Source organism: Pristis pectinata, chromosome 3 (genome assembly GCF_009764475.1).
Source record: "Pristis pectinata isolate sPriPec2 chromosome 3, sPriPec2.1.pri, whole genome shotgun sequence".
Lineage (NCBI taxonomy): Eukaryota > Metazoa > Chordata > Chondrichthyes > Rhinopristiformes > Pristidae > Pristis > Pristis pectinata.
Window position 1 is genome coordinate 34,498,554 of NC_067407.1, and position 1,120,070 is coordinate 35,618,623.

At 39.5% G+C, this 1,120,070-nt stretch overlaps 4 protein-coding genes across 20 annotated transcripts in view; 2 read left to right on the forward strand and 2 right to left on the reverse strand.

The window, feature by feature from the left end:
• Window positions 1-6,938: 6,938 nt before the first annotated feature.
• Window positions 6,939-54,953, forward strand: tm2d1 (TM2 domain containing 1). The gene is made up of 7 exons (XM_052010685.1): window positions 6,939-7,059; window positions 7,766-7,834; window positions 10,028-10,136; window positions 17,199-17,290; window positions 30,975-31,048; window positions 37,442-37,572; window positions 53,092-54,953. Exons 1-6 carry the CDS (start codon window positions 6,939-6,941, stop codon window positions 37,550-37,552), a joined length of 576 nt encoding a protein of 191 aa, XP_051866645.1. The 3' UTR covers window positions 37,553-37,572; window positions 53,092-54,953.
• An 86,903-nt stretch (window positions 54,954-141,856) lies between these two features.
• nfia (nuclear factor I/A) lies at window positions 141,857-759,305 on the reverse strand. Of its 12 annotated transcripts, none has more exons than XM_052010736.1 (12): window positions 758,935-759,305; window positions 573,259-573,790; window positions 363,360-363,422; window positions 314,271-314,345; window positions 290,978-291,095; window positions 277,408-277,535; window positions 243,329-243,403; window positions 241,891-242,019; window positions 211,888-212,075; window positions 197,573-197,738; window positions 194,727-194,818; window positions 141,857-147,613 (listed from the first exon to the last, which is right to left on the reverse strand). In XM_052010736.1, the coding sequence occupies exons 1-12, from the start codon at window positions 758,977-758,979 to the stop codon at window positions 147,596-147,598; spliced, it is 1,629 nt and encodes a 542-aa protein (XP_051866696.1). In that variant the 5' UTR covers window positions 758,980-759,305; the 3' UTR covers window positions 141,857-147,595. The 12 variants fall into 12 exon arrangements, with proteins under 12 accessions (XP_051866696.1, XP_051866698.1, XP_051866697.1 ...); XM_052010738.1 differs by lacking the exon at window positions 758,935-759,305 and adding an exon at window positions 582,577-582,873; XM_052010737.1 differs by lacking the exon at window positions 758,935-759,305 and adding an exon at window positions 579,325-579,985.
• A 184,385-nt stretch (window positions 759,306-943,690) lies between these two features.
• On the forward strand, window positions 943,691-1,080,237 carry frem1b (Fras1 related extracellular matrix 1b). Its single transcript, XM_052010686.1, has 35 exons — window positions 943,691-943,918; window positions 947,004-947,098; window positions 949,417-949,709; window positions 949,921-950,147; window positions 952,119-952,442; window positions 953,213-953,321; window positions 958,140-958,271; window positions 959,697-960,041; window positions 961,752-961,894; window positions 971,484-971,680; window positions 973,564-973,654; window positions 995,879-996,046; window positions 997,775-997,983; window positions 1,000,060-1,000,153; window positions 1,003,015-1,003,267; window positions 1,007,231-1,007,425; window positions 1,011,816-1,012,001; window positions 1,014,948-1,015,144; window positions 1,019,610-1,019,835; window positions 1,025,979-1,026,123; window positions 1,027,261-1,027,402; window positions 1,032,098-1,032,293; window positions 1,045,014-1,045,278; window positions 1,046,707-1,047,121; window positions 1,056,697-1,056,898; window positions 1,057,721-1,057,865; window positions 1,061,079-1,061,208; window positions 1,065,635-1,065,707; window positions 1,070,243-1,070,392; window positions 1,071,990-1,072,270; window positions 1,072,679-1,072,840; window positions 1,074,647-1,074,762; window positions 1,076,159-1,076,244; window positions 1,077,584-1,077,726; window positions 1,080,103-1,080,237. Exons 1-35 carry the CDS (start codon window positions 943,691-943,693, stop codon window positions 1,080,235-1,080,237), a joined length of 6,498 nt encoding a protein of 2,165 aa, XP_051866646.1.
• An 18,260-nt stretch (window positions 1,080,238-1,098,497) lies between these two features.
• LOC127568814 (cytochrome P450 2J2-like) overlaps window positions 1,098,498-1,120,070 on the reverse strand; it is a 56,273-nt gene continuing 34,700 nt past the window's right edge. The window contains exons 4-9 of one of the 6 annotated variants that reach the window (XM_052013004.1): window positions 1,117,918-1,118,084; window positions 1,114,018-1,114,194; window positions 1,110,710-1,110,845; window positions 1,103,260-1,103,444; window positions 1,101,124-1,101,265; window positions 1,098,498-1,099,816 (exon numbers count right to left, since the gene is read on the reverse strand). In XM_052013004.1, coding sequence (XP_051868964.1) covers window positions 1,099,641-1,099,816; window positions 1,101,124-1,101,265; window positions 1,103,260-1,103,444; window positions 1,110,710-1,110,845; window positions 1,114,018-1,114,194; window positions 1,117,918-1,118,084 — 983 coding nt within the window. In that variant the 3' untranslated portion in view covers window positions 1,098,498-1,099,640. The remainder of the gene's footprint in view (window positions 1,099,817-1,101,123; window positions 1,101,266-1,103,259; window positions 1,103,445-1,110,709; window positions 1,110,846-1,114,017; window positions 1,114,195-1,117,917; window positions 1,118,085-1,120,070) is intronic. The other 5 variants (XM_052013002.1, XM_052013005.1, XM_052013003.1 and 2 more) reach the window with 5 other exon arrangements.

Below are 1,120,070 nucleotides of genomic sequence, written 5' to 3' on the forward strand. Positions count from 1 at the left end.
TCACCTCCCCCCGGGACTGGTACCGGGACCGGGCAGTGAGTCACCTACCCCGGGACTGGCACCGGGACCGGGTAGTGAGTCACCTCCCCTGCGACCGTGACTGGGCAGTGAGTCACCTCCCCCGGGACTGGCACCGGGACCGGGCAATGTCACCTCCCCTGGGACTGGTACCGGGACCGGGCAGTGAGTCACCTCCCCCGGAACTGGCACCGGGACCGGGCAGTGAGTCACCTCCCCCGGAACTGGCACCGGGACCGGGCAGTGAGTCACCTCCCCCGGGACTGACACCGGGACCGGGCAGAGAGTCACCTCCCCTGGGACCGGCTGGAGGGTGGGAGGCATCATCAGCCGGGCTGAAAATCACCTCCCCCGAAGACTGGGACCGGGCAGGGAGCCACTTTCCCCGCGGGGACAGGTCACACCGGGGCAGGTGAAGCGGCAGTGGGGTGGGTCGGACCTCAACACCTCCCGGGACCAGCCGGGGGCACAGGCCGCGCCGCCTCCTCCGTGGTGGAAGATCAGCCAGGCCGAATTTTCTTTGGGAAACGACCAGCATATCAAAGCATTTTCCCACCCGGACTGTCCGGCGGATTTTAAATATTAGCTGAGAGCCAGGAGATTTGTCTCTTAGTTCAAAATGATTCTGCAAACGAATGCGATAACGTGGTGATATACAAGCTTGGAGTTCGGGGTCATTCATATTAAAATCCTGTATATGAACTACATTTACAAAATTCCCCACAAAGAACGACCCAGGCCTTCCGGGGCAAGTTGGGGGTGGGGGTGTTGGGGGAGGTTGGACTAGACAATTCACGATCACTGAAAGTGGAAAATTTAAAAAAATCAAAGGAAATTAGATTACTCGATAAAGAATGCATGAAAAAATGAAGTGAAACCAAGGAAAACCACTTTTTGAAATGGATAAAGAGCATAAAGATAACTTGGAGTAAAAAAATGTGGAGGTGCAAGACATGGCTGTGTATTTCTGTTCACAACAGAAAGATACCATGCAGAGGGTCCCAGAAATTTGGAATGTTCTTTAGCAAAAAGGAATTGATTTGGGTTAATTTTCAATCTAAGTTTTTGGTGACCTAAAAGTCTTCAATCTGGATGAGATCAATATGTAAATAGATTCAAGTTTACTGCTGATACAAAGCCAGGTGGCAGTGTGGTACAAGAATCACTGAAAGTTAGCAGGCAAGTGTAGATAAGCAATGAGAAAGACAAATGTACATTGGCCTTTATTGCAAGGGGATTTGACAACAAGAATAGAAACATCTTGCTCCAATTTATATCAAGTCCTTGTGAAACCACATCTAGAACATTGTGTACAGATATGGTCTCCCTATCTAAGGAAGGATAGAGTTCAGAAAAGGTTCACCAAATCGATTATTGGAATAAGTAGTTGAGTAAACTGGGGCAAGGTTTGCTTGAGTTTGGAACAGTGAGAGGTAATCTCACTGAAATGTACAAAATTTTCAGGGATCGACAAGCAGATGTGATGTTTCCCTTGACTACAACTAGGGTCAGCCATTCAACCAGAGGGTAGAGAATCTCAAGGGAGTTGTAAATGTTCAACCACTTGATATATTCAAGACAGAGATTGATAGATATTAAGAGAAAAGTGCAGGAAAATGGCACTGAGATAAAAGAACAACAATGATCTTACTTAATTGTGGCAGGCATGAGGAGCAAAAGGTCTACTCCTGTTATATCCTATGTACTTCTTAAGGGTTATGAAGAAAGGTGGGTTACTTGGGAGTTATGTCACAAGATCTCATTGGCTCTAGAGAATAAATGTAACTAAGATTAAATAGGCTGACTGTGAAAGAGCTAATTTTCTGAGCAGTCAGTTGATAAGTTGAATACATGGGGGAAATAACCTCTCAGCATCTCTTCTCTGAATCTTGTATGTCTCAGTCAGATAACCTAAACTCCACTGAGTATAGGCCTAGGTTGTTCGATCATTCTTCATAGAACAACCCCCTGATGCCAGGAATCAAGGTGGTGAACCTACACTGCACCAAGTCTATACATCCTCAGATACAGAGTTCAAAATTGAACACATTACTCCAAAGGAGATCTTATCAAAGCACTATTCAATCTGATCAAGACTTCCCTACTTTTGTTCTCCAGCCCTTTTGCAATAGTGGCCACCATTCCTTCAATCTTCCTGATTCTTTACTGTATCTATGTGTTTACTTCCTGCATTTCCTGAATCAGCAAACTCAGATTCCTTTATACACAAACATTTACTGTTTTTTCACCATTTAAAAAATATTCTGGTTTATTACCTTTCTGCCAGTGTGCACTGTCTCACATTGTGCTCCATCTACCAGTTTTATGTCTATCCGCTTAACCTGTCTATGTCCTTTTGCAGACAGCTTCTGTTCTCACAGTTCACATTCTCAATCAGCTTTGTAACGTCAGGAAAGTTGAAGAGATGGCACCCTCTTTTTCTTTATATGTAACTTATAAATAGCTGAGAGCCTAATATTGATTCATGTCGCAACAAACCAATAACCATTGACCAAACTGAGAAATATTAGTCTATTTTCTGGAATTTTAACCATTTAAATAATATAATTTATTTAATCATTAACATTTAATCTTTGTAACTAATATGTTACCACTCATCTCTTGTATTATTGTTTTACTTAGCAGGATTTTATTGTAACTTTTTTAAGACCTACATATACTACGTTCATTGGTTCCCACTATCCATCCTGCTAATTCCGTCCTCAGAAAACTATCAAAAATTGTCAAACATGATTTCTTACCATAATACTATGCTGATGCTATTTAATCATACCATGATTTTCTAAGACCCCTGATGCCATGTTCTTTATGATGGATTCTAGCATTTTTCCAACGATGGACATAAGGGCCAATTGATCTATGAGTTCATATGTTAAGTGTGTATTGAAAGGGTCAAAATAAATGCAAAATATGTTTGGGTATTAGTATTTGTGTACAATTTGTGGGTAACAATACCAAATTTGGATATTACTTCTTTTGTACAATTTTCAGATCCAATTCTGTAGTTGAATATTAATATTTTCTTTGCCTAATTGTGGATACAATGTTCTGTCTGTAAGGAGTTTGTATGTTTTCCCCATGTCTGCATGGGTGTCCTCCGGGTGCTCCGGTTTCCTCCCACATTCCAAAGATGTACAGGTTAGGAAGTTGTGGGCATGCTATGTTGGCGCTGGAAGCGTGGTGACACTTGCGGGCTGCCCCCAGGACTCTACGCAAAAAGATGTATTTCGCTGTGTGTTTCAATGTACATGTGACTAATAAAGATATCTTATCTTATAATTATGCATTTATTATATTTGAAAATTGATCTGGGTATGGTTTTATTTCATCTTTATTACAAGTGCATAGTTTCACATTTCATTCATCATAAGGAACATCATTTGGCCCATAGAGCAATCCCATTATCCCACTTATTTCCCCGTTTCCTATTTTCTCACATGGGCATAAATGCACTACTTGAAACACCACTGTGATGCTACTATAGTGTGTTTGAGTATTGTATTTGTGTCTAATTGAGCTTGGTTCTGTTCTGTTACAGGTGAACAGATGTTATGGGTACCAATATTTTATTTAAATATAGGTTATGCTTCATTTTTGATGTGTACATAGTGACATTTGAGTATTATCTTTCTGCTTCAGGGTTGTGCTTATACATATGTGTGTGTTGAGATTTTGTGTACAGTTGTGCTTCCATTTTGTATTTATCATAGTCACACCTCAGTTTTATAAATATGCAGAGCTGTTCTTTATAATTGTGCAATCACTAGTGTTCAGCTTTGTATTTGTGCTCAGTGACGCTTCTGTTTTGTAATTGTACGCAGTGATGGATATTGTGCATGCACATAGTCAAGAGCACTTCAGTTCTATATTTATGCACAATCAGTGATGCTTTAGTTTTGTCTTTCTGCATAATTGGTTCCAGCTGCCTCAAAGGCAGAACTAACATTCTATGGTCATTACCTCTTATTCTCCAACCCTGAAAGCTACAGATATGGCCATGAAGGACTTCTACTCAGTTCAAAAACTCTGGCCTGCATCCCAGAGGGAGACATAGAGATCTTCTTGAGCAACATCAAGCCAGGACGACAGATACAATCCTCTGGCAAGGCACAAGGTGATGAGGGAATAGGGAAAATGAACTTCATCAAAATCTTCCTCCTGACAAAATGCTTAGAGCACAATCTTGCCATAACCAACACCCTCAGAGAAAAGCACAATGCCTCATGGCAGCATCCCAACTGGCACTCTTATCTGTCAGATTATGTCATTAAAAGATTGTAATATGTTGCATTACCCATGCATTACAGGTACCATTGATCGGAGGGAGTGATCACTGCCTAATCCACTGCGTTACATCCATGATTACAGTGGCAGCTGAAATGTTGCTGCAAGGAAGTCAATTTTCCCTGCCTCAAGGACACCAAAAAGTAGTTCCCCTGTGACAACTCCTCATTGACAACTTGATGACCTCAAGCAAACAGGAGACATGAAGTGTCCACCTTACGTGGACTGCCCTGAAGTCCAGCATAATTAGCACCTGTGAAAAGACTCTTGGCTTATTACCAGAAAACACAAGGACTGGCTTATTGAGACTGATCTGGCCATCCACGACCTATTAGACAACATACACAAGGGTGGTTTTGAAGTGAAAGATCAAGGGAAAGGAAGTAGATCTTAGTACTTGAAGGACAAGGTGAAACTGAAAACCCATGCCCTAAAGAACAGATCGTGGGTGAAAACAGCAGAGGAGGTCTTGATTATAACCATGACGTGCAGGTTCTTCAGCACTGTGAAAGGCATTAGCAGCCCAAATATCCAGCAGTGCACCCTACTGAGAGACAGAATTGAAATGAACTTGTCAAGATTTGGGAAGTCCACTGGAAGGAATTCTTTAAAGAACTCCTCAACTCTAACTATGTGCCGAATGTGAATATTCTTGACACAGTTCCATAGCAAATTATCTGGCTCAGCCTTCAGCATCCCTGACTGGTAAGAACCCTAAAAAGACATACAACACTGAAAATAAAAATGACTCAGGAACAGAAGCATCACTGCTGAAGTTCTACAATTTGGTGGAAAGGAACTTCAGTCACAAAGTCACAACCTCATCTCTCACATCAAGGATGGGGATTGGAGGGGTGTGCTCCAGGAGAACTGAGAGACTCAGTATGTATGACCATATTGTAAAATGAAGATAATTCCATTTGGGGTAACTACTACAGTCTGCCATGCAAAAAGTCATTGTCATGGCCCTTCTACAGCCCTCCCCTCTGACCAAAGAGCGGCTTTAGAAATTGCAGTGTGGATTTCATCCTTCCAGAATATCATAATTGTGTTTCAGTTCTAAGGGAAATACAGAGAGCAAGATCAATCACAATACTTTTGTTTTACTTCACATCAGTCTTTGACTCCATTCATGAAAAAGGACTCTGAATTGAGCTACCCATCTATAGTGGCATGTGAGCCCTGATCCAAACCAATGGGTGCTTTACAGTTCTGGTCACAATGCAGATTGTTGTCAAACAAGGCTGCATCATTGCCCCAGCACTTTTCTCAATTTTTCTCACCATATTGCTGCACCTCACTTTTAATATGCTTCCCAATAGGGTGGAGTTAAACTATGGGACAAAAGGGAAATTGTTCAACTTATGTCACCTCTACTCCAGAACCAAGAACACTCCAACTTCAGTTACCAAGCTGTAGTAAGATCAGTGATAACAACTGAGAGGCCATGCTTCAAGTCATTGTCATAGATCCATACAGCATGCAAGCAGGTGATTCGGCCTGGCAGGTCCACACCAACCAGTGGACACCCACATTAATCCATCTTCCAGCCCTTGGGCTGTAGTTTTCTACGTCCAGGCATTTTAAGTGCTCTTCTAGACACTCCTTAAATTCTGTCAGCACCTCTGCTTCCACTACTCTCTGGCAGTGTATTCCAGGTACTCAACACTCTCTGGATGAAAACCCTCTAAATCTCTTGCCCCTAAAGTCTATGTCCTCTGGTTTGCGTAAGTTTTTGTAATTGTCAACTCATTCAAATAATATCTGCAAAACTAAAGTCCTAAATCAATACTGCTCTTAATAATAAAGGTCTATGGCAAGATTCTGAAAAATGTGGACCACTTTCCATATGTACGGAGCCACTTCTCGATTGAGAAAGAAATTCAACATCTTCTTCAGTATGCCAGCACAGCTTTAAGCTCTCTAAGAAAAAGAATGTTTGAAGATTAAGACCTCAAACTCAGCACATAGCTCATGATCTACTTGACAGCAGTAAACCCCGCCCTCCTGTGCACTTTTGATTTATGCAGGCACCTCCAGTCTTTGGAGATGGACCACCTCTGCTATCTCTGCAAAATCCTCCAAATCCACTGGAAGGATAAACGACCAATGTCTCAGACCAACTTCCCCAACAATGAAGGTCTAATTACAACCAGTCGGATCCAATGAGCACTCCGTGTCATTTGTATTCTCCACCCCAGATCCTGCGGCTGACACTCTATTCCAAGCTCCTTCATGGCAAGAGGTTACCAGATGTACAGAGGAAATGGCTCAAGGATATTCTCAAAGCCTCCTTTAAAAAAGTGTAACATCCACACTGACCTGTGGGGAACTTCTAACTGATGACAACTCAAAATGAGAAAGAGCATTTGGGATGGGACTGAGAACCAAGAGCCCAAGTGTCATGAGCTCACAACCTCCCTACTGTCCCACATTGGCCCCCCATCAGTCTCCTCAGAACTGGAGTGGAATGAAGTCATTCTTGGTCAGGAGGGGCTACTGAGAACTAGCAGCTCTGCGCGCCATTGCACTCAATGTCCTTCAGAAGCGAAGTGGGTTGTGAGGCAAATCTCCAAGGCGCTTCCTGCTCCGGTGTCACGTGATCGCGCTTCAAGATGGCGCCGCCCAGGGAGCGGTGGTCCCTGTGGCTGTCGGCTGCCTTCCTGTGTCCTTGTTTATTGAATGTTCTTGCTGCTGATGTCGAAAAGTGCGAGGAACTACGACTCGGGCAATATCCTTTACATGCCTTATTTTTGTGTTGGGTAAATTGTTTGTCGAGACAAGCAGGAGCGCTGGTGTTTTTGTTGCAGTCACGATTAGGAACAAGTGCCTTGTCCTTACCTCGATGGGGATCTATTCTCGGCCGGCACTGCTTCAAGAGCTGGGAACGGAGTAATAAATAACCTTCCTTTTAATAAAGTATGGTATTTAAAATACTTTATTTTTTCCGTCATCCGCTAATAAACTGGTCGCACTATATGAAACTGATAGAAATAAACAAGGAGGATTTTAAGCTTCCGACTCGTTCATGACCATTATACCATAATAGTATAAACATATATATTGACGCAATGCATAGCTTTGTGCCGAGCCTTAATGTCTTCCTTTATTGACTCCAGCAAGATTAGACCGACAGATATATTAATGTAATATTGATGCTTATTCCAATATGTATTGTACCAAAATTTACTAATTCCTCAAGTTTGGTAGGAAATTGAGGTGGTTTTGTAGGGAAGTGTTTAGGTTTCTTTCCTGAGATGCACGTGAACAATTTTACAAAATCATTTGAAAATATTTTGAATTCCCATATACGATACTGATAACTTTGTAATGATACTGAATGAAATATTAATGATTAAAAACAAAATATATAAACTTGTATGTTTGTGCAGATTTTGTAAAAAGGAGAAATGTTTCCTTAACCTTTGTTTCTGTAGATATATCTGTGATACTCCCAAGATAAGTGATATAACACAAGAACCAGAAAACTGCACAAATAATACTGCCTTTGGTACATGCTTTTTTTATATACTAATTATAATATGAAAGTTCTGAGTAAAAGAACATCTTTCTTACGGTTATTTTTTTAGGATTCCGACGTTACCTTCTCTGAATTCTCCAACTACAATATCCTTCTCTATAGTGAATGCAAATAATAATTATTTGTTCAAGTACTTATCTGTGCCCTCTGGCTCCACACACAGATTGCCACCTTGGTCTCTCATGGGCTCTGCTCTTTCCATGGTTCAACCTTTTGTCCTTAACATACAAATAAAAATATTTTGGAGTATTCCCTAATTTTGCCTGCTAGTAGTATATAAAGCTCATTCTCCATGCTGCTAGTTACATTCTTGCGCTCCCCTACACTACCTACACCCTTGAAAGAAGCCTCTCCTGTTTTTCACTTTTCTAACCTTGTCAAAAGCTACCATTATCCCTTTATCCAACCCATGATATCCAGAGTTCCTTTGACTTGTTGGATTTGCCTTTCATCTTTATAGGAACACATTGCCACTGACCTATTTCATTTTTGAATTACTCCCACTGATCACACATAGGCTTATCTGCTAGTAGCTGCTCCAGTGCTCTTTTGCCAGATCACTTTTATCACATTGAAGTCAGCCTTCCTTAAGTTCAGGACCTTGTTTCTCACCATTGACAACCATAAAACTTACAAGCTTATTGTCACTACTTCCAAAATGTTCTCCTTCTGACACACCTTCCATTTATCCAGTTATGTTTCCAGAGATTAAATTCAGTACTCTGTTTTCCACTGGCCCATGCTTAATGGTTCAAAAAGCTTCTGGGTGCATTTTAAAAACTTGTCTGATGCTGTAGAAGACCCTTGCCATCGCAATTGCTCTTGGATTCATGCTCCCCCTCCCTGTGCAGTGAAACCACTTGCAGTGTCATGATCTTGACTCTGGTTTCACTCCCCATAAGAGCATTCACTTCCCACCTGTTTTCCAACATGAGAAAAGGGTTTTGGAATGAGCTTCATGCTGATTCTTCTCTGACTATCTGCTTGCCTTCCTTCCTCCACCTGGTGGTCATCTGTTTCTCCCTGACTGCATTTCCTTTAGCTGCAGAATGACTATGTTTAAACATGTGAATCCACAGAACTCTCCATCCCACTTGAGTTCCAAAACCTGACACTCAAACTGGTCAAAATGGTAGCACTTCCTGCAGATGTAAGTAGTGTCTAGGAATTTCCACATGCTGCAGGCCATACATGCACGCAGGACTGAGCTGCTCAGAGTTGGAAGTTATGTCCTGAAACATGATTGGTAGAGGTGGAAGTGATATCAGGTTCCAAGCCTGCTATGTGTCACTTTCTAAAATGTAATGTCACCTCCAACTTCGTTGCTGGTCTCCATAATGTGCTAAACTCTTTCAGGTGGGTCTTCATCTCCTCACCATGGTTGCCAACTGTAGGTCTGCTGCAGCCTCCTGCTTAGTTTATGTGCTGGTGCCACCTCCTGTGCTCTCATAATTAGGTCCTCTTCTTACTCTGCCTCACTACTGTTGCTGACACAGATATAATCACTGTATTGTTGACAGTTGTCCCATCCAATGCCAAAGCTTGTGCTTTGGAAATTCTCTCTCCAATCGTTCCCCTCCTTCTACTGCTATTTTCTCTCCTAAGAACCCTCCTTAAACTCTATCTTTGACCAAGTTTTTACCCATATTTCCTGATTTTTCTCATATGTACAATGGGTATGAAGATTTGTCTGGATAATACACCTGTGAAGTGTTATGGAATGTATTATGTTAAAGGCACTTTATAAGTCCAGGTTGTTGAAACATTATGTAGATTTCACAACAAGCCTCAGTGAATGAGCAAGTGAGTCTGCTCAGTGCTCCCAGCTCTGCTTGACTTGCCCTAGCCCCTAATTGTTGTCGGTTGGTGGGGGGAGGTTTTGGGAGAAGAAGCTCATGAAAATGCCTCATTTCCACCTGGGAGAAGATGCCTGCAGCAGCCGGTAAATCTATCCCACCGGTGTCCCAAATGCTCCTTCATGTGTATGGTGTGTCCATGTCAGGCATTCATAACCTGGGAGGACCTTTATTTAAACACATCAATTTTCACACACTTTGATGTGCATGATAGCTAAATGTGAGCAAAAATTACAAAACTTAAATTCAATTCATGATGTAAAGTGAAATTATCCCTAATTAAGATTTTTTTAAATTTTATTGCTAGTTCCTTGTATGCCAGCACCTAACATCACCTGCAGAAATTATAGTGGCATTGTAAACACTTTCAGTGGAAAGGAAGTTGGTTTCTATAAGCCCTTTTCATGTCGTAACGTGTAAGTATTTTAGCTTTCTTTATTGTGTCATGCAATTAAAAACAGATATTTCCTCATTGTTTTAAAACCAAATTGTTAATAGATATTCTGTTTATGTACAACCTAATAATGTTGCAATTAGGTCATTACTTGATGGAACATTCAAGTTTACAGTATTCATTTTGGTTTGAAGGGAGGAGAAATATCAATTTGTAGGCCAAATAGTTTGTTTCAATGCTGTAATTCTGTGAATTATTTTGAAATGCTAAGAAATTTGAGAAGTATTTAGATTCCACCAGGATTAGTTTCAGAATGATTATTTAGTCTTTTGAACAACAAAGTCACAATAAAATAAACTGCTGAAGGAACTCAGCAGATCGGTGTGTGCGTGTGTAATTGTTGACATTTTCAGTTCAAGAACCTGCATCAGGACTGAGAGTAGAGGGTGAAGATAGCCTGTATAAAGAGAGGGGGGGAGGGTCAGACGGGCCAGTATGTAATAGGTGGACTGAGGAGGGGTGAAGGATAATTGGCAGAAGGAGCCAGATGTGGGACGGGAGTGGAGATGGGAGATGGAGGCAGATGGGTGACAGGTGGAAGCAGAAAAAGAAAAAAAGGGCACGTAGAGTCATTTGGGGGGAGGGGAGAGTAAAGGTGGAATTAGGCTGGAGAGTGATAAGTGGTGACGTAAGTGTACACTTGAGTGCTATTATTTGGGAACACAACACTATTTCATTTGTTTATTCATAGTTTGTGGTAAGTACTCCAAAGTCAAATACAGTGCATCCAAAGTTATTTAGAACTACACGGCCAAAATATTAGCAGAACTCACTGAGCATGTTGTGAAATTCTAGGGAAAAAAAGGAGCCACTCAAGTGCTGAAGCCAGTGTAAAGAGAATTTGGAGGTGGATCATTAGTTTCAATGTTTAAGTGGGGACATTGATGAGTCTTTGGGACTAGAAAAAAAAGGAGGAATATGCAACATACAAATATGAAACCAGATTACACCTGTTGGTCCATCCAGCATGTGGAAATCTGTGATGTCTTCTGCATCATAATAATATGCTTCCCACCCAACCTGAAAGACATGGAGTATGCTAAGGAGGACAAAAACCTGGCAAAAAGTCTGGAAAGTTCTTTGATTATCTTGGAAGATGTAAGCTAACCCAGGAAATAAATGGCCTTAAAGTATTTTGTCCTGGTTCTTGCTAGGCTCAAGCAAGCAGCTTGCCCCAGAGGTCCACTGTTAACATTTTGTATCTTTCCAAAACTGATTAGTGTCTTCCACAATCTGGCTAGTTGAAACAATTTGTCAGTTGCCTCTGAAGATGGATATGTGTAATATGTTTATAACTCGAATTGCAAGCAAGATCAGAATTTATTCTCCTTTGGGTACAAGCGTATTTTGGAGAATACTTAAGATTCAATAACAGTACAGTGAATTCAGAGTTGCATGTATGCTAGCATGAGTAAACATGGCATATTTCCTTCTCTAAAGAAGATTAGTTAACCAGCTGGGTTTTTATACAACATAGAACAGTAGAGCACTGGACAGGCCATTCGGCCCATGATGTTGTGCTGATCTTGATGCCAATTTAGTAAAATGTCCTCCTCCTGTATATCATTTGTATCCCTCCATTCCCTTCATATTCATGTGCCTATCTAAAAGCATCTTAAACTCCACCAAACTGCCTGCTTCGACTAATACCCCTGGTAATCTATTCCAGGCACCTATCACTCTGCATTTAAAAAAAAAACAACTTTCCCCTCACATCACCTTTAAATTCCCCCCCCCCCCCCCCCCAACCTTTAAAGCGTGTCCTCTAGTGTTTGACATTTCTACCTTGGGGAAAAGATTCTGACCACCTACCCTATCTATGCCTCATAATTTTAAAAACCTCTATCAGGTCTTCCCTCAGCCTCCGATGCTCTAGGGAGAATAACCCAAGTTTTTCCAATCTTTCCTTATAGCTCATACCCTCTAATTCAGGCAGCATCCTGGTAAACATCTTATGCACCCTCTCCACATCCTTCCTGTAACGGGGTGACCAGAACTGCACATAATATTCCAAGTGCAGTCTGACTAAAGTTTTATACAGCTGCAGCATGACTTTCTTACTCTTATACTCAACACCCTTACCAATGAAGGCAAGCATGCCATATGCCACCTTTACCACCTTATCCACTTGTGTAGCCACTTTCAATGGAAGTTTGGACCTGGAACCCAAGATACCTCTGTACCTCAATGCTATTAAGGGGCCTACCATTAACTGTATACTTTCTCCTCTCATTTGACTCCCAAAGTGCAACACCTCACACTTGCCCAGATTAAACACCATCTGCCACTTCTCTGCCCATATCTGTAACTGATCCTGCTGTATTGTTTGATAGTCCTTTATACTGTCCACAACTCCACTAATCTTGGTGTCATCTGCAAACGTGCTAATCTACCCATCTATGTTTTCACCAAAATCATTGATCACAAACAATAGAGGTCCCAGCACTGATCCTTGCTTAACTCCACTGACCTACTCTGTCTTATATGGGCAAGCCAGTTCTGAAACTTGCAATTCACCCTGGATCCAATGCATCTTTATCTTCTGAATCAACCAACTATGAGGGGCCTTACTAAAGTCCATGTGGATAACATCCACTGCCTTACCCTCATCAAGCTCCTTTGACACCTCTTCAAAAAATTCGATCAATTTTGTAAGGCATAATATGCCCCATACAAAGCCATGCTGACTGTTCCTAAGCAGGCCATGCCATTCCAAATGTGTATAAATCCTTTCCCTTTGTATCCTCTCCAATAGCTTCCCTACCACTGACGTGAAGCTCTCCAGCCTATAGTTATTTGGATTATCCCTATTTCCCTTTTTAAACAAAGGCACAACATTTGCTACTCTCCAGTCCCCTGGGATGTCGGCTGTTGCTAGTGAGGAAATAAAGATCTTTGTCAAGGCCTTAGCAATCTCCACACTTGCTTCTTTTAATATTCTGGGATATATGCCATCAGGCCCTGGGAACTTATCCACCTTAATGCTTTTCAGAAGACCAAGCACTACCTTCTCCTTAATCTCAAAATGTCCCAGCACATTAGCATGACCCACTCTGCTTTCACTATCCTCCAAATCCTTCTCGGTAAATATTGACACACAGTACTCATTTAGTACCTCAGCCACTTGCTCTGACTCCATACACATTCTCTCCTTTATCCTTGAGTGGACCTGCCCTCTCCTTAGTTATCCTCTGTCTTAATACAAGTATAAAATGCCTTTGGATTATTCTTAATCCTGTTCACCAAGGACATTTCATGGCCCCTTTTGGCCTTCCTAATCACCTGAGCACTTTCTTGCTATCTTTATATCCTACAAGGGCCCAGTCTTATTTTAACTTCCTAAACCTTCCTCATGCTCCCTTTTTCTCTTGACTAAATTTAGGACCTCTCATGTCATCCAGGGTTCCCTTACTTTACCATCCTTGTCCTTACTGGAACATGCCAATCCTGAACTCTGAGCAGCTAGTCTTTAAACAACTCCCACATGTCAGACATGGACTTGTCTGACAGCAGTTGCTCCCAATCAACGTGCCCTAGCTCCTGTCTTACCCTGTCAGAATTTGTCCTACCCCAATTTAGTACCTTCCTGCAAGATCTGGTTTTATCCTTACTGATATCTATTTTAAAACATAATGAGTTGTGGTCACTATTCCCAAAATGTTCACCCACTATCAGGTCTGTCACCTGGCCTGGCTCATTTCCCAAAACCAGGTCCAGTATATTTTCTCCTCTAGTTGGGCTCTCCACATATTGTTTCAAGAACCCCTCTTGGAAGCACTGAAGAGATCCCACCGCATCTAAGCCTCTTGTATTAAGCAAGTTCCAATCGATACTGGGGAAGTTAAAGTCCCCCACCATGTCAATGTTGTTGTTTCTGCACCTTTCCATAATCTGTCTACATATCTGTTCACACATCTGTTCCTCCACCTCTTGGTGGCTTTTGGGAGGTCTATAGTACCATCAACATAATTGCACCTTTCTTATTTCTGAGCTCCACCCAAATTGCCTCTGTCGATGAGCCCTCCAGTGTGTCCTCTGAGTACTACTGTGATATTCTCCCTTATCAGTAGTGCAACCCCTCCACCTCTTTTACCTCCCCCCACCCCCCCCCCCCCATCACATCTAAAAGAACTAAATCCAGGAACGTTGAGCTACCAGCCTGTCCTTCACGCAACCAAGTGTACTGATACAGGCTCTAACTGCATCCTCCTAGCATTGAAATAAACACATTTCAGCCCATCAGTCCCACCATGTTTATTTGCTCGCCCCTTGTTGTCCTTCCTTTCAGTCTTGTTATACCATCTTTCTTGCCCTCAACCCTACTACCCATTGCCCTGCTGCTGTGGTTCCCACTCCCCTGCCATTCTAGTTTAAACCCTCCCGAGTAGCACTAGCAGACCTCCCAGCGAGGATATTGATTCCCCTCCAGTTAAGATCCAAATCATCTTGTTTGTACAAGTCCCAGCTGCCCTGGAAGAGAGCCCAATGATCCATGAATCTGAAGCCCTTCCTCCTACACCAGCTCCTTAGCCACATATTCAACTTTACTGTGTATCTATTTCTCACCTCATTAGCACGTAGCACGGGTAGTAATCTTGAGATTACAACCCAGGAAGTCCTGCTTTTTAGCTTTCTACCTAGCTCCCTAAATTCCTTTTGCAGGACCTCATCCCTGCTCCTGCCTATGTCATTGGTACCTATATAGACCACAACCTCTGGCTGCTCACCCTCCCCTCTCAGAATGTCCTGTACCTGCTGCGAGACATCCTTAATCCTGGCACTAGGGAGGCAACACACTATCCTGGAGTCTCGATTGGGGCCACAGAAATGCCTACCTGCACCCCTTACTATCGAGTCTCTTATCACTATTGCTCTGCCTGACTTCATCCTTCCCTTCTGTGCCTCAGAGCTGGGCACAGTGCCACTGACCCGGCTACTACTGCTGGCCTTTGAAAGGTCATTCCTCCCCCAACAATATCCAAAGGGGTATACCTGAACCTGAGGGGAATGGCCACAGGGGAGCCCTGCACTGTCTGCCTACTCCCCTTACTTCTCCTGGTGGTCACCCATCTATCTGTAGCCTGCACCTTAGGTGTGACCACCTCACCAAAATTCTCATCTATGATATCCTCAGCCTCTTGGATGATCCTGACTACATCCACCCACACCTCCAGTACCTTGAACCGGTGCGTCAGGAGCTGCAGCTGGGTGCACTTCCCACAGGTGCAGGAGGAGCATCAGGGAGACCATGAGGTTCCCTGACTTCCCACATCGTGCGGGAGGAGCATCCCACTGTTCTGATTACCATTTTGTTGACACTAGGTCAAAAGTTACAGATTAACAGGAAAATAAAAACCTTACCCATTCTTACCTGCTACTCACCTGTGCCTCCTCATCGAAACCTCTTAAGCAAAAGCCTCAACTCGCCACTCTTACAATGGCCACACCAAAACGGCTGCTCTGCTTTACACTGAGTTGCCACACACTTAGCTAATCAGAAACAAAAGCTGCTGTCTCCTCCCCTCTGCTGCTCTGGCTGCTGCAACTTGTGTGGTCCCACAGTTTCATGCTCTCATTACTGATATTAGATTTTTAATTCCAGATTTAATTAACTTAATTTAAATTCTCCAGTAAACTGGATAAGATTAAAACTCATATCCCTTGATTTTTATCCCAGGTCTCTGTGTTACTTCCAGTAATTCAGCCACTATACTGTTGAATACGTCGTTGATATGAGAAAGGTTAATCTGGAATGTTGCTTGAACTTAAATTTTGAGGAAGACAGTGACTGATAAAATGTAACTTTGGTATCATTCAGAAAGTCACCGATACTTGAAATTATGGACAGAATAGTTAAATGTAGAGTTGCATTTGATGGATAAAATAGACTTGCTCATCCAGAACTACCTTGAGGTCTCGGACAGCATACATTTCACCTACTATGTTTTATGAGTTTATTTGAATCCATCTTTGAAGATAGTCGACTTGTAAACAATTCCTACCTTGTTCCCACTGACTGATATTGTCAAGATATGTGATCAGTATTATGTTGTAGCGCCTTATTGGTAGATGGATGATGTCTGACTAAATTTATTTCACTTTATGCAGTACAAGTTAAAAGCAAAAATGAATGGAGATTTCCTTCTAGCATTTTGGCTAGGGTTAATTAAAAAGTCCAGAAACTTAAAACCTCTGATTCATTGATAAGAGAAAAAAATTGCAATGAAGAGATGCATGCAATAACAAAAAAACTACAAAATTTAGGTCCACTGCATGACATGAGAAAATTGAAGCTAAATCTCCAAACTGCATGGTCTCTTTTAATTACCTGAATAGTGAAGACCGAAACAATGTGTGAAGTGACAGGCGCATATCTAAGAGACATTAAATAAGGCCTAGATTTCTTGATGTGTTAACACTTTAACTCCTTTAAGATAGGTTAATGTGCTTGGAGCTGCAAAAAACAAGCATTAGACAAATGCTCAAACTTCTAATTTTGCTAAAATTAACATATGCTGTCCTTAACGATTCCATTTATTTAACCATTGCTACTTCTACAGTTGTTGTTGTCTTCAAAGCCTCATTAAAGGCTGACTTTGATTTTTCTTGAGCATTGACTCCTCCTCTCTGAATTTCAACCCAAATTCCTGTAACAAGAATGGAAATGCTGGTAAAATACAGCTTAATCGGATATGAATGTATAATAAAAAGATAGATTTTACGTTTGAACTAAATTCTCTTAATCCACACTTGGTGTCCATGATGAGCTGTAATGGTAATGTGGTTGAAATTAGGAATTTAGTATTGTGGAAGTCTGAATGCAATCCATATCCTATTCCATCTATAGTATTGTATTCTGCTGCTCTAACGTGCTGTGATATATTGCCACTTCTTTTTAAACTGAAGGAATGTTTATGTTAAAAATTAGTACATGAGACCATTTCTAGATTTTAATAACCACTTTATGTGAGGTTACTCTTATCAAACAAGTACACTGATTTCCATTTTGACATTTTTCTTTAAGGACTGGTTATTCATATAAAGTGGCAGTAGCTCTTTCCTTATTTCTTGGATGGTTGGGAGCAGACAGATTCTACTTAGGGTATCCAGCTTTGGGTAAGGATGATTTATATTTTAAATGACACAATTTTGTGCTAGTGTATAATACATTTATAATATAAATTGCTATTAATGCCATGAACATTTCAACTCCCTATTTAAATGGAAATGTATTTACACAAAACAGGTATTCAGTTCAATTGCACCACTATTTCTCATTATATTTGCAATTTTGTGATGGCATTTTTGGATATGATTGTGCTTGCCAAAACAGATACTACTGGAGATGAAATCATACTTGTTTGAATTAACTGAAAAGTTCTGGCAATCTGAGCCTGTAAGCTACAATGTTCTTTATTACCATTATTATTAACAATCCTTTAAAATACTTAATTTGCATTAAAAGTCTGTTCACACATACCTGGTAAATATCCTTGCCTGCAGTAAGCTTTCCAGTGCCTGTCAATGTATAAATCTCCTTCCTCTATCTTGAGTATGGTGGATTCGTTGTCATTGTCATTCATTGTCATTTCCATGTCAAAATTTCAGCAAATAAAACTCTAAAATCCCTTAATTCTTATTGGTAACTAATTTTTATCTTGCATCTGTACAATTTGTATCTTATATGTACAACATGTATCGTGCAGTTGCCATACCTTATTTTCTCCGTAAGTACTACGTAAAGCATAAATTTGAGAACAGGATCTTCTTTCATTTTCATAGTGCAGACTTGGTGATATCTTCACTAGGCAATCCAAAGATATTATTTCTGCAGATAGGCAGCTGGAAGAGCAAATCTGCTTTCCTCTTCTGTGCTTTTTCTTAAAATTATTCCTGCTCTAAGGCTATATAAAACTTTAATTAGGCAGCACTTGGAGTATTGTATGCAATTCTCATCACCCCATTACAGGAAGGACGTGGAGGCTTTGGAAAAGGTACAGAAGAAGTTTACTAGGATGCTGGATTAGTGGATATGAGCAAACAGGAAAGGTTCGGCAAACTTGGGTTGTTTTCTCTAGAGCATTGGAGGCTCAGGGGAGACCTAATAGAAGTTTATAAAATTATGAAAGGTGTAGATAGGGTAAATAGTCGGAGTCTTTTTCGCAGGATAGAAATATCAAATACTAGAGAACATGCATTTAAGGTGAGAGGGGGAAAGTTTAAAGGAGATGTACAGGACAAGTATTTTATACAGAAAGTGGTAAGTGTCTGGAACGGGCTGCCAGGGTAGTGGTGGAAGCAAATATGATAGTGGCATTTAAGAGGCTTTTGGATAGACACATGAATGTGCAGGGAAGGAGAGATATGGCTCGTGCAGGCAGAAGAGATTTAGTTTAATTTGGCATTGTGTTCGGCACAGACATCATGGGCCATAGGGCCTTTTCCTGTGCTGCACTGTTCTATGTTCTAAAAGAGTCTCACATCAGTCAAGCCACTGCAACATCTGACAATTCAAACACCCAAACTCTATTAAATGGAGTATTCTGTTCCTCAGATGTGAAACCAAATTAAGAATATACATTAATAATTCATATTTAAAGTGTGTGTATTTTCATCTAGTAACATAAAGGTTACAGATAATTAGCTCGTTGATATTGGAACAGTTTTCCACCTTTTGCATCCACTGTTATTAGGTTGGCTAAAATAAACAGATCTCCATTGCACTGTTGTATTGTGCTGGGTGTGAAATTAACACATCTTTGCACAGCTGTAGAAGGATAGATGTCAAATAGATACGCTATGCACTGCTGCAACATATACTTAATCCCCAATTTAAGAATAATGCCTACTGCATCAACAGTTTTTTTTCTTTCCCTTAACCATATACCTTAATGCACTGTATTTTCGAAGAGTTATGCTATGAATTCTTGATGTCCAAGAACTGGATAAATCGTGTAAACACATACTCATTTAGGACTTTCAAAATCATCATTGATGGAATAATTTCCTTACTATGTTGCCTACATTTGAGCCAAGATTCCAAAGGTGAAAGGGAAGTATTGAATCACCCAATCCTTTTTGTTTTATTCTAACACTTTAAAGCACAAATTACAAAAATATACTTTTTAAAAGTAACTTGCTATAAGTAATATTTGATATTAGATTTGGCAGGCTTTAATATTTATAATTACACCATTTATGCTTTATTATATTTAGTATAAATGAGTTTTTAATGATGTGGAAATCTATAATCACTGCTCAGCAATCTCGCTGCCCTAAGAAGCTAATTTTATATGCTTAAATTATAATTCCCTCAGATGATATAAAATGTTAATCAATTTAAAACATAACATAAAGTGACCTTTTTAAAAAACTATTTCAACAACCTTAAACCTTGCATGTTCCAATTTTTACATCGTCCTCTAATTTTTTAAAAATATTATTATAAATTTCTATTTGCTGATTTGCTATCTGAGAATTCTTCAGTGTGATTGGCTGTTCAGGCAGTTTAGTGATAAGATTCTCACTGGATCCCAGGGTTTCCTTCGAACTGATGCTTTGTAGAAAACAACATCAAAAACTGGTAACTGGTTAGGAGGTAAGAGGTGGAGAAGGGAATAAAGGGTTTGTTCTTTGCTTGATGCCGTCTGACAAGTGAGGTTCCCTGGAAAACTGAACTGGAATTTTGGCGATATAAGAGAGTTGTATAGCTGATGACCTAAAATCCAGAGTGAGATGGAGTGATTGTGCTTGATAGCAAGGATGCATTTAACTGAGGATAACGTCAAGGAGCCCCGGTAAAACTGAAGACAATGGAAATCAAGGGGAAAACTCTCCAATGGCCAGAACCAAACCTAGGACAAAGGAAGATGGTTCAGATTGATGGGAGGTTATTCTTCTCAGGTTCAGAACATTGTTGTTTCTCAGGCAGTATATTAAGTTAGCCATCTTTAGTGACCTCTTTTCCATTGTAAAGTTGGAATTGGGATGCTTTTTACATCAACTTTATTTGTAGTTTCTCAACTAATAAATCAGCCCATGCCTACGTGCAGCAAGATCCTGGCAACAAGCAGGCATAAGTTGTTGAATGGCAAATAATAGTCACGCCTCCTAAAGTACTAACCATCGGCAAGAGAGAGTTAGCTACCACCTACTGGCATTTAGTGGCATTGTCACTACTGAGTTCCCAACCATCAATGTAGTGGATAATCCTGTTGACCAGAAATTGAACTTGAACAACACAAATACTAGTAGCTACAAAAGCAACTGGGGCCCAAGGGCCTGTTCCTGTGCTGTACAACTCGGATGAAAAGTTGGGTATTCTATGACAAAGGGCTCACCAAAAACTATGCCGCCACCAAGAACACTTACACCAGGTGTGAAATGGAATACCTTCCATTTGCCTGGATGAGTGCAGATTAAGTGAACTTGAGATGATAATCAACATCCAGACTGGTTGATTGGCAGTCCATTCGCCATTCTTAACATTTACTCCCTCTTTCAGTGACTTACTTTGGATGTGGTGCTTGCACTGCAGCAACTCAGTAAAGTTTTCTCGACAGCATCTCTCAAACCCAGGAACCCTATCATGTCCATTTCTCCTTCAGGAAAACAGTCTTCATTTGGAAATGCATTGCTTTCCTTCATCATCACTGGATAACGATTCTGGAGCCCATTATCCACAAATACAGTGGATGTACTTCCACTGGGTGGACATCAGAGGTTAAATAGAGTAGCTCATCGCCACCTTCTCAAGGCCAATAGGGGAGGGTAGTAAATGCTGGTCTTCTGAGCAATGAGACCTACAAATGACTTTTTTTTAAATGTCAAGTTTGCAGATGAGGTTAATTTATAAGATACAGAATGGTGGCTGGTTGCGGGGAACTACAGAGGATGAAAGGTAGATTAAAAGTGTAGGCAGAACAATGGCAGATGGTGTGCAATGTAAATAAATGTGAGGTCATCTACTTTGGATCCCGAGAAGGCAAATCAGTATGTTTAATGGCAGGATTCCAGGAGCAGTAGATAAGCAATGTGATTTTGGTGCACAAATCAATTAAGTCTAGAACATAAATGTAAACAATCATGAGGGCTAATGGGCAATTGACTTTTTTTCCTCAAGAGGTTTTCATTCAAAAGTGAGGGAATCATGTTTTGGTTATATAGCACTTTAGAATCAATCTGGAGCACTTCATAAGTTAAACTTTGCCTTTATAATGAGATATCAGCTTTGGAAGAGGTACAGCATCTATCACTTGAATAGCAGTGTGTAAAGGGTTAAATTAGGATTATATTTCACTGTGTTTAGACAGAAGAGAGGTGATCTGATTGAGATGCTTAAAATCATAGAAAAAGGTGGATAGATCTGGAGAAATTACTTTTCTTGGTGGGGATGTTGAACAACAGGGATGATCTTAAGATTAGAGTTTGACCATTTAGTAGTAATATCAGGAAGCACACATCAGAAATCAGGAAAATGATGCCCCAAATCCCTTGTTTAGCTAGATCTCCAACATTTACTACACTTTATGTGCTAGTGCTAAACTAGTAAGACTACATATTACAGTGAGGAAAAGTGTTTGTTAGATGCACATATAGTTCTGCTATTTCAGTTGTTCAGATTCACAACGTGAGCTACTGATAGTCAAGGCAGCCAGGGTGTTGACCTGACAAACTTCTGCTCAGAATTAAAATAACAGTACTTTTCCGTAAGCTATATGTACAAACATTTTCATCTCAAATTGTTCACCACGTGACTTGGCAGAGCATTACATTAGGCTGCAAAGACAAATATATTGAACATAGTTTTGCATGGTATAATTTCAAAGGCAAATAGTTTACTTTTTGTTTCATTAGAGGTTTGTAATTTAAAAAGTAATTCGATATCTCCAGCTTTTATCACCATTATAAAGCAGTTTCAATTCTTTTTGACCTGGAGATCAAAACTCTAGTAGCAAATGATCTGGATCAAGACCAAACACTTTCAGCCTTTTCTGCCAAGAAGGCAAAAGTGATGTGCATCTTATCACATTAGTCTAGTTTTGTATTCTGATCCAAGAGATTACAAGCTAATTTCTGAATCACAGGACATGCTGTAGGCACTTCCTTGCATTGTGAACATAATATTTTGATTGCAGACTTTGTCCACTCTTGCTTTTTGTAGCAGTCTTTAAGCCTTTACTGACATGCCCACATCACCATTGGTCCAACCCATCACTACTTTTAATTCTGTGAATATATCAAGAGTCACTGCCTTTCTGCCCTGAGTGCTTGTACATGTGAACAAGGTTCATGTTATTTGTTTTTGCTGCATCTTTCTAATCTAAGCTGCTAATGTATCTTTTAATGTTTGGTGAACCCTCATAACAGTGGTATAATTACATCCACGCTCTTGGTTGTCCAGCTACATAGATATTTTATACTGCATTTGCTTTCATTTTTCTGGTACTCAGGAGTTTTTTTTATATTGGCAATACAGCACAAGAACAGGCCCTTCGGCTCACGGTGTCTGCACTGACCATAATGCCAACCTAAACTACTCCCATCTGCCTGCATATAGTCTGTATCCCTCTATTCCCTTCCTGTTCGTATGTCTGTCAAAATACCTCTTAAATGTTGCTATGGTATCTGCTTCTAATACGTCCCCTGGCAGTATGATCCAGGCATCTACCATTCTGTTCACAAAAAAAAATCTTGCCTTGCAAATTAAACTTCTACCCTCTCACCTTAAATTAACCTTTAAACTTCCACCCTCTCACCTTAAACCTATAGCCCCTAGTATTTAACGTATTCACCCTGGGAAAAAGACTGACAATGTATACTACCTGTGCGTCTCATAATTCTGTATAATTCTGTCAGGTCACCCCTCAGCCTCTGATGTGCCAGAGAAAACAAACTAAGTTTGTCTAACCTCTCCTTATAACTAGTACACCCCAATCCAAGAAGTATTCTAGTGAAGGTCTTCTGTACCCTCACTGAAGTCTCCAGCATTTTGTTTCTTTGGCCTTATCGAAGACTTATCCAGCTGCAAGATGACTTCCCAACTTTTATACTCAAAAGATTGTTCCAAAAGATAAATCCACGGACTTGGTGGAGATCATTCTCCCTAGTCGCCAGCTATTTTTTCTGAGGGTGAAAACAGTGTGATTCTAAAATAGAAATTAATAAATCATTTTGACTTTGATTCCTCAAAAAGACTTCCCTTCCAGAACACTGATGATGTCCTTTAAGCTTTTACCCAAAAAACCCAAGTGTCCTCTCATAATATTAGTGTTACCTTATTTTGGATTATTTCTTACAACCTCACTTTCTCCTGTGATCCCTCAAGGGCTTCAACCACATTCAAGGCCATCTCCAACTACTTTCATGTGTCTTGTCATCAGCACTCCCTTCCAATTCATTTCTTTCTTCATCAGTGTTTCTATTCTCCCAATTGCCTTGGCTCTGTATTGCTATATTTATTTCGTTGCTTAGTCGTACCTGCATGCTTAGTGCTATTGTCACAGCTTAAATTTCAGTGTTGGGCAATCTTCCAATATAATTCCTTACCTGTATTTACTCAGTGCATACATAGCCGTATGTGGCATACAACTAGCTTGGCTATCCACCTTGCATTTCTAGCTAGACACATACAAGTTCTAGTAAAGTTCTAGGGCTTTAGCTCTAGGGTTTTAGGATATTAAAGTTCTAGGGCTTTACACTAAATAATAGGGGGGTGGGTTCAACAGATTGGAAAAGAATGGATAAAGTAAAAGGGAAGGAGAGTGCAGGAGAGGTTACTGAAGTCTCCAGAATAAAGAATGAGACAAGTTTAGAAAGGGATAAGTATTTAAGGGATAAGCTTGTGCATGCATCACAAAAGGTTGGTTTGCAGGTGCAACAGGTTATCAGGAAGGCAAATGAAATGTTGGCCTCCATTGTTAGAGGGATTGAATTTAAGAGCAGGGAGGTTATGCTGCAACTGTACAGGGTACTGGTGGCTGCACCTGGAGTACTGCATACATTTTTGGTCTCCTTACTTGAAGAAAGATATACTGGCTTTGGAGGCGATGCAAAGGAGGTTTACCAGGAGATTAGCCTATGGGGAAAGATTGAGTCGCCTGGGACTATACTCGCAGGAATTCGGAAGAATGAGAGGGGATCTTGTAGAAACGTATAAAATTATGAAAGGGATAGATAAGATAGAGGCAAGAAAGTTGTTTCCACTGGTAGATGAGACCAGAACTAGGGGACATCGGCTCAAGATTCAGGGGAGTAGATTTAGGACAGAGATGAGGAGAAAAGATGAAATATGAAGTTAAGCTAACCAATAATATAAAAGAGGTTACCAGAAGTTTTTTTCAGATATATAAAGAGTAAAAGAGAGGCAAGAGTGGACATCGGACCACTAAAAAAACGATGCTGGAGAGGTAGTAATGGGAAACGAAGAAATGGCAGATGAATTGAATAAGTATTTTGTGTCAGTCATCACTGTGGAAGACACCAGCAACATACCAGAAATTTGAGAGAGTTGGGGCAGAGTTGAGTATAGTTGCTATTACTAAGGAGAAGGTGCTTGGGAAACTGAAAGGTCTGAAGGTAGATAATTCACTTGGACAGGATGGACTACACCCCAGGGTTCTGAAAGAGGTAGCTGAAGAGATTGTGGAGGCATTAGTAGTGATCTTTCAAGAATCACTAGATCAGGAATGGTTCCGGAGGACTGGAAAATCAAAAATGTCACTCCACTCTTGTAGAAAGGAGGGAGGCAAAAGACACAAAATTATTAGCCAGTTAGCCTGACTTCAGTGGTTGGTAAGATGTTAGAGTCCATCGTTAAGGATGAGGTTTCAGGGTACTTGGAATCACATGATGAAATAGGCCAAAGTCAGCATGATTTCCTTAAAGGGAAACCTTGTCTGACAAATCTGTTGGAATTCTTTGAGGAAGTAACAGGCAGGATAGACAAAAGAGAGTTGGTGGATGTTGTTGACTTGGATTTTCAGAAGGCCTTTAACAAGGTGCCACATATGAGGCTGCTAAACAAGATAGGAGCCCCTGGTATTACAGGAATGGTACTGGCATGGATGGATGGTTGGTTGACTGGCAGAAGGCAAAGAGTGGGAATACAGGGGGCCTTGAGAAACAAAGGACCCCAGATGCTGGAATCTAGATGAAAAATACTGGAATGCTGGAGGAACTCAGCAAGCCAGGCAGCATCTGTGGAGAAAAAAAGAAAGACTAGGAGAGGGAAGAAAAGAGGCATGGTTGGGGGTGGGTGTGGGGATTACTTAAAGTGAGAGAATCTTTTCTTCTACCCCCATTTTTGATCCTTAATTTTGACCCGTCGCCCAGTGTTTCTGCTCTCCCCTCTACCTCCGCATCTGCCTGTCACTATCTCTTACCTGCATCCACCCATCACCACCTTGTGCCCACCCCGCCTCCCCTCTTTTGTCCGCCTATCACTGCTCTGCTTTTCCCTCCTATATATTGGACTTCCCCTTTTCCTATCTTCAGTCCTGAAGAATGGTCCTGACCCAAAATGTTAGCTGCCTGATTTTCTCCACGGATGCTGCCTGGCCTGCTGAGTTCTGCCATCATCATAGCGTTTTTCTCCTTCATAAAGGGGGCATTTTCTGGTTGGCTGCCAGTGACTAGTAGTGTTCTGCAGGGGTCGGTATTGGGTGGGTCTGCTACTTTTCACATTATATGTTAATGATCTGGATGACGGAATTGAGGGCTTTGTGGCCAAGTTTACAGATGATGCAAAGATAGGTGGAGGGGCAGGTCGTGTTGAGGAAGGAGAGAGTCTGCAGAAGGACTTGAACAGGTTGGGAGAGTGGGCATAGAAGTGGCAGATGGAATACAGCATAGGGAAGTGTACAGTCATGCACTTTGGTAGAAGGAATAAAGGTGTAGAATATTTTCTAAATGGGGAGTGAATTCAGAAATTGGAGGTGCAAAGGGACTTGGGAGTCCTGTGCGGGATTCCCTAAAGCTTAACTTGCAGTAAGGAAGGCAAATGCAATGTCAGCATTTATTTCAAGAGAACTAGAATATAAAAGCAAGGATGTAATGCTAAGGCTTTATAAAGTGTTGGTCAGACAACATTTGGAGTATTGTGAGCAGTTTTGGTCCCTGTATCTAAGGAAGGATGTGCTGGCATTGGGAAGGGTCCAGAGGAGGTTTACAAGAATGATCCTGGGAATGAAAAGATTAATGTATGAGGAGAGTTTGATGGCTCTGGACCTGTACTAGCTGGAGTTTAGAAGGATGAGGGGGGATCCCATTGAAGCCTACTGAATATTGAAAGACTTGGATAGGATGGACGTGGAGAGGATGTTTCCAGTAGTGAGAGAGTCTAGGACCAGCATTCAGAATACAAGGACGTCCCTTTAGAACAGAGATGAGGAAGAATTTCTTTAGCCAGAGGGTGGTGAATCTGTGGAATTCATTGTCACAGACAGCTGTGGAGGCCAAGTCAATGGGTATATTTAAAGTGGAGATTGATAGGTTTTTGATTAGTAAGGGCATCAAAGGTTACGGGGAGAAGGCAGAACAATGGGATTGAGAGGGAAAAATAAATCAGCCATGATCAAATGACAGAGCAAACTTGATGGGCCAAATGGCCTAATTCTGCTCCTATGTCTTATGGTTATAGTAAGCTCATTATACTTCACAAAACTAGTCATTATCTAGGATCACACTGGATAGTGAAGATAAGTGCTGATATCTTGTCTTCACTGCAGACTACCTCCTCAGACTTGGTTTAAAACATAAAAATCTAACATCCACAAGCATTCAATGGATAAAGTATCTGTTCAACCACTTTCTACTGTTTCTTTTCCCCTTTTCAACCAAATCAAAGTCTTACCCCACAATGCTCTATCTTTGCCAAGTACTTTTTTCTATATTGGAAAGTCTGAAGCCACCATCACTGCACCTCTATTCAAATCTTAGTTTTAATCTTCAACTCTATTCCCTTTGCAAGTACTTTGCACATGAACTAGTGGCAAACTATTTAACCTCAAGCTAATATCCAGATCTCATATTGAAAGGACTGGCTGTTACTTATATTACTCTGCCCCTATTTCAGGCTGCATCCAGCTGAAATCTTGGTTCATACTTTTATCATTGGACCTGGCTATTCCAGTGGTGTTCTGACCAGACCCCAGGCTCTGTAGATGTCCCTAAAAGCACTCTGCCGCATCCATCATCCCTGGCTCTCTTCCTCCAGCACTTTCAACTTAGAAATCTTATTTTTATACTTGAATTGATCCTTCCTTTCTTACCTTTCCTCCCTATATCTAAACTCTATAACACTGACTTTATACATTCCATACTCATCCTGCCACCCAAACCCTGAAACTCCCATTCTTCCAATTCTTGTTTCTGATACAAAAAACTGCAGTGGCATGAAATCTGGAAAAAAAAACATGCTGGCTAGCTCTTGTTTTTAATACAGTTTTTAACCTACCTTTGACGGTCATTCTCTAAGTTGCCCACTTTCCTTGTTGCTGAGAGTCATTGTCTCAAAATAATAGAGTTGCACTGAAGTGTGGTGGGCAAATTACTGAAGAAGATTCTTAGAGACAGGATTTATGGGCATTTAGAGAAGCATAGGCTGATTAAGGACAGTCAGCGTGGCTTTGTGAGGGGCAGGTCGTGCCGCACGAGCCTGATTGAATTCTTTGAGGATGTGACAAAGCACATTGATGAAGGTAGAGCAGTGGATATGGTCTACATGGATTTTAGTAAGGCGTCAGAAAGTCAGGAGGCATGGCATCCAGGGAAACTTGGCCATGTGGATTCAGAATTGGCTCGCTCATAGAAGACAGAGGGTGGTGATAAATGGAGCGTATCCTGACTGGAGGTCGGTGACCAGTGGTGTTCTGCAGGGATCTGTTCTGGGACCCCTGCTCTTTGTGATATTTATAAATGACTTGGATGAGGATGTGGAAGGGTGGGTTAGTAAGTTTGCAGATGACGCGAAGGTAGGTGATGTTGTGGATAGTGTAGAAGGTGGATACTGTAGGTTACAAGAGGACATTGATAGGATGCAGATGGAGTTCAACCCGGATAAGTGTGAAGTGATACACTTTGGGAGATTGAATTTGAAGGCAGAATACAAGGTTAATGACAGGACTCTTAGCAGTGTGGAGGAACAGAGGGATCTTGGGGTCTACGTCCATAGATCCTTCAAGGTTGCTGCGTAGGTTGATAGGGTTGTTAAGAAGGCGTATGGTGTATTGGCCTTCATTAGTTGGGGTACTGAGTTCAAGAGCTGCGAGGTAATGTTGCAGCTCTATGGAACTCTGGTTAGACCACACTTGGAGTATTGTGTTCTGTTCTGGTCACCTCATTATAGAAAGGATCTGGAAGCTTTAGAGAGGGTGCAGAGAAGATTTACCAGGATGTTGCCTGGATTGGAGAGCATGTCTTATGAGGATAGGTTGAGCGAGCTAGGGCTTTTCTCTTTGGAGAGGAGGAGGATGAGAGGTGATTTGATAGAGGTGTATAAGATGATAAGAGGCGTAGATCAAACAGTCAGAGACTTTTTCCCAGGGCGAAAATGGCTCACATGAGGGGGCATAATTTTAAGATGATTGGAGGAAGATATAAGCGGGATGTCAGGGGTAGGTTTTTTTTTACACAGGTGGGTGTGTGGAACGCACTGCCGGTAGGGGTTGTGGGGGCAGATACATTGGGGACATTTAAGAGACTCTTAGATAGCCACATGAATGATGGGAAAGTGGAGGGTTATGTGGGAGGGAAGGGTTAGATAGATCCTAGAGCAGGATAAAATGTTGGCACAACATAGTGGGCCGAAGGGATTGTACTGTGCTGTAATGTTCTATAGGTTTGAGGTGAAATTTCTTCACTTTGTGGGTAGTAAATCTTTGGAATTCTCAGATGCTGACTGTTTTGAACCTTTTATTTTGTGTAACCAAGGGACTCATTTTTGGGAAAGTACATAGGTGATGAGTAACTGCAATAGAAAAGAAGCAATGGCACACGAGGGGAGGAGGGGAAGAAATCCTTAGTGCACAGTGCAACAGAAGTAAGATCATCCTTTTTATTGATGAGAATTATTCCCTAAGGTAATTTAAAATCAGAGTGAGGGAGGGACTGCGACTCAGAAGGGAAGAAGAGAGATACTGCTGTAGGTATAAATAGATATAACTTATTTCAATAAGGCCCAATTGATCAGAGGATGCAGAGGAAGAGATAGAAGGAAAGAGGGAGAGAAAGACTTTTTATAAGTGGAGTGGGGAGGGAAATAAGAAAATGTAGTTTTGCAGATATTATTTGGCTATTCTGAAAAAAGGAGACGATTTCAGTCAAGCTCTGTTGGGTCCATGTTCTAAAATGTATCATTCTCTGACTCATCTCGATACTGCATGTACCTATTCTGGATTGAATCTAGCATTTCATTGGTGGATACCCTGTCAAATGACATCTTTCCTTGGCCATAATAGTACAGTCTGGTGAAAATTTGGTTCAGCTTTTAAACCTAGAGAACACAAAATGTGTAGGACCATAAAATATAGGAGCAGAATTAGGTCATTTGGCCCATCAAGTCTGCTCCACCATTCAACCATGGCTGATTTTTTTTTTAAGCCCCATTCTCCCACCTACTCCCTTAAACCCCCTTAACAATCAAGAACCTATCAATCTCTGCCTTAAATACACCCAATGACTTGGCCTCCACATCCCTCTGTGGCAACAATTTCCACAGATTCACCACCCTCTGGCTGAAGAAATTCTTCCTTATCTCGATTTTAAAGGGATGTCCCTTTATTCTGAGGCTGTGCTCTTGGGTCCTAGATGCTCCTACTAATGGAAACGTCCTCTTCCCTTTCACTTTATTCAGCTCTTTCACTATCCAGTACAGACTGCTCTGTTGCCTACTACCAAAATCAACTATCCTCACAATACATTTACTTCATTTTGTGGGACATTAGAAATATATTTACCATTTCTACTCTGCAATTGGCAATCAACTTAACAACTTCCTGTGAGGTATGTCAAAGGAATGTTAGATGAAATTGAACCCATCCAGATTGTGCATGTAATATTGCTTTCTTCTATTTAAATTTGTTTTTGTTTCTTCACAATTCTGCCCGGTCTAATATCCAAGGCCTCATATGCAGTACCTTCCATGCAATCTGAGAATATGCTGACCTGTATTTTCTTGACATCTCTAATATTAGCATATCCTTCCTGAACCGTGATCCCACGTGTGATAATTACCTTTTGACTTGCATCAACAGTTTATATGATTAGATTTATCACATTGAATGATTGACAATGTAGGTGGTTAATCTGGCCAAGTGCAAGATATTTTAGTTCTTTGTTCAATATTCTTACACCCTGTGACAGTAGTAACATATAGTGGTTAGCCAAATGTAGGCCATATCTAACGACACTGAAACAATTTGAATTGTGACAATTTAGCAGTTTTCATTTATGTTTATTTAGCCACTGCCAGTAAACAAGTCTCTACTGTTGAATTCAGTTTCACAAATTATCATTTAAACCACTGGATTGCATAGGAGTTAAAATGCCAAAACTGTTGTCTTTATCTGATTGACTTAAATTTATTTTCTTCCTGCTGTGGTTCAGAAAAAAGACACAATGTAATGAAAAGTGTATACAACAGAAGAGTATTCATATCTTATAATAGAGTTGTGGTAGCTATTTTGTTTTGAGGTGTTGAAAATTTTGTTTAAACATTCAGCCAGTGAGGTACCCCCTCAACTATGATCTACCTACAGAATAATGCACAAGAATTTACTAAATCACTGTATTTTCTCTCCAGGTTTGTTGAAATTCTGTACAGTTGGATTTTGTGGCATTGGCAGCCTCATTGACTTTGTTCTCATCTCCGTGCAGGTGAGTTGGTGTCCATCAGCTTTATCGACCTGCCAATGTATTGGTAATTTTGAATCATATAAATTCTGTTTATGCAGAGCATGTGATTCTGGAATAGCTAAATTCAATATGTGCATTCACATGAAGTTGTTTTATTTAAGAACAATAAAGCAGTTAAGCAGATGAACTGGAAATTCTGTTCAACTTCAGCCTAAATTATGGTCGTACAAGATAGTGTATATCATGTATCTTGCGTATTTAAACAAAAGTACTTTTGGGAATAGTTATTCTTGTGTTTATTTTTTATAATAGAGGATTTAAAGTTAAAGCTAATAATTGTGGCACAGAAGTCTGATACATTTTGGTTCACTGAGTGTACGTGAAAAATTGCTAACGCATAGTCATTAGATGACGTGGGTTTAGAAAACAGAAAAGATTTGGACTGTGCAGTGCAGACATAATTCATTTGCCATTTATCAGGCCCTTAACTTTATATAATACTTTGGATTCATAAATGGTAAAATATAATTAGAAATAGAAAAATTACAGAAATTCCGAAGCAGAGATGGAGCATTGACTGTATAAGTACATTCAAAAGTAAGTTTTCCAGCGTACTTCTCCAAAAAAAAAGTCCAAGGGTTTTCACCAAGGTTGTCAGCAAGTGATGACAATAATCTTGACCTTCATTTGCATGTATTATTCTGGAATATCTTGAGTTTAACAAGAAATGTCTGAATTGATATTTCATTCCAATATAAGCAGAGGAGCTTTGAGATGCATCTCAATGGTTCTGTGGTATCACCACTGGCAGGAAGGTTCAGTTATGGTACAAAAATAGGTTCCATTTTGAGGCTGAAATATAAGAATTGATTAGGATGAAATCCTTTATTTGTTTTAGCTTGAAGTAAAGACTCTGACAACTTGTCTTCCGTTTCACTGTAAGTGAAGGAAGGGATTGATTGCACATCAAACCAATATAAATAGCTGATGTCACCTCCACAAATTGAACACAATAAATCCTACCTTTAAGCTAGAGAAGCATATTCCATTTAGTTCATGCTCATCTTAACTGAGTACATTTCTATGGGACAGTATATCATGGCAGACAAGATTGCCATTCATTGGAAATAATATGGTGAAAGACTACTCAACCTTTTTGTAGAATAAAGGACTTTAAAACTTGCTTTTAAATGTAAATGTTTTATTAATCCATTCCTGTTACCATTGTTCTGACTTATAAACAGCAAATAAATAAATACTATATGGGTTTAACTTACAACATTAATTTAGCTTAAGGATCTTAAGCATTAGTGCACCTGGGTGCCCTTTCTTTACAGGTACTGTCACTACTGTTGTTGATCCTTTTGACTACAGTTATATACGGGTATTAAAATGTGGTTTGCGTATGAAGACTTCTGTCAACACTCATGTGATCTTTGTCTTTCAATTAATATTTCATCACTTAAGATTAAGGGATGTTCTGAAGCAATTGTATGGAACATGGTTTTAAGATTTAACACCTTCTGCCAACTTTCCTCATGGTGCAGTGAAATATAGCAGTCAAAACTCTGTTGGAACATGCCATGTTCTTCCCAATTTGAAAAACACATCAGCAAAGATTTACTTGCACAATTTGAATGTTTAAAACAACATTAAGAAAGTAATGTTTCCAGAATTGCCCCTCGCAGTTCACTTGTATAATAATCTTATAAGCATTCTTATTAGGAGCAGGAGTAAGGTCATAGCTGACTGGACTGTAACCTCAATTTCATATTCCCAGTCACCCGCAGTATGCTTTCATTCCCTTTCTTATCAAGAATCTATCTCGGTCTGCCATAAAAATATTCAAAGACACTGCTTCCAGTGCCCTTTGAGGAAGAAAGTTCCAAAGACTCATGACCCTCAGAGGAAAAGAAGTTTACCTCATTCCTGTCTTAAATGGGCAACTCTTTATATTTGAGCAGTGACTGCTTTGATTTTACTAGATTCACTTTAAAGGTGCAAACTAGCATTCTGATGGAGGGAATGAGGAAAGTGAAGTGCAGCCTGTATTTTTGCAGGTTATAAATCAGAAGCAAATACACAGGGAAGTAAGATGTGAGAGGAAGTGATGCAAGATTTAAAAAATAAGAGGATACAGTTATCTTAAGAAACAGGAAAAGGTCATCTGGCCCTTAAAGCCTGTTCTACCTTGCATTAAGGTTTGCTATCTCAGACCAGTTTCCAGCTATATCTCTGTATCCTTCAATACAGTACTCTTAATATCTACAAATCAATGTAACTTGAATGCAATGACTGAGTCCTACGGCTGCTCCCAGAACACTCTACACAAAAGATGTATTTCACTGTGTGTTTCGATTTATATGTAACTAATAAAGATATCTTATCCTTGGAGTGAAGAAATCTTCCCTGCATCTACTCTGACAAGCTCTTTAAGCAGCAGTGTCATATTTTTGCATGTTGTATTTCATCTGCCATGTGCTTGCCCATTCACTCAGCTTGTCCATATCCTCTTCAAGCCTCTTTGGATCCTCCACTTTACTCAATCCCTCCTAGGTTAGTATCATCAGAAAACTTGGAAATCAACTTGCCAAGTTGTTTATATAGATTGTGAATAGCTGGGGCTCCAAGCACTGACACCGGTGGTGCCCCACTAATCATAGCCTGCCAACCTGAGAATGATTTGTTTATTCCCATTCTGCTTTCTATCCAATAATCTATTCTGAGTCCATGTCGGTTTATTGCCTCCAACTCTGTGTGACCCAATCTTGTTACACAACCTTCTGTGGGTATCATATACTTGGCCTTCTAAAGGAAAGCAAATACACCACATCCACTGTTTCCCCCATATCTATTCTGTTAGTCATATCCTCCAGCAGGATAGTCAAATAGGGTTTCCTTTCCTAATTCCATGTTGACTCTGCTCAATCCTGTTATTCTTTTCCAGGTCTTTTATTGCATCCTTTGTTATAGATTCCTGCATTTTCCCTACCACTGATGTTAGAATAACAGGTTGTTAGTTTCCTGTTTTTTCCTCTTTCTCTTGAAACCTGAAACTCTGCAATTTGCATCACATTGCCTCTGTATCTTTTCCCTTCTTCAAGAAGCTCTTTAATACCTTCCTCTTTAATCACACCTGATTACCTGCCATAATATTTCCTTATGTGGCTCGGTGTCAGTTCTTTGCTTGGTAATGCTTTTGTGTAGTCCTTCATTATAACTAAAGATGTTACAGAAATAAAACAAAATGTGCTGAAATGGTCCTCCTTTGTTAAATCCATCTCAGGGCTCTCTGATTTGCAAAATACTAATAGAACTATTGTGCATGGAATAATGCTTGTTCTTTTTTTCTGTGAAGTTAGAAAGTGAAAAATAAAAATCCCAGCTACGCAAATGTATACCCTGTGCTCTTCATAAAGTACATCTAATCGGAGGAAAGTTTGGGTTTGTAAGCCTTTGCCTTCTCCGGCAATCAATTAATGTGAATATAAATGTTCGGGTGACTTTTTTTTAAAAGTTGTTTCTCCTAATGGTATGATTGCCATAATCAAACCTGGTAGGAACAGGTAGCATATTAAATGTCCAATTATACAGCTGCCACCAGGCATTCATACTGATATGTAAAGAATGGTGTTGCAGTTCATGTTTCAGTACTTACCAAATTATTTTATGATAACCTTTATTTAACAGCCTCCAAAATAAAGTTATCTGACATTTTTATTTTCATCTACCTGTGTAGACTGCTAAGTATTTAACTGAAATTGACACAAACTTGACACAAGATTGTCTTTTTGACATTTTTGTCATTTTTGGAGGTGGAGAGGTGTTTTTGTGATGTCAGTGGGAGAAGGTTGAGTTTAATTACTGCAGATTACAATGATTTCCCAAGAAGAAACATGGTAATTCCTTCTAGGAACAGGAGATATAAGTGTAGACCAATGATTGTGTTGACAATCAATCATTTGCTAGGGGTGATCTCTGTGCAGGTACATCTTGTCAGATGCCACCTAGATTTTGTTTTGGGTGTCAATTCCTGGGAGTAAATTGTGCAGTCAGCAACAAAAGTCTACTCTGTCTTCCCTATTACACTCTTAATTAGATAAAAAAAGACAATTACCTGGTCTAGATATCAGCCAATTTATGCAACAAGCTTCATTGTTTACTTCTCAAGTCTAGTGGCCTTTTTAGAAGTGATGGAAAGATTAAAGTAAATGAAATCATTAATAATGTTCTTCTAAGATTGTGACTTGTAATTTGTACAATGAATAAATTTCCTTGACTAAATTGTATTGTTAAAATTAATTGCTGTTTGGAGTCAGTTCTGACGTTGAAAGCAATATGAAAAATGATTCTGGTGCATTGTCCAGTTAACAGGTGCTGTCCAGCAAATATATTAGCAGCATTTAGAGAATTCCAATTAAGCGTTTGTTTATATTAATAAGACCAATTCACATAAATGGGATATATAAAAGTAAACAGTACTGGAAATGCACAGCAGATCATTCAGTACCTGAAAGAGAAACATATTGAATGAAGCTATTCACAATTTCTATTTGTATTTCACATTTTCAATATTTGTTTATTTTACATCAATGCAATTCATTACTTAACATCCAAAGTAGCTGTGTAAAATGTATCCTTTTCCCTTCCTCTGTACACAAACCAAATATAAATTTTATTACAAACATGAAAATTAGGGATCTGGTTTTATGGTAGGCCACCAGGAATTTTGGTGAACCACTTAGAGTATTACCATGTTGTTTACATTCCTGGCTCTAGAAGTTCACACTATAGCTAATTGCTAAAGATATAGCTATTATTGCCAGATAAAGAAATTGAATTGAATTGAAATAAAGAACATGAATTAAAATTTCACTTTTTAGATAAATAGTACTACACTTTGCTATTGGCGGAGTACAATGTAGCAAATTTGGGTGTGTGACTAACCAAGTAAGAGGCTACAGGGTAAAATGAAGAGAGTCGCAGCTATGTGGGAAATGTGCAACAACATTCATGAATTTGAATCTTTGCATTTTCGGGACAAAATCTGAAAATGTATCCATGTAGCAAAATTCTTAATGGAGTGGAAAATAGGGTATTACTTGTACAGAAAGTTAGAGTTGAAGAAGGAGGGAAAAGAATAAAAAAGGACAGTGACATTTTAGATTTTACACAAAATAGTGTAGTGTGAGTCACAGTCTATTACTGCAAATAGCAAAATAGGGTTGAAGTTGATAGTGGTTACGATGCTAATGATCTAGTTTTAATATTTTCTTTCAAACGAAAATTGCTGTGCAATTCCTTGAATTATATTAAGTGGTACTTTTAATCATTGGACAATTGAATAACAGAACACATTTATTAAAAATGTTTTGCTGGAGGGAAAGCTGGAATTACACATATATTTCAATAACAACTCTTTTATTTAGAAGATGTGAGATTCAGATTGTTGTAATGCCATTAGATGTGTTAAATTGCAGAGTTATTTGTGCATGGAACAATTTCTACTTGGTTATTGACAGGGAGCCTATAGAGTCTATATCACCATATAAAGAGAAATTTAATAAATAATTATAAAAGAATGTAAAACATTGTTAGAGGGTGAAAAACACAATGATGCTAGAGGAACTCAGCAAGCTAGGCAGCATCCTTGGAGAAAAGCAGGAGGTCAATGTTTCAGGTCAGGACCCTTCTTCAGGACTGCTAGAGGGTGCACGTTTACAAAAATGACCTTTGAAACATGAAAAAGCCACTAACTAACTTATGGTAGGGAGGATGTACTATATAGTTAAATATAAACCAAACTGAAGAATTTTATTGACCCAAGTAATGGGTTTGAGGTAGATAACTTCATTGTGGTACTTCATCTACACAGAACCAAAGAAAATAGGAGCAGAATTAGGCCAGTTGATCCCTTAAGCCTGCCCTGCCATGCAATACAATCATGGTTGAGCTGCCCCAAGCCTCATCAGTGCCAATTCCCGGCAGCCCTCAATTCCCTGGTCTTTCAATCAGTTATGTACTTCCTCTTTAAATACCTCCTATGATCTAGTCTCCACAACCATCAGGAGTAGAGATTAACCACCCTCCTGTGAGAAAGGGTTCTAATGCCCTTCAGTTTTAAATGACTGTGCAAGAGGTAAGTAGCTTCTTTCAGTGCAGTAAACTTTATGCTTTTAATTATTTTTTCCTCTTTATGATAATTTGATTAAAGAAGAGTGCTTCCAGTACTAAAAAGCATATATGGATAACGTGAGTATCCATTGTAAACCACCACAAAATGGATCTCTGAGTAAAAGTTAGTTTTGATTAAAAACAACTACTTGAGGCCAAAGTGTTATTTTCTGTATGTTTTATAAATAGTATGAAGTTAATAAAATTGACTGATTTCTTTTTTTTAAATAACTTCCCCAGATTGTTGGACCTGCAGATGGCTCGAATTACATCATAGATTACTATGGAGCAAGACTTACCAGATTATCAATAGACAATGATACATATAGAAAGAGACAAACGGATATGTGATCCTGAAATGTCCAATTCTGGTAAGTGTCTGTTCAACTGCTTGAGTAATCTTTGCATAAGTAATTTTGGATGACAGACTCCAGTTAACAACTTGTTTTTAGGTTTCTCTCAGAAGATTATGCAAAATGGTTGACAACATCGTAAATTTGTAATTTGGCAAACAGTTTAAACCTGTGCCTAATTTCAGGAAAAAAGGTTATTTTGTTCGATGTTCAAATGACCTGTAATTAATGTCCTTGGAGAATTTCAGAATATTTATGCAAATCCTTTTTGGTAAAAGGTGGAAATGAACATCTTTAGCAAAGGTAAATATTGTCAAGAATCTGATTTAAGTTGGTGTAGAAATTCCCAAGCTATTCTAACACTGTATTTATGGTATCATCTTATGTTGCCAAAAAGAATAATAACCTAATTATGATAGGATACAAAAAATAAGTTGTGCAGCAATGTTATTTTAAATATTTAATTTACAGCATGACAAACGATGCATTCAAGCTTGGTACAGGTGTCATGTTGGACACTGTGCCTTTGAGGAATTTGGAGTTTATGCAGTTAGCAACCATCAGAGTGCACAGAGAAAACAGGACACCAGCACTGCCATTCTTGAGGTTAATAATAGTGTACAGCCTTTGCCACCTTTCATAAGCGATCACGTGTGCAGCAGCAGGAAGAGCTTGCAGCAGTGAATTTTAGACCGTGCATCAACTCCATTGAGGTTAGATGCTAATTGACTGATTTCTGCTGGTTGCTTTGACAGCAATACTTCAAATTTGCTGAAGTCCAGAAATAGTCATATTTTGACTGCTGAAAGTTTTTTTTTGCTCATTCCAGTTGGCCCCCCCACCCCCCCAAACATGGGCGTTTCAGTAAGCATTCCTCTTGACATGTAACATGAGTGGGAGAATGAGCAGAGAGACACATGGATCAGGACAAACTGTTGGAAGGGAAGGGACAAGTTCACTGCAATGAGGATTATTAGGTGTCAATGCTTGTTTAAGGAAAACCTCACCTACTTCAGCCAGAACTCCAAACTCAGTAAGGTGAAGACTCCATTGGCATTAAAAACAGAAAATGGTGGAAATACCTAGCAGATCAGATGATATCTGTGGAAAAAAGAAACAGAGTTAACATTTTGGGTTAAGGACCCTTCACCAGAACTGAAAAAGTGAGGAATTTGCAGAGTGGGAAGGAGATGGATTGATAGGATAAAGCAAATATCTCTGTATGGTGAGGCCAGGGTGGCTGTGGTAATAAGCTGTTGATGAGGACAGTTAGAGAGGGAGAGAAAAGACAAACAAAGAGGCATTTAAAATTCATGAAATGCAGAGATGTAGGAAATGCCCAGCAGGTCAGCCCATTGCTAGTGGAGAGAAAAAGTGAGTCAGTATTTACAGATAGATGGCCTACAGCACAACTGGCCAGTTCTGATACAGAGAAGACTAGTTACTCAAAGATTTTGAATTTCATTTCGAGTTCAGAAGGCTAAAACGTGCCCAGATGGAAGATGAAGTGCTATTCCTTAAGCTTACTTAGGGCCTCATGATGACAGTGCAGGAAACCACAGAGAGGTAAGTCCCAATGGGACGGAGAATTAAAGTTATAGTAGCTCAGGGTCACCCCTTGCAGACTGATCATGGGTGCTCTGCAAAGTGGTCATTATTGTCATTGGCAGTCAACCTCTCAGTGGCTAAAAACATGAAGGTCTCAAGATTCTAGCTGAAGATGGAGGAAAGCAACATCTTTGTCTTCTGCCACTCTCTTTTAAAGGGAACTGATCACATTTCATTCTTGCTTTGCAGTGGCTGAAACTTGGTGCAGCTTTGACACAGTCACTCTACGGCTTGTTTAGAGCAGGTTGAACATAGTAGTTAGCTGGTAATCCAAAGATTGTGTACAGGCTGCATTGGAAGCATTGGCATAAGTTAATCATACATTGGAATTCACATGCCTGTTTTCCAAATTGGTTTCCTAGGTCAGTGAAGTTGGAGAAACTTGAGAGAGAACCTATTGTTTACTTGTTCACTGGATGTGAATATGGCTGGCATGACCAGCATTTATTACCTTTTGCTCATTGCCCTTGAACCAAGTTTGCATGCTAGGACAGTTCAGCAGATTGTTATTTATCAATCACATTGCTGTCATTCTGGAATATTACCAGAGCTGGTAAGCAAAGCAGTTTTCCTTCCCTGAAGGACATTGGAGTTTTTACAACAATATGGTAGTTTCATGGTCCCATTACCTATAATAGCTTTCTATTGCCAGATTTATTTAATTTCTTGAATTTAAATCCCTCAGTATGTGGAGTCATGACACCAGATTAATGGACACCAGATTAATGGACTAGTATTCAAAGGCATAGATCTTTGAATACTAATGATTATGCTAGCATATCCCAGTGACACAACTAACAAAGTTGGCAGGAATATAAACTTGTTAATGAAGATTTTTAAGAAGTAAAATACAATGCATTTAAATGAATACATTTTATTTTATCCGCTGTGGCATTCGGTGTCAGCACAAAGCAAAGGTAAAAGACAAACTTCCATTTGTTCCTATGATGTACATTAACCTAACCTCTGAGAAAGAGTCCAGATGTACCTGTATGAATTCTCTGAGACAGACTTCTACGTTATTTTGAATAATGGCCTGTATTTGCACTGATCCAATACCCAGCATACAAATTATTGTAAACTGTTCAAACTCATTTTGGATTATTCCTTACAATTAGCAGAGAGGGGAGACTTGGATGCAAACCATATGGGCAGCACTTGAACCAATGAAAAAACTGTTCTAATTTTAAAAAGTAAAGAACTGCAGATGCTGAAAATCTGAACTAAAAGCTCTAATCAGCAGTTCAGGCAGAATTGGTGAAGAGTGTAACAGAACCTGTCATTTCATTGGACCTGATACATTAACTCTGTTTCTATCTCCACAAATGCTGCCTGATTTCCTGAGCTTTTCCAACATTTGTTATTATTTGTGTTCTAATTTACTGCTACCCAGTTCCTCCTCTCCAACTTTGTTTTTTCAGTTGGGAGCTTGTTTTTCTCCAGTTGCAGCAGGCAGAGCAGCAGAGGGGAGGAGCTAGCAGTTTTTTTTAAAGTTGTGTGATTGGCTAAGTGTGTGGCAACTTAGTCAATAAAAGGAAGGTATGGTAGAGCGGAGCGGCCATTCTGAGAGTGGGGCAGTGTAGGAGTGGGAATTCTGAGGCTTTGGTTCAAGAGGTTTCAGTGAGGAGGCACAGGTGAGTAGCAAGTAAGGTTTTTTTATGGTGGTTAAATAAAAAGACATCAAATTATAACTAATTAAATAAAGTAGGGATGCAGGATCAGGTGATGTGTTGTAGCTGTATGATGTGGGAGCTGGTGAACCCCTTTGTGGTTCCTGGTGACCACATCTGCATCAAGTGTTGGTTGCCGGAGGAACTTTGGCTCAAAGTTGATGACCTGGAATCTGAGCTTCAAACACTGTGACACATCAGGGAGGAGGAGAGTTACCTGGATGCTGTGTTTCAGGAGGCAATCATACCCATTAGATTAACTACTTCAAATTTGGTCTGTGGTCAGGGACAAGAGGGTGTGACTGTGAGTGAGGCAGGGAGGGGGATCCAAGAGGTAGCGCTGGAGGAGCCTCAGTCCTTGAGCTTGTCCAACAGGTCTGAGATTCTTGAGGAACAAGGGACTGCAGATGCTGAAATCTAGATGAAAAACACAATGATGCTGGAGGAACTCAGCAGGCCAGACAGCATCCGTGGAAAAAAGCAGGTGGTCAATGTTTCAGGTCAGGACCCTTCTTCAGGACTGAAGATAGGAAAAGGGGAAGCCCAGTATATAGGAGGGAAAAGCAGAGCAGTGATAGGTGGACAAAAGAGGGGAGGCGGGGTGGGCACAAGGTGGTGATAGGTAGATGCAGGTATGAGATAGTGATAGGCAGGTGTGGGGGAGGAGGGGAGAGCAGATCCACCAGGGGATGGGTCAAAGGTAAGGAGAGAGAGAAAAAAAAAGGTAAAAAAAAAGAGGCTAGGGAAGGGAAGAAGAGAATAAGCATGGTTGGTGTGGGGGGGGGGGGGTGGTGTTGGTGTTGTTTGTGGTGAAGGAGGGTGGGGATTACCTAAAGTGGGAGAATTCAATATTCATGTCGTTAGGCTGCAAGGTTCCAAGACGGAAGATGAGGTGCTGTTCCTACCCTCCCCCCTCCACTACCATGCTTGGAAGCTCATGATAAAATAGGCCGAAGTCAGCATGGTTTCCTTAAGGGGAGATCTCGTCTGACAAATCTGTTGGAATTCTTTGAGGAAGTAACAGGCAGGATGGACAAAGGAGAGTCAGTGGATGTTGTTTATGGATTTTCAGAAGGCCTTTGATAAGGTGTTCCAACATGAATCTGCTAAACAAGATAAGAACCCATGGTATTACAGGAATGGTACTAGCATGGATGGAAGATTGGCTGACTGGCAGAATGCAAAGAGTGGGAATAAAAGGGGCCTTTTCTGGTTGGCTGCCGGTGACTAGTGGTGTTATGCAGGGGTCAGTGTTGGGTCTGCTACTTTTAACATTGTATGTTAATGATCTGGATGACGGAACTGATGGTTTTGTGGCCAAGTTTGCGAATGATACAACGATAAGTGGAGGGGCAGGTCGAGTTGAGGAAGCAGGGAGTCTGCAGGAGGTCTTGGACAGGTTGGGAGAATGGGCAAAGATGTGGCAGATGGAATACAGCATAGGGAAGTACACGGTCATGCACTTTGGTGGAAGGAATAAAGTGCAGAATACTTTCTAAATGAGGAGTGAATTCAGAAATCAGAGGTGCAAAGGGATTTGGGAGTACTAATGCAGGATTCCCTAAAGTCGATAGTAAGAAAGGCAAATGTAATGTTAGCATTCATTTCAAAAGGACTAGAATATAAAAGCAAGGATGTAATGCTGAAGCTTTATAAGGCATTGGTCAGACCACATTTGGAGTACTGTAAGCAGTTTTGGGCCCCATATCTGAGGAAGGATGTGCTGGCATTGGGAAGGGTCCCGAGAATGATCCCGGGTATGAAAGCGTTAATGTATGAGGAACGTTTGATGGTTCTGGGCCTGTACTCACTGGAGTTTCAAAGGATGAGGGGAGATCTCTGAAACCCACTGAATATTGAAAAGCCTGGATAGGGTAGCCGTAGAGAGGATGTAGTGTGAGAGTCTAGGACCAGAGGGCACAGGCTCAGAATAGAAGGATGTCCCTTTAGAACAGAGATAAGGAATTTCTTTAGCCAGACGGTGGTGAATCTGGAATTCATTGCCACAGGTGACTGTGGAGGCCAAGTCATTGGGTATATTTAAAGCGGAAGTTGATAGGTTCTTGATTAGTAAGGGTATCAAAGGTTACGGAGAGAAGGCAGGAGAATGGGGTTGAGAGGGAAAAATGCATCAGCCATGTTTGAATGGTAGAGCAGACTCAATGGGCAGAATGGACTAATTCTGCTCCTATGTCCTATGGTTTTAACTTGTATGCTGAAAACGAAACTGCCAGTGCAGGCAACCAATAATGTCCGGAAAGTAAAATTATGTGATGACTTTTACACACTTCACTGAATACTTGCTGTGGATTTAGCTCAGGTCAAGGATCAAATCCTTCAATTTTAGTTTCTTTTTTCCCTCCAGCAATTCATAAATGATACTTGCATCTTGAAATAAAGGGATTGTGTTTAAGCATGAAAGTAAGAATCCAAGGCATATTAAAACTAATCTATTTCCACCTCTCACTTAGTATACCATTCATAGGTGTTAAAAATTTTAATCACTCACACATATACTTTTCACTTATACCATTATTTGGCCTATGATATGGATTGTTAAACTTTCTATTGTATATGTGTATATACCAATTTGTAACTGGATTTCTGTGTCATCAGTTATGTTTGCTGTACCATATCGATTTATTTCTGTTCATATAAATGATGTAATGATGAGAAAAAGCAGGTGGAGTTCCTCTCTATCTAATCTCCCAGTGAGAGTAGAAGAGGATTGGCTTCTGCTATAAGTTTGCCCAACATGCAGGTATGAAGCAAATTCATGTCAGGACAGGTTTTCATTTTATTGTAGCAAACATATTGATTGTCGTAAAGGGTGCGTGATGTCTAATTCATTGTCTTCACTGAAGTCATACTAAAAATTAGTCCTGTAAGCCGTAACACAGTTAGAGTAACGTTACATTTAATACGCATATTGGGATGTAGGCATATGTCTCTACCACAGGGTAGGTTTAAGTTGCTAATTGACAGCTGGAAGTTGAAAGAATTGCCTCCTTTTGACATCTGCCCAAGGAGCCCATTACTAATTTTTTTTAAAAGGCAGGAATTAAAAATTATCACAAAACTGGCTTTATTTAGTCCGGTTAACAGTTCCTGTGATGGGCAAAATATCTTCTAAAGATGCATTGTTTTAAATAGCAGGATATGGAAGTATCATATGCCAATATACAAAACCTTTCTCTCCAGATTTCACCCAGCCAACAACAAAGCAAGTCTGAGATGAAGCAGCAGAGGGCACTCACAAACTGTTTACCAGACTCGTGAAGATGAAGATTTCTCCCACAGTACCAATCTTTAGTTTTGTGCCAGTGGGTTTTTTACTCAGTTATTCTGCTGAGAATTTTCACAAACTAATCTTCTGTGAATTAAGCCTTTATTAAAACTAAAAACTACTGCCAGGGATAGAGGTCATGGCTGTGTTGAGGCCTGGACCTCATTTGAATCTGCTTGATAAGCTGCAGATGCCAAATAGGCATCCTGAGACAGCTTCCTAGTATTGAGCACAGTGGTATTGGCTGGATGGAACATAGTAGCAGCTGCAGGGTGGGTGTAGTGATCAGAGAGCATGGTGATGGTGCAGTGGTTAAGTTACCCTAGTAGCAATCCAGAGGCCTAGACTAACAGCGTAGAGAGCCAAATTCAAATCCCACTACAACAGCTGTGGAATTTGAATTCAGTTAATAATCTGAACTTTGCAACAATAACAAGTTTTGGTAACGATGACTGCAAAACTACTGGATTGTCATAAAAATTGACCTGGTTCAAAATTAGTCTTCGGGGAGCAAACCTGTCTGGTCTGACCTATAAGTGACTTGGGCTCACCTCACTGATTCTTAAAAATACCCTCAAGCCTCTCAGTTGTCACCACCTTCTCAAGTAACAATTAGGGGCAAGTAATAATACCCCCAGCCATGCTCCCAATCCAGAAAAATGAATAAATAGAAAAGGATATGGGGAACAAGTCTGGGCTGGCAGCAACATGCAGTATTTTTGAGGGGCATGGAAGAGGACTCGTGCCTCTCAGAGAAGCTGATAATAGTTTGATATTGCTACTCCACACCTAATCTAATTATCATTTCTAAAGTTCATTCAAAACCAGCCATGCATTCATTTATGAATAGGCAATTCTAAATAGCCCATTAAATATGAACTGAAAAAAAGTATGAATTACACTGTATAGTACCATTCATGACTTTGGGCCATCCCAAATGCTTTACAGCAAATGAACTACTGTTATAGCTGTCATTATAGGAAACATGGCACCCAGTTTGAGCACAGTGAGATGCTGTGAATGACAAACAAATAAATTACTAGTTCATCTTTTTTAGGTGAATAGTGCAGTGGGATCCTTAGCATCCTTCTGGAAGAGCAAATGGGGCTTTGGTTTAATATTCCTTCTGAAAGGCAGTACCTCCTGCAGTGCAGCAATTCATCAATAATACTGTATAGTGGGTCTTGAATCTTTAGACTGTCAATATTGAGAATTTTGAAACTGAACCATATTCCCTAATCTAACATTGGTTGTTTAAAAATATGACTTGCAACCTCTTTTTTTGCTTTGCAACACATATGGTATATGCTCATTTACTTCCAGTAAATAGATTTTAATTTTGAATGCAACTAGGACTTAAAATGCTTTTTGCGTAAAATGTCTCGCATTCCCCAAACTGTCTCACCAGCTCCTTCAGATTTTTTTCCTGTATTTAGAATAGATCCTACTGAGAAAAACTACATTCACCTATATCCAAGCCAAAAAAAAATCAAACTAGTCTGTTTCCAAAATGGACACCACTAAATGAACACAATTTGGCATTAATCCCAGTGCAAAAATATAACTGTGAAGCTAAGTAATGATTATTGGTGTTGAACTGATCAAGGTGCTAGTCTTGGTATCTGGGACTAGTTGCAGTCAGAGGCAAACCCATCCTCCCTCAGGAATGAAATGTGTATATTTTTTCTTGAAAGTGCTCTTTTGATGCAAAGGTTTTGTAGTAAATAAAAGGACTGAACCAATAACTGGTGAGAGCATGTTTTAGTTTTAAGGATTTAAAAAAAACTTAACAGTACTTTTAAAGTGCCATCCTTAGAAATTATTAGTGGCACATCCATGTTTAACAAATTTGTGATTTAGCTTTATTTTAGTTTGCTCTAATTGGGGGATGGGAGGGTGAATAAGAGGATGTAAGATTTTACCTTGTCATCTGCTAAATTAGCAGAAGAGCTGGAGAGAAAAGAGAAATGTCCATATTGACTATTAAAATTAATGAGTTTTTGGGAACCTGAAATTGTGATGATAACAGATTCCATGGCAACTTATGAAATGTAATTGGACTTGAAGAGAAGTTATCTTCAGGATAATGAAGGGAAGAAGATGTATTTGGGGCTTAATTGAGAAGTTCTTTCCAAGATCTTGCGCATGCAGAGTTGGCCAAATAGTTGCCTTCGAAGCTGGAAGATTCTGCTTCTAGAGATTTTTCAGCAACCCCAGTTGGCTTGGCATTCTCCACTCCTAATAATGAATAAAAATCTAGCCCCAGTTTGAGAAACTCTGTGGAATCTGTGTACGACAATTGTCATTGCTCATATTTCTGCACAATTTACCACCAGAAAGGTTCTCTTACAACCAACCTTCCTCCATGAATATGTCTATTGGGTTATATCCAAATTGGCTGAGTTGGTGGTGTTGTTGAAGATCACTGCTGAACAAGACAGAGTCATTGTAGTGATGTATGGGAGCAGACATTCTCAGTTTGAATTGTGGTAGGTTGTTGGTTAGTGTAGAATGAACATTACTTTGCATCTACTCTTTTCTGACTTGGCTGACTTTGGCCAGGCTGACATAAGAGATGGCTGTTCCATTTATCAGCCTTTGTTTGGCTGATCATTTCAAATAAAAACAGTTTACTTTAGACCTTGTATCAAGGTGCTTAAAATCTCATTTCAGAAATGACAACATTAGGAAAAGATCTTTACAACAAAGTAGTTTATAGGCTGTGTCTTGTCTTTCTCCTAATTATCATAGAAAATGCATAGATAAGCTTTTTTTAAAAAGTGTTTTGTACAAGTGGCACAATGATTTTAATTTGTATTAGGATGTTGTATATTTGTTAACAAAAATTATTAAGAAAATTCCATGAATCTATCCTTTTAAGGCACGGTTGTGTAGGGGCAGGCACAATAGTGTAATGGTTATCATAACGCTATTACAGTGCCAGCAACCCGGGTTCAATTCAGGCCACTGTCTGGAAGGAGTTTGTACGTTCTCCCTGTGTGTCTGCGTAGGTTTCCTCCGGGTGCTCTGGTTTCCTCCCACATTCCAAAGACCTACGGGTTAGGAAGTTGTGGGCATGCCATGTTGGCACCGGAAGCGTGGCAACACTTGTGGGCTGCCCCCAGAACACTCTACGCTAAAAAAAAGATACATTTCACTGTGTGTTTCCATGTACATATGACTAATAAAGATATCGGATCTTATTTTAAGCAGTAAAATTTACTGTTTTAAATTCATATCAGTATTCCATTAATGAAGTGGTTTTGTGGTTCTCAAACAAAGACCTGTCCAGAGCACAGTGATTGGGGGACAAGAGGAAAAGTACCTAGAGGATGGACAATTTATACAAGTCTTGCAGTAGCCATTAGCAGTAGTAGTCAAACTTTCAAAATGACACAGACAATAGAATATCAATCCAGAAAATGGTACAGATGTAGGTTTTGAACTAAAAGCATGTTTACTGACAATTGACATTGCTTTATATTTGCTTCAGAAATTTTGACATTGATCTGTCCATGACACAGCAATGCTAATATCACAGCTGGAACTACTTGAACATTTTTTCTATTGTTTTTTTTTAAACCAATGAAAAGGATAGAAAAAGATCAAGATGAAAAAAGTGGGGATGAGAGCACCCAAGAAAGAAAAATAAATCAAAGACAAATTAAGAAAAAACTAAAATGATAAAATAGGAGAATATTGTAACTCAATTGTGTTTGGAATTGGCTGTACTGGTCCTTGAGAAACTAATAAGTGAATACCATGACATGCTAATATTCTTGATCTATAGAGTAAATTAGTTTATTATTCTCACATATACAGAGGTACAGTGAAAAACTTCTCACATACTGTCCATAAAGATCAATTCATTACAACAGTGCATTGAGGTAGTACACTAACAGTGGTAAAACTAACAGTGCAGAATAAAGTGTTACAGTACAGATAAAGCGCAATGCAGGTAGACAGTAAGGTGCAAGGTCACAATGAGGTAGATTGTAAGGTCAAGAGTCCATGTATCATACTAGGGAACTGTTCAATAGTCTTATAACAGTGGGATAGAAGCTGTCCTTGAGCCTGGTGGTATATGCTTTCAGGCTTTTGTATCTTCTGCCCGATGGGAGGGGTGAGAAGAGAGAATGTCCAAGGTGGGTGGAATCCTTGATTACACTGACTGCTTTACTGAGGCAGTGAGAAGTATAGAGGGGAGGCTGGTTTCTGTGATGTGCTGAGCTGTGTCCACAACTCCGTAGTTTCTTGCAGTTGCCATACCAAGTCATGATATATCCAGATAGGATGCTCTCTGTGGTGCATTGATAAAAATTGGTGAGGATCAAAGGGAATATGCCAAATTTCTTTAGCCTCCTGAGGCACTGGTGAGCTTTCTTGGTCAGTGCATCAATATGGTTGGATCAGGACAGGCTATTGGTGATGTAAACGAGCATGTGTACCACCACCACCCCCCTCCCCCCCATACTTCCTGAATAAAGAACTATTAGAAAGTGGTTAAATCATTGCATTGTTTTCAAATGAGCATTGGAATTGTTAGTACCAACGTCCATGTTAGTTCCACATCTAGTTTTACCTTTTACCATTGAGTGGGTTGCATTCTGCAATGGTAATGACTAACCATAACAATCAATCTACATTGGTTTGTCTGCAACAGACATAAAGAAAAAAAGCCCAGTTGTGGAGTATCAAGAACCAATGGTTTAGAAATCCCTTTTTTCCCCTCAAGCATATAACACTTAACCTTATGTCATGTCCCAAATGTTATTTTTGGCAAGAAATTTATCCAAGTTGTATGTGAATGAATTTCTACTTATTGGTGAAATAGCTTTGCATCCTGAATTAATTGTTTTCCGACATTAACCGTTGTATGAATTGCAAAGCTGATGAAAGTACTTAAGAGTTACTATAGAAATACTCTAGGAATGATTCACAACATACTAGAGTGGGACTACATACTGTAGCTTCATTTGTTCCTTTATTGAATGTCATGTCAGAACCATAAATTACATCATTAACAATAGCACCAACTTTAGGGTCCTCAAGACATTAATTATCAATCTTAAATGACATTAGCAATAATTACTAATAACATCATAAATCTAGCAATTCCATGTTTGCAATTAAGTCCAAATGGGGAGCCTCATGGTGAGAAGGTAATTATTGGCTTTGGTAATCATAAGTGGATTAGTGCCTATTTTGCAACAGTTTGATGCAAATTCAAATACATAGTTTATCTTTTACTTGCAAATTCATCTTTTTATAAATTAACAATAGGCAATGCTAATTAATGCATTGTAGTAATTACTTTTTGATGAGTTCTAGCCCAATATCTTCACATTGAAGATTCCCTTAGTGTTTTGAGTAGACTAGCCATGTGTGAATGAGAGATTCCGAACAGATCCGGCTGTTTTAAATCGCACATCTATGATGAATGTGAGGCACAAGCAGCAGAAATATGTTGTTTCACTCTGTGATCCAAGGAAGGCCTGGCATCTTCCTCACTCTGCCCAGTACCTGTGCTTAAGAAAAACGCAAGCATTTGCAGCTAAAAGTTCTGAGTGGGTGATTCACCTTGGCATCCTCTTTAGGCCCTCACAGAAGCCAGTCTTTAACAAATTCAGTTCATTCTATATAATATCAAAAATACTGAATGTGCCAACTAAGCAATGGGCCTTGACAACTAGCCAAGTGTAATATAGAATGAGATGCGCTTCTAGCTATATTGTTATAGTATTACTACGTGGAAAATTATCTAGATGTGTCCTGTCCAAGAAAAGCATAGTAAAATATCATTTGGATAATTACACTGGTACCCTGCTTAGCACTGCCCCACAGGGTGCTGTGTTGGTATGGCACTCTTGACCCGGGGGAAAAAAAAGGTTTACTTTAAAAGAAAATGGCAAAAAACACTGAAAAAGAATGTGTCATAACTTAGCAACTTAACATTTGACCAGCCTGCTTGCTTGTCAATTGCAGCCATTTTGTTCACATTTGCTCAACTTGTGAGAGGGCAATGTGTTATTGATGCTCAGCCAATGAGTATACAAATAGACATTCAGCTAATGAGAACAAGAATTCATTGTTGCAGAATTCAGTAACATTTTCTGGGGTGAGCATTTTCTGAAGAGTCAGCAGCTTTAAATTCCTGAGTGTTAATAAATCAGATGACCTGTGGGCTCAGCACAGATGCAATCATAAGGAAAATGTGCCAGTGCCTTTACTTTCTTCAGAGGTTAGGCTTGTCACTGAACACTAACAAACTTCTACAGATGTACTGTTGAAAGTATCCTGACTGGTTGCATTATGATCTGGTACAGCAATTTGAATGCAAGAAAAGGCAGAGAGTAGTGGACTCAGCCCAATATATCATGGGCACATCCCTTCCCACCATTGGTAGTATCTACAGGAGGCACTGCCTCAAGAAGGCAACATCTATTAAAGATCTCCACCATCCAGACCATGCCATCTTCTCGCAGCTACCATCTGGCAGGAGGTACAGAAGCCTGAAGTCCCACACCACCAGGTTCGCAAATAGCGACTTCCCTTCAACCATTCAGTTCTTGAACCAACCAGCAAAACCCTAAACACTACAGTTTAGCAATACTATGACCACTTTGCACTAAAATAGACTTTTGTTCTAATTGTGTTCTCCCTTGTAAAACTGAGCATAATTTGTTTAATTTAAGCTTTTCTTGTGAATGCTGCTTTTATGATGCTATGTGCCTGTGATGCTGCTGCAAACAAGTTTTTCATTGCACCTGTGCACACATGTACACATGTACTTGTGCATATGACAATAAACTTGACTTTGACTTTGCCCTTCAATTAGCATGTCAAAACTCTTAGTTTTGGTCTGCTCTGTATAAACAATAGAAGCATATTTGCAAAATTGTAAGCATTGACTCTGAGCTGAGAAAGGGATGAGGGGATTGAAAAAAGTGAATTGTTCAAAGGTTAAACTTAAATATCAAAACTGTTGAGAAGTAAATATCACTAGGTGTGGCACTACAAAAGTTGGAGCAGCACTACGTTCTTGTGGAGGCCAATGGCACTGAAATGATAGAGATTCTAATTGAAAGAAATCTGGGCACAATTTTGATGGAAGGCATCACACTGATTGAAGTGGTAATGGAGCTTCTTTCTGCAAATGACCCAACTCCTCAGAAAAGCAAATTGTGCATGAGAAATGCTTTGAGAGCAGAAAAGGCAGGCAAAACAATTAATCTTGAATCACCTCTTCAAAGCGAGACAACCTGACCCATTTCCCTCCTAGGGTGAGCCACAGATTTGCTCATCCACAAACTATAGCCTCTTCCACAAAGTCTCCTATTCCTACTGCTGCTTTGACACATTGTCAGTTTACATTTTAGTTTATATTAAGCTACGTTATATGTTCCCTATTTAATAAATACAATAATACTTTAAGGCCTCACTTTTTGCTAATAGGTAGAAAAGTAACTGTCAGTAATGCTGATCCATATATAATAGTAGAAACTTCTTCAATGGCTGGAGTGTCTTATCAATAAAACACACAGGACAATAGTCAGCTCCAGTGCATCAATCCAGAAGTTCCTCAGGGTAGGGCCCCGAGAGCCAATCATAGTGTCATAGAGTCATGCAGCACAGAAACAGGCCTCTGGAGGAAATCTGCTCCAAGGAAAACAAACCCTGCCTTTACAGTCTCTCTTCATAACTGAAATGTTCTATCCCAGGCAACATCCGGGTGAATCTTTTATCCTCTCCAGTGTAATCATGGTCTTACCACATTCAATCTCATCAATGATTTTAATCAAGATCAGAAATGGTCATGATCATTGATTGCTCAGGGTTCAATTCTATTTGTAGCTCCTCTGACAATGAGGTTGTCCGTGTTCACAAGATGTGAATGACATTCAAGACTTTGGCTGATAAGTGACAGGATAGTGACTATCTCTGATAATGGAGTATTGTATCACTTTGCCTTGACGTTCTGTTGGATAAGGAAGGCACATCTCCCACTATTAAGATCCGGGGCAGAGGGAGTGGGGTCATTGTTACCCAGAAGCCTAAGTGGACTAGCCACATACATATTCCTTGCAAGCCACTGACTCTCCTTTTCACTTCCAAAACTTTGCCATAAGTTAGGAGTTAAATTAAATTTTCTCCACTTGCATAAAAAGTGCAAGACCAATACTCAGAAAGCTTCCCACCTATGTTGATTTGTACCTCACTCACAACTGGCACAGAGTAGCTGCAGTGTCTTATCAACAAGATGTACCAGCATCTTTGACATATCTGCAGCTTCTACCACCTAGTAGGCTACAGGTATGAGAACATCAATACTTCCAAATTCCCTTCCTAGTCATAAGTATCAAGCCTTAGAACTGTAGCACTGTTCATTTGCTGTGATTGAATGAAAATCATGGAACTCCCTACCTGGCAGTCCAGTGGGAGTATCTTCACCTTATGCAGCATTTACAAAGGCTTACCACCACCTTCTCAGGGACAGGATGTCAAAAAAAATGCAATAAACACAAGTCTTGCCAGAAATACTGCATGCTCTGAATTAAAGAATAGAGATGCATCCTTTCAGGAAATTGATCTGTAGCATTTATAATGCTCACACTGATCTGTGTTACGTCTCTTCCTAGTATACATAATACTGAATATCTTGTTACATCCACCGTATGCAATGTAGACAATGTGTATGTTAGATTTATTGATTTCCAAGGATTTCATAATGAACAATGAGATGTTCATAGTGTATACATATCTGTCTCTGATCTTTCTTTCTCACCTCCACCCCCCCCCCCAATCTGAGTGCTACTGTTGAGTTCAATTATGATGAGCAGTGACTTTGTATATTTGTTCATCCAGTTCAAATCACATTCCACAGTGCTATTTTTCTGACTATTTAACTTGTTGATTTTTGATATCCGATTTTTAATCTGACATAGAGACACATGTTCATCTTTTAATTCACAGAGGAAGCCTATCAAGGAAATAAGGACACAGTATGAGCAATGCACACATGTCAGTGGCGAAAGTGTCAGACAACTTGATCGAATGAAGATTTAAGAACATTGATTGGTGTACAAGGCAAACAACAGACTGAAACATTATGTAGAAGTTAAACAGCTTCCGTTCCTAATGATGAGCACCTGGCTGCATGCAGATAGCTGGTCAAGCTGATGATTTTGTGACCAAGTTATTATGCATATGCAGCCTGCTGGTATTTCACTCAGTAAAACTATATTAATGTTTTTGAAATGCTTATACTTATGGTGACGCTTTACTAATCTGATGTACTTCATTGCTTTGCCAAACCTCAGGTATCCATCCACATATCTTCTAATCATTACTGCATTTCACAATGTTGATTTATGCAGTTTTAAATTACTTCTCCAGTGTTCTTCAGCTGATTAATTTTATGAACTGAATTGGATGTTGGCCTGAATGTGGTAGCACTCACTGAGCCAGAATATTCGCTTTTAGCATACAACCTGAACTTTGGTGCAACACTGAAGTGGTGCAGTACTGTCGTAAATTATATCTTTAGGCTGAATCATTTTCCAGTTATTACTTCATTACTGTTTCTGAGCATCTTGCTGAATGCAAAATGGCTGCTACTTTTACTAAATTATAATATAAGTGAATACACTTCCAAAGTACTTCATTGGATGCATCATACTTTGAGACACGAGGTTGCAAAGGGTTTCTATATCAATGCAATTTAATGGCGATATGTACTTCAGAGTTATGGGAAGATGATCAATTGTACTGGTAATGTTTAAAAAAAAGTTGACGTTCCGTTCAAAAAGGATTAAGTCATCAGAACTTAAGTAAAATATTCAGTTGTTTATTTTTATTTTAGCCCAGATCCTTTCCAGAATTTAGTTTTATTCCTAGTTGATAGTTTTGAAACAAGAAAAGCTATGTCAATATCTTCAGGCTAGCAGGCCAATGAAAAGTTTGAAGTAAACATTTAGACATTTTCATTTTTCTAGATTCTTCCCATAGCAATTCAAGCTACTTGCTATGAAGTTCTCACCAGGTCACTGACTCCCAGTCAGATGGAATTTTTGTTTCTATGTAAAGTGGCTTAAGATTTGTACTGCCTGCAAAAGCTTTCTCAAAATAGTGGCACTCTGTTTATTTGGACTTCCAGAAAGTTCACAAGGAAGTTTGCCAGCTAAACAAAGCCAGGGCAGAACATTATGCTGGATAAAGATTTTGATTATGTACTAAAAATACAGGCAATATTAGATTAAAGAAAAGTCAAGCATGGTAGAGATCAGTGTTTGGATCCTTGGAATCAATGAACTTAATGTTGACACTAACTATCTTGTCAGAATTACATGAACATAATATTGACAGAATGCAACTGAATACTTGTAATATAATTTAGACACTTCTTGCAATTCATAGCTGCAGGATGGTTAATACGTCGAAATGTAAAGATGGCTTTCAGAAGCTATAGAGAAAACTGAACAGTCTGTGAATGTTACATCCAAAAGTCTAGTCAGAATCCTATAACTCTTATATAATCTAGTGGTCAATAGATTTTTGGATATTAAGGGAATCAAGGGATATGTAGTTAGTACAAGAAAGTGGTGCTCAGGTAAAAGATTAGCCATGATATAATTAAATGGCAAAGTAGGTGTGTAGGTCAAAATGGTTTCTACCTGCTTCTATTATTTATGTACTGAAATACTAAAAATAAAATTTGACATTCAATAATTGTAGATTATTCTAGGCCTAATTCATAAATAAAATTGTGCAGTGTGATTTCAAAACCAGTACAAGAATCTCAGTCCCTATAATAAACATGGATTTTGGTTCCTTTAGTCAATGGAATGTCATTGTACATTTGAAGTAGAACAAGGAAATGTTTAAAGGTATGAAAACAACAAGCCAGAAAACCAACAGTAGAGAAACCATCTGCTAGATGTCTGCAGATGTGCTTCATTATTTCTTCTTGCAAATTTAACCACATTATGCTTGTGATTCTGTCCTCTGCTTCCCCCATCTTTGGAATGATATTGCATGATTTTATTCTTTCTTAACACAAAACAGCAGAACTGTATCAAAATGTGTATCTAGAACCTTCCTTTGGTCCTGTCCTTCCATTTATATTTTAGAGTCAGAGCAATACAGCATGGATACAGGCCCTTCTGCCCAATTGAGTCCACACTGACCATGGGGCCCACCCAGCTAGTCCCAATTTCCTGCATTCGGCCCATATTCCTCTAAGCCCTGCCCCTCCATGTACCTATCCAAGTGTTTCTTAAATGATACTATTGTGCCTGCCTCAGTTACTTCCTCTGGCAGCTCATTCCATATACTCTCACTCTGCGTGAAGAAGTTGCTCCTCAGATCCCTTTAAATCTTTCCCCTTTCACCCTAAATCTGTGCCCCCTAGTTTTGGACTCCCCTACCCTGGGGAAAAGACTATTACCATCCACCTTATCCATGCTTCTCAATTTTAAACATTTCTAAGGCTGCCCTTCATTCTCTGACATTCCAAGGAAGAAAAGCCTAGCCTGGCCAACCTTTCCCTATAACTAAGGCCCTCCAGTCCTGGCAACATCCTCGTAAATCTTTTCTGCACTCTTTCCAAATTAGCCATGTCTTTCCCATAACAAGGTGACCAAGACTGTACACAGTACTCCAAGTGCGGCTTCACCAACGACTTATACAACTGCAACATAATGTCCCAACTCCTATACTCAATGCCCTGACTGATGAAGGCCAGCATGCTAAATGCCTTTTTCACTACCCTGTCTCCCTGTGATGCAGCTTTCAAGAACTATCCACATGTATTCCTAGGTTTTTCTGTTCCATTACACACCCTAGTGCCCTACCATTCATAGTATAAGTCCAACGCTGGTTTGACTCTCCAGAATAAATCACCTCACACATATCTTATTGAAATCCATTTGCCACTCCTCGGCCTACTTCCCTAACCGATCAAGATCCCCTGTAATCTACGATAACCTTCTTCACTATCAATACCTCCTAATTTTATCTCATCCACAAATTTACTGATCAGGTCTTGTACATTTGCATTCAAATCATTTATATAAACAAATAACAAGGGTCCCAACACCAACCCCTGCTGCACACCACTAGTCACTGGCCTCTACTCTGAGAAACAACCTTCAACCACCACACTCTACTTCCTATCTCCGAGCCAAATTTTGAATGCACCCAGTTAGTTCTCCCTGGATTCCATGGGACCCAACCTTCCAGACCAGCCTACCATGTGGGACCTTGTTGAAGGCTTTGCTAAAGTCCACATAGATAACATCCACTGCCCTACCCTCACCTACCTTTTGGTTACCTCTTCAAAAAACTAAAAAAAAGTACATCAAGCATGACTTTCCATGCACAAAGCCATGCTCACTCCTAATAAGACTCTGTCTATCCAAATGCTGGTAGATCCTGTCCCTCAGAATTCCATCCAGTAACTTCCCACTACAGAAGTCAGGCTAACCAACCTACCTTTAGTTCCCTGGCTTGTCTTTGCTACCCTTCTTAAACAACAGAACAACATTAGCCACCTTCCAGTCTTTAGGAACTTCACCAGTAACTAACAATGAAGGAAACATCTCTGTAAGGGCCTCCGCAATTTCTCCTCTAGCCTCCCACGAAGTCTGGGGATGCACTCAGTCAGGCCCTGGGGATTTATCCACCTTAATGTGCTGTAAGGCTGCAAATAATTCCTCCCCCATAATACAAATATCCTCCAAAACATCACCACTTGTTTCCCTTATTTCTTGAGCAACCATTATTTTCTCCTCAGTAAACAGAGGAGAAATATTCATTAAAGATCCACCCATCTCCTGCAGCTTGAGACATAGGCAGGCTTGCTGATGCAAGGGGACCCACCTCCTCCCTGGCTACCTTTTACTCTTAATATAGTTATAGAACCTCTTGGGATTTCCTTAACCCTATCTGCCAGATCCATCTTATGCCCTCTCTTTCCTTGAGTATTCTTAATCTTTTTACAGTAATCAAGGGATTCACTTACCCCTGACCTAAACCCAATGTATGCTTCCTTCTTTTTCTTGACTACAGCCTCAATATTCTCTCGTCAGCCAAGGTTCCCTAAACTTGCCAGGTTTTCCCTTCACCCTAACAGGAACATGCTGCTCCTGGACTCTTGATATCACACTCTTAAAAGCCTCCCACTTGCTATTCATTCCTTTCGCTTCAAACAGGCTCACCCAATTGACCCCTGCTAGATCCTGCCTAATTAGCCCTGCTCCCGTTTAGAACCCTGTGGACCTGTCCTATCCTTTCCCATCACTATCTTAAAACTAATGGAATTATGGTCACTAGAGCCAAAGTGCTCCCCAACTGCCACTTCAATTACTTGCCCTGCCTTGTTCCCTAGGAGGAGGTCGACTGTTGCACCCTCCTGAGTAGGGCCCTCTATATATTCACTCAGGAAACTTTCTTGGACATATTTCACAAATTCCACCTCATCCAGGTCCTTAACATTCTGGGTAGTCCAGTCAATACCAGGAAATTAAAACCTCCCATTAATACAACCCCATTATTCTTACAACTATGAACAATTTCTCTACACATCTGCTCCTCAAGTTTCTGCTGACTATTGGGGTCTATAATACAGCCCCACTCGAGTGACACTCCCCTTCTTGTTTCTAAGTTCTACCCAAATGGCCTCACTGGATAATCCCTAAAGAATGTCATCTCCAAGTACTGCCGTTATGTCCTCCCTTATCAAAAAGGCAACACCCCCTCCTCATTTACCTGTACATCTGTCACACTTGAAGCATCAGTATCCTGGAATTTTGAGCTACCAATCCTGCCCTTCTCTTAGCCATGTTTCTGTTATGGCTATAACATCCCAGTCCTCAGAGCCAATCCATGCTCTGAATTTGTCCACCTTACCTGTTAAACCTCATTTATTGAAATAAATGCAGTTTAATGGAGTATCCTTTTCCCTACCTGTGCTGTCCCTCTGGCTATCCTGATTACTAAACTTACTCACACTTTATCCCATGACTTGCTCCTGCTCAGAGTCCCACACCCCTGCCAATCTGGTTTAAACCGTCCCATGTAACATTAGCAAATTTCCCTGCAAGGATATCGCTCCCTCTCTGGTTCAAATGCAACCCGTCCCTCTTGTACAGGTCACCTCTACACCAGAAGAGATCCCAATGGTCTAAGAACCTGAATCCCTGCCCCCTGCACTAGCCCACAAATTCATCTGGCCTATCCTTCTATTTCTGACCTCAGTAGCACATTGCACCAGGAGTAATCCAGAGATCACTACCCTCCAGATCCTGCTTCTTAACATCTTACTCAACTCCCTATACTCATTCTGCAGGACCTCATCCCTTGTTCTGGCCATGTCATTTGTACCAACATGACTAGCGGGAACCACAAGGCTCTGGAAAAATTCCACCAACAGTCTCCACAAAATCCTCTCAATTCATTGGAAGGATAAACAAATCATTGTCAGTATCCACTCCCAGGCCAACATCCCATCATTAAAGCCCAAGCTACACTCACTCGCCTATGTTGGGCAGGCCATGACATTTACATGTCCAACAAAGGACCCCCGAAAAAGACACACTATTCTGAGGTTTGTCATTGGAAGCGATCACTAGGCGGACCGAGGAAAAGATTCAAGATTGAGCTTAAATCTTCTCTGAAAAAATTCAGCAACCCCAATGATTCTTGGGAATCTCTGGCCCATGATCATTCAAAGTGGAAAAGGAGCATCAGGGACGGCACTGAGAACCTTGAGGCCATGTATTGGGGAATCACTGAAGCTCTGGATATGCAGAGGAAGGAGTGCACCACCTCACAGGTTGCTCACATGCCACCTCCTGTCCATCTGTGATGGAGTCTGCAGTTAGCCTCACTAACCAAGTCAGAACCCACAAAACCAGTGGAGAAGCAATTCATCTCAATCCTGAGGGACTGCCAAGAAGAATAAACCAATCCAGCCATCAAGTATCATGAAAATATTGTGCTTAACAACATAAGTACAATTTAATAGTACGTTAGTGCACAGCCTAGCAAACTACCTGCCTGCCCAAAAGCAATTTTATGCATATATGTTGTAATTTTCTCATGAACAATTCAAAATATAAAGTTTTATTGTTCTTTTAAAAGTTTACTTATGATATTTCAGCTTTCTTAATATCATGTAAATGATCCAATCTTATAATGTTTAAAAGGTTCAGTCAAAAATTGTGCATTATATTTTCAGGTATGCTTTTGTAAGCATTCTTTAAAGCTTTGGCTGCTTGATGACGTCCCAAATACTAGACATTGGCCTCATGCCTAATAGAAGTAGGCATCAGAAAAGAAGGATTTCTCACCACAAACCACTAGATTATTGTAGGAAGGGTTTTCGAAGTCAGCACCAAGCTCTGTTGTTTTACCATTAGCCATAAATTCTAAACCAGTATGTTTTGTAATTATAACTAGCTCTACCTTTTGCACCATTTGGCTCAATCCATAGCCACCTATGTGCTGTAGATTTTCTTCTGATGTCGAATTGTGGATGGGCCATAACTTCTTCCCTTTGATAATTGATGTAGTAGCAGAGAAATATAATTGGAAATTCTTGTGAGCTTGGTTAGCATTGCTATAGGATTCAATGATATTTTCTCTAACTTGATATATATTTTAAAATTTATGAGCATAACAGGACATTGCAGTCCTTGGTAAACTGCCAACAGGTTCATAAAAACAAATGAAACAGGAGTAAACCAACTGAGCCTTCAGTTCTTCTCTACCATTCAAAAAGATCACTGCTAATCCAGTCTTGGCCTCAACATCACTTTCCCACTGTCTTCCTCTCCTCCACCACCATATACCATTTGTTTCCCTTGTAGTTCAAATGTCTGTCAATCTCCACCTTGGATATATTCAATGACTCCACCTCGAAAGTTCTCTGGGGAAGAGAATTCCAAAGATTCGCTACCTCTTGAGAGCATAAATTCTTCCTCCTCTCTGTTTCAAATGGGTGACTACTTACTCATAAACTAGCTTCCTTCATTCTAGATACAGGCTGTCCTTGGATTAAGAATACCTGATATATGGACAGCCCTATGTACAAATGAGCTTCCATAATATTATTAATATCAAAAGTCTGTCATTCATTCGTTCCTACAAACAACAGATCTAGTTACCTCCCTCTCCAATTTTAGTAATTGTTTCTTCTTTATCAGCCTTATGTGCTTTTGATGCCATTCATTGCAGTACTGTGGAGGTAAGCTTACCATATTGAGTGATTTTTGTGTATTTTCCGACATATAGACAAAATTGACACATGGACATGTGTAAAAATAGAACTTCTTCGTTACCTGAGGACGTCCTGTATCTTTGCTGGGGTAAGCATCCTCCCAGCATCCACCTTGTCAATTCCCCATGAAATCTTACATGTTTCAATAAGAAAACCATATGTGGTCTGTATTTTGTAGTCTGGCCCCATCTAAATAATAATTTGCTTTCACATTCCTCCTTCCAAATAAGCCCACATGATACTGCACCTGCCAACTTCTTTCCCATTCACGTAACCAATCAATTTCCCTTTGCAGACTTTCAGTGTCCTTTGAAGAAATTGCTAACACTTTTTTTTGTTTCATTAATATACTTGTCTGCTGTATACTTGGTCCCTTCATCCAAATCAATAATATAGGTTTTAAATAATTGTGGACCCAGTGCTGATTTCTGTGGCACCCCACTAGTTAATGAACGACAATCTGAAAATGACCAATGTATCCTGATTCTCTGTTGCTGTTACTCCCCTCTGTGAATATACTACCCCCCAGTCTTGTGCACACTTACCTTGAGCAGTAACCTTTAGTGCCTCATTGAGTGCCTTCTGGAAATCTAAATGCACTTCGGGCCTTGTTCTCCACCCTGTTTATTATATCCTCAAAGAACTGCAGCAAATTTGTCAAACATGATTTCCCTTTCATAAAGCCATGTTGACTGCTTGATTGTATTATGATTTTCTAAATGTCCTGCAATTGCCTCCTCAGTAATGGATCACAGCATTTTCACAATGACAGGTGTCACGCTAACTGGCCTATAGTTTCCTGCTTTCTGTTTCCCTTTTGAATAGAAGCATTATATTTGTTGTGGTCCTGTGTGAGTTTAATTTGCTAATTTACCTGTGATCAAAAAATGTTTGCACTGAAATATTTAGATGATCAAAGAGAGAGGGATCTAGATATTTTTAACTTTGAAATTCTCACAATTTGTGTTTTTGAACATGGCTTTTTAAATAGTCTGGTCATTTTGTTACAGTTTCAACATTGAACTCCCCTGAAGGCTATATAATTGTTCATGTTTCACTTGTGGTTTGAAATTCATTGAAAGTACTAGATGGTTAATCAAAATTCAGTCACTTAACTGAATCACTGGAGGTACTGATTCCCAGCTGAGTCCTAGATTCTTAAAATATCAAAGGAGGATCATGAAGAACGTAATCCACAATTCAATGTTTATTAACATCTAAAAATAATCGTATTTTGATGCATGGTATCAGTAACATAGTTTTTTTCAGTATATTTTGTTTTCCTGTGGAATTTGATGATAGCTTCACAAAAATTCCAAATATTATAATTTTGTGACTATTTAGTGTAGGAGGAGGTAAAAATCAGAGACTACTTATATTTCATTGTATACACTTCATATTTTGAAAAAAACTAGATATGCGCAAGAAATCAAGCAAATATTAATGATTCCAAGATGGTGATCGTTATTCACAGTGGTTGCAGTGTGATTTATTAGCTGACATTTAAACAATTTATCACTGTTTGGTTTTTGGTTCCACCCATTCCCCAGAGGGAAACAATTTGAAGCATTGCAGTTAATAACTTCTAATTTTAGAGGCAGCAGTTGAGGATAAGGTACTGAGGAGCATTATATTGGTTTTATATTTCACTGTTGTGAATCATTTTATTAGCTGTGTAGGTCATGGAGAAGTAACATTAAATATTACACAAATATTGACAACAATTGAGGACAATAAAATGAATTGTCTAACAAAAGTTTTTGTGGTGATGATTAAGCTGTATGATGTTTCAGTCGATTCTTGTAACCTAAGGAGCAATAGTTAAAAAAGAAATACATTCCCTCACCTTGGTTAGTGAAATGTCATTGAGTTTATTTTGTTTGCACAATCTCATCTATTTTACTTTGTACCAGAAGTTGAGATGTTTGATAATACAACAGCAAGAAGCTGGAACAGCCTAGGCTTTGTCGGGCATGCAGAAAAGTTTTTTTGTGAATGAATAAGAAAGAGACAATGACAGACATAATAAAATAAGTGAATTTTGATGAGCTTTAATCACTGAGGATACTTATATTTAACCTGGGCAACACTTTATGGAATATGTTAGTAATCCAATTTTACCCTTAAAATTTGTTTATAATTGTCGCAAAGTGAGACAGTCAGGGTGATAACTAATTACAACTCCAGAAATTTCAATAATTATACTACATTAGCATCTGCTTTGACATTGTCGTAATACTCACCTCTCTTGATCAAAAGGTTGTGGACTTGCCTTCATTCTAGAGTATTATCATTTAATCCAGACTGACATTTCAAGCCAGCGCTGAAGGAATGTTGCATGCTCAGGTGCACTTTCAGAAGCGGCATTATACCAGGATCCCGTCTGCCCTCTCAGGTGGGTAAAAAAGTTTTCAAATAGGGACAGAGGAGTTCTCTGGGTCTTGGCCGGTATTTATACCTAAATAAGAATCATCAGAGCAATTTAACTGATTAATTTCAGTGCCTATCTGGTCTTAACCATCCATTTGTAGCCAGTTCATTTTTACAATGGGTTATCTTCCAAATCTAAACCATTTTCTGGACTTACTCCCAGGATCTATCCTTGCCTCGATGCAATTTTTTTTTCTCATATTCAGAAAGAAGGATGAGAGTTTAAACAAGACAGTCATTTTCTATCTTTAAAGAATTTAACTTGAGACACGACACAACAGCAAGGAAAGCGTTTAATTTTTTTTTTGGCAAGCAAAATTCAAGGAAAGTTCTGGGTTGTTGGGAGAAAAGAAAGTTTTCTTTCTTTCATTATATTGATTTTATCCATGACTCTCCTGAAAATCCATGTAGAATGAACTGGTTTTATATCATTCATCAATGTATCTCATCAACTGGAGGCCTTATTTCTAATTTCTGCAGCTGTTTATGTTGTTTCTTTTTATCAGATGGTTTAGGTTAGAATCTTGCTATATAAGACTCTATTTTGTTTGACCATCACATAGGTTTCTCTCTCAGCGTCATGCGCAATAGGCCCCCTGACATCAATCATTTATCAAGTAAAAAAGAATTTCATTTAGGCTTTAGCCTTTAAAACAAGTATTGAAATTCCAAAGTCCTTCACCCTTCCAAACTGTCATCCTTGTGTGCTGTCCTTTAACCAGAAAAACATGCAGCTGGCTTCCAGGAATTCAAAACCTCCAGTTAAAAATTGGGAAGACTCACTCTAATTCAAATTAATCCCTAGCCGTCAGTTCAATTCCTCCTCTTGCCTCAGTTTCAGACTGAACCACAATTTGGAAGAACAGTGTCCTTTTTAACCCACATCTGAGATTCCAACCCCATATACTGTACACATCAGAAACCATCTACATCTAACACTGGAACAATGGCCATCCATCTTCACACACACACACACACACACAGTACCTTCAGCCAAGCCATCTGGCCTTCAGAGTTCCCTGTCTAAACTCTTTTAAGGGCCTTTGTGAAAATTCAGCCTTCTGTCCAAGCTTTTGATCAACACTCCAATCTTGTTTTAGTGTTTACTTTTGTCTGATTTTACACCTGTGTAACACCTTTGACATATTTTACATGAAAGCTGATAGAGAAATGCAAATTATTAAAACCATTTGCTGAAATGTGATATAATTTAACCGAGACCCAATTTTAAAGTATTTATGTGTACCGGCGGAGGAAGTAAACCATGTTTTGTGCTTGGAAATATTTTAGTCATTATTTTTAGCCTCCCATCATTCCTTAGCATTCAAGTATTTCTACCTCGACCGCCACCTCCCTGAGAATGGAGATTCTCAGACACTTTAGAGGTGAATAAGGTCAGAGACAAGCTCAGCACCTCAACTCTGGAGTTCATTTACAGTGAAACATTTCTGGGTAGGCTATGCCTGCAAAGTGAAAAGGCAACAGACTATTTACTCTCAGAGATCCATTAAAATTTTGGCCCTGGAGGCTTTCTGGCTTCTGCCAGAGAGGGCCTGCACCACAGATGTGACTTGGTAATGCTAATGCACCATTATGTTAATGACATGGTCCAGCGTACAGTTTGTGTGTTCTGTTTTACAAGAGCTGGACATGTAAAAGGGAGTGATATTGAGGCCATGATGTAATTTTTTTATATATGTTTTTATCTAATATTCAAAACCCAAGCAAATTTTTTTTGGGTTCCACCTCACTTTGTAGCTGGCAGTGCAAGATTTTCAAATTGATTGTTATCAAGATTATTTGGATCACTTAAAATGTTTAGTGCTTTCGGCTTTAGAAATCATTTATGTATAATGCACATCATGTTTATTATCTTCTGTCACTAACTATTGCCAATCAAAAGAATGATTCAAAAGAAAGCCAAACTAATATTCATGGAATCCATCAGCTCCTATTGTCTGTACTGAGTAACTGCATAGTTAACCATAATAATATGCCATTACACCTTCAGCTGCAAATTGGGTTAACTTGGAAAAATACTTAGCAATGCAAACACAACTACATTTAAATTCAAACATACACCGGTTATAGATTTGTTTTAATGTCCTACCCCCAACCCCACCCCATCCTCTAATATCCTCTTTGAGGCTATATATTAGAGAAAGGATCAAGCTGCTAATGATCCTGGCTCACTTATCCAAGGCACTAGTGTGCCAAATTCTCAGATTACTGTCTCAACATATCTTAATGAGCAACTTTGAAAGTCTGTTTAAAATGTTTAGCATTTTGGGAAGATTCAACATTTTGAGACAGATTGTATAAAAGTAAGAATAAGATTCTTTTTTGCAGTTACAGAATTGTGCTTTAAGTGAATGCCTCTATATCAATAGAGTCTCATTCTAAAGTTACTGTATGGTTACATGTAAATAGTACCATATATTCTTGTCTTGTGTGTTGGATGGCTCTGATTTACAGCACCATTATAGTATCAAGTGGATTCAAAGCTTTTATAATGGAAAAAGATTGCAGATTGGTAATGGGAGAGGAAGCAGGATGACATATTCATGAAAAGAATGTGGAATGTTTGGTCTGTCTCTTTTTAATACTACAGCGTCCAATGTAATCTTTCCCTGAGAACATGACTGCTCTTTGGTATGAGGTACGTTTTCAGGTACATATAAAAACATCTTTAAACACTGAGGAGCTGAGTGGCTGTCAGGTATTCTGTTGGTTTTACTGAGAAATTGGAGTGGGGACTCAGGTAATAAGTTCCAACTGGAAAACTTTTTCTTACTTTCTTCTTCAGAATTTAGTTTAATTACTACTGTAATAGCATAATTGTAAAATTTTCCATTATTAGTAGAGGCCCAAAGAAAGGGTACTGACAATTGCAAGGTTACAGTATATACACTAAGTACTGTAGTTATGGTCAATGTACTTATTAAAAAAAAGACATTAGGAAAAGTTCAAAGAAGATTAAATAGCATGTTATCACATTTTAGATCAGCAAGGCATGACGGAAGATTAAAGGACCTAAATATGTTCTGATTGAATTAAGACTAACAGTTGGGAAGATTTGAAAGCATATTTTTAAAGTTACAAGTGAATAGGATGGACGAGAAAAAACATTTCTGTAAAATCAGAAGAGAATTGAACAACATAAGTTATAACAGCCATAAAAATAAACCAATTGAAGGAGTAATTATTTTACCCAGGTTTGTTAACACTTCTTTTTAAATTAGTCAAATAGTTTTTTTTTGTTTACAGCGTGGTAACAGGCCCTTCCTGCCCAACGAGTCCGCGCCGCCCATTTTAAACCCCCAAATTAACCTACCCGTACGTATCTTAGAATGTGGGAGGAAACTGGAGCACCCGGAGGAAACTCACGCAGACACGGCAGAACGTACAAACTCCTTACAGACAGCGACGGGAATCGAACCCCGATCGCTGGCGCTGTAATAGCATCGCGCTAACCGTTTACGCTACTGTGCCGCTCAATCATGTACATTGGACCCCAGTAAACAACAGGGTCAATTTAAAATTTTTATTTTCAAATCCTCTGTGACCTACCACTTTAAACTGTTGCATCCCTGTAACTCTCCAAGATAAGAGTACTTCAATTCTGGTCTCGTGTACTTCTTCAATTTCTTATCACTGCAGTATATGTGCCATGTCCTCAGTACCTCAGGTTCTGTGCTTTGCAGTTCCCTGTCAAAACATCTTCATCTTTCTATCTCTTTTCCTTTTCCCCTGGGAACCTCTTTAAAACCTGCCTTTTCTTTTTACCAAGCTTTGTCATCTGCTTTGTATCTCCGTATGTGGCCCTGTGTCAAATTTTGTGCAATGGTACTCCTGTAAAAATGCCTTAAGGTATTAGACTAAGTTAAAGATACTTTAGAAATGTAAGTTATTGTTCCTTTAGTTATAACAATATTTTCTTCTTTATTATGGCCAGATGCCTGCTGAGTTCAAGAGCCACGAGATAATGTTGCAGCTCTATAAAACTCTGGTTAGACCACACTTGGAGTATTGTGTTCAGTTCTGGTCACCTCATTATAGGAAGGATGTGGAAGCTTTAGAGAGGGTGCAGAGGAGATTTACCAGGATGCTGCCTGGATTAGAGAACATGTCTTATGAGGAAAGGTTGAGTGAGCTAAGGCTTTTGTTTTTGGAGCGTTGCAGGATGAGAGGCGACGATAGAGGTGTATAAGACTATGAGGGGCATAGATAGAGTGGACAGCCAGCATCTTTTCCGCAGGGCAGTAATAGCCAATACCAGAGGACATCCGTTTAAGGTCAGAGGAGGAATGTTCAGGGGAGGTGTCACAGGTAGATTTTTTACACAGAGAGTGGTGGGTGCCTGGAACGCACTGTCAGGGGTGGTTGCAGAGGCTGATACAATAGGGACATTTAAAAGGCTCTTAGATAGGCACATGGAAGTAAAAAAAATGGAGGGTTATGGGCTGCGTAGAGAGGGAAGGGTTAGATTGATCATGGTGTAGGTGTTCATATAGTTTGGCACAACATTGTGGGCCAAAGGGCCTGTACTGTGCTGTACTGTTCTATGTATTCATATATTTTGATTTTGGAACTCTATTAAGCTTGCTTTACAGGCTCCCTACTTATGTTGAACTGGAATTGGTGAAGTGCTGGCCAAAATCATTTTCCGTTGTTATTGTACTGCATTCTTGCAAATACAAATCAATAAAACTACAGAAGAAGTTTTTTTTAACTGTATCCAACAATACAGAACATCTTGTCAAGCGAAAGAAAGAAGCTTATCTAAGGTTTAGAAAGCAAGGATCAGACAGGCTCTGGAGAGTTACAAGGTAGCCAGGAGGGAGTTTAAGAATGGACTTAGGAGAGCTAGAAGGAGACATGAGAAGTCCTTGGTGAGTAGGATTAAGGAAAACCCCAAGGCGTTCTACATGTAGGTGAAGAATAGGAGGATGACTAGATTGAGGGTAGGACTGATCAGGGATAAAAGAGGAAACGTGCCTGGAGTCGGAAGAGGTAGGGGAGGTCCTTAATGAATATTTTGCTTCATTATTCACCAGTGAGAGAGACCTTGATGTTTGTGAGGATGGCATATGACAGGCTGATGCACTCGGACATGCTGACGTGAGGAAAGAGGATGTGCTGGAACTTTTGAAAAACATTAGGATAGATAAGTCACCAGGGCCGGATGGGATATATCCACAGTTATTACAGGAAGCAAAGGAAGAGATTGCTGAGCCTTTGGCAATGATCTTTGCGTTCTCACCGGCCACAGGAGTAGTGCCAGATGATTGGAGGGTGGCAAATGTTGTTCCTTTGTCCAAGAAAGGGAGTAGGGGTAACCCTGGGAATTACAGACCAGTGAGTCTTCAGTGGTGGGCAAATTACTGGAGAAGATTCTTAGAGACAGGATTTATGGGCATTTGGAGAAGCATAGGCTGATTAGGGACAGTCAGCATGGCTTTGTGAGGGGCAGGTGGTACCTCACGAACCTGATTGAACTCTTTGAGGATGTGACAAAGCACATTGATGAAGGTAGAGCAGTGGATGTGGTGTACATGGATTTTAGTAAGGCATTTGATAAGGTTCCTCATGGAAGGCTCATTCAGAAAGTCAGGAGGCATGGGATCCAGGGAAACTTGGCTGTGTGGATTCAGAATGGCTCGCCCATAAAAGAGGGTGGTTGTAGATGGAGTGTATTCTGCTTGGAGGTCGGTGACCAGCGGTGTTCCGCAAGGATCTGTTCTGTGACCCCTGTTCATTGTGATTTTTATAAGTGACTTGAATGAGGATGTGGAAGGGTGGGTTAGTAAGTTTGCAGATGACATGAAGGTTGGTGGTGTTGTGGATAGTGTAGAAGGTTGCTGTAGGTTACATGAGGACATTGATAGGATGCAGAGCTGGGCTGAGAAGTGGCAGATGCAGTTCGACCTGGAAAAGTATGAAGTGATACACTTTGGAAGATTGAATTTGAAGGGAGAATTCAAGGTTAATGGCAGGACTCTTAGCAGTGTGGAGGAACAGAGAGATTTTGGGGTCTTCGTCCATAGATCCTCAAGGTTGCCGCACAGGTTGATAGCGTCGTTAAGAAGGCATGTGGTGTGTTGGCCTTCATTAGTTGGGGTATTGAGTTCAAGAACCGCGAGGTAATGTTGCAGCTCTATAAAACTCTGGTTAGACCACACTTGGGAGTATTGTGTTCAGTCTGGTCACCTCATTATAGGAAGGATGTGGAAGCTTTAGAGAGGGTGCAGAGGAAATTCACCAGGATGCTGCCTGGATTGGAGAGCATGTCTTATGAGGATAGGTTGAGTGAGCTAGGGCTTTTCTCTTTGGAACAAAGGAGTATGAGAGGTGACTTGATAGAGGTGTACAAGATGATAAGAGGCATAGATGGAGTGGACAGTCAGTGACTTTTTCCCAGGGTGAAAATAGCTAACATGAGGGGGCATAATTTTAAGGTGATTGGAGGAAGGTATAGGGGGGATGTCAGAGGTAAGATTTTTACACAGAGAGTAGTGGGTGCTTGGAACGCACTGCCGGCAGAGCTGGTGGAGGGACATTAGGGACATTTAAGATACTCTTAAATAGGCACATGAATGATGGAAAAATGGAGGGCTATGTGGGAGAGAAGGGTTAGATAGATCTTAGAGCAGGATAAAATGTCGGCACAACATCGTGGGCCAAAGGGCCTGTACTGTGCTACGTTCTATGAATTTCTCTTATTATAGCATTGGGTGGTACTGACTTAAGATTTGGAAAATGAATTGGGCCATTCCCCTCAAAGTTTTATGTCTTCCAACACCTTTAGAAACAAGATCAACTGAGAAGAGAATAAATTGAGTTACCAATTTACTTGAGAAATTAAGTTGTTCTGGTCTCATTTAACTATTTTACACTTCATACCATCATCTTGTGAAATGCTCACCTTCACTCAGTCCCAATTTGAACAAGCTTGCGTGGCTTGGAAAAAAATTTGCACATTCTGGATATCATAAATAGAAACAGAAAATGCTGGAAATACTCAGCAGGTCAGGCATCCATGGAGAGAGAAGCAGAGTTCATGTTTCAGCTTAATACCCTTCTGTCCAAACTGATTTTTAAGTTTTCAGGGTTCTATTGATACTAACTTGGTGAGTTCCAACTTTAAATCTGAGGCCTTATCTTCATGTACCACACTCAGCTGCAGAATTATGAAAAATTAAACTAGCTATTTTGTACATTCACCAACTTATTTCATAATTATTTCATTAAAAAGTTACTCCTGTCCAATAATGGTGGGTACACCAAGGCTATGGGACCTAGGCTTCTAGTTTCAAGGAAGCAATTGATTGCATGCTTATATTTTATGAAATAACTAATCTTAAATTATCTGAATACATATGTTTATAATTTATGTTCTTTTTCTTATGTGACTTGTAGTTGTAGCTGTTAATTTTAAAACTCTTTTATAAAATGTGAGGGGGGGGGGTCACATAGGCTGTAAATGAACAGGATTTACACCTGTGATTTTTACCATACCTTCATGCATGCACACATATTCACACATCTTCCAACTTCCTGCAACAACATTCAGAATCAAAATAAAGTAACTTGGTGATAGTCATATACTCTTTAAAGGTAGTTTTGTAAAGACTGAAGATCTGATCACTCTCTAAGGCAGGATGTTGTATGTATTTTGCAATTTCTCAAATGAAAGAAGGAGAAATAATATAGAAAACTGATTATTTGAAGTTATTGATTCTTTACTTCCACATTAAAAATACTTTTAAATTGGAGCAAAAAACTGCAGATGCTGGAAATCTGAAAAAAAAACAGAAAATGCTAGAAGTGCTCAGTAGATCAGGCAGCATCAGTAGGGATAGGCACTTCGTTTTATGCAGTTTATAATGTAATGTGTTCCGTCTGTTGCCTACTCCGAGTATTTCTAATGTATGGCCTTGAAGTTCTCAATATCAGCACAGATGTGCTGTGTCCAATTTAAGCAGTCATAGGCCAGAGATTCCCACGAGTCAATGCAGATGTTGCACTTCTTGATGGAATCTTTTTTTTAATTGGTAAATTGGTTTATTATTGTCACATGAACCGAGGTACAGTGAAAAATTTTGTTTTGCGTGCCATCCATACAGATCATTTCATCACATCAGTGCATTGAGGTAGTGCAAGGGAAAACAATAACAGAATGCAGAATAAAGTATTATAGTTACAGAGAAAGTGCAGTGCGGGCAGACAAAAAGGTGCAAGGCCATAACGAGGTAGATTGTGCGGTCAAGAACCCATCCTTATTGTATTAGGGGTTGTTCAATAGTCTTATAACAGCGGGATAGAAGCTGTCCTTCAGTATGGAGTTACATGCTTTCTGGCTTTTGTATCTTCTGTCTGATAGGAAGGGGGGTCAAAGAGAGAATGTCTGGGGTGGGTGGAGTCTTTTATTATGCTGCTTCACCGAGGCAGTGAGAAATGTAGACAAGAGTCCATGGAGGGGAGGCTAGTTTCCGTGATGTGCTGAGTTGTGCCCACAACTTTCTGCAGTTTTTTGCAGTCCAGGGCAGAGCAGTTGCCATACCGAGCCGAGGTGCATCCAGAGAGGATGCTTCCTATGGTGCATCTACAAAAATTGGTGAGGGTCAAAGGGGACATGCCAAATTTCTTTAGTTTCTTGAGGAAGTAGAGATGCTGGTAAGCTTTCTTGGCCATATTGTCTTTGTAGTTAGATGACAGGCTATTGGTGATGTTCACTCCAAGGAACTTGAACCTCTCAACTTTCTCGACCTCAGCACCATTGATGTAAACAGGAGCATGTTCACTGCCCCCGTTTCTGTAGTTAATGACCAGCTCTTTTGTTTTGCTGACATTGAGGGAAAGGTTGTTGTCATGAGACCATGCCACTAGGCTTTCTATTTCCTTCCTATCCTCTGACTCATCATTATTTGAGATTCGGCCCACTACAGTGGTGTCATCTGCAAACTTGCAGATGGAGTTAGAGCAGAATCTTGCCACGCAGCTGTGAGTGTATAAGGAGTAAAGTAGGGGGCTGAGGACACAGCCATGTGGGGCATCAGCATTGAGGATAATCAATGTGCTTTGCAGATCCTTGAATCTTTTTCTCTGTCTGCCTTGTAATCTCTTCCCCTGATGGAGCTTGAAACTGAGTGTCCATTTTAGGAGTCTGATGTTGGGCACGTGAATGAGATAGTCTTTCTAGCAAAGTCGAATGAGAATAACAAGGGCCACAGTGCTGGGGATGATGGTCTGGGAGAGAGTGCTGACTTTGGTTCACTTATCCTTCCAATGAATTTGGAAGATTTTGCAGAAACAAAGTTGGCTGTATTTTTCCAATGCCCTGTGGTGCCAGCTGTAGGTAGACCAGAGACCTCAGAATCATATGACAGGCAGGGATCACTGCTCCCTGTAGACCATGAATGTTGTGCCAGATCTGAGGTCTTTATCTTCAAATATCCTTTTCCTTAGCTGACACAAGTCTATGTTGGTATATTGACAGTGGCAGTGAATTTAGGAGGGAAACAGAGTTGACATTTAGGGCCAAGGATCCTTCGTCTGAACCATTAAAGTGAGAAAGCAAGCGTGTTTTAAGTTTCAGAGAGGGAGAGGGGTAGAGAACAGAGCTAATTTTGTGATAGGATGCAGACCAAAGTTGTCAAGATAACAATTACTTTAAAAACTGGCAGTTGGAGACAAACAAGTGAGAAACAAATTGAAACATCAGTGGAGCGAAGGAAAGAGTGTAAGACAAAGGGAGTCGTTCTCTGAAATTGTTCAATTCCAGTCTAGATCCCAGGGGCTACAATTATACATTAGAATTTTTAAACATTTTTCAACAGATAAAGGTTCAAAATAACAACCAATACCTTCTTGAAATAATGCTTCAAGAACTTTGAAAAAAAATCTGAAATTCTGGTTTAAAAGAATATTTTCAGACTTTAAGGAGCATACCACCGGAAGCACAAACTTGCCTTGTTGATAGTGTCAGTTTATGTTATGTGTTTATTTGGCCATATTCCTCTAAGTGCAAGCATTTGTGACACTATGACTCTTTGCAGAAATTTGCCAGACAAAACTAAAGAAGGGACATCATGAGGGCATTGCAGCTAAAGAATTACTAGTCAATTGTAATAACTGAAATATAGAAAATGTGACTATCAGTTTGCACACAGAAAGCTCCACAGACACCAATATGTTGACACCAAATACGTGTTTTTTTTTAATGATGTTGATTGAAGGATTTATATTGATGGCACCATCGGAGTGAACTCTCTTCAAAATAGTGTCATGGAATTGTTTATGTTAATCTGATAGCTGGCTGGGTTTCTGTTAAGTATCTCTGCTGAAAGAAGCACCCCCGACTTCAGCACCCCCAAGGCGTGCACTGGCGCATCTGTCTAGATTTTTGTTCTCATATTTCTGGAGTGGAACTTGAACCCACAACCTCTTGATTAAGAGGCAAGATTGCTGCCAGCTGAGCCACAGCCAATAGCACCACAAAATTACTGGCATAAACATGTGTCTATTCTACATTTAAAACAATTGCTTGATGAATGATCAACATGCTCACAGTACTTTCCAGTTTCCAAGAAGCCAGTTCATTGATTTGGTGAAAGTCCCTAATTTAAATTATGTTGGATTAATTTAATCATTTATTTTTTCTTTTTATTACACATGCACTCAACTGGAGAACAGACTATAGACAAAATGTAGATAAATGGGACTAGTATAGATAAGTACAATGGCCAACATGGACATTGTGAGTCATCAGGCATGTTTCTGTGCTATGTGACTGTATGATGATATGACCCAATTTTGCATTTTTTTTTCGTAATGAGATTGGTTTAATTAGTAATCTCATGGTAAGGGACCATCTAGGAGATGTGATCGCAACGTGACAGGATATTACAGTCAATTCTAGCAGGTGCACCTAAGTCTGAAACCAGCGTCTTGCTGCTGAATTGCATTGGCTCTATCGAACTGTCCAGAATCACTGCTCTCACCTTCCCCCCCCCCCCCCCCACCCCCACACGCACTCATGCTGGGATGACTGTGGAGGGCCAATCTTCTGCTTTCTGAAGCTTGGAGTTTAACACTGAGTTTGGGGCAGTAACCAGACTTCAAGTGCCCCTGAAACAATGCTGATAGCCTTTGACAGAGGACCTATGTGGGACGGACCATTTCCTTCTGTCAAAGCTGTTACGAATTTTACCAGTAAATGATTAGGAAAAGATTTTTAAAAGATAAAAATAATTAAGTGCTCTTAAAAACTCAGCAGTAATTAAACACATTAAAATAATTTTAAAATTAACAAACCTGTCCTTTTGCTTCCTAATTCACAGACCTAGAATCCGCATTGAAATCAGAGGGATCTCAGATCCTGTGCCAGTTCTGGCCAGGCAAACAGAGAGGCGATTTCCCCAGTGTAATGGTGGGGACTCCCAATAAGACAGGAGCATGGTGAAGGAATGTAGTGACAGATGTGGCGCCATCTGTCACTCAGCAAGTCTCAAAGACTACTGTGTTTGACAACGCATGCATGCAAGTTGGAGACTTTTTGAAGTTTAAACAGTTGAGCGAATAGAACTGCCATTTCTAGCCAACTACATAGGTATATGGGACAAATGGCTAAAGTAGACTGAGAGCTTAAACTAAAAGCTTTGTTAGTACGCAATGTGTGGAAGCCATTGAAAGAAGCATTCCATAATTTACAATGAGTACACATTCCACTGAGAAAATCTCCAAAGGAGGAGTAATTCATCTGCAACTGACAAGAGGTTAAAGTTGGCACCGGTTCACAATGTTGCCAAAAAGAGCAGCAAGCCTGAATATTGGGAGATTTTTAGAAACTGGCAAAGGACAAACAAAAATTTGATGAGGTGCATTTTAAAGTAAATTTGCAAGAAGTATTAACATACACTGTAAGAGCTTCAGTAAGTGTGCAAGCAAAAAAATTAGCAAAATTAAATGTGGGTTCTCTAGAAATGATAATAAGGAAGAAGTAAAATACTGAGCCAGGAGATAGTTTGTGTCTGCTTTCATAGGAGAAGATGCACATAATGTGCTAGTTTTACAGCCCTCAAGATCAGTAAAGGGTAATCTTAATGATAGAAGAATGGAGGGCTATGTGGGGGGGAAGTGTTAGATAGATAATAGAGCAGGATAAAATGTCGGCACAACATCATGGGCTGAAGGGCCTGTAGCATGCTGTTATGTTCTATGTTAATAACAATGAAACTTCAGATGCTGGTTTTAAAGTCTCAAAAAGTAATTCATAAACTTAATAGAACCTCCATTATTTCCTCAATAATTTCTGGCATTGGAACTTAACCAATCAGAACAAAATCCAGCAAAAGTGTTTCTATCCTTAATCTTTCTAATACATTTTCTTTTTAAGTGTTGTCTTTCCTTTCCAACATCTGGAGTGGAAGGGAAAGTGGAGCAACCTTGTGTTAGTTTGTTCGCTTACTGCAACAGGCCTAATCTGGCACTATTTTATGACTTTAAGGATTTAGCCAGCAGAGTCAGTAATAGTGCTACCAAGCCACTCTTGATGATGGGCATTGAAGTTCCCCAACTGAGCGTACATTCTGTGCACATGCTATCTTCTATGCTTCTTACAAATGTTCAGTGTGGATTTAATCAGATAAGGAAGGACAGGAGATGGTGTGTCTGACCTGATATCATGAGTTTTTAAGAGGTCTGGAGTCAATGTTGTGGATACCCAGGATGACTCCCTCCCTACATCCATACATCTATACCCTCTTCAAATGTGCTCACCCCCTTTTGTCTCCCAACTGTAGTGGGTTTGTCCAGCTGGTTGGACAGGATGACAGGATCTACTCAGGGATTGTGATGGAGGAATCTGGCATGACGTTTATAACGTGCTTGTTTTTCTTCCTTCCGATTAGTTGTCCCATCAAGATGTGGCACTATTCATGGTTCATCCTTTTTAAAATTTGTAAATTATTTAGCTCATAATTCAGATTGTACAAAGATCTGTATCTTTCCTGATCGTAAGATAAAAAGTTGTGAAAATCAATCACGTTCCATTAAATGATGTAGCTCTCCTGATAGATCCCACCAGTAGGTATTCAGTCTCAACAATTAACCCGAAAAGCATCTCTATGCATTTTTGTTTCCTGTAGATTTCAAAGTGCATTTATGCATGTATTTTTGCACCAGGTGAGGTAAAGATTGGTCCTCTTTCTATTGACCATGTTTAGGTTCTTTTACTACACCAAAATAAGTAGTTCACAGCACTAAACATTGACCCAAGCACGATTTCTTAACTCCTCACCAATAATGAAAAATAGCAAAAGGTATTTTCTACATTTAATGTTACTTTCCATGTTTACAACTGAACTTGCAGCTTTTTCATCTCAAACTTGATAGTAGCTTGTTTCCAATACATCTTTCTGGTGTTTGAACAACAGGTTTGTTTATAAAGTTTTCCTAATGCACTTTCTTTACATCCAGACACACCTGTCAGATGTAGTTATGATCCATCTGTGTGGAGTTAAAGGCTGTTGGGTAAAAAATTGAAATAATAGAATCTTTTCCTTTATAAATAACTTAATAATTACTGTCTACATAATTACAAGAGCATATAATTTATAATGGAATTTTACTTGCAATATTATCTGCAATTTAAATAACAATTCATATTAATTATAACAATTTAACACCCATAAATTTCTTAGTCATGTTAGCTAGACAAATTTGAATCTTTAATTGTCTTTCACATGTAAGGATTTTCCTGAACATTGCTAAAAATGTTGATACCCCTTTAGAAATATTAGGACTCCATACTTTTGGAATGAGCCAGTATATATTTTTGGAAGTGATTTAGGATCAGAGCATATTGCAAATATCCTCTCTACATAGTTGATATGTTTGATAGCCATCGCTTTTTTAAAAGATGTTTGTGCTTTGCCAACACCTCTGAATCATTTCTGATATTAGGATACACTTTTCTAATGATACAACTGTGGGGAATTGTTTGCTGCCTTAGAATTGAAATGTATAACAATTCTGCTGGAACATTCCCAACAAATTATTACTGTATACGATTTTAGTGGAACCAGTGGCAGCACCTCATAGTTATTCTGTAGTATATTTTGATTATTATTAAAAGTTACAATTCAATTAATTTATTAGACTTGTGAGCAACAATTAGTGTCACAAAGTTTTGAAGATTGGTTCCAACCAGACAGAACAGATATAGGTTCTCATTTTCAAAATTGCAGTTTTGGAGAATCTAACATAATGGGTGCTAATTGTCCCAAAGAGATAGCTACATGGTGACCAGTGGTCGCACCCCTCATACTGCATACACTGGCAATTGTTCCTCTTTCCTCTCAGTCCTGATGCATGGTCTCGACCCAAAACATCGACTTGCAACTTTTTGCCTCCACAGATACTGCTAGATCTGCTGGGTTCTTACAGTGCTATGTTTTTGTTGTAGAAGCAAATAGGTTTGCAGGTTTTGCGAACATTACTATTTTGCATTGGTCACACATACGTCATTGTCCTGCATGTCAATAGAGAGATTTATTATAACCTAAAGAATTTCCACTCCCTCAATACTTAACCTTACAGTGGCTATTATATAGGTCACTATTATAACAGGAGTGATGATGCTTTGTTAAGTTGGTAAATTATTTCATTATCGTCACATGTACTGAGATATGGTGATAAACTTTGTTTTGCATGCCATCCATACAGGTCATTTCATCACATCAGTGCATTGAGGTAGTACAAGTGAAAACAATAACAGAATGCAGAATGAAGTGTTGCAGTTACAGAAAAAGTGCAGTGCAGGCAGACAATAAGGTGCAGGCCATAATGAGGTAGATTGTGAGGTCAAGAATCCAGTTTATCATACTAGGGGACCATTAAATAATCTTATAACAGCAGGATAGAAGCTGCCTTGAGCCTGGTGGTATGTGCTTTCAGGCTTTTGTATCTTCTGCCTAATGGGAGGAGTCAAAGAGAGAATGTCTGGGGTGGGTGGGGTCCTTGATTATGTTGGCTGCTTTACCAAGGCAGCGAGGAGTGTAGGCAGAGTCCATGGAGGGGAGACTGGTTTCTGTGATGTGTTGAGCTGTGTCCACAATGCTCTGCAGTTTCTTGTGGTCCCGGGCAGAGCAGTTGCCATACCAGTACGAGATGCATCCAGATAGGATGCTTTCTATGGTGCATCTATACCTCGTATCTCATTATGACCTGCGCTGCCCTTTCTCTGTAGCTGCATTCTGCCACCTGATTCTGCATTCTGTATTTTACCTTGTACAACCTCACTGGACTGTGTAATGAATTGCTCTGTATGAACGGTATTGCAAGAAAAGTTTTTTGATGTACCTCGGTACAAGTGACAATAATAAACCAATTCCAATTACAACTATAAACATTGGTGAGTGTCAAAGAGGACATGCCAAATTTCTTTAGCCTCCTGAGGAAGTAGAGTTGCTGGTGAGCTTTCTCGGCCATAGCGTCTATGTGGTTGAACCAGGACAGGTTATTGGTGATGCTCACTCCTAGGAACTTGAAGCTTTCAACCTTCTTGACCTCAGCAGTGTTGATGTAAACAGGAGTATGTCCTGCAGTCAATGACCAGCTCTCTTGTTTTTTGGCATTGAGGGAAAGGCTGATGTCATGACACCTTGCCACTAGGCTCTCTATCTCTTTCCTATACTTCGACTCATCGTTATTTGAGATTCAGCTCACTACGGTGGTGTTATTTTCAAACTTGTAGACAGAGTGAGAGCAGAATCTGGCCATGCAGTTGTGAGTGAAGAGGGAGTAAAGTAGAGGGCTGAGCACACAGCCTTGTGGGTCACCAGTGTTGAGGATAATTGTGGTGGAGGTATTGGTTTATTATTGTCACCTGTAGCAAGGTACAATGAAAAACTTGTCTTACATACCGATCATACAGGTCAATTCACTACACAGTGCAGTTACATTGAGTTAGTACGGAATGCATTGATGTAGTACAGGTAAAAACGATAACAGTACAGAGTAAAGTGTCACAGCTACAGAGAAAGTGCAGTGCAATAAGGTGCAAGGTCACAACAAGGTAGATCGTGAAGTCATCGTCCATCTCATCGTATAAGGGAACCATTCAATAGTCTTTTCACAGTGGGGTAGAAGCTGTCCTTAAGTCTGGTGATGCGTGCCCTCAGGCTCCTGTATCTTCTACCTGATGGAAAAGGAGAGAAGAGAGAATGGTCTTGTTGCCTATCCTTACTGATTGTGGTCTGTTGGTCAGGAAGTCAAGGATCCAGTTGCAAAGAGAAGTGTTGAGTCCTAGGTTGAGGAGTTTTTGAATATGTTTGCTTGGAGTTATAGTATTGAGGGTGGAGCTGTCGTCAATAAACAGTAGTCTAATATAGATGTCTTTACTGTCCAGATACTCCAGAGATGAGTGTAGGACCAGGGAGATGGCATGTGCCTGTTTCAGTGGTAGGTGAGTTGCAGTGGGTGGAAGTTGTCTGGGAGGCTGGAGTTGACGTGTGCCATGACTAGCCTCTCGAAGCATTTCATGATGGTGGATGTCAGAGCCACCAGGCAGTAGTCATTAAGGCGCGTTACCTTATTTTTCTTAGCAGACATGCAGCAGTTCCCTTTGCCACATACATCGAGAGTGAATGAGAAGCTAAAGAAATTAGCAATAGTGAAAAGTTAGTATGGGGAAATTAATGGGACTGAGAGACAGTAAATCCCTAGGACCGTTGTCCTGCATCCTGTGGTTTTGAAGGGGATGGTTATGAAGATTGTGGACGCACCAGAAGTCATCCACTGCAGTTCAAAAAAAAAAGAAATTCACTAGTTTTTAAATGGTGAGAGATTAAAAGGTTTTGGTGTTTGGGAGAATTGCATGTCTTTGTGCACAAATTACTGAATGTTAACGTGCAAGTATGGCAAGCAATTGGGAAGATGAATAGTATGTTGGCCTCTATAATAGAGGATGTGAGTAGAAGACTAGAGATATCTAGCTCCAATTCCATAGGACCCTGATGAAACCACATCTGGGATATTGTATACAGTTCTGGGTACCTACCCTAAGGAAGGATACATTCATGATAGAGGGCGGCAGCAAAAGTTTGTGAGGTTGATTCCTGGGATGTTGGGACAAGGTGAGAATGGTTTGTCATATGGAGACATTAAGGAAACTGGTCCTATGAAATAAAAACAGAAAATGCTGGAATACTCAGCAGATCAGGCAGCACTGGTGGGGAGAGGGGCAGAGTTAACATTTTAAATTTATCAGAACTAGAAAAATACAAAAGCAAGCATGTTTTAATCTGCAGCAAGGGGGACGAGAACAAAGAGATTGTCTGTGATAGTGTGGAGACTATTACCTGTCAATGCACAGATGATACAGTTGCTTCAGCTGCTGTCTCAGAGAGGAAAGTGAATGCTTGTTAATCATTGCGGATCTGTCTGGATGGGTGTAAATAGAAGAAGATGAATGAGGGCAGTTGGAGGGAAAAGAAATGCATGCTAAAACTGTGAGATGCAGACACAGCATTTTCTGGAAATTTAAAATAAGAGTGTTGGAAATGCTCAGCAGGTCAATAGCATCTTTAGAGGGAGAAGAGCTGAGTTGAAGCTGGTTGACATTGCATCAGAACGAGTCAGTTCTGACACAAACACAAAGGCTGGCTTTCTGAAATTGTGGAATTCACTTTTGAGTCCTGCGGGCTGTAACATGCCTAGAAAGATTATAAGTGTCTGCTCCTAGAGCTTACATTGGCCTTCTTTGGAACAGTGTAGGAGGCCAAAAACAAGGAGGTGAGGGTGGGAGTGAGATGGGAATACAGTGTGAGCGGCTGTAGCCTAGGGTGACTCTTTTAGACAGAATGATTTTCTTCCTCAAAATGGTCATCCTATCTTCAATTGGTTTCTATATTGTAGAGGAGACAGGAGACCACATCATGAGCAGCAGATGTAATACTCTAAATTGACAAGCGAATCACTGCTTCACCTGGAAGGACTGTTTGGGTCCCTAAATGTTGAGAAGGGTTAAAGTAAAGCAGCAAGTGTTGCATCTCCTGGGCCTTTGCCCTCTTGGGTTTAATGCAGTAGAGATAATGTAATTGAAATATACAAAATTCTTATGAGCTTATTAGGGTTGATGCAGAGTTGATGTTTCCCCTAGTAGGAGTCGCTGTCTGAAAATAAGAAATCATCAATTCAGGACAGAGATGAGAAGAACCTTTGGAATTCTCTGCCCATGATGGCCATGAAGGTTCAGTTGCTGATTGTATTCAAGATAGAGATTAAAAGGTTTTTATATATTAAGAAAATCAAGTCATATGCTGTTAGTGAAGGAAAGACACTTGGCTGTCGCAAGGGCAGAATTGGCTGCTTGATGGTCTGGGGTTTAGATGTTTCAAAAGGGAGAGGGAGGGAGGTAAGGGGGGGGTCAGTGGCATTGCTAATCAGGGATAGTATCACAGCTGCAGAAAAGGAGGACGTCGTGGAGGGGTCATCTACTGAGTCAGTGTGGGTGGAAGTCAGAAACAGGAAGGGAGCAATCACTCTATTGGGAGTATTCTATAGGCCCCCCAATAGCCAACGGGAAACTGAGGAGCAGATAAGTAGGCAGAGTTTGGAAAGGGGCAAAAATACCAGGGCTGTTGTCATGGGTGACTTCAACTTCCCTAATATAGATTGGCACCTCCTTAGTGCAAAAGGTTTAGATGGGGCAGAATTTGTTAGGTGTGTCCAGGAAGGATTCCTGACACAGTATGTGGACAGGCCAATTAGAGGAGAGGCCATACTGGATCTAGTACTAGGCAATTAACCTGGTCAGGTGACAAACCTCTCAGTGGACGAGCATTTCAGAGTTAGTGACCACAACTCCCTGGCCTTCAGCATAATCATGGACAAGGATAGGAGCAGATGATATGGGAAAGTTTTTAATTGGGCGAAGGCTAATTACAATAGTATTAGGAATTTGGGGGCATAAATTGGGAACAGATGTTCTCAGCAGAAATGTGGAGGTTGTTTAGGGACCACTTGCATGGGGTTCCGGATAGGTTTGTCCCACTGAAACAGGGGAAGGATGGTAGGCTGAAGGAACCATGGTTGATAAGAGAGGTGGAACATTTAGTGAAGAGGAAGAAAGAAGCATACTTAAGATTTAGGAAGCAAAAATCAGGCAGGGCTCTTGAGAATTATAAGGTAGCCAGGAAGGAGCTTAAGAAGGGAGTTAGGAGATCTAGAAGGGGATATGAGAAGGCCTTGACAAGTAGGAATAAGGAAAACTCCAAGGTGTTCTACACATACAGTATAAGAAGAATAGTAGATGACTAGAGTGAGGGTAGGACCACTCAGGGATAAAGGAGGAAATGTGCCTGGAGGTAAGGGAGGTCTTTAATGAATACTTTGCTTCAGTGTTCAGCTTTGACGAGTGTGAGGTCAGCGTAGAACAAGCTAATGTGCTGGAGCATGTCAAGGTTAAGAAAGAGGTAGTGTTGGAGCTTCTAAAAAACATTAGGATAGATAAGTCCCCAGGGCTGGACGGGATATACCCCAGGTTACTACGAAGAGCGAGAGAAGAGATTGCTGGGGCACTGATGATGATCTTTGCATTCCTCTCTGCCCACATGAGTGGTACCAGAGGATTGGAGGATGGCAAATCTTGTTCTGTTGTTCAAGAAAGGTAATAGGGATAATCCTGGGAATTATAGACCAGTGAGTCTTAAGTTAGTGGTGGACAAACTATTAGAGGGGATTCTTAAGGACAAGATTTACAAGCATTTGGAGAAGGATAGTCTTATTGGGGATAGTCAGCACGGCTTTGTGAGGGGAAGGTCATGCCTCATGAGCCTAATTGAGCTTTTCAAGGAAGTAACAGAACAAATTGATAAAGGTAGAGTGGTGAATGTGGTGTATATGGATCTTAATAGGGCATTTGACAAGGTTTTCCATGGTAGGCTCATCCAGAAAGTCATGAGGCATGGGATCCATGGGGACTTGGCTGCGTGGATTTGGAATTGGCTTGCCCACAGAAGGTATAGGGTGGTAGCAGAAGGAGAGTATTCTGCCTGGGGGTTGGTGACTAGTGGTGTTCCACAGGCATCTGTTCTGGGGCCCCTGCTCTTAGTGATTTTTATAAATGGCTTGGATGAAGAAGTGGAGGGGTGGGTTCGTAAGTTTGCAGATGACACAAAGGTTGGAGCTGTTGTGGATAATGTAGAAGGTTGTCGTAGGTTACAACGGGATATAGACAGGATTCAGAGTTGGGCAGAGAAGTGGCAGATGGAGTTCAATCCAGAAAAGTGTGAAGTGAAACACTTTGGAAGATCGAACTTGAAGGCGGAGTAGAAGGTTAATGGTAGGATTCTTAGCAATGTGGAGGAACAGAGGGATCTTGAGGTCCAAGTCTGTAGATCCCTCAAAGTTGCCGTGCAAGTTGATAGGGTGGTTAAGAAGGCATATGGTGTGCTGGACTTCATTAGTCGGGGGACTGAGTTCAAGAGCTGCAAGGTAATGTTGCAGCTCTATTAAACTCTGGTTAGATAACACTGTTCAGTTCTGGTTCTCTCATTATAGGAAGAATGTGGAAGCTTTAGAGAGGGTGCAGAGGAGATTTACCAGGATGCTGTCTGGATTAGAGAATATGTCTTATAAGGAAAGTTTGAGCAAGCTACGGCTTTTCTCTTTGGAATGATGGAGGATGAGAGGCGACTTGACAGGGGTGTATAAGATTATGAGAGGAATACAGTGGACAGCCAGCACCTTTTTCCCAGGGCGGCAATGGCCAATACCAGAGGACATCTGTTTAAGGTGAGAGGAGGAAAGTTTAGGGGAGATGTCAGAGGTAGATTTTTTACACAGAGAGTGGAATGCCCTGCCAGGAATGGTGGTAGAGGCTGATACAACAGGAACATTCAAAAGACTCTTGGATAGGCACACGGATGTAAGAAAAATGGAGGGCTATGGGCTGTGTAGGAGGGAAGGCTTAGATTGATTGTGCAGTAGGTTTATATAGGTTGGCACAACATCGTGGCCCAAAGGGGCTGTACTGTGCTGTACTGTTCTATATTCTATGAAGGTGGCACTAAGGTAAAAGCCTTGCTAAAATTAATGTAGACTACATCAAATGTACTGCCCCCTTCCATCCTCTGTTTTCTCCTCAAAAACTTCAATTTTTACTCAGACATGATCTTCACTTAGCAAGTCCACGGTGACTGTCCCTGATTAATCTTTTAAAATAACTAAATATGCTGTTCCTTATAATGAATTCCAATTATTTGCCTACCACCAAAGGTAAACTAACTTTCCTGTAGATATTCCATTCATACCTTCCTCCCTTTTTAAACAACAATTGAACGGGAGCAGCCCTCCAATCTTCTGAGACTACTCCTGTAGACAGTGTTTTGAAAAATTGTAGTCAAAACCTTTAGAAATATATTTCATCCAGGCCTTGCCATTTATCCACTCAGAGATGCTAGCTCCCTTAATACTGTGATTTTTCACAAACATCCTCATCACCAATGTGAAGCATGAATTCTTCTAACAGAGTCCATTGCTGTGTACAAACCAATGTACTTTAGCCATAAAGAGCTGAAAGAAAATATGTGCAATTTATTCAAGGGGTCTTCATAGACTACCTCTGGACCTGTCCTTACAGATGTTTGCAGCCCAGGTAGCAGTTAGTCACATGACACAATCCGTAATCCATCACAACCAATACTACATATACTACAGCTGTTATCCTGAGAGACAACAGAAGATTCATGGTCCTTCGAGCCACTGCCACTCACGTAGACTTTTGTGATGTTCTGCAAGTCCCTTGAAATGCTTGAGTTTGCCTAATAGCAAGCCAAGCTTGCTAGATAGAAGTCTGAGCTTCCACTACAGACCTGGATAGACCTTGGGTGGCTTCTGCTTTGTTGCAATGAAAGTTAAGGTGTAGCTTATCAGATGCTGCATTCTGGTTGGGCACACAAATTTCTAGATTGGTGCCGGGCTCACTTATCTCACTTAATGTTGTATACATTTTTTTTCACACAGCCTGACAATGCCCCAAGTATTCCATTCTGCAATGAGCATATTGCCATTGGAGAGTCTAAAACACAGAAGATGATTCTGTCCTCATACCTAATCCTTTTCCTCCAAAGCCATCCCTCAAATTATTAATGCTGCAGATAGGAACATGTTCCAAAATGCACTAAGCCCTGTTGACTTTCAACTCAAATGGCTTCAGATAAACCTTCTTGTCCTGGAATGTTTTGTTCAGAATCAAAAGTTACAAATGTTACAAATTGAAGCTTCACTGTTTTAGGTGCCATTATTATTTATATAACTTTGATTACAAGTCATCAGCTGAATTGTTTTTTTACAATGCTTTATCTAAATGGAGTATTTGTTAAGCTACCTTTACAAAAAAATGTTTCATAGTTATGTTCTACAGCTGTCATTGATTTTCATGCCCAACCTCAAGGACATCCTGTTCCTCTGGCAAGTTTTGCCTGTTTGAAATCTTTCATAGTAGGTCATAGCTTTTAAATATTCATGCGAGGTTACAGGCCATATGTGTTTAATCAAACTTCAATGATTACAGTGTGCATGCTTAAAACTGATGATTCCAGGTTATAATGTATGACGAAACAGGTCATTCTAATTGGATCAGTATGGAAACATTATCAACCAAACTCATTATGATGAGTTGCTTCCTGTGTTAAAGGTTCTCTTGAGCTTATAAGCTTGGCTCACAACCTTCAATCAGGTGATATTATAGTGTACAAGGAATATTAGAACTGCTTTCCCTATTGGACAAAACTCAGCCAAGAGGCAGTGTTTTCCCCAGTCCCATCTCATCTCTTACTTTACAAGCTAATTGATCCAGTGGTTTGGATATTAACTTCTGTAAATGGGTGGGTTTTTTAGATTAAATACACTGTAAATGGGAGCATTTCAGAAAGCTGCCTCCAACCTACTGATGCCGGCATTTAACCTGAGCATGTCAGACCGTATGTGTACAAATTCCTCAAGAAAGACAGGTTGTCATTTTCAATATGTTAATAGCTTATTAAGGATAATGCCAACAGGAACTTTTAACGTTCAATCAGTGTACTCAATTCCCAATTTTTCTCAAACCTTTAAGTGAATATCAGATAAGACAATGTGCTAAGAGTTGAATAATTGAGAGGCAAATGTGTCAATAAGTACGCAATGTGACAACTAAATTTTTGAGTAGCTCTGTTTAAAAAAAAACACTCTGGTCACTGCATTTATGGCAGGAAGTCACTTGGAAAACAGTCAAGTAAATTTTGTTTAGATTGGAACTAATTTTTTATTTTCAGCTTTGCACTCTCTAAATTTTGCAGGTAACTAAATTGCACTTTGCAACTTTCATTAGCCAACAACAAATGCTGCTTACCCTGAAGTACTTTTGGACTTGGTGGAGGGTTAGGACGAATATGAGAAAGAGGGTCAGGCTGCTTCTCACTAATCTCCAGCTGAATAGAAGGGAGGGGATTAGCAGAGAGGTGAAGTGTGTATGATGGGGATGTAAGGAAGTGCCTAGATAAATTCCTGCATGGTGAGTTGGTGTGAGGATTGATCCACTGGTGTAGGGATAGGGAACAGATTGAGGGACTGGAATAATACAATCATAAGGTTTTAGGTGAATCTGCCACTCTACTCACTCTTCCTGATCTGATGGCAAGTCATGCCATTCAATCTAATCTATCAGTAAAACAGGACGTAGCATGTTAATGCAGTGGCAGGGTTTAAAAAAAAATTGATTATTATGCTGCAGAAACTTCACTTGGACCATGGGATCTCTGTCCTGCCATCTCTCACGGCATTCAAATTCAGCTCCACATCCAATCCACTGAAGGGCAGCAAATTTTCTAATAGGACTGAATAATTATGAAGGTTTTTGTAATGCAATCCCTGGCATGGCACCTTAATGTATAAAAGTCAGTTTGCATCAATTTAATCCTAATATGTATTTATATATCTTGGTGTTGGAAATATGTATTTATATATCTTGGCTGCAGACCCTATTTCTTATTGTATTGACAGATCATATAAAACTTCGGCAAATTAATATGCTTGTGTGGCACCCATCTGAGCCTTGGGGTTTACTTGTCAGAAGATACTTTATTAAATCTTACTGCCCTCAGCAAATAATTTACAGTGTGTACATAACATGTCATTTGAAATCCAATTACAACACGTAGTATGCATGTGACTTGTCATTTTTAACCTGATTACAGCCTGCAGTTTCCATGTGACTTATGATATCACATCTGATTTAGATTTCCTTCACCATCACAATCCATCTAAAAGTACTGGCAAAACAACAGCATTTGGAAATTCCATCAACATTAGGTGCCACTGACAAGATAACATTGCGACCGTGAAAAGAAATTATGGAGTAGCTGTCAAATGTTGTGGTCACAAAACAGCTCAGAACTCTTGTCAGTCTTAATGCCAATGTTATTCTCAACATGTTGGAAAGGAAACCCTTTTCTGCTCATTGAGGAAGACAAGACACTTTGCTGTGCAGAGAATGACTCTCAAGGTAGTGTTCACAACTTTAAAAGTAGCATAGTGTTTAGAATAGTCATCGATAGGTGAAACTCTTCCATGGCAGATGTGACAAAAGATTGATGCACAACTCCATGTTATTCCTATTACTTCGTGATGATGTTTCTACCAACGTTTTGTTTATTTTATTTGCAAATATTTGCATAACTAAACTATTGATTTCAAAGACTGGAAGTGCTCAGATGAAAAAGTCAGCAATTAACAATTTAAATTCCAAACACTGGGGAGAATCAGTGATATAAAAAGGCCTCCAACATCTGTTGGAAAATCCATTCTCAAGAACATTTGACTTCCATTGATTAACAGGCAGAACAGAATGTTCTTGATGTTCCCATTCAAGATGACTTGGGGCCTATAAAAATAAAATCCTTGAAAAAAAGAAAATTATCAACTTGTTAAAAAGATAATGTAAAACATTTAAACCAAATTATATAAAAAGTTTTTTCCTTATTTTTTTGGTGGTGACTAGTAGTTCCCATTCATTTTAATAGATCTGCAATATTTGTGCCATCTAACCAGCAAGAGGCTCAGCAGACAGTTTTCCCAGCCTGAGCTTTGTGAAATCTGTGGTGGTGGAGTTGGAAGTAGCCCAGTTCTGGGCTTTTCTGCCATCGTATTGGTTTTGGTTTATTATTGTCACTTGTACCAAGGTACAGTGAAAAACTTATCTCGCATACCGATCGTACAGATCAATTCATTACACAGTGCAGTTACATTGGGTTAGTACAGAGTGCATTCAGGTAGTACAGGTAAAAACAATAACAGTACAGAGTAAAGTGTCACGGCTACAAAGAAAGTGCAATGCAATAAGGTGCAAGGTCACAACAAGGTAGATCGTGAGGTCAGAGTCCATCTCATTGTATAAGGGAACCGTTCAATAGTCTTATCACAGTGGGGTAGAAGCTGTCCTTAAGTCTGGTGATGCGTGCCCTCAGGCTCCTGTATCTTCTACCCAATGGAAGAGGAGAGAAGAGAGAATGACCCAGGTGGGTGGGGTCTTTGATTATGCTGGCTGCTTCACCAAGACAGCGAGAGGTAAAGACAGAGTCCAAGGAGGGGAGGCTGGTGTCCATGATGCTCTGGGCTGTGTCCACAACTCTGCAGTTTTTTGCGGTCCTGGGCAGAGCAGTTGCCGTACCAAGCTGTGATACATCCAGATAGGATGCTTTCTGTGGTGCATCGATAAAAGTTGGTGAGAGTCAAAGGGGACAAGCCGAATTTCTTTAGCCTCCTGAGGAACTAGAGGCGCTGGTGAGCTTTTTTGGCCGTGGCATCTACATGATTTGACCAGGACAGGCTGTTGGTGATGTTCACTCCTAGGAACTTGAAGCTCTTAACCCTCTCAACCTCAGCACCGTTGATGTAGACAGGTGCATGTACACCACCCCCTTTCCTGAAGTCAATGACCAGCTCTTTTGTTTTGTTGACATTGAGGGAAAGGTTGTTTTCACAACGCCATTCCACTAAGCTCTCTGTCTCCTTCCTGTACTCTGACTCATGGCCGTTTGAGGTACGGCCCACAACGGTGGTATCATCTGCAAATTTGTAAACGGATATATCTTGCCCATGACAAGGTTCAAGCAGTCCATAAATCTAAAAGTGAAATGAAATGCCATGATGGATGATGCCATCACCTCTTATGTATAAGGACACAACAGACTACATCAACATTATGTGGGTTCATTAAGGTTCATTGCTAAGTATGGGCTGAGTTAAAAAAAGGACAGATTTTCCTCCTGTTGTTTTTAAAAAAAGAGACCTATTACTTGTATAGGGCTTTTCATGATTTGTGGATGTCCCAAAGTGCTCTATGGTCAATCAAGTATTTTTGAAGTGCATCCTCTGTTGCAATGGAAGAAATGCAGTTGCCAGTTTTCATGCAGCAACCTATCACAAACAGCGCTGTAACAGTTAATCAGTATTGGTAATGTTAATAGAGAGGTAAACATTGAACATGATAAAAGGTATAATACCCCTTGTCTTTTCATTACTTTTGCATCCACCAAGGTTCTCAGTTTAACATCATGTCTGAAAGATGAATGTAAATGAGGATATGAAAACCCCAACTGTAGACTTTAACTTTGACAAGAATAAACACGGATGATTGTGTTAGAAACTATGTTGAGTCGAAAGATTGTTCTTGTTGTCAATGCAAATGAGATGAAAGTGAAAATGACAGTGATGACAGTTTGCTGAATTGGTCATTCACTTAAGAATTGATAACAATGAACAAATATTAATTGATGAAGACATTTTGCAAATATGCTAAGCGTATTACATAAAGCAAAAATAATGATTGAACAAGAAAGGTTTACTACCAGCCAACAATCAAAGCTAAGTGACTTTTTAATTAAAATATTACTGTACTTACTGTCAATCTTTATTTTTATTACAATATGTACAAATTGTAGGGTAACTTGGTAACATGAAGACATACAAGCAGGATCAAATTAATCTTTAAGAAAAGTCATGCTATGTCAGAATATTAATGTGATTTAATATTTTAAGATTCATTACTTTAATAGTTTCCCTTAATCTTTTTGTTTCAAAGTACACATACTCATCTGTGTACAAATTAGCATTAAATAATGACCAGCAAACTAATAAAAATGTTCACCAGACAGAACTGGAGAAAAGTTATGAGCATTTATGGTGCATCACTATTTTGACTATAATGTTTCCAATACATCTTAAGGCAAAATATTTTCCAGAGAAAATGTATTTATTATCGTCCAGTTAGTATTTGCATTTTATTCCAGCAAATATTCCCAAATCACAGAATGCTGCCAGAATTTGGACTAAAATATATCACTGAAATAAGACTCTCTGAGCTTCATATCATGCACTGAGAGGTACATTTGCATTTGTCTTCATCAATTAGTATTTGTTCATCATTATCTAGTCTCACTTAAGTGTATTATCAATTCAACAAACTGTCATCATTGCTTTCTTCATTTTTACCTCCTTGCAATGACAGCAAAACTAATTGCTGCATTTATATACTCGACCTCTTTGATATTCTAGATTTTATTGGTAGAATACAAATATTCTTGAGAAATGGATTTTCTAATACATTATTAAATATGACAAAGTATTTACATAAATAGGCCATTAAGTCCAACAGCTCCTTCCAAGCCTCCACCTACACCTCTTTGTCTCACGTCTTTGTCTCACCTCTTTGTCTCATCTCTTTGTCTCACCTCTTTGTCTCACCTCATTGTATTGCATTCCTTTTGTGTTTGCTTTTCTGACTTAACTTCAGTGCATCAAATTTTTTAGTTCAGTTACTGCATATAGTCATTGAGTTATACAGCATGGAAATAGGCCCTTTGGCCCAACTTGTCCACTTTCCTATCCATGTATCTGCCCAAATATCTTTTAAATGTTATATTTTTACATGCCTCTATTACTTTCTCTGGCAAATTGTTCTATATACCCATCATCTGGTGGCTGGTTTTACACTCGAACCAGCCTCTCCTGTAAAGAAGTTTCTCCTGAACCCCCCATTAGATTTACTTTTGACGCTCTTACAATGATGCTCCTTGATTCTGGTCTTGCTTCCAAGAAAAAGGAGCTCCTTGACATTCACCATATAAAACCCAGTTATAATCTTGAAGACCTCTGCTAGGTCACCCTCTCAGTTTTCACTAGGGAAAAGAATTCCAGTGTTTCTTTCTAGCCGTAATCTTTCAGTTAAATTACTGTTTAATTTTGTGCTCTTTGACATGCCTTTAAATACTTTCCATAATCTGGTTGCTGGAACAGTTCAAAATATACCAAATCTGATCTACCCATTGTTCTGTAAAATCCTTTCCAATTGTATTCTTTTATAATTGAACCTCATTGCTTTTCATTTATGACTTTATTAATCTGTGATCTAGGGATCTGTGTCCTTAAATCCCTCTGTTACACAACCTCATTTATCTAGTTAGCATGGAATGTGTGACCACCTTATATTTTCCCACCAATCTGCATTGATCTACTTTGAAATTCAGGTTACAACTACCTGTGATTTCTGTAGATTTATTATACAGTTGTCTTTCTCTGTATTAAATATACCCCCAATTTCATGTCACTTACAAATTTTGAAATTGTGCTTTTCATTCCTGAATGCAAATTGTTTGTGTATTTTACTACTTTTCACCTGAGTATTTTTCCAATTGAAGTAAACATTTTTGTTTATCAAGAGCTGAAAAATCAAATGGAACTTGAAACCTACAGGACTATATATACTTGTACATTAGACAGAAACTCAGGTGTTATTGAATGCAGTAATCAATTCAGATTACCTCTTATCCTGGTCATAAGCAATTAATTTTTCTTGGCATAGAATTTACTGCAAAGTCTTTGTCAATTTAATCATGAAGCCTAAGATTTTCTACTTCTGCACTCACTGGCCTTTGATTTTCTTTTCAGCTAAGGTTTTGGGGGAAGATTACTGTTGGTGAATAAACCCCAGATAACCTGTCAAATGTTCACTCCTCCAAATTTTAGATCTTGACGATTTCTTTTGTGACACCATTAATGATGGTTTGCAGTGTGGAGTTCATCCATCTAGTTTTCAGTGTTCTGTTTTAAATTCACACTTTTTGAAACTGGGTATTCATATTATTTCACAGAATCATTGCATGATTAAAAGGCAGGAAAAGGCAATTCAGCCCATCATCTTCCTGCCAGCACTTTATCAATATAACCATCTAGTTCCACTCACTGGCCCTTTATCCATAGTCTTGCATGTTCTTCTCCATCATGTTTTTATCCAATTCTCTTTTGAAGCCCATGCTGAAACCGTTTATGTAGGCAATGCATTCAAGGTTCCAGCGATATGCTGCATAAAAAAAGTTTTTTTTCATGTCATGCTTAAGTCTCTTTCCTTTATTTTAAATCTCTGATCTCAAGTCTTGATCCCTCCATTAGAGGAAACAGCATCCTACTATTCACTCTGTCCAAACCCTTTCTCCTTTTTTATACTTCTAACGAATCTCCCATTGGCCTTCTCCAAAGAAAACAGACCCAGCTTCGCTATCCTCGCAACCATAGTCCCTCATGCCAGGAAGCATTCTTGTTACTCTTCTCTGAACGCTCTCTGATGCCTTCACATCCTTCCTTTAATGGGGTGACCAGTATTGAACACAGTACTCCACAAGGCCAGACTAGTGTTTGGAAAGGTTCAGCATAACTTCCCTGTTTTTATACACTATTACTCTATGGATAAATGACAGAATTGTGAATGTTGTTTTAACTACTTTCTCAACCTGCCCTGCCACTGTCAATAATTTGTGCACGTGTAACCCTAGGTCCCTCTGCTGCTGCATCCCTTTTGATACAGTATCCTTTATTCTATATTGCCTCTCCTCATTCTTCATACCTAAATGCATTGCCTCACATTTCTCTTGATTAAACTTCATCTGCCCTTTCCACCAGCCTGTTTATCTCCTCCTGCAATTTATCACTTTGCTCTTTGCATAATACTGCCAAGTTTTGTGTCACATGAAACTTAGAAATTGTGGCTTGCACCCCCAACCTAAGTCATTACCATAGATAAAAGAATGGCCCCAACATCAGTCTCTGGGCAATGTCATCATTTGCTTTCTCTTGTCTGAAAAATGACCATTCACCACAAGCCTCTCTTGTCTCTTACTTAGCCAATGTTGTATTTATGCCATCAATGCATGTGCTTCAGTTTTTCTGACAACCCTGTTATGTTGGACCTATGAAAATCCTTCTGGAAGTCCATGTAAACTACATTGACTGCAACCGGCAAGGTTGCATTTATTGTCCGTGTCTGTCTTTTCTGAGTGCATTAATAATTACCAGATAGTGTGGACTGATGCCACAGGAAGTGGTAGCAGGTTCCTTTCCTGGAAAGCCCATTACATGTTTGTGCAGCACTTATTGATTTCCAGCACCAGCTCATAAAAGATTAGATTTATTAAGTTCAGGTTTTGCATTTGTCATGTGGGATTTGAATTGAAACCTTTGATTAGATCACCCCTCAGCTTTCCAAATATAAAAAAACACACACAAGCCACGTTAATGCAACTCTTTAAACAATGTGCAATTTTGGCGTATCTGAACTGTCCCTCTTTCAAGGCCAATATATCTTCCGAAGTTCTAGCAATTCAGGAAAATTGCACTTACAAGGTTGTCTTGAAATTTGAATGTATACTGGAAAATTACATATATCATCCATTATTTCAAAAGGGTGAGAGAGGGAAACCAGAGAATATTTGTTCTTGGAATGTGACAAGAGTCTATGACCAAATGTGGAGTGATTATACATCTTGAATATTTTCATTTGATCAAAGAGAACCTGCATGGATTTGTAAAGAGTAGGTCATAAAAATATGAGAAAATAAGAAGTCGGAGCAGGTGTAAGCAATGTTGCCCTTTGAGTGTGTTCCACCATTCATCAAGATCATGGTTGATCTTTTACCTCAGTGTCATTTTCCAGCACTATCCCCATATCCCATGATTCCCTAAATAGCCAGAAATCTCTCAGTCTTTATTCTGAATGAACAATTGAGCTTCCAGGGCCATTTAAGGTAGATAATTATGAAGTTCCAAACACTCTTAGTAAAGAAATATATCCTCATGTCAGTCCCAAATGGCCAACCCCTTAATCTGAAACTATGCCTCCTGGACCTAGACTTCATATTTTCCCTGCATCTAGCTTGTTAAGCCCTTCAAGAATTTTATGATTCGATGATATCTTCTCTCATTCTTCTAAACTCCAAAAGAGTTCCAGACTACTCAATATCTCCTCCTATGGCAAGCACATCATACCTGGAAGCAGTCTAATAAATCTTTGCTGCACTGATTCATTGTGATTATTAAGGATTTAGATAATATATTTCATATATATCTTTGCCGGTGACACCAAAGCTATATGATATTCTAAGTGGTGTAGATGGAAATAGATTTACAAAGAACTATTAACAGATTAACTGAATTGGTAAATCTGTGACAGATGTACTTCAGTGTAGGAAATGTGATATCATTCAATTTGGATCCAAAATGGAGGAATCAGAATACTTTCTGATTGGTGCATAGCATGAAGCATTCATTGGAAGCCTAATGAGATTTGTAGATCCATGGATATATAATGTTAACATAGAACATAGAAGAGCACAGCACAGAACAGGCCTTTCGGCCCACAATGATGCACCGACATAGCTAATCCCTTCTTCCTACAGAATACCATATCCCTCCATTTTCCTCTCATTCATGTGCCCATCCAAGCCCCTCTTAAAAGCCCTCAATGAATTTGCTTCCACCACCCTATCAGGCAACGCCTTCCAGATATCCACTACTCTCTGAGTGAAAAACGTACCCCTAACGTCTGTTCTGATCCTACCCTCTCTCACCTTAAATGCATGCCCTCTGGTATTGGATCGCTCAATAATGGGAAAAAGATATTGCTTGTCCGCCCTATCTATGCCTCTCATAACTTTATACACTTCCAATGGATCAGCCCTCAGCCTCCGCCGCTCCAGAGAAAAGAGCCCAAGTTTGTCCAACCTCTCCTGACAGCACATGCCCTCTAATCCAGGCAGCATCCTAGTAAACCTCCCCTGCACCTGCTCTAAAGCCTTGACATCCTTCCTGTAGTGAGGTGACCAGAATTGTACGCAATACTCTAAATGTGGCCCAACAGAGTTCTATAGAGATGCATCATAACTTCTTGACTCCTGGACTCAATACCTCGATTAATGAAAGCAAGCATTTCATAAGCCTTCTTTACCACCCTATCTACCTGTGTAGCCACTTTCAGTGAGCCATGGATTTGCACCACAAGGCGTCTCTGCTCTTGTTAAATGTCACGAACAGGCACAAAAATGAATAAAGAGGCTAATTGATGTTCACTTTTATCTTGAGAATTAGATAACAAAGGATTTAGAGTCATAGTCATAGAGTCATACAGCACGGAAACACGGCCTTCATCCCAACTCGTCAAATACCAACCAAGATGCCCATCTAAGCTAATCTGCAATTGGCTCATGAACCTTTCCTATCCATGTACATGTCCAAGAGCCTTTTAAATTTTGTTATTGTAGCTGCCTCAACCATTTTCTCTAGCAGCTTATTCCATATATTGACCATCCTCTGTGTGGAAGAAGTCCCCCCCCCCCCCCTCCCCACCCCCCAGTTCCTTTTAAATCTTTCCCCTCTCATCTTAAACCTATGCCCTCTAGTTCTTCATTCCCCAACCCTGGGAAGAAGCTAAATTTAATAGCTAAACCTAAAGCCTGGTTAGACTAGGCATCTGAGGATAGATATATTTACTTAGGGATGATACCTGTTCATCACAAGGAAAGACTACACAATCTGATTTGTTTATTGTGGAATTTAGAAAAAAAAATCAAGGAATATTTTGATTGAAGTGTTCATTCTATTAATGGGAACTGATGAGGTAGACAGGAAGAAACTATTTCTGCTAGTTGAGGAATGTCAAAAACTCATTTCCAAAAATAGCAAAAATGCTGCATCAATTGTTAATTTTATGTCTGAAATTCATAGATTTCTCTTAACAAGTGCTACTAAGGAATATAGAGATAAATCACAGATCAGCAGTGATCTCATTGAAAGGCAGAGGGGTTAGATAGCCTTCTCCTCACCTGATAGTCCTATATTAGTCAGATTTGTGTTGTTTCTAGTGGCCCAGTCAAAATTATTTCTTGAACAATAATTACTGTCAGATTTGAGTATATGCTAATTCTGATTGAGAGAGCTGGAGTTGACAAACACTAGCTTCTATATTTCACTCTTGACACTTCCATTGATGATTCTAACAATTTTCCCAGAACACTAAATGTGAGATGATATTGAGAGTCAGGGCAATTGTAGAGATCTGCTTGGGCATAAGCTTAAAACCCAAGCAGACCACAAACAGTGCATTCCAATCCAAGCCCAATCACTATTAATTTTTTTTGATAATAGACTATACCAAACTCGATCCCAACATGGTCATGTCTTAACGTGCTTGGGGAGCCAGTTGACAGCAGGGTTCTGAACTACATTTTCCAATTCAAAATGCACCATTGTTCAATTGTAACTGAATTTTATTATGACAACATTTGTCAAAAGTTATATGATCACTATGGTATAAGCTTATAATCATTAACCAAACCATAAGCAAGAGTGACTTACCAGTTATATTCCCAAAGGAAGATGAAAGCTTTGGCAAAAGTTATTTAGAAACCTACATAGTATCTGTAGAGCATATTCCAAGCCAATTGGGGTTTAACTGCACCAGTCAACTTTCTGAACATTGACTTTGCTATTCTATCCTATGTACTAAAATAGTTCAAGAATTCACTGAGGAAAGAAGTAGTAGGTATGTGGGAACATTTCAAGACATTGAGCAGTGACAAAGAATAAAGAAATGGGTTGAAATAGTCACAATAATAGTTGGAGTCCAACCAAATCATCAATTGTTTCTGAAGGTTGCAGAAGTTGATAAATGTTTCCAGAGCCAATTCATTACTTTGACAGTCCTGTACATACTGTAAAAATCTTTCAGCTGATTGTATTGCATTTTTAACTTCTGATTCTCAATGCCTAACTGAACAGTGAATAACAATTCACATTGAAACCTAACATTATTTATTTAGAACCAGCTGTGAAAATATGACGGGATAGTGAGGCTGTCCTTTATATAGTTTGGTTGCCATAATTTTTCTAGTCATACTGTTAGGAGCTTTGTTTCATCAAAATAGCAAGATCTGACATGGTTAATTGGAGATAGAAATAATATTTAAAAGATAATTTGAAGAAGGATACAATAATAGTCTGTTAAATTTTCAAAGCAACCTCATCAGCCATAATGAGAATCATTGCCGAAAATATACATTTTTTTTACATTGTAATGATATTAAACTGAATTATCAAAGGTCACAGTAAGGCACTAGTAATAACCACCGATACTGATGTCCAAACTAATGGAGATGTCTTTACAACATTCAAATGATCTTAGCTATATCTTATAAAGAGCATGTAGTGCAAATGAACATGAACTATTGACCTATCACTTTTGTGACAACTTTCCATTTTCAAGATTGGATTTATCTGTCATGCTTTTTTCATTGTAGTAATTCTGGACAGAGCTGTGAGGTGCTAGATTGAAGCAATATTGTTGGTTTAGTCATCTCTCAGATACCTCTGTGTGCAAAGAAGACTAGTCTTACAAGACTAGTAACAAAATATTTTATTTGGATAACATGATGGTTTTCACACAGTTACTCAGGCTTGTGCTTAAGGGAATTAACGCGTGTTAATAAAGCATTAAATAATCAACGTCAAAGATTACTGGCTATGAGTTAGAGGGAATCATGTGCCTACACATTTCCATGTCCACAACCTTGATAGCATTTCCCTCATAAGAAGAGATCTTAACTTTAATGACCCCTTCATGCCTGAGCCTGTTACCCCTTATAAAGACAAAATATTCTGAAAATACACAGCAGGTTCCTGACCTGTTCTAAAGAGCACTTGAAAATTTTAAAAAAGCAGCTAATAACGTTTTGTTGGAATTTGACGTGACCTGCTGAGTATTACCAGCATTTTCTGTTTATATTTCATATTTCAAGTATCTATTGTAATTTGCTTTTTTACCTCCTACGAGTTGCTGCATCTAGTTTATAGAAAGAAGCAATGAAAATCTTTAACAGATTTTCATGTTTATGCACATGTTTATGTCACATGTTTATGCAGTCCAAGCTTGGAATTACATGTTAAGGTTGACTGCATTGGTATGCTCCTCTATATGCATCTCTGCTGTATCCATTTATTCCAGGGTTACCCTATTCCCAAATAAGGTGACCTCAGCTACTGACTTCCTGCAATTAGACCTTGGACTTTGTATTCCGATTCACATTCTTGCCTGAACCCTGCCCCTGCTGTTTTCTCATTGTCCTTTCAGAGGCTGGGTATATTTTTTAAAGAACACTTAATAACATATTTTAAATAAAGGCAAATAACATGTTTCGTTGGATGATAATTTCTCAAGTTCAGGCTGTTCATTTTGTTTTTATACAATTGCTTTTGTTGACAATTTTAGGGACTATGATCATCCCACTCTTTTGGAATGTGAGAAATAAACTTTTGTAATCAAAATGGGACTTAATCATTGTAAATCAGTGTTTCTCACGTTGCTATAAAATAGTGCATCCTTATAGAAGTTCTCCTGGTTACACGGTTAAAGTATTGTGAATTTTCATCAATTGTTTTATTTATTAGCCCTAAAAGGAAATATAACTGTATTTCAGAGTAACAATAGATTGCATTTTGCATCATAAGGTGTTCTTGTCGATATTAAACATTGAATTCTCTGACTCATTATCTCATTATGAGCAATGGGATTTAAATGGGGCTAAATTGTATAGTCTATGGAAAAAAAGCACAGGGATCATAATGCATGATTAGCCTCAAGAAACACTGTGAGGGCACTGGGAGGAAATAGCCTTAGCAATCCAAGGCAAGTGGCAAGCCTGAGAATCTAGATAAAGTGCTGCAAATTTTTCATTGACCTCATCTGCAGCATCCTGGTCAATAATTGCATCTTCAAATGCTGTATTCAAAGGCACAGTAGTGTAGCGGTTAGTGTAACACTATTACAGCACCAACGACCGGGGTGGTCAATTCCAGCCGCTGTCTGTAAGGAGTTTGTACGTTCTCCCTGTGTCTGCATGGGTTTCCTCCGGGTGCTCTGGTTTCCTCCCACATTCCAAAGACATACGGGTTAAGAAGTTGTGGGCATGCTATGTTGGCGCCAGAAGTGTGGCAAGACTTGCAGGCTGCCCTCAGGACACACTACGCAAAAGATGCATTTCACTTTCGATATACATATGACTATTAAAGAAATCTAATCTTATCAATAGTACCAGTGAACCATCTTCTTCCCCCTCCCCCCACCAACCCATCCCACCCCCAACCATTTATGGTAATTAGATACAGAAACAGTTCACAACATAGGGAATGTAAGTATTGGGACTGTGGCTGAATTGAGAAGCTGGGTGGTGTTTACTGGTATCCTGAGTCAGCTAAGTTGGTCAAAAGGGCCATCTAGGTTGTCTGCTTCCTTCCTCCTTTCTTTTCCCTCTTCTTCCTCTGTCCCTCCAATATGTGCTACATAGCTATATGCTGTGTGGCTGGTTGCCCTTATGATGGTCAAATTTTTATAGCATATACCAAACCACCGCAGATCTTGAAACTTGCACTGTTCCTACAACAGGGGTCTTCTAGAGCAGCCTGGGCGGTGAAATTAATGTTTCACTATGGCAATAATTTGCTATGTGACATTTACTGAGGCTTTTTTTTTAATACCTCCTGCCTCTGTGTGCATTGGTTATGCACTGGAGTCATGAACAATATTGTCAATGAATAGCAAGAGAGAGACAACAAGAAATTCTGCAGATGCTGGAATCTGGAGCATTACACTAAAAGTGCTGGAGGAACTCAGCTGGTCAGGCAGCATCTATGGAGGGAAATAAACAGTCAACGTTACAGCCTGAGACCCTTCATCAGGACTGGAAAGGAAGAGGGCAGAAGCCAGGATAAGAAGGTCGGGGGAGGGGGAGGAGCACGCGCAGGCAGGTGATAGGTGAGTTCAGGTGATGGGCGAGTCCAGGTGAGGGGGGAAGGTAGGTGGGTGGGGGAGGGGGGGGGAAGATGTAATAAACTGAGTGGTGATAGGTAGAAGAGGCAAAGGGCTGAAGAAGAAGGAATACGGTAGGAGAGGGCAGTGGACCATAGAATAAAGGATGGAGGAGGGGAGGAGAGGAGATAGGCAGGTCATCAAGGCAGGGAAAGGGAGCCAAAGGAATGAGGGAAGACAAAGGAGTGGGGGCGAAGAAAAAGAAGGGGTGGGGTTACTGGAAGTTAGAGAAATTAATGTTGAGGACATCAGGTTGGAGATTACCAAGGCGAAATATGAGGTGTTGTTCCTCCGACCTACGTCTGGCCTCAAAGTGGCAGTAGAGGAGGCCATGGATAGACATGTCAATATGGAAGTGGGATGTGGAATTGAAGTGGGTGGCCACCGGGAGGTCCTGGCTATTGCGGCGGATGGAGTGAAGGAGCTTGACAAAGTGGTCACCCAATCTGCGTTGGGTCTCAACGATGTACAGAAGGCCGCACCAGGAGCGGTAGATGCAGTAAATGACACCCTTGGACTCACAGGTGGAGCACTGCCTCACCTGGAAGGATTGTCTGGGATCTTGAATGGTGGTGAGGGAGGATGTGTAGGGATAGGTGTAGCACTTGGTGCGGTTGCAGGCATAAGTGTTAGGGGGGTTATCAGTGGGAATGGACAAGGGAACTGTGGAGAGAGTGGTCCCTGTGGAAAGCAGAGAGGGGGGTGAGGGCAAGATGTGCCTGGTGGTAAGATCCCTTTGGAGGTGGCGGACGTTACAGAGAATGATGTGTTGGACGCGGGGGCTCGTGGGGTGGTAGGTGAGGACAAGGGGAACCCTGTCCCTGTTATGTCGAGGGGGGGGGGGAAGAGGATGAGGGCAGATGTGCGGGAAGTGGAGGAGATACGGGTAAGGGCAGCATTGATAGTGATGGAAGGGAAGCCCCGGTCACTGACATCTCTGATGTCCTAGAATGGAAAGCCTCGTCATGGGAACAGATGCAGCGGAGGCAGAGGAACTGGGAGAAGGGGATGGCATCCTCACAAGTGACAGGGTGGGAAGAGGTGTAGTCAAGGTAACTATGGGAGTCAGTGGGTTTGTAGAAGATGTTTGTGGTTAATCTGTCTCTGGAGATGGAGACAGAGAAATCCAGAAATGGGAGAGAGGTGTTGGAGATGGATCAAGTGAATCTGAGGGCAGGATGGAAGTTGGAGGCAAAGTTGATGAAATTGACGGGCTCAGCACGGGTGCAGCATTCCTCCTTCTACAGCCCTTTGCCTCTTCTACCTATCACCTCTCAGCTTATTACATCTTCCCCGCTCCCCCACCCACCTATTTCCCCCCTCACCTGAACTCACCTATCACCTGAACTCAACGCAGATTGGGTGACCGCTTCGCCAAGCACCTTCGCTCTGTCTGCCACTATAGCCAGGACCTCCCGGTGGCCACCCACTTCAATTCCACATCCCACTCCCATACTGACATGTCTATCCATGGCCTCCTCTACTGCCACTTTGAGGCCAGACGCAGGTTGGAGGAACAACACCTCATATTCCGCCATGGTAGTCTCCAACCTGATGTCCTCAACATCGATTTCTCTAACTTGCGGTAACCCCTCCCCTTCTTTTTCTTCCCCCTCCCACTCCTTTGTCTTCCCTTATTCCTGTGGCTCCCTTTCCCACCTTGATCACCTGCCAATATCCTCTCCTCCCCTCCTCCATCTTTTATTCCATGGTCCACTGCCCTCTCCTACCGGTTTCCTTTTTCTTCAGCCTTTTGCCTCTTCTGCCTATCACCTCTCAGCGTATTACATCTCCCCCCCCCCCCCCCAACCACCTACCTTCCCCCCTCACCTGGGCTCACCTATCACCTGCCTGCATGTGCTCCCCCCACCCCTCCACCTTATTCTGGCTTCTGCCCTCTTCCTTTCCAGTCCTGATGAAGGGTCTTGGCGTGAGACATTGACCGTTTATTTCCCTCCATATATGCTGCCTGACCTGCTGAGCTCCTCCAGCACTTTTTGTTGTCAATGGATAGCAGCCATTTGCTCTCAGGCATTAGAGCATTTCTAAGCAGAAGCCTTGAAGTCAAGCCAGAGTCCTTCAGTGTTTGGCAGACCACTTCCTGCAGACTTTGGCAATATTAAAGAACTCTAAAAATACCAAACTCTTACAGGATCATTGCAATATAAATTAGGAATCAATCAGCATCTAACCTGGATGATCCCTATTCATTGCATAGGTGTTGATTCCCATCTGTTGCTTCTGCGTTCATTTGCACCAAGTAAATATAACAATAACTGATGAAAAATTGCAGTGCTGATATCAAATCAGTATTACAGACTGACTAAACAATATTCCCATTCTACATCCTTTTGCATGCATTAGCACACACTAACACCCTTACAACTCACAGCACAAATATGCATATCTGATAGGTGTCATGGGTCACTGGAAGCAGCAGAATTACATACCAACACAACACCTTACCTCATGCCCAGAATATCCCTCATACCACCATCTTCAAGGCAGGTGATCAATCCTGGTTTAATCAAGTGGGTAGAAGAGCATCATTTGAATTTTAAAATGAAGTTCGTAGAGAAGGTACTGTGCAGATTTACAGGAATCGTTCAAGGGATGAAGGCTTTGCAATGCAAGGCTAGACCAGAGAAGCTGGAGTTGTTCTCCTTGGACCACAGAAGGTAGAGAGATCCGAATGAGTGTTAAAGTCATGGCTTGTGTAGGGTAGATAGAGAGTTTGTTCCCATTTATAGATGGTTTAATAATAATAATTTATTTACATATACATCCCCTCTGGAACAGTAGCTTTAATATTATACAGCCTTGCCTTATTCTTCATGCCAAAGTGTATTGCTTCACCCTTGTCAGCTTTAACTTTCATATACCATGGTCTGCCCATTCCCCCAGCCTATCTATAATCTCATGAAATATATCAATATCTGCCTCACTGTTTATCATAGTTCTGAATTTTGTGTCAGCTGCAAATTTTGAAATGGTGTCCACTGCATCAAAGTCCAAACCGCTAATATATTTCACAAAAATGCAGTGACCCCCGTATCACCTCTTTGGGAACGCTGTTGCATATCTTCCTCCAATCCAAAAAGCAACCTTTCACTTGTTTTCTGTTTCGTAGTCAGTCTTATATTTCATGTTTTTATTACCCCTTTTAGTCCATGGGCTTCAGTTTTCCTGACGAACCCATTATGTCCTATTTTATCAAACATCTTGTCCATGTGCACAATATTAGTATGATTTGCCTTTTAATAAACATATATAATTTTGTATTATTAATTCATACTTGATTGTTAATTTTGCCTAGATTGTCTTTTCCAGCAGTTTCCCACCACCTCAGTTAAACTGACTTACTTGTACTTGCTGGGTATATCTTTCTTTAACTTTCTGAACAAGATATAACATTTGTAATCCTTCCATCCCCCACCCCCGCCCAAGTGTCTACATCAGCTTGAAAGATTATGGCTAAAACCTCCACTGTTTTGATCACTGCAGATGCTGACTATCTGAAATAAAAACAGAAAATGGTAGACATGCTCAGTAGGTTAGGCTGTACTTTTGCAGATAGAAACAATTAATGTTTCTGATTGATGATCTTAAGAACTGGGAAAAGTTAGCTGAAACATGTTTTAAGATGCAAAGAAAATTGGGAGTGGAATAGAGAACAAGAAGGAAGGGCTATGATGGAGTGTAATGCAAGAGAGGTTAAATGACAAAAAAGATGGTAATGCAAATTCAAAGAAGGTGGTAATGGGATAAAGAAAGCAATAAAAGATCAGCCTGGAGCACATGGAAGTGAGGAATAATTATGTTAAATTACCACACATCAGTGGAATGAATGCTGGAATGTGAAATAAAAATGTTGGAAATGTTGATTTGCTGAAATTATTGAGCTCATGTTTGAGTCTGGATGGTTGTAACTTGCTCAGTCAGAAAAGGTAATGCTATTCCTCAAGTTTATGTTGAGTTTTGCCTGTTTGAGCTTTTTTGAAATAGTGCAGGTCAAGGACAAACTGGTCACGTCTTTCACACATCCCCTTATTCTGATTCATCTTACCTTGTATTTGTTACGCGGGAAATTCTGGCATTAGTTCATCTACAGACTGAAACTTGCAAAACTACTTAACATGATTATTAACACATAAGTAAAAAAAAATGCTGGGCATACTCAGTTTTTTACTTGCATATGCAATTCCTAAAAAATAAATTATCTTAATTCTACATTAGTGCTATTTTAAACTGAAGAAGTTTAGTTGTGCTAATATATTCTCCATTACATATTTTATAAAAATCCTTCCATCCTTATGAAATGCTGGGAAACTTTTCCAATCATTGAGGCTGGTGATACTGAAGTGGAACATGTCCCGAGGGCCTGGAAAATCTGATTCTGCTCCGGAAAGTCAGATATGCCCCAAGCATGATTTTTCCAACTGTTTTTGTTCTGCCTTCTGTTATTAATTTTTGTTGGCAATTTTTGAAGTATTATTTGACTTTAGTTTTGAAGTGTTTTGTTCTTCCACCCTAACTCCTGATAGCCAAATATTAAACCTTTTAATTCCCTGAAGAACAATTGTAATTGCTTAAGATTTGGAAATCCTTCAGAATAGGAAGAGTTGATCGACAACAGGAAGTAAGAAAAAGGAGCCCTTACAGCATAAACAGGATGTCGGGGAATAGCAAGGAATCTAAATGGATTCACACTTTATTTGGGAAGTAAAGTAAAAATTAACTATGGCTTTATAACACCACTGTTGGATCATACAAGACGCAAAAGAAACGTGAGCGAGTTCACGAAATACTGACCGTATTTGTAGGTCTTGGCAAACCTAATGATCATGTTAAGCTAGTTTTGCAAGTTTCAGATCAGCATGATGTCATCCAATTTGTCTCATTAGAGCTAAGGTCATATGGTTCTAACCCATAACAATGGTGCAGGACTGTTATTGAAGGTCAAAAACAACTGCTTCAATCCTTTTTGCTCCCACCATTTCAGCTAGGAATCCGCAACATCAATCAATTGTTAATCACAAATAGATTAAACATTTGACTGATGCACAGCTCAACATGATGAATACTTTCATTTCCATAAGCATTAAATAATAACAACTCTTGACAAAGGTGATCAGTGCCATTGCATTAATATATTTGGCAAGGTTGTGGGTGACAGCAATGTAGCTATCCACTGCATCAATTCTGTGTATCAGTAAGTAACTGTTCCATTCAGTTAAGTTTATAAATGAATATCATTAAAGGCATGATAATGTCTGAAGAATTATTTTTAGATCTTAACCAACATATGGCCTTCTGAATTTTGGGATGTGCCACAAGCAAAAATACAACTGTAATGTTGTGTGCATGTGCAATGAATGAACAGTTAAAGTAGGATAGCTTGAGATGAAACATGTTGTGATGTACATATTTGAGATTTTAAATAAAGTGGCTCATGTTATTAATTGGCAGCTCTCTCAAGTTGGTAAATTGGTAAATTTAAATTGGTTTATTATTATCACATGTACTGAGGAAAAACTTTGTTTTGTATGTCATCCATACAGATCATTTCATTACAACAGTGCATTGAGGTACTACGAGGGAAAACAATAACAGCAGGCACAGTAGTGTAGCAGTTAGTGTAACGCTATTACAGCGCCAGCGACCCAGGTTCAATTCTGGCCACTGTGGAAAGTTAAGGAGTTTGTACATTCTCCCCGTGTCTGAATCAGTTCCCTCCGGGCTTCCTCCCACATTCCAAAGATGTGTGGGTTAGGAAGCTCTGGGCATGCTATGTTGGCGCCGGAAGCATGGCGATACTTGTGGGCTGCCCCCAGAACACTCTACGCAAAAGATGTATTTCACTGTGTGTTTTGATGTACATGTGACTAATAAAGATATCTTAGAATGCAGAGAAACTCTAGTGCAGGTAGACAATAAGGTGCAGGCTATAACGTGGTAGATTGTGAGGTCAAGAGTCCATCTTATCGTACTAGGGGACCATTCAATAGTCTTATAACAGTGGGATAGAAGCTGTCCTTGAGCCTGGTGGTATGTGATTTCAGGCTTTTGTATCTTCTGCCTGATGGGAGTGGAGAGAAGAGAGAATGTCCGGGGTGGGTGGGGTCTTTGATTATGCTGGCTGCTTTACTGAGGTAGTGAGAAGTATAGACAGAGTCCATGGAGGGGAGGCTGGTTTCTGTGATGTGCTAAGCTGTGTCCACAACCCTCTGTATTTTCTTGTGGTCTCAGGCAGAGCTGTTGCCATACCAAGCTGAGATGCATCTGGATCAGATGCTTTCTCTGGTGGATCGATAAAAATTGGCGAGGGCCAAAGAGGACATGCCAAATTTCTTTAGCCTCCTGAGGAAGTAGAGGTGCTGGTGCGCTTTCTTGACTGTGGCATCTACTTGGTTGGACCAGGGCAGGTTATTTATGTTTACTCCTAGTAACTTGAAGCTTCCAACCCTCTTGACCTCAGCACTGTTGATGTAAACAGGAGCGTGTGCACGACCCTCCTTCCTGAAGTGTGCCACTTTTTTCTCTTTTCTTTGCCAAGTTAGTCAATTATTATGCACAGCCTTGGCTCTGATTGCCTTTTGGTGTCCTGCACAGACAAAATGATCATCCTTCAATGCACTCAATGTGCAGCAGTCACTTTCCCAGTCACTGTGCAGGGTTACAGTACTCCATCACCTGCCATTTTCTGGCTCAATTTTCCAACCGTTAGTTACAATTCAAAAGACTGCAGAAATTCTTAGGATAGCAACCTAGTGAACCGTTTAATCTTGGTACTGGAAAATATATCCTCTGATTCCTGTTAATGTCATGTGAGCAATGTTGTGGAAGATTCATTTTTCAGTAGTTTTGTTGCTCACAAATATTTGGCCTAGCAAGATACATACTTCGAGAACTGTAATTTTTCTGTAAGGTACATGGAATTTAATCTTTATTTCCTGTTTAGCAAAGGCAAAGCACAAATTAAAAATTTTGCCTGATATTGAAAATAAAAGCAAAATGCTGGAAATAGCTGAATCCATGGAGAAAAAACCAATCAGTTTGATCATCCATCATCAGGACTGAAATAACCCAGAAATTAAATCTGATTTTCATTGACGTTTGAATGGCCTCTCATATTGACTTTTTTTTTCTTTCCACTGTGTACTCTCTCTTCAATATCATACTTGGTAACAATCAAGCCAATAGCTCATTTAGCCCTTCATCTACAGATGACACAAGACCATATATCATAGCATGGAATAATATTGGGGTCCTCAGCCTTGTGGCATTAGTTCTTCCCATCCTAGAGCTGTCCATGTATTCACTGTGCTTATGTTTAGGGTTCTGATATACGTATGTAATGTATGGGTGCTTTCACCTTCTGTACATCTGTCAACACTACTGCCCAAAACCAGTTCTATTAGTCATAGATGTGAAGAACTCACCATATGGCCACCACATGAAAAAGAAACCAATGTATGATCTTGTACAAATTTGACAAGATTCACTGTTGTGTTTTTGTCAGCCAAAGGTAACCTCTACCATCATCAATGCACTTTACAGATGATTGTTGAATGCTTCATCATTGGTGAAGGGACGTGTTCAGATTCCCCTTGGGAAAGAATTTAATCAACTGTGGCAGTAATGGGTAGGCAGTATCATTAATCAGGAAACACACGAGGAAAAATATGGAAATAATGAAATCACTGATATTTTGCTAAGTAGGATAGAAATAAATTCTGCCTTGTGTCTCAAAACTTGTGATGTCTATTTGAATGCTGCATAGTGTGTGGCTCCATGTAGATTCTGGAAACAGAAAACAGCCTTTTTAAAATCTGTGGAAGATGAAAGCACTAAACTCTGCAACACCAGCTAAACTGGATCCCGAGGTGTACATTTTCTGCCTGCAGCATGCTTACTTATTAAAATTCAATTAGGAGATCAGTGGTAAGGCCAACATCCCAAGTTGCCTTTGAGATGCCTTTGGTGTGCTCTCTTCTGGAACTGCTGCTGACCTTCTGGACAAGGTATTTCCACAGGACTGTCCATTAAGAAGTTCTAGATCCAGGAGGATGAAGGAATGGCAATATATTATCAAGTTAGAATGCAGTGTGACTGAAAGGGCAACTCATTGATGGTGATGCCTCCAAACAGTTGCTCCTCTTGTTCTGCTTGTGGTGGGATCAGTGTTTTGTAGTTCTGTAAGAGTAGTCTTGGCAGGCAACTGCAATGCATTTTGTAGATGGTATACACAGCAACTAGGTGAAGTGGTTATGGAGGGAGTAAGTGTTTAAGATGGTACATGGGGAACCACATGGAGAGAGTTGAGCTTCTTGAGTGTTATTAGAGCTGTATGCATCCTGGCAAGTGGAAAGTATATCATCATCTTCTTGATTTTGTGCCTTGTAGGTAGTATAAAGGTTGTTAGGAGATGAGTCACTTGCCACAAGGTACCCAGCTTCCTGCTGCAGCCGTTTTTTCTTACGTCTGCTCCTGTTAATGGCGACCACTGGGCTGTTGATGATATGTGACTCAGTGTTGGATTTAAATGTCAAAGATAGTAATTATACCTTCTCTTGTTGAAGAAGGCCATTGCCTGGCACTTTCATGGTACAAATGTTACTTGCCATTTTTTGGAATACTCATCCAGCATTTCTGGTTGTAAGTTGTTGCAAACATCTCAACCTCATCTTTTGTACAAACTTCCTGGTCTCTACTACACTGAGGATGGAGATGTTCTGTGAGCCTTCACTCTTTGCCTGTTTAATTGTCCACCACTACTCCTGACTGGATGTGGCAGGTCTGCAGAATATTGGTCTAATCCTGATAAAAGACCATTGACCTGAAACATTAACTCTGTTTTTCTCTTCGCAAATGCAGCCTCAGCTGTTGATTAGTTAGAATATTTACTATTTTTTTTAATTTCAGATTTCCAGCATCAGCTTTTGATCTAATTGATTGGTTGTGGAATCCCTTTGGAATGACTGTGAATTAGCGTCAGATAACAGACCTGTAGGTTTGCCATGTTGATACCTTATTTTAGATAAATTAGCGTTGCTCTGGGCATACTTCTCTACACTCTTTGTTGAACCAGGTTTTGTCTCTTGGCTTACTGAGAATGGTAGAGTGAAAGTTTCACTGGGCTATGAGGCCTGTGGTAATAATATCATTCTTCTCCTATTCCCAAAGCATCGCACAGTTGTATTTAAACAAATTCTTCAATATTGTTAATGATTTTTACTTTAGACTATCAAGTCAAAATAATTTGAGAATACAAATTTATTCTCAATTTGTCAATGCACATTTTTGTATGGGAAGTTGCTTTTAAGCTTGGTGTGTTCTCTTTTCAGACTATTAAAGTGGTAATAAAGATTGTTTTTTAAGGCTCTTCATGTTAGTTTACTTCTCTGTTGTAACAGTAAATTTGTTTGGTGGTAAAGGAAGTTAATTTTTAATATTCTAAAATGTAACATAAATCTTCTCAGGATTTATAATGTAACCAGCCATGTTCTCCAAAAATACTCTGATAAAAGCAATCTGCACAGAACTATAAACTGCAAAGATAAAAAAATACAGTACTATTGGCCATATACGGTTTAGAACAAGTCAAAATATTTTTTCGTTTGTTCATCCATATTTCACAAGACACTTGAGTCATTTATAATACACATTTTCCCATGAATCCAGATAGACTTGTCAAACATCTCCAGCGGCTGCTAAAAATGTGTTGCAGAAGTATTTTAGCATTTACAGGGTAGTGAAATATTATCAATCACTGCTTTCAAAAGTACTGAATTGTTTCCAAAAGGCTCCCAGGGTACAGCTGGGCTGTGAATTGGAATATATTCTCAGTTTCCTTCATTGATTTATGTAGAGAATTCCAGAATACCAATATATATTAATCACGTCATGATAAGTGTTCATGTTTAGGCATTGAGATATGTGACATTTTATTAATTATAGAAATTTTTCAGAGCAATAATACATTAGCCTAGGCTTACTTGAGAAATGCTGTGAGTTCCACGGAGAACTGTGAGCATTTCCCTTCATCACCAAGTGGAAACAAACATGGAACCCCAGACACCTTTACAGGTTCTTGCTGGTGTTTACCCGAATGCACTCCAACATTGGATTCCAGCAGCAAAATATCAAAGTTTCCCATCAGTTAGAAACTCTGCCTGCTGAGCCTGATTAGATCTAGTGTATGTTCAGTGGCTCCAGTCATATCAATGGAGAGAAATGACCATGACAGAGAGAAAAGAAAGTTTCAGATAATATTCACTTTTTAAATTGATTTAGTTATCTGTATTTAATTGTTTTTAAATTTTAAAACTTCTCATTTTTTGAACATATACTCCCATTAGCTTTTAATACTTCATGAATGTTTGACAGCTTTGACTGCTGGTTCAGCCTGGAGTGCTAGTTTATTTGTCAATCAAAGCATTCCTATGGGCAGAACTGGCCAGCTACAGCTTGAAGGTCCTGCACAGGGACTTATCACATTGGAGCCAGTTTTGTTCAAGAACTTGTTTCTAGACTATAGTGCTTTTATATTCATTCATTCTCAGGGTATGGGTATCTGTAGCATTTATTAGCCATCACTAATTTTTCCTGAACTAAGGTGGAAATAAAAGTCACACTACATTTACCTTTCTTCATCCAATTGCATTCCATCTTGACTGCACTCACTGCTTCTTTCTGTTATTGTGTACATCACATTACTAGTAAAGTTGTGACAACAGTCCAAGTTTTCACTTCTGGGGTTGGTGTAAAACTAATATGAAAGTCAGATAGTGGGCAGGCATGGTAGTGTAGCAGTTAGCACAACGCTTTATAGCGCCAGTGACACGGGTTCAATTCCGGCTGCTGTCTGTAAGGAGTTTGTACGTTCTCCCTGTGTCTGCGTAGGTTTCCTCCGGGTGCTCCGGTTTCCCCCCACATTCCAAAGACGTCTGGGTTAGGAAGTTGTGGGCATGCTGTGTTGGCGCCAGAAGCATGGTTACACTTGCGGGCTGCCCCCAGAACATTCTACGCAAAAGATGCATTTCACTGTGTGTTTCAATGTACATGTGACTAATAAAGATATCTGATCTGATCTGATTGTTGGTACAGATGAAGTTGTAAATTAAGTATTTGATTCAGGAATGGCTTTTTCCCCTCTGCCATCAGATTTCTGAATGATCCATGATCCCATGAACACTACCTCATTATTCCTTTTTTGTTTTGCACTATTTATTTACTTCTGTAATTTATAGATTTTTATGTCTTTGCACTGTACTGCTGCCGCAAAACAACAAGTTTCATGTCAAATGTCAGTGATAACAATGCTGATTCTGATGATTTTCTCTTCTTTTACAACATAACTTTCAAAAGCTATCATTCATCTGATGCTATTTCCTTAATGTTGCATCCAAATGCTGTACCCTTGCTCTTTTAGCATGAGCAAAGAGAATAACTTGTATATGTATTGTATCCTGGATGGGTGTGCCAGGCCATGGATGGAATCAAACACCCATCGACGCCAGGCAGCTGGAACGATGGGGTGGGGTTTACCGGTGGAGATATCGCAGAGCAGGGTGCGCTCACTGGGGCCTACCAGTAGGTCTTGCAGTTGCAGGCCCGAGACTGCGGTGCGATAGCTGGGGATCTCCATGCCCGTTTGTTGTGCCTCCGCCAAGGCGCTGAAGTCCACCCCCAGGACAAAACTTGGATGGTGGGCCGTGAAAGTGCATACGCGACTACATTCTTTTCCCCAGACAGATGGCGGACGTCAGTGGTGTGCTCTGAGATGTACGACAAATGCCACTGCTGCCGTGCTGACCAGGGATCTGAGACCTTGTTGAAAGCGAAGGTCAACAGCTTGTGGTCGGTGAAAGCTGTAAACGGCCTGCCGTCTAAGAAGTATCGGAAGTGTCTGATGGCCAGGTACAACGCCAACAGCTTACGGTCGAAGGCGCTATATTTGAGCTCTGGTGGTCATAGGTGTCTGCCAAAGAATGCCAGCGGGTGCCAACGCCCTTCGATGAGCTGCTCTAGAACGCCTCCGATTGCTGTGCTGGAGGCGTCGACCATGAGGGTAGTTGGGACGTCTGTACGAGGATGCACCAACATGACCACATCCGCCAAGGCCTGCTTGGTTGTGATGAATGCGGTGTCAGCCTCCTCTGACCAAACCATGTCCTTGCTTCCGCCTGACAGGAGAGCAAACAACGGGCGCATGATGCGGGCCACGGTATCTACCAGGAAATGACGGCCAGAACGCCTGTCCCACACATCCAAGAGGCTATCCAGGTGGCCAGCTGCCATAGCCATAAGCGGCGGCTGGCCCTGGCGTTTCCTGGAAACCTGCATGGTGGCCAGCACCTGCGGGCGTCTGCGCCCCACTGCTGGTGGTAGAAACACCATTGGTTGGTCGGTGCCTCAGACCTGGTGGCGGGTGGGGTGCGGTTGATTGCCGGGTCTGGCCTGCTGGGCCGCTGGGTACGTGGCGTGGCAACATGCCCGACAGACGCCCCGCTCTCCTCCTTTGCCTGCCAAAGGACATCAGCACAGGCGGCCTCCTTCCGGGGGTCGCTGAAGTCGGCATCCGCCAGGAGCAGGTGGACGTCATCGGGTAACTGCTCTAGAAAGGCCTGCTTGAACATCAGGCAGGGTTTGTGGCCGTCTGCCAGGGCCAACATCTCGTTTATGAGTGCAGAGGGGGGTCTGTCACCCAACCCATCGAGGTGGAGGAGGCGGAAGGCCCATTCGCATCGGGAAAGACCGGAAGTCTCAAGAAGGAGGGTCTTGAACTTATCATACTTCTCCTCCTCCGGGGGTGCCTGGATGAAGTCCTCGACCTGGGCTGCGGTGTCTTGGTCGAGGGCGCTCACCACGTAGTAGTACTTGGTGTCGTCCCTGGTGATCTGGCGAATCTGGAACTGGGCCTCAGCCTGGTCGAACCAGACATGTGGCCAGAGGGTCCAAAAGGTGGGCAGTTTAAGGGCTACTGCCTGTACCTCTTGTTACGCAGACATCGTGTGTCCAAAAACGTTTGGGCCCATTGGGGTCACCAATGTAGCGGCTAGCTACACTACTATAGAATAAAGACACAGAGTCTGTTGTTTGGAGTCAGAAGTTGATTGCTCAACGGGAGCGAGGTGCGCCTTTTAATACTGAAACTCTTCCTGCGCTTCAGTTACCGTGGTGACGTCACGCGTGGGTCACCTGACCTTCCCGCGCGCGGGCTTTCCTAGCCCAACGATGGAGAAGAAGGAGGGCCCCGTGCCATTTTGGGTCGGGGCCTCTGAAGACGCTCGCAATCTCGGGAGCCGGTTCAATACCGGTAAGGTGAGTCGCCACAACATCAACAAGAATGTAAAAAGTTTCTATGCCAATTCATTAAAGTGTTGGAATGGAGAGATGCCATCATCTCCATCTTTGCACAATTCCCTCAAATCTACTGAGAGGATAAATAAACCATTATCAATGTCCTCTCCAGGTGAATATCCCCAGTTTTGAGACCCTAATTACACTCAAATAATTCTGATGGGCAGGCCATATCGTTTGACATCAAGCTCCCAGGCTCTGTCACTCAAGAGATTATCAGGTGTACAGAGGAAATAATACAAGGGTCTTCGCAAAGCTTCCTTGAAAAAGGGTAACATCTTTGCACCTTCTACTGATTTATTGCAATCAATGGCCCGTGACCACTTAAAGCAGAGGAGGAGCATTCGGGATAGCATTGAGAATGCTGAGTCCATTCATAAAATGTTCACAGAAGCCCATTATCAACATGGAGGAACTTTCCATACTTATCCACTCACCTACCTTGCCGGGCACCTCTTACCTCATTTGTGACAGAGCCTGCAGGTCTAACATTAGCATCAGATACCCCAGGGCTCAGAGAACTGCGAGAGAACAAGGACAGTGTTCCCCTGGTCCTCACTTTCCACCCTACATGCCTCCACATTCAACAGATTATTCTCTGCACTTTCCACCGCTTTCAAAGAAATCCCACCACCATATACATCATGCCCTCTCTTCCCCTTTCAGCATTTCACCAGGACTGTTCCCTTGGACCTGGTCCACTCTTCCGTTCCCACCAATGTCATGGCACTTTCCCTTGCAATTGCAGGCAATGCAACACATTCCTTTCACCCCTTTCCTTTCCAACATCCAGGGATCGAAACAGTCTTTTCAGGTGAAGCAGTGATTCACTTGCACTTGAATCTCGTGTAGTAAATTTGGTGTTCAAAATGGCCTCCTCTACATCGGAGAAACCAAACACAGATTGGCTGATTGCTTTGCGAAGCACCTGCATTCAGTGTGAAGGGGGACCCTGTGCTTCCCGTTGCCTGCCATTTTAATTCCTCATCCCACTTCCACTCTAACCTATCAGTCTGTACCCTCCTTTACTGTCACAGTGAAGCCCAATGCAAACTTGAGGAACAGCACCTTATTTTCTATCTGGGCATGTTGCAGCCTTCTACAACTTAAGGTAACTTGATTTCTCAGTCTTTATCAGTAATCTATGTGTACTATTAGCTCAGCTTGCTTGTTTTTTTGCTTTTTTTTCTCTCCATCTCCAAGAGTAAAGGACATGCCCAGCTTGACCTGTTGGGCTTGTCCTCCTGCTCTGCATTTCACACCTCCCACATTGTTTTGTCTATGTTCTCACCCTCTAACTGCTACCATTCACTCGTTGACCAGATAACTCTGTGTACAGTTTCTCTCTGTGGTCACCGCAGTTTTACCTTATCAGAGGCATCCCCATTCCCCTCTCCTTTTCAGTTCTGATGAAGGGTTTCCAACCTGAAACATTGAGTCTGTTTCTCATCCCACAGATGCGGCATGGTTAGCATTCTGAAAGCATTCAGCGTTAATAATTTTATTTCAAATGTCCTGCACCTGCAATATTTTGCTCTTAAGCCTTCTAATTACTTGATTTTATTTCACATTGATACAGTGAGCATTATTTTCAGAACATAGGATAGATTTAGACATTGCATGACATAGATGTTCATGAATTTGCCATTCTATTTTACATCTCTCCAGATTATTACTACCATACTTCAATGCAAAACTTAGAAGTATTAGAGACCACAGATTTACTATCGAAAAAAACGATGCAGGTGCTGGATATCTGAAATAAAAACAGAAAATGTTGGAAACACTCAGCAGGTCAGGCAGCATCTGTGGAAACAGAAACAGTTAATGTTTCAAGTCAGAGATCCTTTGTCAGGTTAATTATCGTCTGGTTTATACAAAATTTAGCTTCCAAAGGCACGTAAATGCTTTATAAAAATAAATTTTGAAGACTTGTATTAGATTGTTCATATTGTGAATGCTATGTCTATTGTGCCTCTTGATGGATCAAATCTACAACATCCAACATCAGACTAGCCTTTCTTGTCCAAGTGCAGTCACAGAACAAGATTATCAGGAGGGCAGAGGAGATGCTTCAAGGATGTTATCAAAACATCCTTGAAAATATGTAACATCCTCACTGACTTGTGGGAATCCTGGCCCATAATTACAAAAAATGGAGATGGAGCTTCTGGAGTGGTACTGAAAACCTTGAGACCTTTTGTCAAGGAAACACAGCACACCACCTCCCACACTACATACCTGCCCTATCAAGCACATCTTCCCCTGTGGCAGAGCCTGCCAATTTGCAGTGGTGGCAAATCAAACCCACTATTGTCTGTGAATGTGGTGATTTGCATCAAAGAAAGGAGCACATCATCACATCCTGCACTTGATGCTAATACAGTGGCACTATCTTTGAATCCTCCACTCCAAAAAGTGACCTATGAAGCTCGATCTTAAAATTATAAATGTTGCTGCAGGCATTTTTAAGAAGAAGAATAAATCATTCAGCAATCTTTGCAAAACATGGGCTACAAGTTTATTACCTTTTACTTCCCTTTTTAGTGTTAACACCCTATATGCTTAAATGCACTTATCCTGCAATGCTAGCTGGCTAAATTTGTATTTAAATTTTTTCCAAAACATTCCAAAAATCTTTTCTCTTATAGTATTTGCGATAACCTGACAACAAAGAACAAATTTGCATTTTACATCTTCTGAGTATGCCAAAATGCATTACAGCTAATAACATAGTTTTTGAAATGTAATCACTGTTTTAATATGTGTAAAAATAACAGTTAATTTGCACATAACATGAAACAAATGACTTGATAATCTACGTCTGTTCTGTTGGCTGAATGATAATTGTTTGGCCAGAGACTGGAAGCAATGCTCTGCTTTTTTTGAAACTATGGGATTCTTCACAAACAATTGACAAGGAAGACCTGTTCTTGGTTTAATATTGCCAACAATACAGCAAATCAAAAATTAAAACCATAATTCTCTTATTATTCCCTCAGTCTCTATTCCCTTAACGATGATTCAGTTTCCTTGTCTGGTCAGTATATCAGCTTCAGCAAAACAGTCTGCAAGTTTGTTTTTGTTTGGCATTCTAATGGTGAGCTGCAGGACATATATCCTCAACATCACAAAGATTACTCTTCCCTGTCATTGGTCCTTCAACTTTACCTTACACAGTTTCTTCAATTCCCCAACACCCAATGGATCATAATTTAAACCTTCACCTTATCCACATTCTTAATTTGTAGTCTCCTCAATCCCCCTGTTCACTTCTCTACTTTTAACTCTAATTTTCTGTGTTCCTATTGTCCTTTTGGCAGAAGAATCTACCAAAAAAAAGTCCCAAATACTGGGTTTCCACTCCTTAAAATCTTTTCACTTCAACATCTGCCAGTGGTCCTCAAACCACACTCTCTTAAATACTGTTCTGGAGTTCCTTAGTGCAGTGTTCCTGATCCAGTCATTGTCTGCTACTTAATCAATAATTTTCCATTTCAAATAAAGTCAGGTGTGTTGGCTATTCACTGATGATTCTATGTATTCAGCTCCATTCACAATTCCACTGATAATAAAGCTGTCAGCCTGTGCTTGAACCTAGAAAACATCCAGGCTTTGGATATTAAGTTCCATGTAAAATTTGGGCCACATGTCAGAAAGTTATTGATTTAAATATGAAAAAGTCCACCCAATCCACCAGGCCTTTCAATGGCACGATTATTGTGAAGTGCTGCATTATCAATGACTTGGCAGTGAGTCACCACTGATCAAATGAATAATGGGACTAGCCATTTCAGAATATTGCACTCAGGGAAGTGCAGAGACTATGTACTTTGGAACAAGGGAATCATTATCCACAGGTGTCAATGTTTGGCGAAATCCTTAAACAGTGTTAATCCAGACATGGACATAATTGAAGTCCAGAGGAGGTGAGAGTGCCCTTGACATCAGAGTAACATTGGATCATAAATTGCACCAAGGATCTCCAGTAAATCTGGTTCATAGAGAATAGGGAAAAACTCTGCAGCAACTGGAGTTGTGTCTTGTACAATAGGACATGTTTGTGGTTGTTGGAGGCCAATCATCTCAGCTCTAGGACATCACCATAGGAGAAAAGTGTCCTAGGTACAAACACCGTTAGCAACAAACAGGATGCTGGAGGAACTTTAAGTCTCTTGTGTATACAAACACCTTTAGTTGCATCATACTTGGTCTGACTTTCAACAAAAGGTCAGAAGGGTAATATCTGCTGATGATTATACAGTGCTTAACTCCATTTGCCATTTCTTGGATAACAAAGGAGTGTCACTTAGACTATTTAATAGTATAAGGAGTTCTGGATGAGAGGGCAACTAATCAGACACAGAAGTATCATAGCTGCAAGAATTGATAAGTCTGTGTGTTCTGCTGCTCAAGACCCAGTTCCTGATTCCCAGAACCTCTCCATCACTTAGAAGGTGTGAGCCAGGTGAATGTGTAGTATAATTTCCTCCCTCTGTTAGGTTATTGATTTGCTCTTAGTTATTACTCTCATCATTCATTAGTTCACTGCTGTACTCAATATATTAATACATTTGTTGGGGCGGCTGTCATAATTTTAGTTTATGTCTGAATTTTTAGCAATTTATGCATTAAATGTCCAGTGCACTATTCTTTACAAGTTCATATTCAAGAGCCTGATTAGCTAGATTTCAATGTTTATCAAAAACCTCTCATATTTGCGAATGAGTGGTGAAGTGTAATATTTGTGTAATATTGTGCCCTATATTTTTGATTGTGACAAGCAGAACCAATACAATTATTCTTCATTTAATTCCATTATTTTATAATCCTCTTAGTTTTATAGATCTATAGATCATAGATATATGGCCACATTGTTTTTTAGAAAGTTGGAAATAAAACTTTTCAAGAGCTTATTGGCACTGACTCCCTTTAAACAAAGTAATGGGAGATTAATCAGTAATAAATATGTTTTTTTCCTAAAAGTTCATAAAATATGGATACATTTTTGAATTACAAAACAAATCACGTTTATTCTGTTTTTTAAAAAATATGTGTAATTGATTAACATTTAAATATAATTTGACAGATATCATCCTTAAAGTGTGTTGTGGAGCTAGCATTGTACCCAATAACTAATTTCCAGTGAAGTATGTCTTGTGTCCTGTAGTATTTTACCTCTGTTTTCCACATTTTTGGTGCGATTTTAGATTGATTTAATTTGGTCTGTTACAATTTTCTGCTTTCAAGTACTAGAGTATTGGTGACAGTTTCCTGAAAAGTACCAAGTCAGATGTTGATTAGAAATACAAAAACTTTTTCCTCTAAAATAAGCATCACCAGGAATTACTATATTTCCAAGTAGTCTTCGATGTTAAATGTGGAAAGAAAAACAAGAGGGTTTGTCTGTAAGCAATTTTCTTACTGTGCTAAGTATTAAACTTTAGCCTAAATAGGACTTAATGCTATCTGTGATTACTATTGAAAAACAATAACTAGCTGTATTTGACCTGGTAATTATAGAATTAATGAGATTTTAACTATTTAGGCAGTAAACGTTACCACCTGGTATAAATTCAAAATGCTAAATGTGAACTTGAGGTAACAGCATCAAGAATATCATCCAAATTACAATTTCTGTCTAAAATTAATAGTATGCAAAGATTTACCAGCATTGTGTAAAATATTTGCCTCTTTTTGTTTACTCATTGTTGTATCCTACAGTTATGGTTCTGGATTTACAGATTCTTACCCATTTGAACTTTAAACATATGAAAAAAAACTAAGTTAAGAAAACTCAAAACTATAACATTACTTCAAACAATTAGGCCTATCTAACACTTCAAGGTTAACATTTTTTTCTGGAACTTACATACATACTTACACTAATAACTTCAGCATGTAGCATTAAAAACTTCAGCATTTAAAATACTGCCATTGACTTTAGTTCAAGCTTTTGTTATTAAGAGCTTTTTAGTTGTTTAGATCTTTATTCATCCTCAGCAGTCATTTGTCTAACTGAGGATAATTACCAAAATATTTATAAGAAATAGACCCTCTTCTGTTGGCTTTACATAATTTACCCTAGAACATCTTTTAGAAAACTTTCCATTTCTCAAATGGAAGTATCCCACTAAATCACACAAATATACCGAAAATGTCAGCATGACATCAGCTTGACCTTGGCATCTCAATGACACTAGATCTCTCTTGTCTTCACCTGCATAGTGTTAAAAGATGCCTCTGAGGATACAGCAGAGCTCCTTACTTTCTGGTTTCCCAGCTTTTTCGCTGAACATCCCTGCATCTGTTGCATGGTTTAGTCCGAACAGTTCTATTGTAATTTGTGTGGCTAAGTCACCTCTGGTGGATTCAAAACAAAATAGCTTGGCAATATTTATTCTCTCAGTGCTTTGATTTTCTTTTGCTATTTTATGGATTTATTTTAATCTTTTTTTGTCACCTCTTTATCAAGATTGTGAATCATTTGAAATAGTTCTCAATACAAGAACAGAACTTGGAGAAAGGCTTACAAAATTATGAAAATGACATTAAACTAATGACTTAGTCATTCTAGCTTGTCCTGTGTTGCCCTGTGCTTCAAGACCTACCTGCAGATGTCTAATTTCCCATGAGGGGCTAACAAACAGAAAAGAACCTTGAACCAGGAAAATCTCTCTCTCTTACTTCTTAAGAATATCAAAACTAGTCCAGGATAGGGCGGCATGGTAGTGTAACGGTTAGCATAAAGCTATTACAGTGCCAGCGACCTGGGTTCAATTTCACCGCTGTCTGTAAGGAGTTTGTACGTTCTCCCCATGTCTGCGTGGGTTTCCTCCGGGTGCTCCAGTTTCCTCCCACATTCCAAAGACGTACAGGTTAGGAGTTGTGGGCATGTTATGTTGGTGCCGAAAGAGTGGCGACACTTGCAGGCTGCCCTCAGAACATTCTCAGTAACGCAAAAAGACACATTTCACTGTGTGTTTTGATGTACATGTGGCTAATAAATAAATATCTTATATCTTATATTACATTGTCCCTATTTACCTACTTTTTAAAAGAGGAGGTGTCCATAACAAGCAGAAATAAATCAGCTCTCTTCTGAAGGGATGCAGTAAATCAGTTCTCACTTCATTCTAATACAGGTCAGCTGTTATCTGGAAAAGAAGCACACAACATCCAGTCCAGTTCTCCTCTTTTAGAAATTATCAGCATGACCCTTATCTTCTCTAACTTATGCAGTTGGAATAATTTGTTCATGTGTACAAATGCAGCTTCTTTACCATTTTGAAAATGTTTGTCAAATTTCTCCTGAGTCAATGCAAGTGTTTTAGTGACATCACTGAGAGGATGTGGCTGTCATGATGAAATGTTTGGATAGCTTGTGGAAGCAGTTAAGGCAGCAACAGTAGTGTGTACAAGAAGTGCAAAAGGCTATGAGTTTGAGGAGAAGGTGACAGAGGGAATTATTGCTGATGGCAGGAGAGTGAAGAAAAGAGTGGGAGGGTAGTGTTGTAAAGTGGTATGGAGCCTCAGCTTTCCTGAAGGAATTTTCATGCAGCTTCTGAGAAGCCTGAGTTATCCCACACAGGCCAAAGAGGCAGTAAACCAATAACAATTGTGGGTACTAATGGCTGTGTGTTTCATCTGCAAAATTTTCATCATGGACCCACTATAAAAAAAAACAGCCATGCACTTTAACACTGCAGTTTAAAGTGTGATTTATTTCTGGGCTTCTATTAACTAAACCAGTATCAGGGGGTATGAGAGACTGCTGCAGAGTGAAGCATTGTTTACTTTCATTTTCCTTCCACTTGACCTATAAATAAACAAACTTCGCAATCACTTGGCAAGTGGTGCAGCAGCTCAGAGTAATAATGAAAGATACCAGAGGGTTGTCTTTCAGAATTAATTTTTATTGTAAATATTAACTACACCTATAATTTAGATTCAACAGTCAGAATGTAGGAATGTAATATATTTATTTCATTCTGTAATAAAGCCTTAGCTGGTTATTGCAGAATGACGGTCACAATTAACAATTAGATCAGGACAAATGTGAATTACTGTTGAAGCTGACTTGCTAAAACCTATCATATAAATAGGGCTATATGTTAGAGAGTAGAGTAGTTATTCGTTAGATTGCTGAAAGTGTTAACCACTGACTTCCAGACAAACTTGCAATAATGAGAACATATATTAACTCTGAGCATTACATTGAAATTTATTTTTACATATTTCTTATCTTAAAATGATAGCCCTGAGTATGTATCTAGCTGGTTACTGCACCTTAGAATATTTTAAATTACCTGAAGAATTCTAACTTTATATAATAATCCTGGGTACTATGCAAATTATTTTCGTGGCTGTACTACTGACCAGTGATTCTGGTGATGTCATAGATTGGAAGACAGAATGTGGGGTTGAAGATTCATTCAAGCTTCATTTTATAGCCAAGAATTCATGCTCACTGTTCTTTCACTCTCCCAACTGTCAATCTCTCATCACCAGCACACTCTGCTTGTCCTATCCCCAGAACACTGCAGTTCCTGGATACAGGCAGGCTTGCCCCATACACTGAACAACTGAACATCTCTGATCCAAAACTCCAACCTCATTCACTGTTCCACCCCCTAGCCAAATATTTTGCTCCCTAGGTCCTCTTCATTGCCTTCCTGACAATCCTACTCCACAACAGTGCTTATGAGAAATATCACGGAAGATATACTAATAGGAATAATGAATTAGTCATATTTGGTTCCGTTCCATTCTTTGACCTTAGGGGACAGAATTTTGATAGGCCAAAGTTTTTCCTCAAGTTCCATAAAACATTGGCAAAATTATAAACATGTCATATCACCTGGGGTTTTCATTAGTTCTCTTTGCAAAATTATAATAAACAACGAGGAAGCCCCCATGGAAATTCACCCCTTCAATCATATTCATTATGAATAGTGAATTAAAATATGTTTCAGAAAGAGGCAAAAATAATGCAGATTTTGCCATTTTACCCGAAACCTGATAGAAGTTCAGCCCCATCAAGTCAACATATAAATTAGTTTAGATTTCCAGCTTGGATTTTCATCTATCTTTCATTTTCATTAATCATAGTGGAACAGATCAGAATGAGTTGGACATAATATATGGATGAAAATTAAAGATAAATGCTGCAGAATTTTGTACTGTAGAGCTCATAGCTTTCATTCTGGAATCAGCATAGGAATGGTAACAAGATATTTCGTAAAAGCCCCGGGCTGTACCTAGAGTATTTTAATTAAGACACTCATCTCAGTTTTAACCCATTGATATAATCAAATTAATTATAATGTTTCAAATTGCCAACTGTCCAAAAAGTTAATGTAATATTTTATTTCTATTTTAATAAAGACTGATCTCACTTACCTCATTTTAAATGTCTGTTCAAATCATCCCATTGAGACAATAATTTGCCTTTAAAATAAAGATTATTAATGTTAAATAAAAACAGAAAATGCTGGAAATACTCAGCATGTCAGGCTGCATCCATGGGAAGAGAAACAGAGTTAACGTTTCAGGTCGAAGACTCTTTGTAAGATTACTAATTTAAACTTCTGTTGCCAAAATTGCACAGTGGAAAGCATTAAATGAACTTTCACACATAAGGTATGTATATTTCATTAAAGCTTTGAAAAATTATACTTGGCACTTAAATTTGATAGTATAATGGAAACTAATCACCAGATAGAAATATTTTCTTTGCTATGGTATTTGAAAACCCATGATTAAACTAATAATTGAATATTATCAATGCTGCGTGATACATATTTCAGTTAAATATTTTACAATGTGCAAACATTTTACACACTATTTCCATTATTGTGCCTTTGAAGATGAACCTGCATTTAATAAACTTTGCCAAGATGGTGAACCAATATATTTCAATTAGGTGTAAAGAAAGCCATTAGTAACTGCATTTCATTTTAACATTTCTAGTAACTTAGTATAGTATATATATATACTTTGTTTTGAATATTTGTACAAGCAATATGGGGTACTTTTACATTACTCCATTACACAGATGTTGGCAGTTTCTATCCTTGAAATAGAATATCCATGTTACAGTAAATTATTTACACAAAGACTTGCAGTGCTGCTCGCTGCCAAGCCAGATTGACTCTTTTACTGTAACTCAAGATCTTTTCTTCAATTTCTCTGGAGAGAATTGAAGTTCACTGGAGGTACACAAGGACTGCAACAAACAAGGCTACAAAATTGAGCTAGATTTCTGTTACAGGTTTTTGTATTATTTTGCAATTTACCCTTTCCTTCCCATGATATTCACCAAAAAAAAGTTTGAAAGAATGAGTCTCCAAGGTATTTGCACTGCTTATCTTAGGTAGGAGTTCTAAACAGAATCACTGAAACTGTGATTAAGTCTAACTGGACAATCATTAGATTCAGAATTGGTTTATACAGATATGATTGTTTAAAATTTAAAGTTATATAATAGACAAAATGAAAAGATTGTAACTTTGGAAAACATTTGGAAACTTTGGCAAATGAGATTCTTGATAGCTGGAGGTGGGAAAGATTTGTTTTGGAGAACCTTTCTTCAATAATTGGTCATCTTCAGCTATGGAGGACCGGAGCACTAGTCAGACTGAATCCTTCTCTTCATTTTGCTCCTCTTTTTCATTCTACAGCATTTTTATTTCTCTTGTGGTCATTGATAGGTTGGGCTTGGGCCCCACTTAATGTCATAAATGTGGCATGCAACAAACTACTGCTATTCTGTACTCTTGCTCAGAACTATTCCACAGGATTCAGTTGGACTGACCCAGCACCAGGATCTTTATTCTGGGATGACCAGGGGTTTCTCAATTTGAACGCTGGCTATCACTGTCTTGGTGCTTAGCATCTGTGCCCTGGGCCTTGAGGAATCCTGAGCAAGAAGAAATATTGATTGCCTGCATTGACCCAGCCTGATTTAACAGTGTGATAGTGGATTGGCCCAGTGTGAAGGCACCTTCATTACTGGGCGCAACTCTGCAGTAAATTCTCCTCTTTGTCACAGACCAGCTAAACACTCAAGGGGTGGAACTCCCTCCTATTGTAAAATATAGCTGGTTTACGTTGAAGTTAGAAGCATGCATGTTGTCAACGAGGCATTGCACCTATGGAAGTACAGAAATACAGGAAAATAATTTCACCTTGATGGGGAATTTTCATTAAGAAGGTTACAGATTGATTTTCCTTGCAGAGAAGGCATTCGATATTTACCTGATAGTTGTATTGACAGCAAACCAACATGTTCTATTTCTGTGATGTGTTACATTGATGCTGAAGACCCTAACCATAACCTTCATAGGTGTTGGCAGTGTGTCTCTAGATGTTTCACAGTGAGGGCCTTTGTCCTAATGTTTATCTCTGGAGACCCCACTACTCTTCTATGCAAACGTAAAATAAGATAAGATCTTTATTAGTCACATGTACATCGAAACACACAGTGAAATGAATTTTTTGCGTAGTGTTCTCGGGGGCAGCCCGCATTGTCCTGGATTGTAGTGAGCAGATAGTGGCAGTTCTGTAGGGAACCACTGGCTAAAAGCATACGAGGGTCAGCCTGCTCCTGTTTTCTGTGCTTATACATCGCAATGCGGAAGTTAGGACTACGCCAGAGTTAAATCTGGCAAAACTGATCACCTGCTATGCAGTTGTACTCAGCACTGAGTCCAGGGTCAGAGTCCAGTTGCACTAAGGGGCAAAATACACTTTGCATCTGACTCCATTTGAATAAGGTTGCCAATCTAGGTGACATATGGTAATATACACAAAATGCTGGAAGAACTCAGCAGGTCAGGCAGCATCTACGGAGGGAAATAAGCAATCAACGTTTCAGGTCGAGACCCTTCATCAGGGCTGTGTGTGTGTGTGTGTGTGTGTGTGTGTGTTGCTCCAGATTCCAGCACCTGCAGAATCTCTTGTGTCTCTGACTTATGGTAATAGGTGCTTTTTTGATTTGATATTTTTTTTCATTAATTTATACCAGTTAAATGTGTTTTTTAAGTAAACTTATTATTTTTTGTATTATTTTAACCCTTTCAAACATTTTACATATTTCATCATCAGAAACGTTTAAAAGTTCAATGGCTTTTTGACAGAAACAAGCTTTCAATTGGCCATCAGGGTGGTCTGGGTGGGGCCCACCACCTGATGCCTCGTTGCCAGTTGTGGACCACTGATTTATGGGATGGCCATAGCAGCAAGGCCAGGAGCTTATTAAAACTGTGGACCAGTAAAAGGTTAGTGTAGTCACAGGGATAGAGTAGGGGGCTATTGAAAGGGCCAGGCCAAGACTGAGCACGATCTGGCCTAATATATTCTGGAAAACCTACAAGCTATGAGCCTTCGATAGCTCTTTGGCTATTTCTGTGCTGTGTTAATGTTCTGGGTCGCTCAGAAAGGTCAATTGCCTGAAACGTTAACTCCTTCTCTCTTCACAGATGCTACCCCACCTGCTGAGTACTTCCGGTATTTTCTGTTTTCATTTCAGTTTTCTTGCGTTTGTACTTTTTTGCTTTTTGATTACTCCTGTAAGCTCTGCTATAGCTATTATACTTTATAGGAGATCTTGCTTTTTAAAATTTATCGATTAATCAGTGGCACCATGACTGGCTCTATTGTACGACAAGGGGAGGACAAAGACCACATGACCGATAGTGATAGGGCACTCTTTAGTGAGGGGCACATGCAGGTTTTTCTGTGGCTGTGAGTGGGACTCCAGGATAGTGTGTTGCCTTCCTGGTGCCAGGACATTCTGAAAGGGGAGGGTGAGCAACCAGAGGTCATGTTGCATATTGGTACGAACAACATATTAGTACCAATATGTCTGTATTACTACTAACGACATAGATAGGAAGAGAGAGGTCCTGCAAAGTGAATTTAGGGAGTTGGGTAGAAAGTTAAAAAGTAGGTTCTCTAGGGTAGTACTCTCAGGATTACTCTGTATGCTAGTGAGGCAAGAAATAGGAAGATAGGGCAGTTCAATACATGGGTAAGAAGCTGGTGCAGGAGAGAGAGTTCATGATACATGGATCATTGGGCTCTCTTCCAAGGCAGGTGGGACCTATACAAGAAGAAGGGAATGCACGTTAAACTGGGGAGGCACCAATATCCTTGCAGAGAGATTTATTAGTGTTACTTGGGAGGGTTACATGGCATTTGTTAGTGTTACATGGCGGAGGGATGGGAACCAGAGCAGCAGGTCAGCAAGTGGCCAGATTGAGGGGAAGGCAGAGATTAAGTCAAGTAAGGCTGGAAGGAAGGACTGGCAGGGCCAGGTTACTGAATAAGGTGGGACTGATGGGCTGGAGTGTATTTATTTCAATGCAAGGAATACTACAGGTAAGACAAGTGAATTTAGGGCCTGGATTAGTATATGGAACTACAATGTTATAGCCATTACAGGAACTTGGTTGAGCGAAGGGCAGGACTGGCAGCTCAACACTGAGACACAATAGAGAGGCATGTAAAAGAGGTGGGCGAGTTGCATTACTAATCAGGGAGAATTTCACCACAGTACTTAGAGAGGATGTCTTGGTGCTCATCCTGTAAGGCAATGTGGGTAGAACTCAGGAAAAGGAATGGTGCAATCACAATGATGGGGCTATACAATAGGCCTCCCAATAGCCAGAGGGAGATAGAGGATGAGATATGTAGGTGGATTATGGAAAGACATTGTGGGAAGCTAGGGAAGAAATTCCATAGGCCCTGGCAGAGATACTTGCATTATCTTTAGCCACAGGTGAGGTACCAGAAGAGTGGAGGATAGCTAATGTTGTGCCTTTATTTCAGAAGGGCTGCAAGGACAAGCCATCAGCGGTTGGAGTGCTGTGTATAAAAGTCAGGAAGTTATGTTGCAGCTGTGTAAGAGTTTGGTTAGGCCTCATTTGGAGTATTGTGTGCAGTTCTGGTTCTGCATTACAGGAAGGATGTAGAGGCTTTTGAGGGGGTGCAGAAGAGGTTCACCAGGATGTTGCCTGGATTAGAGAGTATTAGCTATAAGGAGAGGTTGGACAACTTGGGTTGTTTTCTCTGGAGCATCAGAGGCTGAGGGGCGACCTGACAGAAGTTTATAAAATAATGAGAGGCAGTAGATAGGGTAGACAGTCAGAGTCTTTTTCCCAGGGTTGGAATGTCAAATACAAGAGGGCATAGTTTTAAAGTGAAAGAGGAAAGTTTAAAGGAGATTTGCAAGGCACGTATTTTTACTCAGAGTGGTAGGCGCCTGGAATGCACTGCCAGTGAAAGTTGTGGAAGCAAATATGATAGCAACGTTTAAGAAGCATTTAGAGAAGCAGATGAACAGGCAGGGAGTGGAGGGATATAGACCATGTGCAGGCAGGTGGGATTAGTTTCGAATGGCATTGTTGTCAGCACAGACTCGGTGGACCGAAGGGTCTGTTCCTGTGCTGTACTGTTCTATGTCCTTTTTTTCTTATTAATTTATTCTTCCTTTATCTTTTCCCTCTTCAGGACTAGGTTCCTCATTTTCTTTAAATTAATGGTACCTTTACAATTTTTCTACTGTCTTACTTATAATCCGTGAATAATTCCTTTCCCAGTGATATATAAATTCATATGTAACACAACTGGTACAAGTTTGAGATTCACATCATTACATAATAAGTCTCTGGTCCAATCACCTCTACTCTATTCACATTTGGATTTCCTCTAACTATGAGCATCATTTTCTTCTTCAACAGTTTTCTATTCCACATAGCCTTGTTTCCTTTCTTCCTGTGTAGCAGCATGATGTTGTCTCCTTTTTGACCTCTTCCACATTTTGTTGCCAAACCCCTGGCCAGGTGGTGGTACTTGCCCCCCCCTGAGAAGCTCCAGTTCACCAGTGTATGGGATCTTCGGAATTCCAAGGGGATTTTCATTTGCAATTTATCATTCTATCTAAACAACTTCAGGCTTTTGTTGTTTCCAGTTGTCTTACAAATATATTTTAATTGGACTATAAAGCCATTTTTCTAAACTCTCCATTTCCCAATTTCTATTGTATTTTTCCACTTTAAAAAGTAGTACAAAGAGAAGCCAGAGCTGATGTCAATAGAATCAGCCACCTCATAATTACCTGTAATACACTAACACCAAATGTTATACTTCCTCTTTCTCAGTCTTCTTACCGTTATGTTGGTCACCATATTATGTTGAACATTGTTTTATTCCATTTTTGAATTGATAATTTCAGAATGGTGTATTCTAATTTATCAATAATCTCTCATCCAGTTAACCTTCTGTGCTCCACCTTTAAAAAGAGTTTTGAACATGATATGCTGACATATTGAACAGATGACTTGTATGTTTGTCCTTGGTTGTATTAAGGTAAATCATGTCCAGGGTTTCTACTGCCCTCAGCAGTGTGAACGCAAGTGTCATTTGACTTGTGTTTCTGAAGAAACTGGTGATGTGGCTGGTGGGTGGTTATAGGACTGACGCTTCTGGTGGGTGGGAAATCTGCATCAGAACTTTGAAAGGGGCAGTGATTATAGCCTTAAAAGCACTATACCACTTACACCATACTCTTGTATTTTCCTAGTTAGGTCCTGTAAGTTTGAAAAGGCTCTTTTAATATCATTTAATTTCTACTGTGTTTAAATCAGTGCTCTGGGCAACAACTGAATAATTTCCTTTTGCATCTACAGTTGGTATTTTTAGTGCATTTCTCAGACTCTTTGTTTTACCCTTTTATATTTGCATATTCTGTCCTCCATGCTTAGTACATCCTTATTTCACATTTGATCATTTAAATTTACTGACATTTGTATTAAAGTCATGACACAGTAGGCCTGTGAAACTTTTTCCAATTTAAAAAAAAATGTCCTCATAATAATCCCTTATACTGGTTATTTCTTTACTTGTTATTCATTTTGTCATTCTCGAATAGGCCATTCCTACAGTCTATTTTGTTCTGTTGATTAAGCCATGTCATCCTGTCATCACTATTTTCGTCCTTTGCCTCTTTATATTCTTGTGATGCATTCTGGTGTTGTTCCCATCTTCTTGGAATTGGCTTATATGAAGGTGTTTGATCGCCTTTTTGATGATTACTTATAACAATCTCTGCTTCCCTTGGTGCCAATGGAGATTATTGGGGTCTGATAGATTTCAAAGCTACTGCCATGTTTGAACATGATATAGCTTTCTAAACAATAAGTACTTTTCCATCATTATTCATAAACAAATGTACTTCACCACTGCCATTGGTTGTCCATGGGTTGGTTGGTGGGTAGGAAGAACTTTGAACATGTCTGTAGGCATCCTCTGGTTCAGGTTTTACTGCAGTTCAGTCTTGACCGTTCCTCACTTTACATTTTGGTCACAACTGCTAAGATGCAGCTTATGGTTGGCTCACTTCTGAAGTTAAAAGAAATGAATTATTTTGGATAAAATTATAGGCAGGTTCTGTCTTGGGTTACTGCCTTTAGTTTGGTTCGATAAGCATGATACAGCCAAGAACAGGCATAAGCTCTTCAGAAAATACCACTTGTTTCCTTTAGCCCTGTGATTGTGATAACTCGTGTATTGCCGTATTTGGAGCATCACCCTTTTCTATTTGTGCCAGTCTCAACTGTGGGTAGTACAAAATAATTAGGCAGCACTTTCTTTACCCATTACAGGATGAGAGGTAAATATGCAAATAAATTCCACAATTACAAGCGTCAGTGGTCTGCATGTGGCATGGAATCATGATTTTTAATTGTACATAGAGTCAAAAATTGGTATCTCCAGGTGTAATGGCTAGAATGCAATTGCCTGGTCTCCATGGATCAGAGATTTGATTCCTTACACTACATAGCTTCATTTAGTGCCTGGGTCAAAGTGTACTCTAGGTTGCTTGCCAGGGAGTGGAAATCATATTATCATCAATGATTTCTTTCTATAAGGAAGCATAGAATAATTACAGCACAGAAGGATGCCATTTGGCTGTTGAGTCCATACCAGCTCCAGGTAACAGCAGTTCAGCCCTCTCCCCATAGCCCTACACATTTATTTCTAACAGATACTTACTCAGCTACCCTTTGAACACTACAATTGAACCCTGTCGGCACATTCCTGACCCTAATTATTGTCGTATAAAAATGTCTTCCTTGTGCCATTTTTGGTTCTTTTATCAATCAACTTCATTCTCTGTACTCTAGTTCTTGATCTGTCTGCTATCTTTTTAGTCCATCTATTATTCTTCATGGCTTTAAATATGTGTGTCAAATTTTCTTGCAACCTCTTCTGTTCCTTGGAAGACAAACAAAGTTTTTCCACAGTTTACCCACATTAACTAAAGTCCTTAGTTCCTAGGATCATTTTGGTAAATCTTTTCTGCAGCCTCTCAAAAGTCTTCATGTCTGTCTTGAAAGAATTCTTCACGACGCAACTCCCAGATGCTCCCCCACTCATACTCTCTCCACTTGCCTTGACTCATTTCCCAGAATCATGTCCAGAAATGCCAAATTCCGCAGTGGTCCAGAAAAATACAAATAAAAAAGGTTGTTCTTAACATGCTTCAGAAACTCCTGCTCCTCATGTTATTACTGTCCCACTCTGTAGCTGGATAATTGACATCCCCTATTATCAATGCTGTCTGCATTTGCCCAACATCCTTAAAATCTTTCCCAGTAGTTACCAGCCTGTGAATAGTCCCAGTTGCGAAATCATATCTAAAGTTTTTGCAAATGTTGAAAACCTGGCTGCAGCATGGTTGAGCCTTTAAGACTCAAGCATTTTGCTTGGCTTTTAGCAACTGCATTCCTTTATTCTTGATCAGCAGATCTTTAAAGGCTGCATATTTGCAATTCAATAAGCCTCCCTTTATTATTCATCCCGTGTAGAGTATTTAAATGGTGTTCGTGAGCTGGCCTTGTGAAATCCGCAGGGTCTTCTAAAGGGATCCTGTGGGTGCACTTTCTGAAGGGTTACGATCTTTCTGCCTCCATTTAGAATCAAAGAGTTTTACAGCATAGAAAGAGGCCCTTTGGTCTATCATGTCTGTGTCGACCATCGTGCCTATTTATACTAATTCCACTGCATTAATTCCATATCCCTCTATACTCTGCTTCTTCAAGTACCTGTCCAGAGGTTGTTCCTGTTCCTGCCTCCACAACCACCTCCTCCGGCAGCTCATTCCAGATACCAACTACTTTTTCTGTGCAAAATGTACCCCTCAGATCCCCTTTATTGGTATTGGTTTATTATTGTCACGTTTATCGTGGTACAGTGAAAAACTTGTCTTGCATACCATTTGTACAGATCAATTCATTACACAGTGCATTGAGGTAATACAGTGTAAAAACAATAACAGAGTACAGAGTGAAGTGTCACAGCTACAGGGAAGTGCATTGCAGGTAGACAATAAGGTGCAAGGTCAAACAAGGTAGATTGTGAGGTCAGGAGTCCATCTCATCATATCAGGGAACTGTTCAATAGTCCTATCACTGTGGGATAGAAGCTGTCCTTGAGCCTGGTGGTATGTGCCCTCAGGCTGCTGTATCTTCTGCCTGATGGGAGAGAAGAGATGACCCAGGTGGGTGAGGTCTTTGGCTGCTTCACCAAGACAGTGAGAGGTATAGACAGAGTCCATGGAGGGGAGGCTGGTTTCCATGACGCGCTGGGCTGTGTCCACAACTCTGCAGTTTCTTGCGGTCCTAGGCAGAGCAGTCGCCGTACCAAGCCATGATGCATCCAGATAGGACGCTTTCTATGGTGCATCGATAAAAATTGGTAAGTGTTAAAGGGGACATGCCAAATTTCTTTAGCCTCCTGAGAAAGTAGAGGCACTGGTGAGCTTTCTTGGCCATGGTGTCTATGTGGTTGGACCAGGACAGGTTATTGGTGATGTTCACTCCTAAGAACCTCCTTTAAACCTCCTCCCACTTACCTTAAACCTATGCCATCTAGTTTCAGACACCCCTACCACTGGAAACAGATAGTGGCTATCTACCCTGTCTGTGCTTCTAATCATTTTATACACCTCGATCATGTTACTTCTCAGCATCCTTTGCTTTGGGGTAAACAGACCTAGCTGATCTAATCTCTCCTGATAACTCAAGCGCTCCAATCGAGCTAACATCCTTGTGTATCTTTCCTGCACCATCTCAAGCTGAATCACATCCTTCCTATAGTATGGTGACCAGAACTGCACACACTCCAAGTGCAGCCTCACCAGCATTTTGGGCAACTGTAACATGATGTCCCAACTCTTGTATTCAGTGCCTTGGCCGATGAAGGCAGGTGTTCCAAATGCCTTCCTCACCAATCTATCCACCAGTGTTCTCATTTCCAGGGAACTATGTACTTGTATCCCAATGTCTGTCTATTGAACAATATTCCCCAGGGTGCTGCCCTTCACTGTGCAAGTCCTGCCCTGGTTTAACTTTCCTAAAGTGCATCACTTTGCATTGTCTGAGTTAAATTCCATCTGCTGTTCTCTTGCCCACCTTCCCAGTTGATCTATATCCTGCTATAACCATAGACAACCTTCTTCACTGTTCACTATACCACCAATTTTGGCGTCATTTGCAAACTTACTTATTACATCTACATTCTTGTCCAAATCATTAATATACATGACAAACAACAGAGGAGCCAGCACCAATTCCTGCAGCACACTGTTGGTCACAGATCTCCAATCTGAAAAAGAACCCTCTACTACCAGCCTCTGACTCCTTCCACCAAGCCAATTTTGTATCCAATTTGCTAATTCATCCTAGATCCCATGTGATCTAAACTTACAGACCGGCCTACCATGCGGGACCTTGTCAAAGGCCTTGCTAAGGTCCACGTAGACATCATCTACTGCTCTGCCCTCATCAATCCTCTTGGTTACTCCTTCAAAATACTCAATCAAATTTGTGAGACATGATTTCCCATGCACAAAGCTGACTATCCCTAATCAGACCCGGCATTTCCAAATGCAAATAAATCCTCTCCCTTAGAATCTCTTCCAAAAGCTTTCCCACCACTGATTTGTTTCACCTTCATTCAGCCATTTATCAATTCAGCAGTTTTCATTATATTGAGCAGAGGACATGACCCTAAGTCCTCCTCATTTAGATTCACTGCTCCTCTGTTGCTCATCCACACACAGACGACTCAATATAGCTTCTGCAATAACTGTTATCATGCATGACTCAGAGAGAGTTGGTGGCTGTAGAAATTTGCACAATGCAGCCTTTAACAAGAACTTAATGAGCTAAACCTGAGTGTAGCAGGAACTGATGGTACTGTGTGTAAAAGGTGGAAATGCCAGTGAGTAATTTTCTGCAATACACATGTGGTGTACAAGTGCTACATTGGCTCAAACATGAAAAATTGCTCAGCATTAACACTTGGTCCATGTGTCCTGTAGCTAACATGATGAGGAATTTCAAGCACTCAAAAATCTAGCCTTCCAGCTACTTATAAGATTCAAGTGATTCATTATAAGCTTGAGTATTTAACCCTAATTATTGCAGCTGTACAATGTTTGGTCAAAGTGGAGTTTAAATGAGAGGAAATTCTGGTACGAGCAATAGCCAACCATTGGCCTGAATGATACAGATTATCCAAAGTTTCTCCCTAGCAGATGAAGTTTTGACAGAGATTCTGTGTCTTATTGCAATTTAGTATGTTAAATTGCTGTAATTGGTAAATTAGCTTACCTCATAGAAAATTCCTGTGCTTTTTGCTCCTTCTTGGCTTGAATTTTGACTTCAGGGTATCTGCAGAGTGAGCCAGTAAGTACCTGAAGTGCAATAAGCTTTTAAAGACACAAGATCTTTGTTTATGTAACTGCCTGTGTTGAATGCGGTGTCTCATGATCTTGGCAGAAGCAGTGTTGAAAGAGTGGAAGCAGACAGTTCAGCGATGTATCGGGCATAGCTGGAAGACATAACACACTGAGGGTGGTGAATATCTGTGTTTGGACAGGCAATTGGATAGGAAAGGTATAGAAGGAAACAGGCCTAATGCAAGCAAATAGGATTAGCATAGCTGGGCATCATGAGTATTCTCCTCATTGACAGATATTCTATGCTGTTCTCTTCCTCTTCTATTCTGCTATAAACATTTATTCCTCCCAAGGAATGAGGTGTGCTGTATGATTTAATGAAGACATAAATAATTGTAGCAAAACTTTCAATGAAACATCTCCCGTTACAGAGGCAGTCAGTGGATCTCAAACAGAGCTTTAGAAGGCTTCTGTTTTGTCAGAAGCCAGTCACCAGCCTCTTCTGATTTGAAAATGCAGCCATTTATTAGTAGATCAATACTTGTGATGGTCAAAGTGACTGCAGTCATTAACTTTGATGAAACAGTATTATTTAAACGGTGATTTAATAGCTAGCATGAAATCAACCAGTTTGTTGATTTTGAAAACTTCTATCAGATCCCCTTGCAATCTTTTCTGTTCCAAGAAGAACAACAGTTTCTCCAGTCTATCAAATAGATTGATAGAGGAATTGATAGTGGTTTTCAAAATCGTGAAGAACACCAACAGAGTAGATAGAGAGAAACTATTCCCAAGGGAACACAGAATTAATGTAACTGACAAAAACAAGAAGCAGAAGTAATATGAAGAAAATCTTTTATGCAGTGAACTGTTAGGGTCTGGAATGTATTGCTGGAGGCAGAAGTGAGAGGCATATTCAGTGGTTGGATAGGTATCTGCAAGAAAGTACATTGCAAGCCTATGGGGAGTGGGACCAGCTGGATTGCTCTTACACACAGCTGATATGGACGTGTCAGGCTGATTGGGTTCCTGTGCTGTAACCATTCTATTATTATCATCAACTTAATTTTTACATTGTGCAAGCTGGAAGAGAGGCTCATCCTTTATCCACTGCAACTTTCTCATCATTCTAGATCTAAACCACTCACATTTTCTCGAAAACATATGGTGCAGGTGCTAACTATGGATCTGCAGCAGAGGGTAATTAAGTTAATGCTAGTGGAGAGCATCCCGTTTTGTTATGCAGTCATTGTGTGATCCATAACCCAGAGGCCTTTCAGGTCAGAGGAGTAGTCTCCTCGTTGACAGATATTCTATTCTGCTGTTAACATTTATTCCTCCTATGGACCCAGATGTTGTTTCAACCTTTGTTTTGTATTAGTTCATTTTGTCTTGTTTCAGCTTCCATTTTATTTAGTGAATCCTCTTTTCCAAGCACTAAACAGACCTCTCCCCACTCTTGGTTGAAAGCTTGATTCAGCTTGAACACCTTCCAGCTCTGATGAGAAATAATTGACCTGTAATGTTAACCATGTCTGACATTAACCATGATGAGTATTTCCATGATTTCTGTTTTTATTTCAGATAGTGTTCTGTGATGTGTTTATCCTACTAATACACCTGAAATTTTAGTGACTTTTTTAAATCTAATTTCATAAATTTGAATTTCCTACATGAATGGTAAATCTAAATGGGAATAAGGAAACATATCTCATTTAGTCTCAATTAAGAAACTAAGGTGAAAAGCCACAGTGCAGAACATTACCAAGACTGGTGGTGAAGGGAATATGGTATTGGAGATGAGGTAAACTGAGGGAACATTAAGCCACCTAAAATGTAGCTCTAATATTGTCTGTCCAAAATCACTAATGAACTCCAGCAGGACTTGTCTGAGAAATTGCTGTACAATGAGAGAACATTTAATCTGCCCATACTGAATAATTGCTAGTATAATTAAATTATATTTATTCACACTTAGAAAAACATTTGATTTTCCCTGCAGGCATGAAAATGTTTCCAACGGATGGCATGAAAGAATTTAATTATCAAGTAATCATATGAGAAAGTAAACTGGTGGCTAATCAGTGTTTTATTGCTATTAACCAATGTTTTCATATGAGCAATGATTATTTGAACAATTTTGCAATAGTGATTTTTATAAACCATTTTATTCTGAAGTTCGAAAATGCAATGTTTGGTAGGCAAATCGAAATTCAGCCAAATTATATTAACTCCAATGTACTTTGAATGAATGTATCTTTTCTTCTTGAGCTTTGTTTAAATCTGTCTCTTTTTCTTTAGATCTTCAGGATGCATTTTAAATGTTCTGACAAGTTAGTGGCAGAGTGTGAATACTGGCAGTGGATCTACTCCTAAACCTCTCCAATTCCACTTACAACACAGAATGGATTCCCGCAGTAACTTTATAGACTTAACACCACTGGCAGGGTGAGAAAAACCCTTTTCATATAATCTTTAAAAGGTTGCAGCAATTAAACTCTGCAGTGAATCAGTGGCAGCTGTTGTGGTATTAACAACAAGAACCCTTAGAATTTTGGATAACAAACAAATTTAGACAGACCATCTGATACTACATACAAGGATCCAATGGAAACGAAATTCAAACTGACCTTGCTTGATTTTTACTGACGGAAGTAGGCTGCAGGTCTTCAGCCAAATGTTCAACTAATTTTCAGGAGGATAAATCAACTTAAAAAGCTGATAAGAGAAATCTTTCCTGTTCCGTAGAAATCAGTGAGTGGGCATTGGCACATCTGTGAATACTGTCACAGAGCATCCAATTTAGCCACTTCCATGGTTTCCTCCACTCATCTTTAAATACATGGCCTCAGTGCAAAGCAGTATTTTGAAACAAGCCAAGTAAAACAAATAGCAAATCTCCTTATTGAACCTGCAAAGAACTAAAGAGACATATAGATATAAGAGACAAAAGATAAGCCATCATCGAGTTTCATTTGTTAAGTCACAAGATAGCTTTTTTATGAGTAAAATCATTTTGGGATACCTTCCTACAGCTTTTACTGACACCCATATTTATAATGGTGATAGCTAATGTATGCCTTGAATTCTTCAGGTTTTTTTTTATCATCATTATCTGTCAAAATCAGGTATTTGATTTTTTAAAACAAAATGTGTCCTTTCAGTTTCTAAAATTGTAATTAAATTGGTAATGACAATAAACAATACTGCACATTCAAAGTTGTCCTTTATTGCATCCATTTTTACTAAACACTTCTTTCCCCTCTCCCCACCCCACCCCCACCCCTTCTGCCCCACAAAGAAGTGTTTATCAATAGTATATCTTGATCCATTGTGCTGAAGGATTAATCTACATGAAAAGTCAACCTGGCTTTTCTCTTTACAGATTCTGTGTGAGCAATTTTTTTTTGCTTTTATTTCGAATGTGTAGTTTTTCCAAAGGTCTTTGCTTATTATCTGTATTTTAAAAGCCACTTTCAGAAAGCAACCTGCGTGATTAACATTATTACCTGCTCATAATTTGATCAGTGGAATAAAACATTGTTTGGAAGGAGGTCTTCAGGGGAGATTTCTTGGGTTATAATTGGTAAAAACTAAGAAGTTCAAGCCTAATTAAGTGCATCAGCTTCCCAAAGATTCTTTTGCATTGTGCAGATTCAGGTTTTTGATTGATTGGTTTTAAAGAAGACATGGTCCTTTCTTGGGAGACTAATTCAGTGCAAATTTTACTCCAATTATTACCTGAAGTGGTCCAAAACAGCTAGAATTTTTTTTGAGGAAATTCAGACCTCTATACCCAGTAGAATATCTGTTATTATTACTTACATTCTTATAAAATATATTTTTGTTTGAATTTTCCCTACACATATTAAAATATATAAACAGAAAACATTGGGAAAATAACACTGGTTGTGACACTTCAGATATGTATCCCTTTGTCCCCTATCCTGAAGGGTTAATATACATAGAGTCATAGAGCACTTCAGCAAAGAAACAGGCCCTTCGGCCAGTCTGGTTTTCTACCTAGTCCCATCTACCTGCACCAGGACCATAGCCCTCCATACCTCTCTCATTCATGTACCTATCTAAACTTCTCTTGAATGTTACAATTGAACCCACATCCACTACTTCTGGCAGCTCATTCCACACTCGCATCACCCGCTGAGTGAAGTAGTCCCCCCTCAGATTTCCCTTTAAATATTTCACCTTTCACTCTAAACCTATGACCCCTACTTCTAATCTCACCCAACTTGAGGGGAAAAAGCCTGCATGCATTCACCCTGTCTATACCCCTCATAATGTTGTATAAGTCTATAAGATCTCCCCTCATTCTCCTGCGAATAAAGTCCTAACCTCTTCAACCTATCCCTGGAAATCAGGTGCCAGCAACATCCATGTAAATTTTCTCTGCACTCTTTCAAGCTTATTGAAAGAGAAACATGACTTTTCTCTGTAACTATTCTGACTGACCAACATTTTCTACTATTATTTTGGATTTGTAGTTTTTATTAAAATGTAAAAGGCTCTAGCGCACCTGCCAATTGAAGCAGGAAAAGCATTACCATTTACTTGAATCACTAAATCACTAAAGAATATAGTGGGAGAGGCCTTACTAGCAAAACAAAACAGTTTATCATCAGGATCTCTTTAACAAAGTGTAAACAATTATGGCAATTTGTTTCCACCTTTATCTACATTCTTGTTTTGGATTATTTCAGCTTGAAAAGGAAATAATGACAATGTTAATTTGACTACTTTCTTGGACTAAATATTGTCATGGTGGAAGCTTCAGTTTATTTCACCGACAACATGCTAAATTGTTGCCAACAAACTGCTCTCTCATGTATTGATAGACTTCACATTATTGGGAACCAGTACATTAAGACAGCAGGATTATACACACCCAAGATGCTGAATGCGAATAAACTTTATCCAAAGCAGAAAGATATCTACATTCCAAGCACGTTCAATTTTGATCTGACAGTTTCTCACGCTATAATTGCTATTGGTACCCCAGAAAGACAAAGAATTTTACATTGTTTTGAAATAAGCAACAAATCACAATAAATTTTTGAAAACAACATTTCTGCCCAAAGCATCCAGTTTGATTACAGGGAGATACATCACTGCAATATGTTAAGACTTCAGCCAGCAAAATGCCATCATTTTACAGAAGCTTTGCTCCAGTTAATTTGGAGCTGCATTGGACAGTGGGACAATATCAGGGGGTTTGTAGTAAATCTTAAAGTTGCATTTTAAACACTTTAATGCAAATTCAGTACATGTATCTCTATTATTGGAGAGCTCCAGAGGGCTACTAGAGGCACTAAATTATAGTCCCAGAAGATAAGCCCCTATGCACCTACTTACTCATACTTTGTGATCATGCCTTTTCAATAAATACAACAAATAGACTTCTTAAAGTGTAGTATTTCTGAGGTGCTTCAGATATCTATTGGTGGTATTTGCAAAACAATTCTTCAAGCTATCTGCATTTCATAGGCCATTTTATAAGTGGCAGCTAACAAAGTTGTAAGTATAAATTTCTCGATTGATCCAATGATTCACAAGTGAAGAAAAACACTGCATTTCGCAATTCCCTATATCTATACAGAACTGTGACTAAATTCCCGTCCATCAGTTCAGCAGCGATAATAGCATCAAATAAATTGACTTCATGGTTGCCAGTTCCAAGATAGTACAACTGTCTCAGTAAAATAAATCCCTTTCTGTAACAAGTCACACTTGCCATTGTCCTTCCACAAATTCCTTGATCCTCTCTGCTTCCTGTTCCGTGTACTTCTGCATGAAATTTATATTTTTTAAAAATAATTCTAATGATCAAATACAGCTTATTTTAAGTTTCATGTCATCTAAGTCAATGATAATAAATCTGATTCTGATAGTCTGAACATACATATAAAATGCCACTTGCAATGCTTTGAAGTCGTCATCTCGTATCAAACAGATTGTACATACATCTGAATTGGAAACATACACAAACATCCCAGAAAAAGTAAAGCTATTAATTTTCTTAATTTAAAGAAAAAATATATGCGACAAGAGCAAAGGCCGCATTTTAAGGATGTTTTGTACTTTGGACTGAATCCTCTCCAGACAAACCCCTTACCCACTAAACACACACTTATCTGGCAAGCTCCACCCAGAGAAATGCTTTGACAGACAGTTGAGCCACACCCCCGGGTTCACTGTGTGTCAAAGCTGTCAAAGAGATGGAATCTTTCTGAATGTCTCTGACAAAATATTCAAAAACTATTACACTTAAACATTGGATTAACATTTTTACAAATCCTTAAAAGCTTTAAAAATATTTTAAAAACTAACTACTTAAAAACGATTAAAATTAACTTATGTAGTTTTTATATTTAATTGAGTTAATCTTATGACTTACCTTTCTCTCACAAAATCTTTCTTCTGGAAAAAAAAAACAGTAAATAGTCTTCTTTGTCTTGGGCCAGGGTTAAACCAGCAAATGAACACCAGATAGGTTTCCCAGTGTAAATACTGGAAAATCTGCGAAGGTTCAGACATCACCCCAGACTCCATGAGGAGTCTAACATCAGTGTGCAATCAGGGAATTGTTAGCGATCCACTGGGCAAAAGTTCAGGAATTTACAGTTTGTGTGGGAGAACCGAACTTCAGCACAGTTACAAGTCCAAACTTTGATTCAGAATAAAATTCAACATATTAACCAGCGGAACAAGGGAAGATTAACGTATAATTGAGAATCAGAAATATAAAATGTTACAAGATAAATGCCATATAATATGTGGACATTCAAGTGAACGTAACTAGCATAACATGAGAAGGTGGAAGGATGTTAAAGGATCTCTTGAAACAAGTTGTAGTGCATCCAGATTTCATTAGATCCCAAGGCCTGTGACATTACTAAAAGGGCATTGCATGCTTTCATTGATGAAAATGTGCCACTCACTTGAAAACAAGGCTGGGTCTGATTAGGTAGGTGGGGTGGGGGGGAGACAGTGCCAGTGACAGTGATTGTTGCCTGCGGTCTGTTAGCTGAGCAGGATAAATGGCTTTGGAGGCAAGGGGGTGTAAGCAAGGTCACAGCTGGCCAGAGAGGACTGCAATCAAAGTCAACACGAGAAGGGAATGGGTGGCAATCAATTAATGAGCATAGGTAGAGGACAGATTTAAAGATACGGCCGTCTTTATGGACTTCTGCTATGGAGTGGGGTAGCAAGTTGTGGGAGAGATGGGGTCAAGAGTGACACTGGGAATTCAGAAACAAAATTGGGTGGGAAGGTTTTGTGTGGAGTAATTTGTATGGCACTTTATCAGGTCTCTTGGAGACATCTTGAACCACTTCCCATTGAATAAAATATGATATGAAAACAATTTTGAAAGAGATGATCAAAAACTACCATTAAAAATCAGTGAAGTACTCTGTAATAACACTAATGGGACTATCTTATCAGTACTGTAATCTGGTAAAATGTATGGTTGTAAAAGCAAAAGGAGACAATGCAAATAAAGTTCAATTTTGGCATATGGGCTGGTGGCTGATCAATTGCCTCATACTATCTTCCTGCTTTTCCTATTTGGTGAGGGAGTTCCACCACCATCTCACCACTTTTCTGAATGATGTTGCTTTGCCACTGTATCTAAAAGACACCATAATAATAAGTCATGAATACAGGGTACAGTAGCATTAGCATTTTATTTTCCTTTTTTTGTTGCATAGGAAATGCAGCACTTGCTTCCAGTAATCGTATTGTAATGTGAGAAGGTGGTAGCACTAATGGTTGAATACAAGAGTTAAACTAATCCACACCAGCTCAAAACTTGCAGAGATTTAGTTGAGTAAGAATTGATGCCCACAGTGTTTCTCAACCAATAACATACTTTCACATACACGTTTTTTTTTTAAAAAATGACCACGAGAACAGAATCATTGCCAGTACTAGAGGCACAACATTTTTACTGAATTCATCTAAAGTAAATGTTCAACCGTGCATGAAACTAAACAGCCATTTCTTTAATTCTCATTTTAAAAATACGTGCTCTGGTGTGAAGGTAGGGGTGGGCACGGGTACCCATTCTCCCATCTGTTAAAGTGCTACCTGCTCCCAAAAATCTGAAGTTCTTTTTAGTCCTTCTGTTGGGGAAGGAGCTTCTGACCCGGACAAAACAGCACTGCTGCACAGTAATGGGACGGTAAATGCACAGACGTCATTAAAAAAAAATTAAACTGAATCGCGTGCGATGCCACTTATAGGTAACTGTCAGGTAAGTTTTATTGGGTACACAGTTTCTAAATTTGGAACTGTGCCCACCCCCTCGGGTGAAGCAAAATAAACAAACAAAAATAAGTAATACTGAAAATGTTTTTAAAAAGTAAATGTATTACCTCAAAAAAAACTGAAAACACCCCAAAAAATAGACAGATGGGTTCTCAGTGAAATATCTTTAAAACTATCTGACAAGAACCAAGTAAGGAAAAAAAATGACTAACATAAACTTGAGTAATATTTATACAGCTCAATAAGCATTATGGAATAGCATGCAGTAATATTGTATGGTTACTTTACATTTGCTTAATCATCATCAGGAGAAGGTTCTGACAGACAGCGAAGGCGACCGTTGTAGAAAATTGTAGTTCAGAAGATTCATATAATACAGATTTCACAGGCACCACTTTTTTGTAATGTTTCAGGTAATATGCTGGTATTCTTATTTCTTTATTTTATCTAAAGCTGGCATTTATAATAATGACAAAAGGCAAGGATTGACGTAAACTCAATAGATACCAAGGTTAACCATAGATTTTGTGCATAGTTCTCATGCAGAAAACACTGCTACGCGTTTACACTGTCATAAAGCAAGTGAAGTGAGCCCAAGTTGTCACATTTCGTTGCCAGCCTGTAATAGCACCATGTAATGGATTTGCATTTAACAGTAAATTTAATTATAAACTTGGTGACACAGTATTCATTACAATTAAGTGCTATGGAACAGCTTCAATGTTACCTGCCACACATCAAAGCAATTTTCAGTATTGTTTGCAAACTTTTTTTGAACTTTTTTTTAATTAAAAAGACCTTCTAAGTTCCGAGCTGTTGTACAGCCTCGGTTTGCAATTGCAAAGCTGGGTTTTACTGTCAAACGCTGATGCATGCATTACTCTCAAGACAAGACTTTTTTTATTTTAGTGCATCTGAATCCTGCCAAGTGCCATTAAAGCTCTCCTTATATTATCAAGCCAATCTCAAAGTCATGTTCTTATGGTATTTTGTTCCATGGAGGCCTTCTATCAAAGATATTTCCAGAGACACAATTCAAAGTGTAATATTGTTTGACATTCAAAAAAATCACTACAAGGAAAAAAAACTGTCTCAAGCTGTGTGTTTGATTTTTTTTTGTCCAGTATATATTTTATCAACACTGCCACTACAAAGCTGCAATATGCATGAAGAAAAAAGGTGAGAGAACCTGTCATGGAACTTGAATATTACTGTGGGCTGACTGAATTCTGCAAACTATGCTTTCGAGAGGAATTTTCATTCTTGTGTGGTCTTTATCCCTTCTCCCATCCTTTCTTATAAAGAATAGCTGTTCTAGAGCTTCAGGCAATTTCTAGTCTGTCTGTATTATTTGACTAAGTTCAACTTTGACTCTGAAGTCAGTCAATCAGAACTGCTAACTTATTGGCAGACAAAAACCCATGATCATTGTTTTGCAAAGTAACTAAAAACAGAAACATACATTTCTAACCTGATATTGTAGACTCTAAGCTTGCTTTTGTTGTACCTCAGCAACATTCTTAGGGTTACATTCTAAAGAGGATGCAAACATAATTCAATAATCAAAGGGTTAAGTTATTACATTTACCCAGTCTAATGGTTGGGTGGGGAGTAAAGAAAAAATAATCACACCTCCCTTTTATTAAAAGAATGACATGCTGTCCATACCTCCTAAATGAAACCGAATTCTCATTTTGTTGAGTTTTTGATATTGTGAAAGAGAATTAGCTTAATAATACTTACGGCCCCAGTCTGTTTCATCCATTACCCTTTTGCCTACATACTATCTTTTTTCCAAACCTTTTAAAAAACTTTTCCTTTTTTTTAAACTTTAAATTTGTTCAGGTTCCCTTAGCATCTTTCAGACTTGAAACAACAAATACCTTCAAAAATACAGCATGTAATGTCCATTTATAATGGTTTCTCAGTAGCCTATACTTTATAAGTATAGGAATATGCCATACCAATCAAAGAAGAAAAATAAAGTACTTAAATACATACAAAAAAGGAAACAGGAAAGTTTATAACTCAAATCCAGTTCCCAGAGGAATAGCAATACTACGAATGCTGCCTTATAACCAACAATCAGAAGATCCACTAAGCTAAGTTGACAGATTTTTTTTCTCATTTTAACAATGTTACAAAAGTTCCTGCATTACAAAATAGGGCAGATTAAATCAGTGTAATTAATACAACTATACAACATACAAATTACAAATCTGCTGAATGGGCAGCTCAACTTTTTTTCTTTCCTTGCTTTGCAGCCATGACTAAATCACACTCACCAACAAAAAAATTTAAAAAAAATTAACTGCCCGAACTATTGCTTTTTTTAAAAACTGTTTTAAAAACAGGGTGCATTTTTTTTTACTTATTATTTTGTATGTACAACCAATTCTACTCATAAACCTTGGCATTTAACAAGGTTCCTACAAAAAAAGTTTGTCCGTGCTATTCCCTTCACTGTGAAGCACTGCAAGCTGCTCTTTATAGTGCACATATGTCAATGTAATGCCCAGCTACGTGCTAAAGGAAGGCTAAGGATGTGGATTACAAGAAATTACATCAAACAATTACAATCACACAATACGGTATTGTGGAACACTTACTCACCACTTAGTAGACACCTATCAAAATCCAGAAACTTGTTTTAATCATTTTAATATACATAATCAGTAAACAATTTGAAAACTTGGAAGTTTCAAATGTGCATATAAAATGGGCATTTTTTTGTTTTTCTTGAATGCAAATTCCTTGCAGTCTGCTATGCTGACAAAAATATGGGTCTGGGATTTGAATGAAAGTTTAAGGCTCAAATGTGAACAAACTGTTCTGAAATTTGTTGGAGCAGGGTTCAGCTTAGTGCTTCACAGTTCTACTGCAACTCTAAGGAGAGCCCTTCCTGTCTGTGCATTCAGCGTTTACAATTTACAAGACAAACACCTAACAGACTGCATTAACAGCAGCACCAACTTTGGTCAAATAAAAAAAAATAAAAGTAAAACTTGCTAAGCATTTCTACATGATAAATCAGGTATTGCATATTTTTTTCATATATCTGGGAAAACAAAGGAAGACGCCAAATAATATTAAAATGTAGCAACATCCAAAAAATACTGATACACTAGCATCTACAAATTTCAAAAGTACTGACCGTAAAGAACAATGAAATCTAATCCTATCTGCGGCAAAACTGATTTGTTTTCTACATGTTGAAACTTTACAATGGCTGACATCAATGTCGCATTTAAAAAGTGTCTCTGATTGCTACACCAGGAAAAGACCCAAGAGGATTGTTACATTATAGGAACATGTGCAATGATTCCACGTATAATTGCTATCCAGGGCAAGGCACATTGATGCGGAATTTTTTTTATATTATTCGTGCAAATCAAGAAACTTATTCCATTAGGGAAAAAGTGAGGAGCAAAAGTGTCTTCCCAAGACTTTCTGTTTACTGATTGTATAGGACAGTAGTAGAGGCCCTTTTCTTAGGCCCAACAAGTACAGTTCAAAAGGCAAGTGCCCGGAATAGGGATTATATTTCTTGTGTCTTAATGCACTATACATTTCTCCTACATTGTCTATATAAAAATTAGTCACTAACACTAGATCATGCATTTTAAATGTCTGATTGGCTGGCAAGCCAAGCAGAGAATATATACGGTTGGTATACCATGGGAAAATGGTTTGTTAAATATTTGCGAAGCATGCCTCATAGCATGGATGAGGGTTTGCTTTGCTGTTTGGTCAAAAATCTATTTCAATGCAGTGTTTTTTTTGTTTCTTACATGTACAAGTTACTTAAATTGATACGGATAAATTCCTAGATACAACATGTGGATCTGAATTCTAGTGTTCCAAGGTGGAACAATGAAAAACTCGTCAAGATTTTAATCTGTGTACTGTGTCTTTGAACTTAGAAAGAACTTTACTTATAGTACGATGTGGCGATTTTCTATTATGTGCTTAGTTAAAACAATGAGTAGCTATAATTTTGAATGTAGTTTACATGATCTGGTAAAAGCACCATTAGCTTTTTTTTAATTTTTTTTTAAATCTTCCTTCAGTTTACTTGAGGGATGCAAGTTTATTTTAAAAAAAATAAAAAAAGCAAAAAATAGCTCCCCTTTTTTTCTTGCAAGGCTATGATTTTACCCCGATAGTTTAGAGTCCTGGGGTGGGAGGACTTGGAAAACAAAAATAGAATTTTCAACAATCTCTATCATACAAAGATATTTAACTATCCAATGAAATTGCACTTTACTCAATTAATCAAAAAAATTAAACCTTTTTGATTGATTCCTGTCAGTTTCAATCAAAGCAGACCATCCTCCCCAGTTTGCATGGATTTCTCATTTTTAACAATTTATCTTATTGTTATCGGAGAAAAAAAAACAAAACAAAAATGGTGTGAATGCAGCATTTCAACCTTCTTGGTGTGAGATGTTTGAATTTTATATACCTTTTAGGATGCCTATCGGAGCTATGATAATTAATGTGCGTCGGTATATAGCTTGGATTGTGTTTAATAAATTTTCTGGAAAAAAAGAAGAGCTGTATTTTGTGATATGTTGCAGAGAAAGCTGCCCTAGCTATTTCCATGGTGTTGTAGTATTTTATATCTTGCAGGATTTAGCTATGGAACTTCAAAATACATGTGTTTCATTATCTTTCACTAATATTTTATCTGTTGAGGGTCTCCTGCTAGCTGGAGATTGCCTGAAATAGTTAGACTCTACATAACTGTGTAATAATCACACAGCTGGTAAGTGATAGCGGACTATTTCTATCCGGTATGAGAGACTACCTTGCTATGCCTATCTTCTACTATTAAAACACTTCAGAATTTTCTAATAGAGCCTAAGTATTTCAGTACCTCAGTAACAGACCCTTACATATCAATAGCACGGTAACAAAAATGACGAGTATGACCAGTTCTTATTAAGTAAATCCATTGCTATGGTCTTCATCATTCAGCTTTTAGGCGTGCTGTTTCATGTCATTTTTTTTTCTGTTGAAATTCTATTGATCTCCCCTCCCCCCACAGCTTGAAGTGAAGTTGTCTTGCTCCCATGTTACAGAGTTGGGAAGGGGTCAGGTGGTCTGTCTGCTGGGTGGCGGGAAGCTATGGCCTTTATCCCAGGTACCAGGACTGGAAGAGAAGACACAAAGACACAGTGTTAAACTAAATGGGAATCAATCACATGCACTGTAACAAAGGTATCTTCTTATTTCTTAGTTTTTCTTAATATCCTATTCAATTTGTTCAGTAGTTGAATCAGAGAAGATGAAATATGAATAGAATATTGATTTTATTCACAATTATGACTCTCTTCACTCTGCAGATGCAAAAACTGTGACATTATACATTAAATGTACTTTATCCAAGATCCTAAAAGAAAGACTGTTAGCAGAGAAGAATATCCATTACCATTTGCCCTTTCAAATTCATGTAGCAGGTCACTGCCTAACTGCAAAGATCCTGCTGATGGGTCAAACTTGAATTATTAACTTAACTTTCTCTTTTGGATGCTAAATGAACTGGTACACATTAACCATATTATTTAAGCTTTAAATTTTCCTTCAAAACATTTTCTTCCACGTAAAGCAGTCCCAGAAAGAGCAACAATCAAGACTCAGCTTTTAGGTGTTTTCAATTTGTATTACAGCTTTACAATGTTAACCATTTAATGCAAATAAAGAAGTTGAAATATCATGGAGTATAGGAATAGACAATTTATACAAATGACTTGGATGAAGAAGGCACTAATGGTACGAGTTTGCTGACGACACAAAGATAGGTAGGAAGGTTAGTTGTGAAGAGTACCTGAGAAGACTTTAAAAGATTATAAAGACAGATTGTAAGAGGGCAAAGATATGCCTGAAGGGGAAAAAGTGAAATGTCCATTTTGGCCAGAAAAAAACAGCCTATATAAATAATGAGAGATTGCAGAACTCTGAGATGCAGAGGCAAAAATCTGAAGAAAATTGTAGATGCTAAAAATATAAAATAAAAACAGAAGATGATAGAAATACTCAGCAGGAAAGAGATGCAGAGTTAATGTTTCATGCTGAATAATTTCAGGTCAACCTGAAATATTAAATCTATATCTCCTTCCACAGGTACTGCCTGACTGACTGGCTTTTTCCAGCAGTTTCTGTTTTTATTTCAAGGAAACAAAGGGATTTGGGTGTCAAATTCACAAAAGGCTATTTAGCAGGTATGACAATTAAATAAAACAGAACATTATTGTTTAGTGCTAGAAAAATATATAGGGCATTGGTAAGATCACATCTGGAGCATTCTGTACAGTACTGGTCTCCCTATTTATGGAAGGATCTGAATGTGTTGAAAGCAGTTCAGAGAGGGTTGCTAGACTGACTATGTGGAATGGATCGGTTGCTTTATGAGGAAAGGTTGGACAGGCTAGTCTTGTATCTACTGGAGTTTTTAAAAAGAGTGAGAGGGGACTTGATTGAAACATATAATACCCCAAGGAGGCTTGACAGGGTGGATGTTTCCTCTTGTAACTAGAGGTTACTGTTTAAAAATAAGGTGTCACCTGTTCAAGGCAGAGAAGAGGCATTTTTTTTCTCTCAGAAGGTCATGAGTCATGAGAACTTTTTTCCTTAAAGGATGCGAAGGCAGAATCTTTGAATATTTCTGAGGCAGACGTAGCTAGATATTTGATAATCAAGGAGGTGCAGTGTTGCTGCCCTAACTTGTAATGTGGAGCTGTGATTACAATCAGATCAGCCACGGTCTTATTAAATGGTAGAGGACCATATGTTTGTATATTTGTGCAACTCCATCAACTGATTCCGCCATTCAGATGCACAAATTCTTCATTTCATCCTCTCTTACATCTTGAATCCTGTTTTCAGGAGCTTAAGAGACTCTCAAATATAATTTTTGAGTGCAAATTAAACTATTCTTAATTATACTCCATTCAGCCTGTTTGAGCATCTAATGCACAAAAATGGGTCATTTAGGTGGAGTCACTTTAGTTCCTGGAAGAAATTAAGGCCCCTCTTTAAAGTGCATGTTAAGTTTGTTGCTCATAAAATCCTTAGTGTGGATTTTATTTTTGTGGCCAACAGGAGACATGATTACTAAATAAAATTTACCTGGAAATAACTTCTATATAATTTAAAGGTATATTACGAAAACAGCACTTGGACACGTTAGCCCATGTGTCAACATCATTGCAAATTTTCTTTTAAATAGACAAACCAGCTAAAATCTGAATTATGGTAAAATCTGGACAAGGCCCTTGAATGTATATTTTGGATACTCAGTACTCAGTCTACCATATGAAATCAAGATCTGCAGGACCAAGGCTGAATTCCAAGGGAGAGACCATAGGAGTTTCTACAACAGAAAAAGGAAGAAAGTAGCTAAAGTAAACATTGGTACCTTAGAGTATGAGACTGGGGAATTAATAATGGGAAATAGTGAAATGATAGAGATTCTGAATAATTATTTTGGGTCAGTCTTCATGATAGAGGACACTAAAACAAACAATAATAATAGATAACCAAGAAGCCACAGGGAGGGAGGACCCTAAAACAATCTCTATCACTAAAATAAAATCTTCTAGTTAAACTAATGGAGCTGAAGAATAACAAGTCCCCCAGACCTGATGGTCTGCATCTCAGCTTCTTCAAGGAAGTTGTGGCAGAGAAAGTGAATGTGTTGGATTTCCTGGATTCTGAAGAGGTCCCAGAGTATTGCAAAACCAATATAATACTCTTCAAGAAAGGAGGGAGACAGAAAGCAGGATTTAGAAAATCATATGACAATCAAGCAGTCAACATGGTTTTATGAATGGAAAATTATATTTGACAAATTTGCTAGAGCTCTTTGAGGATGTAAAAAAACTGGGAAGGTAAAGGGGAACTGGTAGATATAGTGTATTTGAATATCGAGAAGTTGTTCAATAAGATGCCACATAAAAGGCTACTACACAGGATAACACAGGATTGGTGGTAATATACAGACATTGACTGGGCAGTGACAAACTAACAGAGTCAGGATAAATGGGGTATTTTCAGATTGGCACTCAGTAGTTCCTGAGTGCCACAGGAATCAGTGCTAGGGCCTCAACTATTTATAACTTACATCGATGGATGAAAGGAACAAGTCCACTATAACTAAATGTCCTGATGACAGAAAGATTGTGGGGTTAGCAAGATGCGAGGATACAAAAAACCCAGTAAAGAGATACAGATAAGTTAAGTGAATGAGCTAGAAGTTAGCAGATGGGATATAATGTGGGAAAATGTGAGATTATCCAGTTTGGAAGGAAGAATGGGAAAGCAATTTTTTATTTCAATGGAGTCCAACTGATTTAAATCATCTGCTTTTGATGATCTTATTTTCATTTCTCCTTGCTCCAGAGGTATGAATAAGCAGAAACAGTTTTGCACATTCACCCTGTGAACCTCTTCAAAATGAAAGCCCTTCATCAGGTTTCTTTCTTGTCTTTTCTTTTCCTGAGGAAAAAGCTCCAACCTTCCCAATGCACATCACCAGTTGCTGCATCTGGCCAATTACTCCAGGATGTACTTACCCACCAACTGTCGACACCATCATCTTTTCTCTTTGAATCAGAACTGTATACAAACACTGTTTTGCCTGCAAAAGTTTGTACTTCAAAGGTAAGTAACCCCATCCCACCCCCCACTATTCAAGGCTGACAGTTATTACCCATCCGCACTAATCCTGGGAAAGTACTGGTGGAACACGTCTTTGAACCACTCCAGTCTTTGCAGCAGTTATAAACAAATTAATAGTTTGCTTGATCACTTCTGAGAATAGTTCAAAATCAACCACTTAGGAGTGGGACTGGATTCACCCAAAGGCCAAGCTGGAAAAGGATGACTGGCTTCCATTACTACAGACCGTTAGTCTGCTGTCCAGACTCGAGTTACTGAATGAAGACACAAGAGACAGCATATGCTGGAATCCGGAGCAACACTACCAGCTTTTTCCTAGTTGTTAAATTGAATTAAAATTCTTAAACAGGCACCTTGTAGGTCTACATCTCAACTCCAGTAAAACATAACCAATACATCACCATGCAGTGTGTGCTGGAAAGGGTTAAAGTTGAAAGTATAAGGTTCTTTATTCAAAACCAGCACGAGTCCACAGACTTTAATGCAACTCAACATCAATTAGCAGATCAATGCAAAGGGAATACTGCAGCTTCAGCACAACCGCAGATGGCTGGTATTTAGTCTGTATGCTTGGAAAATTGGTATTCAATCCTGCTGTTTAAGCTGCTTTGCTAATTGATAAAAAAGTACTGTTATAATGAAAAAAAGATTAGTTCTGGAATGTTATTTAATATTTTATTATGAGAAAAGCAATGTATATTTATATATTTCTAATAAGTTGATTTACAGCCAATACCCAATAAAGGACTTCAACAATATCCTTGTCTTGTGGCTGAAATATTTTAAATGTTTGGAGGATGTAATTATTTATTTTAGAGCAACATTTTGTTTGAAACTTTAATTAACAAATTAAGAGGAATACACTTATGTAACAGTCAATATTTGGCCAATCAACGATCTTTGAAAATTTGTCTGCAGAAGTAAACTCTCTAAAACCAAAAGAGAAACAAAGAACACTATATTTGCTGAGACTTGTTCTAAATTGCATTTACAATTAAAATGGGCGAGAACACAAAGTAATGTGAAAACTTTTTTTACTGCCAGTCTCCTTAATTAAAAAAGAATGATGTTCCCTGCCAAATAATACTAAGCTTTTGTCAACAGGGGGTGCAATTGTACACAGCACCTTTCTCCTCTCTTAACTGCACAGCGTAAGTCTGCAGTGCTTTTGCCCTCCCTTTTAAATTAAAACAAGGTTCTTTCCACTTCTTACTATTCACTGCCTGGCAGGCAAGGTTACCCAAGAGCAGTCCTGTAATCCTTCACAGAAATTTGCTTTATTGATTACTCTGGTCTATTGTTCCCTTTTTAAGTCCCCCAAGTTCAAGTTCATCCTGGTGTTACATCATGTCTGGTTTCCATTGGTTACCAGACAGACCCAGACGTGACTATCATTATCAAGAAACACTCTGCTCTCCACCCACCAGCCTTCAAGCGGTTCTGACGTAGCAGCTCTTCGGTCAACACATTGAAGTATTTATTCTGTCTAATTTATGGCCCATGCTGTAAATGAGAATACAGTCCAAAGAGCAACACTGTTGTATATTTAATTAATCAGCCTTTTTCAAACATATGGGTAAATTAGACAATAGCTCAATTACTGCATTTTTCTCCAAATACACACAAGAAGTCTACTGCTTGCCCATGCACCCCCCAACCGCCCCCCCCCAACACACACACAGCAAACCCCCTCCTGCCAAAAAAAAAGTACCAGCACTAGAAAATAACCTCTAAGCCAGAGGCTGGTTTTCTCAAATTTTGAACTGTTGACATTTGATGAAATACTTCAACTGTTTGATTGCATTTTGTTAAATCAGAGTGAAGGTTGCTTCATTTAGCTCTACAAATCAACTTGTGACATTTTCTTTCATTTACAGCTGTGACGCATGCTCAAAGCCACTTTAAGGTTAGTTTTTAATCAACAGAACTTGCTGACTCTGTACTCTTTGCCACGCAGCACATCTCCTCTGTGCTTGTCTCGCTGTTACAATAGGAAATTTCTTACAGTATCAATAACAAAATGTCATTTGAAGTATTGCTTAGGTACACAGCACTGCAGTAAATTTTACCAAGCAAATAACGCAAAATTTTCTTTCTGGTACAAAACAAGCACCAGTCTCCATAGCATTACTCAACATTCCGGTGTTGCTCCTTCCTGCATGGTCTCCCTTTCCCTACCACCCACTTCCATTTCAATCAATACAATTCAGTATCATAGTTTGAATGTCTCATTGTAATTAATGCTCTTTTGTACTCTTAATTGTGACAAATGGAAACCCATTCATGAAAAAAGGCTCCTTCCTGGAAAGTGTGCAACAGAAGTTAGATTTAACTGTTTTCCTTTCACTTATTGTACAATGTTAACCCATTTTCTGTCAGCATACTGGGCTATTTTAAACAAATACATTTATACAAAACCATAAGAAATAGGAACAAGAACAGATCATCCAGCCCTTCTGAGCCTGCTACACCATTCATCAAAATCATGACTGATTTCTACCTCAGCACCATTTTCCAGCACTGTCTACATGTCATTGATACCCATATTGTTCAGAGACTTATCTACCTCCATTTTCAATGAGCCTCCACAATCCTCTAGGGTAGATACTTGCTAAAGGGTTACCAACCTTTGAGTAACGAAATTTCTCCTCATCTCAACCTTAGTAGCCTACCCCTTATTGTGAAACTCTGTTCACTGGCTATACACTGCTGAGTCTGGGGAAACATCCTCCCTGTATCTCGCCTATCAAGACCTTTAAAAATACTGCATGTTTCAATGAGATCTCCTCCCATTCTTCTAAACTCTAAAGAATACAATCCCAATCTACTCAATCTTTTTTTTATTCCAAAATAAACTTTATTCATAATAAAAAAAATTATAAAACAGTGCAAGCCTTTACATTCTTGTACAGATCATTCATTAGTGTTACCTTTTTATATAAAAAGCAGCACTGATGCCACACGTGTGGCTCCCTGGGGGCTACCCAGTCCCATATTTACAATACTTAGGGGCTTTCTCGCCTGACCCTGCCCCTCCCTCTCCAGTGACATAAGAACCCTAAACTGTACATGATTGCAATAAGACAAATAAATCAAATCCTCTCGTGATAAAGGCTGACATATCAATTGCATTCTTAATCGCATGCTCCACCTGCATATTAACCTTTAGTGACTTGTGTACAAACATATCTAGGTTCCTTTGAACATTAACACTCTCTTAACCATTACATGCACCAAAGTGGATAACCCCATATTTTTCCACATTATATTCCATCTGCCATGTTCTTACCCAGCTTGTCCATATGACTCCAAGGCCCCTTATATCCTTCTCAGTACTTACAATCCCACTTGGTTTAGTATTGCCAGAAAAATTGAAAATATGATATTTCATTCCGTCAGCCAAATTATCGATGCAGATTATGAAAAGCTGAGGCCCAAACACTGATCCTTGCAGTAACCCACTACTCACAGACAGCAAACCTTAGATTAATCTATTTATTCTTGCTCTTTACTTTCTGTCAGATAACCAGTTCCAATGTGCTCTGTCCTAGATGACCAACCATCTCATCAATTGTCTTCCAAAAATCCAAATACACTACATCCACTGGTTCCCCCTTATCTATTCTACTTGTCACATCCTCAACGAACTGCAGCAGATTAATCAGACATGATTTTGATTTCATGAAGCAATGCTAGCTCTGCTTATTCCTGTTGTCCTTTTTTGTGGTGTTCAGTTATTACATCCTTCATTCCTGACTTCAACACTTTTCCCTACTATTGACATTAGGCTAAAAGATCAGTTGTGCCCCGTTTTCTCTCTCCCTTCTTGTTAAACAATGGGGTCACATTAACTACACTCTAATTCACAGGAACAATTCCAGAATCTATGGAACTTTGGAAGATGATAACCAGAGCACCCACTCGTTCTAAAACCACCCCTTTCAAAACACTGGAATGTAAATCATCAGGTTCTTCTGATTTGTCAGCTTTTAAACTCACCAACTTCTCTGGTATTATTTTTTGAGTAATACTTGGTTCCTTTAGCTTCTCATTTTTATTAGACCCTTGATTCTGGAATATATTCAACAGGTTTTATGTGTCTTCTTCTATGAAGACAGTTGCAAAGTAATTGTTTAATTCCTTTGCCATTTCCTTACTCCCCGTTACAAATTTTCTTGTCTCTGTCTGTCAGAGGCCTATATTTTCCCTTACTCGTCTTTTCCTTTTTATATACCTATAAAAGCTTTTAAGTTTTTTAAAATCTCTTTTTCCCCAGCAGTGGTGAAGGGTCTTTTACCTGAAATGTTAACTATTTCTCTTTCTACAGATGCTGCTTGATCTGCGGTGTTTCTGATAATTTCTGTTTTTATTTATGTAATAGCAATTAGATCATACACACGTTCTTCTACCTGTGCCATTAGTTCATTTACCTTGTTGTGAATGCTGTGAGCATTCAGGTACAGCACCCTTAATTAAGTCATCCTGATATTTTTCTGGCTGCTTGACATTGTTTTTGCTGTGGCTTACTACTTTTCTAACTTGCTTTTCCACTTTATTTCTCTTCTTCCTAAATTCCCATTTAGATTTCTGGCCTCCTTCTAAGGTAGATTAAACCATCTCAATAGCTCTAGCATGGTGGCGTAGCAGTTAGTGTGACACTATTACAGCGCCAGTGACTCGGGTTCAATTCCGGCCACTGTCTGTAAGGAGTTTGTACGTTCTCCCCATGACTGCGTGGGTTTCCTCCCACATTCCAAAGACGTACGGGTTAGGAAGTTGTGGGCATGCTATGTTGGCACCGGAAGCGTGGCAACACTTGCGGGCTGCCCCAGAACACTCTACGCAAAAGATGCATTTCACTGTGTGTTTCAATGTACATGTGACTAATAAAGATATTTTAATCTTAGTCTATCTTAAAAGCCCCTGCAGGGATAATGACCCAGCCTGTTGGGGTGCAGCCTGTCCAAAAGCAGCCCCCGACATGGCTTCAATCCCTCAGAATTCTAAAGCTAGCCCTCCTGCACAATTTCTGGGGAAAGTTACTGATAAAATAACAATTTATTCTGAGTGCTACAAGTGTTTAGAAATATGATTGGAATTGCCTTCTAAACTTAATTACAAAATAATCCATACTATACTGCAAAGGGATATGAAACAAAGGAAACCTGTATTCAAAAACTCCTTTGCACAGTTCAGCTGAAATCCCAGCAGCAACGTGAGAAAAGATCTACTGGCACGCCCAGGTATAACACCTCCCATTGATGATGTACAATTCTCTCCAACCTACTAACAAAATATAAACTGATTGTGTTACCTCCTAACAACTGTAGGTTCTCACTTGATGAAACTGCATTCATTATATGAAGTAACTAAGCAATGACAGGATCATCACACACTAATTACAGTGCACAGTGACAGTACGACCAAAATATTTATCCACTACAGCATGTTTGCTGTTCAAATAGTGTGATTTTGCATAAAAGATACTAGAGGCAGAGACTAATGGGCCACATTTATTTACTTTGGCACCTTGTGATATATCTGAAAGTGGAGGTGAGAGCCTTTTAAGGCAACAAAATGTGTTTTGCAAAGAGTGCTCGCAGCATAACCATATAGTGCTGTGGGATGATCAATACAAGTACAGGATAAAAGACTGCATAGGCAGGCCACGAAATAGTGGAAGGGATACAGAAAGACCCAAGAGCTATGGTGGTAACCTTTCTCTTCTTAAGCTGATTTTCTCATTCTGGAGAACATCAATCCCCATGAGACACCACTAGGTAACTTTATCTGAACGTGCTGCCATGCCGAGCAGAGTCAAAACTGTGATATTTGAGATCAAGCCAAACTGTGCGCATTCAGGTCAACTGTGGTCTATCCCAAGGTCAGCTCCAATCACACAGTAGGAAGACTAATATCAATGAGTTAAAAGGGGATCTTGCCCAGAAGGATTGAAATCAAAACAGAAAGGCAATACAGCAGTTGATCAATGAGAACCCTTCAAAATGGCAAAATAGAGATGAATGGATGGAGAAAATTCAAGGGGGAAAGCAAAGGTATTCAAAGCTCAAATTCCATGGATGAACTAAATACCTTAAATAAAAGTAGTATAGGAGGATTACAGCAAAGAACCAAGATGAATACGGAAAATACAGAGGAGATCTTACATGGAAAAAGGGAAAATACAGAAACTATGAGTATGGAGATAGACTAATAGCAAACATAAAAGAAACAACAAAAATCATTTTTAAATATATAGATGGTAAAAAAAAATGACAGGACAAGAAAGGAAATCTTGTGGAGGCAGACTATATGGTTGAGGCACTAAATGAGTATATTGCATCTGTCTTCTTTACAAAAGAGGATGGTACCAATGTGGCAGTAAAGGAGGAGGTTGTTTTATAACAATATTGAATGGATAAAAATTGATAAAGTGAAGGTACTTTAAAGGTTGGCAGAACTCAAAGTTACCTGGTCCAGATCACTGACAAGTAAGAGAGTGAGTGGTGACAGAGGACTGAAACAGAAGAGAAATAAATCCAACATAACATTGGAAACAAATAATGTCAGAAATGGGAAAAAATAATTCAGAAAATTAATCGGCATGAATTTGAACTCTATTGATAAAGTAACAGGGGGATTTGATGAGAGTACGGCAGCTGTTGTGTGCATGGACTTTAAAAGGACAACTGATAAAGTCCAGCATACAAGATTTGTTAGCAAAATGAAAGCCTATGAGGTTAAAGGCAAAGTGTCAGCACAGTTAGAAAAATAGCTGAAGGACTGAAAGTAGATAATGTTTTTCAGACTGGAGGCACGAATTTGGTTATATTCCTGAGTTGTTTTGAGATAAATGTGATTTAAATGTATTATGTTGAAATCTTTCTGATAAATATTATTGACCAGACTTAGATATAAAGCTATAATTTCAATATTTGCACATTAAGGAGAGTAAAAATCTTCAGGAGGTCTTGGACACATGTGCCAAGTGAAATTTAATACTTAGAAGTGTGAAGAGTGGCCTGGGATCTACAGAAATAAGTTTGTTTTAAACTGGCAAGACAAGTAGAGAAACCTAAAAGTAAAACTCAGATTAGCCTTATTACTAGTGACACAGAATTTAAAAAGAAGTTGGTCTAAACCTTTAAAAGATATTTTCATGCCTTAGCTGAAGTAGAATATTCACTTCAAAATGCCTTTGTCTGGGTTGTCAAGGTCTTATCAAGGATGCATAAAAAATACATTAAAATGGGGATGGAGGATTAAATTGCCCATCCCACTTCCACTCTGACCAATCTGTTTGTGGCCTCCTGCACTGTTACAATGATGTCCAATGTAAGCTTGAAGAACAGCACCTCATCTTCCATCTGGCATATTGCAGTCGTCTGGATTCAATATCAAATTACTCGATTCTGGGTAACTAGCTCTTTGGCCTTGCACCTTAAAATACATTATACTGCACATTCTCTATAACTGTAACACTTCATTCTGCATTCTGTTATTGTTTTCCCTTGTACTACCTCAATGCACTGATATGATTAAATGTTCTGTATGGATGGCACGCAAAACAAAGTTTTCCACTGTACCTTGGTATATGTGACAATAATATACCAATTTACCAACTTCTTTCTGCCTGGCTATTTCTACCCGTCATCATTTTGGCACAATTTTTCTTTTATATGAGTACAGTCTGGCCTGTTGGGCATCTATAGCCTTGCTATTCACAACAGAGTACATAGACAAAGAAGTATAATGAGATTCTAACTGCTACATTTGGACTCATCCTATCAGAGATATTCCTTTTGTTCTGCTCATCCCTCCCTCCTTCTCTGCTGCTGAAAACTAATATTTTTCTTCTCTTTCCCAGTTCTGACAAATGATCTCGGACCTGAAACATCAACTATTTCTCTTTCCACAGATGCTGCTTGACCACTGAGTGTTTCCAGGATTTTCTGCATAGATTCAATGTGGATACTTCAGTGCAGTACTGATGAGGTAATGCCCTTTGAATGAGGGATTAAATTGAAACTCTTCTGACCCATTCTCTTCAACAGAAGTGCATTAAATTGATTAAATACAACAGCTTCTAACCTGGTTTAAATTCCTAATATATATTGAAAATGCTACAGGTAAGGCTGGAAGAGGGAAAAAATAACACACAAGACGCTGGAGGAAGTCAGCGAGCAAGGCAACTGCTATGGAGGGAAACAGACAGTCAATGTCTCAGGTCAAGACCCTTCATCTGCAGGTTCCAGCATTTGCAGTCTCTTGTGTCTTGAAAAAATGGACAAGTTAGCACTAACGAAGAATGTCGCTACAGAAGCTGAGTAAAGAGGACTAAATGTATCACATGCTAAGTTAATAAAGATTTTGGAGCTTATACCGATGCAATAGGCACCTGCAAGATTTAGTGCATACGGAATTGAAACAAGGGATACCAAATATTCATAAAATAATATAAAAGCTATTGGTTGTCTATTGTTAAAAAGAATACAACTACACATGCTGCTGGTTATAAAGTCATCAGTGCTGGACACTTGTCGAACCTTTTAAAGAATGGTATGCAGTCAATTAGCATGAGAAAATATATATGTGAATATTATATGATTTACATACAATAACAAAGAAGGGATGGTTAAAGCATCTATGTGATTTTGACTAAAAAGTGAATGAAAATGAGGTTATACTTATCATGGTTCCAAATTGTCTCCATGTAAAACAATTACATATGCACTTCAGAAAATTGTGTTTTTGGAAGCAATTCACTAATAGCATCTTGCAAATCAGGAATACTTCTTTAACAATCTTAGCTTCCTTTTCAAATTGTAGTGTATTACACCATAACATTACAGCAAAGGATCTTTCAGGAATCCCATCTTAAAAATCTCTGGCTGCCCTTCTTCAGTATTCAAGGTGAAACGTGAGTGGAAATTTTGCAGTTTAAGATGCAGATTTAGTTCTTCTACTGCTATTCAAAAAGCAATGTAATCTCATCCTCGCCAAAAGTGCTGACTAAGCATTTAATAACTGCCTGCATGTGTGTGTCATTTCAAAGGTATTCAGCTCATGTAATGCAGAGCAGTCACACATAGAATATGGTGATAAAACACTGTTTTAATCGTGAATACTGATCTTGTATTGCTATGCTGAATAAAACAACAGTTTATATTGTTCATCAGTCAAAGTTCTAGAGGTCTGTGTAATCTCTAATGAGTTTAAACCCAAACAATTAGAATTGAAAGAACTGAATACTAATAGATTTCAGAAGTTCTGCCATTCAAATACATTCATTAATTACATTTAAAATTATTGAAAAATCCACATGAGTAACAACAGTGCCCATGTCTTGGGTCTCAGTTACAATCAATTTAAGTCTCTGGGATTGTCCACCAACCAACACAGTGGGCAGAATGTTTTCAGCAAAACTAGGGCATAGAATATTACCTGGGCATGAGAGCAAGGTGGAGAAAACTGTAAATGATCTGACAAATGGGAACACAATGAACAAATCCAGTATTCTTTTCATTTAAATTAATGAAAGAAAAACTAAGCAAGCTACGATATTGATACCCAATGTTTCCTGCTGATTTTCCTCTCTTCTCAGATGATACTCTAAGCCTTAGTCCAGGGTGTATATAAATATCTTCTCCAGTAATAGAACCATAGAACCATACAGCACAAAACAGGCCCTTCGGCCCACCGTGTCGTGCCGTCCATCAGACCACCCTCACACTACCTAACCCCTTCCTCCCGCATATCCCTCTATCTCACGTTCCTCCATATGCCTATCCAACAAGCTCTTGAACCTGTTCAATGTATCTGCCTCCACCACCACCCCAGGCAGTGCATTCCATGCACCAACCACTCTTTGGGTGAAAAACCTCCCTCTGACATCTCCCCTGAACCTCCCACCCATAACCTTAAAGCCATGACCTCTCGTCTTGAGCATTGGTGCCCTGGGAAGGAGGCGCTGACTGTCTACTCTATCTATTCCTCTCAATATTTTATATACCTCTATCATGTCTCCTCTCATCCTCCTCCTTTCCAGTGAATAAAGCCCTAGCACCTTAAGCCTCTCCTCATATTCAATACCCTCCAATCCAGGCAGCATCCTGGTAAATCTCCTCTGCACCCTCTCCAATGCCTCCACATCCTTCCTATAATGAGGCGACCAGAACTGAACACAGTACTCTAAAGGTGGCCTAACTAGAGTTTTGTAAAGCTGCATCATAACCTCGCGGCTCTTAAACTCAATCCCGCGACTTATGAAAGCCAACATCCCATTGGCCTTCTTAACTGCTCTTTCCACCTGTGAGGCAACTTTCAACGAACTGTGAATATGAACCCCCAGATCCCTCTACTCCTCCACACTGCCAAGTACCTTGCCGTTTACCCTGTACTCTGCCCTGGAGTATGTCCTTCCAAAGTGTACCACCTCACACTTCTCCAGATTGAACTCCATCTGCCACTTGTCAGCCCAGCTCTGCATCCTATCAATATCCCTCTGTAAGCTCCGACAGCCCTCCACACTATCCACAACACCGCCTATCTTAGTGTCGTCCGCAAACTTACTAACCCAGCCCTCCACCCCCTCATCTAAGTCATCTATAAATATCACAAAAAGTAGAGGTCCCAGAACCGATCCCTGCGGGACACCACTAGTCACTGCCTTCCAATCCGAGGGCACTCCTTCCACCACAACCCTCTGCTTTCTACATGCAAGCCAATTCCTAATCCACACAGCCAAGCTTCCTTGGATCCCTCGGCCTCTGACCTTCTGAAGAAGCCTACCATGAGGAACCTTATCAAATGCCTTACTAAAATCCATGTAAACCACATCCACCACACTGCCCTCATCAATCTTCCTGGTCACCTCCTCAAAGAACTCTATCAGGCTTGTGAGGCAAGATCTTCCCTTCACATGGATACGTTGTAATATTTCTTTGTGGGGGGTTGGGGAGGTGGGAACAACTTTGTCCTGTTGATTGTGCTGTTCCAGCTCAGGTAGAATGAGAAATTAAAATGATTTATTGATCCTCCCAAGTGTTTACAGATCAAGGAACTGAACCAAAGGCAGTCAAGGTGAAGACTTTAGGCCAGGACTATCTTGCTACCCGACTCCAAGAAGATTCTTGAATTTTAGTTACTTCACAGCAAAGTGGGGACAATGTGGGGGATAAAAAAAATTCTTTAAGATGTGAAAAATTGCCAGCGACTGCACTGAGTTCCCCAGATTTACTGTCTTGAATGGAGCATAATCCTTCAGAGATTCCCTCTTCTTGGATGTCTTTCTGGATGTTTGGGTCTCTGTAGCTGCCCAGATGTATGGGGATGGACAGGGACCACAGGCACCATGGCAGGATGCTGGTCCAGACCACTGAGGACCATGTGGACCCACTGTGATGGAATTCCTCTACCACTCCAGTGGACTCAGTGGGAATCTGCATTGTACTTTCGGCTACAGTGTGAGTTCTAGTAATTTTTTTTATTTGTTGGGGGTTAGCAAATGTGACCCTGCTATTCAAGAAAGGAAAGAGAGAAGCCTGACATCTGTAATTAGGAAAATGCTGGAATCTCTGAAGAAACAGATGTGATATATGACAGAGTCAATATGGATTTTGAAAGGGAAATCATGTTTGAGTGATCTTATGGAGTTCTTTGAGGACAAATCTCACAGAGTAGATGAGGGGAAACCAGTGGATGTGACAAATATAGGTTTTCAGAAGGCTTTTGATTAGGTCCCATTGAGGAAGTTGGTGAACAAAGTTGAAGCAGGAGGCATTGATGGTAAAATCCTAGTGAGTATTGAGAGTTGGTTAACAGAAAGAAAACAAAGAATAGGAAAAACATATCCTTCTCAGGTTGGCAGGCTCTGACTGGTGGGGTAACACTGGGATCAGTACATGTGCACCAACCATCTAATAATTTGCATCAACAAATTGGCTGAGGGAACCAAATGTAATACTTTCAAGTTTGCTGACAACATAATACTAAATGGGAATATGAGCAGTGATGCGGATGCAAAGAGGACTCAAGCGGACATAGGCAAGATGGATGAGGGGTAACAACGTGACAGATGGAGTACAATGTGAAAAATTGTGAGGTTAACTACTTCAGTACAAAACAGAAACAGAAACAGTCAAGTATTTTTTCAACTGTAAAAAAATGGGAAATGTCGATACTCTAAGGCACCTTAGGTCCTTGTATACACGTCACTAAAACCTGACAGGCAGTTGCAGCAGGCAGCTGGGCAGGCAAATGGTCTGTTGGCCTTTGTGACAAGGTCATTTGAGTATAAAAATAAAGATGTCTTACTTCAATTATATCCACCTTGGTGAGACCACACTTGAAGTATTCTTCATAGTTTTGATCCTCTTACTTAAAAGAGGATATACTTGCTACAGAGGAAATGCAACAAAGGACTGAACTGAGAAAAAAGATTCTTCAAAAGAGTGATGAATCTTTGGAGTAATCTACCCAGAGGCCTGTGGGCATTCAGTCATTGATTGCTTTCAAACCTGAGATCGATAAACCTACATATTAGAGTAATCAAGGAATATAGATATAGGGCAGGAAAATAGTGATGAAATAGATCAGCCATGGCTACATAAGACTGTATCATAAATGACAACAACAAGAGCAGGCCATGCAGTTTCTCCAGCCTGCACTGCCATTCAATAAGATCATAACTTATCTAATTTTCCTCACTTTCCTGCTCTCTTCCATAACTTGTGTTTCCTTTATTTATTTAAAAGCTATCTATCTCAGCTTTGATTACATTCAAGGATTTAGCCTCTACAGCTTTCTGGAATAAGGAATACCAAAGACTCTCAGAGAAGAAATTCTTCCTTCTCTCAGTCTTAAATGGACACCCCTTTATTCTGACTATGGCCTGTGGTCCTATATTCCAGGGAAACAGTTACCCTGTATTTACACTTTAAAGCCCCCTAAGAATCTCGTGTGTTTCAGTAAGGTCATCTCTCATTCCTCTAAACACCAATGATTTCAGACACAATCTGGTCAACTTTACCTATAATACAATCCCTTCATACCAAGGATCATCCTAGAAATCCTTCTCTGAATTGCCTTCAATAATACCTTTCCAAAAATAAGGGGACCAAAACTCCTCCCAGTACTCTGGACATGGTCTCACTAGTACCTTGTACAGTTGTAGTAAGACTTCCCTACTTCTGTACTTTAATCCCCTTGAAATAAAAAAAACAGCATTTTATTGACCTTGCCATTTACTTGCTGCAACTCTGTTTCATGTACCCAGACCCCAAAATGCCGTTATACTTCAGCTTTCATCATTCTTTCTCCATTTAGACAATAATCTACTTTGTCATTCTTCTTTTCACATTTTCTCACGTCATATTCCATTTGCTAACATTTTGCCCAATAAATTAACCTATCAATTTCTCTCTGTAAACTGCTTGCATCCTCCTCACTGCTCACCTTCACCTACTTTTGTACAATTGCCTCCTTCCTCTCAATGGTCAATACATATTGTACATGGCTGCAGTCCCGACACTGATCCATCAGGAAGCCCACTGGTTAAAGGTTGCCAACCTAAAAATGAGCCCCTTGTCCTTACCCACTGATTCCTACTAAGAGATAAGAGAAGAGATATCTTTATTAGTCACATGAACATTGAAACACGCAGTAAAATGCATCTTTTGCTTAGAGTGTTCTGGGGGCAGCCCGCAAATGTCGCCACGCTTCCTGCGCCAACATAGCATGCCCACAACTTCCTAACCTGTACGTCTTTTGGAATGTGGGAGGAAACTGGAGCACCTAGAGGAAACCCTAGTTAGAAAATCCTCTATCCACGTTAATATATTGTTTCTAAAACCATGAGCTCTTATATCTACTGAGCTCCTGTATCCACTCTGGCTGATACTTCCTCAAAGAACTTTATCAAGACATAATGTCCCCTTCATGAAGCCATGTTGACTCTGCCAGGTAAGATTATGATTATCTAAATATTCTGCTATTACCTCATTGATAACTGATTCTCACAGTTCTTCAATAATAAATAACATGCTAATCAGTCTACAGTTACCTGCTTTTTGCCTCCCACCTTTTTGAATAACATTATCACATTGGCAGTTTTTCTGGTACATGTCCAAAAACTAAAGATTACATTTACTGAATCCATTACCTCTTTATTGAATGCAGAATTAGACTCAAGGAGTGTCATGGCTTACTCCTGCTTCTAATGTTGTTAAGACAATGATGAGACTAGCAAGGCTGAATGGTTTTCCCATTCCTCATTGTTGTGAATTGGTAGTGGCTGTGGATATTCTGGAAAAGCTCCAATCATAATGTCGACAGGTGAGGAATTCCAAGATTATGACCCAATGGCAATGAAGGAACAGTGATAGATGCCTGAATCAGAATGGCATCTGATTTGATGGTGAATTTAGAGATTAGGCATTCCCAACACATTATCGCTATTAACTGCTTTTCTGATGGAGGTGACAGGCAGAAGAGATATTGTTAAAGCAAACTTCTTGAATTGCTGTAGTGCCTCCTGCAGATCATATATCTTGCAGCCACAGTGCATCAGTGGGAGAGTTGATGAGATTGTGCCCAGGGCAAGACCGTTAATCAAATGAAATGCTCAGCCTTGGATAAGTAAAGGAGATCTCCTTTGTGACTTGGCCACTATTTATCCCTTAAACAACATCACTAAAAAGCAGATTATTTGGCTTTTGCCTCAATGCTGTTGGGGGATTTTTGCATTGTGGAAACTGGCTGACCTAAATTGTCTTAGGAATCTTGAAGTCATTCAAGACCTTATAAAATGCAAGTTGTTCTTTGCTTTTACAGGGGAGTTTTTTTTAAAATAATAAATGGGCTTTGAATATAAGACATCAATGAAAATAAATGTCTATTCAGTTTACCACAAAGCCTGGACATCTGTTAATATAAAACACCTTTTTCAGTGAGGTGGACTTCACTGCTGACTGAGACTGTCGTTATTGGTTTTTAAACTTCATCTCTCTCACTAATTAATTCTTCTAACATGATTATATTCTTAATATTTGGTTGCAGTTGATAAAAAGATAATTTTAATGGTTCAAGACAGATCCAGCCATACGACAACTAAGTTAAAAGCATCATTGGTAACACAAGGACAACATAATTTATTTCCTGACATTACTCTTCATTTATTTACTAAAGTGGGGAACCTCTTACTGATGCAGCTTCTCCAGTTAGGATGATGTGGGCCATATCGGTCAATTATCCAAACTGTAGGGCAGGATATGAATCAAAACTTGAACCAGAAAAAAAGCTGTGAATCAGAAAAGTGCATATCCTAATGCACCATTCACTGATAAAGTGACTAAATGAACAGATTAACTAAAGTGTAACATGATTGCAGATCAATTGACAGACTATGAAATGTCTTTAACATTCTATCAAACCATAACAATACTTACAAGTATTTCTGCAACTATGAAGTTACAATGGCTGATCTGAATTGACATACTAAACACTTGTTTAAATGTTGGTTGTGATGTCTTGGTTGCATATTGAATAAATTTATTGAATTATATGGTTACTAATTCTAAGTAGCATTGGACTTTTATCTACTTCATGCACTTTACAATATTTTCACCACAATGAGGTGGTGCTGGTCAGAGGGAGACTGCAGATGCTGGAAACCTGGAGCAACACACAAAACGCTGGAGGAACTCAGCGGGTCAGGCAGCATCTATGGAGGGAAATGGACAGTTGACGTTTCAGGTTGAGATCTTTCAACAGGACTCCATAGTTGCTGCCTGACCTGCTGAGTTCCTCCAGTATTTTGTGTGCTGCTCAGAGGGACATCTGCAGTACAAACAAATGTGTGTGCATGTCTCCAAAGGATGAGACACCACATGATTTGATATGATTTTCTATGATCTGAGTATTGTTGTTCAGTATAGATCCCTTGAACAGGAAGTGCCTAACTGACTAGCAACTACACACACCTTCAAGAATGAGATCCAGAATATAAAAATATCACCAGAGAGAAAGGTCTGGGGCTTGCTGGAATTTGTTGGTTGTACAGCTTGCTTAATGAAGGGCAATGATTGCACCTCTGAAACAGTAACAGAGGGAAAAGGAGCTGATAAACAGTTGCTACCTCAGAAACAGGACTGCCAAAAAATATTAGCATCGTTCCTAAGAACATTGAATAATTCACCCAATAGTTCCACGATGCCTCAGTCAGTGTTTATAGGATGATAAAGAAATACATCAGGGACTTGTGAGTTTCACTTAGACTGATGGAACTGATGCTCAGAGGCTTGCAGCACTTCTTTCCTTTATAAATGTCAAAGGCGGCGAGAACAGTGAGTGGGATGAGGGGCTCAGAGATGAGGGTGGGTGGAAGCCCAAAGGCTAGAAGGCAAGTCATGGGACTTACCAGAGTGAGGCTCTGGCCCAGACTGGTGAAATGAAAGCATGGCTGTCCAGGGAGTGACCTGCTTTATAAGAATAGTAATGTAATACCGTGAATGTAAAATGGAGCAGATTTTTAACTTTTACTGCATGAGTGTCAAATAACACAATCCAAGTGATTAGTAAAATGGTCTGGGGAAAGGTTCCTATGTTGTATCTAGCCAAGTCTGCAGCTTTTCACATCATGACGTTTACATGCAAATTTCAATGCGTTTCAAAAGAACATTTACTAAATCAGTTGATAATTCGTCCCAACAAATTGTTATGTGAGGATCTCTGTTAAAAACAACCCGTTTGACTTTCCTAACATTTAAATTCACAGATGTATAATGCACCCTGCACATCTCTTTTTACTGTCTACAGATTTATTTGGTGTTTGTAGATTCATAGAGTTATACAGCATGGAAACAGGCTTTCTGGGCCAAATCATTCCTGCTGACCAAGATGCCCATCTAAGCTAGTCCCATTTGCCTGCGTTTGGCCCTTCACCCTCAAAACCTTTCCTATCCATACACCTATCCAAATGTTTTTTTAAAACATTGTAATAAGTCATAGAGTCACATAGCACAGAAACAGACCCTTCAGCCCAACGAGTCCATGCCATCCAAGATGCCCAGCTAAACTAGTCTTATTTGCCCATATCCCTTTAAACCTTTCTTATCTATGCACCTGTCCAAATAGCATTTAAATGTCATCAATGTACCTGTCTCAACCACTTCCTCTGGCAGCTTATTCCATATACTGACCACCCTCTGGGTGGAAAAAGTTGCTCCTCAGGTTCCTATTAAATCTCTCCCCTCTCACAAACCTATGCCATCCAGTTCTAGATTCCCCAACCCTGGGAAAAAAACATGTGCATTCACCCTATCTATGCCCCCTCATGATGTTAGACACCTCTATAAGATTATCCCTCATTCTCCAAAGCTCCAATGAATAAAGTCCTAGCCTGTTCAACTTCTCATTATAACTCAGTCCCTCGAGTCCTGGAAACATCCTTGTAAATCTTTTCTGCACTCTTTCCAGTTTAATGGCATCTTTCCTGTAGCAGGGTGACCAAACTGAATACAATATTCCAAATGCGGCCTCGCCAACATCTTATACAACTGAAACATAACATCCCAGCTTCTATACTCAATGCCCTGACTGATGAAAGCCAGTGTCAAAAGCCTTTTTCACCACCCTGTCTACTTGTGATGCCTGTTTCAGGGAACCATGTACTTGTACTCCTAGGTCCCTCTGTTCTACAACACTCCCCAGGGCCCTACCATTCACTGTGAATGTCCTATCCTGATTTGGCTTCACCTATTTTAGTGTCATCTGCAAACTTACTAACCATGCCGTCTACATTTGAGACAATTGTCCCGTCACTACCACCTCCCCTGGCAGCACACTCCATACAGTCACCACCTTCTGTATGAAAAGCTTGCCCATCAGATCCCCTTTAAATCTTTCTCATCTCATCTTAAACCTATAGCCTCGAGTTTTAGAATCCCCTACCCTGGGAAAAAGAGTGTGACTATCTACCTTATCAAAGCCCCTCATAATCTTATAAACCTCTATAAGGTCACTCCTCAGCCTCTTTCACTCCAGAGACTGCTCCGGCACAGTAGCGTAGCGGTTAGCACGACGCTATTACAGCGCCAGCGATCGGGGTTCGATTCTCGTCGCTGTCTGTAAGGAGTTTGTACATTCTCCCGTGTCTGTGTGGGTTTCCTCCGGGTGCTCCGGTTTCCTCCCACATTGCAAAGACGTACGGGTAGGTTAATTTGGGTTTAAAATGGGCGGCGCGGACTCATTGGGCCAGAAGGGCCTGTTACCACGCTGTAACTTTAAAAAAAAACAGTCCCAGTCTATCCAGTCTCTCCTTGTAACTCAAGCCCTCCAATCCAGGCAACATCCTTGTGAATCTTTTCTGTACCCTCTATAGCATAATCACATCTTTCTTATAGTGTGGTGACCAGAACTGCACACAATACTCCAGTGCCATCTAACCAATGTTTTTTTTTGTAGAACTGTAACTTGATGGCCCAACTCTTGTACTCAATGCTATGGCCGATGAAGGCAAGCATGCCATATGCTTTCTTCACCACCCCGTCTACCTGTGTTGCCACTTTCAGGCAACCATTTACTTGTAACCCCTCAGTCTCTCTGTTCAACAACACTTCCCAGGGCCCTGCCATTCACAGTGTATGTCCTGCACTGGTTCAACTTTCCAAAATGCATCAGTTCACACTTCTCTGTGTTAGATTCCATCTGCAGAAGTAAAAATTTACTCCATGCTGGTACCTTTCTGTTAGAACAAAAGTACTTCCTCCCCCCCTCTTTAATATTATAATACATAACTGCTCGACATCTGCAGATTGGGTCAATTAAAGATGATAGAGACATTGTTTGAGCACCTTTCCTAAAGTGTCACAGAAATTTGCAAGTGTCAGTCTGACACTTCCAGGTTTGACGGTAGAAACACCTATTGATGATAATAAAAGTGGGTAGATAGACTATTGATAGACTTCGAAGTATCTTTATTGGGTGCTGGGAAAACCAACAGATAAGTGCAGAATTACTCGAAATCATTTGAATGTTTTAAATAAACATCTTTTATTTTCAAGTGGTTTGTGTTGCTGCATCTAGCCAAGTCTTCAACATTTTACATCAACATTCACCTGCAAATTCTGGGGCATTTCAAAAAGTTAATCTGATGTCTAATTAACACCTTCCATTGAAATACGCAATAGGAAGTAACAAAAGTAAGCATTCAGGCCCTTGAAGTGTTCTGCCAGTCAACTAGATCATGGCTGATCGATATTTCAACATCTATCTGCCTTGCTTTGTTGTCCTTAATACTCATGCAAAACTAAAATCAATCCCAGTTTTGAAACAACACACACAAAGTACTGGAAAAACTCAGGTGGTCAGGCAGCATCTATGGAGGGAAATAAACAGTCGACGATTTGGGTCAAGACCCTTCATCAGGAATGGAAAGGAAGAGGGCAGAAGGTAGGGGGAGGGGGAGGGGGAGGGGGAGGAGCACAAGCTGGCAGGTGATGAGTGAGTCCAGGTGAGAGGGGGAAGATAGGTGGGTGGGAGAGGGGGGACGAAAGGGAGTGATGAAAGAAGCTGGGAGATGATAGGTGGAAGAAGCAAAGGGCTGAAGGAGGAGGAATCCGATAGGAGAGGACAGTAGACCATGGAATAAGGGGAAGGAGGTGGGTTTGTTTTCCCTCAGTCCTGTGGCCCCCTCACCCCTTCCCTTTCCTTTCCCCCGCCCTCATGACCTGCCCACTACCTCCCTCTTATTCCCCACCTCCTACCCTTTATCCCACGGTCTACTGTCCTCTCCTACCAGATTCCTCCTCCTTCAGCCCTTTGCCTCTTCCACCTATCACCTCCTTTTTACATCATTCCGTTTCATTCCCCCTCCCCTACCCACCTATCTTCCCCCTCTCAACAGGACTCGCCTACCACCCGCCAGCTTGTGCTCCTCTCCCTCCCTTTTTATTCTGGCTTCTGCCCTCTTCCTTTCCAGTCCTAATGAAGGGTCTTGACCCAAAACGTCGACTATTCGTTTCCCTCCATAGATGCTGCCTGACCTGCTGAGTTCCTCTAGCATTTTGTATGTGTTGCTTCAGATTCCAGCATCTGCAGAATCGCTTGAGTCCCAGTTTTGTAATTTTTAGCTGACCCCGACTTAAAAGCTATATACAAATGAATTAAGCAATTATCTACTATTAGTAAACGTGCAATTGCTTTTTTTAAAAATGCAGTCAAAATGCCTTACTGCACTGGGAATAAAATATCATTGTGCATCGCAATTATTAAATCACACAAAATTATGATTTGCAGCAATAGAAACTTGCCGCAGAACTCAATGTTTGCTGTCGGTATCTCATGAAAACTGCTTATGCATGGAATTTGCTTGTATTTATACATGGAATGTAGGCACTGCTGGCAAGACTAGCGTTTATCACCCATCCTTAAATGTATTTTTTATTACCTTATTATTGTTTTAAATCTATTTCCCTCAGGTGTTTGATCTCACTGTCACACTCCCCTATGGGTTTTGGCCACATTAATAAAAGAATATTTAGGCTGACACCCTATTCATTGCATAGTAACAAAGTGGTTGTTTATACATAAACAAGAAGAAATTTAGAAAAGCTTTCAATGTTAAAGAACATAGGCTAGCCCATGAACAGAGATGGTTCGATACTTAATCCACAAGGCATCAGCCAAACTGGGGATCTAGTAGGCTTAGCTGATTGGAATTTTGATTAGAAAATAACAAATTAATAATGGACAGCTTCGCAGAAACGTAGAAAATAGGAGTAGCAGTAGGTCAGCCCTTTGAGCTAGCCCTGCCATGTAATATAATCATAGCTGTTCATCCAAATTAGCATGTACTTGCTTTCTCACCATATCTCTATCTTTTTAGCCATTAGAATCATATTCAACACTTTTTAAAATATATATTTAATGATTCAACCTCAACTACCTTCTGTGGTGGAGAATTCCACAGGCTCACCACTCTCTGAGTGATGAAATTTGTTCTCATCTCAGTCCTAAATTGCATACCCAGTATCCTTAGGTTGTGATCCCTGATTCTGGACTTCCCCACCATTCCCCAAACTTCCTGTATCAAATCTGCCCTGTCCTGTCAGGGTATTATAATTTTTATAATATAATAACAGTTGCAGTCATTACAATTGCACTCCTTGATTCAAATCCTCTCGCACACCATTTGCTTCCTTAACCTTCTGTTTCAACTGCATGCTTACTTTCACTGAATGGTGCAAAAGACCAGGTAATGGTGCACCTCCCCATTTTTCAACACATTCATACTACTTGCTATCTGTACTTAAATACTTTGTATGGTTATCAGTTAAAGAGAAAATGAAAAGCATGTTGTCATTCCATTGCTGTTGTTGGTGTACAACCGATAGAAACCAATGGAATAAATCAGAGATTGCAGAAATTAAAACCTAAATATGAGACTATTTGTGCCTTTAAAAATGCATCACTTACACTTACACATTCTGGAACTACTAGAAATGCAAGGACAAAAATGTTGAAAGAAAGCCAGGTAATCCATTCATGCCAAGAAACATCTTCATTATCTGAAAAGAAGCAGCTGCAACCAGCCTTGGAGAAAATAAACCTTCAGATAGGATAGCATCTGGGCACGTCTCAGAAAATGAAAACATTCCAAAACAGCATTTTCATAGTTTATTTATGGTACATAATTTCTTTAGAGAAAAAGTTGGACTAAATACAGTGCTAGAAATTTCTAAAAAAAACACTGAAACTGTTCTGACTCATATTTATGCATGGTCAAATGAGTAAAAGCGCATTCGATGCACTATTTACATCTTCATCTCCTACTTGATCAATATGATTGGCCGATACCAAATCCTCCTGCATTACTTAATATAACTTTTTTTAGCCATATGGTCAAAATATTGGCAACTGCCATCTATGACTTTTGAGTAAAGGAACATTTCTGCAAATATGTTGCAGGGCTGGTCTCTTCACCGAGTGGGACACTTCTGGTTGCACCTCTCGGAAACTCCCTTCACCCCTGAACAGGTTATCCTAGACATCACCCATCAGTGTGGTGATTTCATTTAGCCACATGATGCATGATTTTTCTGTCACCTTATATAAGTAATGATTCTTCCCTCAGTCTGGACAAGACAATCAGGTTCGCTTGAAACTGGGTACACCTGATAAGCATTGAGTGGTTAAAACTGGATTAGCTCCATGTACAAGCATTGTAGCTCAATACCACAGCGAGTCAAGCTCACCAAAGTGCTGCCAGTAATTAATCACCCATCATGACTTATTGTGGGCTGGGTTTAGCAGATGAAACTCGGTTTGGTGAACTAATAGAAAATAATGAAATATAGATCAGAATAATTCCACAATAGAGGCAAACTAGGATCTGAAGTAGTGAAGAGATTTAACAATCCATACACAGAAACCATCAAAAATTAGTGGATAAGTACAAAAATAATTTAAAAGGCTCATGGAATACTCAGCTTCATTTCAGGGTGCTGGAATACAAAGGGATGGATGTTTACACTACAGCTACATGAAGCCCTGGGCACCACAGCTCGGAGAGATTATATTGATTTTGGGAGGAGTACAGAGCATGTACACCACCATGATAATAACTAAATTAAAAGGATAGGTTGTATAGATTAGGCTTGCATTTGCTCTAGTATAGAGGATAAGGTAGACAGAAAGAAAGGATTACACTTATTGGGGGAACACTTAATGTGGGGTGGGATAATCTTCAGATTAGAGCTTGCCCGATCAGATGTGATATCATGGAATACTCCCTTCATACAACTTCAACTTACTCTTAAGGTTAACTAAATTTCAAAACTAGGATTTTGGATTTTCTTCTGCAAAGATAAGAAGGATTATGGAACCAAGAGTGGTAAATGGAATTACCACATGAATCCACCATGACCTAAATGAATGGCATAAGTGGATCTAGGTGCTAAGTGGCCTCCTTCCTTTCATATTTTTCTATTAACTGAACACTACAGTAAATATACAATTCTTATTTACCACGTGAGTGCAGATAAATTTTATAGCTAGAGGGCTGCAAGCCAAGAGAAGTTTATTCTGCAGTGTCTCTGAACTATCTGGTTGACAGCAACAGTGGATGAGCAGAAATTTCTTCTAATTATGTAATTTTCCTGATGCTGGCAGATAGGGAAGATTAAATGCTACAAGTTACAAATTCAATCACTAATCTGACCAACAAGGGACAGAAATGGGTGAAAAGTCAAGGTAAAACTTACCACTTCAAGCTGTGTTAGAAGTGAATGACGTTTACAAGAACTTAATTAATACTCTGGGTAGAATTCAGTGAGTGGATAATACTGCTGAGACCTACAGTCCACATCCAGGCAGATGTATTCTATCTACAAACCCATGCAAAACATGAATGCTTAGCTCCCTTGTGCCTGAGATGTACCATCATGCCTAAAGGCAAAGAACAGCATTAACAGAAAGGGCTTTCATGTATGGTGAGAGAACCTGGCAGTTGGAAAAAGTTACACATGTGCAATGTAAAAATGGTATGGATTTTTTCAGAATTACTACCCCTCCATTTTGGGAAACCTGGCTATAGTACAGCAGAACGGGAGCAGTGATAAGGAACCGCTTGGCTAATATCCTTCTAATTCTGAGGATAGAGATGGAAATGGCAAGACATGGATCTGGTGATCTACCCAGATGTCGAATGCCACACAGACCTGTTATACTTTCTGATAGGTACTAGAAATCTTAAAATGAAGGTAGTTTCCTGCATCACCATTTAGTTTCGTTTCAGGAATTACACCAGCCTATTAGTCAATTCCTCCTCTGGATACTTCAGAATGGAAAAGTGACCTCACAGTAACACTTGGAGCCGGTGACACTGGATTTGCTTGCTTATACTTGCACTTAAATAGTACAAGATTGGTTTGATGGTGTTACTAACGATTCTGCTATTTGTTTTCCACAGACTGATGGGAAGACTGCCATTGACCAGTGCTGAAAATAAAAAGAATGAAACTGTTTCTCAGGACTGAGCAAAGGCACCAATGGCTGTTTGCCAGATTATCCTGCTGCCTTTATACACATTCCTTCTCCTTCTGCAAACATCCACGAGAGGGGGTCTCTTTGCTAAATGAAATCATATAGCACATAGTGCACCACTGTGATTCTAGAACCTCTTGAATGCTGCTCTAAGGACTGATATATCTACTGGATGATAATTCTGGTCCCAGGAGAGACCCAACTCAGTTCATATCATAGAAATAGCCACAGATGTCATCAACCCACAGTTGTGGAAAAGAACTTTGATCAGAAAATGAGCATGACATACAAACCCATTTGAGTGGCAATGTATTAATGTATTAAAATGTTTGATGGGATTGTGAGAAGGGCACATTATCGGTATGTGCAGTGTTAGGATTCTCTAAATTCTGAGGCACCTTGCTACACTAAGTTACTCTGTCTCATTATAGCACTTCACTGCATTTATGCAGAGAAACACATGAACTGGCAACTATAGCAACAATGCATCTATAATTTGCACAATTAATAATGCACTGATATTCTCAGAGAATGTCTGAAATATTTTAGTTGGATTGAAATTCAGGACACTAGTGAACTTTACTGTCACTAGTCTGTGGTGCAGGTACCCTCTAACTTAGTACCAGCATGGTGTAACTTAGCTTTAGCTTCTAAGTGAAACAGTGACTCTACAAACACTATTGTTGACTCAGGAGGAGATGGGCATGGCTGAGTTGGTACATATGGATATAAATTCATGAAGGGTGGGTGGGTAAGACAAATATTGGGCTGAGAAATGTATCTGACCTCCTCCAAGATGGAAAACTCTGCAGTATGTGCAAGGGGATATAAACAGAAGATTCCAAAACATGAGATAAAATAAAATGGACTTAAAGCAGTGATAAAATAACTGCAGGTGACAGAGAAGAAGCAAGAGCTCAAGTTTGACTTTAGCAGTCCTTTAAGATTCTAATTCTGCTTGTCAATGGATGTCCAGCAACACTGGATACCTCAGGTATTTCGGGTCAGGGAAGAATAAAGGCCTGGAAATTCCAGCGGACCAACCTGAGTTGGGGGTCCACCTGCTGCAAATATCAGGCCCGCTAGGCCTGGGTCGGGGATTAAGTTGTGGTGGTGGTGAGGGGAAGAACATTTGGTGCCAAAGGTCTCCGGTGGCAAGAGGCTGGATCAATTGGTGCCTTGACCTGGAGGCCTGAGTAATAGCTGTCTCTCATTATACCATTCTATTGCTTATGAAAATGTTCTAAAACAAATGCAGCCTTTTGTGATTGAATTTCCAGGCATCGATGTTTAAAGTCAGCCCATCATTGCTTCTGCATTTTAGTATTCACTAGAATTTGAGCAGGTGTTACCAATTGCTGCCTTGCAGGAAAATTATCACTGGCATTCCATTGACTCTGGATGTTCCCTCTTACCTCACTTGTACTCCAGCCAATCTCAAAATTGCCTGAAATTGGGTAATAAAAAGATTCAGAAAATGAAGCACATGCCGTAATGTTCGAGGGTTCAGCTGCTTAACCAACCTGCTTTGCTTCTTGGTCTAACAGAAAACATTGTCACCTTTTTTCTGTTACTATATTGTCGAGATTAGTGACATAACTAATCTCTCCCAAAGCAACCTAAAACAAGAACTAAAACTAACATTTTCATGGCTAAACACCCAGCAACCAAAGGTCAGGTGGTAGAAAAGCTGCACTACAGCACCCTAGTAAGTGTCCCTCTGTATTTTATTAAGGGCATTCCTTGCCCAAATAATCCCATATTCTGGACCATTTCAAATTTTTGCAAGAAAGTTTACAAGGCTAAGAATTGGATCCATTCAGCTCACAGTTACTTTCTAGTAGCAACCACTCAGATCCCTACGATTTTGCACAAGACATTTTTCTTCTTCTACAAACGCCGTTGATTATTCCAATTGTCCTTTGAATAATGAAGTTTAAAGACTACATTACACACAAATCAACTGATTGTTTTTTTCGTTTTTTTGCTGCACACACACTGGGGTGCATTCACTGATTCCTTGATTATTGTTGATTCAAACGCAGTCACAAGAGCTGCTTCTTTCAGAGGCAGGTGCTGCAAGTTGCAGAACTGGTTTGCAGACAAAACATCTCCCATCATGGAACATGCACAGGGACAAAAAATTTAATGAGAAATAAAAGAATGAAAAAGCTTCTTAGACAGTGTTAACTCTGCCATTTCGCTACCTCAAAGAGTATTTTATGCTTGAGTAATAGCTTCCTCTCATTATGCCGTTCTATTGCTCATGAAAAAACCATCAAAGAGCACCGCTGGCCTACCTGATCTACCAGAAGGGTTTTTGAGGATATTGCGGTGCGAATTCTAAAGAACCCAAGTGTCAGCAGCGAAAGACCCCTGCCGACAGGCCAGTTCAACACAAATATTTCACTAGTCATTACATTTCGGAAATCTCTTGACAAAAGACAGCTCATTTCCTGCTTTTCCCCCGCCTTTCCCTTTTATTTTTTGGAATAAAAGATTACGGTCTTGTTGGAAAATGATTACAACAACTGCATTCACAGCGTCAGGATTACAGGGAAAATGCCCGGTTCCTGTTAATCACAAAGAGCAGGAAACATGTAACTGTGATTAACAGGCGCAGCAAATCATGAGTTTTAGTTTTTAGAAAATATGGTCAGCATTAGGTGAGCAATTAGATACAGGAAGGACAGCTTGCTATTGTTAATTGCTTATTCCTTTGTCATAAACAGTGAGCGATAACAGCAGCCATATGGATCACTCAGCCACCAAGTTCAGGTAAAAATACTGGTCATTGGTGTAAATTAAAATACGCTTTTATTTTATCTAAACACACAGCATTCACATTTTTAGCTCCAGGTTTAGGCTCAAAAAAGATGAATGTTGCATCATTTAATTTATTTAATTGCTAATCGGTATTTGTACCATCTGAACCCAAGTTTTGAAATGTCTGAACATTTCTGTTGTACACATAACTCTACAGATTAAAAAGTAACTTGTCCCACAGTGATGCCATGTCTATCAGAGCTGTGAGTTAGGTTTAGACAACCTGATTGCACTTTGGTCCAAATTAATTCTTATGCTAAACACTTGCACTTCTTTCCTCCTGGATTCTACAACCTCTTTTGCTGAATGATACAGTTCTGCAACAGGTTCAAGTTCATGCCACAGGAAGACACTCTTGAGCTGCTTGCCACAAGAACTAATTTGCATGTGATCCCTCTGAACCTCTGCTGTGCAACAGTGAATTTGTTTCTAGGATCACTGAAAGGAATTTTCTTGTGTTTTTTTTTAAAAGAACTATCAGCACAAAAACTGAGAACCATGGCCCCAGGAGCTAGTTAATAACTCTGGCTACCACAGGTTGTGTGTCTATTTTTCTTTTGTAAAGGCTTTGTAAGTACTGAATTTAAAAACATATAGTCCTTCAATTATTTCTTCAAATATGTTGTAGTTATTTATTATGCAAAACAGTTAATTATTTAGCACACACAACAATGCCATATGAATTTATACTCTGACAGGATTTACTCATGACAATTAAATACAACTTGAAAACTAGAGAAGTTAACATTTGTGGGCAACTTACACCTTCTGAATCTAATTGTAGCATTTGCACCATCAGCTCAGTTGACTCGACTGGAGTGCAGAGAAATTTAGTGCTCACTGAGGTTGCACTGGAAAATCTTTAGGATTTCTCAAAGTTTGTCCTTGCTTTTAATACATGATAAGCTCCTGGCCTGTATTAGGTGGGTACTGAGAGATTACCAAGTGTGACATGATGGAAAAATGCATGATCTTCAGACCTTAAAGATCTATTTTCAAATTTAAAGGAAGGCATCCATTTCACAGAAATTTGATTCATAGGGGCAAGTAATTATTTCTGCCTTTCTAAAAGGTGTTCTGAAGAATTTTAGTTGGCTTTTATTGAACTAACAGATAACCTAGCTTTTTGAGTGTCATATAATCACCACCTACTATTCATAGATAACAAAATATTCATAAAACTGTTCAAAAGCTGTACAAAAACTTATCAAACTGCAAAAAGGCTAAAAACTGAAACCCTTGAAAACAACAAACCTTCGTGAAAGATGCTCACATCGTGATTCAGTTTAAAGTGGGTAGAAAAATAATGATATTTGTGTTCCAATATTTAAATGAAGGCTTATTCAATTATTATTTCTAATAAATCCACTTTAGATAATCAGAAAGACCTTTTGAAAGATCATACTTGGCAGGATGGCAGAATTCTCCATCCCTGCACCAAATTCTATAAGAGCACAACCGAGAAACCTCTGAAGATAATGCTGTTGCTTGAATCACTAAAATTTTAGGGGCATAGGTGAGGGAATATTTTGTTACTATTCATAAAATTAGATATTTTATATTGGGAACTTTAGATGCGATCTGCAATGTGAAATACTGTGAGCTTGAAATTCAATCGTATAATGCTGCTTTTTCAGCATTATGCAATGAAAATCGATTTTTTCTGCAGTGAAACACAATAATGGCCATTTCTGGGTCTCTCCTGAAATTTGACTGGGCAATTCCTGGACAGAGTCTCTCATGGGCCTCAGAATTGATTTCAATGTAAGGGTGCAACAAATAGTTTTATTTCATGTGTGACTGTTTTTGGAGCATTGCAAGGGAACCTGGACAAAGTGGTCCTACAAGTGACCATTGTTGGTCATTTCTGGGATGACTAGATCTTTCAATGCAATGCTAGAGTTAGACCCTAGTCTGTAAGTCACTTACTTACCAAATATCCCACTGGTGACCTGTTATATGATATGAACTTCACTCTCACACCATCGACAACACAGGTCCCAATTGGGTTTGTGGAAGCAGGTCACCTTGAAACCCCATTCGACACTGGTGAGACCGCACCTGGAGTATTGTGTGCAGTTCTGGTCACCTAGCTGTAGGAAGGGTGTCATGAAGCTGGAAAGGATGCAAAAAAGATTCACAAGGATGTTACTGGGACTGGAGAGCTTATTTTCCTGGAGCATAGGAGGATGAGGTGGCATAATGGAGATATATAAAATCATGAGGAACATTGATAAGGTAAATGGTCAAAGACTTTTTCCCAGGGTAGGCGAGTCTAAAACTAGGGGGCTGGATTTAAGGTGAGAGGGGAAAGATTTAAGGGGACTGAGGGACAACTTTTTCCACACACAGGTTGGTGGGCATATGGAATGAGCTGCTGAAGGAAGTGGTAGAGGTGGGTACAATTATAATGTTAAAAAGATATTTAGACTAGATAGGAAAGGTTCAGAGGGATATGGGCCAATTGCAGGCAAATGGGACTAGCCAAGGTATTGGTATTGGTATTGGTATATTATTGTCACTTGTACCAAGGTACAGTGAAAAACTTGTCTTGCATACCGATCGTACAGGTCAATTCATTACACAGTGCAGTTACATTGAGTTAGTACAGAGTGCATTAATGTAGTACAGGTAAAAACAATAACAGTACAGAGTAAAGTGTCATAGTTACAGAGAAATGTCGCAGCTACAGAGAAACTTGGTCGGCGTGGACGAGTTGGGCCAAAGGGCCTGTTTCCGTTCTGCTTAACTCTATGACACCTGGAGAAAATCTATGTGGTCATAGAACTTGAAGACTTCACACAGACAGCATCCAAAGTCAGCATCAAATCTGTGACACAACACCACTAACCACTGTACCATTATGCCACCCACAGTCAATTGTTTTTGCCATTGACATTCTCACATCACCACTGGAATTCAGACCTCTGATTTGTGTAGGAACCAAGGTTGTGATAAGGTCTGGAGCTGAGTGGGCTCAGTGTAACCCAAACTGGGCAGGTTATTGATGAATAAATACCATTTGATACCTTTCTTCATTTGGCTAATGATTGACAATAGATTCATTGAGTTGTAATTAGATGGATTGAATACATCTTATTTGTTGTGAACAGGATATAGCTGGGCAATTTTCCACATTATTGGAGAGATGCCAGTGTTGTAACTGTATTGGAACAACTTGGCTAGAGGCGTGGTTAGTTCTGGAGCGCAGGTCTTTGGTACTGCTGCTGAGATATTGTCTGCGATTAATAGCTCATTTTCAGATTCACAATCAGTTACAAGTGTGGTGCCCCAGGGATCAGTGCTGTGGCCTCAACTATTTATAATTTATATTGATGACTTGGATGAAGAGACAATTGTAACATAGCCAAATTTGCTAATGATACAAAAATAAGTGAGTTGTTAAATTGTGAGGAGGACACAAAGAGTCTGCAAAGGGATCTAGGTAGGCTAAATGAGTGGGAAAGAAGTTGGTAGATGGAGTACAATGTGGGAACATGTTAGGTTTCCACTTTGGAAGGAAGAAAGAAAGAAAGTGAAAAAGAAAATTATTCTTTGAATGGATTGTGACTGCAAAATGTTGTGGTACAAAGAGATTTCAGGGATATGAAAAACACTGTGATGCTGGAGGAACTCAGCAGGCCAGGTAGCATCCGTAGAGAAAAGCAGGTGGTCTATAATACATGAAATATAAATAGTTGGCATATAAGGTGTGGATTGGAAGGCTAATCAAATGTTAGCTTTTATTGCAAGGAGTATGGAAAATAAAACTGAGAAAGTTTTGACACAATTCTTTAGGGCACTACTGAGACTGCACTTATGGTACTGTGTATGGTTTTGGTCTCTATAGTTAAGGAATGATACATTTGTACTGGGGCAGGGCAGAGAAGATTCACTGGGTTGATTCCCGGCATAAAGAGGTTGATAATATGAAGAAAGTTTGAGCATGTGGCGCTTTTACCTCTTTTGAGTTTAGAAGTGGTGATCTTATTGAAACATACAAGATTCTGAGGGGGACTGACATGGTGGAAGCAAGAGAATGCTTCCCCTTGTGGGAGTATCTAGAATTATGGGGCATAGTTTTAGCTTAAGAAGTCAGACAGGGATGTGGAGGAATTTGTTCTCTTAAAGTATTGTGAATCTACCCCAGAAACAGTCACTGAATACATTCAGGAAGATCGACAGTCACTTGAACTCCAAAGGAGCTGAGGGGTTTGGGGAGATAATGGGAAAGTAGTTGTGAGGACAGGATCCTATTAAATGGTGCAGCAGCCTCTAGGAGCTGATTGGCCTACTCCTGCTCCTTTGCTTTATCCAATGTTCTCAGCCAGTTCCTCATATCACATGGAGTGAACTCAATTGGCTGATGACTGGCTCCTCTGAAGATGAGGATTTCAGGAGGAAGCGAAGATGGATCAACCATTCAGCACTTCTGGCTGAATGTGTTTCCAACTGCTTCAGCCTTATCATTAGCAGTTACATCTGGGCCCCACCATTGTTGAGGATGAGAATGCTGTTGGAGTCTCCATCAGAGGTTGGCTGTTGAATGGTTCCATTATCAGTTACAAATAGATGTGAAAGGAGTCCAGAGCTTTGACGTGTGCTGTTGGTTATGAGGTTAGTTAGCTTGGTCCAGTCCATGTTGTTTCTGCTGTTTTGTGCACATATAGTCCTGTGTTATTGATTCACCAGGTTGGCACCTTTGTTAGAAATATCTGGCGCTGCTCCCAGCATGCTCTTCTGCATGCTGCACTGAATCAGAGTTAGTCCCTTTGCTTGAAAATAATGGTTGAGTGGAGAACTAAGGTGATATTTCTGCTGTTGATGATTGATAACAGTGCCTCATGAATGCCCACTTCTGAACTGAGGCTATGCTATTTAGCAAGATTACAGAGTCAGACAACACAAAGGAATGCATCCTCAGTGTGTGAAGATTGGACTTCCAAGTTGCTCATGTTACGGACTCAGTGAAAGTCCCTTTAAGATAGAGAGTGTGTGTGTATGTGTGTGTGGGGCGTGCTTACGTCAATAGAAGATAAAGGACGTAATGACGTTGTTGAAGAAGTAAGAAGAAGAAGGAGAGAGAGAGAAGGGAGAGAGACACCAGCCTGCTTGTTTTCTCTATCGATGGATGAGAAACAATAACTGTGTTTGCCACTGAAATCCATGTATGGAAGTTGGAAGTAATCCGGTGGAGTTCACTTTGTTGCTGACCTGTAGAAGGAAACAGGTATTTGTGTGTGGACGACCACGGTTCGGATGCTTTTCGGGGTGAGGAAGTCACTACCGAGTAAACACTGAAGTGTCGTTTGGGTTCCATCGTGGAACATTTGGATTTCGTATGTACTCTCTCTATGTTTTTCTACATCTACATCTTATCTTCAGACAACGGTGGTTGTTGAAGAAGCCCTTGCTCATGTTTCACCTTATGGCTTGCGGAACTGAACTTTAAGAACCATTCCGGAACTGGGAGTTTTGGATTTTGTCACACACACACACGAAGAGTTTAGTTTTGGGGTTAACGTTCGAGGTTTAACATTTTTGAATTCTAACATACTAACATTTTTACTTTTATTTTACGTATTATCATAAGTAGTGATTAATAAAATAGTTTTTAACACTGAATCATGCTCAGTGTGTTTCTTTTGTTGCTGGTTTGTGACACTCAACATGGAGTAGCACTGATTCATTAGCTGAGGGAGGATGGTAGGTGGTAATTGGGAGGACTTTCTTTGCCCATGTTTGACCTGATATAGAGGAATGCCAAAGCTACTCCCTCCACCCTGTATACTGCTGTACCACCATCTCTGGGGATCTGCTCTGCTGGTAGGACAGGAATTGTGAGGAAGGTGTCTAGCAACATTGTTTTTAATGTACAATTCTCTGAATACAATTGTGTCAGGCTGTTGCTCGACAAGTCTGTGCAAGAACTTCCCCAAATTTGACACAAGTTTGCAATATGCAGAGGATGTTTGCTTATGTCTACACTTGGAGTTTCACTGATTGGTTCGCTGAAGGGTAGGAGAGGATTGGCCTTACATTAAACATCCAGAAGGGAAATTTCCTTTCCTGTGTTAATCCTGCAGCACAACACCACCACCCCGAACATCAAGACTCATGAACAGGACCATGAAGAACCTAGATCATTTTCTATATCTTAGGAGCCAACTCTTATCTGAGGCAAACATTGATGACAAAATCTATCACCAGCTCCCATGTGCCAGCAGAGTCTCTGGCTGATTGATGAAAAGAGTATTCAAAAGCTTAGAGTTGGAGCTCACAGTCAATTAAGCAGTGTCGATCCTTGTCCTTCTACCTATTTCACTGATATAGACTGCTACAGTAAGCACCTCAACACACTTGAGTGGTACCACAAAATATCCCAGCAAAGTCCTCCAAATCCATTGGTAGGATAGGCAAATCAATATCAACAATTTCTTGTAGAGAAACATTCACTGCATCAATCAAGTTCAATCGAGCCATATCATCACCTGATCCTCAGTCCCAACGGAACAGCCAAGAAGAAAAAGGAGCAGTAGAGGCAGCCAGGTGAAGAACTGAAGTAACATTGTAGGATATTTTTTGGTCTAAAGCAAAGATTTCAGAGAACTGTAGTAGAAACTGCAAGATAGATCACTACTGTTGAAGGACTGAACTTTGTGAAAAGATGACATCTGCTGGGGCAATTCATTCATGAAAGAAGAGATTGACAGATGATCATTGGGAAATAAACAGATAACAAAGATAGAAATTACTTTCAAATGGCAGGAAGCTGTATGCACTCAATTTTCCATGGTCAGCTCGTTAGCAAAACCTCAGAGACAGATTTGGATTTGTGTGAAGAGTAAACTGATAGCGGAATGGTAAACTGCATGCAAATGAAATTGAACTGGTTGCAAACAATTAAGGGGACTAACTTTTTGGATGACCTTAATACTGAAAGGCATTGAGAGCATCAAAAGGCATTACAAACAACCAGTAATCTTTGTTAAACACAAAGAAAGCACAAAGAAAAGGGAATCTGTGCAGGTATGTGTGTGTGTGTGTGTGGGTGGCAGAACCTCCTGTCAGCAGGGGCCACAGAAGAAATAATGCCGTGTTTGGTAGAAGAGTAGTGATACAAATTTCTACCATGGACTCTGTAGTGGCTGCATGTCTCCTCACAATTTGGTGGCACAGTCATGCTACAGTGGTGCTGCTGTTTTATAGCTCCAGCAACCCAGTTAATCCAGACATTGGGTGCTATTCATGTGGAGTTTGCATTTTCTCCCTGTGACTGCATGGATTTCACTTAAGTGCTCCTGTTTCCTCCCATATCCCAAGTCATGCTGGTTGGTAGGTTAATTGGTAAATGCAAATTACCCCTGGTGTAAGTGGGTGGTGGAAGAATCAGGTGGGAATTAATTGGCATGTTAGAGCGAGTAGCTATGGGAAAACGGGTGGGGAATGGGATTGATGGAATAGCTCTGGGAGCTGGCATAGACTTAGTGGCTGAATGGTCATTTTTGGTTGTAAAGAAATATGAAATTATAAATATTAAACTAATGTCAGAGTTTTGCACTTGCTTCTCTCCTGACCTGGAAGTTATTGTGGCTCAAAATGATTGGCGTGGCCATGCCAGAGCCTACAGAAATGATCAAAGATACCCTGATGATTGTGTCCGCTAAGTATTGGTAATGGGAGCAATGGCTGTCACTAGAATCTAAGTTCCTGAATAGCGTAACCCATAACAGGCCATTTTATAATTTAAACCCCAGCTACTTAAACTAATCACATGTAATTTGGTGAAATTTAAATGGTTAAAAAATTCAGTGGAATATGCACAGAATTAAAAATATTGAAAATCACTGAATATTCTTTATTTTCTTACTTTATAATTGCATATGGAATTGAGGCTGTCCATCTAGACTCGTCTGTAGGTCATGAGACGTTATTAGGGATGGATTTCAATTCAAAACACCTGGGAAAGAAAATGTGCCAGTTTTGTCTAGCCATACTGCTTATTGCATGAACCATGAATCTATTTTATCGATAGGCTGAACACTATAATGTCATTTGTACCAAAATGTGATCTGATTGCAGTCTGAGGAAAGCAGCAGATGGAAAGGAAATGCTGAAAGTTGGTCAATGTCTCCATCACCTACAAGAAATCAAACAGCACAGTTCTGTAAAACCATTGCAATTCTGCAGAACCATGAGCTGGGGTTAATTAATAATGTACAACCACCTGAATTACTGAAGTGCTCTTTCCTGTGTAAACATTTAAAGATGCATAAGGTATAGAAAAAGTAGATGGCACATTTTATTTTTGATGCAGTGCAGTCTTGCTTTCTATTCCTTTCCCTCAACTACTACTTACAATGATGACAAAGTCAATAAATTGATCTTCCTCCTGATGTGCTATACAGCAAGCTAATCCAATACTGTGCTATCTGCAGTAAAAAAATAATCAGAGAAGATGGATGGGAGAGACAGGAGTAATATATGCACATCTCTTATCTCCTCTGGCACCAATCTATGGATAGTCAAATCTTAAAATTATATCAATTCCTCAACTATGCCTATCTAACCAGAGTTGCTCATTAAGGGCGTCTTGATGCAGTGTTACCAACTGAACTTATGGCTAATTAACATTGGATCTGCATCCAATAAAAATAGAAAAAAATTGGCCAGGTCTTTGTGATGTAGATTTCATTGTCCTCACAGTGCAGGAGCAACTGGAGCCATATTGATGGTAATAAATTAACAACTGTGCAATGTAGTTACATTTTCATGCCGCAGACCTTTCCAAGTTGTCATGTAAAGACTGACAATGCAAGGACAGTCCACACAGAGCGTTTCTGTTGGCAACATAGGGGCAGGTAAGCAAAAAGTACAAGATACAATGTTAGATTTAAAATGGATAAGTTCAGACCTGATCTCTGCTGGCAGGTAGATGTCATAAGGCTTCCCTCTGAAGTCTTCAAGGATTGGTCTTTGCCAGTCAGTCAGTGAATTGGACAGTGGATTGTAAGGGAACCTTTGTATATGGATGGAGGTGGGGCAGGAGGGTGAAATGTAGAAGACAAACCCAAAGAAAGAGAAAGCACAAGATTTCACTTGTGTTATTCCTCGCCCACAGGGGGGATCAAACATGCTTTTCTGAGCCTCCTGCAGCTCCAGCCAGCTTGACCTAACAAGGCAGTTTCAGGAAACAAATGGTGTCAATCCCCTGCCAACATCATTGGAGTTGGAATTGTATATTTATACCAGAGTCCAGCTACATTCCACTAAGATATCTCATATCCCCAAAGCCATCTCATAACGGCAGGAGGGTGGGAGAGGAACTCACTGCTTTAAATTAACAGTCACCACCCACTCCCATCCCTTTCACACATGCACTTGTTTTTTGCCAAATGGGCAAGTTTAAAAATTGGCTTTTGTTGTGCAATCTGCATTCGGAACTTTTCACCTCACACCTGATAAAGGAACCACCTTATAATGCTGGGCAACTCTATAACATGCACTCACATTGACAATTAAAAAAAATCTAAATGCTAGCATCAAGCACAACAAACTAGTAAAAAGAAAGTTTGTTTGAAAAGGCAGAGGGAGGGCAATATGTGCTCTTCACCTGATGGCACTGAATCAGTTTCTGAATCAGCATTTCTGTGAAATCACCCTCTGAGGTAGGCCTTGTTTACTATGACAGTAACTCCAGGCGCATAAATCAGTATGAATATACTGCATTCTAGAGGTCAGATCTTAGGTCCAATCTGACTTCTGAAATGCAGCATCAGCTGATCATAAAATACCACAAGTGTCTCTAGCATTTACATATAAAGTGGAACTGTTAATAAAATAGCAGAACCAGCTTCCTCCTTGCCTGATTAGTTGCAAACATATGTTACTTGTGCTCAGTTGCCTTAAAGTTTCAGTATCTCCACAATCTGTCAATTTAGATCACCTGTCATTTTCAAGGGTAGTTACTCAGTGATCTCTGTGTTACCGTACAGGATTTTCTAATAAATTGTTGACATTATTTGAAATAAGCTTAAAAATGAGAAAGCAGATAGAATATACTTTTAATCATTAAATATGTGCATTGAAACATAGTGAAGTCAATAAAGGTCAAGATTAGAATTAGGAGATCTAAAAAATGTTGTAACTGGCTAGTAAATCCTACCCCTGCAGTGGACTGCTACTGGCATTTTACTTATTTATGTGGTAATAACTGTATAACTGCAGGTTAACAGCTAAACAGACAGGTCCATTCTCTGGTTAAACTGGAATTTATTGCATTTAAAAAAAATACACATAATAAACTCTAAACGAAGCTTTAGTGAGAAGATATATTACTCAAGACATATTGGAAATTTTGATTTAACATAAAGTGCCTGCAAAGAATCCTGCTGCTCAAGGTGCAACACACACAAAATGCTGGAGGAACTCAATGGATCAAGCAGCATCTATGGAGGGAAACGAACAGTCAACATTTCGGGCCGAGACCCTTCATCAGGACCCGAAGAAGAGTCTCAGTCCAAAACGTCAACTGTTTATTTCCTTCCAGAGATGCTGCCTGACCTGCTGAGTTCCTCCAGCACTTTGTGTGTGTTGCTCCAGATTTCCAACATCTGCAGTCTTTTGTGTCTTGTGTCTGCAGCTCAAGGTATTCTTTCTGTGAGTCTTCCATTCCCACTCCATTTAGATGTTGCTTAACATCTACTGACTGAACTGCTGTAATCTAGGAGCAGTTAGCAAAGACAGACATAGAAAGAAAACATGCTATATCACAAATAAGTCACAACAAAATTGTAAATTCAGTGCATTTAGAGCAAAGTATGTCCATGTTTGATAGTACATGCCATCATTTTTCAATTTGTTCTAATGTTAGTTTTAAGAAATTTGTTGTTACAATTACCTAAAAATTAATCGATCAAATTAGATATTTTAGGATGTCTGAGAAAGTATTAAATTATCCCCTACAGCAGCACTAATAAACTTGAACAATGATAATTTTTTTTAAAAGAAATATGCCTCACAGTGAATGCCAGGACCCCAGGTAGTGTTGTTGAACAAAGACCTTAGGTAAAAGTACATAGTTCACTGAAAATGGGAACATAGGTAGACAGGGTGGAGAGGAAGGTGTATGGCATCCTTGCCTTCGTCAGCCGAGGCATTGAGTATAAGAGTTGGGGCATCACGTTACAGTTGTACAAAACATTGGTTAGGCCACTCTGAGAGTACTGAATGCAGTTCTAGTTACCACATTAATAGGAAGGACGTGATTAAGCTGGAGAGGACGCTGAAAAGATTCACAAGGGCGTTGACCGGATTGGAGGGCTTGAATTATCAGGAGAGTCATAGAGTAATACAGCATGGAAATGGGCCCTATGGCCCAACTCGTCTACGCCGACGAAGATGCCCATCTGAGCTAGTCCCATTTGCCCATGTTTGGGCCATATCCCTCTAAACCTTTCCTATCCATGTACCTCCCCAGCTGACTTTTAGATGTGGTTATTGTACCTGCCTCAACCACTTCCTCTGGCAGCTCATTCCATATACTCACCACACTCTGGGTGAAGAAGTTACCCTTCAGGTCCCTTTTAAATCTTTCCCCTCTCACCTTAAACAATGCCCTCTAGTTTTTGATTCCCTTTCCCTGGGAAAAAGATTGTGTGCACTCACCTTATCTATGCCCCTCATGATTTTATATACCTCAAGGAATAAAGCCCTGACCTGCCCAACCTCTCCCTGTAACTCAGGCCCTTGAGTCCTGGTCAATCTTCTTTGCACTCTTTTCAGCTTAATGACATTTTTCCTATGACAGGGTAACCAAATCTGTACATAATACTCCAGGTGCGGCGTCACCAGTATCTTGTACAACTGCAATATAACGTCCCAAGTCTTGTACTCAAGTGCCCTGACTGATGAAGGCCAGTATGCCAAATGCCTTCTTCACCACCCTGTCTACCTGTGACTCCACTTTCAGTGAACCATGTACTTGTACTCCTAGGTCCTATGTTCTACAACATTCCCCAGGCCCCTATCATTCCCTGTGAAAGTCCTACTCTGGTTTAACTTCCCAAAATGCAAAACCTTGCACTCATCTGGACTGAACGCCATTTGCCATTCCTCAGTCCACTTAGTAGCTGATCAAGATCACCCTGTATATTTTGATAATCTTCTTCTTTGACACCACCTACATTAGTGTCATCTGCCACCTTACAGATCTGCAAACAAAGATTGGATAGGCTGGGTTTGGTTTCCCTGGAGCAAAGAAGATTGAGAGGCGGCATAATAGAGATCTATAAAATTATAAGTGGCATAGACAGAGTCATTGTTTTCCATCGTGTGGGCATCTAAAGGTTCAATTCCAGCCGCCGTCTGTAAGGAGTTTGTACGTTCTCCCCGTGTGTCTGCGTGGGTTTCCTCTGGGTACTCCGGTTTCCTCCCACATTCCAAAGATGTACGGGTTAGCAAGTTGGGGCATGCTATGTTGGCGCCGGAAGCGTGGTGACACTTGTGGGCTGCCCCCAGAACACAACGCAAAAGATGCATTTCACTGTGTGTCTCGATGTACATGTGACTAATAAAGATATTTTAATTCTAGAGGGCATAGGTTTAAGGAGAGAGGGAGGAGTTTTAAAGGGGATCTGAAAGGTAGATCTTTCACACAAAGAGTAGTTGGCATCTGGAATGAGCCGCCAGAGGAGGTAGTGGAGGCCAGAACAGTAACAACTTTTAAGAGGCATCCGGACAGGTACTTGAATAAGCAGGGCATAGAGGGATATGGAATTAAGCCAGAAATTGGGGCTAGTACAGATAGACATAATGGTTGGCATGGTTGTGGTGGACTGAAGGGCCCATTTCTATGCTGTATAGCTCTTTGACTTCATGACTCTAATTTGCATAGTGGGAGGGACAGTGCAGGAAAACTGGCAATTGTGAAGTAACTTAATTCTAATGAAAAGATGAAATATATTTTGGCTGTTCAGCTTTCATTTCTTTTTCTTTAAACTCAGTATTTTTTAAACTTTCCTAGCCAAGTAGGTTGCCTAGTCTAAACTCCAGACGATTTTATGATATAGAACCATAGAACAGTACAGCACAATACAGGCCCTTCAGCCCACAATGTTGTGCCGACCTTTAACCCTCGCTTAAGACTATCTAACCCCTTCCTCCCACATATCCCCCTATTTTAAATTCCTCCATATGCTCTTGAATTTGACCAATGTACCTGCCTCCTGCCTCCACCACCACCCCAGGCAGCGCATTCCATGCCCCAATCACTCTCTGGGTAAAAAAACCTCCCTCTGATATTTCCCTTGAACTTCCCACCCATTACTTTAAAGCCATGCCCTCCCGTATTGAGCATTGGTGCCCTGGGAAAGAGGCGCTGGCTGTCTGCTCTATCTATTCCTCTTAATATTTTGTATACCTCTATCATGTCTCCCCTCATCCTCCTCCTCTCCAACGAGTAAAGCCCTAGCTTCCTTAGTCTCTCCTTATAATCCATACTCTCCAAACCAGGCAGCATCCTGGTAAATCTCCTCTGCTCCTGGTAAATCTCCTCTGCACCCTTTCCAACGCTTCCACATCCTTGCTATAATGAGGCAACCAGAACTGGACACAGTACTCCAAATGTGGTCTAACCAGAGTTTTGTCGAGCTGCATCATTACCTCGCGGCTCTTAAACTCGATCCCACTAATTATGAATGCTAACATCCCATAAGCTTTCTTAACTACCCTATCTACCTGTGAGGCAGCTTTCAGTGATCTGTGGATATGAACCCCCAGATCCCTCTGCTCCTCCACACTACCCAGAATCCTGCCATTAACTTTGTACTCTGCCTTGGAGTTTGTCCTTCCAAAGTGTACCACCTCACACTTCTCCGGACTGAACTCCATCTGCCACTTCTCAGCCCAGCTCTGCATCCTATCAATATCCCTCTGCAATCTTCGACAGTTCTCCACACTATCCACAACACCACTGACCTTTGTGTCGTCTGCAAACTTGCCAACCCACCCTTCTACCCCCCTCATCCAAGTCATTAATAAAAATCACGAAAAGTAGAGATCCCAGAACCGATCCTTGTGGGACACTGCTAGTCACAGCCCTCCAATCTGAATGCATTCCCTCCACCACAACCCTCTGCTTTCTACATGCAAGTCAATTTCGAATCCACACAGCCAAGCTTCTCTGGATCCCATGCCCTCTGACCTTCTGAAGAAGCCTACCACACCTCAAGTGACCTCAATAGAAACTTGGAAACAGTTCATGGTTTTCATTTCACACTTGTTCAAAAACCTGCCATAGATTTGCATCGTCTCCTCCCTCCTGCAGACCACTGATTTTATTGTGCTGAGAGACATATACATAATCTGTTTCCTCCTACCACTCTTTTGCATATAGTTTGACGGCACCCACAATCTCAATGAGCTTCATTCGGATAGAACTTTTCCTACTAATAGGATTCCTTGACTTATAAACATGTGATTTACAAATTTTCACTATAACACCAATGACCCTAAATGTTCTTAATGCAGAAAACTATTTTTTGCTATAACAAATAGCATCCCACTCTCTGTGCAAAGGAATATATGGTACCCAAATTCCCATAATAACTACCGCCCAGCATTTTTGAGTTACAAATTTTCATAACACAAAACACTTCTTAGGTAAACTACCCCTTTATAAATTAAAGAAACCCTGCACTGTTCCAATGCTACTTTAATGATTAAAAGTTTCTTGAATATATATTTAGTTAAAAGATAACTCTACAGACACAGAAATCAAACAATATCTTAAGTCAGAAACTATTGAGAATACCAGTATGAACCATCTCTTTAAAGGTTCAATTATCCATTTATAATGTAATTTGTAAACCACAGCACTTCCACTTTCTAGGGCACTCCAGTGTGCAATTGATGGTATTAAAACTCCATGGACTATCTGGTCATCAATCACTGGTTATCTGTAGAATCAGCTCAGGTCGAATACAGGATGAAAGGGGAATCATCCTGACTTTCCAACTTTAGTAAGTAGTTTAAGGCTTTCATTGAGTTACTTCAGACATATGCATCTTCCAGATTAATAAAAATTACATTTCAGTACAGACTAAATTCATAATACTTTAGTGAGATTTTGTGCAAAACTTCTTTTTATTGAGCAGCCTATTTTGTTAGAGATTATACTATCTGAATGTGAAAAAGAAACACTAGTGGTTCCTAATGTTCCATTAGGACCTTTAACCCTCGCCTAAGACTATCTATCCCCTTCCTCCCACATATCCCCCTATTTTAAATTCCTCCATATGCTCTTGAATTTGACCAATGTACCTGCCTCCTGCCTCCACCACCACCCCAGGCAGCGCATTCCTTGCCCCAATCCTCAATCTCAATGAGCTTCATTCAGATTCCCCAATGCCCCAAACATTCCTAATGTTCTCACTAAGTAGTGAGAATGGAATCACATGGTGCTTGTTTGACATTTTCATGCCAACATTTGCTACATTTCGGTATTTTTAAGACATTCCCTTGCCACTGTCAAACCAAAAAAATGTGCCAAATAAACTGAAAAGCATCTTATTTTTAAAAATGTAGTCAGAATTAGATGGCGGGACGGGTTTTCAGGTGGATGCAGAGTGGCTTCGGGGGATATGGCCAAGTGAAATAAATGGATGAGGAATTGGCAGTAAATAACGGGGAAAAATGTGACGGCATCTACTTCGGTAAATAGTAAGAGGTTAAAAATCATTGGTGTTTGGAAGGGCTTGAGTGTCCTTTACATGAATCACTGAAAGTTAACCCACAGGTACAACAGGTAAATAGGAAGGTAAAAAGAATGTTGGCCTTCACTGCAAGAACATTTGAGTACTAGAATAAGACATCTCACTGAAATTATACAGGAACTTGGGTAAGACTACACCTGGAATACTGTGTACACATCTGGCCACCCTATCTAAGAAAGGATCTACCAGTGATAGAGGAACTATAATCAAGGTTCATCAGATTGATTCCTGGAATGGGAATGCTGTCCTTTGAGGAGAGATTATGCAGGCTGGGCTATATTCTCATAAATTTATTGACTGGTGAAGCAGGCACGGGGACTGAGTGGCCTGCTCCTGCTTCTCTTTCTTAGATTCTTGTGTCTGTGTTCTGAACATTAATGTTTTTAATATTAAATTATAGATTCTCTCTCAAGCCCATCAATTTGAAGATACATTATCAGCTTAGAAGTATTAAAGAAATACAGATTCAAGTAATTGACCAAACTAATGTTGTTCTTCTAAATTATGCAGATTGAATTCCTATAGGTCTTGAGATTGCTTTAACAGAATGTGCAGACAGCAGTTGATATTGTAAACTGGACTCTACTGACCACTTCTGCCATTTTTTCTCCATTGGGACATTAAAAGTTAAAGCAGAAAGAAATATAGATTTCAAAACTAGCCAGCTCATGTACTTCATAAGAATTCTGAAAATAAAAAAAGAGGCAAAATTTTACATTATAATTACGTAAAACACAAAATTTTTGCCAAGCAACATTAAAGGATGCATGGATTTTACTTCATCAGGCTACTGAAAATACTTTTTTTTTGCAGCTTGAGCTTAAGGACAGTTCTGAAAGATCCCCAATAGGCAGGTCGATTGCAGCAAATGATTGCAGCTCACTGCACTAAGAAACAAAACCACAAAAAGCTACACTGGATACAAAGAGGTTCAAAGCTGCCCACCTGTGGCTGTTGAGGGATATTTACAAAGCTGGGATCCCGTGGTCCAACACTCACGAATCGGTTTGCAGGGGAGGTGCTGGGTGTCGAGTAGGCTGTGAAGGGAAGGGATACATGCGTTCAAGAAGCAGCAGTGGGTCGCACACAAACAACACACATCTTAAGCCTGATTGAAAGACAGCAGGGTCTGTAGAAGCACTCACCCAAATTTATGTCTGGTACTCCTTTTAACCCCCTGATAATGAACTTGAAGCTTGAGAGACTTTGGTTTTCATTTTAAAAAAAACAGGCGTACAAAGGCACAACCTTTTTTTTTAAGGGCGATAATCATAATGCTACAACAATCCTCCGTTGCAAAACAGTAACCGAATTTCATTTCTTAGAAGATGTATTATTGTGGAAACATAAATGCCAAAGGTTACAGAAATGCCACTGATTAATATCTGTTATTATCTGTGATGCAAGGGTCTGAGGAACGAGGAAGCAATATGAGCAAGTGAGTTAAAAGAACATAAATAACAGGATTCAGGTGGAAGTGTCACCCAAAGTATACAGCAAATGCAACATTTCAATACAGGACATAGGTAGGCATATGCTAATGTAACTATTAAACAAAAATTTATAGCAATAAAGGCAGACAAGTTGTCTTGGTTTTGTTTTTAGAAAGTTGAAAACTGCTCGGGCTATTTCTTTCATGCTTCGTGTGAACAGTGGGAGCTAAGAGGCAAAAAAAGGGCCAAAAATGTGATTTTATGGATTGACCACCTGATTTATCGTTGGATAAAAGGTCCCTGATATTTAATGAAGCTCAACTGAAAATTGCTGGAGAAAATATAACAAATATCTGGGTAAAATTTGCTCAGGACATTTTGGCAATATTGCAGATAGAATTCAGAAAGTTCATTTTGGGTATTTCTCGTGTTATCAGAAATACACTTGATGAAAGTCTGAGGAATAATTACCAATCTCCATAATGTTGGTGCACACAACAGTCAGAAGAATTCTTATTTCAATTGCTTCCTCTAAAAAGTCCCCTACCAGGGCTGGCAGCCTGCTGCCTGCAGTGAGCCGAGCTGGCTGTAACCACCCTTTGCTGCCCACCTGCAGTCAGAGGTACACTGACAAGATGCAAATGGTGTCCTATTATTTCTGTTACTCCAGCTGACCTACAAATAGGGAGGAGAAACTTCTGGTGTAAGGACACCAAGCTTCACATTGGAAAAAAAACCTAAACAGGAAGTAAGATATGGAAAAGTAACATCTTTTAAAAATGTGATTCATTCCCATTTGCAGGCAAGTGCAGTTAACCTTGTGCTTGATCCATGTTAATAAAGCAGAAATGTAGTCAAATAATTTGCAAGGAATAGATAACCACATTTATTGCCTCATTTTTATTGGCAGAGAAACACATCTTTTAAGTATATTTTCAATTAAGCTACCAGCAGCATTGTCAGAATTCTTTGGTAAGCATTCTGCAATGTATCATCATACTTAGCCTCAACTTACTTCAGAAGACGTTTTGTTTCCCCTTATATAGTAAACCTACTGCCATTCACAAGAGAATAGCAAGTCTCAATCTATGATTACATCATGCGTGCACAATTAATTTATTTTTATAGTTTATCACTAATATGGGTGTTTGAAATAGTGAGATGGTTTAACATATGATTGTCCCAAGAATAAACCTCAAACAATCCGATCTATGTTTATGCCTTCTAGTCTATCATACTGATAATTTTATTAACTGAAAAGCCTAAAAGCATGCATCTCAGTAAAGATCACCAGTGATTCTGTGTCTCTAATTATAGGACTACAGACTTCAGATGTACTATGGGAGTGATGTTTGTGGGGAGTTTACAGATCAATATTTTAAAGATTCTGAACAGTCTGTATACTATACTGTTGAATGAATGATGGACAAGAGAAAAAGTCGAGAGCCCCCACATAGGTGGGGGTGTGATTCTCAATTTAGACCCAAAGTGGGTGCAAGGTTAGCAGTGTGCCATAGTACTTGCAAATCAGCAAAGCTATTTTCAGGATTTGAGCCTCATTTGAATATTTGAGCTGCAGCTTTCAGAAGGCAAAATTTACCCGAGTCTTGCATGGGGTTTCCTTTCTGCCAAGGCCCTTTGTGTGATGTCGGGATGGGGAAATGAATAATAATAGTCTGAGAGTGGACAAGGAGGAGCGTGAGTGTGCTCCCTGAAACTTACCTCTCTCTTAAAGGTCTCCAACAATCCCTATGAAAAATTCATTGAGTATACTCTGGACATTTATATTACAATTGTAACTGGGGTCCTGCACCAGACTGCTTATTTTCAGCACTGATGGCAATAACTATTTATAGACCTTCTTGAAAATTGCATCAGGTACAAAGATGGGAGTCCAAGGTGCCCACTATATTTTCCTGTATTGGCCTCCCATTTAACAAGCCTGAAGCAGATGGCTCATAAGTTCTTTACCATGGGACTATTTCTGAAAACAGATGCAAAGAAAACCCTGAACAGTTTTCACATTTCACATTATTTTTTACGGGAGAAAACACGGTTGAAAAAGGTCATTTAACAACTGAAATAAAAGCATAACTTATCTGGAAGCCAGCAAACATAATCGCAGGAAAAAAAACCTTACGCTCAGTGAAAAAGAATATTAGTAAAGCTTGATGCCTTCCATTCAGATGCATGAAAATGATGCAAAGTAACTTCATAAAGAAAAAGGATTAACCGACTGGCTATCCACATTAACATTTTTATACATTTAGATACGTGACCTAATGTTTGGATCACCTTAGAAGGTCAGCACTATCTATGTTCATATAACATACATGGGGTTTGCTGAAGTACACTTACTGGGTGAAGTAGGTGAAGCTGCTCCTCCATCTGTAGATGTGGTAGTTGGTTTTGTGTCTGGCACTGGCAGAGGCACAGGCCTAGCCATAGGTGGAGGAGGTGGGGGTGGCAACATTGGGGTGGGAAGGAATGGATTATGGACTTTGCCTTGGCTGCTTCCATTTGGCTGTGGGACAGAGTAAAAATAATAATGAATAAGTCAAAACCACAGCTAAAGAAAAGGATTTGTAAGCAATGATTATAGTTAATGGAGGCAGCATCGGTGTGAAAGAAATGTGATATTGAAGTAAGCTAAACTACAAAATTTCTTTCTCAAACCAGACACAATTCTGTGGCATTCATAAAATTAAATAGTGGCTTTTTTAAAATCAAATCCTCAACATACCTGAACTGATAATAATGTATAATTTCTGTCTGGACAAGCTAGGGACACATATTTGAAAGACTAATACTAATAACAGATTTTGTACATTGTAGCACTACCATTTTAATAATACCTCTATTTTCACTGCACATATATGATGTAATATTCTGGACCAAATACCAATGGGAATGGCCACGCGAAACATGAAAAAATCTGCAGCCAACCCCACAGACTCAAGTTAAGCTTCTTAAAATCATATACTAAAAAAGGAAAAATTGCACCTTCTGACTACTTTAAATAAATACAGTTGAAATTGTGTTTTTTATTCCAAAATGCCCACTGTGAAATTTGATATCCTCAGCGGCAGGAAAAAATCTCCAATCACATGCAACTGCAACAATTACCTTTACACACCTTGTAAAGCAGTAAAATGTAACCTATTAAATACTTTTAGTGAGAGATATCACATTGATCCGATCATGTATTATTCACACAAAGCATTACTTCAGCACATTCCAAAGTAGTGATGTGGACAATAATCTCATATTGTCGTAGCATGCACTGCTACATTTGAAAGAGTGGGCCCATATATACTCAAAAGGAAACAGCTGTGTTTCACACAAAGCAAGTAGACGCCTGCCCTAAATGAACCCATGATTCTTCTTGGAGCTGTTAAGAAAGCTTTAAGTCAAACTCTCTTGATTCATTCCTGCACAGCTTAAACTCTGTGGCATGGCTGCAAGCAACCATAAAAGATACCAAACTTTACTGGATGCCCAAGTGCCTATTCTCCCACTCATCAATGAGAACCACGAAAAGTTTTCTATCACTTAGTTACGAGTGTAATGAACTATTCTCCACTGGATGAGTGCGACTCCCAACACTAAAGAAACTCAACACTATCCAGGGCAAAAACAGGAAGCACTCAGAGGATCAAGCAGTATCTATGGAGAGAGAACTGGAGCCAATGTTTCAGGTCAAGGATCCTTCATTAGAACTGGAAAAGTGAGAAAACAAGTATATCTTAAGTTCAGAGAGGGGAAAGGGTGGAGAGAACCCTCTCAATGATATTTCCTCCCATTCTGATTCTTCCCCAATTCCTCTGTCTCCATTATACCTGCTCTGACAACGAGATCTTCCTTTATGTCTCACAGCTCTGCTTTCAACCCCTCTCCTCTCAGCCAGAACAAAAGTAGGATTCTCCTAATCTTCACATTTCTTCCCACCAGGCTCCAGATTCAATAGATAATATTCCGTAATGTTGGCCATCTTCAACTGGATTCTATCAGCAGGTACATCGCATCTTCCTTCTGGGTACATTGCAGTCCTTGGTACAATTACTGCTGCCTTTTTGTTTCTTTTCACAGATGTAGTTTAACTTTTCATTTTCAATTTGTTTCTGTTTCCTCCCTGTCTCTAACTGCCACTTTTAAAAAAAATAATTGCTACCATGAGAACTTTGGCGTGCGCCCTATCACAGTCATCCCCTCTGTTTCCCCCACCCTCCCCTGTCTCTGCATCTTAAACACACTCGTCTTCTCACTGCTCCAATTCTGCTGAAGCGTCCTGGAACTGACCCATTGACTTTGTTTCCTTCCTCACAGATACTTATTGACCTGTTAAATGCTTCCAATCTGTTCAGTTTTTGTTTCAATTACCATCCAAAGCAGACTGATTCACCACCAAAAAACATTCATTGCCCCACTACTGGTGAATTGAGTAGTACCATACCGTATCCACAAGATGCAGAGCAGCAACTCACCAATACTTCTTTGGTAGTACTTCCAATGTTCTAAACCTACAACTTTAATCTCCCAGAATATCAATGACAGCAGGTGCATGGGAACACTAATATGACAATATCTTGGATTTATACAGTGCATCTAATGGAATGAAATATCTCATCACTTCCAAGCACCCTCATAAACCACATGTAATAGTGACCTGAAAATATAATTGTTATTCTTTAATCATCACCGGGTTAAGATCCTGGAATTTCCCATTTTCAACAGACACCTATGGCATACCAAAGATGGCAGCTATTTAAGGCATGCCTCATGCCACCTTCTCAAGGACTGTCAAGAATGTCCAACAAACAGTCTTATCAGTGCTGTTTCTATCTGCTGCTACATAAGTAAACTAATGCTCTCTGTCCATGGCAATCACAGGTACAGACAATTTGCCTTCAAATTTGTGGCTCTGGTGATAGCAATGTAGGTTCAAATGCTAATTCTGCAGGAATTGCAGCAATGAAAATCTCAACAATAGTCACAAAGGTAGACAGGGAATAAGGCTCCTGAGTTAAATATGCATTTGCAATTGACTATGCAGGGAGGATATGCAGGAAAGTCAAAAACTGTAAGACATATACAATCAATGATAGGGCGCTAAGGAATGTTGAATGAGGGACCTTGGGGTTCAAGTCCATAGTTCCCTGAAAGAGACAACACAGATGGACAGGATGGTGAAGAAGGTCCATGACAATTTTGCCTTTGTACGCCAGGGCATAAAGTTGGGACATTCTGTTGCAACTTTATGAAACAGTGGTTAGACTGTGGTATTGTGTGCAGTTCTGGTTGCTACACTCTAAGGAGGATGTGGTGTAATTGGAGAGAGTGCAGAGGAGATTCACTAGGATATTGGAGAGACAAGAGAGTGCAGATGCTGGAATCTGGAGCAACATCAACCTGCTGGAGTCCTGATGCAGGGTTTCAACCTGGAATCTCGACAATTCCTTTCCCCCTACAGATGCTGCCTGACCCGCTGAGTTCCTCCAGCAGATTGTTTGTTTCACTAGGATGTTGTGTGGATTGAAGGACTTCAGTCACGGGGATAGGCTGGGTCCCTGGAAGTGAAAGAGGCGGAGGATGACCTGATAGAGGTACATTAACTTTTGAGACGTGCAGATAGGGTAGATAGTCAGAATCTTTTCCCCATGGTAGGGTATCAAAAGCAAGAAAGTATATGTTTAAGGTGAGAAGAAGAATTTTAAAGGGGATTTGAGGGGAAAGTTTTTTTTACCCAGAGGAATGGTTGGTATCTGGAATCCACTGCCAGTGGAGGTGATAGAGTCAGATACAATCACTACATTTAAGAGACATTTAGATAGGTATTTATATAAACAAAGCATGGAAGGATATGGACCTCATACAGGCATATGGGATTAGTGTAGACGGGGAGAAAGGTCGGCATGACTGGAAGGTCTATTTCTGCGCTGTACAACTTGATGACTCTTCTGAGTAATTTAGAATATCCTTCAAAACCAAGGAAAAGAATGTAACACAAAAAAGGCAAACATAGGAATAAGGCACAATCACATGCCAATAAAAATCACAACCCAATTCTATGAAATTATTTCACTTTCAAATATGTCTTCCAGTCTGACATTTAATCAGTGTTTGAAAACAATGCCCATCAACCAAAAGAAAAATGTACTAGACATATGCAGTTCATATAATGAAGTACACAATAATACCAATAAGAGTTCAGTAGTTTAAAATCTGGCCAGAAGAATATATAAAAGTGCCTATTTAATGCAGAGATCTCAGAATGAATGAAACAATGAGACACTCAAGCATCTCTCCCTATCTGTAGTGAATGTTTTCCTAATGCACATTATTTTATTGATCGTCTTCTAGCTGCTTTTTATTCAGGTCCTTTGCAAATACAATAGCGATATTATGTGGCATTGTGTCAAAATGGTAATCAGAGAAGGAGGCTTTTCAGCCCATCCATCCATTGACTATCATTATTCAAAGATGTGTGTCAGAAGAGAGAAACTTCAAGACTCCTCAAATGTTTTCTCTATGAGTAACTTGGCTTGTGCTGATAATGGTAATACTCCATTTACATGTTCCTAGGGTGATAATTCTTGAAAGTACGCCAAAGAATTGTTGGCAACACACAGAAGGCAACAGTCAATAATGCTCCGCCACCTAGGAGAATGAGCCCATGGGAACATTCCCCCCTCTCATCCTACAAGAGGTACCATAGTTCCTGCTGAAAATGATATACTGTAGGTCAACCTGGGACAAAGCAGAGCATCAGTTAAACCTTCTTTGCTACAATGAATAGGGATGCTATCCTGTGGTGTCACCTGAAACATAACCTTCATAGCAGTGGTGACATTATCTAATAGCAAATGAATGACTACTCCTGAGAGAAACAGTAAAGCGATAAGTACCCTAAAAATAAGAACTTCTCTGTTGAATCTCAGCCTCATTGTGTGCTGTTCCTTGTGGGATAAAAGTACCTGCATCTGCTGCAGTGGATCCATTCTCTGGATAGTTTGCCCTGTTGTTTGTATATAACATATAGCCCCTGTATTCTTAGCTGAACATGTCTTCCTACTTCACACTTGTGACAGGCTAACTGGCAATAGTTATTCCATTGTTGCAAGGTGATATTTACCTCTGTCACAGCTCCAGTAAAATCCTGGTCATTCATATCTGAGCTAATCATCGAAGATAGTGAATTGAAAACAATCCTTGTGCTATTCCATATTAAAGAGAAATACGTAACCTTTACTTTCTGAAGAGAAAAACTTGCAGTGAGCATCAAAGTCTGCACTTTTGAGCGGAAAGCTGTTTGGAGATTTTTTTTATGATGGACCTCAATACATTGTACCACATTTATTTTTCACATTCATATTTCAATTAGTTCAGGAAATACCTTCTGGCTTGGGAAGGGAGGCATGAAAAGCAATGCATAATGATGTGAAATAAAAGTGGAAAATACTGGAAAGTGTTGGAGAGGGAAGCAGAATTAATGCTTCAAGTTGATGATTTTCATCAGGACGGCTTCTTTTGCTTTTCAATTATTGTTGAATTTGTGTCACTTCTTGCCCAGCAATGAAATCTGACAAAAAAAAATCAACCTGAAATATTAGTTTTTCCCTCCACAGATACTGCATGACCTGCTGAACATTTCTAGAATTTTCTGTTTTATTTCAGATTTACAACATCAGACATTTTTTGTTCTTTGCATTAAGATACTGCCCAAAGATACAGCCCAAATTCCAGTCAGTTTTTTCCATTTCACACTATCAGGTTTAGTATTTGAGTAAAAGCTGTATTCTAACATGGTGGTTAACTATGTATCACTAAGAATAAAGTATTAATATACTAAGGATATCATATTTCCTTACAAAATAGAAAGAGGTCATTTGGCACACAGTCTATGCTGGCTCTCAGACCAGTCACATCAATTCCATTCCTCCAGTTATTTCACTGTGACATTTTCTTTCAGATGCTCATCAACTCCAGCCACATGAGGAACAATTGAGAGTGGTCAATCAACCTACCAACCATCATGTCTTTGAGATATGTGATGAAACCAGAGTGCCCAGGGGAAACTGCACAGTCATAGGGAGAACATGAAAACTCCACACACAGCAAAGGTCAGTACAGAACCCAGTCCAATGGAGCTAAGAGGCAGCAGCACTACCTGCTGACCACTGAGCTGCCACTTTCATTGCCTGTAAACATTGCTAATTTATACGTCGGTTCTTTTAATGGAAATCTTTCTTCCATAATATTAAATTCTGGGCACCACACTTTAAGATAGACCCTGAAGTTTCAAGAGCACACAGATTGGCCAAAATGTTTCCAGGGATGAGAGATTATAGTTACATGGATACAATGGAAAAGCAGTAGTTATTATCCTTAGAGCAAGGGAGTTTAAGAGGAGGTATTTTAATTGTGTTTGAAAGCATATAAAGTTCAGCTAAAGTAGTTAAAGAAAAACTGTTTCCAAAAGCTGAAGAACCAGAGGACAAAGATTCAAGATGATTGGGAAAAAAAGTGACTGAGGCAAGATGAGGACATCTTTTCTATGCAATGTGTGGCTAGGATTTGGAAATTAGTGCCAGACTGACTGAAGGATACAGATTTGACAGCATCCTTCAAAGTGAAACTGGATAAATGCTTTAAGCACAAAAATTGCAGGAATACAAGAAAAGAACAAAGTTATAGACTGATAGAATTGAAACAGAAAAAGCTGGAAATACCTTGCAGGTTAGGCAGCAGGGAGAGAGAAACAATTACATTTTCAGGTCAATGACCTTTAATCAGATTTTCAGCATCTACAATGTTTCACTTTTGAAAGGGACTAATTGGATCGCTTTTCTTTAAAAAAAACAGGATAGACTCATTGGGGCTGAATGGCCTTCTCATTTTTCTATGACTCCAAATAAAGTATGTAACAAGACAACAGGAAAATTGTAAATAATGACCCATTATCAAAGCTTCTTCGCATTTATTTCACCTTTGCTTTAACGCAGGTGTTGAAGAGCCTTTGCAACTCCTGATGTGGTACTGGGAAAATGATTCTCTGACTTTTTTTTAAAAGGACGAGAAACAAGCCAGGGTAGGTCATGCAGTACATCAGGTAACTGGCGCACGTCTGCTTGTACCTCAAAACCAGAATGCTCAGCCACATGCATATATACTTGTACAAGAAGGCGATCCAATGCATCAAAGAAGCAATTATGAAAAGCAATATCATACCATGGAAGGGAGCTTGCAGGAAGGCACTTACACACTGATAACTGCACCAACTTAAATGTATCAAGATCACTTCAAACAGCCACTAGGAATATTGCAAATATCAGCCAATCAACAGTGTAATAGATATGTGAAGCAGGTCTCTGACACGGTTTGTGTGAGCATCGGATTTCATTCCCTTTCTGTGGACAATCAACAGCACTTTAACAGAGATCTGCAACTACAGGCTGGCAGGATTCCTGAAAATGAGAGTGATTATCGATTGCAATCACATGACCCAAATATTCCATTACAGTGTGCCACTATTTATACAAATCACAAAGGATTCACTTTTCCTCTCAATGCCTCTGTAGCCAATGCCAAAGAAGATGCATATTTTCTCAACAGCATTTGCAATGCCTTCAGTTTAAACAATCCGTGGTCCCTGGAAAATTTCACCTTGAGAACAAGACTGAATGTGACTCCTGGAAGCTCAGACCAATCTTCTGCAACTGTGAGCCATGACACTCCTTGGATTTACCAATACACAAACTGGACATAAATGTAATGAGATATAGGTCACAGCCAGAGTTATAAAATACACCACTGGCATCCTTAACATGTAGATTTGGATGAGCCTGGAGCTGTTCCTGACTGTAGCCTGGTGAAATTTTAGAATAACTGACCAGTTTGCATCTGTTAGAGGGAACTTGCTTGCACAAGTTGCCTGCTGCCTAATTTGCATCTAACAAGAATTGTTTCAGAAAGTAATGCACAAGTTGCATTGTTGCTGTTCACCTTTTGTTGCTATGAGTAGCCTTTGCCTTCAAAATGAGTACAAATAGTTATAAACAATTATTGTGATGTTAAACTACATCAAAAGCTCTATATTTTTAAATTTTTAAAAATTTTTAAAAAAATTTTATTTACAGCATGGTAACAGACCCTTCTGGCCCAACGAGTCTGCGCCGCCCACTTTAAACCCAAATTAACCTACTCGTACATCTTTGGAATGTGGGAGGAAACCGAAGCACCTGGAGGAAACCCACGCAGACATGGGAGAATGTACAAACTCCTTACAGACAGCGATGGGAATTGAATCCCGATTGCTGGCGCTGTAATAGTGTCGCGCTAACCGCTACGCTACCGTGCTGCCCACCATGTAATTATCATTACAATGATATTGTATAAAACCCAACTATGAGAGTCTAATCTATTGAGTATGTGCTGATCATTTCATGTAAGCAACAGGTAACTGAATTGACCAGAAGGGACCTTATGCACTGAAGAATGTTAAGAGCAGGAATAACATCAGATGACTAGGATGTGGGAAGGACATCCTGCTGCCCTCATGGGCAGTGATGGCATCAGATAAAAGCAACCGTCAGGCATGCTTTGCATAATACATTAATGAAAGGTATGCTTTTAACCCTTAACTGGTTTGACTCCGTTAAATTTATTTAACTTCTTACAACAATGTTCTATTTGGCTGAATGGTAGAGTTTGCAATGGAAGAAGTGAGGGCCTCATTCCCATTGCTCCCTAGCAGTCAGCAGCTTTCCATGTCAGTGATGTTCCTTCCTTTCTATTAATCCTTCAAGCATGACTTCTGCAGCCCCAAAGGTAAATATAGCCGTTTTCTGGTCAGTTGCTCACTTTGAACATTTTATTCTCCCTGAAAGTTGCCTTACAATCAACAAAGTACAGCATTTGAACCTTTAAGCTGTTATAAGGATATTAAATCCTATGCAAGCAAGCAATTTCCTGCCTTCAATGTAATATTGAATGCAACCTAGAATTTCTTGGGTACAACAATTCATAAAAGTAGAGTGACATTGCTTTATTCACCCCCAAAGAAATATGGCTGCAATTGACTTCACACTCCACAAGTGTGATCCAAGAAATTTCCATATTTTGCTCAAGCACAAAACTTGATTCCCTATCATCACATTTTGTTCACTTTTGTGTCAATCTGTTCCATTATAAATTCTCATGTCCACATAAATAATGGAAGTTGTCTTTTGCAAACCTGTTGCAATTTTTCTCCATTCAGCACTGGCAGTGAGAGCTTTTGTACAGGCCTAGGGTTTGACATTTGAAATACAAATGCGTGCTGCCTCTGAAGATTACACTTGCCCCCCAGCACATTCTCAGTAACGCAAAAAGATACATTTCACTGTTGTTTTGATGTACATGTGACTAATAAATAAATAAATATAAATATTGATTCCTGTGAGCAATGCAGTAACAGATTGTCTCGTAATACCATGATGACCTGGAAACCATGGCTGGATGCCTGCCTGGCATGTTGTGCTAAAAGCAACGGCTTGGGTTGGGGTATGGAACAGATGGAAAGTCAATGAAGTCTAGAGTGAGAAATTCAATTTTCTGACTGCATCTTCTTACACATGGCCAAAGCTTGGGGGCGAATTGTCCTCTCCTGCCCCCCGCTGGACGCTTGATCAGCAATGCATGCCGATATGAAATTCAGTGTACCCTTGATCTAGTTGTGATCCTGTCAGGACTTTACGTTGGGGGAACATCCTTAGGTAATACTGGAGAAGAAGAAACCCTAATATTCTCACACGTTCTTCAATTATGCATCAAAGTACCTTCAAATCCCCGAAGTTTCAAGGATCCTAACTTTAACCTCTAATCACTTTACATGCAAATTGTGATGTGAGGTGATGCTAGGAATGCCAAGTGGGTAAAACCCTGGTAATTCTGGGGAGGGATGTGGGCCCATTTCTGATTTGCTGTGCCTAGGAACTGAATGTTTTTACTGTTTAAGAAGAAAATCTATCCCAATATTCCCATTAATCTTTTTGAGTCACCTTAGAGTAAACAGGACACTCTGTAGTAGATCTACCCTGATTGATATTATTTAATTCACAATCAATTAGCAAATCTACATCATGTATACCTTTGTGAAGATTTTTTGCACACTATAGGGGAGCTCAGGCTAACCTACTGATTTTTACAATATCGAATCTGCACTTGTACTATTAAATAATTCACAAGTTTTCAGATGATCTGAGCAAATGAATCCTCAAGCATGAATGTTGGTGTATTGATTTGATGTCTGGACAAGTAGGTATCTTCTAACTCACTGCAGACAGTATCCACTACGTGTTGTCTAGTATGTCTGAAAGCATGATTACATAAAATAAAGCTTCAAGTATAGTATATTTTGTGCACCTATTATAAATTGGATCTCAAATTGTCTGTTAGAATCCTACAGTTACAGAAGATGCTTTGTTATATTAGGTGTTCTAATGGTAAGTAATTGATATATCATTTAAAAGTTATGCTTATACTGTACATCCCTGTCCTACAAATTGCTTTAGCAGTATGGAATGCAAGTTTACTGCAAGGAATTATTATCTTTGTCCAAACAAAAGTCTCTTATTCACTGACCTTAAAATCTCGGAAGATGGAATATTCCCAACTGAGATTTTTCCTGAAAGCACCGATTGAGCAACAAAGCTATGTACTGAGAGGTGATGAGAGACCAGGGGAATTGCAATCAGTTAAAAAAATATAATTTTGGTTATTAATAAAAATATACATTATGCAGAGACAATAATGAAAATTATTTTAAACAGATTTGGGGAGGTTGTCCACAACAGTCACAAAGTCTACTTGGTATTTAAATGGGAAAGACCGAGCAGAATTCTGCTTGGTCTTTCCCGTTTGAATACAAAGTAGATCAACAGAGTTACTCAGTTACAGTGCAAGACCACATGGCACCAGAAAACTCTTCTATTTTTATCCAGGTTAGACCAAACTGTAAGCTTATACAGAGGTGTTCCTGTCTGTGGACTCTCTTAGCAGATTGGTTGAAGAGGACAGAACGACTAGATGTACTGATAGATTGGGTGAAAGGCCTCTATTACAATGTTGTGATGGAACAGATTATTGTCTTGCTGAAGAAGCTTGATCACAAATGGATGCAAATTACAATAGCACAGTCAATAGATACATATCACTTTAATTAGCCTTGTCTTTTTGCTGATGTATTCGCCATTTGCGACACTTATATATGCTATTTCCCTTCACTATGAATTGTACTACAACTACAACTGCTAACACTTGTGATTATCTATTCCTTTCCCTTTTTTTTAAAAACACATTCTTTTTTTTGAACCACATTAAAGGATTACTACCAATTTGATTTACTCCCATTTTTTGCTAGTAATCTCTTCTGCTGAATCTTTTTGAAAGCACACTAGGAAATGCCTGTAGATCCTTCCCTATCCATTAGTTTCATGACTCCTCAAACATTCAACGAGTTAAGTCAGATATCATGACCATTACATCTCTCCATTTCTCATGGATGATTTCAATAGCTTCCATGTGATGGATTTTATAAATGACCATTTGTGATGAAATGACTTCTCTCAAACATTGTGATATTTGTAACTTTTCCAATTAATTGAAAAGTGAAATCTCAAAATTAGCTGCAGGAATTTGCTCAGACAATTTTTCCAAAATTTTGGCCATTTATCCATTATCTACAACTACTAAAATCCATAATTAGCTAATAAATTACATGCAGCTATTAAGGCTGTAATTGATACTTCCAATGTGAAAAATAACACAAATTCATATGGCATAACAGCAGTTTCAATTTTAAGTTTATGGATTGACAAAGCATGCATTTCCCAAATTTACATCAGATTACTCTCCTTCAATTTATAATCAATATCAAAGTGATAGCTAAATACATGTGGATCCATTTGCATTTTCACTCCAATGAGTAATTTTGGATAAAGTTTCATGCGCAAGGCTGATCTACCACATAACCAAATCTGTAAAATAACTGCCATGGTATTCAGAGACTCCTCCAATATCTTTGGCCCAGTGTGTCACAGAGATATTGCTGCTAAAGCCAAGGATTGGCATGCATTTTCTCCTAAGCAGATGTGCATAGTTTCATGAGTGCTTTACAAGGCTACAAACTGAGAGATGGGATGCGAGAGTAACCTAAACAGCAGAGATACAATGGACTGAGTGGCTTCATTCAGTTTCATAAACTCTTGTGATTTAATTACTAGCTATTGCCTGATGTAACATATTCTTGATTCACCTCCCTTCCATCTGAGAGTGCATTTTATGCCAACCTGCAGTTGCTCAAAATGTTTAGCAGACCTTAAGGATACAGTAGTGGTTAAATTATTGGAGAACAACCAAACATCTGGATCATTAATCTAAAGACCTGAGATCAATAGCAACAATGCCAGTTGGGAAATTCAAATTCATCTAACTAAATAGATCTAGATTTTTTTTTAAAAAGGCTCATCTCAGCACTGGTAACCGTGAAGCCATTGGATTGTCGTAAAAACTTAAGTGGTTCACAAATCTTCTTGAAGATTTCCTCACTGAAGGAAACCTGTCATCCTTACCATGGTTGGCCAATTTGTGAGTCCACCTCCATTCTTGACTACCTTCACAGTTCAAGGGCGATTAGGAATAGGCAATAAATATCAGCACTGCCAACAACCTCTACATCCCATGAATGAACAACAGAAAAATCCATTCCCCCAAATGAACAAATTTCCAACTTTACCATATGGTGAAAGTTTCTTAGTCAGACTCCACAATTCAGAGTTTCTTTACTTTCTACTGATCTTGAATGATGCCTTCACACCATGCCTAGTCTTCAGTCCATGTTTGTAAAACCTCAATAGATCAACCAATAGGTCATGCTGATCCATTACGTACCATGTAGTTAGCCTCCAGTCTAGCCAACACTACCCCACCCTCTCACTATCAGTTGTCAACTGTGAGAAAGTAGTTCCATTAAGAAATAATGGTAAATGAAGAATGGGAAACAGCATATAAAGGCAGAACAATGATGATATTAAACAGTTATGAGCAACAAGTCATAAAAAAAACTCACCTGCTCAACTCCATTATCACTGCCACAAGCTCAAATTTCAATTATCTCACACCAGCTGCATTTCCTGTTTCAAACCACCTACTAGTTACCAATTTCATCCTCCTTCTCTCTCCCTCACCACTGAACCTCCACTGGTGCTGCTTCCTCTTCACTGGTAGCCCAAGCCTCACATCATTTCTTTGTTGCACTGATTCACAATGACCAACTTACCCATATAACTCCTCTCCGTTGGCTGGAAGTTTGTCCATCCATTAGTGCCATCATATGATGCTGTTAATCCAAATGCCCTCCCGTGTCACTGCTCCCTCCTGGCATCTGAATTTTCAATCTTATGCAATCTAACAGAAATAAATTATATTTCTGCAGCTTTAAGTTGCTGCAAATGTTGTTGAATCTGACGTCTGATACTGTAGCTGGCTATGCATGTCTGGCCTCAATAAAATGGTCTATGTGGCATTGTAGAACAAATGCATTAACCACATCTGGCTTTTCCCTCTGTCTGAGAAATGAAGAGAGATGTACTTTAAAAATAACTGGCAAACAGAATATCTGTGTGGAAGGCCAAATGACCAGTTGCAATGCAAATGCTTTCTCTCTATGACACACACGTGGCATTTCATTCCTTTGAGACATGCAAAAACAGTGCTCGGTGAAGTGCTAGCATTGTAGAGGTTTAATACAGTATATTAACATTATTACACTTCTTGGGAATCTTCTGTCTCAGGTCCTGGCTGTTTGTCAACAAATGCTACTCCAAACCTGTGACTGAAGGTATTTATGTCTTGTTCTCAGCAACGCTGGTGTCAGCTAGAAGGGAGAGCCACAGATTCATTCACTATTCACTGTTAAATACCTCCCAGTACTCTGCCATACAGCATCAAAAGAGAAAGGTCCCTGATCTGGTCACAGGTGGTGTGTGGTCTGCCAATACTGGTACAGTTAGAAAATAATTAAATAGTTCAAACAAAATATGATTTCAAGACATCAGATATGATAGATAATTATTCAGTATTCTCACTGGGATCAGGAATATTGGTCCTGCTCTTCAATTTTAGAAGCTACAGAGCTCTTTGTTATCTGTCTCATCACATACATGATCATGCCTGATGCAACGAATGGCTTCTCTTGGTCATAGATGAACCACTATGTAACATACAAAGATTGAGATGATCCACATGATGATATGAAATCAAATCTGCTACATGTACATAATTGATAAGTTATTTGTGATTTTTAAATTCATCACGATAGGCCATTAACACTGATGCTGAGTAAATGCCATTGGGAAAAGAAAGTCACAGAGAAGCAAGTTAAGTACATACAAATACACACAAAATAAGAAAATGACTAAAACTCACTAACTAGGGAAAGGTGCAAACCTACTTTTGTTGTTTCAGAGCTTACAGTATTTAATGATTTGTAACTTGCAGCCTCGACAACCATAAATAAAGGGAACACATGACATCAACATGCAAATTTCCAGTGATATGTAGAACTGCAAAGTGCATCAAGCTAGAACGTTGTAACAGTTCTGTCTATCGACATGAAAAATAAAAAGTGGCCTTACATTTAGGAACCCCACCTGTCCTGACTGCTGGCTGGTGTCAGGGCAGACAAGTTGGACAAATTCCTTCAGGCTTTCCTGACTAGGGTGTGGATGATAGCGGATGGCCGTGTGTGAGAAATAAGGACCTGGCTGCTGGATGATGGGAGACGTTGGAAAATGTAGAGTTGAGGCTGTTGCATGAGGACTTGCTGTAAAAAAAAGAGAGAAAATATTGTAAACAAAATCAGCTCATAATATTACTGTTATAAAACATTGTTTTCAAGATACAAACTACACAAATAAAGGCCAATTTTATCACTGAATTGTGGACTTAATTATAGCTAAAATGTTTTTACAGAAAATCTCATTGGCAGTTTCCTTACCATGCATTAACTTTTATTCATAGAATATTGGTAGAAGCAATTCATCCCCTTTCAAAATATTCTAGTGTAGAATGTGTGTTCTTCAAATGGATCCACACATAAAGACAAAACTATTTGTTATTTTATTGTAAATTTAAAACTAAATGCACTGCAACGTCAGTATGCTGCAGATGTTGAGGACAGCTTTAATACCTGCAGTATAAGCTACCCATGTTATAAGTGGAACTACCATTTATTTAATTTCCATCTTGGGGAAGATGATAACATTCACAGTGTGTCCAAAACCACAATGCAACAAAATGTGTTATGCCGAGGTTTCACCATAATACTAGTCAACATTGTTCAAGATATTGTTTCTAATTATATATTTTTTCAAAGAATCTTCATTCTGACAATCACCACCTCCTGAAGAAAATAAACATGCCAGATTAGTTATTTTTTTTCCATCTGGTTGTATAACTGAAGGTGAAAAGAACTCTACAAATAAACAGTTAAAGCCCAATGAGGAATTCAGGGAATAAAGAGGCTGCAAGTGTCACTTCTGAAGTGACATGACCTTCAATTAGTGATATTGAACATTATTCCACATGACAGATAGGAGACAATATTTCATAACAAGAACTATAAATCCAATCACACCCAATTTCAAAAATGACATCTGATTGGCCAAATAATATCTGCCTTAATCTATTGGTGGCAGCTAAGCTTAACTAGTTCCATTTTAGTAGCATTATAATGCCACAAGAGCAAAATGAAATGCAACCCCCATGTTGCAACATAAAAATGTAGAAATCCAGAAAGATCCTTTAACAAATGAAAAGAACATTGAAATACAGTTGTAAGGTTTGGCTGAAGGAACAGCAAAGCATATTTTATGATGATGGGTCATGGATTGAAAACATTAACGCTGTTTCTCTCCCCGTAAAATGCTGCCTGGATTGCTGAATATTTTCAGGGTGTTTTTTCCCCCCTCAGATTTCCAACAGCTTGTATGTTGTTTGTTGAGCATGTGTGCTTCTGGGAATTAAGATTTAGGGAAAGAATTTTGGAACGAATATGCAAAGAAAATCAGTTTGCTCTTTAAATCCATTTGACAGAAAAATTAACAGGAAAATATTTATTAAAGGGTTGTAAAATATTTGTCAAGACTAATGAACAGAGCTCTTGCTGATTGCGCTAAATGTGGGGCAGAGAAAGAAAATACAAATAATTGAGTTCTGAACTCTGGGTCAGACTTAAAGCGCAGGGGAATTTATAGAATCAGAACAACTCTAGTATTTTACAATGCTTCAAATACATATCACTGCTGAAAAAAATTACACAGCCAGAATAATTTTATCACTGAATTGTGCTTCATGTATTGTAATTCAATGATACCTTGAAGAATCATGAAAAAAATCTACCAGTTATACTCAAGGTAACATGCAGTAATATGATTCAGCAAACAATGATTCTGAACATCTTAAAACAATTATTTCTAATAGAATTAATTTTGAACACAGTCGAATATTTTAGAAGTTTCACAATTCAACATTTATGATATTAGTTTACACTTAAACATTTTCATGGAGTAAATTGGACATTAGTGAATGCGCAACGGGGACCCTGAAGGGATTTCAGAATGTTACAATCAGTACTCTTAGAATCAACTTGTAAAATATTCCTTTTAATGTTTTTTTTATCCCTCATAGTTTGGTTTCCACCATGTCCTAACAAGGTGTTGTCTGAATTTGATCCACCACTCACTCGTCAGTGTTATAAATAGGTTGCACAAGTCCATAATTCCCAGTCAGAAAGAAATTATTTTGTAATTCTCCTACTAAAAAACCTAGATTGCCAATATCATCCGCTCACTGCTTTTATCCAGAAGCTTGACTGTAGCTGTGGTCAGGAGTTTGAAGGTTACAAACTCCTGACACACAACCCTGAAATTAGAAGTTGGCAGAAGGTGGCAAAGTAAAAGCCTTTTGTTACCTCACAGGGACGCCTTGGATTGGTGCGGTGAGTGGAGATAACGATGGTGCCGTTGTGGTCTGGTGCACTGACCTCAGGCTAGACGGCAGGTCTTGGACACCTCCTCATACCTTCCCCTGGATGATAACCCCACCAACAAACAGCAGACCACTGTCTCAGACCATTACTGACCTCATCACATCAGGAGATCTCCCCTTCCCAGCTTCCAACCTGATAGCGCCCCAGCCCCACATTTCCTACTTCTGTCTCTTACTCAAGATCCACAAACAGGACTGCCCTGGTAGACCAATTGTTTCTGCCTGATTTTGTCCCACTGAACTGAGTTCTTCATATCTGGACTCCAACCTGTCTCCCTTTGTACAGTCTCTTCCTACTTACACCCAGGACCCCTCTCATGCCCTTCCCATTTTGATAACTTCCAATTCCCTGGTCCCAACCGCCTCATGGACAGTTCACCATGGACATCCAGTCTCCATACACCTAAATCCCCCTTCAGGAAAGTCTTCCTCTTTCTGGACCAAGGGCCCAACTGGTTCCCCTCCATTTGTTCTGACCCTGAACAACTTATCTTTTGATTCTTTTGATGTGGCTTCTCCCCTGCTGTAGTTGATGGAGCCCTCACACTCATTTCCTATATATCTACTCTCACCGCCCAGCCCCCCTGCCCTTCTCCCCAGACTGAACAGAGATAGAGGCCCCTTGGTCCTCACCTTTCACCCCACTAGCCTCCATATCCAGCACGTTATCCTCCACCATTTTCACCAGCTGAAATGGGATCCCATCACCAGCCACATCTTCCCCATTCCCATCTGCTTTCCACAGGGACAGTTCTCTCTGTGACAGCCTGGTCCACTCATCCTTTTCCATCCACCCCTCTCTGGTACCTTCCCCTGCAACCAGAGGAAGTGCAACACTTGTCCCTACACGTCCTCCCTCACCACATTCCAGGGGCCTAAGATGAGGCAGAGATTCATATGCATCTCCTCCCACCTCATCTATTGCAATTGGTGCTCACAATGTGGTCTCCTCTACTTTGGTGAGACCGAACATTGACTAAGCAACTATTTTGCAGAGCACCTGCACTCTGTCTAAAATGGCCATCTTCAGCTTCCAGTTTCATGTCATTTTAACTCCCCTTCCCATTCCCACCGTGACCTGTCTGTCTTCAGCCTTCTCCACTGCCACAATAAGGCCAAATGCAAACTATAAGAGTACCTCATATTCCACACGGGTAGCCTACTGCCCAATAGCATGTACACTGAATTTTCCAATTTTAGGTTACCCACTTCCCTTGTGTTTGTTTTCCACTCCCACCAGTCCACCCAGGTTCTCTCCCTTCATTCATCTTTTCCATCCAGAAGATACAGGAGCAGAATTAGGCCATTCAGCCTATCTAGTCTGCCCTCCCACTCAGTCATGGCTGATTTTTTCAACCTCATTTTCCCACCTTCTGCCCATAACCCTTTCCCCTTCCCCCCTTTGTTACCTTGACTTATTTCCCTCCCCAGCCTGGCTCCATCTGCCCGTCACCCACATACCCCTCTGCCTGGGTTTCTTCTCCTGTGGTTCACCTCTTCTATCCCCTCGCCCATCATCACTCCCTTATCTAGTACCACCTATCAAACTCCCAGCCTCCGTTTCTACCTTCCTCCTCCCCCACCCCCACATGGCTCCACCTGCCTATTTTTTTTCTTCTTCTTTCCTTACGTTTCCACCCATCACCAACTAGCCTCTGTTTCAACACTCCCTTACCCCCATCTGATTCCATTTATCATCTACCAGCCCAGGTCTTACCCCTCCCTCTCAACTCTTTGTACTGGCCATCTTCCCTCTACATTCTCAGTCCTGTTGCAGGGTCTGATCCGAAACATCGACCATCCCTTTGCCCCCACAGATGCTATTTGACCTGCTGAGTTCTTCCAGCAGTTTATTTTTTGCTCCAGATTCCAGCATCTGCAATTGCTTGCATCTCCATCTTGGATCCTTACTGTGGAGTCCCCATGACTGCTCTGTTTGTATTGCAGCCTCTTCGTTTTACTGCTTGCCATTGACTTTCAGCTTATGTTTCAGGATGTGAGCCCTCATAAGCAACCAAGTCAGTCCTAGGCTCATGTTACATGGCAGAACCACAGATCTCAGTGGTCTTTGGCTGTGCCCTACCTGCTGGGCACCAAAAATTCCCAGTTACTGTGTTCCAATAATGAATTCTTAGTTTATGGAGTCAAGCAACCTACAAAAATGTGTTGACAGCCACGGGTCAATATTTTCTGCACCTTTTCCTCTCCATTCAGAGAGGCAAGGATCAGCAAACTGAGGTCAGCACCAGTAGTTCACACACTTCCAAATATCAAAGCCATTGGGAGGAATAAGGTCCTTGGAAGTTAGGCAGCTTGAGTCACTTTTTGGAATCTTGCAATTATTCATGCTTATTGATATTATACAATGACTCTGGCTTCAATAGTAATGCAGTAAGACTTTACCCCAACACTCTTTTGGACTGTTGGTTGCTGCAAAAGCTGAGCAGGTTTCAAATTGCTGCTACTCTCTCCCCTAAGGGAAATTATAATAGCCAGCAGCACATGTGGAAATGGGAAATGTGTAGCATCAAGGAAATAATGTCTTCACATTGCAATCCTAAACTGCATTTAAATGTACTGCTGTAAATTATTTATACTGCAGTAATATTTCCCATCTTGTTTCTTGACCAAGTGAGGCATAAATCATTTTAAAAGTGCTATTAGATATGAAAAAATAAATTATATCAATGCTGCATCCATTTGTCTATAATGGCTGTATGGTACATTATAGAGCTGGATAGGTCACACATTTTTGTACAAACCACCATTTATGAAATAAAACTATTTTGGGAATCTAGCAATTTAAAAAATTCTGCATACTAATCCAATACCAAAGCATTTAATAGAGTGAGACATAGTTGTCTAGAAATTGGATCGCTCCTAAATAGGAGCGTTAATCCTGAGCAGCATCATTAACCCACTCCTATTCACACTTTCAACCATGATCCTCCTACAAATGTGCAGGTGCATTTGAATTGTGCATTGTGTTGCAGGTCCCAATCATTACCACCACAATTTAACACATCTGTTGGCACATTCCTGTGCTAATTGATGCCAGGGCTCCAGTCCTCATGGAGTGCTCTCTACTGAGCCACAGTACTGCTGTGTTATTGGGGGTAAGTGATGGAGCACCGCAGGGGAGGAACATTCTCTTTGGCGGACTTCATTATGGCTATGGCAGAAGGCAAGGAACGTGTCCTCTGCTCCAGGGGTGCCAGAAGGACTGAACAGATATGAAAAGATGCTGACAGGAGGTGGCAGCAGACCCTGGGATGATTCGGCCCTTCCTCCACTTCCCACTCCCAAACTGGGACAGTGGCATGAGAAATCCCATGGTCCTTCAGGATAAGTCAAGGTAAGTGTTCTCAATTTATTCTGCCTTCAATCTGAGTCGCCTTCAATCTGAATCACCTTCAACACTTCCCTGCCCAGCATCACTCACACCCATTCCAGACTTTCCCCTCATGGATAAATAATGGTAGCCATTGCTCATACTCCTCACAGCTTTCTCATTTATTAGCACATACGCATGCATGCAAAACTAGGGCAACATCATAGCACTTTGAAAACAAACTTGGCTTTCGTTTTCCAAACTAATGGTGTCCACAAGCATGCGCAGCAACAGAATGAAAGTAAATCCTTCTAATCACAAGGCTAGAGGAGAGGATCGCTTTAATGTTTGGCATTAGCAGGATTCAAGCCATGGCCTCTTATTCAGCTGAAGGCCAGATAAGTAACCTAGATGTGCAGGTATCTCTGTAACTTAACTATGCAATTAATTTTCTGTATACATCTCTCAATGTGCTGATCAGTCTGCCTAACTGCAACATGTACTCACTCTTATCATGCTCTGCTTTTTGTTATTGTCATTCCTAAGCCTAACTAACTCCCAACCTCTCCCACTCCACCTCACCCCAAACCAATCCTGTCCAGGAGGGCCACTCCATAGAGGAAGAACAGTCTGTGTCAAGTGGCAGCTCTGATACTGGCATTGTAAGGATTGAATAAGCGAGAACAGTGGCATGTGTTTCACTTAGAGGGATACTTGACAGTGCTGGCTGCAGTCAGGCTAGAGAGATAATGAAATATGTCAGGTCACATATCAGAAAAACTGCTAAAAAGCAATTTGATAGACTATAAGGGAGCATACACGGGAAGATTATACAGATGCATGTTGAAATACTTGCCACATTACTTGGCTTGCCTGAGAGAATGTGGGAGATGTGAAGAAACATTGGGGGGGTCTTGCAGGACTTTCCAGCCTGGAAGTGGTACATGTCCCCGAGGACAATGAGTGATGGAGCATGTTCCTACTTCTATGATGGTCAGGCAGAGACCACCCAGAATTATGCATCTCCTCTTAGCTGTCTGGGAGCAGGCTGCTGTTCTGCAAAAACAGAAAACTTACAACTAGGAACACACAGCTGCCTTGCAGGAGTTTGTTGTGTGCAATAGAATGAATCTGTTCATTTTAAAGGCAGATGCATGATCTGGGTCGTGGCAAGTGCAAGATCATTGTCCTTCTGGTCCTTAGGCAGTTCCACTGGCACGATACACCATGAAAATTGTCTTATCTCTGGATGGTCGGCACTGCTCCTCCAGTGGACTTCAGGTAATTCTCAAGTCTGTGGCCCACAGTCAGCAACCACAGATGAGCTCCTTACTCTGACACTGTATTCACCAGCTGGCCTTCCAGGCCAAAGCTCTTGTGGTTATCCATCATAGCTACCCATTAAGAGAGACACAGAAAGGGGTGGATTTTATGAGTGTGTGGGAGCAGGAGGGAAGCACAGTGAGCAGGAAGGCTTTCACAAGAAGAGACACAAAATTGATTAGCTATTCTCAATGTAGAGTTAGTGGCATAGAAATTCAATCAGATAATAGTGTTTCCTGCGAATGGCCAACAGCTTCTATGGAAATGAAAAATGTGACCCAATTTCACCTGATAATGTTCAAAATGAATGCTGCATGGCTTCTGACTTCACTCTGTGCATCTAAGCTCTGATGACTGGAAATGCTGGGCTGAATCGCCTAGACTATGTGGCACTCAATTGCACAAATTCCATCTAAAAACAATTATTTTTAGTCATACAGTTCTCAAAAACAGACTGGTGAAGCAATTTTTAGGCATTTCTATTAAAAATATCTCACTGTTGCCACAGTGTTTTAATACAAAAAGCAGAACAGTAGTAAACATTACACAACTCTCAAGTTTGATCTAGAGACCATGCCAAGTTCACTGATGATAGTAGGATGTTATATTGGCTTCAGACCCAAAAGTTAGGTAGAGTAACATTATACGGAATTCCCACCCTAAGCATCATGCAGTAAACATTAACCAAGGGTGGTATCAATTCTGATTCTGATGCCCACTGTGTGCAGTCTGCCAGTGCTCACAATTGAATAATTGGCCCTTGGATCTGGTATCGGAGAATGCCCACTGCCTGTTCAACTCTGTCTTCAGGAAGGAATGGGGATTGGTGGAAGAAAAAGATACTGGCAGAATAGTTAAAATGCAAAACAGAGTAGGTGGCTTCAAGAAAGATGTCACAGACTAGGTGCACAATGCTCCATAACTTCCACAACATGCTTGTAGACATGTGATTCCTGAATTCCTTTATCCTGGCCCTTAAAACTCCGACAGCTCAATTCAACTTTCAATTAAGCTTCTTCAGTGGTTTGTCTTGAGGATCTTGAGGATCTTGAGGCTAGTTTATCCTTCTTTGTAGAATTTTTTTTAATATAAATCACAGCTTCATACTTAGCTATTACACAAAAGAAATTCCACACAAATTACAATACAAATATTTACACAACTTGTGGATTCAATTGGCTGAATACATTCAAGCTTTTAGTCCTGTGTGGTTGTCATATCTGCAAACTGATGAGATGTGGTAACAATATCAAACTCTATCCCTGTAATCCACTGGATCTTTAGTTTACTACAGCATCTACCAGAGTTTAACCTTCCACAATTTCAAGTTTAAATCTGTCCATTTGGCTTCTAGTCCTACCACAGTATTGAGATGGCCCTGATCAAAGTCACAAATGGCATGCTTTGCTTTATGGTGCACCATTCCTCATCTCTTTGATCCTCAATGCTCCACTCCTGCTCTCCACCTAAACAGCACTCTCTTTACTTAGTTCTAGTCTTCCCATTCTAATCAAAGCCATAGAATCTCCAGCATTGGCTGCTACTTCCACTTTGGACCACTATTTCTGGAGCCTCCCAGGTATCCATTCTTGGCCTTCTCTTTTTCCTGATCAACATACTGCCTTTTGTAACATCATCTAAAGACAACAGAATCTACAGCCACACTCACCACTGAGCTCAGCACAACTCTATTATCAAGTTGCTTATCCAACATCCAACCTTTGATAAGCCACATGGAAAATTAAAGCAATTGTTTTTTGCTCTCACAATACCAACAACAACTTGAACTTAAATGGTTCACAATGTTGTGCCGATATTTTATCCTGCTCTAAGATCAAGATAACCCTTCCTTCCCACATAACCCTCCATTTTTCTATCATTCATGTGTCTATCTAAGAGTCTCTTACATGTCCCTAATGTATCTGTCCCCACAACCTCTGCCAGCACTGCGTTCCATGCACCAACTACTCTGTGTAAAAAACTTAACCCTGACATCTCCCTTATATCTTCCTCCAATCACCTTAAAATTATGTCCCCTCGTGTTAGCCATTGTCGCCCTGGGAAAAAGTCTCTGACTGTCCACTCCATCTATGCCTCTTATCATCTTGTACACCTCTATCAAGTCACCTCTCATCCTCCTCCTCTCCAAAGAGAAAAGCACTAGCTTGTTCAACCTATCCTCATAAGACATGCTCTCCAATCCAGGCGATATCCTGTAAATCTCCTTTGCGCCCTCTCTAAAGCTTCCACATCCTTCTTATAATGAGATGGCCAGAACTGAAGACAATATTCCAAGTGTGGTCTAACCAGAGTTCTATAGAACTGCAACATCACCTCACAGCTCTTGAACTCAATACCCTGACTAATGAAGGCCAACACACCATATGCCTTCTTAACAACCCTATCGACCTGCGCGGCAACCTGGAGGGATCTATGGACGTGGATGTAATAAAATTTAATGTAATAAAAATTCCAAGACATCACTTTTTATCTTCTTTGCCCATTGTCTCAAGTTGAACCACACCACTTATGACTTCACTTGGCATAGAGCTATGCTTTTAACCCTGTATCTCCTACCTCATTCCAGCTTTGTAATAGCAGAAATCCTTGGCACGGCCTTGATTCTAATCTCATTTTGCCTCCTTGTTCTACATTCTCAACCACAAGAAATAGTTCTCCAATTCTAACCTGTTGAAATCCTTTATCATTTTAAAACAATTTGATCACCTCAACCAAGTCTATGCTAAATGAACACTCTTTACGCGGGCATAAAGTGTGTGCAGCTGGCATCTACAGAACCCCAGCAATAATACACACAGTATATGAGATGACAAATACATATTATTTTCCAATTCGGAACAATTTTGTTTTAAGTGGACAAGCAGAGCATCCTTTCTGCATGAAACTTTTTCACTGATAAGATGATGACTAATGCTATATCTGAATCAAGGTTAGCATGCTTGAGTGAGGCATGATCCTATTACTTGTCTCAGATTCAAATTTTAAAGATATAAAGACAGAAATTTGAGTTCTGATTCAGACTTCTTAGGGAAAGGAATCTGATGTGCAAGTTCTCTCCAGAGAATAACTGCTCTCAATCTAAAGGCACATAGACCAGAAGATAGCCACGAAAAAGAATACTGTGTAGATATCTCCAGCTGACAAGAAACCTTCCAGAATATAAACTAATGGAATACTTCCAAAGATGACATGCCTATTATAAAAATGAAATAAAGTTTTTTATCATCTAAATTGTGACAAAATTTGAAGTTTCTTATTTCAATCTTCATCAGTTTATTTTGGTTTGGAGGTGTTAATTTCTAAGTCTCCAGTATTCAGTGTGTGTCATTTGTTTGATTGTGATAGGATAGAAAAGTTGTCAGAGTCCTGTAATGCTACCTCTGTTGGGTATGGGTGCTATTCCAACTCACCCGAGATAAGCCATAGTTACCCCTGCAGTGGCAGTGGGCACTCTTCAGAACCTGCCTAGCATAGAATTACTGCATTCAGCAGATGGTTGCCATATAAAAAAAAACACATCCATCAACAAAGTATTACACTTTCCCTCATTCATAATGCCTATATTTGTCATTTTTACATGAGGGATAAGAAGCCACACCACCAATAAGTATTGCTGGTTTGATTGGAAAGGTAATTGAGATTGCAATTGCAGAACTGAGGCAATTGTGGAAGATGCAACAACATGGTGCATCATATTCAAGGAACTCAGTTAACTCTTGCATAAATTTGGAGCAGGATAAATATGGAATAGCAGGAAGTAGGGTCTCAAATTAATATTTTTAAATCCTAAACCTTTCTTTTCCTATTTTCCATTTTTTTTCATAGTTTAAATTTGGGGACACACAAGAAGCATACTCATGAGCAGAATTTCTGATGGTGACAGCATAAAGGGAGTTCTGACGAGCCCCTCTCTCTCCTCCCCCTTTTCAGTGGAGCTGCTTCACAGCAACAGGATTTGGCCAGCAGCCAGCAGTTTTGACGGGTCAGATATCTACCTTCATTCTCGTTCCCAAGTTCATTACTGGGACAGTAGGAGCAGGGTGGGAGGTGGTTAGCAGCACGAGTCCAGTCTTAATGTGGAGTTGTACCCACAGTGTCCTGGCTCAATGATGTCCAGCTGCATCTGTGAATTGAAGGAACAAAGAATGTCCCCACTTGAAGGGATATTCTTTGGCAGTGAATGAAATACTTCAGCTGGGGATTTCCCCGACACTGGAGTTGTGCAGACATCTCTTTTACACTTCACCTTTTCAGCCACATAATCAATGACAAAGAGTTTGGTTTAGTAAATGTTATTTGTCAATAAGGTATAAGGACACCCTCTAACCCTTTCACTGTGTCTCTCTCTGAAGCTGGTCGAAAGAACATATTGCATGACCCTCATCTCTGGAGCCAGCTCCTGTCACTCAATCTCATTTTGCCCAGCACAGTGATTGAGGAACTGCAGGAAGAATGAGCTTGCTGAGGCTCCTTCAATCCACAGCCTCTCTATCTGTGGATCATCTATTTTAGAAGAAAGATGTGCTGTGTAGATCAACACAGAGCAAGTTAGCTCCAGTGGATATGGTTGTTTTCTTTCATGACAATATATTCATCCCAAGTTCACTGCTAGACTTTTCTGGGTGGAGAAATCTCATTGCAGACATGTCTAGGTCAAGTATAGTATAGCAAGATGCAAAGTAGAGTGCTTTTGATTATGTCTTAATGTAACTCAGTCCGATTGCAACCTTCTTACAATATGCTCATACTCACATCCTTTGAAGTCGCATATTAAAATTGGGAATCAATGCCAAATTACGAGCAGTTTGCACTGTTGGCCCGTGCCAATGGATTGAAGGCATTCAAACCTTCATTTCATGTAGGATCTACAGATAGAGAAAACTCTAACCCCTTCATTCTGGGCTAAATTTAAACCTATGTATAATTGCAAAACTAATAACAGGCATTGTCACATTTTATTTTAGAAACTTGTTTCATGCAAATTTTGCAATATGACCAAAATATATGTGCATTCATTTACAAAATGGGTTAAACCTGTTTGAACATCAAATTCTCACACTTTAAGTAATCCCCACATCCACCCACCCCCAACCATGCCTCTTCTTTTCTTCCCTTTCCTAGCCTCTCTCTCTTTTTTCTACCCCCTTGCCTTTGACCCATCCCCCGGGGGATCTGCTCTTCTTCCTCCCCCGCACCTGCCTATCACTATCTCTTACCTGCTTCTACCTATCACCACCTTGTGCCCACCCCACCTCCCCTCTTTTGTCCACCTATCACTGCTCTGCTTTCCCCTCCTATATATTGGGCTTCCCCTTTTCCTATCTTCAGACCTGAAGAAGGGTCCTGACCCGAAACGTTGACCGCCTGCTTTTCTCCACGGATGTTGCTGGGCCTGCTGAGTTCCTCCAGCATCATAGTGTTTTTCATCTAGATTCCAGCATCTGCAGTCCTTTGTTTCTCTAAACCTGTTACTCATCTAACTGGGACAACAATTTCCTTTTAACAGGTTTTCCACCAACTTGGGCATACTTTTTTTTCATAATTTTAAATAAATGTGGTTTATGAAACTCAAGGAAAAAGAGAAACAGCATTTCTGATTTATCTTCAGGCAGAAGGCAAGAGTTAAAAGGCAGGGCTGGAGTCCCAAAGAAATAACTTAAGCTACCGTTTCTTCCCATTGTACCAAATGCATTGTGGCAGCCACATTTGCTGCATCTGTGAGCTGTCTTGCCAGATGGCAGTAGCAGAAAGGGCAGAGAATTGCTGATGCAGCACATCAAGTCCCTCTTCTTCATGTTTAAAGCGGTAAGATGACACTACATAAACAACATAAAAGCTAGAATTTGGGGCTACAGTAATTCACTTAACATTTGGATGATTTATGGGGCTGTCACTGCAGTGTCTTGAAGTCTGTAACTCAAAAGGTTACAGAGTAGATGTTTCATTCAGTCAGTTGTTATTGGCTGCACGAGTGATGTTTTCATATTACTTGGGGAAAGGGAAAGTGGGACGAGTTGATCAATGCCAGAAAATCCACAGAACAGATTATCAGCAACAGAATATCTGCCTTTCACATTTCAACCATTTTTAATCACCTTTATTGCCATGGGTAATGGAATATTAAAATATCAATGTCATGCTACAGCTGTTTTGATCTCCTTATTTAGGGAGGGATACACATGCACTGAGGCAGTTTGGAGAAGGTTCACAAGGTTGATTCCTGGGATGAAAGGGTTGACGTATGAAGAGAGGTTGAGCAGGCTGGGCCTAAGCATTGAAGTTTAGTGTACACAATCTCACTGAAATATACAAGAGCCTGAGGGACTTTACAAAGTAAATGCTGAGAAGTTTCCTCTTGTGGAGGAATCTAGAGATGGGGGAGTATTTTTGAATAAGGGGTCTCCACACATGCTTCAGGTGAAGATGAGGAGGCTTTTCTTTTCTCGGAGGGTTGCGAATCTTTCGAATACTTTATTTCAGTTAGCTGTGGAGTCTGAGAAAGACAGATGCCTGAACTACAGAGGAGACAAAGACTGAGAGGAACAGGTAGGAAAGTAGAATTGAGACCAAGATCAGATCAACCATATTCTTACTGAATGACAGAACAGGCTCAAGATCCACGGGCTCAAGGGCTATGTATTCTACTCATTCTTCTATTTCTTATGTTCTTAAACTTCAGCCAGACTTTTTAATTTTCACGTTTTAAGTAGTCTGAGCTGAGGGGAAGAGAGAACAGAGGAAAGGGATCCCTGCTTCCCCTGCCTTTTGTTAGTTTCACAAATGCAAATTCTGTATTAATGCTGTGATACATTAAACAAAATGCCCATTTGATAAAATTTCTGTTAGTCACTGAATACATTCTAGGCAGGTCATAGGAGACGTAAGTAATAAAAATATTTTGTCCTGGATGTCATTATTCTGTATTTTGCTGTGGGATCCTCTGAGAGAAATGCCCACTCTTAAATCATGTTACTGTGTGATAATATTGGCACATGAAAGAGGTTATGGAGAAATAATCACAGGATCACAAATGAAAACAAAAAATGCTGGAAAAACACAGCAGGTCGGGCAGCACCTGATTTTTATCACAAGGTCACACATCATCTCAAAACAATCAATTCTCAAGCTTAACCTATGCCGTGTACCACCACATCAAAGCATTTTCCATAAAAGCTACTACTAAATTGACACGATGTGTGCTTGATAATTTTATGGTGTAAAGCTGGATCCACCCACAGCCTGATTGGTACTGTTAGAATCAGCACAATAGCAGTGCTAATTTCAGAACAGGGTCGAGATGGGATGGAAATTCAATGTCCAACAAAGCTTTTTCAAATCCAGGCAAATGAAGCTTAACAGGTACATCAAAATGAAAATCTGGCTGAAAGGTCAAGTTATGGGAGCAGGTTGAAAAGATTCATCTTGTATGCCTCTGAGTACTGAAGATTAATGGGTGATATAATTGAGGTGATTAAAAAGATTACAGGATTTTATTGGGTAGTCAGGGAGAAACCATTTCCTCTGGTGAGAATCGAGAACAAGAGGGCGTAACCTTAAAGTTAGAGCTCAACTACTTTGGCTTGATGGCAGGAAGCATTTCTTTACACAAAGGTTGATGAAGTTTGAAATTCTTCACTGAAAAAGTACAAGGCTGGGTTAATTGAATATTTCATAAAATTACAGATTTTTGCTGGCAAGGGTATTAAGGTTAGAAAAAAAGATAGTCCACGGTCCTAACTGGTTGATTTAACTAGGTGTCAGAGATTGAATGGCCTATTCATGTTTCTGTGTTCCACAAAAATTGTTTACTATTGTTGATGTGATTTTTAACATCCTGATACAACAAATGCAACAACCATCTCTCTTCTGTCAGGAATGGTGATTTGGCAGAATTTGAATTCTTTTATAGATTTTGATGCTGCAGTTCAAAGCAGCAGCTTTCAAGCTCACTAGTTGAAGATGTACTGCAATCAATGCTCATATATGAGACCATATTTCAGAAAAATTTAAGAGCTCGAGAGTTATACAATGTCAGCCCAATGCAAAATCTGTTTTTCCACAGTGCAATACATTGAGAATAATGGTTGTAATAGAGTCATCATTCAAAGTAATCTCTTCAGAACAATGCAGATATATTTATTCATTTTGAGGTGAAACAGCAATACTAAAAAGATGAAAAGGTTAAGAAAATATTTGCCTGTGTGAGTGAAAAAGTGAAATCTGATTTGTTACCTGGAGGAATACACTACGTATGATAATATTGCACTAAGTTAAAGCTTTGATAAATTCTATTTATTTAATTTTGCTTGCTTTGCTTTCTCTAAGAGGAGATATCCCTGTCTCTTCAGTGTCTTACACCATGACACTTGTAAATGCAACTCATAATCCCAACAACCCCTCTTCAGAGGTTTGCGCGGGTTAACAAGCTGTCCCAGCATGGTGCCCTACATATCATTCTACAAGATTAGTGTAATAAAGATTTTACTTATGCATTTACCTAGTAATTATTAAGATATTACAACAACATAAAACTATGCTATCATGGTTTTCCATGACAATTTCTCAGTAGGAGAACCTCCTGTTAATTTGATTGTGCTCCTCCAAGGAGCTCAGTCAGAAACAAATATGAAAACATAAATGCACTGAATAGATTCATATAGTTGGTAATGATTAGCTCATTTTATATAGTATATATCAACCTTAGGCATAAAGACTGAGAATGTTTTTAATTCAGGATATGAATCTCAAACAAGGTTAGCATTTGTTTTATCTCTTAATGTCCTTGAAAGACTGGTGTAAGCCACCTTCTTGAACCATCAGATTTGATATCCAGTCAAGTAGTCTGCTTTGTCCTGGATGGTGTCAAGATTCTTCAGTGTTGTTGGAACTACACCCATGAGGGCAAGTGGAGAGCATTCCATCATTTTTGGTGTGTCCCACAGACAGTTGAAAGTCTTTGGGGGTCAGAAGCTGATTTACTTTGCAGAAGATTTCTAGTCCCTTGTCTGTACTTGTAACTGCAGTATTTATGTGGCTGGTGCAGTTGAATTTCTGGACAACGGTGATCCCAGGATGTTGAGGGAGACTCAGTGATGGTAATGCTGTTGAGTGTCTGGAGAAAATTGTTAGACTTGTTGGAGGGGTTCATTCCCTTGTGTGTATGTGATGTAAATGTTATTTGCTACTTATCAGTTTCTGTCCAAATGTTATTGGGTCTTGGTGCATGTAGGCAGGGACTGCTTCATTCTTTGAAGAATGGCAAATGGAATTATGTATCGTGCAAACAGTGAACTCTCCAAATTTGATCTTAGGATGGAGGAAAAGCCACTGTTGAAACAGCTGAAGATGGTTGACACCTCCCTGAGGAACAGCAGCAGTAGTGTTCTGTGGCTGAGATGATTGACCCCAACACCTACAACCATATACTTTCCTGGGAGGATTTCTTCTAGTTGGTAGAGAAATATCCCCATCATTCCCATCAACTTCAATTTTTTATTGTGATATCATACATAGTCAAATGCAGAGTGATTCAGGCAAAAATGAAACTGAGTATTGGTAAGCATGGTATGGTGAGCTATTCACAGCACCACCAGCAACAGGTTCCGTCACTTTGCTGATAGAGGAGTGTGGAGAAAAGAGGTGGTAATTAGCTGAATTGAATTTGTCCATTTTTTTGTGGACAGGGCAAACTTTGGTAATTTTCCACAGTTCTAAGGAAAAGTCATCAATCTGAAGTGTTAGCTCAGTTTTTACCTCTCCACAAATGCTGCCTGACCTGCTGATATTTCCAGAATTGTGTTTTTTTTCAAAATTTATAACAACTACAGTATTTTTTTTTGCTTTTCTGTTATTTTTCCATATTGTCGGTTAGATGTTGCTGCTCTTTTAGAATAGCTCAACAGAGACACAGCACCTTATGGACCACATTTCTATGCTGTTAATAGTGCTGCACAGCATGGCAGTCTCTGTGTGAAAATATAATTTTTGTCTCCACGTAACTGACCATTAACTGTCATGGACAGATGTAGCAGGTCGACTGACCAGGACAAGGTTAAGAAACTTCATCCTTCCCTTGGGTTCTCTTGCCTATTACTATGGACCACATCCTTTAGTATTTGGCTGGGTCAGCCAGTGATGCTATTGCTGAAAAACATTTACCTAGTAAAGCAACTAAATGGCAATAAGAAAAGGATATTAGCCACTGTTGTCACTTTTATTCAAGCACAGCAAAGGAATTGCAAACCTGAGAAGGCAGAGTTTTAAGCACTGTATTTTCCATTTCCCCCTCCACAGATGCTGCCTGATCTGTTGATATTTCCAACATTTTGTGTTCTTATTTCAGATATACAGCATCTGCAGTTTTTATGCTTTTTAGTTAATTTTCCACAATGACAGGTAACAAAAAAGTTTTTTTTTCTTTCCTGACATTCTTTTCCAAAATTAAAGTGATCTGTTGAGGTTTATTGATGAAAATTCAGGTTATGAAGAGTAAACATTAAGGGTTGAAATTACTTCTTATTTGTGGAACTGATTAGATAAACTTTGCTTTGATGAGATTGAGAAAAGAAGAACAATAGATATTACTTGTAGTGATTGAAAACAGAAACACAATTCAATAATGTACCACATAAGTGACTTTTACAAAGGGGTCATGGAATTAAGATGGATTTGGGCACAACAGAAAAACAGACATGTTTGGAAGGCAGAAAGAAAATGATGGATATGAGAGTAAGTTTCTTGCACAGGGATGCTATGATCTTCAGCAGTAGCTACTTTGAAACCACCTTTATTTGCTTACAAACATGAATTTAGGAAGTGAAAGAACAAATTTGATATTTACTATTTATAGCAAATGAAGGAAAGGAAGAGAAGAGGATTTGTCTTTATAGCAGATTGGGAAGAAGCTTGTTTAAGATTGCAGGAGCACTAGAGTGGTCAGGACAGACAATTAGGCAGCTAATGCAATTCAGTGTGGAACACAGCTAATAAATAATTGTGGCGGGGCAATAATGAAAGCAAGTGTACATGTAATCTGCTAGAGAAGCAGGGGAATAACGACATACAAATACCTACCATCAAAAAGAAAAGCTGAATATTTAGTTTTGTAATTAAATGTGTAATACAGGCGACCCCCATGTTACCGGGGGGGGGAGTTGCGTTCCTAGAAAAAGGTCCGTATCGCGATTTTCTGTAACACAAAGCTGTGTCATCTGCATATGTACCACGAAAGGCAAGTTGAAAACTATAAATTTTCTATTTATTTTTTCTCATAAGTTTCTCATAAGTGAATTTTATTCTGTAATTCAAATTTTTGTGTAGTGATTTGTGAATTCTGCAAGGGTAAATTTCCATTAATTGAACACCCATAATACAGGGTCGCCCGTTTACAAAGAGAAAGATAATTTTGAAGTTGCAGAGAGTGTTAGTTGGATCTGAATTAGATGACAATATGTGGTTTTAAATACTGAATTATAAAAACAAACAAAATGGAAAAGTTGAGGTGGAAATTCACAAACATGCCAGAGGGACAAGAAGTCCCACTGATGAACAGACAGAAGTAATTAGACCATTTTGTTTTATTTATCTGTTTAAGCGGCCCCTTGGGATTGAAGTTGAGTTTCTTCCACTCCATTTCTGTGGATTTTGAGGTGACGGACAAGTCCAATGTTGGACCTGCAGACTCTGTCACAGCTGGGGCAAGAGGTGCTTGACAGCGTGCATGGGTGAGTGGATAATTTGGTAGACTTTTTCAATGGTTTTGCTGAGCTTCTGTGTGCTCCCGACGAACGGACTTCTCTATGCCATTCCAAATGTTCTTTCTCCACTTTAAGCAACCCAGGGCCAGAGATTCCCCTCAGTTGATGAGGAGCTTTCAAGATTTCAACATTAATCTTTGATTTGCTTCATTTGTCCACTTAGGGTCTGTTTCAGGAATTTGGCATTGGGCATGTGAATGATGTGGCCTGACAATGAGATCTGAATGAATATAATTAGGATCTCAACACTGCAGGTATTGACTTGGAGAATCTTGCAGAGACAACTTTGGTGGCATCTATCCAGTGCCGCGAGGTGCCTGCTGTGATTCATCTTGGTCTTCAAAAGGTAGGAATCACTGTTGCCCAGCAGAAAATGAACTTTGTGCTGGGTTGAAGGTCTTGATCTTCAAACATTCCTTTCATCAGATGACCAAAGGCTGTGCCGGTGCACTGAATGGTGAATGTTATCATCGATGTCTGCTTTCATTGAGAGTTGGCTCCTGAGATATGGGAAATGGAGCAGGTTGTCAGCTGCTTTCATTATCAAGAGTGTAGTGTCGTTCAATGGTCAGATTGGCAGAGGAGCTATGTTTTGTGGAAATTAACTGTAAGGTCCATTCTTTATGTGCTTCAGTGAACAAGTTAACGATGATTTGAAGGTTGACTCTGGACATGTGGCTGCACAATTATCATCTGTGTAGTGCAGTTTGATGATAGGAGTTGTGCTGAACTTGTTTCTGTGGTTGAGGTGAGGTAGGTTGAATAGTTTCCAATTTTTCCTGCAGATTAGTACCTCTCTAGTAGGAAGCTTGGTGGAGGTGTGATGCAGCATTGCAGCCAGAAAGACTGAGGGAAATGTACGGGCAAATATATGGCTTTGTTTGACATCAATATACATTGGTGTGTTATTTATGCACTACAATGTAGAAATCTGTAGGATAATTTGATAACAATTGCAGGGTTTGACAGCAAAGATGATGTTTCCCATGTCTGCAATGTCCAGGACCAGTCACAGTTTCAAAATAAAGAGCTGGCCATCAGGACTGAGTAACAAGGGACTGCAGATGCTGGAACCTAGATGAAAAAAAACAAGAAGATGCTGGACAAACTCAGTAGGCCAGGCAGCATCCGTGGAGAAAAGCAGATGGTCAACATTTCAGGTCAGGACCCTTCTTCAGGACTCAAGAAGGTCCTGAAGAAGGGTCCTGACCTGAAACATTGACCGTCTGCTTTTCTCCACTGATGTGGCCTGGTCTACTGAGTTCATCCAGCATCTTGTTTTTTTAAATCAGGACTGAGTAATTATTTTACCCAGAGCATAGTAAATATTTAGAATTCTTCACCCAGAGTAGTTGTGGAGTTTCAGTTACTGAGTATACTTAAGACTAGATTGATAGATTTTGGAATATTAAAGGAATCAAAGCATATGGGTTTGGCACAACAAAGCATTGCTAAGGTAAAATATTCACCACAATATATTTGAATGGTAGAACGGGTGTGAGTACAATGGCTTACTAGTGCTTCTTTTTCTCATCTTACTGTTTAACATTGTCAGCTATCTGTACATCCATCTCATGTCTCCAACAATGTGGAATGTGCCTTTACTTGCCCAATATCTTGTCAAATGATAGGCCAGGTCACAACAAGGCATTTAGCTACCTTGGACTTAAAGCAAGCCTCTGTTAAATCCAACACTTTTAAAAGAATCTTGAAAACCCCATTCTGACTAATAATGCCTAGTAATCTCCTCTTGGTCAAAAAAAATCCCCACATTTGCGAAGTGCCTCGAGACAGACCTATGTTATAGGAGCCATGAACGTAACTTGGTATTTTTGCAGTGAGCTAGTAGGTCAGCACAATCCCTCTGTTAGCTTCAGACGACAGACTCTGAGCTGAACTTACCCAGATGTGTCATTATATTTCCTTTGAAGCCTATTCGTACAAGCTCTTTTCAAAAACTACAATTTCCTTAATTAAATTAAGTGATTAACCATTCCCTGACAACTGCAAGGATACTTGGAGAGTAACTCTTGCCCAACCAACCAAGGAATGCTCTATAAATAGGTGCAGCCCAATTGGTGTTAGCACATTAAATCCACTTGCATTTTAACAAGATTTGCACGCCTCTGCATCTCAAAGTCACAAGCTACTGAAATAATTAACCTCGTGTATACTGTCCTTAGAGTAAGGAATTCAAATCGATAATTTCATCTAAAAAACACATTTTGATTCACAATGGCTTTAGATTAGGAAGTCAAATGGGGGGAAACATTGGCTAGAAATTGGATTCATTTGCACATGACTTTATATACATTTTGCATAGAAAACCAGTTTTGTGCATGTTTGATTACTTTTATGAATCAATTAACGACCATTGGAAAATTGACCCAACTTCCAATTGACCCCACCTCCTGGTACATTTCAGTTTTGCAAGCCTGATGATTGCCAGCATAAGATGCGCATCTAATGATGTCATACAGTGCGCAGCGGCAGTTTATCCATTTACTGAAAGAAATTGACTGTAAAAGGTGACCTATAATCTGCATTTATAACTCACAGTAAAACAAGGAGCAAATTCTGCAGCAAGTTGGCAAAGAGATGTGAATTAAAAGATCCCCACTGGGATACTGCTTTGCCCACAGCCTCTGTCAGGCTCATTCATCTGTGTCTGCTTTTATCCACAAGCTTTACTGACAGTGACTGCAGTATCTCTGTAGCCTGCACCCTTAGTGCACAATGCTGCAAGCACTGGCCACCTGATGAGCCCTATTTCCACAGTGGCTTGAGCCACTCATGACACACAGATCTGCTGCGGCAGACCAGTGCATGAAGAATACCCAGACCTACAGAGAGACATGTCTGCTCCTCACCCCTCATTTTCCCACTTCTTAATTACAGTTATTTTGCTGTTTTTTCCCTGTAGCTGCCATGGAGAGTGTTCTTTAAGATTTGTATCACTTATCAGCTGTCAGCGTAGCAACAGTATGGTGCCTGCCAGCTCTGGAGACAGCTGCCATTGGGAAGTGTGGGGATAAGGTTTTACCTTGTGATCCAGGGTGAAAACTAGATTCTCACCAATTCCTCAAGTATTTTTTGTTGCACCTCACCTGATGAGGTACAAGCACTACAGTGTCCATTTTGCACATCAGAAATGCCTGAACAATTTCTAGGCAATTACCTGATACTTGATGGACCAAATGACCCACTTCTGAACGAAAATATTCAACAATTTTATAAACTGTCGAACTGGTCATGATGCTAACACAATTTTTAACTTCATTGGAAATGAAGTTTCAATGAATAGACTAAGACTGATGTAATTCCAAGGCTGGTGGTGATGTGATACAATGCTAACCTTCTGCTGCAGCATGGCGTGGGAGGGAAGGAAGTTTGACATTTGTTCAGTTGCTTATTAAGTGTGCTGACTGAGGTAACATTGAAACAGAAACAGATATGACATCTCTATGCAGCTGAGTGGAACTGTGCCAAAGTAGACATTTGAAGATGAAAATGCCATTTATCCTCTCATCAGCAAATATATGGAACAATTGGGTCATTTTTGAAAAAAAAATTAAAAATCTGACTGAATTTGATTAAAAAAGTCAATGCATCAACAGTATATACATACCAATAACTTCTGCAAAATCTAAAATACTTTTATCACTTTTGAACTGAATATATATTGGATTGACGAACTGTTTGAACATATACTGGATTGATCCCAATGCTTCCTGCATTTTATCTCCTCTCTCCCAACTGGGGTCTAAAAAGTATGGATCACCGAACTGTAAACTAATTTAATTGCACCTTGCATCTGATCTCCTGCTCCACTGCTGGAGTTGCCAATGAACCCAGCAGTGCTACCATGCTATGCTGGACAACGGGTCCAGATATAGTTTGCATCCAACCCCTTAAAGCCAAGTTTGTATGTCATTAGAATCATGACCCCATTCATTTGAATGGTGATGCTGACCTTCTATTTAAAAAACATTAAGTACATATCAAGGGTTCACTTATCTGATCTTATCAGGAGTTGATGAGCATCAAGTGGTAGATAGTTGCCATTTCCCTAATGGAACCGCTGGCTAGGGATGAACATAATCTGGTCCATTAGTCCGCAATTTAGTGAATGCATACTTCCTAGCCCCCTAGCCCCCCGTGCAGAGCAAGAGAAGGGGAGATAAGAAGCAATGAGCATTAGAATCTGTCTAATATATATTTAGTTGGTCAGTCAATCTAATATACATACGGCGCAAAAGCGAAATAATGGTTTTTGATTAAAGTTACTACTGTGTTAATATTGTTGACTTATTTTTTTGATACTTGCTAGCATTTTAAGGTGTTTTAAGTTAAATTTAATTTTAATTCTTTGAAACTATTTGAAGAAAAAGATATCTCTGTCAAGGGCATCATAAAGCTGCTCCAAAAGGCAACTGTCAAATGCTGTCAGGGTATTTTAAGAGCAGGTCCTTACGATCTGCCCCAAAGGTCTGCTTGCAGCATGGTGCCTGTGTCACCTTGCAGTTGGTCCTCTATGTCTGGAAAAAGATCATCTAGGTGGGCACCAGCAGTAGTGATTTCAGGCAGCGCATCAGATTGTCGCAGATCGGACCCTTTGTTATTGCTGCTTTTGGTAGTAATGCCCAGGAATAAATTAAATTGGCCTTGTTACAGTTTCCATCCTGAACAGCATTTTTGTGGAAGTATACTGAAGCTGTGTTACTTGAATGATATTCTAAGTCATGCGATTGAAATTATACAGCATGGCTAAAAAATTTCCAAATGATGGGCTACATAAAGATTATTAGCAAAGTGTTGACCCCAGCCAAGACAAACGATTCCTTGATTTTCATCATCAGGAAGGAGAGACTGAAAAAGCATGGTCACAGGCAACATTGCTACCAAAGTTAAACGATCAATGTTCTTTTTACAGTGCTGTGTTGACATGATGCAAACTCATTCCAGGATTTTCCTGAAACTATTTAAAATATGGAAAAGTTTGTAACTGAACACAAGTTAACATTCTTTAGATTAGTTACTTCCCAATTGAATTGAAATGTGTAAAATGTTATTGGGACCAGAGAAACGTGTTAAAAATCAGTCTGTGGAAAAATCTAGTTTCCCTTTCTGAGATGTTCAACTTAAGCTCCATAAGCTTAAAAAGGTCACTCCTGACACTCTTTTGTTATCTTGCTTTGAATTTTTGAGCAAACGTCAGCCGTCCAAAAACAAACATGGGCCGGATCAAGCTGGATCTGGCCTGCTATCTGGACTCACCGGCCATAGAGCAGCCTGCTCAGAATTACTTGTTCCAGTTGTGAAGGGTCTAATAATCTGCACCCAAGAGGAGCTCATAAAGCTGAGAAAGTTCTGAGAGGCCAGTAGGCCATGCTCCCCACACCATAGCCTCATAATATCTTGAAGGAAATATTTAAATACAATTCAAATAGATATAAAAATAACAAGTATTTTTTTAAAAATAATTAAAAGCACAATGAAATGTCAAACAGAAATTAAACACATTGAAGTAAAGTAAGTGAACTAGTTGCCTACACTTGCCTTTTTCCACAGATAGTGATGCCATCCATATGAATGGGATTGCTGACTCTACACCGGCCAGGCCTGGCATAAAGCCAAAGAGTTTCTGGACTCTCTCTCCATCAGGTCAGTGTTCCACCAAGGGTGAAGCAGGAGGAAAAATGCATTAGCTGACAGTCAGCTCCATATGGCCCATTCATTTTTGTTAGGAAAATAATTCCCCCCCACCCAGATACTGTCCTCATCAGAAAGGTGATCTCAACATCAACGGTTCTATTCAATGTCAATCTGGATTCAGCTGTTTATGAGAATACATGCATTAACTGAGAAATGTTCTTTTTTCCCCCATCTCTATTAAATAATTTGGCCTTGTGAAAACAGCCATGGAAACAGATAAACAGATACTTCACTGTAAGAATTCAAAGAATATGCTTGTCCAAGCACTCAGCTGATAAATTCACAATGTGATGTGGGCCTGAGACATCCAAATCAGGAAATCTTTGGGTTTAACCCTGGGTTGTCCCAAGTTTGTGAAATGCTGCAATGCAGACCTGCTTCCAGACAACTACTCAGCAATATTAAAATCAACCCTGCTTACCACTCTTTCTGATTCCTTTCTGAACCGAGCAAGTACAGATGGAGATACATGTATTCCAAACTAAACCACCAGAGTATAAAATATATTTATACTCTTTCCTAAAACTAAGCTCTCTCTGATTCTACAAGGAGCAGTGAAAAATTGAAATGCTTGATTAGTGGACTGTACACATTGGAAGACACAAGTTATCATTTGGTGGTAATTCTGTTCATTTTATTTTTAAAGCAGGTTTTTGTTTTAGACTTGGTGAAATGTCAGTGGAGGGAAATGAGATATTTTCCATCTGTGTCACTGTCTCTCCGAGAGAATGATGGATGCATGGTAAACTGGCCATACTTTGCCACACTAATCTGATTAATCCTAATGACAGAAGGGAATCTCCATGGCAGTAATCCGACTTTTAATTTTCTCTTTCCGCTGTTATGATGCTCTGTAAAAAGTAGCTCTTTAATTAAGCTTTTGGTTATCTGTCCTAATGTGTCTTTGTGGCTCAGTGTCAAACTTAGTTTGAAAACATTCTAAGCCTTGGAGCGTTCTACCTGCATAAACTCTGTGGTTCTTCATTTTTTGACACAGCCAAATCAGTGCCAATTCAATGACAATCTGAGGGCCTGAGCTCAATAAAAGCTTAATTGAGATCATCAATGACTTCATGTAATACACTCAGTCACTGAGGGTTAAAGGAGGTTGCTTTAATCCTTTGTGCCACACTGTGTACTTTCAAATATTAATTTATAAGCAACCAGTTTTATTTTTAAAATTTGCCTCTGTACTTTTAGAGATGTATTCCAGTAAAGAACATACCTTGACTACAAGGTGCAGAAACTGCAGAAATGCAGTAACATCAGCTAGGCTGTGTGTGGTAAAGGGAAAGGAAATGTAAGGGTGGGATTAAAATTAATAGTACTTCATCTCACAAGTCAATGGTTCATCATTTCCCTCTCATGAGACCAGCTCCTACCCATGTACATTCAGCAATCGAAAACACAATAGTATCAATGCTTCTGGCAACTAGGAAGTTATGTTGTCAAGACCAGTTCTTTTCCGTCAAATGCAGGTTGAAACCAATCAACAGCTGTCTCATCTAAGTCACAAAAGATTCTCCTACCAAACATCACCACCCATAGATAATCATTTCCAACCTCCCTCCCTTCAACAAGTGTCCTATCCTCGCATCCACACCACAAACCAATTATGGAATGGTGTTTGGATTTGTAGCATCCAAGAAGTTATTTTTGTTCCAGGGATTTTCATGATCACACGTCTGAAAGAAAAATGAAACAAATCTTGTGCTATTCTGAGTATTGGACCATCTCAAACCTCGGTCAGCTGGAACTTTCAAATCACTGTAGCAAAAAAAAAACAAACATCAGCCTCCAAAGGCAAGAGCTAATAAAACTATGTCACGAACAACTCCAAGAGTTGGATAGTTGGTATTAAAAACAAAGTCAAGTCAATGAGCACTATTTTACTTGCAAATCGAAGGAAATATAAATATTTCACAATTCAAGAATGTAGCAGAATCCAGAAAGTTGGCAAGTGCTAGTAATAACCTATTCGGAGATTAAAATGCTTAGGGAGTACTTAGGACCTGTCATTTATTACGACAGTTACAGAACTAATTGATTAGGAGGCTATGACTAATGATCCATACATAAAGATTTGCTTTTAGGTCCAGATGAATAACTCCGTTTATAAACCCTGACATCTAAACATATGCGAACTCCAATCTAGATTTTTCTTTAAAGACAGGATTTAAAAAAAAGTTGTTTGTATTAGATTTCTTTTCTTTCAAATGTCACATCCTATATCTAGTTGTACATTAACCATGAAATAGCTTTAGATGTTGGCAGAGTGGCTAAATCCTAAATGAATTTGATACTTGATTTAAAGATCAGTTTGAAACTCAAATATACTAAATTAATTCACATTACATGCTGACTGTGGGAACTGCAGCATAGTAGAATGGAATGCTCAAACTGGAAGACCATTCATAAAAATTGCCAAACAATCATGTTATTCAAAAAAATTTGAACACATGAGATTCCTCCTATCTCCAAACATAATATAAAACTGGTGTTTCCATAGCATCATATACAACTACATAAATATATATATATATTTATGTATATGTATGTATGCATGTATAAACATACTACTGCTCATATCATGGAAAATGTTACAAAGCAGTACAGGCTAAAAAAGTACTTCTGAATTTTAATAACAGCAGCCACATACAGCAACACAGCAGCCAACTTATGCACAACAATAATCCACAGGTAACAATGATCAGATCGTTGCATTTTTGCAGTAGTGCTTCAGGAAAAGTGTTGTTAAAATACCATAAGAGTACTCCAGCTTGTCAACTAATGCAATGGGATGTTTTTACATCCAACTGGAAAGCAGATGGGGCTTTAGTTTAACATCTCCTCTGAAAGACAATAAGTAGCTACTGGAATGGAGTCCGCTCTCATGACTCAATGAAGTGTCATATTATGCGCTCGTGTCCTGGAATAGGACTTGAACACACAACTTTCTGACTTGGAGGCAAAAGTGCAAACACCATGCACGGTGATGCTTACATATGACACTAATAAACTTTATACTTCTTTTCCAAAATTACAAAAAAAATATAAACCAACATCTAACTTATCTAGTATATTTCAAGCATGTTCATTCTACTGGAAGATATGACTACACTTTTATACCACTCACTGTTTTGTAAGTGATGAACTTGATAGCAAAAAGTGAATATGGATCAAAGTTATTGTGCTTTTTCTAAAAATAAGCTTTTAAGAAATGATAACTGGTACTATATTTTCAGGTAATTATTTTTTGTTCAACACCTGAAATTTAAAATAAGCTATTCAATCCCTTCTTTGGAATCAATACTGCAAAGGCAGAAGCCATTCAGCTCATTGTGTCAGCACTGGTTCTCTGAAGAGCTATCCAATTAGCCTCACTTCCCTGCTACAGAACCATAGCATTTGCAATTTTAAATTTCATATACTGGTTTTGTAATGGTATGATATTTAAATGAACCTGATAATTCACAAATATCTGTCAATGTTTTAGATAGCATTTGATCCATGACACATAGCATCAAGGTTCAATTTTCTGTGTTTTGCTCGGTTTCCAATTTCAGTCATCTCACTAAAGGAAGGTGCTGAGCACAAGTTGGCAAGGAGAAATGACAAGTCAGAGGAAGACTTATCTATTCATCCCTACAATTATTCCATGATGACCAATACAAACTGACATTTGGGAACAGACCTCACACATGCAAGCGCACCCCCTTCCCATGCCCCCACTATTATCACAATGATGTGGGAAAATCAGAAATATGTAGCAGGCAATTATGCTGATAAATGAATGGGTAAATCTTAAAGGATGATGTAACAAAACATTACTGTTTGAACAGATGTTCTATTTTCAATGGAGAATACCACCTTTCCTTATACACTCCCAAGGCTCTCCTCCACCCCCACATTTGCTTTAACTTCAATTCTTTTTTTGAAGTCAAGGAATGAAATTTCTGCCAATGATAACTCAACTTGTTTGAATGAGCTTGACCTTGTCCTTCCTGTGGGGAAATAGCTTTCTTCCATTTGGTGACTCCCTTATTCCCTTTTCCAACTATTTTGAAGTTTCATTTTGTCTTAAAACATTTCCAATAATGCAGCAAAATGTGTTGCATAAATAATGTCCCCATTTCTCTCTTCAGGGGTATGACTGGCATCCATTAAACATCTATTAATGGAATTTCCAGAATGAGAACCTACCATGTGGAGAACATCATTTTAAAAGCATACTTCCTTGGCACAACTTCAGTAACACACCTATCATAAACAAATAATCCTTTAGAGCCAACAACAGCTATACTGAAAGAACGAATTAGTAGAGCATTGCATACCCTCAGAGCTACCTCATTGACATCACTACTGTGTCTTGCAGGGAGCATTCCATTGCTGGGCGATAGAGTTCAGTAGAGCTCTTATCCAATCATGCCATTTCGGAGATTTGTTTCACTCCATTACTTTTTATTGGCAGATATTGGTGCTTACTCAGCACCAATTTTCAAAGCTCAGCACACTCCATTCAATGGTAAGAACTATTCTGAACTACAACTTTTTGCACATGAATTGAAACTAGTTGGTAAGAGTGGTCTCTTTCATTCTACTGACAGAAATACCTACATGCTATTATATATGAAAATATAAATTGGTTTGAAGACTATACCTATGAAAAGCAAAAGGCATGGGTTATGGTAATTTGGATATACCTCTTACCTCTGAGGAATACTTTCAAGAATTTTCAGAATGCTGAAGTTCACCTGCATTGATTTTTTTTTAAAATTCAGTTGTGGTTTTACATTTAAATCCCAGGGAACAGGATCTAATTGTATTCCAAATTCTGGAAAAAGGTGGATTTATTCATCTTTAATTGCTAAAGTTGTAAATGTATGATAATTGGATGCTCCATAGCATTAAGAGCTCAAACGTATCCAGCAGACAGTCACTTATCCTGAGCATTTTGGTAATTTCTTAATTTTAGTAACAAGATGAAAGGAGATTTAGATGGGAAAATGATCTAGCTGAGACATGTGTCATTAATTATTACAACAACCAGACACAGCAAATTATAATAGGCACATAAAATGAAGTCATTGAAAGAGGTTTTCAAATATAGCTTGGATAAAAATAGTTGATTAAAAAAAAAATCACTGAATTGACAGAAAACATGGGAAGTAACCAGCTGTTAACAAAACCATTGAATTTTTATTTTAAATCTTTAAAAGTCACCACTATGAATTCTTTCCCTCTTATTCTATAATCAAACTGGAAAAAAGAACCACCACCTCTCAGTTTTATAGCCCACAATGCACACAAGGATTTTTATTTCCTAGAGTTTTTATTTTCTGTACTAGCAGTAATTCAAGGCACCACACTACAAGCTACTTGGCCAAGACCCTAGACTCTTTAGTAGGAGCTACAGGGAAGGGCTCTCAGCGGCCGTGCCTCACCTCTGGGTGCTGTAATCACAGGCCGATGATGATGTGTAAATGCCGTTCGAGGGGAGGTGGTCTGCGAAGGCGTGGGACTGCTGAAACCAGACTTCTCTGACTTCTTTAATGTAGTAGGCGATGGCATTCCTGGCAAGAATGATTGATAAGTGCAATTTTAATAATGCTAGGTCATGAAACGACAGCCTGTGCAATGTGGAAGGGGAGGGAAAGGGGTGCAAAAGCAGCATGAGTGGGGAAAGAGAGAAGAGGGGGGAGAGGGAAGAGATTGCAGACAGAAAGAGTTAAGCAGCGCAAAAAGCATTCTGCATCATTCACGTTCTATGGTGCCTCAGCATGTTTACTTAGCAACTTCAAACAACATTCCTTGTCAGGTTAATAATAGAGAAAAGAGTATGCATGCAAGAAAATGCTTTCAAGGATGAGCTACATTCATAAACCATGCTCCTGTATCTAAACTAAACCTGCAAATGAATTCCATTGGATTTTGAGACCGAAAATGCCAGAAGTGTCAAACTTCCACTTGCTTCAAAGGATTCATAGAACATTTACTTAACACCATAATCAAGGATACTGAACAGCCATCTGGGAAACACTCAAAATATTCTATCAGGGAGTTGGCCTCATAAACCATGATTGGCAGGCTACAATTTGGTAACAGAAGTCAGGTCAGAAGTGAAATGGTTTTTGTGCCCTGTGCATGAATGTGCAATATACTAATTAGCCCAGATAAGTATCAGGAAATACTAGTTTTCTGGATATGTTTGAATTTTTTTTCTTAAAATGGTTTTTATTTTGTGGGCAGTTACTTTTGAGGAAGTAGAGGGTTACCCATGTCCAACTGTGCTGGGTAATGTAATCATACACACAACAATGTTATGGTGCACTGTTAAGCTTCAAATATCCTCAAGACAGACATACTCTGCCGGTTTGATATGTTGCTAAGATGCCAGGGTCCCTGAGTCACACCATTTCTATGGAGTGTTGTTATGCATTACATATCACCAAGCCAGACGCAATCTGTTGTTGTGATGTGTTACTAGGCTCCAAGTAGCCCCACGTGAGACGCTACACTGTTGATGTGACGTGTTGCTAGGATCCAAGTAATATCAAGCCAAACACATCGTACTGCTATGGCCAAACACAAGAAGCCCTATGATCCCTTATCAGACACTCACTGATGCTGTGACAAAGCTCTAGTTAGTATTTTCTGCATTTTCATTAGGCATGATTCACTGGGATACCCTCATGGTATAGAAACACCTATACAACAATAAGTAGATAATAAAGCTAGATTAAACTCATCTTTGCTGTTTTCAGTAATAGTCCAACTTTCATCCTTTCAGAGGATTAAAACAGACATCTCACATCACTTTCAAATCTCTCTTTGTTTCAGTATAATTGATAAACAATTAAAAATTTGTAAAACAAAAATTACTTGATTGCACATCTGTAGACTTCTGCTGTGTGACCTTTGAGTTTGTGAGGTCACTAAAGAAATATGTTTCCAGATCTGAAAGAAACAAGCAGCACAGAGGAATGGAGCAAATTTATATATAGATAAATATATATAATATGATAAATGCGCTTTAAATAACATCTTTAAGAGGAGTTTGACACTTTGGCATCTTGTGTGTTTATTAACCTTTTATCCAATTAAAAAACAAGTCATGCAACACATCCACTGTTGACTGCCTTTTTAGATGTGTTTAATGTCTGGTAGATTTAGAGCACAATTGGTCACCAATATTCACACAGCAGTGAAAAGGTGACAGAGTTAAGGTTCTTTTTGTACAGTTGAACTTTACCTAACCTCAATTCCATGGCATTAAAAATACTTTAAATGTTTTAGGTACAGACCAAATGGTCTGAAGGTAGCAAAGGGCAGGGATTTCTATCAGTCAGAGCAGTGTCACACCACTTCCTGATGATGTTAATACCAGATCAGTTCAACAATAAAACATACAACTTTGGAAGGTATTTACCTACGGTCACACAGAAGAAATCATCTGAAGTTTTAAACACTGCAACAAATTACAATCCTTTACAAGTAGTAATATGCAGCTTGGTAAAACTAATTTATGATTCAGTCCTTTATTACTGCAGCTTGTAGAATTCCCTTAAACACTTAATTATGCAAATGACAAGGTATTAATAATTGGCTTTTGAAAAGTGTCTTAACTTATTAAGTAATGAAGACAGATATTTTTTCTCCAAATATGTGCACCGTTATCTTTTAGAAATGCCAAATGAAAGCTATTTATGCAAAATACAAATGTAAGATTGCATTTTATTACAGAATGTAAACCAGAATATAAGGGAAAGTTTCATTCCATAAATAAATATACAACAGGAAAATAGTACAGAGATAAATCAATTTTTGTTGTGATTAATGCTCAGTTCCAAGATTATTATATCTAACAGATAATTGACAGTAAGTATTATAAAATTCTGCTGCAATATTCTGTGCAAGTCATTTCCCAATAAAAGATAAGCATAAACAGAAGGATAAAAGGAAATGATTCTCTTCTTCCTTAGGGGCTAAGCATATGTGGCCTTTTGAGATTCTGTTCTCTTTATCTGTTCAATCCAATACTTGCTGCAGATATTTGCAAAAATTGAACAGAGTGAAAAATAAATAAATGAAATTATTTTGAGGCCTTAGTAATTAAAATATGTTTGCTTTATAAAATTTAATAGATTTGCAGCCAACCTGTACTCATCTCAACAAGTCTTTTTTTGTCGAGAGCTTTGGAAAACTGCACAACTATGTACATTAAGGACAACAAAATATTACATTTCAACAAATCCATACTCATACCTATTGGCAGATCTGAAATTGCAACAGCTCAAAATTTACTTATATAGGTTCAGAGGTAATTATTCAAATATACAGCATATTATAACAACTTGAATTGATATAAATGTCTTCAACATGTTAAATCCACCCAAAGCAAGTCAAAAGAGTTTTTAATCAAAATTTTACACTTAGCCATAAATAGAGCTATTAGGGGAGATAACTAAAGACTTGATTAAAGAAGAGTAGGTTCTAAGAAGCATTTTGTAAATGAAAAGAGAAGAACTTTCCAACTTTAGGACCAAAGCAGCTGAAATCACAGCTACCAATGGTAAATTTGGGGACGTGCAGACATCGCACTGAGAACTCAAAGGCTTGCAGCCCATTCAATCACATACACTTCATATCCAAGTCTAAGCCTCTGCCTTCTTCAATGTCATGCGTAAACAATCTCAAAAATCATCAAAATCATGGGGAAGAACCTTGTAAATTTATTTCTCTTCAACAAAGGGTTTTAAGGCCACTGAATCCCTTCTTATGTCACATAACTCAACATAGCCTGGGCATTGAATTGTGTGGTTTGTCAGACTCAGTTGCACAACAGATGAGCAAATTGTGCTATGAAGAAAATTAGTGTTCATTTTTACTTTGGAAGCCACAATATTATCATACATGCTTCCTTTGGTCAACATTCTTACCATAATGGCTGTGCAGGAGAAATGAAACTCATGTAAACTAAACTTGGGGAAGGAGGCAAAAGAAAAACCAATTCAATTACACAACACATTAATATTATACCTTTGCTGAGGATACTGCAAGTTTACATACAGTAATAATCTAGTAATGCTTCTGGATTCCTGCCTACATGTTTGCTGAAAATGTTATTGGCTTAGCCTTTCTGCTAAATTGGTATCAATTGATGTTCTTTGCAACTATTTATTTCAAATGCTGAACTATTAGTCAGTAAAGAAGTGCAAAGGAGCTTAATTGGTACAACAAGTGAAGCAGAAACAAGTTGAAGGAAACACCTTTGAGTGATAATAACAACATACAAACTTACAAATTGGGAGTAGGAGTAAGCCACTCAACCCCTCTACCTTGCTCTGTTATTTAATAACATGGTTGATTTGATTTTAATCTTAACTCTGCATACCTATCTATCCATGGCAACCTCTCACTTCCTTATTTAAGGAAGGATGTTAATGCAGTAGCAGTTCAGAATAGAATTACTAGATACCTGGAATCAGTGGGTTGTCTTATGCTATAGCTATCCATCTCCTAAAAATATAGAAAGATCCTGTTTCCACTACCTTTTGAGGAAGAGAGTTCCAAAGAATTGTGATCCTCTGAGAGAAAAAATTGTCACCTAATTTCTGTCTTAAATGGGTGAGGTCTCATTTTTAAGGTGTGACCCCTAGTTCTAGATTCTCCAACAAGAGGAAACATCTTCTTCACATCCATACTGTCAAAACCCTCAGGATCTCAGATGTTTCAATAAAATCCCCTCTTGCTCTTCTAAGCTTCAACAGCAACATACCCAGTCTATCCAAACTTCCACATCAGATAACTCAACCATCCATATATGTCCAGTAATCCTTCTCTACACCTTTCAATGCATTAACATCATTCCTTAAATAAAGATCAATACCGCAGAGTACTCTTGATGTGGTCTCACCAATGCCCTATATAACTGAAAACATAGCCTCCCTACTTTTGCATTCAATTCCTCTTGCAATAAACAATAACATTGTTTGCTTTCCTAATTGACGGCTAAACCTGCACATTAACCTTTAGCAAGTCATGCACCAAGACACTCAAATCTCTCGGCACTTCAAAGCTCTGCAATCTTTCACAATTTAGATAATATGCTTCTTTTTTACAATTCCATATTTTCCCAATACCCTATTTGCCAGATCTTTGCCAACTTTTCTAGTTTATCTGTATTCCCATGTAGCCTCCTCTTAGACCCTTCACAACCTACTTTCTAATCTATCAGTCATCAGGAAATTTCAGAAACTATACCTTTGATGCCTTCATCCAAGTCATTTATATCAATTGTAAAATGTTGAGGACCCAGCACTGATCCCCTTGACACAGCATCTGTTACATTTTGCCAACCAGGAAAAACATTTTATGCCTATTCTCTCTTTTCCATTTTCTGTTTGCCAGGTAAACTTTTATCCCCAACTAAAAATTAACTCCTAATGATGTTTTATTTTCTGCAATGCCCTTTTATGCGAGAGCTTATTAAATAAGATCTGGAGAATGAAGCATGGTACATCCACCAATTCCCCTTTATCCACAGCACATGTTACTTATTCAAAGGTCTCCAATGAATTGGTCAAACGCATGTTGACTTTGTCCAAGTGTCTTGCTATAACATACTTAATGGAAGCTTCTAACATATTCCTTAACATAGATATTCAGCTACCTGGCTTGACATTTTTTGTTTCCCCTCAGTTTTTGATTAAAATATTTTCTACTTTCCAATCTATTGGAACCATCCTCAAATCTAGGGAATTTTGGAAAATTAAAACAATGCATCAACTATCTCACTAGTAACTCCTTTTAAGATCATAGGATGAAGTTTATCGGGGCCTAGAGACTTGTCAGCCCACAGTTCCAATGCAAACATGAATTTATGAATCTTAATAAAATACCCTAAGGCACTTACAGGGGTGTTGTCGATCAAATTTTCACACTAAGCCAAAAAAAAGGAGATATTGGCAAGATGACTAAATGCTTGGTAAAAGATTGAAGTATAAATAACCACCTTAAAAGGGAGAGAGATAGCCCCGTTGAAATGTTTTCGAGAGGGAATTCCAGGGCTAGAGGTATGGCAACAGAGACATAGTCATCAATGATAGGGTATTTAAATTCAAGAAGGAACATCTAACTAAAAACTCGAGCTTCACATTGCAGGGCATATCTAAGGTCACAGAATATCTATTATTCAGAATATCTATTGGTTACAGAACTATTAATGATCATGGGAACTACAAGACTAGGCTTTAGTATTTTGCAGATAGAGGGTCATAGTTCTGAGGTCCGAGGAAAGAATGTGATGAAATGAAGATTTAACACCGATGATGTATGGAAGGGAAATGAAGTTAAACATAACAAGCAACTAAAAATATCCTTTGCAGGGATACAATAGATTACAGAATGATCAGAAAAAACTGTCAACAAATCTTTGACAGCAAGCTGGTCTGGAAATTTAAGTTATTAAGGGTGAGATTTTCTGATTTTTACTTCTGAAAATGTGTGTCTAACCAGGGATTGGAAGACTCTTGGCTCAGGCTGTCCCTTACAGGAAACAAAATCTGAACGGTTGACAACATGCATAGAAAGGATGCTATATAAATGTTCAAGCGTGTGTTTGTTCAACATCTGCACACAGAGACTAATTGTCACAACAGCATTGCAAACCATGTTGGAAATTTGCTGCAGGTGGGTTGAATGTTGAGCAACAAAAAGGGAAAAAAAATGCAGCTACTCAGCTGGTTAAACAGCTTGAAACTGCAGCCATGAAATGCAATGACAACCTCACTGCTAAGCTGAACAAAATAAAACTGAAGAAAATAATTCTGACAGGCTCCTCTGAGAGGAACCAATGGTAGTAAGAGTTTCTGCTTTCTATATATCCAGCAAAAGTGGCATTTATGTATATAAAAAAATAACCATGGTAAATAACTTAACTCACTGATATTTGAAGAAGACAGCTTAAAACTGACCCACCTCAGGGAAAATGGTTTAACCCACACCGATATGATGCAAGTTTCTCCTTTCATCCTCAGTAAAGATCTCAAATGGGCAGTTTATTTCAATCCAAGAGATGTAAATTTAATGGGATATAAAACCACCCAGTGCTCTGTTTAGTGACCTTCAGGGGCATAAAATTAAATCCCAACCTGAATCTGACCCAATTTTGTCAACCCAAATCCAAAGCAAGCCCAGCAACATAATGTTTTTGATACCTGATCTGAATTCGAATCCAATGCATATTGTCGGATCCTGGTAGGATTGGGACAGGTAACCGGGCACTAGTTGAAGTACAGAGTCTTGGAGCATTTATTTATAAAGAGCTGGCCTGGCCTGAACTGACATAAAAAGAAGCAAGCCAAAGGACTTCAATTTTTTTGATACCTGACCCAACCCATGTTGTCAAGTCCCATTGGGTCTGGGTCAGGTCGCCGGGCTCCAGCTCCACTGACATTCCTGTTCAAACAATTACAATAAGCCAAAGATAAAATACTGCAGATGCTGGAAATCTGAAACAGAACTGAAAGTACTCAGTAGGTCAGGCAGTATTCTCTCTACCCTGATGCTGACAGACCTGCTGCATATATCCAGTGTTATATCGGGTGACAATAAGATGTTGTGTCCAGAATAATTTGTCATTGTGGGCTTGTGCATTCTGTGATAGGTCTAACCTGGTGGAGGGCAGATTCCCCAGTGTAAATGCTAAGGAATATCTGAAAGAGGAACTCTTCCATAAGGAGTCCAGTGGTAAAGCACAGACAGGAATTATTTGATGGACCTCCACTGAATAAATTTGGGATTTCCAGCTATGTACATGCAGACATTCTCAACTTGTTGGTATTTACCAGCAAAATCTGGACCAATGTGTTTGACATCCAAAATGGGCAAACCAAACTCAACAGTATCACGGTCAATGACGGAGGGATATCTTTTTGCTGCATTAAAGGATCTGAGTAAGTAAACAATGGAAAGTTCCTATTGCTTACTCACTCAGCTCGAATAAAATATAGAAAGTTATAAGTTTGAAAGCTACAATTGCTTTGCCTCCAAGCTGGCAGTTTTATGAAAATTTACTCTCTGTCACTGCACTTGTTGATTCTTGCAGTAAAAATTATATTTATTGCTGGTGCTCAGGGATTTTCATGCTGGGCATGAGGAATATCATAAATGGAGTACACAACAGACATCTAACTCAGTGAATAAGTATGACCAGATGTTATTTTCCCAAATGAACATTCAACATCTACAATAACTTCATTTGTTTAACATTCAGTCTCTTAAAAGTTAAAATTGGAAAATGGCAGGAGTTTGCTAAGGTCTAAAGAAATCCTGTTAACTCAATTTCTCCACAATTTACTGATTTCTCGAGCTCAAGTTCCTGAACAAATTGTGGAATATGATAAATGCCAACTCACAATTCTCCAACCATTTGCTCATGTTACATTCTTCACTGCCATCACTGTTCACTTAATTAATAAGCAAACAGAGGAGTACACAACTTGTATTGCTTTAAATTTTACCTTTATTTTTTGCAGTCATTTTCAAACTCAAAATGGTACTGAACCTGCTCATTGATAGCAGAGAAGTCATATTGTGAGTGTCCTATGGTAACACAACTGTGGACAAACTGCAACTGTGCAGAATTAAACCATGATCTTTTGGTTTGTCTGTTGCAATATTTTGATCGTGTCTGCTTCTTTGATTTGAAGGCATCTCCAAATCCCTGATGTGTTGAGGCTTTGCATAGTGCTGTGCTTCCCAGTAATTTACTGGCATGAAAATGGGACTTGGAACAGAATTACCGCCAGGTGAAAGCAGCAGGGAGAAGTTCAGCACCACTGTAGATTCAGTAAATCAGTGAATTTATACCCTAATATTTTACTTACTGAGAAGGATCTTCCACAGTTTTTATACTGTGGGTGATTTCTGAATCACCACCATGTCTGAGGTAGAATTTATTTTTCACACCGAGATGTAATTTATTGGTTTCCCACAACAAATACGAACAATGAAACACATGCCATCTTTCAAATTAACAATAACCTTTCTTGGTTACAATGTTAGCGGGTGGCCAGAACAGAAATTTAGGAAGCCTGTGCTAAAGATGCAGAAAACCCACTAAGTACACACAAAAAGATACACAATGCAACTGGAATCTCTAAGCAGTTCTCCAGCAGTACAGCTTGCTTGGAATGTACAGTGTGGAGGCCCTATTAAATAAAAGCAAAAAACAAACTTCTGGAAGAACTCAGCAGGTCAAGCAGCATCTGTGGAGGTAAAGGCACAACATCTCTTTGCTCCATAGATTTTGCCAGACCCACTGAGTTCTTCCAGTAGTTGTTTTTTTTTTGCTCCAGATTCCAGCAACTGCAGTCTGTTGTGTCTCCGATTAAATAAAAAATGTTCTCTCGTGAATCTTCCTGTCCTTCCCTCATAAGACTCTTGCCCACTCTTCAAAAGCTAAAAAAAAAATGCAGGGCTGCATCATAAGATTTAGAAAAATCAAGAAAGCTTTACAGTAGCATCAGATTTCACTTAGAATATTGTGGTCTATTTGGAGCTTCCACATTTGGATGGAATCATTGACCAGCATGGTCTGAGAGATGGACTGACTAATCCAGGAGTGTAAGCAGGTTGTATCTGGAGAATAAGAATTGTAAGGGTAATTTGGGCATTAGAAATAAGGAAGGGAATTGGCATGAGTGGATTATAGCACTTCTGCAGTACCACCTATGTTGCTTGTGCAAAATCCTCCAAATTCACTGGCAGATAAATGGACTACTGTAAGTATCCTCTGCAAGGGCAATATCCTCAGCTTTGAGGCCCTAAACTCAGTCAGACTTGATGGGCAGGTCAGTTGTTTGTATGCCTTACACAGACAGTCTCTTCCAAGCTCTAATAAAAGGCAAAGACCACCAGACAGATAGAGGAAATGACTCAAGAATGCTCTTAAAGCCTCCTTGAAAACATGCAAAATCCTCACTTGACTCCTAGGAATACCCGGGCAATGACTGCACAAAGTAAAGGAGGAACATTTAGGAATGCATTGAGAACCTCGTCCATTCAGCGAGGGCTCACTGAAGCCCAAAGTAAATGGGGGAAAGACTGCACCATCTCCCAAACTAGTCATTTGCTCAGCCTGTCAACCACCTGTTGTGCCAGAGTCTGTGGGTACCACTTTGATCCCTTCAGATATATCAGACCCCCCCACCCCCCCAAAGGACTGGGAAGTTATCCTTGACCATGAGGAACTCCTAAGAACAGAGATGATATTCTAGTGTCAGTTTCATTTCCCTCCAACATCCAGAATCATTTTCCTTTGTGTAAGGTACAAGCCCAACCAATAGAACATTTGCCCATTGATTGATCAGGTTTTACAAAGACTTTTTAATGGTATGCTTGGTCAAAACCTACCTTGATATCAAGGACAATTATTCTCACTGCACTCTGGAATTTAGTTCTTTGATCAATGTTGGAAACAGAAAGATGAATTGGCATCAGAATTTGGCATTCAGGAAAGTCCCAAGATTGTGGTCGCCTGGAGATATCAGGCTAGTGTGAGCTGTGATATTTGTTCTGATAAATGTTCAGACAATCCCTTTCAACTGTCAGGTTTCTTTTCCAAAGAAAACATCATAGTTATAAAAAGCAAAGTTAACTTGGGCACTTAGTTACACACTGATAACTAGCCAATCAATAATGAACCCCATTAAGCATTTCAATGGATGGCAACCAAGTCCCAAGTGTTCTCCAGCAGAAGATTAAATGAGTTAACTAGGCAAAGAATGAATTTTGAATGATTACACAAATAACCTGTGTAATCCCAGCCAGCACTCCTGCTGAAAGAGGCAGATGACAGGGACATTCATCAAAATAGTTTCATAAACAAAAAAATGATTTATCTGAATACCAAATCACTGAATAAAAGCATTTTTATATAGTGGTAAATTATTTGGCAGAATTACTGTCTCCAGGAATCATTTTATTTACAATAATATTTGGTGCACACACAGGGAAAAAAATCTGATATTTTGCGGGAATCTTCAATTAAGTCTTAGCTGTTTTGTGCACATTCATCAGGTCTGCTGCTTACATTTATAAGGGGGGCAATTTTCATTTTGGTGGAAAGCTGCCTAATACCTAGAACAAAAAGTAATATCATTAATACTCCAGCCTTCCAGAATGAGCTGAGCTGCAAACCTGAATGATGAACTCCTGCAATGGTTTTGTCGGCTGAAATCAAATTGAAGCTGTGTCAGCATTTTCTCTCCAGACCTTATTACTGTACAGCAGTGATTTTTTTTCCCTCTACTAAGTCTTCTAACTCAACAGACAAATCAACTTGTCCTCAACCTGTCATTCACCCAGCTGAATTCTTAGTGTTTTTTCTCCCCATCTGTGATTGGCAGCACTTAGTAAAATAAAAAAAATGTTCCACCTGTTCACTGCTCCCCGTAATAAGCCGCCATGGTAAATGGCACAATGCAATTAGTCAAAGAGCTTGATTAGAAAACCTGAATAGATCTGTGCGTTCATCACAATCCCAGTTCAGCAACCCATGCTTGGTGGGAGGCATGTACCGAACCAACGGTTTGGTAACTCTTCCAAATATTTGTTTGAGATGTGGTGACCTATTTGAGGTAACCAGTTGTCATATTTATGACTGAAATGTAACTGGCTACATTAATTTCTGACACAATTGCATATTACATTTAGTTCAAGAGGTCTATACCAGAGGTCTGTTCCACACACTTTTCCTTCCACCCCACTTCATCTAACCACATCAGTGTAATGATTTAGTCCCTTCCTCTGCTTGGATTTACTTAGTTCTCTCATAAAATGCATCCATGTTTTTTGACTCAACTATTGCTTCTGTCAGCAGCTCTCACATTATGACTAGTTATTGTGTAAGGGTTTTCTCCTGGTTTCCTTATTAGCCTATCTGAAACTCATGACTTCTAATTTTAGAAATACCACAAGTCAAAACATCTATTCTATGAAAACCCTTTTAATTTTAAGATCTCTATTAGGTCCCTACTCAGCCTTTTCTTTGGAGAAAAGAGCTCCAGTGTGTTGTTAGAGAGCTGTACCCTCTCACGTGTGGTATCAACCCTGGAAATCCGTTATGAAACGATACCCATTCTATAATAGAAAGAACATTAACCAAGATTCCACAAGAGTTTAAAATAGTTTTTCTGCTGTTCATTTTTATTCCTCTAGAAAAGAATTCCAAAGCTTCGTAGTAATTTTATTGCCTTTTAACCTACATTGTCTACACTGGCTCAACCTCACGTACATACTCTACATCGTGTACATGTACTAAAATAATGTGCAAGTAGTAAATGTACATGATGTGGATTTCATTGCAGTCTTCCTTACTTTATACCCATGTTGATACCAACAGTAAAATTTGAATTTCCAAGTCCAAATTGTTTATGAAACTGGTGAACAACAATGGTTACGACAACACCACTGCCAACCTGCACCCTCAACCACAATTTTGACTCCACCCTTGCAGATAGTTTGCTTTTATTCTGGTTCCCCCGCTCCTTATGACTCAACATACTCTGATGTTTGGTAGCAATCTAAGTTATCGAAGGCCTTCTGATAATTCAAATATATTAGTTACCATGTTACGCTTGCCTACCCCTCTGATTACTTTGTCAAAAACTGTAACTTGATTGCTTCAAGCATGACCATCCCTTCTGAAACTCGAGGACAAGTTAACTCACCCCATAATTATTTTGAAATAAAGTTATGGCTAGTTATCTATAATATGAAAAAGCATCAACCTTGCAAAATTATGCAACGGTCTGTTACCTTAGCTTACACGACTTCTACAGAAATAACCAAGTCATAGAAATAAAATACAAGGCAAGAAATAAAACCAGTACCGTTCTTACAGACTTACGTGTCTCTTTGTTTCACGTTATTGAGACATTCATCAATATCCTGGTTCTGGACAAGATTCAGTCTTCCATAAGCACACTGAAAAAGCTGACTTCTTGTGACACAAGGCTCCACTACAGATACAGCATGCTACATTAGCACCAACACCTCTTTACTAGTTGTTTTGTCAGGTGTAGACAATTGAACCAGTTGGATGGAGTGTGAATTCCTCTGATGTACTGAATGGTTGGAACTGGAAGCAGGAGGTACAGAGGCATTCTGTAATGTGCACCAATTAGCATGCAGTGCTTATTAACAGTACAGATAGTTAATTTTACAATTGCATTATTTTACTTATTACTGTGGGTAATGCATTCTGGTTGATTTTAATGCTGTACACCGGAAATAAACTCCAATGATCTCAACCTTGTCTGCATTCCCATTCTATTAACAAGCATATCCTCTTCTTCTCCCATCTCCTCTTCACTCTGACCTCTGTCAGCAGAAACCCAGATAGCCAACCAGTGCAGAGAGCAGGGAATTAGTTTCTGTAAAATAGCATAGCATACTTTCCCCTCACAGATGTGGGAATCTTTTTTTAGGGTTTAGGTTCAGAGACTGGTGTTCAAATTACACTGAAATGTCCAACTTATACAAAAGAAACCTTTCACCTCCCCACAAATCAGCTTATGTGCTCACTGAACGAGGTGGAATAAACTACCCAGATTGCACAGAGACAGAATGAATGCAATAAAACAAACTACCTCTCTGTCTCTTCCACCCATTCCAATTTCTGCAGCTGGTCAACAATTTTACCAGTGGCTTGGCCACTTGTTCAATCTCCCCTCACTGGGCAAAAAAGCTTCTGTTTCCAAAAGAAGATAAGTAACACTCTTTTTAAATCTCAATCAAATGACTTTGGCTGGTACATTCTTACTCAACAGAATTCATGGTTAGGAAAGGAAAGCAGAACTTTCCTATCAAATTTCTCTGCATAATTTACCACCTATCTACCCTTGCACAAGAGGAGGAGGGTATCAAAAAATCATTTACGAGGTTTGCTCTTGCTGAAGTCTGCTAACTGCCCCAAATAGCCACACGAGACTCCTATTAGAAACTCCAAATGGTGCTGTAACCCTCTCAATCTCTACCAACCTCACAATTCCAATTCCCCAAAATGATCCCATTAGAGAATTCCTAAGAGGATCATCACAAAGGCAGGAAGCACCTCAGCTGTAAGCTTCTCTGGATTGGAAATATATCTCTCTTCATTTTCTTTGGGACAGTATTCTGGAACTCCTTGTCCATCAGCATAAGGAGTCCCTTTACCACAAGAACTGTTAGATTCAAAAAAGGGGTGCCCAGGGCATTTGGAGGATGGACAATGAGTGCTAACCTTGTGTGGGATGCCACAGCTCGGATGTGAACTTTAAAAAAAACCGGAGGCCCAAAATACTCTCCATGCTGTCAAATTTCCAACTTGACCCAATCTTCCGGAATTCCATAATATTTTTGAGTGTTTGCCATTTGCAAATCCCTGATTGATTTATTCCAAATGAAGGAAGGTGAGGGAATCCCATCTCTACTCTAGGACCACACTTGCTTTCCTGACCAAAACATGACAGAGAACTTCAGGGAAGCCTGAATACAAGAACCAATGGCAAGAGGGATGGAGGCAGGCCAAGACAAATACCTTCCAAAAAATGCATAAAAGCAACTCAAGATGACACAGTCAAATACTGGACCCCACACAAGTTCCACAAATTTCACTCTTGCGTTACAGATTACTGCAAGGATAACTGCAGCTGCCTCCTATGCATATTCTGGTCTTGCTCCCACACTCCATCACCCTTTTCAGTGGCCTGTGTGACCACAGGAACCATGACCGGCTTTGGAATTTGAGGAATAACTCATAAGATGATTAAGGCTATTCGAAAACAGGCCACTGACTTTTTTTGGGGGCTAAAATAGAAAAGAAAGATCAACAAAGCATTTTTAGGAGCAGCTTGTGTTGAAGGCTTTTCAGACATTTTTCAACATTATTGCTAAAATTTACCAAAGCCAATGCCAGCAGATGAACACTTATGGGTGTTCATATTTTATCATCTGCTATTCTTGCCAAGGAAGTAACCCGACTAAAGCATAGTGGATTGTCATATGCAAACATTAAGTGTTTTTCAAGTGATAAGTTCCTGCTGCAGTTATTAGTTTTCATTGGTGCTCTTTCGATTCTTTTTTAGTTGTTAGAACAGTAACTGATGTTTTAGTCAGCCATAACCAATCATCCATATATTCTTACTGAATTATGATTGAATCACTCTTATTTAGGCAGTATATTCCTCACATATCCCAGCAATCAAGCATACAGAACTGAAAAGATAAAAGATTATACTGAAAGTTGTAAGTAACTGTTGAATATTTGGTGAATAGTCTCCAAATTGTTAACTCCACACTCGAGATGCAGGGAGGATCAAAATTTATTGGCCAAAAGACATAATTTCTCATACTTCACAGATCAATGGGCAGCCAAGTGTTACTGAATTTCATTCTGACAGTGAGGGAGTCACATCAACTCAGTTCCCAGCCACAGAGGTCAAAGGAAAACAGCAATGATTCATTTTGTATTATTTGGTAAATTTACATATTCATTTCAATCAATTCCTTTCAAAAATATCAAGTGGGTGCAGCCCTGCCAACACACATTCACATTTTGACCTTTGGTATCAACGTTTCTTCTAACTGAACTGAATGGAAATATGAACCTGCTATTTTCCTGATATACAGATATAATTTAACTCTTATGCAATAATCACAGGGCTTACTAGTGGTTAGAAGCATTATGGAATTCTACTTCATTTAGAGAGGGGAGGGAGGTTTAAAAGTATTATACATCAACCTTTCTACTGCTAGTGACACGACTATTAGAAGAATCCACAGTAATAGATCTCTTTTAATAATTGATAGCATGTTGTGCTGGAGTTGCATAGACTGGCACAGTTATGGTACAATATCCTGTGGTACCAGTTACAAAGTGATGCCTTTGAACAGCCCCTAGAGTAAGGATCAGTTTCTCCAGTTTCTGGCACTGTTTCAACAATATTACTGTAAATATTTATAAAGTAAGCAAGTAAGAATAGCTAATTTAATGTTTTAGGTGCATCCTGAAAACTTTCTTAGTTGGAACATATTTAAGAGAGTGTTTAGAAGCAACGTACAAGTTCTCTCCAGGTTACAAATGCCTGATTTATGTACAGACACAAGAAAGACTGCAGATGCTGGAAATCTGGAGTGACACACAAAATGCTGGAGGAACTCGGCAGGTCAGGCAGCATCTATGGAGGGAAATGGTCCATTTCCCTCTCTAGATGCTGCCTGACCCACTGAGTTCCTCCAGCATTTTGTGTGACTTACGTACAGCTTGTGCATATGTGCAAGCATTTGGGTGACTGGCGAGGTGGATTTCCCAGAGCTGCAGGCATCTTCTACCACCTGGGAACATGGTTCGTGGCCACATTTCTGACTTGCAAACTGCCTGGGTTACGAACAATTCACAGGAACGAAACTCTGCCATAACCTGGGGAGCACCTGTATTGTCCTGTCACTGAGAAAAACTGCAAAGTTATAAAATGTCACAGGCCAATTCGGAGATATTTGACTGTGTGGTGACTCTTTGGTCTGGTATTATTTGTGAGCAAATGATGAGCAATGACATTTTACTATGCTTTGTATAACAAATTGTAAGAAATTGGTATTGTTACATAAAGCACAGAAAGATTGCACAAATCTTGATTTTGACAATGAAGGTGCTAAATGAAGGCCTGAATCTAATCTCCTCAGTGGGAGGACTAATAGTTCGCAAGACAATCCAGTGTTCAGTAATAGAGCTAAAATGACAAACCTGGTCAACCCAACAGCCCAGCTTTTGAATGAGATCAGTGGATGGGGCCAAGAAAGGCAAATGAGCAGATCCAATATTTACACTTAAGGGAGGTCAGAGTTCAGTCAATCTTTCAAAAGAAATCCAAAGCAGAATTCAAATGTATCATGTAAATTAGCATGACCAGCCTCTGTAATAAAACTGACCTGTATACATACATTAATCTATTTCTGTCATATCAGGAACTCTGCCTGCAATTTATGGTGACACCTATCACTTGTGACTTGTACACATAGGTACTTTTGCAATAAAAATAGAAACTGTTCGAAAACTGTCAGCATCTAAGCAAGAAAGCTGGCCTAATAGTTTGACAACAATCCTTCACCCTAAACTTTATCAAGGTTTCTTTTTTCAGATATGCTTTTCTAGTTTTTACAGATTCTCTGCACTTCATTTTTCTTTCTTTTTCTATTTGTAACTTCCTTCTCCCCCCTGAAGTGATGCCATCGATTGCTCTCAGGAGATTCTGGGTGATCTCGTGACAGGTCTGTCATTACAGCTCTAATCACTACTGGATTGCTATCCTTCCTAAAAGGAGGGATGTTCCTGAGTTTCCAGGTGATGGACTTACAGGTGCTTCTTTGGTTATACTTTTCAAAAAAAATTATTATTCATTCAAGGGATGTGGCCTTTGCAGGCTGAACCAGCATTTAATTGCTTATCCTTAATTGCCCTTGAGAAGGTAGTGGTGAGCTGCCTTCTTAAACCGCTGCAGTCCTTGAGGTGTAGGTATGCCCACAATGTTGTCTGGGAAAGAGTCCCAGGATTTTGACCCAGTAATATTGAAGGAACAGCAACATATCTGCAAGTCAGGATGGCGGATGTCTTGGATGGCAACTTCCAGGTTCCCATGTTTTTGCTGCCCTTGTCCTTCTTACATCAAACATCCAGTGGTTTTGAACATTTTTTTAGCATTGGAAAAGACAACAAAGTAAAGGTAAGAGGTCCTGGCAGTAGTCATCCCAGGCAGAAAGCTAAAGCTGAGCTTGCCCATGGTTCTTCTGGAAAAGATTTAGATTCAGCATCCCCTTCAGCCCCATCCTAAATGCATTGCACAGCTTAACTATTGTTCAGCTGCCTTATTTAGATCAAAGTTAAAAGGCTTAATGAGCCTGGTGCACAATTTGTCGTCTTCAGGCCATTAGCTAGGAAGGGGATTTCCCAAGCTCTATTCAGTGGACAAATAACTTTATATAATTAGCCCTTAAGTCAGAACCTCATGAAAAAAATAACTTTGACCTTTGCATAATATAACTATAAACCCAGGTGAAATGAAAATATCAGGATTTTGCCACATTTAGTAAGACCAATATCCTTCCAATACATAATCTCTGGTTTGAACCTTATCCTCCCAGCAAGATATCAACAGACATCCACCGTGTACCTATCAAGCAGATAGGTTAAAGTTGGGACCGAATGGCATTACAAATGAAACATAAGCTTCAAGAACACAAAGGATAATGTGCTCCATTCCAATATGGAAATACTGGTCAAGAATGGAACTATAACCAACTATCCAGAAATCTCACAAAAGCCAAGAGAGGAATCAAATGAAGGTCTTCAGTTTTGACCCCAATCACAAAATAGATAGCATATATTGCTGTTTCTGGACCAATTCCAGAATTAGTACCAATTTTGCAACCCACAAGTAGATTCCACTGCTGATTCCACTTTGTGTGAATTAAAACCTCTCTAACAGTCCTGTTTAAAAGTTACCATTTTAATTGCGTCTCCTTACCCTATCGTCACTTTGTTTTGAAGCAGGGTTCTGGATTTGTCTTTGATATGTAATTTACAATTTATTCATTTCTTTAATCCACTATTCAAAGACTTCCATTCTGTGTCAGTTTTCCCTCTTGATACATTCCTATAAAATTGGGGATCAGTCTCTGCACTGCTCTTGAAATGCATTCTTTGTGAGTTGATGACTAGAACTGGATGAGGATTGTCCAGAACACTACACAGTTTGGGTGTGAGTTCCTTCAATTTTTATTCACATTCTGATTATAGAACAGAAAGGAAGATAAGGCAGGATGCACAGCAGCCTATGATCCACCTTTCTGTGTCTGATCTAATTAAACTAACCCCTTCCACAATTTCGGCAAACCCTAATTTTCCTCTTAGCTGCAGAAAAAGCAGGATCAGTTTGGGAAGAATGTTGGATAATGAGTCTTTAGTATCACCACCCAAGAGGGCCCCAAATTCAGCACAGGGAAAAGGACTGGTTTTATGGACTAACAATATTCTGCTTTTAAATTTTATTTCTACTTAAATTTCATCCCCTATTGTTCTACCAAGTTCCATGCATTATTTTAGTCATTTTGTAGTTCCTGAGCTATTTGCTCAGATTTCTTTTGCTCCTCTGGATCTGGAATCATGAGACGAGATATCATCTGCACATTTGACCAGTTTGCAACAAGTCTGTAAAGTTTGAAGAATAAGGGTTTTTAATATCAGTCACTGGGGCACCCAATTCAGCATTTCTTCCTGTTTCAGCACAAGCTTGCCTACAAATTCCAACACTTCAACCAATTTAATTGGCCACCTAAATTTACCATGTATCATGGTCCTTATGCCATTCAAATAGTGTGCAAACCACACATTTACAGTCAATTGAAAACTGCACATTCAAGAAATTTGGAACATTTTGATTTGAAGTGTAAAAAATCAAGTTTGTGGGCTGCCACGGACTCCCTCTGCTTGTGTGTACATTTTTTGATTCAGACTTAGAATTATTGGTAAGAATTCACACCAGTGTTCATCTCCTTAGTACTTATAAATAGAGGACAACACATATTTTCAAATTGCCCTTGCTGGTGTACAAGGATAGATGATAAAACCACCTACTCATCGACAATAGTATCTAATAAACAGGAGGGTTTTCAGGATATCTGCAAAAAATCTATGTTTTATTCAAAAAAGAAAATACAAAATTAAATTATTATTCAACTAGAAAATTATAGTTTCAATATGAAACCTCAAATAATTCACGACTAAATGGAAAATCTATGAAAATATGATACCACTATTCTGTGAAAAAGAAATAAGTTGTTCAGAGTATTCTAACATAATTAATATCGTAAAATAATTTTATACAACCTTCTCCAAGAGTTTAATTTGAAATGTTTTTCTTATGCTTCTCAATGTGTAGCTAAAAAATAATACCTTGCTTTTGCAAATAATGTCTGCTTCTATATTGGACAGCCTCAATTTATTGCATACTTATAGCTTGATGCAAATTCTACTTTATTTCAAACATAAAACTCTGCAACATCATAAATTAACATTAAAAGACTTATTACTAACAAATTATTATTAACAGACTTAGAAAAATATGTTCACAATTTCTTCTTTAAAGATTTATAAAGAGGAGTAAGGTAATGATTGTTTAGTAAATGCTTGCTTTATTATGTTTTCTCCAGCATTGGGAATCCACAAGATTTGATGAAAACTGCAACTCAGCTGTAATGTGACCAAGACTGGGAATTGCTATGATTAAGCCCAGGCAGTCAATATGATCGAAGTTGGGGATATGAGATGTAGAAAAAAAACATAATCTGATGGTATCAGCTACAGAAATCCTTTACCGCAGAACCATTTGCAACATTTCTGCAGTGAAATATAATCAAGCTATCTTGGGTCATACTTGGGTCAGTGTTTAAAGTAGTCCCTGTTGTGTTTAGGTGGCTGAACCATTCTGCACCCACCTGGCTACATTCTTCTCTGACATGAAGGACAACGTCTGTTATTTCTACAATCTGAATATAGGTCAAAAAACCTTCAGAATTCGTAACCTTATAAATCACATTTCCCTGCATTCACTGTGTCCAAATATGCCCATTCAATTGCAAACAATTTCTTCAAGCTGGTGAGATGCAGTGGGGGTAGAAGTTACAGACTTCCCCAAGACCATGTTCAGAAACCAAGCATTAAAGTGAAGAGTTACTTCAGACAGTCTTTTTCTATTCCCAGGTGTTGGCTATCCTATTGCAAATTTGCACCTTTTGTGAATTTATGTCAAACAATAATCTTGTTGGTGAGATTCCTTTTGATTTTGTTGGGACTTTATTGCTTATTTTGGCACCTTTTAGTTTGCCTGGTCTATATGTTGACTCATTTGCGCTGCCCTTGGAGAGATACTTGTTAGGCTTGTTCTTATTTGCTGGACCAACTCACTGTCAACTTTACTGGTCTATCAAAATTGGCCTATGCCATTTTTGTCCTCAATGTAACAAAATGCAATTCCAAAGGGAAGACACTTTGAAGCAACAACAATTGAAAAGGCGTATATGATATCGACTGGAGACACCCAGAAACTTTTTCCATAGTCCAAGCCAATGCTTAATGTTGATAGGCTGTTAATTTTCCTGTTCTATTCCTCATCTCTTACTACACTGAAAACTTTCTCTGGAGTTCCTACAGAGACCACACCACACCCACAAGCCCCTGGCTGACGTCCTCATGCTTTGTAGATTACTTTCCACTGTCCCCAATGAGTTCTCTCAAAATGTATATCATGAGAGGTTGGGCAGAGGAAAAGAATAATGAAAGTGAAACAAGTAAAGGAAGAAATAGGAGAACAGAAGAAACCAAAGGGGAGAAGGGAATTAACAGAGGTGACTGAAAATCAGTAGTGGAGGTGAAGTGGGCCATTGCTGCATTTGCAGATTTACCACAAAAGCTTTAATTAGAATACTGTGGGAGGCTGAGGATTTTATTTTAGTGAATCCCAGACTGTGAAATAAAGAGATCCACTGAATTAGATGGTTTCATTCAAATTTATTGCATTCAGAATAACATTTACTAGAATTAAAGTGAGCACAAAAAAACAAAATAAAATTTTGCTCCAGAGAGTCAGGATTTCACTCCAAAGTTATTGGCATGCCCACAGCTGCTGTCTCTCCCAAGATGTGAAAAAGACCCACTTCCCACTGCTGCATCTTCAGTCAAGATTTCCTCTGAGGCAATGGAACTTCAAATGGCTTCCATCCATTACAGCAATTAGGAAAACCTTAAGCATAAAACTGGAACTCAGGAGTGATATGATATACACAAGTTTTTACTAATGCTGCTTTATGAAATTCACCATTATATAGGGAATGTTTGTGTTGAAAAAAAATGCATAGATATTGGAACCGTATATCCCTGCTTCTTATGATGAACCATGCACAACAATTATTTTGTTCATGTTTTGCAATAATTGTGCCCACTTCCTGCCCATCAGGAAATTGGACCAAGCACTTCCTGGCACATTTTACCCTAGCCTCGGTACCATCGCCCTGTCATGTGTGATGACATCATCAAGGTGCACAGCACTGATTACTCCCTTTCCAAAAGAAACCAGATAAAATGGTCTCGACCTAGCTTCATTGTTCAGTTACAGTAAAGCAACACTTTCATAAAGCAAGGAGGTTCCAATTTCATAATCTTTTGGTGATCTCTGATTTAGCCTACTTGTTATGGCATAATCATGTTTAATGCAGAAAATAATGGGGAAATCAAATTATGGGCAAAAAGATTCAAATCATTGAGGAAAATCATCATTGCTAGAATATAGTGCTAATCCATCTTCTAGCAAGGACCTTTGCAACACCAGAATTAATGCTTAATGAGGGTTTTTTTAGCTCCTGGAAATGTAAAGCAAATGAAAAAAAAGATTGACATTGCTTTTGAATGGTTCAAGACAAGAAGAATACCATAAATTGAAGATAATGAGAAAGCCCGCAATGATGAAAATTGAAATAAAAATGCAAAGCAGGTCGATCAGCATGTATAAGAGATGTGTGAGGACAACTGAAACTCAGTGAAGGTGATAATTGGATGATAATGAGAGGTCACTGTTTTAGTTGAATATTAATTGACTTCCATATAAAAGGAAAAAAGAAGCGGAGTTTATAAAACTTTTGCTTCACTATTGCTTGTTTCTTTTGCTTTTAGTAAAGAACAATTTCACCCCAGTTACTTTAAGACTTTTCATAGTCTCTATCCTCAACAACCTGACATCTGTCATTGACCAGGAACTGAAATGAACTGTTAACATAATACTGTGGTTACAAGAGCAGGTGTCAGTCTGAGTATCCAGTGGTAAGCGACTCACTTCCTGATACCCCAAGCCCTTCCACCAGCTACAAGTTACAAATTCGGAATGTGACGGAATACTTTCCACTTGTCGAGAATCTGTGTGTTATTCCAACAACACACAAGTTGCTCGAGAACACCCTATCCACCACCCTGAATATTCATTCCCTCCAACACCAGCATGTACTATCTGCAAACTGCACTGTTGTTACTTGTGTGGGCTACACCAACAGCACCTCCCAAATCCATGATCTCTTTTGCTAAAAACAGGGGTGGCAGGTGCGTGGGAACACAACTGGCTACAGTCTCTCTTCCAAGTTGCACAACATCCTGACTTGCAAATATATCACCATTCTTTCCTTCATCATCGCTGAGACTGAATCCTGGAAGTCCCCTGACAACAGCATCATAGGAGCATCTTCAACAGAAGGACTATTGCATTTCAAGAAAGTGGATCACCACCACTTTTCTCAAGGGCAATTAGGGAGGACATTAATCACTGGCCTTCCCATATCCCAAAAAATGAATAAAGAGGAACAACAATGAACGGTTAACATATCTGCCTCTTTCAAGGGACGACTAACCTGTCATATCAGTTTTATTTTTAATAGCTTAATTTAATTACTTAATAACTGTTCTGGCCTGATTTGCTCTGCTGAATGCTGGATGATGCATATCATCGCACTTGTAGACTGCTTAAAACATATAGTCAACCAAATGAAAACCTCCCAGCCTTCTCTGAAAGCAATATGTGGAGATCCTATACAACTCTTGTTCAAACATATAAGACTCTTAATCAAACAATTCTTGTTCAAACACATCTACTGAACACAACACAGCTGGAACAAATGCACATATTTACCTTGTTTGAGGCTTTAGAGCAAAAGTAATTTAAATAGGTAATCAAAGAGGATAGGAATATAGCAAATATGCAGCCGACAGTAAGTCACCAAGTGTAGCTGTAGCCATTAATAAACAACAAGATTTAACATTTCAGGCTATTAACTAACTGGTTTAGTGGGGAGAAAAAAAATCACTATCACAAGCGAGGGGAAATGAGAGGAGCACAATACAAAACCGTGAACCAATGTTTGCTATGTGTGGAGGTGGGGCTGACAAAACGGTATTTTCCTTATTTCTGAAGGGGTTTTGATGTGTGTTTCTGGGCTACATCATTAACTTAATGATGCAGTATCAACAACTTTCAGGGTATCAGTGCAACACCCCCACCCTCAGGTTGCTAGACTAAAATTTATCCGAAGGTAGAATTGTGCACAGACAAATTTTATGACTATTAATGTGACTTCTGTTGGAGCTTTTCTATAGGTCTGTGGTGTTAGGGATTCAGGAGTTATGGAATTATGTGAATATAGCAGATATTAATTCAAACAAGAACCAATCTGCAGTTCTTAATGTACATTGCAAGCAGTAATCAGGCTTAAGTTAGAAGGACAGCTTTGCAAACGAACAGCATTGTCTACAGAGCACAGGTTGCTGGCCCACACCTGGGAGCTGGCTGCTCAAGAGATATGGTTTGCAAAGTGAGGTGACCATGTGACATTCTCATCTGCATCAGCCAAATGTAAAACAATGAGGTTATGTAAATTGGCCTACATCAAACCAGGCAACTACGGCTAAGTTATTTTGCACCATTGTGTCCAAATTCAAGGAAGCTTCAAGCAGACCAGACTGATATTATCACTTACCACATCAAACATGGTCACAGGCATATTGGTCTATCAATAGTTGGGAATATTTATGTAGTCATAGAGTCAGCCCTCACAGAATTAATTTTAGGAGCCTGGGATCTCTGTCCGCAGAAGCTTTTAGACCATCTGTGTAAATTACTTTGTCCCAGCAAAGGTGCTTGAACATTCAAAGGTGTCTCCCATCGTAGATATGCAACACAAAGGGAACACTGTCGACTCAGAATATTGAAGTAAATGATGTCATTGCAACTAGTGAAATTGTATTGAATCACCTGCTGTTACCTTTGATCTTAAGGGTATAAAAATCCGATGTACTTCGAGTTTGGAAAACTCTACCGAGAGGGTCTCCAGGAGAATATCTGCTTGTCATGATGAATAAAGGCTTCTATATCACCAGCTTCAGTGTCTCTCTGATGACTAAGATCACAGCTACATGTGGCAATTTCAATGGAATTGTTGCAGGAATGCCAGAAAAATGCCTTTTATGCCATTTTTCTGTGGTTTCTATGGCCAGATTGAGGAATGTGTGGGAAAAACCTCTTCAGAAATTCACCATCTACATGGCTTATTCCTAAAGCAAGGATTCAAATTAAACAGTTTGACTGGAGTCCCATTTAAGAAAACTAAATTCTTTCCATAAAATACTCAAATGTAAACATTCTCTGCCTTCTGACCCATGGAAAAGGCTCAGCTTGTTTTAGTTACAGTTTATCATTATTTTCTCAAAGGAACTAAGCTGCAAAATGGTCTTTCCACATGGCTTATTAACTCTTTAATGGCCAAGGTAAAACTGTTCTGTTACACTGGGGTTTGTACACTCCTCAGTTTTCACTTGCCTCTTGTAATGGTGAGATGCTTGCAGGGAGAGCCCTTTAGGGCATCACCCAAACTGCCATTTAAGTACAGATGGTTACTTGAGATCAGGACTTCTCAATAACTTCTTCCGTTCTTTGCCAAAGATTAATGAAACTACTGCAGTTGTCCAAATTCCACTCTGTCTGTGGTCAAATATATTGGTATAAACCAGATATCTATCTAACCTGTGAGAAATCCTTTTATTTAAGGGGAAATGGAAATAGCAAGCAGAATCTTAGAGGTTCCAATCTTTATTTTTGTGGTTTTAAGCATCCCCTGTAGCTCTTAACATAGCATGATTATGTTACAGAGGGATGTAATAATATATTGAAGTATTGGGTTAGTTTGAAAATTGAAATATCATTTGTCTTACACAGTATTTGAATAATTCCTGGACTTCGAACACACTGAGTTTGATTGTACAAAATTACTACCAGGTTTGCCAGGAGCACAAGCAAGATTGGGAATATAAAGAGCTGGTGTCACTTGCCTTGCAGATCTTCCTACAAATGAAATAGATTTCCTATATTTGTAATTTGGCCCAGAAAGGCAGACCATAAAATCCTGGTTAAGATATCTGATGCATTTAAAGTTGAGGTGGTTTCTGGTAACATGAGAAAAAATGTGTGAAACAGGAAGTTCAAAATAATATTTAATGGATCAGTCTTGAGGAAAAACTCTTGGTCCTCAAGATGAAGCCTTGAGCTCCTGTTTCTGGATGGAAAAACAAACCTGCAATTGATTTACTGTTGTCAAATTTCACCCCGAGTACAAGAAACAGGAGTGGACTATAGAATTTCAATCATGCTCCATCATTCAGATCACGGCTGATTTGATTACCGACCTCAACCTCACTTTCCCTTAACCTTCCTGTACAAAGACAAGACAAAATTGAGAGAGACTGTCCCACAACTTAAGAATAGTCTGACATTGGCCCCTCACAAGAATTTCCCAAACACTTGATTCTCCTATAGTCCAGAAATATATTCATCGCAGCCTAATATACCTTTTCTCTTCATTGGGTGCAACTCAACTTTGACTCCCTCTCAGATTACTTGGGCAGGGTCACCATAATGCTGAGGGATTGCCGACACCACTACTGGGACCTTGTTGCTGGGGTCTGGGAAGCAAGGTCTGGTGTGATTCAGCCATTGAGAATTGCTGGTCATTAATGCAATATCAAGGAGCAAGGCTCAATAAATCCTTGCAAGTAGTACATGAAATGTAGAGTAGCTCAGGGTTCCAGATTTTTCCTCAAGTATTATTGGATCATATTTGGGAAAGGTGGTTAGATTTATCTGAGACTTGAGGGAAAGATTAAATAAATTATCTTGCAGTGAAGAAAGTCAGTGCCACTGCCACCAAAGTTCAATGGCTTTACCAAGATAAAACAGTCAAGTATAAAAAGAATAAAACCTGGTAGGCTGCCAATCAGTCTCAACCAAAGCATAGGATTCAAAAATGGTAAACAGCCAACTTCTTTAACCTTCCTGTACCAACATACAGAAACATTGTCAACCCTTTAACCTTCCTATATAAAGACAAGACACAACTGAGAGAGGCTGTCCCACAATTTAAGAATGGTCTGACATGGGCCCCTCACAAGAATCTGCCACTCAATAATTATTTTAATCCCCGTTATCATCCTTGCACATGTACTGGGCCAACGACAGGACAGACCCAAGAGGTGGCATAATGATATACATTTGGGAGGGAATGAATCTGAAAATCTTGATAATAACTACAGACCCCAAGAACTTATTTTCTTCAGGTCAAACCTCCTGCTGTTTAAATATCTGCCATGCTTTATTAACAGACAAATTCAGTAGTCCATCACACTGAAGAATACTTTGAAGAAGAGCTGTGTGAATGGTAGACACTGAATGTCTACCATTCAGTGCTCTGTAGTACCATTATTGACCAAGAGAGTCAATTCCCGAAAGCCATACCTACCTAACTGAGTTAAGGGCAGGTGGTGAGAAGATCAGAGGATAAAGCTGCAACCTTGTTCTCAATAATTTAACTCTCTCACGTGCAACTGTCCATGAAAGTATTTGTAGGGAGACATAATTGGGGCACATAACATTACAAGGATCCTGAATAAATAGAAAGGATCTATTTCCCCAAGCAGAGGCATCAAAAATACAGCGGCAATAGATGTAAAGTAACTGGTGGAAGGATTAGAGAGGAGATTATGGAGATAAAGAAAATATTTTCACTCAGAGATCTTGAACTCACTGCCTGAAAGGGAGGCAGAAACACTCATCACATTTAAACAGAGATGCAAACTACAGGGCTGTGGACCTAATGAAGGGAGATGGATGTAGAAAGGTGCGATGAATCCACCTCCATTGTCCAGGAACCCACCAACCTGATTGTGCAGCACCAGAAGACTGCAACTGGGCAATGCCGGGCAGGCAGCTGAAGATTCTTCAAGGTTTATTGGGAAAGGTTCAGGGAATCCAGGTGAGGCCTCAGGCAGGACAGACAGCAGCTGGAAAGTTGGAGGAGGCTGGGGTGGAGACAACAGCCAGGGATTCAGGGAGGAAAAGTCAAGGAGAAGATTTATGAGGGAAGGGGGCAAGTGTAGAGTGAGGGAGCTGAGATGGGCGGGGCATGCCCCAGGCTGGTTGTCCCTCTGTGAGCTTTGCTGCCTTGCCCCACCACCAACAGCAGCACCTCAGGGGCATCAGGCTCCCGCACCTTGGCTCAGCCTGTTGCTGAGGGAACCTCACCCAGCGGTGTGGTGGTGGGGATAAGGGGTTAGGGAGGGAGGCAGTAAAATTAGGGGGGAAGAGAAGGTCCAGTAGGAAGAAAGCAGAGGGCAAGAGGAAGAAGAGGGGGAATAGAAGAAAGGAGGAGACTAAGCGGCAAGGTACAAGTAAGCAAGGTAAAAGGAGGGAGGATCCATATGATATAAGCAGACCTTTATCGAATCCCTTTCAATAACCTTTGAATATAGAGAAGTGGAGCTAACGATATAGTAATGTTTTTTTAACCAAAGAAATAATAGTCCAGCCTTTTTTTTTGAAGTGTTTGGTTTGCTTTTGTTTATTAATTTTTTTTAATTTGGGGGTTCTCTTTTCATATAATTAAATTTCTTTTCAAATTCTTTTGTATCATGCTCACTTAGTAAGAGATTGGGAGGTTCAGATTATATATTTTACTCCCTGTGAGCGTATATGTCAACTGTTATTATTGTTATCCCGATATCTTCACACCATGTGTATAATCAATAATGTTATGTATATTAATTTGAAATTTAATTTGAAATTTAATAAAAAGATTGAAAAAGAAAGAGGAGGGAGGAGTTTAAGAGGGCAGGGGAAAAACCAAAGAAGAAAAGATTCAAGGACGTGGAGGAGTGAGGAGATAAAGGTCAGGCAGAGGTGAAGGAGGAAGTAAAAAGAGGTAGTGCACAGGGGTGCATGTACATGAGCCCCCACCCATGTATGTGAGAGTGCGTACATGCTATCAGGTACCTCCATGTGTCCACTTACATGTGAGTTAATGGATGCACTCTCATCATGAACCACCACCACCACCCACTGCACCGCACCCCCCCCCCCCCCCCCCCCCCCAGTCAGTGGATAAAGACAACACTCCATGCAGTAGCTAGTAGCCACCCCTTGATAAAGGAAACCAAGCACAGTCAATTTCCATTCCTCAGTAGACGGTTTGGGACCCGAAACATTACGATCCTCTGGATATACAGCGGCGGCAAACTTGAATTCGGCACCACCATCGTAATTCAGGAACTCTGATATTCCGACACTGACATTGCCAAATGACAGGCAAGTGATGGCCAGCTGACAGAACAAGACTTTAGCATGGCATCTTCTGGAAGGGCAAACTAGAAGTGAAACTATCGTCATGGAGTGGACTTTTCTGTCAAGAATGAGATAATTAGAAATGCACTGACTCTCCACATGGGTTAAACAAATATCTCATGACCCTCTGGCTCACTCTAACATGGAACCAGCATGATGTGGTCATCAGCACAAATGGGTCAACCCAAGAAAGAACAAATGACTTCTATTCCAATCCTGAAGAACTCTGGCCTGCCCCAGAAGGAGACAAACTACTCCTCCTGGGCAACGCAATAACAAGGCTAAAGGGCATGCAAACCTTATAAAAGGCATGACTGACTTGGAGACAGTAGGGAAGGTCATCTCCTACAGATTCCTTTCCCAACAAAATGTTTGGAGCACACTTTTATCATTACCAACACCCTGATTCATCAAAGAAACCAACACATGAACTGCGCACATATTCTGCAGTGTGCCCCAACCACAGCAACTTGCCATGGCTTCTTCACCAACACCTCCTCAGCTTGCAAACTCTACCAGCCAGAAAACCAGGGCTGACAGACATAAAATAACTGCACTGCTTCCACATCTTCCCCCCAAGTCACACCATCTTGATGTGTGCATGCACTGTTACACCTTTCCCTGCCAGTAGTCCAAATTCTAGAACCCTCTGCCTAGGAGCACTGTAAAATACCTTCACTGCACACATTGTATTAGGTCCGAAAACAGACGTGTAAATTTTGGCAACTGTGAGTGAGTTTTGTGTTAGTTCTGCAATGATGCATGGTGTTCATTTTTGCTAAATGTCACAATCCAAAAATCCCATCTACCCATAATGAACCCAATTAGTTCATTCATCCTAATTTCAAGCAAATCCTGTCACCCATCACCCTTTTACTCATTGACCTCAAGGAACTTGTGCTCTAGTAATGCTTTGATTCTGAAACGAATTGGTTGCTCCACAGTATCCTCCTTCCGATCTGAATGAGGGTATGTTGTGCACTGTATGCTTTATCCCAGCCTAGCAAGACAAGTATTCAGCATGCCTGAAAATGACTGCATCAAATCACACATTTGAGACCTTGTATTACACTGCAGCAGATAGGAACAAATTTTAAAAATTAGACAAATTATTGGATGAATCTTGTCTAGATGACAATTCTGGTCCAACTCATTAGCAATTTTCCTCTATTAAAATATTTGCCATACAAATTACACTGTGGTCTTTGTGCCTTTTAGAACAGTCCATTATTCCTCAACAAAGAGGTGACTTAATGGCAGATATTTCCTATTATCATTGTTTCCAACTGATTGGTATACAGGAGAATAGACCACTCCCCAGTAGCTAATACTTGGTTTCACCTCTTTCCAACTGCCTACATGCCAAGTCAAGCAGGAAGCTGAAAATCAGAGCTGCTGCTATGTAACTTTAGTAAGAATATGTTTAAATACTATGCATCATAAGAGTTCAGTGACAAATACCTGTTACAGGCAAGTTTCTGACTTTGTATACCTGACATAGAGATTCACGTGATGAGAGTACAGATTTGAAAATGTTTAATTTAATGGTTGGAAACAGATGGGCCACACGTCTATTATTAGTTGATTTACTCTTGCTAGCAGTTAAATGCTACAAGTTTGCCCCTATATCACCAGTCTAACTTTAGGAAGAGCTCACTTTGTCTCTTTGGATGTTGAAGTCTTGACTAAAGTCACTAAAATCAGAATCATTAATATTTCATATTCCTTGTCTGAACATTTAGTAATAGAACTATGACTTTACTTGACCTACACAAGTTTCCTTAAGCAAGTTTACTGTTTTACCTCATGCAGCTGTTCACTTGGATACTTCCATGCAGCTTTCCACTGGTCTGAACAAGCAAGGACTCTCAGATAACATGTCATGCCTTTACATTTGGTTCATTTTCAAATTATCAATGTTGCTTGATAATCAAGGGAACAGTTCTTATCAATCACATGCAAAGTATTCTACACTTTAATAGCTATACTGCTTGATTGATCCTGCAGTATAAAATGCACAATGTTCACTGAAACAATTGGTTTTTCAAACAGTTTAAGGGAACTGCAGAATACATTTGAGTGATTTGAAAATTATTGTACCCTCCCATTAAAGTACTCAGTAAGAATTCTACTTTCAATGCTTCCTTTACATTGAGAGAACTTTTTATTTCAATTTTCGCTCTGCAAACTCTAAAGCTTTCACATTGAGAATATCAGTGAAGATGTACTAAGCTCACTTCAGCCAATAGCTTAATCAAGAGGCTGCTACACCCAATGGGAATCACACTTATGTATTATGTGTTGATATGCTGAGTCACTAAGACAATGTACGAGTCTATTAAAATGGACCAAGACCATCACCAGACCTTGCTATTCCTCACACACATTGGTTTTTACTTAAATGGGATCTATGCATGGTGTCAATGGTATCATGGTAACAAGTTCCACAAACTCATCATTTCCTGGATGAACAATATTCTTCTGGATTATGTATATGCTTTATTTGTAGCTACTTTATATTTATTCCCTCTAATTTAAAAAATATACTGCTCCTGAAACTCCCTGATGACTCAAGTTTAAAGCACATTGCCTAGTGTGGAATTTTGCTACATAGAACAAGATTCCAAGACAGACTTTGTCCGTTAATTGTTTGTCAATTTGTTTGTCAAATTGCACATTATGTGATGAGTCGATGCCTTAACTTGGGACAGAATTGTAAAAGCAATACTGTTGGGAACCTGCTTCTAAATAGTAACTGGTGACACCTGTTGGGAAATGCATTTTACATGCCCACAAAGACAGCATTGACCTAGAGTCCTGCAAAGTTAAATAGTTTCAGAACACTTGTTTTCAGGTATTGTACATGAAAACAGCTAGAATGGTCAAAGTAAATGGAAAGCATGCAGTACCTATTCTCTGCAGATGAGGAAAGGGAAGACAGGATGGCTGAAGAAATTAACAATTTTGTTGAAGGTTTGCAAGCAAGTTAAGTACTTTTATCTTGCTTACACAATGAATGCTTTTCAACGTCTCATCACACAGAAGAGCTTTTATATTCCCAGATAGAAAGTAAACACTGACATTTAATATCACAGGATAAAGCAAACCGCTACTAGTTGTTGTACAGCATATTGCCTACTCAGGTGTTAAGAGCAGACTGCATGTATCACTAAGTGCACTTTACAGTCAGCCGACTCCAGCTAAAGTTACAGTGAAACAAATGTAGTCAGCCCTCGTTAGCAGTAACTCATCCAGATCAGCTACAGGGTTCTTAATATTGAGTTTTTATCAGATGTCAAGATACTGTTGTGGCTGGCACACTCTTCTGATCTTCCTAGAGTATCTGTATTTCTGAGTTTGCCAGTAGCAGTTAAGTCTTAGAAATGAGTACGCGATTAGTTCTTCCAGCCACATTGGGCAAGTGTGCAACTGGAAAAACCCCATCCATTTTCAGCTATATTATGTTGAGCCACTGTAATCATCCATATTACTTGGCAGTTATAGCTCAGTGCTTATGGTCCAGAAGAGTCCCTCCAAAACTTATCTGAACCAGTCCTTCCACCATGTACAAGACCTCGCATATATCTAGTTACTACTCACGTTTGATAAAGTGGTAGCAAGTTCCACAACCTTGTCACTTTGTGGATAAAGAATATTCTATTTTACAATTTATCTGTAACTCCCTTATATTAATGCACTTTAGTTTTAGAATTAATGACACCAGTCATAATTGGATATTGACTGCATAAATGCTTCATCTGATTCCTTATCTAGCTTTCAAAGTACATAATCAATAGTTAGATAAGTAACAATAAGGGGAGCTATAATTAGAGCCCAAAATAATAGTGTCCTTTTCTGGAATTCTGAGCTACCATATGTCAATCGGAAGAGTATTTGCCATGTCTGCAATGAATTGGACTCATTGGTTGTAATGATGGCGAATTGGTCAGCGTTTGGTGTCATTGCACTGTGAAATAAACATAAACTCTGAAACCGTACTTGACATGGTTAAAGACTGATATACTGATGCTGTTGCTCATGATTCTCTAGTCCTCCACAGGATGTACTGTTGGTTCTCTAGGATGGAACATGAGATGAAATTGCTGAAGTAACTTAAGTACCATTCTCCCCATAAAAGAGATCTTGCAAAATTTAACCTTTTTTCAAATGAGATCCAACTGAGGTTGTAATATTATAGTAAGCCGTAATTACTGTTGAGTACTGCTCTGGCACTGCAAAGATTAATTGGATATTTGTGTACATCATGATAACTGTTTGAATTATATTATATTTAAAATCTAGGGCATGATAAATGGGCAAAAGAATGCCACAGTTGTGGTGGGCCAATGAGTGTTTTGCTAGTTGTCAAACCACACCAAAACTTGGTTGCAGCTGAGGCCCAAGGACTTGGTCACAGGAGATTATTCAAGTGCTTGTGAAGTTGTCCACCAGCCCAATTCGAGGGTGATGGAGGATTTTGGTTTAGGGCATTTATGGCAGTCTCTGCAGTGTTTGTGTAGAAGGGAGGGAGGAAAAGGATTAGTCCAACATCTCTGCACGGTGGGGTGGAGGGATGGTGGGGAGGAATTTTTCTGCCACTTCAGTAGTGGGGAAAGAGATCAGAGCCCAGAAGCTTCAGTGGGCAAAAGAAAAGGAGATCATAGTCTTTGGGGTGGTTCATTTAACACAAGGAGGGGCCTATGATATTAACAACATATAAAAATACATTTGGATAAGTACATGGATAGGAGGGGTTGAGAGGGTTATGGGCCAAATGCGGGCAAATGGGACCAGCTTGGTGGGCACCATGGTTGGCATGGACGAGTTGGGTCACAGGTCCTGTTTCCATGCTGTATTACCCTATGATTCTATATAGATTTCATATTTGCACACCTCCCAGGACAGCTCTGTTGCACTCTGTTGTCTTGGAGTGCCCAATGACAACTGTCAAAAGGACAAGGTGCTCCAAATTCTACTGCAATGTTTAAAAAAAGTCTGTTGCACAGAGAATGATGCATTCTGAGCAAGTGCTTGATTGAATCTTCTGAGTGACACTAAGTGACCTGGAAGTAGCAGCACTGTGCTTCACACACAGGAAAAAAAAGTTATTTTCAATTGCACAATGCTGAAAATTTTGCTCTGATTTCTACAGAATTATTAAAAATGAATGATTAAATCTGTTCTTTACTCCTTGTTTTACTATCTGTGAGAATTCTTCTGTTTGGTTGTTCAGCTTGATTGCTAAACAGCAGAGATTGCCTATAGGTGACACTGGAATGAAACTGAAGTCAGGAAAGGTGAAGTCCACACACCAGAGATCACTAGGTCTTTGCATAAAAAAAATGTTTTTATGTCGAAGCTAAGTGCTATCATTGTACACTGATCATAAAATCCTTCTTTATATCCTCTATTTCCCATTCACATAATTGACAAGAATAATCTTACACAGGGAAGAAAGTTTACTGGTCTGGCACTCCTTTCTTTCACTGGATTTCAAAGACATGATGCCTTTGAAAAACCAACAGCCTGTGCTGATATTTACAATATTATCAAAATATGCATCATCTTTATACCAAGGTGTGAGGTTTTCAGCTTTTTGCAAATTCTCTTCCTCCTCAACAACAGTCAGCCAGACCTTTAGTTTCTGCCCCCTTTGTTCAAAACAGTGGATAGAAAATGCAGGAGAATGCAGTTTAATTCAATAATCCATATACCTCACCTTCATTTAGGAAGCACATCCATTTCTGTTTGGTATCCTACTGAAACAACCTGGCTGTGAGTTCACTGGCAAAGAACCCAACTGATGTTCCCCCATCACACATCCTCCATAGTGTAGCATATTTATGTACCACTGCACTACTGGGCATCTACAACTCTTGACAGCTTTAGCTACTGTATTCATTGTTATGAAACCTCAAACAAACCAACCCCACTCCCTCACCTACCATAAACTATAATGATACACATCTTTGATTCTGGCCATGACAATCCATTTTTGGTCTTGTTAGAATCAATAGTTATCTACATTTCCTTGCAAGCATAATCAATTCCTGGATCCAAAACGCAAAGGGAAGAAGTGACAAAAATACCAACTTCATTGTCCCATAATATATTAGCCTTTGAAATTCCGAGTGGAAGCACCAAAAACATCATCGTCTTGCACAGGCTGTACTTAAATAACATTAAAAGAAAGACCACAAATCATAAAGCAAAATCATTATGTGTCTGTTTTTGGCTTTCAGACAGTTCAAAACACTGTCCCAGGTATAAAATAACAATCTGAATTGGATTGAATCACTTAACAGTGACTTACTAATGGGTAATAACACAAACTGGAAATAAAATTATTTTCCAAACCAAAAACAGAATTGAAGGTTAACTGTAGATTCTGAATTTGCTGGTGATTCAATCAATAGTTCAGAAAGGTAGTTCAAAGCAAGTGCCAAAAATTATTTATAAATCTTTTAAAAATGTACCTCTTAACACTTCTGTTAACTTATTTTTAGCAACTGGAGCAGTGTATTAAAAAGGAACTGCACTTCAGTATCTCGATAAATTTTGCATTACTGTCAAAATGGATCAAAACAAAAATATTCTTCATGCCATTTTTCCTTCTCAAAAACAATCAGCTGTAGTCAGGGAATCAATTGGACGGCTTACCTGGCTCCACCTCATGCCAACCACTTGACTGACTGCCACTCCCTGGAGATCGACCTTGGTTGGTATAAAAGGGTTCTTCACCAGGGCTGTCCATTTCATCTTCCATAGATTTGTGGCGCTTTGCAGAACTGTAATGGGGAAATTAAATGTCAGAACAGTAAAGTAATGCTCAATCCACCTTTTTTTAAAGACACATTAGGACCACAGCATCATATTTAAACTCAAAACGTTAAAGCCTGTCACAGCCTCCAAACTAGTGTTCAATCCACATTCACTAGAGGGAACACTTAAATTCAATTTGCATATACTAGATCCTGTGGGGACTACATTCACATTCAACTCTAGATTATGGCATTTGCATTGACATAAAAAAGTGTTCTATAGCCTGTACCTGAAATTACTTCTTAAAAAAAAACCTAAACCTAGAAATTGGTTTGCATCAACTTTCGCTGTGCTGAAACATTGCGGTGTTCAGACGGAGAGCTAATTTATATTTCCTTAAAAAAAATCATAAAATCAATTTGCAACAGCAGTGGGTATTAATGCCCAGAACAAAATGTTAAAATGGGGCATGACATGAATATGAGCACATAAAAAATAGCAGGAGTAGGCCACGCAAACCTTTGAGATTGTTCTGTCATTCAAGATCATGGCTGATCTTCCACCTCAGTGTCATTTTCCAGCCATATACACATATCCCTTGGTTCCCTTCATGCCTAGAAATCGATCAATCTCCACCCTGAATGAACATAACGACTGAACTTCCACACTGCAGCAACACACATTACGGCTATAATGGAGGAGAGAAAGACCGCAGGGGAGAGGAAAGGGCTCCCAGATTCACACGGAGAGCCTTAGAATTGCTCAAAAGTGAGACATATTTCAGGAGGAGATCCTGTATAGACCAGCCAGGGTCACCATAAAAATAACCTGGCAGGAGGTGGCTTGAGTTGTCTTCTCCAGAAGTGAGAATCCATGAGCAATGCTGCAAATGATTTCATGACCTCACGAGATGCATAAAAGTCAAGTACAGACTAGTAAAAATACTACTTCCTCAGAGATTTATCCAGACATTCCCATCCTCTCCACACACACCCTTCCCTATTATTCCACCACCCCCACCCTACCACAGACATTCTATTCTCACTGCCGCCACACAACAATATCTCCATTTAGGCTTAATCAGTGAGGAACAGGAGGGAGTCCAGACAGGAAAGGGGAAGCACCCCATCAGGCTGGAGGAGATGATCGTCCTGCTACTGGGCAGGGGAGTTACTGAGGTGACTCATCTTACTAGTAGCTGCTGTACAGAATCTGCCAGATTTGGTTGTTAAGTCTTTATTGTGTTCATTACATCCTATTAAATTGATCGATTGTACACCCCTTCATTATCGTCTGTGCTGGTGCATCATCACAATGGCATTGTGGGCACAGTTTCTTTGTGCAACTCTCTTCTAGAATCACAGAGCTGTACGGGACAGAAACAGGCCCCATATCCATGCCGACCATCTTGTCCGTCTACAATAACCCCATTTGCCCGGATGAGGTCTGCATCCTTCTAATGCCTTGCCTGCTTAAGTGCCTGTCTAAATGACTCCTGAATGTAGTGATTGTATTTGAATCAACCACCTCCTCTGGCAGCAAGTTCCAGATATCGTTCACTCCCTGTGCAAAAAAACTTTCCCCTCAAATCCCCTTTAAAACTCTTTTCTCTCACCTTAAACCCTCCTGTTTTTGATACCCTTACCATAAGAAAAAGATTCTGACTACCTACCTTATCTATACCTTTTATAATTTTATATGCCTCTATCAGGTCTCCCCTCAACTTCCTTCTCTTCAGGGAAAACAAGCCCAGCCTATCCAATCTCTCCCCAGAACTACAGTTCTCCCATCCAGGCAACTTCCTGGTGAGTCTCCTTGGTACTCTCCAGAGCGACCATATCCTTCCTACCATGTGGCAACCAGAATTGCACACTATACTCCTAAGTGCAGTCTAAACAGTGTTTTGTGAAGTTGAAACATAACATTCCAATTTTTATATTCTATATGCTGACCTATGGAAGCTATTGTGTCATGTGCCTTTTTCACCACCCTATCTATCTGTTGCCACTTTCAGGGAACAATGGACTTGAATCCCAAGGTTTCTCTGTTCATCAACATTCCTTATTGCCCTACCATTTAGTGAATATGTGCTACCTCTATCTGACTTCCCAAAATGAATCACCATGAGATTAAATGCCATCTGCCAACATTCTGCCCAACTTTTCATCTGATCTATATCCTGCTGTAACCTCAGATAACCTTCCTCCCTACCCACACCACCACCAACTTTCATGCCATTCACAAGCTTAGGATTTATACCGCTTACATTCACATTCAAGTTGTTGATATATATTACAAACAACAAGGTCCCAGCACCGATCCCTGCAGTACACCACTGGTCACAGGCTGCCAATCAGAAAACCATCCTTCTATCACAACCTTCTGCCTCCTATCACAAGCCAACTTTGGATACAATTAGCCAGCTTGCCTTGGATCCCAAGTTCCTTAACCTTCTGGACCATGAGGGATCTTGTCAGATGCCTTTACCAAGGTCCATACAGACATCTACCACCCTGCCTGGAAATGATCACTTATGTAAAACAGGTAAAACTGAGGTTATATTGAACATCACTTTTGAGGAAAAGAATTGCACAAATTTCTATGCTCTATTTTTTTAATTATAGAGGGAAGTACAGACAGTACACCACAGAATGTTATGGTGGAAATAGTCAATGTAGCATAGATACGGTGAAATATTCTGTACTTCAGCTGAAGATCATTACTTTGGCTTTCCAACAATGATGACTTAGCTCTTCACTTTTTTCCCGACCATTCTTTTTACAAGTTATTCTCATACATTTTACTTCTGAGGTGCTTATGAGTGAGAATTAAGCAAACAAGTGATGTTTAACAAACAGGTATCTCTGTTGGTGGATAGTTCAATAAACACATAGAGCTACGATTCTAATTTCTCCTAAAATTAGAAAGCCCCAGATAATACTCAGGAAAGTTACCTGTTAAGTTATCTGTTGCAACATGAATTGCTTCAGGACAACCGCAATTGTAAATTTCTTTGAACTGGCTTTAACATTTGGGTAATTGGACACACATTTTTTGGCTAGGTTGCCTGCTTAAATTCCAGAAAATGTGGCTTTCAATAATTTTGTTTACCGAATTAAAAGAAAGAAGAATTCAAATTAGGAAATATATATATTAACATATGAAAGCACCAATTAAACACCTATGTGCTTCCGAGCAGTAGTAATGTATTGTTTGTCAAATAGCACGGCTGTAGTGCAGGAGCTTGCTTACTTAACCATCATGAGCATTTACATCTCTGTATCTCTTGTACAAGAGATTTGATGAAGAATCTCTAAGATACTGTCTTGATTTTGTCGCAAGAGAGTGTACAATAACAAAATGATACTGCCTGCATTAAATTTCGTAAAAATGCCACCCTCTGTAAGTATGGAACCAAATAACATAGATTTTTCTTTTGTGTTTATAGCTAAAAGCAAACCAGCTGAACAGACATTGAATGTATGAATAGATGTGTGGGGAAGCTAGATGAACACATGATGGAGAAAGGAAAAGAAGGATGTATTGATGAGGTTAGATGCAGAAAGAGAGGCATGTGGAGCATTAATATCAGCACAGGTCTATTGGGCCAAATGTCCATCTTGTGCTGCAAATATTTAACACTGCTTTGTAATAATGCAATTGAATTTCCCCTTCCTTTATCTTGATCACAGAAGTCAGTTTTCTGCCACTGTCTCCAACTCACCTTGAGATGTTGGCTCCTCAAAAGTGATCCCGACAGTGTTACCAGCACATTCACATACAGGAATCAATGTGGCTGACCTGGGATTCACCTGCCACCCACATATGTACTCCTCAGGAGATGATGCTCGAGAGTAATCCTCGAAAGGAATTCTGGCCCATTTCCCTATTCCCAACCCGTGACTGCTGAGAAAAACTGTAGCACAACCACCAATGCTGCTTGCATGAACATCATAAATTTATCTTGGGTCTCAGCTTTGGCTGAGCTGTTGGGCATAGACCCTCTCAAGTAAACCGAGAGTAATTTTGACACAGATAATAGGTCGATCTTGTTATTGTTGTAATTGGAAACAATTACAGTGCAGCACTACTTTTAAATGTGGAGTCAAATAACATAAATTACTCTTTTGCATTTATAGCTAAAAATCAGCTGAATGTATAAACATATGTGATGGGAAGCTGGCAAAGTACTTGAGGGAGAAAGGCAAAGAGATTAGATGCAGGAAAAGGGCCATGTGTAGCACAAATATCGGCACAGATCTGTTGGCCTCTTTCTGTGCTGTAAATATTTTGCACTGCTTTGAATAACCTTCTAGTGCCAACACCACTTCTCTAAAGGCATCAACAGTTTGTATATACAAAGCACCATTAACTTTGTATGTTGCTTCCTAAATGATTCATAAAATATTATTTGACACCAAACTATGAGTAAATATCATGATGAACAAAAACTTGGTCAAAAAGAAAAACTTTACTGACCATCTGAAAGGGGGAAAGAGAAGGAAGAGGTTGAGGGGTGTTGAGGTTTATTGAGGGAATTCCAGAGCTTAGGATCCTGACAGCTGAAGGCTCAGCCACTGATGTGGGAGCAAGTCAAATCAGTGTTGATCAAGAGGCCAGACTTGGAGGAACACTTATCTTTGAGGGTTGTAAGGACTGGAGGAGATTATATAGCCAGTGACGATGACTATGGAGGATTCTAAAAGCAAAAGTAAGTTAAAAAAAAATTGTGTTGCTTAACAAGAAACCAATGGAGACCACTCACTGGGAATATGGGTGAACAGGACTTGGCAGATCCGAACTTACACTCCACCAGCAGTAAAGAGAATCTAAACTTGATATTTTTGGAGTTAGGTAATTTCCATTAAATAGATGAGTACTTGTGTCAATATCAACATATCTTGGCGCCTGCTGGAGGGGCTTAGTAAAACATACAGCATTGAAGGTAGCAGTTGAACAGACTGCTTAGAAGTACTTCAAACTGCTCCTTTGATAGGGATGATTTCAAGGTCTCTGATATCTATCCTGGGTTGTTTCTGGTCACAACCCCGAGATGAAGCATCTTGGTGAGTTTCTCATACTTTGCTCTATTTAATTGCATGTATGTTCTGCTATGATTATTTTTTTTTGGATCAGAAAGCAGGAAAGCCAGCAGCAGGTGATACAAACACACTAGAATTCTCGTCATTTTAAAATGCAACTCCACCTGCAGACAAATGAGTTCTGCCCATCCACGGAAAATTCCCTTGGCCTCGAGGGCACACAAACCCAGCATTCTCAGGTTGCATCGTTCGTAGAACATTGAAGCGACATTGCCATACAGGAAATTTGTGGCAGGTATGCTTAAATGGGATGGAATAGTTTGCAGATGATGAATAATTTGAGGCTTGAAATGGAAAGCCAAAATAATTTCTTCACAGCTTTTTGTTAGAAAGGTACAGAGAATTAAAATAAGTCTAAAGAAGGCTAAGACACAGTGGAGGAGAGCAGGTTCCATAAGAAAGATGCTGCTGGACAAAGCTTAGAAATATCTGTGGTTTTGGGATTGTAAAAGTTAATAAGAGTAGAAGAAACCCACAAAGAAAACCTGATGTACTAAAAATTCTTCCAGCTTTACTGACCTGAATGCCAATGAGCATGTTGGTTTCATTAAAGGCGGCAGTTTCTGTGTATGTACAGTTTCCACAGCCATTTTTCTCTTTGCCAGTTCCCTCTAACTTTTTAACAATTCTGCAGCAAGGCTGAACCTTACTGAAAATTCTTTGATCAGACTCCTGCTGACTGTTCCAGTAACTAAACCACACTGATAAAGCTCCTGTTTGGTAGTCTTGACTCTAGAAAAGCTGCACTTATCAATCCACAAGTGTGATTTCTCATCAATTATCACAGAATTTAACCTTGTTGACACTGGACAATTAACAGGACTAATGTCACACATCTTTAAAATGTAAAAACAATTATAAAAATATTCATTTTCTTAAATGATCAAACCAGCCAGAGGGACTCGAGCAGTTTGGAACTACTTCTGTGCAATGTGGATCTGTTTTTAAGAGTAACATGAATAGAGGTAACTGTATTTACACAGTTGAGCAAGATATTACATACTATAAGCTAAGCACATAAACAAAGAAAATACACTAAGCTGGGGTGCCTTGTCACTTTAATGTGGTTTCAATTCAAAGGGGTTTTTAGGTAGATGGTATGGTGCTGAGTGGTTTACAACCATCATCCTCACTGTGCTTCTGGTCTTGACCATGGGAAGGTGGTTTACAGAAGCTGAGCACTATTCCTACAGAGAGAAAGGATTTGAGAATAATCACTGCTGTCCAGTGTGTGCAAACCTAGCACAGTGGCAATAGCTCTGGTGTAGGCCACCCACCAGTTTTTGCCTTAAGATCATGCAGTCTCGGAGGCCATTCTGCCCATCATTCTTGGGCTGGCTCACTGGCATGCTCCTGCTCTTTCTGCATAAGCCTCCAATTTTGTTTCCTTTCATGCGTTCATCCAAACACTTTATGAACATTCCAAACTGAATCTGCTTCAACTATCTTTGATAGATTGTTGCAGCACACAGCACAATAAAATATCCTGCTCACTTCTACCTGGGTTACTCTGCCAATCTATGTTCTCTAGTCATCAACCTTCCTGCCAATGGAAACAGTTTCTCTCCATTTTCAAGATCATTATTAACTACATACTCAGCTTTCCCTGCTTGAGGGTGTTAAGATAAAGCCAGAGAAAAAAAGAAAGTGTTTTTCTTTAAGTTTTTAGTATTTTTTTTTGATCAGACATAAGATGGCAAAGCATAATCCCTTGATAGTGTTCAGCCCATGCTGCAGTATGCTGAGTCTCAGGTTCCCAACGGCCCCAAAAATAAATTATCAAGCTGGAGGCAATGAAAGTTATATTATACAAACCATATTCTGATGACATCATTCAGCTATTCATTACACAAGCCTGATAATCATTAATGAGAAATGACAAAACAAAGCCTATTAAGAACTATAGCACAGTTTCTTTAAATTAGGAATCACAAGAGAAATGTTGAGAAAATACATTTAGTAGGATCATACTGTTTATCTCCTGCATATTCATTTGAGATTTACAGCATTAGGCATTTTTTATGTTGTCATTTCAGCAAGCTTGCATTAGGTTTCAATACCTAGTAACAACATCACCCGAGAAGGCCATCAGAAAGTTTCCCAGACCCTGGCACAAGCATTAGAACACTCTGTTCCATTTCAATTGTTTTTGACACTGCCATCCTTTAAAGAATACTAACAAACTTGAAAAGCTACAATTCCCTATTATCTCCAAATCTCCTTGTCGGCACTAGGTACCTCTAGAAACTGGTCTGTGCCAACTGCATAGAACACAAGCAATTTTAAAGCCTCAAATGACAAATGAAATAATCGAAGTACTGTTCAAAAATGCTCCCAATTTCACCAATAGTTTAACATCAATTCTATTATAATACTATAATATTAAAAATAACTAAAATAACTTAATAGTCCTCATACTGCTGTTAAAAATTGATCAATTTATCATATAGCCATTAAGACAATTGAAATCTGAAATATTAACATACTTTGCACTCAGTTTGTTACCATTTCTCTATCTGATATCAAGCAACATTGCATCAATCTCAGAGTGATGCTAAGCCTAAACCTATTTCTTGTCTACTGTTCCAGACTTCCAAACAAGTACATTGCAGCCTAGAATATGGAATCTACTTGAGGTCAGAGGTTTATGTACTTGACCACTTGTTTCACCCTTGGACTTGCCATCAAGACTGCGGCCTTCCTTAACTTACTATGCTAAGGGCTTGAATGCACTTGGTATCTACCCCTCAGTTTTACAACAGCTACAGCTGGTGCATCCACTTGAATAGGGTTGCTGACCTTCAATATAAAGGTCAGTGAAGGTTACACTATCTGTTTATTTTTCTTTATTTCAATCTATATTTGTGCTTTAAATTAATTAAGTGGTTTAAACACTTGTTTTATGTTTTTAAAACTAATTATTACTTCTTTTACTATTTAAATCTATTTCAACTATCTTTAAATGTGACTCGTCTGTCAGAGCAGTGCTCTTCAACCTCTGAATGTCACTTCTCAGGTCTGATCACCACTTGTAGCCTGCGCCACTCAACAAAAGCCACAGAAACAAGGCCTTGAGGTTATTGGGAGCTACACAGCCATAGGGGTGAGTACGGATGGTGAATCAGACCAAGCTTGACCCAATCCATTTCACTATTACAATAAAACTCCCATAACCTGGCATCCTCAGGACTTTGGTAGTGCCGGACTAGCAAATTTTCTGGAAGCTTGATAAAAATAATTGTGCTCCTTAAATTTTTCCTGATGTTTTTTGTGAAACCCATCACATATGCTTTAAGCCACAGTCTAAGCACTACCATCAGAAATACTATACACAATCACTGCCTTCTGTGTGGATTCTCTATGCCACTGTGCTTGCAGTTAAGGTAATGCAGCAGTCACCCAGGTGTCTTAGAGAAAAAAGTCTGCAGATTCTAGAAATCCAAGAACAAAATTAGAAAATGCTGCAAGCACTCAGCAGGCCAGGCAGCATCCATGGAGACAAAAACAGTAAACGTTTCAGCCAAATAATCCGTCATCAGAACTGTAAAACATTATCCAGTTTATGACATCTAAAAATATTAAAATACTTTACTGATTATAAAGTATTTTAATATTTTTTAGATGTCATAAACTGGATAAATGCAAGCTAACTTTGTTTGTTAATCATTAGGTGATTAGGTGTTTGTTCATCATTATGATCTGCAGAATTGGTTGAGTTGAGCATAGAATTGGACCCATCAAATTGTCAGCACTGTGTATATTCTCACCAGAAAATGAACTTCAGCCTATCCTTTTAAGGAAATCAAAAGTGAAACACAGAACCTCAGAGGTTCTGAAACATCAGGTGAATTGTTAGCCAAGTTCTGCTGGTTTTAAGTTGGAGAGAGGGTGAAGATTGGAGAGAGGCTGAAGAGCGGACAGAAGGGAAGGGATATCGATGCTATGGTGCAGACCAAAGTTGTCAAGAGAACTATTACTTTAAATTCTGGCTGTTGGAGCCAAAAAAAAGGAACAAAAAAGAACACATTGAAACTGATATATCCAGCAACATCTGTGGAGAGAAAAAAAGATGGTTATCTGAAATGGTTGAATTCAATAGTTAGTTCCAAGGGCTGCAACATGCCCAGACAGAAGAAGGGGTGCTGCTCCTTGAAGTTACATTGGGCTTCAATGGAACAGTGTCGCAGGCCAAAGACAGAGAGAGGAAAATGTGACAGAGTACAGAAGTGATAGGTGATGGACTGAATGGAGGTGTCTTGCAAAACAGTTGCCCAATGTGCATTTGTCTTTTCAGTGCGGGACAGACCAAATCGTGAGCACAGAATACAATGCACTAAATTTGAATAAGTGCAAGTAAATCACAGCCTCACCAGGATGGACTGCTTGGGTCTATGAATGGTGAGAAAGGAAGAGGCAAAAGGACAGTTGGAGCACCTCCCGTGGTTGCATCGGAGAGTGTCATGAGAATGGTAGTGGTTGGCAGGGATGGAAGAGTGACACGGTGAGTTGTGGAGGGAATGATCCCTTCAGAATGGTGAAAGGGGAGGGGAGGGGAGGGAAAGATGTGCCCAGTGGTGGAATCCCATTGAACGTTGTGAAAATGATGGAGATGATTTGCTGAAAGGAGGCTGGTGAAGTAGGAGGTGAGGACAAGGGGAAATCTACCCTTGATTTGAGTGGGAGGGGAGTGGGTGAAAGAAGTGCTGGAAGTAGAAGAACTGCAGTTGAGAGCCATGTCCACTTTGGTAAAGGGGAAGCCACAGTTAAGACAACTGAAAGACATCTCAATGACACTGCTGTGGATTGGAACAAATAAGACAGAGAAGGAGAAACTGGGAGAAGGGAATGGATTCCCTACGGAAAAATGATCTGTCATGATCCTGTCCCGCTAAAGCTGTATTTGCGAGTGGTTGAGTAGATTTTATACCACAACTTTGTATCCACTGGCAGAGCATCAGAAGATATTGGCATTAGAGATTGTCAAAGGACAAACTTAATCCCTGCAATACTTTTCTTTGAGGAAGATGAGCCAATGTTTCCAGGCATGATGGTGCACCTTTTTGAATATCATCAGAAACTTGCTTCTTTCTTCTTCCTGTTAATAAAATTACCAATTATCAAACTAATCAGTCAAGCCATTCTGTGCTCTGTCTGACCCATGGCCACACTAACCTTTTGCAGCCGCAATGGCTCCCAGTGGCCTCGAAGCTTTGGTTCTGCAACCATCCCACAAGCAAATCAGGCTGTGAGTGACAACCAGGCCTCTAGACATGACAACCTGAGGCTTTACCCAGTTCGTGCTGATTTTAAAAATCTCTGATAATCATGGACATATAAAAAAAATTGAAGTTAAATAAATTGAAAATTAACCTATTTTTAAAAATTAGATTATGTTTATTTTAAAACATAGCAAATTGCCATAAGTTAAAAAAGAGAGTGTGTAGTATGAGAGGCCAGGGGTCAGATGACAGTGACAACACTACTGACCCCCATGGTCGGATGATAGCATTGCCTATCGGGTCGGAAGCTACACCACTGTCAATCAAGGGTCTGGCTCTGCCCCACCCATTAAGAGCACACCTAAGGATTGGCTTGTAACCCACCTTTGTTCTTGACCTTGAATCATTGGCTTGTTTGAATTACCAGAGCGGGCTCCACCCAGCTACAGCCCTATAAAAGATGGTACACGTGGGCAGCTCTCCCTCTTTTCCGACTGCTGCCGGCGTCGAGACCACAAGTGAGAGGGTGCACTTCCACAGGGGTCTAGGAGCATCCTAAGTAGATTCCCAGTAGTGTAGAGCCATTGTTTGTCCAGATTCAGGGGGTTTGGACAACGTATTTGTTAGTTTCCTGATCATTTGTACTAGTCCGTTGTGCGTGCGTGCACTTCACCCCTGTTGCGACTCCCCCCACGTTTCGCGATCACCTGAGTGGGAGTTTGCATTTGTTCCTTCACGTTCTGTTCCCGCGTCTGCCTTTGTAAATAAAATCCTCCTTTTTAAAGTACAAAGACTGTGTGTCCAGATACCTCTATCTTTAAGATCCAAAAGAACCTTTCTCATAACAGAGTGAAATGAAAAAAAAATACACAAAACATTTACCTTCACTTAACTTTGTTCAAATGAATGGTGCTGCACCAGCTTTGGCTGGCATATCTCTGAGGGAGCAGATATGAAATGTACCCAACTCCTTAACTCAGCAAGCTATGAAACTCAAGGAGAGGTCTGACACACCTGCATGAGGCCTTCAATGCTTACTTACTGCCGTGCACAGGCTCAGAAAAGCAGGATGCAATTGATGCCTTCCCCAGTTTTGCTTGCATTAAATTATGCAGTGTTGGGACTAAATAAAAATGCACAAATCAGATTTCTCTTCTGATCCAGTAAATTTAAGCACATCATTTTATTCCATCGTAAAATATCTAGGGATAATTTTCAGCCTGAACCTATAACTCTGGAGCTGAAAGGGTGGCAGTTGAGTCTGCTCCCGAATAGCATAAAAATAGATCTTTGAGTTCCCAAATACCAGCACAATATCAATACTAATACTTCCTCCCAGCAATCATGTTCACTCTTCATCAGGCAAGAATAAAGGGTGGGATAAGGACACACAAATTATTTACGTGCCCTTCAGAATATAAAACCATGGTCAACCTCTCATCAGATAAACATCCAATTGCATCAAGTTCCAGGAAAATTTAGCCAAAGATAAGTTGGTATTCAAAGTCAAATTATCCACAGTAAGACAGGAACCAAACTTTTCTACCTTTTATTCTGATTATACAAAGCTTAAGATCCCTGTCTAGCAAACAATTTTCAAAGCAAATAAGGGAGGATGCAAATAAATTAGAGCTATTATCTATGGCCCTTTCATTTAATCATTTTTATCTGTAACTAAAGCTCATACATCAGAGAACTGTAATAAGGATAATTTGCTGTGCTAATTAAGTACATATTCAGCTGCACTTGAAATGGCTCAAATCAAAGCAAAATTACCTCAAGAAAGGGCCTTGCACAGCAATTTTGGATTTTAAATAAGACAAGTGTGCTCAGAATTTCGAGTCCACAGTACAAGATTTGTCAGCATTAACGGAATGAAAAATTATTTTCCCCACAATAAATCGCAGTTGTGGTGATTTGCAGGTCAAAATCAAGCCTTCAAAGAAATTCAACTGTTTTATCTTTTGCACTCATGATGTCTTTCTGGATGCAGTGCACCTTTTGGAATATTGAGAGGCACTCCTGGGATAACATGATCTTAATCCCACAATGCCATGCTGCAAAGCCAACAAGTAAGTAAATTACCTACTTAAATCCTTGGGCCTCTCCATCCTCTCACTATACTGACCCTTGACCTGAATAATCTGCTGTCCACCCTCATTGCTGATGTACAGACATTTTTCTAATACCCCTCACCAAATGCTCCCATCACCCCTCCCAGTTTTTTTTCCCTTGATGGTATAAATACTCAGGCCTATTTCTATTTCCCTTTTCCCCATAGTTGACATATCAAATCCAAATAATCGGTTTAGTTTTTCATTTTATTGCATAAACCTCATTCATCTTTGTCAATAAATTCTGGCCCAATAACTCATTCACAGGTCCAAATTCCAGCATTCAAAGAGAACACAAGCTTATAACCCTATCTGTGATGCAAACATGTTACAGTCTTGGAATAAGTTGTAAGGGTTTGTCAAATAAAAGCAAATGTCAGTAAAATTCTACAGGAGTTGTCAATATTTCACAGAAGCAAACCTCAATGAAATGTTAACAATCAGAACATGCTGTTGAACTAAGGGTGCATGAATCCCCACACATGTTAAACAAAAGAATTGTTGAAAAGGAACCCAGAATTAAGATAACCTGTGGAGCCATTTTGGAGAAGATAGTAGTGTTTGATCTGCATTATGCTTTGAAGTTGGCTTGTAATGCAAATTCATTGTAAAATGTGAGTCTGATAATGAACAGCTTGAGTAAACTGAAAAAATTGTTTACATGCAATTTTGGGATTGCAGAGAAATCTAGGGGCATTAAAAAATTGTGACCAATCTAAATTCTGGAATCACATCCAGTCAGACTGCAGGAACAGTATTTCTGTGTGACATTGTTGATTGACCATCAGAGTACGTTGCCTGAAACACTAAGGTGCAGTATCTTTTTCCCTCAGGTTATTCAAAAGGAAAGTTCAATTTCCAGCTGCTATCATTCCAGCTGATATTTGTGTAAGATTATTTTGCAACAATCTAACACAGCATATCATTTCAAGCAATCAGAGGCTCTTGAAGAATACTTTATTTTCAACTTACAAGAATTGCCTTTTAATAATCATAAACACCCAAATTATTTCTGTATAAATCTTTAAATTACCTGCTTGAGGATGTGCTTGGCAAGGACCTCCTCATAGCCCCAGGGCTCATGCTATAATACGAAGATCCCTCCAAATCTGAGAGGGAGAAGTTCGGGCCTGTTCCAACAGCTATTGGTACTGGGAAGAGTAAAGAAAAAGAATTATTACAAAAACTCCCGAGTTGAATCAGAATATTAAGATTTACAATAGGTATGCATTAGATTGCCGTCAGCTCATTTTTTCTAATTTGTGCTAGGTAATCTTTTAATGAAAAAATGCATAATGTATTCTAAATGTGAGGCAATTGTAGAAAATGGCAAGACTGACTAGCGTAGAATTTGACCTGGGATCATACCTATCACAATTTAGACACCTTTCAGCGAGAAAGCTGATGCAGTCTATGCAATAAGGCACTAAGAAAAATGGCCACATCTCAGCCCCACTGACTTCCAAGAAAATCAATCAAAGCTGCAATCTCAAATGCCTAATTTTAAAGTCCTATCAATTGCTTCTTTAAGCTTGAAATCCAAGGACCTTTGCTTTTAAAGACATTCAGCACTTTTTAAAAATTTAAGTTCTCCCTGTTGCTTATTAGAGTGTAGAATTAAATACAGTCAAAAATAAATCTGTATGACATTATTATTCAAAACAAACTACAAAATAATTTTATAAATAAAGCCTCAAGATGAACAATAATTGTGAATAGGATTGAAATATTAAAAAAGTCAATGTAATTAAGATTTCCTTTATTACACCATGTATGTGGTTGACTAAATTAAGTGCACTATGGTAACATGACTGGGCTGATATTATTTAGAAACTGATATCAATCAAGAAATGAGATACTTTTAAACACACCGTTTATGTATGATTAAGTCACAATTTTGTTAGAGTTTTAAAGCTTAGCTTCATGACTACATTTCAAACAGGTTAGTAACAACCATTCAAGATCACATTAGATAGTGCATAACCCCATTCTAACTTTATTGCAGAAGTTGTTTATTTTTAAATCAGGAGAATGTGTAAGTTACTAAGCTTAGACTGAAATTTATAGGTATGCTGTATACCTCACACAATGTTTAGTGCACTATACCAAGCATCATACATAATGGCAATGTGTTCTCTTTCCTTTATTGTCCATTATAACCAATAGGAAGAATATAGTAATCTGGCAAATACAATTGCACAAACTTTGGTTGGTGTGCAGACATTATGTGACACATGTAGAAATGTGTCAAACATCCTTGTCAGGCTTTAAAACTCAGTTAATATTATATTAATATCAGAAAATGCTATTGAGGCCTGGGCAATAGTTGAAGGTGGTGATCAGAGCAATCTGATACATTTAGTTTACTGGAAAGAGGCTGACTTTATCTTGGTCTTGATAATCTACCATAAATGTGGCAAATAAATTTTGCTGACGATCAATAAAGGGAAAATGATTCCATAAGGTTAGCTTAGAAAACCGTTAAACCATTACTCTAGATACAAGAGATTCTGCAGATGCTGGAATCAGGAGCAACACATACAAAATGCTGGAGGAACTCAGCAGGTCAGGCAGCATCTATGGAGGGAAATAAACAGTCGATGTTTGGGTCAAAACCCTTCATCAGGACTGGAAAGGAAGAGAGCCATTCTGGCTTCTGCCCTCTACCTTTCCAGTCCTGATGAAGGGTGTCAACCCAAAATGTCAAATGTTTACTTCCCTCCATAGATGCTGCCTGACCTGCTGAGTTCCTCCAGCATTTTGTATGTATTAAACCATTGCTCTATCTTTTTTAAATAAACATCATAGAACATAGTTTTCTTTCCAATTTCAACATAATTATGCTTCCCTTGTGCATTTCAAGATCAAACCAATTGCTCCTATCCACCTACACAAGCAGTGATGCACAAATGCACAGCCTCCCACCCAACCCACCTCTGTGAAGGCTGCTCATCCTCCCATGACCCTTGAAAGGCGGCAGCAGTTTTATAATCAGGCCTCATATCTTGTCATTAAGCTCCTCACTTGAAGGAAAAGGATACAAGGCATTGCATAATTCATTCTAAGACCTTTCCTCTTTCACTTTATGCAAGTATCTCACTTCCACTATACATTTTTTCACATCATACCAAATATGAAACTATTCAATGTGTGGAATTTTTGGTAAAAACCTTGCATTCTATGTAGGAGCATCAAGATGTTATGCAATTGCAAAGGAATGTAAAGAAACATTAAAAAGCCTAAGTGTTTGGGAGAAAATCTTGAATACTGCAGGGGTCGCTTTGTCTAACAGTTTCTCAATTAGGTATCAAAGGGTGACAAAAACAAAAGAAAACTGTTCCCTGCAGCTGTTCATATAAAATTCCTTGCAAAGCAGAAAAAAGAATGAAAAGCAATCTTTAGGAAGTAGACTGCTTCAAGAGTGACCTTCTGTGGCTTCACACATTTTCTCCTCAGGTGTTAAAGCTGTAAAATATTTGATAAATGGCCACTTTTCTACCATAAAATAAATGTATACTAATTAAAATTGACAGGATTAGTTTGGTTTGCAAATTTAACCTTTTCAGACCTGGATTTTTTATTTGCAATGTTCTGTATACAGAGACTTCAAATTAAAGAACACAAGGTATCCGACACTCTTTTATTTAAATATTACAAAGATTAATCAATTTTGTCCTGTTTCACTATTTTTTTAATGTAGGCTTACAATCAACAGAATTTTAGACTCTGCATTGAGTACGTTTGAATGGGCAAAAACATGGGAAAGAGAAAATACTATTGAAAATGTAAGGTTATCCATTTTAATACAAAAAACAAATTCAACATCTTTTTTAATGAAATTAGTTTGAAGGGTGTTGATGTTCAGAGGGACTTGATGTACACAAATCACTGAAATTTAACAGATAGGTACAGCAAATAATTAAGCAAGCAAACAATATATTGGCCTTTCTTGTAAGAGGATTTGAGCACAACAACAGACACCTTGCTCAAATTAGAGAGTTTTGATGAGTGCTCATCTAAAATGTTGCATACAGGATTGGTTTCCCCATCTGAAAACTATGCACATGATTGAGGGAGTGGAGTCAAGTTTCACCAGATTGATTCCTGGGGTGACAGGGTTATCACATGATGTGAGTTGAAGCAAAAGAAAACAAAATGAAGGAACTCAGTGGATCAGGCAGCATCTGTGGAGGCAAAGGAACAGTTGGCATTTTGGCCAGAGGCCCAAAATAAGTGGTCAGCCATTCAGGACAGAGATGAGAAAAAGTTCCTCCACCCAGAGGTTGATGAATCTCTGGAATTCACTAGCCAAGAGAGCGATGAAGGCTCGGTTGAAGAAAATATTCAAGAAAAAGATAGATAGATTCTTAGACATTAAAGGAAATGAGGGATATTGGGTTCATGCAGGGAAGTGGTGCTGATATTACTGATTTTGTGGAGCAGGCTCAAGGGGCTGAATGGCTTACTTATGGCTCAAACTCTCATGTTTTCATAAGAAATAGGACTGGGAGTAACTCATGCTACCTTTTGAGTCCACTGCACTATTCATCAAGATAATGGCTGATCCTGTACCACAGCACCATTTTCTAGCTCTGTTCCCTGTACACAAACAGGGTTATGACTGCAGCAAAATTAAGATTCATTAAACCTACATCCTACTCTCACTCTCTTCTTCTGGGGACTTAAACACTGTGGAATTCAATCTTTATTCCCACCATTTCGAAATAAAGATCGAAAACATTGGAAACACTCAGCACATCAGTCAGCTTCTGCAGAAAGAGAGAAAGAGTGAATGTTTCGAGTCAAAGACTCTTTGTCAGAATTGGGAAAGTTATTTCTGATTTCTGGCTTTTGACTTACAAATTAGAAGTTTAAACTTTATAGTTGCCATAATTTAACCACAAATATAGGTTTTATTTTGCTTTCACTGCAACAATTAAAAAAACTTACAAGTTCCTTACATTGTGATCCTTGGTCCACTCCATATAAAAGAAACCTCTTAAGAGTGAATATGGAGACACATTTGGTTAATTTGGACCGATGAATAAGACATGCTGGATAAATCAATTATGTGAATGCTCTGCTAATTGAATCCATGTGCTATAACTAAAACACCCTAAAGTTGCTGTTGAAGGATAAATAGATCCCACAAATACATCAAAACAGATTAGTGCTGAATTAGGTGATCAAATTTGGTGAAGTCTCAGCATCTCTGAACTGGAGGTATTAGGGAACACTTTGTGAGGAATGGACTCTGAATTATCATGCACACATCCTAACATCAGGAATGATCTTGAAGGAAATATGCCTTGTCCTCATTTAGCCTTTAACAATTACTAATTAGGCTTAAACATAAAGCAAGGTCAATTGAGCAGTGCTGACAGTGCATGTGTAATCACCCAAGAGTGGGAATCAATACTTTTAAAAAAAAGGGTGATGAAAATAGGTAAAGTTCAAATTGGTAGTTATCATTAATATTACAGGGTTAACTGTTGCTATTTTGCACCTTTTGAGCACCCAAACTCAGCTGTTCTGATCTCAGGGAACATATGTCTTAAAGTCTGAATAAGTTTCCCACTGAGTGCTTTCTTGATTTATTGTGAGATGCTGTCGTTTATCCATTCTGCTATGCCTGCACTGCAGTAGAAGATCAATTTCTGGCCTGAATAAGATTGTGTGCAACTCATTTCTAAAATTACTGGTACCTATTGACCAGACAATTATCTTGAGTTCCATTTACAAACACAATAATCCACCAACTTCATGGAGATTTCTGTGCAAGTCTAATAGGTTATTGATTGAGCACGGTTTCAGTAGAATGGGGATACATTGCAAAATCAAAGCTGGATGCAAAGTCACTGAAAAGCACCCATGGTATACACTCAAATAGATAACCTCCTCATTGTTCAATAAAGTCATCCATTAATATAATTGGAAACTAGCTGCTCTCCCTTGATACTGCATGCAAGAAATCAAGAGCAAATGAATATTTTAGCTTCAATGTGGTTGGGAGTGCTGGCAAAGCAGATGAGATGCAAAGGAGGAAACAAGGAAACCACTCTAGAGTCATAACCAATAACCTAACTTAGCAATGGGGTAAGGGATAAGAAGGGCAACAAAGTCATCAGTGGAGACTATGAGAGAAGTTGGGAATACTCTTAGGAGGTAGAAGTGAAATCTAAAAACAGAAAATAATCTGGTCAGGCACCTTTGTGAAGATGGAAAGAAGAGTTCATGTTTTTGGTTGATGACCCTTCATTTTGCTTTTGAACTGCAGTGAAAATATTTAAGAGAGGGTTAATTTCAGCTGAGGTTACAGGTAGATGGGGAAGCAGTGGATTTGTGAGGTGCTGGTCCTTGCTTGTCTAGCAAAAGGGAGGAAATGTACCTCCATGAGGAAAGGGAGGATTGTATTGGCCCCCATATTTGCAATTAGTAGGAATCCCAGGAGTATGAGACTAACAATTTTAGTGCAACCTATTGGATACACTGCATGGGTGGGTAGGTATGACCATTTTAATCATCGTGTCCTCATTGGAAACTTCATTTGAGCCTGTGGGGATGCACAGCAGTCAATCCAGAGCAAGGTTAAGGGGACTGAGATGGCCACATCTGTAATTGTTATTGGACATTGCTGGAACGGGGTGAGGAAGAAATTAGAGGTTGTAATTGTGCTGTAGCAATGGTTTGGGGAGAAAAGGGTGGCAGAATGTAAGGGCATCAGTGTCTATACTGTGGGTGGAAGGGATTGAATACGAGAATATGAAATGGAAGCAGAAGTAGATAATTCCACCTTCAGTGCCTGCTCCAGCCTATAATAAGATCAGCACAACTTTCCTCCCATAACACCATGTTCCTTGATTCTGTTAACATCCAAAAATCTATTGATGTATGTCTTGAATTATTCAGTGACTGAGCCTTTGTGGGTAGAGAATTACGAAGATTCACTACCCTCTAGGTGGAGAAATTTCTTCTCACTTCAGGTCTATTTTCTAACTCCTTATTTTGAAACTGTGACCCTTGGTTATAGACATCCCAGCCAGAGGAAACATAACCCTTGTCAAGTTCCATAAGAAACTTATACGTTTCAATGAGATTACCTCTCATTCTTCTGGACTCTGGAAAGTATGAGCTGCTTAACCTCTTGCATAGGACAAAGCCAGGAATCAGTCTGGTGAATCATCACTGCATGTCCTCAATCACAAGCCTGTCTTTCCTGAAGTAAGGAGACAAGATCTGTTCACACTGTTCTAGCTGCAGTATCACTAGGGTTCTTTATAATTGCAGTACAACTTATTTACCCTTGTACTCAAATCCTCTTTCAATAAAACTCAACGAAGCCTTTGCCTTCCAAATTAATTGCTGTACTAAATTGGGGGAGGGGGAGCGAGCAAATATGATAGTTACATTTAAGAGACATTCAGATAGGCACATGAAGTGCAGGGAATGGAGGGATAGGGATCATATGCAGGTAGGTGGGATTAGTTGAATTTGGCATCATGCTTGACACATACTGAGGGCAGAAGGGATTATTCCTGTGCTGTACTGTTCAATGTTCCATCTGCCATTGCAATGTATTTTCACTGAACCTGTTTCTATCTCTCCAAAGTCACTTTGCATCCTTAACCCAACCATACAGCTTTGTCACATCAGCATTCTTGGACATAGTACACTTAATTTCCTCATCCAAATCACTGATATGAATTGTGAACAAGTGGGTCCAGCACCAATCCCTGCAGCACTCCACTAGTCACTCGCTCCCAACCAGAAAGACACCTCCTCATTCCAACTCTTTGTTTCTGTTCCTCAACTAATCCTCAATCCACGCCAATACAATACTCCCAATCTGATAAGCTCTGATTTAGTTTAATAACCTCTTTTCTAGTGCCTTAGCAAAGGCTTTCTATATCCAAATATATCACAGCTACTGGTTCCTGCACACTATCCATTCTGCATGTTACAACCTCAAAATATTCTATCATTTTGTACAACATGATTTTCCTTTCATAAATCCATGCTGATTCTGCCCAATGCAATTATTATTTTCTAAGTTACTATTTACTTAAAGATACATTCCCACATTATCCCTGCCACCGTTGTCAAACGAATTGGTCTGTAGTCCTCTCCCTCCCTTCTTGAATAGTGGGGTTACAAATACTATGTTCCAATCTGCGGATGTGTTTGAGAACCTATTGAACTTGGAAAGATGACAACCAATGCATTCACTATCTCCAGCGTCCCCTCCTCCAAGATCTTCGGTTACAGGTCATCAATTCTTTGAAATTTACCAGGTTTTAACACTATTAACTTCTCTAAACTTTTTTTAAATCTAATCTTGATTTTTTTTTTGTCAGTTTATCATTCACTCTAGACTTGTTATTCTGCACTGTTTATGTAAGGTTTTCTGTTTTCTTCCAGCAACACAAGCACAAAATATTGTTTAATTTCTCTGCCATCCCCTTATTCCCTAATATAACTTCTCCTCTCTCAATATGTAAGGGACACAGTTCAACTTTGTGTAACTTTTTCCTTTTCAAATATGTACAGACACTTTTATTGTTTTTTTTTAGTGTTTCTTGCTTGATTACTCCAATTCTACTTTCCCCATATGTATCAAAGTCTGGATCCTTCTTTGCCAACTTCTGAAATCTTTCTAATCCACAGGCATATTGCTCTTTCTAGCAAATTTATACACCTTTTCCCTTGATTTAATACTATATTTAATCTGTCTTGTCAGCCACTGCTGAACCAGTTTTCTTGCTGGGTTTTTGTCCCTTTGGGAATAAATCTATGTGGTAAACTTTTTCTAAATTGTTCGGTATTGCTTGTTCATTGTCTTACCTTTAAATACTTTCCCAATTTACCTTAGTCAAGTTATGTCTCGTACTTCTTTTAGTTTCCTTTGTTTAGATTTAAGACACTGGTTTCAGATTGAATTAAATCATTTTTAAACTTTATTCTATCACATAATGATCACACTTCTCAAAAGGTCCCTTAACAACTACATTATTGTTCAACAATTTCTCATTGCATAATATCCTGTTTCCTGGTTGGTTCTTGAACATACTGATCTATAGAGTATAACTTGCCCTCTCCATGAAGTTGTCCTCCACACTACCACTACTAATTTGTTATGTCTGGTCTATATATAGATGAAACTCCTCTACAATTACTACATATCACCCATGTTATGGGTACCACTAATTATCTGTTTCATATATTATTTCTATTATTTGGGGGCCTTACAGACCACACCCACTGATGCTTTTTGCCCCTTGCTGTTTCATAGCTCCAACTGTGCTGATTCTACTACTTGTTTTTCTGAGTTATGATTCTTTATCTTTCTTGTCTTCATCAGAGTTTTTATTATCAGAGCAATCTTTCATTCTTTGTCATTTTGTTGATCCCTTTTAAAGTTAAGTATCCCAAAATATTTAATTCCAACTTTGGTCAGTGTGTAACCACATCAAGTAATAAATTATACCTATTTATTACTTGTGCCATTAATTAATATATTTGCTGCCTGAATGAAGAGGCACCAATTTCGTCTTTTTACCTTCTTTCTGACTCTGTTGGTTTGGCATTGGCAATGTCACCATCATTGTCATTTGTGGGGGAGTGGAGGGGTAGTGTGGTTTGGGGGAAGAGATTTAATAATGACCAATAAGCCAGATTTAGTTAACAGCCTAATAGTGTGTAAACATTTATCTAATATCAACCATGTTATATTATGAACATAAGAATGAGGAATAGGAGCTGGTCCACTGGTTCTGCTCTGTGATTTAACAAGATCATGACTGAATTGACTATAACATTAACTCTGCATTACTGCCTATACGCTGTAATCTTTCAACCACTTGTTTATCAAGAATCTATCTACCTCTGTCTTAAACACATTCAAAGATTTTGCTTCTGCCACCCTTTGATGAAGAGACTTCCAAAGACTCATGACCTTCTGAGAGAAAATTCACTTCACTTCTGGCATAAATGAATGATCACTTATTTTTAAACAGTAATCCTTGCTTCTAGATTCTCCCACAAGAGGAAATAACCTCTTCACATCCATCCTGTCATAGAATTGCACAGCACAGATATAGGCCTCTCAGCCCGACATATCCTTGCTGCCTGCTGTATCCATCTACACCAATCCCATTGACATGCATTAGGTCCATAGTCTTCGAGGCCTTGGCAACTCAAGTACTTCTAAATGCATCTGCCCCACCACCTCTACTGGCAGCGCATTTTAGACTCCAACCAGCTTCTCTGTGAAAAAATTCCCCCTCAGATCCCCTCTAAACATCCTATCTCTCAATTAAACCTGTGCCATATTGTCTTAGACACCTCACCATGGGAAAAAGGTTGTTACTATCTACCCTATCTATCTCTCTCATAATTTCATATACTGTATCCTTATCAGGTCAGCTCTCAGCCTCCTTCACTCCAGGAAAAATAAACTAGTCTGTCCAGCCTCTCCTTATAAATGTAATGCACTAATCCAAGTGACATCCTAGTGAATCTCCTGTGCACCCTCTCCAGTGTAATCACATCCTTCCTATAGTGATCAGAATTGCACACAATGCTCCAGGTGTGGCTTAAGCAAGATTTATAACGCAGTAACAAGGCATCCCAGCGGTTACATTCTATGCCACAGCCAAGGAAGGCAAGCATTCAATATGCCTTCTTCACCACCTTATCAAACTATACTGCCACTTTCAGGGATCTATGGACTTGTACTCCCAGGTCTCCTGTAATCCACGGTGCCTAGGACCCTACCATTTACTGCGTACAAGTTGCCTTTGCCTTCCCAAAATGCATCACCTTGCATCTGTCAGGATTGAATTCCATTTGCCACTGTGCCACCCAACTTTCCAGCTGATCTAATTTGCTGCAGTTTTGAATAACTGTCTCTGTCTCTACAACAGCAATTTTCATATCATCCACAAACTTACTTATCATCCAAGGCGTTAATGTATATCAGAAACATCAAGTGTCCCTGGACTGATCCCTGTGGTACATCTCTGGTCACAGACTTCCAGTCAGAAAAGCAACTCTCCACCACCACACTCTGCCTACTATTACCAAGCCAACTTGCCAGCCTGCTCTGGATCCCATGGGCTCTAACTTCCAGGGCCAATCAACCATGTGGGACTCCTGTCAAGTTTCCCCATAATCATATGTTTTAATCAAGTCTCTCTCATTCTGCTAAACTCCAGAAGATATAAGCCTACCTTATTCAACCTTCCTTCATCAGGGAACCTGCCTATTTCTATGTGTTAGTCTAGTAAAACACCTCTGAACTGCTTCCAATGCATTAACATTCTTTCTTGAAAAATGAGATCATTACAGTACACACTGCTCTAGATATGGTCTCACCGCTATCCTGTTTAACTGAAGCATAACTTCCTTATATTTGTAATCAGGAGGGAGAGGAGGAAGGGTTGTCAGTGCAGTGCAGGACGAGGGCTATAAGATACTTACCTGTTAGAGGTCACTGTCCGGCACTGCAGAGGGAAGACCAGGTTGTCTAGGGAGAGTCCGATGATGATTGTTCCCAAGACAACATTTCCCTGTTCCCTGTAATGCTCCAAAAGAACCATTACCAAGATAATGATGTCATCCTGTGCAGACTAACACAAAATACCTCAGCGGCACAAAGGCCTGGTCATATTTCCAGAATGCCAAAAACCACATGGAAATGATCATTATCACATTTCATTCTGGAGCACATAGATTTTTAAATGCACAATACTGAAAAAAGAACAGCATTATGCACCTGAATTCTGAAGCAATAGGTTTCTCCTTTGAATTTCACTTAAAATTGCACTAGTTTTGAGAAGTGTTCATTTTATCACCCCTTGTGGTCCATGCAATCTTAAAACACTATTTAAAAAATATTTTTAGATGTATTCCTTAATCTGCTGCCCTTTTTATCAATCTACCAATTTAAACATTTGATACACACATGAAGGACCGTAACATCTCATATACAGCCCCTATCCCAAAATACACCTTTTTCTCTCATTCCCATTCCCCTGATCTATGTATGTTTCCAGTCAACATAAGTCTTGTTGTCAAAACTTTCACATTCAACTCCTTTCATGGCCTTTTTTCTTCATTGCAACTCCAGCCATCCCTACAATATGTCGAAAAGTCTGTACTCCTGCAATTCTAGACTTTCGTGCCTGCCCTATTTTCTTTGCTCTACCCTTAATGGCCATGATGTCAAGCCTGGAGCTCTGGAATGCCTTTGTTAAACCCCAACTTTTACTTACTTCTCCTGCCTTAAGGAAGAAGTTCCATCATTAATATATTGTGGTGCAATTGTTGCAGGTTACCAATGTTAAATACTCACAATCAGGGTACAGTTTCTGCTCAGTTGCGCAAATTTACTTGGACTAATTTTATTGAAATCAGCATAAGCAGTTCAAAAGCATGTACAAAAGTATCCAAAAGCATACATTACTTTCAGCACTAATCAACTTTTTGTTTAATTACTGTCTCTTTTATAAAGTGCTTGGTCACCTATCCTAATGATACCTCTCTTGGCTCAATGTCAATTTTTGAATGATATGTTCCTGTGAAGCCCTCGCAAAACATTACGATATTAAAGGTGTTTTAGAAATGAAAGTTGTTGCTGAGAAATAACTTCCCTCTGGATTATTAACTGGGTTTTCTTGCAGTTTGGGCACATTTTTAAAAAAATATATAAGCTATTTCAAAAACCTGCAGGAATGTCCAGGATGTAATTTAAAACAATTCTGCTACTGTATTGAAGCACAAGAATGGTTACACTCCCACGTATCTGGTTTTAAAGATTTAAAGGTGGGGAAAAGTATAGCTCTCCAAGAACACAAGAAACTAGGAGTAGGAGTAGGCCACCTGGTCCCTCATGCCTGCCCCACCATTCCATATGATCATGGCTGACCTATGCTGGCATCGACTCTTCTGTGCAGGTTCCCCACAGCCCTCAAATCCCTGATCTTTTAAAAATGTATCTACCTCCACCTTATATACTTCTAAGATGTAGTCTCCACAGCTCTCTGGGGTAAAGAACTCCAAAGATTCACCACCCTCTGCAAAAAGAAACTTCTACGCACCCGAGTTTAATGACCAGTCCCTTATCTTGTAACTATGTCTCCTTGTTCGAGACTCTCCACTACTGACAACATCTCAACATTTTCCCTATCACGACCCCTCAGGATCTTATACGTCTCAATAAGGTCACCTTTCATTCTTCTAAACTCCATTTTTTTTAAACTCTTTAATCTAATTCTGGATTCAGTGTAGCATTTTCTGCAGTAAAAACAATTCTATAATGGATGTCTAAGCGACCCTGTTATTCTATGCTTGACAATTCCTCCACACTTGTCTCACTCTGCCACCATATCAGCATTTCAACTGAGCTTCCAGTAACATTATGTCATGAGGAAACTTCTGCCTGTTGTCTTTATAGGATAAGCTAAAACTTGAATGGCCGAGAGAGGACTAGCTCAAGGTCAAAACATCATCAGCTTGCCAGCAGAGGCAATTTTCATCCATTCACCTTGATTCATACCAGGGCAAAACAACAATCCACTATGCCACAATTTTAATTTGCCGCAGAATCTAATAAAATCTCTGTGAATGCTCCTAATGACTTGCAGCAAGTGCATTATCGGCTGTGGAGTAAAATACATGGTCTTTGCATAAATTAACTGATCTTAAGATAGTGAAGCAGTGCAGCTGTCATCAATTACTCTATCTGGGCATCAGGATGATGGGTTGGGAAGATATAGAATAGGAAGTGTACCAAGGTACCTGTCCATAAAATCAGCACAATGACAACAATACCCTGAATTTATATAGTGCTTTTAATGTAGAAGAACTATCCCAATGCCTCTGCTAGGTTTAGTAAGGATATTTTTGTGGATGTGACAAAAAACCGAGGCAGAGATGGGTTTTAGGGAGTATATAATGAAAGAGGAATGTAGAGGTTTGGGATGAAATTCCAAAGCAGAAGTCTCAGATACTAAAGGCACAATTAATATATGTCCATTTGGATCTGGAAAGGGTCAAGCAAAGAATATAATCTTGAGCTTCCCACCTGAAGGGGCTGCATGGAAATTTGACATCTCACTTGTCATAACCAAAATCCAAAAGAATAGTTGATAATAATATGAACGAACAAATGGTTATGGCAAAAGCAAATGTAATGAAAGAAGCTTTTTTTGTTAACAAGCACCATGTGCATAGGAAATGTAATCATAACATGTCAATAAAAAGATGCTTGGTAAGGAAAGGCATCAGCAATTCAACATCCTAGAATCCACTGGCATTGAAGGATAAGATATCTGAATAATCTTTAACCTATACTAGAAACAAGAAGTATGCATGTGAATATGTAACTTGACCATGATGTGGAAAAATGTCAAAAGCTGAGTGATACAAAATTGAAATATTTTAATGTCCATTCAGTGTCTGTTCCAAAATCATTACATCTGAGGCACTAATAGATATTAAAGGTTAGAGCAACATCCAAAATACCAATGACGTAATGATCACAGTCTGTTGATAGATCACAATGGACAGTACAATCATTAAGTGGAGAGTACTTCATATACAAGGTAAAAATTAACTCTAAAAGCTCAAAATAGTTGAATCTTTTGGAATAGCTAACATTTGAGTCCAATACATAGAAGAAATATGACACTTGTTCTAGGACCATGTCTTGGTGTGAAAACAAATCCTTCCAACCAGCAACCTCCTAAAAATGACAGGATTTCAAATGTGGTATTGCATAATTTATGATGCTGACAAATTGCTTAATTTAATGTGCCAAAAAAAGACAGGTGCTGAGATAGCTCAAAGAAAGACTAGATTCTCTATGAAATTAGCATTTGTGAATTGCAATAACAGCTACAAGCTGCATTAATCATGGTAAGAAGAAAAAAAATGTGCCTGACCCACTGCATAAAGAATAATCCAAAGTCAAGATAAGGACCAAAATTCTGGAGCTGGCATGGGATCAAGAGAGAATCACCAAAAAGACTTCCATCCTACGTTACAGAGTTTGCATCTGAAGATTTATGATCTGTGAATGTGAACATACAAGGCTTTAATCATGTGGTAATAACGTGCATGAGAATTGAAGTTTATTCTGATGGATGAAAACAAGCCTTCATGGAATGTTTGAGTTCCATTGAGTCCTACTTACTGGTTTCCTAATGTAAGTGTGTTTTCTTGTGATTAAACCTAAATATAACTTTATAATGGAAAAAAAAACTGAATCTTGCCATATTATCAGTAACAGGATAGCCAACTTGGACAGGACATGCCTGCGGTTCTATGCAGCAAGTCCAATGTTGAAAGGCAACATTCAGAATCAATCATGATCTTATTGAATACCAGATCTAGCTTAAGGGGTTGAATGGCCTAGTTCTGCTCAAATTTCTAATATTTCTATGATTGTTCTACCATGGCATTAAAGTAAGTTCTGTTTTCTCACGTGGCCTCCTGTCAGAATATGTTTTCAGTGAGGTTATATCTTGCATTGTAATACTTCAAAATTTTATTTCTTGCAAGTCTTTTTTGCAATGCTTTTTCTACTCTTTTTAAAACAGATCGTTAAAATTTGATGCTTTTTGACCTTTAACCAAATAATTTAAATTTCTTTTAAAATCTATTCCACAACAAAGAATGTATACAATACCATATAGATGGAAACCATTTTTGATTAATTGAATCATCTGAACATGAGTGTTGAGCAACTTCCGTGAAGTATGACAGAAGCTGGCAAATTTCATGAGATTCAACTGTTGAACACCATATGGGGAACTCAGTACAACAGCGTCAAGCTTGAGAACTCATTGAAAATAAACCTGTAAAGATTATTGAACGAGTTGGCCAACAGTGCTATTACTGATGGAGATGAAAGATCCACTGCAGGAGGAATTTATGTCTGTTGCTTCAGCATCTGGATTGCCATGATCAGAAACAATCAACAAAAAGGGTAATGATTGATTATGTTGAAAATCTATTATGAGCATCTGTTGATCTCTTAGCCTTGTTAAAAGGGGTTTCTGTCAATCACAGACATGAACCTTAGCATTCTGTACAAAGCATGATATATTCATTGCAATGTTAATTTATATTAAAACATTAGCTCTTCATAATACAGTGGCAACACATGTTAATTCTTCAGAATAGAATGGTTCACTGATAAAATGTTAGGTCTTTATAATACAGTTCAAACATTTAAATATCTAAAACTGAATTATCTGCAGAAGAGAAACAATGCCCCGAAATGTGTAACAACCATCTTGTCTATTCTTAACAAAGATCATTGGAAATGAAGCCCTTGGTGCAGTGAGACGGTGAAATAGACCATGACTTTGTGATTCTGAGGAATTGCATTTTGTTCTTGGCTATGCTATGAGGTGTTACAGGGCCCGTGAGTGCTGGATCCAGCCTCCTGCCCATGGTTCCTGACATCCTTCACTGACTGTGGAGAGAGGATGTCACTGACCCTCTGCACCCTGGTCAGTGAGGTCACTGCCATGACTAAATCTCAGACAACATACTACTGAGGTTTGACAAACCCATCACCCCTCCTTCTGCCATAGCCTCTTTCCCGCCACCCTTTGATGGTAGGCAAACTGGCATTGGTTTTGTGTCAAAGCTGCAAGCCTGATCAACAGTTTTTAAATGTCTGATAACCAGAAATACTTAAAAACTATTAAAATTGGTGAAATGAATCTAAAAATTAAATATTTAAACAATTTAAAAAGTTAAGTCAAAAGTAATAAAAACATTAAACCACAGTAAGATAATTAAAATGTAACTTATCTTGCTGAATAACACATAGGCTAACAATCCAGTCCTGCAGCAGGTCTAATCTGGCATAGGATGAGTGAAGGGACTCCCCCACATAACACTGGGGATCCCAACAATACAGGGTCCAACTGCTGGACTCCACATGGACTCCAGAGGCAGAGTGTAGTGACAAAGCCAGATTTATCTGTCACTCAGTATGTCTCAGACTTGCAATCTAAGTCCTGAACTTACTTCACTTCGCATGGTTGAATGTTGGTAACTCTGAACAAAAAGTATATTCAAATATTCAGATAAGAATCTAAAGTGGACCACAATGGGAGTTGCACTGCTGATTTCCCTCAGCAGCCATTTCAGACTCTCATGAGTAATGGTCTTGAATCAGGTCATCTGCCCATTCAGTTAAATGAAGAATGACTGTTATTCAGGGAGACTGGGGCAACAAAGAAAAAGTCTGTGGTGCATCTTTTTCTCATGTGTTTTCAAATATCTAATGCTGATGTGCAATCAAAAATGACATGCTGCATTTTTCCACCTAAACAAAAAAGATTTGCCAGACACAAACATCCTGCTCCTTTAAAAATCCACTTTATTCAGCTTGTCATGTCAACATTGGTTTAATGAAAAGGCCAGTTGATCCCAAAGGTCTAGCAACAAATCTTTCTTGATGTGCTAATCAGTGTTATTGAATATCTGATAGAAATAAATAAAGCTTGAGGTCTGGTTAGATCCAAAGTCTATTATTGAAGTTGTTTTCATTACTGATTGACTATTTCAAAACAAATATACGATTTGCATGCTAGTTTATTCCAATAGCTTTCATTTTACAAAGGGAATGCAAAATTTTGCAACTTGCAACATTGCTTGCTTTCAGTTCATTCTTTGCAAAAGCAAAGTTCTCTCCCTGAATAGGGCAACTTGTTCCAAGTTATATGTTCACAAGCATCACCTAATTCACATCCTGTACCTTGCCCTAAGGACCCATCTTTATTTGACAGCCCAGAGAATGTGCAGCAATAAATTATTTTTCTGTGAAAGAGGTCACACTGGTGTCTAATCCTTCCCTAACCAGATGGCCACACACATGCACCTTCCAGCAGGGGTCATTGGATAGCTCCAGGAACTGTGATATTTTACCCCTCTTTGTGCAATATTAAAGCAAACATTTTCATGAATATGACAATTAACTGTAGTGTTTTAGGACATGACAGTGATTAGAAAAGGCACTAGAGCGTGGTGGTCACAGTATCTTTTATATCATGCTTTCTCCTTCTTTGTCATGTTTTTGGGTAAAACAAACACTGGAGGCCTGATATCTCCCTGAAAGAAGATTGCCAGAAAAGTTAGTGTCTAATGAACACTCTGTACAATATTGATAGAGTCTAATGGACAGACAAATGGCAGAACTGAAAAATTTTTAGAAAAAACTTTGAATTACAATGAAGTATATGTACAGACAAAGCGTTGAGGTGATGAAAATGGATTTAGTGGCATATGGTGAAGTTACCAGACTAGAATCCAAAGTATTCGACCAATGATTTAGAAATGAGTTTGAATAAAAGCATGGATGCTGGGTAATTTAAATTAAATTAAATCTGGAAATACAAAGCTGGCATTAGTAATGAAGACTATGAATCAGAATCAAGTTTATTATCACTGACATATGTCGTGAAATTTGTTGATTTGCAGCAGCAGTACAGTGCCAAACATAAAAATTACTATAAGTTACAAAATAAATAAGTCGTGCAAAAGAGGAATAACGAGGTAGTGTTCACAGAACGTTCAGAAATCTGATGGCAGAGGGAAGAAACTGTTCCTAAAACATTGAGTGTGGGTCTTCAGGCTCCTATACCTCATTCCCGATGGTAGTAACGAGAAGAGGGCATGTCCTGGATGGTGAAGCTCCTTCATGATGGATGCTGCCTTTTTGAGGCACTGCCTCTTGAAGATGTCCTCGATGGCAGGGAGAGTTCTGTCCGTGATGGAGCTGGTTGAGTCTACGACCCTCTGCAGCCTCTTGCGATCCTGTGCATTGGAGCCTCCATACCAGGCAGTGATGCAACCAGTCAAAATGCTCTTCACCGCACATCTGTAGGAATTTGCAAGAGTTTTTGATAACATACAAAATCTCCTCAAACTCTCAATGAAGTAGAGCCGCTGGCATGCCTTCTTTGTGATTACATCAATGTACTGGGACCAAGGTAGATCATCTGAGATGTTGACGCCCAGGAACCTGAAGCTGTTCACCCTTTCCACCGCTGACCCCTCAATGAGGACTGGTGTGTGTTCTCCCAACTTCCCCTTCCTGAAGTCCACAGTCAATTCCTTGGTCTTGCTGACATTGAGTGCGAGGTTGTTGTTGCGACAACACTCAACCAGCTGATCTACCTCACTCCTGTACGCCTCCTTGTCGCCATCTGAGATTCTGCCAACAGCAGTGGTGTCATCAGTGAATTTATAGATGGCTTTTGAGCTGTGCCTAGCCACACAGTCATGAGTGTAGAGAGAGTAGAGCAGTGGGCTAAGCACGCATCCTTGAGGTGCGCCTGTGTTGATTGTCAACAAGGAGGAGATGTTATTACTGATCCGCACTGACTGTGGTCTCCCGATAAGGAAGTCAAGGATCCAGTTGCAGAGGGAGGTACAGAGGCCCAGGTTTTGAAGCTTGTTGATTAGTACTGAGGGGATGATGGTGTTGAACACCGAGCTGTAATCAATAAACAGCAGCCTTACATATGTATTGCTGTTGTCTAGGTGCTCCATAGCTGAGTGGAGAACCAGTGAGATTGCATCCGCTGTAGATCTGTTATGGTCGTAGGCAAATTGCAGTGGGTCCAGGTCCTTGTTCAGGCAGGAGTTAATTCTAGCTAAGACCAACCTCTCAAAGCACTTCGTCACAGTAGATGTGAGTGCTACCGGGCGACAGTCATTGAGGCAGCTCACCCTACTCTTCTTGGGCACTGGTATGATTGATGCCCTTTTGAAGCAGGTGGGATCCTCCGACTGTAGTGAGAGGTTGAAGATGTCCTTGAACACTCCAGCCAGTTGGTCGGCACAGATTTTCAGCACCCTGCCAAGTACACCGTCGGGGCCTGATGCCTTGCAAGGTTTCACCCTCTTGAAAGAAGTTCTGACGTCGGCCTCCGAGACAGATCACAGGGTCCATAAAACCATAGAACCATAGAACCATACAGCACAAAACAGGTCCTTCGGCCCACCGTGTTGTGCCATCCATCAGACCACCCTCACACTACCTAACCCCTTCCTCCCGCATATCCCTCCATATGCCTATCCAACAAGCTCTTGAACCTGTTCAATGTATTTGCCTCCACCACCACCCCAGGCAGTGCATTCCATGCACCAACCACTCTTTGGGTGAAAAACCTCCCTCTGACATCTCCCCTGAACCTCCCACCCATAACCTTAAAGCCATGACCTCTCGTCTTGAGCATTGGTGCCCTGGGAAGGAGGCGCTGACTGTCTACTCTATCTATTCCTCTCAATATTTTATATACCTCTATCATGTTTCCTCTCATCCTCCTCCTTTCCAGTGAATAAAGCCCTAGCACCTTAAGCCTCTCCTCATATTCAATACTCTCCAATCCAGGCAGCATCCTGGTAAATCTCCTCTGCACCCTCTCCAATGCCTCCACATCCTTCCTCTAATGAGGTCGCCAGATGCTGCAGGGATTCACACAGGCGTAGTGTTATTCTCCCTTTCAAAGCGTGCATAGAAGGTGCTGAGCTCTTTGGGGAGTGAAGCATCACTTCCATTTATGCTGTTAGGTTTCGCCTTATAGGAAGTAATGGCATGCAAACCCTGCCACAGCTGTCAAGCATCCGATTGTGTCTCTAACTTCACATGAAATTGCCTTTTCACTCTCACGATGGCCTTCCATAGGTCATATCTGGACTTCTTGTAGGTTTTTAGATTGCCAGTCTTGAATGCCACACATCTAACCCTCAGAAGACTGTGAATCTCCTAGTTCATCCAGGGCTTCTGGTTTGGGAAGACTCGGTATGTTCTTGAAGGCACACACTCATCTACACAGGTCTTGATGAAGTTGGTGATGGCCGTGGCGTATCCATTCAGATCTGAAGATGAATCCCTGAATAGGTCCAGTCCACCATTCAAAGCATGAAACTACTGGACTGTTGTAAAAACCCAACCAGTTCACTGGTATCCTTGAGGAAAGGAAATTTGTCGTCTTTAACTGGTCTGGACTAAATGTAACTCCAGACCCACAAATGTGGTTGGCTTAACTGTGTCCAAAATGGCTCAGCAGGCCTCTCAGTTCAAATGGCAATTCAAGAATCCCATAAATGTATAAATTTAAATCCCGCAACCAACATGGAACTATCCATTTGTATTTTTCCCTTCATAAAGTGTTTACATTTTTCAGTGTAAGAGCACTATATAACTGTGAGTTGCTGCTGTTTTTGTTCACTTACTGCAAGAAGTATCCAGGCTTTGATATTTGGCATTTGAAGAAGGTGATGGGAATGATCCCAACTGAGATTGGAAGATGGGAGGGTCTGTGCACAAAAATTGCGCAAATGGAAAATTAACAAGGGCAAGAACTCCATAGTCGTCGGTTTGAACAGAGTGAAACAAATCCCACCGTGTTTTATTGCCCTTCTCAATGTTTGCAGTTGGGTAAATTTCCACAAAGGGTCTGACCCCCAAATTTTAACTAACTCTTGTCAGGCATCATATGTTAGATGCCAGAAGACCAGCTCTGTATTGCCAACATTTTCTGTTTCCTGGGAGCAGTTGATATGCTCAACTCAAAGCAATGGTTTGATTGTGCTCCCAAAAGAACAGAAAATGTGGAGAAGTATTGTGGGTGTCTATTTCTCATTAAAAAATCCTGCTCACAGTGGGAGAAACTCTTTGGCGAAATCCAAGTGCAATAACTTGCGACTCGCGTCAATGATGTGACATCTTCCCACTGTGCCTCAATAAGTAATGAGGACATTCAGGAGATTTTGGTTATTACTGTGAGTTTTTAAAAGCTGGTTAGTGACTGAGGCTGAGGGACAAAAAGACCACAAGGTCAGTTTATATCAACAGGATGTGCTGCAGATTAAAAGCAAAAGAAGATTTGAAATGGGAACCGCAGAGACCAATGTTACGCTGATGAAAGTGAATGGACACCCATTCTATTTTGGGGGTAATTGTTATTCAAGATCATTGCTGAGATTCAGTAAGTGCTTAGCAAAAATAATTTCAACACAATAGCTCTGTTCAGAAGATGTCAAAAAGCAGTACTAAATTTTCACGATCCTCTGGAATTAAAATAACAAGCATATTCCTGGAGAAACTATGTTTTATCCTGCGATTACGTCAAAATATTGGGCACTAGCAGTTACCTTCTTGATAAACCTATTCAGGGTACCGTATCTGAGTTAAATATCAGCTGAACATAGTGCACTTTAGGAGGATCTGTAAACCCCAGGTTGCTATACTAAATAGCTAACTAAGAATGGGGTTGCACTGCTGATTTCCTGCACATTGAGGGGAGGCATTCTGCAACAACAATCCAAGCTTGTTTGCTCCGTCGCAGTCTACATTTCTGGTGGGCAGAAGTGTGGTCTCATTGTGATCTGGTTGACACACTGCAAGCCTAGGCACAAGAAGAAATTCACAGATGCCACTTGAAGCAGCAGCTGCAGCTTCTGATTGCTGGAAATTGATTCCTTTCACATCTACCACTTAGTTGTATGAGGTGTGAGGTGAAATAGGAGTCTGCCAGCTCAAAGCAGGTGACAACAAGAAGGTGTACCATATCTGGCTCGGTAGAACAATCAAGGGACCAGACATCGTGAATAAGGTCTGCAAAAACTATTCTCAGCCCAACGTTCTTCAGTTGTTTTATTAATGATTTTTCCTTCATCTACCTTTCACTGTCAGTATGAGTGTTTAGTTCTAGTCGCGTTATCCTCTGATGGAGCACATCCAGATATGGTCTAGCAGATAGTGGCATAATTGGCAGCACATACATGCTAGTTAACAAGTATGCCAATTAAGAGAACCCTCAGCCAACTCCACTTAATCTTCAGTGGAACATGTTGCGATAATCTCTCTCAGAAATGTAACTAGATGAACCACATCAATACTGTTGCTGCATAAGCTGGGCAGAGATTGGGTAGTTCCACTGTAAAGTAGTTCATGGTATGCAAGAATAAAACCACACTGGACTGGGACTGGACAGGGTTAACAGACCAGATAATTCCTTCCTGCTCTTGTCATAAGTATTTCTCTGACACTTCTCATCATGAAAAGCATGGCTTTAACTTCTACAGACAGGGCTAATTCAATAACAGAGGAAGTTTGGAAGTCCATTGCCAGGAAATGGCCATGTTCCATGACTATCTCCTTGCTGATGTATAAGTGGCACAGACACGGCTCCTGTGATTTGTCCAGGAAATTGTACCAGTTTCTAAGAAGTTGGGCTCTTGTATCAGTGCCAAGCCTTCACTCCAGGTGCAGCTGGCTCTTCTCTCTGGATAACTCCTTAGTTAACCTGCCCTGAGGACATATTTAAGGAATGCCCATTCTATTCAAAGACTACTATTGCCAAGTGCAGGTAAACTTTCAGGATAGAATGGGAGCAAAGATAAAAGGTGAACTAATTATGAACTGAAACAAACAATACTCAAGTATTACTAGCAGACAGGATTAAGGTAAATATGTAGGCATTTTACAAGTATGTTATGGACAAAAGAAAAACCAGGGAAAGAGTAGAGCCCACTATGGACAACAGGGGCAAACTGTACATGGAGCCAGAAGGTATAGGTGAGGTCCTAAATGAATACTTTTCATTGATATTCACAAAGGAAGTGGACTTTGCAGTTGGAAATTCATTGAAGGGAAGGTGATTTTTTGTGCAAGTCTCCATAAATAAAAAGGAGGTACTCAAAGTCTTAGTGGGTTTAAAGGTGGATCAATCCACAGGACTGGATAGGATTTATCCCATGGTGCTATGGGAGGCAAGGGAAAAGATTGCTGCAGCTCTGGCTGAGATCTTTAAATCTTCGTGGGCCACAAGTGAGGTACCAGATGACTAGAGGATGGCAAAATGGTTCCGCTTTTCAAAAAGGGCAGTAGCGAAAGCCTAGTAATTACAGACCTGGAAGCCTAACACCCTATGTTCCACAGGAATCAAGTGCTGGGATCCTTGCTGTTTATAATAAGTGAATATAGCGAATGATTTGAACAGGGCAGAACAATACAGCTCAGGAACAGGCCACAGTAAAACAAAGCATTTAAATATGACTACGGCATTTTAATTTAGTGACTTTGAGATATCTGAACTAGAACTAGAGCTGAAATTTCATCTGTACCTCCACCACAAACGAATATCCAGTTCCTAATCTAGCTACAGGACTAGAAATAGTTGTCTCAGTATCAGTGGGAGTAGCACATTATGTCCCTTCAGGTCTCTCCCATCAACAATGCTGAGTTCTCAGACCTTTTAGAATCATATCTGTTTGTAGAAGCTGGCTTCACTTACTTTGTGACACTCTCACCAGCTCAGCAACACTGAACACGCCTGATGTGACAAAGCTGTCTTGGAAGCCCAAGTGCCCTGCAAAACAAGAGAATAAAGAAAAGTAAGCTGCTATAGAACAGGAAGTTTAAAAGATAGGTTTGTGTGCTTCACAACAGAGTGTGGCCACCTTAAATTTAAAGAACAAAATGTGGATCGTTATTAAAAGTGACCGCACTGTCAATTAACCAAATGAAGTAAATAATCCAGTCAAATGCATGCTTTAAAGAAGAGAGACCCAGCTTCAAAAGAAAGCTGTCCAGCAACAGAACAACCGTTCTTAAAGTGGGTTGGTTAAAATAATCTTGTGAGATCAAAGATATAAAGATAATCACCATCAAATCTGGTCCAAAATTACAGTACCATGTAGAGATTTTTTTTAATAAGAAAGTTTTCCACAACATTTTTCCCATTGTTTTCCTTAAGGAAATTTTAAACAATATTTCTGCCAGTTGCCATTAGCATAATGTATATACGGCTGCTGATTCATGCATTTTTTCAAGATAAGTTGGTTGCTTGTAGGTTCTTAAATTTGCCTGGCTTCAATACTGTTTTGTGCCTGTGGGAAAATGATGCATTTCATTGCTGTCAGTGGAGTAAAATACCAAACACCGCACATAATGGCCCCCAGACCGATTTCACTCATTTTATTGCCTTAACCATAATTTAGTGTCCAGTTGCTGGGAAAGGAATATAGGGGAGTAGATTATGAATCTTCTGGTAGAACTATCGTCAGTGCTGATTTGTCCTGTTCCAATTTTTCTCACATTCGGGGCCTTTAACAAGCATGTTCAAACTTATCATAGCTCAGCATCTCATGACAATGTAATTTCTTTTTAAAAACAAGAGATCACTTTTGGTTCTATGGTTGCATTCACAACTTGGGGTCTGAAGGATGAGAGATCATGGTCAATCCCAGCAAGTATTGTACATTAGAATTGTCAAAGAGTTACTAGGCTATTTTGAACTTCTCATCCACATTTTATAATGGCAAGAGAAATTTTTGGAGGAACGTTCGCTGTGATGCAGCAGGGATATCATAGGACTTATAAGCTGTCTGAAATGCTATGACATGACCAAACAAGGTTAAAAAAAAGTTCAGGTGTTAAACTACATAAGTGTTAAATTCCCACCGGACTCCCACCATGATTCCAGCTGCTCAGTCCATTATTAAGAATTATGAGGCCAAAAATTTGCAGATTTAGGTAACAACAGGCACAATAGTATGCCCAATCAAACATTTTTTTCAGACAGACACGAGATAGCAGATGCTGAAACGTGGAGCAAAAAACGAGCTGCTGGAGGAACTCAGTGGGTCATGCAGCAGCTGTGGAGGGAAATGGACAGTCAATGTTTCGGATTGAGACCCTTCATCTTTTCAGGCTTCTTTTTGGTTCCCATTGAGTGGGGGCTGATGAAGTACTTCAGACTCTTGGAAAAAAAAGTGGTAGATTCTTTCTGTAATCCAGTAAGTGGGCAGTTGCAACTGGAATAACTGTCCCAATTGGCAAGTAATCTGGATACCAATTCAGTGGTGCAATGTCCCTCATTGCTCTAGGAGTCGTTGAAACTCTCTCCCTCAAAGGATGGTGGAAGCACAGCCTGAATATTTCTAAGGCAGAGGTAAATAGATACTTGAGAATTAAGGGGCAAAACATCAGCATGGATAAAAGAGAATGCAGAGTTGAGGTTTCAGGCAGATCAGCCATGATTCTAATGAATGAACTTAACATTGCAAAAGAGAAGGCATACAATATTGCAGTAAAGGAGAGGGCATACAATATTGCAAAAATTAGTGGGAAGCTAAAGCATTGGGAAACTTTTAAAAACCAACAGAAGGCAACTAAAAAAGCAATAAGGGGAGAAAAGATGAAATATGAAGGTAAGCTAATCAATAATATAAAATAGGACACCAAAAGATTTTTCAGATATATAAAGAGTAAATGAGAGGCAAGAGTGGACATCGGACCACTGGAAAATGATGCCAGAGAGGTAGTAATGAGGAACAAAGAAATGGCTGACGAACTGAGTAAGTATTTTGCATCAGTCTTCATTGTGGAAGACACCAGCAACATGCCAGAAATTCGAGAGAGTCGGGGGCAGAAGTGAACGTAGTCGTTATTACTAAGGAGAAGGTGCTTGGGAAGCTGAAAGGTCTGAAGGTGGATAAGTCACCTGGACCAGATGGACTACACCCCAGGGTTCTGAAAGAGGTAGCTGAAGAGATTGTGGAGGCATTAGTAGTGATCTTTCAAGAATCACTAGATTCAGGAATGGTTCCAGAGAACTGGAAAATTGCAAATGTCACTCCATTCTTTAAGAAGGGAGGCAGGCAGAAGACAGGAAATTATAGGCCAGTTAGCCTGACACCAGTGGTTGGTAAGATGTTAGTGTCCATTATTAAGGATGAGGTTTCAGGGTACTTGGAAGCACATGATAAAATAGGCTGAAGTCAGCATGGTTTCCTTAAGGGGAGATCTTATCTGGCAAATCTGTTGGAATTCTTTGAGGAAGTAACAGGCAGGATAGACAAAGGAGAGTCAGTGGATGTTGTTTACTTGGATTTTCAGAAGGCCTTTGACAAGGTGCCGCACATGAGGCTGCTAAACAAGATAGGAACCCAAAGTATTACAGGAAAGGTACTTGCATGGATAGAAGATTAGCTGACTGGCAGAAGGCAAAGAGTGGGAATAGAAGGGGCCTTTTCTGGTTGGCTGCCAGTGACTAGTGGTGTTCCACAGGAGTCAGTGTTGGGTCCACTACTTTTCACATTATATTTTAATGATCTGCATGATGGAATTGATGGCTTTGTGGCCAGGTTTGCAGATGATACAAAGATAGGTGGAGGAGCAGGTAGTGTTGAAGACGCAGGGAGTCTGCAGAAGTACTTGGATGGGTTGGGGGAATGGGCAAAGAAGTGGCAGATGGAATAGTGTAGGGAAGTGTACACTCATGCACTTTGGTAGAAGGAATAAAGGCATAGACTATTTTCTAAACGGGAAGCAAATTCAGAAATCAGAGGTGCAAAGGGACTTGGAAGTCCTGGTGCAGGATTCCCTAAAGGTTAATTTGCAGGTTGAGTCGGTAGTAAGGAAGGCAAATGCAATGCTAGCATTTATTTCAAGAGGACTAGGATATAAAAGCAAGGATGTAACGCTGAGGCTTTACAAGGCATTGGTCAGACCACACTTGAAGTACTGTGAGCAGTTTGGGCCCCATATTGAAGGAAGGATGTGCTAGCATTGGAGATGGTCCAGAGGAGGTTTACGAGAATGATCCTGGGTATAAAAGGGTTAATGTATGAGGAGCGTTTGATGGGCTCTGGGCCTGTAATCGACGGAGTTTAGAAGGATGGGGGGGATCTTGTTGAAACCTACCTAATATTGAAAGGCCCGGATAGAGTAGACTTGGAGAGGATGTTTCCAGTAGTGGGAGGGTCTAGGACCAGAGGGCACAGCCTCAGGATAGACGGACATCCCTTTAGAACAGAGATGAGGAGGAATTTCTTTAGCCAGAGGGTGGTGAATCAGTGGAATTCATTGCCACAGACAGCTGTGGAGGCCAAGTTATTGGGTATATTTAAAGTGGAGGTTGATAGGTTCTTGATTAGTAAGGGCGTTAAAGGTTATAGGGAGAAGGCAGGAGAATGGGTTTGAGAGGGAAAAATAAATCAGCCATGATGGAATGGTGGAGCATACTCGAGGGGATGAATGGCCTAATTTTGCTCCTATGTCTTATGGTCTTGTCATCAGAAAAATGTTAGAGGCTATTATTATAAATATTACAACAGGGTGTTAAGAAAAAGTAATCAGGTAAAGTCAATGTGATTTTTGAACAAAAAACTATGTTTGACGAATCTATTGAAGTTGTTTGAAGAAGTTACATGTGCTGTGGATAAAGGGGAATTATGGATTTATGATACTTAGATTTCCAGAAGACATTTCATTAGGTGCAATATCAAAGGTTACTGTGGAAAATAAAAGCTTGTGGTGCAGGATGTAACATATTGATGAGAACTGAACAGACATAAATGGGTCTTTTTCTGGTTGATGAGATGTAATAAGTGGTATCTCACAGGGGTCAGTGCTGGGGCTCATCATTTTACAATTTATGTATGTTTATCCACATTATTTTTTCAAAAAAAAAGAGTAATTGCAGAGTTCTGAGATACAGAAGGATCTTAGTGTCTCAGCGTATGATTTACAAAAGGCTAGTATGCTGTCCATTAATTAGGAAACTAACTGATTATTATGGTTTATTGTGAGGGGAATGGAAAAATAGGGAAGTTATGCCTCAGTTATGTAAGTTATTGGTGAGATAACATCAGGAGTATTGATCTCCAGAAGTAGGTTACAAAATATGGAGACTGCCACAGGTAGGATGGTTAATCTTCTACTGGTTTTCTTTCCCACTTTGATGGATCAGACTTATTTTTATTAATTTTTGGGATCTGGACAATGCTGGAAAGGCCAGCATTTATTGCCCATCCCTAAGCACCCTGCTGCAGTGCTTCTAGTGATAGGACTCCACCATGTGTCATTTAGAAGCAAGTTCCAGGGCTTAGATCCAGTGACACTGGAGGAACATTTCCAGGTAAGGATGGCGTGCAACTTGGAGGGGAACCCGGAGCTGGTGGTGTTCCCATATATTTCTTGCCCTCATCTTTCTTGGTGGTAAAAGTCATGGGTTTTGGAGATGTTGTGGGAGAAACCTGAGCAACTGCAGTGAATGTTGCAGCTGGTACACACTACAGCCACTGTCAGCAGTGGTGGAGGGGATGAATGTTTAGGGCAGTGGATGGGTATCAATCAAGCGGGCTGATTTTCTTGGATGGTGCCAGATTTCCTGAGAGTTGATGCAGCCCTCATCCAGGCAAATGGAGAGAATTCTATCACTTTCCTGACGAGCCTTGTGGATGGTAGAAAGGCATCTGGGAGCGAAGGAGTCAGTCACACACTCCAGGATGCCCAGACTTTGACCTGCTCTTGTGGTTATGGTATTTATATGGTGAGTCAAGTTGAGTGTCTGTTCATTGGTGAGTCCCAGGATATTGATGGTGGGGGACTTGGGTATGGAAGTGCCATTGGATTTCAAAGGTAGGTGGTTATGGTCTTTATTGGAGACGGACACTGCCTGGTACTTTTGTGGTACAAATATTATTTGCCACTTGTTAGCCTATATCTGAACGTTGCCTAGCTCTTGCTACCTGCAATCATGGGCTGTCTTGTTCGCTGAGGATTTGCAAATGGAATTCAACACTGTGGATTCATCTGTGAACATCCCCACTTCTGACTATGATGAAAGAAAATTATTGATGAAGAATTGAAAATGGTTGGGCCTAAGACGCAGGTCTTAAAAACTCTTGCAGTAACATCTTGTTGCTAGGATCATTGACCTACAACAAGTACAACCATCTTCCTTTGTGTTAGGTATGACTCCAACCATTGCAGTATTTTCCTTTTGACACCCATTGACTTCAGTTTTACCAGAATATTTTGATGGCACTTGCAATCAAATACTATATTGATGTCAAGGGCAGTCACACTTATCTCACTGTGGAATTCAAACCTTTGGTCCATGTTTGGATCAAGGCTATGATGATATCCACAGATGAGTGGTCCTGACAAAACCCAACTGTTGATGACATTTTCTATCTTTTTTGCTGGTGATTGATTACATGGTATTTAACCAAATTAGATTTGTCCTGCTTTTTCTGAACAGGACATACTTGGTCAACCTGGTTCATTTATCTCTTCAAGGTGGAAATCTGCTATCCTTACCTGGTCTGGCCCAAGTACAACACCAGATCCACCCCATGTGGCTGACTTTTAAGAGCACTCTGAAGTGGCGGACCAAGCCACTCAGTTGAACCATTACCACTACATTCAATCAGAGCAAGAATAAAAGTTGATTGACCACCTGACAGAGGCACAAAATTTGGACATAGAAAATTCATTCCCAGCCCAGCTGAATATGCAAGCTCCTCCTGACAAACATCCAGGGACTGGTGCCTAAACTGGAAGAGCTGTTTCACAGATGAATTGAGCAATAGCCTGGTGTAATGGTACCCGCAGAATCAAACAATACAGACAGCGTGCCAAACTCCTCCATCACATTCCCTGTCTATGTCTTGTACCACAATGCACCAGGTATGGAGATACTTTGGTATTCAGACAGGTGTAGTCACCTTTGCAGTCCCCAATATTGCAGACTCCATGAATTCTCAAAGAAAGGTAAGGAATCCTCCTGCTGATCATTCAATATCCTCCCTTAACTGGTGAATTAGCACCCACCACGTGGAACAAACTTGAAAGAAGCACTGAGAGTATCATGGGTGAAGGTACCCAGGCAAGTACCTGCAACACCTTGCAGGTGATAATGCAACCTCTGGACAATGGTGTTGGAGAAAGCAAATGTTTTAGAGTGGTGATTGGGTGTCAAACAAACAGTACCCTTCAAGCAAGAGGGAGCTACAGGGTTAAACGTAACTTTAGGTGCCAAGCTGAAATGGGCACGTGCTATTAAGAAAAATTGGGAGAGACAGGTAATCTTGTATTGTTATTTTATACCTGTTCCAATCTTACATTCCTGCAGCAAGGAACAAGAAAATGGTAAGAGAAATGATATTCTTTAAGTTATTTTGCAGGGATAAAAATGAAAACACATTATTTAAATCCAAGTGCACAGTTTTATTTCTGTCCTATGCATCCTAACACCCTTTTTATAACAACACAATTTGTTTCTTTTTTCCTCCCCAAATTTCAGATTATTAACTGAATTTAAATTTCACAGCTGCCATTATGGGATTTAAACTTGGGTCTCTGCATGCTTTCTCCAGGCCTCTGGATTATGTGTCCAGTAAATTAATCACTATGCCACCCCCACACCTTTTAACTTTACAAGGTTACCTTATTTTTATTTTTATAAGATATATGCAGCAGAGAGTGTTATTTTGTTTTAAAGCTAATAGTCATTAAGCCAGATAGTTATGGATCTATACTACATTAGAAATACGTTATATCACTGATGTCTCTCAGGCCCATTTTGACTTTGTGCCCTTCACATTAGTGCATGTCTTCCTCAAATAATCTAACAGGTAATTTTAAAAATGATTTTTTACTCAGCCATTTGACTGGTGATTCTACAAGCATGGAATTTTGGTTGAATTTACAAGACTAGTTGTTGGACTAACTGGACATTTTAAAAGTTGTGACACAGGCCAGCACCCTTTACACTGAATAAATATTTTGTCTTTTACTAAAGCTTTCCATGGAGGGGATAAATTCTTTCATGGTCCTACATATTATGGGACTGAAAAAAGTATGCTTGTAAATGTTATCATCATGTTCTCTTCCACTAAACTGTATTTATAGCTATCTGTTTTCCTTTTAAACCACTATTTTCTAGTTGGTTTATCCACTAACTCTTTTTCCATTCAATCCAGGAACACCATCTCTTCTTCATATCAGGGACCCCCTTTACTTACCATCTAACCTTACCCACTCCCTTGCTGATGATTCCACTTTACATTCAACATCTTGCTCAGATTACATGCTCTCAGGGTTTATAACTACCAGATTTCTTGCAACGTAATGGTTCAATCAATACATTTTGATCTTTTTAAGGCCATCAATAAAGTTAACTAAATCTTGTTTCACTCAGTTTCTCTACATTTGTTAAAAGCAGCCATCACATCTTATCTTTAATGACTCTCTTTAATAACTTTCTTAAAAAGTTAATGACTGCAAAATTAGTGCATACAGAAAGTTCACACGAATCGGTCCAGCAACGTGCTAAAAGTAGTGCCCAGAGCAATTTTCACGTTTTTATGTGCCTGATCATTATGACGTAGCACTGGTGATTTGATCACACATTTAAATGAAACAAACTGACTTTTCAGCCAAGGAACGCATTCTTTGATTTCTCTTTTGATACAAATCTGCTTTTAAATTGCTTTGGCATTTGAAACGACTGAGCTACAGCACAATTACTATACTGTATCTGTGGCAGCAAGAATCCTCTAAACACTTCACCTTTAGCCCCTTCCAAAACTCCAGCAACTGAAATCCAAACTGCATACATTGTGTTGTTATTTCAGCCTGAATGCAGCATAATTGAAAAGAGATGGGTCTGGTAGATATGCAAATCCAAAAACACCTTATGCCGGTATTTTTCTGGTTGTTAAATGCCAAGGGAGGGTCTGATCACTCAGCATAGAAAGTGAAAAGGAATGATTTTGGCAACTGAAATCAGCATAACCTTTTAACTGCCGCAGTCATGGTTGACTGTCCTTTGACCCAAGGAGATTATCCAGGATTTCAATGACAGCAGTTAGAACTGAGTGTTTTTGAATAGGGAACAATTATCACAGGCCAAGCAATAAAAGGCAGCAGAATCCCTGCCCAGATCAGAGTACTGATAGAAAATTGCTTCCTGTTTCTGATTTAATAGACTGTAATAATGAGAATTTTGAAAACAAAAAAGTGAAAATAGGGCTAAAATAACTGAATGCTCAACTTAAAGTCAGAGGTTCAGTTACCCATGATTACCCATGATTGTAGAATCTGAATACAATTCATTTATTTATGCTCCTATGGACTCATGATATTGGCCATGCATTTCTTACTGCACTACACTTATGTCTACAGTTATGCCCATTCATTTAGAATCAATGGGTTAAGAATTAACCTTTGAATTACTAACAAAGACTGAAATCTATTAACAAATCCACTGCAAACATCCAAATGTGTTTGCAGTAGCTCAGTATACTAGGGCTTCAAACACACTTTAGCAGTTTTTCTCAGTTATCCGTATCACGTACAACTATTTGAACACAAAGTATAATTCTTGAAGTACTTCTGTAAGCATAAATAATCGTTTAGTTTTAAAGCGTAATGTAATTTTTTTTATCTTCAATGTTTACCTGTTTTTTTTTTACTTTTACCTCCCTCATTTGTCCTAACATGCACCCCACCTCAACACCACTGAGCCCTCTCCCCTACACCCACCCCTCCCCTATTATCCTACACTTTGCTGCAAAACTAAACCAAGCTAGTAATCTCTGCTCAGATCTATTTCTGTCACTAAGATCTATAACTAATGCCCATAGTAACTTTTATTTCCTTCCAGAATTTGTGGGGAATCACAGCCAGATTGGATTCCACATTGGCTCTTTTTAGATTCATAAAGCTATACAGCATGGAAACAGGCCCTTCGGCCCAACTCATCCATGGCGACCATGATGCTTAGCTAAACTAATCCCATTTGCCTGCCTTTGGCCAATTTCCCTCTAAACCTTTCCTATCCATGTATCTGTCCAAATATCTTTTAAACATTGTAATTAGACCTGCCTCTACCACCTTTTCTGTTTGCATGTTTCAAGTATCATCATTCCTCTGTGTGAAAAACTTGCCCTTCAGATCCCCTTTAAATCTTTCCCCTCTCACTTTAAACCTATGCACTCAAGTTTTAGACTGCCGTATCTTGTGAAGAAGACTGTGACCATTCACTTTATCTATGCCCCTCATGATTTTATAAACCTCTATAAGGTTGCCCCTCAGCCTTCTTCACTCTGGGGAGAACAGCCCAGCTTATCCAATCTCTCCTTGTAACTCAAGCCCTCCAGTTCAGACAACATCCTTGTGAATGTTTTCTGCGCCCTCTCTAGTTTCGTCACATTGTTCCTATAGTGTGGCAACCAGGACTGCACACAATGCTCCAAGTGCAATCTAACCAGCATTTTGTCAAACTGTAACATGATGTCCTAAGTTTTCTACTCAATACCACAGCTGATGAAAGCAGGCATGCCAAAAACCTTCTTCATCACCCTGCCTAACTCTGTTACCTCTTTCAGGGAACTATGTACTCACACTGCTAGGTCTCTCTATTCAACAACACTCCCCAGGGCCCTGCCATTCATTGTTTATGTTAGTAGTACACCAACACAACTATCATCAAGTAATAACAGTTTTATAGGAATTTGCCAATTAGCAGGTGGCAGGAAATTCTTATGATAAAGATTCTGGCCTGACAATAGAGTGCACTGTTGAGAGCCCACTGTCTTTCAGATGAGATGTTAAACCTGTCAGCTTTGTCAGGTGCATCTCACTCAATATCACTAAAAACAAATGATTTGGTCCTTATCATATTGCTGCTTCCGGGAGCTTGTTGTGTACAAATTGGCTGCCATGTTTTCTACATTCAAATGGTGACTACATGTCTAAAGTAGTTCATTAGCTATAAATCTCTATGGGGCATCCTGAAAGGACTGCGTGAGGCACCATATAAATGCTAATCTTTCTTTCTAGAGGCTCTGCTTCACTGAGGATACAAAGATTGATAGCTCGCGTTGGTATGGACACAGACTTAAATGAGGATAAAAGATCAAAAACTAAATGATTCAAATTCAGTTTGAGATGATCACATTAGATCTTTTCAATGTGTGCAGTAACATGAATCAAAAGAACATAAAGAAACAAAAGCGAAGGCAAAAAAAGGCATTACATTTTACACTTAAAAAGAATGAAAAAAATACCCAATACTTTTGAGCTCTTCTACACTTCTGAACCCAAATTAAAATCGAAAGAGCATTGCTAATTCTTTACAGTTAAGGTTAAAGGCAGCATCATACAAATCTCACCTATGGTCCGGCATCATGTCAACTTGCTTTAACATAGTTTTGGTTACAAGATTAATCCAACACCTTTCAAATGTGCTAAGTTACAATCAGTTACAAATAATTTGTTGAATACTTTTGCAAAATGTTGGACTCTTGCCAGACCATAGTCAGATTTCTTATGACACTCTTTTTTACAAGCCATGAGCAAAGATAAAACATGACAAAAATGTGCTGCATTGCAACACAGGAATTTTGAATGTTTTAGATAAAATTGATTTTTTTTGTTACCATCATTGTAAGATCATTAATTCAACTAAAAAAATTAACTTCTGTGATATTTAGCATTAGTTAATATCTAATAGCCTGGCAAGGAGTAGTACGGCAACGCAATGGTGAACCCTGTAAATTTTCACCAAATCTGGGTATTCTGAATGAATGGTATTAATAAAGAAAGACACTGAAAACAAAATAAAAACACTATGTCAAGCAGTATTAAAGCTGAAAGAATGTTTGCATATTAGATTTAGCAAACTAGTATAACCTACAAACCATCTCGGGATGTTTCATACTTCGATTGAAGACCCCTGAGATTGGGTCGTTTAGTTAAGCTCTCATAGGGAAAATAATTTTTCCTATAAATTCATCACTGGTCTTTGGCACCAAATTCATAAAATGGTTGTATATGTGCATTCTGCTCCCCTTCCGAATTTGGTTCCACAGACTTGCCTGACAAGGTTTATATACTCTTAACTATAGGAGAGATGGACCTCAATGAAGTATGTAAAATTTCCTAGGCGGCCTATTATGGTAGATACTGAGAGGTTGTTTTCCCTGGGTGAAAAAATTAGATTACGGGTAGTAGTTCTGTTATAACGTCCAATTCCATGACTCAAATTGGTTATAATGCGATTGATGGATTAGGGAACACTATTTATATTATGCAGGCCGCAGTAGTTATAACATAAATAACTAATCGTGATCGGGAAAACCTGTTTAAATCTGTGCTTTGAAGGGAACTACAGCCTGTTCTGATTTAACGCAATTTTCAATAACATGACACTTCTCAGGAATGTAACTATTGCGTTGTAGCTGAACTATTTGTAAAAGTCATATTCTCAGAATAAGGGGCCAGCCATTTAGGATCATGGTGTATTTGTGTATGCTCATCCAAGTAAGTTTTATTGACAGGGGATGTAGTAACATCATCACTGGTATATATTTTATATGTACAGATATACAGTATGATGTAACCACCACATATAGGGAGTTCTTTGCTATTAAGAGTTGTTCAAATTTCGAAGCTCTTGTGTCCTTTGTAAGACCTCAGCAGTATCCAAGGCTCATGTTAGGGAAGGACTGGAATGAAGAAAAATATCTTCCCTCATAGGGCTGTGAATCTTTATAATTCTTGACCCCAGAGGGCTGAGGATGCTGAGTTATTCAATATACTTAAGGCAGAGATTGATAGATTTTTGGATACTAAGTGAATCAAAGAAGATGGGGATGCTGCAGGAAGGTAAAGTTAAGGGAGTCATGAGTTATTGATTGACAGAACAGCACCAAACAGCACCAAATAGTCAACTTTTTCATGCTCTTTTATATTTGTTCAAAACCTAATCTTTGATTGGAATTTTAGCATGTTTACTTCTTTAAGATTCTTAAATGTATGCTTTAATGTAATGTTACATAGCGCAAGCAATATCTGCTAACTGAAATTTCACTTAAATTCAACTTAAAGTGTCAAATATTTCTTCATAATTTCAAAAGAACTTGAAGAAGATGTGGGTCCAGAATTTAGGTGCACATTTCTAAGTAGCATAAATGCAGGTCGCATTGATTAAACTCAATTAGCGCTTTCTAATAGAAGGTCTTTGACCTGAAAAGTTCATTCTATTTTTCTCTCTCTAAGTTACTCCCTGACTGCTACATATTTCCAGCACTTCTATATATATATAGCGATACGAATTACCAAAGAGAATGCCCTAGTTTGCGCAACCTATCTCCAGGATATCCAGGATTTTCTGTTTTATTTCAAATTTCCAGTATCTGCAGTATTTTACTTTTGAACAAACACAACACCAGTCAGTAACCAATTTCTAGACTAACTGCTGCTAAATGCAGCAATTAATATAAGAACATTTCCATAAGGATAATTTTCAAGGGATAACACTACCTCATTATTCTTCTTTTGCACTATTTATTTATTTTTGTAACTTATAGTAATTTTCATGTCTTTATGTCTTGTACTGTACTGCTGCTGCAAAACAACAAATTTCACGATATATGTCAGTGATAATAAACCTGATTCTGATTCTCCTTTGAAGAGGCTTGGGTACTCTGCTAATTAAAAAGTCCTGCATAAATATCAGTTTTTGTTGTTGATATCTAAAGAATTACATATGTTTACTACTTGAGGCATGAAAATATGTATCTATGAGTAAGTGTCCTACAGGAAAGACAGGAGGCCTCTATCCACAGAAGCACCATGTAAAATTCTTCAGAAATCAGCCACTGTACCTCAATAAGACTCTGTGCAGTGAACCTTTTGAGTAATTAGCAGAGTAATTTGCCTAAGAGGCTTGGATTTATTTTATTCATTCCCATACTAACAATCAATAATTCCAGAGGAATGGCTGTACTGTGATATGCCCTAATTGTACCTCATTCTTTTACTTTATTATAATACGGTATTATTAGCAAGACAAGGGTGATAATAATCATGGTTAACATAATCTGCAATAAGTATTAAGACATATACTTGAGTCAAAGCTTGGCCTCATTTGGTATCACATCAGCTCTCTTTAATCTCAATTTTCTGGTCACTGGAATTCATCATTTGAAAATCCAGAGTGCTTTGCATTGATCTATACTCCTGATTCTCCCACTTGCTTTCCTGATGAGTGGGGATCTTCATGCTGGGTGCACAGTTTGTTTATATGGATTCTATAACATACTGTCTTGCAATTAGTGCAGTGCAACTAGGTATCATGCTTAACTTGTAATCTGTACCTGATAGGGTCAAACATTTTATTCAGAACGCAGCAAATCCAAACTGAACCAAAGTGAAATACACCATTCAGAAGATGGATACGATTGGCTTAAATACAAGAAAATTATTACAGGTGAATAAGAACCCCACTTGCAACACCTACAGAAGTATGTGACATTGTAAAATTACTCAGCTGCTGTTCCTGCAACTGGCATTGCATTTGATGCAATTGAAGGCACATGCATGGTCCAATTCATTCTCCCTAACAAGCCTTTGGTTTGTTTTTTATAACAGACCTTTTTTTTAAAAAAGGGATCGGGAGAGCAGAATTCCTGAGATTTGATACATAATGGCAACCTCCAGAAAATCTGGCACTGACTTGCAGAACTCATTGCATATAGTCAGACACAATCTGCACTTTGTTATGATGTAGGCCCTTCTATTCATAAAGTTTATGGATTTACTGGAGATGCTCAAAATACTACGTGAGTGGCATCGATTGAACCCTGCCTTTTTGAGAATCCAGCAACTTGCTAAAGTATTCTGGTTATATCACAATGCCACCGCTTGGTATTTATACCAAAATGAACAAGATCTACTGAAAATAATCTCAGTGATTTGGTGAATGGATGCTTGGACTGCAATCTGCAAATAGCACACAGCTCCCCTGGATCTGTTTTAAGTGAGTTGGCAGCATAAAGGGGTATGTTCTGGTAATGTTTACAGTCATTGATGATTTTGGCAGTAGTTCTTTATGCCAATGGTGGCACAATCATCCCATTGCCCTTATGGTGCAATGAGGCTTTCTCATGCAGTGCTTCTCCCTAAGACCTTGAGATCTGCCGGGCCAGCAAATATTTCCTCATCAAATGCTGTCTCATCCTCCTTTCTTTCATCCCATATGTCCTTCCTCCTCTATTAAAATAACAAACAGAGGAATGGTCCATGAGGATCTGATGATTGCACCTGAGAATCTCTGAATTCATTGGGGAGTAGAAAACTACTCCAATGTTCTGAAATGACCTTAGTCTCTCAGAGCTCACTCTGGGTGAAAATCCCCTAGCCAATCCACACAAAAGACATTACTTCCCACAGGTCTTTAGGCTGTGAAGTAAAGTACTTTGGACAACAGGATATGTCCCCTTAACTCATTATTTATTACCTTTGTACCCTGGGGTTGAAAGTCATGTGCTCTGGACACTCCAATGCCAGACAAGCATTCCAATCTCTCTCAGTAGTCCTGTGCAATTCACAGCAGGAAGGTCCAACACACACATTGAAGGTCAACAAAAATCCCATTCCAGGACTCAGCCTAATAAATAATACATAGCTCAAATTATGCTCACAAACCACTTGAAAATATAGGTGCCATGATTTGTGACATAAGAAAGAAACTTTGGATTTGCTACTATTATAAACAAAGCAGGACCCCCATTATGAAAGAAAGTCTTAGATTTCTAAGTCCCTTTTCATGACTTCAGGGCACCCACTTTGCACTTTTGAAGTGTAGTCATTGCTGTAATGTAGGAATGTTATTATGTGCTAAGTAAGTTTCCTGCCACACTTTTATCAAAGTTGTGCTGATGGGGTGGGAGCAGCTCTGAGGAAATTCTGAGCCATAAAATGCAACACAAATTATAAGAAAGTGATTAAACTTACTGATCTGGCAGTATTCTGTGTTTAAAAGTGTTTAACATTTTCCATTAAATGCCTCTCTGATAAGCCTGATTTGAGTTCATGGAGAGTTCATGAGACTCTCATGAAGAAACAGATTCACTTACATATATAGCTATAATATATTTGAGGAACAAGTTAGTGTTTTTTCATCAGTGTAAAGAAAATACTAAGGGGGATAAATTTGATAGCCCCTAGAAACAGGCACGAGGATCACAATGAGCAATTAACCCATGCCTGCTGACTGCAACGCTGGCAACACACCAATTTCATGCTGCCTGATCATTAGAATGGCTTCAATGTCCAGCCTGTGCTAACTGTGCTGTTGATAAGCTGAAAGCATCCTCAGGGGGCCAATATTGTTTGTTCAGCACCAATTAAACCTAGCTGAACCACTTAAAGAGAAGTGTACTGTGGATGAAGCAGGTGCTGGCAGATGAACAAGGGATTCTGACCCAGGAAATAGTGAAGAAAAGTGCAAATGGGAGACCATGGGCTTCAATATTTTCAAATGCAGCACTGCAGAAGGTGAAAAGTAGGAGAGATGCAGTCTCATTCACAGAAGACAGTGAGGACAGATAATCACGTGGTCAACAGGAGGAGTCAAGCACCAATGCCCCGAATGCAACGCCACAGGCAAAATGTGCCACTGGTCTCAGCCACCTCTCATTGCATCATCATTGACCTACCAAAACACTCTTAACGATCAGAATTTGTACCTTACAATCATATGCTTTACATCACCCATTTAGCAATTCTGCAAATCACACACCTACACCTTGCAAGCTGCAACACCCTTTAACCATGAAGGTCACACCAGCTAAACCCATTAGGTGAAACACACAGGCACATTTCTTTTCCCCTTCCAGGACGAAGTGGCGCATCACCAGAGATGGGTGGTAACTGGGCAAGGGCAAATGGGCCTGCGTATCCTAACGCCAAAGAGGAAATAATGCAAGGTGTTTTTGAGACATGTGTTGCTTAGACTATGGTAAGTCGTAGGGTTGAAACTATCAAATACAGCATATCTCATCTTCCTCTCCACTCACACACTCTTCTGATTTACAAACTGCAGATGTTGTAAGCACGAACCTTTTACTTTCTCCATCTCACCTGCTCCACAACCTTACGCTTGTGTCTATTTCTTTGGACTGTAAACCCTAACCCAAGGGAACATCAAGAAGACAGTGATAATGGACATTGAATTACTGATTTCACACTCAGAACCATCAGTTCATGTATTGACACTACACATAATATTGAGAATAACAGAGGCCTCCAAATTACGAGTTGCTGGACATCACAGCCAGGGGTGCAAGAATAGTGCATGTTAGATGGTAAAGTTGCATGTGAATTCTGCTGCAACATGCTCTGATAAAAACTTCAATGAGGCAGACTACAGAAGGAGGCTTTTGGTTAAAGACTTTGAAAAACTTGTGCATTGGGAATCCAGAAACCTACATGCAAAGTTGAGGAGCACTGAGATGTCTGACACCAATTTGGTACAGGGCTTTATGCAGAGCTTACTGCAGATTGATTCCAGCAGGGAATCTGTGATCGATTCCATTTGTGTACTTGTAGTTTCAACCATAATACAGGATTTCATGGCTGATGTTGCAGATTTATTGCAGCACAAGGATTTGACACCAATGTCTGAGTGCTACAGTGGGAGCTCAGAATGTTGACATGCAAAGTCAGCTTCCAATGGCTATATATTACAGTGTTCATAGGGGCCCACTAGCTATCCCCCTGGATTACTAGGACTGTAGAGCTGTCACCCCAGGGAAGTGGCAATGGCTCCATCAAGGACAAACTGGTGTCCTTCCTCTTACCCTTGTCTTTCTGTTGGTATTCTTGCTGTTGCCTATAAGCCAGCCGGCCCAGATTGCTTACCATGCTGGGAGACAGAAACAGCCAACAGAAATCATAAATATCCAAACTGTAAACAGCTAATGTTCCCTTTAAGTTGTGCTGGTGGGGCTCCTCCTTGCTGCTGAACCTGTGCATGACTGCTCAAAGTTAAGAGAATGCATGAGCTGGAACTCAGAGATCCGAAATGACAGACTGTGTCAAATCAACGTTGTGTGCTTATGAACACCATAATGTGCCTGCTCTGCATCTGTCTGTTGGAGGTTTAACAGATGTTGTTTAACATTCAACTTTGACTCCTGTTTTCCAAGAACTGATCAAACAACACCTTTTTTTTACAATGGTTCTGAACATCGTTCCCTCAAAGTACTTTCTTATCCTTTCAGATGAAACAAGACTCAAGCCTCAACCGGATGCAACAGCATAACTCTGAAAGCAACACCACAGGATATTCATTGTTGTTACGGAAAGATTTGTTGACTTGCAATGTTATATTCCCCTATTCGAAAGTGGAGTGTGTAAGGAATTGTAGAACTGTGCATTTTAATTTCTATCTTTTAAGGAAAATGTGTGTGCCTATTACACGAAAACATTGTCAATATTATATGGATTTCATGTGTCAGGAATGTGATTTGCACAGAGCTCCTTTGTATGTTGATAAACTACTTAATAATAACAAATAAAAGTTGATATCCAAAGAGAACCAAAGAACCATCTGTTACATTCTTTTAAGGTAGAAAAAGTAATCAAATGTAAAAATATTGCTTATCAACTTTGACCCATAATAAGACTCCAAGGCTTTTGTACATGACTTATTTCGCATGGGTAACTAATCATTATGCATGTGGGCCATTTCTCACAAAGAGCAATGACTTGTATTTATGTGGTGCATTTTTGTGTACATGACATTCCCAGATGTTTTAGAGAGAAAAGGTAACGGAAACATATTGAAGAAAAGTTAAAAATAATTAAAAGTGAAATTGAAAAGATGGTATGAAAGAATTTTTTCCATGGAAAAAATATAGCAACCAATGGATCAAAGGAAAGACATCCAGAAGGCATGGCTGGATAAACAAAGTTCTGAGACCAATCATTGGTGAATCAAGGGTAGAAGTAAAAATGGAGAGAGAAAGGGAGGTGGGGGTGGGGGTCTAAGGAGAAAGGGGTGGAAGGGAAGGAAGGGAGAAAATATTGGTGGGGAAGGAAGGGAGAGTAGAGTGGAGAGAGGGAAGAAAGGAAGAAGAGGGGGGTGGAAGGAGGGAGGGAAGAAGAGTAGAATAGAGGGAAGGAATGAGTGCAAGGGAGGGAGGGAAGGAGAAAGAGAGAATGAGGTAGAAGTGTGCACACAAAAATTGGACACAGCCAGTAACATGCCAGATAACAATTTGTCAACATGTTAAGTCTTTGGAATTCTGATGAGATATACAAGCATAAATGCAAACAATAATGAAATAAGAAAAAGGGCAAGAAAAAGCCTGTTCAATCAATGAAAAGAACAAACCTATATAACCATTCACTTCACCATGGTGAAAGTGGGAGAACTCAGATGGGAAAGACCTGTGGCCAACTGAGGAAAAGCACTGAAAACTTTCATGTCTCACTGAACAATGCCCTCTGTTGTATGTGCTCTGCAGTAGCCATTGATATTCAGGGAGCTAGAGAAAGATCAATATGGAGGGTGGGCAGCTCTAACAATCAGGATGGAACAAAAAATGAATTGACAGCATACCGTGTCACATAGTCAGATAGTGTCACATACTGACAGCATACTGTGTCACATAGTGGACAGTCAGAGACTTTTTCCCAGGGCGACAATGGCTAACATGAGGGGGCATAATTTTAAGGTGATTGGAGGAAGATATAAGGGGGTAAGATTTCTTTTAAAACAGAGAATGGTGGGTGTGTGGAACGCACTGCCGGCAGAGGTTGTGGGGGTAGCTACATGAGGGACATTTAAGAGACTCTTAGATGGACACATGAATGATATAGAAATGGAGGGCTATTGGGAGGGAAGGATTAGATAGATCTTAGATCAAGATAAAATGTTGGCACAACACTGTGAGCCGAAGGGCCTGTACTGGCCTGTAATGTTCTATGTTCTATATGATTTTAATTGTGTGTAAGATTAATCAAGTATGATGATAGTAGTTAATTTATTTATCCTGCACAAATAAATCTTCTGCGTGTTTCTGATACTTTGTTAACTTAATTGCTTATTCTTTATTGAAGGAAAACAAATCCCACAGGACAGTGTGTGAAGAAGGTTGAGAGAAGCTCAAAGAGCTGACTCTACTGGTTTGGACTTGATGTTTGTAACTGAACCTTAAAGCAACATTTATGTGCAAATCTGGATGTCAAAAACATCTTGCAAGGTTGAAACATTAAAAGCAGAAATGTGATCTCACTCCAAACTTTTTACTCTGATCTCCATACAATTAAAACAAAACATCATCTTATATACTATAACTATCATTCTCCTCATAAACCAATGGAGAATGACACACAGTTACAATTTGCTATTACGAAGGGGGAAGCAGTGGAGAAAGTCACTTTAAAATACTAGGTTATTTCTATGAATATGCTATCAATTAAACAGATATTTTTTAATTCTTCACAACACTAAACTTGACCTGCATTCCTTCATTGAAGAAGACAGCAGAGATATTGAATGATGTTTCAGATTGAATGAGCTTTTGATAAAGTCCCACAAAAGAGATTGGTGAGCAAGATTAAAGCACGTGGGATTGGGGAATAAGGTACTGGCATGGATAGAGAACTGGATAGCCAAAAGCAAACAAAGGGTAGGAATAAAAAGGTCTTTTTCCAAGAGGCAGGCAATGACTTGTTGGATACCACAGGGATCAGAGTTGGGACCCCAGCTATTCATTATATACAGAGAGTCTCCAGTTTATGGCTGGGTTCCATTCCAGGCCTGAGAACTGTTTGTAACTCGATTGTTTGTAAGTCAGAAGTAAATAAAAGCAGTGTGTAGGAGAGGATCACAAAAATAGCTGTGGCAGGAGAGAGAGCAGGCGCAGGACAAGTAGCTGTCAGCCGGTCTGACTGACTCAGTGTGCAAGTGAGCTCTGCGCTTGGCTCAACCCAGCCCGATTGTTGTAGCTCGTAGGGTGAGGATAGGGGTGGTGGAGAGAGAAGGCACATGGAAAGGCCCCGTTACATGAGGCAAAGATGCCCACAGCCCCACAGCAGCTGGCAAATCCATCACTATCCATTCTGCTGGTTCTCCCAAACACTCATTCATTTGTACAGAATGTCCATAAGTCGGGCATTTGTAACCTGGAAGGACCTGTATTGGATGAGGGAATTAAATGTAATATCTCCAAATTTATGAAAGGCACAAAGCTGGGAGAGTGAACCTTGAGGAGGATGCAGAGAAGCTCCAGGTTGATTTGAACATGTTGAGGGAGCAGATGCTAGCAGGTACAATAAAATGTGGATAAATATGAGGTTATCCACTTTGGTGACAGTAACAGGAAAGGAGATTATCTGAATGGTGATAATTGGGAAAGGGGGATGTACGAGTGTGCTTGTGCATCAGTTGCTGAAGATAAACATGTAGGTGCAGCAGGTGATTAAGAAGGCAAATTGTCAGCTGGCCTTCATTGTGCGAGCATTTGAGTAAAGGAGTTGGGATGTCTTGCTACAATTGTACAGGGCCTTTGTGAGGAGGCACGTTGAGTATTGTGTGAGTTCTTTATCTGAGGAAGGATGTTCTTGCCATGGAGAGAGTTCAGTGATGATTCACCAGACAGATTTCTTGAATGGCAGTACTGATTTATGAAGAAAGATTGAGTCAATTAGGCTTACATTCATTAGAGGTTAAAAGAATGAGAAGGGATTTTACAGAAACTTTCAAAAGTTTAACATGATTGGACAAGTGGAAGAATCCAGAATCAGGGGTCACAGTCTAAGGGGTAAGCCAATTAAGAATGAGATAAGTAGAAATTTCTTCTCCCAAGGAATGGTGAACCTGTGGAATTCTGTTCCACATAAAGCAATTGATGCCAAATCATTAAATATATCCAAGAAGGAGTTAGATATTTCTAGGACTTGATGGATCAAGGGATATGGGGAGGAAGCTAGAACAAGGCCCTAAATTTTGATGATTAGCCATGATCATATTGAATGGTGGAGCGGGCCCTCCTCTTCTTCCTGTTTTCAATGTTTCCATATATGAGCAATGTACCAACTAACTGATTCAAAGGAGAGCAGGGAGGTGAAAGCTGGCTAATAAGTTTGCATGAGAATGAAGGCAGTTCACAGGATGATGGGAAGGTATCAAAATGGAAGGAGGCCATTTGGGCCAATTAGTGCGTTCCAGCTGTATGCAAGAGCAATCTGGTTAGCTCCACTGTCCTGCCCCCTCCCAAAACCTTGTAATCCCTGCAGGTTTTTCCATTCAAGTACTTATTCTTTTGAATACCATTTTTCAATCTGCCTCCAGTCCACCCTTGGCTAGTCATTCCAGATTCTAACCACTTCATGTTACTTTCGGTTCTTCGGCCAATCACCTACATTCTATTCTTGACCTTTCTCTCCACCACTCTGTCTAGACCCTTCTTAATTTTAAATGCCTCATCAGAGTCCCGCTCAACCTCCACTGTTCCAAAGAGAATAACCTATCCACATCTATTTGGGTAAGCAAGTTCTCGCACCCCTGAAATCATCCTAATAAATTTCTATTGCACCCTTAGCTTTCACAAATGTGGTGTCCACAACAGAACACACCATTCCAGTTGTCGTGGAACCAGTGTTTATTAAAGGCTTGTCATGATTTCCTTGGCCTGATACTCTTTGCCTCAAATTATAAAGCCTAGGATCCCATTTTTAACCACTCTTTCAATCTGCCCCTCCACTTTGCAGTTCATGCACTGGAACTCTGTTCACTTATCCCTTTTAGAATTGTGCCTTCCAATTCAAGATGCATCTCCACATTTTTCTTACTGAAACATAACCCATTACACTTTACTGCTTTGAATTTCAGTGGTTGTGCAACTGCCTGCATCCTCCTCACAGTTCATTGTTCTCCCAACACACACAAAATGCTGGAGGAACTCAGCAGGACAGGCAGCATCTATGGAGAGAAATAAGCAGTTGACATTTCAGGTCGAGACCCTTCATCAGGACTGGAAAGGAAGAGGGCAGAAGCCGGATTAGAAGGTGGGGGAGGGGGAGGAGCACATGCAGGCAGGTGATAGGTGAGTCCCGGTGAGAAGGGGAAGGTAGGAGGATGGGGGAGGGGGGAGAAGTAAGAAGCTGAGAAGTGATAGATGAAAGAGGCAAAGGGCTGAAGGAGGAGGAATCTGGAAGGAAAGGGCAGTGGACCATGGAATAAAGGGAAGGAGGTGGGGAAGAGATAGGCAGGTCATGAGGGTGGGGGGTGAGAAGAGGGGAGGGGTTACTGGAAGTTAGAGAAATTGATGTTGAGGCCGTCAGGTTGGAGACAACCAAGGTGAAATATAAGGTGTACAAGGCAAAACACCTCATATTTCACCTTGGTTGTCTCCAACCTGACGGCCTCAACATCGATTTCACTAACTTCCGGTAACCCCTCCCCTCTTCTCCCCCCCCCCCCCCCCGTTCTCTTTTTATTCTTTTCTCCTTTGTGTTCCCTCATTCCTGAGGTCCCTTTCCCCCTCCTCTTTCCCCTTCTACCACCCTCATGACCTGCCTATCTCTTCCCCACCTCCTTCCCTTTATTCCATGGTCACTGCCCTCTCCTACCAGATTCCTCCTTTTTCAGCCCGTTGCCTCTTCTACCTATCACCTCACTTCTCCCCCCTACCTTCCCCCTCTCACCTGGACTCACCTATCACCTGCCTGCACGTACTCCTCCCTCTCCCCAACCTTCTTATTCCGGCTTCTGCCCTCTTCCTTACCAGTCTTGATGAAGGGTCTCGACCCAAAACGTCGACTGTTTATTTCTCTCCATAGATGCTGCCTGACCTGCTGAGTTCCTCCAGCATTTTGTGTGTGTTGCTCCAGATTCCAGCATCTGCAAAATCTCTTGTGTCTCATTATTCTCCCGTTTTATGTTGTCTGTAAATTTGGAACCTGTGCTCTGTACATCCATGTCCAAGTTATAAATGCACATTAAGGAAAACAATAGCCTTGGTTGCATCTCCTGGGATACAGCATTGTATACTTCCTTCTAGTCTCAAAAGCAACTGTACTCTGTTTCCTGTCACTTCGTCAATTTTCTGAACATGTTGCTACAGCCCCTTTTATTCAATAGGCTTCAGTCATGACGACAAGTCTGTTACAGGAACCTTATCAAATACCTGTGAAATTCTACTTCCACATTAACCACACTTCCCTGTCTACTATCTCATCAAAAATCTCTGTCAAGTTAGTCGAACAAAATTTTTCTTAAACAACTCTACACTGGCTTTCCCAAATTAATCCTCATGTGTCCAAGTGATTGCTAATTCTATCCTTGATTATTGTTTCTAAAAGTTTCCCGTCCACTCAGGTTAAGCTGGCTGTCTATTGTTGTTGTATTTACATGTTCTCTTTTTTGAACAAGGAGGTAACATTCAGCAATTCACTTTTATGCTTGTTGCTAGCCTTTCTTCATACTCTATCTTTGCCTTCTTATTTTGGGAGATAATCTAACATTCTTTCTCACTGAGTTATGACTCATAAACAATGCAGAACACAACATGGGGCCAGATTTTGCTGGTTTATGCTGATGGTTACAAAGAACTGCAAATATTTAGCCATTAAATCCAGGATTGCACATGGAAGTCCTGAATCTGCTGATAGATTCATAAGGATGAATCTATGGTTGGACTCCACATGGAGTTCATATGGAATCCAGCAGTGGATCCTTGTCTTGTTTGAGATTTTCCACCATCATGCCCAAGATAACCTCTCATATCCTCTGTCAGGATCCAAGACAAATTGATTTCAATGGAATTTGTAAAGCTTGGATTAGGAAGCAAAGAGGAAGCTAAGTTCCTTTTTAAAATTGCTTCCTGTTAGGTTAATGTTTTTAATTATTTATGTGTTTTATGTATTTTAAGTTAGATTTTTTTTCTGTATATTAGTCACCATTAAGTTTCAGAAATTATTTATTTCAATCTCAAGAGTTTATAAATGTCTCTATTGTTAAAAATTTTCACAGCTTTTGCAGCTTGCAAAGCTGGGGCAGGGTTTTGTTAGCTTCAAAACCTTTAGGACAGCTTTTGGGGCAGGCTCTCTTCACTGCATGGCCACAGGCTCTGTTTCTAGGCAGAGCACACTGCTGCATTATCTGAATTTGGTGAGTAAGGACACAAAGGGTCCATGAGCATGATCTGGTAACTGGATCAGCAAAGTCTGGCTGATGTCATAAGGACGTTAGCAGCAGCACATTGTTGAAGCCACTTAGATCAAAACAGGAAAGGTTTAGAATTATATTACTTGTGGTGAATTCATAAGCTCAATTTAAAGAAATGGATTTTGGTACAACGAGCAGATAGAGGAAACCACTTGGGAGAAACCATATAAGTTGATACAAGCAGCTGCCCAGCAGCAAGCACTGAGCAAATCCTGGCTGATAAAGTGGATGTGACACAAAAATTATGAACTTTATGTTTTCTTCACTGTTCCTGTCCTGTTAAGGACGAAGATAAGTAACTATTCATAATTAATTTCCTTGTTAAATACGTTACATAATTTTGATCTCATATAAAACGAAAAGACTGCTGTTTGGCAAACATTCTTGATTTCAAGTATAAATGTAAATATAAACCGACAGTCATTGCTGACCTAGTATCATTGGCAGGTATGACAAGATAGCAGAGATGCTAAGTTGATTTACTGTGAATCCATAATATAAAGACTTACAATACTGAGTGGAATTCAAGGTTGAAGCCTTCTGAGATGTCAACTATATTTCAACTGGGGGTAAAAAGCCATGTTTGCTAAGAAAGCTGCAGAAACAATTCTGATACAAAAGGGTCCTACTTACCTGTAACTTAATTGGATCAACACATAGTTAAACAAGAAACATAGAAACATACAAGAGTACAGCACAGGAACTGGCCCTTTGGCTCACCATGTCTGCACCAACTATGATGCCAAATTAAACACAACTCATCTGCTTGCACATGGATGTATCCCTCCATTCCCTGCCTGTTCATGTGTCTGTCTAAATGCCTCCTAAATGATGTTATTGTAATGGCGATGCATTCCAGGAACTTACCACTCTTTGTGTAAAAAAAAACTTGTCTCATAAATCTCCTTTAAACTTTCCTGCTCTCACCTTAGACCCATGCCCTTGAGTATATGACATTTCCACCCTGGGCAAAAGATTTTCACTATCTGCACCATCTATGCCTCACATATTTTATGTACTTCTATCAGGTCACCCCTCAGGCTCTGCGCTCCAGAGTAAACAATCCAAGTTTGTCCATCCTCTCCTTATAGCTAATATACTCCAATCCAGACAAAATTCTGGTGAACCTCTTCTGCACCCTCTCTAAAGCCTCCACATCCTTCCTATACAGTTGCAACTCAGTACTCTACATGTGGCCTAACCAAGGTTTTATACAAATGCAATATGATTTCCCAGTATTTTCCTCAATGTCCCAACCAATGAAGGCAAGCATGCCATATGCCTTCCTCACCACCCAATCTAACTGTCTTGCCACTTTCAGGGAGCTGTGGACTCACACCCCAAGATCCTTTGGTACATTAGTGCTCCTAAGGGTTCTACCATTTACTGCATATATCTCTATTTGACCTCCCAACATGCATCACCTCACACTTGTACAGATTAAATTCCATCTGCCATTTCTCTGCCCAAATTTCCAACTGATCTATATCCTGCTGCATCTTTTGACAACCTTCCTCTCTATTCACAACTCCACAAATTTTTGTGCCATCGGAAAACTTATTAATCAGACTACCTACATCTTCAACCAAATCATTAATATAAGATATTTATTTATTAGTCTCATGTACATCAAAACACACAGTGAAATGCATATTTTTGTGTGACTGAGAACGTGCAGGGGGGCAGCCCACAAGTGTCACCACTATTCCGGCGCCGACATAGCATGCCCACAGCTCCAAACCTGTACGTCTTTGGAATGTGGGAGGAAACCAGAGCACCTGGAGGAAGCCCACGCAGACACAGGGAGAACATACAAACTCCTTACAGATGGCGTTCCGTACAACAAAGTTTCCAGCACTGATCCATGTGGAACACCATTGGTCACAGACCTTCAATCAGTAAAACACCCTCTGTCATTTATGACCAAGGCAAGTTTGGATCCAATTTACCAACTCAATATGGGATCCCATGTGACTTAATCTTCTAGACCAGCCTACTATAAGGGACATTGCCAAATGCTTTACTAAAGTCCTTGTGGACAACACCCTCTGCCCTACCCTCATTAATCATCTTTGTCACTTCCTCAAAAAACTCAATCAAGTTTGCAAGATAAGATTTTCCCCACACAAAGGCCTGTTGACTATCCCTAATAAGTCCATGCTTTTTCAAATGCAAGTAAATCCTGTCCTTAAGAATCCTCTCCAATAATTTCCCTACCACTGATGCAAGGTTCACCAGCCTATAATTTCCTGGTTTGTCACTATTGCCCTTCTTAAACAAAGGAAGAACACAGACTATTCTCCAGTCTTCTGGCACCTCACTCATGGCTAAAAAGGATACAAAATTCTATGTTTAAGGCCCCAGATTGGCAAAAAAAATGCGATTGAAAATGGGGTTAAGCTGAAGTAGAGCAAAATTGGTACAGATTTCTAGGTCTCTTACCGTCTATCAGAAAATTTATCTCCTCGTTTTTCAACCAGAATTTCATTTCTTCCGGCAATATTTTTCCAGCAAAAAACTCTCCCAAATGTCATCGACAGAAGTACACTCCTCAGATTTTTTCTGCAGTGAGGTTTTCAGCCTCATTGTTCTGAACAATGTCAGTTCTTTACTCACAAAACAACCAGGTGTTACTAACCTTTTTCCCGATGCAATTTAGGGGGCCACTACTCAAACTGCCTTCACTGAGATATGTGACCTCCGGTGAGATTCACAACCTCCTGTGTGTGCCTGGACTGCTTAGCCCATGGAAATCAGGGTCACGATCACACTCAGCATCCTAGCCTCAGGATCATTCCTGACTGCTGCTGCTGATCTCTGCCATACCTCACCATTTTCTGCATAAGGGAGATTACGCAAACTCCATACTCAAAGAGAGAAGAGTTCATCTACTTTATTTCATCCCACAGAATCTGATATATTGGGCACTGGCACTCAGCTGCACTGCAGACTTCCCCAAAACAAAGGCCTTGATAGTGTGCACTTATGTCCTTATAATGATCAGCCTGACAACTTCCTGCCAAGTGTGCCTGGATGTAGCCTGGAGGATATCTCTGGTTCTGGTGTGTAAAGAATATGGCTCCTTTGCCATTCTTCTTCACCAGATGTCCAGGGCCCTCTGATTCCTCCCTCACCCCTCAGGAACATGCTCCTAATCCCTCCGATCACTGCAGCATCCATTCATCCAGTAGGAATACTCTCCTGCAGCTGGAAGAGTGCTACTTGTATTGTGGCATGGCCCTTTAAGAGCTGGATGTAAAATTCACACCTGCTGTGCTGCATGCTGAGACCTGCGAGAGCTTGCAACACATCAATGACTGTGTGGCCAGATTCTGCTCTAACTCCATCTACAAGTTTGCAGATAATACCACCGTTGTAGGCCGTATCTCAAACAGTGACGAGTCAGAGTACAGGAAGGAGATAGAGAGCTTAGTGGAATGGTGTCATGACAACAACCTTGCCCTCAATGTCAACAAAAGAGCTGGTCATTGACTTCAGGAAAGGGGGTGGTGTACATGCATCTGTCTATATCAATAGTGCTGAGGTCGAGAGGGTTGAGAGCTTCAAGTTCCTGGGAGTGAACATCACCAACAGCCTGTCCTGGTCAAATCACGTAGAAGCCACGGCCAAGGAAGCTCACCAGCGCCTCTACTTCCTCAGGAGGCTAAAGAAATTTGGTTTGTCCCCTTTGAATCTCACCAACTTTTACAGATGCACCATAGAAAGCATCCTATCTGGATGTATCACGGCTTGGTACGGCAACTGCTCTGGCCAGGACCGCAAGAAACAGCAGAGAGTTGTGGACACACCACAGCGCTTTACGGACACCAGCCTCCCCTCCTTGGACTCTGTCTTTACCGCTCGCTGTCTTGGTGAAGCAGCCAGCATAATCAAAGACCCCACCAACCCGGGACATTCTCTCTTCTCTACTCTTCCATCAGGTAGAAGATACAGGTGCCTGAGGGCACGCACCACCAGACTTAAGGACAGCTTCTACCCCACTGTGATAAGACTATTGAACAGTTCCATTATACAATGAGATGGACTATGACCTCACGATCTACCTTGTTGTGACTTCACACCTTATTGCACTGCACTTTCTCTGTAGCTGCGACGCTTTACTCTGTACTGTTATTGTTTTTACCTGTACTACATCAATGCACTCTGTACTAACTCAATGTAACTGCACTGTGTAATGAATTGACCTGTACGATCAGTTTGAAAGACAAGCTTTTCACTGTACCTCGGTACAAGTGACAATAATAAACCAATAGCAATAGGAAATGCCATGCTGAGAAAGGAACATTAGTTTCACCACAGCATCACACAGAAATGCAACAATGCTTTTCTATGAACCTCATAGCTGAAGTTCTCGCTCTTTAAGTAACTTTCATAAATAGTGTTTGTGTGATCCACGGTATGTTTTAAAGACAAAGAGAAACGAGAATTAATTTCTAGGACCCCGAGGTTTATTAGTGGATGATGATTACTGGAATAACAATGGTGTCAAAGAGAATATAGTCAACATATTGATGTCAATCAATAGTCAATGTTCTATGCTGCAGGTTGCCTCAACATTATATATCATTTGCAGAAACTTGCACAGACTGCTTGGAACTACCATACCTATGGCTGATTTGATTGTTGGAGTCCCATTTTAGATTCCTAACAGTCTGCAATATGCATGGTTTTTCATGGCAATGCTTGGCCATGAGTTTGGTATAGTATGATGACATTGCCAATACTAATGCCCTTTCTGAAGGTGTTATCAGTCTGGTTGCAGTTCATATTGAAGTCTTTGTCATTGCAACAACATATGCATACTAACGTGATAGTGGAGCTGAGGTATTTTGAAGAATTTGTTTCTTCTGGCCTCTGGTTATATATTATTACACAGTTATTCATGAATGAGTTGTTCTTAATTCAAGTTTTTTTTTCCCCAGCACTAATTTCAGTTGTTGTTGCTAGTTCCTTCCATTCTTGTTCAGCTACAACCCTTAGTCAATGTCAACAATGACACATGGTTTGGTATAATTCTACCTCCTATCGATTGAGTTCTAGAAGTATTTTCCACCCTCTTGCATGATATTTTCTTGGAAAACAGGGGAGAGAGGAAACACCCAGCAAACATTTACTGTAAATGAAGAAAGGCTACCAATTACTCCATTCACAAACAGCACACTTTTTGAGCTGTTATGTATGCATTGAATTATTTCCATTTATGTTAAGCATCCTCAAAGTCTACCAAGGCTCCTATTCTGTGAGAGGTAGCTCATACTCTGTCACCTCTACCAGACCCCATACCATACTCAACTAAAGGCCTTCTCAAACTTAATAAAACAGTTGTATTTGGAGTTGTAGGTGTTTCTCAAAATTGATTCATAATTTAAATATTTGTGGAACTGTACTCTTTTAAATTCTAAATCTTGCCTACCAATTTGCCAGATTTACCTTGTCCTTTAAATCTGTCCTACATGACTAGTAACAACATTTTACACTTGTAACTTTGAAGCTGATGGTCTTATAGTTTAGAAAATGATGGGAGTTACCTTCTTTTGGTTTTATATAAATGAACGAGTCCAATCATTTGGCAAGATCTTGGCAGGCCATATGTTTTGTAGATGGCTGATCATTGCTTCACCTCCATTCTTTATGAGATCTATGTGTAAGCTGTTGACTCCAGGAACATTTACAACTTTTAAGCCTTCTTTTTCCTTTGTTGTCATAAGCACTTGTCAGTCTGTATCACCAATTTATTTTGCTCTCAGTATACTCATGTTTGGATTATTTTGAGGCAATGGAGTCTATTTTAACTTGCTATGTTGAATTAATAAGTCAGTAACAGTGTCAAACTGGAGCCAGTAACCTTAATGTGTCAATAATATGATATTGGGGTTTCCATCCTTCAGAATAAGGCATACCACTAGGCAACCAGAGAGCCTGGCTTCTTCAGACAGCAGGCCGTCTCTATCTATAAACTGGGATTGCAAATGGCGGGAATGTGTGCTGAATGCTGGTCATTCATGGTGCTATAGAGGCACAGCCAAAGTAATCGATGTTATTTTCACAGGGTACAAAGAACTGGAAGTGCTCCTCCAGATCCAGTAAAAGAAACCTGGACAAACATCATTCACAGTCTCCTCAGTTCCATGATCACTGCTTTCCTGCTTCAGTTTACTACTCTTGATATAAAAGAGAATGTTGCCTTAAAATTACTATATGGCTATGGTTGAACTGCTGGTTTTTTCTGCCAAGTGGATGTCAAAAAGAAAGAAATGATCCAAATTTGCAGCAAATATCAATGGTGGTAGTATGGTGATCTAAGGTAAGCCCCCTGTCATGGCAGAGGGAACAGGAAAAATTCTCTCCTGTTTTGTTTACATGCCTTAGTGCTATGTCATTGGCCATAATCTCAGTATTTCAGATTATATCAGAGATAAAAAATAAGATCACACTACATATAACTTGAGTTATGTTACCAAGAATTGCTTGAATAGATCCATAAGGCTCAAGAGTTGTGAGTGAAAAATTACATCAACTCCTCCCTGTCCCAATCAGAAGATCTACAGACTGCAGGTAAAAGTATGTACTTAATAGCTTTTAGCAGATTATCACTGTTTTAAATAAATGGCTAAAACATGATGGGGTTCAGGGTTTAAAATTTGTATAAACAGAAATCATTAAAGCATAGGAAAATCTGACCCATTTCCGGAACTTAACTAGCTAGTGGAGCTTGTCTTTTTCTCTCTTCCATTGGAATACACAGCTAATTTTACAGTGGTTGGTATGGATTAAAAATATCACCAGCCTCCCTTGGAAAACCCAAATGCATTGAAGGATTATACAGTCCTGCTCGGCAAGGGAGGTACAAATCAATCCAGTAAACTCTGGCTAAGTAAGTTGTCTTGGCTCCTTTTGTAAAGGTCCAAAATAACCCATGAGGAGGTCAATTGTTTCTACTGATTATTTTGTTGAAGATGTGTGCTTTGAATGACTATTGGCCTCGTTAGCTCAATTATCTACATTGATATACCAAACTTGAATGGGAAGGAAGACAGCTCATGTTGAAGTAACCAATGGCTGCAGATTCAAAAGTTGAGTTTGAGGTTATCAACAGTCCTGCCTTCCAGATGCAGGCACTAACCAAAGGATATTGGACTCCCCCCAGTCTTTAACAATGTTATTGGTAGACCTTGGCCCCACGTCTCTGGTAAGATGACCATTAATTGTATCACTTTGATCTGCTCATCTACCCAAATTCCAGTCTACTACTACCACCCAAATCTGTTACAGAGACAGAAAGGTGGCTTTCCTAAGTCGTTTTTATTTTAAAGTGATCATCCGTAAGTCACTGCTATTTTTTTTCCTCACTTTGGCCCCAGAGGTTTGTTGAGGAATTTCAAGTTTTTTTTTCAAAATGTGATTTTAATAATTTTCTGCAGTTTTAATAATAAATCCTTAAGAATATTTCACTAAAAACAGAATTCTCGGTTATGCATATGAACATAGTTATATTAACTGACTATGGGTACACCCTTACAAGGCATCAGAATATATTCTCCAATGATAAATGAACATTCAAACACAAATATCTTGATTGCCTCTTTAATTTTTACCTTAGTGCAAAATCCAGACAGCTGCCATATCAGTCACAAAGAAATTAAAATAGAAAATGTGCATTATGGTTTGCTAGCAGTCAGACGCATTTCATGATGTTATTAAGCCAACACAAAAAACAATAAGTTGCCGTGGAAGTCACGAAACATCCAAATTCATAGCAGATGAGGAGACTGTATTAAGTTTAAAATAGGAAGAGAAAAACATAAGGAAAAAAATAGCATTGAACAAATATTGCTCAGAACATATTTGAACTCATGGTCAAATATGCAAGTTGGCACATTGGCAGATCTGAATCACTCAGACCTATTTACAAAGAGAATTTGAGCAACTAAAATCCCATTTGTTAATTTCTTTCTCTAATTTTTATGAGAAAGAAGCAAACCTGGTTCCAAATGCTGTACAGACTACTCACAGCTGAGAACTGATGCAAACCAGATGTTTTCTTGTCATAATAAATATTCTGTCTGTGTAATGTATAGCATATAGGCACAATCTTTGGTGTTTCTCTGCCATAAATACTTCAGTGTATTACGATATTTGTCGGGAAATAAATCCCAGCTGAGAACACCTGTCTTATCTGGAAAATTCAATATGTATAATCTGCAATGCAATATACTTACACTTGCCTATAGTAGCCACCATTGATGGCACACTAATGAGGAAAGGATCAATAAAATAGTTGTTTGAAAAGATAGTTTAAACAAACAGGTTTATCTGGAGCCTGAAACCAAACTCATACTGTGACAAAGGAATAAGATATCAACCTGCTCTTGCAGTTTATTCGTTTTTAATCTTTGCTAGAAAGGTACAAATTGGAGACAAGATGGTTTCCTTGGGGAGCACAAAGAAAATAAATCAGACAGCAAGTCAAACTGACTGACGCTAGTTTGGAGTAAGGACTTGGGATTATCATGAGAAAGGTGAAGGGAGACACTGGGGACTTTTCACTAAGAAGGTCGTCACCACAGGTGGCCGAGGTAGAAACTGTCGTGTTATGTGAAAAAAGAAAAAGGCAAGTATTTTCAATGGAGGAACATCAGAGAATATGAGAAAAAGGAAAATGATTACACAGAGAGTGGTGGGTGCGTAGAACGCGTTGCCAGGGGTGCTGGTAGAGGCAGATACATTAGGGACATTTAAGAGACTCTCAAATAGGCACATGGATGATAGAAAAACGGAGGGGTATGTGGGAGGGAATGGTTACATTGGTCTTAGAGTAGGTTAAAAGATCGGCACAACATCGTGGGCCGAAGGGCCTGTACTGTGCTGTAATGTTCTATGTTCTAAGTACATAATCCTAAACAAATGGATAAAACATTCACATGTTTTGCCCTGTGTTATAATGTTTTATACATCTGAGAGTCACTCAGATGTGCAAGATTGGGCTGAATATTTAATCTACTTAAATGTTAGAGCAAGTAAAAAAATAATGGCAGTGTATCTCACATAAATTAACTATCTTGTAGGGGAATTTACTAGCCACTGACCACTGGGTTCTACTCTGAATCCAACCAAAGCCTAAGGATATAAATTTTCCCTTATATAGTCAGCTTTAAAGCTGCTATGAGAAGCAACAGGGCAAATTCAAAACATGACCTGCTCTGGAGCAAAACACTGGCCTAAATTTGGTACTAAATATCAATAAATTACCATCTTTACTTAAGCTCATTGTCTACACCCATGCAATCTGCAGCTCAAGGACTGCAGGCTATAACTAATTAGCAACTGCCTTTTTCAAGTCGAGTATTCTTTATATTGTTATTTATTTGCAAGCTTTATTCAATCACACTGCAATCCTTAGTGGTTTTCCTCTGTTGACATCTGCTCAGATATCTTAAATGACATTCTGCAATCCTTAGGCTACTCTATTGGGAGATGCACCAGACCAGAACAAATTGAAAGGTGCTTTTTCTCCAAAGCTTATATCCTCCTCTTCATGGTAGGGTAACATTGGAGAGAATACACCTTCTCCTTGCTGCTGTGACAACACTATAACTATAACCCATTTTCCCAAGGCAGGGCTGCACAACAAATTACATGCCTACAGCAAGGCCCAAGTGAGATCTATTTGCATTAAGACAGCAACATATACAGGTTCCTTTCCCTAGTTCCCCATTTACTGGTGTTCTCCCTTAATTCCACAGTTTACTGCTACCACCCTTTTTCCAACTCATTCCCCAGGTCACAGAACAGTAAAGCACAGAAAAGGCCCTTCGGCCCACAATGTTGTGCCAACATAGCTAATCCCTCCTAGCTACAGAATGCCCATATCCCTCCATTTTCCTCTCATTCATGTGCCTATCCAAGCCCCTCTTAAAAGCCCCCATTGAATTTGCCTCCACCACCTTATCAGGCAACGCATTCCAGGCATCCACCACTCTGAGTAAAAAACATACCCCTCACGCCTGTTCTGATCCTACCCCCCTCACCTTAAATGCATGCCTTCTGGTATTCGATCACTCAATAATGTCCACCCTATCTATGCCCCTCATAATTTTGTACACTTCCAACAGATCACCTGTCAGCCCTCACCCCTCAGCCTCCGCCGCTCCAGAGAACTTGAACTTGAGATCACCACTAGTCCTGTTCATTTGTGACTTTAGAGTCTTACTGCTGTTACTGAATGGATACCTGCCAGATTCCTACAGGCAAATCCTGGGTTAGTGAAGGCAACGCAGTAAGTAATAAAATGGAATTCTTTGCTGAACCTCATCTTCACATTGGAACTTAAATGCCGTTGGTGGGGAAGTGATTGTCGGCTGTTGTGCTGGCAAGGAGTCTGAAGCAAGGCAAATACGAATAAGCTGATTTTGCCTCGTTTTCTGCTGCTCCCCTGTTCAATAAGCCAGCTATGTGTCCAAGTGACTCCAGTGTCCCAGCAGGAGCTGGCTGCCAAGATTACAATTGCGAGACTAAATGCCAGTAGTTGCAATAACTTGCCATAGGTTAAGTATGTTGCTCTGAAACTAACTCAGCATGGCATTACATAGGGAAACAGAACAGCTAAAGATCGTGATTTTTAAGAGACTTTTTACAGACAGTATTGGAGAGATATAAAATGTTGCATTAATGCCATTAAAAGGAAATAAAGCAATTTTTAGGCCTACCACTGGTACAACTCTTGTGGAATTAAATCACTGGAGTTTGTTCGACCACGATAATTGTACTCTGTACAGAGTACATGTGCAACTTTTCCACTGCTTAGCATCTTTCAATCTTTATAACACAGAAGGATATTCAGCCCATCAAGTCTATGTCAGCTCTTTATAGGGCAATGCAGCCAGTCCAAATCCCACACTCTTTCCCCGTAGCTGTGTAAATTTGTTATCTTCAAATATTTATTCAATCCCCCTTTGAAAGTCTCAACTGACTCTGCATTCATCACTCTCTCAGGCACTGCTTGACAGATCATATTTACTTGCTGTATTGAAAATTTTCCTTCACATCATTCTGTATATTTTTTCCAAAATTTTAAATTCACGTCCTCAAGTTCTTGGGCACTTTTGTAACTGGAACAGTTCCTTTCTACTTACCCTAACTAAATCACCTCACAACCTTTTCTGCTCCTGATTCTCCGGTCTATCCATGTAATTCTCCCATTCCTGGGCAAATTCCAGTCAACCTTTTCTGCACCTTCTCTAGGACCTTCTGGTAATTCCAAAATGGCATTGACCAGAATTTAATGCACAAAATGGGGAAATCAGCCAAAAGGATGGTGGATACAGCATTTGGATGGTTCACACATAGAGACATGCACTAATACAGGATCTGCGAGATTTCCAATGGAGCCTTATTCAATTGAAAGCATCTTCCGACAATTGATTACATATCAAACTCAGAGTAGCATCAGATCTGGAAGACACACTTCCTAGCAGGAACACACAGTACTGCTGCCATAGAGCAGACACAGGCTGCAGGAGAGCGAGAGTGAGCTCCAAAAATTTGGTGTAAGAGACCTTGAGCAAGTTCTGTGTACTGGAGTGGGAAGGAAGGTGGGGGCGAGGGTTGCAGGAGACCTGCTAGGGCTAATGAAGGAAGAGGCACACAGGAATTGGCTCCAGCTGTCTTCCTCCGGATGTGGCTCAGCTGAGGAATGCAAAAATAAAGTTCCTATCTTCGCAGATGATGCCAGGGTGAGCTGCAGACCACTGACAGCAGTTGTAGCAAACCCTATTTCAATGACTGGACCAGGGTTTCATTCACTGACCTCTTATAATCAGTGCAGGACCTGCAAAGCAACATGAGGAATGATTACACGCCAACTGGGTTTCCCACCTGAATATAGGTGTACTATGTTGTCAGCAACATTTGTAGTGTGGAGAGGGTCACTACAGGGGGCTATGATTTCATTAGCTGATTAAAAGAAGCTTCTCCCTACCAGTATATCCCTTCTATCCCATTTAGATAGGAGATGAGACTCAGAATGAACAGGGACATCCCCCACACTAGTCTTCATCCTTCTGCTCCTGCTGCTCTTCAGATTCCACCTCATGTCCCTCAGGCTTCAGGTCTCAGTGGTGTTCTTCTTTCCACATTTGGGTGCAGTCTTAGGTTTGCTAGATGGTGCAGCATACAGCACACCTTAATGACGTCTCCACAACTGCTTGGCCGGTACTGCAATGCACAAGTCTGATTCAAGCAACAGTATCTCACTGGACATTCAACCCATCGGCATTTTCCACTACTATTATCTGGTACTTGTGTGCACATCACCATATGAGCACTCAGCTGTTGTGGTTGAAGAGTGCGTTAGTGTCAGCAGCCATAAAAGTGGAGGATGTTTCTTGTGCACCAGGATCCATCCCTCGGTAGTGCAAGCTGCTGAAAATGTTTAGCAGCACAGACTCCTTCAGGATGAATTCACGTGTGCTTCCTGGAAACATGTCATTCACCATGGGGACATTCTGCTAATGATCGACAACAAGGGAGTGGAAAGCTTTCCTGCATATAAATGGAGAGGAAAACCTGAGCCTGTGTATGCATAGGTAACTAAGAAATTGATGAAGGCAGTGTAGTAGATGTGGTATACTACACTATAGTATACCACGGACTTTAGCAAGGCTTTTGACAAAGTCCCACATAGTAGGTTAGTCCCGAAGGTTAGGCAACATGGAGTCCAGGGTGTGTTCGCAATCTAGATCCAAAATTAGCTTGTGATAGGAGACAGAGGATAGTGGTCAAGGGGTGTTTTCTGACCGTGAGTCTGTAAGCAGGGATTAGTGCTAGGACCATTGTTGCTTGTCATGTATATAAATACTTGAATGCGAATGTAGGTGGACTGATTAGTAAATTGGCTGATGACACAAAAATCAGAGTTGGACATAGCGAAGAAGGTTGTGAAAGGATACAAAGAGGCACAGATCATTTGGACAGTTGGACAGAGCAATGGCAGATGGAATTTAATCCAGAGAAACATTTTGGGACATCAAACACTAACAGGACACATAGAAACATAGAACAACTACAGCACAATTCAGGCCCTTCGGCCCACAAAGCTGTGCCAAACATGTCCCTACCCTAGAAATTACTAGGCTTACCCATAGCCCTCTATTTTTTTCAGCTTCATGTACCTATCCAACAGTCTCTTAAAAGACCCTATCATATCCGCCTCCACCACCATTGCCGGCAGCCCATTCCACGCACTCACCACTCTCTGAGTAAAAAACTTACCCCTGACATCTCCTCTATACCTACTCCCCAGCACCTTAAACCTATGTCTTCTTGTGGCCACCATTTCAGCCCTGGGGAAAAGCCTCTGACTATCTACCCGATCAATACCTCTCATCATCTTATACACCTCTATCAGGTCCCCCCTCATCCTCCATCGCTCCAAGGAGGAAAGGCCGAGTTCCCTCAACCTACTTTCAGAAGGCATGCTCCACATTCCAGGCAGCATCCTAGTAAAGCTTCTCTGCATCCTTTCTATGGCTTCTACATCCCTCCTGTAGTGAGGCGACCAGAACTGAGCACAGTACTCCAAGCGGGGTCTGACCAGGGACCTATATAGCTGCAACAATACCTCTCAGCTTCTAAATTCAATTCCCCGATTGATGAAGGACAATACACCATATGCCTTCTTAACCACAGAGTCAACCTGCGCAGCCGCTTTGAACGTCCTATGGACTCGGACCCCAAGATCCCTCTGATCCTCCATACTGCCAAGAGTCCTACCATTAAGACTATATTCTGCCATCATATTTGACCTACCAAAATGAACCACTTCACACTTATCTGGGTTGAACTCCATCTGCCACTTCTCAACCCAACTTTGCATCCTATTTATGTCCCTCTGTAACCTCTGACAGCCCTCCAAACTATCCACAACACCCCCAACCTTTGTGTAAAGTGGGTCATGATGTTTCAGACTACTAGTGTACATTTCTGCTGCTGAACCACAGGGATACCCAGTTTTCAACTACCAGATCTATACTGAGTCTTAGAGACCCAAGGGATTGCAGATGCTGGAACCTGGAGCAACACACATATAAAGTAAACGTCAAGGGCCTCAGGAGTGTTGATGTATAGAAGGACCTTGGTGTGCAAGTTCATAGTTCCCTGAAAATGGTGATACAGGTGAACAGGGTAGTGAAGAAGGCATTTGGCATCCTTGTCTTCATGGGCCAGGATTGAATATAAGAGCTGGGATGTCAGAAAGATAAGATATCTTTATTAGTCACATGTATATCGAAACACACAGTGAAATGCATCTTTTTTGCGTAGAGTGTTCTGCAGGCAGCCCGCAAGTGTCGCCACGCTTCTGGCGCCATCATAGCATGCCCACAATTTCCTAACCTGTACGTCTTTGGAATGTGGGAGGAAACCGGAGCACCCAGAGGAAACTCACGCAGACACAGGGAGAACGTACAAACTCCTTACAGACAGTGGCCAGAATTGAATCCGGGTCACTGGCACTGTATAGCGTTACGCTAACCGCTACACTACAGTGCCTGCTGTTCAAAAATTGGTCAGGCCACACTTAAAGAGTATTGGATATAGTTCTGGTTACCACACCACAGGAAGGATGTGGTAGTGTTAGAATGAGTGCAGAAGAGATTCACCAGGATGTTACCTGGAATGGACAGTTGTAGTGATAAGGAGAATTGAAAGGCTGGGTTTATTCTCACTGGAACATAGGAGACTGAGGGGTGACCTTTTAAAGGTTTATAAAATTATGAGGGGCAAAGACAGGGTAGATAATCACTTTTTCCTAGGGTGGGCAAGTCCAAAACTAGGGGCCATAGGTTTGAAGTGAGAGGGGAGAAATTTAAAGGAGATCTGAGGGGTAAATTTCTCACACAGAGGGAGGTGGTTGTACGAAACGAGCTGTCAAAGGAGGCAGTATAGACATAATATTATAGTGTTAAAAAGGCATTTGGTCAAGTGCTTAATTAGGAAAGGCATAGAGGGATATGCGCCTAATGCGGGCAAATGGGATTAACAAAGATAGGCATCACGACTCCATATATATCCTTAGTGAGAGCAGGTACCATGTGGTGTCTCTGAAGTCTCTCTGGGAATAGGCTCTTTGTTGATGGACGTGTCTTTGTCTCCTGACCAGAGGTCCAATAACCCACCCTGTGGCCAGTCGCAGAGATAGCAATGCTTCCTGCAATGGTGCTGCTGGCAGTGTCATCTTGAGGCCCCCACAGTATGAACATCTCGGCAGCTAATGCTGAAAAGTAAGCACCTAATGTTAGCTTTAGCTCTGTCTAATCAGGTTGGAAGGTGTTTGAGCAGACTGCCCAGAATTATGAAGCTGCCCAGTCAGGTTTCTCATTGGCAGCAGAGTCTCTCTGTTCCTGCACTCCTTTTTGGAATTGTGTTGTCTTGTCTACATTTTCCTGTCTTGTACATACTGTCAAAGTGTATCACTCAATTCTTTTCTGGACTACGTTTCATCCACCATGTGTCTGCCCATTCCACCAGTCCTCTGCAATGTGTACCATACTTCCAAGCTCTTCATCACCTGCAAATTTTGGAAGTTTACCCTACCATTAATATACAACAAGAAAATCAATGGCTGCAGCAACACCCTGGGGATCACGACTGAATACTTCCTTCAGTCTGAAAAACAAAGGACAAAATGGCTTTTATTCTGGAACTTTATCATGCACCTTCTGAAAATCCAAGTTCATAACATCTATTACATTTGCTTCATCAAATTTCTCAGTTATTTCTTCAAAAAAAGTTTTGTTAAATGTGCTTTGTTTTTAACATGTCCATGTTGTCTCTCACATATTCTCCAAGTGACTTATTTTTTTCTTATTATCTTTCAAAGAGCTTCCCCTTCACCAAATTTAAACTGACCAATGTGTTGTTGCTGAGTGTACCCTCACACCTTATTCAAAAAGGGGGATAACATTTGCCATTCTCCAGCCCTTTGGTACTACCCTGAATGTAAGCATGTTTTTTAAAACTTATTTTCAGTTTCCATTCATTTATGTTTACTCAAGTTGAGACAGCTCAGCTTTTAAATATTGAAAATAAAGCAACATTTGTTTCTAAAATGTTCAGACTTTAGTTCCCATAAAAATCACTGGCTAACTAGATGAGAATGAAGAAAATGGAATCTTATGAACTGGGATCTTATAAACTGAAACTACATTTAACAATTGGCTGTCATTAACTCAAATTTCACAAAGTCATCATTTATTTTATTGAGCCAATCAACTAAGGGATTTAAGTCTGGTGCAGCTGCTAATTCCCTGTATAAAAACAGAAAAATACTTTTGTTTGATGCTCTGGAAAGCCTCTTGGAGCAAGGTCATCACTTTTGAATCTCAGGTAAATCAATGGCAAACTCCCAAACAGAATATTTCTATTGGTCTCTTACTCCACCCTCCACCTGCTGAGAATGAGCAACCCTTCATGTTTTTTCCTGCTGGCTGAACGACTGTACTGTTTAGACTGGGAATTCACTAGGGTTGATATCAGTTCTGGCTTGTAACTGCAAGAGGTTTAATTTGAAAGTGACTCCAATGGGGTCAGTTTCCTTCCTGGGAGATGAAATACTGTGCTTGCCTGCTGTGCTCCACCTAGTGGCCCTATTGACTAAACTACCCTTTCTTGCAGAGTCAGATATGGGGGCACACAAGGCTAAAGATTTTGATTGAAGATCAAACATAAATGATTAATGCACTATCATGCCATTGCTCTGTAGGCTATATTTGCCTAGGCTTTCACCCTTTAAAATGAACTAGTTAACAAATGTAGAAATAGCACACAGAAATATTGGTCCATCACATTGAGTGTTCTCATGCAATCTTCAGCAATGTGAATTGCTACCCTATTGCTTATTGTATGAACTCTTCACAGATCATTTACTCACGTCAAAGGTATCTCACTGCTTGAATTAGCAGATTGCTCGGAAGATAATTTATTTGAAGGATTAGCAGTTCAACTCATAATCAAATAAAAAAATGAAAAAAGGTTCCACCAATTATCTTTAAAACTACAACCTCAATAGTTCATGTCAAGAGCAAATTCCAGTACTTGATTTGTTCTGCCTGAACTCTGTAGCCTATAGATTGGCAAAGGCCTCTTTTTAGTATCTTTGCCTTAATGAAGGACAAATTCTAATATGAACAATGAGAAATGCTACCAATTAGCAAGTTGACATGTGGGTAAATTAATGCGAATCTGAATTTAAACATAACTATGCAATCCACAAAGACAAAAGATTGAATTAACCTTTCTTATATGGAACAGGGTGTAGGTATAAGACAGTTATCAATAATCTCAGAGTTCAGCTGACATTCATAATCCTTCATTCCCATGACATCAGGAGTGTTTGATACAATGGCAATCTTGTTACCTCACTATGTGCCATTTACTCTGGTCATTTTATGACCCATTCTTTTTTTTTCATATCACAGAAGGAAACATTACCAACAGCAAAAAGACACAGGAAGAGCTAGGAAGTCTCTAAAAGTAAAATAGTTCCAAAAAGCCCCATGAAAGGGAACTTCAAAACTATATCATGTTTAAACTTGGAAAAACTTGATCCTTCGCTTAAATTTGAGGAAGTTTGGAGTCCATTTATTCAATATTTTCACATGATATAGATCCCCTTGTAATAACCTTTCAACTTATAGGAATGGAGTTGACGACATAATATTGCTGTTTCTACTGAGAAATTTTATCCAGTTTTTTTTGTTTGCTTTTTTTTGAAATTTTTTTTGTTTAGCTTAGTTTGGTTTGATATATTGTTTATAATTTTTCTTATTGTTTTGGGGATGTTTTTTCTTTCTTTTATATTTATATAATAAATCTTTTTCTTTCCTTTCTTTTATATTATATTCATTCACTAAGAGATCGTTGGATCTACAGATTTTTTATGCTTTATTGTTCTTTATGATTATCCATGCCATGATTGTTCTCCTAATCTCTTTGTATTACATGTACAAATATTGATGTTATATATTAATCTGTATTAATTTGAAAACTAATAAAAAGATTGAAAAAGAAAAGAAAGGGAACTTCAAGTTGCAGGTTCAATAATTTAACAAAGTACAATGAAAAGAATTCCATTATAATGAGTTTGTCAAAGCACAACATTCTCATTTTTTTTCCTGCCTGCATCTTACAAAATAGATAAAGTGACACTTCTTCTCCACTCAAAGATTACTTTTATATACTATTAAGAATTACCCTCTACAGGAGAAAGAACTGGTGGTGGTAGTTTAATACTGCAAGCTGAATAACTAGTCAAAATAGTAACCACATCTATGCACACAAAAATATGATTTTGGGAAAACACGTGCATGGAGCCATTAAGCAAAAAAAGGTGCTCAGTTAAGTTTCTATCATTGACTTATTTTTGGATTAACCAAAATTAAGTTGTGAAGAGGAAGTATATTGGGCTGAAATGAGTTAAGCTGCAGCCAACAGTTTCACTGTGAGCAGCCAGCTATCAGCTGTTCAACTTCCAGGACACCTGGGATATCTGTGCATGCATGTTGAAACATGGAAGCTGAAATGTCCTTAAGATCAGATGCCTGTGCACCTGACCTACCCCACTGCTGAATTCACCATCAAAAGGGAGAGTCTGGATGCAGTTTGCATCTGGCCCCTCAGCTTCACCCCAGGGGGGAGTGCCAGACAAAAGGAAACACTATTTATTTGACTGAGATCACCAGTCCTGTGGAAGAAGCAGCATGCAGGTAAATGTTCAAATTATTTTACTTTATTTTCTTTCTAAATATTTGTTAGTCCTTTTATGTGCTTTTAATTAAAATTATTTTATAAATTTAATCTAACTTTTACTTCTAATTAAAAAATATTTAAGTAGTTTTGGAATGTCTTTAACTATTAAAATCATTGAAAAACTGTTCAAAAGCTTGGCAGCAGTGAGCTGTCAAAGGCTGTCAAGACTGTCTGGAGACGGGGCCTCAGGTTCGGTTGCCTGAGGCTTGGTTGATGTTGAGAGCCTGCTCCACCTTGTAGGAAGCCTCTGGCCCACTACATCCAGAAAAATTAAGCCCAGGTGGCAGGGATCGCAGGCAGCAAGTCTTGGCAATGGCCTGAATCCAAAATGATCCGGCCCATTAGGTTTGTTTTGTTTTATTTTTAAAATGAGTCGATATTCCACAGTACTCGACACAGACAAAACATCTGCTGAATGCTCTCCCTTCCTATGATTGCCTCTTTGCTTGTCCCATGCTTTCCATTTCCTCCGATGTTGCTACTTGTTTGTCTTTAACCATTGCTGACTCCACTTTTTTTTATTGCTTTCCTTCAGTCTCTCGCTGATTCTTCTGCCTTTATTGTTCCCTATTTCTTTAAATCTTCCACTTATAACATAAGCAGAGGAAGGGGAATGAAGGAAATATAGAAAGTGAGTGAGTTTGTCATCATGACAAGTTATAGCTGGTCTGTATAACTGAAGGTGATAGCTCAATGACATTACTGCAGTTAGCATGGTAAAATATGATATTTCAACATGGGCACTTCATTTCTGAGATCAAATACACATTACAGCAAAGGAACCCAAACCGTTACAATTGGTGCTCTAATGAAGCCCCCCTTATATCAAATGGAATATACAGTACATATTAATGAGATTTATTTGCTTAAATCCAGCATACTTCCATTTAAAAGTAATACGTTTAAGCCAATAGTGTGCATCAACAATAGTGTGCATTTATTACTCTATCTATCCATTCACTCAGCTGGACCATCTACATAAAATTGAGGATGTAAGATCAGGTCAGAGACTGGATATACTGCAGTAAGTGACTCAGCTTCTGACATACCAAAGCCTTTCCATCATCTTGAGGGCACAATTCAGGAGGGTGAATACTCACCACATGCCTGGATAAGCAGTTCCAACAACACTGAAGATGCTCAGAACCTTCCAGGACAAAGCAGCCTGCTGGACTGAAATACTATCCACCATCCTAAAGGTTAATCCCCCCTTGCCACCAGTGCACAATGACAGCAGCAGGTACAATTTCCAGAATGCACTGCTGTTTCTTACCTAGTGTACTCTGACAGCACCTCCCAAATCCACAACGTCTACCACCAAAAAAGGCAAGGGCAGCAGGTGCATGGGAACATCATTAGCCATAGTTTCCCTTCCAAATTAAACACCTTCCTGGCTTGGAAAGACAAGACTGTCTTGTTCATCATTTCTGGGTCTAAATCTTGGCATTCCCTCCCCAACAGCACTGTGAAAGTACATTCATCATAATTTATCAGCAATTCACAAAAGCAGCTCCTCACCACCTTCTCAAGAACAAACAGAGACGAACAATAAATGTTGGTCTTGTCAGTGACACACAGACCCCAAAAAATTAATTTAAAAAATTGTCAATCCCTTTGCTTTCCCTAAGTTTTCAGTTGTGTCCAATTAAACTATCAGTTGGTCTAAACTTAACAGTGGTTGGGATTAAAATGCATGCTTTATAAAACTCACCACAAAATGCATTTGTGTAGTCTTTCACATTGTGGCAATATGCATAGTTTCAAAGGTTTTACAAAATTACAACCTATGAGGTAATTGAATACTCATTTATTGAGAAATGTACTAAAATCATAACATAGCCCTTCATTAGACATCAAATGTTAAGAGATTTCAGGATAGTTAAAAAAAAGTTGTTCATGCTTCTGGTGAAGCTATTTACTTTTCCTTACCAGTTTTAATCTCAAGTAAATTCAGTAAAACCACACCAATAATGAATGCTACTACAGCTGGAAAATGCATTTGTGATTATAGATGGAAGTATTATTTTGAGATGCTCACTAAAGAGGCTAATGTGCACAACTGTTGCACTGTATGCCCCTGAGAATTAAACATCCCTCCACCCACCCATTTCCTGTGGGGAACCTTTCAGACTGAACACCAAGAATCTGGATTTCTAAATATAGCTGCCCAGAGCACACATTCCTGTCCAAGCAGCATTTATTTTAACTATACTGTGCAGATGCTTGCCTAAATTATTGTTTTCATATCTGGAAATGAAACTACCTACACAGAACAGTATCAGAGTCCATCCAAATCCTTCACCCTCATTAAAATTTTGAAATCAATGGACTTTGTATTTTCAATTGCAAAAAATTTCACACTAATCAGAATAGTGTACTGTTTGTCAAGAGTGTACAATAAATAATACATCAGTCAGGAAGTTCTTCCATGCCTTAAAGTGATGCCCCTCCGCAAACCTGCACCAGTTGTGTGCAGGGCTACAATTTTGTTAAGTGCACAATGTGCAATTCATCACAAGTGAAAGAAGCATTAGCCCTGGCTGCACATGAAAACCTTGCATTATTCCAAGGCTGGGCAAGAGGCACAAAATTTGGCATGATCCGTCACACTTACCACAAGGGCGGCAGGGAGGCAGACTTAAGATAGCTTCTATCTTATTGGATTGTTAAGAGATGGATATGACTACTATGAGTCTTGTAGCAAGGAAGGTAGATTCCTGAGGCAATGATCTTTGCAGTTAGGAGACACAAGAAATTCTACAGATGCTGGAATCTGGAGCAATACACAAAAAGTGCTGGATGAACTCAGCAGGTCAGGCAGCATCCATGGAGGGAAATAAACAGTCGATGTTTCGGGCCGAGACCCTTCACCAGGACTGGAAAGGAAGAAGCCAGAATAAGAAGGTGGGAAGAGGGGGAGGAGTACACGCAGGCAGGTGATGGGTGAGTCCAGGTGAGAGGGGGAAGGTAGGTGGGTGGGGGAGGGGGAGAAGATGTAATAAGCTGAGAGGTGATAGGTAGAAGAGGCCAAGGAGGAATCCAGTAGGAGAGGGCTTAGCAGTTATCCACCTTGCTTCCAAAAAAGAAATTTCCAGTGGAATGGATCACTTGAAATGATTCTAGGGAATGTTTCCCTGGCAGAGACTCTGAGAACAGCTCAGTTAGGGGCAGAGCCTTTAACAAATGCTAGAGACGACCTCCGTCATCTAGAAAAGGCCTGCTCCTGCATTCAACATTGCAGCAGTAATGACTACCGATATGTTGCACAGAGGATACAATATTTTTTATTTCAAAAATAAACTTCATTACAAAAAATATACAAGTACAAGAAAAACAGAGCATGGCTCTCTTTACATTCATAGTGTCATTCAGTCTGTACATTCAGAGTGTTATTGCTTCTACACATTGGTAGTGTTAGCACAGTTTGTGTATATAGCACCATTGCCACTCATGTGGCCTTTTGGGATGATACAAACTTCAAGTGTTTGAGAGGCTTCTACACTGGATTTAGCCCCTTAATGTCTAGTGGCAGAAGGACCCTGAACTGCAGTTCTTCCTTTCAAAGCCTTTGTGTTGGCTGCACTAAGCTTCAGTGTGTCCCTCAGCACATATTCCTGCAGCCTGGAATGTACCAGTCAGCAGCATTCCCTTACGGACATCTTATTACACTAGAAGACCAACAAGTTCAGGCAGACCAAAGAATGACTTCCACCGGGTTGATGATCTTCCAATAGCACTTGATGTTTGTCTCGGTATGCATCCCTGGGAACAGCCCACTGATCAGAGAGTTCTCTGTTACACTCAGGATGAACCATGATGAGGCACCTTGCATCCTTCTCCAGACCTTCTTTGCAAATACACAGTTTGCAAAGAGGTGGGCAACCGTTTCATCCTCATTGCAGCCATTCCAAGGGCAGTGTGCGTTGGAAGTGAGATTTCCCTCCCACACAGGAAGGATCTGACAGGGAGGGCCCCTCTCACCACCAACCAAGCAAGATCTCAGTGCTCGTTGGGGAGTTCTGGCGTTGAACCATTCTGCAAAATGATTTGGACAGGGAACCACCCCACAGGATCGTATTTTTGTCCCACAGTGCCTGCAGGATGTTCTATGCTGACCACTGCCTGATGAACTTGAAGTCCAAGGTGTTTTACTAAGAAATTTTTCATGAAAGATAAGTAGTGCGTCATTGTCCAACTGACTGGAACATTGCGTGGCAATGGGGCCAGGCCAATCTGTTGCAACATCTGTCGTTGGTGCCTGTGTATTTTGGTTCCAAGAACAGCCTGTTGCAGCCACACACAAAGGTGGCCAACAGGATTAAGGGCACTGCTGGGTGCACTTTTGCCCTTGTTGTCCAGGAACTTGTGCATTGTGACCCTTCGGACCTATTCTAACTTGAATCCCCAGATGAATCGGAATATGGCTCTGGTGACTGCCAGGTGGAGGAGCGGGAACACGCCATACCTGCATCAAGTACAACAGCACTGAGCCCACCACACAACTGATGACCAGGTTCTTACTTGTTATTAAGAGGGAGCGCTGCTCTCACAGTCCCAATTTTTGTTTACTCTTGCCTGTCCGATCCAGCTAATTTTTGTTACTAACCTCAGCCCCTCTGAACCAGACCCCCTGGACCTTCAGGTAGTCAGACCTGACTGTGAAGGGAAAGTGGACAAGTCGGGCCGATTGCTGAAGAGCATGGCCTTGCAGTTCCTGTGGTTGACTGTGGCGCTTGATGCCAGCTTCTAGTGCACTAGACTTATGTAGAATTACTGATTATTTCTAGCAATTAATTTTCAGCTCAGAAACTATCATGTGGTGCCCAATAATATTGTGCTGTATGTTAGAATATCTAGACCATTGTATTTATAATCATTGGAACTGAAATTAAAAGCAAATAAAGAAATTGCATATCAGGAAAAATTAAGTTAATGAGAACACTACTTTCAAGTTTCTATCTTACAATTTTAGTGCCAGACACTACTTGAAAGTAGTGTTCACATTCACAAATCAACAGAAACTCTGCATATTATAATATTTCCAGTAAAGACACTGCCCCTTGAATACTGAGCTTATCAGTGACTGCAGACAAGGAATCAGAAGCTTCACTGAAAAATCTCAACTTGAAAAAGGGTTAAAAGTGTTAAAGAGAAATGCTGATGCTTATTGCAAATAGTTTTTTTCAGTTTAACGGCACCCATTCCTTTGCTTGTCATCGACTTTGTACCTACTGTGCAAAATATGAGTTTACACAAATGGTGCTGTGTTCATTGATGCCATGTGTTTTGGACAGCAATGCTTAATAGAAACTAAGCCGAGTATGTTTTCCTCTTCCACATGTCGAAGATCTTAATTCCTCAGTGGAAGGAGAAGCAGCTAGCTCATATATATTTTTATAAATCAGAGCTATAAAATACTAGATTTTTTTTGTTTTTGAGCACTGAATATTGTGTAAAAGCCAACCAAAACTAACATCACTGAAAGTCTTCACTAACAGTCACTTAACATATCATGATTTGCACTCAGCCCTAATGTCAAAAGTACATAAATAAACTTTACTATACACGTCTTTTCTTCAAAGTATCTAATGGCATTTAATTCTTACATCCAATTCCTCTCAAGGTTTAAAGGCAAGTTAGTACATTACTCTTCGTAAACTAGTTTTAAAAGGATAGCTGTTTTTCTGCAGAATCCAAAAAAAAGTGTATACTGCTCCATGTCAAATTAATACATACCATTTTCTGGCTGGTCCTTGATATCCTCACTTGCCTGGCTAGGACTTTCAGACTGACCTGAATCTGAAAGACAGAAAATATAAGCCGACCTATTAGAATGGATCATGGAAACTTCATCACAGAAGCAGACCCTGTGTCACTGCAAACTTCATACTGGGGGGCATCTAATCTAATCCCTGCTCTTTCCCCACATTCTTTCATGTTGTCCTTCTTCATCTTTTGTACTAAATGCATCAACTGGGCTGTTTAGGGCTACTTGTGTGATGTGGTTGATAATCTCAAGCATTTTTCTCAGAAAAGGGTTATTTATCACAATCTCAGGGAGAGAGAAAGTCACATTGGAACAACAGAATGGCATCAAAGAAGATTTTTTTTAGATTTTTATTGTTGTTGATAATTGTGACTGATTGTAAACCATGCACTGAACAATGCACAGTAGCACAAGTAGCACTGGTCTGCTGTGTGATCTGCAGCTTGTCATTCAGTGAGTTCTCAAGCTCAGATGAGTTGTTAACCTGGGGAGTGAGCTGAAGCCTACTTTCATACATGCATGTAAGTAATAGCTTGAACGAAGATCATTTGGCCTAGAATTTCTTTGCTGCCTGCAGAAGTACATTAAGTGATCAGTGCACAGCATGTTTTGGATTATGGATGCTTCTACAGTGGCCTTACCCATGGTAAGACCTTCCCCTCGGGTGCTGTGCCAGTGTAGAGAATCCAGTCTGCTGTGAACTGGTGGGTCACTACTGAGGGAGGTGGTAGGGTTAGGGTGTAGATCAGCTGGAGGCTATTGACTATAGGGATGGGAGCCTGTAATTACTAGTTGGGGTGGTATTGGGAATTGGGTGATTGGTGAGTAAGTGAGTGAATCACATGGGGTGATTGGGTTGGTAGGCGATATCTGCTGGAGTGATTAGTAGAAGTCTGGTCTGATGGTTGGAAGATAGGAAGGGGGCAGTATGGTTAGAAGCGGGGAGGTCGAGTCCTACATAAGTTTTAAGCTTGAGACATTGGTTGATGGTCAGTGGCATTATGGGAACTGTGATAGGTGGTCCAAAGGAGGGCTACTATTTAAATAACTTAGAGGGTACCTCTGGAATCAAATTCCCAGCACCAGGCTGGAATCTGCTCCATAAGGTTCCCTTTGAGGTTATTAGAAACAGCCCTCACAGTTACTTGGCAGACACATGGAGAACCCTAGAATAAAAAAATCACAGACTTTGCGAACCCAAAGGCAAGCCTATGGCTTGTATCCACAATTAATCTTTCATTGATGGCATTCTTATTTCTAGGCAATTATGCCATAGCTACTTAAAAGGGAAAATTTTTACTCAGTGAGTTGGAATTTTGTTTCCTACTAAAGTTACTAAAGATAAAAAATATACTGACTTCCTTTTCTAACCTAATTATTGTCCCATTCTTTGGCATTCAAGGGTTCCAAAAACCAATCCCGCTGAGTGATAATGAATCTATTTCCATAACATTTATAGATTTGTACCAGTGATGTGATTGGCCTTTATAAAACCTTGCAAACCTCAGATCATTAAAGACTGCCAATATCTAAAACACAAGAACATTTGCTACTCCATCCCAACTGCACCAATTTTACACCGGAAGAAAAGTCCATCCTATGGGCATATGTTTTCTCTCTCAGCACGTGAGTCTCAGGGCAAATGATAACCGATGCACTTAGCTTCTTTATTTAAACCAGTTATTTGCCAAGGCTACTTCAACAGCACCTCCATAACCTACCACCACTATCACTGAATATGTCAACAGCAGCAGGCACATAAGAATGTCACCATCTGCAAAGTCATCTCCGAGTCAAACACCACCCTGACTTGGAGCAATGTTTCTGTCCTTCATTGTCACTAGGTCTAAAGCCTGGAATTTCCCACCCATCAACTTTGTGGGAGTACCTTCACATTATGGACTGCAGGGGTCATGGCAGTGGTTCACAACCAGCTTCTCGAGCACCAATAAGAAAGGTCTTGACAGCAATGACCATAACCCTTCAATGAATTTTTAAAAACCTCTCTAAATTTACTTTATTAGCTGCAAGATCTTCCAATAATCTTCAATGATGATACCTTGTATCATAATGACCTCATATGGGAGAAGTCACTACTGCACTGAGAGCTTTGAAATACTGCCTTCTCTCCTTCCATATTTGCAAAAGGGAAACAATAAGTACCACAAAAGGACAACAGACAGATGATGATTATCACTGAATTCCCTTCGTCCCAAGGGAGCAGCAGTAGCTTTGGATTTAATTACAGATATACATTTCAACCTGGAGGATGGAGGTTTGGATCTGGGACTCCTGATTCCAAAAGCCAAATTACAATGAGGAATGTGGTTCAGGAGCATTGACCTTATATGGTGGCATCAGAATGTTGTCCACACAAGTAAAGCGTGGCTAGAGGGAATCCACTTCATACATTCACAACATACATCAGGAAGCTCTTACAATCTGCAGAATTCCTTGAGTCTACATCAGCCCAAATGAATGGTGCAATGTTAACATGGTGAGCAGGAACTTCTATAGATATTGGCGGCATCTGTGATGGCATTTGACAGTGTTGCAGATGTTCCCAGCAAGATATTTTCATTGGGCTTCCAAGAACTGTTGGAAATAATTAAGCACGGGAAGACACTCAATATTATTACCTTGGAAAGTTTACCCAAATCACCATGGACTGCAAGGAGTGAGGAAAGGTGTCATAATCTCTTGAGACATACAAAAAGCCTATTTCATCAATTCCTTTACAATGGGAGGTTCAGATATAGACTTGGGACCTTTGTTACAGCAAATGCCAGGCAGCCAAATGCTAGTTGCTTCAGGACTATAGCTACACTCATCTCATATGCCTTAAGGTTCATCAAGAATAATCCGATCTGTGCCAATATTCAACATTACCTGATTTGGGATGAAGCCTCACTATACAAATGGAATTAACAGGAACTCTGCCTGTGTGTTTCTTAACATGCAACCTTTCCACAATGAAAAAGATAAAGAAAACTTGCTATCAGTCACTGGCTTTATGCTATCATAAACTGCATTCTTCCTTATCTAAAAGATGTTCCCTGCAGTGGCCTGAAAGGATTCTGTTGCATTACAGATTAATGCCGAAGTGACCTTGGCAGCTATGCAAAGAGATTTTCCAGTCTGTGAGGCTTTACAGAAGTGTGCCAGTTATAAATGGTATAGCTTGGCAATGATTTCTGGCATACAGTGGAAATCATTTTCTTCTATTATGCTCAGGTAAGAGTGATGCAGTTTGTAAACAAGAGTTTTTCATCATCAATAATGCTACCTGAGACTTTTTTCCAATCTGAAGATCCTGAAAGTCTGTAAATTGTGAGTTTATGGAACTCGTGTATACGCAGGACAGATGAGAACAAGATTGGCCTGAATAGCAAAGCTACTCTGAGGCATAATTTGGCAGCTCATGCTTCTATATCTTGTGCTTACTTATGTTAAGTGGGGAGGTTCTGGGTGTAACTGCGGGCTGAGGCTAAACAAAGCCCAAAGCTTTATTGTGAGATTCAGAGGAACGCAACTCTTGGTTTCTGCAGGAGAGTTAAAATCAAAGCCACTGCATCAGATCATCAGCAAATGGGTTGACAGTGTTTGGATATTTGTCTTCACATGAAAGAAAATTGCTGAATGAGCACCATCAACTCTTAAATTGGAGCTAGAGTGCAGCTCTACCACCAGCTCCTGATCCCCAAAGGCATGGCTGCCCTGTCAGAAACAGAGCATCAAGGAATCAACTCAGATATCTTGCTAAACTATTTATAGGTTATTGTGAAAGCAATGGGGCTTCAGGAACCGGGCTGCTCATGTTTGTATATACAACAGAAATACACTTCAAAGAGAAAGTAATTCATTTTGTGAAATGCTTTGAAGCATTTGGACTTGAAAACTGCAAAATCATTTGGAGCATGATTATTATTCATTCTTCTTGTAAATATCTGCAAACTCAGAATACTGCCATTGATTGGCCTGTGCCAAGATATGCATGTGCTCATACTACAAGTTTTAAAGTAATAAAATAAATTATTGTTGTGAACTATTATAACATTTCAAAATGTGGTGTACAACATAAACTTATTGTGTCACATTCAGCCCACAGGTCTGCCCAGCCTTCCTGCACTTACTGCCCATGTAGCTCACAAGATCCACTTCCATCCCATCCAGCTGCCTCAAACATAACAAGGGTACAGTTCTGATCGGCACAGGTCTGTCACTATAACACTTTAATACTAATCAGAACAGATATATCACTATATAACTTTTCTGGTGGGCAAAGGTCTCTTTATAACATTGGGTTTCAGTACTGGTGATCGTAGATCTATTATATAAGGTCTTTTACTTTATAACACTTGGATATAGGACTGGTGGGGATAGATCTGTCTCTATATAACACTGGGCTACAATTCTTGTGGGCACGGATCTATCATTGTATAACACTGAACTGGAGTACTGATTGGCAAAGGTCTATTTATTAACACTCAGATATAGTATCTGTGGGCATAGATCTGTCACTGTATAATACTGGCTACAATACTAGTGGGCACAAGCCTGTCACTACAACACTGGGCTACAGGATTGATGGGCACAGATCTATCACCACATAACATGAGGTACACGGCACAGTTTGTCACTGTACAACACAGATTAGGGTACTCTCTTACTTGCAAAACTGTAATTTTAAAATGCACCATTAAAGAATTGGTACAGGCACAATGGGCTGTAAAATTCTTTGAATTAACAACCCTGTCACAGCCTGACTGTTAGACTTTACTCCTGTTAGAGACAGGCACCAAAATGTGACAGACCCCCAAATAAAGCTGATAGTACAAAACATAGTGGTTATTGAAGGTGAACAGGCAGGAAAGGCATCCGACTTCCTGACTTTCGGGAGTGAGAAATAACTGCCCTCTGAGAGGAAGCTGTGAACAGCTGGCTTTAAAAAAAGTACTTCACTTTACTGAATTGCCCAGATATTGCGAGATAAACTCTATCTCGGAATGTAGCATTTACATTGGTTTCTGGGTAATGACTGGTTTCTTTCTGACCAGACCATTCCAGTAAACAAAACTTTCTTTTCACCTATCACAGGGAGGCGTAAGTGCTTGAAAAACAGCATTGCTGATGTTGGAAAGAAAAATACCACAGATGCTATAAACTGATATAGGATAGAAAATAGGAAATATTCAGCAGGTCAGGCAGCATTTGTGGAGAGAGAATAGTTAACCCTTTGGGTTGAAGACCTTTCAGTTCCGATGCTTGGTCGATGACCTGAAATGTTAACTCTGCTTCCCTGCCCACATATGCTGCCTGACCTGTTGAGTATTAACACTGTTTTCTGTACAGTGGAACAGCGAGGAGAGAGCGAGTGGAGGAGCTAGAAGGGAGTGAGTGGAGGAGCGAGGGGGGAGTGAGTGGAGGAACAAGGGGGCAAGTGAGCAAAGAGAGGTGAATGAGTGGAGAAGTGAGGGAGGAACAAATGGGCATGGGGGAGTGAGGAGTGAAGCAGTGGGGAGGTGCGAGGAGTGAGTAGAGCAGTGAGGGTTTAAGGAAGGAGTGAGGAGTGAATGACTGCGGGAGCAAGAAGGGAGTGAGACAGTGAGGTGGGTGGGTAAGAGTGAGACGGAGTGAGTGGAGCAGTGAATGTGGCAATGAAAGAGGAGTGGGGGGGGACAATGGAAGAGTGAGTGGGGCTGTCAGGGAGGAATCAGTGGAGCAGCGAGGGGCGAGTGAGAGGAGCAGTGAACAATATATCATACGTATCTTGAAATATAATTATAAATATCAGTTTTTGGCTGTATACAATTAACATTAAAACATATTTCTCATAAGTGGCCCTTCAGTGTAGTTTGGATTGGAAATCTGGCCCATTCTGCAAAGAAGTAGTGAACCACTGGTGGAGTCAGCCCTGGAAGTGACTTTACTGCAAATTGGGGTTCCTCTCAAGCAAGCAACTCTTCAGAGATGGGCAAGACTAAACTAGCTGTTCTGACTCTGCCTGGTTGGAGGTTAAACAAACAAAAGGAGTAGCACTCCTACAAACCAGCTTTGTAGAACATGTCAAATTAAACAGGAAAAATGTTAAGTAATTTCCTGGCAGACATCTGCTCTATATGGAAAGACTCAGCAATCTAGCTAACCCAGTCTAGTTATGAGTACTCCTCACCTGAATGCCCTTCCTCTTTCTAACATAACACTTTGTATAAATCACCATCCATGCTACGCTTTTAAATCTATGAAAGCAGCACAATTGTATTTATCAGGTTCTCTCTCTTTTTCAGGGCTAAGAACGATATAGTCTCATGCCAGTTCTGTGGCTCAGAGTTGGCAGAAGAGTCCAATGTGAATCTGCAGACTCTGCCACAGGTGGGGCAGGTGGTGCTTTCCAGGGTGGGTGGGCAAATTGTTTGGGAGGTTCTGCACTTCATCTACTGCATTAGTGTGGCTTCTGCATGCTCCTGCCATAGAGACTTGAGGTACTTTACCTGATGCTCCACCTCCATTTTAATTGATCATGGGCTAGAGGTTCCTATGAACCGGTGAGGAAGTTTCATTTTTCCAGAGACTTTGAGAATGTCCTCAAAGCATTTCCTCTGACCTAAAAATCTTTGCAACCTAAATAAGACTGTTCATTCAGGAGTCTGGAGTTAGGCTGGTGGACGAGGTGGCCTTCCCACTGGAGCTAGTTCAGTAATAATCAGAGCCTTGAAGCTGTGGGGGTTGGCCTTGAGGAAGACACGAACATTAGTTTGCCTAACCTGACAATGGATTTGGAGGATGTACAGAGGCAAGGTTAGGAGGACCTCTCCAGTATTTTGAGGTGTCTACTATAGTTTGTTCACATCACTGCTACTCAGGAGAACCAAATGTGTCGGATTTGAGGTCTTGACCTTCGAACTATTTTTTCCACGCTCAGACAAAAGGCTCCCCTGGTGCACTGGAATCAGTGGTGAATTTTTAAATTGATGTCTGATTTGACTGTGTGGTCAATCCCAACATGTAGGGTCAATTTCCAGGGTCTTGAGGACTTTGATGCTTGGAGATGGTACTGTGCAACATGATAGAGAATCTTCTGGATGCTTATTGCAAAGTCCATCCTCTTGTGTGCTTCAGTGAAGGAGTCAACAATGACCTGGAGCTCAGCTGCTCAGTGTGTACATGTGCAAGTGTTGTCTTTGTGCTGTAATTCAACGATTGAAGCTAATGTGGTTCTGGGGTGGAGGCAAGAAAGATTGAACAATTCCTCATTCTGTACAGCAACACCACTCCAGTAGGGAATTTGTTGGAGGTGAGGTGCAGAATTGGTACGACGATAGCGCCTTGCTTCACCCCATCTTCTACTCAAAATCATAAAATGATGAAATGCTATCTAGGTCTAGATACATAATCTGATGCACGCTTTCTAATAACACTTATACGTAAACTGGCACCCTGCAAGAACTGAATCATTTGTGGTTAGAATTTCAACATCTGATCATATCTAAAGTTGTAGTTGTAGCTGGGGGAAGCTTACCTTTGAGGGAGTTTGAAACCACTTACAATTAGCTTTGTGGTTTTTGCAAAAAGACATGCAATGACTAATGATGGATAAAGTGTGCCTAAAGAGCAGCTCTGTTAACATGATCCTAATATTTATTCCAAACCATCTGAAATCATATCCAGAACAATATCTTCTTCATAGATTTTTTTTCACTGTTTTTGCAGCTAATGCACATATAGTTTGGATTATTAACCTTAAGACTCAGACTTAAATCCTAATGTTTACCAGCGTGCTCAGTTAGTCTATTTTAACAGTGGTTATGCTAGATTTGGCTAGGGTATCAAAGGGCACAGAAAGTGTCTGGGGATCGGGACCTTTCCAGAATGCCATCTCTAAGTTGGCTGAGAAATAGATTAATAGATTTAAGACAGCTGTCCATAAAAAAAGGTTTTAAAATACTATAGGTTTGATAAAAAATGTTCTGCTCTCAAAAAATAAACCTTCACTTTAAATTGCATAAGATCCAATTCAACAACCATTTGTATCAAATTTTCCATAAAAACATCTTTAATATTTAAATTTTATTCAGACATTCTGTGCAAACATAGCAAAAAAATGCATGAAATGAAATGTTCCACCAGCTTCCTTTGTCAGAAGTTGTGTAACCAGTAAAAACACTATTCACAAGAAACTGTGAGAAACATGATGCAGCATTTATCATGAAATGGAATCTGATTGCAAAACTAATATTTTGTGACCCTAACTACATCATTGTTTTTGCATAACACAGAGATGTTGCTGTATGCCAACCTCGAGTAATCACAATGCACTGCACTAGTCCCTTTCAAACTTCTGATTTTGTCAATCCACAGAAACTATTTTTTTTATTGCATCTGTCTTTCAGTTTCTCCAGACAAAAGTTGTAGCCAGACCACCAGACCAGTGGAGGATATGGGAATCGCACTGTAAATCTTGGGGGAAATCCATGGGATATTGAAGGTTTAAAATGTTAGAAATGTGAAATTGAAAATAGACAAATGATGGGCTGTACATTTTTTTTCAGAATGCCATTTTGTAAAATGGGGAAAATACATTCATTCAAATGGGAATCTCATCAGTATTCGGCATCAGCTTCACGTCCCTCGTCTCTCATCGTGTTGCCTCAGCCTTATTTCCAGACAAAAATAAACACTTTAAGACTTTACTTGTTTGTATTCCCCTCAGCAGTGTGCTACGCATCAGCAGCTAAAAACAAAGAAACTTTTAGCTGCTCAGACACAGTGCAGAAGCGCCTTGAACAACGAACCAGGGGAGAACATTCACAAAGCCTGACAGTCCGTTCAATGCGAACTTCAGGGCCATAATGCATTCCAAGTCCCTGCACTAATTAAATATGCATTTGCACAGCTCGATCGATGCAAGTCATGGATCGGGTGACACACCTGCGCATCTTGGGCCGAAAGCTCCCAGAGAAAAAGCAACTGCCTCCTTATCTTTTCTCATAGGCTCTCGATTTCTTCACCCAGATAACTAATTTAATTCTCTCACCCTTCAGCGAAACTGGATTAGGAAAGTCAATACTTTCTTTGTACTCTGATGGTGGATATTGTGCTTTTTATTCAGTTTTGACCTTTCGACAAAGACAAGACAATGGCATTGGTTCCTACAGTAAGCTGATGCTGCAGGTCTCACAGGGAAGTAAAATACAACAGAAAACAGAAACCCTGCAGGGCTCCCAAGATAGTGTCCCCTTCCTTGGGGAAGGTTAATAAAAATAGAAGAGGTAAACTGTACCAATCTAAAAGCAATAAAGTGGATCTTAATATACCCAGACTGAACTCTGCCTTATCAGCAAATATGTTTGCAATGATGTCACCATAAAATGCAGAACCACAGTACCACACAGTGAAATGTTAACTATCCTCAAAACTGCATTGCCAGATACCAATTTTGTGTAAAATTAGCCAGCATTTTTAACGTAAAGGCTGTTTCAATTTTCTTTGCACCTGATAAACCTCTACCCCCCTGCTACCCCACCCCACCCCCCACCATCCCCACCCCAATACTGTAACAGGGAGGACTTCGGCAGAAGACATATCAGTAGAACTTTAAAATATTTAGAGATTTCATATGCTGCAACGAGAGTAGAAAAGAAACAAAGCATAGAATTCAGACACAATGTGGTGTAAAAATCAAAGCCCAAAAATAAAAGTCTGAAATTTTTAAGGCAGCAACTTGAGTTTGAGATGAGTTTTGTTTGCATTATTGACATTTCCATAGTGTGATTTAAAATCAATAACATTTTATTCCCAAGAAAAAGTCTAAATCTTAGCTACAGTTAGCATATAATATTCAGAAATTCTTAATTTTTTAAAATAAAATTCATATAGCCACGTGACTATGTGCTGGAAGTGGGTTTTATGTTCAGTTTGTTCTGTTAAAATCTCTTCTCAGCAAGATCTGCTTAGATTTCACCTCAGGCTACTGTTAGGTGTTTCCACTGGTCTCAGTGCCCTTGGACAAGGGCATACCAGCTCTTGATTTCTATCCTGTGACCCCCGTCAAAAAGAATTTAAGAAGCAAAACTCAGCTGTGATATCTCCTACTGTCAGACAGCTGGTCAATTCTTGCTGTGCAAGTTTGCACATGATGCTTGACCAATTGGTTGACGTAGTGGATTGCAATGGGACTACACTGCAGCAGAAGTTAGGATCTTTGGAGCAAAGGGAACAGAAATGGAGGGAAAGCTATCCAAAGTAGAGGTCCTTTTTTTGTTATAGCATAGCAATTAGCTTGCATTGCTGTTGGCAAATATTCGATCAAAATGGCAGAAGAATGTGCATTTCCAGTTCAGTATGCAAACAGGCCTGAAAATGAAAGTCTTTGTGCGCTGGGCATCTTAAAAATAACAAGGTGATTCTGATGTAGCACAAGAAATAGACCAGTTGGCGATACACAGGCAAGCTCAGTGAACTGACTAAATAAACTGTGCTGTGGCAAGGCCACTCAGAAACTTTTTAAGGACTGCCTGAGTCATTTGACCTCACCAAGATCAAAACAGAATCCTGCCTTTGCTTGTTTAGACAACTGAGAAGTCATCAAAGATTCTTATAGATTTTTTTGCTCAGATATGATCTTCATTGCCTACCTCTTTTGCACTAACATCCTGTTCTTTCTTAGGTGAAGTGATTTAATTGGACTCATTACTAAGCTCTAACGCACTTTGTTTCAATCATGCTGAATGTAACTTTAACAGGAGCAGCTAGTTGCTCATCATCCTACATAATGTAATTTTACATTTTTTTTCATTTTAGTACCAAGTTCAGTGGAAAAACGCTTTCTTTAAAAAAAGGGAAACACTTTTAAAAAGTTCTCAGACAATTATTCCTTCAATAGTTGGATGGATAAACCGACCCCATGGTGTATTATATTGCTGACTCCTTACTGAAGATAGAAAATATCTTCTGTGTTGTGGTTAATGATTAGAAAAAAATTAAGTCGGATCCAACTCCTGATAATTAACCAGCAATCTGCATGGACATCAGGAGGGGTCAGTTATGATGGCTCAAAGGCCAGGCAGTTTGCTGTACACTGTTACGGATGAAGAATGGCCACTCAGGTGCAGTATCAGAGAATACCACTTTTTGGTGTATCTTCGTTTGCAATACTCCTCATGGACAGAAAGGCGAGAGGATAAAATCACATAATATAGTGATCTTGGATATAGCACACTTATAATCTGTCACATTCCCTTCATGGGTGTGATACATTCTAATGGTTGCCATCCTTTGCTACAGACACAGAAATATAAAATACAATGAAGTTTGGAAGTTCATTGTGAATAAGAATTTAGTGTGGTTATATATAGCTTAATTAGGGTAGGGGGGCAGCACTTCTTTAAAATATTAAAAATGCTTTCTGTTCTTATAGGTAATCATGTAGGCAAAGAAATTTACACTCTTGGGAGGTGCATCCAACCCATAAAGGCAGAAGTAATCAAGAAAAAAATTTGGTGTGATGCTCAGTGGTTGTTAAGTGGAATGGCACGCATTAGAGTTGGGGTTATAATTACATACACTGCAACATCATTGCAAGTATTCCTTCATTTTTCAAATTAGTAACCTTGCCTACAATTACAGCAGGATATTCGGAAAATAAAAACAGAAACATTACTGCAGACTTGAGTGAAAATCAACAATGCGAAATGAGATTTGCAATAGCTTAACTTTTCTTCCTGGTAGTTGCAATACTCTGATGGTCTGAATTTTTATATTAGGTTTACAGTTCAGTCGTTAAGCTGCTATGTGAATGGGCTAAACACAGTGCACAGGAACATTCACAGATGTGTTAGATGCACTTTTAGATTGGCATTACTCTCTGTCATAAAATGTTCCAGAGAATGACTAGTTACAGGACAAACCAGTTGAGCAGTACAAGGCAAAGAGAAATGTGGGCATTCACACATTGCCAGATTTTATTTCAAATAACTCCCATATAAAAAATACACTAGTGATTATGCAGAGATTATTCCTTTCTGAACAAATTGCATGTAACACTTGTCCCTTAGTTTAAAGCCTACATAACTGCAATGTGATTTTTTTAAATTATCATATGAAATAATCCCTGTTGTACATGATTTATTACAATACATTTTTGGCTGACTGACATAATTATAGGATTTCCCTATCAATCACATCAAGGCAAAACTTGTGACAATACTGCCTCATGCAGTGATTTAAGAAATCTTCAAAGTCCTACAAAATTAAATGCAATTGATTAATTGTCAACAGTTCTCAGTGCCATTAGCTTGGCATTCACCATTTTTTTCTCCATGTTACAAAGGTTTGGAAATTCATATTTCTTTAACCAAATTTTTCTCTAGTTTGTTTTGGAAGTACCCACATTTTTCCCTCTAAAGACAAACTATAGATTCCTCTTCCAAGCTACCAAAGTTTTACTAAGTACAAAATTCATAATTTCAATTACCTTCACATTATTCCCAAAGTCTGTTTATCTGATTTAAAATAAAAGTAGCTTCACACTTAGTGCATAGCACTTCTTTTAGCACTGCCGCTTCTTTCTTTCACTTCCCTTGTTCATTTACTTTACTCTTTCTCTGTGAAGCTTTCAGCTCTGTCTCAAGCTACTTTCCAACCAATTCTGCAGTTCTCCTTAATGTCCTACTTTGCCTGCTGATGTCACAAAAATTCTGTCATATAACCATGAAGTAAAACTGGTTGGTGTGTTCACCCTTCACCTTCAGAATAATGCTCACTATATTTAAAATAAACCAAGTTTTATCTCTATATAAAGTAAGATATTTGTGCAAGTAATCAGTGAAAAATATATCCTGTGCAAAGAATGTACTGAGATTGTTTTACAATAATATTGCAATAACCTGATTGTTGGTTTCCTGTAATAAAGGGTAATCTGAGAGATAAGAGGCTGCAAGAGTACTGAAAAAAGATACAATAAGTTAATAGAGTCATAGAGTAATGCAGCATTAAAACAGGCCCTTCGGCCCAACTTGTCCATGTTGACCATAGTGCTCACCAAGATAGTCCCATTTATCCATGTTCCACCCACAACCTTCTAAACCCCTCCTATCCATGTACTTATCCAAATGTCTTTTAAATGTTCCTATTGTACCTGTCTCAACCACTTCCTCTGGCAGCTCATTCCATGCACACACACATTGAATTATAAGTGTTTGAGGTTGGTAATAGAGAAGAGAGGAAATGGCACCTCTGTATGTGCTCGGGCAAGATAGATGCAAGAGAAGGGGCAACACAGTGGATTACAGGTGAGAGGGAGTTGCCTATGGCACTTATTTCAGAACCCATTATATCCAATGCCCATCACTATAAGAGGCCTGGTAGGACCAGTACCGACTGGCTGACTCCTAAAGAACATGGCTGCCAGAACAGGTCTGTGGTGGGTAATGAATGAAACAACATGAGGGATAAACCTACTTGACCTTATCCGTACCAATCTGTCTGAAGCATTTGCAAGTATTCTCTACAGAAAGTGTCAAATAGAAGATCCATCTCAGCTTCCTCCTGACATATGCACCATTATAAAAACCAGTCAATTTGATTCACCTGCCATGGTATCAAAAAGTGACACTGGATACAGCAAAGGCTATCGGGCCAAACAACATATCAGCAGTAGTCCTGAAAGCCCATACTCCAGAAACAGTGTGCACCCACACTGCTTCTAGCAATCTGGTCAACTATACTTAAGACATCGGTATCTACCCAACCATGTGGAAAATTTCTCCAGGTATGTCCAGTTCACAACGAGCAGGACAAATCCAATGCAGTTAATTTCCAATCAATCAGTCTACTCTCAATCCTCAGCAAAGTGATGGAAAATGCCATCACCAGAACTCTCAAATGGCACTTCCTCATCAACAATCTGTACATCAATGCCCAGTTTGGATTTTGAAAGGAATACTCAACTCCAGATTTCATCACAGCCTTGGTTCGAACAGAGATGAATTCCCAGGCAAGGTAAGAGTGATATCCCTTGAAATCAAGGCAGCATTTGACCAAATGCAGCATCACAAAGCAAAGGAAGACGCTGCTGGAAGTCAACCATCCCAGCCCCAGTATACTGGTGCAGGAGTTCCTCAGGGCAGTGTCCCAGGCCCAATCACCTATAGCTGGTTCATCAATGACCTTCCTTCTATCATCGATAGAAGTGGGGATGTTTGCTGATGATTGCACAATTTTTCTTTTCATTCACAACTCCTCAGCATATAAAAGAATCCATGAAGCAAGACCTAACCAACATTCAGGCATGAGCTGATGTGGAAAGAAACATATGCACTACAAAAGTGCCCAGGAAAGGCCCTCTCCAATAAGAGCAAGTCTAATCACCTACCTTGGACATTACCCTGCGGTGAATGCTGAGAGGAGACCTGATAGAAGTTTATAAGATATGAGAGGCATAGATAGGCAGGACAGTATCTTTTTCCCAGGGTCAAAATGTCTAATACTAAAGGCATGCATTTAAGGTGAGGGGGCTAAGTTCAAAGGAGATGTGCAGGGCAAGTTTTTTTTTGCACAGAGAATGTTGGGTGCCTGGAATGTGCTGCCAGGGATGATAGTGGAGGCAAATACTACAGAGGCGTTTAAGAAGCTCTTAGATAGGCAAATGATTGCGCAGAGAATGGAGGGGTATGGACATTGTGTAGGGATTAGTTCAGTCAGGTTTTCAATTACTAGTTTAATTAGTTTGGAACAACATTGTGGGCCGAAGATCTTGTTCCTGTGCTGTACTATTCGATGTATAACGTTCTATGTTCTATTACTATCACAGAGTGTGTCATAATCAACATCCTGGGATCACCATTGACCAGAAACTCAACTGGACCAGCCACCCAAATACCATGGCTGAAAAAGCAGGACAGAGCAACTCACCTCCTGACAAGGTACAAGTTAGGTCTGTGTTGGAATGCTCTTCACTAGCTTGGTCAAACAACTCTCAGGATTTGTCACAACATGCAAGACAAAACAGTCCACATGACTGACACTCCATCCAACATGATAAACTTTTATTCCCTCCACCAATGTTGCACAGTGGCTGCAGTATGTGCCGTCTACTTACTGCACCTAGGCTACCCTGACAGTCCTCCACTCTCTATAGCATCGTGGGATACCTTCACCAGAAGGACTGCAGCTGTTAAAGAAATCGGGTCACCACCACTTTCTCAAAGGCAATTAGGGATGGACAATTAAACCAGATCTTGTCAGTGAAGCCAGATCCCAAAAAAATGAATAAATTAAAAAGAATTGATGCCAGCAATCTCTGTAGGGATGAAGAGGGACAAAGTGGCTGATAAGTCAACCCAGGCCTCTCTGATTGAGAGCAAGAATGGCAGAATCCATAGTTCTGTTTTGTTTAAAGTGAGGAACATTGAGAAAACAAAACAGGTGAGGTAGCTTTCAGGTGGTGAAAGATACCTGCTAATTATTTCAAAAGCAACATCCTTCAGCTGCATGTAATTTTCTCTGTAGAGTATTCATGGTTGTCTTTCAGCACAGTTCGGCTCTTCAAGTCAACACTAAACTCACTTGCAGTATTAGTTTGACTAATTTATCAGGGACTGCATTTGAAGAATGCAATTAATGTGGCTGAGCCACACAGTAGAAACTTTCATACAGTTTGAAGGCAAGAAGTTTGCTTGAAGATGGTGTCTCAGTCCAGCAGATGATAATCTTTTGCATTATCCATATGAATGTCTGCAATAATTCACTGTCATTCAATTGGATATGCCAGGGAATAACTAATGAACACATGCCGAGGGAAAACGTCCATTCCTCAATGGCCTTTTCCAGCCTCTGAATCCTGTGTAACAAGCACACATTCCATGTTCTCCATGTTAACTTCAACTGATTACAGTGGTCATTTATGGACCATGTGGGAAATTAGGGAACATTGAGAGCCTCTCAGTGTCATTAAAGGAATTCATTATGCATGCAGGAACCATCTGTAGGGTGCAAAGGTCCACTCAGATGACATGAGATTGTCTGCATCTATAGATGTGTAATTCCATTTAATATAGTTTAATTTTCAAAAGGCTTTCCTTTCTTACCTCTTGTCAAGCATAAGACACATTTAGATTAGCTTGACAAACAGTGCAAATTTAAAGAAAATTAAAACTGCCATTATTAACACAGTTTCAGTAAACTGATACAATCTGCTTAATAGCAGAGAATGAAATTGAGACAACTGCTAAAGGTAAAAAACATATGAAATAAGTTCTTTAGAAACTGCACATTTCAAATTCACAACTGTCATAATTGCAGACTTTGCATACTGACTTCTTCCTGAGTAGATGGGAGACAGTGAACATTTGCCAGAGCATGAAAAAGGAAGTGAATATTTTTGTTTACTGTCCAACCAGATGACAGCAAGTTCAAATGCAAAGGTGTCTTACTGATATAATAGGTGAGCTTGTTCAATTCTATTTCAGCCCGCTAGATGGAGCAGTGCACAAAAGTGGCATTTTGCACCTCTGAGAGATGGGGGGTGGGGGAGATCTGATTTTATAATCTTCTTTAAATACAGATATAAAAACAAAGCTTATCCAATCTATTTGACTTCACAACAGTCAGTCAAACATTGCAATATTGGGTGAGGAGCATAAAGTGTCGTCATAATTTTGCTATAAGAGCCCAAGGTCAATTATAAAGTTTACATTAGTTTATCTCAGCAGCTAAACTGAATAAGAATGGGAACAAACTTTTTGAAAATATGTTATTTTGTAAAGTACTTTAGAATTAATAAAGGAAGTTAAAACCTTGGTGCTTTCACAATAAGCCACAAGGTTTCCAGTTGAAATCATTCTAGATTCAATGAAATAATCCCTTAAATGGCTTTCTGAAGCAGTTACTCATCATGTAATGGGACAGGTATGTGTTCCACAGCTGCTTTTCTCATTTCCAAAAGCACCAAAACCCTTGTGCCTAATTCCTGGAGCTGGGTTATACTGGTCTCAGACGGCATGTCTTAGATTGGAAGAAAACACATGCATGAGCTTCATCAGATCTATCTCAGCTGAACCATAAAAAAAACACAAGAAAGGGAGAATGACTGTCTAAGTAGAAATACAGGTGAGTGTACAGAAATCTTCAATGTGCAGGTTGCCACAAACTGCTTAATGGCAGCAATCAAAGGAGTTGTGTCCAAAGGAAAAGGAAAAGAAAAATTAAAGGAATATGGTTCATATTGGAACTCCAATGGCATTATCCTCAGGATGTCCCTTTTGGAAATATTCTCCTCTTCGCATTTTAGGATACCATGCACTTTGCCTCCACTAACCACAAGGGAGGAAGAGGTTATACCAGAATTTTCTGTGTGCCTCTACCAAAACTAATTTGACTGGCAGCACAACTTGAGCATAAGCATGCTTGTGCAGTTTTCTGAAACCACTTGTGTACATTTACAAAAAGGCACAAGGCCAGATCATGTTTCACTGTGGGCGACATTTCTGTATGCAACAGCTGTCCATCCATCCCCTGCTGTTTGGTACGTCTTTGACTTCCGTGTCTGCACACTGCAGGGCAAGAAGTACTAATGCACTGGAGATCAGATGCTGGTCTAAAGGCAGAGCTCAGTCACATTGGCCAAGGGACGATACACTTTGCATCTGGCCCCTCAGCATTCTGCCAGCCATGGCTAACATAATTAGCACAGCCCCATTCAATCTGGATGGAAAAAGTAAGAAAGGCAAGTGGTTTGTTTTTTTTCTTAATTTTAGTTAATAATAATTTTATAATGACTTTACATAAGATTCGTTTTTAAGCACAAGAAGTTTTCTTTTTTTAATCATTTAAATTTGTTTCAACTGTTTTTGTCAGCCATACAGAAAAATCCAAGCCATCAGAAGGCCATTAGGGCAACATAGGGCATAGGAGTAGGGCCTTCTGATCCACCACCTGGGGCCCAGTCATCATTCGCAGGACAGCTCCAGAGGCAAAGTCTTGAGTTTGATTGGACCCCTGGGGCAGAAAAAAAGATAAGTGTAGCCCTCGAGTTCATGAGCAGTTGAACACGAAGCACTGCCTGGCTCAAGAATGCTCCAGCCCACAGAAATTGCAAAAGGATCCCATAGTACTCTATATTAATAGCATAAAGTTACAAGCATATCACATTTTATTACTTCTGGTGTCATGGTTGCAACAGAGGTAATAATAACCTGCCACTTTCTCTCATACCTTATGTAGCATTTTTTTCTTCTCATATCTTCCCTCAATGACCAAAATTACTCAATGATTTTCTCATTTATTTTAAAACTCTTCCTTTTCCACACAGCACTCTCTTAGCTTGAGGGAAACCAGTTGGCAAGTTCTACTAATGCCAGGCTTTTTTCATGAAAGAGGCAGAGGAGGAAACTTACTCCAAACAAAACTGAAAAAATCAGCAATCATTTTCCCCCCAAAAAAGGAACATTTCATGCCACTGAACCAAGTAATTGAAAAGATTAATGTTGAAGTAATTACTGAAATTTAGAACTTAAATTTTACACAATGTATGATCTCCCAAGTACTGAAATGGTGCTGTTGATAATATTAGTCAATGTGGGGCTGCAAACTCCCAGATGTTTTTTTTAAGTTTTGGAGCAGAGTTTGAACTTTGTGCACACTAAAGTGAACACTTCAGTGCTGGGGAGTGGAATGGCTTCCTATATTGTTAGTTTAGTATCAGTATGCCATAGAGTCAACAGATGAATTTCCTCAAATTAGTTTCAATAAGGGGCCTCAACCCCAACATCAAGAATTTCACACACGGCCCACTCTTCTGATCTTCCAAAAAGATACTGCCTGTCTAATGTGAAATGAGCTGTAGCTTTATATAGTTGTTATGGTCTGAGCAAGTCAAGAATACCCAAACTTAGTGCACGTGGGGAGCGGTGGAGACGAGAGCAAAATCATTAACATCTGTTATAAACCAAACAAGATCTCAGTAGAATTCCATCAGAAGTTCAATCTGTGGCTTCGAGAAAAATTCAAATGGCTCTCCCATTTTGCCCACTATTTACTCACATCCCCTTTCTCAAAACTAGTTATTCCAGTTTTATAAAATACAAGCAATGAAACTGCAAAATTTTGAGGATTGCACTTTGTCCAAATGTTGAGACTATTTGTGGTTTTGTACTAATGCTAGTTTGGTATTTCTCAAGTGATATAAAGAATCCAAAAATTTTTTTGAAGGTTATCATAACACTATTTAATAATCTAGTGGATTTAGTACAGTAAATTCATTGCAATCATCTATAGTGTTTGTAACTACAGACAGGCTTTCGGAAATTTACTAGTGCGAGAATGGGTTCTATCAATCCAATGGATAATCTCCTGCAATAAATAATGGTTCCAGTACTCCAGACATGCACTAAAAACTCTCACTGAATTAAATCAGTACATTGGTATTGTCATTGTACTACTATGGTGTTAGACATTACTTCATCACTTTTGCTAAAGTTTTAATTCTTAACCCATCACTCTCATGTTTTTGTGCTGTAGCAAGCCCAATATTCAGGTCCAGTATGCAGAAGTAATCAAGAAAGGTACCAACAGTGATAGATGGGTAGAGAGTAATGGGGAAGGGAAGGGGAAGAGAGAGAGAGACAAAGCAAATAAGATCAAAGGACGAGGCAGCATGGGGTGAAGAAGAAAGTGCTGGGGCAGGTGTCGGAGGAGAATGAGAACTACAAAGGGGAGCCATGGTCTTGATCTTTATGGAAGAAGGTAAATGAGAAGGAGGAAGAGGTTGACGAGGAGGAGAGATTCAGAGCACAGGGTAGAAGGGCAATAGTAGATAAAGGTAAGTCATAATAGCCAGGGTTAATTCTCCTTCAGTGAAAAGGAAAGGAACAAGTAGAAACAGACTAGGGACTAGTTCCATCCACATGAGCAGTGCAGCGGGACAATGCAGTTAATGATGTAGACTTTTAGGTCAGCTTACAGATAACTACCCTGGATAAGGGGTTGCAAGATTTCCAAGCATTTCCAAACATTTCCAAACATTTCTCACAAATATAAAGGGAGAGGATTGGTAGTGGTGATAATGGAGGGGAGAGGGGTATTTCTTTGTCACAACCTTGACTCCTAAGAAGCAAGGAGAGGGGTGTGAGGAGTTTGCGCAGCCTTTTATAACAGTAGTTTTGTATGTGTATGTTTTAGCTCTGGAGTGCTAGCTTTATGCATGGGAGGAGATAGAGTCTGCAGGTCTCCATCCTCTGTGCTCTGCATTGAACTTGGGATATTCCCCTGAACCCTGCGACCATTATGATGTAAGTGTAAGCTTCGTAGAACATTCAGCAGTTGTTGCTGGTGCTGAGTCAACTTTCTCATTCCCTTGGCTATTAATTTCCTTCCTAAAAGAGAATTCAGCTCAATTGAACACTTAAAACTCCCGAGACCAGAGTTTCAAAATTGTCATAATGGGACATCAAAAGGCCTAGTTCCTTTGGGATGATGAGAAGACTCAGGAACGAGAGGGAAAGATGTAACTAAAAAATGTTTCTGTTCACATTTAATTACACTTAAATAAAATAATGAAAAGTAAATTGAAATAAGTTATGACCTTTACATTTTTTGTGCCTCCCTCAAATTCTAGTCTGGTTGCAAAATCCTATCTCCAATAATTTGAGGCAAAGAGCTTTTGCAGGGAAACAGCAAATGAGTAACTGTTGTGACAATCAGGGTTTACACTGTTACACTAAACCAGTTGGTCCCTGCAGCTATCAAGTAGTCAACTCCAAATGCCATTAAATTAGAATTTTAATTTTCTTTAATATCTACAAGTAATTAAGTATTGGACTCAAGTCCAAACATAACTGCACCGTATTTTTTTTTAAAAATACAGAAAACAGTCAGTTCTCCCCTAACTGAACCACAAGAAAATTGTCACCAAGAGGCACTCAATCTGACCAAGTAAAACAGCAGTTCAACGGGTTCACAAAAGGAATAATGCTGTCTAATAAGCAGTTTCACAAAACATTTCCCTAGGTTTGTAAATACATCAAGGGTACTACATGAAATATTTACACTTCACTTCAAAATTTCTGAAGCTAAACCCATTTAAATATTACAAGAACACACTGAAAAATCTTTGCATTTTTCCGAGTGGTTAATAGGGGCCCTCGGAGTTTAGTTTGCAAAGCAAGCTATTCTGCAAAATGTGACAATCAGAAAGCTCCCAAGTGAGGCGCCACAAGCCATCCAATACTGTACTTACAAATGTCTACATCTACATTCACAGATTTCAAGCAACACCAAGATATAAGCATTTGATTGTAATAATTTACATCTGTATACATCAATGAAAATCAATGAGCAGCATAGGAAACATTATGAAAGAAATCAAATAAGGCTCAAGCAGAAAGAATAAACAACTTTACAGCAGTTTTCTCATGTGATTTCTCATAATATATGCTAGCAAAAGTGCATACATTTGTATATGCATAAATTTCATTTAAATAAACAACATATAATATGCACACACTAATCCTGATTGATGAAAAACTCTTAGTATGTATAGTGATGCACTCAGGGTAAAGGAAACTTATATTTTTCTATGTAGTATCATCTGTCAGCTGTAGGTCAAAGTCATGACTGCAGACTGACTGTGCTCGGAGTCCTGTTGTGCTTCCAGCTGGGGGAGGAGAGAAGGGAAGGGGTGAGGCAATGGTAACCTCTAATTAACCCCATGGTCTGTGGGACAAACAATCCTGCCATAAACCACTTTACTCAGCCTTTTCCAGCCACAACATGTTGAAAGATTCATTCTTCATTATGACAAGTGCCACTGGTGTCTTTTAACACATTGCAACCTAAACACATGCTCTAAAACAGCTGTGAAACTATCATTTACCACACTAAGGTTAACATTAATACAACGTTGCATTGTGCCCCTCCTGACAGGCAGTGGGATATTAAGGAATAAGTAACATTATTTCAAGCATTGTCAATTAAAACAGCAGATATAAACACAACAGAACAAGAGCCCAGAGAATGGATCACATGACACCCATTTTTAGGTGCAAAGCAATCCAGTTTCAACTTCACTGGGAATGGACTGCATTACAGATCATTTCCAGGTACCCGCATCAATCAATGAATTGGACCAGTGCTTCTGTGCCTTCTTCATAATAGCATGTCTGATGTTTTTCTGGTGTTAGGCACACATCAAATAATGTCATTATTTAGTGAACGCATATTTCTACCTGTTCCCAATAAATTGTACTGAGAGGCCCACAATACAACCAATGTGGTACAGTCTCAGTGGAACGAGGATCTCATCATGTTGCTTTGTTGCTATTTTTGCTATTTAAAGTGACAGACTGCTGACATCCAGAGACCTGGCTGAGCACATTCAGAACTGACAGAAAACACATCAAACACCTTCCAAGTCTACAGAGTGCTACAACAGACAATGAGTCTTTTCTTTCAGCATTTAGCTGCCAAGAAACTCATTTAACGGACGCATTAGCAGTGACACCACTGGCAACACTCCTTTATCAGAGATTGCAGGTTGGGGTGACCAACTTAGGGCAAGGAGCAAAGACGTGCCATCAGCAAAGAAACAACTCCAAGAGAGGATTCAGAGAGCTCACATTCTACCTAGTCCTTTCCAATGATAATGTATTTGCAGGCCCAGATTTTCCAAGGCTGCTCCCACTGAAATACGTAATATGCTGCAGGAAGACATTCGTCCATCTTCTCATGCCTGGTCTGCTCTCTCCCTGGAGGTCAAGATTACATTGACTGTCAACCTCATCACCAGAGAATATTTCCAAGTGGCTACAGCGCCTCACAATTCTGCCACTTTGTCCACAAAGGCTCCCCCCTTTAATAATCCAGATCTTTCAATGAACTGAAATGTTTCCACTCCTACGACATGAAGGTTATTTGGATCACAAGAAATTCCACAGGGTGAATATCATGTTTCCAGGAAGCACTTCTTCTTGAGACAGTCCACAGAGCTGGATATTTCAGCACTACCTGGAGAGATGGACCTGGGGAAAAAGGGCGACTCTCAATTTCCCATGGCCACTAACACCAGGCACAGTAGAGTAGCAGTTGGTGTAACGCTATTACAGCGCCAGCGACCCGGGTTCAATTCCGGCCGCTCTCTGTAAGGAGTTTGTACATTCTCCCTGTGACTGCATGGGTTTCCTCTGGGTGTTCCGGTTTCCTCCCACATTCCAAAGACGTACGGGTTAGGAAGTTGTGGGCATGCTATGTTGGCGCCGGAAGCGTGGCGACACTTGCGGGCTGACCCAGCACATTCTACACAAAAGATGCATTTCACTGTGTGTTTTGATGTACATGTGACTAATAAAGAAATCTTATACAACAAAAGCTGCAAAGGTACCAGGATCCCATTGGGATACATCATTGGTCTTCTGACGATGAGATTTTGTTACCTGCATCAGTCTGCAGCTGGCCAGCAGTGACCAATGACTTCATCATCTGCTGCATGCCACAAAACTTTGCCAAATGAACACAGCAGCATGCTCTTGAAGGAAGAAGTGCAAAGAGCACCCTCCCTAGCCCCATGCACACCTTTTGATACAAGGCAATAGGGATTTGTTGGAAAAAATCAAGCTAGTTATTTCCAGAGTTACACTTGTATCTTAGGATCTCTGTATTCCTGGCAAACTGTATACAGGCACAACTTCCTCCAACTCTTCAATGTTTGAGCCCATAAACAAACCTTCTGGCAATGGCTTTCAAATAGACTATTTTGGTGCTTCCAACATGTAGCTCACCTACAATCCTTTCCCTAACTAACCAAGGTGCCCATTTTAATCATCTTTGGTTAGTTGATAATTCATACTTGTAATTATTGAATGGTTATAAAGCTTTATTTAGATACTGGCGCCAGTTGGCCCATCCCATTGAAACGTGTTAACAGACCTGCATTGGTGGTACATCTTGTTAAGCTATCTTTGTGTTAGCTATTACTGAAAAATCCTGTTCTGCAAGTTACAGTATGAAAATTGAGCACAAATACAGCTTCATGACATCTAATGAAAGTAGAGGAAAGTTAAGCTCAGAGAGCATAATACATATAGTCTACATGTGCCGATGCCACTGATTGAGAACCCAGTTATCCTTTGAATCGATGGCAAATCAGAGCTCTTGCATTCATTAAAAACAATGAGACTTCCATCTCCCTTATTGTGCCCATCTTTTCATATATCATTGAATGATTTGGACTTTCTGCTGTCCGTTTCAATGCCATAGGGGAGCACATGTGGTCACAATTAAGCATAAAAGCCTCATTAATGTTTGTACTGTAAAGTCCTCTGTATCACTGAGATTTGTATGAATTGAATAAGCCTAAACTTATCAGATAGAATCTGCTTGATTGCCCCAGTCAGCCAAAACAGCATAAAAGATTGAGGAATTCTTCAAGACTATTAAATTCAGCACAAATTTTATTATCTGTTATTGTGAAATTAGAAAAAAAAACACTAGCATAGGCCTCCCCGTGAAACTGGCCACATCCCCAGATCAATTAGCAAGCATGTTGAGATTCCATGAAAAGCATCTGTTGGAGATGGCTCTTCAAACTAAGCGATTTTTCTTTGGCATAAGTGGACCATCCTTAAATGTATTTTTACACTTAAAATCTTCTAAACTACAAAGAAACTAACCAGTGTACATAAATGAACTAATAAATTATTTTGTATAGTTCTGTTATTTAAAATCAGGTTAATCATAAGTACAAGTGTTGTGGTTGCACAGCAGTTAAATTACTAGACATGTAATCAGGAGGCCTGGACTAACAATCCAGAGATCTGAGTTCCAAGGCAGCTGTGGAATTTAAATTCAGTTTATAATCTGGAATTTGGGGAGAAAGTAAAATACCAACTAGAGTTAGTAACAATGACCATGATTGATGTAAAAACCCATCAAGTTCATTAGTATTGACATTTCCATGCTGGGAAAAAGATTCTGACTATCTACCTTATCTATTGCCTTTCATAATTTTATCTATTTTATCTGCTTTTATCAGGTCATCCCTCAGCCTCTGACACTCCAGAGAAAATAAACCAAGTTTTGTCAAGTTTCTCCTTATAGTTAATATGCTCTAATCCAGGCAACGTCCTAGTGAACCCCTTCTGCACCCTCCACATCCTTCCTGTAATATGGCAACTAGAACAGCACACAATACTCCAAATGTGGCCTAACCAAAGTTTTATATAGCTGCAATGTGACTTCCTGACTTTTATACTACTTTCAGTGAGCTATGGACTTGCACCCCAAGATTCCTCTGTACATCAATGCTACTAAAGATCATGTCATTTATTTTAAATTTTTTAAATATTAAATTTAAATTTTAAATTTATTTATTTACAGTGTGGTAACAGGCCCTTCCGGTCCAACGAGTCCGTGCCGCCCATTTTAAACCCAAATTAACCTACCCGTACATCTTTGCAATGTGGGAGGAAACCGGAGCACCCGGAGGAAACCCACGCAGACACGGGAGAACGTACAAACTTCTTACAGACAGCAACGGGAATCGAACCCCGATCGCTTACAGGAGAGACCTTCCACTGAATGTCAAGGTTGGTGGGTGAATGATGATGCCCTAACTATATTAATCATCTTCATCGCCTCCTCAAAAAATTCAATCAAGGCATGATTTGTGCCTCGCACAAAGCCATGCTGACTATCCCTAAAAAGCCAGTGCTTTTCCAAATGCAACTAAATCCTATAAGAATGCTCTCCAATAGAGTCCCTACCACTGATGTAAGGATCACCAGGCTATAATCTTCTGGATTATCCCTTTTACCGTTCTTAAACAAAGGAACAATACTGGCTACTCTTCAGTCCTCTGGGTCCTCGTCTATGGGTATAGAGGACACCACATTGTGAACACTGAGTGCAGTACACGAGAGTGGGAGAACTCCAAATGAATCACTTCTTTACCTGCAAAGATTGTTTGGGTACCTTGATGGTGGAAAGTGAAGAGGTGAAAAGACAGGTGCTGCTTCTGATGTGGTCGCATGAGAAAGTGCCATAAGAAGGGGAGTGGTTGGTGAGGATGGGAGAGTGGAGCAGGAAGTCACAAAGGGAACAATCTCTTCGAAATGCTGAAGGAGGAGGGAAGCAGTGTATCTATCTGGTGCTGGAATCTTGATGGAGCTAGCAGAAATTGTGATGGACCTTCCACTGAATGTAAAGGTTGGTGGGTGAATGATGATGATTAGGGGAACTCTGTTTTTCTCTGTCCAGGAGGAGAGGAGGTGAGAGCAATGCAATGGGAAGTAGATGAGATGTGATCAAGGGTCTCATGCACTATGGTAGAAAGAAAGTCACAACTCAGAAAGGAAGACATTTCAAAGGCACGTTTCACTGGAGGATCACTACAATCTATCCCCATAGCAACTTGGCCTGACCTGATCACAGATATTCCCTGCAATTTAAAACTACTTTTTCTCCCCCCCTCTGTTCCAGTTCTGATGACAGGTCTTTGACCTGAAAGGTTAACTGTTTCTCACTCCTCAGTGCTGAGTGCTTCCAGCATTTTCTGACTTTATTTCAGGTTTCTGGCATCTGCAGTTTTTAAAAAATATTTTTAAGAATAAAACTGGAGAAATCACCTGGCATTGCCCAGTCAACCTTGCAAAATATTCTTCACAAACATCTGGGAGCCTAGGTCTAAGTGGGGAGAGTTGTCCCACGGACATGTCAAGCAACAGCCTGCCATACAGAATCATACATTACTGACAATATGCAAAAATCCTCCATCACAATCGGCCAGTCTTCTCCAATATCAACTCCCAAACCCGCAACATCTCCCACCAAGATGGAAAATGGTAGAGGTTGCATGGGAAGACCCACAGTTGCAGGTTCCCATTCAAGTCACACACCACCCTGACTACAAATATATCCTCAGTTCTTCATCAACACAGGATCTAAATCTTGGAACTCTCCCAAAAGCACTGTAGCTTGAAGGACTGAATCAGTTCAAGAGGACAGCTCACCACCACTTTTTCAAGGGCAAATAGAGGCAGGTAATAAATGCCAGCTTTGCCTGTGATGTCCAAATTCTGAAAATATACATATAACAATAAATGGGACCAGGCTTTAGTGCCAAAAGTAATTTTCAGTTATATTAAATAAACTACACCAGCAATGCAAGGAATATCTCTTTTATTGCAAGGGAAAAATAAATAACCATTCATATTTGTTATTATATAAATGAGTTGGAGCAGAAATTTGAAGTGCAACTTCATTCTGGGAAAAGCACAATTTCTGCTCTGATTATCGACCATGTCCGAAGGAGATGTACGATTACATTTAAACACTCTCCTTTAAAAGTTTAAAATATTATCTTGTCAGACCTCTTGTTTCAGCAATGATAATTTTTATATGTGAACAAATCAGTAACATTAGTAGAAATGCCTAATGTTACTATCAATACAAAGACTATTTGGCAGTCTACTTGTTGCAAGATCTTGAAATGTGAAACTGGACCATTTAGACTTCATTGCTTAACTTCTGAAGAATCCAATACTTGTTTTGAAGTGCCATGATGGAAAATAAGGTGGAGCAATTATCATCAACTGCTCTTACTTTCCTTTCACAAGTTACAGTCTGGTGTTTATTAAATATACCAGTAGCATCTAGTGGTGGAGTATCAATATTAATCCGGAAACCCATACATTCAACCGATGGAACATCACTGCACTGGGCACTTGAAACATGTGGCTAAGCCTAAAGCTATTCCAAACCACTTGACACTGTGTTTGTGGGATGAGTTCCATTACTTTATGGCCAGCAAGCAGGGTGTCCCTGACCCTGTAGGATGTAATTCCTTCCAGAACATCTCCACAATTTTATAGCCAAGCCCACAATTCATTCCTTCCTTCAAGAAAAGAAAGTAAGCTCCTTTCATGGAAGAGTGAGGGTTAATTTTTTTAAGATAAAAAACAGCATAAATCTCTTGACACATTAATAGTTGTTTACATTTTTTGAGCAAAAAGATTTACAATTTGTTTATTTGTTGTCACAGGGCAAGAGGTACAAATCTAGTAAAACATCTCTGCTGCGTTTCACATCTTCAGTGCTAAATGTTGAAGACAGTGAAAGAAAACACTTGGTTTTACTAAAGTTTCAACTGTTCTCCGTTAAACAATAGAGAACACTTGATCTTATACATATTGCTGACACAGCAACATAACTGCCTTAAAGGATCTGTGGGAAATGTCAAATTTATAGCCCTTTGGGTGATTGGTAGAATATTTTTTTTAAGGCAAGCCTATTGTAGAAACTAGGCCTGGAGAACGTTCTTGGCTAAATCCCAGCTAAGCAGAAGGAAGCCGCGTCCCACGCTTCCCCTGGGATCTAATGAAATATATAGCTTGTGGGGCTCCATTCAATTTAGTTATGTGGAATATTCCTGTATTTGAAAGGCAGTTCTTTCTGGCACAAACATGCTGCCTGCTGTTAGGGTGCTCCGTCTACTGAGTTATAAGGAAAGCTTTACTAACTGCCTCTTACCAGATAGCTCTGAATCGGTTGGTAATAGCAGTCCAGACATGAGTTCCTAAGCAATCCTTGCATGTTGGGGCTGTTTGAAAACTGGCTTCCTGCTATTGTCAAAGCCCTGGGCAAAAACAGAAACTTGAAACACTGTAGTTTCAGGAAAAGAAACAACTTGCAAATTGAAAGCACCACCTACTCAGTAACTGTACTCCAGCAATGCCCAAAATCATCTCAATCTTACTAACCTCTGGCAAAGTGTCTCAATTAAAAATAATGTGGTTAATGTTGATGCTCATGAATGTACCAGCTCAATTTAATATAATTGAACTCTCTTTTGGAGTACACATATTCAGTTTTAAAGTGGGAACTGGCTAAAAACTGTTTGGATAAAAAAAACAGTGAAACAAATGGAAAATGTGAGTAGACACAGGATAAATGTTAGAGGTTCAGGGCAACTGTGATCATCCAATGCACAGTGGTCAAGGGCAAGTGATCTTACACAAGCTCAGAAAATTGAGGTTGGAGTTTTTAAACAATTATTGGAGGGAAAAAGGCATAGGGTGAAGGAGACAGAGCATTCTTTTTTTTCTTGGCAGCATTCAGATAGTGGCAGATAGGGAATTTTAGCAGGGTCTTACAGGCATTTTTTTCTAAAATCATTGACAGGATGTCAACATCACTGGCAAGGCTAGTATTCATTCCACCTACTGCATTTGAGAAGTTGCACTAAGCCGCCTTCTTGAACCTTGAGTCGTTGAAGTGATAATACAAAGGGAGTTCCAGGATTTTTAAGTTCAGTGACAACGAAAGAGCAATGATGTATTTTCAAGTCAGGACGATATGCGACTTGGAGTGGAAGCTATTGGTGGTGGTGTTCCCATGTGCCAGCTCCCTTTGTTCATTATGGTGGCAGAGTTTACATGAATAGGAGGTGCTGCTGCCTAGGCAAGTAATTGCAGTGCATTGGCTAGAGAGCAGATATTGCAAAACGGAAGGAATGAATGTTTAGGGTGGTGGATGGAGTGCCTGTCAAGCCAATGCCAATCCTGTTGGTATTAAGCTTCTTGACTGTTATTGGACCTGCAGTCATCCGGGCAGGTGGAGTATTCCATCACCCTCCTGAATCATGTCTTGTAGAAAGAATAAAGGGTGACCTTATTGAACCGTTTAAAATTCTAAAGGGACGTGACAGAGTAGATGTTGAGATGTTTTCAATGATGGACAGAATTTGAACGAGAGGATATAGCTACAAGATTAGGGGGTGGTCACTTAGAACTGAAGCATGCCAGAACAGTTGTCCCCGGAGGTGGTGAAACTCGAGGAATTATCTAACCCGGAGGGTTGTTGAGGTCAGATCATAGCGGGTATTTAAAGAGGGAGTCGATTTTTTTTTTAAAGATTGGGGAATTAAGGATACTGGCACAGAAGTGAAGATGAGGCTTGGAGCAAATCAGCCACGATTTGGGACGGGCCTGAGGGGCCAAGTGGTTCACTCCTGCTCCTGCTTTCTTATGTTCTTTTCTTATGTTCTTGTGATGGGTCAAGTACCTTAGCCACTCATGATAGTCAGGCTCTAACCTTTTCTGAAGTGCTGGGCATATGTGTAGCATGAATGTTATTTGCCACCCGTCAGTCCATGCCTGAACGTTGTTTGGGCATTGTTAATGCAGTCATCCACAGCTTCATTTTCTGAAGATCGGTGCTTCTACACTGCCTCAATTTTACTTTACATTCCATCAAAACCTCTGTAAAGACAGAGTATAACAGCATGGAAACAGGCCTTTTGATTCACCATGCCCATGCTAGCCACCAAGGATCTACTAAACCCTAATCTCATTTTCCACTCAATGTGTAGCCATGGCAATTTTAGTGCTGATCTAACTACTTCTTAAATGTTGTGAGAGTAGCTGCCTCCCTCCTCAGGCAGTGCATTCCAGATTTCTAACATCCTCTTCAGAAGAAAAAGTTCTTCCTCAAGTCACCTCTAAATCTCCCATATTTACCTGAAACCTATACCCTCTGGTTATAAATACATTTGTTAGGAGAAAAATATTTTCACATCTACCCCATCTATGCCCCTCATAATTTTGTATATCACAATCAGGTCACCCCTTAGTTTTCATGGTTCCAAGGTAAACAAACCCAGCCTATCCATTCTTTCCTCATAACTGATAACACTCCATCCCAGCCAACATCCTGGTGCAAAAGAGATTCTTCTTCACCAGTGCAATTACATCCTTCCTACAGTACAACAACCAGATCTGAACACGGTACCCTATGGCCTAGCTAATGTTCTCTGTAGCTGTACTATGAGCTCCTTGCTCTTATATTCAATGCCCTAGTTAATGAAAGAAAGTATCCTGTATGCCTTAACCACTTATCTATTTGTGTTGCTGCCTTCAGGACATAAACACCAAGGTCTCTTCCTCAGTACTTCCTAGGGCCCTATCATCTCAAACACATGTGTATTGAACAAAAGAAAATTAATCTGGGAGGATCAGAGCTGGAGGATATAACCAGTGGAATGCTTTAAGGTTACAGTTACAGAATTACAGATTAGTTACAGTACGGAAGGAGACTATTTGCCCTGTCATACATACTGGGCTCTATGTAATAGCAATCCAGATAGTTCCACACGCCTGCCCTCTCCCCATAGTCCTGCAAATTCTTTCATTTCAGATACTTATCCATCTTCCTTGAGAATGCTATAGCTGAATCCAACTCCACGGCTACTCCTGGCAATGCAACCCACAGTTTAAAAAAAACTCTTCCCCATATCAATTTTGTCTCTCACCTTCATTCTATATCTCCTCATTCTGGATTCCTCCACCAAAGAAAATAGTTTCTTTTTATCCACTGTCTATACAGACAACTACTGTGATATGAAAGGGGTTGCGTTCCATATCGCGATTTTCCGTCATGCCATGTCGTCTGTGCATGTGTCAAGAAACACAAGTTGGAAAATGATAAATTTTGTGTTTATTTACTTTTTTTCATATAAATTTTGAATGAGTGAATTTTTATTTTATATACCAGATTTTTTGATTGTGATTTGAGAATTCCATAAGGGTGAATTTCCATTACCTGAACTGCCGTACCTTTATAAGTTTAAATAACACTATCAATTATCCTCCTCTATTCCAAGGATAACAATCCTAGCTTCTCCTGTTTACCCAAATAACCAAAATTTCCCCTCCCTAAAATCATTTTGGTAAATCTCTTTGCACCCTTTCTTTCACATCTTTCCTAAGGTGTACCACTGAGAACAGGATACTCTTGCAGTAGCCAAACCAGTGTTTTCTAAAGATTCATTATGACTTCCTTGCTCTTGTACTCCATACTTTTCATACAATCCAAGATCCCATATGTTTTAACCACTTTCTCCGCCTATCCTGCCACTATATACATTTACTCCCAGATCTCTCTGTTCTTTTATCACCTTTAGAATTGTGCTCTCTAATTTGTATTTTCTTTTCACATTCTTCATGCCAAAATGTACACCTCACGTCTTTCCATTAAGTTTCATCTGGCACCTATCCACCCTTTCCACCAGACTATTATTCTCTGAAGTCAATCACTATCCCTCTCACAGTTCATTATGCCTCCCGTCTATGTACATCCAAGTCACAATCATTAATATGTCCTAAAAGAAAGTAGTGGTTGGGAAACTACACAGAATGGCGCATCCTGGGAATTAGTCCTTGAGTAATGTATGAAGTGCATTCTTCTATTTATTCACCAAGAAGAATTTGGTTGATTAAGGGTTAAAAACCACAGATGCCAAATGTCTAAGAGGGGAACCTTGCAAAGACAGACAAAATTTGTGAACCCTTGACTTACTTTGCAAATTGAAAATATTTCATTTGTTGAGGAAAAATACTTCTAGCCAGTCAAAAAAATAGTTGTTTCATTACAACTGCAATAAGAATTTCTAATTCAGGCTTTGGAATCTAGGACTACTTTTTGATTATTTTCACAGATCAGTGAAGGGAGAGTATATTGGCCTTTCAAAATTATATTAACTATTAAACAATGGGAATTTGTAATGGTTTCATGTTGATGCTATGAAACTTATTGCAAGCACCAAAGTAGATGTTTTTAAGGTCTTTTAGCAGCACTTGAAACTTCTTTGTGGAAATTCACTGAAACACTATGGAGGTATATTTTGTTACCATCCAACATGTCTCACTTCCTAGTAAATTTTTAAAAAAGGCCAACGAATAATACTAGAAATATAAGCAACTCCAAAATTCACCAAAGATGGTAGCGTTGACCCTTGTACCAGAGTAAACCACAATGAATTTTGTTTTTAACCTTTCCAAAGCAATTTCTGATTTGATAAACGCTACGACAATTAGTGTGGGCTGATTGTGGAAGGGATTTCATTTGGGAGAAATAGCACCTACCATGAAATAAGCGTTCAGCTGGCTAAAGCAAAACCACACTGTTGTGGGAAGGAAAGCCCACAAAGAATGAAAATAGAAAGGGTCCAAGGCCTTGGCAGAGTGACATTATAAAAAAAAGTGAGCAGTGACTCATTCTGGCAGTCTACCTCAAACCCTTCATAGCTTCTGGCAGAAAGCCTCAAAGGAGACCCATGGTTATTGCCAAGCCATGAAACATCACAAGTATTATCTGTGAAAGCATCTAGAGCCTTTTTTTTTTAAACAGTTTTGTTGACATTTCTTTAGTTGCCAAAGAAATATTGTTAAAGAGATACTCCCTCATGAATGGGAATTGTATCTGTAATATTATATGCAGTAATTCAGAACATATTTTACGTTTTTTATATTACAACTTAAAGGATAATTTGTTTGCTTTATGAGAGGATATATTGCAACACTTCCTGAATCATCAGAATTAATCTAAAAACTAAGGTTTTACAATTAGTGTTATTTTTATAGCAAGGTTAAAAATTTCATTACAATGCTTAACACTGCTTTTGTGTAGTTTTAATCTGGGAATTTATGCAGTGGTAAGTAAATTGGATGTAATGTTCTTTTTAGTAATAATTTTTGACACATCTGCTATCTTGGATGTTGTTATACTAGGATAGATGTTCAGTTTCTGATATCATAGACATAAGAATTGTATATTAAAATTATCATATTCCCATCTTTCATCTGAATGACTTTCATCAGGAAAGTCAGTAAAACCAAACTATGGACATTTGCGCATACAAAATATTTCTTAAAAAGTATTTAAAATTAAATACGATACTTTTGTCGATGTGGATATCTCCAGGGAAACAAGCATGTATTGATTCTAAAGCATAATTTAAAGCCTGTCCCTTTCCTCGACATTATAAAGTTAATTATTTTTAAGCACTCTGGAGCCTCACTGCATTTATACTACCAGGAGAGTACAAAAGACACCAAGGCATGCATTACACTGAGGCCAGGTTGGTCTTGAAATAAGAAAATAAGAGTACTGGAGACTGAAATACGTCACTGTTGTCCATCTCCTGATGGTAGGATTAAAATCATAGCTAAGATAACCAGTAAGCTGCAATCCCTTTAAGATGTAGGGAGACAATGAGAGCTTCGTAGAGATATTATTTTCTCCTCCTTCAGTTTCTCCTCCCCATGTTTCCCATCTGACATAACTGATGGGTAACTTATTCACTGCTCTTGCTTCATGTCATCCTTGGAACAAAGAATCAACAGAAGAAAGTATCATCTCAAAGTTGAACTGAGTGTGACTATTACAGTAAGCCATCGTTTTTTATTTCTTGTATAGAACTGGTAAACAACTAACGTGCTGACAAAGAGCAAGAAGGATGGAAGTGAGGTTAACTTATCACAACAGTTTAAACCTTACAATAACAATAGGCAATAACACTTCACACCTGCTTGACTTTCTTTTTCGTGTTGAAAGCATAAAATTTGTTTTGGAATTTTTGATACCACTGATTTACATGTTACTATAAAATGGCAGCAAATAATAAAATAAAAACAATAATGAAATAACTTGCACTATGCACTGCATTTCATAACCTGATCCTAATTGCTTTAGTACATTTTGAAACACATGCACTGTTGTAATGCAAGAAACAATTTGTACGCAGCAAGTTTCAAAAAAATATGATAATGACCAGATATTTCCTTACAGTGATGCTGGTCAGGGAGACAAAGTACTAGGAAGAACTCTACTGTTTTCCTTTGTGTGGTGCCATGGGAATATTATATCTACACGTTGTGTACTTTTCTCTTTAAAAATCTGCAGGCAATGTCGAGCATGAGAGAGTTTAAGGAGGGAAGTTGTGCATCCTTCCTTCTCTGCTCCACTGCAGTGGGCCACATGCTACAGAGTCAAAACCGTAGAAACCAGCCTGCCAAGTCATTGAATCCTGAAATAATTAGCAGCACATGTAGGAGAACCTGAGGGTGACAGGGTAAGGAAATAGTCAAGAAAAACAAAGTGGACAATTAATTTTCTGCATCCAAGTTAAAAAGTCAGGCAAGAAAATGGCATTGCCCGCCCCCCTTTTTTTGGGTGCTCAGAATGCCCATCGAGCTCCAAATGGTATTCACGACATACACATGTGGGATAATTCATGCTGGATGTCATATAAGAGAGGATGTTAATTTATGCACAGCATATGTCTGCCAGAAGTATGCAGAGCAGGCAGAACATGATGTCAATCAGTGTGCAGTGCTGTTCTAACACCAGTATTGCCATTATGCTGCTTGATGCTCCAGTTATTAGCCTCCGTCAAAAACAAACTGAAAATGGCAGAAATTCCCAGCAGGTCAAGCAGCATCTGTGGAGAAAAATGCAGAGTTAACATTTCAGATTGATGACCTTTTAGCATCACTAGGAAAAGCTTGAGAATCCACATGTTTTCAGTTGCAAAGGAGCAATGGAAAGATGAAAGGGGATGTCTACAATTGGTTGGTGCTGTCTGAAAGATGGTGGTGAAGGCATGTTAAATAAGGCTGATCTGTTGGAGGTGCAGGTAAAGGGAGATAAATGTGGACAGAGGGGAAAGACAGTGGGATACAAAACATTGCAGTTACTGGAAATCTGAAATAAAAGTGAATGTCAGAAAGTTCCAACAGATCAGGCAGAATCTGTGAGGAGAAAAAATAACTGAGTTAATGTTACAGGTGACATCAGAACTGGTCAGTTCTACCACAATAATAACAAGGCTGTCTATTGTCAACTGTTGAATTCAATATTGAGTTCTGAAGGCTGCACAGAAAATGTGATGCTGCTCTTTGTGTTCATGTTGAAGTTTACACATAGAGTGTGAGAGACCAAAGACAGAGTGGTCAGAAGGGGAGTGGGATGGAGAAGTAAAATGATAGGCAACTGGAACCTAAGGTTCATTCTTGCAGATAAAGAGATCAGCAACCTGCATTTGTTTTCTCTAGTATTGAGGAGGCCACATCATGAGCATCAAACACGTTACACTAAATTGGAAGAAGTGTAAGTGCAGCCGAGCTTTACTTGGATGAAATATTTGGTGAGCAAGAATTAGAAAGCTGCTGCATCTCCTAATTTTTATCCTCCTCTGTGTTCTCTCCTTCTGCATCTCCTACTTACATCCCATTCAATTAACAAGCCTTCACCATCCTACCCCAATTGGCAACACCAACACCTGTGTCATTCAGTTTCTCTTGGTCTCCACCTGATCATATACATCCCCGATGTGCTCACCACTCCAACTTTTTCTCTGCAACTGAAAGAATGTTTGATTCTAACTTTTCCTAGTCCTGATAAAGGTCACTGCCTGAAACATTAACCCTGTTTCTCTCTGCTGATGCTGCCTGACTTGCTGAGTCTTTCCAACCATTTTCAATTTTTGCTTCAGATTCCTCAGTAACCATAGCTTATTGCTATTCACTTTGTCAAACAAGTGTTAAGCTGCAGCATGGGCTCCCATCAATAGAATGTAAAGGTATCAACAACTACTGACAGGTTGGCTCTTGATGTTGCTTGAACTCTGCAAGGGTTTTCACACTTTGGATACGTTTGTAAGTTACATGTCACCTGGAAGCAAATACATGAGAAATCCTTGCTTGAAAAAGGAAATTTCACTGAAATCTATCTTTGAAATTTGCAGTCACAATGGAACCTCAGAGCAGGGTAAGCACCACACAGCCAGTGATCTAGAATAAACTTCTATGTGTGGTACTCTATTCAGGCCAAAGATGGAATTATCCGCAAAATTTCACTAATTGCATTGTTACATGATGGCAGTGCCAATGATTGTTAAGAAACCCACATGCGTGTGTAATGAAAAGTCTCACTGCATGTGAAAATATGTTAAAGAAAACCATAGCCATACTGTTATAAACCCCAAATTAGTTGCCTCTGGAGGAGGCCTCATATTTGGGTGACAGACATCATTATGGCTGTAATGTGGAGCTAACCTTGCCACCACCTAGGAATGGCCCTTACCATAAGAATGTAAAAGATAGGAGCAGGAGGAGCCACACAACCTCCCAGATCTGTTTCACCATTCAGTAGAGTCGTGATTGGTCCGACCTTAGGCCCAAGTCCACTTTCCTACTTGATGTCTTCCCTCATGATTCCCCTATAGTCCAAGTATCTGTCCTTCTTCAGTGTTGAATACATAGACTGACACAGCCTCCTTAGTTCACTGTGCTGGAGAATTCCAAAAGGCCACAATCCTCAGAGGAGAAGAAATTCCTCTTCATCTGTCGGGTGCGATTCAGTGAAGAGCTCGGATGCAGAAATGATGAAGATAAGGAAGAGGATAAGCATAAGGAAGAGGGAGGAAGCAGATAACCAAGACAGCTCCATTCTATCTGGGCTCTCTGTGATATACCTCAACTTCCCATTACTTACAGCCCCACACCTTACCTCTTCTCTGTCACTGATAATTACTTGGCTACGATGCAAAAACAAAAGCCACCACAAATTAGATGCTCCAAGACAAATTTATAAATTTAACAATGGCTTGCTGTATACAAAAGTCAACTAATCAGTCTTGAGGTTCCCTTGCTACCATTCCACTACATGCCTTCACCTGATCTAGTAGTTCCATGCAGTGCTAGCTAATACAGCTGTGGCACGGCTGGTAGATTGTTGTTGATTTTCATTTGAGGAAACTGCGACAGCCTTGCAGGATGACTTTAGGGGCTGTAGGCCTACAAGGCCAGGCTGCTTACTGCACCGTAGACTGTGAAGTAGCAGTCTATCTAAAGGGGTTTAGAGTAAGAATGCTGTCTTCTTGTGAGAGGTTATAATTGGTGCTCCATGAAGTCACCACTAGACTCAAAGCTGTCCATTAACAACAGATCAGAGGATAGACTGCCAGACTGATATTGCTCCTGGAAGCCCTCATGCACACTGTAATCCACAACATGGCAGAAATGGACGCCTAGTACTTGAGTTGCAGTGGATGCTGAAACTTTCTGCATCAGACACTATCTCATTCTTAATCTACAAGCGTATTAATCAACTCAGCAGTGTTACCACACTGCACATGAAGGGTTTCCAAGCTTTGCACAAAGTCTTGTGCCAAATTGATGCTAGACTCTGCCATGCTCCTTGATACAGGCTATCTGGCAGATGTCCCAAGCAATTCAATATACATATCTATCAGCTTTCTTTTGCAATCTGTTACATCAAAGTCTTCATCTTCATCATTTGCAGCAGAATCTGTGTGAGGCTTTGCCCTCCTGCAAGTTGCCACCTGAGGTAAATCTTCCCCTGCTGTGGCTGCAGTCCAGGGGGACTGTGTCTCACTATATGCAGATCTTGCCTCTTTGTTACATTCTAAATGTCCCCCAAGGACAGTACCAGAGCTAAATTAAGTACGTCTGTATCTTCATCATCATTGTCCTCCTGCTATTCCTTCATTTTCCGGTTAAATTGTACTTCTTGGGATCTGAAAGCAGCAAGACACACTGGTAAGATTGTGATGCGGGGAGGTTTCGGCTTACCCTACCTGCAGGACATGAATCAGAAGAGACTATGGGGAAAGGAGGAAGTGGAAAGCGAGGAGGAGGATTAGGTAGGAAGATACCACCATCTTCAGTTGATTTAGCTCCACAGCATGCATCTCTCCATCTACTCCACAGGGACAAGCAGACGTTTTTCTCCTCCAATTAGCTCTTGCTTGCTCTGCAAGAGAGAGGATTGTATCAGAGTATGTGCTATCTTTGCTGCACCTGCTTGAATAGCCAATTGTATGTGCAAGCTGTGAGATGTGGTAATGAGGCTTGTACCAGTGCAAAATGTGTGAGGGTGCAGTAGAGAGTATTAACGTTAGATATAAATCTTGATGAATAGAGTGTGGAGCATTGAGCAAGATCTGATGTGTAACTGCAGTGTACTGGTGGGACACAGATGTATTTAAGATGTATTCCCTAACTTTGACTGCTCATATGAGGCTATTGAACATTTTGCAGCACTACATCCAAGCACCATCAGGGCATGAGTGCTGCCATGGGCCCTAGAGCTCTCATTCCAGGTGAATTTTGAATGAATTTGGAGGGTGTCCTGGTCCTGCAGATAAAAAGCACTTTCCACTCCCTCCATCAAGGCTTCCAATGTAGTACTGAAAATCTGTGGATCCTTCATTTTCTCATCTGATGCCATTCTTCACAGTTTCCTATATTAGACAGTTATTGCATAACTAATACCTGCTATGAGATGCAAGCCAGATTTTAGCAAGAGCATACAAGCTTCCACTGGTGTGAGCTACTCATGATATTTGTCTTTGCTGATTCCGTCAGCTAGTCAATATCATGGTTAGCATTGGCTAGACAAAGAAATGATTCTAATAGGCAGGCAGCACAAAATTGCCATGTAGATTGATTTGGAACCAATGAATATAGGTTAACTGTACATCATCATCTTGCATTCATTTACAATGAATTAGCAATACTTTATGCCCCAGCATATCTTTGGTCCCTCTGCTACTTGATTTAAAATATGAAAATGAATAAAGTGACTGTCGAATCTTATTCTTTCTGGTTTCCATTGTGCAGCCGATTTAAGCCGAACTCCATTTTTAATGTATTAGTTGGTATGCCAGGAAAATAATTGTAAGTTTTTAAACAAAAAATAAGTTGAAGAAGAGACAACTGCAACAGAAGAGAAATTGAAGAGTGATTCTTTGTAAAACAAATATAGGAAAAAAGTGAAAGAAAGTCAGAGTTTATATTTCAGTAAATAAAGTACCTCCATTATCCATTTCCTTAGCACATTACACAGAAAAGGAACGTAAGTTAATTCATACAAAATGAATAAGAAATGTTAATAGGTAGCCACAATTTTCCACAAACAACATGAAGTTGGTGATGCACTTTGGGAATGAAAATAGGCCAAGGCACCAGGAAAAGTAACTGTCCTTTACCAAGCAGCAACAATGAGTCTTTAAAGATCGGCAAAACCAAGTGTGTAGTCAAATGTGATGCTGTAACTGAAGTTTGGTGTATCACACCATGACAGCAAATCTTCAGTATTGCACCGACTGGGAAGTAAAAGACTTGAATCCGAGCCAAAGTGAGCCAAGAGCCTCATTAGTAATAAATGGTCGAGCTGTTCATTTCTCTTGTGCCATTACAGGCAGCTGGCCCATTTGCAGGAATATCGCAGGAAGCAAGGAGGAGGGGCTCTGGTCCCAGGGAGGGAGGTGGTGGCAGCTGATAATTTGGAATGTTGCGGAGTTAAGAGAGCACTCCTGACCAGCCAGACAATGTTTTCTTCTGGTACTTAAATTTACTTTAAAAATTGTGCCAAAAATTGTTGGTGGTTGACCAGAGAATGTTTTGGATTCAGGGTGAGTTCACCCGGCTTTTGCCCCCTTCTGTGAGCAGGAGTTGGTGGTGTGGACAATGGTATTGGTAGTAAATAGGTATTGGTTCATTGAAGCAGCCATGAATAATACTTAACTATAAAATAATGAACCCAATGGAACATCAGACATCTTTCAACTGACTTGTGGACATCTGTAAAGCTGAAGCACAAAGCCCAAAGTGTATTTTCTTCTTTCTGTAATGTCAAAGTATTTAAGAACTATTTTATTTTCATAAACTAAATTACTGACACCTTAATTGCAATCTAAAAATGTATAAGTATAAATGAAAGCAACTATCAAACTTAACTGATGTGATATGAATGTACCCAATCCTATAAATACTTTAGGCAGCTTACCACTGATCTAAGTGTCTGTGGCATTAATGCATCTCGCTGTTTAATTAGATTTTCTGGTTATTTTTCCTGTCAAATTTTGACCACCAAAAGTTAGATGGAACACTTCTGAGGCACTGGATAAATTCAAAGAACTCTGACTTGTTTTGAAATAAGCTCTAAAGGTTCACACAAAGGATAGAAGGATAATGTATCTTCCCAGAGACATGATCCCTTTATAAGGCCTCAACCATCAGGAGACAGTAAAGCCATGAAAATTTGGCTTCAAATTTTGTCAAAGCTATCCTGTCTGCATGTAAAAATAGGTGCGTGAAAGAAACCAAATATAAAAGAAAAGTAGCAGGATTTACTTAATTATTTTAAAACCAAGGTAAGAGGAGATGCAAGTTTATCCCTGCTAGAAATGTAGCTTGTTTGTCCAGTCAAACCCACTCACAGCATCCCAGAAATCTGCACTTCCTTCATCCATTCTGGAAATCACTACACACCACATATTTCTTTTCACTTCTGCAGCACAGTAAATCTCTCTTTCACTGTCACTCTCTTCTACAGGCAATGCTTCACCCTTTCTGGGTTTTTGTACAGGAATATAAACTGGAAGTTTTCAAATGACGTACAACACTCACATTGCATCCACCACAGTCATTAATTTTAATTATTAAATATCAAGGAAAACAATGATTTTGAAAGCAGAAAACAAATTACTCCTTAACCTTCAAAATTACAGGAAACACAACCCTGATTTATATAATTTTTCATAATAACCCTTAGCAGTCTGGATATCATGCTGGTAAATATGTACTGCACTCCCACAAAGGCCAATACATCCCTTCTAGGTTGCAATGTTAGGAAATGCTTGCTGTACTCCATATTTACCAGGGCTTTGCAATGGTTTCTGCATAATTTCAGTTCCTTGTATTCTCAGCCTTCTGTTAAGGAAGATGCTGTCTGGTTGCTTTTCCTGCCTGTGGTATTTTAATAGCCTACATTAATGACCACCAAATTTCTTTGGGCCTCCACTGATCTTAGCTTTTCACTCTTTAAAAAAAGTACTCTACTCTGTTTTATATGGACGAATGGCCAAAGTTTCCCCACTATGACATTATTTGCCACAGTTCTGTCCAATCACCTAATCTATTAATAACTATTTGTAATGCTCTGCTTCCATCATCAATACTGCCTATCTTTGTACTGTTCCATACATGTCTTTCAATACTGTAATTTAAATTGGTAATAAATAATTGAGACCCAGCACCTTGCAAGACACCACTGGTCACATACTGACATTATTTCTACTTTTTATTTCTTGCCACTCAGCTAATTTCTTAGCCAAGACAACAATTCATCAAATTTAGTGAGCTTTAAATTTAGCTAATTGTTTCTGATGGGGTATGAGAACTTTGTGAAAGTCCATATCATTGCCCTATCCATTATTTTAGCAACACCTTCAAAAAATTCAAGCAGGCTTGTCAAGCAAGACCTTCCTTTAACAAATCCATCTGGTTATCTCTGATCACCCTCTGTGATTGGCCACTATAAACTGCCCCTAGTGTGTGGATGAGTGGTAGAATCTTGGGGCAGTTGATGGGAATATCAGGAAAATAAAATAGGTAAGGGTAAGATTAGTGAAAAAATGGGTGCTTGATAGTCAGTGAAGACATGGCGGAACGAAGTTCCTGTTTCTATACTATATTGTACCTCGGTAATAAACCAATACCAATATTTCTCTTTAGCTCTATAATTTGCTTGTCCTCTGGGTCACCTTTCTCATTTAGCAGAATGATGTACACAAGTTGAGATAACTGTGAAGATTATAGTAATGGGATCTACAATATGCTCACCTACAATCTTTAAAACTCTTGGATAGAAATTATTTGGCACAAGGGATTTGTTACTTTGATACTGATATTTTCTTCATTACTTTACTTACATTAATTTGGTGAAAGCTCATTCATAATTTACTTTTGTTTCCTTGGTATACCTGACAAACCATTCTCTTCATCCACTTTGAATACCAACTCAAAGTAATTGTTCAACATTTCTACTCCCTTATTTTCATTTACAATATCACCATTATTGGTTTCCAATGAGTCCACATTGCTCTTGACCACCCTTTTTTTTCTAACATGTAACATGTTTCCAGGGTTTTCTTTTTTTTCCCTAAAATGTAAAAAGCTTCCTTTGACGTACTTTATAATTTTCTTTTCATGTTCCCTTTTGTAGCAACATAATTTTAATCAACCATTGTTGCCCTCATATCTCCACTAGTTGCCATGATCTGCCCTAGTTTTTGCATTTTAGACACTAACTTTTTGCTTACACTGTTTGGCTCAATAAGTACAAATGGTAAATGATCACATTAAATTAGCTTCTAAAATCACCTGCCACTGGGGTCCGTGATATTTTATCAATCCAAAGATGTTACCAATTTACTTTGGATATTTCAATTTCATTAAATTGAAGTTTGTTTTACCCAAATCTAGAGTCCCAGAAGATGTTCTATGTCTCTCCTTTCAAACATTATAAACTCAATCATATAAATGCATAGAAAGATTTTGAAAGAAAGCACTGAAGGTAACGTTGCTAAATTTGCTAATGACCCAAAAGACAGGCATGAATGTAAGTTGCGAAGAGAACATAAAGAGGGAACAAATGTATATAGATCAATTATATGAGTGGGCAAAGATCTGGTTAATGGAGCATTGTGTGGGAAAATGTGAAATTGTCTATGTTGACAGGAGAATTTTTTGTTTAAAAAGCATATTATTTAAACAGTGAAAGATGGCAGAGCCCTGAGATACGAATGGATCTGGGTATCCTGATGCATGATTTACAAAAGTTGAGTATGCAGACACAGCAAATAATTAGGTAAATCAATAGAATTTATTGATAAGGGAATTGAATGCAAAAGAAAAAAGGATACACTTTCATTGTAGGGTATTGATGTGATCACATTCAGGAGTACTGCTGTATCCTTATTGAAGGAAGGATGTAAACGCTTCGGAAGCAGTTCAGAAAGGGGTTACTAGACTAACCTGGACTGGGCAGATTGTCTGAGGAAAGGTTCGATAGGTTGGTCTTGTATCCATTGGAATTTAGAAGAGCAAAAGAGATTCATTTGAAACGTATAAGATCCTGATAGACCCTGATGATGTTGACTGAGAGCTGATGTTTCCTCTTTTGGGAAGTCCAAAACTAAGGGGTCACTGATAAGAAATAAGGGGTTGCCCATTGTTTTCTCTGTCAGAAGGCCATGACTCTTTGAAACTCTCTTTAGGGCAGAGGAAGCAGACTCTGAATATTTTTAAGGCAGAGGTAGATTCTTGGTAAGAAGGGGGTTAAAAGATTACCTTGGCTAGGCAGCAATGTGAAGGAATCAGATTAGCCCTGATCTTATAAATGGCAGAGCAAGCTAAAGTAGTCAAGTGGCCTACTCCTGCTCCTAAATCATATGTTTGTAGTGTAAAATGATCAGTATTAGATAAATATTTGCACATCATTAGACTGTTAACTAAATCTGCCTCATTGCTCATAATTAAATCTAATTCAGTCCATCTCTTGGTTCCAGGATATGTTGGTGAAAACTATTCTCAACAAACTCAAGATCATGGAGGAATTGTCCAGTGAAGTCACATGGGTAGAACTTAAGAATAAGAGAGGGCAATCACTTTCCTGGAGTTATACTCAGAGCCTCCCAATAGCGGGAATTAGAGGAACAGATGTGTAAGCAAATTGCAGAAAGGTGTAAGAGCAAAAGGGTATAGTAGAGGATAGAGGTGGGGTGGTGTTTAACTTTCCCAATATCGACTAGGATTGCCTCAGTAAAAGGGATTTAGATGGGGCAGAATTGTTAGGCGTGTCCAAGAAAAGTTTTGAGAGACAATATGTAGAGAGTCCTACTAGAGACAGGGCAGTACTTGTCTCAGGAAATGAGACTGGGCAAGTAGTGAATGTATCAGTGGGGAAACACTTTAGGAACAGTGACCATAATTCTGTAAGTTTCAAGGTAGTTATGGAAAGGGATAAGGTTGGTCCCCACGTTAAGGTCTTAAACAGGGATAAGGCTGATTACGATAGCATAAAAGAGGACCTGGCAAAAATAGATAAGGAACAGATGCCTACAGTTAAAATGACAGCTGACAGGTGGGAGTCTTTTAAAAGAGAGTAAGAGTTTAGGAACAAAAAACAAACTGCTGGAGGAACTCATCGGATTGAGCAGCATCTGTGGGGGGAAAGGAATTGTTGATGTTTCAGGACAAGACCCTGCATCAGGACTGAGAGTAGAGAGGGAAGATAGCCAGTAGAACATCTCCCTTTCTAAAGCACCCTTCCAGGCCCCCATCACCCACTTTCAGCCTTGTTGTTTGTGATATGTATCAACAACTTGAATGTGAATGTAGGAGATATGATTTATAAAGTTGGTGGCATTATGGATAGCAAGGAAGGTTGCCCAAGGATACAGCAAGATATAGATCAGATGGAAAGTTGGGCCAAACATTGGGAGATGGAATTTAATCTCAACAAGTGCAATGTGATGCATTTTGGGAAGTCAAATAGGGGAAAGGACATACACAGTAAATGGTAGGGTGCTGAGAAATGTTGATAAACAGGAACCTTAGGTTTCAAAGGTTCATAGTTCCCTGAAAACAGCAACACAGGTAGATAGGGTGGTGAAGAAGGCATATGGCAAGCTTGCCTTCATAGGTTGGGGCATAGAACATAAAAGTTGGGATATTATATTGCAAGTTTACAAAACACTGATTAAACCACACTTGAGATATTATGTGCAGTTCTAGATGCTGCACTACAGGGAAAAAATAAGTTTAAGGTGAGAGGGAGAAGCTTTAAAAGGGATTTGAGGGGAAAGTTTCTTTCTCCACAGAAAGTGGTTGATATCTGGAACTCACTGCCAGAGGACGTGGTTGAGTCAGGTGCAATTACCATGTCCAAGAGACATTTAGACTGACATGTGAATAGGCACGGTTTAGAAGGATACAGACCAATTGGGCAAATGGGATTAGCATAGTTGGTCAAATGAGTCTGCATGGATGTGGTGGGGCAAAGAGCCTGTTTCTGTGATGTACATCTCTGACTCTAAGACTTCAATGCATTTTACACCTGATGAGTTCTACTTATTCTGCCTTTGATACCTGTTTGTCTAATTGTTGCATTGAAATATTCAACTATTTATCAGCTTCTAACAGGGGGCTCCAATGTAATCTTCAGTATTCAAATTTTTAATTTACCCTCAGCAACTTACTACCTGCTTATCTCTCTCTACATCCTCCCTTACTTGTCATTTCATCTTAATTACTGACTATTACTCCCCCTCTACTATTTTCGTTATCTTTCCAGTAGGTGTTGTAACTCAGTATATTGTTCCCAGTCGCACCCCTCTGCAGCAAGTCTCAATAACAATTACTCTATTGACCCTTCCAATATCCCAACACTTGAGCTAGTATCCCTTGAAAGAAAAACTTTCTCACACCACTCTTTCAGGCACAAGTTTGCCTCCACAATCTGCCTTCCACAACATTAATTTTCCTGTCGAAAGCAATAATTCAGAAATTCAGAGCAATAAAAGTCAGTTATTTAATTGGTATTGGTTTATTCTTGTACTGAGGTACAGTGAAAAACTTGTCTTGCATACCGATCGTACAGATCAATTCATTTACACAGTGCATTGAGGTAGTACAGGGTAAAAACAATAACAGAATACAGAGTAAAGTGTCACAGCTACAGGGAAGTGCATTGCAGGTAGACAATAACGTGCAAGGTCAGCAAATTCAGCTCCTTGAACCTCCCAAACATGAAACCTCACCAACACTGTCCAAAATAAAGCTCCACAAGTTGACCCTTCCCACCAATATCTTTTGAAGTAAGTTGAAATGTTTCCTCACCCCAGCATCAGGTAGGCAATGTACCATATGTGGCTTTCAACACCCACCCCCCAATTCAGTAATTAGGGGGCATGCCATCAAACCCCCTAGTTACTGAATCCCAATGTTTGCAAAATTATGCTTCCCCTCTTCTCTCTTTTTTTCACAGCTTCCTGCTTCAATTGTTCCATTTTGGCCAGGTTTCCTATAATGTTTGTAGTCCCCACAGGTTGCAGAAATATTAAACCTATCATAAAGGATCAATTGCTGCTGATCTTCATTCCCTAACACATTTGGATTCTCCATATATAGAGTAAAAGACACATTCTGATACTGCCCCTCTCTGTGCTTATGTTATTACACAGTGCTTTGCATAAATGTCTCGTTCAGCCATCAGTCTCTCCATCATCCAGTAAAATAAAATGATTTCTTGTTTTCCAAGTAGTATGCTTTTGGATGCTACTTTTGCCGTGACTGAAATGTTAATAGTAAACTCCTGTCTTACTATTGGCAAGTTCTTCTGAAATGATTATTGGCGGAATTATCTCAAGATAAATTGATGATGCTGACTCATCTGTGGACAGATATAGGAGATTACATCATTGCTGATAGATGTCAGGTATTGTTGTAGTGACTTCTAAGAGCATATACACATTGTTTGCAATATCTTAGCTGGGTTCCACATTTGAAGGGCCTTAACTATGTAAATTCATTATCTTACATCTGATTACCCTGTTGATTAAATCCAAATTTTATGAACAATTGTATTAGACTACTGTAAGGGAAGACATTTGGAAAGAAAATATTGCACACTTTCCAGGCTTTTCAGAGTTTATGAACAGATTCCTTCCTTCCTAGTGTTGGTGGAGGTATTTGCCTTTTGTTCAGGCAAAACTAGCATTTTCCTATACCTGTTCTTTCTGTACTTTCACTGCCTTTTGTTCTTGTTGCTGTACTTCTCTCCCTTCATCCTGGCAATTTACATTTCTGCTAAAACCAACTGCTGTTAATATATTTACAACAGTCTCATAGTATTTTTAAAATTTTACTCAAATTATCAAAGGACTTGCAGATGTTTAAACTTCTGCCCAATGCAACTCTATGCCAGGAAGTACCCTTGCTGTATAACCATCTAAATGCTTTTTCAAACTCACTTCTTGACTGTAATTTGGGAACATACGAGGGCTCAAAAAACAATTCTGGAACTGCACTGCAGAGATTTTGGAATACAATAAGCAAGCCAAAAAACAGACAGTGTCTCTTTTATTTATTATGACCCTGACTGATCAACTGATGAGATGAATATCCAGTGAGCTAACCTCTAATGAACTGCCCTATTTCTCATTTCTCTTCCAAGCTGTGCTCCATTTGGCAAGGTTCAGTACAACACAAGCCATCCTCTGGCAAGCAACTTTGTGTATACGCATCTAGTATCTTGAAAGCATCAACTACTTGCCAAGTGCCACTATAATCCTAAAAACCCATCTTCACAGCCAACTCCTCAGTCACGGAAATACTGTGTTTGCACTGCATAACCTGAACTTGATCCAGTTTTCATTCAAGGTAAAAAGCTGCTCCTTGCCCTCTTTTGCCTTCCTTTTTCTGCTTTACTGCCATTTTAGCACCTTATTCTACTCTGGGGCAGGTGCCAGACAAACCAGTAGAAGCTTTGAGCTGTGCACATCCAAGATCTGAACACAATGTCCAAGTTCAGGTTGTGTGCTACACAGACGGGGGATCTCCTCTATGCCATCGCCAACTTACTGTGAAGTTGGACACTATCTCTGGCATTTAGACTATGCTAAAATCCTAATCAGCCCCAGTGTCAATGTGATTTAATTCACTCACATTTCATTAGTTTCCTCTGATACAAAAATAGATGTTGGCTAAGATACAGCAGCTTGTCAATTTATTTTTCTGTTAATATTTACCAGTTGCTAATGATGTGCCAACAAACAAAAGAGCTGAAGTCGGAGTCTGTATTTCCACACTGTAGCAGTGAAATAAAACAGGCTTTAAGTTTGAAGTAAACTACGGCTGCGCCAAACACTTTGCACTTCAACACATGCTATCCTGACGTGGCTTCATATCAGCCATTTTATGTAGTGGCAGACGCCATCTTAAGTATTTATGAAGCCTGATTTCAAGTACAAGGTTATATGTTTTACTTCACTCTGTTTTTGCTCGAAGGTTATGGAATCCAAAGCCAACTTTCACTCAACATCCTGATTTTTAAATAAAATTTGAAATTTTCTTTTTGATGATTTACACAGACAAAGGCCTTTATATGGCAGCCATGTTACAACTGTTTTGCTTCCCTCACTATTGTGCTCTGTACATAAGCCTGCCAAATACAGCAAGTGAATTGTGTATTTACTGCCTGAATTGCTGGATGACATTATTGCTGTCTGTGCCAAGGAGCAGCTGCCAAATCCAGCCACATTCTGTTTTAAAAACTGAAGACGAAGTCCTGAGAACGCAGTTACAGTATTGAACCTACGCTCGGCTTTGCCCTTGGCAGCCATTTTAGAGCTTGGCAACCATTTTGAGAATTTCTCTGGCACAGCCACAATTCACGCCATCACACCTTAAGTGAACAGCAGGTAAGAAACTAATTTAGTTCACATTAAACAAGTGTAGGTAATATAGGTATAATCCTGGCTGTGTACAAATTCAAGTTTACTTGATCATGGAAGCCCAGCCACACACTATATCACTCTGATCACAAGCTACAGGAGTTAAAAGAACTCTTATTTCAGTAATAGTCTGTGGATATTTCCATAATATATCTGCAAACAAAATCAGCATATAACAACTAAAAGAAAGTTCTAATTCTAGCTGCCAAATAAAATTGTTGAATATTTTTCTTTTCCATGCCTAGCTACTTTTTTGTTAAAACATCAATCCATGAAATGCTGAACTAAAGAGACTGTAAACAAACCAAAGCATTGGTTAATATGAAATGGCACCTCTATTAATAAATATTTGGTTCCATTCTTAGTAAAGACCACAACCGTAACAAAAATGTATCAAACTAGGAAATAGAAAATCTGTATTTGGCACATCAACCTTTATAATGAGATAAGATGTCAAAAGCAATTTTATGGCTAACCAGCACATTGCAAAAAACAGTGCCTGTATTGTTCAGACACCAAGTTTTGCTCTTTTAAACTGCAGTAGGTTACAACCAAGAACAGAGCAATTCCTCAATCAAACAGCTATCATCAAAAAGGCATTTTGTATGACCATACCACAATTCAGATCTGCATGGGCCACATCACAAGATTACACCAGCATGCTGTGCTGTGGAGCAGTACAGGTAAACAGTGAATCTCTGATATATGCAAAGGAGAATTCCTTCAGAAAAATCAATATGTGTATATTTAGGGCTGTCCTCCTCCTCCCTCTCTCATACAGTACCAACATACAAGACTAACCTATTGGAAGATCGTACAAAAAGGCCTGCCACAAAAGAAAAATCCTTTTCTACACAACATAATCAGATCATTCTTTGACACAATAACTTGTGGTACACAGACAAATTCCATCACCCTGAAGGTCACATCACACTAGAAATACACACATAAAATATTTCAGTTGTAGAGAAACATATTTTATGTCTCAAATTTTAGAAGATGACACAATAAGCAAAAATAATTTAAGTTCTATTCATGGAAGTACATTTTGCTATCTCCTGAGAGTTCTTCACATCAATTAAGTATAATGGCAGTAATTTCCAAATGCTAAAGTTAAAAGTAGAAAAATGTAACTGATAAGCAACACAACACAAAATACTTGAGAAGTTAGCAAAATTTACAATATAAAATACCACATAAATATGAAGGAAACATTAAGTGGCCAGTATATCAATGTAAAATACATTTGTAAAATACTTTTGTAATATTTATTGTCAGCTCACATAAAAAAAACACTTTTAGTTTGTTCTAAGTTCAGTGTTTACTTACTGTCATATTCTATGTTGCTTTCTGTTGCATTTTGTATACTTTCCAGAATTTTGCAAATTAAATTCATTGTCATAGTGTTCTTTATCAAAGTAGGATTTGCTGCATCACACCAGAAAATGGGAAAAGCATTATTAAGAGAAAAGTCCCCGCAGTGAATAAAAATTTGTGGCAAAAAGGTTAATCACTTAGAAGGAATCAACTGTACCTACAATCTGTATAACATGTTAGAATATTCAGTCAGGAAACTGATAAATTACTGTATCGATTCAGTTCTGCTTCACTTAACATAATTATAGCACAGTAATGGATAGCATGAGTGATGTGTTTTGCTTTGGATAAGTGCTGGTAGTTAGTGTGGTATTCTGGGATATTAGAATTAAAAATTCTATTCCGATCGAGTGTCAAACTTAATTGTATTTAACCCCTTTACTGACCCATTTTGAGTTTTGTACTACTTTCACTAAAACCGCATCAAGCATCCCATTCAATGTCAGTCACAGAATATCGACTCTGATGGGATTCCTCCCACTGCACTCAGTTTTTGCTCAAAATCAGTCTGGACAGGGGCTGGCACTGAAATTACCAGTCTGTCACGTGAGGTCCACTCTCTTTCTCCCAAAGGAAGATGAGCAGGATATTCACATCAACTATTTATGCCAACTTAAGTCCTCCTGATGTGCAGCTTTGTATAAATTCCTTAATGAGAGGTGGGGGGTCTAACTGCCATGGCAGTCAGGGTAAAGTAGTACCGCATCTGTTAGCATGCACTGGAAAAAAAGCAGCTAGAAAATTGCACATTGAATACTAATGTACAGCTGGGGTGTGAACAGAGCTGAAGCTGGGGTAATGGGCAAGCTACATGTTAGATCCTCATTTTGTTCAAAAGAGAAGTGGTTGGAAGCCATTGCTTGTCATGGATATCTTCCACAAAATACAGACAACAACCATATTTTGCAAACCTCAGCAAAAGAAAGCAATTTACAAAAATAATACGTTGCATATTTTGGGCAAAATTTTTGAGACCCCAAACATTACATCAAAACAGGCATTAATAATCCAGAGTTAAAGTAGTGCATAAGAAGTCTGTAACAGGCAAAGAAATGTTGTAAACTGTATGCCTATATATTTTCAGATAGAGACCTTTTGGAGGAATTATGTTTTCAAAGATGTATAAATAAGTATCACATTAACACAGCGAACCATTGTCTTTGTCCTAAACTTCTACTGAGTCATCTTTCATCGTTATATCACAGACCACATCAAAGGCTCTGCATTTGGCTTTGCATTTAATCCATTGGCCTAGAGTTGGTTTCCTTTATTATGCCAGTTACATAACAACAAAAGCTAAAAGAAAATTGGGGTGGAAAACCTACCACAACATCCCTCCCCTTAGCCACCAACCTGGATTTCTCCCTCTAGGGTCCCGACAACATGGAAGTAATGGCGAGGAGGTGTGCTCAGAATACCCATATGCTTCTCTGTTCAATAGTTATCCCTTCACTCATCCCAGGGAACACCATAGGACCTTGGCAGAGGCAGAAACAATACTTGTGGAATATCACGTTAATAGTTGGCCACACAAAGCTCTTCTTCCTCATGAAGACCCATTCTTAAGCGTCAGTTGTTGCCCTAACACCTCTGACTTTTCTTGCTATAGCGGCTGGGAACCTACCTCAGGAGATGGTGGGGGCAAAATGATGGGCAGAAATTCCATCTCGCCTCTCTTCTGCTGGCAAACCCGCCCACCCATACTGCCATTTGTCTCACTGTTTGTAAAACAGAACTCAGAGCAAACACAAAGCGTGCCAAGTTTTGATTGTTTTTACTTACAAGATAAGCAGCGGACTATGAGCCCTTGATGATCACCAATTAGTATCAATAAAATGCTGTCATTCTTTCTGACTGAATTAATGACAAGCAGATTACTTTCTCTCTAACTGGTGTGATTGTGTAACAGATTACAAACCAAGTTATTAGTTCACAAAAATGTCAGTCAAAGAGCAGAGAGCGCAGAGTTAATTTGGATCAATTGTACTCGAAAGTGTTGCTGCTCTGCAGTGGAACTGCTACTCTATTTTTACATGATAACTAATCTTAACAGCTCTTTAATTAGAAAGAATTAACAGGATGAATAAAGAACTTTTTAATATTTCCCTTTATTTGGAAAAAATGCAGTTTGGATGTGATATTTTATATGGAATCTTGCACATTTAAGTCTTGGACACACAAAGTGACCGCAACTACCCACGTGACACAAAAATTGGTGGGCATAAGGAACAGAGGGATCTTGGTGTTAGGATCCTTGAAGGCAGCAACGTGGATGGATAAGGTGGTGAAGAAGATATACATGATACTTTCCAGGGCACAGAATATAAGAGCAGGGAGGTTATGATACAACTATATAAAATATTGGTTAGGCCTCATCAGGAGTATTATATGCAGTACTGGTCACCACACTAACGAAAGGATGTGATTATACTACAAACAGTGCAGAGGCAATTCACCAGGATATTGCCTAGGATAGAGTGCTCCAGTTATGAGAAGAGAATGGATCAGCTGGGTTTGTTTTCTTCAGAACACAGTAGGCCGAGGGGGAACCTGACAGAGTTACACAAAACTATGAGGGACATAGGTAGGGTAGATAATAGGGACATTTTAAAACTTTATACCTAAAACTGAAGGGCATAGGTTTAGGGTAAGGGATAATAGGTTTAGAGGGGATTGAGGAAGAACTTTTTCACTCAGAGGGTGATTGGGATCTGGAATGCACTGCCTGAGGTAGTGGTAGAAGCAGAGACTCTCACAACATTTAAGTATTAAAGACAAGCATTTGAATTGCCAAGGCATATAAGGCTATGGACCAAGTGCTAGTAAATGGGTTTTCGTCTACATGGGTGCTTGAAGGTCAGCATTTGCATGGTGGGCCGAAGGGCCCGTTTCTGTGTTGTATGACTTTATGATTCTATGGCTTGAAGGCAGCCACTTTTTTCACAAAGTTTGCTACAAATGCATTTCTCTCCCTAAAATTTGTAACTGGGCTACCTTTAGCAGAAAGATAGGCATTCTCAACCAAGAAAGCCAATGTTTCACTGCACTTTCACTTCCTCCCTCTTCCCAAGGGAAGTAGTTGGGATTTACACAATCCCTTCCGTAATCACCAAATGTCCTCTAATTGGCCCAGAGCATGATTATTTAAATCACTTCCCCATGAGGTCAATAAACACAACTGGTGCAACAAATCTCAGCCCATCTCTGTTTAATGCCACTGAAGAATATCGACATCATTGTAATAGAACTCTTAGATGAATTATCAATAAATTGGAACACCACCCAAAAAAATGTTATATGGAGTCACTGAAGGCAAGAGCCAAATGACATTCAGTTGTGTCAAATGGTATAAGCTCCTCTAAGACTATGGTATTGGGTACCAGTCCAATACATGTTTTGAGGATTATGCACCAGAGGGAAAATAATTTGGTTGGCTAAAGTTTAAGAGTGGGGTAATGGGCCTGTTCTCCAAAGAGCTGAGATGGATTGAATGGACCAGGTAGCCTCTCGTAACAATTTTATTCTATGATTCTATTAAGTTAAATAAGATCAAAAGCTCATCAGCAATTGGTGCTTGACCATAGGTGATACCAACATAATCTGGGACAAAGCAGAAACACCACTGATTAACAAGATGTTGCAACGTTGCTTGGCTCAGCAGTCCTGTCATTTTCTAACTGTAGACATTATTTGGTTTAATTTTTTTGAGGCTGAACATTGACCACATTTACACAAAAAGCAATATGTCAGAGAGCCACTCCAGTCTCCATTCACTGTGGGCACATAACTTCCAATGCTGTCTGCCACACCGTCGACAGAGTAAAAGCGTTCCACACAGGAGTTAAACGATTATTCAACTGAATGTTATACACACATTTTTCATTTTTATTACTTAAAGTAAAAACTGACAATGCTGGAAATACTCAGAACATCAAGCAGGTCTGTGGAGAGACCAACAATTACAAAAAGTCATTGACCTGAAATATAACTGTTTTTCTCTCTCTTCTGATGCTGCCAGATCTGCTGAGAATTTCCATCACTTTTTCTTTATATTTATAGTTCACAGCATCTAATTTTTTTATATATATATGCTTATTACTTGTTCTTAGAATTTGAGGACAGTTTCTGGCATCTGGGGCTGGGTTTCCTCTCTCTCAACCACTGCACTCTTTTCACTGAAGATGGTTCCTCAGTGCTACCAGATAAAAAAAATTCCTGGATATTGGGCGAATGTCCCAAATATCATATTTGCCGATCATTAACATCTCATGATTATGCGTGGAATAAAACTGTGACAAGTTTGTTGTGTCTTGAGATGTTAATATAAAGCACAATACAAATATTTAATTGCAGATAAATCCGACATTCCTCTCCCTCAGTGAATATATTAACCAGTCATACTTATAGTGTCATATGCATCTTCATACAAAGCTGAAACGCATAGAATTAGCAGCACGGAAACAGGGCATTCAATCCACTGATATATACTAGTCTTTATGCTCTTCACAAGCCTTATTCCACCTTACTTAATCTCACCCTATTGGCATATCCTTTTATTCCTTCCTGTCTCATGTCGAGCTAGCTTTCTCTGAAATGCATCTATGCTATTGAGCTCCACTATTTTGTCAGGGTAGCAAATTCAAGATACTAATCACTTCTAGATAAGCAAGTTTCTCCTGAATTCTTATTGGATTTATTAGTGACTATCACATATTTTTATATTCTAATAATGAATACTTCACTATTGTGTTTCTTTCTTCCCTGGCACAAGGAACAGCAGATCTATAAATACATGGCTTACTGTACCAGCTATTCTAAATTACTGTTCTATTACAGAAACTGACATATATTCCTTGCAATAAACTATTGGATTAATTGACCATTACTTAATTCTAGCTGACTAGACACAGCCTGAATAGTTAATCATGGCAAATCTATCTTTACACAGATATGCAAAGCGATCTTGTGCTTTTGGAGAACTGAATGGCCAGTTTAAAACTTAACCAAACTTCACTGTATCTATCAGGATATATCAGATTTTTTTTTACTCCTGGCAAAGGTAGGAATCCTCTGAGCCAGAGATGTAACAAATATGTTTTCAGAAAAACTGCAAATTTATTTTTTAATGTGTAGGGGAGAGATTTCCCTTGATCATTACATCATTAGCAAAAAAAGATTGCTTGAAATTGCAAATAGTTACAAGATTGTCCTTAAAAACTCCAATTCATAAGCAAGGGTCCTGGATTGCAACTCATAACTTAAAGATTCAATCCGGAGACTCAGTAAACAATGATGTATGTTGCTCTAACACTGAATCATTTTTATCACAACCTTTGCAACCCATTGATGTTCAGAAAGCAGTATAATAAATCCACATTCATATATTTTATCCAAACAGCAATATTTGCTTCAACTAAGTAACGGTGTTGAGATTGATCAGTACTTGTTAATGTTGATTCCCTTCCCTACTCAAGTTACACAAGCTGTCACTGGGAATCAAATCAAGCCTCTGCCAGCTGCAGTAGAAATCAAACCCCTCTGACACACGATAAAAGCTTGTGCTGAGCCACAAGGTTTCCATTAAAAACAGTCTGCAGCAAGATGAACAACTCAAAACCAGCTATTGATCAGCCCATCGATCTACAGTGGGGGAACCAAGATGGGAAAAGTACCAATCGAGATAGGATTTCTTTTTTTTCATCTCTGGCTTAGTGGTTGCCAAGCTCTGGGTCCTTCCAGGCTTAAGCCATCAGACATTTCTGACGGAACTAGCCAGGATGTCTGACTGAGATAATTCAAGCTGAAGGCAGACAATCTGCTGTGTGAACTGATTAGCCATTGACTTGCAACTTGACCTGTCTGATCCGTGACAGGAGCTTCTTAAAAGGAAGGCAGCCTGATAGAACAAATTCTACAAACCGAGTTGGGCCAATGATAACAGAAAAGTGACTTCCAGTTTATACTCTAACTAATCCTTCCCCCTCTTCATTCTCAAATACAAACAGGAGGGAAACACTGCAACACATCACTCCAAATGAAATTTCTGTTTGCAATCCTGGGCCTTTAACCAACTGAAGAGTATCTCAATCATAGTTCAGCTATTATATCATGCTGCACATTTTTCATTTACGAGAGAAGATTCTGCACATTTTCTATACATTTCCTATACATTTCCTCAATTCTACTTTATAAAATTCATGAGAAAAGTAATCAGGAGGTGATGTATTCCTTCCTAAATATTAACCATGTGTATATTTAAATTTACCTAAGACTTCACTTACAGAAAGACCTTCTGTGCTTTGCAGAGCACAACTACATTTACACTTAGCAGGAACATGGGGCCAAATCTTCCTGGCCTGGTCCATCATCACCCAATATCTCCCAACACCTGTACTTCCCTCATCTGGTCACGAATAGCCTATCTCACTGGCCCTAAATATCCTGGACTCCGGTGACATGGCCTGAGCAGTGGCAGGAACTCAGATATACCATGAGGAAGCCTCACCTCTAAAGCACCCCTGTAAACTTAGACTGTGGGTAAAAGCCCCAGTTGTAAAGGTTGGGAAGGTAATTTATTTGGTTCTATTGGTCTCTGAAATTTAAAACTATTAATATTTTAAGCAAATTATTTTGCACTATTACATCATTATAAATAAATTACAAATATATAGTTAACTAAAAACATTTATAATTGAAAACATTAATCTAAAGCAAAATAGTCTTATTAAAGGAAATTATCTGCCCTTTGCCTCCAAATTCACAGCTCTACAATCTTCATTGAAATCAGGGGGTTTGTGCACCTGCATCAAGTCTAACCTGACAAAGGCTCCAAGATGAAATTGCCCAATTTAATCTCAGTAAGACTGAAATCCTCTGTTGGATTCCATAGTGGTCCAGCAGTGAAGAAGACTGACAGTTTTTGCATTCTGAATTGGTTAGAAAGTTAGGGATTTTCAGGTTTCACAGTGCAAGCCTGGAAATCCCAAACCTACTGCCATTAACTGTTCAGAACAGCCAGCACTAGACAGTGAGAGGCAATCCATGTATTATCTTCACAATTTCATTCTCTTTTTGTTTTAAAGACATAGATGGTCCTGAATATGAGACTTGCACTTCCAAAGTGATTTGTTCCCAAATTACAGGGAGTTCTAAGACAAAAAAAATGTTTTTTGGAACGTAGTCACTATTGCAATGCAGGTAAAATGGGGAAGAGTGCAATGGTTATGGTTGTTATATTACTGAGTTAGCATCTTGAGGATCGGAGTATTGATCCAGGGATACATGCTCAAATCACATCACCTGGGAATTTAAATTCAAGTAATTAAATAAATTTATTATAACATAAACCATGAAACTACTCAATTCTCTTAAAGAAACATTTGATCTACTAACCTTCTTATGGGAAGGAATTCACCCTCACTCAGTGTGGTCTGTCAATGTGCTTGACTCTGTCCCTGAAATGCTTTACCAAACCATTCAATTCAGGATCCTCTGGATGCAAGTCCAGGAACTTAACCACAATACCACTGTCAGCGACATCCACATCCAATTAATGAATAAAGCAAGCACTTTAATATCTTTTACTAAGATTGACTGGAATAATATTTTCAACTTCAGACTATTAAAACAATCTAGCCTTGGTGGAAATTTCTGACTCCCACATTAAAATGTGCACAGAGTTTGCCTAAATTTATGATTAGCACTTCCAGCAGACATGGAGACTTGCCAACGCTGGAGAACTCATGTAGTATCAATTCCAAGTCTGGGCCCAAACTGACTCCAGAATGAAAACGTGTGAGAATTTCTGATGGGCAAAATCCCACATCGATTAATTTTGAAATTTCATGGATTGTAAATTCAGTGCAGTCTCAAATTGGGTATATAAATTGCTCAGTAAGCCCTTGGGAGTTCATTGAAACACGTTAATCCTTCTTGCAAGTAATTTAAACACTGTTACCTGGATTGTATAAACAGTAGGGTGGCAGAAGTTTGGAAAACTCTTCCATAAAGATCAATTATCAATTTTTATGTCAATTGTTAATCTTAAATCTGAGATTAATAGACTTCAATTAACCAAATGAATTCAGAGATATGGAGTAAAGAGATATGGAGTTGGGGCACAAATCAGCTATAATATCAATGTGGAGTGACTCACCGTCCGAGCAAGCAAACTGGCTCGGTGGTCGGGTCGCGCATCGTTGGAGTGGCGAGGCCCAAGATGGCGTTGGGCCTTCGTCTTCCCCGAGCGACAGGGAGAACCCGCGCGCAGGAAAGGTTTGATGACGTAGCGTATACGTCATTGCCGTTTTCGGTGGGCGGGAATAGTCTCCCCCTAAAAGGCCCACGCAAGGCGGGAAAATAAACCAGTTCTTGTTCTGAAACCCATCGACTAGTGTCTTGTTTTCACATTGCAGTAGCAGCCGCTACAAATGCATGAGAAAATGTACGAGAGAGAGGCCAAATGGTCTACTCTTATTTCTATGTTTTTGTATGAATGTGCTAATTTTCTACACCACATTTTTTAATAGAAATCACACAAAGTATAGGAAAGGAACTTGCACCCTGGTGTATATGAGAATAAACTAATCTGAATCAGGGCTTCCTACCTTCCGACCATTCTTCCCATATAGAAAAATTCTATTTAAAGGGAAGATAGGCATTTCCTCTACCCTGTTGTTTATAATGTCACATTTAGAGGTGGGATTGATTGATTGATGGTCTCTGCCGGGTATCCACCAATTTTCCCTCTGAAATGCCAAAGATGCAAACATCTTGGCTCTGCAGTTAAAGCTGTTTTTGCCCATATTATCATTCCTTAAAGCAGCAGATTAAGGAAATGACAACCTAACCAAATGCATAACACAACTCAAAATTATATCTTCGCCCACTGCACTCCAGCATGCTAAATCCCACCATCCCACCCATCCTGAAACTTCCAACCCCAATAATCAACAAGGTATTCAAAAGAAGCAGGTGCTTGGGCCTTTTACGTAAATAATTCCTACAGCAATCGACTGAAATTTCAAGGTTTTAAAATTTATCTGGTGAAAGGGGTACACCCTTTATGAATGCTTAGAGCTCTCTCTTGGGCAGTAGATCTGAATTTTTGGCTAGACGTATAAATGTGAAATGCTTGTCTAGAATCTGAGCTACTGCCCTGAGAAAACTGGTGCAAGTTAATGCTGTGAAGAACAAATCCCCTACCCATGTACACCAGTTTGTCAGGCACCCCACTTCCCCTTCCGTCCTTCTTCCAATCCAGTTCTGAAATGACAATACTTTTTATCCTGTGAGCAAAAAAGTCTGTCATTTTTTCCAGGACAAAGGGCCCACAATGAGTATGAAAGAAATGCCATTACTATTACCATAACAGTGTCACAGAATCATGGCAATCAATATATAATCATGATAACATTACTGACAAATTGCATTCATATTTTAAATTGTAATGAAGGTACTCAGGGAGTCCTATCAAATAACATAATTGTTCTTCAGAACAAAAACCTACATAGCAAACAAATTTAGAGCTCACTTGAGTTGCAACTCTTTTTCCAAAGGGAAAAAAAAGCTTTTCTCTGAAAGTTTACATAAGGTAGAAAACAAATAAACTGCCTGTACATCTGCTGAAAAAAAGCAATTTTTCCATTTTCTTTTTAGCATGTGAAGAAACAAGATGTTACAGAGCATTGAAGTCCTAAAGAGTTAACAAGTCAACTGGGATTCAAAGCAGCTGGCATTCAGCCTGTAATCATTCAACGTGCCCTTTATCACAGCACATGGTACCGTCTTCTGCCTATTGCTCTGTGCCAGTCCCATGGTCCAGGTGATAGCGTAGGGACAATGCACCAATATTGAATTCTTCTACAGACAAAGAATGAGCTCACTCAGAGTGAGACCAGCTTACTGTCTGCTGCTCATGACTACACAGTCTGTCTACCAACAGACAAAGATGTCGGCAAGGGAGAGTTTGAACATAGTTTCTGGCTCCCTGCATTTCAAAAGAGCTTTAAGCCAGCGGCCCGAGGGGTGAGGCTGGCTAGTCACTGGCATACTTGGCTGTGTATTGAGCCAGGTGGCCTAAGCATACTGGCAAACGACTGGCATGGAGCCCAATGCAGATGGCTTGCATCACTTTGGTCTTTCCCCACGAAGCCTTTTAGACTGTGAACACAAATTTCTTTCAGGTCAGAGAGCAGCTTTCAGCACTAAATCAAAGTTCTAATAAATATCCCATTGTCTTATTCTTTGTTCACGCATAACAGAAAAACTTCAAGACGTATTCTCTATCTTTTTTTCAAACTCGCTCGCAGCATGTAGGCCGTATACCCTACCTGGCCTCCCTGTTTCTTTTAAACTGTGCCTTCAGGTTAAAATAATCCCACCCCCCACACCCCACAAACCCACCTCCCCACCCCCAACTCCCCCACAGCCAGAGACTTTTATTGAAAGAGAAAATTCTTTCTCGCCTCCCACTGAATGGATTATAGATTTCATCAGTCTCTGTGTAGCTTCAGGTTTTGTATAAAACTGCAGATGAAAAGTATATTTATAAAAGAAATACCAGACCCCCAGTGTTATTTATACCATTGCAGGAGGTCTGCAGTAAACTGCAGGAAAGCATTTCAAATCTTGAATTTTGGATATAAATTATTTTGGAAGCCTTCTTGTCCCTAATTTATTTCTAAATGTTACCTTACTTCATTTAACACCGTGTGTGCTTCTAGTGTTTAAAACTACTCTCCACTCAACATCCATTATTTTTCCCCAATGAGGATTTCACGCCTAATGATTCAATGTATTAAAACAAAACTAATGTCTTTGAAAGCCATACAAAAAGGACTGGGTGTGTTCTATTAGTGATGGGGGATGGTGGGGGTGTGGGGGCTGGGAGGGCTGGTTGTTGGTCTTTCCTGAGCTTTATTAATGAGGGAGTCATGATGCTGTACATTAATTCAGAGTCTGATGGCCGGATATGTCAGACTGTAGTATGAGAGCTGGTTCACGTTTTGTGTGGATCAATCCTACCAATCATCAACATTCAGTTCCAAACCTTTACATACAGTGTGTAGGAAAAGTTTGTTAGTTAAATACTGGTGTCAAGGATGAAGGAGAAAGTTACTGTCAGTCTTTCTTAATACTTTTTTGGACTATAATTCTTACCAGGCAATATTCACAATTTTTTGTTGGGAGCTAGGCTGCCTGTTCACCTGTTCCATGTAACATATGTTCATAATTTGGTCTCAGAAGCCATGCATCTGAAGGGATGTGGTCCATTGTCAATTTAAAGCCATCTGGAGTTTTTGAGTATTTCATTTTAAGACAAAAAAATTGAAAATTAATTGGTTGTATGTTTCTAAGGAAGAATGAAATGCTAGTGTCACGTTTCCGCAGCATCTTCGGGCTCCCACTTTGCAGAAACTGGTAGAAATCTTGAACAAAATCATCCAAAATGGGACTCAACCATAAGTTATTATTAGAGACTAAAGCAATAATATATAACTTCCATAGCTACAAATATATTTAATCTGTGGTGAATCACATGAATTGTGGGTACCAATCCATTCAGGTTTGAGTAAAACATTACAAGTAATTTTAGTAGGCCAATCTACACATACAAGAACCCTGTCTACATACAGTATCACTAATTTAAGGTGGACTTTGGAGACAAGTTGCAGATAGCAACTCTCACTGAGCTGTTGCGGTGTCAGGACATCCTTTTGGTTAAAACACATATTTGATGTCACAATCCTTGCGTGGTAACTTTCCTGAAGGAACACAGAAATAAGAGCCTACAAAATAGACTCAAAGGTGCCATGTTTTTTTATGCCTAACATTCAACCAGATTTTGATGTTAAATAAAGAACCATAGAACACTACAGCACAGAAAACAGGCCATTCGGCCCTTCTAGTCTGTGCCGAAACTGTATTCTGCTAGTCCCATTTACCTGCACCCAGTCCATAACCCTCCAGACCGCTCCTGTCCATGTGTCTATCCAATTTATTCTTAAAACTCAAGAGTGAGCCCGCATTCACTACCTCAGATGGCAGCCCGTTCCATATTCCCACCACTCTTTGAGTGAAGAAGTTCCCCCTAATGTTCCCCCTAAACCTTTCCCCTTTCACCCTAAAGCCATGTCCTCTCGTACTTATCTCTCCTAATCTAGGTGGAAAGAGCCTACTCGCATTAACTCTGTATATACCCTTCATAATTTTGTAAACCTTTATCAAATCTCCCCTCATTCTTCTGCGCTCCAAGGAATAAAGTCCTAACCTGTTCAGTCTTTCCCTGTAACTCAACTCCTGAAGACCCGGCAACATTCTAGTAAATCTCCTCTGCACTCTTTCAATCTTACAAATATCCTTCCTATAGTTAGATGACCAGAACTGCACACAATACTCCAAATTTGGCCTCACCGATGTCTTATACAACCTCACCATAACATCCCAACTCCTATACTCAATACTTTGATTTAAGAATGCCAGGATGCCAAATGCCTCCTTTACAACCCTGTCTACCTGCGATGCCTCTTTCAGGAAATTATGATCTGAACTCCAGATCCCTTTGTTCCTCTGCACTCCTCAGTGCCCTACCATTTACTGTGTATGTCCTACCTTGATTTGTCCTTCCAAGATGCAACACCTCACACTTGTCTGCATTAAATTCCATCTGCCATTTTCTGGCCCATTCTTCCATTTGGTTCAGATCCCTCTGCAAGCTTTGAAAGCCTTCCTTGCTGTCCACTACACCTCCAATCTTAGTATCATCAGCAAACTTGTTGATCCAATTTACCACATTATCATCTGGATCATTGATATAGACAACAAACAACAATGGCCCCAGCACAGATCCCTGAGGCACACCACTAGTCACAGGCCTCCAGTCTGAGAAATAATCATCCACTACCACTCTCTGTCTTCTCCCACACAGCCAATTTCGAATCCAGTTTACAACCTTTCCATGGATACCTTCTGAACTAACCTCTCATGTGGGACCTTGTCAAAGGCCTTACTAAAGTCCATGTAGACAACATCCACAGCCTTTCCTTCATCTACTTTCTTGGTAACCTCCTCGAAAAACTCTACAAGATTCGTTAAACACGACCTACCACGCACAAAGCCATGCTGACTATCCTTAATCAGCCCTTGGCTATCCAAATACTTGTATATCCAATCTCTCGGAACATCTTCCAATAATTTACCCACTACTGATTGTCAGGCTCACCGGCCTGTAATTACCTGGTTTACTTTTAGATCCTTTTTTAAACAACGGAACTACATGAGCTACCCTCCAGTCCTCCGGCACCGCACCCGTGGCTAAGGACATTTTAAATATATCTGCCAGGGCCCCTGCAATTTCTACACTAGTCTCTCTCAAGGTCCGAGGAAATATCTTATCAGGCCTGGGGGATTTATCTACCTTTATTCACTGTAAAGCAGCAAGCACCTCCTCCTCTTTAATCTCTATATGTTCCATGACACTTTTGCCTGTTTCTCTTCCTTCCGTATCCACTATGCCAGTTTCCTGAGTAAATACTGATGCAAAAAAACTGTTTAAGATCTCCCCATCTCCTGAGGCTCCACACATAGATGACCACTCTGATCTTCTAGGGGACCAATTTTGTCCCTTACTATCCTTTTACTCTTCATATACTTGTAGAAACCCTTTGGGTTTACCTTCACATTATCTGCCAAAGCAACCTCATGTCTTCTTTTTGCCTTCCTGATTTCCTTTTTTAGTATTTTCTTACTTTTTCTATACTCTTCAAGTACCTCATTTGTTCCTAATTGCCTATACCTGCTATACACCTCTGTCTTTTTCTTAACCAGATCGCCAATAGCCCTTGAAAACCAAGGTTCCCTATGCTTGTTAACTTTGCCTTTAATCCTGGCAGGAACATGCAAACGCTGCACTCTCAAAATTTCGCCTTTGAAGGCCTTCTACTTACTGAGCACATCCTTGCCAGAAAACAACTTATCCCAATCCACTCTTCCTAGATCCTTTCTCATTTCCACAAAATTGGCCTTTCTCCAATTTAGAACCTCAACCAGAGGACCAGACCTGTCCTTATCCATAATTAACTTGAAACTAATGACATTATGGTCACTGGACCCAAAATGCTCACCTACACATACTTCTGTCACCTGACCTGTCTGGTTCCCTAATAGGAGATCAAGTATTGCATTCTCTCTCGTTGGTACCTCCATATATTGATTTAGAAAACTTTCCTGAACACATCTGACAAATTCCAAGCCATCCAGCCCTTTCACAGTGTGGGAGTCCCAGTCAATATGTGGAAAGTTAAAATCCCCTACTATTACAACTTTCTGTTTCTTACATCAGTCTGCTATCTCACTACAGATTTGTTCTTCCAATTCCCTCTGACTATTGGGCGGTCTATAATACAACACTATTAGTGTGGCCACACCTTTCTTATTCCTCAGCTCCACCCATATGGCCTCAGTGGACGAGCCCTCTGGGCTCGAATGTAAATCAAGGATTTACAGAATGGTTCACGAAGTCCACTATTTTTTGTTCTGGGTTCCCTCATGTAACTGCCAAATGATGCACAAAGGATATTGGACATGTGCAACAGCATGAAACAGGCATTAGACATCACTACTGGGATTCTCATTCATGCCGTAGTAACTGATTGGTCTGCAAGTCACTCCAGTAGTATCAAGGCTTTCACAGTACTTGAGAAGGCCACTTCCAAATGAACCTTCCTTTAGCCCCAGGCCAGCCATTGGAAACCACTTCAGGGAGGTCCCCTTTAAAACATTTCTCTAAAAATGTCTCTAATCCTTTGGAGACCTACTGACACACTCTTCCATGGTAACAACCCTAAGCTTGTGACCATGATCAAAGTCAACTCAACCCCCACCAATCATTTGATCACGCTCCAAGCCAACAATCACCTGGTCACCCCTGCCAGTAATCACCTGCATCCCTTCACCAACCAACCTGCAGTGGCAGGCTAGCCAACCCATACCCCACCACTTATCATTCGCAACCAACCAACCCCCCAATCCTATTTCTGAGCTTCCCCTGCTAGACATTTCTCCCTGTGACAGCCCACCATCCCCATCCTGGATCTGGCCACACCCCAGACCTATTTGACCTTCACTGCATGTTCTGCACCACTTGAAAATTTAAATCCTTGGGCACTACTGAATTTCCAAGTGGTGGGCTTAGGATCAAAGTTGGTGGTGCTCTGCACCTCTTCAGGCACAAAGGAAATTCTCGGACAACATGCCCAATTAAAGTACTCACAGTTATTATTGAGGATCAAATGACAGACAAAGGGAGATGTAAACGGCCAGTTTATTTTTGAGGCTATTTGTTACATTAGTAGAAAAATCAACAAGAAGATTGTCAGTTTGAAACTGAGCTGGATGGATTCTGTTCTTCCAGCAATGACCCCCAGTTGAGGGCTTATCAAAATTAAAAGATTATAAAAAGGAATCAATGATTTCAGTGTGCATGAATTTCATCTAAACCTGTGTTTGTGATTCAAGCTCATTGTCAGATTTGTACACCACGGAAGCAGGCTGTTAGCCCCCGTTTATGTCAACCATTGTGCCTATCCATACCAATCCCTCTTACCTGCATTGATTCCATATCCCTTTATGCCTTGCTCTTCACATACCTGTCCAGATGCCTCTTAAATATTGTCACTGTTCCTGCTTCCACCACCTCCTCTGGCAGCTCATTCCAGATACCAACTCCCCTTTGTGTGAAAAATTCACTCCTCAGGCCCCCGATAAACTTCCTCCCTCTCACCTTAAACTTATGCCCTCAAGTTTTAGACACCTCTATCATAAGTAGGGGTATGATATGTATTCTTTCAATATTATTGTACATTTGAAATGATTTTTAATTGCAATATATTCATTTTTTAATTGCAGTGGAGCAGCATTTCTATGACATCCTGAGGGTCCTTGGCATGGTGGATTTTGAGAGGAGGTTTCCTCATGTGAGAGAAGCTAGAACTAAGTGTCATCATTTAAAAATAAGGGGTCACCCATTTAAGACAGAGGTGAGGTAAAACCTTTTCTCCCAGAGGGTTTTGAATGTTGGAACTCTTTTCCTCAAAGAGGAATGAAAGAGAGTTTTTAAATATTGTTATGGCAGAGGTGGGTAGATTCTTGAAAATCAAGGGGGTGGAAGGTTATCATGGGTAGACAGTCCCAGCAGAGTTGAGGTTACAATCAGATCGGACGTGACTGTATTGAATGGCAGAGGAAGTTCAAGGGACTGAGTGGGCTACTCCTTGCACTAATTTGTTTCTTCATATGTAGTTCTTTGTGAACTGAGAGAATGGGTTTAAAATATCAACATCAAATTCCTCTTGGAAAGAAATGAATGCACTGCATTCTGCATATTGTTCTCCTTATGTTTTTTCACAGATAGAAACAATATGGATAGAAGATTGGCTGACTGGCAGAAGGCAAAGAGTGGGAATAAAGGAGGGCTTTTCTGGTTGGCTGCCGGTGACTAGTGGTGTTCCACAGGGGTCAGTGTTGGGTCTGCTACTTTTCACGTTATATGTTAATGATCTGGATGACGGAATTGATGGCTTTGTGGCCAAGTTTGTGGATGACACAAAGATAGGTGGAGGGGCAGGTCGTGTTGAGGAAGCAGGGGGTCTGCAGAATGACTTGAACGGGTTGGGAGAATGGGCAAAGAAGAGGCAGATGGGATACGGCGTAGGGAAGTGTACAGTCCTGCACTTTGATAAAAGGAATAAAAGGCATAGACTATTTTCTAAACAGGGAGAGAATTCAGAAATTGGAGGTGCAAAGGGACTTGGAAGTCCTGGTGCAGGATTCCCTAAAGGTTAACTTGCAGGTTGAGTCGGTAGTAAGAAAGGCAAATGCAATGTTAGCATTCTTTTCGAGGGGCCTAAAATATAAAAACAAGGGTGTAATGCTGAGGCTTTAGAAAGCATTGGTCAGACCATATTTGGAGTATTGTGAGCAGTTTTGGGCCCCATATCTAAGGAAGGATGTGCTGGCATTGGAGAGGGTCCAGATGAGGTTTACGAGAATTATCCCAGGGATGAAAGAGTTAATGTATGAGGAGCATTTGATGGCTCTGTTTAGAAGAATGAGTGGGGATCTCATTGAAACCTACCGAATATGAAAGGCCTGGATAGTGTAGCCGTGGAGAGGATGTTTCCAGTAGCGGGAGGGTCTAGGACCGGAGGGCACAGCCTCAGAATAGAAGGACGTCCCTTTAGAAAAGAGATGAGGAATTTCTTTAGCCAGAGGGTGGTGAATCTGTGGAATTCATTGTCACATACGGCTGCGTAGGCCAAGTCATTGGGTATATCTAAAGCGGAGGTTGATAGGTTCTTGATTAGTAAGGGTGTCATAGCTTACAAGAGAAGGCAGGAGAATGGGGTTGAGAGGGAAAAATAAATCAGCTATGATTGAATGGCAGAGCAAACTCAATGGGCCAAATGGCCTAATTCTGCTCCTATGTTCTATGGTCTTTTCATAAAATATGCAAATGATCTTAGTGGAATCACAGGATTGATCACAATATACATTTCTTTGAGAAAAAAAGTAGCCTTGTGTTAAAAGTATCTTTGGCTTGCCAACTTGTAAGTAAAACACTATTCGCAAATTCTCAGTTTCTCTCACTTGACTATGTCCACATTGCTCATGCTGTGCTTCATGAGAAGATGCACTGCTATCCCATTTTCAAAAGGATAATTTAGAGGATGGCAGAAGACATGGTCACAAATGGTGGACAGAAAAGGGAATTCACGTGTAGCTGATGACAGATGAACCAAGAGTTGTGGGGCATTTTAGGGTTGTGTGTGTTTCTAGAGGTAGGGCAGCAATGTTGATCAGCAAGGATAGAGGTGATGGGTTAGCGAGACTGAAAAGGATAAGATGCGGGCAGCAGAATCTTATCACAAGTGGAATACCTGAGTTTGTTGGTGATCATGACACTGCTTTAGTATTCAACCAAAGATGGGCAGGTAGGGATGAAACTAGGTGATGTTACAGATTTTGAAATAGGCAACCTTTGTTATTGAGATGACATAAAATTCAAGACGAGAGTTTTGGACTGAAAATACATTAAGGCCACAAACCATCTGATTCAGCCAGGCCCTACATCCAAGGACAAGGATACTGAGTTTTAAGTAAGGCAGTAAATGGTGTTTTTCATTTTTCTTCCATTATTTACCTGAAGGACATTGTAATTCATTCACAAATGAATGATAGCAAGCAATCCAACAAACAGCAGCAGTGAAGGGCTTGAAGGCTGTCAGTAGAGTTCAGTTCCATTTATCCATATGCCAATGAAATTCCATCTTTCAAATGAGGCATTAAGCTAAAGCTCTTTCTGGCCTCTCAGGTGGACACACAAGATCCTCAGGCACAAATTCAAAGAACAGCCAGATTATTCTCCATGTCCAGGCCGATATTTTTCCTTCAACCAATGTTACAAAAACATTACCTGATCTTTATCAGATTGTTGCTCACAGGAACTTGCTGTATACAAATTGGCTACTGAGTTTCCTTCATTAGAACAGTGACTCAACGTCAAAAGTGCTTGAGGCTGTGAAGGTGCTAGGAAATGGTGAAGGAGATGGAATTTTTTCTTTCTTTGTTTATATGTGGAAGCTAATCCCAAATCAGCAGATCTGTCAGGAATTTTCATTCTTGGGGGCAGGCCCACCAACATAGGCAATTGACGAGAGGGTTTGAATGAGGATGGTTCAGTTGACCATGTCAGAATCCACAGAAATGAAGAATGATTATACACTACAGTTATTGAGCATGCATTTATGTTTTGGTGTTGCTTTGAGATGCAATCAACAGGTATATATGAACACCATGATAAACATTCATAAATCGTCTTTATTACTTTAAATTTCTTTGATATTCCAAAAACCAGAACTTCACATACAGCAAAAATTGGTGTTGTTCCCTTTATGCAATACTTCACCAAAGGTTACCCTTTGAGATAGATTGTATAGTTATTAAAACTTATGGCTCTGAAAATAGTCAAACGATCATGCAGAGACATTTTGCCCAGCTTAAAGACCACTGTGAGAAGTAATTCATTTTAGAATGACAGTAAATTGCAAAGTGACATGTCACAAATGGACATAAACCTTTGCAACTTAAGTTCTATCAAGAATGCAAACTTTCAAAACTTAACCTTCAAACAAATAAAAACCTATATTAAGTTGCTACTTTTATTTTTAAAAATCATCAAATAAAATGACTTCTTAAATGGGAAAATAATGACAAAGAAAATATTTCTTTCTTCTGAAATAAATGAGCTGTGGTTCATACTGCTTGCCTTTTTGAATCTTTTTTCAAAATACACAGCACTGTGCAATTGCTCCCTCTGGTACCAAGCTGTGTTGGGGGTTGGGAAAGGGGGTCAAGCTACAAGCTCACTTTTGGTAACATTCCCAGAACATATGGGAAGATATGGCTCCGCAAAGCTACGTGAAACAGATGTTTAAAGAACTAATGCTAACAGACCAAAAACGTGCAAATAGAATCGAAGGAACTGTACACAATAAATCCAGTCCCAGGGTCTTTCTTCAGTGCCATGAGAGTGCCTTAGAGACATGCAGCATAGTTTGGAAAAATAGCAACATCCGTTCATTTGCTCTGCTGTACTCAGTTGAAATATGCACAATGTCCCATTATTACTGAATCATTATCTGGCTACAGCTCTGACAGAAGCATCATATGGGCTATGAAAGACTCCTTTCTTTTCATGATTAGCCTTTAAAACATTTCCTCATGTTACAGTCCTTCTCAGCCCAGAATGCACTGCCAAATTACAGTGCTGAAATTAACTGTATGCCGTTGTGATTTTATGATAAATAAAGGGGAATTAAGCTGCCTGACCCAATATGTGCTTAACCCTTCAATGAATGGTTAAAAGAATGGGAACAGAAAGCAACAGGACACAGAAGAACTTACAGAAACTAGTGCATTTAGTGGAAAATAATTCCAGAATTTTGCTAAATAAATAATCAGCGCATTGGTAACTTAAAGATGATTAATTCCAAGTCCTGCAATACTGACAACCATTCCTTCATTTACTCCTGCCTTTCATTGCCAAACTAATTTTAGTTTCTATTATCAACCTGTAACACAAGCGCTGTTGAATCTGGCACAGCTGCAGAGAAAATTATCCAAATCAAGCCCCAAAGTCAAATCTCTGTTCTTTAATTGTCTTTTTATATTTAAAAAAATCCAAAAGAAGAATAACAGTCATGCAATTGTTGATGGGTTTTAGTTAGCAGAATTTTACTCCTACAGTTATGATTTTTTTGGGGATAGTCAATCTAAAGACTAGAGTGAAATAAAGAACTGTCAGCTTGTTATACAGAGAGCCCATGAAAAATGGCACTCATCTTTCATAAGCACTCATTCCTTGTTCAATCTTCCTTAATGGTGGATCATGCCCCTCCCAGCCACACCCCTTGCTATTCTCCTTCTTACTGATTGCACCTTTCGAGTTTGCCCCTCTTCAGAGTCAGCTTCTTCCTGATATATTTAAGTACTTAAAAATACATTTGGGAATTCTATTTTTCTAGCTAATTTTTAGTCCCTATGATGAATTTCCTTATAAAGCCACTCAAGTAGAGTACTAGATGTTTGGGTTTTCAAAGCTAAGATCAGTAGTAGCCAGATCTTTCCCCAGACCTTGGCACAGCCACGTGCCAATGGCCCAACTACCTCGAGCTTGGCACACGCCCTGATACAGGGAGAGCCACGAGACTGAGTAAAAAGGCTCTGGATTATGTGAAAATGTGGCACGATGTAAATCAGAAACAGGTTAATAGATTCCTATTTGTGTTTCTGCCAGATACCTGGTACATAATTCTCCTAATCAGTCTTAACTTCATAAATCTTTAAAAGTGCACCATCTTTTCCAGTCTCAATTATCTGGTACAATAAGCAATATTGTGTCTGACCAGAAAATCCTACTAAGCACACTCCACTGCTGGATTATCCAGAAATGCTCATTTTGAGAGAAAAATTACAGCAGCACATTCAAAAAAAAAAGAAAGTTGAAGATGTTAAAAAAAAAGGCCACTTGGTAAAACCTTCTGGAAAACATCCAGTTAAGGTGAGAATCCTAAATGCTATCTTCTGGGGAGGATGACCTGGACTGATAAAGTGAGCTAGCCTCCTTATAGTCACTTGAGCATCAAGGAATGTGTCATTTAGTCACATCCTCTACGTTTCATGTTCTACTGTTCTAACATTGTCTATTAGACCTTTACTGTGGAGGATTTTCATAGCTTGAAATTTTCTGTCACTTCATATATCACTCCAACATTGTTTAATTCCATAGATGGTCACATAGATTTAAAATGGATGCATCCCTTTATTATGGAGAGCCCCTATGATGGAATTTGTCATTACATATTTGCACAAACTCAAACTTCACAGGGACGATCCTTAATTTATTAGGAGTAACTGAACTAGTGGAATCTGGCAATACCAATCAGACGGGAGAGTGATCACAATGTGATTCGTTCAGTACAAGATTAACACATCACATGTGGCTGCACTGAATCCTGCACAGATAGCAGTCCTGGGATCACAAAACTGCCCGAATAAAGTAGCTAGAATGCCCCAGTAGTTCACTATATAAATGCATCAACAGATGTGGTACTAAACCAAATGGGTCACAGGTTTAATCCCTAGTCAATGCTAAGTTTCTGAACATAATTTGTAGCAAGCAACCACAGAATTTCAAACTAATAGTGAAAAAGGGATATGCAAAGGGCACTGATCCTAACTAGGTTAGTAATACAAGTAGGGGAAACTGCAAACTTGAACATAATACCAAAAATAATGAAGTCAAATAGCTGCATTCAGAACATTGCTGGCATTAGCTCATGCCAAGCACAATGGGGAAATCTCGACCTGAGACTCATCAGTCAAATGAAAAAAATCATCCAATGAGGCCTCAACCCTACCCCTTTGTTCACAGTATACAAACCCACACTCAATTCATACTGGCAGGTCACAATGACAATTGAAGAAACTGTAATTATAGTACCCATATATACAGCTAAAGAAATTCCTGTAAAAATAGGAAGCAAAATAAGCAGCCAGCCCTCAATGAGGGCCTTCTGCTCTGAAGAGATGGAACACTGGAAACCTATTCCATCTGTGAGATAAGACTCTGCCAAACTGTACATTAGACATGGAATTTTTATAAACTAAAATCATCAGGTTTCCACCACAAAGTTTTTAGTAAGTTACTTAGAATCTTAAAACTGCCGCATTTTATTTTCTTATATTGCCATTTTAAAACAAAGCAATTTTTTCTGAAGATCAGGGCTTTAGAGGAGTGGGATCTGGAAATTCATTACTAGTATAGTCAGTGGGGAACCCTCAACTCCCTTGAGAGCCAGTTACAGCACTGCTATGTTGCCTACTCAGAGGCAAAAATCAACAAGACTACTCATAGTTTCCAACTGCCAACAATACAAAGGTCCTACACACTTTTACCAACCTAACAGCTTGCATTCTCCATTACAAGAGGGTGTTGGGACAGTGGAAGGAGAGGCAAAGAGCAAGGACAGTGGAAGTTCTGTCCATGTATGTGGCAGTGTCCCCACACAATCCAGAATAACAACAGTACCACTCCACCATGTTTAAAGGCTGATAAACTGATCCAGCAGCACATCATTCTATGTCAAGCTGCTGAATATAGTATGTATTTTGGCACAATGGTACATAAAGAACTCTATTAGGATTGGCTTCGATGCACCTCGCAAAAATAAAGATCTTGCCCATGTTAACTTAGCCTTTAGCCTAACAAACACACAATAATTTTATATATTGGGTGATTTCCAAAATGCCTCCAGAATGCTGCTCAATTAAAACTTAATTTATAAAAAACAGCCTTTAATTTATTATGAAATATTTTTAAGATGGAGCAGTAAATGCCAAAATCACAGATCCTACTATAAAAGCAATCTGAGTTTAATAGGTCTCCCCAGATAATCACAAATTAACAAAAAAGACAGAATTTAATTGCCATTTAAGTTCTCTAACTCACCATACAAACAGAAGACATCCAATTGCAGTTGGAAGGACAGGAAACCCGTGTGTGTATCTTTATCACTGTGTGAATATTCTTGCTACACATTCTGAATCTGCTTTTCTTTTAGATAATTCTACTATTTAATTCTATTCAGTTTGAGCTGAACTAAGTCATGGGAATATTGCTTCTGTGTGAGAAACTTGCAAGTTTAAGTCCAACGCTAATACTTGCACACAAAATCCATCTGACATTTCACTTCATTATACTGTCAAAAATGTAGCCTTTTATTTGAGATATTAAGTCAACCTATCTGCCCACTTGAATCAACTTTCTAAGTTCTTTGTTAAGTAAAGAACATGGAGGTATTCTCGCCAACAAATCTTTCAGCCAACAGTGTTTATAGTTTTTCATCTCATTGTCATCTGCGGGACTTCACTGTGTGCAAATCGGTTGTCACATTTATCCAGCTAAAATATAATTCAGGAAGTGACGCATTCTGGGATGTTCCCAAGGACGTGAAAGGCATATAAATGCTTGCTTTCTTACACCTCAGTTGTTATGCCTTTTCAACAAACCTTCTGTTGCAGACAACCCTGCAAAATCATTCAAAATTAACAATGGAAAGTCTGTAAGTTATGCCAACTTTCTGAAAGAATAACATGATTTAGTGCTTGAAAAGGGATGTAAAATTAATTTTAAACAAGGGAACACATTGGCCTGACTGGCTACCAAGCAGGAACATTTCTGCCTATAAACTCCTGAGGTCAATTAAGGGACAATTGGAACTGTATGTAATTTCTAACCTCAGGTCAGAAGTATCCAGGTTCTTTCTAAGATTAATTCTCATTGCATCATATTAAAATTAACACTGAAATTAACAAAATGGTAAGATCTCCTTAAATGCTGCTGCATGTTAATAACTATAGCTGTGACATTCATCCACTTTGTCCCTTTTGAATTATTGTTGAATTATTCTGGAGGGAATTCATTTAAATACATAATAATAATGTAAATTCAAATCTAACAGTGGAAAGATTATTGTGTAATTGTTTGCATACACATTAGCTCCTTCTCTTGGTGAGAGGCAAAGATGTTGAGGTCAGAAACATCAGCAGGAAATGATTTCTTTGATTATCATTTTGATGTCAGAATATGGCAGGCGTGCATACTTGCAAAGCATACTTATCTTGAGTATATTAAGTCTAACATAAAACACATGCTTCCTTTAATAATCATACCACTTCCTGTCACATTAGTAGTTCAGATATCATACTCTGATGCAACTTCAACTCACTGTGACCAATGCCATGGCTCTTCTGATAGAATTGCATTAAAAAGTGAAATTAGAGAATGATTGTCAGGCTCTTCTGTGACCAATATCAGTAGAAATCCTTTTCCTCAGTTACACATAATCCACTTCAATGAGTTGAAAGAAAAAAAGTCAACAAAAATTAATAATGTAGTTCAAAATCTAGACTATGTCTTACAATATCTCTCAACTAATCATATTCATTTAAACTGTGAACAGCATTAGTGGTGATAAATATTAAAAACTAACTATATTAAAAAAGCCTGCCAAATCTAAAATGCAAGTTACCTGTGGACCCAAATTAGTGGGTGTAGGCATCGCTGTTCCTGCTTCATCAGCCACTGAAAATGGAGAATAAAAACTAAGAAAACTGGAAATACTGAGCAGGCCATATAGCATCTGTGGAAAGAGAAACATGAACCGTTTTTCTTTCTTCAGATGCTGCCTGGCCTGCTGAGTATTTCAAACATTCTTAATTTGTATTTTAAATGTTTAGTGATTTTCAATTACTGAAAATGGGGACACTGGAAACTTTATTTTCTTATAATCTGTCACATTCAGTACAGAAACTTACTATGATAGCAATTCTTCATTCCTTAAAATAAAACTGAAGGCTAGCACTTTAAGTAAACCACTTAATCTTTATCAGCTATTCCAACAACTTTCTAATCTTGTCATAAATGCAAATCTCAGACACAGAATTCAAACCCAGGACATTCACATAATGATAAGTTGTTCAGTGTCTACAAGAAGATCCTCCTTGAAACCTCAGCTTTCAGACTGTACTTAGTTTCTGACTTCAACTACTACTTGTGGTTTTTCACAGCCACAGGACTAAACTATCATGAAGGCATAGTATTGCTCCCCATAAAAATAAAAAGTTAGTTGAAGTGCAGTGGTGGCTCACAGCCAGTGAAGAATGCTGCAAAGGGGTGTTCCCAGTCTCAGTATCCACAAACTATATGTCAGTAAGTCTCAATTACGTATTTTGCTAACCACTTTTTAAAAAAAATATAGCTAAAAGAAAATTGCAGTATGGAACATCCCATTCATGAATCTGGTCTACCAATGCAAGCCATACGGTAACACTATATGTAAACAAAAATGAGCATACATCAAAATAATAAACTAACAAGCAAGTGTGTGGATAAGAAGAGGTGTGACTTGTACGTATTGCTGCAGCCAGATTAACAAAGCACACCCTACTCATTTACGGAACTGTGTGAACGCATTACAAATTTGAGAGTTTTGCGATTAACTGAGAGAAAAGAAGTTCACTAAAGATTAACTTTGGCAGAGTCTGAGGGTTACAGTTCATTTATGTTCTCCTTTAAACCAGTTGTTATTATTCTAGCCCTGACGACCATATTGTGTTAATGTCACCCTCTGGTTCTTCCAGTCCTCTTAGTCTCTCCCACTTTTGGATTTGATTATTTCTCTCCCAAAAAAAACCTTTAATTTTTGACAGAAAATAACCAACCTTGTCAATAAGCAGCAATTTGATTTATAAGATCGTAGCTTTGTGCATAGACAGCACGATGTCTGTTACTCTTCCAAAAGCGATACAATAGATCTATCTTCCATAGTTAGATCCTGCTACACACTGTCACATTCTTCTTACACACCTCCCACTTTCTATGGACATATCTGGGTTCTCTGTACTTTAAAGTACAGTTGACTGTAATAAACAATTAACTTGGTCACCCTCTCTCAGTGGTGCAAATGTGAAGCCGATACTATTGCTATGGAACAATCAGAAAGAGCCCAGATTGCCAAGAATAAAATTACATACAGTTGAGCAACATTTTGATGAGTAGAATCTTAATACAGAGCTACAAGATGTCAATGAATAAGCCTCAAAAATAAATGGTTTCATTTGCCACAAAACTCAGGTGGTTCCCGGAAGAAAATTACCCAGCAGATTTCTAATTCCAAAGGTATCTCGGAGCTTTTTAAGAAACATCTGTCTATTTTTGAAATTCTCCGAAATCAACCATTCATCACAATAAATATTTAGATCAAAACCAATGCATAATTCAAAACATTCAGAGACTTTGAAAGCCACAAATATTAAAAAGGCCTATACAGCACCAAAAGTTCCTAGAAGTGCTTAGGTATTTCAGTTTTACATAGCCAAAGGAACAATACTGCTGCTTTATGAGATTCTTCAATTTAATTTCCAGGATGCCATTAGATTTGTATTAGAAGGATCATAAAGCTCAGAATACCCCTCTCAGAGCAAGGCCACTGTTGCACTTAAACTCCATTGCTGTTGAGATCTTACCTCAGTGTCTGGTTTATTTATTCAGTTAAGTTCAAGGTGCAGGTGACTTTAGTTAGGGGAATAATTTTCACTTGTCTAATTTGAACATTTTGCAAAAGATTTGATGGACAGTATAAACCTTATGAGTTTATTTTGAGCATTGTGCTAAACTTGCCAAAATAAGTGAAAACAAACCCCTCCTAAAACACCATCACAATTTTCTAATTTGTCCTGGCATTAGAAAAACTATCTACCACCATCGAGTCCGTGGAAAATTTAAGACTTGAGTTATAACTGGGTACAAAGGGATCAAAACAAATAATCTTTTGAAATCTCCTCTGAGGATTAGGTTACTGTGACCAATAGTTTCAAGAATTTTATGGAGCCATTTTTTGCAACCCTGTAATTGTAGCATTTCCATTTTTTGTTCAATTAACCAAAGAAGTCATGGATAATCTGGACACGAAAGAAAGAACTGCTCCACGATTGAGACAACCTCCACATTGGTTGTCTCAATCTGACCAAGTCTTCTAGTGATACCAGTTTGGTAAGATCTACATTTAAAATGCATTCACTATTCTCAGAAGCACATCTTAATCACATTATTAAAAGATGGCTGATTTGTATTAGAGTAAAACAATTAAGAACTAGTAAATTCAGTAAATTATCTTGTAGTGCTGCACTACACAGAGAGGACATTATGAACATCAATGGCATCATCAAAGGTAGCAGCATCTAGAAATTCTCATACACAGAGGCCAAGAATGGAACAGTGACTGTATTGCTCACTGGTGCTCCACAGAAAACCTCGATTAGGTCCAAAGCCAACCAACCTTTGCACTTCTTCAGAGCTAAATATGTGCTTCCCAGTTCTCTTTGTTCGAGGATCATTGCCTACCAACATGCTCAAGCCTGTTTGGGGATGGGGGATGTATCAGAGCCAAGCTATTGGAGAAGGGGTAAAATCTGGAAGAACCAAACATTGGTGTATGAGGGGGGAAGAATCAGGAAACTAGGAAGAACTGGTAGTTGGTGCTGGAAGGTGGGGTGGTGGGGCAAATCAGGAAGGATCTGCATGTGTTTGCCAGGGAATCAGGATTGTGAGGTAGGCAACAGGGGAGGGGATCAGTGTGGGATATCTGACACTTGTTGGTGATGGAGCTGGGCAGGGTTAAAATTGGATTCAGGAAGGAGTCATCAAGACATGCAGCAACTGAAGGATGATCACAGGTCATGAAGGGGCTCAGATTGGGGCAGGCTACAGATCAAAAGTTTTGGGGTGCGGGGTGGGTGGCCAAAGGAGGAAGGTGAGTAATTTATTTACTGTGCAATCCTCACACCCTGGCATACTGCAAGTAAGATCACGTTATCCCCAGAGTGTCCACCCCACCTTAGGGGCAATATGGTCCATAACTTCCTGCTAAGCTCCAAAGTATGGTGCCCAGGAAGTGATGCCACTTTATGTACATATCTGATGTGGAAATTGCATCAGCAAAGTGACTGAGGCCAGGAAGTGTCCAGTCAAATTTTCTAAGTAATAATCTGGAAAATATAGATTTTCAAATGATCAACACTGAAAAAGAAAACAGCAGCATTCAACTGAATTTCTGGTATATACACTCCATTAGAATGGAAAGGAGATACAACTTGCAGAAAATTGCTCAGATTAAGTTGTGTCAATGAAAAGAGGTCATTCTTATTATGCAAATTTTACATAGGAGCAACGGAACCTCATAGTTGGATCACTGTGCATAAATTTTAATGCTTTTTTTTACTCTCAAGTATTTTTTTTCCAAGGGCATTCCCTACAAGTTATATTTGCAAATTTTCTTAGAAAAAAAACCTACAAGTGTCAAGCCCTAAAAAGCTGCTGACTGAACAACATTAAATGCACCAATCATGGCATTGTGACTGAGTGTACACTAAAGCTAGTAGTAGGAGAATCTTAGCCTCCAGCATTTTAAGTCAAGCCAGACAAATGTACTCACCTCTTCTTGTGCTTTCTTCCTGTATACAGCACCTCTACCTCAGAAAAGTTTGAGACCGGGTTTTAGAAAGTTTTTCAGCACTCAGCCACCAACCAGAAAACATTTATTTTTCTACTTAAAGTAGATCAAAATACGTGGCCATTATTTTTATGGTAGTGGTGTCATTTTTGGCATATTTTTGCCTAAGTACATGCGTAATTATATGGCTCAGTAAATATTCTGGAAATATCTGCATGTGTATATATACTGTGTTGAAATGTTTTGAGGGATGAATGGATGGAATACTATTTGCAAATCAATTCAGGCAAACTAACTCACAGCACCAACAATGATCGTGCACCTGAATATAAAATGAACAGTGCAAAAGAAAGGAGGGTTATTCCAGTGCAGCCTCAGAACTTTAAGAGTAGGAATTTTAAATAACACCTGAAATGACTCCATTCTAATCCAGAATGGTAAAGCCAGAGTTCTTTTCCATTCAAAATCCTGTATACTGTTCCCTTCTGTATCCAGCTCTATTGGCAGGGTATTCAACTAAACATTGTATAGTACATATAAGTAAGTGTGATGTTGCTGAATGACACATATTATTATGTGTGTATTATTGTGCATATGCGTGCAGCCCAAGATGAATCTTGAATAAGCTAGACACACCTTCTAGAGTTCTTCATGCTTATTAGAGTGGTCATCCTTTGCTTCCTCTTCAAGTCTTTTCACAGTCATGCTGCATTCTGCTTTGCCATTTTCTTCAGATATACACCCCCCTGACTCTTCTTGAATTATGACTTTCTCCTTTCCACTTGCAGGTGACACTTCAAGTATCCCCCACAAATGCTTCAGGATCCTCTCCCAAGAATCCTGCTTCTACAACCTCTGCCCCTCAAACGTGCTTTGTGTCTATCCCTCCAGTTGAAAAGGGGTCAGATATTTACTATGTTGTTATTAGTATAATAATAGACAACAAGAAAATTTGTAGACTTGAATAAACAGTGAAAAACTTAAAACGGAGGGGTCTGTAAAGTCAAAGCTGAGTTTATTGTCATATGCACAAGTACATGTCTGCACAGGTGCAATGAAAAACTTGCAGCAGCATCACAGGCACATAGCATCATATAAGCAACATTCACAAGAAAAGTGAAATTTAACCGCTAGAAATCAAGTAGAATATTTCTACAAGTGGACAAAGATCAAAGGTAAATGAAAATCATTTGATGATTGTAATTGTTTTGACATTATGCTCCTTTAAAAAATATACAAGGATAGCACACATTAGTAGTGGTCATTGCCTAACTCCTGATGAGTGAAAATTTAGACAGTGGGTGGCTCGAAGTTTAGGAAGCTACCACCCAAGGCCTGCCAGAATCCAGCAAGTCTTGAGGTGGACACTGAACACACAACAGAGTACAATCAGGAGTGCTCAAAGCTTCCTTGAAAAAGTGCAACATCCCCACTGATTCCTGAGAATCTCAAGTCCAGGACTGCTCAAAGTGGAGAAGGCTGATACTGAGAACCTTGTGGCCATGCATCGGGAGCACACAGAAGCCCTGCATAAGCAGTGGAAGGAGCACAGTTCCTTACAAACTACCCACCCACTTGCCACATCAACCACCTCCTGTCTCATCTGACCCCAGAACCCGGAAAACTAGAGTGGAGGCAAATCATCCTCAGTCCTGGAGGGTTGAGGAGTGGAGGGTGGGGGGAGTCTGCTTAAGGAGAAGGGGAAGAACATACTGAGAAGTAACATCAAGACTATAAGCATAACCATGATATTAGAAGAAACTAAAGAGCATCTTTTTAAGTAAGCATCATCACAACTGAACGCCTATGTAAACTGCAGGTAACAGTGACCTGACATGGATTTCCAATACATGCAAATTACTTTTGTTTAAAAAAAAGACCTTGAAAATGTTCGATCTTGTAGACTGAGGTGCATATGAGTTTTTAAGTGCCAAACTGGGCTGTAATCATTACTTAACTAATTTCTGGTACTAAAACACTGATTTTACATATGTGGACTTCCATCACTTCAAAAGCATATTTCAAAATTTAATGCATTTTGAAACAAAAAAAAGCTGTTTTTTTTTAAATGGTTCAATTTTGACCTCTGTAGAGGGCTGAAAAAAAATGTAGTTAAAAGTTGTTCTCATTTCGTTCTAGTTTCTTTGCTGTGTGAATACTTCTATTTGATCAGCTACTTAGCCCATCTGATGACATCCCTGCAGCTGGACACCAGAGAATGATGTCTGACAGTAACTGATATGGGAATGGTAACATCCACACTAGTTTAAAGCTTAGCCAGATCTTTGCAACCATCTTTTTTAAGGTAAACGGAGCATTGTCACTTCAGTGGAGACCACAAAACCAAACCAATACTTAAGTTGGGCTTGTACAATAATTTAACTCCTTGGTTCAATTTCCAGGAACTGAACAGAATGTGCACCATAAAAGGATCTGCCACTCATGCAGGTCATCAAGCAGCCTGATCAGTGGTCCCCAATGAGATGATGGAGACTGCTCTGGACACATTGCAGGTAGGTTTTCAAAATGATTTGTGTAGGGTCAGGAAAGCATGGATGTTCCTCTGGAATCATAAAGATCTGGTCTGCCTCTAGTCCTTCTGTACCTCCCCACCCACTCCCATCCCCTTTCCCTAGAATCACTTCCTTCCTCCCCTTAAACAAAGATTTCTGGCTTATCAGTTGGATTTCCCATGCGCCCAGATCGGCGAGCTGCCCAGCTGCACTACTTGAGTGCTGGCTGTTCGCCAGTCATATGCAAAATTGGCTAGGCTATGAAAATGGCTCAGTCATGCTACTGGGCTGGCAATGTGCTCAGTGTTGCTGATGACCCGCCTGACCTACATGAACATTAGCCCTATTTCCTTTTAGGACAAGACAAGATGTGCAGGTAAGCTCAGATGAAAATTAGCCAAGTATCCTAGCCCAACACTTTTGGGCAGCATAGGGTAATAAGTGAGAACAGCTGTGGAAGAAGAATTGGGTTCATGAGCAGACATTCCACTGGGCTCTCCTTGAGGAAACTAGTTACATAAAAAGTGATTTGTTTCCTTAAGTGCTGAAAAGTTCCTTCAGTGCTGAAAAGTTCCTTCAGTGCTCAAAGGGTTAAGAAATTGCTAAAAAGCCTTGAAATAGATACAGCACTGTAAAAAGGGTTATAGTCCTATAAGCTATATAACAGGAGTGGAAAGAATTAATACACTTTTACAGAAGCAGCTCTTAAGCTGTTTAATTGCTTTTTTACATATAGTAGCCCAAGCGTTTTATGTACTTTAGTATCCTCATCTCTTTTTCTCTTTCAGCACTTCACTCCTCTCCCTCCCACAAAAATCTCTTAAAAGGGAATTGAAGATTAGTACTGACTGGTCGAAACTACAGCCAACACCACAGAAAGCTGAAAAGCTCAGATATGACAATCTGCCTTTAACAAATCCAATATGAGCAGACCCTGACTGCAAAACACTCACATCTCACTCTCAATCCAGCATCTGAGGATCTATTAAGTCTAGCTAAGCTGCTCAGCAACTGTCAGGCTGCAGCAACGAAAACTATCATTCAGATCAACTTTTGATTACATAATAATTTGTTATTTTGTTGAATTCTGGCACTAATCTCCCTTCGTTTGGTTGGAAGCCAGAAATTAGTTTGCGTCATTCCACTAGTTTTCAACAGTGAAGCTCTCATCTCACCCAGCGAGCACTCTGCACTCTTGGACAGGGGCCAGGAAGGGAAATCCATTTTACATGAAGAATGCGCGCAGCACAAGGACTCTTACGAGACAGTTTTTTTGCCTTCTTAAAATAACCTATGGACAACTGCCAATCTAGCTAGACACATATAACTTGAGAAATTTGGCATCAAAAACACGGTAAAGTATCTGAGGGGAAGAGAGAAGAAAAATGTGCTGGGGACTGGGTAACGGCTGCAAGTGCATTCGTGGCATATCACATGACCTGACAAAGTCCACCCAATTGGTTAGGTTTTCAGCTAAGTACAGCCGCCATGTAAGGAGCTGCAAGCTGTATTCTGTTCTGGGGACTTAAAATGGCGGCCTAGTCGTTCGGTAAAATGGATAAAGTGAGCCCAAAGACCCTTTTTGAACCTCGTTGCAAAAAAAAAACAAAGATTCAGGGAGGGGAGTGGGAAATATAGCAGACCTGAGTAAAACCAGATTTTCTCAGAATTCAAATTACAACACAGCACACAGAAATGAGTGCTGAAAAGGTTCCAAAATCTGCTTCAGTCGAAAGGAGTAGGTGAAAGACACGGAGCACACTGACCTCATTACAAAAAATTACTGTACTTCAACAACAAAAAAAAGCAACAGTGAATTTGAATCACTTTGACTGTCTGCCATTTAGAACTAAGAGGCTTGAATGCTGTCTGTTATATGAAACCATTGGCACTCGTGATTTTTTTTAATAAAGGGCACATCTACCTTGGCTCAAACCCACAATCACCCAACACAGACCTGACCAGTCGAAAAATGCACATCTTTATGTGCAAATATTTTACTCTGGCTGAAGTTCAAACAGCCGAAAAAGACTGCCAGACACAACAGTGAAACAAGGAGCAAGAGAAAGTAGCCCAGCCAGGGCAACTGGCAGATAAACAATCTGCACTGATTTGCGAGCCTCCGACAAGCTTTTGCTATTGAATGATTTAGCCACCAGTCACAAGGTGCTCCCACCCTGTTATTTGTGGTTAATCTCTCCAACAAGAAGCCTTGTCACAGTTAATAGCTAACCAACAAACTTGCAGTCTATTTTTGCTGCAATGCTTTCTTAGCTTGCAAATGGCTATGTAGTCACAGCCTATGTGGGCAGAATTATGAGTATAAACAATTAACCCTTTAGGAAGAAGTACATTTCAAGATCAAATGAGTCGCTGTGAATCTCAACAGCAGATTATCAGAATGCAATACAACGTACAATCAGGACCATCACACTTTGTTGACACTTGTATCTCCAGTAGATGTGGCAGGCTCACACCAGGCGTGGCCAGATAAGAACCGAGACAGCAGATGTACATTATTCAAAAGTGCATATCCTGTTCATACAACATCCCTTACAGAGGTCACATTCAGTTCATGCGAGGGTGATCCCGAATCAACAGAGTTTGCTTTGGATTTTCAGGTTGTGTGCACAGCATTGTCAATTACAGGTTGGACGGATGTATTGCACTTGTATTTTATACTGCAAACAGGAAATTTGCCTCCAGCATTTACACCAGCTGATTGCAAATCTCTACACACTTCAAAAGCAACTGCAAGGTCATGTGCTGGAAGTCTCCACTCAGTGTCGTAACAAATAGCCCCGCGTTGGTTATTAGTGACAATTTAATGCACATCAGCTGCAGGCTTAAAATTAAATGCAAAATTTCTGACTCCCTCGCAAACTAGATTTTACATTGTGGCTGCGCAGTAAAACATGAGAACATATCTGATGCACATGGCCTCCAACTGTTCCAAATCCAAGGATAATAATTGGTTGATTGAAATTCTTTCTGTTTTGGTTGAACTAAACTTCAATAGAATGAGGATCCCATGGTTTCCACCATGAGTAAGCAATCAATTCTGATCAATTTCTGCCAAGCAACAATGACATGGTTTTTAAGAGAATGGTCCAGATAGTTTATTCATTGTTGATTTCTATCATTCCCGTAAATTATTTTAATAGAAGTATTCATATCCTTAAAATTGAGAATATAATTGACATAAATGTGTTAAATGTCCATATAAAACTTGTACAATTTCATTTCCAGTAACTGAAGTCAAAATGTTAAAATTTAAGCTCACCATCTATTTATCCAATAAACTAATCAGGTATTCTTAATGAAAGCCAGAGAGAACCTGAACTCTCATGATTTCTAAAGCTTTATAGCACAACTGATTTCTGCTAAAATTTATGTTCCACATGAACCTCCTCTCAACCTTCATTATCGAACCTCTGTGTGACCCAAGTCTGGTGATTTCCCTATTAGCAAGTAACAGTTCAGGTGTCTAATTTTAATTGTAACCGCTCCCATCACATGCCTTGGAACCCTGTTACACATTAGGGAAGCTGTAAGTTTTTGTTATTGTTATCTCCATTAATAGTTTTTTTTTATTTTGTACTTTTAATACATATGAACTGCTAGAAAATCTTGCTCTTTTCTACCTAATAACTTGTAATTATAAAGATGGTGGTTTAAAATAAATAACAATGACAGGGATTAGAAACATGAATGATTCTGCAAGTACTTATATTTGAGCTAGTAAGAAAACGGCAGAAACTCAATGCACCACATTTTTTCACAAAAGCATCAGAAAATATTGGATAACAAAGTGACATAAGAAATCATGGACCAAGATAAAATAATTTATTACAACTATTTGCAAAGCCATCATAGACTCCATCCCACTTATTTAGTATACTATGGGTCGTCCAAACTTCCTTCCTGATCACTGGTAGAAATATCTATCCTATACCTCACCTAATCAATCTTGAATTTGCTTATCCATTGACATGGAACTAGTGCAAGGGTGGTACAATTTTCAGCCAGAGAATCTTTGGTGTTCTCAGTTTATCACTAACCCTAGATGACCCAAAATTATTTTTAACTAGGAATTAGCTGACACACTAAGTAGATTTTTTTTTCTGGAAATCTGTTCTGCATTTTCACTTCTTTTTTGGAAAACTATCTTTTCCAACTTCATAACTTAATTGAAACTTCTTACCTTTACTACAATCTTCTGACTCACAAGGTAAGCAGTTGATTAAAATGTACAACATCAATGTTTTGCAACATCAGGAGAATCACAAAAAGGTTACAACATGGAAAGAGGTCATTCAACCTACTGAGTTTGTACCAGATCAATGTAACAATTCCACAAGTCCTATCACCCACCCTTTACCCACTGCTCCACATTACTTTTTTCCCCCAAGTATATAGCCATTTCCCTTTCAAACACCACAATTTAATTCAACCCCACAACTCTGCCTGGAAGTACATTCCAGGTCCTAACCACCTGCTGCATAAAAAAAGTTTTTCCTCATGTCACTCTTGGTTCTTTTGACAGTCACCCTCATTCTATGTCATTTGGTTCTTGACCCTTCTGCCAATAGGATCAGTTTTCCTTTATCTATTCTTCCTAATTTTAAGTACCTGTCAGATTTAATCTCAACCTCTTCTATTTCAAGGAAAAAACTGCAGCTTCTCCAGCTTAGCTACGTAACTAATTTCTGGTGAACATCTTCTGTACTCTCTCTAAGACCTTAATATCTTTCCTAAATTGCATTGCCCAGAACAGGATACAATATTCCAGTTGAGATTGAACCAAAGTTTTACAAAGGTTATCCATGACTTCTTTGCCCTTGTACACTCTGCATCTTTTTACAAAACCCAGGATGCCAAATGTGTTTTTTTTATCCACTTTTGCAATTTGCCCTGTTGCTCTCAATGGTTTTATGTAGAACCAGATCACTCTGCTCTTGTACCCTTACTAGAATTGCGCCCTCTAGTTTATATTGCCTCTTCTCTTTCTCCCTACTAAAGTACAACACTTTGCCATGTTCTGCTTTATATCTTATCTGCCATGTGACCACCCATTCTATCAGCCTGCCTCTTAAAGTTTATTACTATTCACCCCCCCCACCCATCCCCCCAGAGTTCACTACATTTTAAGTTTTGTGTTTTCTACAAATCTGTACATTGTTCTTATGTATTAGAAAAAAAACTGTGGTTCTGGTACCGATCCCCCAGGAACTCCACAGTACACTTCACTCCAGTGTTGATGCTAAGTCTGTTATGCTACACTTTAACATAGGCCTTTTGAAGGTCCACATATACTACATCAACCATATTTCTCCCACTGGCCCTCTCTATTTACCCAAATGAAAAGCTTTGTTAAATTAGTTAAGCATGACTTGCCTTGAACAAACTGATGTTGGCTTTCCCTAATCAAATCACATTTGACCAAGTTGCTGATTCTGTCCTGATTGTTATTTCTTAGATTCTACTCTACCTTACAGACTAAGCCGACTGCTCTGTAGTTTCCAGATTTATCTTTGTAGGCTTTTTTTAAAGAAAGGTGTAACATTTGCAGTTCTCCAGTCCTTGGGCTCCATCCCTTATAAATAGATGTTTGGAAGATAATGACCAATGCTTCCAGAATTTCCTGCCTTACTCACCTCAGCAACCTGGGATGCATAACATCTACAGCAGTTGATTTATCCACTTTAATTGCCTTTCCAGCAGCTCCTGGTTATCTATTTTTAGCCTGCCCAGTATCTCAGTTACATCTTTCTCTGCCAAGACTTCTGCAGCATCTTCCTCCTTGATAAAGCCAATGGAAAGTACCCATTTAATACCCTACCTTTGACCTTCTCTTTCCTATCATTCCTGAAAACTTTGATTCAAGAATATTCAGTACCCAAACCTGCACTTTTTTCATCTGTTCTCCACTTTTGTTGCATCATAATTCCACATGGCTAATTGTGCTTGCAGCTCTTCCACTGTGTTTAATATGCTTTGTATACTTATATACATGCACTGTAAACCTTCCTTAAACTTCCTGGCACTCTAACTTAGTCTGGGCCTATTTAAAACAGTACTATTTCTTGCTCAAATGCTCCTTCATTCCTAGCCTTTTTGTTCTCCCTTACAATCCAACATTCTGGTGTCCACCTGCCTGCCAAATTAACATCAGGATTATATCAAGCTCAATTTCTTTTCCTCTTGAAAGTAAACAAATTCAGCTCCACATATCTAGAATTTTAAGTCCCAGAATTCTCTTTATTTCTTTGCTTTGAATCATTCTTGTCATTAAAGTCTCCTTAAACAATGGCTCAGTTCAGGTTTTCCGAGAATAAGTGGGAAAACCTGAAAAATAAGGTTTAAGATTCAGTTCCTCAATGCTATTCAATGACCCTTCCTGAAATTTTGTGCAAGTACAAAGGGAGACAGAGCTCAACCGTGAAGTTCTTTATCAAGTGACTATCTGCTGAGCATTGTCCAAAAAAGGGCTACAACTAGCAATACTGCTAAACCTCTAGTGTGCATACTCATGCTATATAGTTAGATATGGAGTTCAAGGATCTTGATCCAATGATGGTGAAGAGCAGTATCCGCTGTTGACAGCATATACTATGAACACAGTGCACCAGTGATGACAGAAGTCAGCATTAATTTCATTAACAGGGACACTAAATAAGTGGACTACTGTTCCCTAGATATCAACCAGATCTCTCAGCCCTGTACCTAACCACTGAATGGATCCCCATCTCCCTCATTTGATCACTGATCAGATCTATCAGCCCCTGACCTCAACATCGATCAGTTCCCATATCCACTTTCCTGACTGGCGACCAGATTCCCAGCCCATACCTGATTGCACCAGGTTGGCACAGGAGATCTTTGCGGCCTGAATTAACACCAGAGAATGGCACTGATTTGGTGGTATTTCTGGACAGTTCTCAGCTCTGACAGAAGTACGGAGCACTGCTTGGGGACTCATGCCACGGTGATGAATCTTAGATCATTTAAGGCATTGTGAACTCCTTGTAGATCCTTTTTTCACAACAGATTACATTTATATGGTGCCTTTCATGACCCCAAGATCTCCTAAAGCACTTAATAGACAATTAGACACTTCTGTGGCAATGTAGGGAAAAAAAGTAGTGAATTTGCTCACAGCAAATTCTCATAACTGGAAATGTGATAGTAGTTTTAATTGCATTAGTTAAGAGGTATACATTCAACATGAGGCAGCTACAAACTAGCCTTCTTTCAACAATGTTATTGAACCTTTTGTGTCCACTAGGGAGGACAGATTTTAATCTCCCCAATGAAAGAAAATATCTCCAACAGTGCAGCACCCTCTGCCCTGTACTGGAATGCGAGTCTCCATAATAGTCTCCTGTTTAGGAAGTTTGACTTGAACCCACAACCTCCTGATACATTTAAGAATGCTACCAATATCCTACAGCTAATATAAAAAAAATCTAGAGGCATCATTCAAAGGCACAACAATAAATTTAATGCATCAATTTAATAATATTATTGTAAAATATGTAATTGTTCACTTTATTTTGGACATAAGAAATCTCTACTTCTGAATCAGAAAGTATATTAAGTTATTTGACTGGTTCAGCAATAATTCTTAAGAATCAAATATTTAACCACTTTTTTCAAAATGCTGTAACTGAACATCTACCAAAGGGTGCCAGTCTCCACTAGCTATTTTAGTTGCAACTTCACAGTCAATGGCTAACATGGTGCACATGAGCATATTGGGCTCCCATTACCTGCTGCCAATATAAACAGATGGAAGGGTAGAAGAACAATGTTTTCACAAAAACTGCAGATAATATTAGTAGTTTTAAGGCTAATAATCCTATGAAATTCAAAGATTGCCTGTGGTCAGATTTTTCTCAAGGAATTTCCACAGACAAAATTCTAAATACAAAGTCAACAGTTTGATTATAGTGGTAATAGTTTGAATCTATTGATATTTCTAAAGGGAGAGCTAGGCACGACCACAGTTTTCTAAACTTTTGGTTGTTAAAACAATGCTGTGCCAATACTGGGAGAGTGACAGGATGTTAGATTTATGACTTCACTAGTTTTTTAAGAAACTTTAAGGTTGTTTTGCTGTGGACTTCAATTAACCACATTTAACTAACACAAGGAACATATTGCACCCTACAGCTAGTTGAAATTCCTTCTGAATATTATATAAATTTTTGCAATGAGGTAAATGTAAAAGATTCACAACAGGTAGGATAATTCCCTTCTAGCTAATTACTGCCAAATCAGTTTACCCTTAATCATCAAAGTGATGAATGGTGTCATAAACAGTGCTATGAAGCGACATTTCCTTACCAATAACCTGCTGACCAATTCCAAATTTAGGCTACAGCCCAACAAAATTCACCAAGAACCTAAATTCCACAATGACTTTCCTCATCATTGAATGTTACATCAAGGAACTATGGTAAAACTGATGTCAATGGGCATCAAGTAGTAAACATTTCAGTGGTTGAGACTCATAGCTTACACAAAGGTAGATGATTGCTGGAGATCCCAAACCCAGGATGTTGCTGCAGGAGTTCACCAGGGCAATGTCCTTGTCCCAACCATCTTTAGCTTCTTCATCGAAGATCTTCCTTCCAAAAATTTAGAAGTACGGAATATTTGCTAATGATTGTACAGTGAAGGAAATGACGCCACCCGTGTCTGCAGGTAACAAGACCTGAATAGCTTTCAGTCATAGTCTGACAACTAATCAGTAACATTTACATCACAAAAATGCCAGACACCGACCAACTCCAATAAGAGCAAGTATAACCACTTACCCTTGACATTCAATATCAATGTTGAGTTCCCAGCCAACAACATCCTGAAAGTGACCACTGATCAAAAACTCAGTTGGACCAGTCACATACATACTGTGGACACAAGAGCAGGTCTGAGGCTGGGTATTCTGTAGTCACTGATTCACCTCCTAACATAACAAAGTCATTCCACAATCGACAACGCACAAGTCAAAACGTTCTCCACTTGGCTGGAAGAACGCAGCTCCAACAACACTCAAGGTGGTTATAAATACTGGTCCAGTTAGCAATTTCCAAAGCCCAAAATCCTGTAAACAATTAAATTTATGGAACTACCTCATTCCCATATCTATATATGCTTGCTGCATTGAATGTTTAACTCTTTAATTTGATTCAAAGATGGCAAAGGAATTCCCTCATATTTTAAACTACCAAATATGCTGCAAAAACATTAAGTACATGATTCTAGCTTCATTCTATGGAATAAGCCATCAAGAGCTGAAACCATGGTGGAAGGCTAGTGGTGGAAGGCTAGTGATTACATTAATGTACAGTATGAAGTATCAACATGGAAGAAAGCATGTCACAATGGCCCATTATATACACTTGCTATTGATGCAAGGATAAATGCAAAATAAAAGGTTTTCAAAACTGTATCAAGATGACATCTTGTATTTCCAATTCCAAAAGGGTAGAATAATCTGGGACAGGGTATTTGTTGTTTGTAAATTTAGATTATTAAAGAGATACAAAGGCTTAATTGGAGAAGCCTTTGCATCTGTTCAATAATCTAAATTCTTTCTCTTCTGCAGTACAATTTTTCAAGACCCTGCTAACCAGATTTCCCCCATCTCCTGTTGCATCATACTTTTACCACAAACCACAATGATCAGTGAGGCTGCCACATGGGTTTAACCAAGTAGCTTAGTGTGAAATGCATTGGGTTGAAAGAACTAGAATCTGGGATCTGGGTGAACCAAATTAATGAGGATAAGCAAGGAACATTCTGTGTCTATCAAGCAAGCTGGAATTACTGCCTAAAGATTCTATACGTGCCTGATAATTCAGAGACTGAACAGAGATTCTTTAAACTACAACAAACAAATACCCTGGTGAAATTTTATTCTCCTGATGCTTGGAAGGAAATAAAATAAGGTGGTCAGGAAGAACTAGTGCAACAAGAATAATTCTGCAGCATAGCCCAAAGGAGATAAACTGTCAAGAAAATACTTGACTTCTAACCTTCTTACAAATGTGTTACAGACATGAATACAAGAGGTGACTATCAACAATGAGGTGCTTTCAACATCAGCAAACACCCAATTGTATATAGCATCTTCAAAGGCAATACACAGGAGAGCAGCCTGAAGTAGTTACACTAAGGTATAAAGGTTGTTTCCAGCCTAATGATCATCTGCAGGACTTTGCTATATACAGAGGTATGCAAAAAGACCACCAGCCATGCACAAAGCTGCCGCACGTGCTCTCCCAAGATACTTTACAGATACCCGCGAAGGCAGTGAATGCCAACAGGCGGTTCACTTTAGTGCAGGGCAGCCTCAGAAAAGTGGCAGAACCATTTACAAATCTTCCCTGGTTCATGAAAGAAGCAGGTTGGTCAATCAGATCCAGGCAAGTCAATGTTCAGTTCTCCACAGTTTCAAACTAATTCAATATTAAATTTGCCAATTTTTAGAAGCTCTGGTTCTCAATGTGGGAAGCATATTATCAGTACCTTTAACATATTGAACAGAATAAAGAATAATAATATAAAATCGTTTGCAAATGTTCCTGAAAGTACCATAGTTCAGAATTTGTAGAATTTGCTTAAAATGCATGGAATATTCTGTTTTTATTTCCATGCTGGACATGGAAATAAAAATAGAAAATGCTGGGGGAAAAAAACACCAAGTCAAGCAGCATCTGTGGTGAGAGAAATAGTGTTTCCAGTTTATGGCCTTTAGTCAGAACTGATGAAAGATACTCTACCTGAAATATCAATGGTTTCTTCCTCCCCAGATACTGCCTGAGTTGCTGAGCTTTTTCATCATTTTCTGTTTTTAACAGAGTGTTACTGTCAAGGTTACTGTCCACCCAGCAATAAATTGCTGTGCTTGACAGTATGAAGAAGCTAAATTAACATCAGATGATCATTATTTACACAAAGTACTGAAGATTTGTTTCCACTGTGTGCAAATTAATCTGGTTCTCTTACATCAGAGGATTTAGTAATTCTTTAAAGACAAATCCCCAATAATGTAATCAGCAGTGTCCATTTGTATATCTTTTCCAAAATCGATACTCAGGAAAGCATCACTAAAAGTTAAAGAATTCCAAGTATCATCTATTTGTGCACTCAGAAAAGATTTGTTAATTCTCAGTTTTCACTTTTGTGACTACACAAATATCAACCTCTCTTACTTACATGAAAGGACACCACCTTCTTTTAAATACTCAGTTTATGTGCTGTGTGATGAAAATTGTAGCCAGACTTAAAAATTGCAGTTCATTTCTTTAATGGATGGCATATATTTACAAATGTCAACTGGAAAATACAACAGGAATCAGACAAAACTACTCCAGAAAGTTCACAATTGAAGAGAATGTATAACTATTTCCCTAATGAGCTTATAAATGCATGCTGATGCAAAAGCTCAATAATTTATAATCAACAGCATTAGTTTAAAGTGCAGCTGTTCCCATAGATTATTAACTAAATTGCCATTTCGCTGTTTTGTTTGTAAGGAATGTGAGGGATGCAGTTATACTAAGTTCGTCAAGTCAAACACAAGAACACAAGAAAATAAGACTAGTAGGCCATTAAGCCCTTCAAGCCGGCCCCACCGTTCGATATGATCATGGCTGATCTGAGCTGACCTCAACAACTCTTCTGTGCCATTTCCCCATACCTCTCCTCTATTCCTTGATCCATCAAATATTTATCCACCTCCACTCTAAATACTTCTAATGATCCGGCTTACACCACCCGCCAGGGCAGAGAATCCTATTCTCTGTTAGAAGAAATGTCTTTGCACCTCAGTTTTAAAGGACTGGCCCCTTATCTTGAAAACATCCCAACATCTATCCTGTCAAGCCCCTTGGGATCTCATCTGTTCGAATAAGGTCACCCCTCATTCTTCTAAACTCCAAGGAACACAGGCACAAACTATTTATTTGCTCCAGGTAGGAGAGCCCAGGAATAAGCCTGGTGAAGCTCCTTTGAACAGCCTCTAAATGTTAAACTAATTTTTTTTTTAAAAGTAAAAGGACCAAAACAGTATGCATTATTCCAGGTGAGGGCTCACCAATACCTTGTACTGTTGCAACAAAACCTCCCTATTTTTAATTCCAACTCTTTTGCAATGAAGGCCAATATTGATAAGTTGGTTTATTATTGTCACATGTACTGAGGTACAGTGAAAAACTTGTCTTGCATACTGTTCATACACATCAATTCATTACAACAGTGCATTGAGGCAGTACAAAGTAAAACAATAACAGGATGCAGAATACAGTTACAGAGGAAGTGCAGTGCAGGTAGGAAATAAGGTGCAAGGTCACAATGAGGTAGATTGTGAGGTCAAGAGTATCATCTTAGTGTTCTCGATGTTCAATGACAGTTCAATAGTCTTATAACAGCAGGATAGAAGCTGTCCTTGAGCCTGGTGGTACATGCTTTCAGGCTTTTGTATCTTCTGCTCAATTGGGGGGGAGGGGAGGGGGGGGGGAAGAGAGAATGTCTGAGGTGGGTGGTGTCTTTGATTACATTGGCTGCTTTACTGAGGCAGCAAGAAGTGTAGACAGAGTCCATGGAGGGGAGGCCGATTTCCTTGATGTGCTGAGCTGTATCCACAACTCTGCAGTTTCTTGCGGTCACAGGCAGAGCAGTTGCCATACCAAGCCGTGATGCATCTGGATAAAATGTTTTCTATGGTGCATCGATAAAAACTGGTGAGGATCAAAGGGGACATGTCAAATTTCTTTAGCCTCCTGAGGAAGAGGCACTGGTGAGCTTTCTTGGCTGTGGTGTCAATGTGGTCGGACCAGGACAGGCTGTTGGTGATGTTCACTCCGAGGAACTTGAAGCTCTCAACCCTCTCGACCTCAGCACCACTGATGTAGACAGGAGCATGTGCACTGCCCCCCCACCCCCCGAAGTCAATGACCAACTCTTTTGTTTTGCTGACATTGAGGGAAAGATTGATGTCAATACACCATGTCACTAGGCTCTCTATCTCCTTCCTGTACTCCAACTTATTATTTGAGACATGGCCCACCATGGTGGTATCATCTGCAAACTTGTAGATGGAGTTAGAGCAGAATCTGGCCACACAGCTGTGAGTGTATAGGGAGTAGGGGAGGGGGCTGAGGACACAGCCTTGTGGGGCACTAGTGTTGAGAATAATCATGGCGGAGGTGTTGCTGCCTATCCTTACTCAAAATGCGATTTGCTTCTTAACTACTTGTTGAACCTTTGTTAGCATTTTGTGGTTCATACACTTGCAGTCTCTCTCCATTTAGATAGTAATCTGCCCATTTTATTTTTCTTACAAAGGTGCATGACCTCACACTTCCCCACAATGAACTCCATTTGCCAATCTTTTGCCCACTCACTCGAACTATCTGTATCTCTTTGCAGATTCACAGTATCCTCATCACAACATGCCTTTCCACCTGGTTTTGTATCATTGGCAAATTTGTCCAATGCCTTTTTGGGAACCTAAATACACTACATCAACGGGTTCCCCCCATCAACTCTCCTTGTCTCATCCTCAAAGTATTGAAGTAAGTTTGTCAAAAATAGTTTACCTTTCATAAAACCATGTTGATGATGTTTAATTGTATTCCATTTCCAAATTGATTAGTTATTTTCTCTTCAACTATTGACTTTAGCATCTTAACTGTAATAGCTGTTAAACTAATTGGTCTGGATTTCCCTGCCTTTTGTTTTTCCTCTTTTGAACAAGGGAGTCATACTGGCCGTGTTGCATTCTTTGTGTACCCTCATACTGGCCGTGTTGCATTCTTTGTGTACCCTCCTAAAAGGTGAGTTATAAAAAAAGTTCATCCTATGGGTCCATTATCTCTGCAGCCACTTCCTTTAAAACTGCAGTGCGCAGTCCATCAGCTCCTGGTGACTTGTCTGCCTTTAACCCTCCACTAAAAATAATAAAACATAATTTGGAATGCATTAACGAGCACACAAATATCAGAATTAGAACAGTCGAGACATAAAATCATGCAAGAATCTAAATTAATAATGAATTCAATGTAATAGGTAATACAAAAGAAAAAAATTGTAAAAATCTCATGCCCTGAGTAACAATGATACAAAAGACTTTTGGGCCAGGTGTACTACTTCATTGGACACACGCTCAGTAGTGAAACTATAGAAAAGATCAATTGGAAGGTAAGAGAAATCCTAAAGATATTCTGAACAAGAATCAAAGGCCAAGCATTATCTCAGCTGGTCCTGATGGTACTAAGGACATCTGTTACTCTGAAAATATCTGAATCCCTGATATAGGGCAAAAGTTTTCATCTTAGTACTTTCTGCTAATTAGATGCTGCTACACAAGGATCAAGGTTACTTTTGGAAGAGACAGTTGTGTCCTCTCAGAATGGGGCCAAGGAAATCTCTAATGCAGATAAGTACCAATTCCAAAAGCCCATATACAAGCTAGTCATAGGTTATGAATAGGTTCCATTTTTACAATCATCCATAAGTCGATTTTCTCAGAAAATATACAAAACTCACTCTCTATGGTAACCATACCTCCACAATATTGTAACTAACGGCATCAAAAGCACACAAGGCTGATAAAAAAGAACAACTACTCAAAGTGGAGAGAGAGGGGAAACTAGTTCTGAAATGAAGATATGTACGTATGGCAGACTCTTGGATTTAATATTATGGGAACTCATCCATATGTACGGGTATCCATAAGTTAGGTGTTCATAACCCGGAGATAGACTATACTCAATGCTGTGTAAGCAGAGATACACAAGTTCACTTCAAATGTACAATCATCCTCCTTTGTAAGAAAGTTTTTCACATATTACAATGATTTTGTGGAAACTGTCAATTATAATTACCATTGAATTCTGCTATATCACACTTCTGTCTATTTTGTAAATATCGGAAAACACAATGCTTCATGTCAAGGCAAGATGTTTTAGTTAAAAATAGAAAATGAAGCAGCTGGATTGATTCCATCATGATTTACTAATGAATATCAGTAAGATAATATTCACTGCATAATCAGATGCCTCGATCCATATGTTAACTTTATGATAACTAATGCTGCTGCCAATGGGCAAAACTGAATGAACAAAAATGAAAATGCATCGTGAACTTTAAGACCAACATTAACGATGATATCTGACTTTGAAGGGGTATTACAATCTCTGAAAGTACATTCAACTGTGCATTGTTTTCAACAGCATTGTTACCTGTTACACAAATTTGTGCAAATACATAAAAATAATGCAGTTACATATCACCTGTCCCAACAAATCCATAAATAGTTTTTAGCAGTTTCTCCTATTTTCCTTTTAATTGCTTTGCATCTCTCCTGCAGATACTTGTAGGAGTGCTGCTAGCCTCAAACATCCAAGCCAAGTAGGATTATTCATTCACACACAAACTTTGCCAGTGAATGACAAAGGACAGTAATGCAACCAAGCTCACCTTGTGTTTATTCGTAAAATTCTGGTAGTAGTTGCTAAACTGGGATCAGAAGGAAAAGCCTCCTCCACCACCCCCCTCCTCAAATACTCATCTAAAGATTTGGGGGACACTTTGACCAATCGTCTTGTGGCTAATGGTACTCTTGCTGAGATCAGTCAACTCGTTACAAGATGGAAGTCAAATGTCATCTTGATCCATGTGTCTTAGCTATTCATGAGATGAAATTTGTTTTAGTAAAATGTGTTTCACTACAAATTTAATATGCTAACAGGAGTTAAGTAGAGTTTTTGGAGTGGGCTCTTGCAGTAACAAACCTACTTGAAATCTCTGCAGCACAGTAAACTGAATCCTTCAATAAGAGGCTTCATTTCATCATTAGGAATCCAAATGTGAACCTTTGGATATTTAATCAGTTCACATACCTACCCCACTCTAAACTATGTAAAATATAGCTTTCAACTATTTGCCATTGCACCTATGGCAAGAAGAGCTACACAAGCAATTTCATGTTAATTAACTTGGAATCATCCAAATATAATAGAATGTAATTCCTCTTTCCCTTGCTTATGTACCATAATCCTATCCTTCATTGTAATCTTAATCTAACCAAGTAATGGCAAATTACTTGGTGTAAACTGTGGATCACTTGGTACCAGTGAAAAGTTAAATTCCTGATTAAAAATTAAACAGAGATTTTCCTTTTTATTTGCTTTCTCTTAATATGTGTTGTCTACACTAATGAATGCCATGAAATTAATCACACCAATCACATAATACAATAAAGTATTCAATATCATTTTAGTAGCAAACCATTCCATATTAAGTGCCCATGTTTCAACAACTCATTCTGTAGAGGCATAGAACAACTTATTCATTTTTCATCATACTTGAAATATAATTAAGAACATATCTGAACTTTTTCCTAAAATGCTACACATAGTATGATAAAGGTAAATGGATATAAATAAATAATTTTATTGATAAGCAAAGGTAAATGAAAAGTGGGCTGACAAAATGATTGAATGGTCTCTCAAATTACACCTTTGCAATTGCTTGTTTTTTCCCACTGCATTCTTTGCTGTTTACAATTTCACACCTCCACTTGTAGAACATTTAGCAAAGAGTCAAGAAGCCTCAGCTTTCCTTCAGTACTGCCAATTATATTCCCTTGCTACATTTCACAGTAAATTTCTATCTCAGGGCTCTCTAATTCAGTGTGGCGCATTGGTAATGACCTGAACGGTAGCTGTTTCACACATACATATTTAATTACAGCAGCTGAACAAATTACATATTTATGCTTTATAAAGAAGATTGTCATTCTAATTCATTTGCTATGCATGCAGGTACAAGACTCCCATCTGTGACTGCATCTGCGCAACAAGAGGGTTTGATGGGATAACATGCTGTCAGCAGAAGCACTGAAACTTGTACTAAATGGTCATTCCCCAGTCTGATGAAAATTTTGGGATCTTAAAATAAATTCTTCTTAATTCAGAGTACTATTTCTCAGTTTATTATAGATAAGGTGGAATCAGTACCTGGCTAGACTATACCCTCTGCAATGATAACAGCACATAACATAAATTTTTCTATTACTATTTGCTGATAATGTCAAGAAATATTTAATATTGGTCTTAAGTATTAATCTTTGTATCAATAATCTCACTATATACAATTGACAACTAACACATACACAAACAAGTAAATAAATACAAATCCATCTTGTAAACAATAATATGTACCAATTAATCATTTATGCTGTGCAAATTAACCTTGGACTTTCAAATAGTTACTCTAAACTACAAACTTTTCTCCAGCAGCTTGGTATGAAATTACTGTGTTTAATTAATTACTTTGTAGCTTAACTTTTTTTTCTTGTGTGTCCCCTCTTCTCTCTCACCTCCACACTATACCCATTCCTGTATATTCCTTTTCTTCTCAAGATGTGGACATATTGGGCAATGATTATAGTATCACTGCCAAGTGTCCTGTCTGTGTAATAATTCCCTGATGGCTATTATATTAATCATCCCAGGCTTTCCATTATCCATTGAAGAAGCAATGCCTGTGGTTGATGATTATTGTGCATACCACCTCTCTCAAGGGCCAATCATGTCATACATTTCAATGAACGACAAAAAAAAGAGTTAAGACTGGGGATTTCACCAATGATGAAGAATTACACTAATGCACAAGTACCAAGTAGCTTTCTTGTTTAGTGAAAGACATTGTAGACTCCATGAAATATTTAAATAATTAGCCACACCAAAAGTCTCATCAGGTTAAATATAGATAAACAATAATGAACGTAAGAAAGCAAAACTAGACTATTCTGCTCCTCGGGCCTGTTCCACCATTCAATAAGATGGTTGTTAATAGTTTACCTCAGCACCACTTTTCTATACTGATCCCAAGTTCCTTGATTCACTCAATATCCAAAAAAATCTATTGATCTTTGCCTTGAATATATTCAGCAACTGAACCTCCACAGTCCTCTTGGATGCAGAATTCAAAGATTCACTACCCTCTGGGTGAAGAAATTAAATGAATAGCAATATGATGAAAAACAAACATTGACACAACAACGAGATGCATAAATAGGAAATCAATAAAGCAGAGGGAAATTTCAAATTAACATTACAAAGATGATTATAACATCTTTTGTTATGTTTGTTGAAGCTGACATATACAGCAGCCACTCTTACAGAAGAAGTAACTACATTTTTACCACCACTACATTGCATCTTCCAAGGTTGGATTGCATCACTATCTGAAAGTGAACTATCCTTGTTTAAGTGTTACTCACCTGATTGTTACTCTTAAATTCTGATTCCACAAACAAATTTACTCTATTGTAAAGACATTTTTTCTCTTGTATAATAAATACCGATTTATCCTCCACTGATAGACTGTATATTCACTTGTCTGGTTGCAAATTTTTATCCTGTTAGGAAAATGTAAACAGAGAACAGTTGAGCTGCCTCTTGTTGAATTCACTCCTCCCTGAGGGTTAAATGATGCAGATCTTCAACGGAAGCACAAAGTCAAAAACCCAAAGTTAATTCAGCTATAATTGGGTCTATAATTTAACTTTACTGCATATTTAAGATTTGCTAGGTAAATTGGTTTATATCCAAGTTTTTAATCTCACTCAATGCCACCTATGCCAATAGCAAAAAAAATCTATTATCTTGTGCTTCCCAAAGTTTACGCAGTGAAACAAACAAATTAGTTCAGGCTATTGCAGTGGCAAGAATCAATGTAATTAGGGTTTAATTAGAGCTATCAGCAGCTCCCATAATCTGTTGGGCTACTGCTAAAACAGACAGACAAGCAATACAAGAGCCGATACGTAAATGATCAGGAGAACAGCTGGCCTTGCTTGTAAAGTACTTAAAACCTAAGGTTGTACATGTTTTTATGAGATAGCAATCTTAACTGGTTAAATTTGGCTCATCTTAAATGATTCAATTTGGTAGCTGGCATTGAAGCTGCTGTGCCATCAAAGAAAGATTGTAGCTCTAGTTCTCTTTGTTGCTCCTTCACAAAGTGACTTTTTCAGATAGGAATTTCTGTAATTGTGTCTGGTACCATAAATTAGATATGGCTCAAACTGTCAAAGGTAGCACCAACTTTCTTGTCACTTTCTACAGGTTGCTCTGGTGCAATTACAGGTAATATTCTTGTGCGATGGTACCACTAAATAATCTTCATCTAAAACTATCTGGTGCATACCTTTATTTGAAGGAATTCTCTACCTCAGAATGAACAACCATAAAGACCCAGCCAACTAAAAATAGTTCTTAAACATCAGCAGCACTTCATTGTATCTAAAAGAATTTCAATAATTTTAATCATTAAATTCATGATCTGAGGACATCTTAAATTGCTCTCCAGCAGATGAAGCACTTTTTTTTTTAAAAGTGTTGTCATCGTTTTAAGAATCACAGTAACCAATCTGTCCACAACAAGGACACATACATAGCAAGGTCATAACAACCAGACAATCAGATTTTTAAAGAAATCATAGTCACGCAGAGCTAAATATTGGGTAGTGCAAGTGTTAGTACACTCAGTCTTTTCATCAAAATGGTGCTTTTGGGGCATTTGTATTCATCAGAGAGGATAGATGGGTTTTCTGTGCAATATCTCATCTTAAGGTCAACACTTCAGATCATACAACTGTCCCTTGGCCTAAATATCAGCTTCAATTTATGATCAAGTTTCTAGAGTAGACTTGAATACTTAATTTTGTGATTCATGGGCAGCCAAGTTATCTGCCGAGAAATAGCAAAACAACACAATCAAACTTTGAAAAGAAACTAGAGTGGCAGAATGCAGACCAATAATTGAATAGCCTTCCCCTAATGCCCATGTTTCAGTGTCATAAAAACAAATGGAGACATATTTTTCAGAAATTTCGGCTACATTTTGAAGGAATGCAGTCTGTCATTCCAGTGTGCTAGACGAAAAATGACCTTATCCCTGCACCTCCTCCCAACCGCTCTACCCCTCAGTAATGGATCTCCCAAAGTTACACAATCGCAAGAGAGCACAAGAGCGAGAGAGCGAACATTTTCATTGACCTCCTGTGCTATTATGAACACATTTGCCGCTACATCCACCCCTGCACCAAGCACAGGGATATTCTAGCAGCAATCTGCTCTTCTTAGACAGCACAAAATATCACAGTGGCCCTCTTCAACTCATCTCTCATTTCCAGATAATTATTAAGCTCTGATCCATTCACCTCCCCTGCCTTCCTCAAGACCGCTACATACCATCTCACTCAGTGTACAATAATGCATCAGATGAGACCAAGCTGGAGATTTATCATTAGATGAGACTCAGTGTAAGGTGTTATCATCCTGACATCATTGGGTTTTCATGGGCAGCGACAAGTTGCAGAAATTCCACAAGATCCATTCCATTCAGGCCTTTATTTTCTCCCACCTAATTTTGTTGGACTTCAAGGAAATTCACATACATGTAATTTACGAAGGGTTAATACCAGTTCACTCACTGCACACCTCAGCAGAAGGGTAATCATGATGTACTGTTAAAGGAAAAAAAAATCAACACTAATAATATCTAAATTTTCCAACTGGTATTGGTTTAGATGCTGCCAGTAAGGCATTTATTATGAATGAGTTACCACAAGTGCTAAAATAACATTGTACTGTACTATCTTGCTCTTAGAATCAGTTCAGGCTCAGTTAACAGTATTTTCACCTGCTTCAAAGGATTGGGCAACATTTCAGATTTGAGCACTCAGTATAGATTGCAGTACCATGTAAATGCTGTGCTATCTACACATTCCAATAATTTGAGTGTTTATGAACCAAAGGAAAGTGGGGCTTTCTCCTAATTTCCTGGTCAACAGTGCTCCCTAAGTCAACACCACCATAAAAACAGATTAATTGAAGAACCACGTAATCACTATTTGAGAGACACTATTGTACACAAAACAACCGCTGTGTTTAATGATATAATAATAGGAAATGCATTTCAAAGTAACTTACTGCATAGGGAAACACTTCGTGGTATTACTGGGAGATACAATAAATACAACTTTTTTCTATCTTGTAACAATGTCCTGCTCAATGAAAGCCAATTTTGCCAACCAAGGTGATGGACACATACTGTAGAGCTGACCCCAGAATTTCTGTTCACATAAACCTCAAGTGGAGTAATGCTGGGATGCTGAAGTGATACAAGTTGACTAAAAGCAGATTCCAGGATATTCCAATTCTAATTTTGCAGATGAGTTCCCCTGGAGAAAATCTTGGTCAAATTAACTGCAGAATGTGGCTTGCAAATAATGCCAGGTTGTTGGAACAAACAAAGCCCCCAAGTTTTCTGACACATTAGTGCACAATAATGGGGGATAATTTCAAGAGTTGTGAGCACCAGCTGAATGTAATTGATGCTGATTGAAACCAAGCCAACACCTCTTTAAGGAAAGTTAATCCCTGACTGCAACCACAGGTGGATGTCATTGCACAGTAAAGATTCATACAGCAATAGAAACAGGCCATTCAGCCCACTGAATCCACATTGACCAGTGTAGGGAACATTTAGGTTTACAATGCTGAGGCAGGTGTCAGAGAAGGCACCCAATTTCAGACAAACCACTGGAAACCAAAGTTGAAGAGCTGATGACCAGAGAGAGATTTCGCATAATAAAAAATAGAAAATGCTGGAAATACTCAGCAGGTCAGGCCTCATCTATGGTAAGAGAAACCAAGCTAACATTTCAGGTCAATGATCCTTCATCAGAGAGGTTCAACTTGCTTGGAGGCCCAGAGGGGTTTGGAGGTCAATAAAAGTAACAGTAGGAGTAATGTCCAATGGACCTGAAACAGCCCTGGAAGATATTTAATGACCTCACATACATGCATGATGAAGGTTAGTGAACACACCAACAACTATGCAAGCAAGGATGCTCTCAACTATGCTCTCAGTTCCTCACCTGGCCATGCTGGAAGCCCAACAGGACCACAATAATAAAATGTCCACATTGTTTCAAAATACACATCAGGCCTCACATAAAAAGAAGAAAACTCTTTTCCCCTTGCAGCTTCAAAGTTCAGCCCCACAGTGCACAACCTGCTCTTCTTCCTTATTCCCAGCAAGCCTGTAGCAATTAAGATAATAAAAAAAAGATGCTGGAAATCTAAAATAAAGAACAGAAAATGCTGGAAACACTCAGCAGGTCAGGCAGCATCTGTGGAAAGAAAGTTAACATTTCAGGTCAAAGACCTTTCGTCGGAACCAGAAAAGTTGGTCTTTTCATCCATGGGCCTATCCCAATTCTGACTAAGGATCTTTGACCTGAAATGCTAACTCCACTTCTCTTTCCACAGATGTTGTCTGACCTGCCAATTGTTTCCAGCATTTCTGTTTTTTACGTAGTAATTAAGGATCCTTTTAAACCCATGGGTCACACAGGCTTCCTTTGGCATTAATTGCATATTCATAGCCCAATGTGGGAGAGCAGGTGTACATGAGTATTTCTGAGGACTGATGCCACTGCTGTGCACTCTTCACATTTTAGTCATACACACATCACTTAATGTTACTAATAGTGCAAAGTAGACATTAATGTTATAATTGTGATTTGCAAAAAAAAGACCCACAATGCATTCAAAAATAGCACAACACAGTCAAATATCTATTGCAAAGATTTTTACAAAACTTTTATTGCAGATAAACAAAAAGTCATGATGGTAAAGAATGAAAAGAAACTGCAATTTATTCAAATTATAATGGAATGTTTGTGGCACTTTTGGTTTACATGACATAATTATAGGTAGTGAGTTCACCTTTGGTACAGGTGTGAGGTTGGTGATATCACATTCAGCATCTGTGATACACCAAGGCCATGCAATTCGGTCTTCCAATAGAATTAAGTGGTCTTTGACCTCAAACGTTTGTCGAGCCTCTAATGATGGTTTGGATAATGTTCCTCTGCAAACAGTAATTCTGCAGAAAACTGCAGACAAACAGCACTGTGCAGGTTAGCACAGCCCTGATTTCTGCATGTGCGTACTGCAGCATGGGAGCCAGGAATGGGCTGGAGGTTAGATGCCACTGCAGCTGACCTCCCGCTCCACCACTGAACTCAGCAACAAATCCAGGCAAGGAGCATGCATATCCTGAGTTGAGGAACCAGATACATATCATTTGGCGCCCCTCGGCTTTCTTAGTGTGAGCCCACTAATTTGAATGGGGTTGCTGAGTGGATGAAAATGATGATTGGCTGTTTTTTTAAAATTATTTCTATTAATGCTTTTAATCGAGTTGTATTAGTTGATTTTTTTCAAATTTTAAATATATTTTAGTGTATTTCAACTATTTGGAACTGCTCTGATTACCAGAGACACAAAAAAGCAGTTGAAAAGCTCTTTGCCAGAACAAACTATCAGAAGAATATGAGGCCAGTTATAGATCACCCTGCTTCACAGAATGGTGGTGGCAGTGAGATATGGAGCTCAATTTCTCCCACAGGCCCACAAAGTGTTAATGTGGTCACAGAGGCTGCACTGGGGACGCACGTAGGATGTGGGCCATGTGAAGCATGGTCTGGCCCAACGTAATAAATGGATCTGCTCAGGTCTTGTAAAATTCTGTATCAGAATACAACCTTAAAATCTTTGCAAAATCTGCCCCCTCCCCATCCCCCAATGTAATTTCCTTACAGTAGTTTTGAGCCAAGTTTCATGTTTCAACCAATCAAGCATTTAGTCTTCTTACAGGCCAATTAGCTACTGCATGGCAGTAATTATAGTATCCTTAATTGCATGTGGTGGGCAGCTTTACAAATGTCCTCCTTTAAGAAAGGCAAGGATCCCAACATTAAAACTCAGTTGTTAGACAAGATTGCATCAACAGAACTTTTCAGTAGCTAGGATCATTCATTTGAGGGGTGAGGAATGTTAGTTGGGGATGTAATTGAGATATAATTCATGTATTGAGTTTTTTTGGTAAATATTTGCAAATTATTACCTGTAAATACAAACAAATACATAAGACTTGATGTTACCCATCAGCAAAGTGAAATTTTATATTTTAAAACTCCAGCAGCAGGTAGTCTCTGCTGTCCTGAAAGTTATGTGGGGAAAATGCCTTGTCCTTGGATAATAATTTCTCTTCGGGAATACAAGACACTAGAACTAGAGAAAAATTATAAGTTTTCTCTTTGTAGATCATTAATGCAGCCTCTCAATTATACACCAGCCCTTTGGTCTTCAAAGTCACTCAGAACATTTTACCAAAGTCATTTTTGTGTCAAACGTGACAGTACAAAAGATGAAAAGCATTATAGGTCGAGAAAAAATATATACAAGACAGCGATCAATGGATTTAATTATTTACAATGTAGTTTTTGAAAAATGAATAAGATGAAGAAATGCAAGTCGTCAGATTGAACTGTGAGAGATGTCAACAGTGATATGAGACACATGCTAATTACAAATTGCCTGTCTCTTTTTCTTTGCGTTTCAACGAAGTCCGTCTAACAGCTGAGTGAACTCAGTTCACTAGTCTGGCTGCTCTGGGGACCCTGTAATGCAGGCATTGATCTTTACTAATTCAGAGTGTACTGTACTAAGCTTTCCTCAAAAAGGTACAATGAGAGCTTTCAATTTTTAACCTGGTGACGTCTTTCATAGACTAATGCAGAGACTGCAATTTTTTTTCACTCTGCATATTAAGAAATCATATAATGACAGCTCTTTCAGCCTGGCTGGAAGCCTTGTGTGATATATATTATCTCTTGGCACTTATTTCAATCACCTTGATTTTTAAGTATAAGTGAAAAGAGACTGTCAGTCACCTCTTATGAACAAAATACTTAATAATTCTCCAGCATTTGCACTCATGACCGAAACATCTGGTCAAGCAAACCCACAAGCTATTTATTTCCTAAGAGTATAACAAAAACTAACACTTAAGACCACACCCTCCCTTGGCCCAAACCTATTAAGGGAACATATACTTGTCCATAACTGTAGGTTGATCTCAGATAATTATCTCATGACCTTTTGTGCTAAAATACAGCAAATATATTTTAACTTGGTAAATTACATTTTACTACAAGAACACCTAATACCCAAAACAATTTTGGATCCAATTATACAATTAAAAAAGAATTTTAAAGTTTTCTATCAAGCTGTCAAAACATTGAATTTTAATTGGACAAAAATATATTTTGCTCTCCATCTAAAAAACATAACTAAATCACCATAAAAACATTGGATTTATGTCATAGGCCTCAAGAGTCTCTTGAAAGCTGGGGAAAGGTGAATCCAGAAATAAACCAATAGCTGTACTATTCTATGAACGTTGAATACCCAAGCTTGTGACATTAGTTCAACTGCACACTCCACTCAATCCAGAGTGTTGCTGTCATCCCACCTGTAATCGAGTCATAAATCATTGCCAAATGTCAGAAATGAATTGCAGTTTGATTATTGGTTACTGTGAACCAACCCCCACATTGTCCTCCCCCTGCCCTTTTGATTTTCTCTCAAGAAATTTTCTAAAGGCAAAATTGCTTAAATTCATAGCTTACTTTTTGTTCTCTAAAGTTATGACAAGGCTCCATACAAAGCAGAAGGTTAACACCACAAGACTTTGAATAATCTTATTAAGACTTAGAAAATGCAAAAAAAAAATTGACATTATCTATTCATACCAGTTGCTGCTGGTGAAATGGATTTGTACACATTTGTCTCTTGGCCATTATCAATACAAACATTCAAAGACATCATCAAATGGCAGGTACAATTAGCAACTCATGTTTTAACTGCGAACATATGTGACGTTAAGGAAGAAACAACTGGCATTTATAACATGGTTTTTTTCCATTTGTCCCAAGGTACCTTGCAATGAATACAGTAATTTTCAAAAGTAATTACTGTTGTAATGCAAGAAATATGGCAGCCAATTTGTACGCAGCAAGGTTTCATGAAGTAATGAAATAAATGAATGGATTATCTGTTTTAGGTGTGGGCCAAAGGATGAATGTTGGCCAGAATGTCAGGAAAACTCCATTCTTCTTTGAATAGTGCTACAAGCTTTTAGGTCACCTGTTTAATGTCTCATCAGAGGGATATCTGATAATGCAGCATACGTTTGTGACTTAAGAGGTGAAGTTTTATCACTGGGCTCAGACCCAAAAGTGCTGAAAAAGGAAGATATCACAGAGATAAAGGAATTGTAACAGACTTAATGTTCATCATGCATAATCACTATTAAACCAGAACCAACAAAGCAAACAGAGGAGAGAACTATAAATCCAAAATAATAGATGTGAACTGAAGAAAGCCATACTCAAACTAACCAGTGATTGTGAAAAATATCAGTGGAGTCAGACCCAGATTGTCACATATTGGTGTATACTAACTCTGAACATTTTTGGATACAGTTTCATTCCATTTCTCTCATATTCAGTTTTGTGCAGTTCTAGAGTACATGGTAAAGCCTCATAATATCTGCAATTCCAATGTAATTATGATGACTGGAAAATGTCAGAAATATCTGTTTTTACATCTACCCAGCATACCATTATGATCATGATCTGTTAACCCTCTTCATGATTTTTCACCCTTCTACAGTCCACCTCTGAGGTCTCTCTTCTGTTGTCCAGCTTAATGCGAGTGTTGCTCAGTTCCATTCTTAACAAATATTTGCAGACTGAAGATCTCTAGCAATGGTTTCCTTTTTCACCCCCTCAATTACCTCCAGAGTCTTCCAATGATTCAACCTTGAACTCCTTTTCTTTATCTATATGCAGTGTTTTGGTAGTGCCATCTGCAAGCATGAGGTCAGCTGAAGATAATCACCCCATCTCTTCATTACTCATGTTAACTCCATCACCATCTCCATGCTTTCAAAATGCTTGTCTGATATCTAGCATCATCCTCTTAAAGACTGATAAGACTAAAGTTATCATCTTCAACTCTTACCACAAGCACTGTACACTTGTCACTGATTCCAACACCCTGTTCATGTGTTAAGTTAGCTGGGCAACATTATTTGGAACTGTGTCTTATTCAGTCTGAAGCAGACCTTCTAATACCATACTCTCTTCAAAACCAACTGCCCTCTATCAATTCTTTAACTCCTCTGCCTATTAATCTCCCCATTGTCCCTTAAATTCCTTCCTAAAGCTCACATTTTAATCTGACGTCTTCTTCTTCAGCTATATTTCACCTCCATGTTGTGTGTTATTTGCTATCTTCTATATAATCACTACTAAAACTTTTTCTGATTACACCAACATTAAAGGTGCTGCATAATTGCAAGTTATTATTGCAATGATAACGTCAGATAGAATCAGCCTCTTCAAGGAGTCTCAAGAGACTGCCATCTTTAGCAAACTATGGTGTACCAGAAATGATAACCATTCTGTTTTTCACACCAAAAAATAAATTAGACAAGATACTTTACTAACCTATGATAAGTTTATGATTTGTGGAAAAGACATAAGCAGGAGCAGATCAAGTTTGCTTGTGGGTTTGCCAAGTTGCAGCAATGTTCCAAATAATTAGTTGGTGCAAAAAAGAAAGTTTCTCAAAGTACTAAGTATTGTAATTATAAGTCTGAATTTCAATTACCATATTGAATGTTTTGTGGTGTCAACAGAAGTGCTGAACGGTCAACTAGTAGCAGCACATGTTCTGTTAAGTAAGGGAAAATTGGTCGGTTTTTCAAAAATAAGGAAAGTGGTTTGTTTTTTTATTTCAAAGAAACTGTGCAGAGACCACAGTTTGCAGTTGTCTTTCCCTATTGTGGCTTAGGAGTCATAATTCAAACCATACTGAGCTGTAAACTGCCACGTTTCCAAGCTCAGCATTCCTGTCTAATCTCCACACTGCCATATACTGTTCCATATGCAGTGTTAGGTGTAAGGTCTTCATTTAGGGAAATCATTCCCTGTGGGCAGTGCTCAGATACAATGCAGAAAGCAGACTTTGTGGCAGCTGAGATGATTAGACCTGACCCGCTTGAAAATGCTCTGTACAGTACTTCCATCTCAAAAGAAATTTGATCACTTACTACACTATATACTGCTTAAGCCTGACTACTGGCAGTCACGCAACCACTTATATACTACTCACATCACATGCAAAAGGAAATCCATATTCATTTTGAAATGCAGTGTGTTAATAGTCCATTTCTATATCTCTCTCTATTAACCCAAGTTCACCAGATTGCTCCAAGATACATGGTAAGTTGAATATTAACTCTTTAATTAGCATAAGCCCTGAAATTCTTCAAGTAAGGTAGATCTAGAATCATATTCAAGAACTCCTGTTTTTTTTAAAAAGCCACAAATTATGAAGTTGATTTGTTTGTCCTTGTTGTGTATTTTTAATATTAGTCTTAAGATAGTGAATACCTGAATTTACCATCATAAAGGAACAACATGCTTGTAGCAAACTGATTTTAGATCTCGATAGCATTTAGTTCCAATTATTAACAGCTTTTTATGACCCCATTTTGAGAGGTGTAACTGCATAATTCTATCATATTATGCTCCAAACTTGGAATGTAAAGCTGCTTGGTTATGTATTCACTACAAAGACCCAAAGTGCAAATGTTCAAAATTAACTCTTCATGTTTAATCTATTCAACAAATAGCTTCAACCTGACAGCATATTCATAAATCCACAGCTTCTGAGGCCTCAGATACAGTCAATCCCATAAAAGTCATATCATTTACACTTTGGCGTGCAGATGAATGAGGGAGACCTGCATATCTGATATTATTCTCATACATCAGTAGAATTTAGTGAGCATAACAACACAATGAATGGGAGCAGCTGTAGGCCAAATTGCACCTCGTGTCTGATAGGTGGTCTTAACTCCACTGTCCTGTTCAATCCCTATAAACCTGGATTCACTGTAATTGAAAAAAATCTATTTCAGTTTTGCATATTGGAAAACGATTCAGCATCCACTGCTGTCTGAGCAGAGAATTCAATAGATTCACAAACCCATGAGAGAAAGAATATCTTTTGCTTGTTTAGGTAAAAAGTTGTAGCCCCCAATCCAAACTTTATACTGGGGTTCATGAAGGCAATAGCTGCTTCTGTCCAAAGTAATCCAAACCTCACTGAAATCAGGGGAATTGTAATCACTGATTATATTACTCATTTAATAAAGTAAAATTTGATGAATGTAAAAACACCTGAAGGGAGCTAGGACAGAATCTAAAGTGGAAACAGTCATGGATCCAATAACTTACTTTAGCCTCTCTTAAGTATGCCAGTCACTCTCCCTCACAATATTAGTCCCCGTCATTCTATATTTCTTATCTCTTTCTTGTGCCACAATCTTCTACTGGAGTTAACCCAGATTTTTAGTGATTTATTTTGTATAAGCACATGAAAATGTCCAACCAATGTAATCCAGGTGCAGATATCCTGTGAGTGGATAACATGAGAAGCAGCAACTAACAGGAAACAGTCTATTCTGCAGCAGTATTTGTATTGTAGTCTTCCTTCCATGCTCTATATCCACAGTAAATACAAGAAACACATGCTATTCTATGGTAACTCCATCCCAACTATAAATTTCTCTGAATTCAAAAACCTTTATTGATCTGGACTAAGTGATAAAATAATAACCAGATAACTGCTGGGTAAAAAATTAGAACTGTGTACCTCATGCACTCTCCAGCCACTCTGGGTTCTAAACAGAACCCATGAGGTTCAACTGTGCAATGATTTCTGATTATCTTCTTGGCTATTCTTAAATCACCTACTAAAGCACTTAAACCATCTTTGTGTGGACATGGTATCAGTTTAAACCAGCTGTATTTAATGTGTGTTTGGTAAAACATTGTGGCTATCTAAGCTAACTTTACTTTTGGAGTCTCTGCTGCTCCTCTCCGCAGTAATCTAGGTGCATCAAGAGAATTGCATGTTCTACCTATAGTAAACATGAAATAAAGGTAAAACTTTAATGAACGTTTTACACATCATATTAAAGATTTTACAAGTTTGTTAAACTGACAGTGAATGAAAACTAATGATTGCAACATTCTTTAATCCAATCAGATCCTAGGACAAGAAGCCATTGCCCTTCAATCATATTCTCACATAATCTCTGCACTGTATCTTTGACAAAAGCAAAAGGATCGAATTCAACCAAAGCAAATTATGTGATGCAGATAGAATGTGCCAGTTACCAGCTGAAATAACCAATTTGAATATTTTATATGAATAATTGCCTCTTTTTGTCATACTCCACAGCTCCAGACTCTATCCCTACCACTTTCCACATATGACACTTAACAACTAAAGACACTTCCTGTCAATCTCCAAAGCTCTGGACACACCTATCACTCTTCACAGTTCCATGTGCCTTCTGTCATTCTCCACTGCTCCAGTCACTCCCTACAGCAAGAAAAATGCCAATCAGTCACTAAAGCTCCCTAGTTTATATGCCACTCTCCACAGCTCCATACTTTTCACGTCACTCTCCAGGCTCTGTTCCTAAAATTGGTAAATTTACAAATTTACCATGAGGCACCTCCTTACAACCTAAAGCCTTTCCACTATTTACAAAGTACAAGTCAAATATGCTCTGTTTGCTTAAATGAGTGCAGCTCTACCCTTAAACATATGATGCCATCCAGGACAAAGCAGCCTGCTTGACTGATAACCCATCCACCACCTAAACATTCATTCTCTCCATCACAGATGCACTGTGTACCATTTATAAATTGTACGGCCATCACTCACCTTGACTGCTCCGAAGGTACCTGTCAAATCCACAAACCCTTCCACAAAGAAATACAAATGCTTCAGATGCATTGGTACATCACCACCTGCATAGTTCCCCTCTAAGTCACACACAATCCTGATTTGGAAATATATCACCATTCTCTCATCACTGGCTATAAATCCTGGAATTCCCTATCCAACAGCACTGTGGGAGCACCTTCGCCAAAAGGACTGCAGTGGTTCAAAGTGGTTTCTCACCACCACCATCTCAAGGGCATTGAGGGATGGGCATTAAATGTTCACTTTACCAGTAATGCCTACATCTCAAAAAAAATGAATAAATCTTTAAAAATATATAAGGAGAGGGGGATTTGTTATTCTAGAGTACCCATAAAGGAAGCTCTCCCATGAAATTGTGAAATTACAACCTATGATTTTCTGAAAATTAACACCAAATGACAAAAGACCTTGTGGCAAATTCAGATTACACTGTTCTTCTCTGGAATCAATTGCATAGTATTAGTTAGAGAAAGAGAGATAAAGTGAGAATCAGTTTACAAAAGATGCAAAGAGTTGAAAAAAAATCAGAAAAAGAGGAGAATCAATGAAAACAAAGCTCAGGGATCTATAAAAATAAATGCACACACTTGGCTATGGGAAGTCAAGGATAAAGTTCTAAAATCAGAAAATGGAATATGAGAACACAGATTTAGAATGCAAATTTCAGTCAATTTTAAGAAAAAGGAAACTACTTCTTCGAAAAAGATTTTCCTTGCTCCAGAACATCAATTTGTATTTAAACGTTCTTGAGGCACTGCTGCGCAACACCTAATGTCAGTGGAGCCATCCATGTAAAAACAATGAAAAGAAAAGATAATGCAAACAGTAGTAGCAAAGAAATTAACTCTAATTGCTTGAGCCATCTGGAGTTGCAAGAACACAAGCACTTAAGTATGAATAACTAAAGAATGCACTTTACACAGCATTCTTAAAATGGCAACAGAAAGTTTTTCTGTCACAGCAGTGCTAAATTTAATGTCTTCCTAAAGCAGAAGTAAATGTTGCCATAAAGAAATACAAGATTTTCTGGCAAATAACCTTCAGGCAGTGTCCCAATATAAATCCTCATATTTGAGGTGAAATGGCAGCAGACAAGATGCCATTCAAGATAAACCACTTCTTTCTCTTCATTCTTTCATTTATCCAAATCACTGTTATTACCTTTGGATGTGATGTTACATTAAAGTTACCATCAGTTTATTTTGAGGTTTTGTGTGGTAAGAGATTAGGTAGCCACAAATGCAATGTTTAATGTGGACTTAATTTGATGTACAACCACTCAGTATCTTTCAATGCTCACACACATCTGTACGAAATATAAGTGGTTAGCTCACACCCAAGTGCAATTTTTTTCCTGATATAAAAGTTTCCAGCATAAAGTTGGACAAATCTGTGAAAAGATTCAAGCTAGCAATTGAGATAAAGTGAAGGTGGATTTTTCTATCTTAAACCCTGATACAGTCCTCCTGGAGGAATCAGCTCTTGCAGATGTTTACTGTACTCCTTACACTTCACAAAGTATTGCAACGATTGAACCAATGTCCTCCTGAAATAGCTAGTCTAAATCCTAAATTTTGCCACCAGTGCTCAGTGCTGCCCTTTGTTAGAATTTAAATTGAATGAAAATCTGAGCTGGATCCTATGAAGCTGTACTGAGCAAATGTGAAATCCAGCAACTGCAGGAAGTCAGAAACAAAAACAGCAGGTCAGGCTGCTTCTGTGGGAAGAGAAGCAGAGTTGACATTTCAAGCTCATGATCTTTCTGCAAAACAGAGGCTAAATATCCATAGAAAATTATCTGCAATTGACAGTGTGGCAGCAGGTTGCACTCTGCCTTCAAAATTTATTCCATTGACTTCAATGGAATGAATTTCAGAAGCAAAGTACGTTGCACTGACTAGACAATACAGCATGTTTAGCTCTATCACTGGGGGATGAACTTCTGGGCAATAATATTTTCATTGTGCTGTTAAAAGCAGCAATGTTTGAACTCAGCTCTTGGTGCTTTCCAAGAGTATTTACAGTCATTTCACTTACTTAAGAAAGTAAGGAAAATAAATAGTACACAATAAAATTTGGTCTTTTCCTTGCTCCTGATGCCTAGTTCGCCTTCTCATGTACAGGTAGGTAGACATAAGTTCAGAGAATGCCTGCTAATGTCACCTGTTAGATTCTGGCTTTGGCAAAGACACAGACAGAATATACTCCATACGTTTTGTGGAAGTATTTGTAAAGTGAATACGAGCATTGTAAATCAGAACACAATTCTCAATCTGAAGTGTTTAATGTTTCGTGCTCTATTGAAGAGGGAAACTGATTGAAACTCTAACCAATTTTAAAGATTTTCACACTGGAATGATTGACTTTATCTTGGGCTATCATATATCCACTGGTTTGCCAACACTGTTATTTCACAAAATGGACAACAACTAATTCTTTGCAAACTAATTCCTTTGTAACTTTTAATCCCTTTTTAATTACAAGATTTAGCAATTTGATTACCTGTCTTGGCTTTTACACAAGCAAATGTCAGATTTATTTTGTCTATCAATACAATTTAATTTTAGAGAAACCATCCCTTTAACTACAGTGCATATTAATGCTTGGAATTATTTTAGAAACCCGGGATATTTTTACATATGAAACCAACCATTCTGGATCCCTATCCTCTTTGCACTTTGCTCAGTGAATGAAACAGATCACAAAGTGAAAGTCTTTATATTTTGTATTATTTTTACCCAAATAACTTTTAGGTTTCTTGTCATCTTTGTTCATTTGGGAATCCTATCAAATTTGAGCAAGGTATGGGTTCCTTTTCCAGGATTTCAGTACATATTCTGGACTGTCACTATCACAGTAACCAGGAATCCTCATACTCTCAAACGGCAGTGCCCTTCAAATTCTACTGCATAGCCGAATGATTTTGTGTGCTACTCACTAGAATTACCCTGAAAAAAGAAATTGACCATGATTTTCCTTCTCAGCCCTCTATTTATTTCAAATATGAATGGCAAGAAACAACTGGATGCAGGCAAAGGTATGCAATGGCGTGTAATGCACATGCCTACACATAATACAGGAAATATACATTACCTATCACTTAAGTAATTTTCAATCATGAATGTGGAACTTGTTGATGAGCTTCTCATCCATAAGCAAATCTTCACAAGCTTTGGAAGGCCTGTTTTTCCTAAGTTAAAGGGAATCTTCCTGACGTCAGCCAGACCATGGAGATTGACACTGGGAACCAGCTAGAGGTAAACTCACTTTAAATGAAAAGCTTATTCTCCCCTCAGAAGTTTTTCCTTGGGCAAACTAGATATCAACACCTCACTTACAATCCGATCATCCCCAATCTGAACATTACTCTGATTAACCACCAAAGGATTTCCAGGCCAGTTCTTTAAAGTTCTCCAGCCATTAACTTGGAACTGTGTAACAGATAATGTTTAAAACAAGGATTTGTGTTGGAGCCAATATTATTCCCTCAAACAACATTCTCCCCAATAGGGTTACTTGGTTATTTAGTCAAGTGCAATATTTACCAATAGATCAATCTATTACATTTGCTAAACATGGCTCAGAACCTTTCCAATGAATGGCAAGGTTTATGAAGGCAGCTTTTTGTAAATTGGGCACCTCTAGAATCATCCTCTCATAACCACCTTCCTGTGTCAACTCAGAAAGTGAATATAGGTCAGCTGAATGAAGGTGAAAGGCACCCACAACTAAGCTAAAGCAGTCTTTACATGATATACATGTATTATATTTGTCTAGGTGGATCATTATCAGACACCCTGATGAGGGATTCCTGCCATACCCCCGCCCAGTGAAGCCAGTTGAAACTAAATTACTATCCAGGCTGAAATGAACTCGAGAAACACTGATAACTTGTAAAGCAATAATAGTGTTACACTAATAGAGGTTGCTCTTTGTGGCTTGATTAACCAAAGAAACCTAATGTAAATCTTTAGATATAATGGGAATGTTTTAGTTAAGCTCACTTAAATATAGGTCTTAATTTATAAGGTTGAATGGAATTTGTTGTGGTTTAGCAACACACAGTTTGATTTTACTGCAAAGACAGAGAGAGAAAAACTTAACTCTAGTGGAATTTTGGAGTTATAACTGTGTTAACATAAGAGAACTTGAGTGAGGAAGCCAAAAAGGTGTTTGGTGAGGTGCAATTTTGCATTTCACCAGATGCCCTGGTGTTCAGATACGAAGTGGGTGACTTGGATCTACGTGACTTTGTAAAGACATCAACAGGATAAAGCCAGCTGTCAAAGGTTTCCGGAAAAGTTTCACAGACAGGACTTCTTCTGGACTGCCCACGTATCTCAGTTACTTTGTTCCACCTGCACAGGTCTCACTGCTCGGCTGCAGGATGGCCTCAGCCAGCAAGATTATCTCTGTGGATCTAGCCAGGTAAGTTCAGGGCAATGGGGATTGTGGGTCATTAGTGAGGTAAGTAAGCCCCACGCAGCCAAATATTACCAAATGAAGAAATTTTCATGATATAAATCTTGGAGTATCGTGTTCAGTTCTGGTTATCTCGTTATAAGAAGGATGTGGAAGCTTTAGAGAGGGTGCAGAGGAGATTTACCAGGATGCTACGTGAATCAGAGAAAATGTCTTATGAGGAAAGGTTGAGCAAGCTAGGACTTTTCTCTTTGGAGCAATGCAGGATGAGAGGCGACTTGATAGAAGTGTATAAAATTATGAGGGGCATAGATAGAGTGGACAGCCAGCACCTTTTCCCCAGGGCAGCAACGGCCAATACAAGAGGACATCAGTTTAAGGTCAGAGGAAGAAAGTTTAGGTGAGACATAGGGGCTAGATTTTTTGTTACACAGAGAACGGTGAGTGCCTGGAACACACTGCCAGGGGTGGTAGTAGAGGCTGATACAATAGGGACATCTAAATAACTCTTAGATAAGCACATGGAAGTAAGAGAAATGGAGGGTTATGGGCTGTGTAGGAGGGAAGGGTTCGATAGGACTGGGCAGATAAGGGAGTAGGTGTTTATATAGGTCAGCACAACATCGTGGGCCGAAGGGCCCGTACTGTGCTGCACCGTTCTATGTTCTAAATATTGTCCATGAAATACTTACATCATGAAAATATTGTGATGGAAATTAGTGGCTGTCATCTTCCAAAATTCTATTGATTCTAAAACAGGCCACATAGATTAATAGATAGCAAATGGAACTGCACTATTTGAGAAAGGAGGGAGAGGGAAGACAGCGTACCATAGGCCAGTTAACATGATGTCAATATGAGAAAAATGCAAGGATCCATCATTCTCAAAGTGGTAGCAGGAGACATAGAAAATAACAATAGGACTGGGCAGAATTAAAGTGGATTTATGAAGGGAAAATCATGTTTGACAAATCCATCAGAGATTTTTCTTTGAGGGTGAAACTACCAGATTAGATAAAGTGGAACCAGTGAATGTCAATGTATTGGACTCCCAAATGGCTTCAATTGGGTGTCACAAAAAAGTTATCATACAGGTGCAGAAAGCAATCAGGAAGGCAAATCGTGTTTACTGCAAGAAGACTGGAGTACAAGAGTAAAGATATCTTAATGCAATTATATACTGCCATAATGTGACTGCATCTAAAATAGTTAAAATAGCATACAGGGCTGTTTTCCCCACCTAAGGAATGATATACTGCAAGGAGTGCGATGAAGGTTCATAATATCGATCCTTGGGGTCAACTGGGAGGGGGATAGGGTTGTTCTTAGAGGAAAGATTAAGTAGACTGGGCCTATTCTCTCCTAAGTATATAAGAATGAGACGTGACAGTATTGAAGCAAGCAAAATACTTACAGGTCTTGACAGGATAGACACCAAGATGATATTTCCTCTGGGTCACGTCAGCCATTTAGGACTGAAATGAAAAGAAATTTCTTCTCCCAGATGGCAGTAGGTTCTTGAAACTCTCCTACCCAAAAGGATTGTGAAGGCTCAATTGCTGAGCTTATTCAAGACAAAGATCAATAGATTTTCCGAGTCAAGTTTATTGTCATATGCACAAGTATAGTGAGGTACAGATACAATAGAGAACTTGCTTCGATAATATCCTTATTTTTGGGGAGTAACATATTAATTGAGTTAATCCAGAAATATGGTCCTGAGGCAAAAGGTCAGCCACGATTTTATTGAATGATGTAGCAGATGCTGGGGGCCAAACAGCCTACTGTTTCTATCTCTTATGATGTTGCATATTTTGATAACACAAAATAATTTACCTTTCCAAATCCCAGCACCTCCACAATCAAGAAATGGAGCAGTGCTGACAGTCTTCAACTATTGCACTTCAAAAGATATTTCAGTTGTCTGTGTAAGCCAGTGTTACCTTACTGTGTGCACATCAGGCAAGAAACAGTCACTGGGAGGGTCCACAATTCCAATACTTCAATGCGACGGGAAGTCAGTTATATGGGCAAATGTACTTTGGAGAGAAGCCAGTGCTGCAGCCCGGAATAGGTGACTCATGCACTACCCAGGCACTGCACCATCATCATAAATAACAGAGTACCTTTAGATAATAAGCAGAAATATTCTGATGAATGATATATCAGAAACGTTAACCTATCTTTCCATTTCAGATGCTAATTGGTCTTCTGCACATTTCCAGTATTTTGTTTTACACCATGGATGCAGATATTTTATTCAACTCTAAAGTTTTCACAGACTCCTTCATAAAAGTTTCACTAAAATATATTAAAAAAGGATTTGCTACTTTTGAGCTCAATATAAATCCCAATGACTTAACCACTGAATGATTATGAAGTGACTAGAGGGAAACAACAGAAAAAAGAAATTAAATTTTGAGGTATTGTGAAAAAAATTTGAACTAAAACCATTCAAGTTGTGATCATGTAGTTCTGAGTAAAATAGTACTGAACTCTTTAAAAAAAACAGAATTAACAGGCTTAATACAAGACAGCAAGTTTCAAGCAGCTTTATCTGAAGAATGATTTGCTGTACAAAATGCATCTGGGTGATCCTCACATTAGGTTTTACTGAAGGAACTTGGGCACTTTATGGCCTATTGCAAAATCTGGAAGAATTTTGCTTCATAAGGCTAATCTGGATGTTGGAAATCTGAAATAAAAACAGAAAGTGCTTAAAACATGCAACATGTCAGGCAGCTTCTATGGAGAGAGAAATAGAATTAACATTTCAGGTCAATAACATTTTATCAGAATTAGGAAAGTTAGAAAGTAAACATATTTGAAGTTGCATAAAGAATAAACGGAATGTGTGTACTAAGGTTGTAAAGGTTTATTCATCATAATTGATCCATTTGGAGAAAGTATGAATATAGGGACATGAATAAGAGAAGAGAGAAAAAATGCTGGACTTGTGAGATGCAGAACATAGTGTTTGCTAGAAATCTGAAGTAAAACAGAATACTTAAGTACTTAGCATGTCAGGTGGCATCTGTCGTGAGAGAAGAACTGAGTTAATGTTAGAGGCTGGTGATCTACATCATAACTGGTCAGTTCTGATACAAACTGAAAAGGTTGATTATCTGAAATTGCTGAATTTAATTTTGAATCCTGAGAGCTACAACATGCCTAGAAGGAAGATGAAGTGTTCTTTCACCTGCATTGGGCTTCACTGGAACTGTGGAAGAGGTCAAAAACTCAGAAGTCAAGGTGTGAGTGGGATCGAGAAGTGAAGCTCAGAGTAAACTTACAGACTGAACAAAGCTGTTCTGCAAAGTGGTTACCCAATTTGCATTTGGGTTGTCCAACATGGAAGAGGCCATGTCACGAGCACCAAATGCAATACTCTAAATTGGAGTAAGTGAAAAATGAATAACTACTTCACTGGAAGGAGTGTTTGGGTCCCTGGATGGTGAGAAAGGAAGAGGTAAAGGGACATGGGAAAGTGCAGTGAGGAAAGTGATTGTTGATGGTCTCTAGTCTGTCAATGACAATACCTCCACTCTTCCCTCTTCTCTGCAACCAAAAATATGTTTTTTTTCTACTTATCCCCATTCTGATGAAATGCCATTGATCCAAAACTTTGTTTCTCTCTCCACATATGCAGTTTGACCCACTGAGTATTTCCAACATTTTCTGTATTTGCTTCTTCAGTGCATCCGGCATCACCTCTGCAACCAGTGACCTTGGCAAACCCTCAGTTCTGTTTTTTGGTTCTTTTGAATGACCTGCAAATGAAGGGAATTAATCAAAGGAAAAAATATAGTTGTCATAGCTGCAGCGCCCACTGCCAGCTGATTGTCATTAAATGATGAAAAACAATCTCCCTGAAAGGGGAATGTTACTGTGTGGTCCTCATTCCAAAATGACTCTGGCAATATAAGAGGTAAATAATTGAAAGCATCTTTGTGCCAAAGACCACTAACTGTCAAGCACTTCAATCTTATTGTGCAGTTGTGACAGTCGTTCCTGTTGTTATATTAACTTATGCAAATATGCTTACACTGTTCATTTATATCAGTGCAACAGTTCACTTGCTTACACAATCTTTGCTATGAAGTGACCCCAGATGTGAAAATACTGACCATGAGTCCTTCACTAAAACCAATATCAAAAAGGTGAAGTTTTATTTGGCTCCTGGTACTAAAATGGTTAATGTTCTAACAGACATTTTTTAAATGTTCAAATAATAAAATAAAAAAGTGTGTGCAATTTTTAAACAGAATAATTCTGAACAAAATTGATGCCAAAAAAAAATCAGCCAGTAATGATGCTCTTGAATTAATGAACACTTTTCCAACAGCTAATAAGCCACTTAACCAGTATGAATGACAGAAAGTCTTTGAATGCAGTGTGCAATACTTTTGGAAAATGGTCAAGTGGCAAATTTGTAAATCCTGTTCATTGGCCACCACTATCTTAGAAAGGAAAATGTGCTGAATATTTTGTAGGGCAGGCAGATTCCAAGCAAGAAGACTATGTGCAAACATATAAGAAAGCATAAGTTTTCATGCTCACATTTTTATAGTTAACAGATACATGCACAACTCCCTGATTTACGAATGTTCAATTTATGAATTTTCGCTATAGTGCTATTGATTCGCAGGGATGCATCTCTTCCATTTATGAGGCTATTTTTTGCTATAATAAATAGCACACCGCTCTCCATGCATTGGAATACACTACAGTGTTGCAAATCATCCAGTCTTTCTGAGTTACACACTATTGCTTAACAGAATGTTTTCCAGAGATGCATTCTTTTTGTAAATTGAGGAATGGCTATTTATATGAACTAAAAATGTGTTTAATGTATTTTCACCTTAAAACTGATGAACTTGCATTGATACATATCAACATAAAATAAGGAAGATATTGAAAGTTGTTAGGATGATCATTTGCATTAATGCATGTCAAGAAAGGAAAGGTTATATTATAGGTCAGAATTTCCATTAGTCAAACCATCGTCTATAAAACCAAAAGTTTAAAGCTGACATCTGAAAATACAGAAGACTGAACTAAGTCACTAATATACCAATGTAAAAATGTGAGGAATCTAAACAGAACTCAGAAAATGACAAAAGTTCATAATACAATCATTTAGCATCTAAAAAATGTCCAGACTTTTGTTAGAATGGTAGAGAGCTGATATGTTCAAGGGTACCCTGTCAAAAGATATTGGGAGAGAAATTAGTCTTTGATGGCTTGCACTTAATTATGAGAGTACAGGCTCTTGACAGTATTCACCTCTGCACATTTGGTTCCATTGATCATTACAGTTATGTGCATGTATGAAGGGAGATGGGGGTAGTGGGTAAACCAGCAGATGGACTTGTGAATCCTTCCTGCTTACTGTCCAAATTATTTGAAGAAACAGATCTTAGCATATTTGTTTAAAAGGAAAGAACACAAGAACCCATGCCCTATCGTGAGCTGTTTTTTGTTTCCATCCATACATGCTTAAACTAGTTGAAGAGCTGGTTGTCCAGACTGCAGTCATAGTTTTTCTTTATCCCTCAGAACAAAGTATAAAGTATTCCAGTTCTTCCAATTGCAATACTTTAAGAACTATGGAGCCATTCAACTTAACCAATTTGCCTCTTCACCTATGACTCATCATTTTAGAGAAACATTAAAACATTTCATGAATTATAACTTTAATGGAATCAAGTAAATTGCAATTAGCTCCCTAAATTTAGATCATAATTTATAGCCTGTTAAATTCTACAGCAATGCAAAAGTAGCTCAGTTAATCTTTTGCTGCATTGCATATGTAGAGGGTGGACATAAATATGCAGGTAGACATTTATTGCTGTACCACACAAAATTAATAATTACATCACCTTTAGTTATTTCCTTTAGTTAATGCAAGTGATTTAAAGAATTTCTATCATACACAATGTGTAACAGACAGTAAACTATTCAAATAAAACTAGTATTTTGACATCATGCATATGATGTTTGCGCCATTTCAGATCAGTAATTACAGCGTTAAAGAATAGTAGATCACATTGCATCATTTATCATCTACTAAAGATTCTAGCTATAATGTTACTTAGCCAACATTCAGGATTAAAGGTTTTATGTTCTGTTATAGTTCATCAATTTTAACAAGACTACAGAAAGTGCTTTCCTTCAGAAAAATGAAATACAAAAACCAGATTTATACTGTTGAAAAGTGGAATATTTAGTAATTTGAATAGCTATTTCATAATGCAAGGAAATGATAAGACTGATTTCCACATGTTGATAATTTTTCTATGAAAAAATACTTCGGGATTGGTTGAGAAGTGAACACAACTGCAAAGAAAAACAAAAGCTATGGAAAATAAGGGTTTGACTGCTGGTACATTATTTAATCACTACTTCGGCTTATAAATGCACTTAGAAAAAAACTTTCAGTGTTTCCCTCACAAGCCAGTAGCCAATCTGCATGAATAATTTATCACTTGTCTCAATGATCTGATCATTCATTAGAGGAAATAAATTATCGTTGAGTCTTCATTCCATGTAAGAAGCCTTTCTTGAGCCATTAAAGAAATGAATACAATTATTTTTGCACTTTGAGCTGATGTTTGGAACTATGACCGTGTAAAGCAAGACTCTGTTACGCCTTGCAAGATTCAGGTCCCATACTGGAAACAGCCTTAACTAAGTACCAATTCTGATACCATTCAACTTTTCTTTAAATTTAGCAAGGCTTTGTGCCAAGAACACACAAAATCATGCCACAGTCTTTCGGAATGCAAAAGAATTGCAGAATTGCCTCCAGTTATCTTGATACCAACGCTGGTTTCCTCCCTGTTCCACCATGATGTGCTGTAGGTATTAAATTTATAATCAGTTTTCTTCATCCCTCCCTCCATATCTTGTATGCTTGACTTCAATGAGCTTTTCAAAACACTTGCAGTAAAAGGAGAGCCCAAGAAATACAACAATATTGACTAGTCTTGTTTCAATATTAACTTTCATTAACCTGGGCATGTACATCAATTTGTAAGCTATTTAAGGATCTTTTTTAAGGTTTACGTTTTCAAGCAACTACAATCTACAATTCATAAAAAAACAAGGAAGCTCCCGATTCATTGAAGCAAATTGTTATGATCCACAATTCCAAAAAATCCCTCTTCTAAATTTAGTTTCCAGAATAAATGTTGCTGTTCATTCAGGCAAACTACTGCTTTTGAAAAGCAAAAAACCTGCTGATACTGAAAATCTGAAAAAAAATAGACAATGCTGGGGATACTCTGCTGCTTGTTCCATTTCCTGAGTGCTTTCACTAGTTGACAGTGACTACTGTTTAAATATAGGTACCTCGCTTCAAGAGGAGGATTAGATCACAGCTCCTTTTGTGTAAGGACTCCTGAAGCTTCAACAGATACCAGTACACCTGGGAATCAGCTCCTCTCCCAGGTGGGTCTCATTTACTCTTCAGTAGTTTTGTGTTGTATAAACATGCTAGTTCCAACTGGGACTCTGCATCAGTGATTAGTACAAATTGCTTCAAGTGCCAGACCACCCACACCCACCCAATTTCCCTATCTCCAACCCACACAGTCTACTTTTAACAACAATTTTTGTTATTTTTCTGTTTTTCAAGAACAATAAATAGTACCACATCGTATGATAAAGGAAAACAAAGTTACTTTAGGCAACTCAATGCTTCTATCTTCTGCAACTGAAATACTGTTTTCTGTTTATATGACTAAGACATTGGCCAAGAATATCCCATCAACACCAAAGTAACTATGCTCACAGATAATTGTGGATCAAGCTCCTCACAAAGATCCAGCAATTTCCTTGGTGAAAACTTCCCATCAATTGATACATGTTATTATCTGGCATTATTTCTAAAGGATTCCTGCTTTCTCCGCTCTGATGTCATCAAAGTGATTGCGCAGCAAATTATCTTAAAGAATTCTCAGAGATAGCATACCATAAACAAAAAAACTAAATTTTAAAATATTTTATACATATACAGAGTGTTAAATAACAACCAGAACACATACATATATTTAAGGTATCTTCTTAAATTATTCGTTATGTTTTTTCTAATATATTTTTACAAACTTTTAAATTCCCTATATTTTCAAACATTGATGTGATTTACTTAGAGCTTTCATACATAAGATCAATTTCCTCAGAGCTAAATATTTTCTTAGGCTATAGTTAAAGCTTTGTACATAATTCAAAATTATCTGGTTTTCAAAGTTTGTATTTTGGGAGTATTTTACAATGGGACTAGTTTGGAAATAACATAAATACTAGTAAATGTAAGTGATCTCCCCTGATTGCAGTGGATAATGCTGCAAATATCACAGCCTGACAGGATAAATTATAGAAGTTAACTTAAGGATTTTCACTTACCATGCAAAGAAATCCTTAAAGGTCCTGTCACTTTTGTAACCGACATTGTACTGGCCCATCCACAAGTCCCAATTACTTTCTGTGAATCCCTGGTGCCAAGCAAAGCCTCACCAATTGTATCTGGGGCACAACTTTATAAAAACTGCCTATGTAAACTTATCACTATGACATCACCATTTCAACACTTAAAACGGCAGAAATTGCAACACCTTAGTTACACAAGAATTGTACACGATAAATGTAAACGCAATGACTCAGGATGGAGAGTATGGGCAGAGATTAAGACTTGCAGTATGTGAAAGGGAAGATTTAGTGGAATTCTACACGTGATGTCCAGACCAAATGACGAAGGTGATTTAAAATCATACTGTACATACTGTTCTAATTTTTATACATCCATCTAATTTCATTTTATTGTTTGCAGTTAAATAACAAAGATTAATATAATTTGAGAAGCAATCTGACACAGTTACAGGGGCTTCCCAGATTTAGGATGACCTGACTTACAAAATCCAACTTTATGCAAATTCTCCCTTAGATTTTTTAAGCATTTTTCCAGATAGTACTAATAGTAATGTTTTCTGGTATTTACCAATGACTCAATACAGTATATATTCCATTAGTTTAACCATAAGTAGTGTTAGGGTGAATATTCAATGAAATATAAAATATATGTACAGTAATACCATAGAAAACTATATTACTATAGAAAACAGACATTTGTGACATGGAAAAATTGGCTTATGGACAGTTCTCAGGAACAGAATCCTTATGTACCCCGAGGACTGCTTGTAATTGAACAACCAAAGTTATTCTGTAGTAGCGGCAGAAGAGTTAAAAGCTTGGTTTACAAACTTGGTGAAAGGCGCCCCCACCCTACCAACCCCTTAGCCTCCCCTCACCCATCTCCCCCTGTGGAAATGTGGTAAAGTTAGAACTGGGGTGTAGTTATATAAACAAATCGTTAAACATTTATAATTAGTGGGGACAGGTGGGTGGTGAAACAAATCTGAATGAAGTGGGACAGAGCAAAAATAGCTTGGGAACCTCTGTGTTGGTAGACGTCAAAGAAAAAGCCTAGAGCTCTAAAGTGTCAGAAGATTGAAAAGGCAGCATATGTTTACATGAGCATCTCCCATTCTAACTCTGAGCAGAGGAATTTATAATGGCATGTAGGCAGCATAAAAGTTTGATCAGAACTTTTGGAAGGAAATCTGCAGGAGTACACATTTTTAATAACATTATGGAAATATACCTGATATTTGGGTAGATTCTACTCTGAAGAATTTTTAACAGCTTTGTCCAATAAGTAAAGACAATGCTGTTGTCATACTCATAGGGGGCAGAAGATAAAAGAATCAAATTTCTGTCTGTGTTGAGGTAGATGATAGTTAACCATTGCTCTGTGTGTGTGTGTGTGTGTGTGTGTGTGTGTGTGTGTGTGTGTGTGTGTGTGTGTGTGTGTGTGTGTGTGTGTGTGTGTGTTCAATATATACGCATGTGTTCTATGGAGAAACTCAGCCAGAATTTCTGCAAAATATCAGTTTCCCAGTACTGGCTTAAAATAAAGAAGGGACACAGGCAAATTTGAGAATTCTGTTTGCAGGTAGAATATTAACTGGGTGGTACCTTCAAAAGGGAACATTGAAGAAACATTTTTAAAAAGATAATGTGAACCATTTTGCTTTCTCCTGCCCTTCTACTGCTTGGTTTAGACCAAGTGTTAGGATTGGATTGTGTCCACAATAGCTCCTCCAGTAGCCCAGATCAAAAATGTCTTTTGGAAAAGACCCAATCAATATAATATCTCAACTTTGACAGAAGTATTTAGAACCAAGAATCTTCCCAATTCATGCACTAGTGACCCTTTATGATGCCTCTCCTGGTATTCTTTCTCAAACATACATTTTTGAAATAAAAAGATCTCTCTACTATAGTGGACAGTGAATACCAATAGACAGGACCACACTAGCTGCTTGGAGCCATGATTAAGGATATGCAAATCCAAGTGTTTATTCAGATAGGAAATATTTTTGTCCCAACTCTAAAAAAATTTAAGTTCAAATATAAAGATGTATTATAGAAGTCCCATCTTGTTGGTGTGACCACAATACTGTAACAGTAATCATTTAGTAAGCATCAGTGGATAGACTATTGAAATTACACAACCTGATGGGAGGCTGAGTAAGCATCTACTAAAATAACCATTTTAATCTGACATCCTTGAGTATGTAATTTGAATGAGAAAGGCAGTATCACATAGCCTTTAAGAGAACTCTGCAGTGCCCTGTTCAACTTACTTGAACTAATAAGGGTACTTACTTCAGCATTATTAATAATTAAAAGCAATATCATGCTTTTTAAGCTCTCTATTCAAATTCCATGATGGTACCTTATTATTTTGGCCTTTCTACCCTGGAGACTTGATTTTTAAAGCTATATGAGCTCTTGTTAAAGAAACTATGTGATTAATTGTCATCTTTAGTTCAGTTCTGTATCTACAAAAGGAATGATATCTGAGGCTCAAGCATGACTGAAGCAAGGATCTTGGAAATATCCTGTTCAATTTACTTGAACTAACAAAGGTACTTACTTTAGTATTCAGTTTGGCTGGCACTGCTTCATGTGGCAAGATATTTGAACTTGCTTCCACTGCACACATTTTATAGCTCCTCTTGTAATCTAATCTAGATAAACAGATTTCCAAGTTCTGTCCAGGCCTTCTGCACTAAGGCCACCAAAATATGTACCTAGTATCATCCTTATTTTTTCTAAAAAAAACTCACCGAACAGATTGCAACTTTCAAGGCCAAGGAAACTGTCAATCTCCAATAGGAACAGTCATCTTGGATGAATCAACTTACCAGGAAGTAGCGCTAAGCTCTATACTGAGGGATAGAATTGAAAATAACTGTGGGGGACAGATGCAGTCTGCTTCTCATATACTGATTTAGCCTAACATACATTGAGAATGTTTTTAAAACCTTCACATATGTTACAGGTTCTCCTGTCTTATAAATAGTTGTAGTCAACTGGTACCAATATGGCACTGAGTTGTACAATTTCCATTAAAATATCACTATTGCCAATCCAGAGTCAAAATATAAAACAAGTCTGAGAAATACATTAAATATGTAAAACACAGTGGATAAAAGAACATGTCAATGACAACAAAGGACAACCTAAAATGTACCTATCAGCGAAATCTCTTCAAGCACTTAAAACTGTTGAGTGTTGGTCCTCTGAATGTAGTAGTTAATAGATATCAACCAACTGTCAGTTGTGAATATGAGTTTGTAGAACTATTACTTTAAAAGGCAGGCTGACTCTCATCCTGCTGGTTTCGGTTCAGCTGTTTACTGGTCTTTTCCCATCATAACAAAAGCTTACTAAACAGTTATAAAATATCTCTATGTATCAGTGGATTACTGGATAATGAGTTATAAGTTATTGCATTTGCTGCCACTGAAGACATTAAAATGTGATCAGCAGTCCTGTTTTAATGATGAACATGCAGATAGGTATTATTTATATAATTTGATAAGAATCATCAAGTAACTCTGCAAGAAACCACAGAGTCAACCAGTCGGACACCAACAACACAAGAAAACAGTCCAACTCTGGGCATTTAAAAAAAATTCTAGTTTTGCTCTTTTATCAAGCTTATTTTAGTGGTCTGGTTGCCATCCCTCTCCACTTATCTAATTTGTGCAAATAATTTCTGTGAAGGGATCTTTGGCAAGGTTTGGATTAAAGCCATAATTTTCATGTTCTTTGATGATTCCTGACATCACAACATGAAATTGTTGCAATAAAGTATTTCAAACTTCCAACAAAAATATTGTATTGACTTGTAGGGACACTAAAGGAACATGTTTAGCTCCTAACTTTATACCATGCATAATACCCCCAAATTTCAATTTAAAGAAAAATGACTTTTCATTAATTTACACAATTTCCTAAAATGCTGATATTTTTTTTGAATTTCACTTGACATATTCTTTCATTTCATTGTCAGCTGTAATTGATAATGCAATACTTATCAGGGAATTCCTGTGGACAATATTATCCAACCCACACTTCTCAGAAATATTGAGCATTCCTCACTTTTTTATTTTCACAGAAGATTTTATTTGTTCAATTTGAGCACTTATTCACCAATACCAGCAACAGCCACTTACTGATTTAAAATTTCGTCATTATCTTTTAATAGCAGGCCTCTGGATTCTTTGCTCCTCTACTAGAATTCTGCAAATCAACACAACCTCCATTTTATAAACATCTCTATGTTCTCTCTCTTTAGGTTGTTTGGCATCAGCTTTATGTCTTTTGTTGCTCCACTGCCTATTCTAAGTCAAAAAGTATGCCTGACTGGTAGTCCAAAAACCCTTCAGAATTCTATCAAACTCCTCAGCTGATAGTCCAGTAGAACCCACAAGAAAATAATAGGACTTCAATTGTGCTGTATTTCACTGTTTTGAAATTTTCCAACCAACCTTGATGGGATATGCTATCACCCAGTCCTATCCTACCAAATAAGCAGCAAAACAAAAAGGGCAGGTCAACATTGAGAACTACCTACATCAATAAGGACCCAAGTCTGGACTGGACTTAAGTGTGCAAAGGAACACGAGACTAGTTTCAAGATGGATTGAGACGAGAGGTCTTGTGCAGCCACCCCCATCCCCATGCATTGGCTATTCTGACTGTTGGAACCAGCTTGATGAGGCCAAAAATCCGGTCTCCAAATCAAACACAATGGATTATCACAGCTGTAAGTGTAATTTAGTTCTGCACAGTCTTATAAGATTGTTATTTAAAATCAAATTACAAATATTGAGAAAAACAGTATAAAAAAGACAATAACATAGAACTTTCTTCTCTCAGAGGATAGTGAAAGATGCATAGAAATTTCTTCTTCTCTCAGAGGGTAGTGAATTTTATGCCACTGAGGTTGGTAGAGTCCAGACCATTAGATATTTAAGATCGAGAAAGATAAATATTTCAAGAATCGAGGAATTCAGGGTAATGGGAAATGGGCACAGAAGAGGAGATGAGGTCAACATAGATCAGCCCAGTCTGGTCCTATAGTTCTACTCAATTCTCCTGCTCCTATTTTCTTGTTTTCAATGTGTTCTTGTGTTCTTAAGTTCTTTCAAATTTTTTGATGAGCTTTAGTAATAATTTTCCTTAACAATTTTAGACAAGTTTTTCATTCTATTAGTACTGAATGTGATGCAAACGGGCATTGTTTTACCTCATTGGTAAATTCTGCTCTCTGTGGGTTAGGGTGCTACTCCAGGATCTGACTGACATGTTATAAGTGTATTGGAAGCCTATGATCTGTGGGGTGCCACAGCAATCAGTGCTGGCACCCTCACTGTTTGTTATGTACATTAATGATTTGGCTACAAATATATGAGATATGATTACAAAGTGTGCAGATGACACAAAAATTGGTAGTGTTATTGATAAGGGCATAATTGTAGACTGCAGGATAACAATAATAGTTGGCAAGATGGGTAGAGCAAAGGCAGATGGAATTTAATCCGAACAAGTGTGAGGTGAAGTACTTTGGGAGGAGTACATCCTACCAAACAAATAACCAGGTCTATAAATACGTGGGCAAGAGGATTCTGGTGGGGAAACTTAATGAACTAAGAAGAAAGGATAAGGTGATGATTAAGGTTAATGAAATGAGTAAAACTATTCACAGTATATCAGGAAGAAACAGAACATACAAACTGCTCCAACTTCTGTTCAGGAAAATATCTAAATACGAGATACTCAATGACTATTAAAGAGATTGATGAAGATCACCATGCCACAGCTAAAAAAAAGTCCTTATCTTAGTGTGGAGGCTGCAGATGCAGGACTAAATTGCCAAACCACTTCTTCTGATAATCTATCTCCTCAATTACCTTTTCCTTCTTCAAGTGTCCCTACTTCCCATGTGTTTCTTGAAGCACAATTTCAATGCAGGGATTAATCAGTAAACCCAATTTTTCTCACATTACTTTCAAGTTTGTAAAGTATACATTAAGATAACAGTAGCTCATGGGAAAAGTTATCTGTCAATGACTTGTAATCCCAATTAATGCCAATTATTTTATTATGCATTGGAATTAGGTTAAAAAGAACTACTTGTAAATTGTTCAAATGACTTAATTGACATAGGCAAACAAAATCACCTGGTGCATGCCAGACACCCTTTCATTACTTCTAACACAATATAAAAGTTGCTTTCTGAGCACAGGTGCAGAATTTTGGCCTTGTTTCAATAATTCTAAACCATGGTAGTCTCTGACACTTATATTTCATTAAAATTCATTGCCCTCCCTCATTGGTTAATTTAGAAAATTGTCTAAAATCTCAGACTTATTTACTGTGTCAGAAAAAAGTTGGATTGAGGTTGGCCTAGGCAATCTTCGTTGTCTGGGCAGCCTGACAAAAACTTGAAGTGTGTTGACAATTCAGTCAGGAATGCCAATTTGAAACAAGCACAACGAAGCCAACAAAGCCAAGTAAATTAGTGGGAATATACAATATTCTTGTATCAAAAGCTGAAGGTAGACTAATATGGCAAGAAGTAACACCAGACCATAGTCAAACAAAATGTAGATTCACTATTTATACATACATTGGCATCAAAGCCTTCACAGTTTTCGGCTTGAATCCATAATTTGTTAATTGCACATTGTCTCACATTCAATTGTTCCCATTATAGCATTTCTTTAAGACAGTTATTTCTACAATTTTATATCCTGTGACTGAAGTTTTTCAATCAAACCCTGAACCATTTTCTCCAGTGAAACTAATGTAACCATTTATCATAATTATTTAACCATATTTTGTTATTGATTATGGAAAGTTGAAAAGTTACTTGTTTAACAGTTTGAAATTCAATGCAGACTATTAAATCATTTACCTGTCGTTATGATTTACCAATTCTCCTTGGTAGAAGAAGGTTGGCTAAAAAGCAGCATTATTGAATAAAGCACATTCTTCCAATCATGAAAGAAAAAAACATTTAAAGTATTGCATTATTCCCAAGATAATACTAGAGAAGAATGAGGAAGGTAGTATTATCCTGATGCAGCCATAGTTTGTCAGTTAAATGACTGCTGTCAGAACATAACAACTAGACAGCAATATCCATGTCTTGAGACTAGGCAGGAACATTTTGCATTTATGTTACCAATGAAGACCATTACAAATGCATTTTAGAGGAAAATATCATGAAAGTGAACTCCATCAAAGAGGATAAACTTATATCAATCCAAGCTTTTTCCCTTCCAAACCCTCTATTGTGATTAATATTAGCAGATGGTAATATAATCATAGAACAAGGATTTCAATGTTTCTCCTGAACATTTTTATTCCGGAAAGTTGGTAGCACATACTGCTAAATTGTTTCAAAGTTCTACAGTGTTGTGTTTTACAGCTCACTTTGTTTTCTCACCTTTAACAGAATGGAGCCTAAAATACTGGATACAATCTATTTACTACAAACAGTAACGAAAAGTAAAAGGAAATTCAAGCACTGAGTATGCCATTATATTATGTACCTACACGTCGACTGGTTTCTACCTGCTTGTCTTGCACATGATTAATCTGGAACATTGTTCTAGTAGCTAACTAATAATCAGCCCTGTCCCTGTTAGGCTGTTTATCAGGTTCTCTTTCTGTGAGGACAGGGTCTAAATACGAGAAAGGTCCATAGAGGTTAACAATTGACTTACAATGTTTGTCTTGAGTGGTAGCTGGTTGGCTCTTCTTCTGCCTGTCTTCAAAGCAGAACAAAAATCAGTACAAAATGGGTGGGCTGCATTCTCTTTTTGTATACGTTAAGGATTGTTCAGTGTCATTCATGGGTGTATTATACAAACTGCAATTCCAATCACATAACCTCTGGAGAAAGATGCATAGTCTCTAAACCTTCATCTAGTTGCTTCTCCACTTTACTAATAAACCCTTGCCTTATATAAGACCATAGAGATTGTTCCACCATTCCATCAGATTCCAGGTGATCATCTGCATCAATAATTCTTGGTTGAACAAATATTTCAGGCTCAAGATTCATTCTTTCAGAAGTACTTCAGGATAATTCATCTCTTTTAGTACTGCCGTGCCTTATAAACATAAAACATACTGTTAGGCCTCTGCCAAAGTCACATCTAAACCATCCATAACCTTGGTTCTGCCCACGATTTGAGGATGATTCTCTTGCCAATCTCGTCTCCCCTCCCAAAATGCCATGATAGAACTCTGGTATACGAGAGAATCACAAGTTGGTATCAAGCACATGCACTCCAACACAAAGTGTCTGAATGCCTATAGCAAAAGTCTGCCTTTATTTTATCCCTCACGTCCATCAGTGATTTGATACAACATCAAAATTATAACTCATTTCGAGTGTGACCCGTGTCCAACTGCCAGAAAATATCTGAATTATCGCTTTCATGCATTTAAAGAAAGAAACTATCATCATGAGAGCAACAAATAAACAACTCACTCTGCATCTATGTGATGCTAATAGTTCTTGTTTAGTATTCATTTCTGAATCAGGGTAACATTCAAATGGTAATAGTTATAAACGTGCTGAATCTGATAAAAGTTTAGCTCTATGCTTAACTGTGGTACACGTAAGTAATTGCCGACAAGACAGTTTATCCCATTTGGTAGATTACAGTGCGTCAGAGTGAGCAGCTATTAAGAGTTGCTACCTCACAGCTCCAGCAATACGAGTTCAGTCCTGATGTCCTGTGTTGGCTGCGTGAAGTTTGCACGTTCTCCCTGTGACCTTCTTGGTTTCCTCCAGGTGTTCCGATTTTCCCCTACATCCCCAAGACTTGTCAGCTAAAGTTGGCAACTGACCATTGTAAATTGCATCTCGTGCATTAGTGAGTTGAAGAATCTGGGTGTGGGGGAGGTGAAGGAGGAGTTTAGGGAAACATGGGAAGAATAACAAGGGATTAATATAAATGGATGTTTGATGTTTAGCACAGACTCGGTGGGCAAGAGCCTGTTCCTGTGCTGTATGACCCTGTTATTAAACCTCATTTTTTCTTCTTTGGTCAAATGACCATTAGTGGACTACAGGAACTAAAAAGTTGTGGGGATCAAACAGGAAAATGCTGTTGAAGCAAACAACGAGAACACTCATGTACTGACTGAATGGTGGAGCAGGCTAAACTCTCAGGAGTAGCCTTACAGGGACAGCTTTACAGGGAGTATGGACTATTCCTGCTCTTATTTCTAATTTATCTCCAAATTATACATTCAATGAACATGGATGGGATATTAATTTTCATTACACTATTCCAGGCTTTTGGCCTTTACGGCCTAACCGCCATTTCTGTCTCAGCAACACAAAAGTTGTATTCCTTCCTCAACCTGCACTATCTAAAACATTTGTGCTCAGTGTCAGTTTTGTACAGATCTTCCTGTAGCTACACAGCGCATTCAAGAATGTCATCACCTAATTTTACTCCTTCCATTCATAAGGTCAGAGAGTTACCATTATATTTTTGTGTATATATTTTGGAGTGTGCATTATGTGGTCTGAGAAAGCTCTCATTTCCCACTTAGAGGTGGCATTAGCCTTTAAACTTGTGTGTGTGTGTGTGTGTGTGTGTGTGTTTTTATAAACAGGCCAATCTCAAAATCTGCATTTTCAACAAAACATCTGTGTTTTTCCAATGCAGTCTGTTATTTCAAATTAATAAAATGAACATGCTCAACAGAACACGTTGTAAACTGTTTTCTCACAATTAAAATGAATAGTTGGAATATTATAACAAACATGTGCAAAGGCCCCCTGCTAAAATTTCTACCATATTCTTGAGAACTAATCAGCTTACCACAAAAGAATGGTACTATTCTGCAGAGAATCATATCCTGCGTTCATTCTGAATAAGGATCTCTTTTTATTCCCCAGAACTTCCAGAATCCTTCTCTCGCTGCTGCCTCCTCCAAGAACCCCACTCCTCAAAATAATGGGACCCCACTACAGATGCTCAGCTGACCTCCGGGACCTGCTTCAGCCACTCCTGCCCTTGCTGCTTCCTCCAGAGAGTCACTGGGGAGAAGTGACTGTCAGGGCTGAGGGCACTGTGGATAATGCCAAATTTTGCACTGTTCAAGCAAAACTTCATGTATGTAATACAGTGCCTTCCATAAGAGCAACTTTTGTACTTGGCAGACAAATAAAATTTATTTGTACCTTATGGGACTCAGGGAGATAAGCTTGTCTAGCTTACAATTACCTCTGTTTTTACAGAACCTAAAATGCAAAAAAACTCTTAATTTTTTCCTAAACAGTACTATAATTAATAAATTGTTGAATTGATACATTTTATTGAATCTATCTGTGCAAGAATCACTTACAGTAATTGCTATTGATTTTTTGTACCATATTGAGGGAATGGATTTCCCATTGATTGACTGTGAATGAGAATCACAAGGGTTTCTATAGCTACATTAAGAGCAAAAGGATAGCAAGGGACAAAATTGGTCCTCTTGAAGATCAGCGTGGTCATCTATGCATGGAGCCGAAAGAGATGGGGCAGATCTTAAATGAATTTTTTGCATCTGTATTGACTCTGGAGAGAGATACAGAGACTATAGAGCTGAGGCAAAAGAGTAGTGAGGTCATGACCATATCCAGATTACGGAAGAGGAGATGCTGGCTGTCTTGAGGTGAATTGAGGTGGATAAATCTCTGGGGCCTGACAAGGTGTCCCCTCAGACCATGTGGGAGGCGAGCGCAGAAATTGCAGGGGCCCTGGCAGAGATATTTAAAACATCCTTTGCTTGGAGGATAGCTAATGTTGTTCCATTGTTCAAGAAAGGCTCTAAGACTAAGCCGGGAAATTATAGGCCAGTGAGCCTGACGTCAATTGTGGATAAATTATTGGAAGGTATTCTAAGGGACAGGATATATAAGTATTTGGATAGACAGGGCCCCTTTGTGCATGGCAAGTCATGTCTAACCAATCTTATAGAGTTTTTCGAGTAGGTTACCAAGAAGGTCGATGAGGGAAAGGCAGTGGACGTTGTCCCACATGGAAGGCTGGTCCAGAAGGTTGTCACTTGGCATTCAGGATGAAGTAGTTAATTGGATCCAACATTGGCTTATCGGGAGAAACCAGAGAGTGGCAGTAAATGATTGTCTCTCTGACTGGAGGCCTGTGTCTACTGGTGTGTCGTAGAGATCGGTGCTGGGTCCATTGTTGTTTATCATCTATATTAAAGATTTAGATGATAACGTGGTAAACTGGATCAGCAAATTTGCGGATGACACCAAGAACGGGGGCATAGTGGACAGAGAGGAAGGCTATCAAAGTGATCTGGACCAGCTTGGAAAATGGGCTGAAAATGGCAGATGGAATTTAATGCAGACAGGTGTGAGGTGATGTACTTTGGGAGGACAAACCAGGGTAAGACTTACACAGTGAATGGTAGGGCACTGAGATGTGTGGTAGAACAAAGGGACCTGGGAACAGATCCATAGTTCCTTGAAAGTGGCATCACAGGTAGATAGGGTCATAAAGAGAGCTTTTGGCACTTTGGTCTTCATAAATCAGGGCACTGAGTACTGGAGTTGGAACGTTATGTTGAAGTTGCACAAGGTGTTGGTGAGGCCGAGTTTAGAGTATTGTGTGCAGTTCTGGTCACCTACCTACAGGAAAGATATCAACAAGCTTGAAAGAGTGAAGAGAAAATTTACAAGGATGTTGCTGGGACTTGAGGACCTGAGTTATAGGGAAAGGTTGAATAGGTTAGGACTTTATTCCCTGGTGCACAGGAGAATGAAGGGAGATCTTACAGAGGTATACAAAATTATGAGGGGTATAGATAGGATGAGTGCATGCAGGCTTTTACCTCTAGGTTGGGTGAAACTAGAACTGGATGACATAGGTTTAGGGTGAAAGGTGAAATATTTAAGAGGAATCTGAGGGGAAACTTCTTCACTCAGAGGGTGATGCGAGTGTGGAACGAGCTGGCAGCAGAAGTGGTAGATGTGGGTTCAATTGTAACATTTAAGAGGGGTTTGGATAGGTACATGGATGGGAGGGGTTTGGAGGGATATGGCCCGGATGCAGGTAGATGGGACTAGGCAGAAGATCAGGTGGCATGTACCAGATGGGCCAAAGGGCCTTTTTCTGTGCTGTAGTACTCTACGACTCTAATGCTGGAAAACCTAACCTAAATCAGGAGTTGGGGTCTAATGCTACATGACCTTTCCAAGAGAAAGGAGTTTAATCCTTAATGTAAATTATGTCATTAGATCACAAGAATATGTTAAATCAGAAGAATAGTATGGAATTTTTAAAAAATATGAGAAATTTGTCAATGAGGTGCACAGAATTTCATTCTGCACTATTCGATAAACTTTGTCATGAACATTATTGTGTCATTTTGGGACAAATCAAATGTCTAAACTCAAATTAGTGACACTATGATCATCCTTTTTTCAGCTGATAGGCAGGTAGGCAGCAAGATAAAGTGTCAAGGAAAGTATGAGTAGCAGCTAGTTTGGCCATTTATCTAAAGTCTTTATTGGATTCAGAGTTGGCATTTTGTTATCAAAATTTGCCACACAACCAGTAATGGGTTAGAAAATTTGGGTTTGTTTTGAATAATGAAGAGCCTTTCTGCTTGGTTTTGTTCATTTTAAAACTTACCATAACTTTATAGGTTTCATTGCATGAAAAACAGTTCTACATCTAACTGCTCTTGAAAGCACTGTGACAGCATATTTTGGAGCCCAAAATGTGAAAATTTCTCCTTCTGTCTTAAGCAGCTATTTTTATGGTCTACTGCAAGTTTTGTCTGTTTTTTCTGTTATCTCCGTTTCTCTCTCCACAGATGCTACCTGATCTGCTGAGTGTTTCCAGCATTTTTTGTTTTTTCACTTTCTTCTCAAGGTCCATTGGTTAGCTTCTTGCAATCTGATGTCATAGGTGCAGCATTCTCAGCAAAACTCTCCTACTCAATGCATCTGAATTTTGCATTTTAAGTCCAATAATCTTCAAAAGATTCTGATTTGAATATTTAAGACCTTTCGCTATTTCAGATGTACGCTGCAGATGATTGAAATTCACTAAAGATAACATGGCATTAGCAAATCTCTGATCCAGAATGGGCACAATTTAAAATAGCATAATATTTAAAATCCTAAAACCGTTTTCCAATTCTAAAATGAACTTCTTCCCCAGGAAATCAAGTCCTTAACAAGTTTAGTTGTTTCGGTCTGCAAGTTAATGATTTAAGCTTACTTACTTCACCAGACCTATTCAAAAATGACTAGTGTTAATAATCATATGGGCCACTAAGCAACAAACTAGTTTGCAGGGTATTCTTTGGTGGCTTTAATGGAGTATGCATAAGAAGTAAACTTTGGCTTTTGACTGCAAACACAGACTTGCTGGCAGAATTATCTTAAACTGTTAATTAATCTACTTAAGATGGTGTAGACAAGAGTGCTCATGTCAGGCTTATTACTTGCTCAGATTGACTAAAATGTACAGTGACTACATCTAGATTACACAACAAATCACTTTGTAGGTTCAAATCCTTGACATCAATATCTGGGACATATGCTCATCTGGGACATATGCTTATCTGAAAGCTCCCAATTCACTTTGTAAGGATTGAGTTGAAAAGCACACTAAATAAATTTACCTTCAGAAACTGCCCAAAATCCAAGTAAGCTTAGGAACATTTAACAATAAACATAGCCAAAAGTTATAATTGCTGGTTATCACTTCAATAAAAATGTTAATTGAAGATGACAAATCCTGATATATTTCTAAGTCTCCCCTTAATAAAGCATACACAAGGATAATCAACAATGGACCAAGAAGTTATCTTGTGAGTAATGTTTGGAATAACTAGACATTTCACAACATTGTCAGTTTTCTTTACAACTAACATGTTTTTGTTTGACTATTTGCTCAAATTCTTATAATCTCTAGGTTGCCAACAATAACTCTCCCCTTCATCCCCTCAGGAAGAGGGCAGGATGGACTGGCTGAAGAAGTTGTTCATGGTGACCATCAACTGAGCTTCATAATTATTTTGACTAATGCAAGGCCAGCTGGACAAAATCAATTTCATGTTTGATTATAAGGTTGACATGGCATTGTAAAGGACAGAGTAAATTTGTACTGATCGAGATGTAGGATTTTTTGATTGGTTGGGGTGGGTGTGGTGACAAGGAGAATAATGGAAATGGATTCCCCAGTTGCACATTTCCCATTTCAGTACATTAAAGAGATTTTCCAACCAGTCACCCAAATTATAAATTATAAATTCAATTACATCTGATTAAATGGTTAAATTGAAAGTAGAAAAGCCACTGCAACCAAATATGTGAAGCCAAGAGAGATTGCACCCTCTTACCCTGGCTGGTGAATTGGGCTACTGAGACAAATACACATATTTATGTGTATCTTATGCCCTTTATCAGAAACTAGTTTTCAGACAGCATACATAATAAGGATAAGAGTAACTCTCCAAAACACTGCTGTCTCTGTTAGTGAAAATGGAGTAATATTGAGGGCAGTGAACCAAGGAAACTTTAACTCAGAGGTAATTTTGGCTTAGTGTTAAAATTTAAAAACATCATCATATTCAAGATGTGCAGGACAGCTTGGCTTTGATGATGCTTTCATAAGTTTGTGTTGGTTGAAGGAAGTTTTAAAGTTAGGAGGATGAATAACAAGTTTACATGAATTTTGAGTCCCAGTAAGTAAAGTGAGAACAAATAAAGGATTGTAACACTAAATACTTTGATGGACGAACAGAAACAATGGAGTTGTTGAATTAATATTAGGTTGGTTTAATGGTATATCATTATTGTTAGATTTAATTTTTAATCTTCTTCATTCAAAAAAGTCCATTTCTCATTCCCAATCCTTTTCTTGGATGAATGTGCTCCTACACAAACAGTCTGGGTCATACACAAGGACACCATCTATTTTTAATAAATCAAAATGTGATACAATTTGTTGACCGTCTTCCTTAATTTATCTTAGTTGATTATAAAATGCATCTAATAATCCTACCACTAATGTCGTGATATTTAATACCCATTATTCACAAGGTGTTTTGTTGTATATTAACACTGCAACTTAACTAATTTCGCACATTGTTCGATCGTGGTCTAATTTATTGATACCCATATAAACTCTATATAAGGGCACACTTTCAGAGACCAAGGTCTGCATGGGTGAATTAAAATGAGAGCATTTCTGCTTGACAGTGAGAAAACAAAACTTTCCAACTTGAAAGAAGTAATCCACAAATAATCTACGCTGCTATGTCATGACAAGCAGCTGGGTATACTTATGCTCCTTGCAAAAATATTTACATAGTTCTCAGTTAATTTTACCAAATTGGTATTATCACAAGGAAAAACACTGAAAGAACATTGATTAAAATCATAACATTGATATTAATGAAAAGTTTTGTTATAAATATATCATAATGATGCATCAGAAACCTATTCTATTTTTGTTTTTGATTTTGTTAGGACTTGGGCACAAATCTTGACAATAATTTGTCTCATACTCCCAGGCCTTATAATTGTTGATCAGATGGCAATCTGCAATAAAATTTAGCTAATCTTCTATTTGTGTTAAATAATCCTAAATTTACAATGTAACTAAGCCTGCCAGAGCCATCCCACAGAATGTCCTTGGAGAGAAAATGCAGGTCCTATGGCGCATCCCACGGCTGACAAAAGCAACATATCTTCAGGCAAACAAAAAAATGAGAAGAATTAGATTAGAGGCCTGCTTGCTGTGGTTCCATCCAAAAGAAACAGTGAAACCACAGATTATGCTTTTTGGCTTTTCAGTTGATAAGCCAAGTAACACACTATATTCATAAATTGTGACGGATATTCTCCACTCTGGGTGGCTTTGACCACACTTGATCTGCAGGCAGCTGATTCCTGAGCAATTTGCCAAGGCAGTGACATCATTCACAGACAAGGCTGATTCAGTCTTTCTCCACAGTCTCTAAACGTGGAAGAAGCAGCACTAATATCTGGCGTGGTGTGAGAGAGCTGAGTGCAGAGATACTTCTCACATTAACTGTTTGAAAGAGCAGAACCAATTAGTGCCTTCAAAAGGGAATTGGACAGGTACTCGAGAGAGTAAAACCATTAGCTGGCATAGACTTGATGAGCCGAATGGCTTCTTTCTATGCCATAAAAATTCTTTGAAAGAATATTTGAACTTAGTTGCTATGATGTAGCAACGAGTTGAAGGAAACAAGAAATTTTTCTACCCTGATTCCAGAATCATATAACAGTGACATTGGCATCACGTTCTGCTCCTACATTGCATGTATTATGAGTCAGTGTTGAGTTGTTTCTTTTCCATCCTTTCTCTTCCCAAGCTCAACAACTTCATCACTATGCCTGAACGCTACAAATCTCACGTAACCTGTTGCATGATTATCTATAATGATCATTATTTGTTGTGTTGCCACTGATTTCTGCTGATGGATGGTCCAAAACAAAATCTGGGGTTTGATGATAATAATGAGATAAAGGCTCTCTTTCCCAACCAGGAAGACGTACACAAATCTAGTTAGGCACATCTTTAGATGTTAACAATGGAAAAGCTACATTGTCATGACTAAAAATTTCAAATATTCTTTCAAAGATTTGTTATGGCGCAGGAGGCCAATTCAGCTATTCAAGACCATGCAAGCTCATGGTAGACCCAACAAATTTTACTCTCTCAAGTGTCTGTCCAAATCCTTTTTGAAGGCACTAATCGATTCCACTCTTTCACCCAGTTAATTCCCAGATAACGGTGCTCTAAATTTATTGTCATATCTTCTTGAAAATTATGACAAAATTTTAAATGTTTCCCTTTGATCCATTCATTACTCCGAACAATAGGGACAGTCTGCATCCTTGGAAGAGACATAAAAGACCTGAATACAACACATCCAATTGTCTTTTCCACCGTCTTCAAAGAGAAAAAGCAAAAATGAAGTTTCTGCTGTCCAAAAATTCAGAGTGCAGTGTGTAGCATTTACTAATGACTTACATAATATGTTTGAATGAACAGTTCTTCAGCTTTATAGCAAAATTGAATAAGGCTCTATATTTATAGAACCTCAGACACAAGAAGTAGGTTGTCCATTCTGGGCCCTGTGCCTAATCCATAACCAAATAGCTACATTCACAAAAGAAGTGGATGCTAAACTAAAATGGGAAAGTTGGAGAGGAAATGACTTCAACATGTTGTCAGAAAAGCTCAGGTAGAACCAGAAGATTACACGTTAGTAGATTCCACAATCTCCCCTATAATCTTTAGATAACTTCATTTTCTCCCTTCTAATTTTGAATAGAGCGAACGTGCCCTCATACCAGCCGCAACCTTCCCAAAGATTTCACTCAGTATGCCAACAGATTAGTCAACAAGAAGGGTTATCAAGTGATGACCTGGTTTACATGTGTCCATGAGGTCATAGAAGGCAACAGGAAATGCCCTGCCCCCAGGTCATCTTAGATCAAACAGCCAATACCCACAAAAACTCTCCCAAAAGGATCAGCTGAAGGAATATGTCATTTATTTGTCTATTAATTAGTTTTAGGGGCCCATTCATATTAAACTTAAACAAATAGGATTAGACACATAAAAGAAACACATCATCACACTACTTTACTCATAATTGAACAAATATGCTTGAATAATCCTGACAAATCAGCCGGAGGGACATAATTTTAAAATCACCACAATACCTGAGTTTCAGCATTTAATATTATCCAATACCTTTCCATATGTACTTGATATAGTCATTGCAGGCAACGGGCCTTCATGTAAATTAGAGCTGTCTTCTTCTTTCACATTCCCCTCCCCCTCCATCTGACTGTTCTTTTAGGTCCTTTTGAACCCCTTTCATCTACTGAGTTTAAGCCATTCCCAGGGTAGCTACTGGGTTGCGTATAATTTGTCTAATTAAATTTAAAGAAGGGCTATTTTTACAGAGCACTGTTTCATCATCCCCCCTCCTTGGACTTCATGCTGCGGCCTTTAATGAGGCTTCAAACATCACTTTGCCTCAGCTTTGGTTTGGTTAAGATGGGCCAGCCTTGTTAAGACAGTCTTCATTTGTCAGGAGAAATTGCTTTATTGGGGTCATGGAATGCATGTGCTTTGATTAAAGTTAATCAAGAAAAAGAACCTGAACCCAAACCATGTACAATTGACCTTCAGTAAAATCTATCATTAGAACCCTCCTGCAGATTCTCCTAGTTAAACATAGTCATAAATAATATCAGGTTTCTTTCCAGAGAATCACAATTTACTGCATCTATAAGCAGTCACCTTCAGCTGCACCCCTATCCTTTGGAACTAATGTATACTGATAAGCTTATTCTTAAAATATTATGGCTGCATTTTTATTTAGGAAAAGCAAACAACCTGTTAAAGTTTTCAGGTCTACCAGAAACTACAAGTCCATTTCTGCTTTAGGGGATCAATATATCCATTTCACCTTGAATATCTCCCCTTAAAACTAAGTTTAAGTTTAAAAAATGCTAATAAGGGGTTTACCCAACTGTTCTCTGTGAAAGAGAGTTCAATATTTCCCATTCTCAAGTGTTTCCTAATTTTCCTGAGAGTCTGGCTCTAATTTTTTTTAAAGAATATGCCAACTAGTCCTAAACACCCCATCCAGCAAAATAGTTTTCTCAGTCCACCCAACCAGTTTCCCTTAATATCTAGTTTCAATGAAATCATTTCTCATCCTTCTAGCTTTCTCTATTTGTAATATAAACCTTGCAACATTCTGGTAAATCTAGCACCATTTCAAATTATTTACAATATTAATCTTTCAAAACCTCCCCTCCTCCATTGATGAGGAAGGGCAGAAAGAGCTGCCCTCCATTCACCTGCCAGCTATCACTCCACACCATTATTACACCCATTCATGGTGGAAGGTGAACTTGTGGAATTTAAGAGAGACCATGTTGTTTGAAATAAGCATTGCCATTGGTAGGAAATCAACATGCAAGTGCAGTTTGCCACTGGAAGCCCATCTTAATGTAAAATCAACATCTTCTAATGCTAGAGACACAAGAGACTGCAGATGCTGGAATACGGAACAGCACACAAAACACTGGAGGAACTCAGCAGGTCAGGCAGCATCTATGGAGTGAAACTGACAGTCCAAATGAAGGGTTTCAACCTGAAACATCACCTGTATATTTACCTTCTAATGCTAAATTGTCCAATCTGAATTTTGTCTTTTTTTTATACTTCCTCCATTCAATTTTTTCTTTACCTTAATGCTGGGAAGGTATTTCATTTGAAACTGAGGATTTCAGAATGAAATAAAATACCAAAAAGGCAACAAGTACAAAAATGATGCTGTTGGATAGGGATTTAACCCCACCTTAGATGAACGTATTTCAATGGATATACTCTTCTTAAAATGGCTGCCAATATTTGAAAGATTTTAGGTTTGAAATCCTAATACCAAAATATTAATAAAGGTCAATTTAAAATGTCAAAGGGGGTTTCATAGAAATAGTAACATCTGATTACGGCAGTTATTTCCAAAAACACATAGTTACACCACATCAGAACTTACTCAACATAGAAATATCAAACAGATATAATGATTTGGATAATGTACAGTGAGAGCACAGCACAGCCTCCAATGAAAATCTGTATGCAGGCACATTCCAAATTCAATTAAACTTATATGCCAAAGTTTAAACAGTCTCATTTCAATGTTAATATTTTAAGGTTATCTTGCAACATCTCACCAGCAACTTGGAAAATACACCAGGATTTTTAGAAATGAACAATTCTGTATTCAACAAGTAACTGACTTTGCAGGAAAGCTGCTTGCCAACTGCAAGATCTGATATAAGGAGATGATTATTGTATAACAAAGCTAAAGAAGACCCCAGAAGTAATTACTTTTCATCTTCAAATGAGGAAATTTGCGTAGTTTACATGAAACTATAAAGTACAATCCCTTGTACTTTATAAACTCAAAACTTTGTACTTCCACAAACTCAAAAGAGCTGAGTTTCTTCTGTCAGAGAACACTTGCCCAGATGTGAGTGCACAGAGGTTCAAAAAGGAGCCCTCGTCTTCTCTTCCCTAAATTACACTACATTCAAATTTCCTCTGTGGATTTTCTTGCCTGCAAAGGGTACAGCAGTGTTTTCAATTTCATACCAACATGACACAGATTTCTTCCATAAGCACTGGACACAGTTTAAGGCCAACGTACTCCCTCAAAAGGAAAACACAACTGCTGATTGCACAACTATTGTTTGTCTGTTTTATAGGCACTGTTCTGTTAATACTTTATTTTTACCTTATTGAATAAGTAAACATTGATTTTATTTTAAAAAATGGCTTTGTTGTTTAGAACCTGTAACAGAATATTGTTAATCTTTATAGTTAGTGATCAAACATGTATATAGGTACTTTGCCAATCCTGCTCACAGGAAGCAGATTAGGACAAGCAACCACAAACCTACCTCACAATTCCTCTTACCCAAGCCACTAATAACTGTTTCCTTACCACAAAGCAAACTTCCTCCTCAACTCTCCATGTCAATGCTCCATTCATCCCACTCCATCTCATCCCACAACTGCACTCCTCCTCACCAACTAGATTAAAAAGTGACATCTTAGTCGACACCCTGCGTCATCTGCACACATTGTTTCTCTATTTCTTGGCACCACCTTATCAGCTGATAAAAGGGAAATAAGGCGTGATAAACATGAGTACCACCAATGTATGATTCTAAATTTCTGGCATGAATTAATTTGGAATTTATTTCTCTTCATGACAAAGTATTTAGTTCAACCTTCTTCCCCTTTGCCTTCAAAAAACCAAAATCCTTCCAGCTCTCCCATAGGTATTATCTGCTCCTGCCCTTTAATGGTGATGGCCCTTTTGCATTCATGGCTTACCATGGATCCCCATGCTATGTGGCCAACAGGATGCCCAAGTGGCTCCTCCTTCAGACTGTGCCATATTTCAAAGCAGAAGCAACCATATTCTACTGCAATATGTAAGATTTTACTGAGGGGGGGGGGGTAAGTAATATAAAATTGAAGTAAATTTAATGCACCATTGGTTGTCAGAACAAGATGCAAACCAAGACTAAACTACATAATTTGCATATCCAGACTAGTCCAAATTATTATACAGCATCACATGTTCTGTTTTGGACCTGTCTGTACCCTTGCCTCCTAATCCTGAACAATGGTTCTGGCTTCCCTGGAAACACTGAGGCAAGGTAAAAGGAGGAAACAAATTTGCTCATATGTAAAGAAAAACTTATCTTCAATTTTATTTAATTTCAAGCTATAGAATCAACATTTTCAGTTTGACATGAAAGACAGAAGGAAGTAGTTTGCTTACAGATCGTTTGATTTTGATTAGTAAAAAAATACCTTATGAGAAATGACCAAATCATTCAGTGAGCAGATGGAGTAAAGATTTTGATGCACTGTTAGAATATTTTGCCAATACCAGCAGACCTGAAAAAAAAGTTAATTTTCAAAAGGACTAGACAGTGAATTGATTTAAGACATGAATTATGATACCAGTTCTTCTACTCCCGAGGTCTGAGTGTAAATCCAGTCTGGGAATGAGGGATGGACGTCCACTGTTCCTGACAGCTTTATAGCTATAACGTTAATGAATTGCTGGCTGCCACAAAACTACCTCAATTTAGAAATATTTGCATTTTGAGTTCTAGAGTGACAAGAGAATGAAAATTATCAGCCTGTGATAGATAAACCAAACAAAGCAGTTCACCCTCCCTTTTCTTTAGAACTAAAGTCAGAAGGTTATTTCTGCTAATTAATCCTTCATATCGGAGATCTATAATTAAAGCATCTTGCAGTCCTTGGGAATACTCACTGGGCACGCTTATCGAAATCATCAAACTTGTAACAAAAGGCACTTTTCATTCTGAATGCTAACAACTGGCAACAGTTACAAATAACTAATTATTTCCAGTGTGCATCCAGGGTCAAGTGATGATGAAATGAATACTTGCCTATTCGCTCAACAACAGTTTGTGCAGTCCTGTTTGGATATTACAATATGAGTCTTGGAACTCTTGGATGTTTGTTATATTAATACCCAAATGCACTTAAATCCACCCCAGCTCTGGCCATACTCCAGATCACCAACTCTGTCCCCATATTCTACTTGCACTCTGGACCCCTGATGACATTCTGGGCTAATGAGTGAGCCAGATGCCAAACCATGAGGACTTCCAAACAAATGGATGCCAGATTATCAAAGTTTTATTGAACAGCGTTAGGCCTAAAAGTTTCAGCCATGGGTCTCTCACTGCTAATTTCAATTGTGTCCCAGCTCCAACTGAACTCACAAACATGCTGCTTGGAACCGAGACCAGATCTGTTGGGAGAGATGGGGAGGTCAGGTTACTGGGAAGGAAAATGGCTGGGTAAAGGGATGGGGAGGTGTTTGGGCAGGATCAGGGCTGGAGAGGACGACAGGTCTGAGGGAGAGGGGAGGGCAGTCGTCAGGAGGGATTAGTGCTGGGGGGGCGGGGTGGGGGGAAGACAGGTGGATGCCAAAAAAAAAAAATCAGGGTTGTCCACTTGGTAATTGACCATGGGTTAAGGGGTGGGGGCAGGTGACAAAAAAATAAATAAATTGCACATTTGGAGGCATGGGCCAATTGGATAGATATTGGAGGACAGGAGTTGGTACTGGAGGTAGTGAGAAACTGTTGATGGAAAGAGAGCATAGCCAGAAGGGATTGCATTCTTGGAGGATTGGGTTTATGGTATAAATAGGGCCAAGGATGACTGGGATATCCAAAGAATCTCAGAGCATTGGGACATTAAAGTCTTGAGTGACATAGAGTATGGGCCTTGTGATGAGGTCAGGAGTGAAATCAGGTAGATAGGAGTGGGGGGTGGGTGGGGGAAGATGCCTGAAGGATTAAAAGATAATATTAGGAGGAGTGCTGGAACAAGCAGTGTTAGGCATCTGAATTTCTAGGTCTTTCAGCGATTTCAATTTTTTTGGTCAATAAAATTGTCAAGTACCTCTAAAAAGTCGTGAGTAAAAATGAAAACATTTGTGTCAACCATTCTTGTCCGCTTCGTAATGACCACACAGCTGACTGAGAGGGTCCTTTCTTTAATGGCTATCATTAAGCTCTTGATTAATCATAACTAAAGTAACAATACTGCCAGTCTACTAAAAATTGATACACTGCAATTTTAGCATTCTAGGAGGGGGTTAATTCAAAGTATCTTCCCAACATTTCAGGGTTGCCATTGAGAAGGAGTGGAAGCAAAATTGTAGTTTCCCTGCCACAGCAGAAAGTAAATAATATACTTCAGGCATTTGAATAGAACTGAGTGAACTGAGGGGATGAAGGCCAGCTCACAGAAGTATTGGCTATGTCAAGTTTGCTGGGAAGGTTCCAGGACCCTACATCTGCTTGGCAACAACTCAGAAAGAGATAGAGTTACTCCTTCGCTGGTGCAGAGCTTTCCCAGGCTACAATATATGAAAAACAGCTTTCTGTGCATCAGGGAAGAGCTCAGCAGCACTGCATCATACATATTAATCTCCCCACTCTTAAATGGGGCTTACTGTCACGTGGTCCACCAAGTTTACAAGCACATACCACTGCCATGTCACATACATGCCCCAACCACATGAACTCTCTAAATTTTATAATATAAACACTTTACCATCTTAGACTTAAACACTAAAAACTTTTGAACTAAATATGCTTTAGAACAATTAGGAAAATATTACTAATATTAATGTTCATAATGTGACCCTGTTTAACAATGTGAGTTATACAGTCATCCCAATGCCACATTGTTTAAAAAATGTTATTAAAAATGCATGAATATGATAGCATAAACAGTTACTTTACTGGACTAATAATCCAAAGGCCTGCACTAATGATTTGGAGAATTAGTTCAAATCTAACCATAGCAGCTGATAAAATAAATTCAATTAATGTAATAAATCTAGAGTTAGCAACATTAATAATGGCTACTGAATTGTCATGAACAACACCTCCAGTTCACCACTATCCTCAGGAAAAGGAAACATACTATCCTTATCTAGTCTGGCAGAGATGTAATTCAGACAAATAACATTGTAACTGACCCTTAAATGCCCTTTAAAATGGCTCAATAACCCACTCGTATATGACATTATGAAAAAACATAATAGTGAAAAAAAACAACCTAGGCATTGGATCTGAACATGACAAAGGCACACTCAAACCGATTAACTCTGCCAAATCCCATCACTAGCATCTGGGAACTCATTGTAAAACTGGGAGAGCTGTCCCTTAGACAAGTCAAACAATAGGCTGACCAAGACAGACTCAGATTATTACTATTCAGCCAATGTTTAAGACTCCTCCAGCACCATCCCTGGGTGTGAACTATCCCACCTGCAGGACAGACCCAACAAAGTTACAAAGATGACCCTGGAAATTGTCGACATTGAATCCACACCTCATGAAGACATCAGCACTACTCCATGTTGAACACAATGTGGGAGAAGCACTATGGACTTCCTTCATGCTTCCTCCATACAAACGCTGCACCAACACTGACTGAGTTGGCCAAGTGCTGAAGAGCATGGTTACCACGGTGAGCGTGTAGCACAAGATCAAAGAATCATTACAAGGGAAAAGTCTACTTAACCCTGTCCTCTCCAATCTATCTGCCACAGATATATCTATCTGCCACAGATATATGTCTCTGTTAAAATTAATACTTCATGGAGGCAAAGGCCTGGCATCAACAGAAGGGACCCTCCATTGTGTTATATAGTACCATCATGCTGAGTAAGAAAGATAAATGTTGAACAAATGCTGTAGCTTAAAAGCAGGAGTTCCTCAAGAGCAATGCCCTAGGCCAAACAACCTTAAACTGCTTCACCAAAAATCTCCATCCAATAAAGGCTTGGATGTACTGATTTTGCTGGTCATTAAACAATGTTTGGATCCATTGTAATTCCTCGAATAATGAAGCATCCATACCCAGTTGAAACTAGATCTGAACAATAATCAGAAGTGGGCTGATAAATACACTCATGCAAACAAGTGCCAGGTAAAGATGACCACAAAAATGAGAGCCCAACCAACACTCTTTAAAACTCAACAGCATTACTGCTGACGAATCCCCTGCCATCAACATCCTGGATCTCACCATAGATTAAAAATTTCACTCGACTAGCCAAATAAATAATGTTACTATAAGCGCAAGTCAAATGCTGATTATTCTTCAATGAATAGCTCAACTTCTGTTTTCCCAAAGCCTTTCCACCATCAGTGAGCTGCCCTTCAGGAATATGACAAAATATTTTTCACTTGCCTGGAGGAGTGCAGTTCCAATGAAAAAACTAGAAACGTGCACCGTCAAGACAAGGCAGGCTACGTGATTAGCACTCTATCCACTACCCTGAAACCACTCCCTCTGCCACGAGTGAGCCATTGCTGCAGTGGGTACCATTTACAGGGTGCACTGCCTCAATTTGATGAGGTTCTTCAATAGCACCTTCCCTCTGCCTTTCTGGCTGAAAAATGATGTGGGCTTGAATTTTCCTTGCTTTTTGCCTCCCGTGCTCATTGTTTTCCACAGGTGTTCATTGCCAATGAATCAGAATAAAGTGTGGTGCAAACTATTCAGCAACGGGGAGCCAGCGCAACAGCACCCAGTTCTGACAATGCTAGACAGTAATGAGCAGTAGGAGCTAATTTATATTTTAACTGAATTATGCCATCTATACTGGTTCAAGCTATTTTGTCCCCAATGCTATTGCAGCTGAACTGGATGAATTTACTGCAGATCGAGGATCATCCTGGAAGCATCTAGCCTTGCTTTGCTTACTATTTCACAGAACTATGTATTTAATTATTAAACTGACAGTGGAACCCAAGCTAGAATTATTAACAGAGGTGAAGCTTTATTTTTAAAAAGCGATCAAATAGAAAAAAAATACAATATTTTAAAGTAATTCCAGTGGGGTATTTGAAGGATTTTATCCACAGTTTATACAGCTTCAAACAGTAAATTCACTGTAGTCATTGTTTAAATAGCTAGCAGCATGCTGCAATTTCATAATTATGCCATGTTGCACCTCATACATGGCTTGATATTTCCTTTTCACACTGTGATATAAAAATTCTGAAGTTTACTCCTTAAGAATAAGGAAAAAAGACATTATAAACAGTTCAAAACAACAAGACCAGAAAAAAAAAATGGGAAGGCATGTAGGACTGTATTCACAAACTGACAGAATAACCACGGACAGTTTCAGACCTGGATAGTAATAAACTTGCAATTCTCACTGGTTGTAAGCTAATTGAGACTACACTAAGGATTGCTCCTATTACCAGTCTTCAGGACAACTGAGGCCTGAAACCAGAACCAGTTGGATTAAAACTAAATCTAAGACCAGGCAGGATTGAAGATGAAGATAATTGGATGGGGAGAAGGAAATTCTAATTGAAAGCATTAAGATTTATTATTTTAAAATTCTACTTACCTCTCTAGTTAACTCATGAAATGAAAAAATCTATTTGATCTTAACCCCCATTCCCAATCCTCAAATGCAAAATGGTAATTCCTGCAGTTACGAGAGACTCAAAATTTTCAACTATGGATGATACTTTTTGAATAGCATAAAGACAGTTTCATTACAGCATGGATATGAAAAGTTTAGAAAGTTTTAGCAACAAAGGTTTAAGATTAAAACAAAATTGCCTTCATTCCAGCAGCAGTATAAATGTCACATAAGAGCTCGATTTATTAAACAGCGACAGAATGCCATTCACATGAGGCTTTAAATGACACATTTTGATGGTTTTGGAACTGAACTATGGAATCAAGCAAAGGAAGATAATACAGCTTTAAATTCCTTAAAATGAGCTTTGTAAAAGTCCAATCAGTGATTATTAGAATGACTTCTCAAAATGTCTTCTTCCTGCCTTTTAGATATTTTAATTTTGTCTAGAAGCCAATCAAAACAACGATTCCACTATTCATTCCAGCTAGCCAATGTAAAATAATAATCCACAGTAATATAACTCTTTGCAAGATCTCAAATACTTTAATCACATCAGATTATATCAGTTTAACAACACACTATTGACTATGTTGGTGTCAGTACTCTTAACTATATTCAGTTCAGAATATTTTCTAACTAACGTGTAGAACTTCAGACTGTTTTTTGATGGCAGCCAATCCATTTTGCTATGTGGTTATAAATTTAACTTTATATCTACTGAGGTGATTTTTTAAAATTTGGATTCAGCGTGAATGGGAATGGGTTCAGTGGTGGATTACTAACACAGGCATAAGTAGCATTGCCTCATTTGTTGGAATGCAGACACTGCCCTTGACTCAGCTTGTGATTTATTTACTTCTCTTTATCTCAATGTCTTCAATTATTTTCCATAATGTTTTAATTAAGTTTAATATTTTTTTACAATTATTTAATTCTATTTGATCTCTGTTTAAACTTTCTATTATTAGTGGCATTTGCATATAGTTCAAAGGTCTTTGACAGCTGCAAGTGTCAAAAAGGCCATCCATGCTTTCTGGAGATGGGGCATTTACAGCTGATCCTGCTATGTTGGAGGAATCCAGGTACGGAGACTCCGCTCAGTCAGCCCCTCGTATCTGGATCAGCTTAGTGTGGACCAATAGGCACCACGGGCAGCTAATTTGGGCAGGGCCAAACACAGGACAATCCAGCTCATTACATAAAAGAAAAACAATAGCTCAAGTTGTTATTATAGTAAGGTGTATCGACTTTCAAGGTTAATCTTTTTTACATCACTATGCCAATATAACACAATAGCTTTGTTTCTTCACCATTATGAAAAATATTTTCCATTAGCATGTAGTTTTCCATTCCATTATGTTGCCAAAAATACACGTATACTTTAAGGGTGCTTTTTCTATCCCCCTGTATGGGAACTTCCAGTATTCATTATATTTTCAGAATAGAGTATGACTATCTGTATTAAAAGATAATACTTATCGTACCACAATGACAGGAGAAATCATTTTTTGTAAGCAAGGAAGTCCTTTGAACTAATGGACTGGGTTTCTGCTGAGTGAATGTGTCATTATACAAGCTTAAAACAGATTTGGTTTAAAATAGTATTAAACAGAATCAAATGCTGTGCACTCCATTCTCCATTGTTTATCAGTCAGTTTGCAAAAACACACTTATTTTCAGGAACTAAACCAGTAACAACAACAAAGCAAGCAAGTCTCGTGGTGTTTCCTAAAAATACTTTATAAACAGGTCAGGTACAGTAGAACCCACCATGAAAAAGTCAGGCCAGAAAAAACTGTTTTAGAAGTATTGTGATATTTCCCCCAGAAACTGACCCTTCACTCAAGGAAAAAGGCATTGTTGTGGTTCTTCTTCAGCCATGGCAGTTGAATGAGGAACATTGAGTTGCAAAGGGCCAAAATAGTAATTATAGGACACTCACATAATCAAAATGGTGTGGTGGGTGGGGGATTTCCTTTGGTCACTATGCATAATACATAGTGACGAAGAAGATTTCAGGCAAAATCACAAGGATTTTCTTTTAGAATGGTTTACAATTTTGTACCAAAATAATACTTCATTAACACAGAGCAACCTTACGAAATTCATCCTTGTCCCCATATTAATTTCCTCTTTTTTCCTCCCAAAGGCTACTCATTTATAAAATAAAACCCATTGAAAGCTGGGAAAAATAAGTGCTGTTCCAGCATATGCTAAGGGACATGGTCTTTCGACAAAAGGTAAGTCAATTCCAATTTACTTTCTCCAAGCCTATTTTACCCATCTGAAGTTGTTTGCATGATTGCAGTAATTCCTCAGCAAATTAATTTCATTTATTCAGAATCATTAAAATTTCTTAGAATTGTGTTATAAACTTGTATACATCATTAGAATGAAAGCTTTCCAGATCTGGCACTTTGTGAGCATGTTTATGTGGTTACAATGCTGAATATGTCATAATTATGTACAATTAATCTGTTAATAATTGATACGCTTTGTGGTAATTAAAGATTTATTAATCATTTTTAAATCATGCTAGATTCAACTTCTGGCAAAGAAGATGAAATCTGTTCATACCCTTTGGGCAGCCCAGTAGCTTTGAGAGTTCAGAACTAGCTTTTTAACCAGATGGCCACAGGTTGGAGTCCCTAGGCCATCGATTTGTACTTATCACAGGACCAGCAGTGACTTGGGTTCATGAGATTGAAAATTCCTCTGGGCCTCCACCTTTTACAAACTGTATATGGACTACATGAAATATTTATGCTCTTCTAATGGCTCAGCTGGCTTCAGCAGTTGAATAGTACAAGCAAGAAGGTCCTGGGTTCATTACCTGCTCTATGCTGAGTTAGCCCATCTCAGCGAGGATAGTAACAGAGACACCAAAATTGGTGTCTACGTATCTGGTGGTAGAATCAGAAATTTGACACAGTTCGACTCCGAATGAAAGTGTGACATGGGAGTGGATGGTCAGATTTGACTACAACTTACAGATAACATGCCAACACTCATTCCAGAGTTTTACACTTGGTAGAGAGGAAATCTGATTGAGGTAGAGAATGGTCACCTGGGAAAGACATTAAAAAGCAGATGTACTCATGAGAAAAATCAATGTCTTTGGGTTAAGGAGAAAAAATAGTGACCTTTAATTCTGTTGAGCCTGGTTTTCAGTTTTAAGTATAGAGCAAGATCAGTGGAATTCCTGGAGAAATGGGGTAAAGGAGGGTAGATGAAGAATCAATGCAGAGCCTCCCATAAACTGAAAGTAAATTTTAAAAATCTTAAATGGATTTTAAAAAAGATACACAAACAAAAATGAGAAAATACCATACTTGTTACATGCATCTGGGAAACTTTTTTAAACCAGGCACAAATGTTGCAATGTATAAATATGTTCTCCATCACACAAGATGGAACAAATTTTAAAAATAACAAAAAGCCATAGTCAAGCAACAAAAGTAATCTTTTGAGCCATAATATTCTAAACATTACTATGTATGTTCCCCTTAGGGCAGAAATTTCTGATATTCAATAATTTTAGTAAAGGGAAAGCAAAATCAGCATTCTAACTCTTCTTTAAAATTAGCACAGACAGGAACTTTGTGAAATAGATTGTTCCTGAAGTGTCCAAAGGGCCTTGCATTCAAAAAGAAAGATTGCAAGGATTTGCCTTCTGATTTAGCAATTCTCTTCCTCTATTTCATCACAGTTTGATGAGCAAACAATTGCCTTTTAAAAAGTAAAATTTCCTACCAACCTATAGTAATTGAACTTCTTCCTTGAATGACATCAAACACAAAGAAAATAAATAAAATAAACAAACAGAAACTACAGTCAATTTAAAGAAAAATTCTCAATAACGGGATTTGGTAAATGCAGTGATATAGAAGTATACCTTCTACCTCAGGGATCTGAGATTCAGTGCAGCCCAGGCTGAGAAGAATAAAGGAAAGATCCACATTTTATGCTTTTTATGACCTCAGGACTTCTCAAAGTGATTTACAGTCATTTGATTATTTTTTGAGCTGTAGTTACTTTTGCAATGTGTAAAAATGAAAATCATCCACTCTGATAGGTATTAGGATTTTTAGATGAAATAAGTCTTGGGCCATTTACAATATACTTCCTCATGAGTGAGGCATCCCAGCACTAACAGAGTCGAAAAGGAAGATTAGCTGGATCAAGACACAAAGACCACTAACATGGAAACTAGAACCATATTTAAGGCATATAGGTGAGGCAACACAGAGGGGCTATGGTGCTAGCAATGAGTAAAAGAACATCACAAATTATTCCAATCCTAAAAGTGACAATCCACAACAAATTTAAAAATAGTATTCAACCACTAATGATATTTTTTTCTTTTCAATGAGCTCTATGGATCTTGCTAGTCTTACCAAATTGATCATTTTCCATTTTAACCCATTTAAAGGGGCACTATTACCTCGAGGGCAAACTTTGATGTATTCCAAGCTGAAGGGACAGCTCCCTCGAATACAATGGTGTTGGTCAGCAGGGTTAGTTCATGCTACATGCAAGATCAGCAGCAGCAGCACCAGGCTTTGCAACGAGATCTCCCTTCCACAATTTTTAATTAAATTTCAAAAATCTCAAGGACCAGGCACCATGATGTCAATACACACACCTCCATTTATAAATCTGCTAACATGTCTTGGAAGACGCATTAGAAAGTATCAATGGGTTCTTTGAAGACAAACAGAGGTTGGCTAGGTTCCCAGATCCACTGAAAGGGATGAGAGCTTTGGCATAGTTGCTGGCCAAGGCAGGATGAAAAGGGTTAAGAAACAATTCATCAGTCTTGATAATGAAATATAAACATACTATTCGGCACAGCTTGTTTATGAATAACAACTACGTGCAAAACTGGACCCGTTCACTTCCATTTCAAATAGGCCTTGCAGAAACTTAGGCTTACATTTTACAACCAAAGACTGACTGCACATTTTCAAAAAAAAATGAAAAGAGCAGTAACAGTTAATCCCATACCAAGGTAGATCAAAGTAGTTCATTTAAGATATTTTGTTTTTATTCCATGGTATTATTCTGCAACTGTCTCTTCACTGGGAATTATTGTTTTACTGTTAAATAACATTGCTAAATTTAGCCTATTGTTAGCACTATTGTCAAACATATTTACAACTTTAAAAAAATCTCAATATGCTTGTAAGATATATGATATTGTATTAGAATCAACTGTGAATTGTTAGAAAAAAATAGAAACAGAAAAAATACGGTTTTTCAAAATGTTTTTCTGAAATCCTTGTCCCTTAAGCTGTTTCCCATCTTAGAGCCACGTCTTTATCCTGAAATGTGATTGTCCTCTAGGTTAATTTTTCAATTTTTGAGGCATGGTTTTAATTTTATATTCAAAACTATAAATCAGGGTTGGTTGTGGATGTCAACACAGAATGTTCTGTTTAAGGATTTAAATGTGCATTCTACTGTGCTGAAGGAGCTTTTTACTCCACTACCTAAAACATTAGTGTTGTCATTAAAGGAAATAAAGCTGCTTTTCCCAAAACCTGGTGAACAATGCTTATTTTAAATTTAAAGATGGCAAATAAGTCTCCAATTTTTAATGAAGCAGAAGTTTGCAACATCAAATATCATGTTGGCAGCCAGACTGTGACAGTACCGCAGGGTCTTCCGACAGCTGAGTGTTATCTGTCCTTCCACGCACACCCTCTTCATCTCTCTTTCTTCCTGGCCCACATTCACGCTATCCAGATGGACCATCAGTTTCAAACCCATGCCAACATCATCAAGAACAGCTTGCACGATGTTTGGGGAAAACAAAGATGATGGATTAAGTATCAGATGTGATGTGGGGGTGGCTGGTGGGGTGGGGGGTGGTGTGTGTGTGTGTGTGTGTGTGGTGTGTGTGTGGTGTGTGTGTGTGTGGTGTTTGTGTGTTTGTGTGTTTTTGTTCTGGGTGTGTGTGTGTGTGTGAGACTATGACTTTGAGCTTAAATGCAACTTTGAATCATTGATTTTGAAGCCTGTTTTACTGGAAAAATAAGTGCTTAAATTGGAGCAGGAAAGCTGGAATGGATGCCCAGTGTAAATTATTAGATTGGAACCTTTAATCCAACCCAATTTCTAATAAAGTTCAGCCAAACTTATTACAATGATAGCAGTTTAAACACTTACAAAACTAAAAAATCAAAACTACCTTGGAACAACATGATAGCACTTAGAATACTTACATACCATTATGTATTCTGCTTAAATTAATTAAGTCAACTTTTACTATATAATCTTGGATTAATAACAGAAACGTAGAAGTAAATAATTCATATTATTGTATTACCTTCCCCCCCCCCCCCCCTTCATCTTCAGGTTGTATTTTGTGACATAGCAAATAGGCCTGACAACTAGCAGCCTCAAACGTGGTCTGACAGCTTATATGACACTCAGAAATCTCTGAATATTTTGCTGGCGATTAAATTCTGAAGATATTTCACATCAAGAAACAATATTTGTCCAGCATACTTTCTTTCCTTAATAAACAAAGTTGAACATTATGAGTCAAAGTCAAAATGAATTTTGTTGTAAACTAAGCTAACTGTGAGAATTGTAAGAGTGGGCAATTGCTGTAAGGGTTTAATTCTAATCTTATTGTGGGGGATAAAGGATTACAGGAAACTAACAACAGTGAGAAACAATTTGGAATGTTAACTTTATTCAGAGAACATGAACAGTTTAGAGTAATACAAAGACCTCATTCCAATATTTTGCTAACACTGATGAGCTAAATTTAAGGTATTCAGGAAACAGTCAGAGAGAGTGTAATTTGGGAAATTAAAACATTCCAGAATTAAAAGATTTTACCACTTCTTCCCCTGATTCAGAAAATTACTGCAACATTTTTACATTGGCAACTGCAGATTAAAAGGCAAAGGAAAAACTTTGCCCGAGAGGGCTGTATGCACTGTACACATCAATTGTTTATGCAAGATTTCTGACATTGGCTCAGTGTTAAGATCTAAACATTAGCTTTTTTGAAATCCCATTTTTTTTTTTACTTTCTCCAGTACAGGAACTTGGTTATAAATGTGCCATACAAAAAGGACCGCAGTCAGAACTGTAACATATACATTTATTTCTATTTAACTACACTTAAAACACATTTGCTATTTATCTGAATTACAGCATATTCCAGACATTTCATATATGAGACTGACACACAATAGCAAAGAATCCTATTACAAAATGTGTGTTATGTCTTGAAATAGAAACACACTAATGATACCAATCATGGATGATTTATAACAGCATTCCTGATAAAAAATCTTAACTTGAAGAAATGCAATGTATGAATCTCACATTTAAAAAAAGGCATTAGAAAATATTTCCCTACTGCCTTGAGTACCCATTCCAGGGTTACTCTCGCACAGCTGGATTATGTCTGAGGTCTGACTGCTTAAGCCACAGAATACAGTACAGGGAAGCTGTACGAAACAAATAGCAATAGCGTGGCCCAGGCAAGAGAGTTTCTTTTAAAAAACTTAACTTTAAATAAAAGATCTACATCAAACTGAAAAGTAACTAAGCCCAAGAAATTTTGAAAAGAAAGCAATGCAAACATATTACCAAAACTAGCCGAGGCACCACTGCACTAGTTCATTTTATTTAATTGAGAATTTCATGAATAAATCCCTAATTATTTTTCCACAAAATAATACCCTGCATTCCATAGATTGCAAACCTAAAAACTTCATAAATGCATGCAGCAATTATCCAAGTTTTTATTTTTGGATATAAAGTGCTAACAACGTGGCTCAAAGCATTCAGAAGCAGCTCGATGCAATGAGTGAACAATTAAACTGCACACATCAATTCAAATAAAGAACCTATTCAGTTTTTACCACAGATTTTAAAATAAATGCAAGAAAGCAATTACACAAAGCTATCTTAGCTCCAAGTCAACTAACAAGGAATCATTGTCAATAAAAAAATATTTAGATAAGGAGATTAATATATAAATGTACCATTAAAACAGAGTCTATTTAAGATAAGTGATTGTGAAAAGTTATGTTCCCGTAATCTATGGAATGCCTTGGCGCATACATAAATCATATTACACTACCCACTTATTATTAAATATTCTAACCTAGTTTGGATGTTTGCATGAAATAAAATAAATAATTGTGCAAAAATAAGAAATCAAATGCAGTTGGTTGAACAACTTAAGTCCTTTTCTGTGAAAAATAGTTAACGTCACACACCCATATCAATGGGAATTGTGATCCACAAAGCAGCTTTTACCAGCAGATAATTTCTAGAAAAAGTACAATCCAAATGCAAGTCACATTTACTCATAAAATTAATAATTAAATTCAGTTTAAATTGTCTTCTGGAGCCACTTCAAACACCTGCTTTTTATTAAATGCGCTGCAGAATTATTTGATTTGGTCTTTGTTCTAAAACTAATATCAGGCCACAGAAGTAAAAGCCTCTTTGATGTAAAATATATTTTTCACACTTGATCATCTTCAATTTTAATGTTTTCTTAAACACAATAAGTTATTGTAAACTACAAAATACTGAAATTAGCTGATATTTGATAGGGAATGACTATTATGTAACAGTATTCATTCAAATAAATGCAAACGGCCCCTTAAAAACACACCATTTAAATCTTAAATAAAAGGCATTTAACTTCCTCGTGATTCAAATTAATTTCCTCAGTCTATCTTTTAAGACCATCATCAGAAAATTCTAGAAATTAAATCAAATCTTCAGTATGTTTGAACGTAGTTTGAACAGCAAATACCTGCTGATTAGTTAGGGGAAGAAATCAGATTAGTCTTTCTCTAACGGTGAACAATGCATTCAATGGAAAAGACAACTCATTGCAATTAAACAAATTAATAAAAGTACTTTGTACTTGTAACTACCTCAGGCAGATACATGAATTATGACCACAAGGTGCAGTGAAAATTGGAATATCAATTCCCCTTTGTGACAAATTCAAGTTCTTTTTGATTTCAACAATTATGGGTGCTATGGAAAAGCTTGAGAAACAAATAATGTGTAAGCCTGTAATTAGCAAATAATGGAGAATTCTGTGGAAATGACCCATAAACTCAAAGGTTCGGACAGTCTATAATACCTCCACTTCAAATCAGATGGATTATGTCCAATGTTGTGACACTCAAGTAACATAAAAGATCCTGTTGCCTGAACCCACATCCCTTCTCTGTGGCCTCTTTATTGCAAATTAGTAAAAGAAAATAAACATTCTTGAAAGCCAAAAATATTATTTAAAAAAAGTACTATTTACCTGAAACTTTCAAAAGCCAATAAACGTGTTTAGCCTGATGTTTCCAAAACATTGGATTATACCAAAATGAGCATGCTTAAATAAATGTGTATAAATGCACAAGGTTGAAGAACAATAATACATTTTATATTTTCTTTACTACATCAGAATTCATCTTGCTAGATGCATTATGAAAAGAATTAAAGCATTTCATTCTTTTTCGAAATAAATATGAGCTGCTTTTTTGAGAAAACTTATCAACTTTTCCTCCATGGACAAACAGCAAATGTAAAGGGTTAAATGAATACAGTTTCAAAACTTTAAAAAGTGGTCAGGATGTGAAGAGCATTAGGGCTTCAGAATCATTAATGTATGAAATTGAAAGGTAGGTGGGAGGGAGAAGAGGTAAGGAGCATGTTATTTCAACCACATTGGTACTTGGTGTGATTTTTTTTTGTTTCCATTGTTTTTCATTTAATCTTCCTGTTTACAAAGTGTTTCCTCCATTCATTCAATTTCATAATTACAGAACTCCCAAAATGATCCTAAATTTATATTTGCATCCTGCAAGGAATACATTGTCTTTCTTCCACATTTACAAGAATAGTCACTTCAATTTAGATTTTTTAATTCTATCTCAATAGTGTTCTGACCTAGATCAGATTCTTTGTGCTCCAAGTCACACTCACCATGTACACAACATACCAATCTACACCTACCTGTACCATGAAGTTACTAAGTAGAAAATATGCCTACAGCTAAAAAAACTAAACAAGTGTGTACTGTCTTGATTTGTTCTGATTACAATTAATTTTGTGCTGTATATGTGACTGAGATATAATAAATAGCAGCGAAAAATAAAAGCTGAAGCTTGCTGGAATTGTGTTTTCCCACATTTCAATTGTTGAACCTTTTTATTTTGTATTTAAATAAACACAAAAATAACAAATTTGAAGATGTGCAGCTGTTGAATTATCAGTAACCACATGTTTGTTATTAAATCTACCTTAAAAATCAAAATTAACTTTGCACAAACACAATAGCTTGGCAGTAAAATACTTTTTTTTCTCATCTGAAGTTTAGTATCCATCAGTATTTCAAAAAGTCTACAGGAATAGTGAGTAGAAACTAAAATTACTATGCTCAATGCAGGGAATCTAACCTCATTAAAGGTTAATTGTGCATCTTCTTAAAAAAAAATAAAAATATAATCTCTCTTCCCCCTTCTTAGCATTCATTAGGCTGAAATGGAAATTTAATGATATGCCCAGTACTGCACTGTGCATTTTGGCAAACAAAACAAAGAAAGGAGAACAAGGCTCACTGTTTTTTATTTTTACCGCTGCATAGTGCTAACTTTTCCAAAAAAAAATCTCTTTAGCCTGTATTTATACTGACTTCACCTTATTTCATTACATACTAACACAAACTCCACAATTTTGTGTGTGTTTTATTCAGTAGATTTACACCTGCTGCAACGCAGATCAAAAGCTAGACTGCAAATAGTATAGGCCAAAGCTGCGTTCCTGGTTAGAAGACGTAGAAAGGCAAACTGACATCATTTCTTTTGTAAATGGTAAATCAAAGATGAAGTAAAGTTGGGGCATAAAATCAAAAATACTATTTTTGCTTTCCAATGTTTACATGAAAATCTATTCATTTCTATCAGATAATGCATTAAAAAAACTACAATAAGCATTAGTAGTATTAATTTTCTATCATCTGATCTTTTTTAAAAAATATATGGTATTCATTTTGCACAGTATTAGAATCCAAATCTCATACTATTTTGTACTAAGTGAAACCCCTTATTGGAAACATTTTAGGTGCAGTTTACTGTGCATCAGAAACTCAGTCATACTGAGCATGCACCAGAAACTTTAAAAGGATTTTTTTTCCCCTTTATATTGTTTTTTTTTAAAATCATATGTTAGCGAATCCACAATTGCTCAAGGGGACTGGTAATCAGAATTGCTACATTTGGAATCACCCTCCATTGTTGAAATTTTATAAGATTCAACAGTAGAAGTGTCAAAAGCATTACTACAGACCAATGCAACAAAAAGTTCTACTGTCTCTTTTAAGGCATCTACAAACATTGGTAAAAATACCTATCTTGGTTTCTGAGTCCTTGTAGTCAACATTTAAGTGATACATTTTAAGTGATGCAATCTTAAAATCCAAGGCAGACTAAAATGATCTTCAAAAATATTTTAACACTTACTGGACATAATCACAGCTGCTTACAACAATAGGGATCACAAAAACCCTCACAATGAGAACGGATAGAAATGCTATTAATGACTCTCTCCCTTTTTTGGAGAAAATAAATACCAGAAAATCTGCTAATACAAAATTCAAAAATAGTTTTGCTTAGATCCACTTAAAATATTAAATCCAACTCATTACTTAAATATTCAAATTAATTGATGGTTAGAAAAGAACAGGTCATTCTATGTTTACAGTTTTAACAATCATTAAAATGCAGGCTGTTGCTCTTAAATTTGCTAAATCACCACCACCCCATTTAAAAAAAAAGATAGGCTATAGAAAATGGAGGGGCATCCCTAAAACCAAAGCAAAATAAATCTTAGAATTCAAGAATTTTTAAAATCCAGCACTGATTAAAAACTTTAAAATTATGAGACCAAAACAGAGGAAAATAAAGTGTAGCCTATTGTTAACTAAACCAACTTCTAAACCAACCAGTGCCAAAAGTGCACGACGAAAGCTTTGTATCCAGAATTAGTATTTATTAGAGCAGATTACAGAGTCATTGCTTTCCCAAGTTGTGATTTTGCTGAAGAGTTCAGTGAGACATCACAATACTGGGAAGAATAATTCAGTTAAGTTTTCTTCCTTTCTTCATTTTGAAAGAACAGGAGAGCCTACAAATTTAAAATTGTGCCAAACATTTCAACCAGCTACCCGTCTGGCTATTTCCAGATCTCATCATTGAGCAGTTTTGGTTTTGTGGAAATATTAGTAACTTGTTACACTGTTAAAAGAATTGATCTTACTGAAATATTCAAAGCCCATTGGTTGAGATGAGTTGAGGTTATACTTGATATAATCCATATTGTACACAATGTGTAAACTTATGAAAGGCAATAATGTGATTTGACCAATATAGTATTGGCACTACTATTTAACATTGCTGACTTATATTTCTTTTACTGATGCTCCTTCTGTGATACTATATATCCACAAAGCAGATACTAAAAAGCTGTATCATGTGCAGTAGAACAAGATATGCAATGAGAAGGTTAACAGTGATTAGCTATCACCCAATTAGTTGTTTGTTTCCTCATCAGCAAGTCCCAAAGGAATGTCCTCATTGTGCGCAGATTTATATACAATAAACAAGATTGCTTTTTAAATTTAAAATGTACATCCATAAAGTTTCTTTGTATCTGGGGCATGACTACTGATATATCCTTGTACAAAGAGGAATCACAGCCATGATCTCCTGCACTATGAAGTCAACCTAACTTTAACACCTCCCAGGCTGAAACCCAGCCTGTGAATCCTTTATCCAGTCTTTCGCAGCCCATTGTGATCAGTCAAAATAGGATTCTTTCATGTGAGCTTTACAAAATTGAATTATAATTTGACGAAATGTTTCACCTGTACCTTTTCTCTAAATTTCACTGCCTGAAGTGTTTTGATCTAACAGTTAAGAATGCCTTCAAGACATGACATCATAATATTAATGAGATTGTGTCTGGAAAGCATAATTAATTATAGGTCATGGGTACCTAATTAGATCTAATGGATTTACGGTACTTAACTGCCCCTCGGAATGATTTATGTATGCTATATGAAAGCGCTGATATTTTATAAAAGGCTATTATCAATAGTTCTACAATTTCTTCCCTTGCTGCGGACGTGTAAAAAAAACACAGGCCCCATTTTGGGGACATATTTTCTTGACGACTCAATTCATAAACTGAACATAAATTAGACAGTTGAAAATTGTTCATCCCTCTTCTCCAAACCATGGCACATTGACTTAGTGAGAAGAGGGTTGGGGGTTCGGTGGGCACAGGAGTGGCGAGATGGTGGCTGCCAATTAAAACTAAGAGAGGAAACTATTACATACCATCTCTTTGAGTATTTTTGTCCTTTTGATTGCAGGGAAAAAGATCAAGAAAAATAGAATCTCTAAAACACAGGTCAAGTAACGAACAAACCTCCTTTCTTTTCAACATTCTGCAAGTAATGGCATAGAAAATGAAAAGCAAAATGCAAAGTTCACACAGAATTGCTATGTGCTGTGTTGAAGCCAGCCCATCTTTTATTTAAAACTCAACTGTATGAAATTAGAAATTTAGAAATTTAGAAATTAAGTAATTCCCATCTACCATTAAAGGATGCAATGCAGTTGAAATTTTCAGCAGATGAGTGGATTAAGCACAATTTTCATAGAATACACATGCCATATTTATGAAAGTATAGCTTTTTGAATTTTTTTTGTCATTTTTCTTTCAATTTATAATAATGTAGCATTGATACCTGTATTCAGATTACGCCAAACATTTTAATCTATAAGGCTATTTCCTATCTTATTATTGAGCAGTTTCATTTGGTGGAAATATTAGTCTTCTGTTACCATGTTAAAAGAAATGACTTCAGTAAAATATTTAAAGCCTATTGTTAGCTGAGATGCTTTGTCTCATTCCTTTCTCAACTCCACCATTTATTTATGTGCATCCCTTCAGATGAAGCATAAATTGGGTTCATCAGTTATGGACCAACTCAGAATAGCTAAGGTTAAACTGACCAGTTAACATCTAACATATTAACGGGATAATTTTTCATTGGACTGCAAAAGAATAAAGCCAGTTTTCCAAAAACTTTGTTGGCAATGACATCAAGAGAATGCTGGCATGTGTCCAAACATATATGTACAAATCAGTGAGAGTGGAGGTTGGACAGTAATTGTGCCTTTTTTTTGTCAAAGTTATTCCAACTAAAACACAAACGGCAACTTCCAATGAAAAGAAACAACAAATTAAAGATAATTATGTCTTTCCTTCATTAAAAAAACAAAACAAAAATTACAGGCAATAACCCAAGGCTATTATCAAAGTGGAGTGAATAATTAATGTTTACATTTTCTTTTCCCTCAGTTTGTATAAGCAACCTTCTTTTTTGCAAATATATATTAAAAAAATGTGAACCAATCTTGTTGGTACCTTAGCCATTAATGTCCTGCAAATCTTGAATCTCAAGCGACTTATGTCAATTTTCCTGAGAATAGACCACAATGATTTAAGTGTTTGCAGACAGCCTTTTGTTCTGCTGACTTTAAATAAAAGTAATTGAAACTGCCAAGTGTATGGTAATCTCAAATCCAATTTGAACACAAATCTTAACGTTTTAAGTGCCTTAGGTCTGAAGGACAGAATTCCATTCCTTAAACGTCCTATTCTATTAACGGGTTTTTATGGCAAAATAGTTATTCTTAAAACTTCTTTTTACTTAGAAACTGCAACAGTTTTTGTAAGTAATCATATAAAGCAAGGATTAAAATAAAAATCATAAATTAACTCTAAAATTACCCATTGAAATGTCAATAATCAATAGAATACACGATGATCAGCAAGATATGATAAGCCTGTTCATTTATGTGTTGAATGGTCATTTGAATCATGAGATAATTGTCACCTCACACTGGAGACCAAGAAGCATTAGTTATGGAATCAGTGGGGCCATTACCTGTCATAAGTTAAACTGAGACTCTTACTGTCTTTTCAAGTGAATAGAAAAGATCCTGTGGTTTTATTAGAAAACAATAACACATTAGCAGATAGAAAATTCCCACTTTTTCTGCTCGTATCCATATTGTTTTAAAATCATTAACATGAAGTTAAAATTCAACATGCCTTCCAAGTTTTTTTTAGTTTTTCATTCACAGGATATGGGCATCACTGGCAATGCCAGCTTTCAATGTCTATCACTGATTGATCCTGAATGGGAAAACAGTTAAATCAACCACTTCGGTGGCTCTGGACCCACATTTAGGTCAGACTGAGTGAGGATGAGAGATTTCCTTCCCTAAAGGACATCAATGAATCAGATGGTTTTATTAACAATTCAATCCAGGAGATCCATGGTTACAGTTACAGGAACTAGCTTTTGTCTTGAAATTTTAAATTTATATAGGAATCTTTAATTTTGTAATAAACAGATATCCTGGTGGGATGTGAAACCATCTCTGGATCAACAATTCAAAATCCTGGCTGTTAAGTCCAATAACTTATGTCATTGCAGCCCAACATTACCTGTACTAAATTCCATTTCCTGCCACTTAAATGGTTAGCTCAACTGACTATTTCTCTTCAGCAATACGTTTAAGGCTACACCTGTAGACAGCGACAAAAAAATTGTTTGGCTTAACATACTGATACTATTATCAAATCTCTAACCATGACATTTATTATTGGCCTTCTCAGCTGAAGAGAATCAACAGACTCCCATAGCTATTTTAACTGGTGGCCTGAGTGAGGAAGCTGTCATGATTTTCCTAGGAGACGAGAGTTGAGAGAGATTGGGAGGCCAAAAGAGGTCCAAACAGTTCCGTTATTTATAAGCTTTCTTAAAGAAAATGCAAGAGCATCCTCAGCTTTCTACAAAGAAAATGTAATGCCCAGAAATTTACCCTGCTTGATAGTGCAAAAATAGCATTGTATTCTGCCTTCAAAATTCACTTCCATCTGTTTCAAGGAAATCGAATTTCTTGCCTGAGGTGTAGCAGGAAAAAAGCCTGATGAAGAGAGACAATTTCTGCTGCCTGATGCATCCAGGACTTGACTAATAAACTAAATGGGCCTTTCTGGAATACTGTTAGCTGAGGTGGTGGGGGAGGGGGTCTGGTTAAGATATACCTTCTATGCCCCTCATAACTTGGTAAGGACATGTCCCCAAAGTAGAGGTATCTAAAACTAGAGGGCATAGGTTTAGGGTAAAGGATAAGAGATTAGGGGAATCTGAAGGAAATTATTGCTAAATTGGATTAATTTCGATGGGTGTTTGATGGTCAGCATGGACACTGGGGCTGAAGAGCCTATTCCTGTTATGTACGATACTATAAATACTTCCATTTGCAAAGAGCAGTAGAAGTTTGGAACCTTCTTCTGCAATTGACAGGTCAGACATTTTGTAAACCAAAAGCATTCAGGATCAGAAAGCAGCCAGGATAACCACTTGGAACATGCTTTAAAGGCTAAATAACGGCCTACTCTCCAAGCTGGCCATTTGGTGTCTGATTTGCTATTAGCCACATGGTTGATAAGGGCTGCATCTTCCTTACTGTTTCTGTTGTCTTAGATTTGGGGATTTTTAACAATGGTCTTGAAACATCAAGTCTGAGTTACAAGCTATATAGTTCCAAACAGGTATACCAACCCTCAAAGTTACCAAGGTATCCTTCCTGTGACCTATTCTCAAGGCGGCTTTTATTTGACTTACAAATTATTTTCTTCAATCACTGTATTGCCCTGTGGTACATTGCACTTCATAGCTAACAGTATGAAACACTTAATCTGATCCTATGATGGCGTCCAGTCATGTGGTTGCATGATTGTGGAACAGCGGCATAACATGCTAATGTAGCTGTCAATACTCCCTCCTTCTGAAGACGAGTTTACACACAACAACTAAGCCCTCAGATGGCCAAGTGTGATGGCCCCAGGAAACCATGTGGAATTGGGTGGGCTGGGGGAAGTTAGAGGGCGGCATGCCTTCTACAATCTATTTTGTTTTCATAAACTAAATCCAGTCCTCCATACAGTACTAACTAGTTCCTAGACCTGACAAGCTGTTCCAGGCAACAGTAACAACATTTCTATAAAGCTTGACCTTTGACCCAGATCCAGCACTGGTAATCGTACAAAATACAGAAACATTTCTGAGCACTCATTTGTCCTGAACAGTCACGTTTGTTATGAACACAGTATGTAGCAACTAATGCTTGACTTTGGAGAATGGTAATAATCTGGCCTTAATAATAAATCTTTCATTCAATAGATGAATATATGTTAACTGTGACTTAATTTTATTTGGAAAGACAAAAAGTAACTAGTTTGAAGTTAATTATTGAAGTTTCAAGAGCATTTTGAAGAAATTTGCAAAGGATCTAAATTCCTGAGCAAGTCCAAGTTGTATACAGCATCACATATTATGCAAATTAAATGTTAATTTGGGGAACTGAGAATTAAATATGCTTGTGTAAACTGGTCTATTGGTAGTGAGCTGTGGGAATCTGGACAACTGTGTTTTTAAAAAAGGCAGCTGTACTAACTCCCACTGAAAGCATGGCAGAGATCGCTTTCATGTCTTTACAATTTGTGTTTATGAGGTGATAACATTTTTACAAATGCCATCATTTTTGCTTTTTTATATTGCAAGTGACAGACCGACATTTTACAACAGGCTTACAGAAAACAAGAATTGAGCGTTCTGTCTGTAATGGACATTAACTGTTGAATAGAGATTCATATGCAAATGAAGAAACTTTCACTCAAAGCTGTGTATCAAGACTGACCAGCGATGAATGCAAAACTAAACGAGGACAAGGAATTTTTAAAAAGACCAATTTTGGGGTTAAGCCAAATTTAAGTATCTGCAAGATTGCTGGATTCTTAATTAACCTGCTCTTTCTGTCAAGGTTTCCCTAATAAAAAACTGTAATTTTTAACTAATATTCAACAAGCATAGAGACTACTGTTAAAAATTTGTCATCCTTTACCACTATTTTTTAAAATATCTGACATGCCAAACATATTAATTGCTTCATCTAACTTCTGGGACCTACAAGGAAGTTTGGTAAATGCCTGCGTACAGGAACCCTTGCCACTTCATTAAGAGGCCACAAGCCATCAAATTTCAGCCAGAAAATGTTCTTGTTACATCATACACACTAGGAAGAAGGAAGACCCAGCATATCAATGGTTTTGACTTTGCACTGATAACTTACTTAGTAGGATGTCCACTGGTTTCATAACTAGAAGTCATCAAACCCAAGAAATCACATCACAAGATTCTGAAATTCTGACTGTGGAGAAGGCTGGAATTTGGGTTGAAATCCATCTTTTTAATCCCATTTAAAATTAATTTGAAATCCCAGTGCAGAAAAGTGGTGAAGGTGAGGTGGAGTGGGAGGTTATATTTTTTGTAGCCCATCACACCTGCATCTCAACAGCTGTGCAGGATGGAGAGGTTATACCAAGCTATCGAGAAATTCTGTTGGATATGCCCAAGAGCAGAATCTACATCATCAGGCATTACCAAGCAGTATTCTGGGCCCACTGAAACATTCTGGTAACAAAACCAAACATAACTGATCACAGAGGAATCAAGAATCACAATACACTTCCCATCAAACAATTAAAATTTTTGTCTCTCCTCAAATCTTCAGATTCAGTCTGCCTCTTGTTTTCCCCATTCACAGCAGATGGGGGTCACTGTGAACTCCGATTATTTCCATTAGGTACCTCTGCTGTGTGGTGCTGGTGTGAGCATCTACTTCAATTATTTCAATAACACTGCCAATATTATTGAAATAAATTATTTTGTACCTTAGTCACCAGTTTTAGGTAGAATTGTGGACAGTGAGATCCCACAATTCACAAGTGAGATGAATGAACAGTTAAGTTGTTTTAGCAGCTTTAACGAGATGCATGTTCACCAGGACATTCAGAGAACAACAATGTTCTTCATTAAACAGGCATATGATTCTTAATTCTCAATATAATAAGCATTAAAGGCATTTTAACAATTTATCCAAGAAATAATTCTTCAGCTACAATGAAATTTTAGCCTAAATTATATGCTCAAATCCTAGAGTGGTGCTCCAACCCACGTCTTCTTTACTTGAGAGAAAGAACTTTTCTCACCTAGCCATGATGACAAAAGTAATTTTTCCCCATTTCTTTATACCTTGGTATGGAAGTATTAAAGTTAATAAATATTTTCAATGAATTATTATCTATAAACAGAAGCAAAGCTCAAAACTGCAATCCATTCCCTGCCTTGTCATAGTCGGCTCCTATCCAGTTTTGGCCTTGGAAAAAAAATGTGGTAAATGCCATGTAGGGGATCAACCAGGGAGATTTACCTGGCTTTCTATTTGAAATAAGCTGAGGCAGCCTAAGTTCTTAGTAGATTTGAGCCAAAGACACTAAATTCTGATAATTTAGACAAAGCATTACTCAATTCTCAATTAATTATTTCATTTAGGAAAATTAAACAATTGTCAAAATAACTGAGTACTTCATTAGATGCTGAAAATAAAATTTCATGTCAGAGTAGAAGATGTATTATATGACTGATGATAGTTAACATGAAAGCATAACACTGCCTTCTGGATGATAGAAATAAAAATGTTGTTCCCTATCACAAGCATTCATCTTTTCTCTAACTGATAGAAGTCAAGAAGTTAAATAACTGGCAAGTTATGAATCGCACCTTGTTTTCAATACTAAAATACTGTATTATACATAAGCAGAACAAAATATAGCTTCTCCTTCCTCTGTTGTGAAACTTTTTAATATACGTTGTAACTTTACGAGGCAGAGTTGAAACAAATTACATTACACAAAGAGAAGGAAACATCAATACTTAAAAAGCACAGAGCTGACTTTAAAAAAAACTACCAATTGTTGGCATCACTATCCATGAATGACAAGGCAGTGCTAGGTATCCATAATCCCCAAGCTATAGTTAGTCAGTGATCCTTTGAGCTGTCATCAATCAGTCCCTATCACCCTTCTTTGGGGAGCAGCATATTGTTTTCTGCAGTATCAACAGATTTATTATTCCTGTCCTGTCCTTTCAGCTGAAACTGATTGCATTCTCCTTCCAATGTGGCACATTTCTTCTGCATGGAACCACACTGCTTCATTTCCCACCCTTGGTCCAATTGTATTTTGGTGTACCTCCTGCAGTGTAACACAGTGCACGAACAACTGGACCAGTCAACCTGACCACACAAGTGGCTAAAATGCCCCAAAAGAGAAAGCTCTTCAAAGTCATTTCTGTGCAAGTCTCTTAAATATAAATTAAACTCTATGAAAATATTGTTTAAAAGAGTGAAACACACAAATATAACACAAAATACTGCAAACACTCAGCAAACCAAGCAGCATCTGTGGAGAAAGGAAGGTAGAAGCATTGTTTCAGATTTATGGTCCTTGCTATGATCTGCTGGACAGTTCAGCTTTCTGGTATCTGCAGTATTTTGCTTTAAAGTTAACAAAAGAATTACAAGTTACAAAACTTAAAAACTTCTGATGATAACCACAAGATCATAAACTTGGATACTTTTATACTTTTTCCAATCAATAGGTACTATAGCCTCCATTTTTATCAAACCCTCACATGGTAAAACATTTACAAAACACAAAGGCAGAGGACAGTTTATTCACTGCTTGCCCACATCAAAGAAGTTTATCAAAATGTATCAATTCATTCTGGAAAGCTTGCTGATACTAGTTGATTAACAAAAAGAAACCAGCTAATTGATTTTTACACAATGCCAACAAATTGAGGAAAACTTGTTAGCAAATTAATTTAATGCATTTTGGCTTGTACACACATTATGTTCCAAACCTTTTCATCTTCACAATCCAACAGGTATCAGGGACACTTCAGAACAATACAAGCTTTCAAGACCTGTCAATCAAATATTGTGTGATAAAACACAAGTATGCAAAACAAATAAATATTTTGCATGCTCCCACCCCCCAACCTGCTCAATGCCTCTTTAAATTACTTGACAAAGAAGTTATGGCCCATTATATTAATGAGGGCAGAGTAAAAGTTATTCTGAAAACTGAAATTTGTTTCTTTCAACATTTTTTAAATGATGATTTCATTCTCCATATTGATTCTATCTAATATTGTTCTATATTAATATTTTTCAGTTCACAACTGCCTCAATTAAACTATTAAGTTAATAAAATTAACCATTGATTCTACAGTACACCTGTTTTTCCTGTTTCCATCAAACAAAGCACAACTCTTAGTATTTTGCAATTCCATTGTCAATCACTAAGTATTAACTATAAATAAAAAACTGAAAATTCTTGTGTGTGATGTTATAAATCAAATGCTGAGCATCAAAACCTCATTCAGTTATCTTAATTTCAATTTGCTTTAAATCAATTAACAATAGAAGAGAAAATAGAAATGAACATTGAGGTTTTGTTCATTAATATCACTCAGTAATTTCCAGACTGTTGTATTTAATGTTCCTTTACATTGGAATTACTAGTTTGACTATGGTTGGTGTTCTTTTTACCATTATGAGCTGGCAGCAATGAATGACACTAGCAAGTCTACATACTTTTGTATCCAAAGTGCTTCCCCGCCTCACTGCACTGGAATACAAGAAGTTTTACATTGGTGAAGTGATAGACCTGCCAGTTTTTACCCAGCATTCTCATGTTGACAGTCTCTAAACTACAGGCTCTAACTTTTATTTTGAGTACACACTATAAAAGAAGCAAAAGAAGCTTGAGCAATTTTCATGATTGGACCTAATTTGAACCTTTGAAACAAGCTGCCAGTGCTATCTGACAGCTCGTTCATTGGGATGGGGTAGGAATGGAGCAGAGTAAGTAGACTGTTAAGTAATTGGTGGACGATGGGGATAAGTTGGCCAATTGGGATGGTGAAAACGAGGCACAAGAGAATTGGCAGGAACCTTTTGGTGAGGCCAGAAGAAATATTTATTCTCCCTTTACCTCCTCAAATAATATCTTTGTTGGCTTCTCAGAGTGGCCAGCTATGTCCATTTATGTACCACTGGCAGGGCTTCTCAAAAGGTCAGTTGCACTGGAGCTGCAAAGTAGAACGTGGTCAACAGACATTGCAGATAAGCTGGGGCTTATTTCAGGCAGATACATTGCTTGTTTGTTTCACGGCATGCAGATGTCAGCAGGACTAGGGAAATATTCCTGTAGCAAAAAACAAAAAAGGGCAGAACTCACCTGCAACAATACCCAGTCCCTTTTCCATCCTGACATGTGGCTTGAGAAAACCTCACTGTGATCGTGAGACGAGGTGCTGCTGAGATGCTTTTCAACAGAAACAAGCCTCTCTCTGTAAAGGGTTTATTCTATTTTATGTGTTTATACTGGAAGATCTTTTCAAAATATTTCTGCGCTATGACTTAAAAGACAGTGTAAAGTCTTAGGACAGCAATGCAAGCAAGCTAAACATGTGAAAATGCTCAAACACCCAAAAACTCTCAGAATGAGAAACCATCAAATTGACTTAGCCAGGTAGGCAAGAGAGCTCAAAAGGTCATAAAAACATTCTTCAGATGTTCACTAAATGTCCTACTTCTTGGTTCTTGTTACTCATCCATATATCCCTGCTGAATTGTTAGATCATGTCATAATTATGAATAATGAGAATGATTGTTTGCTCTAGTGTTTGTTTGGTTAAGCAAAGAAGAAAACATCACTAGTCTTGCTATACACTCTTAACTACAAAGAAAAACTTTCAGATTAAAAATACCAATTTACCCTTCAACATGAGGTTGTGATATTAGTGTGGAACCAAGGAACTATTTACCCCATCTGTCATGATTCAAGAAATAACAATGCAACTTAGATTTTAAATATAGAAAAACAAGAGAATCTGAGAAGAAAAAAAATTGTATTAACTGTTTATAACAGCTCTATGTGATAAATGAACACAGTTAACACCAGGAGTGTTACGATAACATAGAGGGGTAGAAATCTTCTTTCAATGCATACATCTACACACATCATCCGTATTACAATTTTTTTTCAGTCATGAATATGAGCAATCCATAGCCAGCTTCCAGAACGCTGCTTTATAAAGAACCAATGGAAAACATGAGGTTGATCTTGTTGCTTATGAAACTGTTTCAAGCTGGTGATTCCATCTCAGTAATCCTCCTTTCTTCTGTAACCCTCAGAAGTAAATGCACTTCTCTAACTCTGGTTTCTAACTCATCTCCATATTTGATCACTCACTATCCTATTGACAGCTAGGCTATTTGTCATTTATCTAATATCTCCTTGTCTGGCTTGGCATTGTTTGGCATTTTTAACTGTTAACACTGGGTGAAGCATCTTGAGACATAATTGCAATATTAAAATTTCTGGATTAATGATATCTGTTCTAATCTGCATTTCAACCACTAAATGATACAGCAAGTTACCAAATGATCCATTGAGCAGTTCGAACTCCTAAACATTTCTAGATCAAAAACTGAGCAAGATTCAACCAATTTATTATCTGGAGAATTAATAGATAAGTCATTTTTATGATATTATTTGTCTAATTTTATGACATACATACTCACTCCTATGTTAATTTTTACACTTCATTACAGCTAGTGCAAAAACTGTAAATGAAGCATTCTTTTGGATGGTGAAAGGAAATCTGTTCACATACAACATTTAGAATTATTCTTTACAGGTTCTTCCTCTCAAAATTTGTCAATACAAAGATATCTTTTTGGTGTTTGCACACGGTAAAATTAAAATTAGATCCTGTAAGAAAATAATTCTGTAAAACCACTGGGATTCTGCTCCAGCATACAAAAGAAAAGGATACATTATCATTCCCAATGTCATGTGTATTCTAATGATAAATCAGTGGCACCGCAGATCTTAATTTGTGGAACGTGCAATTTGTGGATTTTGGTGCTGGTGACTATTTGAATTTAGCAAATATGATTAACAGTCCTAATGGTAAAAGGCAATGTGGTTTCATGCAAGGATGATATGGTATCACAATTCGTTAAATGTAAATATAAGACACTAAGAATTTCAAGCATTCTCCTCATCTTAGTCATAACATAACACTGGGAGATATTGTGCAGAAGCATATCCTTCCCCAAGGAAGATGAAAGAAAACAATGGAGTGGATGGCGTGTGAAGCCAGCAAAATAATCATATTTAGGACATATTTTCCTAATTAAGTTCATTGTTAAGAAATTCAAGTTTCAAGGGTAAAGTGAAAGTTAGTTACATTACATCACATCATGCACTTGCTTTTACTCACAAAAAATATTTGTGTGGAATTCTGTGTTACAGCTTGCAAAATATCAGAGCATCTAGTAGAGGTAACCAGCATGAATGCATAAGTTATTCTCAAATTGGATTTAACAGTGGAGACTCATGACTGTTGTAGACAGAATAATTCCTCAATACCAGCCTGCTTCTTTAGTTCCTATTAATGCATTGGAAACACTTATGATTTGGCAGCGATGTGATGCTGCAGCTTCACATAGAACATATGGTCATTCCACTGAGAAGTGTGCTGGCAGTATCCATTGTGGCAATAGGTTGCTACTCCAACAAATTCTTTGCAAAGATCATGTCCCAAAAATTCATCCCAGCACCGAAGATTCCAATTTAATGGGTGGTGCACAGACAATGTTAGATTGGGCTTCTCTGTAAACATACTGGAAATACATTGGAAACACTTAAAGAACTAAATATTAGAATTAACAAAGTTATCTTCAGATACCCAAGATGACAAGAGCGGAGAGGTGATTGGCTGCTAAAAGCAGTTGTAGTTTTATGTGCAGTGTGTACATAGCAATTAAAAAGGGAATGCAAGTATTAAGAAATAGAAAAAGGTCTAGGTTATACAGCTGCTCAAATCTGCTCCACTATTCATTGAGATCATGGTTGAAATTTGGTTTCACCACACCTTTCTTGCATATATCTTATTTTCCTTGCTTTTAATATCACAAACACTACCAATCTCAGTCTTGATTATACTGACTGACTGAGCCCTCTTGGTGAGAGAATTCCAAAGATACGCACTGCTCTCTAGATGAGGAAATTTTGTTTAATAAGCTCTTGTGTGACACTTTATTGAAAGCCTTCTTAAATTCCCAATACTCCATATCCACTAATTCCCCCTTATTTATTCTGCTGGTTAAAAATTTATTCACAGATCTTCCAAACAAGATGGTCCTTTCTTGCTGACTTGCCCAGTCCTATTTTTATCAATGGCTTGTTACCACTTCCTTAATAACAGGCTCGAGCAATTTCCCTTCTACTGATATCATGTCTATGAAAGATGACAACCAATGCATCCACCATCTCCAAAGCTTCTTCCTTCAAAAATAGCAATGTAAATCACTAGTGTCTTGGGGATTTTTTTTTTAACATTTCGATCCTATAATTCCTTTGATGCTCTTTTTATTTCATCAGTAATAATTTCTTTCAGCTCCTCAAATTCTTCGGATTCTGTTGTTCTCCACCATTACTGGGAGGTCTTCTGTGTCTTCTTCTATGAGGACAGACCCAAAATTCATTTGTTTAATTTCTCTGCCATTTCCTTATTCCACAATAAATTTCTTATGTCTCTGTCTGTAAGGGAGACACTAACTTCTAATCTTCTCCTAGTTGCACGTTTATAGCTTCTACAGTCTGGTTTTATGTTTCTCACTGCATTGCTCTCTTATTCTCCCTTTCTTTTCCTCATTAACCTCATGGTCATATTAGTTCACATTTCTTCCAGCATTGCCACATACCATGCCCATGACTTTTTCCCCTACCCATGATAATAAGTACGCCTTCCTCCAGAGGGGAAGGGTGCACAGGTGAGCTCAGCATCCTTCTTTTACTAACTCCTGCCCGATAGTAACATCCTTCTGCAAGGAAGGACGTGTGTTGGTCACACAGCTGAGAAGTTTTCGAAAATATGCCAGTGGAGTTCAACTGGTCTACATGATGAGGAAATGAGGTTCTCTAAATAGGAGTGAGACTGCACGTGCAGCAAACATAGGCAATGACAAGACAAGACATCTTTATTAGTCACATGTACATCGAAACACACAGTGAAATGCATCTTTTTGCGTGGAGTGTTCTGGGGGCAGTCCGCAAGTGTCGCCAACGCTTCCAGCGCCAACACAGCATGCCCACAACTTCCTAACCCGTACATCTTTGGAATGTGGGAGGAAACCGGAGCACCTGGAGGAAGCCCACGCAGACACGGGGAGAACGTACAAACACCTTACAGACAGTGGCCAGAATGAACCCAGGTTGCTGGCGCCGTAATAGCTTTACGCTAACCGCTACACTACCGTGCCTGCCTTTAGCAATAGTAAAGGGAGAAAATAACTGGTGGGAGTTGTCTTTAGGCCACCAAATAATAACATTACAGTGGCACAGGCAATAACCAAGAAGTAGATGTAGCAGAGGATGCGGGAGAGTCTACAGAGAGATATAGATAGGTTAAGTGAGTGGGCAAGGGTCTGGCAGATGGAATACAATGTTGGTAAATGCGAGGTCATCCACTTTGGAAGGAAAAATAGAAGATCAGATATTATTTAATGGTGAAAGATTGCAGCATGCTGTTGTGCAGAGGGATTCGGGAGCGCTTGTGCATGAATTGCAAAAGGTTGGTTTGCTGCAACTGTACAGGGTACTGGTGAGGCCGCACCTGGAGTACTGTGTGCAGTTCTGGTCTCCTTGCCTGAGGAGAGATATACTGGCTTTGGAGGCGGTGCAGAGGAGGTTCCCCAAGTTGATTCTGGAGATGAGGGAGTTAGCCTATGAGGAAAGGTTGAGTCGCCTGGGACTATACTTGCTGGAATTCAGAAGAATGAGAGGGGATCTTATAGAAACATAAAATTATGAAAGGGATAGATAAGATAGAGGCAGGAAGGTTGTTTCCACTGGTCAGTGAGACAAGAACTAGGGGACATAGCCTCAAGATTGGGGAGAGTAGGTTTAGGATGGAGATGAGGAGAAACTGCTTTTCCCAGAGAATAGTGAATCTGTGGAATTCTCTGCCCAGGGAAGCAGTAGAGGCTACCTCATTAAATATATTTAAGACGCAGTTAGATTTTTGCAATAGTAGGGGAATTAAGGGTTATGTGGAGTGCTTTTCAGTAATTCCCCTAAAGAGAAGGAGGGGAATGCATTTTTCAAGAGGAAGCTGCAGGTAATGCAGGTGTAAAGAGAAAAGTTGTTATTAGAAGCCAGATTCTTACCATGATTATTCTAGTGAGGTCATTGAAATTTCCTTTCACTGCCGCCATCTCCTGGGAGCTAAGTTCAAGTCATTAACCTTCCTGCTGGCCTCTTCCTACTGGCATAAGTGGTGTGCATGGAGGATTTACTCTGCTCTTGTGGAGACAAGACAGGTTCACATGAAATAGATTTTAAATGAAAACTACCATTTGTTATTCCATTGTTTTACTATATCATCCTGCTTTCATGATATAATAACTGAAAATATTGGATATGTATAGCAGGTTAAGTCATACAGTAACCGTGAAAAAAGAAACAAAGTCAGTGTTTCATGTTGATCACCTTTCATCAGAACTGCTTCCTCCTCTAATTGCCATTTCCAGGTAGTTTCTCACCATATCTTTGACAAAGTCAATCTTCAGTGGTCTAATGGACAGTTCCAAGAGTAGCCATCACCCACTCATTGATTTTATTTTCTGTTCTCATTTGGAAATGTGGTATTCGATTATATTTGGGCCTTTAAACAGGAATAGAATGGAGAACTTTGCTACATAGTGAACCCCAATGAGGTGAACAGTACCATGAAATCAACAAAAGTTACTCTGAAAAATACACACAATAACCTGTGGGGAAAAATAGATTTAACAACAATGAGGTATTTCATGCATAGGGCATAAAATGGCCTAAGCATCAGAAATAATTACTAAATATGTGGTGTAATGTGGAAAGGTATTAGGAATGCCACTATTTTTGTTTTGAAGCCTGGGGCAAGAGTACTGTATGACGATAGCTGTATCAGAATGAATTGGTGGCAGTGTACTGAAGGTTGTATCTGGACACATAGACCTGCACTGAGTCAGCAGCATTGTAGATTCTTCTCATTCCATCAGTCTAATGGATAGCAATTGAATTTAATTAGTAAAGCAGCTCAGAGTAACAGCATGCTGCGCAGAGTGAAATGAGAAGCTATCTACTGAAGACTTGCAAAGAATGTCTTTTTAACTGCCATTCTGAATAGTGATGGAAGCCAAATGCTCTCCTCATAATTTTCAACTACAAATCATTACAGTAAAATGTGTAAGGGGGTCCCCCTTCTCACTTTTTCTTTAAAATGTACAAGGAAAAACACACAAGCCCTCCTGTAGTTTTGATGCTAACAAGAGACTCAATTTTGCCTGGCTGGTCACAGCAAGCAGGCAAGTTCCAATGATTGATTATTGTGGTATCTCTGTATCTTTGACTTTGAACCATGACCTCTTTGTGTACAAAGAGGGTTGGGACCTACCATTTGCCATCTGGAAAGAGGGACTGTACACAGGGAAACAAGTCTAACATTAATCACCCAATTAAGAGCACACAAAAATAGACCATATAAGTTTTATGAAATTTAATAATTTTCTAATCTAATTGCATTTTTATACAGCCCACTATTCAGAACTAGCAGAACTCGTTTATACATTTGCTCTCAATCCCTGCACTAAAAAGTGAGCTCAAGTTCGTCTTTGCTCGACTAATCTGCAAGCACTTTAATTAGCCTGAAGAAAAGTGATTGTTCACTTCGAACCAAAAGGACGGACGGACTGAATTCTCACCTATTGTGTGACGCGGAGCATTTTACTAGACAAATTCACCAATTAGTCCAGTCACATACGGCAGTATTCTCTCTGTTTCTAGAGACCCAGCAATGCAAAGCCACCTCTTTGAAAATCCAGTGCAATTATGCTGAGAGCTTGAATTTCTATCTGGGTTTTGATTGGTGGGGTTGGGGGGGGGGGGTGGTGGTTGACAACTGGGAAAACCTATCTCCAGAGGCATTTTGACTCCCCACTGAGGACATTTTTTTCTGCAGAGTAAAAAGAATGTTGTATTGATCTGATTACACTGCATTACCCACAATAGAACAGCATATTGATGCTGAAAAAACACTTGCATGATACACTACATCTGTTGTGACCTTACCAAGGGTAATTTAGGTAGCACCCCTCTGCTCAGTCTACCTTGGATCTTTTCACTTATGTGCCAAAGCATCCCGATATATAAACAATGCAGATTTTCAAGCTTTTTAAATCATTTCTTATAATTACTATGATACAAATTTCTGTTTAATAACTTCCATTTAGAAATAGAAGTCAACTTCCCCAGAATGAACATCACTCTGATTTAATTTATTACCTGGCCTGCAATGTCCATCAGAGCCACATAACAGCTTTATCCTAATCATTGTGAGACTCGAGAACAAAATAGCACGCAGGACTGTGGTTTCAGGTAAGGTTCACACAAAGTGTAATGCACAATGTCTTCTTGCACAAAGTGTCACGACCTCCTTTAAATCACAATTACCAGGGAGTATGAAGAGAATAATAACACTCAACATTTTCTGCAGCCCGGTAAAACAATGCCAACAGAACTACTGTCTCTTTTGGCCATATCATTTGCTCCAAAGTCACTGACTCTTTCTCATTTTCTTCATTTTATGTCACAACTTCCCTCAACTCCATCTGCTCCATCTGTTTTATTTTTGTAACATCCCCAATTGTCCCAGTGCTCATGGAAAGTTACTTCACATGCAATTACAATTAAGGATGGGAGCATCTCCAGTCAGGGAGAAACCTTGCTTAAACTGGACTCATTAACTCTTCCAAGATTTCCTTTTCTGCTTTGTTTCTGAAAGTATTTTCCTTCCTTGAACTTACTTGCTATTATATTTTCAGGTTCTTTCCCAACTGTCTGATAAACACAAGTTGGATCTTCTTTGGTGTACTGGCAAGTAAAGTAGTCCTCCGTTCATCCTCATGTTAGTCATTAAGACACTGGTGTACCATCTGCTCCAGTGAACTCTTCAGTTCTGGATCCATAACTCCTTCTGGCACTTGGCTCACCTAACTGAAGACTGGGTTTAGGCACTGGTCAGCAATGCTTAGTTCCAATTCCAAGCCAGAGCAAGGTGAGTTGGGTAGCTTTGGGACAGCAAAAGGAGAAAACACAAGCACACACTTATAAGTGCCCAACTGGCCAATCCACAGATTAGTATGGGTTACCATATTGGTTGAAATGGCTGCAGTTGATGAATTGCGGAGAAAAGTAAAATGAGCGAGTTTTAGATCTGTAGTGATTCAAAAAAAATCAATGCAAGGTTTACAAGATTGCTTGTGATTTCCTCCCATGTAAGTATGTCAGTCAGCTTGTAAGTTAGTGTGAGTGAAAAGGAATTTTCCTAACATTTTTCTAACATCTTTCCGTAACTTAGATTTGTGCATCTTCTGGAACACCCTCAATTAATACTAGAAACTTCCTCCACTGGTGACAAAAGCATCTCTCCAAAAGAAACTATGTGCAGATCAGTTGGCATCTGCACAGATACATTTGTGAAATACAAATTAGGGGCTTTTAGATAACATGAAGAGGTCTACATGTGGTTCCTGTTTTTCATCAGACCCCCAATATTTTCTTGTTTTACATTTACCTGTAGCTTTCTCTTATCATGTACAATGTGCACACAACAGGAAATTTCCTTTGTAGATGTTTAGCCTTTACAAAGGTGCCAGCATACTGTCAATCAAAAGTATTGTGTCATAAAATGCATTTACCTTCAGGAAATTTGTGTTGATGAAAAGATGGTGATGTATGCCCTAATAAACTAACACAATATTTTCATTCATTTTATTTTGTTTTAAGTACTGTGGATCATTTAGTATATATAGTATTTTATAATTCCATGTGCATATCGTCTTAGTGCCTCCTGGTTCTCTGTTCTATTGTGTCAGGATATGCATTGGTAAAGTAACAGAGTTTACCCCCTCTCATCTGAAATTACTACGGTAAAAATGCTGCAAATTATTACAATAGTGGTTAGTATTCTGTAGTACCTTTAGCTTAAACAGAAAATGCTAAAGATAATCGAATTATCTTCCAAACAGATAAAGCATAGCAAGAAAATCTGATTATTGATAGGTCTAAGTCTGAAACTTAGTCAAATGGAAGAGGAGGTGGAGATGCCTTTTTCAGCAGGACTGTGCAACTAAACAGGACCTAGACTACACTATTACATAATCCACAAAATAAAACAGGTGTTGAGTTTGAATCAGCTCCACTTTTCTGTCTTTCTCTAACACATAAACACAGATTAAAAAAACATGTGTAAATTATTATTGTAACCCTTATTAGGAAACTATTACCATGGTCTTCAGCTTTTTCATGAATAAATATTAACTAATGAATTTCCAGCTTTCTTTTATTAAAAAAAATCAACAGGACCGTTGTCATCTATAATATTTTCCTTAATTTGGCCCAATGAGTATTGAAACTCTCCCAGGGGAACAAATTTCTTACGTTCGATCGACGAACCTCGTTCTCTTTTTTTTATTCAGCAGCCATAAGGCACTTTATTTTACCACTTTTACTACCATCTGTACCAACTTTCCCCACAGACCGCTGCAGCTGTCCAGTGTAATGTGTTCAGTTCCTTTTATTTTCTGTCCAAATAGCTCGTCAACAATTCTGAAATATTTATAACTATTGTGTCCCTTTTGTTTTGGGGCAGCTTGAAGGACTGATCCTATTCTCTTTTTATAATGAAATGTTCCTATACACAGTATATCACCACCATAAGTTGATTGGGGTAAAAGAAACTTGTTTTCAAATACCTTGAAAAAAATTATGCGAAAATATAATTAATTATTAAAACTCAAAAGCAAAATGGAAATGCTCAAGAATGAAACTGCACAACAGAAGGCCACCATATGTCCTATTTGCTTCAAAAACATAAAGGCATGAGATATGATGGCATGTCAACAGTGTCACCCATCATTGTGGGCTGGAAGTTTTATTCTAAATCCAGCCTGCATTTCCGATTTGAAATTATATTTGGCATCTATCCATCAGTTGCTCTTCTAGTGTCTGTAAACAAATTTAAAAACAATCAGGTGCTATGCAAACGGTGACTAACCAATATGATTTGGAAAGGAGAGGATGTATCTTCTCAGAAATGAAAACCTCCAAATACCTTGCAAGGTTATCTGCAAGCAGAGTATGACAGAGAGGAACAAAGACCACAGCAAGGTATTAACTAAGGGGTTGATATTTTGTTTACAAAATAACTGAGTTCATTTACTCAAGTTTACTCATAGTAACACTCTCACAACCAAACCAAAGGGGGGATATTTTGGAAGTGGAATTCAATGTGCATACACCCAACCAACATGTTTTGCACATGAAACCAATGACAAATATCCATTGGTCAGAGTTCACTTCCAAGACTTAAGTAGGTTGCTACTTCACCTCATCACTGGTAGATATCCCAGCTTTTGAATGAGATATTAGACCAAAGTCCTGGCTATTCTCTCAGGTGAATGAAAAGGCCCCCAAGCTTTATTCAACAGTGATCAAGAAAAGACAAAGCTCTAATTGAAACCCTTACATGCAATGCAAAACCATCTTCAACGAAAGTATAATGTTTTCCAAAATCAGTTGTATAAAGAACTCTGGTTACTGTACAAAAATTTGAAAAGTAATAATCTCAAATTCTAGTTGACAATATTTTCAATACAAAAAATATTGTTTTATAAAGTTAAAAGCAACTACTACAACTACCACTACTACAAAATTGAAAGCAATGGAGATTTTGGAAAATCAGGAAGTTTGAGCAGAATTCAAAAAGAAACAGGATTTGGCGAGCAGGGCCTCATTTGAAGAACCTTTTGGAATATCCTCCCTCCCTACTGCAAAATAGACTTCTTGATTAATATTGCAATGCTACCTGCTCTCTTCCATCTCCCCTTCCCATCACACCTCTAGGTTCTATACCTGGGAATGTTGAGTTGCTAATCCTGCCAACTTTCAACCAAATATTTGTCATTGCAAATATATCATATTCCCATGTGTTAATCAATGCCTTTCATTTGTTTGCCTTACTTGTCAGATTTTCTTGCATTAAAATAGATTCAATCCAGTCTTGCATTCCTTCCATGTCCCTTATCAAGTGAATATACACTCTGCCTTCTGTTCAGTTTTCTTTCTATATTTGGCTGCTCTTCACTCCCTACTGTCAACCTATTCTGTGCCCTATTCCTCTGCCAGTTTAAACCCTTCCATATAGCACCAGAAAATCACAATCCCATCCCACAAGGATGCTGGAGCTGTTCTGGTTCAGGTGCAATCTGTCTAGCTTGTGCAGGTCTCACCTCCCAAGTGATTCAGTGCCACCAAAGCTATTTCCAGGAGGGACAGTTTTGAGAGGGAGAAAACACTGCCAACTGTAGACTAAAGATCATGACTTACCTACAGGTCTGCGTTAGGTAAGTCACACAGTGAGCAGGGTCGGGGTGGGGTGGGGAGGGGGGGGAATGGGGAACATGCTGTTGAGAGGAGTGAATCGGTTCTAGGGCTGAAGTTTAGAAACTCCTTCAGAAACAATCAAAAAAATGAGGGTTTTGGAGGAAGGTTATGGAGGGAGATCAAAGAGCCAGTATTGGTTCTGTGTATAAGTGTTAAAGGTTGATGGGGAAGGTGACTGGGGGCAGGAGTGCATGAATTATCAAAGGTAAGTGAGGGACATTTCAGTGCAGCCCCAATTCAGCTCCATGCTGTCAAGATCCAATTTTCCTGGGAATGCACGGCAATGGTCAACATCAGAAAAAGAACATAAGACCAAGGAGCAGAATTAGGCTATTCAGTCCATCAAGTCTGCTCCACCATTCGATCATAGCTAATTTATTTCTCCCTCTCAACCCCATTCTCTTGCCTTCTCCCCATGGCCTTTGTTGCCCTTACTAATCAAGAACCTATCAACCTCCACTTTAAATATACCCAATGACTTGGCCTCCAGAGTCATCTGTGGCAATGAATTCCACAGATTAACCACCCTCTGGCTAAATAAATTCCTCCTCATCTCTGTTCCAAAGGGATTTCCGTCTATTCTGAGGCTGTGCCCCCTGGTCCTAGACTCTCCCACAACTGGAAACATCCTCTGCACGTCCACTCTATCCAGGCCTTTCAATGAGATCCCCCCTCATCCTTCTAAACTCCAGCAAGTGGAGACCTAGAGCCATCAAACGCTCCTCACACATTAACCTTTTCATACCCGGGATCATTCTCGTAAACCTCCTCTGGACCCGCTCCAATGCCAGCACATCCTTCCTTAGATATAGGATCCAAAGCTGTTCACAATACTCCAAATGTGGTCTGACCAATGCCTTGTAAAGTCTCAGCATTACATCCTTGATTTTATATTCTAGTCCTCTGGAAATTAACGCTAACATTGCATTTGCCTTCCTCACTATTGACTCAACCTGCAAGTTAACCTTTAGGGAATCCTCCACTGGACTCCCAAGTCCCTTTGCACCTCTAATTTCTGAATTCACTCCCCATTTAGAAAATAGTCTATGCCTTTATTCCATCTACCAAAGTGCATGACCGTACACTTCCCTACACTGTATTCCATCTGCCACTTCTTTGCCCATTTTCCCAACCTGCCCAAGTCCATCTGCAGACTCCCTGCTTCCTCAACACGACCTGCCCCTCCATCTATCTTCATATCATCTGCAAACCTAGCCACAAAGCCATCATCCAGATCATTAACATATAACGTGAAAAGCAGTGGACCCAACACCAACTCCTGCGGAACACCACTAGTCACTGGCAGCCAACCAGAAAATGCTCCCTTTATTTCCACTCTTTACCTTCTGCCAGTCAGCCAATCTTCTATCCATGCTAGTACCTTTCCTGTAATACCATGGGCTCCTATCTTGTTCAGCAGCCTCATGTGCAACACCTTGTCAAAGGCCTTCTGAAAATCCAAGGGAACAACATCCACTGACTCTCCTTTGTCGATCCTGCCTGTTAGTTCCTCAAAGAATTCCAACAGATTTGTCAGGCAAGATTTCCACTTTAGGAACCCATGCTAACTTTGGCCTATTTTATCATGTGCTTCCAAGAACCCCAAAGCCTCATCCTTAATAATGGACTCCAACATTTTACCAACCACTGAAGTCAGGCTAACTGGCCTATAATTTCTTGTCTTTTGCCTCCCTCCCTTCTTAAAGAGTGGAGTGATATTTGCAATTTTCCAGTCCTCCGGAACCATTCCTGGAAGATCACTACTAATGCCTCCACAATCTTTTCAGCTACCTCTTTCAGAACCCTGAGGTGGAGTCTATCCATTGATAGGTGACCCAGGAGCGAGGAACCTAGGTGACTTATCTATCTTCAGACCTTTCAGCTTCCCAAGCACCTTCTCATTAGTAATAGTGACTACACTCACATCTGCCCCCTGAAAACTTCATTTAGTGCCCCACAGTGCCCCAAAAGGAGTTGTCCACAGTAAATTACATCGTGCCACGTGCAACAGAAATGGAAATTGCATCAGGTATGAAAGGTACATTGTAACTGGAAATCTCCTGTTGAGTTCCTTGAGTGGTGAAATTTAACTCCGAAATGGTTGCAATTTATTTTCAGATGCAGAAGCGAAAAACAGCATTTCAATTTCTAGGCCTATGCAGTAGAAATTTGCGTTTGGCTCCTCGTGCTAAATAGGCACAGTCATCTTGCCCATCCACTGCTCTCCCCTCTCAACATTCGGTTTCACTGAAGTTGATAAAGTCAGGGGTCTGAAATCATTTATTTGATACAGTTAATGTCAGTATTATTCAAAATTAAAACCAAAAGTTAATTAAAAGTATAAGCACCCATTATTTGCAAATATTCTGTTTATTACCAACAGTACTATTTTAATATAGTACACATTGCTATCAGTATTGGGGGAGCTCAGATAGTGCAAGGGATATTGAGCCAATGGGGTGGGTGGGGGTGGAGGTGTGGTTAACAGAGAACGGTTGGGGGAGAATGCAAAAGAATCAGAGCTTAACCAGAAATAACTAAGACATAGCTCTTCTGAGGAGCCAAAGAGGCAAGTTAGCAAGCAATAGTGTGTGGAATAAATGAATTCGTGCAGGTTAAGATACACAAATGAACAACAGATCAACTGAAATGGGGCAGAATCAAACGTTACTGAAGTAGAAGGTGGCATTGGTGATAGCACAGATACCTTGTTATAACCTCAGGTTCAAGTACAACACTAAGATTGAGAGCAGTCTGATTCAGCCTCAAACAATTGCCAAGAAAGGGACAGACTCAGTGACTAGGCAACAGAATTTGTGCCAGGGACCAAAGACAATGGCTTCAGTTTTCACAATATTTATTTGGGGGAAATTTCTGCTCATTTAATCCTGGAGTCTAACAAGCAATCTCACAATTCAAAGCCAGTAGAGGTGTTGACAGAGTTGGTATTGAGGCAGAATTGGGCCTAGAAGTTGCTACCAACATGTCAATTAAGGCAAAAATTATAAATAGTGATTCCAAACTAATTTTACCTTATGGGAAAAACTAAATTAAATGTATTTATGTACTATCATCATATTTTACACATACCAATATGTTGCTGAACTAGCTGCTCAGTAGTTGGCGGAATGGCTTGATGATCAAGTACTTAGATCAAACTGTTGTTTTTCAAATAGCTCAGGTCATTTTTGTTTTACTTATATTCTACTTTCATCTCCTTTGCCAGACATTTGTTATTCATGCTTATTTTTAATGAATTCTATGGCATCCCAAAATATCTTCCAGAATGATATAATACTCATGTCATTTACTATCACCAGTATTTGGATGTATTAGCAACCTCAAGATATCGCAAAGTACATTTGAAGTGTAGGCACTGTAATAATTTTGGAAATGTAACAATTTGAGCATACTAAACTCCCACAAACAGCAATGAGATAATGACCAGATAATCTTTTCTCGCGATCTTAGTTTAAGGATAAATATTAGCCAGAACACAAGGAAAGACTCACTTTCTCATTTTTGTTCATTGAAACAACAGAAGAAAATGAGTATAACTAACTTCGAGTTGTCTATCTTACGTCCCCATTGTTTTTTTTAATCTATCTTTTAGCATTCTTTGTTGAGGTTTCAAGTAAACACACTAGCTCCTGTATTGCTCTCTATGGTGTCTTAAAACTTGCAAATAAGTAGTTCAGTTTTGAAGGGAACCACCTGTTTATATTCATGTGTATGTCCCTTCAATCACCTGGATCAAATTCGAAGGGAATATGAACCTTATTTCTTTCAAGCTGCCTCAAATCAATAAATATGCATAGAGCAAACAAAAACTAACAGGGTATATAATTTGTGACAAGACCAAATTAATGCTGTCTTTCCCTCTTTCACCATTAAAGGCAAATAACTCCATTCCAGACCTTTAACCCACAAGTAATTAGTGTAAGGTGGCTTCCGGCAAGGGAAAATTTGGAAAGTTAAGGAGAAAGGACAATGCACAAGCAGCAAATAAGTAAACAGAGTTGGTCAAGAAATGACAATGCAAACTTAAGAATATACCTCCAAATAGAGTCTAAGCAGGGAACAAAATAATACAAAGGCAAAATTGAATGTCCTTTAACTGAAGGCATGAAGCATTCATGGATATGTAGGTGAATAAATGTCACAAATGAAAATAAGCAGGTAAAATCTAATGGCCATCACAAAAGCTTGGTTATAAATATTTCAGGATACTTGACTTTTATAAGAGATAAGCAAAATGGAAAAGGAGGAGTGGAAGTGCTCGTATTAAAGAATAGGATAAAGGCAACAGAGAGAAAGGATCTTTGCTCAGAAAATCAAGTATACGTGGAGCTAAGAAACAGCAAAGGGACACAAAATATTGGTGAGAATTGTCTATAGGCTCCAAACAGAGGTGGTAGTGATAATGGACATATTATTAATCAAGACATTAGAGGCATGTAGCAAGGGTTAAAAAATTGTCAACGGGGAATTAACAAACAAACCAAGTTAGGAGTAATGATGTGGGGACATAATCAAACGGTGTATAATATGGTACTCCAGATCAACATGTTGAGGAACCAATGAAGGAAAAGGCAATTTTGGATTTAGTATGAGAAAGGGTTATTGATGACCTGGTTATCAAGAATCTTTCAGGGAACATCGATCATAATGTGATAAAAGTTTACATAAGAATTGAAAGTGGTGTAGTCCAATTTGAAAGCAGGGTTTTAAATCTGAATAAAGCACACCATGAAGATAGGAGACATGATTTGATCGTGAATGCATTAAAAAGGTATAATATTAAACAAGTAATGCCCATCATTTAAAATTAATATATAACTAACAAGCAATTTATATCCCTTTAAGCATTAAAAACCAACAGGAAAAATAGTGCAGTCGTGACTATCAAGAGAAGTTAAATATAGTAGTAGATCAAAGGAAAATGCTTTTAAGATTGCCGAAATGAGCAGTATTCTTGAGGATTGAAAATATTTCAGAAAGGAGGACCAGTGCACTGAAAGGGGAAGGAAAGGTGGAATACAAAACTATCAAGAAATATAAAAACAAACAGTAAAAGTTTTTAATGGTATGTGCAAAGATAAAAAAAAATTAGCCAAGGTTAATGTACGTTCCTGAATGAAGAGAAATTGTACTGTGAAATAAGCAAGGAAAGTAAACAGATGTTTTTTGTGCCTGACACTAGAGAAAATACACAAAAACTCCTGGAAACGGTGAACTACAGAAGTCAAATGAATGAAGAGTTTAAAGAAATTAGCATTAGTAAAAAATTAGTACTGGAAAAATTAATGGGACCAAAACATCCCAAGATCTGATGAATTGTCTCATAAGTTTTTGAAGGAGCTGGCTACAGAAATAATGCCTTGTGAAATTTTGGACCTCTCTACCCAAGAGATATGTGGAGGCATAGTCATCGAGTATATTCAAGACAAAGATGTACAGTTTTTTAATTTATCAAGGGAATAAAGTGATAATGGGGTTAGTGTAGGAAAGTGGCATGCAGAAAAAAGATCAGCAAAGGTCTTAATGAATGGAGGAGCAGCCATTTTTCCTGACTTCTGCTTCTAACTCTTACATTCTTAAGTCAGAAAGTAGTACAGTTGGAAGAGGGTCAATGCCAAATAATCCATCTATTCAAATTTTTCTCCAGTGAAACATAATGTGTTCCCAGATATCCTTCGCGAAAATCAGAACTTGCCTCATGAGAAACCTTTAGAAATGATGCAGAACTTTCCTGTGTAAATGTCCAGCATTATTTTGAGTACTCTGAACTTCAATGATAAATCCTAACCAGCATACAATGTAGGTGGGAAAGAGTTAATGCTAATAATGGACTCAAGTCTTGCTCATGCAGCCTACTGCAAATCTGTAAAGCGATCCTTAATTTTGAAGTCTTTTGGAGTACATGAAACACAATGTACCAATGCTCTCTTCCCAAATGCCAGCAGCTGTGGGCACTGTGTTGCATTGTGGGATGCCAAGCATCTTTTCATGTCCAAGTCTCCAAGTGTTGTGCATTACAGACCAAGTAGAGGCTCTTTTACATTTCTTCTGTTGATTGTGTTTTACAGTGTATTGATTGTTCTGACTGCAACCATCAAGCTGTACATGCAGAAGTATCTGCCCAATTCTAAATCAAAGAACAAGGCATTTAGCAGCTCCATCTGCCCAAGTGCTGCTTTTTAAACACGTACAATGCTGAATAAATCAGGACTCGGACTGCATCATGATCCTGTTTTAGTTCACTGGGAGAAGTTAAAAAGCAGCTCACAGTCAATGTTGCTGCTGTCTAAACAGATGGAGCTGCTAAAAGCCTTAGTGCTTGATTCTTTGATTTAGACCTAGGTACGTCACTTAATCAGTTTCCTAGTGCTGGCAGTTTTGGATATCTCCTTTTCTGCAAAACATAAAGAAACTACTTTGATAAAATTCAGGTAGTTTGGGAAAATGAGATTTTACTCAATTTTCATGACATATGCTTTTAACAATAAATAATTGATAAATTAATTTTTAATGCAAACTTCAAAAAATATTTTCATTCTATGTTACAACATCATACATAATACTAAATGCACTTTTGTACATGTGCAAAGACAATTCTTAATTTTGTCTATGTAGATTTTTAAGCCATCAGCATGATTGCTTCTTACTTACCATATTTTGGATTGAACTACTTCAAGAGAATGGGAGGTAAAATCTAATTAAAATCTATTTTGGTATAGAATACTCAGTCACATCTCAACCTGATAACATTATTACCCAAAGAGAATCATATCAAGCAAGTGGACAATTTATGCTCAAACTCAGAAAAACAGTAATAGAAAATGCATCATCAGTAGGACTACCACAGAAAGCCTGTACCAAGTGACCTATGGGTTCTTATTTGAAAATACATTGCTAACTGAAGTTAAGTCTTCACATTTAAAATCATATGCATTGTGCTTTGCAGCTCCAAATTCTTAAGCTACTGGTGGCTTACACGTACAAAAGACTGACACTTTATCAGCAGCAAGAGGCATGAATGAGTTAACGAAAACTGACTGACAAACAGCTGTTGCAACCTTAACAAGTTGATCGCCCATCTCCCCTCTTCCTCCCATCTCCACCACCATGCTATGCCCCTCACACAGACCACCATGCCCCCAAGTCCCACAGAAGAATACAGAACAAGGATCAGCACTTCTATTGCTGCCGCTGCTTCCTGTGGCATCAATTGATGCCACATAGAGTAGCTGATATTTTGCTGAAATGTTAGGGTGGCAGGGAAGACAGGATGAAAAAATGAATATTGAAATACTTCAAAGCAGTCAATAATATTTCGAACACCCTGCAGCAGAGCCAAGCTCCAATATATCAATGTTATCAATTATGCATTGACCAAAATAACTTGTGTTCTATATTTATTCAATGTGGTCTTAATATTTTTAAGTGTATGGGGTGGGATAGTGGGGGAGGGAGAGGTGCAGGGAATGTTTAAGGAATACAATGACGGAGAATAATTTACCATGTATTCTGCAAACCTGAACACACCACCATTCTTTAATGCAAAATTCTGATCAGAATACAAGTCAAGAAGTTCCCATAGTAATTCAGTCACATTGTTTCTCACACTATACGATAAATTTCAATTAACGCTTCCTCCCCACTATCTTCTTACCGCCAGCTCTCATCAACTATACCCGCCCTCAGCCCCCCACCCATCCCCACAACATCCCCGCCACCTCATCTTATCTAAAGAGGTAATTAGACAAACACGGCAATTTCTGGCTAGTTCTCAGCCTATGCAAAACTACAGATGAACTGTCTGACTACAATTCAAATGCAGCCCTCATCAAGTTCAAATACAATCAAAGTCTGCACAATAAAGGCTGTGCAGTGGCTCGCGTTCTCCTGGCAAAGGCTTAAGACAATGAGCGTCTTGTTAGAAGGCATCTGAATACAAAGAGTCTATTCTCAGATGTTAGCTGAAGCTGCTAAGAAATGGGGAAAAAAAAATCCCAACCCATTAAGGTTTGACTAGCTTCAGCTTGTATGAATGCCTCCCCCAGAAAAGTGTAATAGAAATATAACCCTCGATACCCCAGAAGAAATAAAAATGAGGTTTGCCTAGGGAGTAGAAATATCAATGATTGCTGAATCCAAATCCCACTTCTTTTTTAAAAAAGCACTGCAAATTAAATTACAATCACTGGCTCTAACTTTAACTGCATTTCATTTCTGATCTACTTTTAAAAGTTTGATAAGGTGGAATGTTTAGTTAAGGCAATTAACAAAAAAACAAAACAAAATGTTCTAAATTACTTCCAAGATGCCCATGACACATTCATATCCAAGATATAGATACAAATTATTGTAGTCACCTGTATTATGTGACATGCCCCATATGCAACCTGAAGACAAAACATTAAATTCATGGAAAGAAAATGATTCAAGCCATATGGCAAATGCCACTTGTGACAATGAGGATCTATGAAGGAGCATCAATAAAACAATGTCATTGATTCTATTTGTGATATAAATGTATTTCTCAAACAATATATACATTCTAAAAATGCAATGTACATAAGCAATATGTATAGGCACAAGTTCACTAAGATTAAGCATGTTTTTTCTTAATTAGTTGACTCGCAGAATCTTAAAAATACTGGAAGGAAATCAGATCTGTATAAAATTATTTTTCATGCCTCAATCATCAAAGAAACCATTCAGGCAATAGATAACATTAGACGAGGATGGATTAAATATATTAGAACACCAAATAGGTATATATCCCAAATCCGAACTACATTAAAAAAATTAACATGTTTTAGAGGTATTCAATGCCACTAGATTCAGATATTTTCTGATACTCCAAGGGCAAATTTATGCTTTTTGGAGCTGACAATAGTGATTCAAGCAATCTGACACTCTGCATGTTGAATTGGCCAGTGATTCTCATCTGATACATAAAAATAGTATCTGAATGTGACAACATATCCAATTCAGACTTGCAGCAGAAAAGAACAGCTGAACCCTGAAACCAAGAGTGAAGGAGAAAATTAGGTATGGTAGTTCTCTTTTTGACATCAGTTGGGGTACAGCACGTGAAATGTTCAATTTAAATTGAGTATCTACAACCTGTTGAATTTTTATACCCATCACGTATTACATAATCAACAAGAACTGGGATAGCTACAGAACAGCTGCGTGCTCTTAACAACTCACTTTTAACATTGTATATTTACACCAAGGATATAAAGGTTTATTTTGTAGGCCTAGATCTATAGCTGCTGGTGTTATCCTGTGATTCATATGGCCACACAATGCCAATAATGATCTTGCAAAAAACATTATTCTACCTTACTGCAATTTTATCTTTATTCTTAATTATTGCAAAAAATCCAAAGAAATTAATTTCATCAACTACCTTTAACAGCAAGTCAGTCAATGAAATAGATTATTTTATGCATCTTCCCCTCTCCAAGCATTTCTCTTTCAAAACATCAAATATGGGACAAACGATTAGTTTCCACATGATAAATAGACACGTAAAAATTATTCTCCTTGCCCTCCCCATCACTTACCTCTCCACCTACCACCGCGCCCCCCCCCCCCACCAACTTCCATCAACTGGTCTCTATTTTCTCTTTCCCCTTCCTGACCCAAACATAATGTTAATGCTTGGATAAGAGCAGTTACCATAGAAACAATCCAAAGCTGTTCCAAAGAGTCGTCTTGTGGGTAGATTTGAAGTCATTCAATCGATGCCAATCAATGGGAACATTCTTTCCAGTGCCAAGTAATTCCAACTGTATTTAAATCAGTACTGTACACATGGGTTTACTTAACCTTTCACTGGCTGATGATTTCTTTCTATACACAGTACAAATCTCTTTGCAGCTCACTGGGGGTTAGTGAAGACAACCTATTAAATGGGGGCACAAGAGACTGCAGATGCTGCAATCTGGAGCAAAAAAACAAACTATTGGAGGAACTCAGTGGGTCGAGCAGTAAGTGTGTGTGGTGGGGGAGGGGGGAGGGAAGGAAGAAATTGTCGACATTGCAGTTTGTTTTTTGCTATTAAATGGGGGTTTCATTCCCAATGTCTAAAACAAACTGTCAGCACTGTTCCTCTTTTGAGCCAGGCAATTAGGATTTCTCCAACAGGCTGAAATTTAGAAATATTTGTTGGTCTTTCAATATAAACCTACTTACAATAATGCTAAATTAAAGCCTGTCTTTTGGTTTCTTCACAGATGGTTCTACAAGTCAGATCAACACAAGCCTTCAACTGATCGCCAGGTGAGGAGTAAATAAGAATTCACTAAAAAAAATGTTTGAGTGCTCCAGTACAACATGAGAATAGTGTGTAGAGATATGAAGGTTGTAAATTGACATGTGAAACAATCATTTTCTTATGTTAGGCATGAATTGAATGACATTTTAAGTACCTCTTAATCAAAATCATGATAAGATGATGTTTCGGTACAACCAAAATGTCTGATGTTTGAATGTAATTCTACTTATTTTGTGGGCCTTAACAAATTGAGTTGTATTCATTATCAATATAATTTATTAAAGAACATATTTTTCTATATTAAAATTGTGGACTTGAAGTGCCATTTCACGAGTCACATACTAACAAGCTTGCCGAAGCACATGAACTTTATATCTTGTTGAAATGTTCATTTGTTCTAAATATTTATTGCACATTTTGACAAATCTCAAACTGCTCTGATGATACAGAATAATAAACAATATTTAAATGGTTATTTGCTGTCAATTACTTAGCCAAGTCATATACCTTTTCTCATTAACCCAAAACATGACAACTCCAAGAGTGATGGGTTTAACATCAGTTTTGTGAACACAATCACAATTTTCTACAATATTAAATTATGATAAATAATATAAATACACTGCGCAAGATAAATTGGAAATCTTTTGACAAACATTCATGTTATTGGTTTCAGTAAATGAATTCCAATTTTTCTTTTCAATCTGTTGGGAAATTTGGATGGTGGTGCAGTTGCCCATTATCAGGAATATTGCTCTCTGTATGTTAAAAGCAGTACTGACTAGAGAGAAAACTAGAGTTTTTTTAAAATGGTAGAAGTTCATTATCATATTCCTTTACAACATAGAAGGAAGGCAATTCACTTATTGAGCCCATCAGATCACCGAGCAAGCCAATGTTCCTGATAACCTATTCTCCCCATATTATCATCAACACCTCTCAGATTCTATCAGCTGCCTAAAAAGTAGGAGAATTTACAGTGGTCAATTAACCTAGAAACCTGTCTTTGGGACGTGGGAGTAAACGGAAGTACCCAGAGAAAACCCATGAGGTTATAGGGAGAATGAGCAAATTCTACACAGACAACACCGAAGGTCAGTTTTCAACCCAGTTCACTGGAGCTGTGAGGTAGCAGCTCAATTAGCTGCATTCAGAAGGCATTTGATACAATTCTGCACAAAAGAACGGTTAGAAAAATTGAAGGCCATAGAATAAATAGGTTAGAGGTATCATAAGTAAGAAATTATTTTACAGACAGAAATACGCACCGAGTCATCCTGTGGATTTTCAATCAGGCTGCAGAGACATGGACTGTGGTACATGGATCAGTGCATGGACACTTGCTTTGACTGATATATTTTATTGACTTAGACATTTTTGTGCTGGGTAAAATTTCCAAATTTATGGATTACACACAGCTCGGAAGTGTGGCAAGCAATGGGGAGGATAGTAGTAGATTTCACAAGGACACCAAGGCCAGCCTATATGTGTATAAATCTTTGAAACTGGCAGGACAGGCTGAGAAAGCAGTTAATGAAGCATCTGGGATCCTGGCCTTCATAAACACATGCATAAATTAAAAAAACAACACTGTTTTGTTGAACCTTTATAAAAATACTCATTAGGCCACAACTACAGTACTGTGCCCGATTCTGGTCACCGCATTTTAGGAAGGTTCTGAAGGCCCTAGAGAGCAGAGACAAGATTTACTGGAATGTTTCCAGAAGAGAGGATTTTCAATTATGAGGACAGACTACAGAACTTAAGGTTGTTCTCCTTGCAGCAGAAAAGATTCAAAGGAAGTTTGATAGAGGTTCACAAAATCTGTAGAGAGAGAGAATTTTTTCCCAATAGCAGAGGGGTCATGGACCAGATGACTCAGAATTAAAGCAATCAGCAAAAGTTTCAAGGCATCATGAAGAAAAACAACTTGTTATGCACATAATTTGGAAAGCATTGCCTGAAGGTGTGATGGATGTATATTCCACGGCAGCTTTCTAAAGTAACACGTAAATATTTGAAATTAAGAATTTGCAAGGCTGTAGGGAAATGGGATTGTGTTTGCTGGCACAGATTTGATGGGTCAAATGTCCTCCTCCTTTGCTGAAATGATTCTACAGTTCACTTCACATCAAAAAACAAAATGAAACATGGAGTTCAATAATAGCAAAATCTAAACAGTCAAAACATTTCTTTCAAATCAGCATTTGGGAAACAGGGAACATTTCAGTTTACTGAGGAACTAACAAACTTAAAGTTTGTGAGAAGAATGAAAGTAGTCATCCTGAAAAATAACATTCTCAACCATCACTTGGCGGTCAAACACACTGCTGTGTTTACAGTGATAACATATCTTTCCCTTTTAATCAGCGAAGTTAGTGGTTCTACTGAGCAGTGCTTCACCTTTGGAGGATGCAGAAATTTTAACCATATTTCAAAAATATGATATTTAAAATATCTAATATATTTTCAACTCAGCTAAGTCTCCTACTTCTCATAAGAATCTCCCACATATTTTCTTATATGACCTAATGGGAACTAATGTATCCATTTCTCATCTTTCATTAATCTCCTGCATGAAAATCTTCGACGCGTGGCAGTTCTTTGACCTGTGCTCCGTGCTTTTATTATTTTCTGTAATGTTCTACATTTTAAATAATGATACAGAGCAGAGCAACATGCTGTTAATGAAATAAGGTTCACATGCTATAGGTGAAGGGAACAGAGGGTTCAATGGTCTTTAAAATAATTAAGTGTTCACACTTTGTCACCAGCAAAATTAAACTTTACAAAGACAGATCTGGAATAATACTGCATAAATGTTACTGAGAATTGAAATGGACAGAATAACAGCACATTATCCAGTTATTAAAACTACTAGCTCAAGGAATTGGTGGAGTGGAAATGCAAATCCAGTAGGCACGCTGGAGGAAATGATCTGTCCTATCTGAAGACACTCTCACTTCGGTCCCTGTTCCACATCAATTTTAAACAAGCTCTTGTGTAATGGCTCTTTCAACTGTAACTGAAAGGGGGCAAGTTACCCACAACTTTATATAGTTTATGCTCTTCTTTCTACAGCATATTATTAAAGATAATGGTATTTTTATAAAGGGATTCGGAGAACACGGTTGTTGATAGAGCAAAAACTCTTTTACTTATTTAAAGTTATTCCATATTTAATAATCTTCAAAGTATCACTTTTATTGACTAAACTGAAATGTATCAGTTATGAAATAAACAAATATTAATTTTAGCCACGTTAATGTATAATCCCGCTGGAAGTTAAGAGGATTTATTTTCCAATAAACAAGAACTAATCAGGTTTTGATATATAATATTGACAATGCATCCACACATTAAACATTGCAATTTTTTTGAAAAGGTCACATTAGTCCTGATTTATAGCTAAAATTCTACTGTGTACTAAACAAGAAAAAGGGATCAAGAAAAATCCTTGTTGCATTTGGGAAAGCATTGAATGGAACTACATTCTAATATGTCAGCCTAGAAGCTAACTGGTCTGTTTTTTTGTGTGTAGGAAACAGTTAAATAAAAAGTAATAATTTTAATCGTGTGATATTTTTATTTAACTCTTTGCACACAAGAAGTAACTTAAATGGAATGGATGAGTAAAGAATTTAATCAGTAAAAATTGTTGGTGTTTTCTGTGGAACAATTAATTTATTACATTTGATAAGCAATTTTATGTCCATAGAGTCATGGAATGATACAGCACAGAAACAGGCCCTTCAGTCCATCGAGACCATGCCAGCCATCAACCACCCATTTACTTTAATCCTGCATTAATCCCATTCTATTCGCCACACATCTCCATTCCCTGATGAAAAATGATCTGGTTCTATATATATATATAAAAAAGTGTACATTGGTTGTGCCAAATCAGTGACAAAATAATCCAATCTAGACACCAAAGGTTATTTTCCAAGTTGTTAAAAAAATAATCAGGCCTAACAAACTAACATGGGAAAACTATACTAATTTGCTCTCCGATAAGCAACAAACAGCAATTATACTCTTTATGAGGGATTTACTTTCATGAGAATTGTCCAGTTGTTCAATTCTTTTTCCAAAGCATTCAAAACACAAGACCCATTACTGTCATGAACAGTGATAGCACCCACACCAGACACATCCTATAGCAATCTGTTCATCCATTTTAACAGTATTAAGTTACAAATGATGCAAATCCTCCAAAACAATAACTCAATAGGCCCAATCTGCATAAATGCAATAAAGTACTTAGGAAGAAAATGTAAAGTATTGTCACTGGAAACCTGTGTGTTTTTCATGATAAAAGCTATCAGCAACTTTCCTCAATTAAAGAGACAGCATTAAATTGTCAGTAATCAGTGATGTCAAACTGTTTATACATTACCTCAAAAGTTCAGACATCCACTTCCACGGAGGTATCTTGTGGTACTAATTATAAGAGATGTAGGTTTGATTGAATTATAACTAAAATTAAGGGAAAATACTAAGATTCTGAAAGAGGTGGAGATAAAGGGTACGCTAGGTGCAGAATTATAATGAAAATCAGTTTCATAACTATGGAGGCTTTTTAAAAAAAACTTAGTTAAAAACTGCAAAAATAGCTCACAGCTCTTCCTCAAATATTATGTTCAAAGTTTTTCTTTCAGTTTTCAAGTTCTTTAAATAGGTAACAATAGTAAATGTGTAACAAGAGTTTCACTGCTACTCAGTGTGGTCATCAACATGTCTGAAATGTTAAAAAAAACAAATTAACATATAATCGCTATTAATGTTACTAGCCATGACCCTTACAAATATTCAAAAATTACTTTTTTCACTCATTGGAGCTTTTAAAACATTTGACTGCAGCACTGAAATTTTTACAGTGAGTTACTATATTTGCTCTATTGGTCTCCATTGGAATTATGCCAGGTGGACATGATAAACATCAGCAAGGGCAGCAACTGTCTTAGCATTTTGAATATATGACACTCCACATGTCCGATTTATATCTGTATCCTTGATAGAAGGAGGAGGAGTTGAAAAAGTTTTCAAATTCCATGTGGCATACTAAGAAACAATTAGGTCATTTGTGGGAACACGTGCAGCTTTTAATCCCACATCATATTTGGAACCAAAACAAAAGCAACATAGAAAATAATACAATATATTTTAGGGTTTGGTTTACTGCCATTTGTGAAAATGTCTGAGTTATTTAATGGTGTACTCTAAAGCTAACCACTATGAAACACCAAAACCCACGGAGAAGGCCTCTGTAGTTCAAAAGCTTTAGTTTAACCACAAGGGACAATGGCCAACAATAAATATTACTTTCATTCTACCCACATCACTTCTATAACCATATTCCATAGGTTTGTGCTAAGAAAGAATAAGCTCCTACCATAATACTTAGCAGCTGAACACTGGAAACAATACTGGTGTTGAGGCACATCAAAAAACAAGCACAAGCATGCAGTTGTTAGTGGAATAATTATCTTAATATTTGCATAAAGTTGGCCATTACCTAATGTGTGTTTCTGATATTGAGAATTGTGTATTTCTTGAAGTGCTGGTACTCAGTTTAGCTAAACCTAGCCTTCATTTTTTTGAAGAAGACTGTCAATGTCATTAGAAACCACAGTTACTTATTCAAGAAACATTATGCTCAAATACAATAGTTCTGGAAGAAATTTTTAAATAATAAGTTTAAAATATAACATTAATTATTTTCTAACTCCTTATTGAATTTTTGCTTCCTCAGTGTTACCCATACAAGTAATTCTTTTAGTAAGTAGGATTGTTTGAGTTTTGTCTTTTATGTTGCACCAAGGATACATCCATGGCAAACCCAACTGGGCCTAACTAACTTATTTTGAAGTAGTGACCCACATCAGACATTGGTGAAAGAATGACCTTGAGCTCCAATGCTTTGGGTGGGGGGGAGAGTTGAGGTGTTAAATTTAAACACAGAATTCCATTGAAGTAGCTCAATTTCAGTACACTAAAAGATATTCCTCCTCCTTCTTGTCACAGAGCCACCTTCTGTCAATCACTATCACAATGGTTTAATCAATGTATCAGTAAAATAGGAGTCAGTAAGATTCACTGAGCTGAGACCACCCCCCCACCATCTCAAAAACACAAATAAACCGACGCAGCTAACTCTAGTTTTGCTTTCCAGCATCCTTCACGTCAAAACCCATCCTCCTCATCAACAGCTCCCCCTGACCTGCACAATCCCTCCCCACTGCCCCACCTGACGCTGCATCCATTCTGAAGGTCACTCTCACTGAAGAGTTTTCCATCTGCTGAAACATCACTGAAGAACCTCAAAACATTTGGTATGGATTCTTTGCACTATCAAGCTAATGGAGTAGGCTTGAAGTGATGGACTTTTTAAAACAGCTGCTTTGACCTAAATATTTTAACATACAAATGAACAACTGCATTGAATTTTGATTCATAGAAATGGTGCACATTTTGTTATTAACCAAACAGTGAATGATGATAGATAACTACCTAGTGTTTGCAATTACCAAAAGATTGGGAGATTTAAAAAAAAGCCAGTTGCACAAAAGAGTAAAGTTAGCTTCTATTTAAATTATTCCCGTAACCCTCATTAAACAATTTTTATTGCTGGTTCTCAGTTAGACCACAAGATGGAGCAACTAATAGAAACAGGCCTCCTGTAAAATGGGAAGTTAGGGTGGGGGAATTTGCGGGAGAAGGGAGCGAGCAATGAGCGATGGGCATAAGCTAAATTATTTACTGTCAATTAATTATAAAGGAGCAGTTAAGGTGGAAAATCTACTGAAAATGTCAATGCCCACAATGCTGTGTGCCAACATCTGGAGAAAGAATTGTAGTATAGGTTCACAGCCATCGGGGTGTAATTGGATTGATGGGAAATAGACAGACAGACAAAAGAAAAGGGGCAGAGAACAGACATTGGGACACAAGTGAAAATAAATCCCAGTTTAATTAAATATTTCACATGCCGCTTAAACAAGCTCTACTGATTTGTGGAATGAAACTCAAAAGTTGATTGAAGATCCCTCCAGCTCATTTGCCGGACAGAGTGAGTTTGTTAAAATATTAGAACTGTATTAAAGAAATTGCCATTTGATCCTTCACATTATTCTGTTCTTTAATTGCAATATACATGTCCCACTGAATGTTTTTGAATGCCAATCATTGTTGCATTTTTTCCTTCTAGGAGTGTCAACATTTAGCAAATCCAAAAGCGTTAAACCATATTGTTCTCACCAACATTTATGGCATGACTACCTAGAGCTTCCATTTGCCAAGAAGGGATAGAGGAAGCTTTAAAAAAAATGTTGGCTGTGTAGTCGGTCACACAGAAGAGTAAAGTCAGGATGTGCCAATACATGAGCACATCAATGCAACCAACTCATGTAAAAGAAATCAAAATGCGATACCACGTTAAACTAATTTTAAATAAAGAATTCACAACAAGGAAAAGTAAAGCTTCGGCACCTAGCGTTGCAGTTAAGTTCTTTAAGCAGCAAACAGAGTTATTCAAATGTTTGAATTTCTTAACTATTCGAATGGGCAACATAATATGTTAGTTGGCAGCTGTTATAGTCAGGCACTGCATCATAACAGAAACCAACATGGTATGATATAATTCAACATGAATGTATAATTCGTCAACTTTATTGTCAGTATAAAATGAGATATTAAATAATATTACAACCTATTATCTATAAAAAGATCCATATAAGACAATACTTTCCAATTTTAATTTTTTTCTAGAAAAGCAAATTTGCTAAATTCATTGAAGGCTCTGGTTATAGTGTTACCGAACATGAACAATGTCATGGATTCTTTCAATGGGAGACACAACAGTACTGCGTTGCTCGGTAAATGATGATAGGAGGTTCGGCAGGCAGAAACCCATAGCCATTATACAAGCGTAACTCACCATCATTTTAACTGTGCAGACTCCTTTGAGCTAAACATTGCAACAATTCATCAAAGACCTATTGCTTACTCAAACTTAACAGAACTATGCAAAAGGAAGCAAATGATCAAGAAATATGTTAAACATTAATTACAATTATTTTTAGGAATGTAATCTTTAAGGACAGTAATGGTGAGACCACCTCTTTAAAATATTCCCTCTCACCTCTGAGGAAGGGGTTCAATCTCAAACCAAGATTTTCATCTTGTTTCTTTTAAATTAAGAAAATCAAAGCTGTTTTGGGGGGAAAAAATGCTTGAGGTCTATGAAAAGCCAGCAAATGAAGGAAAAAAAGACTTTGATTATTGTATGCAACTCAACAAAAGAGATGTTGTCTCTATAAAAAGAAACAGTATCCATTTTGTATTCTTACAAGGGATACATTTAATACCAGTCAGCCATCACGTAGACACACTCTACAGAGTTCTCAAGGCTTGTAATAAAAAGTCAATCAAAGCAGATAATGGCAAAATTGCAGAAGCTTTATTCTACAGGCCCATAAAAATATACTTGAAAACATTAAAAGAAGATTTTCTTAAATAACATTTACTTAGTATTTTTTAAAAGATGAGAATGGCTTCATCTTTTATGGCTTTGAATAATAATTGCCTATCCTCAAACAAAAAATATGGTCGCTAACAAAAAAATCTGCAAACCAGTTTCGCGATTTTTTTTCTCCTGTTGGCTCTCTTTTGTTCCACAGTTTCTTTAATCCATCAAGAGGATTTCCAAATTAATGCCTTGTGTGGGTGTACAAATATAATCTTCAGAAAGTGGTCAGCCTGAAGCAACAAAAGGCGTGTCAGGTGAATAAAGTTTCAATATGTCGGATGTAGGACAGTTTGGCACAAGTTTTCTTTCAGGACAAAATTTTGTATTGATAAATTTGTGGTGACAAAAGCATCTGCCCCACTTCTTCGATTAACACCTTTGTACCCACCACCCCCCAAACTTCCACAGGCATGAATGAACACAAAGAATAAATAAAACCAACAAATTAACCTACCAAGCAAGGAAAAGATGCATATTTGGTGGGGGGGTTAGGCCAATTTGAATGTTTATAGAATTACAGAAGAAATCTAATCAAAAAGTATATACCTTTCCCTGTATCACCTCTTTTCAAAAGGACTAATATATGCAAAATAAATTCAGTTATCAAGCTGATACATTAAATTTCAAGATTCCAAAGCTATATCCATTTACAGATCATTTTGGAAATTAATTTATTTAAAGTGAGATTTGAAAGTGAAGCTAGGCTTTTGAAAAGGCTTGAAAATGCAACAACGAAGACTGTATTGCTGCAGCTGGTTAAAAGAAAACCACTGAAGTTTAAAGAACTATTGCCAGGGTTTCAATAGAAAATATTAACACTAACAGCTTCCAAAACCAAACTACTACATTCATTCACTGACTGCATCTGTAACAGGCAGCAGAAGTGGATTAGAGCTGATGTCAAAATGTGCACCAATCCAAGTGGCTGGGGTCTCCCAGCAGCAAAGCCAAAGCTCTAACCAAGTGAAATGTTCAGCCCTGCTGTGTACTGCAGTGACCACAACAAAGATTGTGGTTTCTACCACATTCACCCTAAATAGCTGAAAATTATTGTTATTCATCATGCCATGGAAAGAAAGGGAAATATAAAACTGCTGCCGTTGAAAAGTGGTGGAAATTGCCCTTTAGACATTCAAGGTTTTGTTACGACCAGATGAAATGTTGCTGTTGATGACTTATATAACAAGGGTCCAACAGTTTGCGCTTGTAGGTTTAAAAATAATTAAGTGTTCTTCCTTGTCAAAATTTTGTTTTAGCTATATTGCAGTTTTGGAGACAACTATGAATAACAAGTTTAAACTAGTGTAGTTCAAGAGTTTAAAAAGTTTATTACTGCAAAATGTTCAGTTTTCCATTCTCAATCCAAATTGCTGGAATTCTCCCAACACCATTTATTTCAAAATCTAAAGAAGTACATTGTCATTGACTAAGCATGGTATTCTCTTATAAATAATGCAATAATATTATTGCAATTTTAATTGAGAAATGATTTACAATCACTCACAAAGGAACAAATGACATTATGAGACTGGAAAAGGTTCTATAGTCTGATCCGTCCTCAAAAGAAAAACAATTCAATCATTCTTGCTCTCCTTTTCTCTTTACACACACTATGTGCCTCCACAAGCAATCCTTTCCACGTGCTCTGCATGAAATAACTTAATCTAAATTGTCACTATACTTGAAAATCTTGAACATGTACTCTCTAGATCTACGGTTTGTGACAACTTACAGCATATTGTTCCCAGAGAAATTCCACGTTCGGTATAGATTTTATATTTTGAATTGCTGGGCTTTTTCATTTTAATTGTCACTAACATTTCTGATCACTTCTGAACCCTCATTCCAACCTTCACAGTAATCAATGTTTATGTATTCTAGGATTGCTAATTGTGAACGTAGAAAGCTTGTATGGGTCCAGAAATAATTTCATGATTTATAACTGCATAAAACAGCTTAGCTTTTCTAATTAGCATATTTTAGTACCGGTGATGCTGCTCAAACATAACATTGTTCCAAAATCTAGCCAAATGTCTCTTCTTTGAAGATAGCAATAGGCATTAGGAAAGACTTTCAGGTTAGGTAAAGTAAATCTAGTGATGGAATCGACATGGTAAGTAAATAAGAACTGAGATAAAAGATTAATTTTGATCTATTAGCTCTTTTATTCAGTTTGATCCAATTTATCGATCTTACAATTTGTTGCTGAGTAAAGAAATGAGTAGAAGCATTACTGGGTAAATTGGACCAACATTTGTAAAAAAAAGCTACATTAAAATGAGTTACATGATGATAAGTAAGCCTACATTTGATGTTCACCTCTAAAAACTCCTGTTGTTACTAAAGGTCAATGTACACTTTTGTAGATTGCTTTGATTCCACTTAATAGGAGATACAAAAATAAACAGAGGCTAGGAACAAAAACAAAAAAAACTTTGAAAGAAACTTAGATTTAAAAACAAAATCAGCAAGTTCAAGGCCTAAATTTTCATTCCACTTAAACTTGACTATGGAGGATTCGCTCAACTCGGACTCTATTTCAACCTAGATTCCCTCTTCACAAACTGTTTGCATAGGCAGTGGGTCACAACAATACTGACGAGCTGAAGACAGCACTCGCATGAGTGCCCACTAATAAGCAAAGATCACCGTTTATCTAAGAGGTCAAATGCCTGTTGGCTTGGGTCACGACCTAAACAACTTATGTCATGACCCTTACACGTGCCTGGAATGATGCCATTCTGACCTGGGTCAGCTGCTAATGGTGCAGACCATAAATTAGATTGTGCCTTGCACTTTTTCAAAAGAAAGTTTGTCTTCTTCCAATGCAGTATCGTTCTAAGGTTAACGCGATACGTATATGGGACACTGGACTGACAAAGAGCTTATCTATTAATTACAAACTAAATGCAAAGGATAACTAGATCACATAGGACCATTCAATCTTATTTCTTTACCACATTTAATTCTCTAGCAGATCTGAAATTAAACAGTTTTTTCAAGAACTATTGCGTGTTGTTAAGTAGCAGCAAACACTGGCTTAAAACAGATCATTCCTGAATACTTAAAATCCGAATTATTTTAATCTTTGAAAAATGTTCTTGATAGTTATAAAGCTCTCAATTATCTTTTCACTGCATGATCACAAAAGTCTTTTACATCCAAAACCAGGACTGTTAAAATTGCTGATAATTTTATATTATATCCCATGCAACCTCATCAAATAGCACTACAACTCTGAAATCCTTCGTAACAGATTAAAACATCGTGCTTTTTCCCCTGACTGCTACACTGTGGCCATTATTCCACTCCCACACTTCTTCCACAAAGGGGATATTCCCCAGAATAGTCTTAGAATGTTCTCCTACTAACCTATAACTAAGTTCTTATGCTGAACAATTAGAAAATTCAGAACAGTTGGTTAGATACAAGGCTCTGATGCTTTCTATATTGAGGATCTCTGGAGCAATTCTAATTTAAATTAACTGGAAACAAACAATCCCTGAATTCAGGTCTTAACAACTTTTAAAGCAAATAGTACATCAGAAGAAAATAATAAAGTCAAAGACAATTATTGACTACAGTTTCATAAATGTGTTTTAAAATTACATATGCTTGTACCTTGAGATTTCCCAGTGATTGCTTTTTGTTTTACAATTGCACTTTGTCCATGAAATTAATATTCACAGCAAAATATTTCCAAACTTCAACCAGTTTCTTATTACCAGTAATTAGTTGCCATGGTTAATACAGCTTTTCTTTAATTTCAGAAGGCTTATGCATTGCTGAATTGTTAAATTTATTTGCAGAAAAGGTTTATAGTTTTCTTAACCACTCAATGTATTGAGCACTTGTTGAAAAGTTCAGTTATCTGCAGAAAATATCAGAAAACACCTCTTTTCAATCTTAGAAGAAAATCGTTTGATTAAATGAATAAAAAACGAATAGCGATATAATCGCTGTTCCCCAAAACATGGCACTTCAGAATCAGACTACAGGAAAGAGCCAAGCATCAGTGAAAAAAAGTGGCCACGTATTCCCATGTTGGCTTTGGCATGTTGGACAAAGCACTTTTTAGAGTTCCTGCTTTATGCCAGCACTGGCAGCTGCTCAGTCCATTGAAAACTCCTGAACCTTCCAAGCAGGCCAAAATTGGATCCAGTAGATTTTTAGTGCACAACTCTCAGTGAACATCTAATTTAAAAATACATATTGTTTAAGAGCATTGTGTGCATTTCACTTTGCTTATTTTAGTGAACACTGGAGTAAACATTTTAGGTTAATACTGACCTGTTCCTTGCCACTTCATAGTTGAGATAAAAGGTAGTATGCTATGTGTGAATGGAACAGAATATATTTTCCAATGCATTTGGACCTTCAGCAATTCTCCCTGTTATTTTCAGAGCCAATGACCATAAAGCCGACTAGGTTTTAACCTGGCAAAGCACTCCAGACTTAGGACAAACAAAACCACGAAAGGTGGCAGTGACAATCACATAAATATTTCCTAAAAGCAAAACGTTTCAGGAAAACAACAGATTCGAAACTGCAAATGACTTCAGAGAGTAAAATTTGTATGGTATGTATTCTAAGTACTTGCTATTCTGAAGACCAGTGACTTGTAATGATATGGTCACAACAGGAAGAAGTCAAAGACTTTAGAATTACTCGATAAGAGTGACAAACGTAAGAAATAAAATCTAAATATTCAGGAAACATTTCCGCATTAACTTTTCTATAACCACCACCTGTATTTACCATATATACACATATCCCTGTTCTCATGGTGTACCTGTAAATAAGAAAATTTGAAAAAGAACACATGAGAACTTTATCCTGGAAGCTGGTGGAGAGCAGCCATATACTAGGTTATTCTGCCACTATAAGCAGTGTGTAGAATCTAAAGTTTGACACTTCACTTAGGCAACAGACAAGTCACAGCACAAGACTCTTAGCTGCAGATTGCCACTGCTGAACCCAAGCTGGCATAATTCTTGTGCCAGCACTGGCTGACCCAAATTGTTAAACTTTTGGTCATGCTTTTTCAGTTGCGGGTGTTCTGTATATTTTGGTTTGCACATCACACGTCCACACTAAAATAATGGTAATTTTCTTTTTACTTGTAAACTAAATATAATTCTGATGGGAATTTTCATCTTCCATCTTGGGCTATGAAGGGTAGGAGAGGGAGGAAAGAAAGAGAATGCTGGTTTGATCATGAAGGGCGTGAGAAACACAGCTGGAGGGTTTAACAGCAGTTTGTAGATCCGGCCTGTAATGAGCATTTATGACCATTACACAAAAGAAACAAAAATGCTGATCAAGATCACAGATTGCTTTAACAAGTTTAGGCTACACTTGCAACAGGATAGGATCTAAATTATTTTCAAGAGCATGCAGAAGAAAGTTAACTTGATAAAAAGTACATACACAAGACAACCTTTATGTAAGGTTACATTTAAGGTGAGGATACATGCAGCATAACCATTTCACAAAAACTAAATTCAAATGTAGCTTTATAAGGAATTCTGAAGAAATGCTTCCAGAAAATGTACTTACCTGGTGTCTGCACAAAGTACGCCAAATATAAATCGAGTTCCTTAACAGAAACTCCTATATGATGTGGCTGCACGCACAGCCCAGGGTTAGAGCACTGCGAGGCCTTTACGAGTCGTTCACCATCAGTACTTTCGAGTGGAATACCTTTGAATAAAATCACCATAACCAGGTCCAGCCTCCAGACCTTGTCTGCTTGCCGCAGGCAGTCAATTCGCCGCATCTTGCCTTTCTGGTCTGGGTTTGAAAGCACACAGCAAGGAGGTTTCTTCCCAGTGACTGTGAGCACAAAATCCTCTCGATACTCAGGTCGGATGTCTTTGCGCAGCTTTGCCAGGAGCCTGGATGCCCATTTCTGCTTCACCTCTTGCTTTTCGCTCAGCAGTTCATCCTTCACTGCTCTCTCTTCCTCCTTTGACATGCGTTTTTCATGCTTCTTGAAGTATTTTCGCTTTCGGGCTTGCAAGTTGAACCATGTGTAAGCAAAGGCTCGGACGTGGGGCAGAAGTGCTTCAATGAAGGGATGGAATTCATCCTAAAAAAGTAAAATAAAACAGAAGAGAAAGAAATAAGCAAAAATGAAGTTCGGACAAAAGAAACAGCATCACACTTGAACATTCATTAGAATTGTCTTCTTATAGAGTAAACAAATGAAAAATAAATTGGAAAATCAAGAGACATTTCATTTAAATAAGAGATTTGATTCAATACCATTGTAACCTCAGACCAGCACAGTATTTTGTTCAAAGCTGGACTTAGAAAAATTTATGCCATGTACAGTGAGAATTCTTTGTGTGGAACAGTCAGAAAGATGCCGACGGCATAACTGAATGCACCCATGTAGGTAACGTCCAGAACACTTGCCAATATTCAAGACATTCCCTGCGTGTGCTTGGTTTGTTTATGAAGAGCTTTCCCAAAACAGTAGAGAAAGATCCCTCGACTAAAGCATGGGTGCTTTCATTAACCTTCGCCAGCTTTAAAAAAAATGCAGATCTCTTTACTCTCCGTCCCCAACCCCTTTGCATGTGGTGTAGCCAGCATGAGCCCGCCTATTTGGCAAATTCCACACACTAGAATGCCAATCAACAGCTCGTACGAGGGGGCTTTGTGCAAAGCAAGAGAGGACAACCCCCCCCCCCTCCACAAGATGGTTTCAAACACAGCAAGTCTGTACAGTCAGAAAAAAATCTGCATATTCTTCATTGTGAATTCATGCTATTTTCACAAGAAATGTCAAATTGAGCTGTGCCCTTGTGCACAAAAATTAAAAATAAAAACACGCTTACGCATTATTTGAATCTATGTACAGATAATGCCACATAAGAAGTATTGAATAGTTATTAATAAGTAGTTTATTTGCAATCCTTATTCAATAATAATAATAAAACAAATTTTCACCATCCCCTTTACCCAACTAGTAAATACATTAAAAATCTGTAAATCCAGAGGGGAAACTGTGATCATTATCAACCTTTCAAATCCAATTTTTAATCAATAACATAAAAGTGACTCGGGAAAACTGTTAACTACTCACAGGGATTACAGCATAAACAATAACAAAGCATTGTTAAATGCTTATTTAAATGTACATTATTTTCATTTAGAATTAACTAGTCAAAACCATACATTTTGATAAATAACTATAAATTTAACGTTAAATACATTAGTATAAAAACCCACAAAAAAAATTCTGACCAAAACTGCCATCTGTCTTTTTTCTTTTGTTTAAACCAAATGCTGCATAAAGTGTTTTTAAACAATAAAACAAAAGTAGCATCACTTTTACGATGACAAGGATGCAAAATCTGTTTTAACAGCAGAAAATAAAATTCTGAAATAGTATGCATTTTACATTCTCTTTGCTGAATAAAGTTGTGGATTTTCATTATATAAACTAGGCCACAGCAGTTCAGGCTGGAAGGGATTTTGCTTAATGATATAAATTAATGAAAAAATGTTGCATTGGTGGGAACATTTGGAGGATTTTTAGATTAAAGTGAATTTTCATTTACCAACCTTTTTCCAGCCACACGACATCTGGCCTGTAATTCTTCAAGCTTAAATGAATTCCTTTACTAAAATCATCTACACGTAGGTAACAATCTGTCCTGTAAAGGAGATTTTCAAACTGCCAAAACAAATAATGAAGCTCAAATTTATTAAATGACTACCTAAGCAGATATATGTCTCCTCCTATATTGTCTCAAAGGTTGGGGAGAGAAAGTCAGGACAATCTATTCATTCCTGAACACAGTTTAAACAAATTAATTTCATAAAGTGTTAAAAGGGTTAACATTCCTGTTACTTTTCACCTCAGTCTAAACTTTTAGTTCTAAAATTCCTTAAGATAAACTTTAAGATTTCATTTGATCAAAGCATATAGTGAGGAGAAAGAAATCTCTTAAAATACATTTTCACCATCCTCCATTAGTTAATTCAGAAATCAATTCTGCACCAAAGTGCTTATTGTAAATATGGCAAAAATTGCCAACTCTGGAATTCATTCCAAGATAAAGAACTCAATCCTGACTAAAGTGAGTTTTAAGAGGTGAATATAAATACAATACAGCCGTGAATGAAAACCTAGAGTCAGTATTTGACCTTGGTTGTGTGCATGCATGGAACAAGGGATGCCAGTGTGGTGATACTATGTCACCACATTGATGTCCTTTGCTGTGGCCTTCAGATGCCACTAGTTCAGATCTGCCTTCTGCTGTTTTGTATTGCAACAGGATTCAGATCCATAAAACCCATTTGCAGTTGGGGCGGGGCAAGGTAAAATATAAAATAAAAGGCAATTTAGTAAAATATAGATTATTTCTCAAAAATGTAAAAACTGACTGATTGACTTAAGGAAATTTACATTGTGTATTATCGTAGTGTTCAACTACTAAGCATGGTACATTATAGTTTTGCAATAATTTTCACATATAGATTTACATTTTAATTCAGTCCGAAGCCTACAAGTTTTATATATTCTTGCATCGACTTTATGTTGGAAATCATCCAATGTACAGTTTCCTTGCTCTACCACACTGCTAATTCCGAAAAGAAGCTTTAAATTACTTTAACCCATGTCACCGTCAATCCTACATCTTCCATGGTGCCTGACATCTTTCCTTATCAATCTCAGTGAAAATAAAAATACGTAACTTTTTTTCTGCAAAAAGAAAATCAGTTTGAAAAACAAAAATGAAGTGCTACAAAAAGTGAATTTTGCAGCAAGAGGAAAAGTCCGCAGGCTGGGAGGTTCAGTCGTCATTAGTATATTTATCCTCCTGCAGTCGCTCCTTATTATCTACAAATTAAACATCTATTATATTGTGAAAAGACTGGGGTAGTTACATTACATTTTGCAATTTGATGTTAGCTCCCATGACAGGCAACATTGACATGTAAAGAGTGTTGAGTTGCATTTTTTAACCAAAAACATTATGTTTTCTCCCAATTAAAGCCTATTTTCCCCTTTTCATTTTTTTTAAACGAAGATCCCTAGTTTGAGCTGATTTCTAAATATTTTACATTTCTGAAGGCCAAACCACTTAGTTCCTTAAGTGACAATCAGTGAAGTTGTGGTTTTGTTGTGGGTCTATTTTCATATAAACCTCAGCACTGCACTTCAGTGCAGCAAGCACGTTCTTCTTTTGGCATTGCCACATCAATTAGTGTATACAGTCTAAAATGATGAAGCAAACAGACTAAGCACCAATGTTCCTTTAAGTGGTCAAAAACTTTGCATACTTATATTATAGCTCTGATAATTGGAGTTCTTTATTGTTTACAAACAACTGTCTCTGAGCGCTGAAAATCAAATTCTCTACTTGCCGCCACTTACTGTTCATGTCTTTTCCACACCTTTCCTTTCAAAATTAACTTTTTTTAAAACAATCTAATGCATTTTAGATCATTTGATGCAATTTTTTTCTCTTGTGCATACATTTTTTAAATGAACAAAGCAGCAAGCAGAACTTATTTTAAAAGAAGTTTTTTAAGTCTTTTAAAGTCTTTTCTTTAAAAAAGTGACAGTGATCAAAATTTACACATTACTGGGCATGAATGTTATTTTTGCTGAGGTGTCCTGTTTAAAAACAAAATATATGTAATAGACTCAGAACAAAAGAAAAATATTGCAGATGCTGGAAATTGTTTTTATTCAACAGATCAGTTCTCTCTATTCAATATAGTAACCACTGTACCAACACCCTCTTAAATTTAAAAGACTTTACATTTTTTTCCTGGAGCACTTGTCCTTTAAAATAACATTTTTTAAATATAAAAAGGTAGATTCCTCAAAGAATGTAGTATTAAATGTGTGGCTGAAGGCTGGTTTAAAACTGAAGGCCTCAATAACTAAATTACCTACAGTTAACAACTCCATCGTTCAAAATGATATACTAGAAAGTATTCCGAAATGTAGTCACAATGCGAATAACATCAGAAATGAATGACTTCTTGCGCATTTAATGGATATAGGAAAAGTGCAAAATGCTTTGTTACACGCAAGTTACTGAAAATTGTGAAGAGCTTATATTAAACTTTTACATCAATTTTAAAATATTGACTAACTTTCTAGCAGGTAGCAAAACACCGAATAATTTGATGTGTTCATGGGGAACGCCAACTTGAGAAATATAACACAGTTACTTCAAGATGGTCATATTGACTTTGGTTTTATATAGCTGTTGGTGCAAAATTAAAGTCATAATTCGAATCTTTTCCACAGTCTGTTTAGTAGATTTTAAAATCTTTTGTAAAGATCTTGATGCTGCCCTCACCCACACAAGGGAAAGTTATTAATTAAGTAGATTCATAGAAACATTGCAAAGAATGCCCATTGCTGATAAAGCTTTGGAAACTTCTAAATCACGTGTAACTTTTTTTTAAAGAACAGACTGACTACCAGAGATTCACAAACATTTTGTTCGTAATACTGGAAATAACAATATTTTGGGGAAAAAATCCGTACGTAGATTTGGTTTATAAAATCGGGGATCCTGAATCCACTTTATACGGTCCATGTTTTTAAACCAAAAGTCTTGGAATTACCGTGGGTTAAATTTCCTAGGGTGTGTGGAAGTATAAAATAAAACAGATTTCAAAGCAAAACCGCAATCTGGAAACTTGAGTGTAAAGAAACGCGGCCCGCCAGCAGCCAACGCTTCCACCGGGGAAACCCCGACCTTCTTCAAAAGGAGCGTCAATAAAACACTGTCAAAAGGGTAAACCTTCGGGGTCGCCAACTGAATGGTCCCAACTTACAGAGAGTAATGACATAGGTGATGGGCTGGGGGTGGGGGTGGGGGGGAAGTTGTTGAGACAAATAAAAATAATAAGGAACTCGAAAGGGAAGCCGATGTCGTCTCTAAACCACAATGCCCGCAACCACCCATCAAATCGCAGTGTTTGCAGAAGTGCTCCAGAAAGTTAGAGTAGCTCAACCTCCCAGGGAAAGCAACTTGGCCAGACGATACTCCACACCTGACGGGACCTCGGTGCCCCGCCAAGAAACTCTCGCCGTCAAGTCTACTTCAGCCTGGGAAAACCAGCCTCGACAGCGGGCACACCGAGCGCAGTGCTCGCCGAACCCGCTGGCCAGGCGCTGCGGCGTGCTGAGCAGGCATTAGCGGGATTGTTATCAAAGATATTATTAAAAATCAAACTTCCGCGCACCGCTGTTGTGAGTAAACTCCGTACCTTACAGTCAAAACAAAAGCGTGCTTCCCCATCGCTCGCTTTCCACCCACCCCCCTCCTTCAAAAAAATAACAGCAGCCATCGCCACACTTCGCTAGCCTGGGAAAGTCTTCTCAAATGCACAGCACCTCTGCAAAAACCGCTCTTGGAAAATGTAATTTGTAAAAATATATTCTCAAAAATTACAGTCAAAAATAATAAATATTAATACGTATCCGCCATTAGCCATGTGCCTCAATGGGGCAGATCGCTGAGCCCACTCACTGATCTGAGAGGCAGCAGGAGACAGGGAAAAAAAGAGAGGAAAAAAAAGTTTAATAAAATACCATGCTGGCCTCTAAAGGGATACAAATGTTGCAAAAATGTATCCTACCTGGGTAAGACAGAGCGGAGAGTACATTATTGTGGCGGTGCTGGTGGTGGTGAGAGGAAAAGCCGGCTTTCACATTTCAGTCTCGAACTGAAGCCAGCTCGCTTCTCCATCCTGAACTTTAACCCCGCCTATAGTTACTATATAGTCCACATCGCAACTCTGCCTCTCTCAGTGTGACAGTCGGGCGGCCGCCTTGCACACCTTCCCCTCCCTCGGTCTCACACCTGCTTTTGAGGGAAGATATTTTTTTCCCGCCCGCTCGTGAGCTGCTTTCTACGGCAGCGGTCTTGATATTATGATCGAGAATTAAGCGGGGAAAAGTCAGGCGTGCAGCCTGTCAGTGAAGGGAGCGCTGGCTTTCTGCGAGCCAGACTGGACTACACCCCTCTCGATCGCTCCGCAGCTCCCGGCGCCACGCGAGCATCGCTCTCCCTTCTCTCGCTCTCTCTATGGAAAAAAAACCAGACCGACTGGATCCTTAAATAAAACCCGATCCCCTTCCCAGCCCTGAGGCTCTGCGTCAACACCCGAATGCAGCAGGACATTGTGGCTGGATGCGGCGGCCAATGTGGAGAGCCCACAATGAACTTGGACTTGAGCTTGTGGCAAACTGAGTGTGTTTCTTTCTTATGGCCCATTCATGAAAAGAAATTCCGCCACAAATGCCCAACACCGTGACATATATATTAAGAAAGTTCTAAGTCTGAGTGCAACTTTCTTGCAAATAAATTATAGAGCGATTTGTTTGCCAGCACCAAAGTTAGTTGCGAAATGATTTGGGATTTTTCTTCCCCCGCCCCCATGAAGTCGTCTTTTTAAAAAAAATCTATGATTTGTGCACTCAGGCTTTGGCGCCTTTTTCTAACAACAATAAATCACAATACATAACTAAGAATCATGTGTCTGTTTATTGGTTTTTTTTTCTTCGCGTCACCCAGTCGAAAGTCACGTCCACCGCTCCTCCGCCCGGCTGCCGTTCATTGTTTGACATTTTCTTTGCCTGCGCAAATGACCCATATGTAACACTGAGTGATAAGCGATTGGCTGGCCAGCGCGCATGCGCCCTCTCTGCAATGCTCTCTGGGTCTTGTAGTTTTAGAGCCTGTCCACTGCGCAACTTCGCTTTAAGGATACCGTCTAAGACAGTGCAACACATTTTGGTTTATCACGGATCGTGAAAAATATTAGTTTCTGTTAACGGGCACATCTTTCTAAACAAATATACACGCTCTGAAGTGTTTCTGTCTTAGATTTGCAACTAGGTTGGAGGTGTTTGTTTTAGCTGATGAAAAGGGAGTAGGGTAGCAGCTTGGTGAAATTGTCAATAGATTGGGTGCAGCTCTGAATTAAAGAAAAATCACAAATCGAAAGCAGAACCGAAATGCAGCGGAGTGAAAACATATGGCAGAAGGTTAGAAGCTCATCACAATGCAAAATATTCCAACATGTTGCAACCGCAACCCTACTTGTTATCCATTAAACTTTTCAGTGTGTTAGCAACGTAGCAACAACTCGAAAACAGCACGGGTTCTTTTCCAGAGGCACGTGTTTGTTCAATTATCCTCAAATAAAAACGTACCCATCTTTGTAATCGTAGAATTTAAGACATGTGAACTAATTTATTCGGATAGCTCTCCTGTAGTTTCTGTCCGATGGTATGTTAAGCATTTTGGCGAATTTTGTGGGGTTTCAAGACTTCCAATAAAAAGCCATCACAAAATATTTCAAGGTTCTATATTCCAAAGAACATTGGTACACATGTTTCACTCCACCAACGCTCAGAAATTCAATACTCAACGTTGATGAAAAATACTGTATTCCTAGAATGTTAAGAAGATAATGCAAAGCCTGGCATTGACCGTCAATAGAATGGAATGTGGCTGCTCTCTGGCAAGGGAGAGAGCGGCATGGACAAAGCCTTTCATTGTAATGTAAGGAAGATGATGGGAATTAAAAGAGTAAGTCATAACACCCATCATTTCCACGCTTGGATCGGTCATCATACGAGACATATACAAGTCAACGCAATATACCATGAATCATTATTCCAATACAATTTAAAGCCAAATTACTCCGGGGACTATTCGCAGCCCACCATCCAAATTCTTGAGTTCACTTGCTGCCGAAATCCCTACGGCTACGATCGTTTATTTGAGCGTCAAAACTCCTTTAACACCTTAGAAAATCGCTTTATCTAAAGATGTGTAACATTGCAGCAGATTACATGCAAACATTTCAGAGATATCCACAGCCCTTATTCAAGAAGATCCCTCCTTCTGATGGCAAGAGAAGATACCAACTCTCTTGCCTCCCTATCAGAACACTGGATTTGGTACCTCTACACATATCACCATAACAAACTAATGGCCACTTAAAGGATGGCATGCAATGCCAAAGCGCGTGGGCAATGTTATTATACTAGAGCTTATAATGGCAAATATTTCAATACATGCAAATTATGTATAATTGAAAGCGTTATGTACAATTAAAACACAGTGCAATTTATTTATTCCATGATTTGTTCTCATCTCATTTAAAGGAATTACAAGGACAAGAGAGAAAAGCACTTTTGCAAGAATGATTCTTTTATGAAGAAGGTATTGCAGTGTGTTTTTGTCTACACAATAAAGACGTGGAAATACGCTGCATTATAATCTATGAAAATAAAGCGTTGGATATAATCTTGTACTACTTGTCCTCAATAAATTTATTAATTCAGCTTTAGTACTGTACATATTGAACTACAGTTCCCAAGATACTCTTCCGAAATATCCTATTGCAAATAAACCAAACTTGATAACGGAAACTACAGCTAGAACGCACCGATTGGCGCAGCGCAGCGCGGAGGATGCCAACGGAAATTTCAATTGGTAGAAGGATCTGCCTATCATGTCGGTTCAAGTTCACGTCTCGGCTGACCGTTTGAAGAAAAAGGTTTTTGAGACTAAATCACACGTCTCGACACAGCGAGCGCGCAACGTTTTTTTTTGCCTGCTCTTGCACCAAGCAGCGACGAGGGAAAATTGCCAAGCTCAGCGCTTTCCGACAGCCCAATCTTGGCGCAATAATTGACATATTCTACATGGACGCAAACTGGAACCGGCGTGAATTAAAAAAAAGACATCTGCCATTAAAATATCAGGCTGAAACATTATTAAATATACTTTAAATATCCCTAAAATATTTTGCATTAAAATTTAGAATATCGCTAAAAAATCATAATTGAAATAAAGTTCATTATGTATCACGTACCATTGCCATGTAAAGAGTACGTGAGAAACTTTAAATTGTTCAGACGTTTAGCTTCATTGTTGTCGTCTTTTTGTTGATTATATTTTGGTTTTAATATATAAACTGGGAACCGTTGCAAACCGGAAGCGAAACCATGCAAAAGCCGCTGCAAAAAAAAGTCGGCGAATGATGCCTGAGGGTTTTTGTTTTCCAAGAAGAAGCCCCTTTGAAAGCGTTCCAAGATCGCTCACAGCTCTCTGGCTCTGTGTTGATGGCGATAGAGCACTTTTGTGGAGCGCCCTGAGAAGTTGCAATCGATTTGCAGTCCTTAGTGTTTATTTCCGCATCAGTATTTGCATAGAAACCACGCACGGAGGAGACCGCACGTTTGACCAATCGGCGTCCAGAATCCCGGGAGACGTAAATCGCGCGAGCGTCCGGCCTGGGATTCCATTCCCGGGCCAACGTTCTGTTCCTTCACCGATCTGGTCTGCACGGTGTGAATCTTCTTTCATTTTATATGTATACATAGAAGGCATTTGTAATCTGCTGTGATTTTTTTGTTTGAATAGCAGAAGTAGGTAAGAAAACATAATAGATTTTTTTTGTAACTTATGCTTCGTTTACCCGATAATTTGCGTGCACAGTTCAACAGATCTCGGCCTATTTCTATTTAACATTTATAACAGACATGGTTCATAGACTTATAATACCGAAGCATTAAGGAGGTTTTAACTTTAGTATATCACTGCAGATAAATAAATAAGCAATCTGTTAGCCTAGAAATGTGCCGAGGCTAACATTACTGAGATATTACTGAGCTGTGTAGACTATTTGAATGAGCTTTTATGAAAAAGAACGTTTATCAGATCTGATGTACTCAAATGGCAACAATTAGTACAGAACAGGAGAAAAAAGGCTGGTAACATTTTATTTAAAAATATGTCGACATTGATAAGAGAACGAGAGTTTACTGCATTTGAAATTTATGAGTGAACACAGTTGTATTGGAAGCATAATTATTAAACAACAACTTAACGTTGGCAACATGGTGTATTCTATTACATTATCCAATAAAGATTGTGCTTCACAGAATGTGTCATTTATTTTACTATGTCTAAGAGGAAGTAAACATTCGCATTCCAATGCTTAATTCATTATCTGAAACAGGCGTGTTATCCGTGCACATATTAATGACAATACTTTTAGATTTTTTTATGAATATACCTGATTTTTAATTACTCAAACTATCATAAAAATCAAAATATTTTGAAGCTATATTTTAAGTTAGATCATCAACGTAAGTCAAATACGCGCGTTGACTCGGTGATTATTATACATTCACGCCTTTTCATAATGGAGTCACACACCTACTGAATGAAATTGACATTTGCGGTCGTAACTTGCATCACCTGTTTAGGCCTCTGTCCTAATTATGTCAATACACGCCGCATGCCAGTGAAGCTTTTATAAATATTATTTAACTATTTGTGTTATAACAACTTGTGAGATTCCGGCTTTGAAGTGACTTGGCCGTGAATTGACGAGAACAGGCATTTAAAAGATAATCATATTCAATCTTTCAAACTTGATGGGCAATGCACTTACTGATTTTTTTTACCCGTCATTTTCTTACAAATGTATGAGTCATTTCGACACGTGTACATATCATATGCCATGTTGTTCGTCCAATAAAATGTGTGCACTTATAGTGTGAAGTGCGTGGAAACTGAATGCATCGTGCGGTTGAACAGAGTGTGACACAAGTAATAAATATGTGAAAACAAAAACGTCGTTCCATAGGACACTCTTGGATGTCTTCGGAATTTTAAAAATTGTAATAATTGATGGGCAAGCTTTTTATTATTTGCAATTTATTTTAAATAGAAAGATTGAATATACTAAGGTTATTAGCATACACAATAATGGGACTGAAAAATATATTTCATTCAATTGCACATCTGTTGAGGTAGACATCATGTAAAACCTCATTGCACCAATCATATTCCGAACTGTAACTAAGCTCAGTTTGTGCATTGATTAAATGCAGAAAGACACAAAGTTTTGGACTTATTATATTTTGGACACACCGCAAATAAATAGACTATTGCAGCATTATATTTGACACGTTACTTTCATAGCTGCGGTCGCTCTTAAATATTACCGATATTCCCATAGATTTTTATTTATATTTCAGAAGTTTCACAAAAACGAAGGGTATCATTGTTTCCCTGTTGGCGATTACAAATTAATCCAATCACAGTTGCGGCATTCAGGAATATATTCCATCCGTTGTCTTTAAAAAGGTTCCCACTGCAGACTCACTGCAGTCTCGATCAACAGCAGTAGCGGCCAGCGACCAGCCAGAGGAACTTTGGAAAATACAGTGGATCGACGACCACTACCATCATGGCAAAGTTCTCATGCTATCGCCGCTCCTTGTTTCAACAATGTCACGTTGACATGAATCAGATATCTGCTTTTTAGCTAAATAATCTCTATCGCCGAGGTGATCGCAATGTATAAGATATTGATCCGGCTCTTTATAAATAAAGCAGCGTTAAATGAAAAAATAAAGTCTCAACAAAACTAGACGCCGCGACAGCACGTACAAAGCGAGCTGACGTTTACTGAAAGTGATCACAATGCAAAATCTGCCCGATTTTTTTTAAAGATACAACATTGATTCATTCTAATACAAGGAGTCATCGCATTTTCCCCCTAATTATATGAATACATGTCACTTGCGGAGATGTCCGTATTGATTTGGCGCTGGAGATATTGATCTGAAGACATTCCAGAACAGGGAGTGCGGAAGAGAAAGTCTTTGTACATCATTCCGCCGGTCTTTGCAAAGCCTAACGTTAAGATCCCAGATCTCGTGTTAACACCATGCAGTACCACAACTAGAGGGCTCTAATAGCAACAACAAAAAGGGTGATTTACTGATTTTGGAAAATGTTGCGAGAGAGTTGAATGCCCACCCCCACTCACAATGGTGCGCTCCACCGAGTCGCGATTTTTTTTGGCCTTTCGTGTCGCAACATTTTTCTTTTCTCTCGAAATATCGACTTTACGTGGACTGCTCTGAAGCAGCGCGAGAAAAAAGTACGTTTAAAATAAAGTTTTTATAAACTGTTGTTTCTATTTCACTCTTTCGACACTTCTGCGAAGTGTTTCTTCGAGAGATTTCTTGCTGAAATGGAGCTGAGAGTCCAAAGCATATTTACAAATGCCCATTCATTCTCGGTTAAGCTCTGAAGTATAAGATCACACTAAGGAGTGATGAAGCTGTTTACAATCTTAGCCATTAACTCTAACAAATAAGGGAATATATATGTAAATTCATCAATGAAAGGACTGTACCATTAATTTAAATGTTAACCAACAAGTTCAACTTTTTTTTCATTCTGGTACGCAAATTCGGCACAAACTCACCGGCATTATTAGAATACATGACATTAATAAATATTTTTTAAGAATTAAAACTTTCCAGAAAAGAGAAAAAGACAAAAGTATTCTTCAGGTTTGAAGTGGAACTCGCAATGTTTAAAGTTGCGTTCTGCATTCATGGTTCTTTTCACACAATGATTTTCGTGTACCTTTCGGATTTAAAACTGATACTTCGCTTATAATGTAGTGTGAAGTTTTGCAAGTTCATGAGAACTTCCTCAGCTTTATGTTTTTTTCAGCGGCTGTTACATGTTTTTATATGTTTTGCGTAGAGTGGTCTGGGCATATTCATGATTAAATTATCCATTTCATGTTAACTCTTTTGAAAAGATCAAATGACGCAGCATAAAAAAAGTTTTAATGTCCGCTTAATTATGGTAAAGCGCAAAATATATGCTGCTGATATTCCCTCGCACGTTCAACATGAACCAAAAAGAATGGAATTCAAAAGAATATTTAGATGTGTTTCTTTTTGAGCCTTTGTAATTTAGTGTTTCTTGAATTCGCTCACGCACCTGCATTGTCATACTTTAATTCTGTACTTCAGATTTTTCTGTTTCTATTAATTATTTATTTTACTTTTTTTTTAAAAATAAGACTTAATTTCTTCCGAATATAATTTTAGGTCTTCTGTTTTATGACTAACTGTAAATTATTACTTAAGCAACTTCAATTTTTTCAAGATTCAAACAATTTGCAAATTTATTTTTGAGTACTTGAAAAGTTAACTATTTTTGTGCGCGCATGACTCCAAAAGAAGGATGCAATATTTTTATTCTATGTTCTCTATCGATCGGTAGTAGAAAACTGACACCAGTATTTTTTGTGAAATTCTGGACTAACTAAACGTAAATAAAATATACCTGAACTATTACTTGCAACATTGCGAGTCCCTGCAGAAATTGTACCGCTTTTGATTTTATACAAGACTATGATCATAAATAACGGAAGGTGTTTTTGTTAATTATATATCAAACAGAAGAACTCAATGATTACTTAATTCTTAAATTATACGTTAAATGGTAATATGGATCCCACTAATTACTCGCGACTAACTTTAGTATACGTGGTTTAGATAATTATAAACAATTAGCCCCAGAAAGAAAATATATTTGTTTATTTCAGGACCGTTTAGCACATGTGAAATTAACCAGTGGTTCCCACATTAATGTGAACTTTTTTCATGAAGTCAATATAAATTAAATGTGAATTACGTTTAAAAAGTAAAGATTCAGAATGAGTTGGTATAGTCAACAGTTTCAACATAGAACAGCAGGATCCAATGGGAAATGTTAAAAGTAAGTTTCTCATTAATTCTTATAATTCGGAAATTAATTTTTAGCAACATATACAAGCCTTAAATAAATTGTGCGATTCTTCTTTTGCTACTTATATATCAGCGAAATTGAATATAAGTTATTTATAAAACAATAGAGCGCAATTATATATATAGCTGAAGGCAAAGAGGATTTTGAAGACTCGATACTTAGATCTGTATTAATTAAGTGAAAGATTACATTCATAAATTTATAGTTTTCATATTAATTCTCCTATGTACTAATGAGATGACGTTTATTTGGAAGGTTGAATATTTATAACCACTGTTCAAGAGTGACAATACATGATTAGAGATTGAGCAATTGATCGCCATATTTGCATATGATTAATAATATATAATAATCGAAACTCCCATTATTAAACATACTCGGATATTATACTCTTTTCATTTCATGAGTAACTTAAAACCTAAAAGCACCCATTTAAAACTTTCGGTGGAACTCGTGACCACATGTGCTGTGTGGAAATCCTATACTTAGTTCTAAAACATTTTGCTGTCTTTATTTTTGACGGATTTCATTCGAACTTATTTATTTCCAGTTCTGCATCATATTTCAGAAAAAAAACACGCTTAAATATAAGATTTTCAAAAGTGGGTGACAAAATAATGGTTGAAAAACAATCTCAAAATTCAATTGATCAGCAAATTTTAGTTATTTATTCTCCAAATAGGACGAACAGATGATGTAAAAGAGAGGGATGTAACGATGAAGATTAAAATATTTATTCACCTCCAAAATGTGAATCGATTTTGATCACGAGGCGAGAATAATGTGCTGAAGGAACGAATTTTAATTCTGTCAATAGTAAAAAGTAAATAGTAAAAAGGTTATAGCAATTGATTGACTGTTCCAAAATCGGGATGAGCAATTCAAGAATGCTACCACGAATACTTTGAATCTTGAGTCATTGTGAAAAACGGAAAAGTGCAAAGAATGTGGAAAACCAATATCAAAAAAAGTTCAATATGTAAACATTTTAAGCTGTTAGAAGTAAACTCCAACAAATCAAATGTCAGAAATGGACAAAACATTTAAATATAAATGTGTTGCTTTTTGTTCATTCATTAACGCATTTTGAAGTAACGAGTTTTTATTTAACAGTAGAGGATTGAGGATATATAACAAATTAAGTTTTCGGACAATGGTCAAATATAGCTTTTTTTTGTGAAACCTCTGTCTTCAATGTATACGCCCACAAATATCACTGGCAAGTTTATAATACGTCTAAATAGTGCTCCAGCTGCACGAAAATTATTGCAAAGTTCAACGGTGCTTGTTTTTAAGAATACTGGAACTAATGTAAATATCACTGTAATCTAAATATCATTCTCGCACTGATTTCACAAGAACTACTTATTGATAACAGTTGCGAATAAACCAAAAAAAAATCAACAACTGAATTATAAATTTAGAAACTTAGTTTCCTCTTATTTTTGTCACAATATCAAACGTAAATTTGGTTACAGTGATACAAGGATTCTCCGAGCAGTATTTTTTGGTCTACGGCAGCATTGGTATTATACTGCTAATTATTCCAGCAATACGTGTATGTAAGTATTAATTATCCATTTTAGCTATGCTTCTTTTGCTAATTTTCGCTATTTTTCTTGTAGTAAAGATAACCTATAACGTCAAGCATCCCAAAGCGAATTTACTTATCTGATCCCAGGTTTACACTAAAACTGAGGGAGACACGAAATTGTTCTAATTACACAATTGCATTCTTTCGTTATTCTTCCTAACACTTTTCACATTTGAATGCGACTGCAGAGCGCTTGAAGGTGAAAAGTTGGCACACCAGATTACACCGTGATTACCACCTTCGAAGCTTCATTATGTACACTGCTAACATCGAAAAGGTGATACGCATGTACCTCGACCTGTCTGCATTATAATTAGGATCAAAGTAAATCTTTCATTCCGTTGAAATTTGGTTTATTTTATTTGTTTCATCTTATTTAATTTATTTGCTTCGTTTGGTTTATTTTATTTACGGAAGAAATGGAATCGATACAGTTATAAATGATTTGAATAATCAGCTGGGTTTCAAAGAAAACAAATGTGAACATGGGGGATTCAAAGTACTTGGATGCAGAATTAGAAGACGGATGAATATTTTAGGCATTTTTTCTATAAATAGTCGTTTCATAGGTAAATTACTCGCTATATTTAGTAAAAAACTAAATGTAAATATGGCTTTGCATAAGAAATGAGAAACTATGTATTATTCGTAATATACGGTAATAAGAAACCATTCCCACAATGTCTTGCTAAGTAATGCCATTGAAGAAATACCAGGATTGTTAGTTGGACTCACAACTAAATATCATGGAATCAAATAATAGATTCAGACTAGTTACAGATAGAGAATAATTATATCAAACCACAAATTATTAATTTTTGTCATTGATTTGGCTAATCACCTAATATTGTATTGGCACTTTCAAGCTATAGTAATAACGTTTACTTTAAAAATCCAGTTTCTTTCTTAAATGTTGCACAATCCAATTTTACACTGTTTTTCCTATATATTCTCGATTATTACGATAATTTTAACAGCCAGTACGAGAGTTCAGCTACACTAGTCTGCAATGAATATTATTTGAAACTCTTAAAATATTAACTGTATTATAAATTAAATTTAGCTTCTAGTTGCTTTGGGAGCATTAAAAGAAAGTACTTGTTGCAGGTCATCACTAGTCCCAAATCATGTTTAACATTTCCTTGCAGAAAATATAAACAAAATGTGTCATATCACTAATTGCAACTAAGATTATATGCACTGAATACCAAACTGCAATCCATTCTTTACAATCCGTGCATTTGAAGGTGAATAACTTTAAAACATTTAGTTATATTCTAATGTAAAGTTTTATTTACTCGAATAAATTGTATTGCATGGGACAATCTGAAATGCAGCTGCATCAATTTCATGAAAATTATGCTTAACAATATTTATTTAAATTAAAAAAATGAAAATACCAATTCTGATATTATTTACTTTAAAGACTGTGGAAATTTCGAAACACCTTCAATTTTGTGTTTTCTCCTTTATTTTGATTCCACAGTTGGATCAATTTTGAATGTTGTTTCTCAATACTTGTTTTTAAATATCTAACACAGTATATACGTTTCTTAAAAAAACTTCTGTTTTACTGGAATGCAAATGCCGTCTAGGTTAGAGGTGTTTCAGAACACATGGTATAGGATGCTTTTACTAGAGTTTATTTTTGTAAAATGCAGTTGGTGCCATTTGTTGCGTTGCTGTTCATGGTCTGATTTCATCAGCTTTTAAATGCCACTATTCACACTTTTGACTGAAAAAGTGCTCAAATTACAAGCTAAATTAAAACCTGTGCATATTGTGCCCGAATATATTCAGATACAAACCTACGTCGTGTGATTTAAATTTACGTAATAGCGTCAGTATTAATAATTAATATCTGCCACCCCTCACACGCACACATATTGCACATCAGCTATTCTAGTGACTTTACCTCTGTGAAGATGTTATAACTTTTGATATGTTTTCATATCTGAAATGATATTGCATAATTCAATTCAGCCTGATTAGTGGAATATTCTGCAACCAATTTAAAAGTAAATCAGTATAAACCAAAAAAAACATTTGATAGCACCACAGATGCACTGAGGTCAAGCAACTCTTGCAATATGACAACATGCCTTTTTAATTGTGTAGGGCTAAATTATGGAGCAAAATATCTTAAACAGGCATTAGGGTGAATTGTCCGCGTTCGTGGCTGTTTACAGATTGCACATGTTAAATTGCCTGAAACAACGAATGCATGTGGTATATTTTAAAGAGGGAGTATGGGCAAGTGAGATAATGTAATGATCCAAATACTGGTACATACGAGACTTGTCCAGAAATTTCTTAAAAATTAGAAATACATCTGGTGTGTATTCGATATAGTTTGTTGATACATGTTCATTAAAATACCTTCCATCGGGCGTACGGATGGCGGGTGCATTGCCACTCTTTGAAATTATGAATGTATTTTGACAGATTGTAACTTTTAGTAATCTCTGTCTTTTATTTTGCTGCAGTGGAGGGATTGTATAATTAATTTATATTCGACGAGAACGGAACGCTTATTTTAAACATTTGATGCGTTTTAATAGTTTATTCAATAGCATTGTTTCTTTTGCAAATTATTGACAGTAAAATATTGGGATTGGATTTATGGAGGCATTGATTAGAGATCATCTCTTATATTCGTTAGTCAGTTGTATAATAACAGATATCACCTTTGCCTTGTTTCAATTTTAATTGCCTCATTTCTGGGCTTTGAGGATGACCTTACAGGTAGAGATATATGTGTCTATGAGATCTTGCTCATTTAACTTCAGACAGTGGGGACAAGTAAAACCGGTGAAGTGGTTCAGACTCTTTGGTAACTCGAGAGCCAGAGCGCCGCTAAGAGGCAGAGACAAATTCACATTCAGTACATGAAGGACGCAGGATTAAACGCGTGGTGGGAGGCGGGGGAGAGGAATAGGATATTTCTGTTTGCGAGTGTGTTTGTGAGTGTGCGTGTGTATTCATAAGTGAATTGGCATACGTCAGTAGGATGTGTGTTGATGTACGCAGTCTTTATGTGTGTATACGGGAGACTGTGTCTACGAAGGGAAGGAATACAAGCTTGCATCTGTGTGTTTGAGAGTGTACGAGAGAGGGAATGCAATCTGCATCTGTGAAAGAGAAAGAAAGCTTCAACGTTAACTTGGATATGCAATGGCGGGGGTGGGGGCGTGAGTTTGTGTGTGCGCTCCCGTTCGTGCGCGCCCTCATATGTGAGAGTGGATGTATTTTTAGGAACGCACACAAATGGATTCGTGAAACAAAATCTATGAAATTGAGCATGTCTGTAAATGGAAGTGGCTGTCAAAGTGTATATCATTGATTGCCACTTGAGTGGATATATAATATGAAAGTGTGTATTTGAAGTGTGAAAGTGTGGACATGAATATGAATGAGTGGATGTCACCCCCTATGAATGAATCTATGTCTGAGTGTGACAATTTATGTCGGCGACTGATATTGTGGTTGTCTTAGGCAGTAGTTGTACTGAAACCGCTGGCCTCAGCAGTATCTGAGGACGATGTTCTCTGTGCTTCAAAGCACAGACCCATTCCACGCTATTCTTTAATGAAAGGAAGGCAGGGCGGGAGTATCATTTTCTGGCATTAAACTATATATAAGTCTGAACGTTTCCAGATGACCTGTTAAGACTTGACAAGCGGTGTGCTCTGATCGGAGTACCGAGTTCCAGTGCTACTTTGCTACCACACGTACCTTGCCGGGAAAATTGTAAAGTGACATTGTGTCTGAATGCCGGGTGACAGTACACAACTAGCTATTCGCCTGAGCACGTATTGTGGAGCAAGACGAAACTGCTCCATGTATACATCTGTATCATTTGGGGTTCAGCATCTGATCTAACTCCAAAGTTCATTAAAATCAAGCTTCTCCACGGGAAGTCCTCCTACATCAGTTTGCTCACAATTGACACAATACAAATGCAGCCCAAACGCAAAGCCTCGTTGTAAAATATTTCTTAATTTTCCTTCGACGGGTTATTTTAAATATCCAGTTCTGAGAAAGTGTTCCTGTCATTGTCTACTTACATTTTTAAAAAGCAGCGAAGCGCACAGACTTCCTTTGTTGTCAGTGCGACGGAAATCTGAGGACTTACCAGCACTCTGGACAGATACGAGTTTGACACCTGTTAACTGTAACTTAAATCATCTGCATTAATAGGAGTGTATGTGTCTGTAAGTGTGAGGGGCAGAGAAAGATAAATTAACTATGTATGAAGTGTCAATATTTATGAATCAAAGTTGGTTTGCCTTCCATTCACTTGATTATATAATACTTGGTAACTGTAATCATGATAATTTTAGATAGCAATGATAGTAGGGGGTCACTTTTACGAAACAAGGGGGGGGGGGTGGAGGAAGGTTGTAGACCGGTTTCCCACAACAAACATCGCATTCACTGGTTGTAAAGCGCATTCAGACTTCAGGCCACGAGAGTGGACATATCACGTTTATTTTGTTGATGAGATAAACATCAGCTTAGTTTAATTTTCCTTGGCACGGCTAACAACGAAGTGCACAAAGAATTTAGCCCTGGAGCCTGGCATCTCACTCAACAGAAACAACGACTTTGTCCACCTGTACTTTTAGAAGAAAAGTTACCTGCCATGGCAAGAAAACCGTTCTTTTGCAGTTTCCTTCATATTCCATATTTGTTTTAAGAGCGACCTTTCCGATTCACAACAAATTCGTTTTCATTACATGTAGAAATATCGGCCCATTTTGACGGACCAGTAAGTTAATTCTACCATATCCGTGTATTACCCAGCACGCGGGTCTTTATGAATATTAGGGTAAAGCCCTAGGCTCTAATGAATATAAAAGATAGAAAAAAGAACTAACAAGTCTCACAAAACCAGAAGAAACTTCGTAACGGCCACCGAAGGTATAAGCGTGCAGGAACCTTGGGATCGCAAGGGGAGACGATGTACCTAACGGAGTAATTAATAATTTTCGCTAACTCTGAGGCAAAATGGCTAATATTCAGCGATCGTTCTAGGATTAGTACGGTTTATTATTTTGGAAAATGATATGTTTAGATAATACAGTTGAATTGGCGGAACCTGGTGACACTGGGCTAGCAGAATGATGCTGGGCAATCAAGAACATTAAATAAAAAATCGTTGGAACAACGTTTATATAAATAAACAGAGAACCTACACCCAAACTTCACATAAATAAACGCAGAATTTGGCCGAAAAATGAGCTTGATAAATAAACACTGAGTGTTTCAAATCAGGAAACTCACATTTAAATAGTATATATTAAAGCATAATTACCCAGAATAAACCTATCACTAAAATAGATTTAGATTATTGTGGTTCCATTGTGTAATATTCTACCTCAGCTTCTAATGATGTTTATTTAAACCGTACTAGAACCAAATCAGTGATTGCAGCGCTAAGTAACTCGATTTTTTAACAACTAAATGCATATTTCGTGATCGCCTACCGCGGCAAACAATAATGGCTGCTGTGTTACTCTTTGTATCTGAGTTCTGGTCTATTCCCCTCCTTCCCCAACACACTGTTCTCTCATTCTTTTCAAAACGACATCTACTCTTTGGTGATGAAAGGAATGAACACCAGTAATTACACCAGCAGTTAATGCGCCCACTTGTTGCTCATTACAGCATCGAGAGGTTACGCTGTCGTTTCAAGGCTCCATGTTTTGAAGCCAGCAAACAGTTTTGGTGTAATTACTCAAAGTAAAAGAACAGGTTTGCTAATATGTTGTTTTAAGTCTCATCATATTAGACGAGGTAGTAATAACAGATGAAAGGAAAATGAGTTAACGCCGTTTACTCTGATGCTCTTAAAAACGCAGAAATCCCTGGCGTGCCGCAGGTCCGCGCTTATCCTCACATTGTTTATGGGCTGCTTGTAGATAATGCTTAGATAGATTAATTTTAACTTGTTATACTGTGAATTCAACTTTTCTTTTAAGTGACCCCTTCCATAACTACTAACTGGAATATTGATCCATACGCACAACTGAAAGGCCCAACAAGCTTGGTGCGCCTTAAATTCGCGCGTCAATAACAAACTGTATGTGATGGCTGGATACTAAACTGAAGCTATTATTTTTAGGTTATCTAGATCTATGCGTTCATGGGTGATCTGAAACTTTTAACAAAACAATTGCTACAGTTTCACCGCCTACTTTCAATTTCACACCAAATAAAATGTTCGGCATTAATAGTTCAATATTGCGGTTGGAGGCATAATTAGACTTAAACTAGGCATTCAGTTGTTACTAGGGAAAAAGATCTAATAGAAAGAGAGATGACATACTTCAAACGTACGCTGAAGGATCTTTCATTTTTTGTACACCTAAGTATGCCTAAGGTGAAGATACGACAAACATGCCGGTGACATTTCTGTTTGTTGTAAGGTTGACAGTAAGGGGCGCTCTTTTAACACTGCTGTGAATCACCTCTGCCACAGTGCAAACCATCTGGAAAACAAATAGGCTCATGGGACATATGGTTTGGGATAAATGCAAACAAGAGAAAGGAAATATATGACAGATTCGAAAACTGATGTTTTGTTTAACTTATTCATCACCAGATATTTATTTTAAATTGTTGGTTTTGGAAAGATATCTATGGAAAATGCACATTTTCTCGTCCACATTCAGCAGTGCACCCTCGCAATCAAATAGCAGCTTCTTCAGGAAAAACCCGTTGAAAGGAAAACATTGTCTCATAGTAGAAAAAATGAAGTTATTCACCTCACACCTTTGCAACATGAACAGAAGTAAATACAGGCACAAGGAAATCTGCAGTTTTAGCCTTAAGTCTTTGGCCAAGATTCGTCCATACCGAGCCTTGAATGCATATTCTTCTCGAGTTTCTCTCATATTTTTCTGTCTGCCTTCTCCATGAGATCTACCTATTGTGTTCTCAACCCTATTCCTGCAAAACTGCTGACCACTCAACTTCCTGGGATCCTTGCTTGGTGATACCATAAATGGCTTCCTCTGGGAAGGCACATTTAATCTCCCTTCCTCTTCAATCATCTGACCCTTCCATTCTTGCACTCTACCGTTAGGTCTCCAACTCCGCTTTGCCTTGCAAGTTGCTTGATCTTATTGTTGCTTCACAAATCTGTCTTCATCTTTCTTGCAACTCCATAATTAAACCCCTGCAAGCAGGTTTCTGGTCTGAGAATAGCACCAAGGAAGTCCTAACCAAACTTACAAATGACCTCGCCTGTGACTGTAACTGTACTGAATTATCTCCCTGCAGATCTTCCTGAAGCTTTTGGCATAATTGTCTACTCCATTAACTGCAACACTCAACCTTGTCCATTTGAGTGGAACTGCCCTTGCTTGATTTCACTTTTAGCTGCCCTGTTATTGCCATAGAATTTCCCACAATGGGCTTTCTTCGTATGTCCATGCCATTACTTGCGCTGTCCTACCGGAACATTTGCATCTTTTATATTTTCTTTCTGATCCTAGCAATATCGTTCTGAAGACAGGTATCAGCAAAATGAAACATTAACTCTGTTTCTGTAGCCACAGATGCTGCATGGTCTACAGAACACTTCCAGCATTTTTTGTCTTATTTTAATTCACTGTCAAAGAGTCATAGAGTGTAGAACAGATCCTTTGGCCACCATGTCAATGCTGACCATCAGGTATCTATATATGCCAATACTTGGTCTGTAGCCTTCTATGTATAGACAATTCAAGAGCTCATCTAGATATTTCTTAAGTGTTGTGTGAGTACATGCATCCATCACCACCTCAGTCAGTGCTTTCCAGATTCCAAGCAATCTCCAGTGTAGTAACTAGAATTGTACACAGTATTCCAGTTGGGAATAACCAATGTTTTATAAAGTTGCACCATAACCCCCCTGTGCTTATATTCTATGCCCTGGCTAATGAAGGCAAGTACCACATAAAAGAAAGATAGATTATGACTTTGCCTCCTCACCAGTTGCTAAGGGCCTGCAAAAGGAGAAGAGATGTCATGCAGGGAACCAACACCATCATGCATGCCTTCTTCATCATCTTATCTATTTGTGCTGCCACCTTCAGTGATCCTTGAACTTGTACACCAAGGTCCCTCAGTTCCTCAATAAACCCCAATGTCCAGCCATCCATTGTGTATTTTCAATTTTATTAGAACTCTCTAATTTCTTTTTGTGCATGTCCATCCACGGTCTCATTTTTTTTGTAAATGATTATTGGGGAGTGGTTCTGTGTCTCTTCTTGCTCCCTCTCCACCTTATGCAGGCCCTTGGCACCTGGAGATGAGGTAAAATCATAATCTGTCTGTTATTTCTGTCAAAATACAACATTTAATCTAGTCAATGTTGGCAAATGTATTTCCTTTATGTCAAGGCTGATTGTTTTACACCTTTTTCTTCAGAGGTTAATTCACATCTTAAAGGTAAGACACACAAAATGCTGGAGGAACTCAGCAGTCAGGCAGCATCTATGGAGGGAAGTAAGCAGCCTCATTCCTGTGGCCCCCTCACCCCTTCCCTTTCCCCTCCCCTGCCCTCATGACCTGCTCATCTATTCCCCACCTCCTTCCCTTTATTCCATGGTCTACTGTCCTCTCCCATCAGATTCCTCCTTCAGCCCTTTGCCTTTTCTACTTATCACCTCTCAGCTTCTTATATCACCCCCTCTCATCCCCCCCTCCCCCACCCACCTACCTTCCCCCCTCACCTGGACTCACCTATCACCTGCCAACCTCCCCCTCCCCGACCTTCTTATTCTGCCCTCTTCCTTTCCAGTCCTGATGAAGGATCTCAACCCGAAACGTCGACTGTTTATTTCCCTCCATAGATGCTGCCTGACATGCTGAGTTCCTCCAACACTTTGTGTGTGTTGCTCCAGATTCCAGAATCTGTAGAATCTCTTGTGTCTTAAAGATAAGAGTATTGTTACAGGAGATTTCAAAGTCATAAATTGTGTCTTTATTTTTATATATTACCCTCAGTATTGTATCATGTGAACATATAACAAAATTTGAAATAATATAGAAAGTGGAAATGTAAAGTTGATGTTAGATTACATGTTCTCTATAATCTCAAAGTTGACAGGCTAGATACAGTTTCCTCTGACTGCAGAGTCCAGAATCAGGAGCACTGTTTCAGAATAAGGGGGAAGCTATTTAGGACCAAGATGGGGATAAACTTCTTCAGTCGGAGGGTGGTGACCCTCTAGAATTCGCTGTCCCGGGAGCTGTGTTCATTGATAAATTTTGATAAATTGATAAATTTCTGGACATTAAGGGAATCAAGGGTTATGGGGATAATGTTGGAAAAAGGTGCTGAGGTGGAAGATCAGCCATGATCTTAAGGAATGGTGGCACAGGCTTGAAGGGCTTGGTGGCCTACACCTGCTCCCATTTCTTCTATTCTCATGTTCCCTGCAGCCAGCAGCTATTAGTGGAGCACTTTAATAAATTGGAAGATGCCAAATTGAGGTACAATTCCTGTGGGAGACTCTAATTACAAACCAAACCTAAGGTTGTCTTAGGAATTAAAAATTAGAAGATGCCAGGAAATGATAAGTCATATAAAAATTATATGTTGGTATCCTGTAGGTGTGTCAACATGGTTGCACTTTTACCTGACTTTGGTGTCTTTTTGCTCCTTTTCCTTTCCCTCCTGCTTTCCTCTAATAGCTCTTCATTGTTCTTCTCTCTTCATTTTTTCCTTTCCTTTCATTTGGATTGGGAAGTGAAGGGAAGTTTAAGGAAGCTCAGCAGAGAAGGATCCACCAACAGCTATTGACTACTTTTAGATTGGAGAATTATGAGGAAAATATAGCTGGCAATGGCTGTGTTCCCATTCTCTTGGGCAACAAATAATCGTTAATTCTCAATGCAGTGCTTACTTAATCAACTTCTCATTATCCCTTTTCTTTCCAACTGTATCTCACTCCCATCCCTATGCTTGCTTCTACCATTTAAATAACCCACTCAGCCACTGTAGTCTCTGCTGTTCTTTTGTGGCTCACTTCCCTGGACACCTAACCCTGTCGCCTTATACCACTTCCTCATCTATTCACCCTCTCCAACAAGAGGAGCAGAAATACTAATAGGTTTTTTCTCCTTAGTCAGATACACTCCTCGTTTCCTCTTACTTTTGTCTCTCTACAAGGCTTTGCTTGCTTAAAAATTCAACTATTTTCCAGAAATCAAGTATGAATGAGAAGAGAAGCTGCTTGCCTACCATGTTTTCTACTTGTACCCTTCTTTTTATCCCATTGTCTCATAGCAGTTGGACAATAGAATCCCTGCCTCTGAAGTGCCCCTCGCATTGTTTTTTTCCAACAGTCCACAGTAATACCCATAAGACAATTAATAAAATCCAACTTCAATTTCACATTACATTTAAGTAGCAGCAGCTGAAGAAATGCATGCTTATTGTTCGCACTACCAGATCTTGTCTTCCTTTCCAAAGTTTAATGAAAGAAAGTTGCACTTATGTGTGCCTTACACATAAACAACCACAGGATATCCCAAAGCACTTTGCAGCCAAAGAACTTCTGAAGAGTCATCATTGTTGCAATTCAGGAATTAAATTCATGCACAAATTAATGGCTTCAACTTGTTTTGGTTATTCTTCCCATTCACATGTACACAGATTCTTTCCAAAAAAGTAATTGTTTAACTTTTTTCCCATTGAGGTTCTAGAAACACGTCCTGTGAGTTATTTTCAAATAATGTTGTAAAACCTTTGAACAGAAACTTGCTGGAAGTCAAGGAAAACATTTTCTTCAGAATGGCTGGCTGAACTGGAGATTATATGCACTGCATATGCTCAGACTGCAGAACTCAAGAATAATCAACTGCAAGCCCTGGGATTTGGGAGAAGCTGAGATCTTCAAGTAGAAATTTTAATGAAGAATTAAAAGTATACAAAAGACAATCCAGTGGATTAATCACATTCTTTATGACATAAGCACTTAAGAAATAGGGACAAGATTAGGGCATACGGCTGCTTGGGCATGCTCCACCATTCAATAAAATCATGTAGTGTCGGTTTCAGCTCCACATTCCTGCCTTTGCCCATAATCCTTGACTCCTCTATTGTCCTAAAATTTGTTGATTATCACCTTGAAAAGTATTCAGTGATTTAGCCTCTATGGTTCTCTAGGTCAGAGAATTCCCAAGAATCATGATCCTTTGAGAGAAATTATAATCCTCATCATCTATACTTTAAATGGGCAACCCCTTATTCTGAAACCATGCACAATTCCCCCATAGGGAAATATCCTTTCTGTGTTCACCTTGTCATACATTCTCGGATTGTATATATTTCATTAAGATTGCCATTCTTCTGAACTCCATTGTGTATAGGCCCAGTCTGCTCTCTTCATAAGACAACTCATTCATCCAAGGAATAATCTGGTGAATCATCTTTGAATTGCCTCCAATGCAAGTATATCCTTCCTTCAATAAAGAGATAAAAGCTGAATGTGTAGCAGCTGCTACCGCGAAATAAAACAAGATGCTAGTCGATGGATTGTCAAACAAGAACTGGTTTATTTTCCCGCCTTGCGCGGGCCTTTTAAGGGAGACTGTTCCCGCCCAATGCAACCGGCAATGACGTAAGTACTATGTCATCAAGTCCTTCCCACGTGCGGGTTCTCCCCGTCGCTCGGGAAAGACAAGGCCCGCCGCCATGTTGGGCCTCGTCGCTCCGACACCGCGCGACCCGACTGCCGAGCCGGTTTGCCTGACCAGACGGTGAGTCGCTACACAACCCCCCCCAGAACCAGCGATACAGTCCCCAAGGTCCGCAGGCCGTGCCAGCCGCTGCTTAGGGGGCCGGCCCCTGCGTCGCGGCGTTGAAACCTCGACCGGTTGTTGCAGATCTAAATGGGCCAGTTTGAGGCGGTCCGTCGTGAAAACCTGTTCCCTGCCTCCAACATCCAAGATAAAGGTGGATCCATTACTCCTTATGACTCGGAACGGTCCCTCATATGGTCGTTGCAACGGCGCCCGAGGTGTGCCCCTGCGAATGAAAACAAACTTACAGTCTCGTAGTTCTTTGGGCTGGCAGGATGGGGCTTGACCATGCCGTGAGGTGGGAATCAGGGCCAAGTTGCCAAGCTTCTCGCGCAGTCTTTGTAGGACTGTTGGGGGTTGTTCCCCTTGGTCTCGAAGGGCAGGTATGAAATCCCCGGGGACAACTAGGGGCGCCCCGTACACAAGCTCAGCTGACGAAGCGCGGAGGTCTTCTTTGGGGGCAGTGCGTATGCCGAGCAGGACCCAAGGCAGCTCGTCAACCCAGTTAGGACCCTTCAGGCGGGCCATCAAGGCTGATTTCAGATGGCGGTGAAAACGTTCCACCAACCCGTTTGATTGAGGATGGTAGGCCGTGGTGGTGTGCAGCTGCGTCCCTAGCAGGTTCGCTAATGCAGCCCAGAGACTGGAAGTGAATTGGGTGCCTCTGTCTGAAGTGATGTGGGCCGGAACACCAAAACGTGAGACCCAAGTTGTGAGCAGCGCCCGGGCGCAGGAATCAGTTGTGATGTCAGTCAGGAGGGTTGCCTCTGGCCACCTCGTGAACCGGTCCTCGATGGTAAGGAGGTACCGGGCTCCTCTTGAAATCGGCAGAGGGCCCATGAGGTCGACGTGTATGTGGTCGAACCTCCTACGGGTAGGCTCGAACTGCTGTGGCAGGACTTTGGTGTGTCGTTGGATTTTCGATGTCTGGCAGTGCGGACAAGTCCTGGCCCACTCACTGACCTGTTTGCGCAGGCCATGCCAGACAAACTTGCTGGCGACCAGTCAGACAGTTGATCTGATGGATGGGTGCACCAACCCATGTACCGAGTCGAAAACGCGTCTCCGCCAGGCTGCAGGGACTATAGGGCGGGGCTGACCTGTTGCGATGTTGCAAAGTAGGGTCTGCTGACCTGGACCAACCAAGAAATCTCGGAGCTGCAGGCCTGAGACTGCGGTTCTGTAGCTGGGCAGCTCATCGTCGGCTTGCTGTGCGTCAGCTAGGGCTGTGTAGTCGACACCCAAGGATAGGTTGTGGATCCGAAGGAAATCGGCTCCTAGGAGTGGTCGGGCAATGGTGGCAAGGGTAAAGGTCCAGGTAAAACAGCTGCCGCCAAATTGTAATTGAAGTGTACGGGTGCCGAAAGACCGTATCGTTGTACCGTTGGTGGCATTGAGTACAGGACCTGGTGGCCTGTTACGAGTGTCGCGGCCGGTCGGGGGCAAAATACTGACCCCTGCTCCAGTATCAACGAGGAAACGCTGTCCAGATTTCTTGTCCTGAACGAATAGGAGGCTCTGTCGGCAGGCAGCCGCCGTAGCCATCAGCAGCGGCTGGCCCTGGCGTTTCCCTGAAACTTGCAGGGTGGGTGGCCTTGACGGGCCTCCGCACCCCACCTCTGATAGTAGAAACACAGCTGGTCACCTGTGTCATCGTCTGTGTTCCTGGGGTGTGGCTGCTCGGTTGCTGGGACTGGGCGAGGCGGGCGTTGGGCTCGCAGCCTGGTGATTTGGCCGACAGACAAACTGCTCTCATGTTTGGCCTTCCACAGGACATCTGCCCGGGCGGCTACCTCACGGGGGTTGCTGAAGTCGGCGTCAGCTAACAACAGGTGGATGTCATCAGGGAGCTGTTTGAGGAAGGCCTGTTCGAACATCGGGCATGGCTTGTGTCCCTCAGCCAATGCCAGCATCTCATTCATTAGGGCGGATGGGGATCTGTCCCCCAGGCCGTCCAGATGAAGCAGGCAGGCAGTGCACTCATGGCGGGAGAGGCAGAAGGTCCGAATCAAAAGGTCTTTGAAAGCCGGGTACTTATCTTCCTCCGGAGGTGACGATGAAGTCTCCGACCTGGGGCTGTCTCTTGGTCCAGAGAGCTAACCACATGGTAGTACTTCGTGGAGTCGGAGGTGATCTGCCGAAGATGGAATTGCGCTTTGGCCTGGTCAAACCAGACGCTGGGCTGAAGTGTCCAAAAGGCAGGCAGCTTGAGGGCCACTGCGTTGGCTGCTGCGTTGTCGTCCATTGTGCGGGTCCAAAATCTGTTTGGACCGTCAGGGTTACCAATGTAGCGGCTGCTACCGCGAAATAAAACAAGATGCTAGTCGATGGATTGTCAAACAAGAACTGGTTTATTTTCCTGCCTTGCGCGGGCCTTTTAAGGGAGACTGTTCCCGCCCAATGCAACCAGCAATGACGTAAGTACTACGTCATCAAGTCTTTCCCACGCGTGGGTTCTCCCCGTCACTCGGGAAAGACGAGGCCCGCCGCCATCTTGGGCCTCGTCGCTCCAACGCCGCATGACCTGACTGCCAAGCCGGTTCGCCTGACCGGACGGTGAGTCGCTACAAATGCTATATTCCATGTTCTCTCTCCTATCTAGACTTCCTTGTTTTTACACTCCATCCCCTTTACATTCCCTTTGCCATTGCATTGGTGAGCTAAATTTGTGTACATCCTGAGTCCAGATTCCTCTGCACCATAGCATTCTGTAATCTATTTCCATTTAAACATACTCTGCTTTTCTGTTCTTCTTACCGATCTGGATGGCCTCACATATCTCCACTTCGTACTCCAACCTACCAAATATTATTAGCCCACTCACTTAATCCATTTGATTCTTTTTGCAGAGGTCCGGTGTCATTATCATAGCTTGCTTTTTCCGTCATCACCAAATCTGGCTATAATATATTTAGTCCCTTCATTTTGTCAGTAATATTGATTGTGAGTTATTTTGGCCCCACCACCAATCCCTCTAGTAACTCACTATCTATAAACCCAATAGTGTTTGCTGTTAGTTAGACAATCCTTTATCCTAGCTAATATATTACCCTAATGCATTGTGCTTTTATCTTAATTCTGTAACCTTTTATGTGGAACTCTATCGAATGCCTTCTGGAAATCCAAATGCACTATTTATACCAGTTCCTCTTTAACCACTCTATTCATCATATTCTCATAGTAATTTAATAAATTTGTCAAACACAGTTTTCCTTTCATAAAATCAAGTTGACACTCTGCTTGTTTGTATTATGATTTTCTAAATGTCCTGCTCCCACTTCCTTAATAATGAATTCCAGCATTAACCCAGTGACAGATGTTAGACTAATTGGCCTATGATTTCCTGCTTTCTGTCTCTCTCCTCTCTTTTAGAAACATGCTATATTAGCAGTTTTCCAATTCACTTGGAACTTTCAAGAATCTAGGAAATTTTGGAAGATCACAACCAATGCATCCATCTTTGCAGGTACTTATTCTAACACCAAAGATGCAGGTCCAAGGAACCAGTCTGCTTTTAGTCCATTAGATTGCCTCGTACCTTTTCTCTCTAGTGATGTGATTGTTTTAAATTCTCCCTTTCTTTCCACCACCCCTCCAACCCCAGTTTCCACTATCAAAGGGATACTTTTGGCTCCTACCGTCAAAGCCAATGCAAAATATTTATTCAACGTCTTTGCCATTTCCTTATTTCCCATTATTCGTTTAGCAGTCCTAACTTTTAAAAGTCTCCAGCTTCTCTTACAGTTTTGTTATCTTTTCCATTTGGTTATACCAATTTTTTGATATTAGAAATTTCACTTACCAAAAAGAATTTTAAAAAAACAATGAAATTTATGTCTTCAGAAAGTATTTTGAAAGGATTCTGGGGACATAGGAAGGCAATCAGCATGCTTATATTGGTGATTTATATTTTAAGTGTAACTTGGGAATTTAATAATATGAAGTGTGTCATTTGGAAGGCAAATGGTGATAATTGGAAATGTGACATATTAAAATTATAACATTACCTTGAACTGGATGTGGCTCTGCAAACAATAAATTAAGGTGTAGGGCAATCTTCAGGTGAAGTTGCATAAGGGACAAGAGTGATAATTAGACCAAGGAAGGAAGATGTAATTCAATTCTTATTTTGAAGGAATATACTCTTTCCTTCTATTATGGATTCCTACATCCATGTTTGTTTTTTATCCTGTCTGTGTTAAAATATCATGCTTCTGGCATAACCAGTCTCACTCCCCTTTGGCAATTTATCTGAGAGAGGTGAGGGATTAAAAAAAACCCTTGAATTTAAAGAAAAAGTACTGTGAATTTCTTCTGCAACCTCCACAGAAATTAATGTAACCTACCAGAGTCTGAATTGGTTGGCATCACCGCTGCTGTTAATGCACCTAGCTTCCATAATTAAGAAGATATGCATTAAGGATATATAGTTACATTTCCTATTTAGATTTAACAGTAGCAAATGAAGCACATTCCTTATTCAAAACTTCCTAAGAGTTGGATATGGAACCTGGAACAAATCAGTATTTGCCTAAATGCTTCCCCTAAGAAAAAATAAGTGACATTGTGACATTTTAACATAAGACCTTACGGAACTAATATCCTCAGATGTAGTACAGATCCATTCAAAGCGCAAAGGAGGGATTCAGAATTATCCTGCCTGCTCCTGAGGGAGAAATCTGATCAATATATGTGTACTTTAAAGGCACAGTGTGAGAATTAACTTCAGGCAGGCAATGTTTGGATTTTATCACCTGAAATTTTATTATATAGGCCAATTGAAATCAAGTTTAATGCAATGGCTAAAATGTAAGAGAGGCCAAGGTAAATTTTTCACATTCATATTTATAATAACAAATATTGGAATTCATCCCAATAACATTTGATTATAAATCAAAACAAATTATTATAATCTACATAAGTCTAATCAGCCAGGCATTTATAGATTTATGTGTAATTTTCTGTTTGCTGCCTTTGAAGGGGCATTGATTAGTATTGTAAAAGAGACTCATGCCTAAAAAAAATAAGCAAAAGCAGTCATTATTTCAGTTAAGAACCATGAGAAGTACAGCAAATATGGACAAAACTAAATTACTTAGCTTAAATGGCATACCAGAACTAAAGGAGATGAGGAAAAAATGCTGATTTAAAACTGAAATTTCAAAATATCTTACTGTGCATACTAGTCTATCTGTACTGCATAATCCCTTCAAAACTGTTGTAAAGGGAATAAAAAATGGGAGAAGGAAAGATTGTGTGAGGGAAATGTTAAGGAACAGGATAAAAAGGACAAAAGGCAACTCAAATATAAAAGAAACAGGAAAAGAGCACCTAAGCAGATTATAAAGCTTCATTTACTGTAAAGATTCATAGTGTATACAAGCAGCATTAGAATGGATTGTAATTTATTCAAGAAATCTATCTTCCGGAAGTCTGAGTTTGAAAAGAAAACAATCAAAGTAGTATGTACACAAGAAACTTGGCAACGAACCGGATGGCAAACCACATACTTTTGCATCATTTAGATGGTTATCACTTGTGGTGATATGGTTCTAAGACTTTAGCACCTGCTTTCAATCCACATCCAACTGAAGTGTGATTAGCAAAGCACTGCATGTTACTACCTGGGAACAAGAGTGCCTTTTACTAATTTCAGCACAAATCCTGATAACATGATATAGGTTGGAAAATCTTACCAGAGTAAGACTCAATAAAAAACGGTACTGAAACACACACCTGTTACTCAGCCAGGGACAATGCTTGAGTGTAATCTTCTACAATGATCTGAGAAAAGAGTTTTTCTATACTTTCAGGTAATTACAATATCACATTCTGTAACAGATTGTTACTGGGCCAGAAATAGCAACCTCCAGAACTAATGAATAAACAACAAATGTTAGCTTATCCCTTTTTGAAACGCTAGCATCCTTTCCAGTGACATGAAATATAGGCCTTGTCATAAGCACATGAAATAAGATGTAATTAGATTCGTTCAATAATACTTCACTTGAATGACATCCAATTTCTCAAAAGTCCTAAATTAAATGATACAAAAACATTCTCCATGACTTTGTAGCATGTTTGACTTCATCATTTTTTGGCATCAAATTTGTATAATGATATTTCATTTAAAAGTACCAGGAACTTGATTTTGTAATGTCTAATGTTTCTGGATTTTCACTTGAAGTTAACGATTGCTCCAGTACAGGTCCATTTTCAGGAACTTAATCAATGACAATGGTTTTTTGTCCCAGTTTCAGATGAAAATCACTAAAAATGTTACATGTCAATTTGAAAACAAGACAGAAATCTGGTTGCACTTTCAAACTGTTACCGCCTGTGAATTTTGCAATAGGTGGGGAAAAAAGAGACCTATTGTTTTCAGTCTTAATCCTTGGGTGCAGCCAGGCAGTTAGTCTTGAAACTAAATGAGTCTTGAAATTGTGTTCAATTTCACCCCATTTTGACAATATGAAGTTTCAACCAAATACCCTTGCAATCTCATTAGAAAAGCCCAAAGTTAAAAGAGCCATCGCTTGAAAACAGTCTAAACAATTGGGGCTCCAAGAAATGTTAAACTTTCAGTATATTTCTATTTTGAACCATGAAATATAAGTTTCAACTCACTCAACCATCATTCATTCACATCAAGCATAGCTGCTAGAAATTCTATTGCATGGCAATGGGTACATGATATGATTAATGCATTGGGACATCAACAACTGTTTTGGTTGTGGGCTCGTCACTGCAAACTTCAGTGGCACCTGAGGCCTAAGGCCAGGTTTGGTGGTTTTGGAGTGAAAAAGAAGGTCAATGGATGTAGGATTGAGAGAGGGAAATAGTTGATTGGGTAAGCAACAGTAAAGGAATTGGGGATGAGTACCCCCAAATGGGGAACACTGGGTTGGAAAGTTGTTGGAGAATTCTGGGTCAGTGTGAAAATTGGATTGTGGTAATGGGCTGATTGGAGAGTTGGGGGAATTGGTGATTGAAACAGGGTGGGGAATGAGTGTCAGGGTCAAGGGAGTGCAGGGGTGTTGAACCAAAGAATAAAAATATATGAATGGGACCACAGAGAGGCCATAATCCTATTATGTGCTATGAAGAGCTCAAAAGGGTAATTGTGCTGGGAATGATTATTTATTGTGCATTTCACATGGGAATCACGTCAAATGCACATCTATGACTCACAAAAGGAAGTTCCTGGTCAATTTTCTGAAGTGACGTAGAAACAACCTGGAAATGCTTGTTATTTCACACTATAGTAAATACATTCCCAATTCTGTAGTGCTGAAATAAACTACATAATCTGGTTTCCAAGCCAACATCTTTAAGAAATCACAGTTATGAAGAATTTTCAGTTTTGCATATCCTTGCTTATTTGGTGATAAAAATGCATTAGCATCAAAGACATGGGCTCTGTCTCAGAAATGATGATTTCATAAAATAAATTATTAAGTTGCACTAGAAGACCGGGCAAAGGATTATTTCCTGATATTCCTGCAATTTGGTTACAATATTGAGAGCCTCCTCAATTAAGTGCATTTGGAGGATGTTTGAGAATCAGGTATGTGGCTGGTTTTGTCTGCAAAGATTCATCAAGATGGAGGATTTTATTGGCGATGTGAAAGATGGAGAAGTTTTAGTAATTCATGCAACCAAAATTCTACAATGCCTTTGGCCACTCCATTTATTACAGCCGGATTACTGATGTAAAATCCAGAACATTATATGATTCTCTGTGAAATGCATACTTGTTTGTGGTTAGTTTCAGTGATCACCAAACAACTAAACGATCATTTTATAAATTAGATTAACAATAAGTTCATTGTTGAGATAATGCAGTTTAAAGTAAGTTAATGAGGAAATAACGGTGACTGAAACCTGAATTGGTTTAACAGATTACATGTGTATTTCAACAGTAGTGATCAGAATTTTTTAGTAAATTATTGTAACAAGCACATAACTGGAAATTGATCTCCTAAATTAAAATTGGAATTTGACTGTGGTACATATGCATGTATAAACTGCAGGAGGGAAGATGCAGTTATCCCAGATTCAGGACTAAGCCTGACTTCAGAATATTCATGAATCAGTCTCTCTGGACCATCAAGAATCAATGCTGTGTGCTCTAACTATTTTGCCAGGGAAACTGGATTGCGTTCATCTTTTATCCTAGTTCGAAGACGTGCATGACATTGATTCTTGAACACTGCTCTTCTGATTTTGCTTGTATATCTTCAGTGAAGGATGATGTAATGAATACCATTGTTAAGACCAGAAACTCAGCAGGCATAATTTAAAGCTGTGAACCTCTCCCCTGCCACCCCATCATATCTGAATTCCTTTTTATCTCAATACTTTAAAAATATTATTATCAACTTTACAGTTCATAGATTACTGAATAATTAGCAGAGAAAGTTAATCAAATCAGCCACTAAAGATTATACTTGAAAAGTGGGTGAGATGGTGCAATATCTCACATAGCTGTTGCCCAAGTAATAATCATCTTCAAGAGAGACCAAGTTAGAAGAAAAAAAATAAGGAGGGAAAAAGCCTCGAAACAAGCCTACTCTAAAATTAATTGCATTGAGCCATGTTTTTCTCCAGTCACAAAACAGCTAAGCCAAAGCTATGTTTTCCATTCCAAAACTAATTTACATGTATTAAAAATGGTGGTTAGCATCAAGATAAACAACACTATTTTTGTTACAGTCCACCCCCAAGGACTTTGTGTTACAAACATCAGCATGAATGCAGCAGAAAAAAACATAAGTCTTTTCCTTTAAAAAAAAAGGCAAATTACTTTGACTTGACTTTGTTCACAGAGTTAATTTCAGATGTCTGAATAAGCTAAAAAAAAGTCTTCAATTGTCTATTTATTTGTGTGCTTTCTGATGCATTATTGCACCAGTTAACCAACTGGCAATCGTCAATGACATTACACAATAAGGATTGCTTCCAATCAGGTACCTTGTGTTACATTGACCTGATATAATACAAGCATGAACAGTATCTGAAAAGAACAGCTGTACTGCTGACATGCAGGGAATATCATACTGTAATCAGTTTTAGCATGATTGCCGACTAATCGGAAGTTGAGGTGTGACAGGATAACATATCATTTATATGAGATGACAGTAGAGACTTGTCAATGGGAAGCAAATATGTTCTGTTTTGTAAGGCAGATTTTTACTGTGAAGACACAGAAATTCTGTCAATTTAATCTTGAAAGCACTGAACTTCCAAGACAGCCTGACTAGTTAAACCTTAACTAAACAGTTTGTTCTATTATTCTATACCAAGACCATTCCCAAACAACTTGTAGTAGATTGAAAGAACACACTACCTTGGCACTCATAATGGTAAAAGATAATTGTGTGCAAAATGCATTATTTTTCCTTGCTTCTGTTGGATATAAACGTTAAAGAATAAAGCTGCAGAGTTATGAGTTGCCAAATAAAACCTCCATATCCTGTCAATGATTGAGATCGAAATTACCTCTAGCCAAAATACAAAGCTCTGTAATGAGGAATAAATGAAAGAATATGGGAAAGCCAATCATTTGCCAGTTAAATCCAAAATAAGGATCGGTCTCCTTCTATAACTTTCAAACCGAAAATTTTGAGCTAGAAAAATAACCAATGAAGCAACAAATCCCCTGGTTAGTAATTCAAAGGGATGCTCATATAATTTCTCAGATTTAAGACATATTTATGATTCAATATTGACAATTAAATCTCATTGTGATTTGAGATCCTGCAGCTGTTTATTCACAAGTAGGAACTGTAGTAGAGTATTAATTCACTCCATGTTTTACATCTGATCTCTAATAACAGGCTGAAAAAAAACAGGAAACGGAGAGTTTGCAAAATGAGATCAGAAATTTAACAGAACTGCAGAACTCACTTATTTTAATTTCTGCCAATGGAGACAATCAGAATTGTATACAGTCTATTCTGAACCTAATGTATGAAAATTAATAGAACCTCTGATATTAAAGTCACAGGGCCATACAGCAAAGAAACAAATCCTTTGGCCCATCATGTCCAATGGGCCCAGCAAGAACACATTTTCCAGCTCTTGGCCATTATCTTCTATGTCTTGGCAATTCAAGGTTCAGAAGAGACTTAAATATTTATACTTAAATATTGTGAGAGCCTCAGTCTTCACCACCTTCATAGGCAGTGTATTCCAGACTCCAACCACCCCCTTGGTGATTTTGTTTTCTCTCAGATCCCCTATAAACCTCCTACCTTACCTTAAACCTAACCCCTTTAGTTTTATACACCTCTACTCAGGGGAAAAGTTTCTCACCACATACCCTCTGTAAGCCCCTCTTTATTTTGTATACCATGATCAGGTCTCTCCTCAGCTCCCTCTGATATAAGGGGAACAAACCCAGTCCATCCCTGCTGAGTTTTTCCAGATTTCCAGCATCCACAGTTTTTGTTTATTTCCAGCCTATCCTGTCTCTCCTCACAACATGTTAGTGAATCTTCTCTGAACCCTCCCTGGTGCAATAACGTCCTTTTTATGGTGTGGTGATCCGAACTGTACCTATTACTCCAGCTGTGGGTCTACCTAATGTTTTATAAAGTTGTACCATAACCTTCCTGGTTAGTAGCATACCTTTTTCACCATCTAACCTACCGATGCTGCCACCTTCATTGGACTTGTACACCAAGGTCCCTCTGTTTCTCAATACTGCCCAGGGCCTTAGCATTTATTGTGTATGTCCTAACCTCATGTGCTGTAAACATTCTCTGGTGGTATATACACTATAGTATGGCATGAGGTAATCCCTAAATGGAACATTGCTTTCTGATGACTGCAACTGATATGATGGTGCCTACAGTTTGTTACAAACATCACAATCAGAATATATTTTTCACTAAAAGCTTTGTTTTGACTGTCTCCTGTCATGTTTTTATCTTTATAATGAGCCACATATTCTATTCTATACAATTTAACTGCTCAAAGTGTCATCAAATTAGTAAGATCGTTAAATTTTGTATTGCCACCTATAATTATCTCCATTATTAAACCACAAAATGCAATATGTGGATAAAATATGATTAGAATGAAATGGCATAATCTTGACTATATGATTCTGTAATTACATCCTCAATTGGGACAGTATAATATTTTGGCTTCATCAGCTTTATAAAATGAAAATTTTTTGGATGGATCTGTAAAAAAAAATCAGTCTCATGAAGCCACTTACCCAGAGCATGAATAGAATGATGCTAAGTTTGCAGTTGGTTGATAAAAATCATGCCATATTGATATCTACTTTTTTTAAAGCTAAGTTTGGACATTATAGGTCAATACTGATTACTTTATTTAAGTTTTTCTTTCTGAGCATATTAAACTGAATAACATATTGACGACGGCTGAGATGTCTGATTGCCTCTTTCTGTGACAGCTGTTTTGAATTTGTAATTGAAGTAAAGTTACAGTATTTTGGATACAACTCACCCTCTAATTATCTTTCTCTGGAATATTGCAGTGGGGGCTTAAAATAATTAAGCAAGATAAATGAGCGCCCCACCATTCCTCATGACTGATGCACTGAAGTACGGTATTAATGCATATTTATTTTCAATATATTGTCCACTTTTGATTCAGTCAACTAGCTCTTATACCTCCGTTCTCTTCCTTCAAAGTTCTATTTCATCCAGTAACTATACTTCTTTGGGATGAGCATTTCTTTTCACCTCAGAAGCTTTATGCAACAGCCTGAACATTTGCTTTTTCCTTCAATTATTATGTCTGTCTTAATTGCCATTCCCTCTTTAACAGGCACTTGTTTTCTTTAAGCTCTCAGTTCTTGGCCTAGAAATTGTTTTCCACATTTTTGGCCTTAAAACATAATCTAATTCACATATAGAACTAAACTTCAAATGTTAGCCTTCCATTTGTAATATCTCAGCATAGTGTTCCCTATTGATATGTTGCAAGCTTTCAGAGGTCTCAGCATGTAGCACAGCAGGTGCAATCTTTGCAGCTAACTCTTAAAGGGACATACCACAATACAAGCAACACTCTTCTGTTTACAGGGGAGTGTTGCTACTAACTGAAAGGATGCTGTGATGATGAGAGTGGTTTGGAAAAATGTCCTGATTGGGTCAGAGAGATCTTAACAGACTGACGAAGAATAATCCCAGTAGAAGACATGCTGTTTGTTCAAAATGACCATGAAGAGTCTCCAGGACTACATCCAGACATTCCTGGCAGAATGTTATAAGGGAGGTATGAATATGAGTGCAAACTCTGAATACCTGCACACAATCAGGCAAATGCTTAAGCATGCTCTGCATGCTTCTCTGTCCCGAAGAACAAAATAGTAGTTCTCCTTCCTGTGTGTGGAGTTTGGGTGAGCTCCCTAGCGCAGCAGTGAGCAGCAAACAGCGAGATATGGCAGAGGGAGCAGCAAACAGCGAGATATGGCAGAGATCAGCAGCGTCAATCTGGAATGATCCTGAGGCTGGGTTGCTGATAGTGACCATGACACTGATCCCCATGGGGAAAACAGTCAAAGCACAGAGGTGAAATTGTATTTGAAGTCGCAGGATTCACAAACTTCTGTGAAGCCAAAGGGTGCAGTTTGAGTGTTTAAATGGCACAGTTTCAATATAAGCTCCAGGATCAGCATCTCAACTTCCAATGAGGCATGTTCCTGCTCTTGGGGCCAAACACTAAATTCAACAATTTCAGATAACTAGCTTTCCTGGTTTATATCAGGATTGATGAAAGGTTATCTTTCCATATAGGTTGCCTGATCTACTGAGTATTTTCAGAATTTTCAGCTTTATTTCAGGGCAAACATGGTTAGTAAAAGCTAATTGTTCTGTGAGTAAATAAGAACATTTGTTTTTCAGACAAGTGAGATAGAAATCTTGCTGTAGATGAATATTACTTGTTGCACATTGCTGGTGTTAATGCGGGGAGAAAAAAAGCATGTTAGCGAGAATGAAATTCCTACCCTAAAAGGAAACAAAATTCTGACACTTGCTAAGGTATCCAGAAATATGTGTAAGATTGCTCCATCCCTGTCTTATCTGATTTTCATCAGCATCTTTGATGTTTGAAATTCTGCGAATGTATTTTCAGATCTTTGTCTATCTCGATAACAAATCATGTGGATATCAAATAATTTGACCGTGGTCAAGATTTCACACATTCCCGCACTAAAAGGCAGAAAATTTACTTACATTACCTCTATAATCAAGTCTATTCTATTCCAATTGTTGAATGATTTTTATGCAAAGACCTTCCTGACATTCAGTCTAATTTAATGCTTAGTTTTAATTTGTATCCTTTTATTTTATTCCCAAAATCTAAATTAAGGTAATTTTTTCCTTTTACATGATATTCATCATTTATATAATCACCTCTCTGAAACTTCCTTTCAAAGCTAAAGAGCTGAAGATTCTCTTGTGTTTCTACGGTGCGTCTGAGATCAGTTTTATTGCACTTCTCTGAACTGCTTCTGGGTTGGAATATCTCCCTTATGTTTATCTTGAATGTCTGTTTTGCTCTTTGCTGGTATACCTTTACCAACTGTGCCATTAACATGGTGTAAATCATCTCATTTTAGGCATTTTACAGGAAATCCACAAGGACGCAAGTGCCAATCCACTTGGATTACTACAAAAGAGCGCAACAGGTCTTCTTCCCTTCATTTTAGCAAATAAAAAATGACAGACATTCTGCAGTTATGTAGTGTGCCTTCAGGACGTCTCAAGGATCTTCACAGCCAATAAATTTCTTCTTGTTGAGTAATTGTTGTTGTTAAGTAACAAGCATGGCAGCCAGTTTCATATAACAAGATTCCATGAACAGTATTAATGACTAGTTAATCTGTTTTGTTGACGCTTAGAAAGAGGCAACATGATGCCAAAACATGAAGAAAGCTTGCCTATTCTTTTTAATATTGTGCATTAGGATCTTTACTGTCCATCAGATTACAGAAATCTGCAACAGTGTAAAAACCTACTAGAGAGGTGATTCTTCTCACAATGATGATCTGCATGACTACTGCAGAGTCTAGTTCAAGTGGTGAAGGCTTCCAGTGATCAGATCCAACATAACAAACCCTTCTGAATTTTTTTATTTTTCATCTTCATACATAAAAAATAAACTTTTTCTTGGGATGACGAAAACCCGGCATAAATTACTTCAAACCACGTGTAAGCATGCAAGCATGGATTTTCCTGAAATAACTGAATAATTGACCATGAGGCCAACCACTCATCTGCTCTTGTGGGTAATTGACTGGATATGGTGGCTGACTTCAGAGGCAGGGTGGGACAGGAGCTGGGATAACGGACCTTTAATTTCTTAAGGGACCTTTGCTTCTCAGTGAGGTATACTGGGAGCAGCTGCTGTGAGTAAAAAGGGAAGAGGAGAGGAAAAGCTGGAATTTCACCTGAAAGAAGAAAAGCTATGACAGAAGGGGGAGGATGATGATGAAGAAAAAGAGTAACTTCAATAACTGAGGAGGAATGATTCTTAGAACATTCAGCTGAGGTAATGTTGTCAAAGAAAAGAACAAGAAGCCTCACTTTCTCCACCAATATCCAGAAATGGGAAAACAGCAGGGAGGTAGTGGGAAAAGGAGTCAGGACAAACTCACTATAAGCAGTTCTGAGCCAGAAATGCTTTAATGATGAGAAGAAGTTTACTAATGTAAGCAAAGGTACTTATGAGAATTCTTAGCTACTCCAGATGCAGGATTCACCCCAGCATCATAACCTGAACAGTTTGTAGGTCAGAAATGCTGCTGTGAACTGAGTTCCCACATGGCAGAAGGCGCCTGCAGCCCCTCAGCAGCCGGCAAATCCATCCAACTAGTCTCCCAAACTCTCGCTCGTGTGTACAGGCTATACACAAGTCAGGCATTCGTAAGCTGGGGAGGACCAGGACAGGACAGACTCAGTAAGGACAATAGATCTTTTCCCCTCAAACACGTTATGAACCAGGTGTGATTTTACAAACACATCATTTCAAAAAAATGATTATTAACTGAATTTAAATGCATAGCTGTCATGGTGGCATTTGATTAACTTTTCCGGATTGCTCATCCAGTGCTCCTGATTATTAGCACAGCAACGTAAGTGCTGTGCCACCACCATGGCATACATTTTCACAAAGAATGGTTCAATAATAATCATCTCATGCTTGAGCACTGTAAACACATTGACTTCTCTCCTCCAGACCTCATTACCCCTTGTAAATGGAAACATTCGCGAAAGAGGGGAGCACCACGAAGAGAGATGGCGAATCACAAGAACCACTATCAGGAAGAACAGGAAGGGAATGAAAGCAATCAGACATACCTTGCTGGATGAAGCATGTGACTACCCACAGCTGAGAAATCCCAGGATCAAGCACCCTGGGGATATTTTAAAATATATTCAAGGCACAGGAGCAAATATAAACCATGAAACAAATTTTCACCCACATCTTGCAAGTCTTACAGATGGTGGATACAAACCTTAACTACAACACAATAAAGGAGGGCCGGCATGTGGAAGATGTATGCCCTCAAGAAATAAGGATGACTGTTTCTATTAATAGCCTGAAAACCATCCAGCTCTTCCTGAACTTTATTTGGATTACCCAGCCTGCTTTTAAGAGGATCATTAAGCCAGCTGAGTTTGAGCACTGTACTAATGTCTTGCAAGGACTGAGAGCAGACAGATACAGTCTTTTTTATGGACTGCCCAGACCAAATACCTTCCATTTAGAAACATGGGCCTAGAAATTCTTCTGCACTTAAAAATGTACTTTAAGATGGTACTGCATAACTACCCATGCCAATTTCATGTATAGTCTCCCACTAGCCTAATTCTATCCGCCAAGAAGCCCAGGAAAGATATGTGATACATAAGGCAGGAAGGAGGAACAGAGTTAACATTTCATTATCTTTATTTCTCTTCCCAGGGATTCTGCTTGACCTGTATTTTTCAGATATATTTCAAGTTTCCGGCAGCTGAAGTTTTTTTGATTTTCATCATGTGTGATAGAATAGGTCTTGGAGGTGTAAACTTATGCAAAGGTCTTCCTTCCAGTTGGGTTAGCTGTGCATATTTCAGCAGAATTCATTTGACTAGGTGTGGCTGCCTAGGTTTATTTCTCCATTATCCTGAAATTTCACACAGTCCTTTGTGCCCCTTAACTAGGCCTTCAAGGCCCCAATATTGTCCAGAACTAACACTGTAATTAGAAAATTCAGCTCATTTGCATATTCTTTGACAAGGTTCAATTTGACAAATTCTATGTAATGCGGAAATATTGTACAGGAAAGCTTGGCTCTTTGCCTTGTAGCATTTAACAAGCTAAGAATAGCTGAGGATTCCAGCAGGGTTCTGGGCAGCCAGAGACAAAGAACTAAATTGTTTGCCAGACTGGGTTTATTGCCATAGGAGCCTCCCTTTGTGCCACTTTTTAAGCATGTCTTTAAGTGGAAGACATGGCAGAGGCACCCTAAAAGACAATACAGAGGCAGAGAAGAAAGGCTGAAGGTTTCATTCATAATGATTTACAACCAACCTCGATGAGATGCATCTTACATTAGGTGTTGCTATCTCTCTTAACAGCAAAGACATGCATGCAGAATTGGCAAAATTCCAAAGGAGTCATGACTACCTCTCTGTGACCAAGTTCAGAGTTGTAGGATTCCACACCCTTCTGCATCTTCCTGATACCAATCTTTCTTCCTACTCTATAAAATTATTATAGCATTGAGGACATAACATGCACAAGCTGGTAAGGATATGTGGCAACAAATGCATGCATGAATTTGAAGTACTCAGCATTCATTTGTAGGAACATCAGGGATATCTTTCAAAGCAGAGAGATAAGGAATGTGTAGTAAATCTATTTGCCAATCCACTAGCTGTGAACTAGTTGTACCTTCTCCTTCATGGATGTACAGTTGGCTACCTTGAGGGCAATGAGAAATAGAATTGGGAAACATCCCAAAATGTTGCCCTTAAAATATCACCTGAGAGATGAATAGAGGAAAGTTGAGCTAATTGTACAGCAAAGCAGATGTATTAATTCATGGTAAGAACAGAAAAACACTAGTCGCCAAAAGTGGAGATATGCACATTCTCTTTAATATTAACACTGTTTCTCTCTTTACAGATGTTGCCCAACCTGCTGAATATTTACGACATTCTCTGTTTGAATTTCAGCTTGCCGGTATGAGGAGTATATTTCCTTTATAGTCATATAGATTTTAATAAAGAACAAAGGCTGCACTTATTTCATGCTGATTAGTGGACGTGTATGCTTACAAAGAACAGAGTTTGTGTTCCGATATCTCTTGCAGCAGTCTCTCAGGAGTGACAGTCAGCCTGATGCTTACTTCCTTATACATTTCTAGACATTTCTCCAGAAATGTCCAATTCTGGTCATTAAGGATTGAAGAGGAGTGCACAAACTTTCAAGAGCCATAACATGGTATATAATGCAGAATCTGTCATGACTTGCCAAGACAGCAAAAACCCTGCTTTGGTCCTCTCGATGCTCACTTAGTTATAGTCATGTTCCTCAGTAACTGTTCTTGCGGTATTTGTATTCAAAACATGGTTAATGCCTTGCTGACCAAAATTCATTTGTCCTTGAAGAACTTAGGGAGGGAAGAATTCTGAAGTGCAAATAAAACATGTTAATTTCCTGCAGATCCCATGTTACTGCAGATTGTTTCCAAGTAATCGCTAGCAATCTGATTATTGAGCAAATTATATACATTCTTGTTTTGAACTTAAAGGGCTTGACGGTAGAAGCCCACAAAAATCTGCAACTATAACTTAATGCTTCTCTATTTTGGGAACCCCCATAGCTCCATAAAACTAGATAGGTTTATCCTGTTCAATCTTTCCTGTGATGCCAGACTGGTTGAACTCTCCAGCTCTTTTCAAAATTGGAGTCATATGAAAACCTGCCATGATGGCAGCTTGGCTGATAGTGCTGCCTGAGATAATTCAGTGGCATAAAAACTTGAGAACAGTCATGTCTTTCACAGCTGCAGGCAGAGATCTCTGGGGGGAGATTGTGGCTACAGATCCTCGATTTAATCTTTCATGAAGTGCACTTTTCTAACATGAAACCTCTTAGGGCTTCAGCAGGATCTATGAGTCCTGTACTTTTTCTGGGAAGGAGTAATACTCTAAAGCGTGCATTCTCCTCATAGGTTACTTAGAACATAGAACAATACAGCACAGGAACAGGCCCTTTGGCCCACAATGTCTGTGCCAAACACAATGCCAAATTAAACTAATTCTCTTCTGCCTGTACATGATTCATATCCCTCCATTCCCTGCATATTCATGTGTGTATCTAACTGCCACTTAAACACCACTATAGCATCTGCTTCCACTACTCCCCCATGACAGCCCATTCCAGGCACCTATCACTCTCGGTGTAAAAAAACTTGCCCCACACATCTCTTTCAAATTTCACCTTAAATGCATGCCCTCAACTACTCGACATTTCTACCCTGAGATAAAGATTCTGACTACCCTATCCATGCCTCTCATAATCTTATAAACTATCAGGTCTCCCCTCAGCCTCCAGAGAAAACAAACTAAGTTTGTCCAACCTCTTCTTATAGCTCATACCCTCTAATCCAGGTGGTATCTTGGTAAACTTCTGCTGCACCCTTTCCAAAGACTCCACATCCTTCCTGTAATGAGGTGACCAGAACTGCACAAAATATTCCAAGTCCAGCCTAACCAAAGTTTTATATAGCTGCAAATATACTTAAACCCTCTTTCTTTTGTTCTTCCCTGTTACCATAGTAATGGCAATGAAAAGAATACTCTTTAGGAATTCCATTCCTGGAACATTGAATCTTTCACTTGGGAGAGTCTCACAGTCAGGCACAGGCATCTTCAGCATGGTGGGTGAGGATGGGGCTTCATAGGGTGGATTGGGGGTGGGAAGAGGCAAAACTATTGCTTCAAAAACTCTTTCCCAGTTCCACATCAAAGTCTGGGGTTCATTCTGGAGCCAACGAGGTAAGTAGCCTGTTCCAATTCACCCGGAATAAGTTTGAACTCCTGGGCCCCATTAGAATACTTCAGGCTTGTTTCTGTTTTAAATATATGAAGGCTTGGCTGCTGTGAGGAATCCCAAAGCAGCTGGCACTGGAGACTCAGAAAACAATGCAGAACATTGAAGAGGATGCCAAAATGCTTTATCTCTTTGGTTGTAGTTCATAGGAATACTTGATAGATTGAGAATGGAATAACCAGCAAAGTGATTGTTTTTAATAAGAACATAAGAAATCTGTCCCATCGAGCCTGCTCCACCATTCAAGAAGATCATGGGTGGTCTGGCCATGGACTCAGATCCACTTACCCATTCCCCCCATAACCCTTAGTTCCCCTACTATGCATCTATCTATCTAAGTGTGTCTTAAATATATTTAACGAGGTAGCCTCTACTGCTTCCCTGGGCAGATAACTCCACAGATTCACTACTCTCTGGGAAAAGCAGTTTCTCCTCATCGCCATCCTAAATCTACTCGTCCAAATCTTGAGCCTATGTCCCCCAGTTCTAGTCTCACCCACTAGTGGAAGCAATCTTCCTGCATCTATCTTATCTATCCCTTTCATAATTTTATATGTTTCTATAAGATCCCCTCTCATTCTTCTGAATTCGAGTATAGTCCCAGATGACTCAATCTCTCCTCATAGGCTAACCCCCTCATCTCTGGAACCAACCTGGTGAACCTCCTCGGCACCGGCTCCCAAGCCAGTAAATCTTTCCTCAAGTAAGGAGGCCAGTACTGCACGCAGTACTTGAGGTGCAGCCTCCCAGTACCCTGTACAGTTGCAGCATAACCTCCCTGCTCTTAAATTCAATCCCTCTAGCAACATTCCATTTGCCTTCTTGATAATCTGTTGCACCTGCAAACCAACCTTTTGTGATTTATGCACAGGACTCCCAAGTCCCTCTACACAACGGCGTGCTACAATCTTTTGCCATTTAGATAATAATTTGATCTTCTATTTTTCCTTCCGAAGTGGATGACCTCGCATTTACCAACACTGTACTCCATCTGCCAGACCCTTGCTCACTCACTTAACCTACTTATATCTCTCTTTAGACTCTCTGCATCCTCTGCACAATTTGCTTTTCCACTCAATTTAATGTCATCAGCAAACTTAGGTACGCTACACTCGGTCCCCTCTTCCAAATCATTAATGTATATTGTGAAAAGTTGCAGGCCCAGCACTGACCCCTGCGGTACCCAGATCACCACTGATTGCTAACTACAGAATCACCCATTTATCCCAACTCTCTGCCTTCTATTGGTTAACCAATCCTCTGTCCATGCCAATACATTACCCCAACTCCATGCATCATTATCTTATGGATAAGTCTTTTATGCGACACCTTATCGAACACCATCTGGAAATCCAAGTATACAACATCTGCTTGTTCCCCTCTATCCACTGCACTCATTATATCCTCAAAGAGCTCCAGTAAGTTTGTCAAACAGGACCTGCCCTTCCTGAATCCATGCTGTGTCTGCCTGATGGAACCACTGCTATCCAGATATCTCGCTATTTCTTCCTTAATGATAGCTTCAAGCATTTTCACGACTACAGATGTTAAGCTGACTGGCCTGTAGTTACCTGCCTTTTGCCTACATCCTTTTTTAAAAGTGGTATGGCATTCGCTGTCTTCCAATCCACCGGGACCTGCCCAGAGTCCAGAGACTTTTGGTAAATTATCACAAATGCCTCTACTATAACTTCCACCATTTCTTTCAGTACCCTGGGATGCATCCCATCAGGACCAGGGGACTTGTCTACCTTCAGGCCCACTAGTTTGCTCATCACTACTTCTTTACGGACAGCGATTGTATCAAGGTCCTCAACTCCTGTCGCATCCATAACATCTCTCTTTGGCATGTTAGATGCGTCCTCCACTGTGAAGACCGACACAAAATAGTCGCTCAAGGCCTTGGCCATTTCCACATTACCCAATATTAATTCCTCCTTCTCACCTTCCTCATATCTTTACTTGAGACATAAAGAAAATGACAATTTTATATTTGAATGTTCTTTTTTACTTAACTGGAACTTTACAGATCCTGTATCATTCTCATATCAACCTCCCCAGGAGTAGCAGGATTAAAATAAGTCTGAATGGCTTCACCATGTGATTTCACATTTTAATAAGTTTCTCAGCTTCTTTCAGTGAGGCTGCATGAAGCTGTGCAAAATTCACCTGTTAAATTGGTGTGGGGTGTGAGGGTAGAGTAAAGAAGATGAATCACACATTGTCAGAAATTTAACCCTTTGTGTGAACCCATTTAGTTGCACTGGGAGGGGGAGGTGTGTGGGTGGGGTGTGGGGAAATAAAATCTGGCCTCAAGTTTCTGCACTCTGACGGTCCAAAAAGTCCTCATTTCCATTAATTTCAATGGATCCTGGCCACACGTCTGCTATAAAGAATGCATTGAATTTCTCTCGTGCATTGCAAATGTAACGTCTGTAAATCTGAAAGCACTGGCCTCCATTTACATAAGTGTTAATGAGTTCTACAGGGAATTCAATAGGAAGATCATGAAAAAGGCCAAAACATGATTGAAACTCAGGCACTGTACTGATCTTGCTGTAGATAACGAGCAGAAATCATATCTGCATTGATCTTATATTTTGGAAATGGCAAGCAAAAGTGACACATTCAGTTCCTGATTTGCTTTGCTTTATACAAATCTGCGAAATACAAAAGGTGTGGGAAAGCTTAGAAGGTTTGATTATAGTTAGAGACTGTCTCCATCTGCAGGAAGGAGATCGCTACAGTATTCCAACCTTTACAGCAGCTGAAGTTTCAATTGAGGCAAGAAAATTAATTGCTGTTCTGAATAGCAAGACGAAATGTACAGTAGCAACCCTGTAGGACAGGTATGGTGCTGTGCTTACCACCTCAGCCATATGTTTGATGGTCTGAGCTTTAGGGCTGGCTGTCACTCAAGATTGTCTGCAACTACTCAGCAGCAAGTTCTCAGCCTGACAGCTAGATGGAGCGCCATGCCATGCCACCCTGCTCCACCTGATGATCAAGAAACTAATGAATGCAGTCAGCTCACCTTGTGAGCTTCAAGTGCCCTTCTCCTTGGCTGAGTATAGAGCATCACTGAGAGCTGCTAGAGAGCAATCAACACCCAGACTGTCCTTTTACTGTAACATGCAGCTCCCATGGGGAGAGAAGGGGGCAGGAGAATTCAAAACAAAACCTGAAGTCTACCTGAGGAGTGAGAAGCACTATCTCACATTATTGATTAAAATATTGTGAAACAGATTGCCAAGTTAAATTTCTGCTACATTCTCAGCCTTATGTGCTATACATGTATCAATCAATAATCTGATATTGGCCAATGCATACCTTATTTCAAGATAAATATCTGTACTAATGCTGTGAAAATGGAATTCAGTTTGATTCAGAAATCTAATCTGACTTTGATCTGCTTTGCAAATAGATCATTTTGTTGTCAATTTCTATGTTTAATTACGTGCCCTTTTTCTGATACATCTGCTTTCCCATTGTAGAAGTCATCATTTGTTGTAAAGTTAGACTGCTCAACAGCTGTATAACTCAATGGAAAGTGCATGGCCCACACTCTGCATATATGTATCCAAAAATGGAGGTCCTACAGCTGGTGTACGATTCCAATTTGCATACTTAAGCAGTCTTTTTTCAGGTACGCAGGTAGATTGCTCAACCCTGTACAGTGGGTTGAGCAACTGACCATAAACCTGTCATATAGTCGATGAGGGATAAGAGGGTGACCAGTGCATCTCCCACCTCTGACTTTCAGTGGCTGACACAAGATTTTACAGCAAGGAAAGGCAATTGTAAGTTAAAAATCCTCCCCAAAGCCCTCCAGCAAAATTGACGCTGCCTGTGTTGGAGGAACTCAAGGCCCTAAAAGAATAGAGCAATTCTCTTCAGATGCATCTGTTTCAAAGCTTCTGTGCACCTGGTGCACCTTCTGCTCACATCTGAATAGATTGTTCTTGCAACACTGTGGAAATTAAAGAAGCTGCAAGGGAATGAAAATTTATTCCAAGAAGCAGTTTCCATTAAATGGGCCTATGGTCGATCTGCTGGGAAATTGCATCCCAGATGTGACTGGCTTCCAGTTGGGTCACTGATCTGGGCTGAGAAAACCACTGGTGAGATAATAATGAGAGCTGGGAATTGTAATAACCCTAGTCAGTCTTTGGGGGCAGTGAGTGAGTTTTAAACTAAAATCAAAATCCACCTGCCCTGAAAAACTGATCAAGTTTGATTAGATGCTATAACCTTCACTGTCAAAAACCTTATTATCATCATTTCTACTCATTCCTATTAAAATGATAACGCGAAATGCTCTGTATGATTTGCTGATATCTTCTAAGGAAGATTAAAGGTTTGGCAAGTCTGTGTAATGCTTTTTTTGAAGAGAAATTGGTAAGAGATATCACTATTCTTCCCAGAAAAATAGGGAATGTTTGTTGGTGCAAATCTATTTCTTGCAGAAACAGAAGGTACTCTTTTATAATAAATAATAAATGCTCAGAATAGTTTCTATTTATTATTATTTAAGATCATGACTTGTAGACCAAGAAGTGCTGTTAAAAATAGGAATCCTATAAAACAATTCAGTAGTTCAGAACACTAATAAAACTGAAAATGAATACAATCAAACTCATTAAAGAATCTGCTGTCATTAATCTCTGGCTATCAACATATCATTGTCTACTCATGCAGAAAGAGCCTGAATGATGATGGCAGCTTTTTACATATAGCTTAAATTTATAGTACTAAAACTTGCCTGACTGCAGAAGCCCATTGAAAATTAATTTATTGAACTAAATTGGGAAGTTCTGTGCTGATCCAGCTTGAAACTAAAGGGCACAATCAGTTATAAATTAAAAGTTGAAATAACAAGATGAAAACTCATACAATGGAGCTGATTTTGAATTAGCCGAATCTATGGCAGTCAACAGAGTTGGTGATATGTTGTTCCTGTAAGGCCAATACTCCAGCGACTGCTCTTTTTAAAGGGTTCTACCATTGGGTGGGCAAAGTGCCGACATATTTCAGCCCCGTTTAATATGCTAACTTAGATCATCATGTGTGTAAGACCTCATTTCTCAATTTGAATAGAAATGGATGAATACATACCACACATGTACTGACCAATTTCATAGTGATAGAGCTGCAGACTCCCCATAAGTGCAATGTTTTAAATGTTATGGTGCCCAAAGAAACAGAAGCTTGATGAAAATATCCTGGGTTCCTGCCAACCATAATCTCAAAGACCAACTCATTCATCTAATCAAACAATCCCCAACCCCAACCATCAACTCTCCTTGATGCCCAATACTGTGGAATCGTGAATTTGTCAAGAATCATTGATGTGGGTAAACTCCTTGCTGGTTCTATTTATATGAGGCTTGGACTCCAAAATGCTCCTGGTTCTCCACTGTCAATCAGTCACTCTCATTTATTCATTTAAATGCAGTCACATTTTAATTTTTAAAATTTAGTTGCAAATTTTAAAATGGCCATAATCAAAACTTTATTTGATCATCATGACTGACCTGACTAAATTGCATTGAAACAACAGTTTTTCTCTCCCTAACATTTCATAAAGTGAACTAGGGAACATACTGCTTTTTAAAAAAGAAAGAAAGAAAAATCCAGGCTATTGGAAGGTGTTCACAGTAAGAGAGCCATACATGTGGGGAAATTTTAACGTGATTCATCTAGCAGTGACCAGGTGGGTGAGAAGTTAAAATTTTGCACCTGAGATCCCACTTCTTCCTGTTCTAACCTGCACTTCTAAACAGACAATAAGGAGGCTCGCTGGAAACCAGTAGGATCCTTGTTTAACTGTGTGGATTGGGCTCCAATGATGGGATTGGGCTTGATTGCTGTTTTAACTAGAACCATATGCTTGTGGTCAGGTCAAGCAAACAAAAAGAGGAGTCAGGGTCAGAAGAAGTCCAAAATAAAATGTCATCTTACTTTTGTTAACATTCCTTATGCAAAGCATCAATAACTGGCTCTCAGTTCTCCTATTTCTTTGCACCCCATGATTCAAACCATACACCGTATGAAATATTTTTCCAGGAGAAAATGTTTCACCACTCTGCCTGGTTTCCAAATTGTGAAATACTTACTGTTTGAATTTAGTAATTTGATCTGTTCACCATTATCATGGTGCTTAGAAATTTTACATTGCGTAGTCGAACAAATTACAAGCTACTTTGCTACCCATGTTTATCTTCCAAATTTTACTGAGGAAGAAATTGTACTGAATTATATTTTGACTTGTCTGCCAATCCAAAACACACATTGTTTAATAACCTGAAGAAAGAACAATTAGAAAAAACCTCTGTGCTGGCCGAAACACTGTGAAAAGTTTGAACCATTAATTGTTTCAGCAATGGTCAGTGTAATTGTGTCTCACGTGATTCATTTATTATCTTTTTAACTCTTTATTTTTATTAGTTATCATCTCCCTTCTCTAGGTCACCCTGCCAACATGGTAGTTGGAGAAATTCTGACTGTGCTTCTGTTAACATTGCTCGGCAGCCAGGAGTAATTAACCCTCTTTCCTTACAGCTGCTCAATGGGTATGTAAACCATCCAGTGTGCTGCTGAACCATACTGAACGGTCTTGAATTCAATCCCCAGTCTTCCAAATTAGCTGAATTAGCTGCTCTCAGCCAGGGCAACATAACAGGCAGTACAATTGGCTTCCATGCTCCAGGGACTGGAAACAAAACAAAATGAGCTAGCGCTTCCATTTTTTACTGCTATCTGGTAATCCCTACTGGACTGTGCACATGTGGACATTGGGTAAGGATGGAACCAGGCTCAGCTGTGATTTCTGCCTAATGTGATAACATTTGTGTCCAGGCTCATCCATGAATAATGTCCACTTGGGAGATTTTGGATGGTTGTTGGCACCTGTGGATCCGTCCTTCAGCATAAATCATCCATTCAAGCAAGGAGGAATAGAAAGAAAAGAAATCCTCACTCCCTGTATAGAAGTACTGAGATTGGGAACTCGGCAGACAGAGAATCTATTGTCTTTATACCAAGCTCTTCGAGCTATGCTGAAAGGATGACAAGAGATTGAAGTGGCAATTTCACTTGCTTAAAAGTATCATTGTAACCATGTTTCTCATCTGCAGGAAGACCCACAGCCAATAGCATCAGCAGACTGCATCAAGGAGCAGAATGAGCACCTGACTGCTCTCTAATTAGTAAAGTACCAGTCTGGACTGGGATTTTGCACAGGAACAGTGCAGCATTTACTCTGCAGCACAAGAGCTCCCAAAACCGCAGCTCAAAATCACACAACTGCCAAACATCAATAATTAATGAAGTGTGAAGGAACAAATTTTAAAACCAGCTTGATCTTTGCATGAATACATAACCAACAGCTGAACTGAAGTTACGCACTACAAGATAAATTTAGTTACATATCTATTAATAAATGCATCTCGTAGGGTTAAATCATAATGATCAGGTTACTGCTAAAGCATCTGGTTTGTCCTTACAATGACCAACAAGATTCAGTCTGACCTCTAAACTTTCTATCATTGACTAGCAACCTTTCAATAATTTTGAAAGTCTTCAAACATCTGTTGGAATTTTATTTTTTTCCAGCATTATCTTACACTTCCAACCTTCCCCATCTGTGCCTGGAAGTGATTTGTACATCTTATGTATTTTGAAGGAAAGGCACAATGTGTGTGTTGTGCAGAAGAAATTCATGTTTGTTAGGATGGTTCTGGATCAATTCTACTAGGTAAAGAAATAAGATAAAATTTCAATTCTATGTTTAACATCATTATTAAAATCAATAACGGCAGGTGTCATGGTGGCATTACCCAGGGCCAACAGTGACTTATTCTGCACGTACCTGTGCCAGCAATTCACTTTTGTCATATGTGAGTTGCTGAGGATTTGACTTCTTCACAGATGTCAAATTCTCAGCACTTTTAAAGTATCAAACTAATTACAATGCTAATAACTCATATTGCCACATTATACCAAATAGTCTGTTTGGACCTTTGGATGATAATTAATTTGCAGGGAAATAAGACCTAAGTCAATATCTCTGACAAGTAAATTGATTCATGTCTGGCAAGTAGCAGAACTATGGTGGAATGATGCAATCTGTTATATCTTATTTTGGAATGAAAATGAACAGTTTGTCACATAAACTGAGTACTAATTTGGAAGACTTTTGAAGTCTTACTAATGTATGACACATATGACTGGCTTGAAAGTTTTGTGGAAAGCATTTGGTAAAGGGCAGTATGCTTGTTGTCAGACAGCATCTTGCATGGATTGAAACACTCCAAACAAAAAATTTCCATCCTGCTTTCAACCCCAAAAGAGCCTGTGTTTTCTTCTACAGGGCTGTTCTATTTACAGAAGGTTTCAGCAGAGCATAGGTTGGGATGTTTATGAATACATGGAATATAATTTAATAAATTATGTTTTTTTATCTTTTTGATCTTTGTTCATTAGTTTTTGAGTTTGTTTTCCATTTGAACACAATAACAATGGATCATTAGTCACTAAAAATTTTTGAAAAGGAGTAATAGGAAAATAGACTGCAAAGAGGCACTTGTCATTCATAGATTCACATCAGTGGACAAAACAATAATAGATGATTCTCTGCAGTGCTCAACCAAGCTGATTAATTTGAAGGTCAAGTACTTCAGCCAGTTTATTGTTGTCAACTTCTTACTGATGAATAACAGTGCAGTCGGAGTTGCATGATTAGCTTAGTTTGTTTTGTAAAGCTTTAAACGTTTCTGTACATTTTACAACCTAGAAAGTGCAATAGAACCTAAGATATTGTAGTTAGTCACTGCCCAAGTCATAGTTAGTCTTGAGCCCAACATTAATGAGTAAGTGGGAAAAGAGCAGGGGTGACTCCGAAAATAAAAGAAACACAGGGGCCCTGCTGAATTTCATGAGAAAACCTCAGATGAATTTGATAACTCGTCAGTTTGGAGATTGGTTGGCCATGAAGAAGGAACTGTAGGAGCAACTGAGTGTGATCACCAACAATCAAGAAGATTGGTGGTCAGAGTGGAGTGGGCTAGTCTGGAGTAGGTAAGGGTGCAGAGGGAGCTCATGGGGTCTAACAGCATGAGGCAATTATACTTCAGTGGTCAGTAAGGAAAACATAAGAACATAAGAAACAGAAGAACGAGTAGATCATATGGTCCCTTGTGCCTGCTCCACCTTTCAATAAGATTATGGCTGATCTTTTACCTCAGTGCCACTATCCTGAACTAATTCCACGTCACTTTATTTTCTTAATTTCTAAAAATCTATCAATTTTGGTTTTGAATATTCTTAGTAATTGCATCACCCTTTTTGGGCTGAGAATACCACTGAATTACTACTTCTGGGTGAAGAAAGTTTATCTTTAACCTGAATGGTCAATCCCTTATTTAAGGCTGTGAACCCAGGCAAGGGAAACGTCATCCCCACATCCACCCTGTCAACCCTTATAAAACTGTTGAACATTTCAATGACATCACCTCTTTTCCTTTGAAGCTCAGAGCACAGGCCTAGTTTGTTGAACTTCTCCTTGTTCACAAACCTGCTAACACTGGGTTCAAATCAGAATGCCAACAACTCTGCCTGAATTAATCTTGACTCCCTGACTCGAATGACAATTTGGGAGCGCAATGACGCTGCAGTTGGTGCAGCTGTTTCACAGCTCGAGAGACTCGGTTCAATCCCATCCTCTGGTATGGTTTGTGTGAATTTGCATGTGATTGTGTGGATTTTCTCTGGGTTGTCCAGTTTCCTCCATCATCCCAAAGATGTGCTGGATATTAGGTTAATTGGCTACCGTAACTTACCAGTCATATAGATGGATAGTGGGAGAATCAGGGATGGGAGGGGCTCGCAAGCGTTGAATGTTATTGGGCATGTATGAGAGAGTGGATTGTAGAGAAATAAGTGGAGGAGGAGGATTGCTCTGAGAACCGGCATGAGCTCGATGTGTCAAATGGCCTTCTCGAATGTCATTGGGAAATACGTGAAAATGTCAGACAAAGTTCCACTTTGGTCATCCAGTGACTGTAACTGGAAAGCGCAAGCACATTATGATGCATTGCATGGTTGAATAATCTTCCATCGCACATATAAGTGATGAGCATTTGGTCAAGTGTCAGAGAACTTTGAGCTTCCATGACGTGGCAGGAGTCAAAGCTTTCAAGAGAGGAAGGGAGAAAACTGGAGAAAAAAGGACAAGAGCATCTAAGGAGATAATCCTTCATCAGTCCAACTAAATTTTTGTTAAAAGTGCTACATGTTGAGATAAGATGATTATAAATTTAACACCATTGAAGTTACGGTTGTTGAAATGGAACCGAAAGGCTCTGCAGATTCCAGCACCTGCAGACCTTTGTTTCTCTTGAAAGGTTTTGCTATATTGCTACAAACAAGTAACTAGAGGCAATGACTGAAAAGCCAAAGTATCTGAAATAAAAGCAGCAAATGGTGGCGATACTCAGTGGATCAGGCAGCATCTGTGGTGAAAGAAGCAGAGTTAATGTTTCAGGGCAATAACCCTTCATCAAAATGAGAAAAGCAGAGAAACAAGTGTGGTTTAAGTTGTAGGTAGGGGAAGGGTTGGGAAGAAAGAAGGTCTTCGGAAGGTCACTGACCTGAAATGTTAACATTGTTCTCTCCACAGATGTTGCTTGACCTGCTAACTATCCTCAGCATTTTCTGTTTTTATTTATGAATAGAGGCTGCAGTGTCATTCAAGGCTAGTGTGTTCCTGAAACTAGTTTGTCTTAAGTTTAAAATCTTGGTATTTTTCTCATGTCTAAAGTGCTCCCTGCAGTGCAGGGTATAGGATGTTCTTGAATAATATTCCAAGACCTTTCAGATCAGTTTGAAGTTAGTTTTTCAGCACAGACATTGATTACCTTTAAGTTAGATAAAGCTATCTCCATCCTGTGATCTTCATTTCAAAGGCAAAGGTCCTTTACTCTTCTGCCAGTGAATTGTCTTGAATTGGTGATGATATTACATATTGAATACTTCTCAGCATGAAACCAAAGGAATGTAGAGTTTTTAACTTTCAAGTTGAAATTTCACTTTCTACTTCATACACTCGCTCGAAGACTATCATAACACTTCACCAAACTTCAGAAAATTAAAGGTGGAAATCTAACGTAAAGGAACAGTCAAAGAGCAAGAAGTTAATTTGGATAAGTTCAAAGGAAAAGTGTTGTTCAGTTAAAAATTGAGTTAGTTCAGAGGTGAATAATTAGGCAAACACTTTTTCTTTTGGGAAAGTTGCCTCCTGATTTGTTGGAGGGATTTTTGTTCTCCCTAGTAGAACTCCTCTAATTATGCAACGAACATATTTCATCTGCAGTAATATTTTCACCTCACTGTTCTGTAAAATGACAGGTTTATTTACTTGCAGAGCAACCAACCTTGTTACTAACCCTGTTTGCACTTCTTTATCCTATTCAAAGAGCCAGCCTTAAACTGCATTCCTTGTCTTCGCTGTCATCTGTGACCTCATATAGCCTTAAATGTAATCTTACATCTGTGCCTGGACTATTTTGCTTGTGGAGGTCAGGATCAGCTTCCTCGCTTCAGGACTGTTCCAAGTTGCTAATGATCTCTGCCACATCTCACCATTTGCTGCTTCCTCCTGCATTTTGGACTGCAGGCTTTCCCAAAGTGCATGCATTCAGAGACTGCGCACATTCTTACAGACCTCCCTGCTAACCTCCTACCAAGAATGCTGGAACCTTGCAGCCACCCCCATGCTGAGAAATGCTGGCTGTGGGCTCTATTCTTCCCCTGTCTGCCCAATTCACCTGAGTACTGGGAGATCCTGAGCCACTACAATGGTGATGCTGCCCTGTAGCGGGAAGAGTGCTGCTTGTATAGTGATGCAGTTCATGCTGATAAGATCTTGCTGGAACAAGTGATCTGCACTGCTACATTGCAACAGTTGTTGAGAACTTGCAATATATCCATAGGGAATGCTGGAACTGGCAACCTCAGTCATGGTACATCATCGTACAAGGAAATCCCACAATGCTGTTCCATGAATCTCATATTTGCAATGTTCACAGTGTCAGGTGAACAAAATTAGATTTATATCCAAACAAAAATGGCACAGAGCAATTTCTAGGCCAAAGTTAAAACAACTTGCAACAACAACTTGCATTTCTAAAGTGCCTTTAACTAAATAAAAAATCTCAAGACCAGGGTGGTACAGTGGTTCAGCTGGTAGAGCTGCTGCTATACAGCTCCTGCAGCCCAGGTTCAATCCTGACTTCTGGTACTGTCTGTGTGGAGTATGTATGTCCTCCCTGTGACCAGGTGAGTTTCCACATGGTGCTCTGGTTTCCTTCCCCCATCCCAAAAATATGCAGGTTGGTGGGCTAATTGGCCACTGTAAATTGCCACTGGTGTAGAAGTGAGTGGCAGGATCTGGAGTTGATGGGAATGTGGGGAGGATCAGTGTAAAAATGGATGCTTGATTGTTGGCATCGACTCGGTGTGCTAAAGGGCCTGTTTCCATGTTGTATCTTTCTATGATTCTGTGTTTTGGGGGAATAAAATGAAGAAAACTTTACCACCAAGCTACAAAAGGAGATAATCACGGCAGGTAACCAAAAATTTGGTCAAAGAGGTAATTTTTTAAGAAGTATCAAAAGTGGAGAAAGGAAAATTTGGAGCTTGGATTATTCTGGATGTTCGGTATCTATACATTTTTTTGTTTTACAAAGAGTACTTTTTCTCTCTTGTTTTAAAGTATTTGGGAGATAAAATTGAACGTCTCAGCCGCCGTGGAAGAGGTCATCATACTAGATGCATTAACTTCTCTGTCTTTTCCAAAAGCGCTAACACTTTCTAGCATTTTTAATTTTTGAGTTGCATTTTAAATTTTGGACTGGTTACATACTGGTTAATACAATACTACTTAAATTCTGACTCAGGTGAGAATAAAAACAACTGAGCCAATCAGATGAAATGCAGAGATAATAATGTCTTAGCAGAGGATTTTTCTTAAAAACAGTGGATAAGCTGCGAAAGGGGCTTTTATGTCATATATTATCTCATTGACTCTCTTTCTCTCTCCGCAGATGCTGCCTGAACTGTTGAGTATCTCTAGCATTTGAACTTTGTTTCATCTGCTTCTTGGGTGTGAAAAATGCCCATAAGCTGTTAATTACTATCATAGATTGGATGAGGCTAAATCACAGGGGAGGCTGGTGGACCACCACACTCATTAGGATGCCCCTACATAACCCCAGCTGCTTGTTGAAATAACTGAGAGACCTCTTCCTTTGGAAATAGTGGGACTAACCCTTGTTACTAAATGTTAGCACTTATGATCATAATTTTCTTGGAGCCTGAATCAGCCAGACTCATAATCCACAAAGGGAATAGAGTAGGCAAGCATTAAAGGCTATTTACCTGAATGTGGAGCATGTCTCTCGACCTCTTGCTACAACAAGCTGGCCCGATAGATGTCATTCTTTTATATTAGGACTGGCACAGTGCCACTTTGGGTAGGTGGGGGTTTGGAAGAGGGAGTTAAGGGAAAAGATTGGGTGTAACTCATTTTGAGTCCTTGTAATTGCTTTACAGCCAAATACAATTCTGCCTTCCCTCCACTGCTTTCCAGGAGGGATCATTATCTAACTATCAGGCAGCAGGATATTTTAGTGCTTGAGCCCAGAGGCATTGAGTTCACAACATAGTTATGGATGGAGAATCCCATTTGGACCATCTTGGTTAATTTAGCTTGAAAAATCCTGAAGCTACTTATTTTCATTATCCAATTGCCTTTTAAAAGATTCCAAGGCTTCTGTTCCCACTATTCCTCTGGGAAGTTTATTCCACGTGTTGGTCTCTTTGTGGAAAATAGTATTTCCTGCGGACATCAATCCTAAATTATCTTTTTAATGATTTCAGATTTGTGCTCCTTTCCCTCCCTTCAGTATTTCAATGAAAGTAACCCGGATTTACCATTTCAATCCTTTGAATAATTCTGCTTAACTCTCCTTTCTCTCATCACTGATCTTTGATTTAGTGAGTTGCAGTACCTATGGTGCTACCAATATTGACCCTTCTGTGTTCTGTTCAGTATTAATTCTTCTAATGGGCACTTATTTTATTCCTTCCTTCAGCCTATTTAATATCCCAAAGGATAGCATAAAATAGCCTGGGCCTTGTGAAGAAAGACTAATATGGAGTTGGTGGAGAAAGTCAGGTAGTCTTTCCACTGCAGCAGAGGAGTTGGGAGAAGGAAAAGGAGTGGGCAGGATATTGGGAGCATTGGGATAGTATTGGGGTGCTTTATGATCATTGGTGGAAGAGATCCTCAACGATATGGGATCGAACAAGTGAGCAGAGTTCCCAAGGATATTGGCAGCAGGGTGGGGATGAATGGAAGTGAATCCCAAGGAAACCATTTAAAACCCCCACCAAGACATCAGATGCCTTGTATTCCATGCCCAGGAAACCAGGTAAAGTCAACTCCACTTTAAAGATAGCTAAAGCATACCTCAAATCTGCAGTTAAAGCCTATGTTTATAGAAGTGGCCCACAACTTCAAATGCAGAAAAAATTAATTTAACAAGGTGATCTCAAAATGCACCATTTGATGTCATTGCATTGGTCCTGTGGACTTCATGTGTAAGCACAATTGACATAGGTTGAATTCCAGATTTTGTAAACCACAATATACATGACTTGATGACAGTTAGCCATCAGGTTTTAGATTAAATTTACCACACTGCATAAAGATGTTACACTGAATGAGTAGATTTCTAATCCATAAACTTTTGTGTGAAAATTTGTCTATTGTATATGGGAAGTCTGGTTCAATCATATCATAGGACTTCCCGTTGTCCACTGGACTGCCACTTCCTCAATGAACTTGAGGCAGTGAATCAGGCAAGATCCTTCCATTTTCAATGTTTACTCCTGTTAACTAGCTTCTTATTATACAGAGAATTCTCAAATAGACTGATAATTATTTTTAATATTTTACATAGAATGGAAATAAAACCATTGGGAATTAATTTGTTTAAACCCTTTTCACAGCCATCTAGAATTTGTATCCAATTTGTGTTGAATATCAGTAACCAGAGACCAAATATGAAACTGGTTTGTGTGGCCAGTGGCACAATTCTAGTCCTCCGAGTCATCAAATCACTGGAGGAGCAGAAGTATAACATTTGTGAAAATACCTGACCTAATTACCCTTTGGCCTACTGCCATTCAAATTCATATTACAAGATTTTTTTGTTCAGGTTCAGAGTAAAATCATATTTGTACAATTGAACCATTAACTGTCAGCATACTTCAAATTAAAAAGTGGTAATCTTGGTGGAAAATCTGTGCTCACAGGCCTTTGGGCACACAGAATTGTTAAATGAATAAAATCCATGTTTCATCTAATTCATGATCTCATGATTTGATGATCATGGAGCTATTGATTATCATAGCTGTCAATCCCTATAATTTACTCCAGAGGAGATAAAAACACATAGCACCGGAAATATTCAACAGATCAAGCAGTGTTTTATTGAGAAAGAAACAGAATTAACATTTCCATTCAATGACCCTTCAAAAGCACTTCATGAGAATTGAGTTCTGCTGAAGGACGAGTCAAAGTCACAGATTCATACAGCATGGAGGCAGGCCCTTCAGCCCAACTCATCTGTGTTGACCAAGATGCCCATCTAAGCCAGTCCCATTTGCCCATGTTTGACCCAGATCCCTCTAAACCTTTCCAATCCATGTGCCTGTCCAAATGTCTTTTAAATGTTGCTATTGTGCTTGCCTCAACCATGTACTTTGGCAGCTCGTTCCATATACAGTACATACCACCCTCTATGTGAAAGAGTTGCCCCACAGGGTTCCTATTAAATCTTTCCCCTCTCACCTTAAATCTATGTCCTCTATTTCCTGATTTCCCAACCCTGGGAAAAAGACCCTATCTATGCCCCTCATAATTTTACACCCCCATAAGATGACCCCTCAGTCTCATATGCTCCAAGGAATAAAGTCCTAGCCTGCCCAACCTCTCACTTTAACCCAAGTCCCTCGAATCCTGGCAACATCCTCATAAATTTTTTCTGCACTCTTTCCAGCTTAATTTTTCTGATGGCACGGTGACCAAAACTGAAACCAAAAAGCCAAGTACAGCCTCATCAACATTTTGTACAACTATTGATCTGAAACGTTAACTCTGTTTCTCCCTCCACAGATGCTGCCGGACCTGCAAGTGCTTCCAGCTCATTCTGTTTTTACTTCAGAGTTCCAGCTTCTGAGTGTTTTGACTTTCATTACTGTTCAGGAAACCCAGACATGAGAAAACTCGAGTCAGTTAAAGCTTACATTGGATAATTGTGCTGAAAAACATGGCATTTGTTTGGAGATGTGAGAATTATTTAATCTGAGTCAAAAATATGACAAGTTGCCTGAAGCTTATTACTTTTGAACAATTGAATGACTCCATTGAAATGTGTCAGTACAGGTCTGAGAAAAGCCCTGCAGCAACCAGTGATATTTTGAATACTTAGCTTGCAGAACTGCCTGAACCACAGGTTTGAATTATTATAAATATTCTAACTGCCTAGGGTTAACAAGACTGTTTATTCCATTTTTTCCATTCATTATACATAAAGGGAGACCTCCCCTCAATTTAATGACTATTAGTACAGCGTCTGGAGCTGTGCTACTTCAGACAGAAGGTGGAAGGTATTTGCAGTGCTTGGTCCCAATGGTCCCAATCTACCTTTCATCACAAAAACTGTCAATACAAGGCAGCAACATTAAACCAAAGTCAAATCAATTAAAATAATTTATAAGAAAAATATTTTAAGTTCCTTTGCCCAGCTAAAACTTGATATTTAAAACATACTTGGTCCATCAATTCACTTTCTACTATAGAAGAAATAAGTTTAAATATATAGTGATTTATAGTGAAAAATTGAGCGTAGGCCAGTTGATATTTGGCTGTGTCATTTAAGCAAGCTATTCCAATTAAAATTGAAACTTGAAGTATCTTGGGAGAGCATAACAAATGGTTAAATGAACTTTCCAGGGAAGTGCAGTCAATTGGAGGGCAGGAGGATTGGATTGCATTAAGTCTGTCATATAATGCTGCATTTATACTGTTATAAAGTGATCTGCCTGATACTCTTGCTACTATGGAAACCACAGTGTACTTATATTCCAGGATAGTTTCCACCACAGTAAGCAGTAACTGTGTACGCCCTCTTTAACTTTTTTTTGAAAGTTGCAAATAGCAAATGTTTCACTTGTGGCCATTGCTTATTCAATGCTTTGCAGATCTTTTCATGATGGCAATAGTGTTCAGCTGGCCTACATGGGTTGGACATGAACTTTTCAACTTTTCAGGAACTCCCCCCTGCCCCCCACAAGCCTTCTCAAACCACAACTGTCTCCGATATTAGACAAGATTGCATTTATTCTGCAATCAGAAACTTCGGCTAATTCCACATTTCTTGATGATACATGCCACCTCCAGCAGCATAAGTATTGCCTTGCTTGCTTTTGTGATTGATTTCACAGATAATGTTGGTAGCAAATCAAAATTTACATGCATGAACACACATGCTGCCACCTGTCTGCTTAACTGAGAGATAATGACTGTTGAATCACAGATGAATATTGACGGATCAGTGCTGGACAATATTTAAACTTTTATTTCAGTGTCGAGATAATAAAAAAACACAAGTGAAAAGCAAAAGATTTTGTTCTTTATCTGCAATAAGAAGTTGTGCTATCAATTGAAAAGAAATAATTTTCTTAGAGGAATGTGTTATCAGTGTACTCAAGTTATAAAATTTATGAGCTCTTTTTTCTAAATGCATTTATGATTTTATTATCGATAACACACAGAACAAGTGCTCTGTAATCTTGTTGTACTTGCACCCTGGGCTTCTGAGCAGTAGATTGAGGTTGGGGATTCACATTTTGTTTCATTTTGGTTAGTTTAGCAGTTAGATCTTTCTTAAACTGAGAGGTAAATTAGAATTAATTTCAAAACATCCTCAGCATTACAATGAGAATTGATGAGATAGGTTCCCACTTCTTTTCTCTAGCTAATAATATGTGCTGGAAAATACATGCATGCAGATATCTGACAGGTGCAGTATGTCTTTCCTGTCTTCAGGATTCCTGATAATATTTTACAGCTAATTAATTACTTTTGGAGTATATTTGTTGGTAATGTTATCAAAAGCAGCAGCGAATTTAGGCTCTCATAAACATCAGCTGGATATTAGCCAGTTAATGTTAGCTGAAAGGGAATAAGCATGTTTTCTCTTTCCTGAACAGTGATACAGGTACTTCCACCTTCCTAGGCAAATGCTAATTTATTAACTCAGCCAAAAGGTGGAACTTTAGCTGATTCATTGTTCCCTCAGTCCTGCACTGAAGAGTCATCCTGGGATATGTATGTGAATCCTACAACTAGACATTCTAAAAAATACATTCTGTCATGTGGCTATCACTGGTAAGGCTAGCATTTATTAGCTATCACTTTTTCCTAACCCAGAGGCCACTTCAGAGGTGGTCAAGAGTCAAATACAATCATCAGAGTTGCATATAGGGATAGTAGGTTTCCTTCCCTGAAGAATATTAATGAAACAGACGTGGCGTTATCATAATCCAACAGGGTCATAACCACTTTTAGTCTTTTAACCCTCTTCTAGTCCTTATTTCCAGGAATTTTATCTTTTGGTATAATGGAATAAAGGAATTGCCAATAGCCTCAACAAATAGTGATGGGCATTGGATTGCACTGTTAACTCATGCAAGTTCAATTGGTATGCCAGCAGCATACCAATTTCCTGCTAATGATAATTGTAATATCCACCTAATAACTTTCAAAAGGGAATTAGGTAAACACTCAGAGGAGAAAAAATATTGCAAAGATGTGGGATGGGGGAATTGGACTAAATAGTTTGCACTTCTCCTAAAAGATGTAGCTCAAAGAGTTGAATAGTTGCCTTTAAGTACTATAATGGATAGACTGTTTGTAACTGATACCAAAGTATATTTTCTCTTCTCTGGGTTTGTGCAGTATGTGACCTTACGTGACTGACCAAAAGGAGACAAATACACAGTGAGTAGCACTGGAGCTGACATCCAGCAATCTTCAACCACCCACATGAGCTGGCAGAGGTTTCCAGAGTCCCACTTGGCACATTGCACTACGGTAACTGCTAGCACCTGCACCTCACCTGCTGAAATGAATTAAGGCCCAGCCTTCTAAATCATGGAATGTTTACAATGTGGAAGGAGGATGTTTGGCCCATCGACTTTGCACCAGTTCTATGTAAGAGCAATCCAGCTAATCACACTCCTTCACCCTCTCCCCTGCAAATTTATTTCTTTTAGATACTTACCCAGCTCTCCTTTGAACACTACAATTAAATGTTACCACCAGTAACCCTGGCAGCACATTCCCAACACTAACCACTTGCTGTGTAAAAAAATTCTTCATTATTACTTTTGGTTCTTTTATCAATTGCTTTCATTCTAGTTCTTAATCCCTCCACCATTGAATATAGTTTCTCTCTTTCTAGTATCTAGAGTCATATGCATACAAAAAGGCCTCTTGGCCCTCCATCCCCTGCATTCCAGATTCCAATCAACTTCTGGGTGAGAAAAGTCTTCCCCAGATCCCCTACAAACCTTCTACCCCTTTTCTCGAACCTATGGTCTCTGGTTTCTGCATCCCCGCTGTGGAACAAAGTTTCTTACAATTTACCTTATCTGTGCGTCTCATAATTTTGTATACCTCAATTGGGTTCCTACTCACCCTCATCTGCTCCAAGGAAAACAGTCATACCCTATCTAGTCTCTCCTCATAAGTGAAACTCTCCATTCCAGGCAACATCCTGGTGAACCTTCTGCACTCTCTCCAGTGCAATCACAGCCACCCACAGCCAGAACTCTAACTATAGCCTAACAAGCATTTTATATAATAGTACAAAAATCTCCTTTCCCTAATATTCTATGCCCCAGCTAATGAATTTTGTATTTTGTATAACTTCTTAAACACCTTGTCTACCTGTGCTGCTACCTTCAGGGATCCTTGGATTTGTACTTCAAGGTCCCTTTGTTCCTCAATATTCCCTAAGCTCTACTATTTGTTGGAAATGTCCTTATGAATCATCTCACACTTATCAGGATTAAGTTGCACCTGCCATTGCTCTGTCTATCTTAGCAGCTCAACTATATCATCTTGTAGTTTAAGACTATCCCCTTTACTCTCAACTATGCCACCGATTTTTGTCTCATCTTCAAACTTACTAATCATACCACCTGTGTTCACTTCAAAATTGTTAATGTACTGTATATAACAAGCAGCAAGAATCCCAGCACTAACCTCTGTGGTACACCACTGGTCATAGCTTTAAAATCACAATAACAGCCCTCCACCATCATCCTCTGCCTCCAATTACCAACCAATTATGGATTCAATGTTCCAACTTATCCTGGCTACCATGCATTCTAACTCTTTGGGCCAGTCTACATTAGCATACTTGTTATCTCTTTGAAAAATTCAATCAAATTTTTCAGACAGGATTGCCCACTAATGAACCTTTGTTGACTAACTTTGGTTAATCCTTTCTATACATTAATCTTGACCCTCAAAAATTGTTCAATCATTTTCCTCCCATTGATGACAGACATACAGGCCTGGCTTATCCCTGCTGCCTTCTTGAATAAAGGTATCTGCCAATCATCTGACATTTCACCTGTGGCCAACAAAGATTTAAAAATCTCTTTCGGTGTCCCAGCAATCTTCTCCCTTGCTTTCTGTACAACTCATGAGGCTTTGGAGATTTTTTCCACCTATCTACAATCCCACTCTATCTATTTAAATACCTCCATCAGATCTCCTGTGTTTCAAGAATAACCCCAACTTCTTCCATCCATCTACATACCTAATGTCTTTCATCCTTGGAATCATTTTAGTAAATCTCTTATGTACCTCTCCAAAGTTTTCACATCTTTTATTAATTATGGTGTCCAAAACTGGACAAAATAAACAATTTAGCTGAGCTGAAGTCTTATAAACTTTAATGAGAACTTCCTTCCTCTTGTACTCTATGCCTTTATTTGCAAAGCCCAGGATCCTGTATGTTTTTTACTGACTTTCTCAAACTATCCTACAATTTTCAGAATCACCTCTTCTCATACTTCTGACTGAAATGTAACACTTCTCAGTTTTCAACATTAATTTCCATCTGCCACCTTTCTGCCCATACCATGTGAATGCCTCCTTGAAATCTATTCCTATCCTTCTCACAGTTCACCACACTTCAGAGTTTAGTGCCATCTACAGACTTGAAATTTGTGTATTATATGCCCAGGTCCAAATCTTTCACAAACAAAAATAGAAATGCTGGATGAACTCAGCTAGTTAAGCAGCACCCGTGGAAAGGAAAAAACAAAACATTGACTGGTTTCTCCTTTCACAGTCAATATGTTTCTCTAGCATATCTGATTTTGTTTCAGATTCCAGTGTTTGGCGCTTGATTGGTTTTCCAAATCATTAATATCTGTTAATAAAAGCTATGGTCCTGGGGAATGGTTAAGGTGCTGGGGAGTAGGTATAGAGGAGATGTCAGGGGTAAGTTTTTTACTCAGAGAGTGGTGAGTGCGTGGAATGGGCTGCCGGAAATGGTGGTGGAGGCTGATACGATAGGGTCTTTCAAGAGACTGTTAGATTGGTATATGGAGCTGAGTAAAATAGAGGGCTATGGGTAAGCCTAGTAATTTCTAGGGTAGGGACATGTTCGGCACAGCTTTGTGGGCCGAAAGGCCTGAATTGTGCTGTAATTGTTCTATGTTCTATGTTCTAATGCCACTCCAGTCCACAGTAGAAACTTTCCTCCAGTTTGAATGATAGTCTTTCACTGCTACTCTGTTTCCTATTACCTAGTCAAATTTCTGTCCATGCTGCCATGGTACCTTTTATTCCTTCACTCTTGATGACCAGCTTACTATGTTTCCCCTTGTCCCCTTTGGAAGTCCATATCTACCATATCAAGTGCATTTCCCTCATCAACCCACTCTGTTACTTCATCAAAAAAACTCTATCAAATTAGTTAGACACAATTTGCTTTTAACAAGTCCAGATTTTCTTTAATCAGTTCATACTTATGCAAGTGATTACTATTTCTATCCATGACCATTGTTTCTATAACATTCCCTGCCAATGAAGTTAGGCTGATTGGTCTCTAGTTACTGGGCCTATCTCTATGCCATTTTTTTGAACAATAGTGCAACATTTCCAATTTTCTAATGCTCAGGTAGCATCCCTGATTTCATAGATGTTTGGAATATGGTCAGGACCTCTCCAATTTCCTGCAATTATGAGATATTTATAGCATTGGAAAAGGCAAACCAGGAAAAGCCAATCTCCCTACTGCTTGATAAGGCTGATAAGTAGAGGCCTGTCTATGCAGAAAACAAATCGATTTTCCCAATCCCTAAATAAGATAAGATTTCTTTATTAGTCACATGTACATCGAGACACGCAGTGAAGTGCATCTTTTTGCATAGAGTGTTCTGGGAGGCAGCTTGCAAGTGTTGCCGCGCTTCTGGCGCCGACATAGCATGCCTACAAGTTCCTAACCTGTCCGTCTTTCGAATGTGGGAGGAAACCGGAGCACCCGGAGGAAACTGGAGCACCTGGAGGAAGCCCACACAGACATGGGGAGAATGTACAAACTCCTTACAGACCATGGCCGGAATTGAACCCAGGTCGCTGGCGCTGTAATAGCGTTACGCTAACCGCTACACTTCCGTTAGAGCTAAATGCTCTTTATTTTCTTCAAATTCATTGGCCATTCTATTAGGGGATGAAAAGAAAGACTGTAATGAATATGCCTTTGCACTCATAAAATTTTGGAAGTCCAGGCAAAGTCTAGGCACTTATAAGTTTACTGAACTCAGAACATCCCAAAGTGATTCACAATCAATGAATTACTTCTGAAATGTGACATAATGTAGTGATGTAAGTAGACTGTGCAGGACAAATGTCTCTCCAGAAGTGGGAAATAATCAGAACATGAGTCAATCTACACTGCTGACAAAACAGCTCTCAACAACACTTCAAACACAGTGCTGGCAGAGTCCTGTGAGTACCTCTTGCACAGTCCCAGCAACTCCACCCCTGCTTCCTTCGTCAGGGAATTCTGAGTTAACTGAAGGGTCATAAAGATTGCAAGGAAAATTCATGCACATTTTTGGACTCATTTCTTCTATTTTTATTTGACTTACCATTTCTTTTCCAGTTCAGCAATTCTTTATGATGATATTGTTCAGCTGAGAACAATTACCTCTGACTATCATTCTTACTTAACATCTTTCAAATGATGTGAACACGATGCCACAATTGATGAAAAGAAACTGTGTTAAAATTTGCATCTAGTTGTGGAGCTGTTCGGAAGGCCTCTTTGCAATATAAAACTGTGAACTTTTTACACATGTGAGGAGAGGATAAAAAACTGTGTAATGATCCTGTGCAAACTTTGCAGCCACCACAGGGGCTCAAAATATCAATATTTTATTCTGATAAATGCCTCACTGTTTTACCAAGAAAGTTTATGTCAGCAACAGGACTTTCACAAAATGAGAGTCAATAGAAATGCAGTTTTTAAATATAATTTTATGCTTAAACGTGGCCAGTTCTGGCTTTCTTTAGCCTGTCTTCAAAACGATCTTCCCTCTGGAGTCTGCAACTGAACAGACTGTGAAGAGAAAGACCAATGTGATTTGCGCAGCTGGCGAATTAAAGTTGTTACTATGTAAGGTGGGATTCATATCAGGAGTGGAGCTGACTTCAAGCTGTGCCCAGACTGGGAAAGCCAGCACAGGAAGCACTTTTTTCTCCCCCATTTTGTCTGTTGTTTTCCGCAGTTCTTTAGATCATCAGTCCTGCTGAATTCCCCGAAATAGAGGACAGGCAGAAGAATCCAGTTCTCAGAACTAGACCAGTGAGAAGGGAAGTTGGCTAATAGACTGTGTGCAAAAAAAAACCCCAGAGCTTAACTTGCCCTTCCAGTCTGCCTGTCTGCCTTTCTTTCTCACCTGTCTCTGTTCTTATGCTAATATCTCATCCGAACTCACTGGAGGCCACAATCTTCTCAAAGCCATGAAATTTTGACTGGATCTCAAAATAAGTAGCCAATGCAGTCCTATCTAAAATTGAAGGGACCTACGTTGCAATGGATAAATTGGACTTTCCATATGGTATTTTGGATGTTGAACACACCTAGGGACTTTGCATGTAGTCGTTCACAAGACTTTTAACAGGCTCCGGCAACAGTGTTTATTTTTATATTACTTTTAAATGACTTAGCCAGATTGGAGAGTTAGTTCCCAAGTGCAACACCTTGCAAGCAGGACCTTTACAAAGCTAGCAAATGCTGGAAGTGCTGGGCTTTTGGCACCTAAAACTTTTTGTTTCACCAATCCTTACAAAAGTTGCTAATCTCAGCATTCCTTGATGAAAAAGCCGATGCAAGGGAAACTTTGCAGCAAAGATTTAATGGAGGAGAAACTCATCTCTGTTTGCTAGTGTGAAACATAAGCAAATCATAATATTAGCCACTGGTTTCACTCAACTCTGTATATTCTGTGCTATTGAAAGAAAACATGCCCATTTGAAATATTTTAAAATCTCCTCAAAAATAAAAGTCTTTTTTTTACATATAATATAACCATTATGTCTCAATTATATTCAAGAATACACTTTATGTTCAGCTGAGACATATTGGAAATATAAGGAAAGTTAATTATTAAACAAAAGCATATATAAATAGCAATTACTGGGGACCAACATGGGGAGGCACAGTGGTGCAGATAGTAGAGCCATTGCCTCACAGTTCCAGTGACAGGGGTTCGACCCTGACCTGCAGTGATGTCTATGTGGAGTTTGCACATTCTCCCTGTGACTCTATGGGTTTCCTCTAGGTGCTCTGATTTCTTCCCATATCCCAAAATTATGAGGGTTGATAGATTAATTGTGCCCCTGTGTATAGGTGAGAGGTAGAATCTGGGGAAAGGTTGAAGGGAATGAGGGGAGAACAAAATGAATTGGCGTAGGATTGGTGCAAAAATATGCGGTCAATTGTTTGTGCAGACTCAGGGGCCTGTGTCTCTCTATGACTCTTTGAGAGATTTTCCTTCTTGCTTTCCATGTGTTTGGGGTCCTTTCTGAGTGCTACAGGTTCAGGACCAGTGTCTATCTCATTCCCCTGGGGTCCTCTGCCTGTGTGAAAAAAAAAGCAGAGAAAAAAACACCAAGAGGGATCCTGATCCAGGGTTCACCTGGAAGATTTGGAAGACTTTTGCTGACTTCGGAAGGGTGACCCAATCCTGCCATCGTACAACCTACTAACCTGTTTCTGGAATGAAAGCTGACCACATGGTATGTAACTATTAATACTTCAGCTTTGATCCTTCCTGATCAATACTGATTGTTTCAATGCTTAGCCCTGTATTTTGCCCATTGTCTTATTTGTTTTTATCACTCCATCAGCTCTCAACAACTCAGATGTGTTCTCGGCAACATTTCTGCTCACTAAGTCCTGTTTCCCCAAATTTGATCAAAGTGGGCCCCAAGATATTGAACACACCTGACCACCAATTGATTATAACAAGGTTCCTCTGACAGCACCTCAGTGGATAAGTGCACTTCACCTCTGGAGCCTGCATGGTATGATATTGCACATGTTTTTATGGTAAGTAGTTAGCATGATGAATAGTAAACAATATTAACATATAATACCATAGAGTTTCCAGATTATAACTTTGGAGCAGTGCTTAGTATAGATAGCAGAATGAGGCTAGGTGTAATGCAGTATGCCATGTAGCAAGAGGAGATTGAATCTGATCATACCATCTGACGTCAGCCATTTCACTGTGGGGATCTATTGAATAAAAAGAAAACACATTTGCACAGGGAAAATCAAAGGAAGAGCCATCCAGTACCACTCCTGTGAGTCTCTGAGTAGACAATTACAGAATAGCAATGGCACAGGCCTTTCCAAGCTACTTGTTAGGAGCTACTACAGAACACAGTGAGGCTGTATCAGAGAATGGGAAAACAAGGACATTATTACAAGAGAAAGAAGAAGCCATTTTTGTTTGATACACTAACAATATCCCCAATAATTGGACCTATTTTTTCTTACTTGTCCTCACAACGATTTTGCAGAAATAAAGTAGTGTGGGCATGTGTGTGGCATTTACTTTTGGAAGGCATGCATAAATAAATATGTGTATGTTTATCTTGCTACACTTAAAGATGTGCACATATATCCATATATGTGATGTGTCAATACAAGTATGAGTAATTGCATGTATAAGCAAGTGAAAAGGGTGCATGCATTAAAATGTATGTCACAGTGTGTGGGTGCATTTTTATTTGTGTTAAATGAGAAGAATGTGTAACTGGTATGAATCTGATTCTGTTGCATATTGTGGATATACCCTTGTATGTTTTGTATGTCCTGTATGCTTCTCTAGCATGGATTGATATATGTGTCTATATATGTATTTGACACTTGAGTAAGATTTGTGGATGTCTGAGCTTGCATTGAGGTGAATGATAGGTGTCTTCTTTTTGCTGCCCTTTAGTTGTACTTTATTCTGAACTAACTGAAAACTGCAGTCCCCCTCTCCCACTGAGAAAAATGCACTTCAGTTTTTATTCCTGTTTTGATTTACTGCCCTGCCACTGTCAGCTCTCAGATTTATTTTCCAGGATTTGTTCTGACTCTGTATCTCACTGTAGCCCTCATGTGGAGATCGCTCCAAGCGTTTCTCACATTTCTGCATTTCCTTATTCTCTTCCATCTGTTCCACATAAACAGATTTCACACTACAACTGCTGTTCCTGTATTTATTTTTTGTCTCATTGCCATCTGAAAGCAGAACTCTGTATGCAGAAAGTTTAACCAAATGACTCCATTATCCCTTATCCTTTGGCAAGTAGAAATGGTTGAGTTAGAGGATTAACGTTCCTTACTAAAAGTTCTCTAGGGGCTTGGAATGTCCTGCAGGATCTAATTACATTCAACAGAACAGAGGAAAAAATTCTGTCAAATCCCCAAATTTTTTTTCCACATATCTTATAGAAATAAAAGTCTGAATATTAAACCTGCAGATTCCTGTAGAATTTTTTTTTAAGATTTTCAGTTCTGATGATGCTCCTTATGTTTAAAAAGCTGTCTGTATAAAGAAGATTTATGACATAATGCAAATCTAAATCAAATCTTACTAGATACAGATATGTGACATTTCTGCCCTCCATTTTATTATTCTGTACTCCTTATACCATCATAATTTTAATATTTTTATTTTATTTGGAATAGAATTAGCTTTAGCTACTTACTTTAAGCAGCTGTGTAAGTATTCCTCAACGAGTCAGGGTAGGGAGGATTTTTTATTTAGAAAGAATAATATGCACATTCTCAAGCCACATTGAAAACATGGATTTTTAATTTTACAATTTTTCATTCATATGATGTTTTTTTATAATCCAAATTTCATTTCTACCCTGAAGGCAGTGATTCATTCTTGGGTGCAATTCCAAAAAGTACTGGCAGCTCTCCATTATTTTGCCCAGGTGACCATTCTTCATTTGTGAGCCTAAACAGTCAATGCTGGCAATCTTTTCAGTGGCAGATATCACAGCTGAGCCCAATCCTGTCTTTAGCCAATGCTTAAAAGCATCCACCTCCTAGCAGAGGGTCACTAGACTGTGAACAGAACACAAACTTAGATGTATTTCTCCCTCCCTCTCCCTGGGATGGCAGGAGGGATGCTGAGATCTGTTGTGACATTGTGACTGCTGCTCTGGATGCAAACATTCAGCTCTACAGAGAATAGGGACTGGGTCCAGGATGTTCCCAGACTTGCTGTTTTGCACCATGCAGCAAAGTGAATTTACTGCTCAGCCATTGGGATATCCATTTTAAAGGAGCTATATCATCAATGGTTGACCAGAGCTCTCTACTTTTTAAAGCTGGATAAATTTTGTTTTGAGGGAAAATCAGTGTTTCTCAGAGCAGTTGATAGTTTGGCTACAATAAAGAAAGAAAATTTCTCGGAACCAGTAACAAAATGATACATTTGTTCCCATGATGGGATGAAATGTTAACTGAACTTCAGTGACACATGCCTCCTTGTAGCCTAGGTCTCTGCAAATTCTTGGTTGTAAGTTGCTTATCATGTTCAAAAGAATTTAGCATATCAACATCTAAACATAGGTGATTCAAAAATAAAAATTAAGAAGGGAGAGCACTGGGATAGCAAAAAGGAGGGATGTACTGCAAAGAGCTGCAGTTTAGTATTTACATTGAACCACTGGAAGAAGACACTAGCTAGCAGTGTTATCAGTAATATTGGAATTGTCTCTAGTTGTTTCGATCAGTCAGGTATGATTTGCAGACTGAGCTGAGTTAATTAGTCCCTTCACGGTGGAGTGAGGATCTGCCTGAATTGCAAAATAGCATAAAAACAGCTAGGATTCCCAATCATTCCAAGCATTCCAAATGTTTACTTTCCACTCAACACCTGCTCAGTCTGGTTACATTATAGCTTCAACACCTTCTGGACACATGAACCACCAGCACAAGCTCTGCACATCACCTCTTTCCTTTTCGGTAGTTTCTCACTACTTCTTGCCCTCTATTTCTGGTGCAGTAACTGTGCAGCGGCAAGCCTGGGGAAAGGCAAACTCGCCTCATGATTCTCTATGGAGATGACCAGAGCTAGGCACACCAGGAATTTCAAGGCTGGGTTCCTAAATGAATCTATTTTCTGACAACTACACCTTCATTAAGCATCAATAAAACACTGTATGACTGCTTCAGACCATATTGTGATTTATGTCTTCCAAATCATCTCCCAAGGCCAACTTAAATCTTGTTTTTTTCCCTTAATCTAGAAGTGTCTCAATAGCCACACACTCCCTTATAATAGACCTGAGAGTTGGATCATCTTTCTGAGGCACAACCATCACACACTTTATCATCCCCAGCACCATCACACTCCATCATAACTCAGCAGCATCACATGTACATCATCTCCCAGCACCTCACATGTTACATTATCCCCCAGTGCCATCACCATCACACCATCGTACAGCGTAGAAACAGGCCTTTTTGTCTATGCCGACCATCATGCCTATCTTTACTAATTCCACTTTCCGGCATTAATTCCAAATCCCTCATTCAAGTATATGTCCAGATTGCTCCTAAATGTTTCTACTGTTCCTACCTCCACCACCACCTCTGGCAGCTCCAGATACCAACTACTCTTTCTGTTAAAAGTTTACCCCTCAGATCCCCTTTAAACCTCCTCCCTCTCTCCTTAAATCCATGCCCTCTAGTTTTAGACATCCCTACCATGGAAAACAGACTCTATCTATCTACGCTATCTATACCTCTCATAATTTTATATAGCTCGATCATGTCGCCTCTCAGCCTCCTTCACTCAAGGGAAAACAGACTCAGCCTATCTTTCCTTATAACTCAAGTCTTCCAATCCAGGAAACATCCTTGAGAATCTTTTCTGCACCGTCTCTAGCTTAATCATGTCTTTCCAGTAGTTTGGCACAGAATACACCAAGTGTAGCCTAACCAATTATATAACGGTAACATGACATCCCAGCTCTTGTTCTCAATGCTTCAGCCAATAAAGGTGAGCATGCAATGTGCCTTCTTCAACACCTTGTCTACCTGTGCTTCCACATTCATGGAACTATGTATTTGCACCCAATGTCCCTCTCTGTTCAATATTCCCAGGGCTCTGCCCTTCATTGTGCAGGACCTGTCCTAGTTTAACTTCCCAAAATTCATCACTTCACACTTGTCTGAGTGAAGTTCCATCTGCCATTCCTTTGTCCACTTTCCCAGTTCGTCAATATTCTTGTAACCTTCGACAACCTTCTTCACTGTCCACTATATCACTAATTTTGGTGTCAGCTGCAGAAGAATTAATCATGCCACCCACATTCTCATCCAAATCATTAACATATCTGACAAATAACAGAGGACCCAGCACCGATCCCTGCGGCACACCACTGGTCACAGGCCTCCAATCTGATAAACAACCCTCCATTCCCACCCTCTGCCTCCGACCACCAAGCCAATTTTGTATCCAATTAGCTAACTCACCCTGGATACTGTGTGTTCTAACCTTCTGGACCTGCCTACCATGCAGAACTTTGTCAAAGGCCTTGCTAACATCCATGTGGACAATGCCCTACCCTCATCAGTCCTTTTGACCCCCTCTTCAAGAATGAGCTCCCAAGCATAAAGCCATACTGACTATCCCTAATCTGTCCTCGCCTTTCCAAATTCGAATAAATCCTATCTCTCAGAAGCCCTTCCAATAAATTTCCCACCACTGATGGAAGGCTCACCACCCTGCACAGGCCATCCCCGGATTACAAATGCCCTACTTATGGACAGCCGTAAATACTAGTGAGCTCCCATAATATTATTCAATTCAAAAGTCTGATGTATGTATATCAGTTCATTGATACCCAATGGCAGAACTAATTTTCTCTCCCTCTCTCCACATTGAGTAATTGTTCTTTCTTAAGTGCTTTTGACACCCTTCATTACAATACTGTGAAGGTACGGTTACCATATTGAGTGATTTTGTGTATTTTTCAACTTATGGACAAAAAAGCTTATGGACATCTGTAAAAACAGAACTGCTATGTAACCCAGTGATGGCCTGTAGTTCCTTGGCTTATCCCTGCTACACTTCTTAAATAAAGGCACAACATTAGTCATTCTCCGGTCTTCCAGTACCTCATCCATGGCTAATGGAGTTACAAAAATCTCTGCCAGGGCTCCATCAATTTCCTTCCGGGCTTCCCATAACATCCTGGGATATACCTGGGGATTTATCTACCTTTTTGCATTTCAGGACCTTCAACACCTCCTCCTTTGTAATGTTGATATACTCCAGAATATCCAACGTCCTCAGCATCATCACATGTTACACTGCCGCCCCCGGCAGCATTGTCATGTGTTAGATTACCCCCAGCACCATCACACACTACAACATCCCCCTCCCCAGCACCATCGCACACTACAACATCCCCCCAGCACCATCACACACTGCAACATTCCCCCCAGCACCATCACACACTACAACATCCCTCCCAGCACCATCACACACTGCAACATTCCCCCCAGCACCATCACACACTACAACATCCCCCCCAGCACCATCACACACTGCAATATCCCCCCCAGCACCATCAAACACTACAACATCCCCCCCAGCACCATCACACACATCATCCCCCCAGCACCATCACACACTACAACATCCCCCCCAGCACCATCACACACTGCAATATCCCTCCCAGCACCATCACACACATCATCCCCCCAGCACCATCACACACTACATCATCCCCCCCAGCACCATCAGACACTACATCATCCCCCCAGCACCATCACACACTACAACATTCCCCAGCACCCTCACCAGATGCAGCATTCCCAGCACCTAACATGTTACATCATCACAGCAATACCCTTGCGAAAGTGCCAGAATATATTGAGAATGTGGTTGGTAAACCAGATTGCATCCTGTGATTCATAAGAAGAGACACACAATACATTAGCAGGGAAGTACTGATGAACATTTATAAAATACTTTAGATGACCACAGTTGGAGTTTTGTATCCAGTTGTGGTCACCTAAGGTTATCCAGGTCCTTGAGGTATTCTGGAATGATTTTAGCTCCAAGGTTTAACTGGAGAAGTTTGTGTTGTTCTTGGAGAAACAAATGTTGAGAGAACAGCTAGAATTGATTTAGATTGGATCGACAGAGGAATGCTGCTCCTATTAGTAAATCGTGGGAGCAGATCTCAAACATTGGCAAAAGTACAAGGGGGATGTGAGGAAAAATAATTTTGTGCAGAGCACAGCAACGCTTTGGAATTCCATGCCTGTAGGAGTGGTAGAAGCAGAATCGATCAGTGCCTTCAAAAGGAAATTAGATTGGCACTCGTGAAAGAATCATGTGTAGGCTATCAGGAAAGAGCACTGTGATGGGATGAACAAGATTACTCCACTAAGAGCTAGCAAGACTCAACGGGCCAAATAGCTTCCATCAGTGGCATAACAATTCTGTAGTGATAATTCTATTAGTGTACCTGTGCTACTCATGCAAGGTAGAATTGCAGAGGGTTGTTACAAGTTAGGATACCCCTTACCACAGCCAATACCCCGTGGCATTCCTGTAGAGGAAGAATTGTATGCCTTAGGATATAAGTGTTGTGATCAGTGTAAAACAAAATGACACAAACACAGATAAGTCTTTTGGTGTTAATCACATACATGTTGGAGACTAAAGGAATGATTCGAGAAAAAGCTCCTTGCTATCGCTTTGGTTACCTGATAGCCACATTCATGAATTCACTGATGCTTTTTAAACAAACATTGCTAGCCTTTTCTATAAGTCACAGAGTTACACAGGTCAATAACCTGATTGCATTCCTCCCTCCATCCCTCATCTCCTCCCCTACCTCTCTCCCCTCTGATCTCCACATCCCCCACTCTCTCCTCTGCTTAACGTGATGCATCCAAGATGAGGAGATAAAGATGATGTCTGCTGAAGCCATTTAGAAAGATTCAAAGGCCCAAAGCTTTCAGGATTGTAGTGACTTTCACAGTCACTGACAATATAAAGCTTCCCGTCCTGTGTGCAGCAAGCCCTGATAAGGAGAGTATAGAGATGGGGCAACCAACCCAGCCAAGTATAGCCTCATGCCATAATGCACTTCAAAGAACTTCAGGAAGTTGATTGACTCTGGACCTTCAGATCCTGATCACTTCCTGTGCTCCAAATGGCATAGCTGCTGCTTGTCATGAATACAGATGTTTCTGCTAGTCTATTCAGAATAAAGAAGCAAGACCGTTACCCATGAAATGCTGATAGTTCTTAGTAATTGTGAGAAAATCCAACAAATAAAAAGGAAGCAAACTCTAGGCAGTCCATTAATGGCAGTCCATTAAACAGAAAAGTACAGAGACAGATACTTAATGGGATGGAAATGGTTAGATTATGGGGAAAGAGATGGGGAGTGGAAATTATTGGCCATTTTTTTCAAAGGGCTGGCACAGACCTGTGATGCTGAATGGTCTCACCTGTACTCCAAGATTCTGAGTCGGTGATGAAAGAGAAAGTGAGTCTTTCTTGATTTCAAGAAATCCCAAACTGCTTTACAGTCAATAAATGTCACTGATGTAAAATAGGAAATGCAGCAGCTAACGTATGCACAAACACGTCCCACAACAAACCAGCAATAAAGATCAGATGGTCTGTTCTTTGATGATATTGGTGGAAGAATAAATATTATCCAGCAGACTGGAGATAACTCACTGGATATCTTTGAACTGCACCATAGGATCTTTTGGTATTAGCATTGATATTTGTATTTGTAGAGAATTCACAAGATTACAAGACAAAGGAGCAGAAGTAGGCCATTCAGCCCATACAGTCTGCTCTGCCACTTCACTATGAGCTAAACTATTCTCCTATCTAGCCGCAATTCCCGGCCTTTTCCCCATATCCCTTGATACCCTAACTAATTAGATACCTATTGATCTCCACCTTAAACACCCCCAATGATCGGGCCTCCACAGCTGTACGTGGCAACAAATTCCATAAATCCATGACCCTCTGGCTAAAGAAATTTCTCTGCATCGCTGTTCTAAATGGGTACCCTCTAATTCTAAGACTGTGCTCTCTTGTCCTGAACTCACCCACCATGGGAAACAACTTAGCCACATCTAGTCTGTCCAGTCCTTTCAACATTCGGGGCAAGAACCCGATGGTCATTAAAAGAACAGTGATAGAAGCCAAGGGATCATTGATGTGACGATTGGGACGCCTCATGTGAAACACTTTTGGATGAGTTACTTCCTATGACCTCAAGTAGCTTTGCTGCCTGGTGGTCGGTGCTTCTCCTGCTCTTACTCTTCAGATTACTGTTTGCCCTACACTTCTTGCTGCCCCATTGGTGATAAGGGCTGGTCTCTCATGCTGACCCACACCAGCAGAAACTTGTCAGCAGAAGTCATGGTACAGTCACAGAAAACAAAGCAAACCAAGCCAGTTTATTGCAGCTTCTAAGGATAAACTAGCAACCAACCTGTATGGTATGAACGAGCCCCTTAAAAATAAGCACTGTAGGATTCAAGCTGGATATATTCATCACATAGCAAGTCAGTTGTCAGGGCAGACTAATTTCAGAAAAAAAGTCCTGCTGCAAGTGGTGGACCAAGTAAAGCTCAAGTGCAGGCTCCTTATTTAATTAATACAATATGTATATTTAATACTTCTTCTAAATTCCTCATAAACTATAAGGGAACCTAATCAAGTACAATGGGAAGCTTATTTCTGGCACAGACTGGCTGCGTGGACACCTTCCACCATACAGTAAATCAGAAATCAGGCCCAGACAAATCAAATGTTTTGGCAGGAATGTTACGACATTTACCAGAAATTCAGAGACATCGGGGGGGGGGGGGGTTCTAAGGTCCCCAAGCTACGCTTTTCAAATCTGTCCATCCTATTGGTTGGAAACTTACAATGGGGTTAATTATTTTAAACTTCTATTTGGGATAAAGATTATAGTATTTCACACTATTCACAAAGAATAAAAGAAACACCATCTGATCTCATACTTAACAAACTGTGTGGATAAGGCAGCTTTCCAGATGAGTCTTCTCTGTGGTATAATTTTTAAGTTTTACACTGTAATATGCTCCTGTATGTTAAAGTGATAATAGTGGTTCTTCCTTCAATTTCATTCTCAATTACATTTTCATTAAGCAAACTGATATCTGGGTTTCAGTGTAACTAAGGCCTGTTGGATACAATACAGCCTGTGTCTCAGTTCATAATTCTGGAGAACAGATTCAAAATGGAACAGAGGCAAATTAAGATGATCTTGGATGAACCAAATGACTCTTTAATTCCTCTTACCTCTTGCCAATATTGCTGGGAGTGGAAGAATCCTAATTTTTCCATATTCCTTGGGTGACTGCCAGTTAAGTGTCAATGGATATTGTGAATATTTTATGCTTGAATCTGTGATCCCTGGAGAGATTTACTGTCTTTGCATTCTTCCCCCAGAATGCTTCTTTCACTTTCACAAAAGATTTATCATTCAAAATGTTTGTTTATAGACACTGAAAGAATGTGTTGAACTTCTGCCTTAACATCTTAATCCACTGTTTTAACACAAAATGGGAAAGCTGAGAATCTAGGATAAAGGTTTTTTTCTCTAAGTTGGTAGTTGTTTCAGGGCATATTGACTTGGTTTTGTTAAATTACCCATCATTCCCTCAGGCTGTTACATTACTGAGCCCTTGCTATTGACACTGTGCCATTGCAGAGACATGGCTGCTGAGAATACCAAATAAATTAGACACAGTTCTCAGTTAAAAGACTATCAAAATTGAAAGGAAGAACAGAACATAAGGTTAGAAAAAATATTATATTTCTCACAGAGATAATAAAAAATTAAATTTTAGTCATTTTGTAATTATTGTGTATGTTTACATTGATATATTGAAATTCAACATTCTATTCAATTACAGGAAACATGATTTATTTGGTTCATAATTAAAATCACAGAACTCTTTTTTACATTTATGACATTTGCCACAATGATTTTTTTTGGTGGGGGGGGGGTTGAATTGAAGGCTTGTAATTAATTCAACCAAAATTAATCTTAATAATTTGTTTAATGATCAATTTTGTTCCAAAATTTCCATACTCAAACCTGTCACAACATCTCCTTTGAATAAGGATTGTATTGTGTTGAAACACTAATGATAAATGTCTCAGTTAGTAAATAACCAGAATCTGGCAGACTTCTTTTCAAAATAAAACTTAAATATATTGTAGGCATTACTTATTGTGTAAAGAAGCATGGGTGGAATTTTTAACCTCTGTGAGGTTGTCAGCCTAGTGAAATAAGTCTCCTGAAGCCCTTGAAGATTTACCAATTTCTTCTCCTTATTTGTTGTTTATGACATTAGATTTTCATTTTTCTGATTGATATACTTGAACTCTTCTGTCATCTGCAATGTTTAACATAATTCTGCATACCATAATCCAAATATTTTTTTTACATTTACATGGATAATGGTCCCAACACAGACCTCTGTGGTTTAATAAAACATTCATTGGCCACCTTTATCCTTCAGCCAGCTTTTTATCATGCTGTCACATTTGCTTTAATATCCCTGCATCTCAATTCCACCTTTGTCTCCACAGAAACATCTCAATAGGCATCATTTGAGAATGAATATCCACAATATCCTTTGCATTTCCTGATGTTATTATATTATCCTCCTTGCTGACAATCAACACAGGTGCACCTCAAGGATGAGTCATTAGCCCACTGCTCTACTTTCTCTACACTCATGACTATGTGGCCAAGCACAGCTCAAATGGTATCTATAAATTTGCTGATGACCCAGCTGTTGTTGATAGAATCTCAGATGGTGACAAGGTGGTGCACAGGAGAGAGGTAGATCGGCTGGTTGAGTGGTGTCGCAACAACAACCTTGCACTCAATGTCAACAAGACCAAGGAATTGATTGTGGACTTCAGGAAGGGGAAGTCAGGAGAACATACACAAGTCCTCACTGAGGGGTCAGCGGCGGAAAGGGTGAGCAGCTTCAAGTTCATGGATGCCAACATCTTGGAGAATTTATCCTGGGCCAACACATTGATGCAATCACAAAGAAGGCACGCCAGTGGCTCTACTTCGTTAGGAGTTTGAGGAGATTTGGTATGTCACCAAAGACTCTTGCAAATTTCTATAGCTGTACGGTGGAGAGCATTCTGACTGGTTGCATCACAGCCTGGTAAAGAGGCTCCAATGTACAGGATCGCAAGAGGCTGCAGAGGGTTGTAGACTCAGAGCATTATAGGCACAACCCTCCCCACCATCGAGGACATCTTCAAGAGACTGTGCCTCAAGAAGGCAGCTTCCATCACTAAGGACCCTCACCATTCAGGACATGCCCTCTTCTCATTACTACTGTCAGGGAGGAGGTACAGGAGCCTGAAGACCCACACTCAATGATTTAGGAACAGCGTCTTCTCCTCCGCCATCAGATTTCTGAACGATTCATGAACCCATGAACGCTACATCATCATTCCTTTTTTTTGCACTATTTATTTATTTTGTAATCTGTAGCAATTTTATGTCTTTGCACTGTACTGCTGTTGCAAAACAACACATTTCACATCATTTAAGACAGCAATAATAAGCGTTATTCTGATTCTGATTCTGATATTAATGCATTCTTATCCTGTCATCACTGTTAAATTTACTGGACATGGCTTTCTTCTGGTGTCTAATTAACTTATAATTAGCTGAGCACTAGTATTGTCGAATGCTATTAGAAGTTTATCATTACTAAAATACTGGACTGATTGGTCTGCTTTGACCTTATTTTCCCTTTACTTCATTCTTGAACAGAGATGCAACCTTAACAATCTAGCCATCCTCTCACAAAATTACCACATGCAAGGTCTGCTGAAGAACTGAGCAGCAGAAGAATGGCTTAAGTATAAATCATTGATTTTACATTGAAATTTCATAAATTAAACTAATGTCACAAATATGATAAACTTATGCTTTGCAGTTGTAACACACATAATCTGTTGTTATGACTGAAACACCACACAAACCTGCATCCCTTTTCTATGTCCTGGTGTCAGAGAGAACAGTTTTGAAGGAATAGGAGGAGCAGGCAATGGCTTTTATTCCCATGACATGATTAAGATACAGGAGGAAACAAGATAATAAAAAGCAAAAAGTTACAATTACATTTTTCCTCAATAAAACAAAGAATAGATCCTCCTGGATGCCTCAAATGGTTCTCTCCTAATACCAATGATTTATGAGGTAATAATCTGTGACAAAGTATCATTTGTTTTTTTACACTGACCATTACTGTTAGCTTTCTGGATTTAAACAAAATAATCATGACTTTCAGACAGCAAAAGCATGATGCACCAGAGAGAACCAACTCATTAAACAGACCTGATAGTGCCTACATTAAACCAAAGCAGACAAATTCACCTGAAGACATGTGTATATTTTCCCTGAAGCACCTTCGTCATAAATTATTGCAGGATAGCTCAGTCAGTGGGCATGCTTTGAAAGTTTGTTATTTCCTATGATGTGCTAAATAGGCAGAATATATTTTGCTGTTCTGGGCTAACTGACTCATATCACACTGAGAAAACTTAGGAGTTTAAACTAAATTAATAAGATAAGATAAGATTTCTTTATTAGTCACATGTACGTCGAAAAACACAGTGAAATGCATCTTTTGCATGGAGTGTTCTGGGGGCAGCCCGCAAGTGTTGCCATGCTTCCGGCGCCAACATAGCATGCCCACAACTTCCTAACCCGTATGTCTTTGGAATGTGGGAGGAAGCCAGAGCACCCAGAGGAAACCCATGCAGAAACAGGGAGAACATACAAATTCCTTATAGACAGCAGCTGAAATTGAACCCGGGTCACTGGTGCTGTAATAGTGTTGTGCTAACTGCTATGCTACTGTGCCTGCCCACTTCTGTACTCGTGATATACTTATTTCTTTTCTTGACCCATTAAAAAATAGTACTGGCATTTATATACTGTATCATAATGAATTAGTGGTGTTAGCTCAATAATTCCTTCAATAAAAATTGTTTGCTCAGAAGATCCTGGGGTTAGTATGTTCTTTGATTGATTCCAATATTAAACAAGATGTATCATCTTTGAAATGAATGCTGCAAGAATCCAAAGAGTTAATGTGGCAGTGGTCAGCTTTTTGATGGATTTTCAGGATCGCAGTTTCAAGGAGGCCCTCCACATTGTGTCATTTGTTTTTAACCTTTCCATGTAACACAATCCATGAGCTATTCTTTCTGCTCCCAGCAGCACCCAGCTCCACGTCTAGGTGGCCATTCTCTTTGTGTGAGCTTGGACAGAGATGCCACTTGTTTATTAAATCTATATCCCATTCTTGGTCACACACACACATCCTAGCATTGTGGAATAAAATCTTCTTTTAATGGTTTCAAAGGAAATAGCCTACCATCTACTTAACCTCATCTGCTATCTGTGAACTGAAGTTATATAGTTGTGGTGTTTGCTTGATTCATTTGCAAGGTAATGCAGGCCTGCCAAATATCATTGAAAATTTCATATCTGCAACTATCACAATTAATAAATTCATACCTCTAAAGCACATCTAAGGGGTTCATTCTGCCAGATGCATGTTCATAATAGTGTTTAAATTGCTAATCGGTATTTCTCTCTTTCAAATGGGTTTTCTGTTTGAGATACTGGTTTGCAAACACAGAAGTCATCCAGAGTTAACTCTTTTATTACATATTTCTAATCCTAACAATTCATACTTTGATTCAAAGCAAGATGCATTTGGTTCAATTTCAGAAAAGAGCCGTAAAACACATTCAGAAGTAATGCTTCAAATAAATCCAATATAACCAATCTATAACATAATCATATGAAACCAACTCACATCTCTTTCTCAGCTTTCTCGCATGAGCAGATTCAAGAACCGTGCCCCCCAACTTCATATGTTTTACCCTGTGAATGTACCCACATCACTTAGTTTCTCACAGTTCAAATAATGTTGTGGTCTATCCAAAGTGGCCTCACCCTGCCATAACTTCCACCACTTTCTTTTCTATGGTAGTTCACTCTCCTGTTCCATCTCCTTCCTTTCTCTTGCCACTAACTTAGTGCAGGATGATGGAGGTTCTTTCACCCTCACAGCATCATTATTGGCTTCAGCTTCCGACTGCATCAACCCTTCTTCCACATGAGTGTTTGCAGCAGTCTGCAATCAGCCTTGAGATCCCTATTGAGGTGTGTTATTAGATTGCACCACCTTTATTCAGGTGTATCAAACAAGAGAATTCTTAGGGTCTGCTCTTCTTGAAATGGTGTGAACCTCACATCTATCTATGGAAGTCATTTGTGGAATTAAGCATAATTTTAAAGCACAGATCTGATCAGCAATGAATCATGAAGGATCCTGAAGCATACTTTCCTGTAGTTTCTATCATTTCTTATCTTATCTTGTTGTGACAAGTTGTTTGGACAGGTTTAGGGGGTAATAGATGTGGGAAGTAGATCAGAGTCTTCTTAACAAGCCAGAACTTCTTAACACCTTATATAAAGTGAATTAGCCTCCTTCAGAGGGAATTGGCACATTTTAGAGATGATAATTCAAGAGTTGCTATTTCTGAAATTGAGCGCAGGTGGTAATCTGAGAAAAATAATACTATATATTTCCCCACATCTGGCCCAGGCAGCAATTTAAAGATCAATCTCTAATTTATCCTTTGACAATCAATACTTCTCAACACACTTTACAGCACATGTGCATTCAAAATAAACCATTATTGGAAATTTAACAACAACAATCAGCTTCATGGGCAAGCCTGCTTCCTGTAGGGACTCCACTCTATTCTCCCAGTTTCTCTGACTGCGTCGTATCTGCTCTGATGATGAAACTTCCACAACAATCCCGATGGGATGTCTTCCTGTTTCCTTAACTATGGCTTCCCCTCCACCATGGTGGACAGCATCCCCCTTTGTGTCTGTTCCTTTCCCCACAATTCTGTTCTCACCCCTACTCCTCTCACCCGGAACAAGGATGGAATTCCCATTTGCCTCATCTTCCATCCCACCAGCTTCCACATTTAGGGGATCTATAATTTCTGCCACATTCAACAAGATGCCACCACTGGACAAATCCTTCTACTTCCCTCCTCTTCCAGCATTCTGAAAGTACCATTCCCTCTGTGACCCCCTGGATCATCCATCAACACCCAATCCCCTTCTCACAGCTCCTTCCCATGCAATCATAGGAGAATAGGAGACACGACACCTTCCCTTTTACCTCCTCCTGACCCAAACAGAGCTTTCAGGCGAAGCTGTGATTCATTTTCCCTTCTTTCAATTTAATGTACTCTGATTGCTGTTCAAGATGTGGTCTCCTCTGTATTGTAGAAACGAAACACAGGTTATGTGGCTGCTTTACAGAATACCCTGCTCAATCTTCATCCTAAACTCCCAGTAAGGTCAACAATCTGTAATGTTAACTCAGTTATTCCTTCTCCAGAAATGCTGCCTGACCTACTGGGTATTACCAGCGTTCTTTTTATAATTTCCGAATTCTAGAAACTGCCATATGTTCTATCTCACAGATACAGCACTTTTTTCTCTCTTCTGTTCTCATTTACCTCCTACTACTTATACTTCCTGAGGACAGCTCAACTGCATTTGACAAGCTTTCACCACCCTCTCTCAACCAGCATGAATACCAGCTTTTCTGGTCTCTGCCTTCTCATGGATATTCCCTTTATTTACTCTATCTTTCCCTCTTTTCTGCAATTTAAACATAAACATTAAAGTCATTTACTGACTTTTCCTTTTCCTGATGATAGATCATCAACTTGCCATTTTCACCCTCCATGGATGCTGCCTGACCAGCTGAGTATTTTCAACGTTTCCCCCCCTTTAATTCAGAGAATATCATGATTCATGTGGGTGAATTTGACTTGAAGGGTACTGTTCAGTGCTTGCAAAACATGAACCTCACACTTAGGCAAGAAAAGAAGCAGCAGTTTTTATACTGGAAACTCAAAACATTCTGCTCTGAAGATTATTGTTTTTTTCATGAACTGGTATGTTTGAATAGATTCTGGATTTGTTCCAGTCAATTTCAAGACATTTCATATTTTAGCATTTAATAATCAGCTCACTCAAATGCATTGAAATTATATTGGATAAATTACAGTAAATGGGGACACACTGAAAATAGCCCAAACAGCCATGAAAAACACAAAATAGTCAGATAACTTGGGATGGTTTAAGTGCCATCTTTACAATTGTTTCCTATGGTAAAGGCACAAAGGTAGTGCCACTTGCCTGTGTGATATAAACAGTAATGGTACCAATGGTGTGAACTATAACTTCTCTTTTTCTTTGCTGATCCTCAGTTCAATTTATCACCCAACTTTCTCTCTTTGGCTGAAATCTCTATTGAACAGTTCCCTCATACGATGAGATGGACTTTTGACCTCACAATCTACCTTGTTATGACCTTGCACTTTATTGTCCACCTGCACTGCACTTCTTCTGTAGCTGTGACACTTTACTCTGTATTCTGTTGGTTATGCACACATTGGTCTCCTTACTCTTGCTCCACCTATTTAGCCTCTCCTTTAAATCCAGATTGATTGGTCCCATATCTGCGTCTTCCTGAGATACCTACCCGTTTCCAACTTTGATATTGGAGCCAGTGACTCTTCAACTTCACCCAAATGACCAATACACTATTATATCGCCTAATCTTTCCTGATGCAGTGTTTCAACCCGAAACATCGACAACTCCTTTCCCTCAATAGACACTGCTTGACCTGCTGAGTTCCTTCAGCAGATCGTTTATTGCTCCAGATTCCGGCATCTGCTGTCTCTTATGTCTCCTAATCTTTCCTTCCTTGCCGAAGTGTCAAAAATTCTCTCAAGCTGCCATGGTAGGTGTTGGACATTTCGACGTCAAAGGCATTGCATAAGTGCAACTTGCTGTCATAACCCCCACCTTCTCACCATTATGTAAACTCAGCATCCCTAGTATCCCTAGAGGGTAGGGCAGACTGAAAGTGTGATTATAATGTAACGCCATTTACTGACGTGGGATCTATTATGTTCATTTTAAAGGGACCGGTGGATTAACTTTTTATCTGAAAGATATCTCCCACGGTTCAACATTGGATTGTGAGCCTTAACCTTGAACGCAAGTCTCTGGAATGGGTCTATAGTGTTCTTATTCAGAGGCAAAGGTGTTACCATTGAGCCAAGAGAATGATTGAGCTTCATCATATTCTCAATAACAATGTTGAGTTCTTGAGACGTTTATATACCTTTATCATCTAATGCCCACCATATCCAGTCCTTGATTTGGAAACAGGTACTGTCCCAAGCTTGCTATCCTACCCCTGGATACACACACAACAGCAATGCCACATTTCCTGGTGGGGTAGGGGCAGGGTGTCCCAGGAATGTCAGCATACTCAACTTTTTAAAAAAAATACAGCACTGATACTTAAATATTTCCCATTATTGTTGCTGATGGTAATTAAAGACTGGGATATGAAGGGTAATATTAACCATACATCACTGTCAGCTCATTGCGAAAACCATCGGATAAAATAAAAAGTCTTTTAAGTTTTTAATAAATAAGGCTTTTTTTTGTCATCCTTAATTAAAAGGGTCCATTAAGTTTATTAACCAGGTGGAGCTGTGCCAGCTGGGGAAGTGGTGCTATGCCGACCTGGAAGCCATAAAAAATATGGAGCATTGAGTGCACTATGAGATTTGACAGTTAGTTAGCAGTTGCATCTTGTATGCATATGGAATGAATTGTAGTTGAATGATCAATTTTGTCAGAAGTTATGCATGGAATGAAGAAAACAATCATGCTATTTATGGCAAAACCTTAAAAAAAAGTTGATCTTCTCACAGTCTTATGCAGTTTTACATTGGGAAAGTGAAACATTAATAAACACATGGCAACAATTAGCACATAAACCTCATTCACATGAGAAACAATGTGCAGGCGTTCTGGTTTAAATGTATCTTTAACATTTTAATCTGACCCACATAAATGGAGCGTTGCTCTCCCTTCATGATGAATACAACATATGAATTAAAGTTATTGCTGGACGAGCCTATTTTTTTTCCCTCACACAATATCCTGTTCCACAGGTATTTCTTCCTTATTAACTGTTTACAACAGATGCACCATGGCTCTTGGACTGTACGAGGGTCTACCACAATGTTTATGTTGTGGGACCGGCAAAGTGTTGCTATTCCTACCACAATGCCATGCCTTCCTCTCTGTTGGCTGTCTCCCCATGGGTTTGTTGCTGTTGCAGAGAGCCAAGGGAGGTGCTGGGTTTCTTTGTGGCCTCCCTCTGACTGCTGTCTCAGCAGTTCTTCACAAGCAGCATGCTGCACAACTCTGCTGATAGGATTTCAGCCTGTAACAGCAGAGTCTCTAAGTAGCAGTAATTAACTGCTTGAATAGTGAGATATTAAGCAGAAAATGAAATGAGGTCCCAAAGAGAGATATATTGAGAGTTCAGACATGTGGACAGTGGCTGAATACTATTTTTCAACGACCCATAAGCAATGTTATGTCCCAAGGTCTTTCCAATGAGTTGGTAAAGGAGGTGAAAAACTTTGGGAGATCAATTTATGAAGCAGGCAGCTGAGCTACAAAGTTATGGTTACATTTATTTTCAAGGACAAATTGCTCCTTTCAACAGCAGGATTACAGTGTGTTGATAAGTGTTAAAAAGATTCAGAGGCATTCAGGCAGACATAAGTGCAATTACATGCAGAAATACTTGCCTAGAATTTCATTTGATTTCCAAGCTGTTTTTGGACACATGAGACGATAAACATAGTAAAATGGCACAGCCAGATCTGGTAAGGATAAGTAGATATGGCCAATGTTCTTGTGACATTGTGTACGGTGATCTAAACCACCCAAGGTATCAAGAGGGAAAATTGGCTCATGGAATTGAAGAGTGCTGTTACTTTTCCTGAATATTTATTTTAAATCAATTGGGATGCATAGCACTTGGCTGAAGGCCTAAAGCCTTATTCTACTGGGAGAACTGGGTTGTCTGTGGCAGCCAAGGTTGCCTTGACCTTGATTTTCTTTGCAACTGGATCTTTCCAGTGATCATCACATGACCTTTGTCATGTTAGTCAAGCAGTTGTTCAGTTATCATTAAACCTAGAGAGCCATACAATTATAAACCAAAGAACAAAACTAAAGCATGGAACTCAAATCCATGTCTGAGAACCCCATGAGCTTCACATGCGGAAATATTTTTATTCAACTGTATAAATGGTGTGTACTGCCAGTCAACATATTCTCAATCAACAGGAACCTTTAATGGTGCATTCATCATCTGCTAATTTCTCATGTCAGTCCTAATGATTCAAAACCACATACACTTCTGATAGTGTAGCGGTTAGTGTAACGCTATTACAGCGCCAGCGACCCAGGTTCAATTCCGGCCGCTGTCTGTAAGGATTTTGTATTTTCTCCCCATGTCTGTGTGGGTTTCCTCCAGGTGCTCTGGCTTCCTCCCACATTCTAAAGACGTACGGGTTAGGAAGTTGTGGGCATGCTATGTTGGCGCCGGAAGCGTGGCGACACTTGCAGGCTGTCCCCAGAACACTCTCCGCAAAAGATGCATTTCACTGTGTTTCGATGTACATGTGACTAATAAAGAAATCTTATCTTCAAGATTTGGTGGAATGGTGAACAGTACTATGTATTGAAGTTATGGTTTACAATAAAGCATTCACAGATAGAAAGAAGAAAGATATAAAGAGGCCCATGGTATTCCAAGAACTGTGATAATGTAGAAGGCAGACTGTCTCCCAAGTTATTTTAAATGCTTGCATACTGCCCAGATAGAGAATCAAGAATCTTTACAGATGACTTCATATTATGTAACCCAGACCTGCTACGTAATGCAGGCCCACTGGCTTATAATTATAATGGAGATGTTGAGGACAGATTTCCATCCCCATAGGTAGAGGAGAATACACAGAAAGAAAAGCCACCACAAGGCAAACAACTATAGATGGTGGAAATCAGAAGTAAAAAGAGAAATGCTGGAAATACTTGGCAGGTCAGGCAGCTTATGTGGTTAGGGGAAAAGAGTAAATATTCAGGTCAATGACCCTTCCAGTTGACTCTGTTTTTTTCCCTCTGCAGATGCTGCCTTATCTGTGATGCACCTTCTAGTATTTTCTGTTTCTTATTTAATGACATTCGTTAGCCCAAATCCAAAGAATAAAAGAAGACAACTTTCAACATATGAAAATTATTACAGCAATTAAAATCCTTCTGCGTTTTCCTGTGTTCACCTGCATTGCTAAACACTTGTAGGTTTCACTGCAAGACTTCTTAAAATTGCAAGCAACCAAGAAGTTAATTTGATGCTATTTTTGATTGACTCACATTTAACTTCCAGAATAAAATGCATCAAAGATGCCAATAAATAAATACACTATAATTGTTTTCTACAACCACACGGAGGATGAGGGGGGACCTGATAGAGGTGTATAAGATGATGTGAGGCATTGATCATGTGGATAGTCAGAAGCTTTTTCCCAGGGCTGAAATGGTGGCCACAAGCGGACATCGGTTTAAGGTGCTGGGGAGTAGGTATAGAGGAGATGTCAGGGGTAAGTTTTTCACTCAGAGAGTGGTGAGTGCATGGAATGGGCTGCCGGCAACGGTGGTGGAGGCAGATAAGATAGGGTTTTTTAAGAGACTTTTGGATAGGTACATGGAGCTGAGAAAAATAGAATGCTATGGGCAAGCCTAGTAATTTCTAAGGTAGGGACATGTTCGGCACAGCTTTGTGGGCCAAAGGGCCCGAATTGTGTTGTAGGTTTTCTATGCTTCTAACCACCCTTACCCATTCAAGCATGTAGTCTACTTCTTTCAGGAACTCTGCAACTTTTAAGTGGTTTGGAAGATTCCCTAAGAATGAAGATTACTTTTTCTTCAGGAGATCAACTGTCTGAAAGGAATCTGCTCCAGATACCTATTTTTATGCATTGTTAATGTGGTGTCAAGTCTTCCTCCTTGCAAATGTTGGAAAAGACACTAAGGAAGTGCTCAGTGGCCACCCTCGCTCGAGAAGGCTTTCATTTGGCTGCTCAATGCTGCCTGAAACTGGCCGTGGCTTCTGTCCTGGTCCTGGCGGCTTTTCTCTCTGAGGACTGTAGTCTGGCAGGGATTCCTCCCTAGTATCCTCCAAAGGTTTCGATAAGGCTGCAGCTGCCTACTTGACATTGCCTGTTTCTGACAGAGTGCAGTCTCCCAACGAACTGCGGGCAGGTTGTTGGGTCTTGTGCTCAGGTGAAGGGGAGCAGATTCGTGCATTTTTCAGGGGAGCAACTCAAGATGCTTGCAAAATCCTCCAAGTTGACTCGCAAGATAAGTGAGCCAGCATCAGTGTGCTCTCCCAGGTCACTATTTCCAGCATCAAGGTTCCGATGAACAGACTGGATCATTTGCACATCCAGCACCAGACTCCAAAAAACAAAACACCTGATTCTGATGAATGTCATGGCAAGAGATCATCAGGTGGGCAGAGAAAACAATTTAAGGAATTTCTCAAAACCTCTTTGAAAAAATGTAACAGTTTCACCAACTTGTGAGAATCCCTGGCCCGTCAGTCATCAAAACAGAAAATAAACATTTGGGACGACAGGGAGAACCCACAATTTATTTGATGGGAGCAGGTGGAAGCCCAGTAAAAGCAGCCAAGGGAGTTCTCCACCTCGCAAACTACCCACCTACTCACCCCATCAAGCACTTCCTACCTTATCTGCGGCAGAGTCTGCAGTTCGACACCAGCCTCAGTAGCTACCTCAGAACCCACAAAACCAGAGTGGAAGTAAGTCATCCTTGATTCTCAGAGACTGCTTACGAAAACAATCTTTTCGATTTCTAACCTCAATCCCCAGGAATCTTCCAGGCCAGTCAAATATTAAGAGTCATACAGGATAGAAATTGGCCCTTTGACCCACTGACTAGTCCCACTAATCCCATTTTATTCTCCCCACCTTCACATTAACTCTCCCAGATTCTACCAATCACCTACATATTTGGGGCAATTTACAATAGCTAGCTAACATGATAGAAAAATAGGGGGCTATGTGGGAGGGAAGGGTTAGATAGATCTTAGAGCAGGATAAAATGTTGGCACAACATTGTGGGCCGAAGGGCCTGTACTGTGCTGTAGTGTTCTATGTTCTTAAGATCCAACCCCTGCAACTTGGAATGTGGGAAGAAACTGGAGCACTTGGTAGAAACCCAAATAGTCACAGAGAGAACATGCAAGCTCCACACAGGCAGCACTGAAGGTCACGATTGAATCTGGGTCTCTGGAGTTGCAAGGCAGCAGCCCTACCAGGTGTGACACCGTACTGTCCACTTACAGCTACATTGGTGAATTTGGGAGCCCTTCCATCTAATAGACCATCTTCTATCACTCAGCTACAGTTTCCACAGCTTCTCCTTTTTTAGTCATTGCAGCTTCTCTCCACAGATGTAATTAACTGCTGTACTTTAAATTAATTAGGGGCACTCTAGGGAAACCTAGGTTAGTGAGGGAGTCAGCTGGGTTGGTGGAAATGTCGATAGGTTACTAATTCATCATCTGATATGTAGAGGTTATTTTATAAACAATAGCTTTTTAAAATGAATGCATTTTATTGAGATCCAAACCCTAGGGGGGTAAAGGTTTCATTTTTGTGGGGCAATTGGCTAAAATTACACTGGTTCTGGAAAGAGGATTTCCTCTTGCAGCCCCTATTGATGTTCCTCAAATTCATTCACATACATCCAAATGTAAAACCCAGCATGAACCAGCCCAACTGGGCAGTATTACAAAATGTAATTAAAATGTTGCTTTAGAGAACATTTCTTGATATATTTAAGAGCACTGCTTTCATAAAAGTTTGGTTTAATACAGGTGGAACTGGATTTATTTAAAAAAATAATTCCAGTATCAATCTATTAGCCGCGAGTAACCTAATTTTAATTTACTGAAAATGATATTTACAAAATATCAAGAAAATTCTGCTTTTAGTTCCGTTCTGTTACAGTAGTTATTTTCTTCAAAATGTATTCAAAAATGCACTAAGTGCCCTTGTGCCTAAAGATTTTCAGCTCTTGTTGAAGTTGTGCCTATGTGGACAATTGATGAAATTCCTGATGCAGATAACTTCTCCTGAGGGCATGACTGATTTTACCTTCAGCAAAAGATTGAGGAAACTCCATTTGCGCTGAATGCAATTTGTGCTTAAAATGTTGCAAATGCATCACTTACACTGATGCTGGGAGAATCCAGCTGTAAAAGCCAGTGTAATTGTGCAGGAATTCCATCCCTTACGTCATGCCATTTTCAATCTGAAGAGTTACTAATCTAATGTTAGAATATTTCATTACATCTATTCATATTAAGGAAATGTTCTCTGCCCTGAGTCAAGTTGTTTCTGAAATCTGAAATCTTTTAAAAATTCTTCAGTTCCAAAAAAGTGCAATATTTAAGACACGATTTCAAAATCTGCCAATAAGTCAGAAGTGTTAGCCAATCTACATAAGTCATATAATACATGGTAGCACTACAGATGTCCAGCCACGTTGAATGGTATTTTAAAGAATATGTTTTGTGCTGCAGTCTTTATAGCTGTATACTTATTCATTAGTGTGATGAACTGAGCTTGTGGTGATGGGTTTAGTAGAAATCCTTTTACTTTCATCCTCTTCTGTATAAACCAGAGCCAGGAAATGTCTTTAAACTTAATGGTAACAAAGATTATTATATGAAATACTCATTTCTATCCAATTCTTACAAAATTAAAATTCCTTTGAAATCAGCAATTCCCTATCTAAAGAATCTTGCACAGTTGTCATCTTAATAATAGTTACCTGCTATCCACTGTTACATCAGCAGCACTGCATACTGAGGCCTTGTACAATTTTTATAAAACTACTATTAAAATCTGGCAGCCTTTATTGTTCTTTCCTTCGAGTAAAAAATAAGTACACTTCTCTTTGATGTTCTACTGCAATTCTTTGTTTATTGCTGTGATCTCTTCAAATTCTGCCCTTGTTCAAATTAACCTGAGAACTTGTTATAAAGCTGAACAAGTAGACGACCAGATGAGTGGAGAGGGGAATTGCAATTCCAATTAAAATAAATTAAGGCATAGAACATAAATGTGAGATTAGGACCCAATCACTTACATGAACTTGCATTTATGTTTAATCCTATAGAATAAAAAATCATGGTATCATTTTCCTGTAAATATGAACAGTAGAGACTTGTACAGAATTCTCAATTTACATGTTTTAAAACTACTTTGGTGATGAATTGCTAAATTAACTGCTCAAATTACTTTATAAAATAATCCAGCCTGCAAGAGAAAAGATGACATTTACTTCAGGCTGCAATGAATTCCAAGATAAAATCAAAATATGTAAACTTCATAACTCACACACCACAGGTGGAAACAAATGTTGAAAGGTCTAATTTATCAGACAGTGTCACTCCCTCAATTTCATTGCTGCAGCACTTCGTAATTTCATAGAAATTTGCAAAAATATCATTTTAGTGGCACACGTCACCTGCCACCTACTAATGGGGAAGGAAGGACAATTGTGTGATGCTGCATTCCAAGGGGTGGAGGAGGTTTGCACACCAGCAGTTTCCCAGGTGTGTCCCTCCATAAGCTACCCCTCACCCCACCCCACTGGGAGATCACCAAATCTTCCCAAGTCAAGTCCTTTGGCTTTTTTTCTTGACATTTCTGCACAAGTAACAATTTTCTTACTGCAGGAAACTTGGAGGTTAGTAAAATTTAGTCCTAGCTACAGTATGACTTCTCGAGGCTTGTATTTGCGGATTAGTTTGTGGTTTTCCTGCCCTCTATTTCCTGTTGAGTTGCTCTGGTAGAGCAGAATTTTACAGACTCATTGAAAACAAATCAGCAGCTCTATATTTTTTTTCTGTAAAGTGGGGACATTATGAGAAAAGAGTACCCCCTCCCCCTTCTCTTTTCCTTTAGTTTTATTGACTTTCAAGTGGAGAAGGCAAGGTATGATTCGGGCGGACGTGAAAGGGAGATGTCAGGATGGAGCTCACGCAAAGGCGATGGCCCAGAGAAGCGTGGAGGGTGAACAGATGGACAGAGCGAAGGGGCAACTAACCAAGGAATGCGCGACAGTAACCGGCCGCGGGGAGACTGGAAGTGGACGGCGAAATGCGAAAGAGTTGCAAGGCGACGAGGCAGCGCGCCAGGTCGGGTTCAGCGTGAACCAGCCCCCTTTGAAGGCAGAGTGAACTACGAAGGCACAGGGGTAGCGGGCGCCCGACAGAGGGAGAGCAGCAGAGGATCAACAGGGTGATCCGGAGTAGATCTGGCGAACTGGGTGCGGACCCGGCAGGGCGGGGCTCAGGCGGACCTGACAGGGAGAAGGCGGGGCGCAAGCGGACTTGGAAGGAAGACGTCGTTGATGGGTGCGGACCTGGAAGGGAGAAGGCGGGGACAAGGCGCAGGCGGACCTGAAAGGGAGAAGGCGGGGCGCAAGCGGAATTGGAAGGAAGACGTCGTTGATGGGTGCGGACCTGGAAGGGAGAAGGCGGGGACAAGGCGCAGGCGGACCTGAAAGGGAGAAGGCGGGGCGCCGGCGGACTTGGAAGGAAGACGTCGTCGATGGATGCGAACCTGAAAGGGTGAAGGCTTGGCGGACCGTGTAGGGTGAACCCGGAGCGGGGTTGGACAGAGCCAATGGGCACCGAACCAAGGGTGGCGCAACAGTAATCGACCGCAGGGTGAAGCGGGGAGAGCGGGATGGTTGGGAGTGGACCGGGCAATGCGAACAGGGTGCGGGCACGGCAGGGTGAAGCAGAAGACGATGCGGGTGAATGGAATTAGTGTAGATGGGTACAAGGACGGCGTAGGCACGGAGGGCCAAAGGGCTTGTTTCTGTGCTGTATGACACTATGACTGTGACTAAGAACTTAGCAGATAATATTCCTCAAGAGCACAAGAACTTTTAAATATTTAAAAAACAGAAATGGGAAAATGGTACAAAGCAAAATTAACTCCCAAGTGGTTCTAAATTCAACACAGGGAAGAAGGATTGATTGGCTACCTTCTGTCCTATGTCCATGATTTATATATAATTGATTCCCACCCCAGAATTATTTGATTATTTACCTCTGAGTCATTCTTAACCCCATCATTCTGGTGGAACCAGTTAAGCAAGCAATTACAAATTATAGAGTCGTGCAGCATGGAAACAGGCCCTTCAGCCCAACTGGTCCATGGCGACCAAGATGCCCATCTAAGCTCATCCCATTTGCCCGCCTTTGGCCCAGATCCCTCTAAACCTTTAATATGTAGTTACTTACCTCCTCTAAAGTTAACAGTTTTTTTCCTATCCCCAAGCAGGACATACAACTGACTACAGTCAGCAAAGTCCCTCTTTACATGTACTTCCTTAGACATGGTGATGCTGTCAGGATCTGAATCAGTCTTGACTTGGGTCTAGGTGAGGAAACTGTTGCTGCTTTTCTCTGAGTCAGTAGTTTGTCTGTTCTGGCTGCAATTCAGGATCTGAGAAAATAGCCTCGGTTGACACATCAGTACGGTGTTGAGGAAGAACTGCATGAGCAGATCTAACCCATACCCACAGCCTCTGCCACTTAAGGATAAAGACAGAAGATGTGTGGGAACACCAACAATTCCAGGTTTGCCCTGCCCTAGTGTGGAAGTGTATTGTTATTCCACTCTCATGGCTGAGTTGAAACATTGAAATCTTCGATTCAACAGCCCATAGGAATGCTCTTACGACACATAATTTTGATTTCGAAGGCAGGTCATACCCACCTTCTCAAGAGCAATTAGTAATGAGCATTAGATGCTAGTTTTGCTGATGACACTCCTGTAAATCGGTAAATTGATTTATTATTGTCACATGTACCGACGTACAATGTTCATTGGATTCAGTTGCATCTTAAGGATGCCATTCCAATGTTCAAAGAGGACTGGGAAACTTTCCTGGATAATATTTCTACCAATTTTACTAAAAGTAGATTCAATGGTTGTGAAACCTTACCATTTTCAAAACAGTAACAACACAAAACGACTCTACGCCAACTAATAATTCAGTTGTTGGAAGAACTTTGGTATGTTTCTGTATCATGCAAATAGTGGAACGATGTTCTTGATTAATTTGAATCCTGCAATGAAGCATTTCATAAGAGACAAGATAATCCCCTTCTAGTGGAACTGGGGCTTAATACTTTAGGTTATGCATTTGCTGTGTTAACTAATCTAAAGTCAATGACATTTGGTTATTAAGATAAGATATCATCTTAATAATATATCTTTATTAGTCACATGTACATCGAAACACACAGTGAAATGCATCTTTTGCGTAAAGTGTTCTGGGCGCAGCCCGCAAGTGTCGCCATGCTTCCGGCGCCAACATAGCATGCCCACAACTTCCTAACCCATACGTCTTTGGAATGTGGGAGGAAACTGGAGCACCCAGAGGAAACCCACAAGTGGGCTTAGAACAGATAGGAAGAAAATCAACCTGGGCTACAGTTCCTGACAACATAGGGTCATACAGCATGGAGACAGGCCCTTCTGTCCATGGAGAACACGCTGCCCATCAAACACCCACATCCACAATTCCATTTTGTTTTTATTCTCCTTATATTCCCATTGACTCTCCCCAGATTCTACCGCTGACCTGCACACTGGAAGTGATTTACTGTGGCAAATTAACCTACCAATGCACATATCTTTGGGATGTGGAAGGAAACCAGAACACCTGGAGGAAACACACACATGGTCACGGGGCACACACAAACTCCACACCAACAGCCACAGGAGGTCAGGATTGAACTTGTGTCACTGGAGCTATGAGGCAGCTCCAGTGGGTGCTAGACATGGACAGAAACTGTTGGTAATGCCCCCGTGACAAAACTCACTGAGATGTTATACGTGTACATTTACCAGTCTCCAAATGCTGCAGCCATTAAACTGAGCAGAGAGAAATTTATGTGCTGATGAGCATGGAGAAGGAATTGTAGAGACTTGGGCATTGTGAATGGCTTCATTGGTGAGATATTTGGGAAACTGGCAACTCTATGAAGAAATATGCAGAATACAGAAAAAAAGAAGAAAACACAATTGAACTGATTTCCCAGAAGGGTCAGTTAATGAAAGTCAAGGGTTATGCAGTTTCCTCTCTTACATAGATCAGAAACTGGTATTGTTTGCAAAGATTCTCAGAAGTTAAAAAATATGAAGCAACCACACCACCTGCTGCAAGATTGAATAATCTACAGCTGCACAGCAAAGACAGAACAGGTTATCTTGGTGCATGGCTTCAGACCAAATTTCCAGAGCAATGTTGGAACTGAAGTCTGGAAAGGAATCCAAGCCCTTTTTCAGTAATCCAGTGCATCTATTCTGACCACAGTGTATAAGTAGACTTCATGTTAATGCCATGGAGCAGGGAAGGACCTAGCTTGAATGACACTCCAGAGATGGACTGGAATTAAACATCTGAAGTTAATGAGCAGCAAAACCAGATTTATAGAACTGTGGAAAAAATCTGGAAGGTAGACCTAAAATGTTACAATGCCTCCATTGTTCCTCAGACTCACAGTCTAAAAGCTATTTGAACGGGTAACGCTAGAATCCCATCTGAAATATGTATAATGGCTATATTATAACAAGTTTAGATAGGGTAAGTCCTCTCAGGAAATATTTAGAAAGAACAATTATTCCAGTTGTTCAGATATTTTGTGCCCATGCTCTTAATGATTATATTAATTTGTGGTATTTTATCTGTACCTAAAAACATGATAGAGGCAAATTAGATTCAAAACATTAAGGTTGTAACAATAGGAGGTGCTTTTACCACATTAAAGTTAAAAGAAAATATATTTTTAACATTGTGGTTTTATTCAAGGGATACTGATTGAAAGAAAGGATTGTTGGCATTAACATAGCATTACCCACATAACTGTTAGAAACATGCAAAGTGATTTACTGGCAACATGTACATTTGTGATTAACTGTTTAGTGAAGCAAGAAATGCTTTAGCTCACTCTCAGATCTTGCTGCTTTGTCCAGCCAACTGGAATCACAACTGCAGTCCTGCCATGCATATACTTACCTGGATCTGTCGCACCCACTTTGCGGGGCTGATGCAGTCTCATCCAAAAAGCAGCATCACCTGAGCACTGCAATAGAGCATCAGCCTTGCCTCTTGTACTCAAGTTTCTGGAGTAAGGGTTGAAACCAGAACCTAATAATTTTGAGGTTAGAGTGACATTAAACTGAATTTAGATACTTTGCATTAAAACAGCATTTTAAAAAGATAATTTTAGTCAAAGGCAAAGAAAAACAACCAGCTCATGAAGTGTTTTGTTCAATCACTCTTTCCCATTTAGTTTCTAACTCTTATTTACATGTTCCTGTTTTAGGCCCAGTGATCCACGGGGGGAAAGGTGATGCATCTGATCCAGCAAATACACATCAGTTCAGGGAAATGCTTATTGATTTAAATTCCAGTGTCGGGTATTGGAAAGCTTCATCCAGAAATAATTTTTAAAAAATAATCCCATTAACAATTCTCACAAAGAGTCATGAAAAAATCTTCATCAGTAGGTCAAGTTCATGACATAAGCCTGGAACAGTATAGAGTGCCTCTCAGTCATCATTCTGAACAGTGGTATCACTCTTCATTAACCTGGTTTTGTGACTGCCAATCATTTCATCAGAATAAAAGAAAGAAAAAACTTGAATTTATGATATCAAGATAAATACAAAGTGCTCTATAGCCATTAAAAACAATTTGAAATGTTATCATTGTTGTAAGATATGATATTTATACTTCATAGTTTGGAGCACAAGCCCCCTTGCATGAGAAGTTACTGCTCCTGCCCTGCACCATCTCATTAGTATTGCAGGGGTTGGACAAAAGCTTCCAGCATTTCTGGATCCCTGCCTAATTTTCAGTTCTGCTTTCAATTCATTCAGTGCTAATTCTCCATCCAATGAAGTACTTAGACATTTGACCACAGAAGAAGTTCGATATAAATTTAACATGTTCATTCATTCTAAGATTCATAAAGTGGCATCAGTGACCATAAAGACCACATCCACGTCTGCCAGAATGCTAAGCTTATCTTAGGTTTAGCATCCCGACTGGTGCCTATGCTCAAAAGGTACAGGTGGAAGAGGAACAGATGAACTAGAGGAGCAGGCAGAGCTGCTGAAGGTTCAGCACAACCAGCTGGCAGACCTACACATGGGAGTCACAAAGTCGGACAAGATGGTGGAATTACGCAGTGATTACAAAACAAAGGTTGATGATGAGCAATATCCATTGTCAAAATCTCAGAATTTATTTGAGAAACTGGAACCAAAATTTCGAGTCAGCTGGATCTATCTTCGGCCTATCCCTGTGCTCAATAATATGGTAGATCAGGCCAGTAAGGGCTTTGATGTTCAAGAGTCACAGAGAGCTCTATGCCTGCAGATTATTGTCCTCTAGGGTCAAATCTGCCCCTAGAATCTTTCAGGTTGTGACAGATAAATTTCTCCAGATTGTTTCCCGCTTCCTGAAGAATCAAGATAACATTTGCCATCACAGTGAGCTTGAGAGAAAGTGCCTTATGTTGCTAGAAGAGTAGCTGAAGAAGCTCCACTATCACAACATGTTCCTGAAGCACACTAAGAGAGTTTACATGCAACCTATAGTGGACCTGGGTCTCAATGTGGGTAAAGATGATTTAAGAATTGAGGAAACAATGGTAATGACTGTGAATGTGAGAGAGCTGAACAATGTGATAGAGTTCCATTCATTCCTTAGTAAGATTCATAGAGTCACACAATTAGGAAATAGGTTAGATTCTATTGCTACATTAGGGGCAATTTACAGTGGCCACTTAACCTTCCAATCAGCACATATTTGGTAAGTCCACATGGGCACAGGGAGAACATGCAAACTCCACAAAGACAGTACCAGAAGTCAAAATTGAGCCTATGTCACTGGAGCTGTGGGGGAACTGCTTTACTAGAGAGACACGAGACTGCAGATGCTGGAATCTGGAGCAAAAGGCAATCTGCTGGAAGAACTTTGCATGTCAGGCAGCATCTGTGGAGGCAAAGGGATAGTTGATGTTTCAAGTGAAGACCCTGATGCAAATTCCCTGTTGTGTATACACTGCTTACACTTCTAGTTAGAGAAATTATGCACAAATTGAGAAGGAAGGACTAGTTATTATTTTATGGAATCATTTGCTTTTACAAACTTTTCCTGGCATGCCCCTTCACCTTAACCACAGACCATAATTCTCACCTGGTAATGTTTGGCGCAAAGTTGACCATTCCAACTATGGAAGCCAGTCCAACTACAGCACTGGGCTACAATGCTCTTCCAGTTTTGGAATAGCAATGTGCAATTCAGAGCCTGAGATCTTTACAGCACTGGCTATTGCTGAGGATTTTCCAAAGGTGATGCCAAAACAGAGCAGAGGGAACTTGCAATGAGCCACTTTTATATGTGGTAGCAGTCAGTGATGATATTTGGCCTTTTTGGCAAAGGCGGCAGCATGAGATCAATTTGAAACAAGGACATGAGAAGTGGAGCACAGGGCAGTGAGCCTGACAGCATTACAAGGACATGGTCTGGGCAAGACTGGTGCTCAATATATGGGAACTGTACATGCAAAGACAGTGATCCAAGATTAGGGAATTGACTGGGACATTGAGGATCTGGTTCAAAGCTGTTCTGCCTGTCAGATCTGCAGGGTCACATTATCCCAAGCTATAATACAGATAACAAAAATGTGGATACCACTCGGGTTTCTCTCTGTTTAATTCAATAAACCCTTCAAATAAACATTAATATGCCCATTAATGTTCTCAAAGCATTAACATGTGCAAATAAACACTTTAAATGTTTAATTACCTAAAATGAAATTAAATTAGCTGACAAACTACTTCCATTGAATGCAATGATGCTTACAAGCAGTGATTGGTTTTGCAATCACAAGGTGATGCTGTGTAAACAATAACTTTTTTCAGTGCACAATAGAGAGCTACTTGACACAAGTGGTTTGGAAGTTGTTCACTTTATAGAGAAAATGATTGGTTCCTCAATGTGTACATGTATATAGATATATTTCTTCAATAAAATTGAGATAGGGCAAGAATGTGACTCTGTCGATAGAAAATCAGCGAATAGCAAGAACTGAATGTCCTTTAGTTTCCATAGGTATGTCTCTCCTGATCACTTTAACTACATTGCCATATACGACTTGATTTTTTTCTACAAAAGTTTTGGATTATTTCACTCAGGTCTTATTGTTACTTCTTGTACTTGCTCACTGCTTTGATAACTCTGTATCTCCTTCATTTGAAATTTCTTCTCTTGACAAATTGCCTCTGCTTCAATCACAGCCTCTTGACTCTTCCCTCTAAGTTATGCTATATCAAAATCATTCATGTGCAAAGACAGTGATGGATTAAGTATTCTGCCAGAGTAAAACCAGTAGCAGAGTGTGAAGTAGTGCGGTATTAAACAAGGAGTTAGCTAATCAATGATTCATTATGAAGCTAGAGTGACCTTGGACACTTGCTTCTTCAAGACTTCTTTTAACATATATAATAGTGCCCCCTTGGTATCAGGATGACAGAGATCAGTCAGCAGATGTTCAATACCATAGCTTTGCATAAAACTCAAATAAATGCACGTCACTTGTGGTCCATTGTTGAAAGCGAGTGAGCAGGTATTCACATATAGCAGAGAACCATCTGAATTCTGCAAGTACCTACATGTCTGACCCATCTGTTTTGTGTAGGTGTTAATGAGCACAAGAAAATGATGATTCACCTTTTGACAAAAATTGACATAGATATGTTGTGATGGCCGATTTGACCGTTTCTATGCTCCTGATTGTGGCTTGGGTGGTTTTGCTTTGTACTGTTGACAGATTACGCATACTCAATCTCCTCAAACAATCCGGCAATGTTCAACCGGTGCACAAAATTCCTGACAATGGCTTTCATGTTAATAGTCTGGTGTATTCATCATGTAACTCACCTGCAATCTTTTTCCTGAGAAGACCTGGAAGTTTTGAAATGTCAATTCTAAAGGTCTTTGGTTGCTTGATAATTCAAACATGCAATTATAACAAGGCTGTAATGACTTCTTATGACATTTGAACAATCCCATTGGCTGTTACTGGGAAGTCGCTGTCTGCCAAAAGCAGTGTGAAAATCAGTCTTTCGCTGCTAGTCAATTCATGTGGTAATAAAGAATGATTGAATTTTACTTTGACCAGCGTTATTGAATTGTATAATCATATTTCTTCATCTAAACTAAGAAAGAGAGAAACAAACTAGTCTAGGTAGCAGAGAGGGTGGAGAGGATGATCAGTGAAACAAAGTGAACTTCTCTGATGGGGTGAAATAATGTGACAGTTAAGGGAAAATTAGGCTGGAATATACAAATGAAAGAAGAAGGAAGAGAGCGATTTTCCCACTTGGCCAGACCAAACAACTTTAACCAGAATTTGCAACATTATAATAAGACATTACGTAGATAAAGGAGCTTAACCATTCCCATATGGCCACATTATTTAATCCTATCAGTGAAATTCCCTTTGTTCCACCAATGCCCCTCCCCCCACCTTCTCTGCTACCTCGACTAATTTGTTTCTCTCTTCATCAGCTTTGATGAAGGGTCCCAGACCTGAAGCATCAACTATTTCTCTTTCCACAGATCCAGCCTGACCTGCTGAGTGTTTCCAGCATTTCTGCTTTTGTTTCATATTTCCAGCATCTACAGTTTTTTGCCCTTCAGAGCCTTGTTTCTATCATTTTAAATTGTTTTCATAGAGTCTACAATGTAAGAATGCTGTTTTAAAGGTGCAACATTGTTTTTTAAATTTTTTAAATTTATCTGATCCTTGTGGACCTTGGATATTGTTGAGGTTCTGGTAAGTATTACTTACAAAAGCATTTATAAGACACAGGGACTTTGAACAAGGATGTTTATATTGTATAAGCACACAATGGTAAATCATCGCCTTCTAACCATATTACCTTTTAATGTAATTATATGCAAATACACCCTACTTGAACAACAAATCCAATCAATCTAGATGTCACAAATTCACACTATTTCATACTGTGTATTGGGCATCTTAGTCTATCACGTATCCTCCTCAGTGGAGACACTAATTGGTTGACAATTAAGAAAAAAATTGAATCTTGTGCAACCCAATTTGGGGGAATTGATGGAGGAGAAGAAGAAAGGTCTAAGATGATGACACCAGTAGGGAAGCTGGAAATGAGGTTCAAGGTGTGCTATGAATTAAATGTGCTCAGACTTGTGCATCAATTGAGGTGGGAGTTTTGGGGTCAGGAATTCTGTTGTACAGATCAACAGCAAATGTAGGAAGCTTGATGTGAACTACTTATTCTCCTCGCAATTCAGGAATCTTGGGCAGAGACAGCGAGTGCAGGATAATGGGAGGGTGTAATCATCATGGGGGGGAAAGAAGGAATTCAAAATAAATTTGAGAAGCAGAGTCAAAGAGATGATACTGAGACTCTGGGGGAAACTGACTCATCAGCACACCTGTACTGCTGAGAAAGTGTGGAAGAGTGGGAAGACATTAAAATTGTTAATGTTAACTGCTTCTCTTTCCAAAGAGGCTCTGAAGGTTGAATCTCCTGACTGCAGGATCAGTAAATCCGTTCATATGCAGCACACAGGTCCCAGAAAATCACTTCTGCCTGTATCTCACTATTAAAACCGACTACTAATTACAATGTATATATTGTAGTCCCACTTATGTATACAGTATATTAAAACATAAGTCACCTGTTGTACAGAAATAGGTCTTTTTTTGAAAAGAGGAATTAGTATGCCTATCATGATGGTGGTTGCTACTTCCTTACGGGACTGTGTCACTTAAGGAAGTTATATTTCAGTACATACATGCATTTTGGTTAAGGTCAGACTGCCACAATAAGTGCTATCTATGGCCAAGGCACGTTGCAGCACTCAGGACTTAATACTGAATTTAACATTTTCGAGGAACTATCTTTTCTCTCTCTGCAGATGTAGTTGCACCTTTGTTTCATTTGCTTTCTTTTCATTTCACTTCTGTCTCTAACTACCAGAATCTGAAGTAATGTTTACCTTGACAACTTTGGTTTGCACCACACCACAGGGATTTCTTTGATCTCTCCAGCCTTCCCTTCTCTGTAATTTAAAACAATCTTGTTTTCTCAATTTTCCAGTCCTGATGAAAGGTCCTGAATCTGAAACATTGACTCTGTTTCTCTCCCCACAGATGCCGCCTGACTCGCTGAGTTCTTCCAGTGTTTACTGTTTTGTATCTTTAGAATCTGCAGTTTTTCTGTTCCAATGACCACCAAAGGTGGCTGTGTTGCCTTAATGCTTTGAGACACTGTAATATGTACGAGACTGGTCAGAGTCATTATTAAATGTAGGGTTCTCTCTTGGTGAAGCAGCCAGCATAATCAAAGACCCCACCCACCCACCCAGGTTATTCTCTCTTCTCTCCTCTTCCATCAGGTAGAAGATACAGGAGCCTGAGAGCACATACCACCAGGCTCAAGGACAGCTTCTATCCCACTGTGATAAGACTATTGAATAGTTCTACCTAGACTAGTTTGTTTCTCTCTTTCTTAGTTTAGATGAGATGGACTCTGACCTCACGATCTACCTTGTTGTGACCTTGCACATTATTGCACTGCACTTTCTCTGTAGCTGTGACACTTTACTCTGTACTGTTATTGTTTTTACCTGTACTACATCAATGCACTTTGTACTAACTCAATGTAACTGCACTGTAACTGAATTGACCTGTACGATCAGTATGCAAGACAAGTTTTTCACTGTACATCGGTACAAGTGACAATAATAAACCAATACCAATACTCAGTATAAAGAAGTGCAATAAGTCAAAATGCCTGGATTTGAATTTAAAAAATAAAAGCAACAATGTGCAAATACTGGGCAATGTTTGAATGATAGAACTTGTGAACCACTTACAATTAATCTTTGGGAAGGAAGGAAGAAATTCATCCTTGGTCATTGGTGCTAAGCTTCCAAGCTAGTTCTTGCTAACTTGTATTCTTTTTCCAAAAACAGGGGGTGTGCGATGGGGTTGTCGCTGTGCTGACTTATTTTGAAATGAAAGATTGAAAACAGGTGTAGGTGGTGTCCTTATACAACTAGTCTATTTGGAAGTCTAGTTGTATAATTATGGTTCTAATTGCTAGTTAGTTTGATTTGAACTTGCCTGGAGGTGCTTAACCAGACAGCTGCAGTGCTGATTAGATGCAATTTTCATGGAGGAGTACATGTGCGCTCCATACTCTTATCACTCTCTTCCACTGAATTTTTGCAGTATTCTGAACACAGTGACCCATTAATGGCTCAGGGACCAAAGCAGAGGTGCACAGGTTCCAGGTTGTGGCCCTGTAGGCCTGGTGGAGAATGTCTAAAGGGGAAAAGCTGACCTACACCCAGAAAGGCACCTTTCCTTCCTGTCCCTCTCTCCTGCAGTAACTGGTTGCTCCATCTCACATATCCTCCTCAACCAGAACAAACGTGCATTAATTTACATGTTAGAATAAAAACAAATTTAACTGATTGAATTCGATGTGACCAATCATGACTGTTACTTTTTAAATCTCATTGAGGTATTGCTCCATTTTTCACCCCTGTACATCTAGAGTGCCTTCAGTTTATGTCACTTCTCTTCTGAAGTAATTAGAAATTCATCCCAGTCAGCAGCCCTAAATGTATCAGTGCATTGTACTCTGCCTCCAAAATTAATTCCATTGATAGTATTATGTTCTGATGTGACTCCTTGGGGTTCTTTTTGTATTTTTGAACATAGACAAATATCAAGGCTCATTTGGAGAAATCTGTTAACTGGATCTGAGGCACTAAAACCTATTCTTTGTGAGAAGGAGAGAGAGCGACAAAGTTTGCTGCTTGTTGCTGTGTGTCCAGCTCCATTCACATCCTCTTTCAGCGTGTGCTGGCATTCAGTAGGGCCAGGATAGCACCCAGACATCCATTTGTTAGTGGCAACTAACATGTGTACACCACTTAAATAAAAAAGTCCAATTTTCACACTGTAATCTTCAGCGCATTACTATAATTGCGTCCAACATCAACATCCGTAAGGATTACCACTGACCCGAAGTTTCACTAGTCCAGTCATATCAATGATTTGGCCAAAAGAAGCACAGAAAATGTTGCTTTGGGCACTGGCACTGAATGTTCATGCAGTATCACTCATGGGTTGCACTTGCCTCCATACATTCTGTTCCAGTGGACGTAGTATTAAATATGAATTATCTCAACTCTTTACAATTAAAAGCTTCTTTGCTGTCTGTGAATTTAAGAGTGTGATGAAGTATCCATTTGGATGAAAGCCATCACAATGACACTCAATTACCTCAGTATCATCTGGGTTTAATGTAAGAAAGTCTGAGGTCATGTATCTCAGTCAGAGAATTTAAAGGCAAACGATGACCTAAGTGAAGAAAGACTGCAGATGAGCTAAGTGCAGAGGGGTCCAGGTGTTCCACACATCAGAAAAAGTTCGCAGTCAGGTGCAGCAAGTGGTGAAGAAAGCAAATGGCAAAATGGCATATTAGCCCTTTTGCAAGAGGGTTGAATCTAAGACAGGGAAGAATTTTTGCAATTGTACAGGGTTCTGGTAAAGCCACAACTGGAGTACTGTGCACAATTTTGGTCCCTTTATTTAAGAAAGGATGTCCTGGCATTGGAGGCAGCCCAAAGGAGATTCACAATGCTAATTTCTGGAATGATAGGTTTGTCCTAGGAATTAAAGAAATTAGATCCATATTCTTTGGTATTTAAAAAAGTGAAGGACATTCTTATCGAAATATTTAAAATCCTGAGTCAGCATGACAGGGCAGATGTCACTAGTAGGAGATCTCAAACAAGGGGTCATAGTTACAAAATTAGAGGGTGGTTATTTAAAAGAGATATGGAGGAACTTCCTCTTACAGAGGATAGTGAATCTCTGGATTTCTCTACCCCAGAGGGTTGTGCAGGCCAGATCATTGAGGGTACTTAAAGAGGAGGTAGATACATTTTTGAAAGATCAGAGAAATGAGGATGATGGGGAACTGGCACAGAGAGGAGATGAGGCCTGGGAGATCAGACACAATCATATGGAATGTTGGAGCAGACTTGAGGGGCTGAACAGCCTGTTCCTGTTCCTTCTGTCCTTTTGTCAGGTGTCTTCCGTACTGATGGCTCTGATGATGGATTTAGTAACATCTTGTCACATTTGTGGTTATGTAACATTAATTGTCTATCCTCTTTACAACACATGAATACATGCTTTTGGTGTATATAACAGCTACATTTAGGGAGAAGTTTCCAGAATGTTTCTTCTTTGTACAGAAGTTGCCTGTTTGACCCCAGGAGTAGGCACACAGAAGAAACGTTGCCTTTCCCTCTATGTTCTTTTGTTTAATAAAGCACCTTGGCTACCCTCCACTCTATATTAGAATGAGATGTTGAATTTATCTCTCCCCCACTGATACACTCTGGCTGTGTTATGTATCATCTTCAGAATACACTGCAGCAATTCATAAAACTCACATCAACAGCATCTCTCAGGCTTGCACTTTACTTCCCGAAAGGAGAAGGTTACTAAAACCATGGCCACAACATTAAACCTGACCTAACGTACATCACTATTCTTTCATCATGACCAGCACCATTGAGGGATACATATACCACTAACACTCAAGAAGAAGCCCCATATCCACATTTTCAGGGTGACTAAAAAGAGACAATAAATGCTTCCTTCGCAGTGTTGCATTTATCCTGTCAAGCAAAAACAAAATAAAATGATGGGCGTGAGATCAACCATAATCAATTCTGAAAGTTGTTCCTACATCAAAACAATCTGCAGAGGTTTCAGGAGTCCCATCTTCTTTCACTTCCATGGGTACTTCCATTGTTGACCTGATTAATCTTCTTTTCCTTCTTGGGCAGTCCCTTGGGATTGAGGATAATTTATTGCACTCTGGTTTTCTGAGGTGACTAATGGGGACAATATGGGATCTACAGACTCCTCCACAGATGTAACAAGAGGTGCCTGGGAGAGGGTGTGGAGGGGTAAGGTGGTCGTGCAGGTGATTAGTTTGTGATACCTGTGCTCGAGTGAGGCCAGAAGGTCATAAAGTGTTCACTAATTCCACAAAGGGATTCACTGAGATGCCAGACTAGCTCTTCCTCGATGGCAAACCCTACTCCATAAAGGTGGCATTTCTCTTCTGGTTTACCCCTCCAAAAGAAGGTGTATTCACCATCCATTCTTATATTGGTCATCTCCAGCCAGTCATATTTAGTGCTTAGCAACCAACAATCTGCTGGAGGAACTCAGCAGGTCGAGCAGCTCTGTGAGGGAAAAGGAATTGTCAAAGTTTTGACACCAAACCCTGCATCAGGACTGAGTTATCAGGAATGTTAACAATTCCTTCCCCCCCAACTGATGTTGTCTGACCCACTGAGTTCCTCCAGCTGCTTGTTCGCTGCTCCAGAATCCAGCATCTACAGTCTCATACTCATGTTTAGTTGAGTATAGGCATCCATCTTTTCAGTCACCAATATATTGATATTGAATTATGGACCAGTATCTCTCAGGGCTTCAGAAATCTGATGACATCACATAGGCATCCTCGTAAATGGTTAGTACCCAAAAAGATTTGAGGACCAGTTATACTTGCCTGTCAGTCTATGCTCTGATTATAGCACTGCCTTGCAAGACTGAGCCTTTCTGCCAATATCCTCATAGGTAATTTATTCTTACAGTGACAGAAGGGACTCAGCCAGCAGTAGGATGGAGATGCAAGAGTCTGCGGATGCTGGAATTGAGAGCAAAATACAAACCCCTGGAGGAACTCAGCAGGTCAAGTAGCATCTGTGGAGGCAAAGGGATGGTGTCTGATCAGTCTCGACCCGAAATTTCAACCATTGCTTTGCCTCCACAAATGCTGCTTAACCTGCTGAGCTCCTCCTGCAGTTTGTTTCTAACAGCCAACAGAAGAACCCTCTGAGGGCTAAACAGCCCCCGGATATTTAATAAATGATACTTCTGACTAACACCGCAAACAGTTAAAAGGATATGGAAATTCAAGGAAGGCTTATTTTATTCTGATTTCAATATCAATTTATGAATATTTTGGGGACTACAGTAACATTTCATCTGCAAAATCTAAACAAAGTCAAGTCCTTAGCTTCATCCAGAAAAAAAGGCAATAATTTAAAAAATGCCCAACAGACCCATCTACTCTATTATGCTTCCCATAAATTTACAGAAAATTGCTTTTACAGATGTTACATGAAAGAAAAGAAAGGCACATTTTGAAAGCTAATGCTTAAGAAAAGGGAAACTTTAACTTGAGGAGCCAGTTATTATAGGCCAGCAAATCAGAAAATTGTCCTTTTACCCAATTTTCTAGCTCACAGATTTATTAAGTTTAATGCATTCCATTAAACAGCCTGCTTGTTATTCCTGCGAGTCAGCTATTTTGGCAATAACACTATCATCAGAGCTTTGACACTATTTTTTTAAAACTGACTCTGTAATGTCCTCAGCTACTAAACTGAGATGCATTATTGCACATGCAGCAAACATATTTCAGGCTCAGTGATAAGGTGGGTTGAGCCATGTCACATCAATTATGTGGTGCTCCACTCTTCTCTTTTATTTTCTCCATTTTTCCTCTCGACAGTTAACCTTGTATCCAACCTTCTGATATTGCAGAATGAAAGTTGCAAACAGAAGCAAACTTTTGATTAATTCATATCTAATCTCTTTCATGGGAACTAACTGTACAAAAGAAGAAAGGCAAAAATGGCAGAATTTATATCAGACTCAAAATCCATCAGAAGCAACATCTGACTTTTCATAAATACATATGGCTATACAGTGACCTCAGCAGGTGATTATAAACGTCGGAATTTCCATCTGAAATCCAATGTTTTTGTTCATCCATCAAGCAGAGTTTTAAAATTACATCAGGAATTCACAGTAAATGTGCTGTATTTTTATTTAACTGTGAACAGAATGAGCCTTTTGCTCAGATTAGCAATCCTGCCCCAGCATCAGAAAGCCAGAACCCCACCCCAACAGTCCCAGTGAGCAGAGCTCAACTGTGATTTTTCTTGGTCTCTTTGTATGGGTTGAGGGTGGTGGAGCCAATGAAACTTTCCTGTGGTGTAGCACTAACCACCCAATTTTAGCAGTTAACACTGGAGCTTAAGGTTATTTTAGGTTATTTTGTTACACTTGCCAAGCCTGCCACCATAAATGTTTCAAGGTTTAATTCTGCCTTTCAAATTATGTTTCCCTTTTCACAGATAATTAGCAATTTGTCATACTTATTGGAACATTGGTTGAAAATAAAATTTCATATCATACTTCCATGTATTTCTTGAAATTCCATATTATTTTGGAAAGAACTAATCAAATCAATTGAACAATTTTACATTTCAGAGAGAAGGGTCACTTTTTGAAGTGTATGTGCTTGAGAGTTGTCATTAAACATTTGGCAAATTGTGAGTAACATAAGTAGACGATATAGTTATTTGCAAGAACAATGACTTCTTTCCAGCAGCTTACCAAATACTTGCTAGAAACCCCGAAGGATGTAATTCTTTAACCTAAGTATTTGAGTGGCTCTGGTAACAAACTTTACTATGCCATGTTTAATGTAGAAACTTAGCAGGAGAAATTAACTGTGTAAGAATGACACTGTGGTGTTGTAGGTTACCGAACTGTTATCCATTCTCATTGGAAGGCAGCTCAATTTTTTTCCTCTTATTTATATTCTGTACTGGGCAACTAATTTGAGCTAAAAGGGGAAATAGTCATCATACAATGAAATATGGTGCTATATCAACAATGGCACGCTGGTTTGCACTTAAACTCTACTTTGACAATAACTACACTGTGGTGAAATGCAGTTGGAATTTTTATTTTGTTCACTGGAGGCTTCAGTTAGTGGGGAATACTAAAACTCACTATGCAGAGTACATAGTGGTCCTGCTTGCCTCAGCCTCCCCTGGTTGATTTATCAAGGAGTACTGATTCGTAGGGATGGTGAGTTGGGGATTAGCAGAAGGTTTAATTGGCATCGGATGATGCAAAACTAGAAGACTGACTTCTTGAGTCAGGGCCACCAGCACATGACTAAGTACCATTTTGCCCCACCTCTGTTTATCCTAACCTTCTGGTGTGTTACACGATTAATCAGTGAATAGAGAAAGAAACAAAAGAAAGAGGAGAAAGGAAAATAAGAAAGTAATGAAAAGTAACGAGAAAAAGAGTGTTTTACGTAACTTCAGGATGTTCCAAACATTTAACAGCCAGTGAAGCAGTTTTGAAATGCAGCCACATTTCTAACACAGGAAGCAGCAGCAAATTCCCGTACTGGAAGCATCTATGAACGGCAATATAAGATTGATCAGATAATCTGCTTTAATCATGCTGGTTGAGCAAGCAATAAATATCGATTAGAACATTATTTGAATAGAGGCGTGTACTCTGTTATGTTCCTCTGAGATTTCTCGTTTAAGTAACAGCACCTGCAATAGCTGGGTGCTCCCTATGAGTCAGATGCGATTGAGTGCTGTACTTTCTAGACTGAACCCTCTTCCACCTGCCACAGTGAGAACTCTTCCAAAGTAACTGCAACAAGTACAAGGTTGGAGAGCTGCAGGTACAATTAGACATAGGGGCTTATAATACTGTGGCAACGTTGGAGAACAGAGAAAGGAAGAAGAGAGAAAGAGATCTGGGGGAAAAACAGGAGAGATAGGAAATGGACAAAAAGGAGGGGAGCAGGGTGGTAGGGGATAACATTGATTGAGAATATTGGGGTGTTGGAAGGAAGGATATCCTAGAGCAGTCAAGCGATGTATTTATTCAGTTAGACTGAAGAAACAATAGAGATTCCATTATGCTACTGTGACTATGCTGTAGGCATCCAACTAGCAGGAAAGATATAGAAAGACAAATGCAGGGAAATTACAGGGATGTGTAAAAGCAATGGAGTAGAGATAACAGGGGATTTCAACTGTCCTGATATAGACTAGGTAAGCAATAACATAAGGACTAAGAGAGAGAGGAAGCTCTGAAGGAGAACTTTCTTGACCAGTATATTTCTGGCCCAAAGAGATATTAATAGAGTTGGTTGTCGGGAATAAGGCATGACAAGTGGAGCAAATTGTCAGAGCTGCAACATTTAGGACACAGAGATTATAGTTTCATAAAGTTTACAATCACTGTGGAAATGGATATGGACTGCTTAAGGTAAAAGGAATCTACTTGAGAAGGGCCAATTTCAAAGGGATAAGAACAAATCTGCCCAGGTAAAATGGAATCAAAGATTGGAAGGAAAACCTGTAATTGAACAGTGGAGGCTTTGAGGAGGATATGTATATTCTCAGCACATTCCCACAAGGTAGAAAGGCAGAACAAATAAATCCAGAGCTTCCAGGATGAGTCAGGATTTGGAGAGTAAGCAAAAGCAAAACAGAAAGTGTGTGTGACAGGTATAAAAACAGTAAAAGCTCAAAGTACTCAGCAGGTCAGTCAGCTTTAGAGAGAAACAGAGTTAACATTTCGGCTTAATTAACCTTCCTCTGAAGTGGGAGAAGGTAGAAATGAAACAAGTTTTCAGTTGCAGAGAAAAGGCAGAAAGGCAAAGGTGACAAAAGGGATGGTCTGTGATAGGCTGGAGACCAGAAGAGATTGAATAACACAAGTGTGGAGCTGCGCACAAAACGCTGGAGGAACACAGCAGGTCAGGCAGCATCCATGGAGGGAAATGGACAGTTGATGTTTCAGGTCGAGACCCTTCGTCTACACTGAAAGTTAGAAGGAAGATGTCCAGTATAAAAGCATGGAGCTAGCTGGAAGGGGATGATAGAGGCTAGTGAATGACAAAGGGTAGGGCTGGACTGTAAATACAAGGAGATAAATGAACTCAGAGATTACCAAGAGGGGATAGAGGGAAATGTGAGATACAAGACTGGAATGGTTGATTTTCTGAAACTGTGATAGATGCCAGGTTTATAATGTAAGTGGGAACCTGGCTGATTAGAGAATGTTCAAAGAGAATGTGAAACAGGAAACAAGAGGGGCAAAGAAATAGGGGAAGAGAACAGTGATAAACGTATGAAGGATTTCAAAAAGTTTTATTAGGTGTGTGTACAGGAAGAAGGTAGGAAGAAGCAAGGTGGGGCTAATCAGGGACCGAAAAAGAGATCCATTCATGGATCAAAGAATATAGACAAGGTACTAAATGAGTACTTTACATCAATCTTTTCAAAGAAGTGGATGCTACTGGAGTCCCAGTGTAGGAAGATGTGGCTGAGGTACTGAAGAAATGAAGAGGAGCTTGAAAGGCTGGCTACACTTAAGGTGAATATATCATCAGGTCCAATGCATCCTCGTTGTTAAGGGAAGGATCGGAGGAAATTGTGGAGCATCAGCTGAGTCTTTGAAACACTGGTAGATACAGTGTGGTGCCTGAAGACTGAAAATTACAGATATTGCAAACCATTTCAAAAAAGGGTGCAGGGATAAATTCAGCAACAATAGGGCCAGTCAGTTTAATCTTAGTGGTGAAGAAACTTTTAAGAAATGATGATCAGCAACAGAATTAGCAGTCACTTGGTTATCTAAAACTGATGTGGATTTATTAAAAATCAATCATACAAGAAATATGAAAGTGATTTTAGACAAAGTAACAGAGGGTTGCTGTGAGAAAAACAGTTAATGTGTATGTGGCCCTTCAAAAGACTTTTGATAAAGTTCTGCAACAGAGGTTTGATTGAAGCCAGTGAATAAAAAAGGCTGCAGCAATGTGGATAGAAAATTGGATAGGTTAAAATTAATAGAGAGTAGTAATGAAAGATTGTTTCTTGGACTGAGGGGAAGTGTACAGTGATGTTCCCCAGGGGTCTACAAAAGGATCACTGTTTTAATACATGGCTTGGACTTAGGTGTACAGGGTACAATGTCCCCATATTTACATATGATACAAAACATGGGAGCACCATTCACCATGGAGAAGGACATGGAGGATGGATAGTTAGGGGAGTGATATGCTGATATTCTGGAACATGTTTGCATCAGGAAGAGGAAGTGTTAAAGATATTGGCAGAGATTAGGGTGGATAAATCCCCAGAACCAGATGAGATCTATCCCAGGATGCTAAGGCAAGCAAAAGAGGAAATTGCTGAGGTTCTGATGAAGAGTTTTGCATCTTCATTAGCCTTGGGTGATGTACCAGGAAACTGGGAGATAGCAAATGTTGTTTCCTTATTCAAAAAGGGCAGTAGGGATAATCCAGGGAACTATGGGCCAGTGAGCCTTACATCTGTGGTAGTGAAGTTATTGGAAAAATTCCTAGGGACGGGATTTCATGTTCACACGGAAAGACAGGGACAAATTAATGGGTGTCAGTATGGTTTTGTGCAGGGGAAATCCTGTCTCACAAATATTTTGAGGTGGTAACTAAGAAAATCGATGAAGACATGGTGGTAGACATAGTATACACAGACTTCAGCAAGACTTTTGACAATGTCCTGCACAGTAGGCTGATCTAGAAGGTTAAAGCACATGGAATCCAAGGAGATTGGCAAACTGAATCCAAATTAGTTTGGTGATAGAAGGCAGAGGATAGTGGCGAAGGGTGTTTCTTTGACAGGAAGTTTGTGACCAGTGATGTACCACAGACACCGGCGCTGGGACCTTTGTTGTTTGTCATTTATATAAATGACTTGGATGGGAATGAAGGTGGTCTGATTAGTACGTTTGAAGATGACACAGAAACTGGTGTTGTAGATAGCGAAGAAGGTTGTCTAAGGATACAGAGGGACATAGATCAGGTGGAAAGTTGGGCCGAGTGGTGGTAGGTGGAAGTTAACCAACACGAGTGTGAGGTAATGCATTTTGAGATGTCAGACACCGACAGGGCATGTACAATAAATGGAAAGGACCTCAGGAATGTTGATGTACAGAGAGGTCTTGGGGTGTGAGTTCATTGTTCCCTGAAAATGGTGACACATGTGGATAGGGTAGTGAAAAAGACATTTGTCATGCTTGCCTTCATAGCCGAGCATTGAGTATAAGAGTTGGGATGTCATTGCTGATGCACAAAACGTTGGTTAGATTGCACTTGGAGTATTAGAACATAGAACACTACAGCACAGTACAGGCCCTTTGGCCCACAATGTTGTGCCGACATTTTATCCTGCTCTAAGATCTATCTAACCCTTCCCTCCCACATAGCCCTCCATCTCTCTGTCATTCATTGTGGACAGTTCTGGTCGGCACACAAGAAGGATGTGGTAGCATTAGGGTTCAGAAGTAATTCGCTAGGAAGTTGCCTGGAATGGGAGGATTTTGTTAAAGAAAAGATTGCATAAGCTGGGTTTGTTCTTAATGGAGGCTGAATGGTGACTATATAGAGGTTTATAAGATTATGTGGAGCTTAGATAAGAGTAGATCGTCAAAATCTTCTTCCCAGGGTAGGGGAATTTAAACCTAGATAGCATAGGTTTAAAGTAAGAGGGAAGAAGTTTAAAGGAGATCTGAGGGGCAAATTTTTCACTTCCAGAGGACGGTGGCTATATGAAACAAGCTGCCAGTAGATGCAGATATAAGCACAACATTTATAAGGTATTCGGACAGGTACTTGAATAGCAAAGGCACAGAGAGACACTGGCCTGTTGCAGGCAAATGGGATTAGCATAAATGGGACTCATGGTCAGCATGGATGAGTTGTGTCAAAGGGAACATTTCTGTACTGTACAGTTCTATGACTCCATGGCTGACTCAATAGTAATGGACTTCAAGAGAATATAGACTGCCTGGTGGAATGGGTAGATGTGTGGCAGGTGAAATCTAATACCGAAAAATGTGAAGTGTTACTTGCAGGAAGAATAAAGAGAGGCGATATAAACTGGAGGGGACAACTCTGAAAGGGGTACTACGGTAGATGTGTAAATCATTGGAAGTGGCAGGGCAGATTGTGAAAGTAGGATTCCTGGGCTCCAGAGTGGAAGGACTATTTGGAATTCTCTACCCAAGGCCCATTGAGGCTCAGTCGCTGAGCACACTTAAGAAATCGATAGACTTTTGGAAATGAAGGGAATCAAGTAATATGTAGTTAATGCAGCAAACTGGTACTGAGTAAATGATCAGCCTTGACCTTATTGAATGGCAGATCAGGGGGTTGAGGGGCCAAATAGCTTACTCCTAGTTCTATTCCTTATATGGGTAGACTCTCCCTTGTTGGAGGTAGTCATTGCCTGGCACTTTTGTGTTGTGAGTATTATTTGCCACTTAGCAGCCTATACACATTATCTAGGTCTTGCTGCATATAGGCATGGATTGCTTAATTTCTGAGGTTGTATCTGGAATTCAACATTGTTCAGTCGCCACAAACATTTCTGCTTCTGACCTTATGATGTAAGGAAGATCATTGAAGAAGAAGCTGAATTTGATTAGGCCATGTTCTCTGCTCTGAGTAATTGCTTCAGTGATGTCCTAGGGTTGGGATGATTGAACTCTAACAATCAGAAGCATTTCCTATCTGTGAGGTGTGACTCCAGCCACTGGAATATTTTCCTTCTGATGCCTATTCACTTCAGTTTTACCAGGGCTTCTTGAAGTCTCACTCAGTAGGATGCTGCATTGAGGTTAAGGGCAGGCACTCTCATGTCATCTTTGGAATTCTGCTCTTTGGTCAATGTTTGCACCAAGGCCGTGATGAGAACTGGAACCAAGTGGTTCTGGTGAAACCCAAACTGGGTGCTGGTGAGAACGTTATTTGTCAGTTAATTGATATCACTTCAACAACACTCTCCATCACTTTGCTGATGGTTGAGAATAGACTGATTGGGTACTAACTGGCCAGATTGATTTGCCTAGCTTTTTGTGAACAGGAAATAGCTGGGCAGTTTTTCACATTGTTGGGTAGGTGCCTATACTGTGGCTGTACTGGAATAGATGCATAGCTCATTCTGGAGTGCAAGTCCTCACTTACTTCACCCAGACAGAGATTATATACATTGGAATTACGTTAAGAACTTAACAATATAAGGTGAAGCTGATAGCTGCTTAGACTCAAATCCAGCAGGTACAAATAAAGTAAACAGAACCAAAAACTAACACAGACTTAGTGTTTGGGGCACTTCTCAAAGGGCACGTTGCCCTAAACGCAAACAAAAACCTGCATTAATGAACATTGCCTTAAAAGTAATATCCAGTATAAATGTTGGTGCTGCTTTGCCTTTCCTTATTGCCATCTCCCTTCAATTTTTACAAGTCTTCCTTTACAAATACTCATTTCATTTCAAATGATGATCAAATGTCAGCTTGAGCAGCAAGTCATAGTGAAGGTCCCATGGATTTGACTTAGAACTGGAGTGAGGATGATCTCCAAAAACACCAACAGGGCTTATATCTCACAGCCCAGAGTTGGGCCCCAAAGCTAAAAAGTACATTAAATAACAGCAACACAAACCATCTAATAGCAATCAGCAAAACCTCCTATGGAATTCTGAAATCTAGAAAAACTCACAAACTAATTTATGAAAAAGTATGATATGACCATCAAATGCAAAGAAAAAATCTGAGAGAATGTAGCCTAGTGGGATAACATCATCTTTATGACAAATGTAGAAGTTGCAAGTCAAAATACAAAAAAGAATGGCAATCACTGGAAAGAAATTCCTTAAACATTACAGTTGTTGACTGATGTGTAAAATATAACCACTGGGAGAAGCTGTATGCGCATTCAGCAAATTGTGTTTTATAGGGCAAATACATGAAGAATACACCATCAATATTCTAGTTTTGTAAAGAGTACAACATAGTCCAAAGTGAAAACCCAAGAGAAAGTGTGATTTATTTGCTTTGCTCTTGTTTGGTCCTCCTAACATATATTACTTGTGATAAAAGATTGGACCAAGCCACCTATCATCCACTCAAGTGGTGAATTGATTTATTATTGTCACATGTACCGAGATACAGTGAAAAACTTGGTTTTGCATGCCATCCCTACAGGTCATTTCATCTCATCAGTGCATTGAGGTAGTACAAGGAAAAACAATAACAGAATGCAGAATAAAGTGTTACAGTTACAAAGAAAGTGCAATGTAGGCAGACAATAATGTGCAAGGCCATAACGAAGTAGATTGTGAGGTCAAGAGACCATCCTTATTGTACTAGGGGATTGTTCAGTAGTCTTATAACAGCAGGATAGAAGCTGTCCTTGAGCCTGGTGGTATGTGGTTTCACGCTTTTGTATCTCCTGCCCGATGGGAGGGGGGAAAAGAGAGAATGTCCGGGATGGGTGAGGTCTTTGATTATGTATACCAAGGCAGCGAGAAGTGTAGACAAATGCTTAGCATTGGTGGAAGTCTGGGAGTTTGGCAGAGCTGTGAGAGTTTTCTTACATTCCACAGTGGTATAAACACAACTATATGAGGTCTGAGTGAATTTGAGGCCTTGTAGAGGTATGTAATAATGGACCAGTTCAGGCTAACCCTTCCCAGTAGTTCTGATTGGAACTGCAGTCATTCCATTTTTGAAACTGTAAGTTCTGGACATGTGGTGTTAAATGTACAAATATGGGACGTACTGACAAATTCAGAGGGCTGACGTGGAGTCCTGTGTCAGGACAAGGTCTTGCTGAGATTCCACAGCATTGCACTGGGGGATTGCCTCTTGAACCCCGTGTTAGATAAGATACAACAGCCCCTTAGTTTCATTGTGGATTGTAGGACAAAGAGGGGGCAAATTACCTGACAATTTTCTTTTTTGCTTTTGTTTAATGTTTGTGATTTTGTTTTCTAATGTGTTTTTAAGTTAAGGTTTTAAAACAAAAGTTCAATGATTTTACCTTCATTAATTGCCTCAATTTTAGTCATTTTTAAATGTCTCTGAATATCAGAAGCATTTGAAAACTTATCTAATCAGTGACTTTCTTCTGGCTTTTGGTCCTTCCTAAATGCTCTGTACCCTTCTGAAGATTAAAGGGTACATGTCTCTGTAATGCTTATCAGATCATACTTATTTATTTCTATTTGCACTCTCAGTTCATCTGTTTTTTTTTTGTTTTGAATGTCACATGCATTCAGATATACACAGCCTTTGGTTTTGTCCTTTTGCTGGTTTAAAACTGAAACACTGGACCAACAAGAAGTTTCCAACATCAAGACAGAGAACTCCAGCTTCACGTGCATCAATAACATGAAAAGATGATTTGAACAGCAAAAGATGAGATGATATTACCTTTCTCCATTTCAGAATAGGTTTTAATCCCATAAGGAATTACTTTATTTTGAGGTCCATTGGTATTGATGCAAGATATCTCTGGCTCCCATCAATGCAAATCACCCAAATCGTATTTAGCCAAAAACTATGACACCAATTTCAGGAAATGGCAACTGCTTGGAGATCAGTTTTTATGAGTTAACTTTTTAATGGCAGAAGCACATTGTGAATTAGGATTTTTGTTAACGTTAAGATTCAAGTGGTACAGGAATGGTAATTCACAGAGCACAGGGAACTGCAACCATATGTAATGCATTCATTGTGGCAAGAGTCTGAGATGTCGTTCAGGTCTGTTGCTTTGCCGTTTCTCCCAGCAGATGCTGACCCCAAGACAGTTTCAGTAGTACAGAGTGGCTTAAACTTTCACCAAGTTACATTCCTGTAACTAAGATTTAACATTTGATTGCCTACCTGAGTAGATTACCAATTACAAATGTACAATAGATTCCTCCATGGATTTTTTTTTTACCAGTACTGCTAGTTATTTTACCAGTACCCTGTATCATTCACAAGAGCTGGGGTAATCATCAATATCAGTGAGTACCAAATAGTTAATTAATGGCATATTACTCCTTCCAAGAGTTGAATTCTAGACAATTAGCAACACAGCCATTCAGTCTGAACTGCAGCTATGTTGGAAACTCAAGAAAAGGGTGGACAAAGTTATCCACAGTCAAAAATTGCCATTGATACTGAAATGCATTAATGAGCATGGTAACCTTGGAAGTGCAGCCTTTATTTGTTGTTTATTTGTTGCCATGGCATGCACTTATAATTTTATACTTTAAAGTAATATTTCAGTTTTGAAATATGTTTAATGTTATTTAACAGCACACAGAAATGTTCCACAAAGAACAATGAAATAAATCTGTTTCTTTGATTGATATACACATTCAGATTTGGTGCTTAAGTAGTAAAAATACTTCTTATTGAAACATCTTTTCACAGAGGGTGGTGAATCTCTGAAATTCTCTATGCTGGAGGATGTGGAAGCTAGATCAGTGGGGGTATCCATTGGAGAAAGTAGATACATATTTGAAGGATCAAGGAATTGAGGACTATGGGGAACTGGCGCAGAAGAGATGAGTCCTGGGGCAGATCAGCCATGATCAAATGGAATAGCAAGGCTGGCTTGAGGGGCTGAGTGGTCGGCTCCTGCTCCTATTTTCTTATGTTCTCTGTTGAGAATGCCTATCCTTTAATTAAAGAATGCCCAGTTATGAATAAATACTGTTTTATGGAGCTGCTAATTTTCCAAACAGTAAGGTTTAATCATTGGTGCATCTGAGGTTGCATGAGGATAAGTAGCTTATTAGTTTTGTGGTCAGAAAGTGAGGACTTGCTACTCAGAAACCTGTGAGTTGGGCCTGTGAGTGTAAGTCTTTGGATATCGTATGACCACAGGATTTAGGGGTTTAGGATCACAGGATTTAGGATCTAGGGGTTTGTTACAAATTTCCTATGTGTGATAATGTGGATGCCTTCAAGTCACAGAGTTGTACTGCACAGAATCAGGTCCTTCGGCCCTCTTTGTCCTTGCTGACGATCAAGCACCCTTCTATATTAACCGCATTCATCAGCACTTGGTTCACAGCTTTCAATGCATTGGCAATTCAAGTGCTTGTCTAAATGTTGTGAGAGTACCTGACTCCACCACCCCCTCGGACAATGCATTCCAGATTCTAACCACCCTCTGGGTGAAACAATTCTTCTTCAATCTTGTCTAGGTCTCTTACCCCAAACCCATGCCCTCCAGTTTTAGGAACCTCTGCTCTGGGGAAAACTTTCCTATTTTCTGTTCTATCAGAGGAGAATGACATAAAAGCTGAAAATGCTGGAGAAACTCAGCATATGCAGTTTTTTTTTAAATTTTAGTTTCTGAGTGGGTTTGACAGGGTAGGGATTGGGAGAATGTTTCCCCTCACGGAGAACCTAGAACTAGGAAGCCTAGTTTCAGGGTAAGGATTTGCCTATTTAAGACAAAGATGATCTATAATTTAAGCTTTGAGGGTTGTGAGTGTTCGGAATGTTCTAACCCAGAGAGCAAAAGAGGCTGAATTATTGAGATGGACAGATTATTCGACAATAGGTGAGTCAAGGACTATGGGGATCAGTCAGGAAAGTGATCAAATCAGCCATAATCTTAATGAATAGTAGATTAAGCAGAGGGCACCATTTACCTACTCCTGCTCCTGCTTCCTATGTCCTTATATTCCTCTGCTCCCCCTCTTAGCCAAACTGATTAGCCTTTGGGTGATGCTGGGTAGAATATTTGAATGCTTTCTTTCCTTTTCTCTGTTCCTGTCTTCCTCCCTTAGCCCTTGTCTTCCGAAGAGGCTGAAACTTTTCCAGACTGTATCAACAATGTTTCTAACCACCCAATACCTCAACCGTACAATTATTTTACCCAATAAGAGATACAGATCCTGCACACTGGCAGGCCCTGCAATCTTGTGGTCATACAATATCCAAAGAATTACACTCACAGGCCCAACTCACAGGTTCCCGAGTAGCAAGTCCTCACTTTCCGACGAGGAAACTAATAAGCTACTTGTCCTCATGCAACCTCAGATGCACCAATGATTAAACCTTACTGTTTGGAAAATTAGCATATATGAATTGATTGAGGACACAACTGACAAATGTAATTTTTTCATGATTCAGGGCCACACCATTGGGGATGTTTCTTTATTCTTCCTCCCTTGCCTATCTGCCCTTTATTTTCTCATCAGACCTTGGTCTGCTTCTCTCATCATTGCTCAAAGGCTTATGGAGTTCTTCCTTCCCGGTCCATGATAATCTTTTCTTGTCATCAAGAGACTGGTGACGAAAACAAATTTGATATATAATTTTGAGGATTAAGATGGGCTTTCTTAGGATCTTCAAACGTAACTCCAGGTAATGAATTGGCTAATAACTTTGTTCCTTATGTAAATCCAAGATATTGTCTTTGATGGGACTCAAGTAACTCACATGCTGCATTTGTAAATTGTTCAGAGCAGTTTATGGTGTTCCTGGTTACTATCACTGTTTGGCTGATGATTAAGTGCATCAGTTTGGAGGGAGGCAGTGATATACTGTATATGAATTAAAAGGGAATTTATTTCCCACCACCTTGGGGAACTGGGTAGAATGCAACTTAAAACAAAACCAGTGCATTAATCATCTCTTTCTCACTGTGTGGGAATTTTAAGATTCCTATTTACTTCCTCTATTAAAGGTATCTGTGAAACTCAGGCAAAAGTGTCTTGAATATGTGGAAATTGGGGTTTTAGCTCACAGACTAGAGTACAGTGAAATTATAGTTGACTAATGACTAGACTAAGGTACACCCTGGAAGCACGTTAAAAAGTTAGGCCGGACAGACAGGAATTTGCTTTATGGGTTGAGGAAGATTATAAGTTGCTGCTGCTCATGTCTTTCCTCGGTAGCATAGTGGTCAGCATAACGCTTTACAGCACCAGTGACCCGGGTTCAAATCCAGCCACTGTCTGTAAGGAGTTTGTACGTTCTCCCCGTGACTGCGTGGGTTTCCTCTGGGTGCTCCAGTTTCCTCCCACATTCCGAAGACGTACAGGTTAGGAAGTTGTGGGCATGCTATGTTGGTGCCGGGAGCATGGTGACATTTGTGGGCTGCCCCCAGAACACTATGCAAAAAGATGTATTTCATTGTGTGTTTCGATGTATATCTGACTAATAAAGATATCTCATCTCATCTTATTTTATTTGGAAGTCCCTCCTGAAACTCCCATGTAATCCTCTTGACTATGTCCTTTGTGATGTCTGATCTTCGTAGGGCCAAAGCAATCAATTGAACCCAGACATCTGGGCAGCTAACTGGTTGGATGCAACTGAGGCCCACTCTTTGAAGACCAGTCCATTCATTGTAGCTCAAAGGCTTGTGGCCAACATGTCTGACTAACTTCCTGCATGGCAGTTAAGTTTGCCCTGAGCACTGAACCTAACATTGAGTGACCATTAACTTCAAATGGCTGACAGTAAGAAGAAAGAACTCTCCTGGAGTTAATTACTGCAGAGATTATGCACATCTTTTATTTCTGCCTGGAAATCTGGACTCTGTTGGTCATGTGGGAAACACATCAAACATCACATGACAAGCATCAGTCTACAAAAGATTATTTTATGCAAAAGCCGTACCAGTTATCAAGCTGTATAAGAATAGTCTTCAAAAAGTGTATTTTGACCATGTGTGCCTTAATTCTACAAATTCTTCAGTTATGTTACTCAATATTTGGAAGCAGCTGTGCCACCTGTTCCTAAATCTGGTTATTAGTGTCTCTACTTGAGTGGCTAATTTTATGATGCTTTTCACCTTTTGAAGAAGATAGGAGAATTGAGTGAGGGTTGGGGATGGGAGTCATGTGATCTCCGGCAACAAGAGCAACTTACTAAGCACAACAGACCACATACAGACTATACAAGTTTATAGCTGTCTCAGTATGATAACAGAAATGTCTTTTGGGAAACAGAAGTATCGAGAGGCTGAAGTAACGGAGCCAAATTTTGATCTTTTCCTCTCTACAAAAGTACTTCCTTATCCTTTGGCATCTTTCATTGGCTGTCTGACCGAAAGTAATATTAACAACAACGTCTTTCTTTAAGTGTAAAGCTTTTTCATTGTACGTGTGTAATCAGACAATGAATTGACATTGAGCCAAAAGCAGAGACCTATGTTCGGAGGAAAAGAGGGATGGAGGGATTGTAGGTGGACGTTCAATAGCCTAGGGCTCACTGAGAGCACTGCTCATTGATGGGTCATGGATTACACTTGTGTCCATAATTGGTAAATGCATAGTTTTTTAAGGTTTCCTTTATTTATTCATTTTTCAGGATGTAGGCAATGTTGCCAAAGTGAGCATTTATGGTCTATCCCTAATTGCCCTTCAGAAGTTCATGGTAGTTGCCTTTTTGAAGTACTGAAGTCATTCTGGGGAAGATACTTCCACAATACTGTTGAGTGTGGAATTCCAGGATTTAAACCCAGTGATAATGAAGTCAGGATGGTATGTACTTCGGAGGAAATATTCAGGTGGTGGTGTTCCCATGTTGCTGCTGTAGTTGTCCTTCTTTGTGGCAGATGTTATATGTTTGGAAAGCCATTGTAGTAGCCTAGTAAAGAAACTGCAGTGCATATTGTAGGTGGTATACGCTGCAGCCATGGTGTGATGGTGCTAGAAGGAATGAATGTTTAGGGTGATTGAAGTGTAGCTAGTCGAGTGGCCTGCTTGTCCTGAAGGGTGTTAAACTTCTTGAGTGTTAGAGCTGCACACATTTGGACAAGTGGAAAGTATTCCATCACCTGTGATCTGTGTCTTGAAGGCAGTAGAAAGGATTGAGGTGTCAGGAGGTGAATTATGCCACAGAAGACTCAGCCTCTGACCTGCTCTTGCAGCTATGGTATTCAGGTGGCTGGTCCAATCGAGTTTCTGCTCGTTTTCATTTTCAGGATGTTGTCCAGGATTTTCTGGCTGCTGGCATGGACCGATTCACTTTCTGAGGAGTTGTAAATGGAATTGATCATTGTGCATGCATTGGCAAACACCCCCACTTCTGACATTATAATGGAAGGAAAGTTATTGATGAAGCAGCTGATGATGATTAGGCCTAGAATGTTGCCCTAAGTAACTCTTGTTGTGACTTCCTGGGTCTGGGTAATTGTGTTCTAACAACCACACCTATCTTCTTTTTGATTCCTGCCTGTGTTTTCCCTGTGACGCCCATCGACTTTAGTTCCACCAGTGTTCCTTGATGCCACACTTATGCATATGCTCCCTTGATGTCAAAGGCAGTCACTCTCACCACACCTCAAGACCAAGACTGTGATGAGGTCTGGAGCTAGCAAAACCCAACTGAGCATTGATGAGAAGGTTACAGGCAAATAAGTGTGGGTTAAACTTACTGAAGACAACACCTTCCATCACTTTGCTAATGATTGAGTAGAATGATTGTGCAGTAATTGGACTTTAGGATTTTAGGATGTCCCTGGGTAATTTTCCACATTCTTGAGTAGACATTAGTCTTATAACATACTGGGACAGCTTGGTTAGAGGCACAGCTAGCGCTGGAGCACAGGTCTTCAGTACAACAACAGGATGTTTTCTGTTTCCCGTTTATTGCATTCATTTCTCGATATAGCGTTGAGTGAATTTGAAGTGGCTGAAGTCTGGCTGCTGTGATGCTGGTGTATTCAGGAGGAAGCCAAAGTGGACCTTCTGATTCTCACTCCTGGCTGAAGTATGGTTGCAAATGTGTCTTTGACACCTACACGCTGGGTTCTGCACCACGGAGGAGGGGGTTACTCTTGGATCATCCTCCTCCCTTTAACTGTTTAGCAACATCCATCACTCACAACCAGATGTAGCAGAACTTTGATCTGATCCATTGTGTGTGTGATTGCTTAGTTCCACCTATTGTGTGCTACTTTTGCCGGTAGAATGCACACAGACTTGTGTTGTAGCGTTGAAGAGGTGGCACCTGGATTGTGAAACTGGTGTGGGGTGAAGAGTGAGGAAAGGGAAGGGTTTGTAGAAGAGTGAACAAAAAGAATATGTGAGAGAGGGAGTAGTTAATGCAAATCACAATCACAGGGACAGTGAAAATTAGCAAACTGCAGCATAGCCTTGGGTACAAAGTGTATCGTGGAGGGAAGATTGGAGAATGACCAGGAGAGCCTTGGAATAATTGAGATAGGAGATAAAGGAAGCACATCAGCAGTAGATAAACTGATGCTGTAGAGGCAGGTACAATGTTTAAAAGATATTTGGACAGGAAGGTATATGAGCCAAACATAGGTAGATAGGACCAACTCTTGGGTCGTGGGGCCTGCTTCTGTACTTTACAACTTGATGCCTCTATGACTCTATGACGCAAGACTGGTGACAGGTAATATTTTGGAAAGTAAGTAGCTGATCTTGATGATGGAAAGGAAGTGGAACGAGAAGCTCAGCTTAGGGCTAACCAATGGGATGTCTAGTTTATGATTAGTCTGGTTCAGCTTGATTCAGCAGCCAGGGTGGCTGGACCAGTGATGGTTTAAGGCAGGACCAAAACTGATGGCTTTGCTTTTCCCAATGCTAAAGTCATCGAATTTTCTCCTTCTCCAGCAATGATATTGGAAGAGCAGCAGAGCATGCTGAGTCAGTCAAGGGGCTGAAGGAGATGGTGGTGAGGTGGAACTGTGTGGCATCAGTTCACCCTCGGAAGCTGACAGCATGGCAGGAAAGTTGGCCATTTACCATTGGTTCAAGCGTCACTGCAGGTGTCAGCTTGCTTTTAATTTCATTCACGCTCACTATCCCACAGGTTGAGCATGGTTCACACATTTCCATGGGTTGGATACCATGGTGGCAAATTGAGTCATTAATGACAAATCTGGAAAGCACCCAGTATGAGGGAACATCTCATACAACAAACTTATGTTTGCTGTCCTTTGCAGAGGGGAAACCCACATCTTTGACATGATGGGGCGAATATGTGCGTGACTGTCCATGATGTCCTATTACACACATTGTTTTATATGAAATGGGGGGAGTGTGGTGCTATGTCCCTGCCTGCTTTCATCATGCTGCCCCCTCCCCCACCCTTCATCCGACTCCACCAGCATTGTGCACACTGCTGCATTTACATAGCACCTCATGATTTAACAAGATCAATATCTAGAATGATTAAAGAGTTTAGCATTTTTCTGATGTACTGATGAAAGGTCACTCACCCAACTCTGTTAACTCTGCTTCATTCTCCATAACTAATGCCTGATCTGCCTCAGGTTTACAGTATTTTCTGTTGCTTACCTGTTTCTGCTGCCGTCCAGTTACTTTGTCAATGAAGATGCTATAAAGAGTTACCAGCTAGACAACATTTCTCTTTTAGTTATATATGTAAAATTAGATCATTTTAAGTCCTTGGTTGACTTTTGTATACATTGATCAATGCAAATAAGATGAACCTTAAATAATGTGCAGTTTGAGTAACTCACAAAAAGTAGAGGCTTTTCTTTCAGAATTAAACTTTTAAGACTTGGTGTTTGTAACAATTGGAGGAAAATAGATTACCATAAGAGAGGACTATAGAAAGGGTGGGTGGTGAAGGGAGAGGAGGGGAAGTTGGGAAAAAAAGGTTAAGTAGGGAGGGGAGAAGAGAAAATGAAAGAAGTGAAAGGAAAAAGGCGAAGAATGAAAAGGAATCCAGGAAGAGTTGAAAGCAAAGAGCCAAGCCAGAAAGTACTAAGCAGAGACTGGTTTAGGAAACAGCTACATATCAGGTGGGCAAGTGTTAATGGTGAGACTTCAAGTTCATGATGTCCAGCCAGAATGCATAACTTGTCTGCAAGATTCTTTATAAATAAAGGAATAGAGATTTGTACCAGCTCAATTCCAATGTTCCTGATGCGTAAATCACATCTATCCCAGAGAGACAAACTGCTCAGAAAGGAAAAGATCATTCTGCTGTCAGTAATAAATTATTCTGGTGCTCCAGGATGCAATTGACCAGAGGGAGGCGACAAAGCCAACTCCACTGTGCTGACTCTATGTATTTGTATGGGATGAAGGACTGTCTTTGTTAAAGTCAAGAGCTTTCCAATCTTATCCTGAACTAGATTTAAATATATCCTACAGAATTAATATGCAAATGATGAACCTGTCACCTAAACAAAGGTCTAACCATAAATGAATCAAGATGACTTAATCAATTTTGAATATTTTGTGATGCTGGTACTGTTGTGATGGTTCACTGTCACTCTGTCAGATAATTATATCTGTTTATGCACCTTGCATACTTTGTGTTTCATATTAAAATACTTCTATACTTTTTCCATCAGCAGTAGTAAATGTTAGCTTAAGCTTTAATGGTCTAATTTCTAAGACAATTTGCTGACAAACACTTGCCAGGTTTTGCATTCAGTTCCAGGTAGAATTTCTTAAAATTGCATCCATTTTTCAAAAGTATATTTTTCTTTGGGTAGGTAATCCATTTCTGATTCCATTTCTGATTCAATATGTAAAACACTAAAATTAAATTCAGTGATGATCCCTAGCTCTATATTTTTGTTTCCTGTTCAGCATTGGGAACAACTGGTGGAAATAAGGACAAGTAAATCATTTCAGAAATAATTGTATATCAGCTATATGCAGACATATGAAAAGTAGGGTGGGGACTGCCAATCATGTCCTTCCTTGTTGTCTGAATAGACATGTTATAAATACACACACTTTCTGTCTGCCTTCAGCAAAGCAGTCAGGCAGGAGAGTCAATAAAACAAAAGGAAAACAGGACAATTCAGGAATAACCCTTGACAGGTCTCTCTCAACACTTTAAGCAGAATAAATAAAACTTATGGATATCGTAGAGTGACTTATTTCCTCACAATTGGAAGAAAACCCAACCTCAGTGATGATAGCTTTGCATATATTGAAGAGTGAGTTTGGTCTTTGAATGAAAAGATAATTTTAGATATATAATTTCACTCCAAAGTATCATTCATATATATTTAAATTGAGCACTTAGTCATCTGGAGCAGAGAAGTTCCAGATATGATACTTGGTCTGACCTGAGCTAACTGATCTAAACCACAAGCAGTAATAGCTGATTATTTGTTCAATATCCTTGTGTTAGAGAGGTGAACATGAATTAGTGACCTAGTTTTGGCTGGCAGTTTCACACAGAACTGTCAGCATTTTTCCAATGCAAGTGCAGATACATTTCAGGATTTCTGCGCTGATGGAAGTCACAGACTTACTGGCTGACCCCTACTGGTGATTTCTTGGTTCTACCTTGCCCCGCACTCCCTGTCATGTCCAACTGTGGAGCAGCAGCTTCACTGAGGTTTATAGTCTCAGGATCTGGTTAAGACATTTGGAATTGAAATAAGGAGAAATGTCTTCATTTAGAGTGTGGTGAGCCTTTGGAATTCTCTAACGCAAATTGCAGAATGTATTTAGGAAGATATATAGATTTCTAGTCACAAATGGCATTGAGGAGTACGGGAAGAGGATGGGAACATGGAATTGAGACAGATGATCAACCATATTTTTAATGAATGGCAAAATAGTCCTGAAGATGTGAATGGCCTATTCTTGATGCCTTTTGAATTTGTTCAATGTTTTAAGTTATCTAAAATAATTTCAGGTTTTTTATGTTCTTAAATTATTGTATATTTTTAATTGTACTTACTTTGCATAATCTTTAAAACTTTTAGAAAGTCAAATACATTCAGAAACATGGAAATATCTGACAGCTTTGAGAGACAGCAAAGTTAGGGGTGCAGCTTTGCCAAATGTCATGGTTTTGTGAGTGGGGATTCACTCCATCCACACGTCACCTGATTATATTATCTGAGGTCCGCCTGTTGCTTTGGGCCCGGCCACCCAACTCTGGAACCAACTGGGGCATCACAGTTAGCCTTTGGTATTGGGAACATGAGAAATGTGGGCAGTGAATGCAGATGGTAAGCCTCACTCAGGGGAGTCTGGGTCAGTGTTTGCTGCTTGTTGTTATTCAATGAACATCACCACCATTCATTCCAATCCCACTTGCACTAACTAAAACATACCCCACCTCCAGGCCCATATGGGAGAAGGATGGGATGGATCAGATCCTCTTTTCTGAAGTCCATCTAATGGCAAGCTGCACATCATTTGGCTTTCTTCAAGGAGCCTGCCAAACTCCCGATAGGCTGACCTTGTGGTGAACTCCACACCATTTTGTATTCATTGGTTGCACGGGGAGGTCATGTATTGAGTCCTTGCACATGCTGATGACATCACTTCCTTTATTTCATAGCTGATTGGCATGGGAATGTTTGGTGACATTTCTCAGCCATGCAATTTCTTTGGAGTGAGGAGTGGACTCATACCCTCCTCTCATCCCAAAAAAATTGTACAATGGAGAAAAATCACTGGGGCTTCCATGTCAATCATCCAGGAGGAAACATGCTTGTGCTTTCATTTAGCCACTTGCCTGTAATACCTTCACTTTGTTGGCTGGTATCTTGGACAAATGTTAACCAAATACACAGACTAAGTCAGGGATCTTGGGAAAAGCTGAGGCCTTACTCAGCCAAAGGCCTCTCACCATTCAGTTAAATGGTGGAGGAATCACTGAATGGTGAGGACCAACCACTGATGTAAAGTCTGGGACATTCCACCTTCCAATAACACTCCACAGATCCGATCATCTTTCAAAATGGAAACAGAAGTAATTCCAGGCATTTACTCCAGTAACTGCAGATGGATAATTTGGCCTAATCGGGTTTACCTATGATACCTCATTCAATTAAATAGTTTGCCATTTTATGGAAACTTTCATTTCAGAGCTATTTTCATGATCTTTTAAGGCTGTTATGGGTCTGGGTGTGCATTTGAGCAGAAGCTGCCACTTTCTGGTTGAAAGGTAGAAGTTCTAAAATGCAAAATGAGAGATAACAAGACAATCTTTGCCAAATCCTGGAACGAACTGCCATTTTGCGATGACCATGTCTTTAAACAGATCTTAATATACTTGAAATTATTCAAAAATGTATTATTATAGAAATGATAGTGATACCTATCGTCTCTTATTGTTCACTGTGATGCAGATTGTGAAGTTTTGTCTTCTATGATTATACAGTTCTCCCTATAAATGACAAAATAATTTCAATTAATCCATTTTGAAAGGAAAGCCAAAGAGCTTTAGCGCAAGTTTCTAGTCTGTGGAAATGAAAAGAAATCTAAAACCAGGGACGAAACAACCTAACATCTTTCAACCGTGACCTCAGTTACGTAACACTGAGGCATGTCTGTATGTTATTTGACACCACCTTCCTAGGACAGAGTCCTTCTTGTAAAATTTCAATTAGATACCACTTCTCAAGTTCATGCTGCACTTTTCAAAAGAAAAAAGAAATCATTCAGGTCCACAAAGAAAGTCACAGAAGAGCCACAGATGCTTCAGATATTTTCTGTTCTGAGCTTTGGCACTGTTATTACACTTGGATCCAGTTACTTTCTGATCCCCCTTCTTTCATCTGTTGAAAAATGTACTGCTTCACTATCTAGACTGTAATCTGTACGCACATAATGACTGAGATCCACTCATGGTGAAATGTTGCTTCATGGCTGAATATTATTTTAGTCCCAACAACGTAAACTGAAAAACACAGTATGTCAAGATTTCAATATGTGTTTCTGAGTTGCATGGGTCCAAAATGTTCAGCTGCAAGGATCTGTATTTATGGAGCTCCCTTGAACATTTGCTGTGGATTTAAACAGCTGTTGCTTTGAGGCAGTGGGAATTCATAAAATCATGAATATTCGGGTATAGCTACCAGAATGAACATCGGTTAATAGAATAAACATCTAAACGGGGTCCACAGGGAATAAAATAATAACTTCCAACACTGGCATATTTCAGTTTGGACACTTCTACAACCTCAAAAAAAGCCTCTGCCACATCTCAGACAAATGAAAGTAGAGACAGAGAATGTTTTTATACTTTCAGAAAAATAAAACCATTCTTTAAAAATTTCCTAGCATTAATCCAAAAGAGAATCTGTGATTTTTCTCTTACCCAATGTTGATTAACCTGCAGTGCTTCATTGTAGATATGAGAAGCAATAATTCAGTGTCCTAGCTGTGCTCTCTGTGCATACCCAGCTAAACAGATTCTGTAAGTACTGACCAGGAAAACAGACGGGTCAGGGTTTGGATAGGAAACCACCTGGCTTACTATTTGAGTACTCAAATGATTTGCACTGCATATGCTAGACAAGCAAAGTAAACATAAATTTAAGAACAAAACATTTTAGATGTTTCTTCATGTTACTTGTTATTACCAATGAGAAAATAGAGATATATGATCAATGGGGTGATGCAGACAGGAAGAGAATGCAGTTAGTTGTCAACATATTCTGATGATAAATCATGGTGTCTTAGAGGGTGAAACCTCATTCAGCCTAGGTGATCCTAACCAATCTCTGCTCTGTCTCTATAGCCCTGAATTGTTTTCCTATCTGAGTGCTCATCCACTTTCCTTGGGTTGTTACCATTGAAACTGTTGACACCACCCTTTCAGGTAATCTATTCTAGATCAGAACCACCTGAGTTCTTCCAACTTCCTTAAATCAGTTTTATTTGGTTACCAATCCACTTTCATCATTAATGTTATCAATTTTAAACAGTGGCAAGGAAACTTGCCCACATCAAGGGAATAATAGAAAATTCTGGGTACCTTTCCAACAATTGTTGTATGTGTTGCTGGGAGATTTTTCATCTTTGGTATCTGCAGTTAAAACCAGGCTGATCAGAATGTAGACTCTCTTGCTCCGAGGAAAAAACTCTGACCATCTATCCTATCCATGCCACTCATAATTTTATAAACCACTGAAAGGTCACCCCTCAGCCTTTTATGCTCCAGTAAGAATAAACCCAGCCAATCCAATCTCTCCTTATAACTGTAGCTCTCCGTTCCAGGCTACACCCTGGTGAATCTCTTCTGCAGTCTCTCTCTTGCTACCACATCCTTTCTGTATGTGACGACCAGAACTGTACACAATACCCCCAGTGTGGCCTAACCAATGTTTTCTGAAGCAGCAACATGATGCCCCAACTCTTATACTCAATGTCTCGGCCTACGAAATGCTTTCTTCACTACCCTATTCACCAGTGTCGCCACTTTCAGCGAGCAATGGACTTGCACCCCAAGGTGCCTTTGTACAGGTTCCTGCAATTTACTCTATATGCCTTACCAGAATTCGACTTCCCACTTGCTTGGAAATCAACGAATGATTTCCAAATCACTTGCCACTGCTCCGCCCAACTTTCCAGCTGATCTGTGTCCTGCCATATTTTTGATCAGCCTTGAAGCAGTGCTCTGGTGCTTCAACTAACTTGGGAAGCAATGGATTTGAACTGAAAAATGGACAGGGTGGAAAGGGATTCAAGTGAGAAAACTTTAGAAAGTTAAAAGGAGAGTACAAGGTAGCAGTTCGGTATAGTGAGATGGGTAATGATAGAGTGCGAAAAAAGGGGAAAAGCATTTAGCTGTGTAGTGGCAAAAAGGGTAAAAGTGGAAAAATCATTAAGAAAAAGTTAAAATCAAAGAATTTTTCTTAATGGATCAACCATTAATATCAAGCTAGATGAACTGGTGATGTGAACAAAGATACACAAGTTTAATCTATTGACCATTGCAGTGTGCAGTTGCAAAGTGACCAAAGCTGGGATTGACTATTCCAGGGTATTTCATCTTTCACAAAGGGAGGCAGAATGGAAAAGGAGAGGAGGTGGGATCGCTCTGATATTAAAGGATGATGCTAGGCGGTGTTAAGAAAGAATCTCAGATCAGAAAATCAGGGAGTAGAATCTGTTTGCATGGAGATAGAAAAACTACAAAGGGCAAAAAACACCGGCAGGAGTGACCTATAGGCTCCCTAACAGCAGCTTTATTGTTGGCTGGAACATTCATCAAAAAAGAATGGAATCCTGCAGCAAAAGTAATGTAGTAATCATGGACAGTGTCAATCTTCATACAGACTGAGAAAATCAAATTGACAAAAGTGATCTTGAAGAATGATTTGAACTGTATCTGAGAACAATACCTTCTGGGTTTAACTAAGGAATGGTCTATTTAGCCTTGCACCAATGTAAGAAAAAAAGATGGGATTATTTCATAATTTACTGTTAAAGATTCTTTGGGGAAAAGTGATCATAATGTGATGTCACTTTCAGTTTCAGAGTGACAAGCTTAAGTGAAAAACTAGAACCTTAAATTTAGGAAAGATATATTCGTATGATGAATGAATTGGCAGAAGTAGATTTGGAAATTAGATAAGAAGGTCTGATGGTAGATAAGTTGTGGTAGATGTCAAAAGAAATACCTCACAATTCTCAACAAAAACACAATATATTGAGAGAGATTTTAGGGAAAAATAATCAATCTGTGACTGACTAAAGAAGGTAAGATAACAGTGGAAAGAAAAGGCTTATAAAGTTTGACAGAATTGTAGTTGGCCTCAAGTTTAGGGAAATTTTAAACAATATGCAAAGGATGACTTATAAGTATATAATAAAAGTGCAAATAAAACACAAGCAAAAACTAATAAGAAATATAAAAAGAGATGGCAAAATATTCTACTGGTAAACAAAAAGAAGAGAGGAGAAAAAGTAAATATGTCCATCAGGAACAGAGATGTTTTTAATGGGAAAAATAAATGGCAGAGATGTTATGTAAATATTTTCTATCTGTCTTCACAGTAAAAGACACAAAAAGCACGCCAAAAATAGTACGTAACAATTGGGCAAAACAGAGGGCGACCTTACACTATTGATATCACCAGATAAAAAATACTGGGCAAACTAATAGGACTTAGGACAGACAAATCCCCTGGACTTATAAGAGGGATGGCTGCAAAAATAGTAGATGCATTGATTTGGTTTACTAAATTTCCCAATATTTCAGAAGGGTCCTAGTGAATTAGAAATCAGTAAATTCAATTCCACTATTGAAGAAAGGAGTAAGGGAAAAGCAGCTGTAGGCCAATTAGCCAAACCTCAATTATCAGAAAACTGCAGGATTCAATTAATAAGGAAGGAATAAGACACTTACAAAATCATAATATGATTAGGAAGATTGAACATAGTTTATGAAAGGGAAATAGTATTCAACGTACTAATTAATGTTTTTTTTAAGATCCCAAGTATCATGACAGGTACAGACAATCACTCGATGTGATATATTTGGATTTCCGAAAGGTATTAGATAAGGTGCCACTTTAAAGGTTACTGTGGATTAGCTTGGGATGGAGAATTGGTTAACAGATAAATATTAGTGGGATGCTGCAAGCATCAGGACTGACACCTCGCCTGTTTACAATCCATTGAAATAACTCAGATAAAAGGCTCAGGTGTAATGTATCCAAGTTTGCTCAAAATTTAAATGTAGGTGGGAAAGTAAGTTGTGAGAAAGAGAATAATGAGGTGAACTGCCGGCTTATCTATTTTGACTGGAAACATGGAAAAGCAGAATATTATTCAAATTGTGTGATACTTTCAGAGAGATTTGAGTATCCTTGCACAAGAAACAGAAAGGTAGCATACAGATAGAGAGCGTAATGAGGAAGACAAATGGAATATTTATCCTTATTGCAAGACGGATGGAGATCTAGGATAAGGAAGTCATGCTGCAACTTCATAGGGCTTTAGTGACACTACATCTGCTGTACTCATATTGGTTTGGCTGCCTCTTTTAAAGAGGGGTATACTCAACCTAAAGGTGCTTAGCAAAGGTTCCATAGACTGGTTTCTGCTAGGGGAAGTTGCCCCTTGAGAAAAGGTTGAGCAAAATGGGCTTATACTTACAGAGTTTAGAAGAGTGGAAGGCGATCTCATTGAAACATATAAGGTTCTGAGTGTTCCTCACAGGGCAAATGCTGTTTCCTTGGTGGTGGAGTACAGAACAAGGGGGTATTGTTTCAAGCTAAGGGGTTGTCCATTTAAGATGGAGATGAGGAGGAATTTTTTTTCCTCTCAAATGGTTGTGACTCTTTGGGATACTGTACCCCAGATAGCTCCTGATACTGAGTGATTATATATATTCAAGGCTAAGACTAGAGCATTTTTGATCTGCAGGGAAGTCAAGGATTATGGAAGTCAGGTAGAAAAATGGAATTGAGGCCAAAATCAGACCAGGCATAATCTTATTAAATGATGGACAAGTTTGAGAGGCTGTGTGGCCTATTCTTCGTCTTATTTCTTATGTTCTTGCAGGTGCTTCTTTTAGCCCAACCAGACAAGGCAAACTTCACTAGGAACTACCCAAGATAGCAAGACATCACTAAGATTAGCTTTCTGTACGTAAGAGATAAACTCATGTTTAATGGGAAGATTGCAAATGAGATGTATGACTAATACACATATCACTCATATACGTCTCAAAAATCCCCCGGTACACTTAATTTGCAAAACTTATCATTTTGTCAAATTACAGATGTTATACCACCCTCGACCCTTCTTTCCCAGCACGTTAAGCACAATTGCTGGAATTCTCTCAGAGGGATTCCTTTCCTCCAAAGGACAGTATTAATTGAAATGACTGACATCATGGTGCAGTCTACTGGCTCAAAGACAAGCAGACATTCTGGTGTACCAGGTACCATTAAGCATGTATTAGGATTGCTGGAGACTCATGGAAAAGTCCGTGGCTTGAAATCTGCCCCAGATGAAGGTAATAAATTTACTGTTGTGTGTAGGATAATGTTGCTTTGGATAAAGCTTAACTATAGGCTTTGGATTGGGGTGGATGAGATGGAGATTATTAGTAGGAGCTGTGCAAGGCCATAAGGCCAGTGTTGCACAGCAGGGGATGCAAGTGGGGTTTTATTCCACAGCATTCCAGTTAATTAGGCACAGTTATTTCTTATCTCATACGTTTAAACCAAAACTGACATTTCTTCATCTATCGTTTTCTAGAGAACTATATGCATTCACTTTGGACTTTTAACTGCTGATGGTTTTTGTTTTCAAGAATAATATAAGAACATAGGAAGTGGGAGGAGAAGCAGGATTAGGCCAGGTAACCCCTCGAGCCTGCTCTATGTTTCGGTGAGATCATAGTAGATCTAATCTTGGCTTCTCCACAGGACTTTTGGGATCCTCAGGACTCTTCTCATCACATCCTCTGGGTTTCTGCCAATTCCCCACCAAGGTTATGGTGGAGGAATGCTAAACTCTCATGCTTCCAACTTAATATCTCCAGTTTTAACCTGGGCAACATTTGAAGTGAGTGGGAAACTCCCGCAGAGAGTAAACCAAGGGGTCTGGGTTACTTTAACTCCTGGGCCTCATTTGAATCATTCTAAATTGTCTCCTTTCTGAAAATCAATAAAAGTGACCATAAGATCAGAAAACTGGAGCAGAAATTCACCTGGGATCCAGATTCTAGCCAGCACCCAAGTGAACTGTTTTGTAAGAAATAGGTTGTGGAATAACCCCTCAAGCACACTGACACAGCTTTACAGAAAAGGCCATGGTTTCCACAAATACGCCTCATTCTGTGGACATACAGGGCATTGGTCTGGGAAGGCCAAAGAATTCCTAGTGGCATGTGAAGGAATATCTTCACAGGAATTAACAATGATTACCTACGCTTCTCGCTTTCATTCTGCTGCCTGAAGAACTGCATGGGATACAAAAGGCCCATTTAGTAGCTACATATCTTCAACTACCTTTGTTTTCCCAAGGCATTATATTCCTGCTTACATTAGTGCTTTGCTACCCCACGCATGCCAGCTCTGTTTACAATTCTCACTGATCCAAGTGAGGCACTCTCGGTTATTGGGAAATCTGAAAGCTCCCCTCATATCGATGCTCATTATTATTTTCCCAGCACTCCTTGGATCTCATGAGCAAAATAAGCATTTTGAATTTGTTGCTTTATCTAAATATTGTAGGTTTCACAATTAAGGCACCAAAATTTCTAAATTTGTGCTCATTAACAGCTCCATTAGTTGCTGAGTGGTGTTAAAGAATTGTAATATCAGATGCTTTGACTGTTTTTTGAATATTCCTGATGAAATAAAATAAAACTAAATTGTTTCAAAATGACATTGCTCCTACCATTTTGGTATCAAATAGGAGGAAAAATGGAATGCTATCTGTTTTCAACAAACTGTTAATTTCTGAGCCTTTCTGAGTTCACAATGCCCAGCCAGTTATTGGGTTCTAGCTTCTGTTATTTAGTTTGTGGGACCTTCAGACAAAGAACAGAAGCCAGAGGCAGTTATGGATGCTGACTGCTGCCTAAAATTGCCCTTTCCAAAGAAAGCTCAAAATTCCTCATATAATCCTAGGCTTTTAATTTGCAGTCTAGCCAGCAAACTAATCACTATTTCCTGATTCACCACATCAACCTCAGGGGAGACTGAGCCTTATGCCTGCACCTGGAATTCTCTGCACTTGTGATAGAGATTTCTCAGTTCCTTCTCTTTTATTGGAAGAAAATTGTTCTGTGATGATTAGGTTCTGTTAAGCTGTTTCCTTGTTTTCAAAGATGCCCCATTACCCTTGGCCTTGTTAATGCTTTACTACTCTATGCAGACTTACTTAAAATGAAAAAAAAAGACTTTAGGAAAACCAAGACTCTCTTTCATGGTGGCCTTGATAAAATTGCAATTTCAGACTAACAAATCCTGATATGCTTGAATATATTTTAAATTATTACTGCTGTTTCTTAAGGTGTCACAATCTCATGGAAACCCTGTTTATGTGTTTGTTTTTAATAGAATGCACTTAGGATAATAAGCAAATATTCACAATAAGAGTGACATCAATGAATAACTATAATATCAATCTGAATTATTCTAGGAAAAACAAGGATAAATTAAAAGAAATCTCATTGTGCTAGTTCAGTAAATTAAAGTTTCTTTTTAATCACAACTTAATATAAATTTTGGTTCATGTAAATATTATGTTTGCATTAACACATTGTGTAGCTGACAGGATTTGTGACTGACGTCTTCTGATCTTTCAGCAGTTTATACTGGTATTTATCCATTTTATAACACTATTATTGTGTAGTACAGCTGGATTATTAATGACCACTTGTGTGGCTCCTTTTATAACTCCATAATCAGATCAGAATCAGAATCAGATTTAGATTTATTATCACTGACAATATGACATAAAATTTGTTGTTTTTGCGGTAGCAGTGCAGTGTAAAGACATAAAAATCTACAAATTGAAAAAATAAATAAATAGTGCAAAAATAAAGAAATAATGAGGTACTGTTCCTGGGAAAAGCCATCCCTACCATATCAAAGCCGGTGATATGAAATATGGTGATAATATTCACTCATGCAAGATAACTGATTCATTTCTGTATCCACCTTTTGCCCAAAAGAATCATATTGTTTTCTCTTCTATCCATGTTTAACCTTGGGTACATTTTTTTCAGTGAGTCTTTCTAGAAACTAAGCTTACTAACATGAGCAAGATCTGGTTATCATTTGAACCATACAATAAAAATGTGTATCGAATGAAAAATCTATTGGCAGTAATACCATGCGTTTCACATAAACATGAAGCAGTGCTGGCTTTCCATCAATATGAACTCCATATTGTAATTGGGTGTGAACTGATTTCAGCATTGGTGTGAGTCTCACAGTATTATGCTTCACACAGACTGTACAATTACTGCAACAAGTAGAATAGAAAGTTTCATATTTACCAGGTGACTCACTGAGATCTTCAGAATATAACTTGCTTACAATAGCTCTTCGCTAGAATTAAAATGTGTACATCTACAACTTAATCCTCTGGGTTTTGTTTCTTTGAGGGTACTATATTTAAGTGTAAAACTTTTCATCATTCTCTTCATTACGTTCAAAGAAATGCTTTAAAATTTACAAATATAACTCGGTCTTTATCTTTCTTACCCTTTTAAATGATAAATGAAACAGTTCAATTTCCCATTTTGTTGATATGAAGGAGAAAGTCCATCAAGGAAGCTTGGATTGCATGACGTCAACCCACGTGGAAAAACAGATGGAATGAGTTAATTAGTAAATGCATGTTTAACTCACAATGCATTTCATTTTGTGAGTGGGTAAAGAGACATGTGCCTGGGCAATCGAACATTCCACAAGGTGTTTGGTAAAAACTACAATAAACTGGTTTATTATGTTTACGGGGCTGCAGCTAAAAGACGAAGTTACAATAGCAAGTAAAAGACAGGGAAAATTTTATTAAATTTCAGGAAAGTGCCGTTTGAAGTTGAGTCCAGTAGGAAACAATTAGATATTCTCTTCAGTATGAATGTTACGGTATGTACTTCACCTCAGGCTAGACCATACTACATTTCATGCTCTTGAAGGAAAAAATTATTTTCATTAGGAAAAGGAAGAAACAGATCACCTAACCCTACTACAGTATGATCATGACTAGTTTCTTCAGTGCCTTGTAATCTTTATTGCTGGTGAAAATTAACCAATCGACTGACAGCAGTTCCATACTTCATAGTTCAATGTAACATGAACATAAAAATGAAATTAAAATATTTAAAAAACATTACCATTTAAGGGGAAGAGAAATTTTATGACATAATATTTTACTTATCATGTGATATTTTTAAATTGTGTTCATGCAAGAGCAGAAGTTTATGTTACATTACATTGAGATTTGACCTTCATTTAACGTATCTGAGAACTGCGTATGTGGTCCTGTGTCGTAGTCCAGTAAAATGCAAATCTTCTCCAAAATACTGAAGGAATGATCTGAGAAAAAGCACCCATTGCACAATAAAACAGGTCCTACCAAGTTCTCCTGGGTCTGGCCAGAGTGGTAGTCCTGTACTCAAACCTGGGACTTCCCAGCTTTCTTTCTAAACATAATCCATTGTCATGAAGCCTCTCAACTGCTAATGTAGATTTACATTAGGAGGAACTCAGCAGATCAGGCAGCATCTATGGAGAGAAAGTGACAGTCGATGATTCAGGTCAAGACCCTTCATCCGGACTGGATTTCATCTTCCTACCCATGGATGCTGTCTGATCAGCTGAGTTCCTCCAGCAGTTTGTGTGTCACTCCAGATTCCAGCATCTGTACTCGCTTGTGTCTTCAGATTTACATCAGGTCTGACTGTACTTGACTTGGCTGCTGCCTTGTAATTGTCCATTACCACCCACCCTCATACAGTTCTCACAGCTACACAATTAATTTGCAGGAACTTGGGTCCAACAGAACTCGAGGTCTCACAGCTGTGGCTGTCCTGTGGATCAGAGCAGGCTGTTGGCATCAGCTGAACCTCAGGTGGTAGATCCTGCAGTCTTACCCCCAAGCTGCTCTGAAGCCTTTTTGATGGAGACATTGTCAAAGGCTCTTTGACCAGGCACATTGAAAAAGTAGATAGGTTTAAATAATTCAAAATAATCAATAATTGTGGAAACAAATTAAAATGTAATAAGTTTATTAAAAACACATTTAACTGTTGTAAAATAATTAAAATCATTATTTTTATTTAAAATTTAAAAAATCCACTTACCAGCTGAGTTTGAATTTTTAGCTGCACCTTGGGAGGCAGAAAGCTGAGGGGTCAGATAGGAACTGACCCTGTAGAACATTCAACATATTACACTGCTTTCCTTTTAAAAATATAACAAACTTACAACGATATTCACATATGTTAAGTTATTCTATCGATTAACTATTTAAATACAAAATAAGATTGCACGTGATTGTCCAATTTTATGTTGTATTTAAGTAGTTAATTGACAGAATAATTAACTATTCTGTCAGTGCCAATAAATCCAATACATTTCCTAAGTATCAAATCTCATATTTTGCATGAAAAAGTTTCTTTAATGATATATAATCATGAAAATATTAAATTAATATTAATTGTGATTCTCTAAGCTTAACATAGACCAATATCCCATTATTTACTACAGCAGATGCGATTGTACATGATTTCCAAAATATTACCAAGTATCACAAACCAAAGTAATAACAATTCCTAAATTAAATTTTTCCATACTGCTTCAATTTTGCACATACCTTTTTTCACATTGCAACTCTCACTGTGACTATCAATGGACACTATGGATCTTTACTTTTTTCGGCTGACCCTCTCAAGTTAGGAAGTTATTACCTCTGGCTATCCCTCCTTGGATGGTTTCCAGTACTTGCAATTCAGTGTTAAGGTTCTCAAGCCTCTCTTGCTGTACCTTGTCTTTAGACTACTGAGCTAATATCAGTAAATACAAACCCAAGGTAACATTGTGCATGGAAACTTTAGATTTCTTAAGTCCGCTACTTGTAAGAACACAATGTGTCCAAGTATGTCTGAGCCTGGTTCAGGCCAGTGAGCAGCTCTGTGAACAGCAAAAGCCTTGTAGACACCAGACCTTTTTCCAAGAGGGGTAAAAATCTTCCACCACAACAGAACCATTCAATTTGTCTGAAACAGCCTCTCCACAACACCCTGTGTCCAGCTCTTCACTTTCCAGTGTTGTAGTGATTTTGGAAATGGTACAGCACTTATCCTAACACTCCCGTGAACCATTGCATTGTATCATCCAAGCAAATCAGAGTCTGCATCTGAATTGGTTGCTACTGAAGATTGTGAACACTGCCATCACTCAGAAAAAGCAAGTTCACTGTCCCCTCCATACTCCACACTCAATCTGCTCATCTATGACTGCCCATCTCTTCTTCAACCTGCTCTGCATTTCTAACTCTCTCCGTACTGTGCTCCCTTTTTTACCACTTACTGATGGTCAAGCAAACAGCACTGAAAATTCCTGGAATTTAAAAAACAATCTTGAAATGTCACATAGATATTATTCATTAGCATTCAAAATTCACACCACAACTTCACTTCTGTGAATATCAGCTTTCTATGTGCTATGACAGAGTCCTGCCTCCACACTGTTGGATCTTCGAGCAATCCTTGATGCACACAACGTTTGCATGCATTGACTGGACTTTTATGTTTCCTCCTCTCTCCAGAAAGTCTTGTTCGTTTCACTCACATGATGACCCAAACAATTGCAGATGGGCTTTCCTCACACGCCATCTGTACTGCAACCATTACACATTAATGATACAAGTTGCCTGCCTCTGCCTTAATCTCCTTCTTAGGGATAACTTTGATTGGCCTCTATGTAATGGAACTGTGCTTTCCGAGTTTTTCTTCTCCACCATTACCAAACTGCATTTCTTTCAAACACAAGGTCCTCTACTCAAGGACCTCGATCCAATCAATGTCCATGATTTCAGGTACATGACTCTCAGTCATCTTAGAACCCATCTATTTCTACTGGCAACTCAACACCAGCTTACTCTGCCACAATGCAAAGCGCTTCCGTTAATCTCAGAACAGATCTTTCCCTATAGTCCTTACAGCAGTGTTAGTGATCATAATGCCTTCAACTATCTGGAGGCCAGTAACATTTGTTAATAACTGCCTCTACGTGCATACATTAAATTCCATCTAACAATTCTGCACGTGGATCGTACTTCATCAGGACCATTCTATTTCTTTAATGGCTTGCAGCCAAGGCAGATAAAGAGTGCCATCCTTACTAGTAGTTGCCATCTTGAGGGACCTACACACCACATAATGTGCCGAATCTGGTGGAAGTTTAATTTAATCTGGCTTGAAAGCAGATGGTTGCCATAACAGCTGGATGAAGGCTTGCTGCCTTTTCCACCCATAGGACTCGCAAGCTTCCTTTTGGCACTCAGGTGATCAACTACTTTCCTGCTGAAGCATCTACCTGACCTGGTTTCAAAGAAGAGGGACATGCCGCCATTACCCGCTCTGTGGGCTTGATCCCTGTATGCACATCACCATCATGTGACAAGCAAAACAGTTCAATACTGATGGCTTTTCTGTATGGTCCCTTGAATGTCAGAATCAGCATAACAGCTTTGCTTGAATTCACTTATTTGACATTCGGTCTACCAAATTATTCCACAGCACTTAATCTATAATGTCGAAAAGTTGCACCTCTTAGGCAACGACGTGCTCACCCATTGTTCCTTCTGTTACCTGGTTGCTCATACTAAATATGTAAATCATGAAAATCATGAAAATCTCTAAGGGCACTAGATTAAATATTCCATCAAAATTCTTACCAGTACTTCATAAGACAATGAATTTGTGGTTCATGGTGCACGGTAGTGTAGCGGTTAGTGTGATGCTATTACAGCACCAGCAACCCGGGTTCAATTCCGGCTGCAGTCTGTAAGGAGTTTGTACGTTCTCCCTGTGTCCAGGTGGGTTTCCTCTGGGTGCTCCGGTTTCCTCCCATATTCCAAAGACGTACGGGTTAGGAAGTTGTGGGCATGCTATGTTGGCACCGGAGGCGTGGCGACACTTGCGGGCTGCCCCCAGAACACTCTGTGCAAAAGATGCATTTCACTGTGTGTTTCGATGTACATGTGACTAATAAAGATATCTTACCTTATCTTAATAACCTTACTGGATTTATTTACACTTCTAGTGCTACCAATAACAGTAGTGTTGCCTTCCTCTTTACATAATTACTGCATTGCTTTGTTTCCAGGCCTATCACTGGACCTTGAAGATATAATTTGCTCTCAGGAACACCTTCTCTCTAAAGAAGCCTCTCGTCTTTCACACTTAGTTACTTCCTTAGTATTATCTTTATCCTCAACTCACTGCCAATGTAATGTCTGCAGGTTCTTCTCCATATTGTTATTTAGTAAGGCAAGTGAACAGGAGAATTTCTAGCCAAGCATCCTCCACTGACAGCAAAAACCACCCAACTAACATCAGTGACTGCTACAAAAATGTATTAGAAGGCATACCACAGAGGACACATGATTCTCAAAGGTATATACAAAAGTCTGCTTTTTTGGAACTCCATATACCATTTCTGTTCTTCCCCTTAGGAGTTTTTATAGATTCTTACAAACTACACTACTTTGTAAGATATATAGTACTTTTCTTCACAAAATATTATGGGTATTGTATACTATGAAGTTAATGTAGAAACATGGAGTACAATAAAGTGACATCTGAGAAAAATCAAATGAAATAAGGCATGATATAAAAATAATGCTGAAATGCCAGCTATAGGTCATGATTTTTACCAAACTTACGATTAGGAATGAGCTGCCAAGAAATGTTGCAAGACCTCCCCATTCTCACAGTGGGAAAGAACCATGTTTTCGCTTCGAGTTTCTTTTCTAAATAGCAGCAGAGACTTGGAGCTCACCTCACGTTCAGGGATACATCTTTGCTATTGTAAAGTCATACTGTGATACATTGGCTACTTAATAACCTTTTTCTTTTCTTGCAGATCATATACTGTATTGCACTACGCAATCTCTATCTGAATGTTACAATTCTGTAAACTGCTACAGCTCAGGGCAGAGTTTTCATGATATATCATTCTTCCCCCAAGTACCAGCAGTAAAAGCACAAGGTATATGCTTGTCCAACACATTAACTTCCTGAATGACCAAAAACGAGCACAATTCAAGCAAAAGGAGACAACGTATTTTAGTTTTATTTATCAAAGACCAACAAAGTGAAAAGGGAAACGTAGCCTTAGGACCAAGCTATCCTCTCCCTGGTCAGGAGTCAAATGTTCAACCATTAGATTGCCCCACAGCAATTTAATTATGAAGGGAATTCAAAGGAAATCAAATAATGGAATATACTGAGTAAGTGGATACTGCCTTCTCCCAATAATCTACATTGGCTTGTCAGCAGGGCAACAATCATTTAGAAATAGGCTCAGCGGAACTGGGAAAGCAGTCTTCATCAAGCAGATAAGTTGTTTTCAAAATGGTTGATTGCAACAGGATGGAGGCATTTAATGCATTCTTCCGCCTCTGTCTGATCACAACAGAGCTGAGGTCTGCATCTGTATTAACCCTACAAGTACCGAACTATCTATAATGGGGCAAGGTACTTGTGGCTAACAAAGATGACAAGATATTATATCTGAAGGAAGATATATTTTAGTGAAAGTGAAAATTGCACATTTATTTTAATGGATGCACTATTGGAATAAAATCAATTTTTTTTCTTAGATACCATATACTTACATCACAAAAAAAATAGAGAATTTCATTCGTACCTGAGGGAGGTGTCATGCAGAACATGCATCTTTATGGGGGATGGGGGCAGAATGAAAGGAAAACTCTGATTTATCTATCCCAACCTATAATTTCTGTTCAATTGTGTTGTTTTTAAATGTTCATGCAGCTCATTTCTAATTATTTATTTTTACAATAAATAGAACCTGAAATTCCACAGAGCACCTGCTAGTCTCTCCCACTATGTTTTCACCCATAAGGTACACAGGAAAATGGCAGATAGCTCCTGCACGAGACAATTCTGACACTTGTTATATGGGACAAAAACTGTATTCCTCCTTCACAAAGCTAATATTATTAGTGTTGCTTCTGGAGGCCACCCTGAAGAATAGGTCAAAGCTCATTGCCTTCCAGATGTGCCAAAGTGGACCTCACTCATAGGGGACTTAACCAAAGAAATTTCATGGCCCATTGTAGAAAGGAATGATTTTTGTAAAAGAATTTATAAACACTACAATGGCCATTGAATTGGAGATGGGGTAGGGAGTATTACCCACAGTCATTTTTCCCCAAATAAAGTCAATATACTCAGAGTCTGTTAAAAAAGCAGAGGAAACAGAAATAAGAGAATTTTCAAACAATAAGAACATGACAGTTTTTCAAGAGAAATGTATGTGGAGGATAGTTACCTGTAAATTATGTTCTTAAAATCACTATCACCCATTTATACCAGTACAATCTTAATGCTTAATTGACAGGGAAATTACCTCCACTCTGACCAGCTATAGCATTGTCACAATTTGCAACCTTTTAAAAAAAAGTTATGTTTTACCATAGGGGCCAAGGCTGTTTTGGCTGTTGTTATGGTTGTAAGCAATCTCTCTCCTCACTCAATGAAGGGCAAGTGTCTGAAGTTCTGATCACTTGTCACAAATGAATATGGGTCTCACAGATGAATCTGCATCTATGCCTGTATCCATAGTTCTAGTATTATGGACTCTTCAAACTCCAATAGGTTAATACTAAAGGTACCGACAGCCACAGTCCAACAGGAAATACAAGGATCATATTCCAGTGATTTTTGGAGTCAATGTTTAAGAAGAGATTTTCTCCATGTTTTGAGAGCCAGATTGAAAAGGTTTGTACCCAGAGCTCAAAATATTCTGCCTTCTATTTTTAAAGCATGTAAAAATATTCTTTGAATGTGTACTTTCCCAGCATGGATCGAAACAGATGATTTTCACCTAAGGTTTCAAACAAAATAATGCAAATGTTGAAAATCTGAAATAAAAGCAGAAAATGTTGGGAATACACAGCAGGAGTGACACCACCTCGAGAGAGAAAAGTAAATAAAAGATCTTTTTATTGAAACTGCAAAAAGTTACAGAAAATCACATTTTAAGATGCAAATAAAATTACAATAGGAGGGAAGAATTAACGAGCTGTGATAGCTTGGAAGGCAGGAGAGCTTTGACGGTGGAATGCAAGAGGCTGAGGTAATGTGACAAGTCAAAAAACAAAAACATTCTCAACCACCATTCATACTTTCCCCTTCCATGATGAGTTCCTACGTGACTGAAGCAGGAGCTGTCCTACCACCCCACTTTCCCATTTTTCAGAGCCCCCAACATTCTTTCCAACTCATAGTTTTGCAGATTACATTTCCTGCATTATATAGATCAGACTGAGTGATTGCTTTGTGGATACATCAGTTTTGTCCCTAGAAGAGAGACTGAGCTTTTCCAGCTTATCCAGCTGTCTAATATGTTAATTATCTGTTACCCCTCTAGTTTGTCCTCAGCCTCCTGGGAAAAGTTAGGAAAACTAACAGAATCAAATCATTTATTGGAAGGGGAATTCAACGCAAAGTTAGAGAAGTTATGCTTTAGTTATATTTGACATTGGTGAGACCACATATGGAGTACTGTTGACTGTATTTCTTTGCTTATTTAAGGAAGGAATGCATTCAAAGCTGTTCAGAGGCTTAAAACGTGGAATGTCTGATGAGGAATGATTGGACAAGCAAGGTTTGCAATTGCTGGAATTTAGAAGAGTGAGAGGGAACTTGATTAAAACACATAAGATCCCAAGAGATCTTAGCAGGGTGGTTCTGGACTGGATATTTCCTCTTGTGGAAGAATCTAGAATTGTGGGTCTTTGTTTCAACTAAGGGGACCATCCATTTAAGACAGAAATGAGGCAACTTTTTTTCTCTTAGAGGGTCATTAGTCTTTGGAACTCTCTTCCTCAAAGGATGATGGATGTGGAGTCTCTGAATTTTTTAGAGATAAAGACCCCACCCACCGGGGTCATTCTCTCTTCTCTCCTCTCCCATCAGGCAGAAGATTCAGGAGCCCAAGGGCATGTACCACCAGGCTCAAGGACAGCTTCTATCCCACTGTGATCAGACTATAGAATGGTTCCCTTATACGATGAGATGGACTCTTGACCTCACAATCTACCTTGTTTGACCTTGCACCTTATTGTCTACCTGCAATGCACTTCCCTGTAGCTGTGACACTTTATTCTGTATTCTGTTATTGTTTTTACCCTGTACTACCTCAATGCACTGTGTAATGAATTGATCTGTATGAATGGTATGCAAGACAAGTTTTTCACTGTACCTTGGTACAAGTGACAATAATAAACCAATACCAATACCAATACCAAAACTTGGTAAGGAATGTGGTGAAGGGCCAGCAGGGCAGATATAAATGCAAAGTTGAGGTTACATCAGATCAGCCACAATCTTATTACATGGCAGAGCAGACTTAAGGAGTCGAGTGGCCTACTCTTGCCCTGTGTTTGTATGCTACCACACTGTCCTAATGAAGCCCTAGGATTGACCTGAAATGTTAGCTGTAATTCTCTCTCTGTTGGTGCTCCCTGACCTGCTGATTATTTCCAGCACTTACTGTCATTGAGCAAATTAGTTATCATCCTCCAATCACATAACATCAGGTTGCACTCATGCCTTTGAGGTGGGGGGGGGGGGGGTGGTCATTGTTATCTAATTTAAATTAATACCTCAGTGCAGATCTCAGGAATTGTTCAATAAATGAAACATCAAAACCAAACCTTCTAGTTCCATTGGTTCAGTTTGGATATAAAGGTTCCATGGCAGCATACAAAAATTAGCATCAAAATCTCCTGGGGACCAATATTTTTTCCCTGCACCACTACCTCTAAACCATTGGTTTGGATTTTGCAGCTGGTAGCAAGGAGGTAGGTGTGCCACTAACCTTCGAGAAAGCTGCACTCAAAGATTTAGCAATCTTTCTGGCAAAACTTGCCCTTTTCCAGTGCTCTCTGCTGTCAGACATCACTTCAACGGAATGCTAAGCATTCAGAAGTTTCTATTAGCAGGTTGCCTAAGCAGCCAATCACACTGAAGATTTCCCATAGATAGCAAACCAGAAATGAAAGAGAATTTTTTAAAATTAATGTCTTGAAATTTTTATGTAATGTTAAAAAAGGAAAATGATTACGGTAGTAAACTGAAATATCATAAATGATCTTTATAAAAATGTTTATTTTGAACTCTATTATATTTTGAAATACTTATCTGAGGGAATTACAATCCATAAGTATAAAATTATTTACCTCCAGTCAAAAGAGTTTGCTAAGCTCTAATATGGTTTCACATTCATTTAAAAGCTGAGACCTCATCCAACAAGGCATATATCATTTTCAGAGACCAAATGAGACCAGTTTGTAAATACTTTAGGTTCACGCTAATTTATTTTCCTTGACTGTTGTGGAGATGGCTGTAAAACAGCACAGCCTGTGCAGCAGACTGATTCACCCACAGTAATTTTGGGATTTCCATGTTAACATACACATGCATGGGAATATCAAAGCTGCTGCCAGTTTCACGGTATAATGACAACAGTGCCAAATGCCAATAGTTTCACCATCATTACTATGGAAACTCCAAGCAATTGTTTTCATTTTCTGTATTTGGGAAACTAGATTGTGAACAATGGGTGCTGTCATTTACTAATTTAGCAGCAATAAATGAAGTTCAAAACTAATTAACTAGTCAAGAAGAATTTTGGATTAAATTATAACATGATGTGATAGGCTGTTGTATAAATGCAAATAATTTTTCTAACTGCCAAAGAGCAGTACCAAACAGTTTGGTAAAAATAAAGTGAGAGTTTGAATTATAAACTTGGGCAATTTATTCATACAGGTCCAGAATTCCTCTATGAATGTTGCAGAATTCTTAAACCACACTACATCACACTTTTCCTCCGAATTCCTTGTTATCTTAATTAATTAAATTTTGTTAACCTATACCCGATAAAGCTATACTAGTAAGGTGTAGCTACAACCTGTGACAAGATGTCAGATCTAACACTGTTTCTTTTAGTTGCTCAGTTGTTTTCAGTGAATCGCCATGGACCAACAATTTCTACAGGGCTGTATCTTCTGGGATGAGAGATAAAGAGGGAAAGAAAAAGAGAGAGGGAGATGGAAAGAGAGAGAGGAAGAGAAAACAGAGAGAGGGAGAGAGAGAATGGAAGAGAGAGGAAAGGAAGAGGGAGAAAGTGAAAGAGAGAGTAAATTAAGGAGAGAGAAAATTAGACATTATAGAAGAGGAAAACACAAAAAAAGTGTGTGGTATTTTTGTTAATTTCCCTTAAGTTGTACTTCCCTCTGATGCTTTAACTATTCTGATAACTGTAATGGAATATGTACTAGATGCTCAGTTCCAAGGGTCTGTGACAAGTCAAACCAGCAGCTACAGAAAATGAGGCAATTCTTCGTGTTTGAAGAAATGAGCAACAGCCTGTCCAATGGCTAAAATGGTCTTCCACTACTAATGTAATACTGATGGAATGCCAATTCTGGGTTGGGTTTTTTGAGGGGAGATGCTAAGGGCCTGGATTTTCAAACTACAATACAATATAAAAATATAGCATGTTAGATCCATGCTGGAAAACATGAGCAATTAAAATAATACCTCAGGTTTCAAATATCAAAAATTATTAACTAAATATTACGAGTATGTCTTCTCATGAGATGGTTCTGTTGGCCAGAAAGAATTAAAATCTGCAAAACATCCAACTAGACTGAGCCAAGGACAGTGGAAGCAGACAAACCAAATGTCTTTGTTTTTGCCATGTGGTCGAAGGAATGGAGGCTGCCATTTTATGAGACTGTTCTTGTGGCCACCATTTTGTGAACTGTTTTGTGAACTGCTTCTTGCTCAGGGATGGTTTGATCAGAGCAATTGAAAGTGGACACAATGAGGCCCCTGCCAATGATCTGCTAAACCTGAGATCATTTCCAAATAAGGAGATATTTATTTGGTGAGGAAGAAATAGCAGGCTTGTGGAAAGAACAGCCTGTGACCTGAAGTAACCTGACCCCAGTGTTTGGCTAACCTGGCTAAACTGGTTTCAACTGGTCTAATTCAGCGAGAACAAAGAAAGTTAAATAAACGTTGACTGTTTATTTCCCTCCATAGAAGCTGTCTGACCTGCTGAGTTCCTCCAGAATTTTGTGTGTGTTGCTCCAGATTCCAGCATCTGCAGAATCTCTTGTGTCAAAGTTACATGAGGCACAAGTCTGGTGGTTGAGCAATAAAGTAATGCTGCTTGTAGCCTTGGGCCAGATCCAATGAGAAGATGACACAGGCTAGCCAGATAAGCCAAAGTCAACAAAATCGAAACACAACAGTTCAATCTGATAAGAACGAGGATAAGAATGGAGGATTTCGGGAGTAGAAGCAGCAAAAACTCTGTCGACCAACCATCGCAGAAGTGAATGACTCCACGTTAGAAACATGCAGATTACATCGGGATCAAGAGGAATGCCTGGCCAGTGTAAACTCCTATTCCCGGATATTACCTTTTCCATTCTTTGACTGTTCATGGAGGGTCAGAGAAACCGAGTGGGTGTGCGCACAGATGCATGTTTGTTTTTAACTGAACCAATAAAGGTAATTGTCGGTTAATACAGATTCTCTTTGTGCCTCATCAATTATTGCTGTTGAGGTTGAATATCTGCAACAGTTCACATTTCTAACAAAGATTTAGAAGTTTTAAGTCCCACAATGTATTCATTGAGTCATTTTTCACTTACCATAAGTAGACCTAACATTTACCAGGTGTGGCATGGGACAGGGCATAGCTGGGGCTGTGGTTGACTCAAAGGTCTATAGTAATATGGTTGGCAGTAAAAAAGGATCAGAAAGAACTCCAAAATTAATTAAGGGTTGTGAAAAGCTCCAACGTATCTGCTATTCATTTACTTTCAAAGGGATAGAGCTCCCCAGGACTCCTGTTTTAGGCAAGCAAGAATATGACCTACTGCTGAGGAGATAATTGGAAGAAAAGTTTATGATGTCTCCATGTCATTGGCACCCCATTTCCACAGAACTGGTCAAAAAAAGAGGAGGAGCTTCCCTTAACAAAACAAAAATATTGTCAAAAATGGGACAGCTATCAAAGTGGGTGAAGTTCTAGGAGAGTCTACATTTTGTTCAAGGCTGATGTTTTATGGCACTGAACAGGAACGAATATTTACGTTTCTGTGAGAGGGCTATCCAATTATGGGAGCATCATAGTGTGATTATGAAACTAAATTCCAACACTGAACAGCTAGTAATTAGGAGCAGTAAACTTAATTGATGCTGGAGCCAATTGAAAAAGTTCTACTGATGACCCGGATGAGATTGGTTAACTGCAAATCAAATCAGATGCATTCCTGGACTGCATGATTCAGTAAAAAACTGCACAGCACTTTTATTTACTCATTCATTGTTTCCTTCAACAGTGGCAGAGATTAAAATGAATTAAAAACTGTGCACCCATACGATGTACACCCACACAGTGAATAATCTCTCCTAAAGAAAAAACTATAGTGTACACAGTTAGACAACCACACCAGGCTCCATCTCTAGAACAGTGGTTTTCAAACTCTTTTTTCAGTTAACCCACTAACCAAATGGTTCACTCAAGTGAACCAATAATAACAGGTTTTCTAGTCGATTTAAAGGAGTGGAGATAGCGACCCATTCTTAATATCCCACAACCACATTAGGGTTGTAACCCCACTTTGAAAACTAGAGCTCCAGAACATCAGTGACTATGGCCAACAGATGTTTAAAAAGGTGATACAACTGCAGTGTTCTGATTCCAAAAGCTACTTGTATTTTTTCACACAATTAACATAACACAACAGAGAATTGCTCATTACCTATATATAATATTGTCATGAAATGCATATTATGTACAAAGTTAATAGCTATTAGATATTGAAATAGTACTTTTGATGTTCTAATTAATCATCCATCGATGGCTACCAGAGATATTAAAGTATTAGATTAACAGAGACATACGATGTTGCCAGGAAGAGCAGTATGGCTTAGGTTTGGGAGAGTTTTAGGAAGCAACAAAGAATGACTAAAAAGTTTGGTCATGAGGAAAAAGACTGATTATATCAGGAAATATACATAAAAAAGTTAGAGCTTGGATAGCTACTTGAAATGAGATTTGGGAGCTGAAATATATATATGTTATCCCTCCAGTTAATATCTTTGTGGTTTTTCTCAAACAAAACTGGCCAGAAACCAAACAGCAGACAGGATTATTCCTCATCAAGATAATTGAATTAATAACCTGGAATACAAGGCATAGAGGTGCAGTTGTTATTTTGCTTTGTTTAAGAATCAAGTCCATATCTTTGAAAATTAAAAAAAAATCAGGAACTTGGAACCTACTCTCTAAGCAGCAGAACTTCAACCTATTAATCATTGACTCAAAACTGATGAGGTAAATAGGACTTAATAATAAAGAAAATCCTTGCGTGAGTGAACTTTGCAATCTCCAAAATTTACTCCCTGACTTTTGAGCACAGGACATGCATATTAACAAGAAACCAATTACAATTTGGCTGTACTTTACAATTCAGGCAAGTGAAGTAGGAGGAGTTGAAGGTATCAGCTACAACAAGGAACCAGAAACTGTGGTAGGCCAGTCATAGAGGAAAGATTGAGTAAATCCACCGTGCAACAATATCTCTTGCCCAGTGAGCTGTTGAGCAGAAAGAAAGAAGAAAAAGATTAAGAGCAAATTTTTAAAATTAATTTTCAACGATTCTGAATTGCATTGCTACATAGACGGCAAGACCCTTTTCACTGTTTTCAGATGTACTAACTTTGACCACCCAATTAACAGGAGACACTGTTCTTGAACATTATGTGCAGTGGTATCATGCTGGTTGTCCACCTGTTTCAGTCAGATTTCTTGCCTTTGGATCTCAAACATTATTGCTTTGTACTGCCGAGACCAATACTTCAGCATGCCAGAGGGCAGAGCAAAGGAGTGTTCCAGAATTCATTTAAGACCAGTAAATACATAATGATGAACCAAATCACTTGGGTTACAAGCTTACTGTAGATACCAGCATGTAATGGGACCTACTAAGAAGATGCCAGCAGACTCAAGTAATACTGTTTGGTTTACATCCCTCTCTGACCTAGAAGATATTCATTTGCATAAATTTAATGCTGAAAACTCATGTTACAAGAATTAAAATTAAAGTGACCATATAATGAAATAGTGATGGACAAAATCATATTCTGAAACTTGCCCTTATCTACGTTCGTTCCGGATGGCTTCATATGGACCACACTATGCAGTGACAATTATTGCAAAAGTGTTTGCACTGACCACAATTTAAATTCTTCGGGCATATATAATAAATCAAATTGTCTCAAGGAGCTTCACAGGGACATGAGTAGATGGAGGGAAATAGGAGAGGTAGCTAAAGTTATAATTCAGGAGATAGTTTTGTGAAAGGTTTGGGAGGTGGAAGGTACAGTAAATATCAGGAGTTTGTGAAGGAAGCTATAGACTGTGGGTGAAGGATAGCTGAAGATTCGACTACCAATGATTGAATAAAAATGCAATATCTTAGAATTAAACATAGAAGGTAGAACAGTACAGCACAGGAACAGGCCCTTCAGCCCACAATGTCTGTGCTGAACATGATGCCGAATTAAACTAAATCTCTTCTGCCTGTACATGATCCATATCCCTCCATACCCTGCATATTCATGTGTCAATCTAACAACCTCTTAAATGCTACTATTTTATCTTAATCTAATCTAAAACTTTAATTATAAAAAGGAAATAGGATCAATTGTGAAATATGTAAACTAATGAGACCATGATTCTTAACTTAACATTTTGCAGGGGTGCCCTTTTCCAGTTCTTAACAATGGAGCATCCACTTGGGGAGAGGCAATGATTAGTACAGTTATTAATGCACACTTGGTTCTCACAGCCCTGATCTCATGCTTAATTGCAGTAAGTTTGAATTCTCCATTTGTGACAAAGCAGTTTTTAAAAGGATTCAGAAGGGTTATAAAGGAAACTTTCAGCAATCGATTATTAGCTGGTACCAAAACGCAAATGTGTTCAAATATAAACAGAAATTATTAATTACAAAATATGGCCCAGTAGTTTTCCAGCAACAGTTACGTACTTCTTAGATGAAAAATAATGCTATTTCCCTCTTCAAATAAAATGTAAAAAATAAAATAATTTTGAGGCAGGCATTCCATTAGAAAATAAAAGTTATCTCTTCAACACATATACTCCCTTTAATGCTTTCATGTACTTAATGTGGAAGAATGTTGAATATCTCCATGGTTTTCTACTTTGTGTTCCCCTGCACTTTAAGCCTAATTACCTCCTTCATATCATAGGCTTTCACTAGGAGCATTTTAAATTGTTATACTTTTATATTTGAAACTTCTGCAAGTTTCTTGCTCACCATGTTTGAGTTTGTATTCCTGTACCTATGAACCTTATGATTTGATCCTGAGATTTGACTTTGCTGCAATGAGGAACTCAATTTTAAAGTTGTAATATGCAACATAAACACAATGTTCTTAACATGAACTGAAGCAAAAAAACTGCAGATGCTGGAACTCTGTAATAAAAACAGAAAATGCTGGAAGCACACAGCAGGTCAGGCAACCCCAGTGGGTAGAGAATCAGAGTTACCCGAATTAATGAAGGGTCCCAGAGGTTGCCCTCAATGATACTTAAAATGCTTTCCCTTATGAAAACTTGAATCTATGTTCTCATATGAATAACATTTCCTGCTCAGTTTTCTCCATTGTTTCCCAGACTCTTGCTGGGACATGATTTCATGGATGGATGCAGCTCTCTAGTATCTCATCACAGTGCCCAGCCTTGTGCGAGACGGGGCAGTGAGTTTCAGCAGATTGTTTGACAGTGGATGTTATCCAAGTCTTTTCATCTGCTATTCACATTTGTGTACCTTCCAGTATGGGTCACCAGATAGCAATAAAAAATAGAAACTGATTCCTCCCTCTTCAATCCAAGTGTAGTGAAGCCCAATTGTATCACCCCAGGTTATAAACTGTTCTTCTGTAATATCTTCTACTTCTGGTGAGGGTTATACCCAAAACTTTAACAATTTCCCTCTCTCCACTGTTGCTGTCTGATCTATTTCCCAGAAGGCTTCTGTTTTTATTTTATGTCATGCCAACTATTGGCTTGGCTGGATTGGCAGATATCAAACCTGGCACATTGAAATGATGGCCAAATGTTAGTGTCTCATCTTGTAGTGCTAAACTTAATAAACCACTAGAGAACATACATTGAATGAGTCAGCTCTCTTACTTCCTGTCTGCGTCAGAAAGAACACTGATTCCAATAATAACTGTGTGAAGTATAATCTTGCAATCTGAAAAGCGAACTGGAATATAAGATCCAAATATAGCAGCAATATTGTAAAATGCACAGAATGTATCAAAATAGTGAATGTTTCATAACATTTGGAAGGAAAAACACTGCATGCTGGAAATCTGAAATAAAAATAGAAAATGTTGGAATACTTAGCATGTTATGCAGCATCTGTGGAGAGAGAAATAGCTTTAGTATTTTAGGTTAATGACCTTTCATCAGAACCTTGAACAAAATTGTCTCATTTGTTGCAGTAATTAGTCAAGTTCCATTAAAGCTATGAACAAAGATGGGTTTAGAAAACTTGTTTTCACAGGAATGCCAGAACCCAAACAAAATGAAGTACAGCTGCTCCGTGTGTTCCCACAACCTATTTCTTTATTAACAATGATCATAGCTGATCCTTTATCTCATGTTCATTTTCCAGCTGATTCCCAAATCACTGGATTCTGAGTTTCCAAAAATATATCAACAACTGAGCATCTATATCCACCCAGGGCCAAAGTGCTTGCTTCTGCACCATATGACAATATGACTGTACAAGCCCATAAGAATTACAAAGATTCGTATTTCTCTGAATGAAAAAAAATCTATCCTCACCTCAATCCGAAAGGGATGAATTTTACTCTGAGTATATGCCCCCTATCAAGGCTCTCCATCCAAAGGAAACAGCCTTCCATCATGTACCCTGTTAATTCCATTTAGAATCCTATGCATTTCAATTAAGTTACCTTTCATTTCTCTGAACAGTGAATATAAGCCAATACTCCTTACTTTCTCATCCCAGGACAAACCCCACATGCCTGAATCAATCCAGGCAATCGCTGCTGCACTAACACTAAGGCAATACATGCTTTGTACAGAGACCAAAGCTGGACTCAGTACTTCTGTTGTGGTCTCACCAAAGCTTGGTACAAGTTCACCATGAATTCCAGCACTAAAAGTTCTGCAGGGCATGTTGATTAACATGACAGGATGAACTAGGATAGGAATAGGCAGTGGCCAGGTGATGATTGGGAAGGGACAAGAAGATCAAAATTTAACATTAGATCTGAGGGGCCATGAGGACATTAGCAGGAGTTAAAGGGTGGGTGGGGTTGGGGAGAAGAGGTGGAAATAGAACATTAATAAGACAAAGAATAGATGATATTTTAAGGTGAAAGCCTTGGGATCCTGTCAGAGGCTCATGTAGACAGGTCTTTCGACAGATGCTGGACAGATTGTATCCCTTCCATTATGACCTGGTCCAATGGTGAAAACACACAGTGTTTGCGAGCGCTCTGCGTGCAATAGAATTTTGCGTAAATGATATCAACCATGTGTTGTACACAGACCAACATTTTTACTCATGGACAGTGGCCTCCAAGCCTTTGCAGGATCAATTTTCCAGAATGTGCTGTATCCTTACAAAGTGCCTGAACCAGTCTAGCAATTGAGTTTCTGATGGAATTCAAAGATCAAAAAACCGCAGATATTGGAAGCCTGAAAGAAAAACAGAAAATATTGAAACACTCAACAGCTCAGACAGAACCTCTGAAAAGAGAAACAGAGTTAGCATCTCAGGTCAGGAATGGGAAAGAAAGAAAACAAGTTAGTTTTAAATTGAAGAGAGAGAAGGTATCTTTATTAGTCACATGTACATTGAAACACACAGTGAAATGCATCTTTTGCGTAGAGTGTTCTGGGGGCAGCCCACAAGTGTCGCCATGCTTCCAGTGTCAACATAGCACGCCCACAACTTCCTGGCCCATACGTCTTTGGAAAGTGGGAGGAAACCAGAGCACCCGGAGGAAACCCACCAAGACATGGGGAGAACGTACAAAATATTATCACTGATAAGGTAAAGTCTAGATTGCCATGTGAACGTTATAGATAAAGATTTAAGTTTTCCATATTTCCACATTGCCTTATGACATAGAAGAGGCCATTTTGCCCATGATTCTATACTGGATCTCAGAGCAATCCCATCAATACCACTGCTATTTCCCTCTAACCTATTATCTCACACATGGCCATTGCCCACCAACTCCCATTTCCAATTCTCTTACCATCACAAGGGGTAATTTACAGTAGCCAATTCACCTAACAACCTGTATATATTTTGGATGTGAGAGGAAACTGGAGCAACCAGGGGAAATACACAGAGTCACAATGAGAACATGTAAACTCCGCATAGACAGCACCAGAAGTCAGAGTTGAAACCAGGTCACTAGAGTTGCAGAGTGTTTTCTGTTTTTTTAAATTTTTTTAGAATTTATGAGATTTAGTCATAAAAATGTTGTGCCTACCTAAGGGAATCATACCAACCTCTTTGCAACAAAGGCCAACAAAATAGGCCAGGTTATATTGGATCCAGCTCACTGCCCAGAGTCACTGATTATGGCCCCACCCACCCAGAGTCACCTGTTCCTGATGAAGAAGACCATTCTCGCTAGTCATCTGCACCTTAACATTAAACCTGGGTCCTCTAGCATTTGACAATTCCATCATGGGAAAAAGAGACTGACTATGCCTCTCATAGTTTTGTATATTTCTATCAAGTCACCCCTCAGCCTCTGACGCTCCAGAGAAAACAATTCAAGTTTATCAAAGCTCTCCTTCTAACTCACACATTCCAATCCAAGCAAAATCCTGGTGAATCTCTTCTGCACTATCTCCAAAGCCTCCATGTCCTTCCTATACTGTGGAGACCAGAACTGCACACAATACCTCAAATGTGGTCGAACCAAAGTTTGATATGGCTACAGCATGACTTCCCAACTTTTTTTACTCTATGCCCCAACTGATGGAGGTAAGCATGCAGTATGCCTTCTTTACCACCCTATCTACAAGTGCTATGGTTTCTCATCCCATGATCCCTCTGTACATCAGTTCTCCTAAGGTCCCTGCACCCTTTTATAGCCTCCTAATAATTCATTTTCTCACCTTGCTCCAGATCATCAGCAAAGATAGATCCAATATCGTCTGAAGTAAATATAGATTGTAAATAGCTGAGGGCCCAACATAGGGGGTTCACTGCCAACCTGAAAATTACTTATTTATTCCCATTCTCTGTCTTCTGTACTTCAGCCAATCACTGATTTATGTTTTTATTATCCTTGACCCATGATTCTCCTACCTTTTAAGTGATACCATGTTAAGTACCTTCTGAAAATCCAGAAATACTACAGCCATTGGTTCATGTCATTCACCTACCTAGTTATAACCTCAAAAAACTATTAGATTTGTCAGATATGATTTCCCTTTCCCGAAATCATCTTAAATTTGCCTCACTTTGTTGTACAGAGGGATGTTCTTGTACAGGTTCATTAAAAGCAAATATCAAGATGTTAATACAGCAAAAGAGAAAATAGTAAGTCAAACAATCCTATAATCATATAGTGATTTTCTCAGGCAAGGCTGAGGGGATAGAACAGAGTACACTTCCAAAGCCAAGAGGAAGAACGAGAACAGAGGAAACCGAAGGAGTGCGCTGCATGGCCACCTGAACCAGTTCTGCCACACCACAAGATGATAACTGTAGCTCAAGTCTACCTGATCCCTATATCTTCTGATTCCTTTCTGTGCCACAAATGGATTTCAGCCCTAAATAGAAACGTGAAGTACAATAAAGCTCCGATAACTTCACTGACTATTTGGAAACCCTGATGATTTGGCATCTGGATCACCGGGTGTCATTTGCCACACTCTCTTTCAATTCACCGGGGCATCAGTTCCAACGTTACCTTTCAACTCCCTCAGTTCCTGCGCTCCCATTCAACTCCCTGGGACTCTGATTCCCATACTTCCTTTAAATTTACCAAATTCACTGGAAAATTTATTATACTGCCATGTAACAGCTAATAAAAGTGAATTAAAGCTGTGTTCATGTATTAATAGGAATAAAATCCAATTGTCTGGAAAATTTGCAAGACCAGCACCACCTAAATCCCAAGCATGCTGGATTATCGGAATTTTACTATAAATTTAATTTGAATGAATATACAACACAAAAAGAAGGCATTTGGCCCATTATGTCTCTGCTGGTTCTTTGAAAGAGCAAACTAACTAATCCCACATGGATTAGTCAACAGCGTTATTGCATGCTCTGTTCAAGGTTTTATACATACACCCACGCCTCTTTAAAGCAGAGAATTCCAAAGATTCACAATCCTGACCTCAGTCCTAAATGGCTGACCCCTCACTCTGAGATCAACACTGTCTGAGATTAGTTTAGACTCTCTGACTATGGGAAACAACATATCACCATGCATCCTGTCAGAGTATTTTATATGTCATACTTAAGTGGCAATTTTACGAGACTATGATGCTCACTTAGACCCATTTATGATTCTTGGCTATTGTGACTGAGTGGCATCATGTATAATCCATAACTGTTTACCAAGGAGCCCACCACCTAACTCACACTTTACCTTGACTTAGACTTGTTATGTAAACTCTTGAATGTATTAGAGTCTTTATTTCAATTCATTGATGATTACTATTGTTTTTAAATTCAATAACAAGCCTGGTTTCACGAATACAAGACATATCTTTTCACCTTTTATTCTTGCAATTTATTTGCTTTGAGAAAAATCAGTGATACGGACATCATAAAAACAATATAAAATAATTTATCATATTTCAATATCCCAAACAATATATCCATTACTGTGGGAAAAGGAAGGAATTTTAATCTCAGTATCCCATTATGTCTGATAGGATATTAGCTGATAATGCATTCATGTGAAAATTCTGATCATCCACCCTTGTGAATGAAAAGCTAACTGGTCCTCACATTCTTGTAAAATTTCTGTTTGAATTTGAGAGTGTTTGTCTCAGCAATTGGTTTGTAAGACCTGTAGTTTGGTCTCCAAGCTTCTGTAGGTTGATAAATGAGCTCTCACTTAATTAAGATAATAAGCATTTTTCTATTTTAGACTGCTGCTAACCTGGAGGTACTTATTTAAGTTTGATGCCTCCTTTGATAAGATAAGATCTCTTTATTAGTCATACGTACATCGAAACACACAGTGAAATGCATCTTTAGCGTAGAAAGTTCTGGGGGCAGCCCGCAAGTGTCGCCATGCTTCCGGCGCCAATATAGCATGCCCACAACTTCCTAACCTGTATGTCTTTGGAATGTGGGATGAATTTGGAGTGCTGGAGAATCTGAGTCAGCTGCCACTCTGCACTAAAGAGGACAGTAAACTTTGTCTTTATGGGCTTCCGTGCAATATGACATTTTGCTCATTTGCAATAAATGCAATACCAAATTCTTCTAGCTACCTGCAAAAGATGCAATGTAACTGGCCTTACAGGTATGGAAGAGTTATCTAATTAATCATGTTTGGATTAATTAACAGTTTATGTGCAGTTCATGGTTATCATTACTGGTGCTCGCCTTTAATGCCAGATATAGTTAATTACCTGATTTAAATTTCCCAGCTGCTATGGTGTGATTTGAACTCTGTTTCAAGCCCCTGGATACAATTGTATTTTTCACAATTGCACCTTCTTTTTTCCATTTCCCTTCCTTAATTTCTGATAACATTGACAAGAGTTAGGTTCTGGTTCCAAAGGGCCCAAGAAAAAGAGAAGGATGAACCGACAGTAGCTAAAATAAATCCATATAGCTCTGGAATTTGTTTCTATTTTAAGAATTTGCATTTAAAAATTTCCATCAAATCAGTTTCCATCACATTTTCAGGCAGCACATTCCAAATTGTACTTGCCGAGCAAGTAAAACCTTTTCCTCAATGGTTTCTATAGTTAATTATCTTAAATCTGCCTCTGCTTGATACAGGCCCTTCATTCTTGAGCAACTCTATTAAACCCCCCCTTAAACTTCATCTCTGACTGCAACTCCAGCCTTTCACATTTCTGCACAAATAAGAAAAATCAAATGCACTCAAACTTTGGAAATCAATGTGCTTTTACATTTTCAAATGTGTTTCACAGAATCTGAAATGGTAATGTTTTCAGATGTCCCCCAAGTGGAATTGTTTGAAGCATGGAGTATAATAGAGCTGTATGTATTCAGTGTTAAGGCATAACATTATTTCTCACTCAAGTGGTGTGGCTGACACTTATCCACTGGAACAAGTGTGGTAACTGGATTCTCTCAGAAACGTTCCAAAATGAATTGTAAGACTCACCAAGGTTTCATTGATTACACTCACTAATCTTTTAGTGCAGCCTCTCTCTTTCTCTCCCTCTCTTTCATTTTGTTCATTTTCCTCTCTTGTGATCTCTCTGTTAATTTCTCCCTGTTTCTCTATTCCCTGTTCTCTCTTCAGCCTAACTCCTCCACTCTGTTCACTATGTGGGAAATTGTGTTGGGGTAAACGATGGTCAGAGAAGCAGAGCTCACATTGTGGCCCCATTATTAATCGTTTCTTAATTCTCAGTGATATAAGCATCACAGGTATTTATTACTCTGTGTTCTCTTCCAGAATGGCTCACTGCTTTAAGAAGAAGAAAATGAATCTTTGTTTGTATTTTTCTCCACTAATAGCTTTCAGTTTTTGTTGCTCCCTCTCTTTCTCACAGCCTTTCTCAATGTCTATGGAACTGTAAGCCAACATTAGTCAGTGCTATCAGGGATAGAGAGAAAATCCCAGAATAAAAAAACCTACAATTTTTATTGGGTCATACTCCTGTTTATAATATAATACATGCTGTGAGTATGTTTGTATAAAACTCTGAATGAAGCATGATCAACAATTGTAAAATACTAATCCTGGATATCATAAGATAACGCAGTCTATGCCATTGAGATACAAGTCTTGTGCTGTATAATAAATTGTTGCTGGTCTGTACTACTGTCTGTGTGTGCCAGGACATAATGGTTTATGGATTGATATGCATAACAGTGCAACTGAGCTATGTCATTTGTCTCACAAATAATTTATTTGCATAATTCACCGTGTTACGGCAATTTTCACACCATAATTCACATTTATAATGCTGTTGTTTCATTTGACGAATGCATCTCACCCAAGTAAACAATCTACTCCTTCCTGCTGTGTGCCCTGGATCTTAGCACAGTCAGGTTAAGCTTGTAAGTCAAAACCAGCTTTGTAGGATTTAAAATGAACTTTCTGGTTTTGTTTGCTGAGTTGATTTGGTCTGCAGCCTGGTACTTATGATGTGGTTCATTGGGCCTCTGTGAATGTTTGGTTCCCAGTGTTTGTTTCATCAAGCAGCTGTGGAAAGCAAAGCCAAAGAGACATGCCAGCAATCCATGTTAATGAGGCAGATGGATTGAGGGAGAGAGAGAGCGACAGAGAAGGGAGGAGAGAGAGAGAGAGGGGAGAGAGAGAGGAGAGGAGAGAGAGAGCGAGGGAGAGGGAAAGAGAGAGAGAGGGAGAGAGAATGTCAATGATTAGGGGAGACAGAGAGTGAAAACAGTAAGTTCCTGATGGGCCCTTCAGTCTAAGTTTTTGAGGGCCAATTAAAAACTCAGCAGGATGGGATTCATTCATTGTGCCTTTAACCAACAGTCCTTTCCAAAAAGCTGAGAGGAGAGGGGAGGGGGCATCATTTAAAGTGCAACATGTTTTTGCAGTGGAAATCCTGCTATACTCTGTTGGTATGCTGGGTGTCTGCTGGTGTAATTGGATTGTTGCGTTGTGGTAGTGCTGGTTGGGAGGAGAAGGGAGTAATATTTTGGCTGCAGGTCCTAAAGCTCAGAAAGTTCTCCTCTGCAAGTGCATGAGGTGACAGGAAGCGCATTAAAATAAAAAAAAGTTCAGCTCAGTGTAGGTTGTATCTGCTGTGACCAAATCTCCAACATTTATGGTATATTCAGTGCCAGGTGATTATGGCAGAGATCGGACAATGTGAATTATGGTCAATCCCAGCTGACAGGATGGCAGACAATGCCAGTAAGCAGGAAGAGGATAATAATAGATAGCTGTCTCTCTTGAGGAATGGGTCAGAAATGATTGCTCTTCTGCATCCAGCTTAAGAACCAAAGCACCTGGTTCTCAGAGGTTCATTCTCCAGAAGAGTGGCATTTTAAAAACAAAAAAACTCTTGTGCAAATGGTGGAGAAAGCTGCTCTTGTGTTTTGGGCATAGTGGATCAATTCAGTAAGTCTTTAAGGATGCAGAGCATGTCTGGCAAATGTGATGGTCAATAAGATGCTGTAACAACAGGATATCAGACATGGGTTCTGAGGGCCCTGCTCCTTCCACACATATTGTTGCAGGACACCCTCAGAGATGTGAAACCTCAGGATATGTGTAGTTTCATTCAGTCCATTTAGTTGGTTCTCTTGTAGACCATTAAGCCATTTGAACCCCTGCTCAGTGCAAGAAGGCGACAAGGAGCAATCATCAGTAGCACAGTTTCGCAAATGTGCAAGGATTTCAATTTGATTGAGTTTAGGGATGCACAAAAAGTACACAGGTACATTGTATACATACACGTGCATGCACAGTGTGTTTAATGTTTATCGGGACCTGTCCCTCTGCTTGCCAAACCAACCCCGCCTCCTCCTCCCACACCTGCTTAAGATAGTGGCAATTCATTTTTGCAATATTTCCATGATAAAGATGAACAGATTTGTAATGTTTTAGAGCATGTTACACCGATTTTCTTATTTTGAAAATGTGCTGCAAACAGTCAATTTAAGAGTGTTGCATAACAAGCAATCTGGATGACAACTAGGTGGAAAGAAAAGATCCTTATTCTCGAAGATTTTTTGCCAAGAGAATAAAGAAGCTACTCTTTTTCATTGTTACTTGGACTTGCTAACCAAATGGAGACTGCAGCTAATTTTTCAAGCATAATTTCAGTTTATGCGAATCACAGCAGACTCCTAAAATAATAGCACACCAATATTTCTCAACAAGTTAGCAAGGCATTTCCAATAATGAATGTTCTGATATTTGTAATGATAAAAGATTCAATATTTACAGAAATTATTGAATAAAATTTGATAAAATCCCTATTTAGACAGGAAAGACTGCTTTTCAAGGCATCCATATGTAAATGGAGTTGGATGTGAATGTTCATAGCTTACAACTATTACAGTAAATAGTTTAGGTACTAATTCATACATATGAGATGCCAATAACACATTTTTTATGCATATACATTAGGAAATTGCATTTCAAAAATGACAATATTGTTGATTGTGAAAAAAGATTTCAAACTTTAATAAGTCAGGATATGTTCACAATATTCTATTTCCCAGGAACCAAAGGGCAATTTATGCTTCAGTTTGCTAATACCTTCCAAAGATATAATCACTGGCATTAGAACTGCCTTCCAGTTTTGTGGATTATGTGGGGAGTCTTACATTATTGTAGTAGGAAGCATTGAAATGAACAGATCAGCACATTAAATATAACTGCAATTATAGTATTCATTTGTGGCACAAGCATTTTACTTCAATGAGAACAAAGGGTTGTTATCAGAACCTCTGGAAGCTTGATCACTTCCTTTAGACTTGAGGAATGGATCACCCTTAAAATACTTCAGCAAAACCCTGACCAGAATACTTCACTTGGACTGCACAAAGGCTCACCATAGATTCACATCAGGATGTAAACCACAATATGTATTATGGTTCTGGTTATGATGTATCATCACTTAGTATAATTATAACAATATACTAGCATGCATTATAATAATATACCAGTACATATTATAATTATTATATATATGTTATAATCACAAGGCATAGTAGGTATTATGATTCTAATGGTGAGTCCAATTATGTACTATGAAAGTGTATATTGTAATGACTATATAGAAGACAATGTCATAATCATAATAAAGATGTTGCAATATCTGTTAAAATTACTATACACCAGTCATTCTCCTGTGGCATTGCTAGTCAGGAGCCAATAACAAGTGCAGCCTTCAAGTGAAGTAGATTATTCATTGATAGAGTCATGGAGTTATACAAAATGGATAAAGGCCCTTCAGCCCAACTCATCCATGCCAACCAAGGTGCTTACTGAGCTCGTCCTATTTGCCTGCGTTTGGCCCATGGTTCCCACTAAACCCTTCCTATCCAAGTACCTGTCCAAATGTCTTTCAAATGTTGTAATTGTATCTGCCTCTGCAGCCTCTTCTGGCAGCTCGTTCTATATACCCACTACCCTCTGTGTGAAAAACATGCCCCTCAGGTCTCCTTTAAACCTTTCCCCTTTCCCCACTCACCTTAAACCTGTTCCCTCTAGCTTTGGACTCCCCTCCACTGGGAAAAAGACTGTGACCATTCACCCTATCTATGACCCTCATGATTTTATAAACCTCTATAAGGTCACCCCTCAGCATCCTTTGCTCCAGGGAAAGCAGGCTCAGCTGATTCAGTCTTTCCTTATAACTCAAGCCCTCCAGTCCCAGCAACATCCTTGTGAATCTTTTCTGCAGCCACTCTAACTTAATCACATCCTTCCTATTGTATGTCAACCAGAACTGCACACAATACTCCAAGTATGGTTGCAAAAATATCTTGTACAGCTGTAACATGACATCCCAGCTCTTGTACTCAGTGCCCCAACCAATGAAGGCAAATGTGCCATATGCTTTCTTCACCACCTTGTCTACTTGTGTTGCCACTTACAGGGAACTATGTACTCATATCCCTTGGTCTCTCTGTTCTACAACACTCTCCAGGGCCCTGCCATTCACTGTGTATATCCTGGCTGAGTTTAATTTCTGAGTTAAATTCCAATTCTATTCCTTTCCCAGTTGATCAAGATCATGTTGTAACCTTAGACAACCTTCTTCAGTGTCCACCACACCACAAATTTTTATGTCATCTGCAAACTTACTGATCAAGCCACTTACATTTTCATCCAAATTGTTAATATATATGACAAACAATAAGGGTCCCAGCACTGATCCTTGTGGCACACCACTGGTCACAGACCTCCAATCTGATAAACAACCCTCCACACCACCTTCTGATTCCTTCCATCAAGCCAATTTTGGATCCAATTGGCTAGCTCACCCTAGATACCATGTGATCCAACCTTCTGGACCCACTGATCATGCGGGACCTTGTCAAAAGCCTTGCTAAAGTCTATGTAGACAAAGTCTATTGCCCTGCCCTCATCAGTCCTCTTGGTCACCTCTTGAAAACAATTCAATCAAATTTGTGAGACAGAGTCTCCCACGCACAAAGCCATACTGACTAGGATGAACAGATGCAATTTCAGCCCCATTTTACTGTCAAATACTCTATACTTGTTTTCAAAAAACAATTTTTAATATTATTTATGGTCAGCTAGAAAACTTATGCAATTTGACAATGATAGAAATACAGCTGATCGAAGAATAAAATCTCTGCTGGACAGGAGCTGGGCATTGCAAATCTGAAAGACCACAGACCCCACGACTGGTGGGAAGCTGTAATTAGTGTGATTCCATTATAAATGAAAATTTAGAGTGGACTAAGTTGCTCCAGAGGGGCAAACAAAAACAGAGAACAAAGGTTGTGGTTTTGAAGACAGGAAAGATATGCAGATATAAGATATAGGATTTTTAATGAACCGTACAATGCTGAAGTAGATTTTTGCTTTCAGGGCCAACCAACTGCCAAGTGCATTGACCAGCTGCCTAATGTGTCATCAGGAGGCTCAGCCCATTTTGAGCACTGGGCCTCATTAACATTTATTCAGAAGGCTGTGTGCACCCAGTGAGCATCACTGTGCAGCTTTCTATCTCCAGGCTGGTGCAAGAACACAGGGCCCAAAGACTGGCCGAGCCAGGAAAAGTAGGTTGGAAGGATTTGTGATCATGGGAAGGGATGGGGTTTGCAAACCTGTGCCAATGGCCAATTCCTACTATACTTCTGAAACATGGAGATGCTATCCTCCTCCTCCTGGGCTCATAAAACTAATTAGGGCACTTTCTGCTATACTTTCCATTTTTCCTCAGTGTTCTATCCATGGAAGTTGGTTCTGTTCAGTAGATCATTAAAATAGCATTGGAGTCTTGCATACATCATAGGATTGTGGTCTGCACATATCAATGAACCTTGCTGCTGGGGCACTTCACTACATCGTCCTGGGAAGAAAGGGAATTGTGCAGGATGTCTACTGCAACCACACTGTTCAGTTTTCATTAGGCTGAGAAAAATTAACACTCTTTGTTTAAATGTTATGTCTTTTGTGTCCTGCAGAGTGATTAAATGACAACCTTTTTCTGACTGTTAGGTTTCTGCCCAGAGAGCTGTAAGCATGGAATCCACAGGAATTTGCCCATGTACAAACTGTGGGTAATTTGGGATGATTTTGTACAAATAGGCAATACACACTTGGTGAAACCAAAAGGCTGCTTAGAATGGGGTTGGTTACTCGCTTGCAATGTGGGTGACCTCCCAAGGCAGGGGCTTAGGAGGATTGTTAAGTAGCAGGAGAATTACTTTGTGTATATTGTGCAAGTGAGATGAATTTTCAAGAATATGCCTTAGGAGGATTGTTAAGTAGCAGGAGAATTACTTTGTGTATATTGTGCAAGTGAGATGAATTTTCAAGAATATGAAATTGAAAAAACAAGAGAAATAAAACAGTAACTGCAGTTCAGTAGTCAAGCAGTTAAGTGTTCTGAATAGCTCCCATTAACCAGTGCATCTAGCTAACATTGGCATCCCTTGGACTGGTAAATAGAGCATCTAGATTCTATGACTACTGCATAATTTAGCAATAACATTGTACCCGTGCAACTCAAGAGTACTTCTTATGATTAGGGATGGCATTATGTGTAACCCATCTTTCTTTGTCACACAACAAAAGGCCCCACACAGAGACACTGGCCGCTGAGTGACACTTGTGGTCTGTACCAGACAGTTCCACAGTGCCAGATGCTTCAGCTGGTAGTTAAAAAAAAAGAGAATTGGTTGCCAAGCTATGCTATACCAAGGCAACTGTGCCAAGAAAAAGTTTCCTTCATGTTCTCCAACCTCTGACCCATCCTCATCACTGCAAGGGGCCCACATTCATAACCTGCAAACAATTGCATCATTCATTCCAACTAATGCAAACTGTCTAGGGTTTAACCATCAAAGGCCTGAATTTACTTCAGTGACTGGTAACAGCAAAATGGTAAATGGGAACTGCAGTCACACTACTAAGCAAAGAAGAGGTGTAAAATTAAATACTCGATTCTTTGACTGGGCAACAAGATGAATCATATAGATGCCACTCCACGGGAATACTCCAGTAGTGAGCAAACCAGTCTAGATTTTACAGGGAATGAGGTGTGATGGTTAAATGATGGTTCCCGCCAAATTGGTTTTAATATATAGGCAGAGAGTGTTCTGAGTAGTTACTTATGGCTAATCCATTAATAAATTAATCATTATAATGTTACAACATCAGCAATTTGGTCCCATATTTGCTTTGGTTCTTTACTCTGATCACTTTGCACTGTGTTGCTACTGCAAGTAAGTTTTTCATTGCACCTGTGCATACATGTACTTGTGCATGTGACAATAAACTCAACTTTGACATTGATTCCTATCAGTTTTATTACCTCTCACCCACATTACACAGTCTCTTCATTCAGTGTTACACAAGGGTAAAGAATGACCCTTTTGATAAGATTTTGTTATAACCAGTACCCTGTTACACTGAAGTTCATAAGGATCATAAACGTCACTTACTCATTTAGATAAATTACATCTTTGTGAGAAATTGCTAGTTCGGTTATTCTACCTCATAAGGATCCCTGAAAATGTGGACCAATTCTTTTATCTCAGGTTCCACTCTCTGTGAAGGCAGGCATCAACAATGAAATTCACTGACATTTTCAACATACAAGCATAACTTTTAGTCAAATGAAAAAAATCGTTGCTTGAAGATCTAGACACTGGATTGGTCATAAAACTCATGGTCTACTGGGCAGCAATGATCCCTCCCCTTTATGTTCCAGTGACATGGATTACCTGTGGTAGACAGATCAAGGTATTGGAAAGATATCAGAAATGCTGTCTCTGAAATATCACCTAAGTTAATTGGAAGGATAAGTGAACCAATATTAGTGTGCTCTCCCGGGCCAACATCCCCAAGCATTGGGGCTCTAGTTATACTCACTTAGCTCCATTGGGCAGATCATATTGTTTCAAAGACCAACAGTGGACTCATGAAACAGATACTCTGTTCCAAGCTCTTTCATAGGAAGAGATTACCAGGTGGATAGATGAAAATATTCAAGGATGAGCTCAAAGTTTCCTTGAAGAAATGCAATATCCTGTGAGTTTCTGGCCCATGACCACTCAAAGTGGAGAAGGTGAACTAAGGATGGTATAGAGGCCATGCATCTAGAGCACAAGGAAGTCCTGCATAGATAGCGGAAGGTGTGCATCACCTCAGAAATTATTCACCCTCCCTCCAGGCACCTCATACCCCAGCTGTGGTTCCCACATTGATCTCAGCGGCACATAAACCTCAAAACCAGAATGGAATAAATTATCCTTGATCCCAAAGAAGAATTCTACACTTCAAAGGGGATTACTTTCATGAAATGCTTCCAGTAACTTTTCTGAGTTGACGCAATAGCAGCCTACAGGCAAAAGGATTCTACAAGGTGAAGTGACACACCCCAGCAACTCACCAATCGCAGAAAAATTAAAGGTTTTTCAGCTTTTAGAGGCAAGGATACCAGTCAGAGTGAGCACAAGGCACACTCACCTTGGTGCATTCCAAAAAAGATCGGCTATTATCCTACGTATTATAACTAGACTGACCATCTGACTCAGGGTTGCTTGGTTGGCCAATGAGAGGCCAGTGGAAAAAATGCCATGGTGGTAGTGACAGCAATAACAGAGCTGAATTTCCCGTCACAAACTCCATTCCTGAGCCCCAACTTATTTCGTCTCCCTGGGAACAGTCTGAAAATTAACCAGATAGCTTGCAAATTTGGCTCAATAATTGACCTAAAGTTGAGCCTCAAATGTCATATTGGCCCCATCACTGCATCATTATATTTTGTATCTCTGTAACTGCCCCAACTCTGGCCTTGTTTCAACTCATTTGCTGATGAATTCTTCATTCATATTTTTGTTATCCCTTAAATTCATAGACGTGTACAGCACAGTAAAGGGCTCTTTTGGCCAACCTCATCCATGTCAACCGTGATGCCTATCTATGCTAATCCCATTTGCCCACATTAGGCCTATATCCCTAATTCCAATGGATCTAATGCCAATTCTAATGCAATTCTAACTGGACCCCAGCATCCTACATTCCATATCTTGAAGGCATCCTAAACTGCTGACTAACACTGACATCTGGTGATAAAAGACTTGATTTTAAACTCTCCTTTGTTTTCAAATCCCTCCTATCATCTTGCCTCTTTTCATCTCTATAACATTCTCCAGGATATCAGTGCTCCTCCAATTCTGGCTCTGCGTATCCCTGAATTTAAGTGCTGTATCACAGGAAGCTGTGCCTTAAGCTCGCAAGGTCTGGAATTCCCTCCCAAAACATCTCTGCCTCTCTACACCTCTTGCCCCCTTTAACATGCTGATCAAAACCTACCTCTTTGACTAGACTTTTAGTCATCTGCCTCAGCCTCTCCATCTCCTCAGTGGCCATTTATTATTTGATTACACTACAATGAGGTTTATTTCTGTGCCAAGGGTGCTGTAACAAATAGTGCTGCTGTGAAAATTAGAGAGTCCTTTGAAGGCAGTTTGTCTTAATCATGGACAATGGTTATCAATTTATATCTTCCACCATTGGGACTGAACACAACTAACAAGCTTCAGGACATTCAACACTGAAATGGAAATTGATGAATTTATAAATTTTGTTCACATCCTCCTACTTTTACAGATTTAAAAAATGGATTGTGATTCTTTGTGGAGTTCCTTCCACAGTAACACTAATTGTCCTTGATTTAAACTACTGTAGTAAAAAAGTAATTGGACTGTAAAAAGAAAATAGCTGCTAAATAATATTTCAAAGATGTGAATAGAAAAACATGTTCAGATGAACAATTTGATGAACAATGAGCAGATGAACAATATCATAACGTTAAATACAACTCATTTTCCGTGTTGTTTAATTGTGAACTGGTTACATATAACTTGCTGAATGAGTTAGACAAGACCAGCTCTTGTAGTGGATTCTGTGACTTTCAATCAAGCTGAAATAGGCAGAATTCTAAAATTCTGCTCCAGCTGTTTGTTAACCTTGTGCATGCTTTGTACCATTCATCATATAGTGTGATCAGTAGACGAAGGAGACCTTTCAATGTTTACTTTAACAGTGCTTCATGAGAAAAGAATAAAATCAAATATCAGTAATGGTTAGGTTTCAGGAAATATATCAAAGAGTCTAGACACATGTCAATGAAAATGAGAATCAAGGAATTCATACCAGCAATTATTACTGTTAAACTGAAGCAAATGGAGCTGGAATGCAGGATACCACTGAGGTTGGAAAGGTTGGGACAGAAATAAAAAACTAGCATATATATTGAGTCTCTTATATTCTAAGTGGGATTTTATTTAGCAGGCTGCTGTGGAATTCTCACAATTAATTTAGAATCTGATATCATCTTCTGTTTCTTCCTAGTCTTTTAACAATAAATTTTCATTAATGTGACCTGTAATGAAAGAAAATTTATCAGGTTAGAATATAAAGATATTAAGTTTCAAGGGAAACCTTGCTGCATAGCTGCACTAACTGTATGATGTGTATGTTAATTCTGAGTTCTTGCTGCTTCTTTCAAGCAAATATTATGACAGCTCCCATGCCACTGTTGCAAAGGCATGGAATTTAACCCAGGTACTTACACTCATTTAATGATGCAAAACAATATGCTGCAAAGATCCATATTGGAGAACAATAATCATTCCAATGGCATTAACAACAAATAGAGTCTCTCGCCCTCTCCCTTTCGCTCTCTCTTTATCTATTATCTTTATTTTTCTATCTGGAAATGCATTTCCAGGAATAAGGCAAAGCAGAATTCCGCCCACATAATTCCCAATGGAAGAGTGAACTCTTTTCAAGAGATATAACTGAATAGATATATGACAACAAAACTCGCAGGTATCAAAGAAGGCAAAGAAATCGGTGCGAATGCACACATATGAAAGTCCGTGTGTGGGGGTACTTGTCATACCTAAACTCAATGGAGTCCTGCTTATCCTCCTAGTCCTGCTGGTTGGTGAGTGCTCGAATGAATGCCGCACACACCTGACGGACAGCTCTGTTCTCTTGCACCTGACTGCTGGCTCACATGTGGATCCATCTGCCTGGCAGTTTTTGCTCTGTATGAAGCTAATGGAATTTGCAGTTGATTAACCTCAAATCTGGAGTAAGCTCTCGCCTGGCAAAGCAGCTGGCGATGTCATGACAACTTGTATTTCTTAAGTGAATAAGACAGCCACAAGCATTGTCGTGGCACCGTGCGCAGACATGGAGGAGGGCCGCTAAAAATCTGAAGTTTGAGAGACGGAGAGGAACGGAGAGAACCATTGTAAAGGCACCAGCCAATAATAAGGCACAGAAAGAGGAAAAGAAGGCAGTTTAACGAACAGTTAAATGAGTGGAAAGCAATTAAACGGTGCTTTACTTTGCATTGATTCCAAAGTTATACTGATGCGGGTGAATGGTGGGGAGGGGGAATTCCTCATCACTCACCGTAGGCAGTAGAAGATTGGCGGAAAGGCCAGACAGATGCTTGAATGGAGCTTCCGCCGATGTTTCGCTGAAGTTACGCTAGTCAATCAGGAGAATCACTGAGGGAATTCCCAGTAACAATGTAAGATTAGATTCAAAGCTTATCTGACGCGAGGGGAAGATTTCCTCCCACCAAGCCGGACTCAAGCTCTTTACCTATGCACAAACCTTCGCTTCGGGCCGAAGGTAAACACAGCCAAAGGCCGACAGAAGGGAAAGGGAGACAGGGAAAGAGGGAAGGGCATTGGGGGCACAAAAGCAAACCGGAAAAACAAGTCCACATGTTTAAAGAAAGGCAGGAAAAATGGGTAAAATCAGGCAGGAAAAAAGGAAGGGAACCGAGCTGCTTTTAAGCAAGATGTCACAACAGGCAGGGAGAGATCCTGCAACAAAGTACAGCTGTTCTGCAGTCCTGCCAGAAACGTAGGAATTTAAATCAGAACTTGCAAACAGATTAAACTGAAAAGAAATGTGTTTGTAATACAGTCAAAGAGTCAGGCAAACCACAAGAGGGGTTAAACCAATGCTAAACGCAACAATTAGATACAGAAACTTTCTCCAGAAGAAATAACAACTATCTGGAATGACAGTGAGTTCAGCCGCCCTCAAACACACTACATTTCTCCACATTCAGATTTAATTACTCGTTTTATATTTTAAAGTAATTTACCTCCAAGATGGTGTAGGAGTTCACTTCAGGGTAGAAATAATAGCAATCTACAGATTTAAGATAAAGCTTTTTTTTACGTGAAGTGATAATGGTGATCGGTGAGAGGTAATTTTCTTTCCCCTTTATCACGCTTCCTACAGCATTTCAAAGTGTATTAGACTATACCTCTGTGCCTATTGCTGCTTCAGATGTCCACCACAACACAGTTTGGATAGCCGACGTTGTTTCTCTTGGTAACCCGCAAAGTAAGAAAAGTTTGGGGCAAGTGGGGGAGGGCGGAATTAGAATTGTTTTCATTTAGACTTCTGGAAACTGCCTCCCTGTGCCAGTGAATCTCCCAGTGTCGGTGTAGTTATTAACCTTGTAACTGGAACATCCTGCTCAATGCATCAGAACGACTCCTTGCATGCTGCTGTCATGTACGGTTATCAAATTGATATTTAGACACTGCGTGCCGCCAAATATTTACAAATCAACTCAGACAGATATTAAGCATTTTCTGCACATCTTTGAGCCAAAGGATGAATAAACTACGTTGTAACTAGTTTATTGGTAATAGACCTCGAGTTTTGATCAGAAACTGGTTGTCGTAATACATTCTAACTGAAGTCTGCGCTTTCGGTCCGAAGATCCCGAAGTCTAGCGACCTCAGTATCAGACAAAGACTCCTCTTTACTATTGGGGTCGGATGTTTTGCTCGGAATTCTTGTAAACTGCAACGAGTTCAACACCGCGCGCTCAATACAACAAAGAGACTCGAAACTTTAATTGTTACAAGGACCAGCAAGGCTAAAACTTGTCAAAAATAAAAACGTGATTCTGATTTGAGAAATTGCTTCAAACGTCGAAATGTAATTATTTCTCCACATAGGAATGTTAACCCCGCTTCATGGCGCAATTGTTTTCTTAAAAAAGGTAACGGAATAATTCCAAATCAGAATGGAGAAAAACACTGTAATCCTCGTACAAACTTTCACCTGATATTGCAGGGAAAGACTTAAAGGAAAAACTACACAAAACTTGAATTGCGGAGATCAAAGTTTCCCGCATTCAAATAACATTTGCAGAATTCCCTAGCCTCATCATGTACACAGTTGTACCCTTGGGTCAATGCTTAGCGATTTCTGTTGGGACAAAGATCACAAGTAATAAAATGAAAGAAGCTTGCTCAGATATTATTGAGAACGTTCCAATACGCCGAATGGTTTGTTTACACAAAAAGGAAGCGTACAAAGGAGGATGGTAATCACATTAAATGTGTTCAGCGCAAAAAAATGGGGGCGGGGGCGGGGGAGAGACACAAAAAATAAATTGCAAAATATCAGATAAAGTGTGGTGTCCGACAATCTACCACCGACGGTCAAATGTCTGCACCAAATTTAAGTCTTAACCACCACACCATTTTTATTATGAACACACAACAAACGCAACATCGGAAATTATTTTTAAAACTGTTTTGTATCCACATTGAATGAGCTGACAATCTAAACTGGTTTGTATTAGAAACATTTTTGGCAGTGCAACGGGCATCGGCCTGGATTCTATCCGGTATCACGGAGGAAATCTAAACAAATCATCTTTATCACAAAGTGAATCACCTGGCATGGGAGAAGAGGGCAGGGAGGTAATCTGGCGAAAAGGCATAGCTTTCTTAACGAAAACTAAAATCATTTAGCAAATCATATCTTATGCTGAAGGAAAACAAAACACAGATTTGTGAGCAACAAGGTTAGTAAATGCTCTCAGTAGCAAATACATTAACCTGTTCGGCCTCAACACCATGCTGGATATGTTATTGTATTTTTTAGATACAAAACTATAGACAATGGTTCCAAATGTTTGTAGTTGTATTTTGATTTGTAAAGTACAGCACTGGGGACTATTAAATACCATTTTTATCTCACACTAGTGTAACTTTGTGCAATATGTATCTACCTTGGTACAGTTGTGTATAGTATCGTAACTAGATAATATCAGTTTACGTGAGTCACACTTACCTAGATAATTTTGTAACTAATATATACATCCAGATGATTACTTAGAACAAATCCGTAAAGAGATAGTTACCTCGTGTTATGCAAGTACTTTCCTTAAAATATTTCCGTATGTTAGAACTAATAATTTCACTTAATGATTAGGAATACCCACCCACTCCTCTCGGTGCTATTGAATTATGTGTAGAAAGAAATTTGTTACTAACCATGTTATGAATATATTTTGACTTCTCATCATTGGGTTCTGTTCATATTTTACAAGCATAATAAACATGCAAATTGATCATAACATATATTTGTATTGCATATAATCATCTAATCCTTTCTACATCCGTCCTCATATCTAAGACAATCATTAAATGTTACATTTTTGCAGGGAAGTAAAATAGTCTTCAAGTCTTTATTCATCTGAATCTGTAGTTGCCCCCTTTTCCTGTTAGAAATTTGTGTGTTAATCTCAGGTCAATTTCATACATTCAGAACCAAGTAACCAATAATCTCTATTCATGGGAAATTATTTAGAAGGAGGAACATCAGCAAATAGAATGTCAGAATTATAATGCAATTAACTTAAGAGAACCTATTCAGAAGCAAATAATTACTGATATTTAATGGGTTAAAATTGTTACAATTTCTACAATATGTTTTTCAATACAAACAGAAAAGAACATATGAAAAGAGGGAAAATGTCAATACCAACCCACCAGTTACAACAATGCAAATAACTCACTCAGAGAATGATTTTGAAAAACTTTAAGGACTTTAATACAAACTGTAAAATTCTGAAAACAGTGGTTTTCTCACAGGAAGGAATACTGAGGCATTTTAAACTTTGGTGCTTCCCAATTGCAAATAAAAGAAAAAAAAACACGTTTTTAAACACAGAATGTAAAAAGGTTAAAAAAAAAGTTTGTAAGAATAACACAGCTGTGTGTAGATACTTGCTGAGAGTACAGGTCATTTGAACAGTGTGTAGTGCTTATTAAATTTAGTCTCATTTTGCCTTTGGCCACAAAAAATCAATATCAGAAAATTTTCCATGCAAAGAGGTTTGTTTTCACAGCATGTTTAGATTCTTTTCCATGCCATTTAAACTCTAAGAGACAGAAAATAGTCTGCATACCGCACCTTATTGAGTCCTTTAAAAAAACAAAATTCATTACAGTATTCATTCCCAGCATTTAACATATGCAGGACATTAAACACTAATCATGCAGTAATAAATATAGGCACTGCATAATATTCATTCAGTCCAAAGCTGCAGTCATCCAATGGAAATCAACATAATTATCAGTTTTATACCCCATTGAATTTAATGGCAAAATTAGAAGCAGGTTGTTAAAAGTGCTTCAGAAAGTAATACTGCATGCACATCTTCCTTAAAACAGCTGTGCATTAACTTCACATGGTTCACTCCTCTGTAAAGTTTTAGCACAAAGGACCATTGAACTTCAATGATAAAAAATGGTGAGCACATGCAGAAGGAAAAGGAACGCCTCCTTTTCTATTTTGAAATGTTTACGATTCATTAAAAATAAAATTCTCCTTTCGCAGCAGCAGTCAGGGGAGGGGAGCAAAACCTCCTACTGAAAATAAATTCTGCTATAATTATAGTTATCACATTGTAATTTATCTAACAATGACATAACAGAACTTGCATTATTACCACTCGGCTTGATTATAGCAAGAAGGTAGTAGCAGTCGTGGTTCTCCTGCCTAACCTGGCAAAACCAAGGATGTAGCAGCAGTCTTAAATCACAGGTTTGAAAGAACACAAATGGATATGACTCCAGCCCTGAGAGAGAGGTCATGAATACCTTGACTTGAAACTCTTCACATTAATTCCCCCCATGAGACACCACATTTCCAAAAGTATATCTAAAACTCGTCCAGGAAATCAACAAAATTTCAGCCTGCCAGCAGAGAAAGCAGAGCAAGACCTGCTGTACAGATCCACTTGCCAGGCTCCATCCTGATATTGATGCAGAACAAGTAAGTTTACGGTCCAGTTGAGAAAGAATAATGCATTCATTGTCCCAACAACAAACTTATTTTCTCCTTTTCTCTTTCTTCCCTCACACCCCTCCCCTCCCCTCCTCGCATTGGCAGAAGTTGTGTGTGCCTCGAGAATAATAATGACCAAAATAAATAATCACTTTTAATGAATCGCAAGCTAACGTACAGGCTGAAGCACACAATTATGTTTCACATCTCCTTTTCCCCACACAACAGAACTCATTTGTATCTAGTGCTACAATGGACTATTGTGCATCCTCCTGCACTCCGTGTATCCTTTTAGATTCAGCAAGTCAAAGGTTGTGTGGCCCGACTGACTGTGGATTGTATGTTAACCTCTCCGCGCTACACACCGGAGCCATTCACCGACTCAAATCGCAGGTAAAGTTGCTAACAATCTACATAATGTAAAGAAGTTCAGAAACACATGACTTAAACTGACAATAACACATTATCCCACTATAATGAAAACAAACAGAATACTATATATCAGTAGTATATAAAAGTATTTCAGTACACTGATAGTAACTGATAGAAACAGATATAGCATGATAGTGTTGATCAAATATCAAGTTAACTCTGAATGTTGAAAGAAAATATATATTTTTGTTTGCAGTTGTTTTAAAGCAATAAAAACAACTTAAGTTTCACAGTCACTGAAAAACTTAATCACTAGCATTCTGAAACATGCTCAAACTTGCATGCAAAAGTCTACCTGATCAACAGACACTTTTAAATAGCACAGTTCTAATTTCATGCTTTATAAAAAAAAACAAAATTAACACTTTGTCCTGTCAATCACTTGTACTTTCTTGCACGATTCCAGGATAGGCAGGTTACTGTGCAGTGGTCATTGTTCAAAAAGCACAGAGGAGAAACTGAAAGTGTGAGATTACAGCTCTGAATAGTGTGAAAATCAAATGTTAATTTGATGAATGCAAGGTCTGGGACATTCAGTCAAAGAGGGAGGGAAAGTAAAAAAAAACAGCTTTTGCTGCCAACTCACCATCCACCATGTCCTGGCTGAGATGTCATAGCACAGCTGCCATTTGATGGAGCTGTCGGAGGGTTTCCCGGCCATTATGCTGTCAGCAACCTTCATCTGATGCAGCTCACGGGAGATAAGACACCTAATTGAGAAAACATTTGCAATGGCATGTTGGGCAACATTGTAGCCCAATCCATACCATATGGAATCATGGGTAAAGTCTCCTTGACAATGAACCAATCTCACAGACCCAGTGGCAAGGTGAACAGGAACTGAAGAGTCATCTGTTCAGTACTGTCTTCGCTTAAAAAAAAGAACCCACTGCACAACATCAAAGTGAGGCAGCAAAAATAAGGGTTTCAACACTGAGATGATTCAAGCCTGCAAGCTTTTGGTGAACATGGGGAATTAATACGAGAAACACAGGTAGTGGACTATGGACTGAGAATGCCATAGGCTATTAGCCGAAAATTTCTGCATGACAGATGGAACTGCTTAGAGTATCATGCAATGTTTTGTTTTTACAGACTTCGAGGCTGATGCAGTATCTGTTTCTACAAAGCATGCATAAAGAGCTAACTTTCTTCAACACGAAGAAAAATACACTGTTTTTCCCCCACCTTCTATTCCTGTTTCAGCTTTTTATTGCATCCAATATTAATGAAAATATAATAATTGTACTATCTTTAAAATAAAAAAAATTCCACCAGAGAATGGCAATAATCTGTCCTTTACACCGTAGAACTAATAACAATGAAAAATGCATTAACCTGTAAGGATTACAGTTTTGAACAAATTACTTCATAACTTTTCAGAACGAAAAGCTGAATCGTCATACAGTCTCTACATATTTTTATGTTGTTTAATTCTGATCAACAATTAGAAACATAATTGGCATGTGATAAGCAGCATTCTTGTGTTAAGTCACCCGGAACACTTACAGGCTTACATTACTTCGAGTTTTATTAAAATCAAACCCCCTTTTCCCCTAATTACAAATTCCTTGCCCTTAGAGAAATTTGAAGACTGACAGTACCAAAAGATGGAATAATTTTAAGACAGCATAGTGGCTCGGGAATTGAAAGCAGAATTTTTTTCTTGGAGCTGAACTAAATACAAACAAAACAAAAAATATCCCACAGTACTTTTCCCCTTCTTTACAGGCAAAATATGTTGCATCAAAATCAATATCATCTTAGTGTCTTTGAAACAGGAGAATCAATCATACACATCCATTTTAAGTTATCCAAAGTCTAATCAATTCCTTATGGTTATAATTGCTGATGTATTTTACTTCTTTCAAGTAACACACTAGGAATCAGAGAGAATGATGCTTTTTGAGAGAGAGGAATTAAAATGTTTATTAAGGAAATTAGAAAGTTCAGTATTTATGAGTATGACAGCTGGCAATTCAACATTTTGGCATGAATAGGAAACTGCTACTCACACTCTATTCTGTATTTTTTTGGTAATAGCTTTAACAAAACCTTTAAAAAGGTAAAATCTCATTTTGCCTCACATTTTCTGGAAAGAATGATAGATCACTCTGAATCTGTACAATTGATTCTGAATATGAATACTGCTGAGGATTGGGTGAGAGTAGAAAATCTGAATCTTTATTTACAAAGTATAATTCTGAATATAATCCTCATTGCAGTGATGATTTTCAAAATAAGTTATCATTGTCAATGCAATTCTTGTAAAATCAGTTGTCAAGCATCACTATTGGTGCAAGAGATCCCAATGATTAAAGTCAATACACTATAAATAAATATTTTCAACCCTTTAATTATAAACAAAGCTGCAATGAACTAATTTGTCTATTGCATTGAAAATTTCACTGCATAGTTTATCTCCAATATTATGACAAAGATCAACACTACTATTACCCTTCTTAAAAATCTTTGGTATTTGTTTGTGAACGTTCCTGTTTTAAATGAGTGAAATGAAAATATACTTATTCTTAATTTTCAGTTTTTCTGATGGAAAATGGCAATGATATAAAAAGAAAACAACAGCCCCCGATTGAATGGTAACTTGGCCACATTAAAAATAGGAATATCTCTGCTTGGAGAACTGTCCTGCAAGTGAATTTGATCACTGTCTCTTTAAACATCGCATATAATGTCGCAGGTGAAAATGAATGATTTTAACAACTTGTGGGGAAAAAGAGCTGAAAGAAAGCAAAGGTTAATATAATCTAACTATGCATCAGGTATAGAATGTCAGATCTGTCAAATTTCATCACAGTGTGCTGGTCTGCTAAGAGATTTGATTTTTCACTGCTGTCCTACCATGTTCAAGTCACAAACTGCCAGCAGCAACCAGCAAACAACCATAGGCTTGCAGTAACAGGCCTGAGTGGGAAGCCAGCCGAAAGAACCATCTGCTTCCGATTTCTGACTGAGCCAAGATGTGCAGTGAAGTGTCCTCGGTGGCTCAGCCAGCCACCCCACTAAAGTTATTAGCGTTACAAGTGAAATTATCTCTCCAAACAGTGGGGGTGCTGTAAGTCACCTCATGGGAAAGCTGAGCAGCATCATTTTCACTTCAGCACAAAGATGTCGTTCTTATAGTTTCAGTAAAGGCAGAAGCAACAGAGCACCCGCTATATACCCAGTCCTGTGTGTTCGGTTCCAGTCGACAGGAAGTTCAATGGTTTCTCTGTAGCTGGATTTCATTGCAGAACAAAGATACGCTTCTGTTCATTTCATTCCCCCCACCCCTCCTCCCTCCATAATGTCACATTGTGCTTGGAAAAACAGAATTCTTTATTTGTCTGAAAAAAATAAGCTTCAGCTGTGAGCAAGAAACCCTTGGATTAAAATTATCTAATTTATAAACCTGCAGGCAACTATCGGTTTAAGAAATAAAAAAGTGCAAACTGTTGACCAGGACTAAGAGGTTATTTTGGACTATAATATTGGAGGGTTAGTAGATTATTTAAAAACAGTGTGGGAATATAAATAGTACTTTGGTTAGTGTGCTGATGGTTTTTCACATCCTTAAAAATCTAGTAAGCTAAGGTGATGATCAGTGCAGGTAACTACAACCATCTTGTGCCCTCCTATATCAATCACAACAGGATCCTAGATCTGATCCAGATCTCAGACAGCATCGCACTGCAACTGCTATAACTGGCCTGAGTGACATAAGTTGAGAGAAAGAAAGGCTATCACACCTGATAACCACCTTGTGCCCGCTGTCTAGATTCTAGTTTCTCTGTGATGCCCTACTTGGTGGAATAGTCCATCAATATGCACACTTTCCAAGTGAAGACAGACCCATTAGTTTTAGTATTGTTTGGGCTGCTGGTACCCATAGAACTATAAACCAGAGAGAACTCAGAGGAGAGATGTTTTTGTTTTGAATCCTGTAACTCCAACCTTTACTTTCTTACCAATAAATGGCGTCTTAAATTCAAAAACAACATGGATTGCTTTATATCAATTGAGGATAAGTCTTGATAACTTTCAAGTATCCAGTGAAGAGTGATAGTGACAGCCAACACTGACAAATTCTTTCTCATGAAGTCCCAACTCATACTCAATACTCTGATTGATGAAGGCAAGAATGCCAATTATTAGACTATATGAGTACATAATATGCAGGAAAAGTAGCTTCTAGGAAGTAGTTTATTTCAAGCTTACAAATATTCAAATAGGGCTCAACAAAAGGCACTTAATGTGAACAATTATTATGGCTAGATCATTTCCAAAAGAACAATTTTATTGTTTCATATAATTAACATTTGGTGCGAATTTGGTAGGACCAACTAGCTCCCAGATCATTTGTAAATAGTACTTTCACATCTGCACTTACACAGCTAAATCAAGCCTTGTGTATCATGTTCTGTGATAAAACATGAATCCAGAAATGCACTTCAATCTGCATCATGATTGGATGTTTAACTGATCCAAAACTCTTCCAATTTTCTCCTGTCTTTTCAGAAGACATCGAAGAATACTGAGCAAATTCTCATGGCAAAGAAATCTCCTTCAGCAAAAGTCAGAAAACAATTATCAGTAGAGTGCTTGATTGTGATGACAGCAGATGAACCTAATCTTGATCTCACCCACTGCCCACAAATGCTTTCTTCCAGGAGTAATTAATAGATAACAGTTAGAATCAGGAGCAGATGTTCCATACCAGGGACATTGAGACCAATTGGAATGGCCCAATATCACCATTATCACATGGCAGGAACTGGTGATCTGATCTATTGGATTCAATGCAACATTGGGTTTAGCAATCAAGGGAGCCCTTTCTAAACAGTCAAGCAAAATAAACAATCAAAATGTCAAGAACGATGACATTTTTCCAGCAATTGAAATCCTTTCAATATAAAATGGATGCACAGTTTATTGAAATGGTTAGTTGCTGCACTTATCTTGTGCAGTGGACACAATGTGCCAAATGGTTCCTTCTGTGCCATAAATTTCAGTGGCTATATGAATGCAATAATATGTATAACCTTCATTGTATTTCATTTAATGAATACTTTACGTCAGTATTCACTACGGAAAACGATCTAGGGGATTGTAGTGGGGACTTGTAGTGGCCTGAAAAGCTTGAGCATGTAGATATTAGAAAAGAGGTGGTGCTGAAACTTTTGGAAAGCATCAAGTTAGATAAGTCGCCGGGACCGGATGAGATGTACCCCGGGTTGCTGTGGGAGGCGAGGGAGGAGATTGCGGAGCCTCTGACGATGATCTTTGTGTCGTCGATGGAGACGGGAGAGGTTCCGGAAGGTTGGAGGGTTGCGGATGTTGTTCCCTTATTCGAGAAGGGGAGTAGGGATAGCCCAGGAAATTATAGACTGGTGAGTCTTACCTCAGTGGTTGGTAAGCTGATGGAGAAGATCCTGAGAGGCAGGATTTATGAACATTTGGAGAGGTATAATATGATTAGGAATAGTCAGCATGGCTTTGTCAAGGGCAGGTCCTGCCTGATGAGCCTGATTGAATTTTTTGAGGATGTGACTAAGCACATCGATGAAGGGAGAGCAGTAGATGTAGTGTATATGGATTTCAGTAAGACGTTTGATAAGGCACCCCATGCGAGGCTTATGGAGAAGGTGAGGAGACATGGGATCCAAGGGGACACTGCAGTGTGGATCCAGAACTGGCTGGCCCATAGAAGACAAAGAGCGGTAGTTGAAGGGTCATATTCTGAGTGGAGGTCGGTGACCAGTGGTGTACCTCAGGGATCTGTGCTGGGACCCTTACTCTTTGTGATTTTTATAAACGACCTGGATGAGGAAGTGGAGGGGTGGGTTAGTAAGTTTGCGGATGACACAAAGATTGAGGGAGTTATGGATAGTTTAGAGGGCTGTCAGAGGTTACAGAGGGACATAGATAGGATGCAAAGTTGGACTGAGAAGTGGCAGATGCAGTTCAACCCAGATAAGTGTGAAGTGGTTCATTTTGGTAGGTCAAATATGTTGGCGGAATATAGTATTAATGGTAGGACTCTTGGCAGTGTGGAGGATCAGACGGATCTTGGGGTCCGAGTCCATAGGACACTCAAAGCGGCTGCGCAGGTTGACTCAGTGCAGCTTAAGAAGGCATATGGTGTATTGTCCTTCATCAATTGGGGAATTGAATTTAGGACCCAAGAGGTATTGTTGCAGCTATATAGGTCCCTGGTCAGACCCCACTTGGAGTACTGTGCTCAGTTCTGGTCGCCTCACTACAGGAAAGATGTGGAAGCCATAGAGAAGGTACAGAGGAGATTTACAAGGATGCTGCCTGGAATGCAGAGCATGCCTTATGAAAGCAGGCTGAGGGAACTTGGCTTTTTCTCCTTGGAGAGATGGAGGATGAGGGGGGACCTGATAGAGGTGTATAAGACGATGAGAGGTATTGATCGGATAGATAGTCAGAGGCTTTTCCCCAGGGCTGAAATGGTGGCCACAAGAGGACATAGGTTTAAGGTGCTGGGGAGTAGGTATAGAGGAGATGTCAGGGGCAAGTTTTTTACTCAGAGAGTGGTGAGTGCGTGGAATGGGCTGCTGGAAATGGTGGTGGAGGCGGATACGATAGGGTCTTTCAAGAGACTGTTAGATAGGTACATGGAGCTGAATAAAATAGAGGGCTATGGGTAAGCCTAGTAATTTCTAGGGTAGGGGCATGTTCGGCACAGCTTTGTGGGCTGAAGGGCCTGAATTATGCTGTAGTTTTTCTATGTTTCTATGTTCTATGTTTCTATTTCCTTGGTATGTAGGTAGCTGAAATTATTCAGTATCTGGATGATGACATTTTGTTTGAATCTGCACTGAGTAGTATTGAATGCACAAACTAATTTCATAAATTGTAACGACAGAATCATTGACAAGAATAAAGGCCATTTCAGAAAGGGAAATGTTCATAATCTCAGAAGTGGGAAGCTTCTCAGAGAGTGAGGTAATATCTTTTTGGGGGAACTATATGACACGATATAAGGGAATCCTCTGAAAATATCCAGTGTAATTTTTTACTTTGTCTAAGATGGATTTTGTAGTAGTAATCAAATTATTGTTATGAGAAATGTAGTAGTGATCATTTGTCATTTGTAACTGTAATGCATTGTGAGTTCAGAACTGGTCTAAAGCTGAGCATCATCTTAACTCATTTGAATATGCAGTATCAAGTAAAACAAAACCGTTTGTTGTGTTAGTCAACTTTCAACAGAAGCTGCATGCATGGTATGGCATTGTTTCAGTAGTTAACCATGTGATATATTCTCTTATGGAAGTAGCAACCCTAAGGAAGCAACAAAGGTAAACACTGTGTATGAGAAAAGTAAATATGACAAAAACAAGTGAATGTATTGACATTAACAATATATAAACTGGTAAATTAAACTTTAGTAAGTGTAGTTACATTTAATAATATATGCACAGTAATGTCTTTCGAGCGCAATCCAGATATAATCTTCTGAAAACTTCTCATGGCATCGTGTTTCATGTGTCTTCAATTTCACCCTGGATCCGATGACTTGTGTCCTACATCCACAATTACATACTGATTGACATTCTTGCTGGTGCATTTGTCTCTTTGGACACTTTTGAAAAACCCTGCAAAATTGTTGCATTTGTTGTGCTCAATCTGTCTTGAGGACTCTGTATCCTCAGTAGTCTGATACACATTCTCAGACTCGCCTGCTCTGCTTCATTCATTTCCCTCTGAAGCTTTGACTTGAAGACTTCATCTCTGGTTCCTTTCTGGAGACCTTTTCTATGGCTTCTGACTTTTCCCAAACACCTTGAAGCCAATTCTATGGTTCATCCCCATCCCCACCCTCACCCTCAGTTCCACCCCACCCCCAGAGAACCAATTATGAAAAAAGTGGTTTTGCTTGTCACTTTTCCATGTTCTCAGTCTGGATTTCTCTGAGCAACATTGATGTGACATTCATGGCATCTGAATGACAGGCAATGTTTTTTTTCGACTTCCTTTGACCCCTCATTGCTCTTTACTTCATTTCACCATGTTTATCACCAATGTCCTTCTTGCCCTAGCCACAGAATGCAAATATCTTTCCAGTCCAGTGTCCACAGTATTGTTTCCATTACTGCCTCCATGCCCGAGTCTGGGTTGGTTTTATACTGGTCTTGCATATGGTCTGTGATTTCTCTCAGCTTCCCTGCTCATTTTTTTCTCCAATTGCTGCAGTTCATGTTCTTTTCCAAGCCTTCCTTTCACTTTGGGAATCCATATTTCTCTTGACTTGCACCCACTCGGTTCTGGTGGTGTGCCTTTGCTGTGGCTTCAGCCTGTGCTACTCAGGTTTCTGTCTGGGTGTTCCTGTATCTTCCTGTTCGCAATCCTGTGTCACCTTCAGCAGTTCTTTTGTCAATGGTGCTCCATCACAACTACACTGAAGGTTGAATCAGTTTTAGAATTGCCATTTCATCTGCTAAATCAAATCTTTGAATATACCTAAGCTGTCCACAAAGTGAACACCCATGGACCAACCCACAAATACTGAACATAGGTCCATTTGAAGGCTAATTCCATAATCAGTTCATTATCGAATTCAACCAACACAAGACCCCAAGATCCTATGCCAACTTGAGAGACAGGCATTCTAATGTCTATAACATCCATGAGCATCTTATTGAAGTCAAGGTCAAGTTCAAGGTTATTTTCATGGGCATAAATACCCAGGGTATAAATGCCATGAAAGTTAGCTTTTTAGTAGCAGCAGCACAGTACATTACAAACATGACAAACATAAGTTAATATAAACTTAAATTAACATAAATTATACATAACTTACATGACAAAATAAACTAAATACACATAATGACATGAGTGCAAGTTGAGAGAGAGAAGAAAGAAATATAGTCTGAGGCATTTTTCGGGTTTTTCAGGTCAGTTCAAGAAGCTGTTGTTGAACCTTGAGGTGGGTCTTCAGGCTCCTGTACCTCCTGCTTGATGGCAGCATTGAGAAGAAGGCATGGCCCGGATGGTGGGGGTTCTTAATGATGGATACTGCCGAGACGTTGCTTCTTGTAGATGTCTTCGATGGTGGGGTGAGCTGTATCTGTGATGGAACTGGCTGAGTTCAGCACTCTCTCTAGCCTCTTGTGTTCCTATGCATTGGAGTTTCCATACCAGGCCCTGATGCAACCAGTCAGAATGCTTTCCACTGTACATCTGTAGAAGTTTGTCAGAGTCTTTAATTACATGCCAAGTCTTCTTAAACTTTGAAGAAAGTAGAGATGCTGGTGTGCCGCCTTCATGGTTGCATCTCTGTGCTGGGCCCAGGATGGATCATCCAAGATTTTGACACCCAAGAATTTAAAGCTACTTACCCTTTCCACCACAGACCCTTCAACAAGGACTGGTGCATGTTCACTTGACTTCCCCTTCCTAAAGTCCACAATCAGTTCCTTGGTTTTGCTGATTTTGAGCTCAAGGTTGTTGTTACAACACTAATCAACCAGCCAATATTATTTTGTGCAGAAGATCCTTGACAAAAAATGTTCCGCAACCCTTCCTGGGCTGTGTCCTCAGCTGCATGCCTTTGGTGTTCTTCTGATTCATGATGCAGCGTGAATCTTCTTGAGCACAGTCCCTTCTGTCTTTGAATTGCTGAGATTTATTTTTGTTATTGCTTTGAAGCAGTGCCTCACTCCTATGCCAATCCATCCTGTTGGAAACCTCTTGACTAAAACATTATGTTGTTCTCTAGATTCTGCTGGTAATTGGTCCAATATTCCCTAGGGTTTACACACTCTTTATGTAAATCCCAGCTTTCTCACCTCAGGGTTGGAGGCTTGTGGCCATCTCCATTATGCTGCCTATGGTATAAATATTCTACAGCATGAAGTCTTCTGGGTCTTCCTTCACCTCAGTAAATTCAGGGTAGCTCTCTGTGACCACTTCACAAACATGCCCTTTTTGTCTTCACTATCTCCCTGGACTGTAATCCTCTTTCTTTGCAGAATTCTGTCTGGCCTTACTGTGATGGCAGGCTTTCTCACCTTTGGAATTCATGTGTCCTGCTGGTTTCCCACTTCAATCGCAACTAGATCCCAATGAAAGCAACGCCACTGAAACATCCACAAGCTTGCACAGTCCCAGAGTTGGGTGAAAATGATTCCACAGCTTTTCAATAATTCCATTTGAAGGGGACAGTTGTTGCTCTGTGTGGTGCTATCAAATTAACCAGTGCAAAAATAAGCATTCAACCTGAATGCTTCCAAAAGAAAGTCTCTCCTGTGCTCCCACTTTTCTGCACTCTTTTGCCACATTTTTACTTTGTGTTCTCTAGTATTTTCCCCTGTTACTTCTGTCATGTTATTACCCAAGAAGAAGAGTTTCATTTTGTCTCAGTAGGGTCTACAAATCCAACAGACCTTGTTTTTGCCCATTTAATATGTCTCCTGAACAATTGTTTTTGCATGTGCTGATTTTTATTTGTACTTTGAGGAATGCATTCCATTGTGCAATGCTTTTGTAAACTTACAGACTCACAGAGCCTTGCCTTTTATAGCCTTGAACTTCATGATCACCTGTCTTCATTACTAGTGTCATATATTGTTGATTCTTCTGAGTTGATCCAGAACTGAGTATTACTTTAACTCATTTAGATGCAGCGTATCAAGTAAAACACAACTATAGCTTTAACTGCAGCCACAAGTAGAATACTATATTGCTTCAATAAGTTCTCTTAAGGTAATAGCAACCCACCAACTGCATTTAACATCTTGTAAACAACTGCTACATGTATGATATTTTTCACATATAAAATGGATCAAAAGCATTTTGCATTAGTAGTGGGATGGGCAATCTGTGCAGTTGTTGATCTTGTTACCAGATTTATTGAATACACTTGTTTCGGCATGAAACCCTTTACATGTATAAATTAAGGGCCTAGAATATCCCTTTGACAAGTATGTTGCCAACTAAAGATATTTTTTTCCTCAAGGTCACCTACCAGTACCAAAGCCAGTAGGTGGGACCAGCCCTCAAAGAACCCACTGCAACGTCTTCCTCCCAATCCCAGGATCTGCTATTAGGAAACCAGACAGCAAGGCATTGGTTATTTCTATGGAGCAACCTACTATTGGTCACATGACTAGCACCAGCCACTCATCTTCCATAAGATTTGAGTATTGAACTTTATTGGTCCCTGGGCTTCTTGCTTTGGATGCATGTGCACCTGCAATTTGAAGACAAACTCCAGAACTAAACTTCACTTTGAAGACCTGTAAGTTTACTCAAAATGTTCCTCTCAAAAGAACCAGTCTTCAAGTTGATATGCATCAACAATTTATTTGGAGATTTATTTAATAATCACCTACTTCCATTTTATACAGCACCAATTTAAAAACAAATATTATGATATATGGTTTTACCTTTTAGGTTTTCTCTTCCCTGTTCTTTAGAAACTGATTGACTTCAACAGACATTATGCAAGACACTGAGGCCTACAGGCACACGACCCTATAGACCATCAAATAATTACATTACATACCCTGCTGCATGGGGATGCAGCGAAACAAATCTTAAATGCTTCTGACAACATAACGTTCCATAGTTTTTAGGCATGACTGATTTAAAATAATCCAGTAAGAGTGGAACCTGCCAACAAGCTTAATTATATGTAACGACAATACTCGCAAGAAATATTAGCAACGTTAAAGAATGATGTTTACTGCAACTGTGCAAAGTCTTGGTGAAACCACACCTGGATTAATGCATGCAACTTTGGTCTCTTTTCCTATCGAAGTATATACTTCCATTAGAAGTGCAGCAATGACCTACTTGGGATGGTGGGCTTGTGATATGAAGATTGATTGGATTAACTAGGCCTGAATGCTCTGAAGATTATAAGAATCAGAGGTGATCTTAATGAATGATACAAGGTGGGCTCAACAATGTAGATATGTGGGCACTGCTTCCCCTGGCTTAGGACTCTGGAAGTAGTGGTCACAGTGGACTGAGGTGAGGAGAAATTTCTGCACCCCGGGAGTGGTGAATCTTAGGAATCGTTTAGTTTGGCGAACTGTGGAGACACAGTCATTGATTGCGTTCATAGCGTAACTTTCTGCATATTAGAGCAATCAAAAAGCATGGGGATAGTGCAGGAAAATGGGTTTGAGGTAGAACAGCCATGAACTTGTGGAATGGTGGAACAAATTTAATGGGGGCTGAATGACCTATTCCTACTTTCATTTCTCATAGTCTTTTTATATGTTACTTCTATGGCAGATCAAGATCCATAACCTGAGTCATCCAGATGTTCACTTTCTATGTTCACAGATCTTTGCAAATTTTATCAGTGCTGCTATGATAAAGTCATCACTAGGGTTCTCCTCAACTACCTTACGCCATAGATTGGGCTCTACATTCAACATCTGTAAGGCAAAGGTCCAGCAACCTACCCAGGCTGTACCACACTGCCCTCTGACGATAAAAGTGTGGACCACTTCCCAAATCTCAGGAGCCACTTCTCAGTGACGGCAGATATCAATAATGAAATTCAGGACTGTCTTCAATGTGCCAGCACAACTTTTGGTTAATTGAGAAAAAAGGGTATTTGAAAATCAAGCCCTCAGTCATGGCACAAAACTTATGGCCTACCAGAGAGCAATGATCCCTACCCTCGTAAATGCTTCTGAGACCTGGACAACCTGCAACAGGCAGCTGAAGGCACTCAAAAAATCCTCCATAGTGACTAGAAGGACAAGCAAGCCATTGTCAATATCCCCTCCGAGATCAACACTCCCAGTGCTGAAGCCTTAGCTATTCACAGTTGGCAATTCCAAGTTTTATCATGAGAAGACATTACCTGGCGGCCAGAGGAAAAGATTCAAGGATATGCTCAAAACTTCCTTGAAGAATTTTGAGATTGTGCATTGACAGCAGAGCCCTGTGGAACTGCTCACCCGCTTCTTCTGCCACCATCTGGCCCATCTGAAGAAGAAAGTGCAGATTCTACACTGTTCTCAGTAGCTACTTCGGAACCCACAAACCTGAGAGGAGGTAAGTTATCCTCGATTCTGAAGAATGGCCTAAGAAGAAGAAGTGATAGGCCATTTGGGGCTGAGATGAGGAGAAATGTCTTCACTCAGAGGGTGGTGAATCTTAAAATTTCTCTACCACAGAGGACTGTCGGGGCTCTGTCATTGATTGCGTTCAAGTTTTGCCTGCAGCTATTCCATAACCAACCAAACAAAAAATGAATTTTTTGGACATGAATCACTTCTTTTCTTCTTACCAATATCCTACAAATCAAATGGAGTAACTAATAGGATGGTTAAGTGTAATCTACCATCTAAAAATCTCGGTTACACAAGATCAGGAATACATAACCTTGGTCTAAGCTACTGAAATGGTAATCATATTCAACTGATCAAGTGAAAAGTTTCACTCTCTTTGGATTTCCTGCCAAATTTAAATGAGTCCAAGCCACACACCATCCTGACTTATAACACCGTTCCTTCACTGTCGCCGGGTCAAAATCTTGGGATTCGCTCCCTATCAGCATTGTTAGTATACTCACACCTCAGGGATTACAGCAGTTAAAGAAGGCAGCTCACCCCCAACTTCTCCAGGGCAATTAGGGATGGGCAATTAAATGCTGGCTCGGCATATGAAGCCCACATCCCTTGTATAACTAATTAAAAATGGATTGGAATTATTGTGTATCCTAAGTTTGTGTTAAAGATATCACATAATAGCATTATCGTCATCAACCCCTTACAAGATAACAAAGGAAAAAGAAGTTAGGGGCAAGGACTTTCTATGCAATGAATTTATTCTACTTGGGTTTAGTTAGGATTCAATACAGAAAGGATAGTAATCAGCCCCATAAAGTGAAAGCACATTGGGGGATCTGCTTTCAACAGGAAGACTTGCAGGTCAGGGAATGAATAGCCAGTCAGTCTATTTTTAATGGTAATGCTTGTAGGATGAATGTAGTCCAGGAAACTGAGAGAATTCCCTCTCTTTCTTTGAGCAGAATGCAGCATCTTAATACATCTCACTGAGAAGGTAATTGGGCCAATAGTTAAATATTTAATGCTAAAGATGCCACCTCTACCAATACAGTGCTTTGCAAGTACAATTCAATGGGAAACTTGCCGTAAATTCATTGCCATAAATCATTGTAGCCCCACCAGTCCTGGCTAACAGATTTATTTAATTGAACTCATAATGTGCAAGCAGATCTGCCATTGAACATCTCTAAAAGGGATTTGCACCATAAAAACAGTACTGAATGCACTGTATTCAAGCCAATGTTTGTGCTCATCTCATTTTTAATGCCATTAAATTGCACTGCTTTCAAATAGAGCATATCATCAGCAGGGGTCCTTTTAAAAGAATTAGGTCCATTTTTGACATTCCTTTCAATTTATTCCCATTTTTGGTGAAGGGTGATTGTATCATCGAGGGGAATAGTTTGGAGGAATCTCTAATCCCAGTGGAATGAGTGGACCAAATCTACAAAAACAGGCTGATGCTGAAGCATTATAGATAAAAAGTTGAAGTAGCAGATATTGCAGGACTAAGGAGAGGAAGCAAGCTGTGGGATTAGTATTTGGATTGCATTTGCAAAAAACTGAATGCACAATGTAGAAAATGGGCTGCTGGTGCCTACGGTTTTAAGATTTCTTAGTGGCGAAAATCAAAATCAAAAATTGTTCCAAGCCAAGACCCTTGTTGATATCAATGCAAGTCTGTTGAAATAGTACCATTAATACATCCACAAATGTATTGATTATTTGGGATTATTCAGAATTATGTGCAGTCTTTTAATTTTTAGAAGAAGGATTGCAATTATTAAACTCTTCTTATATCTTAAGTTCAGTCCAATATCATGCAATTTTGGAAGATTTTGCAAAAGTGGAAGAGGCATTAGGTCATAAACTCAGTCTGTAACTAACTATTCCCCCCTCCTGCCAAAGTGTGCTGCTTAAAGGAACCCTTGATGACATGAAAATTTATCAGGGAGTGAATGAGAGAAGAGCTGTTTAGAAAGAATTGTGGTGACTAAGAATTTTGGAGTAGGTAAGACAACTGTAATGTCAGTGTGGTTGCTACAGTGCAAGGGACTTTTGAAGGAATTGGTACTTTGGTGGTTGACTCCAGCACAACAAGGAGGAGGAGACTGCCTGAAGACCAGACCAACCAGTGGGAGGAGGAGGACAGGTTCTAGTTAGGAAGGTTTATCCAAGCAGAATATTCCAGGAGAGGTTATCCTAAGGAGCAAGGTCCTGGGGTAGACTTGAACCTCTGAGACAGTTATGGAGATCTTCCAGTTGTTGCAGCTGCAAAAGCATGGCTGGACCACTATGACTACAGTAGGACAGATCACAGTGGCTTTCAACCTTCCCACATCTGGCCTCATCCAGCTCAGAATAGGAGACATCAGCAATGAATCTCCATTAATTCTGAAGGATTGCGGGATGGCAGACACGGGAAAGGTGGTTGGATGGTGGGCTGTGGTGCGAGATGAGAGAAGGTGAGTTCGGCAGTAGGATATCGTGGGATATCATCATCTTCAATGACAGCCTCCAGTCTTAGACTCTGTAATGATAGTTCTAATGGCTCCCTTCCTGGCTGCTGAGCTGAAGGAATCACGTTTGTTCCATGCTAGTCCTTTGCTGCTGCTGGCAGCAACAAAGTGCCACCTTCTCCTGTAGGAGAGAGGAAAGGTTGTCATTGAGCATATTGCAATGCATTTTAAAGACAAGTCCACCATGGTTACGTAGCTGGAAATGTGTGTAAGCTGTGAGTTGATGGGTCTGTGATAAGTATGGGAGATTGTTAATGGGTTGTATGTCATGGTTCAGTATGTGAGCCTGGTTGTCCCGTTGTTGGGGAAAGGGATTTGTTGAAGTATTCACTGACCTTGGCCATGTGTGAGTCATTAAACTGCTTCCAGGGGGCTTCATTCCTGACATTGGCCTTGTTGGTGACCTCTCCAAATATCCTTCTTTACTAACTTGTGTAGAAAGGACCTCCCTCATCTTCTCCACTAAGGCACCCAGTCAATCTGAGTGCTTGCTATCTGCCCTGTATCAACCTAGCTTCCAGTAAACTTCCCAAGTCCTAGAATAACTTAGTTCTCGATGTGGTTTCAAACAGCGCCAGTCAGCTTCAACTAGTGCTGGTTACTCACATCATATACTGTGGATCAGTGCTAATACAATAAGTATTGTTTTCAGTGCTACCAGGAGATTCCAGTCAGGATTGTAAATTTACCACGTTACCTGCAGTGGTTCGGATGAGTGTGGCTTAATTGTGCACCTTGATTGCAGCACCTTTTTTCTGTTATTTAATTTCTTCCACTTTTCCTCCCTTTAAGCCTGGGGTGACAGGGTTTCCCCAACCTTTTCTGTTAACTTATTTCTCAGATATAATGGGCCAGCCTTGTGGTCTTTCTCTGCATCACATATGATTTGGACATTGCTATGTGTCTTAATGATTAAAACTAAGCACAATACCCAGAGCATCGATAATCTTGTATTCCCTCGAGTTAGCAATGTAACTTTGCACTTCATTTGTTGCTTTTAGGTTTACAGTGATCAGGCAAGGTCAGTATTGAGTTGATCACGATTCTCTCATTTCTTTCAAGCTTTTCACTTGCTCATTCAACTTGATTAATTTGTCACTGTCTGCGCAGACACTGCATTTGTTCAAGGGGAGGAGAGGCCAGATGATGGTTTTCCTTCTTTCTGCCCCACTCACCCTTGCTAGCTGGGCTGTCAGAAACTAAATAATGAAGACTTTAGGTTTTACTAGTGGAGAGGGAGGGGCTTTTCGTTGTCTTCTCTATCTTCAACCCAAGTTCTAAATTGACATCTCCATTGGACACTTGATTCCAATCTTGAATATACTTGCTCACTTAACATGGGATTTGCCACCTTCTTATTGATAGATTCTTTGTATTCCTCAGATTTCCTCTTCCAGTGTTTTAGATTATGCTACACAATCTCAGTAGTTCTTTGCCACTTCCACTCTTGCAGTATTACCAGCCCTGCACTCCCTTATTGTTGATCCTGAAAAGCCTGTCTCATAATTTCCACTTCCCAGGACTCCCACATCACAGCATTACTTTCCAGTTGAGGCAGATCTTAATAGAAAGGAAGAGAATAGTTGAGCAGCCCAACTGAAACATGGTTTGGCTTACCAAGAGCTTCCAGAATTCTCTGCTTATCATTTCAGGTTTGCTCTTTTCAATATTGATTCAGTGAGTGGGTACCTGGCTGTCACAGAGCTGTAAGAAACACTTTGTAATCCATGAGCTGCATCAATGCCTTGCATAGACTCATCACGTGTTGAGATTTGAGCTCGAGCTATCTCTGGTTAATGAATTAGGGTTTGCTTCACCTTCCTACTGCATACGGACACCAATACTCAGTGCTCTCTTACACAAAGACATCTCTCACATCCTAAAATTTCTGATACATCTTCATACATTGAGACCCACCTCCCCCATTCCTTTCTAACCATTATGACCATTCCCAGAGCCCTCAAACACCAGTCCTTTTCTTCAAATGTCATCTGAGTTCCAAGTTACAAGCAAATAACTAGATGGTTTAATTCAAAATATTTTAACATTACTACAATATTCTGCTATAAATTACTTATTCAATGTCATAAATTATCAGCTATAATGATATACTGAATGTTAAATTAGAACACAGAACGTTACAGCACAGTACAGGCCCTTCAGCCCACGATGTTGTGCCAACATTTTATCCTGCTCCAAGATCTATCTAACCCTTCCCTCGCACAAAGCCCTCCATTTCTCTATCATTCATGTGGCTATCTAAGAGTCTCTTAAATATCCCTAATATATCTGCCCCCACATCCTCTGCCGGCAGTGCGTTCCACACAGCCACCACTCTCTGTGTAAAAAACCTACCTCCGACATCCCCCTTATACCTTCCTCCAATCACCTTAAAATTATGCCCTCTTGTGTTAGCCATTTTCGCCCTGGGAAAAAGTCTCAGACTGTCCACTCGATCTATGCTTCTTATCATCTTGTACACCTCTATCAAGTCACCTCTCATCCTCCTTCTCTCCAAAGAGAAAAGCCTTAGATCACTCAACCTCATAGGACATGCTCTGCAATCCAGGCAGCATCCTGGTAAATCTCCTCTGCACCCTCTCTAAAGTATAATGAGGCGACCAGAACACATGTGGTCTAACCAGATTTCTACAGAGCTGCAACATTACCTCACGGCTCTTGAACTCAATACCCCGACTAATGAAGGCCAACACACCAGACGCCTTCTTAACAACTCTATCGACTTATGCGGCAACCTTGAGGGATCTATGGACGTGGACCACAAGATCCCTCGGTTCCTCCACACTGCTAAGAGTCCTGCCATTAACCTTGTATTCTGCCTTCAAATTTGATCTTCCAAAGTGCAGCACTTCACACTTTTCTGGGTTGAACTCCATCTGCCACTTGTCAGCCCAGCTCTGTATTCTATCAATGTCCTGTTGTATTCTCCAGCAACCTTCTGCACTATCCACAACACCACCAACCTTCATGTCATCAGCAAACTTACTAACCCACCCTTCCACATGGATAAACATTTGGATAAACATTTGAGCTAGAAATTGTTCAGTGATGAGTTTATGGAGTTAAAATAGTCTTGTGGGCCAACCGATCACTGTTTGTGAAAGTCACACAAACAGCGAGAACTTCGAATGAGAGGTTCATGAAACAGCTTCATTGAGTTTCTCTGTGTAATGCCACAGGCTAAGTGGTGTTTTCAGTTTCAGTCCAACATTCTCCACTGAGATCTTTTACAGTTCTCACAGTTTTCTGTTGTAACAAAATAGGAACTAACTTTGCAGGTAACATTTAAAGGGACACATCATCACACTAGCAATGCTCTTCAGCTACAGGATAAAGTTACTAGTGAACTCAGGGATGCTGTAATGAAGGGAGAGGTTTGGGTGTGTGCTCCCACGGGATCAGAGGGATCATCTTCCTCTGTGTGAAAAGTTGCCCCTCAGGTCCCTTCTAAATCTTTCCCCTCACATCTTAAACCTATGCCCTCTAGCTTTAGACTCCCAGACCCTTAGAAAAAGACTGTGACCAAGCACCTTATCTATGTCTTTCATTTTACAAACCTCTATAAGGTCATCCCTCAGCCTCCTTCATTCCAGGGAAAACAGTTCCAGCCTATCCAGTTTCACCTTAGAACTCAAGCCCTCCAGTCCCAGCACCATCCTTGTGAAATTTTTCTGCAACCTCTCTAGCTTAATCACATCCTTCCTAGTGTAAGACAAACAGAACTGCACACAATACTCCAAGTGCAGTCTCACCAATGTCTTGTACAGCTGTAATGTGACATCCCAACTCTTGTACTCAATGCCCCATCCGATGAAGGCAAGTGAGCCATATGCCTTCTTCACCACTTTGTCTATCTGCGTCGCCACTTTCAGGAAACTATGTACTTGTACCTCAGATCCTTCTGTTTCCGGCACTCCCCAGGGCCTTGTCATTTACTGTGTAAGTCCTGCCCTCGTTTAGCTTCCTAAAATGCATCACTCTGCATTTGTCTGAGTTAAATTTCATCTGCCATTCCTTTGCCCACTTTTTCACTTGATCTAAATCCTGTTATAATCTTCCTCACTGTCCACCACATCACCAAATTTTGGTGTCATCTGCAAACCTAATAATCATGCCACCAACATTCTGATCCAAATTGTTAATAAATATTTCAAATAGCAGTCAACCCAGCACCGATCCCTGTGGCTCACCACTGGTCACAGGCCTCCAATCTGAAAAACGATCCTCCACTACCACCCTCTGACTCCTTCTGTCAAGGTAATTTTGAATCCAACTGGATAGCTCACCCTGGATCCCATGTGATCTCACCTTCCAGACCAGCCTACCATGCGGGATCTGCAAGGACATGAGTGCAGTTTATGAATGCTTGCCTTTGGAGAGCCCTGTAGCACAGCCAAATGTCCATGCCCTCTCTGCCTGCATTTGTAGGCTGTTGGAAAATTTGATGAAGTCCCAAAATGTGAGGATGCATAATGGTGCAGCTGGTGGAGCTGCTGCCTCACAGCTCCAGGGACACAGGTTCAAATCTTCCTGATGCAGCAGTAAAGAGCACATCATGACATTTTCCAGTGGTCGGAAAGAGCAGCCTATTAATGATCCTGAGGCTGGGAAGCTGGGAATGATCGTAATGTTGGCTTCCATGGGTGAAGCAGTTGAGACTCACATTTGAGTCTTTTTCTGAGACTGCACAAGGACACAGACTTCTGTGAGGATAAAGGATGCAATCTGAATCTCGGCTGTTTAAATACCGCCATTCCCAAAACGGGTTAGTAAAACCTGGTTGTTCTGCGAATCAGAAGTATTGACATTTTCACACTGAATATCTCACTGTGGTCAAATTTTTTATGTTTAAGTCATTTGAAAGAGTTTAATGTCAGAAATTCTGCTAAAAAAATTAGCAGAAAAGTTTCCCACTATGTGGGGTGGCACAATGGTACAGCTCATAGAGCTGCTGCCTCACAGCTCCAGTGACCCGGAGTTGCAGCTGACTGCCAGTGTTGTCTGTGTGGCATTTACATATTCTCTCTGTGACCACGTTGGTTTTGTCTGTGTGCTCTTTAGTTTCCCTCTAGATCCCAAAGGCGTGCAGGTTGCTGGGTTAATTGGCCACAGTAAATTCCTCCTAGTGTGTGGGTGAGTGGTAGAATGTGAAGGGAATTGATGGAACATGGGGAGAATAAAATGGATTAGTGTAGTAATAGTATAAAGGGGTGATTGATTGTCAGTACAAACTTGATGGGCCAAAGAACCTATTTCCATGCAGTATCACTCAATGACTCTAAGTGCTATGGCACTGAGATATGAACAGAAACTCAGCTCAGAGCTAACCTGATATTCAACAGCACAGCATTGGTTTTTGTTTTGTTGTGTCAATGAAATTTTAGCCCTGTATCTTCTCATCAGCTTTAAGGAATGCCATGAGAAATATAGGCACACTCATGTGAATATACACCATATATTAAAAAAGGATATTTTGTAATGGAATTATTAATAAATAAAATCTAATAGCCAGCAATTCATTTGATCATGCTCTAAATTATAATATTTGTTACATATGAAGAGTATAAACAAGCATATACTTAAGTAATAACTTTCCAGCATTTGTGTCACATATAGCAAAAAGGAACAAATAATGAATGGTAGCACTAAATGAATGAATGAGAACATATGATCAGTGAAATTAAAGTGCCACCAGAACTTCTTTTGTGACTGATGCTTATTTAGTTCAAATATTCTTTTACTTATCTTCTTGATTTAAAAATGATCAAATGATATTTAATGATGCTGAGTGATGTGATTGGATTTGGGCCATGTCTGTGGAGGTTTGCCAAGTTCAAAGTAGCCTTGGGCCTTGCAGTTCCCGTTGGTAATGTGTAATGGGTCACCTTCATGGTATAAATTCTGCTTTATGGATCTGCTTGATTATATCAATTAGTTTTATTTTCTCATCACTGAAGACAACAAAAGTATATTCACAGAAGAAAAAATTCTTGGAGTGAATTTCAAATGATATCAAGAGAGAAGACTGATTAATATATTAGCATTTCTTGTCCCTGCTGTTACTGACTGTTTATGGCAATTTAGTTTTTTCTCAGAGGTTTTATTGCTTTCATTTTCTCTTCACCCAGACTAATGTCAATGATGGAAGCAATGGCAATAGGTCTGACTCCGTTCCTGGAATTCCATGTCTCCCTTTCATTTCAAAGGGTTTCTATTGCATGTTAAGCCTGTGTACAAAGTCATTCTGCTGTCTGGTTGGCAGGAGGTCAGAGACTGGGTTGAGTCAGTAGCTCTTCAAGGGATGTAGTTCAACCTTTAGAGGGAATTGGCTGGAACATTTTTTTTGCAAGGGAACAATTGAATTATTTTATGTGCAATGAAGGTGCTGCTCAACACTCTGATCTTCAGTGATGAATCCAAGACTTTTGATGCAGGAATTATGGCAAAGCAGTGGTCTCTTTGATATTGGGGAGCTTCCAGATGTGAGACAGGTTGAATAGATAGGGGATACAGATCAGGTGAAACCAATCTTTGAGATCTGCTATACCTAGAAAAAAATTGTGAAGGTTTAGCTGAGCAGGGATAGATTCCATGGCAGGAACCTTTGAACATGTCTTGTCATCATCTGAATGTAGTTGAAGGCAAAGGACAATATCCACCTCCTCCACACAACCAAATACTAAGGTGAGAGGGGGAAAGTTTAAAGGAGATGTGCAGGGCAAGTTTTTAAACACAGAGTGGTATGTGCCTGGAATGGGCTGCCAGGGGTGGTGGTGGAAGCAGATAGTGGCATTTAAGAAGCTGTTCAGTGGGCACGTGAATATAGAGGGATATGGGCCATGTACAGGCAGAAGAGACTTAGTTTAATTTGGCATGGTGTTTGGCACAGACATCGCAGTCCAAAGGGCCGGTTCCTGTGCTGTACCGTTTTATGTTCCATGTTGCAATCTCCTCTGTGGATTACCTGAGGCTTCGCGAGAACCCACATCCTATCACCCACAATCGGGATAAGGAGACATCCTGTACCTGCCCTTATGATATTCATTCTGCTCAGAAACTTTGCAGTGAAGTGTTTTGAGCTAGATTTTTTAGTGCTGTGGAAGTAGGGAAAACTTTCAATGTGGCAGGAATAGCAGATGTCAAGATATTCACCCTAACCAATTTTCAGCAGGAACCTGTAGGGAGGGTTAGTTGGTTGTGGGAAGGTAATTGTTTGCACTGGGCCGTTGTGGTCTATCATGGTTAGGTCTGACAGACAGACTCTGCTGTTTCTTAACATTTCTGAAAATGCCACCAAGAGCCTGCTTGAACAGGCTTTATATTTTAAATGCCCACTCTTTGAATACTTCTGATTTACATTCTACTTCTTTGGCTATGCAGTTCCATGGCAATTTAGTTTTGATCCAAATCCTCACAAAATTATGGAGTTATATTACACTGCAGGGGATCAGTTCTGCCTCTACATGCACTGGACCAGAGGCAGGGATAAATTCAAATTCAAGTTTATTGTTGCCATTGGTATACATACACAGGGTATAAATGCCATGAAAATTAGCTTTTTGCAGCAGCAGCACAGTACATTACACACCTAAAAAATGGCACTGGAGAGCAGCAACATTTTGCAGACAGCCCCCAAGGGAACACTGAAAAATTTACCCAGTTGAGGCTTTATGATCCTAATCGTGGTATGAACATTTTTAAGAATTCTATTGCCAATAGAACATTTTTCCTGCCATCAAATCTAGTTGCACTTGACATAGATAACAATTGTCAAAAGTAATTCTATGCTCAGCCTCAGTGCAGATTTCTGATCGTTTTCTGAGATCAGTCATGGCTGGTTCTCCCTTCTCTTTGAAACAACCCACTTGAGACAAGGTGAAATCATATTCTCGGTGAAGCAAGTGCTGTGATTCCATGACTTCAGTTCTCCAGTTGACAGGATCCAACATGAGCATTACAACTGCAAAGTATTCTTCAATGAAATTAATAAGGGCAAAAGAATAGGAGCAGGAGAAGGCTATTCAGTCAGGAGAAGGTCATTCTGCTCATTCCTTCATTAAGATCATGGCTGATCTGATTGTCCTCAATTTCACTTTCCCTCCTGATCCCCACAACCCTGATTCCCATGTGGACCTATATTCTATCTAAATCTTGAATGTACAATGAATAAACAATGAATGGGTTTAAAATATTCTCTCAGCATTAGCAGTATCAACTGGGGACTTAGAAAAACAAACTGCTTTTCTGTCTGATGCAATTCCTTCAAGCTCATTGTCTGAAGAAGTCTAAGGAAGGACTTACTTCTGACAGAGTTTGAATCCTTCTGAAAATAGCTTGTACAGAGGATGAAGAATTGATTGCCATACTACATTTCTACCCTAATGGCCAAACTTAATAAAGCAAGTAGTTATCAAATTTCTGTCAGTCAGCTGGACAATGACACCATTGTCCAGATCCATTCTCCTTCCAAAGGGTTTTGGGCAATACCTGACTATATGCCAATAATGAGTTTCCCCAGAAAAAAAGTGATGCATTTAAAGGTCTTTTAGAATGTCTGGAATTGTGGATCCTTTCTCACTGGAGCTCTGATGTGGTTCGCCAATTTAGGATAATTCTCAGAATAGATGAAACAAGATGCAATCTCACTTTTTGTACTGGTTCTACCTACATAAGAGACAGGGAATTTTAAATTTTGGGGGAAATAAAACCTATTTCTGCAGATGAGAGAAATTCAAAGATAAGGAACCTACTCAGTGTTGCTCCTGCTCCACTCTGTAGCTTCACAGGACAATTGGCGGAAACATGGCAGAGTGGTTTTAGGCCACACTGAAAAATAAGAGGTGAAAGGTGTTTCTTTTAACCTGTTCAATAATTTACCCCAGATAAACAGCAGAATGTTTTGAAAGTGATGGTCACTAAATGGCAGTCCCGCCATTGCTGATATGACTGTAACAGCGTCAGCAACTAGGAAACCAACCCCAATGACTACAGACCCATTAATCCCATCTCAACAACTTGTCAAATAATAGAAGCAATCATCCAGAAGAAACACAATTATGAAACTAACTCAGTAAATGACAGCAAGCACAGAAGGGGAGGTTCTGCTTGACCAGCCTGCTTTACATTTTTTGAAGAACTGATTTACCAAATACATTCTGGAAAACACTGTGGTACAAGGTATCTAGGGGGTTCAGACAGCTTTTAATAATGTTGTTGGATATGCTTTTGGAAGTGCCTAAGTAACCGGCTGAAAGTCAGAAAACAGCAGATGCACTTAGTGGAGTGGCTCAGAAGTCACTGAGAGTCACAGTCAGAAAAACAATGAAAGTGACTCTGATTTGCTGATGACATTATTTTGAGGGTTATTGTTTAATTAATAAAGGACCTAGGCAATACTAGCAAGTGGGAAGAAGTATGGCAGATGAAATTTAATACAGGTAATATCTAGGCCTGAACTTCCAACTTTCTCTGAGGCCTTACAATGGCAACAGTTGATTGGGCCCTCTTAAAACATCTCACCTCGTAGTCCTTTACATGGAGTGAAAAGCTAGTGCACAGGAAAATCAGGCAGTGTATAATAATGGGTATTGAAACTTTCACTCATAGAGCTTTACCTATTGATAGGGTTTTTACATGTTGAAGTAAATTGCTCAGTCACCTTTGACACTGTGGACAGCAGATTCATCTTTTGGTCATCAAAACTGTGAACTTGAAAGTACGGGCACAGTGTTCCACTGATGTACAAAGTTAAAATTGATATAAATCCAACATGACAGCTTTGAAGTTAAATTTGTAGAAGTATACTGCTTCCAGCATCAGAGCTTCTCCATGACATTTTGAAATACAACAACATATTTAATATTCCAAAATCTGTGATGCTAAAATTTATGACTCAGTTTTAGATTGCAAAAAAAATGGTGACTTGAAATGCCTTAGACTAATTGGGGAAGAAATTGACTAACAAATGAAGATGGGGGCAGGAATTGGTTGCAAAGAAGGAAGAAATTTAACAATCTCATGTGAATTATCAAGGTCATTGAGTTCATCTTCAAATGGGACATCCTATCAACTGCAACACTTCCCCCATGCCACCAAGTTCTATCAATTGAACTCTCCATTTTCTAACAGGGCTTTAACATTTTTTAATCCTCTAGTCTACTGGCACCTCCATCATAGCTATAAGCTGCAAGGGAGTACCAATACAGTACAAACAGCATCCATTGGTGGTCTAAGAAATGCAGTGGAAGCCTGGGCACCTGCCCTCATAGCTCTGGATGATAATGTATAAGGGGACTTCCTGGGCATCAGCAGTAGCCCATCAAACCTGTCCCGAGGCAGTCCCAATGGTTCCATAGAGTACAGAGCTGCTGTCCATTCTCAGGTTAATAGTGAACACCAGCACCTCACTGCCAGAGCTTCAACTGTTACCTGTCAGCCAGACAGCCAGCCCAGATTTCTGAAGTCTATGCTGAGATGGTGCAATGTGAAGTTGGCATCTGAGGCCCAGCTCTCCACAAGGTCATCCAAGACCATCTCCAGTCTCCTCGCTGTGTCACTAGCCACAGGATCCCCAACTCTGACCTACTTATGTAGCCAAGCTACTTAGGTGACTGGTCCGGCTGAGATTCTGGTCAGTGGTAACTCCCAGGATATTGATAGTGGGGAGCTTGCAAATCTATTGAATGTCATATATATGTGTTTCATTTCTCTTGTTGGAGATGGTCATCGCCTGTCAATTTTATGGTGCAAATATTATTTGCCCCTTGTTAGTCCGCGCCTGAATGTTGTCTTAATTTTGCTGCATGCAGGCACCGACTACTTCATTTGCTGAGAAGTTTCAAATTGGATTTAATATTGCCCAATCATCAGTGAACATTCATACTGAGCTTATGATGGAAGGAAGTTCATTGATAAAGGAACTGAAGATGGTCAAGACAAGTTCATTTCCCTGAGAATTCAACTATCCTGGAAAATTTCATTTCCAACCTCAGTTACTTTGCAACAGCATTTCTATTGTCTATTAGATCATACCCATTTATTTCTGTTTGTGCAATTAATTCACCTGTTGTGTTACAAATGTTACAAGCTTTTGGCCAAAGAGCCTTCAATTTTGTCTTAGTAAAATTTTTCCCTCCTCTGACTTTAATTGTAGGTACCCTTATGTTTGTATGCACTATCTGTAAAAAAACAAATGATCATTACCCATTTTACCAAATGACACTGTCACTTAATTCTTTCTCTTTAACTTTCTAAATTTCTTCTATTTTGATTGAAGTTTTATCTGCAGCCTGCTTATTTAATTTGCCAGGACATTGGTCCCAGTATATTTCAAGTGAAACATACCCATCTTTCCCAGTAACCATGAATTGAAATCCATTTGTCCAACATTAATATTTGAACCATACACTCAGTTGTCTGATCTTATTTACCCTACATTAATTTGCACACTGATTTAGTAGTAATCCAGAGATATTATCATTTTTTCAGTTTGTTCTCGCCATAGATCCCAACAGTTTCCATCAGCTCCTACCTACTACTGCTGTAGTACCTCACCTGCCCTGCCATACCTGTCTTAGAATATTTATTTAAGGTAATCAATTTATTTAATTACATCACCATCAGAGAGAGGGTAGACAGTCAGTATCTTTTTTCCTGTGGTGAAAATATCAAATACTAGAGGGCAAAGGTTTAAGCTGAGAGGAAAAGTTTAAAGCAGATGTACAAGGCAAGGTTTTTTTTACACAGACAGTAGTAGGTGCTTGGAATGTGCTGCCAGGAGAGTTGGTAGAGGCAGATACGATAGCAATGTTTAAGAGGCATTTGGACAGACTCATGAACAGGCAGGGGATGGAGGGATATAGATCATGTGCAGGCAGATGGGGTTAGTTTAGATTGGCATCATGGTCGGCACAGACATGGTGGGCCGAAAGGCCTGTTCCTGTGCTGGACTGTTCTATGTTCTTGATTTATCACACTAACCGCACTGAAGTCCACACTCGGTGCATGAAGGACACACCTTACTTTTAGCTGACCAGACAGACGTATATTCCCAGATATCCGTTAATTTGTGTCACTTAATTTCAATTAACCAATTCCAGATGGTTACCCAATTACTTGGGAGACTAAGGCGACTTAGCTACTTTATTATTCACTGCAATTTAAAGTTACAAGGTAAAGAACTTAGCTGTAAATCTAAATTAAACCAATGAAGATTTAAAATGGAAATAAACTTACCCTGTTACTCACCAAAGTCCACACTCCAAGGATGCTGCTCTCAGAGGACACCAGAAAGATTCAGCAGCAGCCTGGATGGAGCCAGATGGATACAAGATGGAAATCTGGTCCGAGGTTATGAATTCCTGCTGAGATCCCTTCTGACCTTCTCCTTCCTCTTCAACTAGGTGTAGCCTCTCTTCCAATCAGGCTCAATTCCAAGGATAAGGCTGATCTTGGAATTTATCTCTGGCTCTAAACAACTTGTTTCAGCACAAGCTTTCAAGTCAACAAAGTAAGTAGCTCAGCACTTGCTGGACCAAACCCTGTTGACGGGTTGGAACTATACACAACACAGAACCTCCAAAGATGCATGGAATTGCATCAATAGTTAGAAGAAATAATGCAGCAGCTAATCTTTAAGTACTTCATGCTCCCTTTTAATAATACTGGAGGGGAGGGTCCTTTGTGCAACTTAACATTTTTAGCTGTGTAGGACTGAAGTGTGACATAACAAAATGGCTATTGCACATTGCCTGATGCCATAATCTGTCTGATCTGCATGCTGCTGACAGTTGTTAGGTGAGCTTGCAAATCCCTCTACCAGGACACTACACCAATGTGACAATCAGACCCTAAAAACTTCTCCTTTAGCAAGGCATTGTTAATCTGCCACTGCTCTTCACCTCCATATCTGCAAGTACTGACTCTGCTGTGTCCTATTAGACCGCCAGAACCTAATTTCTCCCTCATTATATTTTCAATAAATAAGCTTTCATAAATGCTTGTGAAATAAATTATTCATTTCTAAATATTAGATTGCATTATAATTTTTCAATTTTATATCTTATGCAATACACCTTTGAGTAAAAGACAAATTTTATTGAAAAAACATGTGCAAATGTTAGGAAGTTTATAGTTATAATTTTAACAATATATCGTGTCACAGGTTATAACTTATTGTAATTATTTTTATTCATAATTTTAAAAGTTTGAGTCACACCAGCAATTAAAAAATGTAAGAAATTCAAAATACACACCTATCCTTTTCAAGTTATTCCAACACCTTAACTTGTTAGATTGTAGATGCATCAACATAGCTTCACGTTTGACCATGGTCTGTTGTGACTTAAATTTATTCAACTCAAGAACAAAATTATAGAAATGTGATTTTTCTGGGGAGTTTCCTTCTGATCTTACATTGTGTCTATCTCGATGATTATGTTTGATTATATGAGGGAAAAAGGAAGCAGCAGAGGAATTGTTTTGTGTTTGTCCTCACAGAAGAAGACATTACAAACCCCCCAAAAATAATGGAGAACCAGAGCTCTAGAATGAACGAAGACCTGAAAGAAATTAGCATGCGGGAGAAAATGGTATTGGGGAAATGAATGAGATTGAAAACCAATAAATTCACAGGATCTGATGACCTGCATCTTAAATTTTGAAAGAGATGCTTATGGACATAGACTAATTGTCATCTTCCAAAGTTCGATAGATTCCAGAACAATCTACAGATTGGATGGCAGTAAATATAAGCCCACTATTGAAAAATGAACAGAGAGAAAAAAAGAAGAAATTAAAGACCAATTAACCTTGTCAGTAGGGAAAATACAAATTAATCTGTTATCGAGGAAGCAGTAACCAAACATTGTAAATAACGGAAGTATTGGACAGAGTTAACAGGGATTTATAAAAGGGAAATCATATTTGAGGAATATGTTTTATGAAGTTGCAACTTACATAATGGATAAGGGGGAACCAGTGGATGTGGTACATTTGGATTTTCAGAAGGACTGCCATTAGACGCCACACAAGAGGTGATTAAGCAACATTAGAGCATGTGGGTTTGGGGGTAATATATCAGCTTGGACTGAGGATTGGTTAACATTCCGAAAACAGAGAGTAGGGATAAACGTGTCATTTTTGAGCTGGGTGTCTGTGACTAGTGGGGTGCCACAGGGATCATTGCTGCGGCTCCTTCTGTTCACACTACATCAATGATTTAGATGAGGGCACCAAATGTAATATATCCAAGTTTGCTGATGATACAAAGCTGAGAGACAGTGTGGATAGTGAGAAGATGCAGAGCGGATTCAGGGGTATATAGGTAATCTAATTGAATGGGTGAGGACATGGTAGACTGAATATGATGTGGAAAAATGTGAGGTTATCCATTTTGGTGGAAAATAAAAAATTGATGCATTCTTTAAATAGAGAAACATTGAAACATATTGGAGCTTCAATAGAAGGAGTGCAATGAAAATCCACTGAATTGATTGCTGGGAAGAGGGTTTATCATGTGAGAACTAGCATCAGGGGTCACAGTTTCAAAAAAGGCATTGGCCTTCAGGACTGAGGAGAAATTTCTTCACTCAGACAATGATGAATGCTGTGGGAGCTTGGTCACTGAATACATTCAAGACATAGATCAATAGGTTTTTGGATATTTAGGGGACCGGGGATTATTGGCTTGTACAGGAAAGTGGCGCTGAGGTAAAAGGTCAGTGTGACGTTATTGAATGGCAGGGCAGATGTGACCGGTCATGGCTTATTCACGCTTCCAATTCTTATGTCCTAATGTTACTGGCCTCTCTTATTCAGGGATCCTGAATCAGATTGAAAACTCCCAGCAAGTTGCACCTTTGCACTACAATCAGTCCTTGCTGTCTTACTTTAGATCAAATAGACTGGTAAATCTACAATGCCTAAAGGTAATCTCAAAGCAGTGCTATTGTGTTGCATATCCACATGCAAAAGCTGCCTCCAGTGGGCAGGAAAGCTGCACTTATTTTATAAACTTAAAAAGAAATTATTCAATTACTGAGTCAATTAGTACAATGGTTTTAATGCTTCAATCTGTATTTAAATCAAACAATTTTTAAAAAATTTCTGTAAGGTCTTTCAGTACATTGAGTCTGACTGGCAGTGTAGGCAGAGAGCAATGAGTTTGCAACACAAAACTTTGTCTCCTTCATTGAAACATAATGGAAAATATGCAGCATGTTTGCAAAATAAAACCTGCTGGTGATCTTTGTGATTAATAACTGATGAATGTACAAAGTTTTGTTAAATGTTTAGATTCCTGTCCCAGCGCGCCATCAAACATATGGAGTTGAACTAGTGCTTACTCACTTACTAATTGAAACCAGAGCAATTCCACAATTTGGATCTCTTTACATAAATTACTATTCTGGTTCCTTGCTTGTGATCAAAAAATAAGGAACTGGGAATTTTGGAGTTGCCTGGCATGAGCTGTCAGCAATTGCAAATAATGAGTAATCAGACCGATGTAGCCTAGGGTATAAAATTATCTGGATTTCCACAAATATTTGGCAGGGTCTATTCAGCTTAAAGGTTTCCAAGACCATTCGTATTGCCAGAGAGTGAAATTATTTAACAGTGATCCTTAAACTGTGCAATTGTACATCAGTATGTGCGTCTAAATGGAATACAGCTGATGTAGATGGTATAGCTACAGTAATTGTGGTAGTTTTCAGTGCTTCTAAGATACACAGGACTGTTAAAAGCATTGCTAAGGCTAATATGATAATACCTGTAAGCTACTGTCTTTCGATTGCTGTGGGGAGGCCACCAAGTGGAGGTCATAAACATTTCTAATTTGAGAAAAATAATTCTGGGGAATTTTATTTCAGGCTGCTCTTCTGCACCTCCTAGTGGTTAGTTCAAAGTGACAAAGGGCTGAAATCAGCCCACCTGTCCCCTGAGGAATTAACCTATCTGCTTTGGAAAACAGGGGGGCAACCGAGAGCATATTTTCCAATAAAAAACAAACATGATTCAATTCTTTTCCCTTATAAGTTCACAATATTAAATTATATTCAATAACTGCGCATTCAAAATTTTTAAGTAATAACCAACATAATTGACAACAAAAAAGCAGAAAAGCTCTTTTTGTACTGCTGGTTTAAAAGCAGTCCTGGCTTTATTGGAACACAAAATAGAAAATGTTCCATAATTAATATTACTGTGATGAATTAGCCATTTATAACAACCATAATTGAATTTTCCAGTATCCAAACAACAAATTTGGCGACACAGCAATAGCCATTACTTATTTATTAATGAACACATCTGTATTTTAAGCATACTCATATGAGGTATGGATTTTGACTGTTCAAGTTTGACTAAACTACGAACAGAAACTGATTTTAAGATTCTTGCTATGCTTCTAAATGATGAAGTGTGTCACCTGTGATTCACTCAACTTCAAAGGATAGGGAGTTAAACAGCATCAGATTTTAATTGGAAGATCTAAACACAGAAGTGCAGTCTGTCAAGGAAACTTCCTGGTCTATCAATCTGACTAAATCTAAACTACTTCTGAGAGACTTAAATTGAACTATGAGATCCTAAGTTTCAAAGGGAAGTTTCCTATTTTTAAAATAATATTCTGCTGGTTTTGAAACTACAAAATTATTTAAGGTTCATTTTTTGTTACCATTAAGCTTCCAATGCATAATTTTAACCCCTTCATCATAGGAATTTACAATGTGGACATATTTGATCCTTCATAACAAAGAAACAAACTTATGTTTATAACAAAATGCTTTCTTGGTTATCACATACTCTATGTTTGGATATTCATGTATGTAGCTCTTCCCTTTGTGCAATCAGTACAATTGCCCATGAGTGTGACATCTTGTGTTGTGCTCAGACAAAGAATAACTATCAACAGACTAACCTCTCCATCCAGTTTAGATTGTGCAGACATGATGAGCTTCATGTAGAAGAGAAAGGGGGTCTTAATCAGATCTTTTAAAGTTAGAATTGAGTTGCAATTTTCTTACATTCTGAATAGTAAAATATAATATTCAGATAATTAGACAATAAATATAAAACATTTATTAAACATAATCATAACATTTATGCTACTCAGAATTATTCATTTGAGTGTTTGAGAAAATAGGAATTATACAAGGCAGTGGTGGTGAGGTTGTATCATATTTGGAGAGATTAAAGAGTAGATGGAAATAAAAGTGAATGTTATTAATCAAATTCTCTTACTAAAGAATGAATGAAAGAGATTTTCAAGAGATTTCCAAGCACTGATATTCTTTCTCTCCATTAGACGAACTAAAGTGTTTCAGAGGCATAAAATCAGAAGCCTGCAACCCCTCTGCGCTGGAGGATGGCTGGGGGCAGGGTGGGAGTTGTGTGTGGTGGGGGAGTGGAGAGGTGGGTGGTTGCAAAAAGAAGAGGGGGAAGGGAGGAAGTATAGAGAATCATCATATGGTGTATCAAATTGCATCAGTCAAGTTGTGTATTCTTAACTGTTGTGAATCCCCATTGAGTTAATCATTGAAGACCATATTAATGTTGGCACAGAGCTGGAATTACACCATCATCTTTTGTCTTTTAATAGTAACCTCTTAAGTGGAGGATTCTAAGGAATGCTTTGAATAAATTTCTTGACAATTGCACTGATTTTTGTATATATGGGTGGAACTAGATCTTTAAAATCTCATTGAAATATCGGTGTACATACCGACGAGTTAAAGAAAAACATATGTTGGAAATTTACAAGTGCATCAATGCAAATAATACTGCATTATAGAAAATAATTATAATCAGATCAATATTAGCATCTGCATATGCAAAAATAAAACTCTACCTAAAATTGTTCCCTGAATCTTAGTTATTTCAAAGAAAGTAATAAAGCCAGTCAGTTCACATACATGCTAAATGGTTTCAGCTTTTCATCAGCACAGACTGCAGTATGTGTTGCACAATGACCTGCAGCAGACCACCTCATTATGCATCATCATTAAAATTGACTGCAATAATACAAAGAAGGTGCTTTAAAAGTTTTAAGTAAGGCTGTTAGCTGTTTGCTTACATTAAAATTAAAGCAGTGTTCAACGGTCAGTGAAGGCAGCCTTGCAGTTCCTTGCAAGCTCTTGTCATGGAGCCTGTGGTGTAAATTAGGTCTGTTGGCTCCATGTTGTTCTCAGCAGGTAATGATCTCAAACTGGTAACGACAATACAATGATGCCCATGGATTATACAATTATTGTGCACTACCAGTTCCCAATTACCAGGAACAGTCAATGGAACAAGCGAAATACCGTAAACCACCATTGGATACCGTCCAGCTTGTATATTTACTCTGTTTGAGTAGGATGACTATTTTTGAAAACCTTTTTTTCTAATAAAAAGAATGCTTTGTTTTCATTGGGCAGCTTAGATTCTAAAGTGGAGATCACAAATCTTCAAAAACAGGGTTCTTTTTATTATTTTGCTTCCTCAAAATGAAAGGCTGCAGCCACTAAACACAGTCAGTACTAGACAATGTGTTCCTTAATTAAAAATCATCGCATGCACTGCTGTACACCACTTGGTATAACATCAAGCAGAAAGTTCCAATGCTTCATCACCCTTGCCAATGCCCTTTGTGAACTGCCTTCCATGCGTGTCCCACTTGTCATGTTTAAATCATTGTGCTGGTATTTGAACTTTTATCAATAGGTTTCAGTAAGTACTGCAGGGAAGCCTGAAGTGTGTGACATGTTTGTAAATATCAGAGGACCAATATGAGGTGATCTTGGCCCATTGGTCAACCACACAGCACTCCATGCAGGACACTTATTGCTGTATTTTTGTCTATTTTGAGTTGTTTAGCATAATTAATTTGATCAGCACAGCTTGCAACAAAGTCTACTTTTTATTTTTTACCTTCACTGCCAAACTGCAAGACAAATCGCACATTAGCTTCAAAACAGGATGTAATGTTAACCAACAAAGAAGCATCATGTGCATTATTTAATGATTTTTTTCATTAGCATATCTTGAAAATGATCATCTGAAAAAATACTTTAATAAGGTTAATTGATTTTAATCATCTTCAAGTGGGATTTGCATGGCCATTTTAAATGCAAGGTTGAAATATCTGGGTAACAAATCATGTTATAAGTGGCTAGTGCAAGAATTTACAGTATGTGTAGTAGGATGATTTCTTGTGTCAAAATAAAGCAAGGAAGAAAAATCTCAGTATCTAAAGGCTTAAGATTCAACAATCACTTTGTTTATTAAAATATGGACAATTAATTATTAGAATCAAACACAAATTTGCAAGCATTACTTTCTTAGCTCCACATTAAACTACAGCATCATAATCAGAGAAAATAAATGGAGCTGTAGGCATGCTATTTGATGAACTGTATAGGGAACTCTAATCTTCACTTTATATGCCTTGCACCTTCATCACAGTGAGTACAAAGCTGAAGCTTACTTTGATTTGACTAAAACAATTTCACATCCAAATTACGTTAGTGCAAAACCTGGAACTATTTTGAATTGGGAGATTGTAGTGTGACTAGTTTATAAAAGTCTCACAATTTAAAAAAAGTAAGATTAATAAGAATATTATGAAACAATTCTTAGGTTCCACATGCAGGCAAGAAATTATGTTCTAACTATATTCAGCATTCATATTCATTAACCTACATCATGAGGTTATAGGATTTCTTCAACTGCATTCTTTGTCATGTTATCTTCACTACTGTGTTCCAGCAGCAGGAATTGTTTACTGTAAGATGAATGAACAACAAATTCAGTTTCAGGAATATCAAAATAAATGCATTAATTGTGAAGAAATTACATTAACTGAAGTAATTATAATGTAAACTTTAAATCATCAAGCTGAAACGATTCTGCAATATGTGTACATGCCTGAAAACACGTAATTGTTTTGACAGATGTATTTTTACAACTTAGGAGAGTGTAGTTAGGGAACTGTGGCTATAGAACTTTACTATAAGACAAATTGAAGATGGATTTATCATTTTGCATTTTGTTGATGTACCAGTTCCAGTATTTAGTGCTAAAAGTAATAAGTTTCTAATGTTAAAGAGTAGTCCCTCTGAAAACAGCACATACAATGTTAGTCATAAAAATAACACCTTGTTAAAGAGTAGTCCCTCTGAATACAGCACATACAATGTTAGTTATAAAAATAACACCTTGCTGTAAAAGACAGTATTTAGGTAGGGTTTATAAAAACAAAGATAGCCGCCATCCATAGATTAGCTGCCAAAGCTGCCAAAGCATTATGTGATATATTATTGAGATAGAATAGCTCAGTAAAATACTAGGTTTGACCACTAGCCTGTACTGAGTTAGAGATCTCATCCTAGAGAACACTGTAACTTCGGATGTAAAACTTGTCAAACTTGAGTGACAGTCTTTTGATGGCACCCACGGAGTGCTTCATCAGGAGAGGAGAAAAACATGGGGGGCGGTAATCACTGGGGACTGGCTATGGTTGGGCTCTCGAGAAATGGATTGGGACAAATTAGAGGAGAAATATTGGATTGGGAATGACTGAAAGTTAGACATAGTAGATGTAGCTGAATAAGGATACCCTTCTGAAATGATGCAATAAACGTGACTTATTTCTCTGGAGAACCTTAACATTGTTTATTTCTGTAAATAGCCCAAGTCTTATGCTCAAAGCAATCCCATATCTAGTTATGCTATTATAAAACCACATGTTATCTATAATTTAGACTCCCTGTAATCTGAACTGGATATTGTTTCTGACAATATAAACAATGCTGGAAACCTGCAATAGAAACAGAAAATACTGGAAACACTTAGAGTATCAGGCAACCTATGTGGAAGACAGAGTTAATGTTTCAGGTCAAAAACCTTTCATCAGAGCTGGGAAAGTGGAAAAGCAAGTTAGTTTTGAGTTGCAAAGAGAATGGGGGAAGGATGATAGAGAATATTTCTGATAAGGTGAGGCCAGGGTTGCTGGAGGGATACCACTCTTTACACAGCTGTGTGGCTCACAGATTAATGGAGGAGTTAGAGAGAGAGAGAGAAACAAATAAGGGGACATGTTAAAACTGTGAGAAGCAGCTTAGGGCCGTTTTTGCTTCCAAATACACCAGCCACTCCCATCATTTTTACTGTGGAAAAAGACAGAGAAAATTCCAACTTAAAAAAGTTACTAGCGAGTCTCAACCACTGATCCTTTAAGACTAATGGAAACAACTCTCAGAGGCCCATATAATTCAATCAACTATTCTGGTCCTTTAATCACAATAAAAACAGAAAATGATGGAGACACTTAGCAGGTCAGGCAACATCTGTGGGAGCAGAAACAGAGTTAACACTTCAGGTTAAAGACCTCAGTGTTTCCAGCATTTTCTGGTTTTATTTCTGATTTCCATCGTCTGCTGTTTTTCAGTTTTCATTTACTCATTCATCACAATGTTTCCTCAAAATATCTCAGTGCCTATAAAAGTGGCTAAATACCAAACAGCCTGCCTCACAGTCCCTAATCCCTTTCAACCCGTATTCTCCAAAAGATCATTACTCCCTGTGGTGTCTCGTGGAGCAGAGAGGAAAATATGGCTCTTGGAAGTTTCTGCAGTTTATCAAGCAAAACGTTTAGAGTGAGGAAGAGGCAAAGAGGTGTGAAATGGAAACCCTTCATGTCTTTCCTCCAGCATCAGCAGTGGCCAGGTCTTCTGCTCTGTCCCTCCCATGATTTTCTGGAGGTTTGTGGGGGGGGGGGGAAGCAGGAGGGAGGATTGTGGGTGGATGGGCCCTCACTTCTCAAGTGGCAGATGTGATCTTCCTCCTGCAAGAAACATTGTATGGGTCTGAGAGTCTTGTGAAGTGCCTGGTAGTTGAGACTGTCAAGGGGGGGGGACAGCTGAAAGTATGTGTGAAATATGAGTTGTGAATATTTGTGTCCTCGACATCCTGACCCTAGACCTCCAGAGCAGCCTCAGAGAACCTTGGTGCCTGCTTAATCCGTCCTTCAAGAATTTCTACCTCAACAGTTCCATCGTCTGTACAGCCAGAATTCTCCCTAACATTAATAAGCATTGGCTATCTTTAAGCACTTTAATGGATTCTCAGTGCTACCCCTCCCCTGATAGACATGTACCAATGACAAACTTGAACTGTTAAGATCCATCCTGCCATCCAGGAACCCACATAATTTATTTGTACCTCTTCCAATTTAGTGTACTGCATTTGCTGTTCACATTACTGTCTCTTCCGCATTAGAAAGATCAAATGAAGATTGGGTGACTGCTCTATGGAATGTCCCTGTTTAGACCACAAGTACCGATCTGAACTTCCTTCAGATCAGGCAGCATCTACGGAAAGAGAAAGAGTCAACATTTTGTGTCTAACAAGGGTCATAGATGCAAAATGCAAACAGTTTCTCTCTCCACAGATGCTGCCTGAGTTTTTCCAGCATTTTCTGTTTTTGTTTCAGATTTCAAGCATCAGTAGTCCTTTTGATATTCTTTTCCTGAACCTCCTTCCTCTGGCCACTTTAATTATTTGATTCATTCTCATTCTGACCCCTATGTCCTTGGTCTCTTACTCTGCATCAAAGAAGCTCAAGGAAGAATTGAGGCAGCAATTGATTCTATGAGTTCTTCAGCTTCACATTATAAGTGCTGCTCTGAGCTTTTTTGCACAGCAGGTACTGGTAATAATTTTGCAGTTGCCATTTACACTTCCTCTCAAAACATCATCTGTTTCTTTACTTGTCCATTATCAACTCTTCTGCCTTATATCATCGTCTCATTTGCTATTTAATCTCTACAGCTTTCCAGCCTTCCCTTTTGCTCTTTTCTTCCTGGTCATTTACTTCTCCCCAACTTGCTTAAAATGTTTACACCTCTAATGTTGACTATTATTAGCTTAAACATTAATTCTGTTTCTCTCTGCATTGATGCTGCCTGACCTGAATATTGAGTTTTTCCAGCATCTTACATTTTTATTTCAGATTTTCAACATCAGCAGATCGTTGCCTTTTCATTACATTAAATCTCTGTACATGAAAGGCTGCAGATAGATGGATCTATCAATCTCTGTCTTGAATAATTTCAGTGATTAAGACCGCACAGCTCTCCTGGGCAGAGAATTCTAACAATTCACAAATGTCTGGGTGAAGAAATGTTCTCTGATCTCAATCCGAATAGCAAAGACCTAATTTTGAGACTGTGACTCCTGGTTTACATACCCAGCCAAGGAAAACATTATTGCTGCATCTACCTTGAAAAGATCCATAAGAATTGTGTATGTTTCAATGAGATGATCTCTCATTCGTCTAAATTCAAAAGAATGCAGGACAAGCCTGCTTAATCTATCCTCACAGGACAATCCCCCATCTCAGGAGTCAATCCTCTCTCAGAGGTATATTGTTCCTTAAGAGGGAGACCAGAACTTTATAGATTACTCTAGGTCCAGTCTTACTTCGACTGTGAGCTGAGACTAAACTATGTTGTGAAAGATAAGAACTTGAATCTTACCTTAGTTGGTTATGTAAGGTCATTCATTTTATTTTTTGCATTACAACCATGTTCATGGAGTAATACCTCTGCCACTGATCTGCTCTGATATCCTTCTTTGCTCATTATTGCTGGGAGGTTACATGGGGCGCATGTTGCTCCAGATTCCAGCATCTGCAGTCTCTTGTGTGTACATGGGACACCTGTCCGTCCACAGAGCAGCTCCTCTTTGAAAGGTTTGGTTGAAATTAACAATGTTCAAAAAACATTAAATGTGGAGCACTTTCATCAGGAAGGAAATCAAAAATCCTCAATTTTCAATCTTGATTCCTCAAGAATTCCTTCACCTTCTTCTCCTAAATCAATATATATATATTTTCAGCAATTATACTTCAATATCTATTTATTTCATTAAATTTCCAACCTTGATAGCAAACAACGCAGTCTAAATGGGATAGTCCCTTAACTGAAAGGCCCTCTCAGACTTGGGCAAACATCTTGGCACGGACTGCTGTGACACAAGAGATTCTGCAGATGCTGGAATCTGGAGCACCACACACAAAATGCTGGAGGAACTCAGCAGGTCAGGCAGCATCTATGGAGTGAAATAAACAGTCAATGTTTCATGTTGAGACCCTTCATTGGGACTGGAATGGCAGAGGGCAGAAGCCAGAATAAGAAGGTCAGAGGAGGGGGAGGAGCACAGGCTGGCAGGTGACAGGTGAGTCCAGGTGAGGGGGGGAAGGCAGGTGGGTGGGGAAGGGGGGATGAAAGGGAATGATGTAAGAAGCTGAGATACAGAGTCTTTCACATTACCACCAGTAACACTACCTGCATTTAAAACTATATGTGGGATATCAGCATCACCAAAAGTGTTTGCCTTCTTCCCATTTGTCCCAGCTCTAATTTCACATCTGACAAAACAAGGATTAAACAGTTTCACACTTAATTATCTTCATTGCATTCTTCATAACTTCAAGACAAGTGGAAAAAATAATCTGAGGTTCTTAACTGGATGCCTTCTCCAGTGGATAGAAGAGTCATGCCCTAGTTCTGTATTGCTGATACCGTTTGATTCTCCAATCCATCATCCTGGAGGAGAAGCAGCCGTGGTTTGGCCTATGAGCAACCCTTTTTGTTCCTCCTATTTTTTCACCTGGAAAGCAGCTTCCTATTTCGGCAGATCTGCCTGCAGTGGAACAGCTGTGCTGCTGCAAAATCCCCAGTGATGAATGATTAGCAGAAATTATCATGTGGCTTTTTTAAAATTGGCTCATTTATTGCAGTTAAAGCCTCTGGAAAAAAAACAGTTTTCCAAGACAGCAGGAGGAAAGGCATCAGTACATATTTACTGCTGTCCTGAGGTATTATCCTGCACAAAGAAATAAATCAGGAGCCTGTTAGAATTCTTCACCCCAGGGATAAGCCCTTCATGTTGAAAACCTTCATTCATTACATCTTTTTTGTTCATCAAAATGGCAGAAAATCTACCTTCTTTCATCAATCCTCTTAAAAAAAATCAATATTGTCACATGGGATTTATACTGCAATTATACTGGATTATTTGCATCATGAGTAAATTAATGCAATTGGTTCATCATTCTGAGCACAGTTCTCCTAAAGTTATTACTGTGACTGAGATGTCCATTCAATTTCCCTGAAGATTTCCTCCCTATTTCTTATCGCCTTTCTCTCAAAAGTACTGAATCTACCTAAGGAATAGCAAAATGCTGCTGATCCTATACCAAATAAAAGCAAGAAAATACAGGAGATATTCAGCAAGTCAGGCAGCGATGGTAGAAAGAGGAACAAAGGTAATGCATAGGGCTGATCATCTTCCATCAGAATCTTTTTGTTAACTTCAGCTGGTCAGATGTTTCCACATTTGCTGTGGCTCTCCAGAATCTCAGCCAAGGCAACCAATTTTGACATACCAGACTGGACTCAATTAGTCAGGTGCCACTGAGTTGGTGACTTATTACCAGATAAATTCCAACATTGCCAGACAAGCATACAGATGGCTTCTTTGATCCCATCCAAGCCGTCCAATATCTTCCTATAGACAGTTCCTTCTGGAGGCCCATCACCATCCCATCTCGGCTGATGTCCAAAGATATACAATTTTCAGTGGTGATATACATTCAGCATCAGGAGCAAGAATGGCACCTAACTTTTCTCTCTGTAGCCCGGTGATGCTCAGGCCATTGACAAGACATTTTGAGAAGGTAATTAACTTCAGAGATGTTTGAAATTCTTCACTTGTCATTTCGCTGGTGACAATGCTAATCAATGACTCCAAGTTAGTGAAGTTAAGTTAGACCCACCATGATTCAAATAACCAAACTCTGATTCAGATCTCAGCAATGTTTATATGAAAGTGCAGAAATCAGTAGTATAATGAAAATGTGCCTCCCTCTCGAAGTTGGTGGCCACTTGAATATCTTAAGGAACAACGAAGTCCGCCATTTCCAAAGTGGAATGTTAGGTGTTGCTTGATACTTCAGGGATTACGGTAGGTGAACTACTAAACAATTGGAACACAATAGAGGTAATTTTGACTTTGGATGATAGTGTAAAATGAGAGACGTTGATTCAGAATTCTGTTGCACAGCAGTGCACACTATTATAGCAGACAGCTGAACTACCATCCCAGCACAAACTCAGTGACGTCATGAGATGGTCAATTGTGATGGCTTTTATGGAGGTGTTGATGGTTCTAACTACTTGGGCTATGTTGAACACAGAGGTTTCAGTCCTCCGTGCAATACTCTGTGGAGTAGTTTGCAGCTTACATATACAAGCTGTTATGTATAAAGGTTATTTTAAGTTTGGTGGGGCTCAGAGACTATATCACATGTTAACTTAGCAGTACTTCAATTTTGAGAGCTGACTGCCGCAATAAAGTCATTATTTCCTTCAAGTCCATATGAGTTACAAGAAAAGTGTAACATACCACTGTGACATTGTTCATGAGCTCTCTGACAGGGTGCTCAATGCCCCAAAGATTTCCCCTTATAAGTCAAGAGAATTCTTCTGTACATTAGTCCAACATCTGCAGCAAAGCCTTTATCTGATATTGCAAAAGGCGAGCAGGTACCTGTGACATATAAAACAAAAAACAGAAAATGCTGGAAGAACTCAGCATCAGTAGGGAGAGTAACAGAGTTGACATTTCAGGTCAAGAATTCTTCCAGTATTTTCTGCTTTTGTTTTCGACTTCATGCATCTGTATTTTTTGGCTCCAAGTACCTGTGACATCTTATTGACCCCCATGCATTTCTAGCCAGAAAGTCCCCACATGTAGTCCTGTATAATTTCACTTTCATAGTCTGTGTGGCATCACTGTTTGAGCCTGTTCAGGTGTGTGTCAGATCAGCTTCATCTTCAGGGACTTTCTGTTCTTCTTGATCCAATTTTTCACTGCCATTCTCAGCAACTGAAATTAAACAGAAGAGGGCCAGCATGTGGTGTCTGGTGGAGCAGAGAGGAAAATATGGCTCTTGGAAGTTTCTGCAGTTTATCATGCAAAACGTTTAGAGTGAGGAAGAGGCAGAGGTGAAACCCTTCATGTCTTTCCTCCAGCATCAGCAGTGGCCAGGTCTTCTGCTCTGTCCCTCCCATGATTTTCTGGAGGTTTGGTGGGGGGGGGAGGGGAAGCAGGAGGGAGGATTGTGGGTGGATGGACCCTCACTTCTCAAGTGGCAGATGTGATCTTCCTCCTGCAAGAAATATTGTATGGGTCTGAGAGTCTTGTGAAGTGCCTGGTAGTTGAGACTGTCATGGGGGGGGACAGCTGAAAGTATGTGTGAAATATGAGTTATGAATATTTGTGTCCTCGACATCCTGACCCTAGACCTCCAGAGCAGCCTCAGAGAACCTTGGTGCCTGCTTAATCCGTCCTTCAAGAATTTCTGCCTTAACAGTTCCATCGTTTGTACAGCCAGCATTCTCCCTAACATTAATAAGCATTGGCTATCTTTAAGCACTTTAATGGATTCTCAGTGCTGCCCCTACCCTGATAGACACAAGCTAATGTGTAATATTGCCAAAGTGTATGAATAATTCTAACGTGCAAGCAATACAGATATTGCTCTCTTTCTTTTTTGAAAGCAGCCTAATCTACATCTTAGCCCGAGTCCTCACTTTTGGGCACAATTCAATACTTAAACCATTATATGGAATTTTTCTTCAGGAGATTAGTTCCACATCTTCAATGTTACTTTTGACATCTCTCTTCCAACCTCTTTGCAATTAATACAACCTTTGCATTCACACTTTGAAGGGCATTTGGCTTGCCAAAACTGCAGGCAATCATAGAGGTTACTAACAGCATTACAGCTCTTTCCCTGACAACTTCCTGCTATGTGCCCTTTGCATAGCAAAGCTGCCTCCTGAGAGGACTCACTCCCAAAAATGTGGCAAGTATTCACTCCTTGCCACACTTCCCAGTAAGTGAAAGGTAGCTGGTAGGATTGTCATTTCTTCCCTTAAAGGGCTAATTCCTGAGATGGGAGGTGGGACGAAAGGAGAAACAAATATGGAAAGTTGGACCTGTTATTCTTGAAACAGGATGGTGTAACAGGAGGGATAGAAAAGCCTCCTACTGTTGTTCTGGAACTGGTACGAATGAATTTTGTGATTTTTTTTGGTAACTATTTAAAAAGGTGTTGGGTGTGGGAGAGATTGCTAACTCTGGCTTAATGTGGGAAAAATGAGACAAACGAAGTTCATGTTGCCACCTATTCTTTTCAAATTGAGGTTGTCCTGCAGTGTGGGTTTGGCCCTTTGTCCAGATTTTTCAACTTAAGTAAATCTTGAACAGTTCTGCCAACTTAAGTTTCTTTTATGAATATACTAAGGGAATGATTATGACGAGAGCACCCCTGATTTCTATTTTTACAGATATTTATTTTATCACCCAGAGCTGTAGTGTGTCCAAAGCTCTCGTTATGGTGATGAATAATGCAACAGCAGGTGGTATAAACAGCATGCCTGATTGCACAATTGGAACTAAAATCAATGTACACATTTTTTAATGGAATAACTAAGGGAAGATATCTTCAACCAGAGCACAGCAAATGGCTGGTAAAGGTGGTGTAGTGCATTATCCTCAGTCTCCTATACATTGTCTCATTGCTGATGTTAATTGCCATCCTCTCTGGATGGTCCAGGTTGATATCATGTACTATGTGATCGTAAAGAAAGCAGCCAATTATAATTTATATATTAAGATTCCTTCTGCTTTGTAAACTACCTTTCTTTATGTGAAAAGCAATTCTGGAATACTAGGAATCATAGTAAGATTTAATGCTCTTCAGTTTGCAATCTGCTACACATTCAGTTGACAGAAGTTAATTCATACATCATAACTTAATATTATAGATGGTTCAACACAGAAAGTTAGATGAATTTGCATAAGAAGGAGTTCTTTATACTACAATGGAATATTTGCTTCACCATACCAATGATTGTAGATATTAGTATTAGCTTTCAAATAAGCATGCACTGCATTAAGCCTGTACTTTGCAGATTTTTAATATTTATTTTCTGGGATCTGACTGCTAGCAAGGCCAACAGTTATTGCCCATCCTGATTGCCATTGAGAAGGTGATGGTGAGCCACAACCTTGAACTACTGCAGTCCTTCTGGTGAAGGTACTTCTACAGGGCTGTTGGGCAGGGAGTCCCAGTACTCAACCCTGACCTCGGGTGCTTTCTTAGTGTTGTTTGCATGTTCTTGCTGTGATCATGTGGGTTTCTTCCGGGTGCTCAGGTTTCCTCTCACATCTCAAAGGCGTGTTGGTTGATAGGTAATTGAGCATTGGAATTTGTCCCTAGTGTGCAGATGAGTGTTACAGCTTGTTGAGGTGTGTGTGTGTTGGTGGGGGGGGGGGGGATGTTGAAGAGATTAATGTAGGATTAGTATAAAATGGGTGGTTAATGGTCAGTGTGAACTTGATGGGCCAAAGGGCCTCTTTCCCTGCTGTATCTCCCTATAACTCCATGATTCATCCAGGCGTGAAAGGTACTTTTGACTTGTGCCTTGTAGATGTGAAAAAGCTGTGTGATGTCGGGGGTGAGGCATGTACCGTGGCATACCCAGCCACCAACCTGTGTTTGTAGTCATGGTACTTATGCAGCTGGTTTAGTTGAGTTCAGAGTCAATGGTGACTCGGAGAAAGTTGATTCTGGGGATTCAACAATGGTTATGCCATTTACTGTTGACATTAGATAATTAAACAATGTCATGTTGGAGATGATCTTGCCTGGTACAAATGTTACTTCTCAGCCCATGTCTGACCGTTGCCTTGGTCTGGTGGCATGCAGACATGGCATGCAGACATTTGCTCAGCAGTTGTGAATGGAATTGAATAACGTGCAATCATCACCACCTCTGAACCAATAGCAGAAGAAAAGTTATTAATGAAGCAGCTGAAGATGCTTGGATTAGGACACTGCTTTGAGCAGCTGTCACATAAAGTGCCATGAAACAAGGTGTTGGAGGAAGCCTTGGTCTGAAAGTTTTTATCTGAGTCAAATATTGGCAGCACATCTGCAGGGAAAGCGATCATTGATTTACATGTTCCTGTGCATTACTGTATATGAGCAGACCGTGTAGCTAATTAAGCCTGGTTTTCGTCGGATAATGTTGGTCAATGTATGAGCGAGCCAGTACATTGCGGGCTTTGAAAATTTCTGCAATTTAGAAAAAAGAAACACTGGTGCTCTGTTTCTGTTAGTTATCCACAGGAAAAGCTTATTTTTTACAAAAAGCAGAGCAGTGACCTGTCTAACATATTTATGAAGTGCAGATTGTTGTTGATGTCTGTGACAGCTCAGACCATCCCATTAATTTTTACATCATGGAATTGCTCCAGATTACAATAGCACAAGTCACATCTTGAGGAACATCAACATTTCCTCCTTCACAGACAGAACCAGGAAAGTGAGAGAAAATTTGACATTGACCGCAGTGAAGGTTTTTCCCGGTTTCAGTGAAGGTTATTCCCAGGTTCCATTGTCTGAATTAGCTCCACTGTTGATGTGCAAATTCCCAGTGTGAGCCTCAACAATAGCCCGGAATGTTGTCAATAAAAAGTGATTTCTCTTCCTGAGTTTCCTGAACATTTGACTTGCCAACTCATGCAGCTCATCATATAAACCTGTACGCAGGTTTCCAACATGAGCCACAATTTATATGCCAGTTTCCTATGGCATCTGTATTCTAACCAAGGCATCAGGTTACAGAGTAGAAACTTGGCAACAACAAGTACTTCCTTTGGCTATGACTTGTGGCTTCTGTCAGGAACCTAGCAATAGAGACAGATCATAGCGTTAATGAAAGCCATTTCTCCACTAGGGATATAATTGAATAGATCACCAATCATGTTTCCAGATTTGTGGCTGTGAAATCATGAAAATGGATATTGTAAATATACAGCATGCAGATGCTTCCAAGCTGTCCATTTCTACTCATGAAAATTTGTGTCATTTGTTATTGTGCTCAGAGGTACAAAATTATAGAATATCTCTATCATCCTCTCTGTAATACCGTGATTGAGCAATTTTCTGGATCAATATAGAGACTTACAGATTTACACTAGAGCCAACATGTTTTATCTCTATAGGTCCAAGGAAACCATATTTAGAAAAAACTGCCTAGATCACAATTGGATGAATTCTGGTCATATTAGATATAAAAGCTGGCATTCAACCCTATTTAAAAGCTATCAGCTAACCAAACCAGTCACACCTGGCCAAAAGTAAGGATTGCATTTTTTGTAAAATCTGCTTATTCACAGTTATTAAAAACAAAATCTGTTTAACTGCTGCGCTTTTTAATCCAGCTCTTCCTCATTCATTTCCAAAGTGCTTTCTTTGTTTCTCCTGCTTCACATTGCGAGTAACAAATTCCATTCACATCATGCAAATAACATTTAAGCAACTGTGAATTTCAATTTAAAAATATGAAATGCAGTCTCATCATGATTCTGAATTGAAGTCTAAATGATGTTGTGGTAATGCAAGCAATATAAATGTACAATGTGTGGAAATAAAGCTTTAAATCTACTTTTGACTTTTGTTTCAGAGAAGCACAGGTAAAGAACTTGTAATCTTCTTAGCTGTTCCCTCTCACTGATATCCACAATGGCTAATGCATTGTTAAAAACGTGGAAAACATCTTTATTCATAAGCATTGGTGTATATTCCTTGCAATTTTAAATCTTTCTTATTCCACAATTATATGCAAAGTTATGTAACTCATTACCAGATTCTGTTATGCACATATTTTTTAGATCAAATGATTAACAAGAGGATTATTAGGTACTACACTTATGTATTTTATCTGCTTTACATTTTACTTAAAGGTTTGCTTCTCAAAATAACATTATTTACTAATCATATTTATCCACATCTGAACACACCATAAGCACAATGCAATATTTCTGACTGAAATAATTTGTTCCTATAATCAGGTTCAGACCATCTTGCTACTGAATTGGTATTTTTGCTGGCTTTGACACCTGAAGAATAGGCACAATATAAAATATTTTGTCACTAATAAGTAAAAGATATACTTAAATATAATCCTTCAAAGATTTCAAAATAATTGTTAAAATGATTATAAACAATTCAGGATTATGTTATACCTATTTCTGGCATCAGGAATTGATGTGCTAAGTGTAATTTATGCTAAGACGTGGTAAGCTCTTCTGCTGATGTGTGAAATCAGAATGAATTGCTGCAATAAAAACAAAATCAGTGCAACTGCATGGAAACTTGAAGTTCAATATAGGTAACCATGTTCAAGGATGAATATTTCAATATGCAACATAATGAGTCCTTGTCTTTATTGATGCCAGTAAGCAAAGAGCTGGTGGAACTTAAAACTTTCACTCTGATTGTTTTTAAAATGGACTGTGGCCTGGCAGCGTATGTCTATAGGATGGATCGCATCTGCCTGCCAAACTGTTCACACTGAAAGCCATGGCAGTCAGTAAGTTAAAATTTTAAGCATGCCCAGGATTGGGTGATACATTGGTCTACGCGAAATGGATTTTTGGTCTTACATTAATGTTTATGTTGTACGATTCCGATTCAGTTTTAGTGTACCACCTGCAGAGTCCATACTTTCTACCTGTTGGAACCAGGCATTGATTGGCTCAGCCAATGAATCTGATAAAACCTCTGCAGTCCTCCAAAAAGTTTTATCTAATTGTGGATAGAGAGATTAGGATGAGTCCCATAAATGTCAGCTGTGGTGGCTATTTCCTGGGATGCTTTGCCTTTTACTCCTTCCTGCACTTCAGGGCTCTATGTTGGGGATGCTAAATTTTGCCCTACTGATTGCTGAGCTATTCAAAATTTACAAACAGCTTGCTGACAATATGCTCGGTCAAAACACGATGGAGCTATTCAGCTTTGAATCACCTCCTATGTCTTTACATGGTTGTCTATCTAGAGAGTGGCTGAGCCTTCCTTCCTGTTCCCACAGTGACAACTCATTCCAAATGAATACCCATCATGTCTCATGCCTGGAATCATATAACAAGAAAATAGCCTAGGCGCATTGTGAGACAAGTATTATCAGGAGTAGACACAAACTTATCTGGGAATAAGTACGTTAAAGAAAAACACTAAAGACATTTTTTCTTTTAAGCTATGATTATGATGTCATGCTGTATTTTGACAATGATATTTGATTATGATTTTTGTTCTAATTGTGTTCTTTCTTGTATAATTTACCTTTTTTTGTGAATGTTGTGTGTCTGTGCCTGTGATGCTGCTGCAAGTAAGATTTTCATTGCATCTGTGCAGAGATGTACTTGTACATATGACAACAAACCCGACTTTGACTTTGAATGTGCCATTTATAATCAGTGGTCACTGTACCTCAAGTGACAGTTGTGAAAGAAGAAAGGCAATTTAAGTAATGAATCTGGTTTCTTTTTGATCTTACTTGTTTTTCATGTTAAAGAAAAAACATGGCAAAAAAAAATATTTCACCGATACAAATAAACCCAAAGATAAAATGTTCAATGAATCAGATGATGTAGCAAACTACACAACCAAAGGATTCCAATAGAACCTAAATAACCAGATCATTTTCCATGTTGAAAAGCACATTCTTAACTGTTGTTCAAAGCTCTGTTGAAAAGAATGTTTTAATTTCAAAAAAAGTTTTCAGGCAACACAGAGAAGACACCCTTCCCCTCCTACTCCATCCTTACCCATACCCTCACCCCAATTCGGCTGAGACCCGCAGCTGAGGTGTGTGCCCTGCTGACCTGGACAGAACATAGTTTATGCTGCAGATGAATAGCTGCCAATTAGGGACAGAAAACCTGTCACATGTGAGATGCAAAGGTTTGTTTAAAAATAAAGAACAAGACTAGATCCACAATGGTTTATTGCCCTGAGCTGAGAGTTCAAGTTTCCAATTACAATCTTGCTCATCAATTTCATAAATTGAAATTAATCAATGACTTTCAGGCATTTCAGCTTGTTGAGAATATGCCTCAACCGTGAATGTGCTATGCAACACAATTTAAATCAGCTTAATTCAACAAATACAAACAAGGGAGCAACTGCAGAAATACAAACAAAGGGCAAGCTTACTACAGTTTTGCTTAACAAAGGGCCAGGAAATAAGATTTTTAAGAGACAATTTCAGTTATTCAGACTTGCTGGTTAATCTCTTTCCCATCTGGAAATATTAGCAATTTCTATTGCCTGCACAAGCATTAAACTTGTGGATCATAGCACAGTTTTGACTAACTTCCTGAGATCTGTTCCTCTATTAATTGCTATGTGTGACACTGCATGTCATTTCTGTGCATAAGCACCTTGCCCCATATGGTAATTCAGATGCACATGTGACAAGTTTGCAACCTGCCACCATATTGGATTTACTGAGCCAAAAATTTAAACCAAATGTTCATCCTATTTCTTTGATGCCAACTGAAAAGTCCCCATGCAGAATGGGAGCAAACTACTAAAATCCTTAAAGAGACGACTCTTACAGACAGAAGAGAACTAATATTGCAATATTTATTTTGTCTCTCTCAAGAAATAATAGACATCATAAACTCTATTGAAATTTTTATACAGGTGTATTATTAACCCAGAATATTGTTCACCGGCATGACAGCAGAATGTTCGTTCCCATAAATTAATGAATACTAAAGGATTTCCAATATTCACTCAGCAGTGAATCTGGGGGTGTTGTGACACGCTCCTGCCATACCTCAAACGGGTGGTCTCAAAGATAGGTTGGTAGCCAAGAGAGGGTCAGTTGTTGCCCTGTGTTGTGATATCTGCAGATTTATGAGACCACTGTGGAAGTAAAGCAAGACCAAGCCAGAGACTTGCCAAACTCAAGAGTTCCCACATCCTTGGCTCTCACTGGGCAAAACAGGCTGCCAAAAGAGGAAGTAGCACCTCCGGTGGTCCAGACGGAGATCATCCCACTCTGGCAGGTGGAGTAGGAAACAGCAGGAAGCAGTAGCAAACGGAATTACAGCTGCTGAGAAATCAAATGGAAGAAGGCAGGCTCACAGAAATCCTCACTCTGCCAAAAGAGTGGATAGGCCCAGAAACACATACCTACAAAGTTGTGAATAGAAAGGCAACGTTCCTTCAGGAAGACTGTGACAGAATCGTGTGGGCACCTGCCACAAGTCCCACATTTTTTTATTCATTCAAGAGAGATGGACAATGTTGGCAGGCCACCTTTTACTTGTCAGCCTTTCTTGTGTTATCATGAGACCGCTCAAAGTCAGGCACGTTGTTGTTGACCAAGGATTACACATAGGCCCAACAGGCAAGGATAGCAGATGTTCTTTCCAAAAGGACATTAGTGAACCAATGGGTTTTATAATACTTTAGTATTCCAAAGACGTTCAGGTTAGGAAGTTGTGGGCATGCTACGTTGGCGGCGGAAGCGTGGCAACAGTTGCAGGCTGCCCCCAGAACACTCTACGCAAAAGATGCATTTCATTGTGTGTTTCGATGCACATGTGACTAATAAAGACATCTTATTTTATCTTAGTTTCACGATTAGCATTAACCTTTAATTCAAAATTTATTTTAATTATTTAAAATTAAATTCCACAACTGCTGTGGCAGAATTTTGAATTCATCTCCTGAGATGATCTGCCTAGGTCTCTGGATGACTAACAGTACCACCATGCTACTATACTAATGTTGGTGCTGCTGCAGGCAATGCCATTGCAGCCTTGAGCTTCTTTGCCTCTGGTCCATTATCACCTGTCACCAGGAATATCAGAAAACATCATTCAGTTTACAATTCCTGCTTGTAGTAAGCAGGTAGCTGGTGCCACGTTCACAAGAGTACACCCTTTGATAAGTTTTCCCAGAAACATCTGAGGTTCACCTGAATTGCAGCCTTTCACTACCTCCAGGATCTGATTGACAGTGGGAGTACCCAGGCTATATAGTGATCACACTTCAAAAAGCATTTCATTGCCTGTGTACCAAATTAGTACATCATGGGGTTATGCTAGAAATCTAAAACAGAACAAAACCAGAAAATGCCAGAAATACTCAGCAAGTTAAGCCACGTCTGTGGGAAGAGTAACAGAGTTAACACTTCAGGTCAGAGACCTTTCGTCAGAACTGAAAAGTATAAGAAAGAAACTTGTAAAGCTACAGGGACTGTGGGGGAAGGGGGTGTCTCTGATGCCCCAGACTTACCCCAGTTTTCCCCTATCTCCTTTTCAGTTCTGATGAAAGGTTTCCGACCTGAAATGTTGACTCTATCTCACTTCCCATTGATGTGGCCTGACTGCTGAGTATTTCCTCCACTTTGTGTTTTTGCTTTGATTCAAAACAGAACTAACTAATCAAAACTGAGAATTCTTCAGGCAATTTGGGCCACCAGAAACAGCAGAATTTTATTACCTCACAATCTGCAGCCTCATGCCACAGTATTTCATTATTCTCAAGACAGGGAACCAACCCTATTTCAAAGAAGATGGCAAAAGACAATTCCAGGAGCAGCACCAAGCATACCATAAAACAAGGTGTTAACTTGGTGATGACAGAACATGAAGAGAGTTGACCTGCTGATGCCATTGAACAGGAGGGCTCAAACATTTTTATTTTCAGGGTTGAGCAGAAGACCAGGGGCTGAAATTGTTGACGGTACTTCCACTCCTGTGATGTGATATCACACAGAGGCTGGTGTTCAGGTGCAGTTCCATCAATTGGGACACAATACCCATTTCACTTGCGCAAAATTTCACTGCCAAACAAACTCCTGAAAAGTTTTGGCAGGTCTTAATCATAGGGCCAAAGTCTAGCTCTGTAGAATTAAAGGACTCCACCCCAACTAGGTCACAGCTAGAGAATCTGGGGCATCCAAGTTTCTCCAAGTAGGTGTCTACTTTAATTTTCTGTCATTACTATTCTCCTCCACGCTCCCCCCTTAACCTCTCTGCTGGTCCTCAGCACCCCAGTGACATTGGCTGCTCAATGCAATCATCATTTGCCTGACTCCCCCCTCGCAATCCAGCCTGACTATATCATCAACCCAAACTGATCAATCTGTCCCTGCCCCATGCCTGACCTTACCCTGATCACCTGCCCAGTCCAAGGTCCCCTCCATCTTCTGCCTGACAACCGATCATCAATTGCCCAATCTCTGCCCAACTGCCTGACCAACCCTTCCTTGATCTCTGGTTGTAGCATCAAGGTGCCTGAGTAAAACTGGTCAATGGGAATAGACTACCTGGTACTAACACACGCAAAGGAAGATCTGTGATGATGTTGGAGGTCAGTCATCAGAGCAAAGGGGTTCACTACAGGAGTTCTTGGGGCAGATGTCAAGGCGTAAACATCTGCAGATGCTTCATCAATTATCTTCTTTCCATCAAAATACCAGAAATGGGGATGTTTACTGATGATTGTACGTGTTTAGTTCCATTCACAATTCCTCAGATAATGAAGCAATCTTTACCTGCATGCAGTAATACCTAGACAACATTTAGATTTGAGGTGATAAGTGGCAAGTAACATCTTTGACAGATACCTTTCAGGCAATGCCATCTCCAGCAAGGGAGTGTCCAGCCAGTTCCCTTGGATATTTGGCAACATTACCACCACCAAATTTCTCATCATCACCATTGATCAGAAACATAATGTGATCAGCTACACAAGTACTGTAGCTAGAAGATTAGATCAGAGGCAGGGTTTTTTTTGGCAACTGACTCACATCTTAAACCTCTAAGACTTTGCTACCATCCATAAGGCACATGTCAAGATTATAATGGAATATAGTCTACTTGCTCAGATGAGTGTAGCTTCAACAGCACTCAAGAAGGTCATAAGACAAGGAAACCCACTTGATTGTCACCTCATCTATAAATCCTAAACATTCATTTCCTCCACTATTGAGGCATTATGACTACTGTACCATCCACAAAGTACAAAGCAGGAACTTTCCAAGGTTTACTTGGCAACAACTTCAAAATCCCTGGTATTTCCAGCCGAAGGCAACAATGGCAGCAGGCATAAAGAAACAACACCACCTGCAAGTTCTTGCCCTTGTCAATACACTAGATTGACAGAGTCTGAGGAGAGAGAACTGTTAACTGTATCATAAAAGGAAGATAAAGCAAGTCCAACACTATTCCATAAGCACCTAAACAGTAAATGGTAATAAAAGGGGAGTGGGACTGGTCATGGACCATAAAAGAAGACGGGAATCTGCAGCCAAGAAGACAGAGGACATGTCTGAGATAATAAATGAGTACTTTGTGTTGGTTTTTAACAAGACAGAAGGTGCTGCGAGAGTTTCATCAAAACAAGGTGTTGTTGAGATACTAGATGGGTGAAAAATTATTAAGAAATACTAGAAAGACTAGCCGTACTCAAAAATGATAAATTTCCTGGTCCAGCTAGAATGCATTCTTCATGAGAGCGGAAATACTCAGCAGATTACAGAGCTTCTGTGAAGAGGAAAACAGATTTATATCTTAGGTCAGTAATCTTCTGTCAAAAAATGGAAATGAAACAAGTTTTCAGTTGGACAGAAGGGGCAATGGTCAGAGAGTGATATAATACTCAGCAGTAACTGTGTCTTTGATGGAGTGGGGAAACCAGAAGAGACAAGCTTCTGGCTGAAAAAGGGTGACAAAGGTATGCCTGAAGGAGAAGTAAAGAAGAGAAAAATGAAATCTGAAAAAGAAAACACATGCTGAAATCTAAGATACAAAATTGATGCAGCCGATTATCGAAATTGTTGTATTTGATATTGAGTCCTGAAAGTTATAATGTGTTCACCCAGAAAAGAGTGGGCTCATCCCTGTGAGCATATTTTTATTTTACTTGAGGATGTGATGAAAAATAAGAGGCATGAGAGATGGAACAAGGTGAAATGGTTAAAAGAGGGGAAAGTGCCAGAGAAGAAGAGGGTTGGACCAATGTTTGACTTGGTGAAAAAAGCCACATTGTCACCATTACAAACTAGGCAGGGCAGTTGTGGTAGGTCTAGCCACATGTAGAGGCTTCATCTGGAGATTGGTGTCAGTAAGATCATGCACAATAAGCTCATGGATAGCAAGGGTTCATCAGTCAATGGGTGTTCTGGAGAAACATACAGGGAGGGACAGTAAAAGTTGATCCATTGGCTGACCCCACACGGTTAGCATTGGGTGGGGTGAATTGGATGAGAAGGAGATTATTAAGATTGGTCTTCGGTGGGTACGATAGGGAGAAGGTAGGATTGGGGCTAATGGGGCTGCTTTCAAAAGAGGCTGACAAGCACCTTGTTGGGTTAATATCCAGAAATTTCTGTTGTAGTTGTGCCTCGGTGTAGTGAGTTACCCAAATAGCATTTAGCTATCAACTATGCTAAGGATAACCTTGTCACTACCAGCAGTAAATACCCTTTTAACACTGTGTTATGTGTAAATTACCATCAATCAACCTCTCTGACATTGAAAATTAACTGTAACAAATATAGTATCTACTTCCTTTAGATATTACTTGTTGATGGATACTTCAAAAATATCATATTTATTTCTTTTCACTTTGTTCCTTTCTCTCTCCCTTAATTCAAACCTTCTTTCCTTTTCTTTATTATTGTTCTACTCCTGGTTTGACAATAAACTCACATTCTAATTTAGAGTTTTTCTCAATTCCTGTTCTGTCCTTCAATCTTATTCGTTATGGATATACTCAATCCTGGTTAATCATATCCCAGATGCATAGTTTACCTTTTGGCACTGCTTCGATAATTCACACTTCCAGCAACCTAGTGGGCAAAACTGTTTTGAGCTGAAGATGCAGGTGCAAATCCAACTACCTCCAAATGCTCTTTTCATTGTAAGTTTCCCCACTAATAAAGACTGATTTGCCATTGGTTAATGCAAAGGGAGTAATTCCCCAGTTCTTCTTTGAGAATTCAGTGGGACTTTTTATTTTTACCTTACAGATTGATGCACCGTTTTGATGCATCATCTCAGAGATGCCAGGGGATGTCAGATATATTTAATATGAGTCTATATTTCTGCTTTTCATGCACGCATACAGCTAGCTTATCCAACAACACGCAAAATGTTTCTGAGCTAATGCTTTGGAATTAGTCCTCTTCCTGTTCTTCAAACAAATTTGAAAAGGAAAAAAGTAGAAAATGCAATAAACTGTCCAGTACTTGTATCTTGTCAGTGATATCCTCAGAAATTAGTTAAATTATACATACAGAGAACATGGAATACAAAGGGAACTTCTATCAATGAGAATGCACAATCCTTACACTCTAGTATGTAACAACGATTTGTATTTATATTGCACCTTCAATAAAGTGAAACATCCCAAGGCACTCTACTGTCTGACTAAACTGATGCTGAGCCAAGGAGATGTTTTGAGGGATAACTAAAAGCAATCTGACTAACTCAGCATGATTGTTCCAAAAGAAGGGGAAATAACACTGACAATGATAAAACAATAAGTCCAAAAACAAATCCGAGATCAATATGGAAGTAGGACCTGATGATTGATACATTTTGAAGGCTGGAAGTATGCTTCCCACCTGCATAGGAGATGAGTAAGCCAATTTCAATCAGGAACTAGTGAATGTGAATAGGTTTTCAGCTTGAGAATGACGGCAGATGACTGGCAAAATTAATGTGAATGTTTTATACCAATCCAACTTTGAATTGGCCTAGAAAACCTAAAAAGGTGGCAGTTTTAAGGTCATATGGTGCTTCAATGAAAACAAAGAGCTTATTAAAACAATTATACAATCAGGCTTTTGGTGAATCGGGTCTCAGCAGATGAGTTTTATACAACAGTAGGATGCAGACAGAGCTCTTTACTTTCTTTCCATCTGTTTGACTTATACTTGGAAAGATCACGACTGATGCTCTTAAAGAGTGCCAAGGAGGGAGTGAAAGACTGAATTATTAACAACCTTGCATTTGTTGATAGCGTTAATTTTATATGGAAGGCAGGAAAGGATAAGCAGGAGTTAAAAGACAGAGTTGTGGAAGCCAGTAAAACAAAAATTGGGCACTGATGCAAAGAAGATCCAGACAATGGTATTTTGCTAAGGTGTCACAGAGAAACACTGTTTTTTTTATGCAAAGCAAACAGTAGGGAAATGTGTCAGAATTCAATTGGTTGGGCAGTATTTTCAAATAGACAAACAACAACTGTTTAGTGGAGATAAAACCAAAGACTAAAACTAGCATTGGCAGAATTTTGTGATTTACAACAATATGAAAGGGTACTAATACAATGCACAGTGCCAAGACCAAAGTCTTGCTTTGTAGCGCTGAAACCTGGAGCCAGAGGATTATGAAGGCTATGAGCAAAAACAGATTAATGAGGAAAGAATGTTAAAAAGGTGGAGAAGAATCATTAATCACTTCAGTTGACTTTTATTTTACTCATACAATGGATTTGGATGTCACGAGCAAGGCCAGCATTTAGTGCCCACCCCTTATTAGCCTGAATGAGGTGATGTGAACTGCCCTATTGAATCACCCAGTCTGAGTGGTGAAGGTATTTCTGGTGCCTTTTGGTTAGGTTTGTAGCATTTTGATACAATTACCATGAAGAAATGACAATAAACTTTCAAGTCAAGATGATGAATGGCTTGGATGGGAACTTATAGATGTGTCGCCTACGCTATTGTTCTTCTAAGTGGTGGAAGTTGTGAGATTGAGAGGTACTGTTGAAGACCTCTTGGCAAATCGCTGTTGTATATTTGAGGTTGGTAAAAACTGTGGCCACAGTGTACTCACATTGGAGTGAGTGAATGATAATTTGATGAATGGAGTCCCAATTAAACGGGTTGATTTATCCTGGATTGTTTCAAACTTCTTACATACTACTGGAACTTCTCTCAACCAGATCAATGAAGGAAAGGCTTTGGGAAGTCAAGATGTGGGTCAAGCTATAGAACAGCCAGCCACTGACCTACTCTAGTTGCCATAATGCTTATGTGCCTGGTCAAAAAGCTTGTGAATTTTTGGTCAATGGTACATTCCACCAACTCCTCAAACTTCCCAGACATTGAAGAAAGGGGATTAGACAATGATAATCCTGTTGAGTATCACTACGAGTTGCTTAGAATTTTATTTTTGGAAATGGTCAATTATTAACACTTGTTTCTAATCAGCCTAAGCCTGAAAGTTACCAGTTGCCACTGGTCAGAGATTGCTTTATTGACCAAATGCTATGGAGTATCTTCAAATCTTCTCATCTATAACTTTATGTTGGAGGGGAAATCATTGATGAAGCAGCTGGTTTGGTCTTTGCCCTCAGTAACTCCTGCCTGATGCTTTGGGGCTGTGGTGATTGACCTCCAACAACCACAACTATTTTCCTTTGTGTTAGGAATGACTCCTGCCAATGGGCTATTCTTCCCTTAATTCCAATTGGAGTCAATATTACTTAGGCTCCTTGATGCCACACTTAGTCGAAAGGTGCCTTGCTGTTAAGGATGGTATTGGAATAATGGTTCTGGAATAGAAAAGACATGACTAGATCTGGAGTATGCGTTCATTGCAATAGAAGGATATTGATGCATGCACAGCGTTTTTTCTATTGTACTCAGCCTTTTCTCAATATCCTGGAGATTAAATGAAATGGTAAAAGACTATGAGGGTGGGAACGTCAGGGATCAGCTGAGATGGAGATTAACTGAACGTTGGGTCTCTTCTTGTTTAACATACCTAATGTTACTCCTGGCATGTTCTTTGAAGCAGAGTTGGCCTCCTAGCTTGCTGAGTTCAGTGTCAGATAATATGCTAAGCAGTGTCCTCAGTGTGAAGTGGCAGCTTTGTCTTCACAAGAATTGTGTAGTGCATCTCTGACTGGTAGACTGGTGAGGCTGGAGTCAGACAGGATTGTCCCTTGCACTGATCCTCTCACCACCTGCTGCAAGCTCAATCTAGCAACTAGGTTGAGTCCTTGAGGGCTCAGCCAGCTTGGTAAGCACTGTATGACAATGTTTCACTTGCTGATGGACATTGGTAGCTGGTACAGAGAATATAGTCTGGGTGGAGGGAATCCAATGTCCATCAGCAAGTGCAGTATAGTGAGAAAGACTCTGCAGGGTTGACTACATGGTGTGTCTTTGTTGTGCAAGGTGCCCAGACCCATGCTTAGTCATCCTTCCTGTTTTATTTCCTTTTTTTCCAGACTTTTGGTATAACTGCATGGCTTCTATGCCACTTCAGAGAGTAAATAAGGGGCAAGCATATTGCTGTAAGGAACATGGACTCAAATTCAGATCCAACAATGTAAGCAAGGCAGATTTCCTTGTCTAAAAGACATTAGTATACCAACTGTTTTCTTCAACTGTCCCAGTGGCTGGCTCTTTTTTTTATTCCCAATTTAAATAGTTGCCTTTAAACTAGCTGGCAATTTATTCTACCAAAGGAAATTATTTTTCTCATAAAGATCATTTTGTATCAACATCACCATGTTCCGGCAGGGCACAAAAGCCAGTTCTGCCGAGAGATTGTCAACCTGAACTGTTGACTCCTTCCCTCACTTTGACCGAGTGAAGGTTTTTACTTAACAATATTTGTCATGCATCTCACAGAACAGGAGGCCATTTGGCCCATCAAGTCTATGATGGCTCTTCCAACAGTCTGATTCATCCACCTATTTCCCTGTAACCTGTTCTCTCTCACATTCCTATCAACACCCCCCAATTCTTCGACCCATCAACTACACTGTGGATAATTTAAAGTAACCAATCAATCTATCAACTGGGGCATCTTTAGGATGTGGGAGGAAAACGGAGTACCAAGATAAAATACACACAATCACAGGGAGAACATGCAAAGTCCACACAGGAAGCACGATAGTTCAGATTGAACCTGGGTTGTTGGAGTTGTGCGGCTGCAGCATTAACGCCACACCACTGTCTGAAAGGATTTCAGTCATAACAAAATAATCTGGGTCAGTAATTGAATTCTTTCTTAGATAACCACTGAATTTAAAAAAATGAATTTAAATTGAAAAATTATCACATTAAACTTCTGATGCCTTCAAATGTGATCAGACCTTATGGAATCAGTGCTGGAAGCTTAAAATCTCAAAATGGTTTATTGTAGTTTAATGGGATGAGTAACAGGTTTAAACGATTGAAGAAACATATTCAATTTGAGGAAAAAAATGATTCTACTGGGATTAAACAGCAAATCCAGGCTGTGTGCTGTTAATGGAGTCAAATGAATCCATGAGGCAGGCATCATTAATTATCTCATTTAGACACTTAGTAGTAGCATCTGTTTGTGGATTGCAGCGATCAGAGTCAGAAGGAATACAACAAAAGATTATTTGAATTTTTTTAAATCCATATCAATACTAAATGCACATAAAGCTTTATTTATTTAAAGAAAACAAAAATTGAACTGCTTAATTAACAAAATTTAATCCATTTCACCAATCATTAATGACTGAGCAGAAGCAATCGACATAAAAGGTCCAAATAATCCAACAATATCATTGAAGTTATGGAAGAAGTTTGACAAACAATTAAAAAGTTATTAATTCAAGAGTATTTATATGTTCACATATAGGATAAATTATGATTGCCAAGAAATTAATCCCTAATAGTCACACCAAATGCATTATATAGTCACACTAGCATATTCTACTTTGCCTCCAATATTCCTTCACAGTAGACATTTCACCTCCAACAGGCGATGAACTTCTAGGAAAATTACCTTTACTATGTGGGTAGCTACTTTACACAAAGCAGGACTGATGCAAACACTATTTATACTGCAGTTGACCTTTTGGTGTGGACATCAGCTTTAGTTCAATTTTCGGTCTGGGTTTAGAAATGTGAAAGCATTAACAATTGAGATACACGAGGTTTAGGAAACTCAGAAACAACAACACACATGTTGCAAATGATTAAAGCAACATGTGATATTTGCATTGACACAACAGACTTGCAGATACTGGAATCTGGAGCAACAAACAATCTGTTGGAGGAACTCAGTGGGTCAAGCAGCATCTGTGGGGCCCTGCATCAGGACTGAGTGAACAGGGAATATAGCCAGTATAAAGAGGGGCGGGGCAGTGGTAAGACATGGACCAGCAGGTGATTGGTGGACTGAGGAAGGGTCAAGGATGATGGGTAGATGGAGCCAAGTAGGGGAGGGGGAGGGATGGAACTGGGAGACAGAGGCAGCCGGGTGATTGATGGCGGCAGACAAAAAAGATGATATTTGATATTTGTGGTGTCTGGAACATACATGTAACCATCACTACCTTTCTATACACACTATGCTATTCATTGGCCCTAATGGTGGGATTTATTATTGATGCTATTAAATATAGATAGCAAACTCTTAAAAGTGTGGCGCATTTTGGCATTAGACATCAGCAAAACACTTCCAATTGAACAAATGAGAGGGTATAGAGGCTATCCTTTGACACTTTAATGGCTGTAATGCAGGCAGAATACAAAAGATCTCCCAGCAAGTTCTTTGGACATCAGCTCATAAGACAATGGTAAAAAATGTTGATTGTGTTGAATATGAGCAGTATCACAATCAGGATGTTCCGTGACACTATAGGAAAATATAGTGATCATACTAGAATTATAAAGGTAAGCACACTGCTCCCATACTTTCTGGTCACAGCGCCAATATTCATCACCTCATTAGTCACAACACATATAGCATTGATAAGACTCACCTCTCCACACTGTCCTTCATTTGGCAACAGTTTCTTCTATTTATTCATTTCCTGAGTTCTAAGCATTGCTATCCTTCTGATGCAGGCCCCTCCACGGTGTTGCTGGGGAGGGAGTTCCAGGATTTAGACCTAGCAATGATCGATGAAGAGATGGCGGTATATTTTCATGTAAAGATGATGTGTGATTTGCAGGTGATTGCCATGCTAATCCAACTACCAGATAACATTTTGGTGCGATTCTAATTTAGGCATTCAGTCATAATCCTATGAATGGTAATTTTGCACCATTGGTTCCTCAGCCAAACACATAGACCAAATATATAGACACATTTCCAGATAACATTACATATCCAGATAGCATTGACTCATTATGTTTTACATGGTGCCATGAGACTTCATGGGATCTGGAGTCAACATTGAGGATTCTAAAGATTAATCCATAGACCTGCATTCCATCATCCCAACCCTTCTGCTGGGGCTGACCATTATTACAACCTTAGTTGCACATTTAGTTGCATACCTCACTTGCTGCCTTTCAATAGTTCTGGCACAACAGCCACATTCTTCAAATGTCACTTGAATCTTCCTGACATGTTCCTGTCTTTCATGGAATAGAAGGGAGCATGGAACTCAAGATTGGAAAATGGCACCAGAGGAGGAAGGATCCACAAGCATACCCTTTGTCTCCAAGAAAGCTTCATGAGCTGGGATGGAGCTAAGTTTACACACCCACAGTGCTGAAGGACACGTTGCATTCTTTTGACCCTTTTGATTTCTTTCTCATGCCATACAAACTGCATGGCAAGCTCAAGATGCTATCAACAGGCACTATCCAGCCTTTGTTCTCCTTACACCATGATAATGCTTGTCCCACACTTTATTTTCAGCTGCTTGGAATAAGATCGGCTGTTAGCTGGTTGAAGAAGACCAATGAGACATTCTGGGTATACCATCAGATCCTCTCACAAACACCCCACAGACTCCAAAGGTTAGGTTAGAGAAGCGGTGTATTTGTTTTGATTTCCATGGACACCAGAGTGTGGGAGCCAGGCTAGAGGCATAGGATATCCTCGCTGCCAGCTCACCGGAAGATGAGTTTACATTCTGGTCCGACTGCAAAGGTCTCAGGTACAAAGTTCCAAGAAACGGGCTGATAGAGAAGTTTAGAGAATGAAGCAGGTGATGAGTACATCTAAATACTGTTCACTCATTCAGTAACATTGAGACACTCCAGCTGCCATCAAAATGTAAATGTTTTTAAATAGGTTTATCTTCCTCCCATCTAAGCATTCTCTGTATCCCCTTCTGATTTCTGTCATTATATCCTCTGTTGTGCAATGGATCTTTATTCTCACTGAGCTTACTTTGCTTATCCAGTAATAGACTCAAGCCTGGTTACTACTTGAATGTGAGACAGTTTAAGATTATCAGGTGCTGTAGGATTGATGATAAAAGAAAAGGCAGATGCTAGAATCTGAAAACAAAACAAAATGCTGTAAGAACTCAGTGGGTCATCAGCATTTGTCAATGAAACAGGTCAAGACCCTGCATCAGGACTGAGAGGGAAGAAGTATATGGTGGTGGGAATGGGGAGGTGGTATGGAGGCTGGTAGGTGATAGGTGGAAGCAGATGGGGGTGGTTGATGGGCAGATAGAACCAGGTGGGGGAAGGGGATAGAGGAGATTGACAAAGGGAGAAAAAGATTAGGTGGACAGGTGAGTGTGTGTGTGGGAGATCCAGGGTGGGGGTCGGTGGATGACCTGACATTGAAAAATTCAACGTTCGTACAATTGCAACCCAAGCAGAACATGAGATGTTGTTCTTCCAATTTGCATTTGGCTCTCTGTAGCAGTGGAGAAGGCAGAGGACTGACAGTTCAGTGTGGGAGTGGGAAGGGGAGTTAAAATGACATGCAACCAGAAGCTTGAGGTGGCCATTGTGGACAAAGCACAGGTACCCCGCAGAACAATCGCCTAGTCTACATTTGGTTTCACCAATGTAGAGGAGGCCACATCATTAGCATTAAATGCAATAGACCAGGTTGGAAAAGGTGCAGGTGAACCTCTGCCTTGCCTGGAAGGGCTGTTAAGGTTCTTGGATGGCAGTGAGGGAGAAAGTGAAGGGATAGCGGTTACACTTCCTATGGATGCCGAGGGAAGTGCTAGGGAGGGGTGGGGGGGATGGGGCTGAGCAGACCAAGGCATCACAAAGGAAGTAGTTGCCGTGAAAAGAATTATGGGGGGGCATGGAGGTGGAAGAGGGGAAGATGTGACTGGTGGCGGGATCACATTGGAGTGGGGGAGGAGAATGTTTTGGATGTAGAGGATCGTGGGGTGAAAGGCAAGGACCAAGGGAAACTCTATTGCTGTTCTGTCTGGGAAGGCAGACTGTCAAAGTGAGAGCAGATGTCAGGAAATGCATGTGAGGGCTCCATCAACTAACTCAAATGGGAAGCCATGTTTCTGAAAGAAGGAAGACATTTTATAAACTCTCAAGCCGAAGGCCTCATCTTGAGAACAGATGTGGCAGGGTCCTGTTCCTGTGAACTGTTCGTAACCCAGACAGTTTGCAAGTCAGAAATGCAATTGCGAACTGAGTTCCTAGGCATCAGAAGATGCCTGCAGTCCCACAGCAGCTGGCAAATCCATCCCACTGGTCTCCTAAATGCTCACTTATATGTATGGGCTGTACACAAGCCAGCCATTTGTAACCTGGGCAGGACCTGTATTGAGATCACTTAGGCCAGTTAAGTATTTCTTAATTTGGATTTTACATTGAATTCTATTTCTTCTCTGACATGCTTTCTCTCCCAATGCTTTGTTCTTCGTCCTCTTGAATGCTGTTTATCTGTTTTTCTGCACAATTGTTGAATCTGCTGAATATTTCTGTTCACTTTTAGCAACCGCAATCATTTTACTTTAATTAAATATTAAAAAACTCAATAGGTAGTGCAGAGAGGATAATTTGAAAAATAAGCTGTGTGTTTCTTGATTCTTGTTCAAGGTAGTGGAGGAATTCTGAGTCAGCTCTTGTTCAGCAATCCCTGTTTCTGATCAAAGTCTTGTACTGGAAAATACATCAATATGGATATTAAATGATGGCATGTATGAAAATTCATTTAAATCATCCTGTGTAGGAATTATTCTCTCTTTAATCTCAGGCTGCAGAATATCTATCTGCTTGAGCTTGTGATTCACTACAGGTGCATGTGGTCACGCAGCCCTTTATGAGTTAGTAGTAGGGTGAAGATTCACAGGAATTTAATTTAACTAGAACAGTAATATATGTTCAAATGTATAGTTTGTGAGAGTAAGTGATATTTTTGTCACCTCAATTAATAAAATTATTTATCAGTGCATTGGACTCTATCCTATTGGTCCCAGTCAAAAAGGAGGAAATGTTTCTCATGAAAGACTGCTGTTACTTCATTCAGATATTGTACTTCAATCGTTCCAGTACGTAAATCATTACTGCTTCAATTTACCAGCCTTCAGCTTTTCCACTGTGTGCAAGAGTTCCATTGTATTCATTGTCTTATTTCAAAGAAATATATGACAAATGTCCTTTCGTTGCTGCCCTTCTCCGAATGAATGCGAATTTTTAGAGATACTCCTTTGGGAGTAGGATTTATGGAAGATCGATCCTGACCACCTTTCATTTCCTCTTTGTTTACAAAGGATCTTTTTATTAACTCTTCACAGAGTTTCCCATAATTCTTACAAAAGATAGTCTAATGATTAAGCCTAGGTGTACAATTGTACAAAGAGGTAAATCTACTCAATGTTCAGAAGCAAAAAGGTTCAATGATCTAATTTCCAAGATTTACTTGACATCCATCATCAAGTTCCAATAACCTTGCCGCAGAATATATTTCAATCATTAATGAAGGAGGAAATCGTGATGTGGACTAAAGATGTACCACTTGGGCTCAAAGTGGTTTAACATTTGAAATGGTGAAAGCAATATTAATTTTAAAAGAGCTAGTATCCCAGGAGATCTGCAGAGGTTCAGGAGAATTTATTGTAAATATTCACAGAATCTTCAACTGTTCTGCCACTCTTGAATGAATCTGTACAATCTCACCCTTAATACTGACTTAACTAAAGTATCTGCTGCAACAGGTGAGTGCCCAGTAAATATATCTTAATCATCTCGTGGGGTTCGTTGCTGGTTGCAATGCAAGACCAAATTTAAGTCCAGTAGAGAACACATTCAGCAAAGTCTTAAGGAACTGGCTTCAAATAATGACTGCCAGAGCTTCAATAAGAATTTAAAGGAGAATTTGCCTTGAAGCAAAAGGCTAATATGAATCTTATGCTGTAGAGCTTATTGGAATTCCAAACCCTTGTATACATTTTATCCCCTCTTCTTTTGACTTCACACAGCTCATATAAACACATTCTGCTTGTCACGAATGATTGAAAGGACAGTTGGAAGAGCCGAAATAACCAAGCAGATGAGCAGCTGAAGCAGCAAACTGCTGGAGGAACTCAATGGTTCAGGCAGCATCTGTGGAGGGAAGCGGACAGTCGACATTTTGGGTCGAGACCCTTCATCTGCACTTCGGGACCCGTCCAGGTGAGGGGTCTTGACTTGAAACATCGACTGTCCATTTTCCACCACAGATGCTGCCTGACCTGCCGAGTTCCTCCAGCAGTTTGTTTGCTACGCCAGATTGCAGCATCTGCCATCTCTGGTATCTCCAGATTAGCAGCTAAGCCTAATGAGGGGCCATCCAGAAGGGCTGGGGATCCTTGGGATTTATTAATAAAGGATTCTTCTCACTGACTTTCCCATCAACTTACCTGAAAATTGCAAGCAATCCTTACCCCCATCACTACATTAGTCTGCTTTAAAGGACAGTTAAACCATTTATCCAATATCCATTTCAGCATCATTCTAACAATATCCAACTAACACCAATATAAAAAGAGGCCAGCCACCAAATTCCCAAATGTGAAGAAGGTGATGAATTTATTTACAAACAGAAAAATAAACAAAAATAAATTGACATCTAATGTCTCAGTGTATGCTGACTTTATTATTAGGAGATTTCTTCGGTCTCTTATAGCCACAAGGAACACTGCCAGTGCCAGCAGAAATCCATTGTAGCTCCTGCGAGGCCATGAGTTGGTTGCAACCAATGAACAGGTGTTCAAGGGCCCGGATATAGATTGCTGCACTCCACCTTCTATCTGGGTAGTGGAGCCCAGCAGTTCTCTGGGCAGAATACTGGCAATTAGCAGCAGGAATGGTAATGGACCAAGTGTGCTGAGATCCTACAGAGGGCATGGTGCCACTCTACATGGACCGGTGGTTCATCATTCATCTTTGGGAGGGCAGAATACAGAAGGCTTCAATCCTTGGAAGCACCAGGCCATTGGTGGATTTTTTCCAAAGCATTTGAGATCAATCATAGATTTGTGCCCTGAATCAATATCAAATATTTGGGCTTGGACTAAAGTTACCACATCTCCACTCATGGTGACCCCATGCTCCAAGGTAAACTGCAGAGTCCTTTCACTGTGGCAAATACCAAGACACTGCACAAGTGGAGTTCTTTGTCCTTTCAACCATGGTGATGGAATTCCTTGGCAGCACTTCCGATAGTTAATGTGTAGGAGGAATACAGCTTGCGTCAAACTGCTGGACGTCACAGTGCTGGACTTTAAATCTGGGGGCCCTGAAGACTGAGAACCATCTATATTCGCACTACCCATGAAGATGCCAGTTTTCCCTAAATATCCACTCCAGTCTCAGCCCCACCAAACACCTTCCACCACGTAGACTGTGGAGTCAGCTGATTTACTGGTGCTGGCTGAATGCACCTCCTCTGTGAGAAAAGCAGAGGGGGCCATGTAAATCACAGGTATCACTTCTTTAAAAGTTCATAGAATGCAGAAGTCGACAGTAGAAGGAGGAGAAATTGAAGGTAACCGGTGAGCACTTGGCAAGACTAAGGCGACTATTTTGTTTGTGTGATTGGTGGCTCCTGCATGTTTTTGTGGCACTTTTAAAATGTTTATTCAAGTCAGTGATGCAAAAGGGAACAGCAACTATGGAGAAAGGGAACATAAAAAAGGCACAATATTTCAATGTCACCGATCTTCGAACAGGGAAAACAATTTTGATGTCAAAACCTCCTAATATGCTGCAGTGAATCTATTCTCCTGGTATCATAGTCCCCCACGCTGACAGGACATGTCCACCTCTGTGCATCATCAAGAAAAACAAGTTTCTACAACTCTTCTGTAACTCCAATAATGCCTTTTGAAGTACAAACTCCGAGGTGATTCAGCTCATTAATCTCAACTGATGGTAACAGTGATGCCTCAGTTGTTTCATTCTAACTCAATTCTGATGGATTGCAAGTACAAATTGCTGGATAGCGATCGTTTACCTGAAGTCAAAATGTCTGCAGGATAGGTGGCATGGTAGCACAGCAGTTAGTGCTAATGCCTCACAGCTCCAGAGGCCAGGTTCAGATGTGACCTCACGTGGTGTCTAAGGGGATTTTGCACTAAAGACATACTGATAGCTTAATTGACTACCTCGGTACATGTAATGGTGAAAAAAAAAATCAAAGGGGAGTTGATGGGTGTGTGTAGAGGCAATCAGTTACATGGGTATAGGGAAATAAGGCAAAGTTGAGTGGGACTAATGGGAATGCCCGCTAGGGAGATGGCAAGGATCAATGCACTGAATTGCCTCTTTTTGTTTCATTTTAAGTACAAGGATCATGGGTCTGGGCTTATCTGTAGATTATACCACTTCCAGTGCATGGCAGGAAAACAATTGAATCAGATCATACCTCAGAATATTACTCTAAATGGTGCTACACTGAGAGAGTACATCATTATCACCAGTAAAAAGAAGTGATCTGGGGCAATCCCGTGATTTATGCTTGGTTTGACTTTTTTTTAGTTTCTTTCTGCCAAAGATGTACATCACACTTCCAATGAAAGTCCTGTCATTGCAGCGACACTTCAATTATTTTATGATTGATTGTTATTTTGATTTAAGAAAGTTACTGCATAACCGACCAGACATGAAAAGCCAATTATATGCAGATATGGAAAGAAACAAGTTCCATAATGTGGAACAATTTTTTGTCCTTGGATTCCAGAAATGATCACTGGGATTGTAGAAATTGGTCTTGGAAAACAAAACAAGGATCTTTTGAGATGTCTCAGCATTGCATAATGAGGCACATGGAAGGTGACTTTAATTTTGGCTTCAGGCATTCTGAAAGCTACAAACCTGCATTTGGTACTGCATTCCATTAGAGAATTAACCCATTAATGCACAATCCAACGAGCACCACTCACAGCAATTCCGGCAGCAATGTTGGAAATCAGCAACACAGTCCACAGTTTGGGGAAGAGGGCAACATTAGATGTTTCAAGTGTTTTAAATAGTCATCTGTTGTACTGGTTATACTACTTCAGTCAGCACATAATTAACAGTAATTACCATGATCTGATTAATAGCAGTACAGACTCCATTAAAATTCTGCCCTAATAGCAATTCTTTCAGTTTTTTTAATAGGAATTTGTTTTCGTTGATAAGTAGTAGCGCCAATTTTTATTGTGTCCTTCTGTCAGGAACAGGTAAGAACAAGGTGACGTTGAATATAGGTTGGTGGTGTTGTGAATAGTGTAGAGGATTGTCGAAGATTGCAGAGGGACTTTGATAGGATGCAGAGCTGGGCTGAGAAGTGGCAGATGGAGTGCAATCCGGAGAAGTGTGAGGTGGTACACTTTGGAAGGACAAACTCCAAGGCAGAGTACAAAGTTAATGGCAGGATTCTGGGTAGTGTGGAGGAGCAGAGGGATCTGGGGGTCCATATCCACAGATCCCTGAAAGTTGCCTCACAGGTGGATAGGGTAGTTAAGAAAGCTTATGGGATGTTAGCATTCATAAGTCGAGGGATCGAGTTTAAGAGCCGCGAGGTAATGATGCAGCTCTATAAAACTCTGGTTAGACCACACTTAGAGTACTGTGTCCAGTTCTGGTCGCCTCATTATAGGAAAGATGTGGAAGCGTTGGAAAGGGTGCAGAGGAGATTTACCAGGATGCTGCCTAGTTTAGAAAGTATGCATTATGAGGAGAGACTAAGGAAGCTAGGCTTTACTCTTTGGAGAGGAGGAGGATGAGAGGAGACACTTTCCCTAGAGTCTAAAACTAGGAGGTAAAGGTTTAGGGTGAGAGGGGAAAGATTTAAAAGGGACCCGAGGGGCAAGTTTTTCATGCAGAGGGTGGTGAGTATATGGGACGAGCTGCCAGAGGAAGTGGTTGAGGCAGTTACAATAGTATCATTTAAGAAGCACTTGGATAAGTACTTAGAGGGCAGGGCTTAGAGGGATATGGGTTGAAATTGGGACTAGCTGGGTGGGCACCATGGTCTGCATGGACTGGTTGGACCAAAGGGCCTGTATCCATGCTGTATTGCTCTATGATAGAGGTATACAAAATATTAAGAGGAATAGATAAAGTGGACAGCCAGTGCCTCTTTCCCAGGGCGCCAATGCTCAATACAAGAGGGCATGGCTTTAAAGTAATGGGTGGGAAGTTCAAGGGAGCTGTCAGAGGAAGGTTTTTTACCCAGAGAGTGGTTGGGGCATGGAATGCACTGCCTGGGGCAGTGGTGGAGGCAGGTACATTGGTCAAATTCAAGAGATTACTAGATAAGCATATGGAGGAATTTAAAATAGAGGGATATGTGGGAGGAAGGGGTTAGATAGTCTAAGGCGAGGTTTAAAGGTCGGCACAACGTTGTGGGCCGAAGGGCCTGTATTGTGCTGTACTGTTCTATGCTCTATGTGCTATATCATTCCATTCCAACTGCTGGTCCACTCACCAATCCTGGAATTGTATAGCAAGGCAGGCACCTCATTTATTACATCTTGTAGGGAAATGCAACAATTCCCTGTGGAATTGACAATTTTCTGTAAATTCAGAATCTTCACGCATGCTTGCATGAGTGCTAGCACTAGCGACTCTGTGACCGCATTGTCAGTGACCTCTTGCAGGCCAACATCCCCCCTATTTAAGTCTAGTTACACTGTCAACAACATTAAACTGGCACGTAATTTGTAAACCCAGCACCAGACTCCCAAAGCAGACGTTCAATTCCAAGCTCTATCATGGGAAGGAGTTACCAAACAGACAGGGGACCAGATTCAAGGATGGGCTCAAAGCCTGTGTGAGAAAATGTAACATCCCCATTGACTTTAGGGAATCTCTTTCCCCTGACTTCCCAAAGTGGAGAAGAATGTATTGAGAACCTTGAGTCCATGCATTGGGATCACACGGTCACACTGCAGGAACAATGGAAGGGGACCATCACCTCACAATCTACCCATCAATCATGTCAGGCACCTTCTGCCCCTTCTGGGGAAGAGTTCACATTGTCCTCATCAGCAACCTCAGAACCCACAAAATGGGAGTGGAAGTAAATCATTGTTGATCCTGAGGATCTGCCCAAGCAGAAGAAGGACTATGTTCTGACACTGGACTCCTTAAATTGAAAATATTTGATTTTAAATACTTATTTAAATTACTGTTTTTGAACATTTTTATTTAAATTTTTTAATATAATTTTTTGATTTTCTTGCCTTGTAGAAACATAATAAAGCTGCTAGTGATTTAACAGTTTAATGGCCAGGCAGTATATTTTCATGGCCAGGCTTTTTCTGTGTTCTCACATGATAGAGGGCCCTGCAGTGACCTAAGGCATTGATAAAAAAAAAGACTGCAGCAGGCAAGTTTCCCTCAGAAAATCTGCAATAAGAAAGGGCAATCATATTCTATAGGTCAATGCTAAGTGTGGGTAGCTCACCAGTGACTGCAAATTGTGGGTTACTTACAGCACAGAAACTAGCCACATATCCAAAGTTTGCCACAGGAGACCCTTTCAATCCCACCTCATCTTACTCTATCTGCATTTCCTATTATTCCTTTCTTTCTCATGTATTTATTCCATATCATTTTCAGTTTATTTCTCTGTAACTTCACTGCTGATTCCAGCTATTGTCTGAGGCTCTAGTGGACAGTTCACATTCTCTTCAAATTCTGAATTGAGCTTTTAATCCATATACTCCTCATTGCAATGACTCCAACCTCAGCACATCAGCAGGTTCAATGGAAACATGAAAAGATATGCAAGAACTCATAAGATGTATGGTGTACACATCAGGTGTATTTGAGCTGGAAATGCTGTCATGTCTCAAGGGAAAAAAAAGTAGCTTTATGGGCATTTGAAGACTGAGATTCAACAAAAAACTTGTGACTCAAAGAAAAGATAGTGAATGGAAAGAGTGCACAAGATCCAGGAAGTAGCCAAAATCCATGATGTATAGATTATTCAACATTGTCAAAAGCCATCTTTAGCTCAAACACTCAAGGTTCTACCCCAATGACAGCCAAGGTTGAAGGAGAGTTCCAGGACAGAGTTGGGGTACTGCACTCGCCGAAGTGATGGATTTCATTGTCAATGTCTGCCTTCATTGAGAGGTGGCTTTGGAGATGTGGACAGTTCTCTCTGAAATCTAGCTGAGCTCAGATGTTCATTACCATTCTACATCTGCTACATGATGACACTGAAGCTGTAATCCTAACCAATAGGTCCGACATAGACCCAATTCCAATGCAGACTGGAGTCAAGCAAGGTTGTGGCATTTCTCCAAACCTCTTCTCAATCCTCCTTGCTGAAATCCTGGACCTTAACTCTGGCGAGCTTCCCCTAGAGTAAAGTTAATCTACAGAACAAGTAAGAACCTGTTTAATCTTTGTCATCTCCACTCTAAAGTGAAGATCACCCCAACCTCAATGCCAGATTTACACAATGCAGTAGATGCTTGGGTATGTGCACCAAGTTATTGTTGGATTATTTCACCAAAGTGAATGAGAGAATGGGCCAAATGTCTGGAAGACCTTCTAACAACCTTCCCCATTGCACAACACCACTCTATGCCAATCAGGATCCATAAACAAGGCCATGGAAAATATGGAGAACTTTTCACATTTCAAGAGCCAACACTTCCTCCAGTGCCCCATCATAGCTTTTGGCCATAGGATAGTAAGAGTATTCAAAGACCAAGACCTCAAACCCATGCAAAACTCATGATCTACTGAGCAGCAATAATTCCCACCCAGCTGTATGCTCCAGAGATACAACCAACAGTAGGCACTTCAAAGTACTGGAAAAGTACAACAAATGCTATGTCTACAAAATATTCCAAATCTATTGCAAGAAGGTTGAGTCAGTGTCAGCTTCAGCTTCAGCTTCCAGGTCAACACTCCCAGCATTTTGGCCCTGATCACATTCAACTAATTTGAATCAGTAGGCTAGATTGTGTCATGCCTAATACTGTATTAGACACCTGAAACAGGCACTCTACTCTGAGCTCCATACTGGTAAGTGATTTCTAGGGAATAAAGGAGACTCGTCAAGGACATTCTCAGAATAAAATATAGTATCTTAACTTGCTCTTGGGTATTCCTGACATATGCCCGAACAAAATGGAGAAAGAATAACCACGAAGGCAATATTCACTTTGAGTCTGAAAGACAAAAACAGTTGGACACCAATTGCACAAAATAAGATCAGTGCACAACAACCCAAGGAACAATTCCACTGGCCCCATCAATCATTACCTGCTCCACCCACGTCAGTGTCAGAGGATCCCGCATAAGATTCTTCAAACATCTCGGAATCCATGGAACTGGAGTGAAATCAAGTTATCCTCCATCCCAAAAGACTGTCTAAGAAAAAGTGAACCCAATGTCAAAAAGGGTTTGTCTACTCATTGTCTCAGCTGTGTCCCCTAGATATTTTTACATTCTTTTAATTGTTTGTGTTATACCCACTATGCTGCATGCACATTAACATCACTTAAACCATACAACACCCTGTTAATTTACATTAAAGAACTTTGCATGTCTCCTTGTGTTTGCTTATTCCATTTTTAATTATGTTTATTTACCTACATTGTTTCTGAGAGACCTACTAAGTTTTTCAGTTAATATTGCACATTTTGAAGTTTTTGGATTTTTGCTTTTATTTTTAAACTGTGTGCACACTTGTGATAAAAATTTTCACAATTTATATAGGATATTGTCAATTCTTATTTCTGTTATACTTTTGTCCTGAAAACTATCGATCAGCTACAGGATTTACATTATGCAGCATTTAGAAACTCCTTGGAGTCTTGGTTAACATAATCTATTAAGTGAAGGTTTTGGCTGTTAAACAGTCTTCTGGTGCCCGAGTTTGATTCTAATTGATTTTATTTCTACCACTGATTTTAGTTCAAAGCACAGTGTGATCTGGGTGTTCATAGAAAGTGAAAGTAATTCTATATTTTCAAAATTTAAAAAATGAGCTAAATTTAATATAACCTGTATCATAATATTGTAAAAATTTTAGACTATCAAAAATGCTAATAATGATCGAAAAACTATCTGCATTTACATACAATGTATCTGCAAGTAATTGACATTTTCTTTTCTATAATTTATGGTTCACATACAGAAAGTTGACATTGAACAGGCTTTATTAAAAAGGTCAGCTGGTGCATGAATGTCGTCAGTCACTAGTGACTCATAGATTAAAGGAGTTTAAAAATATTCTTGCAACATTGAATGTGGCAAAGGAACATACTATAACAAGTGGGAATTAATAAACAAGAATTGGAAGCACATGAACACAACTGTATGGAGCTGCTTTGTGTAAGCATTAATCCCATCTTGGCATTGTATTGCAGTGATCTGATTGAGGAAATAAAACATTACCAGAAACTATATGGGGCGGGGGGGGGGGGGGTGTTACAGCCATTGCAACCTTGAAATAACTCTGGAACATCTATTAAAATTATACAGTTGCAATTTTGGCTATTTCTAAAGAGGTTTACTTATGAATTGTACTTTACCAAGTGTTCTGTGTTCTTAAGATTGTTTGTGAAAACCAATTAACAATTGACGTCATGACCAAAATTTTACTCCTATATGCAGGGAAACAAAATAGCCATAGTTTATTATACAACTTGACTTGGAATTTGTTGTTGATCTATATATTGTATTTTGTGAGTAATATGAATGAGTTAATAATTTTGCATTGTTTAATATTCTTGTATATTCAAAAATAATTATAAACAATCCTCCAAGAACTGTCTTAATATAATGAATGTGGTGATTAAACTACATTATATCATTGTGTAATATTATATCATTATTTGATTGTGACTTAGAATATACAGTAGGTGCCTCAATTCCACAAGCATCTGCAAATCAATATACATCCCAGTTGATATAAACTGTGCATGCAAGTCACTAATAAAACCTATTCTACCTGAAATGACAGCCATATGGGGAAATTAGAGGGTGCATGAAGCCCCAAGGTGTCTTTAGCCAGTGCACGTGAAAGGTAGAGTCTGTCCTGTTCTATCACCCAGCAGCAATGGAACGTTTGTTCCCTCAAGGTAGGGCCTGTTGCCAGTAGCAGGTGTTGGGCTATCCTCTGGGATAGAGGCAGCAGGAATGGGCACTGATGTGTGGCTGAGACAAGATGCTGCAAATATGCTCTCATGTAGAATGTGACAGCAGCTGCGACAGTGCTGGAAGTCACCATTCTGTCGCCACTAAACCAGATGCTTACTCCTTCAGAAAAGAAATTTAACTATTTCTGTAAGTATGTGCACATTTTTACTAAATAAAATGCAGCCTATCAGTACAATATTTTCAGTCTTGAAAACTAATGTACTCCTGTTTTTTTTTGAAACAATGTGCTGAAGAAATATCCTTTCCTTCCCAACTTGAACCCACACAAAAGGTCTTTTGTTGGTGGAACTGAAAATTCTCACATTACAAAGTGATATTTTTAGACATCACAAAGACCAAGGGTTGATTCATTGGAATAGACATTAATTAATTGAAGGAGACAATTTAAGAATGATTATGCAGTGTGATGCCATTGAGAAAGAGTGACAATGATTACCTTTCAGTGCAGACAGAGCATCACCATTTAACAACTGTTTTATCTCTTCTTTCTAATTTTTTATTCTAAGTAGTTCTCACATTAAACCTTCAACCAATAGAATGAATTGGGAGTGTACATGAAAACAATTAGCTCCAATCACAGGGCTGCTTATACTTGTGCATTGGCAGGTAAAAGGTGAGCCTGGTTCAAAAGAAATTAGATTGGTATGCTGGAAACTCAAAATCCAAACAGAAAAAACCCCTCCAGTGATACACCAGCTGATAACTGACTAAGCCCATCACACATATGGTGGGCAGGTAAGTATGCCAACCTCACCTGGGATCTTAATGTGCAGAAGAACGGATGTGAAACATGCTGTTATACTGCCACAAAACTAAGATTGCAAACCAATAAACATTTATGAGTTCTAATTTGAAAATAATTTTAGCATCATTTATTAATAAACAATAACTTGTAAATTATCCAATTAATGTTTTATTTTTCCATCTTCAGTCCTGGATTATATTACTATTTGTTATATTGCAGCTATGTCAAAAATAAAGGAACCTCTTTTGTCTGTGTAGTGTTGTTAGGTAGAGTTTCTTGGGGCTTTAGTCATTTTATAATTGTGCCAATTATTGAAAAATAACTATCCATTATTACTCATTAATGCGCTTTTATTTGATGGTATTATAGCATAGAATAGGAAGCATTGAACCATGGTAATTCTATTTCCAAAAAGGTAACCATGCCCTTTAACCTTCCTTTAAGATGGAAGGGATTATATATATTTTATGTCGCATATAGATAATGGTTGCCATTGAATTCCAGGCTATTGAATTCAACCTTGCAGATCTGAAGAATTCAACTGGGGGACAAACGCCAACTGGTTACATGCATCTGCAGAACTTTAAGTTCATAATTCTCCCAATATGCAGCAATGTAAACAAGGTGATATGTAGGAAAAGAGGTGTTAAGAGCCAGATAAAATGGTATTACAGTATTTGATTTTGACAGCAGTTTCCCAGACAAATCGGAACTATGCAGACAAGCTTTCCCCTTTTGGTAATGCAGAGTTGTTTCTGCTGGAAGTGATCCTGCAGTGCACTGGGGCTCCTACAGCTCTGGAGTAGGACAGAAGGAGACAGCTCCAAGAGAAGAACAAACACCAACAGAGGTCCAACAATTTCAGTGTTGGTCCTCTCTGTGCATATTGATAGTAAAACACCAAACAAAACCTGCATTTATATAGTGCCTTTCACAAGCTCAGGATTTTCCAGAGTACTTGAAAGTTGATTAAGCATTTTTGGAGTGTAATCACTTGTAATATTAAAATTGTGGCAGCCGAAGTTGATGAACAGCAATATGATCACAAATGGATATCCTGCATCTTGTAGGTGATGGCGATTGAGGGATCAATATTGTTTTGGGGGCCAGCTCTTCTTCAAAGGACCGTTATAGGATCTTTTATGCCAGCCTAGGAACACAAATGGGGCTTTAGTTTAACGTCTTATTGAAAGGTGGCACCTTTAACAATGCAGCATCCCCTCAGTATTGCACGTGCATTAGTCTAGGCTTTTGTCAATTGCAACTTACAGTGAAAAAGCCTCCAAATGAGTCACAGCTAAGAGAAGATTAACATATGCACAATGCTGGATAAATTTGAATGTTATTTCAGCTTCTTCGCTTGAAATCAATGAATATCCAGTTCAGCAACCTGTGCCCTTGGCGTGTTGTCCCCATTCCCAAATATCAAGGTGGCTGCTTAGCCAAAGTGCTGTTTCTATGCAGAACCACTCTCTGAGACAACAGCAGCCCTCCCTCAATCATAATGTAGCATTGCTTCAGTCAGGGCTGCCTAAAGTGGCAGGGATGTAATATAAAGAAAGCACTTGTCCTTCCTCCTCCAGCTTCAATTTTGTTTTGTGACAGAAGCCATTGATATTGCCAGTACAATGTTTTTTTTAAATTTTAAATTAGTGAACTCACAAGATCTTAATTTGGAAACTCTTACTATCTTTGTTTTGGTTACTTAAATTCAACCTAGAAAAAATCAGCTTGAGGATGTTTAATGAATGTTAAACTGCAATGCACTTTTGGTATATTTCAAATCATTGGATAAACTCTATTCAGAATTAAAGAAAAATAATTATAAGACCATTTTGAGTAATTCAAATGGATGGGAATTGTGCCAAAATAGTCAATAACCATATGGCTCAGGGACTGTACCAGAACTTGCCATATGGGGGTGGGTTGGGATGAAAAGCAGCAGGCCTTTTAAGCATAAATAAAATAATTATGAAAAAAACTTCCTAAATTATTCAGGTAGGAATCAATTTAACCAAGTCTAAATATCAATTTATTCATATAATTATACTGTCAGACTTCAATTTTCTGTAAGCAAGTACATCAATTAATTGATTAAGGATCCTCCTATTAAGAATAGTAACTGTTTCTAGATAATTATTTATAATTAAACAAATATAATTTCAAACTACAATGATTCAACTCTGGTGATCACATGAAGAAACAAAAACACAGATCTCCCTTATCATGCTAATAGTAGAAATCACTAATCTAGTTTGGTTTAGTATATTTTATTTTGCATCTGAAAGTACAAGTCTGACATGGTTAACTTATTATTTTTATAAGGTTAAACTTTAGGATAGTGAATATTTTAGCAACTCCAATCACTTAAATAATGACAGAAGCTCAGAGGAGTACATTGCCAGTGATAAGCTGCATTTATATTAAATTACTGCCACTGCCAACAGCAGCAACTGAGAGAGTAATGCTATGATATGTGAGACATGGCTAAAAGAGGTGTTTCCTCCCCAAATGCTGGTGGGAGCACAATGCTGTGAGTGACTAATGTTGATGCTCATCCTCAGCACTGAAAAGAGAGAGAACTCAGCTACCCCTCACCAGTGAGAAGTCTGCTCAGTCCCAGCAGAATGAAGCCCACTAAGCCCCAAAGGCAAGAACCCCAATGAAACCCAACTGTGAGAGCCCCAATGAGGTCAACTGATTCCAATAGTGAAAAGCCCACTAAGCCCCAGAAGGAAGAACACCTTCTGAATCAAACAAGGAGAACCCTGCCGACCCCCAACACTGAGAGCCCCACTGAGCCTAACACTAAGAACCTCATTGACCCCAATACTGAGAACCTGGCTGTTCCTCAACAGGGAGAATCCTGTTGATTCTGGGAGTGAGACCCCACTGACACCAACACTCACAACCCTGGGACCCCAGCACTGAGAACTCCACTGACCCCAATACCCAGAAGCCCTCTGACCCCATCACTCAGAACCCCAATAACCCTAACACTGAAAACGTCGACCCGAAAAGAGAGAATCCTGCTGATTTTTGGAGTGGAAAACCCACTGACCCCAACATTGAAAACTCTATTAACTTCAACAGTAAGAACCTCACTGTCCCCCAGAACCAAGACATCATTCTCCCCCAACACTGAGAACTGCTGGCAGCTGACTTTTTTTCTGGCTTAAGTTCAGGTCAACTCAACCATTTGGCCTTTGGTGTAGCATTCACTGCCTGGCCCACACAGACCAGCTGCAGCAGAAGTCCACTGTCAGAAAATAAGATATACTGTACACACCAAACCAGAGGGTAACCAGGGCAGTTGCAGACACACTGGTGGAATCCAGCTTACTACAAATAAGTTGCCCAATAAATGTAGGAATGCAACTTTTTTTGGGACGTGCTGATCCTGGAATTCATGATTGTTAAGACAGCAGGGCTGTCAGCGCTCACTGATATTATTGGCTCGAACCAACAGCAATAATATCTACAGGAACAGTTGGGCTCCTGTGGACTTGGCAGGGGACTAGTGGTGAGTATGTGTCATAGTCTCAGAAATGATCAGCTATTGCAGGGAATATAACCTGTGACACTCACCAACTTTTATCGATGCACCATAGAAAGCATCCTATTTGGATGCATCATGGCTTGGTATGGCAACTGCTCTGCCCAGGACCGCAAGAAACTGCAGAGAGTTGTGGATACAGCCCAGCACATCACGGAAACCAGCCTCCCCTCCATGGACTCTGTCTATACCTCTCGCTGCCTTGGTGAAGCAGCCAGCATAAACAAAGACCCCACCCACCCGGGTCATTCTCTCTTCTCTCCTCTCCCATCAGGCAGAAGATACGGGAGCCTGACGGCACATACCACCAGGCTCAAGGACAGCTTCTACCCCACTGTGATGAGACTATTGAACAGTTCCTTTATATGATGAGATGGACTCTTGGCCTCACAATCTACCTTGTTGTGACCTTGCACTTTATTGTCTACCTGCACTGCACTTCCTCTGTGACTGTGACACTTTACTCTGTACTGTTATTGTTTTTACCTGTACTACATCAATGTACTCTGTACTAACTCAATGTAACTGCACTGTGTAATGAATTGACCTGTACGATTGGTATGCAAGACAAGTGTTTCACTATACCTTGGTACAAGTGACAATAATAAACCAATATCAATACCAAAAGCCCAGATATTCCTCGTGGAGCATAGGACAGATAGAAATTGTCTTCAGAGACAACCCAGCTCCTTCACAGGGTGGAGTATTGCTTTCTTCTTACACTAAAGACTTGGAAACACTAAGTAAAAGTAACACTAACACTAAGTAAAATTTAAGCCCTGTTTAACTAGGAGTGCTGGAGCCTTTAATAACACAATAAGTCATAATTATGACTGAACAACTTTCTGTGCCTAAAACAGTAATTTTACAAAGTTTGTTCATCTCCTTGGAGAATAACTAAAATGGGGCCATTTAAAAAAAATTAAGTTTCTCCTTTCACCCAGGTGAATTATGAAAGGCATAGATATAGGGTAAATCTTTTCAATCTTTTTTCTTTTATTCAATAATTTAAATGCGTTTTTTTTTAAACTTCCTGGTTTATCATTTGTGAGGATACTTCACTTAGATTACTTGACCAGTCTCATGACTGCTTGCCAGCTACTGAGTGCTAAGCATCCCCTGTGGAGCGATGCAATTGGAAAATTACATTAGTAATACACGGTCCATACCGCAGAGACCAGTAAGACATTGTGGCAGCTTTTCTTGAGGCAATCGACAAGGTCCATTCATTCATTTTTAACTGGAAAATCTGAGTGTTTATCTGCAATTTCTGTACTCCATTTGTTCAATTCGGAGTGTCTGGCGTTATAATCACTATTACATTGCCTTTCATCTGCACAGATCAGTTCTGCTGTAGATAACAGAACACTCCTCAGCGTTGAAGAGAGCGGAAGAATGTTTCCACTTGGAAGAGAGAATTACTGCATGGGAAAGTTAAAATGGGGAAAATCAATCAGAATGCAATTGCATGGAACCAGATAAGAAGTATAGGAAAGAGACTGCGACATGGTGTCAGAACAACAACCTAGCCCTTGACGTCAGCAAGACGAAAGAGCTGGCTGTTGACAGAAGGAAGTTGGGGTGTGAACACAACCTTGTTCTCATCAATGGAGCTGCTATAGCCATGGTTGCCAGCTTTAAGTTCCTTGGTATCCAGATCACCAGCAACCTCTCCTGGTCCCTCAACACTGTTTTGGTGATCAGGAAAGCGCACCAGTGTATGTACTTTCTTAGGTGTCTGAGAAAATTTGGTTTGTCCAAGGGGATTCTCTTGAACTTCTAGGGATGTGCTATAGAAAGTATCCTCATGGGTTGCAGCTCAGCCTGGTATGACAACTGTTCTGCTCTGGATTGACAGAACCTGCACAGTGGTAAACACTGCCCAGTCTATCACAGGCTCATCACTTCCTTCCACCCAGTCCATCTTCATGATGCGTTGCTTCAGGAAGGCTAATTGTATCATTAAGGATGCCTACCACCTGGCCATTCCCTTTTCTCTCTTCTGGGAGAAGATACAGGAGCTTGAAAGCCTGGATGACCAGATTTAAGAACAGCTTCTTCCCCACTGCTACCAGACTTCTGAACCAACCACCTCCTTCACACCCCCTTCCTGGTGGTGCTGCCATGTTTTCAGACTCTTAATTCTACCTGTCTTGGTTACTCTGTTATTATCAATTCAGCACTTCTTTTTGCACTACTTCAGATTGCACTACTATCTTTGCACCATTCTGTTGTTTTGCGTTGTTGCTGTATTTATTGTTGTACTCATTATTACCATATATACTGTTTACTCTGAGCTTCATGCAAGCAAGGAATTTCATTGCACCTTGGTGTATATTACAATAAACTAATCTGAATCTGAATCTGAATGCAGCTCAGAGCCAAAACCACAGTACACCATGGATAGAAACATAACATTTAAGTTAAAGTTAAAGAATGCTGGTGCCTTAAAAAAAGTTTGCTTTCACATAGCGGCTTTAATACAATAAAATACCCAAGGCACTTATAGAACATATAGAACAGTACAGCACAGGCACAGGCCCTTCAACTCACGACGTCTATGCCAGATTAAACTAATCCCATCTGCCTGCATATGATCCATATCCCTTGATTCTCTGCATGTTCACGTCTAAATGCCTCTTAAACATCCCCATCATATTTGCTTCCACCACTCTCAATGGCAGTGCATTCCAGACATCTACCACTCTCTGAAAAAAACCTGCCTTGCACATCCCCTTTAAACTTTCTCTCTCTCACCATAAAACTATCCCCTCCAGTATTTGACATTTCTGCCTTGAGAAAAAGACTGTCTATTTACCCTATCTGTGCGTCTCATAATTTTATTAACCTCTATCAGCCTATGACACTCCAGAGGAAACAATCAAAGTTTGTCCAACCTCCCTTATAGCTAATGCTCTCTGTTCCAGGCAACTTCCTGGTGAAGCTCTTCTGCACCCTCTCCATAGCCTCCACATTCTTCCTGTAAGGCAGTGACCAGAACTGCGCGCAATACTTCAAATCTGGCCTGACCAAAATTTTATACTGCTGAGCTTCATGAGAGCATTACCAATTAAAATTTGAGATATTAGTTCAGGTAATAAAAATGTTAATCAATACATTTTAGCATATTAGGTGGCAATTCTCAAGGGGAAATCAAGTTAATGTTACAAATCTAATTTTATTAGGCATTCATTATTGCTACTATGTGGAACCATTATCCCCAAAAATTAGCTGTAGTTCTGGTGGACTCTTGCCATATATTCCGCAGGACAAACTAACAGCTGCTAGATTTTTTGTGTTTGTGCCAGCAAGGCCTCCACCAAGCCCATTCAAGGGGAATTATGCTGTGGGGAAATAGGCATGAGCACTCAGAATATTGTGGTTCCTGCAACCCTAGGACCTGCTGAACAGTTAACAGGGTACATATTTTATCTGGGGTTTGTTTTCTGAGAGTGGTATCCTCTCCAGCCTAGGACTCATCAATGAACCTAATCTCTAGCCTCTTCAGTGGGGAGGGGGCAGTTGCAGGATGCCCTGGAACATCCCATGGCCAACATTTCCATTAAAACTGTGATACTGTGTAAAATGTGGCACAACAACATCAGAGATTTTGGGTATGTAAATGCATGGATTTTTGGAACCCATATTTCTCCAAGCAGATCCAGAAATCTGGAGTAAAATATTGCCTTAATTCTATTTAATAACATTTATGCTCAAAGGTTACCAATACCAGACTTTGTTCTGTACGCTATTTAATCAGAGACCATTAGCCTGCTTAAAGTAAATGGATTATGGCTCTCAAGACAATACTACAACTCTCAGTACAAAGTATGCAAGTCTGGTCACCTGCTTGAGTTAACAACATGTCCATGTTGTCAGAGGCTAGCTTCATGAAAGATCTGAAATTTATTTTGAAGTTACTTTGCAAGCTACAATCACAAATCAGACTGCAAGTACAGATTTTTGGCATGTGCCAGCCCATTCTGCTCAATATTGTGTCAGAACGCAACCTTCCGTTCAAATCATAACTCATATGCGAGGTCAGTACATGGCACCACCATAGCTTACAAAAGTTTAACATGTGGTTATTGCCACCATAGCAGAATACTATTGTTGACTCTATTGGCTGTGGCAGCTGTCAAGGGAATTTCATGACCTAATGTTCATCAAAGGCCCTGGTCCTAGTCCTGTATGTTTTTGAGTTCACAGTGTTTTCTGCATTGTCAGTTTTTCCTGAGGTTCTTGGCTTCATCAAAGTTGTTTGCCAGATTACTGAATGCATGTTTGGCATGTATATGCTTCATGGTCTAAAGTTCTACATACAACATTGCAGAGTAAAATGTGGCAATTAGTTTCCCATGTTTTTTTTATATAAACTAAAGACAAGTATCTTTTCATATTGCTGTCTGTTTCCCATTTGGTGTATATCCTTGATATGGTAATTAACTGGCATCAACCTGGTTAGAATGAGCCCAGCTTGGCTGGAACCACATTAACGAATGCATATGTCAGCACACTTCATTACACATTTTAAATTTTCAAGGAACCTGTACGGCAAACACTTCTAAGTAAATGTGGGATTAAACAAAATTGATTTTCTACCGCTGTTATAGCTGGAAGCTAGGTAACTGTGTGTGGTCTTCCTGGTGCTTTCTTCTTTCTCATGTTTAACAATAAATCATACAGCTAGTTATGATCAGGGGATTACAATTGTACTGAGCTATTATTTATCTTCTGTTTCGGCTAAGGTACAGAACTGTGGGGTATATATTCAGATTAGGCTTTTATTTAAATTGACACAGTAGGGTCATAATACATACTGGTATTATCATTCCTTTCAAACTCAGCAATGCATACACTTCCATTCTCTCCTGATGTTGGTCTACACCTACTGCCATTTGATTAGAGTCTTTGACTTTTTAGTAGAGTTAAGTTTTGGTTTCTGGTCAACTATTTTTGCACCATTTCTTCACTTCCTCCTTAAAAACAATTTTTTGAAAATTCAGATAAAAAACAAAACTGCTGATATCCAGTATTTGCAGTATTTCATTTTTGGATTTGAAAATATCAAATGTTTCAGTTGAGCAGTGTATCTAAAACAAAAAAACTTTCCTCAAAGCCTTATTATGTCTATGTAATCATTGCCAAACTGAGCCGCATGCTGCCTGGTTTCCAACAGGGTTTATGATGAGTTATATAATCTCAGCCTGAATGTTGTTTCAGAGGCTAAAATTGGAATTAGTACTCTTTGCGAAGGGGAAGTGAAAATAAAGACAGCCATAGTTCTCACTGCTAATCACTGATCAGAAGTCCATGTGAACATAAGAACACAAGAAAATAGGAGCAGGACTGGGTCACTCAGCCCCTCAAGCTTTCCCCACCATTCAAGATAATCATGACTGATCTACGTTGGCCTCAAATGCTCTTCTGTGCCAGTTCCCCATAATCCTCAATTCCTTGATCTTTCAGATATTTATCTATCTCCACCTTAAATATATTTAATTATCTGGTCTCTACCACTCACAGGGGCCGCGAATTCCAGAGATTCACGACCACCTGAGAGAAGAAATTTCTATGCACCTCAGTTTTAAATGACCAGCCCCTTACTTTGTAGCTATGTCCCCTTGTTTGTGACTCTCCAACCAGTGGCAATTTCTACTCCATCAAGCCCCCTTAGGATCTGGGTGACATAGTGATGCAGCATGCCTTTGGAGCTCAACCCTGGTGTTGAATATCACCGTCAATTGTCACATTACAGATTGCTATTAGGGCAAGGAACCCGAGGGAAAGCAAAGCCTGTGGAACTACATCCTACCTTGATTCTTCATTTTCATAGAAACATAGAAATAATGGAGCAGGAATAAGCCACCTGGGCCATCAAGAAAGTATAGGAAATTGAAAGAAAGTTGCCAGGGTGAGGAGATGGATCAGCATACATGGTTATACCTGACAGGGAACAGTGAATAGTCAATGTCAAATTATTGTCATATGCACAAGTACGTGTATGCACTGGTGCAATGAAAAACTTACTTACAGCAGCATCACAGGCACATAGTATTAGAGACAACAACATTCACAAGAAAAAGATAAAATTATACAAAATTATACAGGAAAGAACACAAATAGAACAAAAAATATGGTCTATTGTAATGCAAAGTGGTCATAGTGTCGCTGTACTGAAGTAGTGATTAGGATTGTGCAGGGTGGTTCAAGAACCGTATGGTTGAAGGGAAGTAGCTGTTCTTGAACCTGGTGGTGTGGAACTTCAGTCTTCTGTACCTCCTGCCCAATGGTAGCTGTGAGAAAATGGCATGGCCCAGATGGTGGGGATCTTTGATGATAGATGTTGACTTCTAGAGGCATTACCTCATGTAGATACTACCGATGGTAGGGAGGGATGTGCCTGTGATGTATTGGGCTGAGATGGGTGGGTTACATTTTTTTCCTGAAAAGACAAGGCAAGAAGGAGGTGAACGAGTGGAGAACTTTTAACATCATGAAATATTTTGCTTGACTGTACACTTACTCCACTTGAGGGATGAACAAAATTAGAGGCTACCGATATAAGAAAATCACCAAGAAATAAAACAGGGAATTTTAAAAGAAACTATATCACTTTGGGATAGTGCAGAATTGGAAAATAAGATACATTTAAGGAGAATAATATAGACACCTCCAAGGAAATACGAGGTAAGCAGATGGCGGGGGATGGGGGGGGGGGAAGAAGGGGGAAAATCAAACTGAGGGCCATTAGTAACAGAATAGATAAGGAAGGACATGAGGAAGTTTGACTGGAACTGAAGTACTGGCATGAGATGGGTCAGCTAGGTTAAAATTGCCACAGTGAAATTTTATTCAGACAGAGCACGCCTAACATTACTTTCCAGGCATCTATTTTTAAAATGTACATGCATGATTAACATAATTATCATAAATAAAAAAGAGATAACTGGCTCCTTGCTAATGTGCGAGCAGTTGCAGTATTTAAATAGTTTGGTTGAAACAGAAATATTCATAATACCTCTGAGATAGTAATTGCAATACTAAATTAACAATTTCCATGCTGAGTGCTAAATGTGCTAATGCAGTTAATAAGCGAATTTGTAACTGAAATGGTTGATGTTAATAAACTATTCTAAGTAATTGAAAATGCCCCTGGACTCAAAGTTAGCAGGAACTGAATCAGTAAAAGTATTTACTAACTAGCAATAATGAATGAATAACAGAGAGTGCCAGGATTTCAAAAATAGGACACAACCTAAAAATAACGGCCTTGTCCCATTACATGTTGGCCTGAGAATTACTACGATGTGACTCAAGTGGAGTGGAATCTACAGGAGGTGGTGTCCTGCTGCCTTCTGGCCCTTATTCTTAGTCCTTCCACAATACTTAACTGCTCTTATCACAACTTGAGAGCTGAGAGGTTACTTGTATACTTTGATATGAGGAGGAGGTCATTTGGCCCATCAGGTTCCATACAGGCTCCCAGCAGTGCAATTTCAGCAGTTGCACTCTTCCTTTCCTTATTTTTCCCCTGATTTTCTCACATGCTCATTAATTCCCTTTTGATTCTTTTGCCACTTCCTACACTAATCGATAATGTACAGCAGCCAGTTAAACTACCAGCAAACCTTTTGAGGTATGGGAGGAAAACCAGAGCACCTTGAGGAAATCCACACAGTATTGGAGAGAACATGTGAACTGTGCTCAGACAGTATGTAAGGTAGCATCACACCCAGGTCCCTGGATCTGTGAGGCAGCAGCACTAACTGATACACTACTATACCAAAAGTTAGGAAATGGCCTGATTGTTCAGCCTGCACTGCAATTTTACTGGCTTAACATTTAGTTCTAATACATTGATTTTACTTGTTCTTTTTCCAGAAGCCAATTTGTTTTATCTGAGGGGTTTGTGATTATAGATGCAGCGGTGAAAGAGTTAGTGGTATGAATAGTGACACAAATAGTAGTATATGCCACTGGAGATTTCCCTCTTTTTCCTAACTTTGTATTTTGAAGAGGAGTGGTGGGTGAAAATAAATCTCAGATGTGCTTACAATCACCTTATATCTTCCTTTCCTTAACGACACACTTGCTCCATTGGAAATAAATATATCTTAGAAGGCGACAATCACAAGAGAACTGATTTTCATTCCAGTTCTAGAATTGATCAACCTGTACCAGGCAATTGATTCCTTTTGAGCAGCGTTTGCTAATACCTACTGATTCATTAACGAAACAACAGATGCCTTTTTCTCCCCTCCACCCCCGCCCCCCCCCCGGGAAAAGTTCTTCATTCTTTTCTTTGTGGAAACAAGGAAGCAAATGAGTGAAGCAACATTTTTACCATCTGGTGAAATTTCCCAAAATATAAGATTCATTTCCTCCACACCCCCCCCCCCCCCCCCACCATCACTTCAAAAGCAAAGCATGCTATAAATGTATTGGACAGGTAACTTGGTGAACATAGCAAGACACACATTAATGTCTGCTAATAACCACAGTAACTTCTGATGATAGGTTATTGATTTGAAATGTTAACTCTTTTTCTCCACAGATGCTGCCTAACCTGCTGAGTATTTGAGGATATTCTGTTCTTATTTCAGATTTTCAGCATCTGCAACATTTTGCTTTTTTTTACAGAAGGTGGATAAACTGGACAGTGGTTTGAGAGCTGACGATACAAAGGTGATGCCTGGGGTTTACTGACTGGCAGCGGCTTGAGTGTTGACAATTCCTTTTGGTCAAAGCTGGCAGCCAAGCCCATGTCTTATGGATTTTTGAATGGGCTTCACAATCCTGCATTCTTTATCTTTCATGCTGACAGTACAGTATTGTCAGCAATGCCTGTAATGAAGCACAAGTACAAGCCCCTCTGAAAAGGACTAATGTGATTACTCCTCTGGGACCTGGCATGGAACCGGAAGGCCAAATAACCTCCTTCTGTGTCCTTATAAGTATACGATTCTTCTTTGTTTCTTCTTACCCATGTATCTAACATGCTTAGGATGCTGATAGAGGGGAAAACCAACTTAACAAACTTGTTGAGAATGTGGATTCTCTTCCCTAATTTGATTACCTTTCAATATATCTGAGAATTTTAAAGAAAATGTGCTCTATGGCTACAATTAGAAGTTTATTTAAATTCAACTACTAAAATTAAAATAAACTGCCATTATTGAAATTATAACAATAGCTTTGAAGTTATGTGAATAAATCTCCAATGCATTCTGCAGAATCTCTGTGCAGCATTTTCAAGGTCATTTTTGACATACTACTATAACTAAATTATTTATAGTCTCAAATATACTGTCTAACTCAAGAGTATGTATACAAGGAGAGCCAGGCCTTGTTCTGGTTGATGAACTAAGTTCAAGTAGCTCATATTCAACAGTTAACTCAAGCATCTGCTGGTCTATCATTTCCTTGGATGATTTCATCAGGAAATGATGGAAATGTTTCAACTTATGATGCACATCCCTTAAGATAAATTGTCAGCTTTATTAGCTATTCATTAATTACAGTCCACTTGGCTTCCAGAATCATACCAGATGTACATGAGTGCATAAAGGCTTTGGAAAAACAGAATGGAAAGGTTTCCTAAATGTTTCAATATGTGTACACTGGGCAGATCTAATTGGAAATTGGATTCTTCATTGTGCCTTCCCTGGACATGATCTGACATGTATAATTTCTGCACGTAAAGTTCCTAACCTCAGCCTAAAGTTCAGAAGTTACAAACCTGGAAGGATGTTTTAGAAAGAAAAGGAAGTCTTGTATTTATGTAATAGCTTTCACAATTTCGGGATGTCCCAAAGTCAATGAAGTATTTTACAAAGCACTTGCTGTGGTAATATAGTTTGACAGCAATGAAATTGTGCATTGCAAGCACCCACAAATGGTAGTGAGATAATGGATAAATAGTTTGTTTTAGTCAGAACTGAATGGGGATAAATATTGGTCAGAACTTAAAGAGAGTTTCCTACACATAAAATGGTATGATAGGATCTTTTACATACTTGAACGGTAGACTGTTTAATGTCCCTACCAAAAGATTGAAATAAAATTGATCAATGTGTTTAGATTGCATGTTGAGTTAGGAAGTTAAACACATGGATAAAAATACTTAGACCCAAATATACCAATCTAAGAGGGTGGAAGAAGATATTATCCTTTATAAAAATGATTAACTTAGGATCAATACAAGATTGTAATTTGTGCTCAAGGATCCATCAAATAACATATGAAGTGAAACGAAGTTAACTAAGTGATGGGTCAGAAGGTGCGAGTAGAAAATGATAAAGGTAAGCATATATCTGGAGTTCAAGGATCCAACTTGGATTCACCATGCAACTGATTACATTAAGCATGGGGTCCAACTTTTACCTCCATTATCCAACTCTTTCCTTTTTTAGCTTGTTTTTTTTTTATTAATTGTTGTGGATAGTGATCCTCTGAATTCTCTTATATACGCTTTTCTTTACAATCTTATTAGCCCAGAAATTCCTTCTCAGAATTCTTAAAAGAATGTTGCTGTGCGGTTTTAAATAGTATTAACTTGCTACTTTAGAGCTCATTGGTAAATCTGACCACTGACTTTGGTTGGATTTTCATTTACCACAGCATCTTCTTTTCTGGCATAAACCTCGTCAAGTTGATAGCAACAAGAGTAAACACACAAATTTTGAGTGATTTTGGATATTTCTGATCTGAAAAACAACAGTTCTTATCCACTCACAGAAGAACCAACATCAACTAATCTTGTTTTCCCTTAAACAGTTCTATTTAAAGATCCAACACTCAAACTGCATTTTTTGTCTTTGCCAAGATTGATAACCTCCCATAGCCTCAAATACAAGCTCATATGTCTTATTGAACTGGCTTCCTCATTGAGGTCAAGGTCATCATCACTTTCATCTTCCTTGCCTTGGGATCATTCCAGGCTAATCTCTATCACATCGTACAGTTTGCTGCTCACTGGAGTTCACCAAGCATCTGCATGCATGAAGAAGACTTTGTCTATTTTCCTTCAGTCAACTGGAGCAGGTGGAGCATCCATGAGCATTCGCCTTCAGTACAGCCTTCTCTGAAGAGCAGGTATTACAAAGACCTCCATAGCAATCTCCTGCAAGATCTCCGAGTAGATAAATGCCGGCAGCTGCGACAACTCGCAACTGCCAATGGTGCAGTGTTTCATAGAGAAACCCAATGATGCTGTACTGGGAATATGATATTGCAGATCCTGATCTTTGTAGGTTTATACAAATAGCATTGGGGACTTAATGCCATTAAAATACAGTAGAGTATATAATCCGAATTTAACATTTCGGTGCAACAGTGGGGGATTGCTATTCTGTTACAGATTAAGTCTGCAATGAAACGGAAATTAAGTCCAATCAGATGGACGTAAAAGATGCTAAAATTCTTTTCTTCACTGAAAAGAACGAGCGGTTAAAAAAAAATTTGGGTTAGTTTGGTGCCTTCCATGACTTTGGGATGAAGACCTGCACTCAGCTCGATGCTGCTCCTATCTCGAGCATCAGGCTGGAAGCAACTCGTGGCGCATACATTCACCGGCAAGTAGGCGTTTTGGTGCATACCTTTCGAGTCTTACGGGTTGCCTATGAAGCATTCATTTTAAACTCTGCAGTCTCACAGTTTAAGAATTAAACCCTTCCTGATGCCACGACGGTGTGGAACCTAGAGTCCCTGCTCCCCGGGGCCGGAAGCTGCTGAGGTTTAGTTACGGACCCACCAACACCCCGGGATGTGTTCTAATAGTATAATTTGGTTGTTGCGCGATGAAAGAAACAGGATTACTTCTGCAAACGTAAAACAAGTGAGCTAATTGCAGACGCAACGGCAGTGTGAAACTCTTTCCTCCCACCATCAGCCCCCCTTCCCCTCCCCCACTCCTCCCTCTCCCTCCCCCCTCTCCCTCCCCCTCTCTCCCTCCCCCCCTCTCCCCCTCTCCCCCCCTCCCTCTCCCCCTCTCCCCCCCTCCCTCCCCCCTCTCCCCCCCTCCCTCCCCCCCTCTCCCCCCTCCCTCCCCCCTCTCCCCCCCTCCCCCCTCCCCCCCTCTCTCTCCCCCCCTCCCCCCCTCTCCCCCCCTCTCTCCCTCCCCCCTCTCCCCCCCTCCCCCCCCTCCCTCCCCCCCCTCCCCCCCCTCCCCCCCCTCCCTCCCCCCCTCTCCCCCCCCTCTCCCCCCTCCCTCCCCCTCTCCCCCCCTCCCTCCCCCTCTCCCCCCCCTCCCTCCCCCTCTCCCCCCTCCCTCCCCCTCTCTCCCCCTCCCTCCCCCCCTCTCCCCCCTCCCTCCCCCCCTCTCCCCCCCTCCCTCCCCCCCTCTCCCCCCCTCCCTCCCCCCCTCTCCCCCCCTCCCTCCCCCCCTCTCCCCCCCTCCCTCCCCCCCCTCCCCCCCTCTCCCCCCCTCTCCCCCCTCCCTCCCCCCCTCTCCCCCCCTCTCCCCCCTCCCTCCCCCCCTCTCCCCCCCTCACCCCTCCCTCCCCCCCTCCCCCCCCCTCCCCCCCTCCCCCCCTCCCTCCCCCCCTCCCCCCCTCCCTCCCCCCCTCCTCCCCTCCCTCCCCCCCTCCTCCCCTCTCCCCCTCCCCCTCTCTCCCCCTCCCCCTCTCTCCCCCTCCCCCTCTCTCCCCCTCCCCCTCTCTCCCCCTCCCCCTCTCCCCCTCTCTCCCCCTCCCCCTCTCCCCTCTCCCCCTCCCCCTCTCCCTTCCCCTCCCTCCAAACAATGGACAGAAAGCCACCCCCCCCCCCCCCCAGCCCTGGAGGGGCTGCTGGTCACCTGCAGTGGCCGACGTCAGACTGCAGTAGGGGCGTGACGCCAGAATCCCTCTGAGGTTGACTTGCCCGTCGTCCTAAACCGGTAACAGGCCTCGGGTTCAAATGCTGCCCCTGGGAAGGCAACGGGCACCTTTTACAAGAGGGGCAGGCTGGAAGGGAAGGGGTGAATAGAGAGAGGGGAGGGACAGAATGGGGGAGGGGGAGAGAGGAAGAGGAGAACTTAAAAGAAATAAAATGGAGCATGAATGGATGGAGCATAAAATGGACCATTTGGCCCATCTTCCCTGCTCCATCATTCAACAATATGATGTCTCGTATCTGAAAACCACATTACTGGCATATCCCCATGCCCTTCAATTCAGCTGTCCATTCCCCTTCCTATTGCTGCCTGACCTGCTGAGCTCCTCCATCGTCTTGTGTGTTGCTACTTGACTATCCAGTTTTGTTTTGAACGTCATCAATAACTGCTTTCAAAACAGGGTGGGAGGATGGATGGATGGAGAGGGGTGTGGGGGAGGGGGAGGAAAGGGGTGGGAGAGAGAGATGGGGCGGGAGGGTAGATGGGAATGGAGAGGGAGTCAAGGAGGGAATGTGTGGAAAAGTGGATTGGCAGAAGGAGAAGGATGGGGATCATACAACACTCAAATTTTAATGATTGAACATGAAAGATGTTGATACTGTAATATTCCATTCTGTTGTCATTTTAACGAAAAAGCATTTATTAACTAGTCATAACGTTGTATTCTTTATATCATTTTTATCCTGTCATCTGGTATGACGTATTTTGAAATTTGCATTTCATTGAAATTAATCTCTTAAGAGTTTGAAAACTTTTGTTAGAATGTGTCTGTTGGAGTTGATGGTACAAAAGTTGTACCTGCTGAGAGTTCATCTCCCCAGCCTCATCCTCTCTCTTCCTGCAACTGTGTTATTCTGCTTGCTCGTTCCTGTTCTTCCAGTCATGCTTGAGTCTCAGAGGAAGGCTTACTACTTTACCCGTATTGGTGGACAGTGTAATTGTGTAGAGTTGGAAATCACTGGAAAGTACTTCAGTACTGATCACAGCTTTCCAATAGTGTTTTGAAATTTGAAACAATGATGGAAAGAACAAGAAGTGAGGAATTTTAGCAATGGCCAGTTGAAATCAATCAGCAATAACTCTTGGAGTAGTTGTATTACTGGTTGTGTGTAGTGTTGGTGCTGGGAGGGAGGTATTTCATGTTGTTTAAAGATTGGTATTGGTTTATTATTGTTACATGCACTGAGATACAGTGAAAAGCTTTTGTTTGTGTGCCATCCAGACAGATCATTGCCATACATAATTCCATTGAGGTAGTAAAAAGAAAACAGAATGCAGAGTATAGTGTTGCAGTTACAGAGAAAGTGTGGTGCAGGTAGACAAATAAAGTGCAAGGGCCACAATGAGGTAGATTGGGAGATCAAGAGTTCATCTTTTAGCCTGTTCAAGAATCTGATAACAGCGGGATAGAAACTGTTCTTGCGTCTGGTGGTTTGTACTCTCAGGCTTTTGTACCTTCTGTCCGATGGGAGAGGGGAGAAAAGAGAATGACCAGGGTGGGAGGGATCCTTGGTTATGTTAGTTGCTTTCCCAAGGCAGCAGGCAATGTAGATGGAGTCAATGGAGGGAAGGTTGGTTTGTGTGATGGTTTAATGTGTGCTCAGGTGTGTAAGTTTATAGACGTTTACAACTGGAGCCTGGATCTTTAAAACATCAGTGGTGGCATCAAATTGCTGCCATTGGAAAGCTGAATGACATCATAAACTGGTTGTTCAAAATACCTATGTCAGGCATTTAATGCACACATGCTTTCGCCTTCACCTACATGCCATCCTGAGTGCTGGGAAAGTCATTCTGAAACCATAAGGTCTATCACTGCACCCAAAAAACAGGCATCAATGAATAGCTGGCATACGTGAATGATCAATGTAACTGATAGTTGTTTTTATTTGCATTTTCATTTCAAGTTAACTGTATTTCTCTTAGTGTATTACACCCAAACTAAACATTTAGAAAGCTACATAAAATGAGACAGGAATGAATATTCTTCATAACAGATAACAGTAGATTACATATAGGCACTTAATGTATTCTGTTAGTGATGATTCATTGATGTAAATACTGGGCTGTGGTGAGACCACACCTGGAGTATTATGAGCAATTTTGATCTCTCTACTTATGAAAGCTTATGCTTGCCCTAGAGGGAGTGCAACAAAAGACTGATTCCTGGGAGTGAGGGACAGTTGTATGAGGAGAGATCAACCAGGTTTGTATAGTGGAGCAAGCTCAAAGGGCCAAATGGTCTGGTCTTGTTCCAAATTTTCTATGCTTCTATATATATATTCAAATAACTGCTTATGCAATGATTTTTTGGTATATTTTCTGTGTAGCTACTGCTAGCAAAGAAGGAATTTTAGAAAACTTACTCAAGTGCTGTCAACACTGGATTGCCACAGTTAAAATATATTTGTTGCTACATCTTTTCTAGCCTTTTCTCCTCTAATTTTTGAAATTGTAGCTAGAGGTTTGTGTAACTGAGACAGGACTTCATTGGTTGCTATTCTTGTATAAGTACTACTAACCAAAGATGAATCTATCCCCCTCAGCCAGCAAGTTAGATGTTTGATATGTTGTTGTCGAAGTACTTCATAATACATTCATTATTAACAGTAAATGGTGCCTTTAATGTGGAAAATAACCAAAGCTATTTTGCAAGGTATAACCAGACAAAATGAAACTAAAATGAAGGACTAGAGACTGAATGTGATGATCCAAACTTGACCAAAGAGGAACGTTTTAAGGAACAACTTAGAGGCGTAGGGAATTGGAGATGTAGGGAATTCCCCAGAGACGTAGGGAATTAAGTTAAGAGAGAACTTAAGAGAATATAAAGTAATAGAACAGAGAACATTACAGCACCGTACAGGCCCTTCGGTCCACAATGTTGTGCCGACATTTTATCCTGCTCCAAGATCTATCTAACCCTTCCCTCCCACATAGCCCTCCATTTTTCTATCACTCATGTGGCTATCTAAGAGTCTCTTAAATATCCCTAATGTATCTGCCCCCACGTCCTCTGCCGGCAGTGTGTTCCACACAGCCACCACTCTCTGTGTAAAAAAAACCTACCTCCGACATCCTCTTTATACCTTCCTCCAGTCACCTTAAAATTATGCCCTCTTGTGTTAGCCATTTTCGCCCTGGGAAAAAGTCTCAGACTGTCCACTCGATCTATGCCTCTTATCATCTTGTACACCTCTATCAAGTCACTTCTCATCCTCCTACTCTCCAAAGAGAAAAGCCCTAGCTCACTCAACCTAACTTCATAAGACATGCTCTCCAATCCAGGCAGCATCCTGGTAAATCTCCTCTGCACCCTCTCTAAAGCTTCCACATCCTTCCTATAATGAGGCAACCAGAACTGAACACAATACTCCAAGTGTGGTCTAACTAGAGTTCTATAAAGATGCAACATGAACTCAATACCTTGACTAACAAAGGCCAACACACGATATGTCTTCTTAACAACCCTATCGACCTGCACGGCAACCTTGAGGGATCTATGGACATGGACCCCAAGATCCTTCTGTTCCTCCGCACTATCCTGCCATTAACCTTGAATTCTGCCTTCAAGTTCGATCTTCCAAATTGTGTCACTTCACACTTCTCTGGTTTGAACTCCATCTGCCACTTCTCAACCCAGCTCTGCATCCTGTCAATGTCCTGTTGTAATCTACAGTCAGCTTCTACAGTATCCACAACACCACCAACCTCTGTGTCATCAGCAAACTTACCAACCCACCCTTCCACATCCTCATCCAAGCCATTTATTAAAATCACAAAGAGCAGGGGTCCCAGAACAGATCCCTGTGGAATACCACTGGTCACTGATCTCCAGGCAGAATATGCTCCATCTCCCACCACCCTCTGTCTTCTGATATCAAAGCCCCGAGATTGTAGGGCTGGAGGTGCTTAGATACTGAGCTCAAGTAAGGAATTAAATGCACAAATGAGAAATTTAAAGCAAAGATATTGGAAGATCGGGAATCAATGTAGGTCAGTATGACATTTGTGAATGGACTTTGGAGAGCAAAGTTCTGCTCACTTACATTGTGTCCCTTACATAGCAAATGTGTAAGTTACCTATGATCACATAGCTGTCTAATCACTCCACCTACTAGCCATCCTTAGACAATATCTGCCCATGATTCACAGAGCTTCTCTTAGCATCACGACTGATGGGAAAGAAATGGGTCTCAGTGCAATCTTTTTCAATACAGATGGAAATTGGGCTTCGTTTAAAAAAACATAGCTTATTTTTGGTAAGACCATTTTAAGCTGGTTTAAAAGGTATATTGGAAAATTATACTTTGTTAAAGTGATACAAATCCAGATATTATGCCTGTACCTTTCTTGTGACTGAAGTGTGTACTTTATCAATCAGCTAAGAGAGCACATACATGAGAATCTGAAAAACTGTCAATTTAATTCTGATTTGCCCCTTTTCATTGTCTTGAGCGGTAGGATACAAGCATGATATTTGGCAGTGAGGGAAAACAAAATATTACTTCCAGTGGTCTATTAAGGTTTGATTCCAGAAAAAAATCAATAGCATTTTAGATGATTAACAACAGAACTACTCAGACTCAAGTTTCTACAGTATTTCTTTCAAGTGAGTCCTGTCTTTCAATTATATGCAATTAATATATCTTGGTATTCATTACATAGTGTTTAACAGCCATGACACATCTGAAGTAAGCCTTGGGCACCCAGTTTGTTTGGTATTTTTGTCGTAAAGGCAAACGGGCAATAACAGTGCTTTGGAATGTTGTTTGTCTATGCTGCAGATGAGACCTTGCAAATCCCTTCATTATTTGGGTATCCCAATTAAATTATATGATGACCTTATACTTGTTCATAAAGTCTCAGATTATGAAAAAGATAAGTGACAGGTAGAGGCCAAATTTACATAAAGAACTGTTTAAGTATTCAGATCTCAATTGTGCTGTAAGGCATTATTTGTCCGTAAGAGCCATAACAACTACTGACCCTTTCAGAACCAACATCATTTGTCAAGTCAGATCAGGTTCAAGTTGGCTTACTGACAGATCTGATCATTCCTTGGATTTTCAAGCAACTATAAAATAAATTTTTGTGACATAGCCATCCTTATGTATGCAAGGCCTTTCTTCTTAAGTTCTTCAGTGGTCACAAATATGTTACTTTGCTCTAAGGTAAAAGAACAGTGCAGGACAGTTAAATATGCAAATTTGACATTTCATAACTCATTAGCATATTCACATATCAACATCTCTCCACATTACAGTGAACTGCTGCATACTTTCATGATTCTCACCTGCTGCATCTAACATAACCAAATTTGTATTGGATGGATATTTATGGAGGAAGCCATTATAGTTCATGCAGCAGAAGAGATAAGTTATGCCTTTTTATTTACATTGTGGGATCTAGGTTTAGAAACAAAAGCAAGAGCTATCCAAGTAACCTATTGAGTCTATTCCACCATTCGATGAGATCAGAACTGAACTTAAACATATATCTTTGCACTATTTGTCCCAGCAGCTACAGATTTTTGTGAGAGAGATTTTCAGGTTTCTACATTCCTTTGTTAGGAATAAAAGGTGGTCCTTGATTTCTTCCCTAAGTTGCCTAGAGGATGAGTCTAAACTTTGTGCTCAAGCTCCTGGAACTGGACTTAAACCGATGGCCTACTGGCTTAGGGATGGAAGTGGTACAAGGATGAATCAATGCTATCACCTAGATAAGAATAAGAGAAAAAGCTAAAACCAAAAATAACAAATCTGAGATTTGGACTTTGCAGGCCATAGGAAATTGGCAGGGTAAGAAAAGGGTCACACAGTAGAAAAGTAAGACCTAGTTTTAGTAAGGCCTAGAATTAGATCACATGTGAGATGTGTCTTTATATGAATGCAGCTCATGTTGTTTGCATCTTAGGCAGTCAGAAGCATGACTTCATTTGTATATTATTGGTGAGTTGTGGTGCTAATCACAACTCCAGGGAAAGCACACTGATTCTAATGGCAGGATGAGATGGTGAGTGATATTAACTGTTTTGAATATTGGCCTAACTTCTAAGTGAAGACCAGGAAGATCTGCTGGTGTTCAGTTGATATGCGAGTGTGGCCCTGAAGTAGCTCTGGAAATCTTTTAATTTACCTTTCAACAACTGGTTGAGTTGTCCTGGAGCAGAGAAACTGGCTGTAATGCATAGGATGTACTAAACTAATTACAAGCTAACTTCTGAAACCATGTGATACAGGAATTGTACGTTGCTTATCCTGGTATTTTCCTGGTATCCAAGAAACTTGAGTAAGAATGTATATGTGGTGGAATTTTCCTCTCAGCAGCATGGATGATGCTCTTGAGTGCAAGCAGGTCAACCTACTTGTAAATTCTGTGGAATGAGTGCAGGACAATAACCAACAAGATCACTGCAGCTTATCACTGCTAACCAGTGTTGGCATGCTTCAGTTTTTGTTCACCTGATATGGACCTCATGTACAACTGATCTTTGACAAGGTTTTCAGTGATTTTTTTTCCATTTTCTAATGTAATTCACTTTTCTGTATCAAAGAATATCCAGCAACAAACAATCTGCTGGTGGAACTGAGTGGGTTGAGCAGCATCGGGGGGGGGGGGGGGGGGGCGGGGAGGAATTGTTAATATTTTGGACTGAAACCGTGCATCAGGATAAAGGGGAGATAGCCAGAAAAAAGAGGAGAGGGGGAGTGGTGAGACAGGACAGAGGTGATTGGTGCACCAAGGGGGGGTGAAGGATGACAGGCAAATCGAGCTAGGTAGGGGAGGGGGAGGGGAGGGGGAGGGGTGGAGTCGGGAGACAGGTGGATGATAGATGGAGGCAGACAAAAAGAAGAGGCAGATAGAGCAAGGTGTGGGGAGGGAAGGGTAAAGGTGGTGACAGCTGCTGGAGGGTGATTAGCAGGAACACAAAGGCTACCAGTGCTGGAACCTGATGTGCAAGGAAGGTGACAATGGGAACCATTAGGGGAGAGGTGAAAGGCAGATAGAACCAGAATGAGATGGGGGTGAGGGGAGAGTTGGTGGGTGAAATGTGTGGATGATTCACAGACATGAGGCCAAATCTCACCATGGCAATTGGGGAAACTTAAACAAGTAGTTACATGAAAATCTGGAACATTAAAAACTGCTACTCCCAGTATTGGTAACCATGAAACCACTGAATCGTTGTAGTATCAATCTAGTTCACTATGTCCTTCAGGAAATGATGGGATTGCAAACAATATCCACATCCCTTGAATGAAAAAACACAAGCAATCAAATCTGCACAAATTGAAGTCAGCTACCTTCACAGATTGTGAAACTAACCTGTGTCTCTCTGATCTGTGCTCACGAGGGTTAAATTTATGCTTTGTCAAGGCTATAAAATTTGTTTCTTTAACTACACGATGGAGTTACCCAGCACTGTAGAATCCTGTTCCTTTAAATGCAGGATTTTTATGAATAAGCTGTTTGAATGTATTCTCCAGGCAATGATTATTTCACTGAGCAGGTATAGTGTAATCACATAATTGATTATGTTCTTTTAAATACTCATTACTGATAATGTATGCTAAAATTTGCATACTCTCCCGTGGTGGGAAGATGCTGATTAAAGAAATGTTGTGAGCAGTCAGCTGATTTCTCTAGACGCTTAGTTTTGTTTTATTTTGGTTTAATTTGCTTGATTGTTACATACAGTATTCATGAGCTGAATGATGTTTATAGCAAATAGAAATTTGATTCAGACAGATTATCCTCTCTAATTATTCAACAGATGAAACACTAGCAAGAGAATCCCACTGAATCCATCAACCTGAGGCACTGACTGCAACGTCAAACCACTTTCTGATTTCAAGTGGAAAACAAACTAATTATGTGGAAATATGGTAATTTAATGTGCTTTAGGACTGGTTCCTCATCTCATTAGTGTTGATCTTTATTATCTACTCCCCTTGTTATTTCTTCCAGGAAGAAATGCCCTTTCTAAACACATAAACATGGCAGACTGGTCAAAATTGTTTTACTTCATAAAGTTAATTTAAATAATTGGAAGCTACTGTACTGTTGATGTAATGTTTCTTTAAAACAGAAATTTATCATTTGCTGTATTGTTTCAATGTTAGTGTTCAGTTTCTAAGTGCAAGTAATAATGAGGGAAGCATATTTCTGGCTAGAGGTATTTACATCTGTACTTTCTAGGCAATCAAACCTGGACATATGTGGGTCAGATAATAATATTAATATTTTACTCACACAATGGTCCTATTATCACAAACATTGGTTAGGCTTAAACAAAAATACTCAGCAGGTCAGGCCGCATTTGTGGGAAGAGAAACAGAGTCAACATTTTAGGTTGGAGATCCTTCATTAGAACTGAAAAGAAGACAAAAGAAGCTTGTAAATCTGCAGGGAGGGTGGGGGAGAGGGATGCCTTTAATAGGATAAAATTGGGGTGACCATGGGGATAAACTGTAAACAAGGTTACCTGGTCAATGAATGAATGGGACCAATTAGAGCATTGACAGAAGAACCTAAAAAGAGTGCGGGAGATGTGAAATGCAGAGCAGGGGGACAAGCCCAGCATTTCAGGCTGAGCATGTACTCCACTCCAAGAGAGAGAAAAAGAGCAGAAAACAAAAGCAAGCTGAATTAATATTACAGGTGGATGACTGATACAGACCGAGAAGTCAAATTACCTGAAGTTATAGAATTCAATATTGAGTGCAGAAGTGCAGTGTGCCCAGATGGAAAATGAGGTGCTGTTCCTCAAGGTTGCGTTGAGCCTCAAAGTGACAGTACAGGAGGCAGCAGACTGATCGGTCAGAGGGGGAGTAGATGGGGAACTAAAGGCATCGGGAAGCTCTGGGTCACCCCTGCAGACTGATCGCAGGTTTTCCACAAAGTGATCACCCAATCTGTGTTTGGTTTCACCCATGTGGTGGACACCACACTGTGAATTCCAAATACAGTACATTAGATTGGAAGAAGTGCAAGTGAATCACTGCTTCTCCCGGAAAAACAGCTTAGGCCACACTTGGACTATTGTATACAGTTTTGTTCGCCACACTATAGTGAGGATGTGATTGTGCTGGAGGGAGTGCAGAGGAGATTAACCATGATGTTACTTGGAGTGGAGGACTTTAGTTATGGGGAGAGATTGGATAGGGTGGACTTGTTTTCCTTGAGCAAAGGAGGCTGAGGGGGTGACCTGATAGAAGTGTATAAGAGAGGCAGAAATAGGGTAGTTAGCAAATTTTTTTTCCTATGGTAGGGTAAACAAGATTTAAGGTGAGACGAAGGAGTTTTAAAGGGAATCTGAGGGGTAAGCTCTTCTTACACAGTGAGTGGTTGATAGCTCGAATGTGCTACCAGAGAAGGTGGTAGAATCAGATACGATTACTATGATTAAGATGCATTTAGACACTTAAATACACAAGGTATGCAATGATACAGTCCTAATGCAGGCAAATGGGATTAGTGTGGGGCAAAAACATTGGCATGGATGTGGTGTCCAAAGGGCTAATTTCGTTACTGTACAACCCAATAATTCTATTGTTCTCCCTAAATGATGACTCAGCTGTTTGAATTATATCAAAAAATGTATATTGCTGATTTTTTGCCTCTAATATAACAGCAAATACTTCCTTTTTATTTATTTATTTTATTGGTCCCTCATAATAGATCACTATTTGTTTTTGGTAAAGAAGTAAAAATCCAGTGGGATATTTCTTGACTTCTCTCCATCCATACATTCCCTTAAAAAAACAATTTTGTTGACCTTGACTTAATATTTATAAATCTATGCTGGTCCTCACTGATCAACTGAAAAACGTTAAACTTTATCCTTAATCATTGTCTCTAATAAGTTGTTAACAATGAATCTCATGCTAATTTGGTTTCCTTCTTCCTGAAACAATTCTGATTTAATAAAGCAAGGTTATCTTTTCAGTTTTCTTCCTTTCCTGTTAGTTATATTATGACATTGTATTTTTGCAAACACATAAGGAATGATCTGGTAGGTTTGCGTCACTCTTTCTTATGTTGACACATCAGATGCTGTGCCCTGAAATTTGCATTGCTCACACTGGTTAGTGACCCACTGTTGTGGAACTCTGTAATATGTTCTAATATCAGAAATTCAGTATTTGACCCCTCTGCCTCTCCCAGTCTTGGTTAGAACAACTTACAGGCTCTAACATGTGCTAAAGTAACAGAGACACATATTTAAAAAATGGTGAAAGAGTTCATTCCTTCAGTGATTCCATGTAGGGTCTCTGCCACCCTCAATCTGAGAGTTATGCAGAGTAGCATCCTTTGCTGAAATCACTATTTGCTGCAATTTTGCAACATCAAGCATTATAAAACTTACTTTGTGCACAAGTCTTTCTTATTGCAAAAGAGTTGCTGAAAAATGCAAATAATTTTTATGTGTTCAGTCTTTTCTGCTGTGTGCGCATGGTTTCACATGCAGCTGAAAACACATGAAACAATGCTTTTTCCCTCTCTATCAAGAAATTAAACATGATCATCTATGCACAATTTCATTCTCAGAAAGCCAGTCCTGGTGTTTTCTGGTAAAGAAGCCAAGTCTTTCTCTACAGCTAAATATGTTGGAATTCAGGGCAGTTTAGGCACAGCGGACACCTTGCAGCTTGTGTTGGTTCGAGGTCAGCAGGTTGCCTGTGAGTTGCTATCCAAGGAGAGCTATCTGTGTAGGGTCTTTGAGACCTTCAAATTGATTTTTGTTTTGTAGCCTTTTTTCCCATCATCACTGTTGTTTTGGGGCCAAACTGACTGGACTGGAGAGTGATCAGTCTAACAATCATCAGTGCCTGTTATGTCATAGGTCCTGCAGACATCCTTGTGGTCTCTTGCTAAGGCAATGCCGTTATCTAGCAGGTATCTGGATCAAGGATGTTGCCACAGGGTCTTGATAAGACAGGTATTGGTTATGGTGAGGTAATATTTCAAGGATTTTATCAGGGTGATTGCATTTGAATTAGCTTTCCCCATTCATGCCATTCCTGGGGTTTGCACCCTTTTCTATCCTGGCATTGAAGTTGCCCCGGAGGATCTGTTTATTTCTTTCTAGGATGGAGGTTAGGATTTGCTAAGGTTGCAACAGAAGTAATTCTTGGCCTTACCCATTAGATTCCAAGCTTGGGTCATATATTCTAATGGTCATAGCATGCTGGTTTTGTATTGGAATGAGCTAGAAGATCATGAGATGTTTGCTTAATCCACAGGGGGAAGCTGCTGAGATGGCAGACCGGCTTGGTTTTGACAGCCCTTCCTGAAGAATATGTACTCCCTACCTTGTTCTTTGAGCTCACCATCTCCTACATGTGTATCACTCAGGGCTACGATGTCAATACAGAGCATCTTTGTTTCTGAGCTATGATAGCAGAGCAATTTTCAGGTCTATCGCTGCTGTCCATATAGGTCCTGACAGCCCAGGTCCTGAATTGGGAGTGGAAGGTGCCTGTGCATGATTCCAACCTGCCCCCCACCGCCCCCCCCCCCCCCCCCCCCCGTACAACACCATCCTTGACAATAAAGCTCTTCCACGACAACCTGGAAAACAGGAACTACTTTCCATATCCTGGGAGCCATTTCTCTGTAAGGGTAGACATCACATATGAAATTCACCATTTTCTCCAGTTCACTAGCACAACCATTGACTATCTGAGGAAGAGAGTGTTTGAAGATCAAGAACTCAAACTTGACAAAAAGCTTATGGCTCCTGGGCAGCTGTCATCCCCACTCTCCCGAACTTTAGAGGCATGGACAACTTTCAAAGGCATTTCTAAGCACTGCCTCCACAAAATCCTCTAAATCCACTGGCAAGGTAAATACACCAACATTGGCGCCCTCTCTGAGGGTGGACCACCTCAATTCCACACCCGACATCAGATTCCTGAAGCCTCTGTTCTCCTGGTGGTCTCTTTCCATGATCTGTAAAGGAAATGTTTTAAGTATGTTCTCTCAGTCTCCTTGAAAGAATGTAGCATCTCTTTGACTTATTAGAAACACCTTGAGCCCTCAGAAAAAAGCAGCATCTGGGATGGAACTGAGAAGTTTGATTCTCTTGTCAAGAATCTGCAGAAGTCCAGTGAAAATGGTGGGAAAAGGCTATCACCTCGTAAACTACCTACGCCCAACCCTATCAAGGACATCCAGACCTATTTATGGCAGCCTGCGAATTCCACATTGGCTCATCAGCTACCTCAAAACTGCACTGAAAGCAAGTCATCCTTGATACCATGAGACTGGCCAAGAAAGAGAATATCATCTATAAAATTGTTGCAGGTAAGTCTTGGTAGGAGAAGTTAGTGTTAAGTTTCAATGAGAAATAAATTCATCAATGTTCTTCAGCTGTACTGTGTGCAGAAATATTTTTTATGCCCACACTGACTTTACATAGCAATTTTGAATGACAGCTTCAATGCAGTTGAGTGTAAAATAGCATTGATTAGAATGGAAAAAAATCCCTTTGGACTCTCACTTTCTGTCTGTCACGTGTAAGGTATAATCTGTCAGAAATTGCCAGTTCATCAGATCATGTCCACGTCTTAAAGTCAAATTCATGGTTATTTTTGATCTGACATAAAGAGGAATAAGAAATTGCATCATTTGTAAAATATCCTGTGAATTATTTCCAATTTTCAGGTAGTTCTAGGGGAGCTGAACTCTAAAGTAGACAATAATGACTGCTGACTCAGGTTTGACATTAAAAATTTGCACCTGATGATTCCTCCAGTAGAATCACAACAGCACAGAATCCACCTCACTGTATTTAAGTAAAGCAAGTGGATCTGGCTAACTATCTCTTATTTTCTAGACTTCTACCCCTAATCTTATTCTAATTATTTCAAGTAACATGTACCTGGAAGTATAGAGAGCACAGGAGCATCTCTAAAACATGGAAGGGTGGCACTTTTGTCATTTGCTTTTTTGAACTGTTGATTATTCTAAAGTTGTCAACTCTAAAAATACTGTGCAATTTGGAAGAATAGTGATTATGTTATGGGATCTAGTAATTAGGACTAATCATAGAATTGTAGAAAATTTACAACAAATAAAGGGGCCATTGAGCCCATTGTGCCTCTACCAGTTGAAAAAGAACTACCAACTTTACCCTCCTTTCCAGCACCTAATCCATAAATTCTGCAAATCATGACTCCTCAAGCACACATCCAAGGACTATTTAAATGTGATGAAGATTCCTACCTCCACCGACCTGTCACACAATAAGTTCCAGACCCTGCCACGCTCTTGGTGAAACAATTTTTCCTCATCTCCCCTCCAACCCTTATACCAATTACTTTAATCACTTTTGATCCCTCTGCTATGTCCTTCCTCTTTACTCTGTCTCGGCCCCTCATATCATAATTGTATAAAATTGTCTCCCTATAGCATTCTCTGTTCCAAAGAAAACAACCCCATCTTATTCATTCTTTCTTCAAAACTACAATTTTGTGGTCCTGTCAGTATCTTCATTCGTCTCCTCTACAAGATGGTGACCTGAACTACATGCTCAAAGTGTAGATTAACTATGCAGTTCTAGCATAATCTTTCTGCTCTTATATCCTATAGTTGGCCAATAAGGGAAAGCTTTCTGTATGCCTTTTTAATAACCTTAATTAACTATCTTATCACTTTTAAGGATGCTCTGTTCTTCCATTACACTCAATGTTTTCCCTTTATTGCATATTCCTTTGTCTTGTTTCATTTCCCCAGATATGTGGATCTTCAGCCTGAAATGTGTTAACTCTCTTTCCACAGATGCTGCTTAATCTGCAGAGTGTTTCCAGCATTTTCTGTTTTTTTTCTACCTGCAAAGATCTTGATCATGTTAAGGTGATACTTGTTGGCCTACAAAAGTCCTGCCTTCCCCAAAACTGGACCCATTGCACCAGGAATCTAAAGCTTTCTCTCTTGCACCATTTCTCCATCCAGGCATTCCTAGAGTCATGCAGCTTGAAAAAAGGCCCTTCAGCCCACAGAATCTGAGCCATTATTCATCTCCATTATATTTGCTTTTTCCATATTCACTAATTGGAGAAAGAGTTGAAATCCCATCATAGCAGCTAGAGAACTTAATTTCTTAAAATTATTAAAGCAAAAATAATATCAGTAATGGCAACCATGACACTACCAGTTTGCATAAAAGCTAACTGGGTTCACTGGTGTTCTTTTGGGAAGGGAATCCTTTGTCTTTGTCCAGTCTATACACTAAAATAGCCCAGCAAGCTACTCAGATGATAATTAAGGATGGGTAATAAATGCTGGCCATTGTAGTGACAGCTATATCCTTTGAATAATACAATAAATAAGAATATAAAAAAGTATACTGGTGCATGTGTAACAAGAAGTTATTCCCTGTGTTTGTTGGGTGTCATGGTGACTCACCTGGCAGGACTATCATCTCCAAATAATAAGTTTTCCACTTCATAATATAATCTGACCATCTGGTGCAGCACTCAGTGTGTGCTCTTGGAGATGCTGTCTTTTGGATGACACACTGAACTAAGGCTTCATCTGTCCTCTCAGATGGACATCATAAATCCCATGGCACTTTTTCAAAGAAACTCAGGAGAGTTACCTTCAGTATCCTAGCCAGTTTGTCCCTGAAAGTCATTAATAGAGATTACCTACTTTTTATCAAATTGCTGTTTTTGAGAGTTTGCTGTGCATAAATTGTCTGCTATGCTTACTGCACCATTACAGTAACTACAAGTCAAAAGTACTTCATTGCATGTGGAGCCCTTTAAGAATTCTGAAAGGTGCTCGGTATTAGTCTTATTTTCTCTGTATGAATTCTATAAAGTATTGAGGGAGGTAAAGGTAAAATAATGCACCATACTTTCGTGAAAGAGTATAACATTTGTGAGTTTCACCAAGGCAGTTCTAATGTTGTATGTTGGGTAAAAGGGATTCAAATGAAAGGCTAATGGAATGATGACCACAGTGCTAGATGGTGATGTTGAACTTAAGGGGAGAAAAGTGGTAGTGACAGGCAAATGCATGATGACAAATGTATTCAATTCTAGTCATAGTGGGCTAGAATTGTGTAGTCCTGAATGGGGACTAATATGGCACTGTGCATTGGACCCACCCTACAGTTTCTTGTGGGACCAGAAAGGATTTCCCTGCATGCATGACATGCAAGGATTTGTGCACATTGACATTGTTGATCTCTGACCTTCAACATGGATACTCATTGTAACAATGCACAATTTTCAGAGTTGAATTAGAAGCACAAATTAAAGTCGACAATCTTGTCTCCAATGGGAGTTCTTATAGTGATGGTTCTTAATAGGAACCAAAGTTTCTAGTTGGTCTGAATTGTAATGTCTTGACCAGGGATGTTAGGTGATACATGGGAGCAGATACGCCATATCTCCAATGAGTGTTTGGTCTTTGTGACAGAGGAGGTGGGCACACAAGGGAAGCATTGAATTGATCATGGAACACCACCAGCTTCCATGAAAGAAGACCTTACCTTGACCTGGAACATCTGGTTTATTGTTAACAATTTTATTACTGGCTTCAAAAACAGCCTCCTCAATAGCACTTCAAGTCAACATTGATCCTTTAGTTAACACTGAAACAGGTTTTCAATCTTCTTTGAGACCTGCTGCTATGGTTGAGGCCCATGCAGTTTCTTTTTTCACAGTAACAATGTCAAATGTGCATTGCATATCAATTGGTGATACTGTTGTGCATCCTGCAACCTCAAATTGCAATCTCTTTATGTGCCTGGAAGTCAGCGAATCAGTTTCACACTGAAAAATGATCATTTTATGACTGATTTTTTCATTTTAAATCAATTGTGGCGCCCACAAGAAAAACATATAATGAGCGACCTACTGGAGGGGGACATTAATGTGGCCAAAGACACAGGCACGAGACAGCCAGGGGCTGAAGATGTGGAATGTGCAAATAATGATCTGCTACATGGCAAAAAATTTTTGAAGAGCATCAGACACGTGTTGTGGTTCTGAACGCCATGTCCCAAAATGTGGAGCTAATGTATGGGATAGCAGTAGAGCCCTTTGAGAATTCTGAAATGTGCTTGGTGTAACTCTTTCTTTCTCTGTATGAATCGACGGAGGTGAAGGTAAAATAATGCCCTTCCCACTCTTAATAAAACTTAATAAAAATGACTGCTGTAGAAGTATCTGTAAAACTTCCTTTACCCCATAAGAAATCTTAAAAAATCAAATCATCTCTTTGTGGAGGTCTGAATAAAGAAACTGCAAGTCAGAGGACTGCATCGAGATGCTTGTGGTAACCATCTGCAAAGTATACAGAGGAGAATCTCAGAGGTCTTCAAAGGTAATTGGTTAATTCTCCCTCAGAGAGTGAAGGAACTTAAGGATTCTGTCCCCACTGTCTTGAATTCAGAATCCAATTCCCAGTACTCTTATGGCCCATGCCTTCTCCTGTTTCTTACGTTTGATTGTTCCTGTTCTTTATTGGCTGTGTGTTCAGGATTCTTATGCATATCTCATGTGAGGTTCATTGTTACATTCTTCTGAAATACTGGTTTCCTACAAAGAGGAATTATTGTATTATTTATTGTTATTATTTGTGCTTTAATGGCCATCACTGTCCCTTGGCCATCTGATTGAAGTTGAGCAAGGGTGCAGAACTCGTGAAGCATTAAAAATTAAGCCACTTCTCAGTACATCCAGAATTCATGTGCAAGAAACTCTGTCTGACATTGTAAATGGCTTATGCATTTAAAGAAGGAAATATTTGTGCTTCATACAGATATGGGGGTGGGGTTGTTGGTGAGGTGGGCTGTTTGCATTTGGGGCATAGTGTCCCATTAGTGTAATTAATAACCATGGAGAATCCAGCAATTATTACAAATGTTATGGCCCTCTCTGTCATCTGTGTGGGAGAAGTGTCAAATTGAATTAATTGAGTTCTGCAGACCAAGGATGGCATTGATGACTTGTGTTATAGAAGAATGCACAGCAAATTGGTTGATCTGGCAATGCTCCCTGTAGCTTCCTGGAATGGGCCTGCGGTGTTGAGAGCTCTGGTTCTCTCTCGCATGGTTTTATGCTCTTTGATTGCTGGTCTGTCTGCAGCAACAAGCATAGCTCCTCCAAACCTTCATACTGAGCTAGAATTCTCAGAAAATGGCATTGCAGTGTGGGGTTTTTGTTGCATACAGTCCACTGGATAGATAGGATGATCTGTCTCTCTTTTGAAATGCCTGGTTAGTCTGTTTTTTCCTGTTTTTCCTTTCTCTTCACATAAAGTTAGGATTTTCATTGGACAGGACATTCTGCTGCCCTGAGATATGAGCATTGTAATTCACTTTAAATAAGAGGTTCTGCAAGAATTATTTAGAATGTAAGAAAGTGTGTTTGAAGCAGAACAGAAAAATAATTTTCTCAAAAGAATAGATTTTTCTTCACCACTATCTTCAACACCAAAATATAGAGTCACAGAGTTAAACAGCACAGACATAGATCCTTTGGCCCAATGTCCATGCCAACTAAGTTGCCTACCTGACCTAGTCCCATTTGCCTGCATTTGGCCCATATCCCTTTAAGTCTTTCCTATCCATGTGCCTGTCCAAATGTCTTTTAAACATTGTATTTATACCCGTGTCTACCACTTCCTCTGGCAGCTCATTCCATGTATCCACCAACCTCTGTAAAAAAAAGAGTTGCCCCTCATGTCCTTATTAAGTCTTTCCCCTCTCACCTTAAGTCTGCCTTCTAGTTTTAGACTCCCCATACTTGGGAAAAAGACTTGACTATTCATCTTGTCTATGTCCCTCATGGTTTTATATATCTCTACAAGGTCACCCTGCACCTCTTATGCTCCAGTGGAAAAAGCCCCAGCCAAATTCCAGTCTCTCCTTTATAACTCAAGCCCTCTGGTCCCAATAACAAACTTGTTAATCTTTTCTGCACCCTGCATAATGGTATCCTTTCTATTGCTTGGTGACCAGAACTACACACAATACTCTGTGTGGTCTCATCAATGTTGTAAGATGACGTCCTGACTCTTGTATTCTGTTCCCTGACTAATGAAGGCAAGTGTGCCATACACTTTCTTCACCACCCTGTCTGCCTGTGTCACCTCTGGGAACCATGTCCTAGTACCTCTATGTCTCTCTGTTCTACAACACTCTTCATGGCCCTGCCTTTTACTGTACAAGTCCTGACTAGATTTAACTTACCAAAATGTAACGCTTCACACTTGTCCAAGTTAAATTCCATATGCCATTCCTTGGACCACTTTCCCAATTGATAGAGATCTTGTTAAAATCTTAGATAATTTTCTTCACTGTCTACTATACCACCAATTTCGATGTCATCTGCAAACTTACTAACCATGCCAACTACATTCTCATCCGAATTATTAATATAGATGACAAACAACAGTGAACCTAGCATCAATCACTGTGACACACCACTGGTCACAGACCTCCAATCTGAAAAAGAACCTTCCACTACAACCCGCTGACTCCTTCCACGAAGGCAAATTTGTATCTAGTTGGCTAGATCACCCTGGATCTCATGTGTTCTACATTATGGACCTGCCGACCACGTGGGACCTTGTCAAAGGCCTTGCTAAAGACCCTATGTAGCTAAAAGTCTCCACAAGAAATCTCAGTTTGGCAAAGCGTATTTAACCAAACACTAACATCTAATGAATTGGCCCCAGCAAACTACTCTCGTTAAACAATGGAGTACATTCTCAGGGGTGAATATGAAAGTAACTGTTTGTTTTACCATGGATGTCTTACCTTTTCATCTCTGTAATTTGTGCACAATTCTCACTGAGAGAATTGAGCTTATTCCCAAAAGTAAATGGGATTTACTCAAGGTGCATTTCCACTCGAAACTAACAAAAATTCTCATCCATCTTTACCACAAGATACAGCGCAATTTCAATTTAGACCCTCCACAAGTCAGGAATTCCAGTTACTATCTTGAATCAAAATTAAAATAAATATGTGTTGCTAAACAGAATACGAATTACCTTTAAACAAGCGCTTTCAGAGAGATTCTGATATATACCAGCACACATATTGGTTTAATTTGAGGGGATGGGTAATTTATTAATCCCATATGCTTTCTTTTGTTTAAAAATATTTTACATAAACTGTAGCTATTTCCTCGGGGTCACACCATAAGAACAGCGATGTAACTGATACCTAATCTATGTTCATCATTTTAATTAAAGGATATAATATAAAAGTTGCTTTTAATTGAGGGGACTGAGGGATTTTTCTCCCCATGTGTCCTTAGCTTTGTTCTAAAACAATTCTACGTGTATTGTAATATTTCCTCAGGAAGTAACTACAGCCTAATGTCTACTAATTACTTTACTTATGTTACACCTGAGGCAATATGTATTTCCAGATGGAGTTCTACATTTATACCACACAAATGCCATTGCAAAGCTGCAGAAGATATGGCAGCAAACATTTACTTCAGATAATCTCCCCTTTAAAGTGGGGCCAACAGCCCTGTGTGTAAGAGCTCAAGTGAAGGGCCAGTTCATACATCATTCCTGGGGTGAGACATTGGCTGAAAGTTGCAGTAAGCAGTGAAGTGACAGTGTTTGCTGCTGACCTTGAAGAAAGTTGCCCACAAAAAATTGAGTGATCTTGAGTGCATTGATTCCACCTTTCCAGATGTTACTTTCATTTTGGCATCAGCTGTAGGAGATTTCTGTTATCTATTCACTGGCAGTGAAATGATCAAGCATGCTGAGCAGCCAATCACATTGAAAAATTCTCCCAGGCAACAAATCTGGAAGTAACAAGGGTTTATCATTAATTATATTAAAATACAATTGTGCAGATAGCAAATTATAATGCCATACATACAGGTTTAAAATAGATGCTAAAATGTCCTAAAACAATTGTAAAACATAGTTTTTATATTTTAAAAATAGCTGTGGAACTTTTGTTTTGGAATAGGGAAATGTGACATTACACGCATCCAAATTTATTCTTTCAGGGCTTATAATGTTGATCATCACTTAACTATGCTGAGCACACTGATAAAACTCATTTACAACTCATTCAACAAAGCTTAATCTTTTCAAAGATTTTTACAGAGAATATTGTTTCTGTGAGAATTGTAACAGCTCCATCTGTGAAGGAGCAAGGTAACATTGACTACAACTTCTGGAATTAATTATGCAACAAAAGGCTCCAGAAGTCACTTCCACTTTCACAATATAATATCAGTGAATGATGACAGTCATAACTCATTGCAACTGCAAATCCTACAACTTTAGTGAGGGATTTCTCAAATCATCAGCAGCTCTTGCAAGTATCGCAAGTTCATAGAAAACAGTCCATATCGCAATTTTCCATAATGTGAAGCCACGTCATCTGTACATGTGTCAAGAAACGAGTTGACAAAAAATAAGTTTTATGTTTATTTATTTTCTTTTTTCACATAAATTCCATGAGAGCGAACATTATTGCATATCTCAGATTTTTGGGTAGTCATTTATGAATTCTGTAAGGGCAATTTCCGTTACCCAAATGGCTGTAACTGCAGGAGTCACCTGTATTTGCCTTGACTAACACTTGATGCACATTAATTGTACGAAACTGGTACAAAGGAGACTATTTTGCTGAGAAGGTTCAGAGAGGAATTCTCCCCTTTGAATTGCAGTAAAGAATTAATTTGCAAGACCATTCTTGCAGCAAAGGCACCTTAATGAAAAATGCCATTTGCTCTTGCCACAGGAGTAATCCCAAAGCAGGGCAAAGACCAGATTGTCAATGCTGTTGATGTTGCCATTTGATCCTCCCAGACCAGAGCTTGCAACATCCTAGAACTTGTCCCCAATTGTTAACTGCAGAAGTTCTTTGATTTTAGCAAAGAGAGCTAATCATTATTTCATTCTCCCTTGTCAGAGAGCAGCAGATGGAGCTAGAACATCGAACAGTACAGCACAGGAACTGGCTTTTCGGCCCATGATGTCTGCGCTGACCATGATGCCAGTCCACACTAATCCCATCTGCCTGCACTTTGTCTCTATCCTTCCATTCCCTGACTGTTCATGTTCCTGTCTAAAAGCCTCTTAAATGTTGCTATCATATCTGCTTTCACCACTTTCCCTGGCAGTGTGTTCCAGGCACCTATCACTATCTGTGTTTAAAAAAAAAACTTACTCCGCACATCTCCTTTTATAAGATAAAATAAGATTTCTTTTATTAGTCACGTACATCAAAACACACAGTGAAATGCATCTTTTACAAAGAGTGTTCTGGGGGCAGCTTGCAAGTGTCGCCACACTTCCGGCGCCAATGTAGCTTGCCCACGACGTCCTAACCTGTACGTCTTTGGAATGTGGGAGGAAATCGGAGCACCTGGAGGAAACCCACGCAGACACAGGGAGAACGTACAGACTCCTTACAGACAGTGGGTGGAATTGAACTTGGGTCGCTGGTGCTATAATAGCGTTACGCTAACCGCTACCTGCCTATTTTAACTTTCTCCTTCTTACCTTAAAGCTGTGCCCTCCAGTATTTGACATTTGCACCCTGGGAAAAAATCTCTGACTATCTATCCTATCTATACCTCTCATAATTTTAGATAATTCTTTCAGGTCACCCCTCAGTCTCCGGCACTCCAATCCAAATTTTGTCCAATCTCTCCTTATAGCTAATCGAGGTAACATGCTGGTGAACTATTTCTGCATCCCTTCCAAGCCTTCCTGTAATACGCCAACCAGGACTGCACACAGTACTCCAACTGTGGCCCAACCAAAATTTTATACAGCTGCAACATGACTTCCTGACTTTTATACTCAATGCCCTGACCGATAAAGGCAAGTATACCATATGCTTTCTTTATCACCCTATCTACTTGTGTTGCTGATTCTGATGGAATTTCATCCAGTGCAATGATATAGTGTGTCATTGAATGCCTGCATATTATTTAGCCACTTGTTACAACCTGGAGGGATTTCACTCTGTTGGTATGCAGCTGTTGTGAGACTATGGGCAGTACATCACGCAATTCAGTGCCGAGTAACCAGGCAGATGTCATGATGCCTTCATTGTGCTGCTGTCTACTTTCCATTTGCATTTGATTCACCATAGAAAACAAAGTGTGATTACAAGGCAACAAGGGTTGTCATCTGACAACATGGCTCCTCACTTTGGTGCACAGCCCTCCCATCTGGACAATATGCATACACTAAATACTTTTTTACCACACAAAATGTGACAGGGCAGACACCAGTGTGCTGAAACAACAATTACACTGCCTGGATTGCTCTGCCGGCTCATGGAGTACTCAACATAGCGTGTATCAAAGGTTGCCCTGGTCTGCTATATATTCATAATCCTGCTAATACAAGGATTCAGCCCATGCCAGCACCTTTATAGTGAACAACTGGAGTAGATGGAAGAGAAGGTTTAGATAACGTTTTCTGGCTGGCTGATCTGGGAACAAGTGATCTAATAGTGAGAGCACGAGCCACAACCCAATGTCTCAGACTACTTTCCCTTTCACTGAGCATCACAGTGTTCACTTGTTCACAGTGTGAAAATAAAGCCAACACAAATTAAACACTGCAAAAACACATATAAATCCAGACATGCTGTATTGTATGGAAACATCAATTAATTATCCTTTATTTTTGTAGTCCTGTCATCTGTGTGACTTTGCCTACGCTGGTGCTCCAATGCCAGGCTCGTTTCTTTTTCTCTTAGGCTGTTCTGCAGGATTGAGGATGACTTGCTTCCACTTCTGTTTTGTGGGCTCAGAGGTGACTGTTGAGCCCGATGTTGGACTTGTAGACTCTGCCACAGGTGAGGTAGGAGGTGCTGGATGAGGTGGGTGGGTAGTTAGGCAGATTATGCCATTTTTATGCTGGGCTTCTCTGTACTCTGGATGCGTGGACTCTCGGCTCTTGATGTCAGTATGAATGCTTCATTTTGAGAAGTCACGGGCCAGAGATTCCCACGAGTTGGTGAAGATGTTACACTTTTAGAGGGAGGCTTTGAGAACATCCTTGAACCTTTTCCTCTCTCCACTTGATAATCTCTTGACCTGACAGAGCTTGGAACAGAGTGTTTATTTCAGTAGTCTGGTGTTGGGCATGTGATCGACATGGCCTTCCCATCGAAGCCTACTCTGTATAATTAGGGAGTCAGTGCTGAGTTTGTTGGCCTAATGTTGGTTGACTTATCTTGTCAGTGGATTTGGAGGATTTTGTAGACATATGGTAGCATGTCTCCAATGCTTTGAGATGTTTGCTGTAGGTGGTACTATCCCAGAAGTCGGAGCACAGCTGATGGAAGACAGCTGACTTTCTGAAGGACATTGTACAAGGGCTTGGAGGCCAGCCTTGAACAGTTCTAGATATAGAGGCCTGACTTCAGCTGCACCCACAGCAGGAGTTGCTTCAGCCTTAGATGGGATGATAAGCACCATCACGGGCATTGAAACAGTGACATTGGTGGAAAATCTAATGGAGAAGGCAGTAAATTCTTACTACATTGAACCACATGACTTGCCAGAGCTGTTCTTCGGCAATTCTAATAATCTCCTGGCAATTCCAGTATTTATAGCCCATTCTAAAACATCCTGAATAAACCACATTGATGATTCTGGAGCCATACATAGGCCGGACCTTGTCTTGATGGCAAATTTACTTTTCTGAATGATATTAGTGAGTCAGGTGTTTCATGAGTACTGTTGCTGATACTAACATTTTTTAAATTCCAGATTTGTTTCAGTTACTTGAATTTAAGTTTGATTTGAACTCATGCCTCTGTATCAATAGCCCAGACTACGGGCTGCTAGTCCAGTAACTATGCTCTCATGTCCATTGCACAATACAGGCCTAAACTTTGGAATTGAGATTTGTCTCTAGTTTTTAATCACTTGTTTCTAATTTCATTTATGCAGGTGAAATAATCTGGCTATTAGTTGTCTTTGCATGTCTTGAGGAATCCTAATAAAAGTTATGAAATTAGTACAATATGATTGCCAAAATTCCCTTCGACTGAAAAGATACACATCAAAACTTGGTCACATTGCATCAGATTAACTAAAAGATAAGTGAATCATGGGAGCACTGTGACAGACTGAATAACCATCAACTAACCTCAGCCAAATAGCACCAGACATTTGCAAAACATGACTGAAGGCAGATAATGTGATGCTGGATCAATTACATAATGTAAAGTGTCTCCATTTTCCTCAATATATTGCTGACAGCTCATCGTTTTCCACAGTATACACTGTGCATTTTACTTTCAACATCTTTCCCACACTATTGTTACTGCATACTTAAGTTAAATCCAGCAATTTTTTGGTGACAGCGTAAAAGCATGCTTCAGGAAATTCCAAGCCTTAATTTCAATAACTGAACTATGCAAAAACAATCCAGGTTTTAAAATATGTGTTGATGGATCCCCATTGCCTGCATTCTTTGCTGACCGTTATAGTTGTTATGGGAGCAAAGGATTTGCAATTGTTAAATCAAGTGACTAACATTACATACTGTGATTTGGCTGCAGGAATATGAAATTATTTTATTTACAAAGGTATAAAATATACTCATTTTGCAAATTCCCACATTGTTGGCAGGGCCCAGTATAGCTATTGCAATTCCATGGATGGCAAATAATGGGCAGCATGCCTGTACTGTGGCAAAGTAAACTGAAAAAAACATAAAATGCTTTGGGATTTTTCTTAATCTTGCCTGCCAGTGATATTTTGAGGACTTTGTCAATTTCTTTTTTAGGAATCCCCCTGCACACACTATACTCCTGAAGGGACTTGCCTTCCTTACGCTTCACTCTTATGGCAACATGTTGGACCTGAACTCTCTCAATTTCACTTTTAAGATTCTCACTAGTCAGATGTAGACTTACCCACAAGTAACTGCTGCTAGTCTAATTTTGGCAGGTCGTGCCTTATGATATTGAAATTGGCCTTTTCCCCAAACTCAGGTCCTTAATTTCCATATCACCCCTATCCCTTTCCATAAGTACCTTGAAACTTACAAAGTTATGGTCACTATTCCCCCAAAGGCTCACATACAGACACTTCAACTAGTTGCATTGCTTCACTCCCTAAAATTAGGTCCATTGTTGCTCCTTCTCCTGTAGAGTTATGTATTGTAGGATAGAGGACCTTATGAAAAACACGATGATGCTGGAGGAACTCAGCAGGCCAGGCAGCATCCGTGGAGAAAAGCAGGCGGTCAACGTTTCGGGTCAGGACCCTTCTTCAGGACTGAAGATAGGAAAAGGGGAAGCCCAATATATAGCAGGGAAAAGCAGAGCAGCGATAGGTGGACAAAAGAGGGGAGGAGAAGTGGCACAAGGTGGTGATAGGTAGATGCAGGTAAGAGATAGTGATAGGCAGGTGCAGGGGAGGAGGGGAGAGCAGATCCACCTGTGGGTGGGTAAAAGGTAAGAAGAGAGAGGAAAAAGCAAAAAAGCTAGGAAGGGGAAGAAAAGAAGAAGCATGGTGGTTGGGGAGGGGGGGGTTACCTGAAGTGGAAGAATTCAATATTCATGCTGTTGAGTGACTATTTTGCAGAACATCTACGCTCTGTCCGTAACCGCGACCTGCATCTTCCCATTGCCAGTCACTTCAACTCCCCCTCCCACACTATCACTGATATGATAGTCCCCAGCCTCCTCCACTGCCAGGAGAATTCCAAGCACAAACTGGAGGAACAGCACCTCATTTTCCGTCTTGGAACTTGCAGTCTACCATGGAACCATAGAACAATACAGGCCCTTCTGCCCACCATGTTGTGCCGACCTTCAAACCACTCCTACGACTATCTAACCCCTTCCTCCCACATATCCCTCTATCTTAAATTCCTCCATATGCTTATCTAACAATCTCTTGAACTTGACCAACGTATCAGCCTCCACCACCACCCCAGGCAGCGCATTCCATGCACCAACCACCCTCTGGGTGAAAAACCTCCCTCTGACGTCTCCCTTGAACTTCCCCCCCATTACCTTAAAGCCATGCCCTCTTGTATTGAGCATTGGTGCCCTGGGAAAGAGGCGGTGGCTGTCCACTCTATCTATTCCAACGTAGATCTATTCAGAGTGTAGATGTTCTGCGAAATGGTCACTTAACAGCATGAATATTGAATTTCCCACTTTAGGTCATCCCCACCCCTTCCCCACAAACACCACCCCCCCCCCACCATGCTTCTTCTCTTCTTCCCCTTCCTAGCCTTTTTGTTTTTTTCCTCTTTCCTCACCTTTTACCCACCCCCAGGTGGATCTGCTCTCCCCTCCTCCCGCGCACCTGCCTAACACTATCTCCTACCTGCATCTACCTATCACCACCCTGTGCCCACCCCGCCTCCCCTCTTTTGTCCACCTATCACTGCTCTGCTTTTCCCTCCGATATATTGGGCTTCCCCTTTTCCTATCTTCAGACCTGAAGAAGGGTCCTGACCCGAAACGTTGACTGCCTGCTTTTCTCCACAGATGCTGCCTGGCCTGCTGAGTTCCTCCAGAGTCATGGTGTTTTTCATCTCGATTCCAGCATCTGCAGTACTTTATTTCTCTATAGAGGACCTTGTCCTTGATGCAACAATATCATGACTAGTCATAGATGTTAATGCAATATCCAGCCACCCTTCACTGTCTTAGTTAGAAAGGCACTTTAGTGATTAGACATAGAATTATCTACATGCAGATCTACACTCACCAATGAAAGCTAACTAATGACAGCCATGAAAATACCATACTCTGAAATCTACCATTTTGCATTGCAAAGACTATCAGATATGTTGCCAGGCATACAGCAAAGAGTAAACTGTCAATAAAGGTGTCAGGCAGCTGTACCGTAAAAAAAATATGACTGGCCATCCTACCCATTGAATTCCTTTGCTCAGGCTGTCAGCAAGGTTTGCAAATCAACACAACAACTATAATTCAATCAAATCTGGATTTGTTCTCACAGCCTTTGGAAATGTTAACATCTGTGTCATTGCTGGAGTGAAATCCTTTCAGGATGCAGATAAACCCAGAACAAGCCCCCAGCACAACAAGTTTGTGTGCTGATGGGTGAGCATCAAATAGAATAACATTTCCTTGAGATGACGGGACTAATTCACTGACTCACAGATGAGAAGTAATTAAATCAACCACTTTGTGGTCTTACAACTAAAAGTCAAGATTAAGATTGTTTCTTCAAAAGTGGAGGTTGGGAGAAGGAGTTTTGCATCAATGAATTATCACAGCAACATTTTTTGTCTCATAAAAGAGGAGCATTGAGGAGCTAATCTCATCAACTTGATCACCTGTATCGATGGAAATAGACTCCTTTGAGAGCTCATTGGGTGAGTAGTGTTTGAAATCTAAAAGAGTTAAAGAGAACTGTCCACATGAATTGTGTTGAAGTTGAAGGAGAGAGTAGTCTGTAATGGAGAATGAAGATGGAGAAGAGATAGATGATAGTATATTAACCTTTATATAGTATTTGTATAATAATAAACCTATAAAAGGACATCAAACTGTATTACCTATGAGCCTTGACCAGTCCTACTCCACCTAACTAATGGGCTCAGGGCAAATTTAGGAATTTAGTAGGGGAGGTGTAGATTTACTGGTGCCCGGTGAGGGTGAAACTCTTTTGTAGATCAGTACTTAGGTAAGAAATTACCTTTGAAAGAGGGAATCTGAGTCTCTTGGCTGTTTCTGATCTTTTAATAGAAGCTGAGGAATGGCAGGGAATGCCTATAGCTAAGCAAAATCAAACATGGATGTTAATTTCTTTAAGCCAAATGGAAAATGTGATTTCTTTTGCCTTATGCCTAGTACTCACACAACTTCACAGGTCTTCTACTACTGATATTGCGTATCTGTGGGACACATTTTATTGCTGTGACTTCACAATTGAAAATCTTGTCACAGTCACAATTTCAAAAGAGCAACTAAATGCCAACATATTGTATCCAGTTGTTCTCATTTTAATGTGAAATTTGCCAAAAAAATTCATTTTGTTTAAGTTATTTCTCATTAGTGATTATTTTCAGATCAATTAGCAACCAATGGAAAATTGACTTGAGCACTTCCAGGTATGATAAGCCGAAGGATCTCTGATGTTTGTATATCACCAGATGTACATTCAGTGGCGTGAGCTGGTGCACAGCAGACACCAGAAATTGAATCAGCATCAGTTTTATTATCACTGACATATGTCGTGAAATTCATTGTTTTGCTGTAGCAGAACAGTGCAAGACATAAAAATTACTGTAAGTTACAAAAAAAAATAGTTCAGAAGAGGAATAATGAAGTAGTGTTCATGGGTTCATGGACTGTTCAGAAATCTGATGGCAGAGGGGAAGAAGCTGTTCCTAAAATGTTGAGTGTGGGTCTTCAGGCTCCTGTACCTCCTCCCCAATGGTAGTAATGAGAAGAGGGTGTGTCCCAGATGGTTAGGGTCCTTAATGATGGATGCTGCAACGAATTGGTTTGAACAGATTTAAAAACTTTTACCAAATTTGTTGTTAAAAGTGCAACCGATGACTTGCGTCTATAGCTCACAATAAAACAAGGAGAAAATCCTGCAGTGTATCAGTAAAGAGACATAATACAAAGGGTGGCACAAGAGACTGCAGATGCTGGAATTTGGAGCAACACACAAAACACTGGAGGAACACAGTGGGTCAAGCAGTATCTATGGAGGGAAATGGACAGTCAACATTTCGGGTCGAGACCCTTCATCTGGACTGGACATCCAAACACAAAGGGTCCCCAATGTTCCACTGATGTATTGCATCTGCATCTGCCAGATTCAGTTTTTATTGGTCAGTGTATTTCAATCAGCCGTTACTTACTGCAGCCCTTATACATTATTTGTAACAGAAATACAAGCTGTGATCTCGGTCAGCAGGATGACGTGGGGCCTCACATTGGCGTGGGACCACTTGCAGTGTGGATTTTGATTTGAGCAGATGAAGGGTAGGGTAGGGAGGCAGTGAGACACAATGAAGGCAGTTATCTCCCTCACTTCTATTTTGCTCCATATCAGTGGCTGCTATCTCTGCAGATGTTGTGTGGCTGCCATGGAAAGAGGTTCTTTAAGACTCCAACAGCCTTCCCATACTTCATTGCAACAATGGCACACCATCAGCAGGCAACTGCCAGTACATATTACACAGGTAAAGTCTCAACATGTGATTACAGATGCAAACCACCCTAATTTTTTTTAAAAATCAAGAAGTTTACAGATGCTGGAAACTTGAAAATAAATACAGAATTTGACAGGAACACTCTGCTGGTTGGGCAGCCTTTGTGGAAAGAGAAACAGAGTTAATATTGCAGGTGAATGATCCTTCATTAGAACTGGAGAATTGAGACGACCAATGTGTCTAAATTACAGAAAGTAGGAGGGCGGAGACAATAGAGAGAATGCCTGTGATAGGGTGGAGACTTCAGTTGTCCAAGGGAGAAGTCATCTGCTAAGGAGATGAATGAAGGCAGTTGGAAAGAGAATAAAAACCAATAGAACATGGTGAAACACTGAGAGGCAGAAATTAGCAGTTGCTGGAAATCAGAAACAAAGGAAAATGCTGGAAATACCCCACAGAGCAGGCAGCATCCATGGCGAGAAAAAAACTGAGTTAAGGTGTGTCACAACTGGCCAATTCTGGCACGAACTGGAAAGATTGCTTATCTGAAATTGTTGAATTCAGTATTGAGTTCCGAACGCTGCAACATGACTGGGCAGAAAGTGAGGTGCTGGTCCTTGAGCTTACATTAGGCTTTGTTGGAACAGTGTCAGAGGCCAAAACAGAGAGGTCAGAGTGGGAGTGGGATGGGGAATTAAAGTGATAGGTGACTGGAAGCTCAGGGTCACCCACGTGCAATGAAGAGAGGTGTTCAGCGAAGTGTTCACCCAATCTGCATTTTTTCTCTGATGTAGAGGAGACCACACTGTGAACACACTGACTTTCGTACACAAGTTTGCAAAGAGTGCAAGTGAATTACTGCTTCACCTGGGCAGACTGTTTGGGTGCCAGGATGACGAGATAAGGTAAGGAGCTGGTGGAGATTGAAGAGTGAGCCACTGAGTCACAAAGGATGCAGTTCCTTTGTAATGGTGAAAGGGACTGGGTGTTCCATGGCAGAAGGTAGAGAAAATTAATGAGGATGACCTGTTGAACACTGAGGCTGGTGGGATGAAAGATGAGAATAAGGGGAGCCCTATTTTTCTGGTTGGGAGGAGAGGGAGTGAGATCAGAAATGCAGGAGATGGTGGAGGTGGAATTGAGAGCCCTGTCAGCCATGGGAGGGGGAAGGCTTGATTGAGGAGAAAGGAAGACATTTCAAAGGCATTAGATGTTGGAAGTCTCATCATCAGAGCAGATTATGATGCAGATGCAAGAATGGCAATAGGGACCTCACATAAGGCAGAGATGCAGTCAAAATAGCTGTGGGAGTCCACGGCTTTTAATGGATATTGGTTGTGAACCTATCCCCTGAGATGGAGTTGGCAAGTAGAGTATAATGTGGGAAAATAAGGGGTTGACTACTTTGAAAGGAAGTATGGGAAAGTTATTGTTTAAATGGAGTGAGATAACATAATGTACGGTACAAAAGGATCTGGTGGTTCTAATACATGAAACACAAAAAAGTGAACATGCAGGTGTTCACTTAACTTAATAAAAAGAACGTAATAAAAAGGCTAAGGAAATGTTGGACTTTATTTCATAGGGTATGAAGTATAAAATTAGAGAGGTTGTGATGAAACTTTACAGCATGCAGGTGAGACTGCACCGATTGTAATGTGTGTAGTTTTGGTCTCCATATTTCAAGAAGGTTGTGCTTACTTTGGATTTCAGAGAAGATTCACTGATATAATTTCTGTGATGAAAGTGTTGATGTTTGGAGAGGTTGAGCAGGTTAGGCTTTTACACATTGGACTTTAGAAGAATGAGAGGTGATCTTATTGAAGCATCTAAGATTCTGAGGAGGATTGACAGGTTGCATGCTGAGGCCGCTTCCTTAAGTAGGATGTTTCTATAACTAGGGGCATAGTTTCCAAATAAGTGGTCTCCTTGTTCAGCTGGATATGAGGAGGAATTTACATACTTATTACAAAATAGAAGGAAGCCATTCACCCCATCAGGTCTAAGCCGGCCCCCATTAACCCCATCAGTCCCATTCTTCATCTCCACTTCTGTAATGTTCTCATATACTGACTGGGTCTGCTAGTCATTCTCCAGCTGTGCTCTGCTGCTGGACTCCTCGCACAGCACCTACATTTGCATGGGGATTGTGGGGCTATGGGTAAGCAAGTGGAAGGTATGTTACATTACTTTTAACTATCTGTGTTTTGTTGAATATTTTTAATTATTTAAAAAGGAATTTTAAGAATTCTTAGTTGATCTTGGTCAATATTGAAAAGGTATTGAATACTTTGATGGCAGAATTTTGCCATCAGTCAAAGGTGCTGAGATGATTTTTGTGGGTATGTCAAAATGGCAACTTTTTTTTCATTCCCTAATATTCCATCAATGATAAGTTAGGAAGGTTATCATACAGTGCCCAGCCACTCAGTGTTCAGTGATAGGCGGGATTCTATACTGTGGTCTTTCCCCAAAGAGCCATTGTGCTGCCTATCTCATCGTCAGCTAAGCAAGTGTTAGTGTTTGAAAGTTCTGGCAATGAGTCCTTCTACCAATTGACTTTGGTAGTCTTGTCAGGGAACCATCCAACAGGATCCACGATTTCCTTCTTCCACAGGGCCTCCAAGACATTCCATGAAAACCATGGCCAGGTTAATTTCTGCCCAAAACTTTTCCAATGAGGGACAGGTGGTTGCAGCACAGTACAACTGAATGGAACCTCCCATGGCAACATGACCAGGCACATGTTTCATAACACTGGCAGCCAATGACAGAATCACTTACATCCACATGGCCCAGAAGTAGCCTTTCAGACTGCTGTTTACAGCCCACATGTAGATCTAGACTCAGGCCATAGAGTGGCACTATGTAGCATCAATTAGCATCAAGTTGGATTTCAACTGTGCATGGGATAGCCTGGTATGTAGATCATTTAAATGATTTATAACAAAGTAATTCAAAGTTTCTCTCTTTAAACAAAGATATTTTAGTTTCTGTCTCCCCAATAAGTCAACTTCTGCAATCTTGTTCAAAACTGTAAAGAGAATTGTGAATCCCTCTCTTTAGGCCTTGTTTCCCAATTTGCAGTGATTCTCCTGTCTTTTAATCCTCTGTTGGTTTGGTTGCTCCCACCACCTCCTTTCCCAACTAGGTATTCTAAAATTTGTTTTCATTCTATCCTTCAAGTTGCAAACAAAATTATTTTTAATGAACATCTTCCTGGCCTGTCCTCCCACCCATCTTGTGTCAGTAACTTCTTGCATTCATACTCTAAGATAATGGAGGCCAGCCAGTAATTTAACCTAACAAAGAAAGATATTTACTTATAAAAGAACTAACCTTATGTAAAACAGCATTTCATGCAGTGGCTTTCTCAGGAAACAGCCAGCTTATGGAAGCTTCCATACTGAAACATTACTGCAAGGCACTAGGAGCAGTTGGTCACATGCTGTAATTCTTAAAGTGATACCAACTAATACTACTCAGGTTATACATCAGTTTCCCTTCTGTTACAGCTCTGGCACCCGTGTGATTCCTTAACCTGGTGCTCCATGCCTGGGCTACCGCACTCTGCATTGCAACAATTGTGCCCTTGCCTGGGCTCATTCTCTTTTGATCATCATCTTCAGGTCCTATTGCCACCATTGGCTGCAGCTTCACTTTATAAGAACCCCTCCGACTGTAGCCTCAAACTACCATCATCCGCACATCTATTCTGCTTGCTGATGAGATTCCAGGGATTTGGGAAATAGTGTGGGTGGAGTTGTTCTGCTTAGTAAGAAGTTACTGTGTGTTTTAATGAAGGCCAAAATCTCTCTCAACCTTCTTTAGCAAATTTTACCTCTTCACCCATTTCTCCATTATGCTGAAGCTCCATGGATATGTTGTGAAACATTTCCCTTCGGTAAATCACCTGACTCCAAAGATGCCACCTGCAAGTACTGGAAAGACCTGACAGTATAATAGTTAAAGGCAATGGATACTTCACTGGCATTGGCAATGTAGTCCAGGTAGAGCATAATTTCCATTGGTCTTCTGAGACTAGTTGGCATGCTTTAGACATGGCCATTCGGTGAGCATGAATGTACTGCACTCTCGTGCTCCGAGAGTGAATTCCATTGAATGATTTTATGTACTGATAAGCTGTGGTATCAGAAAGTTATGAATTGAAAAGTTAATGCTGTTTCTTGACACATGCTGCTTGATCTACTGAATATTTTCTAGCAGTTTCCTTATTATTTCGCAGTTTCATCTTTGCTATATTTTGCTCTGGATCCTGCTACAAGCTGGATATCTCAGGTACTCTTTCCCTTGCTGCATTTTAAGACATTGAATAATGGATGGTGCATTCATGCCTTCAACAGACACAGCCTGTAGTCCTATGATGTATTCTATGATTATTTTTAACAAGAAAGGAAGAGAGATTTCTGCTTTGTTATTAGTAGATGTAATCAAACTATTTCCAACTATTTATGCTATTTCCCATATTTTCTTGAGTTTCCAGTTAATGAATGAATAAATACCCCATATTAATTAATTCACAGGTTGGGGACATTACCGGTGAGCTGGCATTTATTGCCCTGCTCGAGTGCCATGGAGGAAGTGATGATGAAATGTATTCTTAAGAACTGAGTGGTTTGCTGGATCATTTTGAAGGACATTTAAGAGTTCACATGTTGACCAGACCAGGTAAGGACAGCAGGTTTTCTTCTCTGATGAACTTTATTAAACCACATGTATTTTTATAACATTTAAGTAGCTTCATGTTCACCAGTACTAATGCTAGTTTATTTTTTTAAATTAAAGATGTTATTAAGCTGCTGAGTTGAAATTTGAACACGTTTCCAGATCATTAGGTTGCTAGTCCAGCTACGTAACTGCTATATTACTGTTTTCTTGTATGTACAAGCTCACTGCACAATTGGGGAATGTTTTATTCTGGATCAGTAACTTGTATCTGAATATAGGGGCAAAAGACAACTGTTGAAGGAACTTGTGGTCAGGCAGCATCTGTAGAGGCAAAACGATGGTCAGCACTTCAGATCAAGACCCTGCTGAGTTCCTTCAGCAGTTTATTTTTTGCTCCAGATTACATCATCTGAAGTCTTTTGTGTCTCCATTTGAATATTGGCTTTTGTTCTGGAATTCTATCAATGGGACAGAATTGTGTGTGAAGCAACTACTTCTTTACTTGTAGGTAATTATTGTCTGTTTGAATAGATGTAATTTCAGTGTTTATTGGGTTTGTAGCTTGTGAGAAATGGCGGAAAGTTCAACGTGTACCGAACTGCAATAGTGAATCTTCAGGGATTAGTAACTTGAGTTATATTCCCTTGTGTATAGAAAATTGAGGATTAGCTTAATTTTCTTTTCAAATTTTAAAGGAATTTGACGAGGTAGAATCTGAGGTGGTATTTGATCTCGAGGGAGAATTTAAGGCCAAGGGGATGTTGTCCAAAGATTAGACTTGGACTATTTAGGAGTGAACTCAGGAAGCAATTTCTCCACACAAAGCTGAAGTTTATAATTCTTCATCCCAAAAGATTATGGTGATCAGGAAGGCTAGACCTTTTGAGACTGAGACATTTGTTAGATAAGGATATCAAGAGTTGTGGAGTAAAGAAGAACTCCTGGATTTTATGTATGGATCAGGCAGATTTTAACTGAAATGCAGAGGAGTCTCAACAGGCTGAATACTTTTTTTTTCTTGTGTTCTGTATAGAAGTTCCATGGTATTATTATGGGAGCAGTTTTACCTTAACCCATTAAAATCAATAAAAGTAAAATCAAATGTAGTGCTGTATGACTGATCTAATTCCATCAGTTTCTCATTGGGCAGGTTGATTTTAAAATCCACCCTGCCCAATTGCCAATCACCACATGTACCAGAGTCTGTTAACTGCATTCAAATCTTTTGAAACAGTTTTGGTAAATGTGTACATTTGTATTGCCTGATTGCTTTACATTAAAGTAATAATCTTAAAACAATTGCTGATTAAATAAATGATACCAAGTAAGAGATTTTAAAAATTAAGTTGTCATTTAATGGTAGGAATAGAAAGAAAACAGAAATGGTACATATGCGAGATAAAATAAAAAAATGACTGAAATTAAGTCAAGTCAGTCATTGCTAGAAAGTTATGTCAAAATGGGAAACTATTTTCCCGTCAAATGGTTACTCACTAGCAAAATGTTTGGAGTACCTTTGGCTCCTGACTGTTGCCAGCTCTGTAGAATTTCCATGTTTAAAGTACAGATTATTTTATCGGAATCTATTTGCAGTTCTGCCCTGAAAATCTTAAAAGTTTCTCCCAATTAACTAAGACTTTTTTTGGAACTGTTCTTATAAGTCATTGGAAAGAGTGAATGGAACTCATTAAGACACGACATGGTTGAGACAAATTGGAGAAGGGCACTTAGAGAAAAGCTAGATAAGTACATGAGGGAGAAAGGAATGGAAGGATATCTTTCTTGATGGTGTTAAATTAAGTAAGTTGTGAGGAAACTGGTATGGAGCTTAAAAACTGTGTAAGAGTCTGCAGCATCACTTTATTAGGATGATTTAACAGGATGAGTTGAAATAAAAGTTTTCATCTCAGTTTTCCTTTCCCCTTTCCTGCCAGTCTTCTAGGCTTTGTTCTCATTCTCCAACAAGTGGCAGCTTCATTTAACACCTCCCAGTGATCGTTCTTCACGAATCAGCCTAAACAGTGAGTGCTTGCAGCAGCTGGAGAACTTGCACGGCATCACAGCTGGGCCAATCCCTTAGCCAGCCAGTGCCCAAACTTACACTTCCAGCAAACATCACTGATTAATAATCTGAAATACAATTCAGCACCAGTTTTCCATGTACCAGGACTGGGGTCCTAGAGCAATCCCAACTGGAGCAATCCCATGACCACACTGGAAGGAAGTACCTAAATCAGGGAACCTTTACCAAACCCACCCATCACAATTTTAACCAAATAGGACCGTTGGAAAGAATTTTGGCATAAATTTGTGGGATAATTTCATGATACTGCCTAATGAGAGGAACTGTAGAGGACTTTGCCCACTGTCTGAAACTAGAGTTCATACTGGCTATGATATTCAGTTCAGTGTTTTGGAAATGATGGCTGGTGCTAGTACAGGAAATTCTGCTTCTCGATGGCTGGTCTGCCAGTGGGCCCCAGATCACTAGGGCCTGCGTTGCTCGGCCAGTATTTTGTAAACCTCCTACACTAACTTAACAATTCTTCTTCTTATTACTTAATATTACAGTCAAACTTTCAATCAGCGAAACCTGGGCCAGTAATAGAGACAATTTCTGAACTTGCTGACTCCCTGTTAGTCAGTGGCTGCCCTAAGTCTGCAATTGGTCTGCCATTGATCTTTACTCCTTCATCACAGAGCGTGGATGAGCCTCACTTAAATAGTTCAGTACATGCAAATGAATGAATTATTGCAGAGCGCCCAAAATCCCAGGGTTACTGAATGTGAATGGAGTACCCACAGCTTCTCCAGATATAACAGATGTTATAAAGTCCAATCACATTCTCAGAGTTCACAGAGTGAATCCATGAAGTTGAATCACTCTGTACATTGCTGTTGCTGTTGCAGTTGAATGTGAAACTTACGGGGATAGGTTTTGGTGGCCTGCCCTTCCTCAATTTATTGGAACAGGAAGAAAAGGATTTAAAAAAGAGAGGTGCCAAGAAGATCCCATTGCACCAGTGATGACTGCTTGCAAATACTTATCCGCCAACAACCATTCTACTGCTGCAGGCACAGGCCTGGCAATGCTAGTGGAGAATTGCCTTCACCGGTTCAAGTTCAAATTCAGCTAGAAAACAATTATAGAATTGTGCCATCTGCTGCAAACTTAACTGCAAACAGCTCCCATGGCAGGAAAAACACAGCCAAAGCAATCCAGGCCTTCATTGCCCTCAGCTTTCATGCCTCTAGCTCCTTTGAGAGAGCATCTGCTGTATTGGTCAATTTATAGTAGATGTTGTTAAAAATGAAGAGAGTGCTTCTGGAACTGATGCAGGCATCCTAAAGTACTGATGTACCAAGCTAGTTGGAGAAGGTGGAAAATTAGCTGAGTCCACATCGGACCAAGGTCGCCCGTGGCCTGATGTGGGTATGAGATCTGGGTCAACTTTGTATGTGTCAACAGTGGGTTTTGGCATTTTTATGAAGCCAGAATGACAAATAAAAGGTATTATTGATCCATATGCGCTCAGAAAATGTGGGGTTTGGTGGGGGGAGAGAATATGTTATAGCAGACCATTATAACAGGGAGTTATAAGAGGGGGCCATGTTACATTCTACTGCTAATCTGCTAATAGGAGAATATTCATTGAAAATTACACCATAAGCCTGCACTTTACGGTGCTTTTGTTAACTATGCCAAAAAAAATCACAATTTTTTACTTTAAACATACATCAATGTAATCTTCAGTTGTTAAATAGAGGTTTTTGATGATCAAACTACTAATAAATTCAATAAACTAATAAAAACTATTCCAGATTATGAAGTCATTTGGCTCAATAATGTTTCATATAATTTATTTATCTGACCACACGAGGGCACCAAATATAGCACTTCAGATGTGGCCGCTCTGGGGCTGCCATTTCTTTGTAAAATAGATTTCCAGCTTTCAACAAATTTTTTTTTCAACAAATTCTTTATTGAATTTAGTTAACTACCAAAATCTGTAGTTCTGATATTTTGGATTTTCATCAATCTTCTGATAAAGACCCTTTGTTTAAAATGTTAAAGTTGCAATACAACTAATTAATTATCTACCTGACTGCCTGTCAGAATTCATAAAATACCTCTTGTCTAGGCAGAGTAGAGAGGCAGGGAGGTACTTCTGCCTGCTTTTCAGCTCGGAGCCAATTCTGAGTCATTGGATACGTAGAGTTGGATGTGAGAGGAATTTCTGCTGCTGAGAGCATTTTCCAGTTGTACCTGCTACCACAGCTCCAGAATAAGTAGCCAACTGGGCCTCTGGACAAAACAAGGGAGACACATACCCATTAACTTTCTTCTGAAGGTTGTCCCATCAATATCCTTTTCTGAGCTTGTGTTTTGGGCAAGGAGACTCCTCTTTAATACTGACCGTGCAGCCACGACAATTGCTTTCCCGTGAATGACATTAATTGGGTTGAACAGCGGGAAATGGGTCAATTAATTTGGCCCTTCCTCCAACTATGTTGCCAGTACCATCATCACCGTGTCACTGCATTCTTATATATTACAATTATTACCTGCTACAGATAGGTATTGTCCAGAAACACCACTTTATTATACAGGTCTGAAAGAATTTCACATCAGAAGATTTTGTTTCAGTTGACAAATTCTTTGATGCAGAACTTTTAGCAGCATCCGTTACATTTCTACAACCTTGGATAAAATTTGAGGTGCAGCTTTTAACTAAGGAAATAGGGTTGGCAAACAAGTTTGAGGAAACGGTTGGTGTGATGAAGTGGATTGTTGACCCATGTTAGCACATCTGTCAGAAGAGTATGCTGACAAGCAGATTGATTGAATACAAAAACAAAAATGAATTAAAGGAAAAACATGCATCAGCATTTCTGATCCGACTTGGGAAAGTACAGCAGCAGAACATCTTGGAGAGGAACCAAGTTGGATTTGGAGAATCATGTGGTGAGGGACACCATGTCAATGTTTCTGGCAAACAATGCTGAGTGTGTACATGGAAAAATTAATGGATGGAGGAAGACTGAACTCAGCTTATTTTGATAAACAAGAAGATTGAGGAAAAAAATTATCTGTATCTTTATAATACTAAGAGGGCCAGCTAAAATTAATTGAAGAAGCCTTGGACTTTGATCAGACTACAAGGTGATTCTTATTTAAAATTAATTAATTTCAAGTGAAATTGGAGATTAGAAGAAACTGTTTTCGCAAGAGGGATGTGTTGGTTCACATTTTCAAAACAGAATTGGCTAGCTCTCTGGAAGATAGCTGCTTGTTTATTTTGCATTAAACCTATTAACTACTCCTCTCTGACAAGTCAGCTTTTATGCCCCTTAACTTTTACCTGACACTTATGCTCTCCATTTGGTTTAGAATCGCATCCTATCTTGAGTTCTGTCTCTAGTACTTACTCCACCTCTCAAAAGAACATTTCAAACAGTGAAGCAGCACAAGCTTTGTATGTGGGCCTCATCCCAGCAATTATCTATTGTGCGTAAGGCCCGAGGTGCTGTTCACAAGAGAACAGGCTTTGCATGACTAATGGCACACACAGGTCTTTCCTCCACTCTCTTCCACTGTGTAACTAACTGGGGAACTCAGGTTACAGATTGCGTGTTGCGGAGGTGATGGTGGGGAAGTGCTGTTGAGAAAGGGCAGTAGACATAGGAAGACCCAGAGCTACAATCCAGGTGGGTGACCTGGATCATGACCATGGTGTCATTGGCATTGGCGAGATAAGTTTGGAGAGTTAGTCACCATCAGCTGCTGGGGATGTGGTCGGGTATATGGTTAGGCTGGAGTATAATGGTGGGAGGTGACAGAGGGGACTTGAAGGAGAACTATCATGAGTGGAGAGGGAGTTGGGAGTGAGGGGCAAGCAAGGGGCAAGTTCTATGTTAAAAAACTTAAAGGGGAGAGAACTGTAGAAGGTCCCATGCACTGGACTCCAAAACCACAGGCTTGGTCAGGCAGATTCTTTTTAAATTGGACTGAAGTAATCCTCACTTGACCTACACTTGTAGCTCCTGTCAATGCCAGCCTAGAGGAGCCACAAACAACATGTTGACTATGTGACCCATACACTGAGATAAATGTCTGTGCAGCACACACACAAAAAATGCTGCTCCATAGGAAGAGTTTCTAAGCCCTGATTATTAAGCTCTTCTTTTACTTTAAAGAAATTGTTGGAACAGTAGTGTAATTCCAGCAATTTCTTTCTTTTATTTGCAGCATTTTGAATTTATCTTGTTTTAAGTGTATTCTTATCTGGTTGGTAACATTAACCTGAAAAGGATGATTTTCCAGAACACTAGTCAATAGGTACTCCCATATACTTTACCAGTCATAGTCTAATTGCGTCTCTTTGACTTGTTTCACTATACGCCTATGTGTTCCAGTGTGAGACTGCCTGTGCCATTGCCACAGGGTTAATGTTGTATGCGACCCCTCAGATTCTCTGCACCAAACTTGTGTCAGGAGTGCGAGAGAAGAAGCACCACTCAACTGAGTAGTAATTAAGCAGCCTCTGCTGGTTTTCAGCAGGATGTCAACAATAGATAAGCGTGTCCTTCATGTGACAGGCAACATCAGTGCTAGACAATCTCAAGAAGGAATGGTCCAATCATTTGCAATGAACTTCACCAGTACCATCACCACCCTTCAACATCCTGTATCCAATGAAGGAACCACAACAAGATCAGGGCAGGAGAGGAGTGATTTGGGATGGGTAATTAATCTGGTTATGCTGCTATTACCCATATGCTGTGAATTATTTTTTTTAAAAATTGAAGTCATGAATGCAGGGAATCACAAAGGTGCACTTCTGCTTATTCCATGTGGTTTACTCTGAGCCATTATGACATCCTGACACAGTCACACAGCATGGAAACAGTCCCTTTGGCCCAACTGGTCCATGCCGACCCAGGTTCCCATCTAAGCTAGTCCCATTTGCCTGCAGTCAGTTGTGGTCCATGTCTGATGATTGGAAACTCCAAACAGTGAGATAAGCAGTAGGAGAGTTGTTCTCCATATATTTCAGTTGTGTACATTGACTTAATTCAGAAGATATGTAGTTTAAGAAAACTCTGACTCCTGTTCCACCTATTTCCAGTTCCTTATAAACAAACCTTTGCACAGAAATACACTGTTTTGCAAATCATGGTTGCACTATATTCTCTGCTAAAGACGTAAAAACACCACAACACACACAGGGGTCTGCACAGTAATGCACATTAGTGTTAAGTAAATGTTGCTACTAATTAAAATGTCATGCTGCCTCTGCCTGCTCTGTGAATACCAAGGGATGACAGCACACTGATGAGCAACTGGTAAGACGCAATACAACAGTGGACAAGCAGATAGGATACACATCATTAAAGTCAACATATGGCAAATGCCCTAATGCAGAAGCTCAGGGGAGGAAGCCATCAATCAATTGCTGCTGTGATTCTTACTGTTATTCACTAGGCTGATGTTATTGCCCTTCCTTGGTGTGCTCTAACACTAGAATATACTGATCACTGATGAGTAACATGTTGATATTCCATGCAGTGGCAACGTTATGTCATTATACCACCTTTTCAGGCCCATATATCTTGCAGTCATCAGACCAGTCTGCATGCCAGGAACACTGATTTAGCCTATCAAGGAATGTCTATTCATGGATTTCAGTGCACCTGAACAGATTGTATGGGGCATTATGAGCCATGAATGAAATGCATGGACTGTATTCCTAGCGTTCAGAGAACATCCCAAGTGACTGCTGCAAAGGGGCATCAGGGCCCACTTTGCCACTGAAATCTCTTCTTCCGTGTAAAACTTCACATATCACTTCCTTTCGCCAAGCTGTCATAACGAGAATTTCCGCCAATCCACTATGCATCCAACAACATGAGAAAACGTCACGGTGGCACTATGCCAGCTTTGTACAGCCTGTTCATTTGAATAGTTTCTGTGTCCAGCTAGCACTAACTGCACTGTGATTTGCTGCACAGATCAGCAGCTGGTTCAATTTTGTGACTTGCTCGCACCATTTAAAGCTAGCCTGTGCTGCTTAAATGTCATTGCCATCTCTTATAGGAACTTACCAGTGTGATTGGAGTAGATGCTGGCAGTCACACAAGAAGATACAGCAGTTATATTACTGGACTGATATTCTGGAGACATAGAATAACAATCCAGAGACACGAGTTTAACTCCTGAGGCAGATATGGAATTTAAATTAGGATTAATAATGTGGAATTTGAAACAAAAACTCAACATTGACTACAAAACTACTGGATTATAGCAAAAATCCTTCTGGTTCACTAATGCCCTTAAAAGGGGTGGGAGTGGAGGGGAGGAATTATCCTTACCTGGTCTGGCTTCTATGTGAGTCCAGACCCACAATGTGGTTGACTCTTAAATGGCCTGAATTGCAAAGGATACCACCTGGCAAATTTGAACATGGCAGTCAATCCCAAACTAGCTGAGTCCTCACAAACAGCTGGGGACTCTGGTGTCTAAAGTCAGAGAGGTGTTCCATGGACTAGTCAAACAACATCCTGACATAGTTGTTCTCAGAGAATCCTACCTTTCCAACAACATGACAGCCCCCTCCATCCCAATCCCTAGATCCCACAATCTTCAATCAAAGATGGTCAAGGAAATGTTAGCAATGAATCGGCACTTCTCTTGTGTTGAACAACACTTGAAAGAAGCTCTGAAATTAGTAAGAGCACAGAATGTACTCTAAGTGAGTGTCTTCATTGTATGTGACCAAGAGTGGAAGGGCACAGCTCCTTAAGATCCAGGAGATTAAGATGCATGGGATCCATGGTGACTTGGTAGTTTGGATTCAGAATTGACTTTCCCATAGAAGGCAGAGGATAGTGGTGGAAACGTGTTATTCTGGCTGGCGTTCCATGACCAGTTGTGTGTCACAGGGATCAGTGCTGCGGCCTCTCTTGTTTGTGATATACGTATTTAAATATAACGGGTGAAAATGCAGATGGGTGGGTTAGTAAGTTTGCAGATGACACAAAGATTGGTGGAGATGTGGACAGTGTTGAGGGCTGTCAAAGGATACAGCAGAATATAGATTAGTTATAAATATGGGTAGAAAAATGACAGATGGAGTTTAATCCAAACAAGTGTGAGGTGTTGCACTTTGGAAGGTCAAATGTAAGGGGAAAGTATACAGTTAATGGCAGGACCCTTAGCAGCATTGATGTACCGAGGGATCTTGGGGTCCAAGTCCAGAGCTCCCTGAAAGTGGCACACAAGTAGATAGGGTGGTAAAGAAGGATTATGGCAAGCTTGCCTTCATTGCTGGGGGCATTGAGTATAAGAGTATGGAAGTCATGTTGCAGCTCTTTAAAACTTTGGTTTGGCTGTACTTGGAGTATTGTGTCAATTCTGGTTGCCCCATTACAGGAAGGATGTGGAGGCTTTGGAAAGGGTGTAGAAGAGATTTACCAGGATGCTGCCTGGATTAGAGGGTATGAGCTATAAGGAGAGGTTGGACAAATTTAGGTTGTTTCCTCTGGACCGTCAGAGGTTCAGAGAAGACCTGATAGAAGTTTATAAAGTTATGGGAGGTATAGATGGGGTAGACAGTCAGAATCTTTCTCCCAGGATAGAAATGTCACATACCAGAGGACATGTATTTGAGGTGAGAGGGGGAAAGTTTAAAGGAGATGTGCGGGACAAGTCTTTTTACAGAGAGTGGCGGGTGCCTGGAACAGGCTGCCAGGAGTAGAGGTGGAAGCAGATATGATAGCTGTGTTTAAGAGGCTGTTAGATAGAAACATGAATCTACATGGAATGAAGGGAGATGGATCATGTACAGGCAGAAGAGATTTAGTTTCATTTGGCATCGTGGGCCGAAGGGTCTCCTCCTGTGTTACTGTTCTATGTTCTATATTGGGCCTGTGGCAGGTGGTGAATGAATTAACACGAATAATGAATCTAGTTAACTTTGTCCTGGTTCAGATGTATTGGTCGAAGTGACTAATGCACAGTTCTTGCAGAAATTAAATTCCATCTACATAGTGACGTCACCCTCAATTTTTACCCTTCAGTCTGTAACCTCATAGCCCAGCATATCCCTCAAGCTGGTTGACCATCACTGGTTCAGTGAGAAGTGCAGAAAGGAACATCAGATACAAGGTGCCAATCTGGTGAAGCTGTAACAAACTACTGCATGCACAGCACACAACAAAAACAGCATACAAAAGACAGAATTAAGCAATGGAGACAGACTGCTGCAGATGCTGGAGCTCAGTGCTTGGTGTCAGCCCCCACAATGGTCACACCCAGTATCTTGATCCAGTGCTGTCAGGAATTCATCATCTTCACAGAAGTGGTTAACGTCAGTGACTGCATCTTCAAAATCAATATGCCAGGAACTACACCACTTATTGCAATATACTTATAGCTTACCTATGTACAATTTGTGTTAATTAGGGCTAGTATCTGAAATTCATACGGTTCACCCTCACACTGGGCAAATCTCACAAACATCTTTTCATTTTTACACAGTCCCCAGGGATAGAGGATGACTTGCTTCCATTCTTATTTTGTGGGTTATCTGGTGGCAGATGAGGCTAGTGTGAGAACCATAGATGTTTTCATGAATGGGACATGAGATGGTGGGTAGCTTGTAAGGTGGTGCACTCCTTCTGCTGCTTAAGCATGACTTCTATGGGTTCCTTATGTACAGACTTGAGGGTTTCCGTACCATTCCCATTGTTCTTTCTGCACTTTGATCATAGGCCAGAGGTTCTCAGGAGCCAGTGGGAATGTTGCAAACCTTGGAGCACATCCCTGAATGCTTTCCTCTGTCTGCCTGATAAACTCTTCCCATGTTTGGCTTGGAATAGAGTGCATGTTTTGGGAATCTGATGTTGGGTGTGTGATTTTTGTGACCTGAGTACCTGAGTGAGGGTAACTAGGGCCTCAATGCTGAGGATGTTGGCCTGGGGGTGCACATTGACATTGGTTCATTAAGCCTTCCAGTGAATTTACAGGACTTTGCAGAGATAGCGTCAGTGGTATTTTCCATTGCTTTGAGATACCTGCTACAGGTAGTCCAGGTTCCAAAAGCATGCAAGAGGGCAGGGATCATTGCTGCTTGGGTAGACCACAAGTATTGTGCCACATCTGAGCTCTTGATCTTCAATCCTATTTCCCTCCATTGACTAAATTCTGCTGGTGGCTCCTAAGATATGAGATGGACTATTTTTTCCAGGATATCCTCATGAACCTTTGATTTCAGAGAGCAGAGTGGTACAGCAGGAGTAAAATGTTAGAAGACTATCCTCTCATATATTTTCTTGAACAAAACAACAATGCCTGGACCTCAGCCTCCAAGTGCATACGAGCTCACACCCATATTGTATAGCTTGCACACAACACCTGGACTTAAACCATGCCATCCACATCACCGAAACGAATACCGCTGCACACTTACTCCAACCACTTGTAGGGCAAGGTAGCACACAACTGAAGGTGGCAGGAGTTTCATTTCAGCACTCCCATGGTAGAAGTAGTGCTGGCGATTTCGGAGGTTGTGGACAGCCAGCTCAGAACCAGTGAAGATGAGAATTCTCTTACTTAATCCACCTCTAACATCCCACTTCAGCTTCAGCCCAAGTTCTCTTCTGATGTACAAGCTGCAGTTAGGGTAATTCTGTACTTGCATTCTTCCTTTGTCCTCATTACAACTCCTCCCTTCACTTTTTTTTTCTTCAGATACCCATGAGTCAAGGCAATGGAAGAACAACAAGGAGTCAGTAATAATGAAGACATGGTACTATTGTTCACTTTCAGACCAGTTCAGTTGTTGAGACTATATGTAAATTAAAAGATAGGTCACAAGTGTGGTTTTGCACACAGTGCAGCATTGGGCATAAGTGGTCAGCAGACAGGACAGGGATAAAGGATAGTTTAGATGCCAGCTCACCGGAGAGTGAGGCGGCACTTGGTTTCTGCTGCAAAGGATTCAGTAAAGGCTGATGTTTGTGTACAACAAAATGTTTGTTGTATTCAGAGTTGAGGTATCTTGCTATAACCTTGAATGGGGCTTTGTGCAGACATTACATTTCATCCTTTTGATTGTGGAAGGGTTGGCCATCTTTATTTGCACAGATGTGAACTCAACCACGGTGCATTTTCATATTCATTTGGTAGAGTGGTTTTGCCTTGCTCTGAGGTTGTAGTTGTGACTGTAGGAGAACAATAATAAAAAGTAATAGAGGGGAAAAACAGATTGTGAGAGTCAAATAACAAGAAATATATAAAAAACACGCATAGTAAGAGCGCTACATGTATACAGAGAGAGTAGCTGAAGTAAATTATGGTCCTGTAGAGGGTGAGACTGGGGAATTAATAATGGGAAGTGAGGAAATGGCAGACTGAACAAACATATTTTATCTCTGTTCATGGTAGAAAATCGAGGGACAAAAGGGAAGGAGGAATTTAAAGCAATCATTATTAGAGGAAAGATACAAGAGAATGAACAGTACTAAAAGTGGGCCTGATGATCTGCAGGTCTTAAGAGAAGTGGCAGCAGAGATAGTGGATGCCTTGGTTGCTATCTTCCAAAATTCCTGAGATTTTGGAAAGGTCCTGGCAAATTGGAAACTACAAATGAAGTGCCCCATATAAAGATGGAGACACATAAAAGTAATCTGTAGGTCAGTTAGCCTAATACTTGTTATGATCACTTGCATCTGTCAGGAATATGTTGGAATCCATTATTAAGGAAACAGTAGCAGGATATTTCAAAAATCATAATATAACTAAACCGAGTTGACATTTGGTTTTATGAAATGGAAATTGTGTTTGACAAATGTACTGGAATTTTTGAGGATGCTGTGCACAGGGTGAATAAAGGGGAATCAGTAGATGTAGTGCCACATTATATACCACTGCTCAAGGTAAGACTAATGGCACTGGGGGTAATATATTAGCATGGATAGAGGACTAACTAATTAACAGAAAACAGAATTGGGGTAAATGGGTCATTGCAGTTGGCATCTTGGAATTAGTGGGGATCCGAGCTACAGTCCATCCCCGGGTAATGAATGGGTTCTTTTTTTTTACAGATGACCATAAGTCGATTTTTGTTCGTAAGTCAGAAAATACACAAAATACACTCAATATGGTAACCTTGCCTCAACAGTATTGTAACGAATAGCATCAAAAGGACATAAGACTGATGAGAAAAACCAATAACTAAAAGTGGAGAGAGAGAGAGGAAAGTAGTTACGCTGTTTGTAAGAACGAACATTTGTACTTCAGACGTACATACTTCAAACTTCAGAATTTAATAATATTATAAGAGCTCGCTCATATGTAGGTGTGTCCATAGGTCGGGCATTCATAACCTGGGGGTGGTCTGTATTTAATAACTTAGCTGATGATGTATTATATTGCCAAATTTGCTGATGATGCAAAGATAGGTGGGAATGCAAGTTGTGAAGAAGACTCACAAAGAGCCTGCAAAAGGACAGAGATAATTCAAGAAAGTAGACAAAAAGTTGGCGGATGGAGTATAAAGTGGAGAAGATTTCTTGCATTTGAAGCAGATCAGAGAAACTTCCTTGTAATTATTCCTCGATTCCTTGATTCCTTGGATGAAGGGGTCATCTAATGAGGCAAGGTTGAGCATGTTGGGACTATTTTCATTGGAGTTCAGAAGAACGTGAAGTGACTTTATTGAAACATATAAGATACTGAGGGGGCTTAAGAGAGTAGATGCTAAGGGTCTGTTTACCTTCATGGGGGCATATTTAAAAATAAAAGTTGCCTGTTTAAGGTGGAGGTGAGGATAAATTTCTTCTCTTAAAGGGCTGTGAATCTTTTTATTTCTCTATGTAAGAGAGATTTGGAGGCTGAGTCATTGAATATATTTAAGGCTGAGATGGACAGATTTTTGGACTGTAGAGGAATCAAAGGTTATGGGGAACAGACAGAAAATAGAATTGAGACCAGGATCAGATCAGCCATGGTGGAATAGGTCTGTTTCTATTCTTATTCCTTATGTTCTTAAGTTCTTAGAAGTTAACAAATTTCAGTGAGAATGCCTTTATTCAAGCTCATCTCACTTGCTGTTCCTCACTGAGGGTCAGGTTTATGAATAGTTCCCTGAGGTTCTGCAAGTCCATTGTTAAAGTTTATTTGTAGATATAATGTGCTAAATGACTACTAAAATCAGAAGATCCTCCCTCCATAGTTTTGAAAAAAATCCCAAGAACGTGAAGACAGTATGACCTACAGCGGTGAACAGGTGGCACTATAATAATTGATAAGGTTAACCGACTAACAAATTAGAACCTGTAGTGTTGTTAGTTTTTTCTGATACTAAAAATCTTCAACCCATCATTCACAAAAATGAAAGGTTATCAATAACAACCGCAGTTCAGGTAAATTATAAGGACAGACTGAAATGATTCATAATTTAAAAACACAAAGCATCACTAACTTAAAACATTTATAAAGCAGCAGGTACCAGATATTATACAAATTAATAAAGCAGTGGAATAATAAAAGGCAGTTAAAAAATAAATTAGAAGGTGATGTAATAATATAATAATATGATGGAATGACAAATATATAAACAAATTAGTACATTAATGAAGCAATCACAAATCACTTAGTTAATAACCAGCATTCAAAATTATATCCATGACTTCTCATTATGGCAATTAAAGAACAGTACAAAACACGTACTGTAGTTAAGTGTGGATCTAATAGTGCACAATCCTGCGGTGAATCAATAAGATGACAGAGCAGCAGACAGCATTAGCTAGTAAACAAATAAGCCATGGGCAGAAATCAGTAAATTAGTACATTTATGGAGAAGAATGTGCCAGATAACTGATAAATTAATGATACATTAATCAACAAATTTGTGGAGCAGGATCTTGCAAATTTATAAATGGATGGTGATCTGTGTATCTGTTATTTAATAAATTCACAGAGCAACAGTTCCACCAAATTAGTAATAATTCTATGAAAATCCACTGGAAGCTTTCTAAATTCATTCACAAGATATAGATCTCACAGGTAAAGTTGACATCTATTTTCCATCAATAATTACACCTTGAACTTGGTGGCTTCCTTGGTCATTTTAAAGGGTTGGTAAAGTCTAAAATGATGATGAGTCTGAAATAACATCCAGGTCAGACTGGGTAAGAATGCCTGATTTCTTCTCCCAAGAAGGCATGAGTAAAGCAGAAGGACTTTTTCAAGAAGCTAGCAGGTTCATATTTGCCTTGATTTATGTTACCATTTTCAAACAGATTTAATTATTTGAATTTGAATTTCCCAGATGCCATCATGGAATTTGAACTCGCATCTGTGGGTCAGTACTAGATTCAGATTAGTTTATTGTTGTTATCATTATTAGTTTATAACCAGGGTGCAATGAAATTCCTTGCTCGTGTGAAGCTCACAGAAATAACATATATGTGGTAATAATAGATGCAACAATAAATTCAGCAACAAGCACAAAGCAACAGTATGGAGAAAAGAGAGTAGTGCAAAAAGAAATGCTAAGATGTCAGTAACAGTACAACTGAGAGAGGTAGAATTAAGAGACCAAGAATGTGATAGCATCATCTGGAAGGGGATGTGAAGGAGGTTATTGGTTCAGAAGTCTGATAGCAGTGATAAGAAGCTGTTCTTGTATCTGCTCATCTGGGCTTTCAAGCTCCTGTATCATTTTCCAGAAGGTAACAGAGAGAAAAGGGAATGGCCAGGGTGGTGGGCATCCTTAATGATACTATTAGCCTTCCTGAAGCAATGGACCATGAAGGTGGACTGGATGGAAGGAAGTGGCAAGCCTGTGAAGGACTGGGCAGTGATTACCACTCTCTGCAGGTTCAGTTGGTCTAGAGCAGGGCAGCTGCCATAACAGGCTGAGATGCAGCCTGCCAGGATACCTTCTGTAGTGCATCTGTAGAAGTCTGTAATAGTCCAGGCCTTTGGGATTCTTCCCTAATAATTTAACCATCCCATCACCAATTCGTAACAAGAACAATATTTGGAAGTTGTGGGCAGAGCAAGTCTTTCAAGAAGTGATTTCAGAGCTATGATGGGCAGCCAGGCTGAGCAAATACCGATCCAGGATTGTACTTAACTTGCAAAATGTTAATATGTGAGACTACATTGTTTGAAAAGTTCAAATCCCATGATGGCATTTAGGAAATTCAAATAATTAAATCTGGAATAAAATGCTGACATCAATGAATGCAAGTGTGAACCTGTCAGATTATTGAAATGTTTTTTAGATGAATCTTGGTGAAAGTGCTATTTAAATTTAAGCAAGAGAAGCAAATACAAATATATTTCACAGCTTTTTCTGGGTAGGCATTGGATTTGGCAGTTTTCCTTATCTGCTGGCAGTATTTCAAAGAGAATTCTGCCTATGTTCTCTGAAAATGGCTGACAACTTACCCATCATTAGGAGAAATAATGTGGAGCATAAAGAAATTTCTGATGCTATTTCAGTCTCTTTCTCAACATTACAAGACCTACAGCCTCCATTTCAGGCTGCTGACTCCTCAGCAAAGAGCTGAGATTTTCCACGAGAAAATATTATTAAACATGAAAATGTAACCATAGAGGGAAATGTTTCATTTCCTTGGCAGGTAAAAGAAATAAAGGAAAGGCAATACACTGTCTTTCACAACTCAGGATGTCCTAAGTTGTTGTGCAACAAAGATTAAATTCTCTTGAAGTGTTAGCACAGTAGTAATATAAAAATTGCAAATCAATTGACGCGTACTAAGATTCCACAAACTGCAAACAGGTAAGTAACCAGGTAATCAATGTAAGCAATGTTGCTGGATCAATAGCGATGAACTAGGACACCAGGAAAACACCTTTACTCTTCTTCAAAATAGTGCCATTGGATCATTTTTATCCTTGCGGCATAGACTTCAATCTAATATTTCTTTGAGAAATGGTAATTCTGCAGGGCACTGAAGTGTCAGTATGGAGTGGGAACTGAATTACATTCTTCTAACCCAAAGGTGAGTTCTGCATTCTAGGATATTCTCCCAGTTCAATAACCATGGGTAGCGATTTGATGTTATAAAAGTTTAAAATAGAATGCTTTGCTAATATAAGTGGTCATGTGACTGGCATTATTAATTTAGACTGGAAGTTCAAACCATATATAAGATATAAAACATGAAGGGTTTGAACAGATTCTAGATTGGACTTGTTTTTTTTATATACTATATAAATACGCTAATTCCCATCAGCCACATTTGATGACTTTTGCATTAATCTACATTGACATCAGTTTAAAAAAAAACATTTTCAACATGGCTTTAGAGGAGTAAATAATTAATACTTAGGCCTGTGCTATCTGACAGTCTCTAGTCAAATATTCTGTGCTTTGTTTTATTCTTAATATTAAATAGTGATACCTTAATTAAAATGGACAATTTGTCTGGGTGGTTTATTTTGACAGAACCAGATGCTGTCTCCTTAATGTCAAAATGCCTTTAGCATATGAAGCTTAGCAGTGTAGGCAAATTTTCAAATAAGATTATGGTCCCCTCAGATAAAAGCAGACAAACTTCATAGAGCTGATCCATTAACTAATTAACTATTTGAGCATGTAGCAAACATGTTAAAGGTAGAATCATTGTTCTTTTGAAAGAGCCTGTTCCTCAGAATCCTTCATGCCCCTGTGGTCCAGAAATCTATTCATCTTATATGTTTAGTTCAGTTAAGTTTCTAGTCAATAGTGATGCCCACAAATCACACAGGAAAAGAATAGGTTTCTCAATAGAATTATTTTCTTATATTAATATACAGGATGTGGGTCACACTGGCCAGGCAATTATTTAACACCATACTTAATTGCCCTTGAGAATATTGTGGTAAGCCGTCTTGTACCACAGTAATAATTGTAATAAAGATATTCCTACAGTGCTGATGAGTAAGGAGTTCAAGGATTTAGAACTAAGATTGAAGGTACACCAATATATTTTCCCTTGTGGTGGTGTGTGACTTGGAGGAAAACTTGCAGTTGATTGTGTTCCCATATATATCCTGACCTTCTCGTTGGTGGTAGAGGTCACAGGTTGGGAGATGCTCATGAAGGAGACTTGGTAAGTAACTACAGTGTGTTTTATAGATGGTAGGCACTGTAGATACAGTGTGCTGGCAGCAGAGGGAGTGAATCTTTGGTGTACTGAATGAGATGCCAACTGACTGGCAACTTTACCCTGAATCTTGTCAAGCCTTATTGGAGTTGCATTCATCTGACAAGTGAAGAGTGATCATGATCCATGTGTTTAATGGGCGATGTAAAGTCTGGAAAATCAGGAGCCAAGTCGATCACCATAGGATGTCCAGTCTGCGACTTGCTCCTGTTTTTGTTATTGTTGTGGTTAAGTTTCTGGTGGATATAGACCCCTAGCATATTAATGACATTGAATGCCATGTTTAGATGGATAGATTCAAACCTGGTGGAGATGGTCCGGTGTGGTGTAAATGTTAATTGCCACTAATCAGTCTGAATGTTACCTAGGTTTTGCTGCATGCAGGCATGACCTGCATCATTTGCTGAATGGCATTGAACATGTGATGGTCATTATTGAAACAGCTGAAAGTGGCTGGATTGATTGACTTTCAATAACCAGGACCATCTTCCTTTGTTTGAGGAATGGCAGCCTGTCGGGTGTTTTCCATGATTTTCCTTGACTTCAGTTTTGTTAGGGCTCCTTAGTCATACTCAATTGAATGTTTCCTTGATCCGAACGGTGAGGGACTTTAGTTACGTGAATAGACTGAAGAAGCTCTCCTTGGAACAGAAGAGGTTGAGAGAGGATCTAATATAAATATTTAAAATTATGAATAGCTTTGCAGGATCAATAAAGATAAAGTGTTCTCATTGGCAGAAGGATCAAGTATCAGATGACATAAAGTGAAGTGGTGGTTGTACTATACTTGGATTTCCAAAAGACGTTTAATAAGGTGCTTCACCAATGGTTGTTGCAGATATAAGAGGTAACATGATGGGCTGGTAATAGGAAATAGACTGTGGGCATAAATTGATCTTTTCTGGTTGGCAAAATGTAATAAGGTGATGCTGGAGGAACTCAGCAGGCCAGGCAGCATCTGTGGAGAAAAGCAGGTGGTCAACGTTTTGGGTCAGGACTCCTGAAGAACGGTCCTGACCCGAAATGTCGACCGCCTGCTTTTCTCCATGGATGCTGCCTGGCGTGCTGATTTCCTCCAGCATCATAGTGTTTTGCATCTAGATTCCAGCATCTGCAGTCCTTTGTTTCTCAAGATGTAACAAGTGGTGCGCCACAGATCAGTGCCGTGGTCTCATCTTCTCACAATTTATATAAATTCCTTGGAACCAAAGGTATAGCTGCTGAATTTATTGATGAAGGTAGATTGGGTAATAAGTCATGGAGGGTATAAGGACGTTACAGAGAAATAGATCAACAGGTTAAATGAGTGAACAGAGGTATGGCAAACAGAATACCTTTAGGAAAATGTGAAATTGTCCAGTTGAGCAGGAAAGATAAAAAAGAGGCATATTATGTGAATGGCGTGAGGTTGCAGAGGTCTGAGATTTAGAGTGATCTAGACCTCCTGGTGTATGATTGACAAATGGTTACTGTTGAGGTAGAGCAAGCAATTCGAAAATTTACCAGAATGTTTATTGTTTTTTTTGCGAGAGGAATTTAACACAAAAGTAGGGAGGTTATGCTTCAGTTACATAGGGCATTGTTGAGACTACAGCTGGAGTACTGTGTCCGGTGTTGGTCTTCTTGTGTAAAATCATATTTCATAGAATCATAGAGAACAGAAACGGGCCCTAATGACCCACCTCTGCCACACCCCCCATGATGGCTATCTATGCTAATCCCATTTGCCCTCATTAGACCCGTATCCCTCTACTCCTTTCCTATCCAAGTACCTGTCCAAGTGCCTTTTAAATGCTGCAATAGTATCTGCCTCCACTACCTTCTCTGGCATCTCGTTCCAAATGTTCACCACCCTCTGTGTGAGTAATGTTTGGACAGGTTAGGCTCGTATCTATTGGAGTTCAGAAAAGTGAGAAGGGACATTGAAACATATAAGATCTTAGGGCCTTGACAAGGTGGAGATGGAGAGGATTTTCCCTCTTGTGGGAGAATGTAGAACTTGGAGATCACTGATTATAAATAAGGGTTCACTCATTCAAGACAGAAATGAGGTGTTTTTTTTCCTCTTGGAAGGTTGTGAATCATTGGAACTATCTTCCTCAAGGGACAGTGGAAGTGGAGTCTTTGAATATTGTAATGACAGAATGAGATATATTCTTGATAGGCAGAGGGGTGAAATGTTACTGTGGGTAAATGGGAATGCAGAGTTAAAGTTACAGTCAAATCAGCCACAGTCAGCTTGAGGGGCTAAGTGGCCTATTCCTGCACCTAGTTTATATGTTCACATGTCTATAGAATGAAGCTGACTGGCAAAAAAAACTAAAAAGTGACATGCAGCAACTGGTTAGGATCTGGAATGCACTTCCAGGGGCAGATTCAATTGTGGCATTCAAAAGAGAGGTGGATAAGGGGACTGTGTGGGGAGAGGGCAGAGGTGTGGGACTTGCTAGATTGCTCTTATGTTGGAACCAACTTGGACCCAATGGGCTGAATGGCCTACTGTGCAGTAATAATTCTCTGTCAAGCTCAGTCACACTCGCCTTACCTCCGAAACTCAGCTCTTTGGTTCAGATTTGGACCAAGGCTGTAATGAGGTCTGGAGCCAAGTGATCCTTTCAAAACCCAAACTGAAGTGGTATTGGTCAGAAAATACCAATCGATAGGTTACTGTGAAAGACACTTTAACTGCTTTATTGATAAGTGAGAGTAAATGGTGAGCTGCTGTCTGTCAGGAGTTTGTACATTCTCCCTGGATGTCTGCGTGGGTTTCCTCTGGGTGCTCCGGTTTCCTCCCACGTTCCCAAGATGTATGGGTTAAGAAGTTGTGGGCATGCTATGTTGGCACCGGGAGTGTGGCGACACTTGTGGGCTGCCCCCAACACATTCTCAGTAATGCAAAAATATGCATTTCACTGTGTGTTTCAATGTACATGTGACTAATAAATAAATATCTTATATCTTAAGATGGTAATTAGCTCAACTGGATTTATTTTGCTTTTTCCCATCAACACTGTATATTTAGAGAATTTTTCATGCTGCAGCTGTAAAGGAACAGCTTAGCTGGAGATGCAGCTAGTTTCTTACAAAATGCATAGAGTTTATTTACAAATAAACTAGTTTATAAGTCTATTCTGCATTGATTTGCCTTCTGACAATTCTTGAATTAAGGTCAGGAAGAATTGAATATTTAAAAGCTCAAATTTTTACCACAAATTAAATCCAGTTGATGCGTGCAGTGTTTGCTCCATGTATTCGTGCGTGTGGACTTGAAATGGAAAGCACAGATTTTGTGGGTAATTTCCATTGTATATCCTTGGAATTTTTCTATGTGTTCCTTTTTAGCCCTCAGTTATGGGAATGCCGCAACCATGCATTTTCAGCAGTGCATTATACTCTCCAGATCTGTCATTGTAGAAATTAACACCAGCTCCAGGTTTAGAGTCATAGAGCCATAGAGCACTACAGCACAGAAACAGGCCCTTTGGCCCATCTAGTCCATGCCAGCCTGGTGTTCTGCCTGCACCTGGACCATAGCCCTCCATATCTCTGTCATTCACGTACCTGTCCAAACTTTTCTTGAATGTTACAATTGAACCCGCATCCACCACTTCTGCTGGCAGCTCGTTCCACACTCGAACCACCTTCTGAGTGAAGTAGTTCCCCCTCAGATTCCCCTGAAATATTTCACCTTTCACCCTAAACCTATGACCTCTAGTTCTAGTCTCACCCAACCTGAGGGGAAAAAGCCTGCATGCATTCACCCTATCTATACCCTTCATAATTTTGTATACTTCTATAAGATCTCCCCTCATTCTGCTGCACTCCAGGGAATAAAGTGTTGACCTATTCAACCTATCCCCGTAACTCAGGTCCTCAAGTCCTGGCAACATCCGTGTAAATTTTCTCTGCACTCTTTCAAGCTTGTTGATATCTTTCCTGTAGGGAGATGACCAGAACTGCACACAATACTTTAAATTTGAACTCACCAATGTCTTGTACAACTTCAACATAACATCCCAACTCCTCTACTCAGGGCCCTGATTAATGAAGGCCATTGTACCAAAAGCTCTCTTGACGACCCTATCTATCTGTGATGCCACTTTCAAGGAATTATGAATCTGTATTCCCAGGTCCCTTTGTTCTACCACACACCTCAGTGCCCTACCATTCACTGTGTAAGTCTTACCCTGGTTTGTCCTCCCAAAGTGCATCACCTCACACTTGTCTGCATTAAATTCCATTTGGCATTTTTCAGCCCATTTTCCCATCTGGTCCAGATGACTTTGCAAACTTTGATAGCCTTCCTTGCTGTCTATTATGCCTCCACCCTTGGCATCATCTGCAAATTTGCTGATCCGGTTTACCACATCATCATCTAAATCATTAATATAGATGATAAACAACAACGGACCCGGTACCGATCCCTGCAGCACACCACTAGTCACAGACTTCCAATCAGAGAGACAACAATCTACTACCACTCTCTGGCTTCTCCCGCTAAGTCAACGTTGAATCCAGTTGACTACTTCATCCTGAATGCCAAGAGACTTAACCTTCTGGAGCAGCCTCCCATGTGGGACTTTGTCAAAGGCCTTGCTAAAGTCCATGTCGACAACGTCCACCGCCTTCCCTTCATCAACCTTCCTGGTAACCTCTTCGAAAAACTCTATTAGATTGGCTAGACATGACCTACCACACACAAAGCTATGTTGACTATCCCTAATCGGGCCCTGTCTATCCAAATACTTATATATCCTGTCCCTCAGAATACCTTCCAATAATTTACCTACGACTTATGTCAGGCTCACCGGCCTATAATTTCCCAGCTTATTCTTAGAGCTTTTCTTGAATAACAGAACAACATTAGCTATCCTCCAGTCCTCCAGCACCTCACCCATGGCTAAGTACGTTTTAAATATCTCTGCCAGGGCTGCTGCAATTTCTGCACCAGCCTCCCACAAGGTCCGAGGGGATACCTCGTCAGGCCCTGGGGATTTATTCACCCTAATTCCCCTCAAGACAGCAAGCACCTCCTCTTCCGTAATCCGGATATGGTCCATGACTTCATTACTCTTTTTCCTCAGTATTATAGACTCTGTGTTTACTCGGAAGACAGACACAGATGCAAAAAAATCCATCCATCTCTCCCATCTCTTTAGGCTCCATGCATAGGTGACCACAATGATCTTCAAGAGGACTCATTTTGTCCCTTGCAATCCTTTTGCTCTTAATATGGTTATAGAAACCCTTTGGATTCTCTTTCACCTTGTCTGCCAGAGCAACCTCATGTCCTCTTCTAGCCCTCCTGATTTCTCTCTTAAGTGTTCTCTTGTATTTCTTGTACTCCTCATGCAACTCATTTGATCCTGATATGCACCTCCTTTTTCTTTACCAGGGCCTCAATATCCCTCGATAACCAAGGTTCCCTAAACCTGTTAGTCTTGCCTTTTATCCTAACAGGAACATATAGATTCTGTACTCTCAATATTTCTCTCTTGAAGTTCTCCCAATTAGCAAGCATCTCTTTGCTGAAAAACAACCTATCCCAATCCACGCCTGCCAGATCCCTTCTGATGCCATCAGAATTGGCCTTCCTCTAGTTTAGAATGTTAACCTTTGGACCAGTCCTATCCTTTCATTTGCACTATATTTCTATGCCATAATGGTAAAATTGTTGGAGAGCAAGCCATTAGCATTGTGGTTGCACTCATTCCTCAGCATCACTGTCTATCTTTTGCACAGAAATAAGAAAGATGTTCACTATGAATAGAAAGTCTGTGTGATATTGTTAGTTGATATTGAGCAGTAACTTGGGACAATAAAGAAATCTAATTAATTTCCAACTAAACGTTACTCCTGATGTAGTATTTCATTTTCTCTCTGTGCTGCATTGTGCTGACGCCCATTTTCTATAGCTACTCATATCAATTCACTTTGCATACACTTCCTGTAATTCTTTGATTTCATTGAATAGCTTCCACCCTAGCACTGCCTGTAATTAAACTAATGGAACATATACTATATACATCTATTAATGATTACCACAGAACATTTTAATATTATTTGTTAGGCAATCAAAGCATTCATTTCTGAATGACAGCTGAAATCATGAACAATCAAATTGTAATTGCGTTATATAGAGGAGGTACAGTAAATAATTCATGAAACAAAGAGGGAGCTGAGAAGATGGAAGGTTGTGAAGATGTGGAAGGTCATTCAATCTTCCTTACAAACTTATGACATAATGCCTGGATAGTGGCTTCTATCTTCTCTCCACACTTATGGGGAAATTTGTGTAAAGTCAGATTTCCGAAAGATCTTCCGTAACCCAGGGAGCTCTTGATCTTGTACATCTGTGACACTGCTCCTATGTAATCCAGTACTTAGAACATGAACTGTAATATTTACTGCAGTTTTGCCAAATAACAACAAATTTACCGCTGCAATTTATTTCTTTATGAATGAATGAATGCCACCTACCACCCAAATTGCTGCAGTATAAGGGAAACCTATTTTCAGAAGTTGCCCCAGAGTTTGTGGTCAGTGGTGAAGCAATGGTGTTTGCTATTGACCTTGAAGAAAGCTCCCACGCAGATCTAGTGATCATTGTGGTTAGAACTTCCCCTTAGCAAGCTAACCAACCAAATCACATTAAAAAATCCGCACAGACCGCATGCTAGGAAGGGAAAAGTATAATGTTTAATTTTTTTGTAGTGTACCAAGTAACAATTAAAATAGCACATTTTATGTACATTTTGGCAGAAGCCAAAATATCATCTATAGAGTTAGTATTGGTTATTAGTTTATTATTATTGTCACTTGTACTGAGGTACAGTGAAAAACTTGTCTTACAAACTGATTGTACAGGTCAATTCATTACACAGTGCAGTTACATTGAGTTAGTACAGAGTGCATTGATGTAGTACAGGTAAATAAACAATAACAGTATAAAGTGTCACAGCTACAGAGAAAGTGCAGTGCAATAAGGTGCAAGGTCACAACAAGGTAGATTGTGAGGTCATAGTCCATCTCATTGTATAAGGGAACTGTTCAATAGTCTTATCACAGTGGGGTAGAAGCTGTCCTTAAGTCTGGTGGTACGTGCCCTCAGGCTCCTGTATCTTCTACCCGATGGAAGAGGAGAGAAGAGAGAATGTCCTGGGTGGGTGGGGTCTTTGATTATGCTGGCTGCTACACCAAGACAACGAGAGGTAAAGACAGAGTCCAAGGAGGGGAGGCTGATGTCCATGGTGTGCTGGGCTGTGTCCACAACTCTCTGCAACTTCTTGCAGTCTTGGGCTGGGCAGAGCAGTTGCCGTACCAAGCCGTGATACATCCAGATAAGATGCTTTCTATGGTGCATCGGTAAAAGTTGGTGAGAGTCAAAGGGGACAAACCAAATTTCTTGGGCCTCCTGAGGAAGTAGAGGCGCTGGTGAGCTTTCTTGGCCATGGCATCTACGTGATTTGACCAGGACAGGTTGTTCGCTCCCAGGAACTTGAAGCTGTCAACCCTCTTGACCTCAGCACCATTGATGTAGACAGGTGCATGTACACCGCCCCCTGTCCTGAAGTCAATGACCAGCTCTTTAGTTTTGTTGACATTGAGGGAAAGGTTGTTGTCATGACACCATTCCACTAAGCTCTCTGGGGGCCCAGAGATGAAAGATGGCATGAGGTAAGGCAGTTCTTCTCCATCTCACCTGGACACAGTGGGTTGGACTTAGGGACACTTGCATTGTGAATTTTCTGCGTATTCATAATTCCACTGTATGCTTGTTCTTTTTTTGTATTTTGAAATATTAATATGAGGAAATTACAATAGTTGTACATAGGATTTTAGAGCAGATGTTTTGTTAAGAAATAATTATGACATAATATGTCATTTAAAACTCACTCAGACCATGAAGTTTTTGGGTATATTAGAGCAGGTATAGTTTGTAAATATCTTAGACTTTCATCAATTCAAATATTTTCCCTTGATTGCAGAGGAGTAGGCTAAAAATGTGCCATGACCTGTAAACAGGGCTAAATCATTGACCGCAGCTTTAGGATTTGACAGAACTCTGCCTGCATAAAATGTTGCTGCCAATTTCATAAAGTAACAACAGTGATAACTAATCATTTAATTGACCATAATGTCACAAAATCCAAGTTATGGTCCTGTACATGTTTTACCAAGTCCCTTATAATTCTGGTTTATTCCATTAGTGAAATCGGCACAACCAACTTAACATTGTGGAATGGTGTAAGAATATAAATCTTCTGGTGTTGTTTCCTCAATAAAACCATGCCTGAGATTTGAAATAGTTTTATATTTGTCCCAGCATTGAATAAAATATGTTCTTTAATAAATAATGTAATGCTGGTTAATTTGAAGTATTTGCTCATCCACTTTCCAGATGTAAGTCCTTTAAAGTAAATGGTGAAAGAAGAGACTTTATTTTCTTCTGACATCAAATCCCTGTGTCATTTCTGTACTAAAACCACAACTTAATAAAAAGAGTGATGCACAACACATGGAGAAAACAACATTAAATATGTACACTAACAATTATCCAATTAAATATTTACAACGGAACAAAGTGCTTCTTATAGCAGACAACTTTCACAGCAATGTAAATTAAACTGCATTAATATGGCACTACATTGAAGTTGCCAGATTTTGTTTCTCTTCACATGTATGTATGCGTGGAAGTGTCTAAACCAACTGTGGTAATTTCTTAATGAATCTGTCTCCAGTAAGATTGAAGATAACCATTAGGCCTCCTAAATAGTAATAATAGAAGGCAATACATGACAACAGGCAATATCAGCATTTATTTGGCTGAGTAATAAAGTGAAATGTCATAAATACTACATATTATTTTTTGAAGTGTAACAAATATACACATCTGATTATTATTTTTGAAAATATGAATCACTTGCGTAGATTTGTCATATTAATGTCTAATAAAAAAGTATTGTTGATCTTGTTTCAAATTTACTTTTATTCCATATTTTTGCCTTTCAGGTCAGTTTTTAATCCCATAATTTGGTCACACTCACTTGCATCAACTCATTTGTTTGCCTCACCTAGTTAAAAGAAAATACGGCTTCCCTTTTGCTGACAGCTTAATGACAAAAGCAGATGCCTCGACCAGCTGACAGCAAAGCCCTTTTCTCGCATACATTCTCTCTGAAAGGAAGTCGGTGTTAACTGCCATAAATTACATTGACAAGGCAACTCTGCCAGAAACTTCTTGTTAGCACAATCTGATTAGGGTCTTCATTTACATATAGTGAGGTTATTTTGCAATAATGAAACTATTAATATTATTCTCAGCAGTGCAAATGTGATTTTGGAAATTTTGTTAATAGTGAAGCAACAACAATGTTGTCTTCAATGATCTAATTACTACTCATATATGTACTCATTCCATTCAAGCGTGATTGTGGGTGATGTAAGCAAAGAATGCCATTTTATATTGCTTACGTACAGTACTCTCATGACAATGGGTAAAAGTGGTCTGCAGACTGTTTGGAAACTTTTCCCAGTTGGAATTTATACTGGAAACTAGATGGTGAGACTGCTTCCTGAGATATCCTTAACTAACTTGCCCTTCTGAATACAATTTATATTTTGTTAAATTTAACTACAAGTGTTTACTGCAATTTCTGCATTGACTTTGGGTAAGATGACTTTGGGGTGAATGATTGCGAGTTAAAGTGAATAGGGATATTTTCTTGACGACTATTTGACTTCACTGTAGTGGTGCCACAATGTGAAAATTATTTCCTTCACACATTGAGGAGATGGCAGCAACTTCAGAAAATTACCATTTGGTACATTCCTACAGCTGAAACAGCATGGACAACAAATTGCTATTCACACCAAACGTGACATGCTATACTTTGGCATTATTTTTTTGCAGCTCCATCAAAAAACAATTAAATTCCTTTGTAAGACTGAAATGAATATTTTTATCTCTCTGAGTGTTAAGAATCCTTGAAATCGTCTTGCCAGAGAATTGTGAATGCTGAAACATTGTAGATTTATGGCTGAATTTTTTGGACTATAGGAAAATTTAGAGCTACAACGGTCAGGCAGGGAAATGGAGTTGAGGCCAAAGAACAAATCAGCCATGTTCTCATTGAATGACAAGGTTAAGGACGGTTGTCTATGTTCTTTTGTGAAAACATAAAAGACTGACAAACATTCCCATGACCTATCATCAAAAGAAACTGAAAATAGCAAGTTTTCTTTGGTCTCATAAATTGATAGATATGCGAAGTTGGTTCTCAATGAAAGCAACATCTTTGGGGGAGACAAACAAGCAAGATAGATATTTGGTTAAAAGTAGAACTGAATGTGAGAATTGTCATAAAGTCTTAATGTAATGGTCCCTGTGGCGAGGAAAGAATAGCATGTGGAACTTATAGGAAGCAACTTTTTTGTGAAGAATAAAGTAGCTGGTTAAAGTCTTTCTACAGAGATTATAAAGTCATCAAGAGATACAGCATGGAAAGCAGGCCCTTCAGCCCACCAAGTCCATGCAGAGCATCAGTGATGCGTTTCCACTCATTCCACATTAATCCCATTTTTTTCTTAATTCTCTGCACAATCTCATCAACACCCCCCAGATTCTACCACTCGCCTACATGCAATGGACAATTTACAGTGGCCATTTAACCTACCAACCTGCATGTCTTTGAGATGTGGGAGGAAACTGGAGCACCTGGAGGAAATCCACATGATCACAGTTCCACCTGTACATCACCTGAGGTCAGGTTTCTGGCACTATGAGGAAGTAAGGTGCACTCAATAATTTTTTTTAATTTGTAGATTGATTCAAAAGTATATTAGTTTGAAAAACTTAAAATTCTTATTGTGTTCAATGATATTCTTAACAAAAAAGCAGTGCTGCTACTTGGTCTGACCAGGCTGTAAAAGACATTCTCCCTAACTAGGGAGAGCAATTGAAACAAGTAACTTAAATTTCTAAGAAAACATTTAGCCAGGATTTGGCAAAAAGCAATGTCTAAACTGAAGTATTTGCAAGCTCATTATCCAGTCTTATAGCTGTGCCAGTTGGACACACATGGAGATAATTTTGCCATGGAAACTGACCTTGCTTGTTGGGGATATGTCTGACAAGCCAGCAGCAGATGCACTAGAGGCCAGAAATGGAGGAATGCAGAGAAGAAGGAAGGGATTGTATAACTGGAGAAATAGTGGAAGTAAGGCTATGGAAAGATTTTACACAAGTGTGAGAGTTTTAAGATCATGGCTGACAACACAGGTAGACCATTTTGTGCAAAGAGATAAATGAGTGGCATGGTGCAAATTGGGATATGGGCAGCAGAGGTTTGATTGAGGTCAGGTTTCTGGAACATGGAAGAAGGGAGGCTTACTGGGATGCTATTGGTGTATTCAAGTCTGGATAGCCATATGGAAGCATGAATGATGGCTTCAGCTGCAGATAACCTGAGGCAAGGGAACAGGGAGGCAACACAATGGTGGTAAAATGGATAGACTTTGTGATGGAGTGGTTAGTGAGTCAGAAGCTCATTGTCAAACAAGGCCTGGAGATTGACAGCAGTCTTGTTTAGCCTGCAACACTGGCTATGGGAGAAATAGTATTTTAGACATGGGAATGGAGTGTGTGGCAGGAGCCAAGGACAATGGTGGTCAAGCAGGCGATAGCAAAGGCAGTGGAGTGTCTGGCTGGGGTTTCATCAACAAACCTGGATCTAAAGGCTGTGTCTTTAGATAATGTTGCTCTGGCATTTTGAATTGTTGTTACGTGCTACTGATTTCCAGAAGTGGAAGGTAAAGGTTCTGTGTAATGATTCTAATGAAATGAAAATATCTGAAGTTTATTTTTATTGCTCACTAAGGAATCGACCATAAATACAACTAAAGCATTTCACTGTTGGTTGAAATGCAATACTGATCTTAATTGAAGACATCTGGACCTTGCATGTTAGCTGATTTAATGAGAAAGTGTATTGTAATTTTGCAAAGGTCAGATCACAGCTGCTAATCCATAAGTAAAGCATGCCCTGGATCTGACAGTGCCAATGGATCAGACTCATGTTTATTGTGAAAACTCTTTGAAGAGCCAAGCTGACATGTAGATCTTCAGAATTCGGAAAAAAAAAGGAGGGAAAATAATGTGATGGTGCTCAGCTTGCATGAAGTAGCACAACTTTTACAGGAGAAAACAAAAGCTCAATGAGGTAAAGAATACAATAAAATAAAATAGGAAACTGTGGTGTCAAATTTCAGAACCTCTGTCCGATAGACCAGGATAGCAGTGAGACAAAAGCGACATCATGTCATTGACTGGTTCCCTTCCAGTATAAATATGACTACTGCCACTTTTGTTGGGGCTCCATACAGCTGTCCCAGGCATCTGCCTGGTTTCAATGGTGAACATCATACTCTGGTTAAATTTTGAAGTTATGGTTAGTGGAATGTGCATCGTGCATGTTCATGCACCGGTATCAGATTTTCTCTGTAGTTCTTAAAGAAGCAATTGTAGATTCCTCTTGTATGTTGCACAAAATCCTTCTGAGGCCTTGCTGGTCAAAGAGCAAAGGGAAAATCAAATGTTAATGAAGCCTGGTCCTTTAAATCACAGAGCTACGCATTGAAGACATCAGCCAGATAATGCACTCATTCTGTCCTCTGCTCAATTCTAGTGTCTGAGGCTTGATTTCAATGCAGTAACCATAAAGGAAAATGGAAGAGCTTGTTCAACCCAATGTGTAAGAGACTTAATGAAAAAGAACAAAAGAAAACAAGGTACAGAGCTGAGGCACAGTATCAGCAAAAAAGCTGGATGAGGAAAGTTGTCATATTAAAGGGAATTTTCTTCTTTAATGCACAAAGGTTCGTAGGTTGGAAATGTGTAATTCCAAATGTGGTCAGAAAATGGTGCAGGAGGAGTTCCCTGGAGCGAAAAAGATGGCCTCTTCACGCAAACTCCTTGAACTTTTGCATGCAGCAGTCTTGATGGCTTACAACCTGCTGAACTTCGAGCCTTTAAGCTTAGTGAGGAGGACACACACCCAGGCGTATGCTAAGATATGGATGGAAACTCCCAACAATGAGTCTGCCAATGTTTATGAGGCTCCTTGTGTTATCTGTCAATGGTGGGTTAATGGACAATATCATCTGTTGTAATCTGCAGGTTTGAGAGTCTATATGTCAGGTTGATTCACATTCTTCAGCAGGAAAGGAATGTTTTAAAGTAATTTAAAAATGTATATTTCTTTGGAGTTCTGGCCTGAATCAAGCCTGGACTGCAGACTGGTCTCATTCTGTTGCTGCTTGACCTGGTATGTTTGCCCTTAAGATGGTGTAACTGCAAACCACCTGCCATTCTGTCCAGCTGTTTCCCAATATTGTAATATAATTATTACTGAGATTTGGGATACTTTATTATTTTAGTACAAATCTGACCAGGAAATGATGAAGAACAGGTATTATAAAACATTCCTGATTCTGCAACGGTGCAAATTAGATATCTTTCTCAAACTGTTTCTAATAAGTATTATATCTCTGGATGTGATTCAACATCGACAATTTCTTTCCCTCAGCAGTCAGTTGGTTTGAATATTTTGCTCCCTCACTTGGTAGACCCAGAAATAGAATAGGTTGTCCTATTCCAATTTTACACATGTAGGGAGATAATTTCATATGGCCCTCTCCAGTGAGTTGAACATACAGGCAATGCTGTTGCTGAACTGTTCAAACAGCATTAAGTCTGAAACCCAGAAGGCCCAGATGTACTGGCAGAATGCACATGAAGTCCAGTGGCAGAGTTATACTGGCGAATTGTCTCTCTGCTCCAGCACCAGAGTCACCTCAGTGATTTAAATGGGATTTCTAGAGCTGCAGTTAACAGGTAAATGGGAAGGTAATTTACTTTATTTAAGTTACTTTAATCTTTTAAATTATTAATCTGTTTTAAGTGGTTTTTAGTTAACTTTTTTACCTTTTTAAGGAAAGATTTAAAGATTTTCATTTTTTAAATATTTTACTTTGGTATTAATGCCTCTGAATTTCTCCTGTGCGGGCTCGTGAGATTGACTGTATCCCACTGTGATAAGACTATTGAGCAGTTCCCTTATACGATGTGATGGACTCGACCTCACAATCTACCTTGTTATGACCTTGCATCTTATTGTCTACCTGCAATGCACTTCCTGTAGCTGTGACACTTTACTCTGTATTCTGTTATAGTTTTTACCCTGTACTATCTCAAATGCACTGTGTAATTAATTGATCTGTACGAATGGTATGCAAGACAAGTTTTTCACTGTACCTCGGTACAAGTGACAATAATAAGCCAATACCAATACATCAGGGCTAGGTTAGGTAGGGCACAGGGAGCCTGGACGGCAGTTCCAGGCAGTGGGATGAGCACACAAGCAAGATCAGCCCCATAATCTTGGTTGGTTCTTCAGAGGGGTACTTAGGAATGGTGCCATCTTTCAAACATGTGATTAAACCAATATCGAATCAGCTGTCTCAGGTGGCCACAAGGGATCTCACAAAGCTACTCAGCAGCAGAGGAAGGTTCCCTTTCCTGGCCAACATACCTTGAGTAACGCCATTAAATAAAACTGTTTATTTATTGTGTTGCTGTTTGTACAAATTAGTTGCCACATTTCCCTATATTACAACAGTTGTTGATTTTGTATCTTCACACTATTCCCTTAGAGAATAGTGTAAAATAATGGAACATTTTGCAGACTGATTAGCAGTCTGACTAGCAGTCTGACAGGCTACAAAGTGAACACTTCTTCCATGTTATGACTATCTTCATACAAGTCACTAAAGTAGTTAGTCCTGTACAGCTACTACAACCCATAGGATGAAAAGTAGGAAGAAATGGAGTTGGGGTAAGGTTGATGATGATATCTGACCAGCATAAGAAATGGAAGTAGGAGGAGGAGTTGTTGCTCCTCAGGCCTGCTCCAGCAATCGTGGAGATCATGGATAAACCTATGCCTAAAGTTTACTTTGTAGCTCAATTCTCATATCCTCAGAGTACCTTAAAATCTATTAATCTCAGCCTTGAATATACTTAACAACTCAACATTCACATCCCTCTGAAGCGGAGAGTTTTGAGGGTTCTCTTAAAATCCATTATCCCCTGTGTGAAGAAATTTTGTGTCATCTCAGTCCAGAGTGGCTGACTGCTTATTGTATGATTACTCCCATTGTGCTACCATCTCTAGCTACAGAAAACAAACTCTTGGGGTTCACCCTGTCATTCCCTCTCAGGGTCTTGAATATCTCAATGAAATCACCTCTCTTTCTTCTTTTCTTTATTGAACAAGATTGGCCTATACTTCCTCTATACATAATGTTGCCCCTTCACCCTTATGCCCAGAAATCACTCTTGGGAACTCTGCCACACTGAATCCAGGGCAAGTATAGCCTTCTTTGGAATGCACTACACACTATAAATGAAGTTCCACCTAAGCCATGCACAGTCTAAGCAGAGCTATCTTACTTTTTATTCCAACTCATTTTCTTTCCTTACTGCCTATTGTACGTGCATGTCTACTTTTGGTAGCTGTACCATGATCTGACACAGACACAATGGGACAGATGGCTTCTGTCTGTATGTAAGGATTTTCCAGTTTTTTCACTCTGCTGGTTTTGAGCCATTATTCAATCCCTACATCTTCTGACATGTAGGTGAAACACACCTACATAACTGAGGGCGATTGCATTAATAACTAATTGGGTCAGGAGTTGTTGGAATGTTGAGAGAACATGAAAAATACTATACAAATACAATTTCCACATACTTTCTTTCAAATTGAGCATCTATAACAAAATGTGGCTTAATCACTGTGAGAATATTAAAATGCATCGGTTCAGGATTATAAATTCAATGCACTGTACTATATAGAATAATCCAAACCCAGCCTCTATGCGTGCTGTGTTGAGTGATTTCAGAAATGATCCGCGTCACACCAACTGACCGTAATGGGAATGACTTCTTATTGTTATCCACTTGTGCTTGATGTTCGGCATGGACTCTGTTGGCCAAAATGTCTGTTTCCATGCTGTCTCACTCCATGACACTTGCCTCTTTTGAAAAGTATTAGGACATAGGATAAACAGAGCATTCGTTCCAATTGTGATATCTCCCGCATGAATTGCCTGGACGCATTTGCTGCCTATGGTTGCACATAAAGAATGGACACTCTTGCAAGGTGATAAAAATAAAAAAAAAACTGAAGATTTTGAAATTTTAAAATAAAAACAGAGAACATGTTGGAAATAGCAGATCAGGCTAAGGGAAGAGAAACAGAGTTAACATTTCAGGTTGAAGAGCCTTCATCAGAATTGTTACGTTAAGGTTAACTCTGTTTCTCATCTCACAGATGCAGCCTGACCTGCTAAGTATTTCCAGCATTTTCTATATTTATTATCATTCTTGCAAGGTGGTTGACATCTGCCACTACCTGTGGTACTCTGCTTCAAGATGGATTTGTTTCTCAGGAGTTATGGAAGGATGATCATGTTATAATACAAAGTAAAAAAAAAACTTGCAGTTAATGTTTGTAACTGGTTCTTCATAATTATTATAGTAAATCATAAAGTCATAGATACAGCATGGAAACAGGTCCTTCGGCCCATTGAGTCTGTGACGTCAATCACTCATTTACACTAACCGCACATTATTCCCCCTACATTCTCATCAACTCCCCCCAGATTCCACTACTCACATGCACCCAAAAGGCAATTTACAGGTGCAAACTAACCTACCAACCCACATGTCTTTTTGATATAGGAGGAATCTGGAGCACCCAGATGAAATCCACATGGTCACAGGGGGATCATACAAACTCCACTCAGGACTGAACCTGGTCTCTGGTACTGTGAGGCAGCAGCTCTGCTAGGTGTGCTACTGTGCCATCCTAGATGCACATTTGTATGCAGAAGAATTCGGAATCACCATCCATACCTTTTCAGTTTAGAAAATTCATTTCCGACTTTGTTTTATTTGTTTTTTTTGATGCACATTTTTTTCTACTTTTATTGCATTCATATTTGAAATTCCTGTCCACAGCTGCTTCTCCATGTTGTTAAAATCTTATTTCCATGCTATGGGTGATGTGATGGCTTTTACAGTTTTTTTAACCCACTCACTCATTAAACCCCTTACCTGGATTTGGCTCTGAGCAAGGATTACTGTTAAATGTCTTGAGTGATTTGCTGCTGCTGAGTTCTGCTGATGGATGAAATTATTTTGTAGATTTCTTGAAATCTTTGTTGCTGCTGGCTAGGATTACTGTGGCTAGTTCTGTGTGGCTAGCAATTTCTTTCAAACATTAGTGGAGAAAAGGCCAGGTGAAATTTTATCATAAATATTTATTTTTCCTTTAAAGTGTTCCATCAGTGGGTGAACAGTTGCACAGAAAGATTTGAAGAATCATTTACAAATTGCAAGTTTTTTTATGATGATATGATTTTTGTCATGATTGATCTTTGCAATTTTTGTTTAAAGTTATTTGGACAATTTTGTAAATGGTCTTTTCTGTCCTTTTGTCAATATTTTTTAAAAGCAATTTTAATTGAACTTGTAAGGCATTTTGTGAACTTATTTTCAACAATCCCCATCATTACCCTTGACTAATAATTTTTTCCCTCCCTTTGAGCCATTATGCATCAATAACGAAGGTTTGTGAAAACATTTATAATATACACATACTGCAGAGTTTAGTAATGATTTGTTTCTAAGTCATCAGGGTGTTATATTATCTGTTACATTGCGCACATAATTACAATTTTAATGGAACAGAACAGCTGGATATGTGTAAAAAAAATTCTAATTCATTGCCTTATTTGCCTGTGAGGGGGAGGGGGTGGGCGTCAGTCTTCCTGGCTTCTGTTTATTTAACCCATTACCTTTATGGTTAATGGTCCAGGAGGGAATGGGCTTGTCATTATTTAATGACCATGGAACCTGTAATCCAGGCCACAGATTCATTACTGCACTAACTTCTTGTAGTCTAGAATGCGTATCTAATAGCAACCAATGCCTTTTGCTATCTTCTCACATGGAATCCCTTTGGGGAGTTGAGAATTTCAGTTGAGAGTTGAGAACCAGTAACATTTGTGTGTGGAAATTCTGTGAGGAAAGTTGCACACAAAATATCCTCATTGTTTGCACTTCTTTCTTCCCCCCTCAAACTTATGAACCGAGAGCTATCTGTATTGTTCCTCTTTTTAAAATGGCAATTGATTGTGTCAGAAGTGAAAAAGATAAAGGATATTCTTAAGGAGGCCCACCAGGGTTGTCAGAACTATTCCTTCCACTGCAGTTTGGAACAAGATTGAGAAACCACAAGGAGGTACACCACAGGTATGTCTTCAATATTCCTCTTGGCAATGATTTGTTATGTTCTCTGCTCATTCCAGAAAAATATCTGATCATTAAAAGCTTGTGTGGAGTTCAGTGAATGCATAAAGCACATGTGGCAAATAGATGTCTGAAATGATTCAACAAATCACATTTATTGAAGTAAAAGACTATAAAATAATTTAGCACTAGCTTTGTAATAATCAAACTGTTAATTTTGTTATTATATATGTGTGTTTCAGATTAATTTCACTCTCTTTAATGAGGTAATGATGCCACTATGGCAAAATAGTTGAATGTTCTACTTCGTGTAAGTAGAATAGAAATCTTTACTGGAATGTATCTACAGACTTTATTGTGTATAACATCAGTTGTAAATTAAACTTTTAGATATTTACTTGTGTTCAGCATATGGATTTATTCAACTGTAATTTTTTTTTGCCTGGTCAACTTGCACTACGCATTTACAGTGAACTGCATTTGCTCTCAAGGTCTTTTCAGAAAATTGTTTTAATGTAAAAACAAAGGTCTGTTTAGTTGTACAAGTGTTTCTCAGATGCATTGCAGTTCCTGATATGTGTTTTATTTTAAACTGAGGAACATATTGAAATGACTGAGCACCCTTTCTTCATAGATCTTATCAGGGCAGCTTCAATCAGAGGAGCTCTGGGGGGCATCATCCGGTGAACAAACCAAAATGATTGATAAAGGAGACACAAGAGACTGCAGATGCTGTAACTTGGAGCAAAAAAAAATTGCTGGAGGAATCCATAGAGTCGAACAGCATCTGTGCAGGGAAAGGAATTGTTGATGTTTTGGGTCTCAGAATGCAGGGTCTTGACCTGAAGCGTTGACAATTTCTTTCTCTCCACAGATGCTGCTCGATCCGCTGAGTTTCTCCAGCAGTTTGTCTTTTGATTGATAAAGGAGATTGAAGTCACACTGTTTCATTGAAATAAAATCTACAACGTCTGCACATCCCAGGAACTCTCCTGAAGCAATGCACACATTAGTGCCATATTGTTTTAATTCTTTGCTCACTATTTTCTTCAGTTTAAACTTAACCAAAAATAGTTTAAATATTGTAATTATTTTAAGTTTACCTGCTTGACTCTTTGGGTGGCAATTGTTGAAAAATACTATTTACACTGACTACCAATCAGGAGCCTGGATATTGATCTCTGCTGTTAAAAGTATGCTAAGGGTCACTGTGCAGCATGATGATGACAGTTTTGGTCATGGGTCTGCCATTAAATACTGAAGTACCACCCAAGATCCAAGGACTTTGCACACTGTAGTGCATTCAAAGGAAAGTATGTGGAGACCAGAGATTGGAAGGCATGGGGCATGCTCAGAGGACAGCATCTGGGTGAGGGGGTGGCAAGGTGAGGTGTAGAGGAGGTGGTAGTGAGGAAATCTGGCCAACATCACTCAAAAACGCAGCATCATGCATCCAGATTTCTAGGCCACATTGCCTCAATTACTTATATTTGTTGTTGAAATTAGTAGGAATGGATCAACAATAAGAGCATGTTGCCTTCCTTTGTCCTGATCAACATTATTAAATATTACATTGTTAACCTGTTGAAGTGATCACACAATATTCCCTCCACCTCATTCTACAAATCAGAGTGTTTAAACTATTACATGCAAGCATTACTTAAGTATCATTTACACCTTACGCAAGGCCAGCATTTCATAAGATGCTTTATAACCATTATTTCACTTTCCAGGTTTGGTTAGTGTTGCGGTGGAGGTGAACATAGCAACTGAATAGTCTTCAGGAAATGAATGATAGAAGGATATGCTTGATGAATAAGAGAATGAAAGATAAGCTGCTTTTTGAAAATATTGATTAAAGAAAGAATATTAGCCAGGAAAATTGGACAACTTCCTGATTTTCCAAATATAGCCATTTGATCTTTTGCATCCATCTGAGCAGGAAATGTGAGGTTGATTTTGATATCTCAACTAATAATGCACGGCCCCTTGAATAAAGCAATGGTATTAGCATCCAATATGTGTTTGCAGAATTTCCAGCAGGCATTTAGTGTTTCCCCTGAGGTGAAGTGGAATGGTACAAGAGCACATCTGGTGAGAACGTGAGTTTCTTTAGACTTTAGAAATTCTTAATTACAGAGAAGTTTCACATTAAAACATTAACATTTGTTCTTCTATAAGTTGTTCAGTTTTTACCTTGGAAAGCCAAATCCCATGAAGAAACAGTTGATTATGGTTCCATAAGTTTAGAAAGCAACACTAAGAATGTTACTCAAGTGTTTTTGTCTCGGTGGAAAAGCTGACTTGTTTCAGTTTGATTATTCACGAGGTTTATATGTCCCTGAGATTCTAAATTATTGGGTTTCTCCATTTAATCAAAACAAGTGGCAAGCAGGTCAGGCAGTATCTGTGGAAAGTGAATCTGTTAACTTTCTCGATTGTTCATATTTCTCAGAACTCGAAAAAATTTGGTAACTTTGCAGGTTTTAGGCAAGCAGAGAGGAAGGGAAAGAAGGTAGGGGAGGAAAGATTAAAAGGGAAGGTCTGGGCAGAAATGCCTAAATAATGAAAGGGTGATATCAAATCGTAGAGAGTGGTGAATGCATAAGTAAAGAAATTAAAGATGGGTTAAGAGGACTGCCTGACCAGACTTCTTTTAACCCCAATCTCCTCCCAGAAAATCAAGGATAAGGTTCCCTTTGTCCTTATCTTCAACCCAACAGCCTTCACACTCAATGGATCATCCTTGATAATTCCTGCCATCTTCAATGAGAGCCACCAAATGCATCTTCTCCTCTCCTCTCTTCTTGGAATTCTGAAGGGATCTTTCCCTCCATGACTCCCTCGTGGACTCTTTCATCTCCACCAACACCCATCCCCCCTTCTCACAGCACTTTTCCATACAGATGCAGGGAATGTGACACTGCCCTATTACCTCTTCCTTTCCCACCATCCAGTTACCTAAATGTTCCTTCCAGATGAAGTAGCAATTCACTGGTTCTTCTTCAAACTTGCCATCCACTGTATTTTATGCCCACAATGTGGTCTCATTCATATTGGAGAAACTAAACACCAGATTGGGTAACTACTTTGTAGAACATCTCCATTAGACTGCAAGGACAACTCTAAGCCCCAGTTGTCTGTCACTTTAATTCTCCATCTCAGTCCCACTCTGATCTCTATCTTTGGCCTCCTATACTTTTCCAAGGCCTCCTATACTTCTCTAGTGACATGGAATGTAAATCAAGGACCAACATCTCATCTTTGGCCTGGGCTCTGTATAGCCTTTGGGGCTCAACTGTGAATTCAGTGATTTCGGGAAACCAGCCTTTCCAGCTTGCATCAGCACTGGAATTGCTGGATGTGTTAGGTGGCTTGAGTAGTATCTGAAGGGATAGGGCATGTTTGGGGTTTCATGGTGGGGACCATTGATCTAGTCACCAGCTCCATTTCTATTTCAGCGGACACTGCCTGGATTTTTGACGTTTCAAGTATTTTCTATTTTTGTTTTCAGATTTTCAACATCTGCAATTGCTTGGTTTTCAAAGTTTGGTAAGTTGTGATGTAAAACTGTTCTCTCTCCAGAAATGCTGCCTGATCTGCTGACTACCATTGGCATTTTGTCTTTATTTCAGATTTACAACATTTGTAGATCTTTACTATTATTATGGGTCTGGAGGATTTGCAAATGGTAATTGAAGTATCAATACCAATAATTAAGTGAAAAGAGTTTAGCAGTTGGGATTAGCAATTGTTGAATTCAGTGTCGAGTTCAGAGAGCTGCAAAATGCCTAAAAATGTTGTGCTGTTTCTTGACTATCTATTGAGATTTGTTGGGACAGCACAGAAGGTCATAAACTAAAGGTCAAAAAGAGGTCAGAGTGGGAATGGAGTGAAGAATTGAAATGCTGGCAACAGGATGCCCAGATCTGGCTTGTGAATTGAAGGGAGGGGTTTTATGAAGTGATCTCCCATTACGGGAAGCAAATACAGTACAGCACATTGAACCATAGGGAGGAAGTGGTGAAGTAAAAGACCAGGTTTTGCAACCTATGGAAGGGGCCGTTAGAAGAAGGGGTTGCTGGGAGCTGTTCAAGAGTGGACCAGGGCTTTCCTAAGTGAATGGTCCCTCTGAAATGCTAAGAATGATGGGGAAGATTTATTTTTGGTGGTACCATCAAGATTCAAGATTTGCTTTATTGTCATTTCTCTGAGTATTTACATACACAAAAAGACGAAATACTGTTTCTCACCAGCTCATATCAGTGCAACAAAAAGAACGGTGATAAATATCTAAAATAGTCTATAAAAACATCTCTAAAACAAAACTAAAAACATATCAACACCACATATTCATATCTGTTAAAGTGCGTTTATGTATTAATAAGTGCTTATTCAGCTCGAGATGAATCACACACTATCACACTAAGGATGGTGGAAATGATAAAGGATGATCTGGAAGCTGTTTGTGTCTTAGAAGAAGGCTTTTGTGGATCTCCAAATAATCTCAGTTCTGAACTTGATTTACTGTCCGCAGGCACTAAGCCTGAAGTTCTTGTGGCTTTCTTTTCAGTTCCTTTAGACTCCACAATGCCCTTCAAAGTACTCTTGGATCATGAAACTTCATTCCAGTTCTGTGTAGCAGCTCCCTTCCCAACCCTTCATCCAAATATTTGTTTGCTGCCACCCATCCCTCTAGACTTGATCACCACCTTCTTCATGCTAACCGTTCCACTTTTACTACTCATGCACTCCAGTTACTATTTTTAGCTCACGAGCTGTCCTTCCATATTCCCCAATCCTTTCTAAATGGCTAGTGTGGGTGTTGAAAGGCAAGCCATCTTTACTACCATTTCTGATTCAGTTCCCTTGGAGGCTTCTTCTGGCCTTCAAAGTTTAACTTACTCTTTTTAAAAAATGTACTTTGAATATTTGTCACTTTGTCTTTCCTTCTCCTTCTACTAATTGGTAAAATTGCCTCTAGAATTGACTTTTCCTGTCTTTAAAGCATGTGAAGGAAATAAGTTTGCATGAAAGTGTGATTGGTATTTATTTTCAGAACTCAAGAGACATTGAATTAAAAAGGCACACACTCTATTCAAACTCAGTTGCCTCTGAATAAGTCTGCCTTTCCTCTTCTCTAGTTCAAACCCTCAATCCTGTTAGTTAAGTGTGCATTTTAAAGAATGTAGAACATGAAACAAAAGATAACTGTGTGGATTCAGGCAAAACATAAATGTACACATCAACATTATTGGAACAGAAGTTGTCCATTAACTCCTAGACAATGATTACATGGATAATCAATGCATATAAAATATATCTACCGATGTACAAATGTAATGTATTGATAGAATGGATATATGGTCAAAATTTTAATTACTGGGAAATTGCAGATTTGTGGGAAGTGATAGACTTGGTTTTCTTTGTACACTGAACTGTGACTATAGATACCAGCTGTATGCGTAAGGCATTGCAACACTTCAAACAAAGAAAATACTTTTCAGAGTGCCATCTACTGGAGTAGCATATACTGCAGGTGTCTATGAAAGCTTGCATTTTGGAGGGAAGTGCCTACCACTTTGTGCATAAGATCTGTCATATCCCTGCACGAATGCCAGCAAGTCTGGGATTTTAGCACATATGGCATGTAGGTGAAAGTCCCAAACTTCCTGACAGCTGCTCGTCAGCATTTGCTCCACTGTACTCATGCTGGACCAGGAGCACAAAGTTGTAGAGATTCCCCAGCACTTAAGGTTGGTGCTGGTGCAGGGAGATGTCCATCGACATCTGTAGAGCAGGATAGCTGTAAAGGATTAGAGAGTTAGTATATTTAGATTGTTTTTCAATTGTTTGAGTTCATTCAAATGTTTTTTGTGTTTTATGTGATTGTTATTTCTGTAATCTGATTAGTATTTTAATCAGAATCTGATTTATTATCACTGACTTGCCTGTCATGAAATTTGCTGTTTTGTGGCAGCAGTACAGTGCAAAGAGACAAAATTACTATAAATTACAAAATAGTGCAAAAAGGAAAGGAATAACAAGGTAGTGTTCATGGACCATTCAGAAATGTGATAGCGGAGGGAAAAAGCTGTTCCTAAATCACTGAGTGTGGGTCTTCAGGCTCCTGATAGTAGTAACGAGAAGAGGGCATGTCCTGGATGGTGAGGGTTCGTAGTGATGGATGCTGCCTTCTTGAGGCACTGCCTCTTGATGATTTCCTCAATGGTGGGGAGCTGGCTGAGTCTACAATCCTCACAGCCTCTTGCGATCCTGTACATTGGAGCCTCCATACCAGGCTGTGATGCAACCAGTCAAAATGATCTCCACCGTACATCTGTAGAAATCTGCAGGAGTCTTTGGTGACATACCAAATTTCCTCAACTCCTAACAAAGTAGAGCTGCTGGCGTGCCTTCTTTGTGATTGCATCAATGTGTTGGGTCCAAGATAGATCCCCTGGGATGTTGATGCCCGGGAACTTGAAGCTGCTCACCATTTCCACTGCTGACCCCTCAATGAGGACTGGTGTGTGTTCTCCCGACTTCCCCTTCCTGAAGTCCACAGTCAATTCCTTGGTCTTGCTGACGTTGAGTGTGAGGTTGTTGTTGCGACACCACTCAACCAGCTGATCTATCTCACTCCTGTATACCTCCTCGTCACCATCTGAGATTCTACCAACAATACTAATGTCTTCAGCAAATTTATAGATGGCGTTTGAGCTGTGCTTGGTCACACAGTCATGAGTGTAGAGAGAATAGAGCAGTGGGCTAAGTACACATCCTTGAGGTGAGCCTGTGTTGATTGTCAGCGAGGAGGATTTGTTGTTACCGATCTGCACTGACTGTGGTCTCCTGGTAAGGAAGTCGGGGATCCAGTTGCAGAGGGAGGTATGGTTTAAATAATTTTGCAATAGTTTTTGAACATTTCCACACATCAAAAACATTCGTGGTTTTGGATGGCTTTAAAGCCAGCCTGGTCAAGGGCCTTGGGTAATGTATCTGTCAGATTGTCCATTGGTTTTGTGAGCTGAGCTTACTCTGTTTCCTCCATAACCTCCACAGTCCCACTGGTAACCCCACCATCTGATTGCATTTATGTCACAGAAGGCCTTATTGCCAACCAGGATCTTGTCACTGAGGATTGGATTGCTTCTTTCCGAGCGATGACAAACCACTACATTGTTGACTGGTTTGATCTCCAGTGGAAAGGTTAATGGTGGTGAGGTGGGGTTAGGTTTGAATGTGTAACGTTACCTGGAAACTCAAGAATTTAGCTGGCCCCAAGATCCTTCAAGCCTCAAATTATGGCCAGTGCTACTTCTGTTTATATAACGCCTTTCAGAACTCAGGGTCAACATTCCCAGGAAAATTCTGGTGAAAGGTCATCGACCCAAAACATTAAACCCGTTTCTCCCTCCACAGATGCTGTTTGACCTGCTGAGCATTTCCAGCATTTTCCGATGTATTTCAGATTTCCAGCATCCACAGATTTTTGTTTGAATTCCTCTGTGTGCCCATTTTGGCTGAGTCCTTACAAGCAAGGCCCTGATATGTTTCATAGATACTGGAAACATTATTTATTTACACATAAGACTGTGATTTCACCTCTCCTCAGAAAAGTTGCTGATCTCTGCATTCACTCATGAGAAATCCTGCTGCGTACTGGAAGCTTTACAGTCAAGACATGATGAGGGAGAAATTCATCTTTGAATGGCAGCTATACATGAACGTGAGAATATTAAATGCCAGTCACCAGTCAGATTCATCTCTGCGGCAGCTTGGATGAAGCTGTTTGTCATGTTTTTTTTGCTATGTTGGCATGTATTGCTGAAGAGCTTAGTACATGGATAATCAAAGGTGGAAAGATGAATCTAATCATTGCACAATGTCATCACACAGCAATAAATTGATTAAAAATCTCACTCTTACAAACACACCCCATTAACTATTCATTTTTCAAGCCTTTTTAGCACTGCCATTAAATTGCACACTGTTGCTATCATTTTGCTACTTAAATGGATTAAGAATAATTAGTTTCCAGACATGTAATGGCCTTAATCAGACACCAAGAAATCATCAGCTTCAATTAAAGAGCTAGTCTTAACAAGACCATTTAACTAATTACCTCTGCTGTCTGACAATGACTGTTAGGCGAGCTGTTAGGCTCTTTTGTCTCCTTCACAATAATATTTCAATTACTGCTATGTTCCCAGTGCATAAACATCTGGGAAGCTTGGAGTAACAGAATACTGCAACAGTTACAACTTGCTCCAGCTGCAAAGTGAAGAAATCTAATTATTGGTACCATTTGTTTCTTTCTATCAATATGTTTATCAGCTGACCATCCTTGATAGCTGGTTACTTGTGGCAGGTCAGATTAACCTCCAAAGGTCATCTTTAAAGTCCAGCTTGCGCGAGCTGCTGGCAGATGTCAAGCTGTCAGTTCTATTCAGTTGAAAGCGGGGGTTGGCTGTTCATGTGCCTGTCAGGAGGTAAAAGGCAAACTCCTGACTGAAGAACAAAGAAAGCAAGCAGATTGATCAAAGTCCATCTTTGAAGAGGTCCGATTCATAAAAGATTAGTAGAGTGATTTCCACTGCAGGCTAACAATGTGTATTTTATTTAGCTATTTTTCAAAGGCTCTTTGTCCTGCCTCCTACCTAATGGTACACAGCCATTCTGGCACCTTTTGTGGATAGGTAAATGATCAGAGAAGAAGACTTCGCCAATACCAGTGCCTTCAGCATGGGGGCCATCTCAAGGGCAGTGCTGGTGCTTAAAATGCCATTTCCTTAAGGTAGACCTTCCAAATAGAAATGAAATGTTAGCAACTACTGAAAATGACAGCTCATTTATCCCCTTTCCTCTCTACTGAGCTGGAGCCCGCGTCTCTCTTGCAGCTCTGAAGGGTGATTATGAAAATCACATTCTGTTTAGATTCTAATCTCTTGTCTAACATAAATTGAAAAACAACATGCTTTTTTTCTACCCCTGTCGGCCTGCTTCACATGGGAAGGGGAGGTAACCTGGGCTCTGGTGTTCCTCCTTCTCAAAGCAGCATATATTTTAGTAAGCTTTTGCCATGTGCTTGTAGGTTGTGGCAATATAACCTTTTGAAAATACATTTACTGGAATTAATAAAAAATGCTGGATGCTAACCATTGCACAGCAGAAGAAGTCCAGTGTTCAGTGATGGTGTGTCATGTGTTTCTGCTTTATCATTTGTCATCTAGAGCACCCAGCTCCTCATGTCTCCAAATAACATTTAATAGTTGAGCTTATGCTCCAAATGTTTTGCTAAATTTCCGAAAACAATTTCACTCTCTTTCCGTTTAGGAAATTGGTTATATCAGAGGTTTGTGGACTCATCAAACCATGCTGGATGGTAAATATGGCCGGAAACCCAGTTGTTAAATTGCAGAGGATGTCAGAAGAGCTGCCTTTGATCAAAAAGTGCTAAAGGGAGAAAAGGTATGAAAGCAGAACCAGATCAAGCCCAAATTCTGAATGACTTTGAGTGTAACCAAAGTATAGACTGTATGCCTTTTAATGAAGTTGTTTTTCATTCATTTTTCAGGATCTTAACATAATGGCAAGGGGAACATTTATTGCCCACTCTTAAATGCCACTGAAGTGAGTAACTTGTTAGACCACTTCAGACAGTATTTAAGAGATAACTATGTTGCTGGGTCTGGAGTCACATGTGGGCCACATCAGATAAGGATGGCAATTTTCCTCCCCTTAATGTTAGTAGTAAATCAGATGGGTTTTTACAACAATCCAATAGTTTTGTGGTTATCATTAGTAATGGTTAGTTTCTTTTTAACTGATTAACAGAATTTAAATTCCAAAGCTGCCATGGTGGGATTTAAACATGGATCTCTGAATTGTGAGTCGAGGTCCATGGATTACTGGTCCAGTAAATTAAACACGGCACCAACACTTTATCCCACAACTCAAGAGAAAATTAAAATTTCCAATTCATGGCCTGTCTTCCATGTGAGAGAGGGAGGAGTTTGGTGACTGGAATTATTAAATTGATACTTCTGGGTGGTTTCATTCTTCTTTTTACTGACAGCTAATTGAGAAAGGAATTAATTTACTTATGTGAGTATCATTGGCAGAATCAGCATTTATTGCCCATCCCTAATTGTCTTTGAGAAGCTGGTGGTGATAAGTAAAGTATATGAAAGTATAATTATTGTAAAAAAAAATTGAGGGATGCCATTAATTGGCATTTGGAGAGAGACAGTTATTAATCAAGGACATAAACATTGTTTGTGAAGGAAATATCATGTTTAAGTTAATAGAGTTTTTGAGGCTGCATTAAGATAGAATACATAGATTTTACCAAGGTGTTTGTTAAGGCTGTAAAATGGAAGATTCATCAAGAAAATAAAATTCCGTGAGACCCAAGGGAAACTAAATTTTAAGATTTTAAATTGGTCCAGTGTCTCAAAGTAAAGAGTACTAATCAACAGGAATGTTAATGACTGGAAGGCTATAGTCAGTGACGTTTCACATTGCACAATACTAAACTCCTTGCTTTTCATGGTACATATCTGAGGTTTGGACTCAAATATTTGAGCGACAATTACCGGTTTATCAATGATTGATAGCGGGGAAGACATTTCTAGGCTGCAGGAAAGTAGTATTGGATTGGTTAGGTGGGCATAAAGTAAAATTCAGATTGGTGAAGTCTGAAGTAACTTGTTAAGCAAATAATACGGGGTAGGATACTAAAAAAGTGCACAGGATCAGAGGGAGTTTTGTCTTTCAGAAGATAGTAGCACAGGTAGATAAGATAGTTGAGAAGTCATTTGGAGTACTGTACTTATCTTTAAGAGTACATACAAGAGCAAGCAGGTCATGTCAGAACAATATGGAACATTATTTAGGCCACAGCTTGGGCATTATATATAATTCTGATCACCATTCTACAGAAGCATGTGAAAACACTGAAGATTTGCAAGAATTTTGCCAGAGCTGCAGAGTAAGTGATGTAAAGGGACTATCTAGGCCAGATTATTTTCATTGGAACAAAGAGTCTGTGTGAAGACTTAATTGAGCTGTATTAAATTCTAAGAGGCCTTCGACCAGATAATCAGAAAGAAACTATTTCTCTGAGCAGAAAGGTCAGTAACTAAGGGGCATAGACTTAGTTTATTTGGTGGAACGTTTACACAGAAGATGAGAGAAAATTATTTTGCTCCACAAGTGGCGAAGGCCTGGAACTCACAGTGTGAAAAATGGTAGAAGTAGAGATACTTATTGTATTTAATAAATACCTGTATGAGCACTTGAACAGCCCTAACATGCTTGTCCACTACATTTGTTCTGGAACACAAACTCCCCACACAGGGAGAGAAGTAGAACCAGGAGAGAATCACCTAACCTTCAGGAATTGGCAGAGCAGAAGCAAGAAGTGCTGGAAATTCGTGAGCCTTCCAGGGCTGTCCGTGTGGAATAGGTTGAGGTTGGGAGCGACTGTGGATGATTTCATTTGACATTTAAAACTTTTTTAATGAAACTCAGAAGACTGCCTTGACGGCACCAAATTACACTGTGCAGCCTCAACCGTTCAGACCCTTGGTCCTGTCCCAGCTCCTGATATTTCGCACTTTCCTCCCCATCCTTCTCAGCAGTCACAGGGAGGAAAGTGACATGGGAAGACAGAAGGAAGAAGAAGTTAATACAAAATCCTATTGAATAGTGGAACAGGTTCTAAGGGGCCAAATAGCCTACTCCTGCTAGGGGCACAAAGGCTGGAATCTGGAGCAACAAACAATCTGCTGGAGGAACTCAGCAGGTGAAGCAGCATCTGTGGGGGTGGGGGGGGGGAGGGGAGGAATTGTTGACATTTCGGGTCAAAACCCTGCATCTAGACTGATCCAGGCCTATTCCTGCTTCTGCTTCATATGTTCTTATGAAAGGAAAGTTAAGTAAAAAGGCAGAAGGATTTGGGGAAGGAATTCCAGAGTTTAGAGATGTCTAGCAAAAAGCACTGGTGAAAGTAACAGCAACTAAAACCAGGAGGCCGGACCTGTAGCACACATGTAGCATTGGGAAAAATGGTAATGAATAGGTGGAGAAAGGTAAAAGAGAGACTTGAAAACAAGGATGAAAGTTTTGGAATTGAGGCATTTCTTAATTGTGAGCCAATCTAGGACAGGGATGAGAGTCAAGTCTGACAATAAGAGGTAGAAACGTAAGAAATAGAAAGGGGTATGGAGTATTCAGTTTTCTGTGCCCATTCTGCCATTCAATAAGATCACAGGTGATCTTTTATCACAGCATCACTTTCCTGCACTAACCCCATATTCCCTTTTTTGTCCAAAAATATCTATCAACCTCTGTCTCTAATATACTCACTGACCAACTGTTCACAGCCCTCTAGGGTTGAGAATTTTGAAGGTTCACTAGTCCCTGGCGAATACATTTCTTCTCGCCTGTCCTGAACATCAATGCCAAATTTTAAAACTGTGATCCCATTTAAGGGAAACCTCTTCCCTGCATCCATCCTGTCAAGGACGATACACCCAGTATGAATTTTTACGTGCTTCAGTCAGATCACCTTGCATCCTTCTAAACTCAAGTAGGACATCTTCCCTCACCTCCCCCGCACCTGCCTATCATTATCTCTTACCTGCATCTACCTGTCACCACCTTGTGCCCACCCTACCTCCCCTCTTTTGTCCACCTACCACTGCTCTGCTTTTCCCTCCTATATATTGGGCTTCCCCTTTTCCTATTTTCAGTCCTGAAGAAGGGTCCTGACCTGAAACATTGACCGCCTGCTTTTCTCCATGGGTGCTGCCTGGCCTGCTGAGTTCCTCCAGCATCATAGTGTTTTTCGTCTAGATTCCAGCATCCGCAGTCCTTTGTTTCACAGGTTAGTGCAGCTCTGAGCTGGTCAATGTGATAAAAACATTTTTTGCATTCCCTCTTTCACAAGGTTATCCTCCTTTAGGTAGGGTACCTGACCTGTACATAATTCTCAAGGCACAGTCTCTCTCAGGTTATGCAATTGCTGCAATATATTTATTGTTATGCTCGAATACACCTATACTGTGGAACAACAAACATACTGTTTGCTTTCCTGCTGTTTGCCTACTATACCTGTATGTTAACATCCAATAGAAGACACTGCTGGCACCTTTTGTACATGAACACCAAAGTCCCTGTGAACACCAACACATTTGTTCTGTGCTTTGTGGTGTACAAAGTGGTGACACAGGTAGCCAGGGTGGTGAAGAAAGCATTTGGCACTCTTGTCTTCATCACTCAGGGCACTGAGTACAAGAGTTGGGAGGTCATGTTACAGCTGTACAAGAGGTAGGGGAGACTGCACTTGGAATACTCTGTGCAGTTCTGGTCGCCTGGGTGTAGAAAGGATGTCGCCAAATTGGAAAGGGTGCAGAAAAGATTTGAGGATGTTACTAGGACTGGAGGGCTTGAGTTATAAGGAGACACTAGATAGGGTGGGACTGTTTACCCTGGAGTAAAGAAAGCTGAGGGGTGACCTTATGGAGGTCATAAAATCATGAAGGACATAGATAAGGTAGATGGTCACAGTCTTTTTCCCAGGGTAGGGGAATCGAAAACTAGAGGTCATGGATTTAAGGTAAGAGGGTGAAGATTTAAAAGGGATCTGAGGGGTAAGTTTTTAGCACAGGGTGGTGGGTGTATGGAATGAGCTGCCAGAGTAAGTGGTAGAGGCAGGTACAGTTACAATGTTTAAAAAGTACATGGTACAATTACAGTGTTTAAAAGGTACAGGTACGTGGATAGGAAGGGTTAAGATGGACATGGGCCAAACGTGGGAAAATAGAACTAAGTCAAGTAGACCACTTGGTTGGCATGGATGAGTTGGACTGAAGGGCCTGTTTCTGTGCTGTATAACTCTGACTCTATGATCAACACTTTCTAAAATCAGCATTCAAAAAATGCTTGCCTTTCTATTTTTTTTCTATCAAAATGGATGACCTTACTCTTATCCACATTATACTCCATCTGTCATTCACTCAGCCTATCTCTATCCCTCTCCATCTCCTCCTCACAACCCACGCTGCCACCAGCGTTCTCGCATCAACAAACTTGGATATATTATACTGGGTCTTCTCAGTGAAATCAGATGTAGATTGTGACCATCTGGGGCCCCATGCAGCACCACACTGGTCATGAGTTTCCAACATGAAAATTATTCATTTATTCCTCTTTTGCTTTTTCTGTCCACTAACCAATCCTCAATTCATATCAGTATATTAACCCCAGTCCCATGTGCTTGAATTTTGCTTGATAACCTCCTGTGTGGTACCATATCAAAAGCCTTCTGAAAGTCCAGGTACATGACATTGATTTGTTCCCCCTTGCCTATACAGCCACTTGTAACCACAAAGAACTCGTGCAGATTCATCAAAAGTCATAAATCTGTGTTAAGTCTGCCCAGTCCTGTTACTTTTCCCAAGCATCCTGCTACCACTACCAAAGTAATAGCATTTTCCCTATTATTGATGTCAGGATAATTGGACTGTTGTTCTTTGTTTTCTTTCTCTCTCCTTTCTTAAATAGTGGAGCAACATTTGCTACCTCCTAATCTGCGTGCACAGTCCTAAAATCATTTCGAATTCTGGCTGTGCATCCACTATCTCCATAGCCACCCTTTTCAAAATCTTGGGATACAGAGCACCAGGATGGGTATTTATTACCTGTCAGCTCAATTAATTTCTCAACTACGCTAACTTCTTTCAGCTCCTCATTCCCCTTAGACCTATTTTTCTCTTCTATTTCTGGGAGATGTTTTGTGTTTTTCTGTGAAGGTGGGTACAAAATTGTTTAATTTCTCTGCACCTTTTACTTCTGATATAAATTCTTCTGCCTCAGTCTGTAAGGGACTTTAATAATTTTGTTTTGTAATCTTCTTCCTTTCACATTTCTCAAAGTTGTTAGAGGCTAATTTAATGTTTCTCACTGTGTTACTCATTATATTTTTCTTTTATTGTGGATTTGTTTGTCCTCCTTTGCTGAGTTCTGAAAATTTCCCAGTCCTCAGCCTTGCAGCTCCTTTTGGCAATGATATAAGCTTTTCCTTTGATCTTGTACTATTCTGAACTCTTGTTTGCCATGACGAGACCACTTTTCCAGCTGGGATTTTGTGCCTTTGCTTTAAACCATGTATTAATTATTTAAATGTTAGCTTTTGGTCATTGGCACTCATATCTTTTAAAGTAGTTCCCAATCTACAATGACCAACTCCTATGTCATACCATCACAACTTGTTTTGTTTAACTTTGAGTCCTAGATTCAGATGGAACTAAATCACTTTTAAGCTTTATATAAAATTCTATTTTATTATGATCACTCTTGTCTAAAGCCCCTTCACAACTGGATTATCACTTGATCCTGTTTGAATCCAAAGTATGTGATCTGAAGTAACCTGCTTCATAGGTTCCACAATCTGCCAAGCTGGAAGAATACCATCTCTTATACCCTCCATGAATTTATCCTCCAAGCTATTACTACTAATCAATAAAGCAAAAATACTTCTGATGAGACGTTATCAAACTGAAACATTAACTCTTCTTTTTTCCCACATATGCAACATGAGCTGCTTAGCATTTCCACTGTAATCTCTTTTTATTGCTGATAATTTGGTTTGCCATGTATATGTTGATTGATTTCCTCATAATTATTGTATTATCCTTGTTCTATGTGCCTCTAATTTTCTGTACATTACCATTCCTAACTGGGACTATTACAACTCTGACCAATGTTTTCTGTTCCTTGCTATTATCTTAGCTCACCCCAGCTGTTGCAGCTGCTTGCTATTCTGAGCTAAGATCCTTCCTTTCTACTGCTTAATCTCATTCTTTGATATCATGCCTGCCTTTTCTCCTTTTCGATTTTACCAGTCTCTTCGAAAAATTAACATTTCAGGACCCTCAACTTTGATTATTTTGTAAGCATGTTTTTGTAATGGCTATTAGATCATACCCATTTATTTCAATTTGTTCCATTAATTCATCCATCTTTTTGTGAATGCTACATGATTTCAGATAAAGAACCTTCAATTTTGTCATTTCTTGCCATTTCCCCCATTCTGACTCTAATTAGACAGACACAGGAATTAACACCATTTTCATTACCCTACACTATCCCCATGTCCTTTTTCTTTAACCGCCTAAATTTCACATTGCTAGAACCCTCATCCCAAATATTTAGTTTAAAGCCTTATCTTCAGCCATTGTTATTTGATTTTGTTAGGGTGCTGGATCCAGCCTGATTCAAGTGAAGTCCATCCCAATAGAGCAGCTCCCTCATACTCCTTCAGCAGAACCTCTTCTTTGTTCTGCATATACTGTTGGTCTCCACATAGATCACAATAGCTGAATCCCTTTCCCCTTCATTCCAAGTTCTACTCCAGCCCAGGGAGATATTCTTAACCCTGGCATAGAGCAGACAACTTAACCTCCAGGACTTGGATTCGGTGCAGGAAACAGTCATAGAGCATATAGCACAGGAACAGGCCCTTCAGACCACCATGTCTGCACTGACCATCTTACAAAATTAAACTAATCCCATGGTCTGTATCCCTCTATTCCCTGCTTGTTGGTATCTGCTTCTACCACCTCCCCAACAGTGCATTCCATGCACTTGCCACTCTCTGTGTGAAAAGAAGTGCCTTGCAAATATCCTTTAAACTTTCCCCCTTTCACCTTAAACCAATGCCCTCTCGTATTTGACTTTTCCATCCTGAGAACAAGATGCCCTTTCCATGCCTCTCATATTTTAAAAACTTCTGTCAGGTCATCCCTCAACCTCCGACGCTCTCGGCAACATCCTGGTGAACCTCTTCTGCACCCTCGCTAAAGCCTCCACATCGCTCCCATAATGTGACAACCAGAGCTCCTCAGAATACTCCAAATATGTTTTGTATAGCTGCAATGTGAATTCCCGACTTGTATACTCAATGCCCTGACCAATAAAGGTAAGCATGCCTTGCACTTTCTTTACTACTTATCTATTTGTGTTGCTACTTTCAAAGGAGCAGTGGACTTGCAACCCAAGATCCCTCTGTACATCAGTGCTCCAAAGGCTGCTGCCATTTACTGCATACTTTCCTCTTGCATTTGATCTCCCAAAACGCAACCCCTCATACTTGTCTGGGTTGAACTTTACTGGCAGCATGAAACTCCTCAAGCTGCAGATGCGATCACTTGGATCACAATGCTTTTCCATCAGATCATACATTATGTGTCCTGCCAAGCCTGCTATAATTTATGTAATTAATTCAATATAATTATTTATTTAAATATAACATTGCACTATTACTCTTACAAATATCCCTTACTCACCAAAGTCTGCACTCTATAGAAGCTGTGCTTGTTGGGCACTGCACATTGAACTAAAAACAATTAAACTAGAACCCATAGATTTATATTGCCAGGTCTCGTGTTCTGATCCAGCTGGCTTCAGTTAACCAGTTCTATTGGATTACCTAATTACCTGACAGTCTACATGTTTACCACTCTATTCTACTTATTTACCATTACAAGAGAAAACTCAGAGGTTAAGATAACCTAATAGTTAAACTAAATTAAACAAATATTGCAAACAAAATTACTCTCTTATACACCGAAGTCCACACTCCATCGGCACTGTACTGGAACTGAATGTACTACCCCTTGACACAACTGCTGGCTGGGCTTCAGGTGCTCCGACAGTTACATGAGGGAATTTGTTTCACCCAGGATGCAAAAGAAATTGTCCTTTGCTGCAAATCTCAGTGCTCCCTCATTCTGGCTGGAAGTCTCCCAATTTCTTGCAGTTGTGTTTGCAACCTGAATCAGCTCATCAATTACAATGGAGGTTGATGTGATTCTGGCAGGAATGGGGTGGTCAGTCTGGTGATTTTAACTATTTACTCATTCCTTCAGAGTTGTGTTTAAAATTAGGGATTATATTTTATTAAGTCAATGAGGAAGCATATTCTCATAACTTAGAAGAACAAACTTTATATGCCCAAAGCTTTTATTTGATGATTACAAGTATGAACTGGCTTAATAAACTCTAAAGGAGTCCAAAGTTTATATTGTCAATAGAACTTGTTTATTTTATTGAAAGCAATAACAATTTATATAAAAACACACAGTCCTGTGATATGATTTTTTAAAAAAGATTTGTTCTGCATTTTCCATTTATCCCACTCCGGGATCAGCTTCTCTCTACCTCATAAAAGTGAATGCAGTTCATGTATGATTCTATAAAATGGCATAAAAACAGGAAATGCAGGCATTCTAAATGGGCAGCACGCTGGCACAGCTAATAGAGCTCATGCCGTACATCTCCAACAACTTGCGTTTGATCCCAACCTCTGGTACTGTCTGTGTGGAGTTTGGACCTTCTTCTCGTGAAGGTCCATAAAAAGTGCTGGAGGAACTCAGGCAGGTCAGGCAGCATCTATGGAGGGAACTAAACAGTCAATGTTTCGGGTCGAGACCCTTCATCAAGCGCTTTTTATGTGTGTTACTCCAGACTCCAGTATCTGCAGAATCTCTTGTCTCTCCTTGTGAAGGCATGGGGTTCCCTCAGGCTCTCCGGTTTCCTCCCACATCCCAAAGATGTACAAGTTAGTAGGTTAATTGGCCACTGTAAATTAGCCCTTGTCATCGTGGCTATCCCTCGAGGTCGAGGATGATGGTCTTCATTCCGTTTATCTATTTATGGGTTCTCAAGTGGCTTATGAGTCCAATCTTGGCTCTGAAAGTTCTTCCGCATTCAGGACAGGCAGTTCCAGGTGGCAGATCGGGCTTTGGTTGTTGCTGAGAAGTAGCCCACAGAGATGCCTGCGTGTGTATTTGTTTAACGTGTACTTGATGTTGCACTACAAAAAGCACATGATACTTCACAAATCAACCAACTGATTCCAATGGCATGGAAACCACAATGATTGGAGCTGATGGATTTGTTGCAGCCTTCATCTGCCTTCACAGCCGTTGAGTTCGAAGTAACTTCGTCCGCCTGTTCCACCGTTGAGGTCTTGGTTGGATTGTTCTTTGTCAGGGACCTCACCATCGACCTCACAGCCATGGGTGACCCTACCAGGCGCGTAGCTCCAGACGGCATCGCTCTCGGGATCTCAGGACCACACAAGCTTCTCCACCACAACAAGGTGACAATCAGAGAAGAAATTAGCCCTACTGTATAAGTGAGTTGTGGAATCTGGGGGAAGTTGATGGAAATATCAGGAGAATAAAATGAAATTAGTCCAGGATCAGTGTAAGTGGGTACTTGATGTTCAGCACGGACAAGTAAAACATAGAAGGGTACAGGACAGAAACAGGCCCTTCAGCCAATCATGTCTGTGTTGACTATGAAGCCCAATTAAACTAATCCCATCTGCCTGAATGTGTCCTGTATCCTTCTATTCCCTGCCTGTTCATATGTCTGTCTAAATGCCTCCTAAACATTGCTATGGTATCTGCTTCTAGCACCTCCCCTGGCAGCATGATGCAGGTACCTTTCACTGTAAAATTAAACAACTTTGCACTCTCATATTTGACATTTCCACCCTGGAAAAAAGACTCTGATTCTCTACCCTATCTACGTCTCTCATACTTTTGTATACTTCTGTTAGGTTTCCCTTCAGCCTCTGACATTACAGAGAAAAGAATCCAAGTTTGGTCTCGGTGAGCTTGAAGGGCCTGTTTCTTTGCCAAATGTCTCTGTGAAGTCAGGTGGCATTTGTGGAGAGAGAAACAGATTAATGTTTTAGTTCAATAATCTTTCATCAGAACTGAGATAATTTCCCCAAAATGTGAATTTATTTCTCTCATCACAGTTGTTTCCTGACCAGTTGAGTATTTCCAACAACTCTAGAATGTATTGGTTTATTATTGTCACTTTTACCAAGGTACAGTGAAAAATTTGTCTTGCATACCGATCGTATAGGTCAGTTCATTACACAGTGCATTTACATTGAGTTAGTACAGAGCGCATTGAGGTAGTACAGGTAAAAACAATAGCAGTACAGAGTAAAGTGTCACAGCTACAGAGAAAGTGCAGTGCGATAAGGTGCAAGGTCACAACAAGGTAGATTGTGAGGTCAGAGTCCACGATCTTGCTTTTGCATGAATGTTTGTCCATGAAGGGCTTCATGTCTGATCTCATTGTTTGTCCCGAGTGGCAATCAGGATTGCAAATAATGAAAACCCATCCTCGTCTCTTGCTGAGGGAGAGCTTATGCCGCTCGAAATGATGCCAGACTGCTACTAATACTTTCAGACTGAGCAAAAACCAAGTTTTGAGTTCTCAAGGATGTGAAGAGAATTATCAGTTCTCTTTAAAGAAAATATGTTGCACTTTTCACATTAAATCTCCAAAACATTATGGTTTATCAAGAGATTACCTTTGGACAATACTGTTCATTGATTAGACAAAGGACAGAACCTGGTGAATTCCAAGACAATAATACCCTGCAGTAACACTGCATTGCCCTCCAAACTTGTGAGAAATTATCCTGCTCTCAATTCTGTCCTAAATTTTAAAGCCTCAACAAACCAAGCTCAATATTTTCTGTTTCAGAGAAAAACACAAGTAGTTGCAGTATTTCTTTATGTTACTCTTCACAAGCCAATTTATGAACAAAATGGAGAAGGTATTTTTGCTTTCTGAAAAGAAAACAACTGAAGTTGACATTTTTGGGGTATGATTACCTTTATAAAAGTTAGTTTCTTTTTGAAATCAACACCAGCCAATTTAAGGGAGATTTGCTCCAGTGAAATTGAACTGATCTAATCAAGTTTGTTGTCTGTTAAATTAAAAGCAGCTACTCCTTGTCCTTCAAACTTGTTGTCATGATTCTATATCAACAAACAGCTGTTTTACATTAGATTCTGCAAAGTAGTTCCCCTGGTAAGATGTTCACCTTTAGAAACAGAGAATTGCACTAGATATCCCTTGTAAGCAGGTATAGAGGTAGGGGTGTGTGATTAACCTGTGCCTGTTCTTGGAAGTGCAGACAGCACATTAAATTTGACAGTGTCTTACGTTCAATTATCTTCAGCTTCTTCAATGACCATCCTTCCATCATTTCAGAAGCAGAGTTTTATTGCATTGCAAAATGTTCAATTCCGTTCACAACTCCCCAGTAAATAAAGCAGTCTAAATTTATATATAGCAAGATCTGGACAAGATTGAGGCATGGGTTGATAGGTGGCAAGTCATTTGTATCACAGAAGCTCCAGGCAATGAACAAGAGGCAGTCTTACTCTTGATGTTCAGTGGAATTATATTTGATGAGATCCTCACCACAGACATTCTTTTGTCAGCATTAACTCAAAACTCAGCTGGCCCAGCCACACAAATGCTGTAGCTGCAAGAGCAGGTCAAGGGCTGTGAATGCTTCGGCAAGTGACTCATCTCCTGATACCCCAAAGCCTTTCCACAATCTCCAAGGCACAATTCAGGAGGTTAATGGAACACTCTTTACTCCTTGGATCAACCTTTCTCTCAATGTCAGCAAAACAAAAGAGCTGGTCATTGATTTCAGGAAGGGGGATGGTGCACATGCTCCTGTCTACATCAATGGTGCTGAGGCCGAGAGGGTTGAGAGCTTCAAGTTCCTAGGAGTGAACATCACCCATAGCCTGTCTCAGTCCAACCACCTAGAGCCCATGGCCAAGAAGGCTCACTAGTGCCTCTACTTCCTCAGGAGGCTAAAGAAATTTGGCATGACCCTGTCGACCCTCACCAATTTTTAATCAATGTGCTATAGAAAGCAGTCTATCCGGATGCATCACAGCTTGGTATGGCAACTGCTCTGCCCGTGACCACAAGAAATTGCAGAGAGTTGTGGACACAACTCAGCACACCTTGGAAAACAGCCTGCCCTCCGTGGACTCTGCCTATACTTCCTGCTGCCTTGGTAAAGCAGCCAGCATAATCAAAGACCCCACCCACCCCAGACATTCTCTCTTCTCCCCTTTCTCATTGGGCAGAAGATACAAAAGCCTGAAAACACGTACCACCAGACTCAAGGACAGCTTCTATCCCGCTGTTGTAAGACTGTTGAATGGTTCCCTAGTATGATAAAATGGACTCTTAACCTCACAATTACCTCGTTATGACCTTGCACCTTATTGTCCATCTGCACTGCACTTTCTCTGTTGCTGTTAGACTTTATTCTACATTTTGTAATTGTTTTACCTTGTACTACTTCAACGTATGAATGGTATGCAAGACAAGTTTTTCACTGTACCTCAGTACATGTGACAATAATATTCCAATTCCAGTGCAGCTTCAACAATACTTAGCACCTTCCAGGACAAAGCAACCTATTTGATTTATACCCCATTCATACCCTAAATAATTATGGAGACACAGGGTTTCAACCCAAAACGTCGACAATTCCTTTCCTCCCACAGAGTTCTTCCAGAAGATTGGTTGTTGCCCTAAATATTCATTCCCCGTACTGCAGGCACGTAGAGCTGCAGAGTGTACTATCTACAACATGCACTGCGATTACTCACCTAGGTTATTCTCATAGCACTTCCAAACTTGCAACCTCAACTGCCTAGAAGGCTTAGGGAAACGGATAAGAGAACACTGCTACCTATAGTTTTCTCTCCAGGTCTTACATTATCCTGCCTTGGAAATCTGTTGCATTTATTTTGTTATGCAAAATAAATTTACAAAAATAACATAGATAAGGAGGTAATTGAAGTTGATACATATATGGTGAAATCATACACTAAGTGGATGTAGTGCAGTGTACCACAGGGTAATGCTTTGTCAACAACTGAGTTTGTTCTGTGTTAGAACAATCAAACTGATTTGAGAAATATGTTGAAGGTTCCTACAATTCTCAGTGTTCAGCTAAACTGAGAATCTGTGAAGAAATACTGCTGAAGCAAACAGTAATGCCAGTGGGAACAAAACTGTGTTGTTCCATGCTCTCTTTGGATCCCTGTTTTTTAATATTGGAAAAGGCCTTAAAGCCAAATCTGGCACACAAAAGAAATCAACCATCTTGGCATCCTTTATAATTAATTTGGGATTTAAAAAGCTAACTATACTGGGTGAAGTACAAATGTAATGAAAGAACAACTCCAAAGTACTCTGCCTAAGGAAATTCAGCCATCTGGTATGTGTGCGTATTTAACATTTAAATAATGTAGCAGGATAAAACAGTCTGAACTGTGTGCCAATAAGTGGGGCAAATTGCATTTATCATTTGTATCTAAAATAGTATAGAATGTAATCACTTTAAGTGCCCAAAATATTCCTGTTTTATCAAAGCGATAATGCAAAATTCAAAAGCAGTACTTTTTCTCTTGATTGCAAGCATTTTATAATGGTATATAAGCTCTCAAATACAGAGAAATTCCAACAGTTTAAAAGCCAATAGTTGTCACATTAAAACATCAGTGTGCAGCTCTATTATCATTACTGACATAATTGTGTCTTAGAAAACTAATATTTTTGTTACATGCAAAGTAAATTTTATATGAAATGGGATTATGAACTTGTTTCTAATAGTTGTGGACCTGCAGCTCAGAAATGCCCTAATTTATTACTAATTGGTACTAAATTTGTGATTTTGCACAGTTGGGTTAATCTTCACTTTGCAGTTGTGCAAATTGGGTGATAGCAGCCAGCAGCCTTTTTCATATCTCTCCCAATTTTTACTCCTATTGACTACCACAGCTCGGAGCTGCCGACTCACTATCACTGAAAGTCGCGATCAACCTCTGAATGGCCTCAAGCTCACTGGTGTGGGAAATGGAAATGCAGTCTGACATTGTGGATGGTACTTTTTTTACCACGTGGACTTGAGACAAATTGGGAGAAAAAGTGAGAAATTAAATGGTAAAACAGAGATGAGATGAGTAGGCTTTAGATTCATTACTTTTCAAATTGATCTAAGCGACTGAGCTGGCATGTGCCTCTGTGCACAGGGCAGAGCTTCTGAGGAGCAGCAACATCCCCAAGCAGATCTTCCGATCACTTCTTATACCTCTGTCTTCAGGTGCCTGCAGAGTTGTTTAGTTTCCCTTGAGGCATGGTGGATCTTCCAATCCGAGAATATCTTGCGTTTGTGGTTGTGTAGTTTCTGAATCTCCTGGTAATACTTTTCAGATCAGTCCTGTGAATCAAAAAAAAGACTGCAGATGCTGGAAATCTGAAATGAAAATAAAAAGAAAACATAAGATGCAGATCAGGCAGCATGTATTGGAAAGAGTGTTTCTGTTAAATTTCAGTTCTGGTTCTTGGTTGAGAAGCGAAGAGTCTCTTCACAGGTGTAAATGATGGTGGACTTCAGGGCTGTTTGGACACTGTGGACACTCCATCATCAGGTTATCTGTGAGGTGCTGCCGAGGAAAGGCTACTTTTTTGTGGTCCCTGAGAGCTTCAACTGTGATTTTCTTGTGGCAACATTTCTATTGTAATTGTTTTGTTTTTGGAGCAAGGTTAATGGAGATAACAGAGTGGATTAGGTGGTGATCAGCCATGCTGCTTTCACATTCTGACATGGTATGGTGATGTGGACAGCCTAGTAGTCTCTTGTTCAGAGGAGGATGTAATCTATCAAGTGTCAGTGCTGAGTGTTGCCATGGGGTCTTTTCTCCTTCAGAATGTTACTTCCTGACAGATCTTACATGGCTTGGCTTTATGCTGCTGAAATCAAACAGCTTCAACAACAATCATGATGAAGTCATTTAACTGTCTTCTACTTCTGTTTTTTTTAAAAAGGTTGCATAAATTCACTTTGCATTTAAAACAAGTTCTTCTATAAATCTTTCTTGAGAGAAATGCTCAAAATTTGAAATACTGGCGAACTGTTTAAATGTTTTTTTCTCCTACAGATGGAAATTCAAACAGAAATTGGGATGAAAAGGAATAGATTCATGTAAGGCACAGGGCATGGGAGCTCTGTGTCTGCTGCAGCTTCTCATCTACTGAGTGAAGAAAATTAGAACACATCCCAGACCACTCACCCTGCTGTGGTGGACTGCATTCAAGTATGTGGATTACTCCTACAAGTAACCGGATTTCAACCTGACCTTCTGCACAAAATGGGAAGACTTTACAACTCTTGGATTTAATTTTTTCTACCCCACAATGCTTATAAACACTAATCTTATCTGACATTTATTACTTTGAAAGATGACTTGTCCAAAGAAAACATCTTTTAGAATGAAGATGTTCCTAAGTCTGTTGGCACTGGTAGCTTTCTGCACTGAACAAACAAAAACAGATGGACTTGTTCGACTGAATGAAGGGATTATAGTTGGCAAGGGACAGTATTCATTTGTGACAGATAATGACTTGCAGTTCAACATACCTAAAGCTAAAGATTCCTGCAAGGTGGAAGTTGTATTGAATGAGCCAGTAACTCAACGTGTTGGCAAGTTAACTCCTCAGGTAGGTAACTTTCATTAAAACCACATGACTTAAAACTAAGACCAAAGTAACGTACTTGTGTTTCTGCTCTGAATACAATCTCGAGTAAAAAGAAAAAGCACGTTGCATGTGTTTTGTCAAATTGTGTCATTTTCAAATTTTGAAGTTCAATTGCAGCCTACTTGATTGGGAGCCCATCCACAGTCATTCACTCACTCCATCACCGAAGCTCAGTAGCTGTAGTTTATACCATCTACAGGATGCACTGCAGCAACTCGCCAAGATTCCTTAGAGAGCACCTTATAAATCCACGATCTCTACCAGCGAAAAGGACAAGGGCAGCAAAAACGTGGGAACACCGCCACCTGGAAGTTGCCCTCTAAGCCACACTTGGAAATATATCGCTGTTCCTTCACTGTCGCTGGGTCAAAATCCTGGAGCTCCCTCCCTTCAAAGACTGCAAAGGTTCAAGAAGGCAGCTCACCACTGCCTTCTCAAGGGCAGTTAGGGATGGGCAGTTAAATGCTGGCTCAGCGTGAAAAGCCACATCCCTGAATGAATAAAATAAAATAATTTCATCCAAGCATCTAGAGGAGAAGGTACTTGCCTCTGGTAATCACATTCCCCTATAAGTTCTACTTGGATAATCATTTTTTTATAGATAGGAAATAAAACAAATTATTACATGATAATTTATATATTAGATAGCAATTTTCACACTTCCTTTATTCATTCAGGATCTCTAATGATCTTTCCCACTGGATCTAAATACAAAAGTTTCAATTTAGGAAGGTTGAGATAAGATAATCAAGAAATTATGATGCCATTTTGGATACCGATGACACCTGAATTCAATTTTAACTTAATTCTTAACACTTAACTGGAGATGCACCAAATTGCACATTCTCTGTTGTGTGCATGTCTGTATTAAGCAGCAAGGATTTCATAAGGTATAGAAGATTTGAATATAACATTCGTGTACTTTGCGTCATCCTTCACGAAGAAAATGATGAAAATGTCACAGTAAGATGAAACGTAATAGAGAAATTATGTAAGATAAATATAGATAAAGAGGAATGCACCATGAGGCTATGTTAGAACTGTTTAGTTGAGGTGCCAGCTTGGATTGGTGGTCTAGTTGTGGCTGAAACCCAGAAGGTAAGATAAGATATCTTTATTAGTCACATGTACATTGAAACACACAGTGAAATACATCTTTGCGTAGGGTGTTCTGGGGGCAGCCCACAAGTGTCGCCACGCTTCCGGCGCCAACATAGCATGCCCACAACTTCCTAACCCGTACGTCTTTTTGGAATGTGGGAGGAAACCGGAGCACCCAGAGGAAACCCACGCAGACACAGGGAGAACGTACAAACTCCTTACAGACAGCGGCTGGAATTGAACCCAGGTCACTGGCGCTGTAAAGTGTTACACTAACCGCTACACTTGAGGGCTATGGCGGGCATATAGTCCAGAGGTGAGTGGTAAAGAATAAGCTGAGGTGGGGGATTGGGACTTGCAACCATTCTTCTTACATGGGTGGGTGGAGATGGAGCAAGACTGGTGAAAACATGAGCAGAATTTCCACTTAATGTCATGTTGTGGTCACCTTAACATCATCTTAAACCATAGAACCATAGAACCATACAGCACAAAACAGGCCCTTCGGCCCACCATGTTGTGCCATCCATCAAACCACCCTCACACTACCTAACCCCTTCCTCCCGCATATCCCCCCATCCCACACTCTTCCATATGCCTATCTAACAAGCTCTTGAACCTGTTCAATGTATCTGCCTCCACCACCACCCCAGGCAGTGCATTCCATGCACCAACCACTCTCTGGGTGAAAAACCTCCCCCTGACATCTCCCCTGAACCTCCCACCCATAACCTTAAAGCCATGACCTCTCGTCTTGAGCATTGGTGCCCTGGAAAGGAGGCGCTGACTGTCTACTCTATCTATTCCTCTCAGTATTTTATATACCTCTATCATGTCTCCTCTCATCCTTCTCCTTTCCAGTGAATAAAGCCCTAGCACCTTAAGCCTCTCCTCATATTCAATACTCTCCAATCCAGGCAGCATCCTGGTAAATCTCCTCTGCACCCTCTTGAATACACATTCATTGTGGTGCGCTAGCGCAGCAGTTAATCACTGGTGCAGCTTGTGTGGAGTTTGTCCATTCTTCCTGTGACTGCATGGGTTTCTGCTGAATGCCCCAGTTTCCTCCCACATCCTAAAGATATGCATGTAGATTAATCGGCTGTTGTAAATTACCCCTTAGTGAAGGTGAGTTGCAAAACGGGTGTTGATGAGCGTGCAAAAGAGAATAAGATGCAAAACTGCAAGGAATAATAGGAGAGTTAATTGGACTGATGGGATTCCTCTGCTGGGATCCAGCAGGGGTCAACTAGCCTTCTGCTGTGTTGTGATAAATAATATTCATTACAGAAGTTTGCCATTTTATCTAAATTGCAACTGGTGATCTATTTGATCTGGGAATGGTTAATACTGAGATGTCAAATCTGAGATTATGTCACTGTTTCCTGTTCTGCCTTCATTAAGCTTTCTTTAAAACAAAATGAAAATCCATCTACAGAACCTGAATGTGAATCCCAGCCTCCACCATCCTTTGATGTAAATTGGTTCCATTGAGTTCGACCATTTAATCTCAGACTGATTGTTCCTGACTAAGGACAATGAGAAAAGCCTTTTCTGCAGAAGTGGAAATACAATTGGCTCTTAAATAGAACAGATTACGGACATCAAGAATTCCAAGTTATTAAAGAATATGGAGAGCTACTTGGGAGGGAAGGGTTAGATAGATCTTAGAGCAGGACATTGTGAGCCGAAGGGCCCGTACTGTGCTATAGTGTTCTATCTTCGAATATAATGAGAAGATAGAAAGCAACAGTGAGGTTGAAATACAAAATATTAAGTCATATTTTTGTTATTTTTACTGTTAAGCAAAATACTCTAAATAATAAAGCTTTTTGAACTAAATATCAAAACCTGTAAGCTAGTTAAAATTGAAATTAAGTTAATAGTGATTTTGTTGAGTAATAAAAACATAAAAAACCTCATTTAAGACACTATTTTTGAGCAGGTTTTTGACTGTCACTTCCTCCCCTATGAAGTGAAGTACACCCATAACGGCTGCCCTCTACTCAAAGAAGATAATGTGATGTTAAGAGTTTACAGGTAATCTAAATAATAATTGTATGTTATCTTTAGTTTGAACTTTTCACTCAATCAATTACAGTTAATGAAGAATTGTCAAATTTCCATGATTGAAGTGTGAAAATGGGACTGCATTGGACAGGTTGAAATTGCACAAAGAATATGTGTACTCAAGTACCTTAACCACATTGTGTATTTGGAACTCCAAGTTCAGCTAAAAGAACTACGCTTTCTCTTTCAATACCTTGGAATTGGTTACATGCTTAATTGACCTGAAACCTTAACCCTGTTTCTTTCTACACAGATGCTGCCTCACCTGCTGAGTGTTCTCAGCATTTTCTGTTTTTAGCCCAGATTTCCAGCATCTGCAGTTTTTTTTTTCAATAGTGTAATCAACTAGATTTTTAGTTAATTGCTTTTGTGATTTTTGTGCTCAGCTCCTCAAGGGATGTTAGTGTCAATAAAGAAATTAACAATTACCATGTTATGCTTTCAGTATCAGCACTAGGGTGAACTTTAGCATAAAACCCCCAATACTTGGCTCCAACAATGTGGCTCTGTTTCATCCTGATTCTTATACCTGCTACTGCACTATGTGACATTTTATTTCTCACCCCAGTAGTCACTGGGTGAGATTCCCAATTAATTAGAAAATAGGGCAACTCTATCCCAACTAGAAACTTTGACAGCGTTCAATCTCACCTAATATAGAACTATAGCTACTAAAACAAAGTAGAAAGTTTCAATGCAGGTATAATTTCCAATCATTGCATTCCTCTGCTTTCTGACCATTCAGGTTCTTATACACTATCCCACAGCTTCTTCAATTATAAATGGCAACATATCCATTAGAGTGGAAATAATTGATAGGATTTGTGTGCTACACATTTATATTCTTCCCACATTCCATACTTCTGTGCCACTGAATTTGGATAAATGGAATGCAGCATCTGCTTTACATGGTGCAAGGTTCAATGAGCCAACTCTACTTGAAAGTATTACCACAGTTTCATTACAGGTTCTAATTTAGTTCCCAAGATGCTCAATTCCCAAGACAGTGTGTTCCTGTTCATTGTCTAATCCAGGGCAACATGGGCTGAATAGACCCCATCCACGACGTGAATTTTAAATGTTGTGTCACTGTTCGCCAAGATCCTGCTGAATGATCATTACCAGATTGCTTCTCCTGTTAGCATTAGATCTAAAGATTACTCCAATTTTTGTATATCTTTATCTGTATTTTCTTTGGTACATTCCAGCATGTGACTGGTTCTCACTTTTAGGGCAAGGTCATGTTCTTTTTAAGCAAGACTGCATGACAGCTGTTCAAATAATGTTTGAACATTTTAGCACTTTGTAAAGGAAGAGTAGCTTTTGTGAAAGAAGGGAACGATGTGATGTTTAGACATATACCTCCTCCTAGCCTTGAAGCCACACTTTGGCAGCTGACAAACACTGTACATGCCTGAAAAGAACTGCTTCAATATCTATGTTCCATGAAGAAGGTTTTCACTGTTTCTGACTTGAAATAACTCCCCCCACACAGATTTTGTTCAACACTGGATCCCCCTAAGCCACACTTGCTATGTTGGTCAGTCTTGTGTACCATTGTAATGTCTGTCCTGTTTACAAGGGAAACAAAAACACTTCATAACTTTTCATATAGAAAATGGTTATTAGCCCGAGAGATTATGTGTATGTGTCAGGTATAAGCTTCCCAATATTTCAGGCAGCTATTGACAGCTTATAAGTTGCTAACAATGATCCTCTGAGTTTACTAATATAACAACTATGATGCCATATACCAGAGGACCAGGTTAAATCTGGAGACATGGGTTCAAATTCCATTATGGCAGCTGGGAATTTAAATTAAATTAACTAACTAACTTTGAAATTAAAGCTGGACATATAAATCATTCTTGTTCCTTTTGGAAGGAAAATCTGTTGACTTTATGTAGGGCCTGATCTTTCTATGACTTCCAGACACACAGCAATGTTTTAGCTCTTAACTTTGAAATGACTCAACAAACCACTCACAAACAATTTGGGATGGATGACAAATGCCAGCCTTGCACATTGGTGTGCTTGATGTGGAAATATATAATTACACAGTAGTTGAAAGCTAGGTTTTGAAAGTTCACAATTTGTTTGCAGAACAACTCAGGCTGCATATGAGTGTCGTTATAGATTAAGATTGCATTTAGATGCTGAATCTCCAAAATTGCTGATTTGTCTTGGTCAATAACAGTGTCTTTGGAACCTGGCACTCCACAAATTAGAAGGCAGACTGAGTAGATGTACAAATGCTTACATTTAACATGCTTCTTTTAACTTTTCAGATTCACTGAATCTCAGACTTCTATGGAAACATTTCTTTTGAATGTAAAAATTACAGAACCTAAATCCAGTCTCATCAGGTTTGGATTAGTTGGGCTTCAGGTGCAACAATTTTATGGAATATCAAATCCCATTGACAAAAGTGTTGTGTCTTTCAAGTACAATGTAAACAGTGTCAGCGCAATTTGTACAGTAATGATCTTATCGACTGAGGTTCTCCTTCCAGTCCGTGGACAGCTGGTTGTTGATGATCCGAGGCACCTTGGAGCTGCACACAAACAGAATACTACAAAAGGTACTTGCCACCTTGAGTAAAAAATATATTTTCTGAAGAACAGAAAATACTGGGATTATATGATATAGATGGCAATTAGTTAAAGATACTTGGGGAAAATCTTACAGAAAACGTGAATTTGAATAGTAGAGTAAATGATATCATCCAGATGTGTTAACTAAATGTACCTATTCAATCATTAATATTGTTATTTATGTGAGTGTGCATTAAGTACTTATTGACAATTTTAATTCTTCAGTAAGACAGGCTGGGGCTTTATGTCCCAGCAGCAAGGTGTGCCCTACTGGTGTTAAAGAAATACGATTCTTAAAGACTGACTGTGAAGATTTCTTAACAATGGGACTGAAGTATCAACATCTCAGCGCACCCTCTCCTGAGACTGACTATATTCCAATTAGAGTAGAGGTCAAAGATGAAAGGAGCAGATTCCCACTTCAGGTACTTATTGTGTCGAAACATTTCAAATTAATCGAAGGAGTGTGTAAATTTAAACATGTGGTGGCTTATTAAGAATTATTAAGAACAAGCATTCTTTCTACCAACTATGCACAAGCTACAGTCATATGGACTCTATTTCCAACTATTTAACCTTCTATGGTAATTCCCTGATTTCCAACGGAAATCTGGCAAAACTCCACCCTCAATTGATTTATTTAACCATCCACATTTCCTCACTATGCAGCCCTCGTTTGATGTGCTCCATTAAGCAGTTATTTTCTCCTTACTTCCTTGCCAGCAGCAAAAATTAAATGGGTACAGGAAGTTCACTGTGGTGGAAGAAGATAACTGTTTGCAGTGACATTAAAAGGTAGAGAGCAATTAAAGAATTTGAGACAAAAATTGTGAATGTTTTTGGAAAGTCTTACAAAGTATCTCATTAACCTTTGCCGTGACTGAAGGCGAATAATTAAAGAGAAAAGAAACCTAACGAATGGAATCAAATCTGTAGGCGAGTTTTGAAGCATCCAAAGGATCAGCTTTTATTGAGTGATTTCTGTAAAGGTGTTTGTGAGAATGATTGCCTGTTGGGTCAACCTATGACATGCACTGCAACACACTTGAAAAGACGTGGGTCAAAATTTCTTCTTATGGTTAATTGGTACTCTCATTGAATGAGACAACTCTACATTGCATGGTAACTGAATGTCATGGTAGAAGATGGTGCAGGTTCATCATGAACTTTCTGTTGCCCTGTCTCATGAAAAGATTTTTCCCTGGCCGTTGTGAGAAACATCAATGTGCAGCCTTAGTTTGTTACATAGGGAATGCTAGCTGCTCATCATCAGTGCCATAATTAAATATGGTACTGTATTTGTAGTTTTCCTGCAGCAACAACCAACATGGTTAGTCAGGGGTTTAAGCATGATTTAATGCAGGCATTGAGTCTGCTTTCCTTGGAATAGGGTAGACTTTCTGCATGCTATAACCCTTACTAAAATGAGGTTTGGTCAACTTATCTGTGGATGTGGATGAGAGACTGCAAGTGATATGAGCACAGAATGCTTGATTTCTATCCCTCCATACAGATGCTTGAAATCTGAAACAAGACATAAAATACTGGAAATACTCAGCAGGTCAGACAACCTCTGCCGAAAGAGAAAAAGAGTTAACATATCAGGTCCATGGAAAGCTTTCTCTCTCCATCAGTCTTTTAAATGACATGGGTAAAATGATGGAATCCCTGGGTTAAAACTCTTTGACATTTGTAATTGTGTTGCAGAGACTACATATCTTGGCATCAAATGATTTCTACTGGTGATGATGAGAACCTAAGTGACAGAAGAAAAAAAAATCACAATAGTAAAAATAACTGAAATTCTGTAGAATCAATTTACTTACCTGTACTCTTTCACAAAGTTAATCTTCACAATCAAGTCCAAAGCAATGTTGGATACCCATTGTTTCTTTGGGAACCATGTTTTGCACTTAAGTGTTGGGAAATTGAATATCTGATTGAAGCATCCTCAGTTCAATTTTAAAATGAAGCTTCCATTTATTTTCTCAGTGAGCACTTCCAGTATCCCCAAGAAACTCAGATACAGCACAATGCACCAGGGTTGTACCAAATTTAACTGTAGTTCATATTTTATTATCCATGGCCTGGATATATAGAGACCACTTAAAGTACTTCTAATGCCATTAATGCTTATGCTACTTACAGCATAGACTTTGGATCCTACTTGTCTAAAGACATGCAGAATAGTTATTGAATCAGCCACTGGTATAAGGTGGTTTTAATTTAAAATAATAACAGGAGGGTGAAACCTTGAAAATAGAGATGTTGCAAATATTTTTTCTTCTTGAAATTAATTGTTTGGTATTCTGCTTCCATGAATTTTAGCAGAATCTTGAAATTAATATATTTTTTAACTGGACTAAGCAGTGAATAAACAGAATATTCTTTGACAGGTAGAAAATGCTTGGCTTCAGGTTGTCATAAAAGGTGCAATACAAAATCAGCAACCAAAAGCAGCCTTCATGTCAATGTACATCCTGGAGGTTGATCAATTCATCTTGACACCAATGAGCGTTGCCACAATTGACGCAGAGGATGATGAGACCCCAAAGGACAGGTTGATATTCAACATCACCAAGCCTCCTGATGAAGGGTACCTAACTCATTTGGATGACCATACTAAACCCATCATTTCATTCAGCTGGCAGGATTTGTATGAAATGAAAATAGCATACCAACCACCTAACAATAGCTATCCTGAAAGACAAAATTATGAGGTATGTTTAATCACTTTATTTCTTGAGTTTCAAAAGGTTAGATCGAGGTATGGAATTCTCTTCCGTCTTCACTTTTAGCTTTGAGTATCCTATCCAATGTTTTCTTTTTTTTTTCTGGACTCTCACTATGGCTGGGCATTTCCTCAGAGTAACTCTCATTTCAATCCCAAAACTCGAGAAGTTGGAAACTCAGTTTATACGCAATGAAACTATCCCTTACTCTAGCTCATGCTTTGCTAAGATCTGAAAGTAGTAAAGCGTTTAATCTCCCTCAATTTTCTTCCTTCCAAAACCTTCAGGTTTAAAATAAGTCGTATCTTGGTGGATTTTGATCAATACCCCTTATAATTTACCTAATATGTATTCTATCATTAGTATAGAACTTCTAATACAATTACACCCTTGTGTTATTCAGGTAGATTTTTCAATTTATAAGAATAATCATGTTTCTTTTACTAATATGAGAAAAGAAGGAACATTTAGCATATCTCATATCAGTATTTAGAGTCTGTATAACTCACAGATTTTAGAATCCTGGAATGGAAATATAGTTGTGGAATATGATGTTCATTTTCAATAATTTATGTGTGTTCTTGCTAATTTGACTTCAGCCTGCTAGATGTCAACTCAAAGGGCAAAATGTTAAAAATATGCCACTCTTTCCTCTTTTGGCAAGAAGAAAATGTGTTGCAAATAAATGTTTATAAAGGCCTTTTGGTTTTCAGTGCATGCAAGTGTTCATGTTCTGTGTTATTTTTTGTATATCTTAGGTTGAGTTTAAGGCTATAGACACATTTTTCATGGCCAGTGCTTCCATCATTGTTCATTTTTCGATCAGAACAGCAGATACTAATGCACCAAGGGTTTCTTGGAATATGGGTACGTGTTATGAGATTGGTGTTAATTTTTATGTTTAAATTTTATTCTTTTTTTTAGAAAAAAAATTTTATTTGGTGTTATTTACCTGTTACCATTCAGATGTAATTGCAATGTGTTATGAAACCACTGAGTACATTACAATTGTATCACTGAATCAATATGTGTAATTCTTTAGCTGCATGAATGACCCAGTTCCTCCTCTGCTCCCAACTAGCCAATGTTCTAGGGAAACAAAGGACTGCAGATGCTGGAATCGAGATGAAAAACACTATGATGCTGGAGGAACTCAGCAGGCCAGGCAGCATCTGTGGAGAAAAGCAGGCAGTCAATGTTTTGGGTCAGGACCCTTCTTCAGGACTGAAGATAGGAAAAGGGGAAGCCCAATATATAGGAGAGAAAAGTAGAGCAGTGATAGGTGGACAAAAGAGGGGAAGCGGGGTGGGCACAAGGTGGTGATAGGTAGTTGCAGGTAAGAGATAGTGATAGGCAGGTGCGGGGGAGGTGGGGAGAGCAGATCCACCAGGGGTTGGGTCGAAGGTAAGGAGAGAAAGGAAAAAAAAGGGTAGAAAAAAGAGAGAGAGGCTAGGAAAGGGAAGAAGCATGGTGGGAAGGGGTGGTGGGGGGGACTACTTAAAGTAGGAGAATTTAATGTTCATACCATTGGGCTCCAAGGTTCCAAGATGGAAAATGAGGTGCTGTTCCTCCAGTTTGTGCTCGGAATTCTCCTGACAGTGGAGAAGGCCGAGGACTGACATATCTGTGATAGTGTGGGAGGGGGAATTGAAGTGACTGGCAATGGGGTGATGCAGATTGCAGTTACGGACAGAGCGCAGGTGTTCTGCGAAACGGTCACCTAGTCTGCGTTTGGTTTCACCAATGTAGAAGAAGCCACACTTGGAGCACCGAATGCAGTAGATGATATTAAGGGAGGTGCAGGTGAATCTCTGACACAAAACAGTCCTTTAAGGTGAGACAGCGATTCACCTTTTTCCTATCTTCAGTCCTGAAGAAGGGTCCTGACCCAAAATGTTGACTGCCTGCTTTTCTCCACGAATGCTGCCTAGCCTGCTGAGTTCCTCCAGCATCATAGTGTTTTTCATGGCCAATGTTCTACTTCGTCCTGCAGACCAGTCTGAAGTACTTCCAGCATTTTCTGTTTTTTATTGAGCTTTCCAGTATCTGAATCTTATTTGCTTTTTGCCTAAAGACTAGAAGGCATCAGATTTGATTTTCAGTCTGATTCATTCAGCCTATTTCATCTGTTGTATGGTATAGTTGGGTTCAGTATTCGTGGACCATAGAGTTCTAGCTCTTTATCATTCTCCACTGAGCTGTTGAACAAATGTATGAACATGAGTCAAGAACTGAAGTCATACTCATGCACACATGAAACATGCTCAAAGCTCCACAGGTTGAAGGTGAAGGTGGGTGGGAAGTGCAGAATCAGGTTCTGCTAAGCATTATGAAAATTCAAATTTTAAATGAAGGTAGAGAAATTTAGCCAAACCTTGTGCAAAACTATGTAAAATGCTAACAAGTTAGTCTTCATTTCTCATTAATATCTTTAAGCAAATGAAGAAATTATTTTTGAGAATTATCAGCTTAATTTCTCAACAGTTGTAAACAATTTTGATTTCTAATCATTCAGTTTTTACTTAAACTTGCTCCATTAGAAATAAATGCTTTGAAAATCCAGTTACCTGTGTGCTATGCACCAAAATAAAAGGCTGAGGCCATTATGCATCAGCGGAACCTCATGCTCTTTTTCTCAAACAGGCCCTGAACTTGCTTGACATCCATGAATGAACATTGATTTGTCCATGTTGAAGTTCTAGGCTGGCTGCAAGTCAAGTTGACACCACCATATTTTCACCTTTGGACTCATTCATATTGTTTCCTCTTTTTTTACAAGGACATATTCACAAAAGCAACAATGTGTACTTGTATAACACCTTTAATGTAATAAAATGTTCCAAGGCATTGCACAGGAGCATTACCAAGTTACCTATGGAGACAGTGTAGATGACTTTGTATATGAATCATTGATAGTTAACAGGCAGGTTCCACAAGTGGAGTCATCTTGTTGGAATTATATGGAGTCCTGGCAATACTGCATTGGGAATATTATGTATTGGTCTGGTCTCCATACCTATAGAGGGTGCAGTAGAGGGAATTATCAAGTGTTCACCAGATTGATTCCTGTTGATGTGGTTATAGGGAGTGAACCGTTGTTGTTTGATGAGAGATATAACAGAATGGGCTGATACTCTCTTGAGTGAAAGGTGATCTCATTGCAATGCACAAAATTCCAGCAGGACGGTGACACATAAATGCAAGACTGATACACAAGAAATTCTGCAGATACTGGAATCTGGAGCAATACACAAAAAATGCTGGAGGAACTCAGCAGGTCAGTCAGCATCTATGGAGGGAAGTAAACAGTCGACATTTTGGGCCGAGACCCTTCATCAGGACTGGAAAGGAAGAGGGCAGGCGCCAGGATATGTAGGTAGGGGGAGGGGGAGGAGCACACACAGGTAGGTGATAGGTGAGTTCAGGTGATGGGCGAGTCCAGCTGAGAGGGGGAAGGTAGGTGGGAGGGGGAGGAAGATGTAAAAAGCTGAGAGGTGGTAGGTAGAAGAGGCAAAAGGGCTGAAGAAGGAGGAATCCGGCAGGAGAGGGCAGTGGACCATGGAATAAAGGATGGAGGAGGGATGGTCCTCTCTGTGCTCTCCTACCAGATTCTTCCTCCGTCAGCCCTTTGCCTCTTCTACCTATCACCTCTCAGCTTATTACATCTTCCCTCCTACCCACCTACCTTCCCTCTCTCACCTGAACTCACCTATCCCCTGCCTGCGTGTGTTCCTCCCCCTTCCCCCCACCTTCTTATTCTGGCTTCTGCCCTCTTCCTTTCCAGTCCTGATGAAAGGTCTCAGCCCGAAACATCGACTGTTTATTCCCCTCTATAGATGCTGCCTAACTTGCCGAATTCCTATAGCACGTTTTGTGGTGTTTAGAAACAGGGATCACAGTCTGAAAATAAGGGGCCAGCCATTCAGGGCACCCAGGGAGGAAACTAGGGAGTGAAGCTTCAGACTTCTCAACCCAAGAGGGCTGTGAAGGCTCAGTAACTGAGTATATTCAAGACAGAAATTGATGGGTTTTTAGATATGAAGTAATCAAAGGATATGGGGTTAGTTCAAGAGAGTGGTACTGGCATAAAGGATCAACCATGATTTTACTGAATGGAGAGCAAATGAGAGGGGCCAATTGGTCTGCTCCAACTTGTTTATCTTATGGTTTTATGAACTTGATTTGTGATAGGAGTGGCTTTGGTCTTCCAATACTTGGAGGAAATCTCTGCCCATCACTACTGGATGATGGACAAAGGAGTATAAGAAAGTAGAGACAGGGAGTAAGGTCAACAGAATTGATGGAGAGCTGGAGCTGGTTTTCTTCTATCTGTTTGTGCAAATTGACACCTTTTTTTAGATGTGCCATAAAGCGGAATGAAGTTGAGAATTAAGAGAGAGCAAATGATAGATCCTTGGGTGACACCAGAGGTAATTCGAGAGCAGGAAGAGAAGGCATTGGATGTATTTCCTGAGGTATGACCGGATGGATAATTGTGGACTCAGGCAAGTATGATTTCAGACAATTGGGTGAGTGTTGAATGGCATTGAGGAGGATCATGTATGTAAGTGGGATGTGAATGACAAACAACACATGAAGTGGCCCTTCTTGTGACAGAAGCAGTGGGAGAAGTCAGGCTCTATAAGGTGGCAATGACAAGAAAGTGCCCATGAATATGGACTGGAGCTTGTATGAAGTGAGCGGTTAGAGGAGAAGAGTTGAGTAAACTTGGAGGACAGAGATGGAAGTTGAAATCTCTGGGAATGAGAAGCTGCTTGGTACAGAAGCTGAGGGAGGAAAATGGTGAGGAGACCTCAGTGAGAAAATGTTTATAATTCCCAGATGATTAGTAGCAAATAAGGAATTTAAATGAGAACTGACAGGGGTGGAGCAAATGAGATGCTCAAAAGAGGAATAAGTGGGAGAGGAGTATGATGAGAAATGAGAGGCCTAGGAATGATCTTTTCTAATTCCTGTTATGCCAATATAGCCTGAATTCCCTCTGTATCATTTTAGCTGTCAATTCAGACTCCAGCCTATTTTTTTCTATCTTTCTTCATTTTTTCCCCTTCTTTTGAACCATCTCATACTCGTCTTTGCTACGTCTTCCCCTTCTCATCCCCTAGTTGTATCATCTTTCAATTCCCCGCCTCTTCCCCACAGACCCAGCTCCATTGCAAATTTCTTACCAACATCCCAATCTTGAATCATTCTGTGCCTCTCCTGTCACCCTCCAAAAGGGCTATCAAGAGTACTGTTTCCTTATTTTTTCATTCTCAATACATGGGCATTGTTGGCAAAGCCAATATTTATTGTCTATCCCCAATTGCCTCGAAAAGGAGATGATACAGTTGGGTGCCTTATTAGCCCATTCAGGATGCAGTTAAGAGTCAGGTACACTGATGTGTACATATTGGCCAGACTACAGGGTTACAGCAGGTTGCCTTACCTAAAGAACATCGGTGAACCACTTGGATTCGTTATAACAATTCAACAGCTTCATGCTTATTTTTAAATATGCCAGCTTTGTATTTCCAGATTTATTTTAAATTGAGTTGAAGTTATGAAACTGCCCTATCTGGATTTCTACTCCAGTAACCTGGGATATCTGTAGCTACTCACAATTAATGGTTGGAAACATCTTGTTTAATGGTTTGCATATTCAGGTATTTCTAATCTGTACAGGTCTGGACTTACTGGAAGGTCAGTCTCGACCAATTACTTGGGATAATTTCCAGATAGTGGACAATGATAATATGAATGCTGTACGCTTAATAGCAGTTGAAGGTTTGCATCATGGACGGCTCACAGTCAGAGGTAAAAACAAAGATTTTAGCAATGATATCTCTCCATGTTTAAAAACAATTAGCATAAATACACTTCTGGAAAGTTTTTGCACCGGAGTTGTCAATTAGTCTGAGTTAATACATGTTTAATGCTATAATATTTTAATCATTTTTATTAATATCAAATAAAACAGCTTAAAAAATCTAAATTAAAATAAAAGCTTGTTGCATGGAGTCGACTGCCCATATAGAGTGAACTCTGGTCTGCTGCAGGGTGAATGGTGGCAGTGAGTTGTAGAATTGGAGCTCATAACATGGCAAGCAACTTTTTTTTTAAATTGCTGAAAAACACGACAGCAACATGAACTTCAAGTAAAGGCTGCTCAGCTGCTGATCGGCACACTCCCTCAACTCTGGCTCTTGTTCCCATGTGATCTGCTGGGCAGCAGAAGTTGCCAGGGAAATAGGGCAAGATCTAATTGGTATGCTATTATTATTTGGCAATGTGATTAAAGCTTTTTTTTTAAATCCACGATTAACACAACTGGACCAGCCAGGTAAGTATTGTGGCTACAAGAGAAGGTCACAGAGTGGGTATCTTGCAGAGACTGAGTCACCTCCCGATGATCCAAATCCTTTTCTACCATCTACATAGCACAGTCCAACTGTGTGATGGAATATTCCTCACTTGCCTGGACAAGGGCAGTTCCAACAATGCTCGACACCATCCAGGACATAGCAGGCTGTTAGATTAGCACCCCATCTACCATACTAAACATTAATTCCTTCCAAAACTGGCGCACATTGGCTGCTGTGTGTACCATCTACAAGATGGACTGAAGTTAGTTACCTGGGTTACTCCAACGATACCTCCCAAATCTGCAATCTCTACCATCTAGAAGGACAAGGGCAGCAGGTGTTTGGGAACACCACCACCTGCAGGTTCCCCTCCAAGTGGCATATCATCCTGACTTGGAAATGTATCACCATTCCTTCATTATTGCTGGATCTAAATCTTGGAACTCCATACCCAACAGAGTGCGAGAGTACCTTCACTAAAAGGACTTTAGTGACTCAAAAAGCTGGCTCACCAGTATCTTTTCCAGGACAATTAGGAATGGGTAATAAATGCTGGCCTTTGCAGCAATCCCCAAAACTCAAAAATAAATAAATAGATGATTCACTTCAGTTTGCCCAAGTGTGTTTATTTCCAACCTGAAATAATATCATATATTTGATCTGATATTAAAGGATGTTTTCTCTATTATTTACAAGCTGCTGTTTAGGTGACAGTTAACATTTTCTAAATGTCTTATTGTAGAGGTTAGTAGTACATTGTTAAATATAGTGTTGACATAAAATGGATGACAAGTGATGGCATACATTTTAAAGCAACATTCATGGGATTAGTCTCACATTTTATAGAAGTTCTGTTTTTGACTTGTACAATCATCAGGTTCCAAGGGATTCATGTGTAGCATAAAAGACATTACGGATGGATTTGTGCACTATCACCATGACGACAGTGATACAACCAAAGATTATATTGTATTCCGAATCTTTGATGGTAAACACTCAACAAGACACAAGTTTCCAATTAATATCTTGCCCAAAGATGACAGTCCTCCCTTCTTAATTAACAATCTTGCTATTGAACTAGCAGAAGGAGAGGCTAAATTAATAGAGGACCATATGTTACTGTCTTCTGATTTGGATTCTAGTGATGACTACATTTTGTACAAGATTATAATTCTACCACAAGCTGGAGAGATTGTGAAAAAAATGGCACCCAATCTACCAGGTAAGTGCTAATGGAACAAAAAGGCATTAAAGTGTAAAGTTAACGTAATTCAGAAATACCAAATGAGAATCTCAAAGAACAGTAGTACTTATTTCTCCCATTTGTGTTTTGATCATATTGTTTTATAAGAGCCATGTTATCTTTGAATAATTTTCCAGCAACTTTCTCAAAATCCTTTGTTGTCTAATGAGCCAAACTGTCTCCTTCTGTTACAATATTCCTGAATCCACTTTGTAGATCCTTCGATTGTCTTTCCTGATGTTTCCTGAATTATCATTATTTCTTATTATATTCATACTTTAAATAATTAATAATTAAAACTTGAAGCTATGGCAAGAAAGTGACCAGCAGACCCTTAGTAATCTTTTACAGTGACATTATTACCATATACTATAAACCATATATTTTTAATTTACCTTGTCTCTCCTTGTGATGAAGAAGGCCATTTAGGCCCATTGTGTCTTTGCTGGCTCTCAGAGTAATCCCATTCCCTCAGTGATTTTCCCCATGACCTATTCTCCCCACATTCTCATCAACACCCCCAGGTTCTACCACTCACCTGCACACTAGGGGTATTTTACAGTGGCCAATTAACCTACCAACCCACATGATTTTGAAGATTAAAACTTCAGAATGTCAGTCCTACTGTAAACAGTAAAGTTGACAATTTGAACCAGAAACACTCTTGTTAGTAGTTAAATTCTGTAGCATGTTATCTGTTTGCTACTTACCATTGTAATGGATTTACGCACATAAGCAGCTCTTAACTAAAATTAATTGTTCAGGAAACCTTCCTTTTCAGAAAATATTCTTTAGAAATTGAAAATGTTCATTTTTTTTATTGGAACTGTCAAGGGAAGATGGGTGAGCTTTTTGGAATATAATCTTGTGCACTTTGTGCAATAACATTCTAAATGAATTTGATAAAGAATATGTTTAATATTTTCCTTCAGTCTATGGTATATGGTAATAATGTTACTGTAAAAGATTACTTAAATGTCTGCTGGTCATTTTTCAGATTTGCCATAGCTTCACGTTTAATTATTAATAATTTAAATTATAAACATAATAAGCAATAACAGGAAGATAGGTGCTTAATTGATACTGATTTTTCATTTCACAGAACAAACATTCTTCGTCATGAATTCCATTAATTTGATGTCATCCATTTGATTTTTAAAAATAATTTCATTTGTCATTCAGGTTAGATTTTATGAACTCGGGTTTGCACAGTGCAAATCAGAAGGTTACAGTAGGAGATCAACAGACCTTGCAGAAGCACCTTTGATTTACGTGGCATGCAGTGTTCTTGTATGTATTCTGATTTATGAATATAGCAAAATCTACCCTCATATGCTCAATTTTGGCGTAGTGGAGTCCTACACCATTAGAATCGGTGAGGGACAAAATCTAAGAGCAATGTAACTTTAGAAAAATCCCACAGATCCTTAGGGTAAATGAACAAAATAAATATTGGAAAGAAAAAGACATTTTGCTTGAGTCAGAGGCGGGTTATTTTTGCTTGCAAATAATTCTAGTAAGCAACTCCATCTGAATTTGATATTTGGCCAGAAAAAGCTTAAAATTGTATAAAATAAAAGGTACTTGCATATTGAAGACATTTATACATAGTTCCCCATGTTCATCTTTATACCTGTTACTTTTAAAGAAGAAAGAATATGCCTCTTGCTGTTTCATTTTTCTTCACAGGGCATCCTGTAAACAGCTTTCTGCAGCGAGATCTATTCCATGGTCTGATTTATTATCATCATTTTGGAAGTGAGATTTTTGAGGATTCATTTGAGTTCATTCTATCTGATAGCCATGAACCTCCCAACCTTTCAGACCCCCAGGTAAGGATGATTGCAGATTTAATGAGGCATCTCTTTCTTATGTTATAGCGGGTAAAAAAGCTAAGTGTAATAGTAAATATTATAGCAGTGGCTGTTGGAACCAAATTATATTTGAGTGAATATTAGATAACCCACAAAAATACCAATTCTAAACAACAACAAATATTTCAGATTATTTGCAGTGAATTTAGTACAAAGCATCAATGTTCCTTTATGTTAACAAGTTTAAAATAAATGTAGTATTTTAATTTTATGTTGACGCAGAACAAACATCCCTTTCTATAATTGTAAATTAAGGGATTTCTGATCCAGAAAATATAATTAAGCATCCAGTTTAAACTTTAATAGGTGGAACCAAAACAAGCATAATGGCTTTGTTCAGTTGTGGTTTGTAGGTACAGGATATAATTAGGACACAAGAAAGGATTTTCTCTGGTCAGAAGATGGCCGGTTCTGCAAGGTTCTGGTTGTAGTACACAGCTATGGTTCACAAAAAGTCAGTTAAGAGTGTAGAGCTTGTTCTGTGCCTTGGGGTTCTGTCGAACAAGGCTTGCAGAATGTTGCAGAATTGCCTTTCATGACTCATTAATATAGTGGGAAGAATTCCTCTGCTATTTCTAAACACATTTTAAATATTCTTGCTATTTTTGTGCCTTTGGATATTTTCTCAGGTTCAATGTCCTAGGTCAATGTCATGTTGAGTTATATCACTTGTTACGGATTAGGTTACTATTGGTGAATGTCCCTTTAAGGCATAGTACAGTTGTGTGTGTGTGTGTGTGGGGCGTGATTACAACAACAGGAGAAAGGACGTGATGACGTTTTATGGACAGTCAGATTCAGAAGGAGGGAGAGAGAGAGAGAGCGACTATCTGCTGGTCTCTATATCGATGGATGAAAAACAATAACTGTATCGGTCACTACAATCCACATATGGATTTTTGGAACAATCCAGTGGAATCCACTTTGTCGTTAACCTGTAGAAGAAAACAGGTATTTGTGTGGACGGCCATGTCTCGAATGCCTTTTCAGGGTGGCAGATACTTCAGAACAAAGGAATGGAGATCAGCAGTGATTGAGGTGTCGTATGGGTTCCATCGTGGAACATTTGGATTTCGTAATTACTCTCTATTTTCTCTTCAGTCAATGGTGGTTTTGCAGAAGCCTTTGCTCACATTTCATATTATGGCTTGCTGAACTGAACTTTGAGAACTATTCCTGGACTTGGAGTTTAGGAATTTGCCACACACACACTTCGAGTTTAGTTTTTGGGGTTAGTGTTTAAGATCTAACATTTTTACTTCTAACATTCTAACATTTTTACTTTTATTTTTCTTATTCTCATAAGTAGTTATTAATAAAATAGTTTTTAATACTTATTCATGACTTAGTGTGTTTCTTTTGTTGCTGGTACGTGACAAGATCTGCCACCCCGAAAGACTTTCTTTTTTAAGTGTACTACTGTACTATGCCTTAAAGGGACATTCACCAATAGTAACCTAATCTGTAACACACTTGCTTCTCTTGAGCTTCATTAACTTGGGAAGGCAGCACTGCAGTTTAGGCTTCAAAACAGAAAAGTGCTTTATTACACTGTAAATGGTTAAGTGAACAAAACTAGTAACAAACTGGTAGATTTATAATGGATGCAATCTTAACTATTTCTTGTAAAATTGAAAGCAATGGCCATGTTGGCTTTTAATCACCTTGTTGCAAGTTGGACCATGTACAAAGGAGGCAATTTTCAACCAAGACCTTTGGGCGGCCTCTTGTAAAATCGACTTGATTGTTGTCCCATTGAGCTCAATGGAATGAAAAATAGGCTGCTCTGGCTGAGCAGCCTTCTCTTATAAAGCAAAAAAACTGCAAATGCCATGAATCTGAAATGAGGACATAAGATGCTGGAATTACTCAGTGAGTCGGGTAGCAGATGTGATGGGAGAAACACAAAGTTGACACTTAAAGTTAATGACTTTTTGTTAGTAGTCCTCTAAGTTTGTCATGGAGGTAACGAAGTTGAAAGTTACTTCCAGCACTCTTGAGTGTTACCTGTCACCTATCTGTTGTCTTTTTTTAATGATTATTTATGTTGGCTTTATATTCCAACATTCAAACTGTAAATCCTTCCTTAAAGTTTTAAATTTAAATATGTGCATCAAGCTCCCCAAATACTGTCAATCAAACAGATAAAATTCACACAGTTCTTAGACTTGTACTGATTGGCCTGGACCATTCTTAACCCTTGGTTGGGCCGTGTCTTCCTATAGCACAGACCTGCCACCTTCTGATGACAGGATTCCTGTGCCTGCCAAACAGCTTCCTTGCTAGATACCAGTCCAGACTGGTGTAGCCTAAGATAAGGAAGTTCAGCCTGTAGCTAGATTATCTAGGCACAGCTGATGGAGGTTGTTCTGCAAACTGCTTGAGCCATCTGCAATCTCCTCCTCTGTCAGAAGCCTTCCATCAACCACTCTATAGCCACAGTGTAAATCTTATAGGAGTACCAAGGTACATGTGAGAAGCCCTAATGGAATGCATAACATTGTATTGGAATGTGCATATTTATTTTTGTGCTGTCAGGCAGAGGATGATCTTTAAGAAAGGAAAGGAGTTGGGGATTGTTCTTGAATGGGAAAGTGTGGTTGAGTTTACTGGTAGGACTTGTAAATAGTATCACTTGGGCCTTGTGCAGAAAGGGACTATCAATATGGAAAGCACCCTTCTTTCCCTCCACATCCTTTTAGACTTCATCGTCGAGGCAGTGTGGAGTGGTGAAAACAGTTCTCTACTTAGAGATCATCAGTGGTGTCTGATATGCAGCAATGAACTGCAAACCATGAGATGCAGTAGAAACTTAGAAAAGGCCAGAAGCAGCAAAATTCAGAACTTGATGGCCACAGGCATTGGTATCTATCCATATCCCACGTTGAGGTCCAGTTGGTAGATTGGACTTCGTGAAATGAAGTTTCTTTACTGAAGTTAGGAGGAAGCGAAGTGCTTCCTGGAGTTAAAGAGCGGTGGTCCTGTCAAGAAATCATCATCATTCCTTTACTGTGTATTGCTGGGGTTCATTAAATCTATCTATCGAAATATTTTCACCAGAATTGCGCCTTACACATTTCCCTTTGGATCCCATGTTTGATCCTTATTGCACAGTGCTAAAATGCGAACAGTGCAAAACTCAATTTAACTCCTTGCACTTTATCACTTCATTGTATATCATTTTGGTGCTTTGAAGTCCTGTACTAGTGTAATAAAAACAGAACATTTTGGAAACACTCAACAATTCAGGCAGCATCTGTGGAAAGAGAAAAGGAGTTGCCATTTCAGGTCCAAGACCCCTTGTCAGAAGTGGGAAGGAGATGTGGTACTAATGTACTGGCTTAATGTTTTAGGTTAATTGAATCAAAAAATAAGAGTAACCGTTATGCTGAAATACAAGTTTGCAATCTAATTTGCCATCTAGCTAGCTAGAAATGCAGCAAGAACAGAGGAGCCTGAATACTGATTTAGTGAAGAAGCTCCTTGGCTTCCTCCTATTTTCTTGGACACCTGGTGTTTCTGCTTCCCTGAGACTTACTTTATGTTTCTCCTTATGTTATCAGTTTGGTAACACAAATGTCATGATCCTGTTTGTGAAATGTTGCTGTGACCTTCAGTTCCATCAACTTTAACATGTTGCCATAAGAAAGGCGGCAGAAGCTTCTTCAGTTAACTGTTGCACCAAAAGCATTCTCACTGCAAGTTTTACCAGTAATTGTTCTGGGGTATTGATGCTTGATTCCAGTTCACAACACGCTAAATTCACGATGTTTCATCGGTGTCATGATTTCAACAAGTACACCATTTGAAGCCAGAGCAAATCACTAGGTTTTCTTGGGTCCAGCATCAGTTCAAACTGAGAAGAGCTGGTTAAAGGCTGCTTCTGAAGAGGAAGTGCTATGTGGCTAGAACCAGTGTGGAAGTCATTTCCAAAGTCCCAGCAATTTGCTGTGGCTGAATATTAGCAGAATCAACCACCTAGGTTTTTGATGCAGCACTGAAGGCCTTGGTAGACAAGTGCAGAGGAGGAGAGGAGTTTTGTACCTGTAGGGTGCAAGGAAGACCTCCAGGCACAGACTGAATCAGCAGTGGGAGAAGGCAGCTGCCAAAGTCAAGACCAGGAGCACAACCCTAGGATGTGGACGGAATGTTCAAGAAGTTCATTGACCTACATGCTTGGTCAAGGTCAGTGAATACATCGCATCTTTTAACTGCACCACTCGCTTTGCATATTATTTTTCATTGACCAACATTATCCATCAATGAGGATTTAGGACTAACATTCACTTGTTCCACTGCACTCTTGAATGTGTAAGTCTTGTACGCAGAACTCATAGCTTGTATAGAAAACCAACTTTTCCAACCGTGATGGGCACATCACTAACTAGCTTTCCTCTCTTTTGTAGGAGAGTATGGTGCATAACATACAGCAGCAAATAAATGTGCAGCTGCTTCATCTGTACATCTAGTGGGAAGACTGCTGACTATAACTGGATGGCTGTAACATATTCTCTTATCAGTGGCAGAACTGAGGCTATTGAAATATCTACATACTTAAATCTCTACTTCACCCTCTACCCATGCTGATTTTCAACATGCAGGTGGTATAGGCAGGAACTTCTCATTGGGCCTTCCCCTAGCGCTTTTCAACTTTCTTACAGCCAGGAACTCCCAGCTGGACAGGCCTCATCTGCTGAGCAACATAAGGCAAAAGGAAGGCCACCATTACTGGATATGACACTTGCAGTTACTGGCACCTTGCCTATTGGAATGGTGGCTCACATGCGGGATCAGCACATGGTCAAGTTACTGGGTATGATGACCTGTATCCAGGGCAGTAGGAAATGTAGCCCAGTTTCCAGTTCTCCAGAGGTTGAAACCTCACCCCAATAATACTGCAGAGGACTCAGATGATGCACAACCCCCCATTGTATGCTTTCCAGTTGTTCTGTCAATGTACCAAACATTTCATGCTTTTTTTGGTTGGCTGCCCCATTGAAGGAGAGACAAAAGCAAACAGAAGACATGCACTTAAGAAAACAAATGTTATGATGACTTTTATTGTGCGAAGATTTGAGAACAAGAGTGAAGAGGTCATATTGCAGCTAAGTAGGGCACTGTACCTAGAATATTGTATGCAGATTTATATTCTTTACCTGAAAAGGGATTACTTTCCTCAGAAGAAGTGCAGTGAAGATTCCTGGGATAACGGGCTTGTCACATTTGGAGAAGTAGAGTAGACTAGGCCTCGATCTTCTGGAGTCTAGAAGAATGACAGGAAAGAAATAAAGCTCTTAGGGAGCTCTGCAGGGTGAATGCAGGGAAGATGTTTCCCCTGGCTGAGGAGTCTAGATCCAGGGGTCATGGTCTCAGAATCAGGTGGGTCACTTAGGGCTGAGATTAGAAGAAATCTCTTCACTCAGAGGCTGGTGAATCTTTGGAGTTCACCACCTTAGAGTGCTGTAGAGGCTCAGTCACTGAGTTCCTTCGCAAAAGAGATTGATAACTGTGGGAATATTTAAGGAATTGAGTGACATGAGGATAATGCGGGAAAATGATGCTGGGGTTGAAGATCAGCCATGATCTTGATGAATGGCAGAGCAGGCTCAAAGGGTTGGATGGCCTACTTCTGCTTGTTTTATGTTCTAATGTTACCAATGCAATGCTCAAGGTGATTACTTAATAATTGTATGTTTTGTGTCATGGTTGGATGCATAAATGTGGTTGGAATGATGATTTGATTTTGTCTTTAATTCTTATGGGAAACTGTTATAGCGGTCATCAAACTCTCCTCCCAATCAAATAATTGTAGACCAGAAAATGGCTCCCATTATGCAGCAACAACCATGAAAATGGGGACCTGTGCTTCTGTTTACTGCAAGGTGCCTCCAGAGTAGCCTAGGAATGGAAATGTTGTTTAACTACATCAATGATCTGCTCGAAGATGTTACAGATGGCAAGATAGGTCTTAGTAAAGATAAACTGTGCTTGTGCATGAATTACACACTGGAGTCAGGATTTGGTGATTGGAAGATGCTTCTTGTCTTTTGTTCAGAACTCTTTAGTCTGGCATGGTGACTCAAAGATAAAGGTAAAGCATACCGACACAAAATAAAAGCAGGGCACCAGGCAGTGATCACTTTGATCCTTCGGCTTTGGTCATGGACCAGATCCATATTCAGGAAGTGTAGGTCCTTGGGATCATAACATCCAGATGTGAAGTCCTCAATGAGAAGCAGGTGAACTCAATGGTATCTGCAGCATCAGTAAACCTGGAATCCCAACAAATGCATTTGCTCTCTGGTTTTTTTTCTGAGCAAGAAGGAGAAGACTTCTATCCCTTCACTGCTACTACAGTTGTGCCTGTGAAATTTGGCGAATCTCCATCAGCATCTCTTTAGTGAAATGCAGGCCACTTCGCACATGGTAAACTTCTTCCTAAACACACTCATTGGATTTGTGCCTTCTTGCCCTCCTCCTCCCTCTTCTACCAGGTTGCTAAATTCTGTATGCTCAACACTCATTCTCTCTATTATGCTGAACTGAGTGGAAATGTCACTCGAGCACCTTTGTCAAGAGCACCACTTTGAAGCTTGAACTCAGTACACACAGGGTCTTTCAGCAAAAGCAGTCAACGTGGAGTACCAAAACAGCCTCAAGTTATAAAAAAAAGACCAACACAACACTTATTTGAATCAAGCCAGCAAAATTACAAGAAATTATAATGGGGTGTTGGTTTATTATTGTCACTTTACCGAGGTACAGCGAAAAACTTGTCTTGCATATCGTTCGTACAGATCATTACACAGTGCAGATACATTGAGTTCATACAGAGTGCATTGAGGTAGTACAGGTTAAAAAACAATAACAGAGTACAGAGTAAAGTGTCACAGCTACAGGGAAGTGCATTGCAGGTAGACGATAAGGTGCAAGGTCACAACAAGGTAGATTGTGAGGTCAAGAGTCCATCACAACGTATAAAGGAACCGTTCAATAGTCTTATCACAGTGGGATAGAAGCTGTCCTTGAGCCTGATGGTATGTGCCCTCAGGGTCCTGTATCTTCTGCCTGATGGGAGAGGAGAGAAGAGAGAATGACCCAGGTGGGTGTGGTCTTTGATTATGCTGGCTGCTTCACCAAGGCAGCGAGAAGTATAGATAGAGCCCATGCAGGTTTCTGTGACGTGCTGGGCTGTGTCCACAACTCTCTGCAGTTTCTTGCGGTCTCGGGCAGAGCAGTTGCCATAACAAGCTGTGATGCATCCAGATAGGATGGTTTCTATGATGCATCGATAAAAGTTGGAACAGGACAGGCTATTGGTGATATTCACTCCTAGGAACTTGAAGCTCTCAACCCTCTCGACCTCAGCACCATTGATGTAGACAGGTGCATGTACACCGCCCCCCTTCCTGAAGTCAATGACCAGCTCTTTTGTTTTGCTGACACCATGTCACTAAGCTCTCTATCTCCTTCCTATACTCCGACTCATCGTTATTTGAGATACGGCCTACTATGGTGGTATAATCTGCAAACTTGTAGATGGAGTTAAAGCAGAATCTGGCCAAGTGATCATAGAGTCATAGAATTGTGCAACATGGTAACAGGCATTCAGCCCAACTTGTCCAAGCTAACTAGTGGGCACCCTTCCATGTTAATTCCTTCTTCCAGCACTTGCTATGCCCAAGCAATTCAAGTGCTCACCTAGACACTTATATGCTCTCAGTGACCCAGCTTCAACCACTCTCTCAGGCAGTGCATTACAGGTACTCGCTACTCTTTGGGGGAGAAAGGTCCACTTTGTATCCCCTCTAAATCTCTTCCCCCTTACCTTAAATCTATGTTCTCTAGTTTTATCTACCTCTGATAAGGGGAAAAGTTTCCTGCAGTCTACCCTATCTATGTCCTTCATAATTCTCCTCAATCATGACCCCTCTTAACCTCCTCTGCTCCAGGGAGAACAGACCTATCTTCACCAGTCTCTCCTCTTAACTGAGGTCTGACCAAGGTTTTATTAAGTTGGATTACAACCTGCCTACTTCTGTATTCAATGACCCATATGCCTTTCTAACCACATTATTTCATTGTGTTGCCACCTTCAAGGGTTTATGGATTTGTACTCCAAGGTCCCTCGATTCCTCAATACTTTCTAAGACTCTACCACTCATGATGTATGTCCTAGCCTCATTGGTGCTCCCAAAATGCATCACCTCACATTTGTCAGGATTAAACTCCATCTGCCACTTGCAGCTCATTTCACCAACACATCAATATCTGTCTTCAGCCTGACAGCCTTCTGCTTTATTAACGACTCCACTAATCTTCATGTCATCTGCAAACTAACTGATCTTGCCTCCCACATCCACATCCAAGTCATTAGTATATATTACAAACAGCAAGAGTCCCAGCACCAATCCTTGTGGGACACCACTAGTCACAAGCATCCAATCACAAAAACAATGCTCTACCATAACCCTCCTATTGCCAAGCCAATTTCGGGTCCAGTTTGCCAACTTTCCCTGGATTCCATGGTCCCTGAGCTTTTGAACCAGTTTCCTACATGGGTCCTTGTGAAAGGCTTTACCCAAATCCATATAAATTACATCTACAACCCTGCCCTCATCAATGCATTTTGTTACCTCTTCAAAGACAGGATCTGCCCTTGACATTGCCATATTGACTCTCTGATTAGTCCCTGCCTTTCCAAGTGATCATTAATCCTTTCCCTCAGAATTTTTTTCCACTATCTTCCTACCACTGATGTTAGACTCGCAGGTCTATAGTTACCAGGCTTTTTTCTGCTGCCTTTCTTGAAAAGGGGGACCACATTTGCTGTCCTGCAACCATCTGGTACCTCACTTGTGTCCAGCAAAGATATAAAAATCTCAGTCAGAGCCACAGCAATCTCTTCCCTTCCAGTGATGGGAACTTTCCGTCTTTAAGCCTGCGAAAACATGGAGCACCTCCTCTTTATTGAGAGAGACGTGCATTAGACTTTCACCTACCCCTTCACTGAATTCTCCAACTACAAAGTCTGTTCCCTTTGTGAATACTGATGAAAATATTCATTTAGGACCTGACCTATACCTTCTGGTTCCATGCACGGATTACCTATGTAGTCCCCAATGGGCCTCACTTTCACCCCTGGTTATTCCTTTACCCTTAATGTACTTATGGAACATCAGTGTTCTTTTCTTATTTCTGCTTCCAAATACCAGTTCTTGCATGTAATTTTAACACAAAGCTTAGATTACAAAATTGAGATCCACTTTGGTACCACAGAGATCAAATCAGAGTTACACATTGTCATCACAGTCTGTCTACTCAGAGTGGTCATGCATATACTACTGTCCTTTTCAGCAGAAGAGATTGTGTAAATTATGCTACAAATGTGTGCGCACACACATCACATAGCAATTCAGTAACTGTTCTACGCAAACACCAGGTGCTACAGAGCCAAATGTTACTTGATTTTTTGAGGGCATTTTTTTATTATCACTTGCCCACAAAGCAATGTCAAGCTTCCTTTGTCATCTTTCTTATTTTCCAGATGGCATTAATCCATATAACTGCAGTGAAGGACCAGTTGCCAAAAGAAGTTGATGGTACAACGCGTTACTTGGTAGTGAAAGAAACAGAAATTAGACACATCACCAAGAATCATCTTCACTTCACAGACACGGAGTCCCCAGAGAATGAACTGATGTTTATAATAACTAAACCCTGTTTCTTTCCAACTAAGCAGAGGTACACTGTTCCATTGTATTTAGTTTATTCCATCCAATATCTTCCTTTCTTTGAGTGCCATTATGGATGAATTTCACAGTGGTACAGAGAAGCTTAGCTCTACATCCTATTCTCTTGTTTTTAATGGAGCTGGATTTCTGCTCTGGATGAAATCAAAAGTCATGGCTCAAGTTTTTCCCAAAATTTCATCTCTTTTAGAATGTATTTTGCTCTTGCCAGCATTTAAGATTCCTCTCAATAATTTGATTTTATAAATATACATTGTTAGATTTAAATGTGGTAACATGGTAAAGATTGATAAATCCAGTTGAAAATGGGGTCACCTCAAAAACAAGGATTTTAAGTCATCCTATTAATTGCTATCTATGAGTAACTGATTTTAATTTACTGCAGATAACTTTTCTAAAATATACCAAATTCATTTCAGGTTAGATAAGGACCTTCACTAATTTAAAAAAAAATCACTTCAAAACTTTTCAAAACATATGGGTTGGTGACATGTGTCTAAAAGTTCCAGCTTAGTTTCCAGAGATGACTCAAAGAATTGCCCATGTGCATAATTAGTGAAATGCTGGTTAATTTATCACAGGGCATAGCTAATTCAGTGGGTTTTGCCTACTTCCAGTGCAGTGTGTTTTTCAAACTGCTCAAATTGAAGAGGAAATCTGAGTGGCACTGATTGTAATGTATGAATAAAATTCCAGGATTTCTTGCTTAATATTGATATCAAGGCAATTATGCTAGAAAAAATGCAGCTCAAAGAAGTAGAAACAGGCCATATGAATCAGCTGACTGGAGGTATGTATAAGATAAATACAAGCCTTTTCCTTTCATTTTTTACTGCATTGGATTCTCAGATAGTTTTCTTCAAGATACAATAACATAGGAGTCTTGCTGATAATGGAACAACACATATTGATAGATATATTTAATACAGCAAATTCAAGATCTTTATCACATGTAAAATACCAAGGGAGTATGTCAATTAATGTGATTTCTTCTATTTCCACTTCCTCCCTGCTTTCATCTTTTAGATTCAACAAAATACAATCATTGTATGGTGTATACAGTAGTTAGTCAATAGAGCGTACTTAATGTACAATAACAAGTTTTAGAGTTGCATCAAATTGTTTGAAAATCGTCAGAAATTTTTGTAAAATTTCATGGTTATGAATCACATCTGTACTCATCCGTACTGAGATCCTCTTTTTTTTTTGCCCAAAGCATTCCTTGGGAATACCATGAATAAAAGACAGAAAAGTAACATGTCAGAAGCGTTTTATAAATAGCAACAAGTGGTCTGCTGGAGGAACTCAACGGGTCGAGCTGCATCTGTGGAAGGAAAGGCATTTTCGACATTTCAGGCCAAATCTCTGAGTTTCGAAACCCTGGGTTTCAACCCAAAACATCGACAATTCCTTTCCTCCCACAGATGCTGCTTGACCCGCTGAGTTCCTCCAGCAGATTGTCTGTTGCTCCAGATTCGAGTGTCTGCAGTCCCTTGTGTCTTCTCTGCTTATTATTATAGTTTGCGAAGTTTGCAAAGTTCATATGTGATGTCAATTTGGGATAGAAATGGGACCAAATAAGACTGTTCTGTGGATTCTAAGATTTACAAAGCTGTGTCAATGATAACAATGTCTTGAAAAACTTTATCATAGAACACAAAGGTAGAAAATTATCCTTCTAAAAATTGACATTAATGTCTGATTTATATTTTAATATTTCAGGACAGTCAATCCTAAAATCAGAGTGTATGATTGAAGATTAGATATGTGCCACCCTATGTACAGTATATAAGATATAGATTTAAGAAAATGTACAATTATAATGCAGAGAATGTTTACTTCATTCAGAGATTTTGTCCTGATTTTCCATTACAGAATACCTGATGCAGGCAAAATTGTTTTCACAGACAGCACAGAAAATATGAAGAAGGATCCTTCTGTCCCCATGCTGAAATCCTTTACACAGGTACCTTAAGTAAAATGCTAGGTTGTATTGTGTGAGAATTCTACATTTTAAATTAATGCAGCACATAGAAAACAGCATTTAAAATTTGATTGCATTTTCAAAAAGATTGAGCAAGTATTAAATGCAGCATTCTTTCAAACATTTTACTTTAATACTTTCTGTGGCTGGAATCAAGAACTGCACATGAAATACATGTGTGTTTTACTGTGTCTTATACTGTTAGAATTGTACTGATAATTGAAATTTAAAGTAATGGAAACTAAGAGGGAATAAGTCATTATAAACTGCTTCTGCTTTTGTTTAATTGTATTATGCTGCTGGTGCCATTATTTGGTCACAGATTGCTCTGTTTTATGATGATGGTAAAACAGTTCTGATTTCTTCCATGGACTGTGACCATAGCATTATATATCGAGTAGTTTGTGATCTTTTATGGAAGTTCAGTCGACTAAAAAAGCAGAGTGATCAGTTATTTATAAAATGAACACAAAGATATTCCATTCAATCCATGTAGGTGACACTGCTTTCAAAAATGTTCAATATATTTTTAATTTTGAATGGATTAATAAAAACGTTGCAGAACTGGAGGGGAATGTCTGAATATCTCCTTCAAATAAATCTAAATACAATTGTTATAAATGCTCAACAGGTCAGGAAGCATCTGTGGAAGAAAAACAGAGTTAACTTCTCAGGTCAATGATTTTTTTGAAGCCCTTTCAAAGAATTGACAGAGGCATGATTCACTAAATGTCCTGTAAGACTGTGCTGTAAGATTCCATGATACTTGCAGTGGAACTGTGGTATCTGCAGTATTCCAATGATATACTGTGATGCTTGTTACCTGAGATATGTTCTTTGCTTTGATTTCAGTTTTGCAATCAGGTGATAAACCTGCTGTAGAACACTAAAATGTTCATGTTGTTGTACACTAGAACCTGTCTTTCCTGCTGACAGAAGTGGAAAAAATGCTTAGGGATTTTATTCATTTCGTAAAATGTACGAAGTGCATTAAGAGCTTTTGGTTGAAGAATCACTTTTATCATCACTGTTACTACTGATCTCTTCTGTAGTACTCCACTCATTAACCTAAGCTTCCTTTGAGTTGGATTTTCAAAGAAAAGGGGCTGACTAACAGTGTAGATTGCTTTGAATCTGGGCAATCTAAAGAAATATATTTGATTTCTCAGGGCCAATCCTGTGCATCTAAATCAAAATGATCATTAAGTTAATGAATTTGAGGTCCAAAGATCACACTTCAGTTTATGGCTCAAAATAAACATTTACATGAAGTTTTATGTTTCAAATGGATTCCAAGCTTATTTGACAGAAGTTCACAATTCATTGGTATGGAACACTGGTGCAGTAATTATCTCATTAACATGTACAGTAGCATGCAAAAATTTGGGCACCCCTGGTCAAAATTTCTGTTACTGTGAATAGCTAAGCAAGTAAAAGATGACCTGATTTCCAAAAGGCATAAAGTTAAAGATGACACATTTCTTTAATATTTTAAGCAATGTTACTTTTTTATTTCCATCTTTTACAGTTTCAAAATAACAAAAAAGGAAAAGGGCCCAAAACAAAAGTTTGGGCACCCTGCATGGTCAATACTTAGTAACACCCCCTTTGGCAAATATCACAGCTTGTAAACGCTTTCTGTAATCAGCTAAGAGTCTTCAATTCTTGTTTGGGGCAATGAGCAATACCTTTGCTCATTGCGGCCAGAAAGTTCTATTTTAACTTCATCATTCCACAGGACTTGTTTCCAAAATGCATCAGGCTTGTTTAGATGTTCCTTTCCAAACTTCTGATGCTGAATTTTGTGGTGAGGACACAGGGAAGTTTGGAGAAAAAAGGGTGCAGAATTTCATGAAATGAGCACCTCTCCAACTGTTAAGCACGGGGGTGGATCGATTATGCTTTGGGCTTGTGTTGCAGCCAGCGGCACGGGGAACATTTCACTGGTAGAGGGAAGAATGAACTTAATTAAATACCAGCAAATTCTGGAAGCAAATATCACACCGTCTGTAACAAAAAAATGCTGAAGATGAAAAGAGGATGGCTTCTACAATAGGATAAGGCTCCTAAACACATCTCAAAATCCACAATGGACTTCCTCAAGAGGCACAAGCTGAAGGTTTTGCCATGGCCCTCACAGTCCCCCGACCTAAACATCATTGAAAATCTGTGGATAGACCTCAAAAGAGCAGTGCATGCAAGATGGCCCAAGAATCTCACAGAACTAGAAGTCTTTTGCAAGGAAGAATGGGTGAAAATCCCCCAAACAAGAATTGAAAGACTCTTAGCTGGCTACAGAAAGTGTTTATAAGCTGCGATACTTGCCAAAGGGGGTGTTACTAAGTACTGACCATGCAGGGTGCCCAAACTTTTGCTTTGGGCCCTTTTCCTTTTTTTGTTATTTTGAAACTGTAAAAGATGGAAATAAAAAAGTAATCTTGCTTAAAATATTAAAGAAATGTGTCATCTTTAACTTTATGCCTTTTGGAAATCAGGTCATCTTTTACTCGCTTAGCTATTCACAGTAACAGAAATTTTGACCAGGGGTGCCCAAACTTTTGCATGTCACTGTAACTTAGGCATGCACCAAATATTTGCACCTTAGCACTGAACAGCAGTACAAAACATTCAGTGCCATTTTCATTTTCTCAAAGGTTCATGGCATTTTCAACTGCGCACTCTTATTCAGGCTCCCGTAGGTTAAGTTTCTCCAGAGGAATGGAAAGGAAGTAATTCAATCAATATATATATAGTGCACAATCAGCCATCCATACAAAGCTTTCTACGAGCTGCTATGTAAGTTGTAATCTATGAGCACCTATTTACAGTAAAACTCAACTGTCCAATTATTCCTGATGGTTCAGCATCTGGCTCACCAGTTGGTGATTGCCATGCTCCCACTGAACACCGGGGCTCCAGTTTCCACACTCCCTTTCACCTTGCTGAGGCCATGGTTCCCACCCTCCCTCCCAACCCACCAGAGCCCCAGTCCTTGTGCTTCCTTCTGACTCATTGGGGCCATGGTTCTCACATTCTCTTTAAACTGACCAGGGTCCCATTACCTTCATTCCCTTTAAAGTTATTAGGTTCATTGGAAAATTTATTATAATTCTGTGTAACATCTTAAAAAAAGGTGAATTAAAAATGTATTGGCATATTAATAGGAATAGCATCCAATAGTCCAGAAATTGGCAATGCTAAAGTTAAGCATGCTGATTTATCAGAGTTTTATTCTAATTAGATACATGACTCATGGTAGATTCCAGCAACTGATTTCATCTTTGATATTTAATAGGATAACATAGTTTTCTCTGAGAATTACCTTGATGAAATCTGTTTTAGCTCTCTTGCACTACATTAGGTGTGAAAAGCTATATTTAACTACAGACTGATGTTTTAGTTCATTATATTACAATGTTGGAAAAAGCATCAAAGAGACGCATGTCATAAAAGGCAATTTATTTATTTATGAGTCGTACACGAGTGTCAAATTTTTAAATATATTCTAGACAATTTTCAGAGTGAACGAAAAAAGATTAAAAAATCATAACTTGCATATGAAGATGAATTTTGTGCATATATAGCATAATAGTTGTGCTTAACAATAATATTATAGATATTTTTATCATATTCTGCAGTGTTTAATATTATGTATGATTTACTTGCTCTTATTTCCTTATTTAAATGCTTCAAAGTATGTGTTTGGTAGTTAAATCCTAAATCAACATCTAGGCTATTGCTCGTCAATTGCCTTCTGGAGGTGAGAAAGATCTCATAAAAGCAGGTAGTAGAACCAACAACCTGAGGCAACCCTTAAAATATTTCTGTTTTTGAGCACTGAAATGTTATCTAAATGTTGACAAGTACAATCACTCAGTGAAATAAGGAGTTACTGCTCACCTTTAAAATGTAACCTCAAACATGGAAACTTAAAACTTTTATTAAACTTAAAAGTTTAATAAAAACAGCAATGCAAATCATAAAATGCTTCTCAATGTAAAACCAATGAGTAGCATCCTAATGAAGCCTATTGCAATTTTTGGGAGTCTTAAAGCAACTATTACACTGCTTGGAGTCATATTATAGTTATTCCAGGATACATGTGCAGGTGAGAATAGTGCAATGTGTGGTCCATAACAGTGTAGTTCAGGAAAGTATAGGCAAGTTAAATATCAGTGAGTTGCACGTTATAGGTGTAGTTGGAAGAATTGGTGCAGGGGAAGGTGGGGGATGAATAGTAATGGATTGAATAGTTTGAACAAGAACCTGAGGATGTGGTCATTTGAGCAAGAACCTAATAGGGTGATCTTTTAAAACTGAGACACAGAAGATTTTTTCCTTGCAGAGGGTGCTGCATCTCTGGGCTGTGGAAGCTAGATCACTAGAGGCATCTAAAAAGGAGGCCGATACATTTTTGAAAGAATTGAATGTTATGGGGAACTTGCAAAAGAGAAGTTGAGCCCTGTGGCAGCCATGATCATTTGAACGGCAGGGTAGGCTTGAGGGGTCAGGTGGCCTACTCCTGCTCCTGTTTTCAGTGCTCTTGTCTTGTGATTGCTGAAGAGGAGGTGCTACTACCAGGAGGTCAGCAGATAATTTCCACACTCTTCAGTTGAGTTCCAAAACAGTCACTGTTAAAATGCTTAGGAAAGAATGGTGCATGTAACTTCTGCTTGCCATTGGCAGTGCTAATGAACCCTACCGCTTAGACAAAAGGTACAAAAGTCCTCGGTAGTATAGTGGTTAGTATCCCTGCCTGTCATGCGGGAGACCGGGGTTCAATTCCCCGCCAGGGAGGAACAAATTCTTTAAGGGCAGGCACGGTAGTGTAGCAGTTAGCGTAACACTATTGCAGCACCAGCGACCCGGTTTCAATTCCGGCTGCTGTCTGCAAGGAGTTTGTACATTCTCCCCGTGACTGTGTGGGTTTCCTCTGGGTGCTCTGGTTTCCTCCCACATTCCAAAGACGTACGGGTTAGGAGGTTGTGGGCATGCTATGTTGGCGCCAGAAACATGGTGACACTTGTGGGCTGCCCCCAGAACACTCTACGCAAAAGATGTATTTCACTGTGTGTTTCGATGTACATGTGACTAATAAAGATATCTTTACCAGAACTGATGGCTCTCAGCAGTTTCTCAACAATCAAAGATAATGTGCTTGTTAGAAAGTACAATATTATAGCTGCTGTTTGCCTTCAAGGGGCAAACTGTCCTGCTCGATATATGTTAATTCATCTCCCCTGGAATTTAATGTGCATTGTATCTTACATAATGATAATAAAAGAGTGCAGGAATGTGCAGGAAGCACATCAAGACTTTAAAGAATAGATGAGATCTCATCATATAGTCACCTTCCTTAAGTGCACTCTTTTTGAAACAGTATTCCAGCCCCTACTTGCACAGACTCCCTGATGAAAAGATAAGTAGTTCAATTCCTCCTGGATGGTGATAATGTTACTGAATTGTGCAGTCCAGCAGTGTAACTATTTACTCAGAGCTCTGTGAGTCCAAATAATCTCAGTTCCTGGATGGCCAGTTGTGATGTCTAACCAAAGCACAGACTATTCAGCAGTGTTTGCACCCACTTTCGTGGTGGCACGGGCACTTCATTCAACTGTAAGTGCAGACAACATTCTGTACATTGTCATCCTGCCTTTAGGATTGGACAAGGTAAGCTGCAATGCCTTGGCCCTTGTAGCTTTAACTAATTATACAGACTCACTGCTGAGAGTGTAGACAAGGGTTGTTTCTCTTTTTGCCATAAGCCAGATACTGGACATACACAAAACTATACACAGACTTAAAAAGGACATATACACAATGTTCTTAGAAAGAAAATGTGCTGACATAGTATAACAATGACATCCTTCCACAACTAAAAGAAACATTTTGGATTTTTGTAGTCTTTATATCATTTGTTATTAAATCCGGCAGATGTGAGGGTGGTTTGTCCTTGCACAATGGATAAGACTTAATGATTTCCAGATGTGAGAGCATTGGCTCTTGCATCAACTGAGATTTCTTAGTTTCTTTTTCGACCTTGAGGCTAGCCATTTTGGATTCAGTGACACTGGATGGTGTTCTGACTGCCCGTGTAGGGGTGAAGAATGATGTATTTTGTGTGATGCAAAGCAAATCATTTGAGGCAGTGATCATGGATCCTTTTGTGATGCTGGACCACTGTTCAGTGGAGATGACTTCAGGAAGCTTGTAGTCTGGCTGCATATCACGTGGAGCTTCTTGCTTGCCAATGTGGTTGTCACGTTTCGCAGTATGCCTCCAGGCTGCAATGCCGTGGATCTGAATTTCACGTATTTCTCTGAATGGGCTTTATGCCACCTTGGTCATGAGTAGTATGGATGACTTTCTTGTTTGCATAATTCTCTCCATTTTGCCACGGGTGCTCAGCCAGCAAACTGTGATTTTCCATTGTGTGAAGCCTAAATTGGCTACAAACTTCCTGAAGCCATCACTGTTGAGTAATGGTCCAGTGTCCGTCCTCACAGTTTACAGAACACCAACCAAAACACAGACCTGAGCAAACTCTGGGATGGGAACTTTTCCAGATATAGGGCTGACAAATTCTGCAGTAGAAAATCTACTATTGCCATCAGCAATTATAAACGATTGATCACTTGTGTGTAGAGCTGCAAAATCAACACTAATGTTAACCCGTAGCCCATTGGGTAACTCCATCATTTGTATCAATTCTTGTATTCTTTGGTGGTTGGTTAACATGGCGCAAATGTGTTGATGTTATGTTTATGGAAGCCATACCTTTTCCGTCAATGATTGCTTAGTTTTCGCAATTCCTTGGAGTCATAGAGCAATACAGCATGGATACAGGCCTTTCAGCTCAACAAGTCCATGCTGACCACAGTGCCACCTAGCTAATCCCAATTTCCTGCATTCGGCCCATATCCCTCTAGGCCCCATCCATCCATGTACCTATCCAAGTGCTCCTTAAATGATACCATTGTACCTGCCTCAACCACTCCCTCTGGCAGCTCGTTCCATATACTCACCACCCTCTGGGTGAAAAAGTTGCTCCTCAGGTCACTTTTAACTTTTTCCCCCTTCACCCTAAATCTAGGCACCCTAGTTTTGGACTGCCCTAACCTGGGGAAAAGACTGTTACTATCCACCTTATAAAGTCCTAGAGCACTACAGCACAGAAGCAGGCCATTCAGCCCATCTAGTCTATGCCGGCCTGGTTTTTTGCCTCATCCCATCTACCTGCACCTGAACCATAGCCCTCCATACCTTTTTCATTCAGGTACCTATCCAAACTTCTCTTGAATGTTACATTTGAACCTGGATCCACCACTTCCGCTGGCAGCTCATTCCACACTCGCACCACCCTCTGAGTGAAGTAGTTCACCCTCAGATTCCCCTTAAATATTTCACCATTCACCCTTAAACCTACAACTTCTAGTTCTAGTCTCACCCAACCTGAGGGAAAAAAGCCTGCATGCAATCACCCTTTCTATACCTCTCTTAATCTTGTATACTTCTATAAGATCTCCCCTCATTCTCCTGCGCTCCAGAGAATAAAGTCTTAACCTATTCAACTGATCCCTGTAACTCAGGTCCTCAAGTCCTGCAACATCCTTGTAAATTTTCTCTGCACTCTTTCAAGTTTATATATATCTTTCCTGTAGATTGGTGACCAGAACTGTACACAGTACTCTAAATTTGGCCTCACCAACATGTTATACAACTTCAACATAACACCCAACTCCTGTACTCAATGCCCTGATTTATGAAGGCCAATGTGCCAGAAGCTCTCTTTACGATCCTATCTACCTGCGACGCCACTTTCAAGGAATTATGGATCTGTATTCCCAGATCCGTTTGTTCTATCACACATCTCAGTGCCCTACCATTCACTATGTAAGTCTTACCCTGGTTTGTCCTCCCAAGGTGCATCACCTTACACTTGTCTGCATTAAATTCCACTTACCATTTTTCGGCCCATTTTCCCATCTGGTGCAGATCACTTTGCAAACTTTAATAGCCTTCCTCGCTGTCCACAATCTTGGCATCATCCGCAAATTTGCTGATCCAGTTTACCACATCATCATCTAAATCATTAATATAGAAGATAAACAACAACAGACCCAGCACCAATCCCTGCAGCATACCACTAGTCACAGACCTCCAATCAGAGAGACAACCATCTACTACCACTCTCTGGCTTCTCCCGCTAAGCCAACGTTGAATCCAGTTGACTACTTCATCCTGAATGCCAAGCGACTTAACCTTTTGGAGCAGGCTCTCATGTGGGACCTTGTCAAAGGCCTTGCTAAAGTCCATGTCGACAATGTCCACCGTCATCCCTTCATCAACCTTCCTGGTAACCTCCTCGAAAAACTCTATTAGGTTGGCTAGACATGACCTACCACACAGAAAGCCGTGTTGACTATGCCTTATCAGGCCCTGTCTACCCAAATGCTTATATATTCTGTCCCTTAGAATACCTTGCAATAAGTTAACCATGACTGATGTCAAGCTCACCAGCCTATAATTTCTCGGCTTATTCTTAGTGTTTCTTAAACAACGGAACAACATTAGCTGTCCTCCAGTCCTCTGGCACCTCACCCATGGCTAAGGACATTTTAAGTATCTCTACCAGGGCCCCTGCAATTTCTGCACTAGCCTCCCACAAGGTCTGAGGGGACACTTTGTCAGGCCCTGGGGATTTATCCACCCAAATCACCTCAAGACAGCAAGCACCTCCTCTTCCGTAATCTGGATAAGGTCCATGACTTCATTACTCTTTTTCCTCAATTCTATAGACTCTGTGTCTGTCTCCTGAGTAAACAAAGATGCCAAAAATCCATTTAAAATCTCCCCCATCTCTTTTGCCTCCATGCATGAATGACCACGCTGATCTTCAAGAGAACCAATTTTGTCCCTTGCAATCCTTTTGCTCTTAATATAGCTACAGAAACCCTTTGGATTCTCTTTCACCTCATCTGCCAGAGCAACCTCATGTCCTCTTTTAGCCCTCTTGAGTTCTTTCTTAAGTGTTCTCTTGTATTTTCTGTACTCCTCATGTGCCCCATTTGATCCTAACTGCCTATATCTGATATGTGCCTCCTTTTTCTTTATCAGGGCCTCAATATCCCTCGATAACCCAGGTTCCCTAAACATGTTAGCCTTGCCTTTTATTCTTACAGGAACATACAGATTCTGTACTCTCACTATTTCACTCTTGAAGGCCTCCTACTTACCAAGCATGTCCTTGCCGGAAAACAACCTATCCCAACTCACACCTGCCAGATCCCTACCAATATGATCAAAATTGGCCTTCCTGCAGTTTAGAATCTTAACCCTAGGATCAGTCCTATCCTTCTCCATAAGTTAATGGAATTATGATCACTAGATCCAAAGTGTTCCCCTACACTCACTTCTGTCACCTGCCCTAAGAGGAGATCCAATATCGCATTCTTTCAAGTTAGGACCTCTACATTTGATTGAGGAAACTTTCCTGAACACATTTGACAAACTCGATCCAGTCATTTTACAGTATGGGAGTCCCAGTCAACATGTGGAAAGTTAAAATCACCTACGATTACAACTTTATATTTCCTGCAACTGTGTGCTATCTCTCTACAAATTTGCTCCTCTAAATACCGCTGAGTATTGGGAGGTCTATATTATAGTTCCATCAACGTAGTCATCCCTTTTACATTCTTCAGTTCCACCCAAATTGCCTCAGTAGTCAAGCCCTCCAGTATGTCCTCTCGAAGCACTGCCTTGACATTTTCCCTGATGAGTAATATTTATGGCATGCATTTAAGGTGAGAGGGGGTAGGTTCAGAACAGACGTGAGGGGTACATTTTTTACAGAGAGAGTGGTGAGTGCCTGGAATGCTTTGCCTGTTAGGGTGGTGGAGGCAAATTCATTGGGGGCTTTTAAGAGGGGCTTGGATGAGCACATGAATGAGAGGAAAATAGAGGGATATGGGCATTCTGTAGGTAGGAGGGAATAGCTATGTCGACACAACATTGTGGGCCGAAGGGCCTGTTCTTTGCTGTACTGTTCTATGTTCTATCTGTATGTTCTATGTCTCCCATAATTTTAAACATCTCAATAAGATCACCACTCATTCTCCTACATTCCAAGGAATAAAGACCTAGCCTAGCCAACCTCTCCCTATAACTCAGGCCCTCTAGTCCAGGCAACATCCTTGTAAATCTTTTCTGTACTTTTTGCAGTTTAACCACGTCTTTCCTCTAACAGGGTGACCAAAACTGTACACAGTACTCCAAGTGCAGCCTCACCAACGACTTACACAACTGCAACATAATGTTCTAACTCCTATACTCAGTGCCCTGACTGATGAAGGCCAGTGTGCTAAACGCCTTTTTCACCACCCTGTCTATCTGTGAAGCCACTTTCAATGAACAATACACTTGTACTCCTCAGTCCAGTTTTTCCATTACCCTCCCTCGTGCTCTACCATTCATAGTAGAAAACCTACACTGGATTGACTTTCCAAAATGCATCACCTCACACATCTGTATTGAAATCCATTTGCCACTCCTCGGCCCACTTCCCTAACTGCTCAAGATCCCCCTGTAATCTACAATAACCTTCTTCACTATCAACAACACTTTCTAATTTCATGTCATCACAAACTTACTGATCAAGCCTTGTGCATTTGCACCCAAGTCATTTATATAAATAATGAATAACAAGTGTCGCAACACCAACCCCTGAGGCACACCACTAGTCACTGGCCTCCATTCTGAGAAACAACCTTCAACCACCACCCTCTGCTTCCTACCTCTGAGCCAATTTTGAATCCACCTAACTAGCTCTCCCTGGATTCCATGGGACCTAACCTTCCAGACCAGCCTACCATGCGAGACCTTGTCAAAGGCCTTGCTAAAGTCCAAATAGACAACATCCACTGCCCTACTCTCATCTACCTTTTTGGTTACCTCTTCAAAAAAAAACGCAGAGAGGTTCATCGAGCTCAACTTCCCACGCACAAAGCCATGCTGACTACCTAATCAGACTCTGTCTATCCAAATGCTGGTATGGTCATCAAATCCTTGATGGTTTTCATGAGCAATGTCTCTAAAATATTCCGTGAGTGATGGCAATGCAATTGTCTCATTGCATAAGATCTGTGATAGATGCAATCATGAGTTCATCAAGAAGTTTGCAGATCTTGAGCGTATCTATGAAAAGGGCATGGTTTTTTTTGACTGAATTGATGAGATGACATGTTGCATTATTGCAGCCTTGATTTTGCTTAATGCTATCCTCTCGGACACTGACATGTGTTCTGTGACCACTTTACAACTGACCCTACCAGTTGTGGACGCTACATATGTGATCCCTATAATCTGAAGAGCTGACAGTGTATTGAAATGCGGAAAGGCATCACAGTTACCAGAGGTTACTTTGAACATTGTGTTAATGCTCTTGGGTGTCATTTGTATGTGATGATATTGAGTGTACCTGTTCTAGAGTCCTAAACTTAAGTCAAGACCTTAAGTCTAATCAGTTGTAAGTGTCTGCTAGTACCCTCACTTTAGGGAGGTTATACTGTATTAATTTATATTTCAAAGACTAATTTACTTGACTACTTTAGTCTCTTTTCTGAAGGGGTTTAGCTGTCATAATCACCATTTCGAGTGGTGGGTCTCTCTCCCAACCAAGGAGGAGATACTTCCAGCTAACGAAGCTGATTAAACATATTTTATTTTAAATGGAGGTCATCTTATTTGAGCAGTATTTTCTAACAGAGATTATAATTATGCAAAGGAATTGCAAAACACAAGTACACTTCTTACAAAATAGAAACACAAACCAAGAAGTTGCAGAAGAACAAGTTGTCCATTGCAGAAAGGAGGCTCTGGGAAGAGATCCTTCTTGAGTCGAGGCTGAGGAGTGGATTCTACATCTTCATCTCTGTAACTCTTAACAATCCAACTGCCTTCTAATATCATTTTTTAACCAATCATCTAGTAATGAACTTATTTGCACGCAATGCTTCATAACTGCATTGATCAGGTCAATTAGATGGAGCATCTTGATCAAGTTAACATAGACAATGTTGCTCCTGACTAGGTTACACCCTTAGTTGGGTCAACGTGGACAGTATTGTTTCTCTTGATCAGGTCAAGAGGATGAGCAAAGAGTACTAGTTAGAGATTTAAACTATTTAATGATAAGCATCTTGAACCTTGGACAGTTTCTTCTGCTGTGCTAAAAAGCTGAGGTTAGCAATAAGCTTCCAGGGCCTGGACTGTTAATATCCATCACAGGTAATGAAAGCGTTCCCTGAACTAGTAATGGTATGATACAATAATAAAAAAATATTCTGGCATTTCTTCACAGAATAAGACAGCAATTAAAGATTTCTTCACCAATCACAATGGCAGATTGCTGTATCAACTAATTAATTTGCAAGTGGCAAATATTAGTTTCCACCTATTTCTGGGTCTACTGATGATTGTAAAGTATTTTAGATATATGTACTCAGGATCATAATTATTGTTGATATCTGCATTGGCTTCATCACTTGCTACATGCAATAAAAACAGAAGATGCTGGTAATTGTCAGCAGGTTAGGCTGCATCAGTGGGAAAAGAAACAGAGTTAATGTTTCAGGTCAAAGACCTTTGTTAAAACTGGAAATCGCTACATGCAGTTCAGATGCATTGGGTTTGCAGAATGACAAACATTTGTAAAATGGTTGATTTTCTTTTCTGCTGTTCTCTGCTGACAGTTTCAAGTGAAATGTTTTATCTTTCTGCATCAAATGACATTGATTTTGCTAACTCAAGCAGCTTATGTGGTTTAGTAAACTTTTGAAAAGATTTCCATCAAACTAGTATTGACGTACATTCTTCAACGATCTCTCGCTCAAGCTCAGAAGCTTCACATTTTAAGGCAAGTTGTCTTAGAGCCATGCAATATTTATCGATTCTTTCTGTTTCTTCTTGCCATGTGCGAAGGAACATAATTGTCTTATGTACCAAATTCTGTGACAAAGGGGAATATGCAGGCAATGCAGTTTTAGCTGTTATTGGTATTAGTTTATTATTGTCCCAGTGAAAAACTTAGTTTTGCAAGCCATCCATACAGATCATTTCAAAACATAAGTATTTTGAAGTAGTGCAAGGAAAAAGCAATAACAGAATGCAGAATATGGTGTTACAGTTACAGAGAAAGTGCAGTGCAGGTAGACAATAAAGTGCAATTGATAATGTTTTGTAATATCCTATAATTCTTCACCGTCTTAACAGGACCCTTAATAGCATTGATGTACAGAGGGATCTTGGGCTCCAAGTCCATAGCTCCTTGAAAATGGCTGTCCAAGTCAATAGGGTGGTAATAAAGGTATACGGCATGTTTGCCTTTGTTAGTCAAGGCATTGAGTTCAAGAGTCAGGAAGTTGTGTTGCAGTTTTATAAAACTCTGGTTAGACTGCATCTGGAGTATTGCATTCAATTCTGGTTGCCCCATTATTGGAAGGATGTGGAGGCAATGAAGAGGATGCAGAAAAGGTTTACCAGGATTCTGCCTGGATTAGAGGGCATGTGCTATAAGGAGAGGTTGGACACACTAGAGTTATTTTCTCTGGAGCAGCAAAGGCTGAGGGGAGACCTAATAGAAGTTTATAAAATTATGAGAGGCATAGATAGCTGATATCTTTATCCCATGGTTGAAATGTCTAAACCCAGAGGGCATGTATTTATGGTGAGAGGGGGTAAATTCAAAGGAGATGTACGAGGCAGATGTTTTACACGGAGAGTGGTGGGTGCCTGGAAAGCGCTGCCAGGGGTGGTGGTGGAGGCAGATATGATAGAGGCATTGAAGAGGCTCTTAGATAAGCACATGAATATGCAGAGAACGGTGGGATATGAACCATGTGCAGGCAGAAGGGATTAGGTGTCATTAGCTTAATTAGTTCAGCACAACATCTTGGACCAAAAGGCTTGTTCCTGTGCTGTACTGTACTACCTTGGGGTGACTCCCTATCCTGCCAGTGCTTCTACAACTAGCAAAACCACTATTCCCAGCAGGACAGAAGTGAGGACAACTCAGAATGCATGTTGAATGGCATGACGTTAGGCAAGTATAATAGTGGCTTTAAGGTCCAGATGACTTGGTTCTGAGTACATTCCAACAAGGAAGATAAGGAAGGTAACCAAAATCAGAGCTAAGAGCAGAAAAGGAATCAGAGAAAGAGTAGGATTAAAAATCAAAAGCAGGTGTATGTTTGATGTTTGCTTGATAATACAGGGAGACTTGGCCTGAATATAAAAAAAATTCACAGATAATATAAAATGAGAGAACAAGGAAACAAGATAAAGATAGATTGGTCGCTTCCATATAAAAAAAAGTTTCCAGAGGTCTTTTGTCATAGGAGCAGTGTAACTGATTAAATGTCAAAATGGAGAAGCAGAAGGTGAAGCTGTCTACGAAGGCTGTTTTAGTGTTTATCAAGGAAGAAGATTTGCCAAAGCTATGTGCCAAATGATCGCAAATGTTACACCTTCGTTCAAAAAAGGGAAAGGAATAAACCTTGCAATCAATGAAGCTGATCCTTAATGTCAAATAAAAGCGGAAAATGCTGGAAATACTCAGCAGATCAGACAGTTGTTTGTGGAGAGAGAAATAGTTAACCTTCCAGGTCAGTAACCCATTATCAGAACCCAGATTTTCAGTTTCTGCAGTTTTATTTATTTTCTGCAATTTAAGGTCAGTGGGTAGGAAACATATAGAAAGAATAATGAAGGATAAAATTAACAGCCATCCGGACAAGTATACAAATATGGACTAACAAAGGAGAGCAAGCGTGTATTGGTGAAGGGCAAATTCCTTATGACCATATTACCTGGAGAGTTTTGACGTAACAGAGTGGATATAACTAGTGCAGTTGATGTTTTCTTTTATTTTTCCATAAGGTACTCAATAGACCATCATACATTAAGATGTGAACTGTGATATGTATCTGCCATCTGTAATGATCCAGAGACAAAAAAGTTAGTCTGATCTTCACATCAACAGGCAGCAAGTGGCAAGTATCAGCGAACACTTACTTTGAAAGCCTTGGCTACCAGATAGATTTGTTGCTTGGGTAGGTAGATGTAGGAGCAATGTAGTCAGAAGACATTATCTGTCCAAGCACCAATCTTAAGTGGTAACCAGCTGGTTCCCTAGTATGATAAGGTGGACTCTTGACCTCACAGTCTACTTCTTTATGACCTTGCACCTTCCTGTCTACTGCACTGCACTTTCTCTGTAGCTGTTAACACATTACTCTGCATTCTGTTATTGTTTTACCTTGTACTACCTCAATGCACTATGTAATGAATTGATCTGAATGAATGGTATGCAAGACAAGTGTTCACTGTACCAATTCCAATCCGAGTTGATAGATTCATTAGGGCAGTGAGAGAGAGATAACATCAATAAAGAAACAGCAACTCTGTTTCTCTTTCTGTTGATTCTGCATGACAATCATGTTGAACTCAGCAGCATTCAACATGACCTGCTGAATGTTTCCAGCATTTTCTGTTCTTATTTCAGATTTCCAACATTTGCAGATTTTTGATTTTCAAAATCAGGTGGGTCATAGGTTGTAGAGAAAGGACTGGGAGAAGATAGGGTGGGTCAGATCTGAAGTCCGGGACACAGGGGTTTAGGACATGGGGGCCAAGACGGTGAGGAAATGACTTTGGGATGTTCAAACAAGGGACAGTTTGGACACAAGTTTTAGTCCGGTCCCAGTGGTATCCAGCTGAGGACTCCATCAACGGTATCCCAAACAACATCAACAGCAATTTTTGGGGGGATTGAAGATGGAGGGTGGTAGCAAATAACAACAAAAATATTTAGAGAATCTACTTGACAACATCAATGCCTTGGACTCTATGGCTATGGATAAAAGAAACAATGTCACCTTTAACTAATGCAGAAGCTCACCTGACCTCTCCAGTCAGGGTCTACTTTGTTGTGACTGACTTTCACTGTTTTGTGCCAGTGACTTAAGACTCATATAGCACTTGATGCCTCTCTGCCTGCCCGATGGCCTTTGTGCACCATTAGCAGTCTTCTGTCCTGGAGGACAGTGGCTTGCAGCTTGGCAATCAACTCTTTGTTGAACATCATCTAGTGTGGTCAGGAGCTCCACTCTAGCATGGCAGTCTCTGCTGCATTTGCTGCAGATGAAGCCAGGGGTTGAGAAGGTGCAAATTTCACTTGTCTCTGTTTTCTCTGGGTCTTCATTCAGCCAGTTAAACCTTGTTTCACCTCGTCTCTTCTGAGGCACTGTTGAACGCAGAGCCTCCAGAGGTCCTCTCCACCAGCTCCTAGTTGTCTGTATTGCTGCCTGCCAGTTTCAGATCTCGCTTAGAGTTGGTCAAAGTGGAGATATGGAGATCCAGTAAGTCATGACCCAGTGGTTAGTTCACCCTGGAAAAAATATGCTTGGGAATATAGATGCCGTCAATCTGATGAACACAGCCAAACCACTGCAAATGTCATTGGCTTAATAATGGAAGCACGCTGATGGAATTAGCATGCTCTGGTACCCCTAAGTTGGTGACATTGTCCTGTCAGCAGATGCATGATTTGTATCTGAGGCAGTAAAGGTGGAAAATATGAAACCCTTTTTCATGCCTTTTGTTTATTCGCCAGAGGTAACTGCTTTTGGGGAGTGCATTAAAGATGAAGGAGTGCACTCACAGTCTGGTATTTTCCGCCAGTTTGCAGTCAGTCTACACTCTTGCTGAGCTTGGGGGAGAACAGTTGAAGCTTTTGCAATGTGTGTGTTGATTTCAGCATCAAGTGACAGATTCCTGGGGATTGTGGAGCCTTGATATGTGAAGCTGTCAACAACCTCCAGTAACACGTTATCAATACTAATTCACGGTAGTATAGCAGCATCCTGGGCCATTACATTTGCCTTCGTGATGCTGTGGGTCAATGTGAGCACTTTACATGGGTGGGAGAGTCTGTCCATTGGCACCTGATGCTAGCATGGCATCTTCAACATGAGGCAGCTCCACTGCGATGACCTGGCTCTCAGGTAAGTGAGAATGAACAGCTTTTCATTGTTCTGGTGTGCAAATAGGCTCATCACAGCAGCAGTGAGAAGAATGTGCCGAAGTGTGTTGGTATCAGAACGCAAACATTTGACCTGCTGTGCACTTTGGAAGGCTTAGAAGTTATCAGTTGTTGCTAATCTTACTCATTTGTCATGAAAAGAATAGATCTCAATTGGCAACCTCACCAGGCAGATACCTTTCAGTGGTTGGATTGACCTGCCCCAGCTCACCCAATCAAATGCTTTGGTGAGGTCAGTGAAGGGAATGTATCAGATCTCCTTTATTCATGGCATTTCACCTGCAACTGACAAACTGAGAAGATCACATGGATCTCCTAGTTCATAAACCACTCACAGATTTGGACATAGTGTGTTCAGTCAAGACCTGATCAGGGCAACGGGCAAATACGTTTTCCCCAATACACTGCAGGAAAATACCTTCTTGCTGGTACAATCTTTCTCCTACAGAGAGATCCTGGGACACAGTGCCAGTCCCCTCCCTCCTGCAGAGATATCCCAGGACACACTCCCCTCCCTCCTGCAGAGATATCCCGGGACACAGTTCCCTCCCTCCTGCAGAGATACCCCTGCACACACTCCCCTCCCTCTTGCAGAGATACTGCGGGTCACACCCCCTTCCTCCTGCAGAGATACCCCAGGACACACTCCCCTCCCTCCTGCAGAGAGTTCAAGCAGATGCTGCAGCAGTGTAGGCTTCCAATACTCGATAAATTCAGGTGGAATGGAGCCATCACCTTGAATCTATTAAACTGCACCCTGTGGGTTCCGTATCTAGCTCTTCAATGACAGTGGTGCCAAGGGGCACCTTGGTGGTGGTGATTTTCCTGGAATACATTTGAGATAATATTCTGCCCACTTCTCCATCTGTCTATTAGGCTGGCTGGTGACTTGCTCTGACTTTGTTTGCAATGGAGCAGCTTTCTTTTGTCCAATTGCCTTTTTGATCCCATCGTACACCTGGTCCCATGTTGGAGAACAACTGGATGCTTTGACAGAGTTGTGGCCAGTAGTCATTGGTGCATCACCAAGCAGCCTGCTGGATCTTGCTCGGAACAGGTCTTAATGAATTAAGTATCTTCTCACTTGGGACTCTGTTGTAGTGAATGAAGGCAGATAACTTGATATTAATAACAGATTCCACTGCAATGATGTTGGCCTCAACTTTTTTTTGTTCTGGTTTCCTATATTTTCAGAGTCGTAGAGTATTACAACATGGATACAGGCCCTTCAGCCCAACGGGTATGTGCCGACTACGTTGTCCACAGAGCTAGTCCCAATTTCCTGTGTTCGGCCCATATCCCTCCAAGCCCTTTCCCTCCATGTACCTATCCAAGTGCTTCTTAAACAACGCTATTGTACCTGCCTCGACCACTTCCTCTGACAGCTCATTCCATATACTCACCACCCTCTGCATGAAAAAGTTGCCCCTCAGGTCCCATTTAAATCTTTCCCCTCTCACCCTAAATGTATGCCCCCTTGGTTTGGATTGCCTTACCCCAGGGAAAAGACTATTACCATCCATCTTACCTATGCCTCTCATAATTTTAAGCACTTCTGTAGGTTACCCCTCATTCTCCTACATTCCAAGGAATAAAAACCTATCCTGGCCAACCTCTCCCTCAGTCTCAGGCCCTCTAGTCCTAGCAACATCCTCGTAAATCTTTGCTGCACTCTTTCCAGTTTAACCACGTCTTTCCTACAACAGAATGACTAAAGCTGTACATTGTACTCCAAGTGTGCCCTCACCAACTTGTACAACTGCAGCATTGCAGTATTTTAAATGTTGTCTATTCTCCACTCTGCATGGGAATGCTGGAGTGGATATCTATAATGGAATTGAGGAACTGATGTTTCTTATCTGGTTGGATAATATGGCTGACTTTGGTGTGGGAATGGCCTTTCTGCTTTAAATGCAAAAGTTTCAAAGGTTACATCCTGACATTGGTACAAACTCGGAGTGATCTGGGTCACAGGTAGCATTATGTGTGTGTTGAAGATGCTGTTGAGAGTAGTGTATGGTATTGACTAGATCCAGCTACTGCCAGTGTCCTGATGTTGTTTGTCTCTGGGAAACCTTATGGCATTGTTGGCAATTAAATGCAGTACATGATAAAAACACACCAGACAATGACCTTGTCTAACAACTAGACAACTGTCAGCGGGATTTAGAGCAAAAAAATTGTAGAGAGATAGCAGACAGTTGCAAGAAAAATAAGATTGTGATAGCAAGTGATTTTAACTTTCCACATATAGACTGGGACTCCCATACTGTAAAGGGATTGGATGGGATAAAGTTTGTCAAATGTGTTCAGGAAAGTTTCCTTAATCAATATGTCGAGATCCCAACTAGAGAGAGCGCCATACTGGATCTCCTCTAAGGGAGCGAGACAGGGTAGGTGACAGAAGCATGTGTAGGGGAACACTTTGGATCTAGTGATCATAATTCCATTGGTTCCAAGATAATCATGGAGAAGGATAAGACTGGTCCTCGGGTTGAGATTCTAAACTGGAGGAAGGCCAATTTTGATGGCATCAGAAGAGATCTGGCAGGTGTGGATTAGGATTTCCGGCAAAGAGATACTTGGTAAGTAGGGGGCTTTCAAAAGTGAAATATTGAGAGTACAGAATCTGTATGTTCCTGTTAGAATAAAAGGCAAGGCTAACAGGTTTAGGGAAGCTTGGTTATCAAGGGATGTTGAGGTCCTGGTAAAGAAAAAGAAGGTGCGCATATCAGGTACAGGCAGTTAGGATCAAATGAGGTGCTGGAGGAGTATAAGAAATGCAAGAGAACACTTAAGAGAGAACTCAGGAAGGCTAAAAGAGGACTTGAGGTTGCTCTGGCAGACAGGATGAAAGAGAATCCCAAGTGTTTCTATAGCTATATTAAGAGCAAAAGGATAGCAAAGGACAACATTGATCCTCTTGAAGGTCAACGTGGTCATTCATGCATGGAGCCGAAAGAGATGGGGGAGATCTTAAATGAATTTTTTGCATCCGTGTCTACACTAAAGACAGACACAGTCTATAGAACTGAGGCAAAAGAGTAATGAGATCATGAACCATATCCGGATTACAGAAGAGGAGGTGCTGGCTGTGTTGAGGTGAATTAAGGTGGATAAATCCCCAGGGCCTGACAAGGTGTCCCCTCGGACCTTCTGGGAGGCTAGTGCAGAAATTGAAGGGGCCCTGGCAGAGATATTTAAAACACCCTTCACCACGAGTGAGGTGCCGGAGGACTGGAGAATAGCTAATATTGTTACGTTGTTTAAGAAAGGCTCTAAGAATAAACCAGGAAATTATAGGCTGGTGAGCCTGATGTCAGTCGTAGATAAATTATTGGAAGGTATTCTAAGGGACAGGATATATAAGTATTTGGATAGACAGGGTCTGAATAGGGATAATCAACATGGCTTTGTGCTTGGCAGGTCATGTCTAACCAACCTTATAGAATTCTTCGAGGAGGTTACCAGGAAGGTTGATGAGGGAAAGGCGGTGGACATTGTCTACATGGACTTTAGCAAGGCCTTTGACAAAGTCCCATGTGGGAGGCTGCTCCAGAAGGTTAAGTCACTTGGCATTCAGGATGAAGTAATCAATTGGATTCAACATTGGCTTTGTGAGAGGAGCCAGAGAGTGGTAGTAAATGGTTGTTTCTCTGACTGGAGGCCTGTGTCTTTATACAGCCTCATTTCCAGTCCTTATCCATATGAACATGTGCTTCCTTAACTTCTTCAAGTTGCTGCTGGTGCCACCATCCTACAATTATTTTAACCATTTGGTTCCTAAATTACCAGAGTGTTTATTTTAGCTATTAAAAAAAACTCATGTTAATAATGGTGACCACAGAAGCTACCAGATTGTTATAAAAATCCTATCTGGTTCACCATTGTCTGCAATCATTACTTGATCTGTGGCCTATATATGACTCCAGCCCAACCCATCTGGTTGACTCTTAAATGCCCTCAGTTGTAAACAGCTCACCACCACCTTCTCAAGGGATGTTAAGGAATAACAACAAATGCTCAAATCTCCAATGAGGCCCAGATCCTGGGAAATGATTAAAAAAAAGTGGAATAAAATGGTTAGTGTCCATGAACATGACCAAAACAGCAGTCTTGTGGGGTATTGTCAACTAGCTGCAAATCATCATGGTCCTGACTTTCCAGCTTGAAATCAAAGAGTTGGCATCTTCCATGTTTTCTTTTGTTTGCCTGATGCAATAGATTTGCTCCATTTTTTGAGCAAAGATTCTGAGCTCCAAGCACCCATTGAAGTAAGTGGACTGGGCCAGCATCTTGCTAGTCAGGAGCTGACCAGTTGAAGATGAGCACAAGGTGACTAATGAAACCCAATGCTCCCTCACATTGTCAGATGCTGCCCATGATGTCTGTCCTTGATACCAGTCAAGTTGGGCCTTTCAATCGGAACTGCTGTTTCTGGTGTTACATTAATATTGGACAATGAATCTGCAGTGCCCACTGCAAAAAGCAAGCTCAGACAGAATTTATGGAGCCCCTCAAATATCAGGCTTCCAGTTCTTGACCTCCACATTTGGTCTGAAGGAAAACAGAACACTGTTTGGCATCAGCCTGGTTGCAGGAGAATTCAGAAAGGTTAGACATCAGTCCACCTTTTGGATTTTGCACTTCAGATTTTTTGTCAGGGTTTACTTGACCATCCATGCTCTCTTCTGAGATGCACTCAAAGTTTGTGTACGAGATATGCTTCAGAAACCGTGCAATGGTTACTTATTGGGGTTTAGATCAATTTGGTTTGCGTAGTGCATTGAAAACTTTGTGCTAAGCAAATGCACTTTTGGCCAATTTACATTTCACCCCTTCTGCACCCACGCAAATTTGCAAAATGACCAATGTTGTGGTGGTTTACAAAAATAAAAGGGAACTGAATGTTCCAAGGAATGGATAAATCATCTGAACCTTTCACATGGGTTATTCCCCTGAACATACTTTTCCTGTATATGTATCAGTAGCATGCTGAACTATAAATATGGTATGCAGTGAATGGAGAATTCCTGACATGGTAATAATTTCCCTTCTCATGAGGTTTTCTGTGTTTGATTCAACTTGTTCACTTTATATTCCAGCATGCTGTGAACCACATGAAAGTAGCATACATGCCTCCTCAAGGGGATATTGGACCTCATCCTCTATTGGTACAGTTTGTGTTTTCTGTCAATGATCAACAGGGAGGTTCCTTGACAGAACTTGTCTTCAACATAACTGTTATGCCTGTGGACAACCAACCACCTGAGGTATTGGAGAGTTCTGCCACTTTACTGGTTAACAATGTGAAATGGAACTTTAAAAAACATATATTTTTTACTTAAAACCTTTTCTTACCTATTTTGTTCTCCACAATCTGCTCAGTTATTTACAATCCAGACCCTAAAGGCCATTTTATGCATCCAGGATTCCAGATTATGTGAACCGGAATGATCAGATTTACTATGACACAAGCCCAATCATGTATTTAAAACACACAACTCGCTTTTTTTTCTAAAAGTACTCATTTTAACAATTTGATCTTTAGTTGTTCTTTAGTATTAAGAAACATTTGAAAAGTGTATGTTTTTAATTGGACGTCAAGAGAGATGGGGGACTCATGGAAACTCAGCCCATTTAAGGTTGTAAAGAAACAAGGCAGCAACATCCTGTGAAATAACTATCAGCTTACTTCCGCTTCCACATCTCTGACCTTAGATTCACCTTCACTGAATGACATTGGCCATTTATCAGACTTTCCCACCTGACCTGTTGAAATGTACAGAGGAGTAAATAGGAAACCTCAGAAGTACCCCAAATGAAAAAGATTAGATAGTCACAGAGGAATTAAATAATGAAAGTGTTCGAACCACATGTTGATTGTTTCATTATAAGTTGTGTGGAATGAGAATTTTGGTGTGAAGAATAACAAATTAAGTAAATCTTTGGTTGGATCATTTGCATGTTATTTCTAAATGAACAGGTATAGCAGAACAGATGGAAAATCAAAATGCTGTTGACTATCAATGGGTGTTTCATCTTGTCACAAAGGTTGGGGATGTCCCACTGGGGACCTCAGCTGCTAACCTTGACAGAGGATCTGGTGTCAGTTGAGGTCCTGTGTTTTACAGGACAGATGGTCTCGGCACTCTAGGTGTGCATGCAACTGTAGAAAGAAGAGTAGGAGATGTATAAATGCTTGTGCCCCATGCTCATAGTAGCAGCACTACCTTGTGGATATCACACTTCATGACAACTTTAATTTTAGTTTTTGCTGGATCATATGCAAAAAATGAGATGTATATCTATAATGTTATAAAATATAGGACTCCAAATTATGTGTCTAATATGTTTCCTATTTTGTTCTTCCACTATTTTAGTGATGCCTTTGCACATTAGGTTCATGTACATCTCTTCCTAAAAACTTCATCCTGGTGCAATATCCTTTTTGAATACACCAGAGTTGATCTTCAGGCACAATATCCAATCCATCATCTACACTGCTTAAGTTTTCCTACATTGCAGCAACCATTGTTGACTGCTACATTATATCTCATTTTGATTTCTCTCTATTTTTCCTCAATGTTCATCAGAGTTCCACCTTAACATAATTCTCAGAATTCTAATCATCCTATCCTATTCTCCAGCAAGTCAAAATGATATCCCCACCCTCTTTCCATTGGACTCCACCCAGAATAAAAGCCTAACTTTTTGTGCTCTGATTTTCTTCTCTCCTCGCGTCCTCCAAAGTAGATTTGGACATATGTTTGGTGAAACACAATATATACGTTATTACGCCTGTTTAGCATCTAATTGTTAACGTACAAGAATACGAATATCTTTCAGGTGCCTATATTCATGTTTACTTCACCTTGTTTCTTTTTCTGTCTTCCCCTTTCGCATCTGTTCGATGAGCTGCTCTCACCTTTTTTGAATTTGGACTTGTGTTCTTGCATTTTCAAAAACACAAAGGCACCTTTTGTTGGTTATTTTGTTAGATTTTCACAAATGAAATAAAAGCAGAGGAAGGTTCGGGCTGCTCGATCACTAGAGACAATTTGATGGTGACAGACAAGGATACAATTGATGAGGATCTTCGAATCCAACTACGACAAAAACCACAACACGGAGAGATTGAGTTGCAGGGAAACATCATGCTGGAGGGTGACATGTTTATGCTGGATGACCTCAAATCCTTTCAAGTCAGGTGAGCGATGTATTTAATAGTTGTTCTCGTAAGATTAGATGTTGTCTCTTTAACTACTTCCAGAATGTTAAAGTCGGTTTAAAATTAGGTACATAACCTGCAGTCTGCCAAGCCAGAATTTTCTAATGCAAATGTAGAGTACTGTGGATGTTGGAAACCTGAAATATGCACAGGAAAAATCTGGAAATACTCAGCAATCCAAGCAGAATCCCTGGAGAGTGAAACACAATCCGTCCGCCTGTCTCCCCTGTGCTGACTGGACTGCTTTAGGTCTGAGTTAAGCAGCTTTTCAAATTTCAAACTCACATCTTTGTTTTTAAATCCCTTTGTGGTCTCCTTCTTCCTTTAAGATCCACCTTATAACCTAGTCTTTGACCAAGCATTTGATTAAATGCTCTAATATCTTCTTATCTGGCTCAGGATCAAATTTTGTTTGGATACTCGCCTGTAAAACACCTTGGCACATTTGTTACTTTAATAAAGTGTAGGATCACGTATGAGAAAGGTTAAATTAAACAAGGTCTCTTGTGTTTCCATTGTACTACTCCACTGCAAAGTCTCTTCTCGGTTTGCTGACTTTGAAGAAGTTTTCCTCCTCTTTCTGATGGGAGTACTGTGAGACCCTCTCTCACTGCTCCCCCTCTGTGGTTTCCACTGCTCTCCAGCTCTTTGACCACATTCTTCACCTCAGACTTCTGTTTCACCACTCCTGTTTTCCTCTTTATACTGGCCACCTCTCCTCTCTACTCTCATTCCTGGTTCAGGATTTCAACCTGAAACATCAAGAATTCCTTTCCTCCCACAATTCCTTTCGACCCGCTGCATTCCTCCAGCAGATAGTTTGTTGCTCCAGATTCCAGCATCTGCACTCTCTTGTGACTCTAATCCAAATGGAATGTTTTCTGGGCTGTGGAGGGAGATAGGGAAGAGAAAACAGATGGGCTTGCCATTGTCTTCCAATGTAGGGGAGCTGGCAGAAGACTGGAAAACGTTCAAAAAGGGTATAAGGACATTTTGGGAAACTTCAGGGCAGTAGTTTAATAATCAAAGAAAATGTTAATAAGCACTTGGAGAAATTGGTAAAGGGCAGGAGGCACTCCATTATTAGAGGTAAATTATGTTTGTGTAACCTGATTAAATCCTTTGAGTAGACTGAGAAGGTTAATGATGGGAATGCAACGGGTATGATGTGTAAGGGAATTTCAGAAGATTTGAAGTCTCTCACAAAAAGCTGGTGTGCAAAATAGAAGCCCAAGAAATGAAAGGGTAAGTGGTGGCACGAGTAGAGAATTGGCTTAAAGGAAGGAAATGGAGAGTTGTGGTAAATGTTTTTCTTAATGGAGAATGATGGAGAGTGCTGATCCCATCCATTGATGGGACCACTATGTTTTTTTAACATAATTTATTGACTTTGACATGAGTATACAGAGTAAAATTTACAAACTTGTGCAAACCTGTGTGGAAATGCAGTAAACAGTGAGGAGGATTGCAGTAGTAGGCTGTGAGGAGACATAGATATGTGGGCTGAGTGGCAGATGTGATTTAATACAAAGAAGTATGAAGTGATACATACTGCGTTTTGTGGTCATCATTACCAAGAAATAGATTTTTCTTTAAACTCCACAATTGTTATGGTGGAATTTGAACCTGAGTCTCTGGATTATTACTGCAGGCCTCTGGATTATTTGTAGTAACTTAACTGCTGTATCACCATCATCTAATCACTCAACACAAACTTTCAGATGAATTTTTTCAGTGATTGGCCTGTTAAGGTGGGTGCAACTGTTTCCCAATTATCGCCCTCTGATCACAGTTGTGTTGTAGCCTAGTTAAAGTAATGCATCATGTACATCTTCTGAAGATGGTGGACCAAGATGTGCTTAAATTGGAATGTACTTTCTCAACAGTTTTTGTACAAAATAAGAACACATTAATTTGTATGTTTTAAGCAATTTTGGGGTATCAACCTAACTTAAACATATTCCTTGATGTGAACGAAGCACTTGAACTGTTTTATTATGCTTCCCTTGCACCCAGTTGGTTTGATTTGTGGCATGATTTCTGCTCCGTTCACAGGTACAAACATGATGATTCAGAGACACTGAATGATTTAGTCGTATTTACAGCCACAGATGGATTTAACACTGCAGATGGGGCGCTGAGAGTAAAGGTAAGGACAAAGAAAAGTGTTATTATAAATTGTGACATATGACAGGAATCCATGAAATTAGATGCACAACACTGAACTGGCATTTGATTCCTACAAACATATTGTCAGATACATAGTTTAATATTTTTGTTCCAACCAGTGCACAAAATATTTTAGTGAAGGATTTAGCAGTATTTGTTTTAATTACAAGGTATTTACAACACAGGAATAAGCTATTTGAGCCAACAGGTTCATGCAGAATTTTTGTTTCATATTAATCTTTTCTCAGACTATTTCATCAAAATTATCAACATACTTTTCTATTTCTTTCGTCTTCATCTGCTCCATCTTAGATGCATTTATATTATTTACTTCTTCCTGTGGAAATGAGTTCCATCTTCTAACCACACTAGGTGGAGTAGTTCCCCTGGAGATAGTAATGATTGAATTGTATTTATGGCCCCCATTAATGGTCCCGTCCACAAAACCCCATTAAACCCTTCTCCACTTAACCTCATTAAACCTGGCATGTTGTTGAAAACTCCTCAGTCTTCTCTTTTCTGAAACATAAAGCCCAACCTGTTCAATCTTACCTGATAGATATAGTTGCTCAGTTCTGTTAGCAATTTTTTTCATAATACGGAGCCCAGAACAATTCATAGAAACAAATGTAGAAATTGATCAAAATCACATTTGACAAGGTCCCTCATGGAGACTAGTCTGGCAGGTTAGATCACATGGGATCCAGGGGCAGATAACTGATCGGATTCATAATTGGCTCAGTGGTAGGAAGCAGAGGTTGATGGTCGAGGATTGTTTCTCGGACTGGAGGCCTGTGTCTAGTGGTGTGCCACAGGGGTCGGTGCTGGGACCTTTGTTGTTTGTAATTTATATAAACAATTTGGATGTAAATGTACAAGGCATGGTTAGTAAGTTTGCAGATGATACAGAAATAGCTGGTGTTGTAGACAGTGTAGAAGGTTATGAAAAATTACAGGGGGATCTTGATCAGCTGGGTATGTGGACTGAGGATTGGCAAATGGCTTTCAATCCAGATAAATGTGAGATATTGCATTTTGGGAGATCAAACCAGGGTAGGATGTGTACAGTGAATGGTAGGGCCCTGGGGAGTGTTATGGAACAGAGGGACCTAGCAGTGCAAGTGCATAGTTCACTGAAAGTGGTGTCTTAGTTAGATAGGGTGGTGAAGAAGGCGTTTGGCACGCTGGCCTTCATCAGTTGGGGCACTGAGTATAGGAGTTGGGAAGTTATGTTGCAGTTATGTAAGACATTAGTGAAGCCTTACTTGGAGTATTGTGTACAGTTTTGTTATAGGAAAGATGTTATTAAACTAGAAAGAGTGCAGAAAAGATTTACCAGGATGTTGTTTGGACTTGGCAGCATAAATTACAAGGGCTGAGAAGTGGCAGATGGAGTTCAATCCGGAGAAGTGTGAGGTGGTACACTTTGGAAGGACAAACTCCAAGGCGGAGTACAAGGTTAACGGCAGGATTCTGGGTAGTGTGGAGGAGCAGAGGGATCTGGGGGTTCATATCCACAGATCACTGGAAGTTGCCTCACAGGTGTATAGGGTAGTTAAGAAAGCTTATGGGATGTTAGCTTTCATAAGTCGTGGGATTGCGTTTAAGAGCCGCGAGGTAATGATGCAGCTCTACAAAACTCTGGTTAGACCACACTTGGAGTACTGTGTCCAGTTCTGGTCGCCTCATTATAGGAAGGATGTGGAAGCGTTGGAAAGGGTGCAGAGGAGATTTACCAGGATGCTGCCTGGATTAGAGAGTATGGATTATGAGGAGAGGCGAAGGGAGCTAGGGCTTTACTCTTTGGAGAGAAGGAGGATGACGGGAGACATGATAGAGGTATACAAAATATTAAGAGGAATAGAGTGGACAGCCAGCACCTCTTTCCCAGGGCACCAATGCTCAATACAAGAGGGCATGGCTTTAAAGTAATGGATGGGAAGTTCAAGGGAGATATCAGAGGGAGGTTTTTCACCCAGAGAGTGGTTGGTGCATGGAATGCAGTGCCTGGGGTAGTGGTGGAGGCAGATACGTTGGTCAAGTTCAAGAGATTGTTAGGTAAACATATGGAGGAATTTAAAGTAGGGGGATATGTGGGAGGAAGAGGTTAGATAGTATTAGGCATGGTTTAAAGGTCGGCACAACATGGTGAGCTGAAGGGCCTGTATTGTGCTGTATTGTTCTATGGAGAGGTTGCTTAGACTAGTACTTTATTCCCTGGAAAATAGGAGATTGAGGGATGACCTGATAGAGGTATGAGGGGCATGATAGATCATGAGGGGCATAGACAGGATGAAAACACATTGTCTTTTTCGCAGGGAGGGGGTGCTAAAAATAAGAGGGCATATGTTTAAGATCCGAGGCGAGAGATTTAAAAGGGACATCAGGGGCAGCTTCTTCACGCAAAAGGTGGTGCGTATTTGGAACGACATGCCAGAAATCGTGGTTGAGGTAGGCACAATAGCAATGTTTAAAAGCCATTGAGTAAGTACATGGATAGGAGAGGTTTAGAGGGCTATGGGCCAAACGCAGGCAGATGGGACCAGCTATCTGGGCAATACAGTCGGCATGAATGAGTTGGGCCAAAGGTCCTGTTTCCACACTGTAAGATTCTATAACTCTATGACATTCTCCATCTGAAGATGATCTGAGACTAGATCCCCAGTATCAAAATCTTCCTATTATGACCACTGGAGGGAGTTTGCTGTGTGTGCGTTTTTGCTGCAAGTGTATGTGTGGGATGGAGGGAGAAATGAGGGTGCTAGGTGTGTTAGGGTTGCAAACAAAGAAAATTCTGTCCTTGTATTTGATAAACTTGAACTCCTTGATTTTTTTTTCAAGATTATACCAATTAATGATGAACCTCCAGAGCTACAGCCACATTTAAAATCTGGACTACAATGTCATGAGGGAGAAAGGGTCTTGATTACCTCGGAGTACCTTTATGCTACAGATGCTGACAGTGACGATATGAAGCTGATGTACATGATTGCTCGTTCACCATTATATGGAGTGGTACAAAGGAACAATGTCATTGTTGACAAATTCTCACAACTGGATATCATCGAAGGGTCAATTTCTTATTGGCATACTGGTAGGAAAGTTGTATTGTGGAACCGTTGATCCTAACTGGGAAATTGATGCAGTCTGCTTGTTTGATTTATTTGCTAAAGAGTATGTGACATTTTCTTAGAAGAGTCTCATTTATTTTTTAACAAACAAAAGCCAGAAATTCTATGAAATTACAAGTATTCAAAATGCAGCCATTCGTCAGATGCCAGTCAATCAAAAAAGTCATGTAAAATTGCCTTTGCGCTACTTAGACAATGCCTTATTAAAATGTAAGTAGAAAATGCATGAAATATTCAACAGAGGAAGAACCAGTTTACATTTAGGTCACTGATTTGCAGAACTGAGAAAGTTTGTAATATGAAACATATTAAGATACAGAGAAAACAAAGAGAGCAAAAACAAAAGGCAATGCTTCTGATAACATGCAATAAAGAAGAGATTCAGAGAGAAAATGGATGATGTTGCATGGGGGTGTTAATGAGGCAAGTAAAGGAATAAATGGAAAAGTGTAAATGAGATCAGCAAAATCAGAAATAAAAACAGCAAATACTGGAAACATTGGAGACACAAGAGATTCTGCAGATGCTGGAATCAGGAGCAACACACACAAAATGCTGGAGAAACTCAGCAGGTCAGGCAGCATCTATGGGAGAAATAGACAGTTGATGTTTCGGGTGGAAACATTTGAGTAGGTCTGGCAGTATCTGTGGAGAGAGAAACAGTTAATGTTTCAGGTCGATGATCGTTCATCAGAACTTGCAAGGTGCTCTGTTCTGATGAAAAGCCATTGACCTGAAACATTAACTCTGTTTCTGTCTCCACAGGTATGCCTGATCTGGTGAGTACTTCAAATATTTTGTGTTTTATTGTCTGCTTTGAGATGATAAGAATCATTGGATAAAATTGTCCAACTCAGATTTTGAGTTCCAGGTGTTGTAATATGCCTATTCAAAATATAAATCACTAGAATTTGAATGACCTGTTGGTGAGTGGTGGGCTAATAACCATTTCACTAGAAATCCTGCTGCTATAAAAGTCAATGGTGCAAGAGCCCAAGACGTCATGCTATGTTGAATAGTCATTACGCCAGGAAAGATCTTCCTTTTGCAAGCTCTTCTTTCCAAAACTAGTGAGAAAATCAGGAACACTTGGTGGGCTGGTCATGCTGCGGATAGCGTAGTGACACAGAAATGTAGTGGAAGCCAGGAGTTTGCTGGAGGGGTTCGGTCAGAGATCAGAAGAATTGTCAAGCTGGGAGGTTCATAGAATATTTGGATCAGGAGTTTAGTGATGGAGTCGGATGAGGGCCAGCATCTGGGGATTGGAAAGAGGGTTGGGCCAGGAGGTTGGTGGAGGAGTTTGACGAGGAGTTTGGTTGATGGATCAAGCTGGGAGGTTGGCCTGAGATTGGGAAGCTATAAGAAGGTTCGGGTCAGGACTTTGATAGAGAAAAAGGGACAAGTGAGCGATTTTGCTAGGCAGGGCAAGAGGTGGATGTTGGTGGTTGGGGAAGTTGCTTGGTATGTTGCTAGGAAGGAAGGTTTTTGGAAGGGGTGGTATTATTCTGATGAAGTTCATGAGCTTTGAGGAGTAAGGGTGGCTACCAGAATGGGGTGAAATGAGGGAGAATTGGGTTAAGTACAGTATCTAAAGCGTTCCTGTGTCTCTGCATATATTATTTCCTCAGAAAATATTTATGTACAGGCAACCATACAATGGTTTTGATATTTGCATGTGAATACACTGTTATCAAATTAATATTCAGTCTATGGGTTTTCTTCTACTCTGAGAAGTCCTTAACTGCAAAATTCTCTAAGTCAACATTGAAGTCTACAGTCCAGGTGTCCTCAGTTCTAACGGATTACCTTCACCACAGGCAGTAAGTCCTCTATTCTGTTTTCAGTCTCCAATGTCTCCTGACCATGGTCTACCCAGCAATGGTTCTGTGCTGTGACCTCTCCAGGGACAACATTAATATCTTTAGCTTTCAGGAACATCGCTACTCGTTCCCTGCACTGAGACTTTTATTTGTTATGCTTGCCAACAATTTCTCCAAGTCCATTGCCTGCCGTCATTCCAGCCTTACCTAGAAAACCCTGTTCTTTGTTACTTCACACTTGATTACTTGCTACTTGCTTAAATAGCAACATCCCAAACTAGTGTAGTGTCTGTAAGCTCTTCTGTGTAGGATTTAGCTCACTTAGGTAAGTAGCAAGGTCATACTACACGATATACGCAGTTCTTAAATGTTCACTCACATTCATTTATACTACAAATATTTGGCATCAAATAAACTAAATTAAGGAAGTATATTCCTCCTGCTGCAATTTATCTTCCTTCAATTGGGGTTTTGGATTTTCTGAAAATAGTTGAATTTTTTGTTATTGGTTTCTGTTTTAATGCTTCTCCCATTTTAGCTTTATTTGCACTAACATCCAATTTTTATTTTTGTCATTTTTGATCCATTGGTGTTTCCTGAAATTTTAAATTCCTCTTTAAGCATCTCATTTTCTTTGGATGGATATTACTCTGGGCTTTATTCCATTTCTCAGAGTGCTACAAGACAAGAAGTTGTCATGGAGAAACAGTTCGCAAACTTGGTAAACCTGATTAATGAGGAAACTGAGTTCACCTTTCCTGAGGCAAATGGGGCTTTGCACAGATTTCTCCTCTACCCTAAAGATGGCAAGGCATCTTTGATGCATTTCCCTTAAGATGACATAAGATTCTATTACTCTTCCCTGAAATTTTCATTTTGCCTAGCTCATGTTTGCCTGTAGCAACTTGCAAATCCATAAAATCTGTGAGTTGCCTTTTAAAACATAGGGGCAGCTTTTTAAATGTGCTGCTACATACATAAGTTGACCCCACAGCCTTCATGCATCACGTGTAGGCTCATTTTCTGCTGTGTGTTCTAAATAATGGACTGAATCGGGATGATTCAGCCCCATCACCCGGACTCACTGCCTGTGGCACCCGCTTACTTGTGCTTACCTGGACAAGATGCAGAGGACCAATCGAGCTGATGCTCCACCCCTGGTAGTTTGAGGAGATTTGGTATGTCACCAAAGACTCTTGCAAATTTCAGCGGATGTACAGTGGAGAGCATTCTGCCTGCTTGCATCGCAGCCTGATAAAGAGGCTCCAATGCACGGGATCGCAAGAGGCTGCAGAGGGTTGTAGACTCAGCCAGCTCCATCTCAGGGACAACCCTCCCCACCATTGAGGACATCTTCAAGAGGCAGTGCCTCAAGAAGGCGCCATCCGGAACATGCCCCCTTCTCGTTACTACCATCAGGGAGGAGGTACCGGAGCCTGAAGACCAACACTCAACAATTCAGCAGCAGCTTCTTCCCTTCTGTTACCAGATTTCTGAACAGTCCATGAACAGCACCTCTTTGTTCCTTTTTTTTGCACTATTTATTTATTTTGTAATTTATAGTTTTTTATGTCTTTGCACTGTACTGCTACTGCAAAACAAGAAATTTCACGTCATATAAGGCAGTGATAATAAACTTGATTCTGATTCTGGGAGTTGGGTGGTGATGTATAGTGAGGCTTCACTACTTCTCAGTACAGGCATGCTACTGAGATGCCTGGTAAGACCCTGGAATGCACTGGCAGCTTTTGACGACATGCTGTAAATAATACTTTCAAAAATAAAATAAATAAAACTGTTTAAAATAATGATGCAAATATAAAGAGATAACTAACTTACCTTTCCAGACCAGGAGTCAGATTGAGATGGATGAGGTGCCACATTATCACTAAACTTGTCCAGACTTGCAGCAGATCCATTCTGGGATGTACCTACCTGTGAATGGCTAAGCCATGAACATAACCAACAATATGCAGTACAATATGTTAATAAGTGGGAGATACAAACTTATTCAAAATCAACTGGGTACCGCTTGGGATGTTAGTTTTGGTTGATAATATTGACCCACAATGATGTCAAGCATTAATCATTTCTTCTTCTTTCTAGGTGGTGAAATAGGATATAGTCCTTGCATGGACACTGTAACAGTAATTGTCTCTGATGCAGAAGGTGGCACAGTGGATAGCTGCTGTTATGATGGACCTCTTCCACCTCCAGTGCCACTCCACGGCTCTCTCCCTATCTATGATCTTAACATCACTGTAATGCCAGTCAACAATCAATCTCCCACAATTAACGTTGGTTAGTCAGCAATCGTGTATGTCTGTAAATAGATTGATGATCACAGATTTTTTGGTGTAGTTAGAGAATTGTTGAATGTGTTAGAAAAATAGCAAAATCATGTTGATGTGGTTATTATGTCATCTAATTTTCTTAAATGATTCCAAGGGATAGCTCTTTGCTATTTTATCTCAAATTGTATTCTGCATATGATCTTTTGTGTGATTGTTAAGTTTGCATTTCACCAGTTTAAATCTGCCCCCTCATCTTATTTCATTATTTGGTTTAAAATAAAATTATGAGCTATTTGCTATCTTATGCAATTCTAAATATCTTAGTGTCCATTTCATCTGTTTTAGATGAGAATAGATGCTAGTGATCATGGTGTGGACGTTTTTCTATTAATGTCTAGCTTGCTGTGATTTTGGAGCACTTTGGCTTCAAACAGGCAAAAGCCACTTAAATACTTAAAGCATATTAAAACATAATGCAGTCTATAGCATTCATTGTGTTCCCTCAAGCAGAATTGACCAGAAAGCACCCAAATCAATGGTCCCCAAACCAAATTGTGTAAGCACATTTGCATGTCTTTTCTCTTTATGTTAAGTTTCATTATTCTCAGTTAATATCCTTTAAGAATCCCTGACATAGTGCAGTATGATTCATTATCAAGTTACATTTATCAGCCCACATTCCAAAACCAAATTTATATTTGACAGAATTCCTTCTAACAACTTCACTGTTAATATGCATCCAACTTCTTCTGCCCTGATGGTTTTGCATTAACTTTGTCTTTTTCAGACTAAGGATAGTTGAGTAGCATAGTTAATTGTGTAGCTTCTAACTTCCCATGGCATCAACATCATTCTGCAGATGAACTGCATTCAATGCAATTGTATCTATTTTGGGAAGATCTGATAACTGTAAAATATATAATTTGATACTGCCAATGCTGCATGATACAGGGAGCTTTGATTTTATACAAATCTATGCCCATTGAGTGAATTCTTAATACTGATGCTAGTCCCAAATAGTTGTAAATGTTTGACTCTTAATACTGAGCTTGATCAACACAAATATTTACCAAGAAAATATGCCCATAAACAGACATTTTCTTTTAATCCTGAGGAGAGACCCAATGCGTAACCTCAATGTAATAGGTTGAAGTAGAAAATTATTACATAGATGTGGGTTTAACATAAAATTGTACTTATGCCCATGTTGGGTAGTGACCATATAGAAAGCAATAACACTTTTGAAATGTGATTCAGTCATATCATTAGAGAGAATATAAGAGCTAGTATGAACAAGGAACATTGAAACTGCATTCATGCAGAAAGCTGATCAAGGTCACTAGTGACAGAGCAATCCATCTGCTAGATTGTGAAGTCACAGGAAATATGAATACATGTGGGTGGTTTTCAAGTCCACTGTATTCAGAGTTAAGAATCTGGAAGTATTGTATCCACCAAACACAGATGCTGAACCCCATATGGGAGCTGTAGGCAATCACCCACATGCAGTTTTTGATTTAGATAAATAGATATGAGTATGAAGTTATTGAAATGGGCTTCACAGTAGTGCACAAAGCTACAATTTTGTCTGGAGTTAATGAAATGTTATTAAGCAGAATCAAGAATATCAGCTAAGAATTATCCTTTCTCAAAATGACGTGATGAAGTATATGCAAAAGAAAAAATAATTTTTTAATTACACTGCAAATAGTTGCCCCTACATTGGAGCATCTAAGATATTAAAATTTTTATCCCTCCAAATGCACCACACTGATGGGTTCACCTTATTCTATAAGTCACATTCTCAAAGAACTCTAGTGGACGCGTCAAACATGATTTCCTTTTCATAACTATGTGCTGACTCTGGTAAATCCCATTATTCTGTTCAAGAAGTTTTGTTCTTACTCCTTCATCATAGATTCCAGCATCTTCCCTACTACTGACATTAGACTAACAGATTGGCAGTCTGCTCTTTTTCCCTTCTTAAATTGTGGGGTCACATTTGGTCTCCTCCAATCCATAGGAACTATTACGGAACATACAGAATTTAGGAAGATGATAACCAGAGTGTTCATTATCTTTATAGCTATCTCTTTCAAAACTCTGGTCTTGATCATTAGATCCATGAAATTTGTTGGCTTTCAGTGTCATTATATTCTCAAAACTGTTTTCTTACTGATGCTTATTTTCTTCAGTACCTCATTCTCGCTGGATCCTTAATTCTCTGGTATCTCTTGTTGCTGTGAAGACAGACACAAAGTAATTGTTTAATTTCTCTGCTTTATCCTTATTACCCATTTAAGATTCTCCTGTCACTTCAAAGGATGCACATTTGCCCTCATGAATCTTTTACTTTTTAAATATCTATAGAAGGTCTCACAATCCATTTCTTTGTCTCTTGCAAGTACTCATATCCTGTCTTGCCTTTCTTTATCAATTTCTTGATTCTCCTTTGCTGAGTTCTAAAATGCTCCCAATTCTCAGGCCATTTGCTAGTTCTGACAATCTTATAAGCCTCGCTCTTGTAATTAAAACCATCTTTAATTGCTTCCATCAACCATGGATCAGCCACCTTTCTTGTCCGGTTTTTGTGCCTTAAAGAAATAGATATTTTCTGTAAAATATGCATTATTTCTTTAAATGCTAGCCATTGCCTTTTGTTCATCATACCTTCCTCTGTAAATCCCAATCAACCACAGCTGATTCTCCTATCATTCCGTCATAGTTTAATCTGTTAAGATTTAAGGTTCTATTTTCACACTGAACTACATCACTTTTCAATTTCAGTGTAAAATTCCATTATTTTATGGTCACACTTCTCCAATGGCCCCTTTATGACCAGGTTATCAATTAAGCTTTCTTCATTGCGCCAAATTAGATCTTAAAATAGCCTTTTCCCTAATTTGTTCCTCTAGAAAATTATCTTATATCCATTCTGTGAATTCATCTTTCAACTTATTGCAGTAAATTTGGTTCATCCAGTTAAAATGTAGGTTAAAATATCCTCTTACATGGCCCTCTAATTTTCTGATTTATGCCTTGCCAATATTTCAACTACTGTTTGGTGGCCTATAAATAAACCCTACCAATGTTTTCTGCCTTTTGCTGTTTCTTAACTTGACCCAAACTAAATCTAATTCTACCATCAACCTCTACCCTCCTTTTCCTTTTTGCCTGTCCTTCCTAAATGTGGAATATTAGATTCCAGCTTTAGTCACCCTGCAGGCAATTGGATCATTGTTTACTTTATTGGTATTGGTATTGGTTTATTATTGTCACTTGTACTGAGGTACAGTGAAAAACTTGTCTTGCATACCGTCCGTACAGATCAATTCATTACACAGTGCAGATACATTGAGTTAGTACAGAGTACATTGAGGTAGTACAGGGTAAAAAGAATAACAGAATACAGAGTAAAGTGTCACAGCTACAGGGAAGGGCGTTGCAGGTTGACAATAAAGTGCAAGGCCAAACAAGGTAGATTGTGAGGTCAAGAGTCCATCTCATCCTATAAGGGAACCATTGAATAGTCTTATCACCGTGGATAGAAGCTGTCCTTGAGCCTGGTGGTACGTGCCCTCAGGCTCCTGTATCTTCTGCCTGATGGGAGAGGAGAGAAGAGAGAATGACCTGGGTGGGTGTGGTCTTTGATTATGCTGGCTGCTTCACTAAGGCAGCGAGAGATATAGACAGAGTCCGTGGAGGGGAGGCTAGTTTCCGTGATGCGCTGGGCTGTGTCCACAACTCTGCAGTTTCTTGAGGTCCTGGGCACATCTACGTTGTTGGGAATGCTGTGAGCATTATGATATAGCATCTTGAATTTTTATATTTTAGCAGCTTTTCATACCTTGACCTCATTTGTTGCTTATCATTCTGCTGCCATTCAGTGACATCCTTAAGGCACCAGGGAGACAACATACTATCCAGGATTCATCTTGACCATTGAATCTGCTACGCTATTGCTTCCTCACTCTCCTTCCTCCTCTCATGGTGCCATTCTTCTGCCTTTTACTGAACTCCCCCAAGAAACCAATCCCCCAGTGGTATAAAAAAGTAAAATCTGTAATAAAAATAATAAAAGCACAAGGATGACAGGTGAAAGACATTTAGTGCAAGTTGGGATACCATTGTGTAATTTCAAATTTACAGTAGATAAAATGAGAGTGATTGAGGGCAGAATGTAGTTGAAAAGTAGGAAGGCTCAGGGGACATCAGAAACAACGCTGTGGGTGTGGGATAAGAAGCTATTGCTGATGGGTTTCTTGCTAGTTCGAATGCAGTGCAAATTCCACCTTATAAATGTACCCTTTTCTTTGCAGCCTTGTGAGACTTCCTTTTATATTGGTATTATAAAGCTAATTTGGTGGCATAACACAGTATAATCCCTTCTTTTGTAGGAGACGTGTTTATAGTGGATGAAGCATCACAAACCAGTTTGCAGTTGGATTTCCTCTCTGCCACAGATGAGGACACTATCTCAGAGGAACTAATCTTTGAACTGGAAAGTTTGCCCCAATATGGATATCTGGAGAACGTACTACCATCACCAGGATACGAGAAGAGCAATGCTGGAATAAACATAGGTACGATATAGCAGTTTAATCTCAAGTACAAAGAACAGACATTGAAATATTTCTGCCTAATAACCAATGTAACTGCAAAAATATAATGATCTATAGACCATCCAAGGTTATGAATGCCCAGTTTTTGGACACCCATACATACGAGTGAGCTCCATGGAACATAGAACAGTTCAGCACTGAACAGGCTATTCAGCCCATGATGCTGTGCCGATCTTGATGCCAATTTATACTAAATGTCCTCCGCCTGTGTATCATCCATATCCCTCCATTCCCTTCATATTCATGAGTCTATTTGAAAGCCTCTTAAACTCCACCAATCTGCTTGCTTCCACTACTACCCCTGGTAACCTATTCCAGGCACCTACCATTCTCTGCGTAAAAAAAAAACTTGCCCTTCACGTCGCCTTTAAACTTCCCGCCTCTAACCTTAAAAGCTTGTCCTCTGGTATTTGACATTTCTACCCTCGGGGAAAAGATTCTGACTGTCTACCCTATCTCTGCCTGTCATAATTTTAATAACTTCTATTAGGTTTCACCTCAGCCTCCGACACTCTAGGGAGAACAACCCAAGTTTTTCCAACCTTTCCTTTATAGTTCATACCCTCTAATCCAGGCAGGATTCTGGTAAACTTCTTCTGCACCCTCTCCAGAGTCTCCACCTCCTTCCTATAATGGGGCGATCAGAATTGCATGCAATACTCCAAGTGCGGTCTGACTAAAGTTTTATATAGCTGCAGCATGACTTCCTTACTCTTTTACTCAACACCCCTACAAATGAAGACAAGCATGCCATATGCCTTCTTTACCACCTTATCTGCTTGTGTAGCCACTTTCAGTGAACTGTGGACCTGGACCTCAAGATCCCTCTGTATCTCAATGCTATTAATGGGTCTACCATTAATTGTATACATTATCCTTTCAATTGACCTCCCAAAGTATAATGCCTTACATTTGCCCAGATTAAACTCTAAAAATATTAAATTCAAAACTCCAATGTAGGTATATACATTCCTTTTTCCATTTTTAGTGATTGTCCTTTTTTATCAGTCTTGTGTGCTTTTGATGTCAATCTTTACAATACAGTGGAGGTACAGTTACCATATTGAGTTATTTTGTGTATTTTCCAACTTGTGGACAAGATCAACTTATGGATATCTGTAAAAATGAAACCTGTTTGTAAGCTGGGGATGGCTACATTGAGAACAAACATAAAAAACCAAATAAATTATTTCAAATTAATAGGTTTTGTTTTTTACCTGAAATATAAATAACATATTGCTTGATTTTGTTATCCCAAGAAGTACTTATTAGCTTTAATTATGCAATAAAAAATTCTCTCCACTCAGTTCTCTGAACTTGGATGCATCTAATCCTCTAGTTCTACATAATATTCATATTTTACACATGACTTTTCTCTTATGGGATATGGGGATTGCTCTTAAAAGGCAGCATTTATTGCCCATGCTATATTGCTCGAAGCAATGATGAAGCACTATTGAAATATTGCAAACCTTGTTGTTAAGTTACTCCCACAGTGCTGTAAGATAGAACAATATAAGGACTTCGACCCAGTGACAATGTAGGATAGCAATCTATTTCCAAGTCTATGTGGTGGCTTGGAGGGAAACCTGCAGGTGTTGGTGTTCCCATGCTGCTGCTGTATTTGCTGGTAGAAGCCACAGATTTGGGGGATGTTGTCAAGGAAGCCTTGGTGAGTTAATGCAGTGAATTTTGTAAATGGTGCACACTGCAGCTACTGTGAGACAGAGAGAGTTAATATTTAGGTAGGTGAATGGGTTGCCAGTCGAGTGATTGCAGATGCAAATTAACTCAGACAAGTGCAAAGTGATGAATTTTGGGAAGTTAGAGCAGGGCAGGACTTACACAGTGAATGGCAGGGGCTTGGGACTTGTTGTAGAACAGAGAGACCAAGGGGTACAAGTACATAATTCCCTGAAAGTGGTGACACAGGTAGACAAGGTGGTGAATAAGCCTTTCATCGGATGGAGCACTGAGTACAAGAATTGGGATCTTATGTTACATCTGTACAAGATGTTGGTGAGACCGCATCTAGAATATTGTGTGCGGTTCTGATTGCCATTCTTTAAGAAGGATGTGATTAAGCCAGGGAGGGTGCAGAAAAGATTCACAATGATGTTGCTGGGACTGGAGGGCGTGAGTTGTAAGGAGAGACTGGATAAGCTGGGACTAGTTTCTTTGGAATGAAGGAGCTGATGGGTGACCTTATGGAGGTTTATAAAATCATGAGGGGCTTAGATGAGATGGATTTCACTGTCTTTTTCCCTAGATAGAGGAGTTTAAAACTTAAAGGGCTTGGGTTTAAAGTGAGAGGGGAAAGATTTAAAGGGGACCTGAGAGGCAAACCTTTCACACAGAGGGTGGTAGGTAAATGGAACAAGTTGCCAGAGGAAGCTAAAGAGGCGGGTACTATTGCAGCATTTAAAAGGCATTTCGACAGGTACCTGGATAGGGAAGGTTTCAAGGGATGTGGGCCAAATGCAGGCAAATGAGACTAGCTCAGGAAGACACATGTTTTGTGATAGAATTTTTGACCCAAAAGTTAATGGAGCAGATGCTATATACAACAGATTCTGTCCCTAAGAGATCAAATTAATTGTTCATTATGTGTTTGATCAGACAGGACTGAAGTTCAGTATCTTTATTCTTTTATGAGATTAAATCCATGCACTCTCCTTACTAAATAATGTGTTTACTTTGTCCTAGTTGTTAAAAATCACCTCCTTTGCTGATGCAACTGATTTTTGCAGCAAGACTCTTAAATTGGGCTATTAGAAATTTATCAACTGTTTCCCATGATCCTACCCAAAGGAATGTGACATGAATGTGAATTATTTGGAGGGATTTTCCTAAGTTTTTATGCAATTTGAAACCAGAGATCTTTGATCTAATCTGTTCCTTTAATAGCTTCCTTCAGTCTGCAGCACCTCAGGGCAGGTTACATCAACTATGTCCAGTGTAGGCATAACCAGATGGAGCCCACAGCTGACCACTTTATGGTATCTGTTAGTGACGCTGTACATAAATCCATGGCAGTGCCGTTTTATGTCATCATCAACCCAATCAACGATGAAACTCCAGATTTGCAGCTGGGAAACATCACTGTGAGTATGGACATAGAAAAGAAGAAAATAGCATTAATGTTTATTCAAGATCTAAGCCAGCTAGTTCAGACTTTATTTTGTATCTTATTCCACATAACATTTTTTTTATTGTTTTGGATCATGCCGCATGTTCCATTATTTACAACAGTCCACTGACCATTTGGTTACCATTAATCTGAAAATCAGCCAGTTGAATCACATTTAGTTGTTTGAATTTATAGGAAAGTAATCTAAATGAGTGCATTCTCAAGTACGTTGAGTTGTGTGTGTCATGTGTCAATGAAGTATATACACCCATTTTCACTGTGTGATGAGAAGATGATTGTCTAAATTTTCACTTGTGCTTCCATATTTAGGCAAATTATCATTTTTAACCCTTGTCTCACCTTTTACATGAACAACAAAATCTTGCAATGTAGGACAAAACTAAATGATGATTTGAGCAAAATCAAACGGTGGTTAAGTTATGCCAGACTTGGATTTGGTTAAAAAACAGCCTGAAGTTTTTCTACAAATTCTGGAAATTGTTCATGATACACGGAGTTATCACTGGGACTCTGGCTGATATTTATCCCACAATTAACATCAATAAAACAAGTTATCTGGTCATTAATATACTGCTGCATGTGTTCAGATGAGCTATTTTTTCAACATTAAGGCAGTGACTAAACATTAAGAGCAATTCATTAGCTGTTAACTACATCTTGGGGTTACGAAAAGCACAATATAAACGCAATCCTTTTATAAATCTGGAAAATGCTTTTATATAGATTCTTGGTGGAATGAGAATTATGTTCAGCTATAATGTTCTGTCTTTCCCACATTCCTGTGTCAGCTGAACACTAATGGTAAATTACTGAAATTAAAAGAGAATCAGAATCATTAATTCCTTGGTACATTTTGAGAAGTTATTAAATATTGCAGTTTGGAAAGATTGCTCGGTTGGGAGTTCCATCTGGAGTTCTGATCAATTGGTGTAACTTCAGCTATAGATTGACATGTAATACACCAATTACATGGACAATTCAAGTTTCTGTTGAAGTTACAGTCAGCATTTGAAAGTTCTCAGTTAAAAAAATCCAGTGATTGTATTTTCTTGCACCTTATGGTTTCAGGACCATTGTAATAAAGCAGTATTTCCAGTGTTTTGACAAGTTATTGCAAGTGAGGTTATACTGTATATACATATTACACACATATAGGAGATATTAGGGTCATTAAGATATTTTAAAATGACATTTAAAGCAATGTTTAAACAGTATTGATGAGAAATTCATCCCCAACTGCTAACAATGTGTATTATTTAGTAAGATAAATTTAGTGTATTTTGCCTCTGAAATTTAGTTTCACTGATTTCTATCAAGTACATCATCAACCAGGGATGAATTTCTGGTAGATATTTCATTCCTACATGCTAAGGAGTTATAGCGTGAAAATTCAAATCACAATATTTCATTTACTTCTGGTTTAAAAAAAACTAATTATTTCCATTCTAGAATAAACAAAAAGACAGTGGAAATGCAACTAGAGATTTTGCTTTTGTGATCTTAGTTTGTAGTGTGAACACTTTAAGCATCTCAATGAACTAATATATTTTCTAATTTCACTACTGCTAACTAAAGCTCTTAATCTGTGCAAATTTATCGTTTTAATCATTGTGATATCTCATGAAATCTGCATCCCTTAAAATTCTTGCCATTCAGTTAGCTAATGAATGTTTGAACTCAAATACATGCAGATACCCCACCTTAAACCACAACAGGAGGACTGTGTACAGTTCTGCACACCATACCTTAGGTAGGATTTAATCGACTCGGAGAGAATGCAATAAGCATTTGTTAAAATGACAACTGGACTCCCGAGGGTTAAATTATGAGGAGAGGTTACACAAACTCACATTATACTCTCTGGAATTTTAAAAATTAAGGAAAGATTTGATCAAGGCTTTTCAAAATATAAGAGGAAATCTAAAGGGTAGTTATCAGAATCTCAGACGATTAAGGAAACTAAGACCAGATGCACAGCCTGAAAAGTAGAATCAGCTATTCTGGTGATGGATCATCGACTCATACATACAGCAAAATAAGAGGATAATTCAGCCCATCATGTCCATTCCAGCCCAGAAAACTATTCGCTCTGATCACATTGCCCAGCACTTGATCCATAGCCTTTTGCTTTCATCATTTCATGTGCACATCTAAGGACATTTTAAATGCCAAGAGACATTCTGTAAACACCTTTTCAGAGACTGAGTTCCAGGCCGCCACATACTTTACTTGGGGAAAAAAAAGTTCTCCTCAGCTCTCCAGTATTCCCTCTACCAATTCCTTTAAACTACATCTGTGCAGAGTCTACACATCCTCCATGTGATTGCATGGTTTTTCTCCTGGATGCCACAGAGATGTGCTGGTTGTTAGGTTAATAGGCGACTGTAAATTGCTCCTGGTGTAGGTGGGTGCTAGGAGAATGAGGGAGCTGTAATGGGCATGTGTATGAGAATAAGTTTCAGAGAAACAAGTGGCTTAATGGGATTGATGGGATTGAGCTGAGAGCTAGGATAGACTCAACTGGCTGAATGGCCTCCTTCCATATTGTATGAAAATATGAGAAATGCTCCCTGCTAAGGGAAGTAATTCTTCTTAGTTTGCACATAACTTTATGCACTGCAATTAACATCTTATGCACATTTAACCTCCTCTGTTCCAGCCAATCGTGGCCAATTACTGAAATACTCCTCTCCTAACAACTTCCTTGTAGAGTTCATACATATGTTCTCTGGTGCAATCTTCCTGTTACTAAACACAACTACACTCAATGATTCTACTTTCCATTTAAGCTCTCTATTCCTCTGGCCAGTTTTGCATCCACCCTCCCTTTGATCTACTGTTTCTTTACCAGTGTGACCAAAGCATCATTTTCCACCAGTCCAGCATAACTTTGTATTTTATGCCACTGTTGATATAGGCAGGAATCTTGTATACCTTCAGAACTATTTCATCAATCTGCTTCGCCACCTTCAGGATTCTATGGGCTCCAAGATCTTGGTGTTCCCCTATACTTTCCAATATACTAACATACAGTATACCATGTATTTCCTTTCCTTGTTTAGCCTCTCCAAATCCATTACCTCATATTTCACTGGACTGAACTCCATTTGTCACATTTCTGCTCACTGACCAGTCTCCAGCTTTCTTCCTATCAGCCAGGAAGCCAATTCTTGCATCAGCGATAAGTGTCTTAATTAGACCCCTTGCATTTAGCTCTAAATTATTGATGTTTATTACCAAAGCATAACACCACATCTCTCACCTTCCATTCATTAAAATACGCATCAAACATTATCTTTTTCTTCTTGCTATTCAGCCAGTAGTGTACTAGCTTGCCAACTGAATCCCATAAACTTTTTCTTGAGAGTGTGTTATGAGACTTCATTAAAGCCTTGTGTAAATCCTTGTAGAAAAGCAAAGTTTAAAAAAAACATTTCCACATGCAAGTGATGGTAGAGTTTGTAACTGAAAGTCAGAAAAACTGCAGATGCTGGAAATCTAAGATAAAAACAGAAAATGCTGAAAATATTTAGCAGGTTCCAATTCTTACGAAGGGTCTCCAACCTGAAATGTTAACTCTGTTTCTCTTCCCATGGATTCGGCCTGAGCTGCTGAGTAGAGTTTGGAAAACTCTTCTGCCAATAGTTGTTAAAACTAAGTTAGGAAAGGCTAGAGAGGTTAAATGTTTGCTTTATTTGATATTTTTCTCAATGGCAAAACACTTTTCCATATTTTCAAAGATTCACCTTGAACTAGATGAACAGATTTTAATAAGCGGCTTTATTGCCTGAAATTCAAGTCTCACTTCCATGGCTCGATGCCACCCCACTCCTTCACTTACTCTGCATTCCCATTAAACTTGCTGTTCCTCTCATTCTGACTATTTTTGTATTCACTCTCCTTTTGATGTACTGTCTCTTTACCATATATCCTGTCTAATAATCTCGCTCTCTCTCGCTCTCTCTCTTGTATTCCTCAAGACTCTTCTTAAAACCCATTTTTTCAAAAATCACATTTTTGGTAACCCCAATATTTGTTGGCTTTCAAAATCATTTCCTACATTAATCATGGTTAATCATGACATTAAAGTCCCAAGTTATTGTTGCTGTACTTGTGAATGCTCCAAATATCCTTCCAGAATCATTCATTGATGAGAACTTTTGGGGAACCTAGATGGAATGGAAATTCGGGGAATCTTCTACTGTGCATTTGTGGTCCCTCCACCATAGTGGTAATGGCAATTTCTCCACCCACAATATCACAATTCTTCATCCACCATCACATACATAGTTGGCCAAAATTTTCAAGCAGTGCCATAAAGCGTATAATATCCATAGCTTAATGCTTGCTAAGGAAACTGTTTTAAATTCCTGTGTTATGTAGATTCAGGATGTAAATTAAACTGTCTTTTTATGCAGATATTAGAGGGCGATATATGTGAGATTGGTCCTGGAGTGCTGAATGCTGTAGATATAGATGTTCCTTGCGACACACTGACCTTCTCAGTGGTTAGCCCCCCATCACATGGAGTGCTCCTGAATGGCATCTATGGCACTGATATTGCCACATACAGACGGGTGAATGCTGAAGTACTATATCACAGTCTGCCAGTACACAACTTTAGCATGGATGAACTCAAACAAGGTCTGTATACTGTGTGCTACAGATGTCCTCTGCTGGACACCAAGTATTACTACAGGGCTCTATATCTCTTCTTCTGTGACAAGTTTATGTGTTAGTTAAGGTAGAAAATGTGGTTCAAATGCTATTGTAAAACTGAAAGATACTGCAAGAAAAAAGTAATGTCTGCAATCAGAAGAAATGAATTTGCAATTCTTTTATCCATAACTTATTCTAGAGCTTTTTGGATAAAAATCCTGGAAGGTAAGAGTTGAAGATCAGTGTCTGGTAAGGGGTACAATATAATATTTTAATTACTTACTTGTTAATATAAGAATTATAAATATTACTTGACAAAGATTAAAAAAACAATGGTTGCCTGAGGTGTTCTTGTCAAATGTTACATATCTTGTGGGTCATTAGACATTTTGGATCTCCTTTGGGGCTAACTGATGCCAAGAGATTATTCATTCTCATTAAAGCAATAGGAGCTACAGATAATCCTTTAACTAACAGTTAAGAAAGGCAGCAGGAAGTACACAGAATCAAACAGGTGTCTGCTGTCAAACTTTAGCTGTGCCACATTTTGGTCCAGTGCTACTTCAGTCACTGAGGGTTTGAGATGTATTATCTCACACATTTAAGTCATAAACTGGATGATCTTATCTGTGTGATTAAAGACTGGGGAGGATATATTTTTGGGAACATAGGAATTCAACATGGAAAACAGTCGGTTTCAGTACTGATCCAATTATTTTTATTTCAACATTAAGGACATAAACTTCATACTATGTAGATTTTTTTTGCTGATGTATTGAACTTGCAATAAAATACTAACCATATCATAGCAAACTTTTGCTGATATATTTGATTTTTTATAATGACAGTGTTATAACTGCATTTGTATTAATTTACTGTCTTAATTTAAACTGTAAAAACTGTAAAAGCAGCAATGGTTTCGTGAAGGAAAGATCCTGCCTGACCAGCCTATTGGAGTTTTTTGAGGAAATCTCAGGTAGGGTGGATAAGGGAGAGGTTGTAGGTGTTGTATATTTAGACTTTCAAAAGGCCTTCAACAAGGTGCTGCACAAGAGGCTGATTAATAAGATGAGAGCTCATGGAATTACAGGAAGGGTATTAGAATGGGTGGAGCATTGGCTGGTTGGCGGAAAGCAAAGGGTGGGAATAAAAGGATCCTGTTCTGGTTGGCTACTGGTTACTAGTGGTGTTCTGCAGGGGTCGGTGTTGGGGCTACTTCTTTTTACTTTGTACATTAACGATTTGGATGATGGAGTAAGTGGTTTTGTGGCTAAGTTTGCAGGCGACACCAAGATAGGTGGAGGAGTAGGGAGTATTGAGGAGACAGGAAGGTTGCAAAGAGACCTAGATAGTTTAGGAGAATGGGCAAGGAAATGGCAGATGAGATTCAATGTTGAGAAATGTGCCATTGTACACTTTGGAAAAAGAAATAAATGGGCAGATTATTATCTAGAAGGGGAGAAAATTCAAAGTACAGAAGTACAAAGGAACTTGGGGGTACTCGTGCAGGATACCCTAAAGGTTAACCACCAGGTTGGATCAGCAGTAAGGAGAGCGAATGCTATGTTGGCATTCATTTCGAGAGGTATAGTGTATAAAAGTAGGGAAGTGTTGATGAGGCTCTATGGGGCACTAGTGAGGCCTCGTTTGGAATACTGTGTGCGGTTTTGGGCCCCATATCTTAGGAAGGATGTGCTGATGTTGGAAAGGGTTCAGAGGAGATTTACGAGGATGATTCCTGGAATGAAAGGGCTTACATATGATGAGCGTTTGTCAGCTCTTGGACTGTATTCACTGGAGTACAGAAGAATGCGAAGGGACCTCATAGAAACATTTAGAATGTTGAAAGGACTGGACAGAGTAGATGTGGCTAAGCTGTTTCCCTTGGTGGGTGAGTCCAGGACCAGAGGGCACAGTCTTAGAATTAGAGGGTACAGGTTTAAAACAGAGATGAGGAGAAATTTCTTTAGCCAGAGGGTAGTGAAATTATGGAATTCTTTGCCACGTACAGCAGTGGAGGCCCGATCATTGGAGGCGTTTAAGGAGGAGATAGATAGGTGTCTAATTAGTCAAGGTATCAAGGGATATGGGGATAAGGCCAGAAATTGGGCTAGAAAGGAATATTTTTGTTTTCATTTCTCATTTCTTTTTCTTTCTCCCTTTTTTCTTTTTCTTTTTCCCTTTCTTTTCTCTTTTTCTTTTTTTCTTTTCCTTAGCTCATGGAGCAGACTCGGTGGGTCGAATGGCCTACTTCTGCTCCCTTGTCTTGTGATCTTGTGAACAAAAAGTTTGAGATTGGATTACGAGTATAAAGGAGCTAATTTGAAATAGGCTAAAGGTAAATACTGCTTGACCTTGATCATTGAAACAGTAGTTGCGTAAAGAAGTCGAAGATTAAGTGTGCATCTGTGTGAAAAAAGCATGTAAAGAGTGAACAGTGAGATGAAGAGAAACTGAATTTGCTCCTTATTTCCACACTTAATAAAAATGGACAATGATTTGCTTTGTAATTTCCAATATTTCGACTGTGAGTCCCACTCCTACAATCTCAGATGCCTTCAGATGCCATTGTATTGGAGACAAAATTATGAATATTAGCCTGTTGTTCAACCAGAGCAGGCTTGCAGCAGGGGCCAATCCTCATCTCAGATGGCACCTACATAGGTGAACTTTCCAGGAGGATCATTGGATTATTCACAAACTTTCCTCTTTCCAGGGAAAATGTATCTAATTATAACTTTCCCTCTCATTTCCCAAACTGAGAATGGCAGTTCAAGACAGAGCATGATTCCAGGGATCACTCGTGACATGTCATGGTTTCTAAACCTCAATTCCACACTGACCATTTTTATTAATAAACCACCAGAGAACTGCGAGCAGCTCATCACCTAACACAAAATTTTGGGGTATTTTCTAGAATCTAGAATGGTCTCAATCCCATCATGCTGACCAAATAAGCCTTTTATTGAGGCAGCATGTGCTCATTTTCACCTTGTGTGTTTTCTCCATGACGAGGGCTTTGATGTATGGAGTATTTTAAAAAATCATGATATTAATTTTCCATGAGGCCAATGGTGCCTACAGATATTTTTTTATGTTTCAACACTTTGCATTAAAGAAAGAAGCTGCATAAAAATTGACTCTCTTATTTCTAAAAGGATTCTTAACATTAACAAGGCCGATGAAGCTAAAAGCCACAGGCACTGATCATGCAATGCTATCACTCACTTTGATAACAGTGCCGCAGCATTTCAAGCAATGACATTCTGGGTTTTGAATGCTCTTTAATATCTAAGTTTATGTTGATTTTCCCCCCGTTACAATGCTGAAATGGTACACTTCATTGCTGCAAAATAGGATAGTAAGACATAAGTTTGTATTCCAGATTATCAGTGTGGTGAGATAAAATGTTTTGATACCTGTCGGAGAGAATTATTGAACACTGGCTGGGTGCTTTATGAAAGGGAAAACAAAAAAAAATCAGAAAATGCATTACATAGTCAGAAAGGAAATTGTGCAGAGTCAAGAGAAAGTATACCTGTAATTCCAAATTTTCAATGAGCAAAAACAAAATTGCTGCGAGGTCTTGGCCTGAAACATCGACCATCTCGTTTTCTCCACAGCTGCTGCTTGACCCACTGAGTTCCTCCAGCAGTTTGCTTTTTGCTCCAGACTCAAGCATCTTCAGTTTCTTGTGTTTCCATCTGAATGAAATTAGCATTCACTTTGCAAATTGGAATTGCTAAAAGAAATATTCCTCTCTTTCAGAATTATTATACTTTCCTACTTCTTAAATTTAGTTACAAGGGTAGAATATGGTTTCAAGTACATGTTTTCAGGTCACCAGTCCTTAGATCATCAACTCATTTAGCAATGTTTGAAACGTCACTGTTATCCACCAATGTCATTTTATTTGAATCTTTCGGATTGCGAAAATTATCTCCATCTAAAGGTGATTCAGAATGAGTAATACACTGGCCTGATCAGCTGATTATTTCCTGAACCTCTCCCATAAAACACAAGCATAGCCTGTGACAAAAGTGTATAAGAAATTTGGTTCGAGGAATTTGAGACAATGGTTGTACTGCATAGGAGATGCAGTAAACAAAACTTTCCTTCTGAATTTACTCACTCAGGATCTGAGCAAGTCCCTAAACTATTTTCAGCATCAACAGCAAAGTAGTACATTTACAATGAGAAACTTGATTTAGGCAGAAAAACCTGTGTGCCTCTATGCAAAAGTACAGACATACTGTGCAAGTTTTAATGGTACCTTACAGCTCATACTTCTCAGTTCCTTATTACACCACTCAAGAGATATGAGCTGGGCTTGACTTCTAAATTAAACAGAGTTAAAAGGACCAGAGTCTGGCAGGCAGGAGAGAACCTCGAGATGAATTGGGTAAAGTGCAGAAGGGGGTACAGCAGGAGCAGATGAAATTTAATACAAACAGGTGCAAACTGCAGTATGTAGGAAGATATGTTGAGTGAGGTGAATAATGAATGGTGTTACAATAGCTAAGGCTGAAGCTGAAACAAGGCAAGGGATAGTTGTAGTTTAATGCTTTTCCAAAGTAAACATTCCATAACGGACGCTGTGCAAGACTCGTTGCAGAATTTGCCAGATCTCCTGGGGTTGGTCACAATTGCACTTTCATGAAAGACTCGCAATGTGAGATGCACATGCTGCTGAGAACTTGCACAGTGGTGTGAATGCAAACACTAAAAGATAACTGGCTACATGATGATAGGTGTGCTAAAACAGTCAATGGGGGGTAAAAATGAACAACCACATAGAGAAACAAAACAGGTTTTTTTCAGAAAGGAAAAGACCCTGAATGGAACAAAAAGTGATTAGAATAAAACACAAAATGGGGAAAAATATATAATAAAGCAGAAAATAGACTGTGGCAGGAAATGAAATGAGTTGAACTCCTATATTGCTGGATAGTGCAATGGTGGTTTCTGACACGGATTTAAGGGAGTTGTCGTCATCGGCATTCCACAGCATCCTGCCCAAACAGATGTGCAGCTTGAAAATCAACAAAAAACTGCAGATGCTGGAAATCTAACATAAAAACAGAAAATGCTGGAAATACTCAGCAGATCAGGCTACATCAGTGGGAAGAGAAACAGAGGTGATGTTTCAGGTTGAAGACTCTTCATCAGGACTGGGAAGGAGACAGACCTGGAAAGATTTCCTTCCCAGATCTGACATAGGGTCTTCAATCTGAAACATTACCTCTGTTTCTCTTCCCACAGATACAGCCTGACCCGCTGAGTATTTCCAACGTTTTCTGTTATTATTTGAGGAGTGCAGCTTTCCTGATATAGGGCAGTGGTATGTAAAATTCCTGAAATAGAAATGGTGGATCCACAAAACCTCATTAACTTCAACTTATACAATACCTGTCCATGTGCTGCACCTTTACGATAATATATTCAGGTAAACTTTCTGTCCTCTGGTTACCTTACGCCATCACTCAGGATGTCTTGTCTTCATAGTAGAAGACATTTGACAATTTCCTCCTGTGGTGCAGGTGTGGCTGGGTGTTCACCCAAACAATGGCTGCTGATTCTGACAAAGTTTCTGGGAACAATCTTTCTTCTACTTTTTCAGCACCCATGTTTGGGTATTGGCAGTTGATGGGGTGAGATGAAAATGGCTGACGCTGGAGGAAGCAGATGCCCAATGTAGCTCTAAGGCTGCATCATTTACTGAGTTAATTTTCCTGGAAGAACCTACGTCTGAGTTTATTTTTGCATTGATTGCATTCCCTGTCAGACACCCGCACTTCATGTATTGCACAGTTTCGTAGGCCACAGGTTGTCAATACTGTTGAATGTTTTCTGTTGCATCTTTTTTAATTGATATAATTCTTAACTAACCTCTTCAAAACTTGTCTAACAGATGAGACCGAATAAAATCAGAGTGTGTGGCAGCTGAGTGATTAACACCTGGCATGGTCTTCCAAGTGATGCCATAGTGAATTTATCCTGAGACATTTTTGCATCATATTTGTACAAAACAATAACCCATGCTTAATAAAGTGCTCAGTGGTGTTGAGTGCTGTAGATGTTTATGGGGTCACGTGGACTCATTGATTTGTTGTAACTTTATTTTGCAGGAATGAAGCTCATGTACATGCACGATGACACAGAAACCCTGAAGGATTTTTTTACCATTCAGTTGACAGATGGCAAGCACATGGTCCATGGGACGGTATACATCAGTGTTATATCAGTCAATGATGAGGGGCCGGTTATTTTAAAGTAAGCATCAATTCTCTGGTGAGAGATCCACAACATGATTTCCTTGTGTGATTTATTCTGAAGCACTGAGTAAGCATGTTTTTGAGAGAGGTGAGAAGTGATTAGTTGGCTGCTTTTTGAAGTTTAATTCAGTTTTTCACTTGTGTTGGTTTAGATTCAGATTCTTTTTTTTGTGGCGTTTCATTGGAACTGCTAGGTAATGCTCACAGAATGGGATAAATGTTTCTCGCATATCTATTTATTTAGTATCAATTAATGAAGGACTTGTTAAACTACTGTGGCTGTGATTGGTAAACTTATTAAAATGTATAAATATCTCAAAATAAGGACATCAGGGAATATAATGATATCAGATTAGGAAAGAGATTATACAAAGCCCATGTTCCTGTATATAGTTGAGCAGTATTAAAGGACAAAATTTTCTGTTATTTATAAAATAGGTTCAGCTGCCACTGCTTAACATTCTCATTTTACCCCTTTATGCTCAGGTTGATGGTTTCAGTTACTCTTTTGGTTCAGCAGTTATGTGAACTTTGCAGTGTGAAACTCAGCAGTACAGCCAAGGAAGTTCCAAGTTCCTGTGCTGAGTTGGCTGATTTCAGCTGGGGTAGTAGTGTCGCTGATGCAGTTGGCTCTAGCACCCTGAGCTGGGGGAAAGGAAAATCTGCTAAACTTTCCATTTACTGGATTGCTTTCCAGTAAAATTTGCTGGCAAATGTATGTGTGCGGATGTTAGTTGAGTACAGCCTGGTTATGATACACCCATAGCTCACTAGCCAGAGCTCAGTTTCTAGATATTCACATTGAAAGATTTAATGTTTATCATCCAAGGAATTGATAAATACCAGTAATATTCAGTTTGTTAAATCTTGTGCTTACGTCGTGACCAGGATCTTAATGTACTGGAAGACAGAATGTGCTCACCTCAGTAAAATATTTCTATTGTAGGAGTGTTAGTTGGCAGATTTATAAAGCAATGCTGGTAATCTTCAGTGGTTTAAACTATAAAAGAGGATTAACAATAGCCTAGTGATTGCATATTCCTGTGCTGGTGCTTTCATTTCCAAACTACTGAAACACTGGAAGGATTTACATTGATGGTTGTGTGTTTGATTTTCATCACTCTCTCTTGTTCAGGAACACTGGATTGGAAGTGGAAATGGGAGAAAACAAGGTGATATCCAGTGTGGCTTTAGAAGCTGAAGACAAGGACACACCACGATTTGAGCTTTACTATATTATCAACAGTGTGCCTGTATTTGGACAGCTGCAGTTAAAGGTAAAATCTGAAACGATATTTCAGGATATTCCCATATGCTACACATGGAAGGAGTTCAGAGAAGAACTAATTCCTGGCTTTAATTCACTGCACCATACAGGAACTGTGATTATTCTCCTCAGAAAAGCAAGACTCATTAATCATTCATGGATGATTATTTTTAAATTGTGGTGGGACCTGAGGGAAAGATTTCCTCCTCTCCTTTTGTGCAGTGGTTTCTTGAAGTTGATGAAGGTTCCCTGTGGTCAGTAGTTCCAATGAAATTAAATAAATGTTTAGGAGGAAAGACATATCAGCATGTAAGGAACACAAACCAGAAGCGGTCTGCATAAGCTATGTACCTTCCTTTATAATATTGCTCACTACAGACACCAAAGAAATTTCCCCCTCCCTTTTGTAATTTCATTCAACTGAGTTAGGAATCTGATGTAAGAGGCTTAATAATTCTGGCAGTGCTGTTGTGCTGCTGCAACAGCGGTAGGGTGAAACTTGGTCTTCATTTTGTCCTCGCCATGCCTTTGTCTCAGATCCAAGAGACAGGGTTATTACTCAGTGTTGAATACCTCTGTCAGAAGCAGCACTACAAGGGCATGTGCCCAGCAAAGTAGCTTCAGAGTTCAGAGATCTTTGCGTCGTAACTCAGGTTTCTTAGCTTGTATGACCCCAAGCAGTTCAAACTTGTCCAGACGACAAATGTTTCCTTTAAGCTGAATCTGCATTCTTGTCACCATGCATTTTAATGAAGCAAATTAAGGTTTTGGCTTGCTAACCCTGGCTTTATAATTCTATGTGTGAAAATACAGATTGAAGCGCCGTTGGATGAGAGAGCCACACCAGTTTTGTTCTGGGCTTCAGAAGAGCAATATCCCTACACAGACAGTACATTCCTTTGCATGTGTTAGAATCAGCAATTCCGGACTCCAGTGCAAGTCACCGTGCATAAACTGTGGAGTAGGCCTAAAGTGGCAAGCAGTGCAACTTTGATGAAAATCAAAAAATGGCAGATGCTGGAAATTGCAAGTAAAAACAGAAAACTCTGGAAACACTCAACAGTCAGGTAGCACCTGCGGGAAAAGAAACAAGAGTTCCAAGTCAAGGACCCTTCAGCAGAACAAAGGGTTTTGATGAAGCATCTTCAACTTGAAACATTATCTCTGTTTCTCGTTCCATATATGTTGCCTGAACTGCTGAATGTTTCCAGAATTTTCTGTTTATATTGCAATGCAACAATGTTTCTGCAATCTCCTTTTGTGGTGAGATCTCTCAAAGCATCTATTCCCAATATCATTCCTGACCTAACCTGTCTCAGGCACAGCACATAGATACGTTCATAAGCAAGGCACGCCAGTGTCTTTACTTTCTTGGAAAGTTAAGGAGGAGCCTTAACATGTCACTGAACAATCTAACAAACTTCTACAGATGTAAAGTTGAAAGTATTCTGACGTTGCATCATGATCTGGTACAGCAATTCGAATGCGCAGGAACGTAAGAAGCTGCAGAGAGTAGTGGACTCAGCCCAATACGTCACAGGCACATCCCTCCCCACCATCAGTAGTATCTATATGAGGCACTGCCTCAAGAAAGCAACATCTATCATCAAAGATCCCCACCACTTGGTCCATGCCATCTCCTCACAGCTGCCATCGGGCAGGAGGTACAGAAGCCTGAAGTCCCACACCACCAGGTTCAAGGACAACTACTTCCTTTCATCCACTCGGTTCTTGTACTAACCTGCACAACCCTAATCACTACCTCAGTATAGCCACACTTATGACCACTTTGACTATTTTTTTTTGTTTTTATTGTTCTAATTAAGTTGTTTCTTGTATAATTTTGTTTAATTTATCTTTTTATTGTGAATGTTGTGTGTCAATGCTATATTCCTGTGATGCTGCTGCAAGTAAGTTTTTCATTGCACCAGTGCATACTTGTGCATATGATATTAACTTTGAAAATGGCAGGTGTCATGATAATGAGGGTTTGAATACTTCCTCCTGTTACCCACCCCAAGGAAAATAGAAAAACTTCCATTAAGAAGGGTTGCCCTTGTGGAATCTTCATTGTTGGGCTTCCTGGCCAAATTCCAGATGAGGCAAATTCTTTAAGTGAAGCAGGAGTAGGAGAGCACTTCATGGTATCACCAGCTCCTGCATGGAAGGCCCGAGCACATACTTGCAGTGTCATATGGTGAAAGTGGCACCACTCATATTTAGCAAGCCCAATGACGCCACCAAAACATATCCCAGTAACCCTCTTAAATTAGTGTGTACTAAAAATAGAACTTGGCTGTACAATTTCCAGAAGGTGCTATGGACCACAGTGGTTTTAGATTATATCCCATCATGTAACACATGTAAATGCTGCACTCTGTGATTGAATTTCTAGTCCAATGTCTTTTATCTGTGTTGACTTGGTGCAAGTTTGGCTCAACTGCTGTCACTTTTCCATCTGAGTCATCAGATTATGTGTTCAAACCCCACTACAGGATGAGTACATAATCCAGACAGACTTTCTAGTGCTTTAATGAAGGAGGACTGCATTGTTTGAAGTTCTTTGTAGGCTTAAGAAAAGTAAATCCCCAAAAAATAAGTTTTTGATCAAAGGGTGCTGAGAGACACAAAGGATGAGGTTTGTGAAGCATTGATGAGTATTAAAAAGGAGTTGATATCATTGAGAAGGTTGATTGAAAAGAGGTGAATAAGGTTCCTGTATTCAGAAATAGATTCATATCGTTTGCTATCTGGGAGTATCTTCAGGGCACAGATTGCAGCATTTCAAGAAGGGAAATCATCAGCATTCTTTTAAGGACAGTTAGGAATGAGCAATAAATGCTGGTCTTGCCAGTGATGCTACACCTTCTGAATGAATTAAAAAATATAATCTACATTTCTTACTTCCATTGGATGTCAACAGCAAGTATCAGGAATGAAAGAGAATTAGTTAAATTTAGTGCAAGCAAATGCAGAATGCCATGCATAGTCAGCAAAAATTGTTGACTTGCGCATTCCATGAATTGTACTGAAAAAGCCAAGTGTGAAGATGAAAGAGGTTTAAGGCTTATCTCCTTGTGGACTTGAATCACAACATGTCCAACGAGTACGGAACCAATAGGTACTTCATTGTAAAGCAAGCGAGAAATTGATCATACTCAGTAGGTCAGGCTGCATCTGTGGGAAGAGAAACAGCGTCAACATTTCAGGTTGACTCTGAAATGTGAAATGTTGATTCTGTTTTTCTTCCCACAGATGCTGCCTGAACCTGCTGATTATGTCCAGCATTTTCTGTTTTTGTTTTAAGTTTCCAGCATCTACAGTTTTTTTTATTTTTCACTTACTAGAGAGATTGATGTATATTGCACTGGGCATACAGTACATTCAATACTCTCTCTTTGGTTGTTAAGAAACTCGTGAAACACTTATGCCTAGTGAAATGCCTAAGCATTGAATGAAATGGGGAAAGGATCATGAGGCTGATCCCCATGGTTAGGATCTGAGACAGGATAAGACTAGAGAAACTTGGATTTGCCAGTGTCATTTGGAATAGTGTGGGAAATTATTTTGATGATTAAAGATTCAAACCAATAAAATGAATCATATTAAGAAATTATTCTTCACACAAAGAAGACTCAGTATGCAGAATGGATTTCCAGATGGTAGTGAAAGCAAGATCAATTGAACCTTTAAGAAACAACTGGATGCTATAGTATAGCTAATGGTCTCAATGGATGACAATGTGTTTATGGCCTTCCTTAGCTGTAACCATCTTATAAAATACTTAAGGATGAGACATGAAACAGTGGCCCTGTCTGCCTGCTCAAGTGGATCTAAAACAATATCTTGGACAAGAACAGGTGGTTTTCACGGTGCCTTGCTTGACATACATCCTACAATCAAGATTACTAAAAGCAGATTAACCAGTTACATATTTTATTGCTATAGAGTCCCAACTGCTTAAAACTGGTGTGTTGGTGTAAAGACACTAAGCTCACTGTACATCCATTATAGGCAGTAATATTTTAAAATGTACAGGAAGAATATTCATCTCACTGCTGTCATATTCTGGTGCTATTTAAATGCTCTATTGTTGTAATTCATAGGATGGGAATGATGTGAAAGGGGAATTGGCTACAGCCTGCAATTATTTCTTCTTAAAGGCCTGACAGTTCCATATGGAGCTGCTGGCATTTACTGTCAGGGACCTTGGCACTCTCACGCAAGCATATGTGAATGTGAAAGTCCCGAACTTTTGTCTTTAAATTGTGCTCCGACCTTGCACTCCTCACGCAGTGGAGTGTGAACTTTCTGCAGTTTCCCAGAATATACATTTGGAAATCTGTCTTCTACACTGTAAATGATAAATTGTATGTATTTCATTATTATTAAATATGTTCCATTTTAATATGTTCAATTTTTTATAGATATGGGATGTTTATTAAATGATGGCTAAAACAGCCATCCAAGCATTTTTGTGATTGGCAGGGCCTCACCAATAAGTTAGAGCTGGCTCCATTGAAGAAGTTTTCACCATATGATTTGCTCAAGGTCAGAGAGTGAGTTTAGCAGAGAGGCAATCATTCAGTGGAGACAGCTCTCTACTCCAAGGAAATTACAGGCTTCATAATCAAGGGCTAAATTCAATCCTATAATTGGTATTAAAATCAGGTATTAATCTGGTTTATTTATTCTTTTTAAATAGACTATGTTTGAATGGATTAGACTTTACCCAGGCATGAATTTTAGTCAAGAAGATATCGATATGAACCGACTCTGGTATCTCCACACCACCATTGTGGGATCAACAGGCCATGACAGCTTCCGTTTCCATGTTACAGATGGGGATAATTCTTCACCTTCACAGAATTTTTATGTATCATTAAAAAATACGAAGAAAGGTGAGTAAATTAATAATTTTAGACAGCTGTTTTTCTGCTTTGTTTCAAAATACTAAATGATAGATTTTGTCTTAGTGGTGTTGGGAAAAGATTCTGTTTGAAAATTGAGACTTCTGGTTCAGTGGTTTTGATGCGATCTACAACATTTGTGTTTGAGGAAATATGAAGGTTTGCTAAATGGTACCTTTACATTACTCAGCCCATGACTAATAATTATTCCACTTGGAGTAACCTAATTTTATGTAATTTTGCAGTATGCCACTGAATTCTTACAGCTGCATGTGACTTAACATGTCCTGAACTATATGTGTAGCATTTCTATAAGCCTGTAGAAATTGTTGTTCTTTGTAATCAATGTCTTGCAGCTTCAGTGTGCCTAACTTGTCAGCTTTGTCTCAGTTAGCAGCATTCATGTTTCTGAGTCATAAGGCTAAGGATTCAAAGTCTACTCCAGAGACCAGAGCACAAAAATTTAGGCTGACTCTCCTTTGTAATGCTGAGAAGATGCTCTACTGTTAGAGATGCCATCTTTCAGGCGGGATATTAAGCCTTGACTCTATCTGTTCTCTCAGTTACACGTGAAGTTCACGTGGGCATTACTTTGAAGAAGACCGGAGGATTTATCTCCACTGTCCTGGCCATTATTTATCCCTCCATCAACACCATTAAAATCAGATTGTGCATTATCATAGTGTTGTTTGGGGAAGCTTGCTATGCAAAAAATGTTGCTGCATTTCCTATTTTACAACAGTGGTTACATATTTTGTTGGATTATAAATACATAGAACTATGATACTGTGGCTCTCGCAGAGACTTGGCTGTCACCAGGGCAGGAATGGATACTGAATATTCCCAGATTTCAGTGTTTTAAAAGGGATTGGGGGGGCAGGGGTGGGAGTAGAGGAGGAGGGGTGGCATTACTGGTCAGGGATACTATTACAGCTGCAGAAAGGGTGGATAATGTGGCAGGATCCTCTCTAGAGTCAGTATGGGTGTAAGTTAGGAACAAGAAAGGAGCAGTTACTCTACTGGGAGTATTCTATAGGCCCCCTGGTAGCAGCAAGAATACTGAGGAGCAGATCGGGAGGCAGATTTGGAAAGGTGCAAAAATAACAGGGTTGTTATCATGGGAGACTTCAACTACCCAAATATTGATTGGCACCTGCTTAGAACCAAAGGTTTAGATGGGGCAGAGTTAGTTAAGTGTATCCAGGACGGATTCCTGTCACAGTATGTTGACAGCCCGACTAGAGGGAATGCCATATTAGGTCCAGTATTAGGTAATGAACCGGGTCAGGTGACAGATCTCTCAGTGGGTGAGCATTTGGGGGACAGTGACCACCGCTCCCTAACCTTTAGCATTGTCATGGACAAGGATAGGAGCAAAGAGGACAGGAAAATATTTAATTGGGGAAGGGCAAATTATGAGGCTATAAGGCTAGAAATTGCGAGTGTGGATTGGGATGACATTTTTGAAGAGAAATGTACTATGGAGATGTGGTCATTGTTCAGGGATCTCTTGCAGGATGTTAGGGATAAATTTGTCCTGGTGAGGCAGAGAAGGAATGGCAGGGTGAAGGAACCATGGTTGACAAGAGAGGTGGAACATCTAGTTAGGAGGAAGAAAGCAGCATACATAAGGTGTAGGCAGCAAGGATCAGATAGGTCTCTTGAGGAATATAGGGTGGCAAGGAAGGAACTTAAGAAGGGGCTGAGAAGAGCAAGAAGGGGACATGAAAAGGCCTTGGCGAGTAGGGTTAAGGAAAACCCCAAGGCATTTTTCACTTATGTGAAGAGCAGAAGGATGACGGGTGTAAAGGTAGGATCAATTAGGGATAAAGGTGGGAAGATGTGCCTGGAAGCTGTGGAAGTGGGTGAGGTCCTCAATGAATACTTCTCTTCAGTATTCACCAAGGACAGGGGCCTTGATGATGCTGAGGACAGTGTTGGTAAGGTTAATGTTCTAGAGCATGTTGATATCAAGGGAGAGGATGTGTTGGAGCTGTTAGAAAATATTAGGACAGATAAGTCTCCGGGCCCTGACGGAATATTCCCCAGGTGGCTCCGTGAAGTGAGGGAGGAGATTGCTGAGCCTTTGGCTAGGATCTTTGAGTCCTCTTTGTCCACGGGAATGGTACTGGAGGATTGGAGGGTGGCAAATGTTGTCCCTTTATTCGAAAAATGTGGTAGAGATAGTCCAGGGAATTATAGACCAGTGAGCCTTACATCTGTGGTGAGCAAGCTGTTGGAAAGGATTCTTAGGGATAGGATCTTCAGGCATTTAGAGAATCATAGTCTAATCAGGGACAGCCAGCATGGCTTTGTGAAGGGCAGATCATGTCTCACAAGCCTGATAGTGTTCTTTGAGGAGGTGACCAGACAGATTGATGAGGGTAGTGCAGTAGATGTGGTCTACATGGATTTTAGTAAGGCATTTGACAAGGTTCCACATGGTAGGCTTCTTCAGAAGGTCAGAGGGCATGGGATCCAAGGAAGCTTGGCCATGTGGATTCACAATTGGCTTACCTGTAGAAAGCAGAGGGTTGTGGTGGAGGGAGTGCATTCAGATTGGAGAGCTGTGACCAGTGGTGTCCCACAGTCATCAACCAGGATCAGTTCTGGGACCTCTGCTTTTCGTGATTTATATTAATGACTTGGATGAGGGGGTAGAAGGGGGGGTTGGCAAGTTTGCAGATGACACAAAGGTCGGTGGTGTTGTGGATAGTGTAGAGGATTGTCGAAGCTTGCAGAGGAACATTGATAGGATGCAGAGCTGGGCTGAGAAGTGGCAGATGGAGTTCAATCCGGAGAAGTGTGAGCTGGTACACTTTGGAAGGACAAACTCCAAGGTGGAGTACAAAGTTAATGGCAGGATTCTTGGTAGTGTGGAGGAGCAGAGGGACCTGGGGGTCCATATCCACAGATCCCTGAAAGTTGCTCACAGGTGGCTAGGGTACTTAAGAAAGCTTAAAGGGTGTTAGCTTTCATAAGTCAAGGGATCAAGGTAATGATGCAGCTCTATAAAACTCTGGTTAGACCACACTTAGAGTACTGTGTCCAGTTCTGGTCACCTTATTATAGGAAGGATGTGGAAGCATTGAAAAGGGTGCAGAGGAGATTTACCAGGATGCTGCCTGGTTTAGAGAGTATGCATTATGAGGAGAGACTAAAGGGAGCTAGGACTTTACTCTTTGGAGAGAAGGAGGATGAGAGGAGACATGATAGAGGTGCACAAAATATTAAGAGGAATAGATAGAGTGGACAGCCAGCGCTTCTCTCCCAGAGCACCAATGCTCAATACAAGAGGGCATGGCTTTCAAGTAATGGATAGAAAGTTCAAGGGAGATATCAGAGGAAGGTTTTTTACCCAGAGAGTGGTTGGGGCATGGAATGCGCTGCCTGGGGCAGTGGTGGAGGCAGGTACATTGGTAAAATTCAAGAGATTACTAGATAGGCATATGGAGGAATTTAAAATAGAGGAATATGTGGGAGGAAGGGGTTAGATAGTCTTAGGCGAGGTTTAAAGGTTGGCACAACATTGTGGGCCGAAGGGCCTGTATTGTGCTGTACTGTTCTATGTTCTATGAAGAGCTTTGGGATATTAAGAACATAGAAATAAAATAATAGGCCATTTAGTCTCTTGTGCTTGCTCAGCCAGTCAGTATGTTCATGGCTTATACGCCACCTCAGCACCAATTTCCTGCCCTAGACCATACTGTATCTCTAGATTCACTTAATATCCAAAAATCTGTTGACCTTAATTCTTGAATATACTCAGTGACAGACTTCACAGCCCGAGAGGCAGTGAATTCCAAGGATTCACTGTCCTCTAGTGATTTTTTTTTTCTCTTCTTCTCACAATCCTAAATGGTTGATCCCTTATCTGGAGACTGTGATGCCTGATTCTACACTTCCCAACCAGGGAAATGTCATTCCTGCATCTACCTGTCAAGGCCTGTGAAAATCAAAGAGATCACTTCTCATTCTTCTAAACTCATGAGAAGAGCCTTAGCTGCTCAATCTGTTCTTTTAGGTCAACCCCCTCCCCATCCCTGGAATTGAACAGGTGAGCATTGATGCACAGAGCAAGCTTGTGGTCCAGGTCCATAGCTCCCTGAAAGTGGCAACACAAGTAGATAGGGTGGTAAAGAAGGCGTATGGTGTGCTTGCCTTCACTGGTCTGGGCATCGAGTATAAGAGTCAGAAAGTCATGTTGCAACTGTATAAAACTTTGGTTAAGCCTCATTTGGAGTACTGTGTGCAGTTCTGGTCGTCTCCATTACAGGAAGGATGTAAAGGCTTTGGAGAAGATGCAGAAGAGGTTGACCACAATGCCACCTGGATTAGAGAGTTAGCTATCGGGAGAGATTGGACAAACCTGGTTTGTTTTCTCTGGAGCATCAGAAGCTGAGGAGAGACCTGATAGAGGTTTATAAAATTATGAGAGGCATAGATAAGGTGGATAGTCAGAGTCTTTTCCCAGGGTCGAAATGTCAAATACTAGAGTATATAGCTTTACGGCGAGAGGGGGAATGTTTAAAGAAGATGTGCAGGGAAAGTTTAAAGAAAAAGTGTGGGGTAAGTTTTTTTTCCCACACTGAGTAGTAGGTGCCCAGTACACGCTGCCAGGAATGGTAGTGGAAGCAGACATAATAGTGGTGTTGAAGAGGTATTTAGACAGGCACATGAACATGCAGGGAATGGAGGGATATGGATCACGTGCAGGCAAATAGATTTAGTTTAATTTAGCATCATAGTCGCCACGTTGATTATAGATTATGATCCCTGCATTGTCCCAAATCCAAAATAATCCACATTCCCGCTCTCTTTTCCTGTCTGTTAACCAATCCTCAGTTCATGCTAATGTATTATCCCCAACCCCATGTGCTCTAATTTTGCTTGAAAATCTCTTGTGTGGCACCTTATCAAATACCTTATGAAAATCGAATGCACCAAATCCACTGATCCTCCCTTATCCGTCCTGCCAATAACAACCTCAGAAAAAGTCTAACAGATTTGTTAAATATAATTTCTCTTTCATAAATCTACCCATCCCAATCATTATTATTTTGCAATTATCCTGTTTCCACTTCATTAATAATAGATTTCAACATTTTCACCACCGCTGATATCAAACTAATCGGTCTATAGTTCCTTATTTTTTCCTTTCATAAGTAGTAGGATTACATTTTCTATCTATGGGAGATGTTCAAGAATCACTGGAATTTTGGAAGCTGACAACCAATGCATCCAGTAGCTCCATAATCACCTCCTTCATGCAACTCATCAGGTGCTGAGGATTGGTCAGTATTCGATTCCATTAATGTTCCCATTTTTTTTTATTATTAACGCTAATTTCTTTTTGCTTCTCATTCATTCCAACCTGTTGTTCTCCACTATTTCTGGGATGTATTCTGCATTTTCTGCCATGAAGAGAGATATAAAATACTTGTTTAATTTCTTTGCCATTTCCTTATTCCCTGACGTATTTTCTCATGACCCACATTAGCATTTGTTTTTTGCATGTCCATGGAAGCTTTTACAGTACTTAAATGATTCTCATTCAATTGCTCTCATATTCTCTTTATACCTTTCTTATCAATTTGTTAGTGAGGATTTGTTGAATTCCAAAATGTTCCCAGTCGTTAGGTTTATTTCTCTCTTTGGCAACATCATGAGGCTTTTGATATAAAAATATCTTTAAGTTCTCTTGTTAGCCATAAATGGACCACTTTTCCTGTTTGGATTTTGTGCTATAGAAGGATATATACTTGTTGTAAACTGCATTAATCCTTTAAGCATTAACCATTCTTTGTTTACTGCCATTTTGAAAGGTTCAAAAAGGATTCAAGTCCTCCCTTTGATCACAGTAAATGAGAATAATCCTTCATTCTTTTGATAATATTTAGCAGATCCATCTTGTTCAAACAAGTTATGACCGGAAAAAAAACTTCTGTTTTTCTCTTTGCAAGTCAGTTGCCATTGCCAACCTCCCATTCTGAGTAATAGCAAGTTTGTCACTATTCTACCCTTTCAAGTTGTGGTAACATTTATCCATGGGTGACTGATTGTCTCCACATAGCAGTTTGTTGAATGTGAACATCCTTCAATGAGGAAGGCTGTCAACTCTCAGTTCTTCTTGTCACTGTACTCAATGAAAGACATCATTTAAGCTACTGTGCCATCCATTGAACATTCTCAATGAATATGAATTGTAATAGAGACTGAGAAGCTGCAAAAATTGGTTCTGGGGAGAAATTAATGATGATCTCCAATATAAGTAACATTTAGTTGCCCGTATTAGAATTTTAAGGGCAATTGTTTGACCATTCCTTATAGAACATGTTGATTTCCAATTCCTATTACAAAATGCCATGAAGGTTCTGTTAATTTACAAACATTATATTTATTTCTGCCTAAAAGCTGCTCAACACTGTACTTTAGTTGCTTGGAGATATGAAAGTAAGTGTCAAGCAAATAATTTTTGCATGCTTTTATTTTTTGAGATTTTATTTCTTCTCTTTGAGTCACAGAGCATAATTCAATTGGTGATGACAGAGGAACCTGATAACAGCAGCAATGCTGTCATCAATAACCTTTTAATAAGTAGGGTTAGCAACTTCATAAAACTGCTTTTTAGTGCTGAGAAATGCATTTGAGAGAGCAGCATGGATTTAGGAGACTTACCTGCTTACATTTTTGGTCTTAAGTAAAAAAGGATATATTTGCCTTGAAGGTGGCACAACAAAGGTAAGCTAAATTGATCCCTGAGATGAAGGGGTTTTCTAGTGTGGAAGCATGGTGTAAGTTGGATATATACTGTGCTGTGGTGTTTAGAAGAATGAGAAGTAGCTTCATTGAAACATTTGATTCTGGAGGGGTTCAGCAGTGTAGATGTTGGGAGGATGTTTCTCCTGGTAGATAGTCTAGAGTTGGTGGGGCAGAGTCCTAAGTAAGTCAGCCATGATCTTACTGAATGGTGGAACAGAGCTGATAGGATTTTATGGCCTTTCCTCCTCTTTCTTTGTCTTATGTTATAATGTGGAATGGTAGCTGGACTTTAAGGATTCAATTGTGAAGAGAGCTTCCCTGAAATAAAAAAAATGTTGGAAGCACTCAGCAGTTCAGGCAGCCTCTGTGGAGAGGAAAACAGAGTAATGTTTCAGGTCCATGAATTCCACTGAGTTCTGATGGAGCTGCTGGTGATTCCTATGGAGGATTAGGAGGAGAAAGAGGTAATACAGTTCAGTAATAGAGTTTTCTTTCATTGCCACTTGCAGTAAAGTTCCAATGCTGCAGGATGACTCCCTATGTCCTTACACCAGACAATATAATTTTATGAATAGCTGTTGCTGATAATGAGCCAGTGAAACCATTTCCCTATAGATATTGGCTGGTGTAAGTTTTAGCATCAGCAACCAGGATCGATGCTGTAAGATAGCTGTAGTTAGTACTGCACCAGTGGTTCTTGACATCCCTCCCGTGCCTTCTTCCATCTTGCATCACTTTCCCCATTAAATAATATACCTTTAGTGCTTTAAGTCCCTCATCAATGGCTTTCACTTGACGCCTGAAGTGGCAAGCTAACTTACACTTGGATGCTTTTTATTGCTTCTTATGAAGATTTGCATTTAACAGTTACTTTTCTGCAACCCCTCTATTCTTGTTTATCTACTTATAAATGCTTCAATAGCAAGTTGTTCTCAATTAACAGACAATATTTGGACATTTTGTTTCCACATAAACATTGCCTATCCTCTGCACCTACCTCACACCATCACTCCAGATTTTACCATCCTTCGCCCTCCCTAGCCCAAGTGCTGGGGACCAGCTCTGAGGGTGTCTGACTGTGGTTGCCTAGTGCAGATTCTCTGCACCTCCACCTTCACCCTGTGTCATATCAGGTCCTGAGAGTCTTTGTTTCGGGCTTCCAATGTTTGTACATTGTGTGTTTTAGTAAATCATGTTTGATGAAAAATTGTTGCTATGTTAGAAATATATCACTTAGTAAACTTAAGTTTCAGATGGATTTGTTTCCTCCTTTAACTGTTGCAGTCTGTATATGCCTCTAGATTTTATAATAGTGTCTATTTTTGTGCCAGTGCTTGGCAGGTAGCAGTAAATCTTTGATTTGGTGTTGACCAATATTTCTAATGGTGGTGTACTTAACAGAATTAATTAGAACAGTCGAATTGCAAAGAATTTTACAGCACAGAAAAATGTTATCTGATCCATTTGGTCTGTGCTGATATTTATGCTGCAATCAAATCTCTCACTTAATTTCATCTCATTCTATTGACATATCATTCCATTCTTTTCTCCCCTTTATTCATTCAGCTCTTCTTTAACTGCATCTCTGTTACTTGCTTCAGCCACTGCACATGGTAGCAAAGTCACATTATAACCTCTCCTAAGAAATATCTTTGTCTAGAATTCTTTGTTAGATTTGTTAGAGAGGATCGTGCATTACGATCCCGAGTTTTGGTCTTGCATATATAGAAACGTATTGCTCTAGAAATTCTTTTTGCACCAGAGGAAGTGCACTAATTTGTATCTTTGCACACTGACTGCTCTTCACTTCCCATGTCTCCATCCTCACCCCTCTGGCCATCGATCCACCCCTTGACCTTTCACACTCTGAGTCTTCCGTATCCCTGAACTACTGGGACCCCCAGGCCAGGTTGCATTTCTTAGGTATCTGAAAGGCAAAAGACAGATGTAAGCAAAGTAAGAAGTGCATGCTTACACTCTCTGCAGCTTATATAAATTAGAAAAAGAGTGTGGGATGATGGCAAGTTAAAATGGAAGAGGAAGATTAGCCATGAAAGTATTGGGGTGAATCTTGTTCACTATTGCCAGTAGGTACATTCGAAATCCCTGACACTTAACAGTTTAAGTAGCAAAATCGAATACATCCACTGTCAATCTCAAAAGTACAAGACTTCTAACAGATTTGGAGGACATAACTGCTAGTTTACTCTGCAGCAGAGCCAAGTTTGGCTTGGATTTCCCAGCTTTGTGCTGGGGACTTGTCCCTTGGGTTGTGGCACAGGAAGGAAGGTCCCACTGATTTCCATGGGATTGCAGGGAGAAAAGTGGAACATGCATTATAATTCAGTATTTTTCATCAGTTATAGTTTTTTTTAGTAACTTTCTTTAACTAACAAAATAAGTCATTTTTAATTTTTCCATATTATGAGGATAGGTTGAGTGAGCTAGGGCTTTTCTGTTTGGAGAGAAGGAGGATGAGAGGCGATTTGATAGAGGTGTACAAGATGATAAGAGGCATAGATCGAGTGGACAGTCAGAGACTTCTTGCCAGGGCAAAAATGGCTAACACGAGGGGACATAATTTTAAGGTGACTGGGGGAAGGTAAAAGGGGGATGTCAGAGGTAAGTTTTTTACACAGAGAGTGGTGGGTGCGTGGAATGCACTGCTGGCAGAAGTTGTGGGGGCAGATACATTAGGGACATTCAAGAGACTCTTAGATAGCCACATGAATGATAGAGAAATGGAGGACTATGTGGGAGGGAAGGGTTAGATAGATATTAGAGCAGGATAAAATGCTGGCACAACATTGTGGGCCGAAGGGCCTGTACTGTGCTGTAATGTTCTATGTTCTATTACATACCAATTTTATTAGATTTTTTTTAGCTATCTTTGAATATCAGAGATATTTAAAATTAGTAAAGAGCATTTCAAACTTTTACGGCTGGCAAAAGACGTTTGGCCGGTTCAAAGGCAGGGCCTATTCATTGCATTGCTGAAGACCCTCTTATGGCTCACATCATTTCATTGGACTCTGCCCTTACAGAAGGCCAGTGAGATTGTCCCTTTGTATCCGAACTAAGTGAGTGTGGATGTGGGCGTACTGTGGGCAGAATTGCAAAATCTGGCCCAGTATCATCTTCTATTGTTTTTGCTCCATGATATTAACCACCATTTTCTTTCTTTTTCAATCTTTTTATTAGTTTTCAAATTAATACAGATTAATATATAACATCAATGTTTGTACATGTAATACAAAGAGATCGGAAGAACAATCATGGCATGGATAATCATAAAAAACAATAAAGTATAAAAAAATCTGTAGATCCAACGATCTCTTAGTGAATGAATATAATATAAAAGAAAGGAAAGAAAAAGATTCATTATAAAATATAAAAGAAAGAAAAAAAATCCCCAAAACAATAAGAAAATTTATAAACAGTATATCAAACCAAACTAAGCTAAAGAAAAAAAAATTCAAAAGAAAACAAACAGAAAAAAAAACTGGACTAAAATTTCTCAGTAGAAACAGAGCAATATTATGTCGTCAACTCCATTCCTCTAAGTTGAAAGGTTATTTCAAGGGGATCTACATCATGTGAAAATATTGAATAAATGGATTCCAAACTTCCTCAAACTTAAGCGAAGGATCAACAGTACCACTCCTAATTTTTTTCCAAGTTTAAACATGATATAGTTTGAGAGAACTACCACCATTTTCTATCTGCTCCCACTACCTTTACAGAATATGTGTGCAGGGCTTACTACCTTTTTTCTATATATCCTCCACCAAAGCCCACAATGCGGTGTAAGAAAGCCTTGGAGCCCTCTGTCCTGTGCTGTGTCACTCTCCAGTGACTCAGAGGTGAGACTGAGTTCTTGAGTGACATCCATCCCTTGCTGCAGTCACAATGCACCTCATTTTTAAGTGGTGTACGCTGACTTTAAGTCGCACAGGATAGTGTTAAATGGAGCTAGACACAGGATATTGCCCTCTTGTTTAGGTGTCCAACTAATGAATAGCACTGGCTGCACACTGCTATCATGCAAATAAGCATGCATCACAAATTTGGCACGTAGCCTGCATCAGAAGCAATGGACCCCATGCCTACTTTGGGAAGTTACTGAATTCTGCCCCAGCAGTATCCAAACATTTTCAGCATTGATCCTCATTATTGTTAAAATTAAATAATCAATAAAAGTTTAACTGTTCCTGGCAGAATATATAATTAAAAATAATAAAACATCCATTGTGTTACCCCTCAAATGAAAACTTCAGTCTTACTGCCAATGTGTATTAATTGACAAAGATCATACATCAAGTTTCATTGATTTTAATTAATACAAAAAATGTGCTATCATTATTGATCACCAGATAAAGTACATTGGTTTATTATTTTATGAAGACATCTTGTCAAGTGCTTCTGACGGGTACAGTATTCTCTGCAGAAGTCAGCTGAAGTGGAATTAAACTGCTTATCGCCAAGTGCTGTCATCTCAACTATAACCAAATGGGGTATTTTCCTCATAGCATTTGAATAAAAAAAAAACAAAATTACTGATGAGCTTGATAATGAAAATCCAATGCCATTAAGGGAACTGGAGCCAACATCTGAAAACACCATTGTCTGGAGCATGCATAAATTACCATTGCTGGCACAAGCCAGCCATTAATCATATATTAACTGAAAAGAGAACTTTACTTAATAATGCATTGAATATAGCAAACACACAAGATAAAAGTAAAATAATCAGAAGTGCTACCACTTGTCTTTTAAAATTCAGCAATTGCAAAAGGACAATAAATTTATGTCTTTGCCAGAACTCATCAGAGATCACACTTCAGGTTGAACTGCTCTTTGTTCCTAGCACATTTTTTTTTGGATTTCATATCAAGTTTATCTATTTATTTGTTTTACTTTGACTTCAGTCTATTCTTACACACTTAAATGTATGTTAATCAGAAGCAGAATGAATATAGTTATTGGAAAATCCAATTATTTATCAAATAAGGATATAATAAAACAACCATAGTCTACGTAAAACCTCAGGATTAAGAATAACACAGGGAATAGAATATTCTGCATCCAAATTTGTTTTGAACATCTGCAATATTTTTGTTGCTCTCTAAGTCATGCCTTGGAACCTAATGGTAACATTATTTCAAGTCTAATTCATTGAAAAGCACTGTAGGAGCCCTCAATGGCACATCAGAAATAAGAGTTTAGCCCAACTGTGTGGCATATTGATTTTTTTTTCATACATTGCAAATTGGCTGTGCTCTGCGGAGCACCAGCTGGAAGCAGTGTACAGAACCCATGTGTTCACCTTTAATGTACTGAAGCCTACAGTAAGAGAAACCTCTGAAAATGATGTCATATCAAGCTGCTTGACACTTAATATCCTCTTTGATCTTCCACTTTTCATGGTCCTGTTGTATACCGTCAAAATTTATGGGATGAATATAATCATTTAATATATCTTTTCATATTGTAAGCTGAGTATCTTCATGATTGATGGCCGCAAGTTTAGAAAATCTGGTAAATCTGCCTGAAATGGTGTCAGTCAACTTAGAGAACTGGGTTCAGCTTCTACAGAGCAGCAGAGCTGCCAGCAAGTGATTGGTATGAGAGAAATGGAAGCAGCCGTCTCTCTGGAGGCTGAGCCTGGCACCGTTTTCTGACGAACATTCACAGTCACAACTGGTGAGAACGAGGAGTGCCATCTGCAAACTGTAAATCCTGAACATTTACTCAATCTGCTGCATAGTGCTGACAATAGGGAGTTCATAAAATCAAAGCCACCTCACAAATGAAAGAGGAGAACTGCATTTTACCAATTAAATTAAGCTAATTCATCACTAACACAGCTGAGGCTTTGTTCATGGGCGACAATATATGAATTTTGCTTTCTCTTTTCTCTCTTCCTCTCCTTTTTTTTTATTTCTATAGGTGATATTGTCGTACTCACCAAACCTGTAACTTTAACAGAGGGTGACAGGGTCACCTTGACGACAGATGTTCTCATGGCAACAGATGGCACTGGCAAACCCAAAGAGCTGTTGTATGCCATCTCTGTGCCACCTGCACATGGTCAGATCGAGTACATCAATTATCCTGGATTGGCCATTTCCAGTTTCAGCCAGTTGGAGGTAGCAGCCCAGAAGGTCTGCTACAACCATGACAACAGTCGTGATGCCAACACGGACGGATTCAGGTGAGGACGCCTGTTCTGCTATATTCTGGCTATCCTAACAAGAACAGTATAAATCAAAGCACAAAATGCTGACCAGGACTGAAGATTTCTAATTTTGTTGAGTCGGTGTATACTTAATAACAGGAACAGATCTCAAAAATTCACATCTACAGCTAAACATAACATGAATGTCATATAATGAAAATGTGCATTAGAACAAGGTTTAAGACAGTTTCTAAAATCATTATATTTAATTCTGTTGTCATGTCTTAGTCCTGCAGGAAATTACAATTGCCCTTCCAAAAGCTTCTCAAATCGTCTTTTGATATAACAAAACTGTAATTTGACAATCCTAAATATTAGTCAAACAGAATACTTTTGTCAGGGATGACTGACCACTTAGAGTTCGTAGGGCATGCAGGGTATGAGTTTATATCTATGTATAATCCTGTTGTAGTATTTAATTGCTTTCTGTAGGGGAACATTTGTGTTAATTATGCCTTGTTCATTAACTGTAATTATGGAAATCTAAGATGTGGATAATAATTCAATATATCCAAATATTATAATTCAGCTTCCACTTTATCATGGAAAAATAAGTTGTTTTTTAGAATATAGAGGCCTGTGTGGGTCCCCAGTCTTTGACTATGATGAAATAGATGTTTTTCATGAATGTTTATCACTTTTTATAGCTGGTACCTTCTGGCATAATCTAGTGCCAAAGCCCAGCTCCCTATCAGCTTTGCTATAATTCATTCTCAGCATTTGGAAGTGATCTGGTTCCAGGTGATTTATTAAATTACTTTTTATTGTGCGACTCCTAACTTGTCCATCTGTTCGGCAGCTCCTAACTCGCAATCTGTCTGTACTTTGCAGAAAGACAAACTGTCAAGGCCTGTTCATGCACCAACACTTGACAATTCTCTTTCAGATTAGATTAATACCAATTGTGACAGATTCTAAAGCTTGAAAAGAGATGCAAAAAAAAAAATCTTATTAGGGCTCGTTGGAGCACTGATCAATTTTGACAGACACAGGCTGGGTGCAAGAGATAGAGAATAATTCATTTTTATAAAAAAACATTGATACAAAGAGTGCACAGAATATGCTTTTTTTTAAATTTCTAAGGAACCTGCATCAAAATGTCTAAAAGATTACAGAATAATCCTGTTATCAACAATTAGGGCGTGCTTGTGCATTGGTCGTAAAGAAAGATGGGTATTTCTATTTGTGAACAAGAAGAACAATGTCTAAAAAAACACCCACAGATGATGGATGCAGATGATTAACAAAATGACTACCCTTGGCACAGACATTTGAATTTAAAGTGAAAACCTTTTCATCAGGATTGATTGGGATAATTACACAAAAAAATGAGAACTCCTAACAGATGTCGTTATCTTATGGTAGAATTAAATCCTTTCTCATTCAAACTCTTCTTTCCCACAGATTTTTTGTCAGCAACGGAATGACTGTTAAAAACAGCTCCATGAAGTTTAACATTGAGCGCACTGACCGTGTCCTGCCCACTCTAGTTAATAATAAAGGACTTCAGTTACCAGATGGAGCCATGATGGTCATCCCTCCTGATAACCTTCAACTTGCAGATCCAGACACACCCCTGATAAACTTAACTTACATTATTATACAGCCTCCTCAGTATGGCAACCTATACTTAGGGAGAAATATTCTTTCCCAGGACCACTTCACACAGCTGGATGTAAATAATTTGGACATTTCGTACAAGCACAATGTTGGGCCCTCTGAGCTTGACCACTTTACATTCATGGCTTCTGATGGAACCAATCATGGGTTTTTAGTCAATGGCCAGATGAGAGAGGAGCCTGTTATATTCAGCATACAGGTATGTGGATATCATTTGGACAAAGACTCTGATTCGAATAAAACTAACCGATTAGTTGTGTAGTCAGGTTATTTAAATTCCAATATTCTTTAGGTGATATTTTATATTTTATGACAATAAATTTCAAACTACATTCACAACTGATAAATGAAATTAGGTTTAAAGAAATCAAACTTCTATAGGTAATGTAATTACACTGAGTAGTTCTGTGCGCGGTACAGATCAATTGTGTTATAACAGTTTCAGCCAAGATTAGATTTTACTTCAATGACTATTTAATTTAGCACTAATACTTGAAAACAGTTATATTTCATCATTTTAAAGCCAATTCATAAAACGTTCCTTGTATTTAATAACATTTATTTATTGCCATTTAGAGGAAATGTCATTAATGCATTTATAGGAACCAATGTCTCCATTCTAGCATCTTCTGTCTTGTAGCACAGTATTGATTTAAGCTCAAGATGTAACTACTCTATTTTAAACAGTTAATTTAGTTTAAAAATCCCTTCAGACTGGAGAAAACAATTTCTAGCCAATGCTTTTAATACGTTCCACCTTAACCATAAATGTAGAAATTTAACAAATAAAGAATTTTGATGTAATTTTAGAAAAAAAATATTTCTTGACTAAGCCTAATGACAAACACTTGGCAAAAGAACCAAAGAGAAATTGAGGACAATTTGTTTTTAAGTCATTATGATCTAGAATGCACAGCATGAAAAGATTTTGGAAGAATATTCAGTACCACTTTCAAAATTGAATTGAATGTATGTCTGAAAGGAATAAATTTATAAGGGTACAGCCAGGAAGTAGGGAAGTGGGATCTGATTGGATCCCTCATTCAAAGAGCCAACACAGACACTTTGGGCTGAATGACTGCTTTCTGTTTTGAATATTTTGTTGATTTAAAGACCAGATATTAATAATCAGAAAATGTGTTCCTTCAAAAGTGTCAGTGAAATATCTGTCACCATTCTTTTGTACGTTCTTTACAACTGCAATGACAAATGTTCCGTCACACATGCTCACACATATGTACAAAAATAAACACAGGATGTATACATTAGTGAGTATAGCAGTTACGCAAATGAAATTTAGAAGCACTATTTTGGTCCAAATTTATCTCTTAATACAGGCATTAATTTTGATTCCAACATATGCCAGGAAGTGTTGATCATTTTTCAGATCTACAATTTACTTACCAGATATATTCATTTTGAACTAGAATTAATTAAGCAGTTGTATTGTAATGAAATGTAACATTATTTTAGAGTGAATTACCGTACTTAAAGACCTTCATTTAATTCTGTAAATGAAGAATGTTAAGAAAGGATGTTTTAAAGTATCATAAGGGCTAGCCCCAGAATAGACCTGCCAGAGTAAAAGCTGTTCAGAGTTTGTATATCATGAGTGTTAAAATGTTTGGTCTTCTACAAATGTGTTTCTGCACTAAATCAAGATATTTAATTTCTAGTAAACCTATTCAAAAGAGGAAATTAATTTACTATTTTTTTAAACACCTTTTTTATTTTAGGTTGTTTGTGAACTTGCTTAATTAATGACATCATCCGTTGGGATCACTAGTATGCTATAATAAAGGCTTTTAATGTAAATTAATAGGAAGTGCCCATAAAACCATGAATCACACGCAAATAATTACTGCTTTAATGTTCCAATAAATTAATTCATTGAGCACTACAGAAGGAAACCATTCAGCCCAAAGTGTCTGTGTTGGCTCTTTGAATGAGCTATCCATTTAGTTACCAGTTCCCTACTTCCTCGCTGTACTCTTGTCAATCTTTTCCTTTCAGACATACATTCAATTCAATTTTGAAAGTGGTACTAAGTATGCTTCCAAAATCCTTTCATGCCATGCATTCCCAATCGTAACGACTCATTGCTTAAAAACAAATTGTCCTCAATTCCTCTTTTTTTTTTGCCAAGTGTTTTTGAGTAGGCTTTATCAAGAAATATTTTTTCTAAAATTACATCAACATTTTTTATTTGTTAAGTTTTTACATTTTATGGTGAGACATCATATGCCTTATTAAAAGAATGTAATAGCTCTTACTTAAGTAAATATACTCAAGAAGATCTCTTTAAAAATCACTATTTCAACAATTACTACAGTAGAAGCCACTTTTAGCTTGTGCTGACCTCATTGGCACTTGGGGGACAATAAAAGGGCATCATTTGCATGGGTATAGAGAGCTGTTTGATACCACATATTTTCCCACTGTCTTCATGTGTAAGGAGCCAAAGCCAAATTTACTTAATATGTTTGCATCAGATTGCCCATGAGAGGTCATTTATGCAAGGTTGAAGCACCTCCTTTGAACTAGTGACAGGGATCTCCCAGCATAGCGTGACCCTATCCCCCTTTTACATCACCAGTTCTGTCACATAGAAGGCTGACCTGGAATTTATGGGTTCTACCAGAATGGCACTAGAGCCATAGCAGCAGACTGTTGAAACTCACCAGTATATTGGATATACAGTATTGTTAAAATTGTTCTGGTGACGTAAAAACTCAAATGGATCATCAACTGGTCCTTAAAGAACTGTAACTTTCCACATCTTGTACATGAACTCCAGTTCGTGGTTGAATTTTAACTGATCCCTGAAATCATCTAATAAATCACTTAGTGGTATCAAACTATATTGCAGTAGTTCAAGAAGTAGGGTGACAATCACAGCCATATTATACTGACTAGAGATGGAAAATAAACATTATCCAGGAGATCCAGATCGTACCTTGTCAGGGACAGAATGTCTGTCTGTCCCGTACAAGTGACACCCACTCCTTCCAAATGAATAAAAGGCGATTGCAGGACAGTTTGGAGGTTTCCAGGAAATCAAGTTTCATTGCAGACAATAATACAATGTGGACCAAGACAGATGAAGGAAAATAAAAGATGTGGTAAAACAAGAGATGAAATTTAGAATAGCAAAGGCATAGTCATTTTATCAATTGTAATATAAGGTTGAAGTTGCAATCACGCTGGAGAATTGCAGATTAAAGGTAAGAGAGAGATAATTCACCAGAGGTTTAATTGAGTTCATTTCAGTGTCCATTTTCATGTCCTAATTTGCTTTTTTTAAATTTATAATTTGACCATCTAACTTCAAGAATATATCTATTAACTAAATAAAAGAGACTGAAATGCGGATTGACATAAACAGAAAACTGTCTGCAAACTGCTTAGAATATGTAAGTGTTTTGTAGCACGGCACGGTAGCGTAGCGGTTAGCGCGACGCTATTACAGCGCCAGCAATCGGGGTTCGGTTCCTGTCGCTGTCTGTAAGGAGTTTGTACGTTCTCCCGTGTCTGTGTGGGTTTCCTCCGGGTGCTCCGGTTTCCTCCCACATTGCAAAGACATACGGGTAGGTTAATTTGAGTTTAAAATGGGCGGCGCGGACTCATCGGGCCGGAAGGGCCTGTTACCACGCTGTAAATAAAAATTTTTTTAAAAAGTTAAAATGAATTTAAAGAGGATTTGCCCTCATCAACCACATAGAAAAAAAGAACAATATGCAAAATATGAAAGTTGGTAATTTAAAACTGGCCCTTAAGTTATCAACGTTTTTGAATGAAAGGTATGTTTTATTTTCCATGATTATTCTTTGCTTCTTCATCATTCACTATAATGTTCATAGCTATTTTATTAAATGTATTATTTCTGTGAAATGACAGACACATGCAATACAAATGCTAAATACTAGAATTATGTAAATATTTGTATGTCACAGGCCTGCATAACTACTACAATGATTAAATACATCTTTATCTCATTTAACAGCAATTTCTCACATAATAAACCTAAAAGTAAGTGACTGGAAAAAACAAGTTGGTTTCCTGTACAGAGGGTGTCTGTTTAGTACCTACATGGGTTAATTAAGCAGGTGCTGATGCAGACTGAATCTGAGAGACACGGTTGGCAAAATTCCAAAAGTGAATGTTCTGGAATAAATTAACTCTGTGAATCTCAAGAGCCCTAATCCAAAGGTTGCAATACCGCTTTAAATGTGAATGTAGTTAACTCAACGAAGGGTGCATTTCAGTAGCTACATCAATCAAATGTTTTAATAAATTCCTTTCTAAACGTTTATGTATTAACATTACTGAATGTCCCCCAACTGCCCCTTATTCCACTTTTCTCTCCCAGTAATGAAAACACTGACCTGCGCTCGATCACTAATTAAAGTGAAGTGCCCAAGTGAACTCCCTAGTGTGTGTCATATCAGAGTCAAGGTGGTGAGAAGCATAAGATGGCGATCCTAAAAATCAATGGGTGTTTTTATTACATACTCCCGTGTAATTTGGCTTGGATACAGAATTCAGGATGGGAAGCATAGCCAGTTGCTTGGTGAATGGGGGACTGCTGTAAAACATTCCCATCAGACATCGGAGGGGGGCAAGACTGTGAGACAAGGCTGAAGGTTGGAATGGTTGGATTTTTGTGTCCCAGGGTGTTTTCTGCCAAGTTCTGCAGCAAGTGCACCTGGATTTAGTCAGGCCTTTAGGGTTTCATGGTGTTACATATGAGGCACATGGAGGACTGTGGTTGAACAGGACCCAAAAAGTTACAAGCTTCTCAGACACATCACTTTCTTTGATGTTCACCATCACGGCAGTAGTTTAAATCAACAAAGGGTGCTCTTCAGCAGCTACATCAATCAGATGTTCCAATAAATTGCCTTTCTAAATGCTGTGAAAGATTTCTTGCCTCCTCCTATTGTGGGGGACCAAGGTTTACCCTGAGTGAAACTGCCACCAATGAGCATTAGGAAAGGTACCTTGGTAGGATAAGCAACAGATAACACTGGCCCATTTTCCCCAACTCTTACAGCCCTTTGTAACATTATTTGACTATTCCCCTGTCTTGGATCCCCTGCTGCTGAAATCTTTACCCATCCCCTAGTCATTTCCAGACCTAACTATTTAACCGCATTCCCCGCCCCAGCCTAAGATATCTTTATTAGTCACATGTACATCGAAACACACAGTGCAATGCATCTTTTGCGTAGAGTGTTCTGGGGGCGCCTGCAAGTGTCGCCATGTTTCCGGCGCCAACATAGCATGCCCACAACTTCCTAATCCGTACATCTTTGGAATGTGGGAGGAAACCAGAGCACCCGGAGGAAACCCAAGCAGACACAGGGAGAACGTACAAACTCCTTACAGACAGCGGCAGGGATTGAACTTGGGTCGCTGGCGCTGTAATAGCGTTACACTAACCACTACTCCACAAGTGTGATGCTGTTCAAACCTCAGCAGCCTGTGTCCTAAGTAGTACGGCCCCGCTCAGCTTTCACTAACTCACGGTTAAGCAATTTCTCCGTTTTTGAATTCTCAGCTTTTCTAATTCTTTGCTGGCTGGGCCCCTCTCTATCTCAGCCAGATAGCCTCCTAGGTACCTGCATCCACCCAATTTTGGTGACTTGACATCTCAGATTTTAATTACTTCATCTTCAGCAGTTGAATCTGTGGTGGTCAATGCCCTCACCTCTGAAATTAACCTTCCTAAACCTTTCAACTTCCAAGCCTCTTTGAGATACTCCTTGAAACATGCTCTTTGACAAATGTTTTGATCAGTTCCCCGATTAGCTCTTTGCCTGACTCCATCAAATTTTGTTTGATAATGTCCCTGTGTAACTTTTGGGACATTTTGCTATTTAAAGGTATTCTCTCAATGCAAGTTGTTGTCCAAAGTATTCCCAGTCTTTCTTGAGTTAGTTTACATCGACGAACATGATGAATATTCTTGGAATATTTCCAGGAATATTAGGAAATGATTTTCCCCAGCATCCTCCAGAAAATGATAGGGGACTTTCTCATCGATTCCTGTGAAGCGGTTTAGATATTTAAGCAATGAGGAATCCGATTAACATCCACACATCAACAAACTAAAAAACTGCAACTGCTGAAAATCTGAAATAAAACAGCAAATGTTGGAAATACTTAGCAGGTCAGGCAGCATCTGTGGAGAGAGAAAATCAGTGTTATCATTTCAGGTCACTGACCCTTCATCTGATTTGAAACATGAAAAATACTCAGGCAATTAACCACCTCTGGCTCCCATTCACCGGTTGGTTAATTTATTGGATAAATCTACTTTTCTCCCTCTACATGTTGCCTGACTATTTCTAGTGTTTTCTACAATGCACCCTCATATTCATATGGAATTCATCTCATAGAATGTGATAGTATTTGATTAAAAAATTAAATATTCAAGCAACTTGAAGCAGATTCATTCATGAATTTTACTGTTTCTTACTCCACAAGTACTGACATTTTGTACCACTATAACTATACGTCCCAACACCTGAAATTAACAGATGTCCAATGCTGACATTTGAGAGATGAAGTGTTCAACAGTTGAAAATACTGAGGTAGTCCAGCAAATATGAAACTAATGTGTGCGCAAGTCTATTTAAATCACATCCTTTGACTGCAATGCAAGCATGCATCAGAGAGGGCCAATATCATGAATGATGTCCGTTCAAAGCTAGACTGCGCCACTAAAAGCCAAAATGCACCTCCTAAATTGGAGGTTCACTGAGGCTGGAAGAAGTGCTAGGACTCATGCAGGAAATGCATCAGACCTGAGAGGCATGGAAGAATGGTACCACATGAAAGGAAAGACTCTGTAGTTTCTGAATGTTGTACTTGAAACCTTGGTGAATGAGGTGCAAAGTAGGAGAAATGTCCTGTTTCTACGGGGTGGGGGGGGGGTGCAAAGTAGTGAGCACAAGTAACCCTGGCTGTCACTGACTGATATCCAGCCCTTGGCTCCTGGTTGCATTGCCTAATAGGTTAGGTGACTTCATTTATGTGGTCAAGATCAATGAGTGCATAACCAAATGCCATATTCTTACATTTGCACCACTAGCCTCAGACTCTGCTCAATTCAACATATCTCCATTGCTCACCTACCAACAAACCCTGTCAAACAAAACTCATTTACTTCAAGCTGGTATGGCCACAAATCTCACACTGCATCTCAGAGTGTACGCATAGCCAGATGTTCAACCATGAGAGCCATGTCACCCATACACTTTTAAGCCACTTTCACTGATACACTTCCAAGACAAGATTGTGCACAACTAGATACATTCGAGGCTATCCTTCTCTTAATCCTCCTCCTCTCATTCCACTTCTTCATCATCTTCCGATCTTCCCCCGTCTGCACGCTGCAGAGGATGTAAGCATGCACCTCCCATGTTTGCACCCCTCACCACCAGCACTCTTGCACCATTATCCTTATAGATACTCAAGAATTACAACCTAGTCAAGCATAAGGAAGACAGTAATGATGGTGATACATTGTTGCTCAGTTTCACACTTGCAGCTATCACCTCAGACACTGACCCATGCATAATTTGGGGATAAGAATAAAAGCAGAATATGCAAAGGTGTACACTGGGCATTATATCTGCAGTAAAGGCAGGAGCATGGATTATATCAGTGCCGATTATTGGAGGGCAAGAGCACAAATAGGTTTTACTGCAGAGAATTCAGGTGAAGACTTTAATGAGTAAAAAAAAAACTGAATTGTGGATGATGACAAGTTTGATACATCGGAAAGCCTGCTAGAAACACTGTCAGATTGTCAGTGAATAAGCTGCACAGGGTTTAGGGCATAGCACATCATTTCTGGCATGGAACTGGTGGCCATCTCCATTGGTACAGTTGTGGACCCAAGATGTCGCAGCTTCCACTGGGGGACAAATGGAAGTCATCCATGGGTGCTGCAGTAAATCCTCAAACAACTGCTCTGCAAGCTCAGCTGGCCACCATGCAAGTTCTGTCTACTGCCATGATGACTGTGGATTGCAATGGGCAGCAAGACTCGCAGTGATCCAGCAATCTAAAGGAATAACAGGATTGCTGAGGCCCTGCCCCGGGAGTAGCAGTGGCTCCATGGAACTTGAACCTGTTGCTCTCTCTTGACAAGACAGCAATTATCCTCTACCCCCCACCACTTCTTCAATGCCTTTGCTCTGGCCCTCCAGCCCAAAACCACAGCTGTCTATGCAGAGATGCTCTAGTCTACTGGTGGGGCTTCCAGATGATCCTCCAGAAACAGCTGCAGTTGCCTTCACAATAAAAGCCAGCTGCCATTGGTGTAGTTATGTATAGGAGCACTAGTGCAAGTAAAGTTATGTGGAATGCTCAAGAGTAATTAGCTAACTTTTCTATGCAATTTAACATGGCTTAATTTATAAGGGAAGAGCTGTCTCTGGGGGGGAAAAGAACTCATTCATGCGTGATTCCAATAACCACAGCCTCCAATTCCCCACTCACCAACAGTCTCAAAGCTTACCTTGTCTCGGTCACTCACCATCACATTTTTCCCATGTGACCGTAGTTTGCGCCTGTCTGGTAGATCAGTACCTTAAAATAGAAACTGTCAACATATAAATCCTATATGTGACAGATGTAAATCGAATGTGGCTTCTTTGACACATATGTTTTGGTCCTGTCCTCTTTTGGAAAAATATTGGAAAGATATTTTTAACATTATTTCAAATGTATTGAAGATTGATTTACAACCTCATCCTATCACTGCAACTTTTGGTTTACCAAGGATAGAATCTGGCCATTTATCTGTCTCCGCTAACCGTATGATTGCCTTTGTTACATTAATGGCCAAACGATCCATTTTGCTTAAATGGAAGAATCCAATACCCCCTACTACTGTTCAATGGTTCTCTCAAACTATATCATGTTTAAACTTGGAAAAAATTAGGAGTGGTACTGTTGATCCTTCACTTAAATTTGAGGAAGTTTGGAGTCCATTTATTCAATATTTTCACATGATGCAGATCCCCTTATAATAACCTTTCAATCTAGAGGAACGGAGTTGATGACATAATATTGATCTGTTTCTATTGAGAAATTTTAGTCCAGTTTTTTTTTCTGTTTTTTTGGTTTTTTTGGATTTTTTTTTCTTTAGCTTAGTTTGGTTTGATATATTGTTTATAATTTTTCTTATTGTTTTGTTTTTTTTTCTTTTTTTATACGTTATAATAAATCTTTTTCTTTTTTATTATATTCATTCACTAACAGATCATTGGATCTACAGATTTTTTTATACTCTATTGTTCTTTATGATTATCCATGTCATGACTGTTCTCTTGATCTCTTTGTATTACATGTATAAACATTGATATATTAATCTGTATTAATTTGAAAACTAATAAAAAGATTGAAAAAGAAAGAAACTGGATGGAGCACGAACTAAATACACAATCTGAACAACAAAAAGTCAAATTTCAAGGGAAAGTTAGAGATCTTAGATGAAAGTTGGGTTTTCTGGTATATCCTGAAAACAGAAGTCAGTGTAATTTTCATACATATTAAAAATATTAAGCCAACATAAAATATTAAACTGTTTATTCTGTTAAGAAACTATTAAGGGCATCCCATAGATCATAACATAATGAACTAAAGATAATTTGGAGCCTTGGGTTAAAGAGTAACTACTTCCAAAGGTATAGGTCATTGATAAAGGAAGCTCCATAAAATGATTTGTTTTTCTAGTTACAAACACTACATTAATTGCAGGTGGAATACATTGACAAGGCTTCTCCCTTTATCCTGATCAATCAAAGCCCAACTACAGTTGATAATCTGAGAGACAGACGATTTGGTATCTATATCACTGCACGCCACTTAAAAGCCTCAGACGTGGCCAGCAAAGATGAAGAGTTGATCTACACGATTCTCCGCCCACCTTATTATGGATATTTGGAAAGCGTAAATACAGGTACAGGCAAATACACGTATTCGAATAACTGAAACAAACATGAAAATTGGAGAATAATCTTCTTTAAAATTATGCAACAATTATGACAGTATTGTTTACAACTAGTGATGCATGGAGTTATTTTATGATAATGTGATATTTTACATTACAATTTTACAAGCTGCCTACTTGATGTTGATTTTCTTTGCAAACACATCATTATCTCATGATGTGAAAGACGGAAATCATTAGCATTACAGCATTTTATTCTGGGCTTCAGCTCATATTTCAGGTAGACTCGACCAGGTTAGAGTAGCCCGATGCCAGATATTTGCCCAATTTTCTTAAAATCTCTGAAGGATGAAGGAAATATCTTCTCTCTTTTCCACCCTTCATCTTCAGATAGTTCCAAGTAAAAGAGCTGAAAATCTTATCATAACTATTATGGTTCTATTTTCTATTTATTCCTGTATATTTCTGTTATTTTGTTTTCTCTCCCCATTAAATAGCACTTGCTTATTTTATAAGGTTACTGTAAATGCCAAAAATAAACACTGGGGATTATGGGGCTGTGACCTATTCAGCATGATTTCCATCGTTCTTCATATTGAAATCAGACTTTCTCCATTTTAAGGGAGATTACTGCAAGCTGAAAATTCTGGCAACAGACTGCTTTCGGCACACAATAGGCCAGCAGACATCCAACAGAGCTCCTGCATCACTGACACCATCTATGCAGAATGGAAAATCTAACATCCTCCTTACTTTACAAATAATTTGTTAATAAATTGTACTAATGCCTCTTTCCCCAGTAACATTGAAGAACTTTTTGTTTAATCTTAGGTGAATACATTCGAGGCACATTCACCCAGAAAGATGTGGACAGACGTGCAGTTCGCTATGTAATCAATCCCTCTATAGATCTGACATCTGACAGCTTTGAGTTCAAAATATCTGACACTGCTGGAAATTCTAATGTTCCAGAAATGTAAGTGCAGAGTATGCTTGGTCTTCCAAAGAAATCACATTATCTAGAGCAGGTACAGGATTTTGATTTTACAGTGAAATAAAATATTGTTTATAAAGATGCAGAGCAGATTTTTTTTCCTGGTCTGTTGTCTTAAAGTGTATGTGATTCCTTTATACTTCCACAAATAATAATTAAGTTTACATAGAGTTATGAAGCATCTGAATATACGCATGTCTTTTCAATAGTGTGTAGAGGATTCTCATGAGGATTCATAAGACCTGTAACCTGTATACACTGTGCTTAGTGCTGAAAGCATGTACCCATGAGAGTGAAAATTCTGGTGAAGCAGCAAGTTTAAAAGTGTGTGGCCAATTCATAAAGGAATACATACAGATTTCAGCAATGGACATTTACACAGAGAAATGGTATGAATTATTTGAAACAGATGCCTGTTAGGAATTCAAGATTTCAATAAGAAAAGAGTCTGACCCAAAGAATAACACCCAGGCACTGCAGGTAAAGAAAAGTTGTCACCGTGAAGTCGGAAACACCCTCTTCAGATGTAACTTGTTGGAGGAGGCAAACGCCACTTCATATAAGGAGTTCATCGGTGCAGATAGGACAAGTTTTTGCAGTTTACCCTCTGTACAAGTATAACCTGAACTAATTGCTTCAGGTGTCATTAATTGCATAGCTGCAACTGTAACTTTCATGTCAACCCGTGGCATTCTAACCTGTGGATGCATGTTGATCATTTGAGAATCCTTTAGCCTTTCTTACAAAAGGGAGGTATGGCTATTATTCATACATGACACAACACCTGGCTTCCAAAGAACCTTCCAACACTTTGTTTATTTAGAACACAAGGTAGAAAAGTCCTCCTTTCATTGCCATAAATGCAAAGCGGGCTAAATAAAGAAGACTAAAGGGAGAAAACCTCAGACATTTCCAAGATATTCTGTCACTGTTCTCCAGCTAATGCCTTTTTGGTTTGGACTTGGTATTACCAGGATCCAAGTTAAGCATTCCAAGTGTGAATGCCACTAGTCTATAACAAGCAGAACTTTTATGCCTGTAAGTTCTTTCTTTCTTTGACTTCTTTATTAAAGAGGGAACTATGGTGTTGAAACTACTGGTTGTGCTAAACCCAGCACCAGCAGCATTGGAGTATTATGAAACAACAATTTAGTGAATCTTCATTAGTCCTTATGTGCCGTCTGTCTGTTTTGTGAACACTTCAAAATTCCTGTCTAGTGAGAGTTAATGCCTGAATTCTGTGGTGGTCCAGATGTGCATCACACTGATTAAGTTCGATATTGCTGGCAGGAAATCTCATTAGCCAGTGAGTGTGCCATATTCTGAAGTAAATGCATTGCATTTACAGTATTATTCACAGTTTGGGTTTAGTGCATAAAGCTCGCCTAATTGGTGCAGGGTAGGGATCAGAAAATCCCAGTGCAAGTGAAAATTAATGAGATGTGGCAACAACTCTGAAGCCATAAAAGGCACTTAGCTTTGTTGATAGGCAGGGACAGGAAAGGACTCCCAAGCAAAGAAGATCTAAAAGACACTAAAGGACAACCTAAAGTTCAGGCACAAAAGAGCTCTTACAAACAATTGGAGTAGTGTTTGACTCATGTATCATGGCTGTTATGATGCATTATGAGGGATGCAAAGAGGGTTTACCAACTTATGGCAGCAAATAAGCCAGCACTTCAGCATGGAAAAGAATGAGAGGCAGTGGTGCTGTGACAATCAGCCACTTGCTAAGTCAGTATGTATCTCCAGGGATATTGGAGGTTTTCATCTTCCAAAGTGTGCAATTCACATCTGGAAAGTAATCCTGCCTAAATCACCTCCCAAGTGTATGTATTCTATGTCTCCAATATAATCATTGTTCTCTTGTGCTGGATCTTGTTTCAATGCAGCTAGTTATAGATATGTAGATACAATAATGTTCAAGTCAAGTATTATAGATAAAGTTTTCTATTAGATTTGCAAAATGCTGGGTAAGTTCCTGTTTCAGCTGTGTCCTCTAAAGTTTTGATGTATGGAGTGGCTACAAGTGAGATTGCTCTACTTGGCACTCCATGAAACTCTCCACATTAGAGTGAGCAGTGAGCCTGGAATGAGTATAATCTTTTCAACAAAAGGACCACAGTGACCTTTGTAGCCTTTGACAAAGCTCTACATTATCACACAAGGCCATTTCACTGTAGGGTAGGCAGACACAACATTTGGCAGATAACATTCAAGGAAAAGATCACTTCACAGCAAATAAACCGCACAGTTATATAAAGCTGGGAGAATATCAGATGTTATGTAAAAGATCATCGTGATTTATTGAAATTCATTTATGGGATGTGGCTATCGTCAGCAAGGCCAGCGTTGATTGCCCTTGAGAAGGTGGTAGTGAACCACCTTCCTGAACTGCTGCAGCCCTTCTGATGAAGGTGCTCCCAAGATGCTGCCGCGAAAGAGTTTCAGGATTTAGACCTAGTGATGATGAAGGAACAGCAACATAGTTCATATGATGATATGTGACTCGGAGGAACCTGCAGGTGGTGGTGTTCCCATGTGCCCACTGCCCTTATCTATCTTAGTGTTAGAAATTGCAGATTTTGGGGTGCTGTCAGAGTAGCAGTAGTTATTGCAGGAAACCAAGCTTCCTGACCTGCACTTGTAGCCATGGTATTCAAGTGACTGGTCCAATTGAGCTTCTAGCCGATGGTAATCTCTCAGATATCGATGCTGAAAAGGTTGATGAAAATGCCAATGAGTATCAGGGGTAGATTTTTAGACTTCTCACGTGGGCTCATAATGTGAGTGTTATGATGCATGGAACAGGTGCAAGAAAGCTTGCACTCATTGGAACCCTCCACATTAGAGTAAGCAGCATAGTCATTTCCTGAACTTCAAAGGTGAAAATGTTATTTGCCAATTCTCAGCCCATGACTGAAGGTTGTCTAGATCTTGCTGCATGCCAATATGGGTTGCTTCACTTGCTGAGCAGTTGCAATGGACTTGAACATGATGAACATTTCCACTTCTGATTTGATGGATGGAAGGTCATTGATGAAACAGCTGAAGATGATTAGGCCTTAAAAAAGTGTCCTGGGAGTATTAGTATGGTCAGTGATTTAACTTGAGATTTCCTTAAGAAATATATGGTTACTTTAATCCCTTTGAACAACAACTGTTTTAACTGTATATTCATTTTTTTTTCTACAGAATGGAGCTGAAGTGGTCCCGGATTGAAATGGCTTCCAGTTGCTATAAAGTTTGTGAAGACATAGGAACTCTCTCCATTAAGGTGATCAGGAAAGGATACAGTGCCGATCCCTCTTATGTTACTATAAAGGTACAGTAACTCCAATTATTTATATATTTTACAAAATACCTTTGATTCCTCCTTTGTCAGTTGGTTTCTTTAGCATCCATAGAGAGATCATTGAGCCTAAGAGAAATCCATGTAACATCCATGATGGAATGGCAGGGGGTTGCCGTTCTGTCCTGGACCCTCATCCTTTGAATGCTATTACCCCAACCACACCCCTTACCCCTCAGGAAATTGTGAGCCTATTTCACACATTTCCATATTTATGAAGAATATGCCTGGGATTTTTCATATTGATTATAGGCAAAATGGAGACTTGTAAAATCAACCTATATCTGTATGAGATGTGATAATGTACTTGTCAGGGAGTGGTATAGCAACGTGGTGTGGTTAGCAATCTAGCCAAAAACTATGTGTAACATACAGTCCAAACTACTGGAAGAAAATTGGCTGCAACATCTGGAAGAGCTTACATAATATATTTTGGAGGTACTATTGAAGAACCCCATGCTCACAGACTAACAACATAAATGTACCCTCAAATGGCAATCTAATTCTAAATGATTTTTGAATTGAAAAATGAAGCAACGTCACGTTGGTAAGTTTGGACCAAGAGAAAATTTATCTATCCAAATTAGCTGCCAGTTTTGTCTATTTAAAAGCATTTATGGCACCTCAAAATAAATGCATTATTCAAGTAACATATTGGAACACCATTGAGTTGTGATAAAGTGTTTTATAGTGTGAGTCCTTTCTTTGTTATTTCTCTTCATGCTGAGGTGCTGATAAATAATTGACTACAATAAAATGCTAGTCCAATCCTCTACTTTCACATAATTTATTTGTTTTATATTCAGTACTTCTTTATATAGAACCAGGAAACCTTTTGCCCTTTTATATCATTGAACATGTGCAATTATATCAACCTCTTGTTGGACTCAGATCTTCACTTCTGAAAGAAAATAAGAGCATAAGAAGTAGAAGCAGTAGAAGGATGGATAGCCCTTCATATCTATTCTACCATTCAGTAAAAACCTGGTTGATCCCATGCTAGAGTTAACTTCACCACCAAATCCCCATGTCTGCTGATTCCAACTGTATCCAAAGATCTAGCAATCTCAGCCTTGAATACACTCTGTGATGGAGCAACCAAGGCTCTGAGATACAGAATTTCAAAGATTTACAACTCTCTGCATAAACATTGTCTCCTCTTCTATATTTTCAAGGTTGAGGGTTGTAGATTTTTGATCGTAAATGAATCAGATGATCTGAGGGCTGGGTGAGAGAGTCGATTAAGTACAAGATCTTACTGATTGACAAAACAAGTTTTTGAGACATCATGGCCTACTCCAGCTTCTAGTTTGTGAAATATGTGTCTTCAATGAGATCTTGACCTCTAATGAAATCCACTCAATACTATGGAGACTGACAATCGTAGGATATGCAAAGCTTAAACAAGGTATATATAGTTTATTCCACAGCCTTTTACACATTGACACTGGTCCTTTCTATGCACAATTTTGCAATGCAGGGACCAATTAGACACATGACACAATTCTTAAAGGGGTAACATGCAGTTCCACCAAATGTTGTTGGTGTATTATCCAACTCTGAACTTTAATGTTTCATCTTCCCTGTCCTCAGAAGCGTTACAGTAAAGCACCATTAATCTGGCAGGTTCAGAACATTAGTGTTGCTGGATTGGCAGATATTCTAGACCATTGAATATTATTCCAATTAATACTCCAACACACTTTTAATTTTTTTTAAGATGTTACACAGTAACATAAATTTTCTAGCAAACCCAGTGAGTTTCAATGGAGTGTAGGAAACACAACAAGATGAGTTTCAAAGAAATGTGAGAACACAGCTCTGGTGAATTAATAGAAGTTTGGGAATAGTAGCCCCAGCTCCTGCATTTCCTTAAGCACATAGGGGCCCTGGTTTCCACACACCTTTTAATGATGATGATTTTACCTAATACAGTGACATTGGATGTACAAGTACAACCCTTGTGGATGTTAATGGTCAGATAGTGTTGCCTTTTTATCCACATTAAACTGGGCATAGATGCAAGATAATTTTAATTTAGAGAAGATCTTTGCCCCTGAGAATTTGGTACACAAATCTTCAATCATAGGCAGTGGATACTGATTGTCATCCATCATTTTCTTAAGCCTCACTTTATAATGTCTGCAGAACCGTACACTCTTACCATCCTTGGGTATCAACATGGTGGACTCTTTTTCTACTTGATCTTTCAGTGTCTCCACTTTACCATCAGTCTGACATTTGGTTTCATGTCCATGTAACGTGGTGTCTTTTGATATTTACTGTTGACACAGAAGGAGGTCATGTTTTTGCCGGCTCTCAGAGCACACTCATCAGTCCCGTTTTCCCTTACTTATCTTCCTGCACATTATTCTCCCTCACATGCCCAATTATCTTGCTACTCATGCACCCTAAGGGCAAGTCACAGTAGTCAGTTAACCTATCTGCACGTCTTTGGGATATGGGAGGAAACTAGTACACCTGGAGGAAATCCACGTGGGTAAAAGAAGAACATACAAATTCCACACAAGCAGCTTTAGATGAGGATCGAATCAGGTCTCTTGACCTGTGCTGTGTTAACATGCCATCCTTGTTTAATAATTGTTTCATATTGTTCAAAAAACTTCTTTAAACATGGATGTGATGTAGTCACACCAAATATGTTTCCTCTAATCCATTCTCAACTTATTCAGAAAATCATTCCCAAGTATAGGTAGCTTGTTTATATAATCAACCAATATAACTTGCTTTCTTTTTGTCTTTGCATCACCAAGACAAGTTGTTAACTTTGGACCTTCCTAAATGTCAGGCCATAGATATCCATTTCCACAATGGAACAGTCAGCAGCTATGTCACTACGCATATTGAAGCCTGATTATTCATCTTTAGTTCTGAAATGTTTTTTTTGCACCACTAGCCGTGGCTCTACTTCCAACAATTAAAACTTATTGCTGCTCTAAACTGACACAATGTGCTGAATGATTCCCATTGCAATGGTAGCAGGGCTTTTGCCAGAACCTGCCTTTCCTGTCACTCAATCTCTGTCTTGGACCTGATGTTAGAGCTCCAGCCATATTTCCTGCCATTAATTAATATGTCACTTTTACACTAACATTTTGAACTGACCAAGATGTCTTTGTATGTTTAGAGGCCACTTCCTCGGGTGTAGTCACCTTGCATGCCAATTGGAACATTAGATCCAGTGTTTTAAATGACTTGAACTGAATATACCCATCAGTTGGTCCACCTATAAACTTATTTCTCAGTTGTCCTTCTAAGAACCCTCTAAGTTGCAATGCCATAACTGATTTATTAGAACAACGATGTAATTGCTCATCAACACACACAAAAAGTGCTGGAGGAACTAATTGCTCATCATCTGTCTTCACCTCTGATAACGGGTTCCAAAGGAATAACTTGCACATTTTCTGACAGCAGTGGGTTGAAATGGTTTTGGTTTTAATTTTGTTAAATGGGACTTTGATCACCCTGCAAGTAAGTCTGCCAACATCATGTAAATAACTGGCCATATTTCTACCAATAGGATGGCCTTGTATTTGCATGAGGCTTTAGTCCAAGCATTTTATCAGACCCTCCACTTAAACAACGTAATTCGCCCCAAGAATCACTAACGTTCTGAACTGAGCAAAATCCCTCAAAGTACAGACTTTATATCAATTGTTGAGATTTCCAATATAATCAGTCTGGGGGCCCCTCTGCCATTTTGTACTATATGGGATTGCAACAATTAGCAGGTTTGCAATTTTATTTGTAATAAATTGTGCATGTGGAACCATTTTCCCCTGTGCTAAAGTCTGCATCTTAGACTTCTTGTCATTAATTGTGAGCTCCAGTCTTGCCGCACAAACAAGTTTGTGTAGTCTCTTGACATCCTCGACAACTTCTCCAGTTTTGATGACTCTTTGTTGCCAGTGTAAAGTATGTGTGCTCAATGAGCTCTTAACCTTGAACAAAGTCCACTGCAGATAATATAAAATGAAACACACGAGCCAATAGGAGCTCAAACAAAATGCACAAAATTTATTCAAAGACTCTTCACGACTATGTCTGAAACTTCCTGCATGTGCTATTGTGATCCAAAGTGCATATAGTTACTTCATGCAATCCTTAAAGTGTGACAGACTTAAAGCAGCAATTACTGTTCATGACCCAAATTTTCATTCATTTTACTTCTCTTTCTTGCAGGAGCTTCAGTTCCATTCCAAATGTTGCACAATCATTGTGGATGCTATTAGCGTTACTGTCTATATATATATATTCCATTGCATGTAATGAAGATACATCATAAAATTGAGTTCTTTTCACAGTATTGACAACTCTGTGACATTATGTGATCACTCTCTGCATTGAATATTAATTCAATATTTACCTCCTACAGGTTCAGGAGTTAACAGCAACAGTTGGCAGGGACTTCACTCACAGCTCAGCAAGCTTAATTCAGTTTGATCCTGGTAAGTTTCTATTAATAAAACTAAACATTAATGAAATGTAATTTATCAATATCTTGCCAAGGAAATGAAAGAAATTCTATAGGCAATAGAGTTATATGAATTGTAGAATTAGGTTTTTTAAATTTCTTTGAGGTTTTCTTATCTGTAAGTACTTGGCTAGGTTGGGCTAGACTAGAATTACTGCCTATTGTTTCTTGATGCCTGCATTTACCTGGGCCTGATGGGAAGAGCCTATTTTGCCAGGCAGTGAGACCTGTTCAGTGACTAGGCATTGGGTAGCAAAGTGTAGAGGTTCAGAATGCCCTGACAGGCTGCGACAGAGAGCAAAGCTGGCAGCATAGCTTTACCTTCCGTCACAGCTGGCATTATATTTAACAGCTTTTATATGTTCCTGACATTCAGAGACATTTAAAAACTGTTAATATATTTTAATATTATACTTCAATTTTAACAGTTTTGTAACTTATAAAAACAAGCAGATATAATTAAAAAAAAACAAAAGTAAAATATCTTTAAACATCTTGTTTTTTCCTTTTGCCTTTGAATCTGCTGACCAGCAACCCCATTGAAATCAGCAGGGTTTTGGATCCTAACCCTCCATGAATATTTACAACACTTTTTTTTAATTTCAGAGTTCCAGCATTTCAGTTTCTTGCTTTTAGATCAAGTGAGGCCCCAGGAAGTATTGAGGAACAGAGCTACCTTGGTGTACAAGTCCAAAGATCCTTAAAGGGCAGTGTAGAAGGCATACAGGATGCTGGCTTTCATTAGCCAGGGCTTAGAATATAAGAGCATTTAAGTTATGGTACAGCTTGTAAAACATTGGTGAGACCACATCGGGAATATTCCATGCAGTCTTGGTCACCTCTGTGTAGTAAGGACATGATTGTGCTGAAGAGGAGATTCACCAGGATGTTGCCTGGGATAGAGGAGAAGGCTGAGGGGCGACCTGATAGAGGTGTACAAAGTTATGATGGGTGTAGTTAAGAAAGACAGTAGCAGACTCCCTCCCTCCCCACCCCCCATAACAAAGCTGTCTATAACCAAAGGGCATAGGTTTAACATAAGGAGTAGAAGGTTTAGAGGGGATATAAGGAAGAACTTTTTTCACCCAAAGGGTGATTGGAGTTTGGAATGCACTGCAGAGGGTGGTAGAGGGCAGAGACCTTTGCAATGCTTGAGAAGTACCTAGACAAGCACTTGAATTGCCAACGCATAGAAAGCGACATATCAAGTGCTGGGATCAGTATGGATGGATACTTTATGGTCGGCATGGACAGGTGGGCTGAAAATCCTGCTTTTGTGCAGTTTGACCATGATGTTCACTTTCGCTCTCTTATAACTTCATCATTGAAAGAGGATTATATGAGCACAGGAAAATAACAGGCGTAAAGTGGCCCCCTATTCCATGCAGCTCATCCCATGCAGTTTGGATGCAACATGACATCCAGTCAGAGCCTAGTAATTGACAGATTTCAGCAGTGCTTTTAAGAACTATATTATTTTATTGTTCTAGGCTTAAGAAAACTGACTAGAGCATGCACAGCAAATGATCAGGCATGACCCAATATTTAAAAAGTCTTTAATAGAAAGCAAGACTTGGAACTGTTTCAGATGTGTGGCCTGCATAGATCTGGGTACCTGTATCAAACTGATGGGTAGCACTGTCCTGCTGAGGAACAGGAGCACGCACAGCTTAGACCATTTCTGGTTCTGCAATCACCCATTTATCAAGAAAAATGGGTGTCACAATTCTGAGCCAAGAGAATATTAGGGGAAGTAACTTGGGATCCTTGCTCTCCTAGTTGCCCCTCAGGTCCCTTTTAAATCTTCCCCCTCTAACCTTAAATTTATGCCTCTGGTTTTTGATTGCCTTTCCATGGGAAAAAGACTGTGAACATTGATCCTATCTATGCCTCCCATGATTTTACACATCTCTATCAGGTCATTCCTCAGTCTCCTGCACTCCAAGGCTACACTCCTAGCCTGCCCAAACTCTCCCTATAACTCAGCCCCTTGAGTCCTGGCAAAATTCTCATAAATCTTCTTTGCACTCTTTTCTTTCACAGGGTAACCAAAACTGTACACAATACTTGAGGTGCAGCCTCACCAACGTCTCTGCAATATAACGTCCCAACTCCTATACTCATTGCACTGACTGATGAAAGCTAGCATGCCAAGTGCCTTCTTCACCACCCTGTCAATCTGTGACACCACTTTCAGGGAACTTTATACTTGTACTCTTAGGTCCCTTTGTTCTACAATACTCCCCTTCCATTCACTGTGAAAGTCCTACCCTGGTTTGACTTCCCAAAATACAACAACTCACACTTTTCTGAATTGAATATCATTTGCCATTCCTTGGCCCACTTACCTAGCTGATCAAGATCCCCCTGTAATTTTTGATAACCTTCACTGTCTACAATACCACCTATCTTAGTGTCATCTGCAAACTTACTAACCACGCCTTGTACATTCTCACCCAAATGGTTTATATAAATAATGAACAATGGGCCCAGCACTGACCCGTGGCACACCACTACTCAAAGGTCTGCAGTCTGAGAAACAACCTTACACCATCACGCCAATCTACCATCAAGCTCTCCCTGGATCCCATGCGATCTAACCTTCCAGAGCAGCCTTCCATACAGAGCCTTGTCAAAGGCTTTGTTAAAGTCCATGTAGACAACATTCATTTCCCTGCCCTCGTCAATCCTCTTGGTTACTTCGCCAAAAAAAAACTCTTTAACAGATATGTGAATTTTCCATGCACAAAGACATGTTGACTATCCCTAATCAGTCCTTGTCCACCCAAATGTTGGTAGATCCTGTCCCTCAGAAACTCCTCCAGTAACTTACCCACCACTTGATGTCAGGCTCACCAGCCTGTAGCTCCCTGGCTTGTCTTTGCTGCCCTTCTTAAATAACAGTACAACATTAGCTACCCTCCAGTCCTCTGGAACCTCACCTGTGGCTAAAGATGATGCAAATATCTCTGCAAGGATCTCCACAATTTTTTCCCTAGCTTCCCACAAGGACCGAGGATGCACTTGGTCAGGCCCTGGGGAATTATCCACCTTAATGTGCTTACAAGCTGCCAATACCTCCTCTTTGGTAATTTGTATATGATCCAAGACATCACAACTCATTTTCCTCAATTCCTTTGCTTCCGTAATCCTCTCCATAGTAAAAACTGTTAAGAGGTATTCATTAAAAATCTCATCCATGTCCTATGGCTCCACACATAGACAGTCATGCTGGTCTTTAAGAGGATCTATTCTCTCTCTAGACACCATTTTACTCTTAATATACCAGTAGAATCTCTTGGGATTTTCCTTAACCTTGTCTGCCAGATCTATCTCATGCCTCTCCTTTTGCCCCCCTGATTTGCCTCTTGTATATTCCTACACTTCTTATACTCGTTGAGGGATTCACTTGATCCCAACTGCCTAAACATGATGTATGCCTCCTCCTTTTTCCTGACCAGAGCCACAATGTATCTCATCAACCAAGGTTCCCTAAACTTGCCAGCCTTGCCCTTCACCCTCCCAGGAACATGCTGTCCCTGAACTCTGTTAAAAGCCTCCCACTTGCCATATGTCCCTTTACCTGCAAACAGACTTACCCAGTTGACCTCTGCAAGTCCCTGCCTGATGCCTCCAAAATTGGCCCTGCCCCAATTTAAGACCTTAACTCATGGACCAGTACTATCTTTATAAAATTAATAGAGCTATGGTCACTGGTTGGGAAAGTGCTCCCCCACTGACGCTTCAGTCACTCGTCCTACCCCATTCCCTAAGCGGAGGTCCAGTGTTGTGCCTACTCTAGTAGAACCCTCTATATATTGATTGAGGAAGCTATCTGTTAAAGAATTTGCCTTAATATTATTCCATAGATATGAATAGGTGACATCTTAAGAAAACTTGAAAATTAGGCCCTATACTGGCCTCATGTTGGAAGTAAAGTACAATTTTTCCTTTTATATTTTAAAGAATTCTCACTTCCATAAAAACCACCACAAATGTGCTTTTTAGATTCCCAAACCAATAAAAGGAATCTGCGCCTTTTATTATCTTTAAGGTTAAAATAGTAAAGCTGCTCCTCATTTGAGAAAAGTGTCACTTATTCGATTCCAGCAACCCTTCAAATCCAGTCTCGTAATAGCCCAACCAAAAGGATTACTTCCAAAACCTTTTTGTCACCTGTTGGGCAAATATTGTAAACCACCAAGAACATAAGGGGGAAGCGAAGGCTTTAAATTCTCTAGACAGCAATGCAACAACAATGTAACAGTTTTCACTGTAGGCATGCACAAGGGGAAGCTTGAAAGGAGCACAGGTACAACCATACTGCCCACACCCCCACCCCTCCAATAATTATTAAGCATTGAAAGTAAAGAAAGTATGTATATAATATTGTGAAATGCCCCATCAAAACTGATCTGATTTAATTTCCTATGCATGAGCCTGGTTTCTACATTTTTGAGATGTGAAATTAATATGTAAGTTTGATTAAAATTTTATCTTTGAATGCAGGTATTTCCATGAAAGTGTGGAATATTTTTATTAAAGATGATGGGCTTGAAGAGAACCATGAAAAAATGCAAGTGATGTTAATGAAACCAATGAATGCCATCATTGGACAGAAAGATACCTCTTTGGTGGAAATTATAGATATGCATGAAGGTAGGAGTTATAAATTGAGCCTCAGAATGGGACAACACAGATACGGGCTTTTCCACTACCACATCCATGCTGACATTTTTGCCGATCTACATTAGTCCCATTTGCCTGCATGAGAACCATATGCCTTGCCAATTTAAGTGTCTATCTAAATGTCCCTTAAATGTAGTAATTGTACCCGATTCCACCAGTTCCTCTGGCAGTGTGTTCCAGATATCAACCACTGTGTAAAAAAACTCCCTCCCCCCCCCCACCCCCGCCATTCATCTTTAAAATTCCTTCTTCTCATCTTAAACCTCTTGTTTTTGATAACCCAGGGGAAACACATTTTTACTATCTGCCTTGTCTATGCTTCCCCATAATCTTATGTACTTTTTATCAGATCACCCCTCAGCCTCTTTCACTCCAAAGAAAACAAGCCCAGCCTATGCAATCTCTCCCCACAACTAAAGTCCTCCAATCTAGGCAACATCTGGTGAACCTCTGCACTCTCTCCTGCTCAATCACATCCTAATTCAAAAGGACTTCCAATGAAATGGTTGCAATGTTAAGTGATCTGGTATAGACACATAATTTAGTTTTACTGACTGATGTTACATGCTAACTGCATATATAATTGCATATTACAATGTAATAGCAAAGTAAGATAGTATTTACCTACTTGACGTGAAACATACAATTTTAATTTCATTTTGCTCTTATTATTTCAAATTAAATTGCCCACGAACTTGTATCCAGGTTTTCAAAGAATTCTTAATTCCTTGTACTCATTGGATTTGTTGGGAGTTCTTTTTCATTTTTCAGGATGGAATCATTGCTGGCAAAGCAAGCAATATTGCCCATTCCTAATTACCCTGTTACAAGTGCTGGTGAGCACCTTCTTGAACTACTGTATTCTAGTGAAGATACAGTACTGTAGGCAAAGTGTTTCAGGATAGTGGATGACTTAGAGGGTAACCCGTAGATGGTGCTGCTCCCATGTGCCTGCTGACTTGTCTTTCTTGGTGTTAGAGGTTGCTGGTTTGGGAGATCTTGTAACAGTCAATACAGTAATTTTGTGGATGACAAACATTACAACTACAGTATGCTAGTGATGAAGGAATCACTGTTAAGGTGCTGGGTGGGGTGCCAGCCAAGTGGGCTGCTTCTTGAGTATTGTTGGAATTGCATATTCCACCACATTCCAGCCTTGCATCTTGTAGCTAAAGGAAAGGCTTTGGGGAGTCAGGAAGTAAGTCGCTTAGTGCAGGATGCCCTGACTTTCACCTGATCTTGTAGCCACAGTATTTATAAGCCTGATTCAGCTGAACTTCTGATAAGCCCCCATCCCATTCTGCAAAATGTTGATGGTGGGAGAACTCAGTGATGCCAATCCCGTTGATTGTCAAGGGTAGGTGATTCTAATATCTTTCTTGATGGAGATAATGATTGTCTGGAGTTTTGTGGTGAATATTACCTGTCACTTAACAGTCCGTGCCTGAACGTTGCCTTGGTTTTGCTGCATGCAGGCACAGGTTGCTTCATTCGTTGAGGAATTATGCATGGAATGGAATGGCAATATAGTCTTGATAGATAAATTTTTCAAATTGTCTCTCTGCAGGGAGGTGTAATCCAGCTGATCTGAGAAGTGGTGAAAATATTTCTGACAGTGAAGTGGACAGCATTGTAAATGGAGTGCCAAGCACATCTTCCAAGCCACCTACCAATGAGAAAATAATATCCATTCTGGAAGAAAGGCCATTTACTCAGCCTGATCCATATTCGGATCACAATACTTCCCCTCCTAGAGGTGATGTCCCTCAGACCAACCACTTTCTGGACCATCATGGAACTTTGATCTCAGATGATATTTCTCAAGCTGTTCCCAGTACACACCTTCAGGCAAGCAGCAGAGTGGTGCATTCAGACTGAAGATTCTTAACATTTGTTCTTTTTCAATAATTTTTAAAATTAAAAACAGAAAATGGTGGGGATACTCAGCAGGTCGTGGCGTCTGTGGAGAAAAACAGAGTTAACTTTTCAGATCAGTGACCTTCTATTAGAAGGTCTGACGAAAGGTCATTTTCCCCAAAATGTTAACTCTATATCTCCTCCATAATTTCTGCCTGACCTATTGAATGTCCCCAACATTTCCTATTTTTACTTCAGATTTCCAGCTACAGTTTTTTTTCACTTTTCAATTAATGTATTTTTTAAACAAATTAACGTTTCAAAAATTAAATCAGTGAGAGAATAACGATGAGCAATTTGGATTGAAGAAAATAATCAGCATTTTCTGCTATTTTGTAGTACCATGGGATGGTGCCAAAAAGTACTGAAGAAGATTTTTCTATCTCCACCAAAGCCAATGGATGGCTGTGGCCTTTGCTCCCAATTCAGAGGCGAGACCTGCTCCAAAAAGACTTCCCATTTGTAGCGGAAAATACACAGTCATCCAGCAATGTGGATCAGGTAGATGTTTTCATTCAATACAACTGCTGAGTTTGAAGTTATAGCACTGATTCATGTAGATCTCAAGCATTATTCTTCATCAATGTTTCTACTATTAATGGAGGAGTTAAGGCATTTTCCAGGTATCTTGATTCTTTTGGGGTATTCCCATGTAAGTCCTTAAACTGGAACTTGTGTACATTGGCTTCTAATTAAAAATGGGATATTTGTTGGGACCATAGAAGGAAGGTGAGAAAAAACTATATCTGTAAAAGAAAACATTTTTACTTCCATTTTGAGATGTTTTACAGGCAATGATTTAATCTTTTAGTGTGGTCATTTTTGTAATGTAGGAAAAGTGGAAGGTAATTTGTACATAGCAAGATCCCACAAACAATAGTGTCTTAAAGACCAAGTAATATATGTTTAAGTGATGCGTTATAAGGCACAAGTATTATGCAGTATTCTCTGTATAACTCATCTGCCCTTCAAAATGAGATCTTTTACATCCACTTGAGAGACTAGATCCTCAGTTGAAGCTCATTTCCTGATAGTACAGCCTCGGTCTTCTTCCTCTTAACTGCCCTGCATTGGAAAAAAAAGAGTTGAAATAGATAATCAAATGGTAGGAGGTCCCCAACCATTAGAGAGACTGCATAGGGAAATACAGCTGGTGAGACTAGGCTTTGCCCGTAACCCAAAAAGCAAGTGAACCCTATCTGATAATGTAGAATGGGATCATTCGTTTAAAAAAGTGACTCAAACTTCAGCAAGCTGAGAAGTAGTGGAAGCTGAAATTCCACCTTTAGAACTGATGTTATTCCTATATTCCCAGCCTTTGCAGCAGAGATGTACCCCAGATAGTTCACCAAGGCCAACAGTAGAAATACCTCGTGAGGTGACCTGAAACAATTGCCTGAGTCAGAGTACCCAGTGATAGAGTCATGTTGAATGCCTGAATCAGTCTTGTATTTCCAATTCTTCATTTCGGTATCAGGTTCATCATTCAGAGCAACCTTGTGTTTTTGCAGTCAGGTATGGAAAACAAAACAAAATTCAAGTTGAGTAGGTCCAAAAGTATGTTCTGTGTTAAGAACAAACAAAAGATTTTGCATCAGCTTTCTCAGTGGCTCAGTTTGCAAAGCCAGCATCAGTGTACAACTTTATTATAAAGAGTGTGTCGTTAGCTGACCTTGGATGGAAGTGCAAGAGAGTAACAATGATAAGTCACTGTTGGATAAAATAATAGCTTTGGTTCTGTGAATGAAAAAGCAAAACAAATCACAATATAGACAAAAGATGTGATTCAGTGTGTTTTTATTACTTGATCAAAACTGCAAAGTTGAAATATTTTCTAACATTTGTCCTTATCAAGGCTTTTTCATGTATATACCTAGAGATTCAAAGTTGGTTAACAATGTAACCACAGATTGTGTTACAACTGGATCTAATTATATTCACATCTGATGTCCAAGCAGTCACAGTTTCTAGTAAGGACCACTGGATCGTGATCAGGATAGGAATTTGACCAGTTGTTTTCCTTCCTTAGCTTCGGGGCCCTGTGAATAATTGCTGTGCTTTATTCTTGTGCCTCAGTTGAAACCCACAAACTCGGAACAGAGGGCAGGTTTGAACCTCGGCTTAGTTTGTTTGTTTCCTGAACTGTGTTGTGAGGAACCTGAGTGCCAACAGTTTTTTTTAAAAAAATGTAGTTTAGGTCTTAATCTAAATCCAGGGGAGGTTTTTTTGTAATTTGTATCCTCAAACTATGACATATTTGAAACAACTGCTGTGTTATGGAGCAATAATAATTTTGTGCATTTACAGGGTAATCAACAAAAGGAATGTCCTTCAGGCTGGACCCTTCACAAGAAACATTGTTATCTTCTGAATCCTGAGAGAAATGAAACCTGGGTAGGAGCTGAAATGGCCTGTAGGCAAATGTGAGCAACTTCCATCAATTGCCAAATAAACTTCCAATCATTTCAAAATCTCCAAGACATCTACCAGACAGTAAGCCAGAGGAAAGCCAGGAACAGTTCTATCGAGAATAATGGGCACTGCGTTCTAACATAGTTCAAGCAGTAACTGTTTCGCTATGGGTGTTCCAGCTCCATAACAGGGAACTGAGTCAAATTACAAGCATGTTGCTGTTCGAAATGGTTTTAGTTGATAACATATGCTTCTAATAGTATTTCAGTACTGTAGTTTTCACACACTTTATTTAAAATACATTTAATTTTCTTGTTAAACACAGGTCAAAAATGTTAGCTAACCTCAGTGATAGTTCCAAAGGTTGCTGCAGAATAATGGAGGTATGTTTGTGAACTATAGCCTGATTACAAGAATGGCATTTCTCAAAGTAGTATAGGTACAGGTAATTTTAAGCAGTGTAGAATAAAGCGTATAATTAAAAAGCAGTTAACTCTTCCAAAGATCTTTTTTTTAAATAAGAGTCTAAGTCTAATACTTCCTTCAAACTCTCTGACATTTTTCTTTCAATAAACATGTTTAATGAAATTATCTTAATTTATTTCCTAGTTTGTTAAATCTAATTGCATAATTAATCATCCTACGTTAAAAATGTTCCACAACTCAGATTTTAGTTTAAATGACAAGATCCCCATAATCCTAGATACCAACATTGTTTGAACCACACAAAAAAAACAAGATACAAGTTCAAAAGCACTTGCTGAGTGAAGCCAGATTTGGATTTTTAAATGTGATAGTGTAGAATCAAGAAAAAATTGTATGAGGTATGACCTCCCACTATTTTGATAGGAGATGGTGTGATCAGTCTTGATTTCAGCACCAAGATAAAAGAAGGATGTAACAACTGTTTTGATAAAATAGTTTAAGTGTAGATAGGATATGCTGAATAGAGCAAAAAAGATAGCTAAAAATAACAATAAGCAACAAATTAATCCATGGGGAACAAGGGTGAGCATTATATGAAATTGAGCCTTTTTTTTAGGTGAATACAGTGATTGTGGCAGCTCATGCACAGTAGTAGCACTATCTCCTTTGAGTCAGAAGTAGTTCACCACTTTAAGTGACTGGACCATGAAAGGTAAGCTGGCAAAATGTTCTGCTGGTGTAAGTACCATCTCTCAGCTGAGATTTAAACCAAGGCCCTGTGTGTACTGTCAGATGTATCATAATATTTGAAGAACAACAGGGGCGCTCACCCTTGAGTACTTGTAATTATTTTTAACTCAAATAACATCATTAAAACATAACAAGTTTTTCTTCTTATCATAGTTTAACTGGTTTGCTTATTCTTCAACTGTCATTTTCTACAAAAGGTTATACTTACAAATGTTTTTCTCTAATATTTAGGTTTCATGCTAACTTAGTCAGTATACATTCCAAGAAGGAACTAAAATGGCTTTGGAACTTTGCCAGAAAACAGCCATTCTGGATTGGTATGTATATATTGGAGAATTTTGGATGTAGTGATCTAACAACTAACAAACTTTTTATCTAAAAAGTAAAATGGCAGTATATTGAACATCCAGCATCTGAAAATTGTCAGTGGGCCTTTGGCTTAAGATGATGTTAGTTTGGCTATCAAAATATGAGATATCAATGGTCAAAACCACAAATTGAATATTAATTTAGACTGCGTAACACACTGAACACCTCAGATTTCATCTTATAAAACAAGGAAAATGTTATCTTTGCAAGCATTAAACCCATGCCTAAGTATCAACCACTGGTTGTACTCATCTGCCATTATTCAGTTCTGTTAACTTTAATATAACTGTGTGTTGGGCAGTGAGTACAACTGGTGATTGATATTTTTGCACATATATATATACATTATAGAGCACAATGAACCAAAAGGTGAATCTCTGCCCCATGTAGCTTCCTTAATATCTTAAATTGAAAAATAAAATTACACTACAAGCATGATATAATCACATTTAGTTCAGTCACAGATTGATCAACAAAGTACACGCAGGATGCCCCTTACAAGCATATTATGGCCCCAAAACTTCATTGGATTGGAAAGGCAAAATTGGGGCCATGTCATCAACCAGGAAACATTTAGATTTGGCCATAGATCTGATGGTGATCTGGCTGTTTTGTCGAGATTCATAATTGAATAGAATAAACATGCCCTTGCCCTACTGAATGCAGTCATGAAATGGCACATGTATGAATGGACAGCATTATTTTCCTAATTCCTATTACTTTCAATCAGTAATTTGCATGTGGCTACAATAGAAGTTAATGCTCAAGCCAAAAATTTTAAAGGGGTTTGATGAGATGTTCACAAAAACATGATCTATTTTGTCATGGATAATTTAAAGTCTTTACAGAGAAATGCAACACGTATAGCTCTCCTGTTTCTCAGGATTGCTAGACAAGGAAGACAGCAAACAGAACTTCTTGCTGGTACTTTTTTTTAAACCTTCATCTTTGTTGGTGGGGAAATAGGATTGCACATTGAGCCCTACGGGCTTCATGTTGGAGCATTTCTGGGTGACTCTATTAACATTGATGATTTTTGAGCAATGTTATTATCTATGGTTGTAAAATGGAATAAAGCAGGTGGATGACTAATACAATTAAGGAGCATATTTGTGTGCATTGGAATGCTAATAGCTGTAACGTAACCAGAACTGTAAGCATGTTTATACTTAACTCATTGACAACTAATGAGTAACATGTTAAGATTGTGTTTTTGACTGCGATATTTAGAATCTGATGTTATCAAGATAGATTATATTGCTTTTTTTTTCCAAAAATCTGTTGCAGGTTTAATAGATGAGACTGGTTCTGGAAAATGGACATGGACAAATGGAAGGCTAGTAACTTATACAAACTGGATGAAAAGAAAATTTTCACCAGCTGGAAATCTGCAAACTAACTGTGCTCTTGTCCGGGACAAGGGCAAATGGGTGAGCAGGAAGTGCAATGAGAAACAGGAGAGCTATATATGTTGCATTCCTCTGTCAAGACTTTAAATTACCCATCACAAAATAAGTCACGTTTTTGTGAACATCTCATCAAGCCCCCTTAAAATGCAGTGTCAGTATTTTTATATCTAATTGATTATATTAGAAGCCTATACATGTGTGCCTATTTTTAAAAAAAAATCTCCCAAGGTACTGTGCTGCTGACAAAGTTGTCAGAAACAACAGATTCCATTATTTCTGCCTCTGATCAGTTCATGCCACTGATCAATAAAAATTGTATTTTGAATGCATCTGTTTTGCTTCCCTTGTCAATTCTAAAACCAGGTACTAGACGCAAAAGTGAACAGGATGCCTCATAATAGAATAACCCGAAAACATTTAAAAGAATAAGATTAAAATTTATCTTTTGAGAGCAGGTAGAATAATTGATTGATTTGTGGCATGCTTAGTATCCCATTTAATCACTAGTGTTCTTTCAACTGTGTCTGGTGCTGCGACCTCTCCTATGTTGTTTAACAATTGCAATTCATCTTAGAGTAAGAATTGGCCTTATCATTACGTGAAGAAATCTTGTCAGTTTCTCCAGGACTGCAGTTGCTATTTGGTGTTTCTAGTAAAATCAAAAATCATACTTTAAGAATTCTATTGCACCCCAATGAGAACATGTCAAATCCTGGCAGTCCTGTGCCAATGACCGTTTCAGTCGTTGCCCTAGCTGCAAACTTTAACTAGGCACAGCCAACCAAGTGTTGCAATTTTTCAAGATCTGTAATGTGATGAGCTGTTTGAGGATGGTTGAAGCACTCAGGCTGAGGATTACTAGACAGGGAAGGATGCAAACCCTTCAATGACGAATGGTCAGATTGGGAAGGCAAAAATATCAGGATACCAGCATGGTGATAGATTGGGGGTGGGTGTTGTCTGGCTCCTGACAGGACACTGGTGCAGTGATAGATTGTTGATAGGTGAAAGGGTTGGGAAGCGGAGGAAGTTGTGACACTATCAGAAAGATGGATGATTTGGGGAGGAAACTGCACCAACCCCATCCAAAAGTTCAGGACTCAAGAGTTTTGTGTGGAGGAAGTTACTGAAGAGTAATAGGTAAGTGAGTGACTTACCTGCTAGTCTTGCCACTCCACTGCTGGGAAAACCAGGTAGTCCCAAGGAATCCAGTGATGGACACTCCCAGTCCAAGAGAAGTCCTGTAGTGCTTCAACAGAAGCATTATACGGGTAACGTTTTCATCCTGCCTTCCCTGGTGAGGAAATCACATCAGGTCTTAAGGTACACCCAGAAGTTTCTGTTGAATTTCCAGGGCTGACACAAAACAACCCAGGCATGGTTATTAACACATTTCGCTCCAGCGAAAGAACACAACATAGCACCGAAGGAAATGGTGATTGACTAAAACAATTCTTACCCATTTGTGCAATATTGAAAACAGACCCCATTTGGCTTGCATTTACTCTGCCAGTAATAATAACAAAGTTTTGGGTATTAGAAAATACAGCTCCTACTAACAGCATCTCAGAGCATTAATCATCAGAATGATTGAGGAATTTGCTTGTTAGATGAACACTGTCAACATGATGGTTTTTGATCTTCTATTGAAGTAAGTTCCATCTGAAGGAATTAATTCTTTCCAAGCCATAACCTGTTGGATTCCTTAATCAGATATATTTCCATTCTACAGTCCATGTGTGGCACTGCCTTTGCTCCTCTTATAACAATCATTTTTACAGCTATTTCCAAACATGTTCTCATACTTTAGCCAAGCACATCATTACCCCAATGAATAAAATTAGTAACTTGCATGAGTGAAATATTTAATTTTTCAAAACTCCTGTAAATTTAGTTCTAATTTTTGAGTTACAATCAACATTGGGCCTAAATAAGCAATTTATAGCTCAACTATTGTTTAAAATTCTTAAATGCTATGCTGCTTTAAAACTGTAATCAGATCAAATTAGCATGCAGATGTTTCAGTGTATGTTGGAAAATCAAGGAAATGCTCAAATGCTGGAAATCTGAAATGAAAACATATGTTAGAAATGTTAACCAATGTTAGAAAAACTCAGGTCAGGCAGCATCCATGGAAAGAGAAGGAGTCAACATTTCAGGTTGAAGACCCTTTATCTTTAACACTTCTTCAACCTGAACCATTGACTATTTCACTTTCCACAGATGCTGCCTGACCTGCTGAGTTCTAGTATTTTCTGTTTTTATTTTTGTGCGTGTTATTCAGTGCTTTGTGTGGTAATAGAATATTCAAGGATAATACTTTCAATAGTTTTTAAACCAGTCATACATAAATCCATGCAATTTGCAAATGTTTTCTGAACCTTTGTTATCTTTTAGGCTCTGCAACTAATGCCAGATTGTAAACTAAATGATATGATAGGTGCAATTAAATTTCCATTGATTCGATGCATAGATGCTGTTACGGCCTACTGTGTGTCGTTTCTGGCCTTAGATTTCAAATTCATGGCATAAAAAAAATCATGCTTTCTTGAAATATGATGGCTGAAATAATCTCTGTGAAGCTCATACTATACCAAAAAAGATTAAACAATTAACATGCTATGAATTACTTTGCCTTGCTCCACTTACAGACTTTGGTTTGATTCATACCCTTCTAAATTTCGAAACAGCTGCAATGTAAATCTATTGTTATGGGGATGCATTTTGCATGCTGCTCTTGTGACGAATAGATGTATTAGACCTTGCTGCTTCTGGTTTCCTGCTTTTCTAATTCCTTATCCCACATCCTATCTGTCTGAGGCCTCCTGTGCTATTAAAACTAGACATAACACAAGCTGGAGTAACAACACCTCATTCTTCCTTCCCTACTCAATATTTTATTCTCCAACTGTAGGTAACACACTTTTTCTTTGTCTGTATCAGAACTGGGGGGGGTCATCATTTTGGCTCAATTTTTCTCTTTCTAGTTTGGTCGGCCGAGCATGTCCAACAGTTTTGGTATTAGCAACACATAACGTGCTTCTACTTGCCGCTTTAAGTCATTTGGTCTCATCCTATCAGACATATTCTCTGTGCTCTACCCAAACTCTTCCCCCACCTTCTCTACTAATGAAAACTGTCCTGTTCTCTCTCTTTCCACAGAAGCTGTCTGGCCTGAGTGTTTCCAGCATTTTTATTTTGTTTTTTATTATTGACTATTTATACTGGACAAAATAAGTTGCAGCAAGGTGTGCACCATATGAATGCACTGCAGTTGACAAAAGTGGCCACTTAAGATACATTAAGCATAATTTTCAACTTCCCAAGCGCCAACACTTAGTTATTGGGATGGATCATCTGATGACTAACCAGCAGTTCCATAGAGAACAACTGGCCAGTTACAATGTTCACATCAGGTGCAGTTTAGACTTCTGCACCTGTGTATTGGCATGCAGATGTACAAAACATGCTGGAGGTCAGAGACCAACACACTGACTTCCCACCCTGCCCCCCTGGACTCAGTATTGGTGACTAGGCTGTGAGTGGTGGAAACTGAGGCCCTGCACTCAGACCACCATGTTGGCTTTCTGACAGCTTTTCCACCATTTCTTAAGGTCTCCAGTCATCAGAGACATTTCAAAATAGTTGGAGAGCTTATAAATAAATTTTAAAAATTCAAAACCAAGTTCATCTGAAGTCCACATTCAACTTATATTTTTAATTAATTTACACATTTATTGAAATGAAGTTTAAAATACTTACAGTGTTGGTAACTCTATTTGAATGTATGGGGCCATGCTTGATACTCCATTAAGGGCCAGAGACCTGGCCCTTCAAAGTATATCTGGTCCCTCAGCTCACTGAGTTATGGATCAGCCATCTGGCTGCACAGAGCAACCTACAAGAGGAGAACGCAGAGGACAAGCCAAGTCCAGGATTTCCATCATACACCTCTCAAGAATGTAACACTTAAAACTTAAAATAAGATGGAGGCTATTCCATGAATTCTTAAATATATCAATGAAGGAACAAATAAATGCAATTCCATCTCAAACCTAAGTTTCTCTGAATAGTTATTCCACAAATTTGCTCCTTTTAAAAAAAACATTTGGGACAGATAGTGAATCATCAAAAATAGTACTAGTAATGCGTAACAAGATTAATTTTGAAAGGTACTAGACCAAAAGAGACTGGAGAAGAGCATAAACCATAACTAACATAACCCAGTTATTATTTTACCAGACTAACAGTTCTGAGGTGGTGGATTCAAATCCTACCATGATATTAAATAGGCTAATACCAGAGAATGGCAATGGTTGTAAAAACTGCTTCACTATGTCAATCAGGAAAGCAAATGCCCATAATTTTTGCATCGCTCTGCCTGAACTAAATTTTCTGTTGTATGATTTATCCTAAGTGCTTCATGGCATCCAGCACTTGGATGTATGTAAAGAAAAGTAACAAATTAACCATATATGCAGGTATTTAAGAGCTGGTCATAATTCTCAGCAACGTCTGTCTGCTTGGCAGACAACCTCCACTGATATTTTCACAGCTTGGACTGCATCAACTAGCAGGACAGAAAAGGATGGAAGTCCTTGGGGCAATTTTAAACAACTTGAAGACCTAAACCACAAATGTACTCATTCACCTAGTAGACCTGTCAGTTGAAATGTATATTTTAGTCCACTATTGACTGTTTTATTATACAGAAAAGAAAGTATCATTTTGAAAGAAATTGACCACTTGTAGTTCTGAAACAAAATGAAACAAGTTAAACAACTCAACAATTCCCTGATTGCAGATATGACCAATCAGAAGTTGTACTGTTCAACTGCAATACTCACTGTAGGTTCTGATGGATGCGTGGCTTCTCTGGCTGCTGAGATCATGTATGTCAGTCTGTAAGGCTCTTCAAAGTCCATGAAGAAAGCATTATACGTGGCTGCATTACAAAGCATGCAATAAACAATTTTGGCCCCCTTCATTAAGAGTTAGATCTCCTTCATCCTTGACGAATTAATGTCTGTTAAAGAGATACCATCATCTAGAAATAATTTTGCATTGATTTGTTAGAGTCATGTAGTGCAAAAGCCCTTCAGTCCACCAAGTCTGTGCCAACCGTCCAGCACCTGTTTATACTAATCCCATTTTATTCTTTCCACATTCCCATCAACTCCCTCCTAGATTCTATAACTCACCTAAACAACCTACCAACCCACATGTCTTTGAAATGTTGGAGGGAACTGGAACAGCCAGAGAACCTGCAAACTCCATGCAGACAGCACCATAGGAAAGATTGAGCCCTAGTTGCTGGAGTTGAGAGGCAGCAGTGCTAACAGCTCCATCGCTCTACCATTCCATTATTCCTTAAAAAAATGCACATACTTTTAGCAATATTGCATGCCATTTCAAAAAAGACAGTTGAGATACTTTCCACTTTATATGTAAGAAATTGTAATGGACTCATGCACTACAGTATAGCTATGTAAGACTATTGCCCTAACTGGCCAATCTCATCTAATTATTACCCTTACTTTCTATAAGAGTTCACTATAGAATCAATAATATTTAACAACACACCACCCTGTTCACAGCAATTCTCACTGACGGACTTTGATTAAAATATTATCCCCTTTGTAATGCAGTTCAGCATTTTCTTTATTAGATTTAGCACCTGGAAACTCCAGGCTACTGGTATTAGTGATCAATCTGTCAAGATTCCAAGGTCTTTCGATATGTTTCTAGTAAACATGTCTCCTATTTTTCTTTTTTTGGTAAATCACACAATTTTATATCTGAAGGCAGGAAAAAAATGGCATCCACGGCGTTACCCTGTTCACCCAAAATTTATAGATCCTTCTGAATTTGTGCACACTATTACTCATCATTTGTCATTGCTGCTGTTTTGCTGTCATCCGAAAATATAGACACCTTTGAACTGCCTGCAGCTTGAGGTAATTTATTGAAATGATAAATTACATTGGTTCCAACACCAATCTGTAGCATACCACAACAACCAGATGGCTTCCCTTTAGCACTAACTTGTTCACTGGTTGTTCCTTTCAACTGAGCATTCTTTCGTTTGCCTCCCGTTAATCTAGCCTCCTCAATTTCATTGTATGGCCACAAGCAATGTTTAAAGCAACAGCGTCACAATTGCATTGTTTAAAGTGATGGCGTCACAATCCCCATGAGAATGAAAGGCAGATTTTAACTACCTTGAGCAACATCGTGCAGTGAGCTGCACATCCCAAGTGCTTGATTCTAAATGACAACCTTGCACCCCATGAAACATGGGAGGGAGCATGTCAATGTGGGAATTTAGGTGGTCAGGACATGCTAATCCATCTATTGCAGAGTTTCTGTGGAGTGAAGGGAATTAAAATCACCAGCAAATCAGGCTGCTTCTGTGGGGAGAGAAAAAGGGCTTCGATCTGAAACATTACCTTTGTTTCTCTTCCCACAGACGTGACCTGGACCTGACAGTAGGTCCAGCATTGTTTTTATTTCAGATCACCGGCAGCTTTTTGATCACGAGTTAAATCATTCCCCACTGTTGTCAATCACTGGCTCAGCTGTGCCCCCCTTGAGAACATAGGAATTGGATGTGCTATTTCCTAGCACATGACAAGACTCTAGGTATCATCCATTCATAAGGCAGCTATACCAACTGTTAGACTTTGAAGATAGATCAGCAACGAAATTGGTATTTTGAGAAATCTCACGCACCTTGGGTAAGCAAGAAATGTGGATGACAGTTGACTCAGCTGACGATGATGCTTGACGTACAGAGAGGATGGCGTGCAGGTTGTTGAAGGAACTTCAGTTACCTCAAGTGCATGACTGGCTCTTGTGATATCCCCAGCCAGCTTCTGGAAGGAATTGGACATTGAGATGTATAATAACCACCACATTCAATGATACTGCAGCACAAATTGTTAACTCTCATTACAGGTTACATGTCAGATCTTCAGTCACCACCAACCTGGATCCTGACTCTCTATCAGACATAAATATCCTCTGCAATAGTTATGCTACTACCAAAGCATCCCTGTGTTGGCTATATTACTATCACTGAAAATGCTAACTTGTTTGTCTTTCTCAGTTCTAATGAAGGATTTCTCTTTTCTCAGATGCTGCCTGACCTGCCTATTGTTTCCAGCATTTTTTACTTTATGCCAGATTTCCAGCATCTGTAGCTTTTTTTTGATTTTCACATGAATGAATGATGTTGTTTGATGATGATCCATTCATGTTAATAAGCTGCTTCCAGTTGCAATCAACCTCAATTTAATACCTGCTGCACTTCATACCTGTAATGTGTGTGAAATCCATTGCATTGTTTACTCTGTCCATGTTACTTTTAAAAATTAAGCGTGGTTTTGATTTACAATCCACAATTAGGAGTTTTGAACAAGGATGAAAACTGAAATTACTGAAACCCCACTCCCCCTTTCAACTGGTCCTGCTCAAACATTTACTGAAATCTGTATTTAATGCTTTACCCAATGCTCATATGGGTTTAAGAGAACTCCTCATATTTCCAAAGGGTTCAAATCTTGGCTTATGCTCATTTCTGACATTTGAAGATAGACCTAATGTTAATTCTCCCCATCAGGCATGATCAGGGGAAGTGGTGAGCTGTAAACAATGCAATAGATCCACAGCCAGTTAAACATTCATTTTTCACAAGCTTTAGTGCTACACCCCACAGGGAAACATTAACCTGATATAAATAATGACTATTAGCATCTAACAACATTACTCAGACCACTCTGCACTTTAATTGCCCACCAAGTGTTGGAAGTGAAAGGGAAAGCTGGCAACAAAGTAGCACGTGGGTCCGCAAAGCCTCAGACAAAGGTGGTGCATTTTCTTTATGCTCCTCCAGTGCCTAATGGAAACCTTAAGCTTGCCTTTCCTCAAGGGAAGCTGGAAGTCTGCAGTAATAGAAACAAAGATTTGTAGTTCTGCAATACTGCCCAGTACCCAGCTCCCTGGAAATATTTATAATGAATTAGTTACGTTCCAATTTCAGATCCCACTTCCTTTTTGCCACAGTTTTCAAATATCCACTCCTTACACCCAACAAGGCTGTGGGACTTGGTAATAGTTAATAATAAATAAATAATAAATGTTTTTTAAAAATCTGGTGTCTTTGACTAAAAATTTAACTGAAATGGAGCTGTCTCTTATGAATCTTCTAGCCTTTAGCCACCATTGGCATTCTCAGAGATGCACAGTTTTGAAGAATGTAATTTTATAGGACTAAGTCTGAATCAATGAGCACAAGGAAGAGAGGTCTTGCACCAAAAGCAGTGGAGTGCAGTTACAATTTACAGCCATTTCTATAACTGGTCTCAGAGTTTATCATTGGTTACTGTATAGAAAAGAACACATAAATCCCACATTAATGGGACCTTCCAAACATTTAAACAAGGTATTGCCTTCGGGTGGGAATGGGAGTTTTTAACGCAAGTATATAAAATGACAAAGAAAGCTGAGCAGGCAGTTGTACTGGCCATTGAGACACAATGGTTTGAATTCTGACTCAAGAGTTAGATGATCAGTCACAGTTAGGCCATAGCTTCAGGCTGGAGACAGATAAAGACAATGAGAGTTTGGTCAGTGCCCACAAATTCCTGAGAGGACAGCTACAGGCTGCACTGCAATACTCCTCCACCCTCTACTCAGACAGACAACACATACCACCCAGGCTCAGGCTCAAAGAATCACCATTCAGGCAGTTGTCTACAAGGTGGCATGTGTGTGTGTGTTTAAAAAGCTGCATCTCAACACTCATCAGAACCCGCAGGAGAGAAAATTGGAGGCAAGACTGTCTTTCAAAAATCTCAAAAATGCTTGGGGCAATATCACCTAAAGTTATGGTGGAATGAAGTAGAACTTGGAAACATATTGGGCTTAAAGCTGACTTCACTGGTAGCAAGTACCTGCTGGAACATCAGCAGATCCTGTACAGCAAGATTTGTGCTCCCAGAGAAGAGGTGAGGAAAAATGGGAAAAAAAGACCAATAAAAAGCATGGCAATTTGTAGTTCATTGTGGACCATATTACTGAGTGAGGCGCAGGATCAGTCATGATCTGAATGTACACCAAGCTGGCTTGAGGGCCCTTTCGTTTACGATTCTGGTTCTGAGAGCACTGAATTAACAAAGGAACAATTTCCTGATCTACCTGTAAAAGATCACACTGGCACTTTTTCTGTCAGAAACTACAAATGTTTAAATATTCTGATTCACCTATTGTCAAAAAGTACTTGAAAATAATATTTCTCTTGTTCTTAGAAGACACCAATAGAAACCAAAACCTGAAAAAAGGTAAACAAGGACATGTAACAAAGGAAATCAACAGCAGAATAAAATCTCCAATAATTTTCCACTAAGTGGTCTATATTTTTTCATATTTAATCATGATGAAAATTAAGCCAACACAGCTGTGAGTAAATATGGCAGAACGACTCTGCTTTCTAATAAGTTACAAGCTTTAACTGGATAATTTGTTGCAGCTGGTGACCTTCGTGACCCACATGCAAAAAAACAGAAGCATTTTGGATTGCATTCATGTACTAAGATGGAAACCAGCGATAAAAGTCTCTATCCTGGTATCAAGTAATTAATGACGTCTACCGTGAAATGTGGCCAACAGCTGTGAAAGAGAAGGGGGGAAAACAAGCTAGCAATTAAGAACAATAGCAAATCACTGAAACGTATCATTTTTTTAAAAATAGATTTCTAATAAACTTGCGCCTGATTCAGACATTTTAAAAACAAATGCTGATAATTATACATGCAACAGGAATATTGTCCTGCGCTAATGGAGAGTAACATTGGCGCTGGTGGTTCAAGCAGCCTGCCAGTGACACAGGTGTCCTGAGGCTGTGCTCAGAATACTGGAATGTTGAAAGTTTGCAGATTATTGGGTTTGCGGCACCTGCAATACATTTGCCTCATTGTCCAGCCACCTGCGAAGTATAGCTCTGAATACAGCAGGCAGTGCTGGCCAATCTGGGCGAGAGTCAATCCTCTGAGGGGAATATATTGGCAGATTCACTGGAGGGGCTTTGATTTGTCATCTTAGCGCGTAAGTTTGACTTTTGTAGCAGCATTAAGCAAAAGTTATTGAATTCAATGCCAACTAAGGTCGTTTTACACTATTACTCTGTTAAAATGGTCCCTTCATTTATTATCAGGTTACTTCAAAGTAATATTAGTATTTGGTGTTATTTCACATTTTTTCCCTTGTTTCTTGTGCAATCTTATACAACGTTCAACAAGGGGTAAAATTATGAGGGGCCTGTACAACATGAAGAGGAAAAACCTATGAAAGGGTTAAAAACCAGGGGCAATGAATTTAAGGCACTAGAAGAATTTGAAGGGAGTTGAGGGTGGGGATATGGGATTCACTGCATGTAAGGCTGTTTAAAATCTGCATCATATTTAAAAAATACATGGATGAGCATTTAATGTGCTGCAACCTGTAGGGATACAGATTAAGAGCGAGGAAGTGGCTATTTTACAGCCAGTATTGCACGATGGGCCGAATGTCCTCCTCTCAAGGTGTAAACATACATGACTCTTTCATTTTACGTCATCATTTCCTACATAGAGCATAGAATTGGAGTCGACAAGAGGATTCTTCCCAGACCTGGAGAAAGTTGTGCATGGTGGCTGTTTGTGTTCAATAATTGGCACATACTTGTTATAATTTTGCATTAATAAAATGCTTTCTCTGATTTTAAGAAGCATGACAATGGCTTGCCATAAGTGTGTCAATACTTATCGGAGTTCCCTAACGCAGAAAGATTTAATAACTACTGGTGTAGAGGAATGAGGAGCAGAGATTTAGCAGCATATGGATAGAAGCTTCCAAAGTGTCAGTCACAGCTCCCTTTCGTTCTAGGTGGCACTGACTCTGCTCCAGAACAGGATCACGGTGAACTATCACAGCATCCCTGCTCCCTCTGCAGGACCCAACACCCATTGTCACTGTCACTTGGTCAAAGAGTCATACAGCATGGAAGCAGGTTCTTCGGCCCACCAAATCTGTACTGACCATCAAGCATTTATTTACACATCCCATTTTATTCTTCCCATGCCCATTAACACCCTGTCCAACCGCCCACACCCCCCCAGCTAGATTCTACCACACATCAACACATTAAGGGCAACTTACAGTGGTCAATCAACCTATCAAAACATACATCCTTGAGACGTAGGAGGAAACAAGAGCACCTGGAAGAAGCCCACGCAGTCACAGGGAGAGCATGCGCATCTTTCACAGACAGCACCAAAGATCAGGATTGAATCCAGGTCATGGGGCTGTGAGGTAGCAGCTCAACGAATTGTGCCACTGCGCTGTCTAACTCTGACCATAGCATGCTGCTTCAGCCTTTTAGCAGGCACGGAGCCCTGTGTTGTAGTTCACCATGCAGGGACCTCATTTAAGGTACACAGGTTGCCGCCCTGACTTGTTCCTCCATACCCGTCTCTGAACATGTGTTGGTGATGAGTGGTGGGAGTCTGCAACTCACTGCCTGAAAATAGAGGCAGAGCACCTCACCATATTTAAAAGCTACTTGGATGAGCTTTTGAAGAGCCATAACTTTCAAAGCCATGGACCAAGAACTGTGAAATGGGATTAACCTAAATGCATGACCCGATGAGTAAAATGGACTCCTTCCATCTGTGAATGTCTATGATTCTATGACCATGACAGAGTGAGGGATGTGCCATACTGGCAGACCACAGGATCAGAAAGAACATTTTGTTTTTCCACCATCAGCAAGCTGTCCCAAGACTAATTGCACAAGTCTGACCTTGGGTCCTCTCCCCCTCAGCATTCTGCTGATGAGCCAGGGACGTAAGAATGCAGCAGTGGGAGGAGACAACAACAGTCAACAAGCAAAGCAGGAGAAAGGACTCATCTTCCTATTGTGTTTTGCACCACGCAGATGCTGTGGGAGAGGGTGTGGGGACCTGATTATCACTTTCCATAACAGAGGTCAGGCTCATCACCAGCTCCCGGACCTACACATCTACAGCAGGCACATCCCCTTTGCCCGCTGCAGGGAATTAGCAGGCTTGCAGAGCTGGTAACACATGGATGATAGGCACTCTGGATGATTCTGACATGACATGGGGCCAGCATGTGTAGGAAGCCCCCATTGTGGTAGAATCGACAGCCAACAGATTGAAAAGATGTGAACAGGACATCAGAGGTCCACAGCTGAGATCCATGAGGAACTCCTCCAATATTTGTGAATCCTGAGTTCAATGGATCATCATTTCGGCCTGGATCACAGTTGGGCCACACAGTGACAGTTTCCAAAGATAGGTGTATGATGTGGTCATCATACAACATAAACCAAGGTGATCTTGGATTGGGATCTAGCAGTAATTCCTTGTCACTTTGCCATCCTGGGCTAAGGCAGTGGGCGTGACAAAAACAACTGAGGGCACAAATTTCTGCTAAAATATTTTGCAGAGAGGAATGTTGCGATGTGTTCATACTTGTGAGTAAAAGAAACTGGAGGCACCAAAGGCCTGTTGACACCAATGATAAAGCCACAACCGTAAGCTCGAAGGCTGGACAACTGGTGTCAAGAGCAGAAAATATCTAATGGCGTAAGGAGCGGAAAGTATCGAGATAAGATAAGATAAGATAAGATCAGATCAGATCAGAAAAGATCAGATCTTTATCAGTCACATGTACATCGAAACACACAGTGAAATACATCTCCTGCGTAGCGATTTTGGGGGGCAGCCCGCAAGTGTCGTCACGTTTCCGGCGCCAACATAGCATGCCCATAACTTCCTAACCTGTACGTCTTTGGAATGTGGGAGGAAACCGGAGCACCCGGAGGAAACCCACACAGACACGGGGAGTGCAACCTTATAAATGTTATCCTTACATTTGAGAACATCATGTGACACTGCACAGTCAACTTGAGAAACAGTTTACAACTTTGTTGAGGTTTAATGCATGGGTTTGACTGACACCAGTCAATGTGACCGTTCACTCTCTCACTTGAAAGTCTCCACACCAAAATGAAGGACACACCTTCATGTAGAAATCAAGCTAATTGTTTCATGGCTCATGTATTTCATGGATATTGGGTTAGAGCATTCAAAATTGTTTCAATACTCTAACCCAATATCCATGGAATATATGAGACATGATTTGATCCTGGAATGAGCGCTTTAAGCAGAGGCCAAATTGATTCAGCATATCAAAGAGCAATACATCGAACACACACACGAGGGCAGACCTGAGCAATGTAACGGTAAATTGAAAACTCATCAGTTGGGACATGGTATAAAATGCAAACAGGCTAAAGTAACTGTAAATATGTTATTAATCAGAGTAAATCTACTTTCAATGAACAGGATTAAAAATGGCACAACCGCTCATGTGCTTCCCCTCCTGAAAAATGGCCAGCTGAGGGAATGCATAGTTTTTGCATCCATGAACACCCTGAGCCCACTGCTCCCCCGTCCCTTGTCCTCTCCTCTTCCTCCCATTCTTTCCCCTTCACTCTCAACCAACTGCTCCAGGTGTGGATCACTCTGTGCAGTACGTCGTGACTTCTGTCCTGAAGGCTTTGTGCACTGCTTCTCCTTCCATTTTACCCAAGTGAGACTAAACTAAATGTCTCTTAAAAGAACCTGAGATGGTAAATAGCAGGTAATACTGATTGTTCAATAGTCAACCTGTTTGAAATCTTCACTTGATTGAATTATTTTATAAGTACAAGGGTTGAAGAAAGGAATGTACTGGATATATATATCGACTTCCAGAAGACTTTGATTAAGTGCCATTTAATAGTCCATTCAGCATGATTGAAGCTGATAAGATTAGAGGAGCAGTAGCAATGTGTATACAAAGTTGGCTACAATACAAAAAGAACAGTGGTGAACCATTGTGTGTCAAGGAGATGCAAGTTTAACCTCAATAAAAGATTGACATAGAAGTGTTGTCAGGAATCCCTCATCATTCAGAGTCACAAATTACCTGTAAACCCAGACATTCTATTTTTCAATGTTAAAATTTCTGTTTGTAATAAGTCTCACTTGAACGTTTGAAGGGAAATGAGGCATGGGATACAGGCCACACATGGAAGTTGCGCTTTCAATCAATATCTTTGCTATCGAATAGAAATATTGTTCACAATTTAAAGATTGTTAGAAGACAATGGAACTCACATTAAGAAAAAAACCCAGAAAATTTAGGCTCTGCAATTTTTCACATTTTTTAAATAAGATTTTATTTTTCTCATAGTTAATTCTGTGCAAAATGTTTCGACTTGGCTTGATGTGAAAAGTCATTGCCCAACCACTAATTACATCAACATGGCAAGAAACTATTCCTCAGAATTCCTCACCAGTTTTCGAGCGTACTTTCTGAGGTTAATTAAACTATGTTTTTATAATTACAATGCATGGACCTAATTGTTATCACAACTGGCTAATCTCTGGTTAAGGTTGTGGTAAGGGTGGAAATCCGACTTCATATTAATCAGTTTCTCATGTAGCAATCAGTCTCCCAAGCAGGACAAGTGCATCTGCCCTACCAGACCACCAGTAAACTCAAAGGGATTAAACTCACTAGACTGTTACCGAATGTAGATTCATTTGAATGCCAGAGAGCCTACTCAAAGGTGTCAGACTATATAGAATGCCAGGGAACTTGGATTTATTGAACACTCAAGACTGCCAGACAGATGGGTGTGCATGCGTCAAATAGCCAGCAATACTAGATGGATGAACAGACATTTAGTCAAGGAAATGAGATGGACAAAATACAAAGTAAACCAAGACACCACCAACCCAGCGTCCAGGATGCTAGTTGGCCACAAAACATGGTGGGCAGTTGTAAGTCGGCAAGGCACAAGAAAGATGATTTTGTATCAGCCAAACAACAGGTGGTTATTCTGGTGTACAACCAAATCCAGAATCAATTCAGATATTTGCATATTAATCCAATACATCTTATACAGAATGCTTCAAATTTCAAAACCTGGTTAATAAAATTTCCAATAATCGATCATATTGTCTCATTAGTATCATTAACGTACACCCACCATTTCCCACCCTCTTGACTACTGAAAACTAACTTCCAGCTCACTCTTTCCCACTTCTGAAAGGTCACAGACCCAAAATTTTGAGCGGTCCTTTTTCCACAGATGCTGCCTGACCTGATGGGTTTTTCCAACATTTTTAGTTTTTGTTTCAGATTTCCAACATATGCAATTCTTAAAATATGTTTTACATACCCACCACATGCATGTTCAATCAGGCAGTGATTCTTCTGCCCTAATTCTGAACAAATGCCTTTCCACAGTATATTTCATATTTTACACTTACCGGGTTCATCTAATCAATGAGTCTACCCTCTTCTCTCAGTTGTGTTCCCACAACTGCTGACAATTTCCCTTCATGCTTTCCATTTATTGGAGTGGTGGAAGATCTCCTCTCTTTATATAACACCCCCTCTCAACTCAGGTTCCCCTCTTCATCCTTACACCATCAGCCTCTTCAACCTCACCTTTCTATCCGGTACATGAATGGTCAGTGCAACTTCTTGCAACTTCACACTGAACAGGAAAATTTCATCGTTTCTTACTGCCACTTTCCACCCTTCACTTTTCCGGGGTCCATCTCCATCTCACTCAACTTCTCTATCTCCATTTCTGGAAAATAAACAGGTATCCACTGGCACTAATCACAACATGCCAACAAGATAGATCCATGTCCATCTTTCTCACATTCAGACACCCATTTTACTGCACTGCCCCTAGCCATTAGAAAAGTTAATGAGCTTTTCTATCCAGCTGTTTCTCTGTCATTAACAGTCGGAGCATCTTTGCAATAAACTCAAATGGAAGGGATGTGGTCTGAGCAGTACATAAACAGCACTCGTCATTCATTTTAAGCCTGTCTCAAAATGATAAAGTGGAAGAGATATTATTTTTAAAAAATAAGACCGTGTCGCCCAGCCAGATTTTACGGTCTTGTTATGGTGCTGTGCCTATGCGTTGGCTTTATGGCATTGCAGGCCCAGTCAATGCATGGGGCCCTTCCAGGAGTGATCAAATTGCTCCAATTGCAAGTTCTCGTTTTAGAAAGTACTAACTTACCAATGAACTCGACAGCTTGATGCAGGCAGTGTGCAAGCAGGGACTCACCGAACATTGTTTGTGCAGTTTTCCTCCCGCCCTGTGTCCTCGCAAGATCCACATCAATGAAAATAGGTTGCAGTGGTCATTTCAGTGAACGGACCAGCGATTCATCCATTAATGTGTTATGATCAGTCTGTCACTTTGTCCACGTTGGCCACCTTGAATTTAGCAGGTTCTAATGAAAGATATCTGTCGGGGAGTCCCGTAATGCCTGTGGAGCCAATGCCTCCCCCTGCAATTTGCTGGGCAATGTAGGTGTTGTGCTGGGATTTCCTCCAGTAGCCTTTGTCATCCTCCTGCTCCTCATCTCCCTCGGGCTCTGGATCTCCATGTTGCTCCTCCTTGGGCACTGGCTTCTCTCTTCAGATCACTGGGATTTGCAGCTTGAAGCCTTTGTATTTGCTGGGACCCCCAGAAAAATGTCCCAGCCTGTCAACATCTCCTTATAACTCAAGCTTTCCAGTCCCGCTACCATCCTTGTGAAGCGCTTCTGCACCCTTTCCAACTTAATAACATCCTTCCTCTTACTGGGTGAGCAGAACTGCCCACAATACTCCAACTGTGGTCTCACCAATAACTTGTATAGTGAGAACATAAGGTCCCAACTCCTGCAGTCAATGCCCTGACCTGTGAAGGCACACGTGCCAAATGCCTTCTTCATCACCCTGTCTACCTGTGTCCCCACTTTCGGGGAACTATACACCTGTACCCCTAGGTCTCTTCATTCTGCAACACTCTTCAGAGCCATACCATTTACTGTGCAACTCCTGCCCTTGTTTAACCTACAAAGACCTTGCACATGTCCGAGTTAAATTCTATCTGCTATTCTTTAGCCCACTTCACCAGTTGATCCAGATCCCACTGTAATTTTAGATCACCCTCCTCACTGTCCACTAAACCACTAATTTTAATCTAGTTAAAAGATCTTTAATTTAATTAATCTTGTTTTTTTAATTGTGTGCTTTTAAATTATTCCAATTAAATGTCTTTGTTTTATTATTTTTTAAATTAAGTTTAAATGATTTCTTCTGAATTTCAACATTTACAACAGTTTTTGATTGTTACTGAAATTCAGAAACATTCAGCGCTTCCGCATTTCCAGCTTAGCTGGCTGTCGTTTACAACGACTGTACATGAGCGTTGTTCCAGTCTTGCCCACATGTTGGAGTTAGGTCAAGGGAGGACATGTTGCCACACAGTACCTCACTGGGACCCTTGGACATAGACCCACACTTGAAGTTTGCATTGGGGAACTGTGCAATGTAAGAGCAAATTTCATAGGGTTATAGAGAGATACAGCACAGAAACAGGTCCTACGACACATCGAATCCATGATGACATTAACCAACTATTGACACGAATCCCAACCTAACCTTATTTTTTTTATATATTTCTTCACATTCTTATCAACTCTCCCCAGATTCTACCACTCACCTGCACACTAGGAGCAATTTACAGTGGTTAATTAACCTACTAACTCACAAGTGTTTAGGATGTGGGAGGAAACTGCAGTACCCAGAGGAATCCCATGCAGTCACAGGGGAAATGTCCAAAGTCCACACAGACAGTACCTGAGGTCAGGAATGAATCTGGATCTAATAGTTGTGACAATACTGAGCCATACCACTGGTGTTTACCAGTTTGCGCCAGCAGCTTGCTCACAACCACAAATTTTGGGTCAAAAAGGGGTCTGGGGAAAATGCTGTACTGGGCTCATTCAGGGGGCTGGACTGGAATTGAACCTGTCTTACTGCATAGAGCCAGGTGCTTGCCCTTCTAAGCCTTTCTGCTGGAAGTGGGCATCATCCACCCACCTACAGTGTTCTCAACAGGACTTCTGGAATTTATGCAAATAACAAAAACACCATTGCATCTCTTTAACCAATCAAGTTGAAAAACTGTTAATTTGTCGTGCAGAGTCTTACCCAGGAAGCATAAGAAAGATTAGGGAATTCAAGGTCATATCATGAACAGGAAGTGATACACAGAAAGGTAAAGAAAGATCAGGTTATTTAAAACTGAGAGGTAAAAGTAGCAAATAACAAAGTATAATAAATTACATTTTATAGATTTTGTTAATCACTAACAATAATTAAAATTTGAAAAATGAGTCTCCACAGAAGAAAATGTTCAATGCCAGAGAGGTTATTTCACTTTTATTAAAACACATCATATTATTAAAAGGATATTTACTCAAGGTCTAAATTTACTGGTGAATTTAATTTGTGAGAACCAGATTCCACCTTAGAGAAGAATTTGGACATAAACTTTTTGATTTATGCATTTAATTGTCCATTGCTGTGGTCAGAAGCTGTTGTCCAATTTCCACCCAGCAATGGGAAGCACTGTTAGCTCTCTGCTTACTTCTTTATAGAAACATGCTTTCCCATTCCATAGATTGCTGCCTGATGCACAGGAGTTAGCTTTGCTTTTGTTCTCAGTTGCAAACTTTTAACACATTAACAAAAAGATATTTCTAAAATGAGATGTATTCCGACCTGCTGGCACTTTACTTGCATACAATCTTCAGATTACAATATCAGGTACATTTTACATATCAGGGTTCTCAGAGCGTTATTCCATATTGCAAAGGATACAGCTGGAAGCCAGATATGGGATTCATTGCATACTGCACAAAATACTTGGAAGGTGATGCATGCTCTCCTTACAAATTGTTGCCTGACACGTTAAACATGATTTCCATACCCCAATTCCAAGTTCTTACTGCACTCCCTGTGCAAGGAACGCTAAATTTTGAAGTCTACTCACAACAATCAAAACAAGGCCTTCATATGACCAATTAATAAGAATAAGAAGGATATACACAAACTAATAATATTCATTTGAAGTATCTGCAATTGCTTCACAGATTGGTGTTAAAAAGTCGATGCCTTTGCAGTAAAGATTAAGAGAGTGACCTTAGAACAGAGGTAGTACAAATTTGCTTTCATAAAAGATTGGAGAAAGAGAGTTCCAGATCTTTGAGCCTGGATGGCTGAAGCTGAAAGTGGAATGGATGCACAAAACGCTGGGAATAGAGAAACAGAGCATGGAGAGGGCAAGCCAATGGGGTGCCGAGGAGAATGCAGATTTAAAGATTTTAAGTTCAATACGTTGAGGACCGTGAGCTGATGTGGATCGTCAGGACCAAATCTCGATGACTAGGTGTTCGTGCAGAACAAGGTGCACGTGGCAGCATGTTGCACATTCGAGCTGGTGAAAGAAAGGAGGCAGGAAAGAGTTCAGTGGAGCAGTTAAATATCAAAGCGATGAAGCCATTCTTCTTTTAAATTCAGTTATGGATGTGGGCATAGTCAGCAAGGCCAGCATTTAATGCTCACCACAGAGGTACCCTTGAGAAAGTGGTGGCAAGGCATGTCCTTGAACCACTAAAGTCCTCATGCTGAAGATATACCAACTGTACTGTTGAGTAGGGAGTTCCAGGATTTTGACAAAGCAAGGAGTAGCAAAATATTTCTGAATCAGGATGATATGAACTTGGTGGGGAACTTCTTGGTGGTGATGTTGCCATAGAACTGCTCCTTTACTCCTTCAAATTAGATAGAGGCCGTGGGTTTGGGAAATGCGATCAAGCAAGCCTTAGTAAGTCGGAGTGATGATTTTGTAATGATGCACATTAGAATCAAGATTTGCTGATAGTGGAGGGAGAAAATGTTCCAGAGTGGAGGATGTGGTGACAACCAAGTGAGTTACGTATGTGGGATGGTTTTAAATTTCTTAATGATGAGGGAGCTGCACTCATCTAGCCATCCATCGCACCCCTGATTTGTGTCTTGTAGTAAGACTTCAGGGAATCAAAATAGGTGTCATGCATCACAATGTACCCTGTCTTCAACTTGGTCAATCCAGTTAGGTTTCTGGAATTTGTCTTTCCAGTTATCTTGATGATCGGGGATTTAACAATAGTAATTCTGTTGAATGTCAAAGACTGGTGGTTAGACTTTCTCTTGTAGATGTTTTTAACCTGGTGCTTATGCTTTGTGAATATAACTTGCTACTTACCCACCCAGAGCTCAGTGCTGTCCAATTTGGATGCAAGCATACACACACGGTATGAATCTCAGAGGACCTTCAAATGAAACAATACAATTTGAATTTGCATGGAGGGATGATTGTGGATTAAGCAGTTGAAGATGTTTAAGCCTGGGACACTGGCCTGACTCTGCACTGATGTCCTGGGGCAGAGATAATTGGTCTCTCATGACTGCAAATGAATTAATGACTCCAGTCAATCATGAGTTTTTCAGCTCTTTTCCATTGACCTCAATATTATCCTCCTGCACTTTCCATGCTTAAGACGCAGTGGTTTGGACAGGGCATGCAATATAGAAGTAAGCATTTTTGAAGTAATCTGTTCCAAGGTAATAAATGCTCTGATTGAGATTATGAGAGAGGGGGATGGAGTTAGCCGCTGGTGAAGAATTTATAGCAGGACGAATTTGCGAAGTTCATGATGTTGGTCTTCTCAAGATATACTTGGAGGAAATTAATGCTCATCCAGAAGTGAATGTCAGACAAATAATCAGAAAGCATTACGAACCAGCAACAAAAGAAACACACTGAGTCATGATTCAGTGTTAAAAACTATTTTATTAATCACAGCTTATGATAATATGAAAAATAAAAGTAAAAATGTTAGTATGTTAGAATTCAAAAATGTTAAACCTTGAACATTAACCCCAAAAACTAAACTTTTTGTGTGTGTGTGGCAAAGTCCCAAACTCCAAGTCCAGGAATGGTTCTTAAAATTCAGTTCCGCAAGCCATAAGGTGAAACATGAGCAAAGGCTTCTTCAACAACCACCGTTGTCTGAAGATGAGATGTAGATGTAGAGAAACAGAGAGAGAGTAATTATGAAATCCAAATGTTCCACGATGGAACCCAAACGACACTTCAGTGTTTACTCGGTAGTGACTTCCTCACCCCGAAAAGCATCCGAATCGTGGCCGTCCACACGAATACCTGTTTCCTTCTACAGGTCAGCAACAGAGTGAACTCCACCGGATTACTTCCAATTTCCATACATGGATTTCAGTGGCAGACACAGTTATTGTTTCTCATCCATCGATAGAGAAAACTAGCAGGCTGGTGTCTCTCTCCCTTCTCTCTCTCTCCCTTCCACTCCTCTGCAACAACGTCATTACGTCCTTTATCTTCTATTGACGTAAGCACGCCCCACACACACACACACACACACACACACACACACACAATCTTAAAGGGACATTCACTGAGTCCGTAACAGAGAGAGTTAAGATGTGAATGATTAGATGTATTATAACGTGTCATAGGCATCTATGTGCAAACTGGCTTACGTTTTCAGATGATGTTATCAATGAACAGTAGTTGGATGGGAAGGTGAAGGGGAAAGAGCGAATGGTGGCTCGGAGGTTCCGAACAAAACAATGTAAAGAGAAGATAAATGTGTGTTATTAGCTTTGATTGACAGGAATAGCGCCACATAAGGGCTGTCCCAGAAAGAAATACTTCAGGAGAGTTAATGAGAGTGAATGTTATTATCAACTGTATCGAATGTTTGCTTTTCTTGTGGTTCCACAAAATTTGTTAGGACATTGTTTAAAAGTGAGATATCCTAGAGAACTTGAGTCAGAGGAAAAGAGGATGCAGAGCCGTGATGAAAGGGGAAGGACAGAAGGCTGGCTTGGGGAGCCAAGGTACTGCATCAGCCAGTGGACACTACTGCAGTCTTGGTTCAGCGCAGAACTGCACATATCTTGTATGGCTGTGGGCGATGTGTCACATTTATAATGCCGTCAAGACTTATCTCGACACCATCAGGAACAACAAATTTAAACTTCTGCATTAATGAAGTGAAGAAAAGGAACAATTCCATTCTAGCCAATGGTTCTCCCATGCAGTTGCGTTTTCCTGTAAGTGAATAGACATGCGAATAAGATAATTACAGGCAAGTGGAATAATCATTCCGTTCGCTGGTGATGTGAATAAATGTTCAAGCACTTCAAGGCTAAATTCCCCGCAGAATCTCCTCTTTCTTTATATACTTAATCACAACATCATTTTAGGGGCTGAAGTATGATTCTTGCAGTCAGAGGTCCCTAAAAATATTCAGATAATTACAACTTCACAAACAGGGAAGAGCACTAAATCCAACAAACAGCAGTTCCTGCCATGGACTGACTCTGGTCTGGAATTGAATGAATTGGATTGGCAATTCCCTCGGAATGCACGACTGAGATTAGAAGGGAATGGAGCCTAGAAATATCGTGCTTGGTTTCCACTATGGACACCATTAAAAATATGAATGGATGTATGCTTTATGCAAGTGCATAATGTGAAGTCAGCTTAGCTGAAACTTTTTAAACACACATTTATTTTGATTTGTATCGATTATAAACAGGAGCTGTCAAGCAAATCCATTAAAAATCCATCCTCTGATAAGTCCATCAGTTTTATTATTTTATTTATTTATAATAATAATTTTATTCTTATCTCACAAAGCAGTGGGAGGAGATTTGTTATCTGAACAGGGTAGCAGGCACAGTAACAGTCACAGTATTGGAGAAAGTGAAATGGTTACACATTCTGGAGCTGCACTTGCGACCTCGAAAGCCAAAGATTATTCATGTAGAACATTTCCTGAAAGGATTACATAAATTGGATTGCAATCATAACATAAGGAAGAAGTTAGTAAATGATCTTTGGAAAATACAGAAGATGAGCAAAATAATCCATGTTCAGTCAAGATTTTCAGGCTCTTATCTTATAAGAGCAATAATATATTCAGAAGTGAGATTAAAGTTGCCTTTATAGTTGGTTAGATATAATAAAACTGCCAGAATTGTGATGGATGAATTTGAAGATTTTCATTTGTTTTACCAATTAACACAAGCTTCCTATCATTATGGGGAAGTCAACAATTCTAAGCTACTTTCCCATAAAGATTAGAAACTTACGTTTGCTTGACTGTTTTAAAAGGTTTTCCAAGCTGTAATATTAGTTCTATCAAAAATATTGAGGGGTCCACAGGTACATGTAAAATCCTAATCTCTCAAGTCAACAGGAATGGACATGGTATGCATTCCCAGTAATTTGAACCAAAAACAGAAGAGATTATATAACAAGGAAGCTGTTTCTTACTTTCACTCGCTCCTGCAATCTTCAAAAAGTTAATAATTTCTGTGATATAAATGTGCAACATAAATGAAACTATTTACCTCCAGAGAAAGGCACAAATGCTTCCTTTCTCACAAATTTTCCGCTTTTGTCCAGGAAGTGTTCAGGATTAAATTCATCAGGTGTTTCCCATTCTGATTTGTCCATCAGCACTGAGTAGAGATTTGCAAGTACTTTTGTGCCCTAATTAGCAAACAAGAAGTATAAGCTAAATGAAATGGGAAATTTCAATCTTCTATATCCAAGCTTGGATGTGAGGAAAGCCTGGAAAAACTATAGGGCTTCAACTCATTACAAACCAAGACAACTGAACACAGAGGCCCAAGGGGCCATCTTAATGTGGTCCCTGGGTTTCATCATAACCCCTGCAAGCTGCAAAGGTCAATTGTGCAAACCAATGACATTCGCTTGTTGAGTTCTGTGCAAATCCGACTTGCTCAGGATCCAGCCAAAGCCAAATGGCCAGTCTGGGCAAGATAGAGTCATACAGCATGTAAAAAGGCTATTCGGCCCAATATGTCCATGCAGACCTGTAGGCATCCATCCATACTGATCCCATCGTCCGGCACTAGGTCCATAGCCTCTATGCCTAGGTGATTCAAATGATTATCCAGACACTTCTTAAATGCTGTCAGCGACTCTGCTTCCAGCACTCTGTCAGGCAATGTACTCCAGGTACTCATCACACCCCGCGTGTAAAAGCCCCGCTTAGATCCCCTCTAAATCACTTATCCCTTACCCTAAATTTATGAACTCTACTTTTAGCTACCTCTGATATGAGGAATAGTTTCCTGCAGTCTATCCTATCTATACCCCTCAGAATTTTATCTATCTCAATCATGTCTCTTCTTAACCTCCTCTGCTCCAGGGAAAACAGACCCAGACTCTCCAGTCCCTCCTCTTACTGAAACATTCTATCCCAGGCAATATCCCGGTGAATCTACTTTTCACACTCTCCAGCACTGTTACATCTTTCCTACAGTGTGCTGACCAGAACTGCATGTAGTACTCCAGCTAAGGTATGACCAATGCTCTATAAACTTGGAGCACAACCTCCCTGCTGAGTGAGAGTGATGGTTCTGTGGCTATCAGGATAGGGGTGGATGGTGCCAACCAGTGGTTTTATGTAGGGAGAAGCAGCATTTCTCCTTCGTCCAAGCTGTATATTAAGGTGTTAATGTGAAACCTACCAGCATGTTTCTTCTGCTGGCTAGGTTGCTGTAGAGCTGGAAAATGCAAACTCTGATCGTTAACCAATGTTGCAAAGGTGCAACAACATTTCGAAGGAGACCAGGATCGTTTATGGCAGCTTTCACTGCCACCCAACAACAAGAAAACTGGCCTTACACCTTCTCCGCATCCTAGTTTGTCACTGTGCACCTATGTTATAGCCCGAAGAAAGATGCAGTGTTACTTCATTTTTCACATCATGGTACCAAGGAAAGCTAATGATACAGTAAAGATTGGACTACAGAAATGGAAGAAGGAGACAGGTTCAAGCCAGTAAAAGATAGTTCTATAACAGAGAGTACTTCTTACTCACAGTGAATGACTAAACCTTGGAGTGGAGGCAAAAACAATAGAATTGTTAAAGAAACAATTAGACAGGAGCAATGGAAATAGTGGAGGTTTGTTTAAGTAGATAAGTTAAGGTAGACTGAATATGAATATGAATGGCATTTCTTATCCGTAAGACTCTCATGATATCTTGATAGATTTCTTGTTTTAAACTGTAACGCAATCAACTATTTGTAGGAATAGTAAAGAGGAAAGTGATATCTCAATAGGCTCAAGAAACCAACTATTCAGATCAAAACAAACCTCCAGCTTTTGAAACACAAGAGATTCTGCAGATGCTGGAATCTGGAGCAACACACGCAGCATCTATGGAGGGAAATAAAACAGTCGACGTTTCGGGTGGAGACACCTTAATCAGGTCGACTGTTTATTTCCCTCTTTAGATGCTGCCTGACCTGCTGAGTTCCTCCAGCACTTTTTGTGTGTGTTTGTCCAGCTTTTGAAAATCTCTCAAACTCTGAATACTTTTGACGTGAAACCTCAATGCCCACACCAGCCACCCCTTATGATCAACTTTATCAAGATCTTTTCATCTCATTTATATTGTGTTCTGTGTTAGTTCAATTCAATTTCATGTCCAAAATCTGTGTTCCAATTACCTTTGGTATGAAGTATTTTCCCACAGTTGTGTCTCGAGTAGTTTCTCTAGTAAGAGTGAATAGGGCTATGCAGCCTTTTCGCTGTATTTCATGGACAACTGCATTGGTGTAAGGAAGATTGATCTGATCAGCCATCACAGGATCTTGTTGGCCAATTACACGCTCTATCTCATCATGGACCTTCTCTGCAAAGAAAGAGAAAGGGTACAGAAATATCCAGCGAACCACCACTGTGCTACCCTTTACTACAATAATAGTTCAGTTTTCACATGTGCTATGTCCCACGTGTTGCTCTAGTCGATGTGGAAAAAACAAACCAATGTGTAAGAGGAAATATCAGAACATACTGGAACCACTCAGCCCACCAGGCAGCCTCAGTGGAATGAGGTGTTAACATTTCAAGAGTGAGATCTGATGGACATAGGCTCATAGTCATACAGCACAGAAGCAGGTCTTTGGCCCATCGTGTTCATGTTGACCATCGAGTCCTACCTATACTGATCCCTTTTACCAGCACTTGGTCTGTAGCCTACTCAGCCTTGGCAATGCAAGTGCTTGTCCAGAGGCTACTTTGATGTTGTGAGAGTATTTGCCTCTATCACTTTCTCAGGCAGTGTGTTCCAGATTGCAACCACTGCCTGGGAGAAAGATTTCCTCAGATCCCCTCTAAACGTCCTACCCCTCATCTTCAACCTATGCCCCCTGGTCTCAAACACCTCAGCCATGGTTGAACATTTCTTACTATCTACCCCATCTCAGCTTCTCATAATTTTGTGCACGTCTATCAGGTGCCCCTCAGCCTCCTGTGCTCCAAGGCAACATCTTGGTGAATCTCTTCTGCATCCTCTCCAATATAATCAAGTCCTTCCTACAGTGTGGTGACCAGAACTGCAACCAAATGCACAATATTCCAGCTGTAAGGGCTGTACACAATATTCCAGCTGTCTTGATCCTGAAACATTAAACATTTTCTTTCCACAGATGCTGCCTGACCTTCTTAATGTTTCCAGCATTTCCTAATTTTTTTTCAGATTTACAGCATCTGCTATTCTTTTTATCATAAAAGGAAAGACTGCTCTGTGTTTAAAGCAACTACAGTCATCATTTCCAATTACAGAGCATGAACATGGCACCAAGATGACCATCCTCATCTGGTCAGCATAGATGTGATGGGCTGAATGGCTTGCTTCCGTGCTATGTGACTCTGTGACCATGCCAAATCTTGCATGCAGGATAATAAGAGTATAAATAACCTCATATGTTGAATTCTAAAGGGACTGACAGGGTACCTCGAAAAACGTAAATGGATTACTCAAAAGACAGACAAAGATGTTTTCTTGTCGTTAGTGAAAGCTTATACTGGCAATCTCTGATTCAGAAGGTTGCTGTTTAATACACACACCAAATACTGAGCACACAACTGGCAAACCCATCAGTACTGTACTGAGGTTGTGTTGGAAGGGCTGCTTTTCAAATGAGACTCCAACATTCCGGTTCTGCTTGCCTATCCAGACAGATCGAATGAAATTATTCCAAGAACAGTTAGTTAATTGGTCCAGAGTTCACAGACCAACTGGGATTGAGATTTGTTGTTTTTTTTTACTTCCACTGTGCCTTTCCCTGCAGAATTGTTGACGTAAACATCAATCCAAACTAACAGTTGTTTCTTGGCTCCCGCTCTTCCACTTGAGGACTGATGGAATTTAAGGAAAATTAACCTAGAAATTCTATTGGGTAGGGCAATAGAAAATAAATACAAAAATGGTGGCAAATGCAGAGCAAGTAAATGAATATTTCACTTGTAAAGGATATTTGGGGCACTGAACTATTGGAAGTGCAGAGATAAAAGGACAGGTGTTGCTTGGACAGTGAGGTGCGATGGGAGAGGGATGCGTTGCAGGCTGGGGGGAATTGAGCAGTGAACTGAGGTACCATGAAGGGAGAGACACATTTATAATTTTGAAAGGGAAGGTAAGAAGGATAGTGGAAGCTTCATGCTGGAGAGAGTGGAAATGCTGGATCCATTGGATGTGAAGGCTGATGGGGTGGAAGGTGAAGGCAAGAACAACCTTTTGGGAGGGAGCTGAATAGCTGAGAGGGGAAGTGGGGGAAATGGGACAGATATTGTTATCTGTAGTTGAGGGGAATTCCTGGTTAAGGAAAAAGGAACTCAGACTTCTGCATCAGTATGAAAGGTGGAATCATCAGGACACTTCTCAATGAAACTCGAGAAACTGGGAAGATGAAGAGGAGTGTTCACAGGAAGCAGAGTGACAGGAATTCTAGCCAAGGTGGTTATGGGCACAGAGGGGACTGAACTTCAGCAATGGAGCCATAGAAGTTGAGGAAAGGGAAGAATCACAGGTAGATCATGTGAGGGCAAGAGAAGGGTAGAACATGGCAATAGGACCAGAACAAAGAATGTTCCTTGTATTTCACAAAAGGGCAGGTCTCGCCAGGAACTACTCAGTTTCCCATTGCAACAGCCTTTATTTGGATGAAGTGAGTGGAGTGAAAGGAGAAGTTGTTCGATGTGAAACAAAGTTGAGCCAAAGGAGGATGGCAATGATGGAGGATAAGAACTGATTTTTCCTCCATTCAGCAAGTGAAGGGCCTGCAGGCTGTCCTGCTGGAAGATGGAGGTGTGGAGAGGTGGAGAGATTGGATGTCCAGGGTGAAGATGAGATGGTTGGGACGAGTAAAACGGAAACTACAATAGTTATTAAATTATTCTGTCCACCCATTATTTTCAAAAGTATTGTGGCGACTCACCGTTTAGTCGGTCGAACTGGCTCGGTAGTCGGGTCGAGCGGCATCGGAGCGACAAGGCCCAAGATGGCAGCGGGCCTCGTCTTTCCCGAGCGACGGGGAGAACCCGCGCGCAGGGAAGTCTTGATGACGTAGTACTTACGTCATTGCCGGTTGGATTGGGCGGGGACAGTCTCCCTTAAAGGGCCCGCGCAAGGCGGGAAAATAAACCAGTTCTTGTTCGACAATCCTCCGACTAGCATCTTGTTTTATTTCGCGGTAGCAACCGCCACATTGGTGACCCCGATGGTCCAAACGGATTTTGGACCCACGCAATGGCCGACAGCGCAGCAGCCAACGCAGTGGCCCTCAAGCTGCCCACCTTTTGGACACTTCGGCCCAGCGTCTGGTTTGACCAGGCCGAAGCACAATTCCACCTTCGGCAGATCACCTCCGACTCCACGAAGTACTACCATGTGGTTAACTCTCTGGACCAAGAGACAGCTGCCCAGGTTGGAGACTTCATCCAGTCGCCTCCGGAGGAAGATAAGTACCCAGCTTTCAAAGACCTTTTGATTCGGACCTTCGGCCTCTCCCGTTGTGAGCATGCCGCCCGCCTGCTTCATCTGGACGGCCTGGGGGACAGATCCCCATCTGCCCTAATGAATGAGATGCTGGCATTGGCCGAGGGACACAAGCCATGCCTGATGTTCGAACAGGCCTTCCTCGAACAGCTCCCCAATGACATCCACCTGTTGTTAGCTGATGCCGACTTCAGCAACCCCCATGAGGTGGCCTCCCGGGCAGATGTCCTGTGGAGGGCCAAGCGCGAGAGCGGTTCGTCCGTCAGTCAAATCACCAGGCCGCAAGCCCAACGCCCACCTCGCCCGGCCCCAGCAACCGAGCAACCACACCCCAGGAACGCAAACGACGACACGGGTGACCAGCTGTGCTTCTACCATCAGAGGTGGGGTGCGGAGGCCCGTCGATGCCGCCCACCCTGCAAGTTTCAGGGAAACGCCAGGGCCAGCCGCCGCTGATGGCTACGGCAGCTGGCCGCCGACAGAGCCTCCTATTCATTCAGGACAAGAAATCTGGATGGCGTTTCCTCGTTGATACTGGAGCGGAGGTCAGTATTTTGCCCCCGACTGGCCGCGACACTCGTAACAGGCCACCCGGTCCTCTACTCAATGCCGCCAACGGTACAACGATACGGTCTTTCGGCACCCGTACACTTCAATTACAATTCGGCGGCAGCCGTTTTACCTGGACCTTTACTCTTGCCACCGTCGCCCGACCACTCCTAGGAGCCAATTTCCTTCGGGCCCACAACCTGTTAGTCGACCTGCGAGGGAAGCGGTTAGTCCACTCTAGCACCTTCCAGACCTATCCCCTGGGAGAAATCAGCACACCAGCCCCGCGCCTGGACTCCATTTCCCTTTCTGGCGACGATTTCGCCAAGCTCCTAGCCGAATTCCCATCAATTTTGGCACCTTCGTTTACGAATTCTAGGCCCAAACACGGGGTATGACACCACATCATTACTACAGGGCCACCCCTTCATGCCCGAGCACGACGATTACCTCCAGACAAGCTCCGCCTGGCAAAGGAAGAGTTCCGTCACATGGAGGAGCTGGGGATTGTTCGCAGGTCAGACAGCCCCTGGGCCTCCCCCCTGCACATGGTCCCCAAAGCCACCGGAGGGTGGAGGCCCTGCAGCGACTACCGCAGGCTGAATGACACCACCACCCCGGACCGCTATCCCATCCCTCACATCCAGGACTTCGCAGCGAACTTACACGGGGCCCGCATCTTTTCCAAAGTGGACCTCATTCGGGGATACCACCAAATCCCGGTCCATCCGGATGACGTCCCCAAGACTGCGATTATCACCCCATTTGGCCTGTTCGAATTCCTTCGGATGCCGTTCGGCCTTAAGAACGCCGCGCAGACCTTCCAGCGGCTGATGGACGTGGTAGGCCGAGACCTGGACTTCGTGTTCATTTACTTAGACGACATACTGATCGCCAGCCGTAACCGCCAGGAACACCTTTCCCACCTCCGCCAGCTGTATTCCCGCCTCCGTGATTTTGGCCTCACGATCAACCCGTCCAAGTGCCAATTTGGTCTTGACTCTATCGATTTCCTCGGCCACAAAATCACCAGCGACGGGGCAACACCCTTACCCGCCAAGGTGGACGCTATCCGCCATTTTGCCCGCCCCGACACAGTCAAAGGCCTACAGGAATTCCTTGGGATGGTCAACTTTTACCATCGGTTCATCCCTGCAGCAGCCCGTATCATGCGCCCTCTGTTCTCGCTGCTGGCTGGTAAGGGCAAGGACATCACCTGGACTGACGAGGCTGCGGCTGCTTTCAGTAAGGCCAAAGACGCCCTGGCAGACGCCACGATGCTTGTACACCCTAGGACTGACGTCCCAACCGCCCTCACGATAGATGCGTCCAACACCGCGGTGGGTGGGGTACTGGAACAGCTTCTCGAAGGCCGCTGGCAACCCTTGGCATTTTTCAGCAAGCACCTTAGACCGCCCGAACTGAAGTACAGTGCTTTTGATCGGGAACTTCTAGCACTGTATCTGGCGGTCCGGCATTTCCAATACTTTCTAGAAGGCAGGCCTTTCACCGCTTTCACCGATCATAAGCCTTTGTCCTTTGCCTTCTCCAAAGTCTCCGATCCCTGGTCAGCTTGGCAGCAGAGACATTTATCCTACATTTCCGAATTCACAACTGACATCCAACATGTCTCCGGAAAGGATAATGTCATTGCTGATGCACTTTCCAGACCGACCATCCACAACCTATCCTTGGGTGTCGACTACACGGCCCTAGCTGACGCACAGCAGGCCGATGACGAACTGCCCAGCTACAGAACCGCAGTCTCGGGCCTACAGCTCTGAGATTTCTTGGTTGATCCAGGTCAGCGGACCCTACTTTGCGACGTTGCGACTGGTCAGCCCCGCCCTATAGTCCCTGCAGCCTGGCAGAGACGCGTTTTTGACTCGGTACAAGGGTTGGCACACCCGTCCATCAGATCAACTGTCCGACTGGTCGCCAGCAAGTTTGTCTGGCATGGCCTGCGCAAACAGGTCAGTAAGTGGGCCAGGACTTGTCCGCACTGCCAGACGTCAAAAATCCAGCGACACACCAAGGTCCCACCACAGCAGTTCAAGCCTACCCATAGGAGGTTCGACCACATACACATCGACCTCGTGGGCCCTCTGCCAGTTTCAAGAGGAGCCCGGTACCTCCTTACCATCGTGGACCGGTTCACGAGGTGGCCTGAGGCAACCCCCCTGACTGACATCACAACTGATTCCTGCGCCCGGGCACTGCTCACAACTTGGGTCTCACGTTTTGGTGTTCCGGCCCACATCACTTCAGACAGAGGCACCCAATTCACTTCCAATCTCTGGACTGCATTAGCGAACCTGCTAGGGACGCAGCTGCACACCACCACGGCCTACCATCCTCAATCAAACGGGTTGGTGGAACGTTTTCACCACCATCTGAAATCAGCCTTGATGGCCCGCCTGAAGGGTCCTAACTGGGTTGACGAGCTGCCTTGGGTCCTGCTCGGCATACGCACTGCCCCCAAAGAAGACCTCCGCACTTTGTCATACGCACTGCCCCCAAAGAAGACCTCCGCACTTCGTCAGCTGAGCTTGTGTACGGGGCGCCCCTAGTTGTCCCCGGGGATTTCATACCTGCCCTTTGGGACCAAGGGGAACAACCCCCAGTAGTCCTACAAAGACTGCGCGAGAAGCTTGGCAACTTGGCCCCGATTCCCACCTCACGGCATGGTCAAGCCCCATCCTGCCAGCCCAAGGATCTATGGGACTGTAAGTTTGTTTTTGTTCGCAGGGGCACACCTCGGGCGCCGTTGCAACGACCATATGAGGGACAATTCCGAGTCATAAGGAATAATGGATCCACCTTTATTTTGGACATTGGAGGCAGGGAACAGGTTTTCATGGTGGACTGCCTCAAACCGGCCCATTTGGATCTGCAGCAACCTGTCGAGGTTGCAACGCCGCGACGCAGAGGCTGGCCCCCTAAGCGGCAGCTGGCACAGCCCGCGGACCTTGGGGACTGTATCGCCGGTTCTGTGGGGGGTTTGTGTGGCGACTCACCGTTTAGTCGGTCAACCGGCTCGGCAGTCGGGTCGAGCGGCGTCGGAGCGACGAGGCCCAAGATGGCGGCGGGCCTCGTCTTTCCTGAGCGACGGGGAGAACCCGCGCGCGGGAAAGTCTTGATGACATAGTACTTACGTCATTGCCGGTTGGATTGGGCAGGAACAGTCTCCCTTAAAGGGCCCGCGCAAGGCGGGAAAATTAACCAGTTCTTGTTCGACAATCCTCCGACTAGCGTCTTGTTTTATTTCGCGGTAGCAACCGCCACAGTATCAAAACAATGGTTTGTACTCATCAATTAATTGCAACATTTTCCTTTAGGGTTGATTTGCCAAAGCATATTTCTTAGATAATTCTAAGCACCAATATCTTCATCCATATGGTTCCCTGGTACAAGTCATGGAACATCTCATTTTAAGGAAGTTATTACACCGTTCACCAACTTAGAATCAGGCAAGAAAACCATGGCTTCACTTTCTGCATTCAACCATAGGGATTCAGAAGTCATAGGCAGAATACCAGATCTTCTTAAATTTCTCCAGTGTTACTCACCTTGAATGTCTGGATATGCTGCCATGTACATCAGTGCCCAAAGTAATGTGGTTGTTGATGTCTCAGACCCAGCAAAGAACAGATCCAATGCTGTACACAGGAGATTTTGGTCATCAAAACTAGAGTTAGGGGTACCCTAAAACAGCAAGAAATATAAAGTGATAACAGATTTAAATTCTATGTCATGAGTTACAGCTTTGGTTTTCCTGATTAAATAGACCAACTTCACCCACTGAGCCTGCTATACCAGGGGCACGATGGGGTCGGTGATTACTGCTAGCTGTAAATATGCAAAATGATGACGCTGATAATTAAAATTTCCACTCGCGACAAAAAAAAATGCATCTGGGCATCACTGACATGCATGCACATGTGCTGAGGATTGTTGAGCAAAGATGGTGTACCCACCCTACGTGTCTGCTCTCCCATTGATCAACGAGGGTGCAAAGTCCAGTTCATTAATACTCTTTCACTTAGTGTAAATAGGTGGATTAACTATTGCTCAGCCAGCCCATTCTAACCTCATTTTAAATGATAGTGAAGAGCAGATCTGAAGAGTAGTGGAGTAGTGAAATTAAACCAAAATTCCCTGCATTTTGTTTTCAATTTTACAAGAGACAAGTGAATGTGAACATTCCCCAAGTAACTCAGAGTTCAGGTTTTCAGGGATGCTGGGGCACACTGATTAATATTAGAGGTATAAGCTAACTTGAAATTCTCCTGGGAAGGTTTTGAGGGTCTGTCCTTCCAAAATCTGATGCAACAGTACTTTTAAACTTATTGCTCCCCAGTCCACAACCTCAATCTATTGCATCATTAAACAAAGGTTCATACTAGGAGTTTTACTGTGTGAAAAAAAGCCTTTGTAAGGTTGTTTTCGAGGACAATATGACATCAAAACAGTTAGGGACAACTAGAAGATGATATCTTTCCTATTGCTCAGATACCACTGTAGGACATGCTTCTGAAACAAACCAGAAAATGCTGGAAATACTCAGCATTTGTCAAATGAGAAACAGTGTAAACTCCTCAGGTCTGGTACCTTTAACAGAATTGGTGATGTCATTACTTTTAATCCCTCGCCACCCCAGTAATGGTTCTTTGGTTGAAACGTTATGTCTGTTTCTCTTTCCATAGATGCTGCCTGACCTGCTAGTGTTTCCAACATTTTATGTTTTTGTTTCAGCTTTCTAGCATCTGCATTTTTTAAATTTTCATGCTTCTGAAACAATGCCATAGATATACTCCCAACGAATGGCCCGTTAGGATAAGTGTTCAAATGGAAACCAGCAACAATTTTATAAGAGAATCAAAATGTCTGAAATGGGGACATGAGAACATCAGGGATAGGAGAAGTCAGTCCCATGAACCCTCCAGCCATTGGATAAGAACAGGGCTGATCTGATGTTGGCTCCAGCTCCACTTTTCTGCCAATTCCTCATGATCCTCGACTCCTCCATCATCCAAATATTATCCTACTGTGGCTGTCAATATATTCATGGATTCAGCTGCCACAGCCCTCTGGAGTACAGAATTCCAAAGATTCATAATTCTCAGAGTTGAAATTCTACCTCACCTCAATCTTAAATGGGTGACACCGATTCTGAAATTATACCCCCTTATTTATTCTCCTAAAGTCCCATCAGTACAACTAACCTTTCTTCATAAAAGATTTCCTTCATCCCAGAGATCAACCCAGTGAATCTTCTTAAAACTGCTCTGATGTAAGCACTGTATATCCCTGCAGATCTCAACAATATCCTATACCGTTTTAGCAGGACTTCTTAATTTTTGTAACTCACCACCTTTGCTACCAAGGCTGAAATTATAAAAGCCTTCCTAATTACTCACTGACATCCCATGTTCCGTACATGAGAACACCCAGAGCCCTCGGTCATGCAGCATCCTTGACTCTCTCTCTTTAAACAATATTTATCTTTTCTATTTTCCTACCAATCTGGACAACCTCAAACTTTTCCATATTATACTCCAAGTGCCAATTTCTTCCCCGTTTGCTAACATATCTGTCTCTCTTTGCAGGCTCTCCTCACAATGTCCCTGATAGTAACATATAAAACCATTCAAAATATTTAAATAACCTCTTAAAAAATTAACAAGTAAAAATAATTAGTGCAACTGAAACACCTTAAAATACTAATAAATAATTAAAAACATTTTAAACTAAATTAAGTTCAATAACTCAAACACTTAGCTGCATTTATCTGTTTCGAAGTGTTGAACCCATTGAAATGAATGGGATTGTCAAATGTATGCTAGCCATTCTGGGATAATACTGAAGGGCCTGATGTAATGTATTCTCTTCAGCACGTCAGTGTTCCACTGCTGGATACAATGGCAAGTCCACTGTTGGAGAGCAGGGGTCTGATAAACCAACATCTAAACTCCAGCTTGCTCAGAATACTGCTGCTGGCTGAGCACAGGCAGAAGTTTGAGATAAGCTGAGCAAGAACTATCAACTCCATCTGAACCCGGAAAAGTGTGAAGTGATACACTTTGGAAGATCGAATTTGAAGGCAGAATACAAGGTTAATGGCAGGACTCTTAGCAGTGTGGAGGAACAGAGGGATCTTGGGGTCCATGTCCATAGATCCCTCAAGGTTGCCGGGCAGGTCAATAGAGTTGTTAGGAAGGCATATGGTGTGTTGGCCTTCATTAGTCGGGGTATTGACTTCAAGAGCCACGAGGTAATGTTGCAGCTCTATAGAACTCTGGTTAGACCACACTTGGAGTATTGTGTTCAGTTCTGGTCGCCTCATTATAGGAAGGAAGCTTTAGAGAGAGTGCAGAGGAGATTTACCAGGATGCTGCCTGGATTGGACAGCATGTCATATGAGGACAGGTTGAGTGAGTTAGGGCTTTTCTGTTTGGTGAGGAGGAGGATGAGAGGTGACTTGATAGAGGTGTACAAGATGACAAGAGGTGGACAGTCGGAGACTTTTCCCCAAGTCGAAAGTGGCTAACACGAGGGGGCATAATTTATGGTGATTGGAGCAAGATATAAGGGGGATGTCAGAGGCAAGTATTTTTTTTACAAAGAGAGTGGTGGGTGCGTGTAAGGCACTGCCAGCAGAGGTTGTGCGGGCAGATACATTAAGGACATTTAAGAGACTCTTAGAGAGCCATGTGAATGATAGAGAAATGGGAGGGAAGGGTTAACATTTGGGAGGGAAGGCTTAGATAGATATTAGAGCAGGATAAAATGTCAGCACAACATTGTGGGCTGAAGGGCCTGCACTGTTCTATAATCCAAACCTTGGGTGTCAATTTAAGTTTACTTAAAGCTTCACCTTTTGCATTTGTAACAGGAAGCAGTCAATGAAATCCCTTTGTTCTGCTGGGTTCCATGTCTCCCGGTGCTGCTTGATTTTCTTTTCTGTGAAGTCCTCCAACTTTTTCCACGTAACAGATATATCATTATGTGGGCCTGGAAGATGTCTCATTAATTTTGGAAATGAATTGTATAGCTGTAGAAAGGAAAATGAAATGAAAAGGATGAGAGTAATTTTATTCCCATGACTGATTTAAGAAACAAACAAATTTTATTTTATTCAAAGGGAGCACCGTTTTTGACCTAGCATCACAAGAAAGTTCTACACTCTTACTACACTTTTCACATTGAAGTGTTTCCAAACTTCATTCCTTCAAGGTCTGACATTTAAATTATGCCTCCCAGTCCCAAGCTTCCCAACCAGCACAAATACTTTCTCCAATGACCCTGTCAATTCTTTGGTTATTTTGAAAACTTTGATAAATACAATGCTTATTTGTGTAATCTCTCCTCATACTTTCTTTGGAATTCAGCTATTGTCGTCATAAATCTACATAGTATTCTCTACAAGGCCAATATATCCTGTTGAAGTGGGATGCTTGGAACTGAACACAGTAAGATTTAACCAAGTCTTTGTGTGCCGGTCACATTCCTTCCACACTCTTGTAACTAGTCCTCCATAAATAAAAGCAAGCATTCCATTCACCTGTTTCGTTCCTTTCTCTACCTATCCATGACATTCTAATGATCTCTGTGCATCCGTCTGGACTTCCATTCATGCAAGGTTTTCATCATTTAAAAAACTCTCTGTTCTCTTTATTTCAGGGGTGAAGTGAATGAACGTTTTGCACCATTTGTCACTATTTTTTGTCTGATCCATTCACTTCACTTGGCAATTAATAGTTCTAGTTAGACTTTCACCCGTACCTGGCAAATTCCCCTGAAGGACATTAGTGAGCTAGATTTTTTTTAAAACAACAATCCAGAGGTTTTCGTGGCCATCACTATGAAGACTCATTGTTAATTTCCAAATTCTGGATTATTAATCTGAATTTAAATACCATAACTGCCATAGTGGGAGGTGCTCAGGTCCCTAGATCATTAGCACAAATTTATGGATTACTGAGATTGGTAACCGAACTGCTGTGCCTTCAGCCAACTTATTACCTAGACTAATAATGCCCCTTCAAAGTAATGAGTTTTAATTTTAACTAAAATATCTTTTGTGAGGGACTTTATCATATGTCTTCTGGAAGTCTATATGAATAACATTCATAGACGTTTTCTTGTCCATTCTCAAGGTCACCTACAGTCCCTTTCTCAGATTGATATGATACTTGGTTCATTGGCACCTTCTCAACCAATGCCTACTGTGGTACAGGAAGACTAGCTGGGCTGCTTCGTCTCAGCAGGCACCTTGTTGCCGCAGTATGATGATTTGTGCCAGTGCCTGCCAGACACCAAAAGAAGAGGATGTTAATCGTCCTTTGGCTGAGCCACATCTCCCATGTTGAAGTGATTGGGAGAACTCTCCGTGGGAACAGGTCACAAAGCACCTAGGAAAGGCCAGAGAACCAGCAGCTAGGTGATAATTAGTACTCAGGCACTTGACAATCAAAATAAAATGATAAATCTTTGTTAAATCCTCAGGTGCAGAGAAGATTCCTGTATTATTTGCTGACTCTTCATCTACATGACGTGAAATTCAATGTCGGATTTTAGGGAGAGCCAACTTATTCAAGGCTGAAATTACCAGAACAGTTGTTTGACACGACTGTGAGTTGCTGCCAAAGGTTTCTGTCTCCAGGCATTCGATGGAGATTTCCCAATTGCTCAAGGTCTTCTGCATCATCGCCCTGATCACACTGAAGGTTTATTTCAATGACAGCTCCAGACCTTGTTCCATTTGCAAAATAGACCTTAACAACATTCCACACCGAGCATTCCTTCTGACTCTATTGCAGGAAGCCACCACATCAACCCAGGCAAGGTTACCATTCTCTGAGGATTCCTTTCACAAAGTGCACTCTATATGACTGAATGTCTGAAGACAATAACAAGATAGGTTTACCCTGATTATCTTTAATTAATGGGGGAAGCTCTGTCCAAATAAAATTTTATTTGCAAGTTGGACTCAGCAGACCTCCAGCAAAGCAATTTTCTGAAGTTCTTCCAAGGTACTTTGGCATTTATTGCTCATCCCTGACTGATCAGGACAAGTATACAATAACCTGTCTTCTCGAATGTAGTCTGAGAGGACAAGGTACTTCACAGAGTTGTAGGGTGGAGAGGTCCAAGCCTATGATAATCATACTTCCAAATCAGGGTGGTGTATGACTTGGAGAGGGACTTCCAAGTGGTGGTATTTCCATGCACTACAGCCCTTCTTTCCAAGTGGTAGTGGTCACAGGCTGAGGAGGTACTGCTACGAAGCATTCGCGGCTTCACTGTACTGGACCTTGTCAATACTGACCCCAGAAGGTAGGTAAGATATTTCATGACGGTGTCCCATTGAGTGTCATGAGGCCATGGTTATACTCATGTTAACTGCCTGCATTTACTATGATTTAAATTGTACCACTATTCCATTTTCACATTGACATATAGCAGTATTGAGATGAAAATCATCTCCAATATCCGTATTGTTTTCATTTACTCCTGCCCAATTTTATGCTGAAATAAACAAATAATTAAGGAGTCAGGGGTGGTAGTGGAGGGTTGTTTTTCAGATCAGAGGCCTGTGACCGGTGATGTGCTGCAGGGATTGGTGCTGGGTCCCCTGTTTTTTGTCATATATATTAATGATTTGGTTGAGAAGTCGGTGGTACAGTTAGTAAGTTTGCAGGTGACACCAAAATTAGTGGTGCTGTGGACAGCAAAGAAGGTTGTCTGAGGTTACAACAGGATCTAGATCAACTGGAAAAGTGGGCAAAGGAATGGCAGATGGAATTTAACTCATACGGGTGTGGATTGATGCATTTTGGGAAGCTAAAGCAGGGCAGAACATACATGGTGAATGGCAGGACCCTGGTGTATGTTGTAGAACAGAATGACCTCGGGGTACAAGTACATTGTTCCCTGAAAGTGGCAACACAGTTATACAAGGTGGTGAAGAAGATGTATTGCATGCTTGCCTTCATTGGATGGGCCTCTGAGTTTTAGAGTTGCCACATCACGTTACAGCTGCACAAGATATTGGTGAGACTGCACTTGAAGTATTGTGTACAGTTCTAGTTGTCTATACCATGGGATGTGATTAAGCTAGAGAGGGTGCAGGAAAGATCAACAAGGATGTTGCTGGGACTGGAGGGCTTGAGTTATAAGGATCAACTGGATAGGCTGGGACTGTTTTCCTTGGAGCAAAAGACGCTAAGGGTTGACCTTACTGAGGTTTATAAAATCATGAAGGGCAGAGATAAGGTGGATGTTCACAGTGTTTTTCCCAGGCAGAGGTTTAAGTTGACAGGGGAAAGATTTAAAGGGAACCTGAGAAGCAGGTTTTTCCACAGAGGGTGGATGACATAAGGAATGAGCTGCCACAATGTGGTGGAAGCAGGTACAGTTACAATGGTAATTGCACAGACATATGGATTGGAAAGGTTTAGAGGGATATGGGCAAAAGGGATTAGCTCATGAAGGCATCCTGGTCAGCATGGACAAATTGAACCGAAGTCCATATCATGCTGTTTATCTTTATGACTCTACCTTTTACACGCTACATTTTGGAACTAGACTTTGAAAACATACTTAAAAATTGTTAACACAAATGTATCTCGTGAATTTGTAAAAATTACGCACGGTTAGTTATGGTAACATACATTCTTGTCAGATAAAGAGATTTTAAATTCATTCCAGAAGTTTTTTTCTTCATCTTCCCAAATTCAATATGTAAAAGTATTATTCACAAATATAACCATACCTGAACCCAAATACTTTCCATAATATGTCCAAATTTGTCAAGTAAAAGATGCATCTCTTGTATATCGCTTTGGGGGTCATTATAGTCAAACCGTTCTCCAAAGACAATTGAACAGATTATATTTGTGATTGATATATTAATCTTGGTTTGAGGATTGAACGGTTGCCCTGAAAGCAGAACACAGGGAAAGTTAAAAATTTAATCTCAACAGCCTGTCCAACTGACAATGCGCGAGTGTAGCACATACCTTTTAAATAGTAAGCCACTTAAACCATATTGTGTTCAAGGATAACTATAATTAAAGTTGAATCACTAAGATGGATATTACACCGCATTAACTTGATTCAGGAGGTCTTCAAAAAAGAATCAGAATGAGGTTTATTATCACTGATATATGTTGTGAAATTTGTTGTTTTGTGGCAGAGTACGGTGCAAAACATAAAGATATAAAAATTATGATAATTTACAAAAATAAGTAAAGAGTGCAAAAGAGGAATAATGAGGTAGTGTTCATGGGTTCATGGACTGTTCAGAAATTTGAAGGCAGAGGGGAAGAAACTGCTCCTGAAACGTTGAGCGTGGGTCTTCAGGGTCCTTTAACACCTCCTCGATGGTAGTAATATGAAGAGGGCATGTCCCAGATGGTGAGGATCATTAATGATGGGTACAGCCTTCTTCAGGCACCACCTCTTGAAGATGTCCTCGATGGCAGGGAGGGTTGTGACCGTGATGGAGCTGGCTGAGTCTACAACCCTCTGTAGCCTCTTTCGAACCTGCACATTGGAGCCTCGATACCAGGCACTGATGCAACCAGTCAGAATGCTCTCCATCGTACATCTGTAGAAATCTGCAAGAGTCTTTGGTGACATACCAAATCTCCTAATGAAGTGGAGCCACTGGCGTGCCTTCTTTGTGATTGCATCAATGTGTTCCTGCATGCTCGAATAACAGATGGACTTAGGACAGGGTATCAATACATGCAGGTCTTCATCACACCTAGCTAGACCTTCTTACATTTCTCATGCAATCTGATACTCTTCTCTTTCATGCGTACACAGCACTATTTCCAGTTTCCTATCTCTCACTAAATAAGTAGGCACTAGATGGCAGCAACAACCACTCGGTGAACATAAAGCACAGCACGTCTTTCAAGTTGCTTAATATAATTCTTCTTACTATAGGGATCTGCTGTGGTTCCATCTGATTATTACTGGCAAGATCGTTCCACGTGTTCTTCACTATTTGCATGTTGTGTTCCGACCATAGGTTCTAAAGGTTGTTAGTTATTTTAACCATGCCCCAGACTCATGCCTTCTGCGTCATTTACCCCTGTAGTTGCTGCCACATGATTTTTCTTTCACAGAAGGATGAAAAGGTCAAATCTGCATTCATACAGAGTTTTCACATGTTCACAGCGAGTGAGCTGTTTTGTAGGTTAACAACTGGAGTTCTGTAGCTGAAGCAACACAAAAAGCACTGGAGGAACTCAACGGATCAGGCAGCATCTATGGAGGGAAATGAACAGTCCACGTTTCGGGTTGAGACCCTTCATCTAGACAGTCCTCTGAAAATCAAAAAACTGCAGATTCTGGAAACTGAAATATAAGGAGCTTGCTGGAAATACTCAGGAGGTCAGGCAGTGAAAACAGAAATAAAGTTAACATTGCAATGGTGACAAAGGCTCTTCAGCCTAAAACATTAACTCTGTCTCTTTTTCCCCACAGATACTGCCTGACCTGTTGGAGTGTTTCAAAATTATCTGTTTTTATAAGAGAGGGACAGTTCGGATTATACTTTATTTTAAATATGATGCTTTTTGCACACTGGCAGGGTATACAGTATGTTAAATCTTTAATGAAATTTAAAGTGCCAATATGAGATTGAACAGAATAAAGCAGTGGGCAGTTGTGAGTGAGTGGAGTTTTGTTGCTATCAGCTCATAAGAGCAAGGCCCCAGAATATGGGCCAGGATCTTCCAGTTTCTAAATTATATGAATAACTTGATTTTCATATAATTGTCTCTTTTGGATCTTTTACAGACTGGCTGCAAAAAAAAAGTTATTTAAATAAGCGCTTAGAAATTGGTCTGCAACTGAAAAGTTATGTTAGTAGTTGCTGGCTCAAAAAATCTAGTGATCTGTGCTGGCTGTTAT

Excerpts from the sequence above, each read along its gene's own strand:
- frem1b (XM_052010686.1), top strand. The coding sequence starts at position 943,691 with ATGAAGATGTTCCTAAGTCTGTTGGCACTGGTAGCTTTCTGCACTGAA. Across the intron at positions 1,056,899-1,057,720 it reads TTTGGAAAGCGTAAATACAG|GTGAATACATTCGAGGCACA; the intron begins GTACAGGCAAAT and ends GTTTAATCTTAG. Across the intron at positions 1,070,393-1,071,989 it reads AATTATAGATATGCATGAAG|GGAGGTGTAATCCAGCTGAT; the intron begins GTAGGAGTTATA and ends GTCTCTCTGCAG.
- tm2d1 (XM_052010685.1), top strand. The coding sequence starts at position 6,939 with ATGGCGCCGCCCAGGGAGCGGTGGTCCCTGTGGCTGTCGGCTGCCTTC. Across the intron at positions 7,060-7,765 it reads ACTACGACTCGGGCAATATC|TCTGTGATACTCCCAAGATA; the intron begins CTTTACATGCCT and ends TCTGTAGATATA. Across the intron at positions 7,835-10,027 it reads CACAAATAATACTGCCTTTG|TTCCTTGTATGCCAGCACCT; the intron begins GTACATGCTTTT and ends TTTTATTGCTAG.
- nfia (XM_052010736.1), bottom strand. The coding sequence starts at position 758,979 with ATGGTTGTTTGCTGGTTGCTGCTGGCAGTTTGTGACTTGAACATG. Across the intron at positions 277,536-290,977 it reads CCAAGCACATCCTCAAGCAG|TTCTGCAAAGCGCCACAAAT; the intron begins GTAATTTAAAGA and ends TCCCCATTACAG. Across the intron at positions 197,739-211,887 it reads GACAGGTGGGGTTCCTAAAT|CCAAATGGAAGCAGCCAAGG; the intron begins GTAAGGCCACTT and ends TCTGTCCCACAG.